The 1,041,326-nt window shown below is 49.2% G+C and overlaps 307 protein-coding genes and 4 non-coding genes across 311 annotated transcripts; 153 read left to right on the top strand and 158 right to left on the bottom strand.

Annotated features, from left to right (window-relative positions):
* Positions 1–72,283: 72,283 nt before the first annotated feature.
* On the bottom strand, positions 72,284–73,078 carry VIP1_2 (inositol hexakisphosphate and diphosphoinositol-pentakisphosphate kinase; the record flags this gene model as incomplete). Its single annotated transcript, XM_056217369.1, has 1 exon — positions 72,284–73,078. One exon carries the CDS (start codon positions 73,076–73,078, stop codon positions 72,284–72,286), a length of 795 nt encoding a protein of 264 aa, XP_056068925.1.
* A 467-nt stretch (positions 73,079–73,545) lies between these two features.
* N0V89_008615 (uncharacterized protein) lies at positions 73,546–75,445 on the bottom strand (the record flags this gene model as incomplete). Its single annotated transcript, XM_056217368.1, has 3 exons — positions 73,546–74,601; positions 74,649–75,221; positions 75,278–75,445. The coding sequence occupies 3 exons, from the start codon at positions 75,443–75,445 to the stop codon at positions 73,546–73,548; spliced, it is 1,797 nt and encodes a 598-aa protein (XP_056068924.1).
* A 532-nt stretch (positions 75,446–75,977) lies between these two features.
* N0V89_008614 (uncharacterized protein) lies at positions 75,978–76,591 on the top strand (the record flags this gene model as incomplete). Its single annotated transcript, XM_056217367.1, has 2 exons — positions 75,978–76,474; positions 76,528–76,591. The coding sequence occupies 2 exons, from the start codon at positions 75,978–75,980 to the stop codon at positions 76,589–76,591; spliced, it is 561 nt and encodes a 186-aa protein (XP_056068923.1).
* A 554-nt stretch (positions 76,592–77,145) lies between these two features.
* N0V89_008613 (uncharacterized protein) lies at positions 77,146–78,230 on the bottom strand (the record flags this gene model as incomplete). Its single annotated transcript, XM_056217366.1, has 2 exons — positions 77,146–77,358; positions 77,502–78,230. The coding sequence occupies 2 exons, from the start codon at positions 78,228–78,230 to the stop codon at positions 77,146–77,148; spliced, it is 942 nt and encodes a 313-aa protein (XP_056068922.1).
* Positions 78,231–79,836: 1,606 nt separating this feature from the next.
* Positions 79,837–80,961, top strand: SFH5 (Non-classical phosphatidylinositol transfer protein (PITP); the record flags this gene model as incomplete). The annotated part of the gene is made up of 1 exon (XM_056217365.1): positions 79,837–80,961. One exon carries the CDS (start codon positions 79,837–79,839, stop codon positions 80,959–80,961), a length of 1,125 nt encoding a protein of 374 aa, XP_056068921.1.
* Positions 80,962–81,392: 431 nt separating this feature from the next.
* On the bottom strand, positions 81,393–82,983 carry N0V89_008611 (uncharacterized protein; the record flags this gene model as incomplete). The annotated part of the gene is made up of 2 exons (XM_056217364.1): positions 81,393–82,487; positions 82,540–82,983. The coding sequence occupies 2 exons, from the start codon at positions 82,981–82,983 to the stop codon at positions 81,393–81,395; spliced, it is 1,539 nt and encodes a 512-aa protein (XP_056068920.1).
* Positions 82,984–83,983: 1,000 nt separating this feature from the next.
* On the top strand, positions 83,984–85,122 carry N0V89_008610 (uncharacterized protein; the record flags this gene model as incomplete). Its single annotated transcript, XM_056217363.1, has 2 exons — positions 83,984–84,224; positions 84,458–85,122. The coding sequence occupies 2 exons, from the start codon at positions 83,984–83,986 to the stop codon at positions 85,120–85,122; spliced, it is 906 nt and encodes a 301-aa protein (XP_056068919.1).
* A 760-nt stretch (positions 85,123–85,882) lies between these two features.
* NAG2 (N-acetyl-glucosamine-6-phosphate deacetylase) lies at positions 85,883–87,383 on the bottom strand (the record flags this gene model as incomplete). Its single annotated transcript, XM_056217362.1, has 2 exons — positions 85,883–86,785; positions 86,985–87,383. The coding sequence occupies 2 exons, from the start codon at positions 87,381–87,383 to the stop codon at positions 85,883–85,885; spliced, it is 1,302 nt and encodes a 433-aa protein (XP_056068918.1).
* Positions 87,384–87,906: 523 nt separating this feature from the next.
* On the top strand, positions 87,907–90,942 carry N0V89_008608 (uncharacterized protein; the record flags this gene model as incomplete). Its single annotated transcript, XM_056217361.1, has 5 exons — positions 87,907–87,956; positions 88,030–88,036; positions 88,091–88,202; positions 88,260–90,775; positions 90,829–90,942. 5 exons carry the CDS (start codon positions 87,907–87,909, stop codon positions 90,940–90,942), a joined length of 2,799 nt encoding a protein of 932 aa, XP_056068917.1.
* A 907-nt stretch (positions 90,943–91,849) lies between these two features.
* N0V89_008607 (uncharacterized protein) lies at positions 91,850–93,500 on the top strand (the record flags this gene model as incomplete). Its single annotated transcript, XM_056217360.1, has 2 exons — positions 91,850–91,998; positions 92,048–93,500. The coding sequence occupies 2 exons, from the start codon at positions 91,850–91,852 to the stop codon at positions 93,498–93,500; spliced, it is 1,602 nt and encodes a 533-aa protein (XP_056068916.1).
* Positions 93,501–96,171: 2,671 nt separating this feature from the next.
* On the bottom strand, positions 96,172–97,900 carry NAG5 (N-acetylglucosamine kinase 1; the record flags this gene model as incomplete). The annotated part of the gene is made up of 3 exons (XM_056217359.1): positions 96,172–97,026; positions 97,080–97,194; positions 97,245–97,900. 3 exons carry the CDS (start codon positions 97,898–97,900, stop codon positions 96,172–96,174), a joined length of 1,626 nt encoding a protein of 541 aa, XP_056068915.1.
* A 1,077-nt stretch (positions 97,901–98,977) lies between these two features.
* Positions 98,978–100,654, bottom strand: N0V89_008605 (uncharacterized protein; the record flags this gene model as incomplete). Its single annotated transcript, XM_056217358.1, has 3 exons — positions 98,978–99,290; positions 99,341–100,002; positions 100,082–100,654. 3 exons carry the CDS (start codon positions 100,652–100,654, stop codon positions 98,978–98,980), a joined length of 1,548 nt encoding a protein of 515 aa, XP_056068914.1.
* A 901-nt stretch (positions 100,655–101,555) lies between these two features.
* On the top strand, positions 101,556–103,042 carry NAG1_1 (Glucosamine-6-phosphate isomerase (Glucosamine-6-phosphate deaminase) (GNPDA) (GlcN6P deaminase); the record flags this gene model as incomplete). Its single annotated transcript, XM_056217357.1, has 6 exons — positions 101,556–101,560; positions 101,745–101,806; positions 101,860–102,008; positions 102,107–102,478; positions 102,526–102,699; positions 102,752–103,042. The coding sequence occupies 6 exons, from the start codon at positions 101,556–101,558 to the stop codon at positions 103,040–103,042; spliced, it is 1,053 nt and encodes a 350-aa protein (XP_056068913.1).
* A 694-nt stretch (positions 103,043–103,736) lies between these two features.
* Positions 103,737–105,389, top strand: N0V89_008603 (uncharacterized protein; the record flags this gene model as incomplete). The annotated part of the gene is made up of 2 exons (XM_056217356.1): positions 103,737–104,056; positions 104,105–105,389. 2 exons carry the CDS (start codon positions 103,737–103,739, stop codon positions 105,387–105,389), a joined length of 1,605 nt encoding a protein of 534 aa, XP_056068912.1.
* Positions 105,390–106,788: 1,399 nt separating this feature from the next.
* N0V89_008602 (uncharacterized protein) lies at positions 106,789–107,742 on the bottom strand (the record flags this gene model as incomplete). Its single annotated transcript, XM_056217355.1, has 3 exons — positions 106,789–107,414; positions 107,513–107,657; positions 107,725–107,742. 3 exons carry the CDS (start codon positions 107,740–107,742, stop codon positions 106,789–106,791), a joined length of 789 nt encoding a protein of 262 aa, XP_056068911.1.
* Positions 107,743–108,552: 810 nt separating this feature from the next.
* N0V89_008601 (uncharacterized protein) lies at positions 108,553–109,387 on the top strand (the record flags this gene model as incomplete). The annotated part of the gene is made up of 3 exons (XM_056217354.1): positions 108,553–108,654; positions 108,710–109,146; positions 109,360–109,387. The coding sequence occupies 3 exons, from the start codon at positions 108,553–108,555 to the stop codon at positions 109,385–109,387; spliced, it is 567 nt and encodes a 188-aa protein (XP_056068910.1).
* An 893-nt stretch (positions 109,388–110,280) lies between these two features.
* Positions 110,281–114,034, top strand: NIC96 (nuclear pore complex subunit; the record flags this gene model as incomplete). Its single annotated transcript, XM_056217353.1, has 3 exons — positions 110,281–110,285; positions 110,513–113,657; positions 113,714–114,034. 3 exons carry the CDS (start codon positions 110,281–110,283, stop codon positions 114,032–114,034), a joined length of 3,471 nt encoding a protein of 1,156 aa, XP_056068909.1.
* Positions 114,035–114,744: 710 nt separating this feature from the next.
* Positions 114,745–115,557, top strand: N0V89_008599 (uncharacterized protein; the record flags this gene model as incomplete). The annotated part of the gene is made up of 1 exon (XM_056217352.1): positions 114,745–115,557. The coding sequence occupies one exon, from the start codon at positions 114,745–114,747 to the stop codon at positions 115,555–115,557; it is 813 nt and encodes a 270-aa protein (XP_056068908.1).
* A 26,781-nt stretch (positions 115,558–142,338) lies between these two features.
* On the top strand, positions 142,339–142,804 carry N0V89_008598 (uncharacterized protein; the record flags this gene model as incomplete). Its single annotated transcript, XM_056217351.1, has 2 exons — positions 142,339–142,377; positions 142,499–142,804. The coding sequence occupies 2 exons, from the start codon at positions 142,339–142,341 to the stop codon at positions 142,802–142,804; spliced, it is 345 nt and encodes a 114-aa protein (XP_056068907.1).
* A 199-nt stretch (positions 142,805–143,003) lies between these two features.
* On the bottom strand, positions 143,004–143,986 carry N0V89_008597 (uncharacterized protein; the record flags this gene model as incomplete). Its single annotated transcript, XM_056217350.1, has 2 exons — positions 143,004–143,668; positions 143,719–143,986. 2 exons carry the CDS (start codon positions 143,984–143,986, stop codon positions 143,004–143,006), a joined length of 933 nt encoding a protein of 310 aa, XP_056068906.1.
* A 94-nt stretch (positions 143,987–144,080) lies between these two features.
* Positions 144,081–144,275, top strand: N0V89_008596 (uncharacterized protein; the record flags this gene model as incomplete). The annotated part of the gene is given in 2 exon segments (XM_056217349.1): positions 144,081–144,118; positions 144,131–144,275. The coding sequence occupies 2 exon segments, from the start codon at positions 144,081–144,083 to the stop codon at positions 144,273–144,275; spliced, it is 183 nt and encodes a 60-aa protein (XP_056068905.1).
* Positions 144,276–146,111: 1,836 nt separating this feature from the next.
* Positions 146,112–148,021, bottom strand: N0V89_008595 (uncharacterized protein; the record flags this gene model as incomplete). The annotated part of the gene is made up of 2 exons (XM_056217348.1): positions 146,112–147,826; positions 147,880–148,021. The coding sequence occupies 2 exons, from the start codon at positions 148,019–148,021 to the stop codon at positions 146,112–146,114; spliced, it is 1,857 nt and encodes a 618-aa protein (XP_056068904.1).
* Positions 148,022–148,469: 448 nt separating this feature from the next.
* On the top strand, positions 148,470–150,338 carry N0V89_008594 (uncharacterized protein; the record flags this gene model as incomplete). Its single annotated transcript, XM_056217347.1, has 2 exons — positions 148,470–148,548; positions 148,615–150,338. The coding sequence occupies 2 exons, from the start codon at positions 148,470–148,472 to the stop codon at positions 150,336–150,338; spliced, it is 1,803 nt and encodes a 600-aa protein (XP_056068903.1).
* Positions 150,339–153,297: 2,959 nt separating this feature from the next.
* N0V89_008593 (uncharacterized protein) lies at positions 153,298–157,784 on the top strand (the record flags this gene model as incomplete). Its single annotated transcript, XM_056217346.1, has 8 exons — positions 153,298–153,570; positions 153,624–154,594; positions 154,776–154,856; positions 154,905–155,243; positions 155,477–156,116; positions 156,162–157,501; positions 157,554–157,683; positions 157,740–157,784. The coding sequence occupies 8 exons, from the start codon at positions 153,298–153,300 to the stop codon at positions 157,782–157,784; spliced, it is 3,819 nt and encodes a 1,272-aa protein (XP_056068902.1).
* Positions 157,785–158,431: 647 nt separating this feature from the next.
* On the top strand, positions 158,432–159,802 carry N0V89_008592 (uncharacterized protein; the record flags this gene model as incomplete). The annotated part of the gene is made up of 1 exon (XM_056217345.1): positions 158,432–159,802. The coding sequence occupies one exon, from the start codon at positions 158,432–158,434 to the stop codon at positions 159,800–159,802; it is 1,371 nt and encodes a 456-aa protein (XP_056068901.1).
* Positions 159,803–160,198: 396 nt separating this feature from the next.
* Positions 160,199–160,577, bottom strand: RPB10 (DNA-directed RNA polymerase II subunit L; the record flags this gene model as incomplete). Its single annotated transcript, XM_056217344.1, has 3 exons — positions 160,199–160,361; positions 160,429–160,487; positions 160,542–160,577. 3 exons carry the CDS (start codon positions 160,575–160,577, stop codon positions 160,199–160,201), a joined length of 258 nt encoding a protein of 85 aa, XP_056068900.1.
* Positions 160,578–160,879: 302 nt separating this feature from the next.
* On the top strand, positions 160,880–164,002 carry NAN1 (NET1-associated nuclear protein 1; the record flags this gene model as incomplete). Its single annotated transcript, XM_056217343.1, has 1 exon — positions 160,880–164,002. The coding sequence occupies one exon, from the start codon at positions 160,880–160,882 to the stop codon at positions 164,000–164,002; it is 3,123 nt and encodes a 1,040-aa protein (XP_056068899.1).
* Positions 164,003–165,296: 1,294 nt separating this feature from the next.
* N0V89_008589 (uncharacterized protein) lies at positions 165,297–166,706 on the top strand (the record flags this gene model as incomplete). Its single annotated transcript, XM_056217342.1, has 1 exon — positions 165,297–166,706. One exon carries the CDS (start codon positions 165,297–165,299, stop codon positions 166,704–166,706), a length of 1,410 nt encoding a protein of 469 aa, XP_056068898.1.
* Positions 166,707–168,982: 2,276 nt separating this feature from the next.
* Positions 168,983–170,130, top strand: N0V89_008588 (uncharacterized protein; the record flags this gene model as incomplete). Its single annotated transcript, XM_056217341.1, has 2 exons — positions 168,983–169,093; positions 169,336–170,130. 2 exons carry the CDS (start codon positions 168,983–168,985, stop codon positions 170,128–170,130), a joined length of 906 nt encoding a protein of 301 aa, XP_056068897.1.
* Positions 170,131–171,822: 1,692 nt separating this feature from the next.
* N0V89_008587 (uncharacterized protein) lies at positions 171,823–173,589 on the top strand (the record flags this gene model as incomplete). The annotated part of the gene is made up of 1 exon (XM_056217340.1): positions 171,823–173,589. One exon carries the CDS (start codon positions 171,823–171,825, stop codon positions 173,587–173,589), a length of 1,767 nt encoding a protein of 588 aa, XP_056068896.1.
* Positions 173,590–175,604: 2,015 nt separating this feature from the next.
* Positions 175,605–176,590, bottom strand: rtf2 (Replication termination factor 2; the record flags this gene model as incomplete). Its single annotated transcript, XM_056217339.1, has 2 exons — positions 175,605–176,060; positions 176,150–176,590. The coding sequence occupies 2 exons, from the start codon at positions 176,588–176,590 to the stop codon at positions 175,605–175,607; spliced, it is 897 nt and encodes a 298-aa protein (XP_056068895.1).
* Positions 176,591–177,138: 548 nt separating this feature from the next.
* On the bottom strand, positions 177,139–179,110 carry N0V89_008585 (uncharacterized protein; the record flags this gene model as incomplete). Its single annotated transcript, XM_056217338.1, has 2 exons — positions 177,139–178,785; positions 178,832–179,110. The coding sequence occupies 2 exons, from the start codon at positions 179,108–179,110 to the stop codon at positions 177,139–177,141; spliced, it is 1,926 nt and encodes a 641-aa protein (XP_056068894.1).
* A 3,264-nt stretch (positions 179,111–182,374) lies between these two features.
* On the bottom strand, positions 182,375–183,882 carry N0V89_008584 (uncharacterized protein; the record flags this gene model as incomplete). The annotated part of the gene is made up of 3 exons (XM_056217337.1): positions 182,375–182,766; positions 182,982–183,183; positions 183,283–183,882. 3 exons carry the CDS (start codon positions 183,880–183,882, stop codon positions 182,375–182,377), a joined length of 1,194 nt encoding a protein of 397 aa, XP_056068893.1.
* A 7,464-nt stretch (positions 183,883–191,346) lies between these two features.
* Positions 191,347–192,567, bottom strand: N0V89_008583 (uncharacterized protein; the record flags this gene model as incomplete). The annotated part of the gene is made up of 1 exon (XM_056217336.1): positions 191,347–192,567. The coding sequence occupies one exon, from the start codon at positions 192,565–192,567 to the stop codon at positions 191,347–191,349; it is 1,221 nt and encodes a 406-aa protein (XP_056068892.1).
* Positions 192,568–193,347: 780 nt separating this feature from the next.
* Positions 193,348–195,211, top strand: N0V89_008582 (uncharacterized protein; the record flags this gene model as incomplete). Its single annotated transcript, XM_056217335.1, has 5 exons — positions 193,348–193,626; positions 193,691–194,093; positions 194,466–194,599; positions 194,668–195,034; positions 195,087–195,211. The coding sequence occupies 5 exons, from the start codon at positions 193,348–193,350 to the stop codon at positions 195,209–195,211; spliced, it is 1,308 nt and encodes a 435-aa protein (XP_056068891.1).
* A 1,444-nt stretch (positions 195,212–196,655) lies between these two features.
* On the top strand, positions 196,656–198,912 carry ARP8 (actin-like protein arp8; the record flags this gene model as incomplete). Its single annotated transcript, XM_056217334.1, has 3 exons — positions 196,656–196,698; positions 196,749–198,097; positions 198,148–198,912. 3 exons carry the CDS (start codon positions 196,656–196,658, stop codon positions 198,910–198,912), a joined length of 2,157 nt encoding a protein of 718 aa, XP_056068890.1.
* Positions 198,913–199,686: 774 nt separating this feature from the next.
* On the top strand, positions 199,687–200,613 carry ERG25 (C-4 sterol methyl oxidase; the record flags this gene model as incomplete). The annotated part of the gene is made up of 2 exons (XM_056217333.1): positions 199,687–199,914; positions 199,966–200,613. 2 exons carry the CDS (start codon positions 199,687–199,689, stop codon positions 200,611–200,613), a joined length of 876 nt encoding a protein of 291 aa, XP_056068889.1.
* A 415-nt stretch (positions 200,614–201,028) lies between these two features.
* Positions 201,029–202,437, top strand: N0V89_008579 (uncharacterized protein; the record flags this gene model as incomplete). Its single annotated transcript, XM_056217332.1, has 2 exons — positions 201,029–201,281; positions 201,332–202,437. 2 exons carry the CDS (start codon positions 201,029–201,031, stop codon positions 202,435–202,437), a joined length of 1,359 nt encoding a protein of 452 aa, XP_056068888.1.
* Positions 202,438–202,758: 321 nt separating this feature from the next.
* On the bottom strand, positions 202,759–205,119 carry N0V89_008578 (uncharacterized protein; the record flags this gene model as incomplete). Its single annotated transcript, XM_056217331.1, has 1 exon — positions 202,759–205,119. The coding sequence occupies one exon, from the start codon at positions 205,117–205,119 to the stop codon at positions 202,759–202,761; it is 2,361 nt and encodes a 786-aa protein (XP_056068887.1).
* An 815-nt stretch (positions 205,120–205,934) lies between these two features.
* On the top strand, positions 205,935–207,305 carry N0V89_008577 (uncharacterized protein; the record flags this gene model as incomplete). The annotated part of the gene is made up of 1 exon (XM_056217330.1): positions 205,935–207,305. One exon carries the CDS (start codon positions 205,935–205,937, stop codon positions 207,303–207,305), a length of 1,371 nt encoding a protein of 456 aa, XP_056068886.1.
* Positions 207,306–208,558: 1,253 nt separating this feature from the next.
* Positions 208,559–209,041, top strand: N0V89_008576 (uncharacterized protein; the record flags this gene model as incomplete). The annotated part of the gene is given in 2 exon segments (XM_056217329.1): positions 208,559–208,566; positions 208,585–209,041. The coding sequence occupies 2 exon segments, from the start codon at positions 208,559–208,561 to the stop codon at positions 209,039–209,041; spliced, it is 465 nt and encodes a 154-aa protein (XP_056068885.1).
* A 3,259-nt stretch (positions 209,042–212,300) lies between these two features.
* N0V89_008575 (uncharacterized protein) lies at positions 212,301–212,704 on the bottom strand (the record flags this gene model as incomplete). The annotated part of the gene is made up of 2 exons (XM_056217328.1): positions 212,301–212,628; positions 212,700–212,704. 2 exons carry the CDS (start codon positions 212,702–212,704, stop codon positions 212,301–212,303), a joined length of 333 nt encoding a protein of 110 aa, XP_056068884.1.
* Positions 212,705–214,459: 1,755 nt separating this feature from the next.
* Positions 214,460–215,130, top strand: N0V89_008574 (uncharacterized protein; the record flags this gene model as incomplete). The annotated part of the gene is made up of 2 exons (XM_056217327.1): positions 214,460–214,567; positions 214,615–215,130. The coding sequence occupies 2 exons, from the start codon at positions 214,460–214,462 to the stop codon at positions 215,128–215,130; spliced, it is 624 nt and encodes a 207-aa protein (XP_056068883.1).
* A 4,184-nt stretch (positions 215,131–219,314) lies between these two features.
* On the bottom strand, positions 219,315–221,405 carry SKY1 (serine/threonine protein kinase, CMGC; the record flags this gene model as incomplete). The annotated part of the gene is made up of 4 exons (XM_056217326.1): positions 219,315–219,755; positions 219,808–220,069; positions 220,118–221,125; positions 221,239–221,405. 4 exons carry the CDS (start codon positions 221,403–221,405, stop codon positions 219,315–219,317), a joined length of 1,878 nt encoding a protein of 625 aa, XP_056068882.1.
* Positions 221,406–222,373: 968 nt separating this feature from the next.
* IMH1 (Golgin imh1) lies at positions 222,374–225,959 on the bottom strand (the record flags this gene model as incomplete). The annotated part of the gene is made up of 4 exons (XM_056217325.1): positions 222,374–223,976; positions 224,028–225,408; positions 225,456–225,891; positions 225,942–225,959. 4 exons carry the CDS (start codon positions 225,957–225,959, stop codon positions 222,374–222,376), a joined length of 3,438 nt encoding a protein of 1,145 aa, XP_056068881.1.
* Positions 225,960–226,193: 234 nt separating this feature from the next.
* zuo1 (Zuotin) lies at positions 226,194–227,587 on the top strand (the record flags this gene model as incomplete). Its single annotated transcript, XM_056217324.1, has 2 exons — positions 226,194–226,349; positions 226,403–227,587. The coding sequence occupies 2 exons, from the start codon at positions 226,194–226,196 to the stop codon at positions 227,585–227,587; spliced, it is 1,341 nt and encodes a 446-aa protein (XP_056068880.1).
* Positions 227,588–228,520: 933 nt separating this feature from the next.
* On the top strand, positions 228,521–229,741 carry N0V89_008570 (uncharacterized protein; the record flags this gene model as incomplete). Its single annotated transcript, XM_056217323.1, has 3 exons — positions 228,521–228,528; positions 228,640–229,033; positions 229,082–229,741. 3 exons carry the CDS (start codon positions 228,521–228,523, stop codon positions 229,739–229,741), a joined length of 1,062 nt encoding a protein of 353 aa, XP_056068879.1.
* Positions 229,742–230,546: 805 nt separating this feature from the next.
* On the top strand, positions 230,547–232,203 carry N0V89_008569 (uncharacterized protein; the record flags this gene model as incomplete). Its single annotated transcript, XM_056217322.1, has 2 exons — positions 230,547–231,263; positions 231,322–232,203. 2 exons carry the CDS (start codon positions 230,547–230,549, stop codon positions 232,201–232,203), a joined length of 1,599 nt encoding a protein of 532 aa, XP_056068878.1.
* Positions 232,204–232,555: 352 nt separating this feature from the next.
* On the top strand, positions 232,556–233,125 carry N0V89_008568 (uncharacterized protein; the record flags this gene model as incomplete). The annotated part of the gene is made up of 2 exons (XM_056217321.1): positions 232,556–232,561; positions 232,907–233,125. 2 exons carry the CDS (start codon positions 232,556–232,558, stop codon positions 233,123–233,125), a joined length of 225 nt encoding a protein of 74 aa, XP_056068877.1.
* Positions 233,126–233,808: 683 nt separating this feature from the next.
* On the top strand, positions 233,809–233,895 carry N0V89_008567. Its single transcript has one exon. It is a non-coding gene; the product is annotated as a tRNA-Ala (tRNA).
* Positions 233,896–234,621: 726 nt separating this feature from the next.
* Positions 234,622–235,689, bottom strand: N0V89_008566 (uncharacterized protein; the record flags this gene model as incomplete). Its single annotated transcript, XM_056217320.1, has 3 exons — positions 234,622–235,035; positions 235,101–235,411; positions 235,572–235,689. The coding sequence occupies 3 exons, from the start codon at positions 235,687–235,689 to the stop codon at positions 234,622–234,624; spliced, it is 843 nt and encodes a 280-aa protein (XP_056068876.1).
* Positions 235,690–236,135: 446 nt separating this feature from the next.
* N0V89_008565 (uncharacterized protein) lies at positions 236,136–236,908 on the bottom strand (the record flags this gene model as incomplete). Its single annotated transcript, XM_056217319.1, has 4 exons — positions 236,136–236,402; positions 236,480–236,695; positions 236,747–236,824; positions 236,873–236,908. The coding sequence occupies 4 exons, from the start codon at positions 236,906–236,908 to the stop codon at positions 236,136–236,138; spliced, it is 597 nt and encodes a 198-aa protein (XP_056068875.1).
* Positions 236,909–237,400: 492 nt separating this feature from the next.
* NCB2 (negative cofactor 2 transcription regulator complex subunit ncb2) lies at positions 237,401–238,031 on the bottom strand (the record flags this gene model as incomplete). Its single annotated transcript, XM_056217318.1, has 3 exons — positions 237,401–237,523; positions 237,668–237,927; positions 237,983–238,031. 3 exons carry the CDS (start codon positions 238,029–238,031, stop codon positions 237,401–237,403), a joined length of 432 nt encoding a protein of 143 aa, XP_056068874.1.
* Positions 238,032–239,197: 1,166 nt separating this feature from the next.
* SCH9 (Serine/threonine-protein kinase) lies at positions 239,198–242,161 on the top strand (the record flags this gene model as incomplete). Its single annotated transcript, XM_056217317.1, has 4 exons — positions 239,198–239,463; positions 239,532–239,642; positions 239,853–240,683; positions 240,733–242,161. 4 exons carry the CDS (start codon positions 239,198–239,200, stop codon positions 242,159–242,161), a joined length of 2,637 nt encoding a protein of 878 aa, XP_056068873.1.
* A 1,296-nt stretch (positions 242,162–243,457) lies between these two features.
* Positions 243,458–244,564, top strand: N0V89_008562 (uncharacterized protein; the record flags this gene model as incomplete). Its single annotated transcript, XM_056217316.1, has 3 exons — positions 243,458–243,586; positions 243,694–244,063; positions 244,128–244,564. The coding sequence occupies 3 exons, from the start codon at positions 243,458–243,460 to the stop codon at positions 244,562–244,564; spliced, it is 936 nt and encodes a 311-aa protein (XP_056068872.1).
* A 575-nt stretch (positions 244,565–245,139) lies between these two features.
* Positions 245,140–246,359, top strand: N0V89_008561 (uncharacterized protein; the record flags this gene model as incomplete). The annotated part of the gene is made up of 2 exons (XM_056217315.1): positions 245,140–245,780; positions 245,846–246,359. The coding sequence occupies 2 exons, from the start codon at positions 245,140–245,142 to the stop codon at positions 246,357–246,359; spliced, it is 1,155 nt and encodes a 384-aa protein (XP_056068871.1).
* Positions 246,360–248,331: 1,972 nt separating this feature from the next.
* Positions 248,332–248,818, bottom strand: N0V89_008560 (uncharacterized protein; the record flags this gene model as incomplete). Its single annotated transcript, XM_056217314.1, has 3 exons — positions 248,332–248,366; positions 248,411–248,461; positions 248,521–248,818. 3 exons carry the CDS (start codon positions 248,816–248,818, stop codon positions 248,332–248,334), a joined length of 384 nt encoding a protein of 127 aa, XP_056068870.1.
* A 927-nt stretch (positions 248,819–249,745) lies between these two features.
* Positions 249,746–250,797, top strand: N0V89_008559 (uncharacterized protein; the record flags this gene model as incomplete). Its single annotated transcript, XM_056217313.1, has 4 exons — positions 249,746–249,765; positions 249,869–250,154; positions 250,212–250,411; positions 250,473–250,797. The coding sequence occupies 4 exons, from the start codon at positions 249,746–249,748 to the stop codon at positions 250,795–250,797; spliced, it is 831 nt and encodes a 276-aa protein (XP_056068869.1).
* A 1,283-nt stretch (positions 250,798–252,080) lies between these two features.
* Positions 252,081–252,923, bottom strand: N0V89_008558 (uncharacterized protein; the record flags this gene model as incomplete). Its single annotated transcript, XM_056217312.1, has 2 exons — positions 252,081–252,770; positions 252,819–252,923. 2 exons carry the CDS (start codon positions 252,921–252,923, stop codon positions 252,081–252,083), a joined length of 795 nt encoding a protein of 264 aa, XP_056068868.1.
* Positions 252,924–254,349: 1,426 nt separating this feature from the next.
* N0V89_008557 (uncharacterized protein) lies at positions 254,350–255,051 on the top strand (the record flags this gene model as incomplete). The annotated part of the gene is made up of 1 exon (XM_056217311.1): positions 254,350–255,051. One exon carries the CDS (start codon positions 254,350–254,352, stop codon positions 255,049–255,051), a length of 702 nt encoding a protein of 233 aa, XP_056068867.1.
* A 758-nt stretch (positions 255,052–255,809) lies between these two features.
* On the top strand, positions 255,810–256,883 carry N0V89_008556 (uncharacterized protein; the record flags this gene model as incomplete). The annotated part of the gene is made up of 2 exons (XM_056217310.1): positions 255,810–256,147; positions 256,202–256,883. 2 exons carry the CDS (start codon positions 255,810–255,812, stop codon positions 256,881–256,883), a joined length of 1,020 nt encoding a protein of 339 aa, XP_056068866.1.
* Positions 256,884–257,454: 571 nt separating this feature from the next.
* Positions 257,455–257,814, bottom strand: N0V89_008555 (uncharacterized protein; the record flags this gene model as incomplete). The annotated part of the gene is made up of 1 exon (XM_056217309.1): positions 257,455–257,814. The coding sequence occupies one exon, from the start codon at positions 257,812–257,814 to the stop codon at positions 257,455–257,457; it is 360 nt and encodes a 119-aa protein (XP_056068865.1).
* A 633-nt stretch (positions 257,815–258,447) lies between these two features.
* Positions 258,448–259,769, top strand: N0V89_008554 (uncharacterized protein; the record flags this gene model as incomplete). Its single annotated transcript, XM_056217308.1, has 2 exons — positions 258,448–258,543; positions 258,876–259,769. The coding sequence occupies 2 exons, from the start codon at positions 258,448–258,450 to the stop codon at positions 259,767–259,769; spliced, it is 990 nt and encodes a 329-aa protein (XP_056068864.1).
* Positions 259,770–260,038: 269 nt separating this feature from the next.
* N0V89_008553 (uncharacterized protein) lies at positions 260,039–261,679 on the top strand (the record flags this gene model as incomplete). Its single annotated transcript, XM_056217307.1, has 1 exon — positions 260,039–261,679. One exon carries the CDS (start codon positions 260,039–260,041, stop codon positions 261,677–261,679), a length of 1,641 nt encoding a protein of 546 aa, XP_056068863.1.
* An 898-nt stretch (positions 261,680–262,577) lies between these two features.
* On the top strand, positions 262,578–264,960 carry N0V89_008552 (uncharacterized protein; the record flags this gene model as incomplete). Its single annotated transcript, XM_056217306.1, has 2 exons — positions 262,578–262,587; positions 262,637–264,960. The coding sequence occupies 2 exons, from the start codon at positions 262,578–262,580 to the stop codon at positions 264,958–264,960; spliced, it is 2,334 nt and encodes a 777-aa protein (XP_056068862.1).
* A 3,363-nt stretch (positions 264,961–268,323) lies between these two features.
* Positions 268,324–268,917, top strand: N0V89_008551 (uncharacterized protein; the record flags this gene model as incomplete). The annotated part of the gene is made up of 1 exon (XM_056217305.1): positions 268,324–268,917. One exon carries the CDS (start codon positions 268,324–268,326, stop codon positions 268,915–268,917), a length of 594 nt encoding a protein of 197 aa, XP_056068861.1.
* A 1,166-nt stretch (positions 268,918–270,083) lies between these two features.
* HOM6 (Homoserine dehydrogenase) lies at positions 270,084–271,333 on the bottom strand (the record flags this gene model as incomplete). Its single annotated transcript, XM_056217304.1, has 3 exons — positions 270,084–270,488; positions 270,547–271,241; positions 271,297–271,333. 3 exons carry the CDS (start codon positions 271,331–271,333, stop codon positions 270,084–270,086), a joined length of 1,137 nt encoding a protein of 378 aa, XP_056068860.1.
* A 463-nt stretch (positions 271,334–271,796) lies between these two features.
* On the top strand, positions 271,797–272,819 carry N0V89_008549 (uncharacterized protein; the record flags this gene model as incomplete). Its single annotated transcript, XM_056217303.1, has 1 exon — positions 271,797–272,819. One exon carries the CDS (start codon positions 271,797–271,799, stop codon positions 272,817–272,819), a length of 1,023 nt encoding a protein of 340 aa, XP_056068859.1.
* A 982-nt stretch (positions 272,820–273,801) lies between these two features.
* On the bottom strand, positions 273,802–274,865 carry N0V89_008548 (uncharacterized protein; the record flags this gene model as incomplete). Its single annotated transcript, XM_056217302.1, has 3 exons — positions 273,802–273,870; positions 273,971–274,440; positions 274,604–274,865. 3 exons carry the CDS (start codon positions 274,863–274,865, stop codon positions 273,802–273,804), a joined length of 801 nt encoding a protein of 266 aa, XP_056068858.1.
* A 1,681-nt stretch (positions 274,866–276,546) lies between these two features.
* DEF1 (RNAPII degradation factor) lies at positions 276,547–279,429 on the bottom strand (the record flags this gene model as incomplete). The annotated part of the gene is made up of 2 exons (XM_056217301.1): positions 276,547–279,047; positions 279,147–279,429. The coding sequence occupies 2 exons, from the start codon at positions 279,427–279,429 to the stop codon at positions 276,547–276,549; spliced, it is 2,784 nt and encodes a 927-aa protein (XP_056068857.1).
* Positions 279,430–279,887: 458 nt separating this feature from the next.
* Positions 279,888–281,174, top strand: N0V89_008546 (uncharacterized protein; the record flags this gene model as incomplete). The annotated part of the gene is made up of 1 exon (XM_056217300.1): positions 279,888–281,174. One exon carries the CDS (start codon positions 279,888–279,890, stop codon positions 281,172–281,174), a length of 1,287 nt encoding a protein of 428 aa, XP_056068856.1.
* An 878-nt stretch (positions 281,175–282,052) lies between these two features.
* N0V89_008545 (uncharacterized protein) lies at positions 282,053–283,540 on the bottom strand (the record flags this gene model as incomplete). Its single annotated transcript, XM_056217299.1, has 1 exon — positions 282,053–283,540. One exon carries the CDS (start codon positions 283,538–283,540, stop codon positions 282,053–282,055), a length of 1,488 nt encoding a protein of 495 aa, XP_056068855.1.
* Positions 283,541–284,886: 1,346 nt separating this feature from the next.
* GLD2 (Glycerol 2-dehydrogenase (NADP(+))) lies at positions 284,887–285,855 on the top strand (the record flags this gene model as incomplete). Its single annotated transcript, XM_056217298.1, has 1 exon — positions 284,887–285,855. One exon carries the CDS (start codon positions 284,887–284,889, stop codon positions 285,853–285,855), a length of 969 nt encoding a protein of 322 aa, XP_056068854.1.
* Positions 285,856–287,743: 1,888 nt separating this feature from the next.
* Positions 287,744–290,173, top strand: PFK1 (6-phosphofructokinase, alpha subunit; the record flags this gene model as incomplete). The annotated part of the gene is made up of 3 exons (XM_056217297.1): positions 287,744–287,998; positions 288,050–290,008; positions 290,066–290,173. The coding sequence occupies 3 exons, from the start codon at positions 287,744–287,746 to the stop codon at positions 290,171–290,173; spliced, it is 2,322 nt and encodes a 773-aa protein (XP_056068853.1).
* A 412-nt stretch (positions 290,174–290,585) lies between these two features.
* On the bottom strand, positions 290,586–292,961 carry NDC80 (kinetochore-associated Ndc80 complex subunit ndc80; the record flags this gene model as incomplete). Its single annotated transcript, XM_056217296.1, has 3 exons — positions 290,586–290,790; positions 290,841–292,861; positions 292,923–292,961. The coding sequence occupies 3 exons, from the start codon at positions 292,959–292,961 to the stop codon at positions 290,586–290,588; spliced, it is 2,265 nt and encodes a 754-aa protein (XP_056068852.1).
* Positions 292,962–293,688: 727 nt separating this feature from the next.
* N0V89_008541 (uncharacterized protein) lies at positions 293,689–294,315 on the bottom strand (the record flags this gene model as incomplete). Its single annotated transcript, XM_056217295.1, has 1 exon — positions 293,689–294,315. The coding sequence occupies one exon, from the start codon at positions 294,313–294,315 to the stop codon at positions 293,689–293,691; it is 627 nt and encodes a 208-aa protein (XP_056068851.1).
* A 942-nt stretch (positions 294,316–295,257) lies between these two features.
* N0V89_008540 (uncharacterized protein) lies at positions 295,258–296,229 on the bottom strand (the record flags this gene model as incomplete). The annotated part of the gene is made up of 1 exon (XM_056217294.1): positions 295,258–296,229. One exon carries the CDS (start codon positions 296,227–296,229, stop codon positions 295,258–295,260), a length of 972 nt encoding a protein of 323 aa, XP_056068850.1.
* A 1,357-nt stretch (positions 296,230–297,586) lies between these two features.
* On the bottom strand, positions 297,587–298,690 carry SUA7 (transcription initiation factor IIB; the record flags this gene model as incomplete). Its single annotated transcript, XM_056217293.1, has 1 exon — positions 297,587–298,690. The coding sequence occupies one exon, from the start codon at positions 298,688–298,690 to the stop codon at positions 297,587–297,589; it is 1,104 nt and encodes a 367-aa protein (XP_056068849.1).
* Positions 298,691–299,018: 328 nt separating this feature from the next.
* Positions 299,019–299,506, top strand: ATP14 (ATP synthase F0 subcomplex subunit H atp14; the record flags this gene model as incomplete). Its single annotated transcript, XM_056217292.1, has 3 exons — positions 299,019–299,045; positions 299,095–299,179; positions 299,238–299,506. 3 exons carry the CDS (start codon positions 299,019–299,021, stop codon positions 299,504–299,506), a joined length of 381 nt encoding a protein of 126 aa, XP_056068848.1.
* Positions 299,507–301,105: 1,599 nt separating this feature from the next.
* On the top strand, positions 301,106–304,520 carry N0V89_008537 (uncharacterized protein; the record flags this gene model as incomplete). The annotated part of the gene is made up of 2 exons (XM_056217291.1): positions 301,106–303,304; positions 303,885–304,520. The coding sequence occupies 2 exons, from the start codon at positions 301,106–301,108 to the stop codon at positions 304,518–304,520; spliced, it is 2,835 nt and encodes a 944-aa protein (XP_056068847.1).
* Positions 304,521–307,073: 2,553 nt separating this feature from the next.
* N0V89_008536 (uncharacterized protein) lies at positions 307,074–307,613 on the bottom strand (the record flags this gene model as incomplete). Its single annotated transcript, XM_056217290.1, has 1 exon — positions 307,074–307,613. The coding sequence occupies one exon, from the start codon at positions 307,611–307,613 to the stop codon at positions 307,074–307,076; it is 540 nt and encodes a 179-aa protein (XP_056068846.1).
* A 5,994-nt stretch (positions 307,614–313,607) lies between these two features.
* On the top strand, positions 313,608–314,776 carry N0V89_008535 (uncharacterized protein; the record flags this gene model as incomplete). Its single annotated transcript, XM_056217289.1, has 2 exons — positions 313,608–313,805; positions 313,829–314,776. 2 exons carry the CDS (start codon positions 313,608–313,610, stop codon positions 314,774–314,776), a joined length of 1,146 nt encoding a protein of 381 aa, XP_056068845.1.
* A 2,513-nt stretch (positions 314,777–317,289) lies between these two features.
* Positions 317,290–318,617, bottom strand: TFB2 (RNA polymerase II transcription factor B 52 kDa subunit; the record flags this gene model as incomplete). The annotated part of the gene is made up of 3 exons (XM_056217288.1): positions 317,290–318,027; positions 318,108–318,188; positions 318,255–318,617. The coding sequence occupies 3 exons, from the start codon at positions 318,615–318,617 to the stop codon at positions 317,290–317,292; spliced, it is 1,182 nt and encodes a 393-aa protein (XP_056068844.1).
* Positions 318,618–320,191: 1,574 nt separating this feature from the next.
* On the bottom strand, positions 320,192–322,601 carry N0V89_008533 (uncharacterized protein; the record flags this gene model as incomplete). The annotated part of the gene is made up of 3 exons (XM_056217287.1): positions 320,192–320,458; positions 320,511–322,443; positions 322,594–322,601. The coding sequence occupies 3 exons, from the start codon at positions 322,599–322,601 to the stop codon at positions 320,192–320,194; spliced, it is 2,208 nt and encodes a 735-aa protein (XP_056068843.1).
* A 272-nt stretch (positions 322,602–322,873) lies between these two features.
* TOF1 (Topoisomerase 1-associated factor 1) lies at positions 322,874–326,556 on the bottom strand (the record flags this gene model as incomplete). Its single annotated transcript, XM_056217286.1, has 4 exons — positions 322,874–323,919; positions 323,967–326,141; positions 326,191–326,422; positions 326,470–326,556. 4 exons carry the CDS (start codon positions 326,554–326,556, stop codon positions 322,874–322,876), a joined length of 3,540 nt encoding a protein of 1,179 aa, XP_056068842.1.
* A 218-nt stretch (positions 326,557–326,774) lies between these two features.
* On the top strand, positions 326,775–327,834 carry N0V89_008531 (uncharacterized protein; the record flags this gene model as incomplete). Its single annotated transcript, XM_056217285.1, has 3 exons — positions 326,775–326,906; positions 326,955–327,188; positions 327,238–327,834. The coding sequence occupies 3 exons, from the start codon at positions 326,775–326,777 to the stop codon at positions 327,832–327,834; spliced, it is 963 nt and encodes a 320-aa protein (XP_056068841.1).
* Positions 327,835–328,457: 623 nt separating this feature from the next.
* N0V89_008530 (uncharacterized protein) lies at positions 328,458–329,612 on the top strand (the record flags this gene model as incomplete). The annotated part of the gene is made up of 2 exons (XM_056217284.1): positions 328,458–328,486; positions 328,625–329,612. 2 exons carry the CDS (start codon positions 328,458–328,460, stop codon positions 329,610–329,612), a joined length of 1,017 nt encoding a protein of 338 aa, XP_056068840.1.
* A 375-nt stretch (positions 329,613–329,987) lies between these two features.
* N0V89_008529 (uncharacterized protein) lies at positions 329,988–330,936 on the bottom strand (the record flags this gene model as incomplete). Its single annotated transcript, XM_056217283.1, has 2 exons — positions 329,988–330,255; positions 330,308–330,936. The coding sequence occupies 2 exons, from the start codon at positions 330,934–330,936 to the stop codon at positions 329,988–329,990; spliced, it is 897 nt and encodes a 298-aa protein (XP_056068839.1).
* A 1,034-nt stretch (positions 330,937–331,970) lies between these two features.
* N0V89_008528 (uncharacterized protein) lies at positions 331,971–333,650 on the top strand (the record flags this gene model as incomplete). The annotated part of the gene is made up of 4 exons (XM_056217282.1): positions 331,971–332,057; positions 332,118–333,233; positions 333,283–333,449; positions 333,497–333,650. 4 exons carry the CDS (start codon positions 331,971–331,973, stop codon positions 333,648–333,650), a joined length of 1,524 nt encoding a protein of 507 aa, XP_056068838.1.
* A 225-nt stretch (positions 333,651–333,875) lies between these two features.
* Positions 333,876–334,405, bottom strand: N0V89_008527 (uncharacterized protein; the record flags this gene model as incomplete). The annotated part of the gene is made up of 4 exons (XM_056217281.1): positions 333,876–333,944; positions 334,082–334,146; positions 334,211–334,242; positions 334,338–334,405. 4 exons carry the CDS (start codon positions 334,403–334,405, stop codon positions 333,876–333,878), a joined length of 234 nt encoding a protein of 77 aa, XP_056068837.1.
* A 116-nt stretch (positions 334,406–334,521) lies between these two features.
* On the top strand, positions 334,522–336,788 carry BPL1 (biotin holocarboxylase synthetase; the record flags this gene model as incomplete). Its single annotated transcript, XM_056217280.1, has 3 exons — positions 334,522–334,555; positions 334,611–335,253; positions 335,303–336,788. The coding sequence occupies 3 exons, from the start codon at positions 334,522–334,524 to the stop codon at positions 336,786–336,788; spliced, it is 2,163 nt and encodes a 720-aa protein (XP_056068836.1).
* Positions 336,789–337,301: 513 nt separating this feature from the next.
* Positions 337,302–338,175, top strand: N0V89_008525 (uncharacterized protein; the record flags this gene model as incomplete). Its single annotated transcript, XM_056217279.1, has 2 exons — positions 337,302–337,756; positions 337,962–338,175. 2 exons carry the CDS (start codon positions 337,302–337,304, stop codon positions 338,173–338,175), a joined length of 669 nt encoding a protein of 222 aa, XP_056068835.1.
* Positions 338,176–338,491: 316 nt separating this feature from the next.
* Positions 338,492–340,142, bottom strand: N0V89_008524 (uncharacterized protein; the record flags this gene model as incomplete). The annotated part of the gene is made up of 3 exons (XM_056217278.1): positions 338,492–339,518; positions 339,576–339,890; positions 339,943–340,142. The coding sequence occupies 3 exons, from the start codon at positions 340,140–340,142 to the stop codon at positions 338,492–338,494; spliced, it is 1,542 nt and encodes a 513-aa protein (XP_056068834.1).
* A 617-nt stretch (positions 340,143–340,759) lies between these two features.
* N0V89_008523 (uncharacterized protein) lies at positions 340,760–341,914 on the bottom strand (the record flags this gene model as incomplete). Its single annotated transcript, XM_056217277.1, has 1 exon — positions 340,760–341,914. The coding sequence occupies one exon, from the start codon at positions 341,912–341,914 to the stop codon at positions 340,760–340,762; it is 1,155 nt and encodes a 384-aa protein (XP_056068833.1).
* Positions 341,915–343,469: 1,555 nt separating this feature from the next.
* On the bottom strand, positions 343,470–345,410 carry N0V89_008522 (uncharacterized protein; the record flags this gene model as incomplete). The annotated part of the gene is made up of 3 exons (XM_056217276.1): positions 343,470–345,088; positions 345,139–345,328; positions 345,381–345,410. The coding sequence occupies 3 exons, from the start codon at positions 345,408–345,410 to the stop codon at positions 343,470–343,472; spliced, it is 1,839 nt and encodes a 612-aa protein (XP_056068832.1).
* A 945-nt stretch (positions 345,411–346,355) lies between these two features.
* N0V89_008521 (uncharacterized protein) lies at positions 346,356–347,897 on the bottom strand (the record flags this gene model as incomplete). The annotated part of the gene is made up of 1 exon (XM_056217275.1): positions 346,356–347,897. The coding sequence occupies one exon, from the start codon at positions 347,895–347,897 to the stop codon at positions 346,356–346,358; it is 1,542 nt and encodes a 513-aa protein (XP_056068831.1).
* An 860-nt stretch (positions 347,898–348,757) lies between these two features.
* On the top strand, positions 348,758–350,437 carry N0V89_008520 (uncharacterized protein; the record flags this gene model as incomplete). The annotated part of the gene is made up of 2 exons (XM_056217274.1): positions 348,758–349,848; positions 349,903–350,437. 2 exons carry the CDS (start codon positions 348,758–348,760, stop codon positions 350,435–350,437), a joined length of 1,626 nt encoding a protein of 541 aa, XP_056068830.1.
* Positions 350,438–351,229: 792 nt separating this feature from the next.
* DBP2 (ATP-dependent RNA helicase dbp2) lies at positions 351,230–353,707 on the bottom strand (the record flags this gene model as incomplete). Its single annotated transcript, XM_056217273.1, has 5 exons — positions 351,230–351,393; positions 351,441–351,569; positions 352,011–352,118; positions 352,170–353,341; positions 353,550–353,707. The coding sequence occupies 5 exons, from the start codon at positions 353,705–353,707 to the stop codon at positions 351,230–351,232; spliced, it is 1,731 nt and encodes a 576-aa protein (XP_056068829.1).
* A 1,673-nt stretch (positions 353,708–355,380) lies between these two features.
* On the bottom strand, positions 355,381–356,093 carry THI20 (trifunctional hydroxymethylpyrimidine kinase/phosphomethylpyrimidine kinase/thiaminase; the record flags this gene model as incomplete). The annotated part of the gene is made up of 2 exons (XM_056217272.1): positions 355,381–355,785; positions 355,932–356,093. 2 exons carry the CDS (start codon positions 356,091–356,093, stop codon positions 355,381–355,383), a joined length of 567 nt encoding a protein of 188 aa, XP_056068828.1.
* A 501-nt stretch (positions 356,094–356,594) lies between these two features.
* Positions 356,595–358,547, bottom strand: N0V89_008517 (uncharacterized protein; the record flags this gene model as incomplete). The annotated part of the gene is made up of 4 exons (XM_056217271.1): positions 356,595–356,632; positions 356,694–357,466; positions 357,529–358,128; positions 358,474–358,547. The coding sequence occupies 4 exons, from the start codon at positions 358,545–358,547 to the stop codon at positions 356,595–356,597; spliced, it is 1,485 nt and encodes a 494-aa protein (XP_056068827.1).
* A 178-nt stretch (positions 358,548–358,725) lies between these two features.
* On the top strand, positions 358,726–360,072 carry N0V89_008516 (uncharacterized protein; the record flags this gene model as incomplete). Its single annotated transcript, XM_056217270.1, has 2 exons — positions 358,726–358,839; positions 358,888–360,072. The coding sequence occupies 2 exons, from the start codon at positions 358,726–358,728 to the stop codon at positions 360,070–360,072; spliced, it is 1,299 nt and encodes a 432-aa protein (XP_056068826.1).
* A 189-nt stretch (positions 360,073–360,261) lies between these two features.
* N0V89_008515 (uncharacterized protein) lies at positions 360,262–361,593 on the bottom strand (the record flags this gene model as incomplete). Its single annotated transcript, XM_056217269.1, has 3 exons — positions 360,262–360,856; positions 360,911–361,384; positions 361,553–361,593. The coding sequence occupies 3 exons, from the start codon at positions 361,591–361,593 to the stop codon at positions 360,262–360,264; spliced, it is 1,110 nt and encodes a 369-aa protein (XP_056068825.1).
* A 644-nt stretch (positions 361,594–362,237) lies between these two features.
* On the top strand, positions 362,238–362,881 carry SEC11 (Signal peptidase complex catalytic subunit; the record flags this gene model as incomplete). Its single annotated transcript, XM_056217268.1, has 2 exons — positions 362,238–362,530; positions 362,653–362,881. 2 exons carry the CDS (start codon positions 362,238–362,240, stop codon positions 362,879–362,881), a joined length of 522 nt encoding a protein of 173 aa, XP_056068824.1.
* A 508-nt stretch (positions 362,882–363,389) lies between these two features.
* Positions 363,390–363,476, bottom strand: N0V89_008513. Its single transcript has one exon. It is a non-coding gene; the product is annotated as a tRNA-Gly (tRNA).
* A 972-nt stretch (positions 363,477–364,448) lies between these two features.
* NHP6 (Non-histone chromosomal protein 6) lies at positions 364,449–364,919 on the bottom strand (the record flags this gene model as incomplete). Its single annotated transcript, XM_056217267.1, has 4 exons — positions 364,449–364,484; positions 364,535–364,656; positions 364,704–364,799; positions 364,850–364,919. The coding sequence occupies 4 exons, from the start codon at positions 364,917–364,919 to the stop codon at positions 364,449–364,451; spliced, it is 324 nt and encodes a 107-aa protein (XP_056068823.1).
* A 1,611-nt stretch (positions 364,920–366,530) lies between these two features.
* On the bottom strand, positions 366,531–367,361 carry N0V89_008511 (uncharacterized protein; the record flags this gene model as incomplete). Its single annotated transcript, XM_056217266.1, has 3 exons — positions 366,531–366,897; positions 366,945–367,125; positions 367,187–367,361. 3 exons carry the CDS (start codon positions 367,359–367,361, stop codon positions 366,531–366,533), a joined length of 723 nt encoding a protein of 240 aa, XP_056068822.1.
* A 224-nt stretch (positions 367,362–367,585) lies between these two features.
* On the top strand, positions 367,586–371,718 carry ATG11 (oligomeric, coiled-coil, peripheral membrane protein; the record flags this gene model as incomplete). The annotated part of the gene is made up of 2 exons (XM_056217265.1): positions 367,586–367,765; positions 367,822–371,718. The coding sequence occupies 2 exons, from the start codon at positions 367,586–367,588 to the stop codon at positions 371,716–371,718; spliced, it is 4,077 nt and encodes a 1,358-aa protein (XP_056068821.1).
* Positions 371,719–374,717: 2,999 nt separating this feature from the next.
* On the top strand, positions 374,718–375,782 carry N0V89_008509 (uncharacterized protein; the record flags this gene model as incomplete). Its single annotated transcript, XM_056217264.1, has 1 exon — positions 374,718–375,782. The coding sequence occupies one exon, from the start codon at positions 374,718–374,720 to the stop codon at positions 375,780–375,782; it is 1,065 nt and encodes a 354-aa protein (XP_056068820.1).
* A 3,078-nt stretch (positions 375,783–378,860) lies between these two features.
* ATG15_2 (putative lipase atg15) lies at positions 378,861–380,812 on the bottom strand (the record flags this gene model as incomplete). Its single annotated transcript, XM_056217263.1, has 2 exons — positions 378,861–380,677; positions 380,809–380,812. The coding sequence occupies 2 exons, from the start codon at positions 380,810–380,812 to the stop codon at positions 378,861–378,863; spliced, it is 1,821 nt and encodes a 606-aa protein (XP_056068819.1).
* Positions 380,813–381,144: 332 nt separating this feature from the next.
* N0V89_008507 (uncharacterized protein) lies at positions 381,145–383,346 on the top strand (the record flags this gene model as incomplete). Its single annotated transcript, XM_056217262.1, has 2 exons — positions 381,145–381,404; positions 381,453–383,346. 2 exons carry the CDS (start codon positions 381,145–381,147, stop codon positions 383,344–383,346), a joined length of 2,154 nt encoding a protein of 717 aa, XP_056068818.1.
* Positions 383,347–383,642: 296 nt separating this feature from the next.
* Positions 383,643–386,162, top strand: N0V89_008506 (uncharacterized protein; the record flags this gene model as incomplete). Its single annotated transcript, XM_056217261.1, has 2 exons — positions 383,643–384,473; positions 384,525–386,162. The coding sequence occupies 2 exons, from the start codon at positions 383,643–383,645 to the stop codon at positions 386,160–386,162; spliced, it is 2,469 nt and encodes an 822-aa protein (XP_056068817.1).
* A 741-nt stretch (positions 386,163–386,903) lies between these two features.
* Positions 386,904–389,677, bottom strand: Ptp2 (phosphotyrosine-specific ptp2-like protein; the record flags this gene model as incomplete). Its single annotated transcript, XM_056217260.1, has 2 exons — positions 386,904–387,830; positions 387,881–389,677. 2 exons carry the CDS (start codon positions 389,675–389,677, stop codon positions 386,904–386,906), a joined length of 2,724 nt encoding a protein of 907 aa, XP_056068816.1.
* A 1,678-nt stretch (positions 389,678–391,355) lies between these two features.
* On the top strand, positions 391,356–392,430 carry N0V89_008504 (uncharacterized protein; the record flags this gene model as incomplete). The annotated part of the gene is made up of 2 exons (XM_056217259.1): positions 391,356–391,512; positions 391,586–392,430. The coding sequence occupies 2 exons, from the start codon at positions 391,356–391,358 to the stop codon at positions 392,428–392,430; spliced, it is 1,002 nt and encodes a 333-aa protein (XP_056068815.1).
* A 345-nt stretch (positions 392,431–392,775) lies between these two features.
* Positions 392,776–394,373, bottom strand: N0V89_008503 (uncharacterized protein; the record flags this gene model as incomplete). Its single annotated transcript, XM_056217258.1, has 2 exons — positions 392,776–393,904; positions 394,093–394,373. The coding sequence occupies 2 exons, from the start codon at positions 394,371–394,373 to the stop codon at positions 392,776–392,778; spliced, it is 1,410 nt and encodes a 469-aa protein (XP_056068814.1).
* Positions 394,374–395,507: 1,134 nt separating this feature from the next.
* N0V89_008502 (uncharacterized protein) lies at positions 395,508–397,705 on the bottom strand (the record flags this gene model as incomplete). Its single annotated transcript, XM_056217257.1, has 2 exons — positions 395,508–397,300; positions 397,363–397,705. The coding sequence occupies 2 exons, from the start codon at positions 397,703–397,705 to the stop codon at positions 395,508–395,510; spliced, it is 2,136 nt and encodes a 711-aa protein (XP_056068813.1).
* A 1,230-nt stretch (positions 397,706–398,935) lies between these two features.
* Positions 398,936–400,944, top strand: N0V89_008501 (uncharacterized protein; the record flags this gene model as incomplete). The annotated part of the gene is made up of 2 exons (XM_056217256.1): positions 398,936–398,990; positions 399,038–400,944. 2 exons carry the CDS (start codon positions 398,936–398,938, stop codon positions 400,942–400,944), a joined length of 1,962 nt encoding a protein of 653 aa, XP_056068812.1.
* A 1,030-nt stretch (positions 400,945–401,974) lies between these two features.
* Positions 401,975–402,907, bottom strand: N0V89_008500 (uncharacterized protein; the record flags this gene model as incomplete). Its single annotated transcript, XM_056217255.1, has 2 exons — positions 401,975–402,799; positions 402,848–402,907. The coding sequence occupies 2 exons, from the start codon at positions 402,905–402,907 to the stop codon at positions 401,975–401,977; spliced, it is 885 nt and encodes a 294-aa protein (XP_056068811.1).
* A 1,028-nt stretch (positions 402,908–403,935) lies between these two features.
* ARO4 (3-deoxy-7-phosphoheptulonate synthase) lies at positions 403,936–405,159 on the top strand (the record flags this gene model as incomplete). The annotated part of the gene is made up of 3 exons (XM_056217254.1): positions 403,936–403,993; positions 404,052–404,831; positions 404,879–405,159. The coding sequence occupies 3 exons, from the start codon at positions 403,936–403,938 to the stop codon at positions 405,157–405,159; spliced, it is 1,119 nt and encodes a 372-aa protein (XP_056068810.1).
* A 958-nt stretch (positions 405,160–406,117) lies between these two features.
* On the bottom strand, positions 406,118–407,415 carry N0V89_008498 (uncharacterized protein; the record flags this gene model as incomplete). The annotated part of the gene is made up of 2 exons (XM_056217253.1): positions 406,118–407,165; positions 407,222–407,415. The coding sequence occupies 2 exons, from the start codon at positions 407,413–407,415 to the stop codon at positions 406,118–406,120; spliced, it is 1,242 nt and encodes a 413-aa protein (XP_056068809.1).
* Positions 407,416–409,212: 1,797 nt separating this feature from the next.
* On the bottom strand, positions 409,213–410,544 carry N0V89_008497 (uncharacterized protein; the record flags this gene model as incomplete). Its single annotated transcript, XM_056217252.1, has 1 exon — positions 409,213–410,544. One exon carries the CDS (start codon positions 410,542–410,544, stop codon positions 409,213–409,215), a length of 1,332 nt encoding a protein of 443 aa, XP_056068808.1.
* A 2,952-nt stretch (positions 410,545–413,496) lies between these two features.
* Positions 413,497–414,610, bottom strand: RPL7_2 (60S ribosomal protein L7; the record flags this gene model as incomplete). Its single annotated transcript, XM_056217251.1, has 6 exons — positions 413,497–413,698; positions 413,752–413,833; positions 413,882–414,017; positions 414,073–414,227; positions 414,413–414,522; positions 414,597–414,610. The coding sequence occupies 6 exons, from the start codon at positions 414,608–414,610 to the stop codon at positions 413,497–413,499; spliced, it is 699 nt and encodes a 232-aa protein (XP_056068807.1).
* Positions 414,611–416,613: 2,003 nt separating this feature from the next.
* N0V89_008495 (uncharacterized protein) lies at positions 416,614–417,385 on the top strand (the record flags this gene model as incomplete). The annotated part of the gene is made up of 2 exons (XM_056217250.1): positions 416,614–416,863; positions 416,925–417,385. The coding sequence occupies 2 exons, from the start codon at positions 416,614–416,616 to the stop codon at positions 417,383–417,385; spliced, it is 711 nt and encodes a 236-aa protein (XP_056068806.1).
* A 1,208-nt stretch (positions 417,386–418,593) lies between these two features.
* Positions 418,594–420,967, bottom strand: ARP5 (Nuclear actin-protein involved in chromatin remodeling; the record flags this gene model as incomplete). The annotated part of the gene is made up of 3 exons (XM_056217249.1): positions 418,594–420,347; positions 420,424–420,744; positions 420,796–420,967. 3 exons carry the CDS (start codon positions 420,965–420,967, stop codon positions 418,594–418,596), a joined length of 2,247 nt encoding a protein of 748 aa, XP_056068805.1.
* A 1,192-nt stretch (positions 420,968–422,159) lies between these two features.
* IES6 (chromatin-remodeling complex subunit ies6) lies at positions 422,160–422,747 on the top strand (the record flags this gene model as incomplete). The annotated part of the gene is made up of 1 exon (XM_056217248.1): positions 422,160–422,747. One exon carries the CDS (start codon positions 422,160–422,162, stop codon positions 422,745–422,747), a length of 588 nt encoding a protein of 195 aa, XP_056068804.1.
* A 752-nt stretch (positions 422,748–423,499) lies between these two features.
* Positions 423,500–424,107, top strand: GOT1 (Golgi Transport; the record flags this gene model as incomplete). The annotated part of the gene is made up of 4 exons (XM_056217247.1): positions 423,500–423,530; positions 423,582–423,608; positions 423,676–423,724; positions 423,795–424,107. The coding sequence occupies 4 exons, from the start codon at positions 423,500–423,502 to the stop codon at positions 424,105–424,107; spliced, it is 420 nt and encodes a 139-aa protein (XP_056068803.1).
* A 302-nt stretch (positions 424,108–424,409) lies between these two features.
* On the bottom strand, positions 424,410–425,955 carry N0V89_008491 (uncharacterized protein; the record flags this gene model as incomplete). Its single annotated transcript, XM_056217246.1, has 3 exons — positions 424,410–425,341; positions 425,394–425,804; positions 425,913–425,955. The coding sequence occupies 3 exons, from the start codon at positions 425,953–425,955 to the stop codon at positions 424,410–424,412; spliced, it is 1,386 nt and encodes a 461-aa protein (XP_056068802.1).
* A 297-nt stretch (positions 425,956–426,252) lies between these two features.
* On the top strand, positions 426,253–427,599 carry N0V89_008490 (uncharacterized protein; the record flags this gene model as incomplete). Its single annotated transcript, XM_056217245.1, has 1 exon — positions 426,253–427,599. One exon carries the CDS (start codon positions 426,253–426,255, stop codon positions 427,597–427,599), a length of 1,347 nt encoding a protein of 448 aa, XP_056068801.1.
* Positions 427,600–430,391: 2,792 nt separating this feature from the next.
* Positions 430,392–432,781, bottom strand: N0V89_008489 (uncharacterized protein; the record flags this gene model as incomplete). Its single annotated transcript, XM_056217244.1, has 5 exons — positions 430,392–431,615; positions 431,663–432,094; positions 432,147–432,447; positions 432,501–432,657; positions 432,709–432,781. The coding sequence occupies 5 exons, from the start codon at positions 432,779–432,781 to the stop codon at positions 430,392–430,394; spliced, it is 2,187 nt and encodes a 728-aa protein (XP_056068800.1).
* An 823-nt stretch (positions 432,782–433,604) lies between these two features.
* Positions 433,605–434,189, bottom strand: N0V89_008488 (uncharacterized protein; the record flags this gene model as incomplete). Its single annotated transcript, XM_056217243.1, has 1 exon — positions 433,605–434,189. One exon carries the CDS (start codon positions 434,187–434,189, stop codon positions 433,605–433,607), a length of 585 nt encoding a protein of 194 aa, XP_056068799.1.
* A 1,628-nt stretch (positions 434,190–435,817) lies between these two features.
* On the top strand, positions 435,818–436,502 carry PFY1 (profilin, required for normal timing of actin polymerization in response to thermal stress; the record flags this gene model as incomplete). Its single annotated transcript, XM_056217242.1, has 5 exons — positions 435,818–435,830; positions 435,883–435,898; positions 435,948–436,032; positions 436,131–436,274; positions 436,368–436,502. The coding sequence occupies 5 exons, from the start codon at positions 435,818–435,820 to the stop codon at positions 436,500–436,502; spliced, it is 393 nt and encodes a 130-aa protein (XP_056068798.1).
* A 318-nt stretch (positions 436,503–436,820) lies between these two features.
* N0V89_008486 (uncharacterized protein) lies at positions 436,821–438,848 on the bottom strand (the record flags this gene model as incomplete). The annotated part of the gene is made up of 2 exons (XM_056217241.1): positions 436,821–438,736; positions 438,785–438,848. 2 exons carry the CDS (start codon positions 438,846–438,848, stop codon positions 436,821–436,823), a joined length of 1,980 nt encoding a protein of 659 aa, XP_056068797.1.
* A 639-nt stretch (positions 438,849–439,487) lies between these two features.
* Positions 439,488–440,531, top strand: N0V89_008485 (uncharacterized protein; the record flags this gene model as incomplete). The annotated part of the gene is made up of 1 exon (XM_056217240.1): positions 439,488–440,531. One exon carries the CDS (start codon positions 439,488–439,490, stop codon positions 440,529–440,531), a length of 1,044 nt encoding a protein of 347 aa, XP_056068796.1.
* A 258-nt stretch (positions 440,532–440,789) lies between these two features.
* On the bottom strand, positions 440,790–441,406 carry RPS14B (ribosomal 40S subunit protein S14B; the record flags this gene model as incomplete). The annotated part of the gene is made up of 3 exons (XM_056217239.1): positions 440,790–441,001; positions 441,057–441,231; positions 441,359–441,406. The coding sequence occupies 3 exons, from the start codon at positions 441,404–441,406 to the stop codon at positions 440,790–440,792; spliced, it is 435 nt and encodes a 144-aa protein (XP_056068795.1).
* A 239-nt stretch (positions 441,407–441,645) lies between these two features.
* Positions 441,646–443,437, top strand: TYR1 (prephenate dehydrogenase (NADP(+)); the record flags this gene model as incomplete). The annotated part of the gene is made up of 4 exons (XM_056217238.1): positions 441,646–441,731; positions 442,065–442,294; positions 442,346–443,094; positions 443,147–443,437. 4 exons carry the CDS (start codon positions 441,646–441,648, stop codon positions 443,435–443,437), a joined length of 1,356 nt encoding a protein of 451 aa, XP_056068794.1.
* A 3,896-nt stretch (positions 443,438–447,333) lies between these two features.
* N0V89_008482 (uncharacterized protein) lies at positions 447,334–447,987 on the bottom strand (the record flags this gene model as incomplete). The annotated part of the gene is made up of 1 exon (XM_056217237.1): positions 447,334–447,987. One exon carries the CDS (start codon positions 447,985–447,987, stop codon positions 447,334–447,336), a length of 654 nt encoding a protein of 217 aa, XP_056068793.1.
* Positions 447,988–451,088: 3,101 nt separating this feature from the next.
* Positions 451,089–453,064, bottom strand: N0V89_008481 (uncharacterized protein; the record flags this gene model as incomplete). Its single annotated transcript, XM_056217236.1, has 2 exons — positions 451,089–451,910; positions 451,961–453,064. 2 exons carry the CDS (start codon positions 453,062–453,064, stop codon positions 451,089–451,091), a joined length of 1,926 nt encoding a protein of 641 aa, XP_056068792.1.
* Positions 453,065–453,855: 791 nt separating this feature from the next.
* Positions 453,856–456,196, bottom strand: AFG2 (AAA+-type ATPase; the record flags this gene model as incomplete). Its single annotated transcript, XM_056217235.1, has 3 exons — positions 453,856–454,602; positions 454,659–455,740; positions 455,791–456,196. The coding sequence occupies 3 exons, from the start codon at positions 456,194–456,196 to the stop codon at positions 453,856–453,858; spliced, it is 2,235 nt and encodes a 744-aa protein (XP_056068791.1).
* A 1,544-nt stretch (positions 456,197–457,740) lies between these two features.
* Positions 457,741–460,110, top strand: N0V89_008479 (uncharacterized protein; the record flags this gene model as incomplete). The annotated part of the gene is made up of 1 exon (XM_056217234.1): positions 457,741–460,110. The coding sequence occupies one exon, from the start codon at positions 457,741–457,743 to the stop codon at positions 460,108–460,110; it is 2,370 nt and encodes a 789-aa protein (XP_056068790.1).
* Positions 460,111–461,764: 1,654 nt separating this feature from the next.
* On the bottom strand, positions 461,765–468,110 carry FAS1_2 (beta subunit of fatty acid synthetase; the record flags this gene model as incomplete). Its single annotated transcript, XM_056217233.1, has 2 exons — positions 461,765–462,840; positions 462,890–468,110. 2 exons carry the CDS (start codon positions 468,108–468,110, stop codon positions 461,765–461,767), a joined length of 6,297 nt encoding a protein of 2,098 aa, XP_056068789.1.
* A 1,233-nt stretch (positions 468,111–469,343) lies between these two features.
* On the top strand, positions 469,344–475,033 carry FAS1_1 (beta subunit of fatty acid synthetase; the record flags this gene model as incomplete). The annotated part of the gene is made up of 3 exons (XM_056217232.1): positions 469,344–469,866; positions 469,918–474,869; positions 474,923–475,033. 3 exons carry the CDS (start codon positions 469,344–469,346, stop codon positions 475,031–475,033), a joined length of 5,586 nt encoding a protein of 1,861 aa, XP_056068788.1.
* A 666-nt stretch (positions 475,034–475,699) lies between these two features.
* On the bottom strand, positions 475,700–477,022 carry N0V89_008476 (uncharacterized protein; the record flags this gene model as incomplete). The annotated part of the gene is made up of 2 exons (XM_056217231.1): positions 475,700–475,976; positions 476,031–477,022. The coding sequence occupies 2 exons, from the start codon at positions 477,020–477,022 to the stop codon at positions 475,700–475,702; spliced, it is 1,269 nt and encodes a 422-aa protein (XP_056068787.1).
* A 586-nt stretch (positions 477,023–477,608) lies between these two features.
* Positions 477,609–479,406, top strand: N0V89_008475 (uncharacterized protein; the record flags this gene model as incomplete). The annotated part of the gene is made up of 4 exons (XM_056217230.1): positions 477,609–477,792; positions 478,129–478,380; positions 478,450–479,123; positions 479,173–479,406. 4 exons carry the CDS (start codon positions 477,609–477,611, stop codon positions 479,404–479,406), a joined length of 1,344 nt encoding a protein of 447 aa, XP_056068786.1.
* Positions 479,407–479,551: 145 nt separating this feature from the next.
* Positions 479,552–480,217, bottom strand: N0V89_008474 (uncharacterized protein; the record flags this gene model as incomplete). Its single annotated transcript, XM_056217229.1, has 1 exon — positions 479,552–480,217. One exon carries the CDS (start codon positions 480,215–480,217, stop codon positions 479,552–479,554), a length of 666 nt encoding a protein of 221 aa, XP_056068785.1.
* A 292-nt stretch (positions 480,218–480,509) lies between these two features.
* Positions 480,510–481,064, bottom strand: N0V89_008473 (uncharacterized protein; the record flags this gene model as incomplete). Its single annotated transcript, XM_056217228.1, has 2 exons — positions 480,510–480,766; positions 480,815–481,064. The coding sequence occupies 2 exons, from the start codon at positions 481,062–481,064 to the stop codon at positions 480,510–480,512; spliced, it is 507 nt and encodes a 168-aa protein (XP_056068784.1).
* A 2,533-nt stretch (positions 481,065–483,597) lies between these two features.
* rex2 (Phosphatidylinositol 3,4,5-trisphosphate-dependent Rac exchanger 2 protein) lies at positions 483,598–484,205 on the bottom strand (the record flags this gene model as incomplete). Its single annotated transcript, XM_056217227.1, has 2 exons — positions 483,598–484,122; positions 484,167–484,205. 2 exons carry the CDS (start codon positions 484,203–484,205, stop codon positions 483,598–483,600), a joined length of 564 nt encoding a protein of 187 aa, XP_056068783.1.
* Positions 484,206–484,426: 221 nt separating this feature from the next.
* POL1 (DNA-directed DNA polymerase alpha catalytic subunit pol1) lies at positions 484,427–488,964 on the top strand (the record flags this gene model as incomplete). Its single annotated transcript, XM_056217226.1, has 4 exons — positions 484,427–484,700; positions 484,755–484,858; positions 484,912–487,766; positions 487,815–488,964. The coding sequence occupies 4 exons, from the start codon at positions 484,427–484,429 to the stop codon at positions 488,962–488,964; spliced, it is 4,383 nt and encodes a 1,460-aa protein (XP_056068782.1).
* A 560-nt stretch (positions 488,965–489,524) lies between these two features.
* N0V89_008470 (uncharacterized protein) lies at positions 489,525–490,336 on the top strand (the record flags this gene model as incomplete). Its single annotated transcript, XM_056217225.1, has 3 exons — positions 489,525–489,733; positions 489,822–490,082; positions 490,144–490,336. The coding sequence occupies 3 exons, from the start codon at positions 489,525–489,527 to the stop codon at positions 490,334–490,336; spliced, it is 663 nt and encodes a 220-aa protein (XP_056068781.1).
* A 348-nt stretch (positions 490,337–490,684) lies between these two features.
* On the bottom strand, positions 490,685–491,295 carry ISA2 ([4Fe-4S] proteins maturation; the record flags this gene model as incomplete). The annotated part of the gene is made up of 2 exons (XM_056217224.1): positions 490,685–491,241; positions 491,292–491,295. 2 exons carry the CDS (start codon positions 491,293–491,295, stop codon positions 490,685–490,687), a joined length of 561 nt encoding a protein of 186 aa, XP_056068780.1.
* A 247-nt stretch (positions 491,296–491,542) lies between these two features.
* On the top strand, positions 491,543–493,089 carry BNA5_2 (Kynureninase (L-kynurenine hydrolase); the record flags this gene model as incomplete). Its single annotated transcript, XM_056217223.1, has 2 exons — positions 491,543–492,070; positions 492,124–493,089. 2 exons carry the CDS (start codon positions 491,543–491,545, stop codon positions 493,087–493,089), a joined length of 1,494 nt encoding a protein of 497 aa, XP_056068779.1.
* Positions 493,090–494,780: 1,691 nt separating this feature from the next.
* N0V89_008467 (uncharacterized protein) lies at positions 494,781–496,923 on the bottom strand (the record flags this gene model as incomplete). Its single annotated transcript, XM_056217222.1, has 2 exons — positions 494,781–496,649; positions 496,918–496,923. 2 exons carry the CDS (start codon positions 496,921–496,923, stop codon positions 494,781–494,783), a joined length of 1,875 nt encoding a protein of 624 aa, XP_056068778.1.
* Positions 496,924–497,456: 533 nt separating this feature from the next.
* On the bottom strand, positions 497,457–499,198 carry N0V89_008466 (uncharacterized protein; the record flags this gene model as incomplete). The annotated part of the gene is made up of 4 exons (XM_056217221.1): positions 497,457–498,299; positions 498,439–498,624; positions 498,677–498,926; positions 498,987–499,198. The coding sequence occupies 4 exons, from the start codon at positions 499,196–499,198 to the stop codon at positions 497,457–497,459; spliced, it is 1,491 nt and encodes a 496-aa protein (XP_056068777.1).
* A 602-nt stretch (positions 499,199–499,800) lies between these two features.
* On the top strand, positions 499,801–500,971 carry N0V89_008465 (uncharacterized protein; the record flags this gene model as incomplete). Its single annotated transcript, XM_056217220.1, has 2 exons — positions 499,801–500,408; positions 500,467–500,971. The coding sequence occupies 2 exons, from the start codon at positions 499,801–499,803 to the stop codon at positions 500,969–500,971; spliced, it is 1,113 nt and encodes a 370-aa protein (XP_056068776.1).
* A 3,201-nt stretch (positions 500,972–504,172) lies between these two features.
* Positions 504,173–505,926, top strand: N0V89_008464 (uncharacterized protein; the record flags this gene model as incomplete). The annotated part of the gene is made up of 4 exons (XM_056217219.1): positions 504,173–504,223; positions 504,271–504,448; positions 504,499–505,583; positions 505,633–505,926. 4 exons carry the CDS (start codon positions 504,173–504,175, stop codon positions 505,924–505,926), a joined length of 1,608 nt encoding a protein of 535 aa, XP_056068775.1.
* Positions 505,927–506,152: 226 nt separating this feature from the next.
* vps35 (retromer complex subunit Vps35) lies at positions 506,153–509,050 on the top strand (the record flags this gene model as incomplete). The annotated part of the gene is made up of 6 exons (XM_056217218.1): positions 506,153–506,289; positions 506,342–506,976; positions 507,032–507,578; positions 507,627–508,647; positions 508,694–508,840; positions 508,889–509,050. 6 exons carry the CDS (start codon positions 506,153–506,155, stop codon positions 509,048–509,050), a joined length of 2,649 nt encoding a protein of 882 aa, XP_056068774.1.
* Positions 509,051–513,063: 4,013 nt separating this feature from the next.
* Positions 513,064–514,934, bottom strand: N0V89_008462 (uncharacterized protein; the record flags this gene model as incomplete). Its single annotated transcript, XM_056217217.1, has 6 exons — positions 513,064–513,729; positions 513,779–514,218; positions 514,268–514,321; positions 514,373–514,541; positions 514,609–514,802; positions 514,859–514,934. 6 exons carry the CDS (start codon positions 514,932–514,934, stop codon positions 513,064–513,066), a joined length of 1,599 nt encoding a protein of 532 aa, XP_056068773.1.
* Positions 514,935–515,702: 768 nt separating this feature from the next.
* N0V89_008461 (uncharacterized protein) lies at positions 515,703–516,835 on the bottom strand (the record flags this gene model as incomplete). Its single annotated transcript, XM_056217216.1, is given in 2 exon segments — positions 515,703–516,635; positions 516,650–516,835. The coding sequence occupies 2 exon segments, from the start codon at positions 516,833–516,835 to the stop codon at positions 515,703–515,705; spliced, it is 1,119 nt and encodes a 372-aa protein (XP_056068772.1).
* A 3,026-nt stretch (positions 516,836–519,861) lies between these two features.
* Positions 519,862–521,712, bottom strand: N0V89_008460 (uncharacterized protein; the record flags this gene model as incomplete). Its single annotated transcript, XM_056217215.1, has 1 exon — positions 519,862–521,712. One exon carries the CDS (start codon positions 521,710–521,712, stop codon positions 519,862–519,864), a length of 1,851 nt encoding a protein of 616 aa, XP_056068771.1.
* Positions 521,713–522,015: 303 nt separating this feature from the next.
* N0V89_008459 (uncharacterized protein) lies at positions 522,016–522,631 on the top strand (the record flags this gene model as incomplete). Its single annotated transcript, XM_056217214.1, has 4 exons — positions 522,016–522,085; positions 522,135–522,338; positions 522,400–522,506; positions 522,578–522,631. The coding sequence occupies 4 exons, from the start codon at positions 522,016–522,018 to the stop codon at positions 522,629–522,631; spliced, it is 435 nt and encodes a 144-aa protein (XP_056068770.1).
* A 222-nt stretch (positions 522,632–522,853) lies between these two features.
* N0V89_008458 (uncharacterized protein) lies at positions 522,854–523,727 on the bottom strand (the record flags this gene model as incomplete). Its single annotated transcript, XM_056217213.1, has 2 exons — positions 522,854–523,377; positions 523,460–523,727. 2 exons carry the CDS (start codon positions 523,725–523,727, stop codon positions 522,854–522,856), a joined length of 792 nt encoding a protein of 263 aa, XP_056068769.1.
* Positions 523,728–524,113: 386 nt separating this feature from the next.
* On the top strand, positions 524,114–524,902 carry N0V89_008457 (uncharacterized protein; the record flags this gene model as incomplete). Its single annotated transcript, XM_056217212.1, has 1 exon — positions 524,114–524,902. The coding sequence occupies one exon, from the start codon at positions 524,114–524,116 to the stop codon at positions 524,900–524,902; it is 789 nt and encodes a 262-aa protein (XP_056068768.1).
* A 1,071-nt stretch (positions 524,903–525,973) lies between these two features.
* N0V89_008456 (uncharacterized protein) lies at positions 525,974–527,530 on the top strand (the record flags this gene model as incomplete). Its single annotated transcript, XM_056217211.1, has 3 exons — positions 525,974–525,987; positions 526,044–526,202; positions 526,276–527,530. The coding sequence occupies 3 exons, from the start codon at positions 525,974–525,976 to the stop codon at positions 527,528–527,530; spliced, it is 1,428 nt and encodes a 475-aa protein (XP_056068767.1).
* A 1,975-nt stretch (positions 527,531–529,505) lies between these two features.
* On the bottom strand, positions 529,506–530,141 carry N0V89_008455 (uncharacterized protein; the record flags this gene model as incomplete). Its single annotated transcript, XM_056217210.1, has 1 exon — positions 529,506–530,141. One exon carries the CDS (start codon positions 530,139–530,141, stop codon positions 529,506–529,508), a length of 636 nt encoding a protein of 211 aa, XP_056068766.1.
* A 1,355-nt stretch (positions 530,142–531,496) lies between these two features.
* N0V89_008454 (uncharacterized protein) lies at positions 531,497–532,966 on the bottom strand (the record flags this gene model as incomplete). The annotated part of the gene is made up of 3 exons (XM_056217209.1): positions 531,497–531,577; positions 531,630–532,667; positions 532,715–532,966. 3 exons carry the CDS (start codon positions 532,964–532,966, stop codon positions 531,497–531,499), a joined length of 1,371 nt encoding a protein of 456 aa, XP_056068765.1.
* A 411-nt stretch (positions 532,967–533,377) lies between these two features.
* Positions 533,378–533,803, top strand: N0V89_008453 (uncharacterized protein; the record flags this gene model as incomplete). The annotated part of the gene is made up of 1 exon (XM_056217208.1): positions 533,378–533,803. One exon carries the CDS (start codon positions 533,378–533,380, stop codon positions 533,801–533,803), a length of 426 nt encoding a protein of 141 aa, XP_056068764.1.
* A 1,117-nt stretch (positions 533,804–534,920) lies between these two features.
* N0V89_008452 (uncharacterized protein) lies at positions 534,921–535,751 on the top strand (the record flags this gene model as incomplete). Its single annotated transcript, XM_056217207.1, has 2 exons — positions 534,921–534,929; positions 535,005–535,751. The coding sequence occupies 2 exons, from the start codon at positions 534,921–534,923 to the stop codon at positions 535,749–535,751; spliced, it is 756 nt and encodes a 251-aa protein (XP_056068763.1).
* Positions 535,752–536,668: 917 nt separating this feature from the next.
* Positions 536,669–538,343, bottom strand: N0V89_008451 (uncharacterized protein; the record flags this gene model as incomplete). The annotated part of the gene is made up of 3 exons (XM_056217206.1): positions 536,669–536,840; positions 536,887–537,248; positions 537,297–538,343. The coding sequence occupies 3 exons, from the start codon at positions 538,341–538,343 to the stop codon at positions 536,669–536,671; spliced, it is 1,581 nt and encodes a 526-aa protein (XP_056068762.1).
* An 822-nt stretch (positions 538,344–539,165) lies between these two features.
* N0V89_008450 (uncharacterized protein) lies at positions 539,166–541,963 on the bottom strand (the record flags this gene model as incomplete). The annotated part of the gene is made up of 2 exons (XM_056217205.1): positions 539,166–539,369; positions 539,429–541,963. 2 exons carry the CDS (start codon positions 541,961–541,963, stop codon positions 539,166–539,168), a joined length of 2,739 nt encoding a protein of 912 aa, XP_056068761.1.
* A 458-nt stretch (positions 541,964–542,421) lies between these two features.
* N0V89_008449 (uncharacterized protein) lies at positions 542,422–543,458 on the bottom strand (the record flags this gene model as incomplete). The annotated part of the gene is made up of 4 exons (XM_056217204.1): positions 542,422–542,681; positions 542,743–542,786; positions 542,838–543,240; positions 543,293–543,458. 4 exons carry the CDS (start codon positions 543,456–543,458, stop codon positions 542,422–542,424), a joined length of 873 nt encoding a protein of 290 aa, XP_056068760.1.
* A 517-nt stretch (positions 543,459–543,975) lies between these two features.
* On the top strand, positions 543,976–545,263 carry N0V89_008448 (uncharacterized protein; the record flags this gene model as incomplete). The annotated part of the gene is made up of 4 exons (XM_056217203.1): positions 543,976–543,992; positions 544,045–544,250; positions 544,396–544,710; positions 544,770–545,263. 4 exons carry the CDS (start codon positions 543,976–543,978, stop codon positions 545,261–545,263), a joined length of 1,032 nt encoding a protein of 343 aa, XP_056068759.1.
* A 1,261-nt stretch (positions 545,264–546,524) lies between these two features.
* On the bottom strand, positions 546,525–547,063 carry N0V89_008447 (uncharacterized protein; the record flags this gene model as incomplete). Its single annotated transcript, XM_056217202.1, has 2 exons — positions 546,525–546,920; positions 546,998–547,063. 2 exons carry the CDS (start codon positions 547,061–547,063, stop codon positions 546,525–546,527), a joined length of 462 nt encoding a protein of 153 aa, XP_056068758.1.
* A 505-nt stretch (positions 547,064–547,568) lies between these two features.
* Positions 547,569–548,855, bottom strand: FBA1 (Fructose-bisphosphate aldolase 1; the record flags this gene model as incomplete). The annotated part of the gene is made up of 3 exons (XM_056217201.1): positions 547,569–548,331; positions 548,381–548,686; positions 548,842–548,855. 3 exons carry the CDS (start codon positions 548,853–548,855, stop codon positions 547,569–547,571), a joined length of 1,083 nt encoding a protein of 360 aa, XP_056068757.1.
* A 906-nt stretch (positions 548,856–549,761) lies between these two features.
* N0V89_008445 (uncharacterized protein) lies at positions 549,762–550,680 on the bottom strand (the record flags this gene model as incomplete). Its single annotated transcript, XM_056217200.1, has 3 exons — positions 549,762–550,166; positions 550,215–550,447; positions 550,494–550,680. The coding sequence occupies 3 exons, from the start codon at positions 550,678–550,680 to the stop codon at positions 549,762–549,764; spliced, it is 825 nt and encodes a 274-aa protein (XP_056068756.1).
* A 420-nt stretch (positions 550,681–551,100) lies between these two features.
* Positions 551,101–552,912, top strand: N0V89_008444 (uncharacterized protein; the record flags this gene model as incomplete). Its single annotated transcript, XM_056217199.1, has 1 exon — positions 551,101–552,912. One exon carries the CDS (start codon positions 551,101–551,103, stop codon positions 552,910–552,912), a length of 1,812 nt encoding a protein of 603 aa, XP_056068755.1.
* A 567-nt stretch (positions 552,913–553,479) lies between these two features.
* Positions 553,480–555,235, top strand: N0V89_008443 (uncharacterized protein; the record flags this gene model as incomplete). The annotated part of the gene is made up of 3 exons (XM_056217198.1): positions 553,480–553,805; positions 553,856–554,207; positions 554,255–555,235. The coding sequence occupies 3 exons, from the start codon at positions 553,480–553,482 to the stop codon at positions 555,233–555,235; spliced, it is 1,659 nt and encodes a 552-aa protein (XP_056068754.1).
* Positions 555,236–556,939: 1,704 nt separating this feature from the next.
* Positions 556,940–558,715, top strand: N0V89_008442 (uncharacterized protein; the record flags this gene model as incomplete). The annotated part of the gene is made up of 1 exon (XM_056217197.1): positions 556,940–558,715. One exon carries the CDS (start codon positions 556,940–556,942, stop codon positions 558,713–558,715), a length of 1,776 nt encoding a protein of 591 aa, XP_056068753.1.
* Positions 558,716–559,668: 953 nt separating this feature from the next.
* GCV2 (glycine decarboxylase subunit P) lies at positions 559,669–562,941 on the top strand (the record flags this gene model as incomplete). The annotated part of the gene is made up of 2 exons (XM_056217196.1): positions 559,669–562,792; positions 562,850–562,941. 2 exons carry the CDS (start codon positions 559,669–559,671, stop codon positions 562,939–562,941), a joined length of 3,216 nt encoding a protein of 1,071 aa, XP_056068752.1.
* Positions 562,942–563,278: 337 nt separating this feature from the next.
* On the bottom strand, positions 563,279–566,603 carry ATH1 (alpha,alpha-trehalase ath1; the record flags this gene model as incomplete). The annotated part of the gene is made up of 2 exons (XM_056217195.1): positions 563,279–565,020; positions 565,352–566,603. 2 exons carry the CDS (start codon positions 566,601–566,603, stop codon positions 563,279–563,281), a joined length of 2,994 nt encoding a protein of 997 aa, XP_056068751.1.
* A 796-nt stretch (positions 566,604–567,399) lies between these two features.
* Positions 567,400–572,108, bottom strand: NTE1 (phosphatidylcholine and lysophosphatidylcholine phospholipase; the record flags this gene model as incomplete). The annotated part of the gene is made up of 3 exons (XM_056217194.1): positions 567,400–568,084; positions 568,134–571,763; positions 571,810–572,108. 3 exons carry the CDS (start codon positions 572,106–572,108, stop codon positions 567,400–567,402), a joined length of 4,614 nt encoding a protein of 1,537 aa, XP_056068750.1.
* A 269-nt stretch (positions 572,109–572,377) lies between these two features.
* ARP9 (Actin-like protein arp9 (SWI/SNF complex component arp9)) lies at positions 572,378–574,443 on the top strand (the record flags this gene model as incomplete). The annotated part of the gene is made up of 2 exons (XM_056217193.1): positions 572,378–573,905; positions 573,959–574,443. The coding sequence occupies 2 exons, from the start codon at positions 572,378–572,380 to the stop codon at positions 574,441–574,443; spliced, it is 2,013 nt and encodes a 670-aa protein (XP_056068749.1).
* A 517-nt stretch (positions 574,444–574,960) lies between these two features.
* On the top strand, positions 574,961–578,726 carry N0V89_008437 (uncharacterized protein; the record flags this gene model as incomplete). Its single annotated transcript, XM_056217192.1, has 5 exons — positions 574,961–575,195; positions 575,435–575,942; positions 576,131–576,537; positions 577,568–577,819; positions 577,867–578,726. 5 exons carry the CDS (start codon positions 574,961–574,963, stop codon positions 578,724–578,726), a joined length of 2,262 nt encoding a protein of 753 aa, XP_056068748.1.
* A 3,201-nt stretch (positions 578,727–581,927) lies between these two features.
* N0V89_008436 (uncharacterized protein) lies at positions 581,928–583,221 on the bottom strand (the record flags this gene model as incomplete). Its single annotated transcript, XM_056217191.1, has 5 exons — positions 581,928–582,132; positions 582,178–582,519; positions 582,565–582,641; positions 582,777–582,934; positions 583,041–583,221. 5 exons carry the CDS (start codon positions 583,219–583,221, stop codon positions 581,928–581,930), a joined length of 963 nt encoding a protein of 320 aa, XP_056068747.1.
* A 1,013-nt stretch (positions 583,222–584,234) lies between these two features.
* Positions 584,235–586,169, bottom strand: N0V89_008435 (uncharacterized protein; the record flags this gene model as incomplete). Its single annotated transcript, XM_056217190.1, has 2 exons — positions 584,235–584,334; positions 584,386–586,169. The coding sequence occupies 2 exons, from the start codon at positions 586,167–586,169 to the stop codon at positions 584,235–584,237; spliced, it is 1,884 nt and encodes a 627-aa protein (XP_056068746.1).
* A 2,374-nt stretch (positions 586,170–588,543) lies between these two features.
* N0V89_008434 (uncharacterized protein) lies at positions 588,544–589,285 on the top strand (the record flags this gene model as incomplete). The annotated part of the gene is made up of 2 exons (XM_056217189.1): positions 588,544–588,550; positions 588,879–589,285. 2 exons carry the CDS (start codon positions 588,544–588,546, stop codon positions 589,283–589,285), a joined length of 414 nt encoding a protein of 137 aa, XP_056068745.1.
* A 4,934-nt stretch (positions 589,286–594,219) lies between these two features.
* Positions 594,220–595,704, bottom strand: N0V89_008433 (uncharacterized protein; the record flags this gene model as incomplete). Its single annotated transcript, XM_056217188.1, has 2 exons — positions 594,220–594,953; positions 595,005–595,704. The coding sequence occupies 2 exons, from the start codon at positions 595,702–595,704 to the stop codon at positions 594,220–594,222; spliced, it is 1,434 nt and encodes a 477-aa protein (XP_056068744.1).
* A 1,342-nt stretch (positions 595,705–597,046) lies between these two features.
* On the bottom strand, positions 597,047–598,013 carry N0V89_008432 (uncharacterized protein; the record flags this gene model as incomplete). The annotated part of the gene is made up of 2 exons (XM_056217187.1): positions 597,047–597,256; positions 597,354–598,013. The coding sequence occupies 2 exons, from the start codon at positions 598,011–598,013 to the stop codon at positions 597,047–597,049; spliced, it is 870 nt and encodes a 289-aa protein (XP_056068743.1).
* Positions 598,014–598,973: 960 nt separating this feature from the next.
* NPL6 (chromatin structure-remodeling complex subunit RSC7) lies at positions 598,974–600,501 on the bottom strand (the record flags this gene model as incomplete). The annotated part of the gene is made up of 2 exons (XM_056217186.1): positions 598,974–599,406; positions 599,459–600,501. 2 exons carry the CDS (start codon positions 600,499–600,501, stop codon positions 598,974–598,976), a joined length of 1,476 nt encoding a protein of 491 aa, XP_056068742.1.
* A 952-nt stretch (positions 600,502–601,453) lies between these two features.
* N0V89_008430 (uncharacterized protein) lies at positions 601,454–602,764 on the top strand (the record flags this gene model as incomplete). Its single annotated transcript, XM_056217185.1, has 2 exons — positions 601,454–601,458; positions 601,492–602,764. 2 exons carry the CDS (start codon positions 601,454–601,456, stop codon positions 602,762–602,764), a joined length of 1,278 nt encoding a protein of 425 aa, XP_056068741.1.
* A 924-nt stretch (positions 602,765–603,688) lies between these two features.
* On the top strand, positions 603,689–604,923 carry N0V89_008429 (uncharacterized protein; the record flags this gene model as incomplete). The annotated part of the gene is made up of 4 exons (XM_056217184.1): positions 603,689–603,996; positions 604,048–604,199; positions 604,245–604,636; positions 604,780–604,923. 4 exons carry the CDS (start codon positions 603,689–603,691, stop codon positions 604,921–604,923), a joined length of 996 nt encoding a protein of 331 aa, XP_056068740.1.
* A 409-nt stretch (positions 604,924–605,332) lies between these two features.
* On the top strand, positions 605,333–605,637 carry N0V89_008428 (uncharacterized protein; the record flags this gene model as incomplete). The annotated part of the gene is made up of 2 exons (XM_056217183.1): positions 605,333–605,413; positions 605,470–605,637. The coding sequence occupies 2 exons, from the start codon at positions 605,333–605,335 to the stop codon at positions 605,635–605,637; spliced, it is 249 nt and encodes an 82-aa protein (XP_056068739.1).
* Positions 605,638–606,647: 1,010 nt separating this feature from the next.
* HAC1 (transcription factor that binds to CRE motif) lies at positions 606,648–607,648 on the bottom strand (the record flags this gene model as incomplete). The annotated part of the gene is made up of 2 exons (XM_056217182.1): positions 606,648–606,936; positions 606,966–607,648. The coding sequence occupies 2 exons, from the start codon at positions 607,646–607,648 to the stop codon at positions 606,648–606,650; spliced, it is 972 nt and encodes a 323-aa protein (XP_056068738.1).
* A 3,822-nt stretch (positions 607,649–611,470) lies between these two features.
* Positions 611,471–612,178, bottom strand: TAD2 (tRNA(adenine34) deaminase; the record flags this gene model as incomplete). The annotated part of the gene is made up of 3 exons (XM_056217181.1): positions 611,471–611,684; positions 611,734–612,047; positions 612,122–612,178. 3 exons carry the CDS (start codon positions 612,176–612,178, stop codon positions 611,471–611,473), a joined length of 585 nt encoding a protein of 194 aa, XP_056068737.1.
* Positions 612,179–612,762: 584 nt separating this feature from the next.
* Positions 612,763–613,576, top strand: TVP18 (Golgi apparatus membrane protein tvp18; the record flags this gene model as incomplete). The annotated part of the gene is made up of 3 exons (XM_056217180.1): positions 612,763–612,811; positions 613,098–613,227; positions 613,276–613,576. 3 exons carry the CDS (start codon positions 612,763–612,765, stop codon positions 613,574–613,576), a joined length of 480 nt encoding a protein of 159 aa, XP_056068736.1.
* Positions 613,577–615,014: 1,438 nt separating this feature from the next.
* Positions 615,015–618,174, top strand: N0V89_008424 (uncharacterized protein; the record flags this gene model as incomplete). The annotated part of the gene is made up of 2 exons (XM_056217179.1): positions 615,015–615,999; positions 616,025–618,174. The coding sequence occupies 2 exons, from the start codon at positions 615,015–615,017 to the stop codon at positions 618,172–618,174; spliced, it is 3,135 nt and encodes a 1,044-aa protein (XP_056068735.1).
* A 3,173-nt stretch (positions 618,175–621,347) lies between these two features.
* On the bottom strand, positions 621,348–623,657 carry N0V89_008423 (uncharacterized protein; the record flags this gene model as incomplete). The annotated part of the gene is made up of 2 exons (XM_056217178.1): positions 621,348–622,158; positions 622,420–623,657. The coding sequence occupies 2 exons, from the start codon at positions 623,655–623,657 to the stop codon at positions 621,348–621,350; spliced, it is 2,049 nt and encodes a 682-aa protein (XP_056068734.1).
* Positions 623,658–626,331: 2,674 nt separating this feature from the next.
* ERG13 (3-hydroxy-3-methylglutaryl coenzyme A synthase) lies at positions 626,332–627,912 on the top strand (the record flags this gene model as incomplete). Its single annotated transcript, XM_056217177.1, has 4 exons — positions 626,332–626,391; positions 626,478–626,580; positions 626,638–627,722; positions 627,775–627,912. The coding sequence occupies 4 exons, from the start codon at positions 626,332–626,334 to the stop codon at positions 627,910–627,912; spliced, it is 1,386 nt and encodes a 461-aa protein (XP_056068733.1).
* A 487-nt stretch (positions 627,913–628,399) lies between these two features.
* Positions 628,400–628,872, bottom strand: COX16 (Cytochrome oxidase assembly; the record flags this gene model as incomplete). The annotated part of the gene is made up of 2 exons (XM_056217176.1): positions 628,400–628,483; positions 628,609–628,872. 2 exons carry the CDS (start codon positions 628,870–628,872, stop codon positions 628,400–628,402), a joined length of 348 nt encoding a protein of 115 aa, XP_056068732.1.
* Positions 628,873–629,300: 428 nt separating this feature from the next.
* On the top strand, positions 629,301–637,304 carry MEC1 (serine/threonine-protein kinase M1; the record flags this gene model as incomplete). The annotated part of the gene is made up of 10 exons (XM_056217175.1): positions 629,301–629,904; positions 629,955–630,649; positions 630,697–631,007; positions 631,053–632,229; positions 632,274–632,558; positions 632,611–633,840; positions 633,893–634,424; positions 634,478–634,964; positions 635,015–635,960; positions 636,009–637,304. 10 exons carry the CDS (start codon positions 629,301–629,303, stop codon positions 637,302–637,304), a joined length of 7,563 nt encoding a protein of 2,520 aa, XP_056068731.1.
* A 1,550-nt stretch (positions 637,305–638,854) lies between these two features.
* Positions 638,855–639,352, bottom strand: RPS15 (ribosomal protein S15; the record flags this gene model as incomplete). Its single annotated transcript, XM_056217174.1, has 3 exons — positions 638,855–639,152; positions 639,206–639,282; positions 639,335–639,352. 3 exons carry the CDS (start codon positions 639,350–639,352, stop codon positions 638,855–638,857), a joined length of 393 nt encoding a protein of 130 aa, XP_056068730.1.
* Positions 639,353–639,669: 317 nt separating this feature from the next.
* N0V89_008418 lies at positions 639,670–639,741 on the top strand. The gene has a single exon. It is a non-coding gene; the product is annotated as a tRNA-Ala (tRNA).
* Positions 639,742–639,922: 181 nt separating this feature from the next.
* N0V89_008417 (uncharacterized protein) lies at positions 639,923–641,075 on the top strand (the record flags this gene model as incomplete). The annotated part of the gene is made up of 4 exons (XM_056217173.1): positions 639,923–640,039; positions 640,100–640,142; positions 640,196–640,967; positions 641,015–641,075. 4 exons carry the CDS (start codon positions 639,923–639,925, stop codon positions 641,073–641,075), a joined length of 993 nt encoding a protein of 330 aa, XP_056068729.1.
* Positions 641,076–641,631: 556 nt separating this feature from the next.
* N0V89_008416 (uncharacterized protein) lies at positions 641,632–642,510 on the top strand (the record flags this gene model as incomplete). The annotated part of the gene is made up of 1 exon (XM_056217172.1): positions 641,632–642,510. One exon carries the CDS (start codon positions 641,632–641,634, stop codon positions 642,508–642,510), a length of 879 nt encoding a protein of 292 aa, XP_056068728.1.
* A 398-nt stretch (positions 642,511–642,908) lies between these two features.
* N0V89_008415 (uncharacterized protein) lies at positions 642,909–643,493 on the top strand (the record flags this gene model as incomplete). Its single annotated transcript, XM_056217171.1, has 1 exon — positions 642,909–643,493. One exon carries the CDS (start codon positions 642,909–642,911, stop codon positions 643,491–643,493), a length of 585 nt encoding a protein of 194 aa, XP_056068727.1.
* A 1,838-nt stretch (positions 643,494–645,331) lies between these two features.
* Positions 645,332–646,691, bottom strand: N0V89_008414 (uncharacterized protein; the record flags this gene model as incomplete). The annotated part of the gene is made up of 3 exons (XM_056217170.1): positions 645,332–645,660; positions 645,711–646,370; positions 646,424–646,691. The coding sequence occupies 3 exons, from the start codon at positions 646,689–646,691 to the stop codon at positions 645,332–645,334; spliced, it is 1,257 nt and encodes a 418-aa protein (XP_056068726.1).
* A 1,509-nt stretch (positions 646,692–648,200) lies between these two features.
* Positions 648,201–648,998, bottom strand: dot2 (ESCRT II complex subunit Dot2; the record flags this gene model as incomplete). The annotated part of the gene is made up of 1 exon (XM_056217169.1): positions 648,201–648,998. One exon carries the CDS (start codon positions 648,996–648,998, stop codon positions 648,201–648,203), a length of 798 nt encoding a protein of 265 aa, XP_056068725.1.
* A 732-nt stretch (positions 648,999–649,730) lies between these two features.
* On the top strand, positions 649,731–651,026 carry N0V89_008412 (uncharacterized protein; the record flags this gene model as incomplete). The annotated part of the gene is made up of 1 exon (XM_056217168.1): positions 649,731–651,026. The coding sequence occupies one exon, from the start codon at positions 649,731–649,733 to the stop codon at positions 651,024–651,026; it is 1,296 nt and encodes a 431-aa protein (XP_056068724.1).
* A 1,114-nt stretch (positions 651,027–652,140) lies between these two features.
* N0V89_008411 (uncharacterized protein) lies at positions 652,141–652,683 on the top strand (the record flags this gene model as incomplete). The annotated part of the gene is made up of 2 exons (XM_056217167.1): positions 652,141–652,156; positions 652,283–652,683. 2 exons carry the CDS (start codon positions 652,141–652,143, stop codon positions 652,681–652,683), a joined length of 417 nt encoding a protein of 138 aa, XP_056068723.1.
* Positions 652,684–654,387: 1,704 nt separating this feature from the next.
* Positions 654,388–657,116, bottom strand: NIP1 (Translation initiation factor 3 subunit c; the record flags this gene model as incomplete). The annotated part of the gene is made up of 4 exons (XM_056217166.1): positions 654,388–655,644; positions 655,692–656,064; positions 656,114–656,723; positions 656,783–657,116. 4 exons carry the CDS (start codon positions 657,114–657,116, stop codon positions 654,388–654,390), a joined length of 2,574 nt encoding a protein of 857 aa, XP_056068722.1.
* Positions 657,117–658,154: 1,038 nt separating this feature from the next.
* YAK1 (dual specificity protein kinase yak1) lies at positions 658,155–661,162 on the bottom strand (the record flags this gene model as incomplete). Its single annotated transcript, XM_056217165.1, has 8 exons — positions 658,155–658,951; positions 659,003–659,361; positions 659,410–659,529; positions 659,578–659,837; positions 659,884–660,243; positions 660,298–660,357; positions 660,477–660,571; positions 660,637–661,162. 8 exons carry the CDS (start codon positions 661,160–661,162, stop codon positions 658,155–658,157), a joined length of 2,577 nt encoding a protein of 858 aa, XP_056068721.1.
* A 1,213-nt stretch (positions 661,163–662,375) lies between these two features.
* Positions 662,376–664,089, bottom strand: SIDA2 (L-ornithine N(5)-monooxygenase; the record flags this gene model as incomplete). The annotated part of the gene is made up of 3 exons (XM_056217164.1): positions 662,376–662,495; positions 662,572–663,118; positions 663,173–664,089. 3 exons carry the CDS (start codon positions 664,087–664,089, stop codon positions 662,376–662,378), a joined length of 1,584 nt encoding a protein of 527 aa, XP_056068720.1.
* Positions 664,090–665,269: 1,180 nt separating this feature from the next.
* N0V89_008407 (uncharacterized protein) lies at positions 665,270–669,755 on the bottom strand (the record flags this gene model as incomplete). The annotated part of the gene is made up of 5 exons (XM_056217163.1): positions 665,270–666,460; positions 666,561–666,857; positions 666,966–667,468; positions 667,642–668,864; positions 669,016–669,755. 5 exons carry the CDS (start codon positions 669,753–669,755, stop codon positions 665,270–665,272), a joined length of 3,954 nt encoding a protein of 1,317 aa, XP_056068719.1.
* A 1,448-nt stretch (positions 669,756–671,203) lies between these two features.
* Positions 671,204–687,581, top strand: N0V89_008406 (uncharacterized protein; the record flags this gene model as incomplete). Its single annotated transcript, XM_056217162.1, has 4 exons — positions 671,204–675,293; positions 675,314–676,336; positions 676,416–687,367; positions 687,417–687,581. The coding sequence occupies 4 exons, from the start codon at positions 671,204–671,206 to the stop codon at positions 687,579–687,581; spliced, it is 16,230 nt and encodes a 5,409-aa protein (XP_056068718.1).
* A 267-nt stretch (positions 687,582–687,848) lies between these two features.
* Positions 687,849–688,395, bottom strand: N0V89_008405 (uncharacterized protein; the record flags this gene model as incomplete). The annotated part of the gene is made up of 2 exons (XM_056217161.1): positions 687,849–688,233; positions 688,328–688,395. The coding sequence occupies 2 exons, from the start codon at positions 688,393–688,395 to the stop codon at positions 687,849–687,851; spliced, it is 453 nt and encodes a 150-aa protein (XP_056068717.1).
* Positions 688,396–690,863: 2,468 nt separating this feature from the next.
* Positions 690,864–692,927, bottom strand: N0V89_008404 (uncharacterized protein; the record flags this gene model as incomplete). The annotated part of the gene is made up of 2 exons (XM_056217160.1): positions 690,864–691,136; positions 691,185–692,927. 2 exons carry the CDS (start codon positions 692,925–692,927, stop codon positions 690,864–690,866), a joined length of 2,016 nt encoding a protein of 671 aa, XP_056068716.1.
* Positions 692,928–693,681: 754 nt separating this feature from the next.
* PAM16 (mitochondrial import inner membrane translocase subunit TIM16) lies at positions 693,682–694,140 on the bottom strand (the record flags this gene model as incomplete). Its single annotated transcript, XM_056217159.1, has 2 exons — positions 693,682–694,089; positions 694,138–694,140. 2 exons carry the CDS (start codon positions 694,138–694,140, stop codon positions 693,682–693,684), a joined length of 411 nt encoding a protein of 136 aa, XP_056068715.1.
* Positions 694,141–694,843: 703 nt separating this feature from the next.
* N0V89_008402 (uncharacterized protein) lies at positions 694,844–696,683 on the top strand (the record flags this gene model as incomplete). The annotated part of the gene is made up of 2 exons (XM_056217158.1): positions 694,844–696,073; positions 696,123–696,683. 2 exons carry the CDS (start codon positions 694,844–694,846, stop codon positions 696,681–696,683), a joined length of 1,791 nt encoding a protein of 596 aa, XP_056068714.1.
* A 1,341-nt stretch (positions 696,684–698,024) lies between these two features.
* Positions 698,025–701,037, top strand: N0V89_008401 (uncharacterized protein; the record flags this gene model as incomplete). The annotated part of the gene is made up of 4 exons (XM_056217157.1): positions 698,025–698,123; positions 698,170–699,412; positions 699,468–700,050; positions 700,098–701,037. 4 exons carry the CDS (start codon positions 698,025–698,027, stop codon positions 701,035–701,037), a joined length of 2,865 nt encoding a protein of 954 aa, XP_056068713.1.
* A 2,304-nt stretch (positions 701,038–703,341) lies between these two features.
* Positions 703,342–704,189, top strand: N0V89_008400 (uncharacterized protein; the record flags this gene model as incomplete). Its single annotated transcript, XM_056217156.1, has 2 exons — positions 703,342–703,620; positions 703,692–704,189. The coding sequence occupies 2 exons, from the start codon at positions 703,342–703,344 to the stop codon at positions 704,187–704,189; spliced, it is 777 nt and encodes a 258-aa protein (XP_056068712.1).
* Positions 704,190–705,346: 1,157 nt separating this feature from the next.
* Positions 705,347–706,528, top strand: N0V89_008399 (uncharacterized protein; the record flags this gene model as incomplete). Its single annotated transcript, XM_056217155.1, has 2 exons — positions 705,347–705,352; positions 705,815–706,528. The coding sequence occupies 2 exons, from the start codon at positions 705,347–705,349 to the stop codon at positions 706,526–706,528; spliced, it is 720 nt and encodes a 239-aa protein (XP_056068711.1).
* Positions 706,529–706,793: 265 nt separating this feature from the next.
* Positions 706,794–707,704, bottom strand: N0V89_008398 (uncharacterized protein; the record flags this gene model as incomplete). Its single annotated transcript, XM_056217154.1, has 2 exons — positions 706,794–707,218; positions 707,398–707,704. 2 exons carry the CDS (start codon positions 707,702–707,704, stop codon positions 706,794–706,796), a joined length of 732 nt encoding a protein of 243 aa, XP_056068710.1.
* A 652-nt stretch (positions 707,705–708,356) lies between these two features.
* Positions 708,357–709,536, bottom strand: N0V89_008397 (uncharacterized protein; the record flags this gene model as incomplete). Its single annotated transcript, XM_056217153.1, has 3 exons — positions 708,357–708,613; positions 708,902–709,106; positions 709,165–709,536. The coding sequence occupies 3 exons, from the start codon at positions 709,534–709,536 to the stop codon at positions 708,357–708,359; spliced, it is 834 nt and encodes a 277-aa protein (XP_056068709.1).
* A 1,962-nt stretch (positions 709,537–711,498) lies between these two features.
* N0V89_008396 (uncharacterized protein) lies at positions 711,499–713,890 on the bottom strand (the record flags this gene model as incomplete). Its single annotated transcript, XM_056217152.1, has 3 exons — positions 711,499–712,064; positions 712,138–712,476; positions 713,746–713,890. 3 exons carry the CDS (start codon positions 713,888–713,890, stop codon positions 711,499–711,501), a joined length of 1,050 nt encoding a protein of 349 aa, XP_056068708.1.
* A 1,159-nt stretch (positions 713,891–715,049) lies between these two features.
* Positions 715,050–717,555, bottom strand: N0V89_008395 (uncharacterized protein; the record flags this gene model as incomplete). The annotated part of the gene is made up of 2 exons (XM_056217151.1): positions 715,050–717,001; positions 717,051–717,555. 2 exons carry the CDS (start codon positions 717,553–717,555, stop codon positions 715,050–715,052), a joined length of 2,457 nt encoding a protein of 818 aa, XP_056068707.1.
* A 1,105-nt stretch (positions 717,556–718,660) lies between these two features.
* Positions 718,661–720,189, top strand: N0V89_008394 (uncharacterized protein; the record flags this gene model as incomplete). The annotated part of the gene is made up of 2 exons (XM_056217150.1): positions 718,661–718,857; positions 719,115–720,189. 2 exons carry the CDS (start codon positions 718,661–718,663, stop codon positions 720,187–720,189), a joined length of 1,272 nt encoding a protein of 423 aa, XP_056068706.1.
* A 1,981-nt stretch (positions 720,190–722,170) lies between these two features.
* On the bottom strand, positions 722,171–722,781 carry N0V89_008393 (uncharacterized protein; the record flags this gene model as incomplete). The annotated part of the gene is made up of 3 exons (XM_056217149.1): positions 722,171–722,209; positions 722,374–722,441; positions 722,652–722,781. 3 exons carry the CDS (start codon positions 722,779–722,781, stop codon positions 722,171–722,173), a joined length of 237 nt encoding a protein of 78 aa, XP_056068705.1.
* Positions 722,782–723,451: 670 nt separating this feature from the next.
* DAP1 (Dihydrodipicolinate synthase) lies at positions 723,452–724,072 on the bottom strand (the record flags this gene model as incomplete). The annotated part of the gene is made up of 3 exons (XM_056217148.1): positions 723,452–723,932; positions 723,987–724,014; positions 724,063–724,072. The coding sequence occupies 3 exons, from the start codon at positions 724,070–724,072 to the stop codon at positions 723,452–723,454; spliced, it is 519 nt and encodes a 172-aa protein (XP_056068704.1).
* Positions 724,073–725,590: 1,518 nt separating this feature from the next.
* Positions 725,591–727,519, top strand: N0V89_008391 (uncharacterized protein; the record flags this gene model as incomplete). The annotated part of the gene is made up of 2 exons (XM_056217147.1): positions 725,591–725,769; positions 725,815–727,519. 2 exons carry the CDS (start codon positions 725,591–725,593, stop codon positions 727,517–727,519), a joined length of 1,884 nt encoding a protein of 627 aa, XP_056068703.1.
* A 6,423-nt stretch (positions 727,520–733,942) lies between these two features.
* On the bottom strand, positions 733,943–734,390 carry N0V89_008390 (uncharacterized protein; the record flags this gene model as incomplete). The annotated part of the gene is made up of 2 exons (XM_056217146.1): positions 733,943–734,083; positions 734,193–734,390. 2 exons carry the CDS (start codon positions 734,388–734,390, stop codon positions 733,943–733,945), a joined length of 339 nt encoding a protein of 112 aa, XP_056068702.1.
* A 4,074-nt stretch (positions 734,391–738,464) lies between these two features.
* Positions 738,465–741,089, top strand: PRP4 (U4/U6 small nuclear ribonucleoprotein prp4; the record flags this gene model as incomplete). Its single annotated transcript, XM_056217145.1, has 2 exons — positions 738,465–738,606; positions 738,805–741,089. 2 exons carry the CDS (start codon positions 738,465–738,467, stop codon positions 741,087–741,089), a joined length of 2,427 nt encoding a protein of 808 aa, XP_056068701.1.
* Positions 741,090–742,450: 1,361 nt separating this feature from the next.
* Positions 742,451–743,418, bottom strand: N0V89_008388 (uncharacterized protein; the record flags this gene model as incomplete). Its single annotated transcript, XM_056217144.1, has 2 exons — positions 742,451–743,181; positions 743,232–743,418. 2 exons carry the CDS (start codon positions 743,416–743,418, stop codon positions 742,451–742,453), a joined length of 918 nt encoding a protein of 305 aa, XP_056068700.1.
* A 292-nt stretch (positions 743,419–743,710) lies between these two features.
* Positions 743,711–744,337, top strand: N0V89_008387 (uncharacterized protein; the record flags this gene model as incomplete). Its single annotated transcript, XM_056217143.1, has 1 exon — positions 743,711–744,337. The coding sequence occupies one exon, from the start codon at positions 743,711–743,713 to the stop codon at positions 744,335–744,337; it is 627 nt and encodes a 208-aa protein (XP_056068699.1).
* Positions 744,338–744,623: 286 nt separating this feature from the next.
* Positions 744,624–745,937, bottom strand: N0V89_008386 (uncharacterized protein; the record flags this gene model as incomplete). Its single annotated transcript, XM_056217142.1, has 1 exon — positions 744,624–745,937. The coding sequence occupies one exon, from the start codon at positions 745,935–745,937 to the stop codon at positions 744,624–744,626; it is 1,314 nt and encodes a 437-aa protein (XP_056068698.1).
* Positions 745,938–747,164: 1,227 nt separating this feature from the next.
* Positions 747,165–748,956, top strand: N0V89_008385 (uncharacterized protein; the record flags this gene model as incomplete). Its single annotated transcript, XM_056217141.1, has 5 exons — positions 747,165–747,469; positions 747,620–747,892; positions 747,946–748,251; positions 748,493–748,804; positions 748,887–748,956. 5 exons carry the CDS (start codon positions 747,165–747,167, stop codon positions 748,954–748,956), a joined length of 1,266 nt encoding a protein of 421 aa, XP_056068697.1.
* A 1,385-nt stretch (positions 748,957–750,341) lies between these two features.
* On the bottom strand, positions 750,342–750,920 carry N0V89_008384 (uncharacterized protein; the record flags this gene model as incomplete). The annotated part of the gene is made up of 3 exons (XM_056217140.1): positions 750,342–750,451; positions 750,505–750,703; positions 750,837–750,920. The coding sequence occupies 3 exons, from the start codon at positions 750,918–750,920 to the stop codon at positions 750,342–750,344; spliced, it is 393 nt and encodes a 130-aa protein (XP_056068696.1).
* A 1,981-nt stretch (positions 750,921–752,901) lies between these two features.
* Positions 752,902–754,436, bottom strand: N0V89_008383 (uncharacterized protein; the record flags this gene model as incomplete). The annotated part of the gene is made up of 2 exons (XM_056217139.1): positions 752,902–753,995; positions 754,049–754,436. 2 exons carry the CDS (start codon positions 754,434–754,436, stop codon positions 752,902–752,904), a joined length of 1,482 nt encoding a protein of 493 aa, XP_056068695.1.
* Positions 754,437–755,404: 968 nt separating this feature from the next.
* Positions 755,405–757,587, bottom strand: TRM1 (RNA methyltransferase tRNA(m5U54)methyltransferase; the record flags this gene model as incomplete). Its single annotated transcript, XM_056217138.1, has 2 exons — positions 755,405–756,244; positions 756,292–757,587. 2 exons carry the CDS (start codon positions 757,585–757,587, stop codon positions 755,405–755,407), a joined length of 2,136 nt encoding a protein of 711 aa, XP_056068694.1.
* Positions 757,588–758,244: 657 nt separating this feature from the next.
* N0V89_008381 (uncharacterized protein) lies at positions 758,245–759,497 on the top strand (the record flags this gene model as incomplete). Its single annotated transcript, XM_056217137.1, has 2 exons — positions 758,245–758,871; positions 758,928–759,497. 2 exons carry the CDS (start codon positions 758,245–758,247, stop codon positions 759,495–759,497), a joined length of 1,197 nt encoding a protein of 398 aa, XP_056068693.1.
* Positions 759,498–761,406: 1,909 nt separating this feature from the next.
* Positions 761,407–762,369, bottom strand: N0V89_008380 (uncharacterized protein; the record flags this gene model as incomplete). Its single annotated transcript, XM_056217136.1, has 2 exons — positions 761,407–762,130; positions 762,182–762,369. 2 exons carry the CDS (start codon positions 762,367–762,369, stop codon positions 761,407–761,409), a joined length of 912 nt encoding a protein of 303 aa, XP_056068692.1.
* Positions 762,370–764,465: 2,096 nt separating this feature from the next.
* N0V89_008379 (uncharacterized protein) lies at positions 764,466–765,010 on the bottom strand (the record flags this gene model as incomplete). Its single annotated transcript, XM_056217135.1, has 2 exons — positions 764,466–764,690; positions 764,771–765,010. The coding sequence occupies 2 exons, from the start codon at positions 765,008–765,010 to the stop codon at positions 764,466–764,468; spliced, it is 465 nt and encodes a 154-aa protein (XP_056068691.1).
* Positions 765,011–765,545: 535 nt separating this feature from the next.
* Positions 765,546–766,734, top strand: N0V89_008378 (uncharacterized protein; the record flags this gene model as incomplete). Its single annotated transcript, XM_056217134.1, has 3 exons — positions 765,546–765,855; positions 765,910–766,272; positions 766,322–766,734. 3 exons carry the CDS (start codon positions 765,546–765,548, stop codon positions 766,732–766,734), a joined length of 1,086 nt encoding a protein of 361 aa, XP_056068690.1.
* An 887-nt stretch (positions 766,735–767,621) lies between these two features.
* N0V89_008377 (uncharacterized protein) lies at positions 767,622–768,065 on the top strand (the record flags this gene model as incomplete). The annotated part of the gene is made up of 1 exon (XM_056217133.1): positions 767,622–768,065. The coding sequence occupies one exon, from the start codon at positions 767,622–767,624 to the stop codon at positions 768,063–768,065; it is 444 nt and encodes a 147-aa protein (XP_056068689.1).
* A 2,038-nt stretch (positions 768,066–770,103) lies between these two features.
* Positions 770,104–771,795, bottom strand: N0V89_008376 (uncharacterized protein; the record flags this gene model as incomplete). The annotated part of the gene is made up of 1 exon (XM_056217132.1): positions 770,104–771,795. The coding sequence occupies one exon, from the start codon at positions 771,793–771,795 to the stop codon at positions 770,104–770,106; it is 1,692 nt and encodes a 563-aa protein (XP_056068688.1).
* A 1,096-nt stretch (positions 771,796–772,891) lies between these two features.
* On the top strand, positions 772,892–775,201 carry N0V89_008375 (uncharacterized protein; the record flags this gene model as incomplete). The annotated part of the gene is made up of 1 exon (XM_056217131.1): positions 772,892–775,201. One exon carries the CDS (start codon positions 772,892–772,894, stop codon positions 775,199–775,201), a length of 2,310 nt encoding a protein of 769 aa, XP_056068687.1.
* Positions 775,202–775,629: 428 nt separating this feature from the next.
* Positions 775,630–776,877, bottom strand: N0V89_008374 (uncharacterized protein; the record flags this gene model as incomplete). Its single annotated transcript, XM_056217130.1, has 1 exon — positions 775,630–776,877. One exon carries the CDS (start codon positions 776,875–776,877, stop codon positions 775,630–775,632), a length of 1,248 nt encoding a protein of 415 aa, XP_056068686.1.
* Positions 776,878–777,424: 547 nt separating this feature from the next.
* Positions 777,425–778,675, bottom strand: N0V89_008373 (uncharacterized protein; the record flags this gene model as incomplete). Its single annotated transcript, XM_056217129.1, has 3 exons — positions 777,425–778,313; positions 778,369–778,601; positions 778,652–778,675. 3 exons carry the CDS (start codon positions 778,673–778,675, stop codon positions 777,425–777,427), a joined length of 1,146 nt encoding a protein of 381 aa, XP_056068685.1.
* Positions 778,676–778,917: 242 nt separating this feature from the next.
* MZM1 (Mitochondrial zinc maintenance protein 1, mitochondrial) lies at positions 778,918–779,272 on the top strand (the record flags this gene model as incomplete). The annotated part of the gene is made up of 2 exons (XM_056217128.1): positions 778,918–778,972; positions 779,028–779,272. 2 exons carry the CDS (start codon positions 778,918–778,920, stop codon positions 779,270–779,272), a joined length of 300 nt encoding a protein of 99 aa, XP_056068684.1.
* Positions 779,273–779,451: 179 nt separating this feature from the next.
* Positions 779,452–780,619, bottom strand: SLT11 (Pre-mRNA-splicing factor slt11; the record flags this gene model as incomplete). The annotated part of the gene is made up of 2 exons (XM_056217127.1): positions 779,452–780,441; positions 780,494–780,619. The coding sequence occupies 2 exons, from the start codon at positions 780,617–780,619 to the stop codon at positions 779,452–779,454; spliced, it is 1,116 nt and encodes a 371-aa protein (XP_056068683.1).
* A 440-nt stretch (positions 780,620–781,059) lies between these two features.
* ERG6_2 (Delta(24)-sterol C-methyltransferase) lies at positions 781,060–782,303 on the top strand (the record flags this gene model as incomplete). Its single annotated transcript, XM_056217126.1, has 3 exons — positions 781,060–781,263; positions 781,313–781,669; positions 781,722–782,303. The coding sequence occupies 3 exons, from the start codon at positions 781,060–781,062 to the stop codon at positions 782,301–782,303; spliced, it is 1,143 nt and encodes a 380-aa protein (XP_056068682.1).
* Positions 782,304–782,820: 517 nt separating this feature from the next.
* Positions 782,821–784,245, top strand: PDB1 (pyruvate dehydrogenase E1, beta subunit; the record flags this gene model as incomplete). The annotated part of the gene is made up of 5 exons (XM_056217125.1): positions 782,821–783,071; positions 783,206–783,329; positions 783,389–783,675; positions 783,725–783,788; positions 783,838–784,245. The coding sequence occupies 5 exons, from the start codon at positions 782,821–782,823 to the stop codon at positions 784,243–784,245; spliced, it is 1,134 nt and encodes a 377-aa protein (XP_056068681.1).
* A 5,086-nt stretch (positions 784,246–789,331) lies between these two features.
* On the top strand, positions 789,332–790,579 carry N0V89_008368 (uncharacterized protein; the record flags this gene model as incomplete). The annotated part of the gene is made up of 1 exon (XM_056217124.1): positions 789,332–790,579. One exon carries the CDS (start codon positions 789,332–789,334, stop codon positions 790,577–790,579), a length of 1,248 nt encoding a protein of 415 aa, XP_056068680.1.
* Positions 790,580–791,883: 1,304 nt separating this feature from the next.
* On the bottom strand, positions 791,884–795,069 carry N0V89_008367 (uncharacterized protein; the record flags this gene model as incomplete). The annotated part of the gene is made up of 1 exon (XM_056217123.1): positions 791,884–795,069. The coding sequence occupies one exon, from the start codon at positions 795,067–795,069 to the stop codon at positions 791,884–791,886; it is 3,186 nt and encodes a 1,061-aa protein (XP_056068679.1).
* Positions 795,070–796,475: 1,406 nt separating this feature from the next.
* N0V89_008366 (uncharacterized protein) lies at positions 796,476–797,047 on the bottom strand (the record flags this gene model as incomplete). Its single annotated transcript, XM_056217122.1, has 3 exons — positions 796,476–796,790; positions 796,843–796,956; positions 797,015–797,047. 3 exons carry the CDS (start codon positions 797,045–797,047, stop codon positions 796,476–796,478), a joined length of 462 nt encoding a protein of 153 aa, XP_056068678.1.
* A 1,676-nt stretch (positions 797,048–798,723) lies between these two features.
* Positions 798,724–799,341, top strand: N0V89_008365 (uncharacterized protein; the record flags this gene model as incomplete). Its single annotated transcript, XM_056217121.1, has 1 exon — positions 798,724–799,341. One exon carries the CDS (start codon positions 798,724–798,726, stop codon positions 799,339–799,341), a length of 618 nt encoding a protein of 205 aa, XP_056068677.1.
* A 2,728-nt stretch (positions 799,342–802,069) lies between these two features.
* Positions 802,070–803,471, bottom strand: SFL1 (Flocculation suppression protein; the record flags this gene model as incomplete). The annotated part of the gene is made up of 7 exons (XM_056217120.1): positions 802,070–802,125; positions 802,176–802,442; positions 802,493–802,562; positions 802,612–802,958; positions 803,009–803,076; positions 803,131–803,229; positions 803,287–803,471. The coding sequence occupies 7 exons, from the start codon at positions 803,469–803,471 to the stop codon at positions 802,070–802,072; spliced, it is 1,092 nt and encodes a 363-aa protein (XP_056068676.1).
* Positions 803,472–807,241: 3,770 nt separating this feature from the next.
* On the top strand, positions 807,242–808,206 carry HPT1 (hypoxanthine-guanine phosphoribosyltransferase; the record flags this gene model as incomplete). The annotated part of the gene is made up of 3 exons (XM_056217119.1): positions 807,242–807,274; positions 807,575–807,681; positions 807,735–808,206. 3 exons carry the CDS (start codon positions 807,242–807,244, stop codon positions 808,204–808,206), a joined length of 612 nt encoding a protein of 203 aa, XP_056068675.1.
* Positions 808,207–808,407: 201 nt separating this feature from the next.
* Positions 808,408–809,727, bottom strand: N0V89_008362 (uncharacterized protein; the record flags this gene model as incomplete). The annotated part of the gene is made up of 6 exons (XM_056217118.1): positions 808,408–808,545; positions 808,596–808,742; positions 808,804–809,027; positions 809,150–809,278; positions 809,370–809,507; positions 809,610–809,727. The coding sequence occupies 6 exons, from the start codon at positions 809,725–809,727 to the stop codon at positions 808,408–808,410; spliced, it is 894 nt and encodes a 297-aa protein (XP_056068674.1).
* Positions 809,728–812,784: 3,057 nt separating this feature from the next.
* N0V89_008361 (uncharacterized protein) lies at positions 812,785–815,351 on the top strand (the record flags this gene model as incomplete). Its single annotated transcript, XM_056217117.1, has 5 exons — positions 812,785–812,851; positions 812,910–813,077; positions 813,126–813,587; positions 813,635–813,918; positions 813,966–815,351. 5 exons carry the CDS (start codon positions 812,785–812,787, stop codon positions 815,349–815,351), a joined length of 2,367 nt encoding a protein of 788 aa, XP_056068673.1.
* Positions 815,352–816,121: 770 nt separating this feature from the next.
* N0V89_008360 (uncharacterized protein) lies at positions 816,122–816,844 on the bottom strand (the record flags this gene model as incomplete). The annotated part of the gene is made up of 2 exons (XM_056217116.1): positions 816,122–816,590; positions 816,705–816,844. The coding sequence occupies 2 exons, from the start codon at positions 816,842–816,844 to the stop codon at positions 816,122–816,124; spliced, it is 609 nt and encodes a 202-aa protein (XP_056068672.1).
* An 857-nt stretch (positions 816,845–817,701) lies between these two features.
* N0V89_008359 (uncharacterized protein) lies at positions 817,702–818,560 on the bottom strand (the record flags this gene model as incomplete). Its single annotated transcript, XM_056217115.1, has 2 exons — positions 817,702–818,467; positions 818,520–818,560. 2 exons carry the CDS (start codon positions 818,558–818,560, stop codon positions 817,702–817,704), a joined length of 807 nt encoding a protein of 268 aa, XP_056068671.1.
* Positions 818,561–821,361: 2,801 nt separating this feature from the next.
* On the top strand, positions 821,362–822,452 carry N0V89_008358 (uncharacterized protein; the record flags this gene model as incomplete). Its single annotated transcript, XM_056217114.1, has 2 exons — positions 821,362–821,634; positions 821,781–822,452. 2 exons carry the CDS (start codon positions 821,362–821,364, stop codon positions 822,450–822,452), a joined length of 945 nt encoding a protein of 314 aa, XP_056068670.1.
* Positions 822,453–823,040: 588 nt separating this feature from the next.
* On the bottom strand, positions 823,041–823,827 carry YKT6 (palmitoyltransferase; the record flags this gene model as incomplete). The annotated part of the gene is made up of 4 exons (XM_056217113.1): positions 823,041–823,450; positions 823,501–823,579; positions 823,650–823,748; positions 823,801–823,827. 4 exons carry the CDS (start codon positions 823,825–823,827, stop codon positions 823,041–823,043), a joined length of 615 nt encoding a protein of 204 aa, XP_056068669.1.
* Positions 823,828–824,152: 325 nt separating this feature from the next.
* Positions 824,153–830,176, top strand: mug81 (putative steryl acetyl hydrolase mug81; the record flags this gene model as incomplete). Its single annotated transcript, XM_056217112.1, has 1 exon — positions 824,153–830,176. One exon carries the CDS (start codon positions 824,153–824,155, stop codon positions 830,174–830,176), a length of 6,024 nt encoding a protein of 2,007 aa, XP_056068668.1.
* Positions 830,177–831,646: 1,470 nt separating this feature from the next.
* Positions 831,647–833,240, top strand: N0V89_008355 (uncharacterized protein; the record flags this gene model as incomplete). The annotated part of the gene is made up of 2 exons (XM_056217111.1): positions 831,647–832,259; positions 832,318–833,240. The coding sequence occupies 2 exons, from the start codon at positions 831,647–831,649 to the stop codon at positions 833,238–833,240; spliced, it is 1,536 nt and encodes a 511-aa protein (XP_056068667.1).
* A 3,265-nt stretch (positions 833,241–836,505) lies between these two features.
* N0V89_008354 (uncharacterized protein) lies at positions 836,506–838,087 on the top strand (the record flags this gene model as incomplete). Its single annotated transcript, XM_056217110.1, has 4 exons — positions 836,506–836,719; positions 836,777–837,439; positions 837,492–837,632; positions 838,017–838,087. 4 exons carry the CDS (start codon positions 836,506–836,508, stop codon positions 838,085–838,087), a joined length of 1,089 nt encoding a protein of 362 aa, XP_056068666.1.
* Positions 838,088–838,514: 427 nt separating this feature from the next.
* N0V89_008353 (uncharacterized protein) lies at positions 838,515–840,161 on the top strand (the record flags this gene model as incomplete). The annotated part of the gene is made up of 1 exon (XM_056217109.1): positions 838,515–840,161. One exon carries the CDS (start codon positions 838,515–838,517, stop codon positions 840,159–840,161), a length of 1,647 nt encoding a protein of 548 aa, XP_056068665.1.
* Positions 840,162–840,462: 301 nt separating this feature from the next.
* On the top strand, positions 840,463–841,717 carry N0V89_008352 (uncharacterized protein; the record flags this gene model as incomplete). Its single annotated transcript, XM_056217108.1, has 2 exons — positions 840,463–841,104; positions 841,166–841,717. The coding sequence occupies 2 exons, from the start codon at positions 840,463–840,465 to the stop codon at positions 841,715–841,717; spliced, it is 1,194 nt and encodes a 397-aa protein (XP_056068664.1).
* A 421-nt stretch (positions 841,718–842,138) lies between these two features.
* N0V89_008351 (uncharacterized protein) lies at positions 842,139–843,245 on the bottom strand (the record flags this gene model as incomplete). Its single annotated transcript, XM_056217107.1, has 1 exon — positions 842,139–843,245. One exon carries the CDS (start codon positions 843,243–843,245, stop codon positions 842,139–842,141), a length of 1,107 nt encoding a protein of 368 aa, XP_056068663.1.
* A 1,830-nt stretch (positions 843,246–845,075) lies between these two features.
* N0V89_008350 (uncharacterized protein) lies at positions 845,076–845,867 on the top strand (the record flags this gene model as incomplete). The annotated part of the gene is made up of 1 exon (XM_056217106.1): positions 845,076–845,867. The coding sequence occupies one exon, from the start codon at positions 845,076–845,078 to the stop codon at positions 845,865–845,867; it is 792 nt and encodes a 263-aa protein (XP_056068662.1).
* An 870-nt stretch (positions 845,868–846,737) lies between these two features.
* On the top strand, positions 846,738–848,445 carry N0V89_008349 (uncharacterized protein; the record flags this gene model as incomplete). Its single annotated transcript, XM_056217105.1, has 2 exons — positions 846,738–847,182; positions 847,238–848,445. The coding sequence occupies 2 exons, from the start codon at positions 846,738–846,740 to the stop codon at positions 848,443–848,445; spliced, it is 1,653 nt and encodes a 550-aa protein (XP_056068661.1).
* Positions 848,446–849,776: 1,331 nt separating this feature from the next.
* ecm33_2 (cell wall protein Ecm33) lies at positions 849,777–851,055 on the bottom strand (the record flags this gene model as incomplete). The annotated part of the gene is made up of 2 exons (XM_056217104.1): positions 849,777–850,976; positions 851,050–851,055. The coding sequence occupies 2 exons, from the start codon at positions 851,053–851,055 to the stop codon at positions 849,777–849,779; spliced, it is 1,206 nt and encodes a 401-aa protein (XP_056068660.1).
* Positions 851,056–852,380: 1,325 nt separating this feature from the next.
* Positions 852,381–855,432, bottom strand: N0V89_008347 (uncharacterized protein; the record flags this gene model as incomplete). The annotated part of the gene is made up of 2 exons (XM_056217103.1): positions 852,381–855,202; positions 855,252–855,432. The coding sequence occupies 2 exons, from the start codon at positions 855,430–855,432 to the stop codon at positions 852,381–852,383; spliced, it is 3,003 nt and encodes a 1,000-aa protein (XP_056068659.1).
* Positions 855,433–856,677: 1,245 nt separating this feature from the next.
* N0V89_008346 (uncharacterized protein) lies at positions 856,678–858,512 on the top strand (the record flags this gene model as incomplete). The annotated part of the gene is made up of 4 exons (XM_056217102.1): positions 856,678–856,783; positions 856,857–857,469; positions 857,517–857,794; positions 857,860–858,512. 4 exons carry the CDS (start codon positions 856,678–856,680, stop codon positions 858,510–858,512), a joined length of 1,650 nt encoding a protein of 549 aa, XP_056068658.1.
* A 2,634-nt stretch (positions 858,513–861,146) lies between these two features.
* Positions 861,147–864,839, bottom strand: N0V89_008345 (uncharacterized protein; the record flags this gene model as incomplete). Its single annotated transcript, XM_056217101.1, has 1 exon — positions 861,147–864,839. The coding sequence occupies one exon, from the start codon at positions 864,837–864,839 to the stop codon at positions 861,147–861,149; it is 3,693 nt and encodes a 1,230-aa protein (XP_056068657.1).
* A 3,933-nt stretch (positions 864,840–868,772) lies between these two features.
* On the bottom strand, positions 868,773–869,717 carry N0V89_008344 (uncharacterized protein; the record flags this gene model as incomplete). Its single annotated transcript, XM_056217100.1, has 1 exon — positions 868,773–869,717. The coding sequence occupies one exon, from the start codon at positions 869,715–869,717 to the stop codon at positions 868,773–868,775; it is 945 nt and encodes a 314-aa protein (XP_056068656.1).
* A 2,375-nt stretch (positions 869,718–872,092) lies between these two features.
* On the bottom strand, positions 872,093–872,932 carry N0V89_008343 (uncharacterized protein; the record flags this gene model as incomplete). The annotated part of the gene is made up of 1 exon (XM_056217099.1): positions 872,093–872,932. One exon carries the CDS (start codon positions 872,930–872,932, stop codon positions 872,093–872,095), a length of 840 nt encoding a protein of 279 aa, XP_056068655.1.
* A 640-nt stretch (positions 872,933–873,572) lies between these two features.
* N0V89_008342 (uncharacterized protein) lies at positions 873,573–876,415 on the bottom strand (the record flags this gene model as incomplete). The annotated part of the gene is made up of 8 exons (XM_056217098.1): positions 873,573–873,699; positions 873,750–874,946; positions 875,004–875,284; positions 875,332–875,786; positions 875,834–875,886; positions 875,938–875,960; positions 876,006–876,155; positions 876,203–876,415. 8 exons carry the CDS (start codon positions 876,413–876,415, stop codon positions 873,573–873,575), a joined length of 2,499 nt encoding a protein of 832 aa, XP_056068654.1.
* Positions 876,416–877,239: 824 nt separating this feature from the next.
* Positions 877,240–878,807, bottom strand: RPT5 (26S proteasome regulatory subunit 6A; the record flags this gene model as incomplete). Its single annotated transcript, XM_056217097.1, has 4 exons — positions 877,240–877,275; positions 877,329–877,948; positions 878,004–878,419; positions 878,494–878,807. 4 exons carry the CDS (start codon positions 878,805–878,807, stop codon positions 877,240–877,242), a joined length of 1,386 nt encoding a protein of 461 aa, XP_056068653.1.
* Positions 878,808–879,481: 674 nt separating this feature from the next.
* On the bottom strand, positions 879,482–883,945 carry N0V89_008340 (uncharacterized protein; the record flags this gene model as incomplete). Its single annotated transcript, XM_056217096.1, has 3 exons — positions 879,482–879,969; positions 880,042–883,527; positions 883,585–883,945. The coding sequence occupies 3 exons, from the start codon at positions 883,943–883,945 to the stop codon at positions 879,482–879,484; spliced, it is 4,335 nt and encodes a 1,444-aa protein (XP_056068652.1).
* Positions 883,946–884,155: 210 nt separating this feature from the next.
* Positions 884,156–884,834, top strand: N0V89_008339 (uncharacterized protein; the record flags this gene model as incomplete). Its single annotated transcript, XM_056217095.1, has 3 exons — positions 884,156–884,227; positions 884,285–884,301; positions 884,354–884,834. 3 exons carry the CDS (start codon positions 884,156–884,158, stop codon positions 884,832–884,834), a joined length of 570 nt encoding a protein of 189 aa, XP_056068651.1.
* A 225-nt stretch (positions 884,835–885,059) lies between these two features.
* N0V89_008338 (uncharacterized protein) lies at positions 885,060–886,664 on the bottom strand (the record flags this gene model as incomplete). Its single annotated transcript, XM_056217094.1, has 4 exons — positions 885,060–885,722; positions 886,027–886,086; positions 886,147–886,159; positions 886,438–886,664. The coding sequence occupies 4 exons, from the start codon at positions 886,662–886,664 to the stop codon at positions 885,060–885,062; spliced, it is 963 nt and encodes a 320-aa protein (XP_056068650.1).
* A 931-nt stretch (positions 886,665–887,595) lies between these two features.
* Positions 887,596–887,677, bottom strand: N0V89_008337. Its single transcript has one exon. It is a non-coding gene; the product is annotated as a tRNA-Arg (tRNA).
* A 16,476-nt stretch (positions 887,678–904,153) lies between these two features.
* N0V89_008336 (uncharacterized protein) lies at positions 904,154–905,615 on the top strand (the record flags this gene model as incomplete). The annotated part of the gene is made up of 5 exons (XM_056217093.1): positions 904,154–904,398; positions 904,457–904,809; positions 904,855–905,162; positions 905,215–905,377; positions 905,425–905,615. 5 exons carry the CDS (start codon positions 904,154–904,156, stop codon positions 905,613–905,615), a joined length of 1,260 nt encoding a protein of 419 aa, XP_056068649.1.
* Positions 905,616–944,984: 39,369 nt separating this feature from the next.
* Positions 944,985–945,830, bottom strand: N0V89_008335 (uncharacterized protein; the record flags this gene model as incomplete). The annotated part of the gene is made up of 4 exons (XM_056217092.1): positions 944,985–945,070; positions 945,130–945,423; positions 945,517–945,634; positions 945,765–945,830. The coding sequence occupies 4 exons, from the start codon at positions 945,828–945,830 to the stop codon at positions 944,985–944,987; spliced, it is 564 nt and encodes a 187-aa protein (XP_056068648.1).
* A 351-nt stretch (positions 945,831–946,181) lies between these two features.
* On the top strand, positions 946,182–947,162 carry N0V89_008334 (uncharacterized protein; the record flags this gene model as incomplete). Its single annotated transcript, XM_056217091.1, has 2 exons — positions 946,182–946,317; positions 946,432–947,162. 2 exons carry the CDS (start codon positions 946,182–946,184, stop codon positions 947,160–947,162), a joined length of 867 nt encoding a protein of 288 aa, XP_056068647.1.
* A 215-nt stretch (positions 947,163–947,377) lies between these two features.
* On the bottom strand, positions 947,378–948,400 carry N0V89_008333 (uncharacterized protein; the record flags this gene model as incomplete). The annotated part of the gene is made up of 1 exon (XM_056217090.1): positions 947,378–948,400. One exon carries the CDS (start codon positions 948,398–948,400, stop codon positions 947,378–947,380), a length of 1,023 nt encoding a protein of 340 aa, XP_056068646.1.
* A 1,369-nt stretch (positions 948,401–949,769) lies between these two features.
* N0V89_008332 (uncharacterized protein) lies at positions 949,770–951,736 on the top strand (the record flags this gene model as incomplete). Its single annotated transcript, XM_056217089.1, has 2 exons — positions 949,770–950,562; positions 950,634–951,736. The coding sequence occupies 2 exons, from the start codon at positions 949,770–949,772 to the stop codon at positions 951,734–951,736; spliced, it is 1,896 nt and encodes a 631-aa protein (XP_056068645.1).
* Positions 951,737–952,477: 741 nt separating this feature from the next.
* On the top strand, positions 952,478–952,928 carry N0V89_008331 (uncharacterized protein; the record flags this gene model as incomplete). Its single annotated transcript, XM_056217088.1, has 2 exons — positions 952,478–952,511; positions 952,690–952,928. 2 exons carry the CDS (start codon positions 952,478–952,480, stop codon positions 952,926–952,928), a joined length of 273 nt encoding a protein of 90 aa, XP_056068644.1.
* Positions 952,929–954,039: 1,111 nt separating this feature from the next.
* On the bottom strand, positions 954,040–956,052 carry N0V89_008330 (uncharacterized protein; the record flags this gene model as incomplete). The annotated part of the gene is made up of 2 exons (XM_056217087.1): positions 954,040–954,163; positions 954,212–956,052. 2 exons carry the CDS (start codon positions 956,050–956,052, stop codon positions 954,040–954,042), a joined length of 1,965 nt encoding a protein of 654 aa, XP_056068643.1.
* Positions 956,053–956,099: 47 nt separating this feature from the next.
* Positions 956,100–958,648, bottom strand: N0V89_008329 (uncharacterized protein; the record flags this gene model as incomplete). Its single annotated transcript, XM_056217086.1, has 3 exons — positions 956,100–956,476; positions 956,527–957,955; positions 958,025–958,648. The coding sequence occupies 3 exons, from the start codon at positions 958,646–958,648 to the stop codon at positions 956,100–956,102; spliced, it is 2,430 nt and encodes an 809-aa protein (XP_056068642.1).
* Positions 958,649–964,698: 6,050 nt separating this feature from the next.
* N0V89_008328 (uncharacterized protein) lies at positions 964,699–966,297 on the bottom strand (the record flags this gene model as incomplete). The annotated part of the gene is made up of 2 exons (XM_056217085.1): positions 964,699–965,632; positions 965,681–966,297. The coding sequence occupies 2 exons, from the start codon at positions 966,295–966,297 to the stop codon at positions 964,699–964,701; spliced, it is 1,551 nt and encodes a 516-aa protein (XP_056068641.1).
* Positions 966,298–969,942: 3,645 nt separating this feature from the next.
* On the bottom strand, positions 969,943–972,173 carry N0V89_008327 (uncharacterized protein; the record flags this gene model as incomplete). Its single annotated transcript, XM_056217084.1, has 5 exons — positions 969,943–970,237; positions 970,284–970,597; positions 970,823–970,975; positions 971,028–971,642; positions 971,754–972,173. 5 exons carry the CDS (start codon positions 972,171–972,173, stop codon positions 969,943–969,945), a joined length of 1,797 nt encoding a protein of 598 aa, XP_056068640.1.
* Positions 972,174–972,580: 407 nt separating this feature from the next.
* CSM3 (chromosome segregation in meiosis- protein) lies at positions 972,581–973,427 on the top strand (the record flags this gene model as incomplete). Its single annotated transcript, XM_056217083.1, has 2 exons — positions 972,581–972,889; positions 972,939–973,427. 2 exons carry the CDS (start codon positions 972,581–972,583, stop codon positions 973,425–973,427), a joined length of 798 nt encoding a protein of 265 aa, XP_056068639.1.
* Positions 973,428–973,864: 437 nt separating this feature from the next.
* Positions 973,865–977,920, top strand: SKI2 (Antiviral helicase ski2; the record flags this gene model as incomplete). Its single annotated transcript, XM_056217082.1, has 5 exons — positions 973,865–976,576; positions 976,626–976,659; positions 976,733–976,906; positions 976,957–977,788; positions 977,887–977,920. The coding sequence occupies 5 exons, from the start codon at positions 973,865–973,867 to the stop codon at positions 977,918–977,920; spliced, it is 3,786 nt and encodes a 1,261-aa protein (XP_056068638.1).
* Positions 977,921–978,966: 1,046 nt separating this feature from the next.
* Positions 978,967–982,428, top strand: NMD5 (Nonsense-mediated mRNA decay protein 5; the record flags this gene model as incomplete). Its single annotated transcript, XM_056217081.1, has 7 exons — positions 978,967–979,056; positions 979,108–979,186; positions 979,252–979,712; positions 979,764–979,948; positions 980,001–981,868; positions 981,916–982,197; positions 982,244–982,428. 7 exons carry the CDS (start codon positions 978,967–978,969, stop codon positions 982,426–982,428), a joined length of 3,150 nt encoding a protein of 1,049 aa, XP_056068637.1.
* An 897-nt stretch (positions 982,429–983,325) lies between these two features.
* Positions 983,326–985,299, top strand: N0V89_008323 (uncharacterized protein; the record flags this gene model as incomplete). Its single annotated transcript, XM_056217080.1, has 4 exons — positions 983,326–983,751; positions 983,786–984,143; positions 984,245–984,459; positions 984,535–985,299. The coding sequence occupies 4 exons, from the start codon at positions 983,326–983,328 to the stop codon at positions 985,297–985,299; spliced, it is 1,764 nt and encodes a 587-aa protein (XP_056068636.1).
* A 561-nt stretch (positions 985,300–985,860) lies between these two features.
* TOR1 (phosphatidylinositol kinase- protein kinase tor1) lies at positions 985,861–993,307 on the top strand (the record flags this gene model as incomplete). Its single annotated transcript, XM_056217079.1, has 4 exons — positions 985,861–985,934; positions 985,987–986,051; positions 986,110–992,816; positions 992,906–993,307. The coding sequence occupies 4 exons, from the start codon at positions 985,861–985,863 to the stop codon at positions 993,305–993,307; spliced, it is 7,248 nt and encodes a 2,415-aa protein (XP_056068635.1).
* Positions 993,308–994,399: 1,092 nt separating this feature from the next.
* Positions 994,400–994,927, top strand: N0V89_008321 (uncharacterized protein; the record flags this gene model as incomplete). The annotated part of the gene is made up of 2 exons (XM_056217078.1): positions 994,400–994,539; positions 994,639–994,927. The coding sequence occupies 2 exons, from the start codon at positions 994,400–994,402 to the stop codon at positions 994,925–994,927; spliced, it is 429 nt and encodes a 142-aa protein (XP_056068634.1).
* A 207-nt stretch (positions 994,928–995,134) lies between these two features.
* N0V89_008320 (uncharacterized protein) lies at positions 995,135–996,048 on the bottom strand (the record flags this gene model as incomplete). Its single annotated transcript, XM_056217077.1, has 3 exons — positions 995,135–995,290; positions 995,428–995,818; positions 995,948–996,048. The coding sequence occupies 3 exons, from the start codon at positions 996,046–996,048 to the stop codon at positions 995,135–995,137; spliced, it is 648 nt and encodes a 215-aa protein (XP_056068633.1).
* Positions 996,049–998,392: 2,344 nt separating this feature from the next.
* On the top strand, positions 998,393–999,266 carry N0V89_008319 (uncharacterized protein; the record flags this gene model as incomplete). The annotated part of the gene is made up of 2 exons (XM_056217076.1): positions 998,393–998,560; positions 998,613–999,266. The coding sequence occupies 2 exons, from the start codon at positions 998,393–998,395 to the stop codon at positions 999,264–999,266; spliced, it is 822 nt and encodes a 273-aa protein (XP_056068632.1).
* A 1,533-nt stretch (positions 999,267–1,000,799) lies between these two features.
* N0V89_008318 (uncharacterized protein) lies at positions 1,000,800–1,003,225 on the bottom strand (the record flags this gene model as incomplete). Its single annotated transcript, XM_056217075.1, has 3 exons — positions 1,000,800–1,001,129; positions 1,001,218–1,002,279; positions 1,002,881–1,003,225. The coding sequence occupies 3 exons, from the start codon at positions 1,003,223–1,003,225 to the stop codon at positions 1,000,800–1,000,802; spliced, it is 1,737 nt and encodes a 578-aa protein (XP_056068631.1).
* A 4,957-nt stretch (positions 1,003,226–1,008,182) lies between these two features.
* Positions 1,008,183–1,012,116, top strand: N0V89_008317 (uncharacterized protein; the record flags this gene model as incomplete). Its single annotated transcript, XM_056217074.1, has 6 exons — positions 1,008,183–1,008,630; positions 1,008,681–1,008,879; positions 1,008,928–1,009,765; positions 1,010,980–1,011,332; positions 1,011,375–1,011,641; positions 1,011,696–1,012,116. 6 exons carry the CDS (start codon positions 1,008,183–1,008,185, stop codon positions 1,012,114–1,012,116), a joined length of 2,526 nt encoding a protein of 841 aa, XP_056068630.1.
* Positions 1,012,117–1,012,680: 564 nt separating this feature from the next.
* On the top strand, positions 1,012,681–1,013,898 carry N0V89_008316 (uncharacterized protein; the record flags this gene model as incomplete). Its single annotated transcript, XM_056217073.1, has 1 exon — positions 1,012,681–1,013,898. One exon carries the CDS (start codon positions 1,012,681–1,012,683, stop codon positions 1,013,896–1,013,898), a length of 1,218 nt encoding a protein of 405 aa, XP_056068629.1.
* A 660-nt stretch (positions 1,013,899–1,014,558) lies between these two features.
* On the bottom strand, positions 1,014,559–1,015,005 carry N0V89_008315 (uncharacterized protein; the record flags this gene model as incomplete). The annotated part of the gene is made up of 1 exon (XM_056217072.1): positions 1,014,559–1,015,005. The coding sequence occupies one exon, from the start codon at positions 1,015,003–1,015,005 to the stop codon at positions 1,014,559–1,014,561; it is 447 nt and encodes a 148-aa protein (XP_056068628.1).
* Positions 1,015,006–1,017,013: 2,008 nt separating this feature from the next.
* N0V89_008314 (uncharacterized protein) lies at positions 1,017,014–1,018,640 on the bottom strand (the record flags this gene model as incomplete). Its single annotated transcript, XM_056217071.1, has 3 exons — positions 1,017,014–1,017,795; positions 1,017,843–1,018,238; positions 1,018,301–1,018,640. The coding sequence occupies 3 exons, from the start codon at positions 1,018,638–1,018,640 to the stop codon at positions 1,017,014–1,017,016; spliced, it is 1,518 nt and encodes a 505-aa protein (XP_056068627.1).
* A 917-nt stretch (positions 1,018,641–1,019,557) lies between these two features.
* N0V89_008313 (uncharacterized protein) lies at positions 1,019,558–1,022,746 on the bottom strand (the record flags this gene model as incomplete). Its single annotated transcript, XM_056217070.1, has 5 exons — positions 1,019,558–1,020,767; positions 1,020,817–1,021,637; positions 1,021,684–1,022,087; positions 1,022,139–1,022,512; positions 1,022,559–1,022,746. 5 exons carry the CDS (start codon positions 1,022,744–1,022,746, stop codon positions 1,019,558–1,019,560), a joined length of 2,997 nt encoding a protein of 998 aa, XP_056068626.1.
* Positions 1,022,747–1,025,094: 2,348 nt separating this feature from the next.
* TFB3 (TFIIH/NER complex subunit) lies at positions 1,025,095–1,026,172 on the bottom strand (the record flags this gene model as incomplete). The annotated part of the gene is made up of 2 exons (XM_056217069.1): positions 1,025,095–1,025,731; positions 1,025,781–1,026,172. 2 exons carry the CDS (start codon positions 1,026,170–1,026,172, stop codon positions 1,025,095–1,025,097), a joined length of 1,029 nt encoding a protein of 342 aa, XP_056068625.1.
* A 328-nt stretch (positions 1,026,173–1,026,500) lies between these two features.
* On the top strand, positions 1,026,501–1,028,321 carry N0V89_008311 (uncharacterized protein; the record flags this gene model as incomplete). Its single annotated transcript, XM_056217068.1, has 1 exon — positions 1,026,501–1,028,321. One exon carries the CDS (start codon positions 1,026,501–1,026,503, stop codon positions 1,028,319–1,028,321), a length of 1,821 nt encoding a protein of 606 aa, XP_056068624.1.
* Positions 1,028,322–1,031,136: 2,815 nt separating this feature from the next.
* On the top strand, positions 1,031,137–1,031,802 carry N0V89_008310 (uncharacterized protein; the record flags this gene model as incomplete). The annotated part of the gene is made up of 1 exon (XM_056217067.1): positions 1,031,137–1,031,802. The coding sequence occupies one exon, from the start codon at positions 1,031,137–1,031,139 to the stop codon at positions 1,031,800–1,031,802; it is 666 nt and encodes a 221-aa protein (XP_056068623.1).
* Positions 1,031,803–1,032,743: 941 nt separating this feature from the next.
* Positions 1,032,744–1,034,716, top strand: N0V89_008309 (uncharacterized protein; the record flags this gene model as incomplete). The annotated part of the gene is made up of 4 exons (XM_056217066.1): positions 1,032,744–1,032,928; positions 1,033,050–1,033,257; positions 1,033,331–1,033,756; positions 1,033,805–1,034,716. 4 exons carry the CDS (start codon positions 1,032,744–1,032,746, stop codon positions 1,034,714–1,034,716), a joined length of 1,731 nt encoding a protein of 576 aa, XP_056068622.1.
* Positions 1,034,717–1,034,790: 74 nt separating this feature from the next.
* On the bottom strand, positions 1,034,791–1,035,417 carry N0V89_008308 (uncharacterized protein; the record flags this gene model as incomplete). Its single annotated transcript, XM_056217065.1, has 1 exon — positions 1,034,791–1,035,417. The coding sequence occupies one exon, from the start codon at positions 1,035,415–1,035,417 to the stop codon at positions 1,034,791–1,034,793; it is 627 nt and encodes a 208-aa protein (XP_056068621.1).
* Positions 1,035,418–1,035,749: 332 nt separating this feature from the next.
* Positions 1,035,750–1,036,629, bottom strand: N0V89_008307 (uncharacterized protein; the record flags this gene model as incomplete). Its single annotated transcript, XM_056217064.1, has 2 exons — positions 1,035,750–1,036,388; positions 1,036,444–1,036,629. The coding sequence occupies 2 exons, from the start codon at positions 1,036,627–1,036,629 to the stop codon at positions 1,035,750–1,035,752; spliced, it is 825 nt and encodes a 274-aa protein (XP_056068620.1).
* Positions 1,036,630–1,038,375: 1,746 nt separating this feature from the next.
* On the top strand, positions 1,038,376–1,039,830 carry N0V89_008306 (uncharacterized protein; the record flags this gene model as incomplete). The annotated part of the gene is made up of 2 exons (XM_056217063.1): positions 1,038,376–1,038,534; positions 1,038,622–1,039,830. 2 exons carry the CDS (start codon positions 1,038,376–1,038,378, stop codon positions 1,039,828–1,039,830), a joined length of 1,368 nt encoding a protein of 455 aa, XP_056068619.1.
* Between the last annotated feature and the right edge of the window lie 1,496 nt (positions 1,039,831–1,041,326).

Here is a 1,041,326-nt window from a genome sequence, read left to right as displayed (position 1 = left end):
AATAGCACCCTTTAAAGACATTACTATAGACTTTATTATAGAAATACTAGACTTAATTAACCTAGCCACAAAGACCTTGTATAATAGTATTTTAGTAATTATATATTAATTTATAAGCTATATTAAATTAATTCTATATCTAAAGAATATAATAGCTAAAGAACTAGCTTACCCTTTTAAAATAAGTAGGTTAGACACTATAGCATTCTAAAGATAATTATTAGTAATAGAGATAAGCTCTTTATATTAAACTTCTAGATAATGTTTATAGCACTTATTAGAATAAAATAAAAACTATCTACGGCATATTATCCACAGATAGATAGAAAAATAAAAAGAATAAATTAAACTATAAAAATATATCTATAAATATACTATAATAAATAGAAAAATAACTAGGTTTTACTACTACCTATAGCATAACTAGCATATAATAACAAGGTATTAATAGTAATAAGGCAAACACCTTACTATACTATATATAGAAAATATCTAAATCTCTTTAACTAGCAACTACTAACAAATATTAACGCAAAAGAAGCCATAAATATAGTAGAAAATATAAAAATATATATAATAAACTCTAAGGAAACCTTAAGAAAGCTTAATAGTAAGTAACTTCCTACTTAAACTAAAAATAAAAAATAGCACCTTAGCTAAAGAAGGGGATAAAGCATATCTACTTATAAAAAATCTTTAAACCTAGAAGAAGAAATATAAGAAACTAGATTATATTAAGGTTAGACTATTTTATATTTCTAAATAAATATTACTAGTTAACTATAAACTAGAGTTACTACCTAATATAAAGATACACCCTATATTCTATATATTATTATTAGAACTAGCAAACCTAGAGACACTAGTTAAAACTACCTTCTATTACTAACTAGAAGAAGAAACTAAATTTAAAGTTAAAACACTCCTAGAATACTATAAAGTAGGAAGAAAAGACTTCTAGGATAATAAATTCCTATAAGAATAGTTAGTTAAATAGAAAGGCTACCTATACTTAGAAAATATATAGGAACCTAAAAGTAAGTTAAGAAAGAACTACTAGCAGCTTCTTAAATAAGTAAGGAAGAAAATCTATAACTACTATAACTATACTAAAGTAATTAGAAATAACTTTAGGAAAGACAAAAACTACTCTATAGTAATAATTAAGTAATATATATAAGAAGTATACCTAGACACTAGACGTAAGGGGAATATTTTCCTAGAAGTTAGAAGGAAAATTATCTATTACTAACTAGATAGAGGGACAAAGCTCTATAGGACTAGTAGGCTAAGTAGGCTAAATAGAATTCTTATCTAACTCTACTAACGCTATACTCTCTACCATAATAACTTTACTAGCGTACTTCTTATTTTATAATAACTACTTCTTTAACTAATCCTCTTTTACTTAAGCTATATATATAGCTTTAAAAGTAGTATTCTACTTCTTTTACACTTTATCTAATTACGCTTCTAACTTCTTCTTCTTAGTAACTAATTATAAGAACTTATTCTAAGTAATAGTAATATTACACTTTAAACCTTACTTCTAATACTTACTATACTTCCCTAAACTAATATAGACCTTATAAACATAGGCGTATAATTAATAAAATAAGTATTTTAACACTATAATAACACTATAGTTTTTAATAGTAAAAATAAGGTCGTAACAATGCTTTATAGGATAATAGTTAGTAGGCATAATTCTTTAGGGTAAAGAATAAAAAGGGGAGGGATAATATTATAAACTAAATAATAGTAGGGAAGTTTAGGCACTTATAAAGGTAGAAGATATAATAACTAGGGTTATAATAAAATAAAGATATACTAAGTTACTTAGATAGTAGTTATATAACTTACTTAGCTACTTAGGGTTCCTAAATAGCTAAGTAGCTAAGAGCTATTACGTAACCTACTTAGTTATTTAGGGCTCCTAAGTAACTAAGTAAGATTCCTATATAAGAATATAAGAATAAACCTTTATACTTATATTTAACCTAAGTTTTAATCTATTATTTAGATTTACTTAGGCCTTCCTTATTAACTTATTACACTTTATAAGATACTTCTATATTAGTAAGAACCCCTTCTTCCTTCCCTTAGTAAGTCTTACCTATGAACTAACCCTAACCTATTTAGGACTAGCTACCCTTTCTGGATTTAATAATAAGTAAGGGCCTATTTTAGGTTATAATTACTTATATATACTACTAATCTAGTATAATCTTCTATATAGTAATTCTAATTAATTAGCTTATTTACTAAGCTTATTTTCTATAATAGTTATAAGCCTAGTACTTTAAAGGGTCTAGACCTAGATCTAGGCCTATAGGACCACATAGGATACTTATAATAAGAGAGAATTATAAGAGGCTAAGGGCCTTATTCTAATACTTAGTTATCTAACCTTAGAACTTTAGTATAAAGTAACTAAGCTACTTTTAAAGTATATAACTTAACTTAAAGTCTATTAGAAACCCTATTAATTTATAAAAGTATTCTTCTAGTATACTTAGCTTACTAAGCACTAAGCCCCTTATATTAAATTAATTACTTCTACCTACTATAGGGTGTCTAGACTTTATAACTTCTAAAATATAAACTCTCTTACCTATAAATAATAATAAAGGAAATAGTTATATAAAGAAAAAAATATAGAATTAAGAGAAAGACCTTTTACTAAAGGTTTCTACCTTAGTATAAATAATTATATATAATAAGTAATTAGCCTATAAGATAGTAATAACTAGAGTAATAAAAGAATATTAGCCTAGTTTAGATTAGAGTTATAAGAACTCTATATTAAAGAAGATAATATATAATAGTTTTTAATATAGGTTAAGGGCCTAGTTAATTACTAAAATAAGCTCTAGGTATAAGCCTAAATACTAAAAGAATATATAGTAGTAATAAGTAAGAAATTTAATATACTCTTTTTAATAAATACCTATTCTCTCTTAGAAAAGAGAGCTCCTAAGTAACTAACTAAGCTAGAATTAATAGCTTAAGCTCCTATACTATAGAATAAGGCTATAAATAGTAGAATTATACTTCTTAAAAACCTAGTTCTATAGTTAGCTAGTAGAGGTAGGGAAAGTTATAGGGCCTAAATTATAAATTCTATATACTTTAATAGTAACTAGTATAACTATAGGAGGTTTTATAGGGTTATAGTATTTAAAATTAATAAAGACTAGAAAGTCCTTAGTAGAGTTACTAGGTATATTATAAGCTAATTATTAGAATATATAGCTATAGTAGAACTCTTATACCTAGAATATAACCTAAACTATTCTAAAATAGAATTCTAGGCCTATTTAGACTAGAATTTCTATAATAACCTAGTAGAAGAAGTTACCTATAACTAGCTTTTTATAATATAATAAGGGAATTATAAGCTATATAACTTTAACTTTTTTTTTTTTTTTTTTTTTTTTTTTTAGAGTAAAGCTGCTATTGCAACTACCTAATAGTAAAGAAATAGCTAGTTAGTACTATATATTAACTGTAAACAGCTCTCTATTATGTTCTATATATAATAAGATAAGAAAAGAGATAAGAAATAAGAAAGGTATAGTTTATAAGGTTCTAGCTTACTAAGGTAGGTGTAATGGGGCCTCTAGGACTCTATTACTAGCCGTGGCCCTATTAGGGTTCTGGTAAGAGATGAGTAGCGTATAGGGTTATATAGATTACGTGTAGTATAAACGTTAATTAATTACTACTATAAGAGTGTATTACTAAAAGCTTAATAGTAATCTTCCGCGAGGAAACTGGATGTAGGTAACTATATCGTGGATTAACAATAAAGGCTTACTTAGTAGTAATCTATTATCTCTATATACTACTATCTAATAGTGGCTCTATAGGCTCTGCCTATAGATCCTATAGATCTAGGCTCTGTGGCTCTATTCTATAGATCTATAGATCTAATTACGTGACTCTCTTACGTATCTATATTGTACTTAGCATCTAACCCGTAATTATATTCTTCTCCTATATAATCTAATTAGTCGCTACTATTATCGACGTAAGTCCCATAATTCTGTTATAGCGTAGTAGCTGTAACACTATCTCCCCCTTCTAAGTCTTTGGCCTAAAGATTAATCTATTATAGAGGTAGTGCTATATTAGTAGGGCGAGCCCTATTATAAGTTAGGTTATTGTTACCCTCTATGCCTTCTTGTAAAACTAACGAACGACTTACGCTTACTAATAAAATTAGTTATTGTAGATTCCTTACTATGCCTTGCTCTTACTATAATTAGTTAAAAATTCTATATAAGCTTTCTCTACGTAATACGCCTAGGCGTCCCGCTTATAAAGCTTATGTTCGTTTAAATGTCCGTGGTTCTTGTAATATTAATAGTATCTTAGTAGCTAAGAGTATGTTATCTACTACTATTATTCTATTTATACTAATTATTTATAGTGCGTAACACTGGTCGCTCCTAAGCCAAAATTTAAGCCGAACTTATTAAGGCTAAGAAAGCTTAGGAGGAGATTCTAGATGCCCTTACTGCTGCCTAAGTAAAGGTATTATAGTTACGGAAATAGAAGGAGCTTCTTAATAAGTAGGAGGATTATTAGTTAGCGTTCCTAGAGGCTAAGCTAGATTAGGAAGAAGTGGAGCTAAAGGCTGCTAGTCTATAGGATAGTCCTAAAGAGGGTAAAGTAGTTTCTTAAGACGCTGCTTACACCTTCTCTAATAGTGGCGTTCTTTATAATTTACTATAAGGCGATCTAACTCTTAGTCTAATATCTCTAGGCTTTCTTTAAGAGATTAGTTTAACCAAAATTCTCCTAACTTCTTAGGGCAGTTAAGATTACTTTCTAGTTCCTAGGTATCGTCCCATAGGTTCCCTTTTCTATCGCGTTCTAGCCATTTAACCTTATAGTAGTTTTAACTATTTACTAGTTAGTATCTATTAATACTTACTACTTCCTACTCTTCTTACTGTTCTCCGTACGTATCTGCTTCGTAAACTGTAGGTTCTGCGTCTTATAGTACCTTTTCTAGTAAGGCTACGTAGAACACTAGGTGTATTTTCATGTTATTTAGGAGGCGTAGTTTAAATAAAACTAGGGTAATTTATTTAAGGACCTTATATAGTCCTATCTTTAGATAGTCTAGTTTATTTAATAGTTATTTACTAGTAATATTTTTTTATAGTAGCTAGACCTTCTCTCCCTTCTCTAGCGTAGGCGTGGGCTTATGCTTAAGATTGTAGTATTTACCTATCCTTTCTTATAGGAATATAGTATTTTACTAGAGTTAGGTGTGGATTTACATAATTTCTTTTGCCTAATCTTCTCTGTCTACACTCTAGGATCTTATTGTCCTAGGCACTTAATAAGCTACTAGGTTAAATCTATAGTTTGCAAAGAATAGTGAGACTCTAGTAGCACTATATTATGAGCTATTATAGGCTAATTGTGCTATAGGGAGCAACCCTACCTAGTTATTTTATTAGTAGTTTAGGTAACACCTAAGGAATTATTCTACTGTTTAGTTTATTCTTTTAGTCTGGCCATCCGTTTATAGATAGTATACTATAGATATACTATGTTTAATACCTATAAGGGCGAATGCCGTCTGCCAGAATTTAGATGTGAAGCGTATATCTCTATTAGTAATAATTTTATTAGGGGTACTGTGCTGTACTATTACCATAGAGGTAAACTAGAATGCTATATATTCTACCTTACTAACTTCCTTGTGTAGTAAGAAGTAAGCGTACTTAGTTATTTTATTAATAACGACTATTACTCTGTTATATTTAACCTTATTATCTAGGTCCTTAGACTTTAGTAATCCTATTATAAAGTCTATTATAATAACTCCCTATAGTCTATTTAGTACTTCTATAGGTTATAATTACCCATATAGTATATGCTAATTTAGTTTATTCCTATAGTAGTCTACGTAATCCCTAAGGACCTCCGTAACTATCTACTAGGCTTAAGGGAAGTAGTAGTCCCTTATTAGTTATTCTAGTGTTTGTTTAATTCCTTAGTGGCCGTGTGCTGGCACTTTATAGAATTATTATACGAATTCTCTCTAGATCTTTGCTAGAATAAAGATCCTATTAAAGACCTTATATATATTATCTTTGTACTTTATTCCTACTAGTAAGTAGCTCGTGCTTTCCTTATTAATTGCAGTTTTCTTCTGGATCTAATTAAGCCATACGCTAGCTTGTGTTTCTACTATTGCCGTAAGCTTAGGTGCATTATATACGATAGTACTATTAGTGTTAAACTTAAGTAAGGCTCCTAATACCTCTACCTTTCCTTAGAGGTCTAGTTATCTGCTTAGGGTATTAGCTCTAAGGTTTTCTATTCCTCTAGTATATATAATTTTAAAGTTATATATTAATAAGGTCTGTGCCCATCTTACTTGCCTAGGGGTGAGGGCTTTATTAGTTATAAATCCTGTTAGGTTCTTATAATCTAAGAACACGGGTGTCTAATATTTGGCTCCTTAGAGATACGTTCTCTATTCCTTAAAGGCTTTAACTATTACTAATATTTCCTTATTATGGATATTATAGTTAAGCTCCGCAGCCTTTATCTTTTAGGAATAATAGCTATATGGGTGTTTCTCGTCTATTTTTAGGTCTTGCTAGAGCAAGTATACTCCTATAGTAAAATTTAACGCGTTGGTTTTAAGTATTGCTAGGTAGCGTAGGTTAAAGATCTATAGAATAGGTTCCTTTATAAATTCTTCTTTTAGCTAATCTATTACTTGTTAGCACTTATCTGTCCACTTAAAAGGGACTTCCTTCTTAGTTATCCTTATAAGTAGTTCCGTGATCCTAGTCCACCCTAGGATAAACTTCCTATAATAATTATAAAATCCTAGGAAGGACTAAACATCTTTAATACACTTAGGGGTTCCCTACTTAGAGACCTCCTATAGTTTAGTTTATTTAATCTTAAGTTTCCCTAGTTTGACCACGAACCCTAAAAAGATGGTTTAGGTTACATAGAACTTGCATTTCTTAAGCTTAAGGTATAGCTTAGCCTTACTTATTTATTTAAGCACTTCCTTAACGTGCTCTTCGTGTTGTTATTTATTTATTAAATAGATTAGTATATTATCTAGGTATGCTATTGCGTATTCTCCTAGGCATCCTCTTAAGATGGTATTAATTTGTTGTTAGAACACTACTAGGGCGTTGGTAAGCCTAAAGGGTATAACCTTATATTTAAAGAGTCCTAGCTTAGTCTAGAAGGCTGTTTTCTATTCCTTACCTTCCTTTATCCTAATTTAGTAGTATGCATTTTTAATATCTAAGCGTGTAAAGATCTTCGTATCTCGTAACTAATCTTATAGGTCCGAGATTAGTGGTAACAGGTATTAATCTTTCTTAGTTATAGTATTAGTTTTCCTAAAATCTATATAAAACTATAGTTTAGGGTTATCTTTCTTCTCTGCGAACGTGACTCTATAAGCCGTAGAAGATTTAGAAGGTTAAATGTATCCTTATTTAAGGTTATTTTTAATGTATTATTTAGTGACCTTAAATTCCTTTTCTATAGTCTTATAAACTAGTCCCTATGTAGGTTGTTTCCCTTCTTTTAGCTTAATTTCGTAATCCTAGTCTGCATGTTCTAGTAAATAACCTTCTAGTTCGTTAAAGATGTCTGCGAACTCCTAGTATTATTCTAGGATACCTAGAATTTGTTCTTTGCTGGCGGCCAGCTAATAGGGGTACTTAATTCCTTTAGTTCCCTAATAGATAATTAGATTAACTTACCTTAGCTATGGCATCCTAAGGATTACATCCTATTAGTTATCTATTTTAGCCAGATCTATGGTAAAATTATTAATTACTAATCTGTCTAATAGGAAGGTTCCTGGCGTGGTTTCTATATTAATTTACTCCTAGAATAGTAGTCCCTTAATATTATATAGGATCCGTCGTTCCCTTTTATTTATATAGCGGAGCCCTTCTTCCTCTATAAAGTCCTTTAATATAAAGTTCTAGGTAGCTCTGCTATTAATTATGGCTTAGATAGGTCTCCCTTAGTATTCTCCCTTAAGTATTATATGTGGCCTAAGTATCCCTCTAAGGGCTTCTTTGCCCTTTGGCTAATGCTTAGTCTGGATTTTTATTACCACGTGCTTTAGGCACTTATTTTCTAGGTATTTGTACCATAGTTGTCCCTTAACACACTTATGTAGTAGGAGGGGTCCTAGAGCTAGTACTAGGTATCTACTAACCTTCTTTTCTAGATACTATTTGTGTACTTTATCTCTTTAGACGAGATTATTATGTAGGTTATCTATTATTTAGATTAGGAAGGCGTAGTGTTTCTTCTTTAGTACTAGGTGCATTAGACAGTTATCTACTATGTATAACATCTATGAGAGTTCGTAATGCGCTAGATATTTAGTTAGCGTTTAGGGGTTATCCCCTTCTATGGGTTTAATTTTATCCTCTAAACGTTCTTCTTTAATTAGAATCTAGTATTTTATTATAATTTAGGGTGTGTGTGCTTCGTCTACCTATCTAATTTTGCTGGCTATTTAAGCCTAGGTTTAGCTGTCTGGCATCTCTGCCGCTAGAATTATGTTCCTTTTAACCTACTTATTAAAGCTAGTGAACTTGGTATTCCTTAGGAACTAGACCTTCTAGTTTTTATAAACTTCGTGGATTATTTCTCTGTATGAGTTTCTGTGGTAAAAGCGTATTCCCTTAATTTATTATCTAAAATTAGCTAACCTAATTATCTTAGCTACTTTAAGGGCTAGTCCTTCTAGCTGGAAGTACTCTGTTCCTCTAATATGGACGTTCTTTCTAGGAGACATGGGTACTTCTTATATAGGTAATAAGGAGAAAGGTTCTTCTCCTTAGAGAGTTAACTAGAATAGGGTATTAATTAATTTATCTAAACTACTCTCCTATTCTTTATCCTCTAACTCACTATTTAAGTCGCTTATATTAAAGAATCCTAGGATTTAGGCATTTTGTTCCTTAAGCTATAGAGTTGTTTGTCCTTCTTAGGTTACTGCTAACTTTTTACCTATTAGCTAGTATCCCGTATCTTTCTTTATCTTTATGTGCGATATGTACGTATCCTGGGAGTACTTAGCCTAATAGGTGGCCTTATATTCCTTACTACTAGCTAGTTTCTCCTTAGCGTCCCTTAAGGTTTCCTATTTCCTTAGTTCCTCTTTAGTACCTTTTATAGACTTATCCTAGCTTTTACTTAGGTAGTTCCTGGCTATATAACCCTTCTTACTATAGCTAAAGTAGGCGCCTTCTTTATGTTACTTCTCCTTTATTACGTCCTAACTTAATCCCTTTTCTTTGTTGGCATCTAAGACTATTAGGTCCCCTTTATTATAGGTTTTATAGTTTTGGCTATTTATACTGTATTCGCTTCCTCCCTTATTATCTTATTTCTATAGGAATAACTCGTCGTCTACTTAGACAGCTTATTTAATTATTATAGGTAGAGTTGTTAGTTTCTCTATCCTAATTATTTCGTACCTAATGTCTAACTTTAGTCCTTTATAGAACCTTTATATTAGGGCCCTTTCTCCGTAGTCTAAGACCTTATTAGCTAGCTGCTTAAATGCTAATACGTAAGCTGCCACTATCTTAGTTTATTAGAGTTTTAAAAGTTTCTGTTTAGCTATGCGTTCCGCATTAATATTACTAAAGGTTAACCGTAGTTTTTCCTTAAAGTAAGCATAGCTTATAAAGATAAGGTTAGTTTTTATTTTCTAGTTATTAACTTGGCTTATTCTCTAATTTGTAAGATAACTATTAAACTAGTCTATTACTTTTCTGGTAAAGTGGGTAGCTATATAGGCCACCTTCTAGTCTTTATCCCTAAGATATTCTTAATTTAGATCTAGGTAAAGAGATATTAAGGCTAGGAATCCTCTAAGTTTAGTTTAAGTACTGTTAAACTTCTCTAGATCTATAAGTTTTAGTGGTCTATTCCTTATTTAGAGTTCTATCCGCTGGATCTATTCCTTTATAGTGTTATTAGCTCCTCCTGCCATTCCTTCTAATATAACTCTTACTTGCTTAACTAATTACTTATAAGCTTCCTTGGCCCTAGTATTCTCTTTGTTAAGGTGGTTAAGTTATTTCTTTATCTAGACTAGGTCTATTAGGTCTAATAATATTAGTTAGTTTACTATAGGAGCTATTATTAATACTAGTAATCTAGGTACGTACCTATAGAGACTCTTAAGACATAATTGTTAAAGTGTAATAGGGCCTCTAGGACTCTATCACTAGCTGTGGCCCTATTGGGGTTCTGGTGAGAGATAAGTAGCGTGTAGGGTTATATAGATTATGTGTAGTATAAACGTTAATTAATTACTACTATAAGAGTGTGTTACCAAAAGCTTAATAGTAATCTTCCGCGAGGGAAACTGGATGCAGGTAACTATATTATGGATTAATAATAAAGGCTTACCTAGTAGTAATCTGTTATCTCTATATACTGCTATCTAATGGTGGCTCTGTAGGCTCTGCCTACAGATCCTATAGATCTAGGCTCTATAGCTCTGTTCTATAGATTTATAGATCTAATTACGTGACTCCCTTACGTGCCTATATTATGCTTAGCATCTAACCCATAATTGTATTCTTCTCCTATATAATCCGATTGGTCGCTGCTATTATTGACGTAAGTCTCGTAATTCTGTTGCGGCGTAGCAGCCGTAATAGTAGGTTACTAAGGCTAACTAACCTAAATACTAAGGCTTACTAGCTTAATAGTTTCTCTACTACTACTAGAAGGTCTAACTAAGTCGCAGCTCTATGCCTCTAAAAAGCTATAATAAGTGGCGTAGTACGCTTCTTAGTTAGGCTAATACTAAGTATATATTTATATAGAGGTCTCGTAATATTAAAATTAGTAAAAGGAGATAATAGAGAGACTCCTACTACATCTATTAAGCGCCTTAGTAGTAGTAATATCTAGTTATTAGGAAGTAACTTATAAGATAACTAAGTAGAAAAGGTATATAATGCTTTAAGTAGTAATAGATATTCTATTCTATCTATAAATATTCTAAATATAGCGACTAGACAACTAATTAAGGGTAAAGGCTTTAACCTAGCCTACGCTAGTAAAGAGTTTATCTCTATTAATAACGTAGATCTAATAAAGCCCTACCTACGTATATAGCTTATAAGCGTTATATATAGCCTTTAACTCTAACTCTAATAACCCCTTACGCTTAGTAAAAGGACACTAAAGCTTATAGTCTTAGAGAACACTTTTATAGAGCTTATTAGTAAGTTAAGTGCGCTATTATTACGTAACGCGTTACTAACTACTTATATAGGCAAGCCTCTATGGCAGATAGCTAAGAATAAGGAATTTATTACTAACTAATAAAGGGAGATTATAGTGTTTCTTAAGAACTAGATAAGAGGCCATGCTAGCTTTATGGCGTAGGTAATAGTATATAAGGCTGTGAAGCCAAAGTAGCTTATTAATATAGAGGCCCTATTAAGGGCATTAGCATAAACGATCTATATAGGTGGCTATTAATAATAACGCAGTAGATATGGTTAAGAGTGCTATAGTATATTGCTTAGGTTGTAAGGTATTAGTAGGTAAGGATAAAAGGTATAGGAGATGTTATTAGTCTACCTAGAGAGATTAAGTTACTATTAGAAAGCGCTAGGCATACTATAAGGATGTTAAGGAGGTGTATTAGTATTTAATTTACTACTAGTTAGTACTACGTTAGTATAGAAAAGGTATAAAAAGGAATAAAAAAAGTATAAAAAGGAATAGAAGGTTCTCTCTCATCGTAAGTGTCCTGTGTAGTCCTATGGGCCTAGATCTAGGTCCAGACCCGTAGGCCTCCTTATTAACTTATTACACTTTATAAGATACTTCTATATTAATAAGAACCCCTTCTTCCTTCCCTTAGTAAGTCTTACCTAAGAACTAACCCTAACCTATTTAGGACTAGCTACCCTCTCTAGATTTAATAAAAGCTTATTTCTAATATAGGGAATTAGGCTACTAAGCCTTTTAGTATAAGCTCCTTCCCTTAAAAAAGCCTACCTAAGTATATATAGCTTAGGTAACTCTAACTATAGATATTAAAAAAAAAGAACTTAAAGAGAATTCTAATAAATTAGAAAAGTAGAACCTCTTAATATAAGTTATAGCTAGAAAGAAGAAGTAAAAAGGGATCTATAAAAATATTTTAATAACTTTTAAAGGTTATAGCTAGATTTAACACTAGTAACTATATACTTACTTATTAATAATATTAAGTTTATATCTATTTTAATTAATTCTAGGTATCTAATTTTTAAATTTATATTAAATAAGTTTATAAATAGAGCCTACTTATAGTATATATCTCTACCTAAGCCTAGAGAAGTAAAAGAAATTAGAGATATAAGCTTATAAGTTTAAGAAATAGTAAAGTTTAAAGTTAACTTAGTTAGCTATATATAAACTATATAAATATATATATTCCTAGATAATAATACCTATAACCTTATTTTAGGGCTCCTATAGATAAAAGAGAATCTTATAACTTTAGTTCTTATAAAGAAGTCTATTTAGATTAGCTATTTAGGTACCTATGTTAGGGACTATAAAAGAAAAAAACTAAAGTATAAAACTTAAAAAGTTATAGTACTAGTATTTATAGCTCTTAACTAGAGGAATAAAAAACTAAATAAGTTATAGGTTTTTTTAGCCTTACTAAAAATATCTAGAAAATACTAATTTTAAAGCTAAAAATAGATTTCTAGAAAGCCCTCTCTAAAGCCTTTAAAAATCTTTAGTAAGTCTTTAGCTAAAAATAAGCTAATAAGCTACCTTTTTTATATAGCTTAAGAGTAGACTATACTATTCTATTTATTAAAACTAGAAAAAAATAACCTAATATCCCTTATAGCCTACTCTATAATATATCTAGAAAAAAGCTTTTAGTACTTTATAAGAAACTTACTAAGTACCTAAATAAAGAGTTTATTTAAATTAGTAAGTCTAGTATAGCTATACTAGTCTTATCTACTAAAAAGCTAGAAAGTAGGTTATAGTTTTATATAGACTATAGAGTACTTAATATATTATTTAAAAAAAACTAATACTCTCTTCCCCTAATTAGTAAAACCTTATAGTTCCTAGTAAAGTCTAAGTAGTTTACTAAGCTTAATATAATCTAAGTATTTTATAAGCTTAGAATTACTAAGAGAGAGAAGTAGAAAATAGCCTTCTAAACCTAGTTTAGGCTATATAAGTAGCTAGTAGTTTTCTTTAGCCTAGCTAATATACTAAGTACTTTCTAGCGCTATATTAACTAGACCTTATAAAAATATCTAGATAATTTCTATTTAGTATATATAAGGTCTAGACCTAGATCTAGGCCTATAGGACTATATAGGATACTTATAATAAGAGAGAACCTTTTTCTATTCCTTTTTATATATTTTTTATTCCCTTTTATACCTTTTCTATACTAATATAGTGTTATAAGGGGCTTTCTACGTACCTAACCTAGGTCGGACCTTATAGGTATTTAGTGGACAAGAGCGGATAAATAATAAGGAGAATAAGAGAATATCCTAACCTTACTCTTAAGTAGGTAAGGTAATAATTATATAAGAAGGCTAATAGATCTTATATAGAAGATATACTTTAATTTTAACTATAGAAGTTAACTATAAAGAATAGAAAATACTTAGAAATTATCTTAGACTATATACTATTTCTTCTAGTCCTTATAATTTCTTACTAACCTCTATTTCTAGAGAGTATAGTTCTAATCTAGAAGTAGCTCTTTTACCCCTACTAAGTCCCCCTATTTTTAGGATCCTATTATCTTAGTAAGATTATAGTTATATATTTACTAACCTAACCTTTTTAGTCCCTTAGTATTCTATAATATATTAGTTTCTAGCCTTACTAGCTCTTCCCTACTAGGTATTTTTATCTATTTATAGTTCTTCTATAAGATTATAATATTATCCCCCCTCTTAAGGTTATTATTCTAATATTCTATAGTAATCCTATAATCTCTAGTAGTATAGTTATAGGGTATAAAGATAGGTATCTCTCTTAGTACTTCTATTATATTATAACCTCTCTCTAGCTTTCCTAACTATGCCTAAGGTACTAAAATAATTATTAACTAAATAGTACTATACTTATACTAATAAGGTATACCTATATAGCCTAGAAATACTAGTAAAGTATAAGTGTTATATAAAGGAGAAGGTTCTTAAGTATTTTATAGATACTTTAATAGAAGAGTATACTATATATATTACTATTTATATAGAGTATAGCCTCTAGGTTCCTAAAAAAGAATAGAAGCACGTTTAGTCTAAAAAGTATTAGAAGAAGCTTATACTTCTTTCTATAGAGGCTAAGGCTACTTATCTTTATTTTAAGATTACTTAGGTAGAGAAAGAGAAGTAGGCCTTTACTATATATAATACTTATATAGCTAATATAATAGAGAGTCTTAAAGGGGAGGTTCTAAAAAGTAGGGTTACTAATACTTTATTTACTCTACTACTATTCTTACCCTTAACTAATCTAAGCTAGTTATAGGCTAATTCTTCCTTCTTTAACCTTTCTAGTTTTTTATCTAATTTTCCCCTACTAGGTCTTAATATTTATTCTTCTAGTAGTCCTAGAAGTCCCTTAGTAATTTTTTATAGTTTATAAGGTTCTTTTCTAGTTCTTATATATTATACTATTCTAACTATTCTCTCTATTTTACTAGATACCTCTACTAACCTTTTACTATTTTTAGGTCCTTAATATTCTTAACCTTATATTTATTATCTTCTAGCTCTATCTAGGTCTTAATTAGAGTATCTAGTAGTACTAGTTCTAAGAGGTTTTTATAGAAGGTATTATATATTTTAGTACCTATAGGTAGAAGTAATTTATTTATAACTAGTCCTTTAACTTCTTAAACTTTAAAGGGGCCTACCTATAAGTAATCTAGTTTCTTACTTTACTATTTAGTTTTTAGATTCTTTTATAATAGGAAGACTTTATCCCCCTTCTTAAAGGTTAGTCTCTTAATCCTTTATTTATTTATATTTTTAGATACTAAGAGGGCCTTTTATATAATTCTTTTATATAGGGTTTTATAAAGTTCCTTTATTTTTTAAGCTTTATTATAAGCTCCTATAGAAAGACTTTCCACATCTCTTAGATTTTAATAAATAACTAGTTTATATCTATAGTTAGCGTAGTATAGGGAGTACCCTATTATACCTAACCTAGAGCTATTATACGCTAATTACGCTATAGGTAAGAGTTCTACCTAATTATTCTATTATTTATTTATGTAGAATTATAGATACTATTTTAGTATCTAATTTATTTATTCTATTTATCTATCTATTTATAGGTAGAAACTTATTAAGAGCTTCCTATATATTTCTAATATTATAGTAAACGTATCCTAGTATCTAGATATAAAGAGTTTATTATAATCTATAATAAATTCTTCTAGTAGTCTATATTCTATAAATAGTATATTATCTACTTTATATACTAGCTCTTCTACTAATATAGATTCTTCTATTAGCCTAAACTTAGTAGCTTTTATAAGTTAGTCTACTATAACTATAATAGTATTGCATATACGTTTTATTTCTAGTTATAGTAATTTTAGGAGTTTTACTATAAAGTCTATTATTATACTCTACTATAGTTTTTCTATAGATAGTAGTAGGTATAGAAGTCTATAAGGCTTATATCTCTTAGGCTTATTCTTATAATATACTAAATAGTTACTTATTTCCTTTATAACCTTTTACTAAAGTTTTAGAATAGCATATTTATTTATAATATAACATATTATTTTTTTAATACTAGGTGTCCCTATTCCCTAGACTTATATAGCTTCCTAATTAAAATAGGTATATATAGGTCTTTTACTAGTATTCTTTACCTATAATCCCTCTAGGTTTTATTAAAACTATTTTAAAATAGATTATACTCCTCTCTTTATTTCTTAGAGAGTTAGGAGTAGTCTTATAAATTATATACCTCTAGTTCTATATACTAGAAAGAGGCTACTTAAGCTTTAATTTTTAGTTAGTTATACTCTAGTATTCTATCTCTACGCACTTATAATATAGTATTATAGAGGTTAGCCTTATCTTTTATTAGGTCTAATCTTCTACTTAAGGCGTCTATAGCGCTATTAAGTGTTCTAGGTTAATAGTAAATAGTAAAATTAAAGTTTACTAGAAACTCTTCCTATTACACCTATTATTAATTAAGCTTCTTAGTTAATATAAAGCTAGTAAGGTTTTAGTAGTTTATTTATACCTTAGTCTTAAAGTATACTCCTATAAGTTAAGCTTTCTATTATTTAAAGGCATCTACTACCCCTAGTAGTTTCTTATTATAAATATTATAATTAAGTTCTACCCCTAAGAACTTTTATAAATAGTAGAACACTAGTCTCTATTTCTTATCTTTATCTAGCTATAAGAGAATTACTCCTATTATATAGTTAGATATATCTATTTCTACCCTTATAGGTTTCCTTAGGTTAAATATCTAGAGTAAAGATACTATAAGAAATATTTCCTTTAACCTCTTAAACGCCTCTAGAGGTCTACTAAATATTAGCTAGATAATCTTATTATTTTTTTCTTTATAAGATCTATTAGTAGTACTATTATTTTAGAATAATTCTTAATAAACTTCTAGTAGAAGTTAGTAAACCCTAGGAAGGACTAAATATCCTTTACTAACTTAGAAACTAGCTATTCTTATATAGTAGCTATTTTCTTAGGGTTTATAGATACTTCTTCCCTTAAGATAATAAATCCTAGGTACTCTATTTTTATAATATAAAACTTATATTTATCTAGATATAGAAGTAATTTATACTTCTTTATTTTCTTAAATACCTTTTTTATATATCCTATATGCTCCTCTAGTGTTCTACTAGAATAGATAAGTATATTATTAAGGTAGGCTATATAGAATATATCTAAGTATTTATATAGCACCTTATTTACTATAGCCTAAAATATTATAGGCGTATTTATTAGTCTAAAAGGCATAACTATATACTTATAGAGACTAAACTAGGTTCTAAATATAGTTTTCTACTTATAGCCTTTAGCTATTTATATATAATAATAACTATTATATATATTAAATTTAGTAAACTACTTAGTTCTATAGAGCCTATCTATTAGCTCTATTATTAGTAGTAGAGGGTATAAGTTCTTAATAGTAGTATTATTTAGCTATCTATAGTCTATATAGAGTTATAGCTTACTATTTTTCTTAAGTACCTATAAGATAGGGAATACTATAGGGCTCTAGCTATCTTAGATATAACCTCTTACTAGGTTTTTTCTTAAGTATTTTCTTAGTTCCTATTCCTAATCTATAGATATTAGTCTTAGCTATTCTAGTTATAGCTTTATACCTTCTTCTAGTAGTATCTTATAATTCTACTCTTAGTAGTTAGAGAGCTCTTCTCCCTTAATTTCTTTAAAAAGTTCTATATACTCCTTATATTCTAGTAGAATCTTATTTTTTATTATTTCTTTTTAGAGATCTAAGCGTTATACCTAGATAATTCTAGCCTATTCTAGATTTTCCTTTAGGATCTTTACTATCTAAATAGCTAAGATTCCCTTAGTCTATTTTTTAACCTACTTATTCTAAGCTTCTAGGATTATAGGTTATACCTACTTAGGGTATCTAGTACTAGTAATCTTTAAAGTTATACCTTAACTTCTTATTATCTACTTTACCTAATCTATATTAGGGTTATATATAACTAGCTAGTTATATTCTATAATAGCTTCTAAGCTTCCTAAATCTATTATAGTAAAGCTATATTAGCTCTTAAATTCCTTAATTCTAATAGATAGTAGTATTATTTCTAGGTATAGCTAGCCTCTACTATATTCCTAGAAGAGCGTACTATCTACTATTTCTAACTAGGCTAGTACCTCTTTATTTCTATATAGTAGATTATATTTTTCTACTATTTCTAGTAATATTAGATATTTTATTATACTAGGGTCTATTAAAGCTATTACTTAGAACCCTCTAATTATAATTTACTTTATTATTTATAGTTTTATAGTGCTTTTAGCTTCTACCCTATAAGTCTTTAGAATACCCTTACTAGCTTAGCTCCCTACCTAGTAGTATACTAGTTTTTTAATTACTTTTATTCTTTATTATATATGCCTTCGCAGTAGTATTATTTATATATAGAATAGTTAGCCCTTAGTTATTAGAGTACTATCCTAAAGGGGTTAAATACCTTCTCTTCTAGGTATTATACTTTAGACCTTACCTCTAAGGCGTCTTTTAGGCACTTTACTATTACTCTCCTCTAGTATTAGCTTACTATAAATATATATTAGTATTTAGATTCCTTATCTATTTCTTTATATAGCTAATAGCCTATTATTATACACTTCTAGTATAGTATAAATTTATAGTTTAGATTTAATAGGTCTACTACTATAAATTCCTTTTTACTAAGGTGTCTAAGGTACTTTTACCTTCTATAGTCTATCTATTCCTAGGTCCCTATATAGTCTATGTCCTTCTACCTTAGATATATATCTACGTATTTATATTATAGGGCTTTATTATATTAGTTAGGGCCCTTAGGCTAATTATCTATTAGGTACTTCTAGTTCTAATAGATAGAATAGTTATCTATATAATATACCTCCTATACTAGAGGCCTATAGTCCCTTTTCTAGATATTAAACTAATATATATAATAGTCCCTATCTCTATACTTATTTTTATCTAACCTATAGTATTTCTTATCCCCTAGGTTTTCTTATACCTAGTTCCTTCTATCTTAGTAGTAGGAATAATCTATTATATAGTATTACTAGAACTCTTTCTATATATATATATTAATTATCTTAAGTTACTAGGTAGGGTTCTATAACTTCCCTTAATAGGTTACTACCTATTTATATATTTAGTGTATATCTAGTCCTATAATCTTTATTTTTTTATAGTATTACTTAGTCTAGTACTTAAGTTCCCTATAGATCTAGTATTACTACTTAGTTACCCTATATACTACTATACCTCCCTTAGTAACTTAGTAGCTATCTTTATCTAGATACCCTTTAGGGTTAGTTAGTTAGGTTTTTTAAGATTCCTCCTTAGAATCTAGTACTATAGTATTATTAGAAACCTTACCTAATTCTAGTATTTTAGGTTATAGTATTACTATAGCTATTCTAATTATATTAGCTCTTTTACCTTACTTCTTATAGCTAGGGTAATTAGCTTTAAAATACCCTTACTTCCTATAGCCTAAGTAAGCCTTACCCTTAAAGTATTATTAATAGATTTTATTCTACTTCTTTTACTATAGGGTGTATTCCCTCTTAGTTTATACTTTATCCCCTATAATATATTACTATCTTTATTCTATTTATCCCTATAGTTATACCTTTTTTAAGTATTAGCTCTCTAGTAGTATATAGGCTTAGTTACCTTCTACTTTTCTTAGTTTCGCTTATATAGGTAGTTATCTATATATATAGCTAGTTCTATTAGCGCTTCTAGATTATTAGGTTCTATATAGTGTATAAGGCCGTCCTTTACTAATTCTTTTAGACTATTATAGAATACTAATTAGAGTAGTATATTATTCTAGTCTATTTTAGCTTAAAGTTACTTAAATATTAAGGTATACTTACCTATTAATATAGTCTATTTTAGCCTTTAGATCTATTACTTAGCCTACTTTACTTTATTAACTTTACTAAATATAATAGTTATCTATTCTTAGAATAACTTCTAATTCTTAAAGACTAGTTTAGTGTCCTCCTAATACTTCTTAATATTATCCTTATTTTCTATATAGTTATTTACTAGGGGTTATATCTATCTAGTAGCCTAGCCTACTATATATATTTCTATAGCTAATATCTAGTCTTACTCTTTACCTATAGTAGCTTTATAAGAGTAATTATATAGCTCTATATTAGTAAGGAATAGTTTTAACTTTTCTTAGTCTCTATTAAAGAGTTCTAGGACTTTAAATATTCCTTTAATTAGGGTAGTAACTATTACCTATCCCTAGAACTATTCTATTAATTATATTAGTTACTCTTAGAGTTATTAAATCTAATTAGCCTAGTTAGCTATAACTATAGCTATACTAGTTATAGGCCTAGAGGTAGAGCTTCTAGGCACTACTCTTAATACTTATAAGCTAGTTAGTATTACTATTACGTCTTATACCTTTAGGTAGTTAAAGTATTATAAGGGGCTTTCTATATACCTAACCTAGGTTAGACCTTATAGGTATTTAGTAGATAAGAGTAGATAAATAATAAAAGGGATAAGAGAATATTCTAACCTTATTCTTAAGTAGGTAAGGTAATAATTATATAAAAAGGCTAATAGATCTTATATAGAAGATATACTTTAATTTTAACTATAGAAGTTAACTATAAAGAATAGAAAATACTTAGAAATTATTCTAAACTATATACTATTTTTTCTAGTCCTTATAATCCTTTACTAACCTCTATTTCTAGGGAGTATAGTTTTAATCTAGAAGTAGCTCTTTTACCCCTACTAAGTCCCCCTACTTCTAGGATCCTATTATCTTAATAGGATTATAGTTATATATTTACTAACTTAACCCTTTTAGTCCCTTAGTATTCTATAATATATTAGCCCCTAGCCTTACTAGCTCTTCCCTATTAGGTGTCTTTATCTATCTATGGTTCTTCTATAGGATTATAATATATAGCACTAACTAATAGTAAATTAAATACTAATATACCTTCTTAATACCTTATAGTATACCTAGTACTTTCTAATAGTAACTTAATCTCTTTAGGTAGACTAATAGTATTTCCTATACCTTTTATTCTTACCTACTAATACCTTATAACCTAAGTAATATACTCTAGTACTCTTAACTATATCTATTATATTATTATTAATAGCCTCTCTTATTTATATAAACTCCTATAATAGCTCTTCTACGTTAATAAGCTACTTTAGCTTTATAGTTTTATATATAATTACCTATATTATAAAGCTAGGCTCGCCTATTATTCTACCTAGAATAAAGTCCTTAATCTTCTTCTACTAAGTAGTAATAAACTTTCTATTCTTAGACCCCTACTATAGAGACTTACTTATATATCCTATATATATATAACTAGTTAGTAATATATTATATAGTAATAGTGCACTTAACTTACTAATAAGATTTATAAATATATTCTCTAGGACTATAAGCTTTAGTATCCTTACTTTAGGTATAAGATTAGGCTATTAGAGCCTAATATTATATATAATACTCCTAAGCTTTCTATAGAGATAGTAGTCTATTAGGTCTACTTAGTTAATAGAGATAAATTCTTTACTAGTATAGGCTAGGTTAAATCTACTATCTAGAATTAGTTATCTAGTTACTATATTTAGTTATGGATAGAATAGAATATCTAGAGGTATTTATAGTATTTTAAGCCTTTTCTACTTATCTATTTTATAAGTTAATTTCTAATAACTAGATTTTACTACTATTAAGGTGCTTAGTAAATGCCTTTCTTATCTCTATTTATAATCTTAATATTATAAGGCCTCTTTATAATAGTATACTTAGTATTAGGTGTGAATAAAAAGTAGCTATAACTTAGTTATCTAGTATAGTAGAGAAACCTCTAAGCTAGTAAGCCTTAGTATTTAGGTTAGTTTTAGTAACTTATTTTAGTAAGCTAGAATTTTATAAAATATACCTTTCTTATTTCTTTCTCTTTTCTTATGTTATTATATATAGAATATAACAAAGAGCCATTTATAGTTAATATATAGTACTAACTAGCTATTTCTTTACTATTAGGTAGTTATAATAGCAGCTTTATTATAAAAAAAAAAAAGTATATATAAATAATATACTTATCTTTTCTAATAGAAGTTACTAAGACTAAAAAAAGAAAGTTTAATTAGTTATTTAGAAGCTAGGAGCTATAGAACTCTATTTTAATATTAAGAAATTTAAATTCTATATAAAGAGAACTAAGTACTTAGCGTTTATTATAAAAGTTAATAAGGAAGTAAGTATAGACTCTAAGAAGGTTAAGGTAATTATTAAATAGAAGAGGCCCTAATTTATAAAGAAAGTTTATAGCTTTATTAAATTTATAAACTTCTATTAGAGGTTTATTAAAAACTTCTCTACTATTATAAGCCCCCTTATAAAACTTATAGGTAAGGGTATAGAGTTCTATTAGAAATAAGAATAATAAGAAGTATTTAATTTTTTAAAAAAAGTTTTTTATACTAAACTAGTATTAGCCTACTTTAACTCTAAACTAGAATTAGTCCTAGAGGCTAATACTTTAGAATAGTTAACTAGTAGCTACTTCTCTTAATATAGCTATAAAGGTATATTAAAGCTAGTAGCTTACTTCTTAGCTAAGAATACCCCTACTAAGTGTAACTATACTATCTATAATAAGGAGATACTTATAGTAATTAAGTATATTAAAGAATAAAACTATATATACTAAGCTATAAAATACCTTATAGTATATACTAACTATAAGAACCTTATATACTTTACCTAGTAATAGAAGCTTAATAAAAGATATATCTATTAGGCTAATATACTTAGTAAATAGAATATAATATTTATATACTATTTTAGAGTAGTAAACTTATAAGTAAATACCTTTTTATAAAAGAAATAGAACTTACTATTAAAAGCTAATAATAAGAGACTAAAGTTAAAATACTTTATACTTCTAAAGAAAACCCTATAATAAATAAATTATAAACTCTAGTCCCTTAGAAACTTATAGTAATTAGTAGTAAATTTAAAAACTTAGTTTAGGCTATTTTATTATATCTATTAAGGCACTCCTAAAGACTAGTAAAAATTAAAAATCTAGAACTAAGAATCTTAACCCCTAAAATAAGTAAAACTATTTAGAGGTATATATAGTTAGCTTCTAGCCTAAAGAACCTAATACTATAGAAAGATAAAAGAGCTAAAAGGTTAGAACTAGAACTTCTAGTACTAATAATACTAGCTACTAAGGGGCTAACTATATAATAACCTAAAGAACCTAACTTCCTTACTATATAGAAAACTATAAAAGAGTTAAATAATAATATAATTTACTAGGCTATAAAAGTAGTAGTTAAGGAAGGCACCTAGAGGTTTAAACCTAGTTAGAAGTTATTAGTTAGTATTAGAAAGTATAAAGTTAACCCTAAAATTACCTATACTTTTATAGAAAGAAGTAGGTACCTAAATTAGAACTACTATAAACTAATTTTATTACTATTATATACTACTTTCTAGCTTTAGAATACTTAAAGAGGAAAAATATATATAAATTTTTTTTTTTAAAGCTACTTCTTTCTAGGTATATCTAACCTTATCTACTAATATATAAAGAACTATAATATTTATAGAAGAATAAAACCTTAAAGAAAAGTAAAATAAAAACTACTAAAGTCTTTACTTTTTCCTCCTAGATTCTATAACCTTATATAAAGGTAGATAGTTTATAAGCTTATTTTAGATAAAGTTATATAAGCTTATAAAAATTAACTAAAAACTATTAACTACTAAATATCCTTAAACTAATAGCTAGACTAAAAGGATAAATTTTATATTAAAAGCCTACCTATAAGCCTACTTTAACTAGTAAGAGTTTAATTAGATAAAGTGGCTACCCCTAGCCTAAATAGTAATTAAAGAGAAGGTAACTATTTTAACTAAAGTAAGCTTTTTTTTTCTCTCCTATAGTTAGAATATAGAACCTATAAAGAGCTTAGATAAAGGAGAGCTTAGAGTACTAACTACTAAATAAAGAAACTTCTAATCTATAGAAAAAATAGTATAAAAGTTTATAGAAGTTTTTAAGTTTATATAGGCTAATGTAGCTCTAGCCTAATAAGAGTAAGATGTTAAAGTAAGAGCCTTAGAGATAACTAAGCCTTACTTAAGTAATTATAACTAAGCCTCGCTTAAGTAATTACGGGATAAAGGCTAGCTAAGGTAGTATATATATAATTAATTAAATTAATTACGTAAGAATCCTTAGTATAAGTAAGGGCCTATTTTAGGTTATAAGTACTTATATATACTATTAATCTAGTATAATCTCCTATATAGTAATTCTAATTAATTAGCTTATTTACTAAGCTAGTTTTCCTTAATAGTTATAAGCCTAGCTTTAAAAGGTTAAATAGGATACTTCTCCCTATACGCTTTTCTTTAAAAATACTTAGTAAAACTACTCTACCTATCTAAAGATTAATTTAAAAAATTAATTACTCTATTATAATAGTAGAAGCCTAGCTAGAGTAATACCTACTTAGGGGATTATCTAACTAGCCTTACTAGTATAGCTATTTCAAGATTATTACTAGTACTAAAGAAATTTAGGGTAAAATTAATCCTAATACTCCTAATATAAAACTAATTAATTAAATAAAACTAAAGTAACCTATATCTCCCCTAATTCTAAGTTACTTATATAACTAGAGCTATTAACTATTTAGGAATAAGAGGAGTATAATTAATTTATTAAAAACTATAAAAAGTATAAGAAAAACTATAAAATTAAAATTATAGAATATTAAGTAGTATTCTTAAACTAGTAGGCTAAAAGTGTAAAGATTATAAATCTCTAGAACTAAGTAAATAAGACTATTTTACTTAATCTTATAGAAGTAGTAATAAATACCTTCTTTAAAATAAAGTAACTAACGCTTTAAAGCTTAATTTAAAAGCTTAAATAGGACCTAGCTCTAATAGATATAAGTATAATAACTCTTATTAGATCTAAATATTAAAACTACCTTAAGAAAGCTTATTAGTAAAATAGTAATATTTCTAAGTAGTTTACTACTTAGTAGATCCTTTATTATAAAGCACTTACTTATAGAATTAAAGATATTAAAGGAACGCTTATAATATATAATTTTCTTAATATATTTACTATAAAGATTACTCCTAACTAGAGTAAAGCTAAGAAGTAGAAAGTAATTAAGTAAAAAATTCTTAAATAAAAAATTAACCCTTTATAAGAAACTAGTAGGGTATTTTTAATACTTCTATAGGTGTATAAGATAACTATTATTAATAAAAGGAGCTCTAGAGTATTTATAATACTAAGTAGCTAGGGATTAAATAGTAATAAGAAGAAAAATACCTTAAAAAAAAGCTAAATAATTTAAAGAAGGGCTATTCTTACTCTTATAAAACTTAGAATTACTACTAAGAGCTAATTACTTACTAAAGGCTCTAAATAGTAATTACTAGAGTATACCTAAAAAAATTCCTCCTAATTATACTAACTAAGAATAAGTATACTAAGATTTTTAAGTATTTTAAGCTACCTAAATAGAATAGCCTATACTCTAAGATTAATTTAATAGAGTAGAAAACTAGAATACTAGCTATAATAATTACTACCTTTAAGAGATCTTAGTTTCCTAAATTAGTAATTACTACCTTAATTAACCTAGAAGATCTCCTAAGTATAATTAATAAAAATTACCTAATATACTATACTTATAATACTCCTTATTCTCTCTCTAAGAGTACTATTATTAATAATACTACTATAGTTTATTTTATTAATAATTAAAACTAGCTTATTTCTAGATTATTTAGAAAGTTAACTACTAATAATTTAGTATATATAGAAATATAGGCTTTTCTAATTACTAGAATAGGAGATAGACTAACTAAGAAAGTACTTAATAGTAATAAAGAAAAAAATACTAAGGATCTACTACTTAAAGATATTAAAGTTATTAAAAGTTTTTATATAAATATTATTTTAGAAGCTTATCTAGTAAAAGTTAGAATCTAGTATTTTAGTTTAGATTATATATTACATATTAGGACTTTAAAGAATAATATAGTACTTATAAAGCTTATACTTAAGTATAACTTTACTTTCCTTAAATTTAAGCCTATTTACTCTTATTCTATTATTATAAATATAATAAATAAAAATAAATAAAAACTAAAAATCTTTAAAATTTAATTACCTTAGAGAAGATAGTAAAGAGCTATAGTACTAGTAATTAGGTTACCTTAAAAAAGAGCCCTTAAAGTACTAGTTCTATATATAAAAAATATATAGATTTCTAGAATTAGAAAAAAGACTATAAGTATTACTTACTTATATATACCTCTTAAGTTATTTCTAGACACCTAAGAGAATAAGCACTTAGACTATTTTTTAAAATAATCTAGGATTTATTTAATATACCTATAGGCTAAATACTTAAAAGATAAATACTAATTATAAAAAAGAATTTAGTAGAAAGCTCTATAATTATAATTTTTCTATAAAATTATAGTTAGAGATTATAAGAGTTATTAAAAACTTAAGAATATTTATAAATAATAAATATAAATTTATAATCTTAGTAATCTACTAAAATAATAATTAAGTAATACTATTATAGTATAGAAAATTAAGATATTAAGAATAGGTAGAAGAGTATAAAATAGAGCTTATATCTCCTCTATCCTATATATATAAGCTAAATAGAGGAGTAAAATAAGCTAGCTAAAAGTTAATTACTAAAGCTATAAAAATATAGATAGGAGTAAACCTACTAGATAAGCTCTACCTAGAGATTATAAACGCTATAGTATAGCTTTATAGTATAAGTCTAAGCGTAGTTTATAACTTTTAATTACTAAATAAAGTCCTTAATAACTAGTTCTAATAGTACTTTAAGTACTACTAACTAGTAAAGATTAGGGTAACTATAGTAGATCTTAGACTAGATTAGAGTAGAATATTTATATATAGCTATTAAGTATACCTATTAAATAGGGATTAAGTAGCTAAATATAATAGATAAGGATTTAAAGTAAATTCTAGAGCTTATATTAGATATTTAGTAGGCTACGTTACCTCTAATATCTATAAAATATAGGTTCTAATACTTAATTAAGTAATTACTATGTAAAATATAACTTTTAATAAGTTATACTTCTATAAAGGGAAGGCTAATTAGGGTATTTCTTAAGAATAAGCTATAAAAATTATTAAAATACTCTATAAAGGAGAAATTAATAATCTAGGGGAAGTATATAAAGGTATTTTTAATCTTTTCCCTAAACTTAATAAGTAAGTAAACTAGAATTACTAATTAAACCCTAATAAAAATCTTAGGGGTAATAAATTAAGGTAATCTAAAAGCTTAGATAAACTACTAAGTATTTAAAAAGCTAATAATTCTACTAATATATAAGCTATTAGCTAGTCTAGTAAGTAACTAAGAAGTTATATAGATTAGAAAAAGATTATTAGACTTATAACCCCCTAAAATAATACCTTAGCTAGGTACTTTAGGGTATAATTAATTAAGAGATTATAGGGATTTTAATAGCTACTAGGAAGAGCTATAGCCTAGAAGAGCTAGCTAGTTAAATTCTAGGAATATAATATTCTAGAGCTTCTAGAGCTTAGTTCCTATCTCTTATACTAACTATATTAACTTAACTAAGCTAGATAAAGTAGGCCTACTACTAGTTTACTAAAGATAATAGTAGGTATAAGCTCTATAATTAAGAATAAGTAGATAGATATAAAGAGAAGTACTAAAAAGAAATCTTCTAACTAGTATATACCTACCTAAATAAAGACTAAGAAGAAATATAGATCTAGATAATTAGCTAGGGGGTAAAATACTAGGGGTGTATATACTAATTATAAATTTAATATAAAAGAATAATTTATAAAAAGACTTTAAGTATACCTTCCTACTAGAAGTAGAAAAGTATAGAATAAGTAATATCTATATATTATAGTTAATACTATTTTTATAGTAGTAATACTTAAGAAAGAATAAGAAATAAAGCTTTCTAATTAAATCTATAGGGATAACTTCTTACTAGAGCCTATATTATAGAAATAGCTCTATACTTATCTATATAGATAGCTCTTTATCCTTACTACTTATAAGGAGATTAAAACTTTATAAAAGAAAGTAACCTAGACTAAGATTAATTAATTAGAAGTTAAAAATAACTACTTCTACTAAAATAGGTATTTATATATAAATATAATTAAAATAAGTAGTTTAAAAATTATAAAGCTTAAATAGTTGTAAGGAGTAATCTCTAAGAGAAAGATATAATAAATTTAATATATATAGTAATATTAGTAGCTTAATCTTTTAGATTAGTAATAGTAATTATAGTAGAATTTAATATAGAGATTATCTAATATAATATAGTTAGAGTATTTTTTAAATATAAAGATTATAATAGATAACCTAGTAGTCTATAAAATACTAGATAGATTTAAGAAGAATTAGAAGTATATAAAGCTAAAATAAGCTTTATATAGACTTAGAAACTTACTACTTCTATAGTATAAAGAGTTTTTAGAATTACTAAGAGCTTAGGGGCTTACTACCTTAAAAAAGAGTTATACCTCTTCTTTAATAAGAATTAAAAGATCTTTATTCTTTTTTATATTAATAATATTTTACTACTCTACTATAGAGAGTATAAATAAGAGGTTTAAGAGCTCTAGATAAAGATTAAATAGAAATATAAAATTAAGTATTAAGGGCTAGTTAAATAGTTTCTTAGAGTAAGAGTAATTAGAGATTAAGAGAATTAAACTATTATACTTATCTATAATATATATATTAATAAGATTATAAAGAAATTTAACTTTAAAAAATTAGAAAGCTTCTAGGAATACCTCTACCTTTAGAAGAGCTTATAAAAAATAAGAAAAAAGTAACCTTATAAAAGATTAAAAATACTAAGAATATATAAAATTAGTACTCTATATAGTAATTATACTAAGACCTAATATTATATATAGTCTTAAAGCTCTTTTATTTTCTAATAAATCTAGGCCCTAAATATATAGCTACTATTAAATAAGGAATTATATATCTTTAGAAAACTTATTAGTAAGTAATCTAATTTAGAGGCTATAATAACCCTAACTTATTAATCTATAAAGATACCTCTTTTATAGATAACTTTTTTTTTTTTTTTTTTTTTTTATAATAAAGCTACTATTATAACTACCTAATAGTAAAGAAATAGCTAGTTAGTACTATATATTAACTATAAATGGCTCTTTATTATATTCTATATATAATAACATAAGAAAAGAGAAAGAAATAAGAAAGGTATATTTTATAAAATTCTAGCTTACTAAAATAAGTTACTAAAACTAACCTAAATACTAAGGCTTACTAGCTTAGAGGTTTCTCTACTATACTAGATAACTAAGTTATAGCTACTTTTTATTCACACCTAATACTAAGTATACTATTATAAAGAGGCCTTATAATATTAAGATTATAAATAGAGATAAGAAAGGCATTTACTAAGCACCTTAATAGTAGTAAAATCTAGTTATTAGAAATTAACTTATAAAATAGATAAGTAGAAAAGGCTTAAAATACTATAAATACCTCTAGATATTCTATTCTATCCATAACTAAATATAGTAACTAGATAACTAATTCTAGATAGTAGATTTAACCTAGCCTATACTAGTAAAGAATTTATCTCTATTAACTAAGTAGACCTAATAGACTACTATCTCTATAGAAAGCTTAGGAGTATTATATATAATATTAGGCTCTAATAGCCTAATCTTATACCTAAAGTAAGGATACTAAAGCTTATAGTCCTAGAGAATATATTTATAAATCTTATTAGTAAGTTAGTGCACTATTACTATATAATATATTACTAACTAGTTATATATATATAGGATATATAAGTAAGTCTCTATAGTAGGGGTCTAAGAATAGAAAGTTTATTACTACTTAGTAGAAGAAGATTAAGGACTTTATTCTAGGTAGAATAATAGGCGAGCCTAGCTTTATAATATAGGTAATTATATATAAAACTATAAAGCTAAAGTAGCTTATTAACGTAGAAGAGCTATTATAGGAGTTTATATAAATAAGAGAGGCTATTAATAATAATATAATAGATATAGTTAAGAGTACTAGAGTATATTACTTAGGTTATAAGGTATTAGTAGGTAAGAATAAAAGGTATAGGAAATACTATTAGTCTACCTAAAGAGATTAAGTTACTATTAGAAAGTACTAGGTATACTATAAGGTATTAAGAAGGTATATTAGTATTTAATTTACTATTAGTTAGTGCTATATTAGTATAGAAAAGGTATAAAAGGGAATAAAAAATATATAAAAAGGAATAGAAAAAGGTTCTCTTTTATTATAAGTATCCTATATAGTCCTATAGGCCTGGATCTAGGTCTAGACCTAAAGGATTATATTAGTAGTAGAAATATTAAAAAAATTAGTTAAGTAAAACTTATAAAGGTGTAAGGTCTAGCTTTAGGTATTACTTTACACTAGGTATAATAGTAAAAGGATAACTTAGGTATATTAACTAAATAATACTTATTACCCCTAAAGCTTATATTTAGTGTAGGTTTTATATAGCTTACTTAGCTACTAGGCTAATACCTAAAGGGCTCTAGCTTAGAAAGAATATAATACTATACTAAGAATTATAATCTACCTATTATAGAACCTCCCCCTCTAGGCTATAGTTCCTACTAGCTACTAGTAGCCTTAATAAAAACCTTACCTAAAGGAATAGGAAAAGAGTATCTATATAGTATACTTACTATTAGATGCGTATTATAGGCGCTATAGTAGTATATATTATATATATTATAGTATTTATATATAATATATACATACCTACCTTTTCTATAGCCTTAGTAGTAAATAGGTAGTTACTAAATTATTTTTAACCTATTACTTACTATACCTTAACCTCTTATTATACCTCTATAGTAATAATATCTCTTATTAAGCGTATATTCTTCTCCTATTATAATAGTTTACTATCTAGTTCTAAAGTATATTACTAGGGCTTATCTTTACTAGGCCCGTAAATATATATTTAGTAATAATAATAAGTATATAGACTATAATATTCTAATTATAACCTACCTATAGTATATATAAGGCCTAGTTAAGCTCCCTAATAACTATAACTACCCTACTAATTACTACTATAGCTAGTATATCTCTAGTAATTAATGTTATAAGGGGTTTCCACGTACCTAACCTAGGTCGGACCTTATGGGTATTTAGTGGACGAGAGTAGATAAATAATAATAGGGTAAGAGAATATCCTAACCTTACTATAAAAGGTAAGGCAATAATTATATAAAAAGACTAATAGATCTTAGTATAGAAGATATGCTCTAATTTTAACTATAGAATTTTAACTATAAAGAATAGGAAAGATTCTAAAGTCCCTTTAGACTATATACTATTCTTTATTATCTAGGAGATCCTATTTAGACTCTAAGGTCCTAGGACCTCCTAAGGTCCCTAGGGCCTTTAAGGTCCTTAGGGTCTTCTACTTATACTAGACTTTATTATATAATAGATAATATAAGCTACTTATCTAGCTAGCCTATAGGGCTTAATCTAGCTTACCTCTATTATTAATATTCTAAGTATAATCCTCCCTACTTACCTTACTTAGTCCTACTATAATTATGATATTATCCTCCCCCTTAGGAGTATTATTCTAATACCCTAGTCTAGCTTCCTATAGTATAGCTAGTCTATTAGTGCCTATTAGACGTATAAAAGTGCGCTAGCCCTCTTACCTACTTAGGTTATACTCTAATCTAGATTTCCCTTTCTATCCTAAATATGCCTAAAGCTCCTTACTTATTAGTTTAGAAATATTATACTTATATACTAAAAGTTAAATTCTAAAGCCTTAAGATATTACTTAGTTATAAGCATTATTAGAAGTTAAAACTCTACTATTTTATAAATATAACCTTAGATTAATATACTAATTATATCTTAGCTTATACTAATTATAGCTTATAGGTCCCTAAGGATAATTAGATCTTAGTTTATAAAGAGAAGAAGTAGAAGTAGTTAGCTCTTCTTTAGGTATATACTAAAACTACCTACCTTAAACTAGAGTTAGCTAAGGTTAAGGTAAAGGAGTATTTCTTTACTTATTATAATCTCTAGGTTACTAACGCAATAGATTAGTTATAAGAGAAGGGCTTAGTAAAGGGTAGGGCTTCTAGTAGTACTTATATACTATTACTATTTTTACTTTTATTTACTAATTTTACCTAGCTATAGGCTAACCCTTCTTTTAATCTTTTAGCTTTTACTACTACTTTTCCTAACCTAGTTCCTACTATACTAGTATATAACCTTTTTAAGGGTGTCCCCTTTCTTAGTAGAAGTCCTCTAGTAATTCCTTATAGTTTATAAGGTTTCTTATTAGCTCCTATATATTATACTATTCTAGCTATCCTTTCTATTTAACTAGGTATCTCTACTAACCTTTAACTATTTTTAGGTCTTTAATATTCTTAACTTTATACTTATCGTCCTCTAGTTCTAGCTAGGTCTTAATTAGAGTATCTAGTAGTGCTAGTTCTAGAAGGTTTTTATAGAAGGTATTATATACTTTAGTACCTATAGGTAGAAGTAATTTATTTATAACTAGTCCTCTAACTTTTTATATTTTAAAGGGGCCTACCTATAGGTAATCTAGTTTTTTACTTTACCTTTTAGTTTTTAGATTTTTTTATAATAGGAAAACTTTATCCCCCTTCTTAAAGGTTAGTCCCTTAATCCTTTATTTATCTATGTTTTTAGATGCTAAGAGGGATTTTTACGTAATTCTTTTATATATAGGATTTTATAAAGTTCCCTTATTTTCTAAGCTTTATCCTAAGCTCCTATAGAAAGACTTTCTATATCTCTTAGATTCTAGTAATAGACTAGTTTATATCTATAGTTAGTATAGTATAGGGAGTACCCTATTATACCTAACTTAGAGCTATTATACGCTAATTATGCTATTAGTAAGAGTTCTACCTAATTATTCTACTATTTATTAATATAGAATTAAAGGTACTATTCTAGTGTCTAGTTTATTTATTCTATCTATCTATCTATCTAGGGGTAGAAACTTATTAAGAGTTTTCTATACGTTTCTAGCGTTGTGGTAAACGTATCCTAGTATTTAGATATAAAGAGTTTATTATAGTCTATAATAAATTCTTTAGGTAGGCTATATTCTATAAATAGTATATTATCTACCTTATATACTAGTTCCTCTACTAATATAGATTCTTCTATTAGCCTAAACTTAGCGGCTTTTGTAAGTTAATCTACTATAACTATAATAGTATTATATATATGTTTTATTCCTAGTTATAGCAATCTTAGGAGTTTTACTATAAAATCTATTATTACACTTTGCTATAGCCTTTCTACTAATAGTAGTAGTTATAGAAGTCTATAAGGCTTATATCTCTTAGGCTTATTCTTATAATATACTAAATAGTTACTTATTTCCTTTATAACTTTTTGCTTAAGTTTTAGGATAGTATATTTATTTATAATACAACGCGTCGTTTCTTTAATGCCTAGGTGCCCCTATTTCCTAGATTTATATAGCTTCCTAATTAAGATAGGTATATATTAGTCTCTAATAATTATCCTTTATTAGTAGTCCCTCTAGGTTTTATTAAAACTATTTTAGAATAAATTGTACTCTTCTCTTTATTCCTTAGAGAGTTAGGAGTAGTCTTATAAATTATATACCTCTAGTCCTATATACTAGAAAGAGGCTGCTTAAGCTTTAATTTTTAGTTAGTTATACTCTAGCGTTCTATCCTTACGCGCCTATAGTATAGTATTATAGAGGTTAGATTTATCTTCTATTAGGTCTAATCTTCTACTTAAGGCGTCTGCAGCGCTGTTAAGCGTTCTAGGTTAATAGTAAATAGTAAAATTAAAGTTTACTAAGAATTCTACCTATTATACTTATTATTAGTTAAGTTTCTTAGTTAATATAAAGCTAGTAAGGTTTTAGTAGTCTATCTATACCTTAGTCTTAAAGTATACTCCTATAAGTTAGGCTTCCTATTACTTAAAGGCGTCTACTACCCCTAGTAGTTTCTTATTATAGATATTATAATTAAGTTCTACTCCTAAGAACTTTTATAAATAGTAGAATACTAGTCTCTACTTCTTATCCCTATTTAGCTATAAGAGGATTACTCCTATTATATAGTTAGATATATCTATTTCTACCCTTATAGGTTTCCTTAGGTTAAATATCTAGAGTAGAGGTACTATAAGAAATATTTCTTTTAGCCTCTTAAATACCTCTAGAGGCCTTCTAGTAATTAGCTAAATAGCCTTATTATTCTTTTTCTTTATAAGATTAGTTAGTAGTACTATTATCTTAGAATAATTCTTAATAAACTTCTAGTAGAAGTTAGTAAACCCTAGGAAGGACTAGATATCCTTTACTAACTTAGGAACTAGCTATTCCTATATAGTAGCTATCTTCTTAGAGTCTATAGACACTTCTTCCCTTAAGATAATAAATCCTAGGTACTCTATTTTTATAATATAAAACTTATATTTATCTAGGTATAGGAGTAACTTATACTCCTTTATTTTCTTAAGTACCTTCTTTATATATTCTATGTATTCTTCTAGCGTCCTACTAGAATAGATAAGTATATTATTAAGGTAGGCTATATAGAATATATCTAAGTATTTATATAGCGCCTTATTTACTATAGCCTAAAATATTATAGGCGCGTTTATTAGTCTAAAAGATATAACTATATATTTATAGAGACTAAACTAGGTCCTAAATATAGTCTTTTACTTATAGCCTTTAGCTATCTATATGCAATAATAACTATTATATATATTAAATTTAGTAAACTATTTAGTCCTATAGAGCCTATCTATTAGCTCTATTATTAGTAGTAGAGGGTACTAGTTCTTAATAGTAATATTATTTAGCTACCTATAGTCTATATAGAGTTATAGCTTACTATTCTTCTTAGGTACCTATAGAATAGGGAATGCTATAGGGCTCTAACTATCTTAGATATAACCTCTTACTAGGTTTTTCTATAAGTACTCCCTTAGTTTCTATTCCTAATCTATAGATATTAGCCTTAGCTATTCTAGTTATAGTTTTATACCTTCTTCTAGTAGTATTTTATAATTCTATTCCTAGTAGTTAGGGAGTTCTTCTCCCTTAATTTCTTTAAAGAGTTCTATATACTTCTTATATTCTAGTAGAATTATTATCTTTTTTATTCTTTCTTAGAGATCTAAGCGTTATATCTAGATAATTCTTACTTATTTAGAGTTTTCTTTTAGGATCTTAGCTATCTAGATAGCTAAGATTCCCCTAGTTTATCTTTTAACCTACTTATTTAGAGCTTCTAGGGTTATAGGTTATACCTACTTAGTATATTAGGCTCTAGTAACCTTTAAGGTTACTCCTTAACTCCTTATAGTCTATTTTACCTAATCTATATTAGGGTTATATATAACTAGCTAGTTATATTCTATAATAGCTTCTAGGCTTCCTAGGTCTATTATTATAAAGCTATATTAGCTTTTAAATCCCTTAATTCTAACTAGTAGTAGTATTATTTCTAGGCGTAGCTAGCCTCTACTATAGCCTTAAGAGAGCGTACTATCTATTATTTCTAACTAGGCTAGTACTTCTTTATTTTAGTATAGTAGATTATATTTTTCTACTATTTCTAGTAATATTAGATATTCTATTACGCTAGGGTCTATTAAAGCCTTTACTTAGAATCCTCTAATTATAATCTACTTTATTATTTATAGTTTTATAGTGCCTTTAGCTTCTACCCTATAAGTCTTTAGAATGCCTTTACTAGCTTAGCTCCCTACCTAGTAGCGTATTAGTTTTTTAACTATTTTTATTCTCTATTATACGCGCCTTTATAGTAGTATTATTTATATAGTAGGTAGTTAGTCTTTAGTTATTAGAGTACTATTCTAAAGGGATTTAATACCTTCCCCTTTAGGTGTTATGCTTTAGACCTTACTTTTAAAGCGTCTCTTAGGCACTCTATTATTACTTTTCTCTATTATTAGTTTACTATAAGTATGCGTAGGCGTTTAGATTCCTTACCTATTTCTTTATACTACTAATAGCCTATTATTATGTATTCCTAGTATAGTATAAACTTATAGTTTAGATCTAATAGATCTATTACTATAGATTCCTTTTTACTAAGGTATCTAAGATATTCTTACCTTCTATAGTCTATCTATTCTTAGGTTCCTATATAGTCTATATCTTTTTACTTTAGATACGTGTCTGCGCATTTATATTATAGGGTTTTATTATATTAGTTAGGGCCCTTAGGCTAATTATCTATTAAGTATTTCTAATTCTAATAGATAGGGTAGTTATCTATATAGTATACTTTCTATACTAGGGGCCTATAGTCCCTTTTCTAGATATTAAATTAGTATACGTAATAGTTCCTATCTTTACACTTATTTTTATCTAACCTATAGTATTCTCTATCCCCTAGGTTTTCTTATACCTAGCCCCTTTTATCCTAGTAGTAGGAATAGTCTATTATATAGTATTACTAGAACTCCTTCTATATATATATATTAATTATCTTAAGTTACTAGGTAGGGTTCTATAGTTTCTCTTAATAGGTTACTACCTATTTATATATTTAGTGTATATCTAGTCCTATAATCTTTATTTTTATATAGTATTACCTAGCTTAGTGCCTAAGTTCCCTATAGACCTAGTATTACTACTTAGTTACCCTACACACTACTATACCTCCCTTAGTAACTTAGTAGCCGTCTTTATCTAGATACCCTTTAGGATTAGTTAGTTAGGTTTCCTAAGATTCCTTCTTAGAATCTAGTATTATAGTATTATTAGGGACTTCGCCTAATTCTAGTATTTTAGGTTATAGTATTACTATAGCTATTCTAATTATATTAGCTCTTTTACCTTACTCCTTATAGTTAAGGTAGTTAGCTTTAAAATACCCTTACTTCTTATAACTTAGGTAAGCCTTATCTTTAAAGCGTTATTAGTAGATCTTATTTTACTTCTTTTACTATAGGGTGTATTCCCTCTTAGTTTATACTTTATCCTCTATAATTATATTACTATCTTTATTCTATTTATCCCTATAGTCGTGCCTCTTTTAAGTATTAGCTTTCTAGTAGTATATAGGCCTAGTTACTTCCTACTTTTCCTAGTTTTATTTATATAGGTGGTTATCTATACATATAGCTAGTTCTATTAGTGCTTCTAGGTCGTTAGGTTCTATATAGTATATAAGGCTATCCTTTACCAACTCTTTTAGACTATTATAGAAGGCTAATTAGAGTGGCGCATTATCCTAGTCTATTTTAGCTTAAAGTTACTTAAATATTAAGGTATACTTACCTATTAATATAGTTTATTTTAGCCTTTAGATCTGTCGCTTAGCCTACTTTACTTTATTAACTTTACTAAATATAATAGTTATTTATTTTTAGAATAACTTCTAGTCCTTAAAGACTAGTTTAGTATTCTTCTAATATTCCTTAATATTATCTTTATTTTCTATATAGTTATCTACTAGGGGTTATATCTATCTAGTAGCCTATCCTACTATATGCATTTCTATAGCTAATATTTAGTCTTATTCTTTACCTATAGTAGCTTTATAAGAGTAATTATATAGCTCTATATTAGTAAGGAATAGTTTTAACTTTTCTTAGTCTCTATTAAAGAGTTCTAGGACTTTAAATATTCCTTTAACTAGGGTAGTAACTATTACCTATCCCTAGAACTATCCTATTAATTATGCTAGTTACTCTTAGAGTTATTAAATCTAATTAGCCTAATTAGCTATAACTATAGCTACACTAGTTATAGGTCTAGAGGTAGAGCTTCTAGGCACCACTCTTAATACTTATAAGCTAGTTAGTGTTGCTATTACGTTTTATACCTTTAGGTAGTTAAAGTGTTATAAGGGGTTTCTACGTACCTAACCTAGATTAGACCTTATAGGTATTTAGTAGATAAGAGTAGATAAATAATAATAGGGTAAGAGAATATCCTAACCTTACTATAAAAGGTAAGGTAATAATTATATAAGAAGACTAATAGATCTTAGTATAGAAGATATACTCTAATTTTAACTATAGAATTTTAACTATAAAGAATAGGAAAGATTCTAAAGTTCCTTTAGACTATATACTATTCTTTATTATCTAGGAAATCCTACCTAGACTCTAAGGTCCTAAGACCTCCTAAGGTCCCTAGGGCCTTTAAGGTCCCTAGGGTCTCCTACTTATACTAGACCTTATTACATAATAGATAATATAAGCTACTTATCTAGCTAGCCTATAGGGCTTAATCTAGCTTACCTCTATTATTAATATTCTAAGTGTAATCCTCCCTACTCGCCTTGCTTAGTGTTAAATCCAGAAAGGGTAGCTAGTCCTAAATAGGTTAGGGTTAGTTCTTAGGCAAGACTTACTAAGGGAAGGAAAAAGGGGTTCTTATTAATATAGAAGTATCTTATAAAGTATAATAAGTTAATAAAAAAGGCCTAAGTAAATCTAAATAATAGATTAAAACTTAGGTTAAATATAAGTATAAAGGTTTATCCTTATATTCCTATATAGGAATCTTACTTAGTTACTTAGGAGCCCTAAATAACTAAGTAGGTTATATAATAGCTCTTAGCTACTTAGCTATTTAGGAACCCTAAGTAGCTAAGTAAGTTATATAACTACTATCTAAGTAACTTAGCGTATCTTTATCTTATTATAACCCTAGTTATTATATCTTCTATCTTTATAAGCGCCTAAACTTCCCTACTATTATCTAGTTTATAATATTATCCCTCCCCTTTTTATTCTTCGCCCTAAAGAATTATGCCTGCTAACTATTATCCTATAAAGTATTATTATAACCTTATTTTTACTATTAAAAACTATAGCATTATTATAGTATTAAAATGCTTATTCTATTAATTATACGCCTATATTTATAAGGTCTATATTAGTTTAGGGAAGTGTAGTAAGTATTAGAAGTAAGGTTTAAAGTATAATATTACTATTACTTAAAATAAGTTCTTATAATTAGTTACTAAGAAGAAGAAGTTAGAAGCGTAATTAAATAAAGTATAAAAGAAGTAAAATACTACTTTTAAAGCTATATATATAGCTTAAGTAAAAGAGGATTAGTTAAAGAAGTAGTTATTATAGAATAAGAAGTATACTAGTAAAGTTATTATAGTAGAGAGTATAGTATTAGTAAAGTTAGATAAGGATTCTATTTAGCCTACTTAGCCTACTAGTCCTATAGAGCTTTGTCCCTCTATCTAGTTAGTAATAGATAATCTTTCTTCTAACTTCTAAGAAAACATTCCCCTTACGTCTAGTATCTAGGTATACTTCTTATATATATTACTTAATTATTACTATAGAGTAGTTTTTATCTTTCCTAAAGTTATTTCTAATTACTCTAGTATAGTTATAGTAGTTATAGATTTTCTTCCTTACTTATTTAAGAAGCTACTAGCAGTTCTTTCTTAACTTACTTTTAGGTTCCTATATATTTTCTAAGTATAGGTAGCCTTTCTATTTAACTAACTATTTTTATAGAAATCTATTATCCTAGAAGTCTTTTCTCCCTACTTTATAGTATTCTAGGAGTATTTTAACTTTAAATTTAGTTTCTTCCTCTAGTTAGTAATAGAAAGTAGTTTTAACTAGTATCTCTAGGTCTGCTAGTTCTAATAATAATACGTAGAATATAGGGTGTATCTTTATATTAGGCGGTAACTCTAGTTTATAGTTAACTAGTAATATTTATTTAGAAATATAAAATAGTCTAACCTTAATATAATCTAGTTTCTTATATTTCTTCTTCTAGGTTTAAAGATTTTTTATAAATAGATATGCTTTATCCCCTTCTTTAGCTAAGGTGCTATTTTTTATTTTTAGTTTAAGTAGGAAGTTACTTACTATTAAGCTTTCTTAAGGTTTCCTTAGAGTTTATTATATATATTTTTTATATTTTCTACTATATCTATAGCTTCTTTTGCGTTAATATTTATTAGTAGTTGCTAGTTAAAGAGATTTAGATATTTTCTATATATAGTATAGTAAGGTGTTTACTTTATTACTATTAATACCTTATTATTATATGCTAGTTATGCCATAGGTAGTAGTAAAACCTAGTTATTTTTCTATTTATTATAGTATATTTATAGATATATTTCTATAGTTTAATTTATTCTTTCTATTTTCCCATCTATCTGTAGATAATATGCTGTAGATAGTTTTTATTTTATTCTAATAAGTACTATAAACGTTATCTAGAAGTTTAATATAAAGAGCTTATCTCTATTACTAATAATTATCTTTAGAATACTATAGTGTCTAACCCACTTATCTTAAAAGAGGTAAGCTAGTTCTTTAGCTATTATATTCTTTAGATATAGAATTAATTCGATATAGCTTATAAATTAATATATAATTACTAAAATGCTATTATATAAGGTCTTCGTGGCTAGGTTAATTAAGTCTAGTATTCCTATAATAAAGTCTATAGCAATGTCTTTAAAGGGTGCTATTAGTATTCTAATTAGTTATATTTCTCTATACTTAAGATATATACTATATTTATTCCTTTAGTATTCTATATATTTTTAGATATATCTAGTTATAGCTTCTTTTATTCCTCTAAATGTATAATTTTATTGTATAAGTTCTATTATTTTTGTAATACCTAGGTGTCCGTATATAGGGTTATTATAGTATTATTTAATAATCTTAGTCTATAGTTATTTTAGTACTTCTTAATTTATAACTAAAAGTTAATTAAGTTCTACTATTAGCTTAAGAGATCCGTCCTTAGTTTTATAAAGAATTATTAAAAAGGTCTTAACCTTTTCTCCTACTAGATTACTTTGTCTACTAAGCGTATCTACTTATCTGTTTTCCTTTCCTACTATATAGATAATTTTAAACTTATACTATCTAGTAGTCTACTGTTACGATCACGGCAGGACCAAGCAAGGCGAGTGGGGAGGATTACACTTAGAATATTAGCAATAGAGGTAAGCTAGACTAAGCCCTATAGGCTAGCTAGATAGGTAGCTTATGTTATTTATTACGTAATAAGGTCTAGCATAAGTAGGAGACCCTAGGGACCTTAGAGACCCTAGGGACCTTAGAAGGTCCTAGGACCTTAGAGTCTAAGTAGGATCTCCTAGATAATAAAGAATAGTATATAGTCTAAAGGGACTTTAGAATCTTTCCTATTCTTTATAGTTAAAATTCTATAGTTAAAATTAGAGCACCTCTTCTATATTAAGATCTATTAGTCTTCTTATATAATTATTACCTTGCCTTCTATAGTAAGGTTAGGATATTCTTTTACTCCCTTATTATTATTTATCCACTCTCGTCCACTAAATACCCACAAGGTATAACCTAGGTTAGGTATAAGGAAACCCCTTATAACACTTTAACTACCTAAAGGTATAAGACGTAATAGCAACACTAACTAGCTTATAAGTATTAAGGGCGGCGGCTAGAAGTTCTACTTCTAGGCCTATAACTAGTGTAGCCACAGTTATAGCTAACTAGGCTAATTAGATTTAATAACTCTAAGAGCAACTAGTATAATTAATAGGATAGTTCTAGGGATAGGTAATAGTTACTACCCTAATTAAGGGAACGTTTAAAGTCCTAGAACTCTTTAATAGAGACTAAGAAAAGTTAAAACTATTTCTTACTAATATAGAGCTGTATAATCGCTCTTATAAAGCCACTATAGGCAAAGAATAAGACTAAATACTAGCCGCTAGGATACACATAGTAGGATAGGCTACTAGATAGATATAACCCCTAGTAGACAACTATATAGAAAATAAAGATAATATTAAAGAATATTAGGAGGACACTAAACTAGTCTTTAAAGATTAGAAGTTATTCTAAGAATAGATAACTATTATATTTAGTAAAGTTAATAAAGTAAAGTAGGCTAAGTAATAGATCTAAAGGCTAAAATAAACTATATTAATAGGTAAGTATACCTTAATATTTAAGTAACTTTAAGCTAAAATAGACTAGGACAACGCACTACTCTAATTAGTATTCTATAATAGTCTAAAAGAGTTAGTAAAGAACGGCCTTATACACTACGTAGAACCTAATAACCTAGGAGCGCTAATAGAACTAGCTATACGCGTAGATAATTACCTACATAAGTAAAACTAGGAAAAGTAGGAAGTAACTAAGCCTATGTACTACTAGAGAGCTAATACTTAAAGAAGGCATAACTATAGGGATAAATAGGATAAGGATAGTAATATAATAATAGGGGATAAAGTGTAAACTAAAAGGGAACGTACCCTATAGTAAAAGAAGTAGGATAAGATCTACTAATAATACTTTAAGGATAAGGCTTGCCTAAGTTATAAGAAGTAAGGGTATTTTAAAGCTAACTACCCTAACTATAAGGAATAAGGTAAAAGAGCTAATATAATTAGGGTAGCTATAGCAACGCTATAACTAAAGATACTAGAATTAGGTAAAGTCCCTAATAATACTATAATACTAGATTCTAAGGAGGAATCTTAGGAAACCTAACTAACTAATCCTAAGGGGTATCTAGATAAAGATAGCTACTAAGTTACTAAGGGAGGTATAGTAGTGTATAGGGTAACTAAGTAGTAATACTAGGTCTATAGAGAACTTAGGTACTAAGCTAGGTAATACTACGCAAAAATAAAGATTATAGGACTAAATATATACTAAATATATAAATAGGTAGTAACCTATTAGGGGAAGCTATAGAACCCTACCTAGTAACTTAAAATAGTTAACATATATATATAGAAAGAGTTCTAGTAATATTATATAATAGACTACTCCTACTACTAGGATAGAAGGAGCTAGGTACGAGAAAACTAAGGGGATAGAGAACACTATAGGTTAGAAAAAAATAAGTATAAAGATAGGAACTATTACGTACACTAATTTAACGTCTAGAAAAGAGACTATAGGCCCCTAGTATAGGAGGTATACTATATAGATAGCTACCCTATCTATTAGAACTAGAAACACTTAATAGGCAATTAGCCTAAGGGCCCTAATTAATATAATAAAACCCTATAATATAAATGCGCGGATATATATTCTAAGTAAAAAAACATAGACCACGTAGGAACCTAAGAATAGATAGACTATAGAAGGTAAGAATACCTTAGATACCTTAGTAAAAAAGAATCTATAGTAATAGATCTATTAGATCTAAACTATAAGTTTATACTATACTAGGAGTGTAAGATAATAGGCTATTAGTAGCATAAAGAAATAGGTAAGGAATTAGAATGCCTATATATACTTATAGTAAGCTAATAATAGAGGAGAGTAATAATAGAATACCTAAGGGACGCCCTAGAAGTAAGGTCTAAAGTATAATACCTAAGGGGAAAGGTATTAAACCCCTTTAGGATAGTACTCTAATAACTAAGAACTAACTACCTACTATATAAATAATGCTACTATAAAGGTACGTATAACTAAGAATAAGAGTAATTAAAAAACTAGTACACTACTAGGTAGGGAGCTAAGCTAGTGTAGGCGTTCTAAAGGCTTATAGGGTAGAAGCTAAAGGTACTATAAAACTATAAATAATAAAGTAGATTATAATTAGAGGATTCTAAGTAAAAGCTTTAATAGACCCTAGCGTAATAGGATGTCTAATATTACTAGAAATAGTAGAAAAATATAATCTACTATATAAAAATAAAGAGGTACTAGCCTAGTTAGAAATAGCGAATAGTACACTCTCCTAAGGCTATAGTAGAGGCTAGTTACGCCTAGAAATAATACTACTACTTATTAGAATTAAGGGATTTAAAAGCTAATACAGCTTTATAATAATAGACTTAGGAAGCCTAGAAGCTATTATAAGATATAACTAGCTAGTTACGTATAACCCTAATATAGATTAGGTAAAATAGACTATAAGGAGTTAAAGAGTAACCTTAAGGGTTACTAGCGCCTAATATACTAAGTAGGTGTAACCTATAACCCTAAAAACTCTAAATAAGTAGGTTAAAAGATAGACTAGGGGGATCTTAGCTATCTAGATAGCTAAGATCCTAAAAGAAAACCTAGGGTAAGTAAGAATTATCTAGATATAATACTTAGATCTCTAAGAAAGAATAAGAGAGATAACTATTCTACTAGAATATAAAGAGTATATAGAACTCTTTAAAGAGATTAAGGGAGAAGAACTCCCTAACTACTAGGAGTAGGATTATAAGATACTACTAGAAGAAGGTATAAAACTATAACTAGAATAGCTAAGGCTAATGTCTATAGATTAGGAATAGGAACTAAGGGAATACTTAAGGAAAAACCTAGTAAAAGGTTATATCTAAGATAGTTAGAGCCCTATAGCGTTCCCTATCCTATAGGTACCTAAGAAAAATAGTAAGCTATAGCTCTATGTAGATTATAGATAGCTAAATAATACTACTATTAAGAACTAGTACCCTCTACTACTAATAATAAAGCTAATAGATAGGCTCTATAGAACTAAATAGTTTACTAAATTTAATATACATAACAGTTATTATTGTATATAGATAGCTAAAGGCTATAAGTAGAAGACTATATTTAGGACCTAGTTTAGTCTCTATAAATATATAGTTATGCCTTTTAGACTAATAAACGCGCCTATAATATTTTAGGCTATAGTAAATAAGGTACTATATAAATACTTAGACGTATTCTGCATAGCCTACCTTAATAACGTACTTATTTATTCTAGTAGAACGCTAGAAGAATATATAGAATATGTAAAGAAGGTACTTAAGAAAATAAAGGAGTATAAGTTACTCCTATACTTAGATAAATATAAGTTTTATGTTATAAAAATAGAATACCTAAGATTTATTATCTTAAGGGAAGGAGTGTCTATAGACCCTAAGAAGATAGCTACTATATAAGAATAGCTAGTTCCTAAGTTAGTAAAGGATATCTAGTTCTTTCTAGGGTTTACTAACTTCTACTAGAAGTTTATTAAGGATTATTCTAAAATAATAGTACTATTAATAGACCTTACTAAGAAAAAGAATAGTAAGGCTATCTAGCTAATTACTAGAAGGCCTCTAGAGGTATTTAAGAGGCTAAAAGAAATATTCTTTATAGTACCCTTACTCTAGATATTTAACCTAAGAAAACCTATAAGGGTAGAAATAGACGCATCTAACTATATAATAGGAGTAATTCTCTTATAGCTAGATAGAGATAAGAAGTAGAGACTAGTGTTTTACTATTTATAAAAGTTCTTAGGAGTAGAACTTAATTATAATATTTATAATAAGAAACTACTAGGGGTAGTAGACGCCTTTAAATAATAGGAAACTTAACTTATAGGAGTGCACTTTAAAACTAAGGTATAGATAGACTACTAAAACCTTACTAGCTTTATGTTAACTAAGAAGCTTAACTAATAATAAGTATAATAGGCAGAGTTCTTAGTAAACTTTAATTTTGCTATTTACTATTAACTAGGAACACTTAACGGCGCTGTAGACGCCTTAAGCTAAAGATTAGACCTAATAGAGGATAAGGCTAACCTCTATAACACTATATTATGAGCGCGTAAGGATAAAACGTTAGAATATAACTAACTAAAAATTAAAGCTTAAGTAGCCTCTTTCTAGTACATAGGACTAGAGGTGCATAACTTATAAGACTACTCCTAACTCTCTAGGGAATAAAGAGAAGAGTATAATCTATTCTAGAATAGTTTTAATAAAACCTAGAGGAACCACTAATAAAGGGTAATTATTAGAGACTAATATATACCTATCTTAATTAGGAAGCTATATAAATCTAGGAAATAGGGGCACCTAGGTATTAAAGAAACGACGCGTTGTATTATAAATAAATATACTATCCTAAAACTTAAGCAAAAAGTTATAAAGGAAATAAGTAACTATTTAGTATATTATAAAAATAAGCCTAAAAGACATAAGCCTTATAGACTTCTATAACTACTACTATCTATAGAGAGGCCATAGTAAAGTGTAATAATAGACTTTATAGTAAAGCTCCTAAAATTACTATAACTAGGAATAAAACGCATGTGCAATACTATTATAGTTATAGTAGATTAACTTATAAAAGCCGCTAAGTTTAGACCTATAGAAGAGTCTATGTTAGTAGAAGAACTAGTATATAAGGTGGATAACACGCTATTTATAGAATATGGCCTACCTAAAGAATTTATTATAGACTATAATAAACTCTTTACGTCTAAATACTAGAATACGTTTACTATAATATTAGAAACGTATAGAAAACTCTTAATAAGTTTCTACCCTTAAATAGATAGATAAATAGAATAAATAAACTAGACACTAGAATAGTACCTTTAGTTCTACGTAAATAAATAGTAAAATAATTAGGTAGAACTCTTACCTATAGTGTAATTAGCGTATAATAGCTCTAGGTTAGGCTTAATAGGGTACTCTCCACACTATACTAACTATAGATATAAACTAATTATTTATTAGAATTCTAGAGATGTGGAAAGTCTTTCTATAGGAGCTTACGATAAAGCTTAGAAAATAAAGGAACTTTATAAAATCCTATATAAAAGAATTACGTAAAAATCCCTCTTAACATCTAAAAATATAAATAAATAAAGGATTAAGGGACTAACCTTTAAGAAGGGGGATAAAGTTTTCCTATTATAAAAAAATCTAAAAACTAAAAGGTAAAGTAAAAAACTAGATTACCTATAGGTAGGCCCCTTTAAAATATAAGAAGTTAGAGGACTAGTTATAAATAAATTACTTCTACCTATAGGTACTAAAGTATATAATACCTTCTATAAAAACCTCCTAGAACTAGTACCGCTAGACGCTCTAATTAAGACCTAGCTAGAACTAGAAGATAATAAGTACAAAGTTAAGGATATTAAGAACCTAAAAATAGTTAAAGGTTAGTAGAGATACCTAGTTAAATAGAAAGAATAGCTAGAATAGTATAATATATAGGAGCTAATAAGAAACCTTATAAACTATAAGGAATTACTAGAGGACTTCTACTAAGAAAGGGGACACCCTTAGAAAGATTATACACTAGTATAGTAGAAACTAGGTTAGGAAAAGTAGTAGTAAAAGCTAAAAGATTAAAAAAAGGATTAGCCTACGGCTAGATAGGATTAGTAAATAAAGGTAAAAATAGTAATAGTATATAAGTGCTACTAGAAGCCCTACCCTCTACTAAGCCCTTCTCTTATAACTAATCTATTGCGTTAGTAACCTAGAGATTATAATAAGCAAAGGAATATTCCTTTACCTTAATCTTAGCTAACTCTAGTTTAAGGTAGGTAGTTTTAGTATATACCTAAAGAAGAGCTAACTACTTCTACTTCTTCTTTTTATAAACTAAGGTCTAATTGTCCTTAGGGACCTATAAGCTATAATTAGTATAAGCTAAAATATAACTAGTATATTAACCTAAGGTTGCATCTATAAAATAGTAGAGTTTTAACTTCTAATAATACTTATAACTAAGTAATATCTTAAGGCTTTAGGATTTAACTTTTAGCATATAAGTATAATATTTCTAAACTAATAAGTAAGGGGCTTTAGGCATGTTTAGGATAGAAAGGAAAATCTAGGTTAGGGTATAACCTAAGTAGGTAAGAGGGCTAGCGCACCTTTATATGTCTAATAGGCGCTAATAGGCTAGCTATACTATAGGAAGCTAGACTAGGGTATTAGGATAATACTCCTAAGGAGGGGGATAATATTATAATTATAGTAGGACTAAGTAAGGTAAGTAGGAAGGATTATACTTAGGATATTAGTAATAGAGGTAAGCTAGACTAAGCCCTATAGGCTAGCTAGATAGGTAGCTTATATTATTTATTATATAATAAGGTCTAGTATAAGTAGGAGACCTTAAGGACCTTAAAGACCCTAGGGACCTTAGAAGGTCCTAGGACCTTAGAGTCTAGGTAGAATCTCCTAGATAATAAAGAATAGTATATAGTCTAAAGGGACTTTAGAATCTTTCCTATTCTTTATAGTTAAAATTCTATAGTTAAAATTAGAGCACCTCTTCTATATTAAGATCTATTAGTCTTCTTATATAATTATTACCTTGCCTTCTATAGTAAGGTTAGGATATTCTTTCACTCCCTTATTATTGTTTATCCACTCTCGTCCACTAAATACCCATAAGGTACGACCTAGGTTAGGTACGTAGAAACCCCTTATAACATCTATAACTATCTTTATTATTATAGTGTTAGTTCTTTTGTTATCGTGAACCTTAGTAGGTTCTTATAATCTATATAGATTTCTAGTATTAAATAACTAAGAGCGTAGATTCTCTAGTGTTTTAAGGCTTTAATAATAGCGTATAGTTCTTTATTATATACGTTATATTATGTTTCTACGTTATTAAATTTATATAAGTAGTAGGCTATTAGGTGCTATTTACTATTTTATTCTTACTTTACGTATACTCCTAGTGTAAGATTACTTGCGTTAGTCTTAAATTATAGTAGTTTATTACTTTAGAAGTAAACTAGGACTAGTTCTATAATATATACTACTTTAAGGAGTTAGAATAATATTCTATACTTATCTATCTATCTAAAAGGCGTGTCCTTTCTAGTAAGGTTTATTAATAGTATTATAACCTTTGCGTAATCCTTAATAAATTATTAATTAAATCCACAGAATTCTAAGAATTCTTAGATATTCTTTATAGTTTTTAGTATAGGCTAATTTCTAATACTTTCTACTTTGCTTAGTGCTATCTTAATTCCTTTAGTAGTAATAATATGTCCTAGGAATTTAAGTTATTTAATATTAAATTAGTATTTCTTAAGTTTAATCCTTAAGTATACCTTATCTAGTGCTTTTAGTACTATCTATATATATTTAGTATAGTTAGATTTATTTTTAGAGAAGATAAGAATATTATCTATATATATAATAATAAATATATTTAAGTATTTATAGAGTACATTATTAATAAGTGCCTAAAAGGTTACTAGTATATTAGTAAGTCTAAAAGGTATTACTAGGTACTTAAAGAGTCTATAGCGTAATTAAAATACTATTTTCTATTCTTTACCTTTCTTTATTCTAATTAGGTAGTATCTATCTCTTAAGTCTATTATTATAAAGACTTTTACTTATAAGAGTCTGTCTCTAAGCTCTAAGATATTAGGTAATAGGTATCTATTCTTAATTATTATATTATTAATTGCTTAGTAGTTAACATATAGTCTATCTAATCTATCTTTCTTTTTAATAAATATAAAAGGACTTGCTACTAGTAACTTTAATAGTCTAATATATCCTTTTACTAGGTTTATTTTAATAAATTTATATTCTTTATAGAGCTCTTCTCCTATCTTACTATATAGTAATCTAAAGGGTGGCGTCTTCCCTTCTTCTAGGTTAATTATATAATTCTAGGGTTAATATTCTAGTAGGTTTACTTTTTCTTCCTTTTCTATAAATATATATATCTATGCTTTATACTCTCTTAGTACTTCTAAGGGTGTGCTTTTTTCCTTCTTTTTATACTTTATAACCTAGTAGTTCCTACTAGCGTCTACTAAGGGTTATTTCTATTTTTTAACTTTCTATTATAAGTCTATATTATTAATAATACTCTTATTCGCTATTAATCTCTATTATTATATAGGCTTAGCTTATAGTATATATTTGCAGCGTTCTAAGGATAGTGTTCTTAAACCCTAATTAATATATAGGTTATACTTCCTTAACTAGGGTAATCCTAATATAATATTATGCCTAGATCTATCTAGTATATTAAGTGTAATTATCTCCCTATGTCTATAGATTTAAAGTATAGTAGTAACTTTATAAGTAATATATAGTATATTTAGCATTTAACTTCTATTTATAATATAGATAGAATATGCTTCATCCTTAAGTATTAGTTAGAGTCCTACTTATAGTGCTACTTCTTAGGATATAAAGTTTTCTAATATACCTAAATCTAGTAGTGCCTTAATCTATATTTTATTAAGCTAAACTAGTAGCTTAATTAGTGCCTTATTATTAATAGTATTTAGTTCTCTAATAGCGTCTCTTTACCTATCTATTAGTCTTTAAGGTTTTCTTAGGCCTTAGGGGCTAGGATTTAGTCTAAAAAAGAACTATTTTTCTTAGGAGCTAAGTAGTCTATATTCCCTTTTTATTATTTCTTTTACTCCTACCCTTCTTTTCTTCTACTATAGTTATTCTTCTACTATAGTTTCTCTTTAGAAGCTTTACCTTTCTATACTATACTTATTTCTATCTAAATATTAATAACTATCCTTAGTTAGTTAGGGTTCTTACTAAATCTATAGATGCACTTATTATCCTAGTATCTACTATAATTAATATTTAAGTAAGTTTACTATCTATCTTAGGTGCATATTCTATTATAGAGCGTGCTAGTTGCCACATTTTATACGTTATTTATGCTTAGAAAGTATAATTTTTCTTACTTATTCTATAAATGTTTGTCGCATTTATTAATTAGGTAATTATACTATTCCTAGCAGCATTATTACTTATATAGTAGCTATTTACCTTTATATAGCTCCTTAGCTCTATAGTAGGTTAGGCACTAGTTATATTTACATTTAATCTATTAGATATTTAAGTGCTACAGGTTTTAGTGGTCTAGGTAGTACTTTTATAAATAATCTAGGTTCTTATTATAGAAGTTTTTACTAGGGTCTTATTATATATATCTATAATCTACCTATTATCTATCTTCTTTTATAATAATTTCTAGTCGGCGTTTATTATAAGCTTCTAGTAGTATAGAGAATAATAGTAAGATTATTATAGGTAATAATAATATATCTCTATCTTATAGTTAGATTAGTAGTTTGTCTAAGTATTCCTATATGTCTACCCTATTAGTAAAAATTACTTCTTTACCTTTAAACTATAGGTAAGGTGTTAGTGTTTATTTAACTTTCTTATTTACTTTTTTAGATTGCTCTTCCTCTATGTCCTTATAGAGTTATAAATTAGTTAATAACTCTAATCTAGATTTATTATTAAGTGCGAGGTTACTAATAGCATTTATAATAGTCTATTCTTCGTCCTTAATCTCCTTTATTAGGGCGGTAAGTATATTTAACTATCTAATAACCTTATTCTTAGATCTATAGTTCCTAGTAATATGGCCTAGTTTACTATATATAAAATATATATAAGTCTTAGTCCCCTAGTGTTAGGTTCTATCTAAGATACGTATATTAGGCTTATAAAAGCCTAGTCCTTTTCCTTTTCCTTTACCTAAGTAGTTAAACTAGATATCTTCTATTAGCTAGTATCTATAGGAGTCTTATAATGCGCGTTAAGGTCCTTTTAGTAGTACCCTATAGACTATAAGTACTAGTTATCTAAAACTAATATTCCTTAGGTTACATTAAAATTCCTATTATAGTGTAAACTATTCTCTATTAATCCTAATTAATTTATTATATAATTTATTAAGGGTTCTAATAATTCCTCTACTACGTAGAAGTTCTTCTTATAGAGGTTTCTTAAGACCTTATTTATATATTATTATTAGTAACTTATTATCCTAGTTAAGTTATATAGCGTTTTTATAGAATTCTATTGCATACTTAGCTGCTAATTGTTATTATATTATAGTTTAAATATTTCGTGCTATAATAGGTACCTTATTAGCGATTCTAAACATCTATTTAAGATATTTCTTAAAGTTAGTATAATTTTTAATAATATTAACTGCGTCTATATAGTTATCTACGTATTCTTTATCTTTATTATTGTGGTCTATTTCTAGATACTTAGTTATATAGGGTTAAATCTATTCTCTAGTATTACCTTACATATACGTAGCTATAAAGATAACCTTTTATTTATCTTTAGGTTATTTGTTAAGTTTAAAGAAATAGAGGTCTAACTAAAGAAGCTAGATATTAGTATACTTTCTATTACTATAATATAAATTAGGTTTATATACTTTACTCTTAGAGTTATCTATTAGGGTAATAGTAATATTATCTAAAGCTATAGAAGAAGTAGGAGTCCTTATAGTTATATTAAGGGTGTTTAAGATATTAAATCTAAAAAGGGTAGCTAGTCCTAAATAGGTTAGAGTTAGTTCTTAGGTAAGACTTACTAAGGGAAGGAAGAAGAAGTTCTTATTAATATAGAAGTATCTTATAAAGTGTAATAAGTTAATAAGGAAGGCCTAAGTAAATCTAAATAATAGATTAAAACTTAGGTTAAATATAAGTATAAAGGTTTATTCTTATATTCCTATATAGGAATCTTACTTAGTTACTTAGGAGCCCTAAATAACTAAGTAGGTTACGTAATAGCTCTTAGCTACTTAGCTATTTAGGAACCCTAAGTAGCTAAGCAAGTTACGTAACTACTATCTAAGTAACTTAGCGTATCTTTATCTTATTATAACCCTAGTTGTTGCATCTTCTACCTTTATAAGCGCCCAAACTTCCCTACTATTATCTAGTTCGTAACACTTGGTCCTGCCGTGATTATAATAATTAAGGCTAATATACTTTAGTAAGGTTTCCTTAATTTATATATATTAAGTGCGCTTTAGCTAATAGTTATAGGTGCCTACTATACTAAATAGATACTTTAATTACTTATACTACTATTATATTCTATATAATATAGTAGTAGCTAATAGACCTATAGGAGCTATTATGCGTAAGGCTAATACTAATATCTAGTATAGAGGCTTAAAGTTTATAAGGGTATAGAAGGCCTTTAACTTAGAGCTATCTAACTATAGGTATAGTATAGCTTATAGTAGTACCTTAATAGGTATAACTATTTAGGTTCCTACTACTTCTTTTTAGTACTTAGGTCTTATTCTTACTAAATAGTACTATATTATATCTACCCTTAAGGGCATAGTGCCTCTCCTTTAAGTTATAGTATATTTATATTTAAAATATAAATTTAGTATATATTAATTACTATTAGGCTAACTACCTTATTACCTAGACTACTATCTAGGCTACTATAGCTACCCTTACTACTAAGAATAATAATAATAATTCTAATAATAATAAGGATATAAGAAGAATAATAAGGATACTACTATCTAGTAGAGATAGGTAGTAATAGTATAGGTAGTATATAGTTAGTTTACTAACCTAGTTAGGTAATACCCTTATAATCTCTTAGTAGAATTTACTAATAATAAAGTTTTTCTCCTTATAGTACTCCTTATATATAATTTACCTATACTTACTATACTTTTATCTTACCTTTTAATACTTAGAGCTTAGTTATTATTTAAACTCTTAAATTAATTTATCTATCTCCTCTAAGTCTAATTCTAGGGTCTAGAAATCTTAAGATTTATTATAACTCTTTTAGTAAAGTAGAAACTAGACTTATTCTTTTCTAGTTCTTTTATCTAGAACTCTTTTAACCTCCTAGACCTCTTCTCCCTTAGGTATAATTTCTAGGGGCTAAGTATTTTCTTTCCTACCTACTTCCCTACTTAAACTAGACTTCTATCTCTCTAGAAGGGAGATATAGAATATATTATAAATATAATAGCTAGCTAGTAGAACTAGGTAGTATACTTATAATCCTACTATATCTTATATTCTAAAGGGCCTAATAAATTTACTAGAAAGTTTCTTACTTAGTTAGTAGGTTAAGTTTAAGTTCTTTATACTAAGAAGAATAAGATTTCCCTTATTAAAGAATTTAGGCTTATACTTTTTATTATAATACCTAGTTTAGTATTTATATATATTTTATAGGTATTTAATAAGCGCTATATATATACTATATAGGTATTAAACTCTATTAACTATATCTAGTACCTTCCTCTCTTACCTTATATCTATAGGAGGTTTAGTAAGTATTAGATATTTTTTAAAAATAGTAAAGAATAAAGTTATCTTTATAAGGTTATAGATTATTAAGTCTATAAAGGGTAGCTAGTCCTAGGTAGGTTAGGATTAGTTCTTAGGTAAGACTTATAGAGGGAAGGAAAAAGGGGTTCTTATTAATATAAAAGTATCTTATAAAGTATAATAAGTTAATAAGGAGGTGTTAAATCTAGAAAGGGTAGCTAGTCCTAAATAGGTTAGGGTTGGTTCTTAGGTAAGACTTACTAAGGGAAGGAAGAAGGGGTTCTTACTAATATAGAAGTATCTTATAAAGTATAATAAGTTAATAAGGAAGGCCTAAGTAAATCTAAATAATAGATTAAAACTTAGGTTAAATATAAGTATAAAGGTTTATCCTTATATTCCTATATAGGAATCTTGCTTAGTTACTTAGGAGCCCTAAATAACTAAGTAGGTTATATAACAGCTCTTAGCTACTTAGCTATTTAGGAACCCTAAGTAGCTAAGTAAGTTACATAACTACTATCTAAGCGACTTAGCGTGTCTTTATCTTATTATAACCCTAGTTGTTACATCTTCTACTTTTATAAGCGCCTAAACTTCCCTACCGTTATCTGGTTCGTAACAGGAGGCCTAAGTAAATCTAAATAATAGATTAAAACTTAGGTTAAATATAAGTATAAGGTCTTTATACTCACGCTCCTATATACTTAGCTTAGGTAGTAGTTAACTATTACTTATTAACTATTACTTATTAACTATTACTTATTAACTATTAGTTATGTAATATTCTTTAGCGCCTAGTAGTATAGTTAAAATGTATACTCTACCTAAGTAAGCTAATAGTAAGTATTATTATAATATAAAATAAGATTCTAACCCTTACTTAGGTTTAGATTCTAATATTATCCCCCTCCTTTTTAGATTTATCCTTAAATTATATATTTCTTAGTTACTATTATATAAGCGTAAGCCCTATATCTATTAATCTAGTAGGTAGCTATAATACCTTCTAGTTCCTACTCCTATTAACTCTATTTATATAATAAAATCCTTAGAGCTAATATAACTATAGAAATCCCCTATTAAGTACGCTATAGAATATATTCTATATTATATTATACCTAATTCTAGTTTAAAGTGTACTAAGTATATTTTTATTAGGAAGCTATATATAGATATATCCTAGTCTTTTTAGATAAAACTTATAAAGAGTATAAGAAGAAGGTTAAAGAAAATAAGAAAGAGTTAGTAACTATAATTACTTAGTTATTATAAAATAAGAGAATTTTAGTATAGGCTAAAGAGCGTATATATAAGAAGGTTTTATATTTTATAAATAAGCTAGCTAAGAATAGTAAAGAGATAAATATAGTATCCTTTAACTATATTATTACTAATACCTTAGTTAGATTTTCTCCTACTATATAGTTAATAATAGACCTTATTAATAGTATAGCTACTTTACCTATTCCTAGCTCTTAGTATATATTTATTAGTAGTATTCCTAGATCTTCTACTAATAGTTTTATAGATAGCTAATAGGTTCCTATATATTTTTACTATATAAGTATCCTTTCTATTTAATAAGGTATTACCCTTATTACTAATTATAGTCTAGAATTACTTTAACTTTATACTTATTTTCTTCCTCTAGCTAATAGTAGAAGGTTATCTTAACTAGTATTTTAGGGTCTAATAGCTCTAATAGTAATATATAGAATACTAGGTATATTTTTATATCTAGTGGTAATTTTAACTTATAGTTTACTAGTAATATTTATTTAGAGATATAAAATAGTCTAATCTTAATATAGTCTAGTTTCTTATACTTCTTCTTTTAGGTTTAAAGATTCTTTATAAGTAGATATACTTTATCCCCTTTTTTAGCTAAGGTGCTATTTTTTATTTTTAGTTTAAGTATAAAATTACTTACTATTAAGCTTTCTTAAGGTTTTCTTAGAGTTTATTATATATTTTTTTTATATTATCTACTATATCTATGGCTTCTTTTATATTAATATTTATTAGTAGTTATTAGTTAAAGAGATTTAGATGTTTTCTATATATAGTATAGTAAGGTATTTACTTTATTACTATTAATACCTTATTATTATGTGCTAATTATACTATAGGTAGTAGTAAAACCTAGTTATTTTTCTATTTATTATAGTATATTTATAGATATATTTCTATAGTTTAATTTATTCTTTCTATTTTTCTATCCGTCTATAGATAATATACTATAGATAGTTTTTATTTTATTCTTATAAGTGCTATAAACGTTATCTAGAAGTTTAATATAAAGAGCTTATCTCTATTACTAATAATTATCTTTAGAATACTATAGTGTCTAACCTACTTATCTTAAAAGAGGTAAGCTAGCTCTTTAGCTATTATATTCTTTAGATATAGAATTAAGTTAATATAGTCTATAAATTAATATATAATTACTAAAATACTATTATATAAGGTTTTTATAGTTAGGTTAATTAAGTTTAGTATTTCTATAATAAAGTCTATAGTAATATCTTTAAAAGGTGCTATTAGTATTCTAATTAGTTATATTTCTCTATATTTAAAATGTATACTATATTTATTCTTTTAGTATTCTATATATTTTTAGATATAGCTAGTTATAGCTTCCTTAATTCTTTTAAAGGTATAATTCCTCTAAATAAGTTCTTTTATTTTCTTAATACCTAGATGTCTATATATAGGGTTATTATAATATTATCTAATAATCTTAGTTTATAGTTACTTTAGTACTTTCTAGTTTATAATTAAAAGTTAATTAAGTTTTACTATTAGTTTAAGAGATCTATCTTTATTTTTATAAAGAATTACTAAGTAGGTCTTAACCTTTTTTCTACTAAATTACTTTATCTACTAAGTACATCTACTTATCTATTTTCTTTTCCTACTATATAGATAATTTTAAATTTATATTATTCTATAGTCTATAACTATCTCTATTATTATAGTGTTAGTTCTTTTATTATTATAAATCTTAATAGGTTTTTATAATCTATATAGATTTCTAGCGTTAAATAGCTAAGAGTATAAATTCTCTAGTATTTTAAGGCTTTAATAATAGCGTAGAGTTCCTTATTATATATATTATATTATGTTTCTACGTTATTAAATTTGCATAAGTATTAGGCTATTAGGTACTATTTACTATTTTATTCTTACTTTATATATGCTTCTAGTGTAAGATTACTTACGTTAGTTTTAAATTATAGTAGTTTATTATTCCTAAAGTAAATAAGAACTAGTTCTATAATATATACTATTTTAAAAAGTTAGAATAATATTCTATACTTATCTATCTATTTAAAAGGCGTATCCTTTCTAGTAAGGTTTATTAATAGTATTATAACTTTTATATAATCTTTAATAAATTATTAATTAAATCTATAGAATCCTAAGAATTCTTAAATATTCTTTATAGTTTTTAGTATAGGCTAATTTCTAATACTCTCTACTTTACTTAGTACTATCTTAATTCCTTTAGTAGTAATAATATATCCTAGGAATTTAAGTTATTTAATATTAAATTAGTATTTCTTAAGTTTAATTCTTAAGTATACCTTATCTAGGGCCTTTAGTACTATCTATATATATTTAGTATAGTTAGATTTATTTTTAGAAAAGATAAGAATATTATCTATATATATAATAATAAATATGTCTAAATATTTATAGAGTATATTATTAATAAGTACTTAAAAGGTTACTAGTATATTAGTAAGTCTAAAAGGTATTACTAGGTACTTAAAGAGTCTATAGCGTAATTAAAATACTATTTTCTATTCTTTACCTTTCTTTATTCTAATTAGGTAGTATCTATCTCTTAAGTCTATTATTATAAAGACTTTTACTTATAAGAGTCTGTCTCTAAGCTCTAAGATATTAGGTAATAGGTATCTATTCTTAATTATTATATTATTAATTGCTTAGTAGTTAACATATAGTCTATCTAATCTATCTTTCTTTTTAATAAATATAAAAGGACTTGCTACTAGTAACTTTAATAGTCTAATATATCCTTTTACTAGGTTTATTTTAATAAATTTATATTCTTTATAGAGCTCTTCTCCTATCTTACTATATAGTAATCTAAAGGGTGGCGTCTTCCCTTCTTCTAGGTTAATTATATAATTCTAGGGTTAATATTCTAGTAGGTTTACTTTTTCTTCCTTTTCTATAAATATATATATCTATGCTTTATACTCTCTTAGTACTTCTAAGGGTGTGCTTTTTTCCTTCTTTTTATACTTTATAACCTAGTAGTTCCTACTAGCGTCTACTAAGGGTTATTTCTATTTTTAACTTTCTATTATAAGTCTATATTATTAATAATACTCTTATTCGCTATTAATCTCTATTATTATATAGGCTTAGCTTATAGTATATATTTGCAGCGTTCTAAGGATAGTGTTCTTAAACCCTAATTAATATATAGGTTATACTTCCTTAACTAGGGTAATCCTAATATAATATTATGCCTAGATCTATCTAGTATATTAAGTGTAATTATCTCCCTATGTCTATAGATTTAAAGTATAGTAGTAACTTTATAAGTAATATATAGTATATTTAGCATTTAACTTCTATTTATAATATAGATAGAATATGCTTTATCCTTAAGTATTAGTTAGAGTCCTACTTATAGTGCTACTTCTTAGGATATAAAGTTTTCTAATATACCTAAATCTAGTAGTGCCTTAATCTATATTTTATTAAGCTAAACTAGTAGCTTAATTAGTGCCTTATTATTAATAGTATTTAGTTCTCTAATAGCGTCTCTTTACCTATCTATTAGTCTTTAAGGTTTTCTTAGGCCTTAGGGGCTAGGATTTAGTCTAAAAAAGAACTATTTTTCTTAGGAGCTAAGTAGTCTATATTCCCTTTTTATTATTTCTTTTACTCCTACCCTTCTTTTCTTCTACTATAGTTATTCTTCTACTATAGTTTCTCTTTAGAAGCTTTACCTTTCTATACTATACTTATTTCTATCTAAATATTAATAACTATCCTTAGTTAGTTAGGGTTCTTACTAAATCTATAGATGCACTTATTATCCTAGTATCTACTATAATTAATATTTAAGTAAGTTTACTATCTATCTTAGGTGCATATTCTATTATAGAGCGTGCTAGTTGCCACATTTTATACGTTATTTATGCTTAGAAAGTATAATTTTTCTTACTTATTCTATAAATGTTTGTCGTATTTATTAATTAGGCAATTATACTATTCCTAGCAGCATTATTACTTATATAGTAGCTATTTACCTTTATATAGCTCCTTAGCTCTATAGTAGGTTAGGCACTAGTTATATTTACATTTAATCTATTAGATATTTAAGTGCTATAGGTTTTAGTGGTCTAGGTAGTACTTTTATAAATAATCTAGGTTCTTATTATAGAAGTTTTACTAGGGTCTTATTATATATATCTATAATCTACCTATTATCTATCTTCTTTTATAATAATTTCTAGTCGGCGTTTATTATAAGCTTCTAGTAGTATAGAGAATAATAGTAAGATTATTATAGGTAATAATAATATATCTCTATCTTATAGTTAGATTAGTAGTTTGTCTAAGTATTCCTATATGTCTACCCTATTAGTAAAAATTACTTCTTTACCTTTAAACTATAGGTAAGGTGTTAGTGTTTATTTAACTTTCTTATTTACTTTTTTAGATTGCTCTTCCTCTATGTCCTTATAGAGTTATAAATTAGTTAATAACTCTAATCTAGATTTATTATTAAGTGCGAGGTTACTAATAGCATTTATAATAGTCTATTCTTCGTCCTTAATCTCCTTTATTAGGGCGGTAAGTATATTTAACTATCTAATAACCTTATTCTTAGATCTATAGTTCCTAGTAATATGGCCTAGTTTACTATATATAAAATATATATAAGTCTTAGTCCCCTAGTGTTAGGTTCTATCTAAGATACGTATATTAGGCTTATAAAAGCCTAGTCCTTTTCCTTTTCCTTTACCTAAGTAGTTAAACTAGATATCTTCTATTAGCTAGTATCTATAGGAGTCTTATAATGCGCGTTAAGGTCCTTTTAGTAGTACCCTATAGACTATAAGTACTAGTTATCTAAAACTAATATTCCTTAGGTTACATTAAAATTCCTATTATAGTGTAAACTATTCTCTATTAATCCTAATTAATTTATTATATAATTTATTAAGGGTTCTAATAATTCCTCTACTACGTAGAAGTTCTTCTTATAGAGGTTTCTTAAGACCTTATTTATATATTATTATTAGTAACTTATTATCCTAGTTAAGTTATATAGCGTTTTTATAGAATTCTATTGCATACTTAGCTGCTAATTGTTATTATATTATAGTTTAAATATTTCGTGCTATAATAGGTACCTTATTAGCGATTCTAAACATCTATTTAAGATATTTCTTAAAGTTAGTATAATTTTTAATAATATTAACTGCGTCTATATAGTTATCTACGTATTCTTTATCTTTATTATTGTGGTCTATTTCTAGATACTTAGTTATATAGGGTTAAATCTATTCTCTAGTATTACCTTACATATACGTAGCTATAAAGATAACCTTTTATTTATCTTTAGGTTATTTGTTAAGTTTAAAGAAATAGAGGTCTAACTAAAGAAGCTAGATATTAGTATACTTTCTATTACTATAATATAAATTAGGTTTATATACTTTACTCTTAGAGTTATCTATTAGGGTAATAGTAATATTATCTAAAGCTATAGAAGAAGTAGGAGTCCTTATAGTTATATTAAGGGTGTTTAAGATATTAAATCTAAAAAGGTAGCTAGTCCTAAATAGGTTAGAGTTAGTTCTTAGGTAAGACTTACTAAGGGAAGGAAGAAGAAGTTCTTATTAATATAGAAGTATCTTATAAAGTGTAATAAGTTAATGGAAGGCCTAAGTAAATCTAAATAATAGATTAAAACTTAGGTTAAATATAAGTATAAAGGTTTATTCTTATATTCCTATATAGGAATCTTACTTAGTTACTTAGGAGCCCTAAATAACTAAGTAGGTTACGTAATAGCTCTTAGCTACTTAGCTATTTAGGAACCCTAAGTAGCTAAGCAAGTTACGTAACTACTATCTAAGTAACTTAGTGTATCTTTATCTTATTATAACCCTAGTTGTTGTATCTTCTACCTTTATAAGCGCCCGAACTTCCCTACTATTATCTAGTTCGTAACACTTGGTCCTGCCGTGATTATAATAATTAAGGCTAATATACTTTAGTAAGGTTTCCTTAATTTATATATATTAAGTGCGCTTTAGCTAATAGTTATAGGTGCCTACTATACTAAATAGATACTTTAATTACTTATACTACTATTATATTCTATATAATATAGTAGTAGCTAATAGACCTATAGGAGCTATTATGCGTAAGGCTAATACTAATATCTAGTATAGAGGCTTAAAGTTTATAAGGGTATAGAAGGCCTTTAACTTAGAGCTATCTAACTATAGGTATAGTATAGCTTATAGTAGTACCTTAATAGGTATAACTATTTAGGTTCCTACTACTTCTTTTTAGTACTTAGGTCTTATTCTTACTAAATAGTACTATATTATATCTACCCTTAAGGGCATAGTGCCTCTCCTTTAAGTTATAGTATATTTATATTTAAAATATAAATTTAGTATATATTAATTACTATTAGGCTAACTACCTTATTACCTAGACTACTATCTAGGCTACTATAGCTACCCTTACTACTAAGAATAATAATAATAATTCTAATAATAATAAGGATATAAGAAGAATAATAAGGATACTACTATCTAGTAGAGATAGGTAGTAATAGTATAGGTAGTATATAGTTAGTTTACTAACCTAGTTAGGTAATACCCTTATAATCTCTTAGTAGAATTTACTAATAATAAAGTTTTCTCCTTATAGTACTCCTTATATATAATTTACCTATACTTACTATACTTTTATCTTACCTTTTTAATACTTAGAGCTTAGTTATTATTTAAACTCTTAAATTAATTTATCTATCTCCTCTAAGTCTAATTCTAGGGTCTAGAAATCTTAAGATTTATTATAACTCTTTTAGTAAAGTAGAAACTAGACTTATTCTTTTCTAGTTCTTTTATCTAGAACTCTTTTAACCTCCTAGACCTCTTCTCCCTTAGGTATAATTTCTAGGGGCTAAGTATTTTCTTTCCTACCTACTTCCCTACTTAAACTAGACTTCTATCTCTCTAGAAGGGAGATATAGAATATATTATAAATATAATAGCTAGCTAGTAGAACTAGGTAGTATACTTATAATCCTACTATATCTTATATTCTAAAGGGCCTAATAAATTTACTAGAAAGTTTCTTACTTAGTTAGTAGGTTAAGTTTAAGTTCTTTATACTAAGAAGAATAAGATTTCCCTTATTAAAGAATTTAGGCTTATACTTTTTATTATAATACCTAGTTTAGTATTTATATATATTTTATAGGTATTTAATAAGCGCTATATATATACTATATAGGTATTAAACTCTATTAACTATATCTAGTACCTTCCTCTCTTACCTTATATCTATAGGAGGTTTAGTAAGTATTAGATATTTTTTAAAAATAGTAAAGAATAAAGTTATCTTTATAAGGTTATAGATTATTAAGTCTATAAAGGGTAGCTAGTCCTAGGTAGGTTAGGGTTAGTTCTTAGGTAAGACTTATAGAGGGAAGGAAAAAGGGGTTCTTATTAATATAAAAGTATCTTATAAAGTATAATAAGTTAATAAGGAGGTGTTAAATCTAGAAAGGGTAGCTAGTCCTAAATAGGTTAGGGTTGGTTCTTAGGCAAGACTTACTAAGGGAAGGAAGAAGGGGTTCTTACTAATATAGAAGTATCTTATAAAGTATAATAAGTTAATAAGGAAGGCCTAAGTAAATCTAAATAATAGATTAAAACTTAGGTTAAATATAAGTATAAAGGTTTATCCTTATATTCCTATATAGGAATCTTGCTTAGTTACTTAGGAGCCCTAAATAACTAAGTAGGTTATATAATAGCTCTTAGCTACTTAGCTATTTAGGAACCCTAAGTAGCTAAGTAAGTTACATAACTACTATCTAAGCGACTTAGCGTGTCTTTATCTTATTATAACCCTAGTCGTTGCATCTTCTGCCTTTATAAGCGCCCGAACTTCCCCACCGTTATCTGGTTCGTAACAGGAGGCCTAAGTAAATCTAAATAATAGATTAAAACTTAGGTTAAATATAAGTATAAGGTCTTTATACTCACGCTCCTATATACTTAGCTTAGGTAGTAGTTAACTATTACTTATTAACTATTACTTATTAACTATTACTTATTAACTATTAGTTATGTAATATTCTTTAGCGCCTAGTAGTATAGTTAAAATGTATACTCTACCTAAGTAAGCTAAGCTAATAGTAAGCATTATTATAATATAAAATAAGATTCTAACCCTTACTTAGGTTTAGATTCTAATATTATCCCCCTCCTTTTTAGATTTATCCTTAAATTATATATTTCTTAGTTACTATTATATAAGCGTAAGCCCTATATCTATTAATCTAGTAGGTAGCTATAATACCTTCTAGTTCCTACTCCTATTAACTCTATTTATATAATAAAATCCTTAGAGCTAATATAACTATAGAAATCCCTATTAAGTACGCTATAGAATATATTCTATATTATATTATACCTAATTCTAGTTTAAAGTGTACTAAGTATATTTTTATTAGGAAGCTATATATAGATATATCCTAGTCTTTTTTAGATAAAACTTATAAAGAGTATAAGAAGAAGGTTAAAGAAAATAAGAAAGAGTTAGTAACTATAATTACTTAGTTATTATAAAATAAGAGAATTTTAGTATAGGCTAAAGAGCGTATATATAAGAAGGTTTTATATTTTATAAATAAGCTAGCTAAGAATAGTAAAGAGATAAATATAGTATCCTTTAACTATATTATTACTAATACCTTAGTTAGATTTTCTCCTACTATATAGTTAATAATAGACCTTATTAATAGTATAGCTACTTTACCTATTCCTAGCTCTTAGTATATATTTATTAGTAGTATTCCTAGATCTTCTACTAATAGTTTTATAGATAGCTAATAGGTTCCTATATATTTTTACTATATAAGTATCCTTTCTATTTAATAAGGTATTACCCTTATTACTAATTATAGTCTAGAATTACTTTAACTTTATACTTATTTTCTTCCTCTAGCTAATAGTAGAAGGTTATCTTAACTAGTATTTTAGGGTCTAATAGCTCTAATAGTAATATATAGAATACTAGGTATATTTTTATATCTAGTGGTAATTTTAACTTATAGTTTACTAGTAATATTTATTTAGAGATATAAAATAGTCTAATCTTAATATAGTCTAGTTTCTTATACTTCTTCTTTTAGGTTTAAAGATTCTTTATAAGTAGATATACTTTATCCCCTTTTTTAGCTAAGGTGCTATTTTTTTATTTTTAGTTTAAGTATAAAATTACTTACTATTAAGCTTTCTTAAGGTTTTCTTAGAGTTTATTATATATTTTTTTATATTATCTACTATATCTATGGCTTCTTTTATATTAATATTTATTAGTAGTTATTAGTTAAAGAGATTTAGATGTTTTCTATATATAGTATAGTAAGGTATTTACTTTATTACTATTAATACCTTATTATTATGTGCTAATTATACTATAGGTAGTAGTAAAACCTAGTTATTTTTCTATTTATTATAGTATATTTATAGATATATTTCTATAGTTTAATTTATTCTTTCTATTTTTCTATCCGTCTATAGATAATATACTATAGATAGTTTTTATTTTATTCTTATAAGTGCTATAAACGTTATCTAGAAGTTTAATATAAAGAGCTTATCTCTATTACTAATAATTATCTTTAGAATACTATAGTGTCTAACCTACTTATCTTAAAAGAGGTAAGCTAGCTCTTTAGCTATTATATTCTTTAGATATAGAATTAAGTTAATATAGTCTATAAATTAATATATAATTACTAAAATACTATTATATAAGGTTTTTATAGTTAGGTTAATTAAGTTTAGTATTTCTATAATAAAGTCTATAGTAATATCTTTAAAAGGTGCTATTAGTATTCTAATTAGTTATATTTCTCTATATTTAAAATGTATACTATATTTATTCTTTTAGTATTCTATATATTTTTAGATATAGCTAGTTATAGCTTCCTTAATTCTTTTAAAGGTATAATTCCTCTAAATAAGTTCTTTTATTTTCTTAATACCTAGATGTCTATATATAGGGTTATTATAATATTATCTAATAATCTTAGTTTATAGTTACTTTAGTACTTTCTAGTTTATAATTAAAAGTTAATTAAGTTTTACTATTAGTTTAAGAGATCTATCTTTATTTTTATAAAGAATTACTAAGTAGGTCTTAACCTTTTTTCTACTAAATTACTTTATCTACTAAGTACATCTACTTATCTATTTTCTTTTCCTACTATATAGATAATTTTAAATTTATATTATTCTATAGTCTATAACTATCTCTATTATTATAGTGTTAGTTCTTTTATTATTATAAATCTTAATAGGTTTTTATAATCTATATAGATTTCTAGCGTTAAATAGCTAAGAGTATAAATTCTCTAGTATTTTAAGGCTTTAATAATAGCGTAGAGTTCCTTATTATATATATTATATTATGTTTCTACGTTATTAAATTTGCATAAGTATTAGGCTATTAGGTACTATTTACTATTTTATTCTTACTTTATATATGCTTCTAGTGTAAGATTACTTACGTTAGTTTTAAATTATAGTAGTTTATTATTCCTAAAGTAAATAAGAACTAGTTCTATAATATATACTATTTTAAAAAGTTAGAATAATATTCTATACTTATCTATCTATTTAAAAGGCGTATCCTTTCTAGTAAGGTTTATTAATAGTATTATAACTTTTATATAATCTTTAATAAATTATTAATTAAATCTATAGAATCCTAAGAATTCTTAAATATTCTTTATAGTTTTTAGTATAGGCTAATTTCTAATACTCTCTACTTTACTTAGTACTATCTTAATTCCTTTAGTAGTAATAATATATCCTAGGAATTTAAGTTATTTAATATTAAATTAGTATTTCTTAAGTTTAATTCTTAAGTATACCTTATCTAGGGCCTTTAGTACTATCTATATATATTTAGTATAGTTAGATTTATTTTTAGAAAAGATAAGAATATTATCTATATATATAATAATAAATATGTCTAAATATTTATAGAGTATATTATTAATAAGTACTTAAAAGGTTACTAGTATATTAGTAAGTCTAAAAGGTATTACTAGGTACTTAAAGAGTCTATAGTATAATTAAAATACTATTTTCTATTTTTTACCTTTTTTGTTCTAATTAGGTGGTATCTATCTTATAAGTCTATTATTATAAAAACTTTTACTTATAAGAGTCTATCTCTAAGCTCTAAGATATTAAATAATAGGTATCTATTCTTAATTATTATATTATTAATTACTTAGTAGTTAATATATAGTCTATCTAATCTATCCTTCTTTTTAATAAATATAAAAGAACTTACTACTAGTAACTTTAATAGTCTAATATATTCCTTTACTAGGTTTATCTTAATAAATTTATATTCTTTATAGAGTTCTTCTTCTATCTTATTATATAGTAGTCTAAAGGGTAGCGTCTTCTCTTCTTTAAAGTTAATTATATAATTCTAGAGTTAATATTCTAGTAGGTTTACTTTTCCTTCCTTTTCTATAAATATATATATCTATACTTTATACTCTCTTAGTACTTCTAAGAGTATACTTTCTTCCTTTTTCTTATACTTTATAACCTAGTAGTTCCTACTAGCATTTACTAAGGGTAATTTTTATTTTTAACTCTCTATTATAAGTTTATATTATTAATAATACTCTTATCTACTATTAATCTCTATTATTATATAGGCTTAGCTTATAATATATATTTATAGCGTTCTAAGAATAGCATTCTTAAACCCTAATTAATATATAGGTTATACTTCCTTAACTAGGGTAATCCTAATATAATATTATATCTAGATCTATCTAGTATATTAAGTATAATTATCTCCCTATATTTATAGATCTAAAGTATAGTAGTAACTTTATAAGTAATATATAGTATATTTAGTATTTAGCTTCTATTTATAATATAGATAGGATAGGCTTTATTCTTAAGTATTAGCTAGAGTCCTACTTATAGTACTACTTCTTAGGATATAAAGTTTTCTAATATACCTAAATCTAGTAGTGCCTTAATCTATATTTTATTAAGCTAAACTAGTAGCTTAATTAATACTTTACTATTAATAGTATTTAATTCTCTAATAGCGTCTTCTTACCTATCTATTAGTTTTTAAGGGTTTCTTAGGCCTTATAGGCTAGGATTTAGTCTAGAAAAGAACTATTCTTTTTAGGAGCTAGGTAGTCTATATTCTCTTATTATTATTTTTTTTATTTCTACCCTTCTCTTCTTCTACTATAGTTATCTTTCTACTATAGTTATCTTTCTACTATAGTTTTTCTTTAGAAGCTTTACTATCTTATACTATACTTATTTCTATATAGATATTAATAACTATTCTTAGTTTATTAGAATTCTTATTAAATCTATAGATATATTTATTATCCTAGTACCTACTATAGTTAATATTTAAGTAAGTTTACTATCTATCCTAGGTGTATATTCTATTATAGAGCGTACTAGTTACTATATTTTATATATTATTTATACTTAGAAAGTATAGTCTTTCTTACTTATCCTATAAATATTTATTGCATTTATTAATTAGGTAATTATACTATTACTAGTAGTATTATTACTTATACTATAATTATTTACCTCTATATATCTCCCTAGCTCTATAGTAGATTAGGTACTAGTCGTATTTATATATAGTCTATTAGATATTTAAGTGCTATAGGTTTTAGTGGTCTAGGTAGTACTTCTAAGAATAATCTAGGTCTTTATTATAAAAATCTTAGTTAGGGTCTTATTATATATATCTATAATCTACCTATTATCTATCTTCTTTTATAACTATTTTTAGTTAGCGTTAGTTATAAGCTTCTAGTAGTATAGAGAATAATAGTAAGATTATTATAGATAATAATAATATATCTCTATTTTATAGTTAGATTAGTAGTTTATCTAAGTATTCCTATATATTTATTTTATTAGTAAAGATTACTTCTTTACCTTTAAACTATAGGTAAGGTATTAGTATTTATTTAACTTCCTTATCTATTCTTTTAGATTATTCTTCTTCTATATCCTTATAAAGTTATAAATTAGTTAATAGTTCTAATCTAGATTTATTATTAAGTATAAGGTTACTAATAGTATTTATAATAGTCTATTCTTTATCCTTAATTTCCTTTATTAGGGTAGTAAGTACGTTTAACTATCTAGTAACCTTATTCTTAGATCTATAGTTCCTAGTAATATAGCCTAGTTTACTATATATAAAATATATATAAGTCTTAGTTCCTTATAGTTAGGTTCTATCTAAGATATATATATTAGGCTTATAAAAGCCTAGTTCTTTTCCTTTTTCTTTACCTAAGTAGTTAAATTAGATATCTTCTATTAGCTAGTATCTATAGGAGTCTTATAATATATATTAAGGTTCTTTTAGTAGCACCCTATAAACTATAGGTACTAGTTATCTAAAACTAATATTTCTTAGGTTATATTAAAATTCCTATTATAGTATAAACTATTCTTTATTAATTCTAATTAATTTATTATATAATTTATTAAGGGGTCTAATAATTCCTCTACTACGTAGAAGTTCTTCTTATAGAGGTTTTTTAAGACCTTATTTATATATTATTATTAGTAACTTATTATTCTAGTTAAGTTATATAGTGTTCTTATAGAACTCCACTATATACTTAGCTACTAATTATTATTATAGAATAGTTTAGATATTTTATGCTATAATAGGTACCTTATTAGTAATTCTAAATATCTACTTAAGGTATTTCTTAAAGTTAGTATAATTTTTAATAATATTAACTATGTCTATATAGTTATCTATATATTTCTTATCTTTATTATTATAGTCTATTTCTAGATACTTAGTTATATAGGGTTAAATCTATTCTCTAGCATTACCTTATATATAAGTAGCTATAAAGATAACCTTTTATTTATCTTTAGGTTATTTATTAAGTTTAAAGAAATAGAGGTCTAACTAAAGAAGCTAGATATTAGTATACTTTCTATTACTATAATATAAATTAGGTTTATATACTTTACTTTTAGAGTTACCTATTAGAGTAATAGTAATATTATCTAAAGCTATAGAAGAAGTAGGAGTTCTTATAGTTATATTAGGATATTTAAGATATTAAATCTATAAAGGGTAGCTAGTCCTAGGTAGGTTAAGGTTAGTTCTTAGGTAAGACTTACTAAAAGAGGAGAAAGGAATTTTATTAATATAGAAGTATCTTATAAAGTGTAATAAGTTAATAAGGGAGGCCTAAGTAAATCTAAATAATAGATTAAAACTTAGGTTAAATATAAGTATAAGGTCTTTATACTTACGCTCCTATATACTTAGCTTAGGTAGTAGTTAACTATTACTTATTAACTATTACTTATTAACTATTAGTTACATATCTAATAGTTAACTATTACTTATTAACTATTAGTTACATATCTAATAGTTAACTATTACTTATTAACTATTAGTTACATATCTAATAGTTAACTATTACTTATTAATTATTAGTTACGTAATATCCTTTTAGTGCCTAGTAGTATAGTTAAAACGTATACTCTATCTAGGTAAGCTAATAGTAAGTATTATTATAATATAAAATAAGGTCCTAACCCTCGCTTAGGTCTAGATTATAATATTAGTCTACTATTAGCTATATAAGTTACTACTCTAAAAGCTTAAGTAATAGAGGGATATATATTAGTAAAAGGTTTATTAAAGATAAGTATATAGAAATTAAGGAGATAATAGCTAAAGAAAGTAGTTTTATACCTACCTTAGGTAGAAATTAATAGATAACTAGACTACTAGATTATAGTTATACTAGGGGCTTAAGTATTAAAAGAAATAGTTTTTAATAAGGTAACTAAAGATCTATAATTAGTACTCTTAGTTAGAAATTACTTAATAGAGTTTAGGAGCTCTTAATCTTCTAAAATATTAATAAAGTAGTTAGTTTAATTATATAATAGCTTAGATAATTTTAAACCTATAGAGGCCTTAGGGATAGTTACTTTCTAAATAGAGTAAGTAAGATTAGTAAGAAGGAAATAAACTAATAAAGCCTTAACCTTTTTAGAAAATAGAGTAAAGAGCTTTTTAGTAGCTAGATACTTAGTAATAGAAAGCTTACTACTATTAGGTAAGTATAAAATAGTTATCTCTACTTTAGTAGAGATCTCTACCTTAGCCTACTAATTTATAAGATACTTTTACTAATAGAAAACTCTCTTAGTAATTAAAGAGGTAACGTAATTAGTAATAATAAAAGAAATATTTATATATTAAGTAGCTACTAATAGTATAGACTATATATAGTAGGTTCTATTTTTTATTTTACTTAGTCTACTATAGTACTTATTAACTTATCCCTAAATAAGGCCCTAAAGATTTATAACCTTATTCTTTAGCTTAGGTTCCTATTTAAATAATTAGTAAAACTAAGAAAAAGTAATAAAAATTTATAACTTACTTCTAGTAAGGTTCTTTTAAGCTTAATATATATATTAATTAGCTTAATAAGCTCTAGTAGGCTAAAAGAATTATATTAGTAATAAAAATATTAAAAAATTAGTTAAGTAAAACTTATAAAGGGAAGTATAAGTATCTACTTATATAATAATAATAGTAATTTTCCCTTAGGTAAGTAAAATAATCTTTACTCTTACCTTTAATAATTAATCTAAAATAGGGAAATAAATATTAGCTAAAAGAGCTCTTTTAGATTAAGAGTAGTAAAATATCTTTAGCTTTAATAGGGTATTTATAATACTTATAGGAGTAGAACTACCCTTACTTATAATACCTTTATAATTATTTTATTCTAAATCCTTATTTTCTTACTTTTTAATTATTTTAATAGTTCTACCCTTCTTTATAATTTTCTTTAGGCGTCTAGGTCTATACTTAGCTAGGGTACTACTTAGAGATATAGTATACTAAAAAAATTTAGTATTAGAGCTTTTCTTAGTTATAGAGTTCTAGACACTCTAGATTTTCTTCTTATTAGTAGAAGTAGGAGTTTTTAAGCTCTTTTTATATATATTAACTATCTTAGCTTATCTATTTAGAAGATTTAGATTAGTAAATATAGTATAGCCTTTAGTTAGTAAAATTTAGAAAGTAAGTTTTTACTTTTTTTTAAAATAGGTATATTACTTCTAAATCTAGGCCTTATAATTAATAAGGAGAGACCTATAGGAAGGGGATAAAACTATTAATCTAATTAAAAGAGAGAGTAGAAGTAGGAAAATCTCTTAGTAAAAAATTTATTTATTATTTTTAGACTAGTATACTTCTACCTTTACTTACTAAGTAAGTAAAGTATATTTATTTACCTTATTACTTAATAACTAAGTAATTATTATCTCTTACCTTATAGTTACTTAGCTAATAAGATTATAGTAGAATAAAATACTATTTTAAGTAAATACTATACTACTTCTATAACTAAGCTAATAAGTATTTTCTACTAAAACTTTAAGTAGATAAGTAGCACCTAATAGTATATACTTATTTAGGGGGTATATTAAAGTAAGAGCCTTAGAGATAACTAAGCCTTACTTAAGTAATTATAGAATAAAGGCTAGCTAAAGTAGTATATATATAATTAATTAAATTAATTATATAAGAATTCTTAGTATAAGTAAGGGCCTATTTTAGGTTATAAGCACTTATATATACTACTAATCTAGTATAATCTCCTATATAGTAATTCTAATTAATTAGCTCGTTTACTAAGCTTATTTTCCTTAATATATAATCTAACCCTAATCCTAACCTAGTATCTATATAACCTATAACCTAACCTAGACCTATATCTAGTAATTCTAACCTAGCTAACTAGCGTAGTTCTACTATAATAAGCTTATTCCTCACTTTATTTATTATAAGTAATAATAATTAATAGTAACTATAAGAGCCATTTTCTTAAGTATTATAGTAATGGTTCTAACTATTCCAACGCTAATGAATTTTCCGCTAACACATACACGAAGCCAGGCGCCCACCCCACGCTTAAAGGCCTCCTAGGAAACAAACGGATATCGTTTAAGGGGAAGAAGTAGGAGCAGCAGCCTTTCGGCGAAAGATATGCACTCTCTCTTAGTTACAACCTAAGCATGCTCATTGGCCCGGAGCGCAACCGCATTTGTTGCACTAGGTCTTGGTGGACTCGGCAATCTGATGTTGGGTAGCTTCTTCGGAAGATGACTTGTCGCCTACTTCGCGAGTCAGTAAAATGTTCTCTAGGAGACAGACAATATCAGGTGGATACATACCCCCATTACCGCCCTGCTTCTTCAGGTCGGCCAGGTGGCGGGCCTCGTTGTGAACGTCAAGCACAGTCTTGTTGCCCGTCTCGTAAAACTGCCTCAGCTTCTGCCCGGTAGGTGTGCCAGCAGCTTTATCGAAGTACGAGGTGAGCCCACGCCAGCCGGCGGCGACCTTGTCCGAAACACCAAGCTTCGTGTCAACAGCCTGCGCCTTCTGCGTGGCCTGGAAACGCTGTTCGAAATTGGAGAGAACATTAGTGAAGCGCGTGCTGATGCCGTGCTGCTTGTCCAATGCGAGCGCCTGCTCGATTGCCTTGTCTGAGATGGTGTAGCCGTGCGCGAGGTACTCGGCGACGATGCGGGCGCGGGGCTTCTCCTCCTGCTCGATGTGGTGGTCGCCATCCTTAGCCTCCTCGGCCGACGCGGCCTTGTCACCAGCGAGCTCGTCGATGGACTTGGAGGCGGTGACATGCACCGAGTTGGGCCCTAGCTGGGTGTTATCCAGTAAAAGGGCTGTCTTCGCGGCGGCGGCCTTCTCGAAGGTGACGGTGGCGGACTGTGAGTTCTCGTCGGTGGGCTTCACTGAGATGTCCGAGATCTTGCCGCAGAAGCTAAAGAACGATTTGATCTCATCCTGCGTCGTCTTCGTAGAAATGTTATCAACGTGTACAGTCGACATATTTGCGGTATGTGGTGGATTTCGTTTGTAAGGAGTTGGTCACGATCAAACAAGATGTGGTGTGTAGAAGCGTCTGCTAAACAGAGTGTGTCGTGTAGTTGAAGAGAAAGGGCGAGCCGAGGGGGGCTTATAAGTGTCGTAACCAGTGCCAACAAGCAGGAGGGGCGGAGAGGGGACGCGTTCGATGACGTAGATGTGGCTGTTGTCCTGTGGCTGAGTACCGCGTAGCGAACCTTTCAGCGTGGGCGTGAGACTTTGCTATTCACACGCAAAACATGTGTTCCACATTGAACAACAATTTCGGTAGGCATCGTGGAAAAGGTGATGGCGAAGCAGGACGCGTGTAATGGCAGGGGAAGGAGCATCTTCAGTACCACAACGCTCTCTACTTCAGGATAAGCAGACATCAAGGTATACGTGCAGAGCGTTGGAAGTGCCTTCAACCAAGCCATCAAGATAAAGTACGTCTATCGTTTCCACCCTGAAATTGCATCGTCCACCTCCTTCCGGTAGCGCTGTTGGCTTTCGCACTGTTCCAGAAACACCTTGTACTTCGCCTGTAACAACCCTTTCAAAGCCTTATCTGTCGACGGCTTGACCATCTTGCCCGCCTTGCTTAACCGATCCATGATGTCCCACAACGGTTCACTCTTTCCCTCGCCATCGGTGCTTGCAGCTTTCGCCCCGAGCATAGCGGCACCGTGAACAACTGCTGCGTGCACGTATCGTGGTATCAAGACCGGCATATCGCACGCCGCAGCAATGAGCTCCATGAGTATATCGTTCTGGCATTGCGATCCTGACATGAAGATCGAGGAGATGACATGGCCGGATTCGTTCATGGCGGAGATGATCTGGTGCGTCTGCAATGCAATGAATTCCATCGTTGCATAGTAGTACAGTGCGAGTCCATCCAAGCTCTTGTCAGAACTTAGGCCGATGACTGAGCCTTTCATGTTCGGGTCTGCGATAGGGGAACGATTGCCGAAAAGATCGCCGTAGAGGAAAAAATGGCGGCCTAGCCAGGAGGTGTGTGGTGCGTCCTCTTTCTCGGCCAGCTCTCGTAGATGTTGGTTCAAGTAGTCGTATATGTTACGATTCAGGGTCTCGGCTACTGTAGTGGCCTCTTGATACGCAGGATGCGTCTCAATGACGTGCTTCAATAGCTCCCCAGTAGCGCTCTGTCCGCCCTCAGCCATCCAGAAATCAGGAAGCAGGACATCGCGATAAGGACCCCAGACACCGTTTACGAACACAGGGTCGCGTGACATGGCAAGATGACAGGTCGATGTTCCAGCGACGGCAGCGAGGCGAGTGAAAGCCTGTGAGACATCGTTCTTAGGTGCGTCCATATCCAAGGTGCCTTCGTCAAGTTTGACCTTGGCACCGACAGTGCCAATCCAACCAGCATAAGCATCGATGACACCACTGCCAACAGCGATGCCTGGTTGCAAGCCCATGTCAGCTGCTGCTTTCTCACTCAATGTGCCGACAAGTTCACCCGCGGTAAGGTAGCGACCGTTCTGTAAGGTGTCAGCCAGCGCGTTGTTCATGGCAGGATGAACATCACCACATTGTCAACGCCACCCATCCGCTTGAAGTTGTCCTCGCACAAATCTTGCAGTCCAATCTCCGTGAGAAAGTCCTCTTGCCAACCCTTGACGCTTCCGTCCACGCCTACAGGCACGAACCCCTGCTTGCAAACTACGCTACAGTAGCTTCGTGTCTCATTGCCAGTGGCGATATGTGTAAGTGCATCTGCCAAGTCATAGAATTTGCAGCGGTCGAAAAGCTCCTTCGGCATGTTGTTCTTCAGCCAGAGTACCTTTGGTATTTCCATTTCAATGGACATCTTCCCGCCCACATAACGAAGCAAATTGTGGTTGGTAGCATTGATCTTGTGTGTCTCTTGAACTGGCCGGTGGTCCAACCACAGGATGACATTACGATCATTGCCGTCCTTGTTATCGAAATCCGGCCCGGTCACGGACACAGGTTCGTCGGTATCGTGGGAGAAAACAGAGAGGGAGCAAGTAGCGTCGAAACCAATGCCGCGAACAGAGGTCCTGTCGATACCGTGTTGATCTATAGCGCGCCTGACTGAAGAGCATATGCAGCGCCAGATGTCTGTCGTTGATTGTTCCTGATACGGTCAGGGCAACTGTACCCAGGCTTGCTAGCTGTGCCGCATGTACATACATAGTATCCCGTTTGGGGCTGCCAAAGAGCGATGTTCTCCGAGGCTAATCCCACTATGTCGCCCTGATCGTTCATAATGCAAGCTCGGGCACTGCCCGTACCCACATCGATACCGATGTAATGCTCCACATGTGGACGTATCTCGTCGCGTGCGAAGTTGGCAGTCATGATTCAATTCGCGGAAGGTAGAGACAATTAAGTTACAAGATTGCAAGGCAAGAATTGAGAATTACAGCTAGCAGAGTGGAAGGGCGGGAAAGTTGAAAATAAGTGTTGAGAGGACAACAGAGCTCCGCTGCGGGATGAGCGCATGCAACCCCTCGAAAGCTCCTAGTATAGTGGGGGCGGGGCAAACACTACATACTGTGCTGTGGAGAACCAATTGATGACAGGCGGCGCATGTTATGCCAGCACCACTTCCTAGTTGGTCTGTGAGCTGTCTGTTGGGGCTTGACACCTGTGGAGATCGTGAGCCCTGGCCCCACTCTTCCGAGGATCCCGCCTAATGTTGGCTTGTTCGCGCTGACAAGTCGACACGCCACCAAAGACAGTTCCGCGGGTGCTCGGAGTACTTCCCGGACTGCGGCGGCACGTGCACACTAGGAAAAACAATCCGCCGACCGCAGCAAGCAAGCACCGGCAGCTGTGAGGTGCCAGTCCAACACGCAGTCACGGCAGCAACCAGACAATTGTGTGCGCAATGCTGCTCTCCAAGCTCATCCTGCTGCCCGCGGCGGTCGCGTCCTCCGTCACAGTCTACATGCACTCGGTGCCGTCCACGTCTTCCCCGCAAACCGCCGTCATCCCCTCGCCCATTCCACTTGTCCAGATATCGTACGATGCCGACCAAACCACTGGCACTATAGTCTCTTACACGCCGCCGCAAGGCTCCTACGCTCCAGATCATCTGTTGCGCATAGGCCTCCACGGTAACAAAGAAGGCACTTGGATGGGCATCCTTGCATCAGCAGCGAGCTTCGCGGAGGTGTACACGAAGAAGTTTGTGGTACACCTTGACGAGAAGGGAGAGCCATACCATGTTGGATTCAGCACGAGCGATAAAGGAGTGGGAGAGGAGCTGGAAGTTCTGGTCGTCAGAAAGGAGGCTGGACCGAAGCCGGTGCTGAACAAACCGGTTGTTCTTAATGCGGACGGCAGGATCGACTCGAAAGAGCCAGAGAAGTCGTTCTTGCAGAAGTAAGTATCGCAATACTTGCGTTTCGAGCATCTTTAGCTAATGATGTGCACAGATACTGGTGGATGATTGCGATATTCCTTGTCGTGCAATTGGTCGCAGGCGGGGGAAAGGAGTGATCGTTAGACAAGCCGCATACAAAGCATCGCTTGGAAGTGCAGCAGCGCCCGTCGATGCGCATACTGAGTCGCTTGCGAAGAATGCCATCTACTGATCACGAGGCGATGGTTCTCTTCGAGTTGAATGCTTAGCCTCCCCTGCTCCGAGATGCCCAAGAACGTAGAGTTCGATATGCTGCCGAGAAAAGCAGATGCGCAGCCTCGAGACATGTTAATCAAGGCGAATGGGGAACCAAATTCAATACATTTGCCTCTCCACCGAAAACTAGAATACCGAACATTCATGTTACTTCCGACTACTGTCATCACTACGCCGGGCTATGCATAGAAATCGTAAAGCTGGGCCGCCTTGAGATGACCAGTGTCCGCACCATCACCAATTACCTCGTACGTCTTGCGGGTGTAGCGGAGGTAATGGTCCTTGAGAGGGTATCAATCGTAAGGAACGTCAAGGTAGAGTGTATCCCTTTCCATAGTCCCCGTGTCCATAATTTGCGTACTTCGTGCTTTTACGCATAAAAGCAACACCAAGCTTTTGGGGCAGTGCTTGGGGCCTAGTACCGCCTACGAGGTCCTCGTGGTGGGTTGCCTCGGTCGTTGAATCCGAATCGACCATCCTGGAAGCTGCCAGCGCGAGCTCCACCGTTAGTATCGATGTCCATGTCGTCGTAAGACGATTGAGCTAGGCGGCCGGACGGCCGTGTGTGAAGCGCAGCCGAGCTGGGCCCACCCTCCTTCATGTATACGTAGAGCGTCTTGCCATCCGCCTAATGTCGAAAGTTGTCAGCTACGTGCTCGTGGTGCACCATACGGTAGTAAAGCTTGGATTGATCTCAGGAAGGAGGATGTCGTGGAAACCAGGTCAAGGAACAATGCGTGGAAAGAAAGAGGAGAATACGTCTGCACCCACCTTTTTACCGTTGAAGGTCGCAATGACGTTCTCAGCACCGTCTTTCGTGGCGAAGGTGAGCTCTGCCATGACGGTTGGCTTGGCAACGACCACCCTGCATTCGAGAAGCTCTCCGCCGACCTGACCCATGACCTGCTCGATATCTGCCGCCGTAGTGCCTATGGCGAAGTTGGAGGCCATGACAGTGTGCGGACCGCTGCTGGTCGCAGCACCTCTTATGTTAAGGCCAAGGTCTGCTGGTCCGTTTCGTGCATTCCTGGTGGACGTGTCCCTGTTCAGCACGGAGGCGAATTTGTCGAGTGTTCGCGCGTTGCGGTCGGTCTGTGAAGTAGACACGGTGCGATTGGGACCCTTCCTCGAGGGACCGTTCGGGTTGTTGAGCTTGTGGAGATCGTGCTGCCACTTTCCATCGATGTTGGTCGCGGGTTTCGCTGAAGAAGGTCGTTGTTTCTGAACACCACTCATGCGACTTAGCAAAGTGGGTTTCTGCGAGGTTGCACGTCCGTTGAGTGAACCTGCGCCGGATCCAGACCCGTTGGCCTTGCGCCCACGGCTTCCGAGGAAGTGCTGCGCCAGTGCTTCGTTTCTCTTTTTCTCGCGCGCTTCTTTTACGAAGTCGGCGAACGAAGAATTCTGGGCCATGGTCGCGGGCGATCCAGTTGCGTTGTGAGGATTCGGCAGGCTGAAGTTGATTGTAGCTTTCGCCAGGGAGAAGATGCGCGTCTTCATGCACTGACCACCGCTTCTTAGCCTCGTCGGCGGTCGGGGAAACCCATGCCGTGGAAAACTTCCATTAAGTTCGCGCCGCGACCTGCTTTGCTCTTCTCCCACACAGCTCAGCTTTCGGTAAGTCCACTCCACGCTTTTCTTTCTTCTACATGATGAACATTCGTGTCGCCCCTATCATACATACGATGGTGATTGACCCCCAAGCCAAACGGGATTTCTGATGCCGCAACCCTACAAGTTCCTCTTTCGTTCCATGTCTAGTGTACGACGCTGACGTTTTAGAGTTTCAGAGCATGGCCAGTAGCCTTCAGTAGCCGCGGTAATAGCCCGAAGACACGACGAATATGCATTCTGCGCCGTATACAGCTGCTATGCACAACAGTCGCGCCTCGCCATTGGACCGATAGTCCACAACGCACAGTGTAACTGCGAAGTGAACTTGAGGGCAACTGTCGGAACAAGATGTATGCGGCGGCAGTCGAAAGCCACGTTCATCGCGCATGTTGAACCCAAGCCGACAGAAGTAGTCCGGTATTTCACGTAAGCTCATTTCTAATTCCACGCACCGCTTTTCATGATGAGCAACATATGTACTATCAAATACCGACTTACCCTGGGGATCAAAATATGGTTCGATTACCTGAGAGCTTCATTCACTTCATCCGTGCCACTGCCTTAACTTCTGTTATCACCGCTAATCTTTCAAGTTGTAGTTGACTTTGACATTGACTGCGCGAAAGTTTTGGACTTTGCACATATATCGGCCATGGTAAGTCGCTATTCGTCCCTCCCGCCGCGCAATGATGAATCCATTTCCATGCTAGCACTGAAGGGGCAACCCTGATGCTGGATCAAACAATTACTTTTTATCTTTCGACTGACTGCCATGCCTCCCACTCTTTGAGTACGCTTTTTCTCTAGAGTACAGGGCTGACTCTGAACACAGAACGCACATTAACGGATCACTCGCCTCGGTGACATCGTGATGACTGTACAATGTCTTTGAGCTGCAATGCCTGCTACACAAGTTGCAACTCAATGCGACTATGTAATACAAATATCTCATCTGTCTCGCCAAGGCATTCTCATACCTCACATGGAAGGTGCTGGGCAGGTAGCTCGCTGCAGTCACAAAGCTTGATTCTGTAGAGATGATCTCAATTCCCGAGTTCGTTGAGTTCTTATCATTGATGTGTCACAGTTGGAAGCATGTGCCTTGAATGATCTATTGAAAACTACATATAGGGTGGGGACCGGTCACTGCGTCCACTTGTGGTTGCTAGCCTAACACGACGTGGATGTACAGTGCTATTACTTAGGGGCCACAAGTTCGAAGGAGGCACTGTAATCATAAAGGCCAATATAGCCCACATGTGCAGAGTGTACGGTGTCATATCAGCTTTGTCATTGAGAGACTGAATGCTGACAAGCCCTCGTCCTCTGATTGCAGCTTGTGCGGCTATTCTAACCACCTGGGCAATATCTGAAGCACGCGATTTCGGCAAAATTCGGAGCCGACCGCACCAGGAGATCTGATAAGCGCGTCCCCACCCAACCTTGATTCACCGCAACTTGCACTTCAACTCTCCACGGGAAGTTACAGCAGATGGCACAATCAGGTGAGATGGCAGCCACAGCTGAGGAGCCTGCAACTGCTCCCATGGACGCTGCGCCTCTGCCCTTGGGAAAGCAGCCTGATGCACCAGACAGCGCCTCTACGCCCCGAGATCCTGTGACCGAGAAGTCTCTCACAGGACCCATCGGGAAACATCAGAGCGACAACCTCTTAGGAAAGAATACAGATGATCCTGCCGCCACTGCCGCCGCTGTGCCGGCCCGCGTCCCAGGCCCCGGAGCTGCCACAGAACAGATCAAGCCCTCCTCCACCGCTCCCGCGTGGCCACAAACCCCTGCCGAACACCCTCTCACCAAGTTCTTCAGTCAGATAGAAGTGTTGACCAAGGAAGCTGCTCATGACGAAGTATATGGAATTACCCTCTCGCCTAAGAACGAATTCCACACCAAGCTCATTCTGCAAAAGTACCTGCGCGCCAACCAGAATGACCTTGACAAGGCGAAGCAACAGCTTCTCGACACACTCAAATGGCGGAAAGATTTCGACCCAGTAAAAGCTGCCGGTGAGACGTTCGAAAGGAGCCGATTTGAGGGACTGGGTTGGCTCCTGCAGGTGGAAGATGTACCAGAAAGTGCGAATAAGAGAGATGTGGTCACCTTTAACATCTATGGTGCGGTGAAAGACAACAAAAAGACGTTTGGCGACATCGATGCCTTCCTCCGCTGGCGCGTTGGCCTTATGGAGCGTTCAGTCCAACACCTGAACCTCTCATTAGCTACGCAACCTATCCCCGACTTTGGTGCCGGTCCCGACCCCTATCAAGGCATTCAAGTCCACGACTACCTGCAAGTGTCCTTCATCCCCATGAGGCGAGATCGGCTTGTCAACGCTGCAATCAAGAAGACCATTGACGTCCTTGGCCGCTACTATCCCGAAATGTTGTCCCGCAAATACTTCGTTAACGTGCCGCTCGTCATGGGCTGGGTATACCAGGCAGCCAAGATGATCGTGAGCAAAGAGACGGCGAAGAAGTTCACTGTACTGAGTTATGGAAGTGCGTTGGCAGGCGAGCTAGGAAAGGGGCTGCCGAAGGAGTATGGCGGTGAGAAAGGAGCATTGAGCGAGGTTGGAGAGCCGATGAAGCTGGAGGATTGAGGTGGACGCGCAATCGAGGGCGAAATTGATCCGTCTCGATCGCTGCCGAGGCAACGAGTAATGGAGGCTGAGAATTGTAATGGCTGGAGACTTGGCTGCTTTAGCAGCGTTGATACTTGCACGTCGCTGTATATATACCCATTCATTTAATATGAGCATGGCACATCTCGAGGGCTTTGGCGAGAGCGTCTTAATGCTGCAACATTTCCTCCAATCCTAGGTAACAACGGCAGCTATTGTATTGGTCCTTCTCACTCAAATGCGAGACAGCTCTCGAAGGACACAATTATCGTCACGCAGTGAAATTAAGGGTCACAATAAAATTGACATTGTATTGTCGCCAAAAATTGAACAAGAATGAAATCGCGAATCGCAATACAATGGGTCATGTACAATACCTTCATGTAGTCCAATACCGCCCCACGTGTCGTCTACAATTTGGCTTTTTCAGAGTAATTCGCTGCAGCCTTCTCCTTGGGACCGATCAGCGGGTCATATACCTTCCGGCCCAGGGTGTCTTCTGGGACGGTGGTCGTGTGTGCACTCAGGCTGCGCGCATCGACAAGCGTAGGGTTCAAATCTGCTACCTTTGACGCTCCGATGAGTCGCATGTTCATCTCCATTTCGTCCTTGAGCAATTGCATCGCGCGATCTACACCGGGCAGACCATATGCTGACATGGCATAGAGGAATGGCCGACCGATACCGACGCCGGTTGCGCCCAAGCAGAGCGCCTTTACGATGTCAGATGCTCGTCGAATACCGCCGTCGATAAACACTTCAATCTTATCTTGCATGCCACGCTCACGAAGCGCGGGCATCACTTCAGCCAGAATCTCTACGCCAGAAGGCGCAGTGTCTAGCTGGCGACCTCCGTGGTTGGATAGGACGACACCCTGAACACCAGCCTCAACAGCCTTGATAACATCTTCGACGCGCTGAACGCCCTTCAGGATTATGGGCATCTTTGTAATCGACTGAAACCAGGGGATGTCCTTCCAGCTGAGGCTCGGGTCAATAAAAGACGAAATGGCCCGAGCGGCACCCTGGCTGCGGTCCACATCGTTGCCGCCGGTGGACTGCACATTCGAGCCAACATCCTGGAACTTTGTGCGCATGTCCTTTTCTCGCCGGCCGAGCTGCGGTGCATCTACGGTGATGAAGAGACCTTTGCAGCCGCGCTTCTCGGCATGCTGTACGATGCGCTTGGTCACCTCGCGGTCCTTATTCACATAAAGCTGTAGCCATTGCACCTGGCCGTCTTCGGCGGCGTCTACAATCTCATCGAATGAGCACGATGCTAGTGTAGGAATCATTTGAATGACGTTGTGCTTCTTTGCGCCTCGCGTGAGGAGGACCTCGCCTTCGGGGTTTCCTAGCTTGCCGAGTGCGGTCGCGGTAACGTAGAAGGGCATGTCGGTTTTGGAACCGAGCATGATTGTAGAAGTGTCAATGTTCTCTACGTCTACGAGGATGCGCGGTCGGAACCATATCTTGTGGAAGGCGCTGTGGTTCTCACGCATAGTCTGTGGCCTCAGGGTTAGTGTCTTGCTGTTGACGGTGCTGGCAACGACTCACAATCTCGTCGTCGGCACCACTCGAGTAGTATGCCCAAGCTGTCTTCTTCATGACGCGCCGCGCGACGTGCTCAAAATCCATCAGGTTGTAGCATTGTTCAAGAATAGGCATGGTCTCGATGCGCTTCTGCCTCTCTTCTTCGTCCGGATCATACTCCTTCTCTTCCTGCTCGACCGTCTTCATGTCGACCTCGCCCAGGTGGTGCTTCTGGTCGAGGTACTTGTCGAGGGTGTCCGGCGGGTGGATGGGATCGAATTCCTCGGTGGCATCCTTGCCGGCATACTTTAATATGATCTTGGACCCGCCCGGATGCTCTGGCAGGAATTCGGTCACATCGTATGCGCGTCCATGAACAATGACCCAGCACGAGTCCTTCGAATTGTGCTCGGCCACCTGCTCGCCGGTGAGTTTGTTCTTCTGCGTGTCGTTGCTGTCGTGGTTCATGGTCGACAATCAATGTGATAGGGATGGAGGAGAAAAGCAGATGGCTTGACTATAGATGTATTCGCAAGCGGTGACACACTAAAGGATGGACCAGGATTATGACGGCGAGAGGTTCCTGGGATTCCTGGGATTCCTCGGCACATCTCCCCCCGCAGCATCGGAAGACGCTGCCCAGCCTGGGCCAGAGCCAGGCCAAAGCCAGCAACCCGGCTTGTGCTTGGATAATACGCTGGCCCCATTGGGTGGCGGAAGCGAGGCCGCGGAAGTGGACATCATGTGACTGGTGGTGGTGGGAGCGTGGGAGCGTTGGAGCGTTGGCCATTCACCATCAGGTCACGACCGAGGAGACTCGCTATCCAAGGTGCCCCGAGTCACCCCGGGGCCATGTACGAGAGTGTCAATGTTTAGGAAGCTTCTGGCCCACGTCGAGGCAACAGGCCCGGTCGTTGGGAGGCACAGCGCCCGTCACCTCGTACGATTGCGGGGAGATGCAGGGCCATTGGCGACGGGTGCGGGTGCTGGTGCTGGTGCTGCCGCGCGTTTCTCATGCCATGGCCGATGCATCGCGCTCTCGCCCTCGCAACATTGCCCTCACCTTCACTGCAATTGTCTCCATCACGACCATGGTCAGCTATTGCCGGCGCACATCAGTCACATGGCGCCCAGCCGAGCACTGACCCATCCGCCGCTCGCGCCCAAACACCGTCGCAGCTATGTCACTCGTTGACACGCTGAGTCGCCCATATCCATACCTACGTCAAACCCCGTGAGACCTGCCACCGCCGCCCTCAGACACCAGCAAACACGCGCCATGCTGCCAGAAGTCGCGCCGCAATCGAAGTCGTCCTCTGCTGTCCTTCGCTCCCACATTGTTACCTAGCTGCCTACAGCCTGCACCTCCAAGCTCCAACGCCGGGCCTCGGTCGCCGCACTGTTTTGTCCGCCGACACTGCGCATGTAAAATACTTTCTGCGGACCAGCATAGTGCCAGTCGCAGGCCATGGCAAACAGCCTCGAGGCCAAGATTGTGGTGCTCGGGAGCCAGGGCGTGGGCAAGACGTCGCTGGTGCACCGTTACGTCAAAAATGCCTTCACACCGCCCACGACCCAGTCCACCATAGGCGCCTCTTTCGTGACGAAGAAGGTCGTCGATATCGACACCTCCACAACTGTGCGCCTCCAGATTTGGGACACGGCGGGACAGGAGCGGTTCCGGTCCATTTCGAAACTATACTACAGAGGTACGTAGGTAGCACACATCGCACTCGACATGCACAACAGAGCGCATTCAGCACTTGTTGTTTCCCTCCCCATACCTCGCTTGTACTGTTGCGCATCCGGTCTTCTCCTTTTGGTTCGAACCTGAGCCAAGTGGGGAGCTTGGGCTTGGGCTCCCAGTGCTGCCTCACCATGGCCTGAGCTTCGTCGCCCTCGAAACGAGGAGTCCGCATCGTGCTAACTCGAGCATTTCCAGGCGCAAATGCGGGAGTCTTGTGCTATGACATCACTGATCCCTCGTCGTTCGAGGAAATGGGCCGCTGGCTGAAAGAGCTTAAGCAGAACCTGGGCGACGATATAATTCTGCACATCGTAGGCACAAAGTCCGACATCGTCGCGGAAGATCCTTCGAAGCGCCAGGTCCCGTTCGAACGCTGTATTGCTTACGTCGCTGAACACTTGTATCCAAACCACGTCACACCAGGCCACACCGCTCCCGCAGCATGGCACAACGGGGGCATGGCATCACCTCAGAGCAACCGTTCGAGCGGAATCTGGGGCCAAGAGGTCGGATGGGACTGCTGCCATGAAATCAGCGCCAAGGACGGAGAGGGTGTGGACGAGGTGTTCCGAGTCATCACCAGGAAGCTGGTCGAACAACAGCAGAAGAAATTCCAACAGGAGCAGGAAATGTTTGCACTGGCCGGCGTCACACCCGGCGCAAATGGAAACGGCAACATGAACGACTACTTTAACTATCCTGGCAGCGGCAGCGGCAGTTTTCGCGTCGGAGTGGGCGACAAGAGACGCAGTTGGATGGGCTTCCCAACAACGCCGAACATCGGAGGCGAGCCGCAGCAGCAATGGTTGGAGGGCGATAACGAGAGGATCCGCAAAACCAAGGGAGGAAGGTGTTGTTGACGCATCCCTCAGCCTTGCGGTAAAGCACACCGCGCCCCATAAGCAAGACTTGAAAGGAAAAATCCGCAGCGCCATCCATATCCGTTTGATCCTATTCAAGATACCACCAGCCGCTTTTTCGATACCCCTTTGATAAAATCGAGCAGGTTCCTATTCTCCTGCGCGCCTCAGTCTGCTCTCACTCCGGGCTTGAGGCGTCGGAGTACGCCGATCAGTATTCCAACATGCCTGAGTGGCTGGTCGAGGAATATGTCTCTTCCAGGTGATACTGGAACATGCCATGCTCGAGTGGACCGGCGCCTCTGAGGCCGGCTAGTTAGTGCTGGGTGTGTTAGAACGCGACATGGTCTCATACTTTGGTTTTGCATTTCCAAGAGCGTTGTATGCATAAGTTGTAGCATAGCGGTGTTGTTTTATTTTCCTTTTGTTTTGGTAAGATGAAGATTCCACTGGCACATGTTTGATACCAGGAATGCATTCTGCACTCTCCGCATGGCCGATTTTGTCACATAATCGCCCAACCCTTGAGTCTAAGAGAACGCGTGGTTTTACTATAGGCGACCCAGTGTGAATCGGTTATGCAACAGTGTTCACCGGGGTATCAGATTGTTCTATAGTTCTATACGAGAGCCTCGCGTATCTTTAAGGCTCAGTCTAGTAAGAGCACACATTGCAAAATCGATCATCCTTCTATATGCTGTCACTTCAACGAAAGAGTTTCCCCACAACGTACCCAACATCAATGTCCCAGCCGGCATTCCTACCTGTCGTGAACCTTAACTCCAAACTTCCAGACTTGATCTACCACCACCCGCTTATCGTCCCCCACCGCGCCCTCCAGTACGTCTAACACCACCAGGTCAGCATCCGTGCCCTCCTGCAGCGATCCTTTCACGCCCTCTAAGCCCAACATCCTCGCCGGTGTCTCTGTCACCGCTTTCAGCGCCATAGGAACACTTGCCCCTGTCCAATTCATGAAATTGGTCACGCAGTCAATCAGTTCGATGCTGCTCCCAGCAATCTTGCCGTTCTCCTCGAGCGTGAGGAGCGCACCGTCCTTTACGATGCGCGACCCGTTGGTCCAGTCATACACGCCATCAGGCATACCAGCCAGGCGCATGGCGTCTGTGACAAGAATCAATCCCTCGGGGTGTGCGTTGTACGCGATCTTGATCGAGGTCGGATGAATGTGGATGCCGTCTGCTATAATACCAAAGTAAGGCTTGGAGATCGAGGATGAGGCTGTACCTAGGAGCCCAAAAATGCCTGGGTTGCGGTGATGCAAGGGCTTCATTGCATTGAAGAGATGTGTGATTGATCTTGCGCCGGCTTTGATACCAAGTTTCGCTTCTTCATAGGTGGCTTCTGAGTGCCCAATCGAGGCGACAATGCCTAGGGAGGCGAGTGACTGGATGGCAGAGAGAGCGCCGGGGAGCTCGGGTGCAATCGTAACAAGCTTGATTGGTGTTGCTTGCGTGAGATTGGAGGGGCCATAACAAATGGCCAGAGAGGCGATGCCGTCCTGGGGGATCTGCAAGACGGATGCGTTGTGGATGCCGTTCTTGGTTGGTGACATGAAAGGACCTTCGCAATGAGCGCCGAGGGATTCAGAGCCAAGGATCGGGTCTCGAGTTGATCCCGAGGGGCCAAGGTAGGGGAGGGCCTGAATGTGTTAGTGGTACGTCGATGTCCACGATGTAGGCTGGGGCCGGCGATAAGGGCATGTAAGACACACATACAGGCCTAAAGGACTGAGTGGGTGAAGTCACAAGTTCATGCACTGTCTAGGCTGAAAAGGGGCCTGAGTGGAAAAGTGCCAGTACAGATATCTGCGCAGTGTGAGGAGTAATGAGATGAATTACCTGGTGATAGACCTCTGTCCGTTGAGAGGTCAGCGTCGGAAGGTAGGATGTTACACCTCCTCGGATGAGGTTTCGGTTCACCTGCTGCACCCCCTTACCGTAGGCTATGGAACCATCCTCTGGGATGACTGAGAAGTCGAAGCCGTAGGCTCCGTTTAGTTGTACATCGATGAGACCCGGCGACAGGATGCGCCCACCAAGATCGATGATGTCGTCCGGGGCGGTAAGGTGCCCATACAATATCTCTTGGCCATTCAAGATCTTCCCAGTCACCGAACTGACCCATAGGTCTTCTTGGACAAGGTCGGCGCCCTTGACCAGCAGACAATTGGTGAACTTGACGACGCCCGAGCGCCCAGTGACGGCGGCGGAACCCATGGCGCGCACAGCAGATGGCATGGTGCAGCTGCGGGTTGTGCAAGCACGGGCCACAGACGGGGAGGAGGAAACGAAGAAGATGAAGGGAAGGCAAAAGGTATCGATGCGGTTGAGACAAGCTCAACATCTCTCTCTCGCTCTTAACAGAATGCGCCATGACGCTGCCGGCGATAAGAGTGACCCAGCGCCTGCGCGTCACGTGAACGACCCGCGCAACGTTCCCGTTCGAGGGCGTTTGATTGAACGGCGGAGCTCCAGCGTTGCACGACGGGCGGCGACAGCAGACGCTCCAGGGCACCCGGCGGCGGTAGCATTGGAGGTGGCCCCGGTGGGCGTGGGTGAGGTGTGGTGCTCATGCGGGACGTGGCCCCAGCTCCAAGCGCCGCGGCTCCCATGGATAATGTAACCGTTACGCTCACACCTCTTGCCCCAGTGCCGACTTCGATTGTTAACCTTCCGCTGCGAGTCACGTTCGCGCCTCGCTCCGACCACTACAGATCCGGTCCGCGTCCTGACGCCTACGCGACGGCCTTTGTTCGTCGCCATGGCGGCTAAGCCCGAGAAGCTGGACCCCGTATGGGATGATCTCGATAGGTGCGCTGATGCTGCCTTTCTACCCCGGATTTTCTCCCATGGCAGGCTAGTCGCTAACCGGCCCGCGATGCAGGACCATGGTGCGCACGTCAACAAACAGAGGCAGTGTATCGAGCTAACAGCGCGTCGAAAAGGGCCAACTGTTCATGATGGGCTTCGACGGGACTTCCATCACGCCGCACATCAAGACGCTCATCGAGAAGCACCACCTGGGTTCGATATTGCTGACAGCAAAGAACCTCAAATGTACGAGACAGTGTTCCACACGACAACCGGGGCTACCGGTTCGCTAACGATGCGCAGCCGCAGAAGAGACCACCAAGCTGTGCTATGAGCTTCAAAGGATTGCCCACGATGCAGGCCATCCAGTGCCCCTGGCCATCGGCATTGACCAGGAGAACGGCGGCGTCAACAGTCTGTACGATGAGATCTATGTCCGCCAGTACCCTAGCAGCATGGGCATGGCAGCGGCAGGCTCGATTGAGCTCGCCTACGAGGTCGCAAAAGCCACTGCACAAGAGATATCCGCCTGTGGCATCAATTGGATCTTCGGCCCATGTCTCGATGTGCTCACAAATGCTCGAAACCAGCCGCTCGGTGTCAGAACAGCTGGCGACGACCCCCAGGAAGTATCCGCCTATGGCGTAGCCTTTATGAGAGGCTATAAAGATGCTGGCATTGTTACCCTAGGCAAGCATTTCCCGTCTTATGGTAACCTTGAATTTCTGGGTTCAACCTTGGACGTTCCAATCATCACCGAATCGCTGGAGCAATTGAGCCTCAGTGCGCTGATACCATTCCGAGAAGCTATTCAACAAGGCCTCGACTCTATGATGGTCGGCGGCTGTGCCATGTCGTCCGCCGGTCTCAACGCCATGCACGCCTGTTTGTCTGAACAGGTCGTTGACGACTTACTTCGTAAACAGATGAACTTCGACGGTGTCGTCGTGTCAGAATGCTTGGAGATGGATGCGCTCAGTCACAACATTGGTGTCGGCGGTGGCACCGTCATGGCTGTCAATGCCGGTTGTGATATTGTCCTGCTCTGTCGTTCCTTCTCGTTTCAACAAGAAGCACTCAAGGGGCTCAAGACAGGTATCGAAAACGCAATGATCTCCAAAGCGAGGGTATACCATTCGCTGCGCCGGGTGTTGAACATGAAGTCGAAATGCACATCTTGGGAGAAAGCACTGAATCCGCCCGGCATTGGTCTACTTGAGAACCTGCAACCGTCACATACTGCCTTGTCCACACGAGCGTATAACGGGTCTATCTCCGTGGTGCGGGACAAGAACCGACTCCTACCTCTCTCTAACATACTCGAGAATGAGGAAGAGCTTTTGCTGCTGACCCCTCTGGTCAAGCCGCTGGCTGCTTCTGCTGCCTCGCGACAACTTTCCGAATCCGCGAATACCAATTCACCAGAACCTGCTGCATGGGCGCAGAGCTCGTCTGTCATGAGCGGAGAAAGGGTTTTTCGAGAACTAGGAAGATCTCTGGCACGACAGCGCAATGGACGCGTTCTACACACGTCGTATACGTCAAATGGTGTGCGACCAGTCCACGAGAATCTCATCAATCGTGCAAGCGCCATTGTGATCATCACAGCGGATGCCAATCGGAACCTCTATCAAAATGGTTTCACAAAACACGTCTCGATGATCTGCAATATGCAATACACCACCGGCGGCGAGAAGCGTGAGAAGCCGTTGATCGTCGTCGCTGTCAGTTCGCCGTACGATTTTGCCATGGACTCCTCCATCGGGACGTACATATGCACCTACGACTTCACGGAAACTGCATTGAATTCTCTTGTCAAAGTACTGTATGGAGAGATTTCACCCACCGGAAATCTACCGGGAACGATCAGCAAGAGCCAGAAGTTGCATTCGTCGAGACAGCACTGGCTCGTCGAGATCTATAATGAAGAAAGAGACGCAAACGCCCTCGACAGCCTGATCACTGCAGTAATGGAAGGCACACCACCAAACCAACGTTCAGAACTCTCAAGCGCGACATCGAACTCGTTCATTCTACACGATAAGGAGGTAGAAGAGACTCATTTCGTCGTTCGCAATAGCAGCACCAGCGCGCTATACGGCTTTTGCTCCACCTACTTCTTCAAATCTACAGGTACCGGTGTCATAGGTGCTCTGTTTGTTGACCCCGGACGGAGGAAGCTGTCGATAGGTCATTCGCTCCACAACAGAGCTATTCGCACATTGCTGCAAAGAGATGGAATCAAACGATTTCAACTCGGCTCGCGCTTACCCAGCATCTTTCTTGGAATACCAACAGGCCACACTACGGAGCGCAAACGTCTGCGTTCTTGGTTCGCCAATCTCGGGTGGAACGCTGCACTGTCTCGGTCAGTATGCAACATGGTGGCACGCAATCTGCAGGCATGGTCTCCGCCAGAGGGTATGGCAAAGAGTCTAGCCAGTGCAGGCGCACAATTTGACATTGTCTATGGGTGGGATTATGCGAGTCCCATCTTGGATCACATCAAGACAAGTAATCGCCAAGGGCTTGCCGAAGTCTACAAGATTGCACTATCGGATCCTTCGGCGTGTGGCATCCTACGAGCGAAGCGGCCGGAAGACGGCGCTTTGGTGGGTACTGTCGTGCTTTACGACCACCGCTCGGCCTTGTACGAATTCATCCCACCTTTGAAAGACCTCAAAGAAGCCGCGGGAGGCATATCATCACCCGTCATCTCGCCTGGTGTAGGCGAATATTCGACATTGCTGCAGGGATTGGTTCTGCTCGGGATGCGGCAGATCAAGAAGTTAGGCGGCAACGCATGTTTGCTTGACTACGTAAGCAACCGTGGTGCACCATGCAGGTGCTTGTGTAAGCTGACGAGTGACAGATGGATGGCGATGGAAACTTTGACGGGTTCTCAGCGATGGGGTTTGAGGTATTGCACAACTTCGAGGAAGTCAGCTGCGACGCAGCGACATGGACGATGATACCTCCCTCTTGATCATGGCAGACGACGTGCGTAGTAGGGCCGACGTGTGCGTTGCACGATGTCTGTAGGGACATGCTCTGTGGGAGATGACGAGGTGTTTTGGATACCCGGGTGGGCGTTTGGGGGTTTTGTACACTAGCGCTTCCCGCGGAAACTTGGCAGCACAGGGCCGTCGAGCGATTCCGCAGAGCACATCCGTTGTCGTGCACGCTCGATGCGATTGGACGTGGTTGTTTTTGGACATTGCCGCTGGCAAGGTGCGCCGAAAGCACGGATTCGACTTTGCATGCTAACGGCGGGCGGCGCAGACGTTGGAATAGAGATGGCGTCGCCGGGGCGGGCCTGTGTGGACACCCCCCACGGCGGCCCCCCATGGTCGGAAGCTTGGGTGACGGCGACGGGCTGAGGACCAACGGCGGGCGCCTTTGTTCTCGAAGGCGCGTGGAAGCACGGCGGTCGAAGCATGCATGATGAGGACGGCCCGTTTGACTTAGCCAGGGCGCCCCGCCGTGCTAGACGTCCATGCATGTGATCTGTTCGGGCCCCAAGCCGCCAGTCGCACAGCTTCACGGCGACGGCACCAGCAGCAGGCCTGAGTATTGCTTCGTGCTCGTCGCTGTGAGCCACTGCCTATCGCATCGCCCCGGGGTCGTCGAGGTATCACGGGCTGAGTGAGCTGCACAAGTCCGCCCTCGCCAATCCCCAGCCTTCCTCGCATCCTCGCGTCCTCTCCTCCCCATCCGTGCAAGCAACCAGCAACCAGCATCCCGCATCCACCATCCACCATCCACGACCCACCGCGCCCGCCCGCCCGCCAGCCTGCCTGCCTGCCCCTTCGATCCATCCGCCGTCCCATGCGCATGCGCATGCGCGCCGCCCACGCACTGCGACCGCCGGGCCCACTGCCAGACGAGCAGCCATGGAGGGCTTCGACACCATTACCATGTCCTACTTGGCCGCGCCAATGTCACTCCAGAACGTAACCGCGCCCGACCACCTGCAGGCCCCCATGATGCCCATGGACCAGTTCGACCAGCGCTCTAATTATGACGCCGAGACCTTCGCCGGGTGAGCTGCTCGTCGCCATGAACCTCTCTCTGCTGACCTTTCTCCGCAGCAGCGAGGACGCCTTTGCACAGCACCACATCCAGCCGCCGCCGCGCCTGCAGCGCTTCCCGAGCGCCTACGACGACCCCTTCTCCGACGTGCTGAGCACCTACGACCAGCCGCTGCAGCCAGACCCCAACGGCCTGCCCGAGAGCCCCAGCATCGAGCGCGACAACAAGCTGCTCAGCTTCTCGCTCCCCAGCGTGCCCTACACCCTGCTCAACTATGTCGCCCAACGTGTCTCCATATCTATGTCTGCCCAGCTCCACGGCATGTTCTTCCTTGCCGAATCACCCTGGGCCTCAGCCGGTGATGTCGCCGCAGCCCCGACCGAGTTGACTTGTTACCGCCGCAACCTCTTCCAGATCACAGGCACTGTCACGCTACCTAGAAGCCTCCAATTCCTCTTGACCGATCAAGGGGACCAACTGCCCATCATCGGACAGGAGCTCACCATATCCGCGACAGAGTCGCTCGAGGGAAACCCAGTCAAGATAATATCGGTGCCGTGGAAAACCCCTGCGAGCACTGCTGCAGTCGTCGAGGATAAGACAGAGAAAGAGCCCCCTTCATTTCCACTCGATCTCAACAGTGGGCAAGACATGGACTCGGACTACGTCAATTTCCCAATCAGCTGGAAGAGACTGCAATTCAGAATTGCCACTGCGAATAATGGGCGGCGGAAGGAGCTACAACAGCATTTTGTCGTGAGGCTGAAGGTCGTGGCCATTCTTTCCAACGGTGCCAAGGTGCCGGTTTGTGAGGTGCACTCAGGTGCCGTTATCGTGCGCGGCCGCAGCCCGAGAAACTTTCAGTCCCGCAAAGACATGCCAATCAGTGGGACAGGTGGCTCTATCCGCAAAGCTCACGCTTCGCACCAGCCGAGCAGGACACCAACAGGTGATGCGCAGCAAACCAGCCACAGCAATAACAATGTGCAGACCACACCCGGTACGACCAAGGCGATGGACACGCTCCAGCTCCCGTTCGATTTTACCTCAAATGATCCTATCCTGTCGCCTGAGTTCAGCCTGGACTGGAAAGTGCCTGCTGCCCCGATGACTGCTATCCCACCAGATCCAACGCCCCCACCGATAACGCCCTATGCGCGGTCAACTCCAGATCTTTCTCGGAGTGGCGCACAGGCACAACACGCAGTCATGGCGCCAGTGTCCTTATCTTTGACTGATGACGAGCCGAAGAAATCTGCATCTCCGTCCGAGCATGCAAAGAAGCGTGGCACTCCTGCGCGACCGCCCTCCTTTTCTGTTGGCCTGATCAATAGTCCAGATGAAAGTGCAGATCTGTTGTACGAGTATTTCCCCCTCGGACTGGATGACTGGATGCCACCTGTCGATGCTGTCTACCGGCCACATGTTGTCCATCATACCAATCTCCCACCAGATCCGAAAGCGCTCGCGGTGAAGAGCAAGTCTAAACGATACTTTTCTGATGCTTGGTGATACAAAATCATAGTCCGATACCCCGTGCTTTGGCGTTTCATGGTCTGGATGAATTGCAAATGATTTACGACGGTGTTGAACGATCCTGTACGACTTGTCTTGGACGTTTGGATTATCGGTGGTAGCGCTGTTTGCGTAGACTCAACCGATGGATAGGAGGTCGGAACAGATCGCCCTGATAGTAGTTGAAGGATTCCGTGTCCAAATCCAACCCTTTCTGGAAGTCCTTGGACGTGAGGTATGAAAATATTTTCCATGTGGCAGCTGTGATGGGTTTCGATCCAGAACGACCTGACCGTACGCCTCGGAATCCACTAGCGCATCTGAGAACCGGCATATTGTGTTCCTATCGTTGTACCATTTCTCTGCTCCAGCGTTGAAGTTGCAGGATTCTCAACGACCCGACGGAAAAGCTAGCAGCGTCCGATTCGGCGGAAACGCGATTCGCGGGCTTCATGCCACGCGGTTCTTCAGGCCCTCATCAGGAAGAGATACGAGCACTGTGACCGCGTCCGTAAAGTAAAGACCTGGGGGAGTACCGCACATGGACTACGGAGAGAGTGCACCGGAAGAGCAAATGAAGGCTACATGTACACCTAGGTCTTTGAGAGGATTGCGTCTGCAAACAGCATTATATCCCAGTCTTAGTTCTGACTACGTATTGTTTTACATGTATTGTGACCACGTCTTGTCTCGCATTTGGCATCAAATGCATGGTGACTGGCAATGGCACCTCCATCTCCGCCAGAAGCAGCCCACAAAAGTATGGCGAATCATAGGCATGAGTTCGCGTGCGTGCACTCATTGCAACGTCCGAGTCTTACCACCTTCTGTTGACATGACAGCTCACCACGCCTCACCGTAAGCTCATCAGTCCACAGACGGTACGGTGGAGAAGTCGAGAATGACCCTGCATGGCAACTTCCGCGAGCGTCAGCATAAACCAATATAGTATGGAATGGAATGACCACGATGCAAGACCTGCCTCTGATCTATCAATAAAGCACCTTCCCTCCCCATGCGCAGCTGAGAACGAAAGTGCACGTACACCTTCCTCTCGTAGCAGATGCGCAATTTTTCTCCGCACCACGATTATTGTCGCAGCCGTGCAATAAACAGTTTGCCGGTATCCCGACGTTTGGGCTGGATCTCCGAGGTTGAGTGGAGCATGTGGTCCCCTCGGGTTGCATCGCGGGCGTCCATTATTGTATCGTATGCGGGAGAGTACATCACTACCGCGACTAGCTTAGCTTAGCCGAGACCAGGCCGAAGCGAGGTAAGAAGAAGCGCTGTATGCCTACGTGAAGTGGACACCAACGATTTGCCAGAGTGGACCATGGCGCTGAGTAGCCACGCGGAGTTCCTGTAGGCGCAGGTAGCGTGGATAGGAGCACGGTAGCAAAAGCGCTGCGAGGTTGTAACCACAGACGGGCATTCATCTCCGCACGTCCGTATGCGAGCGGCAGACGACGGGTGATGGAAGACTTCATGTGGTTCCTGCAAAAATGTGATGGACAATGTATCATCGTGGTCGTACTGCATGCACTACCTCTCGAGACATGGTCGTCTGTTTCCGGGCCCCGGCTTGTCTCTTGTCGGTATGCTTCTCTTCTTTAGAAACGCCGAGCATACATCCACCCATCTATGCCGCTGTATGCAGTGTGAGGCTGCATGGCTTCAGTGAAAAGCGCTGCGACGATATGCGCGCATTTCAGGGGTACGTCGAGAAAGGTAAGAGCCTGCTCTGTTCTCGCTGTCCGTGAGGCAGCGGATACCGACCAAACGTGCGCCCGTCATGCAACAATGCCATTGTCTCGTGTTCATAAAAACAACACGGTAGGACACCGATGTCTCACTGTGACAACAAGGGCTCGATATGTGGCGCCTGTCGCCGCGATGGGCACTACTGCTCACCATGTACTCGCCAGCCGTCTAGCATTCAGTGGGAAGGATGGTGACAGGCGAGGCAAAAGCACGTCCGAGTACGAGTTCCAGACATGGTATCAAGTCCAGCGCAATACGCTGCAATACGACTGTGCAGTGCGCAGTAGTCGTCGAAAGAATATGTTCGCTAGTGGCTAAGATTAGAAGCAAGGAACTTTGTAAGAGATAGATAGCGGGGTTATTCGATCGGTACATTTGGAAAGAATTTCGGAATATATGCTCCGACCGATCTAGAGTTACCTTGAGTGCCTAGCTGAACTAGCCGGGTAGAGGTAGGAACTTTCCGAGATACCTGTGGTCACACATCTCAAAAGAATACTTCGGCAACTGCTCGTATGCATGTGGCGACTTCTCAGAGGCTTGAAAGGAACACAAATGAGAGCAAGTGAAACTTGGTGATATCAGTGACTTTTATTTTAGTCTCAGGCAGAATAGGCCCGAAGAGGCCTGGTTGCCATCCAAACGCCGTAGGGAGCTTGCCCTTATGCACTTCCCGCGCTCCTATGCCACGATGATGCGCCGCATCCCATCGATCCCGTTCGTCGTCTCGATCATCAAGATGCAGAAAAATAGTAAGAGCGCGAAGCAATGCAACGAAATGAGACCCAATGTCTACACAACCCACCGTTGCGTCAGGACCGAACAGGACGAGAGAAATGCTCCATTCCATGTATATACAAATTAACATTGCTTAGCGGGGTATAAAGCTGTACTTCCAACAACATACTTATTCTTCGAGACAGCATACTGCAACAGCAGCACCGAAGATGGCAGATTCAATGGCGATCTCGAGAGAAATCGGCCTTGGCTCCGCTCCAGAGGCGGCAGTCAACTCATCCAGATGCGACTGGCAAAGCTCGCGGAACAGTGGATACTTTTCGATAATAGATCCGTTGCATCCAATCGCCATCTTGCCAGCAGTGGCTGGTGTCAGGCCCTCTGATGTTGTGCGGAGAATCCATAACGAGTGGATCCCGGCGGCTAGGAAGGCAGCTGCGCGGTGAGCCACGAGTTGAGAAATTTGTCGGATGAAGTGGATGTCGTTATAAGTGGGAGGTCTGCTGAGTGGATGTTTCGTTTGGAATAAAGCGACGCCGTTGGTCAGGTTCTTGGACGTATCCATCTCTAAAGCTGCAATGGTACCCGCATCAAGCGAATACGCTTCGTTGAGTTTGTCCGGCAATTCTCCTCCGAACAGCCCCGCTGTACGTACTGCCTCTACTATGATCAATCGGACAAGCTCTCCCAGGTAGCGACCGCTGATCATGTGCTCAAAAGGCTGGAAATCCGGGCGGACATGGGCGTCGTTGAGCTGCTCGTCCCATCGTGTCATTGGGAATACGGTCTTACCGCCGAACATGCTGAGTTCGGTGTTGACAAGAACGTGGGTTGCCTCGTCTCGCCATTTCTGCGGGTATCCTTTATACTTGGAAGAAGCCAGAGTTGAAGTGGGGAGATGCACGGCAATGTTGAAGCCTGTGCCAAGAATAACGGCAAATCGTGTTGCTGGGTCTTCGTAGGCACGTGACAACAACGTTGCTGCCGAATCGTTGACTATCGAGTCTAGTCGCACAGGCAGATGCTTGAGCAGTGTCAGCGTCAAGTTGGATGGGACCAGAGTGTGTGTCCCCTCACCCTCGTTCTGCAAGGGGCCATGATCAGCTCGCTCAGGTCTTGGCCAAGCGTGCCCTCAGTCGCACGGAAGCCTTTGCCCATGGCAAGAAGGTTGCCAGAGCGAGTTGATGTTTGCCTAGCGACAGGTCAGTCGGGGAATCAGCGAGCGATTACGCGACCACGTACTCGATGGGGAAGGACCAGGCTAGGCCCATGGCGAAGGTGCCGGCGCCATTGATCCTCTTCAGCTGCGGATCTGAGATGGCTGTCTCGATCTTCTCGGCCATCCAGTCGAAGAATTGAGTACCGCGGAGGTGTCGTACCGAGTTGTCGATCTTGTAACTCTTCATGTTGACGATGCGCATACTCTTGGCGACGGGTTGGTGGCCGTTTAGCTCCACGACAGCGACGCGGAAGGTAGAACCACCGACGTCCAGCGCCAGATAGGTGCCCTGTTCGAGGCCGGTGGGGAGCTTGTGGTTGTATGAAGGCAGCATGCAAATGTCGCTCGCCTGGAGCTTCGGCGCAAACTGGTCATGCAGCCTCCCGGACATGTGCAGCAGCTGTGCAGGGTCCAGTGGAGCCTCAAGCAGGCGCTGGATCTCGCGCAACAGGTCGTCCATGGACCGGTCATAGGTCCGCACGGCATCGCGGGTGCGCCTCCGCGAAGGCAGCGACGGCAGCACGGAATGGAGGAGCGAGGGCAACATGGCGAGACGTTCCAGAGCCGCAAGTAGGCTCTGCCAGAAGTCAAACATGGGCTTCTTGTACCAGCAGACGCGAGGCTGTTGGGCGGGGGGACTGCTGGCGTGGTGGGCGCAGTCGTTGTCGGGAAAGGTCATACGGCGGCTTTTGAAGCGTTTCAGCAGGTGCGAGGGTGGTAGATGGAGGTTGGACGACGGTGACAGCGGGGCCAGGTGGTCCTGAGGGTTGATTGCAGGCGTATATCAGACTCGCAGCGAGCACGAGATGTCGGGCGGTCAGGACGGCGCTACCACACAAACCGTGGCATCCAGCGAGCGATGTCGCAAACGGCTCTTAAGCATGGTTGTACGGCTTATGGCATAATAGGGAGAGGGTTGTATCCGCTAGAGGCACACTTGGGAAATCCTCCGGCAAGCAGACACGCAGAACGGCAGCGCAGGTGTCCTTACAGCGGGGCTGGGGTGGGCTCTCAGGGCAGGGCGGGCAGAGGCGCCGTCCGACGGTGGGTGGGACGGCCAGGCACGCAGCACACGTAGCGAGAGGCAAGCGGTGCATTTGCAGGGCGTGATGGCGAGATGCTGTGGTGGCCATGTTTCGCGGCGAGGATGCTACCGTTACTCCAGCCTAGCCGCCTTGGGCCCACACACAGCGTCCCACGGCCCATGCACCTAGCGCCCGCTCATCAGCCAGATTGGCGATCGCTGGCAAGCAGCCTCTCCCGGCATTGAGCCGACTCCACGGCGTCGCATCCAGCCTCGACTACCAGAGGCTTTGAAACACGGACTTGTCCCCTGGTGTAACCGTCCAAGCGCAATTGAGAACGAGCATGCCACTCGATCAAGCTCCTGCCGCCGTGCCTGATGGCCAACACGGAATGCCACTGCGCCCATCACCTGTCGACACGCCGTCGGCTGAGCGTCTCTGCCTCGCTACGCAAGCCCTTCGGCAGGCAAGACCAGCACCTCAGAAGGAAGCAGGGTGGGAGATTGCTCTTTGCATGCATCAATATGCGACTACCGGCGAACACTTCGTGGGAACAAGGTGCCAACGCCGGCGAATGCCTTGATTAAGGAAGGGATATCGTGCAGAAACCTCATGCAAGCGCCGCTCGAGACCATACAGGCAAATGTAGCCCTGCCCCAATCATGTACAAGAATGCCCAAGGAAAGTGGTATCAACAGCCTCCTCCGTCGTTATCAACACATTCAGCCGCTTCAGGCCTTCTCCGTCACCACCTCGCCTGCGGGCACGACGTGCGCCTTGGCTGCGACCTCGTCGATGGTCTCGTCGGTGAACCTGATGTCCTTCTCCAGCGCAACCGTGTCTTCGACCTTCCACAGAATGACCGGGAGGGCGATCAGCAAACTACCCGCAAGTAGGCCCCAGTTGGAGGCGAACATGTTCATGTAAGAAATCTTCCTGTCGTCCAATGCCCACGTGATGGCTCCACCGGCAGACTGGATGCCCTTGTAGAACCCAGCGAAGTTGGCAAGCTTGCGTCCGTTGTTCGTGAGCGCACCCATGAACCTGTTGAGCATTAGTTTTGCTTCCCACAGCCTCGCCGTCTCGGAACGTACCAGTAAACGCACGTCTGCCATGCAGCGTCGGAGAAACCATAGAACATGTACAAGACAAAGGGACCTGCGAACCCAGCATCGGTCCAGTCCTTCTTCGCGTTGAGGAATTCTGGCGCCACGCCATCTACACCTGTGCCAGGCTTGAGCGCCTCAGCCCATTCGCGAGTATAGGTTGTCTGGAATCTGTAACCGCAGCCCCAGACGATCATGATCAGAGCGAACAACGCAGCCCATGCAATCTTGGCGCGCATAGTACGGCGCACACCTTTGAAATCAAGAGCGAACCCGAAGACATAGGCACCGACGATTTGCATGGAATAGTAAACCACGCCATTGAGAGCTCGTGTGCGCGTGTTGAAGTAGGCAGCGTTGATTTCGGTGAAATGGTAGGCGTAGAACCAGTTGGACGACAAGAACATGGGAAACAGGGCCAAAATGTAGGGATCAGTGAAGAAGGTCTCCCAAAGGCCCATGATTTCCGAGGACCAAGATGGGTGCTTCATGACGATGACCTTGGAGCCATCATCGCGAATCACGTCCTTGGCGTCGACGAGTGTCCAAGAGAGTGCAGCGCCGATGAGGGTGAGGATCAAGAAACCTACGTAGGTTCCATCGCTGACCGTCACGGCTTCTGTGCTGTGGATGCTCTGGCCGAGGGGGATCTGTGACATTTGCGTCAGCTACACGTCCACGTCCACGTCCACGTCCACGTCCACGAGCGAAGCTCGTCGGGCAACTTACCAGACTACCGATGACAGCGCCCAGATTGAAGATCATCCAGAACCACGAGATGTAGCGGCCCTTTGAGTTCTCTGGAGGATACGACATCATGATGGCACCTTGTGCGCACCAGAGCAGACCAGCGCAGACGCCAAGAAGGGCGCCCGCGAAGGTGGTGAAGCCGAGGTTCTTTGTGTGGTTGTAGCAGAGGAAGGAGCCGACGTAGACGGAGTACCCAATGCCGCCAAAGGACAAAGCGGTGCGGATGCCGAGCTTGTTGGTGAAGGTACCGGCGAAGAAGCCGACGACGGAGAAGGTCGAGTAGAGAGCCGTGTTGGCGTGGTTGTTGGCGGTCGCGTCCATCTGGCCACCGCCGCCCATTCCGTTGATTGCGTTGAACATGCCCGGGCACATGAAGCACACAAAGGACACGATGAGCAGCTGCACGGGCGGCGAGGCATACCAGGGGAATCTGCCGAGGATCTTCTTGTATTTCCACGACTGCGGCAGTTCGAGCACGCCGTGGGGCTCGGTGACAGAGGCCTCCGGGGAGGAGACGTCGTGCGAGGCCTTCTTGGGATCGACTTCGGCCATGGTAGCGGGTGGGAGAGGTTGGCGCAAGGCAGCGCGAGGAAGGAGCGCGGGTCAGGAGCAGGCGAGGCGAGAAACGAGAGGCCCTCTGCTCTGCGAGGTTGCTGGGGCTCGCGATTGCGCGTGGACGTGATGCGTGAAAGGAGCGAGGATGGAGCGGCCATTTTAAGAAAGTGACCGTCAGCGAGGGCATCTCTCCGCGCTATGCCCCTGTGGGCCCCGTACAGTAGTGCTGGTGCACACGAGCAATTTGGACCCTGCCCCCGCGCCCCGAGCTGCGGTCGTGGTGGTGCAGGCGGCCAGTTCGTTTCGTTTCATGCCGCCCGCCTCCTGGTGCTGCTGCTCTCGGCCACTCGCCGCCCTGCGCACGCCGTCGAGCCACGCCCGGGTGAGCCTGCACGGCGGCGCGCTCGTCCTCTTCCTCTGCTGATAACACTAACGCCCCGGCCGGCGATCCACAGGCCATGCTGGGAAGAGGGCTAGCGCCCGCCACTCTGCAACGTCGCTGCCGCCCTCCCTCCCCCTCGACGACTGCCATCCCCGCACTCGACGCCGGCTCCTGAACGCCTGACCACCGCTCCCCAGCACCGCGATACGGCTATGCCTGCTGCGGCTGCTGCCCCCGGCGCCGCCTGCTCGTGCTGATAAGCGTCGTGTGCCGGCGAGCGCAACCTCATGGCGGCGTGGTATCGCATCGCACGGCGCGGCGCTGTGGCTCCTCGCTGGCGCCTTGTGTTACCACCCTCGCCTACCACCGCAATGCGTCGTGCCGCAACGAGCCGGGCGTGGTGAGCTTCTGTGGCCTTCTGTGACGGCGTTGTCGCATTGCCTCCTTTCATTCGCCGTGGCCGCCGTGACAAAGAAGACCCTGAGGCCGGGCAGCAGCATGCTACCCGCCCCGCCCATGACGTGAATGTGAACGTGAACGTGAACGCGAGAGCCGTAGAGAGTGATAAGTTGTGCCTGCCCGTTCGCTGCCCGTCCATCGTTGAGCGACTTGCTGCACCACCTGGACACAGCATACACACGCAAACCTAACCATGTATGCACATGCGCTTGCCTGTCCGGCTTGCACTCAGGCTGACCACTGCAGGCGCCTGATTATCAGAGACGATCCGCAGACCGCTTCCAGGTACATTGCGGACTACATCATTGGTGCTTGCTTCCGACCCTTGCCGTCCACAAGCTTCTGCTAACGCCGCTGTCAGAACGCATCAAAACGTTCGATCCAAGTCCGGAGCGTCCCTTCGTGCTGGGTCTGCCCACAGGAAGTAGCCCTGTCTTGACATATCAGTACCTCGTTCAGCGCCACAAAGCGGGCGACATATCCTTCCGCCATGTCGTCACTTTCAACATGGTGAGTTCTGTCGCGCGAGCCTCCCATCACCCTTGCGTGCGGCTGCATGTGCGGCTGTGCCACGCCGCTCCCATGTTTCAATGGCTGATCAGCTGCAGGACGAGTATGTCGGCATTCCGCGAGAGCACCCGGAAAGCTACCACAGCTTCATGTACAAACATTTCTTCTCACATGTAGACGTCCGGCCCGAGAACATCAACATTCTCAACGGCAATGCTCCCGACCTGGAAGCCGAATGTCAAGCATACGAGGACAAGATCGCCAACGTAGGAGGCATCGAGCTGTTCCTGGGCGGTATAGGACCTGATGGACATATTGCCTTCAACGAGCCTGGCTCCAGCCTCAAGTCTCGGACCCGCGTCAAAACTCTTGCCTATGATACTATTCTCGCGAATTCAAGATTTTTCGGGAACGATCTGGATCAAGTTCCCAGGATGGCCCTGACGGTTGGGGTCCAAACTGTATTGGATGTAAGCCTTCCGCCCAATGACATCTAAGCAACGCTAACGTGTACAAGGCGCGTGAAGTAGTCATCATCATCACTGGCGCGCACAAGGCTTTGGCTCTGCAAAAGTGCCTCGAAGAAGGCATCAACCACATGTGGACACTCTCGAGTCTTCAGCTGCACCCGCATCCGATGATCGTCATTGATGAGGATGCCACCCTGGAACTCAAAGTCAAGACCGTCAAAGTAAGCTCAGACGTCCAGCATTGTTCAGTCACGATCGCTCACCGTTGATTAGTACTTCAAAAGCATTGAGAAGGTCGCCACCGAACAGGGATTCCGACAGATGCTTCCTAGGATCAAGAAGCGCGACTCTGTCCATGAAGAGGATGACTTTTTGTCTGCGCCCAAACCCCAGCGCAATGGGCTCACGCTTGCCGTGCCGGCCCAAGACATGTCCCGCTCAGCCAGCCCTGCGTTGGAACCCATGAGCGCACGAATCTCCGGCAACGAGGCAAACGTCTTCCGTCCCGTCGACCTCAATAGCGAGCTGCAGTTTGGCCCCATGAGCGCCCGTGTCGCAGGTTAAACAAGCACGGAGGGATTGCCGAGGGTTTTGCCGGAGTACGGACATTCGTTTTGCATTGATCCTTCGTTTTGCCTATGGAGTTGGACACCATCGTTTGCTAGGAGCAAGACGAGGCTCTGCACCTGAGTTTTGGTGTGTGGGACTGTTGGCACCGTAGAGTAGAGTAGGATGCATCAACTGCGTAACTCGGACATAGAACCTTTTGTTGGTCGCATTTTCATAGAGGATGAGCATACCTTCGAGATACCCTGTACAAAGTAGATTCTGTAATGCATATACTGAATATATCTGTACGTCGATGCTGTGTGTTCCGTAGGTGTGCACGTTGTAATGCACCCCTTCTGAGTCGATAAAAGGGTGAATAAGCCCGCATCATTGCATTTGGCCAGTTATGAAGGGCGACGTTAGCGCTGGATGTTTTCTACAGGACGGTTATGTTCGCATTGGAAACGCCACGATGTTGTCCTCAGCCTTGCTGGCGCCGGCGATGTCGAATGGAGAAGAGAACCACGAGTGGAGCGACGCACGTGCACGTCGCTCCGTATTCGCAAGAGCCGAGGCACGTCACTTCCCCAGCTTCTTGGATAAGCCCGTCTTGTCGCAACACACAACAACACGCCGTGGCAGCATGTGAAATCCCTCGTTGAGAGCGCACACTCACGGTTTGCTCGCGCACACTCACGGTTTTCTCAGCATGTCATCTTCCAGCGTGTCCTCATCGGCCAATAGGCCCGAACAAAAGGAGGAGTTGGACCCGATCGTGCGCAACGCGTTGCGATACACCATCAGTCCGCGAGAATATCAGCTTCTGCACCAATACCTCCTTTCCCGCGCCCCTGCTGTCCGCAAACGCACGCTGCCGCCCAAGAGATACGACGCAATCGCAAATGGAGGTGACGATTACAATGCTGCAGCGATTCGGGCAAGTCTCAGGCTTGCGGTGGCGGCTTTCTCAGGCCTCAAGGCTTGGGATCTCGTAAAGACCAAGTTGCTGGCCCGAGATGCACCAAAGAGGTGAGCTGAAGCCACCATGCACTCTTCCGGTATGCTGACGCACTGAAGACCACAGCGCCCAATTCCTGTGTACAAATCCCCGAACGTCCGCTTGACCTGCTCGCTGTCCCTCATACTGCTGTTCCACCGCCTTCTACGCCGCTTCTTCAGCCGCCTCCGCGAGAGCCTCCTCACGCAGGAAGCGAAGCCGTTCCGACGGCGAAACCCTCGCATATCACGCTCGTTGACCTCTCGGCTTGCACCCGCCATCGGTTCCAGCCTAGCGGGCTTCTTTCTCGCAGTGTATCCTGGCGACCAATTGCGGATAACCATCGCCATTTACATCTTCACCAGGGCGTTGGAGTTCAGCTACAACTATATCGAAGAGCTGGGCTATTTCCGCAACAGGCCCCCATGGTTTGGCTCATGGATGCTCATGCCCGTAGCTTGTGGACAATTGCTGCACGCATTCGTCTTTGACCGCGACTGCTTCCCTGCGGCCTACGGCAAGTTCATCCTGGACAATTCCCCGGAGTATATCCAAGCAAGACCTGGAGGATACCCCAAACATCTCAAATGGCCGAGTACCTTCGACATCGTCGATAACCTAGCGCAAATTTCCAAAGAAGGATGGCCTTCCTTCACTTCGCCCATTATGTTTCCTAATTCAGAGACCTTACCGAGGAGCCTTACAGCCATAGCACCAATCACATCCCCGGCCCATCCAGCCATCAAACATTTATCATGCGCGCTCCTGCACCCAAATGATCCATCTTGTTTACGCACGTACGTTTCCTACTGGATCCAAGCCTTCCCCAAGGTCGCCCGCCTTTTCTCCATGATTTTCACAGCCCTCAGCCTGCCTCGCTACAAAAGCTTCCTCAACTCTCCCATCTCCACCCTAAACAAATTAGCAAAGAACGTCCTGCGTATGTCCATCTTCATCTGCGGTGCCATCGGCACGAGCTGGGGCTCCATCTGTCTCCTCCAGAATATATTCCCGAGGAATTTCCTCCCCACTCAGCGATGGTTTATAGGAGGTTTTCTGGGCGGAATGTGGGCGTTCTTGGAGCGGAAGAACGGTAGGGGTAACTTTTTGTACTCGGCACGCATGTCGATTGATTCGCTATGGAAGGTTGGTGTGAAGAGGGGATGGTGGCGCGGAATCAAGAACGGGGATGTCTTATTATTTGTGGTGAGTCTCGCAACGGTCAATGTGCTGTATGAGGTTGCGCCCACATCGGTAAGCAGTGGGGTGGCTAGAAAGGGGCTGGGTGTGTTAAGGGGTGAAGGGTGGATTGATAGGGCGACGCTCCCAAGGGTAGGCCAGGCGAATGATGGGGAAGAAGGATAGGGTCTTCATGTGGCATGATTGTCGATGGTACTATACATTCGAGCACTGTATAACGAGTCGAAGGACATGGTATACGATGTAGATTATGGCTCGCTGGCTTGATTATGCTTCGTTGCCACATTGAATGGGTCGCCTTTGACAACACTCGAGTTTCCGCTTTGAGAAAGGCCACTCACCTATGTGACGTGATCACTGGTGGCAGGCGATAAATACATGGTAGGGAAGTCTTTTGTCAGGTTCATACTGAAAAATCGTGTTCGGTTGATGAAACTTCTAGTATCATGCCGCGTAGAGCAATTTGTAGTGAGGGCGAGCTGCTTTGGGTCAATGCACGGGAAATTGACTTACATTTGCTGAAGACCATTGGGTCTCGCCCTTGCGCTGTGCCAACATATTGCGATCCAATTGCACTCTTGACGACGGCGAAGAGCCGGCTCAGTTCACTAAAGCCGTTAGCAAGCCTCAGCTATGCAGACAGTCCCATTCATTATGTTCTCCCACACTACGAGAGAAGCTCCGCGCAGGTCCCGCAACGTACACTGTTATTGGGAATGAAGCCATCAACAGGTATTCCTGCGTATAACCTATGCTTCATACTGCTACGGACAAGCAAGCCATCACCAGTCCTTGGCCGCAAGACAGTGATTCTTCATGCGCTGTTGACCACGAGTCTCCTCGCGTAAACCCACACGGTCCGTACTTCTTCGGCTACGATAAGTACACTATACGTCAAGAGTACATCCTGGGGACACCGCAGTCCAGATTTGCAACGCATACGGCCTGCACGCTCAGCGGTATAGGCTAGGCTGCCTCATTAGCTACCATACCTAGGTAGTCAACTTATAGACGATCTTCCTGACATCTTGAAACAAGGCACTGGGTCGGCCACTCTAATATATATACAACCAGCGATCAAATTTCGTAGAGCATTACTCCGTGCACCACGTTATAAACATGGCATATGGTACGAGATATTTGATAAGCTTCAATTGCACGAGTATTACTGTTTCTGCGCTATGATCTGAATCATACACGATGTAGTATGACAAAAGATTGCTGTATTTGACGATCCTACTGTAACGCAATGATCCAAAAGCAGCTAAAGCAAAATTCATTGCTGATGGAACAACGAAGGCTGCCCACGACAACCAAATTGCTATCTAAGAGAATTAACGAGTGTGAGAGCCGACGAGCAACCATGCACAACCACAACTACTACATCTCCCGAATTCGGCCATTTAGCGTCTTTCAGATATTTCATCCTATGAGAGACTTGACGATGAGATCTGCAAACGTTACACCAACTCTCGGGGACAGCTTTCAGACGCGCCGTGTCTCGTGAATGGTTCGCTCATAGTCAGTTCCATAAGTGTGCGGAAACATCACGCTCGACCGAGCTTCAGCCCATTAGAGTCTCTTCGAGGCTGTCTCGAAACATAGCGACACGCTGCGGCGTGGGCATGCTCAGACCGTGCCACATCCAAAAGTCCTCGAACACAAGAATGTCCATACCAGCTCGCTTGTCTCCTTTGCGCAGCCCGACAGCCTGCAGCCAGTTGCGGGCCATGTGATAGAACGTTTGAGCGGCGTCTTTCACATTGCCGTTCTTAGACCACGTCAAGTCCAACTTCAGGCTCTGCAGGTTCTCGGCGAATGCTAGCAAGCTGAACGCTGTCTCAATGGACTGACCAGTACCGCGATTAAAGTGCAGATTTTCGCAGATAACGACATGCGAAAGATCGCGTACATGCAGTGAATAACGGCCGAGAAAGCTGGCAAGACCTTGTGCATCGAAGAAGTTGAAGGCATTTTGGCTGTAGAGAATCGGCGTCGCTTCATCGTGGATTTGCCTGTTGACGCGCAGCAGCTGGTGGACAATGTCTTTGTACTTCCTCTTTCCCGAATACTTCGATTGACGCACAGGTTTGGTTCGAGCCTTCGTATCATCGTCCAAGACTCGATGGATGTCAATGTGCCGGTCGGTCGCAGTAAGGGCGTGCTCATAGATCATATTCCGAATCTCACCTATACAGGTCAAATTGCTGCTTGAAGAAGCGTGAATGTTTGATGTGAAAGAAGTCCAGCATGCATGCGTATAGTGTTCGTGGCAGGATTTCACTCACCAGGTAACTCGAGAAACGGAAAACGCGACTCCTTCTGCTTCTTGGACTTCTTGGGGATTGAAGCCGCTTTCAGCCGCTTGGGTCGGGGTTGGTACTCGTCACCAGCACCTATGTCGTCGACGCCAGCGCCGAGCTGGGCGGACTTCTGCGTTTTGTTAGCCTGCCGATACAAGTAGAGATTGCTTAAGTAGTCAGTCGAAAGTAGTACTTACTCGAACTCGCTTGCTCATGACAGGTTATCTGGGTGCCAACTTCTCCGGGGATTCGGTTGAACGCACTCCTGTCGAGCGAAGGCGAGAAGATGAAGTGGCAGAAGTGAGGGCGTGGGCTGCTTTATGCGCGGCGGTCTAGCAGTGCTTGATGCTAGCGCGTATGCACAGACCTAAGGTACCTATGGTATACAAGTTCGAAAGGTTAGGGCGCAATGGATAGGACGTGAATAGCCTTTGGCACGAGTGAAAGCAAGGAGATAGGTGGCATGTTCGTTGCAGCACTCGAGGTGAAAATCCCAACGTAAAGTCTCAGAAGAGGGAGCGTTTCTGCAATAAAGCAAAACCGATGTAGTATCTCTACACATTGCTGAGGATTAGAATCCATCCAGCAGGCGGGTCCGTCACAGTCAGTGTTGATATACGTCCATGAAGCGGTTTCGTCTCAATGTTTTTGTACATATGGTACCTAGGTATGCATTCACTGTTCAGCCCACAAGGTGCTGCGCTACGTCCCGATACCCTCACCCAGATCTGCATTGCATCTTCTCGATTGAGTTCGCCAGAAGATGGTTGGACTGCAGAGTCGACTCGAGTCAGGTGACAGGCGCGGGACCCCGGGAGCGAATCCACTGTAACCGCGTCTGTGGAGAAGGTCTTGGCAACCCAGGAATTCCATTGATGGGGGCACGGCTACAATGCAGAGCCTCTATATTCACATATGCAATATTCAATAGACACATCCACGCTTCGTTTTCTTACTTGGTATAGCTCGCCGCGCTTTTGCTCTCCGACATTGTATTTTCAGTGATTCCTAGCACCCACTCTACCATGGCTGCCGCAGAAGTATCCCAAACAGTGCCGACGAGCGCAGATTACGACGAAGCACAATGCATAGCAGCACTCGCGCAGCTGGAGCGTATGAAGCACCAGGTAGATCGCCTCCATAATGCTGCTGTAAAAACTCCACACTAAACCAATGTCATAGCTTGATGACTTGCGACTCACGCTTCCCCGCATCGTCGAGCCTTTTCACCTGCCCTCCAAGCCTCCGATGTTCCACGCCTTCAAAGACAATTTAATAAAAGCGCAACGCGACATGAAAACATTTCGATCGCAGTGGCACGGCCAGGAGACGCAGAGTATTCTCGAACACGCAAGGAAGAGCGCGACAGTGAATCCAGATTTGAGCGCAGGTGTGCAGGTCCAACAGTACGGCTGGATAGAGAAGGAGGAGAAGGAAAGAGAGGCCGCAAATATCAGCAGGGACGGAGAAGAGCGTGCTGAAGACACAAGCATTCGCGTCACCCAAGAAGAGCGAGAGAGGGTTGTGGAACAGTGGAGGAAGACATATCCATCGATCAAGATGGTGGAGAAGAATGAAGGCAAACAATTATTGATACCGTTCGTCGCCGACTCTACCAGGTACCTTTTTCGAGTCACAATCTGTGAAGATGCAAGTGCATCTTGTGCTTTCCAGGCCGAGTGCGAGGGCACAGGTGAACCATTCACATCCGTGACGAGATGTCTTGCTTTACGCCCAAATCCGAATGATCTGAAGTATCTGTTGGTACGTCGAAAAAACATGATTTGCGCATATACAAGCAGCAACAACAACGGGAGACTGATTATGTACAGGATATGGTTGCAGCATACAAGACAGTGAGAGGACTCCACTGTGGGAAATGCAATCGAATGCTCGATGACGATACAACAAAGCCGGTTGCCAGAAGGAGCCGCCAGGTTGTTGGCGCTAACGAGACGTCCGAAACGGTCTGGGAGCCCTTACATGAGAGATGTTTACCATGACATCCAAACCTTCGCAGCTCTGTTGATCCAGGACATGCTCAGATGTTGCTCATATTCTGACCCGGTGCGCGCGGATCCCAATCTTTCTGCTGATACCAAATCCCCTCCACGTCCCGATACTGATGAGGCCATGGAGAGTCTTTTTGTGGCCCCTGCCACACTGCGTCTGTCCACATATTGCGGCGATAGTCTTCGTACTTCCGCGTATCGAAATTGTACCTCTTCAATCCGTTCCCCACCCAACACGGTTCCCTGAATCTCTGTTGCCCCTGCCATTGGGGGGTACCAGTCAACCAGGGATCGAGCAATCTGCGGTCGAGGTGTGACCAGTTGGACCATTTCCCTTTCAACGGTCGGTTGCAGACGTAGTCGCCGTTCTGGGCACCGATGGAAAGATGAATGTCAGGTCCCTTACCCTGCAAGATGTCCTTCAAGCGCCCAAGCTTGCCTCTGTCCTTGTCTTTTGGCCAGACCAGGTGATAATATGGCTTGACCTTTCTTCGACGTACACCGTTCTGATACCATCCTTTGATACCCGGCTGGTACCATCCATTCCCAGCCTGTGCGGGGATGTGCAAGTATTCTGCTGGATCCAATCTTCCAGCGTTATAATAACCCACGCGTCTATATCGAGGCGGAACTGCCATTGCGGCTGCTGAACCGGCTCTTCCAAGTTTGACAAGATAATATAGACAGGAGGGACAGGAGACGTCGGCGCTTTAAAGTACCATTTGAGTCATACGGGCCAGGATGGAGTCATGGCATGAGCGTTGAAGCATTTACTGGCCAGATCAGACACTGCGGAGGCAAACAACCGTCGCAAATACATCACTCTGTCAAACAAAGGCCCCACTTGTACTGAAAGGCTAGCGTATGTAGTGCTGCGCGTCTAACCCTTGCGGCTCCAAGCGTGGCCCGAGCTCCCCGGCGCAACGCGATCTCGTTTTATGTTCTCGAGCTGCGGAGGGCAATCAACACGCAGCACCGCCGCCGCCAACGCACCACTCGATCCCACCGCGAACATGAGCCTTTTCGGCAATCTGGGCGGCAACCAGCCCGCGTCCAGCGCGCCCAAGTCTTTGTTTGGCAACCTTCCCACCGCATCGACGGCCAGCACGCCCAGCTTGTTCTCAGGCTTGGGTGCCTCGACGAGCACTCCAGCAGGCTCGTCGACAACGACAGCTCCCGGTGGATCTGGGCTGTTCTCCGGCCTCGGGGGAGGAGCTTCGTCAGCCGCGCCTACGCCTTCGCTGTTCCCCTCGCTTGGAGGCGCATCATCGCAACCGCAATCGACGGGCTTATTCGCGACCAAGCCCGCTGACCAGGCGCAGCAGCCGCCGTCGACAAATCCGTTTGCTAGCAATCGCCTTTCCACCACAGGCAATGCACCCAGCGCGGCCGGCACGCAACCATCAGCTTCGACGGGTGCCTTCGGCAGCAATCGCTTTGGCAGCACGGCCAATGCGCAGCAGACAGGTGGTCTTGGACAATCGACCCTATTCGGTGCCTCGTCCGCGCAGCCACAAGACCAGCAACAGCAGGCAGGTGGTCCTCTGTCACAGTCAAGCGCAGGCACCTCAGCACACTTCGACCACCTCCTCGAGAGAAGCCGCAAACGTAATGCTGGCGAAAACGGCTTCGGCGGTTTTGGTGAGCTGCCTACATTGCAGCTGGGACTGGGAGACATTGCACGCAAGGTGCGAAATCTTGGTCAAGGGGGACCTTCGGCGAACCAGGCGCAAGATCGTACAGCGCATTATCTGCTCTCCGCTTCGGGCGTGAAGTTGGGCAGTACCCTCCGCGACCTCAACCAATTCTCGACCCAAGCTGGCGTCAGTGCCACAGCACCTGTCTCCAATCTGATGGATACAGATGTTGACAGCTACATCGCAAACCTACACTCACAATCCACCCTGGCCCTGATTCAGGAAGGTCTCGAGCAGTCTAAACGTGACTTCGATGCTTTCCTAGAAGATAATGTTCAGATCGAGTGGGACAAGCAACGGCAGAGAGTTTACGAGCACTTCGGTCTCGGCAGGCAAAGCGAGGAATTGGCGGCCTCTCAAGCTACGTTTGCTGGAGGGGCCACCCGAGGCGCGTTCGGACGGTCTACACGCAAGGGCCGTTCCATGGGTGCCAATTCGGTGAATGGCGCATCGTTTGCCGCTGCGACTGGCCCACCCGTTATTGGATCTGTCATGTCACCCTCCCAGAAGAGCACAATTAAAGGTGACTCTTCAGACAAGTCGATACTGGCTGGGCAGACTGGTTTCGGGGACCGCCACACCCGTGAAAAACAGGAAAAGTTCATGGGAGTCATCAAGAGACTCAACATCAGCAGACAAACAGAGCAGACTTTTCCCATTCTTGAGGAATTTGGAAAGATCGAACAAGACGCAGAGGGCGAAAACTCTGACCATTTTGTCCAAGCTTATCGAGCGCTTTCTTCCATCGTCACCACCGATCCATCGAAACCGGAAACACCCTTGACGCCGAAAGAGCGCTGCTTCCGTGCAGAATACTTGAACGACCAAGCAAACGCATTAGCTAGCGTTCAAAATCGCAAGCGAGTCCTTAACGGCTCTCGCACGTATCTGGAAAAGAAGTTCTTGGAACATGTTCAGGATGTCCTCAAGCGAAACGCTGCGGACGCGCGACCGGGCGGTGAACCTACCATGGTCAGCAAGATCCGTGGCTTTGTTAGGGCCAAGATAGCCCAGAAAGAATTAGGCGCGGAAATCGAACATTTGCAGAAGATTGGTGGTGACAGCGACGACTACCCTTGGGTCGTTCTGTTCTATCTTCTCCGAGGTGGCCTGGTCATGGACGCTGCCGCATATGTTCGCGAAAGGCGGAATTTCTTCCAGAATACCGACAGGAATTTCCAACCTGCAGTGGACCAATATGCACAGAGTCCAGACCGCCGTCTAGAGCCTGACATGCAGCAGAAGATCACCCACGTCCATTCCCAGCGGCAACGCATAGCTCCGTCCAACGATCCTTACCGCATGGCTTGTTATAAGATCATCGGCCGTTGCGAACTGACTCGAAAAAGTCTTGATTCGATCAACCAGGGTATGGAAGACTGGGTATGGCTGCAATTTAATCTTGCACGGGAGAGCAACCGAGCAGAAGAATCCGCCATGGAGGCCTATGGACTTGAGGAGATACGGCAGACGGTTACTGACATTGGCAAACGCCACTTCATGAACGACGATTCCGAAGCCGCTGGCGGACATGGCGTATACTTCTGGCTCGCCATTCTTGCCGGCATGTTTGAGTCAGCGGTCAGCTTTCTTTACCAGCACAACTACATTACTGCGGTGCATTTCGCAATCGCTCTGGACTACTATGGACTCTTGCGAGTCTCAAACTTCAACGAGGCAGGCGTGGAAATTCTTACTTACACTCAACAGCAACGACCCCAGTTCAATTTTGCCTGGGTGGTTGGTCGGTATACTGCCGATTTTAGAGCTGCCAGGGCCGATGCTGCTGCTGAATATTTGATCTTGATCTGTTTGAACTCAGATCTCCCCAGCGGGGCGGGCAAACAGCAAGCCGATGTGTGCCACGAGGCTTTGCGTGAGCTTGTCCTGGAGACACGAGAATTTGCGACGCTTCTTGGAGATGTTAGATCTAACGGACACGCCACTGACGGGCTCATCAAGGACCGCATAAAGCTCATCAAATTGACTGATGACGATGCGCTGGTCAACTCTATCACCAGCCTGGCAGCAAGGAAAGCTGACGAAGCTGGTCGCACCAACGATGCTGTACTGCTCAACCATCTCGCTGAACAGTATGAGAATGTTGTTTCGATCTTGTGCCGTGCCCTTTCCGAGGCTCTCTCTGTCGAGATCGGTCAGACACCGCTGCGTCTTGAACCGTTGAAGCCGCGACTTCCCGCTATGGAGCAACAGCAGGTTCAGGATATGGGCTCGAGTCTGAGTCTACTTGGCACTGACGACCCTGTCGAGCTTACACGCAGGGTGTCGGAGATGTATGACCGCGACCAGCTATGGCACAGGAACATCTCGCAGTCTAGCCGCCAGACTCTGGAGATCTTGTTCATGCTTAACCGGGCGAAGTCTGTGATTGAAGCTCAGCAATATACGCAAGCTCTGGACGTAAGTTACATGGCCTTTCTTGTTTATCCTGTTGAAGACACTGACAATCACCAAAGATCATACAAAGCCTACGCATTCTTCCTCTCGATTCCAAGGGCAGCCTCTCCGACATCCGCGCCTTTGCCAACAACTTTTCGGCCTTCGCTCCAGAGATTGCCCGCAACATTGGCAATGTGTTGCTTTGGTCTATCGGTTGCTGCTCGAAATATCGCGAAGTGCTGCTCAAAGGCACTTACGAGGATCCCACACGGCAAGCTCTGGCAGGGGAATTGGCACAGAAAGCAAAGGATCTCATGGTCTTTGCAGGTCTGATCAGGTACAAGTTGCCTCCGAGGGTGTTTGAGAGATTAGCACGGGAGGGTGGAGACGGTTATTAGATGGAGCTCGAAGAAGGAAGTGTCACACGAAGTCTACACGTTTTGGGCTAGCATGTTGTAGGACAGTCGAACGCACCCTATTGGGAATCGTTTGTAATAGATCATCTTGAGGATTGGTAGTCGATTGATTGTGGGAGGATTGCGGCCGGCGTTCATAGAAGCATCCCTGCTTCGGGAAGCAGTGAGTGGCGCAATACATTGCGTGTGAAAGTCTTGACTACCTCTGTATAGTTGATCTCCTTGAAAGCGTTAAAGAGCACCTGTCATCATGGAACTTTTTCGAAAAGCAACCGCATTAAGTAGCTTTCCACCTGTTTCTGATATCAAAAATCTGTAGGTTTGTACGGCATGCTCTGTGTTAGAGAACCCACATCGTCAAGGTACTCAAAAGCTGCATCAAGACCTCTTCATGCTTACTGCAAGGGTGTGAGGGCAGAGACCTCAAGCCTCGTTCTAGGGCCTCACTACGCCTTTTTGGGCATTTAGCGCCAACGAGGCCTCCAACCCTAGGCAGCAATGCTCATTAATAAACCACCTCTCCCACGTATAGTTGGCGAGATTCCGGAGCGAGATATATATACTGGCAATTTACATACACATAGCTTTCAGGCATGTTCTGATCTGTTTCGCTTGCAAGCAGCGCAGCGCAAACAACTTTGAACCGTCAATTGCCCTCAGCCATTTGTGTTTACAACCTGTGGACAACAACCATGCTAGACCTAGCAACTCGTCGAAAGATTTGCGAGGAAACAGTATCGCGGTCCGTATCCATTGCAAAGGAGACGCCCGGGGTGTCCCTCAGAAGTGTCTTCATACCCTCCCAGCTACCACCTCTCGACAAGGAACATCCTTCTTTTCCAGCTCTGACCCTCAAACCGGTGGAGATACACAATAGCGACGCCTTCGAACTCGCTCGCACACTAGGTCCGAGCAAAGGAAAAGTCGGTGTCTTGAACCTAGCAAGCAATGCAGAACCCGGCGGCGGTTGGCGATATACGCTCTCAAAAACTCAAGAAGAAGCTCTCTGCTACTCGTCGACCCTTTATCTAACTCTGAGACCCGAATGGTATCCTTGGTCAAACACAGGTCCGGATTCAATTGCCGGTATCTTCTCGCCCGATATCGTTGTTTTCAGGGATACAATCGACAATGAGCTCGTCGAGCTGCCTACCGCTGGAAGACACATAGTGTCTATAATGACAGTTGCAGCACCCTGCCTTCCGCGGCTTACGGAAGATTCAGCACAATTTGCGAACGCGAGCGACCTTGAGAATCTTCGCGAGAAGATTCTTCTAACGCTGAGGATGGCAGCTAAAAATGGGGTGACTAGTCTGGTGCTCGGAGCCATGGGATGTGGTGCATACAATTGTCCGCCTCAAGTTGTGGCACAGGAGATGAAGAATGCAATCGAGATGGATGAGTTCAAGGGCTGGTTCGAAGAAGTGCCCTTTGCAGTCTTTGCCGCTGGGCCTTCGGGTATGCGCAATTATGACGTGTTCAAGAAGGTTTTCCAGAGAGCGTGAGTCTCCTATGACCTAACGCTCTTCTAGTACGAACAGTTTTTTGAAATCCTATTTATTTGCTTGTCGTGCTCCTGAGTCCTCGCCGTTCACACCATATTCCTCCCAAACCCTGAGCACAACTCACAGCACTTGTTCGGCTTACGTCGTGCACTAGAAGATGTTTGTGCCAATACTTTCTTTAGAAACTTTCGACTTGCATTGGTGCGACTCTCTTTTGCCTTTGGTACCCTTTTAGGTCCTCCGACCCCATTCCGTGAACAGTGCGTCAATCACTGTTGCACAGAATTAGCGACAGCGACATAGATACTTTGCTTCAAAGCTTTGTTACAGGCTTCGAGTACCAAACCAAGGTACTGCTCAGGTACAACATTACGGGTGCCTGTGGCGCCAGCTTCTTCGACAGCGGAAGCATCTATCTCTCTAATGCCGAGATAGGAGACGTAAATGCATGCAAACCCGGATCAGCATAAGAAATACCATTGGCGATACACACAGATTCACTCAAAAGCGTAAATTCTTGTTCGGAGTATTGTTAACGGTGCTAGGCATGATTAGAGTTCAGAAACTTTGTGCAATCATGGTAACGGCCATGGCAAATGGTACGTCTTGCAGTCAGTTGACGTTCTGCGTTATCTGAAGAGCACATCTGGCGCCGAGGCCATAGAGAATCCTATATCCAACCTATATACGCGGGTTTGAGAATCGATTGATGTACGTCGAATGTGAGTATTGGTGCGTTGTAGCATCTGAGACGCATCAACTTCGTTCGTGGGCATTAGGTACCCGTTTTCCCGTTTCCCTGTTCGTTCCCAATAGCGTCATAAGGCCACCGAAATGCTCACGAGCACCCCGCACATATGAAAAAACGGTACGAAGATCTCAATTCTGGTGATAAGACTACCGCAAACCATGATGACGACTACGTTCGAAAGTATCAAAGAGATAGTGGGGACCCGGATTCCGAAAGAGACTGAGCGTGGACTACCCGAAATCAGAGAGGCAAGAAGTAGATGAAAAGAGAGAACCCAGAGAATAGACAGAAAGCGAAGACGCTGACAGATCGCATGGTCGTTGCAAGGCTTTGCGAGGAGGCACTAGGATTGCGTTAAATCAACACGTCAGACTTATATTGCAAAATCACCTGTGCCTTCATCGCCCATGTATGCTTGAGAAACGACGAAGGTAATTAGTGTGACGCTAAACACAACTCGCAGTGCAATTCTGGTGCTTTTCATAGGTTTTGCGACCACCTTGCCATGGAAGAATTTATGGAAAAGTTGGGTTCTAGAAGATATACCTTAGGTTATAACTATCGGCCTATAGGTGGTTAGTTAATCCACTTTAGTAGAGGTGTTATGGTAACGGAGATCTATTAACTAAATATAAATCACTAATTAATTATAACGAGAATATATCCTAATATAGAGTACTATTCTATATATTATTCTATAGTAAGATGTCCGCAAAACTTATATAAATATTAATAATATGGCTAGCACTTATTAGGATCTAGACCTAAGTAAGGGTTAGGACCTTATTTTATATTATAATAATACTTACTATTAGCTTACCTAGGTAGAGTATACGTTTTAACTATACTACTAGGTGCTAAAAGGATATTATGTAACTAATAGTTAATAAGTAATAGTTAATGAGTAATAGTTAATAAGTAATAGTTAATAAGTAATAGTTAATAAGTAATAGTTAATAAGTAATAGTTAATAAGTAATAGTTAATAAGTAATAGTTAATAAGTAATAGTTAATAAGTAATAGTTAATAAGTAATAGTTAATAAGTAATAGTTAATAAGTAATAGTTAATAAGTAATAGTTAATAAGTAATAGTTAACTACTACCTAAGCTAAGTATATAGGAGCGTAAGTATAAAGACCTTATACTTATATTTAACCTAAGTTTTAATCTATTATTTAGATTTACTTAGGTCTCTTTATTTTTATTATACTTTATAAGATACTTTTATATTAATAAGAACCCCTTATTACTTCCCTCTATAAGTCTTACCTAAAAACTAACCTTAACCTATTTAGGATTAGCTACCCTTCTTAGACTTAATATTTTAAATACCCTTAATATAACTATAAGAACTCCTACTTCTTCTATAGCTTTAGATAATATTACTATTACTCTAATAAGTAACTCTAAGAGTAAAGTGTATAAACCTAATTTATATTATAGTAATAAAAAGTATACTAATATCTAGCTTCTTTAGTTAGACCTCTATTTCTTTAAACTTAATAAATAACCTAAAGATAAATAAAAGGTTATCTTTATAGCTATTTATATATAAGGTAATACTAGAGAATAGATTTAACCCTATATAACTAAGTATCTAGAAATAGACCATAATAATAAAGATAAGGAATATATAGATAACTATATAGATATAGTTAATATTATTAAAGATTATACTAACTTTAAGAAATACCTTAAATAGATATTTAGAATTACTAATAAGGTACCTATTATAGTATAAAATATCTAAACTATCCTATAATAATAATTAGTAGCTAAATATATAGGAGAGTTTTATAAGAATGCTATATAACTTAACTAGAATAATAAGTTACTAATAATAATATATAAATAAAGTCTTAAAAACCTCTATAAGAAGAACTTCTACGCAGTAGAGGAATTATTAAAACTCTTAATAAATTATATAATAAATTAATTAGAATTAATAGAGAATAGTTTATACTATAATAGGAATTTTAATGTAACCTAAAGAATATTAGTTTTAGATAACTAGTACCTATAGTCTATAGGGTGCTACTAAAAGGACCTTAATATATATTATAAGACTCCTATAAATACTAGCTAATAGAAGATATCTAGTTTAACTACTTAGGTAAAAGAAAAGGAAAAGAACTAGGCTTTTATAAGCCTAATATATATATCTTAGATAGAACCTAATAATAGAGGACTAAGACTTATATATACTTTATATATAGTAAACTAGGCCATATTACTAGAAACTATAGATCTAAGAATAAGGTTATTAGATAGATAAACGTACTTACTATCCTAATAAAGGAGATTAAGGATAAAGAATAGACTATTATAAATACTATTAGTAACCTTATACTTAATAATAAATCTAGATTAGAACTATTAACTAATTTATAACTCTATAAGGATATAGAGGAAAAATAATCTAAAGAAAAGAATAAGGAAGTTAAATAAATACTAATACCTTACCTATAGTTTAAAGGTAAAGAAGTAATCTTTACTAATAGAATAAATATATAGGAATACTTAGATAAACTACTAATCTAACTATAAAAAGGAGATATATTATTATTATTTATAATAATCTTACTACTATTCTCTATACCACTAGAAGCTTATAACCAACGCCGATTAGAAATTATTATAAAAGAAGATAGATAATAGGTAGATTATAGATATATATAATAAGACTCTAACTAAGATTTCTATAATAAGGACCTAGATTATTCTTAGAAGTACTACCTAGACTACTAAAACCTATAGTACTTAAATATCTAATAGACTATATATAAATATAACTAGTACCTAATCTACTATAGAGCTAGGGAAATATATAAAAGTAAATAACTATAGTATAAGTAATAATACTACTAGTAATAGTATAATTACCTAATTAATAAATATAATAAACATTTATAGAATAAGTAAGAAAGACTATACTTTTTAAGTATAAATAATATATAAAATATAGTAACTAGTATACTCTATAATAGAATATATATCTAAAATAGATAGTAAACTTACTTAAATATTAACTATAGTAGGTACTAGAATAATAAACGTGTCTATAGATTTAGTAAGAACCCTAACTAACTAAGGATAGTTATTAATATTTATATAGAAATAAGTATAGTATAGAAAGGTAAAACTTCTAAAAAGAAACTATAGTAGAAAGATAACTATAGTAGGAGAAGAGAAGGGTAGAAATAGAAAGAATAATAATAAGAGAATATAGACTACCTAGCTCCTAAAATAAGTAGTTCTTTTTTAGACTAAATCCTAGCCTAAGAGGCCTAAGAAACCCTTAAAAACTAATAAATAGATAAGAAGACGCTATTAGAGAATTAAATGCTATTAATAATAAGGTATTAATTAAGCTACTAGTTTAGCTTAATAAAATATAAATTAAGGCACTACTAGATTTAGGTATATTAGAAAACTTTATATTCTAAGAAGTAGTACTATAAGTAGAACTCTAGCTAATACTTAAGAATAAAGCCTATCCTATCTATATTATAAATAGAAGTTAAATACTAAAAACGCTATATATTACTTATAAAGTTACTACTATACTTAGATCTATAGATATAGGGAGACAATTACGCTTAATATACTAGATAGATCTAGGTATAATATTATATTAGGATTACCCTAGTTAAGGAAGTATAATCTATATATTAATTAGGGTTTAAGAACGCTATCCTTAGAATACTATAAATATATATTATAAGCTAAACCTACATAATAATAGAGATTAATAGTAGATAAGAGTACTATTAATAATATAGACTTATAATAGAGAGTTAAAAAATAGAAACTACTCTTAGCTAATACTAGTAGAAACTACTAGGTTATAAAGTATAAAAAGAAGAAAGAAAGTATACCCTTAGAAGTACTAAGAGAGTATAAAGTATAGATATATATATTTATAAAAAAGGAAGAAAAAGTAAACCTACTAGAATATTAACCCTAGGATTATATAATTAACCTAGAAGAAGGGAAAATGCTACCCTTTAGACTACTATATAATAAGATAGGAGAAGAACTCTATAAAGAATATAAATTTATTAAGATAAACCTAGTAAAAGAATATATTAGACTATTAAAGTTACTAGTAGTAAGTCCTTTTATATTTATTAAAAAGAAAGATAGATTAGATAGACTATATATTAACTACTAAGTAATTAATAATATAATAATTAAGAATAGATACCTCTTACCTAATATCTTAGAGCTTAGAGATAGACTCTTATAAGTAAAGATCTTTATAATAATAGACTTATAAAATAGATACTACCTAATTAGAATAAAGAAAGGTAAAGAATAGAAAATAGTATTTTAATTATACTATAGACTCTTTAAGTACCTAGTAATACCTTTTAGACTTATTAACGCACTAGTAACCTTTTAGGTACTTATTAATAACGTACTTTATAAATATTTAGATATATTTATTATTATATATATAGATAATATTCTTATTTTCTCTAAGAATAAATCTAACTATACTAAGCACATATAGGCAGTATTAAAAGCCCTAGATAAGGTATACTTAAGAATTAAACTTAAGAAATACTAATTTAATATTAAGTAACTTAAATTTCTAGGATATATTATTACTACTAATAGAATTAAGATAGCACTAAGTAAAGTAGAAAGTATTAGAAATTAGCCTATACTAAAAACTATAAAAATATCTAAGAATTCTTAGAATTCTATAGATTTAATTAATAATTTATTAAAGATTATATAAAGGTTATAATACTATTAATAAACCTTACTAGAAAGAATATACCTTTTAAATAGATAGATAAGTATAGAATATTATTCTAACTCTTTAAAATAGTATATATTATAGAATTAGTTCTTATTTACTTTAGGGATAATAAACCACTATAATTTAAAACTAATATAAGTAATCTCGCACTAGAAGTATATATAAAGTAAGAATAAAATAGTAAATAGCACCTAATAGCCTACTACTTATATAAATTTAATAACGTAGAAATATAATATAATATATATAATAAAAAACTCTACGCTATTATTAAAGCCTTAAAATACTAGAGAATCTACGCTCTTAGCTATTTAACGCTAGAAATCTATATAGATTATAAGAACCTACTAAGGTTTATAATAATAAAAGAACTAATACTATAGTAATAGAAATAGTTATAGACTACTAGATAATATAAATTTAAGATTATCTATATAGTAGGAAAGAAAAATAAATAAATAAATATACTTAGTAGATAAAGTAATTTAGTAGAAGAAAAAGTTAAGACCTACTTAACTATTCTTTAAAAAAATAAAGATAGATCTCTTAAAGTAATAGTAGAACTTAATTAACTTTTAGTTATAAACTAAGAAGTACTAAAATAACTATAAACTAAGAAGTACTAAAATAACTATAAACTAAGATTATTAAATAGTACTATAATAACCCTATATATAGACACCTAGGTATTAGAAAAATAATAGAGCTTATATAATAAAATTATATATTTAAAGGGATAAAGGAAGCTATAACTAGCTATATCTAAAAATATATAGATTACTAAAGGAATAAATATAGTATATATCTTAAGTATAGAGAAATATAACTAATTAGAATACTAATAATACCTTTTAAAGATATTACTATAGACTTTATTATAGAAATACTAGACTTAATTAACCTAACTATAAAAACCTTATATAATAGCATTTTAGTAATTATATATTAATTTATAGGCTATATTAAATTAATTCTATATCTAAAGAATATAATAGCTAAGGAACTAGCTTACCTCTTTTAAGATAGGTAGGTTAGATACTATAGTATTCTAAAAATAATTATTAGTAATAGAGATAAGCTCTTTATATTAAACTTCTAGATAATATTTATAGCACTTATTAGAATAAAATAAAAACTATCTATGGCATATTATCTATAGATAGATAGGAAAATAGAATAGATAAATTAAACTATAGAAATATATCTATAAATATACTATAATAAATAGAAAAATAACTAGGTTTTACTACTACCTATAGTATAATTAGTATATAATAATAAGGTATTAATAGTAATAAAGTAAATACCTTACTATACTATATATAGAAAATATCTAAATCTCTTTAACTAATAACTACTAACAAATATTAACGTAAAGAAAGCTATAGATATAGTAGATAATATAAAGAAAATATATAATAAACTCTAAGAAAACCTTAAGAAAGCTTAATAGTAAGCTATTTCCTATATAAATTAGAAATAAAAAATAGCACCTTAGCTAAAGAAGGGGATAAAGTATATCTACTTATAAAGAATCTTTATATATAAAAGAAGAAATATAAGAAACTAGATTATATTAAGATTAGACTATTTTATATTTCTAAGTAAGTATTACTAGTAAACTATAGATTAGAATTACTACTAGATATAAAAATACACCTAGTATTCTATATATTATTATTAGAACTAGTAGACCCTAAGATACTAGTTAAAACTACCTTCTATTATAAAGCTAAAGAAGAAACTAAATTTAAAGTTAAAAATATTATATATATAAGAACCTATAAAGAAATCTAATAGTACCTTATTAAGTAGAAAGGATACCTAAATAGTAAAAATACTTAGGAACTAAAGAGTAACCTAAGTAATTATTAGTAAATAGTTAGAAAGTATAAATATAAACGTACCTAGATACTAGATATAGAGGGAATATTTTCCTAGAAATTAGAAGAAAGATTATCTATTACTAACTAAATAGATAGATAAAGCTCTATAGGGCTAGTAGGCTAAGTAGGCTAAACTAGATTTTTATCTAACTCTAATAATACTATACTCTTATTAAATCTAGAAAGGGTAGCTAATCCTAAATAGGTTAAGGTTAGTTCTTAGGTAAGACTTACTAAGGAAAGAAGAAGAGGTTCTTATTAATATAAAAGTATCTTATAAAGTATAATAAGTTAATAAGAAGGCCTAAGTAAATCTAAATAATAGATTAAAACTTAGGTTAAATATAAGTATAAGGTTTCTATACTTACGTTCCTATATACTTAGTTTAGGTAATAGTTAACTATTACTTATTAACTATTACTTATTAACTATTAGTTACGTGTCTAATAGTTAACTACTACTTATTAACTATTAGTTACGTAACATCCTTTAGCGCCTAGTAGTATAGTCGAAATATATACTCTACTTAGGTAAGCTAATAGTAAGTATTATTATAATATAAAATAAGGTCCTAACCCTTACTTAGGTCTAGATCCTAATATTATCCCCTTCCTTTATAGATTTATCCTTAAATTACGTATTTTATAGTTACTATTATATAAGCGTAAGCCCCATATCTATTAATCTAGTAGGTATCTATAATACCTTCTAACTCCTACTCCTATTAACTCTATTTATATAATAAAATCCTTAGAGCTAATATAACTATAGAAACCCCTTATATTAGGTGTGCTATAGAAAGTACTCTATATTATATTATACCTAATTCTAGTCTAAAGTGTGCTAAGTATATTTATATTAAAAAGCTATATATAGATATATTTTAGTCTTTTTTAGATAAAACTTATAAAGAGTATAAGAAGAAGGTTAAAGAAGATAAAAAAGAGTTAGTAACTATAATTACTTAGTTATTATAAAATAAGAGAGTTTTAGCGTAGGCTAAAGAGTATATATATAAGAAGGTTTTATGCTTAGTAAATAAGCTAGCTAAGAAGGGTAAAGAAAGAAATATAGTTCCTTTAGACTATATTTTTACTAATACCTTAGTTAGTTTTTCTCCTACTATATAGTTAATAATAGATATTATTAATAGTATGGCCGCTCTATCTATTTCTAGCTCTTAGTATATATTTATTAGTTATAATAGGACCTCTAGGACTCTATCACTTACTAAGGCCCTATTAGGGTTCTAGTAAGAGATAAGTAGCTTATAGGGTAGTATAGATTATAGGTAGTGTAAACGTTAATTAATTACTACTATAAGAATATATTACTAAGGACTTAATAGTAATCTTCTATAAGGAAACTAGATGTAGAGAACTATATTATAGATTAATAATAAAGGCTTACCTAGTAGTAATCTATTATCTCTATATATTACTACCTAATAATAGCTCTATAGGCTCTACCTATAGATTCTATAGATCTAGGCTCTATAGCTCTATTCTATAGATCTATAGATCTAATTACGTGACTTTCTTATATGCCTATATTATACTTAGTATCTAACCTATAATTATATTCTTCTTCTATATAATCTAATTAGTTACTACTATTACTAATATAAGTCCTATAATTCTATTATAGCATAGTAGCTATAATACTATCTCCCCTTTCTAAGTCTTTAGCCTAAAAATTAATCTATTATAGGGGTAGTGCTATATTAGTAGGGTAAGCCCTATTATAAGTTAGATTATTATTACCCTCTATGCCTTTTTATAAAACTTATAAATAACTTACGCTTACTAATAAAATTAGTTATTATAAATTCCTTACTATACCTTACTCTTATTATAATTAGTTAAAAATTCTATATAAGCTTTCTCCGCATAATATACCTAGGCGTTCTACTTATAAAGCTTATATTTATTTAAATATCTATAGTTCTTATAATATTAATAGTATCTTAGTGGCTAAGAGTATATTATCTGCCACTATTATTCTATCTATACTAATTATTTATAGTGTATAACACTAGTCGCTCCTAAGCTAAAATTTAAGCTAAACTTATTAAGGCTAAGAAAGCTTAGAAGGAGATTCTAGATATTCTTACTACTACCTAAGTAAAGGTATTATAGTTATAGAAATAGAAGGAGCTTCTTAATAAATAAGAGGATTATTAGTTAGTATTCCTAGAGGCTAAATTAGATTAGAAAGAAGTAGAGTTAAAAGCTACTAGTCTATAGGATAGTTCTAAGAAGAGTAAAGTAGTTTCTTAAGGTGCTACTTATACCTTCTCTAATAGTGGCGTTCTTTATAATTTACTATAAGGTAGTTTAACTCTTAGTCTAATATCTCTAGGCTTTCTTTAAGAGATTAGTTTAACTAAAATTCTTTTAACTTCTTAGGGTAGTTAAGATTACTTTCTAGTTTCTAGGTATTATTCTATAGGTTTCCCTTTTTATTATATCCTAGCTATTTAACCTTATAGTAGTTCTAGCTATTTACTAGTTAGTATCTATTAATACTTACTACTTCCTATTCTTCTTACTATTCTCTATATATATCTACCTTATAAACTATAGGTTCTATATCTTATAGTGCTTTTTCTAATAAGGCTATATAGAATACTAGGTATATTTTTATATTATTTAGGAGGCGTAGCTTAAATAAAACTAGGGTAATCTACTTAAGGACTTTATATAGTCTAATTTTTAGATAGTCTAGTTTATTTAATAGTTATTTACTAGTAATATTTTTTTATAGTAGCTAGACTTTCTCTCCCTTCTCTAGTATAGGCGTAGGCTTATACTTAAAATTATAGTATTTACCTATTTTTTCTTATAGGAATATGGCATCTTACTAGAGTTAGGTATAGATTTATATAATTTCCTTTACCTAATCTTCTCTATCTGCGCTCTAGGATCTTATTATCCTAGGCACTTAATAAGCTACTAGGTTAAATCTATAGTTTATAAAGAATAGTAAGACTCTAGTAGCACTATATTATAAGCTATTATAGGCTAACTATACTATAGGAAGTAACCCTACCTAGTTATTTTATTAGTAGTTTAGGTAATACCTAAGAAACTATTCTACTATCTAGTTTATTCTTTTAGTCTAGCTATCTATTTATAGATAGTATACTATAGATATACTATATTTAATACCTATAAGGGCGAATACTATCTACTAGAATTTAGATATAAAGCATATATCTCTATTAGTAATAATCTTATTAGGGGCACTATACTATGCTATTACTATAGAGGTAAACTAGAATACTATATATTCTACTTTACTAACTTTCTTATATAGTAAGAAGTAAGCGTACTTAGTTATTTTATTAATAATAACTATTACTCTATTATATTTAACTTTATTATCTAGATCCTTAGACTTTAGTAATCCTATTATAAAGTCTATTATAATAACTCCCTATAGTCTATTTAGTACTTCTATAGGTTATAATTACCTATATAGTATATACCTATTTAGTACTTCTATAGGTTATAATTACCTATATAGTGTATACCTATTTAGTTTATTTCTATAGTAGTCTATATAATCCTTAAGGACTTCTATAACTATCTACTAGGCTTAAGGGAAGTAGTAGTCTCTTATTAGTTATTCTAGTGTTTATTTAATCCCTTAATAGCTATGTACTAGCACCTTATAAAATTATTATACAAATTCTCTCTAGATTTTTACTAGAATAAAGATCCTATTAAAGACCTTATATATATTATTTTTATACTTTATTCCTACTAGTAAGTAGCTTATACTTTCCTTATTAATTATAGTTTCCTTCTAGATCTACTTAAGCCATATACTAGTTTATGTTTCTACTATTACTATAAGCTTAGATATATTATATACAATAGTACTATTAGCGTTAAACTTAAGTAAGGCCCCTAATACCTCTACCTTTCCTTAGAGGTCTAGTTATTTACTTAGGGTATTAGCTCTAAGGTTTTCTATTCCTCTAGTATATATAATCTTAAAGTTATATATTAATAAGGTCTATACCCATCTTACTTATCTAGGGGTAAGGGCTTTATTAATTATAAATCCTATTAGGTTCTTATAATCTAAGAATATAGGTATCTAATATTTAGCTTCTTAGAGATATATTCTCTATTCCTTAAAGGCTTTAACTATTACTAATATTTCCTTATTATAGATATTATAGTTAAGTTCCGCAGCTATTATTTTTTAGGAATAATAGCTATATAGGTATTTTTCGTCTATTTTTAGGTCTTACTAGAGTAAGTATACTCCTATAGTAAAATTTAATGTGTTAGTTTTAAGTATTACTAGGTAGCGTAGGTTAAAGATCTATAGAATAGGTTCTTTTATAAACTCTTCTTTTAGCTAATCTATTACTTACTAGCACTTATCTATCTATTTAAAAGGGACTTCCTTCTTAGTTAACCTTATAAGTAGTTCTATAATTCTAGTCTACCCTAGGATAAACTTTCTATAATAATTATAAAATTCTAGGAAGGACTAAATATTCTTAATATACTTAGGGGTTCCCTACTTAGAGATCTCCTATAGTTTAGTTTATTTAATTTTAAGTTTCTCTAGTTTAACCACGAACCCTAGGAAAATAGTTTAGGTTATATAGAACTTATATTTTTTAAGCTTAAGGTATAGCTTAGCCTTACTTATTTATTTAAGTACTTCCTTAACGTGCCCTTTATATTATTATTTATTTATTAAATAGATTAGTACGTTATCTAGGTATACTATTATATATTCCCTTAGGCATCCTCTTAAGATAGTATTAATTTATTATTAGAATACTACTAGGGTATTAGTAAGCCTAAAGGGTATAACCTTATATTTAAAGAGTCCTAGCTTAGTTTAGAAGGCTATTTTCTACTCCTTACCTTCCTTTATCCTAATTTAGTAGTATGCATTTTTAATATCTAAGTATATAAAGATCTTTATATCTTATAACTAATCTTATAGGTCTAAGATTAGTAGTAATAGGTATTAATTTTTCTTAGTTATAGTATTAGTTTTCCTAAAATCTATATAAAATTATAGTTTAGGGTTATCTTTCTTCTCTATAAATATAACTCTATAAGCCGTAGAAGATTTAGAAGGTTAAATATATCCTTATTTAAGGTTATTTTTAATATATCTTTTAGTAACCTTAAATTCCTTTTCTATAGTCTTATAAACTAGTCCCTATATAGGTTATTTTCCTTCTTCTAGCTTAATTTTATAATCCTAGTCTATATATTCTAGTAAGTAACCTTCTAGTTTATTAAAGATATCTGCAAACTCCTAGTATTATTCTAGGATACCTAGAATTTATTCCTTACTAGTAGCTAGCTAATAGGGGTACTTAATTTCTTTAGTTCCCTAATAGATAATTAGGTTAACTTACCTTAGCTATAGTATTCTAAGGATTATATCCTATTAGTTATCTATTTTAGCTAAATTTATAATAAAATTATTAATTACTAATCTATCTAATAGGAAGGTTCCTAGCGTAGTTTCTATATTAATTTACTTCTAGAACGGTAGCCCCTTAATATTATATAGGGTCTATTATTCTTTTTTATTTATATAGTAGAGCTCTTCTTCCTCTATAAAGTCTTTTAATATAAAGTTTTAGGTAGCTCTACTATTAATTATAGCTTAGATAGGTCTCCCTTAGTATTCTCTATTAAGTATTATATATAGCCTAAGTATCCCTCTAAGGGCTTCCTTGCCCTTTAGCTAATACTTAGTCTAGATTTTTATTGCTACGTGCTTTAGGCACTTATTTTCTAGGTATTTATACTATAGTTATCCCTTTATACACTTATATAGTAGGAGGGGTCCTAGAGCTAGTACTAGGTATCTACTAACCTTCTTTTCTAGATGCTATCTATGCACTTTATCCCTTTAGATAAGATTATTATAAGGGTTATTTATTATTTAGATTAGGAAGGTGTAGTGTTTCTTCTTTAGTACTAGGTATATGTTAGGATCTAGGATCTAACATGGGAAGAAAGCTACTTATAATAAAAGGTAGCTATAGCCCTACTAAAGAATTAGGTAACATCCTATAGTGTTCTATACGCTAAGCCTTAGGACACTAGAACCACGTAATAGGAAGGTTACGTAATATACTATAGAATCCTATAGATCCTATATTTAGGATTTTATAAAACTATAGGATATTATAGGATTAGTTATGTATATAGGAATAGAAGAATTACTATTAATGCTTATATTTAACCTAAGTTTTAATCTATTATTTAGATTTACTTAGGCCTCCCTTATTAACTTATTACACTTTATAAGATACTTTTATATTAATAAGAACCCCTTCTTCCTTCCCTTAGTAAGTCTTACCTAAGAACTAACCCTAACCTATTTAGGACTAGCTACCCTTTCTAGATTTAATATCTTAAATACCCTTAATATAACTATAAGGACTCCTACTTCTTCTATAGTTTTAGATAATAATACTATTACTCTAATAGGTAACTCTAAGAGTAAAGCATATAAACCTAATTTATATTATAGTAATAGAAAGTATACTAATATCTAGCTTCTTTAGTTAGACCTCTACTTCTTTAAACTTAATAAATAACCTAAAGATAAATAAAAGGTTATCTTTATAGCCACCTATATATAAGGTAATACTAGAGAATAGATTTAACCCTATATAACTAAGTATCTAGAAATAGACTATAATAATAAAGATAAGGAATATATAGATAACTATATAGATATAGTTAATATTATTAAAGACTATACTAATTTTAAGAAATATCTTAAGTAGATATTTAGAATTACTAATAAGGTACCTATTATGGCATAGAATATTTAAACTATAATATAATAATAATTAGTAGCTAAGTATATAGTAGAGTTCTGTAAAAACGCTATATAACTTAACTAAGATAATAAGTTACTAATAATAATATATAAATAAGGTCTTAAGAAACCTCTATAAGAAGAACTTCTACGTAGTAGAGGAATTATTAGAACCCTTAATAAATTATATAATAAATTAATTAGGATTAATAGAGAATAGTTCGCACTATAATAGGAATTTTAATATAACCTAAGGAATGTTAGTTTTAGATAACTAGTACCTATAGTCTATAGGGTGCCACTAAAAGGACCTTAACGCATATTATAAAACTCCTATAGATACTAGCTAATAGAAGATATCTAGTTTAACTACTTAGGTAAAGGAAAAGAAAAAGGACTAGGCTTTTATAAGCCTAACACGCGTATCTTAGATAGAACCTAACACTAAGGGACTAAGACTTATACATATTTTATATATAGTAAACTAGGCTATATTACTAGGAACTATAGATCTAAGAATAAGGTTATTAGGTAGTTAAATATACTTACTATCCTAATAAAGGAAATTAAGGATAAAGAATAGACTATTATAAATACTATTAATAACCTTGCACTTAATAATAAATCTAGATTAGAGTTATTAACTAATTTATAACTTTACAAGGATATAGAAGAAGAATAATCTAAAATAGTAGATAAGGAAGTTAAGTAGATACTAATACCTTACCTATAGTTTAAAGGTAAAGAAGTAATCTTCACTAATAGAGTAAACGTATAGGAATACTTAGATAAACTACTAATTTAACTATAAGATAGAGATATATTATTATTACCTATAATAATCTTACTATTATTCTCTATACTACTAGAAGCTTATAATAAACGCCGACTAGAAATTATTATAAAGAAGGATAGATAATAGGTAGATTATAGATATATATAATAAAACCCTAGTAAACACTTCTATAATAAGAACCTAGACTATTTATAAAAGTACTACCTAGACCACTAAAACCTATAGCACTTAAATATCTAATAGATTAAATATAGATATAACTAGTGCCTAACCCACTATAGAGCTAAGGAACTATATAGAGGTAATTAACCACTAAATAAATAATAATACTATTAGGAATAGTATAATTACCTAATTAACAAATGTAATAAATATCTATAGGATAAGTAAGAAAGGCTATACTTCCTAAGTATAAATAATATATAAAATATAGTAACTAGTACACTCTATAATAGGATATATACTTAAGATAGATGGCAAACTTACTTAAATATTAATTATAGTAGACACTAGGATAATAAGCGTATCTATAGATTTAGTAAGAACCCTAACTAACTAAGGATAGTTATTAACATTTATATAGAAATAAGTATAGCATAGAAAGGTAAAGCTTCTAAAGAGAAACTATAGTAGAAGAATAACTATAGTAGAAGAAGAGAAGGGTAGGAGTAAAAGAAATAATAAAAAGGGAATATAGACTACCTAGCTCCTAAGAATAGTTCTTTTTTAGACTAAATCCTAGCCCCTAAGGCCTAAGAAACCCTTAAAGACTTATAGACAGATAAGGAGACACTATTAGAGAGTTAAATACTATTAATAGTAAGGTATTAATTAAGCTACTAGTTTAGCTTAAGGAAACATAGATTAAGGCACTATTAGATTTAGGTATATTAGAAAACTTTATATCCTAAGAAGTAGCACTATAAGTAGGACTCTAGCTAATACTTAAGGACGAAGCTTATCCTATCTATATTATAAATAGAAGCTAAATACTAAACATGCTATATATTACTTATAAAGTTACTACTATACTTTAGATCTATAGATATAGGGAGACAATTATACTTAATATACTAGATAGATCTAGATATAATATTATATTAGGATTACCCTAGTTAAGGAAGTATAACCTATATATTAACTAGGGTTTAAGAACACTATCCTTAGAATACTATAAATATATATTATAAGCTAAGCCCACGTAATAATAGAGATTAATAGTAGATAAGAGTGTTATTAATAATATAAACTTATAATAGAAAGTTAAAAAATAGAAATTACCCTTAGTAGACGCTAGTAGGAACTACTAGGTTATAAAGCATAAGAAGAAGGAAGAAAGTATACCCTTAGAAGTACCTAGAGAGTATAAAGCATAGATATATATATTTATAGAGAAGGAAGGAAAGGTAAACCTACTAGAATATTAATCCTAGGATTATATAATTAACCTAGAAGAAGGGAAGACACTACCCTTTAGACTACTATATAGTAAAATAGGAGAAGAACTCTAGAAAGAATATAAATTTATTAAAATAAACCTAGTAAAAGAATATATTAGACTATTAAAGTTACTAGTAGTAAGTCCTTTTATATTTATTAAAAAGAAGGATAGATTAGATAGACTATATATTAACTACTAAGTAATTAATAATATAACAATTAAAAATAGATACCTATTACCTAATATCTTAGAGCTTAGAGATAGACTCTTAAGAGTAAAAGTCTTTATAATAATAGACTTAAGAGATAGATACTACCTAATTAGAATAAGGAAAGGTAAAGAATAGAAGATAGTATTTTAATTATACTATAGACTTTTTAAGTACCTAGTAATGCCTTTTAGACTTACTAACGCACTAGTAACCTTTTAAGCACTTATTAATAATATACTTTATAAATATTTAGATATATTTATTATTATATATATAGATAATATTCTTATCTTTTCTAAAAATAAATCTAACTATACTAAGCACGTACAGATAGTACTAAAAGCACTAGATAAGATATACTTAAGGATTAAACTTAAGAAATGCTAATTTAACGTTAAATAACTTAAATTCCTCAGACACGTTATTACTATAGAAGGAATTAAGATAGCACTAAGTAAGATAAAGAGTATTAGAAACTAGCCTATACTAAAAACTATAAAAAATATCTAAGAATTCTTAGGATTCTGTAGATTTAATTAATAGTTTATTAAAGATTACGTAAAGGTTATAATACTATTAATAAACCTTACTAGAAAGGACATGCCTTTTAAATAGATAAATAAGTGTAGAATATTATTTTAACTCCTTAAAATAGCATATATTATAGAACTAGTTCTTATTTATTTTAGGAGCGACGAATCACTATAATTTAAAACTAATGTAAGTAATCTCGCACTAGGAGTATGCGTAAAATAAGAATAAAATAGTAAATAGTATCTAATAGCCTACTACTTATGCAAGTTTAATAACGTAGAAATATAGTATAACGTATATAATAAAGAACTCTACGCTATTATTAAAGCCTTAAAACACTAGAGAATCTATACTCTTAGCTATTTAACGCTAGAAATCTATATAGATTATAAAAACCTACTTAGGTTTATAATAATAAAGGAACTAACACTATAATAATAAAAATAATTATAGACTACTAGATAGTATAAGTTTAAAGTTATCTATATAGTAGGAAAAGAAAATAGATAAGTAGATATACTTAGTAGATAAAGTAATCTAGTAGAAGAAAAGGTTAAGACCTACTTAGTAATCCTTTATAGAAATAAAAACGGATCTCTTAAACTAATAGCAGAACTTAATTAACTTTTAGTTATAAACTAAGAAGTACTAAAATAACTATAAACTAAGATTATTAGATAATACCATAATAACCTAACATATAGACACCTAGGCATCACAAAAATGTTAGAATTAATTTAAAGGAACTATACGTTTAAGGGAATTAAGGAAGCTGTAATAGCGTATATCCATAAATATATAGACTACTAGAAAAACAAACATGGTACACACCTTAAATATAGAGAAATATAACTAATTAAGATACTAACAGCACCTTTTAAAGACATTACTATAGACTTTATTACTAGAATACTAGACTTAATTAACCTAGCCACGAAAACCTCGTATAATAGTATTTTAGTAATTATATATTAATTTATAAGCTACGTTAAATTAATTCTATATCTAAAAAATATAATAGCTAAAGAACTAGCTTATCTCTTTTAAGATAAATAGGTTAGACACTATAGTATTCTAAAGATAATTATTAGTAATAGAGATAAACTCTTTATATTAAACTTCTAGATAATATTTATAGCACTTATTAGAATAAAATAAAAACTATTCACAGTATATTATCCACAGACAGATAGAAAAATAAAAAGAATAAATTAAACTATAGAAACGTATCTATAAATATACTATAATAAATAAAAAAATAACTAGGTTTTACTACTACCTATAGCATAATTAGTACATAATAATAAGGTATTAATAGTAATAAGGCAAACACCTTACTACGCTATATATAGAAAACATCTAAATCTCTTTAACTAATAACTACTAACAAATATTAACGCAAAAGAAGCCATAGATATAGTAGATAATATAAAAAAAATATATAATAAACTCTAAGAAAACCTTAAGAAAGCTTAATAGTAAAGTATTTCGTATATAAACTAGAAATAAAAAATAGCACCTTAGCTAAAGAAGGGGATAAAGCATATCTACTTATAAAGAACCTTTAAACTTAGAAGAAAAAACATAAGAAACTAGATTATATTAAGGTTAGACTATTTTATATTTCTAAATAAATATCGCTAGTAAACTATAGATTAGAATTACTACTAGACGCAAAGATACACCTAGTATTCTATATATTACTATTAGAACTAGTAGACCCTAAGACACTAGTTAAAACCACCTTCTATTATAGAGCTAAAGAAGAAACCAAATTTAAAGTAGAAAATATTATATATATAAGAATCTATAAGGGAATCTAATAGTATCTTATTAAATAGAAAGGATACCTAGATAGTAAAAATACTTAGGAACTAATTAATAATCTAAATAACTATTAATAAAAAATTAAATAGTACTATAAAAAACACACCTAAGAGGTAACCTTAGGAGCATTAGGATCTATAGGTAGAGGATAAGTAGACTAGTCTAATGTAAGAATACCTAGTATTAGACTATCCTCTAACTAAATAATGTTCTACCCTAGGGCCTTAAGCCCCTCTAGGTACTTAATCTCTTCTATAAACTTTATTAAATCCTCTAGTAACTTATTTTCTTACTTCTTAAGTAGACGCTTCTATTTTAATAGATAATTACGCTTTACTTATATAGCTTATAGAGTAGTAATTACTACTTTCTCTTCTATGGCTATAGCCTCCTCTAATTTTTTAAGATAATTAACTTTAGAATTAATCTAAGAGAAATTTAGAACTACTAGCTTAGATAGCTTATATTTAGAAATACTATTCTTATAGTAATTCCTATACTGCACCTTTAATAATAATATCCTATACGCTAAACCCTTCTTAACGTAATATTTATAAGACACTATAGTAATCCACCTAATAGCGTTTATTTAATTACTAATAGTATAATAATAGATAGTACTATAGGAGGATATTAATTATTATATAAGGGTATATAAAAGGAAGAAAGGGGGTAATATTAGGATCTAGGATCTAATATAGGAAGAAAGCTATTTATAATAAAAGGCGGCTACAGCCCTACTAAAGAATTAGGTAATATTCTATAGTATTCTATACACTAAGCCTTAGGACACTAGGACTACGTAATAGGAAGGTTATGTAATATACTATAGGATCCTATAGATCCTATGTTTAGGATTTTATAAAACTATAGGATATTATGGGATTAGTTATATATATAGGAATAGAAGAATTACTATTAATTCTTATATTTAACCTAAGTTTTAATCTATTATTTAGATTTACTTAGGCCTCTCTTATTAACTTATTACACTTTATAAGATACTTCTATATTAATAAGAACCCCTTCTTCCTTCCCTTAGTAAGTCTTGCCTAAGAACTAACCCTAACCTATTTAGGACTAGCTACCCTTTCTAGATTTAATATTAGTATTTCTTAAGTTTAATTCTTAAGTATATCTTATCTAGTGCCTTTAGTACTATCTATATATGTTTAGTATAGTTAGATTTATTTTTAGAAAAGATAAGAATATTATTTATATATATAATAATAAATATGTCTAAATATTTATAAAGTACGTTATTAATAAGTACCTAAAAGGTTACTAGTGCGTTAATAAGTCTAAAAGGTATTACTAGGTACTTAAAGAGTCTATAGTATAATTAAAATACTATTTTCTATTCTTTACCTTTCTTTATTCTAATTAGGTAGTATCTATTTTATAAGTCTATTATTATAAAGATCTTTACTTATAAGAGTCTATCTCTAAGCTCTAAGATATTAGGTAAGAGGTATCTATTCTTAATTATTATATTATTAATTACTTAGTAGTTAATATATAGTCTATCTAATCTATCTTTCTTTTTAATAAATATAAAAGGACTTACTACTAGTAACTTTAATAGTCTAATATATTCTTTTACTAGGTTTATCTTAATAAATTTATATTCTTTATAGAGTTCTTCTCCTATCTTATTATATAGTAGTCTAAAGGGTAGCATTTTCCCTTCTTCTAGGTTAATTATATAATCCTAGGGTTAATATTCTAGTAGGTTTACTTTTTCTTCCTTTTTTATAAATATATATATCTATACTTTATACTCTCTTAGTACTTCTAAGGGTATACTTTCTTTCTTCTTTTTATACTTTATAACCTAGTAGTTTCTACTAGTATTAGCTAAGAGTAGTTTCTATTTTTAACTCTCTATTATAAGTCTATATTATTAATAGTACTCTTATCTACTATTAATCTCTATTATTATGTAGGTTTAGCTTATAATATATATTTATAGTATTCTAAGGATAGCGTTCTTAAACCCTAATTAATATATAGATTATACTTCCTTAACTAGGGTAATCCTAATATAATATTATACCTAGATCTATCTAGTATATTAAGCGTAATTGTCTCCCTATATCTATAGATCTAAAGTATAGTAGTAACTTTATAAGTAATATATAGCGTTTTTAGTATTTAACTTCTATTTATAATATAGATAGGATAGGCTTTATTCTTAAGTATTAGCTAGAGTTCTACTTATAGTACTACTTCTTAGAATATAAAGTTTTCTAATATACCTAAATCTAGTAGTGCCTTAATTTATATTTTATTAAGCTAAACTAGTAGCTTAATTAATACCTTATTATTAATAGCATTTAATTCTCTAATAGCGTCTTCTTATCTATTTATTAGTTTTTAAGGGTTTCTTAGGCCTCTTAGGCTAGGATTTAGTCTAAAAAAGAACTACTTATTTTAGGAGCTAGGTAGTCTATATTCTCTTATTATTATTCTTTCTATTTCTACCCTTCTCTTCTCCTACTATAGTTATCTTTCTACTATAGTTTCTTTTTAGAAGTTTTACCTTTCTATACTATACTTATTTCTATATAAATATTAATAACTATCCTTAGTTAGTTAGGGTTCTTACTAAATCTATAGACACGTTTATTATTCTAGTACCTACTATAGTTAATATTTAAGTAAGTTTACTATCTATTTTAGATATATATTCTATTATAGAGTATACTAGTTACTATATTTTATATATTATTTATACTTAAAAAGTATAGTCTTTCTTACTTATTCTATAAATGTTTATTATATTTATTAATTAGTAATTATACTATTACTAGTAGTATTATTACTTATACTATAGTTATTTACTTTTATATATTTCCCTAGCTCTATAGTAGATTAGGTACTAGTTATATTTATATATAGTCTATTAGATATTTAAGTACTATAGGTTTTAGTAGTCTAGGTAGTACTTCTAAGAATAATCTAGGTCCTTATTATAGAAATCTTAGTTAGAGTCTTATTATATATATCTATAATCTACCTATTATCTATCTTCTTTTATAATAATTTCTAATCGGCGTTGGTTATAAGCTTCTAGTGGTATAGAGAATAGTAGTAAGATTATTATAAATAATAATAATATATCTCCTTTTTATAGTTAGATTAGTAGTTTATCTAAGTATTCCTATATATTTATTCTATTAGTAAAGATTACTTCTTTACCTTTAAACTATAGGTAAGGTATTAGTGTTTATTTAACTTCCTTATCCTTTTCTTTAGATTATTTTTCCTCTATATCCTTATAGAGTTATAAATTAGTTAATAGTTCTAATCTAGATTTATTATTAAGTATAAGGTTATTAATAGTATTTATAATAGTCTATTCTTTATCCTTAATCTCCTTTATTAGGGTGGTAAGTATATTTAACTATCTAATAACCCTATCCTTAGATCTATAGTTTCTAGTAATATAGCCTAGTCTACTATATATAAAATATATATAAGTCTTAGTCCCCTATTATTAGGTTCTATCTAAGATATACGTATTAGGCTTATAAAAGCCTAATTCTTTTCCTCTTTCTTTACCTAAGTAGTTAAACTAGATATCTTCTATTAGCTAGTATCTATAGGAGTCTTATAATACGCGTTAAGGTCCTTTTAGTAGTACCCTATAGACTATAGGTACTAGTTATCTAAAACTAATATTCCTTAGGTTATATTAAAATTCCTATTATAGTATAAACTATTCTCTATTAATCCTAATTAATTTATTATATAATTTATTAAGGGTTCTAATAATTCCTCTACTACATAGAAGTTCTTCTTATAGAGGTTTCTTAAGACTTTATTTATATATTATTATTAATAACTTATTATTCTAGTTAAGTTATATAGCGTTCTTACAGAACTCTACTATATATTTAGCTACTAATTATTATTATAGGATAGTTTAGATATTTTATACTATAATAGGTACCTTATTAGTAATTCTAAATATCTATTTAAGGTGTTTCTTAAAGTTAGTATAATTTTTAATAATATTAACTACGTTTATATAGTTATCTATATATTCCTTATCTTTATTATTATAGTCTATTTCTAGATACTTAGTTATATAGGGTTAAATCTATTCTCTAGTATTACCTTATATATAGGTAGCTATAAAAATAACCTTCTATTTATCTTTAGGTTATTTATTAAGTTTAAAGAAATAGAGGTCTAACTAAAGAAGCTAAATATTAGTATACTTTTAGTTACTATAATATAAATTAGGTTTATATACCTTACTCTTAGAGTTACTTATTAGAGTAATAGCATTATCTAAAGCTATAGAAGAAGTAGGAGTTCTTATAGTTATATTAAGGGTATTTAAGATATTAAATCTAGAGAGGGTAGCTAATCCTAAATAGGTTAAGGTTAGTTCTTAGGTAAGACTTACTAAGGAAAGGAGAAAGGGGTCTTATTAATATAGAAGTATCTTATAAAGTATAATAAGTTAATAAGGGAGGCCTAAGTAAATCTAAATAATAGATTAAAACTTAGGTTAAATATAAGTATAGAGGTTTATTCTTATACTCTTATATAAGAATTCTACTTAGCTACTATCTAAGTAACTTAGCGTATCTTTATTTTATTATAACCCTAGTTATTATATCTTCTACCTTTATAAGCGCCTATATCTCCCTATTATTACCTAGTTCGTAATAGTTATTTAGAGCCTCTAAGTAGCTAAGTAGGATCCCTATATAGGAGTATAAGTATAAAGACTTTGTACTTATATTTAACCTAAGTTTTAATCTATTATTTAGATTTACTTAGGCCTCCCTTATTAACTTATTATACTTTATAAGATACTTTTATATTAATAAAACCCCTTCTCCTTCCCTTAGTAAGTCTTACCTAAGAACTAACCTTAACCTATTTAGGATTAGCTACCCTTTATAGATTTAATAAAGAGAAACTAAGCTCTAAAAGTATTTCTTTATACCCTAGCACTTTACTAGTAGTAATTTCCTCTATTACTTTATAAGCTTAAGCCTTATAATAAAATCTCTTACCTATAAATATGCCTTAAATTAATAGGTAAATTAGATCTAATTCCCTATAGTTCTAATATTATATTAATAGCTTAAATAACTCTCTTATACTTAATAAAAAGGTAACTACCCTATAGCGCTATTATATAAGCTATATATATAAAATCTACGCTAGTAAATAGGCATAAGTTATAAATTTAAATTAAGTAATTATAGAATTATTAATTAGTTAGCCTAATAAGTAACTATAAACGTAATCTAATATAATATAGATATAGAACTATCTATAAATTTAGAAGGGGGGTAGTATAATACTATAGTTAAATATTTAAGCTCTAGCTATAATAAGTTAGTAACCTTAACTACTCTTACTAACTATACTCTAATTTAGACCCTTATTAGATTCTATATAGTAATAGCTATTACTTATCTAATTTAGACCTATATTAGATCTATTAAACTAAGCTATCTATATATATACCTTTTAGACCTACCTTAAGTAGTTAGTATAATAGAGATAAGCTAAAGACCTATTATAAACTAGATAATAGTAGGGAAGTTTAGGCGCTTATAAAGGTAGAAGATATAATAACTAGGGTTATAATAAGATAAAGATATACTAAGTTACTTAGATAGTAGTTATATAACTTACTTAGCTACTTAGGGTTCCTAAATAGCTAAGTAGCTAAGAGCTATTACGTAACCTACTTAGTTATTTAGGGCTCCTAAGTAACTAAGCAAGATCCCTATATAAGAATATAAGAATAAACCTTTATACTTATATTTAACCTAAGTTTTAATCTATTATTTAGATTTATTTAGGCCTCCTTATTAATTTATTACACTTTGTAAGATACTTCTATATTAATAAGAACCCCTTTTTCCTCCCCTTAGTAAGTCTTACCTAAGAACTAACCTTAACCTATTTAGGACTAGCTACCCTTTCTAGATTTAATAAGACCTTAGTAGTTTATTATAGTATATAGATATAGAATAAAAAGGCTAGAGACTTCTAAGTAGTTTAGTAGCTTTTCTATATTCTTTTATACTAGACCTATTAGCACTTAATTAATCTAGGCTTTTATTCTTATATATATACACTTCTATATACCTCTAATAGAATACCTATCCTAAATAGACTTTTAAATAACTAGTATTAATATAGAGATATTATTAGTCTATCTAGAAAAATTAAGTTACTATTAGAAAATGCTAGGTATACTATAAGAATATTAAGGAGGTATATTAGTATTTAATTTACTACTAGTTAGTGCTGCGTTAGTATAGAAAAGGTATAAAAAGGAATAAAAAAAGTATAAAAAGGAATAGAAGGTTCTCTCTTATTATAAGTATTCTATATAGTCCTATAGGCCTAGATCTAGGTCTAGACCCACTTATAAAGTTACCCTATATTAAGTATAAGTACTAAATACCTTATATAAAGGCTACTATTAAATAGGTACTTAGAGACCTTAACACTAAATCTAGTATTATAAGAATTAAGGGAATATATAGTAAATAGCTCTATTATTAGATTTATAAGAGAAATAGGTATATAAGTAATAGATCTTCTACTTTTAGAATCTAATACTTAGTAGAGCACTATACCATGTACGGCTACTTTGCCACCTGCAGCTAAGGACCCCTGACGGCCGGTAATTGAAAAACTCTACGGTAGTACCATTGCAATTTAGGTCGATTTGTAATTTCCAGAAGGGCATCGGGAAACATGGAGAGCTGCTGATTGGTGCGGTATTTTGGGTTCCAAGCCATTCAGCTGGCCAATGGCATCGCGGTGTAAGCTTCCGTCAAGCGAGGGCTCCATTGCTCCTTCGCGGTAGGGTTCGGCAAGCAACGTTAATCGCATCGCTACACTTCATCCTGAGTTACATTGAGAGCTAATTCCCCGGGCTTTTTCGTGTCGAGAGAGGCTATCAAAGCCGTTGGTGGGTTCCAGGTGATTGGCAAGAGAACCGTTTGATGACTAACCAGTGATGACGCAGATCGACCAACCAAACTTGCGCGACTTGAACCTCTTCCTCCATCACGCGAGCCTTTGCAATCCGAGGGTCCACACATGGACACAGCTCGAAGACTGCGATCATCATGTGATGCTTGCGGAGCTGCTAAAACCAAGTGTGATCGAACGCAACCACAATGTGCTCGTTGCGTTTCGATGAACCTAGCTTGCATATATGGGCCTTCGAAGCAGCTTGGGAAGCGCCCACGAAGAAGACTTGATATAGGCTCGAGGTTTTCTGACCGTGGCGAGGCGCCTACTCACACTAACGGCGCCTATCGAAGCCCTGATATAGAAGGTCTCGCCGCGCAACATAGTGGCTCTAATAGTACCTTCGATCCTGTGCTTGACATCACCCAAGATATTCAACTACCTTTGCCATCCGAACCATCCATCGCCTGGCATCCCTTTGATGGTGAACTATGGAATGACCGACACAGATGCTACCACGAGTCAAACGAGGCCATCCAATTACTCTCGATTCCAGAACGCTTGTTCCCAAATGACGCACCGATCGTCCTGGACGTATCTCAAATTCTTCACGCGAATAGACGGGTAGTCGAGTCCCTACACCGTCTTGTCAATTGCAGTTGCGCGAAGACTAGAGGTCACCAGGCAATGCTGTACGCATCCCTGATCTCTCGTGCCTTATGGTGGTATCGTGAAGCTGCTGGCGATGCGGTGTACAAAGCTGCTGATGCCATGGGCGTGCCAACACCTAACACATCGTCTGAAAGCTCGGTACGTAGCGTTCCAACTACTGACACGGTAATGGGAGGATTGTATACACAGCAAACGCGTTTTGTAGGGACAGCGAGGTTTCGAAGACTGAACAGTGCTGACCCCTTACTCGTATAACCAGACACCACCGCCAGGCAACCTCGCTTACACCGATAGGTGCGTCAGAATCAAGTCGTCGTCGGTCACGGTGGGCGGCTTTGACATCGATGATCCAAGGATGCAACGAGCCTTTCAGAATCAATTAATTCGGCACGAAGTCATGAAGGTAGGAGATTTGGTTGAGAAATACGCTGCATTAGCCGCCGATGATAAGGTGCAAGATAGCGACAAGATTCTGTTTTCGACGTTAGGCACGTGGTTGAGGGCCGATCTCGCAAAAGCCATTGCAGCTGTTGCGGACGTGAGTAACCGTCCAGATGACAACTGATCATTTCGATTACCTGCAAAAACAGGGAGTTCGCCTGTAGTCGGCCTCTCAGTTGCGTATTCCCCGACAGACAGACCAATCCAATACCAGTCTCCAACATCCACGCCATTCCATCCCACCAATCGCCACGTACAGAGAATATGAGCTCCACAAGGCGAGTGGAGGTCACCTGATTCCTTGTCCATCTATAAACTACGGATCAGTTCTTCATCAGCCACTTCTGCATTTCGATCGCGATCCTTTCTGGTTGATCAATCATTACCAAATGACCAGCATCCGGCACAACAACGAACTCCTTGAACGAATCTTTGAGCATGGCGGCTAAGCTCTCCAACTTCTCCCTTGGTATCCACTGATCCTGCTCGCCCCATATGATCTTCACTGGACATTCGACATGCTTGTAGAGATCCTGATCAAGCATCTCCGCAACGTCCGCGTCGTTTGCTTGCACAATCTGTCTTATAAAACTTTTTTGTTTCGCATCAGCAACGGAAGAGTCTTTATCGACCCAAGGTTCCGCGAGAATATCCTCCCATACACGGCTGAATTCTTTTGGTGCATGCGAATCGCTACGGATTACCGCTCGTACAACCGCTTCAAAGACATTGACAGGGAGCTGGAGGAATGTTTTGGCTTCGGAACGAGCCAGCTTGTAGAAGCCATCGCCCCAGGGAAGAACAGTATTTGTGTCGAGGAGTAAGAGGCTGCGATATTTGCAGCCATGGAGTAGACCTGCTCGTAGTGCAACTGCGCCGGCGATGTCGTGCGCAACTAAGGCTGGACTTTGTAGAATATCGCTTTGATTGAGTCGGAGATGTTTGAACAAATCAGCCAGGACAGAAGCCTGTGTTCGCACCGACGTATCTAAATCTATCAGTACATTGTCTCGCTATTCTTCTCAATACATTTCTTACCGCCAACTAACAATTCGCCGGATTGTGCAGCGCCCTTGTCATTGAAGTCTTGCGACTGCCCGTAGCCTGCTAAATCATATAACACTATACGGTAGCCATTTCCGCTCATGAGTGCACTCGCAAGCGGGTTGAAAACGGCAGAAGACCATGGTGTTCCATGAACAAACACAACTGTTTGTTCGTGCTTCTTCTCTCCACCGAAAACGCCGTATTTGATGGTCCAGCCATTGGACGAAAAGTGCTGGGAAAGCTTTAGATTCCGTGTCATCGTTGAACAAGTAGCAGATTTTGCGATCGATTATAGAAGGTTTACTGCTGTATTCATATACAATGATTACTGGTACCAATGCAGATGCCGAGCAATGGCACTCGATGACGCACGTTGCCGCTTGCTCTGGAAGTCACGAATCAGAAACCGCGCTGTGAAGAACATCGAGCACAAGAACATCGAGCACAAGAACATCGAGCACAAGAACATCGAGCACAAGAACATCGAGCACAAGAACATCGAGCACAAGAACATCGAGCACAAGAACATCGAGCACCCCGCCATATGATACTCTTTGCCCTTAGATCGAAAATCGATTTCTATCACATTCACGAAACCTCTACACATTGGCAGTGGTATTGTCTACACGATCGTCGTTTTCGCACCATGACATGTGCAGCAGCGAGTTCCTGTGGTCTCTCTGGTTCACCCTTGTACTGCATCCCACTTGGAGTCTGGCAGAGGCATTACACGGAGCGAATGACCTGTATACACTTGGAACATGGAGCGCATATGTATTCGTAGTGACTCTTCATAACTGTAGTCGCTTGATTGCTTTTGCGTAGCCCTTCGGAGCTTGAGCTCAACAACGAACCGTACGGTCACGGGAATAGAACGATTTGAGCATCTGCGTCTCCACTTGCATGTTGACATCAGTTCGATTTCCCGAGGTGCACACTATGCTCCTGGACAAGTTCTGAGTCCAAATGCCGCGCCACCTTGTGAAGACAAGATGAGTCGAGTTGTGTCATTCTTTAGCCCCACGACGCTAGGCTAGGTACAACTATCGGTCGATCCACGCAGGTTGCCTCTCTTAATAGCAGCTCCGCTCTACCGCGCACTGAACGTACTGGAAGTTGAGTGATTGAAGTAGTGAGTGCTTTGTGAGTGATGGCTATCCTCTCCATGGAATGCCTGGTAATTAGTATATCCTCTTCTTGTACCCTTTATAAGACGATCGACTCTTTCAATGCTAAACGCAACGACAGCTTCAACGTCAAAAACCGGCATTGGTGTATACACCGCTGATGCCGGCTTGATGTAGACGCATTCTGGAACAAAATAGTAGGTGACCCGACATCTCTAGAGGAGGTTCTTTCGTACAATGTTGATGGAGCTTCCAGCCGTAGCTTGACGAACTACTTCCTCTGCCCAGGGAAGAACAACCCGCGCTCCGAGCGCTGTTACAAGATACTCTTTTCGCTCTGGGCCGCTGACGGCGGACAGACAAGCACAGATGGAATGTGTGATGATAGCCCCCTGCTCCAAGGAGTGCCGCATATGGGCTAGACTTTCTTAGTGCCTGCGATTGTCTAGGACGGTGCAAGGATTGAGTCCGATGGAACTGGTCGAATGCTCACTGACTACATCATTAAGGGTTCAGCTATGACCATGATTATGAGCCTGATTGATAATGAAGTAGGTTGGGACGGTCCGCATTATTGCATCGACCACATCTGCGCAAGTGAGTATATGGTAGGCTCTCAGCTGATCAACGGGTTTACCACCTGGGACGGTCCGAAAGCTTTCAGCTAGGTGTCTCTTCGGCCCTCTATTGACAATGAGGAGACATCGGAAGAAGACGAGGTTAGGTATATCGCGGAAGGGGTTTTGAGCCGCAGTGTTTGGGTTAAGTTGGCTCATGGTCTTATCATCAAGGTTCTTGGACAAACGTCCGGGTCGCTTCGGAGGGCGAAGGCTGGGATGATACATCTGGGACACATGCGCATTGGTTGAGGCATGGTACTATGTATTGGGGTCCTAAAAGTTGCCGCAGAGATAGGAGTGGAAGATTAAGAACCGTTCAAGCGCGGACCACTATTGCAGGAGCGCTGAAGAGTAATTCTACCACAGGCATTTGGCCTTGCATATATTATGCCCACACACTGTGAACCTCATAGGACTAATACGCTGCATGTCTTGGTCGCGGGCAATGTCACGGCTAACCATGTCAGATTCCTTTTACAAGGCTATATGCGCTTCAAAAAACGGATTCTTAGCTTCAAGGGCTCTAGGAATGTGGTTTCAAGTCTGTTTCAATTGAGTTTGCGAACCAACTAAACTTGCGTTACCGGCATTAGCCTTGCTTCACGTAATACACCCAGCGACTCCTCAATGTGCACAATCACGGACATTTCTCACTCGCCACGTTCCAGTGCTTTTTTACCCAGTCCGTCATGATGTTCGTGAAGCTCTTGCCATCGGCGTACGAATGCGTATCATACGTAGTATAGCTCTCTCCGAGATACTCCAGTCCGAGCAATATCCATTTCTGGAGGAATTCATTGTACATAACGTCTACAACTTCAGGCGTCTCCTCATCTTCGATATTGAAACCGATGCTGGCTTGCACACAGTTCGGCACCTTGTAGAAGGGGATGACTGAATGGATCGTATCGTCCCCATCCTTGCCAGCATCATCGTTCGTAGTGTAGCCCGGAAATAGCTCGTCTTCGTCGCCTTCTAATAGCGGGGTTTGATAATCGTGACCGACATAAACGTGCAGCTCCTGCGGCTGGCTAGCAATATATAGCTCAGGTCTGTACTGCGCAGCGACATGCTCCGGCGGCTGCAGGTACGTAGCACTCTGTCTCATAGCGTCTAGGATTGGACCCTCATTATTCAAAAGCTTGATGAGCCGGCTGGCAGCTTTGTAGGGCACGTCCTTGATATACCGTACTGAACTTGTAAACGGAGAAACAAGAAACTTGGTGTCCTTTGTGAAAGGCCCCTTGAAGATGTCGAAACGAATTCCGCCCGTATTGATGATTACTATGGCTTGCTTGGCCTCATCCGAAGGCTTCATAGACTGTGGAAGGACTTGTGTGTCCAGCCATGTGAAGATGCTCTCTTTGTGGGGATATGGGCGGCGCGAAACCCACAAGTCCCGTGGTGCACACCCGTAGCGTTCGCCTAAACCTAGTGACTTCCTCGCGTCGCTGATAGCAGATGTGACGTGTAGTCCATGCTTGGTCGGGAATGTGGTACTGTTTTTCTTGGTGTGATGGTGCATAGAGAATAGATTGTTGTCAATGTATCTTCGAGAGAACGACAACCTTGCTTTCTGCTGCTGCGCTGGTATCCTGTCGGAACCGCCAGTACGGAGTCCATTGATGGACATGAAGCCTATCGTCTCCATGTACCGACCACTCTCTAAGGCAACGGATGTCGAATCGAAGATCTTGTAGTCTCTAATGTGAGAATGCCCACCGAAGAACTGGATAGGAGTATCCCATTGTGCGGATCGAATTGTTTTATAGAGTAGAGCATACTCGGTGGAGCGGATGTCGACATGACCGTATACAAGGACTAGATCGATGTCTTTGTCTTTCAGCGCGTCTTTGAACCAGGCTTCCTTCACGGTCTGTTCAACAGGGACTACAAAAGTGTTGTTGTCGTTACCAGTAAAGTCGAAGATAAAACCAAATGCTAGGATCCGAATGCCTTGATTTTTCGTTTTGAATTTCTTATACCGTGGTGCAAGCGGTTGACGCTGCCCGTTGTTGGGATTGACGATATCCAGATTGGAGGCCAGATAGTTGCCTTTAAAGTCTGGAACAGTATGGAAGAATTCGCCTTCTGCGGTTTCTGCCTTGTAAAGCTCGTGGTTGCCCGAGCAAATCAGATCGATGCTTTGCTCCTTGGCAATTTCGTAAGTAAATTTACCACGGGGTTTGGAAGAGTCATAGATGGCGTTTCCCTCTACCCGATCGCCAGTGTCAACAACAAGCAAGTCGGAGCCATCAGCGTCTGCCTGGTCGCGTAAGTGTTTGGCAAATGATATGTAATCGCCCCAATCAGCGGAAAAAGACGCTTCCTGAGTGTGTCCACCCCACCAGCCTGCAGAAAGCTTAGTTGAGCCCACAGCAATTCGCGTAACGGTGCGCACCAACCGTGTATGTCAGTGGTATGCAAGAAATTCAACTGAGCCCATGGGAGGTCGCGTAACGGTGCAGCTATTGGCGCAGGCGCTGAAGGCTGGGCTGCAATACTACCGTGGAGGAGAAGGAAGGGCACGAGTAGGTTTCGAGTCATGTTGGAGGCACTTCGGTACATAGGTGCCCAGGTGGTCGTACGAACACGTGATGGAGGCTGAACCTTGGAAGGTTTCCGATGGTCAGGGCCGCTGACGGCACAGCGCAGGGTGGAGTGCTTCACCGACGTAAAGCACAACAACACAGAGACGAAGCTGGTGAAAGGTACCGCTTCACCGGCTGATGGGTTTGGTGAATGAGACTTGCAACGGTCTGGTGACTCGAGCCTGGTGAGCACCTGTTTGGACGCGATGCCTGGATGCCAAGCAATATTAGGCGGCCGGGGTCCAAGGCCCCTGCCCTTGTCGCCTGTCGCCTGATAGAGTGCTTAGCGTACAAATGAATCGCGTTCCTGAGCTTTTTTCGGACCACAACACGCGCAACCCAGCCTCCTCCATCAGCTCTCCTTCTCCCAACCGCCGTCGGGACTCACTTTCACGACGCACACAATGCCTCCTCGCGCCAAGTCCCGCGCGGCCACCGCACAGCCCGCTGAACAGGAAGCCACGCCGACTGTCAATGGCACCAGTACGTCATGCGCGCAACCGACTACCACTCACTTTTCGCAACACTTGCTAATCCGTACCAACACAGAGAGCACGCGTGCGCAAAGGAGCGTACCGCGAGCAGCCAACGGCGTAGCCGAGGAGCTGAAGAGCATACCTCGTAAGCTTGACGCGTTGCCACCTTTACCTTTGTCCGCTAATCGCCCGCAAGCTGCCAAAGCCCGTGCGAAGAAGGAAGCTACGCCTGCAGTCGTGCCCAAGGCCGCTCCAAAGCGCAAGAAGGAAGCCGAAATTGCATCCGAAGCAGAGGCCGACGAGCCTGCGCCCAAACGCAAGAAGGACCATGGCAGCGAAGCCGCAGCAGATCTGCACGGCGACGTCGACAGGGAGCCCAAAGTGAAGAAGGCGAAGACCACAAAGGCTCCGACGCCAAAGCGCGACCTGCCAAAGGGACCGCGACGCCCCAAAGGCAAGAAAATCGAGGTCAACCCGCTCCGTTACACCGAGCCGCTCAAGGTCTTCGTCTTTGGAGAAGGAGGTCAAGGCGAGTTGGGCCTGGGCGCGACTAAGAAGGCTATAGACGTTAAACGCCCGCGATGGAACGAGACATTGAGCAATCAGGATATTGTCAGGATTGCCACCGGTGGAATGCATGTGGTGGCCCTGACCAAGGACAACAAGATACTGACATGGGGAGTGAACGATAACGGTGCATTGGGACGCGAGACTTCTGATGGAGAGCAGCTGAAGGACATGAAAGAAGGCGACGACGAAGAGTCCGATTCTGACGACGATGAGACCGGCGGTCTGAATCCGCTTGAGGCTACCCCGACGGCTGTTAGCGCAGATCATTTCCCTGAGGATACTGTCTTCGTCGACATTGCCGCCGGTGATAGCTGCTCGTTCGCGTTGACCACCGAGGGCGCCGTGTATGGCTGGGGCACCTTCCGCAAGAACGAGGGCATTCTTGGGTTCGCAAGGAACAACGAGACTGCGAATACGCCGGTATATCTTGACACTATCACCAAAGTCACCCACCTCGCCTGTGGTACGAACCACGTGCTAGCTCTTACCAAAGACCGACATGTCTTTGCATGGGGTAACGGGCAACAAAATCAGCTTGGGCGTCGTGTGACCGAGCGCAACCTCAACGAAGCCTTGACACCAAGTCGCCTCGGTTTCCATGATACTGGTTTCAAAAGACCCAGCCAGCGGATTGCGAAGATCGCTTGCGGTGACTATCACGGCCTTGCAATTGCTGAGGACGGACACATTTGGTCATGGGGTGCGAACAACTACTGCGAGACTGGCCACGGGGACAACGCTGGAGAAGACAATGCCAGTATCCTCACACCTCGCATCGTTTCTAGCTTGGAGGGCAAAGGTGTGACGATTGTTGAGGGCGGGTCTCACCACAACATCGCAATCACCCAAAGCGGAGAGGTGCTTGTCTGGGGCCGCTGCGATGGGTCACAAACCGGCATCTCCACGGCCCAACTGGAGGCTATCGACGATGAAGAAAGGGTTCTTAAATCGGAGAACGGCAAGCCCAAGATCCTTCTCGAGCCTACTCCCGTTCCTGGCCTGAGCAACATTGTGACGGGTACATGTGGGCCTGAGCACACTATTGTCATCAATAAAGACGGCAGGGCGTACTCGTGGGGTTTCTCCGCAAACTACCAGACTGGACAAGGCACTGATGACGACATCGAGACTCCAACTCTCATCGATAATACCGCTGTGAGGGATGTCAAGCTTGTCTGGGCTGGAGCTGGTGGCCAGTACTCTGCTCTGGCCAGCAAGCGAGATTAAACCTCCAATTGCCTTTCTGTTCCTTCATTGCTACCGTTTTGTATTGAAGCAGTACATGTTTATCTCTTTCTTGAAGGCATAAACTGGCGTTCTTGGGTTTTCGTCGAGCAGGTAGTCTGTGTAGCGTGTCTACTTCGGTGGATCTCATTCTTCCAGCCGCGATGGATGGTGGAAATCTGTAGGGATATAGTAGAGCGTGTGTTTGGATGTGCACGATGGGTGCTGGGATGAGTTGGTCCCAATGGAAGTCTTTGTGGTATGCGACGGGCTATGAACCGTGTTTGTAATAGCTTATTGCATTGCATGCTTTCCCTCTGTAGGACTTTCTCTCATCGCTAGAACGTTACGTGAGTTGCACATATGCCTCCCTTTCAAGCTCTTTCATGGCATTAATGTAGCCCGCGCGACTGGCACCCATTAACGGTGCGTTTAGGTAACCCACATATTACATGACGGTTAGCAGGCGGCAGCAGCTACGTTCTCAAGCTCCCTCACATCGAGACCATCTCGTGAAACACTTATTTGAATGACCAACGGTTGAGTATGCCATCCTCTTTTCCTCGTGGCAAGCTCGCGCCATAGCTCCCATTGTCCAGAGACAACCCACCCGAACCGTTGAGCGCAAATAGCGGACTGAGGATACAACAGGCTCATTTGAGTAAGTGCGACCTCCCTTCTATCCGATATTCCACCAATTTTAGCCCAACGTTCAAGGGCTCCTTCGTAAAGTATCGCAAACATACCTTCGAGTGAACGTGTGTGATCTGTTTGGTCGGCAACCCTATCTGCCTCATGACGATAGAAGTGAGGCCATGACTGATGACAGCGTCTGTTGAAAGAAGGCATAAGCAAAGTATAACGATAATCGGAAGTGACGTCAATAGGAAACTATTCTCTTATGGGTCATCAATACCGTAACGTAGGAGACCCCGATCCAATTTAAATCGTAGAGTAGCTTTGGTACATCAACCACGTTGGAGAACCATTGAGTCAGATACGCTGGACGTGCTTCACGAACTGGTAGATGCAACGGAAGAGATAGACGAGGTTGTGGAGTTCCATCTAAAGAGTGTGTTGGCAATCTTGGATGTCGCGTCTGAGCTAGGCACACGACATACCGCTATAGGGCTTTTTACGGCTGAGTATGGAAGTACCGCAAGCGCTTTCCTGCTTCTGAAGGTACGCGCCTAGTATAAAAGATTATGCGGCAACGAAGAATTATTGATGAATGCATCGCGCCGTGGGAAGACCGAGAATATGGTAATAATTCACGCCTTCCTGCAGGGTGTCGGCCGCAGCACTGGGTCCGCCTTGTGCTACCTTGTTCATATATAATATACTCCCGAGGAGACTAGAATCCATCCCCGAGTGGACGCGGTGTGCGGTCTGGTAGACGTTTGGAGGGTGGATGATGCGCGAAGCGCAATGACTACCTAGGTATGTTTATGTTCTCTATGAGACATTTAGGCGTAGTGTTTGACTGCCACCTGAAAGGTTAGTGGTATGCCAGACTTAAAAAGGTCATTTCTATAAATGTACAGCTGGAAAAGAACACGAATAAGTTTTCTCTTATTGTTGGAGACCCCACATGGATCGCGGAAGAGTATCACCTCGGCGTAGTTAAGGGCAATAACCGACCCATGAAAGCATATAGCCGACTTACCTTAGTTAACTAGGCTCGATTAGGAATTTGTGCCTCAAGCTTCTTGAATTGTACAATTCGAGGCTTGATGAGAAGCTCTGTATGAGGAAACGATAGTCACTATGTGATAGACTTTGTTTATTGATGGTTGGCGAACGAAAACACCTAGGTTACGGCACTCCAGCAATGGTACAGATGCTCTGGAGATTATGCGCTACTTCGGCCGGTGATGATACACTGTGACAGAAGTGAATTCATTACATGCAATGACATTGGCTGGGAGCTAGTATGGCAGCCTTGCAGCTTTGAAGGAACAGCGATCATTGAAGGTTGTCGTGAGAGGTTTGGAATGCATGTAGGCCGCCACTAGATTCAGTGCATTTCTTAGGGTCAGTGTGGAGGTCATGCAGATCATGTTCATCACAACCACCTCCTGCGCAGACGGTACTCCTGTTGAGCACCATCAGTGACGACCATATTGCGAGGCTCTTCGTATTGTTCATGGCCATCAAAAGAGTCTCTGCAAGTCAACTTGCATTGTGATTATAAATACGCTCGACAGCACAGATCTAGGCCTCTCCTGCCCTGAGACTGCCCGATACGCTAATGCCCCAGCAACAGCATCTAGTCACGCGGCACCCATAATCAGTCGTTCTTTGAACGGTGATGATTAGCAACTAGATCCAATGTTCTCTTGTGAGCAGTCCTAAACTCAGATTCCCCGGAGGTCCAGCCTTCCCAACAACCCATGGCTTCCACGGACCTTCTCCGACCAAGCCACCTAACCATGCCATGTGCCTTCAAACTCGCTAACGCCATGCACGAAACCGCCCGGAACTTCCAGAGGCGGGAATTCGAGTAGCCAATTCGTTCCTAGTCTCACCACGGGTGGCGTGCGGGGATGGTTCACGGACCCCGCATGGTCGTAGTGTGGGCGCGGGGTGTATCTATGACGCTAGATGGTCGGATAGCTGTCAACAGCTTCCCAATGTATCAACGGCTGGCTTGTTCCCGGGCAGCTTCCGCATACGCGTCTGTGGAGGAGGGCGTGCGGGCAAAAGGGCCCGGGGTGCAGGCGGGGAAGATCGCCGTGCCTTTGAAGATCTTAGTGAGAGAACATAGGAGCTGATTGGTACGAAGAGATTCTCGTTTGGAATTTGTGGTGGACTAGATTGCAGTGCACAGGTAGTCATGTCGGGGGAGGGGACGTAAACTTGGTACATATAGCCAAATCGCCATTTCTAAGTACACTGGTAATCGTGCTGCCAACAGGACTGCAGCAGTTCGAATGTCACGGACACCTTCCTGGGTATCGCAATGGTGATCAAAACGAACATTAGCACGGGCAGGCATGAGCCCGCAGGATCGACCGACAGTTACCAGGACAACCTTGAGACGGATGTTCTGATTGTGGGCGCTGGTTTCGGTGGCATCTATTTAATGCACAAGCTTCGTCAACAGGGCTTCAACTGCAAGATCTACGAGGCTGGTAAGGATTTGGGCGGGATCTGGTACTGGAACTGCTATCCAGGTGCCCGAGTTGACTCTCAGGTACCAGTTTATGAGTACTCATTCCCCGAGATCTGGAAGGTGAGAGACCCAGCTACTTAGTCATGTATCAGCTAATTGAGAAACAAATGTAGGACTGGACATGGTCAACGCGATACCCCGGATGGGAGGAGCTTCGAGAGTACTTCGACCATGTAGAAAAGAAGTTGGATATTAAGAAGGATGTGGCTTTCGAGACTACTGTCACTGGTGCCCAATTCGACAAACCATCAGGCAAGTGGGTGATCGAAACGGAGGATGGCCGAACCGCGCGAGCTCGATATTTTTTGCTAGCAACAGGCTTCGCCGCGAAACGACACTTCCCAGACTGGAAGGGTGTGAGTGACTACAAGGGAATCATTCATCACTCTTCATTCTGGCCGGAGGAGGGCGTCGACGTCAAGGGAAAGCGTATCGCAGTGATCGGAACTGGCTCAACTGGGATCCAGCTAGCTCAAGATACTGCGAACCAAGGCGCCAAAGTCACCGTGTTCCAGCGGACGCCGAATCTGTGTCTTCCGATGCAACAGAGACCGCTCACCAGAGAAGAACAAGAAGAGGCAAAGGCGAAGTACCCGAGCCTCTATGAGTATCGACGTACCACCTTTGCTGGTTTCTTGTATGATTTTGTCCAGAAGAACACCTTTGACGATAGCGAGGATGAACGCGAGGCGTTCTACGAGAAGATGTATGAGAACGGTGGTTTCGAATTTTGGTTGGCCAATTACAAAGACCTGTTGTTCGACGAGAAGGCCAACAGAGCAGCCTATGACTTCTGGGCCAAGAAGGCGCGGGCTCGTATCACTGACCCAAGAAAGAGGGACATCATGGCACCTCTCGAGCCGCCGCACGCATTCGGGACAAAACGACCATCTCTGGAGCAGAACTTCTATGAGATGATCGACAACCCAGAGAATGATGTGGTCGATGTTAAAAAGACTCCAATCAAGGAATTCACCGAGACCGGCATCGCAACAGAGGATGGAACCCATCGCGAGTTCGACATTATTGCTCTGGCCACTGGCTTTGACTCGGTAACGGGTGGGATGAAGAATATGGGGTTAAGGTCAGTCTCCCGGATTTATAGTGGAGGTGTTGTTCCAGTAAATTGCACGAAAAGCCTCCTGTTCGTGTATGCAAGACACGAAAAAAGAGTCTTCACTTTGCTTCACTGAGACTTGAGAGCGAATGTACCGTCCCCACGTCTCTTGAAACATACACTGACTTTGTACCTTCGGGTTCGGCAGGAACGTTGATGGAGTACCACTGTCCGAACTCTGGAAGACAGGAACGTGGTCGTACTTGGGCATGTCGTGTGCTGGTTTCCCGTGAGTTTTCATGTTGCTCCACGATAAGGCCGTGGCTGATATTTGCAGCAACATGTTCTTCTTGTACGGCGCTCAGGGACCGACAGCCTTCAGCAACGGCCCTACGTGCGTCGAATGCCAGGGAGATTGGATCGTCGATGCCATGACCAAATTGAAGAAAGACGGTATCAAGTACTGCGACGCTACCAACGAAGCTACGGAGATCTGGCGGCAGAAAGTGACGGAATTGTCGGACAAGACGTTATTCCCAGGAACTTCGTCTTGGTACATGGGCGCTAATGTACCAGGCAAGCCTCGGGAGCAGTTGAATTACGCTGGCGGATTCCCGCTGTACGAGAAGGAGTGTCGGGAAGCGTTGGACAACGGGTTCCAGGGCTTCGTGACGGCGTAGGAGCTGTAATGAGTGCTCGCTTCAGCAATTGTATCTGCTTGTATATAATCACAATTGTATTTATTCACCCACGCTGGAATCGTAAGAGTGTCCAGGCGCCGTTAATTGATCGAGCGTGGCAGTAGTGTATAGTATGGTGAACGTGCAATGGCGTTGCCTAGTGTGGTCTAGGGTGCTTCCCGTATCGTGACGTCGGCGCCGTCGGGACCGCGGCTTGCCTGTGATGGAGACGCGAAGCCCTCGTCCTCGCCCAGAAAGCCCATGGCCATTGTCCGTATCTGTCGTATACCCTCGCTAGTACCATGAGGACGGCCTTCTGGCTTGGTCGCCGTTGTCTTCATCAAAGGATCCGGCAAAGCGCACCATTTGCGACACGTGCCTCGACGCGCCGCTTCACCCCCGACGCCGCGTCCTTCGTTCGCAGACGCATTGCAAACCCTCGATTTCCGTGCAAAACGATACTATGGTCAGGAGCAGGCGCAGCAGCAGCAGGCGGCGCGGTCCTCAGCCCTCTCGCATTCGTCAAAATAAGCAACGATGAAACGGATATCGGAGACAAAACACATGAAGAGGCCATGTTGGAAGCATCGAGGAAAGAACTCAAAGAGCAGGTGCCAAAGGCCATCAAGAACTCGAAGAAGTACCGAAGGGGCATATACCTCTTCGTCGATCTATACATCATCGAGCCCATCTGTACCGGCCTCCGATTCTTGCACCTTGTCGTCATCTTCGTCCCCGTAATCATCACCATACCTGCGATATGGCTCGGTCAGAGGCAGCCGGGAAGTGATAATGAGAGAAGCGGCACGCTGTGGTGGTATAGCTTCTTGGTCATAAGTATGGAACGGGCGGGTGCCGCCTTCATCAAAGTACGTTTCGCCGTCCTTTCCTGCTTTCTGGAGCTGACTCTATAGCTTGGGCAATGGGCCGCCTCCCGATCCGATATCTTTCCCACGGAGATGTGCAAGACCATGTCTACACTTCACTCCCACGCTCCGGCGCACTCGCTTGAGATGACGAAGAAGACCGTAGAGGAAGCGTTCGACGGCCGCCGATTCGAAGAGATCTTCGACGAGTTTGACGAGGTTCCGCTGGGAGTGGGCGCTATTGCACAGGTGTACAAGGCCAAACTGAAGCCAGATCTCGCCACGTTGCAGCAAAATACTGACGAAGAGCCTCCAAACCTACGCCAGCGGATAAGGAAGAACGTGGATCTCGCACTCAAGGACATACCGCACAGGGTGCCCTCGAGCCATGTCGCAGTCAAAGTGCTACACCCCAACGTAGAGCGTGTTGTGCGTAGAGACTTGCGCATCATGGGTTTCTTTGCTGCTATCATCAATGCTATACCGACTATGGAGTGGCTATCTTTCCCTGACGAGGTTGAGCAGTTTGGTGAGATGATGAGGCTACAGCTTGATTTGCGCATTGAAGCTGCCAATCTAACTATGTTCCGTCAATATTTCAAGGAGCGCAACACCGCCTGGTTCCCGTATCCTTATACAGAATATACAACGCGCAATGTTCTAGTTGAGGAGTTTGCCCAAGGCATTCCACTGGAAGATTTTCTACGAAATGGCGGAGGCCCGTTCCAAGAGGATATTGCGAACGAAGGCCTTAATGCCTTCCTGACCATGGTACTAATCGACAATTTCATTCATGCTGATCTACACCCTGGAAATATCATGGTCCGCTTCTATCAGCCACAACAATGTGACGTGGGACTCTTCACGCGCAAAGAAGACCGTACAACTGGCCCGAAGGACTCGCCAGATGTGACCGAGGAGGTGCTCCGAAGACTCCGACCATATAAAAACAAACCTCAAGAATGGAACAAGCGTCTTCAAGAGATTGATGACGAGGGCTACCGACCCCAGATTATCTTCATTGATACTGGTTTAGTTACTGAGCTCAACGCGATCAACCGAACCAACTTCATAGATCTCTTCAAAGCGGTAGCTGAATTTGATGGCTATAAGGCTGGGCATCTCATGGTTGAGAGGTGCAGACAACCCGAGGCGGTTATCGATTCTGAAGTGTTCGCACTGCGCATGCAACACCTAGTTCTCGGCGTCAAGAGCCGGACGTTTGCTCTGGGCAACATCAAGATTGGTGATATCCTGAACGAAGTCTTATCAATGGTCCGCGGTCACCATGTTCGCTTGGAGGGCGACTTTGTCAATGTCGTGCTCAGCATACTGTTACTGGAAGGCATTGGTAGGAGCCTCAATCCAAATCTAGATCTCTTTGCAGGGTATGTATTGATGTGGCAGCTTGCGTAAATTCTCTTGCTGATCAAAGCGTAGGGCACTTCCTATCCTGCGCCAGTTGGGTGCTCAGAGTGGCTCTGCCATGGTACGCGGCGGCGACTTCTCGATGCTTAGAGTCTGGGTGGGACTAGAAGCTCGCAGCTTCCTCCAAGCGTCTGTGGAATCAGTAAGCTAAACCTGCTCCACGTGTTGCCGCTTGTTGTGTTATTGACAGTTTTCTAGGTTGAGAAATGCGTAAAATATGATCAACTATCACCTAATCTTTAGGTACCCAAGAGACATTCAACGGGAGAGCTCTAGCAACGTCTCACTTCAATCACTAATCACCCGTTACAAGCACTGGGGTTTTTGACGGTTGCGTTACTGCGTCACATGAATGCAGCCTCCACATACAATGACGATTCGAATTACCGAGCAATTCCAGGCTACCGAATAGGCCTCTAACATAACGGGCTATCTGCTTCGAATTACCAAGTTTCTTGTTGTTGCGAGTGAGCAAATAGTGCACAGAAGCTGCGGTGTCGCTGCAGCGACCTCCTACGAAAGCAGCGAGGCAGACAATGCCTGCCTGCATCGCAAATAGACATCACGGGTCAGTCTCTCTGATCATTACCATACCGTCGCATGTACATGCAAGAGGCATTAGACGTTTTTAGTTATGGAAATAATTAATGATCCGTTCCTTAAGCGGGCAAGCGGACGCAGGGCAAGGATACACCAGCTACGTCATAGTTAGTGCCCATCAGCTATGTAGTGCGAGCAACAGCAACACCTCACACTGCCACAGTGCTCTCGTCCCTACCCTGTTTTTCACCCGCGTCACCTCTTTTACTATATCCTCTAGCTCTGCCAACCTGCATCATCTACACTGATCACTTCAAGAGCAGGACCAACTGTTCGATCCTTCATTCACCATGGAACCCGCAGCAGCAGGCGCTCTCGACGCAGCCGAGAACCTTCTCTACGGTGCAGCAGCTTTGGTCAAGGGGATAACCACCCGACCTCATCTTCTAAAAGCGAACCTCACTCGCATTGATTCTGTACCACTCCCTCGATCACACCACACTCTCTCTGTCGTTAAAGGTCGCGCATACATCTTCGGAGGCGAGGTAGCACCTGGCGAACTCGCGGATACTGACATACACGTCGTAATTCTACCTTCTTCTGGCGTTCTAGAAGCAGACTACACTACCATAAAAGCACGACCTGAGACCTCAGGCGGAGATGTTCCTGCCCCACGCAAGGGACACTCGAGCGTGGTGATAGGAGATAGTATATATATCTTCGGTGGCGAAGGTGTACAGGAGGAGAAGGGCAGGGTCTGGGTCTTCCAAACCTCACGTTTAACTTGGTCGTACCTTGACCCATCGCCAGATGCAGCAGTGCCGGCCCACCGTACAGGTCACGCAGCTGCAGCAAGTGAACTGCCCGCTCCGAAAGATATAGTCTACCAAGAGAAGGCACCGCAGCAGCCTACAGATCCAGCAAAAGTGGTGCCAGAACCCGCTGAAGAGGATACCTGGGGCACCATCTTCGTGATCGGTGGAAGAGACACAGCAACGGGGGAACTAGCTGGTGATGCGCTGGCCTTTGATGTGCGCACGCGAACGTGGTCGAACTTGCCCATACCAGACGGGCCACCCGAGGGAGCCAGTCTCGCGCTCGTCGGCAACAGTCTGTACCTTCTAGGTGGGAAGGCGTCCACCGAGAGGGGAGGAAGTGCGATAGCGACTACACAGGTCCTCGATGTATCGTTTGTGTGGCAGCATGCCGAGGACGGGACTACACCGCTCGCCAGCGGCTGGACCTGGCATTCTCTCTCTGCGCCATCAGCGGCGGATGGGTCAACAAGTCTCGCTCCTTCACCAAGGTTCGCTGCGGGGCTAGAAGGCGTGACAACGGGGCAAGGAAGACACTACCTTCTGCTCTTTGGAGGCTCTTCGCCCGCGCCGGATAACAACATCACACTCCTCGATGATATCTGGGCGTTCCAGCTGCCGTCTGAGCGGGCTAGTGCGGCGATTGCCAAGGATTCGGCACGAGCGGGTTTGAAGAGGGAGATGTACGATGCTCATTGGGCGGAGGTGGGGTGCAAGTACACGGATACGAGGGGCGAGGAGGTAGACCAGGAAAATAACAGCGGCATAAAGGGGTTTGGATCGAGGGGTGGTTTTGCGGCAGCGAAAGGAACCGAGGTTGATGGCGCCAGCGTCGTGGTTTGGGATGGGGTGGATGGTGAAGGAAGGATCTTAAGTGACGGCTGGCTGGTCACTGCGGAGAGGTAGTTTGAGTAGCAAATTGCGTTCTGGAGATAATGTCTGGCGATGTAGTAGTTGTTGAGCGAAACCAAAGAATACCACTAGAACAAGGACTTCCCGCAGAGAGTTGACAATGCTTGTATGAAGTCCAAAATGTGTTCGAGTTGATAAGCTCTTCAGATCGGTATCTTAAGAATCCCCGCGAGGCATGACTCCCAATAACGCCGTACATGCAAATTGTAAACGCCATATCCCAGTTTCCTGCCTTGCCTCGCGCATATTCCTCCAGCGAGGTGTCAAAGTTCCCCATTTTCATACCCGTCTCGATGCTGCCTTGGCTTGTTCCCGTTCACTCGCGTTATATCTAGCAATTGTTAGTTCCTGACCAGAACATAGCAATCGAGGGGTAGCGATGAGCAAAGCTCAACCGGCGCGCTCCAACCCCTGCTTCTTGTGGAATTCGCGGCGCCACTCCATGACGGCTTGTGAGTTGACGTACTTGAGCAGTTTCTCAATAAGGTCGACGTGGGTAAGAATCATTCGGCGGCAGCAGTAGCGTCGAAGCTCCAAAGCGTCGATGGCCTCCCTGCATGTATCGCGTGGTTAGCATGCGGGTGTCAGGCATGAATCGGGGAGGTGCGGGTGGCGCATACACATCGGACATGCCAGAGTCAAGCTTCTCGAGGTAAGACTCCCATAGATCGCCGACCACCTGGTTATTGTTAGTTGTAGACCTTTGAGCGGGGCGAAGGCCGCGGGACGGTACCTTTCCGCAACTGAAGCAGCGGATGGGGATGATCATTATGAGAGTACGGAAGTGTTTTCTTGGAAATACGAAGTGTTGCTGCGCTGGCAGAACAGAGGGTTGAGGTGCTGTTGGATGCCTCTGTGAGTGCAATTGTGGAGCATGCCTCTTTCGCGTTGCGCGGTCAAAGAAATTCGACGAGGCCGCGGTAGAGCCAAGAGAAGTTTAGTTGCCCTAGCGCCGAGCTTGGGCCAACTCCGCCGAAAAATATGTCGAACTTTTGGCGGCTGCGTGCGCAAAGATAACAACGTTCGTGCTCTTCTCGATTTATAATTGCGCTCGAAAAGGAGGGAGTGAATATGGCCGATGTCAATGGCACCCCGCAGCTGAAGCGAAGAAGAGAAAGCACGGAGGCGCAAAGGAAGAAGGCGAAGACGGGCAAGAGCAAATCGGCCGCTGGTGGAGAATCCGCACCCTCGAAGACAAAGAGTGCCTCGCCCGAAGTCAAATCGACACCAAAACCTACCGTGACACCAGAAGCGAAGGCGACCCAAAAAAAACAGCCACCACCGCACAGTGCGCAGACCTATGGAACCTCCGCAGGCCCCGCCACAAGCACGCCGTCAAGCTCCCGGAAGAAGGACAAATCGATATCAAAGACTCAGAATAAGGATATGCTCGCTGAGCACAAGGAAGATGCCATTGTAGCGGTTGCAGGAATGCAGAAACAGGTAGAGAACAAGAGGGAGAGAAACCCTGATCCTTGGTCAATTTCGGCTCCCCAAGGCGGATGGTTCCTGCCTCAAGATCCTGTATTCTCCCCCGACGAGAAGTATCTGCTCTTGGGCAAGCTGAAAGCCTTGGACGTATACGCAGCCGATACCTCGTTACTTGTCCGATCGTTGCCTCTGGGCGCCTCCAGCGTGGCCCTGGCCTATGCCATCTCACCAACGAATCCCGACCTCGTGTATGTGGCTGACTCGGCTGGGATAATCTCTCTCTGGAACTGGACAGACGGCTCTAAGCTCGGTCGCTGGGGCATTGGATTGAACGTACAACACCTAGTCGTTGTCGAGCAACCAATCACTTCACGGGATCTGGTATTTACACATGAGGCGGATAGTAAACACATCGTTAACGTGCATGCTCTGTACACAGGGGAGGAAGCCTCCAAGACGGAAGTCAAGCAGATACTGAGGACTAGCCGTCCCATTACTGAGATGCAGGTCTTTTTGCAAGGGAAGCTTGTCGTCCTGAGTACACCAAACTCCATGATAGTCGGAAAGCGAAGGAAATTCAAGCAGACGGCTTTACAGGATTTCGAGTACACGTGGCGCGAATTTGAAATGTCCAAGCGCATCACTACTTTTAATGCGTTTGTTCAAACGTCTGGTGGGAAGGACCAGGCATTGGAGGATGCCAGAGATCATCTCAATCTCGCGGTGGGAGATGAGGAAGGCGTGATTTACCTATTCGAGGATGTTATTTCGAGATTAGTCGCCGTTGAGAAGAGTCAGAAAGACGTTTCAGACAAGAAGGTCGGACCAGAGAGTTTGACCCCTAAGCGATTACATTGGCATAGGACTGCCGTGAGATCACTCAAGTATTCGCTAGATGGTGAATTGCATCTTCCTTCAACACGACCCTTGAAACTGACTATTACAGGCAATTACTTGGTCTCTGGAGGCGACGAAACTGTCCTCACCATTTGGCAGCTAGCGACCGGAAAGCAACAGCATCTTCCGCATTTGACTGCGGCAATAGAAAGCATCGCAATTTCTCCATCTGGTGCTTCCTATGGAGTGACACTGGCAAACAACTCTGTCATTGTGTTGTCAACTTCAGAACTCAAGGCCAAAACCAACATAGTCGGCATTCAGACCCGCAGGATCAGTGCCGGCAAACTACACCGTCTCTCCAATCCCCATTTCTCCCCCAAATATCTCACTTTGGTACCTATGGACGTTGATCCGAACAACAACAAACACATTACTTTCGTCACGCCTTCATCGCAGCCTCGACACGGAGGCGCATCTAGATCAGAACCATATATTCAGACATTCGACCTTGCCAATCAGCGACCGATCGCACGGCAACCTTTGACTCGAAACAATGCAACTGACCCGAACATGGGCCCGGAAGGCCGCCCGATTTTGGAACCGAGCGTCAATCTGCTACGCATTAGCCACGATGGTGCTTGGCTTGCTACTGTTGACGATTGGGTGCCTCCAGCCGCAGATCTGTCATACATTGAAGAAGGCATATCAGCATTCAATGCAGAGGAACGAACACTACGTCGAGAGGTGTACTTGAAGATTTGGAGACGCGACGAACAGAACGCACAGTGGTCGCTTGACGCACGCATTGACGCTCCTCACTTCATTGAAGGGATATCTGCACATGCCCGCGTATTCGACCTAGCTGCCGACCCTTCTGGCGCTGGATTTGCTACGGTTGGCGAAGATCGCGTCGTGCGCATATGGAGACCAAAGACGCGGTTGCGGGATGGCGTCATCGTGCGCGGCGCAGATCGACTGCGTGGTCTTGTCAACTGGTCCCTAGATCATGCGATAAAGCTCGCTGACAAGCTTGAAGTTGGTGAAGCCCGCGAAGTGTCACAAAGCACCATTCCTCGTACATCTCGACTGGCATTTTCTGCAGACGGATCCGTCCTCGCTGCTGGTCTATCGTGGGCAACTGACGAAGATCCGGGTGTAGTCCACATTATCGATACCAACGACGGGAGCATTCGACGCTCTATAACTGAGATCGATATAACCGCCCTTTCTGGGGTGGCTATCTTGGGACGTCATTTGATATTGCTCGGTAACACAGTTGTTGTCTGGGACATGATCATGGATCAGCTTGTTTACTCCATTCCAAACAAGACTCCCGGGGTCAGGATCGCCACGCATAGTCAACTTTTGTCCCTTGCCACGAATGAGGGAGACAGTACCTTCGCTGTGTCAACACCTCGGCTTCAAAAGAAGGAACCGGAAGATGAGCGCTTTACCAAGATTGCAACCAAGATCACAGTGTACAGCCCTGAGTTCTATGAGCCAATTTGGTCCTGCACCATACCAGAAGCTCTTGTTCTAGGACTGGTGGCAGCGAAGGGAAGTCGTGGTTTTATTGCGCTCGACACATCATCGAACATTCGACTTATAACTCCCACGGTCGGTACTCTACAGCTTCCTAGCCCTCCGCTGGAGTTCACTTCTGAGACTACCGAAGAAATGGAAGTCGATCAAGATGACGCGGAAGACGTCGATAAGACAGCGCTGCAAAACCTGCACCTGTCCGCAAGCGAGGAGCTGTTGCAAGCTTCAGAGAATGACAAGCCTGTTGTCAGACCGGAACAACTACAGCAGATATTTGACAGTGGGCCCTCGCATGCACTACCGCCTGTCCGAGATCTCTTCGATGCCGTGGTCGGTCTGTATGGGAGGAAGTTGCGAGTAGCTGCAGCTGGTGCGGCGTGATGGCAACGGTTCAAGGCTTCGGATGAGCCAGTGATTACCATGTAATGAACAAATTCCCGCTTCATGCTTGCCTACTTGTGATGTATCCTTTCACCGCGTTGCCTATCCTTGGGCAACCTAAGCTACGAAACAGACTTAACGACCTGAATCATCCTCGGATCCTGTATTGTCCTAGATGCGGCTGTTGTGAGTTATGACTAAGATATTCGTTTGTCGAGTGGTGCTGGAAGCCTTTTGCAGCCCTATTCCTGCCGGAGATTTGGCGATTCCGCCTACGGACTCGCAGCTTGGCATCCTTCGTAACGTGCGTACTGCAGCTGAATGCGGAGCGACAATGTGTTCTACTCTGAAGGGTGGCGTCCCTCGCCTACTCGCTAGAGCACCATGCCCAACATGTGGTTGTTCAAGGAGACGGTTGCCGATTGGGCGACCCTGGGCGATCTCTTCAACACCACCTGCACGTCTACCTTCCAAAACGTTCCAGTAGTCCCGGTGTCTCCAGAAGCGGCGCGCTTTGATCTTCCTTGGATTATGTTTATCGGCACGTTGGACACGATGCCGAAATCAGCATTTGTACCGCCAAGGGAGCACTTCAATGCCGGACGCCGCTACAGCGTAGCCTTGAAACAACGGCCAGGATGAGGTACACCAGAACAGCCACAGCGCCAGCGTCTCGCAGCGCCTGCGCCACGTTCTTGATGGTGCGGCGGCGTTGCTATTGGTCCGTTACGTGGACAGGAAGACGGCTAGGATAATGCCACGGGGCTCACGGACTTCGGACTGGTTGGCTGTCTTTCAGGCGAAACGCGACTTGAGCCTGATCAGGCATGTGAGCGAAACGACAACACCAACCGTCGCGCCCGCGTGCCTGCAAACCCCTGCGCATAGCTATTTCGGAGGGACTGGCTGGTGAAAGGTGGGTGGGTGCAAGCGAATTGGGTGGGTGAGGCGCTCGGTACGGCAATCAAATGTCTTGTGGTGGAGTGGCAGCCGGGTCTGGCGCACGGGCGACATGTGGAAGGGCTACTGCGGCGGAAAGGCTTTTGGGTATATACGTGGAAGATCTCCGTGTGCATGAGGGTGGCACATTCACTTCGAGCTTCACTTCTTCAAACTTGCTAGGCGAAGTTTCTTTCCAGAAAGTTGTCATCATGGGTTACGGTACGACATCACTCAACACCAGCACTAGGGCAGAAATTCGAGTACACTGAGTGACCCCGAGAGGCACACTACGCAACTCGATTGCGTTCACACGCTCCTGTCCTGTCGCGGTAAACCGGCCGATAGACGAGCAATGAGAACTGATTCCAAGACAGGTGGTTTCCTTACACTGCTCAATGGCTCTCCAAACGACTGGACGGTGAGCAGCCAACACTCCTATCAAATGGATCAGTGGGACTGGCCCACGGTCAAAGCTGGCACCGCTGCGCAGGTATACGTGGAGTGGGGTCAGAAAGGCAATCAGAAAGACGATGGAGGCGAGGCCTACTACAGCATTGATGGTACATCGGACACGTTCCAGGTCATCGGAAAGAAACCAGACGACTTCCACCTTACTATCAATCTGGATAACATGGCAACCAAGCAAAGTCCAAAGGGGTCGAGCGTTGATCTGGGTTTCCGTCACGACCATGCAGTGGACTTCATCGTAAGCACGGATGAGCTTGGTGATTGGTGGTCAAATGCAGGGGATCTCACCGACTGGATGCAACAAAGTCTTGGGACCCTTGGGAACAGGACGCTGAAGCAAATCTGCATGCCGGGTTCGCACGACGCTGGCATGAGCTCGTTCGATGCAGGCACTATCGGCGCCCACTGGACCAACAGCCAGACTCAGCTCCTCAACTTCTACGACCAGCTCGTGGCTGGATCGCGATACTTTGACTTGCGGCCTGTAATATCTGGTGGAGAATTCAAAGCAGGGCACTATTCCGAGCTCGAGGACATCTGGCTGGGCGGTAACGGAGAAAAGATCTCAGACATCATTAACCAAGTCAACGACTTCACGGCAAAGTACAAGGAACTTGTCATCATCAATTTGAGTCACACACTTGACACGGACAACGACTACAAGGACCTTTCTCAAGATCAATGGAACCAGCTTTTCGACCAACTCAAGGCAGTCAACAACCGCTTCACCGCCGATAACCCCGGAGATCACGACTTCAGCGGCGACAGCCTCGGGACCTTCATCACTGATCGCGCCTCCGTGTTTATCTTCGCGCAGTTGCCTGACGGCATCTTGCTCGGTGACTACACAAACCAAGGCTTCTTCAGCCAGAACAACTTCCCAATCTTCGACTCGTATGCGAACTCTAACGACGCCGATAAGATGAAGAACGACCAGCTCGACAAGCTCAAGGCGGAGCGCAACCTTGTTGCAGATGACGCGCAGCGCAAAGACAAGTTCCACATCTTCTCCTGGACGCTCACACAGCAGGCCGAGGATGTGCTCAATTTTGACAAGGCGATCATGAACTTGGCGGTGTCGGTCTACGACCCATTGTTTGTCGATGCATTCAACGCGTTCACTCCCGAGAGCTTCCCTAACGTGCTGTACGTGGATGCGGTTGGCGTGCGCGACAAGCCTGCAAACTTCCCCTATGACAAGCCAGATGACGTGGGCAGAAACTACGATATCATTAGCTTAGCGATTGCGATCAACAATGCGAAAGCTGGGAAGAATGTGTACATCACGGGCTAGGTACGATATCGATTGGGAGGAGTTGAGTGCTATCGGCCTGCAATCGCCTGTCTTGGATGACATAGAAGGCTCAGACTTTTGGCGGCGCACGAAAGGTGACACGATGGTTCGTTTCGTTTGTACATATCACTGTTCTGTTATGGATACCCTTATAAAGTTTTCTCGGCCGATCTCACCCATCGTCATGAAACGTACGACTGACATGCGACAGCCCTGAAAGTACCCAGAGCAGATACATTGTCATAGCATAGCAGTGCAAACACAATGTCCTCGCGGGCGCAGGGCCCAGCAAGGAGGCCCAGGTTTAGCTGGGAACAAGTCGGGTGCTCGCTCGATGTCACCTTCCCCTGGGAGCAGTCGCTGTGATGGCATGTGCAGTTCCGATGTCTCCTGCAGTGCTCCAGATGACGGCGCCGCGTGAATATCAGCATGCATCTCTTCGTCGTTACACGACCTGGGACGTTGCCGGGATGCGTGGGGACCCATGGTTGACGCTTCTGCGCCAAGGGCAATGGACGAGTCGGTGTGGACGCATACGCAGCACTGCGTACATGCTCTCTCCGAGTTGACATGGTCAGGGGACGGCGGGAGGACAAACCTTCACACTCGGCGTCGGATGGTCGAATGCAGAGGGACAAGGAGCATGGGTTGGCAGGGACTAGACTCGCTTCTTCTTACGCCGAGCCGGCGAATTAGACGAGGAGAAGGAGGGATGAGACGACGCCTTACTCTTCGCATCGAGGGGCAAGTATTGATTTTGGGGCATGCGCGATCAAAGTGTGTGGTGGCCTCGGGAACGGCAGGGAAAGACGAGCGCATGCTTGGGTGCAAAGAATGGTCGTACGTTGTGAGCACGTGGCTTGCGTTGCAGCCTCGTCAACGTCCGCGTCTCGCTTCCGGCTTCGTCCTCCCCCATCCATCCTTCGTGCCGCGGCCGATAGCCGTTGCAAGGCTTCACGCACGTCGGCTTATCTCATGGTCGATTCTTCCGCATCCCTTTTCTTCTGACCCTCATTACATCCACGCCAGGTTTCGGCCCACTGCCAACATGCCCAGAGCAGCGGCGCCTACCCGCAGCTGGCCTTCACCCATGGTACAGCTGCAGCGCGCCCGATGCTTCCCACAATGAACGGGTGCAAATCTGCAACCCAGCTCCACGTCTTGGTGCCACGTCGACCACGCTCCCCAATGTTACACCTGCAATGTGCAATCATCCTGCAGCCCCACGGCACGCTAGCCATCCAACTTCGAAAATCTTTCGTCCGGCAGACTCAACACAAGCTGCGGTGCGAGGGAACGGCACTGCCGACTTCCATGCTGAGTGCTCGTTCAGGGCCCGCTGGATCCATCGTTGTTTCGTGCGACCCATGTGGAATAACCCTGGACGATGCGACGGATCAAGTGCGAAACATGAACACATCAACGGCACTGGAAACCTGAAGAGAATCACCAAAGCTAGGCTAGAGTGCTTTTGATACAGTGACAGCTCATCATCAATGTTTCGACGTCCCTCGCTCCTAGACTCTCCTGCCTCTTGACAAGAAGTTGCTCCATACCAAGCCCATTAGTGGTTCTGAATCGATATTGGCCAAGAGCCAGGTTCCTGCATTGACTTCGAGAAGACGGATGCTTGTCGTAGCACAGCGGCACCCCTCCAATCCATGCCAGGCGTCTACGAAACCGATCCCGACACGAGGGGAAACACGCACAAAGGGTTTGGCGTCAAAGGCCCCACGCCCAAAAAAAGTACTTCAGACTAAAGTTAGCGGTCTCGGCAGGAGGGCTGTTGTCGCGCCGTCTCGACTTGACCTGCAGAACCGAGTCAAACATGGGTAGCGAGGAGGCTAGCTCTTGCCTGCAGTCGATCATCCAGCCTGGATTCCACATAAAGATGGCAAGGCCCTGCCGCCCTATCTTGTCCTTCTCTTCTTTAACCTCTTGCTCGGTCTGGTCTAATCCTGTGTAGCACCTTCTCCTTCAGAACCAAGAAAGGTCGTTCGGTGTGTAGTCAACACTACCACCAGTCACTCGCTTCACCTTTCTTTTCTATTCTCGCGTAGGGAATTATATTCCTTAATATTAATACCAATATCAAATTCAACCACCTATCAATATGCGTTTCCCCACAGCTATTGCTGCCGTAGCCGCGGTCGCTCCCATTATCAGCGCCCACGATGGTCCGGGCATCCCAAACATTGGCGGATTGAATATGAGAGATCTGAAGGCCCGGAACCTGATGGACAACATAAGGGCTCGTACTGCGGAACTTACCAAGGATGCTTTATTTGATAAACACGTACTTAAACCTCGTCAAGGGGGCACTGATGGACAGTGTGGTGCGGGCTTCGGATCTTGCGATGCAGGCTACTGCTGCAGCGACTCAGGATGTAAGTTCATTCTGTATTTCCACCACCAAAGGCCTAGCAAAAGCATTGACAGGTCGTGTGGGACTAATATACTGTTGGTCACGATCTTTCGCACCAAATGTACATGGTCACAACCCAGATCAAAGATCGGGTATCTATTGACCAAAGCCATGTTGTAAACTCTTTCATCTTGCAGACACTAACTAGATCCAGGGTGCGGTAACACTGGCGACTACTGCTACTCGCCTGGCTGTAACTATCAGTATGGCCCTGGATGCCCCGAGAACACAACCCCGGCCGGGGCTGACACGTCTTCCGTGAGCCGAACGAAATTGGGATCTGTAGAGTATGGTGGTGGTGGAATCTACCAGTGCACAGTTCCGGGCACTGTTGCATTGACTTTCGACGACGGACCGTTTGATAACTACACCGATCATGTGCTGGATCTTTTCGAGCAATACAACGCCAAGGGCACATTCTTCATCACGGGCAACAATATCAACAAGGGCGAGATTGATACCACCGCCAGTCACTCTGCCACAATCAAGCGCATGGCCAGCGAGGGTCACCAGATTGCGTCCCACACTTGGACACACTTGGACCTGAGCGCCGTTTCCGAAACGGACCGCAAGGCGCAAATGGTCAAGAACGAAATGGCCCTGCGCAACATTCTCGGGTATTTCCCAACATACATGCGCCCGCCTTACAGCAGCTGCACCGCAGAGTCCGGTTGCGAACAGACTATGTCTGATCTCGGCTACCACGTCGTTTACTTCAACGTCGACACGGACGACTACAACCAGCTCGAAGCTACCCAAATCCAGAACGCTAAGAACTATTTCAGGGGCAATATCACTGCAAATGGTGCCACCCCAGCGAACAACGAGTGGTTGGCCATTGCTCATGACATCCACCCGCAGACAGCTTACAACTTGACCGAGTACATGCTGTCTACTCTAACCACTCTTGGCTACAAGGCCGTCACAGTCGGCGAATGCCTTGGTGACGATGCTGCCAACTGGTATCGGGCCAACCCTGGCACCACCACCCAGACGTAAGGAACAACTTTTTTATGACTATGGGGATTCGATTTCGATACCGATGGGACGTCCACTGATTTTGTTTGTTTGTTTTCAGGTCGTCTGCTGCTACTGCGTCTGCCACATCCACCAAGAGGGTCTCCACTGATGGAACATGCGCTGGGACCTCTGGCTTCACGTGCCAGGGCTCCACATTCGGTAACTGCTGCTCTCAGTATGGATGGTGTGGATCTACCACCGATCACTGCTCCACCGCGTGCCAGTCTGCTTTCGGCACATGCGGAACTAGTAGCACTGCTCCAGCAACCAAAGCTGCCACCTCGACGAAGGCTGCTACGAGTACCAAGGCTGCGTCCACGAGCACCAAGGCTGCGTCCACGAGCACCAAGGCCGCTACTCCCTCGTCTACCGCCAAGGTCTCAACTGATGGATCATGCGCTGGAACCACGGGCTTCACCTGCAAAGGCTCGTCGTTCGGCAACTGCTGCTCACAGTATGGGTGGTGCGGTTCTACGACCGACTACTGCGGGACTGGGTGCAACAAGTCGTTCGGTACCTGCTCGTAGAAGGACAATGAGGATGGGCTCTGCTGAGAGATTGGTGCATACGACGGCATTTAGGATGATACCCGCAGATTACTTGGGGATGATTGTGCATAGCGAGGGCGGGCGACGGGCGTTCATTGACGCGTTGTGCGAGCTTTCTAGCACTGCATTTGCATCATAACGAATACCACACCGAGTTGCATGTGCGTGATAGAACGAGTCTGCCAGGAACTTTTGCAAAGCGCATCTCATGTAGGATGGATTAGTCCTGCACATGTGATCCGACCGGAAGCGCATTGTATCAGATCAGACGAGCATGCAGTTCTTCGTCGTAGGGCCAAGGATTGTGACGTGCTCGAGTGATCCAATGCACCTGCTGAACCCTTCCAAAGTTCGCTCTCCGATTGCTTATGTCTTGCATGACGCCCGGAAATGGCGCCCCGTAGTTTCACGGTAGACGCCAGGTACGCAGCATATCGATCAGGTGACAGTCCGCGACTTCGAAGACAGCGGAAGCTGCGTTGGAGGTGATGGCACGCTGTCGAAACAAGATGCGGTCGTCAGCGAGACGGCGTCAACAGGCGTAGGACGTGTGCAGTGTGGAGAATCTGGGGAGGCTGACGGCTGGGGAGGGCCTAGCGCGGATTCACATGCGCCGGCAGCCAAGATGCCAGAATCTAATTTTACCGGATAGATCAGCTTCCCTGTGGCCTGAAGTCTTTCACCGAACAACGAGCTCCAGCAACACCACACACCCCGAGAACACTTACAGCCAGGACAGCTACCTGGCACTAGTCATAGACACCACCCAACGACCAAACACTGCCATCTATGGGCTCTGCCATCAACAACGCGACCGCCTTTCTTGCCCTCCGCGACTGCACCCTGGCTGCAACCGCGACCCCGAACTCTGCACGCCCCTATAGACTGTCCCAGACCGACGCGAGCTTTGCCGCCCTGCTGGGGCAACTACTGGCAGGCGGTCCGCCTTGATCACTGGGCGGACGGTAAACCACACTGAAGAGCTATTTGTTGGGACTTGCAGGTGCGCGCGTTTTCGCGGCTACCGTGGAAGAGCGTTCGCTGACGCGCAGGGAATAGACACAAGTCCAAATTCATTTGCACACGTAGGACAAGTTCACGTGTAGCCACATAGCCTGGTCACATGGCACTGTTCACCTTTGACGATGAAGCCCACCTAGCGGGGAACACGAAGAGCGACTCGCTTGCAGCACGCAAGGAGCCCGCGCAACTCCCAGACATCGACGAGCGCATGCATGTCGACGTGCCTGTTACGCAGACCCATGTGGGCACTCCGCCCATCGCTATTGCGTCCCCGATTCCGCGGCGGCTTGTGCAGCCAAACGCCGAGGCGAAGCAGCCAGCGCATACCGACAAGCTGGACTTCGATACCGTCATGAAGAAGGCGCAGAAGAACAGGAGAAAGAAGAAGAAGGCTTCCAAGGCTGCGCCCGCCGCATCCACGGTTCGTGGTTTCGAGACGCCTGCTGCGTCCGGCGGGGAAGAGTCGGACTTTTCTATCGCGACCACTCCTCGTTTTGGGCCTTCCTGGTCTGCATACCCAAGTGTTACGAGCAGTCCCGCCCTCCGGCCAACCTCCGCAGCTGGAGTTATTGGCAATCTCAGGCAGCAGCTCGAGGCCTTGAACATCGGCCCGCGTGTCGATTCTCCTCAAAAGCAGTGCGGCTGCGGTCCTGGCCAGCTCCGATCTGGCCTGTCCAGCAACGCCAGTGTGTCTAACTTCAGCGACAGTGACCGCACGGAGATGGAGAGTTATGAGCTTGACCTCAACGAGGATTTTGTCAGCCCTGATGTCCGCTCAAAGCCTTCGACTATGGTTACAAGCAGTCTTGCGCGTAAGATGACGGCAGAAGACTTCGACACGCTTACATGCCTAGGAAAAGGAAGTTTTGGCACCGTCCTCCTTGTTAAGCAGCGTGCGACAGGTCGCCTTTACGCACAGAAGCAGTTCAAGAAGGCCTCCATCACCGTTCGCAAGAAGCTCATCGAGCAAACGAAAACCGAGCGCTCTATACTGGAGAGCGTCAACCGCCATCCGTTCATTGTCAACCTGTATTATGCATTCCAGGACCACGAGAAGCTCTATCTAATCCTCGAGTACGCGCAGGGTGGCGAGCTCTTCCACCATCTTGCGCAAGAGCGTATGTTCAACGAGGACACTGCGGCCTTCTACATGGGCGAGATGGTGCTTGCTCTTGACTATCTTCACCGCTCTGTCGGCATCGTCTATCGCGACCTGAAGCCTGAGAACTGCCTTCTCGACGCCGAAGGCCACTTACTGCTCACCGACTTCGGGCTCAGCAAAGTCGCTGTGGATGACCAAACCTGCAACTCCATCGCTGGAACCATCGACTTCATGGCCCCAGAAGTCATCCAAGGGAATGACTATGGCATGGCTGTAGACTGGTGGTCTCTTGGTGCTCTTGGGTACGACTTGCTCACTGGCTCGCCTCCTTTTGAGGGCAACAACCATGCCAAGATTCAACAAAATATCCTGCATAAGAAGCTTACGATGCCTTATTATCTTTCGCAAGATGCTAAGGATTTACTGACACGCTTCCTGCGCAAAGAGCCCAAAAAGCGTCTTGGCTACAACATGCCTAAGGATATGAATACCATCCGTGCACACCGCTTCTTCCGCAAGCTCGACTGGAAGAAGCTCCAGGCCAGAGAGCTGGAGCCGCCGATCATCCCGCTCATCACGGACCCAGAGTTGGCGGAGAACTTCAGCGACGAATTCACGAGTGCGGCGCTGTCGAACGTCATAAGCAGGAAAAACGAGCACGATGATCTGGAGGACGAGTACTCGGCTATGGAGAAGGACCCATTCGGCGGGTTCAGCTTCGTTGCCAGCCAAAGTCTGTTAGATGAACCCGTTTTTGGGTACTAAGAAGAGAGGGTGATGCTAACGGGGAAACTGGAGGAACTGGTTCTTTGTTGAATACATCTTCCGAGGCTGGTATTTCTTATTATCATTTTGGTCTATGGGTGCAGTGCGGGTTATTTCACTGTTTTGCGGCCATTTACGTGGACTTCTGCATGCAAGCCATGGTGATCAATACTCGTCTGCCGTGCGTCCTGGGTACCGTTGCAAAGCACAGGCTTTTCATACTATCAATTCTATGTTATTTCGATGACTCCCCCCTCCATATCTAGATATCCACGTTACCCGCGTACCATGCATAGTCCCTATCCCGGGGTCATGTCAGTAGCGCGCTTTGTTCACGCAGAAACGAGAAGCAGACAGATGCGACAAGAGACGTTCTTTCCTGGCTCACAACCATAGTTATAGCAGCGCATTGAGTACGATCTCAACTAGCACATCCAGCTTACTCGCACTCCGCATTTCTTTCGCTCCTCACCCGCGCGTTCCCAGAACTCAAGCCCCTCATTCGTCAAGCGGCTTTCCTCCTCATCGGACCCCTTACCCCCCGGCTAACGTGCGATGCTTCCTCTCAGCGGCCTTCTGCTGCCGCCCGGCAACCCAGACAACATATGCTACCGAATGGCAATTGGTACTCATCGTTCCCCTTTAGAAGATGCAGAAGAAGCTAATTGCACGAAGGGGCACCCTCCTGACGGATCGTGAACGACAGCACGAAGGCTCTCGATAAGGAGTTCGGCCTTCGCAAGCTTCGAGCCTAGGTTTATGAGCATGCAGGCTTGGATGTTGAAAAGGATGGCTTTCTCATCCACCTCTCTATAAACGCAGACTTCCCTATGGGATCGGGCTCGGCCGGGATGCGTCGCAATCATCTCGACTCGGGCGTTCTCCAAAAGTACAACAACAAAGCTTATGGCCAAGATCGCTTCCGGGATGGGACTGATGCCACCAAGTATACTCTTCTATGCGCCTGTCTTCTCAAGCTTCGTTGTATCACGCCTCAGCCCATGCTCTCAAAGCTAAAGTCACTCATCTCTCTTCTATACCAGGCCTTTGTCCAGAAGCGTCAGCCCGGTTGCCACATCGCGAAAATGACACCTTTCACTAGGAAGTAATTGTTGACCGCGATCGAGAGAAGACAGCCTGGCCGCCCATACTCGTACGGCAACAAACCTATGTTCGAGACATGGTTACCAACGCAATATTGGACCTGGCACCAGTTTACACAACCACGCTCAAAGATCTCGGTCCTACAAAGGTCGTTGAGGTCACTGAGAAGGGCCAGACGCGTTTCAGCGAAAGCTACCGTGATTTTGGTCTTCGAGCATGCTACCCATACCACGTCTGTCTGCTCTGTAGTGTGTATGTACAAAGTTTCAGAGACTGAAGTCTTGTCGCTACAAATGCGAACTTTCAATGCAGCACCCAGCCGTTGTTTACACGAAACAGTCATTAGTGATATTGATTGAGCAGATGCATTGGTGGACAAGAACGTGACTTGATATGATGCCGCACGGTTAAGCCTACTATATCATCTATTCTTCACCTATCATCTGCCATTTCTCGGAGATGCATATTACCACCAGTGCAGCATAACCCATTATACCATCAACTAGCGCAAACAACATGTAGACCAACCGAAAGCAGATTCTGGTGTTTTCCTTTTGACGGAGTTTCGATTCCAAGCTGCGGATGGATAGGGGATGCAAAAGACATGTAAACGCAACCGAGTAAAGGATGATCTCGAATCATACGCAACGGGGAGCTTGTGTTGGTATCAGTACTGACTCCCTTGAAAGCCAGGTTCGTAGTGACCTTCGGTAATATCTACAATATGGTCGAACTAATGCATGAGACAACGAGGTATCTCTCGTCCTGTCAGCAACACCATGGCATAGTGAATCGCAGCAAACGTACCATCTTCGCTTTTGACGCCTTCGAGATGCCCTCGTAACTCCAATGGCTTGCTGAGGCCTACTCGTATCGCCCCGGGATTTTAATAAGAGCACTCATCAATCCATTTATTTCCCACCGATGCTGAAACCCCTCGTCATGTAGTCCTTACTATTCGCTAGATCCGCTTTCTGATTCCCCTTCGAGAACAAACTTTTCACGTTATCGTTTTGATCCAGTTTCCGCCTCTTGTTCCTCTCTTCTTGCTCCTCAAGCACCTTCTTCGTAAGATACGCTGTGCTAGCATTCTTGATGCCATTGTCCGAGTTTCTCTTCTTCTTTTCGGAACTCGTCTCGACTTTCTTATCCTCTTCCAGGGTGCCGGCTTTCGCGTCGCCAGACAACGCTTCACCGTTCGTCACTTCTGCGTTCTTCTTGCGCTTCTTGCTGCCGGGCGCTTTCTTCAGTGCGTGAGTTAGATTCTTCTCCTTTAAGGTCTTAATACGAATATTCAATCGTGCAATATCTGCTGGAGCGGTAGGAAGGATGGGTATAACGTCGTTCTCAGCGTATGCTTCGTTGCACTGTTCCACATTAGCTTCTCAACACCGGATTAGATCAGGAGAAGACTGCAGCGTACCTGTACACAACTCCTTTCCTGCACCTCACGCACCACGCTCCCCGCAAACGCATGCCCACACGGCACCACATAAACCGCCTTCGCTTGCGGCCCCATACGCTCCTTGGTAACAGGACACACCCACTTCTCTTTCCTCCCCGCACCCTTGTCTTCTTCACCATCGACCTCGAACTTCACCTCGACCACATCTTTCAGTCCCTTGACTCTCCCACCAAGCACCTTCTCGCCCTCGACCTTCTCCACGTTGCCGTCCTCCGCAAGCAAAAACTCCAAGATGCTGTCTTTGTTGTAGAGCGTACCGAGACAGTCTGAGACGACGGGTGCAGAGAGCGGCTTCGAGGATAGGGGACAATGATTCCAGGCGTGTTCTTGCGACTCGGCGCGCGCTTCTTTAATTTGGGACGCGGTCGGGGCTTTGGCAGCTTCTTTTACGAGTTCGCGGCGTTTGGGGATGCTACCACCGTCGTTACCCATGATGAGCGACTTGCTGTAAACTTGTGAGAGCGGTTATGGGGTTTGGTGATTATGCAAGCAGAGGCGTGGACGGCGGCGATAAGGTAGAGAAAGTGCACGGGCCAATGGTTCAGTGGACCAAGACGAAGAACACACTAACGATTGGCCCTAACGCAACGCAACAATACCTAGGTAACGCTCTACTACAATAATTAATATTTTTAAATTGTACGCTACACTATAACCCCTATATAGGAATAGTTATAAACATTGAGGGTCATAGTTGTGGTATTGCAGTATCGACTTAGTGCGGACCAACGTTGAACCTTTGGAAAGCGCCTTCAAACGTTATTATCACCTTCATGTTACTTGACACCGAGAAGACTAGAAAACATGGTATTCTTTATTTCAGAATGCAGTAGATGCCAAGTTACTGATCTATGCTATGGTACAACAGTCATGCAGATGATATGATACAAACCGTGGAAAGCAGCGCTTTGTCCCTAAGCCTGCTCGCAATATAGAACTCCATTTTTTTCGACACGGAGTGATCCCTCACTAAACTTTAGCTACGCAGAGTGCGGATCGCGAGTCATCCACTCCAACGGTGTATGTGCCTCCGTAGAGGTAGACGCCCATTGCTTCCTCTCCTCTAAAGGCGCTGCTCTGCTCGCTCGCCATCTGACACTGGGCCTCGACGAACTTGGTTTGTCTCTTCTCTTTTCAGTCCCAACATTGCCCTCTTCCTTTGTATCCTCACGGTCACCTTGGGGATCACCATTCTGTTTAGTTCCACTTTTCGTAGACGCTCTGAAGATGAGTCTCTGGAGCAAGGCTGACATCCTCGCCCTCTCAGCCTTGAACGAGGCTTTCTGTTCTTCCGGTATCAAGTTGGAAAGGAGAAGCCTGTCGAAGACGGCGTAGATCTTGCGAAGAGCTGCAATAGTGTCCTCCCTCGCCTCTGCACTCAACGCTCTGGTGCCTGCGACACTTCGCCCACCGTACGTTTTCTCTGTGCCTACACTGAGCTGGATTCTGAGGCTCTTGACAACGGGCTGGAGATATGTCAGCGCTTCCACGAGGTCCTCACCCTTGGCAAGAGGGAAGGTAACGGCAAGCTCGGCGTATTTGAAGCTTGTCTTTGCATCCGCATCCGGCAGAGTTTGCATCATGAGTTGGAGGATCTGGCTCGCATTCTTGAGCGAGTTATGGTTGTTCTTGTCGCGCACACATGTGCTCATCGCTATCCTGAACGTCCCTGGTTTAAACACCAACAGCTTGGCAAAATAATCATCGTGCAGCATTCGCACTACTGTGCTTGATGCGCGATTTGTACGCAGAAGGCGTAGGCGTTGATGCAGATTATTGTTGTCAGGCACGATAGCATAAGTACCAGGATCCGTCAGCACGTCCCAGTATTCGTCGGCAGCTTTCGGAGCTACTATCTTTTGGCACGCTTCAAGGACCATTGACAAAGTGTCGTTCGACGGAGTTGCGTACGTAAGTGACCTTGACCTTTTACCATCCTCGCCTTCGGTGAGCGCAAGGAACTCAACTCCACGCCTAGGAGCACCGTCCGGACTTAGGTGTTCGTCGTCAAACTTGTATTCTTGCGGTGTATTGGGCGCCCGTATCCGTGGTAGGGCCTCTCGTGCTATAGACCCCAACCGGGGCACAAGCCGCGGTATGTCCATAGTCTGATCGACAAGTGAAAGCACGTCGTCCCAATCGCGTGGCCTGCTTCCAACGAGAAGTAACCTTCCCATCGCGCATACTAGGTCTTCCTCAATGACTAGATCTGCATTTTTCCACTTGCCAACAACATCTTCCCACATCCGCCTGCCTTCTACCACCCCTCGTTCTCGTCTGTGAGCAAGTTCGTTTTCGCCTTCCCCGAGCGGCGCATCTACCAGCAAGCTCTGTCGTATTGCATTCAGTATGATGGTGAAAGTCCTTGCATCAGCGGCGCCTGGCCCGCTTTCTGGGATCTTCGCGGCAAAACCCCAAAGAGCATCCATATCGAGTGCTCGCGCACAGACGTTGAGGACGGCGTTCGTATGTATGATGGATGGCTGGACCCTGGAGTTCGGCGCAGACATGGAATGGTAAACGGCGATGGCTTTGCTTGCAACGCCCGACTGGTGTGCATTGTTCGACAAGCCTCGAAGGACGATGGTGTAGGTATACGAGTCTGGAAATTGTGCGCGTTTCTTCATCTGCAACATGTGAGCAGTTGTTCGAGCCATGCCGCTTCTGACCTACGTCGTTGTACACCTTCATAGCTTCCGAAACGCTCGTTTTCATGAGGTGGTCGATGATGTGGTTCCAGCTGACGATGACTTGCATCGAGTGACTAGCCATGCGAACCAGCTGCATCATCTCCTTCGTCTTGCCCTTGGCCAACTCCTGCTTTACGAACGCTGCAACTTCTAGCGGGTCGTGCAGATGCTGCAACTCCCTCCTCCGCCTGTCCCATTCTGCTGGAGGGATTCGAGGATCGCGTTTGCCCAACCACATCTCCCCGCTCGCGACTTCTTTCATCATCTGCTCTCTATCCACCGGGCGTCGCAGCGCTTGATCCTGGCGCCGTCGGAGGTTTTTCGCTGCCGGCGACCTTTCCCACGCATCTCGCCTATGCGGCGGATCTCGGTATGGCCTGTCCGTTGGTCGCGCGTTCGAGCGCTCCGGAGAGCGGGTTGTTGCATTGCGGCGGTCCTGCGTCGAGGAGCTCGCGGACCTCTGCTGGGTCGCGATGAGCACGGCGGGACTATGACGGCGGAGGCGGTGGGTCTGCACAGGCGACGTGTCGAGTGCTCGTATGCATCGCGAGAGGCAGGCTCGACAGTTGAGCATGGATGCGCGAGCTGTGTGCTGATTCGAGTTGGGTACAGGAGCAGCAGAAAAGCTGCACCACGCAGGACCCTTGGACGTGTCGGCCCGCACGTTGTTCCGAGGCACGGCCGTTCCCGTGACCGAAGTGGAGCCGTGGACGCCGGCGCCGAACATGGACGTCCACGTCAGCCGGCGCGGTCGCACACCAGCGTGAAGCAGCGTGAGGCAGCGCGAAGCACGGCAGGCCATGCTTCTGACGGCGGCTGCGCGCTTGTGCTGCCGCAGGGATGGCGTCGGACCCCACCCCGACCAGCTTCGGCAGCGGCGGCCCCTTCGCATTCGCAGGCCCGAGTCGGCCATGAGGCTCCGGGCTGCTCTATCCGGGCTGCTGGGAAACATGGGGAACAGCCATCAGCGCTGGCGGTCGGCCCAGCTAGCGCAAGACATGCGTCCGAATGCCCATTCTACTCGCGGCTTAGACCACGTTCCTTCGGGCGACGTGGCGGGACGAAGTGCCTTGTTGCCCGTCTGTACTACGCAGAGCCGCGACGCTGGTAACGAGGCGCATGTAATTGTCTGGCGTCTTGGGCGACGCCCGGTGCGAGCAACGCCGGCGATCCTGCTGCCGCCATTGCTGAGTAGCGCCCGTCGCACGGCTGCAGAGGACGACGTTGTCGTGTGCGAGTGCCCGGTGTCTGCGCGACCCCAAGCGATGAGCGGCGTTATCGTCGCAGCAGGCTTCCCATGTGGCTCTGCGAACGGTGTGATTCCAAGTGCCGTCTGAAGCTCGTCCTCTGCGTGTCCCGACGGGCTGCTCTGCACGGGACCGCGTCCTCCTGCTGTGCAACCACGCCTGCATGTTAGCTGCCGCCCGTCATATGGCGCCGCTCTGCCTGTCATCCAACGCCCGACTCCCCAAGACGCAAAAAGCAAAGGCCCGGACTTGCCCATGGCGACTTCGGATCATGGGCCGCTAAAGGCCATCCCGCATCATCCTACCCACATGTTAGTTTCAACGTCGATTCCACATCTTGCCAGCTCCACATCCGTACGCAGCATTCATGGTCGCTTTCGGCATTCGAGCTGTCCAGACCCAGCCAACTCTTTGTTGCTCCGGCAGCTCCGGCAGCTCCGGCCCTGATGGCAATGCAACCCAATGCGGCCTCGGATACGCGCGGACATGTGCTGTCCACGTCTTGCCGCAACATTTGCATAGAGGCAATCAAGCGAGCATCAAAGCAAGCTCGGGTCGCCGCATGACCCAGTCTTCATGCAAGGACCTGAGTCGGTCGCGCAGACGTTTGGAGCCTTTGGTTGCGCTCATTGCGGAGCGAATGGTCGCCCCTCCACCGCTTCTTCGTCACACATGCTTCCTGCATGCCGACCGCTATCTCCGCCAGCTGCTCAGTCTGGTGTCCCCTCGTCGTGCGTCATGGAAAACCAATCAATCCCACATCAGATCTCTCATTGGCTTCTTCCACCGAAGAACTTTGCATGTACCTTGGATCACGCAGGCTGCACATCGCTGTCCGCACAAGAGTGGCACCACTTGGTTGTTCCCGATACTGCAGTCAATCATTGGCCCTGTGCGAGGTATTGCACACGAAGCTGGCATGCCACAGCGTCAACGTCATCCATTGAATCGCCTTCTTGCCATTGTACTTCCATCTCGGTGCTCGAGGACGAGATGTCGCCGACGCCCTCCATGCCTTCCCTCTATACGAGCTCGAGTCACGCAGATACTCACTGCTTGGCTTCTTGTCGGTATGCAGGCCTTGATGGCGCCTTTCGTATACAGTCTACATTGTCTGCAGGTTCGTGTCCGACGTAGCAACACACGCACATCAATTTATCCAGATAGCCGAGCACGGGCAGCATCTCATCTCTTCCTTCGACACAGATGCCACATGGGCGTCCCTTAGACCCAAAGTTGTGATCCCTCAAACAATTGACGTTGACTCCTGCTTCGTTTCGTGTGCAGCATAGGATCGTCATGTCCCTGAACACTCAAGGCCACCCTCTCCTCACATACTCGACCTGCATCCACCCAGGTTGAGGGGAGCGATGCGCCACATCATGTGGGTCGGCAAGGAAACGAGCTGCTTGAGGTAATCAGACACTCCGCCGTTGTTCGTTCCACGTCGCGCCTCTTGTAACCCTGAGTCCTGCATGCAATACAAGCCGCACGACCCCCGCCCTACGGTTAGTCAAGTTCTCAGTGCTCAAATGTGTTCTGTGTACTGGGGATGCATATTGCGTGGACAGCTAGATAGTGGTACAGAAGTAGAGCAAGACAAGCAGAAAATGAGAGTGATATGCTCTACTGTTCGGCTCCTTCCGTTCTCGAGAAACGCTGCACCATCCCTCGGCCGGCTCACCGCTCCTGACCTCCTCAAACCCGCCCACCGTGTGATGCTTTGCAGCTAACTATCAATTGAGCACAAGAATAACATTTGCGAAAGGGGGAAAGGGGGTACAATTGTTTCAAAGCGCCATACCGCATGCATGTGTCTAGGCCCGGAAGAAGAGAAATTGCAAACCAATTTTTCGGCCTCATCAAACAGGTGGACCTCAGAGCCACAATTACACATACGCCTCCACGTAACTCTATCTTCTGAGCAACCCCAATTTTCCCATGTAGACCACGTGAGAGGTAAGCTGTCGTATCGCCCAGGGGAATCTCGATTGTGGGAGTCGTTGACTGCCGATTCCGTAAACACCGTGAAGAGACATACAGCCACCACCCGTTGAAAATGCAGTCGAAACAGAGCTAAAAGATGCTACACCGTCCCATGCATCCTTGACAGGTTATGCAGACTCCCTCCAAGATATTGAATGTGTTAAGAGCTGCAGGAAACAAGACGAGGAGAAGAGATATGCTTGATGCGGTGAGTATTGGAAGTTGTTCGAAAACCCATCATCCGCTGCTGAAACGTCGGTCCGAGACCGATGCAGAAATGCATTGTTTCAAGCTTAATGGCCTTGCTGGTACATTTGCGGGTTCGAGCCGTAAGGCGACTGCGGGTAACTGCTGCTGTTACTATTCGGACTGTTGAAGGCATTGCTGGAGGGGGTGGAATACTGAGCCATGCCCTCTGCTAGCCCTGGGCTCTGCGTCCCATACTGCGGCCCAGATGAGTTGCCAGAGGCAGCAGGCTGGTAGCCGATGGGAGGAAGTTGGGGATGTCCTGGCGCTTGTCCAGGAACACCGACTGCTTGACGCATTTGACCATAGACAGGTGCCTCGGCACCGTTCTCGTGGCCACGGTTCTGATCAGCAGCTCGTGCCCGCTCCTCATCAGCCTTTCGCTGTGCTTCCTCCTCCTTCTTTTTAGCCTTCCACTCCTTTCGGATTTCTTTGAACTCTGTTATGATCATGTTAGTGACCTATAGTACGCATGTTAAGAGACATGCCAAGCTAGCAAGGCAAGGGTTGTAAGTGACTAGCTTCGGGCGTTTGAGGCTATCCCGTTGTAGCGGAACACCATCAAAGTAAGCGGCGCACCAACACCGATCATGGATGCTAGGCTAGCGCGCAATTTTGGCGGATCGAGACTAAAACATGGGGATATAAACGTACCTTCAGGAGTCCGCTTTGCGCCATGCGATTGCATCGTGACGTGCGCGTTTAGATGGTTAAGAGTGCCGTAAGCCTTTTCACACCCGTTCCAACCGCACTTGTACATGCGCTCAATCTCCTCATACCTTCGACGGGGCCGCTTATGTTGCTGCGCGCCCGGAATCGGGACGAAGGAGTATACGGTGGACAACGGATGACCGCCCTGCGCAGTTGTCAGCGACGCGTCTCATACGTCGCGCTACATTGGCGCACATGGCTGCAAAAAAAAGGACGCGTTAAGCGCGCAAGGAAAGATACCTACATTCGGAGGGCGTTGTACGGGAGACACCATAGCAGGGGCAGGCGGTCCCGAAGTGGAGGGGTACCCGTACGGCATCTGATGCTGAGGATGTTGCCCAGCCCATTCAGGTCGCTGAGCATACATGGGTGTGGCGGGATGCCCCGGATAATGCTGCATGTCGTGGTGGGGGGTGTACGGCGAGTACTGTTGGTGTTGAGGGTACGTCGGGCTCGTCGCTGCGGCAATTGATGGATCTATAGGAACATCCGAGTCAGACTTGAGTTGTTGCGCTTGATGGTCATTGTTCTGGCCATCTTGTAGAGGCATTGACGGACTTTGTGGTTGGGCCATACCGCCAGCTGGTGCACCTTGAGCGCCTGGCTGGTACGAACGTTGAATGTACTCGGGAAACGAACCCGATCGAGCAGACGAGGGGTTGATGGCGTACTCGGAGGAGGGAGTGGCCGACGAGGAGAAGTTGGAGGCTCGCGGGTCCTGTCCTTGAGGATATTGCGCAGCAGATGCTTGATCTGCGTTGGAGTCCTCAGAAGTCGGTTCAGGAAAAGATGGGTAGGGCGAGTTCAAACCTGTCTGCGAATATTCGGGTTGTCTTCCGTCCATAGACTGTAATGCGAGGTCGTTTGAGCAGTTGCACCTCAGCTTACGGGGGCTTAGGTTGGCTGCGCGCTGTAGAGGAAGAGGAAAGGCCGCCAGATAAGACGGTTTGGCAAGCGTCGTCGGATGATTTGCCGCGGACGCTTGCAAGACAGGCAGCTAAGACGGAGACAGAAGACGAACGGGGCCAGGGTGGTGCACAGCCAGAGAACCGGAGAAGGTCGAGGCAGGAGGTCGCGGTAGCGTGGACCTTAAACGCGGGTGATGTGCAGACGGTCTGTTTTCCAGTGTGGCCTGGTGGAGGGACAGGGCGTTCGGCAGATTTGCGCCGTCGAGATAACGCACAGAAGACGCAAGCTCGAGGCCAACCGGACAGGGGCGGGTCTGGCTAGCGGGTTGCGAGGTTTTGAATCGCGGAGGGCCTCGCGCAGACCAGCGTGAGGTGCAACAAGCGGTAGCACGAGTAGTGTGCTAGCTGGTAGTGGGAGAGCGCTGGAATGGCTGGGGGGCAAGGGAGCGATTTGGGGCGCGCGCGGTGCTGCAGCTCGGGCTAGGCACTCGTCTCTGGGGCGGTGGCGTGTGCGCAAGGAAATAAAGTGGCGCCAATGGGGCCTCGAGGAGGACAGCCGCTTGCCCAGGCGGCCTTAGTCGAGACGATGAAGTAATGGCAGCGCGGGCGGCCTGCCTGACGTCGACAAAGTAAAGGGCCGGGGGGTCTGCGATCGGTTGGGCCGAGCCCGTGCTGATGGACGCGCTGTGGCCGGGGGGCGCGCTAGGCCGGGGGGCTAGCTGTGGCGGGTATGGCGGATGAGGCAGCACCGGCGGTTGTGGTGGAGCGCGACCTTGGCCGGCGATGTCGTGGTGAGGAGTGGGCGCCGCTAACAGCCGCAAGCAAGCCTGGTGACGGCGACTGTCGGGGAGGGCTCTGAGTGCTGCGCGCAGAGCCAGCGCAGTCGGGCCGTCGTCGGTCGAGGGATGCGCTCCACTCGCAGAGGCCCAGCTGCCGAGCGATCAGCCTGTCGTCCGGCCGCTTTTCCGTGCGGGCTCCACTGCTCGCCCAAGTTGCTCTTCTGCTGCTGCGCGGGACGTGGCCGCGGCAACTGCCACGATGGAGCTGACCGAGGGCTGCAAGCGTGCTAGTCGCGCCGGGGCGGGCAGAGCGTCGCGACGAGGGCCGCGTCGGTGTCTGGGGGCAGCCTCGCGGGGGTCGCACGTGTAGCACCGGCGGCGATGCTGGTGCTGGCGCGGAGCTGGTGCTGGCGCTGTGCGGGACTGGCTAGCAGAGGCACTACCTTCGAGATGCTGGGGGCTTGGAGTTGAGATTCGCGACGCAGCCTAGGGCGGAGATGGCAAAGCGTCGAGTGGCGAGGGGAGCGAGAGGCCGCTAGAGGCCCTCCGGCCTTTTTCAACGCCTGCTGACTCAGCCCGCGCGCCTCTGGCTTGTTTACTTCACCACCACGCCCACCACGCCGGACAGGCCACGACGCGCCTGATCCTCGCGTGCCGTGCATCGGCCAGGGCCTGCGGAGAGACACCGCTGCCCACCGTGAGGCTGAGATTAGCCTGCCGCTAGATTCTCCCAGCGCAGTGGCCGTTGGCGCCCATCTAGCAGCGCGACGCCGTAGATATCTGCCTGCCCCAGATGCTCTCTCCTCCCCTCACCACGGCGCAACAGCATCGCGAGCCCGTCGACCGCAGCCCGTCGCGCGCGAGCCCTGGGCCGAGGCGCGCTGCCCGACCGCCTGCGGGCCAATATTGGAAAAACGGCACACCGACGCAAGCGGCAGTGAACTGTGCGTGCTGCGAGAATGCGAACGCGGCGTCAGTGGCCGGGGCGACAACGGCGAGCAGTGTCCGCAAGTGGAGCCGCTCAACCGTCTCTCTATTCATCGCCATCGACTCGACTCGACGACCCCCCTCAACATGCTCCGCCCTCCGCCATCTCGCGTCTGTGTCTTCGTCGCTTTCGAAGCCTTCACCGCCTGCTCTGGCACGTCCACGGTGCGCAGCCGCCGATGAGTCGCTCTCTGACACGGCGCTGCAGACGACGTGACGGACTGGGCCGCCCTCGTCGCGCTGCATGCGCGGGGACCCACCGGGAAGCTCTCGCCAAAACTGACCTTCCCGGGTTCGCGCAAATTTCCGCATCGACCTTTCGGTTGCTGGACGCGCGATGCTCTCAGACGATGCCGTAGTATGATATCAACACGGCCTCAGCAGAGCCAGACGAGATCCAGCGACCCTGTTTCGACGTGTGCCCCGCCAACGCGCTGCAGTGCTACCGTTGCTTTTCCATCCTGGAACGACACGAGGAGGTGCAATGCGAAACGCGTCTCGATGCCGTCAAAAGCGGGGCTCTATCCTCGTGTTCCCTCATGCCGCATGCGCCTTTCTTGACGTGAACGGAACAGTCCGTCTTTCAACGCCCCTCGACGTATGATTTGTTGGAAGTCGCCGCAGCTCACATCCGATCATTCCGGCGGACGTCTTCCAGCTGCGTTGATTGCTGCCCACAGAACCGCGGCTCGTCCATGTACAGCGAGACATGGATCTTTTGCGAGAGCATAACAAATACCTCTTTCAACTGTGGGCGTCATCATGTCGTCCCGTGTGCTGCGAATGCCGCGTCTCGGCACCAATCGCCCGGCCATTTCCCTATCGTACATTCCTGTCGTACAGAGACAGTTGGCCTTGGGTCAAAGATGCAGATTGAGTCTGTATTCGCGCTGGCTGCACTGTGGCCGAAACCCAGACCTAACGCCGTCCGGCGTAGAGGCGGATTGTTTCACAAAACCTTAACCCAACCTCCACGACCTTTGCTTATTACCAGGCGGGCGTAAGCTAAATTACCGCATCTTTTGTATGATTGGACAATTCATTTGCAAACTTGATCTGTCTCCAGGATGAGCATCAAGGCGACGCTATTTCTATGACGCGTTGCGCCGTCGAGCGGGACAGGGCCAACGCAGTCCTCGTATATGCACAGCAAACATGGGCAGGTAAACCGTTGCGACTTTACGCGCGACGGACATGAGCAACTGCCATTGTAGTTGCAAGCAACCGTCAAAGGTTACGCGACTCACTGCGCGTCCAAATCACCGCACGCGAGGGAGCTCAGACTCAGGTTCTGATTCCTGGCGCCAGCATGGCACGCATCAAGCCAGCGATTGCGCGTCCAGATCAACTCATTCCAAGACATGACCTCGTGATCTGTTCCCAACCTGGATACCTCGCCTACTCTCACATCGGCTAAAACGCGCATGCTTCTGCACAGGGCTTGCTCAGGGACGAGTCCGGCGAGCCTTTTTAGGTCGCGGTTGGCTTGTGCAGGGGAGCCCTGGCCCCAAGCATCAAGTGGGCCCTGCGGCTTCGGTCTCATTAGGGATTTATTTGACCGAGACCCTCACGTGGCAATACAAATCCCGGATGGGGACTCATGCAACCGGGATGGGCAAATGTGTCCTTGCTTATGTGCATGCAGTAGGTCCATGCTCGACACCCAAGCAAAGATCCGGAGATCCGGATTCGTCTGCCGTGCTACGATACGCTGCGCACGAAGATCCAATCTCGAGGCGTTGAGTCTCCTCACCACGTCACCGTTTTCTCTCTGCGAATATCTTCGGAAGCGCCAAGATCCGATGAGCAATTCCCAGCCTCCGGTAATCGATCTTCACTCGTGGTGCTGAGCCCATGTGGCAATCACGCGAGGCTTGGATCCTGCGAGGCGTGTCCTCCAATCGCATCCCACCGCTGACGACGACCATCTGCACGAGCGGTCCTCCAAACCCAGCGCCATCTTCACCTGAAAAATGAAATTGCCATTTTTCCTCCACTAGAAGCCGCCTAGAAGCCTGAGGCAATACATGTTTGGACATCATACGTGACAGGGCATGTCTTAATTGCGCTTCACCGCTACCTGCAGCTCGAGCCGAGCGTGCGTGCTTCAACTTCCGCGGAATTGATGTGAGATTGTGACGATTGAGCATAGCCGCGCTAAGGACCATCACGCGACTGCGAGGATTCAGGAGCGACCTTCATAACATGGGCATGTGTTGTTGACCCGAACCTTGACGCGTAACAGGGCGCGTACGTGCAGCGTGCCTCCGCTTACTCTCATCGGCTCCCTCGATCCAACGCTCGTGCAGATTACATGATCTCATCTGAGCACCGTCAATGTTATAATCGCAGAAGCGCGCTTTACCTGGATGCGTCTGGACTTCGTTCTTGACACACTGAACGCCTGACGTGCGCATTGCGAAGGTCTAATCACAGTACTCGCGTGCAATTGAAGGCGTCTGGATCCAGCGAAGCAAACATGTGCACTCCAGCGACCTTCCAATCTATTTCGCTGTAGCTCGATCGCTTGTTGTGACCATCTGGGCAAGAATATCCTGAGTCGACTGCGAGAAGATGCCAACCCTGAATATTTGGTACACTAGTCTTTTCCAAACTCCCCACTTGTGTTCTTCAGACGCCTCCTCGTGATGAGACATTTCCTCATTACATCTGCCCTGCTCGTCTCCTCTCATACGTGGGAACGTGCCAAGTCTACTGACCGAGCCACAGAACGGCCGTAGAATCGCCGAGAGGGGCCCAGGATCGCATCCCTACTCTTCCACTAATGCAGCTCGCGCTAAGGTTGTTCTTCCATTATTTCGATGACATTGTGCTCTTGCGGAGATATGCGACAGGGTTGCGCAATTCTCCTTCAGCCCTTACCCGTTGACCGAGCGAGTCATACCGCGAAGCCCACGTCGGCATGCACATGCTGGGACGCGTCACATCATCCGATGGGTTTTGTCCCGGCCCTTCTTCATGATGCCCTCAAAAGTGACGACGTTGGAACAAAGTTTTGACGCAGCGTAGCGCGAGATCTCGTAACATCTGTAGTCTTTCTGCTCCCGTAGTCTACACCTTGCGACCGGTCGAACACCGCTCGCGGCAACCTATCGTGCTCCCGTCAGGTCCGCGGGCGACCGTCTCATGATCCGACCCCGATCCGACAAAGCTTGACTTTTTAGCTTCTCACCGAGGTTTCGACCGGCGGCGGGTGCCCTGACAAAACGATCGAAACTCACTCTGTTTTAGCGCGAACTCAGTATTTGATGCTTTGCTCCACACCACGCTTACCCTCGGCTAATTATCCCTTAGCCTTTTGAATTCGTACGCTCCACTTGCTTGCAAATTCCTACCCCAAGGTTGGCCAGCATCTGTGGAATCGATAATCTGGACATCGATGGTACGCTAACAAACCCGAATGCGAGTACTGCGCAAACATCTCGATCCAAGTCAATCGAAATCAGCTGTGCGCCATGATTCCATGACATGAAGGACCCACACATCGTGTATCATGTAGAACGGGCAAAACAACTCTGTATGTCCATATGATGAAGGGCGAAATTGGCCGTGTGCTCGTGCACTGCAGGCGCTGATAAAAAGAGACCTATCAATGGCGCCAAAGCCCGATCTCCGGTCTCCTATGATGAAATGTCAGCCAAGCACCGTAAAATCGATGAACTAGAAATGCCCAGTCACGTGCTGGCAATTGCAATGATAGTGGCCTACATCGTTCCAGGTGATGTATGCTTTCGCGGTGAGTCTCAAGTGAATGTATCAGCGGAACAATCTATCTGCGCCCTTTGATGTAGCAGTCACTCCGGCGTACGCCACGCCTTGTACTCGAAAAATGACAGGACTTCAAGTTTTGAATGTGTACCTACGACTCACGCACGGTAGACTGCGTTCCACCTAGATGTTAGCGCTTTCATATCATATTACCATTTCAGCGTTCTGCACCCCGACCTTGCTACAACAGGGCCGACCACGGATACAATCGTCTTTAATTCTTGTTCTTTGACAAGAAGAGTGTTCTTCTATCATTCGTGTAGGCTAATCGTTGACTAAATCTAGGCGTCGCTGATGGTACTAACATCCTGTCATGCAGAATCCCACAAGCAATTGCGGTACCATGCCGCCGTCACCCAGTAAACCCCATACTCCTCATCCCGTGATCCGAAACTTCGGGTTCGCTTCAGGTGATAATGAGTGTTTGCGGCTCGCATCGTTGCGGGTCCGTCCCATCTATCATCTGCGGATCTTCCGGCTCGCACCACTGGTACTTCCCTCTCGCTTCCGCTGTACTCCATTCTCTTAATATTTTTGCAGACTTCAGAAGCCGTGGTTCCAAGTCATTGCCAATAGATTGGCTTGCCGCTGGATTAAAATCAGGGATAGTCACCAGACATTCACCCCATCTCTAGATCAATCTACCTGAAAACAACCAGACAGCGGCACCAATCACGAGACTATGGCGTGGGCTATGACGCCTAGCTGGCATTCAACGTACCCCAAGAAGACTCCTATACAGTTGGTGCTCTGTTGGCAATATCCAACACCCAACAGTTACCACAAGCGTATTTTATGATTCAAGACTTTGTAGGTTGCACTACGAATAGAAGATGTCGCTACAGATCAATGAATCCACCCTTCGCCAGTGGGTTAGACATGAGTACTGCGAGCTTTGTTCTACAATGTAATTGGTTGCAGTGTACGCTCGGAAACAATGGTCTTCAAGTACAAGAAGGATTGTACATGCTAATACAACAGGACTGTAATGCATTTAGGATAAAATGAAATACTGAGAAGCTCATCAAGATTTATGGAAGTGTACAATTCATGTGTTGATCATTGCATCAAAAGAACCCAAGCGGGGATGGATAAGCACGAGCACAAGAACAACGAGTCAAGGTCAGAGGAAGCAAGTACCAGCGCGGAAAGAAGGGCGAACCGAAAGGAAGCAGAGTTTGATCGTGGGAGGAAGAGGCGTACATGACTATGAAGCGAAGAAGTGAAGAACATCGAAGATGGAGCGTATCTTAGAAATGCGGCAAAGATGAGCCTGAACACATATTTTATGCCAGGTTTGATCAACATCCTCTTCCATCGTTAGTCTGTCACACCTTGCCCACTGTACGGTAAGCGCTCATCACGCATGCTTGCAATGACGGATATCTCAGATCTAAGGACTTGGTGGAAGCAATAGTAATACGAAGGTATAGTCTCGCTTGCTGAGATTCAGAATTTGCGGCCGCATGCGATATCAGCATAGTACTTTCTTTGGAACAGCCTAGCATACGTATATCAAGCATTCAATCACAAAAGAATGAGTGAAGCTTTCACTGTAACCCTGCTAACGATTGGCTGCAAATGGAGCTATTGTAGCCACATGATGTGGCGTGATGCTTCGCTGGAAGCCATGGTGATCAGAAGCTGTGTAAGGCGACATATGCTCACTTCCGAATGAACGAGAGTGTGCTACTGCTTGACAGGAAGGTCCAGTGCAGTGAACAATGATCACCAAAGAAAGAGCCTTGGCTATGAGGCTAGGTGGTAACTCTCTAGAATGCTCTATAGCTTTGTTAGCAACGCTTTGGATTGATCGTGGTAGATAGAATTAACCTGCGTTTGTTTTTACGTATTAAACAGATCGCGCGGAAGAGAGGGTCCAATAGAGTCCAAAACGACGCATGGCTTGTGAATTGAATCGAGCCAAGAGCAGTGTATTAGGGCATCCCGCTCGTGCCAAATTCGCGCCAGGAAGGTCCTGGTCGCCTTTTGCACGACTGGCGTAAGTTGATCGACGTGTTCGTTCACATTCAGAAGCACCTTCTCTCTTTCAGCGGTATCTCGAACTTCTACCGCCGCAATAATGAATGGCAGGGCAACAAAGCGGACCGGGTGTCCTGATATCTGCTGAGCTAATTCAAGTTCCATCATGACTTCGTGTGACCAGATGTCTGCCTGCCCGTCGTCATGTCCGAAAGTGTGCTGTAAACGATGTATCATCAGAAGAGCCGCTAATCGATACACCCTAGCTTGTGCAAGCAGTTGAACAACTTCAGTCGTACTGTATTCGCGAAGAAATCCCTCTGGCTGAGCCGGCTGCCACTTCTCCACATGCGCTCGGATCTCTCCGAGCCGCAGCTGAAGATCGACTGCATGTGTTGCGCCGGTGCTATTAGCGAGCGAGTGGCTAACGGAGCAGAGATCGTAGTAATACGGTAGCAAAGGTAGACAGAGACCAAGATGGCGATCGACGACTCCGGGAGCTCGTGGCTGGATCCTTAGAGTCGGCGTCCGACGGTAGACGATGCACTCCATGGTCTCGAGCAGCACCAGGACACTTATTCGGGGCTCCATTTCCGGAACCACAGCGGCAGCTTCAATATATGGTCTCGCGATGCTGAGGCAGTAGTGGCAGATGTCGGACACACCCACGCCAATCGCCCCATATACGGATAAAGCCAAGGCAAACCCTAGCGTCAGACATAGCTCCGCGTCTTTTGGGTTGGCGATAGGGAGGCTACGTAAAGCTGCCATAGCTGAAGTTGCGTAGCGGAGTTTTGAGGCATCGTCTGCTTCCGGGTTACCACCGGGTTGAAGTGACCTCAAAACACACGCGTAGGCGAGATAGGCGTCCTTGAGAATGGGCCAAGCGGCCGGTAATGGGCCTGCAAACGACTCCTGCTCTGCGTACTGGAAACGTGGACTGACGACGGGATACTGGGGTTGGGAATCGACGAAAAGGAATCCCAGCAGCTCTTTCTCTTCTGGACTCAAGTCAGGGGTGTCTCTAACCCATGAACCAACAAAGCCTACAGACTGGGTATGAAATCTGGACCGGCTCGACATCTTTTGGGCGATTGATAGACTGCGATGATTTGCTCGCCGACCGACGGGCCGCACTGGACGGACAGTCAAACACACCTGGCCTAGTCGTTCACATCTTTCACATGAAGCGATTTCTGACGCACGCTCACAGCGTTCTTTGAGCCGATAGCATCGATCGCACGCTGTATTGGTGCCACGTATCCGATTAGTGGGAAATGCCATTTCATTCCCAATTATCTGGCGGCACGTAAGGCAAACTACTTCTTTACACCGGAAGTTACGACTCGTCTGACATGCCAGCCAATGCAACACGAGACGGCCCTAGACGATTGGAGAAGTTTGGGAACAAAGTTGGAAGTCCACAGCGTTGAGTGTGAGATACCTCGAGACGTCGTTGAAGCAGGTAAGCAGGTTACTAGCCGGGCTAGGGCAGAGGTGGGCCGGTGCGACCCACCTATCGATGGAATCCGAGGCTTGTCAGTAAACGACAAAACCACCTCTGAAAACAAGCATTATAGTCGCAATAGCAGAAACGTATTAAAGAATATATGCTAGGAGGTTCTGTGGACAGTACTAGCTTCTCACCCCTAAATCAGCCTCCACGACAGCCGAGCTAGCTTGGAGTTCTCGGAACCGGAACCGGAACCGGAGGGTTTTGAGCAACACCTCTGTCAATGTCTGCGCAGCGTTATACATTGTGCGATCTAAACATGGATTGTTACTTGCTGAAGTATAAGTACGGCCAACACGTATGCCGTGACAAAGATCACAGAGACCGGATCATCACTGTGCATTCCCACGATGCCAGCTGTTGGCAGGAACTACCACACTATTGCTGCTGAGAAGCAACGCCAACGTCAGAGCAAGGTTCCCAAGGAGTGGCTTCTCTCTGAAACTTATCATGGCATTACCAACTTGATGGAAGTCCCGTTGACTTGCGGGATTCTGAGCGAAGAGGAGCGTCTAATCACCTCCAATCATGACGCCACGTCCCTGTTGGAGAAGCTAAAAAGCGGTTCTTGGTCTGCAGAACAGGTCACGATTGCTTTTTGCAAACGAGCTGCCATTGCTCATCAGCTGGTCCGTATAACTATTCAACCCCAATCTCCACATGATATGCGATTCACGAGCTCACTGGCGCTAGACCAATTGCCTGACGGAGATCTTTTTCGATGAAGCGATGAAGCGAGCTCGTGGACTTGACCGTGAGCGACAAGCCGATCCCACAAAACCCATTCGTCCGTTGCACGGTCTTCCTGTGTCTCTCAAGGATAGCTTTCAGGTGTCAGGTTATGACACGTCAACAGGTTTGGCATGCTTCGTTGACGAACGCGCCGAAGAAGATAGTGCTACTGCAGCAATGCTACTTGATCTGGGGGCAGTACTGTATTGCAAGACTAATGTCCCACAATCGATTATGACTGCTGACAGCGATAACAACGTGTTCGGCAGGACATTGAATCCTCGCAATACTGCTTTGACGGCTGGTGGGAGCACCGGTGGTGAAGGAGCCCTGATTGCTCTCCGAGGCAGCGTGCTTGGCGTCGGTACTGACATTGCCGGAAGCATTCGGGTTCCTTCAGTCTGTAACGGCCTCTACGGTTTCAGGCCAAGCGTGGGTATAGGTTCGTGAGTTCAATTACGTATGGACGCTGAGAATCGCTGATGTCGAGCAACAGTGCCGCACGGCGGCGTGAGGGACCTAACTCTGCCAGGGACTGATGGGGTGCGCTCAACGGTTGGGCCCCTGGCAACTTCCCTTCGAGATGTAGCTTTGTTTTTAAAGACTACAATGGAGGCAAAGACTTGGCAGTACGACAGCACTGTAATATCGGTACCGTGGACGAACCTGGCACCCGAGGAGAGAGTTCGCATTGGCGTTGTCTTTGATGATGGCATTTATACCCCTTCACCTCCAGTCCGGCGTGGCCTGAAGAAAGCTTATGATCTTCTGCAACCGTGCAGCAAAGTCGAGCTTGTTCCTCTTACTTTGCCAAATGTTCAAAGGCACTACATCGATCTACTGAAGTATTTTACATTGGATGGTGCGAAGGTAGGTCCTTCGGTACACCTATTCCAGAAGTACCTATGATATATATGCTAATTCTAAACTCACGCTAGAACTATTTTGAGCTTTTCGCTCGCACAGGCGAGCCGGAGGTGCCCTCCCTTAAAGCCATTGGCCTCTCGTCTATGAAGAGCACTGACCTGCTCGGTTTCTTCGATCTCAATGTACGTCGTCAAGCTGCAGCACGAGACTACCAACGATTGTTCCACAGCAACGGTATCGATGCGATACTGATGCCGCCCGCGCCGCACACAGCCTTGCCTCCCGATCAATGGACCTCGGCCACGTACACTGGCTTGTGGAATTACCTTGACTATCCGGCCATTGTCATTCCTGTCGATATGGTTCGCCCGTCCGATGTGGCCGACGATATTAGCAATGCGAAATACGGTGCTGAAGATTCCCGCTTGTACAGGCTCTGTACGCAATCACGCCTTCCTCGAAACTCCCGTATAGAGACTGACTTGTATAGATACTGGACCCAAGCTTTATAAGGACGCTCCTATCTGCGTGCAGTTGGTTGGGTACCGCTATGCGGATGAAGCGCTGATGCATACAGCGTCCTTAGTGAATTCGATTGTCAATGGTCTGGAGTAAATGATGTATGTGTGCGTCGCCACCGATGCATGAGTAACAATTGGAAAACCACCACGATCATCATAGTTAGTATCGCTTTTGCCACCGCCGCCGCTCGCCCTTCAATCTAAATAATTGCCTTACGGCTACCTGAAAAGATGACGCACTGTGTTGAGAACGTGGCTCTCCCTCTCTCCCTCTCCATACCGAATGGGGATGATGTTGCGACTGCTATGTGCTTATGTTTCTATGATGTAGCCTTGCAATACTCGCGTGGACTCTAAGATGTGCAGTGACGAAAGCGCTGCTGGTGGAGTGTTTTTTTGAATTGTACAAAGGAGTTTTCCGCGACCGCTTCAGGTCCGAAGTCGCTATCGTTGCCCTTCGCTGGCCCTTTACAACGCCATGACTTGCGCCTCCAAAAGTGCGAATATAGTGACGCACCGGACAAAAGGTTACCAGAATGCATAACATTAGGACATGTTTGCGGCTTTCCGAGGATATCGCGCCTGCAATGTAACAGTATGCGACAGTGCCATAAAGGATGTTTGGACCGCTTGATAAAGATCGTTGAAGCCTGGGCGATCCTGATACTCGTGTCCATGCCTGTTAGGTAATTAGGTACCTAGGTGTCCATTGTGGGAGCGATGATAAAATCCAATGTACAGGCATTGAATGCGCAGAACCATCTTTATCTAGACGAAGCTAGTGATTGCAAGAACTCGGGATGTCAACATTGGGTAGGCCTTGGAACAACGTGGACACCTGGGCACCTGCACTTCCACCTGGCCACCTGCAGGTGATATCAGCAGCACGTGATCTCGAAATGATAGGCCAATCAGAGCTCACCTCCTCTACTGCTCATGTACTCTTACGATCGTGGCATCACTTAGGCATCTTCTGGAATCCTACTAAATATCAGACGAGGATGCTTGCCCCACACGTCACCGCCAGCCACCGATTTGTTCCGCTGTGATAGTCTTTTAGCTTGGTCCTGGCGCGCTTGAACCATGATACAAGGCGGAAGCGAGGATCATCGCTTCACCACCACATCACGTCCAGGTTCACGACGCGCCACGAGTGCCACTCATCGCTCGTAAATGACACGCCTATATCGGGCCATGCGCTTTTGATCACCGTTCGGAGCACGATTGCACATTGAAGCCAGGACTGCGCGCGTTGCATGCCTCACTGCAGAAGACAAACAGGGCGCCGCTCTAATACCCCACGCTATTGTGCATCTCACGCTGGATCTGTCCTTGGTGACCAGTTGCCGGACAGCAAGACCGTCAGACTCAACGGCCCATCGACCTACGCCTACGTAAGCTCGGCTTGATTTCCAGTGCCAGCACGCTTGCTCTGGCGAACAGTCCTTTCGCAGCTGAGCTCTCGTCGAAGCGTGGGCAAGTCGCACCTACTTTTCGTCTCGCACGGAAACGAGATCCGAAGTCTCGAAACGTTCATCATGGTTGGCAAGAAGTCCGGCAGAGCCCAACTTAGGGAGGAGGGTATGCACAATCGACATACATCTGTGAACGGTGCTGACAGACGTTTGCAGGCCTCGCACGGACAGACAATAATCTCGAGCAGACGACATGGCCGGTAGTCAGCATGATCAATCAGAAGAATTACTACACCGAGTTCCTCAAGCGCGACGAGCAATACCTCGCGGTCCGATACCCCCAGGAAGAAGAGCGCGCTCGTATGGTCAGAGAAGCCCGCGACAAGGATCGCGCGTTAGCAAAAGGAGTGTCCGCAGCGGAAGCTACAGAGGAAGCAGGCGACGAAGCTGGACTATCATATTCGAGAGATGATCCATCGAAACTGATTGTGCTGCACGTCGGTAGCCAAAATCTTAGAATCGGCCTTGGCTCTGACGCGCTCCCAAAATCTATACCCATGGTCATAGCACGGAGGTGGAAAGAGAGTGAGTCGGAGGAGAACCACGGCGAACCTAGGCCAAAGAGGTTGAAGGTCGAAGGCGCTATTCCTGCAGATGCACTCCCTGAGAAGTGGTTTGGAGAGGACTTTGCGGACCAGTACATGGCTATGTCCTCAGAGCTTAGAACGAGGATGCGATCGAACAAGCGGCGAGTGCTGCCAAATTCGAAGGACCTCGTCACCAATTTCAACCGGCGCACTCCGCCCGATATTATCAGCGAGCACAACGATATTGATAGGATAGACTGGACAGAGCTTCCAAGCGACCCGAGCAAAGCACCGGAATACTTCACTGGACGAGCAGCGTTGCGAATACCGGAAAACTCAAATCCTCGTTACAAACTCTTCTGGCCGATACAGAATGGAACTTTTAACGAAGTCGACTACACTGGCCGAAACCAGATCTATCATGATCTTTCAAAGATAGTCGAAGATGCTTTCAGATCGCAGCTTGGCATTACGAGGCTCAAGGATCTCGCGAACTACAAATGTGTCTTTATCATACCGGACCTCTACGAGCGCGTTTATGTGACGATGATGCTGGACATCCTGATGCGCGATCTAGGTGTTGGCAAGGTTTCTTTACAACAAGAGAGTCTTTCCGCGACGTTTGGTGCCGGTTATGGAATTGCTTGTGTTGTGGACATTGGGGCGCAGAAGTCGTCGATATGCTGCGTTGACGAGGGCCTTTGCATTGAAGAATCGCGCGTCAACTTGAAAATGGGAGGCGCAGATGTGACGGAGACTTTCATTAAGATGATGCTTTATGGCCATTTTCCCTATTCGGACATGAACCTCAAGAGAAGGTATGATTTCTTGCTTGCCGAAGAACTAAAGCAAAAATTCTGCTCGATGGATGAGGATTCGGTAACTGTGAAGACATGGGACTTTCATCTTCGAGCCTCGGGTCAGGACACGAGGAAATACACGTTCAAGACATACGACGAGACAATGCTGTCTGTCATGGTGGGTAGACAATATCCTTACTGTATGCTTCGCTTCCTAACGTTGCATAGGGCCTCTTCAAACCTTCAATTTTCGACCATTCGATGAAGCTAGAAGGTCGTAGAAAGGTTATTCCGCGATCAGTTGATCTTTACGATGGCTCTCCGAACGACCCTATCTCCCAAGCTCAGAACGCAGTGCTCGAGGCGACAACTGGAAAATCAATCAATGGGGCGCAGGAGTCAGGCGGTACGCCAGCCGTAGCCTCTACTCCGCAGCGGCCAGGGCAACTGAATCCGCTGAATCGGCTGAACGACAATGAGACACCGCGGTCGTCTGTAGCTGGTTCTCCGGCACCAGAAGGCACAAGCACACCCAATCCCGAGCGTGACACACCTATGGGCGACGGCGAACAAGCGCTCATTTTCCGGGACCCTGTGCTCGAAAAGACCAAAATCGCCGAGGAACGCGATAGAACGCTTCCGATGGTACCGCTAGACCAAGCCATCCTGGAGTCGGTCACCCAAGGCGCCCGAGGCGATGAACGCAAGCTGCGCGACTTCTTGGGTGGAATAATGCTTGTTGGTGGTGCTAGCAAGACGCCTGGTCTCCGCGAGTTCCTGGAGACCAGACTTCGAGAGCAGAGACCCTTCTATGGGAAGGAAATTTTGGTTGGCCCGCCTCCTAGGGAGTTTGACCCCCAAGTGGTGATTTGGAAGGGTGGCAGCGTATTCGGAAGGCTGAGCCCTGCGGGCAATGACAGCTGGATCAGCAAGGCGGAATACGACATGTTGGGAAGCCGGCTGCTGAACAACAAGTGCATGTTCGCTTGGTAGTGGATGTTACAAGGGGTTCACGATTAGAGGAGGGACCATATAGTTGGCGTTTGGGCGCGGTATACTGAATATCTTCTAAGTGCAGAACCATGACCACAATTTTGCTATCAGCACCATGGTCCTTGACCGTCGTGCGATGGGGTCGTCGACAGCAAGACCTGCCGAGTCGAGACCAGGTCGCAACCCCTTTCCCCTGGCGATCGAATTTGGAGCCGCGCAGCTGTTGCCACGGCACAGCGCCGGGTCGCGTGTGATGGAAGCACGCGAATGGCGATGTTCGCACGGCAGAAGTGCATCCAGCGCTCGATCAATGGGCCCACGGTGACGCGACACATGGCTGATGTGCCTTGTCGACGGTGCACGTCCGGGAAAGGTGCAGCCGGTACAAAAAAATCGCCCCACGCAGGCGAAGGCGGTGAGGCGGCAGGGCAGAGCGAAGAGCGAACCGTGATTGGGCGGGGCCTGCATCCTCTCTTTCGGCCCGGAAACGTCCCTGAGCAGCGCGGCGAAAGTGGCTCGATCGGCCAACAACAGCTTTAAACCAGACCCGCCCTTTGCCTCTGCCCTCTCCCACCTGCACTGCACCTGGACGCACTCAATCCAACACCGTCCCCGCAGGCCTGCCTTCGCTTTCTTGTCCCCCATAGTTGCAGTCTTGGTGCTGCAGTCATTCCTTCGAGCAGCGCGCCACAATGTGCGTAAAACTATGCGCCTCCTATCGCGGGCTTGCAACATGCTAACACGCCCAGGAATTCGACCACGGTTCTGTCCCCCATGGCGCAGGACACGTACTGGGGCTCCTTCGAAGAGATCTCAAAGTACAATGTCTCGCTGAACTACGCCGAGCGCATGTGGCTGGCCTGGTATACATACATGCAGAACGATGTTCTCGCCACAGGCATTATGTCCTTCGTCATGCACGAGGCCGTCTACTTCGGCCGCTCGCTGCCCTGGATCATAATCGACATGATCCCTTGGTTCAGGAGATACAAGATCCAACAGGTATGCTCTCTGTGCTGGACTGACACCGAGTAAACTCTGATAAATCTACAGAACAAAATCCCTACCGCATGGGAACAGTGGCAGTGTGCCCTCCTCGTCCTCTTTTCGCACTTCACCGTCGAGCTCCCCCAGATATGGTTCTTCCACCCCATGTGCCAATTCTTTGGCCTCAGCACGACCGTCCCATTTCCGAGCATCTACAAGATGGCCTTCCAGATCGCTGTTTTCTTCGTCCTCGAGGATACCTGGCACTACTGGACCCACCGCGCCATGCACTACGGTTTCCTCTACAAAAACATCCACAAGATCCACCATCAGTACTCGGCTCCCTTCGGTCTTGCTGCTGAGTACGCCTCTCCTATCGAGGTCATGGTCCTCGGTTTCGGCACGGTCAGCTCGCCTATCCTTTGGTGCGCTATTACGGGTGACCTGCACATCCTGACCATGTACATGTGGATTATGCTGCGTCTATTCCAGGCTATCGATGCGCACAGCGGATACGAATTTCCATGGAGTCTGCACCATTTCCTTCCCTTCTGGGCCGGTGCCGAGCACCATGATGTGCACCACGAGCGCTTCATCGGTAACTACTCGAGCAGCTTCAGGTGGTGGGACTACTGCCTAGACACCGAGGCTGGCCCCGAGGCCTCCAAGAGGAGGAGGGAGAAGAAGCTGGCGGCGTTGAAAAAGGGCCAGTAAATTGGATGTACCGCTCAGGCAAGCTTCGTATTGCATTCATTCAATGAGCTGCCAAACCGTCTTGCGGAGGCACTTTTGTGTTTGGGACTTGGAGTTGCATTAGAATGGTCACGCAGTCAATGTCGGCTGCGAGCAGCTGTAAATATACTCTTGGTAATGGAAGGTGGGAGAGAAAGGTAGACTTGGAGAGAGCTTCATATATCAATACTTAATGCATGTTACGCTCGCTTTGCAACACATTTTGCCTGAAGCTGTGGAACGCTGTTACAGCTAGTTGTTCGGTGCTTTCACATTAACCTTTTCTATAACACGCGTCCGTGCGGTCTTGGCGTGAGCACCCATTCTACATCGTTCTTTCAGCAGATCGGCTTCGTACAACCCACACCTTTCCCCTGATCACTCCTCTTGCGGCACCATGTCCAGACCGCAAACTTACCAGCAAGATTATATTGCGCGCATACGATTCTCCAACGCGCTGCCACCGCCGCCATGCCCCCCGAAGCTTCTCGACATACCCAACACGGGTCTTTCAAGCGGACAGTACACATCGGCAGCTTTTGCGTCAAGGTTGGCCAGAGAACAGCCACTGAACATTGAGGCGGATGCAGAACTTGGCATGCCTATAGACCTAGTCGGTATTCCAGGAGTGTTCGACGGCGACGAATCTGGTATGCTACCTTGCCTTTGCGCCGGGGCTTCTTACTGACGTACTATCTAGCTATCCAGGCGCTGCCTCACCCATCACAATTACATCCCGCTGACCGTGCGCTGATGCGACCTCCCAATGCGCTAGGCAAGTCAACAGCGAGCGCCTCAAATGCTTCGTTCTTGCGCCGCACTGAATACATTACGTCGAGTACAGCCGGCAGTAAATCCACTTTCGAGTCGAGTACCTCATCGAACACGATGCGATTGCGGAAGAAGCGCGCGCGCGGAAATGTCTCGGAAGACGACCCCATTTATATCACTCGCAACATTTTGAAAGGCTTCAATCTCGCATACCCAGAAGATGCCTACACAGGGCCGGATACGACTGAAAACTTGCGCCCGGCAGACATCGATGTGGAGGCCAAACGCGCGTGGAAGAATCCCAAGCACCCTCGCAACGACAAGCTGGAACTCGTTGGTTCATACCCACTGCTCCCAGATTGGGATGCTATCCCGGATACCGGCAGCTATGCCATTTTCAAGTTTGGCGCTGCGCCTATCAAGGACCCCTCTAACCCCTCCACATACGACCCACGTCTCGATGTTTCTATCCTTCGCCTGGCCGGTGAGACGATCGAAGATCGCGGGAAACACATGCAAGAGCAAGAGGTGTGGAAACAGGACCCTTCGCTACCTACGCCTCTCCCTTGGTTCCACTATGAGTTCTTCCTGCCTACCGACCGTGAGAGGGTGGCGGGCATCAAGCGCAATTTCACGACGAACGACCCCGACTCGTCGGATCTGCCTTTTGAAGAGACGGTTGATGATGAAGGGCGTCCTAGGAAATACTTCAGATATGAGAACATCCGGACGTATGAGACCTACAGTCAGGTCAGCAACCTTAACGACCGTTTTGGCGATACCGTTGCGCTCGCGCTGCACGACCCCGATATCCATACCGAAGAGAAGTTGCGCGATACCAAATTACAAAAGGCGGCGTATTTCTATCCCATTGGGCAGAAATCACAGATCAGAGCGCGGAGACCTGGTCGTGTCCAGATGGTGGAGGAATTCCCAAAGATAGATTACCTGGACGCTTCCGGTCGGGCGCCTGACGAGGAGGAGGTCACCAAGCGGGAGGAGGAGCACAGACGGTATGATCCGGACGCAGCCTGAAGAGATTCAGCATTCCGGTGGTATTTGTCGTTCGCAAGCTTTTTCCAGGAAATTGGGTTCATAGTTCAAGCGCGGCGTTGATGGGGGGATTGCATATGGGCCTACCAGAATTAGCTTTCAGCTTGGAGGGAAAGTGATCTGGACATCAAGCATGATGTAGCATGTAAGATATCAATTAGCACTTGGACCCCTTCTATCTGTGATTATACTAAAATATCACTCATTGTCCGAGTAGTGCGATATTATCTCATCAATTTGCGATTTCATGCATGGGTATCTCTGTCTATGTTGAATCATCCTCACCAACGCCATCTATATGCCTCACGACGCCTCCTCGGTCCTCTGCGGCGCCCACCCTTTCAGCCATCCTCTCGCTTTATCTAGGTCGCCGCCCTCTGCTTCCAACGCAGCAACGCACCACTCCATGCTATATCCGCCCTTGCCTTCAAGTCCCTTCTCTGCGCTGAGCATCTCTGACAACGCTCGCCTCCGCTGGCTAGCCTCATCCGTACAGAAGTGCAGCGGCGTCTCGTGACCGTGCCCATCCATGCCCTCCAGGAACGGCTTCACCAGCGGAATAGCATCCTTTGTCGGGACCGCCTTGTCAATACCAGAAGCGTTCTTGCGCCCTGTACGGCAAAACTTGTTCTTGCACCATGCCTTACCACAGCCTGTAAGAAGCTGCGACAAGTACCGGCGCTCGATGCGACGGCGGAGCGCTTTACCCTCAGGATCATGCAGTGATACATATAGGGGACCGAAACATACACTGCACAGGCCGATCTCATTGCCTGGACCTTGGCCTTTTCGAGTGCCTGCCCGTGTATCGCCAAGTTTACTCGCACCATCTTGTGTCCGGCCGCAATTTATGTTGCGGCAAAGTCGGGGCGTATAGCGAGACAGGCGCTCGAGGTCGTGGTGCTTAAGGTGCGTGTCCATGTCCCTGAAGCGGACGATTCTGCTACAAAGGTGACACTCTGTTGTTCGACCTCCGTCTGCAAGCTCATGGGGTGTGAGGCCTGAGAGGAGCAATTCGGGGTTGGGAGGTCCTGTCGGATCACCTTCTTGCGGGACTTGCAGGTGGCAGAAGCGACACAGGATCAGCTTCCCTGGACATTCTGTCACCCTATGTGAGGCAAGGGTTGGTATGGAAGGGAAATCCATGTTGCAAGATGGACACACTTGTGATGTGTGGTAGAGTGCCTCATGCTTGCTGCGGGAGATGGATGTGTCACCCGTGAAGGTATCGTGCGGGCAGTGCCAATGGTCCTTGAGTGTTTCAGAGCGCTTCTGAAAGACCTGACCACAGCCTTGTGGACATAAGATGTTGTTACGAAGGCAGAAATTCTCGTGGAGGAAAAGCGAGGATTTGGGAACCCATTGGTGGCAGTTCGTACATTGCACTTCGTCTGGACGGTGCTCAGCAGCGCTCGTGTTTTCCGACACGAGGCCTGATTGAGCATCGTAGATGGACACTTTGAGCTGGTACTGCTTTGGTGTAGCTGTGGATTCGTTTGAAGGGAAGGCGCGGACCGATACGTATATCGCTTCTGCATCTTCGAGCTCTACGTTTGTTGGCTGCAAACAGATACGTTTCGGATATTTACTTGAGTAATCGGCGAATACGTGTTCGTCTTCTCGAGGTCGTACTCGTTGCCGAGAAGAGTAAGGGCTCACAAAGAGGTCTATCTCATCCTCTTCATCAACCCCACTCAGTGATATGTCGAGGCCCTGAGTGCGGTCCCAAGACGAGAGCACGTAATCCACATATCCGCCATCTAGTATTTGGCCCTCCTGTGCCTTGAAGATGTCGATCTCGCCGCCAGCTGAACTACCTTCTGCGGTACCTGGTGCTTTCTGTCTCTTGGCCATGATTTTCTTCAGCGTCTCGCGTGCCTGCTCTTCATTAAGCGCTTCAATGTCGACCTCCAGGTCTGTGTCCACCACACATATGCCGTCTCCTTCCGGCTTAAAACCATCGACGAGAAATCGGAATTCTTCCCGCTTGCCATTCGAAGCTCGTCCACCATATGCGATAAGCACCTCCCCGTTCGTGAGGGTGGTGAAATTCGATCGCAAGTGCTCCTCAAGCAGCGACTTCCAATCCTCAGGGTCGTATCCTGCCTCGAGCGGTCTCAGCTTCACGAATGTGCCCTTGGGTAGTTGTTTTGCGTGGACGGTTATCTGTACCGAGTCCGAGGGTGCGCCGTTGACACCGAGTTGTTCTACACCGTTGACCATTTCCGCATCACCATCTGGGCTGGCCTTTCTCGACGACTCGGTGGAATCTGCGTCCAAGCCCAGAGCCTCCCGTAAAAACCCACTGAGCACTATTTCACTTTCTTCTGCCGAGAATTCTCGGATGCCCGCATACACTACCCTTCGATTGCTCGGGTTCACGAGGCGAAACGTAAGCGGGTGTGGTAGTCGTTGGTGGCGGTCCTGGAACTGTGACCGTGCCTGTCGTTCGGCGGCGAACGTGTATGGGTTGTAGGGATCGAAGGCGGTCATGTGTGGTAGATTCGAGTCGGTAGTTATGAGAGGGGCTGCGGCGAGCAGTTGTTCGAGGGCGGAAGGCGGTAGTAGCATCTTGTCGCCGGGCAGCTGCGCGGACCGCGACGGGTGTGCGACGGTGAGCTGCGCGGACCAGGTCAACTCGGGGATCTCTGGCTCTGTCTCCATGCTTGCAGTCGGGAGAGGGACGAGCTGTGACCGAGCAAATAGAAAGAAAAGCAGGCGGCGACGACGCGAAAATAAGTCTGTTAGTGAGCGGTGCTGCTGACAGACACGGGTCAACGTCACTTCTACTCGCTTCTGGAAGAAGTGCGGCTCTCATCGAACAGCAAGCCCCGCGACCAAAGTCATGGCTATTTGTCGACGCTGGACGCCTCTGCAGACACGCCCGGGACACTGCATGGCCGCCGTGGCGACGATGCGACGATGCGACGATGCGACGGCGGGCGTGGAGCATGCTGCACCTCGTACTGCATGTGCGTAACGCTTGGTAATTGTGATGACTAAGAAACGGACGCCTCAAGGCTCGTAGCGCTTCCCCACGCCGGCGATAGCAACAGCGCCCGCCTCGCCTGTCCGCTTGTGTCCCGTTGGCGTTTGTGTCCCGTTGGCGTTTGAGCGCTTCGACGGCGGGTGTTTTGGGAGGCATTGAAACATTCACGGCTTCTCAGACACTTGGCTGTGCCTTAGCACTACCAAGCGGCGGAATGCGTGTAGAGATGCGCTTGGCCCAGGCTTGGACCCTGATGGCCTCGTGAGATCGGCGCTGGGATGATGCGGCAATGCCCACGCTCCCACGACCAACAGTAACTCTCGACGTCTCAATACGCCGCCGGGCATCTCCACGAGAGACACTCCACCCTGAACAGCGATCTTGACCGCTGGGCACGGCTGTCGCAATAAAGCTCGGTGAGTCCTCTACCTTTCCACACCTACAGCTTTCCTATCATCCACCGTCCGCTCCCCGTTGCGCCGCCACTAGCATGGGTCCTCTCACCGTCGACAACTCCCTTCCTTATCGACTGGCCGACCTCCTCTCCATCTCCCTGGTTCTCCGACAGACGGCCCCCTACCTGCCGGTGTCTTCGGTATTTGCTCTAGCCGCAACCTCCAAAGCGCTCCACCACATTGTGCATCATAGTCCCGACGTCTTCCGCTACCTTGATCTTTCCACCGTCAAATCAGCAATTGTCCCCTATGAGCCGCTCGACTCCGGGGGCATCAGCTGGCGCGCCCAACGCATGGACGAGTCGTTGACAGAGGATGAGTTCTATTCAGGCCCAGTCCGGGGCATTTTCGCCAAACTGCAGCGGCGGCGTACACTACAGAACGTGCAGACATTGGTACTGGATGGCTTAAGCGTCCCTGCAGACCTCGTCCGAGAGATTATCGCTGAAGACGCATTCAATGTTCGCATCCTATCCATCCGGGAGACTAAGCACTTGAACGAGCGCAAGCTGCAACAGGTGTTGCGCTACGCCGTGCGACCGGGCAGACCTGTGGGTACACCCAAGATCAAAGGCATCTACTTTTTTGGCCAGCGCGAGACCGTCCAGGAAGCGCCAAGACAGAAGTCTACAACCAAAAAGTCCAGATCGCCTTCACCTAAAGGCGTCATGTCGTCTCAAGGAGCTCAGATCGGTGCGGAATGGAATCACAAATCTTCAGAAGCACTCAGCGCTGCATTGGCACAATCTCCGGATAAATGGTACCAATGCTCCGGGAGAATGATGCCAAAGCGAGCTTCTCTCGAATGGGCCGAAACCCTCAAGGCGTGCGAAGGCATCATCGCTTTTGACGTAGTTCTCTGCAGAGGTCCACGTCATGATCCGGCTAGAGCTTTCGTCAGCAACAGTGATAGCGAGGCATCAGGGCTACCTCACCCGGCTTCGTATCTCAGCCCTACCATCGCGACCATTGCCCTGGGATCGAAGGGCTGCGACACATGCCACTCGTGCCCGGAAAGACCAGCCGTATTTGGACAATCATCGAGCTCCGAATTTCCATTGCTGAGTCCTATACCTCTTCATTCTAGCTCTCTGCGAGCAGCGCAAATGCCACATACAATCGACGGTTCCAATCTACCGCCTCTGTTTGTACGCTGTGAAGACTGTCTCAAGGGCCGCTGGTGCGAGCGTTGCCACAAATGGTGGGATGAAGACTGCTACACTGTTTCTGCTGTTGCCCAACGCACCGAGCTACAGCAGACCGAATTCATGCAGGATGCCGCAACCGACGGGACCGCGCACATGCTTCCCAAGCAATCCATCAAGGTACATATGGGTCTCTGCGTTAACAGCTGCCTGATCGGTGAGATGATGGCCGGCGCGGGCAGCAACGGCATGTGGGGATGATTTGACGAACAATACAAGCCGTCGACGTGCTAGTTATGGTCTTTCCTGGAGGTTGAGGTCGTTGGATTCAGGACACCAGCTCCACAGCTGGCTTGACGGAGCCTGACTGACTTCAACATCGAATACCACCACTGGAAACCAGACCTGGCGCGTCGAGGTATGTGCTCAATGACTGTCCAGAAAGTATGCTGACAATTGATGTGCAGATCATCGGCGTAAGAAGAGACTGCTTTGGTTGTGGCCATACTGTATGCTCTTTGTCCGTCATTAACTTATTGTGACGTGCTGATGGTGTATCTAGTGCATTACTTGTAAGGAGCTATTCATCCGTGCCTGCACAATTTGCCGCAGCGAATATTGTATAGAAGATAACGACGCGTCTTCGGCCACCAAGGTATGACTCAACAAGCCTTTCTGCACGTCTCAGGGATTACTAAAGCCGTACGCAGTGCGACTGGTGTAATTACACATCAAGAAGAACAGTCGAGATGTACTAGGCTTGGCCGTGGAACCGGCCGGAACCTCTTCAACACCGTCCAGTTCCCTTTTGGGTAGCTTTGCTCAGCGACTTTCTCCGCCGTCTAAGCGTAGCTCTGGCGTTTTGGTGATTTGGGCGGCTTCATGATGGAATTTTTTGTTGAGCGATGTCGGATTCCGTGTAGAGACTTTACTCACAGCGTTGCTGAAATAAGATACCCCTCCAAATATCTCTCAAGATGGCATCTACATTGTACGAAACGGGCTACTCTCTTTCGGCAGTCCAGAGCAGACTGCCACATTTGGTTGTCCTAATTTTCCCATATACTGTGAACAAACCATGACGAGCGAGGTCTCCTTGTAAATTTAGCCACGCACAAACGCGTTGGTGAAGTATATCATGGGTAGGCCGAGGGACTACGCCCGTGCGGGCGTTGTATCACGTGACATACATGCTGGGGCGCAGATCAGCAATGGTGAGCTCCGAAGCGATACCGAATAAACACTTGGTCGCTTCTTTTACACCAACAATTCCAGGACCTCGTCCACCGAAACACGCGCAGACCGGCCTCACGGTTCCCAATTACTCCGCCCAATTGCACCGTTTTTCATAATATCTTCCGAGCCAACTGGCCTCTCTCCGCCCCACGTTCGCTACTACACTCGCGCAGCTACGTAATACGGCCCGCCCATAATTAGGCACCTGTGGCCACCTCTCTACCTCCTTACCTACCTATCACCTACCGTCTTACCGGACACAAACCAGTACGGGCGCGATGGCCCAGTACGGCTACGGACAAAGCCCGCCCTACGGCCAACAAAACCCACAAAACCTCCAATTCTACTCGTCCTCGTTTTCGAACCAACCTGTCTCTGGGCATTCCACACCGTTCCAAGCGAATTACGGAGCTCCTCAAGCGCCGGCATATCCAACACAATATGGTGCAGGGTTCAGCGCACCGGGCGTGAGCGGGCAGATGGGCGTCGGATCTTCTGGACTGCGGACGGGATGGTTGGCTGCATTTGGCACAGAGGGATATGACGGTGAGCCGCCGCTGTTGGAAGAGCTAGGCGTGAACTTCGGACACATCAAGATGAAGACGCTGGCGGTCTTGAATCCTTTTGGCAGGATCGACCAGCATATCATGGACGATAGCGATATTGCTGGGCCTATACTGTTCTTCTTCGTTTTCGGGACGAGTTTGCTGTTGAGTGGGAAGCTGCATTTTGGGGTACATTTACGGTACGATGTGCTGTGAGTTTGGGTATGGTTGATGCTGACGATCGGGCAGGACTCGCGGTTCTGGGAACCATACTACTCCACACCATACTCTCCCTCATGTCCCCACCCCTCTCCGCTGCCGAAGTAGTAGCGAACCAGGACCATGGCCAGCGTGGAAGCTCACACTTCTCCTCCTCCCTCACCTACCCTCGCTCTGCCTCAGTGCTGGGATACTGTCTGTTGCCGCTGGTCCTCGTTGCAATACTGGGCATTGCCGTACCCCTCGATGGTTTCTTCGGTTATCTGCTCACTAGTATGGCAATAGTTTGGTGTGCATACTCGTCTAGCTCTATGTTCACGATAGTTGGTACGCAAACACAAGCCAAGGAAGGCTCCTTTTGATAGCTAATACGTCGTAGGACGCATGACTTCGATGAGAGGCTTGGTGGCGTATCCCATGGTACTGTTCTATGGGAGCTTCGGTATCATGGCGATTTTCAGCTCGAGGGGGTACGGGGACGCTAGCGAAGGTTGCAACTCCGGCTGCGTAGAGGCTAAAGCAACCAAAGGATGATCAAGGAATCGATTGGCGCGGAGCACGCGTATGGGAGCGCTACACTCTACACTCCCCTTTGAGGATGATACCATTCAGCTAATTCTGAATATGCACAAGCATGACGACGGGTAGAGAAAGAAAACGTGCAACAAAGCTACACCTTCTCCGCGTTGGTGAGCTCCATTCCCCTTCTTCGATGCTTGTCTGCTTTTCACAGGCCACTCAACACCATGGAGCACATTTGGATATGAGAGACTACCATGTGACTTCGTATTCGTCCTATTGATAGTATGTCCAACTATCAGAACTAAAAGTGACACCCTGTATCAGATCTTGCATCCAGCAGCGTTTGTTTTCTGTATCTTGTGGATTTGAGCGTGTCCTTTCTGAGTGTAGGATCTTGGGCGGGAGTCAAACGAGCAATGGTGCATTTACCAAGTGTACCTACCTCTGACTCGAGCACATCTATGAGCCTTGAAGTTCATACGATGACCCGTTACTTGGCCGTACGTCTGGATCGTCCTTTTGTTTGAGAACATATATATACACAGTATGAAAGCAGTACATGTCTATGTGTTGGTTGTATCTACGTATGAGAAGGTACAGACGAAGGTTCGGGAAGTCCGCTTTCTGAATGGGCTTCAATTCGGGGGCTATAGAGCGGAGATATTGTATACTATGTGGGCTCACTTGATGCATGCCTGTCTTCTTTACGTTTGTAAGCTCACCTAGATTGCTATCGAGTTTGGCGAACGGCATCTACCCATTGCGCGCGCAAGGTACCCTACCAATCTTGTTTCATGCTTAGCCGTTGTCTCTTACCGTAGATTTTCACAACCGGCCGACTATTCGTATTGTTCCACCCCTGCCCAACCATCAAACCAACAGGATGCATGGTCATGATTACTACTCTCCACTCTGGCATGCCTCAAATCTCCGATTTGTCGCCCTCGCAGATCGCGTGGGCGTGATGCCAGGCGCGTCGCCATGCCGCGGCCGATGCTCGCACGCGCTCCAATCTCAACTTCGCCTCCACAATTTTGGAATATGTCATTGCCATTCATTGTCGCTCATCACAAGGAAAACTTCCTCCGCTTCCGCCCGGTGATGACAAAGCCGGTGACTTCCGTGGAAGCGGGACGTAGAACAGGTGGCTTGATCTAGTCATCCGAGAGACCAAAGCGCCGCGTCGCATGCCTCAGAGACGATCGCACGATCTCGAACGCAGCAAGACGATACCACACGCTATACGAGACGTGAAGGGAACAGTGAAAGTTGAGTAAGCACAAGCTAACTGCATTAGGCTGTCATGGTGAAAGGCGGCCACTGGTGAGTCATTTTAACGACACAGTCGGGTAAGGTGTACGTCCTCGGCGACAACTATTAGGTAAGACGCAATGTCGCTTCTCCCAGCGACTAGGCCTGAAATATATTCGTAGATACCTTTGCATAATGAACGACGGACGAACGAGGGTGAATTTGCGCACAGGCTGAGTAAGACTGCACAGGTGGCAAGTCTCTCGGTACAAAGTGGATGCGCGGTTTCTGCCAAGCAAAAGAAAGACAATCTTTATCTAGTTACGACATAGAAAAGACTCTTTCCTTCGCTTAGCTAAGACATGAGGAAATGTACTATCCCTACTTCTTTGAAACATACACTGACTTTGTACCTTCGGGTTTGGCTGTAGTCGGGTTTTAATTTGGGCATTGGCATGGAGGTGGAGATCGTGTGAGGTGTAAGACTGCTGTAAGAGATGTGCATGTTGGCGATCAGGACGACGGTATTGGGGGTCTCCCGCACGAAGTGCGATGTGATCAAGAGGACGTTTTGTTGGATTACCCTCTGTGGTTGAAGTTGCGAAGAATTGTCTAGCTCTACTGTCCAGGTGTTTGTCTCTTCTGTTCTTGTTCGTTGCATCCCCCCGAAGGCGATACCTGTAAAGTGAACGCATCGATGCCGACCTCTATGACGTCGATTGTCGGTCCATGCATGCAGTTGCAGGCGAATGTGCGTTTGAGAAAGACTGTGCGATGTTGAAGCACTGCGTTCTGCCACTTGAGTATTGATAACTCGTAAGAAGACAGGACGCATACTGCCCTCGGTCATGAGGATGACTCAACTCTTAGTGATAACAATATGGGAGCTATTTTTGGAAGTTGTGGTGCTGTCTATACGTACGTTAAGAGGTCGAATTCATTGGAGGATCCGCAGCCTATCCGGTAAAATGTGATCACGAAATCAAGGGTGAAACTTTTGTATGTGCGCTAGAGTTGAGTGATAGTCGGTCCTTCGCAGCGTTCTCGCATATTTTCAAGGATGTTTATGGCGCGGATACGGCGCACCAGGTGAACGCACTCGTTCCACTCTTCACAGACCGTGCAGAGTCAGCAGTGCACGTATAAGTGAACTTGATCGCAAGAATAGAGGCCAAAGCTGAGAACATAGATAATAACTCGAAGACGGGTATCCTCTCTATACCAAGCGGCAAAGATACCGGGTAGCAGCGGACTCAAGAAGCTCCAAGGGCCAAAGCCAAAGGTGATAGTCGTGCTTACTCGCATAGTTGCGGCCGCAGCCGCTTTCCTGCCTTGCGCTGGACGTCACTGACGGGGTAATGTATGGCCGAGCACATGCAGTATTATTGCATCCACTCCGTACACAAGACCTCGCCCTTGGCTTGCGTGTTCTAGAAAGAATGCCATGCGTATGGTCGCCTTGTACTCACAACGTGCGTACTCCTTAGTTTTTTAGACCAATCATGTCAGCTGTCCGGTCACAGAATTCGGCCATCTCGACATCTTTGATGCTGAGCCCTTCTGGCTTATGCGTAGTCCACTCGATGGTCACTTCGGAGTACAGATTATGCCACGACGGGTGGTGTCGCTTGGACTTTGCCTCATCCGCAACGATGGACATGAAGCGCCACGCCGAAGCAAAGCCGGGGAATGTAAATTGACGCGAGATGCCTTTGCTCGATGGCGACAGCTTCCAGTTTGAGAGTTTTGCCAGACGCTGAAGTAGGTCGGATGGCTGGCCCGCGGAGAAGATGACTCCGGCGAATTGATTGCTTGCAGCATTTGGTGCGTCTGAAGACGATGGAGAGCGGGAAGTTGTGAGAAAGCGAGCGGCACATAGCACCCCATGGTGGGGATGGCACGCATGGACAGGCGCGCGCGGATGCACATGGATCGGTCCCATTCGATATTGGAGTCGGCGCTTCAAGACTGCACACGGCCCGGCGCGCAAGACGCGTCCACAGACCCTTGGCGGACATGTCAGAGGAACGTTGGGTTCTGAGGTAATCGTGGAGGTGCATGACGGGCTTGTCCACCCACTTTTGGTGAGACGTACGGAGGTGATGGTGCCAACATGCTGACCTTTAGTCACGGGTCGTTGCGTGTAATGCTGCTCGAAATAACAGCGAGCAGGCAATCAACGTCGTTACGATTGCTCGTGGCAAGCGGGATGCAGCACGCGTGCGGGGGCCAAAATGAAGATGTACTGTGTGAGCGGCCCCAGAGAAGGCAGATGCCGTGCTAGCAAGGGGCGAGAGAGGATGAAGGTGGGTGGATGTGGATGCAAGAAGCTGCAGGGCGAAGGGTCGAAGTCCGCCTGCGAATCAGCGTGCTAGCAGTCTACCGGTAGTCTCGCCCTTGCCCCGCGAAGCACCGTCACGACCAAGTTGTCACAGAGACGTTTGCGTGGCGACGGGTACGGAGTTTTCTCTGTGCTCGCGTGCAGCGACGACAAAGGGCTCACGAGGACTGCTGGCTGGTGCTGTTCACGTTCAAGGTGCATGTTCCGCGTGGACAGACGCTGGAGATGGCGAGACAGAAACGGGGGAACACAGGCAACACAATGCGAGCGAAGAACAGCCATCTCAAGTGCACTCGGGCTCATGAATCTGCGGCGGCGGTCCTGTAGCATGCGTGTGAGCGCTCAGCGACGAAGTCGCCAAGCCCAGGGAGACGGATACGATCAATGTCCGGTGCATTGGTCAGCAGTGGCACAACGGTTGGGCCATGTCGTACTGATTGTGCAAATGGCAGCCTCTCGGTGGGCTGCTTCCAGATGGAGTAATGGAGCGATGACTGCAAGCAACGGCCATTCAGCGCGTGCGGGCTGGGTCGTGTCTGTTGCGGCGTGGGTGGCTACCTGGGTAGGTGCCCCGGCCTACCTCCGAAAGGCCGACACGATACAAAAGGCCGTCCTGCCTCGCCCTTAATCATCAATCTTGACTAAGCTCCCCCCAGCCAACTGCATCATCGCGAGTGAGTTGCCCAGCGCGCCCGCCATCCACGTCTGTGACCATGGCCGTCGAGCCCGCTGCAGTCGCGGGCCGCTCCTGCCTCTCGCACTGCCCGCACCTGCCTGCGCACAGTCACAGGAACAAAGGCAAGAGCTAACCGCCGCCAGCGTGCCTGCCCGCGCCGTCGCCCGTCGCGACTTCCTCCACCGCCCGGGCCCTCGCACCCAGCAATCGACTTGCGCCATTGTCCCGCTCTCAGTTGGCCTCACGCAGCCGCTTTCCACGTCACCATTGATGCCGCCCACCCTGCCCACGCTCTATCCAAGCATCCGCACATACGACATGCAAAACCCCGTCGCCCACGTACGTCTCGCTCTCACATAAGCATGCCCGTGGACGTGTGCTAACCGCTGCAGGACCAGAAGGCGCCTACCATTGAGATGAGTGAGTGGGCTCTTCCCCTTTCGGCCATCCAGACGGGAAGCTGGCAATGCGCGATTACTAACGCGCTTGCGGGACAGGCTTAAGAGAGCATCTGCTTGCTGCTGGCGCCGGCCAGCCCAGTGCGCCTCAACCCATGCAGCAACATCCCCACAGCAGCCCCCAGCAGCACGCCATTGACCCCGCCATCGCCGGCCAGCAGTACCAGATGAGCCAGGGCGAGAGCCCCCATATGGGCGACCAGGGCCAGGGCAATGCGAAAGGCCGTCGTGAGCTGAGCACCTCAAAGCGTGCTGCCCAGAATCGCGCTGCCCAGGTCTGCAATGCCACCTCCCCCTTGTCGAGCTACACTGACCCGACCAGCGTGCCTTCCGCCAGCGCAAAGAAGAGTACATCAAGCAGCTCAAAGACCAGGTCAAAGAGTTCGAGCAGCTATGCGAGCTTTACAAGACCCTCCAGACAGAGAACTACCAGCTCCGCGACTACATCATCAACCTGCAGTCCCGACTCCTCGAGACCCAGGGCGAGGTACCTCCGGCTCCGGCCGGCGTCGATCTTTCGCGTCACGGCGAAGCTCCCAATCCCAATCTGAATCAAGCCTCGACGCAGCCCCAGCCCGACCAGCAAGTGCAACCACAGCAAAATGCGAACAATAACAGTAACAATGGTGGTCTCTCAGATAGGCAGATTGGCGAGCTCCAGATGGCCGCTCAAGCAGCCGCCGCTGCGCAGCATGGCGGTCCGTCTTTAAGTAATGGCAAGCATCTCAACGATGGCTCGACTTTCTCAGGGGACTATGCGGACAAGCGCCAGAAGACCGGAGACTCTCCCGCTTCAGGTCAGCATTTCCAGTCACCGTATCCCAATCCTTACGCTTAGATGCAGCAGGAGTCACCGATCCAAACGGCTTATAGCAAAATGCCCACCAAGTTCTCTACAATCGGTAGGCTACATGGACTACTACGGGGATTTGAAGATGCTAAAGATCGTCCATTCTCCCCTATGTTGTTTCCATGCTTTGCTTATCCACGACTTTATGCATATCGCAGCCCACGGCTGCCGGTAACGGTAATTGTTTTAACGGCGTTATACGGCCAAACGCTTATGTTATACCATATTTCTTGCCTCTAGTCTTATACTGGGCGGAAACGGGGAGGAATGACTGGGGTGTTATTGTTTAGATGCGTTGGTGAAGACGCAAGGAAGATTCTCCCGCGCCTACATGTTTGATTTACCATGATCTCATACATTTGTATGTCTACGGTTGTTGCAATACAGAACACAAGGCGGTTACTCTCCGATTTGACGTTGCGGCCAACGCTCGTATGAGAGGGCGCTAGCTATCCCAACGGTACCAATTGGGTCATCCATAATGCTTACTAGGCGATATCAGGGGCAACTGATTGCCAGTGACACGGGTACGACGTTTCAAGATTTGAATCGATTGGATTTGCGCTTTCGAGCCAATGCAGCTGAGTCGTTCGCGAACAAGAGCGACGTACGAGCGTGTCGGTAGAGACATAGACGGCGTTGAACAGCCACATACTCGCTGTCGATAATCAGCATCAATCATATATTATCGCGGGAGGCATTCAATGTTCTTTTCCGGCCTTCGAGGCGCCACCAAGGTTCCGTTCAGAATATTGGTCATTACTAATCATCAAATACCTAAGCACCTAGGCATTCCGCTCATCACGTGAACGTTGGAGTTTACTTATCCGGTGTTTACCACCTCTTTCTACAGAAGGAGTCGACCTAATTACTATTTGTGATCGTTTGGTAAATCAAGTAAACACAGGCCGTCAACACCGAAAGGTGCTTGGTCTGGCATCAGCTGCGGTTTAAAGCGTCCGAACGAACCGCTCCGCCAACACCTATCTTCTCCTGTCCTGCGCGAGTATAGGACGTGTAAGGGCAGGGCGACAATCAATCAGAGCGAGGGGCAATGTACCACTTACATGGACCTTTTGTGTATAAGTATCCTCAGCTCCAGCATGGGATTACTTCTCCAGCGCCAATATGATTGCTTGGACACCGAGCAAAAAGCTCGATCGCATAGCAAGAGTGTCAGGTAGAGGGAATTGCTGCGAGCAAATTACCAAAGTATTATGATCGGGGAGAGTGCTAAAAAGGAAATTGGTAGAAAAACAAAGAGTAATAGCATTTGGATGAAGCCTGCGGAATATATTTGTTGTCCCGCCAAGAGATGCGTTTGCTGGACCTAAATTGAATCTGAAGTATGTCAGTAAGTTGAGAGTATGAGTGAAGGGTGCGCAGCCGTGTACGACATGTGCCTTGCTCAACAGTGTTCACGGCCTGCCACAGTGAACAGACTTTCCACTTTTAGTACACCACGCCAACGGTCTTGCAATCTTCGACTCAAATTCTTCAAAATTATCAAGGCAATATCTGCCACTGAAGGTTTTCCACAGCAAGCTCGAGCTTCTTTCGAAAATTCATGGAGGCGGTCGATATCCCAGTTCAGGAAACGCGCGGGAACTGTAATCAAGGCGAAGCCTAACCTTAGCGATACTATATTTCCTCGCTACTCGCAAGTCTATAATTACATTATTGTAGGCTGTACCACGGACGTTTGGGATGAGGCTGATACCGCAAGACTGTTGAAAACGTGCTGAAAGAAGCCAACAAACGCTCTAATACAATGGATAAATTCGAAGAAAAAGAAAAAGGTTTAGAGGCGCCACGTCGGAGTCTTACTATTTGGCGGAGGACTAGCAGATGGTGGCAGACGACAACATAGACTTGGACATGGTCGACGAGGGTCTTGCGGACCAGGGACACGATGCTTACGAAAAAGATGACGAGATCGGAGAAGGAGAGTTAATCGGCATTGACGGACTATCGGTGATTTGCGAGAAGAATGTGCCACCTCACACGGCGCTTGAATCATAAGTTCAAGTACTTTCGAGCAATACAATTACTATAACGAGTAAGGTAATGATCTGCCCGTGTCGAGAGGTGGGAAGAAGAAGAAAACTGCCGGAAAGAAGCACGTCACGAGCAGGAGGAAGCCTAACCCGAGAAGCGACCAGAAGAAGACGAGCAGCGGAAAACAGTGCCGGCTGAAGCGGAAGCCGTTGATCTGGTACTACCACTGCAAAACGAGCACAGGATATGACGCTACTGACTGTTGATGAGCAAGGTGCTATAATATATCAGAGGAGATCTCACGAAACCACAGACATCACAGTGAAGAAAGACATGCAGTGAAGACATCCATAGCATTCCAAATGCGCTCCATTCCTTTTCAATCATACGCAGGCATAGAGGAAGGCCACAGGCCTGCCTAGGGTACAGATTTGCCGTGAAGAGGCAAACTTGACTCACTGACGGTGAGAATCCTAACGTCGATTAGCCCTGTTCGCATGAGAGCTCACACCAAGAGCTGTAGTGCCCGGTCAAGTTGCCTGGTGCGACAAAAGACATTACACTATGCCGACCTCCGACCCAGCACTGTAGGAACACTCACAGATTGCACCCAAGAGATCAGATCTCATCAGAAAACACGCCAGTATTGACCTTTTCAGTCTCGAGTCGGCTGATTTCAGCCCGCTCGAGCTTAGAAGCAACCCGGCTGCGAAGGACGTACCAGCAAGTGGCGCCAATACCGACAACAAGAACCAGGAAGAGAAGGCACATTAGCCAGTGAAAGGCCACCGGGTGGTGCTTGTACGCCTTAGCAAAAGCATCCTTCATGACTATTCCGAGGCAAGATTAGTAAAGGACATATAGAATGAGAGGTTGGTGAGGGCTTGCAGACCTTCAGCCCGCTTCGGATGGCACTCGAAGATGGTGGGGCAACTTCCAGGCTTCCAGGGCTCAGTCGGCGGCGGTGGTGGCGGTTGGGTGAAGTGGTTAGGTGGCGGTGGTTTGGCGACGCGGTTGCCCATGTTGACGGAAATCAAGGCGAGCGTGAGTGTGAGAAACGATGTAGATCGTCGCACAGGATGCTTTCAAGGGTTCGAGGTTGGTTTGAGTGTAGAGGAAGATGGAGTAGAAGCGAAGAACGATTTGTGCACGCAGACAGGCTATTGTTGGGAGCGATTGCAAACGAAGGCAGGCGCACACAATCGCTCCGTCAAACAGCCTAATGGCAAGAAATGCTTACTTCGAGCTATGTTGTAGGTTCACGGTGAAGCGCAGGCATGCGAATGCGGGCGATGCGTTTGTGGACGATGCTTCGTGGGAGCCTTCGTTTGCACCAAGCGTCTGTTGTGTGAATGGCATCGATTGACTGAACAGTTACTTCCGGTCGTTTGGAGCGATGGGCGTTAATACGAGTTTGACAGACACTGGTAGCTCTCAAGAAGCCGACACTTCCACTCTCCTCCATCACATCGTTGCCCTCGACAATTGCGTACAACTGCGTTCGATGTCTTCAAGTGAGAGAACCTGCGATGCTCGTTTCCTTTGGAGGATAGCCGTCTAGAAGCGGTCAACGTCACATAATTGCGAGTGACTCGATCGGGGAAACGTGAGCCAATCATTCCGTCAATAGAGTGGCTATCTTACAGTGTCTTGTCCTGTCAGAGAATGGCGATCCGCCTGGTGCAAGGCTGTGCACGTATCGACACCTCACGAGGATGCCATGCCATATGGTTGCACCGCAGTGACCAGTGACTATGAGACATACACAATGCATCCTCACCGTACACTAAAGGGGATATTTCAGGACCATGACATGCCCATATAACCTCAGATCCACGCTATACCTACTATGGTACTCTAGTAACGAGCGACAATTTGCGAGCAATGGCTGACCAAGATAAGGATAGAGTTGACTCAATATCTGGACCAAACAACCAAGGTCTGAGTCAAATTTCACTCGCACAGAGACGCCGTGGCCAACCCGCTAAACAGAAACAGAAACAGAAAGAAAAATCCATTTCCGTTCTCTTGCCTTGTGCTCACTGTACCTGCAACCGCACTCGTACTACCGCAAAGACAGACCGCCATGCAATTGATCATTTCGTCGTGTCACATGTGTCTCAACACAAGCGCTGAGATCAAGGGATGGGCGCCAAAACCTTGAAACATCATGTCTATCTCGCCTTCTTCACCTCCGTCGCCCATCCCTCAATGCCTTCCCCTTTGCTGCCCACCGTGATGTCCAAGCTGACGTTCTCCATCCCCTTCGTATCCTTCAGGAACGCGTGTCCTGCCATCCCTCCCGCGTTCGCCCGATCCACAGGCAACAGCTCCAACATTGGCAGCAAAAAGTCTGCAATTCTCTTGCTCTCCTCACTCGAGAAATGGTATTTCTCGTGAAGCACGTCGGGCAAAGCCCAGTGGCGTAATCGGTGGATGTTGCGCAGCTCCCCCTTTCTATTGAAAATTTCTTGCGACCACTTTCCCGACATGCAGAGGGACTTGGGGAAAGCGCCGAGGAGCTCAATGATCTGTGCGATGTGATCGTCATCTTTGCCATATTTCGTGCCAGATTGCGGATCGAACAGGTAGTCACCGGTTATGAGCTCGAAGACCTGATGACTGTTATTCTGCGTTCAAGTGGGTTTTGACATGAGTTGATCATACCATAGCAGCCATACTCCACACATCAGTGCTAGCACCCCACTTTCCACCTAAGATAACCTCCGGAGACCTGTATTGCCGGGTCTGGATGTCGTTGGTGAAGTGGTGCCCGACCCAGCACGCGTTACCAAGATCTGCAATCTTGACGGAGATGGTCTCGAAAGAGACGTCTTCGGCTATTTTCTCGGCCGATGTTTCGTTCTTAGAGGAACTGCCGCTCGATTTGTCCAGGCTGATACCCGACACTTCCTTCGTCAGGAGATCACTAAACGATTCGTCAGCTAGCATATGTGAACAAGGACAGGAGGCTTACGCAGTCTTCTCCCGCTGTTTCTGTACATCTTCTTCGCTTGCTGGTGGCTTGAGACCGAGCCTTTCTGACATGGACAGAGTGGACGAGGGTGATGACGTGCCTAAAGCACCACTCGTTACATTGCCGTCTTGCGAAGGCGGGGCCAGCCCAGTTGCAGGTGACTCACTACCGGTGTTCTCGCTCACAATCTTATTAAGACTCTGTGCGCTGCCGGGAAAGTTGGCCAGATCGGAATGACTGAAGCTAGCATTGAGAGGACTGGGGAGTGGCTGGCTGCCTGTAATGAGCGTTCTACGTCTCCGCCGGCCATTCGGATTACTCCGTTCGATGTCCTTCTTAGGGTCATCCTTGACATATGTCTTTACGATCTGCTCGACGTCGCCAATCTCAATGAGTACGTTCTCGGGTTTCAGGTCAGTGTGGATGATGCCACACTCGCGGTGTAGGTAGTCGAGGCCCAGCAATACTTGTTTCGTGATTTGTTTGACGAGTGGCATGGGTATGCCGCGGTGATTCCAGCGCTTTATGAGACCAAGCAGATTCTCTCCCAGTACCTCAAACACCATGCACACGTGCACGCCATTGGGGCCTTTGTGGTTGAACGAGTCGAGGAGGCTGACTACATGGGCGCGGCCGGGGTGGTCCTTGTTCGCGTCGACAACCTTCTTCAAAAGCTTGATTTCGTCGAGAGCAGTCTCGGTATAATGCGCGGCGGAGCGGACAACCTTGAGGGCAACGTGCTTGCCCGTGGTGTTGTCGCGAGAGAGCCACACGGTGGAGAAGTGACCCCACCCCAGCTTGCGCACGATTGTGTACTTGCCGTCCTTGTACTCTTCGCCGACCTGGACCGGGTGGTAGCCGCCCTTGCAGTAGTCCTCGCTATCCTCCTCGTCGGCCGTGTTCTCGGCCTCGTCGACCGACGACGAGGAGCTCGAAGGCGAGTGGCTCAATTGGCTCGCGTACATTTTGTGGTGGGACAGTGGGGAAGCGGTGGTGGGCTGCTGGACACTGGGGTGCGAGAGTCAGCAAAAATTCACAAGAAGCGTGCGAGGGGGCGCGCGACGGCGGGCAAGGTGCAGGCGACAGGGAAGGGGCGCGGTGGACAGGGCGAGAATACGCACTTGTAGTGAAAGGAGCCTGAGGCCTCGTCCTGTTGATGGGCTTCAGACGTGGTGATGATGGGCTTGAGGTCGGCTTTTCGGCGCTTCTTGCCTCCATTCCCGTTCGCGGCCTGCGCGACCTGCTTCGCCTTGTTGATGGCAGCCTTCTTGATGTCGGCACCGTTCATCATGTCTCTCCCCGCCGCAAGCGCCAAACAGGGTGGTCCGCGCTGCTTCTGGGGCGCCGAGGGTGGTGCGATGCGGGTTGGCGTGCGAAGGCGGGCTCAGTTCATCTACGGTGCGCGGCTCTCGGGGGGTTCTGTGGTGTGTCGGGCAGGCCAGCGCGCGCAGCAGGCGTCGTGCCGGGTGCTGCACTTGCAATTGCTGGGGAGAGATATGGGCTTCTAGCGCTCGTTTGTCGGCCAATCTTGGGCCGCACACCCCTGGCAGCGAAGATGGCGGGGTCTTCGTGCTGCGCTCGCGGATCGTCTGCGCGTGGGCGGAGGGCGACCGAGGGAAGGCGTCGACGTTGCGAGCGAGGGCGAGGAGCGGCGTCTGGAGTGCAGGTCAGAGGCTCGCATCCGGCGGCGATGCAATGGCACCAAAGGCTGCTAGCTCGCTGGCTCGGGGCGGTAAAGCTGGCCAGCAATGATGCAACCACGCGCTTTGAGACACGCCTGTTTTCCGGGCCACCCAACCTCGACTCGCCGCGGGGCCGCCCGCCACAGTTGCGCTGTGAACTTCACGTATGACTTGCATGGCCATCCATTGAATGCATGCCCGAGTGCATCCGCCTGAGCCTTTGCCTTCGCCTGGGCCGTGGCCAGGTCTGGTGGCTATTTCCGACTACCTCCCCCACGCCCAGTCCGTTCTACAGTACAGAAGATGCTTGCGGACTTGCGCTATCCGCAGCGGAGAGACCCATATGCCATATCCGACTTTCACTTGCTAATCCTACACAACCACCCGTCGCTATGCAAAACAACCAAACAATGGGAGGCGCCAAAATCATGTCATGCACATGGTGGAACATCACCCATGTTGCACAACTCGCGCCCTGAGACGTCCTACTACTTTGCGGAGATTGCCGCAGTCCACCGCTGTTCATCTTTCCTGCGGCTTGTCAGTAATAGGAACTACTATCTCAACATGTCGCTTACTTGTCAAAGTGCAGGAGCATCCCCAGCACGGGAATGAGCTGCTGCTGGTACTTCTTGTCCTTCTGCTCCAAGAACTGCAACAGCACGTTTTTCAGATAGACGTAGTCCACGGCTCCGTCGCCAGCCTGCGCAGTGGGCGCTCCGCCCTTGGGCGTTGGAGATGCGATGCGTGATCTTGATGATTCGAGCGAAGACCTCGATGACTGCACGTTTGATTCTGGTGCACGCATCTTCAATGCTCTGAGCTCATCTGACATGCTCTTGCTCGACTTCTGCAGCTTCTCGAGTCGGTTCTGCGTCTCATCAAACGCACGTCGCAGCTCGACCTTCTCCTTCTCCAGGTCACGCGCCTGCTTCTCGCTCTCGTCCAGAGCATCGCGCAACTGGCTGAGTGCCGCACGTACCTCGGCAGCTTCGTCGTTGGCTTGTGTTGCTCGTCGTTCAAAGTCCTCTTTTTGGCGTCTGAGCTCTTTTTCGGATGAAGCCAGGTCTTCCTTGTCTTCTTGGGCCCGTATGACTGCACGCTCTGCATCACGGACTTTCTGTTTGAGCTCTTCCAGCTCACGGGCACGTCGTCGACCAAATGAGCTAGCTTGCTCTTCAGCTCTTTCTCTCTCTTCAATCGCAATGTCAAGGCGATCTTGCATCTCCCTGATGCGCGCATCGGCTCGACCCTGCGCATCTGCAAGAAGCCTCCTCATGGTTTCAGCTTCACGGCTGCGTTCGCTGAGCAATCGGTGTGCGTCCGCAAGCTCTTCCTCTAGGCTTTCGCTTCTAGCGCGTACCTCCTTCATCTGCGTGCCTATTTCCAAACTTTGATCTTGCATGCTATTCATGAGGTCCTGTGCGCTTGCATACTGAGCAGACTTGAGCTGAATCTCATCGTGCAGACCGCCGGCTTCGCGCTGCAGTTTCTCGACCTGCTGCTCCAGGTCTCGAAGTGTTGCGCGGGACTTCTTAAGGTCTTCTTGCGCCTTGGTGAGCTCCTTGGTGAGTCTCTCACGGTTTTCGATGGCGTCGTTACGATCGCTCTCGGACTTCTGAAGGTCACGTTGGATCTTCCGGTTGGTTTCCTCCAGCGCAAGCCTCTGTGTTGTTTCTTGTCTGACCTTGTCGTTCAGGGTTTTGATGTCACCATCCTTGTCAGAGACTCGAGTTCGATAAGCCACGATCTCGGATTTGAGGTCTTTTTCACGGCTCTCCAGACGACGCATTTCCGATGATTTGATGGAAAGCTCTTCCTTGGCGCTTCGCAATTCAGTAACCTCCTTGCGCAACGACGTAAGTTCCGGCTGAGCTTTCTGCAAGACATCTCTCATGTCCGTAAGTTCCTTAAATCTTGAAGCAGCGAGCTGTTCCGCCACAGATAGATCAGTCTGCAAAGAATTAGCCTTGGCTTTGAGCTCCTCGAACTCTACCGCCAAAGCCTTCTTTTCTTGCTCCGAACTCTCTTGGGCAGATGTGCCAGTGCGTAGCTCTGCGATCTCCTTCTCTAATTTTGCAAGGTTCTCCATTAGAGCCGTCTTCTCCGCCTGTAATTGCTTTACCTGGTCCTTCGCCTCCGTGTGCTCCGAGCCAAAGTCAAGCAGATCCTGCCTCCTTGGATCGAAATTAGTGATTGCATTAGGCTTTTGAGAGGACTGGACTTACAGAGTCTCGATCTCCTCTCGCATTGCTTCTTCGTCCTTTAGTTTCTTTTTCAAGTTGTCAATGGAATTGCCCTTTTCCGTGACCTCGGTCTCCAGACGCTCGATCGCAGCAATCTTTGCTTCCAAGTCTGACCTGAGCTGTGAGACGGTCTTCTGTGCGTCTTCCAACTGGGACGGGAGAACCTCAGCAGCACTAGGACTCAAAAGTCCATTAGAGTCGTCAGCCTCGCTTGGTGTCTTCTCCAAGGGAGCCCCATTGGCAGCCTTCCCACCCTTCTTCTTCTTCTTGTTCTTCTTTTTGGAGGAAGTCCCGGCGTCCGTAACAGGTGTGGGTACTGGCGTAGATGCCTCAGCCTCGTTCACGGACTTCTGACTCGAAGCAGCTGCAAGATCTTTGTAAGCCTGCTCCAGTTCGCTTTGCGTCTTGTCACGTTCCGATTCTGCGTCTTTCAACTGGTCGCGCAAGTTGTTTACCAAACCATTGAGCGTCTCGTTGCGCTTCTCTGTCTTGGATTGAGTATCACGGAGGTTCACAATTTCACCTTCCAGATGCTCCACTTGCTTCCTCAAGGCATCTGAATGATAACTCTCCACGAGCTCTTCTCCCCGGGTGGAATGTAGCTCTTCAAGCTCTTTTGATGCCGCGTCCAGCTTTGCATGGAGATCCGCAAGGGTCTTCTCTTGCGCGCTATAGCCATCTTTCTGCTTTCCAAGATCTTGTTCGGCATTTTGAAGCTTGCTCTGAAGGTCGTCGATCGTCGAATCAAGCTCTTTCTGGCGCTCGGCGGTCTCCTTTTGCGCGCGCGTGTACTGATCCTTGAAGGTGATCAAATCGTTTGTTGTGGTCTCGAGGTTCTTCATGAATGATTCTGCCGACTCCTGTGCTACAGATAGCTCCTTCTTCAGCGATTGATTCTCTTCATCAAGCTTTTCGGCCTTCTCTTCACTTTCCTTTAGCTGCGATTGCAGTCGCGGCAGCTCGCTATCATAGGAAAAGAATTCATCGTTGTCCTCCGTCGCTTCGGTCCTTTTGGAGGATTTGGATGAGGATGACGGAGCAACGGATTGTGTCTGGACGGTCGAATCGTCTTTCAGTGTTTCGTTCGATTCAATCTGCGCCTGTAACTTCCCTGCTTCTTCAGATGCTTCCTTCGCCTCCTTTTCCGCTTCTTCCAGCTTCTTGTTCATTTCGTCCCGCTCTTTGGAAACCCTCTTAAGCTCTTCCATGAGCATGTCGCTTTTGACGTTTAGCTGGCCGAGATATGTTACAAATTCCGCAGGTTCGCTGATCGACGTCAACGGGGTATTCTCGCGGAGAGAAGCTTCGAAGGATTCGATGAGGCTAACCCGGGCGTGGGCAATGCGATAGGAGCGAAGCAACTCTACATGGTGGTTAGATGCGACAAGCTGAGCAAACGATTCCACTGACCAGAATACTTTGGCTCGAGCTTGTCAAGTTTCCTCAGCCGAGCTCTTGTTTCCGGCGCTATCTCAGGTGTTGGTAGTGCCTTTTCTTCCGCAGCTTCGGCCTCTCCATCCTCCTCCTCCTTCTCTTTGTCCTCACTTGCTCCTGCTGTTTCTCCACCCTCTGCTTTCTCCTTCGGGCGCGGAGTCCCTATTCTACTCGGCTGCTCATCGTCTTCGCCTATGACAAATTCCGGATCGAACTCTGAGGGATCGGGACCTTTCCCTGTGGGCGCTGCCTTGTCGCCATCCTTTCCTTTGAGTGGGCGCTTCGACGGCGAAAGATTGCGCGAATTCGACCGCTTCGAAGTGGAGCCTGACCGTGACCGCGATGCCTGGGCAGAAGCCCGCTGCTTTGCTTGCTCTTCAGCAATTCGGGCATCGAGTGCACCTTTGATGCGCTGGGAGTCTACGGTTAGTTGTGATCGCGAAACTACAAGAACACCAATACCTGAAAGCCTTGGAACATGTTCGCAATAGATTATGAGGTCGGAGATAGAAGAGATCGGGTCTAATATCTATGGGATTGCCATGATCCAAGTGTCCACTGCACGGCCAAAGTGTACCGCGTGTGAGACGTACGTACGTCTGGGGCTGCAGGGGTCTCCACGCTAGCCACTGCTTCGGTTAAGTCGGATCCATGGTGTCGCCAAAATTAATCTTTCGCGAGACGCTCTTCTTGCAACCCCGCAACAGATACATCATGGCATCGGCGTCTGTACAGATTAACCTGCCTCTGCCAGTCCTGCCTGCGGGTTGGACCGCGGAGAAAGACTTCAAGCCTATCGGGCACCTCAGCCATGCGACTGACCGCAACATCGAGCCTGTCGGCCCCCATTTCCTCGCCCACGCGCGCAGGGTACGTCTTACTTTGAGCAATCCTGAACAAAACTAATTGCTGTGCACTTGTAGAAGCGACACAAGCGCACCTTCTCCGAGGACGACCGCATCCAGGCTCAGGCGAACGTGAAGAAGATCGAGGATGATGATGAGGGCGAGATCAGCGAACCTGAGGACCCACTGATGCTGCAGCGCGAGGCTAAGGACTGGAAGGGCCAGGACCACTACGCTGTTCTTGGGATCACGAGGTACCGATGGCGCGCCACCGAAGATCAGATCAAGCGTGCCCACCGCAAGAAGGTCCTCAAGCACCACCCCGACAAGAAGGCCGCCAAGGGTGGGACCGAGGACGATCAATTCTTCAAGTGTATTCAGAAGGCTACTGAAGTTCTTCTCGACCCCGTCAAGAGGAAACAGTTTGACTCTGTTGACGAGGCGGCGGACGTTGAGCCACCCACGAAGTCGGAGACGAAAAAGGGTAATTTCTACAAGCTCTGGGGCAAGGTCTTTGATGCAGAAGGCCGTTTCTCGAACAAGCAGCCTGTGCCGAAGCTTGGTAACGAGAAGAGCAACAAAGAGGATGTTGAGAACTTCTACAACTTCTGGTACAACTTCGACAGTTGGCGAACCTTTGAGTACCTCGACGAGGACGTTCCTGATGACAACGAGAACCGAGATCAGAAGCGCCACGTTGAGCGCAAGAACCAGAACGCTAGGCGCAAGAAGAAGACTGAGGACACTGCGCGCTTGAGGAAGCTTGTTGACGACTGTTTGGCCCTCGACGAGCGCATTAAGCTCTTCCGCCAGCAGGAGAACGCTCACAAGAACAAGCGTCGTCTTGAAAAGGAGGCGGAGCAGAAGCGCATCGCTGAGGATGCTGCCAAGGCCAAAGAAGAGGAGGCTAAACTCCAGGCTGAGAAGGAGGCCGCTGAGAAGGCACAGAAGGCTGAGGGCAAGAAGGCTAAGGAGGCTGCCAAGAACGCGGCGAAGAAGAACAAGCGTGTCATTCGCGGCGCTGTCAAGGATGCCAACTACTTCCATGGAGCTGGAGATGCCCCGGCCTCACAGATCGACAGCGCGCTCAACGATGTTGATGCCCTCATTACCAAGCTTGACAACGAAGAGATTGCCGCGCTGACGGCCAAACTGAACGGGGCGAAGGGTGCCGATGCGATCAAGCAAGTCTACCAGGACGAGGTCAAGCAGTTGATAGGCGCTGGCAAGTTGAAGGAGGGAGAGCTCAAGTCTCTATCGTAGTGGAGGACATGGGCGCGATTCGTTGGTTCAGTTAGTTAGGTTCTAGTAGAAGCCATTGCACTCTCAAAGACGGTTACTGGTGCCTCATTGTACGCTGCCAAGCCCTGAACGTGTATTCTGGAGTGTCAACAAGCACCCAAGTAGTGCATGGGATGGCTGTCGTGCTGCAGTTTGACACAATGACGTGTCTGGTTGCTGACGACCACCACCTCACCTGCATGTCGTCTTGCAGCGCCATCCATGTCTCCACGCTTGCCCAGCATCGATGCCGTCCGTTTGGAGCTCTCGGCGCGGCAGGCGTGCTGGGCGCGACATGGAACAAATAAGCTGGGAACAGCGCCTAGACGGAGCCTCGATCCATAACAATCCCCAAGCGCCGTCGGACCACCAACTTCCTCAGCGTCACTTTCCGTCGCCAATCGCACGATCCCCGCGCCCGCTTAAACGCCCCGCGCCAAGCCGAAGCACAGCAGCATCGTCACTTGTCGGAGCGCACGATTGCACGCAAGGATTCCGGCCGGCGTGGTCTGGCATACGCCTTTGCGACCTGATCTGATCAAATACCAGGATGAGCGGCGTGTCCCCCACGTCGCAATCGCGGAATGCCTCTCCAGCGCCTCCCCGACCTCGAAGCTCGACGCCGGGCCAGACGGTGAGCCCACGGCTGCCGCCCATGGCAGCAGCAGGCTCGGAGGACCCCTCACGCCGCCCATCGATTTCATTCAAGGCGCATGCCAGCAGGTCGCACCCCAGAGGCAGCCCGCGCCGTGGCCAGCCTAGACGCCGCATATCGTCACCTCCTCCTCCCCCGTAAGTATTGGCTCGCTACCACTCCTCGTGCAGACCGCCCCAGCATAAGAGCACGTTCCTGCACCTGGCTTCGCCATTCGCTGTTATCGTCATTCCTTCCCTCACCTTCAATGACCGACGACCATGGCGGAGTATGCCCCACCGCTTGCGGGCAGCTCTAGGGGAGAGCACTAGGCTTGGGAGCCTCTTATGTTCCTCATAGTTGCTTCTGTTGACGGGACATTCTACTGACAAATACCCAGTGTATTCCAACCCCGCGTGTCCTTCGATACATTCGACAAACCGGCCGACTTCATTGAAGAGACCTCATTCACGCTTATAGCCAAGCACAAGGACTACGAGTACACTAAACGCTCACGAACGTTTCTGTGCGGCTGCGATGACAACGACTATTCGGATTATGCGCTGCAATGGCTAATAGACGAGTTGGTGGACGACGGTGACGAGGTCGTGTGCTTGAGGGTGGTGGAAAAAGACGACACCATAGCCAGCGACAGAAGCGTCGAAAAGGGTCGCTACCGTGCGGAGGCAGAGGCTTTGATGAAGTCTGTGCAGGCGAAGAACCACGAGAACAAAGCTATCAATTTGGTTCTGGAGTTTGCGATGGGCAAGGTGAATACTGTTATTGACGACATGGTGAGTCAAGATACGGTGCGTCGATGGCGCGAGACTGATTGCATTTAGATCAATCTGTATGAGCCAGCAATTCTCGTAGTCGGCACCAGAGGCCGGAGTCTAGGTGGTTTCCAGGGTCTGCTCCCCGGATCAGTGTCCAAGTACTGCCTTCAGCACTCACCTGTGCCCGTTATTGTTGTGCGTCCTTCGTCGAAGCGTAACAAGGCACGGAATAAACGTGCTCTAGACCCGAACAGACACTCCTACAAGGATCTGTTGGAAAAGAGTGGCCACCTGATCGACACCGATGCTCGTAGCTTCAATGTAGACGACTCACGGCAGGCGTCCGAAGACGAGGCCGCCGCTGTAGCCGCGGCGATTGGATATAGACCGTTAGGAGGAAGTCCCTTGGTGCAATCCCAGACAGTTCCTGTGAACTTGGACCGAACCATCGCAGACCAAGACCTGAAGAGCCCCGGCGTTGTCATGAAGAGCCCGGAGCTGCAAAATCTCGAAAGTCCCGAGATATCAGATTCGAGCATTAGCGATGATGAAGATGATGGTGGCGTACCTACCGCTGCTCTAGGTCTAGGCGTAGATGTTGAGAGAGAGGCTGGGGAAGCGCAGAGCGCGAGGTCTGCCGAAGAGGTTCAGAGGGCAGTGCCCGAGATCAAAGAAACGGAGCTCAGCGAGGTGGACCCCAACTGGAACGAGGCAGTTGCCACATAACCGAAATATGAGGAGACAGAGGAGCCATCCAAGGCAGAGGAGCTATCCAAGGCAGAGGAGCTATCCAAAGCCGCTCAGTCCACCCAACATTAGCAATCATTCTAGGGCGTCCTATTGCTGCATCACAAAACCCACAGATCCAGTCATGCCCCGTTACGAGCTCCTCATGCACGCGAGGTTATCAATCAAACGGAGCCATGAATAATGCATTTCAGGGAATCGAATAGATAGCATAAACAAGTCTGCCCATACCAGGCAAAGTCTCACCTTCGTATAGGTGATCGTACCATACTAGCAAGACCTATGCACACTCATCTTGCTTGTTTCGAATAACAGTCTATACTAAGTAGGCAGAGTACTATATTTCCTGGATTAGTTGACCGACCCATAGTACGTCACTATTCGTATCTTTTCAGTTCTCAGGCTTGTTCGATAGTGATACAAGATGTGATTGCTGCGGGGCATCCTATAGTGCCCTGCCTGGGGATCTGACTGTCACTTGGTCTCGTGAACTGTTTCATGGGTGCCGTGTCTAGGGGAGCCCTAGGGAGATCTGCTCTAGGGCATGGATGACGGAACAGCGTGGGGTGCGCTTGGCAACGTAATGATAACCCGAAACACGTTCCGCGCGTTCCTTCTGACAGTCCCGACGTTGGATAGATGTGCTTGGTTGTTGGCTTGTGGAAACACTGTCATGAACCATCGAATCAGCCCACATGGTGAATTCATCGAGCGCACGCGCAGCCTTCCAACGACGACGTAGCGGCAGTGACGCAACTGCCTACACAACAGCCACATACACCTGATGCTCCCGCTCGACGACGACGACTGCGATGCCTGCAGCCCCGACTGGGTGAAGAAACGAAGCCCATCCGCTATGGCCGTTTCCGCGCTGCCATTCGTGGCGACCTTTTTTATTGTCGCCGTGGCCGTGTCGCATAAGCTCTTCCCGCTGCTATCTGGCCATGCGCCTCTGAAGACCCACCACGATGCGCAACTACCAGGCTTCGCATGGCGCGAGAAGACGTTGATATCTAAGAAACTGCGCATAACAGCGCGTACGGTTGCCAGCGCGACTTTCTCTACGAATATTGCGCTATCGGCCGTGCTCGTCGAGCTTATCCTTTGCGAGATCTCGAACACCGTCAATCGCGCAACGCGAACGCTGGCGCTCAAGGTCACGCTGCCGTCGCTATTGTTTTTGATCATCGTCCTTACACCGGCGTTAATTATACACTCAGTGGTTTCGGGACGCAAGTTGAGCGGGTCACAGAGAGGTCAGCGTCAGCTGGCATGGCTCTTGGACATTGCGGGTCTGGCGGCATGGCTTGCGGGATTTTGGTACCTGGGCAGAGGGTTGCTGGGAACGTTTTTGCACGAGGAGTCATACATCCATGAACATACTTTCAGTGAAGGTTGTCTAGAAAGAATTGGCGTTATTGGCATAAGTTTGATGGCGTCGCTGGCTGGCTTCGCTGCTGTGAGTTCGCTCTGGCAGACATTTGGTGTAAAGTACCGCCTGGTATGTAATCTTCGCGAAGGCACCGGACAAGTCGTGGGGAACTGACTGCTACCGATAGGTCACCGAGTCAGATGTCGCTCGTAAACAAGCCGGACTTGATGCTACAAATGATATGCTTTTAACGAAGGAAAGTCGACTTCGCGCTGTACAGCGAAAACTCTCAGACACACCCAAAGAAGGGTTCGTCACCCGTATGGTGGGCAGCCTTCGCGGGAACCCTGAGATTATAGAACGAAACACATTGCAGCTCGAAATCCAAGGCCTCGAAACGATGCGCAACACACTTCAAAACTCCTTGTCTATCCTACAGAACCGGCGACAGTCTCAAATCCGCTCACACACCGTTCATGGACGCTTGTTAAACCTCGTCTCGCTGATTTTCTCCGTCTATTGCTTCTACAGAATCACAGCGACGACATTCACGACTCTAAGACGCTTCTCATCACCAAACACAAGCTTCTCAAACACCGACCCGATCAACAACTTCCTCGCGATATTAGCCAAGCATTGGGATCCCGCAATAGACCGCGTGGCCTGGAGTCGCACTATATCCTTCTTGCTTTCCGGCATCATGCTCCTCGCATCCTTCAACAGCGTCGTACAGACTTTCTTCCTTTTCGCGCGCGTACTCCCCGGTGTTCTTCATCACGCCCAAGCCAACTTTGCTTTACTGATTTCGCAAATTGCCGCTACCTATGTGATCAGCTCCGCGCTCCTGTTGCGAAGTAATTTGCCCGTGGAAATGAAGAGCGCTATCTCGGAAGCGCTAGGTGCGCCGCTAGAGCCAGCATTTACAGAGAGGTGGTTTGAGGGGTGGTTCTTGTTGGCGAGTGCGTCCACGGCAGTAGGGCTCTGGGCCGGGAAACGATTAAAGGGACAGGGGTGGGACGACGAAGAAGATCTTGGTGAAGGAGATTTGGAGATGGGCAAATTGAATTGATGTGAGGCTTGGCTTCTGAATTCTTTGCGTATATCCAGTGGAACAGGTATTGCTACTTCATTCGTTTCCGGCCCATGCGTGACATTGTGCTCCCATTGCGTTTGCCGCAGAGAAGGTCTTCCTGGGAAAGGCTCGATTGAGTGCAACTGGTAACCAGTATCTGAGGCAATCGGTATGTGAAGCAGACGCCGGCCAGATAGAGTCTCAATGTACATTATCAGCTGCTATATTTGGACTTTCTACCCCCAAGCCACAAGCCCCACTGCTTGATTTGATGCGTACGACATACGTATATACCGGAGCGGCTTTTCTGTTCTATCAGCATGAGGCCGCTGCTCGTCAGCGCATATTAATGAAGGTTGACGTAGACGGAGCCCGATTTGAGATTGGCCGGGCGCCAAGACTGTTTGTACCATGACGTATGCCGTGGGGCAGCAATGGATGAAAAGCGCGGGGCTCGCGCGTGGTCTGCAAGCTTCATTGACTTCTGAACGACTCTTCAAAACATCTCGAACCTTCAAATACCATCAAAGCTTGTAAGTCTGCCAGAATTGCCAAAAGACCCATCAGAAGACGTATATCGTTATGCACAAATGTGATGTCCATGTAGCTAACGAGCTCTTACAGTCCCCCGACAAAACTTCATAAACAGTATGAACTTCGGTCTGAATCTAGCACATGTAGCTCTCTAACGGTGAAGTAGAATAAAATGTCCGCTCCCAACGCTGGCCGCCAGTCCCCCGAGCCGGAGAAGCAGACCGGTGCTCAGCAGCAAGACGTTCCCGCCTCCAACATCAACGATCAAGGCGCGGCTCCCTCGCAGGGCACCAAGCAAGCGAACGAGGACCAGAAGGCCGGACTCAGCTCAAACCCGACGCACCCGCTGGAGAAGCACGCTGACGAGACGACGAGCAAGAAATGAGGGGTTGATGACTGAGTAGGGAGATGGTGGGAATGATATCATAAAGCCACTCACGCATAATGAGTGAGCGAGATAGACGAGAGCTGCAACTGCGAATTGGAAAGGCTCGCACAGAGGCAGCGATAGCCTCGAGATGAAATGTTATGATTGACGTCATTGCCACTATTCTTTTGGTGTGCAGGAGTTGTGATACAATCTGCTGTTGAACCGTCTCGGAAGAGTGTGCATGTGAGGATTTTTCGTGATGGAATGAGCGCTCTATGTTTGATGGTGATGTAGTTGATGCACGGTCTCGTCTTGAGGTTTCTGAATCTGACCCCTTGATGCGCATGGACTCTTTCGCGCATTTCCACGGTGCAGACCAGAGTATCATTCGAAACCCGTAAAGAATAATTCCAACATCTCAAAACCATCAAAACCACATTACTTTCGGACCCTCATCTAGGCAATCGAGTTGATGTCGTTCGAGGTGGCCAGGCGCTCGGCCAATTCCGCCCAAACCAAGTTCTCTGCCCCTGGTACCAAACCCCACATAGACTGCTCCAGTGCCACACAATCTGTCGGCCACTATCGACTAGGGACGCAGATACTGATACCAGATAGCTTGGACCAGAAGAAGCTTACCGCAAATCGTTGAGGATATATTTGGTAGTGTACAAATCTTTTCATCAGATCAGACAACGGGGCTTGTGGTTTAGGGGTATAATGTTCGCTTCGCATAATCCAAATGTGCTTGCGAAAGGTCCTGGGTTCGATTCCCAGCAAGTCCAAACCTTTTTTGCCATGTGGTTGAGTCTTGACTTGGCCTTCTTTTCGCATCCTGCGGTGACACGAACGGAGGGTATCACGCTGCCACTGTAGACTTTTTACACATACCGACAGTGCCGAATTGGTATGAGGCAATGGAAGACTGAGGTACTATCTAATTGTTTCTATAAGTCTGCCGCCTGCGTTCAGCTCATATTGTAGATACTACATAGGTACTATTCTAGGCTAATTCAAATTCCGGCAAGTCATTGTGTGTGCACTGTGGAGCTTTGGTCACGTTTCGTAGCTGCGGCCCTCGGAGCGCACGATTTTTGAGGGACGTACAGGATGTAGACGCGTTGGCTTGGATCCCTGTAGCGTAAATCCTGCGCCTTCTTAGCAGATATCGTTGACTTGCAACACAAATTACCTATTATCAGGGGAGCAAGCGAAAGAGAGCGCTACAGGGATTCATACCGACGCGCCTACCTGCTGTATTAGCTGTCATATCTATGTATTGCTAGGAATTTGAAATCTTTCCTTATTGTCTTAACAAATGAAGTGAGGGTTGCTGTCACACACAAAATGGGAGCGTCGAAACTTCAGACCTAACTAGAAATTTCGTAAGGCGTCTAAACAGTCAAATTTATCACATTTTGAGCCTTTAATTGGCCGATAAAACGTGACGTTGGCTGTACACGGGCATCAAGTAGGCCCGCCACAATAGGCCTGCCTCCCTAACAGTACACTTAAGCCACGTCTTGAAAGATCCCCAGGGCCTCGTCGTTCCAACTCAAGAATTTCCCACTCAAATCCTTTCCCCCAGCCACCGCAAGCTTCGCAATAACATGCCCCGGCTGCTCCGGCTTTAGTAAACCCCCATTCGTCTTAAGTCCAGCGAACTTTGCGGCATCTTCAACGCTCATGGTCTTGTTGTGCAGCTCTCTGATTTCTCGCTGCATCTCAGTGTCGACAACGCCCGGGCGAATAGATATCGTCGTGACGTCGGGTTCTTCAACCGCGAGTGTCAGGGCAAGATGATTGAGCACTGCTTTGCCCGCACCATAGGCGCCCCAACCTTGGTAAGCGCTCACAGCGGCTCCGCTGGATGTGAGGATGATGCGGCCTTGAGTTCTGCGAAGTGAGGGCAGAGCAGCTTGGATCTATACCACAACGCACAAGTCAGCCATCGGACGTGATACTCCACCATTCGCGCAACCACACTTACTAGAGTAATTGCACTGAAAACGTTGATATCGAATGCTTTGCTCCACTCTTGAGCATTTGAGTCTGCGATTTTCTTCACAGGATCTAGCGATCCATGGTTGACTATGAGTCCGTCGAGTCGACCGAATCGGTCATGCGCGACTTGAACCGCTTGGTCGGCGATAGCGAGGTCGGAAAGGTCACCGGCGACAACTTCGACTTTGTCGGCGCCGTACTGGTCGCGAAGCTGGGTGAGGGCAGATGCAGTGCGGGACACGAGAACAAGCTTGTGCGAGTGGGAGAGGAGGTGATGGGCTGCTGCTAGGCCGATGCCTTGAAAAATGTTAGCATGTTGGTCTTACAGAGCCTAGTCAGGGATCTATCTGAGTGTTCTACAGAAGGATGTTAACATGACAACGTGCCAGAGATACCTGAACGTCGACAATAGCGGGGTAGGAACAGCCTCGAAAGTGGAAAATTAGCGTTGTCTTACCCCTCGAAGCGCCTGTTAATATGATGACCATTTCTTCAGATTCTGACATGATGGCAAATTTGGAGTTGTTGTAGGACGTGAAACGCTGTTGTACAAGATTGTATGGCGCCGACATCATTGCGTGCCTGCCGCAATGAGCCCCACTAGCATTCGGTTCAGGTATCCGCCTCCTACGCGTCTATACATCCCTGACCGACAAACGAAGTTCAATTCATAGCTCGACGAGAGAAGATAGCGAAACGAATGATGTTGTCTATCGGGCGCAAATGGTAAAAATCGAGAAAGTGAGCTTCGCCATGTTCGACGAAGGCTCGGTGGCATCTGGTGAATTATCTACTTTTGAGACCGAAACGCACGCACAGGACTTGTTCGCCAAATAATGCATACTTGTGCTCTGAGCACGTGTATTGATCTCCTTGCAAGTGCGCTATAGACAATCGATATCTGAAGTGGCATATTGCTGTTTGGATGATGAGAATGAGCAGATTCGCTCCGGACACAGACTGGAATCTATGCGCCTGACTCCATAACTCCTAACATAATGCCTCGATCCAACATAGTTCCTCAATTCCTCAGTGCTCGGAGGCGCTCGTTCAGGCCTTGCTCCTCTTGTTCGGTGGGACCGGTCTTGATCGTCTTCGCCGGCGTGGCCTCCTCCAGATCTGCTGAAAGTTCAACGCCGACCTTATCCGCAGCTTGGGCCATCAAACGATCAACGTCATCCTGGGGTGTTCCAACTGCAGTCGCTGAGGAGGTAGCTTCGCGTGTAAATTCATCTACAACATCGAGGTCGTTGAAGTTCTTCTCAAATCCGTCCATGACAGCCGTTATCTATTACCCAACGTTAGGGCAATCGTCCTCAAGGGGGGGAACGCTACAACGTGGTAGCATGCCAAGAGTTCACGTACCCTTTCCAGATTCATCGACTTCATCGCTACATCCATGCTCTTCACCACCTTTTGCATGTTGCCGGTGACCTGGCGCATTGTGACTGCCGTCTGTACCCGACCGGCGACTGCATCGACACGCGAGGCAAGTTGTAGGAGGTTCAGCTTCTCGTTCTGCTTACGGACGGCATTCTGGGCGTAAATGCGTGCGATGTCGTGATGGCCTTGCTTCATGGCCTGTCAAACATGTTAGCAGGCTGCCCGCTGGTAAGCGCTGGTTAGAGTGACCTTCTCGACCTTCGCTTTCTCGGTTTGTTCATCTTTCCCAGCCTTGAGCGCCTGTCGGTTCAGCGACTTCGCCGTGAACTAGTGGGCGTTAGTGGGCAACGGGAAAGGGCAGGTTCGGATCCGTACCTTCAAGTTGAAGAGGGCAGCCTCAAGACCAGACATATCGGAGGCGGTCTGACTGCGGCTAGGGTTCTCTGCGATAAGTTCGGCGGGTGCAGCGTGGGTGCGGTCGCGAACGCGGACGTCGTGGATGCGGCTGATCCCCGGCATCGAGACATGGTGGGGTCAGCACGAAACAACGTCATTCGCAGAGGGACTTGGCGTGGGACATCACGCGAGGGGGGGGGGGGGGGGCACATTCGCCCAACACGCGTTCGCACTAGGTTCGTGATAGCGATAACAGACGATGCGCATGCATTGTGCTTTCACCGATCACAGTGATGACTTCATAGCCCATAATAGCGGGGAAGCTATATGCCGGTTCACTGGTAATGCGTGATGCCGAGACATTGCAATAGGTGGGGTTCTTTTCCATTCGAAACGAAATTCAGATATAGGTATCATGCCATGCTTGTGCAAACGCCTGCCGTTACCACTGTGGTGGTTCCCCCCAACTCCGAAAGAAGCGACCCGTGAATCCCTACCATAACAGCTTCAAGAGGTTGGCTCCGAGTTGAACTTGTTTGTCGCGTTGCGGAATAATTCCTCTTGCGCCCGAATGAGTTCTTCTTCTGTCATGCCGCTCTGTTCGATCTTCGTCTGTTTCTTCTCGCGATTCTGCAGTATGTCAGCAACACGGTCAGGGTGGCCTATAGTTCAGCGACAGAGCATCTGCAGGCCATTGTGTGTATCATGAATCCGGAGCAACTGGGCCCGTCCACTGTCTCGAGAAAACTGCTCTCGTGCTGTGCGCGCGCGTACCTGTTGCTGCTTCTTGTAGTCCGCCGCGACCTCCAAGATAGCTGGGACGTAATCGTGGAAATCCAACTCTTCCAGCGCCTGCTTCACATGCTCGCATGCTATCGTCTTCTTTGCATCCTTTTCCGCGATCTCGTTGGCCTCGGAGGATATGAGCGTGATGAACTCGACACAGCATTCGATGAGCAGGTCGCGCGAGTCTTTCGCGAAGGTCATGCCCGGCTCGGACTGCAGGATCTCAGTCACAATCTTCTGCACAGTTGCTGCACGCTGTTAGCTGTCGCAGAAGATTGCGAAGATTGGCTGGGGCGCGCGCACCCTTGGGCAGCGACAGGTCATCGTTGCCACCGAACTCGCGATCTGACATGTTGCTGCTGTGGTGGATTGTGTATTGTGTGGATGTTGCCTGGGAGGCGTGGAAAACGACACTGGTGTATGCAGGGCGACGGCAGCGCTTAAGCGGATTTACACTTGGCCCGCCATCCGTCGAAGCGCGCGGCAGATGTCCGCTGCCCAGCGCGGTGCGTACATGGTTCACAGAAGGTCCCGTCCGGACTATGGGTCACTCAAGTGCTGTCACCTGGGCCCGGCATGCGATGGTTTGAGTGAGTCTGGGACTCGAGCGTCTGCGCAGTCTCGCGCACTTCCACTTTGGGCGGATGCATGGCAGCTGTCGGGTGCTGATCATACGAGCGACTCTGGCGCTTTTGGCGGACTGCAAAGGCACCAGGTTAGGCGCTGCAGGTGGAACCAAGCTCCCTAGATATGCATCGATTTGTGGATAAGCTGCCGAATCAATTGCGTGCAGCAACTCGACCGGAGCAGAACGGCAGCCCGCTCCTTTGCCGCCCCCTGCGCCTTGTGGAGCGCTCTTGTTTGATTTGGAGAGGACGCGAAACGCTAGGGCGTGGTAGAGTAATACGAGCAGGCAATGCGGCACGCCGAAGTGAGGCCTTGGATGTGTGATTTGCGTGCGACAGCAAGCGGCTCCGTAGACGTCAGCGAGCAGGCCCTCTTGGCGCTCGACAAGGGAAACAGGAATCCGGGAGCCCTACCGGAGCGCGGTCCATCGGTGTGCAGATGACGATGAGGCGGTGAAAATCCGGAGGGCAAAGGCAGCGTGTTTCATCGCTTGAGGCGGCGTACAGGCATGCGCACTGCAGTCAAAAGAAAGGCGGCTGCTGGCCGAGCAGAGCAGCGTATCATCTCCGCAGCCCTTCCCGGTGCAGACGAAGCCATCTCGAGCAGACGCTACAACCCCTACCCTCGATTCCACAATTGTCCTGCCCTTCATCACCCAACTGTGCACGCTCCAGGTACCATTGCACACTACCACCACCCCCCAGGTACCGGCCTCACCGCCGTGGACCCTTTCCTCCTTGATTGATCGATTGGGCCTCGGATTGCCTGCTGGCACCACGCGGCGCCCCTAGCAAGGCCCGATAGAAGCGCATCAGAGTTTTTCGATTCTGTGCACCGGCCTGTTTTTGGTTAAAAGCCGCCCAGACAGCCAGACAGGTCGGGTTGATTATTATGACGCGTGAACGCCGTGAGCCCGCAACCCAGCACAGCCAGCGCAGCTCGCCGCTCTCCACGTCGCCGCCCATCACAATATCCACCGCCTCCTTCGCAGCAATCCCGCCATCGTCCAGCGGTGCCGATGGGAATGCACCTACTCGTCCAGCTCTAGTCTCACGTGCAACTGGCATCCCCGTACCGCCTTCACCCACCCGCCCACGACCCCGCCGCCGCTCGGTGCACAACTCCAAGTCTGCCTCCGCCGTCCCGACCCTCTCCAGGTACGTTGTGTCACGCCAGAGTAGCCTTTTGTGCCGCCCGCCGTTCGTGTACTGAAGCCTCTGTCCAGCTTCGCCATCCCTCGCGCCCTCCCCACGTACTGGTTGCCGACCATGACCTCGACCGGCGGCACAAACTCCCAGACGGCTGCCGATCTGCTGCGGCAGGTTGCGATGCAGAGGTAAGCAGGCCGCTTGTGACTTTGCGAGCCGTCTCAGCGCGCGTGTGCCCAACCCAAATAGCGAGAGGTGCGGCGTCGCTTAGGCTCATGCCATGCCGGCCCTCGAGGCTACGCGCCCGCTTCCTACCACACGCCCGCAGCCGCACATGTGCACCTACATCGCTCGTCCACCATGACATCGTCGAGTGCGTTTCTAACGCCCAACTACAGGATGAGCAATGACGACGACCATGACCAGATAGGCTCCAACAGCTCCACGCCACCGGGCGCCTCGACCCCGCGTCCCGATCCGACCGATAAGCGACTGCCAGGTATCCTGCACAGTTACTTTGGCCAGGTTCGTGATTCTTTGATACCCCGTCGGAAGTCTTCTGCGGTCAACCCCTCCCCCGCATCTGCACCTCAAACCGAAGAGCCGTCATCGAAAGAGAAGGATTCCGATGCTAGCCGTCTGCGTTCGAACACACTGCCCAGCCCCACGCCCAGTGCTTCTTCTACTTCCCGACATCCCTCAACCTCTCAGTTGAACGATGGAGAAACGGAGAAGCTAACAGAAGGCGCTTATGCGCCGCTGCATAACCAGGCCACGCCTCCTCAGACACCCCGCACACGCTCGCAGGAAGGCAAGCGGCCTACCTCGAGTCTGTCTCAGACCACGCTCGCGTCAAACGCAAAGGCGAAGGAGAAGGAGAAGGAGAAGGAGAAAGAGAGCCGAGAGCGAGGACCCGGTGATGTTGGCCCACCGAAGGGCAAGCTGTCCCTTGCCATCTCAGAAGGAAGGGATCTTCGACCCAGCGTCGACCCGTATGTTGTGTGTCAGTTCCAATGGGCTGAATACATCTCGGATGGTCCGCGGAACGATGCAGCCAAAGACAAGCGGCACCCGCTCGCTATTCAGCGAACTGACAGTGAGACTGGGAAGCCAATGGCGATCCCAATGCGAAGTCGGCAGAGCAGCAACAACGGCACCAGCTCAGACCCACGTGAGAATGGCTCATTGAAGGACGTCACTAACCCAAAGTGGGAGCACGAGGCGATCTTGTAGGTGCAGTTACTGCGTGTGTCGTATCAATCAATTAATTCTGTGTAGCGATGTCGTTGGGGACCACTCGGAAATTGACATTTCCGTGTACGACCGCAGTAATGGCGAGGCCTTCCTTGGCCATGTCCGCTTTTGTCCCAACTTAGTAGAATACGAAAAGCCTTACGATGGATGGTTTACTCTTGAACCGCGAGACGGCGAGGAAGACTACGTATCCGGAGAGATCCATCTTCGAATCAATTTCCAGAAGACTGACAAGAAGCACTACGGTCCCGAGGATTTTGAAATCTTGAAGCTCATCGGGAAGGGTACGTTCGGCCAGGTCTTCCAAGTACGCAAGCGGGACACTCGACGGATATACGCCATGAAGGTGCTTTCCAAGAAGGTCATCGTGCAGAAGAAAGAGGTGGCTCATACGCTTGGCGAACGCAACATCTTGGTACGAACAGCAATGGCCGACTCTCCATTCATCGTTGGCTTGAAGTTTTCTTTCCAGACCCCTTCCGACCTTTACTTGGTAACAGACTACATGTCTGGCGGTGAGCTCTTCTGGCATCTTCAGCGTGAAGGTCGTTTCCAGGAAGGCCGTGCCAAGTTTTACATCGCCGAGCTCATCCTCGCTCTGCAGCATTTGCACGAGCACAACATTGTTTATCGCGATCTGAAGCCAGAAAACATCCTTTTGGACGCCAAGGGCCACATTGCGCTTTGTGACTTCGGTCTTTCAAAGGCAAACTTGACTGAGAATGCCACCACGAACACGTTCTGCGGTACTACCGAATACCTGGCGCCCGAGGTGCTTCTCGACGAACATGGCTACACCAAGATGGTGGACTTCTGGTCTCTAGGTGTGCTTGTCTTCGAGATGTGCTGCGGTTGGAGTCCATTTTACGCGGAAGACACCCAGCAAATGTACAAGAACATCGCATTCGGAAAAGTACGATTCCCACGAGACGCCCTCAGCACCGAGGGACGTAACTTTGTGAAGGGCCTACTCAACCGAAACCCGAAGCACAGACTTGGTGCCACGCGCGATGCTGAGGAGTTGAAGGCACACCCTTTCTTTGCGGACATCGATTGGGATGCTTTGTCCAAGAAGAATGTCGTACCGCCATTCAAGCCTAAGTTGAAGTCAGAGCTGGACGTCTCGAACTTCGATCCTGAGTTCACGAACGCACTGAACGGAAACGGATCTCTGAACGCGCGTGCGGCTGCCTTGGCCTCGGGTGTCAACCCTGCATCGACGCCGCTGTCGCCGACAATGCAAGCCAACTTTGCAGGCTTCACATTCGTCGACGAAAGCACCATGGATCAACAATTCGCCCACAAGCACCGGGAGCACGAGCCTGAGCGTATGGACGAAGACGACAAGGATGACATCAACTGGGACAAGCCCGCAGGACGGGGCGACCGCATGAGCGGCGTCATCCCTAGTAACGATCACGACATATTCCATCACGGAAACTTCGACGTCTAATGAATCTCACTCATTAATCCAACAGCGTTTCTCTATATCCTCGATTTGTTCATCACTTCTGTACCTCGAGGTACTCACACTAAAAGTGTTTTTCAAGTCCACTTGTGGCTGCAACCAGTGTTATGAAACCTTACCCATGGGCAATACCAATTGCCCAACTTTTTGAGGCTTGATCTAGATACCCTGCATGTCGGCCTGCATGAGGTTCCAGATTGACACGCCTTCCCGACAGTTCGAAAGAGGCTGTACGATTTGCTACGCATGGATCTACGCATCTATTGCCATAGATGCGGATACGCCACGCTATTCTTATAGCTGGTCTCTTCTTCTCGGCCAAGCATTTATGCTTGGATCACTCTTTCGGGCCGCGGCATACCATCTAGTTTATTCGGAACGGACGTCACTATCGATTTCCACGCACACACCCTGGAGTTAATTGTGGTTCCATGAAGCATTGCGTGGGTGATTATGCGGAGCATTCTGAACTTTCATCAACATTCATAGGTTTTGGGTTCGGCCAGGCTTTCCTCCATATCTTAGTCGCTACAAATTCACAGTACGCAAGTTGAGCATAGTGTTACCTGCAAACGCACATCGTTTCTGTCTCGTGGGGGTAGTTGATGAAGCCGTTTGGCGTGAATTGTACATATCAAGCGGAAATCGATCATCATGATTTTATTGAAACAACTGTTTGACCCACCTATACGATCCTGTTTGTTCGTAGTTACTGTTGTTGAGCTTCTTCGTTCCCAGCGGCCGACACTAAAAACTGAACTGGTTCTCGGCCAACATGGGAGACAGCTATACAGAGAGTATCGACTCACAGATAAAAAACACATACTATGGCGTAAGGCACCTCACCTTACGTGAATGTATACGTATAGCTAGCCTGAATCTCGATACGGGAGGTGAATATTTAAGGAGTTTACGCTGAGTAGTTCAGTTCTTTGTGTCGGCCACTGTGATTCACCATAAGGATGTTGCAATCACATCATGACTCTTGCGCAAGAAAACAACAGCGGCCCTTAACATGCATCTTTCCTATACGATCCGATATCGCTCTTTCTTGGCTGAGATTGTACAAGGTACGGGTTGCACTAGCTCTTTGCACGCTAGGCTAGGGTTGACGATGCGGGTACGATTCGACCTCGGCAAAAACCGATGAGCTAGGACTTATTGCCGCCCCGCGTAAGAGGCTATACAGCTATCCGTCACCTTGTCGACTCTCTCTTCGCTGAAGGTGCATGACATTCGACTTCTCTAGACTCATATACAATACTCGTTGAACAAGTGATAATGGGCGAACGAGGACCAGGTGTAGGATTTGAGTTCCCGACCTTCGAGGTCGCATGGAAGAAGAGAGATCTACTCCTCTTCGCGGCTAGCATTGGTGCAACATACCCCGACGAGCTGCATTTCCTCTATGTAAGTACGGTGGCTCCTAGTTACGCTTCACAGGGAGATAACTTCTTATCATTCTGTTTCAGTTCGACCTGCTTCTGCGACCGATCTCATTGCTCACAATTACATAGGAACTTAATCCTAACTTCGCTGCATTTCCGACCTACCCGATCATCCTCCCGTTCAAGCACACCGACTCCGAAGTTATTGACTTCTATGCGCGCTCGGACAGTACGCCTATCGCAGGCGTACCTAAATTCGACACAAAGCATGTGCTCGATGGTGAGCGTAAGCTCCAATTCCTGAAGCCCATTCCAGTGACCAGTGAGGGCCGCAAGTTCGAGGTCAGGAGCAAAGTTTTAGGCGTATACGATAAGGGAAAGCCGGGCACCGTGGTGGAGACGGAGAAGGTGCTTGTGGACGCACAGTCCGGCGAGGTGTATACCAGAGAAGTCGGTAGTGGATTCTACGTCGGACAGGGTGGCTGGGGGGGACCCAAGGGTAAGTCGGAAGCATTCCCATGGCTCTCCAAATCGAAAAGAGGAATGACTAACAGCGCGACCAGGACCGAAGTCCGTGAACTTTCCCCCGCCAGCGAACACCCCACCCACCGCAACTCGCATCACACAAACCACGCTCGAAACTGCACTCCTCTACCGCCTCAACGGCGACTACAACCCTCTCCATGCGACCCCCGAGCCAGGCTTAAAAATGGGCTTCGGCGGACCAATCATTCATGGTCTCTTCAGCTGGAATATGGCGTCGCATGCTATCTTGCAGCAGTTTGGCAAGTCAAAGCCCGAGCATCTGAAGGAGTTCCAAGCGCGGTTCGCAGCGCCGGTCAAGCCAGGGGACAAGCTAATCACGGAAATGTGGCAGACCGGTGAGAAGGAGGGTGGGTTTGAGGAGATTAGGTTTATTGTCAGAGTTGAGGGAGGCAAGACTGTCTTGACGAACGGAAGGGCGCTGGTGAAGGTTGCGGAAGTGAAGGCTAAATTATAGATGTGTGTTGATTGAAGAGCGAACGTCATTTTGGAACGGAGTTTGAGTGGGGATCTAGTATCTCGTTGCACTTGACAGGTCCGATTGCGCTGTCCTTTCAGATTCGCTCACAGTAATCGACGCACCGTACAGCTTAATAAAGTAACGTGAGAGGTGTCACCACCAGACTAAGTGCACATCAACGTAACCTAGGTCAGTGGTAGATAGTTGTGGGTCACTGTCTGTTCGTCGGAGGAGAGGCTCTGCTCCGCATCTCATCTGATAAGATCACTGCCGTCTCATTCCTCCTAGTTGGGCTCATCACGTGCCTTGGTCTTGGCTCAGCTCTGTGAAACACCAAGACCGCCTGGTGCCAACCGCGGGAAAACGGCATCGCTTGCAACGCTCCTCAAGGGCACCTTGCTGACCTCCCTGTTGAAATCTATACGTTTCAGCTAAGTGGCTCTTGAAACGATTCTCGATGCCTTGTCTGCAGCCTCGCGTTACAGTCTAACCTCGCGCATGCCCTACGTTGCCGTTACTTCAACCTGACAGCATGTCTGTGCTGTGCAGCAGACACTTCACCACACTATAACATGGATTCGCGCCTGGCTCTTTTGCGAGGCGTATTATTATGGCTGCATTGGTTCCTACTAATCAGCTTTGGTGCAGCATACAAACCCCTCTCTGACAGCTTCCTCCGCGCAATACCTTCGCCCGGCAGCGAGTTCGATACTGACAATGCCACTGGTATCCTCGCGCCGCTGTTAATACCCCGAGTCCCCGGCACTCCTGGCCAGGTCTTTGCGCAGCGCCACCTAGTCGATTATTTTCAGCGCGAGCTACCGGAATGGACTATTACCTGGCAGAATAGCACACAGAAGACACCCACGTCCAAGGGCGCCAAGCTCCCTTTCGCGAATCTCATCATCAGGCGCGAGCCGCCATGGGTTCAGCCTGGGCAGGCGAACTTTCTTACGCTTGTCGCGCACTATGACAGCAAACTAAAGCCAGATGGATTCATTGGCGCCACGGACAGTGCGGCGCCGTGCGCAATGATTATGTGGGCTGCGAAGGTTGTGGATGGATATGCACAGCAGATGTACGAGGAGATGTCCGCGTTAGGAGAGGGTGGGGACGGGGACGTGGACATGGACATGGGAATCCAGATCCTGCTCTTGGATGGCGAGGAAGCATTTGAGACATGGACAGACACGGATTCACTGTATGGCTCAAGGTGCGTATCCACACTACCCCTTACGATGAAGACGGAGGACTCACATTGCTGACACCCGATCATAGATCCTTGTCCAATTTCTGGGTGAACAGCCCAAACCCACCCTCTCAAAAGTTCTACAAATACAAAACCCCCCTCTCGCAAATATCCCTCTTCATGCTCCTCGACCTCCTCGGCTCCTCCGAACCTAGTGTCCCCTCCTACTACACAACCACGCACTGGGCCTACCGCGCCTTCTCAGACGTCGAATCGCGCATGCGCTCCCTCAACCTTCTCGAATCCTCCCCCCCTTCACCTTTCTTACCGGACGTGAACAAAACAATGGCATTTGGTGGGATCTCGGATGATCACTTGCCTTTCATATGGAGGGGCGTAGAGACACTACATGTGATTCCGCAGCCGTTTCCGAGGGTTTGGCATAAGAGTGAGGATGACGGAGCGCATTTGGACATGGAGGTCGTGAGAGATTGGGCACGTATTGTGGCAGGCTTCATGTTAGAATGGTTGGATATGATGGAGGTTTGGACCGGGGATGAGTCGGAGGTAGGTTCGACACGAGCGATTCACGATGGACGGTGATAAAGCTACCATTTTTGGGGGGGAACAGTCAACAATACAACGTCGACTTTCATGTCAATATGAACATCGCCTATACAATACGTGGTCACATCTTTGGATATTCATCGTTTCCCAAGTCTCCCCGGGATATACTATCGAATAGCCGACTTCCGCGAAGCTCCAACGCGAAGAAAGCTTGAAGCCGAAATTCATGTTGACACGAGAGCCAGTAACACAGTTTCAGTCTGAGCGGAGTTACAAGGCGTATTGTGACTAGCATGTGCTTTAGTGACGGTGAGCTCGTGCGTTACGCCAGGGGACGGTTGAGTTATGCTGAACGTTTTGAACTGTAGTTGGGCAGTAGCGCGAAGATTACCCCTCATCTGTTTCGCCTCATTTGAATCCCGAGGCTTCTCTGTGTATTCCACTAACACGCGCTTTCGTACTAATCGTGTGAGCTCAGGTCGGATCGGCCTTAAAGCTAGCACCACTTCGAGGGTGCTCCTCAAAGTATTCGTCCGAACCAGATTCGCCTTCGTATTTTAGCTTCGCAGACTACCAGGCCCCATCCTCTATAGACCGATTAAAATTCCCAAGAGCTTCCAAGGGGAAAAACTTTCCTCTTGAATTGCGACAACGCCCATTCAGCGTATTACGGGGAAACGCGACCGCCACACCGAGCTAGGTTGTGAAAAATGGTGGAATCATACGGTTGTATATGCTCTGCGCGTCGACACTGGGGATTGCTGGACGGCGGATACAATGTGATTCAATAAACATGAAGGTTGCAGTACAAAAAGGACCGGGTAATTCGACGCTTCTGCAGGACTCGGTCTAATCTTTTTGCATTTGGGAAATCGCAAAAGAAGAGGGTTGCAAGTGGGAATGCCAACACGAATGCGTTCGCACGTATATGGGAGTGATATGTCGGCATGCTTGAGGCGCAAAACGTCCGGTAGTCACTGACTGTACGCGTTGATCTAGGTCGTAGAGCTGATTGCTCGCTGTACGAAGCCGGCAAAACGTATACCTGCATGGACTTTGTGATCTATGCTGCAACGTAGGCGGATATGGCTGATGCTGCGCGAATACAGTCGGGTGGAAAAGGTAAGAACCAACAAGCTGGAGCTGGAGCTAGAATCATTCCACTGATGGCACAGAACCATCCTACAACGCACCAAGCTCACCGATGACAACGTCTCATCAGCAATTTCCCCAGCCGACAGCCACACCACCTGTCAACTACGGAACACCCTCGCCTGGCCCAGGCCCTTTATATGGCTATCATCAGCAGCAGAACATAGCACCCATACTTGTCGCTTCTTCGCCACCGCAACAATACGAGCAACCCTACGTTGCGTATCAGCACCCTAGACCGCCAAGTCCGAGTTATGGAGGGCCGACAGAAGCTCGCATATGGGGACGCGCGTCAGCATGTAGCCAGTGGTTTGCCAAGCGAAATGCCTGCTGTGTACAGTCCGCATCCACAGAAACTCTCCTGAGGCACATGGGGTGATTGAAAAACAAGACTTCCCTCCACATACGCGTTCTTCTCTTATTTTACCCCTAGACGTATAATGCAAAGCTGAACTGTAGATAGACTAGCTAACCACGCGTCCGGGTACCGGAAGAGGGAGGCAGTCTGAAGTACGAGCGTCCAGAGAAGAAATGACAGACGCGTTTGGAAAGTAAAGCAAGAATGGAACACGGGTATATTCAGATTGATCCTGATACGATGGAGGGATATCGACTGGTGGGTGCACAGGTCGCGGCCTAGGCGGAATTTCTCTGCCATTGCGGATGTCCTTGCAGACGGAGCATCTTCAGTCCTCGCTCACTATCATGCATTCTTCTCTTGTCGTTGTTCTGTGTTCCTTTCTTAGGGCCCTTTCTCTCTGTCCTTTCTTGACATCATATTGTTGCTCTTCTGCTCTGGTCCGCTAATGCAGGGTTATGGACTTGCGGGAGCACCTTCAGACAACATCTGTCACGCTCACACCATCTTCACCACCACTTCTGACGGCGTTTCTGGGTCTTTCAGCAAAGCTTGTCAGGTTTGACTCATGTCTTACCTCCTGCAAGGTCTGCCAATACATTACCATCTTCAGCTATCAAACCAGCATCTTCAAGTTGGTCAGCGAGAGTTCAAGTTGCAATCAGATGTTCGAAAAGAGGTACATACTCGCAAACTTGATCTTGTACGAGCTCCCTTCCTTGTGAGCAGTGACAGGGTGCACCGGTAGTTTGTCACCCTCAGCACCGATCTTGAACCACCGCACAGGTTTGGGGAGAAAGCTCCTGTCTTCTCTAGTTGCTCGTGCGAGAAGCCGGTCACCGGACTGGAGCCTTCCGTCCTTCAACGTGAAGACGGCAGCATCGGGCCCGGTAGTCGCCTGCAAGCGATCTTCGGCGTCAGGTTCAGCTTTGGCAATAGGTGTGCCGTTGACTTGGATGGTAAAGGAATCGCTCAGAGTGTCCATCGAGTCCGTGAAAGCAAGTGAAGCAACGAAAGTAGCAGGAGAGATGCGTATGTCCAACGGTCGATATGAGGCCGCGCGTTCCTCTGTGGGCCAATGCTGGCCTCGTGGGAGCTAGGGTGTGAAGAGCAGGTGAAAGGCTGGATTGGCTTGGTAAGAAGGCGGAAGTAGTCGCCAGTGCAACAACACCGCACCACACGTGCTGGCAAGGTCGTGACAACCTCGGAGCGTCCCGGACAAGGCCGGCCTGGCACCGTAGGAACACGCTGCACTTGTTCACCTGCCTACGGTAAGCTAGCTCACTCGCTTAGCTAGCCAGGAGATCATGGTTGCGGGGGCCCTGTGAAGGACTAAGCCCAAGGCGGCACGCAAATACACCAGCCCCACGAATCACAACTGGGAGCATAGCGGTGGTGTGCGCCTTAATATACGTTGTGTACGCATCCCTGAGCCTTCTTGCAGATCGTCATGCCAGGACCCGGGCTACGCTCGATCCAAGACGTTTCAAAAGCTTATGACTTGTGCTCATCTTTACGCGGCGTTGCGAGTCGTCCTCGTGCTCCGCCATACGCGCCCACTCTTCACGGCTGCTTCCATGTATGCGCCACGCACGGCTCCAAGTATCTAAACTGTCGAGGAGAACCAACCTTGCCATGTCCATGACCACCGGCGCTGGGATCGGAGGTGGTGCCCAGGGGCAAGATAAGCCCTGGACAAGCTTCCTGTTTAGAAACACCCGCCAGGTACCAAGCGCCGGCAACGCACAGCAGATAGCAAATCGACTCCACCACGACTGCTGTACATCCCGACCACACATGACCTAGAGTCGACCACATACGGAAGGCCAGTAGCCAGCGCAGTCTTGGCAGTCTTGGATCCTTCATAACGATAGGCGCGCATTGTCGTGGCTCGAGATTTCGACATCAAGCCATGGCCGGTAAAATGTATAAGTATGTCGTGACCGACTCATCTGTGGAACCCATCCGCTCGCTGCACCTTCACTTCTACACCTGCTACTCCTCGTCAGACCCCAGTCCCGGGACTCTAGTCAAGTCAAGCCTTCAAGATGGCCATCAAGTCACTACTGACCGCCGCCCTTGTGGCCCCCGCTGCCGTCTTCGGCGCTGCCATTCCCCCGACTGAGGCCGGTACTTCGAGCATTCTGATCGTCGGTGGAGAGGCTGCTTCTGCAGGCGACTTTCCCTTCATCGTCTCCCTGCAAGTTAGCGGCTCCCACTTCTGCGGTGGTTCCCTCGTCAATGCGAACACTGTCGTCACTGCCGGTCATTGCGGTGTTGCCTACTCTGCCTCCCGCGTGTCCGTCCGCGCTGGATCATTGGTATGTTACTCCAAGCTATAAGCTCGCAAATATGAACAGGGGTTGACAGTCTCGCAGAACAGGAACTCTGGGGGCACCCTCGTCAGTGTTTCGTCCATCAAGACGTACTCTGGATTCAACTCAAACACCCTTGATGGCGATGTCTCTATCATCAAGCTCGCGACGTCCATCCCGACGAGCTCCACCATCGGTTACGCCACCCTTGCCGCGTCTGGCTCTGACCCCGCTGCTGGAACTACCCTCACCGTTGCTGGATGGTAAGTCGAGTCTCGTTCTCGTTGCTCACTCGTCATCCGAGTAGTGCTAATTCGCGACCAGGGGAACCACTTCCGAGGGCGGCTCCACGCTCCCCACTGCTCTCCGCAAGGTTAGCGTTCCGGTCGTTGCTCGTTCAACCTGCGCTTCGCAATACCAGTCCATTGACCCCAGCTACTCCATCACAACCAACATGTTCTGTGCTGGTCTGACCGCTGGTGGCAAGGACTCTTGCCAGGGTGACTCTGGTGGTCCCATCGTCGACTCCTCGAAGACCCTTGTCGGTCTTGTTTCTTGGGGCGAGGGTTGCGCTGAGCCCAACGCTCCTGGCGTGTACACTCGCGTTGGCTCTTCCGTCATCAGATCTTTCATCACCTCCAACTCGTAGATATAGCACCTGAAGATGGTCGACACTTGGCTGGTTGTTGAAAGCTTGGGAGCATCTAATTGAGCGTTCTGCATTGGGGCTGGTAGAGAGATTGAGTGGCAGAGTATCAATTCTATATCTATGATCTATGAGGACGTAGTCTAAATACAGTTGTAAAAAAAGCTTCTGCCAATCTGCCGAGATCGATGACAAGAGAATCTTCGATATCCGTAGACCTGGCACAATCGAGGCCTGGATCGGTCTGCTGCCCCAATCTCAAGCTGGAATAGCCTAAAATGCGTGGTATCGGATGTATATGTATCATCCCTGAACATACATGGCTAGGTACATGAAAGTAACCGAGAAGCAGATACAGTACCGGTTCAGTTTCTGTGCCTTGGATGTCGTATGTTTACTGCGTTAAACTGAGCTAAGAACAGATGCAAGTCTATTAACCTGGGTGCTTTCGATTCAGATGATGCCTGTATGTTATATTGGCTGATTGACAGTGATGCATAGTTATATTTTATTAGAGCTGTGGATTAAGTATAATCTCCACTTCAGTATGGTAGACTTTCTTAAATACCGGCTGAGCTACTGAGATTAGACCTATTTGGAAACAGTAAAAAAAGTGTCTAAGATAGATGTAGGGGAAGATGCGTGTTGACTAATTGATTAGTTAATTAGTGGGCGCTGTGTATTAAATTGATAAGCTCTACGGTACCCTTCCCATAGAGATAGTACCTAGGCACTTTTGCCTGTTAGTAAACGGTATTAGAGAGAGTATAGTAAGTGGATTTAAGTAGAAAAGTGGTAATTAATGAGTTTCGATCGCTAGCATTTGGTTAGAGTAAACTACGTCGTATTAATTGCGGATCACCAAGGCCTATTTTTCCAGAATCATTACTAAAAGTGAACGCGGCGTAGTAACTCTAGAAAGCCCAAGCATTCGCAAATTTCCTTAGTCTTTGCCGAGCATAAGCCAACGTGTAGGCGACGCGCTGCGCGGTGAAAAATGGCCATCTGGGATGGGGACTACTCACTTCGTTGCCGCGGGCGCGTGCAGAACCTCCACTTGCCTGAGCGTAAACAAACGAATTTTCGAATATATCATGTATGTAACGTTTAGTACTTTAGTACATAGTACAGAAAGTAGATGTACATAGTACAGTACGAAGTAGACTGCACGCGTGCGTGATGAATGTATTCAAATGCTTCGGCCTGGGAACATCTTGAGGCATACATAAGCTCATGCATCAACCTGAAGCACTGCAAGACTGGTATATATTTGTTAAGGCCAATCCCTAGCTCTTCTCCACGACTACCGCATCTTTCTTTGCTGGTCTCTCACCAAAGATATCGCTCCCTACCCTTACTTCATTACTGCCCATCGCAATTGCACCCTCGAAATCTGCACTCATCCCCATGCTTAGCTCCATCTTCTCTTTCTCCCAGTCCAAACCCTCAGCGACCTTATCCCTGACGTCTCTCAGGGTCACAAAGTCTTCGTTCTTAGTCTCCGGCGTAGTAGCCTTGCTCCTCGCGATCGCACCAATAGTCATCAGGCCCGTGAAGCGCAAATTTGGGCACTGCTCGACGATGTGTTTTGCCAATGCGAGCGCGTCATCAGGTTCAACTCCAGACTTGGACTCCTCGCCGCTAGTGTTGACCTGTACCATGACCCGCAGCGGTTCAACTCCAGCATCGCTTTCGACCAGCGCCTTGCGGCCCTTCTCCAGCTGATCGCACTTCTTCGCAGTATCTACGCTGCTTACGCACCACAAATTCGGTATTTGCTCCGCTAATTGCTTGCACTTGTTGGATTGCAGACCGCCGATAAAGTGCCATCGTATTGAGCGCGGAAGCAGCTTCGCCTTCTCTAGTAGCTCTTGGACGTAGTTTTCGCCAAAGTGGTAATGTATAGGCTGAGGCTGCTGGTGTAATGCGAGGATGTCGGTCGCGGGTTTAAGTTTAGAGACGGCTATCAGGCGGATCTAGAGCTATTAGATGGGTCAAGGCGGGGCGGAGGGGTAGCTACGGACCTTTTTGGAGCTTTTGTTGGCAGCATTGATGCGGGAAGATATACTGGCGAGGTTCACGGCAAGCTGTTTTGCTCGCTGTGGATTGATCTGCATCTCGTCGGCCATTGTCGAGAGATGAGGTGTAACGGACGCGGAAAGTCGATGATGATTCGTTGGTGCCACTTCAGCCCTACGAAATCCACCACCGTTCCCGCCCCTCGGCCCTTGGCAGTACTTCACCCCTTCACCATCAACTCGGCCCTTGGCAATGCCACATAGCACTCACCATCTTTGACGCGGAGATCACAAAACATAGCATTGTAAGACAAAGAAATTGACGGTATTATTAAGGCAATGCTTCCATGGCATTTCTCGTGCTACCCAGTATAGCAAAGGCCATTTTGCATCTTCAGAGGTATTCTTACGAAGAGGCCTTGTGGAAATCATCACCAGGCCTCTCATGCTTACTATCGTCGACTGCATAAATCCCGGTAATTTCTCTTCTAGGGCGACGTCCTTGTCATAGTACGTTCTCAAATTTCCTGTCAGCAGCCCACCATGGTCAACGCAGAATGCATGGAGTGTGAAGTCGCACTGTTGCTCTGAAATATAGGAATACCCGCGAAGATGACAAGGGCTTAGGGACCTGCAATGTTCATAGCAACGCGACGGACTTGAGGACCCTACACGCTTGACCACCAGTGACCAGTTGGACGCGCCGTCGCTTCGAATTACAGCGAGTGTGGAACATGTATGACATAGTCCCAGATTCGGCGCGAACGAACGAGCAGAAGCTCACGAAGACAGAGCACGGCAATTGCGGCAAGACATGGAATAACTGGTGGCTATGTATGTATAAGTGTTGGTTGTTTTCATCCCAAGTCACATGAGCAAACCCAAACAGCAAAGACGATAGAGTATAAGTAGGGCTCCTCATTCCATAGAGAACCATCATCCGATTTCCTATCACTGATTCTAGCCAAGAATAAGCTGCATAACAAGGCGCAAACCAACACACTCCGCATCACACATGGCATTATCGAGGCACAATCGAATGGTCTCAAGTGCAAGCTGAGGTTCTGCATACTAAGTGAGCGAAGTCATGGAAGAACCGGTGATGTTACTTTTGCGGACATCACTGAATCCATTGGTCGATGAGGAGCATGTAAAGATCTCTGGATGCCTTCTATTCAATATTGTTAGGAGAACCTGGTTCTAAACCCTAGCCTTCAAAGTCATGACGCTGTTGTGTAAGCTGCCTCCGGCACGATACTTTAGTGCTTAAAACCGCATGGTAGTTGCACCACGATTCGTATAATAGTTGCGGATTGTCTACTTCGAGCACCTAAATTGATCGTGCACGTTCAATGCTATGCCACCGTATTATAAATTCCGGCTTACTGGGCTAGTCGCCGGATCAGCCACGTGGCAATAGTTTGAGTCATATTCCTTCCAACGCGATCATGCTATCTTGGCTTTCAACAAGATGGGCAATCTCTTCTCAGAGCTGGAGTAAACTGCTGTATTCCTCTCTAAGAACCTCCAGCCCAAGATGAAGACACTTGGCCTCCTCGGAGGCATGAGCTGGCAGTCCACGGTCACATACTACCAAGAGATCAACCGTCGCATTCGAGAAGTCAAAGGCGGCCTGCACTCAGCTCCCTTACTAATGTATTCCTTCGACTTCGAAGAAATCGCTGAGCTCCAACACGCTGGAGAATGGAACAAAGCCGGCGCGCTTCTGAACGAAGCGGCCACACGACTTATGCTTGCCGGTGCCGACGGCATTGTGCTATGCACCAATACCATGCATTTTGTGTCCCATGGTATCGAGGGAGAGACGAAACTTCCCCTTCTGCACATCGCCGATTTCACGGCGGAGCGCATATCGAAAGCCGGATTCAAAAGAGTTGGCCTCTTGGGTACAAGGTTCACGATGGAGAAGGACTTTTACAAGACGCGGCTGGCCGAGAAATTTGGATTGGAGGTCGTTGTACCAGATGAACAGAACCGCGAAGCCATACACAACGTAATATATACCGAACTGGTGAATGGGATCATCAACAACTCGTCGCGGGAGATCTATCGACGAGTCATCGCAAAGCTGGCGACTGCTGGGGCGGAATGCCTAATCCTCGGTTGCACTGAGATAGGGCTCTTGATTGATGAGGCGAGCAGTGAGTTACCAATTTTTGATACCACGAGAATCCATGCTACCGCCGCTGCGGATTGGGCAATGGAAAAGAAGACGTAATAAGAAGAGAGAGAGCAGAGAGATTCAGGAAGAAGTCACAGCAAGGCTACTTACATGAACCCTCTCGTGTCGATATGAAGATTGCGAGGAGAATTAATTAGTGAAACTTCTAAAGTTGGTTCGTGGATGATGCATCCTAAATTGGGTTGACTACCAATCCATTTTCAAAGCTGCGAATTGGAAGTGTATGGCCGACGTGCATGTGAATGCGAGAGCCATCCTCGGCAACAAGAAACGTCGGACACTCCTTGATGGCATGCATGTGTCAGCTGTGTCCAGAGCAATACGCTATTAGGACTCGAAGGTCTGTAGTCGACCTCTGTCTTGTATATCCTGGAGTAGCACAGCGAGACTGTAGTCGATAAATAAGTCCGCCTGCTCTTACCGCCAGAATTATATACTCTCGGTGTCTTCGTGTTGTTGGCAGCCGATGCAGTCGACTCCTCTGATATATCATCATGAAATCTTCAGATTTCCGTTTGTGTGCCCGCTTGCATCGTCCTCATGGCTGGCCGGTGATACAGGTCCTGTATGAGCTCCGTGCCATGTTGTTACCGCTGTTTTTCGTAGGAACGATACTTCTGGTAAGGTTTCTGATGTGCAACGTGTAATACCTAAGCGAGGTTCTTGTTGTTGGCTTGTGCCGAAGTTCCAAGTAGTAACTGATAGATTAAGTGTAATGCACCGTGATGGCGGGTCCAACCGAACCGCGGCTTAACATCTCCACCCACTAATTCTTCGATCGCTCACAACCCACGATGCGACAAACTTCCGACCGACAACTTGACACACGAGAGAGTCGGTCGCACAGAAAGTCGCCCTCTGGCGGGCGTCACCAGAAGCATCACCATCATTCCCGACATCCACGCTCGCAATCTCCACAACGCGATGACGACCACCGCAAGCGACACCGCTCGCGCTCGCCTCCACCTCGCCCGTTGACGCTACCGTATCACGCGCAAGAACTATCGAAACGGAATTTAGAAGAATACAAGCCACTATTTCAGTCGTACCTGGACATACAGAAACAGATCAATCTCGATGACCTAGACGAACGTGAAGCGAGAGGCCGCTGGAAGAGCTTTGTAGGGCGGTGGTAAGCTACATGATGCTATGTTGCACCCCATTACAAATTGCTAAGATGTCTCAGGAACCGTGGGGAACTCTCGCGTAGCTGGTACGATCCATCGATGCTGAAATCAGCACAAGAGACTGCGCATACTTTACAGTCAACAGGAGGCAAGCGCCGCGCATCACCCGAGTACTCTTCAAGAGCTCCACAGGCTCATAGCGACGACGACGACGATGACTTTGGTCCGGCGCCACCGCCGGGCGGTCGCTCGCGACACACAGGCCATGGGCCAACAGTACCTGGATTCGATGATCTAGGCCTAAGAAATGAGCTACGAGATGAGGATCGCGTGCGTGATCAAGCAAACTACGTTGACGACATTCGTTACGAACGCAAGCTGGACCGCAAAACGCAGAAGGAACGGCTGGATGAGCTGGTGCCTCGCGCAGACCCAGGATCAAGAGAACGGCAGCTGGAGAAGAAACGCGAGACTACTAGTACCCTAACAGAATTCCGCGATGCCAAAGAAAGCGGCGATGTAGAGGTCAGGGACGCTGATCTGATGGGCGATGACGGCGTAGACGTGTACAAGAAGCAGAAAAAGGAGGTAGAGCGTCAGAAGAACGAACGTGAGATCCGGAAAGAGGAGATCATGCGCGCGAGGGCTGCTGAGCGAGAGGAGCGGCTTGCAGATCGTAGGGCGAAAGAAGCACAAACGATGGACTTTCTGAAGCAGATTGCGAAAGAGAGATTCGGTTAAGCCATTCGACTACCAAGAGAAGTAGCTATCAGGCAACCCGGAGCCGTAGATGTATCAGGACAAGGATCTCGGTTGGACCGCAAGCTTCCATGATGACCTCCCGCCAACCGCACTATCAGAATAGGTATTCAAAACGCCAGTGATGCCCGTTGACTCCGTGTATTCCTTCGATATGCCGCGAATTACCCACTCTTACACTGCTACTACTCGTCATCCGTAATCGAGGTCGCAAGGGGTCCGAAGAATGGGATCTCATAACGATCGAGTGTCGATGCTATGGGACGGTCAATATCTTTCTCGTGAAGGAGTAAATATACGTACCGTCCTGGTATGCATGCATAGTGAGAAAGCCAATGAGACCCAAGTCTCCGATTAGCAAGAACCAAGATATTATGCTTGACCAAGAGAAGATGATGTGAATGACGAAGACGAAGGCGAATAGTAAGCTTGATTGCCATGCGTGAAATCTGCACCATGATCAATACCGCTCCTTTGTCGCTAACCCGCCAACATCTTGCGATGCAAAGCCCATCTCCCATGACCCTCATTATAAAGGCAGGTTGTATAGTACTCACCTCACATAGTCGCTCCGATGCTCAAATATCAACAGTGCCACAGGCCCCGCAGGAGGAAGTAGCAAGTATGCCAGACACGCCGCATAGTCCATTCTTAACCCAATGCTTGTAGAGAACATGTCGACATCTTCTCTGGGGCCTCCCAGGGACGCATTCCACGGCACGCGCTCCGGCTGCTCCTCCACATCATCGCCGCCAAAATAATCACTCTGCTGGTATGACTGGCTTGTGGGTGAGGTTACGGCGGCGGTGCCGATGTTGCGCGTGCGATCAAGCGAGGTACGTGGAGAGGCGATGGGCGGGCTGAGAGCGCGTGCAGTCTCGGGAATATCTTGATAGGGCGCAAAGTCTGCCATGATGTGTGTGTATCGGGGTGCTGCGCTTGGTGATCTGGGGACTGCATGCGTTGACCCGCGCGGTGCTGGTGCCTGTCAGGTGCATAGGGCTGAGCTCGGGAAGCTTGGGCGGTCCCTGCAAAAGGCGTCATCGGCGAAAGGGCCATCCTCTGCCACCATGGCCTCAATAAATGCCGGGTTAACTTGATATCCGAAATTCCATCAGGACGGTGTCTCGAACCATGAACTACGCTAGAATTAGATGTGGTTGGTACGGGCCAGTCCCAGGAATAATCGCCCGAGTAAAGGCTGCTCGATGTCGACCACTGAGGGCAACCCAAACATCTGGTAGTCTCCTCTCTCGATACATCAAAGGCATCAGTTGGAATGGGTTCCTATGGTCTATCTCGAAAAGAGTTTGTACAAGCTATAAAGTCGACATGTACGTAGTATGGGTGCACCCAAGGTCCACACGTTGGATTAGCCCATTTGACCTCGGGAAACCATACGTAGGTACCACTCTCGCCCTACAGGAAGCGCTGTAGAAATGCTTCAACTTTCCCATGCTTGCCGTGGGCCATTTTGAGCTCGGAAATATGGTTCGCAAGAAACCGTCTGCTGCGTTGGTCGCCTAGACCAACCGCAAGCGCTAAGATGAATGGTACGAATCGTCTGTCACGGTCTCACGAGACTCGAACGCGTTCAAGTGTCGCCATCGGAAACCGCCGGGCCGAGCTCACGGCCAAGATGGTCTGGAGACACATGCGCAGGGCTTCTGCCAGTATTCACAGCACATAACACGTAGCACAGGCGCGGTCTCCTCAAGAGCTTGAACCATTCGTCCACGTCAACCCAACCATTCCGCACCAACCTCGATTGGTCCTCCCCAACACCGCACTCTCGCCGTCAATTTTCAACGCTTGCATTGTACATTGTTCACACTGAACTGCGCCTAGAAATTCGGAATGTGCATCGCGATTGTCACGACTGAGCACCCCCAGTACCCGTTGATCATCCTCAACAACCGAGATGTGACTACGCACCCGCAGCAATTGCCGAACGATTGTTAAGACCTACTCTAGGAATATCTCCATCGCCCTACACAAGAGGCAGATTTCTGGCCTGCACCAGCTGCCCAAGTGTTGGGCGGCTACGACTTACATCGACCAGCACACGGAACGTGGCTAGGAATAACGCGCCAAGGCCGCATCGCAGTCCTTACCAACTATCGAGAAGAGAACGAAGCTCTTGTTCAGGGCGCTCGGAGCCGAGGTCTCATCCCTAATGCCTGGTTGAAGTCGGATCCCAAAGCACAAGAATCGACAGAGCAGTTCGAAAAACGCATGATCGAGGAAGACGGCGTCAAGGGAGTTGGAGGCTTCAGTTTGTTGTATGGCTTCGCGCAGGACGTTGTGAAGGGAACAGGAAAGGGTCTGGGTATCATCTCCAATCGTACTCCTGACGTCCATGGGGTGATCCACCTGGCGAGCCAGCCGGGAGAGACGCACGCGCTCAGTAACGCAGCGTACGGCGACCGGACCTGGCCGAAAGTTGTCAACGGCGAGAAGTGGACGAACGAAGCCATCGCTAAGAGCAGCGAATCAGGAGAAACGCGCGAACAACTGGTCGAACGGTTACTGGACGTGCTAAGCGCCGACACAATGCCTAAGCAAAAAGAAAACGAGGAATGGGATATGTACATGAACCAATTACGCCACACTATCTTCGTTCCTTCGATTGGGAGGGACGACCTGGAAGAGCTGAAGATGCCGGCTCATGAAATTGGTGATACGGTCAAGCAGAAGGCTGCTCATGCTACTGATGGGGTGTACGGGACGCAGAAGAACATCATCATATTGGTGGACAAGCAAGGGAAGGTATTCTTCTTCGAGCGGACGTTGTACGATAGAGACGCAAAGCCTATAGAGAAAGGGAAGGGTGATCGAAGGTTTGAGTTCGAGATTGAAGGCTGGTGACTGCACGATCACAAATTACTTTAGGTCTATTTATCTGGTGTAGCTATCCTGTGGAGTAAAGTTGCGTGCATGCTCGTGGTCGCTTGGCGGTGAACGAGCGATGCGGTGACGTCTTCCGCGTCCGATTCGGCAAACCATCAACACCTGTGCTTCAGCGCAAGTCGAGGAGCACGCACCAACGTCCTTTGGCCATGATGTCAACCTGGTAGCCTCTCCATACTTTTGCTTCCTCTCCTCTCTGTGCTCTACGGCTCTCCGCAGGCGCCGCCATGGCCTCACTCCCACCCCAGCAGCAGCAGCGCAGGGCTTCGCCGCCTACAGAACCGGCCAGCCCAGAGCAGAGCCACGCAGCCCGAACGAATAGCTTCTCTGCCGCGTCGGTTGACTCGCAGACCCTCCTGCTCAATTTCCCACCCACCGAATCCGTGAAATCTGCCGAGGCAGCGCAGCAGAACGTGCCAGCGCAGACGGAAGCGCAACCTATCGAAGACAACGAGCCGCGCCGGTGTTGGATTTGCTTCAACGATGAGACAGAGGATGATGAAACAACTTCGGAGTGGCGATCGCCATGTCCTTGCGTTCTAGTCGCGCATGAAAGATGCCTTTTGGATTGGGTAGCGGATATGGAAGCACCAAACTCACGTCGGCGCGCGGGAAGGACTGCAGGGAAGATACTGTGCCCGCAGTGCAAGTCCGAGATACGGTTAGAGCGACCACGGAGTCTTGCTGTGGAGACTGTTCGCACTGTTGAGAGGCTCACCAAGTTGATGGTGCTTCCTGGAATATTCTTTGTTGTTGGAACTGCAACTTACACTACCCTGCGCTGGATCGGAACTGATACTGTGTACAAGATCTTTGGAATAGGAGATGCTCGCAGGATCCTACAACCACTGTACACCCAACCGGATCCCACCACCAACTCAGTTACCATGCACATGCTCAACCACTTGCGCAACAACTGGCAGCTTGATCTCGGCCTGCCGGCCATACCTACCATACTTATTCTGAGCAGGACAAGAATTGCAGATTCTTTCCTGCCGTTCCTCCCTCTTGTATTTTTCGCCAGTGGAGGAGGCGTACAACACGACGCCTTACTGCAGTTCACATGGCCGCCGAGTGCTGCCTTCACTGTTGCCGCCCTACCCTACATGCGGAGCATCTACAACTCGTACTACGATCGGTTCTGGTTACGGCACGAGCGGCACTGGCTGAAGGAGGTCCAGCCAAGAGCTGATGCGGAAGCTGAAATCGATGCGGACGGACAAGGTGGTGAGGACGATGCGGAAGCCATGCTCAACGCTATAGTAGAGGAAGATGGAGGAGACGAGGATGGTGAAAACGTTGTCGAGCTGGAGGTAGATGTCGATTTGCTCTTCGACTGGCACGGCGGCGGTCCGGCAGAAAATAACAACGCCCCAGAAAACCCGCCCGTTCCTATTGCCCGTGGGCCGGGGGCGCCACCTCTCGAAGCCCCGCCAGTCGACGATGACGCTCCGGCAGCAGCTGAGGCCATCCAGGACGGCGATGCTGCGCCCGCACCAAACGTACCACAACAGCCCGCCCAACCCCGCCGTCAGCGTGTCCGCCGCGAAGGAAACATCGGCTTCGCTACCGCAAGCATAGCGGATTCAATTTTAGGCGCTCTCATCTTTCCCACGATCGCGGCAGCTATGGGAGAAGTATTGAAAGTTGCCCTCCCCAAGTCATGGGTAACACCACCTATCTCAGGTAAGCCAACCGGCTTCCTGCAGAACAAGTGGGCCAGAAGCATAGTTGGTGGATGCTTGTTTGTCGGCTTGAAGGATGCTGTGCTTCTCTATGTGCGTTGGAAGATGGCGCAGACCCATCGACAGCGCAGAGTGGTAGACTACGACGGTAGTAAGGGCAAGAGGAAGACCAAGTCCACGTAGGCCCGTGGCTCGACATATGTGCATAAAGGCTGGTTGATGAGATTTGACGGATCGGGTTTGGTAGCATTAGCATTGCGCGGACGGTATTGGAGTCATCCTACAGGGCCATGAAGCGCGTCAAGAGTCTACATCTCAATGATAGACATCGCAGCACAAAAAACGTACTGTCGTGAAAGAGTTCTCCCATTAGGATGTATGACTTGTCATGTTGAGTCTTTGAACACGCTGGACCATACATGTCGTGTGAACCGCAAAAGGAAAAGCTACAAAGTCCTAGCCCGGCCCCGTTCTTGGCCGCTACTCGTACCAGGGCAAGTCTCGGCAGCGCCAGAAAATAGCCCAAAAAGAAGCGAATCCGCTGTTTGGCGGTACTGGGAATCGAACTGTTACTACAGTCAGTACACTTGCTTGCGTTGAAATCCTCTTACGAGAGGGCCAACCTACCCCAGGCTGGCGCGGTATTTGAACCACAACGCGACGTCATACCACTAGACCATACCACCGTGGTATTTGATTGATGTAAATGTTGACAGAATTCAAAAATATATACCAGTGATTAAACGGTGGGGCCAGATAAGTCGGGCTTGTTGAGAAAAGAACGAAGGCAAGTAAGTCGATCGCGCGAAAAAGGCGGGTCTGTGCGGCGGGGTGGCGGGGTTCGATCGCCACGTCTGTGTGGTCTCAACCGTCTAGCGACCTTTCTGCGGGACCCACCTTTGCCAGTGCGCTTCTGTACGACAGTAGTCAGACCAGCGGTTTTGAGGGGCGGAACGACAATTGAGCAAAAAACAAACAAACAGCTGCGGCCTTCTCTTCACCGTTTCTGTCTGTGTGAAGTTCGCAGAACGGTCGCAAAACCTGCTCTAGATGTGATAAGACCTCACACTAGTGCACATCAATGGATAGAGGTATGTTACTGCGAGCACTCTGATAGATACGCGTTGACAAAGCAATCAGAGAACCGACGGCGCAGTTCCGGACGACGCGTGTCATATAACTATAAGGATGCCTTCAGAAACCTCGAACTTTCGGGCTCTGAGTCAGAAGCAGAAGAGCAAGACGCTGGTGAAGTTGAAGAGCCAGACGAATTCGTGCCGCCCGCCGAAGAGGACGACGATCCAGATGAGTTCGTAGCAGATGAGGAAGCGGAAGAAGAAGAGACGAAAGAGGATGAAGAAGACCATCCATCAGGCAAGGACTTTGGAAATGTCCTGCGCGGAGATTCCAGCATCCTCGAGCCTAATGTCGCTCTCGGTAGTGCCCCTACTGCACCCATCCGATCAGCGAAAACAGGATCTCTACGCACCACCGGCTTATCAGGTGTCCGCTGTGTCGGTACCCCGGGCGTTGCGGGCGCGCGATATATTCCCATAGGCGCTAAAGCTGTCGGTGCACCGACTACAACTACGCGCCAGAGGGCTGTAGGAGAATGGCGCGAGGGAGGTCAAGAGAGTCGATTGAAAAACCTATTCGGGCCTACGAGTGAAGATCTGCGTCCCGTCTTCGAGACCAAGAAGAGATGGCTCTCTCAAGAGACATTACCGAGTCGATCGTTCAAGCATTTAGCGTCATCACCATTTGTCGCGGAAGAAGCTAGAGCAAAAGACACCAAAGGCTTACGCCAATGGTACGCCGGGTTTGGACGAGCCGCCTTCGCTCATGGCCAGCAAACCGGGCGAAAGACTGAAAAAGAGGCACAGGATTACTTGGTGAATCCTGGACCGGATTCTCTAGATCTACTAATGGGCAGCCTAGATAATCAGCGCGTAATTTCGATCGAGAAGGGTCAATACATGAGCGCCGCAACTCCATTTGCACCGGATAACAAGCGGAAGGGTTGGGTCTTCCACCTAGGTTCACGGGTACAAGACGCAGAATGGGCTCCAAACGAGCACGGATCTACGCAATATCTTGCGGTTATTGTCGATCAGGACGATACGGCCTCAAAGAAGCACAAACATCTGGGGAATCCAAAAGCACCTGCTTTCACGGCAACGCACTCTTTCCCCGCGTCAATACAGATCTGGGCATTTGATTCGACTAAAACGGGAAGCCTGGATCCAAAAAAAGAACCGCGGCTCGCCCTTGTCATCTGCACAGACTGGGGAGCCCCTAAAACAATCAAGTGGTGGACCATAGGCGCTCAAGACTCTCTTGAACAAGACCAGGACTGCCCTGTCCACCTTGGGTTGCTCGCTGGTATCTGGTCTGACGGGATGGTCAGGGTACTTGACGTCTCACTAGAGCAGTCCATGGAGAACCCCTCGGCGACTCAGTATTTGCACTACAAGAAGGCCGCCCTCGAGCTTGCCTTTAATGGCCCATGTTCCACAGACAAGGCTGGGAAGCCAGTAGAAAAATTGAGTACACTGCCAACCTGCTTATGTTGGCTCTCACCTACTACGTTCGCAGTCGGAACCGCGTCCGGCAATGTTATGATATGGTCGCTCACCCAGCCAGGAATGTTCCCTTCGTCGGACACGCCAGACACCGAAAGTCATCATCCTCAGCCCTGGTTGCACAAACAGCTCGCAGACACCTACATCATCACTATCTCTTCCGGCTACCCTTCTCACCCACAATTCCTCTCTCTAACAACGGCCGACGGCTTCGCGCGCCTCATCGACCTGCGTGCTCCCGTCGCAGACGCTATATCATCCCCTCGCGGCCGCATGCTGGTACATTCTCAATCCTGGCACGAACACACACAGTCCTTCGTCATGGTCGACGAGTATTATATGCTCAAGCACAGCACGCTGCGACGCTACCACCAGGCTATCTATACGTTCAGGACGGATAGCACGCTTACGGCGGTTGCGACGAGCCCAGTTCATCCAGCTGTCTTGATCGGGACCTCGGACGGGAGTGTGGCGGCGACGAATGGTCTGTGTAAGATTCTGAACGCCAAGGAAATTCCCTGGAGCCAGATGTGGTTCAAGCATGAGTGGAGGAAGCCGATGAGAGAGTTGGGGAGGGACGCTGCTGCTGATCTTGCCGTGCCATCAGATAAACGGGGTGGAGGCGAGGGACCTTCTCCCGCTGATCCTGTCATGCTATCGCGACCACTCACGCGCATCACTGAGGGTTATAAGCCCGTGCAAACAAGTATGCAGTACCCAGACTCGACAAAACGGCACAAGGACGGCGCAAGATTCATTACCATATTCGAGGAGAATTCTGCTGCGACGAGGGTAGCGTGGAATCCAAACCTGAGGTATGGGACATGGGCTGTTGCGGGGATGCAAAGCGGGATGATGAGGGTCGAAGATTTGGGTGTCTAGGCTACGAGAGAACGCCAACGGAGCCTTGATTTCAAGAGGTTGTGTGATTTGAAGGATAGGATATCATGGCCAATGAATCTGGAAGAGAACTAAAATTGTTAATGATATCACAACGAGGCTCGAAAGATACTGTCTTGCCTGCATGAGTACATTAGGCCTCAATTCCCAGAGAGCCACTATTTGCCTATTAAACAGGAGCTGGTACTCGGGCTCGGGTCCCAGAGACGCGCTCTTCGCGCAAACAAGCTGCGCATCTCCTACCCAACCTTACGTAACTTATCAACGCCATACTTCACGGAGCCGACGCAGTACGAACTATCACCGACTGCCGGCCGGCCTGTGCGACATTACGGATCCGAGACAGTCGGACCCAAGACTTGGGCGTCAGATCGCTGTCAATACGTGGTGCCGGTATATGGGTCGCGCCTACAGCGGAAAAGTCGAACAAGATGGCCTGGCCGTTGATTCGATGTGCAGATCCATCGGGCTGTGCTGTCGTGCAACCTTGGTGGTGACCAAGACTGCGAGGGGGGTAGTTTCTGTGTATGGCGAGTGTCTTGTTGTAGTCGGGATGCCGAAGATGCTTGGCTGGGCTACATGTCCGATGCTACAGTAGTTCGTAGGTGATTGGTAAAGTCGGTGACAAGTACTGATGCGGAGATCGAATGCGAGGAGCTATGGGCGGAGAGGGCTGAAGGCGTTGGTGCCTAAGACAAGACTTCTATGTTTCATCTGGTCTGGAGAAAGCTGAGCAGTCTCAGATATGCCGGTATAGTCAATTGACATCTTGGCTACCTGAACCAATGTGTGTGGGTCGCATTGATGTTTCGCATGCGTTTTCTTGTTGTTGATATCGTGTAGCAACTGCTATGATGCTACCAAGCGGAACGATGAACCAGACGCCAAGTCTACCAAGCCTCACCAAGCTGCGGAAACTTGCTCCCAGCTGAGAGCGGGATCGGGGTCAAGGGTTAGTGCGTTATGCCTAGAGATGAGCAGCTTGGTAGTGTTCCTTAATAGCATTGATGAAGACCAACAGGGATCTCGTAGTGACGCTGAGCGTACAGTTGCAACAAGCTTACAACTTGTTCGAGAACCAGACAAATACTAAATGGCTGACCACTGTGCCTAGTCCGGCTGCAGGTATATAGATTCCAAGAAATCTTCTCGTGAGCGTAAGTGCGGTGATATTCCGCATCCACCCAGGTCTATTATGCAGTGTCATTGCAGCGTTGTCCATGTTTGATGAACCTGGCAATCGGCAAAAGCTGCCAGCATATAGGGCGTAGAGGGTCAATCCACGCGAGCCAGGATGCAATTGAATCTCTGTGGTGACACTTGGTCTCATACACAATAGAGGCTGGAATGCTGTGAATTCGTACGGTGTCCGGTCAAGGCCCACTTCGAAGCATGAAGTGATTACGATAGTGCTTGCTGGAGACTGTGTGAATAAATGGACCATGAAGCCTCCGAGGGCCCCATCATTTACCCTCACGTGAACCAAAGAGGAGCCGAAGAAGAGGGTGTCGTGACCGTAGGGTTGGAACCACCGTTGTCTTGTCAAAAGTCTTGGTCTTCAGGACGCGGCATGGTGAGACATTATTTCCCCAGAGCTGGAGTTGTCTTGGCATTAGGGGCCCTCGCGTGATGGTTTGTGTCGCGTTCATGAGACGGCGTGACAGCGCGCGTGGACTCGTGTGTTGATACCGCGGGCGGGGTCGCAAGCTCAGGGCCAAGGATAGCCAAGTCGGCGCCAAGGGCATGGGGAGGGGCGGAATCGAATGGCGGACGGCGCCGCGACCAGGGTGCATGATGGCGTTGGGGCTGTGCTGTCATTTTGAGACTGTTGTTTGCGGCCGCGACATTCTGTCTGTGTGTCTCAACTTCTCCTTTTCGCGTCAGCCCGCACGGGTGATGGGCTGGATCGGTGATGCACCGTTGACATGGAAGCAGTCAGCTTGGCGGACGCTGGTGCAGAATGGGTCGACAAGGCCGGTGTTGATTTCAAAAACAGGCCTAGTCCTTGCTTTTGCTGATATGCGACCAACGAAAGGATGTGACGGATTGGGATGTTTCGCAGGGACGATGCGCCTCTCACCGCACTGGCAACCGGACGCCTCTCGCTGCGCGTCCAGCAAAACGAGCCCACAACGACCCCAGCACGCTAAGGTTTGATGGCCCACGTCCGTGTAGCCTGAGATCAGAAGGATGCCCGCTTCCTGGACCATTGTGTTGGGGCGGCAGAGGCGACGAGCCACGACGTGTCACCCTTCGTTGCGCCGCACAAGCAATACAGCGCGTTATCGTGCCGTGTCTCGCAGAAGACGGCCGTGGGCGGATGGGCGTGAGCAGCGGCATGGGGTGTCGAGGGCATGGCTTCTGGACGGCGTGCAGGATTCAGCCGCGCCGTGTTCCCCTGCCACGCTCGACGACGACGCCTGGTCATGTTGGGCTCATGCGAGGCCTCGGGCCATGGCGACAAGCCGGGACGGCGGGAAGAAGGTCGTCCTGACTCGGTGCGTGGTGCGCGGTGCGCGGGACGGGTGTTGGTGACTGCTCTGGCCCTTCTCGAAGCATTTGCAGGACAGGACTCGTGGCTCCTGTTGCACAGACTCACCGCAACCTGGGAGCGGCCGTTTGGCAGCCAATTGCGCCTCCACGTTTCGAGCGCCGCAGACGTCCTGGGGTGCGGTGAGATTGGCAGTGCTGGCGGGCGTTGCGAGAGCCCAACGCACTGGTAGCAGATCTGCCGGGGCCCGTCGCCAACTGTCGCTAGCTCCTTTTCCGCGTGCTCGTCGTCCCGCAGGTGAATGTAGCCTGCTCGCGGAAACGCCAAAGACCTCCTGGCGACAATCTCCACCCGAGCTAGGGGTCTTTCCATGTGTGCTCACTCAAGCCTCCGCCCAGCAGCCCCAACGCCATGGGACACTTAAAGCGGGCTCCGCCGCCATTGCTTCACCCTACGCCGCCCGCTGCACGTAGACAGGGCTGACCACCCGTCTGTATCTTCCTGCTACTGCCTCCATTCCTCCATCGTCCTCATCTGCGTCATTCCTCTGCCTCCAAGGGGGATCATCGCCCGTCGACCTATCGCCACCGCCGCCTTCATCGCCATACCGTTACACCGTCTGCCAGACCGTGTGATTCGTACCCCATCCATCTCCACTACAAAGCTCGTCGACACCGTGGCCGCCACGTACAGTCATCGCTCCCAAAACACCCATCGCCCTACCACCACAGCCAGCGTTGCGCAGCTCCATTCGCTCTTCACCACGTCCCCTCTGAAACTCAACAGCCTGCCCAAAGGCAGGGTCCTCCCCACCCGGACCTATCTCGACATCACTTGAAGCCCTTTGCAACATCATGTGCATTGCCGAACTCAACGTTTCACTCATGCCTTGCCGGCACCGCTGGTACCACCTGTCACGCCCCTGCAGCCCGTCCACCAACCTCTCCAACTGCGACAAGAAGCTTGGTCTGGCAGGATGGGAGATCAAGTGCGACTTCTGTCCCTATTGTTCAGCATGGAATCTTTCCGACTCTGAATACCGCCTTGTCGGCAATGATCGAGCTCCTGCTGTCGGAGGTCTGTCCCGCACGCCATCCCTCAGCCTGAATACCGCGCGCCGTGAGTCCCGTCGCGGCAGCCTGTCCAGGACCGACAGCAGCAACAGCATCGCAATGCTGGCACAGGAGAAGAACCGCGCGCTCAACGCTCGTGTGGACGCATACCTGAGGGTCACTACAGAGCCGCCCCTTCCATCGCCATATCCGGCTCCGCTGCGCGAAGTGAACGAGGACGATAGCGTAGCCCTGTCCAGCAGTCCCAGTGACACTTCCAGCGAAGGACCAGAGAGCGTGCGCCACTCGTCTACCTCAACTCAAGGCGACTCGGTAAGCATTCTCAAGAGAATGCGTTACAAGTCGAAGAGGCTGTCCATGAGCATCTTCAAATGATCACACAAACACCATTACGATCCGGCCTTGCCTCAGGTTACTTTACACAGCCCCCCAATCACTGACGCTTGGGGTCTGAACAAACGTTCGTGAAATGGTTTTAGCGTACGACTTCGGGTTCCAGGCTATTCGCCGGCCTCTACGGTACGCGTTCCGCGACCCACCGCTTAATGAAACGGGCCGATATCTTTACTCAACATCAGGCGTCAGGTCACTCCATCCCAACTCGACGGCGCCTAAAACGACTCCACTCTTCCTTCCATGTTTGTCTTCTACACTATTGATTTAATCGGATCTACCGGGTCTCATTGTTTCTCTTTACAGATACCCAGAGTGCGCTCAAACACATCCGAGCGCGATCGAGTCACGGTCTTGTCGATCGCTTTCCATGATCGCAGGGGTCTACGATATCGGCGTTATTTAGAACAGGATGTATTGGGAACGGTACACAAGGTGGCCTTGCTCTCATAAGGAGTTGTTCAGGCTGTGCGTGATCGTCCTCCAGGTTAAGCACGTCGGCGCTTGAACAAATGATACTCTTTCGATGAAAGCAATGTCGGACAGACATGTCATATCGTATCATGTATAGGGGTTTCATGCCTTCGTCGCTATTAGCGCTCTTTCTCGGTAGCTCCAATGCAATAAGCTTACAGTTCGCAATCGTAGCTTGTTACTCTCAAGTACATGTGGTTTTGACCACTCCTGGTCCCCAGGTCTAATCGTGTTTGGCGAACAAGTTTTACCCTCGGCGATTATACTGACATAGTGTTACTGGGCACTAGAAGTTGCGACGAGGCACTGTAACGTATGTAGCCCGTCGCTATCCATCATGTCAAGCTGCATTGCAGTGTGGTCCATAACGTGACGAGCACGTTGACTGCAGCGAAGCCTGTCTGGAAGAAGGACTTTGAAGAGGAGAGACGCTTTCGGGTGAAGATGCTCAGGTATTGCAAGCTTATCTGACTACTATGAAAGTAAGGTTCTTCGTGATATGCAACGTGTCTCCAGAACTGTTGTATTATGGATCGTAAACTCAATCTCCAATTTTGTCATTCAACTGTGTTGAGCGCTGGAAAATTCGGTCTATTATAGAGGTCGTAACCGGGCATCATGTCCAAATGCTCAACACATGGATGGAAGTAGTGCAAAACCACTGCCTATTCCACCTAACGGATAAGTCTGAGCACCCGTAACAGGTCACCGGTGACACCCATGGCTGTAACGTCACCACCAGCACCAGCACCTTGGATGATTAGCGGGTTGTCACCGTATCGTTTGGTGTAGAAAGCGATGATGTTGTCGCTGCCCTTCAGCGCAGCGATAGGGTGGCTCTTGTCGAACTTCTCAAGTCCCACCTTAACATCGCCCTTCTGCACGTCTATACTACCAACAAATCGGACTACCTTATCCTCCTTCTCGGCGTCGGCCTTGAGCTGGTCCATCTGGCCGTCGAAATCGGGCAGGCGGGACAAAAACTCGTCACCCGAAGAGGCGGACTCTAGCTCCTCAGGTATGAGGGACTGTACGGGGAAGGAGGTTGGTGACTCGACTTTCAGACCAGCGATACGTGCCTACAATAATCTTAGGTTAGCATAGGTAGACACGACGAGGCTTACGAAGACCACGTACCAAAATGGTAAGCTTGCGAGCAACATCCAGACCGTTCAGGTCGTCTCGCGGATCTGGCTCCGTGTAGCCCAGCTTCTTTGCCTTCTTCACCTCAGCAGAGAACTTGCCTCCGCCCCCATCAGTCGGCTGGAAGGAATTGAAGAGGAAGCTCATCGTGCCACTGAAGACACCCTCGATCTTGCGGATCTCATCACCCGTCCTTATAAGGTCCTTCAGAGTGACGATGACAGGAAGTCCAGCACCAACGGAGGACTCGTGGAACACATAGCCTCCAGCTCCAAGGCCATTGGCGCCAGTGCCGTTGGAAGCTACATGGAAGATGTCCTCCCAGAGCTTGTATGGGCCTGAGAAGGCCTTTTTGTTGGGCGTCACGATCGAGATGCCCTTCTTCAGGAACAGAGGGTATGAGTCGGCCACCTCCTGGTTCGACGTGTTTTCGACGAGGACGACCTTGCCCGGGGCTTTGACGAGGTAGTCGGCGAGCTGTGGGGGAGGTAGCGGTGCGGTAGAGGAAGCCGTCAGCTCGGACTCCCAGCTCGAGAGCTGTTGGGATTTGTAGTCGGCGTGGAGAAGAGCCTTCTTGGATGTGCTTAGGTATATGAGGGAGAGGTATGTGGGAGCGCTGGGTGATTGCGAGAGAGATTGTGCGAGGGCTGAAAGCTGGCTCAGGAAGCACTTTCCGACGCCTCCGGCACCTGTCGATGGTCAATATTCTGTTCAATAACATGATCCATCAGGAGAGAAAGCTACCAATGACTGCGACGAAGACCTGGCGTGGGAGGGGCATGATTGCGTGTTTTGATTGATGTGAAGATGCGGATGGGCCGTGTTCGTTGATGTAGGAGTAGTTGAGAGCAATGCACTCGTACAGAGGATCAATTGGGATTTTACCGTATACGGTGACAAGAAACATTCACCCCGCTCTGCACTCGTGTGTTTGCGGTCCCGCCCCACCAACACCGAAGCTATCCTAGCTTCCGGTTCCCGACATCGCCCACCAAGGATCTTCAGCCCTGCAGATAGCGCTACGGCATCCCAAACCGACCTGGGCTCACGGACATCGTTGCTGTTCACGCGATCTAATGCTGTCGTCAAGAAGCCCGCCTTTTGCGAACTCAGCACGCGTGACTGAGTGAGAGCTACCACGCCCGCTTTCTGAGCCTGCCGAGGTGACGACCAACAACGCCAACTTTTACTTACCAACACCAACATCAGTCATCACCCCAGCCGCCACGTACCCTTCACCGACCATGTCGCACATGTCCAAGAAAGATGCGCATCTCTACAACCAAGAACGTCCTGCGCCTCGCACAAAAGGCAATCCAATCTCCTCCGCCAGCTCTATAGCCTTCTCGTCCACGCTCTCCGACCTTATACAATCAGCCTCTACAGACGCCAGCAAGCCCACCACCGGCCGCGCACGAATTGCCAAAGAAGACATCTTCAAATCGCACAACAAGGGCGTCAAGAAGCGCGCGGCGAAAGATCTGGAAGACTCTCAGTTCACGCAGAAGCACCGCAAACTCACAAGCGACGAGAGAGCAGAGGATGAGGCACACTGGAAGCGCGCAAAGCGGCGCATGGAGGAGAAGGCACGACTGTATAACGCGCTGAAGCGGGGCGACATAGAAGATGTGGATGATAGGTATGGCGTGGACTTTGATGCCAAGTGGGCGGAGAAGCAGGAGCAGGGAGAGGCGAACTCGGACTCTTCAAGTTCCGAGTCCGAGGTGCCAGACGAGGAGCTTGTAGAGTATCAGGATGAATTTGGCCGGACACGGAAGGGCACTCGGGCAGAGTTCGCACGGGAAGAACGTAGGAAACGCACGCTTGCGGCCGATGAATCGGATCGTTTCACTGCGCGACCTAGCATGCCTACAAATATCATCTACGGAGACACGGTGCAGAGCGACGCCTTCAATCCGGACGAATGCATCGCGCAACAAATGGCCGATCTTGCTGCAAAACGCGACAAGGAACTTACACCGCCTCCAGACGAGCACTTTGATGGGCGCAAGGAAGCACGACAACGTGGCACAGGCTTCATGCACTTCTCGAAGGACGAAGAGGAGAGGAAGCAGCAGATGTCGAATTTGGAGAAGGAGAGGCAAGAGACGGAAAAGGCACGCCGTGAGCGCAAAGAGCAGATTGAAAAGAGGAAGGAGATGATCAAGGAAAAGAAGCGTGCGATACAGGAGAAGAGGGCCAAGGGGCAGGCTGATCGGTTTTTGAATGAGCTGGGAGCTGAGTTGTTTGGCGAGAAAAGGGAATAGGGGAGGACAGCACATGAGGAAAGACGCTATGATACCCAATCAATATGTATAATGACACTCTTTCGAATCCTGGCCATAGCCTTTTGATGGAATTCATACATCACTTGCACGCTGTTATCCAGAGTATTGTCTGCCGCAACAAGTGTAGATGTACAGGATGGGGGGTCCAAGTGGGTGTAGGCCGGTGGAAGAAAGCAACGTACAGAGAGAATGGGAGACAGCAAGGTGAAAGGTGAACCAACGCTTCTCGATCCTCGTAAATAAAATGCGAGCAGAACTGGTTCAATTAGACGGCTTGCCAGTTGGCGGTCTGGCAGGGTCGTGTTACAATAGTGGATGTCCCTGCACCCAGCACAGCGCTGCTGAGCGTTCTGCTCCTGGCAAGCGGCGAACAGTGGTGGAGGTGGAGCATTGTGAGGGAGCAGGGAGTGATTTAGGTCCTTGCTGAAACGCTCTAAAGCCCACGGATCTCCTGTAGAAGAGGTGGATAAGCTGTTGTGAGATGAATTTACAACCTCATATGCAGCGGCACCTCAACTCGTCCGGGCCCAGACTACGTTCGCGCGCTGCTGTTCTCTCAGTGCTCCACTTGCCCGAAGTACATATAGCTTTTTCACAAGAATTAGTAACTGATCGACTGCATAGATGATTTGAATCTAATAAAATGAAAAGAGAATTGACTTTTGCAAAGCAGAGATCATAGACCTGGAGGCAACGCGGGGTTTTGAGGCAAAACTCATGCACCGCTCAGGCACACATGAGCTAGATTGCTACAAACGCTGAGTGCAAAGACATGCAGACAGGGGAGGGACGTTTTCTGCCCAGGGTGTCCAACCAGAGAGTCTGACACTTGAGGTTGATAGGCCGACTTGCTCCCTTTGAACCGGTTCGTCGAGTGACGAGGGACTTCGAAACCATAATGACCGAGATATTGGGTTAACGCAAGTATGATTTGTCATGCAAGCGCATTTTTTCACATTCCTTAGACGTGGATCGACCACAACGTACTGATGCGAATGTCGGCTTCGATGTCCCCTTCTTCTTCGTCAATCTGACCTCGCCCCATCAACCATAACCTCCCTTACCCACTCCGCAAAACCCAGCTCCACACTCTTACTAAAAGCAATCCAAAAAGCCATCATTTCACTCACTGCCCCAGGACAATGCTCAACCAAAGCCTCAACCTTCACCTCCCTCAAACCCTTGACCTCAAACAGCTGCTCTACCCACGTCAAGTCCGCGCCGCCCACACTACTCCCCCAATCCTTCTTCATCCTTTGCATCAACGCAAGTGCCTCTTTCGAAATAGGCGCTACACCGTCCCAACCATGCTCGCCAGGCTTTCCTGCGACGATGGATAGGCTCAGTCCGGACAGGCAGAGGTTTCGGGAGAGGTAAGTGCAAAGCGCCGCCCATTCGAGGCGGTCGAATTCCTTGGTGTAGGGGAGGCCTTTCTTGGTGAGCGAAATGTGCCTCACATAACCTCTAGATAGCGGCGTCAGATCGGAGAAGAAAGGCACGGCTGCTTCGATGCTGGTGTGGAAGCTGAACGTGTAGTTTGAATAAAGCACTTTTGCGGCCTCGGTGTGGATCTGGTGGTTCAGGGATAAGAGAGACGGCACTGATTGGCGAAGATGTGCGGTATATGGTGATAGCAGGACGCGGTATGTTGTGGGTGTCGTGGTGGTGAGGAAGGGGCCTGACGCTCCTGTTATTATGCCTTTGTTTTGCGAGAAATGCAAATCAACAACGCGCGCAAAGACAGTGCTGTACAGGGAGCTTACCAGTGCGGACGTGGTATGTGGAGCGATGTCTCCAGCCGCGAGAGCTCTGTACGCCGGCATATGGGTCGATGGTTCGGACGGCGAGAGTGAATGGCGTGTCGTTGGTGTCGTTGGAGTGGTAGGTATGGAAGTCCGGGAGGAGGTTGGCGACTGAAGTGGAGTGTGAGGATGAGGGCGTTTTGGACGGAAACAGTAGCGCTTCGTATATCATTAGGCGGATCTCAAACGGAAGGCGAAGCAGCGGTGAAGTCGGTTCGGCCATCTTTTCGTCGTTACGGCACCGTCTTCTGCGAATTGTTTTTCTGGGAATGAAGACAGGACGAAGAAGCGTTGTTAGTGGTCGAGTATGTTGTTCTTATACTTGGTCAGCCACGGCGTCCATCCAGGTGCTCCTTGCTCACATGGATACGTCTAAGCTCAACGCGTCGCTTCCTACACCAATGTACATATGTCTGATGTAGCTTTGCCCTCGCCACACGAAACCCAAATACTGCAATTGACGCTGAAAAAGGCCCAAACATAGCAAACTTTGGCCGCGACCGGGTCACCGATCTTTAAGAACCCCCATCTGCGCCTTTCCACATGCAGGGCCGTCATGGTGCGATCAGCTTAATCTTTTTGTCAATGCCCCGAGCCGCACCGACACCGATTGCCCAATCCCCAAGCAGCCCAGCTCCGATGTGCGACATGCAGTAGCGGCGCCGTTGGACGCCGCTTTGCGTGGATGATGTGGATCTAGCCGGCATGTACGATCCGCCAAACACTGCGCCAGGGAAGTCTGGCGGTCAGAACGCTGCTAGACCGGCTTGTGAAAAGTGCGTTGTTCAACGTTTGCTTAGACTCCGAGGAGTGCAAGCATCATCCAAAAGGCATTCGCGGCTGCTTGTACTCGAATTCTGAGCGCCGAGTCCGTATCATACTCAAGCAAGCATTGACTATCAACCCGCCATGTTAGCAGGATAACTCACACATGCACGCGAATAGTAAACATCTCACTGCGGTCTCATCCGAGTTCAGCGCCACCCGCAGGTTCTACCAGGAACAGCCATCCCACCCGCATCCAAACCCTAAATATCCCTGCGCACATCATCTTGGGGCGATTTCCGCTCGTATGACAATAGCCTCACCGGAGATATCTCGCACTAGGCTTGCGACGAGTCTTGCGTCGGATCAAGTACGCCTTTCGACCTTGAGCAACACACTTCGACGTGGCTCCGTAGAAGCACACCCGGGGAACCCCTGATATACATCGAGTACGCGGGAGATGGCTATGACCAATGAGAGCAACGTCACCATCGTCGTGGTACTGATATCCATACAGCGCGGCGGTGAGCATGGTGTGTTGTCAAAATCAACGTTGTACCTTCCACACGCACGCATGGCAGCATTTGCTGAGTCACGATCCGTTTCACCACATGTTGTCAGACAATGGTGCTCTCCCGTTCCCGCACTTTCACATTTCACTACACCGTCCCATCCCGCCCACTTTCGCCAGTTGCCATTGTGCAAACTCCGTTATCCCCATCCTAAACTAGACGAATGTTTAGACATTCCCCAACCTCGCCCTGTAAACCAAAACCAAGAAACAGAACAAGTTTTTTGCATCGATGCTTGTAAAGTGACCCACCCTTGCTCAAGACGCAAACAGGCAAAACGCCATTCTGATCCGATCCAGAAGTGAGAGGATGCAAGAGCAAAGCCAGATTCCAGAGAAAAAAACATGAACAAGTCCCCGTCATAATACAAGTGAGGCCACTTTGAGCCGTTAATCAATCAGACATGCAGACACAGTGAGGAGAGGAGTCGGAAAAGAAGAGATAGAAAGGGAAAAGGCAACACTGCTTGGTAACCTTCTCCACGTCTAGCCACGACGTCGTGTGCTAAAGCGCAGCTAGAACGCCATCCTCCAATTTCAACTCAAGACAAGGTCCGTAACGGGACCTCTAGTGTTGTTGATAGTTCGTGCCCCAGCCGCCGCGGTTGTACGACCCATAGCCACCAAATCCACCGTATTGCCCAAAGTTGTTTTGATGGCTACCGGCGCCCTGGTGCCCCAATCCACCAAGACCGCCGTACTGATTACCCTGACCGCCCTGCAGCTGGTTAAGGTGGCCCGGGTAGCCACCGAACCCCTGTTGCTGGGGAAGTCCGCTCTGGCTGCCCTGGCTTTGAGGGTTGTTCGTGGCGGACCCGGGGCGACCGGGTTGTGCCCCGAGGGCAGAAGGGCTAGGTCCGCCGCTTTTGCTGTCACCGAATGGCTTGAGAGAGTCTTCATTGGGGCCTTGCTGACCGATCTGTTGTTGGCCGTAGGAGCTTTGGCCTCCGTAACCACCCTGAGGCTGGCGATATGAATCCGGAATGCCGCCAAAAGCGCTAGAACCAGCCGTGGCATTGTGCTGATTCTGTCCAGCACCTGACACAGACCTGCCGTAGTCTCCCAGCCCTCCTCCTAGCCCAGAGTCGCGGCCGTGGATAGAGGAGCCACCGAAAGCGCCAACATTAGCTGGAGAAGACGAGTGTTGATCGAAGGAACCCTGGGGAGGCATTCCACCGTAGTGATGCGATTGACCATACATGCTCTTTCCGAAGTTTGCGTACCCACCTTGACCGTAGCCGCCATATTGGCTGGCGTAGTTGGCGTAGTATGGGTTCGATGCATAGTACGGATGAGTGTAAGGATAGCTGCCCGCGTGTCCCGGCTGACCATGGGGTTGCTGCATGTGCTGACCCTGCTGCTGCGACGTAGGGCCGCTTGGGTGCTGACCGCCCAACGCCGGGTTGGGGGTGTTGTGGCCGCTATTCTGTGCCTCGTTGTATCGAGACTGCGACTGCTGTTGAGATTGACTCTGAGAGAAGGCTGAATCGGTAGGACCCGCACCGAATGCACTGCCAGTACGCTGTTGAGCAACGCCAGCTTCTTGCTGGCTTGGGGTTCCCTGTTGAGCATAGCTGCCGTAATATTGCTGGTATGCGGCAGAGCGTTGTTGTTCGGAGGTGGGGTATTGAGACCCAAAGACCTCCGGGGCAGATGAGAACCCACCAATCTGAGTCTGAGATGGCTGCTGCTGAGCCTGTTGTTGACCGGAGTAGTCGTACTGGCTGGACTGCGGCGCTTGCTGCCCGAATGGACCATAGGGCTTCTGCGGGGGTGCCGCGGTCTCCGCCTGCCCATAGCGACCGAACTGGTTGTAAGGCTGCTGGCTTTGCGAGCCTTGGTTCTGCATTGCCTGGGATGCGAGAGGGTTTGATGGGGATTGTTGCGACAGCGGCTGCTGAGGCACAGGAGGCAAACCAGGAGCCTGCTTGGGTGTAGGGATCGACTCTTGAGGCTGCGAGTCGGCGGCGGACGCTTGACGTGGAGCAGGAGGAAGAGCTGCCCTTGGTTGCGCAACCGGCGAATGTTGTGGCGGCTGAGTCCGTGTCTCCGCATCTTCCCTATCTTCATCGACATCGAGGTCCTCGGCAGGATCGCCATTCAAGCCCAAGCTGCCGAATTGGACTGCTGCCTGATTCACCGCGTGGTTTCCAGGCATAACAACCGCCTCTTGCTGTTCCAAAAGCCTCCGCTGGAAACTAGTGCTGCGATGCGCACCCGAAGTGGCTTTCAGTGCAGTCGTTTGGTATCCCCCAATGCCGGGACGACCAATAGGTGCTTGGCCGCCTGCGCTCAAGGGGGTTGCGACACTTGCAAGACTTCCAATATCCTTCGAGCTAGCAACCGTGCTGGCGACAGTCTCTGTGGGCGGACCGTGCGTATCATCGGGCAGATGTTCGATATTGTCTTTGGTCAGCTCATCCTTTGATGGAGTGAGGGTAAGCTCGGGTCCAGCCTCGTTATCGGGTGTCAGTTTCGACATCTCTTCGGCAGTAATCGGCGGCTCGTTAGTAACTTCGTCCGCAACTGGAGGTGGGGGCAATTCGGCTGCTTCGACCGTTTGTTCCTGTGCGACTTCAGGTACCTCTGCAGGGGCGGGTGCGGGCTCTTCTGGGGGCGGCGCTGGCTTCGCGACTGGCTTCGGAACCGCAGGCTTCGGAACTGTAGCGAACATGCTGGCCCACGTCTTCGCGGCGGGGGTTGCGGGGGCTGCAGTCTTGGACGTATGTGTCTTCGTAGTAGGAGCCTCGGTGGCTTTGAACTGTGCATCTTCTTTTGCTTCCGTGGCAGCGGGCACATCCCAAGCGTTCGACTCAGTAGTAGGGACTGAAGTCGCTCCAGCTGCTCCACCGGTGCGTGTTCCATTAGAAGCTGCTCCACCACGGCCACGGAACCCTCCTCGACCACGGTCTGTGCCGCGTCCTCGACCACGAATGCTATCGCCTCCGCGAGCTCGACCACTACCTCCGCGAATAGTCGAGCCACTTTCGTTTGTGGCAGTCGTATCCTTCACCTTGGAGCGAGATCGGTCGTTGGCCTTCTTGACCTCAGCGAATTGGGAGACATGTCCTGGCAGGATGATCAGCAAACTTCGTTAGGCGCATGAAAACTGTTGCACGCCACGCGCAGTAGAGAGCATACGCGTCGGGGGCAACTTTGGGCACTCACCCTCGGTGATCTTCTCGATGGTCGAGGCAAGGTCGCCATCAGATTCTTCTAAAGCTAGGACCAGATCTACATCAGCCCAGTCGGGGAAGAGTTCTTTCAGGGTGGTCAATTGCGATGAATATCGCTTCTTGAGCTCGCCCAGCTGACCCTGGTCTGCCGATGTGTCGATGGCGCCGTCGCCGTTTGTCTGTTTGTTTGATCGCGGTCCTCGCGAGGCATGGCCTCCTCTACCGCCGCGAGCGGAACTCCTGCCGCGCGCAGGTCTAGACTGTACGTCAGACATATGGTGTCGTGATGTGTGTGGAAGTATGCGGGCGAAATGGAGCTCCTTGGTGGTGGGGATGATGTAGTTAGAAGGGGAGGTGCGGTCGGGGCTAAAAGAAGTAACAAGCTTGGCTTGGCGGGCAGGCAGGCAGGCGCTGGGGGTCTAGCGCTGGGTCGAGCACTGGAGGTTACGAGCGAGGTGATTGCATGTGAGGTGAAGCGGTTGCGAGGATGGACTCAGGCGCGCGCGCTGGCTGTGCGCAGCTGTTTCCGTTTCCAAGGCTGGTTGGGCTGAGCCATCACGTGCCTCTGGCAATCCTCTGTGCATGTGGGAACTATGCCGCGGCTCCACCCAAAGTCAGCCAGTGCAGGTCGTCATCACGCCTCACCTCACCGGACGCCGCTGCCCACCGTCTCCGTCGCCGTCACCGCCCACAGCCACGTCGACCGGCTGCCTCGAGTACCTCCTCGCCCACCATGCAGGCAGCCGCAGCCCGACGTGCCTTCAGTTCGCTCGCGTCCAAAATACACCCTCAGCTGCCTCTTACCCCGCGGGAAAGCCAACAGCTGCTCACGCTTCTCACTACCTCTTTCAGATCTCATCTTGACCGCGAGTACCCGACCGGACCGTCAGAAGCGCCTCCTCCGAGCACCACGACTCAGATTGTCAAAGTAGAACAGCGCAGGCGCGTCCCATCTTCCTACGATTCGGCTTCCGAGCACATAGACTCCATCCTCTCCAACCCTCTTTTTGCGAGGAGGCCCCACCGGAGAGGATCCGACTCGGCTGCAGCAGATGCTCTAAAAGACCCTCTCGCCTGGTTCCTAGATCAGGCGGCTATTGGCACAGCCGACATTTCGAAGGCCATCTTATGTCTAGATGTACTGCAAAGATCTCAGAACAAGAGCAATGGGCGAAGAAGTTCATTATCCAACAATGATACAAGACCGGCGTCGATGATTGCAGAATGGCTACGCACAAGTGGCGAGGAGACATCGAAAGACTTCTTGGTCAGCTCACCCACTATGAATGGTGCCCCCAGGAGAAGCCTTGTCAACAGACTCGTCCCGTTGTTACTTGCCGAGGGCAACCACGCTCCCTTATGGCGTTGGTACACCTATGAGCCCGAGGAGGGCGGCGTTCCAAACAAAGCTCAGATCACACCATTTAAAGGTCAACTGCTAAAGGAGATGATCAACGCGGCGCGAACTCGAGATGAAGCCTTCACAATCTTCCTGCAAGCATACCGAATGACAAAGACTGATGAACGCAATGCGGACGTCAAGAGCCTTCAAGTCGCAGGAGCCCGACTTGTGAATATGGTAGTTGCAAGCTCCCAGGTTCCATGCACCCCCGAACTCTACGAGCAATTCGCACTTTCCACCCACGGATGGCTATTTACTTGGAAGCCTGTTGTCCAAGCTATGCTCTGTTTATGCCATCCTACGCAGGCTGATCCAGAACCCGGACTCAAACTTATCAAGAACCCGGATAGCATCATTGGACCTACCCTTTTGAAGCAAAGTAGACAAAAGTTCCTTGTGCGGATGTGCCTGGGGGTCGCACAGCAATTGATCAAGGCGGAGAGGTTTGCGGACGCGCAGATTGCTATGCAGTTTACCAAGGAGCATTTTGCAGACTTGGTGATGGTCAAGTACCACTCCAGTTCCCATCATGCCATCAACCAAAAGGTCTCAGACCAGAAGAGAATCCGTGAAGAGAAAAGGAACATCGCTTTGCTGGAACGTCTCGTGGTTACATGAAGCATCACGTACGACCTCCTACATTGGCTAGGCGAGAGTGATAGAAGGATCATTTCAAGAAGTCGGCAACATGTCGTAACCCTCGATAGACATCACGCATGGATCATACCTGGGCCCTAGCCTTGTGGAAGGCTCAATGAAGTGGATCATGGTCGGATGACAATCGACAGAACCCACCCTCTGAAGCTTTGAGGCTCATTGGGTCAGTGACACACAATCAACGTTCGTCGAAGATGCCGTCATCGTAGTTCGGAATGTTGATTCCCTACTAGCTCAGCGGAACTTGTAGTACAGCGCAGCCGAGCAGAAAAGAGGAAGTAAATCTCTGTGGTCACAAAGAGTGCTTAGCCATCGCAGCGGCTTTGAATGCCTTTGGCCATCGTAACGTCCAATATTTCTAAGTAGAACTATTACAAGTGACTTAGTCGCGAATTAAGTTAGAACTTAATGTAGGGATTTGTACAGTGTTCGATCTGGTGAATAGGAATGATCGGGTCCGCGGAAGTCAAACAAGATACGCTGGGCGGACAGCGTACTGCAGCAACTACTCAGCTCAACGATAAAATCAAACGTGTACCATAGCTTACGTGAATTACTCGGTCGACTTGTACAGAGAAACATTGCTACCAAATAATAGCATATATACGACGCTCGGGATGCGCACGTCCAGGGCAAACGTGCAAAGAACTGAAGTTGAAGAGGTAATTGAATGCTTTTGGTATCAAGTCTATATGGGAATCGTCTTATCTATGTAGCAGCGGCTGTTCATATGTCCAGGCAAGCTATGCAACAAGGAATATAAGGAGATCGTAGGAGAAAAACCCAAACGCCTAAATATGCTCTCGGCAACCCGACTCAGCACTTGAGCCGTCCACCGTTTACTCAATAGCCGAGACCCCATTGCCGTGAAGCACGGGGTTAATCGACTCGTCAAACTGGAATCTGAACTCCTCACCCAACTCCTTCTTGATGGCTGTCTGCACGGCCTCTTGCACGTTCTTGAAGACGCCGAAGGAGGCCGGGTTCTCTTTGTCGTTGCCCTCGCCCTGGTACACACCGGTGCGGACGAGGCACGTGTTCCAGCCGTACATGTTGCCGCCGATGATGTCGGAGGCGGGATTATCGCCGATCATGTAGACGTTCTTGGGCAGTTTCTCCTCGTTGTGGATGGTGTCCATCCACGAGGTGATGACCTCATCGGCGTACTTGTAGGTGGCAAGCTCGGGCTTGCCGTAGACGACACGCTCGAGATCGACGCCGGTGAGGGCCTTGTACATGGCCTCCAGACCGATGCGGAAGGCACCTTGCGACATGCGAGGGAAAGGGTGCTCGGTAGGGCAGAGCAAGTCACCTTGGGAGAAATAGATGGGGATGCGCTGGGAGACGGGGTCCTTGGCACGGGTGCCGAAGCGACCGTCCTCAGACTGCAGAAGATCCATGATGATCTGCATGTCGGTAGCGTAATCACGGCTGTCGGAGAAGACCATGATGGCGTCGATGTTGGTCTTGTTGAAGTCACGGGGACGGCTGGTCTTGCGCTCCTCCTCAGTGAAGACTCGGTAGGGGGCGATGGTTGGATCCCAGGCGATAATGTCGTTGGGAACAACGATATCTTGGAAGCCGTACTCCTCGGCGACTTCGCGGCACTTGTAGCCTTCACCACCGACGACAAGGACGGTCTTGTAGTACTCGGCCAAGGCACGCATGGGCGTGTGCGACTGGATAAACTGCTCGGTGGAGATGGGGTTGTGAAGGATCTTGCTGAGTTGAGCAACACGCTGGGTCTCGATCTTTCCGGAGCCGTTGGTGAGGAAGATGTGGGGGATCTTGATGCCGAGCTCGTTATCGCCGTTGAGGATCTCAAGGACACGCTTGCCCTCTGGGATCAAACGGTCACCGTGAACGAGCACACCGTCAATGTCGAACACGAATGCCATGTCCTTGGCAGCCTTGACCTTCTCGCCGCTCAAGTCTTGGACTTGAGCAGCCAAGATGTCTCGTGTAGGCTGGATCGGGGGCATTCCAGGGCGTGTGGGCTTTCCGCCCTCGGCATAGTGCACGCTGGAGAGCCGTGACTGACGCTTTGAGCGAGGGATGGGAAGAGAAGCACCGAAAGAGTTTCTTGATCCGCGACGATCCCTCATACTGGGCGACAGTGACAGATTGTGCATGTAGGCGGAGGCATCGGAGATTGAGGAACGGGTTGCAGGGACTTCGATTGAGGTATGTCCCTGGCCGTTGGCATCAGCGGGAATGCTGAGCGTCTCCTGATAAGAGCCATTGGTAGTTCCATTGGCACTGCCGTTGGTCTTGACGGGAGCAACAGGCGTGTTCACGCCAAAGTCAGAGTCGTCGAAAGCAGGCATGATGGTAGTCTTGATAAGTTTGAGCAGTGGTGAAAAGAACGAAGGGGTATAATATGAAGTGCTGAAGGGTCTGTGAAGCTGAGAGAGTCGTGGAGGTGGGGATGTAGGTGAAGGATGAGAAGGCGTAGAGTGCGGAGGGACGGGGTATATATCTGATGTCAGTGAGCATCTGAGAAGTCTGGTCAAAGTCTTCGCTTGTTCTTTTCTTCGGCCGCAGCCCTACCCGTACCCTCCCGATAAGCTCCATAGCTCATGTGCTGAAACCTCTGCTGGGTTCCACCGTGGTACTCCACAGACAAAGCATCATGACGCACGTCGTCGCCTTGACCGGAACCACTGTTTGGTCCCAACGGTGCTCGGTTGCCGCATTCGAAAGACCCTTATCGCGGTGGGTTGGGCGCTAGACCAGCGAATCCATCTGGCGAGTTTCGTCACGGCCGAAAAGCGGGTAAAAATGGGTGCTGGTTCTGAACGTGGCAGATTCACTCGCCACACGGTTGAGATCCGATCCACAGCTGCCATGACCGCATGCAGCTGCTCTCCACCACCCCTCCACCTCACCGCTATGCGTACCGTATCTATCCCGTACGCATCCCGCGCCTACCCCGTATTCACATGAAGTCGGTCGCCAGGCGCGCCTGCAGCGCAGACGACGAGCTGTAGACAAAGCCTGCAGGCGCAGACGGCGCCCGCTGCATGTGCGTGCATCTCGGCGCCTCAAGCGAAGAGCCTCATCGTGAAGCGCTTTTGATTGGCTGCGAGCCTCGAAAAAGTGGGCATGGGAATGCCAGCGGGCAGGGTGCGCGATGCCTGCGCTCGACGTCGTTCGCCGAGTGTTCGGCCGCTCTTCCACGAGGCCCGCTTCGTAGCGACTCCGAAGAAGAGCCTGGCGGCGTGGAAATGTCCAATTCGAAAGGGTTTTCCTCGAGCGCGCGAATCGGCGGCTCGCCGGGCGCACCTGTGCTGGCTTGTGCTGGCCTGATAGCGACAAAGGGTCCACCGAGTCTCCGCCGCATGATGTAATGTCTGATCAGAAGAATGCGCCAGCATGAAACTGTTGGATGAAGATTTATGGAGATGGTGAGGGTTGGCGCAGCAGAAGATGGGTACTGGGACGAGGACTGTTCGGAGCCGGCCGTGGAAAGAGTGCGGTGAGCCCGGATGGTCGCATGGCGTAGAAGCATCGATAATTTTCTGTTGGAGCCATGGCTCAGGGTATATGTGCCTTCGCGTCGACCCCGCGCTGCTGCCTTAGACCTCATTATCACACCTGAATACCGTTAGCTTGAGCAGCATCTCAGCCTCATACAGCACCTCACCTTGTTTCAGATCACTGCACCATCACAATGGCACCCCTCGCAAACACAAAGACGTACAAGCTCAACAATGGCGTCACCATCCCCGCAGTCGGTTTCGGCACCTTTGCCAACGAAGGAGCCACGGGAGAAACGTACAAGGCCGTCACGCACGCCTTGAACACGGGCTACCGACACCTCGACTGCGCCTGGTTCTACCAGAACGAGGCGGAAGTGGGAGATGCAGTACGCGACTTTCTCGAGTCGAACCCCTCGGTCAAGCGCTCCGATCTCTTCATATGCACAAAGGTGTGGCCCCACCTTATGGAACCTGACCAGATCAAGTGGAGCTTCAACAACTCCTTGGAGAAGCTGAAGATGGACTACATCGACTTGTTCCTGCTGCACTGGCCATTTGCGGCAGAGGCCAACGAGAACCGCATGCCCAAGATTGGCGCTGACGGCAAATACATCATCAAGAAGGCATTGACTGAGAACTTGGAACCTTCGTGGCGGGCTGTCGAGGACATCAACCGCTCAGGCAAGGCCAAGGCAGTCGGTTGCTCAAACTGGACCATCGAGGGTCTCAAGAAGCTTCTTTCATACGCCCAAATCAAGCCTGCCGTCAACCAAATCGAATGCCACCCCTTCCTTCCCAACGACGACCTGGTGCAGTTCTGCTTCAACAACAATATACTGCCTGAGGCATACTCGCCTCTCGGAAGCCAGAACCAGGTACCCACTACCGGCGAGACTGTACGAGAGAACAAGACGTTGAACGAGGTCGCTAAGAGGAGCGGCCACGATCTTGCACAGGTGTTGCTTGCCTGGGGTCTGAGGAGGGGTTACGTCGTCCTTCCGAAGAGCTCTACTCCCAAGCGCATTGAGAGCAACTGGCTCATTCCCGAGCTGAGCGATGAGGACTTTGACGCCGTGCAGAGCGTCGCCAAAGGACGCCACACGCGCTTCGTCAACATGAAGGACACATTTGGCCACAACGTCTGGCCGGAGGAGGAGTAACGATCCAACGACGACTTCGTCGATGTACAGTACTGATGGTGGATACAGCACTTTGGCCGGTCGGAGCAGGCTCCTTATGCAAGGGAAGCTGTAAAAGTGTGCTTTAGCGTTTCTAGATTCTCTGTTGTCCTTTTCGTAGCGATACCAAGAGAGATATGAAGCATCCAATATATGAGATGGCGCAATTTCAGCTTGTCCATGGGCACGTGAACGAGCCGCCTTCAGCCCGTTGGCGGAGACGACATGTCTCCGCCAGACCACCACTACCCTGCAGAGAGGTACCGATGCACATTATGCGGTGTCACCTACAGTGTTCGACGGCCAGCGCCTACACTGCCGCGGCAGGAAGTTTGACGCTGTGTAACGCAGGCATGTTGGGACGGTTGCACTAGCGCGGGTCACCCTGGACCGGGTGAAAGCGAAGGACAACGGCTGTGTTCGACGGCTTTGCGAGTTGCCATTTTGAGAAGTTACCGCTCCGCAGTGTCTTTCGTTGTTACAGAGGGTCTGAGATGCACGTCCGCTTCACAACATTATTTCGGGCAAATGTTACCATCTCGTACAAAGTCTATCCATCATCTCCTTGTTTGGCGTCGGCCCGAATGCACGTGTTCCTTCAACCGAACTGTGACATCCCATGCGCCACCGTCAGGTCATCATGAATGGGGCTGTTCCTTCGGTCCCATACAGATCAATGCTATCCCTCTGGTGAGTACCAATTTGCGCTCTTTGATTCGCCCTCGATAGTTCGTTCAATGGTCTCACTCCTGCACGAGTTGCTTATGGCCACTGCAGTATGGCTCATACAATGAATTGGTAGAACAGAACGTTCATACAGACGCAGTAGTGGGGCGTATTTTTACTTAGGTGAGCTCTGTAGTCTGGGGGCAGGATAGTTGTAAGGGTGCTCAGTACGAACGAGATGATGGTTGTAAGGGTGCTCAGTACGAACGAGATGATGGTTGTAAGGGTGCTCAGTACGAACGAGATGATGGTTGCACGGGTGCTCAGTACGAACGAGATGATAGTTGCACGGGTGCTCAGTACGAACGAGTAGCGCAAAGGCAACCTGGAGATCTGGTGATGGCCCTCGCGAGACTGGCGGTGGCGCACTGTTGCCGGGAGACAACGACAGCGTGGGTGAGAGGGCCGGTCGGATGTCGGAACATACTGCAACCTCATGTCTCCCACGCCTGAGGTGTTGACGCCGGATCGAACGCGCAGCCGGAACGTGGGGTCGTCGAGAGCGTCGCATTGGCCTTGTCGCATCGCCCGCTCCGTGTGCTGGGAGCTCTTGGTTGCGTCCGACAAGACAGCAGAGCAGGCTTGGACATGGAGGAACGTGTTTTGCGGCGCTTGGCCAGGTGGAGGTGGTGTGAGGTGGTGAGCCAAAAGGACGGCCCGCGTACGAGAGGATGCCCCGCCGCCGGCGCTGCAGTCAAGTGGACCGGGGAGCTTTGTTTTTCGCGACTCCCACGTCATGGCAAGCGTTCCAGAGGTACCTTATCGCAGCAAAATCTTACTCCATTCCTATTACCTGGTTGTATGCGTGACTTTCTGCGCCTCTCTCCTCACGCGCTCGCCATCACCTGTACAAGATTCATCGCCATAAAGCCTTGCTCAGCTTCGCGTCCCTCGACAAGCCGCGAAAGACCGCTTAGAGCTCACCGCCAGCACTCCGTCTTCACCCTATTCGCTGCAGACAACCTCCTCAGTACGTACATAAACGACCATTGGCCCTGCAAAATTGCATATGGTGAAATACTCACAAGCCTACAGGCAACCAACAATCCCCCAGCTGATCGGGAACCGACTCTGGCAGCTGCACCCCGCAGCCCTTCCTCAATTCACCCTCCAGCCCTTTCTGCATCACACCGCAACACACAACATGGCACCCACAGACATCCCACCGCCTCTAGAGGGCAAGAAGAGGAGAATTGGCGTCATGACATCTGGAGGCGACGCCCCGGGAATGAATGGAAGTGTCCGAGCCGTCGTTCGCATGGCACTGCACAGCAACTGCGAAGCATACGCCATCTACGAGGGCTACGATGGCCTGGTCAAGGGAGGCGACATGATCAAGGAGATGAAGTGGGAAGATGTGAGGGGCTTTTTGTCCGAGGGCGGCACACTTATTGGCACAGTATGTTACCATGGCAAGCTGCACATCTGCGGGCACTGACGCTTTTCATAGGCGCGATGCATGGAGTTCATGCAACGGGACGGCCGAAGAACAGCGGCCAAGAACATGATCCTCAAGGGCATCGACGCCCTGGTAATCTGCGGTGGTGACGGCAGTCTTACGGGAGCAGACAGGTTCCGCGACGAATGGCCTAGCCTACTGGAAGAGCTGGTCAAAGAGAAGGAGCTCACCGCTGAGCAGGTCGCCCCGTTCAAGCACCTCAACATCGTCGGACTCGTCGGCTCCATCGACAACGACCTTAGCATGACGGACGCCACTATCGGCTGCTACAGCTCACTCGCCAGGATTTGTGAAGCGATTGATTCCGTGGACACAACAGCAACGAGTCACCAGCGCGCCTTCGTTGTGGAGACCATGGGAAGGCATTGCGGATGGCTCACGCTCATGGCTGGTGTGGCCACAGGGAGCGACTTCATATTCATTCCAGAGCAGCCTGCGAAGGAGGGCTGGGAAGGCAACATGCTCAACATAATCAGGAAGCACCGTCAAATGGGTAAGAGGAAGACTATCGTCATCGTGGCCGAGGGCGCTATCGACGAAAAATTGAACAAGATCACACCGCACCAGATCAAGGAGATCCTCTCCGAAGCTGGTCTGGATACCCGAGTCACCACTCTTGGACACGTGCAGCGCGGTGGGCAGCCTGCGGCATACGACAGAATGCTTTCAACGCTGCAGGGTGTCGAGGCAGTAAAGGCCGTTCTCGAGGCAACTCCTGAGACACCCTCACCTGTCATCTGCATGATCGAGAACAAGATCGTGCGCCGTCCGCTGCTCGAGGCAGTTGCCCAAACAAAGAAAGTTGCGGAAGCCATCGAAAAGAAGGACTTCAGGACGGCAATGGAACTGCGCGATGCTGAGTTTGCTGAGTACTTTAAGTCGTACAAGATCACAACAGCAACAGAGCAACCAGAGCTTCTGCTACCAAAAGAGAAGCGGATGCGTGTTGGCATAATTCACGTTGGAGCTCCTGCCGGCGGTATGAACGCGGCAACACGTGCTGCTGTTGCTTACTGTTTGGCACGCGGACACACACCCGTTGCCCTCCACAATGGATTCCCTGGGCTCATTCGACACCACTCAGATAAACCCCTCGGCGCAGTGCGAGACATTAGCTGGCTCGATGCTGAAAGCTGGGCCAACAAGGGTGGTTCCGAAATTGGTACGAACCGTGGCCTTCCATCCGAAGATCTCGAGACCGTGTCGTATGTGTTCAAGGAGTACAAGATTCAGGCTCTGTTCGTTGTAGGTGGTTTCGAAGCCTTCACTGCGGTCAGCGAACTGCGCAAGGGCAGGGAGCATTACAAGTCGTTCAAGATCCCCATGGTCATCCTCCCCGCTACCATCTCCAACAACGTCCCCGGAACAGAATACTCCATCGGCTCAGATACGTGCTTGAACGCACTTATCCAATACTGCGACGCCTGCCGCCAATCTGCGTCAGCCTCACGCCGCCGTGTCTTCGTCATTGAAACCCAGGGCGGTGAATCTGGTTACATCGCCACCATCGCGGGTCTCTCCATCGGCGCCTTCGCCGTCTACACCCCTGAAGACGGTATTTCGCTCAAGATGCTCGATCACGACATCGACTCCCTGCGCGAGACGTTCCTGAAAGACAAGGGACAGAATCGTGCAGGCAAAATCGTCCTCGTCAACGAAAAGGCGTCCAAGACCTACTCTGTGCAGATCATCGCCGACATGATTGCTGAGGCGGGTAAGGGCAAGTTCGAGAGCAGACATGGTGTCCCTGGACATTTCCAGCAGGGGACCACGCCGAGTCCGATGGACCGTGTCAGAGCGGTCAGGTTTGCGTTCAGGAGCCTGGAGCACATTGAGCAGTATGCTGGTATGGATCCGGATGATATCGACGATGACCCGATGAGCACGGCTGTCATTGGAATCAAGGGCGCAAAGGTTCTGTTTTCACCCATGGAGGCTATCGAGAAGAAGGTATGTTTCTTGTCCCGACTCAGTTTTTATGTTTGAACATGTGCTAATGAATCACAGGAGACTGACTGGCACCGACGAAGGCCTAAAAAGGAATTCTGGATGGATCTTAAGGAGTATGTGGACATCCTCAGTGGACGTCCATCACAGAACAAGGCGAAGCAGTAGAAATGCTCGTTTTGAACAATAGACGATGGCATGCACCTCTTTTCGGTGGATTTCTTGGACGAGACATTACGGATTGGACGAAGGTTTTCGATGAACTTGAACTTTTCAAAATACCTGGAGAAATGACACTTCTGTATCGATGAGGGAACGTCCGTGTATACTGGTTAGCGGCACTTCATAGAAAGCCCTGAACGAGTAAGACGTGCAAAATGAATTTCAATGCCACCATTATGTGACGAATCGAAGTGCAAGAAGAGGTATCATTCGCAGCAACAAACCGCTCAGCCAAACCCCAACCGAGTCATCCAGAACATCAACAGAGGCGTCTCCAGTGCAACGAACGCCGTCGTAACCATCATTACCCAATGTAACATTAGCAATCATCAAGTGTCGGAGGAGGGATCTGAGCAGTCTACGCCACGTCAGCATCGTCGACGTCGCGTAGCTGATCCTCTTCTTCACAGCTCCTCTCTACCTCGTCACTGACGAACTCCTCGTACTCCTCCAAAGACTTCTGGATGTGCAGCTTGAAGCGCACAATGTCGTCGAGCATGCGTTCGATTTCCGTGTGGAGCTCCTCGCGTAATGTATTGGCGCGAAGTTGGAGTTGCTCGTACCTCAATATTCTGTTAGCAAGGGTTCCTCCATGGAGTGAAAAGGGACTTACTCAATATTGACAGCCATTTCCTTCTGTACCATCAACTGCACGCTCTCGCCGAGCCCGCTCCGCATCCTTCCAAGCTCCTTCTCCATCTTCTCAATTTGCGCGTCAGACGCTATCTTCTGCGTATTCGTGATCTCGCGTAGCTTCTCGAGCTCCTCTTCTGCCTGCGCAACGCGGTGTCCCAGCGCCTCGACCTCGGCCTGCTTATCATCGATGGCTTCTTTGACCTTGTCTAGCATGTCGTGGTTGCTCATATCGGCTTCGAGCGCAGCATTTCGGCGTTCAGCAATCTCCTTACGAAGGCCAAGGATGTTGGACTTAACGGTGCCACGTAGGTCTAGGTTGAGTAGGTGGTGTGGTGAGTACCCCGTGCCACTGTCTGCGAGCAGACGATCCGAAGCTTCTCGCGCTGAGGAACCCATTTGACTACCCGAAAAGTTTGGCCCGTCGTTGATGGTGAGGACGAGCTCATATTCAAGGCCTTTGGCGTTCGCAGCTGTGGATGGTATGACACCAATCTGGTAGCCTATGTTGTTAAAGCGCTCAATTGTGTGTTCAAGCTCGTCTAGTTTACGAGAAGCAGCGAGTTCCTTCTCTACAACGCGCTTCTTGGATTCTTCGACGCGGGCGGAGGCAGTCTGAAGAGAAACATCGAGACGTTCTTTTTCGGAAGACATGCGATCGATGTCTGTGATGTTCATCCCGCGGCCGTCAATGACGGCTTGCAATTCCTGTCGCTCTTGCTCTGACGCCGCAAGTTCGGCTTCGATCTTGTCCATCTCTTGTTGGAGGAGGGTGCTCCGGTCAGTGTACTTCTGAACGCGTTGGCCGAGAGAGTTGTTGTAAGCTTCGAACTTCGTGCGATCGTCCTCAAGAGTCTTGATCTGGCCTGTCAACTCTTGGATACGAGGTCCAGCCTCGGACAGCTTGTCTATTTGATCCTGTAGCGTCTTGTGCTCTGCTTCCAACAGCTTGACCTCCTCTATATGCTGGGCATTGGCCTCGTCGAACTTGCGAGCCATGGACTGAATGTGCGGTTCGATGATCTTGCGCTGTGCCTCCTCTTCATCTTCGCCTTCATCGACATCATCCGCAGAAAGCCATGTGGCATAGGCGTCTGATAAGAAATCGAATATAATTCGGTCTCCTGAGACATCATGGCCAGCTGCGAAACATGCGTCGTCGTAGGAGCCTTGCTCGTACGCGTTGATCATCTTAGATAGCTGCATTATCCAGTGGAGCAGCCCCAGAAATGTCGGCCAGTTGTTACCGCCAACAGCTGCGAGTTGTGACTTCATGATCGATTTTTCGTATGGGTAGCGCAACTGCTTGAGAAGCACGGGAACCTCTTGGTCGATGGATTTTTGAAAGCGGTATGAGGGGTCAATGCGATGGTAGAGCCATTGGAACATGCTGACGAAGTCTTTCTGTGTCGGCGAAGACATGCACTTTGGAGACAGCACATGCTTGGACTCCATCTCGAAGTTGTTCTGTGTAAGATAGTCCAGCAACTCGTTGGCCAGCTGTTGCCGAGTGCTAGCATCCTTTAATCGTCGCGGATCATTTGGGACGCCAGCTGGTTGTGGTGCGGTCTGGAAGAACGACTGCTTAACGCCGCTCTGCCCGGGAATCTGGGAGTTTCGCGACTTAAAAACACTACTTCTTCGTTGCGACTCTTGTTGGAAGTTTGGGGCAGGTGCTGGTGTCGCCTGAAATAGGGAAGCGCGAGGCGCGAAGCTCTTTCTGGCTCCCGTGCTGCTCGCGCTGAACATGTTGCTTGTAGAATTACGATGAGCTGACTGGAGGCCCTGCTCAGCGAGATTTGTACCGGACGAGGAGCGCTGGAAAATAGGCTGGCTTGGGCGGCCCGGGGCGAGCGACATTCTGGAGCCGGACTGCGATCGAGCGTGGTTCGCTGTGAAAGGCACGGCGGCCTGCTGCATTCCGTGGACGGAACTCGATCGCTTCATGGCGGACGACGGCATGGGAATCGACGTCATGTTGTTGTTCACGGGCGCCAGAGTCTGCGCGCATTGTTAGGCAGAGTTCTGCATGTTGCGACAGGGTGGTCGCGAGGGGCTTTACCTGGCGGCGGACGGAGAAAAGGCCCGGTTCCTGGGCCATGGCAATGAGTGTCGCAATCGAGTTTTAGGTCAAAAAGCGCAAAGTCACTGGTATCCAAGCAGAGTATGCAATCGGATAGTGTTGCAGCTGTAAGAGTTGGTGGTGGTGGTGGTAGTGGTGTGTTGTCTAGGCAGGGTCTTGTTTGTTGTTGTGGCCGAATCCGTCTTAGAGCTGTCTGGCAACGAGCGCCGCCACCTGCACTTCCCTGATTGGACACGATATCTTCGCTATTGATGTTGATGCTCGGCCATGTTAGTCCTGGTGCCAGTGTGAGAAAATTGTAACAATCCCGTTAGAGAAGAACGGCAGAAGAAACACTTGGTTCAACAAAAGAAAAACTGGTTTTAGATTTAGCTGACTCTCGGAAGCGTCTCCTGCAGAGAAAGAAGGTAGATGGAATGCTGCAGCGTACTGCAAAAAGTGGGGGTAGAAATTATGCTCCAAGTCTTCTGTCCTTCCCCAGTCTCTCCTTTGCTCTCCAGGGTCTTCAGAAGACACGCCTGCCTCCGCTGTGTTTCCATCACATCACCCACCAACATCCTGCTTTTTCCTCCGACTGGGGGTATCGTGTGCAATGCAAGCAAAAAAAAAGGAATATCCACAGGTTGGACTAACGCCCAACCATGTCAAGCGTATCTACCAAAAGAATCGACAAGCGTCATTAAACTCGGTCCGTCAGAATCCATCATAAACGTGTACCCATCCTTTCATATTCCCCCCATTGGTCTTAGTTTATGCCCTTGAACATGTCGTCTGCTCCCAAATCTGAACTGACGCCAAAGGTTTTGAGCTCTGGTAACGCTGGGGGTGGCGGGCCCTTCTTCGCTGGTGGCGACTTGGTGCCGTTCGCTTGGTAGTTTGAGCTGCTCTCTTTACCTTCTGGTAGGGATCCGATGATGAAGGAGCTCTGCCTCTTGCTCTTGCCGAACCAACTACCGCTCTTCTTCCTTGACAGGCTTGGCTGGCTGCCAATTGTAGCCGGCGAGCCCGGTCTCTCCGCCTTCAGGCTGTCGTGTGACGAGAGCGGGCGCAGCCCTAGGAACTTGCGAACCGAAGAAGGGCGCCTGTTCGACGGGCTCGAAGGCGACATGGTGCTCGAGGCATCATTGGTCGCAGTCTGGTGGAGGTCCGGCTCTGTTGTCGATTCGGAGGACTCCTTGGTGGGCGGAGTCGCTTCGTGGTGAGGGAAGACGGCAGACTTCGGGGTGGGATGCGACGAAAGGGGGCCCTTTCCAGGCGTGGGTGGGCGCGGAGTATCCGGGGGGGTGTCGGCTGGTGCAGGAATCGAGGTGCCCTCGGTGAGCGAGAAGTCGATGGGCGTGAGGGTGAGGGGCTGGTATTTCTTCCCGGCCATGGTGGATGGTAGAGACGGTGACGATCAATTGGCGGGAGCTGAAGATTTGAGAAAGCGTGATGGCTTGCAGCGGGAGCGGGAGAGAACGTGGGACGGGACCTTGCACAGCTGTAGGGCCGAGAAGCTCTCAGGAGTGAGTCGTGCGCTGCGATGTCCGGACGAAGCAGGGCGCCAGATGATCTTCGACGGCGGAGACACAATTGCTGCACCTGGTGTGACGCGTGTTCGCGCAGCCAACGAGTGGTAGAAAAGAGCGTCGACGCCGCAAAGCAACGGTCCGAGTGCGCAAACGGTCTTGCTTCCTTTCCTCGCTGCGGACGAGGTGCGCCGCAACGCGTGCCCAGGCGCGGACCCTGGAGCATGGCAACCGGCTAGTTGAAGCTCTGCACCCAATCGGGGCCATGCAATGAAGAAAGCCACACACTTCCGCGGACGGCATCGGTCAACCTCGATGGACTTCTTTTATTGCACACGCACGCCGCAGATTGCATGGTAGGGTTCGCATTGCGCAATTACAGGAGAAGGATGCCTTTTTTTGCCTTTCCCCCCAACCTACAGTATTGGGTCAGAAGTCTGAGTACTATCGGCCTTCGCATTGCCTATACTGGGGCAACACCCGTCTCTAACTTTTGATGTAGCGCCGCAGGGGACGTCACCCATCGACCGTGAGGAACGGAGTCAAACGAAATAGTCCATGTCCATCCAGGCGCAGAGCATCAGTTCGAGATCATCCGCTCAAAGGTCCAGGCTACGGGATATCCGCGGTAATGGCTTGTCATAAAGGAAGTAATGCATCCTAGCGTTCAACCAGGTCAACATGCTTGTACCAATCTTGCGTTCCTAAGTGCTGGTCAGCTGTATGTTCTGGCGGCGCAAGTCTACTAAGAGCATACTTCAGATCTCCTAGGCATCACTGTGTATGCTAAACACATTCATCAAGGTTCAGTCCCGCTCGTATCTTTTTCTTCCGGTTCGGTACCGCTGTTCACAGTCCTGGAAGAAGTAACACTGGAGGACGCCATCGAGGTCTCCACAGTCGGCTCGTCCAGGTTGCTCGTTGCCCCAGAAACCGTAGCACCAGCAGTCTGCATCGAAACAGATTGTTTTATCGGGGAATCCGTCCGGGACCGGATACGTCTCCGGCCGGTTGGGCCACATTGGCTGGGGGGCACCGGTAACGGAGACATTGTTCGTGACGGTGGCGGCATCTCTTGTCGTTGTAGCCTTCAAAGTATGCTGTTGTGGCCACGGAGCAGCAGATGGACGCGAAGGCGGAGGCGGTCGCGGTTGCCATAGTGCAGGTGCAGGACCAGGTTTCCCATCCTGCCACGTTCTCTCCACAGAAGCCTCAGTACAAGTCTCGAACACGATGTCCACCCCAAGAGGACACGAGAAGCTTGGCTCGCCCTTGTAACCTCCCGGAATCAAGTACGTCTTCTTGTCACAATTACCCCCTAGCCTGCAGTATGCGTCCTCACAGTGGAAGCCAAACCCTCTGTCCCCTACGATGTACATGTTTACACCACCATGTGCGAACGGGCAGTAAGAAGGGTCCTGGGGACCAACACCCCTTCCACAGTTGATGATACTGGAATCGTAAAAGGTCTTTCCCTGGTTTCGATCCAGGGTATATTCCGCTTGTAGAATGCCCGCGGGCGCCCTAGTGTAGTAGGGTACGTCTCGGTACTTGAGGCTGATACCGCCATCCTTGTGCCATACCATGGTGTGGACGTGTTCGCCTCGGGCAGGCACAACTGTGAAGGCATCATCGCGCTCCGGTGTGAGAGGAGGGATGACCCAGAAGTAAAGATCGTAGTCGCAACGGTTCTTCCAGATGATAGTGTTCGCGGCGAATACGTGTTGAGCTGGAAGTAAAAAGAGGAGAACCCCGAGGAAGAACGAGAAGCGAGACATGGTGATAGTGATACGCCGAGCGATGTACTTAACGGCAACGTTGATGAAGGTAGGCTTAGTTGCAACTTTAGTTGCTCTGTGGGGCTGGTTATGTTTGCTCGTCTCAGAGGGCCATGCTGATGTGGGATTGTCGTGTCAGGCGGTGATAGCTGATAGATGAGAAGCGGGGGAAGGGAATCAGGGAATGCGAGAACAAAGGTGGGACGGGGAAGGAGCACTTCTCTCGGGGCATGACTGCCTACAGTATCTTTCTGGTTGCCAGATGGATCGGTTCTCGCCGTGCCACGGTAACGCTTATTAGATAGCCAGATGTCAGGAAATTGTCCCATGGATCTGCTCTCCCGCGACTGAAGTGTGGCAACATTCCAGGAACGGGCACCCCGAAACCTTGAGTTACAGGCTTGACATCACTGCGGTATTAGAAGTGATACATGCTGCTGAAGAAGATATCGAAGGACGAACCGGGTTTTTTTTATTGTAGATAAATGACATTAGCTTCACTGGAGCGATAATGGAAGCTCCCAAGTGTTGATCGATCATGAAAAGACACCTCCTGCGATGTCTGCAAGCCCTCATCCACCGTGGAACGCAATGGACGATCGATAATCTGCGCACCACAGCGTTGCGGCAGCTGGCTGAACGCGCAACACCAATTGTAAATTAACAGCTGTTGTACCGTCAGGATGAAGTGCTTAGGCTGACCCGCAAATATGGCTTGGTCAGCTAAGTCGGACAATGTCATTGTGTCTGCGGACGGAAACATGGCAACTGCCTTTCAACGATATGATGCAGTGGGCAGCTACAGACAAGCTTCTCCACAGGCCGGGAGGCACAACCCTCGTCTCTCAACAAGCCGGAGATCACAACCCTCATGTCTCTCAACAAACCCACTTGAACCCAACAACCATGACTGTAAGGTTGCAACATGTCCTTCGTGAACGAACCAAGTGCATTTGGACGATTGTCTGCTTGTGAGCAAGTCATGCTGCTCCGTTATCCTCTCACATTTCAAGCCATGAGCGTCACTGCAACGAGTACGAACAGATCGTCGAAATAAGCACCATACTCTTTTTCTGTGTTGTTTTTTTTTCGTCTGCCTGTGTGACATGAGTTTATATTACAAACCGGGCATCTGAAATGTACCGCATATTGTGCGGGGGGTATCGAGGAGAGCAATTTAGAAAGGAAGCAAAGTTGAAAGCCGTAATCATGACCCTCATTGAAGCAGTCCCCGTGTCAACGCCATCGCCCATGCAATAAAAGGATCAGAAATCAGTGGAAACGATCGAGAGCAATCTAAGCCGTGGAAACTTCTTCATCCCCTGTATCGCTTCAACCATACCAGCCCGTCAACCACCTAAGCGACAGGCACCCGGGACTTGTCTCCTCCCTTCTCAATCCAGGCTGGCTCCACGATGTCGTCCAGGCGCGCGTACATAAGCTTGTAGGCGGTGCGGATAGTGCCGTCAGAGACGTCCACAACCGCACCGATTTCTTTGGGACTCTTCGGGCTGCCCATCAAGTGCGACACAAGGAAGAGGACAGCACCTGTGATTGACAGGGGAGAGCGTCCAGCAGCCACACCTAGAGTATTGACTTTGACAGCGCAGTCCTTCGCTATCATCTCCAATTTTCCAATGTTGAGGCGTGAGCAGGCGCGGCCAATAAGCTCGGAGGCCGTCGTGGCTTTGGTGAGGTTGAAGTTGCCAGCGTTGATCACGGCACCACTGCCAGCTGCCTTGGGGCCATCTTGCTCCTTTTTCTTCTTGTTGATGTAGGCCTCAAGTACTTTGAACGTCCGACCAATCTCCTTCTTGGAGACCCGGGTGAGCTTGTAGATTTCACGGAACGAGCGGCCGTAGCCGTGCTGACGACATGCAATGAAGATGCAACCTGCTATGACGGCCTCCTGCGACTTGCCCTTGAACAGCTTCCCATCGTCTGTCATCTTATAAAGCAGCTTCGCCGACTCTGCGATCACCTTGTTCATGGAGTGCTGCTCGCAGAGCTGGCTGATCGAGGCATATGCGGCCGACAGGGACTTGTTGGTCTTGTCCGCGTTGGACTTATTCTGGGTGCGGGAAAGTTCACGATGACGATTGCTTGCATCGCCGAATGCGATCTCGGTATGCAGCTGAGACCCATGAAGCAGGGGGTTGGCCGCGTCTCCGATGCGCGACGGATCATCGTTGCCCTGGTCATCGTTGGAGAAAGTACGCCACTCGGAGCGGAAGTCCAGGTTCCTCTCTGATAACACCCGGCCGCAGTCGCCACACACCGTATCACCGCGGGAGAAGTTCTCGACAAGGTTCGGCGGGACCTCACGACAGTCGGGGCAGATGAGGAGGACATTCAGATCCTCGCGCCACTCCTCTTGCTTCGCAGCCGGCGCTGTCTCTTCCCACACCTCGCCAGGCGATAGCTGGCGACCGTTCGGGGCGAATGCAGGAGCGAGCGACATGTTCGTATGATAGTAGAGTCGGCCTTTGTATTGTCTATCTGAAGGAGCACAGAGTACCCAGTTTCGGCACGACCTTCCTGTACGAGCGAGCGGCTGCTGCAGACGTTCGGCGATTGGGGGGGAGGTGGCGGCAGCGTGGATGGTTTGTGACGGGAGGGAGTTGTAAGAGAGGGATTATGAGACAGGCGCGGTCGAGGCTGACTAAGAGGCACGTGAGCGGAGGTTGCGCTTGCCGTATCGGGACGAGCGGCTTTGTTCCCTGAGACTGCAGTTAAGCAAAACCTCATCTCACTGAAGCTATCACTTAACACCCCCCACATCCGCCATCATGCTTGCGCAATCCATCAGGGCTTCGGTGCGTGCGACTAGCTTTCCAATTGATTATCTCTACTGACCCAATGCAGCGCCAGACGGTCGCCCGCGTCGCCCGCCAGCAACCTGCCTTGATCGCTCGCCGCACCTTCATCGCCCCGACGGCCGTACGACAAGGTACCTCATCTTCAGCAGTATGCGAATGGACTGTACTAATGCAATTGGCGTTTCTTAGCCGATCTTGTCCAGGATCTGTATCTCCGCGAGCTTAAGAGCTACAAGGCTCCTCAAGTCAAGGCATCCGACGCCGAAGGCCACGTCCAGAAGTTCACCCTCCCCAAGGCCCCACCCTCTCCCGAAGAGAGCGACCTCGCAAGCGACTTGAAGGCGTACGAGACGCAGCAGGTGGAGCTCGAGGGCTCGACTTCGTCGGAATCTGGTGCGGCACCCGTTGAGGAGGACTGGTTCGAGGAGGAGGCAGAGGAGGCGCCTGCTGCTCATTAGAGTACTGTCAAGTAGGATACAAGGTGTACAAAATAATTGGGTGTGTCATTATCGGGCAACATAGCTGCATCCAGAAAGCGTCGACGTACCATTCCACGTCCTGATTCCGCCTCCCCGGGGCCCGCCTTCTATCACGTGATTTTGATCATCCACTCCCCAATGTTTCCACTTGACCCTCCATGCTCGAGGATTGTACTTGCTTCCATGAGGCCCACGTTTACGGTTCGCGCGCATACTGTGGTGAGCTCACATGGACTACTCGTTACATGGTAGTCCGCTCTGGAGGCGTGATGGTTTGCCACTGCAGCTAAGAATAGAAACAATTGTGAGCTCATGGATGCGGCCAATGAATGTCTGATCGGAGTATATGCAAGACTATGTACTGGTGGCAACAATGGTACTTGCGAAGTTCCAGCATGTTACACTGCAGGTAGTCATGCCCCGTCGATGTACTCGTCAAATGTTGGCCACCACCCACATCATGCGGCCATCTTGCGCCTGCTATCCGCTGCCCTGGGATGATGAGTAGTCACGGGCACTATTGTGTCGGTTGCAGCATCACTCCATGGCCCCATGAGGTTGTGCTACAAGAAGCGGCGAGACCCACGCCGAGCCCAAGTGGCCGCTGTTGTACGAGGAGGCTGAGGCTGTGATGCACTGACTGTTCTACCCACATGGTAGACGGAGGAGGGGCGTCTGGTGTAGCCCTCGCAGGCGGCGCTACAGAGCCAATGGGCACGGCAACGAAGTGTGGCGGGACTGCGGCCGACGCGCTGTGGAGTTGACAGGCCCGTTCTGCTCGCACGTCAGAAAGATTATACTGGCACCACTATTGCTGGGTCTCAAACACGTTCGAAATTAACTGGGTGAAAAGGCCGGCGCCGGGCGCACTCACCATCCAGGTTTAAGTCCGCTAAACGCGAAGAGCATATCGCACGACCCACGTTCTCTTTATTGGAAGCGGGCGATACTGATGTCACGCGCTGCGCTCTTGTGCGAATACAGACTGCAGGCAGCAGGCCGGAAAGCTGCGCATGATTGCATCTGGACACGCGATAACAGAAAAGCCCCGAACGGCATGCAGATTTGCGGCAGCCGGCAGGAGCGCAACCTGAATCTTGATCGCCGCGAGGCGAAGCCATCCGAGATCAAACCTGCTCGCCATCCTTGCTAGCTCGCGGCGCTGCCTTTGCATGGTCTAATTTACCGAAATCAGCATCAACGCTCCATCGCAAAGCCTCCGCAGCTTTTAGTGCTCGCAGTCGGTGTCTCAATCCACAGCTCCTGTCGGTCGCTACCTCACTGTCCACCACGCTCGTTGCCTCAGCTCGTCTCCTTCCTCTCGATCCGCTGCACCACCCGCCCATTTCCGCTCCGGAGCCTCAGTCTGCCTGGACGCCCCGCTGACGTCTCCGTCCCAGCCCTTCGTACCGCACAGAGGCTGCGAACGACCAAACTCAGCATCCTGAGCCCACCTGTGGCCCACCACCGAGATCAAGAGTCATTCGTTGCGAAACATGAGCCCTTAGAGAGCTCCCTGTCAACACCACGAGCAAGCTCGTGGGGAAGCGAGTCGAAGATTCTCCCAATCCACCCACCATGCACGCTGTTGCCTCAGTCCAGCGCGGCCACGATCTGCTCTCCAACGCACTCCGAGGCCGTAACCGGGCTGTTTCAGAAGCCCTCCCCCCTCCGGCCGAACGCCAGCCGGAGAAGCCGCAGCTGCCGAAAGCTGCCAGCTACACCTACTTCCCACGCGTGAAGGACCTGGATGACCCGCAGCTGTTGGAACTGAAGGGGACAATCTCGGAAGAAGAATTGAGGCCTGGCATCAGCCCAGATGAATCGTACACATCGTCGGATGGCTCGAGCCCTGACGAGGAGGGGCCGCAGGAGCGGATGCCCGAGATGCCGCAGCTGAGGCCCAGCAATTCGCGCCGGTCGTCGATATTCCTGCCTTTCTCAAGCAAGAGTCGTGAGCCCTCACGAGAGCGCAAAACCGAGCGCACCCGCAGCGACAGCCTGAAGCGATCGGAGAGTTCGAGTGGACTATCGCCAGTCCGATCACTAACGCGGTTGCGGCGGAAGAGCTTTGTCGGATCGAGGTCTTCATCTCCTACTAAGGAGTCTGGCAGTCCCAAGAAAGAGAGTGAGTCGCGCAAAAGTTCGTCGAGTGTTGAGGCCAATAAGCGGAAAGGGCTAGCAGTCAACGCCAGCATTCCTGAGGAGTCCAAATTAACCCGAGAGGCGAGCGATAGCCCTACGATGTACAAGAATCGTGTTCTCACCAAGAAGAACAAGCGGCTCAGCGGCTTCTTCACTGCCTCATCTACAGAATCCTTTCTACCGCCTGTTCCTCCGCTTCCGAAATCCTTCTCTACAGACAAGCTACCTTCCTATGTACGATCCCCAACCAGTCCGACCCACATTCCTCCTTTACCGCAGAGCATTGCTCCAGACAAGCTTAAAGGTCCCAAGACGGAGCCACGCAAGAAGGACGAGCTCTGGACGGTGTTCCGGACGCTCGAGGCGGACCTCCGCAAGTTCCAGCACAAATCCATTGCCTTCAAGGCCAATGTCGTGCGCACTGCGCTGCTGCCGTTCCTCCGCACCTACGCCACGCATACTTCGAACAACAAACTTCGCCCAGAAGATCTGGATCGACGCGCCAATATCTTGAATGGATGGTGGACAGCGCTTTTGGAGCTTCTCTCAGGGCGCAACAATCAGTCCATATCTGGGACCGATCGGCCTGCAATCTTGGAGGGCATCGCTGGCATAATGGAGAGATCAGAATGGAGACTGTCGCCGTCGCCATTCTGTGCCCTTGCCGACCGAATTGAAACAGCGTCTACCACTACTACAAAGTCCGCAGGATCCGCTTCATCTTCATCCTCTGACTTTCTCACTGAATCGGTCTATCACAATGTTCGCAACATCTTCACACAAAACCTACTTTCGCAAATGGCTTTTGTGATTGATAAGATGGCACTTCGAAACGCAGCTGCCAGCTTGGTGACCTTTTGCGGAAAGACGTGCGCATATGCCTTCTGCTTCTGTCCTGGAATCGCGGACATAATGGTGCGTCTGTGGACCCCTTCACATGAAACGATGAAGCGGGTTTTGGAAGAGTCAGGTATCACACGGCTTGACAGACTTGACGACATCTCGGAGCACATTATTTCCGCCTTCCCACCGACGCTCCATTCGTTGAAGTTCAAGACTTTGACCACTCTGGCTCGGTCCCTACGTCGTTCGTCAGCTATGCCTCTCGGTGTTGCCAATTTAGATTGGTACGGTGCTTGGGTAAAACGTTGGTCAGGCGCAGAGAGTGATTTGTTTTACGTCTTCGTCAAGCATTACCACATACTCATCTCTGAGTTCCTCCCAAATACATCGACAAGCATACAGCGCCTGTGCGCTCCGGGTATGATCATGGTTCATAGCCAGATCCTGGTGAACCTGGATGCAACAATCAACCGTCATACTACTCAGCACCAGCCCGAGGAAACGACGAACAACTCATCTCCCATCACCTTCGACGATGTCCTAGGTGATCCGGATGCTTCTGCCTCGACTGTGCCCATCCCTCCAGCGAACGCCACTCGACAAATGGCCGAGAATCGTCTTATCATGTTGCTGCGTGATTTCCTTTCTGAAAGAAATTCTCATATTGCTTCCGCTAGGCAGATCTTCGCGCAGAGTTTCAATTGCCTACTGAAAGCAGCCGCTCGAAAAGTCTCGGTCTATGACAACAACGCTTGCTATACACTCTGTGACTTTCTGGAAGAGGCTTTTGTAATTTTGGCTCGCTATGATCAGATGATGGATGAACGTCACTCTGTTCTGGATTGGCCATTCTGGATGTCGGTCTGCAAATTAATGGCGTCAAGTCATAACACGGCAACCGAGATCAAGCTCTTTTCTTTCTTGTATAGCACTTGGTCAGTGCTAGTCTTGGACGAACGTCGCAAGGAAAGCCTTTGCCTCGATTTCCTACTCGAACCTGATTTTTTTGAGAGCAGATTCAACCATTGGTGCCCAATGGTTCGTTCCTACTATATGCGAATATTGTGCTGGAGGGTCGCGCGCTTCGATGAGGGAGCGGGCACGACGGAGCTGTGCGTATTTCTGACAATGTTACATGTGCTCTGCTAATCATTCGAACAGAAATATCATGAAAGCTTTGAGCGACCGACTACGCGCAGTGTGGTCCCATTACCTGTGGCTTCGCGAGCAAGCAGAGAGCAGGCGAGCTCTTCCACCTTCAACCCAAGCTTGCAATCCCGCGCCTGGCCGACGCTTCCTCATCATACGTAATGATAATCCTATTGTAACCAACGCTCAACCATTCCTCTCTTTCGACGGTGTGGTGCAGTCGCCAGCAGCAAGGCGAGCTTCAGCTTCTTCGAAACCCGCACCTGATCGTCCTCTATCGTCCGCTTCCGTCGACTCTCAGGATTTCCCGGACGAAGCCGCTCCAAAAGGGCGATGGAACATCCTCCGTAGCTTCATAGGTGCTGCGCCGAAACAAACGGCGAAGTCAAAGGGCAGCGACGCACCTAAGAAGGAGAAAGAGAACACGAAATCGAATGGCACCGTGGAGCCTAACGGCGCGTCCGATGCTACGCCTGAGGTTACTGAAGCAACGAATACCACATCTTCGCCTCCACTACCCACCCATCGTAGCTACAGCTTCCGTTTCTCCTTGGAGTGGGTAGACAAACGATTCGGTACTTACCAGAATATGCGCCTCAGTCCACCGCGCCTGCCATTGCCTGCGCAGGTGCTCCTTCAGGAGAAAGGCATAAACATCAATGCGGTCTTGAGCTCTCAGCCTTCTGGCCCAGCGGCAACATCCAGTCGGTACGCTGGGCGTGCCCTGGCTGAATGGACATTTGTTTCGCATGAATGCCAGAATTTTTTCGATCGTCGGAAGAACGAAGGAGTTCCTTCGAACAAGCAAGTCGAAACACCCACACTCGCTGTAGAAGCGTTCAGACGCCCTGGATGAGCGATTCACTTTCCATCTCTTCATCTGCATTGCTCGATTGTTATTGCTGTTTAGCGCCTCTTTTCCTGCATCGGCATTTGTACAAGCATCGGCATGGTACATGCAACGTTGACATAACGTTTCTTTTTTTTTTTTTTTACAGCCGGACCGGAACCATATCCTGTTCCACGTGCTCTTCTCTTTTTCTTGCATACGGAGCTCATTCGCATATTGGGTCACTGAGCTCCCATGGCGTTCTTGCTTAGGTCCCGTGTGCGTGGCACGTACGCATAGTGCTTGAATATCTGTGTATGTGTCTTTCTTTGGTCGGGGAAGGGCATTCGAAAGCGTATATAATTTCTGAAAATGAAGGCGTCGGCGAAGTCAGAAGGGCAATTACTTTGGATCAGCGCCCAGGACCATAAAGGAGAACGTATAAACCATGGGGATTGATATCAATGAAATGGCCGGGCACGGCTGTTCTTCCAACTTGCATCGCAAGTCCTGTGTCTTCTTCTCGCCGAGTGTATGAGCGGTCACGCGCAATGCCAGCGGAGCGATGCATCATGTTACATTGCAGCACACTAACGAATGCCGCGTCTTCCACAAAGGAAATGTTTGCCCACAGTGCCTTTGAAGAACGACATCGAAGAGCATTGTGCCCGCCGTATCCTTGTGATGAGGTGAGGACTTTATTCTGACTGAGTCATCACACTCCCGTCACGTAGCCTGCTGCGGAATGCCGCTCGAGAGGGCGGACCAATCTCGGAAGCATATCAGCAATTACGGGTTTGTATGTCCTCGACGCCTTCCAAACCAAACCTTGGGCCAGGGCTTCCCTACTTTCGAACCCACCGCAACAATCACGTCTTTGCTACCCAATGGAAAAGCTTCTCCTGCTCGTGTCGGGGCTACGGAAGCATCGACGTTCTGTCGCAGGCTCCTTCGCATCTTTCGGCTTGGTGATTCGCCAAACACTTCTTGTGGGTATGCACCATGAGTCGCATTAGTCTTGGAATGAAGAGTGTCGTTATTCCCGCCGCTGGCAGGCGCATGCATACACACGGAACGGCTACGACGGTCGCATCTACCGGTCGTGGGCATTACACAAGCGCCGACACCGTGTCCAGGGGAAGGCTGAAATACAGGTCCAGGGGCCCGGCGCGATCGTGAGCGGAAAGAAAGACACGAAGGATGCAGCTGGCTTATCTCATCTTTCTTGTGCAGAGGCCATGATTCGGCCCGGGGTTTCAAAACGAGGTCAGATACGGTTATGCCACTCATGCGAGGCAGAACCTAGGCGGGGCTACTGTAAGCATGGGCCACACAACGTTCCCCTCGATCCCTCCGCCTGAAGTCGCCGAGCGCACCGTATTTGGACTCGTTGAGTTATTTAGCACTTCATGAGCCACACGATGCACCATTTACCCCAACCGTAGCGCTTGTGGCACCTGCTCTGTTGATAATGGACGAACACCAGCTACGTCAGCTCGAACGTCAGCACAAGTTACGTGTAAAGACTGGCTGCGAGACTTGCAGGTAGGGAACTCCTTATACCTTTCATGCAATGGAACAATGACCCGTCTTTAGAGCTCGTCGTGTCAAGTGCGATGAAACGAAGCCAGAGTGCCTGCGCTGCACAAAGACCGGTCGCAAGTGCGAGGGGTACAAACACGTTCAAACAGCACGGCATGATTCGCCTTCAGCTGCTGCTTCGTTCCGAAATTCGTCTTTTCTAGTCGTTCCCCAGAAGCCTACGTCTCCCAGTATACCCAAGCTTCCTACGCGAAGTCTTTCACCGGATGCCATGGAGAATCGTTCCTTTCTCTATTTTCAAACCAACACGCTCCCCAAATGGACTGAGTTCTTCGATTCTGATCTGTGGAGCCAAAAGATCATGCAACTGAGCCATGTTGAACCGGCTATAAAACATGGCATTCTCGCCTTGAGCACTATGCACGAACGTTTCGAAAGCACATCGCCAATTTTCACCAGTAAATCTAATGACTTCGCTTTCGTGCAGTACATGCAAGCGGTGAAGCACTCCAACGAGCTACTCAGGGCACACAGCCAAGGCAGGGTCGACGTTGAGAAAGTGCTGATAGCATGTATAATCTTTACCTGCTACGAGAATTTAGCAGGCAATTACAGGGCCGCCAACATGCATTTGCGGAATGGGCTACTTATACTCAACCAGCACAAGCGTGGCGTTGCTCCAGAAATACGAACTGCTTCGCAGGAGTCGATCGGTAATGTGCTATACCGCTTCGATCTGCAGGCCATGACCTTCTCCGATAATACTTCGCCTTACGACTATGGTTTCGATAATCCCCCTGATTGTCCGCAAATACCGGACATGTACACGAGAAATTCAGACGCAAGAAGTGATCTTGTAGGGTTAATGAGGTGCATGATGTGGGTATCTGGGATTGCCAACATCAATCTGAACGCAACAGACAACCCCATCTGGCTCCGTCTATACACACAGGTAGTCACCTTGTTTGATCCTTGGGAGCGAGCATTTGACCTGTACCAAAATAACCTACCTTCACACGAGCAGGGCGATCCGAAAGTCTACGCTGGCAATACACTATTGAAGATGTCTTTCATGATGACGCGCATAATCATGGCTGCAGGCACCGGTCTGAGGACAGAAATGGCTTGGGACATGTTCAAGGGCTCGTTTAAGACAATCGTGGATTTGGCAGAAACGTTACCTATCCTCGCAGCGAGTGTACCGCCACTTTCACCGGAAGCCTCAACACCTCCGTCACGAACCCAGACACCACAGCCGCCATCATCGAAACACCGAAACATTGCTCCAAACCCTGCCATACCATCCGTGCCATCACCTACAGGTCCTACAAACACGACCTTCTTTTCCTCACCCTCGCCAACCTCACTTCCCACGGGAAGCCCGTCCGAGTTCGCTCTACCTTCGACATCAAAGCAGAAACCTCCGTCATTCTCTCCGTCATTCGAGCTTTCGCCGATCGTACCCCTTTTTGTAACGGCTTGCCGTTGTCGCGATCCGGTTCTTCGCCGCCGCGCCGTGGCGATCTTGATGAACTGCCGGCGACGCGAAGGGGTTTGGGATTCGTTTGGAGCCGCCATGGTTGCGCTTAATTGCATCAAATTAGAGGAGGGCATGGACCCAGCTGTGGAGCCGGGGGCTGACAATTGGCTCCCGCTCACGAGCAAATGCAGAGACAGCAGTCAAATCGAGGAGAACAAGCGGGTGCAAGACGTCTTCGTCAACGTCAATATGGCTGACCGCCAGATTGGGGTCAACTATATGATGTGCAACGGCGTTCCAGTAGAAAAGTATGTCAAGTTCTGACGCATTTGATCTGTGGAAGCCGCACACATTCCATTGGATCCTTACAATCACAGACTTCTTGGAGTTGCATAGCGCACATGCATGAGGTCACCGTTTCCTTCTGAATGAGCGTTTTCACTCTGTACAGCATTTCAGCTTGTTGTATTGCTATATCAATGTACACTTCGTCCTGCATCAAGTCCAACCCCGATCCTGGTTGTTACATACCCTCTTAGTGCGTTCATAGACCTCAAGTATCCGATGATCCGTACCAAGGCTCACCTATCCTTACTAATCCTCACCAATCCTAACACAACGGAGACTACTTCCGCCGTTATATTAAGCTCGACCCGGGTCACACGTTACAAGCTTCTTACTGCATGGTAAGGCATTTGCGAGCCGTGAACGGCCTTGCATGCGAGGCGACCCACCCAAAGCCTCACATACAGGGAAGTGAATCCTGCAATTTACGCCCGACTTAACGGGCAGAAGGTGGATCTGCCTAGCCACAACTGTACCGTAGTGTGTTATAAGTAGGGGCCAAAACGTCGCTTGAGTCCTGAGCCTACAATAGTAGACACCGTGCCTGCGATAGAGATACTACGCGGGGAATGGCGTCGGTAGGTACCGCTGAGGATTAAGTAAGAGGATCGTGATCTGTCAGCCGTGTGTTGTAGTTTCGCGAGAGTGACATGGTATATCAAGAGACTGTCGGTGAAAGCCATGTATTTATATGCACATTACAGGTGTATGGCTTACCTATTGAAAAGTTCAATGTAAGACCATGACGAACCCTGGGTTACTAGCGTTATATGCGTATGTGGATTCTGCGGAATAGAACTTCAAGTGTGAATAGTCCGAAGTAGACTAGATGTGCTTCTTGTGATGCACTTGTTGTGTAGTTAGCGGTCCTAGAATTGAGTGAGCCCGCGGAAAGATAGCCCAATGTAGCTGCGGCTGGTAGCCGCCATGCTAATCTGACACCACTACTTCGTCGAACAATGTTTGTCTACTTCTATGGCTATAAACGTCCACCTACTCATCAACATGATTTCTGGAAAATATAGCAATTTTCTTGGCCCACAGCACCTGCCTCTTATACAACGTCATCTCAGGCACATTTCCCTTTCCTAATTCATCTATGGCCGAAGCCAGCTCGCGTCCGCTGCCTTCAATTTCTAGTTGCGAAATGGGATACGTGTGACAAACGCGATTGCGCATTCGTTCCTGGCACCCTATGCAACGTCTGTCTTTCACATCACAATACCGTTTGAATCAGATCCACCTCGTCTTGAGCGGCCTTGGTCAGCTCATCCTCAGAATGAAGATGATTCCGACTTGGGTCGTGCAAATTAGGGAGCGTCGTGGTACTCCATTTGTGGCGCTTGACAATGCGACCCACAGTTAACTTTGCGAAGAAATGATCTATCGACTTTCGAAGTTTGCCCGCGTAGCTTGGGAGCGGTATGTGGATGTCAGCGAGAGAGAGGCCGAGCTTAGAACGCGTGTTAAAGCTGTATGGGGAGACAACTTACGAAGATTTTAGTATATATACTTCTGCTGTGTACCTAGGATCACCGATGTGAAGGGGAAGGGGAAGGAGGAAGAGGAAGTTGGTGCCAACATGAGGACTGTGGAGAAACAGAGCTCGTCCTGTGTCTGTGACGTCGCGCGGGAGCGTGAGGCCTGTAATATTGTCAAACAGATCGTTAGACATGAGGTTGTATATGGTAGGGAAGCGGTGTGGGAGGTACGTGGAGATTATCCAGGTATAGATTTTTGTACAGCAGGTCCAATGGTCGGATGTGCGCTAGCACGTCGCAGTTCTCAAATTGTCGTGTATCTGACTGGAGGGGAGCGAAATGCGCGACTCGTAAGTGCTATCTATGGGTATCAATTTGGACATTGTGGTGTTTTTTCCTGCTGAATGCTGATTAGTGGGTTCCAGTAATTGAGAAATGCATGCATGCACACCCACAGTAAGCTGATGTGTTGGCTCGAGGGTTCGCAACTGGATCGGCTGCTCCTTTGCAAGATGGAGGATGTGAAGGGGCTCGAAGGTATCGTATGTATCTGCAGAGTACTCTGGCTGTAGCTTTGTGGGAGATGTGAGACGTGAGGGGTCGCGGCGTAGGCTGCGGAACACGTCAGTTTTGTGGCAACTGGACAAAGGAATGGGTGTTGATTTATCAAGGTATCTGTTGAAGTTCTTCTCAATGGTTGAATGGCAAAGACTAAAACGTCGAGGAGCAAAACAGCCTACAAGAAAGGCCTCTACGATCATCTCTAGCTGTATCATGGTGACTGTTAATAAGGGAGTAGCGCCTGTGTGTGATATACGAAACGTTTGAGGAGCTGTGCAGCGTTATAGTAACAACCTAGGGTGTGTGGAGCGAGTCACCGATATCGCTTTTAGGGCGTGTATAGCACAAGCTCACAAGAGTACGTGTTTTCGATAGAGCATATCAGACAGCGAATGCTTCCCCGCTTTGGTGAAGCGCCGCTCAGTGGTAGGGATGACACACTGGTGCATATGCGGTACGCTCTTAGAAGAGTAAAATTTTGGGGAACCACAGCTCATCAATAAGGCTGCATGTGATCGTATGGACGTGTAACATGATACTTGTGATGGAAGATTGCGATGATTACGAGCTCTATCGCTGTGGTGAAAAGATTGAAGAAGTCATCCGCACTCTGACCCCCTCCACTTTGTTCCAGGTGCTGTACAATGGACTCGCTGGTACCATGATCATCCCATGCGGGTCCGAAGTTTGTCTTGACTTTGTCTCAGTACGGCAAACCGTGGTTCCTCTTATTCCTTTGCCGTTCCGATACCTGGGTCGCGCCAAGAAAATCAAGGAGCGTGCAAAGCTTCGCCTGATGGGCTATTCTAGGATTCATTGTATCTTGCGTCATCGTGCGGAAGGAGCGAAGGTCAGTAGGTAGATTGTAGGCTCGTAGAACTCTGTCCACAGAAGATGCTGCTCGTGAGTCAGCATTCGTTGTGCGAGCCCACATGGGTACGCCTACGGTCCATAGCTCTCACTTCATCGACGGTTTTAGGGACTCTGAACTCTTGAGGGAACTTCGCATCGTGACACATTTTGGGCTGCAGCTGGCAATATCGCGCGCCAGGTCGGATCTGGCTATTAACGAACTGTACCATAAGATTGGTTCTGGGAATGTGTTCAGTTCACTTAGTAAACTCGTCACGCCCAGTTCTCACCTTCTTACCATCTCGTCGATGTACTGTTCGTGGCCGCTCATCATCGCTTCAGGTTCGAACCCGGGAGGAAATGAGTCTCTCTGATATCGAGAACCCAATGCCCCAATGCCCATAGGGGAGCCGAATGCAGAGAGGTAATCATCCATTCCTAGCCTCGCATCGAAGGGTGCACTTGCGACGCGTGGAACACGCGGGTCCATGTCGACAAATGGTGATCCAGGCATCGTCCGATGCAGTTGCTCGACCATTGGTATGGGTATTGCAGGCCGAGGCAAGCTGGACATATGTGGAGGGCAGGGACGATAGGGTAGCCTGGAGCTTTCAGGATAGTTGAAAGGCATGTGCGCAGAGGTTGGACAATGACAAGTAGTAGTTGATTGCCTGGGGGGAAGCGAGACTATGGCCGATACTGGTGGTGTCAGGGTTGCAGAGACTGCAAAGTTGATGACAGAAAAGGAAAGAAGTGCAGGATCTCAGAAATACGCTGGCATTCGGTCCGCACATATGTAATGGCACTGATTGGTAACGTTCGTGGCCCTCAGCCATTGCTCTCGCCCGCGCTACCTCAGCGTTACCTATTCAGTCAGATGAGTGGCTGGTATAGTTAGGTCAAAGCGCAGAACAGTGACATCTTCATGAACTGTTGCACCTGTTAAGCGGCGTACGACGATGTAAGCAAACAATTGAAGAAAGGCGACAAAAGCTCAGACCAGGCGCGAGATCATTGCCATACCTCATGGGTGTCCCTTAATCAGACATTGGATTTTCATGATCCCGGTAACACTCCCACGCTGTAGCCACACATGTTGATCGATGTCTTGCCAGAATTGAATGATACTCGAATGAGCACATTGATATGTGTGAGAGGCGCGGCTATCCTTTCTAGGGCCATGTCGAAGCAGTCGTAGATAGATGACAGACCATTCCGGCGCGAACGACTGACGGGAAGTGTCGGACAGCGCTTCGGCAGCGGGACGTCAGTTCCGTATGGCGTGACAGAATCAAGGCGTATGATCTAGTATTGGATTTGGGGTGTGGGTGCACATGCACCCGGTGACTCGAGCGATGAATGCTTCTGCAAGCAGTCTGGCAACAGCGGTACCATTGAGACCATCCCAACGAAGATGGTAAGGTATGAGCTCTGCCAATACATGTAGGTTGCACCATGAGGCATCTGATACAGCGTAACGTGTCCGACAACAAACAGTCTGGGACATGCGCCTGCGCAAACAAATAGTAGTCATTGGAAAGTGCCAATGGCTCTCTGCTACCGTTCCTGTCGGCTTCGCCATTCAAGTAGGTCCGAAGGTTTCAGCAGCTATAACATGCAGCGGCGACTCGCAGGACCCCACTAATGCACACTTGACGCAGCCTTTGAAGCATCAGTGTACGTCTCCTCTTGTATGTTTCGCCATCGTGTATCGGTAGGAGTCGACTTGAAAGCACTACTGCTGGGACGCTCAGGCTCGCGACGTCGAGCGAGACTGAACTTCCGGCGATGACCGCTAGGTCGCTCGGTAAGGCTTGGGGCTCGAGGACGGGCCTTGCCGCGTGCGCGACCGCCAACGAATGGAACCTCATACGTGACGGAGCGAGCAATGTACAAGAGGAGATCGTAGGCAAGCAGAAATGCCCATGGTCCGATCATGGCGACACCCAAAAGGACCTGTCACCAGGTTAGAAGACTTTGGCGGTGCGGGACATGGAAGGCTCACAAATATCCGCTTCAGCCATGTCTCCACCGCCGCATACTCATCGGGGAGTAAGGAGAGCAGGCCCATGGCAGGCACCCCGCAACAAGTTGGACTCGGCGAGCGAACAAAGGCAACGGTGAAGGGGGGAGGCAGAACAGTCGGGGAGTGACAAGGTCGAGCTCCCGTTGTCGAGGTGAGCACATGGTTATCGATGATCCCTGCCGGCCATTGGTGCCACAGGGTGGCTGGTGCACCAAGACCACTACTCGTACCAAGACCGTCTGTCCATGTTGCAGTCGACTGTGGTATGGCAGGGCTCCAGGGCTCCAGGGCAGGGTTCCGTCGACTCCCCGTGACTGTGCGCAGACGGGTGGACCATGGAGTTCCTGTGGCATGTGGCTGGGGCTCGAGGCCGAGGGATGGGAGCTCAGCGGTTCTGCGTCATCCCACCACGAACAGCCCCAATCACTGCCCAGGCCTCACGAAGCTGGCCTGGCAGAAGAGGCTTGACACTGTAGACCAATCGATGCGTGTATCTCAGTGGCACCGAGAGCAGCAGCGCCCTCCGCCTTCCCCGCAAGCAGCATTCACCGTGCAGTGTCCCGCTGTCCAGCCCAACTGTTTTCGAGCAATTGACCTGAGCATCTCGACTTCACCGGTAGACGAGTCGTTAGCTTCTTCGCCTTCACTCAGCTGTATGAGTGCGAGTGGGAGCCTGGCAAAGGAAGAACCGGCGAATCAGCTCCACCGCGAGGCCGCCTCGAACATCCCGGGCTGAGCCTGATCCTACTTTCTGTCCCTCCGCACCTCGACGTTGCTGTATATCACTCTTCCTTGAATTCCTCTTGTCGTCTACCCTCAGTCGCGCCATGGACGACCTCAGCTTTCTGAGCCAAGCTGCTGCTGCCGACGCCTCAGCGACCTCGACTCTCATGGTGCTGTTGCCTGATGGCTCCGTTACCCAAATCCACAACATCAACAGGTTCACACTTCTCGACAAATGTCCGTTTTTGTTCCACGCCTTCGAGTTCCGCGAGTTCGGCGACGTCGAGCAGGCTAGCATAGAGGTACGCATGTATATACAATGCAGATATTCTTGTCCGACTCATCGCCGTACAAGGCTACGTCACGCTCCGCTATCGTATCGCTACTTAGGTTCCTGTATACTGGGACCTACCTTCTCGACCCGGATGGGTGCTTGGGCTCCCTTCTCCCGCACGTCGAAGCCTTCAAGCTCGCAGAGGATTTCGACGTCCCCGAGTTCCAAGTTCAAGCTTATGTTAACTTCACACGAGAGACCGAGTTTTCCTGTTGCAACGCTACTCCCCCCTCTGACCTATGTGACACGATCAAGTTCATCTACCAGCACTTTGCTGGTCAGGAGTCGCAGGAACATCAGTCTCTCCTAGACACAATACTCAATTACTGTGTCTCTGTCTTCACCTACCAAGTCCTTGGTGATCGACAAGATTTTCGCCAAACCGCCTTTGAGAACCCTACCTTTCATCGAGGCCTCTGCAGGATCAGCATGAGTAGGAATTTCGAGGACGAAGGAGCGAACGACATCGTGCAACTACCCGTGTGCCGCCCGACGCCCCACTCGCAGTCCGCCCTGCTCAAGCGCGCCATCGGCGATTTCCAGTACGAGATATGGCAGGAAGGCGAGGAGCCTACGTTGGAAGCCAACGAGATCGAGAACAGCAGTCCCACGAAGAAGCGGAAACCGTCACATGGCGGCTTCATGCTTGTCCACAGACCCAAGACAACTGGTGGAGGAGCAACTTTATCCGAAAGCGAGAGCGAGTCTGAGAGCTCGGCCGACGAATACGGTTTCTCGCTTGTTCACCGTCCCAAGCTTGAGGGGAAATCCAACCCAGCCTCAACCGCTTCCCCGACACTCAGCGACACTTGTACAGACCTATTCGTAGACGCACCTCTGCCGACTGTGACCGAACCAGAGCCTGGGCAGGAGTCCAACCAGCATCCCAAGCAAGAGACTGCTGGTTTGACCTCCGATGACGAATGGGATCTTGTCTAGTACTGCGTTCTGTACTAAAGCTCGGGCAGTCTGGTTCCATGCGATTGCCCTACTGGCCGAACATACCATTACGTAGCAATCTTGAGTGTACTTGTCTACACAGCGCTTATGTTGCGTTACCCTGCGACGCCTGGTTTCCCGACTCTGGCATGCAATTTTGCGTACAGACTACAACGTCAAGGCTACGTTTGCACTTTTGAGCTTGCTTTTCTTTTTGTCCGAGTCACCTGCGTACATGGGTCGTAGAGAAACAGAATTGTTTTGGCATATGGTTCGGCGTTGATGGCGTTTCACTTTGGGACCGGCGGAGGTTTATATTATTCACAAGCAAATACTGCTTGGTGCAGTGAACTGATGATTTTTTTCAGTGCACTGCCAGTTGATTGCATCAATATCATCAGAAACGAAACCTTACCAATCACCTGCCTAGTACGTGCGCACGACATTTACTCATGTTACTTAAAGTAGAAGATATGACATCAGCGCCGGGGCCGTGGTAATTACCAGCAAGTCGGAGAACAATCAGTCAGGTCATTGATCATTTGATCCATGCACAATAACATCTAGCTGATTTGCTAGTTGAAGTGCAATACTATCCTCTATTGAACTCTCTACTGCTCGTTAATTGTATGCTAAGACCTCTCAATCAGCCAAGGCCGGGTCTAGCCTAACGGCAGGCAGGTGCATCTAAGGTTCATGTTCGAAGCCATCCACGGCCGCATTTTTCTAGGTTCAACCTGGCCGGATTCAACTCATCTCGCATTCCACATGTTTGGATCATCGCCTTGTCTTACCATCTCGCGTCATCCCCTCTTCTTACCCGTTATATCCCTCTTCGCTCAATATGCCGCTTGATAATGACAACGCGCACGATGGAGTTGCACCGGTACAACCAACAAGAGGCGGATGGTAGCTCGCCTCAATTCTCGTTTTGGCGGCTACATTGTCCTACAAATTCAAAACCCCAATCTGTGACCCTGTGCAATTTTATGGACCTTATGCCTGGTTACCTCCACCTACCATATCAATAACATCGGCCTGTCAGAAGGTAAGTGCGACCGTGCCTCATACTGGAAACCATCTACGTTCGCTGCTTTCCAATATAGCACAACAACACTTGTCGTCTTAGTATGCTTCCTAGCATTTCTGAACTTCACCTCACAATCCACCTCACAATCCACCTCACAATCCACCTCACAATCCACCTCACAATCCACCTCACATCGTCCCCTCCCTGTTATCTGCTCTATCTCTTACTGCTCACCATGCCGCTTAATCTTGACATCAACATCCGCCCCCGAAGCATGGAGCCCGCATCGAACAGCAAACCTCAGGCTCGCCATCACAAACGCCACGTCCTCAAAAACGGCATTTCGAGGCCGATCAACAATGAGCGTGCCACGAGTTCACGTCTGTATAGGCTTCAGCGATCTCGCTGGCCAATCGTAGCAGTACCTGGCCGTCTACAAGACCCGCCGCCTCCACCATACTCAATTCTCGCTCCTGCAGATCGATTCACTATCGCACATCCCTCGCCCCCTGACCTCTATAACAACCCACCTCCAGATCGTGCTAGACCCCGGGACCGTCTATACTCCCAACGGCCCCAGCCATGTGTACCACGGAGGTCGTCGTCGGCTGCAACCGTTCGGCCCGCTGATACAGGTAATGTCACCTCACCTCAGAATTTGACATGATCATCAAGTCGACAGGATGTCCAATAACAGAAGCATGTCCGCTTGGAGCAGTTAGTCTGTTGCTCTTGCTCTATTCCCTTGATACATTCGTATGTTAATGCCTGAAAATGCAGATGCTGAACAACGCGAACACGATCCTTACCCTAAACCTCCCACAAGACGATTGTCAAAACGAACAGCACGTGTAGGAGGCTTAAAGATCAGCGTCACCAAGTACGCCATCTGATATTCCTTCCGTGTTCTCAAATTGGGAAAGCTGCGCGGCGACAGTCATGGACAACGTTTAATGATCCTTTGGAAGACCTCGCTGGCTCAAACTGCGAAGACCAAATTCTTGGATTCTAAGATTGCTCTTATCAGCTCTACAACGTACCAGACTACCGCAAGCTGCGATGCTGGACGAAGATATAGCTCAGGCTTTTCTCTCCGCGGATCAGCGTTCAATGGAACTACTAGACTAATGGGGTCGCCGTCATTCATGGGCAGGAACTAGAGCTCGACGGAATCTATCAGGCCAACGAAAGTATTCACTGACGCCAGCGCGTCTTATCATCGGCCACTAGGAAGACTGAGTGAGAGGCTTGGTGGATCAGCTCGATGGTGTAGTGGTCTATGTCGCATAATGTACGCTCTCAATCAAGATGTTACTCCAGCCAGACAAAAATTGCACAAATGCTCGCTGTATCTGTACATCCTATCTTACCGCTTGAGAATCCCATTCAGTGAACTCCAGATCCAGGGATATGCTTTCCTTCTTTGATCTATCCATCCAAAACGCCAGCAATGCAAGACCTCAGATCGTCCCCTCCCCACCTTTTACGCTCTCGCCTTCTGCATATCCCTCTTAATCTTCGCCCCCACCACCTCAATACTATCAATGAAAAACATGCGCTGCTTATCATTCTGCCAGACCAACACCCCATTGTCCTTGGCGTACTGCACATAATCCCTATAACTACCCTCATTTGCAAAGTCTCTCATCAAGAAGCCCTGACTCGTCTCCATCCTTTCCCTCTCATACTCCCACAGGCGAATCTGATCCATAACTGTTGGCGGCAGGAAGGGCTTCGTCTTCTGCATCTGCGGGTGTGCGTGCGTCTCAAGATATTCTATAACTTGGGCGGAGGTTATACCATAGGAGATGGCGCGGCCTATGGATCTGCGGGTGATCTTTCCGGAAACGAGGTTGGGGAAGCGCGTGCGCATATGGGTGAAGAGGGAGAGGATGGCGATTTGAAGGAGACTGTTGGTATACGCGTAGATGCGGTAGTTCGTCTCGACGATGATGAAGCCCTTAGCTGTGGAGCCGCCTCCCGTTGCGGAACCTGAGCCTTGCGAGAGGGCGCCGGCGTCAGAGGTAAGGGTGACGGCGAGGCGAGTGGGATAGAATGTGGAGGCTGCTTTGTGCGAACGGTAGATGATGCCAAATTCCGCGAGGTCTTCGAGCATTTGAAGTTGCGTGGCGGAGAGAGTCGCGGTAGAGTAGTCTTGTCCGAGCTCGAGGGAGCCGAGCATGAAGAGGAAGTTAAGGATGTCGGTTTCGGACATGCGTTGCTGTGGGAAAGTAAAGTGCCATGTCAGCCATCAAGTTATCAAGGAACTGTGCAGAGAGATTTGCGAGCGGGGAGACAAACCTGTGGCGCATTCCTTAGGTAGGCAACGAGCAAGCTCCAAACCTGCGCATTCGTGTCTCTAAGCACAAACGTGAAACCGTCCTGTGTAATACGATTATGGTTATAGAACCCCGCCAGGTGTAGCAAACTCTTTGTTCCTGAACCTACATCCTGCCCTCCAGGGTTCCTGAACCCCACCGTGCCTCCGACCAGGTAGAAAAGAATGTTCTCCCACTGCCGCTGCGAGTAGCTGTCTAAAAAGTCTATGCTAACCCTTCTCTCCTCAGACTTATGCGACGGCACGCCAAAAGACCTGTGTGATCCGCTACCTTCTAGCGCCTGTCGTAGCGAAGAAGCGAAGCTCTTGTATAGCTCGTATCGGGTCTGACGCGCGTCGTCCTGCTTCATGACTATGATGTGCAGTTTCTCGAGGATTTGCATGGCACCTCTCTTTGTCTGCATGGAATCGGCGCGGAACCATGCGTCCAATTCAGCGACGGGAAATGGCGTGGGCATGTAGAGCAGGGCCATGACGATCGATTTCGCTGTGTCTGAATCAGTACTTGTGGTCCAATGCGCTGAGCCGAGGGGAGTAGAAAGTACCCAGATGCGGCAGCATGCATCGAAATATTGCCAGCACGGTTGAGGGCTGCTCATAGAGCTTTCTGTGTGTCTGCACAGGCAGCTGCTCGAGGTAATCGAGCGCCTGAAAGGACGAAGCCGACATCGTGGTTGATGTGGGATGGCGTGGTATTCGCTACCGTGGTATCATGGTCTTATGCCGGTGTTCTGTACGGACCACTTGGTGTCGCGTGGGTAGTAGCTGCAGGTGAAAGGATGCAGTAGGCTCGCGAGATGGTTCATTGACGTCGCGCAAGCGTGCCAAGTGATTCCGCTCCGCCCCGTGTCCGATGCGGCCGGCGGTATCGCGATCTGCCGAGCGGAACTCAACGTCACTCCTACACGGCAAGAGAACCAAGCATTGGAAAGATGCCTGCGTTGAAGTTTGTGCGATCTGTAAGATTTATGATCTCTACAATGCTCACTACACAACCAATCTGATCAATTGAGTAGGTGTGGGAGTCCTTCCGTGTATCATCCGGTCTGGAACCGAGGTAATTGAGTATGATCAAGGGAAAGGCATATCTGGTATACTGAATCGCTGGCAGATTACTAGATGGCGTACGTTCTTGGAAACGGATGCCATGGCAGAACATTCAAGTCTGATCTGTCTCCTAGCTAAAAGTGACCTCCGCTGTTCCGGGCCGCGTCAGATTTGAAGTCCTGATCGAGAAGCACCACACTGTTCGTTCAAATATTTGCTTCCCTTCTTCCTCAATACTGTCTTCTCATAAATTCCAGAATCGCTTGAATATCCTTCATGGCGGCACAATTGCCAGTATGGTCGACCTCGGCGGTTCCCTAGCCGTAGCCTCTCGTGGACTTTTCGCAACCGGCGTTTCCACCGATTTGAACGTTACCTACCTGTCCTCTGGAGGTAAGATAGGCGATCTCATCAGGGCAGAAGTATCATGCGACAAGTGTGAGTCGTTCTCTTACCTCTTCCCGACTTGGCCATTGGTCAAGCTCCTTTTAATAGATTCATTAACATTATCTAGTTGGCAAAACCATGGCGTTCACATGCATCCAGTTCAAGAATGCGAAGGATGAGGTTTTTGCGCGGGGGAGCCACACAAAATTCGTTGCACAAGCGTGGAAAGATCCGAACAATGTCACTGAAGAGCTGTCGCCGAAGGTAGAAAAGAAAGAGTAGACTATGAACAGCGAGAATATCAAGTCCAAAGGGAACGCATACGAAGATGGGAGTTTCATCGATATGTGGATTACTATGTTCTGTTTGTGCAGGGAACAGGTGCCGCGACAGTTGCGGTTTTCTTCCATGTTCGGCCGCAACCGTACCATGCAGAACATGTGTGACGTTGCTGGCTACCGCATCAAATACTATCATGGTCTCCACATGTTACAAAGACACCGCATCAGGGCATTGCACGGCTTCGTACGTCGTTTTTCCATCCTGTCGTACTTTTCATCACATCTCTCAATCTTATATCGCAGAGGCTCCCGTTCCATTGTCGCTGGCGTGCTCATCCTAAATGGCTCTCTTTGGATGACTCAAAGACCTTGGTGACCGTGGAGTCACAGTCGATCGATCCGCACGTTGACCTCACCTCGTCCGTATTCCATCCCTTTCCTTTCAACAGGTTGACAAAGCTACTCTTCCGCGGCGTCATCTTTCGTATAGCGCGACCCAACGATCCTTGTTTTCCATCGTCTGGTTTAGGGTTCAGCGGGGGCAAGTCACAAGAGGTGCCCAGTAAATTGTGGTCATGACGGTACTTGTGTTCGAATTCCTGATATTACGGTCAATACAAGTCAGAGCTGCAGAAGAAAAGGCTTGCTTACCCAGAGGCTGTCTGCTGCCTGATTTGAGAGACACAAATCTCGAAGTTGAAGAAAAATGTGGCATGCAGCTGCCTTCTCCTGGTGAACGTTGCAATGCGCGAGTGGTCCGTCCATATGGTATTCACGGTCAAGTTCGACTTGTATCGCCTCGGTGCGCCATTGGTCGTAACGCGCTTGAAAACGGCCGGCCCAGTACAATGCTGGCATGTAATCTTTCACCTTTGGAGAAACACCAATGTCAGCAACATCCAGAACTTGCGGGTCCTTCGCAGACCACAGGCGACTAGACTTGGCCGAGGAAAGCAGTGAAGCGCTGAATGAACGTCCGGATGCTGGGATCTGAATGCTCAATTTCGGATTCTTTTCCGCCAGCAGAGACTTCTTGCTTCCCTGGGCTTCTTTCATGATAATGGCTTCTTGTCTGTCGCTAAGGCTAGCAATCAGAGGGAGCGCAGTAACTGGGCTATCGCTAGAAGGAGATATCATCTCTCCGGACCCTTGTTCTTGTACGTTCGTCTCGTCCGGATATGCAATTGTCTTTTCCATTGGCTTCCCTGCCAAAACAAGCATAGGCATAGATGTGCTCTTGTACTGCTCTGGTATTGGAGGCACAGGTGGAACATCCTCTACACCCAGAAAGTGGTGATAAGTGGAGGAACGAGGAAATCTCACCTCATTGTTCACCACAGCCTGAGAGCGCGCCAGCATACCACCACCGATCCGCTTCTTCGGCGTAGGAAACGTCCGTTTACTGAAGTTTTTCTCGGTGTTCGCTCGTGGCAAGGGTAATCGCGCCGCCGCATGATCATCCTTCTTCAAGGTGCGCGGACTAACAGGTCCAAGCAGGCGAGTCTGCGTAACTGCACCTTCATTTGGAACAGGCAGCGCATCTATGGGACGAAAGGGGCTTCGCTTCTTAGGCAGAGCTCGCTGGGCTGTAAAAGGCGTTGGGATCACGTTTTGCGAATTCTTGCGTTTGCTTGATGCTGGCGGCGTGGTACAAGCTACTGGCCCGGTCGAATGTCCTCTCGAGGATACCGTCGGAGCCATCAGACCCTCTCGTCCTGGTGACTTCGGTGAGTGTTCCAGGATGTTGGACAATCGCTTGACATGCCGATGTGTAACTGGCGTCGAATTCTCTTTCAACTTCGGCCGCTGGGGTCCTGGGATTCCGGACAGCTTGTGCTGGTGTAATTTTCGTGGAGAGACGAAACCGTTCGGGCCGCGCGGATGTGCTGTTTTTACCAGGTTTGGTGTTGTGTAAGATCTCACCGGCGATGGCTTTTTCGCTGCAGCAAAGGCATCTCCGGCCGCTACGTGCTTCGCTTGCTGGGTTGTAGGGGTGGAGTGATACTGACGGGGGCTTGAGTTCGTGTGCTCTGGAGTAGAAGAGTCGGGCGACGGGATCTTTGTGGGAGTGACGCGAGCTTCCTCTTCGAGCGTGAAAGGAGGACCGGGTGTGGGTACCGAATCGATTCCAAGTACGAACGACTCGAGATTGTTTTGACTTGGGCGTGTGATGAAGCCCATGGTGCGCGAGCGCGGAATTTGCTTACGTGTGGCCTCGGCGTCTAAGTTCCTCTGCGAGCTCACCATTTTTCCTGGCGTCACTTTGCGTATCGCGACGCCGTAAGAAGACGGGTAGCGCATTGGGGACAAGAGCCTCGTCGATTCGTGTGGGTGCGGAACTTCGATGGCGCTATTTAGATCATTTGAGGGAAGCAGCGGACGCACTGGCGTAGTCCTGCGCTGCGAGAGAGATATGAGAGACAAGCCCTGGTTGAGTTTTCGTCGGAACTTGCTCGCGTTGGTTGTCTCGTCGCCATAGAGCGCGTGGTGAGGCGCCGGCTTCTCTTTGCGCCCGACCATTCTCGGTTGTTCTTCGTCGTGCGAGATATGGGCTGCTTCCCACTGTGAGCGAATCTCTTCGAATCTGTGACGATCTGGGTAACTCAGCATGGCTTCAGCGTGGCAATGCGGGGAGTAAGGATGATGCACTTACAGGACTAGAGGTTCTGCAGAAGCAGCGTTGAGGTGGAGTTGCAAAGGTGAAAAGGCAGTAGCGATACGTTTCGACGTAAACAGCAACATGACGTCCGGCCTCTCACAAAAGGAAGGCACGAGGGAGGCGATATAACCGACCTCCAACCCACCTCTTGATGATTACAGGGCAGTCAAAGCCGATAATGCTCGCTAGGTAACACGCAATAGTAAACTATCACTTGTAATGCATTCGGAACGAAGATAGAAGAGACGTAAATATCGGACAAGTGCAATAGACGATCTATGAGATAGAGGGTATCTAAAACCGCATACCGTACCTAGAGCGCCACGTTGACCATGCAAAAACAAACATTGACGCCTTACTCCGAATCGCTATCGACGATGAACCCAGCACGCGTATTCCTCACAGGAGGTCGCCGTACAGTGACGACTTCGTCATCGTCATCGTCATCATCATCTGCATCCACCATTGGTACGTCGCCATCTCTAGACGCGGTAAGGACTGTAGATTTTGTCGGTACCTCCGCTGCACCGGCGAGTTGAGAGGAGAGAGGTGTGTCGGTGGCCTCATCCTCGCTGTCGTCCAAATCGACATGTCTCTCTTCTGACTGGGCTCTACCGCTAGAGTCTCCGTCAGACGCAATGTCTGCTTCTTCAACATCACTCTCGTCTAAGTCAAACGGTCCAGCTCTTTGCTTTGGCTGGGTCTTTCTTCTCCTGCTCTTGTTTGCTGTCGGTCCATCCGCCTTTCTCTTCTTCGGCACGGCAGACTCCGTGTTTCCCAGCACAAGTGATTTGGCAATATTCGCCTTGTTTTGAGCTCTAAGCGCTTCTTCTCTCGCAAAGAACGCCGCGTCCGCTTCTGGATCGTCCTCGTCATCGGAGTCATGAACGAACATTGTACTCTTGACTTTGAGTTGCTTCTCAATCTCTTTTTGACGTCGAGCATCTGCTTTCTCCTGCTTCTCTTCATCATCCAGATCAACCGGTGTGCGTGCCCGTCGACGGCGTTTGAGCACGGTCTTCTCACTCCCATCAGTCCTTCTCGCAGCTGGCTCGTCTAAAGCATACTCTCCGCGTTCTCCATCAGAATCGTGCTCAATACCGTCGTCATCGTCATCCCAGTCGACGCGGCGAGTCGAGCTTCGTGCTGCCGCCGACTTGTTGCGAAGCATGTCCTCGGGACCTTTCCCGTCGTCGTAGGTCGGGGGATCGAACTCATATTTGCGGATAAGGTCAATTGCCTCATGTAGGTCTTTCGAGGTCAAGGTAGATGGTATCACCCAAATTGCGCCCAAATCGTTGTTGGCGCCCAAGCGGGTAAAGCCCACCAGAGTCAGTAGAAGACGAATTTTGTTATCCTTAAAAATCGCGACTCGACGCTCCTCACTGTCAGGCTTTATCACTGCAAACGATTAGCTAAGAGCTTCACTGACTGGTCATGGTACTTACAGATGGTTGGTGGTTTTGGCGTCTCTACTCTGTCTTGGTCGACAGCAGCTTGTCCCTCATGGTCTGCTGCTGCTGCTGCAATCTCTTTCTGAGCTTCCTGCATGTCTTCCCATGCTTTTCGCTCCTCGACAGCAGAGCTCAAGATGTCCCGCACCCAGTGTAAAGCATCTGATTTCTGTTGATTGACGAGAATGCCCACGGCGACACCAATTTGCTCGGGCATCTCCATACCAGGCTTGACTTCGAGTTCCGCTGGAGCGCGTGGTGTCTTTTTGGGCAATTCTCGATCGTATCCGTGTTCCAGGAAGAATATCGTTTGTGGAATTTTGCTGAAGAGCATCTCCACAATGAGCTCAGGCCTTTCCTGTACCCGTTTCACGACCGTTCGGAAGAAATGTCTTACAAACTCTTCCCATTCTTTGAACGATGGCGACTCCGGGTCTAAACCTTCTGGGCCTTTAACTATCCTATCGAAAAGTTGAAGTATGTCCACACGGTACAGCAATACACCCAGTTCCATCTTGAAGGTGACCCGGTGAAAGAATCGGTGTGCTCGTTTTAGTTGGTCAGTGTCAAGCTCGTTGTAGTACTTTGTGAAGGCCACAAATGTGTTGACGCTACTTTGATTAATGAATTTTGCCGCAAATCGAGAAAAGTCGAATTTTCGTTCCGCAGCTGTCTTTTGTGCTGTTTCTAGATCTTCTCTTTCAGAAACATGACTTTCTTGCTCACCATCTTCTTTTTGGGCTTCGGCTTGCTTCTTGCGGATCTTTCGAGCGCGCCTTTTCGATCGAACTTGCATGTCAACGTTTTGTTTCGAGTAGCGCTCCAACATGCGCAGGAAGACGTGAGCAAGCTCAGTGACGGCGTCAAGATACCCGAAACCTTGGTCTTTGTACGACCGCAGAGTGTGTACTATCCGATCATGTGTCGACTCTTCGTAGAAAATCCGATTCTGTATGTTTTCAGCGATCTCTTGATCGTCCTCCAGTGCTGATTCGGACATCTCCTGTACTGTGAGTAAGATCTGCGTGAAACACCTCATGCCTGCGTTCAGATCCTGCCATGCTTTCTCGTCTTCGCTCTTCTGCATGAATCGATTCATCAAGATGAAAGTCTCTTGATTCATCACTTCCGCTACCAAACCATAGCTCTCGTCTTCGGCACTGAGTACATGATTGTTCTTCGGGTCAGCAGCCTTATCCTTCATGGTGCGCCGGCGAGCACATTCTACTCGCAGAAACCATGATACAAGGTAGAAGAACTGCTTTGGATGACGTGTTTCTACTCGTTCCGCTTCCCGCTCAATGGCTTTCCTCAGATGGAGGAAAAGTGGATTGAACGAAGAGTCTAGGAACTCCTCAACGAAGGCTTTAACATGTTTGCGCCCAGAAGTAGTGAGAGAAACTGGCAGATCAAACTCCTCACGCTCCTGCTCGCCATCTGGTTTGCGCCCTGGTCGCTTGGGTTTATTCCATTTCTTAGTCGTATCCATTTTCTGCATACTCTTCTGTGCTTTGCCGAGCACGTCCTGGCCAGATATCGTTGATACTTGTTCGTCATCGCCACGTTTGAGCCAGATCATAGTGCCAAATCTGTTGTGGCGCGATGGAGCATGCCGGGCGTACCCAGCTAGCATAGACTTTTCTTTCTGGATGAGGCTCTTAAGTTCGTCAGTATTCTTGCTCTTGAGCTTCGTTTCTTCCATGAATAGCTTTTCAGCGTCAATGCCCTTAAGCAGGTAGAACAGAATCTCCAGTACTATAACATCCTGCGAAACAAAGTCGTCTCCGATACTTGAGGCAACGCTAAGAATGACCTGGAAGATGTCCTGTTGGTGGAAAGTATCGATCACCGCTGACCGAGATACCTCCGCCTCATCTATGTCCATTGGTACGCTTTTTGGTGGCGAAAGCATAACGACGTTTCGGATGAAGTATAAAGCGATGCGGATGATGCCATCGTCTCGAGGCGTTCGTTCCCGAAAAGATACAGCCATGGAAGGAAGAGCAATGCGGACTGCTGTCTGGAGTATGTTCGTACGGTCGTATTGCAGAATTGCGCGCTTGTAGCCGATCTGCGCCAGCTGGATGTACGGGCCATGGCGATGGTGATTCACGGTTGCCTCGACAGGGTCGATCTGGAATGGCCACGTCAAAGGTACAAGAAGTTCCACTACTCCATGTCAGCGTTCGTGCTCTTCCACCTTCCCCACAATCCATACATGTCGCAACAGCAAGCTTATGCTTCAGCCTGTCATCCGTCACCCTCGCGGAAACCTTCGCGAGAATCTCCAGCAGATCACCCTTCACCAGGTTCGCTTCGGCCATGCATCGTGCAACATCGCGACGGTTCAGTTGCCCGTCGGCGAACTTGAGCCATTTTCGAAGGTCCTTTAGGCAGAGAAGGGCGTCGTCTCCGAACGAGTATGTGCCGTCATCGCCAATACCACCAAGCTATCGCACATCAGCAACAGGGCTCAGAAGATGCCATTCATACTTACGGCAGTGATCAAACTGTACACATGAGCACGGATCTCAGGATCCACAGGGTCCTTCGCCCACTCATCGAGAGTGGTTTGCTGGGTCATTGTTGTGGTTTGACCTTCGCACTCTCCAGACGCGTCGCTACGCGTAAACGCGTAAAGCGCCAAGGCGGCGGGGGGACGGAGAACGGTCGGAGTTCTGTCTGCCTCGGTCGCGGCTTCCCTCGGCCCTTTCCCCATGAAGGTCGCATTGAGTGGGAGCTTCACATGTTGTTTGGTCGACACCATTGACATTTCCCAAACCAACCGGAGACATTACCACGATGATATCGACAGCCTCCAGACGAGCAACTGGGTCCGTTGCGAGGAGGCAGTGCCGTAGCTTCAGCTCTACACCCGTTGCGGGCGCTGCAGCGGAAGTCAAGAAGCTTGGTGTCATCGGAGCTGGCCAGATGGTACTGGAGAGAATGCATCCGCGACGTTTATATAACTAATAACTCCAGGGCCTCGGCATTGCGCTCGTAGCGTCGCAAAGGGCCACAGTACCTGTGCGATTGATTGACGCCTCGCAAGCCTCCATAGACAAAGGCTTGAAGTTTGCGGACAAGCTGCTTGAGAAGGATGTCGGGAAAGGGAGGATATCCCAAGAGGATGCTGCAGCAACTAGAGAACGTCTGACGGCCAGCACAAAGCTGGAGGATCTCGCAGACGTCGACTTCGTAATCGAAGCTATTCCCGTTCGTTCGCCGCATTTATCAGCCGATTGTATGCTCACCCTACCATTAGGAAATACCAGACCTGAAGACGAGAATCTTCGCGCAGCTGGCGCAAATATGTCCGTCACACGCTGTCCTCGCTACGAACACATCCTCGATATCCATTACGAAGATCGCCGCTGCAACTGCCAATGACCCCACCGATCTCTCTGCCTCGTCCCGCGTTATCAGCACACATTTCATGAACCCTGTACCGATTCAAAAAGGCGTAGAAATCATAACCGGGCTTCAAACGTCCGAATCCACGCTTGAGACCGCTCTCGCGTTTTGCAAGCGCATGGGTAAGATCCCTTCGACCAGTGCAGACTCGCCCGGCTTCCTCGCAAACCGTATCCTAATGCCCTACATCAACGAGGCTATCATCTGCTTAGAAACAGGTGTAGGCAAGAAGGAAGATATTGACAGCATCATGAAGAATGGTACCAATGTGCCTATGGGACCGCTGCAACTGGCTGATTTCATCGGCATCGACACTTGTCTCGCAATTATGCAGGTTTTGTACAACGATACAGGGGACTCAAAATACAGGCCTGCGGTGCTGCTTAAGAAGATGGTGGATGCTGGGTGGTTGGGCAAGAAGTCCGGTAAGGGCTTCTACGACTACTAGAAAATTGCATTGGGTGTTCCCAACGATTGCGCGCTATACAGAAACATCTCTGGGCCCGACTTGCTTCCTCCTCCGTATTGCCTACACACCCAATCATAGTCACTGTCCCCTTAGACTCACTCACTATGCTTCCTTGCAATCAAATACATACCGGTAAGGTTGAAATCGAACAATACTCCGGCCGCGCAGCAATTTCAGGGGAAAGGCTAAAGCATCAACTTGATACAAAGTCAACCTTGCTTGAGGAGCATGTGGACAAGTGCCTTCAGGCCTAGCGGGTGCCTCGGCTCTTCCCGCGATATCGATTAGATTAGCTTGGTGTACTCTCCGTCGGCTGTAGTCCGCCTTTAGCATCGTGTTCACAAGCGCAATAGCATCGAACCGTGGCCGTGGACTCTTTGTTAGGGCAAGTTGCGTCATGGAAGTGCACGGAGGGCCGGCAACGGTACCGTGGGAATAGCGGGGCTCAAGCTTGAGCTGCCAGTTGAGAGCTGAGTAACCAACTCCGTCACGGTACCAGGCAGCTCCACGCTGTCTTACACGACCGCCGCGCACCTGGCCTCTCGACTTCTCTCTTCTTCATTATATACGTTGCTCCCTGGGGACAAGTACATTTTGTAAAGATGTTTGGCTTCATCGCCGATGGCTTGACGTGAGTGTACCCCACCCCCACCATGAGAACCCGAGCGCACGCGAAGCCCAGCCATGTGCACTGTCGCAAACTCCATGCAGCTTTCAGAAACCTTAGGTCTACGTCCCCAATACATTGACACCAACTAACGGATCCTAGCGTCGCTATTACCGTCCTTCTTCCAGTCTTCGCTTCCTATAAAGCCCTCCACACTTCAGATCCGGCGCAGCTCGCACCGTGGCTTATCTATTTCATTACACTTCTCCTCTTCCACACTGTCGAGAACACTTTCGACTTTATCCTGTCCTGGGTTCCATTCTGGTCCTGGATTCGCTTCTTCTTACATCTCTACCTGATCCTACCGGGTTCTCAAGGTGCAACCTTCCTATACCAAGAATACGTCGAGCCGTTCCTGTACCACCACGAGCGCGAGATCGATGACTTCATAACCGAGACACACGACAATGCGAAGAAGGCGGGGCTAGCATACCTCCAGCAAGCCATCGAGTGGGCTAAGGTCAACGTGTTGGGCTTCGCGCCGCAGCAGCGTTCTCCCTCTCCGACACCAGGACAAAGCTACGCCCAGAACTTCATGTCGAGGTTCAACATGCCCTCTGCGCGCGGAAGCGACGACCTGTACGGTCTGGTCAACCAAGCGCTCAGTGGCGCGAGCGCGCTCTACGCTGGCAACAGAGACGCCCAAGCTGCAGAGCTTAGCCGCAGCGCGAATATCATCCCCGATAACATCCGGAACAACGATGATCGGCTTAATTACGTCTCCTCGCAGCGAGAACGCCTGATGACCCTCCTCCAGGCATTCGACCGCGAGGCCGACAACGTGCGCGCCCAGCGCGAGGGCGGAAGCAGATACTACGAGGGAATGGGAGGGCTTTCTAAGAGCAGGAGCGAGGCTGAGTTCGATAAGATTGAGGTTGATGAGGCGAGCTCAGGCTCAGAGCGGCCGCCGTATCCCATCACGCCGCCGGCTTTAGACCGAAGGACTAGCAGTGGGTGGATGCCTTGGAATTGGCAGCGTGGAGCACCGCCGCCACCACCGCGGGAGGATGACCCGCTTGCTTATGGCAGGGAGCCTAGTACGCGCCGTGATCAGGGTCGTTCTACGGGTTATGACGCGGGTGACCGTTAAGGAACGGATGCGGCGACGTCTGTCTCTCGTTGCTGTTACAGAATTATGGCGTTAATAATACGTTGAGCTTGGAGCTAGACAAAAGACTCGAAATACTTTCTAATCCCTTTGGCTATCTCTTGGGTACATTTGGCATCATTTGGATCAGGTCCTTTAGAAATGCATTTTTCTTCACGAAAGTCGCGACATCCACAGGTAATCTTACAGATGCATATGTACGTCCATGTCTACAGCCCGGAGGTTCCAGCCTGAATCTTAATTTGGACCGCCCGACATTCTACAGTATCTTACACTAGCATCTTGCGATGTATGCCTGGTTTCAAACGCCAAAATTCAACGCCCGGAGTCTAAGTCCATATACACAAGCAAGACCATTCACTGTGACACCTTAAAGGGATAGCGAACAGTATCATCCTTGCGTATCACTATCTTCTTCTTCTTCTTGGTCGCCACATGCTCCACCCATAATTCCTTAGTAAAGTCCTTGGTGAAAGTGCGAATGAAGCGCGGATCCCACAGCTCAGAGGCGATACCGAGGTCCTTGCAGCAGCGCATCAGAGCGTTGGACTTGCAGCCCTCAGTCGCAGTGGGAATGCCGTCCGGGTCGAAGTATTGCTGCTCGCCGCGCGCAATAGCGACAAGCCTAGCAAAAGTTAGCACGACTATCTCTCTTTGAGGATATTGATATAGCTCACCTCCCCTGAACAACCAAACCATATTCCCTCGTGACGATCTTGCCCGTCACGATACTCTCACCCCTTGGTGCAAGCCCCCATCCACCGGGTCCAAACGCCTTATTCAATATCCGCCTGTACTTGATCTCGGGCAAGTATATTATGCCGTCAGGCTTCACCTCTACATCATCCTGAGCGATGGGCGCGAGAAGTACCTCCTGCTGCTCGGGCGAGAAGGAAACGCTACCAAGACCGTGGTACGAGCGCGTCCAGTCAATTGCTGGCACGCCTTCTATCTCGGCGGGTTGGTCTGATAGCCCGTCTGTAAGGGAGCGCTGCCCTGCGGTGGCATCGGTTGCTGAGGCGTTGCGTATGGTCGGGACAGGAGGCTCTTTAGCGGGAAAGCTGGGTGTGACTGTGCGCTGAGTTGTGGATGGAGATGCAGTAGTTGTGGTAGGCTTGGCTGCTGTCGTGGAGGCAGGTTTCGCTGTTGTGCTCGTTGAGGTGGTTGCGGCGCGTGGCTTGCTGCTCGCGAATGCGGCGGAGACTGGGGACGAGGAGAAGGCGCGATGGGTGGCCCGGTAGGCAGAGGGGGTGCTTCTTGAGCAGGAAGATGTGAGTAAAGACGAGATGCCCGTGCGAGCTGCCATTGTAAGATATGACACGGTGCTGTCCGTGATGATGGCGACGACGTACAGCAACGCGAAGTCACGATCCTGCTAGCCAAATTTTGTTGACCAATCAGGGTAAGGCGGCGTCGGTCTAAGCCAGGAGTCAGCGACATAGACAACCCCTCTGAGCAAGAGTTATTCTCTATTCTTTAGGACTGTGATAAGATACCTGGCTACGAACTAGCATATGCATGGTCACCCTTGGTATCATATAGAAGGGGGACATGCGCCTGCGACGCCAGTATAGGCTCATTCCTCCTATTGAACGTTTCCAACGATCAAGCCAGTTTCACGCCACCTTTCAGTGTCTGACGACCGAAGAGCATCGCGGAAATAGTCTTTGGACGATTTTTTGCGAAGCACTCGATAACTTGAGCGATGAGGTGTCTTCTTGGGAATGCTCGAACGCTCACACCATCGTACCATTGCTCCAGATCAGAATTCCTACCTCAGGCTGTTAAATTCCAGCTCAGCTTGTGGACAAGTCAATCGAACGAATGAGAAGCAGGCAACTCACTCTAACATCTTGGCCGACGTTCCGTTTCTCTGACTTGCAGCTCGGTCGGGGACCGTAGTTTACATCATGCAGGTGCTTGCGTCTCATCATTACCCTCAGAACAGCGAGAGTCTGTATCGCAATGAGTCTGATATCTGGCGTCAAAACATTCAGAATTAAGATCTTGCTCTTCAGTGTTGCGCGTAGAAACACAGATTGAGAATACATAGATGCTGACATTGGCTGAGCGAATCTGACAATGGGTCGTCTGATACACCAACATCGAGCTCTCAGCAGCAATTACGTTTTCTGACAGCCGCTCTCTGTGATGTCGTCCGTTGGATCCCGGACTCCGGGATATCGGTGTTGCACGCCACTAGAGGGTATGGCGCTCCAGCCTTCGTTAACAGTCTAGGATTGAAACTGGGTCAGTAACAGCCGAACATATATAACAACCAAGGGCTCGGCTTAGCAACTGGTTTTCTTGACTGATCAACTTACAATCTCAACCGCGAATATGTCTACGGCCACAGCGAGCGCTGGCCTAGTCAGCCAGTTGACCAACGCATCGATCCCGCAGATTTTCCTTTCCTTTTTTGTTATCGTACGTTTATCTAGAAGAGAAAATCAGACATCTTGGGACATGGCTGATTCATGATCGCAGGTGACTGCTCGTTTCATTTTGAGGGGCATTTACCGCATCTATTTCCATCCTCTTTCGAAATATCCTGGCCCCAAGCTTCATGCATTTACTAGGATACCTCAGATGATCGGTCTATGGAAGGGAGAGCCGCACAGGCGTATAGAAGCTATCCACGCGAAGTACGGACGTGTGGTGCGGACCGCCCCAGACGAGATCAGCTACATTGACCCTGAAGCATGGAAATTTGTACACGGTCACGGCGACACGAAGGCTCGTGGCTCGAGGCCGCAGAAGCACTGGATTCGCTCCGGAAACGACGTCACCGATACGCCTTCCCTTCTCTTCGCGCCCACGGGCGCGCACTCTCGTATGCGGCGCGTTTTTAACTCTGCCTTTTCTGATCGCTCGCTCAAGCTCCAGGAACCGCTTATTGTAAAGTACATAGATCTACTTCGAGAGCGATTGAGGGAGAAGGCGCCACAGGGAGATATCGACATCGTCAAATACTTCAACTTCACAACTTTCGATGTTATGGGTGATCTGGCTTTCGGAGAATCACTACACATGTTGAACAACGATGAGTATGACCCATGGGTTGCGAACACGTTTGAGTATTTGAAGACCTTCACGTTCCTTGAGATGTGCCAGTACTACGCGGTCACACGGTACGGTGTCCGCCAGCTGATGAAGCTCATGGCCAAGCAAAGGCAAGCGCACTTCCAATACACCGTTGACAAGGTCAACAAGCGCGTTGACCAAGGTCGTGCAACTGATGGCCACGATCTTTGGACTCTGGTCTTGGACAAGGAGGGGAAACGTGAGGGGTTGTCCCGCGGTGAGATGTTTGCCAACGCCAATCTATTCATGGTCGCTGGAACCGAGACTACTGCCACCATTAGCGCTGGCTTTGCGTACCTCATGTGCAAGAACCCTGAGGTGTACGCCAAATTCAGGAAGGAGGTCCGCGAGACTTTCAAGAACCAAGACGAGATCAACATTGAAAGGGCTCAAGCTCTACCCTACCTTAACGCCTGCTTGAAGGAGGCACTTCGCGTCTACCCGCCAGTCAGCAATGCTCAACCTATGCTCACGCCCGTTGATGGAACTACGGTGATGGGAGAGTACATGCCTCCGAACGTAAAACATCCTTCATGCGTTTTCACGGGCAGCATGCTAATATCGGCAGACCGTTGTTTCTATCCCGCAATATGCCATGTACCGATCAGAGACAAATTTTAAATACGCACTCGAGTATATCCCTGAGCGTTGGTTGGGTGACGAGCGCTTCGAAAGCGACAACAAGAAGGCCTTCGAGCCTTTTCACGTTGGCCCGCGCGATTGCCTGGGCAAGAAGTACGTTTCATTGTTTCACACAAGATCCTGGACTTACCAACTTTTAGCTTGGCATGGCACGAGATGCGTCTCATCGCTGCAAAGGTTCACCATCAATTCGATTTTGAACTCAGTCCCTTGAGTGACGGCTGGACCGACCAGAAGATCTTTATTCTCAACCAGAAGGAACCGCTCTACATGAAGCTAAAGGCCCTCTACTAAAGCGTTCATTCTTTAGGTTGTAAAGGCCGAAAGTGACCAGTTGCACACACATATATTAGCTTTTCGAGCTCTTAGCAGAACCCAACGATGGTGAACGAGCTTGAGTCTATTTCTTTGGAAACAAAAAAGGGGACTGTAAATGCTTATGATGACGACATAGATTACAAGAGTGGTACATTTGCAATACAAGAGGTTACGTTGGCCTGTTTAGAAAGATCACCACTTTCACACGTCTTTGGAAGCAGTTCGCTTGTCGTTGCCATGCTTCTTCCAGCACGCGCGGAATATTTCCATCTGCAAGGCACCAGTTAGCTCTGTATACGAATGTGACCGCGCCACTGAACCGGTGCTCGGGTCAGAATCCGTGGGGTTAGGATAAGGTGCTGTCGGGGTTGGTGGAAGCCTCGCGTCGCCGCTCAACCGGGACTAACCTCTTTCTTGCACAAGCGCCAATCTTTCTTCTCATAGTAACAATCGGTCAACTTCATGTTCTCGTCTGCGAGGCCGAACCAGTATCGCGCAATTAGTTTGACCCGACCGGACACTGAACGTTGACGTACCTGCGCATCCCGTGCTGAATATCCGCTTGTCCCTTCGCGTAGTTGTTAGCTAAGCTTTCCTCGTCGTCCACTCACGTTCCTCCTCGCCCGCAGCTGTCAATCAGAAAAAGCAATCCAACACACGCACCATTCGTCCGGCTCGTCATCGTCCTGCACCTTGGTAGAAGCATCCGTTCGCGTTGCGTCGTTCGACATCTTCGATTTGGGGTCTCACGTGGGTGTCTGAACACTCGGAAGTGGAGTGAGCAGTGCACGGGTGAAGTCGTTCTTCGGCGGAGAAACAAGGGTCCGAGGCAGCCTAATAGGGAAACATGGCGGCCAAGATGAATGTCATGGTGTATTCCGGTACTTTCTTTTGCCATTTGTCGCGGTTAGGTTCTGATGTACTGATTTGTGAAAGGGACTGGGAGCACAACGGAATCGGTCCGGCATTGTCTGTTCACACTGCGCCGGTTGCTATCGCCTAGCTATGCGGTCATCCCTGTAACTGGAGATGTTCTCATCAAAGAACCATGGATGGCATCTTGTGCGCTCTTGGTATTTCCTGGCGGTGCCGACCTGGGTTACTGTCGCACACTCAATGGCGAGGGGAATCGCCGTATTACTCACTACGTCAAAAATGGAGGTTCGTATCTAGGCTTCTGCGCCGGCGGGTACTATGGCTCTGCCAAGTGCGAGTTTGAACCCGAAAACCCTGATTTGGCCGTTGTCGGCTCAAGAGAGCTAGAGTTTTTCCCTGGGGTGTGTCGAGGACTTGCGTTTCCAGGGTTCGTTTATCACTCTGAATCTGGGGCGAGGGCTGCAGATTTGTATATCCATAAGACTGCTTTCAGCGACGTCAAGGACGAGCTCTCCGATAGCTTCAAGAGCTACTACAATGGTGGGGGAGTATTTGTTGACGCGAAGACTCTCGAGAGCCACGGCGTTGAGATCCTGGCGAGCTACACTGAGGATCTGCATGTCGACTCGGGTGAAGGCAAAGCTGCTATTGTGTACCGCAAGGTTGGCCAAGGCAATGTCATCCTCACTGGGCCGCATCCAGAGTAGGCTTCTCTTCTATAAGACTTCCACGTCTTGCTAACCATTATATAGATTCACTCCTACTAACCTCGCGAAACCCATCAACAACCCAGATTACTCCAGCATTATTGATGCCATCACCGTCACGGATTCCACCCGAGTCGCCTTCATGCGTCTTCTTCTCTCAAAGCTCGGCCTCAATGTCAATGAAGAACCACAAGCGGTACCTTTCCTCTCCCGCCTACACCTCTCATCTCATAAGCCGGCAGGCGTTACTGACCTCACTGCGTCGTGGTCCGAAATCTTCACTATAGTCGATGGAGAAGACTACATCGTAGATGCGAACGACATATTCCACGTCAAGCAGAATGAAGCGACTTTCAGCGTTCAGGGCCTGACAAGAGCGGTGTCTGACATTGCCGTCGAAGTCTTACCTAAGGCATTGGTAGGTCAAGACGCCAAGAAGGCATCACTCGTCGAAGAACAGAGCAGGCAGAACAAGCAGAACCCAGACGAAGACAACAATCCCAAGTCGAGGGAAGAACAGATTCGCGAGCGCGTTGCATACACAGAGTCGGCTTCTCCAGACCGGGACATTGACTACGACAAGATCGTCAAGAGGATTGTGCCTCACGAAAATGAACTTCCAACTAAGCGGGATACTCCGTTCTTTAATCACGAGTCCTACTACGCCAATCTTGCCCACCACCACCAGAAAGCCCAAAACCACGGCCCTACCTTCGGCACCAGTCTCCTCTACGCCGAAGTCACCACCTCTACCAGTACGATCCTAGAGAAGAACCCGAGTTTACTGCGAAACCTACCCGATGGCTTCACGGTGACGGCCACGACGCAGGTCGCAGGTCGGGGTCGCGGCTCAAACGTCTGGATTGCACCTCCAGGAGCGCTCATGTTCTCTACTGTGATACGTCACAGTTTTTCGCTAACACAAAGCGCACCTGTCATATTCGTACAATACGTCGCCGCACTGGCCGTCGCTCAAGGCATAAAGAACTACGCGCCAGGCTACGAGAATGTAACCGTGAAATTGAAATGGCCAAACGACATCTATGCGCAGATTCCAGGGTCTCCGACCAATCCTCTTGTCAAGATCGTAGGCATCTTGGTCAACTCGAGCTATTCCGGCAGCGACTACTCGCTCACGGTCGGCATCGGCCTCAACCTGGATAATCCTCTGCCCACCATCTCATTCAACAGCCTCCTGAGTGCTATCGGCCTCAAAGCTATGACAAATGAGAAGCTTCTTGCCAGCATCCTCGCATCCTTCGAATCGCTCTACAGGAATTTCTGCCAATCGGGCTGGAACAGAGAGCTGGAGGAGCTGTACTACGAGAACTGGTTGCATAGTGGGCAGGTCGTTACGCTGGAGGCGCATGGCGGGATGAAGGCTAGAGTGAAGGGAATCACAAGAGATTGGGGCCTCTTGCTTGCAGAGGAGTTGAGTGGTGGGGAGAATCCGACAGGCAGGATCGTGAGCTTGCAAAGTGATAGCAATAGGTTCGATTTCTTCAAGGGACTGATCTCAAGAAAGGTTTAGGTGGGATGATGGTAAATTTGGTGTGGTAAGGAGACGTACTATGGATTGAGGTAGTTGGGGTATACTCAACACACAAAACTGACGAGGAGCTTAGCGAGTTAGATCAGCGCCGTGTGCCTCAAAGGCAATTCATGGCAAGCGATTTCCTCTTACTGTTATTATGCTATGATTCGTAATAACGGGCCGTTGAAGGCTACGTATTCTGCTGGTAGTGCACGATTCACTCCGGTTCACAATAATAGACATACAATGCAGCAATCACCTGTCAACTCCGAATAGTTCCCATATTGTACTGCATAGCACAATAGAGGTTCTCGCCGCCCCCATGACATGTATCTTAACGTACTGCAGCTTTCTTTCTTACTTTTCTCTCTCACCTCGGGTTACCTACTTGCTCCCGCCAGCACTTATCGTCATATCATAAATTTACTTTGCGTTGTGCTGCTCGCTTACTATTTACCCTTTTCAACACCAATTTCTCTCAACAAAAGTCTTCAATCCATCGTCAACACCATGTCTTTCGATACTAAAGCCAACCCCATCGAGATCTTCTCCTCCTCCTCCGACAGCTCCGACTTCTCGGAGTATGAAGAGTGCGTTCAAAGTCCGCCTTCGGGCACCAAAGAAGACCCCATCACCCTCCTGTCTGACTCGGACAGAGAGGACAGAGAGTCGACCCCGGCTCCCGTCCTGGCTTTGGGCAGTTCAAAGCGCCCCAACACTCTCGACCACTCCGAATCCGAAGAGGAGCCCCCGAAGAAGAAGAGCCGCTCGCTCTCGCCGCAGCCCGCCCGCCTCCGCCTCTTTCTAGCCATACCGGCCAACATCCAGGAGCATCCAGAGCTCCTACGCCACGAGCCAGCAGCCGCCCCCGCCAGCCTAGAGGACAATTTCGTGGCGCCCATCATCGACAAGTCGGCCCGCCTTACCGCACTCCTTCGCGCACCCCTCCGTTCCCCTTCCCGCTTGTGAGCAAATCGACCAGGAGATACAACTGGTCCGCAACCAGACGGTGACGAGGGCCGGCGCTTTCCTCGCCTGGCGTTAATTCGCGCACGCGAGTCGTGGCACTCGCGAGTGCTTGGTCTTGTCTGGGCTGGACTCAGAGAACCTACTGGAAGAAGCTCATGGTATCGAGAACGCTCTGCCTGGCTGGAAGCAGCCGTTCACCAGTGAGTTTGCCCAGCGCGGCTATGAGCCCCTGAGGAAGGTGACACCGGACCTGAGCAGGGAGCCGAGTGTGTTTGGGAAGGTAGAAGGCGAGGGCGACTGGGTGGTTGTGGAGGATGAGGAAGACGATGTGATGGTCGTGGAGGATGACGAGGAGGAGGTGGTGGTGATCTTGAAAGTGGACGAGGATGAGGGGTACGAAGGTGATGAGTACTAGAGTGATCTGGCGGTATGATTCGGTCCTGTTTATCATTGTGTGACTGAGCTGGTCTCACCTATATTGTATTTCCATGTTCACCGTCAATATACTTCTGTTTTTGTCTTCGTCCTTCTCGCGTCCATGAATTACTTATTATCACGTGACCGCATATAGCGCCTAGCCTAATTAGGCTAATACTCTTAGCGTGTCTTAGCTATACACTACCTCCCGTGTGCCCCCCCACCTAGAGAGATCCTCATATCTAGATTTTGTCCGTTCAAGACCATTCTGAGATCCTCACCTCAGCCTCGGCGACACCAACCTTGAGACGCAATCACAGCATGTACCGATAGCCCTTCTGCAGCTTCCGCGCCTTTTGAATGTCTACACCCTCCATCTCAGCCGTCCTCTCCAACTTCTTCCTCTCCCTTTCATCCAGCTCCCTGTCTTCCGACTCCATCTTCTCCAACTGCCGATTCTGCATCTGCAAGTAGAACCTCAGACTGACGAAGCACGCAAGCGCAAGGAACTCCAGGCCAATACACACACCCAACGCAGGTCGATAATGTGGCCCCGAAGACGGCGCATAACTGAATGGCGTCCAAATTGAGGCGCTGTTACCAATACTGTTGATGAATGCAAGCGCAGCAGCACGCTTAGCGGGTGGTCGCGGGATGGCGTTGGATATCCAGGCGTAGATCGTACCGTTCTGGGCGAAGACAAAGTTCATCAGGAAGAAAGAGAAGTAGCGAGGGCCGAAGCTGTCCGTGGTCATGAATATGATAAAGCCCACGGTGCTCACGAAAACCGGGTAAGTCAAGAACCAGAAGCGGTTGCCGTAGTAGTCGCTCGCATAACAGTGTGCGTACGAGTAGAACACCATGAAGACGTATGGTGGCGCAACAAGTAACAGCGAGACCGTTTCGCTGTAACCGAGCGTCTTCGTCAGGGTCGGGAAGAAATTCTGAAAGCCGGCGGCGCCCGTGATGCCCATGTATGCAATAGCGAGCAGATATGTCTTTGGGTCCTGAAAGGCGAGCTTCATGCCTCGAATTTGTGACATCCCGCCTGCTTCGTCAATGTCTGCTTCTGCGGCATCGATGGCGAGACGTCGGTTTGCGACGTGCTTTTCTTCGGGCGAAAGCGCGCCCCAAGTATCGGGGAAGTCGGGTAGGACGAGGACAACCAAGATGCCGATGGTCACGGTAATCGCGCCTTCAATAATGTATAGCCACTGCCAGGCATCCATGCCCATTTCGCCAGCCAGGCCGTTCAATATACCAGCAGCAATAAGATTGCCGAAGGCGCCTGAGACGAGAGAGCCGGAATAAAAGATGGCGTTGCGCTTCGCGAGCTCCTCCCTAAGGAAAAAGAACAGTCAGCAGAGCAATTCAAAGACGTAGTCTGGATCAACTCACTTCGTGTACCACTTGGACAGATAGAATAAAACACCCGCAAAGAAGGGGGCTTCCACCAGCCCTAGTATGAAGCGACAAGCGACGATTCCGCCATAGCTCGCCACTTGTGAAGTGCAGGCGCTCACTAAACCCCATGCAATGGTGAAGAAACCGAGGTACCATGACGGTCTACCCACGTAGTTCAGTGCCAGGTTGGACGGTACTTGCATCAGGATATATCCAACGAAGAGGATAGAAAGTCCCGTTTGATACTGATCGCCCACCAGATGCAAATCTTCGACCAGTCCTTGAAGTTTGGCAGCGGCGTAGTTGTTCCTGCAGTGACCGGTCAGCGTAATGCAAGTAGACGACAATAGTTCCGACGTACCGATCGATGTAATTCATGAGGTAAACCATGATGACCAAAGGCATGATGCGAAGATCGATCTTGCGTCTCAGTTTCTTTGCGATCCTCTTCTCCTCCTCGGTCAATTCTTCATGATGAGAACCGACATGTTCTTGGTGCGTCGCCTCCGCCTTCTCCACCTCGCCAATGACATCGTGATCCCTGAGCGTTTGGTCCGCCATGCTGAAGACTGGAGTAGTAACGTCGGGAAATCTGGGGGAGAATGCGGGGGCCTGAACGGTTTATAGAAAGCTTCGCGACAAGATCGGGCGAGGCACGCTAGGAGGTGATAAGCGCGACCAAGCTCATCTGCACGACGAGTGAAGAGTGAAGGATCGGCAGCCAACTGCTTCCCCAGAACCCGCCGCAGCGGGGCACAAGTCGTGCAGCGGACCCAACCGTCGGATAAAGAAACAGCGGTGCCTCGTGCGCCGCTACGGTTGGTAGGTAATCGGGTGTGAAACAAAAAGCGCCAATGGGGGAAGTCCGGCAGCTTCTCCATTCATCCAGTCGTCATGATCTGCAGCCACTTCATCGGCAAAGGCAGGTCGTTGCAACGCGGTTTACCACAGTATGCAAGTGCGCATACATCGGGATTTAGTAACGGCTTCTATAGAAGATGGAATGCTAGCGGGAAGGATTCTGGTATTCAACGTGAGATGACTAAACTCCACAGCATGACAGTGATATCGTGCCCATGTTCAGTTCAAGATAACGCCTTCCAATCCAAACATCATCCAAACATCTGATTTTCCGCGGAGACTCCAATACGCCGAAGGCAGGCAGGGCAAGCTTTTTCTTAGGCACCGCTAGGCCGTTGCGCATGGTCGTAGACGGAATGTTGTGGAGCGTGCGCCTGCTGCTGCTGCATGCGCGCGAAATCCTGTGGATTATATCTGTACTCGTGTTCCTCTTTACCCGGCCATGGAACTTGTTGGAACCTCCTCCTCTCGTCGTGTTCTTCATGCGTTTCCTTCATGGTCGGAAGCTCGGTAGAATATTCTTTGTTATGCTCGAGCCCGGGTGAGCGCATGCCGCCGTTCGAATTGTAAGAGCTGGGTCTTGTACTAGCGCTCTGGTAGGACCATCGACTATCTGAAGCATTTGGCTCGTTACCAGACAGTTCCGAGGCAGTCGAATAGCGCCTATCCTGCGGTACTAGATGACTTGGCGATGCTTGCGGATGATAGAAATCACCCGGTAATTCCATCACTGCGTCTTGTCCCTGTCCTTGCTTTTGCGGATGGTACATCTGTTGAGCCGGAAGAGCAGGTGATCGCATTGGTGAGTTGGGCAGTTTATAAGGTCGCTTGTTTGGGGAATGCGGCGACGCAGGGTGTCGACCAAGGCTCGAGCGATCTGCCGGATTGATAGTCTTCAATTTGCCGTTCTCCATCATCGCGGACAAGGCTCCAGAGTCCAAAAGCTCGGCTTTCTTCAACATCCTTTCCACCAACACCTTGGAGGCGGCCTTCAACTCCTTTTTCACAAAACTGATCATCGCGACGTTGCACTTTATCTCGATGTCTTCGCGTAGATATAATCCCTCCGGCGGTGCACCGATACCCAACTCCCGCGTCTCGGGCGGTTCCCCCGGTTGAGAACCACATATTTGCCATTTGTTCCGTAAATCTACATTCGCAGGCGCATAGGTGTGTGTCTGCAACCCCCATGGCATGTCGTGAAAACATCCCTTGAACTTGATGACACCGGAGCCAAGCTTGCCGATACCTGGGATGTACTGGATGCGCTGTGTGATTTCGTACCATGTCGCATAGAACTCGTCGGCGGGCGCATCCCGGGGCGCCTTGATCGCTTCGAAGCTCAAAACGAGCGGGTTCAGTTCAATTATCTCACCATGACTGTGTAGGATGTCTATCGCGAGCTGCCGGGGTATAAAGCTCGGTATCGGAGTGATGTTGATGTAGGTGGTCTTTTTCCTGGTGAGACCCATAGTGTTAGCGGTCGCTGGGGTCGAGAAGAGTGCGAAAAACTGCGCGGCGCAGGTGGAGAAGAGCCGTATTAAGCAGCTTACGCCCTATCTCGGCGCACTTGAGTTGGGTGTGAGCTGGGTACCGCCTGGCTAGATCGACAGCTTGGCCCTAAGGGACACCGCGTCATGCACGTGGCGTACGCGATGATGTCAGCCGCGTGAATAGCTGGATGGGAAACAAAAATAACGCCGTCCAAAGTGTCACTCGTTACGATCTTGGGCCAGGTTGCATGGAAAGATTCCAGGATCGCTTTTGTTTTGGGGGATGTTGGCAGCCCTCGCTCTTGTCTTGTGGGACCTATATTTAGCATGCCCAGGTGTGCAAAGTCAGCGCGAGCAGATGAAAGAATGCCCGTAGTGGCGGGCGATAGATTCGACGCTCGAGAACAATCTCATCGACGGCTGATTCGTTTTCCATAGGCGGGATTGCATCTCGTCCTCCCCGTCACGTCAGGCGGCGAAGTGAGTCCGGATGCCCCTCAACCCGTGTACGCCAAGCACCGCCTCTCTCCAATATTCTTGAGCTGGTTTAGGCCGTGCTGCGGCTTGCATCCGACCGCCTCTTCTCGGGCAGCATGACCGCTCAGCTGCACCGGCCCCTTCGTAAGTGCTCTCTGGAATACTGACGCGTTCTTGCGGTGGTCGCCGTTGGGTTAGTGGGCGGGCGGCTGCATTTGCGGTGTGAGGTAGCACGTCGACTGCCCATTGTTAGGCTTCAAAACCAGAAGATACAAAGGGTTGGAACGGTTTTGTTGGCATCTATTACTAGATACAGAATAAGAAATTCTGCTGTAAATCCAAGAAGGTGTGGTAATCATACAATTTCAGGACTCGAGTCCAAAACAAACATATCTGCTTCGGCGACCAGTTCTTGGTATGAGTAAACACGTGCGAAACGTTCATGCACCCAAGACACCACATGGCAACCTCCGTGAAACCCTTGAGTTAATGGTAATCGATCACACACTCTCGATGCAAGTCTAGAACGGATTCTTGTTCTTCAACAGCAATGCCTCCGCGTTGCCCCAGCGTTGCCCCAGCGTTGCCCCAGTCACCCGCAAACTGAGAATAGGTTACATGAATGTACCATTCATTCGCCCCTCCAGTTCATCATGGCCGGCTGGCTTAGTGTACCACGACCCAATGTCAGGCCGACAGTCTGTGACAGCACGAAAACGGGGGGGCCCTCGCAGCAGTACGAATGATTGCGAGTGCTTGCATACATCTGACGTGGTTGCAGCAACTCACTCCAGGATCTCTAATCGTGGAGAGGCTATCCGCAAGGTTATCGCGACAGACCGTATGTGCTATGTAGAGAACGTAAAGAACATTTGTAGAGTTATGTCTGACAGATTACTATCCTAGTCTTTTCCTTCCACTCCTGGTGATACCAGTATATACACAGTGCTTCATCCTCGTTCATTAACATATATGAAGAAAACGCCGAACGCCAACGCTCATGTGCAATGGAATTTGTGAGGCTATCTTTCATGCCTTATGGAAGACGACACCTTTCCTACTCAACACTCGCGTCTCTGGGCGATGCCTCGAAACTAAACCTTGCGAACTCACGCTCTGCTGCTTCCGTATTGATACTAGTGGTGTTCCCATCACTGTAGGTCAACGACGGCTGCCTCCGCGGTGATGTGATCGCGGCTGGCGCAGAATGATCCTTCTTTGCAGGGAGATCTGATTTCCCCGTGGTATAGGTGCTTACCGGCGAGGTAGTAGAACAAGTAATGTCGAAACCTAGGGGACAATTAAGCCTGTGCTCCTTCTTGCGAACAATGTTTGCGCCCGGAGCCGCTGGTTTGTATGTATGTTTCTTAGGGATATCGGTGCCTGGTTGATATACCTTCTTCGGGGCTGGCAGGGCAACGAAGTCGTACTCCGGTGGTGCGTGCCCCTCGAGCTGTTTGATGGCCATATCAATAGCATCGCTCTTCTCGATTTCCGGAGTGTGCGCGATATTTGCGGAACGCAAACGGGACGCTCTGTGAGGCGAACTACTCGATCGAGAGCGGAGATGCTCCTTGACCGGCACTTGACCAAGGTGGAGTTGCGATTCGCGCAGAGGCCAGTCCCCAGGTTGGGGCATAGAAGGAACTGGAGGCATGTCGTTCATCAACGTAGCTCGGGTGGGATCCCAAAGCGAAGACTGTGACCTGTTCGAGGGCCGCGAACTGCTTCTGATCGAACCATCGTTCGAGTACGACGGGCGTTTGATCTTCCAGTGACCGGTCTTATCATCGATCTCCATTACGGATGACTGGAAGCGGAGTGAGTCTGCTAAAGTGCGTGTATCTTCGAAGATAGAAGCCCCGTACACATGCAGGGTCTCATTTGAGTTGACAGAGTTGGCACTTCCGGTAGGCCCGGAGTGACGCTTGAGTCTGGTCTCGTTGCCAATAACGTCCACATTATAGTGGCTCTCGCGGTATGCTCTATAATCTCCTGGCTTTTTCGCCCCATCAGGAACATAGAAGCGAAGGTCGACACGCATGATAGCGTAGAAGATGACGACCAGAAGTTCGGTCAGGAAGTTGAAGCAATAAAAGCTGGCCTTGGAAAAGTACCATGGAATTGCGTTGTACTGACCTTGAGCAGTGCGGAGCGGAATCTCTGGGAACGACCCGGTAATGGTACGGAAGCACTGACCAAGAGCCAAAATTGAACTCCCAATGAAGAGCACAGCGATAGCGTTCCTTAGACGGCCGGCACCAAACTTCTCCGTACCCCTACGGGGTATGACGAAGGATATAAGTAACATAACAAGTGGTGCAAGAGTAAATGCGCCGAAATATGTGAATGCCGCAAGCTGCAGATCCCGATCAATTCGAAGTATAGTGGGGTCCAAGGTGAAGAATTGCTGGATGGAAGCCACGATAATCATGAGCAACGCAAGGATGAGTGTGATCATACTGCCGCGATGCAGGATCCGGTAGGGAGTCGACCATCCAATGTGCGGATGCTGGGCTCGGATAACGCGTTGGGTGAAGAACCAGTTACAAAGGTAGAGAATGATCGTTCCAACGTATACGAAGACTTGTGCTGCAATCCCCAGGCTGGTATTGCTCGGATAGCATGCCCAGGCTATTCTCATGGACATGGTAATCAATCGAACCTTGCAGAATCCTAGCGTACAGTCAGTATATGACGCCTTGTCATGGTAAGGGTGAAGCTACCGAATAGCGCTCCGTTGAATATGAACTTGTGTCCTCGGTGTTTGTTGTATTTCATGATCTTGATGTGGATTACAGCGAAGATGAGATACAGGAACAGGAAGACTGAAGTTATTGGTATGTCTGGGATTTTCGCGGGCATACCGCCCAGGCCGATGAAACGAGGCGCATACGGCGCATGTTGTGGTGGGCCCTTTTGAGGTGTCAACTATTGTACATGGATGCAGTCACACGCAGTCACTTACAGCTTGTCCTGGACCACCGGTGGAAGACATATTCAGCAAACGACACGTTGGGTATGACGGCTAGGCAAAAGAATTAATAGCAAGAGCAGAGAGTCTGGGGCATATATCAGACCTTCAGCTCACTGCTCCCACATGTGGTGGGGCCGGGAACGGCTCAAGCTTGCCTTGGAACCATGAATAGCTCTGGCGTGGCTCTGATGAATGACCACGACGCACATGAAACGGAGAAAGAAACCAATCGAAGACTAATAGCCTAGTCGAATGTGGTGGAAGGCGTACTGCAGTCCCTGGCCCGGCCCAAGATTACACGTCTGCGCCTTCCTGGAACGGGGAACCGGCGATGCTTTGTGCGTGTAATGAGAAGCGAGTGCATGCAGCCCGTGGCAACGTTGTAGAATGCGGGTTCTACTCTCCCACATGTGTACAGTCCATAGCAGCAGCCACCAGAGACCAAACGAGAGCTTTCCGGATTGCCAATTCAGCTGTTTCGAAACCGTTTTGGCAGACCCTTGCGACACATGGCCAGGCATGGTCTCACCGCGTGTTGACGTGAGGCCTGAGCATCGGCTCTCCTCATCGTAGCCGGTGTAGATCAATGGCGCTCGGATGACACAACCGTGGTGTTGAGTGGTGGAGACGGCTGTCGGTGCACGGGCACCTGGCCTCCGCGATTGACGTTTCCATCGGCGACAGGGCCTTGTTTGCCCCGAAACCACAGGGCAAGAAGCACACTACGAGCATTCGAGATGCTGTTGGAATCGTCGCCTTGAGACGGAAAGCGGGTGCAGCCTGTCTTGCCACGGCGGTCAGACCTACGCGAGATGCCAGACAACGGAACAAGCACGACGTTGAGCAGTAGCGACCTCCAGCTGCATGCAACTCCATCATCGCACCCACGCATATGGGAAAGCACATGCAGATTCGTGATATGTACAGCGTCCAAACCATGCATCTTTTACCTGTTCCAACTCCAACCTACAATTTCGCGAACACAGTAGGCACCTCACCGCCCATATCTACGAGCGTGCTCTTGTTCTTCACCCACGCCTCAAGGCCCTTCCTTCCATTCTCCACGCCAACTCCGCTCAGCTTCCACCCTCCCACACTCATCTCCGCAGGGCTTTCACCCCAGGTGTTTACCCATGTGATGCCGGCCTCCAGTTGCCCAATGACCTGGTGCGCAAGGTTCACGTCTCTCGTAAAGACGCCCGCGGCGAGGCCAACGTTCGTGTTGTTTGCGCGTGCGATCAGCGAAGCTATGTCGTTGTCAGGATAGGGAAGCAGAGACATGACGGGACCGAAGATCTCTTCTTGTACAATGCGCATCTTGTCGTTGCAGTCGGTAAATATGGTAGGAGCGACCCAGTAGCCGTTTTGGTAGTCCTTTTGCTTGTGAGACGAGAGCCATGTGGGCTTCTCCGGCCCTCCACAGAGCAGCTTCGCCTTGTCCACTTCAATGCCGTGCTTGATGTACGAGAGGACCTTTTCGTAATGCGGTTTGCTGACCAATGGGCCAAAGTTGGTTTTCGGATCCGACACATCGCCAGCCCGGATGTGCTTCATCTTGTCGAGCAATTTCTTCTCGAAGACAGACTTTATTGACTGCGGGACGAAGACTCTGGTTCCGTTGGTGCAAACTTGGCCGGTCGAAAAGAAGTTGGCCATCATGGCGCCGTCAACTGCTTGGTCGATATCGGCATCGGGGAGGATGATGCAGGCGGATTTGCCGCCGAGCTCCATGGTCACGTACTTCATGCCGCCCGCGGCACTCCCCGCGACCTTTTGTCCTGTCGAAACCTGACCTGTGAAGCTGACCTTGGCAATGACCGGGTGTTTTGTGAGATATGCGCCTACGTCGCCTCCTCCTTGCACGACATTGAACACACCAGGAGGAACGCCGGCCTCAGCATATATTTCCGCCAGCAGTGTGGAATGAAGCGGCGTGAATTCAGACGGCTTGTACACCATGGTGTTGCCGGCGGCAAGGCAGGGCGCAGACTTCCACAAAGCAATCTGAATGGGATAGTTCCACGCGCCTATGCCTGCACATACTCCGAGCGCGTTCTTGGTAGTGTATACCCACGCATTCGGGCGCAATTGTATCGTCTCGCCGTTCAATCCGCCGCCTCCGACCATGTTCGCATAGTATTCGAGCACATCGCCTCCAGTCACGACATCTACCGTCGACGTCTCAGAGAAGGCCTTGCCCGTGTCATGTGTTTCTACCTTAGCTAGCTCGTCGTTCCGCGAGCGGAGGATGGCGGCAGCCTTCTGGAGGATACGTGCGCGCTCGATGTGTGGTGTCGCGGACCATGCGGGGAACGCTTTTTGTGCAGATGCGACTGCGGCGTCTATGGCGGATGGAGAGGTGGTGTGGATGTTTGCTAGGGGCTTTGCGGTGGCGGGATCAAGAGTCTGGAAGGAGGAGGTCGAGGTCGCGGACTGGAGCTTGCCGTCGTAGTAGGCAAACCGCGGTGGGTAGGGAAGCGACATGTTGTCGTCTTGGACGAATGGCATATGTGCTGTGCAGCAACGAGGCACCAGGATCAATGATCAATTGCTGCAATCCGCAAGTGGCCACTCACATGGACAAGGAAGCTCCCGACGGACGTCTGGCGGGGTAGCGCTCTCCCCCTCTCTACGACGATAACGGGCAGCACTCTATCGACACGAAGAGACAATCAGTCCGGTGCGCGGGCGATACGGGACGTCGCGAGAGGCAGCTGCACACGAGGCTGCACGACGATTTCGCACAATTCACGGCGCTGGACAGAGCTACCCCAAGCGCATTGGCGCACGTAGGATCGGCTTGCGTCGGCCGTTGGCGCCAGCCCGCGCCGGGTTAGCGCCGCACCGCTCCTGCAGTCTCTGTGCAGAGGCGAGTGGGGGCGTCCCCATGCTCGCGTCTCCATCAGCTCCAGACGTCGACGCCTTTCCGCCGTGCAGCTCGACGCGCGGGCGACGGGCTTGCAGGGCGCGACGTCTGCTGGCCGACGAGCAGAATGCACCGCCAGACGCTCGGCCGCCACCAACAAGCCCAGGTGCCGGCACGTGGACGACGGCCTGGACCCACCGAAATCCGATGGAGCCATCTCTTATGCGGGTAGCTCGACGACAGGTTCTGCAGTAGCGAGCTGCTTTCTCTTCACCTCGAGTGCACCTCTTCGTCTGTGCTTCCGGTCAGCCCTGGACGGCTCAAGCTGCTCGTTCCATCACAGCCCTGCATTGTCGCGTCGTCGGGTACCGGCCGCTAACACTTTTGCTGGCCGTCTGGTCCCTCAGCGGAGCTATTTAGAACCTCCGCTCCAAAAGTTTTCTCAAAGAGCACACGAGCTCGAGCTTGCTCCCCACTCCATTCTTCCCCAGTGTCTGTAGCCATGGCGCCCACCACCACCACCATCCCCTCCAATGCCCAGTACGACTTTGTCATCGTCGGCGGCGGCACCGCCGGCTGCGTTATTGCCTCGCGCCTCTCTGAATACTTGCCCGATAAGAAGGTCCTGTTGATCGAGGCTGGCCCAAGCGACTTCATGGACGACCGCGTGCTCCTGCTCAAGGACTGGCTCAATCTGCTGGGCGGAGAGCTCGACTATGATTATGGCACCACTGAGCAGCCCATGGGCAACTCGCACATCAGACACTCGCGTGCCAAGGTCCTCGGCGGCTGCTCTTCTCACAACACCTTGATCTCTTTCAGGCCGTTTGAATACGACTGCAAGAGGTGGGAGGCTCAGGGCTGCAAGGGCTGGACCTTCAAGACCTTCACCCGCGTCTTGGACAACCTGCGCAACACCGTCCAGCCTGTGCACGAGAAGCACCGGAACCAGCTGTGCCTGGACTGGGTCAACTCTTGCTCCACGGCCCTCGACATCCCCGTCATCCACGACTTCAACCACGAGATCAAGACCAAGGGCGGTCTCAAGCCCAGCGTCGGATTCTTCTCCGTCTCATACAATCCCGACGATGGCCGACGAAGCAGCGCTTCCGTAGCCTACATCCACCCCATCCTCCGCGAAGAGGAGAAGCGGGAGAACCTCACAGTCCTGACCAACGCATGGGTCAGCAAGATCAACGTCCAAGGCTCCAAGGTCCTCGGCGTGAACGTGACGCTCCAGAACGGCGAGCAGCGTGTCCTCTCCCCCAATTGCGAGACCATCCTCTGTGCCGGCGCCGTCGACACACCTCGCCTCATGTTGCTCTCTGGTCTCGGTCCCAAGGACCAGCTCTCTTCCCTCAACATTCCTGTTGTCAAGAACATACCGGGCGTTGGCGAGAACCTCCTCGATCACCCCGAGAGCATCATCATCTGGGAGCTGAACAAGCCGGTGCCTCAGAACCAGACCACCATGGACTCGGACGCTGGTATTTTCCTGCGCCGCGAAGTCCCCAACGCGGCGGGCGGAGACAGCGACTGGGCAGATGTGATGATGCACTGCTACCAGATTCCCTTCTGCCTAAACACGTCAAGGTAAGTCTGCCCCTACTTGTAGACATCCAACCCTCAACTAACAGTCCCTCACAGACTCGGCTACGACACCCCCATCGATGCCTTCTGCATGACCCCAACATCCCCGCCCCGCTCCCGAGGCCGCGTCTACCTCACCTCCTCCGATCCCACCATCAAGCCCGCCCTCGACTTCCGCTACTTCACCGACCCGGAAGGCTACGACGCCGCCACCATCGTCGCCGGTCTCAAAGCCGCGCGCCAAGTCGCTCAACAAGCCCCCTTCAAGGACTGGCTCAAGCGCGAAGTTGCGCCGGGTCCAGATGTCCAGACCGATGAGCAGCTCTCCGAGTACGGCCGCCGCGTCGCGCATACCGTGTACCATCCCGCTGGTACGACCAAGATGGGCGATGTTAGCAAGGATGAGTACGCTGTCGTAGATCACGAGTTGAAAGTCAGGGGTCTGCAGGGTGTGAGGATTGCGGATGCGGGTGTCTTCCCCGAGATGCCGACCATCAACCCTATGTTGACGGTTTTGGGTATCGGCGAGAGGGCGGCTGAGCTGATTGCCCAGGAGTGGGGATGGAAGGGCTTGGAGAAGCAGAAGTTGTAGACGGTCGTCACATGAGGCATGCCAGTGCGGTCGCAGAATTTGGGTTGATTATCTGTTCGATGTATCTATGTAGCTTTATGTTCCGTCCAATCTATACGAAATGATAACGACATCAACAAATGAGATCCAATCCTATTCTCCCACCTCTCCTCTGAATGCAATGCATTGGAAGCCTAAGCGACTAGTCTGTTGCTTGGGCGATAGTGAGGAACGGCAGACCAATACTCCGGATACACATGTCCCGGAGAAAATAACAAGTCGACCAATGTCGGAAATCTCACGTTGTACATCTACAGCAAGTATGAGGTAGATAGAATGCAGTTTTTTTGTCTATATGAGCTATAATAAACATGACTTTTACTGTGAAAAATTGTTCGCATTGCTAAACAGCTTCCCAACGGAGAGCTCAGCTCTTGCAGAAGTGAGCCGGCAATTGTGCAGCTCGCACACATTACTCGAAAATGCCAGTCTAATAGGACCAAGCCGAAGATCGGTAGCCCAAGTGATTCTCGTCCTGGGTATCAGCATACGTTGGCAGTGGATTCCAGTTTCCACTGCTGGAGGACAAATGACAAAAAGAAACTGACCCATAACGAAATGTCTATATCAGTACGCCGGTGATGATGGAGTATGCCTTGGTTTTGTTGCTGGCTTCAGAAGAAAGCGAGCGACAGCGGCGATAGAGGAACAGGGTTGCCGTGGTTGCTCACCAGCGGCTGTTGCGGACAGGAGCGTTGTTACCGCCAGTCCAGCCTGTTACCGAATTAGCATCCACTACTTCCCAAACACGACTCAGGACGGCTTACCGCCTCCACCGCGGCCACGGCCACGACCGCCTCCCCAGCGACCACCGCCACCTCCACCGCCGCCATAGCGAGCCATCTCGTGAAGGCGAGGATCAATCTGCTGCTTGGACTCGGTGAGTATACCGACGAGGTCACGAGCTTGCTTGGAGTCTGGAGGATTGTTAGCCTTTTTCAACATGCGGAACTGACTGACTTACTCTCAGTGGTGAAGAAGGTGATGGCGGTACCCTTGGCACCAGCACGACCAGTACGACCAATACGGTGAACATAGTCCTCCGAGTTGTTCGGGTAGTCATAGTTGAGCACATGGGTAATGTTACGAACATCTTGAGCGCGAAATGTTAGCATGAAAATCAAGCAGGCGAGTAAAAGACGACCAAGAAACGTCGCGTGAAGCTGCAGTATGTTGCATGCAACCGTCTCTGTGCGCTACAAGTGGTCATGGCATCCGGGTCCAATAGATATGGCTGTGACTGTCTCCTGGCCAGAGAACCTTGGAAGAGACTACAACTTGCGAAAACGCAAACATCTCAACTTGCCTCAGGAGTATCTGGACGATACTTGAAACAAAAGACGATGAAGGAAGCTTCACCGGCATGTCCAAGGAACCCTGGTGATCAGATTCGAGAAACGTAAAGCCCTGGACGATGTCATGGGAACAAAAGCAGCGAGCGCACGAGACGACCTAAGCAGAGCATCTAACAGATCACGCATAATAATACCCGGTGCGGTCAATGGAGGGGGGTGCGGGGGGTTTTCAATCATACCAATACCACGGGAAGCCACGTCGGTGGCAACCATGATGGGGCTCTTGCCCGTCTTGAATTCGTTCAACACCCAGTCACGCTCGTTCTGCTGCTTATCTCCGTGGATGGCTAAGGATACGTTAGCCCATACAATATCGAGAAAAGGCAAAAGGAACTTACAAAGCGCTGGCCATCCGTCTTGCCGGAGGAATCGAGTAATCTCGTCAGCAACACGCTTGGTACCTGTGAAGACCAAGACCTTGTTTTCCTTATCGTTCATGATAGTCTCAAGATGCTTGCTCATCCTGTCGCGCTTCTCGAAATCGGTAACAACTTCAACAATTTGTTGAATGCGGTGGTTAGCAGAAAGTTCCATGGAGCCAATGTTGACCTGTATGAAGTCTTTCTGATAGTCAGCAGCAAGCTGACGCACTTCCTTGGGCCAGGTAGCCGACCACATGCACGTTTGACGGTCCGGACGGATCTGGCCAATGATCTTGCGAATCTGAGGCTCGAAACCCATGTCAAGCATACGATCAGCCTCATCAAGGACCAAGTAGGTAACACGGCGCAAGTTGGTTTTGCCAGCCTCGAGCATATCAATCAGACGACCGGGCGTAGCAATGCACACCTCGACACCGCGGGCAAGGTCGCGGATTTGCGGACCCTTGGGCACACCTCCGTAGACGCAGGTATTCCTGATTCTGGAGGACTTTCCAAATTTGCTGATTTCTTGTTGAATCTGGACGGCCAATTCACGAGTGGGAGCAAGGATCAAGACGATCGGTCCGTCGCCAGGGGCAAGCAGAGGCTGAGCGTTGATGTGAACGATAGCCGGAAGACAGTAGGTGAGCGTCTTTCCAGAGCCTGTCTCGGCGACACCGACGACATCGCGTCCAGACAAAGCCATAGGCCAACCCTGGGACTGGATAGCCGTGGGTTTGGCGAAACCCTGCGCCTTGACCTCGCTCATAACGTATGAAGGAAAACCAGCTTCGTCGAACGTGGTTACAGGTCGGGGGACCTGTTTGCCCTGCACAGTAATTTCCTTCTCCTTGCGGAACTCTAGGACTTCGGACTCTGGGCGGCTGCTCACAGCTGGGTCCTCCTTATAGAACGATTTCTCGAACTTCGGAAGGGTGTCAAGATCTTTCCGTACCGTTAGCTGTATCGTGAATAAGGTTACATTTGTGCACATACCCCAGTTTTGTTGCTGAAGACCATCGCCGAGGTTATTCATTCTGTCACCGCCGCCGCCAAATCCTCCGCCGCGTCGGTCACCACCATAACCTCCACCTCCACCTCCATAACCGCCTCCGCCGCCACCGCTGTAGCTGTTGGAACCGCTGTATCTAAGGTCAAGTTAGCAAACGTGCTCAAATAGGAACAAGACAGGGCTTCTACGTCAATGCAGAGAGTATCTGACTGGCCGACTGTAGTGCGTGGGCTCCTTGAGCCGCTGCTCGAGTCGCGTCGTTACTCCTTCTGCACGTAGAAGAGATGAGCAAAGAAAATGCAAGATGTATGGGGCCGCCGATAAACCACGCCGATGATGCCTACCCATAAGCATATTGGCCGCCGGAATAATCGTAATACGCGGATCCACCATATCCTCCAGCAGTCGTGTCGTACCCGTTGCCGTTCGAGTGTCCACCGCCGCCATGGCGTCCACCGCCGTAGCTGCCGCCGTAGCCGCCGCCGCCGCCTCCGTACGACATGTTATATAGAGGGAAAGGGGTGGGTCGTTGGATAACGCCGCTTGGGTCAAGTAGGCCGGGGACTGGACGAGTGCCGGTCGTAAATAAGTGCAGCGCGAGAAACGGGCTGCAAGAAAGGAGTGGGCGTGTGTCGATTTGACACGTCGAGAGAGAAGTGTGTTTTCGGGTGTAAGAGAGGTGTGTTGGAAGGGACGGCAGAGGCGAGGCAGAACATTTGAAAAAGTCAGTCGCAAACGCTAACAGGCAGGCGCTAGTCTCGTCGCGGAGGCAGGGGCGACAGCTTATCTTATCAGGCTTGGCACGTCTTGTGCGACCCGTTCAGTGGCAACATCGCTTCGGCTTCGTTTTCCGCGCTATGTGCCTTCAGTGGAACCTAGTGACGCGAAGTACCAAGGTAGACCCATTACTCTCTAGTTGTGTCTATGGTGATGCTGCGCCCAGTCCCATATCCCAGAATCCCTTCTCCATCTGCAATTATCAGCGAGCGTTCTTGCGCTGTCCACATACCGGCTACTCACGTTCGTCGCATGTATAAATATCTGAGCCAACTCATCTATGCGCGATGCACTTTGCTTCCGCGCATATGTCTCGATCAGGTCTGGCATGTCAGCTCACGAATGCCATGCCACCATCACACCTTGGCTTACCTCGTCCAATGTTCATCGCTTTGAGATAATCCTCCGCTACATAGGTCTCGATCCACTTCCAGTACCTGCTCCCGCCTCGCACTGTGTTTGGATCATTGTACAATCGCCGGGCAATGATGCCATATCCGATCAGGCAAGGTAGGAGAGCAACTTGAAGCGCGAGCCAGTCCTCAGATTGTCCGATGTCTAAGACGTATCTTCAAGATATCAGCCACGTACAACGAGATACAAGAAAGGGCGAACCTTGTGTATGCGGTGCATGCTAGGGACTGTTAGACCAGCTCGCTCTTCCGTTCTCATGGAAACTCACCTTGATCTTCTTCTTGCTGTTCTATGTTTTCCGTTGCCAACCCGTACTCTCTACAAAACTCAATGTGGAGCTTGATCTCCGCCTGTAGGTGTAGGACTTGCTGCGCAGACTATGCCCTGTTAATTCAGCTCGCAAAAGCGTGTAGATTCACTCACGCGGCTTATATCAGCTATCGACTTCGACTTGTACGAGGCTAGTGCATTCGCTCGTGCAAAATGAACCTGCTGCATGTCAGCTTGTGTGATGAGCTCCTCCAGGATATCTTACTAGGAACAGATAGTCTTGAATCAAATAGTGCTTGAAGTTGGCGATGGGTAATGTTCCATCAGCCATGCGCCGCACAAAGTCATGACTGGTAGAGATACGATCAGCGAATGCGGACCTTGCAATGGACGTGATACTCACTGTGTATACTTCTGCCAAGGTCCTCTCACGTCTTCGCGGCTAAGCAAGTAGTCAATGAAGCTGCCGCTAATGCATGTCAGTAAGACCTCACAAAGCGAGTCTACGGAACTTACGGAGCGAACGGCAATGTGTAGGTCGAATGAAAATGGTTGATGGGGCCACAACCTTTTCCAATATCCACGCTCGTTCTAATTCCCGCCTCGATATACAGATTAGCTTTTCGGACAGCGCTCTTCATGTCCATGCCCAAAGCGAGGTTGCAGGCAATTGCAGCTATGTCGTCAATTAGCATTGTGCATCCGTACATATGTTCACAACTTACAAGCAAGCGAACACCCGGTCCCATGTGTATTGCGGCTCTTCAGATACGCTGTCTCGTCAACAGTCACATCAATCCCGTTGCCGACCAACACATTCAGTACAATGTTTTTCTCCGCTTCATCTTTCGACACGAGTCTGTCCTTCGTCATGGGTAAATGTCCGCCTTTGACTAAGACATTTTTAGGTCCCAGCTCTTTGATGGCTTTAGCGATGTTGATAATGTCGTCTACATTCTCTGGCGACTTAAACCTCTTGCCAGCGGTTTTGAGAAGTAGCTCCGCTTCGGGAAGGTTCGGCGTAAGCAGTGTTGATAACGGAAGCAGTGAGCTAATGAGCGTGGAGATCGCTTCTTTGGGGAGCAGAGCAGACCCGCTTGTCGATACCATGACCTGGTACTACTTCAGTGAAAGCTAACATTGCTATTTGGGAAGGCATACAGGATCAACGACAGAAGTGTGGACGTTATGACTGCGGAAGGCGTCGGCAACGACTCGAATTGTGTCCGCAGACGCAAGCATACCTATATCATCAGTATTTTCACTTCTTTAGGATTAGCGAATTCAGTATCACCAGTCTTGACCACATCAACGCCGATATCACCAATGCAGGCATCAATCTGCTTTTGTAAAAATGGCGGTGGCGTGTGATGAACATCTTGCACGCCCAAGGTGTTCTGCGCCGTTAGCGCAGTCGTAGCAGTCATTGCATAACATCCATGAGCTGCAATAACTTTTTGATCTGCTTCTAGGCCGCTACCGTGATAGGTCAGCAAGCGTGTCCCGGGGTAGACGATCTGAATGGCACATACGCTCCGCCCGAGCTATCAGAGCCAGCAATCACTAGTATACGTCTTGGAGACATCGAATCTTCGAGACCAGGATTGTTGGGTTGGCTGCAGCCCTGGTTGAGGGTTCAGAAATGTTCTTCGTATAGCCCCACTAAGCGAGACCAACGTCATCTTAGTGCAGGCACTTCATAACATCTCACATGCAGAGTAGGGATAATATGACTAGTAACGCGAGTGTCCATTGAAAGACCATCCTTTAGTGGTCTCTGTTATTGCGCTTCGCAGCAACGACACACTTTTGTTTGCTAGATCGGAGTGGTAGACATAACGCTCGACGTCTTGGTGCCCACGCTAACAGCGTTCCTGGCGTGACTTGTTCCTCCTGACTTCGCATCGATTCGGAAAGCAAAACTCTTCCTAGTCTGAGTCGCCTTCGAATTCCGATATATTTGGATCTGTAACATAAATGTCAGTTATAGTCACGCGCGACTTCACTTGATCGGTCTCAAAACGTACCTCTCCATGGCGTGTACTCAAGTGTGCCCCCGAGCTTCTCAGCCAGAAGTGTCCTTAAATCACTAATCTCACCTTCATCGATGAGGTTATCGGGATCAGCCATGTCAATCATGATGCGTATTCCCTGATTGGTCGGGCCTAGCTGATGAATGAAGCCGGTGAGCCCAACGATGGTGAACTTCGAAATCCCCGCAAATGCCACGCTCCGCAAGTTCGGAAGCGTACCCACAACTTCCAAGAGGCTATCTGTGATTTCAAGACCGCTCACGTAAAGTTCCACCAGTCGACTTAGATTGCTGACCACACTGATCAGATGTTCTTCGCGAAACATCTCTTGCAACAGTAAGCGGAGGACTTCCATCTGTTGTAGCTCTTTGAGAGAGTCGACCAGGACGTCAACATCATCACGGAACATTCCGTCCGTATCGCCACTGAGCGATAAGTAAGCGAGAGAACCCTTCTGGTGAACAAGTGCCTGATGGAACTGGCGGCTATCTTTCAGACTATAGGAGTCAATCTCTAGTGATCTAAGCTGAATTTTGTGCTCCAAGAGCAACGGCGTGAGAAGTGTTGCAGCAGAGAGTAGGCCCACGAAGCTGATACGGTGTAGTACCTCGCAGCTGCGGAGCCAATTGATCGTCTCCAACAACACATCGTTCTGTGTATCTTCGAGAACAGTCCTGCCATGAACGTCTTCGATGCGCACTTCTTCCAAAGCGGTGCAGCCTGCTAATAGTGACAGATGTGGTAATGAATCGTCGGACACACAAATCCTGCAATTGCGGACATAGTCAGTCGTCAGTTTCCCTATCGTCTCGTGAATGTCCATACGCACTTCAAGCTTTTCAGCGACTGGCTGTGAGCACTGAGCGCGAGGAAAGATTCCGCTGCGGCACCAATGTCGCTGATTGTGTTCAGCTTTTCTAACGTGTTCGGTCGTAATGCTGATAAGAATTGGGCGAACTTGTGATCCCTATCTTCACCAGACCAAAGGAAGATCATAAGAGATTTGAAGTTGGGGCAATTTTCGTGAATAGAGGCCGCGACAAGTCCATCCTCGAGAGTGCTGCCGTCCCACAGCTCCAGTTCTTGAAGGCGGGGCACCCTGGGAGCCCACCGAATCAGGGCCGTAGATGACAACTGACCACTGATCATCTCAAGGGTAGGCGTGTGTTGACTCACTACCTCACCGATTGCGTTGACGATTGACTTGACATTCAATCGTTCGAACTTTCTCCCGTTAAGTAGCGCGACCGTTTCCGTTTTGTGGAACTGTTTCATGGGGCCGTTGAAGAATTGTTTTGATACTTTGGCCGTAAATTGATCGTCTTCAAGCAGATTCTCGAGATCCCGAAAGTCGAGCGCCCTGATATACCGGCAGTATGGGAATAGTGTTGCGTCGAGAGCCGACGCAATTATGGCCTTCCATAGGATGCTGGAGATTACATGGTCTCAGCAAGAAGTTCATACAGATGAGCAGCACACCACCATACGTACGACCATTTTTGTACTATCAACAATCTCATTGAGCGTTGGAACGCGACATCATCTTGGTCCGCCCCACGGATTGGAGCTTTGTGATGAGCACTATGAGATCCGTTAGTCTTGAGACAACATAAAAGCCAGCATCTTTGTTGCAAAGATAGCACTTAGTGTAAGTCTTGCATAAGCGTGCAATATCTCAGATACTTTGCGAGGTGATACAGCACGAACATACCGATACAGGTTGGTCAACGCGGGCACAGCGAGACTTCGGCTAGCGCAAGCGCAGTTGAACAACGCGTCAAATTGATCCTGCTCCGCCAACTGCTCGCACAGCAGGTGTAAGATATCGTCTGGTAGTGCTGGAGCCATATTGATTGTTCTGTTGTTGAGGGCGTGGGTTGTGGACCACACTCGCGAGGACCCAACGACGTCACGAGAACACGCTAGAGCGTCTTCGGCCGACGCGCCTCCCGCAAACGCACATGCGTTCCGCTAACATCTTCCCTCCGATTGGAACACAGCGATATGCTGGCGACCATGATACGCAATGGTCGTACTCAACTTCGCCCTCACGCCTGAAGCAGCGTCCAAGATTCACGATCTACTTGTGTGCCTTGGAAAATTCAGCGACACAGTCGCCATCGAGGCGCGTCGTGAACGAGTACGTTGATATCTCCTCAGTCAGCCTCATCTCATTCCTCTCTGATAGATCACGTTCACCGCTCTCAATTCTTCAAAGTCCGCCTATGCTGCATTGACGCTCAACGGCAAGCAATTCTTCTCCAGCTATGAGTGCATACCCAACCATGGCGGCCCCGACGGACGCTTCACATGCAGCATGTACACCAAAGCTCTCCTTTCGGTTTTCAAAGGGCGCCTGTATGATCCTCTGGGACGAGATGGTGCGATCGACAGGTGTGAGGTAAGCGTTCAGGATCGCGCGGATGAGACGCAATGCCGCTTTATCGTGAAAATGGTGTGCAACCAAGGAGTCATCAAAACCTACAAGCTTACTTACGAAGCTATGGATGTCATGCATGCTCTGTTCGATCGCAACTCCGCGAGGAATCGATGGAGTATGAACGCCGGCGCCATGAAAGAGTACATCGACTTTTTCGGTACCAAAACAGAGATGCTGGATATCTTCGCAGGGGAAGACGGACGTGCTGTATTCAAAAGCTACACGGAGAAGATCGCGAATGGCAAGGAGATACTAAAGCATCCACTGGTAACCGCCGTTGCGGTCAACACATCTGATTTCGAAGAATTCAACGTCCAGCCTGGAATGCACATCGTCATCAGCGTGAAGGACTTCAAGGCGATCGTCATCCACGCTGAGACCCTCAAGACCAGCTTGAAGGCGTACTACTCGCATCCGATGCGCCCACTGCAGTTCAGCTACGGCTGTGACGGTCTCCTGTGTGAATTTACGCTCATGACCTCAGGCGACTATAACGGCACCACGGCACCGCCGATTCCTGCACCTGCTCCCCAGCTAACCAGCAGAGCCGCCGCTCGCGCTGTTTCCACAGCTACCTCAGAGGCCTGCAACAACCGCAGCATGCCACCACCGGTCGAGCCCGCCTCTCGACGGTCTGCCCGCCGCCAGGTGGGCTCACGCCAGCCATCGTCGCCAACTCGGCCGGAAGTCGACCCGGAAAGTCTGTTCGTGAATCAAGGCGAGGAAGGAGACACCCAATGGGAACCCGTGGACTACAACAATGAAGAAGAGGCGCTAGGCTGGGACGCCGGCGCAGATCGAAACGCTGGAAACTTCGCGACCTTTCAAGATAGTGGAAGCTTTTCAAGATCAGATGGAGTGCAAGGGAATGCGGATAGTATGGAAGGCATCGCACCTACGCAACGCGTATCGCAAATTAAGGGCTTGTGGTAGGCGATGCGGTAAGCAACTGATGCGAACCGAGCTTATGAGCTTGACGAATGTACATGTCCAACGCAATAGGGAAGCTGCATGAAGGAGATAATTTGTAGCTTTATTGAAGGAGATTGCATAAACTACCACGAGAGGGATGCAAGTAACTTCTCGCTGCAGCAATAGATAATTTGCTCAAGAGCATAACCATTATTCGTCGAGTTTCTGCTCCGCCCTCTCTCCGAGTATCCTGTACACATCGCGCTCAAGTTCGGGTAACTTCTGAAACCGTCTTAGGAAACCCTCGTCGAGCCGACGGATCAGCTCAAACAGATTGTCGGCCATCGACTTCGCAATCATGTCTTTCATACATCTGTATGCTTCAAGCGGAGTGCCTGCAGTCTCGTAAACCATGAGCGCAAAAAACCAAGCTTCTTCCGGCTGCCACGGTCGCGCTTGCTGCACCTTTGCAACAATATGATCAAGTAGATCTTCTAACACGATCTGGTCCGCAATAGGCCATGCAGCTGCACATTCTGCGATCGCCTTGTCACGATTGTGCTCGTTGATTACAGAATGTCCGAACTGTCCGGTCGACAGAAATTCGGCCACGAACCGGAAATCAACGGGATCAATGTCCTTCAGGCACTGGAGGTCCAATCGTGTAGTGCCGTCATCCATGGTAGCTACGCAACCGATCTTCACGTCAGATAGATGAGGTCGCCGGTCAATTTCCAGTCTGGGGATTAGGAACTCATCCTCTTGTTCTCCGACGTAGACTTTGACCATCTCGGGACTGCTAGACCTGTTAACATCCAAGTCAGAAATGCCCGCTGGATGTTAGTAATGCTTTACGTACAGATCCCCTTCAATAAAATCTAATTTCGCCGTATTCTGACGCCTTGTGCCTGTTGTGGTCGAGCTTGCTGTGCTATCCTTTTCTAAAGAAATCAGGTGATTCCGTAGATCATTCGCATCACTGGTAGAGCAGTACTGAGGAGTAACACGAGCCTTTTTGTAGTCTCTTCGCAGAGATGATGTTGCAAAAGATCTCTTGTTGTTTCCTGTGTTCCAATGAAGGAGGCTCATTTGCTTCGCGATTTCGAACTCGTCTTCATCAGATCCTTCCACAAATTCGTAGTCGGTGCTCGGCGAGGGTGTTGGTAGAAAGTTGGATTTGCGCTGACCTTCAGTGACAAGCCTCCAATGGTCGAGGCTGGATCCCGGCGACTCCATTTCATCGAGGACGCGGTCGTGAGCAGCTTGCAAAGCCTTGTTCGAGTGTCCTGCCATAGGTACAAAGTCATGCATATCTGTTGAGGCGGCATAATAACTATAGAGATCAGCCTCAAATTCATTAGATATATTGACATGGACCCACAACTCCAATGTCACATCAATCAAAAGCACAAGAGTGAGGTATCCATTCGGCCTTTGTAAGCTTCTAGGACCCATATCATCTGTACATATTACTCCAGGCCAGTCGGGTTTTCCTATGCACTTGAGGAGCACGTACTCTCCGGGCGATGGTGTGCGAGCCATTGCTTACGTGAGAAAGTTATGGTGCCTGAAATGGTGACCTGGAAGAGGATCGCGTGCAAAGGCCAGGGTCCATAAGTTCACCCACAGTGATTGTCGATATCGTGGTGGAGCAGAGAAGGGCTTATCATGAACAAGCAAGAACATTGTCGAGGAGGTCAGAGGATGTAGAGAAGAGAGATCTAGGTCACATGTCTATTGCGCCGTGGTGCAGGTGGGCGAGCAGTAAAAAATGGTGAAAATACGTTGCAATCGGAGCAATCGGAGGTGAGAGAAATCGAGTCAGGGTAATCCATCGTAGATGGAGCCGACATGTTTAAGGCCAAAAATATTTCTCGGGAGCATGGTATCGTAGAGAGGTGCCGTGAAAGTCGGCTGCATGTGGTTGTAGAACGGCTTAGTCATACACCATGTGCAAGGGTACACCAACCAATCACTCGAGTTCAGGAACATCTGGCATCAAGCTTCCCCTCTGCAACAGCACAACGCGCCAACTTCCCTCACGATTCCATGATTCTCCAGAATATTGTCACCCCAGGGACTTGAGGCCACGAGCGCGCAAATCTCTTCAAGACCTCCGCAAGACAAGCTGCGCCCACGATTCACTACCGCTCGACCTTCAATCTCTGATTGTTCCCGCCGCAAAGATGATGGGCATTGCGAACATGCAGCCACGGCAGCTGGCCACACAGCTCCTCAATTTCGCGCTCGTTCTCTCTACCGCTTTCATGCTGTGGAAAGGAATCTCCGTTGTCTCAGACTCGCCGTCACCCATTGTCGTTGTGCTGTCAGGATCCATGGAGCCCGCCTTCCAAAGAGGAGATTTGTTGTTTTTGTGGAATCGAGGGATGGACACACAATTGGGAGAGGTTGTCGTGTATAACGTGAAGGGGAAGGACATTCCGATTGTGCATCGTGTGGTGCGGAGATTTGGTGGAGGGTAAGACAGCACCGCGCGCAAGCTGCATGAGGCTTCTGGCGAGCTTGGCACACCTCCTCATCCAGCTGCAGTCGCACTTGTCATACCCTTATAGATTGACTTGCTAACATTATATCGTGCAGGAAATCGCCGCTCCGGCTCCTCACAAAAGGCGACAACAACCTCGCGGACGACACCGAGCTCTATGCTGCGGGCCAAACCCATCTAAACCGCAAGGAGGACGTCATCGGTAGTGTCGTTGGGTTTATTCCCTTTGTCGGCTACGTCACGATTCTGCTGAGTGAATACCCGTGGCTAAAACAAGCCATGTTGGGCATAATGGGGTTGATGGTGGTATTGCAGCGCGAGTAGACGTGGGGGACCCATTGAAGTAAGAGGGCACCAATTGAGGGAAGAAAACTCTATGACACAGAGGGCACCCTGTTATGCACCATGGCTTGACGAATGGACAGTGTATCCCGACTTTTTACTGGGGTCGGTCACCACTTATCCCATTTCCGACACCTTACGAAGCGTGGCGTTCAGGATTGTTATTGGCTCCAGCAGTTAAAATTCGAAGAGATATCCAGCTACTATTACGTAGTTTAACTTCGTGTTATCATGCGTTCTCATATCCTACTATGTCGTGCCTCATACCATCTTGTCACCATCCATGCTTCTTTGCTGCCAGCTCTCATGTACACGATGTCCACTCAGCAGACCGTGTTCTTCGACTACACACCTTCGCACATACTATTTGTTACGCATGTCCGAACCTTCCCATAAGTCCAGAGTGTCCCCGAACAGCAAAAACTAACACGCGGCTATCCAGACACTATCTCACCATCTGACACCACCGCCAGACACCGCCCAAAAAGCATGCGTTGTAAGGGGATTGAACCCTTGACCCCCGCCTCTAGCTGCAATCGCTGGGAAGGCGGTATCCTAACCACTGGACCAACAACGCTTCCAATGCGCTGATCTATGTGATGAATCCTTTTCAACGCTACTATTACATATACTAAGCACTCACGACCAGGGAAGACAGAAGCTAGCGCCAGGCGTCGAAAAGAAGCAATTTCATAGAGCGAGGGTGGACTACAAGAAAATAAAACTGGGAGTGTGCGTTTGTCGCTGCGGCTTTCCGATGAGGCGGTCAAGGTAGGCTCGGAACACGCGAAGAGATGACAAGACAGATCTATTCAGGCGGGATGCTTTTGCGTGGGAATTGACTATCATCTACCTTTCCCTGACTGTCAGATTGAACGTTCACGGTGGATTATTGCAGTGTGGTATAGCTATCGTAGTAAAGCTTCCTACGATTGGGTGCAGTCAGAATACAGGTCTGTTTGAGAAGTACGCGATATGTGGAATCTGCGGAAAACGAGAAACCTTTGGTGAGCATCGAGGACATCCAACAGCCAGGAACATAATATCCAAACAGAGCAGCATGCCTGCCCATCTGTTTTCTACTTGTGTAGCGGAGCATGCCCCACCAGACTTAGGGATCCAAACTACGCGAGCCATGAGCAGCTCTACGCCGACACTTTGCGGTAGCAACACATCGACAAACAACCATCCCAGTAACACTCACAGGCAGTCACAGCATATTGCAAAGGTATAACAGCACATTTTCGTTCCGCAGATAACTAGTGTACATGGTAGTCATGAGCCTCGTGATGTATCCTGCGCCCGAGGTTGCTGGGACGCCCAAACATCATTGAGAAGCCTCATGCAAAAGCTTCCTGCGGTCTTCTGAAAATCACCGAGACGTGAAAGCTACCCCGAGGGACCCACCCTGGAATAAGAGATGACAGATGAGAGTAACATGAAAACCGATCCAGTATCCCAAGCCGTGACACCCGCAGAGGTCGATAGATGGAGGGATGAAGTTCAAGACAGAGGCTGAACAGACACGAACTGGTCAATAGCCAGCAGCCTATTCGGACTCCTCTTCCTCCTCCTCGGCAGCGTTCTATATGCGGTCAGTTGCAGTGCGCCAGATGGGTGAAGTTAGCAACTCACGGCGTAGGCGACCTTCTCCTCCTCGTACCGCTTCTTGTCAGCGGCGGCCTTGGCCTCGTAGGGCTGGCGCTGCTTCTCGGAGAGGGTCTTCCACTTCTCACCAAGCATCTTGCCGACCTCGCCTGATGGCGGTTAGAAAGGTAAGAGCCCACGGCAGACAATGACTTACCGAACTTGATGCCGGGGTTCTCCTCACGGACCTTGTCGCGCTGGTCGTTGGCGAAGAACATGTAGGCAGAAAGACCGCGCTTGGGTGCGTTGGGGTCTGCTGCCGTCAGAACCAGAGCGAGTAAGTGCAGGGCATGTGGGACTTACCCTTCTTCTTCTTGCCAGAATCGGCCTTGGCGGCCTTGCCCTTGCCGCGAGTAGACTTCTCCTTGGGCATGTTGATGTAGGTAGCTGTTTAAGCTGGCTGCAGAGGTCAGAGAAGCGTTGGGTTGAAGCGAATTGAGGGGGACGCGGTGATGAGGAAAAGCAGGGGGCGCGGCACGGTTTATAGGTGGGTGGGGTGAGAGTAGAGCAGGTGCTGGGGCAAACGCAGACAGCTGCTGCCGTGCGTGGTGACGTGCGCGCGTGTGGAAGCGTCGCGAGAATGCGCGGTAAGAGTAGCAAGCAAGAGGGGGTACTTACGGATGTCTTTGGAAATGCGTGAGAAATGGCCGTTGACAGAAGTCTGCAGTGTATCAGTGCTGCTATGCGCGCGAAGCTGATGACGGCGACGACGAAGAAAACGGAACGCGATGACGCTCCCAAGAAGCAAAGGATGGAGCTGCAGAGGGCATTGTCGCGTGAAAACGCGTAAAAAAAGAGTGGTTGTGTTGCGCGCGCAATGCTGCTGCTGGGCGAGGCATATTGGGGTACGCGAGACTCACCTAAGGCGTGGGCACGGCGGAAGTTGAGTAGACAAGTTGTTAGGAGGTGAGGAGACGACTCTCTGCGAGCGCAGCAGCGGCGACCTGCCCGGTACTGAAAAGAGCAGGCGCCGCGCTTGGCTCGTGCCTGCTTCTTCCGGCCGCTAAACAGTCTTCAATCATAACAGGACCCCCTCACCAACGCTGGCACGCAGCTGTCCACGCCGCGCCCGCCGCCGCGCATCCGCCGTGCACCACCTGGAAGACGAGCAGAGCACCGCGCTGCACTCTCCGCGGTCGCTCCGCTCGTTGCGCCGGCCGCTCTGCGCGCTGCGATGCTGCGCTCTTGCCGGCGCTGTCTGTCGGGCGTCGGCGAGGGCGCCTCCATTCCTGCCCGGTGCCTCGTTTCATGCAAGCAATCGACAGAGCAACCGACAGAGCAACCGACAGAGCAACGTTATTCGTCCTGCGCGAAATTGACGCTCCAGCTCGCCGCTTGCTGCGTGTCCGGCACGGCTGGCCTCGTCAGACAGCAACACGACGCGGTATATCCACGAGTGTCCATCCCTCTGCTCCATGCACTCTAGGGCTCACTCGAGCCACCGAGTCCAGACGCGCTCGGCAAATGGCCTGGGCTAATCACGTCGCGCATGCGCCTCTTGCAGCGCGCAGCGACCAAGCAAGCCGCGCACCATTGTCCATGCTCCCAAGTTGCAGCCGTCCTACGACGCCCAGCCATGAAGCTCCTCCGCCGCCGCTTTCGTCGGTCTCCGCCTAACTGCAACCGTCAGCCCAGCGACCGCGTTGCTGCACAGCTACCAGAGGAACGTGCTCACTTCACGTGCACCCTTGCTGCCCGCATCACTCATCCGACCCGCCATCGTCGTGTTTTGGAGCACGGCTGGGGACGAAGGAACTCGTGTTCCAATGCGACTTCACCTTGAGTGACATTGCTACTACCTACGGCACCCTTGCCCTCTACCACCGTGCGTGCGAGCCAGCCAATAGCGAACTGACCACCATATCTTACTTGTTGCTGGCGAACGATTGCGCCGTGAGCTGTCGTCGCCATCCTAGTTTGAATCCATCCATCAAACAATCAATCCTCGACGGGAAAGTCAATGGCCAATTTGGTGCACTGAGCTTCATTCATCGTCCATGACCAGTTCACGCAGCTCTTTGTCAGCTGCCCAGTTGATGCCACTTCCAACGACCATCGCAGATAGAATGCCCTTGATGATTGTCGCTCTTCTACGTGACGCTTGAACATCTCTCTCCGCTTTCTCAACTTGCGCTCGGAGTGAAGCATCTACAATATCTTCGATCGACTGCGCCTTCACTTCTTCAGCCAGCTTCAAGACCATCCTGGATTGGTTGCGGTTCTCCTTATTGATCGTGATATTGCCCTGCTCAGCAGCGCTCAAGGCACGTTGATCGTTTGCTAGTTGCGTGGCCAACAAGCCATGGACCATCGATAGGGCATCGTTTTCGGTGACAAGAGGCAATACACGCCTGTAAGCCATCAGCTTGCGTAGATCATCTCACACATGTCAACATACTTTTCGACGGTATGCTGCTGGCCGCCATGAACAGCCTTGAGGACGGGATCCATGACCAACACATTGTGGGCTATCCTGTTTCGAATTTCGAATGTTGCCTTGGCTTCCATGGCTTCGCGCTCTGCGGTCATCAGGTGCTCTTGTAAGACATCATCTGATAGCGATGAGACGTCAGATACGTCTGCCAATTAAACATTAAATCTACGTCTTTCTCTTTACCCATGACCAGAATCGCGATATACCTTTGGCATGTGCCTGGAGGAGGCTCTTTTCTAATTCAAGCTCCCTCAGCTGGTCGTAGAGCTGCAGCGCCAGTTGCTCTGTGTCCGAGAACGCGAACGCGTCAGAGTGAGCTGTCTGGAGCAGATCGGAATAGTCGTTCGCGCCGATCGCTTTCGTTGTCGCACTATCTGCCATGGGAACATCGTTTGAAGTTGCCATGACCGCACAAAGAAATCAAGTATCACCTGGGAAACATCACTGAGCGCGTTGCAGCCTCGGTGGGCCCGTGCCGCTGATCCCTGCAACCCACGCGCCTTAGCGGTCCGTATGCCTAACGCCGCGCACTTCCTACACTCGAGCTCTCTTCCTCCTCCACGAGCTGATCAGGCAACAACCTGTATAGTTGAAGCGGGCGCCGAATGTCGCTGCAGATAGCTGTAGCTCATACGGGCCAGCGCTTGGACGCTGATCCCGTGGGCTTTAACTCGGTCGATGCGTTGAAGCAGTGGATCGCAACCGTTGTAGACATACCACCCGAGCACCAGATACTACTGACGCCGCGAGGAAAGCATGCGAAGCTGCAGACGCTACTTACAGAGGTACTGGAAGCTCCTCTTGGTTTCTAGGTTTTGACTCCACGCTGACACCATCATAGAAAGAGCTATTCGTCTACGATCGCGAACTCTCCTCAGTGTCCCAGGCTACTTCCACTGAAGCGCCGCTTCCTGAACCCTTCACCCCCGATGACCCGCCCGATACTTTGTCCAGTCACACCGATCTCAGAGCATGGCAAACACTATTCCAGGCCCGCCGCGACTGGGCCTTTGCCGTCCTGGAGCAGGCACTCTCCATGTCACGCGTGGCTTCGCAGACCTTCGCCGAGCAAGCAACTATAGAGAAGGCAACACAGGTCGCTGTCGGAAATCCTGGTGCACATATGAAGGGCTTGGAGCAGAAGCACCGCGAGGCAAAGGAGTGGTTTGATGGGGTGGAGAAAGAAGCGGTCGAGAACCTGCGGAGATTAGATGCAGATTACGGGCAACTAGGCGCAATACCAGCTAAAGGCGAATTCATTCAATTTCTGGCGAAAGAGCTACGGTCGGCGCAAACAGCACAGAGCATCCGCAACACCTCTGCAAATCGGGCAATGTCATTACAGGATTTCCTAGACTTCGACTCAATAAAACAAGCTACAGGCGTGAGTAAGACCGTTCGCGAATCATTTGAGAAACACCTAGCGGACATGGGGGCTCAGGCGGAGCGGATCGGGGCGGAATACAATGAGCTACAAGGCGCCGCAGGACAAAGTCAAAGTCGGTCGCTTATGGACGACTCAGAGGAACCGGTACGACTATATAACGAGATCGATCAGGTGGCCAAGAAAGTGAATTCAGATCTCGGACATATCATGGGACTTCCCTCCGAATCGAAGTCGGTTGCTCAGGTGTCCAAGATGGCGCTGTTGCATACGCGGAACTTCCTGCCTGCGATCAAAGAGTATAGCATTGAGATGAGTGATCTTATTAGGCGATCGGTGGAACAAAAAAACAACGCGGTTAGGAACGCGGTTGAGAGCATGCGCGGCGTTGCAGACATCGGATCCAACATAGCGAGGCTTCATTCGGAACTTGACAACATCAACTTTCCACAGGAAGGCATGGCTGCTTTTGAGTTGATATCGCTAGTGGGACGACTACCGTTTGTCTATGGGGCACTCTTGGTCGAATCTGTGCGGCGACGTGAATGGGCCGAGAAGATGCAAAGGGATACTTCATCCCTTGCCGAAGAAATGGCTACATTTCAAGAAGAAGAGGAGCGCCGAAGGAAAAGATGGCTGAAGCAGGTTTCGGATGTAGTCAATTTGGATGCTGTGCAGACAAGTCCATTGGGTTTCGAAATGAACATCCAGCCTGAAAAAACGTACTGGCCAGAGGTTACTCGAGATGAGCTCAACGACTACCATAAGATACTACAAGGGCTGGAAGGACAGAGCGCTGAGGCTGAAACGCTTGCTCAAACCATCAAAGACCTGGACCGTCCTACACGACAGCAGGTAAAGCGCGCGAAAGCCTTCAAGATGGGTAGCGTTCATGAGCCGGCGTTTGGGAGAAACTCTCAGCTTATGTTGCGAGGGGATGATGAGCTTCGTGTGCTGAAAGAGGCCAATGCCAAGCTGGAGGATGAACTAAGAGGCTCTAAGAGTAGAGTGCGGCGTTTGGAGGACGTGCTTCATCGCCAGAACCATATCAATAGACTCTCAATCGGAAGCGGTATGCCATTGTTCGGACCTCAAAGCCCTGCCGATCCGTCTACACCGACCATTGATGCACCATCCCCGGTGCCAATGGTAGATCATTCTCGGCGATCCTCTGTCTCTTCGCGACGTTTCTCTACGAACCAAGGGCAAGACGACAAGCGTCGAATCGTACGCCTAGAACAAGAGCTGGCGACAGAGAGAGAGGTGCGTGCGAGGCTTGAAAAGGAGGCTCAGGCGAAGAAAGACGAAGAGGCGACCCTGCAAGGGCAGATTGAAGAAGCAGTTGCGACGAAAGCTGAGCTCATGGAGAACATGAAAGCGCAGCAGAAGGAATTCGCAGATGAGCGACGCTCCCTCGAGGAAGAAATACAGACATATAAGAGCAAGATCGAAGAAACTGAAGATGAGCTTGATCGCGTACTTGGCAGCCGTGATCATGAGCGAACAGGGGTCGATGCAAAAATACAGGAGCTGGTTGGGGAGGTTGAGAGAGTCCGTAGGCACGCCGCGGAACAAAGCAAGGAAGCCCACAAGCGCGTTGCCGACTTACGGACCGAACTTGAAGAGCGAAAGAGAGCGGATGACGAACAATATGAATCACTCTCTAACGCGTTCATTCGTCTCTCGCCTAATACTACCGTCCCGGGCAGCATCACAGCACTTATCATGCAAATTGAAGACCTGGCTCAACGTACTTCCGATCACCTTCACGAAGTCCAACAAGCTGTGGCGATAGCGAAGGCAGAAAACGAGAGTGCTCGTCGTACAGCAAACGAACAAGAGACGGCTTTAAAGTGTCAGCTCGCCAATGAGGAGACGACAACCCTGGCTTTGCGTGAGCAGCTAGACAAATCGAATGCGAAGGTGGCGTCCATCACTACCGAGCTCGACGAAGAACGCCATCACCTCCATGATTTGAGGAGCAAGTTTGCTGAGGGTGAGACCGGGTCTGAAGCGCTCAGGAAGCGCGTGGAGGAAGAGGAGGAGAGGGTTGGAAAACTTCAAATTGAGCTCGCTGAGGAGAGAGGCCACTCGAACAGCCTTGATGTCGAGCTTATGCATCTCCAGAAGAAGGTTCTGAAGTATGAGGAATTCGATTCTTCAAGGACCCATGAACGTTTGCGCCGCGCCAAGGAACTCAGCAAGCGCGCGTACTCGCAACAAGATCGTCTCCTTCGTCTTGTTGATTCGCTCGGATATGTCATTACTTTTGAAGACGGTACCATGACTCTACATCGTGCGTCGAAGGTCGGTAATAGTACAACTTTGACCAACACTATGGATCTCAACAGAAGCACAACGACGCCTTCGCCTACACCCTTGAAACAGCAGCTCGAGAATTACGCTGACCTAGCCTTCTTGCACTGGACCGAATCGACAGATGCCGAAGAAGAGGACCAACGCTATCACGAGCTCATGGACAATCTCAACCGATTTGACCTGGACACTTTCTGCGAGTTCTTTTCTAAGCGCATGCGAGATATCGAGTACACAGCCCGGAAGTTCAAGCACGAGACTCGCGCATACCGAGAGAAAGCCAAAACTCTACAGACTGAATCGCACAACAAGATCGCCTACCGGTCATTCAAGGAAGGCGATCTTGCGCTTTTCCTACCCACGCGTAACCAGGCCACACGACCCTGGGCAGCTTTCAACGTCGGTGCTCCGCATTTCTTCCTCCGCGAAGAAGAATCACATAGACTGCAAGGCCGGGACTGGCTCGTAGCACGTATCTCTAAAGTCGAAGAGCGGGTCGTAGACCTCTCCAAGACAATGGATACAGCAACTCGTGCCTCCCTAGACGGCCGCTCCATTACCTCTAGCAGCGCCGTGTCCTTCGAAGATGACAATCCATTTGAGCTCTCCGACGGGCTGCGATGGTATCTCATCGAAGCCGCTGAAGAGAAGCCCGGCGCACCTGGCGGTCCCGGACTTGGAAAATCCGCCGCGGCCGCAGCCGTAACACGCATCGACGGCCAAGGTAAGATGGAACAGAAAGCGGCAGCCGACCCAGCGAAGACCCTCGGCAAGTCGCTCGACAGCCGGCGCAGTAGCGGCACAAGCAGGAAGAGCGTCCCCGTCGTAGCAGCAGGGAACCGAAACTCGATGGACGTCGGCGATGCGGCCATGGACTCAGGATTGAACTCGAACACTGCGACGAGAGGCGCGAGTCCGGCCGCGGGCCCGGGACCAAGTCATCTGAGGGAGAGCGAGGCTAGCGGTGCGAACAGCGTGGATCGATTGCTCCAGGAACAGCAGTATCAGGTGCGGAAGGATCACCTGTGGGGACCTTAGGTTTGCAAGTAACCTAAGCGACCGCATTCTCACCTTCGTCCAACTGACTTGTCCCAGGGTCATGAGCCGATGCCTGAGCGCCAGGGCTCGCCGCTTAAGTCATTCTTGCACGGTCCATTGAGTGCGGATGGCAGTGGGATACTGCCAAGGATGGGCTATCCAGAAAAGCAGAGAGTGCGTGAGGCCGAGGTTGCGAGGGTGGGTAGCCCGTCGAGTAGTCCGAGGAAGCAGCCGCCAGGGCGGAAGGGGAGTATCTGGGATAGTCTGTTTCATGTTGACGTTACGTATCAGAAGTCGAGCAGATAGGAGCTGCTTTGGGCATTATGAAATAGGAATGTGTAGCATGGTTTTATGGTTTTGGGATACTGTGAATGTCATCACTATCTTAGGTTGTGCTTACTGCGAGGCACATGATGGTAGATGTGTGTTCTCTGGGGATCAGATGCATTGTATGGCATATGCTCCACGTGGTAAAGACGCGTTAGACGTCCCTAGCATGTCCCTAGCTTGCTTCAACACATGCGAGGCATCGGTTCAGGAAGAGCCCAACCCCAGCACCTTAAGAACATGCTTCAGGAATTTACCTCTGCTTTCCAAAATCTCCATTCGGATGTCTAGAAGCTCCTACTCCTCCTCGTACTCGTCTCGATCCTGCCTGGTCAGCAGACTCGTCGTTCCATCCCTTTCTCTCAATCTTCTGTCCACCAGACTTGGTGGAGTTGCAATGATTTGCAGAAAGAAGAAGACTTCCGCCAAAAGCTGACTCCCTTCGAAGCCAGACTGCGAGTTGTTGGACTTCGAACGGCCATGCCATGAGCGGCGACGCAAGCAGCAACGTCGCATCGTTTGGCTTTAAATATCTCGTCCTTGCATTCAGAGACTTCAGCCTCGAATGCCGTATTGATCTACTATAGTGTAGTCGTGTTGAATCGTGTGACCTTGTGGTCAGGGCCGGGATTCGTGTCATGCTCGAAACAGGTACATGTCTTGAATCAACGCTGGAACACCGCCTACCGCCTTCAGGCTCTCCACTAATTCCTCAAGTGTCTTCTTGCGCTTGTGAGCTTTTGTGATCAAGCCATCGAGCAGCGAGGGGAAGTCCTCCACCCGCTTCAACACATCAAGCCCGAGCTGCCTGCCTTGTTGCAGGGCATCCGATGTTTCCATTGAAGGCGTCAGCTACAGACAACAGCGCCATGGATAGGGCGGTAAGTGTCAAGAATGCAGGGTGCCGGAAGTTGACATCATCAGATGCGGTGAGAATAGCAGTGAAGGGAGGGAAATCGCACGAAGAGGAAGATCCGACAGGTGAGAATTGAGAGCGAAGACACGAATTACTGACGTAGAATTTTGCACGAACTCGGGACAGCCGAAAAATCCATGGAATTCAGAGACAAATGCATTCGTCCCACTTTACATCCAGACAGACAGCTCGATTGCTTGTGAAGGGGTATTCTGCACATTTCGTCTCACCTGGTGCTGCTGCCGCGTGCTGTCACATTGTAACAACGACTCCTATGTGGTGAATCTCGTGCCATTCCTGTCCCATCTCAAATATGGTGCAACCTCTCCAGCTCATAATCTTCAAGTGTGGGCCTTCCAACTCCACCAAGCAGCTAAGATGCTCCCGATGTTTGCACTGAATGTGTTACTCGTGAATGTAGTTCGCATCAGCACCGTTTCGCCTCTCCCGCTTTCTATCGCGAACTCTTGTCTTTGTAGCTTTGAGCTTGTCAGAGAGCTGCTTGCATGCCGGGTGGGCTGATTCCAAGGCCTTGTCCATCGTTTCGTGTGGCTGGTAAAGATTGCATTCGCGGCCCCGCTGGCTGACCTCATCAATTGCTTTGAGGACTTTCTCAAGATCTTCTGTCATATTCGTGATGTCCTGAACGTGAAAACCGTGCTCCGAATCAGTTTCTTTGCGAGCATCCCGGAGTCGCTGTGTTCGCCGGCGGTCGGCATCATCGCAGCTCCGCATGAGTTATCGGAAGATGCCCTTCGTACGTGTGGTGTTGTTAGCTATCACTACAGTATACAATGGAGCAATCTAGATCTTGATTAGCGTGTTCACAATCATCTCAGCAAAAGATCGTCATTACTGTTGACTCCAGCTCCTCGAGAGCAGCACCGCGCTCCTACGTTTTGGCGAGGATACTGTCGATAATCATAGCCAAGCCTCTTTCATCTTTTGCAGCGTCTCGCGTTCGATTGCGTTGCCCTCCTTCAACGCGCTGATGATTAGGGGGTGAAAGGCGCCATGGCTGCGAGGCCAAGCTGCTAGTAGATAAGGTATGATAATGATGAAAAGAAATTGGTGACGAGGCCTTGTGTTTTCCGTGACTTACTAGTACGGACGAATGTAAATGGTGAACCTGTTCGTCGATCTCGGCGCCAGTCAAACCTCACGCCATACCGAATCTGCTTCATGGGCCTAATGATCCTGTATTGCAGCAGAGGCGGTTGTGTGAGCTGAAAAGGTGCTGTGTGTTTTGCAGTGACAGCATCCACAGATACCGTGCGTTGATTGTAGGATATGAAGAACCCATGAACCTTGTAACAAAGAGCCGAATAGCTACGAGTCTATCTCTTTTCTAGATCGAGGCAACCACTCGGAGTAATGCGAGTGAAGCAGGAATTCAGCTGCCGATGGAATTGTCATTACGATGATTTAACGCTACAGTACTAGGTAAAAAATTTAGGTATTGCATTGCAAATTCTGGATACCTGATTCACGGTGCCAGAACTTTTGACAAAGCGTTGTGGCAACACTTTTCTCCAAAAAGCTTAGGCTTAACGCTACACGAGAAATGATTCGTAGCAGTTGCTTGCTCGTCGCATGAATATACATGTGTCGGCGATCTTATTTGCTCAATGATCCCAATGGTAGATGTACGGAGGAACAGTTGTTCCGGGCCCATGACGGCTGACCTCACTCATGCACGCACATACAGATGCACATCCCACCAATGAAGCGATCATAACACTCACACACCCTCGCCATGGCTGGCAACAAATCGAAAGCCACCAAGCGGGTCACGAAAACGCTGCCCGCGGCCGCAATTCCCGATCCATTCGAGCCTGCGCCGGCAAAACTCGCTCCGCTCCTCGATAATTTTGACAAGTCCTTTGTCTACATTACGCACGTTGACAACCACCCTGCCTGGTTCAAGAAGCGTGTATTCTCCGTCCCACTTGGTCTCAACGTCGTCATTGCACTACTTCTCCTATGGCGGATCTACACTGCGGGCCCGTGGTATTGGGCAATCCTCATGTCAATGCTTGGCAACGAAAATGAGACGACGATACATTGGTCAAAGACACCATGGAGCAAGCTGCTACCAAGCGTGGCATGGCGTGCAGGAATTTTCCTGTTCGACTGGTTGGTAATTACGGTCATCGGACCGTGGCCGTGGAGCTTCTTCTTCGAATCACCTGGCAACCCCATCTCCTGGCGCCTCAGCACAGGCTTTCGCGATAAGGAGGTGTATGTCAGGGAGTCGAGAGGATGGGGTGCCAAAGATCTGCTCGGTGAAGCTGAGGGCTCGACCGGTAAGGCAGGTTCTGATAGCCCCTTCTTCAAGACGCGCATTCTGCCCGCCGTAGACCGCCGGAGGTTGATGGAGAAGACGGGGTACCTGCTCATGGACAAAAACTTCGATCTCGTTTTTGGTGCAATGGTGGACGCCGCCCGCTTGATGGACAAGAAGACCGTGTCCATCGACGACTTCCGCACTAGCGTTTTCGTCTGGGTGGGAAAAGAAGATCATGGACTGTGGGCTGTATGGCCGTGTGGAAAACTCGATGAGGGCTCTGAGACCGAGGCGCGGGAGAAGATCATACTGTTTAAGGATCGTCTGACCGCCATGGGCAAGGAGTCACTCTTCTTCAAGTGGATTGAACTCGTGCAATATGAAAGCTCCGCCCCTGGCGAGTTCACCTACGAGAAGCAGGTCGCAACTGCAGAGAAGGCAAGGACACTATTTGAGAACGAAGGTGTCAACTTCGATGCGTTTGTCAAGGACATTGGTGGCCTGCAAGGCTTACCTGGGATGGACCAGGCTTAGGCCATTTTCGTTAGTAAATGATACCCACTTGCTTCACGATCATGTAAAAAAGATCCTTATCCAATATTACAAAAACGTACTAACGATACCATTATCAAGACAGTTTCGCTCACTCAGACTTATTGTCAGCCTAGCCACATGCGGGGTGGTTCTGCTTACTGGTGCGTCAATCGCACGCACCAGTCGATGGCGCTTCGAATTGGAAGTGCAGCAACCTGGCCTGGCTAAGATGTTTGACCATTAAACTACCTTTGCAGCGATGCGTGATGCTTCTTTATCGGTCGATGGCTTTCAGGCATATGGCTGGGCGTATGATGACTTAGGGTCCAATGCCTCTTTCACATCACGCGAACTCAACGTATAGCTACGGATTGGAAGCGTGCACATCTCGCCGAACAATTGGTGTCTTCGCTTGTCCATTGCAGAGCATCAATGACTCCTATGCTCTAAATCTTGCTCAGCTCTAAGAAGACGTAGTCCTCTTCACTTGGCCTCTTGCTGAAGTACTCTAGACTGCTACGGTGATTGCAACTGGGCTACATAAGCCCATGGACTTCGTTGTACTGAGATTGTGAACGATCGGGTGGAAGGAAAGCCTCTGGATCGATAGCATAGATTCTCAGCGTGCGCCATGCTGCTAGCGCCACGCGAATGGAACGTGGGGAAATAATTATGTTCAAAAGTTGAGTCCAACCGTGGGAAGGTTGTCTAGTGAGGGTTTATTGGTGAGGCGTGCTACGAGAATATAGTACGTTATATCTTGCTAGTGTAAGGGTCGAACATCTCACACGAATCCGGGTTGTACTGCATCACTCTTACAATATAAGCGTCCTAGCGGGTCGCTCCCAGCAGGATGGTATGTCTTTTGTCGCGGACAATGACCATTAGCACAATGTTGGCACAATTTGGCGCTCCAAGAAATAAGTCTGGATCCTGAACTCTGTAGAGATGGTGCTGACCGAGATAGGCGCCTCGCCTGGAGGTATTTTCACTTCTGAACCCTGCTGGTAGACTTGTATCTTCTCTCAAGAAGGGTGGAGATGACCGATTTGGAAGTATGGACATTATTGCAGTCCAGGACGACATCTGAAACAGTCTCAGATAGAACAGCACACTGTTCCTAAGGACGATGATCTGTGCGATTCGATCAGGAGCGTGTATGTTCAAGCGCAAGGTAGCTTCGTTTGATACCGTAAGGTACCGGGTCCCATCCAAGGCCATTACGCTATATCTTACGAACTTGTAGTCGTGATTTTGACATTGCCAGGTTCTCATTGAGTCGCCGTTGGTAATGATCACTAGAGCTGCAACCGCTTTCAGAGCCTCGACTTGATATCTTGCCCGAATCCTGGGACCGAACTGCGTATCTAGAGTCACTATCGTTAAGATTTGATCTGTGGAAGGCAGAGAACCGAAAAACTTAGACAATTTAGGCGTAGGGGTACATAGTCCTACAAGACAGCTATCCTGCCAAGCACTCCGCATGATCTTGAGGCTTTCGGGACCGCGTTCAACACTAGTGGCGGACAGCTGTACCCACAAGAACTCCAGGGAGATGGTATAAGACATTTTAAAGTGTTCGTGGTCTTTGCGACCATCTTTCAAGCTGTGTGCTTGAAGGACTACATTCTGGGAGGAGACTTCGAGAACACACAATTGTTTGAAGGCTTCGATATGACGCGTCCACTATTGCCCTCTTTTTTCGCACAATCTCTGCATGGCTAATCGTCGCACAAAGGAAACATATTGCTGAGGCTCCTATCCATTGATGGCCATGTGTTCCAGGTGTGGATATTGACCACTTGCGAGGCGCCACTGAAAATGTGTTGCGCAAATTGTTTACTGAAAATCGATAGTAGAGATGAAGCATCTTCATGAATTCGTTATGGTAATTCGAAGAGTAAGTTAGATAAGAGCTCTACTTAACAAGCCCCTCTACTTAGGGAGTACTTAAGAAGCCCGCGACTTTAGTCAAGCACAAGTGGTTCGTGCGAATCATGGCTTATATGAACAGTCTCTTCGACCTTCTAACTCACTGTGGAGTGTCTTACCGAAAATTCAAGCACGGTGCGGTACCCATGTGTTGGTAACGTAGAAGCCGAGCGCACCGCATTTTATGTGTAGCTGAGATTGATTCAATAAATACCTACAGTTTGATGGTGTAAAAGTCTCTTGAACTGCAGAGCGTGTCGGCGTATCAGCTTGCTCGTTGAAATTAGACGTAGGAAGATGAGGGATCGACACATGCTGCACGATATCTGAGGAGGATCGAGGAGTAACACGGGTAATCTAGATATGGGCATTTTGAACGATTCGCCTAGTGGTTGCCTGTGTAGTCTACCAGCTGTGTTCGGTAACGTATGATTTTTGGACCGACTGCGACAAGGCAAGGTTGAAGAGGTTCGAGCCCCGGATGCGACCGACCTCTTGCTGTCGTTGTTACGAGAGTAGAAGCCGTTTGGAGCCAAGGCAGACTGAGCGTACTTCGCGTTAAATGAAAAGTGACAGAAGTCTCTGGCTCACCCTTCTGTGATGTTTGTCTACTACGTTCGTGGCCCGCATGTTTAAAGATGGTAAAGGGAAGGGAAGGAAAGGCGAGGCTGATGCAGATGCGTCGAGTGAGGCCGAAAAAGTATTTCCCAGTCGCTACGCTACTAGTACAATCAACGACTTCAAAAGGGTTCAAAGGAATGACTGCAGCATCATAGGCTACTTCGAGGAAGTGCAAACAGGGGAATTGAGAACGTTTCCCTTGCAGCGTCGAATACATTCATTTCTGGCAGCTAGCCTCGCCAGGGCCGCGCACAAGACGCTGACGAAGGTACGCTCTGCGTTTGCGTTATATAAGCAGTCAACACGAGGTCCGCATTCATGATTAAAATTGTCCAGAGTTACGTCAAGTGTGAGTCCGTGCTACTCGCGATGTGATCATAAGGAGCCAGAACGCCAGCAAGCCATCCAACGCCGTGATGTCGTGCTGTAACATGTGGGCGATATCAAATACATAAGGTGTAATATTCACAAGAAGGAGAGCAAAAGGGACCAAGGATGAGACTCCTCAAGCCAAATTGCCTGTTCTCACATCTCCATCCTCTCAGTCACCGGACTTATTTCGCCTGTTCGCGAACCCTCATGCTCATTGAAACAGATCAGACCGAAGAACCCCTTGTGCGTACAGGTCGTCAAAGAAGCGGATGTGGGCGTGTGCGTATGTTTAGGCTTTTTTGACGTCGAAGCTATGTCGGTTGGATCAAGACAGTCACCAAACCACCCACGATGCATGCAGCTCCGTGCCGAGGTTGGTGTAGGATATGAGCTTGTTGTTGTGGCACTAGGTACGGGGGCGGCCGACGGTTTAACTTTGGTGGTGGTAGAGGTCTCGTCGTCGTCTAAGCAGCCAAACCAGCCTGGAGTTTTGCAAGTGGACGTGGATGTACTCGAGGTCTCTTTGTGCCTCTTCGTCGTAGTTGCTTCGGTAGTGGTGCTCTCATCGAGACATCCGAACCAACCTGGCGTTTTGCAGGTTTCGGTTCGCTTCCTCGTAGAGGTCGATGTCGATGTCGATGTCGTCGTGGGCACCGTGAACGAAGTTGTAGTACCTGTACCATTACTCTCAAAGTACTCCCAGTTGAAACAGTCCGTGCAATCTATATACTGCTCACACTTGGCGGGCTCGTCGTATTTCTCCAGCACCTGCTTGATAACGTTGACGATTTTATGCGTGCCAATTCCCACCCGCCAACCAAGGTCTTCCACGGTATCATAGACACACTTCTTTCCTGTATGGCACACGCTCTCCATGGCGTACCCACCTAGGGTGCACATACTCCCGGCCTGGTTGCAGCTGCCCATGAATATCGGGTCGGCAGTGTGACCGAAATGGTGAACTGCTGTCATCCCACGCTTCTGCATCGAACCAATCTCGTGGCCCGGGGGAACGGGGAGACCCAACCGGGACGCTGGCATAGCGTCGGGGACCGCTTCGAACGTGATAGCAGGATGTCCGTATGTCAGACTAATGAAGGAGGACACAGCACCTCCTAACGAATGTCCCGCCATCCATACCTCGGCGTTCGGGTAAAGTGCTGTTACATTGTGGTAGAGATCCCGAGCGGCGTAGTAGTACCTGTTCTTTTCTCTCAAAGCGCCGACTAAGCACGTAGAGTTGCATGAGTATACCGAGGCTTGACAGTCGCATACTTGGCGCCAAAGATACTGACCGCCTTGTCCACAGCAGCAGCTGAAGAATAAATTGTCGTTGATCTTATCATTCGTGGTAGTCTCGGTACCGTCGAAGAGCGCAGGTGAGGTCCCTTTCAATCCGATGACCACAGTCTCATTCTTCGTATCAGCGAAGATGTGCCCACGCAGACCGTCTGCTTGCCAGCCGAAATCTTCTGTGTAATTGAAACCCCCTTTCACGTCTTCCCAACCCCCAGTGTTTGGCTCTAATATATAGGCGTTCGCGGCCATACGAGCAAACGTGAGAACAGAGTCCTTGTCTGTCACGTTGGGACCAGCTATCTCGTCAACCGTCCAGTCGTCTGCGACCATGGTCACAGGCTTTCCTGTCATCCTACCCCAGTCTAAGATGCCATTTATTGTTTCTTTGCTCCTATCTTTCAGTCGTTGAATGGTCACGGCCTCAGATCTTATTGTGAATGGAGGAACTGCCTCGCGCTCGGTTCTGTCGTCCTCGACCATCCATACTGCGGTATTTTCTGGCACGTCAAGCCGCCTATGAAGTTCTGGATATTTGTGTGTGCCGTGGTGGAATATGTGTTTGAGCGAGAACTCTTTGACTGCTTCGGTGGGGCGTTGCGGTGATATCGGCGGAGGTAGGATGGGCGGTACCGCTGCGCTGGTCGCGGCGAGGAAGGACAGCAATAGCGAGGCTGTCACACGGGCAGGAGAAGTACAGTCGCGTCTTCGTCGCATGTTTGAGCGTATGAACGAGGTACGTGGGGCGTTGGAGCAGTATGTAGAGCGCCGTGTTCGAAGCTCGAAGGCGACTGATGACGCAGACACATGAGCACGAGACAGTATGCGGCTCGGCACCGCGGAGATTCCCTTGCGCAGCGTAGCGTACCGATGGGGATGCACCCGGTGCCTTAGCTGCCAACAGTTTCCCCACTACCATTCACGCCCTTGACGGTCACGCAAGTCCCAGGAACCGTCGGGAGCCGGACGGGCGTAAGGCTGCCTATAATCAGAATCTAGGCCCACTCCCACACAGACCGATCGCGCCACACCACCGCATCCATATGACGTTCGTTGCGGCTCGAGCTCGCAGGTATCACTTGGTTTGCACACGACACACACCTTGTGGACACATTCGCTTCACTTATCCCCCAGAGCCAACATGGCCGACCGACCCAAACGACTTCATACGTCGAACTCCTTTACACGTATGGAGAAGACTCCGGAAAGCACCCTACAGAGTCCACCCATGCCTGCCATCCTCGACCCTTTGAAGGTCACGGCTACCCCAGAGGAGGAGGAAGGTCATGCAGACGGCGATGTATTTGCATCCAAGGAAGATGAAGAGGAGCAAATGGAGCACCAGAACGTACCAGAAGGCTTCGAGGAGCTACCGATAGAGATCCGCAGCTTGACGGAAAGGTAACGCGACTGGCCCCGAGAGCCCGGTTATGGTTGACTTGATGTTAGATTCCTCGAGTCGCTTTCTGCCAAAGTCCATCCGAGCCCATTATCCGCCGACCGCTTGTCGGATCTGTTCCAGGACTTCTACACCCGCGCATCTGGCAAGATCAACACCCACATAGCTACTCTGTCTGCCCGTCTCAACAGCGACTCATACAAGAAGACGTCCGCTTCTAGTCGCCCTGGCTCGGTACGCTCGATTAGCGGCGAAAGCGGCGAACAACAGATGCTCAGTGCATCTGAGATGGCCGACAGAAAGAAGGCTAGGAAATTACTGGAGGTCAAGCGGGTCTCGCTCGAGGAGGCTGCGGAACGAGCTGTTTGTGAAAAGGTGTACGATCGTATTTGGCGGCACCGGAGTACGGATGACGAGGAAAGGGATCATAAGCTTCGGTCACGAACAGCTGCCTTGTCACTGGTGGGCATTGGCCTGAAAGAGCTGTTGATGACCGCCGAAGAGTTCACTGAAGAGGAGCGCAGGAAAACCAAAGAGCGTGAAGGGGAAATCAGAGAGTGGTTATCCACTGCTCGAGACGACATACTTTTGATGAGCGAAGAGAAATACCCGCTTGGGAAGCTGCGCCATCTGACTGCTGCACACAAATCCATTGTCGAAGCTCTGTCAAAGATCTTTCCAGCTTCATCTTCTGCAGATGAGATCCTGCCTACATTGATTTACACCCTCATCACCTTGGAGCCATCGCGGCTCAACGCATACAGCGATCTGAAATTCATCCAAAGGTTCCGTGGCTCCACACGCATGGATGGCGAGACAGCCTACTGCTTGGTCAATTTGGAAGCGGCCGTGTCATTCTTAGAGACCGTTGACCTCTCGTCTCTTCGAGCAGAAGAGCCCGGTCCCAAAGAGAAGACTGGTTCCCGGCCACCCACACCACAAAAATCCGAGATAACCCCTATGCCACTTGGGTTGGCACAAGCTCCAGACTTGACTCAGACGCCAGCTACTCCGACTTCCTCCTTAGCGCTACAACAGCCTCCGAGCCCCGGAACAAAGGCACAGCGTCGACTGAGCAATCTCATCCAAACACAGACGAATCGCATAGAAGCCGCCTCAGATGCCGTCAAAGAGTCGATCCTAGATTCTGCTGACCAAGCATTAGGGAGAATCAACAATACACTTGATACAAGCTTTAAATTTCTCTTCGGTCGAATGAAGGACCGCGATCCCAACAGCCCGGTCCAGGAGCCAGTAGAGCTCCCCAAGACGCTGGAAGACGCGAGGAAATTAGTCAGTTCGCCCACGCGCCTAGAAACAGAAGACGACACCGCAAGTGTTAGCGGCGCAAGCTCCATTCATGGCGAAGAACGTGGGGAAGAGCAAGGTAGACCGGACTTGCAGGCGCGGATGACAGACTTGTTTGGCGGTCGCCGCCAGCTGAGGGATCGCAGCGTAGACTCTACACAGTCTGGGGGCAGCGGCAAACGCGTCGCGTTCGATGCTAAACCGCCTCCAATAGTCACGAAGAGTGAAGCAATACCTCCTCAGCCGAATGCTTCTGCCGTCGATTCCCTCCGCAATATGGGCAACAGCTTAAACCCGCTTAATCGCTTCGCAAGCATCAACGTCATTCCCAGATTTGGTCGTACCGTGAGCCAGTCTACCACACCAAACGTAGGAACGCCGACTTCCGAGGCAAATAAACAGTTACCTGCAGCAGCGACTGTGAATAGGTCGCCGTCAGGGGAGGCGGCTGCACAAGTAGATGACAAGGGTGCGAGGGCGATCGCAGCGATAGAAGCATTAAAGAAAACGACTCCGCCGGTAAAACGATTTCTGGAGGCGAAAGATTCGCAGGACTTGAAGTTGAAGGAGGTGGACGAACTGTTGAAGGAGTACCAGAGGTTGGCTATCGCGCTGAAAGGCACGATCAACCATTGAGCTGGATGGCTTGCATTGCATGGCGCCTCGAGGTATATCTGGATAGATTTTGGCGACCGACTTATATTTTGTGTAGCTTAGCATGGCGTTGAACTGATAGCATTCTGACATGGCACCATGAGTTAGTTCGTCCAATGTCGCTTACAGGTTCTTCGATTCGAACCGTTGGGCTAACCTAGAAGCGTAAGTCGTCAACACGCACTGACCACAAACAAACACAGACTCCGCGTTTTGCACTCACCGCGCATGTGAACCTCACCACACCAGCTGCAGCCTCGATTTGCAATTTTACAGAAATGGCTGAACCAATGGCTGAAATCTCGCCGGAAAAGCTTAATGCGCTCAGCGTCACGCATACAGAAGACGACATTGACGCGACGACCTGGCACGAGCCGCCTTCGTCGCCATTCATATCGAACATCGCCAGCGAGAACCAGGAAAATGTGGCACCTAATGCTCCTGCGAAACCCAGCAAACTGCTTCCAAGCTTCGAAGACGATGTCCCACAACCAGCGTCTAGGGTGTCGCCAGAAAAAAAGCTTGGATTGAAAGAGAGGGCAAGTCCGGTCAAGATGTCACCCAAGAAGCAGTCGCTGGGTGAATGTGAGGAGGGCTTTCTGGGCAGTCCACCAAATCGTGCGAGCCCAAAGAAGGCATCGCCTGTAAAGGAAATGGCCATGGAGCGCCCGGAGTCTGTCATGAGCGGTCGGACGCGCAGGAGCTCGCCCACCAAAGCGTCCCGTAACCCTTCAGCCGATTCAGCCCATCGGGCACCCGCCGTGTACCCCGAAGACGAGATCGATTCGGCACCCACCCCGTCTAAACTTCTAGCTTCGCCGTACAAGGAGAGTGAGTTGCGGGATAACCAGGGTTTGACGGTCGCCATGCGCAACATGGAGCAGGTCCAGAGCGCGAGCTACGAGCGGACAACTACCCACCAGTCTCACGATGATATTGTTGCAGACGCAACGTTTGACGACACTGAATTCAACCCGGATGGTCCAGAACTGACATCTCTGGAAATGGACGATACAAACTTCAGCATGTTTTCAGAAATGCCAGGTATTGACATGACGAAGTTTGCCGCACTTCGGCAAAGTCCTACGAGAAATGGCCTAAATGATCCGGTAAGCGCACTCAGGCCATTCACCTGAAAATAACTTAACGGTATCTTGTAGTCCACGCCCCGTGCTCGCGCTCAAATGACACCTTCAACCGTTCAAACCGTTCGACGCTCTGAAAGGACGCCCTCTCCTACACCGCGCCGAACTCGGAAGGAGAATGATACCACAAACTTGCTCCTCGACTTCACAGCCCAGTTGGAGGGTTTATCTGGCCCAAGTCGCAAGTCGCCAGCTCGTGTGCCACCCAAATCAGCAACTGAATCAAACTTGCTTTCATATTATCAAAACCAACGCTCACCAGCGAAAGGAAGCTCTTCAAACGTACCCTCTACTCCAAGCCAAAATCGCCAGCTGTTGAACCTTTTGGACTTTGAACTGCCGCCGCCACCGACACCGCGATCCATGCCTACTGTTACTATCAGAGAGCTGGAATCGCTAAAGTCAAATTTTCAATCCCAGATCTCCTCGCTAACAGCCAGCCTGTCTGGAAAAGAAGCTCAAGTCGAATCTTTAGTCAAAGCTGTATCAGATGCCGAACACCGCGTTGGTCAAGCGCAAGAGTCACTCCGAGACGAGCGATCCGCGCGTGAGTATGCCGAAGCGCAAATGGAAGACTGGAAGAAGAAGGGCGAGGAAGTGCAAAGGCTCCTCCAAGACGTGCAAGCCGAGCTTGGTCGCAACGACGCCGAGCGCGAACAGCTGCTCACTCGCCTCACTGAAGCTGAGAAGCGCGCCGAAGAAGCAGAGACACGCTCCTCAGATCTGGAGACCAAGGTCATCGAAGCGGAGAGCAAGAACGTCGATATGACCACTTTCCTTGACCCAGATGAGAATAACAAGAAAGTCTACTCGGAGATCGAGTGTCAGACTGCAATCGCGGAGAAGGTCAACGAAGTTGCTCGAGACCTGCATGCTGCTTACAAGGCAAAGCATGAGAAGAAGATCAAGGCGCTCAAGGACAACTACCAGAAGAAAGCCGATGAACGGTGCAAAGAGCTCCGTGTACAAATCATTCGACTGGAGCGCCAGGTCGAAGAAGTGGAGAAGAAGAGGGACGACACGTTCAGCAAGGTAGTTCCCACTGAGTACACAAAGACAGACGACAAAGATGCCTCTGCCACCCAGACAGCATCACAGCCGGAGGATCTCAAATCACTCGAAGAACAGAAGTCAGAGATCAACAATCTGAAAGCCAAGCTGGCAGGCCTCCAGTCGGAGCTCGAGTCCCTTCGCAATTCACACGACATCGTGCTCCAAGATCTTGAAGCCGAGCGCGTAGAGAAAGGCGAGCTCGTCGCTGCCGCAGAGCAAATGCTTGCTATGTGCGGCGAGAAGATGGAAGAGATGCAGCAGGAAGACTTCCGCAAGAGCCAGCTCTCGTCCGCACCACAAGCACAAGCACAAGCACAAGCACCTCCTGCGGAACACGCGCCGAACATGCGGACTACAGGTTTCCTCGCCGGTGCTTCTGCGCCGCGGCCTGGCTCTGCCCTCGGGGGTGGACGACCTGGGAGCGCGATGGGTCATCAACGAGGCAATTCGGGCAGTTCAAAGCCATCAGGGCTGAGGGCGCCTGGTGGTGGTGGATTTGGCTATGGCGGTTCCTCGGCACTGAACAGGAGTACGAGTGGTGGCAAGAGCAGGATATTGAGCAATATCGAGAGAATGGGCGGTGCGCGCGGACAGGAGTAGATTTCCCGTCCGAGAGTGTATGGCCGGGTTGCCCGGATTGCGAGTCAGGGTGGCATCTCACTGAGGGATATGGTGACTTGGGCGGAACGGGAGGACGGGAACGAGGATGGGTCATGTGCATAATGCGTGGGTCGTCATATGGTCTGGGCCAAAACGGCGTGGAGTTGGTGTTTGTGCTATTGCTCTGCTGGCAGGAGTGTATAATATCCACGGTGAAGGCTTGTAGCTTTGATAGCTTGCGTTGCTCATTTGATAGATCGAGATCGTCCATTCGCTCACTGCATACATCCTGTCCCTCGATGCTAGACAGGTACAATACTGTCTTCTGGAAAAGTATCCAAGCATAATTTAGAGACGTGACACACTCATGATCACGCTGGAAGGGTATCTTGTGCAAGAATTTTGATGCAATTCTTCCTATGTCCCCAATCCGCCCATTGATGCCCCTGTTATCAATCAAGCGCTCGAAATCACACCCTATGCTGGATTCTAGCCTTGGTACGAAAGAAAGGTAGCAAACCACAAACCCAATGTGCAAACGCCTCCCAATGAGACGGACATGATACGTGCATAACATGCTAAGTCGAACCGGAAAAAGTGATACTCCGGGTGAAATGCCACAACTAACACATGTGCAGAAAGAAAGCAAGTGATCAAAAAGAAAAATGAAGAGGAGAAACTTTACTTTACGCCGTACTCGCCCGCTAAGGGCAGGTCATTTAATCATCCCCCAAGCTGTTCTTACGCGCTCTTCGGATACTGCTCCACCAGATACTCCAACACACTCTCATAACACAACACAAACTGCCTCAAACTCTGCACCATGCTCAATCGCTGCAATCTGAAATCTTCGACCGTCTTCTCGATCAAATCAACATCCTCTTCATTGACCCAATCATCGTCTCTGCTCGATTTTTCATCGCTGCTAGATGAGCTCGAAGAGCGGCGAGACATGGTCATCTCGTCCATGCTCATAGACATACTCATTGACGCGCTCCTATCACCTCGAGTCGTCTTGTTAGGCGAGGTGGGATCGAGGTCCATCGGCGTGGTTTCCCGTGCGTTGCGTGCTTGACGTTGTCGCTTGAGCATGTCGAGGACTGAGTCGACGGTACAGAAGGTGCCCGTGCGGCCGCAGCCTGCTGAACAGTGCACTAGGACAGGGCGGGTGTTGGGTGGGTCAGGGCGCGAGGGCGAGCCACCGTTGACCTGTCTGCACACGGCATCGCATTGTTCGATAAGACCCAGCAGGTGAGTCGGGTGTGCTGGGGCGCCAAAGTCAGGCCAGTGGGAGTATTGCAGTTGAGTGATCTCGCGCATGCGCTCGAACGGCTCATCGGAGTTCGACAATGTGAACTTGCGAACGATGACGTAGGGCTGCTCAGAGCTGGGCGAGGTATTCGATTCAGTAGGGAAATAGCCGGCTTTGTTTGGTGGGCTCGCAGTCGTGGAACGGCGTTGACCAAGCGCAGGCCGCGACTGCTCACCGTGTCGGTGAATCTTGGATGGTTCAAGGGACGCTCTGCGTTCGCCCAAAGTATTCAAATGCAGGTGGCCATATTGTTTGCCAGACCAGTAGTTGTGAGCCTTGAGCTGACCACCTTCCTGCTCGGCCGTAAGCATCACTATAACGCGAACGTCTTGTTGCCACACAACGTTCCAGAAGTCCTATTTACATGTCAGCGCTTGTCAACAACATGATTGGGGTGTAGGCTTACGTTGAAAGTGGCTGGTAAAGGACCCTGCGTAGCAATGTAACGCTTGTTCGAAAACGATGGCTGGACGTGGTTCGCGTTAACGTAATCGCAGCCTCCCGGGCTTACACCCTGCAACTTGACGCGGGAGTGCTCGTAGGGCCATATGCTGTTGTAGCGGTTTTTAGAGCCCTTTTCAATACCCGCCAATGTGACAGATTGCTTAGCCTCTATGCCGGACGTTGGGGTGCCGTAGTACACCTGTCCAGAGAGTGCCTTCTGCATTCGCTTCTGTTCGCGCTTTTCAATGTGCAGGAATTTGTCAGATACAAGCTTGCCGTTGTCTTTCTCATTTGCGGCCTTTCGTAGCCAAATCGGCAGCTCCTCTTCGAAAGATCGAGCCATTGCGGCAGGATGCTTGACGGGCATCTGGCCTACTCCACCAATAAGATCCATGTTTTGCCGAATATTGCCAAAGAAGGGGTTCGCAGCATTCTGCGTGGCTGGCATGGGACAGCCTCCGATGACCGGGGCTATGGATGGAAAGCCAGGCTCATTCCCAGCAGAAGATGCAGGGGAACTCGCCACTAGGGTTGAACCTCTCGATATCCAATTCGGAAACTTGGATGCGAATTCCTGGAAGCCACCCCGAATGATGTAGGATCCGCCGGTCCAGCCTTCACTAGTGAACTTCTTAAGTGTGTTGATGCAGGTTCCCGCATCCTTCATCTGCGATGAATTTGCATCGTACACAACGATGTGCTTGCTACTCCGCCATTGCTCGAACTTTTGCTTCTCTTCGTCGTCCTTGAAAGTTTCGGCTAGCTTTTGTACGGTGAAAGATGCACGCTTCAGTAGTGTCGTAGGTATACAGAGACTGAGGGAACCTTGGATGCGGGATCTTGCGTATTGTGTAGAGACGCGAAGATCTAGTAGTAAGACTTCCTCTACTGCAGATTCGAGTATGTTGACAATATATTGTGGCGTGACCATAGAGGGCCCTTCCGTTTTACTATCGTCGACGACATGTGCTGGCAAAGTATCTGCACGATGGGAAGACAACGTTAACTTTTGTGATGAGTCTCGCGGAGGCAGAGACGGGCGAACGTTCCTCATCTCAGCGAACTTGGCCAATTCGTCCGTGCGTCCATAGTTGTCTTGGTCCAGAAAACTAGCAGGTGAATTCCGCCGTGGCCGGTCGTACACAATGGACGACTCTGTGGAAAGAAGACGTTTCGGTGACCGGGGTTTAGGTTCGTGGTCGCCTGCGTCATCTTTCCTGCCCTCATGCTGTTCATTCTGGGTTGTCGGTAACGTCATCGACTGCGGGGACGGAGGAGCCTTCATGAAGCCGAACGCTGAACTACTAGGCGATGGCATGGAGCCTTGCGATGTGCCGAAGTCGAAACGTCCTAGGGCAAATCCTCTGTTGTTCTCGGATTGGCGTCTGAACTGCTCGAATTCAGGATTCTGGTCCACAGGTATGACGCGAGGTGACGCGGCAGCGGTGGATCGCACATTTGAAGATGGCGGACTCCAATTTCCACGGATGTGCTGGGCAGCGCTGGATGCGAAGACATCCTTTTCGGCATTTGCATCGACGGCCAGGCCGAAGTAATTAGGGCTGGGCGTCTTGGGCTCGTGGCCGGTGCTAATGCCTGGTGTTTTGAGATCATTCATGCGGCGGTTCGTGAGCGGGGTGGACTTGACAGGACTTCGAGCGGCACCGGTTCGTGGCTTGGGTGTAGGTCTCGAGGAGCGGGTCTGGGTGGTTGGGTGTGACGTCTCGCGCGGCCGAGGCGACAGCGCGGGCGTCGACATTACGATTCTGAGTTCCACGGGGCTGCGAAGTGGAGCTGCGGCGCCGGGCAAACTACGGGCGCAAGAGTATAGGCGATAGGGTCATGAAAAGAAGAGAGGTGGCGTAATGAGTCGGGTGGATATGCTAAGGTGGAGGAGTGAAGGGGTCGAGAGGTGAGGCTGCTCAAAGAAGCTGCCGATGACGTAGTTGGGTGCGCGTTTGTCATCCGCGCCGGAGAGGTGCGAGTAGTAAGCCACAGTGCGTACGAGCAGGCAGACGGTGGTTTTGGGAGTGGTGAGGGATGTTGGAGGCGCAGTGGCACTGCGACGACGGTTGAGCCGGTTCCGGGATGTCTTTTGTGCGTGCGTGGCTGCGCGGTGTGGTCTGGGGCGCGATGTCGTCAAGGGCTCGCTTCGGGGAGCGGCTGCAGGGACTCGAGCGTGCCCTGAAAACGAAAGACGTTGAGCGGGACGCAGCAGCAGAACGACTCCGCCGGCGGAACGGTAGGTTAGCAGGGCGAAGAGGGCGGAACTGCTCAGTGCACTGAGGAGAGAGCGGCGGATCGAGAGATAAGTGAGGAATCGAAAATCCTGCCTCGAAGGAGATCGGCATCTGGGACGAGTCGGGAGTGGATGAACGCCGTCATCGCGCTTCGCCTGGCCCAGCCCTTCGACGCCGCGCCCCTGTGCCCTGTCAGCTGCCGGCTGCCTATCAATGCAGCGTCGCATGCTCAAGCTCGACAACGAGTGCTTGTCTTGCCCGTCCGACGCTCGGCCAGCTGACCGGGGCAGAAACAGGCTCAAGGCCGATCCTGTTTCGACTCACCTCCTGCTGCTGGCCACCCAAAGTTCCATGACCGCCTGGACCCTTGATCTGCAGACAATCCGCCTCTTGAACACAGCACTTGTGCCAGAAGGAGCGTCAGCGGAGCGAACACCTCGGTAAGCGCTCATCCCCCGCCAGGTCGCGCTTCTGCTTGCAATCATGCAATCCCTTTGCGTCCCCTCTAGCGCACCCTTCACCGCAACTTGGTCGTGCTACAGTGCGGACGTTGCTGCCCGACCAACTAAACACGACGACAGCCCAGACCACACGATAGCACACAAGCTATCCGTCGTGTGTGCTGCCACCGCGGCGACTACCCCTGCATGACCTGGAAGTTAGTGTACCGGCGCGTTGTTCCGTGCACATGGTGACATCTACCATTTGCATTGCCGCCGTGAGGCTCTTGACCTCCACTGCTCTGGTGTCTTGAACCACTGTCGCGTGGACACGCAAATTGGGAACACATACCTGGGTATCCAATCCACCTGCGCTCGTTGCGATGCCTTGGCCGAAGGACGACCATCAACCATTGGTGTAATAACGCTGGCCGGGGGTAACGATGCGGTTGCTGTTGTTCAGACCGTCATGGACAGCTGCCAAGACTCCAGATTCGTCAGACTTAGCTTTGTCCTGCTCTTGTATCTCACCCTGAGGTCCTCCAGGCTGAAGCTTTTGCCATGTCCAGCTCAGTTATGGTGAGCCAAAAATAGCTTGCGAAGACCCTGCATCTTGATTACCCCTTGTTCCCGAGGTCCCTAGAACATCACGTGCGCGCGCGATTTCCACCAAGGTTCCAAGGTTCGCGTACGCGCCGCTACTCCCGCATTTTGCACACTGCGCCTATCCCTCAGTAAGAGCACACAACATCTCACCATGTCACGGCGGCAAGGCAATGGCTACCGCGACGATTCTCCTGAGGCGCCTGTCTATGACGATGCTCATCGCGCGTTCCTGCACGCCTTCTTCTCAAACTCAGTCTTCACAAGCGACACGCTGAAACCAGTCGTCGCTGCTATACTTTCAGCACAATGTCAGTATACCGTCTTGCGCCCACCTTGTGCAGTATGGCTATGGAGATGACTTGGGCTTACTCGACTTACCAGACCCCGCACGCCCACGGTTGGAAGGCGATATCACGGAGCCGATGATCACCTCGCTGATACAAAACACGAACGCCAAAATATCACATTTCGATTTCGAGATCCTATCCGCTCGCGAACAGATGAAAGGCGATCGGACGTACGCGTTAGTCAACACAGCTTCAGACACCTTCACCCAGCTCGCGACCTCGTTCACGCCCGATGAGATCGCATACATCAAGCGTCTCTTGGACGCAATGTTCGAAGAGAACAACTCGAGGACAAGAGAGATTATGGCTGTCAAACAAATGCGGGCGAAGCAATTGGCGAAAGCGCCGCCGCGCAACCGCCAGAGTCAAGCAGCGACTCAAGTGGACGCAGGCGAGGAACCGACGCAAGTCGAATCAAATGTTAAGTCCATCAGTCACGGAGATTGCGAGAGAGTGCTGCAAATACTCGTTACACAAGGCTTCTTTCAAGAGTCGCGATCCCATTACTACTCGCTCGCGCCACGTGGACTTTTGGAGCTCCGAAATTACCTAAAGGAAACGTACAATGAACCACCTCCCGAAGACGATGATGAAGAGAATGAGCCCATCATCAGGATAAGAGACTGTGAAGGGTGTCAGGAGATCGTCACCATCGGCTTGAGATGCGACAACAGAGACTGTGGCGTACGATGGCATACCAGGTGCGCGAACCAGTTCTTTGGCGGGCGGCAGGGCAACGGTAAACGCTGTCCGAAGTGCAAAACTGATTGGATGGGGTCTTCGTATGTTGGAGAAAAGGCAGACCGCGTTCAGCCACGGGGCAGCACAGCCGGGAGGGCTTCACGAGCACAAGACGACGAAGAAGACGAGAATGAGTAGAGCATTACGACCGAAAAGATACCCCGTACGATAATACATAACGAGACATGCCGTTATGTCCGATTTGCTTCATGTGTGGACTTAGGAGTCTGATTTCCGTTTACAAATTACTCGAGCGTGCCAGCACTCAATGCTGCACACATGCTATCATTTCGCTTGCGGTATATCCTGCGAGACCAAATGCCACAAATGCTACTGTGTGCAGTGCCCCGGAACTTTATAGATAGCAGCCCAGGACTGGTCATCAAAGCCAGGTGATTCAACCCCAGGTTGAGCAATACAACGCCAACTGTAGCCAGGCTTGGGACAGTCCCCTGTACAGCAGCCCACTCCTGTTCCTTTGGCTCAAGCCTTCACGCTCAAATTCCACCCCCTATGCGCCACCCTCGCCGCCCACAACAACACTGCACTCGCCAACAGCATAACCCCACCATACACCCACACTGCCCAAAACCCGCTCCGATCCAGAATCGCGCCGCCGCAAGGCGTGCCGACCAGCAGCCCGACCGCCACAACGGCGAAACTCTGTCCCAGCCTTGTCCCAATCTTTCCCCTCTCCTTCAAGCTCAAATGCACAATAATCGTCGGCGGCAGGGAAACAAATGTCCCGCTGAAGAACCCGTAGAACGCCATGAGCACGATGATGCCTGCGGCCGATTTTGCAGAGATGAAGCAGAAACACAGGACACCGGACAGAATCGTGCAGGGTATGACGACGTTGAAAGGGCCGAGTTTGTCAGCAAGGTAGTTGGGGATAATACGTCCGAAGACGGAGGTCGCGTTCATGATGGCGAGGAGGTAAAAACTTAAATTAGTGTTGGTGATGTGGTCGGTCAGTGCGTATACCTGCGCGTAGAAGAATGGCATGTAGAGTCCCATAAAGCCGACGAAGAAGCCGGCCACCATGAGGCTGTACGCGGGCATCTTGAAGGCGGGGAAATCGAACAGGCTGCGCGACTTCGCAGGGAGCACGCGCACGCGCATCACCAAGTTGGGGATCATCATTGTGCCCAGGACGATGAAGCCGATTACACGGGTGGTCCAGGCGAAGCCGATTTGCGGGAGGAGTCTGTGGAAGACGATTGGGTATATTACACCTCCGAGAGAGCTCCCGCTTGCGGCGATGCCCATGGCGGTCGCAATCTTAGTAGTAAAATAAGTGCTCAGGATGGCCACGGAAGGGATGAAAAGGCAACCGCAGCCGAAGCCAATGCAAATTGCCTGCGCGAGGAGAACTTGATAGTATTCATGGCAGAGAGAGAGCATCATTTGGCCGAAGACGAGCAGGAAGGAGCCGCCGATGAGGAGAAGGCGAAAGTGGCCTCTGTCGTAAAGTGGGCCGCAGATCATGCCTACTACGAGGAGGAGGAAAGCTTGTATTGACCCTACCCATGATATGGCGCTGGGTGTGGAGCTGGTGAGGAGGTCAGTTTCGTAGTATGCTTGGTAGGATCCGAAAGTATTGATTATGCCCCTGTGCTCACAATCAGCTTCAAATCGTCCGAAGTGTGTCGAATTGCTACGATCGTCGGCAAAAGCCTGGATACCATAATGGGTCATGGGATAGCACAGCTCATTGTGAGTGTCCAAACTTTCGCCGTGTCCCGTGCTGACAGCTGTAAGTGTAAGATGGGGTCTGAGATATACCAACTGTTAAAGAACAAGAAGAAAGCCCCAAGCACTTGCAGCCATGCCGTCAGACCGCCATTAGGTATTGCGGCCGCATTATTTATGCTTGGTCGACTCTTCGACGGCTCCAGCGGTGCTCCTGCATTCCCGCTCTCGTCAGCCTGACCTTCAGTAACTTGTTGCGCCTTCTCTTGTATCGCATCTTGCTGGGCTTGTTGTTGTTGTGAGCTGTGTATCGATGCGGTAGTCGAAGCAGAAGGCGCTTGAGATTTGTCGTCGTGGAGTGTTGCACTGCCGTCTGCGGCGCGGTCCATGATTGCAAAGCCGGGCCGTGGATAAATCCCGTGTCGCGTTGGTATTGAGTTCAATGTACCAAATCCACTCCAGCACTGTGTTTGTAAGAAGGATGGAATTGCGCAAGCAAACAAGGATAGAAGAAAAAGGCTGAAGCTGTGCTGTGCAGCGAGGCGCGTTGACGTCGTCGGCAGAACCCTGCCAGCTATATAAGCATCATGGGGTCCTCAACAGGGGCCACAGCACGTATAAACGCCACCTTTTCCCGCCCTCGGCCATAGTGAAAGAGCGAGCCGGGACGTTGCCGTTTCGACGCGCCACCAAAGGCTGGCAGATGCGACCAGCCAAACGAGGTGCTTGTTCCCAGCTAAAAGCCGCCACCATCTGTAATGAGCATCGCGCGAGGGGATCAAGCTTTCACAAAAGCGGGGCCGCGGCGTCCCAAGCTTGCACGAAAGGCTTGAGACGAGCGAGCACACGTCCGCCATCTCCGACCAAGCCCGCATACCGTGGTGTCGCACGCTAACCAGTACCATGAAATGCATTTTTCACCCCGAAGGTGCTATCTACATAACTATCTGGTCGAAATCCGAGCTCGCGATCAAATATCGCCGAGCTCTACCTTCGAGGGGACAGAAGCGAGAAGACATCTCCCAATATCCAAGGGTGAACTTTGCCGTTCCGCCCGCAAGTCCGCCCACGCTCGACCATGGTATCGCCCCGGTGGTGAGGAAGAAAAAGACGGCACATGATGCTGTGGGTGGGTGATGTACAAAAGCGAAAGGGAAGGGTACTCGGTCGCCTCGTCTCGTCGTCATTTTGAATGCTGGTATGCTCGTCATCTCGTACTTTTTTAAAGGCTCAATGCCTGGCCGCCATGGAAACGCAGAAGGTATCGACCGGAAACGCCTGGTATGAACGCCCAAGTCGCTGGCTATAATGCTTGAATATCAGAAACGCAGATTCTGCCATGCAGAAACCAAGAACCTCCCATGCCTTGAAAGGGCAAACCTTTCGCCCCGAATCCAGAATTTCACCAAGTCTTGCGTGGTGTCCCACGTCCGCTTGGTCGTTACCATGTGTGAAATCTCCAAAAGAATGTTTCGTCTTGAGTAGTCCCACATTGCCTTATTACCATGCATCAATACAGGCTTTCAAGTCTGCTCCGATGGGCGAACGGCCACTGGTTTGAATCCTGAAGCGCGTTCCGAGGTAGGCTCGACGTGTTCCTCTCGATAGACGTTCTCCAGCAAAGCCCTGGAGATTGATGAATCCAGAGACTTAACTAGACTTTTCAAGACTTTCTGGCGACGCTTTTCACGCTCCTCGATCACCTCTCGCATAATCCGCACCAGGCCACTCCACCCAACTTGGTTGGCGGCCGCCGGGTGGCTGAAGAGTGGATCCAGTAGAGCGAGCGGGAGAGATAGCAGGATGCTTGAAAGGAGCTGTGTGACAGGGCTAGGCTTAAGCTCATCTTCCGGAGGAGCATCGCCGAACCGAATCTTACTCAGTCGCGGATTGTGCGAAGGCTGTTTAGACTCAACCACAGCCGGTAATCGTGGGCTCTGACGCAGTTCTGGCGCTATCGAGTACAGTGCGAAGTCCGACGGAAAATTGTATGCGATGAACTCAAGCGCATCGTCGAGCAATGGTACGGCGTATGTCTCAAGAATGCGATTGTCGGCCCCGAAGCCGTTAGGCTGTACAGTCGTCTTGTTCGCCGAGCATCCGAAATGAAGAACCATGTCAAGCGTGTCCCAGCGAAGGAGCGACTTAGCGATCCGCAGACCACAGGCCTGCATTTCAGGGATCTGCAGCACTCTCCCAGCAGCAGCGTAGCTAATAGCTTGACCCATACGTTTGCGAGCCTCGTTGGACGCATAGTCTTGATCATGGCCCACGTTGTATGGGCTCAGGTTGTAGAGGAAAGCTTCCGCAGGTAGCAGTGGTGCAGCATAAAGAACCTTAATCGCTTCATTCAAAGACTCGGGCGTAACAAACCTATCATCAATTAGGACCTCAGCCGATCGCCTGGTATCCTTGGTTTGGAAGGGAGGCGGCGTGCTGTGTCGGAGGGCCTCGAAGATCACTGGGCTTCGAGATACCATGACTGCATGCACGGGCATGGACCACAGCATGGCTTCTGGCGACCGTATGTGCAGGACGTAGTCAGTGAACTCAGGGTTGCCGAACTGATTGAATATATGCTTGCTGGTGTCGTAGCCTTCGGAGGTGGTCTGCTTGGCTAACGAAAGTTCGTTTGCATACAGAACATTCTGTGGCTCCTCGCAATAGTTGGAACCGGGCCCGGGTTCACCATGCTGGGATTTGCTAGGAGACTGTGAGTGCGATCTCATAGCGACACCATTCATCGACACCGGACCGACTTGGGGTGAGAAAGGAGCCGCAAAGGGAGCTTGGAAAGCGCCCGATGCTGGCGGGTACGCGGGTGAGTGAAACTCGTTCCCATTGGCATAGACAGCGTCGGGCGGCATCGCCATCGAGAATGGTGGGTGAGGCCACGAGGCGGCAGACTCTGACGGATGGTGGGAATGACCAGGATAGAACTGTGGAGCAAGGTGGGGGGGAGCAAGGCCTGGGGGAGGGCGCGAAAAGCCTTGTTGCGCAGCTCGCACACCTTGTTCGAAGTCCTGCGGCGTGGATGGCATAGCGGGAGACTCCTGGGCGATTCCGCCGAAGACAAGCCCCTCCACGCTTACTTGCGGGCGATGGGCGGAAATGTGGGCGGAAGGCAGGTGAGCTGCAACTTCCATGTGTCCCATCGGCTTCTCTCTGGGGTAAAACTCGGGCGGAAGCGCGGTGCGTACGGTCGATTTGGGTCGCTCGCCATTCGCGGCAGCATCCACGGGCTGCTCCGGTTGCGGCGTAGGAGCAAGCTCTTCTCCAGTCTGTGCAGGAAACGATTGCTCTTCGGTTGCGGCTCCTGTCGAACTGTCAGTACACATGGAGCATGTCGCGCAGAAATTTGGTGAGGCAACAACAGACCTTGGGTCTCGGTTGAGTCCTCTACCTGATCGTCCCCAGAGCGCGCGGGTGAGCTTGCTAATGCATGCTCCTCCTCATCGCGATTCTCAACTGGCGATACTCGCGAGTCCGGTGTCAGAGGCGTCTCGACAGCAGCAGGGGCTGCCTCTGGCTTTGCGCTCTTGATCGCGGGCTGCTTGTCGGGGTCGCGCTGGGTCACCGTGGTAAACTCCTCGGGTGTGAGGGGCCTCACGGCGGGCGGACGGGAGAAGCGGTGGGGAACGGCTGGAATGATGCGGTTGACGGAGCGGCGAGGCTGCTTCTGGGGAGCGACTGCGGGAATATCGGCGTGGCTAGTCGCCATGGTGATGTGCGAGAAGTTGGAGGGGAGGACGCGGCTCCAAGATAATTGCGCGCAGGTTCAGTTAGCCAATTATCCTGGAGCGCCCGGAGCGGAGGAGAGGCGAGGAGGAGAGGTGCTGAGCGGGGCAGAGTGCGTGCGTGCTCGTGCCGTGATGGTCGGAAGCCGTTGCTCACCTTAGCAATGTGGGGGGAAGTTTCCACCAAGATCTTAATTTGCGTCATGCTAGGGTCTCCTGCCAAGCCTGACTAACCTGGCATTGTCAACGACGATGATATTGTGAGAGTGCCCATGTCTGTGCCAGCTGCGCGTCTTTTCGTGCTTGCGATAACAAATGCAGCACCGTCGAGCACGCAACTTTGGTTGTTGTGGTGGCTCTTTGTCAACTAACGTTTTGCGCTAGTATCTCGATGCTCCCAACTGAGCCTTCGAACCGCTGTGATATGATCACTGGTTGATTTCCAAAGCTAGTCAGTACTGCCAACGAAGAGGATTAGAAGACTGCATATCCGAAATGCGAAAAGAAAAGGATCACGAGACTTCGCTGCATATCGTGGGGCAGCCTCCACCCAGCGCTGCACATGTTTACCAGCACTTGCCAAACGTCAAGCTTTGGATTTGGGCGACAGACTCAATATCTCAACGAGCCAGGTATGAAAATTCGACAAGCGGGACGCGGGGCCCCCATTTTAGTGTGGGTTTAAAGTGGCCTTACGTTGGACTGAAGCCTAGATCTGCTTGTACAGCGGCATAAAGCAATTCGTCTCCACCATTCTTGCTCTACAACCCTGTCTGCTAATCAGTCATCACGGCACTCGCATCTCTGTCATCCTCTTTTGCAAAAGTCCGTATCACTGCTGATCGATAAAGTCCAGTCAGCGACTCAAAAACCTCACAACATGCTTTTGCTGACCGAGCCTTCCCCTTCTATGAGTACTGTTTCGGTCGACCCCTTCCTCAAGAGGACGCACTCACATGGAATCATGCTGTAACGTCCCTGGCCGCCTTCGTCACGCTATTCGCGCTGCATCATTTCCACGCGTTCTCGCGTTCCTCTCCATACCCTATCCCTCCCTACGTCGTACTTGATAACTACCGCTAGACGAGCATCGCATGGCATCTATCCTGACTGGTTCCCCTTATTACAACAGACCTTGCACTCGCAAACAGCCGTACTCAACGCAAACTCGCGAAGTCAAATCCGTTGAGCGACGCATGGTGCGCTCCCCAGACATGTTCGCCACGAGCCAAGCGCCATGTAATCCACAGCAAAGCTTTGCTCCAACGCGTGCGTCCGTTTAACCTACCGTGATGTGGCCCACTGATGTACTATAGCAAACCGCTTCAGTGTTCTCGCAGAGCTCGAGCAGTCACCAACGCAGATGAAGTGGGCGTTTGACCTCGTTCATCCTATTCCCAAACTGAGCAGACGTCGCGGTAAACGAGCGGGCAAGCACAAGCTCAAATACACTTCACAGAGCAATCGGGACGCGCAGAAGAACAAGGGTTTGGGTGAGATCTGTGACAAAATTGTGGCACTGAGCCTGAACAGCGGGTCAACGCGCAGCGAGCCACGGGACAATACCACCACGCCTATGGATACAGTGCGGCACCATTGGGCACCCCAATTCCGTCCAGATAAAACATTGGAGCCTTCGGTCCCTGAGAGTGTTCATTTGCAGCCTAAGCCCTACATCCCTCACGCCAAGGCTTCTCCATCGACTGATGACCAGGAGCAAACCAGACAAAAGGAGTCGCGCTTTTTCCCTCTGTCAGCCTTCCTCGCGAGCTCTCCTCCTGCGGCACATTCGGTGCCAGCGAGTGAACCCACACGTCCAGTTTTGACCCGGAACTCCCAGACGAAAAGGACGTTCGCTGAGGCGCCCTCCACCTCGGCGCAAGAGGCCGTTGCATCGGTATGCCAGGCTCTTGCCATGCAGAGGACCGACACAGCCGCTCTTGAAGAGCCGCTGGCCGCATGTGTGTCAATTTCTTCACTCCCTTCGCTGGTTGCGCAGCCGTCTGTCCCCGCGTGTCGACAAAGATCTGAGTTTCCTCACGTTACAGCTTCTTCATTTTCGCCACTCCCTATTACCTCTCCGCACGCCGCCTCCCCTGTTCTCACGCCAAAGGTTATGCCTAATCCTCCCTCGACACCTTCCCCATTCCGTCCCGTCGATTTCAGCCCTGAGTATATACTCGAGGAACCACCACAACCTCCTGTTGCAGACTTGGTAACTGGCCAAGATCCCGCTCAGGCGCTGCATCATTACTATTCTGGTTATGGCCGAACGTGTCGGTCTTCGCTTACAACCGCGCCTTTCACGTACCCCCACCCATTTTGTGCTCCATCACAACCGCGCACAACGATGGTCCCACCTCATATCAGCGGTGTGGCCCGCTTGGACGAGGCTTTGAGATGGTCGCTGTTCGGTTATGGGGCTCCTCAGGGACCATTGTCTGGGACCACCTCTTCGGTGAGTGTCGAGGATTTCCTCAAAATGGGTCACGCCAGCCCCTGCTGGTGCTCAAAATGTCCGAACAGTGTGCCCCTAGGAGAATTGCCACATGAGAAGGTGATAGCGACATCGCAAACTGAAAGGACCGAAATAGCGTGTAATACTCTCATAATCCCAAAAACCTTTGGCGACGAACCCCATGAGGAAACCGTGGCCGGTGCATGGCGTAGAGAGCCGGAGAATCGTGAAATCGGCATCGGCACTGAGACGGAAAGCAACGAGCTTGTGCCTACATCTCAATCTTCCTCAAGCTCCAGACCTCAGTCTGATTTTGAAGAACTACTCCGAAGTGTCCGCGAAGCCTTCACGCCCGACAGCGACAATGAGAGCTCAGAAGACGACACCTGGGCAGTCGTGTACAAGGGCTACCCAAGACCCCAAGTCTCAATGCAATCGTCACAAGACACAGTATCAGAGCCAGAGATAGTGTCAGAACCTGAGGTGCTGTCCTTGCCCACAACGAGCCCTGCATTCTCCGAAACAACTTGGACCATCCCTCCCTTCGACTTTGAGCTCGGTTCACCGCGTGAAGAGCTCGTCGAAACAAACAGTCTAACCACGCCATCCTCACCCTTAAATCTGTGGTCTTCACCGTCTAACAGTCCGTTTTTGACACCAGTTCTACCTTCGACACCTCCTCCGACTTCCGTCGCGCCAACACCAAATCGGCGAACCGGCTCGGCCGTCCATACTGAGGACATCTTGAACGTCCAGAATATCTAGGAACAGCATGACGTTTCAGAGGAGAGTACAGCTGATGGGAGCGCGGTGGAGTGGCCTACACTGCAGGAGGCTGTCAGTATACATAAGAGGCGCACGTATATAGCCCATGGGATGGCAGACGAGGAGTGCAAGCATTGGGACGGGGTTACTGATTGGTTTACTTAAGCGCTTGGGTATGATACCCGATACGGTCTTGCTGGCACGGCTGTGCTTGTGTTGGATACTACTAGAAACTTCACGCCGCTCGTAAAAAACTAGATGACTGATATCTTCCCTCAATTACTTGTCTAATGAAGCAGTGCATTGCATGAAGTTAGCAACAAATTAGCGGTGTAGCCACCCTCGCATCTCGTGTCATGAGCCTGGCGGCTGCATCTGAGACGGCAGGGCGTTTCGTTTCGGGATCGAAAACCCGGGAGACATGGGACGGGGGGCACCCTCCGGTTGGAACCATTTGGTGGCCTTTGCAAGCTTGCTCGGCATGCATGGGCTTGAGTGCTTTTCAACAATCCATACGAGGTAGAGGCGGTGAGATGCGAAGCTGATAGCGTTTTTTGCGTAGAAGAGTCACATTTGCATTCGTAGAGTGGATCGAAGGAAGCCAGGCTGGTTTATCATGTCACATAAAAAGCTTTTCCAGAGGCCCACAAGTCATGCTAGGGTACGAGATTAGGTTGAGCATAGGGCTGAAGGTATCGACGGACATGTAGCGAGGATGTTGGAATTTGGTTTGATTGATGGGTTTATGATGATGCTTGTATGTTGATTGTCCTTCGGACATTGTTTCGTAAAACGGATCGCGCTCTGCGCATACGCCAGTAAATGTATTGAGTCGCTGAACGACAAGAAATAACTCCTGCCTTGCGGAGTTGGTGCAAAAGCGGTTGCAGATAATAATGCCAGTGCATCTACCGCGGTTCGTGAATGGTGAGAATATGCCCGTGCTCCCGAGATTCTGATCCTAAAAGCATATTCTGAATGTGTAGATTCATTGATGGTAGAATCGACTGCCAGCGATTATATCGTGGCTTTAGAGAAAGTGCGAATAGTGCCCTGGGACCCGCAACCGACACTTCTCGCAGTCGTCTCGATAACCCATGCTGAAGCGGCCCATGCCGGTGAGAGCGCCACTCCGCTTCCTTCCGCGTGTGGGCGTGGCCGACGGAGGCGGCATTTCCATGTCCATGCGGTCAGAGCTGTAGTTCGTCGTCACACTAAGACGTGAGAGCTGCGACTGCGTCTGAGCCGTAGGCGTGTCTGGGATATCTTCGTCTTCCGAAATGGGTGACGGCATGCGTATCGTCCTATCCTGGCTGCGCTGTCTCCGGTGCGGTATCCCCACGTTTGATTCACTGGCGGGAGCAGAGGGGATGCCGAGGTAGCCGTTGCTCGTTGCCATTCCGCCCGCGAGACCACTATTTGGATATCCTAGTCCATTTATGACACCTGCGTTCTGAAAGGACGGGTATATGGGCGTTGGGATACGATGCGATATGTCAGGCGCGTGCTTCACCTGGTCGCGGTTGAAGAGATCGAAGTTCAGCTTTGCGGGCCGGAAGTTGGTGATGAATGGCGAATCTGGCGGCTGGCTGGCCACGGCGTCGGGCTCGTCTTCGTCCATTTGCATGGAGTAGTCTATGTCGCCGTGCGGTGATAATATGATCTGAGGGTCTTCTGGTAGTGAGGCGGGCGAGTTGGCTTCGCTGTGCTCGGACTCGGCGGGCGTCACTGCCTCAAGCCCGGGCACTATGTGTGGCGGTGAGGCTTTTGAGACATATCCAGAGAAACCGTTTGTGTTGTGTGGGCGCTTCTCAGCCCATGGTAGGCTCGGTTGTACGTTCCATGGTCTTGATTTCTGTCGATGGTCAGCTGTTTAGATTGTCCAAATGTCCGCAACACGCACTTTGAGGTACCGGTCGTCGTCGGAATCTGAATCGTCGTCCCGTCGCCGCTTAGTGTTCATGGTGTGGAATGCCAGCATCGAGTTGATGGGAACAGCGAGTGCTTATGTGTGGGTGGGTGGTTGTGTAGTCAGGCGCGCACAGCACGGTGAGGGGGCCCGGGCAGCGGTATCGATAAACAGCGAGGGTTGGGGTGAACTGGAGCTTTGGGGGAAGCCAAGTGCGGGCGCATGTGTTTTGTAACAGGCGCGGGATGCAGGTCAGGGGAAGTCGCTTTGGAGCAGCCGTTTCAGATGGCCGGTTGATTCACGAATGCAGGTCCGGGTGGGCGGCTTACAGCGCCATAGCGGGTAGACGGATGGCGATGTCGCGGTTGGCTACGTCTGTGGACGACTGGAGGTGCAAGGCCGAGTGCATGGAGCAGACGCGCTGCTGTGGTTTTCGTGCTCGTGGCTGATGAGCGCAACCATGTCCGCTGTGGTGTACGGGGAAATGAGCAACGGATCACATGCCCATGTTAGCTCTTAATGCAGCTGCTATAGGGCCCGCGATGGACAGGATCTTGAGCGCATGACTGGCGAGCCGTGGATGCACTCGGTGGTGGATCAGATGCATCGTCGAGCAAGGCAAAGCGAAAGCGCCAAACGCCCCTGAGAAGCCGGCGGGCACTTTGATCGCTTGGCCCAGGCCCTGGTCGAAGGCGGTGACGCGGGAACCCCACCGTAGCTCGAAATTATTTTGCCCGCGACGACGTGACTGTGACCTTCATCGCCTCTGTCCGTCCACGTCTGCCTCGCTCGCGTTCCTTTTCGACCCCCGACACCGGACGCAACCTGCTGCGAGCACAACCCCGCGAGTCTCCCCAAGGTACGCTTCCCGACGTCTTTGTCCAATTGCCCCTCCCATCTGCACATTACCCCTCATCCCATTGGCCTACAAGGCGCGCCCTTCGCATGCCTACACACCAGCACTTACTCTATTGACCGCTCCCCCCCTGCCAGTGTACACGCAGTCCGTTGGTCAATTGCAACCCTGGTCACACCACAAATCCATACTGACTTCCACTCATAAAGAACGCCCATCGCCCACCATGGCCGACCCCGTATCCGCAAACATGAACCAGAACGCTGTTAGCGACGATGTGCGCGGTAAGCCCTCAGGCCAGATGTGCCCATGGATAGCCAATGCTAATGACGTGCGCCTCAGTTCTCGGCTACGACCCGTTGATCCCACCTCAGCTCCTCTCCGCCGAGATTCCCATCACCAAGGCCTCCGAAGAAACCGTCCTTCGCGGCCGCAAAGAATGCATCAAGATCATAACCCAGCAGGATGACCGCCTCCTCGTCATGGTCGGGCCCTGCTCTATTCACGACCCCGAGACCGCCCTAGAATACTGCGACCGCCTCAAGGCTCTCGCCGACAAGCTCAGTGGAGAGCTTCTCATCATCATGCGTGCCTACCTCGAGAAGCCGCGGACCACAGTCGGCTGGAAGGGTCTTATCAACGACCCTGACATCAACGAGAGCTACCAGATCAACAAGGGTCTGCGCGTCTCGCGCAAGATGTACTGCGACTTGACTTCAAAGGGCATGCCTATCGCGTCTGAGATGCTGGATACGATTTCGCCGCAGTTCCTCGCTGATCTCATCTCGCTTGGTGCTATCGGCGCACGCACTACGGAATCACAATTGCACCGTGAATTGGCTTCCGGTCTCTCTTTCCCTATTGGATTCAAGAATGGAACCGACGGAGGCTTGACCGTCGCTGTCGATGCCATTGGCGCTGCGGCTGCTAAGCATCATTTCATGGGTGTGACAAAACAGGGCCTGGCTGCCATCACCAGGACGGCAGGAAATGAGCACTGCTTTGTCATTCTCCGTGGCGGAAGCAAGGGCACCAACTTTGACAGAGACAGCATCAAGGCTGCTCGAGAAGCTCTGAGGAAGAAGAACTTGCCCGAAGTCATGATGGTCGACTGCTCGCATGGTACCTTACCTTTGCCTTGATAGAAACCCATGACTAATCTGCTTCAGGCAATTCCAACAAAGACCACCGAAACCAGCCCAAGGTAGCTAAGGTTATATCTGAGCAGATCCGTGACGGCGAGACCGGCATCGTCGCAGTGATGATCGAGTCCAACATCAACGAGGGCAACCAGAAGGTCCCAGCGGAAGGCCCAGGCGCGCTCAAGAAGGGTATCTCAATCACTGATGCGTGCATCGACTGGGATACCACCGTCAACACTCTCGAAGACCTTGCCGCCGCAGTCAAGGAGCGCAGATCGAAGAAGGCTGTTACAAATGGTGTACATTAAGGCGCCAGCGATACTGCATATATTTGGGTCGGAGAACTTAGTATTTGCTTGATTTGATTCTGACCACAAAAGTAAGAAGGGCTAAAAGCACAGAAGTCACGAACACGCATAATGGTAATGAGGATTGGCATATGATGGTTGGGACAGGTGCATGGCGTCGATCTAGGTTTTTGATACCTGCATACGCGTTTGGTAATTTATATCCCTGCTCCATCATCACTCGAGTGCCAGTGGGTCCGGCCAGCATGCACAGCCTCTCGTCACCCTCCCAGCGCCTCCTCAAATAATTCCGCAATCCCTTCGTGCACCCTCGCAATAGGATGGTACCCATTGCAAAACAATCATCTCTCGGAACCCTCACAAAGACTGCTCTCCCCACTCCTATATGTATGTCCCATTTGAGCACGCCGTTGGCGGATCTGCGTACTCCTTGTCCGCCCCGTACTGTTCCGACCTCGCGACGATATCCGCATAAGTTTCTGCAGATTCAATTCCTGGTGTTAAGACAATATCTCAATGGTTCCGTTGTGCATGTGTCGATGCTCGAAAAGGCAAAGCCAGGAACGCTCAACGACGGCGGATGTAAGACGAAGCAGCACATTCAGGTCTAATTCGCGTTCGCCTTAAATACTTGAACAAAGTGGCTGTGTACTTTTCGAGATAGAACTGCAGACCAAGCGGATGTGTCTCGTTCTGGAAACGGCGAAAAGTTGCGTACAAGGAGGGAACTCAAAGAACAACGACGTCTACTCCGTGAACAACAAGCGATCCTGCACCTAAACATCACGTTCACTTGGGTGCGATAGGCATGCGTGAATAGGTGAACGAAATCAATATGTTGCAACTACCGTTAAAAGGTGGGCCTGCCGTCTCGAACATCACGTATATCATATATCTTACAACAAATTGCGCTCCAGTCGCGCCTCCCTACACCTTCCCATCTTCTCTCCACTTCGACTTACTTACTCTCGAACTCTTTGCTCTCCCCAATGTTAACAACTCCAAACACTCCGTCTTCTTCAATCTTCTTCTCCCTGAGTGCTTCCTTCAGCTTCCTCGGTGGCTCCATTACATCCTCCTCGGTGAGTACCCAAGTACCCCAATGCATCCCTAATGCCTTCTTACATTTCGTATCGACGAAGATATTCACACTATCCTGCGGATTTGCATGCATAGGCGACATGATCCAACGTGGCTCATATGCACCGATAGGAATAAGTCCGAGATCGAAAGGTCCACGATGCTGGCCAATCTGCGCGAAAGCAGGACAATGTGGAAGATGTGCGTACTCAGTTCCATATCCATCATCGCCCTCGGGAGTGGATTCAGGGACAGCCCTGTATCCCGTATCTCCCGCAAAGTAGACTTTCGCGCCGCCACTTTCGAGACTCCAACTCGCCCAGAGGGTCTTGCACTTATCGAACGGGCCTCGAGCGGAGACGTGCTGGCACGGTAACGCGCCTACCACCGCTGTAATATCCTCTCTCTTCGCCTTTGTCTCGCTGTCGCTCACAGAAACCGCATCCACTTCTTTCGCATCCTGGAATCTCGCTTGGAGCTTCACGTCCTTCGTGTCCCACCAGTCCAGTTCCGTCACCTGTCCCTCGGGCACCCCGCTCTTGATAAACCAATTCCGATTCCCAAGCGGCGCGAAGAAATGCGCCTGCGGGAACGCTTCTTGTATCCGTTTGATCGTAGGGTAACTCAAGTGGTCGTAGTGATTATGGCTAATGACTACCAGGTCGACGGTGGGTAGGTCCTCGATTTCGCAAGGGGGAGGTGTGAATCGCTTGAACGACTTGAAATTGACGGGAGCGCAGCAGTCTTCGAATACGGGGTCGAATAGGACGCGGAGACCGGAGGGGAATTCGACGTAGTAGCATGCGTGCCCGAGCCAGGTTGCTCGCAACTTGCCGCCTTGCCTGCCTGCTCTGAAAGTTGGGGTGACCACTGGAACTGTGGGAGGAGTGGTGTCTGGTTTTCGAGCTTGGCCTGAGAGTTTTCTCCTATTAGGTATTGTCGGCATGGCCTTGTCATGGTTATGCACGTAGGAGATGCTTACCAGAATAGCCTCACACCCATCCTCCACCCAACGAAATCGCGGAAGCTGTCCCATGGATTTATAAAACCCTTCCCGTCCTTCAAGTGGTGTGCCTTTTCATCCGCATTTTCGGGCTTTGCTGCAACAACAGCTGGCTTGCTCACCACGGCATACAGGCCCGCAGACGCGAGACCCGCCCCACCCGCGGAACTCATCTTGACCGTGAATGCAAACCTAGGCGTCTGCCACCAGCCTTTTGTTGGTGGTGAGGACCGTGAGCTGTTCCTAGGAGACGGAAGTCGCCCGAAGTGGCGATGTGTATTGCGGTGCCAGTTCCGCCAGGGCCTTTCTTTCACAGACCTGGAAGCCGTTGACGCACTCTCTCGGTGCGTAAACGTGCGAATTTGGCGTCTCAACACGTTCAGACTCGTTGTGCTAGTGTTGGCCAGAGACGCGGACATGTCCCGGGAGTGACACTCCACCAAATCTATATACAACCTGAATTCGTCCTTGACCCTGGACGATGCTGCACAGCGATTGTGAAGGCCATGTTCTTAAGGCCGAAACGGTCGAAAAGGCCAAACCGGACATCAAACTGGCCGTCTCGTTTGCCGGCCCATTGGGCTTCTGCTTGTGATTGGTCGATGACGACACCACTACAGCAATGCAGAGACGGAACCGAGAGGACTTAACTCCGTGGGCGGAAGTATCGATGCACCCCGACGTTCCGGACATATTTTTGATCCGCCTCGCGCACAAACGTACGAGGCCCCAGACCTTGCTACGGTGCACGTCGAGACCCGAGATTCGTGACTGTCCTTGTGCAGCGATGCCGTTGACGGGCTATCACGACACGCGACAACGAGAGTGGAGTCACATTGCGACAGGACTCGAAAACATGGCGAACTAATGCGAGGCAATCGAGTAACACGCAGCGGCTCCTCAGACAAGCTTTTTTCCATTTTGATGCTGCTACCAAGAGGCCCTGCTTTTTCGCAGGATGTAGTAAAAGCACGATATCAAACCGTTCCTCCGAAGTCCCTAATGTGCCAACTGGTATAGAATTCATAAGCTCAAAGCCTTTTCCGCCCAAAGAAAAAAAAGTAATGCTCCGTCGTAGTCCGATGCCAATTAATTATAGCTCCGCAATTGGAAAACGGAGGCGATGGAGGGGAATCAAATCGTGAGCTCTTTAAGACCGCAAACTGGTTGGCTCTTGAAGGACAGGTACAGCCAAAATCCTTAGGACGGCGGATCTGACGCGATCGACGCTCTGACAGTACCCGCGACCCTTCAACAGGCCGAAAGCAAAACCATTAACAAGTGCAATGAACCCCCAAATGCCAATCTAGTGGCGAAGTGCAAAAGAACAATCGTGCACAGGGAGACTACCCGAAACCCCACGCCCGAAGCGTGGCTGGTAGAATGAAAAGCATCGTAGAAAACCGGATCAAGCAAACAAAACGCCGTGGTCCCACAATTTCGCTGGAAGTGCTCCTGATGAACCATGACACACCCCAATGTCTAAACGGAAACAAGCAATGAAAAACCGGTGTCGCAAAATGTAAGGTAGGAAATCTATCATGCAAGATGATCGCAAGCCTTGCGTGTTTTCGTCAAATCTCCGAGGGCGCGCATATGCATCTCAAATAGCGACAAGAAGGGAACGAATGAGCGCCTTGTAACATGAATCGATGAGATAGACGAAGGCCTCCGTAATGAGGGACAACCATGATATCGTCGATCGACCGAGCAGGGTCTGGAAAATCGGGTCCCGGGGGTGAAGAGCCGGTGCGAAGGAATAACTTTTGAACAGATGAATCGCTGGGATGAGGTAAAAGGCCAAGCAATATGTAATGGTCGAAGAGGCAAGTCGTGAAACAATTTGAGAGTCGTGATGACGGCAGTGAGGAAGGTCATCTAGGGGGTGGAACATGCCCGACAGCCCAGACGGGAGGGTACTCAGCAGGCATTGAGAGGGCCCAGGCTGACACATCGAAGGTAGCTGAGTCCTAAACAGCAACAGCCTGGGGACCGAAGCCGGGCGCCATAAAGTAGGACGGGTGCCTTTGCGCGCAGTACATGCAACCACAATTAACGCCGTGAGCGTTCCAGGTAGGAGGTTGGTATTGCGTCGTGTATGCAGGCGGGCCATAATTGGATGGCTGCTGGGCCTGGCTCGGAGCTGTCTGAGACAGGGGTGGAAACCCAAACATGGTGCGACGTGAGTACCCTTCCGGGGCCCAAGGTCCCGCGCTGCCGTAATACTCTGGGGTAGTGGGACCAGTGGTAGGAGCAGAAGCAGGAGAGTGCTCATTGGCCGCTCGCCAAGGGTCGTACTGCGAGTAGCTGGCGCCGTTGTTGAACGAGGGCTGCGCGGACTTAGGCGTATACTCATACGGTGGGTTGTAGGCTTGCTGCATCGGTAGCGGTGGGAGTGGCTTATTGACCGAGCGTTGTCGCTGCACCGAAGTGTCGATGGGGCTGAGTTTGTTGGGGCAGCCGGCTCGCTCAGCAGCACGTTCTTCATAGGTTTTCCAATGGTTGGACCAAGTGTTCCAGCCTTGGTGCTCCGCGGGATCGCGGTGCAGCTTAAATTCGATAGCCACGAGCCACTCCATCTCCAACTGATTGAGATCGGCGACGGGGATGCCGCTGACCTCCGACCAGGAGCGGTTGATGAAGGTATTGTCATCCAGAAACTTGCTCCCCAGTACAAGGGCAATGGTAAGGAGGCGGAACAGATGGTTGTCGTTCTTAGGGAGACCAGCCAGCATAGGCATCCTCGAAGAGAGGTAGAACATGCTCAATATGATCGTTGCAGATGGCAGCCTCGTTGCGCAGAGTACCTGGTGGACCCATTTCCTGAAGGATGGTGGCATCATGCGGCCAGGGGTGATAACCTCCAGAGCCATTTCGCACACGAAATCCGTCATGACTTCCATGTCGTAGTCTAGCTTCGCGGACACACCTCCCACGGGCTTTTCCTCTTTCGGTTGCTGGGCAGGGCGCTGGATGAGCTCTTGCACGCGGTGTTGCTGAATAGCGGCATCTCCCATGGAGTGTCGCATCGGCGGAAGAATAGTAGCGCCGTTGGGTTCGTAGAACGAACTGGGTGGTGGCAGACTCTGCGGAGCGTTGCTCAGGTAGGTGCCTGCTTGTGGGTACATAGGAGGCATCGCAATGGACAGCTGGTTGTAGCGGTCTGCAAAATCGTAGCCATCATCATGCGACCGAATGCCCGGCTGACCGCCGTAGGCAGGTTGTTGATAGGGCATTCCACCGCAACCCGAGTGGTAGCTGGGTACGAACTCAGGCGGCGTTAGTGGTAGTTGCCGAGGCATGTTCTGTCGGGGGTAGAAGGATGGCATGATGGAGATGCAGTTGCAGAGGAACGAAGATACCGGTATACCCTGCGACAATGTGAGCGGGATCCGCGAAGGCTGCGAGTAGAGATGGCTAACCAGTTTCTTCAATTCCGGACCGCGGAAGGGTGAGCGTACGCTCTGCGAAAGAGCTTACCGGGGCTCTAGTAAATTCCGTTCATGCACAAAGAAAATCGTGGTTCAAGAGAGTGTTGTTCGTTTGAGACGGTCGAAGAAGCGGCGGGATTGTAATAATGCTGTCGCGGGCAGACAGTGCGTCGTTGTCGGTGGCACAGCGCAGCCGGCGAGAGAATCGGCGTGTGTCGCAGCTGAGACCTAGGTTAGAGACGCGCAGTGCGAGCGGACGCCACTGAAACGCGAGTCCGGGACGATGTCTAAATCAATAGTTCGTCGAAAGTGAAGGTTGAAGGTCGCGTTGTCGGGGAGCAAAGGAAACCGGAAGGCCGAAGTGGAACGGCAGGGGCGACCCAACAAAACGGTGAAGAGCTAGCTGGTTCAACCAAGGAAGGCGCCGAGTAAATGCCACAGGAGAGCGGATGCAAAAGGATGAGGCGGCCGACGTTCGTGCAGCGACGCTGGGTGTCAGAAGCAACGAGACCCTGTCTGTTGGGTGGAGTGTGACGCGCGAGCCAGACGGAGGTCGAGCAAAGTCGATGTTGACGATCGAGGCTGCGCTCTGGAAGGGCGAACACTGCTTGTCAACGCTGAAAACTGCGATGGGAAGAGTGACGACGAAGAGAGCAAACGCTCAGCAAACGAGGGCCCAGTTGGTCGCCCGAGTGGGTGCAAGGACCACTTCTCGGCTGCACGGCTACACGGCCAGAGAGGCTGGCTGGGGGTCGAGAGCGCTGCCTGGGGGTGAAGATGACGAGGTGGGAGAGCAGGAAGAGGCGAAGGGGGAAAGGGAGAGCAAGGGGATGGGCGCGGCGAGGAGCGGAGCGGTTGTGGTGACGGAGTGAATTTCTCAGGGTGGTGTGTATAATCAACCAGTTAGGGGCATTCTTCAGGCCGCGCCCGCCGTCCGAATGGCCATCTCCGGCTCCAACAAATCTGTACCGACGTCCTCGCGTCGCGGCCTGGAACCCTGAGGAGCAGGCTACATTACATCTTTGCGCTGCGTCCCCGTTCTCCTGCAAGCATTCCACGCGGTTCGTCGGCGTGTATTCTGTCCTGTGTGCCGCCAGACTGCTCAACAAAGTCTGCTCCACCGACTCCACTCAGGCCAGACTCCAGAGCATCGTCAAGCACAAAGTCGATGCACGCTCTCGAGAATTGCTCCACCGGCGCTGCAAGCCTCTCCCAATGAACGCCATAAGGGGCTCATTGGCGCTGGCTTCGTCCAGTCACGGACAGCATCGGTGCTTTCGCGAGCCACGCTGGCAGACTGGCGGTGGAGGCACCCACGTCTCCGCTTTGCCTCTAGCCCTCATGGAAACAAGCTAGAATCCTTCACTGCCGTGCCAAGGGTGTCGTCGAGGCACCAATCTTTCCCGGCCCATCCTGCAGCGCGAAACACCGCCTGGAATTGTCATCGTCTTGCCGGCTTCATCTGAGCTTCGAGATGACTGTGTGTCACTCCAGCTCCCCTAAATAAAGCCAATAATCGGTCCGTGAAGTATATTGGCAACCAGCGCCCACACGCCTACGCGTACACCCCGCCCGACTCATCTGTTTGACAGCGTGCGCGGAAGTCGGTCCCCGTGCTTGTATGAAAACTGTGTGCCTGCATGCCGTGGCGGGCCCATGTGGTCCTAGTCGTGCACATGAACCCTTTCTTCCGTCACTGCCCGTATGGTCGTCAAGCAAGCGCCTTCGTGTCGGCCCAAGGCCGGCCGGGCTGGACTCGATGCCGCACACATATTGGCAGGTGATGATGAGCATGCGCATCGCGGCGTCTCCATCAGGCTCTCCGCAAATCGCAACGCGAACCCAACACCGCCAGCAGCATGAGCATTGGCGGCAAGGCGGGCTCTCTGCGTCAGACGATGAGCGTCATCCCGCCACCCATCCGCAGACTTCCACGCTTCTGACTCTGCGCGCTTCGCCAAAACGAAATCCTCGTCAGTCGTCAGAGGGCTCGCACAGGTGGTGGCAACATTAGCTTCGGCGACGGGAACACTGCACCTCCCACATGCAGAGCGACTGTTGAGACACCCCTGCTTTGACTGTGACAAGTTCAGCGAGGCCGTTATTGACTCGTCGAGGAAATCGTGGGTCGCTCACACTCAGACTGACGCTTTTGCTGTGAAGGCTTAGTTTGCGGGGGCGCAATGGGAGACCGAAAACCCAGCTTAACTCCGGATGATCAATACGGCGCCGTATTACGGGTGTCGGATCGTTCTCTCACAAGTTGTGATGGTCCGCGGCTGCCACTGCAATATCCTGTACATGCGACCTGCAGTAGCCGCGGCGCACTGGCTGCGGGAGGCTTCCAAGGTTGTGCACTGCACACACACCTGTCTTACTCACGGTAAGCACCAGGTGATCGCGCCTGTCCAGAGGCAGATCGTCAAGGTGGCGTCCAAGTCAACATCACCTACATGTTCAGCCTTGAGACCGCGCGCAACATGGCGATGCAATCAGGCTCAAGCTGTTGCCTTGGCTGCAGAGTTCATCTAGCATACGCTGGACACGAGGCTGTGTGCGCCGGTGCTGACCACGGGACGCGTACATCAATTTGCATATTCCGTGTCCGGCCTCGATTCGTGTAGTTGCCACGGTTGGCGGCTGCAATCATTTCATTGACTTCGCAATCAATCTCTAGTCGTTTCTCACATGAGGCGCACAAATGTTCCCCCGCCAAAGATCCCGAACGCCATGCAAATGCAATCGTGGGGTATTCCCAAAAAGAAATCCATGCTCGAATCTGTTTCAATCCCAATCATGGCGCATCCCTCGTACAAATCGCAATTAGTTCATCTGTCTGATCAAGTTGTTGATCAAGTCTTCACGATTGCCTAGATCGCCGCCTTCGATGAAATGCTTGAATTTCCGCTTGTGGAAGCCGCCGGTAGGGCTGTTGAGCTTGAAGGGCCACAAGAAGTTAGAAGCTTGTTTGAAGTTGGGCCCGACGGTGTAGATCTCGTGGATGAGATCTTCCATACAGATCATGCTAGCCATATATTAGCGGATGCTGGACAATGCAGGTTCCAAGTGTGGCCGTACCCGTATTTGCCAAGCTGCTCCTCGATGATTTCGTTGTCCGTAAGCGGGATGCGCTGCTTGTCGACTTTACCATAACCGCGCTCTGCAAATCAATCAGTATGTGACAGCACGATAAGAGGAATGAACTTACTATAGATGAGTTCGCGGACAGACTTCTGATTAGGGTAACCGTACGCGACAAAGGGTTCGACAATTCTCAGCATCTCCATGGTGGCCTTGGACAACTTCACGAAGACGCCATTGTTGATCTGGAGAAGACGAAGAAGCTGCAGGGTCTTGCGCTTTTTTGGGATCGATCTTGTTGATACCCTTAATACGCACGACGAAGACAAGCTTTGGTTCCTCCGGAACATAGAAGCTGTCATTTTTCTTTGCCTCGCGAGACAGCCTGACCTTCTCCTTCTCTGCGTCACGATATTCTTTCACATATTTTTCGGCCCGTGTGAAAATCACTTCCCTCTTCTTCTTGTTCTTGTCTGATCGAATATTAGCACGGACGTTCTACAAGATCTCGCTACAATTGGTTCGAAGAGGGCGGTCGCATCAGTCCCGAAAGATGGTTAACGGTACGACAACATTGACCGAAGTCTAGTCGAAAGTGTTGGTGCTTATCATCATCGCGACCGGCCCTTCTCGCCTTGTGTAGCAGCTGGGTGCGTACCTCTCTTTTCCTTCGTAGCCAAAGCGCGCTCCTCGCGAGCCCTTTCCTGCGACTTCCTCTTCTTCAGAAGGGTCTCGGGGACGAGGATGTCGTTCTGCGTCGGCACGGTTCTGCGCGGGGGGTTAGTAAGAGTCTAAGGAGGGACCCGCCTTGTAGCAAGAAGGTCGCGAAAGCAGATACTCACGTTGAAGTCGCCATTGTTCAAATTGCAGCGACCGCTGTTGCATTCGAAAATATTTCGAGGAGAACTTTGGATTTTCGAAATTCGTGCTAAGCGGGACGCTAGGCTACATAGATACTGGAGCACCTACACTAGTGTAGTACGGCTTGGCACTATCGGAGGCTCTTACACTACCCAGGTAGTGTACTACCCAGCACTCTTAATATCACTCTCATCAACCCGAAGTTTTCTGCGTGTTTCTGATGAAATCCTTCCGTTTTCGAGCTATCATGGTGTGTAGGCAGCCCAAGCGTATTTACCCAAGATCTGCGCTGTTGAGCCGAAGCGTTGACACGCTGGAAGAGACGGAACCTCCCGTTCATGACTTCTATGCGGTACGACGCATTTCCTGATGCCGCACAAGTTCACTTTTGTCTCATTCATCCTGGGACAGCACCGTGGGGTTCACCCTGACAAGGGTTCCCCGAAATTTTGTGCGCCCAAGGTAAAAAATTGATTGATCACAATGGCAAAGGAAGGTCGTAAGTGCCAAGATGAGGCTGCCTCGGATGACAAACCTTTCACCATCTACCGCTGTCGAACTCTAACTGTTCGGCCCTACATGTTAAGTTTCTCTTTGTATTGGTGCCGTTTGCTTTACTCCCATCACCACCCTCAGCTTTGTCTGCCACATCAATGATGTAATCTGAGAGCTTTCTAAGCGCCTTCCTCTTTGTTTCGCTGTATGCATACATTCTTCAAACCTCCAAAAACCTCAATCGATTAGAGGCCACACAATACATCGCACTACCATCGCAGATCCCGAGTTATCGAAACTGTACTAATTATCATCCTTCCTATCCCCCAGAAGACCCAAAAGTCAAGCAATTATTCACCCAACTCTTTGGCGGTTCACCAGACGACCCCAGAGCGCGGGAACAATGTCGACGTCAATGCCATCCAGAGGCCCTAGAGCACTAGGGCCCACGTAGCGAGCAACTTCAAAAGCATGACGTTGTCTGCCCATGCATAGCCGCAGGAACTAGAAGTCATTGGAGCCATGTTGGATATCTGAAACGCTGAAAGACCCTTGCGTTGTTGGCGCATCAGTATCGGCAGTGTATGGATCAGAGCTCTAGGCGCCATTGCATAGGGACCGCATTTCATGTTAAAGCCAACTATTATGCAATTCACCTGGCGAGTAAGGAACATCCTCCGAAGGGTTCGAATGAAAGAACAAGTCCCCACGATACTATACGCAACAGACTACCACCAGCGTTTCTATGAGGTGGGACAAGAAGATCTGATTGTAGGAAGTTTAAACGTACAGAGCCCGCCGATGTAATTTCTCGCGAAGACCAAAAGCGCGTGCGGCTGGACTCGTCGTACAATACAGCTCTGGTAGCTAAAGAGTTCGACAAAGACGTGGAGAGCGAGAGGATTTCGGAAGGTCGTGACGGTGCTCAAAGGAAGCCGTTCGCGCCACATTCCAGAGTATGCGACGAAACCGGAACGGACAACCACGCTACAACCTCACGATGCCGACGCGAAAACTAAAACTTCGCCAACAAAGATGCTCGCCCGCATGCGTCGCGGCCTATTTTTACCTCTCATGAGTCCGTTCGCGCGACCGCATGCAGCCAGCAACATGTCGCAGGCTCTTGCATATAATCTATGTCTCTGAACGCGTGCATTGTTCAACCCACCCCCTCACTCGCTACGTTTACTTATATATCTAGTCATTTTCAAGATGCATTGGCACGTTAGAGACTTCTGGACTCGTACTTCCCTGGTCTTGAGCTCCTCGTCGCATAAACACCACCACCACAAATCCTCCTCTCTTATTTCTACCTCCTCCCCGGAGTTTGCAATCACAACTACTATCCCCTACGTTTCAACGCTTGAAACTGCGGTGTACACCGAAGCTCCTTCGTCCACATCTTTCCCCTCGGTTCAATCCACCGAATCGGCCTGGAAGACCGAATCCACGAGCGAATCTTCTAAGACAGAACCTTGCAAGACTTGCACCAGCACCACCACAATGTCTACTGTTCTCAACACGCTCACCCTCTCTTCCACCATCTTCGTCACCCTTTCGACGGCGATCCCCCATAGCCCTCCAGACATCCCAGGCGCCATCCGTGGCCTCTCTGACTGCTCTCAAGATGTGCTCTTCCCACTGCTCGGAACGAGCCTGTGCAATCCTGCAGACTTCCCGTGCATGTGTGTCGAGCTCGACCGCCTGGGTGCTCGTAAGGAGGTATCAGATAAATGTCCTGAGCATGTTGATGGTAAGTTTGACATCTCCCCCTCCTTGTTAATTTTGAAGCATAGACACTAACATGACTTCAGAATATCATGACTTCGCGGTAAACACCTGCGGCAACGCCGGTGTAGTCACCGTCACAGGTACCGCTGGCTCCGAATCTGCCGTCTCAACCACCACTATCCCCGTCACCATCTCCACCGGCGGTCCTATGAACGTCACCTCTGCACCCTTCAATAACGGCACAGCCGTTGCTCCTACCAAGACCGAGACTGCCGTTCTTCCCTCTGAGACCAGTCAGGGTAACGGTACTTCGGGCGGCGGTTCAGGAGGTTCTAGCTCTAGCGGCTCAGGGTCACCTGGCTCAGGCGAGGTTGGCCCTGGTTCTGGCGGCAGTGGCTCTGGAGGCGAAGGATCTGGCAGCAGCCCTACTCAACCTGAGAACCCAGAGTTCTCTGGCGCCGCTGTGTCGGAGTTCGGTAACGGAAAGATGGCTACATTCGCTGGTTTTATTGGTATGATGTGGCTCGCCTTCGCCGAACTGTAAGCATCAAAGCGTGTCGTTTACACAATATTTCCTATGGGTCTACGGGTGGGTTTGGGTTTTCCATATTCTTATCTGGACATAATAGGGTATCCTAGACTAATGTTTAATAATCAATCATCATATCCCATTGCTCAAATTCATGTGCATGGTGTCTACACAATGTTTAGATAGGCTGTTCGCGATGTCTGAGGGTTTAGTCAGGCAGGTGCTCCCTCCAGCCAAGTGGCATTATTTCTTCGTCCATTGTCTCGAAACACACTGGCAGCACCTCACAATATCACCGAGCTTAAACCTAGGACCCTTAGCTTTTAGGTTCACGCCACTCCATGCGACACAACACTAACACAATCCCACAGCCACCTCATAGACACTGCAGATGATTATCCCGTACCAACAACACGTCGGGTTCCGTTTCTCCAGATCCCCTACTGAGATGTCGCGGCATCGCGTTGATTTCTTTGGGCACACAGGTTGATCTTCGCATTCGCAGTAGTAGTATCCGGCTGCGGCAACGGCGGAGGCAGATGTAGGTGCGGTGTGCACGAAGACAACGAGGAAGGATGAGGCAAGGACGAGAAATTGCATGATCAAAGGATGTGTGGCAGAATTCGTGTTTGGTCCTCCGGAGGAAGGTACGACCGAGGGTTCAGAGGTAATGTTGGGGAGAAGGGAGCGTCTGGGCAGAGCTTATGTAGTCGATGGCAGATGTAGCTGGGAACAGGCCTTGTTATTCGAGGTTCACATTAGTGAAGTGGGTGTCGTCGTGCAAGAGATCTTGTTCACAATCAGCGATGGGTGCAAGGTTGGGCTAACGGGGGCGTCAAAGCTTTGGGTTTCATGATCTTCGGCAAATACGCAAAGCTGTTGACGAGAGTGAATGCATACATTTTGACCAAGACTCAATCATCCGCTTGAGTGTCGGGCGTAGCAGCAAGTTCAGATCTTCCTAACATGGAAGCTTGGTGTAACCACTAGACCTATGTGTAGGAAGCCCTGTTCTCTGTGGCTTTAGGGCTATCGAGTACGGGCATAGACAGGCTCGCCTGCGATGTTCACTATACTCGTTGCAATTTGGAGCTTACTCACTTATATTACTTTGCCCCTTAGGGAAGCAGTGACCTTGTCCAAGTACTGGCCTGATCCAGAACTAATACATACTCGTACACCCAGAGACGCGAAGAGAAATTCTCCAAAACCCGCGCTTAGGTTTAGAAAGACATACCGTTACCCGCGTTGTGCTCCTTGATGTAATCACCTCCCTTCTCCATGAACTCCGCCCGCGTGATGAAGTTAGTCCTGTTCTCCTTTTTGCCCGCCCACTTCGCAGCTCCCCTCCACGCGTCCAAGACTGCATCGTCCGCTCTTCGAACAACAAGCTCTTGCTCGGCGGGAAGTACAGCTCGCAACTCGGACGCGAGTCTCTCTTCAAAACCCTGGAAGAGTGTGTTGCCACCGGTCAAGAAAATGTCTCTGAAAACGTCGTCGCGGTGCGGATTGTCGGCTAGGCGTTCAGTGAGAATGTTGGACGCAATTTCGATAATGCCAGCTTGGTCGAGACCGGCAATGCTGGGTTGGAAAAGGACTTCGGGAACACGGATTCGTTCTACGTTGAGATGGAGTTGGTGCGCCTCCTTTTGATTTTCTGGGTCGAAGGGATACGGACCATGCATGAATGCATGGAGTAACGATTTTGTCCAGTCCATCTGCGCTTCCCGTGTGGACTCTTCGGTAAAGGTGGGATCGTGCTGGAGCAGCTGGCCCTCGATTTCTTTGAGTGCCTTGCCCAGGTCCTCTTCCTCTTCATCATCGGACTGCTCGCCTGTAGCAATGGTGCGGTAGACGCCCCAATCTGCGTCATCAGCACCAAACGTATCATCGTCGCCGCCACCTCTCCGGCGCTTCTTGGTGGGGGCATCGGACGCGAGATTCGCTATGGACTTCATCCGCATTTGATTTGCCAGAGATTTCCTGTTGCCCAATTCGGCCTTCAGACGCTCGCGATCCTTTATTTTCTGGATGATGGCTTGTCGCGCCGTGCGGCGCTCTGCTGACCACCCTTCAAGATCCTGTTCACGTCTTTCGTCATCAAGTCGCTGCTCTTCTGCTAGACGTGCTTTTTCGCGCTCTTTCTCTGCCTTTGCACGCAGACGCGCCTCGTAGTTAGACTTCATCAGCCGCTGTTGGCGCTTTTGCTTTAGCTCTTCTTCGTCGAGCTCTTCATCGGGCCTGTCGAGCAGCGGGAATGTGGGCTCTTCTTGTACCTCTTCTTCGACATCGCCGACGTCCTTATTTCTTGCTTTGCGTATCGCCTTCTCCAGCTCACGAACTTTCTTCTCCAGCTGACCGTCATCATCGAAGTCGTTGGACTCTAATATCCGCTTAGATTCCTTTTTGGTAACGTCTTGCAGTTGGGTCTGCAATTGCTGGTAGTACTCAAATTCTTCTTCCTTCCGCTTTAACTTGTCCAGACGCATTTTCGCGGCTTGGGCTTGCAATCGCCTGCCGCTCTCCTTGCGTTTCTCTGCAGCTGCCGCAAGTTCTTCCTCTGTCTTCTGCACCACGACTTGCTCAACGTAGGGGAATTGAACGATCCGATCCCGATCTTCCAGCCCTGTCCACTCCAGATAGTTCGATAGTTCTTCCTCGTAGCTTTGACTGATATAGCAGTGCTCACGAACAAGGTCTTCGGCCTGCGGGTCGCTGACTTTGCCAGGAAATGAAGGGTACTTTAGACGGAGGAGCTTAAGCAGGTATTCGGCGCATTGGAAGCGACCCCAGTTGAGGCGCGTCGACTGCGACAGTAACGCTTTGGAGTTGACGACTGGTATTAAGTGCGTGGAGGTGTATGACGATGAGACGACAAGGCCTGTCTTGCCGCCGTTGTAGGAGTAGGAGAAGAGGGAGTCGATGCCGTATGCTACAGAAGGCGCGCCGTAGCATTCGAATAAGATTTCGGACATGGCTGGATATTACGCTATTAGTACACTGTCACAAAAGATGCGCATTCGTGCCAATCGCTCGAATCGAGCCAAACGTACTCTTTCTTGTGTATCCCAAGTTTGCGACAGGCTCCGTCATGACGATGGGCCTGTCTATGCTACCGTTCTTGCCGTCTACGCCCATCTTGATGAAGCAGTAGTCAAGCAAACCCTCCATGACATCCCAGTTGTTTACGACATTGCTCCCCGGTTCATATACGTTCTTCGACTGGCCCCGGGCCGTGCCATCGCTAAAGACGTCCGAGCCGACGAAGGTGAAGGTACGGGCGAGTTTTCGATCGCGGTATTTAGCTACGAGAGGGCGTAATGACAAGCGGGGATTCGCATCGAAAGACCAGCCTGCGCGGACTGCGGACGAGCCTGGCAGCTGTCAGCACTTTCTGAGGGATGCGCATTGAAGTGCAAAGCTACCATTGTCGATAACTATGGCTGTTTCGCGGTTGCTGCGCGCATAGCCTTCGGTGTCAATGGGCTTAAAACCCTCGAAAGGCGGTTCGCTGACACTCCAGATCTTCGCGGGCGGCGGCTTGGGAGAGTTGCGACCAGAGGGCGGAGGAATACCTGCGGTTGCGGAGGGCGCCATTGCGCTGGGAGTATTGACGTGGAAGCTGGAAATCGAGGCGTTATTGCATGTCGCGATGTTTGTAGTGGTGAGCTTTGAGTGAGAGTACGGCGTTTACGGAGGCGTACTACATTGCCTGCGCGCTGAGGTTCCTCACTTGCGGCGCGTCACCCGCGGTCCATGCACCATCCCATAAACGGCAACCTTCACTTAGACGATGTTGGCTACAATGAACTTTTACAACCAACGAAGATATTAAGAATGATGAGAACTGCAGAGTACCCGTTGATGTGTCTGCAATCCATACAGTGCCTCCGCATCCTAGCTCAACCAAACTAAACTCATGCACTCGACCTTCGATTGTGTATCCATCATTACGACGCACCATCCCTTCTTGCTTGCGCGCGCAATGGTCCAACCATATCCTCTATGAAGGCTAGCCAGAAGTTGAATAGATGGAGCTCGAGAGTGAATACCTAGGCGGCAGATGATTCGATCCGGTCCAACTGTTTCCTCCCAGTGCCGCTCCTCATGCCGGATCCTTCAGCCCGTTGGTAGCTGGAAAAGAGTAAGCATCCTTTCATTTGGTCTACGTGAGCTACATGGTACATACCTTCAAGGTGAAAGAGCACGTTGGATTGATAGTTTTTGAACATCTGAGACACAAGCTCCGTGTCCATGTTTGCAATGTTGATCTCCTGCAAGTTCTTATTCAAGGTCATGATGGCTTCATTGAGCTTCTCCTACGCGCCAATTAGCATGTTTTCGGCGGGCTTCCGTGTGTTGCCTTACCACGTTGACAATTATACGCGAAAGCAAGAGACTCTGCTGGTGCTCGTGTGGGCTTTCCTATGTGACGTTAGATACCTAGGTCAAATATCAAATGGCAAAGATACCATATCTACGTGACCTTGAGTCGTGCAGTTCAAAGTGCTGGTGTGAACGAGGTTGTCGTCTTGTTTACGTGGGGCGTGGGGTTACCCAAATAGTTGACGCCAAGGTTTAGGTATGGGCTGATGCATGGTGAACGGTAGGCGCGAAAGCGCCTTGAGAAGCAGCACAACCACCTCCATCCTCGCATTCTCTCTACGCTCCTGCGATAACCCCTCATAGCTTGCCGCTCAAGCTACGAAAAGCGTTTGCGAACCACCGCCGCATCTTGCGATCGACCTCGACCGTGTCGGCTGGCTACAGCTCCCTGTATAGCTGCATCATGGCGCCTCTCACTGCGGCCTCCGACGAGCACACGCATCAAGCTCTCCTCGATCAGCTCGACATCTACAAGGTCCACAAGCCGTTCCGCAATTCACACTGGAAGCCGCCGCAACGTCGCAACAAGAATGTCAAGCAGATCATCGCCGATGCCACGCGCAAAGAAGCCTCCGTTATGGCTACCCAGAACAACAGCGGCGCCTCTACGCCTGCCGTACCGCATACCGAAGGTGCCACCGGCACCGCAACCCCCGTCGGTCGACCCCCAAACATCGCACAAGCTGCTCAAAGCCTGAGTACCCTTGTGCTGGAAAAGAATCTACGGACTGCTGGGGGCGGAACAGGGCTTGCGCATGGGAATAGCACAGGGCCTGCAGCTACGTATACGAACATTGAGAGTGCACCGAGCTTTCATCCGAGTAGTCAGAGGAGGTACTGCGACATTACAGGGCTATCAGCACCCTACACGGATCCCAAAACCAGATTACGTTATCACGACAAGGAAGTATTTGGCGTCATAAGGACGATGCCACAGAACGTTGTTGAGGGGTATCTCGGTGCGAGAGGTGCACACACAGTATTGAAGTGAACGGCGAAACTGCTTGAGCGGCTCGTACGACTACATGGGTGGCAGATTCACTCTCACATTGTCTGAATACTGAGTAAGATCCATGGACAAATCCAAAGGATGGAGGTGTTACACATCGATGTGAAATATGCACATGACAATATGAAGATATGTTAGGCCAACAAAGTCAAGCTCACTCCACCCACCAAGCCCCTCTCAGGACAAGGCTCAAGAAGGCGCTCCGGCTTAATCGTGGACTGTTTGTTCTTCGCCGATGACGGGGTACCAGGAACACACGGAAAGTGTTCCTAGTTACAGCAGCGTAGAAGCATGCTGCGGCCAGGGCGTTTCTACACAAGATTCTGTCGCTTCTTGGGAAGATGTAAGATGTGAGTAGGGTTACTAGGAATTGTAATGTCAAGAACAGATTGCGTTTGGAAAGCTGCTGCATTGCACCGTGACAACACTCAGTATACTTTGCGAAGTTCGTGGAGAGTGATGAAACAGACCTCTCGAAAATCATGCGGACTCCCGTTGAGTCGTTCGCGCTAGACCAGGGTTTTGGTTCACGCACGGACCGTGGATCAACGACTCCCAGCTCACCAAAGGGACACGAAACGAACAAGTTCCCGACTTCCAGATACTACCAGTGGACCTTTGAGGCCAGATAGAACTTCCAGGCCCGGCAGCAGTCGCTCCGAAGTCGTTTGTCGCATCTTCTTCGAATAGATTCTCCCCAATCTCCCTCAGCGCAAAGCGCAAAACTATTCAAGATGCCGACCATGTGGCTCACTGATACCCAAAGTAAGTGAGCTCCAATACGTAAACACAGAGCAAACACTAAACAGTTCATAGAGATTGGGGTCGCCTTCTGTTCAGGGGGTAGGTATGCAATCAATACCGCAACGAAAACGAACTGCGCGATAACCACGACTGACCACGCGAGCAGGCGGCTTCTTTCTACTGGGCGGCGTCATGATGTTTTTTGATCGATCGATGTACGCTCACTCAGGCCCTTGATGCTCAAAGTGGCGCATCGACGTACGTACATATGCTGACTTCCCCCAGGCTCGCCATGGGCAACATCCTCTTCATCATCGGCCTAACCCTCATAATCGGCTTCCAAAAGACCGCCTCTTTCTTCGCGCGCCGCCAGAAGTGGAAAGGCACTGCCGCATTCGCCGCCGGCATCATTCTCATCCTTATTCGCTGGGCGTTCTTCGGTTTCCTGATCGAGTTGTATGGGATAGCGGTGCTGTTCGGAGATTTCTTTGCGACGATAGCGGGGTTCGTGGGGAATATTCCGGTGGTGGGACCGTATATTGCGAGGGCGTTGGAGAGGATCGGGGCGGTCTCGAGGAATAGCGAACTGCCGGTTTGAAGAGAGAGGTAAATTGGAAAGGAAGGGCAGGATGGTAGGAAAAATTCGAGGATTTGGCTGTACCATATGTTGGACTAGGATGGGCCGGCGTAAGATAGCTGGAAGCTTAGAGGACGTGAAGACGACATCAGCATGGAAGGTATATACCGGCGTTCGAAGGAGAATTTGTTTGGTAAAAGGAATACCACACGCCGTTCGAGTGAGCTTTAGATGAGTATTAGCGAGCTTGCTCGTACAATGATCAAGGACTAGCCTTAACTGTACATGTTCTACATATTGTACCTCTCATACATAGTGTTCGATCATTGAAAAACACTCCCCCCAAACCCGACAGGTCTCCTAACCTTGCTTCCCTCCACAAATGGCACCACAGCCATCGCTTTATAAATCCTCCCCATCCCGGTCGGCCCCCTATCAACCAATCTCTTCACCGCCGTCTCCAGCCTCTCCTTCGTCTTCTCATTCCCCGCACCTTTCAACAACCGCTCTGCCCTCTCCAGGATCCCCAGCGCAGACAAGAAGTAAGCTTGCTCAACAGGGCCATGTACTTCCACACCTGGCGACGCGTCTAAGGCAGATTCCGCCAGCGCGACAAAATCAACGTCTGCGCTGATGTCTACGAGACCTGCGGATACAAATGGGGAGCAGGGACGGTGGGAGCGGATGCCGCGGAGGGTGTTAGCGGGGATCGCGGATGCGGGGCCATAATCTAGTATGAGAGCAGCACCTGAGGGAACCGGCTTCTGGAACGTCGGAATTGGTTTCGATTTCGGGTTTATTGATGCGTTGGCTGGGATTGGGGATTTACTCTCAACAGAAGGAGAATTCGCGCCGCCTATCCGCACCGCGAAGTCGGAGATGTAGGAGAGTGACTCGGGGGATATTTCTATAATGGCATCGGTAGTTTCCTGGAGGGCCTTGTAACGGGGCGAGGTTTGCGGTAGGTAGAGGCTGTGTGCTGTGGGCGATTTCGAGATGGTCAGGTGAAAATCCGGTGATGGTGAGCCGTCCTCGTTGGGGGTTTGAGACATCTGCGATTCATGGATGGGTGCAACTACGAGCTCATGCCATTGATTCTTTGGGGCTTGTGGTCCTGTTCGAGGTTGTATAGGCCCCTCTGGAGTTATCGTTTTGGAAGCAGTGGGGATGGTGGAGTTGGCTACGTTTTGGAAGACATGGATTGGGAGTGCGTCAAAGAACTCGTGGGCGAGGATGAACGGTGTGGATGTCTCGTCTATTTGATGGGTCAGCACTTCTGGGTACAAATTCAAGGAAAGGCGGCATACCTTTGGGTACAAATCTGAGATCCTCGCACCAGGTGACAGTACAATTTGGTATGTACTTGCACGGCGCTCTCCAACCCAGTTCGAACGCCTGTGGCTCTTCTGTTCCAGACAGTCGTTTTGCTTGCTGTTTCCGCAAGTCATCCGAGGCTTCAATCATGTGTATAGCTTCGACACTTTGCGCGAACGGTTTGAAGCTCGAGATCGTTCTTAGCACATCATCCATTAATGTTCCTCTTCCAGGTCCCACTTCGATTATCTGTACCTTCTCTTTCCGGCCTTGCGCCAACCACTCTGTGTAAAGCCATATGCCGACTAATTCACCGAAAATTTGGCTTATCTCGGGGGATGTAATGAAGTCACCTTTCGTGCCGAACTGGTCGTGGCCGGAGGTTTGGCGCGTGTAATATCCGCCTTGGTCGGACGTTAGGCATTGGCGCATGTACGAGGCTACCGAAACAGGGCCAGTGGTCTAACACATTATCAGTCAAAGATCATCTACAGGAGAGGAGTTAAACATACCTCTATTGCTTGGGCTAATGTCCTTGCGAGCGGTGTTGACCATTGTCGCTCTTCCGAGTCGCTTGATGACCACCGTACTGCATGTCGCACAACTCCGGGCCTCAATACCTGGGAACTTGCGAACCTTGTCGCGTTGCGGAGTAGATTGAGAGAAGACGCTCTCATTTCGAATCGTTATCGGAATTCCATGATGTTGTTCTCGGGACCAAAAAGTTCAACGTTCGGAACGTGGGAGCTATGACCATCGCCCACGCCTTACCACGTGCTATTCAACGCCACAAAATCACCGCAACATTCGACTTTGAGTTCCGATTACGAGGAATAGAAAGAACAGGACACCATGGCGTCACGTTGGGCAGACGACGATGTTGATAAGGCGGAGGATCTACGCCGGAAGAAAGAGAAGGAAGAAAAGAAGCGCCTCAAGTTCCAGAGGCAACAAGCCGAACAAGCAGCAGCAGCCCGAGAAAGAGAAATGGAATCACGCCCAGCAAAGCGGCGACGGTTTTCCGATAACGCCGCTTCCCAAGAAGTCATTCCCAAGGAGCCACCAGCAGAAAGGACCTTACTATGCTTTGAAGGCGGAGGCTGGGGACCATGCCGACACGTCTCCAACTTTGAAACCCTGAACAACATCGAAGAAGGCTCCTACGGTTGGGTTTCCCGTGCGCGCGAAATCTCCACCGGCTCCGTCGTCGCGCTCAAGAAAATAAAGATGGATTACCAACGTCAAGACGGCTTCCCCATCACCGCCCTTCGCGAGATTACCATTCTCCAACGCGCGCGCCACAAAAACATCGTCTCCCTGCACGAAGTGCTTTCCGGTTCGGATCCCTCCGAAGTCGTCCTCGTCATGGAGTTCCTCGAGCACGACCTCAAGACGCTGCAGGAAGACATGCCGGAGCCGTTTCTCGCTTCCGAGATAAAGACGCTGCTCAAACAACTCACATCTGCGCTTTCCTTCTTGCATTCAAATCACATCCTTCACCGTGATCTTAAAACATCAAATATTCTTCTGAGCAACCACGGCCACTTAAAGATCGCGGATTTCGGCATGGCGCGCTACATACCACCTCCCAACGCACGCCTTACACAGCTCGTTGTGACGCTGTGGTACCGCGCCCCAGAGCTCCTTCTGGGCACCGATCAATACAGCACCGAGATCGACATGTGGAGCCTGGGCTGCATATTCGGCGAGCTTCTCCTCAAGGAGCCCATCCTACAAGGCAAGAACGAAGTCGACGAGCTGAGCCGTATATTCGCTCTCTGCGGCCTTCCCACGGACCGCAACTGGCCTGGGTTCTGGCGCTTGCCTAACGCGAAAGGTCTCAAGATACCGCGGGACTCGGGCGCAAAGAGTGGAGGTGTGATCAGGACGAAGTTCCCGTTCTTGACCAACGTGGGGGCGGATCTACTTATGAGTTTGCTGTCCCCCAATCCGGAGCATAGACCCACCGCAGATGAGGTGCTGGACCATATGTACTTTAGGGAGCAGCCGAAGCCAAAGCCAATGGAGATGTTTCCTACGTTTCCGAGCAAGGCTGGGCAGGAGAAGAGGAGGACGAGGAGTCCGAATGCGCCGAAGAGGGGGCAGGCGCCTGGGATGCAGAATGTGGACTTTAGTGGCATCTTTGCGAATCGAGAGGAAGAGCAGGCGGGTGCAGGATTCCAGTTAAGAGTAGCATAGACAAACAGTCGGAAGGACTCAAATGGATTAGGCGTAGCTAGCCAACTGTTGCCACGCTACGTTGTATGTCCTGGAACATATTCGAAGCGCGTCTCTCCCAGATCGCTATAGCCATCTAAATCAGAGAGGCATTCAACGTCATAACATCAAGACAACATGTAGGGGGGCCTCTGAATAGCCCACTGCGCATCTTTAACCGGTGCGGCGAGGGCGGCGACCTTTGTCTCTCCACCTTCGTGCTCATGCTGATCGCTTAGTGTCCCATTCACCTATACCTGCTTCTTACTCCGGTTTACCAGGGAACACTGGATAGCGAAAGCTTGGGACTCCCAATTTGCCTTGCCAGTCATGGTTCTTATCTGTGCTACTGGCGATGAGAGCAGGTCCACCACCGGCGAAAGCGCTATGCTCATGTCAGCCTGAAACACGATGGATAGTGGAATCGATGATCCGTACATGCTCCACACATCGCAACCGCAGCCGAGGAAAAATGGAGGGGGGCGAAATCATCTTTAGACATCAGAGGGCAATGTGATACCGTCCACCTGCACATTGGCCCCTTTCCGTCCTTCTCGGTCCATGTATCGGCACATTGAAGGTCAAATGGCCACGGGGCGAGGTTAATCTGAGGATTCCGACGCAACGATTGAGTGGTGAAGATCTCACTTGCGCCAGGTACTGCGATGGGGACTGTACGAAGGCGCGATCAGGACACCTCCCTCTGAGAGGCGAACAGAAAGCCATGGTGAACACGCTGGCGAATGCAAAGTCAATTGCGGAGATGGCCGCAATCGAACAGGTGTAGATGCGCATGGTGAAGCTTGAAAGAAGACACAATCAATTTCTCCAGGGCCACTGAAGCTGAGAATGATGAGGTTGTCGACATGAGCAGTAATCAGGAGTAGATGGCGCAGACGAGGTCGTTTTGGAAATTGGCGGAGTGCACATGCACTGCGGGCTTTAGAATTGTGGGAATGGGTCACATCATCGTGGGATGGCAGTGGTGTAAAGCTCAATCCCGGGAAGCTGCGTTCGAATATCTGAAAAGCAAGCTGGAGTCTCACCGGAACACTTCGAAGACCCACGAGAAGTGGGAAGGGGGCAGGTAGGTGTACAAACATTTATGATTCTATAAGCCTCCGCACGATGACAGGCTTTGACAGAAGGTACTGTGCTGTCAGTGCCCTTTCCGTGCGCAAGGACCTGCATCCTTCCCAACACTACGTGAAACATCTGGTACTGTGTTGCCCTCCTAGGGTACCAAGGGGTATTTGCAGTTTTGTGTTAGTACTTTGCGATCATGTGAAGCCAGAGGTTGCATTGCTCTCTTGCCTTATATTATGATAATATCATATCCAGATTTGTGCTGTAGCGCAGTCACCAACAATATATTGAAGCATCTACCCATCGGGATCATCGGACGAAAGGACACACAGATTCGGAAGGAGCGAAACAGCTCGATGACAATGAAGTCTTGATTCTCTATCTGAATGATGCTGACGAGCAAGATCGGGCAGAAGTGCCCCACCCTATGCAAATCCGACCGTTACGCCAAGGGTAACAAAAGCCGAACGCCGTGCAATGTAGTTAGACCTCATGTGCCGTTCAGAAAATTTCCACTAACTCCCTTGAATGGAGCTCTGGATGAGCTATCGACATTTCGAATAAGTCAAACCCGTGGTGTTCCACTAGCAGTGGAAGCCGCAGCCCTGACGACACTGCACCTTCGTCAGCATCTCATCATTTTTCAAGTAACTGGGTGTCACTCACCTCAGGAATTTGCTCGCAAACCTCCTTGTTACAGTCCGGCTGGCAGTTGTAGAACCAGCATGGCCACTTGGACATGCACTTGTTCATGTGGTCGTGGCAGGACCTGCAGCGGCCGTCGAAGACGTTAGAGGTCCAGACGCTGTTGTCGGCAACTTTGGGAGCGGTGGCGTTGTTTTCAACGTTGTCGTGCTTGCTAGCCGGGCCTATGGTTGAATGAGCAACTTTCTTTGGAGACAAGGTTGACTATTATGGGACTTACTAGCGAAGGCACCGGCCACGAGAGCCGCGACGGAGATGAGAGCGACTAAGAAGCGCATGTTTAAGGTATCCAAGGGAATTTGGGGTCGGAAGAACGATTTGGTGTGGTTAAATGATCTTTTGCTATTAAGCGTAAGCAGAAGTCTCCAGGTGAGGTGTTGGAGGGTATTTATACGAAGGGCTAAGTGGCTAAGGGAGCGCAAGAGCCACTTACTTGAAAGGTGAGAATTTGGGTGAGAGGGCTATTGGCCAATGAGTGCAGTCGAATATGGAGAGAGCTCTGGAGCGGGTGGACGAAGGGTTCCGAAGATTGTACAGAGAAGCTAGAGCAGTGCACGGGCTACTGTAGGTGAAGGTACTCACTGAAAGTGCTTCACCCTGTAGGAGTTGCAATTTTCTCACTTGCTATGCTCGGTCCTAGGTTTAGTAAATAGCAGAGGCAGGAAAGGTGTCGCAATGCAGGTAGTCTTAGCAGCTGTAGACGAATATGGTTTCGTGGGCTATACTGTACTTGACCTTTGGCCTCTACTATTTCAAAAGAATGTCTGATTAGCTGGGAGATTCGAATAAACAACACTATCCTCATTTATGTAGCTTATATACCGACGGCACCAAAACTCCGCGCTAACAACGAACGATCGCCTCCCATCATTATCGTGTCAGTTGTGCTCTTCACGCACCATCAATCATCAGTCTCCCTGGAGCCACCGCTAGAGGCTCATCTCCGCCCCACACAGATCCACATACGACTCAAAGTTCTCTGCTTACAGCTCCTTCTTCCTCTCCTGGCTCTTCTCAACCTCGGCCCGTTGAATCAAGTCCTTACCCACACTGACAGTCTCCCTCAGACCCCTCTGTCTTGCCCAAAACCTCTCCTCGGCCGTACTCTCGCTGAGACTACTCCTCCTCGCATCCTCCTCCAAGCTCTCCCTTGTAATTTGCTCGGAAACTTCCTTCAACTTCGGCAACCTCTCCAGACCCTTAAGGTTTTCCTCGAAATACTGCTTCCGAACAAGGAATCTGTCGCGGCGCTCCTTCTGCACACCGGGAGACGAGAGCTTGGAAATAGCTATGCGGATACCGAAGCGTACAACGAAGAAGATGTGTTCAGACAGAAATATGGTAAGGAGGAGGGCCCAGGCGCGGATATTAGCTGGTGTGCCGTCCGGACCGAGACCGTCGTTGGAGAAGAGGTAGACAAGAGCAGCGGTGGTGAGACTGCCGAGCCAGGCGAGGAAGGAGAGCGAGTCGAGCCATGGGCCGATAGTGTCAGCACGCCAGGGTGTCGGACGCTGCATGTTTTGGCAGATCTTAATGGCATCGGCACGGAGCTCAACCCAGTCGTTGATAAGGAAGGAAACGCTGGTAAGGGGCCAAACGACGGAGAAGAGAGAGAGGTACCCGAACTGCAGGACCATCTCGCGAATGTCAGTGGTCACATCGTAGACTTCTAGTTCCACTTCTTCGCGGACGCGTTCGAGGAAAGCGGCATCCTCTGGTGGATCGTTTACAGAAGGGGCAGGAGAAGTTCCACCATTCTTTGCGGTGCGTTCAGATTGGAATTTCTTGTACTTGGAGGTGCCTTCGCGTTTGAGGTAGGGCACGATGAGCTCCATTCCTAGGTTCACGATTTGGGCGGTTACTGTGAAGTAGATGACTTGCTTACGAAGGCGGTCCGGATTGATAGTCCAGTCAGCGCCAGGACTTTGAAGTTGCTTTTCGTGCTCAGCGAATGGCCTGACCGTAAGGCTGAAGACGTCGAGGTAAGGCACAATGATATTACCAAAGGGAACGTAGACGAATGCCGTAAGGAAGATGGGCAGGTAGGACGTAATGAAGTTGAGGACAAAAATCTTCTGTGTAAGAGCGTTCTCATACGCAGCATGAGTCTCGTAGTTCTCGAAGTCAGTAAGCTGAGTGGCTAACTTGGTGAGGATACCGGACAGGATGGGCATGGTCGTTGTGAGGATACCAGTGGGAATGAAGACCTGACCGCCGTTAGTAGTACAACTAGACCGACGTGAAGATAGCTTACCAAGATCCACTTCAGTGGTCCATTATAAACTTCTGAGATAAACACCTCGATTCCGAAGCAGGTTGCAATCAGGGTGCCCAGCACTGAGGCAGCAGCTACTGCAAACGGGATCTGGAGGAGCTGTCTTTGCAGTCGCTTCTGAACCGAAAAAATTCCGACCTGCTCCCCTGTAATCGGATCCGTGGTGATATGCTCGTGTTGGAAACCCCTCCTCTTGTGTTCTATGCGTGATACACCACGGACACCCCAGCGCACGCCGAGATCGGCCTCTTGATGTTTCCAGTATTCGGTAAAGATTATACACCAAAGACAACTCACAATACCATATAAGGCTGAGAAGTGGCCAAAGAAGAGCCATGCAGCAGTACCGAAAGCCGCGGGGAAGACCAGGAAGGAGAAGTACGATTGCGTAAAAGCGAAATAGAAGGCAATCTGCCTAGTTTGTCAAAGATCATACCAATGAATCTATCACGTGTAAGCTTACCTTCTCCCCGAAACGGTTGCGGATCTCGTCCAGGTCCTCTGTCTGAAGGAAAAAGGACGATCTCCATTTCTTGATCCAATCAGCGTTGTATGCACGATCGTGCAACGCGAATATCGAATCCACGCCCTCCCACTCCCCCTCTTTTGGCGTAATGCCTGCCCCGCCCTCGGATACCGGGTTTGTGATGAGCTGGTATATAATACGTAGGCGCTCGGATTCGTAGAGGGGTTCGGCCTCGAGTGCTTCGCGGGTCTCTTTGGGAGGGGCAGCCGCTCGTACGCCGTGGATCCAGTCGCGGACTCTAGAAGAAGGATCATCAGGGAAAGCACACGATTTGACAAAATCTGCACGTACCGTGACCTGTATACTTCACCATATAAGTGCTCGTCGGACGCGACTCTCACAAACAGCAAAACAGAATGCGAGTCTCCATTGCGGACCTCTGTCTGCAACCCAATTGCGGAGAGAGCCTCAACGAGCTTCTCGAACTGCTCGACCGCCTTTGTCTTATCTGTGACGTCTTAATCCCAACCGCTTCCATATAATATTTTGTTGCACTTACCTGTCTTCAAAAAGCGGTAGACAACTACATAGTCAACGTCCATGTTCGTCTGTAGGGCCTGACTCTTCGCCATGAGGCCTGGTCAGCTCAAGTAGAGCTTGTTTACGTGAGATTCTGAAATTGAGAGGGAGAATATTTGTTGTAGAGGGACCGCGCCGCTCCAGCTTTAAAGGACAGGGAAGCTGTGTGATGTTCGACCAAGCTCCCGGTGCGGGCGCCCGCAGACGTCATAGGCGAGATCTGGATCCGCGGCCATCCCTGCCGCACATCCACATCATCGATATGGAACCTGTAGAACAAGGCAGTGCGCACACTCATAGAAGTGGCTATCATGTGCTGGTTCTCGCATCATGCAGCTCGAAGATCACGCGATTGAACGATCTCAGTCGGTTTAAAATCTCAGCTGTTTAACAGATTACTACATTTATCTCACATCAGGTTGAAAATCCATAATAACAAATAACAACGACCATACGATACACACCTTAACTGAATTGGGTATTTCGCAATCAAATCGTCCGACCATTTTCAAGTGTGCGCCGTTATAGACGGGGCTCTCTTCAGTAATAATTTCCACGTTCCACATTGTACATGGATAAGAGTAACAAGAGCAGTCCGTGATTTTAAAGTCCCATCCTCATCGACTCCGCTTGAGCCACCAGCAGGTTACAACTCCCTGTATGGAGACCATTTGTTGCACGTGAAGTTCATGACAGGTCGACTGAATCCATGGTGTGATCGTATGCTCTTATCTCAGGGGTACACGACGTAGAGCTCCCACGCTCCCATATGTTGAGGCGAACAATGACCCTTGAGCCGGTACTCCTCTCTTCTGGGAGAAGCTCTCGAAGGTCTGTAATGATCCTCAACCCGGTGCTCCTATGTTCTGGGACATGCTACCGGGTGTGGAAGCGTGTAATGATCTTCGATGCGGCATTCCTATCTCCTGGGAGGACCACGCCCTCGACTCCTGCTCCTGCTTCGACTCCGACTGTAGCTACCGTATGAACTGTAACTTGGACTCCTTCTACCACCAGCGCCACCGCCACCGCCTCCGCGCGGGGGAGAATCTCGCCTTCGGTAACCGCCTCTACTTCCTCCACCGCGCCTCGGCGGTGGGCTTCTCGAGGGCGATCGTGAATATGATATGCTTCGTCTAGGTGATCGAGATCGTGAGCGAGACATTGAGCGTCTAGGTCGGTATCCATGGTCATCTCGACCACCGCGGAAACCTCCTCTTCCACCTCTGGCTCCCCGGCCTCGATATCCGCCTCCGTATGCTCCAGGTGGCGACCGAGAGCGTCGGCGTGGAGAAAATCCTCGCCTTGGTCCGCCCATAGGAGGTGGTCGGTAACCTCCAGGTGGCCCCCCTGGGCGATGATCGAAATCGCGATCTCGGGGTGGGCCTCTACGAATTGGGGGTGGTGAGCGTGAGAAGCGGCGGCGGGGGAGAACGATTGAAACCAGGATCTTTGCTCCATCTAGCTGTGCTTCATGCATCTTGGCGATCGCACGTTCGGCGTCTTCGATCTCTTCGTACAGTATGTAGGCTGTTCCTCGATTCACGTTGACTGCAAGATTAGCTGCGAGGCCGCGCGAGAGGTCGTTGATTTTACTTACAGACGGGATTCAGGGGCAGCTTGATGTCTTTGATGGATCCGTAGCTGCCAAAGATCTCGCGCAGGTGGCCTTGGTTGACGTTTTTCGTGAGTTGCTCAATTACGATCTGTTCCCAATTAACGGTTTATTCGACGCAAGGCTTGGACGATATGATCTGTCCCATGTGGAAGTAAAGCATATGCTCACCTTCGAGCTCCGCGGGGCTGGAGATCCGCTCCTTCTGCTTGGGCTCCCTGCAAGGCTCCTGCCCCTAGATGACCGCGAGCGTGTTCTGCTGTCTGGAGTATAGCTGCGTCGTCCGTTGCGACGCGGAGACTGCGACCTCGTGGGCGATTGCGATTGCGAGCGTGAGCCGGAGCGTGTGAGGGAGCGTTGCGGAGTCCGCGACCTCGATCGATCGAAAACGGAGCCTCTTGGTGATCGTGTGCGCGAACGGCCGCGCGATGCGCTTCGACTGAGGTCGCGCGCTGGCGTAGGTGATTGAGGATCAGAGGGCATGATAGCTGCGAGCCAGTGGTGTATGTGGTCTTGCCTGTCTGTTTGTAAATCAGCAGTATCGCGTCGAACAGAGCATGGTATAGCGACTGAAGCTGAGCAAATCGATCGGGAGCTTGGACCAGCGCGAGCAGCAACACGTGATTGGCGTTCCCCGGTGCTGTTCCGTTTGCGCTCCATGCGGCGGCGGCGGGACTATCCAGCATAAAGGATACTGCTAGCTACTTGGCTCTTCATTGTGAGCACCATCTGTAGAGTTAGTATAGGCGGTACTGCCGCAATGAGAAGTCACGACTGTCCGAGTGGGATATATGTGCTGATACGCAAGTATATGGGCACAGTGATTTCTGATGCAGTCTTTGGCAGAAGCTCGTGACTATAGCTCTCCGACATGGCAAAGCTCTCGGCTTTACACCGTTTCCAGCAAAACGCCTGATGGGGCATCCATGCCATGCTGGCCAGGTCTTCACGCCTCAGGCTCACCTCATCGCGTGAAGAAGCACGTTGAGCCTCAGATCGGCGACTGTGCATAACATGGCCAAGCAGTGATGGCGCCGCTCTGGGACCAATCGACCATAACCTAGCACGAATCCCCACTTCACTCGGCGCGCTGGCAATGGCGCAACGGGTGCAGCCAGCGTGATGGAGTGCCATGGATAGCTGGACTGCGTCCGTGACAGTGACGGCCGGCGAGGGAGGCATAAATAAGGCGGGGTTGCAACTCGCAGGGCGGTAGAAAAACCTCTTGCCCCACCATCTGCGTCTGCACTAGCCCCCCGTACTGACCTCCTGCTTTCTGCCTTCTTGTGCGCCCAACAAGAAAACCTTCACCGCTCTGCATACGACCCTATACACTACCTGCCTGCTTAGTCAAGCGTTCCTCCCATCCCGCCACCTGGGTTCCTAACCTGAGCCTTCCGTGTTCCTTGCATCAGTCCCCTCTCTTTAGCATTACCCCTCCACAAGCTCCCGTAGCCCGCACAACCCCTCCATCATGTCCTGGCAAGGTGAGAGCAAGGCATCGACGCGACGAGGATGAAGCACTGACGGTTACCCTAGCATACATCGACCAGAGGTACATACCACAAGACTACCTGATAAGAGATTTATTGATCCGTCTGTAGCCTCGTCGGCCCTGGCAACATCGACAAAGCCGTCATCTGCGACGCCGCCGGAAGCGCCATCTGGGCCTCGTCCGCCGGCTTCACCGTACGTCCATGTTCTATTCGCATGCAGACATCCTCGAACGATGAAGGACTTTTGCTACTATAGCTCTGGGAGTACCCTGGCAATGTTAACACCACCAGGTCTCTGACGCTGAGCGCAAGGCAATCGCCGATTCTTTCAGCGACAAGAGCGACCCCAAGGGTGTTATCGCAAATGGCATCAAGATCAGTGGCGACAAGTACATGACCATCGAGGCATCAGATGACTCGCTCAAGGCCAAGAAGGTACGCACATGCTCCGCGGCGCATACAGTCGCGATATGATTCGGCACACTATCAGTCACCCCTGTATGGACTCGGAAACTGATCAAAGTCCAGGGAAAGGAAGGCATCGTCGCCTACAAGACCACACAGGCCCTCCTCATCGGCCACCACAACGCCGACACCCAGACAACCGTCGCTTTCAACGACGTCGCCGCGCTGGGCGAGTACCTCAAGAAGATGGGCTACTAAGCGCCCTGGGTTGGTATTTTATGCTCTTGGAATCGATAATTACATGCATGCCTCTCCATTGAGGTGACGTGGGCCAGACGTCTTGGAATGAGGGGCCGCACAGACAGACATGAGAGATGAACAATGATATGGAAGTTGGAGGATTTATCTCTGACATAGCGAAATACAATAGCACGTGTGGTTTGTCAATAGCAAAAGGATGGACGCAGTATCATCAAGGAATCTCCAGAGCAATTCTAAAGTGGTCTGGTCATACACGTACAGCTGACTACCTTGCAGAGACTCTACGCCCTCGCAACACCATCGGTCAGCTTGAGATCATATCCTCATCTGCGCAAATCTTCTAACCACCTTCTCATAAAATGCCTTCTGCAACTCCGCGCCAATCTCCTCATTCTTTTCATCAACACCATCTCGCAACCCAAACGCCTGCGGCCCCAAAAGACACGACCGCACGACCGCCTCCACCGAAAATCCCAAGTGGCTCCTCACATACCTCAAAAACGGCTCCTTCACATCCAACAATCTCTTTCTCACGCCAAACACTAAACTCGGCTTCGCCCGCTCCAGATTCTCAATTTCCACAATAGCGTCGATTGGTTTCCAATATGCAATCTCCAGCAGGATCACACCCAGCGCGTACAAATCATACGACTTCTTGTATGACGACAAAGGCGAGGACGATTCACGTAGGCCGGAGCCCTGCACCCGCGGATGCCGATATATATCCGCGGACGCATTCTCAGGCGGTTTCTCTGTCATGTCATCGTTCATCGCCGGGCGCGAGTAGTCAAAGCCCGATACAAACGGATCAGCATAATTGACCTCCGCGGGTCCGCAGTCAGAGAAGAACAATATGTTAGACGAGCGCAGGCCTTTGTGCAGCCAGTTCACCGCGTGCAGGCGCTCGAGAGTCTCGGAGAGCAGACGCATAAGTGCGATACGGTCCGTCAGACTCGGCATATCGATATCCTTACTCGTAAGCAAAGTGTGCAAGGACATGGGGCGCGTGGACGGGTGCGCGGACGCCGGCTTCTCAAACACGAGGCCGAAGCGGCAGTGGTCTTCGCCTGTTTCTTCATTGATATCTTGGAAGTAGCCTAGGCAATGGGGTGCCCGGAATTGGTCTGTTCGGTTGTTTTCCTTGAGAAGCGCGGCGAGGGCTTTCACACGCTCGAGGATTTTGGGGTCGGGGCCAGTCGGCTGGAAGGGTGGTGGTTCGTAGGTTTTCCATTCGATCCATACGGAAGTTTTGCGGGCGTGGGGCGGTTGGTAGAAGGCTTCTTCGCGGTGGCTTTCCGGGGCTGAGTCTGGGTCGGTGGGGGAGAGGATACTGATGTGTGCGCGTGAGAGCTCGACGTTAAGGGTTTCCGAGGCGCTGTGGGAGAGCGCGATACTGTTTGTGAACTCGTCTGTGAAGACGTTGGGATCTTGGATCGCGGAGTTAAGGGCCTTGAATTGCGCGAGAGCAGCCAGGCTCTGCAGTCCTGGCTTGGATGTCTCCACGTATTCGTCGTCGAGGTCATCCAGGCCTTGGGATCGCATGTACGCTCGCACGGGGTTGGTCACATGCCGCGACCTTCTCTGTCCCCTCTTCATTTGGAGCGTCGTAGATTCGAAGATCTGGACGAGGTTCTGAATACTGCTGTTCAGTTGCATGATCTGGAATTCTGTGCGTTCCTGTTTAACGAACAGACTTTCCAGCTGCGCCGAATTCAGCATGTCGCGCATGAAATCGTTGAAGCTCGTCAATTTCAAGACCAAGCCTTCGATCTTCGTTCTGTCAAAGGTAGCCCATTTCAGCTTCCTAGGGACTTTCGTGCTCTTCTTCGCCCAGTCCACACTTTTCTTCAGCAACACCTGCGACTGCGGAAACCGCGTTCGGAATTCCGAATCAACTCTCCTGACTGTAGGGGAGTCGTCTGCAGGAGCATAAGCGGGTGGTTCAGGTAATCGACCATCGTGCTCTTCAACATAGTCGACTAACAGCGGCTTCGAAAGCTTCTTGTACTTCTCGTCCAGGCGCCCGAACTGGTGCAGAAGACGGCGCTGTTGGTCGAGTACATCGAGAAGCAGGCCTTTTGATGAATTTGAAATTAAAAGGTTATCATCTGTCTCGTCGAGGCGGACGACATCGGCCCAGTCGAGGAGTCGGTATTGCTCGGTTTTTAGACGCACGCGGAGGTACTGGCAGTCAGAAGGCATGTGCTTCGCATCTGTAATGAGTTCGTAGCCTGAAACTTATTAGAAATGTGGCTGAAGCGGAGGCGTACATTAATTACCCTGTATGCATCCTGAGAAGACTTGGAAGGTTAGTGACACGGCTGCGAGAGCTAGTTCTGCCATCGATTCTGAAGTCTAGTCCAAGTCTCGCAACACAGGCAGTCAAAGAACAGGAACGGAATGACCTCGAGCAGGCTGGGAATCTATAGGAACCGGAAGGGCAGCAGGCTACAACCTGAATCCCACAAGGCTTTGGCAAGGCCTTTCTCGTGCAACGCCGTGGCAAGCGCCGTGTCTGCCCTGGCGCTCAGCCTCCATCCATTACGAGGATCGCCATGCATGGGCGAGTCACCGACTTTCCTAAGTGTTGCGGACCGGTGAGCACAACAGTGGGATCTTGTGTATGGCAAGCACATGTGCGATGGTATGCACGAGGTACACTTGAGTTTAGTTGGTAGTCCTCATGGTGGTGGAGCATGGGATGGGTAAGCTTGTCGCGGGAGTCAAGCCACGGCTGCACTGGCGCTTGTGGCGTCAATGCACTAGCGTAGACCCTGGCCCACATGCGCCTTTTACTGTTCCGCCCGCGGCGAAGCTTCGATTCTCGTGTACCTAGGTACGGCCAGCGTCACGCCATGAATACTCACGCACTTCGATGACGGTGAACGGTAGTCCGATGCAACTCACTGGTATCCAGTATTACTAGCCTCACAAGCTCGAGTATATCCACGATATCTGACCAGTACCGACCTCGACACCGTCATGGTCCTCGGTCCTCTTCCATGGCGGAAAGCCAGAACCTCACCTCCAGACCCCTTTGAACCCGCACCTTTCGCTCGCCTCGTCTTCCAAGCTCCTGTGAAGCTACTGCTCTATCATGCGTACCATATGATCACCTCGCTGCGATCCGTCCCCACGCCGTCAAAGCCTCCCATACGCATAGTATGCATTTCCGATACACACGATCACGCTATCGACGAAGTCCCCGATGGCGATGTTCTCATCCACGCGGGCGACATGACCGTAGATGGTAGCATACCCGATATACAAAAGCAGGTAGACTGGTTATCCAGTTTACCCCACAAAGAGATAGTAGTGATAAGCGGAAACCACGACACGTACCTCGATCCACGCACGCGCCCGTCCCTATGCGAGGATCAGAGAGCCGGCACGATAGACTGGAAGCGTGTGCACTACCTGCAGCACCGCAGACTTAGCCTCAGCATCGAGGTGGAGCCGCCCAGCTCGGATAACGAGGAGACGGATTTGCTGGCAAGGGAAACGAAATCAAGGAGACTCAGGATCTATGGTGCGCCGCAGATACCGGCTTGTGGCGATATGAATGTACATGCGTTTCAGTATCCTAGAGGGAGAGATGCGTGGTCTGAGACTGTGCCGGAAGATACGGATATCCTGGTTACACACACGCCCCCAAAGTATCATATGGATTTGTCGTTGCCGAGTGGAATGGGCTGCGAGCATTTGGCGAAGGAGGTGAAGAGGGTGAAACCTACACTGCATGTTTTTGGGCACGTGCACTGGGGTGCGGGGCAAGAGGTCGTTTGGTGGGATGGGTGTCACGACGCTTATGAGAAGGGGATGCGAATCCAGTCACGATGGTTTCAGGGCTTGTTGAACCCTTACCTCTGGTGGAATACGTTCAGAGTTGTCTACCGAGGACTGCGTGAACTGATATGGGACCGAGTATGGGGCGGCAAGGCAACACACACCATCATGGTCAACGCTGCGCAAGTGTATGCCAATACTGGGAAACTAGGAAATCCTGTCCAGGTCGTAGATATTTGACGATTGTGCCTCACGACACCATATAGATACCACCATCATAGTAATGTGTAGATAATCTTCCATCACTTCATTCATGGGCGGCAAGTTCGTTGATTCAGAAAAGTTCTGTTGAACTGCCTTGACTATTTCATCCGAGCCGAGTTCAACATGGAGACCAGGCTGCAGTAGCCGTTCCCCGCGTAATTTTTGATCCGGTCATGAACACCATAAGCCATGCCATGCAACCTCCACCAGCGCCATAAAGAACCCCGCACAGGCTCAGAGACGGCGACCACGGCGACCACCCTTCCTTCTGGTCGAGTCGGACGGGGTGGGTGTGACATCCTCGATACGGCCAATGCGCATACCGGCACGGGCGAGAGCGCGGAGGGCGGACTGGGCACCGGGGCCGGGGGTCTTGGTGCCGTTACCACCAGTAGCCCTGATCTTGACGTGGAGGGCAGTGATGCCGAGCTCCTTGCAGCGGGCAGCTATCTCGAGTCAGTTTCCGACACTGCTTCCTTCTACAGTGTTCACTTGACGTACCAACGTCCTGAGCCGCCAACATGGCAGCGTAAGGAGAGGACTCGTCACGGTCAGCCTTGACCTTCATGCCGCCGGTGACACGGGAGATGGTTTCGCGGCCCGACAGATCGGTGATGTGGACGAAGGTGTCGTTGAAGGAAGCGAAAATACGGGCAACGCCGAAAACAAGCTCGCCCTGCTCAAACGGTCAATACGTGTTCCCACGCTATCGCTTGCAGATTCAACTTGCCTCGCGGACCTGGGGTCCAAGCTGTCACAACCGTTAGCACAAGTCAATCGTCGCTGCGCACGATAACACACACCTGGATGTTCTCCTGCGCACCGCGCTCGACCTTCTTCTTGGGAGGCATGTTGACTGTGGAATTAGTTTGTCGGAGGGGTGGGCGTTGGTGGTGGACGATCGAGGTTCAAGAAGTTCGCGCCTCGCTTGCAAATTGCTGTGTGTCGGCGACAGAGATTTTCCGAACCCTAGCGCCTCAGCGCCGAACTAAAACTTCTGCAGCTTGCGGGTCCCTTTCTCATTCCCAGCCGCCATGCTCAGGCTTTCAACACCTCACTGCAGCCTCAATTCGGGCGCAACATTGTCACCATGGAGGCAAAGAAGAGCATCGGTATCATCGGCATGGGGGACATGGGGAAGATGTATGCCTGGCGCTTAAGTGCGGCCGGCTGGAAGTGAGTCCCGCTGCTCTGGTTGCGTGGACGGGCGATGTCCGGATTCTCTCGGTAAGTCACGCGCCCCCATCGTTTCCCATTCTCTTGTTATGATGACTGTGAGTGCATTTGGCTCGAGTGTGACGCGTGTCTGTCCTGTCGCCGTCTTGGTTGCGGGTAGCAGGCACGTGCTGCCAATGATGTGAATTCTCGCTACCTAATATATACACCTCTGATCTCCGTCCAAGTTCTTCCAAGTTTGCTACAAGCTTGTTTCGGACCCTGCTGACTGATTGCCTCATAGAAATCCCGTTTGAATCATGCTGTTGTTGCATATGCTAACCTCCAGCTCAGAGTCAATGCGTGTGACATGCCGGAAAGGTTTGAGGCATTAGTGGAGGAGTTTCGGAGTAGAGTAGGACATCCATCATGTACTTCGTATACCAATAGAGCCGTGCTGAGCTTGTACCAGCCAAACGTTGAAATCTTGCGAACCGGTCATCTCGTGTCTCGAGTTAGCGACTATATCATCTACAGTGTCGAAGCGAAGAACATCGATGCTGTCGTGAAGCAATTCGGCCCTTGTATGCAACACCGTCCCATCCATGTGTGTCATCACTAACAAGTGTCACTAGCAACTAAGCTCGGCGCCATTGTAGGAGGTCAGACATCTTGCAAAGCCCCAGAAATCGCGGCCTTTGAAAGACACCTCCCTTCCGATGTCCACATCGTCTCCTGCCATTCTCTGCATGGACCCAAAGTTGATCCGAAAGGGCAACCACTGGTCCTCATTAAGCACAGAGCCACCGACGAAGCTTTCGAATTCGTAGAGATGGTGCTATCGTGTCTAAACTCGACCCACGTCTATCTCACGGGTGAGCAGCATGACCGCATCACAGCAGACACACAAGCTGTAACCCACGCTGCCTTCCTCAGCATGGGCGCTGCATGGAACGCCAACAACCAGTTCCCTTGGGAGACTGCGCGCTACATCGGTGGTATAGAGAACGTCAAGATCAATATCACACTTCGTATTTATGCAGCGAAATGGCACGTCTACGCAGGTCTTGCAATCCTCAACCCCGATGCGCAGAAACAGATCAAGCAGTATGCTCAGTCAGTCACTGAGTTGTACAAGTTGATGCTTGGCGGCCATAGAGAGGAGTTGAGGAATCGTATCATGGCGGCCAGAGAGGCGGTCTTTCATACAGCGAGGCCTAGTAAGCAAGAGATTCTGCTTAAGGAGGATGTGCTGAACCAGTTCTCGCTCGGTGAGTTACCCGAGCAGCGACTTAAGAACAACCATCTTAGCCTGCTGGCCATGGTGGACTGTTGGTGGAAGCTGGGTATTGTGCCTTACGATCATATGATATGCTCTACACCGGTACGTTCATCACTGTTCATCTTCTTTGGCCCTGATCGCTGACAGTCTACAGCTTTTCCGCATGTGGCTCGGTATCACTGAGTACCTCTTCCGCAACAATAAGCTTCTCGAAGAAGCCATTGATACTGCCATCGATGACAACACGTTCCGCCACGATGACCTGGAGTTCACCTTTGCAGCTCGCGACTGGAGTAGCCGCGTTACGCTGGGCAACTTTGATGGGTACAGAGAGAAGTTCGAAGCTATTCAGAAGTACTTTGAGCCTAGGTTTCCGGACGCGACGAAGGTGGGCAATGAGATGATCAAGACGATCTTGGCACAAACGAGGGAGAGGGAGACGTAGTGGTTATGTTGTTGAGGGTTCAGGTCTGGACTGCGCGGTGCATTGCACGGCATATGGGATACTGATACATGTACTAATTAATTACGTAACCCAACTTGAGTCCTGATACGCAACCGCATTCACGTTGTTCAAGGCTCATCGGCTGCCATACCACCCCTACAATGTGTACCGGAAGCCCGGCAAGTTCTCCCACATGATAAGATCCCTATCAGCCTTCAATCCTGACCGATGAGGTAAATCAAAGGTCATGGTGAGAATGATTATGACATTAGCACCAATAGAAGTTTAGCAGGAATTCCATCTGTCAAGACCGGAAATCATACTTTAAGCTGGCGTATATGCCAGGCAGATACTGAGGCGCGTCTTGCGAACTGAGTTTCTTCGCAAACGAACCTCATTTGTTTGGCATTGTCACCATACTTCCAAGATCGAAGAGATTTTGGAGATGCAGAACGCGATTTTATCGCCAAGCTTGAACCTGCCATTATCAAGGATGAGAACGGCAAATTCGTCTGGGACATCGACGAGTTTAGTTTCCTCCGGATGATTGCCCTACCACGAAAGACCCAGGTCTCTGGCGCCAAGGACAGTGAGACTCGACACAAAGCCTCTTTGAGATTGTTCTCAGCTTATGTCAAGTACCAGTATTCGACTTATCCAATATCACCTTCGTGGAAGGAAAAGAGGTATCATGGTCATTGACCCATTGGTTAGTTGAGAGTGTGCTAAAGCAGCTTTGGACATCTATCAGCATCACCAAGGCTGAGGGCGCAAAATAGAAGCTATGATACATTCGCACGTTGATCACGATATGGGTGCTCAGGGCCGCTTCGAAGGCGAGCCAGGTCACTACATCCCCATTCTTGCTTGTGGATTCCCACTAAGCAGAGGCCCGAAAGAACACATCGGCACTAGTTTTGGAAAGGCATACAGTATTGGAAAAACATCGCTCATTCCATCCAACACTCCCGTTCAAAAAGCTGGAGAAGGACTGATCATCGATGGAGTGGGCATCGTCTTTCAGAGTGGACTAGGTGCTGGGACACCTACTGTGATCAATTTCTACCTTCCAGCCGTCTAGGTTCGTTGTATACCTGAGACGGTAAGCAATTGTATACACAACATTGTCACCTTTCAAGGCGCTCAAGTTCGAGACGCAAGAGCCTGGTCCCAGTACCTCGGTGACCATATTTTTCTCTTTGGCTACTAATCTGATGTAGTCTTCGACAGCCATGACTGGCCAACATGGGACCAGTCCGAACTCATCACGCGACTACCAGAGCAGCGAAATATGTATGACTACATGCACGGTCAGACCGTTCGCAAACGAACACTAGAATTGGCTACGTTAAGATCGCGAAAAATTATGTTTACCCTGCAAACATCTCCAGGGGCCAGGGCGTGGCATTGTCGAGGGTTTTACGGGTCTCCTAGTTACCAATGTCAAGGGATCCTATCCCAAAAAGAATTCTGGGTTGACGGGAATCCATGCGTTTGTCTCAGTACCTTCCTAAAGGTGAAGGCGACCGGTAGGTTGAATGTATTGGTGGGATCCTGCCTCTGCATGCGCAGGCGGGGAAGTTCATTAAACGCGGCAATTGACGGTTTGCGGCAAAACTGCCTGGCAATGCGATCGCTGCCTCTCCTAATGATGACACTGTAAAGTTACTCCTGACTACTGTATATAGGAACCTAGGATACGGCGCTGAAAACGCAACCTGGTGTAATTCCTATCTCAGAATTTAGGCTGAGGATCAAGCCACCTCGTTTGGGTGGTGGCGAAACAAAGTTGGGTCTGCAATCCAAGACTGCAGATCTTTGACCATTTCTTGCTATGCATTGGATGGGTAAAAGGCTGCTGGGGCAAGCTTTTCTCACGATCTGCAATTTATGATGATGAAGAGCGCTGGAAGGTTCTCATTGGCAATGATGTTCTGAGGGGAGCACGCGAAGTTTGAGAAGCAGACTGGGAGAGTAGAAGTACGGGATTTGTTTTTGAAGTAATTATCTCCATATAAAGGGAAGCAAGGGGTCCAAGTCAGCTGCAGTTATTTACACATCTGGTATTTAGGTTCTGAATCAAGAGGAGACAGATACGCCGCCGGATCCCATCCAAGCCCATGCGGCTGTGCTGGCTATGGCCATCATCAAGGTACTCTAGTAATGAGAAAAAAACTACCCTGCTGCTTGTTATTGTTGGTAGGCGAAGCACGATGATGAGGCCAGGGGAACATCCCTAGGCCCCATGGTCATGTCCACGAGATTGCGTTTGCTGCGGACCTGGGCCGCCTGTAAGCCAATTCGAACGATAGATTTGGATACCAAAACACTATCTCAGACGCAAAATCGAGGTATAAGTGAATCCACCGTTCTTTTGTCTGGGTCCAGGTTTCCAACGATTTTCTGAAGCTGGAGGTAACCAACATCTTTGGCCATCATTTTTCCCTCATCGCGCGACCAGATTGGCATCGCATCTACAAGGTGGGAGGTGATTTTTTGCGCGACTGTTGGATGTATATCACAATACGGGTGACCGAACACGAAATCGATGTTCAGCAAAAGCTCCTGCTTCGCCTGCGCATAGACCAGTAGAGTGTCTAGTATAAGGCGTGTGCAGATACAAGTATGACACAAGAACAGCATATCAAGTGTTCCCTTGGCCACTTGTTATTTATATGGTGATAGCTGGAGTATGCATACATTGCAGATGTCTGAACCTGGTCGAGTCGACTCTCGCTGCCGCGAGATCTGAGAGTTATGTGACTATCCACCTGTCCATCATCCTCAGATGCTGGATCCGCGCAATAACAAACGCTTGCGTTAACGAGACATTCATATTCAGCAGCCTCGGACTGTCTGCTCGTTGTTAACATGTCAAGTAGGTCGCAAAGAAACTTCTCGGGAACTAGTCGGTGTATAAGCCTCAAGTTGAAGGACATAAGCGTTGATAAGGAATCTCCTAAGAAGGCAAGACTTAGGAGCGTTCTTGTAAATCAAAATGATAGTCCCTTTTCTCACTATGTACACCTCATCCCCGATATAGTAAAGTAACAACATACCATTGATAATCGCGTTCTTGCTCTTTGTGTCTTGCAATTCGTTCGCGAGTACGTGAAGTTTGCATTGCTTTTTCACGTCCTTATAGCTAAGCAAATTCAAGTTCCTGTACCTTTCATTGCACAAGGGCGTCACTGGAATAGAAGAGAGCTATTTAGGCTTTGGCAGTGCTCGGTTCGTAGAAGCCTCACACTTGCGCGTCCAATTCTTCCAATATCCACCAAGCGCTCGTCAAGAGAATACTATTTGCTGACAAATGAGGCCCTTGTGTATCTAGAATGTGGCCGACCCTAACCGGGACTTTTCGTTAGATGGGCCGCGTACTCTGGGAGAGTGCTACTAGGGCTAGCATGTATGCATTTTGCTCGTCTGGACGCTGATAGAGCCTCAGCTACGGCCGCCATGATGGTTTGCAATGTTGGTGATAGAGAACGAGGAACGGGCATGAATGTGTTGAGGAACTCGGAAGTGTAGAGATGGGAGGAGCATGTTTATGAGGAAAGTGCGCCCGGTTGGACCCTTCCACTACTGGTGACTAGCGCGAGGCCCGCAACGCGCTGTCATAGTCATGTGTGGACATCGAGGCTCTCTTTTGGGAAGCTTGTTATAAAGGTTTGCCGAGAGCGATGAACCTGGCTGATATGAGTTGCGGGTTCGAAACGACGAGGTCTATTATTAGATTTCTCCATAGGTAAAGTACATCGGCACATTGGCCTTGCGAAACAGCTACTTGCAAGCTAGGGTATCAGAGGAAATATATGTGCCCGATGGTTCTGAAGAAATTTTCAAAGCAACAAAACTCCAGACAATGCAAGTCATACCAGGAACCGGCCCAGCGCTTAGAAAATCAAGGACTCCTGGCTCGGAATATTGACGTCCCATTCTTCCCCTTCCCCCGCGGTCCGCCCAACAATGACCTTACTCCTCATCATGGTCATATGGTTCATATTTCCGGCATAAACATGCTCATTCGCGATGTGATCCATGAGCGCTTCCGCACTGCCGTAGATGCCAGTCACATTGCCCTCCACACTGCAAATGACGCAGCCAAAGTTACACTCCGTTTCCTCACCCGCACCATTCCGCCCACCAACTGAGTAGCTAGTCTTCTTGACGTGCGACTTTGCCAGGAAAGACCAACGATATCGGATCCCCATCGTAGAAGTACGAATCTGGTCATCGAGAATAGCCTCCTTTTTGTTTTTCTTAGTCGGATGCGGGACGCTGCATGACAGACCTTCGAAAAGGCAGTGGCGGCATTGCCATGCCTGACTTGACTTGAACATCCCTTCTGGTCTTGATATGAGAACAAGACCCTTACTTTCATCTTCGCGGGTTGCCCAGGCGCCTTTGCAGAAGCCCCAGTAGTTGTTATCTTTGCACGGACGTCCGCTCATCATTTTCTCTTGCGCGGCGGTCGTGATGGTGGATATCACAGAGGGCGTGACGGAAAGTTGAGATGACGACGGGACGGGGCGGAGAAGATGGAGCATAGGTGCCGTGTCGAGGTGAGAGCGGCCGCGAGGCTCAGGAGATGCACACCGACTGCCATACAGACTCCTGGTATCACTTGAGGGTGTATGAGGACGTTCGAACGCGGACGTCGGTGTGAGACAGCGTGGAAGAGGCTGACGAACAGGAGACTCAGTGCGGGAATGGATATCCGTGCGGCAATGAATCTGGCCCACGGAAGAATGCGCGCGGGATCTGACTTGGCGCATGGGAGAGTTCGTGCGTGAGTTTACTTTACGAGCCGGAGATTGGGTGCGCGATGAAGCAAGAGAAGCGTAATAGCGTTGCGGTTTCATAGTGTCGTCCGAGCAGAAAGGCTTTGTACCATGCGCAGAGCTTGGCTTGCTCGGAGCGTATTGGGTCGGAGGAGAAGCCAATTCGGTAGGCAACGCTTCGGAGGTTCGCGAGGACCTAGTGTCACAGTGATATAGCGACGGAGGATTGGACGAATATACAGTGTCCTCCGAGATACTAGAGCTTCCAGCTGATGTTGATGACCATCTCGACACTGTGGGTACAGGTCGAGGTTGCTGACGTTGTTGTTCGACCCATTCGTTCAATCGACGGTTGTCGTCATGATCGGGAAAGCTGTGGTTGTAGGCGGAATACTCTGTAGTTTCGCGCTTGGGTAATGGTGGCAGCTCCTTGAGCAGTCGAAGTGCGTCCTTATGAAGCGCCATGGAGTCACGCTGATGCTGATAAATACCTCCTAGCGCGGCCAATGTGTCCCTCTTCGAATGGTCTTTGTTACCAGTCAATTTTGCTAGCGCGTCTGCTCTACCGCCTTCTATTCTTAATGTCTGACAAGCTGAGATGATCTCGTCCACGTACTTCATGTCAAGAGCCCGCTCTTGTGATATCGTCCTCTGTGGGGATGGTGAGTAGCGAAGTGCTGGTGAAGGGGTATTGCATTTGGCTACAGAAGCGAGGCACTGGTCGTGGTTTTGAGTATTGAGTCCAGCCCTGCCCCTACATTCTTCGTAAAAGTAACGGACTAGAAAGGAAGATAGTCCGGTAGACGAATCTCCATTTGCAGGGCTGCTAACCGGATTGGGACAAGAGACACCCGATATGGAACTAGGTGAGATACTCCGCGAGGCTGGCCTTGACGTAGAAGAGCCGCGCGGATCACCACAAAGGTCAATCGTGGCGGAAAATGCACAGAATGAGGGCCTCTGCAGGAGAATCCTCTGTTTCAGTCCATTTAAAGCGTCGATTGCAGCTTTACGATTCGTGACCGCGGCGGCTTGGAGTGTGTTGCAATCAACCACAGCATTTTCATACTTAGCGGCAAGTTGCAGCTTCATGATTATGTCGGTCTGTATCACTACAGCGGTATGAAGCAACCTGTCGCGTGCAATAGCTGCGATGCTGTTAGTAGAACTTCGCTTGCTCGGACTTCGGAAAACGTGGTGGGAACGGACCATCTCCTACACGGACAATATCTCCGAATCGCGCTTCTTCTGCAGAAAATCGAAAACTCAATTGAAGCTCCGCAGTCTCGAGAGATATTTGCAACCGTGTTCTTTTGTCTTGTTCAAGGTCGGTATGATGCAGAGATCGTTTCTTCTTCAGATTCGCGACCATCCCAGCCGCGCCAAAGAAGGCTGATATGACGGCAGCAACAGCCCCGAGGACCTGTATGAGTGACGGAGTCAATCATGGCCACATCGAGATTTGTGGTAGCTTTGTAGGTGGCTGTGCAACGAAACGTCAGGGGAATGGAACATACTTGCATCTCGGATGAGAATTCCATGGTGCTTGGCGGCTTTGAAGGACCGGTACGGAACCGATCAATGCTGTTGTCGTGCAGGAGATGGGGTTTGAGCCTCTAGAGGTTGTTTGGACTTCGACTGTAGTGAGTAACGACAGGATGACCGGAAGCAAGAGTTAGGCGTCTTGATTCATACTTCAAATACCACAGGAATACCTGGCCGGGATGCCTCGTAGTAGAGCTGCGTGACAGCCATACACTTGCGGATTTAAACAATGGAAAGACGATAAGCCTAAGACTGATAGAAGAGATGTTGAGTTATCAAGTACAACTCATGCTTGAAACATCATCCTCAGCTTCGATGGTACCGTCGGTCTACGAGGAGCTGTCATGCTGCTGGGCTCATCTGTATGGAGCTCTGTGGATGATGGCTGAAATTAAACGTATGATTTACGAAATGGTGCAACTCCGCGTCGCTGCAGGGGCCGCGTTGATTGAGCCTTGCATTCGCAATGGTCATGGTAGCTCGAATTAGGACTGTAATGCCTTACAGCAATAGACTTAATAGAGACGTGCGATCCGGTTCATGTGCTCTCGCAGGGAATAGCGGGGCTATGGTTCGTCAGATATCGAAAAGAAAGTGATGACCAGAACACCTGAAGCTGAGGTCTGGGGCTCGGAGGGCTGAGACGAGATCTAAAGGTCGATACCGATGTAGCGTGCCTGATCCTGTGAGCGGTTGACGGTGGAGAGAGATGGTCGCGTAAACCTGCACACTTGGCGTAGGTGACGGTCATCATCAATCACCATGACAGGATGTTCCGCATTCAGATGTCACTTTTTGATTCAAACGTCCCAAAATACCGGCAGTTATCTTTCTTAATTCTTCTGTAGTACGTTACGCTACATCTCCCGAGAGATGATGTCCTCGAATAAGAACTGTACGTCATCACACCACACACAAACGCTCACTCACGGCTCAAACACGCAAATCATTTCACACAATGTGAAACATGTATGGCAGTCGCGGCTCGCCCTGGTATCTAAAGTCCCACCCTAGATGTCACCGCACTGCGGGTTCGTAAGAAAAGAAATAGCTCGGAGTCCATGGATGTGCGCTAGGCACGTGCGTCTCGCGCATGAACAGGATCCCAATCGCGCGACCGGCCATGTGTCGAACATTCGTCACGACCGCGGCTCATCCCTAAAAACATGCAACACCAGGAGAGACTCCTTGAGTTCGCCGAAGAAAAGGGGATGGTAAAGAACAGCAGGAGTGCTGATGCAAACGCCGGTGCGCCATGCTATGAATAAACCACAGAAAGTAGATGGCGCCAGGCACAAACATAGGAAATCTTCGTGAGAAACTCACGCATCCACCAACTGTACCCTCTGACTCCTCCGATTCTTCAATTCCACAAGCGTAGGTGTAAGTGGCTTGTTACCGCCCAGGAACTTCCCCGGCGGTGCTAGCCCATCAGGACTCCTGATCGGAGTCTTGACACCCTCACTTGCTGGACTCAGTACTGCACCGGGCGATCTTGTAGTTCTCGACACCGAAACCGATCGTGCTACGCCGATGGTCGCTTGCACGCCTGTTCCGGAACGCTCGACCCCTGATCGCGGGCTCGTCGAGGCGAGGACGGTGTGCGATCTTGTGCGGCTGAGTACTGGGCTGCGGGTCTTTGCCGAGGTAGGCGTAGGTTCTTGCGGTGCTGGTGATGCGGCGCTTGTAGGGTGAGACCGGAGTGCGGATGCTTTGGTGACGGTGGAGGGTTGGCGTTGGATGATTTCCCAGACAGGTTCTTCGTCTTGGACATGCGGTCGCCAGGGCTTGGGCGGAGCATTGGGTGTGGCGACGATAGTGATTTCCTCGGAGTCTGAATACTCAAAGCTGCGGTCGGAGGCGGCACTTGAGGTACGTGAGAGTGAAGGGGTATCAGGATAGTCCATCTCTTGTGGAGCCTTCTTGGTAGATTGGAAAGGGAAGTTGAGCTGGGATGGTGAGGTGGCTGGTGCGGTTTTCGAGCGTTGTAAAGGCCGTGGTCGATTTGTGATGATGTGCGGTGATGGTGCTCTGCTGGTGTTTGCGGATGGGAAGAGAGACAGGTGACCGGAAGGCGACTTGGACGGTAGGCTGGGTGATGTTGCTCGCCGATGCATTCCGCCTCGAGGCTGATCTTCCTTGCCCTGAATCGTTTAGCAACACTCGCGGGCAACGATTTGGGCATACTACATACCTTTACAGACAATCCGTTTAACGGTTTGACCTTGTCCGCAGCACCTTGGCGTCTTTGCAAAAGCGATGACGAAGCATTCGTAGTCTGTGGCTGGAGCAAGCCGCTGAACATGACGCTATATCGTTCCATATGCACGGTAGGGATCTCTACATCGAGCAGTGGCTTACTACCAGGCAGCGGAGGCGAAGTGGCGGAGACAGTCAACGAAGGAAGCGCAGCAGGATTATGGGTGGGCATCTGAGGTCTCGGACTGAGCGCAAAGCGTGAGAGTGGTGACTTCACTTTGCCCGAACTTTGCGAACCGACCGTCAAAGCCCTCGGTCTTGTGTCTGTTGCTGGTTGTGCGTGTCCCTTTTGCTTATTGCGGGATGGTCTGATGTCCGATTTGAAGATGTGCGTTGGTGACGGGTTTGCGGCATCCTCTTGCGCAAGTGATCGTGAGTCCAAGGAGTCGCTGTCCTGATAGCTGTCTACGCGTGCAGAGTTGGCTGCCTTTGCTAGTTGGTAGAATGTGTCTTTGTTCTGGCGAGGTGGCGGAGTTGTCTTCTTGAAGATTGACTTCCATCGGCTGATCTTAGGCTTTGGTGCTTCACCCTGGGTTTCGCTGACTTGAGGAAAGTATTCCGGAGACTGGTTGTTGGAGGAAATCTGGGTGACGGTACCATGGGTCTGCGTGACAAAGTCTGTTGAAGGTGCGTGCCAGTGTTGAGGCGGCATAGTGGGACTCCCAAGCGCGATGCCGATAATGCCCTCCTCTTCCGAAAGCTGCGCAGTGCAAAGGGTTGTAGTCGACTTGGTAGGCGATACGAACGAGACACCAAGGCGAGGGTCGTCGACAGGTTGGACAGGTAATACTTTTTTATGGAACAGCGTTGAGCGATCACCTGGTCCGCCAGAAGTGCTCGGCCGTTGCAACATGTCGGGCTCGGGAGTTTCAACTCTGATCTCTGCTCGTGTGACAGGCGCAGCTGCCTTTAATCTGTCGCCTTGGACAGTTGCAAGAGTGGGCTGTGGCGCTGTGTTGTCTGCGTCCCGTTGGTGCGTTTCCTTGTGCCCGCCTTTGAGCATTCGGAATGACCTCGACCTTCCCAGCATCCTGGCCATGGCGGTTTCAAAATGGGTGTTAGTCGGTGTCAGCACCTAGTTCGGCAGAGGGTGAAGGAGCGACAGAAGTGGAGCGGGGGACGGGCGACGTGAACGGAATGGACGGCTCTCCCAGAGAAGCACGACGGTGGGCAAACAGAAAGCAGAACAGAGGGTGGTGACGGAGGAAGAGCACAAGCACGAGGGAAATTGCCAGCCACGACAGCGGCGACGGGAAACGAGCGTGCGGCCTATCGCGAGGCCGTCCATGCCTAGAGGTTGTGCTAAGCCGCGTGCGTCGCGGCTGCTGGGCGTCAGGAACAGATTGCACAGGTGAGGGTGTGCGGGATGGGGGAGTAAGATGAGCAGGCGTCGCCGCGCAGGACGGATTGGCTGTGCCATGGATGGGCCGCCCTTGCCTCCGACATGGGTGGGCATGTTGACATGTAACAGACAAGGCGGTTGTTCTTGCAGCGACGGTGCCGCACGGGCCCGAGTTTCATGCTCCCGTGCGCAATTTCGCAGGCGTCTACTTCAACGACAGACGGCTCTTCCGAAATGAACAATCAGTCACCAAGATTACGTACGGGAGCGCGCGGTGGGAGTAGCCGTACGCTGCCACTAGAGGTCAACCCACCGCATCGGAAGATTGCTGCAACATGCTGCGCCGTGCACCATGCGGCTAAAATCCCCACAGATCGAACCTCTACCCACACATCATCGGAGCCGCCTAGAGCTTCATGCGGCTGAATCGAAACCTCTCCCGCTTGTTTTCGTCTGCACGTAGACTACAGCCGCAACACCTGTCGAGCTTACTTCCCGGCCAACGACTTCCCCGGCCGCCACCCCTCATACCTAGCGGCTTCCTCCGCAAGCGTCCGCGGTGTATGCTCAGCCAGTGCCCTTTCGAAGTGACTCATGCGCACCTCAGCAGGACCGTCGGGATCCCGCTGCAGAAGATCCGTCTTCGCGAGCTCCACGACCTCTGCGCACAAGCCCTTGATATCCGCACCAGTGCTACCTTCGATTTTCGAAGCCAATATGTCCAGATCGACGTCTTCAGCAAGCGGCCACTTCCTAGTATGAATTTCGAGGATCTGTCTTCGTGCTTCCTTCGTGGGAAGCCCGATGTGGATGTGCACGTCAAACCTCCCCACACGGATGAGAGCCGAGTCGAGCATGTCGGGCCTGTTCGTAGCCCCAATGATGAACACGTCCTTGAGTGCTTCGATCCCGTCCATCTCGTTCAACAGCGTAGTCACCACATTGAGGCCACTATCTTGGCTCTTGTCGCGCGATTTGCCAATCGAGTCGATTTCGTCGAAGAAGATGATGCAAGGCTTTGCGGCGCGCGCTCGACGGAAGACGTCTCGGATCGCTCGCTCCGACTCTCCGACGTACATCTTGATGAGCTCGGAGCCTTTGACAGCCAGGAAGTTTTGGTTGGATTCTGTGGCGACGGCTTGGGCGATCAGCGTCTTCGCGCAACCAGGCGGTCCGTATAGTAGCACGCCTTTGCGTGACTGTGGGGCGCCGAATTTGCTGTCGAGTTGTGGAAACTGTTGCAAGATCAATCAGACTACCCTAAAAGGATGCGGACGTTAGGAGGACCTACCTTGTATGGGCGCACAACGATGGATTCAAGAAGAGATCGAACATGGTCGACTCCAGCGATGTCATGCCAGTTGACCTTGGGTACCTCAATAATGCTGTCCTTAAGTACCGACGGTTTGATCTGGCCAATGACGGCGTCGAAATCCTCCTGTCTCACAAAATCTGTACTTGCGAGCGCTTCGATTATCGTACCCTTTGCGTCATCGCCCAGAGAATCAAATATTCGACGGTCGACACGTCTTCTTGCGTACCGAACAAGGTCTTTGATATCGCGGCCTACGAACCCGTGGCATTGTTCAGCCAGATGTGCTAGGTCAATAGTAGAGCGCTCAAGTTTCGGGCCGAGAATCTGCCGCAGGATATCTTCCCTCTGATTGACGTTCGGAGGGAAAACTTCGAGCTCAATCTGGAAACCTTCTGAGGATTTTAGGCGGGCATCGATGTCGTATATCCTGCGAGCGGCAGCGGCCACTACGACTTTAGTGTTTTCTAGCCTTTTAAGCTCTTTTTGGAGTCGATTTACCAGACTTTCCGCCGTCTTTACGAAGTTGTCTAGGTCATCGATTAGGATCAAAGAGGGTTGATGTTTCAGGGCAGCATCAAAGACGTCTTCGGAGAGAGCTGCTGCTTGCTCCTTTCGATTTGCAGCAAGCCACTCATCGTCTAGTCTGTAAACCTTACGCCAGGGTGCCTCCGATAACCGCTCGAGTAAGAGGGTTTTCCCGCAGCCTTCAGGTCCATGCAAAAGAAACGATGTGGGGCCTCGCAGATCATCATCTGACCTCGGGAAAGAGAGGGACGCGAGTTCCCAATTGATGTTGTTGATGTGATCAGAAAATCCGCCGATGCCCGCGCCATCAAGACGTAGGATTGTACTGGAAGCAACTGTGGGAATAGTGTTGAGCGTTGGCTCGTTTGAAAAGATCAATTCAGAATCTTGAGGATGGAAAACCAGGGGCTGCTGTTCGTCTGAGTTGGTGTCCACGCTCGTGACTGTCATGCGTAGTTTGGAACCCGGGAATACTGATTTAGGCTTCTTCTCTACGTCGAATGTGCATCCAGGCATTGCAATATCCAGTTCCGCTTGAAAGCGTCAGTGCAGGTACGAGATAGATGACAAGGAGTATGCCTACCTAACGCAGCTTTGGTCCAGAAATTGAGCTCATCGCTCGTAGCATACTTCTTCAATGCGTCCGAAGATTGTGAAAACTTAACCTCGACCGACGTCGCAAAATTTGGAGGTTCCTGGACTTTCTCGATGAAGATGGCATCCGTCAGAGCCAGATCATACTTCTCGCGCAACAGATCGGACACTTTGGCGATGGGCTTGTTTCCAGGGTTGGTCTGTTGAGCCAGCCAAGCTAAAGCGAAGCCATGGAATCCTTTGGCAGTGCTCAGGCGGATGCGATCTCCAGCAGCAAGACCTAGATTTTTGAGTTCCTTTGCTGAGAGATGGACACGGAAGGTGGCCTGGTCTAAACTGCTGCTCCCGGAGGTGCGTTCCAGTGGGCGCAGCGTGAATGAACTCGCAGCTGTCATGGCTGGTTCTTTGCGGTAACGTGGAGATGACGGAATGAGACAGGTAACATGAGTCTGAGGTGGGCAGCTCTGTGTACACTTGAGTCTTCTCGCGCGGACAACGCTTTTCCCAAAGTGCACTTCTGCCCGGAGGACCTATTTCGTCAAGGATGTTTAGTGACTTGGGGACTACCTAGCTCGAAATTAAAAGCCTGGTTTGCGTCCAGGAATTTTAAAGCGAGACTCGGCTGCAGCCCGATCTCTGCTTATCACCGCGTGACTATTGTAGCTACCACCGCGTTCATTCCTTGTGTGAATCCTGGGGGAAGATCAATGGTGGTGTTGATATTTCATGTTGATGTTCGGCCGGGAATTTTTGGCGATGGTCGATGACTAAGCCGGGTGAAGCTTCCAAAAGTTTTCTACGCGCATTGGCCGATATGGCACAGCGAGCAATGTGACCAGGCACCCCAATTGATGCCGCCGCCGCGCTTACCACGACCTCTGCGGCCATGGCACCCCCCGAGGACCTCTGCCCGCGCACGTTGGGTGTCGAACAGCCCCCGCGACGAGAAAACGATTCAACGCGATGACGGCGCGCCGGGCGGAGGAGAGCTTGAGCAGCCCGCAACCGAAGGTGCGTCCACGCCCCTTGCACCGCGATCTCAGTGAGAGAACCCATCTAATCCAAAGCAGCGAATACAGGTGTAAAGAAATCACTTGCTTCTTCACAAGATGCGTCGGCTGCTCGGTGGTTGGGAGGTCTCACCTCGCGCATCTCTACGTTCTTCGTGAAGTCCTCGCCTCCACCCTCGAAGTCGCCTATACCAAATGATGTGCCTCCCGAGGACCGGCCGCCCATCCATGTACCGTCCGAACATTACGTACCGCCGTCGACCTCGCCGCATGAGCCTCCGTGTGGGACCACCTGTCTTGTCTGCCACGAGACTTTTACAACCCCAGCGAAGCTACGCATGCACATATGTGAGCAAAATCATATAGAGTCTTGGCCAGCAGCATTTCGAAGTCGCGAGGAAGTCACAGAGAGACAAGAAAGGCTGCTACGAAATAAGCAGTTCAGGACAGAGCTAGGTTCAGAGGATTGGGAATCTGGAGAGTTCATGGTCCATCTTAGAGACGGAAAACGGGTCTGTGAAGCTTGCCAGACGCCGTTGCCTACGAAGGAATCGCTCAGCCAGCACTGGTTATCCAATGACGCGTGCCGGAAGAACGACCCTGCTGTGCTTGACCTGTTTGCATGCTGGAAGTGCTGCCAGACTTTCGACTCCATCGCCCAAGCTCGCCAGCATGTCCAATCTTTTCCCAGATGCTTGACGCACATTAGAGCACGAGATAGTCGGATGTCGCTCAACAAACGTGTGGCAAAGTTACTTCCGGCCGCTGAAGACCGGTATCGCCGATCGATTGGGGCTTTACTCAGCGTTTCCAAAGAACTCGAGGCCGTCTCTAATCCTGCCGCTCCAAGGCTAGTCCATAGCATCTACGAGTATCTGCGTCCAATATATAGCCAAGCACATGCAGCAAGAGAGCGACGCTTGCTCTCGATGTTTGGCTATGCTCCCCAAGCCTTTAAGGCTGTCCAACAACCAGCTACTCAACAAGCGGAGCAACACATGAAGCCAAGCGCTTCTACCGGACCTACCCTGGGCCCAAAGAAGGTGACACGGCGCCAGCCTCACTCAACAGAGGAGTCACGTGCAGCGCCGACACTGGGACCCCGTGCTCAAGGTACTGAAGTTGTTGGATCTTCGTCGAGATCGCATGGATCACACAAGAGGTCAAAATCTGGCTCAGAATGGAAAAGAAAGGGGAGTGACCCAGAGATAAACTTCACGTACTACTACGATGGTCTGAATCCACATCTTAAGGTTCGCAAACATGGAGCAGACAAAATTAAGACCTCGGAGGTCAAGGCTCAAAGAGATGATATTCTGAATGGGCAGACCGTTCCAACGTTCGAAGATTCTCTCCGCGTTAGCCTCGACTCCTTCCAGACCGATAGTCCAACCTCTGAAATCGCTCCGTCTCCAAGCTCAACGGCTGTAACAAAGGAGCCCGCATTTAAGGAAGAAAGACCTACTGTATCATTCACGGAACCCGATGCGGATAAGGCGGACTTGAGACTTCAGCTCCAGTATCTCATTGAACAGGTCAGACTTCTTAATGAAAAAATTGGGGCTCCAGCAATCTCGGACAAAGAGGCGGCGCAAGCAACCAGCTCGAACACGACACCAGCTACCAATTGCAGTACGACGCAAGCTCCAGATTCCCCGAAGGCGGAAATTGCAAAGCCAGTGGAGCCTCCTGAGGCTATTGCGCTGCAGCAACCCAATGACACCGAAGCCTCTTTAGCATTGTCAGAAGATTCTGCGGATGTTCCAGTGCAGCCTTCTGCGATTATAGCATCGTTAGCATCAACCGACCAAAGTCTGAAATCTGCACCAGTGAGGCGATATGAAACAAAGTCCCAGGCGAAACTTCAGAATGAAAGAACAAAAGCGGTACTTGGTAACAACGGAGCCGCACAAGAAGCTGTCTCTTCGGCCCCATCCGAAGCATTATCATATCTCGATAAGGCAGCGGAAACGAGCACCGATGGACAAAGATTGGTTCGCCAGATCCACACACATGCAGGGTTAATGAAATATTTAGGCCATTCCAACATGAACAGTCGTCCTACTCCGCCTGCGGATACACCGATAGTTCAGACCTCTTCTTCATTGCCTCCGACACAAGCCCCGTTGGAAGCTGGTGAGAGGAGCGAACAGTCTCTTCTAGATGAACTTTTCCCGGAAGCAAGCAACTACATTCAGCCTCATTACAGCGAACGTAATCCGTACCCGAAGCTCAATCTTCCTAGATCAGCACCTATAGTTCGGCGCTATGCACCAAAGGAAAAACTAAGCAATCGCGAGAAATATATTCAAGCATTTCAGAGATCAGCGGAGAACATGACGACATTGCAGCTTTTACACTGCAGCACTGAGCTGACGGAAGCCGATTTTCGAAATCTTGTGCCCAAAGGACGACACATTGAAGGTTGGGCCCGCGACGATGATTTTCGTCAAGTCATCCCGGGACGAGATCCACTAAGCTTAGAACGATTGCCTTTCTATTATTTGATCTTTAAGAATCCCGAGGCTGCCCTTAGGTACCAAAGCAATGCCGTTCGCCTGCACAAGCTGAGCAAGCTTCACGGACCCGATAGTTCCCTGTCCGCAATTCCCCCTCCCCCAGGCCTTCTCGAGAATGGCGAAGACATTAATGCTGCACTCTCGTCATACCTTCTCACCCCTACAAGCCAAAACCTCCAACTCAACATGGTCATGCAGCCATACAACCCCGCGCTCGCCCGCCTCATCGAGGAAGGCGGATATGCGCCCATCGTCCGGTCGACAAACCCCGCCGGCACACAGGTACACAAAGTCCTGTTCTACATCGAAGGCTACGAGCCCTCGCCCTACGACCTCTACCAGATCTTCATGCAGGATGCCAGCTCCCGCGGCTTTGTCTGGCCTTTCCTCCACGAGCACCTGTCCATCCACCGCCTCCGCGACATCGTGGACCTCAAGACGCGTTTCTTGCCCGTCTCTGCTAACAACCCGCGTGCTTCTTCCAAGGCGAAGCGCAAGCTCATCGAAATGAAGGACTACGATCCGTATGCGTCGTTCCTTTCTACAAAGGAGGGCAGCGAGAGCGACGACGCAGAAGGTCAGGACGCCAAGATCATCAATCAGATCATCATGAATAGGGTGTATAACCGGTGGATTGTCGAGTTTAGCGAGGAAGCGGGGGCGAGGCGGTTCGCGAGGTTGTGGCATAGGAAGGTGTTGCCGATGCAGGATAGTGTGTTGCACAGGACGTGGAGGGATGTGGAGGAGGTGCGGATGTGTAATGCGGAGTATTTGTGGTAAGTTCAAGTGTATACATATGTGTGTAGTGTATAAATGCGTAGGAGGGTGGAGGTCGTAGATATCTTTTTCGTTTGTGTGTGCAATTGTACGATCTATCATTATCGAACTCATTCTGTTCGTCGTTTCAAACATGACATTTGGTTTCAGGTTCGCTTGTCTGGTGGCGTACAGACCAACAGCGTCCTACCATGACTTGGAAGCTTATGTGCCAATGAATTATATTCCTGTTAGTGAAACTTGTATGGACTTGATACATTTTACAGATAGATCTGCAGGGACAAACGTGAAATTGACTGTAATTGCGAGATCATGCTCAGTTCTTGAGGGGTTGGAGTCGGCAACGCTCGATCTGTTATTCTCTGGTGTCACGATGAGGCCCGTATATAATCTTGATCTGAGGGCAACTCGGGCTATGATTCGTGTTCAAAGATCGAGCCTAATACTATATCGCCTACAATCACGTTGACGCAACAGCCCCAGACCCATCGATAATAGTAACCTAGCTCAGCATCCAATCTTCGTGTAACCCCACCGCCCCCGCATGTTTTTAGCTGACCAACTTAGCCAACATTTGCAACAGTACTCTTATCTCGTACACGCCGTACTCCCCTTTCGATTGCACTTCACTTCCCTGTCCTTCAATTTCAACCCATTGCTTTTCAACTCAGTTCTTCGACTCCATCCACATCATTTCCGCCAGCGACACACGATCTAGATAGGTTGAAGTCCCGCTTGTTCCGTCTTCTCACAGAACAAATGTTCTGTGATAACTAGTAGTACTAGTTTGCGCGCCAGTCTCGCTTCTCGCTCGACCCAGCCTGTATGCGTGGCTGCAGAAGGCGCGGATCTCCTTTCCCACCCTTCCCTTTCATAAACATTCTGTATCTGGTAGTTGGACTACAAGTCCAGTTCCTGATGAAAGTAGATGTTCCCCATTTGCTAACTTACAAAAGACGGACCAGGCGGCGGACGTCGGGCAAAGGCTCGTGTCTCAATACGGGTAGCACATCTTTATTCCTTGCTCTTTCTGTTTTCGTTTTCTTGCTCTCAGGGTTAGAGATTCCGACTTTACGTTTCTTTTCATGCCCAGAGCCGGGCGCTGGCTGCTTCGAGGCTAGCATTGCTGTGACGACTGACGAGATGGCCGTGACAGAACAAATAGAGGTTCAGGATGTTCTTCGTTCTAATTGGCACGGTGATACCTGCGACATAATATAAAGGTAGGCGCTGAGCAGCATCTATGCGTGTTATTGGAGGACTGGTAGTGGACAAAGTTGATCAGAAGAGTGACGGAGGATACGGGACAGGCGGAGCACTTACGTACGTCGAGGGCGCAGGTGCCCTATTGTCGAAGGGAGTTCGTAGCTGCTGCGTTGTTGACGTACTATCACGATTGCGTACAGAAGCTTCGACTATGGGGAATGAGCCACCGTCTGCCAAGTATACGTAGTGGGTATCACTCTTCATGGACAAATTATCGATGCAAACAAATCCAAAGAAGTGGTTCAGAACCTGATTCATTACTAAAGCTATACTACGTGAAGTTTTTATACACAACGCTGTCTACCAAGCATCTACGAAGGTGGATATCGCTATTTCTCCCTAGTCGGAACGCCGGCCGCGATACAAACATGAAACAACTCAAACAAGCTGTCTAAGCAGCCGCAGACTTGGGTTCTTCCTTCTCCTCATACTTTTCCCAGTTGGCAAGAATGTTACCAATCTTGGGCGAGTTAGTCAGCTTGTACACATCCTCGAAGTACTCCTTCGTGAGTGCGAACGGCTTCGCGGTGACATTAGGAATGTACTTGCCGACCAGCTTCGAGGGGTCGATCGATGTTTTGTGGATCTTCTTGAGCAGGAAGTTCCGGAAGGGCTTGACACCAGATCGCAGGAAGGTGCTGTGGAAGGGCACATCGATACCCTTCAACGGGATTGTAGCAAAACCGCGCTGGAGGTCGAGCGGCTTGGGCTTGGCTTCTGTCTGTTTGGCACACTCCTGGATGATCTCCACAAGGTGCGCCTTGACATCCTCGATGGACATGCTTTGCATGAGCGCCTGAATGTCAATCTTTTGGGCCTTGAGGTAGTTGGTGACGTTGGTAAGACAGTCCAAAGCCCGAAGGTCACCAGCGCAGACGTACTGCATGTTCGCGATGTTGTAGTTGACAATTTCCAAAAGCCATCCGGTCTGCTCTGAGATGTTTTCAACCACGTACTGCAGTGCCTGTTCGTTGAACGTCTTCGAGATCCTGCTCGGGTTGACAGCGCACATGGAGTAGTTGGATCGTCCCGTCTCGTCACGCTCGACAGCGACCTGCATCGTTAGACCGCGGTAGAACACAACCGAGACCAAGCTCTCGATAGGCATGACCTCAGCGAGGGCTGCAAGAGCCGAGTATTCTCCAAGCGAATGTCCAGCGAAGGTACTGTCACGCTGCACCAGGCCCTTGGAACGCATGTCCTCGAACGACGCCTTCTCCATGAGGGTAAGGGCGGGCTGGGTAAATTGAGTGGCGGACAGAAGGCCAGTTGGGGATCGGTAAGTGTACGAAGTCGTGTTTTCGTCAATCTCTTTGAAGATCTTCTCCGACTTGACACTGCCATCGGAGCCGACAGTCTCGAATGTCATGGACATGTAGTTTTGACGAATGGCTTTACCGACGGGACCACCAAAGTGGATAGTCAGCTCCTTCGGGTTGTTCTTGACAATATTGGTGATGGCGAAGCCTGCAGGGAGTTAGTAGAGCCATGATGATACAGCGAAGCAGAGACTCACCATAGTTGTCCATGAAATGTTTGTCGGCACGGTCCCAGACCTCCTTAGCCACAGGGCTGCTGGCATAAAGCTCCATACCCATGCCTTGCTCTTGCGAACCTTGACCAGTGAAGACGTATGAAGTTGTGGGTTGCTCGACCTCAGCCTCGCCCAAAAGGACCTTGTCTTCCGTCTCCTTGTTGCTCACTTCGATCTTGATGATCTTGCGTCCAGATACCATGCCAGTGTGTTGAAGTTTGACGTCCAAGATGTCATCGGGCAACACCATGCCTACGAGGCTCACATGATAGCTCCTAACACGACCAATATGGTTCTCAGCGGCCCAAGTCTCGACCAAGCTACGAACAGCGGCACTGGAGTACATGCCGTGGGTGATTGTGCCAGGGAGGTTGGCATAGCTCGAGAAGACGCGAGACACGTGGATGGGGTTGTAGTCGCCGGAAACACGTGCGTAAGTCTCATTAGAAGCGGGAGCCTTTAGTGTTAGAGGAGTCTTGCCGTTCAGCGGGATCGCGTTCTCAAAGTTGACGGGCTGGTCGATAGCAGATCCATTGCGCTCCAAGTAATCAAGCACAGGGTTGCCGTAGGATGTGCCAGAAGAGTAATCGACGGAAGCGATCTGGATGATCTCCTTGGTGGGAAGCTCAAGCAAGACCTCGCCAACAGTTTGAACTTCTGAGAATGCGGTCTTGTTCTTGTACCGAATGAAGCTTTCCAATTTGAATGTCAAGGTCTTGTTCAGCAGTTCGACGTCCGGCTCATCCATGTTGAACCATTCCTTGGAGCGCAAGATAGCAACATCCTTGCTGGTAGCCAAATGGAGCTGCATAGGAACCTCAGTCTTCCTCTGGAAGGTGTTCTCGAAGTCATCATACGCGCCGCGGTAGAGGAATTGAGAAGTGACTTCCATGACAGGCTTGCCATCACGAGTGATGGTGCCGCAAACCTCGACCATCTTGCCAGAATCTTGGTTGAGCACCGCATTGATCTGAGCAGTAGTATCGAGGACATCGCCCTTCTTCAGTGGCTCTGCGCCAGGAAGCATGCGGAAGCCATTGGACAGATGGACAAGCTTGAGGAGGTCGCCATCGATAGCCCGCGGGAAGATTGGCTTTGTAATAGCCTTCCAGCCCACCACGATGGCGAAGTCCATAGGAGCGAAGATCTCCTTGTTGGGACGCTCAACGAAAGCCTCGCCAGTGTTGCCTACAGCATGCACGAAGTCATTGATGGCCTCGCTTGTAACGGTTGCGCGGCCACCGTCGAACTTGGAGGTCACGGATGTCTCGAAGGGGCAAGCTTCGTCACCGAACCAAATCTTGTAGTAAAACTCCTTGATTCGGTCGTTGCGTGCATCCATGACCTCGTGTATAGGAGCATACCCGTACTCTGGACGGTAGTGGAACTTTAGTGGCAGCGCGGCTGGCTGCTTGAGGGCAGTGCGCTCCTCAAACATGTTCAAGACAATTTCATCCTTGACCAAGCTTACTTCGACCGTCTTGACATGTTTACCACCGGTGGAGGGCTCCTTAACAGTGATAACGGTCTTGGCGGGCTCCTTCGGGTTGGCAATTTCAACGATCATGCCAGGCGTGGGAGCAAAGATCCTGCTAACTGGATTGGTCTGAAATCGCTGACCCTGAACGAAAATGTCGGCAGCGAAGAACGCATGCCTCCACGAATAAGCAGCACCAGCAAGAAGATGCAGCCAAGGTTTGACCTCCGGGAGGATAGAGTTCGGCGCAGTTGAAAGTCGGTATACGATTTTGTTTTCGAGTTGGGAAACCGTCAGTCCGTCAACCTCGACACCTTCGATACTTTCGACCGGCTTACTGCCAAAATATTCAATGACAGGAACCTTTGATTGATCTCCGCCGTAGACGTCGCGAAGGAGGTATTGAATATGACCATTGTGGACTCCATCTAGTATATCCTTTACGGGTTCATCGACTTTAGTGGAGTATTTTGCAGCCATTGGACCCTGCAGGATACAAGTCCTGCCGACGTCCTGGTCAACTACGGCATCCAAATCCTCGGACTGCCATAACGAATCCTTCTTGAAGAAGAACTCAAAGGTGTCATCAAGAACGGGCACGAAAGGCACAGGCTTCTGTCCGCGACGCTGGCAGAGCAAGAGGAAGTGTTGTACATCTTGGGCATTGATGAGCTGCTCAGAAGCTTCGGGGTAAACCTTGAAGACCTTCTCGATCGTCTGGTATGGCGTATTAAGCTCTTCGTAGGTCTGGATGAGCGATTCACTGTTGGATTTGCTGAAGCGTTCCTCGACACGACGGATGAAGTCGCCCGTTAATCTCTTCAAGCTCTGGTCAATCCAGCGGTCTTGATGCTTGACGTACATAAGGTCGACCATACGCTGCACTACCTCGGCGTATGTCATGTCCTCAAGGTCGACAGATTCGCCGTTCTTGTTCTGACCGAACCATACCTTCTGGAAGTCGTTGTTCAGTTTGGTGATGATGTGCTCACGCATCTTTTTCAGTTCCGGAATGCGCTTGGCCTTGTCCAGGCTGAAGATCTTTTGGTCCATCTCGTGCCAGAATAGTACACCGCGGGTGGCCAGCTTGTGAATTGGCTCACCCATTTCGGACCGAACAGTGATGACTCCGCCAGCAGGTCCCTTGTACGTCTTCTCCCAGTCGCCATCGTCGAGTCCAGGAGCGTCGACAATGGCCTGCTTGGCTGCCTTGGACGTATGCGCCTCCTTCGCAGTCATCACGCGACTGCCAAACAGACATCCATCAAATGGCATCGGAGGGTAGCCGAACGCAGTGGACCAGGTACCAGTGAGGTAAGGATAGGTGTCTTCGGCACCACCGAAACCAGATCCAGCAACCAAGATAAGGTTATCGCACTTGCGAATGCGGCCGTACATCTGGAGGATAGGCTGGTGGAAGTCCTCAAAAGAATGGTGACCTCCGCCACGCCCACCAGTCCACTGCATCAAGACAGGGAACCCAGGGTTCGCCTTGGCAATGTTGATCGTCTGCTGGATAGCCTCTGTAGAACCGGGTTTGAAAGCGATGTGTTTGATTCCCAAGGTTTCAATGTACTCGTTGGCGACTTCGATCGACGGCACACCGGCACCGATGGTCAAACCCTCAATCGGAACACCGTCAGCGCGCAGCTTACCTAGAAGAGGGATCTGCCACGCCATGGCACGGGGATTGACATAGATCAAGTTAATTGTGATGCCACGTCCGGGAGTAATTGCCTTCTCGACCTTGTCGATCGCAGCAGTCATTGTCTTTTCGTTGTAGTAGCCACCACCTGCAAGCTCGATCTCGTAACCAGCGTTCATTGTGGCGGCAACAAAATCCCATGGGACTGTGCAAGGCGTCATACCAGCGACCATAACCGGAGGAAGTCCAAGCATGCGACTCATCTTGGTGTCAACGTAGGTCTGCCCAGTGGATGTCTTCACTAAACGAGGGCCATGCTCCTTGACCCAATCGACTGCGTACTTGACAGCATGGTCGAAATCGCGGTCAAAAATCTCAGGCTTGTATCCGACCTCGGGGTTTTGCCCATCAATTGCGCCCGCCAAGATAACTCGGACGCCAGTTCCGTCCTTGTTGCGGTTGGTCAAAACACCCAGACCGGAAATGCCTCCAGGTCCGAAATCAAGAATGTGCGTAGCCTTGGGGAATACTGTAGCCTTCTCCCACTCAACAGAGTCGTTCGTGATCATGCGCACGAGCCTCGGAACGACGTCGTCGTCTGATGACTCGCGGAGATCTTCGCCAGTGTGCGTATCGTACATGGCGATGCCAAGATCACGTGGAGAGATATGGATGTCTTTCAAATCTTCCTCAAGCTGTTTCGCCGCCTCCGCAAGGTAGGGGCTGTGAAAAGGGGCGGTGATAGGAAGGAAGCGGTTGACAAAGCGGACCTTGCGGTCTGTAAATGGAATTCGAGTCTGATCCAGGCCGGTAGGGGCCCTGACTTTTCGTAGGCGCAGGTTAAGACCATACAGCGAGATCGGAGGGCCCGTTACAACAAAGTTGCGGGCGCTGTTGACCAAAGAGATCGCAATGTGCCTCTCAGGTGGCAAATGCTGGTTCGTTGCGTCGATATGGTCCTGAACCGCTTTCCGGGAAAGGTCACGGATTGACAACATGGGGGTTGGTGTACCCTCTCCATTGTCAAGGGAGTCTTGCAGAACAGTAGGTGCAAGTGATGTGCGAGGATAAGCCTGTTGACTGCGAGAACCGATCCAGAAGAGGATTTCGATGGCCCGCTTGGCGGCCTGCTCGAACGTTTCCCAGTTCTTCGACTCAGCAATGGCTGCAGCGGTTACTACACCCTGCGAATGACCAGTAACACCGCTCATGCGGCTTCGGAAATGACCGGGATGGCTTCCAAGAACTCTGCACGTGACCACGTAGTGGGCGAGTTGTGTTAACCCAATCAAGGGCAGACTGACTGGCGCCGAAACCAAGTAGTCCGTATCGGGCTGCGAGTCCCGGTTGTTGAGCCATCGCATCACATCCAAGCCTTTGGAGTACAGCTTCTCGGCGCGCGGGTCGCGGGACAAGGTAAGAAGGTGTTGCGCTTCGGCCGCAATGAAGTCTTCAACGAATGAGGGGTATGCAGTATAGATTTCGCGAAGCTCATCAAAGTACTCCTCGATGTTGCCCTGGCCACCGAGAACAGCGTAGATGAAGGCGTTCTCGTCAGAGGCTTCGCGAAGAAGCGCAGACTCGTGGTACTTGATTGGCCTATCGGCCGCTGCACGAGCAGCATAGTATGATTGCACCGTGACCAGCTTCTTGTCGGTAATGCCTGGCAAGGTCGCAGCAAGCGCATGCACCTCGTTGCCGCGGAGGAAGGCGCGTTCGAACTCCTGGAGGACCAGCTTCAGGACCTCTTCGAAAGTGTCGGGGTCCTCGCCTTCCTCGACCTCCTTCGCGATGAAACCCAGATACCGAGCCACCAATTCTGGTACCGATGAGGGCTCATCGTCTTGTGCGAGTTCGTCTGTGGGCTCGGGCAGGGTTGCCGTGAATACATCCCGCAATTGCTGAGCGTTGTAGTGCAGAGCGACGGGGATGAGGAGCGTGTATTCGAGCGAGCCGTGGGATAGGACGAGCGGGCGCAACGACGCCTGGGTGCGAGGCGTCGAAATGCCGGTCTGCGGGCCAGATCCGAACATTGTGGTGGTAGGTTTCACCGGTGAACCGGGGCGAGTGAAGCCTGTCATGATCAGTACGTTTTATGGCAGAGCGCGCGAGAGGTGCTGGATGTGGGGCACATGGACGCTGCACGCTGCACGCCTCGAGCTTCAATGCTCATGGCGGAGCTCGGAGGGACACGTTGCGCGAGTGGGAAGCTCTTACCGGGTTGCTAGGCAGAAAGATGTGCGAAGGTTTAGATCTGGCAGTCGCGTGAGCTCGACTACCACGACCGTGTATGCCGAATTGGGAAGAGCTTGCGAGAGCGTCGGAAGGGCAACGGCGACCTGGTCCAGAGACGTACTAGGTATACAGAGAAGCAATTGGAAGCCGGCAGAAGCTAATCTCCAGCAATGAGGGGGAATTCGTGCGTACTGCAATCTGACGACTACAGCTCCCTTGGTACGATGGCGGCACGGTACGGCGGAGCGCAGAAGAGACTGCGGGCGCTGCAGACGCACCGGGGTATAAGTAATCAGGGAGAGAGAGCGGTGAGGGCAGGTGAGGGAGGGGGAGGAGGATCAAGCTCGGGAGAAGGACGGGGTGGGTAAATACGACGGCGTGGTTGCTCGTCGACTTTTTTCGAGAGGTCGCTCAGGGTCGGCTTGCGCTAGGCGACCGGGGTGTTGGCTGCGTCTAGAGAATGTGCAGCCATGCATGGGGACGGCCGGCGGCTCCAACGTGCTGCCTGCTGCGCGATTACTGCACGGCGGCTTACTGTTGAGCTGCCGCACCTGCAAGCGTCGGCATGGCCTCGCAAGCCGGCGCCTTTTGGAGCTGCCCACCGGAACCGGATGCTGGTGTGCTGGATGCTGGAGACGCTACCGCGGGGCTCTGGCGAAATTTGCCCCTGTTGAGTGGCCCAACCACGCACGGCCCGCGCGCTCAAAGGGCAGGGGTCGTGATTTTTGAGAGACGCTTGAATTCCTCAACACGCAGCGTGCTATCTCTCTGCTGTCCCCCGAGAGATAAACAGCCAATGCCGGGTCGCTCCTCTTCCTGAACCTCCCGCAACTGTCCATCCCTTCTCGTATTACAGGCCCAACCGTGGGTCGCCCGCTGGAGCTCCAAAGCCTCCCCCCTCCCGCGCAGAGCTCCACCCTCACCGCACCCGCACCGCAATAATACCAGCACGGCCGCACCCCCCGCCGTCTGCCCCTTCCCTCCTTGGACCCTTGAGATACCCGACGCTCTTTTCCTTCCTCTTTAGATACCCAATCGACTGTCACATACTCCCATAAGACGCACTCCCCGCCGCCACGATGCGTCCCGAGGTCGAGCAGGAGCTCTCGCACACGCTGCTCATCGAGCTGCTCGCATACCAGTTCGCCTCGCCCGTGAGGTGGATCGAGACGCAGGATGTCGTCCTCGGCGAGAAGACGACGGAGCGCATCGTCGAAGTCGGCCCAGCGGACACACTGGGCGTCATGGCGAAGCGAACCCTCGCCTCCAAGTACGAAGCACACGACGCCGCCCTCTCGGTGCAACGCCAAATTCTGTGCTACAACAAGGACGCAAAGGACATCTACTACGACGTAGACCCTGTAGAGGAGGAACCAGAGCCTGCCGCGCCCAGTCGAGACGCACCAGCTGCCTCTTCATCAGCACCCGCGGCCGCAGCAGCGCCTGCTGCTGCTCCCCCACCACCTAGCGCGGGACCCGCTGCACAAGTCCCGGATGCCCCCATCACGGCAACCGACATACTGCGCGCGCTCGTTGCTCAGAAGCTGAAGAAGCCTTTGGGCGATGTTCCCCTTAGCAAGGCGATCAAGGATCTCGTCGGAGGTAAGACGGAAAGGAGCCTGTGACCATGATTGGGTGCTAATTCACGTCTAGGCAAATCCACTCTTCAGAATGAGATCCTCGGAGACTTGGGCAAGGAATTTGGCTCAACGCCCGAGAAACCGGAAGACACACCCTTGGACGAGTTAGGTGCCGCGATGCAGGCGACCTTCAATGGTCAGCTTGGCAAGCAGTCCTCCTCGCTCATTGCACGCCTGGTGTCGTCTAAAATGCCCGGTGGTTTCAACATCACATCCGTACGCAAACACCTCGAGACCCGGTGGGGGTTGGCACAAGGACGCCAAGACGGTGTGCTGCTGTTTGCCCTCACAAACGAGCCCGCTGCTCGTCTCGGGTCGGAAAACGACGCCAAGGCGTGGTTGGACGACATTGCGAACAAGTATGCGGCACAGGCTGGCATTAGCCTCTCTGCGCCGACAGCAGGCGGCGATGCCGGCGGCGCGGCAGGAGGCATGATGATGGACCCCGCTGCCATCGACGCCCTCACCAAGGACCAGCGCCAATTGTTCAAGCAGCAGCTCGAACTCTTCGCCCGTTACTTGAAGATGGATCTGCGTGCTGGCGATAAGGCCTTTCTCGACTCCCAGAAGGCTTCTTCTGCTCTTCAAGCGCAATTGGATCTCTGGACTGCGGAACATGGAGACTTTTACGCCTCCGGAATTGAGCCCCAATTCACACCGCTCAAGGCCCGCGTGTACGACTCTTCGTGGAATTGGGCTCGCCAGGATGCTCTCAGCATGTACTACGACATAATTTTTGGTCGGCTCAAGGCAGTTGATCGCGAGATCGTCAGCCGTTGTATCCAGATCATGAACCGCTCGAATCCTTTGCTTCTTGACTTCATGCAATATCACATCGACCACTGCCCGACGGAACGTGGTGAAACATATGAGCTGGCGAAGGAACTTGGTCAGCAGTTGATTGAGAATTGCAAGGATGTTCTGAACGAGGCCCCCATGTTCAAGGACGTGGCGGTTCCTACTGGCCCCCACCTTGAGATCGATGCCAAGGGTAACATGAATTACGCCGAAGTACAACGGCCTAGCGTACGCAAGCTGGAGCATTACGTCAAGGAGATGGCCGAAGGTGGCAAGTTGTCCGAGTATGGCAACCGCACCAAGGTTCAGCACGACCTGCAGCGCATCTACAAGCTCATCAAGCAACAACACAAGCTTTCCAAGTCATCACAGCTACAGATCAAGAGCCTGTACAGCAATGTCATCCGTTCTTTGTCGATGAACGAAGGCCAGATCATCCCCAACGAGAATGGGAAGGTCAACGGCAAAAAGGGTCGCAATGGCCGTGTACATGGGCCCTCCAAGCAGGGTAAGGTCGAGACTGTGCCGTTCCTGCATTTGAAGAGGAAGGACGACCATGGCTGGGAGTACAGCAAGAAGCTCACCGGCGTCTATCTTGACTGTCTCGAGAGCGCTGCTAAAGACGGTGTCACCTTCCAGGGCAAGTACGCCCTGATGACTGGTGCCGGTGCCGGATCCATTGGTGCAGAGGTCCTCCAGGGTTTGATCAGCGGTGGTGCTCACGTCGTTGTCACCACGTCCCGCTTCTCTCGCGAAGTCAACGAGTACTACCAGTCCATGTATACTCGCTATGGTGCTCGTGGCTCTCAGCTCATTGTCGTTCCCTTTAACCAGGGCAGCAAGCAGGACGTCGAAGCCTTGGTTGATTACATCTTCGATGCCAAGAATGGTCTTGGATGGGACCTCGACTACATCGTTCCTTTCGCTGCTATCTCCGAGAACGGACGCGAAATCGACGGTTTGGACTCCAAGTCCGAACTTGCCCACCGCATCATGTTGACCAACCTCCTTCGACTACTCGGTGCTGTCAAGACCCAGAAGGCTGCTCACGGCTACGAGACAAGGCCAGCACAAGTCATCCTCCCTCTTTCGCCAAACCACGGCACCTTTGGCAACGACGGGTTGTACGCGGAGTCCAAGATCGCCTTGGAGACTCTCTTCAGCAGGTGGCACTCCGAGAGCTGGGGTAGCTTCCTTACAATCTGCGGAGCCATCATTGGCTGGACTCGTGGTACCGGACTGATGGCCGGTAACAACATCGTTGCCGAGGGTGTGGAGAAGTATGGTGTCCGCACGTTCAGCCAGCAAGAAATGGCGTTCAACTTGCTCGGTCTTATGGCACCTCCGATCGTGAATCTTTGCCAGATCGAGCCGGTATGGGCCGATCTGAACGGAGGTTTCCAGTACATCCCCAACCTTAAAGATCTCATGACAGATCTCCGCAAGGAGTACATGGAGACCAGTGAGGTCCGCAAGGCCGTCATCAAGGAGAACGCCATCGAAAACAAGATCGTTAATGGCGAGGCTAGTGAAGCACTATACAAGAAAGCCACCATAGAACCGAGAGCCAATCTCAAGTTCGACTTCCCCAAGCTTCCTGATTGGGAGAACGATGTAAAGCCTCTCAATGAAAATCTCAAGGGCATGGTCGATCTCGAGAAAGTGGTTGTCGTCACCGGTTTCGCTGAGATTGGTCCATGGGGTAACTCCAGGACACGATGGGAGATGGAGGCTTACGGCGAGTTCTCCCTCGAGGGATGTGTGGAAATGGCCTGGATGACCGGTCTCATCAAGAACCACAACGGTCCGCTCAAAGGCAAGAGCTACTCTGGCTGGGTGGATGCTAAGACAGGGGAGCCAGTTGATGACAAGGATGTCAAATCTAAGTACGAGAAGCACATCCTGGAGCACGCTGGTATTCGTCTCATTGAGCCTGAGCTCTTCCAAGGCTACGACCCTACCAAGAAGCAGCTTCTTCAGGAGATCCAAGTTGAGGAGGACCTCGATCCGTTCGAGGCTTCTAAGGAGAATGCGGATGAGTTCAAGCGACAGCACGGTGACAAGGTGGAGATCTTCGAGATCCCAGACTCTGGAGAATATACCGTCCGCTTGAAGAAGGGTGCTACTTTGTTAATCCCCAAGGCGCTCCGCTTCGACCGCCTTGTTGCTGGCCAGGTTCCTACAGGCTGGAACGCGAAAATATATGGTATCCCAGACGATATCATCTCGCAAGTGGACCCTGTTACGCTCTATGTGCTTGTGTCCACTGCCGAGTGTCTGCTGTCCAGCGGTATCACCGACCCTTACGAGTTCTACAAGTACGTCCACTTGTCCGAAGTCGGTAACTGTATCGGTTCCGGTATTGGTGGTACGACTGCCCTCCGTGGCATGTACAAGGATCGCTTCCTCGATAAGCCTGTCCAGAAGGACATCTTGCAAGAGTCTTTCATCAACACCATGAGCGCCTGGATCAATATGTTGCTCATGTCGTCAACTGGACCCATCAAGACCCCTGTCGGTGCTTGCGCTACTGCTGTGGAGTCCATCGATATCGGGTACGATACCATTGTCGAAGGCAAAGCTCGTGTCTGCTTCGTTGGTGGTTTCGATGACTTCCAGGAGGAAGGATCCTACGAGTTTGCCAACATGAAGGCTACGAGCAACGCTGAAGACGAATTCGCTCATGGCCGCACACCCAAGGATATGTCCCGTCCCACTACGACTACTAGAAACGGCTTCATGGAGTCTCAGGGCTGCGGTATGCAAGTGATCATGGACGCTCGTCTTGCCATCGATATGGGTGTTCCTATTTACGGTGTTCTCGGCTTCACCGCTACAGCCACTGACAAGATCGGACGTTCAGTTCCCGCTCCAGGCAAGGGTGTGTTGACCACCGCTCGAGAGATCCCGTCCAAGTTCCCTTCACCCCTCTTGGACATCAAGTACAGGAAGAGGCAGATGGATCTCCGCAGGAAGCAGATCAAGCAGTGGCAGGAATCCGAGCTCTTATACCTTCAGGAGGAGGTAGCAGCCATTAAGGATGCAGCTGAGAGCTTTGATGAGTCAGAATACCTGCAGGAGCGTGCTGCTCACATTGAGCGGGAGGCCAAGCGACAAGAGAAGGATGCTCTCAACAGCCTCGGAAACAACTTCTGGAAACAGGATCCCCGCATCGCTCCTCTTCGTGGTGCTCTTGCTACTTGGGGTCTTACCATTGACGACCTCGACGTTGCCTCATTCCACGGTACTTCAACCGTCGCCAACGACAAGAACGAGTCGGATGTCGTTTGCCACCAAATGCGCCACCTCGGCCGTACCAAGGGTAACGCTTTGTTGGGTATCTTTCAGAAATACCTCACCGGTCATCCCAAGGGTGCCGCAGGTGCATGGATGTTCAACGGCTGCTTGCAGGTTCTCAACTCTGGTCTTGTGCCGGGTAACCGCAATGCGGACAACGTCGATAAGATCATGGAGCAATTCGACTACATTGTTTACCCATCCCGGACGATTCAGACGGACGGTATCAAGGCCTTCTCAGTTACCTCTTTCGGTTTCGGTCAGAAGGGTGCTCAAGCCATTGGCATCCACCCCAAGTACCTCTTCGCTACGCTTGACCACACCGAGTTCGCTACCTACAAGCGGAAGGTCGAGGCTCGCCAGAAGACTGCTTACCGTTACTTCCACGACTCCCTCATCAACAACACCATGTTCCGTGCCAAGGACAAGTCGCCTTATGAGGAAGAGAGGATGCAAGAGGTCTTCCTCAACCCTAAGGCGCGTGTCACTGTCGATAAGAAGACTCAGAAGTACACCTACCCAAAGAACCTTGACACAGGTGCACTCAAGAAGGATGCGAGGGCACAGGAGACACAGAAGATGCTTGAGTCGATTACTCGGGCATCCGCCTCGGCAAACACCAAGATCGGTGTCGATGTTGAACGTATAGATGCCATCAACATTGAGAATGACACCTTTCTGGAACGCAACTTCACCGCACAAGAGATGGCATACTGCCACAAGGCAGCCAGCCCACAGTCCAGCTTCGCGGGTAAGTGGTCAGCCAAGGAGGCCGTGTTTAAGTCGCTCGGTGTCAAGGGTCAGGGTGCTGGTGCCGCACTGAAGGACATTGAAATCGTCAACGACGAAAACGGGGCACCGACTGTTCAGGTAAGACTACTCTGGACCTTTGCTTACCATTACATATGCTAATTCCATCCCAGCTCTCCGGTGCCGCGCAACAAGAAGCCAAGCGCGTTGGCATGAAGAAGGTCACCATTAGCATCAGCCACTCGGACGACCAAGCGGTCGCTGTTGCTGTCGCCTCTTTCTAGGAGAACAGACAACTGGCGTGGTATCTGACGAAGCACAAGACGTGCCGCTTTAGACTAGCTTAGATTGCGGAGTCGTTCTTTTGGCGGGGATGTTTGTATCTGCTTCGGCGGGGTTGTATGTGTAGATATTTGTCGGTAAACGCGACGTTCGCGTGTATAATTTAATGCAACAAGTAAAAATAACGGTGTCTGTTCGGACTTCGTGATGGGTTATCTCGCATGCGTACGCTATCGATTCCGTGTTGCGGGCTGCAGCTCAACAGTGTTGTTGAGGGCAGGGGTTCGTTCGGGTTGAGTCGGTTGTGTGTGTGGTTGAGGTTCGGTTCGTTTTCTGGGCCCTGGGTCGAAGGTCGATGGATATTTGGGAACACTGAGGACGAAGGATGTAAAAGAGTTTAAGAAGGCGCAAATTGGTAGGGTTTGTGGGCCTCGGTACGTTCCATGGGTCGTCAAATATGCACGCACACGTTGACATGTGAAGATTGGATCCAAGTATCTTGGTCACGTGCTTCAATTCGAGCGGGCCATGCCTAATCAAGCATGCTATTGGTGCTTCGCTCTAGCGTCTATCGGGTTACGTTGTGCGTTCCTAGGCCCTTGCTTGGCAAAAGACATCAACGCCAGCAATACAACCGCATGGCCTCTTGTACCTCCTTACGCTCACTCTCAGAGCTTGGCTGATGGCTTTCGAAAGCCTGCAATGTCACTTAGTTCGAGCAGCGGTCCGGGATGCGGGTTAGCGTGCTGCAATCTAGCGCCAGGTCGCCATCGCCACTTATTCCAGGCCTCTTCCTCCAGCGAGCCCTCTAGTGAATCGACAACATACTTGCCAATGACTGGCATCATTTTGAAACCATGTGCAGAGCCTCCTATCGCCAAATGAAGCCCAGGATGGTTTGGATGCCTGTCGATCAAGAAATGCAGGTCAGGTGTGTCAGCGTCCCTGACCAAAGTTGTGAGCAACATGTCACCGGGATCGGAAGCAACTAATACTCACCAGCATAGCCGCGTCTCGAACCACTCACGATCTGCCAGCTCAGGGAAGCATTCAGAAAGCCACCGTCTCATCTTGTCTTCAATGGGCTTTGGCACCCCATCTCCCTTGTTGTCTGATCTGTATCGCGGGAGTGACACGTTGCTACCTTCGAAATTCGTTACGAAATCCATCGCGCCGAGTTTGATAATGCCATCTTCTTGCGGGGGAAATATAAGTCCGCCTTCCAAGTGAGCAACGATTGGCATTTCCTGGTACTTCTTCACCTCCGCTGGCGTGCACTTGATATGGCCGACGGTGTGTCCCTTGGCTACCAGTTGTCCCTTCAGGTCCAACAGAGTTGCAGCTGCGGCTCCGGCGGCCAGTATTACGATGTCTGCGAAATACGCACTTCCATCAGCGGCCTTGGCACCGGTGCAGTTCCCATGCTCATCGTACAGGAGCTGAATGACATGTCCTTGAGCTCCGTCGATATACCGGACGCCATGCTCCTGCGCAGCCTGTGCCAACTGTGTTAAAGCACCTTGCGCATTAGCCCAACCTGCTGATTGATTCCATACTGTACTCCATCCATCCATCTGTCCCTTGATGAGCGGCCATCGCTTTCGGATCTCCGCTGGGGTGATGGGTTGCGCGATGACAAGGCCTAACTTGCGAGCTGTTTCTGCTGACTGGCGTACAAAATCCTGGGATTTCGCCGCTGCGCCAAGAAGCCAACCGGTCCGGTGGTACAGGCCTTTGTAGATACTCTGCGGATCCGCCCACAGCTCCATAGCCTCAGTTGTGAGCCTGGCGTACAGCTGGTCGGCGTAATCGTTACGGATAACTTTGTTGATGTCATTTCCGGCTGCCTCTAGGCTAGGAACTGGGAATCGATCAAGAACTGTAATATTCTTGTACGCCTCTGACTTCAAGGAGAGATGGTAGGCCGTTGAGGTGCCGAAGGTTCCCCCACCTACGATCAGCACTGACTTCGGGGAGTCTGAGGTTGTCATGGTAACTGCGAAAGGGAGAAATGCTCTTCAACCTAGGGATGGCGCAATCGATGTTTCATAGGTCTAAATGGGCAGGAAATATGAGAGTACAATCGCGAGTTGTGCTAGCCATTCTTTACGTTCTGGAGTTCATGGTACGGAGATCTGCGAGGATGGGGGCAAACGAATATCGGAGCAAAGCGATACCTGCCGATCAGTCTAACCCCCGTAAAGATCTAACCATTTGATTTGTTAGCGCCAGATTACGGTGGACTTCTCCCCGCAATTGATATGGATAACTACCACCGAGATATCCTTATCCCCCTAGGAACACGCCGAAGGAAACTGAACACGACGAGTCGGCCGAGATCGTCGACGATTTGCCTATCACTAGGCTTGGTAATCGCATCTTTACCTGTTTATACAGGCTCAACCTTGGAGCAGCTCGGTAACATTGCCGCTTCTATCAACAATGGGTCACTTAATAGACGTTCGGCATTGACTTACTAAAGTTTCCGGCTGTCAGTCATCCAGCTGGATAGATATCTGGCGTGATCTCTGTACAAATTGACGCTCCGTCCCAGAACGCTTCGACTACACAACAATCATGGGCGAACTGGAGAAAGCTCCCGGTTTTGAAGCGACATCGGTGCCCACAGACAACAAACCAAAGAACGGTACCATTGAGGAAGTGCCCAACCATGGAGAGTTTCGTCGTTCGTTCACTCCTCGCCAGATCCATGTGCTCTCTTTGGGAGGACAAATCGGCGCAGGACTCTTCATATCCACAGGTACGAACCTGCTGAATGGTGGCCCAGGATCACTGTTCCTTGGGTTTGTCGTCGTCTGTATGTGTGTCTGGGGGATGCTGCAGACAGTGAGCGAGATGTCGATTTCCTTCCCGTTGTCTGGCAACTTCATCGAGTATGCAGATCGCTTTGTAGATCCAGCACTGTCTTTCGCTGCTGGCACGTCCATGTGGTTGGGTTGGACAGCTATTGTGGCTGCTGAAGCGACGTTTTTCTCTGTCATCGTCAATTATTGGGCACAAAACAGGGTTCATGAAGCTGTGTGGTGTGAGTTCACAACGATATGATTCTCAGCTACCAACAGACTAACGGCTCTAGACACCGTCTTCCTCGCCGTCATGATATGTATGTTTATGCTGCCGAGTGTTTGGTTTGGCTGGTTTGAGTACTGCGCTGCAATTCTCAAGATCATTGCGCTTCTCACCTTTGTCTTCGCTGGTTTCGCCATGGTCCTTGGTGCGGGACCAAATGGCTACGTCCATCACGGCGATGGATGGAAGAAAGAACCATTCAAGAATGGTTTCAAAGGCTTTTCAAGCTCGGTCCTTCTCGCCGTACTCGCTATCGGAGGTAAGCCTTCTTACAAGTAGCGCTCGTCATCATAATATGCCTTGTATACCACAATTGACCATTTCGCAGACAACTCCTTTACTGGCTTCCTTGCAGGCGAGGCTAAGTCTCCGCGCTACTCAGTCGGACATGCTGCTTTTCTGATTCCCATCCGCGTCAGTACGATCTACCTCGTCTGCATAGTCTTCATCAGCATCCTAGTGCCTGCGGACTCCCCGTCACTTTACGGGTCCTCCGGTGTTGCCGCTTCTCCCTTTGTAATAGCGCTGAACGAAGCTGGTATTGCCGGCCTTCCGGACTTCCTCAATTGCGTCATTCTTATCGCTGTGGCTTCCATTGCAGCTGAGTCCATTTTCATCGCTTCCCGCATGCTTCGATTCATGTCACACCAGAACCTTATTCCACAGTGGGTTGCACAGGTGGACTCGAAGGGGCGTCCACGGTGGGCAATCGCGATCACACTTGTTGCAGCCATAGCCTTAACCTACTGTAATCTGAGCGCTGGTGGTATCGAGGTGTTCACATGGTTGGGACAAATTGCAAGTACCGGCTACTTCATGGTTTGGGCGGTGGTTGCGGTCACAAGTTTCCGTTTTCGCGCGGCCCTCGAAGCGCAGAACGATCCATTATTCAATGAGCCTTACGCTTGGATGTGCACGCTCTGGCCGGTACCGCCAATACTGCTTCTCACCTGCTGTAGCCTCTATACGGCGTGCTCGTTCTATCTTGGTCTATATCCTATCGTAAGTTGTCTTCTCTACCTGGTCAGCACGCGATTCTAATCCAGCCCAGGGTGCGACATCTCCTTCCGCGTACTCATTCTTCCAATACATGATCGGCTTGTTGCTCATTGTGTTTTCCGGGGTTGGGTACAAGATCATCTTCCGCACTAAATTGAGAGACCTCGCAAAGGTGGATCTACGCACAGGACGGCGGACGCTGAGTGAGCAGGAGATCTTCGCACTGGACACGTACTATGCGCAGTCGAAGACCAGGAGATTCTATAGCTTTGTGCAACTGTGGTAGTTGGACAACGATCAGATTCACGAGTTACTCCGAGGCACGGAATCACACCGAAACGAGGCGCAACTGCAGAATGTAAATGCTAAATCATTTATCTTCCAATTAACTTCTGTTCCGAGGTGGCCGGGTCCAATGGCACAGAATCGAACTAATTGAGTGTGATGTCGCTCTCTTCCTCCAGTGCGTCTCGGATCTCGCCAACGAGTCTGTCGTACGTTTCAGAATGCGTGAGTAGCTGTGTCATGTTAGCTGACAAAGGTTTGGCCGTCATTTCGCTCCCTGCTAATATTAAGGTCTGGAACGTAACTTGGTATTCGCCGGGTGACATTGCACCCTTCTCATCACCACCAATAACGGAACTTATGATGTCCGGGCGAGCGACTTCCCATTGCATGCGGCGATTGACTCTTTTGATGACCGCTGTGTCATACTTTGTCTGCTTCCCGTTCATCACGTAAGGAAAAACCCACGTTCTGAAGCTCATCTCTTCGAAACACTTCTTACCGGTCTTACGGTCAAGCACATAGTTACCTAGAAGCCAAACTTGCTCGACCTCTTCAAGCGGATTGTAGGGGAAAAGTGAGCGCTTCCAGACGTGTGAGTTCTTGTGATCGGCCTGAGCATGCGGGTGCACCTTGGAATCGGTAGTGCATTGTCTGTAGGATGGTTTAGTGCGTGCTCTGCCGTGTAGATGCTCAGAGGGCGCATGGTTGGAGTATGCTGTCGCAAATATGCTGGAATCAATGTGTGGGCCTTCAAACAAAGCTGCGTCTTGCAGGATGCGCCCGTCAGTACATAAGTGTAGGATATCCATGTCGGCATGGGGGTCCGGCCATCGGCGGGAGTATGCAGGTTTCGGTACGCTCCAACTCACTAGCACCACAGGGACAGAACAGCACTTGTGTAATCATGAGAATCCTTAGTAGCGATCGCCAGACGATAGTGGTCCGCCGCCCAGTTTCGTTTCATGCAGATGCGCTCATAGTCCTGCGTGCCCTTCCTCGTGCGACGACCATTCCACCTTGGGCCTTCTAGAAAACGCGCGCTCTTGGTATCAGAACAGACCGATCTCAGAAACCTCAGAAGCCGGTCGGGTCGGCGATGATTCACAAACCCAGCACGGCGAGCCCAGCCAACAACACTGAACCGACAATACCCACAGGATGCAACATTGCACCCACGCCCTTATCTCCAGGCGCCTTCGAAGGCTTCGGCCTCGGCTTCTCCAGCACTTGGAACTCGGAGTCGGACGTAACGGTGATCGTAGCGTTGTTGACCTTTCGCGACGCCACATAGAAGTAGCCACCGCGCACCTCCAGATCATCGGGGACAGCCCACTTGACTGTACCATTCACAGCGTTGTCTTATCTACATTAGCATTGGCCGATCTTACTCCTTTAGAAGTACTCACCGATAATGTGATAGGTCTTGTTTGTCAAGGTGTCGATGACGGTCACGTTCGTGCGCTGCGTGAATCCCTTAGCACCGTCATAATGGGTGAGTGATATGGGTGTACTTACAGTATCGTCTTTGGGCTTGTAGTGGAACTCGGTCGTTTCGCCGCGGGTCACATTGCGTTGGCTCGGTGTCAGCTGAATTGAGAGCGAGACCACAAGTGCAGGCCAGGTCACGAACGCGACGAGGAAGGCTGTGAAGAACATTTTGAGCGTCACCAAGCGGAGTCGCGAAGACGGAGTTGATTAGGTGAGTAGTGGAAGGCGGTGTTGTAATGATACACGGAGCGGCGGGCTTTTTACAGCAAACGCAAACGGGCGCTAACAGGGTACAGCAATAACCTTAAGTGAATGGCCAGGACACCAGCAGACCTCGTCGGCAACGTTCCCGCACCTCATTCAAATACACAGTAGTCTCTATAATTTAGCAGATCCTCATCAATTCGACTAATTCCAATAATGTGGAGGCACGAGCGAGTTCCACCACGAGTTCCACCGGTCTGCACAACCGTACGACGCGAAGCGTTTTACGAGCGTGATACCATATGTAGCACCTGCACGAACCATTGGGCATCAACGAGCCCTGAAAGTCTGAAAGGGCTGCTTGCAGCAAGTGCAGCTCAAGAATCTGCGCAATCCAATCTTGCACATCACATGTTCAAGAGGTCACGGTGGCTCTACCAATCCTTTCGTCAACACTAAGACAACTACCGCAGAGCGAGATTCGACTTGAACTAATACATCCGAGTCAATATGCAAACAATGTCAATGAAGTAGTAGGGATTCTTGAACGAAACTCATGCTCAGTCAAAATATAGCTAAACATCAGAAAGCTACGTTAAGTGACTAGATAGAGGATGTTCTAAGCATGCAAGTTAAGTGACAGACAATCAAGAAGAAAACACCAAATATAATTATCACGCATCCAGTTCCAATCGGACAGTCGTGCCTGCGGCGACGAGCCCTAAACCCCCATAACACCTAAGCCCAGCACCATAATCGCCAGCTTCCGTCCAGAGACACGGTTCCAGTTCGCTCCGGATGTGAATGTTGCACCTGTCGTCGCATTTGTAGTCACAGACACGGTGGTGGTAGGATAATCGGAAGTGATGGGGACCATACCTATGTAGGCTTGGGACACGCCTCGAAGAAGATGTCTTCTTTCAGGCATCTTGATCACGTGCTGTCAGGCAACGTTCGTGGGAATAACTTTGGTGTGACTTGTTGGTGTTCTGTTAAACGGTAATGCCTAGGATGAAACCATGGTACGCGATGTAGCTGCTTCATAGCACTAAGTGCAGTCAAACTCTACCATCCTTCTACATCCTCCACACCCTTGTCCACATGCCGATCATGCTTGTGCCGCTGATCGGTGAACCTCGAAGAAGATGAACAAGGCTACGTCGTCGTTTGGATATCCGTGTCGCGTAATGCCGTTGTTGGTGCTACCAGGACTGCCGAAGTCGAAGAAACAGGTTCGTGCGTTGCTATGGGGATTTTGGGCTTGGTAGTGGTTTGGACGGCCGTAATCGGTGTAGGTGGTTCTTCGGCTATCGTGCTCTCCGCGACCGACAATAGCAAGGCTGAAGTACCCGTACACGACGTAGTGCTAGATTTTGGGTTCGCGATCGACGTGTCCCAAATGATTAACTGAATGCACGTGACAGTGTTAGAACCACGGTGATGAGTCGTGTCGATGTTGCTTTCTCGGTCGGATCAGGAGGAGCACAAGTGATGTACGTAGGTGTTTAAATGATTGATTCTGGAACCTTGAGGCTTCCCCTAATCGGCTTTGTCTCAGCTTCGGTCACCGCGGCTGGTGTTGCTTCAGACTCTATACAATAGAAGGTCGTTAGAAGAATCAGCAGAATGACGAACCGGCGGATCTCTAATATTCTGTTGAAAGAGAGGAGACTGTGATGTACATGATCAATCGGCATTTCGACGGAAAATGGAGAGATGGTAGCCTATGTGTAACCGAACAATGAACCTGTGCGCATCCAATGACCTGCACTCTCAATGACCTACACATTATTTGATAATACACAAGATGCACCACAGGAGTGGAATGATTGATAGCAACTGGTAAAACTGGTAAAATTGGTAGTATTGGTGCAACGCATCGGCTCATTGGACCGGCTTATCTCGAAATTCGTGGGCTCTATAGTCGGTAATGGCCATACGAGATTCCTCGTATGCTTCTTATTGTGTTATCTTTCGGCGAGTATCTTATCTCGACGTTTTGTCCAGGCCTCACGGCGTCTGGGGCCGGCTCACTTTTAAAGAGGTGAGGCTACTAAGGAACATATAGACAACGATGGTGTAGAGCATCAATTAAGCTCGTAGTGGAAGCACATTGACTCTAGAGCAAATGTATCGCGATCGTTGGGTGTTTGAGGTGCTGATCGTATCCTGAAGCAAGGACGAATGCAGACATCCACGTTTGGATTGCACGAGAACCTCAAGTATCGACTGGAGCAGGAAGCGTAAACAGACATGCGCTATTGGTAAAAACCGTCTCTTCATTATCAGCCACGAGTTGATGCGAGGGAGGGCAATGGGACTAGGAGAAGGCAAAGCTGTCGTCTTGCGCGTCTGAATAACACTATCACCAAAAAGTATGTGTGCCACGGTCGTAAAATCCTACATAACCTTCCCAGGCCTTCGCACATTTGGCGTTCATAGACAGGGGACGGAGTCACATAGCAAGACATTTAGACGGTAGGAAAGCGGCTGTGCATTACGCTTGCTGGACGAAGAAAGCGTTTCGATAAAACTTCGCTTCTTCGATGCTTTCCAGGATGTCAGCCCTTGCTTCGTGTAGCATTTTCTTCTTGGGCGCTTTTTCCAAGACTTCGGGAGGGGCCCATCGACGAGCGGCCTCTTTGATGCTGGAGACGTCTAAGATCCGGTAATGAAGAAAGTCCGTCACAATGTGGTATGGCGCTTTCACCAGGAATGACTTGTCGGCATGAACCGAGTTACCAGCCAGCAATGCTGAGCGAGCGTTTGGCACGTATTTCTTGATGTACTGCAATAGACCATCAGCGGCTTGTTCAGCCGTAGTGGTGGCGCTGATGCAGGCTTCGGTCAGCCCCGAATCGCCATGATGCTTTGTGCACCACCCGCCCATCCGATCAAGGTCTTCTTTGCTGTGATGTATAGTCGCTTCATAACCGTCCTCGTCCAAGATGTTGAGGTCGTGGTCGGTTACAAAACACGCAAGAGACATGATGGTCTCGTTGTCGGGATCTAATCCTGTCATCTAGTTCTGTCAGTAAAGCTCGACACGACAGGCGCATGACGCACTTCGCAATCGATCCATACGAGGGGTGCTTTGGATGCCATCTTGGTGTATGTCGGATGGCTTGGTGTTTCACATGGCGGCGAATGAGGGTTCAGAACAATCGACGCGACTAGCGCATGGCCCAAGCTCCCACTTTACGCGTGCGCGTCGACTCTCGCGCTCTTCTCCTTACACTTCCCCCGCCCATGACAACAACATCACAGCATTTCGACATTTTGCTTTGTGTATTCCGCGTTTGAGCTTCCTCCTCCGTTGTGGCATAATGTCTAGCCGCGCAGCAGCATTAGCAGAGCTGCGAAAAAATCGCGCTGGTGGGAAGACGCGTCTGTCATCTTACCAGGTCGCCGAGGAAGAGCAATTGTACGATGAAGTTGACGAAGAAGGCTACAAGAAGGTCGTGAGAGATCGATTGGATCAAGATGACTTTATTGTCGACGACAATGGCGAAGGTTACGTCGATGATGGCAGAGAAGACTGGGAGGTTGATGCCGCGACCGAAAGTGAAGAGGACGATCACCCGATGAAGGGCAAAGCTGGTAAGCTATTCAGAGGTATCTAATATCTTTTCTGCACAGCCTTACGCGTAATAGCCAAGAGAAAACGCGAAGAAGACGAAGAAAGCAAGCGGAAGCGCGACAACGGCATCAGCAAATACTTCAGTGCAAAAGCAGCTGTGCACGCTCCGAAAGCTAAGGTAAGACTGAAATTTTCTCTCTGATGCGGTAGACATTCGCTAATCTAATGCAGCCTGTTGCCACTGCTGCCGACCAGGACTTCATGGCCGATCTGCTCGGCGAGATCGATACGAACAAGTCGCGATCGCAGCCCCGCATGCGCCCAGTAAAGAACGAGTCGCGACGAAAGACCCGTATTTTATCTCCGCCAATATCAGAAAACCGACAGAGCGTAAGCAAGAAGCCTACTAATAGCTCTGACGCATATATGCCCTATACCCCTCCAGCAGAGAACGCGTACGATGACGATCCCTTACCTACAATTGACGACGATGTTCCCATGAGCGATCCACTGCCGTCTTCTCCAGTCGCGAAGGCTGTGGAGCGGAAAGCGCAGCCTTTAGTCAAGGTTGAGGAAGAGGAGGAAGACCTGATGGAAGTGGCACAACCAATTGGCCGTACTGGGATTTCCTCGGCCAGTGTCAACATGACAGGAAAGCGACCGGTAGCAAAGATTGCGAAGCCCGAGTACTCTACACCTGCGAGTTCGTCTCCGCCACGCCCTACTCCTGCCACCATTGATGCTTCTTCGTGGAACGACGTTACAAATAAGCTCAATGTTCAGAGCAGCCCGGCGCCCGCGATCACCACTAGCGTTGGCAAATTGAAACCCGAAGCTGTGCTTGAAGAAGACGGCAGTTTGCGCATGTTCTGGATCGATTATACCGAGATTAACGGAAGCCTGTGCTTATTCGGAAAAGTCAAAGACAAGACTACGGGCAACTACGCAAGTTGCTTCGCAAAGGTGGACAACATCCTCCGGAAACTGTACTTTTTGCCTCGGGAGACCCGTTTGAGGCGGGGACAGCAGACCGATGAAGAAGTCGAAATGAGCGATGTTTACGAGGAGGTGGATAACCTTATGAGCAAGCATCGTGTCACCATGCACAAGATCAAACCATGCACCAAAAAATATGCTTTCGAGCTGCCGGATATCCCTAGAGAAGGTGATTACCTCGAGCTGCTGTACGGATATGACAAGATGCCCCTTTCGCAAGATCTCACTGGCGAGACATTTTCACATGTCTTTGGTACAAATACTGCACTTTTTGAGCAATTCGTGCTCGGAAAGAATATCATGGGGCCTTGCTGGCTGAAGATTGACAACGCAGACTTTAAGTCCATCAATAACGCGTCTTGGTGCAAGCTGGAAGCCCTAGTCACCAAACCCAATAATATCACCGCACTAGACAACTCGGACAACGTCGAAGCGCCGCCACTCACATTGATGAGCATTTCCCTACGAACCAAATTCAACGCCAAGGACAACAAGCAGGAAATCTTGATGGCGAGTGCCATGATATACGACAACTTCTCGCTTACAGACACAACACCGGCGGACCAACTACCGTGCAAGAGCTTTACCATCATGCGGCCAAATGGCGATAATTATCCAGCCGGCTTCAAGTTGGAAGCTGAGAAGCAAAAAGGAACCATCATTTTGAGAAAAACCGAACAAGACCTGCTAAGTTACTTTATGGCCATGTTCCAACGTCATGATCCAGATGTACTTGTCGGACACCGTCTAGATGATGTCGACTATAGTACTCTGCTCAACCGTATGCGCGAAAAGAAAACTCCCGGATGGCATCGCATTGGCCGGCTCCGGAGGAACGACTGGCCTAGAAACATGGGCAAGGGAGGTGGCAGCTTCTTCGTTGAAAGGCAACTGGCTGCTGGACGTCTGCTCTGTGATCTTGCTAACGACCTTGGGAAGTCTCTTATGACCAAGTGCCAGTCTTGGAGCTTGGAGGAGATGTGTCAGCTCGTGCTCAACAAGCGCCGTCAAGAACTTGACAACGAACAAGCCTTGAGTTCGTGGGCTACCTCCAAAGATGGCCTGATGAACTACGTCAAGCATTGCCAAGCTGATGCATTCTTCATTGCTGCTATCTCGATCAAGGTCCAGATGCTGCCTCTTACCAAGGTTCTCACTAATCTTGCTGGCAACTCGTGGGCTCGCACCCTAAGTGGTACTCGCGCCGAGCGGAACGAGTACATTCTTCTGCATCAGTTTCACAACGATAACTACATCTGTCCAGACAAACAATGGGGCAAAGGCAAGCAAAAAGAAGTGGAAGAAGCCGCTGAGGGTGAAGAAGGTGCGGACGCTAAGAAGAAGGACAAATACAAAGGTGGTCTTGTTTTCGAGCCGGAGAAGGGCTTGTATGACAAGTTCATCCTTGTCATGGACTTTAACTCTCTTTATCCCAGTATCATCCAGGAGTACAACATCTGCTTCACCACTGTCGATCGTGCGGACATTTCCGAGGAAGACGACAAGGTACCGGAAGTTCCTAGCCAGGATCTGGAGCCTGGCATTCTTCCAAAACTTATCAAAACGCTCGTCGATCGTCGTAGGGAAGTGAAGAAGCTTATGAAAGACCGCTCCGCCACTGCCGATCAGCTTGCGACGTGGGACATCAAGCAACTTGCTCTAAAACTCACTGCCAACTCCATGTACGGATGTCTTGGTTACACAAAGTCTCGATTCTACGCGCGACCGCTCGCCGTACTCACTACCTACAAAGGCCGTGAGACTCTGCGCAAAACGAAGGACATGGCAGAGGAGAAGATGTTACGTGTCATCTATGGTGACACTGATTCCGTCATGATTAACACCAATGTCGACAACATCCAAGACGCTTTGAAAATCGGAAACGAGTTCAAGAAGGAGGTGAATGACAGCTACAAGCTGTTGGAAATTGACATTGACAACGTCTTCCGTCGTATTCTTCTCCACGCAAAGAAGAAGTATGCCGCCATCAATATGGTCCCGGTTGATGGGAAGTACGTTGAGAAGCTGGAAGTCAAGGGTCTTGATATGAGGCGAAGAGAATACTGCGCACTGTCAAAGGAGACCTCGACGTATGTGATCACTACCATCTGACATAAATATACACTAACACCGACTAGAGAACTACTCAATTTCTTGCTTTCTGGCGAAGACCCGGAAACTGTTGTTCAAAAGATCCATGAGTACCTACGAACACTCAGCGAGAATATGCGCGCCTACTCCATTCCCGCTCGCAAGTACACAATCTACACGCAGCTCGGCAAGAACCCGAAAGACTACCCTAATGGCAATTCCATGCCCTCCGTACAAGTCGCTCTTCGCCTGATGGAGAAGGGCAAGCACGTCAAGGCGAAAGACGTCATGAGCTTCATCATTACAGGTGACAGCTCTGGTAGTGCCGAATCTGCTGCAAAGAACGCATACCCTGTCGATGAAGTGCTCAAGGAGGGCAGCGAACTAAAGCCGGACATCGATTACTACTTGCACAAGCAGATCCTACCACCAGTCGAACGTCTCTGCGCCCCTATCAGCGGCACGAACATCACCATGCTCGCGGCCTGCCTCGGCCTCGACACATCCAAATACCGTGTCTCAACAGGCTCCGGCTCCGCAAACACACAAGACGTCGAAGTACAGCCTCTGGAGTCGCAGATCCCGGACGCAGTCCGCTTCCAGAATTGTACGCCATTGTTTCTCCGTTGCAGAGCATGCCACACTACGTTCCCCTTTCGTGGTATCGCGTCATGTTCTTCTACTACGACCGCACTCGGACACAATGGCATCACATGCCCGAAGGCGGAGTGCAGGCAAGCTCTCACTACACTTGGTATCGTCGCCCAACTCGAGTCCGCTATCCGCCAGACTCTCGCTTCATACTATGCCGGCACGCTGAGGTGCAGCGAGCCTGACTGCTCCTGCACTACGCGCTCTATGTCTGTGTACGGACATCGCTGCTTGGGGCCGAAGGGCCTTGCGAAGGACTGTTTAGGCAAGATGTCGTACGTGTACTCTGAAAGAGACATCTACAATCAGATGCTGTACTTCCAATCGCTATTCGATGTCGAACGATTGGGCAAGGAGGCGAACGGCATCAATGGCGTAAAAGTAGAGGGCGAGGCTGAAAGTAGGGAGAAGATGAAGGTAATGGCAGATATTAACAGAGAGAGGTTAGGAACGTTGAGGGGCGTTGTTAGCAGTTGGCTAGAGCGGAATGGCAGACAATGGGTACAGATGGACAGGCTGTTTGGATTTGTTGCAAAGCGGTCATAAACATGACATGGGGACGTGGCATTTGCTGCATTTTCTGGCGTTTGGGTGTGGCTGCGATGCTTGGGCGGACGCTGCACGGTCCTTGGGATACGATTTGGTCTAAGTAATGCGCTCTTCGAACCATCGGTTGTTGCTTCGATATACATGTGTCCTTGCTAGCTGGTCCAAGTCTCTCAACGCTCTATCACCATTACCGTGAAACCACGATGCTGAACGACAAGTACTGGACCACAGCGTTGCCAGATGCATCTCGCCGGGCATACGCTGCGCACGTGACCGCGCGTTCATCCATCAGTGCTCGTGATAACTCTTCAAAAACGCCTCCATCTCATCTCCGTACGCCACACAAGGACAGTAGGATGGGGGCGCAATCGCGGCACGCCTCGCGCCTTGCAGCAACCCATCCAATCCACTCTCAGCCCCGCGCTGCTCAGCCATGCAGGCCTGAAACACGAGACAGTAGGCAAACTCACACGTACAAACATATTTATATAAGTTCGTCACGTTTAACATGATTGTTCGTACAAGCGTTTCTTTCCGCTGAATCCATTCATCCCATCATGGCCCCCACATACGCTCCTCTCGGCTCGGGCGAAGACCAGCGCCCTCACCATGGCCAGCGCACACCCGCGTGGATTCGGGTCCTCTGGTTCTTCCAAGCTGCCGTCGCACTCCTGCGCATTCTCTTCGTCGCCTTGTTTCTGGTTGCTTTTCTCCTCATAGCGTCGCTCCTCGGTGTCCCGGCTCTTGGCTTCATTCTCGTAGCCCTGTACTTGCATCCCGTTTTCCTCTCCCTCTACCTCTCCCTCCAGAATCCTTATCTGTCTGCCCCCTTCGTAATAAACTGACTTCCCCAGCATCCTCGGCCTCGACATCTTTCTCTCCACCTTCATCGTCGTGACCGCCTACCGGCAACTCTTCAACAAAGCAGACAAGCGGACCAGGCTAAGAAGAGAAGTCTACAAAGGCGCGATCGCGACATGGCTGTTCATCTCTTTCGTCTCGCTGCCCAAAGGCACGAAGCCTAGTTTAGAGATGGACGCTGAGCAGAGGAGGGTGTTCGACATGCTCATCAAGAAGATCTGGATCGGGCAGCTGCTGGTTACCATTGCGATTATGTAAGAGTCATAGTTCTCATTCAGGAAAGGGGGAAGTAAGAGTGCGTGCTGACGGTCATAGTGGCTTGTTCTACCCGCCGCTATGGGTGGCGTTTAAGGAGCGACATGCGGAGAAGGAGAGGGCGAACGAAGGCCGGGGTGAGATTGAGTTGGAAGATCACGAAATTCAGCTCCTCGAGAGGGTGTCGGTGGATACGCTTGATGGGTTGGCTGAGGAAGATGAAGAGATTGACTGTGCGAAAGCGAAGGCATGATGCATAAAGGCCAGAGATGGGCAAAATACAGATGTGGATGACGGCTTGTTAGAACAGAAGTCGCCTTGACGGTTGAGGACGAGAAGAGGAAAGGGCGAAGATGGTCTGCCCGGCGGTGCGGGAATGCGACAGCTTATGGCGATGACGAGACGCGTTCGTGGGCTGTTGCTGTTACGGATGAAAGAAAGTAAATGTAGCGTGTTTGGGACGTGGTTAGCATGCAACTGCCGCTTGTTGGAAGGTAATGATCTGGCTGGACTCGATAGAAGCTCTGTTTTTACGACGCGAATACGTCGTACGGTTGATATGTGTAAAGTTGGGTATTTGCTGAGAAGGCGGATGCTATGATTACAACTTGATGTCGAAGCTCGTGCCACACCCACAGCTACTCGTCGCGCCCGGGATACCTGTCACCTTGAATTGGCTGCCGATCAGCTCCATCGTGTAGTCGACGGTACTCCCGTTGAGCAATTCCAAGCTACTTTCATCGATGATGACTTTTGCGCCCCTGTCTCCTTCGAACAAGGTGTCTTCCTCGGTCGCGGGCTCCTTGTTCAAGTCTGTCAGAGACATGAGGTATTGGAAGCCGTGGCAGCCGCCGCTTTCCACGGTTACGCGCAGTGCGGTGTTGGCGTTGTTGTCGTCGGTGGCGATTTTAGAGAGGCGATGGGCCGCGCGGGGGCTGAGGGAGATGCGCATGGGCTCTCCGGATTCGGTTGTGCGGGGGTGAAGTATGGCGCGGGCGGGTTGGGGTCTGATGGAGATGGGGTCGGAGAGGCCGCGGTGGCTAGGCGTCTTCGGAGGGTGGGCTGCCGCGTCCGCAGCGCGATGCTGGGCGGCATGGCGGGCGCCAGGAAGTCGAGATAGAGCGGCCGTGAGGCGGCGGGTGCAATGCTGTAGAAGGGCTTTGATGCGCGGGCCATGGTAGATCGCGCTGCCCGCAGGCACGATGCACACATGGTCGAGGGCGATGCCATGATGGCGTGGCGCAGGTAGGAGATGGGATGTGAGCAGACACGGCGGACGAGCAACCGGGGTGCTCTTTGGGGTTGGCCGTTCTAGAAGGCTTGGCCCGTCCGACCCCGCGTGCCCCGCCCCGGCTGGCTGTTTCACGTCGCATGTTTCATCTAAGCGCTGTCAAGCTCTCACATGCCCGCCTCTTCCTGCTCAGACACCCCCGCCACACCAGACCCGCTCTGCTCCGCTATGCCAAAATACCCAAACCCGTATGCGGCCGTAAACGACGCCGACTTGCTCTCCGAGGCCTTCGCCCGCAGCGAAGATGGACGAGACCCTCTGAGCAGCCTACGCGCCGAGTTTGTCATCCCGACAAAGGGCGACCTGCGCAACAAACAATATGGGCCCCTGGGAAACCAGGCAGCAGGCGCACACAGTGAAGACGACGACCATGAGGAATCCGTCTATCTGTGTGGAAACTCACTCGGGCTGCAACCACGCCGAACGCGTGAGTATGTGAACCGTTATCTCGACACTTGGGCGTCAAAGGGCGTCTTTGGGCACTTCAAGCCTCTGGAGGGTGGACATCCGCCATGGTTGGACCTCGACGACGCGCTCAAGGAACAGACTGCCAGAATCGTCGGAGCTCTTCCCTCCGAGGTCGTCGTCATGGAGACGCTGACGGCCAATCTGCATCTCCTCATGTCGAGCTTTTACAAACCTACGCCTGATCGGTACAAGATCATCATCGAAGGGAAGGCATTCCCCAGCGACCATGTAAGTCCATGTCCACTGCCATGCTATGGCAAGTGTAGCTCACCCAGCACCAGTACGCCGCTCAGTCGCAGCTCGCGCACCACAATATCCCCTCCTCCGCCCTTATCACCATCACCCCACCCTCGGCCGACTCTCCGTATCTCACCACCGAACATATCCTCTCCGTCATCTCCCAGCACAACGCTAGCACTGCCCTCGTCCTCCTTCCGGGAATTCAATTCTACTCAGGCCAGTTCTTCGATATCGAGCTGATAACACGCCACTGCCACAGCCTGGGCATAACAGTGGGCTGGGACCTCGCCCACGCCGTCGGTAATGTGCCCGTCAAGCTGCACGACTGGAATGTCGACTTTGCCGCATGGTGCAACTACAAGTACATGAACGGCGGACCAGGTGTTATCGGCGGGCTGTTCGTGCACGACAACCACGCCAAGGTCGAACAAACCCAGGTCGACGGCGATGCGAAGCACATCAATCACAACCAACTCGTCTACAAACCCCGCCTCAGCGGCTGGTGGGGCAGCGACAAGAGCCGCCGCTTCCGCATGGAAAATGAATTTGTGCCCATCCCGGGTGCGAGCGGCTTCCAGCTCAGCAACCCTAGCGCACTAGATATGACCTCCGTTCTCGCGAGCTTAGACGTCTTTTCGCTCACATCGATCGAGGCTTTACGTGCGCGAAGTCTGCGCCTCACTGCATACCTTGAAGAGCGCCTCTTGCGCTACGACAGCAAGCCGCCGCCGTACAAGATCATCACTCCCGCCAACCCTGCAGAACGTGGCGCACAACTCAGTGTACTGCTGAACCCAGGCCTTTTGGATCATGTTCTGAACTACATCGAAGAACACGGCGTAGTCGTCGACGAACGAAAACCAGATGTCCTGCGCGTGGCGCCCGCTCCCTTGTACAACTCATTCTGGGACGTGCATCGCTTCGTTGTTATCTTCCAGGAAGGGTGCCGAAGAGCCATTGCACGAACAGGCAGCAAATCTGCCGAGACGACCAACGGCGCTTCCTAACTGTTAGATTGTCAGACCAGGATTCCGATCTCGGTAACACCAGTTGGTATACTCTGTTCCATGCTGTGTACATGTAAGGGCGGTATGTGTACGTTATTCTGCAGCGGCTTGCTCCTTCCTTCGCTTCTTGACATCACATATACCCGGGCAAAAGTTTTTGGTAACATGCTAACCTAATTATTGTTTAATACATGAATCGATCTCATCTATTCTCAACCTATCCTTGCTCTCTCCTTTGCCGCAGTCTTAGTGACTTTGTGATAATCTTTCTGAGTCTGCGGTGTCTGTATATGTATAGTTCAGCGCTCTTGGCGAGTTACGACAGGTACACATTGCAAAGATCACTGTCCACGGTTCTCTGCCACTCAACAATTTATTTTTTGGACTGCGACGTCGAATTTCCCCACACCTGTTCTCACACTCGCCCTACCACATCCCACCGATAAAGTCTGACTGCACCCCGTATAAAACCCGATATCATACGCATTTGCACTGCAAACTCCCAGACGAATTTGCCAACGAATTTGAATCGACTCCTCGCTACGATTGGCTGACCTAATTCTACCTCTCCCGTTCGACCACGATGAAGCTCTCACCCAATCTATACGCTGCAGCTCTCCTGGTCACATTGTCCGCTACGGCTCGGCTTGTCGGTCCCGTATCCTGCAAATACACCAAGCTAGAAGCGCACCGAAACAAGTTCTCAAAGCTTACGTGGTTAAACGGCGCGCCTGTTGAGACGGCACTCGATACTGTCAAGACTTCTTGGATAACGGATGTGGATGGCACGTTCAAGATATCAACAATTGCCACGTTTATCGCTTCTCCAGACCCGACAGTCGCAGGATCTGCACCTTCCAAAACGTTGGCATCGCCCGCAGATACTGCAACCACATCGACTTTGAGTTGACAGACGGGAACCCTTAACCCAAGCACAATACGGCGATTCCTTATGTTCCCAATTTCTCCATTCTACCTTTACGAATCTGACAAACACCCCGATGCCACCTTCGACAAAAGTATATCCAGCACTAGCCATAATCACATCAGTATCGACATACACATACACATACACATACTCACGATCGAACCCACAGCTCGAGCCCATACACAAAATGTATACGTCATTCCGCAACCGACCAAAGTGCACTTGTCCCCACAGGCGATAGAGGAGGGGTTCATACTAGGCATAAGACCAGGTCGACCGATTGCGATAATTATGGCGTTGGTGTGGGCCTGCTTTCCTGGTTTAATACCGCTGCCTGGGTATAGGACGATGAGGAGAGCTCGGAAGGCCGCGCAATGGAGTGCCAGAGGAAACGTGCGGCTTGGCGGGCGTACGCAGCAGCAGGAGGTCAAGAATATGGAACTGAAGAGTGTGGTGGGCGTGCCTCCTGTGTATCCGGGATCTGCATACATTCGGTGAAAGTAGAGGAGGGAAGTCGGCGAGGACTGCCTGAAACATCGATGAAGTAGTGAAAAAAAACTCCTAACACATTGAGGCACTTAGGAGTCAGCACATGTGGTTTTCTAACAGACTTGCGTAGAACATTGGAAGATTTGCAAATTGCGGTTTGAATTCAATGCCCCATTGAAGCTTGTGCATCCTCTATTGTCCACAGATAGTGTAGTACCTCAATTTGCGATATTTGGACATGGTACTGTGCGATGAAACTGCGTGAAAATCTTCCCTAGGCAAACCCTCCTGTGACATCAATCCCATCAATCCCCCACAGAAAACTCCCGTCAAACCGCCAATCGAGATCCCCCGTAAGATCGAAAGGATCCTGCATTGCCAGCACGCCTTCGTTCGCACTTTCTACGCCCGTAACCCCTATTCCCAGCCTCTCCACCGCCGGCACGGGCACTCCAAGCGCGCTGCCCTCGTCCGCGGACATCTGATGTCCTGCACCTCGCTGGCAGGGCCGTGGCTGCGAGTAAACGAAGCCGCTCTGCCTAGGGGACTCCTCAAATCGCTGCAGCAACTCCTTCAGCCCGTTTACGACCTGTCTTGCAACGTGGCCCTGGCTCGCGTTGTCGGCGACATGGACGAGGACGACGACGAGCTGCCCCACAGAGGCGAGGGCTGTCCTGGTGTGGAACGCTAGGCCGTACTGTGCGAGGTCGTTCGGGAGGCGGAGCGGTTTATCTCTCGCTGATGAAGAAGAAGGGGGAGTCTGGGCAAACACAACAGCCATCTTGAGTAAAAAGGAGGCGCAGACGGCCACCATTGCATGTACGAAAATAGGTAGCCCAATGAGTCCGCTCTGCAGGGGCTCGTCGTCAATGATGAGGCGTGCGGTGCTCATAGCAGCTACAATAGCGTTGTTGGCTGCTTCCTGTCTTTCCCAGTTGGTCCGTAGGCCAGGCGTATCGCTCGACTCTTCTCGGCCAGATATACCACGCAACGCAACTGAATTTAGTTGGAAGCGCGCTAGGTGGTAGTACAGCATGTTTCCGCGGGGAAGAGCCAGGTTCTCTCTCGCACTGCTACCGCTGTCGCTGCTCTGGTGGTCTAGCCGCCACTGGTCGAGCGCCAGGTTGAACGACCGCAGCTTCTCGAAGTCGTGGCCGCTGAGCTCGAGGTCTGGGTCGCAGCCGTACATGAGCCAGATGCTGGAGAGGATACGGAAGAGCTTTACCTGGCCAACCAGTCCCTTGTCGCCCCAGGATGAGAGCTCACTCGTGAGTAGCTTCTCTGCGTTGCGGATGGCGGCATCCTCGTGCATGAGAGGTGGACGGCCGTAGGCCAGTGCAAATTGGTGGTCACACACGTACAGGGCATACCAGAGGCGGACGCGCTCGTAGGACTCTTGGTGTGAACCGCGGGCAAACTGTAGGGAAGACTTATGCAGATTCATCTCGGTGGCGACGCGGACGGCGCGGCTGCACAGGGCCCAGCTGAGACTTGTAAGGTAGAACGCGCCGATGCAGAGGGCGCGTACGATGTCTAGATTCTGGCAGCGAAGAAGGCAGGATCTTCGCATGAGCGAAACAAAAGCGCCATAGGTGGCGTGCAGGCAGGCTTCGCGCTCGGGTATGTGCAGCGCCGCCACTGTGAGCACAACGGTTACCAGAAACGATGAAGACGAGCGAGCTTGACCCAGCGTTTTGTGCGAACACAGCATGCCATCCAAAAGAAGGGGATTGATGTGATCACGATAGAAGTCGAACAGATACTCGGCCTCGGTGAGTGGCAGCACGCCCTGATCGATCAGATCCGGCCCATTGACGTCGGATGGATCTACTCTAATGAGACTTGATTTGGTCGGGTCCGTGAGGTTGTAAAGATTGTTCATGGGCAAAGGCACCAAGTCTGAGTCGTCATCGTGGAGGTGCATGCCAGCATCGGGCCCTTCTGCAGTGAAGGTTCCCTGCGAAGATCCGTCGACTGATGCCGCAGCCGGAGAGACCTCAGTGAGTGACTGAGGTGGATTGGCATGGCTCCTGCACTCGGTATCGGCGTATTGCATTGAGTTTGAAGGCTCTAAACTCTCAGGTTGACCAAGCGGTGGTAGTCGAGAATGGCGAAGGAGAAGTTCCACCGCCTTCTGCAAGTTCTGTACCGTCGCCGTGGTAAGAGACTTCCATCTATTCTCTGTGAGACAGCATTCAGGACAGCTCGGCAAATGCAAATTGACTTACTCTGCATCGTCATCCATAAACTTCTGAGCAAAATTGTACGGCTCGCAGCGCACCTTCCTCTTGAGACATTTGGTGCAAGACGTCTGCCCCGGGGCGGTGTAGCACTTACTCTTAAGCGCCTTACATTCTGCACCTGGCGTTTCCGTAAGTCTGAGACATGGCTATAGACAGCTGTGTCCCTACGAACATGCTCGGGTTAGCCGAGGTCTAGAGGCGTTCGCGTTGACCAATGTCGGATGCGATGCCTCTGTTGTCACGTCCGGGCTGGGGCGTAGTCGCTTGTTGCTGTACATGAGGCGTCCTCTTAGTGTGCGGCTTTGCTGTAGAAATCGATCGAGAATGTGGAGAGAGTGTCTGCGGTGGGCAAGAGTGGAAGCGTTTATCCTGGATGATCTGAGACTAGTTCAGACTTGGCTAGATCGCACGTATAAGTGCGCCTACACTGTACGGCGTCTTACCTGGGATATAAACGGCAGTTTACGATGTAGTCAGCGAGAGTTCAAGTAAATGTGCGAACATTGCCTGCGCTTATGAGGTGCAGAGACATAGTTATAGTCATACTAAAGTGCTGTGTTAAGTACCTAGCCCAGCTATTACATCGCATATCTTGGGGCACCACTAGGTATCAACCCCCTATGTGAGAATTCTTGAATCAGGAACGCAGTGTATATATAATCGGACCTCCAGCTCGGAGCCTTGGATGTATATCCACAAGAGCCTCTCTACGCCGCTGCCGCCTTCTCATCTCTTTCCCTTCTCGCCCGCATCTCTGCGGCCATGGTCTCGCCATGATCCATACGCTCGACCGGCCACTTCTTAAACAGCCTCGAGAACACATACGTACATACGCAAAGAACCCCCAACCACGATGTTGTCGTTGCAAATCCAGCGATGTACCTCGGAGCATCCTTATTGGGCCAGAGCCATGACGCATAGATGCTGGATGCGTTGCCTATCGCATTGATGAGTGCGATGGCCACCGCACGCTTGGCTGCCGGCTGGGGTATCACGTCGGAGACCCACGTCTTCACCAGCGGCGAGCACCCGTAGATAGTCCCAAAGGCGAAGATGGTGAGGACGTACTGCGCCATACGATTCTGGATAACGGATACGACGATGAAGAGGATGCAGCCAAAGCCGGAAAGGATGCAGATTAGGGGCCACTTCGCCTTGTATTTGTCGGCAAGATAGCAGGAGCCGACCACGTAGACAAGGGCGGCGGCGTAAGCGGGGATGGTGTGGTATTGTCCAGAGGGTCCTGACCATCCGAACATTTTCACGAGTGTCGGGATGAAGTACTGCATCGTTTGGGAGCCGGTAACTAGAGTGAAAAGAAGGCACTGCGCCCAGACGCGCCAGTCGCTGACGGCCATCTTGAAGGCGACCCAGTGGGGGATCTGCTCGCTGCCGGTACCCTGAGTGAGAGCAATGCCGTCGACGGAGAGACGATTGCATGCGAGAACCATCTCTTCTTCGGAGAGGAACCGCTTGCTGTTCGAAGGGTAGTCGGGCATAAGGAAGAAAATAACGATGGCGCCGCAGATGGACGCGACGCCTTCAAGGATCTAATACGAGTTAGAAGGCTGTTGCACGTGAAAGGTGATGCTAAGAGTTCCAAACATGGTGTACTTGTAACGCAGGCAGCATAATGGCCGCCTATACTCTTCAAAACTGTGAAATCGCTGGGGTTGGAACTTGACTTACGAAGAGCCATCTCCAGCCCGCAAGGCCAGACACCCCATCCATGTGATCAGTTATGACGCCGGCCAGGAGCCCAGAAACGGCGCCGGCAATGGGCACTGAGGTATAGAGGATCGCGTAGCGCGTCGCCAGCTCGTACCGGCGATACCAGGAGGAGAGGAAGAAGGCACAGCCTGGGGCAAACCCAGCCTAAAGTATACAGTCAGGCCTAGCTCGTAGCCAGAACGCATCGCGAACATACCTCAGCGAATCCAATCAGAAATCGCATGCCCGCAAGCTGCTGCCAGTTCTGCACCGAGCCCATGAGGGCGGCAAAGGTACCCCAAAGGAGCCCCAAGCCGGGAAGAAATACACTGGGTCGTACACGTGTAAGAAGCATGTTGGCAGGAACTTCGAAGATGAGATATGAAACGAAGAAGAGGAGGACGATGATGGAGTATTGGGAGTCCGTCAGGCCAAAATCGCGCTCTAGACCTCCCGTCTTTGCGTTGCTATCGAAACACCCCATGTCAGTATCTTCAGGCTTGGATAACTGAGGCTTTCCAACTCACCCGATGTTGGCTCTATCAAGATATCCAAGCGTATACAGGACCCATGTGCACGGCAGAATGCGCCAGTCAAGCTTTCGAACAAGTCTCTTCTCTGCGTCCGTTCCCTCGCGCCAACTGGCGACGATATGGTTCGCTTCCTTGTCATTGTGCCTGAAGGCATCGCCATTGTCGGAGGCATGCTCGACACTGGATGTGATCTTTTCGTCGGCCATAGTGACGGGTCAACGATCTCCCCCTACCTTGATATTGTGGAACAGCAATTGGAACCTTCCACCCCCTCGGTTTTATAGATGGAAAGCGGAGCATCGCCACCGAGGTCGTCTGACGAACAAGATGGGCTTCAAGGCTAGCGGCTGGTGTTTTCCCCATGTTTTCCCCAGTCAGTCGGGATCGAAGCAAGGGCTAGTGACGGCGGCAGGAACGCCGTAACAGGGGAAGCGCACTTGGCAGCCTCGCGCAGCCATCTTCGTGCAGTGTGCATCGGGAGCGGACATTCCGCCGTCGCGAGCTGGAAGGAGAGTGGTTGTGCTGAGGCTGTCGACGGTGGTTTTGCCGTCGCTTCCCCGCAAATTGCCGAGTCCCACGTTGTGCACCGGAAACACGCCGGCGAGCCAGACAGTGATGCCACACACATGGCGTCGTGTCGGCAGAAACGCCGGACGGCAATGTCTTGCCTGCCACCATGAACCTTTGGAATGGCTTTTGAAGGGCCTCGGTCCTTCCTCCACTGTGCACGCGACTGTGAGCGCTTCCTTGCCAGATCAATTACCTTTCCTCAAATCCAACAAGAGACTGTGCAGTTTCCTTCCTCAACATGGCTGCTACAACTGCGCCCGTCAAGACTGCCGAGCCTCGTCGCCCTCGCATCGCGGTCACTCTGGGCGACCCTTCTGGCATTGGACCTGAACTTGCAGCAAAGCTGCTCAGCAACCCATTGAACCGCGAGAGAGCCGATATTGTACTGCTGGCAGACGAATCCGAGCTCCAGAGTGCCATTCAGGATGCAGGAGGTGTCCATGTCGCTACCACAAAAGACTGTGCCGGACCCCAGGCTGTCCAGGTGCTTGACGATCACACATCAGCAGAGTATCAGACGCGAAAAGGCGAAGTATCCAGAGATAGCGGTGCTCGATGCATCCACCAGCTAAAAAGAGCACTCAAGCTGGCACAGACCGGCCATGTTGATGGCATCGTCTTTGCGCCACTCAACAAGAGCTCGCTGAAGCTTGCCGGTATGAAAGAGGAGGACGAGCTGCGGTGGTTCGCCAATGAGCTCGACTTCAAGGGCACAACCAGCGAGATCAACATTGCAGGGCCCCTCTGGACAGGCCGGGTGACGAGCCACATCGGTGTGGAAGAAGTTGCCCAGCGTATCACCAAGGAGTCAACTGTAAAAGCGATCGAACTGCTCCATCGTCTGCGGTATATTCCTCGTGCCCTCTCTCTCGTCCTGTATTCAGGTGCTGATCGGGATTTGCAGGTGGGAATCAGGCATCGACGCACCGCGTCTCGGCGTCTGTGCCCTCAATCCGCACAACGGCGAAAATGGCGCCTTCGGTCGCCAGGAAATAGATGCCATCCGGCCTGCCGTGGAAGCCAGCCGTGCCGACGGCATCGACGTGCAGGGCCCATTTCCATGCGACACCATCTTCCTCAAGCGGCAGCACTTCGACGGCATCATCACCATGTACCATGATCAAGGCCAGATCGCTATGAAGCTACTTTCATTTGACGGTGGCGTCACCGTCCAGGGCGGCTTGCCGCTGCCGATTGCGACGCCGGCGCATGGCACAGCATTTGATATTGCAGGTATGAATCTCGCGGCCGTCACAAGCACCCAGAACGCATTCGACCTCGCCGTGACCATGGCGGAGCGGCGAATCCTGAAAGAGATCCAAGGAAAGACATGCGAGGTGGGCAGAGCGGTGCCGCTGAAGCACGCACCGCAGGTGGACGTTGTAGAGCTGCATGCGACGTGCTGCTAGGCTAGGTGTCAATAGATTTGGGGATCCTGTGTATAGTATTTCAGTAGGCATCTATATGGCAGAGGTCCAAATGTAATTTTCGAATCAATTTCCAATGTTTCTCGATGATAGCACGACGTGTCTCTTCAACGCCAGCTGCATATCGGGCTTGGGGAGTCGCGACTCTGTTCGCTGTCGAGAGTGGCACCACCTTCGAGCAACTGAACAAAGCATTGGACGAGCACCGCCTGGCATTCTCTAATAAGGGTGCCTATGAAGGCAAGACTCTTGCAAGTGCTCGAAGGCGGTGCCACTAAGTATGGGCTGTACCGGCATCATCCACTCATACATTCTTGAGGTATTTTACCGTACTAACTCGTAGAATTCAGGACGCTCGACTTTTGGGAGCACCTATGCGTAGGGTCCAGGCAGACAATAGGCATTACGAATGCTGGTCGCTGGTGTCGTGGCCTTCATTTTTTGGCGTACGTGCCGGAAAAGTTAAGGATCAGCGGCAAGGTTAAGGGCACAACATTACCCTCACAAATGGATTCTTGATTCCAGAAGGGGTAGACGTGTCAAGGTACAGAGGGCTGTCTGGTCTTACCTAGATAATTGACGTAATGTAAGAAGGCAGGGCGCTATAAGACGTCGCTGGATTGTGTGAGACGAGATAACAAAGATAGCTGTAGTGTCTTATGAGACTTTCGCAGGTCTGCTAAGAGATGCGGTTTTGGAAGAGGGCTCGTATTCGGTCGCCGTAGGCAGAAGCGTTGCTCACCCACGGCTATCACGAAGGTTTGTCAAGGGCGATAAGATCTTCTTTAGACGATCATAGGGGACTTGATCAACAATAAGTCTTCAGATTGTCGAAAGGTTGGGGTTGCGCGTATGGAGTTAGGGATGGTTCGCGCTATCTAGCGCGCGGCTGGCGGTTGTGAGAGCACGGGCCACCCAGCCTCACCAAGAACTTCCAGCCACCTCAATCTCCCTGCCATCACAAATATCACAACGCGCGTCACCACCATGGATCGTATAAAAATCAAAACTCCTGCAGTGGTGAACTTCTGTTCACCAGCGCCCCCAGTCAAATCTGCTGTCACACTCCCTGCATAAACTTTACGCCCCTCATTAACACATATCATCATGCAGCTGACATCGCTGTGCTTCACCTTCCTACTCCCGGCACTGGCCTATGGGTTACCTTTGGAGGGCGCACCAAGACGTGGCCTGTCACCGCGTTCAAGAACCTATGCGGTCGTCAATGTTGATGGTGGCTCATCAACAGCGGCACAGCAAGGAACAACCACTGTGGTCGATGACCAGACGAAGACCGTGCGAGTCACGGGTGCCGCCTCCACAATAACCACCACAGACACAGTGACAGCAACAATTGTACTTGATCCGGCGCCAGCAATTTCGACGGGCTCTACAAGCTCGAGCAGATCAAGCAGCAGATCTGCAAGTTCCAGTTCCTCATCGAAACTGTTACCTTCAACTCAAACTTCAGCCCTCCCCACGACTACACCAACCCCAAACCCAACAATAACACCTCAGACGTCTGCTCCTACCACACAATCAGAGTCAACTCCGAAAAGCAGCTTGGTTACTGTGACCATCACGGAAGGTCCGGCGCCAACGGAATGGTACGATAATGGACTTTGGCACACAAGATACCCTGTAAAAACCAGGTGGGATTAGACTTAGTTCTATTCTCATATACGAAGGAGCTGCCGTAGAAACATACTAGATGAATATGCTCGGGGTTTGTTTTTCTTGAAGATATTTGGAATAGGTGGCTTGAATGAAGATCACATCAATAACATGATGGAAGTAGGGAATGATGTACGAATGGACGCATTAGGACGGCGTTTCTCATGATAATGCAGTGCGCAAGAAACATGAATCGGGGTAATCACGTAGCATAGCAATATACACCAATCCTAAAAATCACCTCAGCCAACACGAAATAGTAGCCCGTATCAAAACACCCGTACCCATTGCGCTGTAAGTTTTGTCTCCGTATGCCTATTACTTTGATCCGCACTAATCCCTGTGTTTAGTCACTCCATGAATGTAGGCGTTGCATCTTCGGCCATCGTAGTGCAGCTCAAGCGGTTCATCAACTTGTCCAGATCGGTATTCTGGTAGATGACGCGGGTGTGGACGACCAATGGCCGGCCTAGGGGGACGGTGTTCGTGGTTGCGGAAGGGGCGGAGGGCGCGGTAATGATGTTGGATCAGTTAGGTAAACGGTGATCTATGTAGAGTAGCGTGTGTAGGAGGCTTAACTTGCAGCTGTCGATGACGTTCCAGGCTGGGTCGGATACATCTGCTCGTCCCATGGTGAGGTGGTATTCTCTTTCGCGGATGCAGGCAATCATGTCGATCAGCTTGATTTCTCATCACCCAGAGCAGACGATCCACACTCTTCAAAGCAAGCACTAGCGTGGCATCAAATTCAATCAACTGCGCTCTCATGTCACTGTTGCTGTAGTACTGGTATTTACCCCAAGCATACAGTATTTCTTGGCACTCCGTTATGTCAATGCCTTATCATCCTTGCTGGCTGCCCTTTGCGTAGACAGCCAAAGCTTGCAATCCAGCGCCTTATAGGTGCTTGCAAACTGATATTGGAAGTGTCGAAGTTCCCGACGAAGCATGTAATTTTGGTGGAACGTATTCATTAGAAGTAAGTTTCGCGACGCGATATTACTGATCCGGTCTCAGTGGTGGAAAAGCGAGCTTCACATACTTGGCCAAGAGTATACGAGTGAGTGGGTCGTGCTTGCACGGCATTTAGCGGTTCAGTCCCAGAGGAGGAAAGCGCTGCTAGCGACAGGACTACACATATTCGACACCTTCGAATGCGAGAACAAAACACTGCGGTGGAATTTTTCCATTCCTTTGCGTAAAGCACGCATGCCCGCATAATTACGAGATATTTCCGCTCCGCCGCCCGGGCTAGCATTATCCCGAGGCGTTCACTCGGCCGCAACTTCCCCACACGTGCAGATCTCACCCGCAGAATCCAGCATTCGAGCGTGCGGGGGATATGGGTCGAACGTGATTGACGAGTGGCCGTGGACTCCGCATGACTTGTGTCGATGCGGGATACACAGGAGCGACACCGCAACCTTCCAAGTCGCACAGGAAGACCATGCAAAAAGAAGTTGACCATCCTTCGAATCTTCATTGAGCGTGAACTTCGGGGTCCCCAACATGACGGCTTTTGCGCGTGCAAAGGAGGATAGGCTTACCCCGCCGGAAGTTGTATGTCTGTCCACCTTAACAATAGCTTATTCTGACCTAGAAAACAGTACAATTGGCGGGTCTACGCCATGGCACTTGTCATCAGTATGGGAGTCCTGACTTATGGCTACGACTCATCCTTCATCGGAACCACGATCACACAGAAGAGCTTCCTGCGCGACTTCGGTATGGACAAGATGAGCAAGAAGGAGTTGAACGATGTTTCAAGTAATTTAACGTCAATCTGTCAGTCGCCACCGTTGCCGGACTGTAAGTAGCGACTGACGGTTCCATAGACTCGGCTGGCGGTTTCTTCGGCGCCCTCTTCGCTTTCTTCTCGCTGGAATCGCTCGGTCGTCGCATGACCGTCATCATTTCGGATGTCGTCTTCATCATTGGTGCTCTTTTCTGCACGATCGGCACAGTACCATCGCACTCTCTTGGCCTTATCTACACAGGCCGCCTTTTGACCGGTCTCGGCGTAGGCGGAATTGCAGCGGTGTGTCCAATCTATATCGTCGAAATTGCTCCACCAGCTATCCGCGGCCGTTTAACAGGTTTCTTCGAATCCTTCTACCAGACTGGCGCCGTGATCGGTTTCTGGATCAACTACGGCATTGTCCATAACCTGGATACAAACGACTCCAACGCCTGGCGAATCCCTATGGCTGTCCAATTAATCCCAGCAGGACTCCTTGCGCTCATGGTACCGATCTTGAAAGAGAGCCCTACCTGGCTGCTCAAGCGTGGTCGCGAAGAGGAAGCATATCAGGTGTATAGCTTCATTCGCATGCTGCCAACCGACCACGAGTATATTGCGGAAGACGTGTACCATGTCAAGGAGGATATTTCAAAGGAGCGTGCAGCTCTGGCAGGCTTCGCCAATGCTACGCTAGGTCAAGTGATGAAGGGAGCGGCGAAGGAGGCTTCGCTGAAGGGCATGCGGAATCGCTTCCTACTCGTTTTTCTCATGTTCATGTGGCAGGCGTGGTCCGGCGCCGCTGCCATCAACTACTACTCACCCACCATCTTCACCTCAATTGGCCTCACAGATGTCACGCTCTGGACAGGGATCTACGGTGTCATAAAAGCTGCGGGATCTATTATCTTCTTCACCTGGTTCATCGATAATTTCGGACGAAAATGGCCATGGATCGTGTCTTCTCTCGCCTGTGCCTTCTGCCAGTACTACCTCGCCGTGTACATCGCAGTCGGACACCCGAATACTGGCGTTTCACCGACAGCATCAACGATTGCAGGTGGAAAGGGTGCTACGGCCATGATCATGGTCTTTGGAGCCTTCTGGAGCTGGGGGGCCAATGGCCTCCCATGGATTATCTCGGCTGAGATCTTCCCGTCTTCATTGAGGTCGATATCTGGAGTGAGTGAACACAAAGCGTCGATTGTGGTTTAGACTGACATATCTATAGCCGTTTGCTGCCATGAGCGTTTGGCTGTGGACATATGCGGTCACAAGAGCGCTACCGAGCATGTACACCTCTATGGGATGGGGGGTCTACGTGCTTTTCGCGACATGCTTGGTTTGTGCAAGCATTTACGCTTTTCTCTTCATTCACGAGACGAAAGGTCTGCGCGTTGACCAGATGGATGAGCTCTTTGGCTTCGAGAGGGTGCATCATGTTAGTGCACCAACGGCCAAGACTTTCGAGGATGAACATGACATGGAGACGAAGGCAGGAGTTGATAAGAATGAGGTAGCGTGATGTGGATGTGTATTTCAAACAGTGCAGTGCTTGTGATATGAGTGGATGTTCAAGGAGCATCAAGCCCCATGTACTTCGTAAGATAATACCGATGACGACGCTTAGAGCTCGGAGCTGATCCCTGTTCCCCGCCAAGCCATTCACACGGGCAGGTGCATCCCACACCCATTGCGCTACCCCATCTCTCCGCACCACTGCGCCCAGATCCCAACTTTCGACACATACAATGGCGACGTCGCCGCCGCCGGTCGAGGATCAGGCGCGTCTGCTCGAGGATGCGCTCGCCGTGGTCCGCCAACAGACGATGCTCATGCGCCGTTGCCTCGAGACGCCCGGCAAGCTGATGGATGCGCTCAAGTGCAGGTACAATGCATGACCCCCTCCAAGCGATCACACGCATGCTAATCGCGCATAGCTCTACGCTCGTCTCGGAGCTGCGGACAAGCAGCCTGGGACCTAAGCAGTACTACGAGCTTTACATGTCCGTCTTCGATGCCCTGCGCCATCTTTCCGTCTACCTTCGCGAAAATCACCCCGTGAATCACCTCGCAGACCTGTATGAGCTCGTCCAGTACGCCGGGAACATCATTCCTCGCCTCTATCTCATGGTCACCGTGGGCACTGTATATATGGCCATTGAGGATGCGCCTGTCAAGGAGATTATGAAGGACATGATGGAGATGAGCCGTGGCGTGCAACACCCCATTCGCGGCCTATTTCTGCGGTACTACCTCGCTGGGCAGGCACGCGACTGTCTGCCTGAGGGAGACAGTGAGGGTCCGAAGGGAAACTTGCAAGATTCGATCAGCTTCATACTCACCAACTTCGTAGAGATGAATAAATTGTGGGTGCGGCTGCAGCACCAAGGTCATTCAAGAGAGCGGGAACAGAGGACTAAGGAGCGCCAGGAGCTACAACTCCTGGTAGGCAGCAATTTGGTCCGTCTCAGCCAGCTGGTCGACCTGCAAAACTATAAGAAAATCTTGAGTCCGTTATTGGAGCAGATAGTGCAATGCCGGGATGTTTTGGCGCAGGAATATCTTTTGGAAGGTGAGTCTCACGCTTCAACGCCGGGAGAAAGGGCAGATGCTGACTCTCCATTTAGTTGTAACTCAAGTCTTCCCCGACGAATTTCACCTCCACACTCTCGACCAGTTCCTCTCTGCAGTCGCCCGCTTGAACCCGCACGTGAACGTTAAAGGCATTGTAGTTGGCCTGATGGACCGCTTATCTGCATACGCGCAACGGGAGTCCGAGTCAGAAAGCCCAGACCAGCGCAAGAAGACGGAAGAGGAGGCGATCGCACATCTCATGGAACAGTTGAGGATACAAAAGGAGCAAAAGCCTGTTGAACCGCAGTCTCCGGCAACCCGACAAAACGGTGACACATTCGAGTCAGAAACGGCTGCCGATTCTGCATCGATAGCAACTTCAACGACTGCTGCGGAGCCTGTAGATCCCGAAGCGCGCAAAGCATCTGAATCCAACGAGGCTGCTGAGACAGACGGCGAAATCGAAAAACACAGGGGCATACCGAAGAACGTGAAGCTGTTCGAGATTTTCCACGAACAAGTAGCGACGCTGGTTAAGATGCAACGGCTGTCGATCCAGGACACTGTCGGTCTGCTTGTTTCACTAGCTAATCTTGCATTGTGGGTTTTCCTGGTTTAAGATATTGACAGAAGGACTAATTTGAGCAGAAACATATATCCCGAGCGACTTGATTACGTCGACCAAGTACTAACCTTCGCGAACCAGAAGGTTGCCGAGTTCGCAAACAGCGCTGACCTGCACTCGCAAGCGTGCCAAAGTCAGATCCTAAGCCTCCTCCTGGCACCTATCAAAACATACGTATCCATGTTCACCGCTCTCGCTCTACCCAACTTCATTCCTCTACTACACAACCAGCCATATCCAACGCGAAGGGCTGTAGCTGGCGAAGTGGCAAGAAGCTTGTTGCGGAACCAGACACATATCACTTCAGTTGAGAACCTAGAGAGCGTCTTAGAGATCCTCAAGGTTCTCATCAAAGAGGGGATGCAGCAGGCCACGGGGTATCCCGGCGGTCCCATCCAGCGAAGAGCGCAAGAGACAGACGAAACAATAGAAGAGCAAGGCTGGTTGGCACGGATAGTACATTACATCGACGGAGCTGACAACGATACCCAATTCAAGCTTCTTCAAACTGTGCGCAAGGCCTTTGCGGAGGGCAACGATCGCATCAAATTCACTAGCCCAGCGATTATCACTGCCTCCCTGAAGCTTGCGCGTCGCTACAAGGCTCGCGAGCATTTCGAGGACAACTGGCAATCACAGTCAAGTGCTCTTTACAAGTTCATGCACAGCACACTGTCGACCCTGTATACTCGGGTGACGGGCTCTGCCGACCTATCGCTTCGGTTATTTATTGCTTGCGGACAGGTCGCGGATCAAAATGGGTTCGAGGAAGTCGCGTACGAGTTCTTCGCGCAAGCCTTCACAGTGTACGAAGAGGCCATCAGCGATTCAAGAGCACAGTTCCAAGCGGTATGCGTCATCGCAAGCGCATTGCACACTACCAGGAACTTTGGCAAAGAAAATTACGATACTCTTATCACAAAGTGTGCGCTGCACGGGAGTAAGCTCCTCAAGAAGCCAGATCAATGTCGCGCGGTGTATCTGGCGAGTCATCTCTGGTGGGCGACTGAAATTCGGACTCTGGGCGAGGAAGACCCCAAGAATGTACGTCTGACTACACTACTGATGTCCGGACACTGACACGTTACAGCTGTACCGCGACGGTAAGCGCGTGCTCGAATGTCTGCAGCGAGCTCTCCGTGTAGCGGACGCCTGCATGGATGCCGCGGTGTCTGTCGAGCTCTTCGTCGAAATTTTGAACCGCTATGTATACTACTTTGACCAGGAGAACGATGCGGTATGTCGCCGCCTTTCCGGCCTTGACAATGAGACTAACAAGGCCCAGGTCACTACAAAGTACCTCAATGGACTCATCGAGCTCATCCACTCCAATCTTCAGTCCAACGAGAACGCGTCCGCGCTCGAGAATCCGAAACGGCATTTTCAGCGTACGCTAGATTACATCGCGAGTAGAGAGTATGAAGGCGTTGTTACGACGCCAAAGTAGGGCGTTGTGGTGTGTATGGAAGAGGCAGGAGGGAGGCATAGTGTTGAAGAATCGCGACGCGCGGGGTTTCTTGTACTAATAGCTTGCGAAATGAGGCCTTGTGAGCATAGCGACTGTTGTGAGGTGGTAGATACGTATGGAGACTGAGCATGAGATCCAGAGGTTTGTGTCCGTCGGGAATGCGTGGCGTTAAGTGACATTGACAACATAGTTTATGGCGCCACGGCGCCTGCCATGATTTAGTTGGTCAAGACCCTTGTCGCTGTGGCGGGCATCAGGGCGACACGCGGCTACCTTGCGAGCTTCTCCGGCACTTTTACAAAATCAATCTCAACTTTACGGCATCGGGCAGGGCGAGCGAGAAAGCTGCCTTTGTGGACTCGAGGCGTATTTCCACAGTCTATTTCGGCTGTTGTGCAAGATGTCGCCTAGGACACAAAGCTCCATGAGGCGAGGTTTGCCTCGTTACCTTTTGGCAGCTCCACGTTTGACGTACGTAGACGTTTCGCTCCTGCAAGGCAATACATGTTGCTGCTTATCTGTTACAGCCACGGCCAGACTCGTGGCTATCTCGCATTGCTAGAACTGTTGTTCTACCGTTGCGCATTACCATCGTGAAACTACATATTCAGCGCAGACAGATAAAGTCTTAGTTTCACCATCATGCCTTATATAGAGCATGTCTCCTGGCGACCACACGCTGGTATGCTCATCTCCATGCATTGAAAGTGCATTGTTCTTCACTGCCGAACATGTCGAATGAATTCTCGATGAAGAAAATTAAAGAAAGCCACGCCACACGACCTAGAAGTCTCTACAGCGATCAGCAAACCCAGGCTGTTATACATCTACGCGACTTCACGAGATGTGAGCGCTAACGATATGATAGACATCGGCTTCCGTGGTATAAGTGGACCGCAGGATTGTGCGCGTTCACCGTCGATTTTAGACTTCATACTGCTGATAAAGATAACGTTCACTGTATATGTCCTGGTTTATGTGGGACCCCCTGTCTGTTGCTGGAGAAGGCTATCGATGTGGGTATGCAGAAATTACTACAGCCTGGAACATACTCACGAAATAGCATGCTACAAGCCCGAGAATGGATAGACGGATGTTGTAGCACACACAGCCGCTGTGAGAGGCCTAGATCAGATACGTGGCTGCCAACACGTTCATTGAACGTTTGAACGAGGCTTCACAGCAACATCTGGTGCCAGAAATTGTAGCCGGTTTGTTACTTCACACTGAATCATTGATGGGTTCGTGGCAGATTCACTACTCTGACTTCCGGTGTCTTGGACTCATAGCAGAAGCAGATCCCCGTTCAGTAGCTCCGTTAGGTAATCCAAGATGCATTGCACGTTACAAATGCGTTTGAGTTAGAAGATATATGGATCGATTCCTTGTGTATTATTCGTGATGGTCTGAACGATGGGAGAAAGATAAGCGATTCCTCCGATCAACTCCCGGCGCTCGCTCGGCTCGGTTCCCAGGTCCAATCAAAGCTGAGATGGCAACTATCATGAATAATCCAGCCCGTCTTTTACGGTCTCGATGGTTACATGGACTTCCGGGTGAATCTAGGTAAAATCACACAGGATTGGACGGAGTCTGCTTTCTGTCCAACAGAAAGGTTATACGGCTTTATATTCCACCGCTCTAAAGACATGGACTGGGCGTGTCTCACTCTCGCTCTTTAGAGACACCAGGCTCAAAGGCCTCATCCTGTTAGCTCCATCTGCGAGGCCCCATTTTGCTTCCTAGATGCAGAGCATCAAATAAGGCCCATCCGTCAAGGATAGCTCGGCTAGTCCAAGTGCTACAGACATGCGGTCTTCTAGATGGGACATATGAGACCGGATGACCTTACAATCGGTACACCAACTTATCAGCAGCCAACATGGAGGCTTCAATATGACAGAATCAGTCGACGAGGTGAAACGCCATTAGCATTTGATGCTTCTTCCACCTCGAACGCCATAATTCTTCGAGGAATCCCTCGAGATAGTCCTCCAAACTGCAAAGCCGACATCTGTCTCACCAGCGCCACCAGTGGCGAGGGGCATTTCCGAGAGCCCGGTTGCGAGTGGTCTCACCAACATTTGTGCTCATCCTGCTTGAGGATGCGCCACCTTCACCCTTGACCATCATTGCTCCTAGTTATTTTGGGCTACCGAACGGTACAGTTCCTGCGAAAACTTCTTTCAACGGTATGCCAGAGAGGCGAAGCAGACGGGCCTCCGTCACATACGCAAGATCGATTAATATGGCGAAACGCCGCACGGGATCCTTGTCGCCTTTGGGACATCGACGAAGACCAGACATGGAAATTGGGTCTATTGTAAAATACAGACCGTGGTACTCCGAGGAAGGTATCGAAAAGCTCGTCGAAGTCTCGCTGGCTGCGAGCAAACGCTTGCCTGCCTTTCCCTCAAGTCCTTGACCTACCGCCGCGGCGTTCACTTCCAGAATTCTACTTCCGTAGACCGTAACTGATACCAGCCCCAGCTTTCGGGAACTCAACGTCTCGGACAATCGTGCTAGAAAGAGAGCTTCTGTCTGTGAAGAAAGTCTCCCTTCTTCCGAAATCGCCTTCAGCATCAGTGGATCGCAATCGATAATGTTCTTTACCCAGATCTCCCAGATTTCGTAACGTTCGTTCGCCTGCCGAATGGAAGGCAAGAATAGATCCCAGTTCAGGCCATTCTCATACAGGTTGTCTGGGTATCTTATCACTGGTGCTTACAACCACTTCGCCTTCCCGCCAGACCGATTAGAGGAGCCTGCTGAGGATCATAGCGTTCGCAATGTCAGTTGCTTGGAATCAATCGAAGCATGATATCGTGGACTCCGGAGCCGTAGTCTGGCCAATCTTTACATGCGGATCACCGGTATAGCCAGGATGCAATCTCGCCTGATGTAGCTTGGAGCGAATGTCCATCATGACTTTAGAGGGATTGTTGCGCCGGCGAGTTACGGCTGAAGGAAGAGTAGAAGTAAGTAAATCTGCCAAACGAGACTTGCCTATTCCGACGGTTCCACGGGTCCAAAGGCCTCTGAGAGATTTGATTTTCTGTAGGGAGAAGGGAACCTCGACTGCATTGTTCGCTTCTAAGAGTTCATTCTGAAGCTTTGTAAGGCAGGGTACTAATGCTGCTTGATGGGGATCTGGGACGAGACGACCACACCGGAGCACGCCTTTGTGTGCGGCTTGGGCTGTTGCCTTCGTCATGCATGTTTTCCTCGATTTTGAAATGTATAGAAAGACAACGTGATGTCATCGAGAAGTGAGAAGACCTGAGGCTGAACACCGGGTACCTGGGTGGCTCTATTCCATTAGGCTACTCAGTTCACTGGCAAGATCCGGTTAGCTCCTAAACTTTTATGCTTCAATTGCATGCAATGCTTTCTTCATTCTTGCAAACAACTGGCTCCTTCCAATTTCCAAACAGTCTGGCGGTTTTTGTCGACCCGACGATTGCTGGACGTCGTGGAAGCGCCGCCTTCAAGGTGACGTATCGCTTTCCACCGTGCGTCGCGAACGCAGCAAAATCCTCGAGTCCTGTCTTCTTCAGCCCCTATATACCTGCATACACATGGTCACCCAAAGCCAACGAGAAACATATGTCATTCGTGATGTATTGCAATGTATGATAGCCAACATGGGGCATGTCCATGCTTTCCAAACAGCAAAAACTCCGTCGCCGTCTATCTCGTTTTGTCGGTACCAACCGACACGCCACGCATCACCGAAGGCTGAACCGCGCCGTAAATGCCGCGTCTTCAAGCAGTTAACGCAACCGTATGTGTCGAAAGAGAATATATGCCTAGAACTCGCTCAAACGCCTGACTTGAGATGCCACCTTTTGCCGTGTGTATACCCTGATCCTCCATGAATGTGTGACGCCCTACTGAAAGTGATTTTTCCCCCTTATCACCGCTCGCTCTGAATAAGTCGCTGAAGCCGTTGCGCAGGTGGCAAGCGAGTTTTGAACCCCGATGAATGCATATCACGCATCATCCTCAATGACAATGTGCACCACCTGGCTCTGACGACGTTGCGACAGCGCCGGGTTCACACTGACGTTGCACTTCCTTGCCGCGCGGCTCATGCACGGAATCTGCAACACACCCATAATCGCAACCAATGCCGAAGCCCACCATGCCAAAGGAGTGAAGCGGATATCAATGGAGATGCCGTAGAGCAGCCCAGCGATCGGGCTGGCCATAGTTCGGCACGCAGCGCCAGTGCTCGCAGCCAGTCCGTTGATCTTGCCGAGGTGGTTGGGTGCAGGTGCGGCCTCCTTGATCATGATGAGGAGAAGTGGGTAGGCTAGTATGGAGGTGAGACTCCGAATAGTAAGACAGGCGTAGATCCCGGGGTAGACTAGGCTAGCCGGTAGCAGTGGGAGGAAAGGAACGATGAAGTACGCGATGGGGTGACCGATGGTGACGAGGATGAGAAGGCGCCAGACGCCGAAGATTGAGGCAAGCATTGGAAATATGGCGCCTTGGATAAAGAGCTGGATGAGCCCGTTGATAGACATGATGATACCGACGTTCTGAAGAGGAATGCCCAGACCCCCTCCGAGAGCGTTCGGGGAAAGCGCCATGGAAGAGACATCATCGGCACGTTTATCTTGCAGGAATATGGGCAGCAAGTGATCGTAGGTCATCTTGATGCTGTCAGCTCAGTCATGTGTGGTCATGTCGTGCTCAACTTACCGAGTGGTACGTAAAGATACCCAAGGCAATAACGAATGTCAAGACCGTCTTGGTGATGACCTTCTCATGCGATGGAGAATCCTGCTCGATCCAATCACCGTTGGACTTGACACGCCAAAGATCATCGTGATGGGCGTCAACATCACCAAAGGTGCCATAGCTCTCGGCAGTCAAGTTGGCGGGTGCGTTGGCAATGGCACCTTGTGCTGGCAAGAGCGGAGTCTGCGCAGTGGTTGCATCAAGATCGGCTTGGCTGCTCCACGGCTGCATATCCGGGTGAGTCTCATCAAGTAGGACATAGCCGGCGATAATGGCAACAACAAGCAAGCCAGTGCAAAGGAGGTTCGGAAGCAAGTAAGGGAACTTCGCAAAAATACCAGTATGGGAGAAGAAAGATGGGAAGTTATCTGCTGGCTCGGCGAAGTAGCCACCAATGGAAGCTGCAAAATCAGCAAAGAATGGGCTGTACGCGGGCTCAAAGTTACTTACGTCCGATGATGGTACCAATGCTCCAGACGAAAGGCATTACAGCGTATGCTTTCGCTGCTTCCATGTTAGCGTACACGAGACTTTTCAACATGGGGTCCTGCTTACGTTCATGCTTGGGATTCTGGACAAGCTCGCCCACCATGGTCTGAATCACTCCAATGTTTCCGTTTAGTATGCCTCCAAGAACTCTGCCTGCAAGTGCAACCCAGAAGCTCGAGGAGAAACCAACAACCAAGAGGGAAGAGATGGTACCGAAGCAGCCCATTAAGAGCACCTAGTCGAGTTAGTAAAATCCAATTGGTGACTCGACATCAACCAGTAGGAGATTGGAGGCAACGTACAGGCTTGCGACCTATCCGATCAGAGAGGCCTCCCCAATACATGCCTGTGCATGCTTCGGCGAGGGAGAAAGCAGAGATAAGGATGCCGGCAAAGAAGGGCGCTTGCGACTCGGATGCTCCATAGTGGGCAACGAGCTTGATAGCGTAGGGAAAAATGGAGGTGAGCGCGATGGGCTCGGCAACTCGTACGAGCGCTGCGACACATGTCAACAATTCATCATAGCTAAATGCGCAACAATGAGCGACTGACCAAGGAGGAAGAGCTGAGCAACAGGGAAGTCGTCTGGGTTCCGCGGGCTTGTTCTTGCTTTGGTGAGTCCAAACATATCCTGTAGCCTGACTTGGTTCTTACGATTACGCCAAGACGCAAGCAGTGGCGGTCGTGGGGAGCTGCTAAGTGAGTATCTTCTTGCTTGGGTGCGGCGTCAAAGAGGCGTGCGTGATGGTTGAAGGCCGAAAGCAGGCTAAGGAATGAGCGAGGAGGGGGTGAATTGGCGTCAAAATGGGGTTCAATCGCCGTGGTGAGGAATGAAGTGAGGAGACTGAAAGACAAGGCGGCGAGAAGAGCAAGTTTATGGGGACTGTCCAATGGGATCTCCGATTTGCGCTGGGCTCGGGCGAGACCGTGCATTATCGATCGGGCCATCGGCGAATTCCAGATGGATTTTGACACTGTTTGCGGCCATCCACCACGTCTGCACAACTACGCTTTCGTGACATAGCGGGATACAAGACGTCAACGGTCGACCCGACGTTGGAATAGGACTCGATTGCGCGCTGCCGTTGACGGAGACGGACCTCGCGAGAAGTCGGGGACCCCTGCCAAATGCCCCAAGACAGGCAGCCAAGCGAAACGCTAGCCGCTAGCGCTGACTAGCGTATGCGGGGAGGTGCGTTGCCTCCTGGTTTCGCAACGACGTACCATCAACTGCATTGCGAGCTGGTGACCATGCACGAGTTGAAGGCGGCCATTCAATGAGGATACAGGACACGCAGCAATATTCACGAGACCTTGAGAGACGGCTTGACGATTTTTCTTTCATCGCTCATGTGGCCTTTTGTCGTGACGAGTTTAACTAAGAGCCAACCCGACATCACCAAGCGCCCTCCCTCAACAATCTCTGCAGCTCCTTCTTGTACACAGTCTTGTCTTCTTCTTCGACCTCGTTCCATGATGTCTCGCTGTCAAACATTGCCCCACTGAGCTTCAACACCTCTATTCCCTTGTACAAATCCCCATGCGTGGATCCCATGATTTCCAGCCACAAGTGGCAGTCTCGATACACCTTTCTCGCTATTCTCTTTGGTACAGCAGTCTCTCTTCTATTGTTTCGCCAGCTGTAACTCCTGAAGTATCCCATCGAGCAGTTGATGAACAGGCTAGTGAGATTGGTTACGCCCTTCGCAGCAAGCATAGCCATCGCATTATAGCCTTGCGATTTGCGCGATCTTGTTTGTTGCCAGCTACGAATTTCGATTGAGCGCAGAAGCTTAGCCGTACGCGGAGAGAGTGTAGCTGCGAAAGCGACGACGGCATTGACGTCGGTGAAGACGAGCGTTTGAGCGTACATCATGGGAGCCGCCTCTTCGTAGATTTGTTTACTCACGGAGAGGATATTGGGACCCAGCCTCCTAGGACCAGCCTCGGGCTCTTCAACGTCCAAGTCCGAGTTATCGTTATCATTGTTGGCATGGTGGACTATACGACCACGCTGCGTAGATGCACGTCTCGATGCAGAGTAGTCGCCATATTGCATCGAAGCTATTTCGCCTTGGTCGAGCGAAGGGACGTAGTCGACAGTTCTCCTGTAGCGCTTTTGCTTGAAGCACAACCAGATTGCCTCTTTATTTCCTTCGTAGTTTTCTGGTAATCTGGTCGGTGAAGGAAGGCAATCTTCGTAGATTTTGTTCCTCAATTCCGCCGGCAAAGACATGAAGGGGAAAATCTTATGTTTGGGAGGTGGTCTGGTGTTGCGCGCGCGCTGTTGGTGAATTGCGTAAGCATAAGACACCGTGAAAGAGAGGACCTTGAAACCAATACCTTTACCGGAATATATTGCAATTCGGAATCGCTCTCTACATCTTCGTTGTCTTCACAATTGTATCGCACATCGGCACGCTTCCGTTTCGGGTAGCGTGGTTCGGCTGGCAATGAGGACAATGCGCTGCTCTCAGGTCGAACAGCTGGAACGGGCACAATGCGTTTGACAAGGTTGGTTGCGAACATGATGTCTTCTGCTTTGATGGGAAACACGTCTGTAACGCGCCGTCATGTGTATTATATACATTGGCGACGTTGTGGCACTGCTCTTGGCGGAGGTTTGCTGCCTGAAATTCGGACGTTAGCGCAGGCAGCAGAGGCGCGCGAAACCTACCACGTCGTAGGCCACCTTGCTCCAATGTGATTTTCGACGTTCCCATGATCACGTTGAGTCCACGGTTGCAAATGGTTCAACGTCAGGTCAGTGCATGCTAAATTCGGTTCTGGGTGGTTGTGGGTGGTTGGAGATTCTGTGAGTCATGAAAGAATGCGGAACAATTGCACCACGGCGCACGCATCATCATCGCTTGCAAGACTTCCAGCTCCACCTACCCTTAGAAACATTTGGTTCTTTCTGACGTTTCAGTCAATGCATAGTTTGTCGAGGGTTCTCATCAGTGCGTTCACTCTGGTACAATGATTATACATCCGGTACATCCATCTTCACCATTTACAAGAGTAAAGGAAGCACAGCCTTGCACTATCAGTCCTCTCACTCCTCACTCAGCAAACGTTCAAGTACTCCCTTGTGCCGCAATATCGTACCGTCGACGCGCATTTAGCAAAGCACTTTGAATAATGTTGCAGATTCACCCACTTCACCTGGCTTGCATCAATCTGCTCACTGATACTGGGAAGAAATGTGCGCTTCGACCGCTGCCCACTCATAATCTTTCCTTGACTTCGACTATCAATGGCAGTCATCTTCCAAGGGATAAGGACTCTCTGATCACTCTATTCTTGGCTTGCGGCATCAAAGTCAAAGTCAAATGACTGAATGAGACGAGCAAGGATCACTCGACTTTCTGTCATGAATTAGAATCTTTCCTGTCCAAACGGTGTGCAGGCATGCAGGAATTTGCCTGGCCGAGACGTCATCGCTCCACCCACGAATGTTCGCCGAGGAAGGACATTGGGACAAATAGGTCCATGCGAAAGATCTCCCCAACAAGAGCCTTGAGCTGCGCCAATGATACGAAGACAAATTCGATGTTTTCGCAAGAAATTCAACTTCGCACCGCAACTCTTGCATCCAAAGCGAGTGTTTGAAGGAGATGACAAGTGATCCCACTGAACAGTGTGTCCGACGTCTCACTGCCTGCTGTTAGGACACTGCCACTTGTGGCCACAATCTAGGGAACAGACGTCTCTCGCTCCTCGTTGCAATGAAGAACTTGACTTGCCTAGTGTTATTAGCTGTGGAGCCACAGCTGTAGCCAAAATAATACGTCATAACACCTTGCTAAAGTGACTTCGAGTCGATTGTTCGCAAAACATTGTTTTGCGTATATCGCGTATGCCTATGCTACCTAGGTAGCCTTTGCGAGTCCGAGAAATAGCCACAACAGACTTAGCAGAGGATAACCCACTATTGGATATGCCCCTAGGACTCTAAACGGTCTGACACATTTCAAATCTCGGAATATGTTTGCTATCCAGAAGTTTGGCAATCATGAATCAATTAACCTGTCCAGGTCTCGCAGAAGAAGGGGAAATAGAAGGCTTCACGGAGGCGCGTTCCAGGAATCCGCGCGAGAGGATGTAATGTCACATAAAAACAACTTTGGTAATGCAGACCAGCCATCTCTCTTGTTATAAAAAGAATACTTTTGAACAAGGCGACCTTTGCTTTTACTAGCTGAATGAGATCATCCTTCCTCCCTCAAGAAAATTTCCCACATTCCTCTGCACAGCCTCAAAGCGAACAGCTCCGCACGTCTCGCTTTCCAGGTGATTGAACAAGCCGGCTAGTGCGGCGAATTCCTTCGAGCATGCCCTCCCCGGACAATGGTAGACCTTCTGCATGTGTGCAGGACTGTTCGCATGTTGATTTAGCGCAGGCAGACTACCAAACTCTCGATGACACATGTAACACTCGAACGCATCACCGTTCCAAGACGCCAATGTAGCTGTGGTAGACGTAGGAGTGGAAGAAGGGTAGGTGAGAAGCTTTTTCGTGACGACATGGTGCGGGTCGATGCGCCGGATCTGCTCCAGGATGGTCGCGCGATTTATACCACAGGCCATCGGACACGAGCCGGTCTCGAGGTGGTGTGTAAGGCCGGTTGCGGTTGCGAAGGGGCGCTTACAGAAGGGACAAGCCATTCTCAAGCCTCTATGAATCCTAGAGTTGAGATGCTACGTCTTTGGTCAGTTCGTTTAAAGGTACCGCATGATGTTCTCTATGCGACTAGCTCACCTGTCGCAGATTGTTCTCGTTCTGAAATCCCTGTTCACAGCTGCGGCACCAATGAATCCGCCAGTGACCACGCGCTTCCATGTGTTGCCTTGCCGCATTGAAGGAATCGAAGGTCGCTGGACATGCCTCGCACTCGAAGCTCAGGAGGCCATCGTCGTCCTTAGCATACCCGTTCTGGGGCGAGGGCGAATCAGGCGTCCAATGATCAAGTGCATCCATATGCTGCTGGGTGGCATGCCAGTCGACGAACTCGCGGTCGCATGTCTGGCATTCAACCATCGCTCCGATAGCAGTAGCCCGAAAGGATGGAAGAGATCAAGACTTTCGGCTGAAGTGAACGGGAAGTATCGTGTCGCATTCGAAAGCAGGCTGCGAGTTTTCATATTCTTCACTTATGGTTCTGGCTGCTCTGTGTGACATTGATACCGTTTCATCCCCTTTCCGGGGACGATAAGGTGAGCCGGCGAGCGGGGAAGCGGACCGAAGCGCGCTTGCCCCAACGCGAAAACATTACCATGTCTCGGGGCCCCCACATTCTACGGAGCCAAACATGTGCAGCAAATCTGTGAACTAGACCGTATCAGATTGCCCATCTATATGAGAATAACGACCGCCACCTTGTACATCATCGCGCCAGATTCATGGCACGGACAGTCGTTTCACACGGCAGCACGTAGCCATTGCTACGTTGAAGTACCGTGTCTCCTCAAATCACCCCCACACTGCAGCTTCATGAGAACAATAAACCTCACAACCTGCACTACGTTCATTTACCTCGCCGCCTACGCCGACCCTATCTCTCTCTCCTCGCGCCTCCAATGGCCCTCCTATTCTCCACACTCCTCTTCGTCTTGACCGCATCTTTCCTCCTCCTCTTCCACGCCCTATTCAAGTTCCCCTGGTTCTCCCAAAACCACTTCCTGAAGTCACTTTCCTCTTTCTCTCCATCTTCCTCTATACCACTAACACCCTCATTTTCAACACCGGCCAGCGCCTCACCACCTCCCTCAGCTTCATCTTCATCCTCCTCCGCAACGTCAGCTAATTGAGATGACGAAGCATTAGCTTTCGTGTTGTTAGAGAGTTGCGTGCTAGCTTCAGGATCAAGGTCCGCATCGTCGTCGTCGTCTGCCTCCTGACTGCCATTGCGCCACGGGAAACTGAAACGGCGTCCGATGGCAGCAGTGTCCGGCGTCGGGGCTGCACTGCGGAGGCCGCGCCACTCGATATCGCGCTGTGTCTGGGGTGTGAACGGCACCGCAACGTCTTGTTCGCCGTCTTCCATATCAACGTCGACATCGCCATCGCCGAAGAAGGAAAAGGATGTGTTGATGGGGGCGAGATTCTTCGCGGGAGTGGAAGTCGGATTAGACAAGGGCAGGAGTGGTGCGGGCTTAGGCTTCTTGAACAAGGCTTCTAGGGGGTGGGTTTCCTTTTTGACGGGCGAGGAGGGCGTGATGGCGATCTCGGGGGTATTAGATTTGGCTTTTGCCGTCGTTGGTGCAGGTGCCGGAGAGGCGTTTTCGGATGCACCTGCCGAGGCTGCTGAATCGGAGTCGAAGTCGGAAGATGAGGATACTACTGATGAGTCTTCGGATTCTGCATCGGATGATGATGATCCTGGCGGTGGAGTAGCTTCATTAGTTTGTTTCTTTTCCTGCTTTGTGGACTTGGGCGCTGGGGAGGATTTTGGCGATGGGGTAGCAGAAGCCTTTTTTCTGGATCTGGAAGAGGGCTTCTCCAGACCAGGCTCGACGAGTTCCAATACCCGCTTGTTCTTCGCCTTGACAGTCTCAGCCTCTACCACGTTGCCCTCTTCGTCCACCCATCCCTTGCCGTTCACGTAATCAACTGCCGCGTTATCATCCGTAGAGACCGCAGTAGCTTTGAGGAAACTCGGGGTCTTAGAGTTTTTCTCGAATTCATGCACAACGACCTCCTGCTTCGATCTGTTCTTCTTCTTGTCCTTCTTCTTGTCTTTCCTCTCCTTCCGCGCAACCTCGGTAGCCGCGACAGGCGTCAATTTGGCCTTGAACAGAAGCTCCGGCTCCTTGGTATACTTTGACTTCTTCCGCTCCTTCTTCTCCTCCTTCTTATCTTTCTTTTCTTTCCTCTCCTTGTTTCCCTTCACAGGAACCTCCGTCCACCCGCGCTTGACCTTCCGCTCATCAGGCAGCTCCACCCCCTCCAGCAACCCGTCCTCCTTCTTCCTCTTTTTCTTGTCCTTTTTCGCGCGTTTCGCCGACCTCTCTGCCTCCTCAGCTTTTACAACCGCGTCATCACCCGCCTTGCGCTTCTCAGGCTTCGCATCCTCGATCCTGACTTTGGATCCTTTCAACGTCGACCCGTTCAGCTTCTTCTTCAGCTTCGTGGCTTCCATGGCGGGCAGCTCGACGTAGCCGAAGCCTTTCTCGGGGTACGTTTCGACGGCGTGGTAGGAGATGTTTCCCGCGTAGGGGAGCACGGACGGTGGTAGGTAGACTTTGAGAAGGCTGGGGTTGAACGGCGTGATGTGTAGTCTGACGGTGTTATCTTCGCCGGTAGTAGTTTGGCCAGGCTGGACGGGCGTGTTCGGCGCCGCGGTGGGAGTGAAAGCTCCACCCTTCTGCTTGGGCGTGGCTGTAGCCGCTGGTGTTGCGGGCATCGAGGCACGGCGGTTTTGGTGCTCGCACGCCGTTGCCCGAGAATATCACGCTCCAATAGATTGGGCCACTCAAGCGCGATGCTTATAGATAGCAACCAAATGCATGCGCCCAGTCGCGCCTTGTATGGTGTCGTGCGCGAGGGCAGTTGGAAGGATTCGAGTAAAAGCTCTAGCGCCGGTAGACCGGGTCCAAAAGCCCTGGGCGTTGGGGCGGTACGTGCGCTTACAGCGGCAGCGGCAACGGTCCTGAACGTCTCGGATCGGAACGTCAGACGTTGATGATTTATACACAATCTTCCAACCATGCGGAAGCGCGCATCATGGCTGCTCTTGTTCGCGTTTCTTTCGTTGTTCTCTCTTGCTCTAGCTAAAAGTACGTCTGCCCTACAATATAGTTGTGAGAGGAAGAGCTGACCCTCTAGCACCAACATCCTTCTGTAAATGCACATGCGCCGGCAACAGCACCATCGTCGCCCTCGACGCCCCTACGACCTCCCAGAAGCCGTCGCCCGACCTCCGCGAGCGCGCGACAAGAAAGACATGCAATGACTGCAATCGCCAATTCTGCTTGGGTTATTCGTTCTGCCAGGGCGTGAAGCAGGACCAGGTGTTCACAACATGTTTCCGTATGTATATTTGCATTGGGCATGGTGAATTTAGGAGAGCATATGGGCTGATTCTATACAGAGAGAGACTCCGCGAAGGACCAAGCAGTCGTTTGGATATTTATACTGGCTACAGTGGGATTACTGAGCTATGCGGGAGTGAGGCCTTGGATTGATCAGTGGACCGAGGTATGTCTTGTCCAAGACGCAAGTCGCGAAGGATTGAGCTGCGAAATGCGCACAAGCTGATACTGTCACAGAGAGCTCGCCAGCGCCGAAGCTACGTTCCAGTCTCGGCGCAGTCGGAACAATAATGGGGAACTAATTGTTTAAACTTGCTTCTATACGGAGTTCCTGGATATCGCGGGATAGGTGTGAATTATAGACACGAACGTCAAGATACCCAACCAAAGCATCTACACCCAAATGCAGCTTCCCAACGCCATGATGCAATACAGTAGTGAGACAGCGTTTTACATGCTGGGAGATCCATATGGTACACGGACTGCCGTCCTTTTGTTTCCCCTGCTCTTGACTTATTCCTTCTTTGATCCGCCCAGAATCCACCCGAACCACCCGCTGCTTACACCCTTAGCCGTGTTCTCAGCAAAGGCGGTCGCCTTGGCAGCCTGTTGATCGAGTGGACCTCCAACCGTGGGTTGCGTACTGTCGAACCGTGCTTGCTGCGCTGCCTGTACTGCTTGCGTGACGCTTGTCTGACTTGTGCTCTCCGACTCTTTCTTTTGAAAATCCTCAACAGCAAGCCTTCTCTGCTCCTTCAGCGCCTTGTCTTCGTTCCAGTCGCCGTGCAACCACCACAGCATCCGCGAAGGCAGCTTTCTTTCCGCCTTCTTGATTTCCATCAACCGTTCTTCCTCCGCAATTCCTTCTACAAGGGCAATCTGAGCGGGGGTTGCGGTGCCCTCCGCCACGGAGTTACGGGCGAGGCCAAGGATCTTGGCTTGTTCGCGTTCTTGGTCTTCGAAGAAGATTGCGCGTTTTCGGCGATTGTACACAACCATGTCTCCTATCGAAAAGACAGCAAGGACACCAATGCATCCTAACTCACTGTTAGATTCTTATTCTGTCGAAACAAACGCTGGCGTGTAACAATTGTTCGAGGTGGAAGGGGCATGCCGTACCCGTAGCAAAAATAATGCCATAAACCGTAAATCTATGCGCTGCATCCGCAGCCATCCTGCCATACAAATACGCGTAGTCCCACTTTGTAACCTGCGCCATCTTCGCCCGGTTCGCCGCCTCTCTCAACCGCTTGACTTTCTGTTGCGGCGTCTCGTTCTTGGGCGCCGGGTCTGCGAATTGCAGCGTCGTTGCGCGGCCGCCAGGCTTGGTGTGGGCCCATACTCCCGTCGCTGTGAAGCGCGTCGAGTCCCGCGGCGACTTCGACATGTTGGAGGGAAGGGAAGGGGTGGACTGGAGGACGAATGAGGAGAGAGGGGACTGGAGAGGTCGAACGATGCGGCAAAAGCTAGCTTCTAGCAGGGGTCATCGAGTGTCGGAGCACCGGCGCTACTCTGTTCCGCGATTGAACAACTTCATTCTTGAGCAGTCAATGATTTGTTCCTACAGATATGTCGAACATAGTATTTGTGATTCTCGGAGATGACCGAGGACGCGAATGAAGCGACTCCGGCGTGTTGAATCAATTTCCGCACGACTCACGCGCTATGTTTGCAGCTGCGGACACCAAACGCTCCTTTCATCAACTGATAAAACGCCCATAAACCCTACTTGAGAGCTCAGCCCAAACGTCATTGCAAAGCATATACACCAAGATGGCGGATAACAACATTCCCGCAGAGCTTGATCTTGAGCAGATCCTGGCGACGTTGGCGAGCCTACCGCAGACTACAAGCCATCCTGTGCCACCGCAGCAGCAGTTCCCTACCCCAGACCAGGTTCAGGGTCAGACAGACAGCCCTCCCGCCTCGCATTCCCTGGCGCAAACAGGCATCTCTCATGGTTATGTGCAAGCCCAGGACCCTCGTCTAACCACCCGACCCCCAGCCGCTCTCGCCAACCACCAACCCCTCCACAGAAGCCAGACCAGCACCCTCGTTATCGACCCAGCAACAATCACAGAATGGAAGCACGGCCTCCGCTGCGTGAACAAAATCGCCACGCAGAACCTCACTTTCGTCCCCGCAATCCAAAAGCTAATGGCAGAGCAAGCGCGCAACGTGAAAGACTGGGAATCCGGTCGCCAGCGCCTCATCGACGAACAAGCGATCAAGCGCGAAAACGAGAAAACGCATCTCGCGGTTCTCTCTCTGCCAGGCATGGGCGAGAAGATTGCGCCGCTGAGGACGGATGTGGTGGAGAAGGAGGAGCTCGAGCAGTATGGGAAGAAGGTGTACAGGGCTTGTCAGAGGATGGTGGAGAGTCATTCTGCAGTGTTGAAAGGGTTGGGTGTGCCTTTTTTTGGGCTGAGACCGGAGTTTTTGCGGGCGGAGGGGAGTGAGGAGGGGGATGATGGAGAAGAGAAGAAAAAGGTCACCAAGGAGGAGTTGCTGGAGTTACAGCGTAAGATGTTAAATCATTTGATGGAGTTGTATGGGGATTAGGGCTTACTAGGTATGTATTGCATTTCCTGCATATGCCTGCGTGCCATCTGCCGCATCTATGCATCAGTCGTATAACACTGTTGGCCACAGTGCTATGTCTTTGCGCAACGTTCTATCAACATTAGGTAAATTCATGAATGACTGGCTGGAGGCATTGCTACGTTCCGAGAAGCAAACTGTATGTTACTTTGCTAAACGGGTTTCAACCGTCTTAAATTAAGATAGAACGATGTTTACTACTACCACCATACAAAAATCGAACGCTCGAAAGACCTCGTCTTGACAGCCGTCCCTCTCGAGTCCGCCAGTCCATGACCCAGTCCCTGGACCGAGTCTAGCCGCCACCGCCCGTTCACCATTCACCTCGCCGCAAGAGCCTGTCCACAATCGTCGAATGGCTCGTGAAGGCGCTAATCGCGCTCTAGTGCCATTGCTGGTGTTGCTGTTCAGATATAAGCGGCTTACCCTCGCCTTCGACAATCTCCTCACACGCTCGCTCTGTCGAACTCCGATCGAACTTATCACTGCAGTCACCGCTTCAAGTGTAAGTCCAGTCTCCTCGATCTTGGTCCGTTCGCGACTGCTGCTACTTGCTCGAACAATTCTAGCTGAGGCTCCAAAACGTCCTTTTGCCGCTTGACTCGCGGCTGCGACAGCGGACGGTGCTACCCACTCAACATAACAGGCCTGACAACACATCAGTCATTCGGAATCGTCCCACCATGATCTATTTTCGAATCTCCATGCTAGGGATTGTCGCAGGCAAGTGGCCCCTAACAAGCCTGTATACCATCTGGTTCAAGACTGACATACACAGCTGCTGCGTCCGTCGCAAACGTGGCGGCCGAAATTCCGTCAGCTCTTTGGCGCGCGGAGACGACTTTGGCTCCCGTCGGGACCGCCTGTCCGGATAGCTTCGACAGCTGCAGCTGCATACCGAAGCTCTGCACGGACGACGCCATCATCAAGGGCACAACTACTCATCTGACGTACCTGTGCCCCGAGACTAAAACCGTACAGGTGACTGAGACCATTTTTGTCACCGTGCACGACGTCGAGAGCAAGTCGCCGATGGCTTCGACTGCGTAAGTATATTCTGGGCCCTTTCTAGCAGAAGTCGAGCGCATGTTAATGGTAATAGCAATGGTGATGATGACGACAAGACCACGACTTTGGCCGCTACTAGCAAGTCTACCCTCTTCATCACCAAGACTATCATGAGCAAGCCGCCGATTTCTTCCTTACCCGGCGAGACTCTTAGTCCGATCACCACCTCTCCTGCAAGCTCTACAGATGCGATGTAAGTTCACCAAGTTCGGGCGTGAGAACACATATGCCCTCTGCGATAGGTATTTGTGTGCTAATATGGACAGCTCAATCAGCGAGCCAAATCACACCGAACCCGCTGTGTCTACGCAGGACCACACGGAGCCCACCATGCCCGTGCACGTGACCTCAAAGTTGACCCCTACGGTCCTTGAGACTCTGAGCGTTCATCCCCATGGTCCGATCCCGAATCTGCAGTCTTGGCTCAGCTTGCACTCCTCTTTGATCCTCACGAATCCTCTACGCCCGTCCGCTAGCTCCTCCGCTATAATTCTGACCAACCCTCTCCGTCCGTCCATCACCGCTTCTGGGATTTGGCCTAATACCACTACTTCGGGTGTTGTTGTGCCATCGTTCTCAGATGCATCAGTCACACAGACATCCCCTGACAATAAATCCAAGTCTACTCTCCGCCTGACTATGTCGCTGAACACACCGACGACTGCAGTTCCAGTCTCGGTTTCCGTATCGACGGACGGTATCGCCACGTCATCGGCGATCAACTCTACCCTCACATTGGGTACGCTGTCAGTAACCTCATCATTCTCTGGTTACAGTCCTTCATCAGTGTCCCAGTCCTCAACGTCACTAGCTGATGATCCTCGATCCTCAGTGTCCGGGAATCCAATTGAATTCACCGGAACCTACGGTAATGACCCACCCAATACCCAACCCACCCCACACCCTGGCCTTCCTCTTGTTGGAAATCCTCGCCCCTCCACTCAGGTTAACGTGACAGTGATGGATGACCGCCCCACCGTAGGCTTCGCTCAATTCAAGGCCTCAGTATCAGACAACTTCATATCTCTGCCTTCTGATACCGACATTTCCTGGTCCATCGCTGGCGACGAGTCCACCGTGACGAATATGGAGGTCTTCCCTACCATCACACCCGACGCCACCCCAACTGACATGGAGGTCTTTCCAACAATTAAGCCTGACGCCACATCTGCGGCATTGGTCCTGACCGACGGTACTTTCTTCTCCTCCGTTACACCACCTTACCCGATTGCGGCTCCTGCCAAGCGTCAAGATGGAAAGCACGAGCGCAGCGTCCACGGCACGATTAGCAAGGTGTTCACGACCACCACCGTCACGCTTGCTAATTCAACCGTGACTTCAACGCAAGAGATGCTGCCCACTAACAGCACTGGTAGCACTGGTAGCACTGATACGGCGTCAGAGCCATACCCAGGCGCGACTACTCAGTCTCTGAGCAAGAATGGTGCCAGTAACACTCAGCCTGCACCTGCAAGGGTTGTGCTGGTCGTGCTCGCCCTCCGGTTGGCTGCGCTGTTCTAAGAACTGGGTGCTACTTCGAAGAGGTGTCAAGGAAGCATTGGAGTACGTGATGGAAAGTATGAGCCCATGGTTTCGCATGACTGAATGACACTTCTGTATTATAGTTATCCTGCAAAATGCGGCGTCTTGATAGTATAGGCTAGTGGAACCTGAATGAATGGGCACTTCAAGTCTGCTATCCGTGTCGTGTGCTGAGCTATCCACTACCCACGCCGCTTCATGCCGGTAATGCCGATGAGCCTCTTCTTGATTTGAATGCAAGGCAGAAATCTGATTTGTATCTTTTGCCACGTTGGGTACTCGGGAAGGCCAAGGCTCCGCAAGTTTACCCAGTCGGTCGCACACTATGTAAGCTTACGCAGATCTCTGGAGCTGAATCAGGCAGAGTTCACGAAGTAACCGTGGGAAGATCAACTACCGATGAACAAAGCTGCACATGCGGCCTGAGTGCTACCGAATGCGGGCTTCTACCCAGCTTCAATCTACGTTTACGTCAACTGTGTAGCCCAATGTGGGCCAGCTCACCCAACGGAGCAAAGAGTCAAACGAGTGAGTCTCCCTCTATTGTATCCAGGTCAAGGAATCAAGAAAAGGGCGAACCCTTGCCAAGTTGCCCGATTCGCTCCACGGCCTTCGCTCTCGGTTCCTGTGTAATTCCTGTGCCATCTTAGTGGCTGGGGTCTCGTCGCGAGTTTCTGCGCTATTGATCGTAAAAGCAGGAGCGCAGTTGAATCGTAATACATGCCATCGAATGAATGTTGCCTTCACTGAAAACAGCCCAACGCCATGTTGCTCCTTCGCTTTGCATCCCATCAAACAACATGACCCTTGGAACCCTCAAGCATCCGTTCCCTTCCACCTAACATGCCTACACCCATCCTCCCCAACCCCAACCCCATCCCACGTTCTCTTCTCTTCCTCATCTCCACCTTCGATTTGTGCACCATTGTCTGTCGGCCAACCTCCCGCGCATGCGTTCTCGACCATCACACCTTTCTCCGATGCTTCGACAATAGCTTGTGACATAGACTGAGATGCAGGTGCTGCTCAATCATCAGCTCAAGACCATTACCATCAGGCAATACTGTACCAGACTCCTGAACCTCCGGAAGTACTGGAGACGCTTCGTCCTTCTCGGTTTCCAGCTCTTTCACAGGTTCCGAGGCTCGCGCGAGCACTGTTTCCATGGCTTCAAGTAAGGCTGGATGTATGCCTAGTGCTGGTTACAAGCGTTGGTTTTCGTCCGCAACCAATGGACAACAGTACAGTGACGTAGCCGTATATGTACTCTTCGCTTGTCCAATGCCTTCAAGTGTTCTTTACATCAATCCCAGGAGGTGCGTCAGGGTATCAAGTCTACAGTGTTGGAAGGCAGTATGTTTGGGGAATATTACGTCTGTCGAGAGGCCTACTTCCTACATATACCCAAGCTCATTGCCCCGGTGAAACCGTCACCCCGAAATCCTGACCTCGGTCAAACCCCTCGTGCGCCGTTGCTTATCCCTATGACGTAGATTAAGAAGCCCCCAAGTCCTGCAGGGTCCAATGCATTACCTACCACATTAGCACCATTCTAGGTGGCTGTGCAAGCACCCATTGATATCGACGACATGCTCATCATGTACGTGTTGGCGCGCTTGGCTGGAATTCGCTCTTTGCTACGCCCCGGGAAGATAGGAATTCGGCACTAAATCTGCGATTGAGAAAGCAACGGGCCAGTAAGATTAATCACCGCATCGACCGCGGGTAATTATTTGGAGAAGAAGATGTTCGAAAAGGACAGGAAACATAGCAAGAAAGAGTCCGTCTATTCATTCAGTCATAGAAATCGTGCAGCTACCGCGCCGCTGCCCGGCTTGCATTGGACAATTCATCTCGTTCGGCCGTGAAATCTTGATCGAGTCGTGTTTCTCAATATTCTCCATTGCACAATAAGGTGATCTGCGCTCATAAAGCATACCCATCTCATGACCCGCTATAGAGTCGGACCTGCCGCTGCGCTCGTCGCCGTGGCCTCACCACCCGTCGGTGCAGACGTCGGTGCGCCTGTCCTACCCCTCTGAGTATCCACTGCGTCTCCACCGCTCCGGAGTGCCCTTTCTAGCTCCCGGATTCTCCTCTTCAGTACATCGTTCTCGCGCTTTGCCTCCTCGAGTTCTTGCCGATAGTGTGCGACTTCCTCATATCGGGGCGTGCTCACTACGCTTGCGCTCCTCGCTTGTTGCGCAGCCGAGGGATCGCTCGTTGCGGGTTGCGACGACACGGAGTAGCGGTGATGCGGGATGGTGGCCGTAGCAGGGTTGATCGGAATGCCGTAAGGCGCATTGGTGCTGGTGCGGGATACACTCGAAGAGCTACGGTGACGACGCGCGGAAGTGGGATGGGTAGAGCCGATGATATCGTGGTCAACGTGCACGCCTGAAGTAACACTCGAAGCCGTGGACGCTACCGATGCCGAGTGGGCACGCAGAGCGGAGAGCTCGCGTGTCAGACGGTTCACAACAGCTTCTTGTTCTTTCTCCAGCTCGAGGTGGAGCTCTGCAGCCGTGAGAGGGCGTGGATGGCGCATCGGTACACCTGCTGCATCGAAACTCGGAACAGTGCCCGACATGCTTGGGCTTAGAGGTGCAGCGTGGGTTGTAGACACGGGAATGCTACCGCCGGGAGAGGCGAATGGTAACGGTGGAGGACTCATGGGGTCTGCATATGGATTGTGGTCAGTGGAATTCCACAGTAGAGAATGAGTGGAGACGACGATCGTACTGTAGGTCGTTATCGATAGTTACAGCGCGCGCTTGTTCGGTAGTCTGGGGTAGCGCGCTGCACAAAACCAACGACCGAGAGCTTTATATGGGCTGCGATATACTGTGACTGGTGGTAAGGTGGATGGTGAACGTAGCTTGACCAAGGCCCCGGCTGACAACGACTTCAAATGCCCACCACACGCAACGTGCGAGGGTCACTCTCAGAGCAGGAGATGTATACTTACATATCTGCGAAGCGCGCCGCGAAGCTGGGGTAGACGACTGCCGCGAAGCCTGCGCCGAAGTCGTAGAGCTCGCAGCTTGCGCACCCGTCGCCGTGGGGTTCGACGTGGGGTTCCTCGGCGAGACGGGCACTGAGTTGAGATCAGGCATCGTGTTTGCTTGTGTGTTCTTCCTCGGTTCTATTGCGCGTAACGTCGTCACGTCAAGAATTCCGTGTGGTGTTGAGATACGAGCGGGCGCACGGCGGGGCAAGTGTATATGGAGAAAACGTGGAAAGGCAGCTGCGGCGCCACGGTAGAGGGAGAAGGCGCGTTGAGCCGTTTACATAACTGCTGGTGGTTGTTTTGGCGACAAGGGATTCTGCTCGCCCTGGGTCGGACTTACGGGCCTGGCGTGTGGCCTCTGTCAAGCGGGAGGGATTGTTTGGACGTGCCGCGCTTTGTAGTAGTCCATGTGCAAGGGCTGTTGCTAGAGAAGGCCCGCTGTTGGTCCGCCAGCAAGGATCTCGTCAATCTGCGGCTTTCATTTCCACAACTTCGAACAGTCATAGTCAACAAACAAGAAAACTCGAACACTTCGCGGCATAGCTATTGTGTATGATCTTATGATTCTTGGTCTATGTCCGAGGTGTCTCTTCACAGTATAGATCCTCAGGGACGATGCTATTGAGTTCACAACTTGCTGAACATTCTGAATTCTTCATTTCTCGGAGCAAACAATTGCCCCTCTTGGTATCAGGGGTCTCTATGAGCTTCCACTTTCCTTTCACTCGCACCACGCCCGACCATAACAGGTCTCTGTTCTTCTCGTAGCGAAGTCCCGGGCCATGACAACCCATAAGCTAGACAACCTCACGCCAGTCATGAAATGCTTCCTATTCCAAGTCATGTTTTTGACACTTCCCTAGAATCCTGCCCAAACTCCAAGCCGCAATGCTTTAGATGTAGTTGATCGATGCGCCCCTCGCCAGGAAGTCCTCCTAATACGTCCTAGCCAGGTTGCGCAGATACCAGTCAACGAGCTTGCGACCCACCTTCGCCTCAGAGACATGAATAAGGTCCTGATTTCTGTTAGTCATGCGAAATGGAGAATGTTTGAGGTGAGGTACGTACTCCTTCCATGGCGTAGTCAAGGTCGCTGCTGTGCACAATATCCCCCTCAAGCAGTCCACCCTCGCTCCACCTCAACTGTCGGTTCCTCTGCTTGTTGACAAGCAGCCAGCACCTCAGCTTCTCCGGGTCGACCTCAAGAAATCCAGCAAGCTTCTTCAAATCCATTGTGGAGTAAAGCTTAAGGTAGCTCTTGACCGTAGGCGACATCATGGTGTTCTTGACCTCATCCATGAAGATGCCGAGGTAGTGCTCAACCGGATCGATGTTGATTTCCGGGTTATCGAAATCTGGCGGGGTGGGGTTGATGAACTTGGGGCAGGCGGATCGGAAAAGCTCCTCGAAGAGGGGCAGGTTCTCAGGTCCACCGCGCTGTAACCTGTTGAACTGCTCTCCGTACTTCTCGCGAAGCGCCGTGTGGATGGTGTCGTCCAGTCGGGTAGGGTGAAAGGCCACGCAGATCATGATGAGAGCGTACATCTGGTCGTTCTTCTTCGTAATCGAGTCGTACTGGGCGTTTTTCTGGAAGTTCTTCGTCCGAGAGACGTAGACGAGGATGTGGCTGAACATGCGGATTGCGTCGGCGTAGCGGCGCATCATCATGTAGGAGAAACCAACGTAGTAATAGGTGGTGAACTGAGCGGCCATGACACGGGGGAACATGGACTTTTTGTTGAGCTCAATGTCGTCCAGCGTCTTGAGTGCCAGACTGAAATCTCCCAGCAGGCAGTGTACGCGCAGAAGACCGATGACGGAAAAGTATCCGAGCATCTGGTACAGCGGCCTTGAGCCATACTCTCCTGCGTATTGTTTCGCATCCTCTCCTCGCTTGACCGCGTTCAGCTGCTCGCTTATTTGTGATCGCTGGATGAGAGAGTATAAGACGTTGAGCACACTGTAGCAACCCCACGTGTTAGGGTTCTCCCGCAGAAGTTGAATCTCCTCCCCGTTCTCGTGCTTGAAAGCGACCTTTTGGCGGTAGCCGCAGAAGCTGTTGAATTGGTAGATGAACTCGTCGACGACGTCCCAGGCCCACGAAGACTGTGTGGTGTGTTAGCTACGCTTTACAAGCAGGCAGGAAATCTCACGTTGGGAACATCGATATCTACAGGCCCGTCCGAGTTCAAGATGAAGTGGAACAGGTTGCAGTAGTTGTCGTAGCTCGCAAATTTGGTCTCAAGGGTCGCTTGGAACTCGAGAGGTGTCGCTGCGGCTGCGAGTTGCGCCTGAATGTCTCCGCCGCTGCCCATGGACGGTACCCGATCGAGGTCGTCCATTCCATCGTACTGGGCCGCCTCGCGGTACTCGTTCGCCATGACTTCCTCCTCTGCGTCAGACATGTTGTCGGGTGCGCGCGCTGCGTCGTTTTCCTGATATTACGGAGGAACGCGTTCTTGCAATTTCTCAATCGCACTCCGGCCAGCGATCCGCGTGAGGTTAGGGCGAAAACAAGACGGTCGTTGTCTGCGGCGTGGTCGTGAATTTCGATGCGGGCCAAATCTGAATTCGCTTGTGGGTGGCACCAGCCACAGCGGCTGCGCCACAGGAGGGGTAGGAGCGACCGCGCGACTTCCCCGGCTCGCGTTCGCCCTCGGACTAAAACTCTCTTCTCTTGTCCACCTTGCCAACTATGCCGAATCAAACAACGCGAGTGACATCGCGATTTTGCTCTACTAACAGCCATTTACTTATAAACGTCCCAGTTACCGTCCTGTGATCAAGCATTCGTGTGCCTTTGATTGCTGGTCAGCATGACTTACGTTACCATCCTCTACTTGACTCGCAAGCCAACCCTTACTCCCAAGCAGTTCAGAGACTACTACGAGAGCACTCACATCCCGCTCATCAAATCCATCTTCGGCTCCGTGGCACCTCTACGCCATCGGCGCTGTTACCTTGCTCGCGCAAACAGTGACAGCAAAGATTCCAATGTTTCGGCCGACGCCGGCTATCCACCGCTGGTGCTGAGAGGCACTCCGGAAGACTTCGACTACGACTGCATTGCGGAGGTCTCGTGGGAGGACGAAAACGATTTCAACGATTTCAACAAGATGTATATGCAGCCAGGGGTCATGGAGAAGCTGGCCGAGGATGAAGAGCGGTTTCTGGTGAGGGAGAAGCTGAGAGCTGTGGCAATTGGGGAGGTCATAGAGAGCTCCCCACGTAATGATTATTGAACAAAGAGACCAGGCATGCCATATAGCTAGGTAGCATTCGATACCTCATCGACACTTCCATCAATCCGACATGCGCGGCCCTTTGCCTCACGGTTCAATTGCAACTGGTAGTCCCTGGGCCACCTTCACGCGGTCGGCCCTCCCAATATATAGATGCAGATAATCCGTCAGGCTACCTGTCATTCTCTAACCACCGGATCGCAAACAGCTAACGTCAGTCCACGTAGGTAGTATATGGAGCTGTATGGAGTCAACCGCAAACTACGTCGAGCGTAGCTCGGCATCGATATATGCGTGTAGTTCGGGTCGAACGATTGGGATATGATCTAGACACCGTCTAAGTTAAGACGACGTTTGATGAGGGTGGGAAACGAGATTTGATATCGCAGCGAGGCACCGTTAGTGGTGGACGCCAGTTGGTCTCTGATTGGCGGATCTCGAGATTTCCCATCCTGCAACATCCCCCCCCCGCATGGGCTTGCCCTTTCCCCAGATTCCACCCGCGCTCCAAACTCCACACAGCTAGACATCTACGCGTAATGGCTGCTGCGACCGAGGCAAAGCTTGTTCATATGGCTGCCGATCCGAAGAACACTGCCCTAGCTTGGTTGCCACAGCTTGGACCTGGTTCAAGGGACCATGCACGCTCATCTAAATATCCGCGGCTCTGGGTGGAAGGGGTATATTAAGCCAGGGGTCCTCACACTCAGTAGAGCAGGGTCAGCCATCTCAACATTCAAGATGCCTTCAGTATCGACCTCATTGTCATGGCTTTCCATCCTCGGCTTGTTGTTTAACCCGCAGAGCTGTCTGGCTTTGAGCAAGAGAGACCGGCTGGCATGTCAGAAGCATACGCTTGACCCGCTCGAAGGCTGTCCGAGGCATACACTGCTTGTTGACTCAGGCTATGCCAATGCTTCCAAGAAGAACGTCTTTTCGAGCATTCAATCGGCTATTCTGTCTCTCCCCCATGACAATTCGACACATCACATCCTTATACTCCCCGGTCAGTATACGGAGCAGGTCAACGTCACGCGTCCCGGGCCACTGTATCTTCTTGGTCAGACAAGCGATGCGGAGAGTCTAGCGAAGAACACTGTCGAAGTCGTCTGGCACAATGCGACCGGTACCGCCACCACCGGTTCGTACGACAACGCATGGACCTCAACCTTGACGATTGCGCCAACGTTCAACTCCTCAGCGACCGGCGCGGGACCAACTGGGAATGCTGTACCGGCAGATACCCCCCTTTGGCAACTTTGATTTTCGCGCATACAATCTCAACTTCACCAACGACTACCTTCCTTACTCCGCAGGGCCTTCGCTTGCATTGTCAACCTCATACGCAAACACCGGCTTTTACCACTGCTCCTTCAAGTCCTACCAGGACACTATCTACGTAGGCAAGCTAGCCAACAGCTACATGTCTAAGTGCGAAATTGCCGGTCAGACCGACTTCCTCTACGGCTTCGGCACTCTCTGGATCGAAGACTCAGATCTACTCATGCGCAGCTGCGGCGGGGGCATCACAGCTTGGAAAGGCACCAATACCACATATGAGAACAAATTCGGCGTCTACATCCACCAGTCGAACATCGTTGCAGCCAACTCTTCGATTGCTCTGGCCATGGTAGGGAAGTGTGCTTTGGGTCGCCCGTGGAACGCGCAGCACCGTTCTATCTTTGCGAATACGTATCTTGATGCCTCTATCAGGCCGAGTGGCTATATCGACTGGAGCACGACGGACCCAAGGGTTACCAATCTGACATTTATGGCGGAGTACAAGACGTATGGGCCTGGATGGAACAAGACCGGTAGGATCGTGGGTAACGTCACGCGAATTTTGACTGAGAAGCAGTGGCAGCCTTATTCTAGCCCTGCGAAGGTCTTTCAATTTTTCAAGAGTGGAAAGGCGGGCAATACTGCGTGGGTGGACTGGAGTGCTTGATCGCCTCAATGCAAGAGAGCTATATGGCAACTTCCTTGTAATTTTCGGGACCATGCCAGCCATGTCCATACTGCGTTGAAATATTCATCTTACGTGTTTCCGGCCCTCTTATCGCGAACACTGACCCGCCTATGTCGCATGCATAATGCTAGGATTGCCTTGCCCTGTAGTTGTGCAATGTTGAAAAGCATCAACATGGTTCCGCTCTTCATCCTAGACACCCCGACCTAGAGCTACCTCACGCAGGCCGCCTTAGAATCGGAGTCACTAACTTTCCAATCTACTGCCAAAAATAACATGTCGGTAAACCACTGGTCTTTTGTAGGCTACAGAGGGCACAGAGGCACGCATTTCCTGATGAGTTCCTTCGGAACTGATTAAATGGACACGGAACGCACCATGTGGAGGGACCCTCGAACCTTTTAGAAACAAATCTATTGGAGTAGAAACGTCAAGGGAAAGAGCCGACATTGTCTCTTCCGGAAGCTCTCTTTGTGTGCTTACATTCCTCAGACAGATGAGTAAAATGGGAAGGTGATACTAGCTAGCCATCGTTATGTTTCTAATAAGAACAAATGATGTAACTATGCTGATGCCCTAGCCTGTACTGTCTTTTCTAGGGGCAGTTAGGTACTGGCCAAAGCTCTTCCTGCAATGTTATTGCGCCAAGCGGTCTCAGCTACAATCAGTCGGTGCTGGCTAAAGCTTATAATCCTGAGTCGTCTTCCATTAAACACATTCTTTTTACGTCTAGTGTGCCATCTGATAGCATACTGGTCTTGGTCAAAGATACCACAATGTTAATGTGTTGGAGATACTCGGAATTCGTAGTAGCCCTTCCATTAGAAAGCGGTTGTTATCATAGCTTAGCATAGTATTCGGTCTTCCTATAGCAAACATTCAATTGGACCTCACGCTCATCCGAATTTACTGAGAATAGTGCTGGCGCGCTCCCATCCTTTACCAATGGCAACCTCCCTCGGGTCGCTCCTAATCTTGAAATCGATCTTACAATCCTTCGGTCCCGTCAGAACTGCATCTTTGAATCCGGTTTCAACATTTGTGTCTAACACCGTTCCTGCCTCGGGCCTACGACATATCAGCACATTTTAGTCATGATACTTACATAACTCACCGCATATCAAACGCCCAAAGCAACTTCGCCATGGACAACAACAAGCTCCTCTCCGCCATCTCTTGGCCGGCGCAGACTCTTCTTCCCGCACCAAACGCATACGTTCGCCTGCGAGAAGCTTCATCGGTTGAAAGAAAAACAGAGTCAGCGCTGTGCCCATGTAGTGTAGAGCTGGAGTCGTCCACAAGCCAGCGTGCAGGATCGAACACGTCCGCATTGGGATAATCTTCTTCGTTATGATGTATCGCCCATGTGTTCATCAACACTGTGGCGTCAGCTGGGATAAAGTAGCCCTCGTAGATGTCGTCTTTGCTTGTAGCGTGCGGAATGCTCAAGGGAAAACTCGGGCGCCAGCGAAGGACCTGATAGTGTCAGTCGCTCCTGTATGTACTCAACACATGTCCACTCACTTCCCATAAAATAGCCTGAAGGTACGGTAATTGCGGCGCATCAATATTGGCTGGCAATTTGTCTCCAAACGCACGATCAATTTCTTCCTGCCCCCTCTTCTGCACGTGTGGATTCGCAGCCATCGCCAGGATGAAAATCAGCGAGGCTACCGCTGTCGTATCCGCCCCAGCCTCGATTAAGAACCCCGCAATATATACCAACTCAATATCCGTGAAGCCTTCCTTCTCTTTTCGCTTTAGTAAATTAGCTAAGAAGCTTTCTTTCGCTTTGCCCTCGCAAATGTTCTTTTTCCCCTGTTCGAACAACTCTTGGTAAAACCCTCTTTGCGCCTCGCCGACATTGGCACTGCGTTTCCTCCATCCAGGCCACGGCGTCAGCACGCTCGGAACATACTTCAACCACGGCAATACACTCAGCGGCGGCATCGCGCCCATGTCCAGTATTCCCGCCCACTCATCCTGTATTTCGAAGAAGCGATCCGTAAGCTCCCTCGTGCCCCGTACACCATACACGCTTTCCATAATGACGGCGCAAAAAGCACGGAGAACATGTTTCTCGAACCCTTTTGGTTCTTTCAATATCTCGAAGACCATTTGCGTAGATTCTGCTTGCTGAATGGGTAATATTTTTTCCAACTCCTCGTCTTTCAAGAAGGAAACTAGCGCTGCTCGACCTCGCCTCCAATTTCGGCCATGCGGCATGAAGGCCACATGGTACGGGCCTGGGACGACGTAGTCGACCATCGGGATGTAGGGACGCGAAGAGTAGATTGCGCCCCGCTGGTCGAAAAGATCGTGCACTGCGCGCCAGGTGTTGAGTACCACCACGGGCTGCCGGCCAAACCGCAAGCCGATGATAGGCGAAGAATATATTTTAGACAGTTGAGCGAAGTAGAGGAAGGGCTTCTTGAGAGGGAGTTGATGGAGATTCCCAATAAGGGGGAGAGCCTTAGGGCCTGGGGGAAAAGGAAACGTATTGAAGGTGCGTCTGCGTCTGCGTCGGCCGATCAGAGAGAAGCAGAAGTAGAAGACGACATTAGAGATCATTACGGCGACGATTGGGTAAGCCTCATAGAACTTGACGAGTATATTGTCGTGGAGACTAAGCGATGTCAAAACTGAGTGTCTAAAGTGCAGTATCACTTCTTACTTCATTGTCTTGGACGGGCTGAGATGGCTTAGACCTGTACGGACAAACTGTTAGGTGCAGGTTCGGCAGAAGATTGGTCACCGCGGGAGATGCGAAAGTCGCACAGGTACACCCGAGATTGCGCGGGAATGTGCAGAATGTTCTCCAGGTCAGCTTTTGATGAAGAGCATAGGGGCAATGCTCACCGAATCGGCGTCACGAATTCCCTACTTGTCTATTTCCCCGCTTCTCGAGCCAGGGTGTCAGCGCATACATGTTGTGCAACACTTCCCAGTACGTCGAGTAGCAGCGTTTGCGACGCTGCAGCAACTCATCGGTATGCTCTAAACCAATCGCCTCGCCTGTAATCATGCTGCAGACAGAATGCGCACTCGACGCGACGTCAACCTACAGAAGTACTTCCCTTTCGAGACGTACTTGCGCACGAGCGCATACGATGTTTTTCATTGCATGCTTACGATGCCCTAGATTGAAGTCCACGTCTGCAAACGTCAGCAGAATTCGATCAAGTCTTGCCCTGCAAGTCAACGAGCCCACCTATCAAAGAATAACCACATAAAAAGCGTTACATCGCTATATACAGTCCATCCCTCAATGCTAAATGCTTCCAATCCTGGATGCTCTTGCACCAGGCTACGCAACTCCCAAACGCCACCCATGCAAGTTGTATCTACAAAGATGCATTGGCTTCTAATGCACGTACAAACACGCAGTGGCTTCTAATGCACCAACTTCTCCGCCGCGCGATTCAAAATCTCCACCGTCTTCTTAATCTGCTTCTCGGCTTCCTTCCAATCTTTCGTTTCGCCAAGGGTGTGCCGCTCAATAGCATCTCGAATGAAAGGGAAGATGTAGTTGGATTCGCTGGCGTCGTAGCGAGAGGGACCGAAGATGATGTGCTTGAATTGCGTGCGGCCGGGTAGCTGTGTGTTATTAGCGATCTCTCTATCTCTGATATGTTTGAGTTGGAGGGGACACTTACACCGTGCTCCTGCTGCCCATTCACATTTCCGCGCTGGACGTCCAGCAGGTCTGATTCAAAGCCCGCCATTCTAGCATTATGCGCCACGCGCTGCACCGTCAAGCCCTGCGTCTCGAAACCGCCTGTACCATACACCTGGTTATACCACAAGGTCTCCCACTCCACAAATTCCTGGGCTTTGCCGCCTACATTCGCGAGAGCATCCACCAACGGCTGGAACATGCCGATGTCGTAATCGCCGCCCTGCTTCTCCGTCCAATCGATAAGCTTTTGTCCCTCCTCTTGCAGCGCGGAAGCGTAGTCGTCGACTTTAAGCGGCATGATGGGCTCCTGGGCGAGCTCGAGGATGACGAGGATCCAAATCTGCGTGAGAAGGGAGTGGTACACGAAGCCTGGATCAGTGTACTTGGAAACCCATTCGAAAGTCTCGTAGCAGCTGTGCGCCATGTTGCCGTGTTCGGGGCCTGAGAAACCGAAGTCGAGAGACGAGCAGCCGGCGAGATCTTGAAAGGCTACGTAGTCGCTGCCTACGCCTAGACGGCCTAATTTTCCACCGTGTTCCTTTTCCCAGAGCTCGAGGAGGGTGACATTTTGGTGCGGGTCCATAAGACGATCTAGCACGCGGGTCCATGCGTGCTTGAAGATGGGGGATCCGTTTGCCCAGAGCTTGTCACCTGTGACGCCGACGTCGACATTTAAGTATGCGATAGCGTTTGCGCGTAGTTCTTCCATGTTAGCTTCCACGTGCTCAGTCGACCCGATCATGTTATACTCCTCCGCGTCCCAGGATGCGAATTCGATAGTGCGGAGAGGACGCCAGCCTTGCATACGCAGCTCGCCTAGCACACGCGCGACTTCGACCATAACGGCTGTTCCAGATCCTGGGTCTGCAGCACCAAAACACCATGAATCACGGTGGTTTCCAATGATGATTTTCTTGGCTTTATCTTCGGAGCCAAGGAATGAGCCGAAGACGTTCGTGATGCGCTGCTTGTCCACCTCTTCTTGATTGTTCTGTAAATTGACCTTTGGAGACTTGTCAGGGTGTCCGGACCACCACTTTTCGCCCACGTCAGGGACTCCGCCGATCCAGTGCTCGTAGTTTCCTTCGGGAGCAATCTCCTCGCCTATGCCTTGCAGTGACTGGAGCAGCTTTTGTGCGTTTTTCCATGAAATGGGTAAGCTAGGGATAGTCGGTAATGCGGGGTTCTTGTCCTTGGGCATGCGCTTCTGGTCTTTTGTGCTAGGTAGACCGGGTGTGAGCACGTCGCCGACAATCATGTTGGAGAGGGCTACGGAGCCTCGCTGCACACTGTCCTCAGGTCTCCATCTGCCCTCTGGCCATACCCTGCCTTTCTTGAAGCCGTCCTCGGCGGGGTCCGAGTACATGATCACACCAGCGACTCCTGCGTTTTGAGCTGCCCTGACCTTCTCCGCTCTATCAGATTGGGAGCCGTAGTATCTCATCAGCACGACTGTTCCTTGAACATCAATGCCACTATCCCATAACGTTTTGAAGTCTTTCTTGTCGCCGTAGTTCACATAGATCAACGGACCCGTAACATTTCCAGAAGCTGAAAGTCCATGAAACGTCATTGTCTGCGCCCGCGGCGGATCGTACACATTCCCCTCTTCCAGCTTAGCCTCCCATTTCTTCTCTTCCGGCTCGACAATAGCCACTCGGCGGCCTTTCTCACTTGGATAGTTCAAGTACACAAAGTACTCGTCGTGGGTATATGTATCCATGTGCGCATCCTTGAACTTCTCTTCTATCCACTGTCCCAGCATGTAGCTTCCCTCTGTCCCCGCCACATGATCGTACGACGTAACGTACTTGAGGTTGTCCTGTATTCTATAGCTTTCCACATTTTGGAGGGCGAACTGTCGCACCCATTCAGGATTGAATGGTGCGCCGAGGCCCCCTCCACCCATAGGTACAACCTCGCTTACGACCAACAAGTATACCAGAGCCACAATCAATATAAGCCCGCATAATCTTGCTACAACCGCCCAACCTGGCCTGTACTCCTCCGGTATTGTCGGCAGTTTCGATCTAAAGGAGTGAAAGAGCGCGCCAGGCGAAGACGGCCACGATATCCTCGGGAGGTGGAAACTAGACAACGAGTTCGTGATGCTATAGAAGCGCTTCGAGAACCGGCCTCGAGAGCGATTCCTCCTGGCGCGCGCATCATCCGCGCTCTCCGGATCCAAGATATCCATCTCCTCCATCGTCTCCCTCAGCTCCGCCTCCTCGTCCGCGTGCACCGGACCTCCGAGCCCGCTGTCGCCATCATCGTCGTCGTCCACCGACTGCACCGAAGGTGGGTGATAGTATCCATTGCGGCGGCGCGAGTTCGACTGGGAATTCGGATCTGAGGGCAGGTCGTGGCCAAGCAGCGTCTGCCGCTCTGCATCGTCGGAGGCTTCTTGGGGGCCGCGGCGCGAGTATTGCGGGTCCGACGAGGACGTGGCTTCTTCGTAGGTGGGGATCGGAGGTTCTTCGCGGATCTCGTAGAGGTGCTTCTCGTCGGCCATGACCTCGAAGCGGCGGATCGGTCGGATCCCGGAAGCGTGCGTGAACAAGCGTTCTGAATGGGTGCGATGCGATAGGGGGGTCCCGTTCGATTACTAAGAATATGATGATGTACTACCGAATGCGCATATACATGGTGAATAATAAGAAAGGGAGCGACGAGGGTAGGTAGGGCGAGGAAGCAACGTTGTGTTGGCTGTCGCAAGAGGTGGTGTCTCTGGAGACAGTGGTGGTGGTCTCGGAGACCAAGTCCGCCGACGCTTGGAATCTTGAGGGACGGGCGAAACACGTACTTTCTGTTACGACAGTTGGCCCTTCATTACTTGCGGGAAGGATGCATTTTTGTTTTGAATTACTGCCAGAATCGCTACATATATACAGCACCGAAACATATCATCTCATTATGCACGCGACCAGTCCCTCGGACTTGTAAACTGCAGTACCGTATCGCCGGTACCATTTACATATTGCGACCCCCGGTCACCATGATCGTCTGTCCACTAACATAGCTCATCAGCGGACTCGCCAGCGCAAGCACAGCGCTCGCTGCTTCTGTGGCGGTGCCCGGTCTCCTCAGTGGGATGTCCAAGTGCTGCTCTCCTGCACCAGGTCCGCCAGCCTTCTGCGCTCCTGGTATGCCGAGCGCAACCTTTGTGCCATCTGGAGTCGTGACAAACGCTCCCGCCTCCTTCGCTGCCGTCAACCGAGTCAGGATAAAACCTAGAGCTTCAGTTAGTATACTAGATCTCTACAATTGAAGAAACGCTTAGATAGGCAATACCAAAGGCTACCGTGTTCGCCCGCACCCCGAAAGCTGGACCCCACCTGCACAAGTCAGTGTCAGTATCGTCCTACAAACTGGGAAGTTGGACTCACTCCTTTGCAACTGTCTTGGTCAACCCAGTGACACCCGCCTTTGCAAGTGCGTAGTTAATCTGTCCTGCGTTCCCATGCACACCCGAGGTACTCGAGATATTGATGATATTCCTGGGCTCGCCGTCCTTGACTCTAAAGTACGGCGCAGCAGCCCTAATGATCTTGAATGGTGCAGTGCCGTGCACGTCGACAATGGTATGCCATTGCTTGTCGGTCATCTTGTGAATGACACCGTCCCATGTGTAGCCAGCATTGTTGACGATGATGTGGATCTTGCCGCCTCCGAAATCTGCAGCTTTCTTGATGAGGTCGGCAATGTATGCGTCGTCAAGGACATCGCCGGCGACCGCAAGGGCAGCGCCGCCACTCTGATTGATTTCGTCGGCTACGGTTTGTGCTTTTTCTGCTGGTGGTTTAGGTAGCTGTTGACTAGATCAAGCCCGGATGCCACGTACTCGCATCCACATCCGCAACCACAACCCTGGCGCCCTCGTTCGCGAACAGCCTCGCGGCTTCGGCGCCAATTCCCTGTCCTGAGCCTGTGATGATAGCTGTCTGGCCCGCCAACATACCCTTGGGGTAGTTGAGATGACCTGCGATCTGGTCAATGCGCTTGGACATATTGATCAGCAGCTAGAAGACCAAGACGATAAACTACGACTATGGTGGAGAAGAGCGAGCTTATAGAGTATCTTCCGCAGCCCGCGATCTTGAAATGCGGAGGGGCTTAACCGATGGATCAGATATCCCGCTGGCCGCTCGCATGGGCCGAGGTTCACCATGTTGCACGCTAGGCTGCTTTCAGGGTAGCTAGATCGAGGGAACTACTCGTCCATGTAGAGTCACCAGTGCTTAACTACTCGTCCTGTAACTGTACATCTCGCGAGAGCCATGAATGAGCGGCAAATTGATACATCGCGTGGATAAGTCTTTATCCAGGCCGGGGCACGCAACCAGAAAGGAAATAGCATTTGGCGCAAGCCATACATGAGTAGATACGGTTGCGTCAATGACGTACGAATGCTCCAAAGATATTGGTAATGCTTTGCAAAGATGGTTTTTGAAGCTATTATATGTGTCTCAGTTAGCATCTAGAAACGCCACTCGTTGCAATTGTCTTGACTACCCTCAGCGCAGTATGGTCAAGATTTTCATGTACGCCTCTGCCTTGATGATGCAGCTCATAATATGTCACTGACCATTCCAGCACCGGAGCCACCGGCTACATCGGCGGCGACACGCTTTACCACCTCTACAACAAGTATCCGAATTACGAATATACAGCCATCGTCCGCACCGAAGAGAAAGGAAAACAAGTTACTTCTAAGTTTCCCAAAGTACGAACCGTGAAAGGTGACAATGACTCCATCGACCTGCTTAAGGAGGAGAGTGCGAAGGCAGATATCGTGATCCGTAAGTGCTACTTCTTCAGCAATGGCACAGGAAGAGAATAGGGGTGAGAGGCAAAAATGCCACTACCATCTCATATTTTCTTCACTATTAAAAGTCTTCTGTCTTGACGCACATTCTTCACAGTATGCATACTAACACCCAGCAGATACAGCAGACGCCTCCGACAACGTCAATGCAGCTAAGGCCATCGCATCCGGCCTGACCTCCGGCCACACCTCCTCAAACCCTGGCTACTGGCTACACACCGGCGGCACCGGCATTCTGACCTACTTCGACACACGCGACGGCAAGCTCGGCGAGAACTCGGACAAGGTCTTCAACGACCTCGAAGGCGTGGAAGAGCTCGTCAACCTCCCCAGTGAAGCGTTCCACAGGAATGTCGATGAAATTGTCATCGAGACCGGGAAAAAACAGGGGGAGAAGGTGAAGACGGCGGTGGTATGTCCGCCGACGATATATGGTATGGCAAACCCCTCCTTCTCGCGGCTACGCGAGAAGCAATAGACTGATAGCGAACAGGAGACGGAAGAGGCCCCTCCTTAACTCGCGGCCGTCAAGTTTACGAACTCGCAAAATTGACTATACAACGCGGGAAAGCGCCCATAATCGGCGGGGGCAAAGCTCGGTGGAACAACATCCATGTGCACGACCTATCCCGCGCTTACGTGCTGCTCGTAGAGGCCGCAGTAGCAGGCAGAACCGATGAGGGGCTGTGGGGCGACAAGGGATATTACTTCACCGAGAATGGCGAACACTTCTGGTCCTCCCTCTCGCAACGCATCGCCGAGTCTGCCAAAAATCAGGGTTATATCCAATTCGCGAAGACCGAGGCTCTAGACAAGGCTACTGCGAACAAAGTCGCTGGCTTTGAGAGTATCAGCTGGGGCCTGAACTCGCGGGGTGAGGCAAGGAGGTTGAAGAAGTTGCTAGGGTGGAAGCCGCAGGAGCGCAGTATTGAGGATGAGGTGGATACGATTGTGAAGAATGAGTGGGAGAGGCTGCAGGAGAGTTGAAGCGGGGAAGTTCTAGCTTGTGGGGGTACTGTACAACTGCAGTACGTATAGTCAAACTGGCTCCACATTTGGCACATACGACCATAGGACCTTGAATACAGAGCTTCCCGTCCGCTCAGCTGTACTTAAGCAGGGTACCGGCGGATTAGTATTGCGGTCGGTGACGACGCGAGAATACCCGCTGTTGTATGTTTTTGGTTTGTCGTTTGGGTGGGTGGCCAGTGATCGTCCCTACGCCAACGTCTTTATGCACACTTGCCTCTGAACTTTTGTTCTTCTTAGCGCGAGAGAACTACTTTAAAGATATATAAGGTGCATTCATGATGATCAGGTACCGCTAGGTGCCTGGGGCATTGCCTGCCTCCATTCATGCTTTTGCAAAATCGTCTCAGCTCGCGGCTCATCACCTCCACGAGCTTTTAAGTCCCACCAGCCCTAACCTGCCGAACCTCTCATTGCCCACTCTTAGTTCGCACATTAGCTGCAGCCCTGGACACGGCTCCACTTTGTAAACTGGGCCCCATTCGCCTTCTCACTGGTAGGCTCGTCAAAGCGAGAATCAAAACTGGTATCAAAACTGGGCCGAGTATTTCGGTTGTTGCCGGGGTCGTTCAAGCTCAAACACGCTTGGGTACCATCTTGAGATCTGCGATTGTGTGAGTCACCAAAGAGGTTGTTCAGTGTGGTGCAAGGCTCTGTGCCTGAATGCTTCGGCGCACTGGAAGTGTGCGCCCGAGTGGTCTCTACGTGAGCGGAAGAATGACGAGCTCATAGGGTGAGCGGACAGCACCATGGAACAATATATGTTTCAGGTATTGCAGTGTCTAAATTCTCTCATCATGACGCACGATGCTTAGAGTCCGCTCGGGTGGTCTGCGGTAGCCTGCTTCGGCCGCATTCACGTCCGAGGTCAATGCTTTACATGGATGGTGCTGAGCAACAGCAGGTACTCTATGATGGTCTTTTTAACGTTTGAAGGCTGATAGAGCTGAGGATGCTGCCGGAGAGGCTTCCTGGTAAGCTGTAGGCATGTTGTCGCTCAGACGGGCCCCATCATTCCAGCGGCTGGACCCATTTGGTTCAAGGGGTCCGTCGTAGTAAGCAACTGGATAGCCTGATACATTAGCATGCGAAATGAAAAGAAAGGGCCCGGAATGTGATGTAGCGTAGCACTGGTATCATTATGTCGCGTCGTGACCTCGGACACCATATTGGTATCCTAGGAAATCGTAGAGCAGGCTACTGTACGTCTAGTGCTCCTCTATTTCCTCAATCCAATCCCACCATCTTCAATACGGGGATCAGCCCCGTTTCCAACATGTGCCGAGTGAGGTCCTACGTTTGTGCTGCCGGTGGTCATGCCGCGATTATCGAGGTCTGAATCAAAGCGCGGGTCAAGCTTGTTGCCAACGTTCGTGCCGTGCGGGCCGTTATTCGTCGAACCGACAGTTGCGGACTCGCCTTGTGCCGCCCGGTTGATACGCTCCCGATCGGTGTCTACAGGCGTAACGCCAGCTCCGGTTCCATGATAGTGGCCTGTCTCGAACTCTTCCACGCCGCGGGAAGCGATGTTCTGTTGGCGCTGTGCAGACTCACGGTCGCCGGTAGCTGAGTCTACTGCCGCATTGAAATTTCCGCGGATAGCTTCTCCGGTACCCTGCGGATTGTGAGTAAAAGCTATGGACAGCTGGAGAAGGACGGCCAGGGATCGAAAGTAAGAGAGAACACACATACGTGGATTCTCCCGACGCCCTTCTTGATAGCATTTCCAAGGCCCTCACCAGTGCTCGACCCGGACATCTCGAATGTGTTTGTAATGATGTTGACGTGGATGAGGTTCGCAATGTTGAGGTTTGTAGGTTAGAGATCGTGGTGCGTGATGTCGGATGCTTATTATTTTTTAAACATAGAATTGTCAGGTATGACGAATGAAACATGCTCGGAAAGGTACTTGCTATCCGCGGTTGCCATAACATGCCTTGAAGTGAAGTCGCGCCTGCTTTGACAAGGGTGCGGTGACATCATTCGCCGATCGTGGAATGTTGTGGATACACGCGGGCTAATGTCATAGTCGCATCACAAAAAGCATGCAGGTCTCAAGGCTCCAGCTCCTCGTGAGACACGTGATTGTGTTCAACAATGTTACATTTCAAGGGTGATCGATTCCCTTAACACTACATGCCCAGCACATTTGATGCCTTTGATATCCTAAATCTCATCCAGTCATAAGTTCATACACCAGTTCAGATCCTTTAACACTGCAAACCCCCAAAACAAACCACTTTCTCATCCACTTAAACCATATCTACAACTTTCCGGTGGTGTAAAAGTCGTCAAGCGCGACGACGATACGCTTGGTCATGGTCTTCTCGCCCTCGCGTACCCAGACACGGGGGTCGTAGTACTTCTTGTTGGGCTTGTCCTCACCCTCAGGGTTACCAACCTGGGTCTTAAGGTACCCCTCCTTGCTCTTGAAGTAGTCACGGAAACCGTTGCTGTACGCCCACTGCAGATCAGTGTCGAGGTTGACCTTGACGACACCGTATGAGATAGCCTCGCGGAAGTCGTCGACGGAGCTACCGGAGCCACCGTGGAAGACAAGGAATACGGGCTTCTCCTCCTTAGCCTTGATCTGCTCCTTGACGAATTCTTGGTGCTTCTTGAGAAGCACGGGCTGGAGCTTGACGTTTCCGGGCTTGTAGACACCGTGGACGTTACCGAAACCGGCGGCGATGGAGAAGTAGGGGGAGATCGGGGACAGGGTCTTGTAGATCTCATAGATGTCTTCGGGCTGGGTGTAGAGCGAGTTGTTGTCAACATCCTCGTTATTGACGCCGTCCTCCTCACCACCGGTGATGCCGATCTCCATCTCGAGCCACTGCTTCATGGGAGCAGCACGCTTGAGGTACTTGGCAGTAGTCTGGATGTTCCAGTCTACGGGCTCCTCAGACAGATCGATCATGTGGGAGGAGAAGAGGGGCTCGCCGTGCTCCTTGAAGTAGGCCTCGTCGGCGTCGAGCATGCCATCAAGCCATGGCAGGAGCTTCTTTGCGCAGTGGTCGGTGTGGCTGAGGTGGTCAGCGGTGGTAGGTCATGGCGTCACAGGTGATAACCTACAGAACGACAGGTACGCCGTAAACGGGAGCAATTGAACGGATGTAGTGAGCGGCGGCAACGGCACCAGCGATGGAGGCGGCCTGGTCCTTGTTGTCTACGCCCTTGCCGGCGAAGAAAGCGGCACCACCTTGCGAGGTCTGGAGGATGATGGGGCTGTTCTTATCGCGGGCAGCCTCGAGGGATGCGACCACAGTGGAGCTCGAGGTGACGTTGATGGCGGGGATGGCATAGTTGTTCTCCTTTGCGTGCTGGAACAGCTTGAGCACATCGTCACCAGTGATGACACCGGCCTTGCGGGAGAGAACGCTGGCGGAGTCAGTAGAGGTTCGGAGACGGGATCCGCGCATCGCAAGCTCCAGGAGAGATGAATGAAGCCAATGCTGCCATTGTGCCTCGAGCGCGTCTTCAATCACCGATCGCGTTCTCACGCCACATGCAGCGGGGGAGGGACATTGACTTACTCTTTAGCACCCATTGTGATTGTAGCTGTGTGGTAGTTTCGTGAATGTAGGAGGCTGACTGAAGATTTGCGAGTTAGAAAAGTCTGAAGCAGAGGATATAAAGGGAGAGCTCTGATGTAATTGCTTGATCCACCGGTGTTGAGGTGGGGTTCAGCTTCGCACTTTCCATGCGAACCCCACCAAGCCGATGCCGCCGGCTCTCACAAAAGCAACACGCACCCTGGCAACGAATCACGAGACAAAGTGTGCTTACCTGATACGAGAGAGTGGGTAGTCAATTGAAAAGTCTGAAGCGGCTGTGACGTGGGTTGAGCTTGGATCTTAGGGCCTTTAGCTGTCGACCGTCACGGCCGCGCTGCTGTCATGGCCCGGAGAGAAGCTCGGCTCAACTACTGCACGCGCTCTTTGCCCGATTCTCTCCGTACGCAGACGGCTGTGGTTTCAGGGCGGGCGCATCGCGATTGGTGGCCTTTACTTCGCTATACCTCGATCCGTTTCCGAAGACTCTCGAATGCTAGGTGCTCTGCCGCGCTGTCGAATCCCTCACGCGTGAGCATCACGACACATGGATGAGCACATCGAATGGCTTTTACGCCGGTTCCTCGAGGCTGTCGCGCTCCGAACGGCGCCTCACGTCGTGTCCATTGGCCCGAATCAGGAACATACCGGCATTGACATCTTTTGTACAGTGTATGGTGACAGCGAACCGAGAGACGTCCGCATCCTCGGCTCTGCGCGGTCCCCGTCTCCCTATCGTACATATGCAAAGTCCCCGTGGAGACAAATATGACAGCAAAACATTCGGTTGAGTGCAACACTCTCCCAGAATGGCTTAACAGTCCAACGGTGTTATTCATACACCACCTGTTCCCGGAGCAAATCTTCTGTCTCACCCTCTTTCACATCTGTGGTATAGCACGCTATTCCTTCGCCCGAACCCGAACTTGTCTGGTCAAAGGCTGCGCGGCTCCTTGAACTCTGATCTCTACCTTGAACGTGCCCAACTGCTTCACTTTGGAGGTATCGCCTTCTTCGTGACCACTCACAAAGTCGACGTCGCTTTCCGAGAGGAGAACGCGGGCCGCCTCGTCGTTGTGGGCAAGTGCAGACTTGATCGTCGCGACAATATCTGCCGTGGACACCGATCCGTAAATTGCATTTTCCAAAGGCTTAGGTTTGCTCGCCGACATAGCCGCGTTCAAGATGTCTGCCGCAGCGGAAGCACCATATCGTTTCGCGTCTGTCTTCTCCTGCTCGATGAGCTGCCGTGCGAAGTCGATCGTGGGCGGTACGAAGGTATCGATGAGCTCCATGGATCGCTCGGCCTGCTTTTGTCAGAGTACATTCATAGCGAGATAGAGGAGAAAGCGTACACTGAGCAGTTCAAGCTCAATTGGCCGCACATAGTGCTGTTTCGGCTTTTGCGCAATTTCTACATCATCTTCAATTTCCTCCAATGCTACCTTGACTCCGAATGTAGCGTCGCGGGTCATATCCACATCTTGAGCCTTCAATTGCTTCAGTTGCAGGATGGGTACGTAGTTGGCGACGCGCGCGGGAAACCATTTATTTCGCATGAGGGCTGGGTTGATGGGAACATACGAGCCTGTCCATGATTAGTGACTGTTAGGCAGCGCCGTCAGCCGTCATACCTGCGCGCCCGAATCGCGGGATGTCCTGCAGCAACTTAACGACAATGTTGCGCTCCGCCTCCTTCGCTGCCTTGGATATATTGCGAATCTGCTGCTGCTGGCCCCATCGATCCAGCCCCCGCCGCGTCACCCTTCGTATGCACGATGTGCACTGCGGAAGCAGCGACGGTTTCGTTATGGATGCCATAGCGGGTTGTGGTGCTGTGGAAGCGGTGCTGACTAGAAAACGAACAAGCTAAGCATCACATAGAATTCGGGATACTTTGCGAGATGCACGCTAGCACGGTGTCTAGTCCGGTGCGGGCTTAGTCTGAAGACTTCACGAAACAAACGGCAAAGGCTACCAGGGCTTACAGCGGCCTACCGCATGGGACATCTCCTCTAACATGGCATTTCGTGGTAGGCACGTCTTGTCTGCTGCCTGCGCCTTCCCTCAAAGACCACGAACACCGCCGTCAGCGCCCGCTTCCTCTTTCACCTGGCGGTAGATAGCGACATCGGCCCTAGACACTTGCCGCGGCCCACCGGACGAGGGACCTTTGACCATCCTAGAGTCTTCCCATAATTGCTGGACTCTTGGGCGCCTCTGCTGCAGCATCGCGCCGCCATGCCCGAGAAGCCGCTGACAGTAGCGACATACGCCGCCGGAGCCTCTCTTGCCGCCATCACACTTGTCTACGTTTTCGGGCCAACCTTTTTCCTCGACGACGAAGCATCGAGCACACGCAAAAAGGGAGTCGTGGGCCTGAGCAACACCGCAAACGACTGCTTTATCAATTCGATCCTCCAAGCCCTCGCCGGGCTGCCCGACCTGCGCATATACCTCATTCGCGAAACACACCGGCGGAAGCTCGACGGCCCAGAACTCTACGATGTCGACCCGGAGAAATTAACTCTCGAAAGGAGAGCTACAAAGCCATGGAAGTTGGAAGGACTGCAAAAGGGCTTGGTCACACATGCTTTGAAGGAGGTCCTCGACAAACTCAACGAGCGACCTATATATAAGAAGACGATTTCTCCACAACCCTTCATCCGAGCGCTGGAACATGCTTTTGGCACGCGCATTAGCAGACAACAACAGGACGCCCAGGAATTCCTTCAGATCGTGACGGAGCGCCTATGTGACGAGTACCATGCCGGGACAAAGGCAAGACGACAGGCGCAGACAGCCATCAACGGTGACACCGCGTCAGAGACACAGGAGATTGCCGAACAATTTGGAATTGCCCCGCCCAAAGCCGCGAATCTTCCAACAGATAGTGAGGCTGCAGAGCCGGGTACGGACAATGACGAATCATCAGCCAGCGAAGATGGTTTTCCTTTTGAAGGTAGGATCGAATCACAGATCGAATGTCTGACCTGTGGTTTCAAGCCTAAGGCATCATCGTCCGCTTTCGTCACCTTAACACTAAGTGTACCCCAGACATCGACGACATCTTTAAACAAATGTCTCGACGGCGTCTTCAAGGTGGAACACATTGACGATTTCAAGTGCGAGTATTGCCGCTTGGATCACGCAATCGAAAGTAAAACCAAAGAGCTCGCGCGGGCGTTGGCTCCCGAAGTCCAGCGCGCATTACAATTAGATATTGACAAACTCCAACGAGCGCGGGAAAGCGACCCCGAGAAGCCTCCAGAGGGCGTGGAGCTGCCTGATCCTAATCTGGCTCCTAAACGTCGAATCGCTCGCCACATGTACATCTCTTCATTCCCTAAAGTCCTTGCGCTGCATCTATCACGTTCTGTATTTGCAGTCGGCACCGTATCTACCAAAAATCTTGCCAAAGTAAATTTCCCCGAATCTCTGCCTCTAGGAGGTATACTTAATCGCAAGAACTATCGCCTGTTAGGAATGGTCAGCCACAAAGGCACACACAACAGCGGTCATTATGAGTCTTTCCGCCGCCAGGTCCAACCCATACCATACTCTACTCCGCACTCCTTTGGTACCGAAGGAGTGTACAGCATGCAAGGAACCCCCATTCCATCGGCAGTACAGAGTCCACGAATGTCGAGCGTCAACCTTCCCAATGGTAATGGCCGTGGATCACCACTGCCTGCAACTCCGTCACTAGATTCCCCATCCACGAGATCGCTTTCGTCACAATCGCGCTCCTCAAACTTTTCACCCAGAATAGCGCCTACTTCGGCGCCTCGTGAAGACTCCACCCAAGAGGCATCTTCGTCTCCCACATCTGCATCAATTTCGCGACCAAAAAGCTTGAGATCAATCAAAGGTTCGCTGAAGGAAAAAGCATCCGATGCAAACCCACTCAAAAAGAGGTCGAAACGAGCCAACAACCGTTGGTGGCGGATCAGCGATGACAAGGTGAAGGAGAGCAAGACGAGCGATGTCTTGGGCATGCAAAAGGAGGTCTATTTGCTTTTCTACGAGCTTGATAGAAGGAGTGAAGACTAACACTCCCGACGACGCATATGGGACGGTCTTTTTGCAACATTCATCATAGGACTTCTTGTCCCATGGGAGCCGAGTTCGGCGGCATATTGGGAGCACATGAGGTTTCTCAGCTCTCTGCATTTTTATGTATATATCACCGTGGAAGTAGATCTCTCCGATCGTTCAGGCATAGATACCCTCTGTCGATATGGGATTGGCCGCTAGCGATTTATCAGCATTGGCATGATTGGTCAACAACCTCGAAAGCATTCGAGCGATCATACGAACCCCACTTCTCCCGTATCCCCTTCGCATATGTGATGCAACGTCTACTGAAAGCTTACGTTACACTGGAGTCGCGGTAGCAACACGACGCAGCTCTGTCATTGACCGGGTCTAGTGGGGATGGCTCCTTCCACCTAAGAGCGCTCAGGCAACTGCACAGTATAAGAGTATACCAGCTCATGGTCGTATCTGCTGTCAACGTCTCGAACATCTAGTCCAGGCCAAAGTCGCTCAGGCACAGTCTGTAAAGCGCGTCACTTGAATCGGTTTTTGAAATAAAATCACAACCCCCCAGCCACCGACATGCCTCCCTCTGCCACAGCACCTTCTCCATCGTCGGCACTCAACGAAGACATGTTCCTCAAAGCCCCGGGTACACAGCTCTTTCTCAATCCACCCCACATACTCATCATCGGCGCCGGCTCCCGCGGCTCCGCATACGCGAAAGCTGCGCTTTCATCGACCAACAGCATCGTGGCTGCTATCGCAGAGCCCATCGCTTACAAGCGCGCTGAGTTCGGGCGTAAGTACGTATGGGGGAAAGAGCAGCCGGAGCTAGGGCAGGAGTTTGAGGGGTGGCAAGAGTGGGTGGAGTATGAGAAGAGGAGGAGGGAGAGGGAAAGGATCGGGTGAGTATCTGTGTCTTTGGTGGTGTTGAGGGGGATGCTGACGAGTGCAGGGAAAAGGTAGAATCGGCGATCGATGCGGTGTTTGTGTGTGTGCTGGATGAGATGCATGAGGAGGTTGTCTGTGGCATTGCAGGGCTGGGCGTGCACATCTGCTGTGAGAAGCCATTGGCTACGAGGCTACAGAGCTGTGTCAATATCTTCAAGGCGTTGCAGAGTGCGAAGCAAGATACAGATAGGACTGTGAATGGGGAGAAGAAAGAGACGATTTTCGGAATATGCCATGTCCTGCGGTACAGTCCGCATAACATGATGTTAAGGAACCTGGTGTTGGATAAAGAGGTGATTGGGGACGTGCTTAGTATTGAGCATGTAGAGCCCGTGGGGTGGTGGCACTTCTCGCACGTGAGTAGAGCTAGGTCTGAATTGGTATGAACACTGACAATGCGCAGAGTTACGTGAGAGGCAACTGGAGAAAAGAGTCCAAGACAGCGCCTTCGCTCTTAACAAAGTCATGTCACGACATCGACTTCATCCTTTGGATGCTTTGCTCCCCACCACCGAACGCTGGTTCTGAACCGCATCTGCCTTCACACTTGAGTTCCACCGGCTCCAAGAAGTTCTTCAGAAAAGAGCGGAAACCCGAAGCTGCTGGCAATGCAACGAATTGTCTATCATGTCCTCATGAAAAAGACTGCCTCTACAGCGCCCCCAAGATCTACCATGAGAGGCATTTACAGCAAGGTAACACAGGATGGCCTGTCAATATTGTGAACCCTGAGATTGAAGAAGTTTACAACAGCGCTGGGGCAGCTACAGCTACGAAGCAACTGTTCAGAGACCTCAGCGAGGACTATACGGTGGACACTCCGGTCACTGAAGTGGAGTCAAGACCATGGTTCGGTCGATGTGTGTGGGAAGCGGACAATGATGTTTGTGATGATCAGAGCGTGACTATCACTTGGGAAGACGATCCGCTCCTCTCAGAGAATGACGTTGGACCGACCTTGAAAGGAAGAGGAGCGAAGACGGCACACTTGCACATGGTTGCCTTTACGGAAAAGATATGCGAAAGGCGAGGCAGGATCTACGGCACCAAAGGCGAGATAGAGTATGACAGTACGACTATCTCTGTCCACGAGTTCGCAACGGGCGAGACGAAGGTGTACAAACCGCACCTCGCAGCTGGTGGCCATGGAGGAGGTGACGAAGGCCTCGCCCGGCAGTTCCTCATGGGTGTGGAGGCAGTCGACTCCAAGCGCATGTCGGCGGCAGACGCCCAGCGCGAATTCCTCGGGTGCGATTTGGAGGAGGCTTTTAGAAGTCACGCCATGGTGTTCGCAGCTGAAGACGCCCGGACAAAGCGTCAAGTGGTCGACTGGAAAAAGTGGTGGGCAGACCAGGTGGAAGCGCAATTACACGGATGGTGGTAGTACGAAGCGCCGACGAGCGACGAGGGCGGCTTCCGTAGATGATGAAGTCGGGCGCGTACGTGAAGGCATGGACGACATGAGGCTCTGTCGAAACCACGATGATGCTGGTAACGCTCCTCCCCGATGCATCGTTCATCCGAGCAGGTTTACGAGGGACGCCATTTCTGGTCAATTAGCGGTAATTCTCCTGCCCGGCTCGGGAGCTCGCGAGCCGGTTCGAGGTTATTTTGGGATCTATAGCGTGCAGAGAATGACACCTAATATATCCGTTTCGGGAGCATCGGCGCTTAACATGGGTGGCCAGTGACACATGGCACCATGAGGCTCAACGGAGGATAATGCACGTCTTTCCAGAAGCGGATGCCAGCCCTACCATCGAAGAGCAACAGTGTCGGCGCTTCGTAGCATGGTTCCAGAGCCAATAGCCGGCGCTGGTATGCCGTGGATGGGCAGAGCAAGACGCGCAAACCGTTGTTCGTGCAGGCCCGGAGGGTCAGCGATGGCACAGGGCGAGTACGGTCGGCGCATCCATAGCGCTGGTTCGAACGCTTTGAAGTCGGTCGGGCGCAAAGGTGGGCGGTGCCGCGGACCCGGAAAAAGCAGGCCGGCACACAGACGCGTGCAGGACGCGTCCTCTCGTGAGCGATGCACGCTCGTGTTATAGTCGTGAAATGCGTACTTGGTCGCCTTCTGTGAGTCACAAATGTCGGTATGCACGGTGTACGGGAGAAACGAAACTCTGAGGCGGCGTGGGCCAATCGCTCGGCCGGGCAGCGATGACTCTTGACGGGTGCAGGGGCCAGACACGTCGGTGCACGGCTTTTGCGGGGACGCTGCCGAAGCTGTCTAGACAGCAGACAGCCCGTATTGGAGCGCTGCGATTGGAGCGTCGCTGTTTCTGCCCATGACATGCTGTCAGGTGCGGGGTCCGAGCCGGGCGCCAAACCGCCTCCACAGCATCCAGCCACGACACCTCACTTGGACGTGCAGCTGTAACTGCCGCTCGCGCCTATACCATCCCTCTCGAGGCATCACCACAGCATTGCGAACGGCGCCGCTCCTGCCCGGTTTCAACTTAGCCAACCGCCCCAGTATGCAGCGCCTCGCCGTGCTCTTCCTCTTTGGTATAGACGCTTCTGCAACCTCACCACGCCCAGCCACTGAGCGTCAACGACTCCCAGCAGCCTTTCCACATGCAGACTGCACGGAAGCAAGAATAGTAGTAGCCTTCGAGTAGACCTGTTCAGCGCGGGTACTCGCCCACCAGCCGCTTGTTTCACCCTCCACGTAGAACATGCTGATACACCCGCTCTACTGCTGTATACCCTCAGGCTCGGCCTTGGGAACTCGATGAGATCGTGTTTCAGAATGTTTTAGCGCTAGGCCTCGCTGGGGCTGCGCGTTCGTCGGCCAGTCGTTGTGTGAGCTTCGTCCCGGGAAGAATAAGTACCCAGGGCTTCGCCGCACAACCACACTTCATTCCAGCATTCATCATCGCGAGCATTGCACTGCCTACGAGCTCTCACGAGTCTCTTTCGTTCCGTTTCTCCCGTGTCTTAGACCCCACGGAGCTGGTTCTCCATTTTAATTCCTATTCATAATTTGTTTGTTCTTTACCACTCAAGCCTAAGTCATTGGCTATCAACTGTCGTCGTCGACCGCATTCTTATTTCGCACAGTCCGGTAGCTTGATCCACATTAGCAATGTTCCACCGACAGACAACACCACCCACCACTACCCTCAGCTTCATGCCGGGCAGTGTTGGGTCCGTATCTGATAGCACCTTCTACTCACAAAACGCCTCGCCTGCGGGATCCGTCATAACCGCGAACACCACTCCGCCACGATCACCTGTGAGGCAACATGGTCCGCTCCTCCTCCCCAAGGTCCGGACACAGGATCAGATCGCCGAGCCCACTGGTGGTCCCGTCAGACATCGCCGGACGACGTCTACCTCCAGCAGCCTGTACGGTTCAGCATACAGCCCTTACTCTCGTCCTGGTTCAATGATTCGTCGTGGTTCCAGCCCTTTCAATCACTATGCCACAAGCACTGTTGGTTCTCCGGTCTCAACGGCTTCCTACGATCTAAGTCTTGCTACTTCCACTCTTAATTCTCCTATCGCGTTCCCTCAGGAATCGCGCCGGGCTTCTTATGCTGCTCATGGTCGGTCAAGATCTGCCACTGCAGTGCCCCGTCATGTGCGCTCTGGTTCCGCAGGAAGCATTGACGAGACCGTCATCACTCGTTTTGGCTTCCCTACCTACCGCAACCTTCCCTCCTACGTGACGTCTTCGAGCGCGGCCCAGCCGAGTGTGATCACTGCGATGCCAACCGCCACCTATAGTGAGCCTCAAGAGGTTACTTACACCAACATGACCACCCAGGACTACACCTTTACAGACTTCGATCCCGCTCCAGCGGTTCAATACCCATTCAATACCGAAGTCAACTTCGACAGCTTTCCCACTCTTCCCACTTCGTCTCTCGTCGAGTACCTCACAGCGCCCAACCCTTCGCCGGCTCTAGTAAGCCGCGTTACCAGTGTGCCCCGTGGCACAAACACACACTTCTGGTGGGACATCCGCAACCTCCGCTCCTGGACGGACTTTACCATCTCCACCGTTACCTCGTTGCCATCCGTCCTACCCCTCCTCGAAGTTCCAGTCACTTCCTCCTTCCTCCCCGAGCCTGCCCGCCAGACTGTCCAGCCCGAGAATCAGTCCGCCCTTCACGACATGTACACAAACTACTACGCCACCAAGGTCAACGCCGCGCTCAAAGTAACCCAAGGCACCACACACATGGTAATGCGCCCGCTCAAGTCTCTTCCCAGCATGCGCCCCCAACCCGACTTCGTCTCTTCATACCCCTCCGACTACGAGAAGACCATCTACGGTGACGCCCGCGGGCGCGTCGTCGGGCTGGTGAAGTGCTATGACCAGTGGAACACGGGCATGCGTGGGGAGTCTCCACCAAAGCAGGTGCTCTACTTGCAGGGCCTCGCGCACCTGCACCGCGTGATGCGCGAGCACGGCTGCCGCTATGGGTTCATCATGACGGAGATCGAGCTCTTGTGCGTGCGGGCCGGAGGTCACTCTACCACGATCGACCCCACGACCGTCAACGCGCAGACGGGCGTCCCGATCTTCGGGTACCTCGAGACTTCGGCACCGATTCGCCTCTCCACCGCTGGGGTTAGCCAGGACGGCGAGATTCAGATGACAGCCCCTCTCGCGCTGTGGTATCTCCACATGCTGGCCAAGGAAAACCCCTTCGAAGGCATGGGCACGTGGCGCATGGACGTTGGTGGACCGGCGGCGTTGACGAGGCAGAACTGTCTTGAGAAGGATGCGTGGGTGCCCAAGCCGCAGCTGGGGGAGAAGAGGGAGGCGAAGAGAGTGAGGGGGTGGGTCTTCCCCGAGGAGCCCTTGAGCAAGAGGGAGTGTGGGAGGGGGAAGAGGAAGGGTAATAACTAAGGAGACTTGTGGGGACTGGTCGCCTCCATGTGCTGGTCGCATGAGAGCGCGCTTCTTCTTGGTGTTTGATTTTTCTGGATTGGGGTTCTTATGATGGGATGAGGGTCATGATGCATCAATTGGCGTCTTTGCTGCATTTTCGGGGTACCATAGGGCTAACTGCCTGTCGCTTCAGACATTAATTACGCCGTTCAGAGTCATCTGCATGCCTTGTCCCGGTTAGAAAAGCCTGTGCGAGCTACTCCACGCTCTGGACCTTGGACTGATGTGCATCTCTTGGATCCAACATGACGGCTGGTGACGGGGATCGCGTTGCCCGAAATGTATTCTTCCCGACGGCCGTCGTGCTCGGAGGTCAACGAGCTAAACCTCATCGGGGCGCTTTTACCATGCCCAAGGCCCCGCTTCTCCCCAGGGTCCTCTCTTTTCCGTACACACGAGGACACGTAGAACCAGATGTCGCGAAGAACAGCGCTGCTCGCAAACAAGCTACGGTTACGTGAAGATATCGGTGGTGTGCAAATCGGAGCACTGGGGGAGCATACGGCGGGGAAGGTCGCGGGGTGATTGGCCACTGGGATCGGTAGTGCGATAAGGGAGCGGGACGTCATCCGAGCTCCTAGCAAGACGGATAGTCGCGGTCTTGCGGGAGCGCGTGTAGGATTTGGATACAGAGCGCGCACACCGCTCACGCCTCCTCCATTCCTACAGCGCTGCGACCAGACGTCTATTGCTTCCCGTTGTTGACCTTTGTCGGGTTTCTGGGTTGCTAGCTTTGTCTGCCACCTACCGCCGCCGTCGCTGTAAAGGCCCGAGAAGGTAGGCAAATTCCCCGAGCAAGACCTGTCAGTCGCTGCTACCTCCACGCTGTTCAGGAGCAGAATTGACTTTTGATTCAGCCATCACCTGGTCCAGCTTCGAATTGGTGGCATTGAGCCCCCAGAGCGGCCAATATGCGTACCGCAGCCCTCAGAGCAGCTTCGACGCTTGCTCGAGCCACCCGCTCGCCGCGCGTGAGCTACTCTGCTCAGAACCGCTCGCTGCGGCTCTTCTCGACATCGCCCGCCTTCCGCAATGCCACCTTGAATCCTACTGCTTCGCTTGACTTCCAAGCGACTGGCCCCGAGCATGTGCTGGAAGCAAAGCAGGACCCTTCGCAGGCTGTCTTGGCCTTCAACGATGTCGACACGTTTCCCCGCCGACACATTGGGCCATCTGCATCGTCTGTTCAAGAAATGCTCGCGACTCTCGATCCGCCAGTTGCGAGCTTGGACGAGTTCGTCAAGCAAGTTGTTCCGGAGAGCATCCTCTCTGAACGCTCCTTGGAAATCGGTGGCATCTCGACAAACAACACTAAACCCACCCAAACCCACTGGACTGAGAACGGAGTGCCGGAAAGCATTTTCCTCAGAGAAGCTCAGCGGATTTTCGACAAGAACATCCCTGGCGTGAGCTATATTGGGCAAGGATACTATGGCACCAAAGTTCCAGAAGTGATCAAGAGGAACGTCCTAGAAAATCCAGCGTGGTATACCAGCTATACCCCCTATCAGCCAGAGATCAGCCAGGGCCGCTTGGAGTCACTACTGAACTTCCAGACAATGCTGACCGACCTTACCGGACTTGCAATCGCAAATGCTTCCGTGCTCGATGAACCGACCGCCGCCGCTGAAGCAATGACACTATCTCTCGGGCAACTTCCTGCATCGCGCCAGAGACGCCCAAACAAAACACTTCTTATTTCCGACCGTTGCCACCCGCAGACAATCGAGGTGCTGCGTTCTCGAGCTGATGGCTTTGGCATCAAGATTGAAACTGGTGACGTTCTGGCAAATGACTCCAAGCGAGTCGAGGAGCTCGGCGATGACTTGGTGGGTGTCATTGCGCAATACCCTGACACCGAAGGCGCTGTGGAGGACTTCCGCGGGCTGGCGGACAAGGTGCACAAGAAAGGCGCTCTCTTCAGTGTGGCCACGGATCTCCTTGCCCTGACCCAACTGACCCCTCCCGGAGAATTCGGCGCCGACATCGCCTTCGGAAACGCGCAGCGCTTTGGTGTGCCTCTCGGATACGGCGGCCCTCATGCGGCCTTTTTCGCTACATCTGACAAGATCAAGCGAAAGATGCCCGGGCGCATCATCGGTCTTTCCAAAGACAGACTTGGCAACCCGGCGGCGAGATTGGCGTTGCAAACCCGTGAGCAACATATCCGACGAGAAAAGGCGACAAGCAACATCTGCACTGCCCAAGCTCTGTTGGCTAACATGAGCGCTATGTACGCAGTTTACCATGGACCTGACGGCATCAAGTGCATTGCGAGACAGGTCGTTGCGGTGACTCGACGTGCGCAGCAAGTTTTAATCAACTATGGTTACAAGACTGGACAGCGTGGCAACCTGACAGATGCTCCTGCGGCGTTCGATACGTTCGTAGTTGCTACGGGAGAGAAAACGGACAAGATCGTTGCGCAGGCACTCGCCAACAACGACCATGTTCGCAAGCTTGACGACCAGCACATAGGACTTTCTTTCGACGAAGCGTCGACTAGTGAAGGCGTTGGACGTCTGCTGTCGTACTTCCGCGAAGCTGCTGGCGTCACTGAAGAACAGAACGTCATCGAAATGGTTACCGTTGCACCCCCGACTGGCTTCGAACGCACAAGCGAATTTCTTACTCACCCAGTCTTCAACTCGCACCATTCGGAGACAGAATTGCTACGCTACATCCACCATCTACAATCGAAGGATCTTTCGTTGGTACACTCTATGATCCCGTTAGGATCTTGCACCATGAAGCTGAACGCCACGAGTGAAATGGCTCCAGTATCATGGGCCACCGTGAACAACCTGCACCCGTTTATGCCGCTAAATAAGGCTGAAGGCTACCAGATTATGATCAAGCAGCTGGAGGATGATCTTGCCAACATCACAGGCTTCCATTCCGTATCGCTTCAACCTAACTCGGGGGCCCAAGGAGAATTCGCTGGACTGCGCGTCATTCGGAAGTACCAGGAGCTGCAACCCGGCAAGAAGCGCGACATATGCTTAATTCCCAAGTCCGCACACGGTACCAATCCGGCCAGTGCCGCAATGGCAGGTATGAGGGTCGTCACTATCAATTGTGATACAGTTACCGGCAATCTCGACATGGCCGATCTCGAGGCCAAGTGCAAGAAGCACAGCGAAGAGCTTGGTGCCATTATGGTCACATACCCCAGCACATTCGGTGTGTTTGAACCCCAGATCAAGGAGGTCTGCGACATGATTCACGAACATGGCGGCCAAGTATACATGGACGGCGCCAACATGAACGCCCAGATCGGCCTCTGCTCGCCTGGCGAAATCGGCGCCGACGTATGCCACTTGAACCTTCACAAGACCTTCTGTATCCCCCATGGCGGTGGTGGCCCAGGCGTTGGCCCCATCGGCGTGAAGGAGCACCTCGCGCCCTTCCTTCCCGGCCACCTGCGGGGCGAGACTGGCGGCGACAAAGCCATCCATCCGATCAGTGGCGCTCCCTGGGGTAGCGCAAGTATCCTTCCCATCAGCTGGGCCTACATTAAGATGATGGGCGCGGTCGGCCTCACGCAAGCCACAAAAATAACCCTCCTCAACGCAAACTACATTCTGGCGCGCCTCAAGCCGCACTATCCCATCGTCTACACCAACGACAAGGGCCGCTGCGCCCATGAATTCATACTTGATATCAGAAAATTCAAGGACACGGCTGGCATCGAGGCCATCGATGTTGCGAAGCGCCTCCAGGACTATGGCTTCCACGCCCCGACAATGTCCTGGCCCGTCCCCAATACGCTGATGATCGAGCCCACCGAGAGCGAGAGCAAGCAGGAGCTCGACCGCTTCTGCAACGCGCTCATCTCCATCCGTAAAGAGATCGAGGCGGTGGAGAAGGGTGAGCAGCCCAAGGAAAACAATGTGCTCAAGATGGCACCGCATAGCCAGCTGGATCTGTTGACGGGCGAGTGGGATCGTCCTTATACAAGGGAGCAGGCCGCGTATCCACTACCCTATCTCAAAGAGAAGAAGTTCTGGCCTGCAGTCACTAGAGTCGACGACGGTAAGTTCCCTTTCCACTTCCAAAGTTGTATTGAGGAGAGATGCTAACGGTGATCAGTCTGGGGCGACAGCAACCTCTTCTGTACGTGCGCGCCGCCCGACGACACCGAGGACATCAACAAGGCCATCGATGCGCCGCAGCCGACGTAGTGTCCTCACCTCCCACCTAATCTCATCTGATGTGTCTGTACATATGGTTCATGGGTTCTGGGCATTTACGAACCTACTCTTCAACAGCGCTGGCGTTTGGTGTGATATGATATGGATGGAAATATAGAACATGCATATACCGAGTTGCGCTTTTCCTCATCGTCTTCAACACGTGGGGTGACTGCATTAATAGACCAAATTCGATTTTGATCTTCCAATATGTGTGCCTGTTCCACTTGGAGCAATGCCAGTCTTGATCTATCCTACCGACATCTAGCAAACCGAGCACCATAAACGCTGCGCTGATATAACAGCTAACCCAACATCAAGCTGTGTACTATACAAAGCACCTCCGCCAGAGCTTCTGCAACCACCCACTCTGCACCCACATCTTCAACTCTTCGTCCCTATCCTCACTCCCATCCTCATCGCCAGGACCCTTCCAGCCATCCTTGGCGTATGAATTCTCCTCTTCATCCCTTTCCCTATCACTTTCTTGGTTCTCCAGAATGACACTCCACTCCGCAACCGTTCCCCCCGCATACGCACTTCCGTTCCCCAGATTCCCCCTGATCCCCAGATGCACGTACCTCCCACTCCATACCCTGTCCTTGCCCACAAGCGTAATATTCGTCTGGTTGCCCTTCACGGGCTCAATCACCGTCGCGCGCTCCGGATCCCACGGCTCACTGGCTTTTACTAAGCCTGCGGTGACATTGCGTACGTCGCCTCCATCTTCTTCGAGGAAATTATGCTCTTCGAGGAAAGGCGGTATGGACGTGTTGGATACCAGTACCTCGAAGTACGTAGGCGGCTGCGCACCCCAGTCGAAGAGAACCTGGTGGATTGGGCCGTAATGGGAGGGCTGTGTGTCAACTGTGAGGTAGTTCAGCCGTGTCGAGTTTTCAGGCTGCCATTTCGTGGAGGAAGCGCCGTCGATGGCGGCGATGGGAAATTGGCCAGGAAGGTTGGACTGGTCTAGGTTGGGGACGAGGGGCTTGCATTGGAGGATGTTGCCGGCTGCCGTCAAGGTCTGACCGAGCATACGATTGGGCAAGACTAGTTCCTCGTCGGGTGTGAGAGTGTAGGCTCCTTCGCGCGTACCGAGAGTTACGGGGATGCTGTCGGCGTACTTGGGGTTGGCCGTGTCGAGAATTTTATTAGGGAGGCGGACAAGTATGGTATGCGTGGCGTTTGAGGTTGCGTTGATGCCGTAGCCTTGCCAGTAGAATGTGCGGTAGTCCAGATGGGGGATTTGAGGGGGGATGGATGGATCAATGTCAAGCCTGTCGACGAACATGCGCAGACCGAGATACCCGAAGATACCCACGCGATTAGTGCCTCCCATGCCGGTGAGGAAAGGGAAGGCGGGATGCGTACCGCCGTTCAGAAAAAAGTTGTCGATCATCTGCTCCGAATACTGGAACCATGGAGCTCGCGCATACGGCTGAGAAGAGTAGTGATTATAGGTATAGCTCGAACAGCCTGAGGGAGATATCTCGTTGGCAACGATGCTGAATGTAGCGTACGTCATACCTGGTCCATCGGGTGATTGTTTATTCGCGTAGTAGTCGAGGTCTACAAGGCTGTAGGGATTCTCGTAGTTGAGAATGTCGTCAATCAGAACAACATCTGCCTGTTTGACGACCAGCGACCCGTTCATCGAGCCATATTCCATCACTATGCCAGCCTCTTCGTACACAGGCAGACGCATTTGTGCAGATATCTTATTCCATGTTTCGTTCTGGGGCAGGCCAAAGAGGCTGTTGAATTCGTTCGTCTCGTTCAGATGTCTTTGAATAAGTGCAGTAGTAAATCCGACATTGTTTACATTGTTCGCATACTCGTCCGGATCGGTGGCATTCATCAGCTCATAATAACCCGAAGTCTCATTGTAATCAACCAGTTCGCCGTAGAAATAAGCAATATCATTCGCAATTGGAAGGAACGTCTCCTTGAACCGCTCGACATCCCCAGTTGCAATGAAATGATTGCGAAACGCTATTGCGATATCACCGTTGACGTGGTACTCGTAATCGAAGCATGGTCCACTGGCTGTGCAATTGCCGTAACGTCCACCTAACGCGCGGGTACAAAGTCAGTGTGAGTCAAGACAGGGGGGACGGGTACTTTGAGTACGTCTCAGCCTAGCGAGAAAAGAGATCTTTCTTCTGCCAGAAAGACACATCCACTTAGTACCCTACGGGGTACGTACTGGTCCATGGATACACTGCTCCCCCAGTAAACCTGCCTGTCTGGTTCTTGGAGGAGGTAAACGCCGATTTGATGTTTTCTTTCGCTTGCGGATACATCTCAACGCGATAATTGACGATGTTGACAATATGCTGGGGATGGGACAACTGCAACCCAAGCGCCATCCATGTCTCAGCATCCCAAAATATAAGCCCACCATAGCAATCTGACCCAAGACCGCACACAGGTATGCTATGAATGTTTAGGCGAGAATTGTATCCCGCAGCGGCGATCGCATTCGGACCGACCGTATTCTGAAGGATCATGAAAGGATTGGTGACAGAAGTGACATGCAATTCTTGGATGCGGGGGTCGGCAGGTAGTGTCCCGTTCGGATAGTTGTACCTGTCAACGGAATCCTGTGTCATGATAGATTCCCACTCCTCCACATGCGAGTGCCTGAGTGCGAAGAATCCTGTATTTGCTCCCGCAAGCGACGCCGCAAATGCAGTCCTTCTTGGGTTCTCGAACGCATCCGAAGAAGCTACTCCAATGTATTTGGTAACTTCTACCCTTCGACCGCCGAGCAACTCCATATCGACCGATTGACCAACGGACGAGGTCTGCGTACTACTGAAAACCTCGTCGTTAACCTCCGATCGCATATCTAGCTCTCTATACTGGTCGTATTGGAGGGTTGAAACAATGTACGCCGTAACGTTGGTCGTATTCTTCGGCCTGACCGCAGACCAGATGGTAGGAGACCCCTCTTCATAGTTCTTGTCCACGAAATCGGTACGAACGGCGCTGGTGCCATCGATGATATCGTACACAGTAAGATTAACATCGCGGTGCGACTTGAGCCTGAGCTGAACGGCAGCTTGGTTGACGTAGAGCTTGTGTACGAAAATCTCGTACTCGACGTTGATAACATTACTATCGTCATTCCCAGGCATCCAATCGAAGGCCCACTGCAAAACACCACCCTTCATATCCAGTCTTGAGCTGAATCTGGATATCTCTTGCGCGCTTGTAGAAGCGTTCAGTATGGCGCCGTTCGCCTTGACGATCAATCCTGCCCAGTGTGGGATGCCGCTCAGAAAGCTGTCACCGCCGTTCTGGGCGAGCCAGGGGTAATTCGTTGAACCGTTTTTATCATCAACGTCATAAAATCCAGCAATTGTCGCAAATGTTTGTCGTGTGTTGAAAAGCGGCCACCCGTTCCAGTTGTCTCCCATAATCGGCGCGTCACGTTCAAAGAAAGGACCAAGAGCTGCAAGATTGATGCCCAGGTAGCCGTTGGCAAGTGACATGCGAGACTGATAATGCCCTTGATCAAGCTGAGTTGTTACTATCTCCCAGCGGTCATCGTTCCATTCGATGTTATCGACGTCGGCCGCATCTCGCATCGACAGGCCCGAGGCCGCCACAGAAATGAGTGCGGACAGGAAAACATGTCGTATCCGCATGGTCAAGGTAAGCGATTTCGGTCGTGAGAGGAGAATCTACAAGATGAAGCAATGGAAGACCAGAATACTTGGGTAGCTTCAACCCCAAGCGTGGCTCAAAGATACAGAAAGTAGAGCAGCGAGAGGAGCAGGCATCAAGTCGTAAGAATGAGTGCGCTGAAGGTTGAATGTCGGCGCAGTGAAGACTCCAAGAGGTGGGCAGCGACAAGGCGGTGAGGGATCGGTTTGCCTCCCGTCAAATCTTTCCTTCTGGAACGGGAATATTCACGCGGCTTCCTGGTTGGGGCGGTGGCGACTGCGTGACTCGATGGATGCAGTCGCACGACGCAAGCCAGAGGACGACCAAAGTTGCAGAGCTGAGAAGAGCCTCAGGCTTATCAGAAGCAGGGTCCAGATGGGTGGGACGCCTGCGAGCTTGGCTTACCGCGGAGCCGCTGCCGGGGCGCTTGCTGTGTACACCAACAAACTGCGGCCAAGCCAGCAGATCCTGCCAGCATTCGGAAAGATTGGCATGGGAACGCGAAAGCGCACGGTGCGACAGAAACAATGCGATGACGTCATGGCACGGAATGAAACCAGGATGGCTCCACGAGCGGGCCGGCCCTTCACCTGCAACACAAGTGTTGATGCAAGCCGGTCTTCAGAGGGGCCCTCACAGCCTTCCTACACGGCGTCACAGCTCAAGGATCAGCACTTTTCGCATTCACCAGGCGTGACTATGGACTAGATACTCGCCCTTCAAGGCGTCACAGCTCAAGGCTCAGCACTTTTCGCATTCACCAGGCGTGACTATGGACTAGATACTCGCCCTTCGAGGCGCCATGGTCCTCCTGAGATTCTTCTCCTTCTCCGTCTCTTCACTCACAGGCAGCACCCCCTTCTCCCTCAGCCCCGCCAGATATTCCTTTCCATACTGATACCCGACTTGATAAATCTCGTCAAACTTCGCGAAGTCGAGGGTGCCATACGGATCAATCGGCGGCCGCATATACCTGCAGCCAGGCGTGTTCTTCGCCCTCTCCAATGCATCGTACGAAGACACATAGGCGAGGCGGGATTGGATCTCCGACAAGGTGGGTGGATTCGGATACGAGCTGAAGGGGTTCCAGCGATTGACTAGGGCCCAAAACCCAGAAAGTGAGTCGCCAAAGGACTGAGGCGTGTCGTCGGAGAGGGAACCGACATCGACCGCAAAGATGACGTCGGCGCCCAGCGACTTCATGTGCGTGACGGTCAGATTGTCGATGTAGCCGCCATCTAGAAGCATGTTGTCGTTGTCGCATAACGGCGGAAGGAGACCGGCGAGGGACATGGATGCCCGCACGTAACGCCAAACGTAGCCCCTGGTGTGCACCTCGGAGCGACTCTTGCTAATGTTGGTCGTGTTGCAGTAATACTCCAGCCAGAAGTCCTCGATCTGCGAGTTGCCGAACGTCTTGAAGATGCCGCGGTTGAATTCGTGGCCAGTTGTGTACGACGCGCTACATGATTTAGCTATACGTTTTTGAGTAATAGACACAAGGCACTTACGAGGGATATGTGAGGTCGAGAGCAAACCTCCACATGCTGCCCATGCGTCCAGCGAACTTCTTGGCTCTCCCGTACATTGGGACGACGTCGGCATCCCAAGCGTATAGGGCACCGATGAATGCACCAATGGACGTTCCGCCCACGATGTCAATAGGTATACCAGCTTCCTCCAACGCGCGAATGATGCCTATCTGCGAAATGCCTCGGGCACCACCTCCGCCTAGGACCAAACCGACAGACTTGCCGCATAACCTTCTTGCAAGACGATGAAAGTCGCCCTTGAACGGCGTGTCCGCAGAGTATAGCGGCGTCTGACGAACTCGACGTGATGTGTATTTCTGGATCTCGGCCTGCAGTACTTGAACCCGGTGCTTCAAAGCGGTACCGAATCGACGTCCTATCGGATGTACTGGCTCGGCGTTGGTCCGGAAAGGCATCTGGACGTGGTGATGGCTACCGTTCACCCATGGGCGGTTGCGTAACCATTTTCGCGTAAGTCCCGATGGACAATACTTCTCGGCATGCAATAATACAAGCTCTTTCCGGGCAGTGGTCTTTGTCGTAAGAAGGAAGCGCTCGTATTCTCCGATGTTGGGGTGGCCTTCTGCTAGTCCAACTAGCAGGATGCAATCAGCTTGGCTGATGCAGGTCTGTGTCCACGGAGATTTCACTGGAGTATCTGCAACGTAGAGGACTAGGCCGTACTTCTCCTCCAAATCAGCAAGGTACTGGGAGACCTTCAACTTGCCCATGCGATTGAAAGCATGACGACCAAGGTGATTGAGAATAGCAGCCTGGTTAAGAGACACAACCCCATTTGGCGTGCCAATCTGGTTCAGTGCTGTCATCAGTCGCCCGGCAAATTCCACAACCGGGACTCCAGCTGTGACAGGTAGGATCGTGACTGTGCGCAGATTGACTGTTGATGAGACCTTGCTCCGAGTAGCCGTTGAGCGAAGCTCTTTACTTTGCTCATGCAGAGGGTCTTCCATCAATGCTCGCATGCGGGAAGCGATGATCTTGGATATCTTGATGGTGATGCCAGGGTGCTCCAAGGCGAGACTATTGAACAGTGTTTTGGGAAATTTTGCCACCTCGGTATCACGAATGGCATGTAGTGACCCGGGTCGTGTTGATTCAGTGAGCACCTCAAGCTCTCCAACGCTGTCACCTTGTCCGTATTCACCAATGACCTTCATGTCGTTGTTCGCGCCATCCTTGATGGCTCTGAGACGTCCGTTGAGAACGATGTAAATGGCGTCACTCTCGTCTCCTTGGTTGTATAGTACCTGGCCAGAGTTGACTTGAACCCACTCTAGTGCAAAGTCTATATGTAAGATCAGCCTGGGCAGAAGAGTCGTCAAGCGCTTGGCCATGGTCAACAGAACTACCGGGTACCGATCGACGATCCGCTCAATAGATGCTCGGGGTAAGAATCCAACGTAGACATCTGTCTTCGCTGTCACATCTACAAAGGATCTGTAAGATGAAATGGTCCCCAGGTACCCAGCTAGGCCACCTGGTTTGGTGAGGAACAAAGTGTTCCTTGTCTTCTTTCGTTTCCCTTGTTCAGGTAGATTCATATAGGAGGACGAAGCGGTATTTGTTGACCGTTTAAGTGTTGGTCCACCGAAAAGGTCGGCATCAGTTGTTCCGGGAACTGATGGAAGGGTGCCGAGCACATTTGGCTCCTGGTAATCTTCCTCGACAGGCACGCTGACATCAAGAAATCCATCAATAACATAATAGAGGCCCGGATTTCGTTCGCCCTGTTCTACAAGCACAGCACCCTTAGGAAAGTACACGATTTCAACGTCATTGACAATCTCTTCTACAAGATTGTGGCCGGTAACACTGATAGTAGACTGTCCTGAAGCTGATATTATTGACTCAGTATCACCATCACGGGACGCTTCGTATGGGTCAATAAAACCAAAAGCGTTACTAAAGACGGCTTTCTGTCGCTTCGTATCGAAAGATACGAGACGTGGGGACTGTTCGACTGACATCGACTTTGGTATGGGATTGTCGAGATCAGTCAGTCCAATCGCTTTGAACATGCAATCAAGCACGGACTCTCTGAAAACAGTGGCTTCGTCGATGGACTCCTGACGATGTAGCGCAGCAGGTCTGGCTAATGGCGATGCAAAAGGGTTGAAAGTACCTGCATCAAGTGGGGTCTTCGCATCACGCCGATCCTGGTGTACTGGTTGGGAGAAGCTATAACGCCCTGTTCTCCCGCTACCTCGCGGAAGGTGCGTGTTCGTCAACAAGTCACCCGCGCTGACTCGGTCCGGGCCACCAGCAGGCTCCGGAGATGTTGACGTCTTATGAAGGTTTTCAGCACTGATATCTACAGACGATCCACGAATCGCAGCGAGTCGAGCATGGCCAGCAGTCCCTTTCCTAAAGGCCGAATTTGATCTTCTTCGTCGACCGGCGCCAGGATTGTGGAGTGCTATTCCTTTCATGCCTTCTTCCGGCCCGGTGCGTTCCGTCTCTTTAGCGAACCTGTCCTTGAGTCTCTGTAGGGCAGAGTCGCGTAAGAAGCCGGGTAAGTCATATGTAGTATACGTGTTCATGAGCTTCTCAGTGCGTAGAACCTCGCTCGTAAGCCCTAGATACGCGTGACCGGTTGCAAGTGTAACTCGCTGTAACCTAGTCAAAATAACTTGAACAATGTGCGCTGTTGCTTTCGGGTAGACGCGAGTGAGGCGGCGGAACGCTGTGGCGGGAATGATAGCAATAGTTGTATCTTCTTTCGCTCGCGCGACAATATCAGGATGAGCCGACTTCGCCTTCGACTTGGAACGAACATGGGTCGAGTGTTTATCTTTATCGGATCTATGGGCGTGCCCATTGGCAGAGTTTGGGTCTAACGAGAATGGAGGAACGCTTTGGAGGTGGCCACCAGCAGTAGGACTGGCAAGGCTCGATGCTCTGTAATGATCGAGCCTGCCTGGAGGCGTTCCGGGCATATCTGCCGGAGTTTGTGGGCGGGAATCATCGAATGCGAAACTGCTGTTCCTGGAGATAGAAGGGCGAACTGGCCTCTCCATTGGCGTTGCTGGCACACTCGAGTCTACACCATCTTCTGAATCCTCATGGCGTAGCTTCACATCTTCAGTGAATAGAGACAGTATAGAGAAGAGCGAAGACATGGGTGCGCCGTTCTTGACTTCTGTGAGGAGTTGGTATCCTTGACGATGACTCGTTTTTTCTGCGCCGTCTCTGGGGCCTCCGTTTGGTATATCTTCATCATCGTCAGAATCTGCGCTGTCTCGATTCGACTTGACGAAGATCTGGACCAGTCCATCCACAACCAAACAGAAACCCTTCTCCTCCTCCAACAGAATGGTCTCTCCAGCAATCAATTTCCTCGTCTGCATCGTCCGCGTGAGTTCATGGAACACGGGTCGCTCCAGATAGCCAAACACTTTGATAGCGCTGAGGAACTCGTCCAAGTAATTGGACAGGCCTCTTTTAGAGTCCCCTTCTTGGGCTTCCGGAAATACTTCGACCTGAGGTTCGTCGCGTTGGGGCTCAGGCGGAAGTCTCGTATACATGGTCATAAAACGGTATCTGACCAGGTAGCTTACCGTAGACACGATGAAGATAGCTATCAGCATTCTACTTCCATTAGCTGTGTACAACAGGCTGGGGATACAAGGCGTACAGAGTAGTGAAGTTCATTGTGAATGTCAAGCTCATAGAGAATAGCGTGAATAGCCATGTTGGTAACGTGATGGTCGTAAAGGTGATAATCCAGTACAATGTGCCAGGTAGAACCCTCAAGATACTGAGTACAACCCGGGCAAGAAGGCCAAAGGTCGAGGATGGAGTTGGGTTCTCGATGACCTTGACTGTAGTTTCCGCCGTCTGTAACGCGTCTGCAACACTGGAAACAGTGGCGGGCATACCGGTGCCGGCGGAGCTCAGCACGGAGCTCATAGCTTTGGCGGGTATACTGGACATGGTGGGCTGTGGGGAACGGTGACCTCCAGACAAGTCGAATCTCTCACGGAGGACCGTCAGCGAGTGGAAGAGTCGATGAAAGCCGCATAGAAGCTTGCAAAAGCATATGAGGCATAGTGGACAGTGAAAGTGCGGCGAGCAGAAACCTGGGCAGCGGGGGAGAGCAAGCAAGGTCACTTTCTTGGCAGCGACTCCAACTGTTCGCCGCGGCGCATCTTCACGCGCATCCTCGAAAACGCGCTTCACATCGCAACGCCCATTGGCCCACCATGCCGCCCTTTAAAGACGAGCAGATAATCGTAAGTCCTGCGTCGCCTGTCTTTACGTTTTCAGGAGCACTAATCCTTCTCAAACAGATCATCGCGCCCGGCTCAGAGACGACCGTCGCGCAGCTGGGCCTTCCCGAGAGCTTCACCCCCGCTCGGCTCAGGGTGCGCTCGCGCATGTTCCCCGCTGAGAAGGAAGGAGAATGGGAGCCTTATAAAATTCGCCGGCGGAACGATAAGCCTGAAGCATCTGCCGCCGAGCCGCAAGACGGCGCCCCGGGAAGCGGCGAGAACAAAACGAACGGCACCGAAGAAGACGTTGTCTACGAAGAAGATCGTGTCTCTGAAGAGGGGGCCGTATGGCCAATACAGGAAGGCAAGATCGTCGACTGGTCATGCTTCTTCGCCCTCATTACTCATGTATACAACGCGCTGAATCCGCCGTTTCACACGCCCATACTCCTTATCGCGCAGCCTGTATGGACACCCAAGGAGCACGAGAAACTCACGCAATTCTTCTTCGAGAAGTTCAAGACCCCCGCTTTTGGCCTTATGGACGCTGCGCTCGCATCTAGCTGGGCGTATGGTGTACACACATCGACGGTCGTGGACATAGGCAAGGACAAGGTGGACGTCACGGCAATAAGCGAGTTTATACCACATATACAAGGACGTGTCACGTCTTTGGGCGGCTGCGGAGGAGAAGCGCTTACACAAGCTCTCTTTGCGAAGCTTTCATCAAGAAGCTGGAGTCGGGAGATGTGCGAGCAGCTCAAGAAAAGCCCCATTTGCGAGATTCTCCCGGCCGGTACTCCCTTGCCGGGTACCAAAGACGTGGGCGAGGAAGAGACCATAACAAATCTTGCTGCTGCCGCATCAACAGGCGCGCCAGGCTCAGGACCCGCGGCTGCTTCCACGATTGGCAATGTACCGCGAGGTCCTGGCGCGGACACTGAGGTTGGCGACGATAACAATGCCGATGAAGAGGGCGTCTTGGACGTGGCAAGCATCGTCACTGGAGGCAAGATGGAGGAGTACCTGGCGAAGAAGGAGAAGGAGAAGCAGGAAAAGGCCAATGCGAAGAAGAAGGGTGGCGCAGAAGCTGCTGCTGCCGCCAACGCAAACAAACCGGTCAGGCTGCCCAATTCGAAGCGTGCGAAGGCAACATTTCTTTACGAGGATCATCGCTTGCTCGACAACCTCAAGAATATGAATTTGGGAAGTGAGAAGTTGGCAGAAATGCAGAATCAGCTCGATGAGGGTCCGCAAAGGCATGGCGAAAGCGCGAATGGAGAAACGACATCAGCTGCGGAGGCTAATGGGCATGTCGATGCGAACACCAATGCCCGGTCGGGGCCGATCAGAAGGGAGCTCGAAGTGGGCACGGAACGTTTCCAGGCTGCCAGCAGCGGTGTGCTAGAGAAGATAGCAGACGCTGTGCACCGGACTATCTCTTCTGTAGACGAAGTCAACAAGCGTAGCGAGCTTTGGGATTCCTTGATCATCTGTGGTAACGGGTCAAGAGTTCGAGGTGAGCGCCTCTTCATCTTCCAACCAGTCCACCTTCTTACTAACTGCACGTAGGCTTCAAGGAGGCTCTCCTCGCCGCCATTCAATCGAAATATCTCATTTCGCCCTCATCAGCTACGATGTTCACCTCCGAGATCCCCTCCAACATCTCCACGCCCACCGGCACCGGCGCCAACACACCCCAGCCGCAGCTCGGACCTCACGGCGGCGCTCCCTCTCACGTCAATCCTCTCCTCTACGCCGCCACTACCGCCCAAACACAACATCTCATGCCTCACAACCCCACCTCTCACCTACCAGGCCTATCACACAACGCGCACTCGTCGCACGGTCAGACACCCACATCCATCAAGCTAGTGAAGCCGCCAGAGTACTTCCCGGAATGGAAGGACGTCGGCTTCGACGAGTCGGCCTTCTTGGGCGCCCAGGTCGCTGCCAAAGTCATCTTCGTGGTGGACCAGGGGCAGAGCAAGGGATACATGACAAGGCCGGACTACAATGATCAGGGGCCGACTGGTATTCACGACTATGCGTTGTGAGATCCTTTTACTGTCGTGTTGAGGTTGGAGTTTGGTGGACACTGGATATCCTTGACTTGCTTGGGTCATTAGCAATTGAAGAGATTAGCTTCTTCGCGGGGCGTTTAGTGTTTTGTAGGAAAAAGTTCTCGAGGTTGTCTCGTCTCTTACTTAGCCTTAACCCTGAACTAGTGATTTCTAGTTGTAAACATCTATGTAAGAACAAGGCGGAATATCCTTCGCGTCGGCGACCGCCGGTCCTACCTCAGCCACGTGCCCACACATGCCTGATCAAGTAACGCGCTAACCTGATAATCTCCCAGTTCAAAAGGAACTCCACCGCAGGCAAGCCGCGGCGCCCACGGCATCATAGATAAAGCTACGGGCTGTCCCTTCTACTTTTGCTTGGTTTGGTCTTTCCGAATTCTTGCGCGATCATGAGGCCCTGAAGCACAACATTTGGAATTTAGATCCCCCCGAAGGTACCCGAGATTATCTTGTGCAACACAATACTTGTACATCACCACCAACTACCATTATGGCGGCTTCAGCTGCTGTTCAAAAAACCATATACCACGGCCCCTTTGCGCATTGTGTCACGCTCGTGGAATTGGAAATCTGTGAAAAAGGTTCGATTGGAGTGGATGAGCAGGGTGTGATAAGGTTCGTGGAGAAGGAGGTAGAGGTCGAGGACCTGAGGGCTAAATTTGAGGGGTGGGAGGAAGCGAATGTGGTAGAGTTGCGGGATGGGTTCTTTTTCCCGGGGTTCATAGGTAAGTTGCGTCCGTTCCAGAATTGAAAGAGACGGAAACAGTTCAAGGCACAGCCGGAACTAGATAACTGTCGTATATCAAGCGACCGATGCTAGATTCGGTCGCGGTTGGCCTCTGAAATGGGATCTCGGATGGTATACACAGTCTTGGGTCGGACACCCGTGTACTGAGCCTGACCAGATACCTCATTGCATCCCATCGCAAATGTCCTCCTTAAGATGGCAATTGACAATTTCCAGATACCCACACACATGCACCACAACATCCGAACACTGGCCTTTTCGGAAAAACGACTCTTCTTGACTGGCTCGACACATACACCTTCCCACTAGAGTCCTCCTTTTCCTCCATCGACAAAGCTTCCCGCATCTACACTAATTTCGTCTCGCGCACCCTCTCCCACGGTACTACTACATGCGCCTACTTCGCCACGCGGCACGTGGAGGCTACCAACCTTCTCGCTGATATCTGCCTCGCGCGCGGTCAACGCGCCCTCGTTGGTCGAGTATGCATGGATCGCCTCAGCCCAGATTACTACCGCGATGAGAGTGTTGAGAGGGCAGTGCGAGACTCTCAGGCGTGCATCGATTACGTCCGCAGCATCGACGCCGAAGGCTCAATCGTGAGACCCATCATCACGCCGCGATTCGCACCAAGCTGTACTGCACCCTGTCTAGCGGGTCTAGGCAAACTGGCTCAGGAAACAGACGCTTTTATACAAACACACGTTTCTGAAAACACATCAGAGTGCGAGCTTGTAAAGGAACTTTTCCTGATTCGGCATCTTACACGCATGTCTACGAAGAGGCGGCACTTCTTACACCGAAGACGATTCTTGCACACGCGATACATCTCTCGCCGGAGGAAAGGAAGTTGATAAAAGAAAAAGGGAGCAAAATTAGCCATTGTCCTGCTTCTAATACTGCGTTGACGAGTGGCTGTTGCCCTGTTAGAGAACTCCTCAACGAAGGTCTTACGATTGGATTGGGCACTGACGTTAGCGGTGGATTCTCACCGTCCATTCTCGAGGAGGCGCGGCATGCGATCTGGACTTCGCGGTTCGTCGCTATGGGTACGCCCGCTGCATCAGCCTCCACTCTGAACAACGCCGCGGCGAAACTATCCACCGCAGAAGCGTTGTATCTCGCTACGCGCGGTGGTGCTGCAGTCGTCGGACTAGAGGATCAAGTTGGCGGGTTCGAGGTGGGCAAGCAGTTCGATGCGCAGATGATACTGGGCAGCGTGCCGGAAGAAGGGGACAAGGAGGAGTTTTTGGCGAGGATGGCGCTGGTGGTCCAGTTGATCTGTTTGGGTTTGAGAGTGCGGAAGAGAAGGTCGAAAAGTGGGTATATAGTGGAGATGATAGGAATTGTGTTGCTGTGTGGGTGAGGGGGAGGTTGGTGCACAAGACGGCGAGATTCAAGACTTAAACTGGGGATAGATATAGACTGGAGGTCGGCTGATCGCACAGTAGATTCAGTTCGAGTCCAATATGGGACATGATGACTGAACACATGGTTGGCAGGCCAATTGCAGGTACCGGAATGAGTTTTAGTCTGACCCAATTTTTGCTTCTCTACGAAAACGACCACAAAAACCTAAGGGTGGGACGACTTGACGATCGCGTCGGATTTCTGCTACTCCGGCCTACCGAGAACCTTCACCCATCACCTGTGCCAGTGCGCCAAATGCGAACTATTGCTTAGAATATGAAACGCCAAGAATCTGTCAAAACAATGCCTAGAAATCCTCTTAGCGATGGGATTGAATTTCTCCGAGCTGTGGCTGGTACAAGTTCACGTTACTTCCTTTGCATAGCAGCGAACGTCAAAATGGAGGTACATCAGAACTCTCAGTATGCCGGTAGTTGTGATGAAAGACCAGGTAATTTGACCGAGCGTTGTGACATCTCAAATTAAGGACAACGTATCGGCTCGCAAGACGCGCATCGCTGTGCGACTGAATCCTCGAAGTTGCTGTTCTCGGACAACACAAGCCACTGCCAACACCAGCAGCCCCCTCGCGTCCTTCCAACGGCGATAACGCTACAAAACGAGCGCCTTGGCCTGTCAAACGAGAATCCTTCCTCATCTAACTTTCGGATGCTTACCACTCTTTACAGCGCCATGGAGGCCATCGTGTCGTGCAGCCGGGCTGGGCAGGAGCGACGGTCATCTTGCCTTTTCTACATAAAGAACGCGAATTATGGCCATCCGCACCTCTCCAGTCTTTCGTCCACTCTTAACTTGATACCTTCAATTCGTTAGATCCCGGTGATCTTTGTCATCCTTCCAACCTTCACATTCATTTTTGACATCGCCATCCAACCCTATTTCTATTCGATATGAAGTTCACTCAGGTTCAAGTTGCAGTTCTTGTGGCTAGCATAGCGTCTGCCCAAACCCTTAACATTCCAACTCCGGCTGGTAGTGTTGTTGCGCTTTCTGAGCCTTCCGTCATCACTGGAAGCGAAGACTTTGGTAACAAGGAATTCGATCGCGGTCAACCGTGTGACTCTGACGAAGACACTGGTAGTGACAATGCTGTCTTCGTCCTCGAGGATGGCGCAAGCATCTCCAATGTTATCATCGGTGCTCATTCGCTGGAAGGTGTACACTGCAAGGGTCTGTTGCTCCTGCACAATGGTCAAGCAATACTAATATATCCCAAGGATCTTGCACGCTCACCAATGTCTGGTTCCGCGATGTCTGCGAGGACGCCATTTCCGTCCTGGGCACTGGTGATGCTACCATTATCGGCGGTGGTGCTCAAGAGGCCAAGGACAAGGTCGTTCAACACAATGGCATCGGTACGGTGACAATCAAAGACTTCACCATCGTCAACGCTGGCAAGCTTTACCGCAGTTGTGGTGACTGCACCGACAACGAGGCGAAATCCCCACGTAGCGTTATCGTCGAGAACATTCGCGCCTACGGTGTGACCAGCGACTTGATTGGTATAAACTCAAACTTTGGCGACACTGCTTCTATCACTGGTTCATGTGGTACCACCAAGGCCGTCTGCCGCGAATATAAGGGCGTGAACAAGGGCGATGGCGATAGCGAGAAGCTCGACACCATCGCCAGCTGCGGGGGTGACCAGGGCAAACTAGAAACACTCCCCGAATGCGGTGCTGAAGATGCGCTGCCAGAGACTGAGACTCCTACTGAGACAGCCGCTCCTTCTGCTTCTGCCTCCGCTTCTCCCGTTGAGGATGGGCCAGCGGAGACTGCCACTCCCAGCGCCACAGATGTTGAGGAGGCACCGGAGGAGACCGAAGCACCTACTGACGAGGAAGAAGACCAGGAGGATGAGGTGCCTGTCGCCACTGCTGTTCCCGAAGTGACTGCTGCGCCAACTACTCTTGTCACTCAAACCTGGACTGCTGCGCCTGCAGCAACTGTTGGCTCTTCTAGCGGCAGCGTTGCCAGGTGGGGACAATGTGGTGGTTCTGGCTACACTGGCGCAACTAGTTGCGCGGACGGTGCAACTTGCACCGAGATGAACCCCTACTACTCGCAGTGCTTGTAGATGCTATGGATGAAGTGTGTGGAGAGAATGAGTTTCATCTGTATATATGATTTGCTATTTACCACTTTTGATTGCTCTATTGAACAGTGTTTCCTGGGTCGATGGATGTGATGTTCGAATTCCAGCCGGCGATCTGGTTGTATAAAATGAAGCGTAGGCCACGACATTACGCCTTTTTTTCTCGCTGAGCACGCAGCCTTGCAATCTTACCGTCTCTCGGTCAAACTCAGGGATGTCGCATGCGCAAGAAACATAGGTGCGCCCGGTCATTCACATACCACGACACGAATCAAGACCAGATGCAATGAGCACATTCGAGTGCTTTAGCGATACGAATATCTAAGTTGGTGTGTCTACGCACCTGTGATACCCTCGTGATGGTCATTGCATACTCAAGATTCGGTTGTCGCCATTTGCAGCGCCAATTCGCGACACAGATCCGTACAACTGGGCACGCAACAGTAGTGTATCTGAGCAAGTTTGCGACGGTTGTTGCGAACAGTCATCGATCTGTTTCGCCAATTTGTACGTTCACTTCTGCCTCCTTGATGTAGGTGAGATCGCCTTGAACCTTTGGTCTTTGGTCTTTGTCTGATGAGACTAGAAAACATGTTTATCAAACCAAATGTTCACTGGCCCAATCACAATCAGTGACAGCTGAAAGTAGTACCATGTGCCGGATGCATGCGCGCATTAGAGTAAGTAGATGCAACTTTCTCATCAATCCATCTCCTGCGATCCACACAGTGGGCTGCGTTAAGCGCCGAGCAATACTGGACCAATCAATACCATTTCAAATTCCTTTGCAATACAAACACCCTCTCATACCCGATCCCATCTCTTAACCATATACTCAACAACTAACCCACGAACCTCAATTCCAATCATTCCCTCAACAAAGATGGCCCGCACCCAGCCCTGGTAAACTTGCTTCGATGCACTCACACTGTCCACCTGCTTATGCGCATGCAGGAAATCAGTCTGGCCCCCAGCCAAAAAATTCGCCGACCAAGCCGATGTCATTCCGGAGGGAATTACTGCTGAGGAGGTTACCAATCAGCGTGCTTATGGCCGCCATGCATCCAACACTAAGGGCCGCATTGTGCACCTCAAGGACTGTGAGTGCGTCGTGACTGAGGTGGGATTGAGAGAGTGACACGTAGAGAAGAGAGGGATGGGATCTGGGCTGGAAAGGTAAAGCAGTGAAGCTGATGGTCTGCTTAACCTGCTGAGGTTGTGTACGCTGAGAAGTGAGATCGGGGCTTCAGGTGCGCGGTGCTTCACGTGATGGCGACCAAGTAATCAGAATGTTCAGCTACACCTGACGTACGTCAATCAATGCTCGAGTCTCATGTCGTGCTTGTGCCTGTGTTTTTACATTCCTCGTGGTGGTTCACTTTTGAACACAGAAGAACCTTGTCGCAAAGCCTCTAACGACTTCGAGCCCTCGCGCTAAACAGTGCACTGAAGAGGAGGTCCAATGTCTGCAGTCCCAGAAGCTTTGGAGTCGGAGGACTAAGATCCGTGAGTGTCCGCATAAATTTCGCAGTGGAAATGTAAACTCCTGCTCCCCTTTCGCTCTTAACCCCAGTCGGTGGCTATTCGAGCGGGTCCTGTCAACACGGGATCAGCACACAACCTCCAACCGATCAGATCCAAAAATCTCGACTCTCAATATCCACCTCTTCATAACGCTCCCCAGCCCTTCCCCCACGAGTCTCTGAATCAACAACCCAGCGCAACCCAACCTCCCACCATACGTCCACCCCTCCCCGGACTCAAACAAGCCCGAGGTACACACCGCCGCGGGCACTCCCGGACTCAGCGCCACACACGCATCGCCCCTAGTCTTCCATTAGGCCGAAAGCTGCGGGCTCAGGATGTCGAAGCCTGAGCCACTTGATTGCATGAGTAGTGTTCGTAGAGTGATGGGTTTGGTACGCTTGGTGAACAGGATATGTTGTTCGGGGGGTGAGATGATAGTGTTCTGGGCACAGATCTTGAGGTGTTTTTCGATGAGAGGGGTCGTTGAGGGAAGCAGGGTATTGAGAAGTGCACAAGGCGGAGGGCGGTGAGAGTGGTGAGGAAATTGATGCAGGAAGCTAGTGTGAGGATAGACGGTTCGTCGATATCGGGGGCGTCTGGCGAAAACGCGAGAGATCAGGCGATGGCCTGCTTTAAAGCGTTAGAATTACAAGTATGGAGATTTAGGTATATGGGGACGAACCATCTCGATGGATACCTAGGCCGACGACACTTAGTATCTTCCTTCTATTACTACTCGCCACTCTATACAATATCTGTTCGAACGCTGCCATATCTCCTTTGTCTAAGGATCAACCCTGTACACTGCCTTGAGCAACAAACTTGTTTTCGACGTACTTTAAATACCTTCCACTCGCCATGTGTCGTTCTTCATGACCAGGACTACGGTATGTTTCGCGTTGCCTACCAAAGCATTTGGGCCACACGACGACGGCGCGAAACCAGGCCCAAAAACGAGCAGCACGAGGGTAGATAGTCGGCCAACCCTACTGCCGAATGTATCCGCCGCTGTACCGATCACCTTGGCAGTGCCCTACTAAGGTGTTATGAGAGAGACTGCAATATGCTATGCTACCGGCCAACGGCCGATAAACAGCCAGAGTTGATTTGTCGTCCTCACTTAGCCGTACATCCGCGAGATCGAGGAGATGGTCGAGAACGAGAAATCATTATTTTAATGTACCCGCAGCAAATAACCGCCCACAAACACCATGTCGGGCACTAGTGTACAAATCCAATCGCGTTACAAAAAGACAAAACCAACGGAGCCTAACTTTTCTAGATTGCGCGCGAGTCCCCTAGAGACACAGGCACACGCAACACTATCCATGCCGAAAGCGAAGGACACCGCTGCGAAATCTTTTTGAACCATGATATTCCCAAGACCAGGGAAACAAGACCGGAGTGAAAGACAGAGTGCTCGTGTTTTCTCCTAGGCCACAGAGTACCCAAAGGTCCAAGATCGTACATGATTCCACAAAAGGCACCGTTGGCAAGGGCAGGCCATGAGAGTACCAATCGACCGAGCTACCATCCTAATCACGTATGGCGGTAGGCTTCGAGATGTAAAGTGAGCTAGAATGCCAGAGAGATATAAGTTCCCTCACAGCTGGTGATACATCAATGTGCCGGTCGTCCAGGATGCGTAACATTCTGCTAGTAACGGCCGCGGGGAGGGTAGTCGCCCTCATAGGGAGGACGGCCACCAGGAGAACGGGGACGTCCGCCACCACCACGAGGAGATGGCGGGCGTGCTTCGTACGGGGGACGGCCGTGGCCGTTCATGTACGGGTCATCGTAGCGGCGCGGAGGGGGTCCACGGGATTCGTACGGGTCTGCGTCATATCGAGGACGGGGAGCGCTGAAATCATCAGCGGGGCCTCGGCGGGGAGGCGAAAGCCCATACCTATCGCGACTATCATAGAAGTCACGTGGTGGGGGAGTGCGACGGCGGTAGTCTTCGCGACGAGGGCTGTAGCCTCGCGGCGGACCGCGACGGTCATAATAATCGTCATATGGTGCCGGTGGGTAGCCACGACGGCCCATGGGAGAGCGTGAACGGTACCTGTCACGACCGCGATCATCTGGTCCACCCGGTCCACCGTAGGGTGCGCGAGGCTTGAACGGAGGAGGCGGGGGCGGGTCGGATACATCCTGGGTGCACTTGACCTCTTGACCCTTGAACTCACGACGGTCGAGCTTCTCAACGGCTGTCTGGAGATCAGTGGCCGTCTCGTACTCGACAAATCTGTCCCCGTCAGAATTGAAAATTATAGTGTCGCATAAGGCTTACCCAGTGCCGTCGCGTTCGCGGCCAACTTCGGAGTAGACGACGTCCAGTCCAGACTGGCGGGCAAAGTCTTTTAGATCCTGTAGACGCGAGGTTAAAGGGAATCCAAATCCAGAGACGCAGGAACGGGGGGCACGCTGAACAAAGCCTTTCCAGATTGCGGGTATATGGCCCTAACCGGAAAGACAGGAAATCCAAGAATCGGGGTATCTAACCTGCCAGCTGGTCTCCACGGGAAGATTGGCGATCCTCATCCTGAACGGAGTACGGCGAGGACGCGGGGCGGCGCGCTCGTGCGGCGTGAAGTTTTCGTTGCGACGGGATCCGCGCGCGAACTGGACGATAAGGCGCTCGCCCATGAAGTCGGATCCATCTATAACAGTCAGGTGGTGTGAGAGGCGACAATGGCTACTGTACATACGGAAGGCTGAGGCAGGTTAGCGTGTATTGAGATCATATCATGGGCCAATATAGCTTACCTGGGACAACATCACGCGCATCCATCGCGTCCTTGTACTCTATGAAGCCGAAGCCGTTCATGAGCTTGATCTCGGTGATCTCGCCAGTGCCATGGGTCTGGAAATGGGCCTCGACGTCGGCCTTGGTGGCATTACGCGGGAGGTTGCCCAAATAGAGGCGGGTGCTCGAGACCTCAGTCATATTGGCTTTGTGGGGTCCTTGTCAGTGGTAACCTAGCTTGGAGCTGGAAGTGAGCGAGGTGCAGAATGGAAGAAGCCTATGCAGAATACAATCGGAACTCAAGGCCAAGCGGGATGGGGCTGCGACATTGAAAGATGCGAAAGCAAGCGGGCTGGCCAGACTGCGCGGAGGCAGGTTCCCAGGAAGAAGCGCGAGTCGGACATGGTAGAGAGCAGCGGCGTGTCGTACCTTGGAGAGCAACTGATGGCCTGGATGGAAAGGATGCGACCTGTAGAAATGGGTCAGGCGACACAGTCGAAGCCTTGCGCGGTAGGGCCTAGATATGTCTGCGTGCTCTGATGGGCAGGACGAAGGCCAGACAAGACCAGCAACGGGGTAGTAGAGATGAGGCGGGAGGCGGGGTTAGATGGAGCGCCGGTGAAGAAGGCGAGGCGGTGCAGGCGTCAATCGGTTGAGTGAAGCAAGCGTCTTCAGGGCTTGGCACCAAAGTCCGTGCGCAACTAGCGAAGGCTGGAGAATGCAAGAGCTGAACAACTGAGGTGAAAGTGGAAGATGGTGGCAATATAACAGATAATAAAGGTATAAGAGACAGGGCCCCTGGATGTCGGGACAACGCATCAGACGGTCGCGCCTCTCATTCTACGATGCTATTCGTAGGTTGCGCACACCGAAGGAGTTTTGGGCACCAAAGTACGGCTCACTGCTCAGCCCGTTTAGGAAGTCGGGGTCAACTCAATGTTAAGTAAGCATTGACGTAGCTCAGCTATATAATCGCTCTTGAATCCTGGTAAAGCCCATATGCAACGGGACGTTTTTGAACAAACCGGTGGTAGCCAAACAGATGCATTGATCGGTGGCCTCACTAGGCGTGCCCGGTATCCAGATATAGCCACCGTAGGGATTCTCGGTCCATGCCTAAAGTACAAGTACAGGGTCTCGATTGAACAACAGGTATACCAACAACTCCGCGTTTTTCGAAACCCAACAATGCAGTACTGAAGGAGTCTATCCACTTAGGTCAATACATACTTGGGACCCTCGCCACCCTGCGGAGTGACCCAGTTGATATCCTGATCCGGTACTTTGATATCGCATGTCTTGCAGTGCACGCAGCTACGAAGATATTAGCCCTGTCATGCAGATAGTGCGGGGCTGTGAACTTACTTTTGGGCGTTGATCTGAAACCTGACGCCCAGTTCCTTGCTGTCGTCCTCAACATACTCGTAAACGCCGGCGGGGCAGAAGCGATTTTCGACGCCCTTATACTTGGGCCACTCCTTCTGAGCATGTGCATCCCAGTCCTTTACCTGCAGGTGGACGGGCTGATCTTCCTCGTGATTGGTGCCGCTCCGGCTGACACTTGTCAAGATATCAAAGCTGATTTTGCCGTCTGGCTTAGGGTATTCGATCTTCTCGCACACGCCCGCGGTCTTTGTGGCGGCATAGTCTGGTTTCCCATGCTTCAGTGTCCAGGGCGCCTTGCCTCGGAGAACATATGCCTCTAGACCTGAATAGAGAACACCGCCAAAGAACCCAAATGGGCTGTGGAAAGAAGGTCGCATGTTTCGAACCTGCTTTAGCTCTGACCAAATGGTTGAGTTGCGCAGTTTGTCCTCGTAATCATACAGGAACACAGAGCCTTCTGCGTTGCCCTGCAGAGCGTCCCAGGTCGCTTCCGCTGCAAGCATTCCAGATCGCATAGCGGTGTGAGTGCCCTTGATCTTTGGCACATTCAAGAATCCCGCGGTGTCGCCAATCAAAGCACCACCGGGGAAAGCGCATTTTGGTATTGACTGGAAGCCACCCTCTACGAGCGTCCTAGCACCATATGATATGCACTTGCCTCCCTCTAGCACATCTCGGTAGAAAGGGTGGTGCTTCATTTTCTGGAACTCGCCATAGGGCGCCAGCCATGGATTGGGGTAGTCCAGGCCTGTCACCAAGCCAATGCTCACCATGTTGTCTCCGAAGTGATACATCCAGCCACCACCATAGGTGTCCCTAGGAAGGGGATATCCCATGGAGTGACAGATCAGGCCCGAATGGAATTTCTCCGGTTGTATCTCCCATATTTCCTTGATACCAAGGGCGTATGTCTGATGCTGGCTGTCACGTCTCAAGTCGTACTTCTTGATGACTTGTTTCGAAAGACTGCCGTGACAACCCTCTCCCAGCAGCGTCACGCGAGCATGAAATTCCATGCCACGCTCGAAAGAGTCCTTGGGTGTACCATCCCTTGAGATGCCGAGATCGTTTGTTGCAACGCCCTTGACAGCGCCTTCGTGGTCATATAGTATCTCCGAGGCCGCAAAGCCAGGATATACCTCCACACCAACCTCTTCTGCCCGCTCACCAAGCCATTTAACCAGCTGATTCAGGCTTATTATGTAGTTGCCGTGGTTGTTCATCTGCGGAGGCTTTGGCATCCATATCGAGCCAGTCTTGGTCAAGAAGCGCATGCGATCTTCTTTGGCGGGTGTGATGTGTTCGTAGCGGTTGGGGTTATCCTCCGACTTCCAGTCGGGAAGAAGCTCATCAAGGGCGGACGGCTCGATGACGTTGCCAGAAACGATGTGGTCACCCATTTCTCCGGCTTTCTCAAGCACCAACACTCGAAAGTCTTCATTGCCGGCCTCATTTGCCAGCTGCTTCAGCTTGATAGCTGCTGACAGCCCCGCGGGCCCGCCACCAACGATGCAGACGTCGACCTCGTCTGCTTCCCGTTCTATTTGCCGTGGGTCGTCATCGCGTACTTGGGCGAATCTGGATCGAGCGGTGGAGAAGATGGCTCTTCGTTGGCCGGCAAAAAGCAGCGCGGGACGGTACGACTCCCACGGTGACTGTGTTCGCTGCGCGGTGCAAGAAAATGTACGAGGCGCAAACTTCACGGAGCGTGGCGACGAGAAGAATCGTCGAGGTAGCGACGCTGCGAGTGACCGGGAAGCCATTGGAGCAGGTGCGGTAGAAGCGCAGGTGTGACGCAAAGAGAGAGAACCTCACAACCCCATTCTTGTTGTATTGAGGACTCGCAGCAATTCATGACGATGTTTCCCGGCTTCGGCTGCTCCCTCCAGAAACCGAGGTTGCGCTAACCTGAACATGGATCGCGGGTTATGAACCGACAATACGCGCCTCTTGACTGGTTGAGCCATTCGTCCTCGACGACAAAGACCCCATCTTTCCGGATGTCGCGACTACATAGGGACTTTTCGGACTGTCTTCAGGCGCCTCGATGTCGTTCTCACCCAATTGTGCTGGCAGCACTCTGGCAGAACATGCCCCCATGCTTTGATGGGTTAGTTTTGCCGACAGTACACGTTCTCACTTCAGCAGCCCCATAAAGCAAAGTGGGACAACAAACTCCGTCCCAAGTCACTACCTACCACAGTAAGTGGTGGAGAGAATCGACAGCTGGCATCGTCGTGTTTCTCGAAGTCCGCTATTTGTCTGAGTGCCGCCAGGCGCAGACTCCTGGACGAGCGCTGTATCAGAGTCTTGGCCATTCGGTTTCATCCTTCGCTTCTGTCACTGACTGTGCACCCTCTTCCAGCCGCGCTCCTGGGTGGTATTATAACTGGGTCGTTGCTCACAGCCGTTTACTGTCGAAGAAGCGATGACCACCTATCAGCTTGCACGGCCCATCTTGGGGGTTGGAAGACCGATCGAGCCCAGAACTTCGGCGTGAAATGAAACCCAGCCTGGGCAAACACACCCACCCTGACGACAGTGGAGACTGGATCATCGTTGTTGTGCAGGTTCGTTCAAAACGACGGATTCCTGCACTGCGCCAAAGGTGACGCGTTCACAGATCACGGCAAAGTAATGATCCGGGTGAGATGCTGGAAAGCAAACCGACGTGAACAATTTACGCGCCTTTGCAACAACGCACATTTAACACGCTCAGCGCACAATCTCACATGTGTGCACCTTAGAGGGCGATGTGAGGCTCCCAGTTGTGAGGCTCCTCCTCGCCTCGGCCTACCCTGAGACCGGGCAAGCTTCACGAACCCCTGGTCGGCTGCATGCCGCAGTCACACCAAACTCATGCGTTTGAACAAGCTTTTCCGCTCGATCCCCCGCATCCTGGTCTGTCTGCTACAAGATCTCCGACAACAGACGTTGGGGCTACAGTTTGACAACGCTTGACGGGATTGGTCCGCGCAGTTCCCGCCAACTTCATTGGCCGTGTCATGGCCCTGGCTCGGCGTCATTCGGTACTCTTTGCACGTTTTTCTCGTGCCATCTCCTATTCCAGCCCACATGTTCGATGCCTAGGCCAAGCTTTCGTTCCTGTGACAGAAAATTGGGGGGTGTTGGGGTAGACTCGCCTTGCGAGCCTGGCAACCTCAGGGCTTCTCAGGCATGGAGTGTTAGATGCACACGGGATCTGCCCAGACGAGGATCTTGTTGCTTGTCTTGTCGAACATGACATCGATTCGCTTCTAAATATGCACACTAGGTCAAAGCGACTCGAGGGTATAAATCCCATCGTCAACTATCCCTCTCACAGTTCTTCACTCCATCTCCACGCCCAGTTCAATCCTTTGGTCTTTCAGTGCAGGGCACTTCTCATTACATTCCTTTCTTGAAGAGCTGAGCTCACTGGTTACTGTATTCAACCTTCCATTGCCTTCTTCGTCACCACTCCTTCAAACATTATTTCACCATGAAGACCTCCATCCCTCTCCTCACTCTCCTTTCTGCGGCTCTTGTCACCGCAGCCCCGGCCCCCCTTCGTTAAGCCTGGACCTGTCGTCACAACCGGTACCGAAAATGTTGCCATTCCCCAGCCCAACATTGGTCGCCGTGAGGTCGTCGCAGACTTTGAAAAGCGAGCCCTCCAACTTCGAGATGCTCTTATAATAGCGCGTGGCGGTAAGGACAACAACGCCGATGCCGCAGCCGCCGGTCAGAACAACCAGGCAGCAGCAGAACAGAATGACCAGGCTGCCGCTCAGGAAGGGGCTGCAGCAGATGCAAATGCTGCTGACCAGGTGAGTAGCGCGCTTTGGGATCTCATCGGATACGGGAAAATCAACTAATACGGGAGCAGACTGCCCAAGCTGGAAGTGGCAAGAAGAACAAAAACGGTGGCAACAATGCTGCGGCGGACCAACAGGCGGCGGGTGCTGGTGTTGGAAATGCGAATGACAATGCAGGAGGTCAGTCGCTCCCTGAAATCGTCCTTTGTATTGTCCCTGACCAAATCCTAGATGTTGCAGCCGGATCAGCTGCGAGCAATACTACCGATGCAACTGGCAATGCTGGAGCCGGAGCTGGTACGTAGAGGCCAGGCACGAAGCCAATATGTCTCGGACATAGATGCCTCGTACCTACCTCCACCCTTGCGACATACACTGACCTCGCACCTTCTAGGCAACGGAAAGAAAGGCAAGAAAAACAAGGGCAACGCAGCAGCGGCGCAGGCCGCGCAAGGCTTGGCCTCGAGCAACGCTACCGATGCGACTGGCGCAGGAAATGCTGCAACCGGTAGTGAGTTGACCATTGTCTATGATCGGTCACACATTCACTGACCACCCTCTAGAAGGAAAGAAGAACAAGAAGGGCAAGAACAAAGGCAATGCCGCCGCGGGGGTGGCCAACAGTGAGTCTCTCCTCCGAGATCCTCGATAGACTATTGAATAACCATCTCACAGACGCCACCGCCGTCGCTGCAGGCGCTGCGCTGGCCACCAATGGCACTGCAGTAGCAGGCAATGGCACTGCTGATGCAGGGAATGGAAAGAAAAGCCACAAAGGCAAGAAGAACAACGGAAACGCGGCCAACCAGGCAGGTGCGAACGCTCAAGCCAATGCTGACGGCGCTACTCTGGAGGGGGCCCTCGCCGCACTTGAGCAGGGCGCAGGAGCTGGCGAAGCCGGCGCAGGAGCTGGCGGTGCCACCGACATTGTTTCTCAACTCACCAGCGCTCTCTCAGGGATACTTGGAGGAGGCGCTGGAGCAGCTGGAGGTGCCGAAGCGGCGGGTGCACAGGCCCAGGGTGTCCAGGTCGGCGGCCTGAATGTCGCTGGTCTGGGTAAAGGCAAGGACAACAAGAACTAAAGTTCCCCCTTCCTCCACCACAGGTGAGGCCCGAAGCGGGCCACCAGTGTATGCAACGGAGCGTTACTGATATATATCTTCTTTCTGGGGACAGAGACTTGGGCTTGGAGATGGTTTCTTGGACTGAATGGGTGAATACGAAACGGATCCCTGGAGGGGCCGTGGTACAACTACTACAACTTATTGTATAGAAAATGTCAGTCGATCTGACGGTAATAACATTCCACCATCAACACTCCCTTTTCGTCTTCGACAGCGTGGATGTGGAATTTGCGAGTAGGTGGCGTCATCGGGTAGCGAGGGTGTGCTCAAACGCGGAAACCCTCAGAAAAAGCCACTCGCCTGAGGTTTCGTAAGCCCCGCCGCTTACAGAGGGCAGAGGAATGGCGGAGGTGGGTGGTTTGATCAGAGAGTGATGCGTTTAAAGCATAGTGAGACTATGAGAGCAGGATGAGGATGAACAGGTCAATGCCGTCCGATGGGGATGTATGATGTTCGTGTGCGGCGGTGGGCTATTCTTATCCAGGACCAAGCCGTGCAGTGTCTTCTTGGCCTAAGGCATGGCTTGAGATGGTGTCTGCCTTTCATCGTGGGATAGGCTTAATTAGGTCACAAGGTCGTGTTTTGGCCGTATCAACTAGGAAGGGCGAAAATTGGAAAGATTTGCGAACGTGGCACTAGATCACTTATGAAGAGTGCAAGAGTGTGCTCTAAGCCTCTTTTCTCTTACACAAACAAAAGCTCTTGTCGCGTTCGCCACCTCTTGCGAGATCGAGACTACCAAACTAAGGCTGGATTGACAAGTAGACTGGACCGCACAAGATGATCTTGTGTCCACGGGTACCTTCTCCTTACTCCAGTCATTCTGTATTTTCACCCAGGTTGTTAACCACGTCTAATGAGAATGAAGCCGATCGCGAATATAAGAGCCTCCACGCGCAATTGGATCAGCCGCAGTAAAGCTATGAAAACTAGACTCGTATCTCCAAAAGATGGTCTGCCCTTCGCTGAAATATACGGTACCTATCTTTTAGCCTGATAACCTCCCTCCTTGTCAGTACTTTGATCGATACATATGGCATTGATCCACAAGGTTTTGTCTTTGTCGTCGGCGCGCAAGTGTTTTAGCGCGAGGTGAGAATTAGCCGTCATAGCCAGGCGCTCGCCACTTACCATAAGCTTTAGAAGTTGCTGTGTGTCCAGGCTGTCCCAGACATAGGTACGATATAAATGCCTCCAAAGGTATCAGTTCGTCTCCTTCAAGGGAGCTCTCGAAAAGCTCGCATTTTCCCTATCTCACATCCTCGGCAGAGGCGCAAAACTCTACAAGACCGGGTCTCGAAATCCAAGGGGTCGTATTGGAAAAAACCCCACGCTTTGGAAAGAGAACACTCCACACCTGGCATGTTACAGCGGCGAAACAGGACCAGAAGAGGTAGTGATGATGGCGATGTTCTGCAAGACGGGGTCAGCCTTACCCTTGAAAGGACCACAGCTCCCATCTGCTGAGTTGTGTAACCATTGGTGTGCCTAAGCCTCCACACTCGTCAAGATTGACTGTCTGGTCAAAGCGTGATCGCTCACCGGCTGCAGTCGTCAAATTTTGTACCTACCTACACTTGATTGGCAAGCGTCTAAAAGTCGGAAGAGAGCATTATAGTACAAGTTCGCATGTTATGGTACTTCGATTGGTGCGCTCGTATCTGCACGTGATCTGCACGGTAGGTACCAGGTTAGCGTATCTGCTGCGCGCCACCTTCACGTTGATGCAGGTGCTTGCTCTCGACTACCTACCAGAGGTACTTTCATGCAGTGGCAAGACGAAATTGTGCCTTCGTGCAACGCGATCCATCGATGCACTATGCGCATTTGAGTCTTGTAAACATTCACGGTCGTCCAAGATCTTTCCATCACCTATGTCTTCGATAAGGCGGTCTCAAAGATATCGCAAAAGCGGTGCGAAAGTAAAGAGCGGCTGCAAAACATGCAAGTATGTTCCCAAAACTTCGTGTCTCGATCTGAGGCTGAGATTGAGCAGGATTCTACGCGTGAAGTGCGATGAAAATAAACCAGAATGTTTACGGTACGTCGGGAGCGGCAATGTTCTCTAACAATTGTAACCGAGCCAGGTGCACAAACACAGGGAGGAAGTGTGACGGCTACTGTACACACGGAGGAGCCGGCCATGACTTAGATCGTGGCCAGTTTCAAGGCGTTGACCTCTGCGCGACTGTGTCAAGTTTCCCTAGTCTCGGCAGTAACGTTCACTATCTTGAGTTTTACCATTACCACGCTAGACCGGTCATTTCTAGCACCTTTGACGAGAACTTCTGGACTCAGACAGTGCTTCAGATCGCTTGTTCGGAGGCGCCGGTTCGTCATGCTCTGATAGCTCTGTCTTCTCTTATCAAATCCGAAGACGGCACTCTCAAGCACGCCCGCGCCGCACTTACAACGTGTTCCGGACCAAGCGCATTGCTATATCACTATAGCAAGTCTATCAAATGTCTGGTCGAGCGGCTGAGCGACTCTTCATGTCCACCAGAGATTGGCCTCGTCACATGCATTCTTTACATATGTATTGAATATCTTCGAGGAGATTATAGAACGGCGTTTGCGCATTTACGCAGCGGACTTGGTATTATTGCGGAACGACAGCGACAACAAGCCATCTGCCCAACTTCGACGCAAGCAAGGTCACATAAAGCCGGGCTTGGTGTAGTGAGTAGGCTTGCCCCAATAATCGAAGACAAGCTCACGCCCATCTACATGCGGGCAGTCGCATCTGCCTTGATGTTTGGCGAGAAATTAGAGGAAGTAATCGAGCTACCATGTCCCTCCCCCACGTGCTTCGGCCAACAACCTATCACGAACATCTACGAAGCTCAGTGCTCTTGCCACGAACTTCGGAACGCCTCCCTAGTTTTCATCCGGCAAATCAGCTTCTCGGTAGTGCGGGGATTGCACCTGACGACAGAGGACCTGAGGCGCCAGTCGTATCTCTTGGAGAGCCAAGCAGCATGGTATCACGCATTACAACGATTTGAGAAGAATAAAAAAAATTCGAAGAGCGACGATGTGATCATCAGCTGCCTCAAAGTAACTTACTTCGCCATCCACACATGGACCGCATGCGCAGCGTCAATCTCTCAGACGCCTTTCGACGCACATCTCTCACAGTTCCGCTCCCTCCTTTACCATGCCAAAACCGTCCTTGGTTCCACATCCTCCATATCCACCGTCCCAGCAAAATTTTCCTTCGAAATCTCTATCGTACCCGCCCTTTTCCACGCCGCCGCCCGTTGCAGGTGCCCCCAGACCCGACGTCAAGCAGTTGCGCTTCTTGCATTGCAGCCTGTTCGTGAAGGCCTGTGGGATGCACAGCAGTATGGGTTAGTTGCGAAAAGGGTGATTGAGATCGAGGAGCAGGCAGTAGATACTTCGACGGGGTGGCCAGCCGAAACGAATAGGCTGTATGCTACTGTTGTTAACGCGGATATGGATTGTCATGGTCGGTTTATGGTGTATTTCTTGCCGGTCAAATGGGTTGGAGAATTCGATGAGAATGGACAGCAGAAGACAAGGCACGAACGTTTGATTCTGTAAGATGTGTCACTACTTCCGCTGTGGGTAAGTTTCCCACGGACGGTAGACTTCGTGTTGGCAATGTTTGAAGTCAAAATCAAACTCGCAAAACCCCTAAACTCTCTCACAAATTTCTTCTCGACCCTTCCTCGTTGTCAACCGGCTTTTAATTATTTAGTTGCTGTCTTCTGCCTGCTGGCCCACTCTGGCGGTGATGGCTGCATTCGTATCGTGGCAACGGCTTTTCTGATTCCGTGGTGGACGCTTGCACCTTCCTACCCAACCGCTCAGACAGGAGGATGCCCAGTGACCTGCGCCTTTCTATTACTACCTAGCGTCCAATCGTCCGTTGATATAAATCACGAGCTCATTGACCACTCAGCCTCAATGCGGTAGCTGCATCCACAATTCACATATTATCGTTTTACTCGAGACCTACAGAGCTCCTTACAGGACTTACAACCATTCAGTCCACGTTTCTGCAGGCCAACCCAAGCTTCGCAGCTCCACATGCAGTCCTCCTGCAGCACACCGGTCTTCCCGTGTGCTAGCCTCAGTGGCGATCTTCACAACACGCCCAAGGACTTCCGAAGGTCCAAATCACTGCGACCCGTTCGAAGCGCTCGCCGGGTAGTTGTAGACAGCAGAACCAAGAGATAAATTCGAAGTCACAGCATCTGCGGTGAAATGCGCATGTGGGGCCGCCAACACTCATGCCAGACGGCAATGTAGTAGAAAAGATCCCTGAAAACCGCGCCGTTGTTTACAATAGTTGTGACCATGATGAGGTCCAGAGGGACAAAGATCGCGAACCTGGCGAGGATTCACGGAGCTGTGTTCTGCCACCTGTCCTGTACCACATTGTGGTATACGCACTCTTTCACCTATTGCTATTGTCATGCTGACTCATATTCACAATGATCGAAGATGAGATTTGGGTCAGCCTTCGTGACGACGTTACACGAGGATTCTGATCTACAACATGTAGTCCCCTGCGCGTATCTTCTGCCGGACTAAAGTTTCTTTACCGTCAAGCCGAACGAGAAATGTCCAGCAAAAAACCCTTGTCAGTATAATAACAGGTTCAAGCACCGGCGCACGTCCTTGAGGATTCAGCCACCACAACAAAGGGATTGGGATCTTCTCGGTTCAACTGATGATTCTACCCAGCCGGGACATGTTCCTCATACCTCATGCATTACTGAAATCCTTTCCATGTCATCTCTGTTACAAGCTCATCGAGAGCCTTCAGCATTCGTAGAATTCCAACAGCCACGAACTTTACATTGCCTGAAACAAGTAATATCCTTCATATTCTATCTGACTGTCCATCTAATTCCTCTCCCTCCTTAGCACCCCAGCCCCATCAGCCTCAACCGATCAATTTCAGGAATCTCGATGCCCTCCGCATCAGCAAATTCCGTCCAATTCAGCCACGGATCACACCATTTCTTCGTAGTCATCTCAACCATTCTATACGTCCTCCTAGCTCCATTTCCCTTATCCCTATTCTTTCTCCTGACCAGAATCTCCGGATAATCAATAGGTCGAGGGAGTTCCGCACATCCCCTGAGACACCGTGTCAAACATTCAATGAACCACGACGGCACGTATGCTCCAGTGATTTCCACCTCTTCCACACCGCTTAGAGCAGTCAGGCCCTCGAGTCCAAAGATATACTTCCTCTGAGCTTCGTGCGAGGAGCGGATGGCGGTATCACGCATGCCCATGCCTCGTGACATGCCGGGAACGTGAAACCGATGGCCTCTTCTGTTGAGGGACGTAGCGAACCAGTCTACCTTCAGCTTTTCCAGGAGAGATTTTTTGTTCGAGTCATGTGAGTATTTTTGCAACTCTTGCACAAATTGCTGGAGACGTTCTTTGTGGCGCTTGATCGCAAGAGTAGAGCCGTCGTTGACCTCGACGTGCAGTGCGATGATGCGAAGGTCGCGCAAGAGGTGTTTCCTGGTAGGATCATCAAACAGGCCAAAGACGTTTGTTTTGTCATATTTTTTGGGCACGGAGGTGATGGTGAAGTTGAATGTATTTTGGCCGTAGAGAATCGCTGGAGGTGCACGAGTTACTATCAGTTCGGGAGGGGGGTTGGATAATGGTTTCCCGTATTAGGACTTACCGCGCGCTTCGTTGCAGATAACCTTGTTGACAAGAAAGATATTAAATTCGACGGGTGGAAAGGTCAACTCTACTAGAATTGCGCGACTACGATTGTTGCTCCTCCATTGCTCTTCCACTTGCCTCCAGACGGAGCGTTTGTAGACATTACCGTCCTTGTCTTTTGCTGTGACACACATCGGGTTGCTTTTGAAGCGATTTCGGTTATAGAATATGTCATAGCCGCAGGGGACTAGTTCTTGATAGATCTGCCTACGTAGCTCGGAGGGTAATTTCAAGAAAGGGAAAACGTGATTCTTCTCTAGTGTAGGCTCCGATTTGGGGTCTCGTGTTAGGTTGATGATTACACTGGAATCATTGTCTGGATCAGCATCATCATCAGCGATTGTCATCTCCGCGTCATCCAAAAACTCCAGCTCTTCATATTTTCTCGCTGACTCCTCATGAGAGAGGGAAGTGGTAGGATTCCTAGGTGACTCATAAGGATGTGCTCGCCCTTTCCCAATGGGTGGCGAGTTGGATAAGTCGTTCTGCGCTGTCGTGTCATCGAGGGCATCGACCGTATCCCTACATGCTTGGTCAGATAGTATGTGATTATTGATGTTCTGCATGTTATTCGGATGCTGTTGCTTGCGCACTTTCGACGACGCAGGAATTATGCCCTTCTTCTTGGTGGACGTCGAAATACGCACTGGAGCCATCGTGTTTCAGACCGATGACTTCGAAGCCAAGTTGGACGTGTGTGACAGTTGAAATAGAAATGAAAGTGGAGAAGGGCGTTGGTGTTCTTGATAAGAGGAAGTGGTACAGAGGTTTATGTATGCAATACGATACGCGCTAAAGTCTAATCCTTGTACGTCGGCGCATCTAGGCAACTGCAGGCAGCCCTCAGGCACACATTCGCGGCTATGTGATATCGTTCGTGTGGCGATGATGGCTTCGATCAGATGACTGGGCCGCAAGCGGTTATCCTCCTTTTTCATTCGTCCTTGACACTTCTGATGTGCCACTCGAAGAACCAGATCGGTGGAATGGTGACGAATTACTCAATAACATCGAGTGAAGCCTTCACAGCGGCCGATGAGCAAGTAAAGCTTGACCTATCGTTTTGCCCACCATGTTGAGCTTGTTGCCTCAGCATGAGGGCAAGCCTCGTTTCTAAACACATGAAGCTCGGCACGTGGATTTTCAACCGGGGAAGACATGATTTCCATTATAGAATGAGGCCTGTGGCTTGCTGACCCTTGTTCTCGTTGCTCTTTCAGTTACATAGTGCTACGTTTACATATTTCTAGTCTGGGAATTCGCTATTTCTTGCTGATGAAATCGAGTTCTGATACGCGCGGAAATCAAGACATCTATAGTGGGCAAGAGAAGTCTATCGAGGCGACTCTAACGGTCCGCATCTATGCACAAACATGCCCAAGACATGAACACAGAATCAAAGCATGACACCAACCTTCCACACAGTTTATTACTCACCTAGATTGCTACTCCTCTTACCCCCAAATCCTTACTTCCGTGCTCGTCCTCCCTAGAACCTCCCAAAAAAGCCCCGTCAACATGCACAAAGCTTGCCGGAATAGGCGCACTGATCCTCCCCCTTACTTTACTTGGCGTTCTCTGCACTTTCAACCCCACTCCTCCGCGACTTCCCCTTTCTGCCCCCATTGAACCATCGGCGCTCTTTCGGTGGGTGAAAATTTCGGTGGAGATGGTGCTGAGCGCGAGGGCGTGTAGCAGTCACCGAGGGGCGATGTGGGTTGGATTTGTGAGAGGCGGACTCTGGTGGGGGTGCTGGGAAGACTGGATGGTAGTATTGAGGTTTGGACTTGGAGTTTTGGGTTCTCTGCGCAGCCCGTGTCCTGCGATGGGTGGGATTGTCATGATGAAGAGTCGAAACGAGTCAGACGTGGAGGTGGAAGTAGATATGTCTCGTTCGGCACGTGCTCGAATGTAGGGCGCTGGTCTATCTTGCCAAGTTCGATCCCGACGTTTGAGGCGTGGCTGCTGTCCCGATGCTGCGCTCTATCTCGGGGCTGGCTATCTGGATAGGGTGTTGCTACCAAAGATGGAGGTGGCTTTACGTGGCGAGTGCTGCTGGTATATTTCGGCATCCTCCAGGGAGGTGAGTTGCAGAGAGGGCAGGCGACCTCTGTGAAGCGCGCGGTGACCGAGACCTGGGAAGAGCGTGAGCCAGGTTTGGAGCATGGTGGTGCGGAAGAGGAGGATGAAAACGGATATGCCGGCGAGCTGTTAGACATGTTAGCCAGATGCAACGTGTAGATAGGAGCAAGAGAATTCTCACAGAAGCTCAGATCAGCGAGACAAGCACGGTGGCTTAAATTACCGTGAAGTCTTGCACATACTTCCTACACTCCTCCTTATCGCCCATGCTCAAGATCTGGCAGATGATCCATGTTTTCACCTGCAGAATATCGTTCGGGTCGTTAAACACGCGGCCCAGCTTCCTGTCCTGAGTCCAGAATACAATAAAGAAGCTGATGCTCCAGATGATGACGAAGACGCTGACTACAATGGTCCTCCACTGTAACAGGAACAGCTTCTTGACATTGCCCCACGACTCTAACTTTCGCCTCACTTGACCTCTTTCGAAAGAATCGATGGCTGGATCCCGCCGCATGCGCCGCAATGAGCGGACGTAGACGTAGAAGCAGTAGCCAGAAGTTAAGGTTTGCAAAAGGAATGCCAAAACCACGAAAACGACTAGCCAAATCCAGAACGTCACAATAGCGTGCTCGTGGTTGGGCAGACGCGTCTGACCCATGCGATAATTGAGTCCTGTTGCGGAGAGCACCGCGATCAAACAGATCAAAGGCATCGCCGTACCAAAGATGATGCTTCCCCATTTGAATTCCTCTCCTGGATCTCTGTCCCAGAAGATTCGGATATGCAGCCAAAGACTTCGGAAGAAGACCCATACGACACTGCCTACACCGCCTAGAGTTACGAGTGAGCCTGTCCATGCGCACGACATGGAAGAGTGCATGTTGTGCGGTGTGATAGCATCGTAGCACATGTTGGGATTTACGGTGACCGGAATGGCGAAGGGTAGTGAGATGAAGAGCACAGAGAAGAGAAGGCCGAACGAGAGACAGTGGCGATGCGTTGTTTCTGGGGGCAGAACAGCGAAGGATAATACGAGGAACAGACAAAGGGTCACAGAGAGGATGGCGAGGTAGTTTGGAATGCGAAGGTGGTCTTGCCAGTCTGGATGCTTTGTTAGCTAGTGGTGCGTGATGGACGGCAAGAGTTGTACTTGGTTTGTAGAGCCAGTTCTGGATGGGGTACGAAAAATAATATGTTGTTCCGTCTTCGAAGGATCCGAGACCGCAGTATCGGCCAGCCGTGTCTATCAATCTGTATTAACATAGATCCTGCCTACTTCAAGGCATACGCACAGCCGCCCGTCTTCGAAAAAAGTCGCTAGGTCGAGAAGAGGTGCCGTGCAGATGATTCCCGTCTGATTCGCAAACTGTGCCAGCGGCATGTTGCTAATAATTCTTCACCCTCGGAGACGGCGCGGTTGTACTATGCATTTGCGATCCTGAATGCCCATTTTCCTCATTGCGCGAGCCATGACACCGCCGACTCTACATAGCCCGTGATGTTCCTTTATTGCTCCGAGATGAGTGGCGCTCTCGCCGGTGGTCGACTTGGATGCTAGAATAGTGCGAGACACGTCATGGGGTATAGCGTGGCTAAGTGACACAGAAAGAGCGGATGCACCGAAAGGATCAATGCATGACCCTGAACAGGATGACTAACAACGCTTGCAAGATGGAAGTAAGCCCCAGTAGAACAGGGTAAACACTAGACTGAGAATTAAGAGTTCAGTAACTATATCAGCGTGTAGCGTGTCTTCCATGATAGTCCTACATACGCCAATCCATGACATGCCTTTGGTATCATGAAGCAAATCAAATTCTCCTCTCATCATTGACCCAAATTATACCGGAACGCCTGAATACCCTATCTTAAGTTTCGGCCTAGCACCGTCGACCGTCTCCGTCTGAAATTGGTCCCTCCACCATGTCTGGTCCTGCTTTGCTTGCACGTAGGTTTCGCGTGCTTCCGGTGCCATGGATTGGACGTCGTCCTCTTCCAAATTGGGTAATCCATTTGTTCCAACATCAAGGAATTCAGCATCTGGTCCTGGAAGCCCTAGGCTGGCATATGGCGGCTTCTGAACGTATGTGTCGACGACAAAATAGTGCTTGCGGACAAGCGGGGGCACATCGCTCTCGTCTTGTGGCACTTCCTCCCACTTGGCGTGGGTCGGCTGCGTCGTCCTTGGATAGGTCATTAGATTGGTGTGCGGGTCGTAGATGCCCTGCTTCAGATTCACTCTTCGCAAGGCAGACAAGTTCGCATTAAAGCGGCTGCTAAGAGTTAGTGAGGTGATCTGACCTGAAAGGCAGGCTGTCTACCTACCTGGAGGAACTGGCGTGCTCGAACTGCCAATTGGCGGATGTGATGTTAACCTTGCGCTTCCCAGGCACCGGTTTACCATTCGCCAAGGGTACACTTGGTACGCCAGTATGATAGACGCTGCTCGCACCATGCCACGCGACATATTGGTTCTTGTTGTAGGGTTCGCCAGGTGGTGGCAGCTTGTCGTGTGGTTCTGCTAGCTCGCCCTCGACATCGCCTCTCTCGCGCGCTGCGGTCTCATAATAGTCATCGATGATTTTCTTACCACCAATGACGATGCGCGCTCCAAATTCTCGAAAAACAGAACGAGCCGTGACAACACCAATTGAACGGCCTTTATACGAGTGAGGAATGATTTCGCGGTCTATCAGATCCCGCTTCTCTGTGTCATCGATAATGATCTTATGGAGCTGCATGTGCTTGGTGAAGAACAAATAACTGTCGCGGAAACCACAGCATCGTGCAGGTTCGGTAGACAACATATAGAGTCTATCTCCGCGACCGCCGATGGTGAAGACGCGCACACGATAGTCTCGACCATCTTGCAGGTTTCCAAGCTTGTCGACCTTCTTTTCGCCCTCAGGATCCTCGGGCAGATCCACCTCATCATTCACCACGTCCATCATTGTGCCTTCTTTGTCAATTGCGACACGGGTTGCCTGCACTGGGCCGCCCTTTGGGCGGCCACGGAAGCCTCCACCAGCTGGTCGGCCACGTTTGCGCTTGACGGGGGTGCCGGACTGAGAACCATCGTCGGGTATTACATTCCAGTCAGGTGGGCGATTCTTGGGAGGACGACCAAGACGCTTCTTGCGCTGCACTTGAACAACAGGTGTCGCAGAGCGTTCCGAAGCTGCCTTTTCTTCTTCTTCGGACTCTTGCGCAGGCGTGCCAGCATCTTCTTCTTCGGCGGGAGTCTCGGCGCGATCGGCGGCGGCGGCATCAATTACCTCCTCCATTTCGTCGTCGTCGTCGTCGAAGGTGATGGGTGTTGCGGGAGTGCTGCGACGAGCTGCCGCGCGGGACGGTCGACCGCGCGCCATATTGTTGAATCAAAACTCTTGGCAATTGTGGCGCAGTTCAGGGTGAGTGCGACGCGTGCAGTAAATCTGTAAGTGAGAGAACGCGCATTGAGTGACGGTGAAGGTTGAATGCGATGCGCGCAAGCTAAGGGCGCAACGGCCGTTTCCTGAGCTCGGACCGTCCCAGCTTCCCACCCATCACGTGCAGCCTAACTTCACTTCCACACATGTGCATCGGCACAACGCGTTCGTCGCAAATCTTCAGGGAAAGCAAGGATTTGTCTCATAGGTGATCGGGGTCCAGTCCATATGCTCTGTGATAACGGGTGGGTTATTGCATCCGAGGAAGGCACGGATGAGGATAGTTGAGAAGCGCACCACCTGCGATTTCGCGCGATACCGTGAAGCAGCTGCTATTGACCAGTGGAAGGCGTCAGCTGAGTCCTCTAGAGCCATTACCTTCCTCGGATGCAATTACCTACACCTTCCTAGTTCACCACCGATGTTTTCAATGATATGGAAGCTGCCCAGGTGCAGCGCAACCAGTTTGTTGCCAAACGTACGCCATGCCTGGAACATTTGAAGTGTGACACCTGCAAGCTTTCTGTCGAGTTTCTGCTCCTTCACCACCCGCACAAGTCAACATCTACGAGCTCCACAGACGCAGTTGATGCAGCATGACGCTCCACCGCCTCGCCGTCCGGACCAAGAAGAGTCTCTCCGGACTTTATTCTTCCCAAAAAGAGAATACGCAGACTACTTCGAGGTACTACTCTTTAGTGATTTGAAAAGGCATCGTGCTAAAAGTTACACCCCCAGCCCAGGAGCAACGACCGCCAAGCTTACCATCACTCCTCCAAAGACTGCGTCCTCCACCATCGACGATTTCGGTCTGTTGCGAAGCGATGACGACGCATATCCTGGAAGAGAAAGCCCGTCTAGGCGCCAACGTCTCTTGGGCTCGCTGCGAAGCATGAAGTCCTTGCGGACCCTACGTTCAAGTCACAGCAGTTCGAAGAAGAGCGGAGAGGAACCTGCTAGAACCGACATTCCGCAGACGCCAGTCAAAGAGATGCCTTCGGTATCACTCAGTTTCGAGGCGTCACCAGCAGACGTGCCCATGTTTGGACCGATGACACGTACGACGTCGGGCTCCTGCAGCCTCCGAGTGCACCGTTCATCGCCTATCACTGTTCCTATGGCGAGTCGCGAAGCCACTATAATGGACCAGGACTTGGACCAAGGCACCCAAACTGCCTTAGGATATTTACCTACAGGCACTGTCCCGGACTCTCCCGCTCCTTTGCAGAGGGCTTCCGTGCAAGAAGCTATCATCAGCAATGCTATGAGGGAGAGCCGTTTTTCAGCTTCTTCCGATCTCGAGATCTTCGGCAACCCACTTCCTACTCCTATGCCTGGCACTAACCTTCCTCTTGAGGTTGTTGCAGCTCCAGGCATCATGATCACTTCCCCTTCAGCTCCGTCCATGCAGGCGAATGATCAACCAGGCTACTTCGACGGTGTCGTCGTTCACGTTGGGAACGGTTACGAGCGCACCAGGTCTTTGGACACCGAGAGTGGATTCCCAACACTTGACGACGCGCGCAATAGTGCAATGGATGCCAGCAACGAGGGGCACGACGACGAAGTCATCCCGGGCCATCCTACGGTTCCGGAAGTTAATCCAGCTTCCTTCGATGAGTCTTTTCCAGTCGTCCCAATGAACATTACTGTCGCCACAAGCGCGCCGAAGTCTCCTTCCGGCTCGAATGACTACGGCGAGAACGTGGCATACGTCGTGTACGATAGTCCAGGCGCTTCCGACGCAGGACGAAATCGGAAGCAATGTCTCGGCCACTGGGGTCGCTTGACCAGCCACTGCTCTATCCATCCTGTCGACAACGACACGGGCTATGGTTGGAGTGAGACGTCTTCGAGCCCGAATTACTGGACAGACAATACTGAAGCCGCAACCAATGATGGGACTGAGCTGACCGAGTACACCAGTCCCGGAGACGCCACTGCTGAAGCCGCTGCTGAGGCTAAACTGATGGCCGCAATTGAGGAGCTCGACGCTGCTACACTTCACGCCAAGCCACAGTCACCTATAGATGGGAAGAAGGCTCTGCAGGACTTTGTTCGCGCCTATACTCGACTTCGAGAAGGTACTGACGATGCTGTTGGCGGTCTACCCCTCGCAGAAGGACCGGATAGCATCACGCAAGAGATGAAGGAAGAGGTCGAGACCTCGATCCGCGTCATGAACAGGAGTCTGGGAGGCTGATTGGTATTAAGCTGGCGGATGCAAGGATTGGAAAGCGGGCTTGGATAATGGCATTGTCGGTCGTGGGTGAGATGAAGTGGTTTCTTGCTTAATCGGTATTCTTTCAGCGCGCATAGGCTTTTACCGGGTTGGTACAGCGAATGCCAGTATTGTCTTTACTTGCGAATCTTACATCTTCCTAAGTGCGGTGCGTACTCGGAGTCATGTCGAACTACGAGCATCGCCACACGTTGATCGATCGCTTCTCACTCACACTCTCGCATTTGTCGGCATCGTTCCCCCACACGCTTGCGTCAGATTTGCCGTTGAACTCTCTGTACCTCAATATATACGACGGGTATGTTTCGTGCAGGTGCATGAAAAGAGTTGCACGCCCGCCTCAAGTGGTCTGCTTCGTCGAGAAGGTCAGGCCACCTTCCGACCCGGTTCGGGTCACGCGTCATGGATCCAAGCGAATCGCGCCTCCTCAAAGTTCCTGGCCCGCCAGTCCAACGGTAAAACTCGTACGATGCGTGCTGCACATGTCGTCTGGCAAACGGATCCCCGTTCGCGGAATGCAAGAGATCAGATCATCCTTGCGTATGGTGTCGCCTGCTTCGACAATGGCCGCGGCGCGTCCTTATAAAAGTTCTGGGGCGGCGCGTCCCCTCGTTGCCCCGCGCGACGTTTACTGCTATTCATGATGAGCACAAGCACCGAGAACGGACCTGAAGGCGACACTGTGATTCTGGGCGCGGGTATTGTTGGCTTGTCGACGGCGTATTATCTTTCGAGGTCGGGAAAGACGAGGCCTGAGAGTATCCATCTTGTGGACTCCAGTGCGGAGCTGTTTCATTGTGCGTCAGGGTTCGCGGGTGGGTTTTTGGCGGCGGATTGTACGTATACTTCACGACTTAGGATTGCGTTGAGCGTTGGCTGACTGGAATGGGATCAGGGTTTGCGCCGTCAAGCAAAGCTCTCGGTGCGCTGTCATTCAAACTTCACAAAGACCTCGCCGATGCACACGATGGTCGGACGACGTGGGGATATGCGCTCAGTACGGGCATCTCGTTGAGTCAAGATCAGGACGAGGAGTCTGCTGTGGGTGGGAGCGGAGAGGACTGGCTGGCTGATGGGACGAGTCGGGCTCAGGCGACCAGGTCGGAGAAGAGTCTGAGTGGAAAGGGCCCCGTGTGGTTGAAGATGAAGGAGGGGTTGGAGGTTATCAGTCAGGAGGGGACGGTGGCGCAAATGTGAGTAGGCAATTGTGGATGAGGAAGATGGTTAGGCTAACACTTTGGCAGAGATCCGTTGAGGTTCTGCCAATGGCTGCTGGAGAGGTGTTCAGAGAGGGGCGTGCGGTTGCACCATCCCGCGAGGGCCATATCTGTCTCAAGGGATGCAGACAGTCAATTGAACGGCGTCCGGATAAGCAAAGGTGGAACGGAGTCAGAGTGTATGCACCACTGCCTTCGCGATTGGCCTCCGCTAACATATGCAGTACCATGCGCACGTCTCGTCATCACCTCGGGAGCCTGGTCGCCTCGCGTCTTCTCGACCCTCTTCCCCAAATCTTCAATCCGGATACCTATATCGTCTCTCGCCGGCCATTCTCTTCTCGTACGCAATCAACACCATACTCCAGAACAAGTAGACGCCGAAGCCTGCCATGCCCTATTCGCAACTGACGACATTGGCTTCTCACCAGAGCTGTTTTCGCGGATAGGCGGCGAGCTGTATCTCGCGGGCCTTAACAGCACCACGATCCCTCTACCTGAGCAACCTTCGGATGTCAAAGTCAACCCAGAAGCAATCGAGCAAATGAAGAAGTGTGCTGCTCGTATGATAGGTGCTGTGGATGGGAAGGGGATGGAGGTTTTGAGGGAAGCTTTGGTAAGTCACCGTCGTGCTTGAACACTGGCAGAGCTTTTCGATTGACTCGATGCCAGTGTTTCAGACCCGTTACAGCAAGCGGACGCCCTCTTATATGCCGCATCCCAGATGCCAGACTCGGTTGCGGCCTGAAGACTCGTAAGGGCGGCGACGGAGGTGTGTTCCTCGCAGCTGGCCATGGTGCTTGGGGTATCTGCCAGGCACCTGGAACAGGACTCGTGATGGCGGAGCTGATCGAAGGGCGTTCTACGTCGGCAAATATTTCTGCTCTGGTCTTGCCATCTTGATGTACTTTGCTGGCAGGGTGTTTTGGCATTGCACGCGAGCATCGGCACTACAGGCGTTTCTTTTCCATCACGGTCTTCTCACAAGGATTCCTATGTAGTTTAGACTTGGGCATCAATCGACACATACTATTCTCAACACCATCCCGTATTACCAGACTTGTTGTCTCGTGATCGTAACACCGTAGAAATCAAGGCACACTCTTCCCGCCAGATCACGATTTTCCAGTCTTCCGGTCGAAATCGCGGGAGCTTTGTGGGTCGCGTTGACATGCGGTTTGAGAATGTCATAATGATGTCATCGACGGAAGTTATAAGAGAACTTCATGAGGAGATGTAGTAACTAAATACTTGTCCACTACGAATCTCGCCTTTAACACCTTTTCAACTATCCAATTCACTTTCAGTCATCATGCCTCGCCAGGGAGACGGATCCTCAGACAATGGCCCTATTGAGGCGGGCGAGAACCTGATTCACGGCGCCTCTGGAGACGTACGTCTACCTCTCCTTCCCCTCCAAGACGATATGTTGACTCGCTGCGCTCATAGACCACTCTCAAGCACGCCCAGAAAGTTGCGCCCCTCCCGGAAGCCGAGAAAGGCGCTGCCATCGAGGGCATGAACGCATCTGGCGGCGGTTCTGCGGGAACTAACCAGGGCGCACACGCGAACGACAGCAACAAACCGCCTATTGTGGACCAGGTCACGAAATCTTAGATCATCGAACCTCATATCAAACCTCGCCAAACCGCACCGGTATATCGTATACTATTAAAATCTACTTATTTTCTTCAAGTAGCATGGTGTCGGATCCACACGGGCTGGAAACATTTGGAATGGATGCGAGTCTTTGCACGCGTGCAAGTAAGGCTATAACATGATATGCGAGGTGGGCAAGGAATTTCGGGCTAGTATCAACTGCGTGTGCCTGGAATGGACATGCGATACGAATCCATGAATTAATGATCGACGATACGAAATGTAATCTTCGTATCTACAAATTGTGGAGCTGTTTCGTGGAATGTCGTGCTGCACATCAAATGACTATGTATGCCTCAGCAATTAGTGTTATCTTCGGCTCCATGCCTATTTCCGTGCGACGCCGTACTACACTGTCATCAGGCTGAGCGAAGGATCCGAGCTGCTGACGCGAGAACGACCTCGGGAGCGCGACCAATAGACCTAAACAAGCGATTACGCACTGAGAATCCCCACATCAGCTGAGAAAAGCCTCGCACGCAGCAGGATGCGAAATGGAAACACGGGCGCAAAGGTGCGGGGGCGAAAGTCCACATTGCCGCAAGCAAACCTGACTAGTGAGACGAAGAAGCCACATCAGCCAACTCAGACTATACCTAGGTAGGTTTCATGAGGCTTTGCAGCGGTCGAAAAGTCACTATGAAGCAGAAGAAGAATCATGAGTGATGTGAAGTGTGGTTGAATTGCTATATATGAAAGAGCCAGCCCTTGGTCCTTTCCAGCCCGCCCATCACCTCCATCGACAACTGTTGTACAGTAGTTCAACACGTCAACGTTAAAAGCCCAGAACCCGTCATGACCCAACGCTATTCAGTAACCGAAAAACCTCCCTCGGTAATGCCAAAGACTCTTTACGCCGACCGTGTGATTGTCTAGACCGAAGTGACCGTGAACGCCTTTTCATGCCGCCATCTAGGCTGGCTCGCCGCGCGCCCTTGAATGACCGAGCGACCTTCTCGATGTTAGCACTACGCTGCGAGAGCCTCGTCGCTAGCAGTGGCTGCGCCAGAGGCTGTCTGCAAGTCGAAGTGCTTTGCATCAAGGTGGTCAGAAAGGTCAAAATCGGGAGCGTGGTGGCCGTCGAAGAGGACGGGCGTGAAGAAGGGGTCGCTGTCAACAAGGCCCGTTGTAGTTCCCAATTCTGTGTTCTGGAACTGGTCGAAGTCGAAAAGGTCCTCAATAGGCTTGTTGTCCATGGGAGTGTGAGATTGAAAAGCGACAGGAAAGCCCATATCGCCGACAGGGAGGCCGTGGGCGCTGAAGTCGACCGACACTGCAGGTCGCACAATATCTCTGCAGGATATCGTGTCTGGTCGAAGTCAACGGCGGCCTCGCTGAAGTTGGGCGTCTCGGGGGCGCACGACGAATCGCGCGGGGAGTCGAAGCTGTCCAAGGTCATGGAGACGGGGCTGGGGAATCCAGTCGAAGAGGTGGTCTTGGCCGGGTTAATGGTGTCGGGGCTCGTGAACGAGCTGTACTCTGAGACCGAGGTGTTGTCGAGGTCGATGCTAAGGTTGGCTTCGGGAACCTCGCCGGGGTACTTCTGGCGGTAGGCCTTGAGCTCAGTGGCCATGGCGGCGATCTGGCGCCTGGCAGCGATGAGGTCTTCCTCCATTTGGTCCTTCTCGGCCTGGAGGAGCTCATACTCTTGACGCTTGCGCTCGCGCGAGTTGTGCGCGGCCAGGCGGTTTCGCTTGACACGCTCGATGCGGCGCTGCTCCTTCTCGTCGTCGGTCTTGGCTCGCTTGCGCGGGGGCAGGTTCGTCTTGGGCTCTGGGAGCACCTGCCCCCACGACTTCCGCTTCTTAACCGCCTTGCTCTCGTGAGCAGCGGGTGCGGGGCTTGATGTATCGGCGTGCGAGGGTGCCGATGTGAAGGGGGTCTGGTGGAGGTCCTCCATCTTGATGGTGGTGGAGGGGTCCACAGTGGGTGGCGGGGTGAGGGCAGCCATGATCTGAGCGGCGTCCATTGTGGTGGTGTGTGGAAGGCGAGAAGTGGTGTTGTAAGTACAGTCCATCCCCGTCTGGCAGTGTGTGGTCGATGCGTGGTGAGTGCTAGTGCATCTAGGCAGAGGGGAGGGAAAGCTGAGGATGATAAGCCGTGGGAGCGAGTTGACACGGTGGCCTTTATGCTAGGCGACAGCGGTGGAGCGACAGGGGCGCAGCGGCGCTTTGTCCCTTGCGGCAAGGACGTTAATCTAAATTAGGAGAGCGCACCTTCCCCGATCGTGCACGGGCATGCGACCTGATCGTCGCGCTGTAACGCACGTTGCCTCCGCTTGGAGTCGTAGAGTGCCGGAGCGGCCCTGGGATGGCTGCCCGTCCCGCCAGTATAGTGCTGCCTGTGAGCGCTGGATAAACTGCGTCCGGCCTGCCTCGTCCTCGTCCAGGCCACAGCACCTGCACCGCGCACTCACGGCTGCGGATTCCTCGCTGGCCCGCCGCGCGCACCGTGGAGGCGACGAATGCCGCCCCACCCTCTCCCTTGAGCGGCGGGCCAACAGCGTTTCACACTCGGGGACCGCGTCGTAGCGTCGCCCAACGAGGCAGTTCCAGCACGTCCCCAGGGGTGCTTCTGGTACATGCATTCCCGCGACACCACGCCTCGTCTGCTGTTTTGTTTCGACTCTGCGCGCCGTGAGCCTGCACGCTGCACACTCTCGGCCACGCCTCCACCCCGAAGGCTGAGTGCTGCTGGGGCCTCATCATCGATACCCACCTCGTCAGCACTCGGTGACGCGGGCGCTGCTGAGGGATCCACCCGTGGCGCACCAGAGGCTCGAAACACGGCTCTGTGCGAGTCTGACGACGCCCCCACGTGGTACCAGCTCGACAGCTGCGATGCTGCTCCCTTGGCTGGGCGAGTCGTGCAGCAATCTACACTTGCAACTCACGCCCGCAGACACCATCAATCTTCATATGCACGCTCTGTCGCATGCATGGAAGCAGAGCCGGAACTTCTCGAACAACCTCTACCCCGTACTCTTCATCTATTTCTCCGGGGCGCTCCATATCCCCGCATACCCGTCCAATATACACCGTCGCCTCTGCATATTGCAAAGGGTACGTACTACGGTACAACGGCCGGGACATTTGCGCTTTTCCTGGGGTAACAACCCTGTCGAGGGAGCACGAGGCCAGGCACAGAATACTGATTCTGCCCTTTGCCCGTACCCTTCGTGCCGCCACACCGTTGCCGTCGCATGAGCATAACCATGGGTGTTTGGGAACTTGGCGTCCGAGAAGCAGCTCCGCGATACAGTTTGGACTCGAAGCAGCTCCGCAATACAGTCTAGACTCGGTATGCAGAGTGCGCACGCAACCTCCGGGCGGCTCTTCGAATTTCCGCACCGACGACCCTGCAATGCCACTAAGGTGGCTGGAATAGGCAGCTGTGTGCCGTTATCGAGAATTGTCGGTCCAAGCGAGACCCAGTGAACCTCTGTATCATCCGTGCAAATCTAGGCGGACGGTCGCAGTCCGATTCGGAGCATTGCGCATTGTACAATGAAAGTATGTTTCTCCTGCACGAGTCACTGATGTTCTGGTTCCTCCAGACTCTGCGCTATCGAAACGAACGCGCGTTCGTCAAGGCAGCACAATTCGGACCTATAGAACGACTCTGAATCCAGCTGCCTGAACTCCTCTCCATCACAACCAAATCTCCTCATCCATCGTGAACTTCGGATCCAGTCTCAATGCTCAAGAGAACAGATTGCAACTTCGTGCATGACGGTCGCTTGTCGTCCAGGCTTACAGAATCGTCATGCGCTGCCGCCTCAACGCAGAGTATGACTCCGAGCAGATCGTTGGGTGGTATAGATCGGCTTGCGAGCGGGATACATCTGAAGAGCTACGGATGAATTTCGCCGAGCAAAGTTTCGCATAGAGATGGAATTGTCGTCATCAGGCGACCGATCTGCTTCCTTCTGTCTTTCGCCCATTGTCGGGTTGGAGACATGGACGCCGCGGCGCTGCGTCGATGACGTATACGGCACCTTCCGAAAACTGTTCAAGATGTTGTAGATGGAGCATGGAAGCCTACGATGTTTTGCGGTTGAAAGTTCGGACAGAAGTTCGGACGAAATATGTTGTCTCATACCAACGTGCTAGAATCGGGCTACGCAGTCGCCAAATCTGAGAGTAATCTGGATCGAGAGCCACTCTCGCCGAAATCACACAGCCCAATACATCATTGTCTCCTGAAGCTCTCCACTTTCCTAGAAGCTGACCTTTTCGAATCCAGCCACAGAAGCTCATAATCCCCAATTTCAAGAAGAATAGCATCAATGGTACTAAAGATACATGATATCTTTCTTCTCTTCTCATTTCATAATCAGCTATCATTTCAAGTGGTTTCCCGCGGGCGCCATTCACTCTCTTTTCTTTACGTCTTGCCCACCCGAAATCAGCGTCAGTATACAATTTATTGTACAGTCAGCGACACCTCGGGAGACGTCCCATACACAGCCTTCAGCGCTGGTAAAGGGCGATCGTGATGTTGTGGAAGTCCTGGGTGCTATATCCTTTCTATGTTTGCTTCTCTCATGTTCTAGTAGGTGTGTGTGTTTATTTTTGCATATGCCGTTGTATCTTTAGGATGTAACAAGCTAACCACACCACCGCCCCTTGCCTCTGTCGTCTCCCCATCCCACCCTCCACGTTATCATACACTATTGAACACGACCTCTGCGATTATAACATACCATAGGTACATCTCGCTTTCCTGTCTAATCACCCTTTACGTTGAACAATTGCGACGTCGCCAAATGTTCCTCTTGAGTACCTAGAGCGCGTGGTCCAGATCTCGCGATGCCTACACTCAATAATCGTCCTCGGCAATTTACTGCTTGTGCCGATGTTCCCAACACCAAGTTTCCCAAGTTTGCCCATGCCTAATCTGCCTACGACTTTGGAGCCGGGTCTAATAGTGACAGACTCAGAATCCCTAGTGTGCTTTTTATTTATGTTATCTGGACTGCGGAGCTCGTATTTCCTTCTGTTCCCCCCTTTTTTTTTTTTTTTGAAAAACGTCATGTATTTTGCATAGCTATGAGAAAATGAGAATGGACGGAGGGCTACTGCGGGATTCGCGTCCTGAAGACTGCTATGTTTCTACTCCTAGACTGCTTCATTCACTTCAGTCGTGGACGGGAAAGAGAGAGCATCCACTCTCTTCATCGCTCCATCTCGCACACTCCTCACACCCCTCAACGCACATTGAACTCTCCCCTCACACACTTTGGATTCCCCCCTCCTACGGGAGTGTGTAGGAGGTGCTTTCTGCTGAAGTGTTAAGGCGTTACCGAGTACGACTGGAACGACATAGAAATATTGAGTGAGGTTTCCAGAAACGCGGCGAGCGATTGGAGCAAACATGACCTTATATAGTCCGATGCAGAATTCCGCTGGCAGCTCGAAGAGTTGGGAAGTATTGATGGCGAGACTGATAGGGAGTCATGGTAGAATCGTCTCGCCAACTTCGCAGTGCGTGCGGTTGACCTGGCTGAGGTGGAGGCGGAAGGCTTCATATATGGAGATGGATCAAGTGAGCGTGAATGAACGTGTGACCGACGAAGAGCAGGAGCGGCGTTAACAACTATGAGACCGGTTTTAGGGCTCAGGAAATATGGTTGAAATAAGCAGCACACTGGCTCAAAGGAGAGTGGACAAGCAGGGAAGTCGAATATCTTGATACGAAGAAAATGTACCTAAAACATGCTCCGGGCGCGTTGATGGAGTGAAGGAATCGTATGTCAATGGGTATCTATATATGAAAATCATGAACGGGTTCAGGCTGTGGCTGTGGCAGGCACTGGGGGCGTTGGTGTGGACTTGGGTGCGTGAATGTCCATGGGGAGAATCTCCGTCTTCAGCTCGCGCGTCTTCTTCTGCTTGGGCTCCGGCGCCTTCTCATTTTCCTGGACGTAGAACTTGCGCAGTAACATAATGGCTTCCTCCCTGAAGATACCGCCGGTGACCGGGTAGGGCTTGTCGACGCTTGGACTGCAGCTTGTCAGTGGCGTGCACTACACTAATGGCTCACAAGACCTACTCGGAGTGAATGTTGAGCACACCTCCAGTGCCTCCGAATCGCTCGTTCCAACACCCAAAGTAGACAGCTCGAATGCCATACTGACGAAGCATTGAGGCGCACATGACACATGGCTCAACTGTAACGTAAAGATCGGTCTCTTTCAAATCGCTGATTGGATGCTCGGACAAGATGCCAGCCAGAGCAACGAACTCGGCATGTCTCGTGCCATTGAGGGTGCGGTTCGTCTCGTTCATGCCGCGACCAAAGACGTCGCCATCCTTCACAAAGACACATCCGACTGGTGTCTCGTCGCTCTTGAGTGCGCGCTCGGCCTGTCATTGATACATCAGTCAGCCGACCCCAGGACTTGAGCAGAGCACGGGCTGGGCGGGCAAGGGTGAATCACCATGTTTATGGCCTCACGCATGAAGCGTTCGTGATACGCCCTCTCCTGCGGGTTCATGTCGTCTGCGTCGTGATCTGCAGCAGGGGCTTGGCAAGGCTGTGGCTCGTCGTGCTCGAAACGGACGTGAGAGTCAGTCAAGTCTGGCGCTGCGCCCGCGGGCGAGCTAAACAACCCGCCCATGTTCTTTCCTTCTCTAGCAGTCGCGCTCGAGGAAGGTGCAAGTGAAACCAAAAATAACCATGGCAAAACGTAAGCCACGTCGGCGCAGTGCCAGTGTGTGGGCAAGCGAGACCCTTGGGTCTTTCCGAGAAGCGCGCTAGTGCGCTCACTCGCTCGCCGCCCGTTACGTGGAACTTCTGGAAACCGACAGCTCCGACTCCATCAGATCACCGCGCTGCCGACCTCCCAGGCACCGACATCGACATCGCTTCCGTACACTGCACCGCCACTGTCGCCTTGCGCGTCACTTCGGCCAGGTCCATTCAAGAACGCATTCCAGCTAGCCTGGGTCGCGTCGTTTGCTTGGTCCGCGGCTCAGCTCCAGCTCCTCAATAGAGCTCTCCCGCAACTCTGCTCCTCCATCACCACCCAACGCCGCGCCGCGCGCAGGGACCCAGCTGTGAAAAGCTAGAATCATCACTATGACGCTGTCCGAAGAATTCAAGTCGAGGAATTTCAGTAAGAAGGCCAGTGATGATGGAGCTATTGAGCACTTGCTGACATGGCGCGCTGCACAGGTATCTACGCACAATGGTCAGTCTCTTCTCGTCCAGCACACACCCCTTCATCCTCGTGCGACGTGGCATGAACGGCCTAGGTATCTTGCGTTGCATTAGCGTGTACATTGCAATGGCCGAATTTACCTACAACCTACGACGTGGTAGCATTGCATCTAGAAAGTCTCTCCTCGTGGGATGTCGTGGCGAGGGCTAGGATGATTGCAATGTGAAGGGACAAAACGAAACCACAGTTTTAGGACAAGGAAGACACGGCAATGCTGACCTTTGCCGTAGGACGGGCGTGATCTGCATACTCCTCTGCTTCGCACTTGGAATTTCGAACCTTTTCAATGCCAATTGGGTCATCGCGTTTAGTATCGTGTGCCTGTGAGTGCAACAGCGACCTATTGCAGCTTGGTCCTAACATGGCTGCAGAATATACGCGCCCATCATTCTGTTCCTCGAAGTCCCACTGCTCCTCCGAATCTGCCCGACGTCACCCAAGTTCGACACTTTCATTCGAAAATTCGAGACCAACTTCCTCCGCGCCGGTCTCTACGCCGCCATGAGCGCAGTGCAGTGGGCTAGCATTGCCGCAAGAGTGACCAGCTTGATCGCTGCTGCCGTGGTTCTGTTGTTCGCTGCCATTTTCTACGCGCTTGCCGGTCTCAAGGGGCAGGCATTCCAGGGCAGCAAGACCTTGGGCGGACAAGGCGTCGCGCAGATGATCATCTAAAAAACACGAATAGATGGATGACTGGCAAAGCGCGGAGGGGCAGCTGGGAAACATGCAGGGAGTGGAGTCCAGGAGCAGCGGTCTCACGAGCGAGCGGAGGAAATTCGCAGCACCACTGGGTGGCACGTCTTCGGGCGACTCAATGTGTCATATTGGCAGAACGGTGGGATACCATCTGGGAATTACGATGTCCAAGTTTCTTGTATCATCAGTCGGCGTTGTCATGGCGGGATTGTTCGAAAAGACGGTGTTCGTCGGATTTTCAGATTTGAGCACAGCAATTGATTGATTCATTCCACGACAATGTGTTCCAACGAAGGCAATAGCCTGTATGCAAAGCTTTGTTGACCAGCAGTTGCATTCGACAAAGGACACTGGATTGCTTGTTTACTGCCGTTGTGGTTTAGGTGATGCTAAACGATGTCATGCCGTGTGAAGGGCCCTACGTAATGCCTGCATACGGGTCCACATCCACATCATGGCATGATGCGAGGCCAAACAACTGACGATCTTCCGCTCTAGCCTTCCGGCGCAACTCTACTAGCTGTTGGAAAAGGAACAGCGATGGCGAATGATGATATATGGCTAGACTGGCCCAGGAACGGCTTGCTTGCCAGGTGATCAAGCGCGGGGAACGCTAGCAAAAGTGGCGTTAAGTGGAAAAGAGCATCATCGAGAGAAGAAACTGCTCGTCGGTAGTGCCACACAGAGAGATGCCCCCAATACAGGATACTATCGGTATTGATCGCAGATGTTCAGTACTCGGGAGACCAAATGAGATTCCACCCTCTGCGGTGCATGTGAAAGCACATGCATGTTATCGCAGGACGGTGCTTGGCATCGACATGTGCGGTGGAGACAACCTTGGAGGGTTGAACAGGGCGCCATCGCAATAGAAGACGCGGTATTGGCGCGAGCATCAGCCGCCCCTGCAGATGTTTGTGTGGTGGGCAAAGGCTGGGGTAGGCGGGGTCTTTCTTGTTCTGCAAGGTGATGGGTTTCTGCGTGCACGTTCAAACGCCAGGGCGTGAGCGTTGCATCATTGGCGGGTCGCCTGCGTACCCATACTTAAGCTCACGATCGCTTCATCCGGGCTACCAGTTTGCGTCTTTTTCTTAGTCCATCCCAGCCTGAAGCTTCACTGCTCTGTGCAGAACATAGCAGCGTCCAATTGCGCAATTCGAGGTGAGTTGCTGCCACCTACCGGCTTTGTCTGATACGCGACGTCAAGCTGCTTCAACTGCGCTGCCCTCATTGGCCGCCTTGGTGCTGGTCGCATCTTCGAGCTTTTGGTTCCTAGCAGTTTCTGGCGCCGATTCGACGGCAGCGTGCTTGTCTGCATTGGACCTGCAGTACTCACTGACACTTGAGCTCTTAACAGCTTCTCTACCACATCATTCTTACTGCAACCACACCCACTTCACTTCTACACACAACAATGAGTGCTCCGCCGCAAATACCACCGCGACCGTCGCGAGCCCAGAATTCGACGCCCAACTCGACCCATATGGACGTCCCCAAGATTCCCCCGCGTCCGAAGCGCAGCATCGACCGCTCCGTTTCTCCCAACCGGGACGCCTTCGCTCGTTCTCCACTAAACGACCCGTCGTTCCTACACACTGGACAGCCTCACAAGGAGTCCCATCTCGCTGCCGAGCTGCCAGCCCGCCCTCCCAGCGTCAGTCTGCCTTCGCTCGGCGAGGAAGGCTCCGAGTACGCCAGCTTCGAGGACCTCTCCAAGACGCTCACAAATCAGAGCCAGAGCGGCGAAGCGCCTGAGCAGACAAAGCAGGTAGCCGGCGACCTGCCGCTTCATGCGCCCAAAGCATCTCTTCCGGCCTCGTCCGCGAAAAGCAGAATCCAGACGGTGACTCGCACCGATTCAGATCAAGCTGCGGCTGCTGGCTTTGGCACGCAGCTGGCTCCGGAAGGAAAGCCCTCGGGTGACTCCAGCCGCTCAGTCTCATCGCGTCCTAGCTCTGTATACAAGGACGACGACGAGCATGGCATTCCTGAGATAGGTGTCCAGGTGCCCATGTACCCGAACGCGGGAGACGTGCAAGCCCCGACACCTTCACCGTACGAGCAGGGAGTGCCGACGGGCGTCGGCTTCTTCAACAAGGGGGATAAGCCCCGCCATCATAGTAGGACGAAGAGCGGCCGCGAGATCTTTCATGGTCCTCCCGGCAGCTACGGTCTGCATGGTCACGGCAAGATCGGCAACGACGAGTTCGAGCAGAATTGGTACAAGAAGCATCCTGAGGATTTGAAGCGTGAGAAGGCTGGCGAGTACGGTCCGCATATTCAGGAGAACCGGAAGGATTACCACTGGGGCGGGGAGAAGCTCGATAAGCTCGTGCGCAATGCTGGCGCCCATGGTGTTGGATTGGGTACGCTTTTCATGGTCCCTGCGTCAACTTACGGTAGAGATACTGATGTGAACAATAGGTACTTCTAGGGATGCTGTCAGTACTCCAGATGAGCAGATCGGCTACATGGCGAGCGAGGAATATGCATCGCGCATGGCCTCCCCGAGGCCCAAGTCATCCGGTCGCCCAGGCTCAATAAGTGAGAAGGGAGCAGCTCCGGTCGCCGAATCTCCTTTACGCCAGACGAATTTTCCCGCCGACGTTCTCACCAAGCAGAAGACCCACGAAAACGAAGCCGAAGAGGACATTATCCATATCGACCACCCAAATCGTAGAGAGAGCAAGATCCACGGAGGTGGATATGACCCACCCACTCACGATCTGGGTCGAAAGGCTGGTAACACTGATGAAGAAGGCGGCTGGGTTTCTGAACGCGGTTACGGTACTCCCATCCTCGCGTCAGACGAGATCAAGAAGGACCCTGTCTCAGCATGGAGGCAACCCGCAGTTCCCCCTGAGCAGGAGCGTCGTGGCAGTGGCGAATACACTATCAACGAGGGTGGCACCCCGGCGTACATTACCAAACAGCGCACTCACAGTCGCACTCATAGCAGGAGTTCTAGTAGGAACAGCAACCATGCCAATCCGTCGCGAATTATATCTCCACAACAGTTCGACCGCAGCGGCACACCTCTCGATTCAATGAAGGAGTATGAGCCTCTGTTTCCAGAGGACGATGAGGCCCCAAAGAAAGCCAAGTCCCCCCTCGACAGGATCATGAAGCGACCCGACCTTGCTCGCCACCACTTCCCTAGCCAAGACGTGTGGGAAGATACCCCAAGCAGCCTTCAGCTTGAGACTACGGTGGACACCCCTCAAGCCCCCGAGGAACCGAAGACCGCAGGAGCCGAGCCGGATGCCAGCCAGGTCTTCGAGAAGCCGCAGACTGAGCAAGCGCGCAAGGAACACATCACCAAAGAGGACCAGCAGTCATTTTTGCCCGAGCACACAAAGAAGTTTGCAAACAAGCATCTGAAGAATGTATCTAGTGATGGTCGTCCTGGTGTGCAGCGTTTTCCTAGTCAAGATATTTGGGAGGACACACCCGAGCACTTCCACCTAGAGACCACCGTCAGCACTCCTCAGACACCAGAGACAAATGAGTACGCAGATGACTCGCCTGTTGTCGAGAAGTCTACCATCCCGGCCAGGCCTAATGTTCCCACTCGTCCGCAGGCCGCAAAAGAGACCTCACCAGTCGACAAGAAGGCACCCGTTATTCCAGAACGGCCCAAACCTCAAGTTCCTGCACGCCCTAGCAAACCCTTGACTAAGTCTTCAGAGAAGGTACCTACAGTAGGAGCCTTCCCTGACGAAAAGGGCAACACTGGGGCAGATCCTCAGCCAAAGGCCAAGCCTCCCGTACCTGCCCGCCCAGGCGGATCTAAGATTGCAGCGCTACAAGCTGGCTTCTTGAAAGACCTGAACAGCAAACTCGGTCTCGGCCCGCCAAAGGTGAAGGAGCCAGAAGCTGAGAAAGAAGAAGAGCCACCCAAGCCTCTAGAGGATGCTCGTAAGAGCCGCGCCAAGGGCCCGCAGAGGCGAAAGCCTACGAAGTCGCCTGCTCCCGCGGCGACAATTACTGCTGAAGTTGCCGTTCCACCGCAGTCTCTGTCCGTTGGTATTGTAAGCACGCTCTGGCAGATTGGTGAGAGCGGCGATGTCGAAGTCCCGACCGCAGAACTGAGCGCAAAACTGCACGCAGCGCTTAAGCCGACTACATCCGCCACTTCCGAAAAATTGACTCCGACCACATCCGCCAGCTCAGATAAGATAGCTCCTCCCGGTACAGAAGAGTTTAAGGACACTGAGCACATACTAGAGAGGGAAAAGCACGTCGAACCCGGCGAAGCTTCCCTCGAGCCCGCCACCATCAAGCAGGCTGAGCTTAGCGTCGCGGTCGCAGAGCCTGAGGCCGAAGTGTCAGATGAAACCATCGAGGATCAGACCGCGGGTAGAACAGATCGTATCACTGTTGATCCGATGGAAGCGGAGCCCAATATCGAGGACAAGGTGCCTGGTGGTAGGCTGTCGGCTGAGGAGCAGAGGGATTTGCAAAGGGAAATTGAGGAGGAGACGAAGGAGAAGTTGGCGGTGGGTGGGGGTGAGGGGAAGGCTGGGGAAGTGAAGGCGGAGAAGGGGAGTGAGGGGCAATGGGAGGTCCTTTGACGTTAGCGTGCATGGTTGATTTGGGTTCGACCTAGGAGGGCAGGATAGCTGAGGACGTATAACTGGCTTTTTGGGTAGTGTGCATGATATGTATCTTGTTCTGCTCACAGAATTGCGCCCCTGTGCCGTAACGTCCATAAGTCATCTCCGCCCTCTTTACTACTCTTTACAAAGCAGCATGCCGGTGTGGGGTGGTCTGTCTATTCATTCCCTTTCCTCCTATTGACAGAGTTTTCACCATTTCCACCTGCACCTGTGTTGGAATCGAGTGGCGGCAAAGAAAATCAACAGATCACGCATAACTGATGGCGGTTGTCTATCTGCTCTTATCACAGCGAGGTACCAATCATAGGAACTTGCCAGGATTGCTACATGACTATTTATATTATTACCTACTAAATATGCATAGAGAACTTCAGTATGAACATACCATGATACTGTAGTGATTCTTTACTATTATCGTACGTACGTTAGTTTGTAAGGTGTTTATTAGCGATTAAAATTACTTCGCTGCCTCTCTCTTATACTACAGCCGATTAACCTTGAAATTTTCCCGTCTCCGACATTACCCAATCGATGAATGCCTTTGCGCTGAGGCGGCAGCATCAGTGTCCACGAGACAACGTGTGTGCCGCGTGCTCCGTGTTCCTACGACTTACGTAACGAGGACATCTTCACAGGCGCGACACAAGCTTTCAATGAAGCTGAATACCATTCCCAATCTTGCAGAAAGGTCGATACATTAGGGCATGCTCTGGAGTTTTCCGAAGGCCCAGCATCGTGATTAAGAGACTATCTACGAGATGGCATCAGGCGAGAGCCGACGATTCGTCGCCATGCCTTCCATACCTTGTCCATGGACCCGCGAATGTCTAAGGTTCATCTTCGTCCTCATGCTTCCGACAGCCACTAAAAACGGAAAGATCCTCCACTGGAGCAACTTGAGGTCTAAGCCGAGCATGAACATGGCTTCACATACACGTATCTGGGTCCACTTGTGAAGAACAACGAGCAGGTCTCCAACTTCACGACTTCCCTCTACACTCAGCAGTACGAAATCACCGCAAAGGAGCTATTCCAGAAGAGTATACCAACCAAGAGTCTGGATCAGTTTCAGTCGTTCATGGATGTCCATGAGCATCCAGTCATCTCTAAAAGAGGCTCAGCTCTGAGGACCCAACTCCGTCGACGTCGCTGGAGGTGGACTTTGACGTAGGGTCTGACGAGTTGCAACTGGGCGACGAGGTAATCATTGTTGACGGTTCGGCCGATCCATTGATACTCCGTCCTTCCTATTCTGGAAGTCATCGGTTAGTTGAAAATGCCCTGACCAATTGCTTATTAGAGTTTGCTTGGCTGCGGGACCGTATAGAACCACGAAGTGTCGATCTCGATGTGTAGCATATTATTTGAAGCGTGTAATACTGTTATTCGTACATGCTCCTGTTTCGGTTGTAGATCACGATCGCGGGATCGTCCTCTTGATTGTCACTTCCAGGATCTTGAAGCCAGTCCTGCTCTCAACGAAGTCCTCGTTCCGTTGCGCACATAACATGCGACTGCATGGCTTAAAGGTAATGCCCTCATTGTTCCGATACTTTACCGGCAGAATGTTTCTTAAAGAAAGTCATTGCTATCTGATTCGAGACAACGCCACGGATGCGAGCCTTGGTATCGCGCCGCGCCTTGGTGAAGTTCATTGAAGTTGGCTCGTTCGTAGCTTCTTCATAAGTCTTCTAGCTTGGATACTCCGTCTCCTCGTGAGTCAGGTGGATGTGCTCAATTTGGCTGGCTAAATCCGAAACCTGGCGGATGCCTGCCAACCTCTTTAGACCACGGGGATGCAGACCGTTGCCGCAACGTCGAAAGGAAGTCTTAGAAAAAAAATGGTTGATCCTCTGGTTGATTTGTCCTGCAAATAAGACAGAATTGGAGCATAAAAGGGACAAGCCCATATCGATCTCATCTGCCAGACAGACAAGAAATTTACAAATGATGTCCATCAGCTCAACAGGAAGGCGCGGTAGCTTGGGCGCACTATTTCTTTTTTGTCGGAAGGACATTTAGTCGCAGCATAGTCTCGTTTCTTGCTTTCAAAGCATCTGCAGCGGAATGCCTTGCTATTTCGCGTAGAGAAGACAAATAATAGAACAGTCAGACCGCGATAATAAACAGAGGAAGAAAGGAAATGAGGCCGAATTGAAAGTTTCTGTGGCCCGTGGTTTGCTATGAGCACAGTTCTTGCTTCACGGCTAATCGTCATACCTCTGTACATGGCATGAGTTGTTGGCATACGTGAACGGCAAGTTGCAGCAGCTCCCGTAGTCCGAGCTGATACTTTGGAGGATCTCCAAGACGATCCACGATCCACGACCGAGGACTGGCGGCTTTGCGGAGAAGGTGTCCCACTGACCTGTTTCTGCGGCGTGTGAAGTGCATACAAGCAAGGAATTCCGCCATGACGCCGGTGGTCACGTGAAAGTCGATTTACCTAGATACCTGCAATGGAAGGTACATACCAAGTTTTATGAAGACATCAGTGCATGTAAGTTGGGTTGTTGTAGGCTATAACATGGCAGTCTCTTGCACAGGACCTAACGCAACATTTGGTGTCCACGCCGTATGCATGTCATCCTAGTCTACACCACATGTATTCGCAAACAGCGAAAGCCTCCGAGCATAAGTCTTGACTAACATATATTGTTACGTTACGAGACAACAGCTCTCCAGAGCCATGTATGCGTCCGATTGTAATTCTCATCCTCGAAAAGTTCCGTCCCTAATTCTCCGTTGGGCCTGTTCCCACCCATCATCCCCATATTCGACACCAATTGCTCCTCCAATATCCAAATGCCTATTTCACGCGCCCAAAACATTACATCAAAAGAATACAAAGGTAGAGCTAACGCCTAAGCGCTGATAATATGCTGCGATGCTGCGCGAAAATCGCTGCAGAAAGCCTCGGGAGAAGCCTGCAAAATGAACACCTTATGCAAGTAAATGGCAAAGGAAGGTGCAAGCCAAAAAAAAAAAAAGGAACTCCGTAAACACCATGTAGCTTTCGTAGAAGTCAGGCCCTGCCGTCCCATGGTATCGTTAATGACCCTTAGCCCTGAAATGCTGGAATGCAAATGCGCCGCTCATTTGATGAAATTGAAGACCTCGAAACAGTTTTATTGAAACATCCACTGGCAGTGGCAAGCGTCAGATGGATCCGTTCTCTTCTCCTGTTGCCTCCGTGTCTTCGCTTTTTGAGTCGACGAAGGTGCGGGTGGTGGACCTGAAGGTGCACCAAAGAACTCATCTATCCGCGGATCGGCCTCTTGGAGCCAGACAATCACGTTTCCGCCGTTGCTACCGGATGCTGGAGCAATCTGTCCGTTGTCGAGCAGTTGCATTTTCTGGCAGTAGGGTTGCGGAGCGCCAGGGAGACGTCGCTCTTCGATCTTGACGATGCGAGGATAGGGGAATGGGAAGCGGAAATTGGAGCCATCGTCACGCTGTTGAGGGGTTCTCTTCGTAGGCGGCGGAGTGGTAGACGCGGATGAATTTTCAGCGCTTGACGTTGATACTGTAGCCGTTGGGGTCATCATTTCGGGAAACGGATCAGAAGGATTGGGGGTAGGGTAGTTGGTCATCGTGGCAGCAGTTGAGTTGTCTGTGACGTAGATGTAGCCCTCGATATACGTCGAGTTCCAGACGCAGTACCAAGGGTTGTCGCCAGGCATGACCTGAAAGCGATGGCGAAAAGATGGCTTGTTAGGATCATCATCACGCTTTCGAAGACCATTGCCGGCGGCAAACTCGTCAGGCTGCAGGACGACCACCTTGTCGTAACGTCCCGAGAAATGCCACGCAGGACCGTAGCCTCTGTAGTCGAGATCGGTAACGAGCTGCAATGTCGACGGAGGTACCACAGGAGGCTGCAGTCCATACTGTATGCTCCCATCTGGGGCGACGAATGTTTCCAAGGATGCCTGGTAGCTATCCGATGTAGAATTGACGACGACTTGAAGCGGGGCAAAAGACATTTTACATGACCAAGCTGAATACTGGTTGCCCAAAAGCAGGCAGCCAGGGCTGCTTTCCTGGGCATAGCCCAGTGGAAGCGAAAATTGACCGGTAGGCAAAGGAGGGAGCGAACTTGGCGTAGGAATTGGTGTCGCTCCAAACAAGGTATTGCCGGTGACTGCTAGTTCACTGTTGTTGTCAGCTAACATCTGCTTAGTCTACCAATATACTTACGGTTTGTCGTGGCTGGAATGATCTTTATCTTGTTTAGGTTTATCCTTATTCTTGGTCAAAAAGGTGCCGATCGCGGCGCCGAGCACGATAGCGAATATAAGCAAGAGTACGAGCAGTACAAGGGCGACAGTCACGGGCACTTTACCCCAGAGCCGTTTTTTCCGCCAGCTCTGTTTTTTTACACTCGGCTCCGGCTCCACCTTCTCGGCAACAACACTGTCGTCCGTTGTTGTCAACAATGAGGCCGATTCAGATGTAGTCGCGGGCCGTGGAGCCACATTGCCGGTTTGTGTCTCCGGACGCTGCTGGGGTAGGCGAGCGGGTGCGACAGGAGCTAACGGGGAGACGGGAGACACAGGAGACGGAGGTGCAGGAGGCGCCGCATCTATTAACAGGGTGTCACTGGACGCAGCCATGGGATTTGACCTCGCCTCCAACGGAGTGGCACTCGCTTCCGCGGCCATCGACGCCTTGGTAGGTCCTTCCTCAGGGTACCGTGAGTATGGTGGGAGCTGCTCCGTGTGTCCAAAGGGTCCTACGATGTCTTGCTCTTCTCCATCTGGTCCTATCTGTCTGTGAAAACCGGTGGAGATTCCTGGGAAGCCAACGGGAATGGCCGTCTGTACCGCTGGAACAGGCGGCTCGTCCTCAACGACGTTCTGCGGGTACATGCCATATGGGTGACTGGGTCCTGTTGGATGTTGTGGTATCGCCGATGGTTGTTGCTGTTGTGTGGATGTCGTTGATATGCTTGCGTTACGCGCGATGGTGTTCTGTGGGTACATGCCGTATGGATGGCTTGGGCCTGAGCTGAACGGGCCGTCTGAATTGGTCATGGTAGCAAAGGAGGCGGTCGAGCTGACCGATGCGCGGTGCTGCAAGGGCGTCGCCTGCGAACTGGGCCCTCGCTGATGCGCGCCACGTTGTGGGCCGTTCTGTACAGCTGTATCCAAGCTATACGGAACCTTGGCTATGCTGTTGCGCGTCGCCATCCTCCTGAGGTCAGTCCCTTCTGGCGGTTTTGGCTGCGTGGTCTGCGGTCGCAACGGTTCGTGCTCGTCATGGATCGGGCGGTCGTGGCGGACTTCGTTCGTGTTCGCGCTTGCCGGGTGGAAGCCATCCGATACCGAGGGCATAAAGTCGTCTTCATCTGGGTCCAGCGCGTACTCGTCGTCGAAGACATCGGGGTTCTGGGGCGGGTGCGGCGGGTTGCCCTCGTCGCTATTTCGTCGGTCCATCGCGTCGTCCCTTGACAGCCACAGCGGGCTGGTTCACCCTGAGCAGGCCGCCAGCGGGTGTCGTGGCCGTGTCGAGCGATCAATGGATGCGAAGGGCGGTCGACGCTCTCGCTGAGGGCGCGGGCAATGGGGTGCGGTCGTGGGCAGCGTGCTTGCCGTCGGTGGTGGGTGCAAGAGACTGGCTGGCACTGCGCGGCGGCAGGCTTGAGACGGGAGGCATTGGCCCACCGTCTCGAAGCCAGTCGGGCAGGCGCTAGTCAGGGGTTGCACCTCCCTCCGTTTCAGCACGGCCTTCCCTCAACAGCCTCGCGCCGCTTCAAAAAAGGCCCTTCTCCCGCCCCAGAGACCAATGAAGGCATGCCCTGCACATGAGGTCTGCACTCTCGCTGCTGCTGGCCAGCGCCTGCTTGTTCAGCGATGGTACAGCGGTCGCTGGCCAAAGGGACGCATTTAGCCACCTTGACGGCAGATCGCCCTCCTTCCCCTCGCCCAATTTCGAGCCACCTTTCACCCTGGCGAGCGTTGCGGCCACAGTGCGCCCCTACCGGCTTTTCCCGCTTCCGCCGGTGCAGCACTGAGTGCAAGCTAGGCCGCAATTGTCGAGTCGATAGAACTGGAGCACCAAACTGCGCGAACTATTCACTGCTGCGCCTCTTGCTTTCTGGGCTTGCAGCACGCCCAGCGACCCTGAGCAGTCCTGCCATGCTTCCACGGTGTGCGTCATTGTGTCAGTAGTGGCGCGGTTGAATTTGCCCACAGCCGGAAATTTCCCTTCTGGAGGCATGGATATATATTGTTCCTCCAGCAGTTCGCTTACGGGAGCATTCCGGGCTCGAATCGCTCAACACTCAGTGTATAAAGCGCGGCGAACCGCGGCTATATATCTGCACTTCCAAAATGCCACAAATGAACTTCTGGTGCGGACAAGATCATCGTCGATGGGCGTTGGGGCTTTTGGATGCTCGCGTCGGACTTTGAGAGCTCTGTCGTCACGAGATAAAGCGTGCTTCCAAGGCTCGGTGCAGCTTCCGACCATGGCATTCCTCACAGTCAAGATTTGGAGGTGCTGTTGTTGAGTATGCAGATTTGCTTTGTGACGATGTAATAGCCTATCTCGAGCGTGCGATCAGGACTCGATCAGAACTTCGGTCATGTGCTTTGCAATGCTTGGATTATTGTTGCGCAAAGATCGGAAAATGAAACGCATAGATCACCGTGCGTGAGAAAACTGCTTCTGCTCTTCTCGGATGTATCCCGAGTGCGTCATTTTCGCTTGTTAAACACAGTATGTGATCTCTTTGACAGATCGAATCAGATATATTCTGTTTTCCTTGCCTCCTTGTTGCATGTGTGGAAGCGACCTGGTAGAGGAGACTGCGGATGGACTGCCAGAAGGCTACAGTGAAACCCAGTAGGCGGAGAGACTGTTGTGTACAAGTCATGAATCAGTCTGAAATAACTCAGACGTCGGCACTGTTCCTAGGCGGGGCAGAGTTTAAAGAGAAGGCATGCAGCCATGGACAGCTACAAATCTTGGGTCAGATGGCCCAGAACGCAAGCTGGGCATGTTGGACATGCCGGACATGTAGTGATCGTGCAGTATGCAACGACGGAGGATGGTGGAGCAGAGAGAAGCAACTTCGTCTCACCTGTTGGAACAGTCTCTGAGTCTTGAGCTGCCATGGTGACAGGTGAATGGGCTTGAGGCCGATCGCGGCGTATATTCCCAGGCCACCCCAGGGCACACTTGACAAGGCCCATATTTCTGACGCTGTTTTGAGCACTCTCCGCCGGACGGACAACAGTGGGCCTTGCTATGGTGTAGTGAAATCGATCTGATTAGATTATGGGACGTACCATCGCTTACAAGGTGCGAAGAATTTACGCAACCCTTGGCGGCCGAGTGTTCCTGGTGTGCAGAGAACCCATGCATTGCCGCAGTTGGCCGTGCTGGCCTGAAGACGTCGAATCTCATGGCGATATCAGACGTAGCGTTGTTGGGGCGTGAGCGTATAGACAACATGCACAAGAAGCGCTTCGCAAATCCCGCGGTCTACAAGATGGTCGTCGGGAGGGTTGGTTGTCTGGTTGACACGCTGTTCCTGAGCTAACGCTGCTAACCGTTGTTGGATACGTCCCACTCGCCCTGCAGCGGCGCGAGTGACGTTGTGATAGGCGGCGCTGTGCTAGGCAGCGATAAACTTTTCAACAGCACCTGAGCGAGAACGGCGGCGCGGCCTAAGTTCGGTAGCAGTCCAGTGACGCCGCCGAGCCAGAGAACAAAAGGTTGCACACGGCGAAAGGTCTGAGGAAGGAACAATATGAAGATGGCGTTGAAGGTCCCCCGCCATCGTAGCGAGCAGCCCCGCGACAGGAGGATGCGCGTGCACTGGCTCCATACAAGCCCGCAAGAGTGCCCAAAAGCGCATGGCACATGGGCCGTTGTTGAGCAACGTAGATTCCGCGTACCAAAGCAGTTTAAACCGCCTTCTGTCAGGCCTAGAGGAGCAGGTACTCGGCAATTGCCACTTACAGCGCCTGCGAGATCGCCGCTACCAGACCGCAATTTGCTTTCTCGCGACATAGTCCTACTTAACCAGCGGTGTACCCCGCCAGGACACGCCTCGACTTTTCTCACAACTACCCCCTTTACACCATTTCAACACACACAGCCATGGCTTCCCGTCCCTCCAACATCGGCATCAAGGCCATCGAGCTCTACTTCCCTAGCCAGGCATGTCTCCACCGGCGCCCGGAGTGCTGCAGCGCCTTTTTGCTGCAACTCCACGCTTGTGAGAAATAAATTCTAACTCACGGCAGTGCGTCGACCAGGCCGAGCTCGAGAAGTTCGATGGCGTCTCCCAGGGAAAATACACAATCGGTCTCGGCCAGACCAAGATGTCCTTCTGCGACGACCGCGAGGGTACGTTTTTCTGCAAGTCTACGTGCAAGCACGCGAGCTAATCAGGTCACTGTACAGACATGTATTCGCTCGCCCTGACCACCGTCTCCTCGCTGTTCAAGAAGTACAATATCGACCCCAAGAACATTGGCCGCCTCGAGGTCGGCACCGAGACACTGCTCGACAAGTCCAAATCCGTGAAGTCGGTCCTCATGCAGCTGTTTGAGGAATCGGGCAACTTCAACGTCGAGGGTGTGGATACCGTGAACGCGTGCTACGGCGGCACCAACGCTCTGTTCAACAGCGTCAACTGGATAGAATCTTCCGGGTGGGATGGCCGTGACGCCGTTGTGGTGGCTGGCGACATTGCGTTGTACAAGAAGGGTAATGCGCGTCCTACGGGCGGAGCGGGATGTGTGGCTATGCTCATCGGCCCTGACGCCCCCGTCGTGATGGAGCCGGGCCTACGCGGCAGCTACATCACCCACGCATACGATTTCTACAAGCCCGACTTGACCAGCGAGTACCCTGTCGTCGACGGACACTTCTCTATTCGGTGCTATACCGAGGCCGTCGATGCATGCTACAAGGCCTACAATGCCCGTGAGCAGACGTTGAAGAGCCAGGCCAATGGTTCCAATGGCGTCAACGGCCACTCCCAAGAGCAGGAGACGCCGCTAGACCGCTTCGACTACATGTGCTTCCACGCACCCACCTGCAAGCTCGTGTCCAAGTCGTATGCGCGCCTTCTCTATAACGATTTCCTCGTGAACCCGTCGAACCCGATTTTCGCTGAGGTGCCCGCTGAGCTCCGTGACCTTGACTACGCCACCTCCGTTACAGATAAGGCAGTTGAGAAGACATTCATGGGTCTTGCCAAGAAGCGATTCAATGCCCGCGTCCAGCCCAGTATTGAAGTCCCTACCATGTGCGGCAACATGTACTGTGGCAGTGTTTACGGCAGTCTGTGCTCGCTCCTTTCCAATCTCGATGGTGAGAATTCCACCGGCAAGCGCATTGCCTTGTTCAGCTACGGTAGCGGTCTTGCTTCCTCTATGTTCTCCTTCAAGATCAGTGGTAGCATCACCGAGCTCCAGAAGAAGCTTGACGTCAAGAACCGCCTCGAGAACCGCCGTGTCGTTGCTCCTGAGGTCTACGATGAGGTAAGTCATGTTGAAACTACTTTCGCTGCTACATTGACTGACGATTTCGCAGATGTGCAACCTCCGTGAGCGTGCTCACTTGAAGAAGGACTACAAGCCGGAGGGCAAGGTCAATGACCTCTTCCCCGGCACCTACTACCTCACCGAAATTGACGGCATGTTCCGACGAAAGTATGAGATCAAGCAGTAGATGCGCATTTTCGATTCTTTGGTTCGTTGCATGTGAGCATTTGCAGGAGTCCGTTTCACGATTCAAGTTAAGCTCGTCAACTGCAAGATCCGTATACCCCTTGGGGGCTTCCAGTGCCCTTCGTGAGGAAATGCATGGGGATGATGATGGTTAGACGATTTCATGTCTGGAAAGGTCGGTAACGGAGGATATAATGACAAATTCTGGTATACGGGAAATGGATAGCTATTGCTATCCGGCTGCATATAATATCTGCCTACGGGCTTGCAATGAGAGATTTATAGAGACACATCCAAGGCTCCCTAGGCCTGCTTGTTGAAAAAGGTTACCCACACGGACTGCAAGTGCTCTCAAATCACTAAAAGTGGTGGAGCAAGCTGTGCCCGAAACCTTCCAGATTTCCCAATACAATAATATACAGATCGGATGCTGTGCCCAAGTCCCAAAACTCCATGGCAAATGCTTTCACTGGTATAAATCCGCCCAATCACTCCAAAATGCCATCGACCTCGCCCGGTAATCGTTTAACACGCCTTTGCTCCCAATTCTCGAGATCTTTCGCTTGCAATCGCTATACAGTCTTTAGCACAATTCCATTCACAAACTGCCTCTACATCACTCTGAACCCCCCATCTTGTCGAATGACTCAAACATCCTCCTCCAGCCCCCACTAAACAAAATGAAAGCCGCACTCACATAATATTCATCCTTCATATTCACCTTCCGCCTATCCTGCGTCAACCCCATCTTCTGCTCATGCGTGATCTGTTGGTTCTTCTTGTCGTATCGCTCGTACCGTAGGGCGGTTGCGGGCGTAAGCATGAAGCTGCCCGCAACGATGGTGGTGAGGAAGGGCAGACCGAAGAGTAGGAATGGATGCTTGGTGAGGGCTTTGCGGTAGCGCGCGGCAAGGGAGTTGGGGAGGGTGGCGGCGAAGGAGCGGGAGGCGAAGGGCGCCATCGTGGTATCTATCTTTTTGCGATCGTGAAGGCCGTGGATAGGTGCGCTGTGCGCAGTTGGTCGTGCTGCACTTGAGCAATGAAGAGGTTCGTTGCGGGCAATCAATAGCCTAATCGACAGGCAGAGCGAACTGGAGCTCGATTAACTGTCTTGGCATTGGTCACGGGATCAGGCGTCGCGTCGAGTCGACGATTTTGGTAGGCGCGTCTCACACCCATCGCACCCCATTTGGTTCAGGTCGTAAGCACTCGTTCTCCACTACCACCTCTTCATTCTCGATCACTGCGCCTGCGGAATACCGCCATCCATTCGTTGCTTTGAACCTATCGCTTATATTGGGCCCGCGACAAAGACCCCAAGTGGCAGCAGCCCCAAGAACACCTGGCTTCCAGTACCCATTCGTTATGCACGTTCAATAGTTTTGCGTGATGGCCCGCAGAGGCGGGGGTTCGACGCAGCGGCAAGCGCCTCAGCCAGGACCCAACGGCCACCTTCCGTATGGTCATGCCAATGGTCTTCCGCCACCATCCACCATCCCCGCTCAGATCGTGCGAGGTGCAGCCAACGTCAGAGCACAGCAGAATACCGTCAACAAACAACCCTTCATCGAACTTGTCCAGGAGTTTTTGTCTAACCCTGTTTTAGAGGATCCAGACCCAGTATGCATCGCATTCATCCTCGCCATTACCGAGGGCGGGATAGACCCATTCTTCAGAGAAGACCCATTCGCTTCGAAGCACCTGGAGGAGCAAGGTACTCAATGCATCGCTGCTCTCATCATCATATTCCACCAGAAGCCTTATCTTTGGTTCGCTCCAACGCACGCTGAGGAAGAAGATGGCAATCCGCGCCCACCGGTTGTCATCTGGTTGTTCTCGAAGCTGTTGGGATTGATGGTACGCCAAGGACTTCTTCGTATCCATCCGACCGTGCTGGAACTGCTGAGTACATGCCTAAAATCCTTCACTCTGACCGCCAGTCGTTTGCGTCAAGCTTGGTCGGTCTTTCAACTGTTCCGATCCTGCGTTGATAGTAGGTCTCACATTGGTAACAGAGGAGTCTACTGCTAATTGATCTGACAGGCATAACAGCTGCCGTGGAGCTTAGTGAAGAGCCGTTGGAGTCGTTGTGTCCATCTATTGGCATCATTCTTCCATCTTCGACTAGCATTGGCGATATCTGGCCTGAAAGCCAGCACCTCGTGGCTCTGCCCCAAGGTCTACAGAGGCCCGTCACATCTAGAGTCAGTGCGACATACCTGGCGTTTCGTCTACTTGAAATTCTCATAGAATGCTGCTTCACATCCAAGCAAAGGACTACCAACGATTCTACGTTTGATAGCATGCGACCGTGGGCCTTAAACAGCTGCCTAGACCTGTGGATTAGCTTCACGAGATGGACAGCCGGTGCAGAACGGGGACCTCTGCATGACGATATTGAAGCACTGTACTTGCAGTCGCTGGCCATCCTAGCTTTGCCCGATTTAGACAACGAGGACGATTTCTCCTGTTCATCTCAAGCGCTGATCTCTCTTACTTCGGGGCTGCTTGACGGCCTGCGAAGTTGCCTCTCAAGGCCATTCTCCCGCGCGAATCAGGCCCGATTCGGTTACGTGCTGATACGCTTGCAGTCTATATTTCAACAAATACTCAGGGATGAGCGAACGGGGATCATCGGCCGTCATGTAAAGAAACTCGTTACAGATACCATGATCCCAGACATTGCTGGAGTCTGTCAAAACGTTTCAGAGCTGATTGCATTGGAGAAAGACTTACAGGTTTGTGTGTGGATGCTCTTCCTATTTGACCCTCTAACTGTGGACAGCTGTCTATATGTCTCTGGACAGCACCTGGCGACTGGCCTGCTGAAGTTCGGGAACTTCGGGCCATTTTATGCTCAGAGACAGGTCGGCCTTTTGAGAACGAAGAGTTGAACGATCAGTCGATTGTTGTTATCAGCGGTTTTCGCTCAATGAACAAGGTCGACGAGCAACCGCCTGCGAAACGTCGCAGAACAGCACCCGAGGCCGACAACGATGCGCCTTCTGATGTTTTGAACCATCTGGTCATGTTGCTCAATGGAAGCTCTGCCAACTCACCGGTTTTGGACTTGAAAGATTTCCACGTCTCGATCCAGTAAGTTTGTTCTGAACAAAGAGACTCACTTACTGACTAGTGCAGAATGAAATATGCCAAGCTGCCGGAGGACACGCAAGCTTCTGACCAGGAGCAAACTGAGATGCTTTTAGCATTGACCAAGATTGCCTGCGCTGCGACCCAATGTATGAAAGTGCCGGAGATCAGCCAAGATCGCTGGAAGGACGCACCGTGTACACTATGCGATCCGACCTACAAGGTGCAGCGCGAAGCAAAGGTATACTGGAACCACCAGGTTCTCGGCGAAATGTGGAAGGATGCTATTGCTGGAATGATTGCTATTACCCAAGAAGCCAGATTTCAAAATTCATCTCGACCGCGAGTATTAATGGCCGTTGCTATCGGGCGCATCTTCAATCACATTTCCGAGACGGAATACCTCAGCCTGGAAATAAGCTCTTTAGGCGAATGGCTGTTGAAGTCAATGCAGAGGTCTTTACGCGAATTGAGGATAGCAGCATCTCGATCTCTTATGACATTTCTCCGAGATGACATCTCTCGCCATGTTCGGGACAAGAACCGCAGAGCGACGATGCAGTTCTTAGCTGAATTGACTAGACGCAATGTCCCGGCGCAGCAAGAGACTTTGATCATGGCATATGGTCAAGCGGCACGGACATGCAGCGGAGAAGAGCTGCATCTCATCCTTGCCCAGCTGGTAGAGTACCTGGGCCACACGAATACGGTTATTTACGGTGCAGCATACAATGAGCTCTGCTCTCTAGCCGACGACCTTCACACATCACCCCAGGAGCTTTTAAGGCCGTACTGGAGGACCATCGGGTTCTCCATTGTCAATGATTTGAACACAAACCCACAGAAAGCAAAGTTCGTTGTGGAGTTGATCGGTGAAATCTCCTATGTCAACCAGCTGTTGATTCTCATTCACGAGGATGTTCTCCCGGTGCTCGTACTGAATAAGAGGACGGATATTCTACAACGCATCGCCAATGCGAAAAAGACTACGGTTGAGGAAATATGCTTGCAGCCACGAGCGCACCTTGCGCGAATTATTGCTTTGCTCTTATGTCAACATGGTCCAGATGTCGAACGACGGGCTCTAGACACTTTGGTGGCTGTTGCGCCGGGTGTCCGACAAACAGGACAAAAGCTGCATGATCTGGTTCAGCTTGACGCCGCTGCCATGGCCAGTGAAATGTTCAAATTAGCGGCAGATCGCGACGCTAATGAAAAGGAACTTGTGAGTACAAGCCTCACGTTGCTGAGGGTAGCTGACCACTGTAGTATTACGAGGGCATTAGGAGACTTGCTGCACTTGACGATGTCAAAGGTGACCTTGAGCTTAAGAAGCAAAAGGACGGAAAGCGCAAAGCTGCATCTAGAAAGAAATCAAAGGACCTGGTGGAAACTTTCATTCTTAAACATGTCCTTGGTGTGATGGCAGACTTCACAAACCCGATCGAAAATCAGCTCGGTAACCATCACCTGACTGAACGCAGAAGGTGCGTCGGAGCGATCAAGGAGCTGATAACGTTTGCACGGGAAGACTCTTGTCATGCTCTTACTCAGGTACGTCAATCACAGCGATCCAAAGCGTCGCTGAAGGGGCTAACATGCGTAGATTCGAGCGTGTCTGCAGTCCGCCATGGCTGATCCTCATCTTTGCGACCAAGCTTTTGACGTTTGGTCGCTCCTCCTCACTGTTCTAGAGGAAGCTCACCTGAAACTTGTTCTTGGCCAAACGTTCGCATTGATTGTTCACCATTGGTCATCCTTCTCGGACGAGACCCGGCTCAAGGCCAGCGCTACTCTGGATCTTCTGCGAGTGCAAAACAACCAACTACTACAAAGCCTAGTCGGGCAATTGGCATCGCTATCTTCCATTCCGATGTTAGCGAAATTGGAGGCAGAGATAGCTCGTCTGAAAGCGAAGAAGGATCCCATCACACTCTTGAACTATTTCAGTGAGCGATGCAACGACGAAAACTCGGTCGTTGTACAACACGCATTGAAGGAGCTCGTGCCGTTCCTGGACGAAAACCAAAAGCTTCTTCATCAATCTGCTATCGATCAAAAACCGCTCCCTGCGCTTATCACCCTCAGTCGTTCACTGCTCGATGTCTGCGTACGATTTCCAGGATATCATATCGAGCTACGTACACTTTGCGCTCAATGTCTCGGGGTTGTTGGTGGCCTTGATCCGTACCGTGTTGAAACTGTGCGTGAAAAGAAACAAGTTTTAGTGCTTCATAATTTCGAACAGGCCGCGGAGGTGATACAGTTCGTTGCCTTCATGTTGGAAGAAGTACTGGTGAAGGTATTCCTCTCGACAACGAATGCTCGATCTCAAGGCTGGCTGGCATGGCTCATGCAAGAGCTGTGCGCGCTTTGTGGATTCAACAATGTAAATGAGTCCGGCCGAGGTGTTTCGCAGTCTACACCAGCAACACAACGCTGGGACGAATTTCCAGAGCCTGTTCAAAAAGTATTGACACCTTTCCTAGACTCCAAGTACCGGTTCACTACCAATGAAGACGTTCCAACAGCGCAGTATCCAATCTTCAGCCTCGAGCTTAGCCACTCCACCTGGCTCCGAACATTTACATACGATATTCTCCAGAAAGCGAAAGTGCAGAATGCGAAGATGTTCTTTCCTACTATAGGAAGGGTGGCTAGACGAGAAGATCTCTCTATTGCCTCCTTCATTCTTCCATATGCTGTGCTGAGCGTCGTGGTCGGAGGTGACGAGGCGGATGTCAGTAATGTCGGGCTCGAACTTCTGACAGTTCTTCGGACCGGTTTGCAAGGGGGCGATCATACGGAGGCTACGAACATAAAGCAGTGTAGCGAGGTAAGTCGGCATATTCTTGTGCACTGCACGAATACTTACTAACCCTATGTAGAACGTCTTCCAAGTGCTTGATTACCTTGCCTTGTGGCTGCAGGAGAAACGCAAAGTCATGTCCGATGCAAGAATCATGGCAGGCAAAACAGGTCGAGGGATCAATGAGGTCGATGAGATTGAAGCAATCAAGCAATTTAGTGCGGTCGAATCACTGTTGCGCCTGGTCCCCGCGAAGGTGATCTCCAAGCGAGCTGTCGAATGCAGGTCGTATGCCCGCGCGCTATTTCACTGGGAGCAATATTATCGCGAAGAGCAACACAAGGCCAAGACTGCGGGTGAAGAACTCATCAAGGATGATCTGCTGCAGCATCTTCAACACATCTACGCCCAAATTGATGAGCCAGACAGCATTGAGGGCATATCTGCTCACCTTTTAATTTTGAACCCAGAGCAGCAAATTATGGAGCACAGGAAGGCAGGACGCTGGACAGCTGCTCAGACCTGGTACGAGCTTGCTCTCGCGGAGAAGCCAAATGATCCAGAGGCGCAGGTCAACCTGTTGACCTGCTTAAAAGAGTCTGGTCAGTATGGTAAGCACAATCTTTGCGGCAAGCGATATTGTCCTGCTCATGTTTACTTGCAGATGCAATCCTCAACTATGTGGACGGATTTCATGCATCCCGTTTCGTCTCCTCGAGCACCTTACCCTTTGCTGCAGAAGCAGCGTGGTCAACAGGCAAATGGGACCAACTAGATAGGATACTTACCGAACCATCCGGAGCAGTCAACACCTCCTCTTCAGACTTCAATGTTGGTATAGGCAAGGCCTTGCTGGCATTGCGGCATGGTAAAGCAGACGCCTTCAAGCACACAGTGAACGACCTACGCACCGCCTTGTCAAACGGACTGTCTGCTTCGGTGACTGCGTCTCTGCACAACTCTCACGACCATCTTGTCAAGTTGCACACGTTATACGAGCTTGAGACCATCAGTGCTCTCTCCAGTCACGCCCCATCAGATCGAGGAGTGCTCTTCGAAAACTTGGATAGGCGGTTAGACCTCTTGGGCGCTTACACTTCGGACAAGCAGTATCTGCTTGGAGTGCGTCGCGCAGCTATGCAGCTGTCTCAGTAAGCATCAGCATGTGTCAATAGAAGTTGTAGTTGCTGATCCTGTATAGTTTGGAATTTACCGACCTGGAGATTGCATCAGCCTGGTTGACCACCGCACGACTCGCACGGAAAGGAGAGTTCTCATCAGCAGCTTTTAACTCCATCATGCATGCTACTCAGCTCGGCGACGATGCTTCAAAGATTGAATACTCCAAAATGCTCTGGAAGGAGGGACATCATCGAAAGGCCATTCAGAACCTGCGAGGCGCTCTTGCCACCAACTCATTTGCCACGAGGGAGATGCCACCTATGGACGTTAGTGTCTCTGTATCTACAACCGCCACTGGCGATGTTACACATGCTGCGAACAGGGTCAAATGTCATGCTCAGCTGCTGCTCGCCAAGTGGCTTGATAGGGCTGGTCAAACCCAAAGTCTCGTGCTGAAAGAGGAGTATGCGCGGGGAATCATGACATTCCCTAAGTGGGACAAGGGACACTACTACCTTGGCCGATACTATCTCAAGCTATACGAGACGGAGAAAGCCTTGCCAGTGAACAAACAGGCAAGCAACTTCCTGGCCGGAGAATTAACGAAACTGGTCATCGAGAACTATATCCGCTCTACTGTGTATGGATCTAAGTACTACTACCAGACTATTCCCAAGATTCTCACTCTCTGGCTGGACATGGGAATGGAGATGAACTCGCAGCCCAAGCTACCCAAGGACAAGGACCTTCACCAGCACAAGATGAACCACCTTAACCACATCAATGCCTACGTCAAGCGGTATGCGAGTGAACGTATGCCGGCCTACCCATGGTATACTGCCTTTCCTCAGATCATTAGTCGTATCAATCATCCAAACAAGAGCGTTTGGGAAGTTCTCCAGCTCATCATCATCAGAGTGACCGGCCAGTATCCGCAGCAAGCCCTGTGGGGGCTTTTAGCTGTGCAGAATTCACAGCAGGACGATCGACGGGCTCGGGGTGGCGGAATACTACAGAAGCTTCGAGTAGGTAGTCAGGTGCAAGAATTAGTGGAACCCGCTAACGTAAGGAAGGATCACTCCAAGCGCAAGAATGGCGCCTTGGAACTCAAGAGCCTTATCAACCATGGCCAACGTCTTGCCGATGCTCTGCTGTCAGCATGTGACACTCCAGTTGAACAGAGAGTGTCACACGTCAGCCTATCCAAGGATCTGCGTTTCAACACTAAGCTTGCACCTTGTGCTCTGGTGGTGCCTGTCGAATCCAATATGACCCCTAGCCTTCCCTCCACCAATGATAGCAGACTAATACGAGCACACAATCCTTTCGCATCAGACGTTGTCACAATAGCTGAGTTCAGGGACGATGTTCTAGTCCTGTCATCGCTTCAGCGCCCGCGTAAGATTGTTGTGCGAGGTTCCAATGGGCGATTATATGGCCTCATGTGCAAGCCGAAGGATGACCTCCGCAAGGATCAGCGACTCATGGAATTCAATTCAATGATCAATCGCGCCCTGACTAGGAACATCGAGGCTAGCAAGCGCCGACTCTACATCAAGACATATGGAGTTACGCCGCTCAACGAAGAGTGCGGTACCATCGAATGGGTTGAAGGCTTGAAGCCCATGCGAGACATCATAATACGGTTATATCGCCAAAAGAGTGTCAGCATCGATTACCAAGAGATACGCATGCTGCTCAACGAAGCATGTGCGGACCCCAAGAACATACATCTGTTTACGCATAAGATCCTCGCGAAGTTCCAGCCCGTGCTGCACGAGTGGTTTGTAGAGACGTTCCCAGAACCCGAGGCTTGGTTTGCCGCAAGGCTACGATACACGAGGTCGTGCGCCGTCATGAGTATCGTAGGCCATGTCCTTGGCCTCGGCGATCGCCACGGCGAAAATGTCCTGCTCGAAGAAGGAAACGGCGGAACCTTTCATGTCGATTTCAACTGTCTTTTTGACAAAGGCCTCACTTTCGAGAAACCCGAGCTTGTCCCCTTTCGGCTCACTCACAACATGGTTGACGCTATGGGCCCCGCAGGCATAGAAGGGCCGTTCCGGAAGACAGCTGAGCTTACGTATTCTTTGCTGCGTCAGCATGAAGACACACTTATCACCATCCTGGAGACGTTCGTGCATGATCCTACAGCGGATTTCCTGGGCGGCAAGAAAAAGAGGAGGATACCAGGCGTTCCGGAGAGTCCGCAGGAGGTTCTAGAAATCGTGAAAGGAAAGCTGGGTGGGTTTGTGAGGGGTGAGAGTGTCCCTTTGAGTGTAGAGGGGTATGTAGATAGTCTTATAAGGCAGGCGAAGGATCCGATGAACTTGGCGGCTATGTATATTGGGTGGTGTGCGTTCTTTTAAGAAAGTATACATAGGAGTAATGGGGGCGGGCTCGAAGAGAGGCATACCTTTGGTTTGATTATGAATATACTCATCGCTACGATCATCATATACAACTCTAGTAGTCAATCTTACATCCTCACACGTGCTACGACCTAATCTCCACATCCCACATGCCCCCCAGGTCAATCCCCGTCCACGTCTGTACCTTCAGCGTCTCTTCCCACTTCGGCGACTCAATCTCAATCTCAATCTCCCACCCTCCACTCTTCTTACTCGCCTACCTAGACAACCTTTAAGACCACCCTTCCTCATGCTGGTAGAAACACTCCTCCCTTCCCCGAGACTCATACTTATATTTCCCCACCTCCGTAAATCAAGTATCATCCGCCCCACAAGCAACGTTTCCTCTGTTCATCTGGTAGCGTGAGCATCGCCATTACCGTACATTCTGCTGCTCTCACCCCCGATGATGAATCACGCTCGCCATCCATATAACGTCTATCTTGCCCTTCGCTACCGTCAAGCCCGACTGCGCAGAGAGCATATCCGCCTGCATGAATGTCGCGTCGAAACTGTCCCTGTAGCGGAAGAGGGAGTAGCCGACGTCGAAGAAACGCTGATTGATGTTGAGGCCGTAGACCCGGGCTGGACTCAGAGACGGACTAGAGATGGCGAGGTGACGTAGTTCTTGGCCGATGCAGCAGCCAAGGTCGAGGAGAGTTGCGCCATGGGGAAATCGAATGGTTATATTGAGTTACGTGGGGGGATTGGGTGAATTGGACGTCGAGGAAGCGGTAGTGGCCGAGATAGGGATAGGGGCAGTGGCAGGGGTATTAAACTTAGACGTGAGGAAACATTTGAGCGCGATTGGAGCGGGACGAACCATTAGGGCTCATTATCGCTAGGGGGGTTGTGGCAATGTAGAATCACCAGTGAAACTATGGGTAGGCGTGGGGCAGAGGATGGGTGTACGACGGCGCTGATGTGAGATAGCTGTTCTGAAAGCGGGTATGTCGCGAGCGCGCAGAGGAGCTTCGAGGAGCTCGGCATCGAGAATACTGGATAACGAACAAGGCTCCCAGTTCGGAGGACAACGCCACCGTGCCGTTCTTGCAGTAGTCGATAGGTTTGTGGTGGCTTATGCAAACCAAGTTTCATGTGGGCCTTTTTCCCACGGCTAAGACCTGGACTGTGATATTCATTGACCAGCGTGAGCTTATATGAGATATGCAGCGCGGTGCACATCCACCTATGAAGTCGCTTCGCGAAGGAGATATCCGATTCACAAGATGACAAGTGTATGGTAGTTCATGATTCATCTACCAGGCCTATTTGCCCAGCGTACCTGTCCCGCCAGTGGCCTTTAGCCATACCACACAAGAACATGCATGTAATCCGTGAATTCCAACGCCACCCATTTTGCCGCCAACGTTGTCCGTTCCGGCGCTTACTTCAGAGGAATGAAACGGGAAGAGTGGGTGGCACCAATACCGGGCCTTCCGTGCTTGACAGGGCGGCTGCAAACGTTAATCAACTTGCCAGCAACATATGCAGATGGAAAATACTCACTATGAGATAGAGAACTCGGCAAGGTAGTGACCGACCATCTCCGCCTTGATCTCAACCTGGTTGAACTCCTTGCCGCTGTACACGCCGACAACGCTGCCGATCATCTCGGGGACGATAACCATATCACGAAGGTGAGTCTTGACGAGCGGGGGCTTCTCGTTCGGAGGGGCGGCCGCCTTCGCAACGCGAAGCTTCTTGATGAGACCCATGGGCTTGCGCTTGAGACCGCGGTTCATGCGGCGACGGACGCGCGCGTGCATGACATCGCGGAGTTCCTCAGAGGAGAGGTCGAGGAGCCTGAAAGATATATGAGTATCGAGTTGTCCTGCGACGGGGGAACGAAAACGTACTGGTCGAGACCAATTCCTCGGTAGGAGAAGGTGCGGAAGGTTCTCTTCTTCTTGATCTCGGCGGCCTCAGCGGCATTCTGCAGAAGCGTTAGAATAGAAGTTGCGAATCGGTGGAGAGTCGTCACGTACGTATTCGGAGTCAGCCATGGTGGAGGTTGTTGTCGTGCTCGTGGCCTTGGTCGTGGATTGGTATTAGATTTCGGGCGCAGGTGTGGGCGCTCAAGCGAAAATTATGTAATATGCGCTAAGCCGGACAGGAGCTCCCCGCTCTTGGCAAGGCGGCGAAGCCTACCCCATCGATATTGGGTACGCGCTACAACACGGTGCAAAATCAAATTCAAACGACTGGCGGATGGTGCACCAAGAAAACATGCGACTCAGTGTTATGGTATACACGATTGTGTTGGAATATATATAGCATAGGTTTTCATTTTATCAACAACATTCTGAAAAGAGTGTATCACGGGCGTGTAGCTCAGTGGTAGAGCGCCCGCTTTGCATGCGGGAGGTCTAGGGTTCGATCCCCTACCCGTCCAATTTTTGGCTTCCACTCCTCTTCGACACACTCTCGGAGTGATTGGAATGTTTTTTGCGCAGGAGAGCACGCCAGCATCTGCCACTCTTCCCACTTTGGGGGGTGTGCCAGCTGGCTGAGAAAGTCTTGGCAGACGAGCTAGCTGCCGCAGTGCTCGCGTACCACAACACCTAAACACAGCGATGATGCAGATGCGCAAGGTCTCAGCATGGCAAACCGCTGCCGTGTTATTTTTGTTGGCTGCTGCAGCACACGCATCCCTCGGCGACAGGCTGCCAGACTTCAAGGAATGTCTAAAGGTATGCAATTGCTCGTGGTGTTTACTCGAGGTACTGTGCAATGCTAACAACTACACACAGACCTGCCAGGAAGCAAACTGCGGTGAAGCTTCTACGCCCATACGTACGTGGTGTCCTGTTTGAAACTAGGCTCGTTCATATTACTTATGACCGCAGCCATCCACCGTCGAGTTCTCCTTTGGGACTGCCCCGCCGAATGCGACTATACATGCCAGCACGTCGTGACCGACAAGCGCCTCGCCCGCGATCCACCTTATATGCAACCAGTCTACCAATACCATGGCAAATGGCCCTTCTACCGCTTCCTCGGCATGCAAGAGCCCTTCAGTGTCATCTTCTCCCTGTTCAACTACCTAGCCCATAGCTGGGGCATGACCCAGATCCGCGAGAAGATCCCGCCAACGTATGCTTTACGGAAGTATTACATTGCGTTCGGATACTTTGGACTGGCAAGCTGGACGTTCAGCATGATCTTCCATACAAGGGACTACAATATTACGGAGAAATTGGATTACTTCGCGGCAGGCGCGCAGGTGCTGTACGGCATGTACATGGCGGCGATACGGATCTTCAGGCTTGAGAGGAGGGAGCCCATGAGACAGAGTGTGCTGAGGGTGTGGACAACCACGTGTATTCTACTCTATACACTGCACGTCACATACCTCACGCTCTGGAAGTGGGACTACACGTACAATATGGCTGCCAACGTCGCAGTGGGCGTGGTGCAAAACTTGCTATGGAGCGGCTTTAGTTTTACACATTACAGGAAGGTGGGAAGGACCTGGGCCATGTGGCCAGGTTTTATCGTTACGTGGATCATTATGGTCATGAGCTTGGAGCTGCTGGATTTCCCGCCCTGGAAGGGTATGCTAGATGCGCATAGCTTGTGGCATTTGGGAACCGTGGTCCCGACAATTTGGTGGTATAAGTAAGTTGCGATCAAGCCTGAGACGGGTGGAAACTAACAGTGTACAGTTTCCTTATCAGAGATGCCCAGGAGGACCTTGCAGGTACGCGACTCAAGCAGCAAGAGTAGGGCTATTTGCACGCTTACTGTGCCTTTGATTTGGAGAAAATTGGCTCTGAATAGATTTCAAAGGCTAATTCCCATACAGGGTCCCGCAAGGACTGAAGGGATAATCCCGCTATGTTCGTAGCATCCATCTCTAATCATTCCACAAATTCGGCCCGCATCGTGCTTGCGACTGTGAACATCGGCCCTTTTGTCTTACACGTTTACTTTCCACGTGTGAAAATATACCGTGGGCCGAGCGAATCTTCATGCATATAACAGTATTCCTACAGATAGCCCCCAGGCTGGTTGAGCTGCTATAGTGATGCTAATGCACAAATGCCGCTTTTAGCCGACATTCGATACTTCCAAGACTCCATATACAGAATAGTACACTGAAGATCTAGCGTATATATTAATCAGGCGACACCGTCCAAACACAGCAGGTCACAGTGTGGGGTAGGAACAACCGGGGGAGATCAGGACAATCCTCGGCGTAATCAATACCAAGACATAGATACATCACTCGTTTCGGGCCATTCGTTTGGCAACTTTGACTTTGTGGCCTTCTTATCCCAAGATGATTCTCTACAGCTTGATCAGATTACTGCTCATCGAGCTCCTCCTCCGCTCCGTTCTCGGCGCAAACATACGCGCCATCTACCTATTCAAAGATGTCCTCAAATCCAACACGACGGCCCTCACAAACTCCGGTTTCAATTCCCTTGTTATTTTCGGCGTCGGTATCCTCGAAGACGGTTCCATCATGTACTACTCCAACACGCCGGGCAGTACCGACGTCAAAATCGCTTCGGGTGGCACCTACACCGGCGGCGATGCTCTCGCGGCGAAGGTGAAATCCTTCAAAGCCTCCAGCTCCTCCGTAGACCGCGTCGAGATTTCTATGAATAGCCAGCACGTCAAGGACCTAATGGCCAAGCCAGGGCCTGGCACCGACACACCTTTAGCTAAGAACTTCGCTGCGGTGAAGACGGCGTGGGGACTGGATGCTGTGAACAATGATGACGAGAGTTTGTATGATGTTGGTAGTACCGTCACCTTCGCGAAGATGCTGAATAAGATCGGATATAAGTATACCGGCGCGCCGTACACGAACACAGCGTTCTGGAAGTCCGTCATCTCCCAGGCGAATCAGGGTCTTGCGGAGCCAAACCTTCTGTTCGACCGCGCGTATCTGCAGTGCTACGACGGCGGCGCGGGCAATATTCCCAGTAGCTGGGCCAGTACCTTGGGGCTGAAGGTTGTGCCGTTAGTGTGGGTCACGAATGATTCGAAGCCGAGCTATGGGACAACGCCTACGGCTGCGAAGACAAAGTTTCAGGGGTGGAATTCGAGCGGTGGTGTTGTAGGGGGTGGATATTGGAATGACTATGATATTGAGAAGATGGGGACGAGTTATACGGAGTACGGGGCTGCGCTTAGTAGTGTATTCCCATAGAGATAGTCATACTCACATGTTGTGGGTACTACGAGCTTGGAGTAGAATATCGAGGAACGATGCATACCTATGGTACCGTTCGCCGCTTCGACGTGTCTACCATCTCTAGTCTAATTCTGTCGGTCCTTTATTGGCAGTGCAATAAACCTCAAAAAGTGTATCCCTGAATCCACGACGATGGTATTTAATTTGTTGTTGCAGCGTTACACGTGAGATGTTCGAATTCGCCTTGTCAAGATCGACCCGACGCCGGCTCTCGGCATCGACGGTACTTCCCAGCTCCACCACCTCTGAACAACAACGACCTCGCCAAATCGATTCATCGTCCACGTAAGCTGCCTACGGCACTTGATATAGTCGGCTTAGAAAGACACTCAGATCAACATCATATTGCTGCCATGACAGTCATCAGAGAGACCCCGGACATTCAAGCCATCAAAGCGCTTATCCAATCTTTCTTTGACCGCATCAACGACAGCGATGCCAAAGGCCTCGGGAAACTCTTCATTGCCAATGCAAACCTCACAATAATCCGGCAGGACCCGGCGCGGGATCCCCCCTCCGACTCGCCCTGGAGCTTACTCTCTCTGCCCCACAATGCCGCCACTATCTGCCACGATGCTCAAGAGAAAGAAAAGCTTACCATTGTGCTACGTACCTCGATCGAAAACTTCGTAAAGATTATCGAGGACGGAGAGAAAAGGAGGGATCCTACCAAGCCAGCACCAAAGGTCCACGAAGCGCCGGATCTAGAAGCTACGGACGTCAAGGTCGATCATTTATTTGGGGCAGCGTGGAGTCCGTTCCGAGTCACATTTGATGGGGTTCTACATCACTATGGGACATTCGCGTTCACGTTTGGGAAGGTCGACGATGGAAGTGGGAAACTGTGGAGGCTGGAGGGGCTAACGCAGAATTATCGGCGTACGAAGGGGTGGGGTGAGCCGGGTGAGCCGGGTGAGCTTGCGAAGGGGAATCTGTAGAAAGCCGTCATTAACCATCCAAGATAGCGGTTGAGAATTTGCCATAGCGCTGCACTTGAACGTTGTTTAGTCGGCCTAAACTTCTTCTGACAATGTACGTAGCAACGTGACGTCCGCGCTTTTATGCACATGCCTCACAAGGCTAGGGGCACTCAGATTGCTTACTATATATATACCCTTTGGGCCTGCTTACTCCCGTATTCTCGATGCTCTTGCGGGGATCACTTTGTCGAACCTATAAATACGCTCGGCATCGACCGCTGAAGCATTGGCAATCACAGGGGCTATATATTCTCTTTCGTGATTTTGACGGACAAGACATTGGCCTGTCTCATTTCATTCGAACTTGTGGATCGCGTTCGGCTGTGATGTACCCGTTAGACCAGCCCCAAGGTCGGAAGATGCGAACGCCACTGTTGAGATAGCCTAAGCTCAGTACCAGTACCTTTCGCGTCTTCAGCTTTGCAGATTATTAGTATTCAACCTTTCGCCTGCATGTCCGTACCCTGCACACGTGGCCCTTCTGGACAATATTCGTGGCAACCTTGCGCTCTTCACATCGAAAACGTTCTCCGAAGTTTCCCACCAATTAAAAACCCTGATGGTATCTTGGCCCATTTCGTTTTCTACCTGTGTAATTTTGACAGTCTCGCTACTTTTCGGGGCCAGGTTATGGACGGTGCAAGCAATTGCGCGTTCAAAGTCTTGGTTCCACGATAGAATGTCTCTGCCTCCGAGTACCAACTCAAGGGATGGATATAAGCACACTACATCCCGTTTTCTAAGATCAACACAATGCTCGCACATTGACTCCCGTACCTCGCAGAAAATTCGCTCTGGCTGAAAGAACAAAACCACAAATTCCCGGAAGCGTTCATTGTAAGGACTCGGGTATTGTACGCTTCTACGAAACCAAAGAATCTCCGACTGCAATCCAGGTACGTCACTGTAGCGTTTATAAACCTGATAGAAGCGAGCTGAGACGGTCTCTCCGTTAGATGGTAAATGGAAAATGCAAGGTCTTGCTACTATGTTAGTGAGTAGTTCTGCAGCGACACGGAGCCGGCCGTGGGAGACGAATGCGTGATTTAGTCAAGCTGTCAACCGCGATCACTCGGATCTCGTGAAGTTACCATGAAGAACCAGGACTACAGTCATCATTCTAGAGTATCTGTGGGAAGCTAGTCAATCCGCCGAGCCCGTCATGCGATTCCGCTGTCCCGAATTGGCCCTGTAGAACAATGTACACACTATAATAGTAAAGAATTTCTATACCATCATAGCATGTTTTCTCATGCCAAAAAATAGTATAGAAAATGGTCATCTAGTAACTTTCTAGATCTATACTATAATAGATTGTTAGGGAGCTCCATCAGCTGCGTAAGCTTCGCGGGGTCGCTTGTCAAAATCGAGGTGCGAGGATGGAGTGCGACTATCGCGATACAGACCACTACGAAGATCGATAGCAAGCAGCTCTGATTAGTATCAAGCGTGTAGCAAGTACCACATGTGCATTCGCCTGCTGGACTTGACCTTATCAATGGCACAAGTAACATCTATAACCACACCGTTCACGGCAGCCAAGCTTCAGATTCAAGTATTCAATTCATTAGGTGAATGTCGCCAGAAGCTCATATCATAGTACAGTGGTATCTCGTCATTAGTCGCCATGAAGACGAAACAGAAAACGCCGTCGCTTAACATGTGCAAATTATGCTGGGATGCACGGAGCCTTATTCCATAGAGACTCCTCTTCATCGTTTCCAGTACTGTCGAATCAGCCACTCTTCATTACGTAGATCCAAGAGACATCGGATCACATGTGTAAGAGTGGTTTTCTAGACCATCTGCTCGCCCATACGGCTTCCAGCCACAGGGCGGCGATCAATAGAGTGGCCTGCAGAGTGTCCACCGGTGCCGACAACGCCACCATGGGTACCACGTCCATTGGCAGCACCGTGGGCAGCAGAGTCAACAGCGCCGGCGGCCTGGGCCATGTTTCCACGGGGACCATCGGCAGCGTCGCCAGGAGCACCGCCCCAGGCTGAGCCGTCGTGCTCGCCCCAACCAGCCTTGCGGGTGAAGGTGGCGCTGTGGAAGCCGTCGAAGGTAGAAGGGCCGGCGCCATAGATGAAGGGGGCGTTGCGGACGAGGGGGATGTGATTGACTGGATTATGTCAGGAACAGAGTGGTGCTGTGATGCGGGATTGAACTTACAGCGGAAGTCCCACACAGAGGCGTAGGTCATGCGGTATGCGGAGAAAGCCATGACGGTACCAATAACAGCACCAGCGAGAATGTCGTACCAGTTGTGGTACTCGTCGATGGTAAGGGCTCCGCCGATCAAGCATGCGCCCAGAATTGGGGCGTAGATGACAATGAGCTTCCACATAGCAGGGTGGTAGTTAGAGAAGACCTTAAGCTTAGCGTTGAGGTAAAGGTAGAGATAGACGAATCCAGCAAAAGCAGCCGTCGTGTGGCCCGAGGGCATAGACTCGAGGCTGTCGTTGATCTCCTTCTCGTCACCCGTGCAGATGCTGCGGTCGAACATGATCTGGCGGTAGCCGTTGGCGACGTTGCCCTGAGGACGCATGCTCTGGGGGATGACGGGCTTGCAGACGGCGAGGAAGTGGGGGCGGAGACCGCCGATGAGCCACTTGACGAAGACCTGAAAGACGGCTGCGGTAATGAGGGCATAAAGGAGACCAATGGTGGCGTTGTTGACGTCCCAGAAACTGCGGATGCGGATCTGGCAGATGAGGAAGACGGCGATTGGGATCAAGGCTGCCATGAGCGCTGCGGCCCAGATGGGAACAATCTCATTGCGAAGTGGGTAGGCGAATTCGGGGTAGACAATCTCGCCGTCAGAGAAGATGACTGTTTTCAGATCAGTTCGTGTTCACTTGGGCGAACAGCGACTGTGTGCTTACCAGGGAAGCTCCGTGAAGGGGCAGGGTGTGCCATGTAGACGCCCAAGCCAATGGCCCCCATGGCAGCCATGGTGATGATGTCGAGGGCAGTAGCTTTGATCCACTGTCCGAACGTGGGGCGAGTGTTCCAAGCTGGGGTGCCATTGTGGTGCGTCGCCGCAGCTCCATGGTTGCGCTTGGAGAAGATGCCCGGCTTCTTCTCGTGGGTGCCTGTTGCGGCTGTGGTGTTGGGGTCGGCGGCGGCTGTTCGCCTGTTGAAGAAACCCATTGTGTCTTGTGGTGTGGGTGTGAGAGATCTGTGTTTGTGAGTAAAGGTAGACTGCCACGTGTGTCTGCGAGGGAGACTGACGTAGGTAGAAGGAGCAAACAGACAGCGGGATACTAGCCCGACTTGAGCACTTCACCTCGAGTGACGATACGAGTCAATGCGGATGGGACAAGGAAGATGCAGACGATACTCTCCCTTCCCTCTCATATATACGCCCGCAGATGCGCATCGTGATTCACCCCCGGCATCGACATCATCGCAGCGATGCATGCATTCACATCACCAGCCACAAACAAGTAGCCATCCTTGCATTGCAAGCGCGCACGACCCCATGACGCCTCATCAGTTCCTTGTTGGTGGCACCGTGCGACGATCCTGGGCGCTCTTGAAACGCACGGCAGCGAAGCTTGGAAGAGCTTGTTTGCAGCTTGGCCGGGGAACGCCAAACGGCCGCGAGCGCAATCCAAGACGTCGAGGCACTCGCAACAAGCACTCTGTAAATCTGCATATCTGCATTCTCTTTTATTGTATTGCGTGTGCGGCGTCACAGCCACACACAGGGAATCGGAGCCAGAGCGCGTGACGTCACCCACCGGCCAAGTTTTGCGTGCGCTGTTGCTACTCGCGTACGACTGCAGTATAACAGCCTGTGCTCGGATCCAGCGTGCCGGACGTGACAGAAGGTTTGCATTTTCCCGCATGCTGTGATTGCGATGACATAGTGGCGAGCGGCTGAGGGGCTAGAACACGCGCGTGGCTCCTTGTTCCGTCGTTGCATGGCCATCGCAGGCGCAAATGGGCTAAGCATATGCAATTGTGACCGATGCATCGCGCGTTTGACCATGCATAGGGAATCTGTCCAATCCCTTTCTGAAAATTGCATCCTGAAACGTACCAGATTGCTCTTCCTGTGACCCACTCAAGCGTATATTTCCTGCTCGTGCCTTCACACACCCCAGCAATTGCCAACCGCATCAATTGATGATACATCACCCTAAACTACCGAAGCTATCGGTACTTCTCCCAGTGGCCATCATCCCTCCGTCTTGCTCAAACTACCATCTCTAAGCTAAGCACCGTCTATATCTCTGAATCTTTCGGGCGCCTGCTTCATCTTTGCTTTTGCAATGTTCCACCGCTTTCCGCTCCCGTCCTGGCACTGATTGGCGTGCGAGTCGTTGCCCAAGCAATCTCATCGCCTCGGTATACTCTTGTCTTCTGCAACTTCAACATCGGTCCAGACATGGTTGAAAGCGTTGATTGCGTGAGTGAAGTCGCGTAGGCGAAGAGCTCGAGCGCCTGCGACTGGTATGGCTCCCTGGTATTCGCAATCAAACAAGGCACCGGTAATTACGACAGGTGCTCCACGGGGAATTTTTCTTGCGTCTGCGAAGTGGCCGTCCATCCTTGCATTCCTGAGTGGTTCAGAGTCGGTGTCATCTCCCTTCTAACGTTGTTTGGTGATGGTGCAAGACGGCAACTCAATGGTGCGAACGATCCGAACTCAGGTCATGACAATCCCCCTCCACTGATGAACGCTGGGCTCCAGTACTCATTTTCACCAGCCTGTGTGTCGACCCAGACGAGGCTGTCCGCCATCAAGTCTTCAATCACCGCATGCGCTCGTGGTCTCTCCCAGTCCAGGTTGATCTGCAGCATGCTAATAGTGACATGACCTAGTAACTGCATAGCTTCCAGTACTGTGCTTTGATCCGTGTTGAGCTCCTTCGGCACGCTGCGAATGAGCAAGCGATGGCCTATCTTCATGAGGGTGAAGCACGAGCCGAGGGGTGCCAGCGAGTCGACAGCACGCTTGATGTCGTCGTCGCTGACCTGCATGGCGCCGCCTATGCTTCCCGCACGCCCTTTCGATATTCTCGTCCTCAAGTCGTGCACCGATATCAGACCGCCGTTTTCTGAGCGCGTGGCCCGACACTCCTCTACTATGAGCACTCCGAGATTGAAATAGAAGTCGTTTACACTGCCGCCCAGTAGCTGCGCCCATATACTCCCTCCGTCTGCTCCACTCTTGCCGTCCTTGCCATCCTTGTGGTACGATGAAGCGAGGAAGTCGATGTTGAGCGCTGAACACATGCGTGCAAACTCGGCGCGGAACTCAGGGTTCGCGCGTATGTCTTTGGCGTGGGTGAGGGCAAAGTTGTGCAGCAGCGACTGGAAGACAGATAGCTGGGTCTGAAGGGTCTCGGCATTGCGGTTGCGGAGGGCGGCGCCGTGGGCAGTGTAGTGGTGCGTTTGGAGCCGCGAGCTGTTGAGGGACGAGAGCCCGGGCGTGCGGCGGCGGTCCATGGTGGGCACAACAGACTTGGGGGTGGTACGGGGTCGGCGAGGGAATCGTGAGAGAGGAGCTGGTTCCTGGCCAAGGGTGACGGATTGTCGGGGCTGAGGTTGCAGAAGATGTTGCTGCCAGTGCTGGTTGCGGCGATATCAGCCTCATGGCGGGGTAGCTTGTGCCAGGTACGCGACCCCGAGAGCCACGCAGCGCTCCACCGTCGCGACCAGAACTGGTCTTCTAGACACTTAATGTTTGTGATACATACGCAGACAATTCGTGCAGCTAGACAACAACATGTAGATAATAAGATCGACGGTGCGGCGTTTGGCATTGGCAGCTCTGCCCGCCCCGGATCCATATGCTGCCCAACTTGGCCAATCAACTGTTGCACTGCATGCTAACGCACAGCGACCGGCCAGTCGACCGTCTTCAGAGGGCCACCCGAGATATGGATCCAACGTCTTCGGGCCTTTTTTTCATTAATCAGAGCCCGGGCCGGGCAGCATGGGCAGAGGGTAACTTTCACTCGAAGCCCACACACTGAACTTACCGTGCCCACCGACTTAGTGCATCCCCGACTCAGCAAAACTTCGGTCAGCAACGACTTCACGTGAGCCGGCGTCGCTGCTTCCACATTGGGCGGCCTTCATGATACGGACTTCTCCGCTCGTCCACAGGCTTCACGGCGCTCTCCTCTCAAGATTTTCCGCCACACAACCTTCGAATCGCTGTTCCACATCTCCCGCATGGACCCTGCCTCACAGACGCACTGCGTCCTCCTGCTAGACCTGCCTGCGAACGCCTTGGGCGGCATCGACTTGCTTTCCTTCACAATCACACCCCGCTTCAAAGGCGTGAAGAACCTACCGCCAGGTCTGCATTTCGCCTTCGCCGCTAGCGACGCTTCCCTTTCTGTGAGACATGGAGCGTGGTTCTACGTTACCCCAGGTGGTGGAGCGCCGCAGGTGTTCATCAAGAAGTGGGACCCCGAGACCGAAGACCTAGTAGCGGAAACATCGCAGACGGAGCTACTGAAGTGGAAAGCGAATCTGGGCGCAGTTTGGAAGGAGAGCCTAACGCCCTACCGACAAACAGTGCAGGCCGGGGATACAGCCGAAGATGACGCCGTGGAAGAATCGTCAGACTGGGGCGAACTCACCTCACGAATATCACAAACTCTACTCACCAGAATATGTGGCCTGAATCCGGATCATTGGGCCCTGACATCTGCTTCCTCTGCGGCCCAAGACTTGGAGAGCATACCTGGGTTGGAAGCGAGCAACAGCGCTTTGCATCCAGAGAAGGAGCTTCGCTTCTTTCCAGTAGAGCTCAAGCAGACATGGCGGGAAGGAGCGACAGGACGAGAACGTACTGAAGCCGCCCAAGATCGCTCGTGGGCACTTGGAGATTTGATCGAAAAGCACGGCATCAGCAAAGACTCTCGAAGCCGCGACTTTGAGATCTTGGGCGAACTACAGTTCTGCTTTCTGATGGTGTTGACATTGAACAACAATTCTTGCTTGGAGCAGTGGAAGCGACTGCTCAGCCTGCTGTTGACGTGCCAGGCAGCTGTCAAAGAGCGCTTTCACTTGTTCCTGGAACTTATAAGAACTCTGCGGTTGCAGTTGGCTCACTGTGGCGATATGGATGCCAGTATGTTTGACTTGAACGAACACGGCGGAGGCTTTCTAAGGCCACTACTCCGAAAGTTTCGCAAAGGCCTCGATGACTTCGACGGGAAGCGCAAATCTGACATCGTCGACGAATTCGATGACCTCCAAGATTTCCTGCAAAAGGAGTTTAGGTGGCAGCTGGATGACTCATACGTAAAACGGGGTATGCTGGAGCTAGAGGATGGCGAGCAAGTCGAAATGGACATGAACGGCGCGGATGAGGACGACGAGACTGGCGACTTTGCACCCACGATCGTTGAGCTGACACCTGCCCAGCTAAAACAGCTGAACGGCAGCAAGGCGAATGGCTTACTTGTGGATGAATCAGAAGAAGAGGCCGATCTTGACGAAATGGACACACGGTATTGATGCTTCGGTAGACCGTGCGTTTCCGGTGAGTCAAATTCGCATAGCTCGCACCCAGGTCGAACTTCGCTCAGCCTTCGCCAAGGTGCATCGAATGCCGTCAGATGTATATCCTCCCCAGTGGCGGCATTGTGATCGTCCTTCGAAAAAGCTTCTAACATAGATTCTGGACTTCAAGGTCAAGATATTCGCGATTATATGACATTGTGTCCTCGCCCAACACCTTGTGGCGCCGTTTTATCCAGATAATGGCTCAGGGTCTACCTGGAGAGTGAAAATTGGAGACCTTGTTCAAGCGCCACAAGTTTCAAAAATAGCAAGCGGGCTCGCCTCAGCCAAGCGTACCTTTCGGCGCTCAGTTGCGGGTGCAAAAGCCGCCTAGCGGCAGCTTAATCTGCTGGCTGTAGCACAGCCATATCGAAGACGCCAATTCAAAATTCGATCAGCGAGGTAGCCTTATCGTTTCTTGGGGTCGGCGTGTCCTTGAGTGGTGGCAAGTATGTGACTTGAAGAGTCGTATTTAATGCAACACGTTTGGCCATGCTCACGATACGAGCGCCGATGCATGACACGAAGTGCAGACAAAAGGATGGCAACCACAATAGGCTTGCATTAGGCAAAATGAGGAAATTACAAGCTTGGCTCGCTACTCCCTGCGGCGCTATTCGAGCTTCGAGGCGGTTATCGCAACCCCAAAAACACGAAAAACTTGGGACACGGAGGCTTGGGCGGCCTCGGGCGGGTCAATCGGCGTCTTTCGCGACATGTCCCACACACTATGATTGGCGACTGAGGCTCAGCTGAGAAAATGGCTTTTGCGAACGCGGGGGGTGGATTCGAGTGGCCTATGAGCTGACCGCATTGCAGGCTGTGCGTTGCTCCTCCTTGCCCAGTTGGCCCCCAAGGCTGTGCAATGTGCTACCGAAACCCTCGATAAAAGAGACGGCTTACCTCCATCTTGGGGCCCTTTTTCTGTGAACTTGAACCCCTTCCTCGCCGTTTTCAGCTGAACTCTGTTCTTTGTTCGAAACGCGACTGCCCCGCTCCACTCCTTTGAGACTCTTCCACAACAACATCCACTGTCGTTCTCAGGTTCAAGTACACTGTTACCGTCAAAATGGAGAAGCAAGGTGGTAAGTCTCGTAGTTCTTTGAACCATTGTATGCGCGCGCAACGTGCGATTCGCGATTACTGCCAAAACCACCAAAACCTGTGATTCATGGCGCACTCACAGCTGGACTTTACTAACAACGCAAAAGTTCCCATGAACCAATACCCTCAGTCGCCCGACATCGCGCACGCGCAGCAACAACCTCCTACCTACCATCAAGACTCCAACGCACAGGCGCAGTTCCAGCAAGGCCATATGTACCAACAGCCCACTGGACAACAGTACACTAGCTCGCCGCCTCCTCAGCAGGGATATGCCTCTCCTCCACCTCAGCAACACCAGGGCCAATTCGCCCCCGGCGCCGACCAGAAGGGCCTCCAGCCCCCTCAGAACCCTGGGATGCCTCCGCAGCAGCAGAGCGGCACTGTCTATCAGACCGCGACGCCGCTCATGAACTTGAACCGCTCGCCTGCGCCCGCTGATTGCCCGGCGTGTGGACAGAGGTCTATGACCACCACACAATTTGAGACCGGTAACACTACACAGTAAGCTTCCTCTGCCCCTTCATGTTTCTTGAGAAGAAAGTGGGCTAACGATCGCAGCGCATGGGCTCTCGGTCTCTGCTGTCTCGCCTGCTTGGGCTGCATACCCTACATGATGAGCTCGATGAAGGACGTCCAGCACAAGTGCGGCCGCTGTGGCGTGCTCCTCGCCACATGGCATCGTAGCGGTACTACCGAGCAGCACATTCACTCCTAAATGCGATGCGCACATCTATCTCTACTATACCTTAGCATACGATGTACCAATAACGAGACAGGCGCAGGCGGCGAGCGCGACATTGATACCATTGGGATGGGGACCAGGCGTTTGATCGTGGACGAGTGAGAGACAGGCGGAGATGTCTCTTGCACTGCATTGCGTTTCTTTTGTACACTTGCGATATCCGGATACAATAATTCATTATTCTGCCGTCTGCAAGGTCTTGTTGTGCCACTTCCCTTAATTAGTTGAACCGTCGATGCAAGGGACCGTAATCCACAACCGTTGAAATTGTCACCAAACCTAATTAGTATCCGCATGCTCAAACGAAAACGCCCAGCTGCTGGCATTACGTCCAGCGATGCGTCTAAGGAGGTGACGATGTAGATGCCGATCCTGTTGTTCGCTTCGAAAAACTAGAGAACTATATCAAAGGAGGTGTCAACGAGAAGGCACTTCCGAGTGGTATCGATACACCTCTATTCTAACGGAAAGCGGGCCCGAAAACCCCGTAGCCGTGAGACGGCAGAATTCCAGCCCTAATCGACAATGATGGCGTTCTCCTGTTACTTGCCTATCGATGACATTCTTCCAGTCCCTACAGCTGGCCTGCTTCGTTCTTCTTCGTCCTGCACATCGACCCGGCCGGAGGCAGAGGCTACGATGCTACAGACGGTATACTCGGCAACCAGCCTTACGATCTGTCACATCTGCAGTGTGGTTACGTGAACAATTTCAGTGTGGCCTACAACAAGGGACGGGTTGTTGCTACTGGCCCGGCAGAAGCTCAGCTTGAACCACATGTTTCAGCGAGAGAAAGTACAGAAAATTGAAAAGAGATAGGCTGTGTCGCGCTCTAAGCAGTACTCCCCCGTGGCTCATCAAATACGACGGAAAGTTCCTGCTTCAGTGTGAAAGGAGACAATATCTTTCATTCATTTTATCTTTTGCATATACCCATCGGTCGAATCAAACGTCCCATTAGTCATTGGAGTAAGAGAACTATTCAAGGATAGACTACTAATAATCCGTAGGTTAGACACTGGGTCATATAGGTGTTAGGGCGTAACAGTGTCGACTTTTAGGTTTCGTATGCTAGACGCCGGGTTCAAGATGTAGCCAACTGTAAAAGTATCAATTCTGCCTTGCTCACGATTACATATGCCTGTTCCTCTAGGTCTATACTGCATCATATGTCGAATTGCGTTCAAGTCAAAGCCATCGAGGTGTTGGCAGCGATACAGCCACCTAGCACGGCATTCTCCAACGGGTAGGTTTCTACACATTTTACACACACTCCTCACACGACCAATGATGATGAGTGTTTTTAACTTTTGAATTGATGCACGCAATCGTTCTACCTTGACCTTGCCCACGCATATCGCATAAGGTCGTACGTTTGAAAAGGAGACGCCAACCATGTAAACCTACCCTACCCTACCATCGTCAAAGCCATGCAACGCAACCTTGAACAGCACACTACGAAGCACTCTATGCCTGAATAGCCCGTCCAAGCGCACCGCCCGTGAACTGCTGATTCCGTCCGCCGCCGCCTCCACGTCCCATACCGCCACCTCTTCCGCCACGGCCTCCGCCACGGCCGCCACCACGTCCCCGGCCTGTTTGCCTCTCGAAGGCGTTGGCAGTGCCCTGTGTCCTCTGCTCGAGCGTCTTCTCGTTCGACTCGATAAGACCCGATGCCTTATCCGATAAGCTGAGCGCCAGCGTCTGCAATCTGGAGAGCTCGACGCCCTTCCGGAAGATGATGGCGCTGTTGACCTGGTCGAGGGCCGCGGCGAGCTCTTCGTGCGAGATCATTCTTGACACAACCGCCGAGACCTTGCGCTCTGGGAGGTCGAACATGGATGCTAGCGTGGACACGGCGAGGGTATCGTAGAAGGGGGCGTAGGTGAAGAGGTAGGTTCGCAGACCTTCTTCTTGGATCTGGGCTGATAGCATCTCCTTGATCTTCTCACTGTCGGCCATGAGCTCCCAGATCTTGATGCTGTTGATGTATTGCGCGGCCTTCTGCCACTCGCCTGCAGAAAGTGCCTTGGAGGCCTGCATAACATGGTCGCGGGTGTTCTCGGGCGGACCAGTGAAGATCTGGCGCTCGTGGTACTCTAAGAGGCGGCGGTATGTTTTGCTGATGACGCGCTTCCGGATGTCTGGGGATGAGCCAATTTGTGCAAGGAGAGGGATCTCGAGAAGCATAGAGCAAGTGAGGTAAACACACTCTAGCAACTCAAGATTGATGTGCATGTGGAAAGGTAGTTGCCGTTGGCGCTCGAGACGCTCCTGTTCGGGAGAGATCTGAGTGAAGCGCTGCATCTGCAGGCCTTGTGCAAGCAGCTCCTTCTGCCTGTTGCTGCCGCAAATCTCCTGCAGCGATGTCTGTGCCTCGTAAACTAAGCCGGCGCGGAATGCACACAGGCCTATCTGAACCAATGCACGGTTAAACAGAATCTGGGTGCTGACGTCGAAGTTGCTGATGGTGTCTTGGAGATGGGACATGAGCATCAAATCACGAGCCTTGTAGTATTGGTCATGCAGAGCCAAAAAGTAGACTTGGCACAGCATAGCCCTGGCGCGGATGATGCCCTCAGAGTGTCTGAAGAGGTATGTGCAGAGGGTCTGGACCAGAGAAGCGGTGTCGTCGGCGGTGGAACGAGGGGTGACCTCGGAGTCAACGCTCGATGGGAGAGCTTTCCAGGTGTTGTTCTCGAGGATCGTGACGACTTGAGAGGGCTGTGCACATTAGTATCGACAAAGGTCATCATAGGAAAGTGTCGTACCTTGAAGTAGACATGCTCCAGCCGTCGCATGATGACGCGGTTCACCGACTCTTGGGGCACGTTCAAAGTCTCCTTCTTCCTCAGGTTCTCCACGTACACCAGTGCGCGGACTAGCGAAGCATACAGAGAGCCCTCATCAGTCAAGCGCTCAATGTATTCGGAAGTGTGGGGATCGATGTGCTGGAGCGACCTGGTGAGCTCGTCGTCTAGCCGCTCCACGAATGACACAACACTGCCTGGAATCTTGAAGATCTCGCCCTCGGTGATGGCGGGCTGCTTCTCATCGTCTTCCCACTCTTCAGCACCCTCCACAACGACGATCTCCTTGGAATTTTCGAGCGTCTCCAGGAGCTTGTTGAACTCTTGTTGTGCACTGGAACATGTTAGCTATTGTCCAAGCCTTGAATGCTGCTCAAACTTACAGTTTCCACTGCTCTTGCGCCATTTGGTTGCCGGTACCGGAAGTCAAGTCGAACCGCGTAGAGATAAGCGTCAGGAGAATGCGAACTCTCTGATAATCGTTCACAGCAACATCGAAGAGCTTTTCCAGAGTGCGGATGTGCTCCATGCGGTCTGTGTTCTTGCGACCTCTCTGCTCCACAATCGACCGGAGGTGCTTGAGAATGCTCTCTGGGGTGTACTGCACCGCCTTTCCACGCGCATCGACCATGGTGAAGCCATCGTCATCCGCATCGGCGACAGCCTGGGCAGACAGCTGAGCAGCAGGAGCCTTCTTCTTCTTGTCCTTAGGCTTCTCCTCGATAATTTCCTCCCGCATGAAGGCATCTTTGTCCGCCCTGTAGGCATCGATGTCCTTGGAGTAGTCCTTGTTGTTCTTCCTGATCTTCTGGCGAACAGCGTTGAGACCACGCGTGTTGATGGCGTTCATCTTCTTAGGTGTGACCTTCTGCTTCTCGAGTGTCTCATTCATGGTGCTTTCGAGATCGGCGATGGCCTGGATATACATCTTGGGCACGCGGCCATCGTTCTGTCGGATGAGCGCGGGGATCTGACGGTTCAGCTTGTCGAACTCTGTGCCCATATTAGCATCGTCTCCCACTAAGGCTGGGTTGCGCCCGCGTTATACTCACGCTCCTGGATGACAGCCCAGTCATTGATCTTCTCCGCGTTCTCTATGCTCCTCACTGTGCCCTCTAGCTCCTCGAACCGCTTGTCCTTTGCGCTTTTGAGCACCTTCGCCCCCTCGTCCTCGTCGCTGTCCTCGTCGCTAACGCCGCCCTTCAAGAAACGTTGGGCACCCTGGCCTTCATCGTCTGACGAGGAATCGTCCGAGTCTTCATCCTCGTCGGACTCCTCCTCAGATGCTTCCTCCTGTGACTTCTCCTCCTCGGAGTAGAGCTCCTCCTCCTCCGAGCTGGAGCTTTCGCTGTCGCTATCTCCGCGCGAGAAGAAGCGTGACGACATATTGGCGGTGTTCTCGAAGTGGTGTGGTCGTCGGTGGGTTCGAGAAAATTGTCGCGCAGGCGGGGATCCGGTTGTTGGCGAGCTGCGCGGGCCTCGTAGGTTTTCCGTCGTAGTGTTCTTTGAGTCAAAATTCAAAGTGGGAGGCGCGCCTGCCTGCAATTGGCCCGTGCGCATGCCTACGTGCGGGGCAGCATTTGCAGTTGATGATCACTCCTAATTATCTCGAGATACTCTTTTATGGAATCAAAACCACTGAAAATACAGCAAGAGTATATAGGAATGCACATGTAGTTCTTGTGTAGTCTCTTGAAGATCGCCTAGGCTCACATCCCCCCTTCAAGACGGCTTGAGATTCTTGCTTTACACATTCAGTCCTTAGTGCCAGCAGGCTGTTTATTCATGATTTGAGTCAAAATGACAATATTACAAAAGGAGGACTCAGGAATTCAGCCGGCCGTCTGCACACGCACAAAAGCCATCAGAAAATCCATATGAATGCTAGTAAAAGTACAAGGTGCCACCTTCCACCGGGCAGCCTGCCGAATCCACCCCCTATCAAGTATCAACTACGTGGAAAAATCGAGAAAAGACGTGCTCCACCATCCATTCTGCCATGAAGAGTCATATGTGCCAACAATTTGCGGCTAGGCCAAGGAAGAAGCCTGACTTGACTCTTGTATTCCAACCGCCCACCCCGCCTGATCTTGCCCAGGTCGATTGTAGCCCATGTGCTGACTACTGGTCGTTCTGAAATATACTGAAGGACTGGCTCATCTCTCCGTACGGCAGCTGCGTATGGAACGACTATGGAAAGTGATGCAATTTAGATGCTGCGCAGGCTGAGCGTCCGCCTTCTCTCACCCACGACCCGTATCTGTAGGCCTCTCGTGCGGTATGATGGTGCTCTCAATGAAGGTGAACATTTGAGAAGGTACATATGTCTGGGTATCGGGTGTCGAAGTCGAATATAGGTCAAGCTATGCCAATGCAACTACGCATCAACAACAAAATAAGGTGTACAAACTAGAGTTTCCCGCGTCATTGCCATCCGTGTTGACTCATGAAACCTTCTTCAAGAGTGCGATCTTCTAGGGTACGAACGAAATTCCGTTGGCTTTGCCCTGCCGCTCGGGAACCTCTCCTCCTCTGACCATTACCTGCTGCGTCCGGTGCACCTTCGGGCGGAGGAGGATAGTATGCAGGCGATGGTTGTAATCGAATCGGTGCGTTTGGATCCAAATGACTAATGACTCTCTGCAGCGCAGGCGGAATACCAGACTGTACTTGCTGGTCCATGGTAGACGCGCGCTGCCTACCCGCGCGAGTTGTAGCCTGTGCATACAAGTTTTGGGGCTGGTTGTATTGGCGCTGTTGCTGCTGCGGCTGCATCATGCCCATTTGCTGATTGTATCCAGGCTGAGCGGGATAGGGCGGTGGAGCGCCTTGATGATTCGGCGAGTACATGTTGTTGTACATATTAGGCGCTTGTGCGTGCGGAGTCTGGCCTTGGTACTGGTTCATCTGCATGTTGGCGTACGCGGCGTTTTGTGCAGCCTGTTGGGCTTGTTGTTGTGCCTGCTGTTGCGCTACAGCAGCTTGTTGCGCCTGGGCACGCTGTTTGCTCATGCCTTCGTACCGCTGTTGCTCTTGGACACCGGGAGCAGGTGATCTGTTAGATCCCGAACGCATAGCCATTGGTGGCACAAAAGGCCCTGTAAACTTCTGTTGTGTGATAAACGGGTGCTGTTTCGCTTGGTTGGGCGTCCATCGCTCCAATGGATTAAGATTCAGCAATCCCGTAGCGAAGTCGATAAATGCATAACGATTTTGCATCTCTGCGCACGGTCAGTAAGCCGACTTAGCTTAAGGCCGGACTCATCGCTCACCTCGCTCAATCTCATTGGGCTTCATGTTCTTTCGTGGCATTGGGTAGTTCTTCACGATCTCTGGCAAAGTCGTGGCGGAGAAGTACTTCTTACTCGGCTGTTCTTTTGTACCGTGCTCTCTCGAGTATTGCTCCATCGACTTCAACCTGTATGTTCTTCGTCCGTACTCATCGTGAGCCTTCTCGAAGAATTCCCCGGATTGCTTGCCCATTTCGAGCATCCACGTCGGTGGCAGTCCGAGCATCTCAGTTATCCTCGCCACTTGGTTGTACTCGGACGAACCTGGGAAGAGCGGGAGTCCAAGGAACAGCTCAACCACAATGCAGCCTAAAGACCACATGTCAATTGCTGCGGAATATCTACAACATTTTAGCTCAGAGGTATAATCGACTGTCTGATAGACCTACGGCAGGCCCAGTAAAACTTCGGGTGACCGATAGAATCGCGATTGGATATACGTGTATACCGTCTGCCGTTCGTCGCATGCCGAACCGAAGTCGATGATCTTGATGATCGGGCTCTCGAGGCTAGTCGCACGTCAGATAAGCCCCTCAAAAGACGTGCAAGTAACCCACTTCTTGAGTAATATGTTCTCGGGCTTTAGATCGCAATGTATCAACTTGGCCTTCCCTAGCAGAGCCAACCCATTGAGCAATTGTTGTGCGAACACGCGGACCAAGGTTGTTGACAGCCCTCGGAACTGGTTTTGCTTGATCAATTCGTACAAGTTGACGCTTAGTAGCTCGAAAACCAAGCACAGATGTTGTCTGTGGATGAACGTGTCTTTCAGTCGCAGCAAGTGGTGGTCATCGTTCTTGTCCATCTGCTTGTTCAACTAAACCAGGATTAGCTTGCGCAGACAGGGAGTCTACAACACTGACCAAATCCAGCACAGAGACCTCCATCATACTCTGGTTGAAGTACGCAGTTCTGTTCTTGATAACCTTGACAGCAACTACTTCTTGCGTTTTGAGATTCTGACATTTCACGACTTGTCCAAAGGTTCCCTGGCCAAGTACATCCAAGATCAGGTAGCGATTCTTGTGTCCTGCGTCTTCTGATCCCAAGATATCATTGACATACAGAATGTAGTCACTGTCTTCGTTGTCGTACCCATCGTTCTTGACGCCTTTGCTCGGTTTCGTGAGAACGCGGCGCGGATTGCGGGTCGATTCGTACTTGAAGCCGGGATTGCACACGCGATATGTCGCTGGCAAGTGAGATGTTAACGCTTGTAGGGGCTAGTGAGCACTCGCGTCAGTATATTTCTCCCAAAAGCAACAAGCAACACCTACACTGATGAAACCTCCCTCAGGATGTGCGCGGCGGAACGGAGGCTGGTGAGTGATCTTCGGCTGCAGATCGCCCGTATTCGCACACTTTTCGAATTTGGGGACGGGGCCCCGCCCAATCGGGGGAAGTTGTGGGGGTTGGGGTTCGTGGTTCGTGGCGACCGCGCCTCACGGTTATATACTGCATTCAATTGTGCGGTCGCAGACTGCGGATAGAAGCTCTCGGGGCTCATGTTCGACTGTATAGGAGGTAGTTGCGGTGCGTGAGGGCGAGAAGCTGGGAGCAGGTTAATCATTATCTCGGCGCTTAACTCATGCAGGCGATGCCAAAGATAGACGTACCAGGTGGGGAGTAATAACTATTCGGCGTATTCATGTACGGATTGCCTCTCGTAGGACTCTGTCTGTTGCTGTTCTGCGCCTGTGGAGAGAAGCTCGTGTAGTTTTGCCCGCCTTGTTGTGGGTTCCCGCTGTACGGTGACGTCGGCGACATGTTCATAGGCGAGTATCTTCGGGCAGCAGCACTATCTTCCTGCTGGAGGAATGATTGCGAGTGCCGGTGCTGGTGGTTCGGGCGCGAGGCAGTGTACTTGGGTTTGTACGGGTCCGCATCCTCCATGGCTACATCGCCGTCTCGGTCGCCATACTCTGCACTTCGACTGAGAGTGAGCGAGCTACCGGGCGACGGCAGCGTCGCCATTGAATTTGTTCTCGAGGGTGCGGTGGGCGACGCGAACTGTTCCTGCTTAATCTGCTGAGGTAGGTTTGGGTCCCGTTGGACCTGCTGAGGGGTTGTCATGGTGTGGGGATCGTACCGCGCCTGGCGGTTCGCGTTCGATTCTGAATATGCGGTCCACTGCTGGTCCATAGCGGGTATAGGACAGCTTGTGGGGGGGAGTCGGGGCGTAGGCGAGGTTAAGACAGCCGGCTCAGCTGCGAGCAGAGCATTCCGAGTTGCGCGGCTGGGCGAGTATAGAGGCTACGTCAGAGGGCGGTGACGGCGAAGAGCCTAGAGGAAGGTAAATGTAAGGCGTAAATGAGCGGGCGAGCGAGCGCGCAAAACGTGCTTGCGTGGGACTCGACGTGCTGGCGACAGGTCGTGGACGGTCGGCGGGGTTCGCGCTGTGAGGTGCCGCAGCCTTGACAAGCCGCCGTAGCGCCCGCAGACAGTCTGAAGAGGGCACACAATGGCACACGCGGCAGAGATCGTGTGTAGGGGTGAAGACGCGGCAGGAGTGGAGAAATGCAACTTTAGGATGTCGGGCGTCGATGGTGCACCAAATGATGCCGTAGTCCAGCTCAGCCTGCCAAGGATCTGGAATCACCAGCCCGCCCACATTGAGCGCGACCGCAGGTGCTTGCACACGAACAACGCAGGCCTGATTTCGATATTACATGCACACTCTTCACTCCATTGTCCTGCACCTAAGCCTCGGGCACGACTCAAGCTCAACAACGACTGAAGCCAACGTACGCCATTGTTGACGCAGCTCAGCCACAGTCGTCAAACGTCCAGGTGCCCAAAGCGGGACGTGCAGACGGACCTCAAGCCTTGCAAGGCGAAGGATGTCGTGCCTAGATATCCTGAAATGGCTAGCATACAAACGAGAACTTGGTTTTGTCTTGGTCTGCCCAAGTTGACACGAATGCTACAAACAATGGATCTTGAGACAGCTGTTTGTTCGTAGAGGGCTTCATCTACGATCGGCAATGCATCTCTACCATTGATCATTCCATTGCATTTACAGCTACATAACTCACAAATCAATAGGGTAAACTGTACCTAATGTCATCTCACGGTGCCGGATCCCATCGTCTTTGTGATGACCAGTGTGCTCACTATCGCAGGCATCAGTATCACACATCGGATATCAAAATGGATGGCAGGGAAACCATCAACCACGTGTTTCATACCCCAATTACTCTCGCGAATACCACAACGGTTTCATACCCCAATTCCTCTTGCGAATACCACGATGGGGAAACAAACATCCCCCAAATTCTTTGGAAATCTTAAGAAGCCCTAAATCTTACTTACCCAACGCTCAAACGGAAAGTCACTGTATGCCCACCACCCACCACTACGCACGCACCTCCCACCCCGCCCTCTCCTCACATCCGCTGTTCCCCTTGTGCGCAAATATCGAATTCACGATGTCTCCACCACGATTCGCCAGAATCGAAAGCAACGTGTCGCTCAACTGCCTCTCATTAGTACATGCTCGGAGATGAGCACTTTCGGACTTCACATCCACAAGAGAGGAAAGGAGAACTTACACCATGCGTCTGCTCATTGCACCCCTGCAGCCACACGCCCGCATCAGCATCGATTGCTTTGTCCGCGAAATTGATACGATAATCACGCTGCACGCTCCACCTCGCGTCTTTCAAATCCCCTCCAGGCATGAGATGCCGCGACTCGACGAGCAGCGTCTCGTGCAAATCGCGCTTGTACCCCGTAGCCACGAACACTGCATCCACGTCCAACGTCTCCGACTTCTCGCTCGCGTTCGGCGTATCCGAGAGGTAAAGCGGACTCCGGTCGTGGATAGTTAGGCGCAGGCCGGAGGGGATGACGGGTGATTCTTGGAGGGCGGTTACGAGGCGGTAGGGCAGGATGGCGTGGGGCCAGGTCTTTTCGGCTTCGGCGGTGTTACCGTGGGAGATGCGCTGAAGGTAGAGGGTCTCGTAGATGTGTTCGAGGAGGGGGAGGCGCACGACGCCGTAGTTCGTAGCTTTGTCGTCGGCGATAGCGGTTGTACGCAATTTTGCTTCGCGGTTGAAGGTGCTGTCTACGCGGGCGGGGTTGAAAATCTCGTTGACGCTGGGAAGGCATTAGTCTGAATCTGACTTTGCTTGGGCAGAGAGGGCTACGCACAACGGGGAGTCGTCGCTGGGACGGAGAGCGCCTTGCTTAATTAGCAGCCTTGTCCGCGCATTGGGGTAGTGCGTGTGGAGGAAGTCGAAGATTTCTGCTGCGCTCTGTCCGTTTCCGACGACGGCAACTGAGTAAGGTCTCTGGTAGTCGGTCAAGATCTTGCTTGAGATATAGTGGAACTTAGACGAGTGGATGACTCTCGGATGATTGCTTGGGAACGGCGCAGGAAGGTTTGGTCGGCCTCCAGCCGCTATCACCACATGCTTTGTTCTCCTCGACTCGATCTGGCCGGTCTGCAAGTTGCGTGACGTGACGACAAAAGTCTTGATCTCACCGTCTCCGCTCGACTTCTCCGGCATGACCTTAACCACTTCCTGGTCGTATTGAACCACCTCTTCAAACCAGCTGGCGCACCATCTCATGTAGTCCTCATATTCCACTCGCTGCGGAAGGAAAGTGTTCAGGTTGGTGAACTCGATCAGGCGATCCTTCTGGTGAAGGTAGTTGATGAAGGTAAACTCGCTTCGCGGGTTCCTCAGTGTGGCCATATCCTTCATGAAAGTAATCTGCATCCTGGCGCCAGGAAGAAGCATGCCAGCGTGCCATGCAAAGCCGGATTGCTTCTCCAGAAACGCGACCTTCGGCGGTTGGCGCTGCAGATTTGGCAGGTCCAGCGATGGATCTGTGCCGTCCAAAGCATCGTGTAGAGCCGTTGCGATGGCCAGCGATGCGGGACCGAATCCCACACATACCAAATCGTGTAGTTCCTCTTCTGGGGTATATCGAAGGTGCGACCGGTTTTCGAACGCGGGGAAGTGGCTCTCGTCCAGCGCGTTAGCCGCGAAGCCAGTGAAGGCTTCTTGGACTGCTGGCGCGCGCTCTTCTGAGTCGTTCATGGGCACGGCGTGAGGGCTCATAGCTTCAGGAAGCCTGTGGAAGCTACCCCGAAGGGATCTATAAGTGTTGGCACGATTGCTTGTCGGAAAACCATCTAGAGCGTTGTTTGCTCACCTTGTGTTTTGATAGGTCGGCTGGGACCTCTCGACAACACTGAACTGTAACGGCGACAACTGTCAAGTGTCTCAACAGTAGTTTTCCCACGACAAATATTGTAGTCTGAAGCAAGGAGTTAGTAGCCACACAGTATACATCTCGTCGATGACGTGCTAGAAGGGACCAAATCGACTAGGGCAGCTGAACAACACCACGACCTGACATACCGTTCACAGTTGCGTAATGAGGTTAATGGTGCAGAGATACCAGGTAACGATAACACGCGGATAGTTGATTTCTCACTTCCAAAGCAGAGGAAGCGTAAGGTGAGAAAGAACTGGAGCTTCACTACTCTTGTAACAGCACCGGAGGACCGAACCGGCCCACCCAGCATAACCGTCGTTTCTTAGCCATTTCGCTCCGCAGGGTTCTATGCACGATGGTACGACACGGCCTTGAGACGGCCCAGCCTGGCTCGCTCCGAGGTCGCGTATGTCAGGGGACGCTCGCCATGCAGGACGACGTAGGGAAACTTCGGCTGACCGACCAGCAGATGGTGCGAGGCACCGGATCAGATAAGATAAAATTCTTCGCGACGCCCCGCAGCGCCTTTCCGAGACGGTGCCTTGTTGCGTGGGATGGTGTTGATCGAAACCTTAGCCGGCGGGGCAGCGGAGGACTATTGGTGGGCGAGCGCACCAGCAAATTTTCATCTGATAATTTCGATCTGATAATCTCGAGGCCGAGCTGTCGCCGAGGTACTTATGCACGACGAGGTCACAACGCGCGTGCAGGGCCCCCCGTCTCGGCCCTATTGCCGTGCGTGGGCTAGTGCTTTAGATGCTGAAGGTGTGCACACGAGGTGTGTGGTGTGACGCAGGCGGCTGTTTGAAGCGCTCGTGTGAAGGAAGGTCGGAGCGAATGCGACTGACGTCAAAGAGGTATATTTATATGTACAGGATGTACAATTTATTGTACACTTCTCCAGAGAACGATTCCTGTGTAGGACATCAACCCTCCCATGTATCTTACAGTAACATAAGCTGTGAAAAAGGATAACAGCCTTTTGGTGCTTGAAGGAAAGACGTATTGTATACAGTAAGCTCAATCCAACTCCTGAGCAGCAACCATACCCGCGTAGATGCCACCCAATGAGACGAGTTCATCATGTCGTCCCTGTTCAACGATTTTTCCAGCTTCGAAGACAAAAATACAATCAGCGTGTTGAACACTTGCTAAACGATGGGCAATCATGATAGTGGTCCTTCCCTTCGAAGCTGCTGCGATAGCTTTACGGATTTCGCGCTCGGTGTTCGCATCCAATTGAGAGGTCGCTTCGTCCAGCAGAAGGATTTCAGGATCTCTGATCACTGCTCGAGCAATGGCGAGGCGCTGTCTTTGACCACCTGACAACTTCGACCCATGGGCACCAACCTCGGTATTGTATCCTTCCGGAAGGCTCATGATGAATTCGTGCAGCTCGCATTTCTTCGCCACTTCGATGATAGCTTCCTCAGTAGGCTCAGGTCCGACTTTGCCTAGCCCAATGTTGAACTTGACAGAACCCGGGAATAGATCAGGCTCCTGCTCGACTAATCCAAGTCGTGCTCTGTGGAGCTGTACGTCGCCGTTTCGGATGTCTTCGCCATCGACGTGGACGCTGCCAGCTGTAGGATCGAAGAACCGCTCGATCAAATGCACAGTACTGGATTTTCCTGCACCAGAACGTCCCACGAATGCGACGTACTCGCCCGGGCGGATCGAGAATGATACATCATTCAGAGCGGCCACATCAGGCCGCGTTGCGTAGTGTAGACTAACTCCACGAAATTCAACTTCACCCCGGACGTTGTGGCTGCTTCCGTTTGCAATAGCAGGCACTGAGTAAGCTTCACGCTGGTAGGACCCAGAAACTTTTCCAGGTTGGATAATTGTGGGCTTTTCGTCATGCAGTGCAAAGACACTCTGCGCAGCACTCCTGGCTCTAGTGATTTCAGGCGCAAGACTGAAAAGCTGTCCGGCAGCCTGCGCTGAGAATAGCAGCGCAGGAAGGACAATGAAGAAGTCCCTCTGACCATAATTGCCGGCGCGCACCTGTTTGGAGCCCCACCAGTATGCTAGAGCATACACAAAGTATGTTACCGACAGTGAGAATGCCAGAATCATACTGCCAAGTACGTTAAATCGCAGGCTCTCCTCGTATGGTTTCTGAATGGCGGCCCTGTATCTGTTGAGGAAGTCGCGTTCTCGCCCTAATGCGGCTACTGTCTGGATTGCAGAGCATGCCTCGGATGCCTAGATCGGTGCAAGTCAGTGAATAGTTACAGGAACAAGAGTGGACTCAGTAATTACAAAACAGACCGAGACCCGCACTCAGTCTCTTGGAAATACATACCAGGGCAGCAGCTGAATTATAAGCAGTTTCATGTCTTTCTTGAGCTTTGGCAAGAATGCGCAAACGGAAGTATCCCGCAAGTAACATGACAGGCACAGCTGCCAACAGAACGATGGCGATTCTCCAGGCAACAATATGCGCTAAAATCATGCCGCCGATGACTGATGTTGCAATGGAGAAGAATGTGCCAAGTATAACACCCGACAAGCCACTAATGTGACCACTGTCCATGTTCAGCTTCGCCATCAGCGCGTGATGGGAGTGACCAGGCTGGGAGAACCACGCAATGTCCTGCATCTATAGGCGGAGAGCTACAGTCAGCGAGTTATGAAACAGATTGGACGCTGTATTGTCTAGCCTGGGATAACTCGAACAATAATACGTTTGCTTTCGGGGTCCACGTACCAGTACCGTGCGAAAAGACACATCGCGTACTCGAAGCACCAGGTTCTCTGAAACAAAGCCAAAGGCGCTGCCGCCGGTGGCGCGAGCGAGTAGAGAGACAACAGCCAGTCCAAAGAATAGAAGACAGAATCTGGAGATAAGGGCTGATACATCTGATGTGCTGTTGAGCAATTCCACGAGATTACCGAAGATAAAAGCCTCGCCAATTGACATTGCGCCGCTCAAAACCGACGCGCTGAGTCCAATAGCTATCGCCGGCATCTCATTCCGGCTCAACGCGAAAGACCTCTGGATAAGCTGCAGAACGGACTTTTCTTTCTCTGTATCGGGTGCTGAAGGACTCCGAGATACGCTATTGTCCCGCGACGCCTTCGGAGCCGGTGTGACCTCCTTTCTGCGGCCCAAGTCAGAGATGAAAGATGAGGCGGATGACAAGGTGGGTTTCTTGTCGAACTTTTGAGCGTGGATGAGCTCAGCGTAGAGACCATTTGCGATAGTGAGAACTAAACGTGGAGGCAGAGGTCAGTCATGTTCGCTTGCGAGAGAAAGTTGAGCGCTGCATCGCGGAGCTTGTGGTTACACAACCGATGTTCTGCGAATGGAAGAACTGTTTACCACGCAACCTCAAAAATCACAGATATCGGTGCAACGCATGGCGTACTGGGGGTTTGCTTACTGTCGTGACGGCCCTCTTCGACTACACCACCGTCTTTCATGACCACGATACGGTCAGCATCTTTGACGGTCGCAAGCCGATGCGCAATGATGACTGTAGTTCGGCCAGATGTGGCGGAACTGCGTCGCAGATTCTCAAGCACCATAGCCTCGCTCGTGGCATCCATTGCGCTTGTGTACTCATCCAAAAGGAGCAGAGCTGGGTTACCGACCAGTGCACGGGCAAGCGCAATACGTTGTTTCTGCCCTCCCGAGAGTTGCGAATGATGCCCAGATCCAATTTGCGTGTCCAAGCCGTCGGGTAGGTGGTCGAGGAAGTCACAATAAGCTTCGTCGGCGGCGGCACGGCACCTCGCAATTACTTCATCTTCAGGAATGTCCTCGTCTTCTGGCAAACCGAGTTTAATGTTATCGAGGATTGTGCCGGTGAACAGCGTAGGGCTTTGGGTAACCAGAGCGATTTGCGAACGAAGACTCTTAATGTTAATGTCTCGGAGGTCGTCATCTCCCAACAACACAGAGCCTGCAGAAGGATCGTATAGCCGAAGAAGGAGAGCAGCGACTGTCGATTTTCCGGAACCTGAAGGGCCGACCAATCCCGTGACCTTTCCGGGAGCGATCTGGAGATTAACATTTTGAAGGACTCGTTCGGTAGGGCGTGCAGGATACACAAATGAAACATCCCGTAGAGTGATGGTCTTTAAGAAATCGGCTTTGTCAACAGTTTTACCTTTAGTAGAGTACACATCGATGTCCGTGACTGGGTAGTCGAGGACATCGAATACAGCCTGGCCTGCCGCCGCTGCTAAAGCGAAAGTCTGGATGAATGGGCCGACCGCTCCTACGACGAAAGATGCATCCAGGATCAGGAAAACAACGGCATAAATTGTACCCGCTTCGGCACTACCGTTGCGAAGCTTGTCCCCGTACCAGAAAGCCAGTGCATTAGCTGCGTATGCGATGAAATACACACTTCCGAGCATGGCAGCACCGATGATGCTCTTGCGAAGGCCGGCTCGGAGGGCTTTGCGGAGGAAGTTGACATGATCTTCCGCCAAGCGCTCAGTGACTCCGAAGGCTTGAACAATCTGGACGCCTCTGAATGCGCTCTCGGCGACTGAAGTGGCCCTATCGGTGAAAGAGCTCGCCTGCTTCGAGAATTTTGACACGAAATGGGTGCCGCAGACAACCACGATGGTCATTGCCGGTATGACAGTTACAAACCTGTTTTACGTAAGTAAGAAGCAGAACAGAAAATGCTGTTGATGCAATGTTGAGTAGCCCGAGTAATCCCAGGCTGAGCAATGTAGAGATCGACGGCACGCATCTACGTACAAGAATGTCTGTTCAGTGGGTATAAAATTGTGAAACTTACATTACGGCAGTGAGTCTGGCATTAAGAGTGAACCCCACTGTGAACGCAGCGATAAAGTAGCTGATGGATGACAAAAACACGCCGACTTTCTCGGAGGTTCCTAGCTGGATAGTCTGCGTCTTTTCGGTGAGAGTGTTCGTGATGTCGGGTGATACAGTGTCGTAGTAGGTTAGATCCATCCCCAAGCTTCTTTCTACGAGTTGCTCTCGTGTTTTTCTTGATACCCGTTCGCCTACCAGAGCCCAGCAGACTGTCGATCCCCATGCCACAACGAAGTAGATTACAGCCATGCCCATGAGCTGCACCAGTCGCAACTTGAGTTCATCCTCGCGTGGGGGGAAATTATTGATGATCTTTCCTAGGATGACGCCAATGAGGGGTATAGGTACGCCGCACGCCACAGAGAGCAGGCATCCAATGAACAGAATTGATCTAGACTGGAAATCTGTCAACGGTTTATAGAGAGAAAAGTACGAGGTCCTGAATGGATTCAGGCCAAGTATCTGTCGAATGAATTTCTGGCGGACCAAGCCAATGCCGCGGGCTTCTGGGTGGCCTTGGACTGTGTGGAGGGAGGCGATGTCGACGTGTCCTCCCCATTGCGAATTGCGTGATAGAGAGCTGTTGTCGTCATCTATAGAAGCAAGCAATGACTGGCTTTCCGAATCAGTATTGGCGAGGGTATCTCCAAGGAGAGGTGTCGCATGAGGGTTGCCAGGCAACGCCTGGATCGGTTCCATGACGTCGTGTCAAAATAGCAAGATGGAGACGGCGCAAGCATAGGAGGATGTATGTCAGCTCGCAAACGCCATGTCGAGGGATTCTGTGCCCTTGAAGAAGTAGTATTCGACGCGCAAACCACGCGAAACCGGTGCTTACTCGACGACAGAGCAAACGCGATGGACTGAGCCTCAAGCTGGGAAAGATGCGAAAGCACGTTCTCTCCGCTAAAACTTGGCAGGGACCAGGAAGCGGACTAGAAGGATTCGTCTAAAGCAGCACTCGGATCGCGACCGCGGCGACCACGAAGGTACTTGAGTCCATCCAGGCTGATGTGTCGGGTGTTGACAGTGTCGAGAATGGACGGTCAGCTTGGCGGGTTGTACCTGCTTCCACGCTTACGGTTCAGATGGGACCGACATGCCACCGCAGCCAAGTGAGTTTGCATGCGGAACCTTGCCCCAAACGATCTGTCACCCGAACGGTTCGCTGCAGGGCGTGACGCACCGAATCTTATCAGATGATCCCGTCGCTTGGCTCGCATGCTCGGGGTTTTCGCGGTGTCATCGACGAGCCACCACGACGGCAAGCAACAGGCGCCCGAGGTCGGCAGTGCGACTCTGTTGGGCGCGTGAAGCAGCCACTAGCCCCGGTGGCGCCAACAGGGTAGGTAATGAAAAGTTGCGAGGCCTGGCATCTCGAAGCGGGCCGGACCCTCTCCCACGACGACCGCATAGCGCGGCGGGAGAGAGCCATGGACAGTAGTCCTTCTGGTGGTCAGACGCCGTCCGTATGCGACTGTGAGTAGACGCTGCTTTCGTTGCGCATCCTTGGTCGCCTTCCATGCAGACTTCCATCTTGCAAGCCATGCCTCTCCGATCAGATAAGATTTTGCCGCTCGTTCCTTCCATTACGTCTTGACTTTGGACATTCCAGGCAGCTCTGAACAAGAGGCGTTGCGACGCTCGGCTTTGCCAGACCCACTCTGCCATCGCGAGACGCGCTCCATCTGTCGTCGAATCCCAACGCTGTGTCCTGATGTCTTCATTCTCCGAGCTGTCTGTCTTTCTCGTGCGCCCGCACTCCCAACGCTGGCGGCTTGTAGGCGACCCCCTGTCGGCGGTAGACTCTTCGGACAGACGCCAACGCGACGACACCAGCTGGCTCAGGTAATTTTGCTGGCGGTTAGCTGCTCGTGTGTTCCAGTCGACGTGTGTTAGTCTTTCGTCCTAGAGAGTAACCTACCTTGCTGTCGTTTCTCTACGACCAATCACCGCATCTCGAATTGCGGCGTGTCAGCAGCAACAAAACGGCAGGAGCTCACCACCCCCTTCACCTTCGTACGGGGATAAGAACATCTTGATCGTCTCCTCACTCTCCGGGAGGCCGCATTCACGCTCGTGAGGCAGTCTTCGCGTGTTACGAGAAAGGGCGTCTGAGATACCATACCCTGATGGGGACCCGCGAAATGCTTCAAAACCCCAACTTGTCTGTCCTGAACAGACACCCCGATGTTCTCACAGGGCCGGAATACTTACACCACCTGGTACCCCGGTCATCCGCCACGGATCAGCCCGCCATCGACTTCCTGGAAAACGGAGTCAAGAGGCGCAAGCTTACCTATGGAGAATTGCACACGGCCAGCGATGGACTTGCGGACAGAATCGGGGCACTTTTGGCGAGGCTGAAAAATGCTTCCAATGTGGTCCCAGTCCTACTACCACAGTCTCCAGAGTTATACATCGCCTTGCTGGCCATATTGAAGAGTGGACGAGCCTTCTGTCCGATAGGTCTCGACTTGCCACCAGAAAGAGTGGCCTTCATCCTCAAGGACATCTCAGCTGACATCTTGGTTACGAATACGACACTCAAGGAAAATCTTCCATCCTCTTCCAACACGCGAGCGTTGCTCGTTGATAGCGATGATCATGAGTACTCTAATGGTACCGTAAGCTCAGAGACACAACACCAGCGGCAATCGCGGTTGGCATACGTGCTCTACACATCAGGATCAACAGGACTTCCTAAGGCTGTCAGTGTGTCCCATCGAGCTGTCACTCAGAGCCTTCTGGCCCATGATCGGCACCTCCCTCCCTTCACTCGATTCCTGCAGTTCGCGGCACCTACATTCGACGTGTCGATATTCGAGATATTCTTTCCTTTCTATCGAGGAGTCACAATTGTTGGGTGCACACGGACACATATGCTCAATGATTTGCCTGCCACCATTTCCTCGTTGCGCGCAGATGCCGCCGAGCTCACGCCAACAGTAGTCAGCAACTTACTTCGAGGCCGACAGAGTGTGCCGGGCCTTAAGTTGTTGCTCACGATCGGCGAAATGTTGACCAGAGATATCGTCAATGAATATGGTGGAACCGAAAAGCGACCCAGTATCCTCTGGGGCATGTACGGACCGACCGAAGCTGCGATTCACTGCACTTTGCAACCTAGCTTCTCCTGTGATTCGCCTTTGGGGAATATTGGATTCCCACTCGACACTGTCACAGCTATCATTGCGGCTCCCGCTCCCCTGGGTGAACCGATACAAGGCGTCAAGATCATGCCAAGGGGCGAGGTTGGCGAATTGGTCATCGGAGGGCCTCAAGTTGCCGATGAATACCTTAATAGACCAGAACTAACGTCAGCTTCGTTTATACAAGATGCAGAACTCGGCTGTCTCTACCGTACAGGAGACAAGGCGCGATTGTGCTTTGATGGTACGCTCGAGTGCTTAGGACGCATAACTTCTGGACAGGTGAAACTAAGGGGACAAAGAGTGGAACTCAGCGAGATTGAGCAGACCATCATCAAAGTAGACAATTGCTATAGTGCAGTTGTGATGGTAATCGCCGATACGTTAGTTGCGTTCTGTGCCACGGACTCATCTAAGTTGTCAAGCGCCATCATCCAAGAAACCTGCAGACAGTGGCTGCCAGGCTATATGGTACCCTTTGACATTATCCTCGTCGACCGCATGCCTCAGCTTCCTTCGGGAAAAGTCGATAGGAAAGCCCTGGAGGCCACCTACTTAGGAAATGAGTCTAGTTCAAGCTCTTCGGTCCTACAGTGTAACAGTGTGTCATCTGATCCTCTTACTTCGGTTTTCGAAAGAGTGCTTGGACGAGCGATTGCAGACGATGAGGACCTTGGCAACGTCGGACTAGACTCACTGCGATCGATCCGCATTTCGTCTGCGCTACGCAGACAGGGGCTCGACGTTGGATCTGTAGACATACTCACCACAAGAAATCTCCACGAGCTCAAACGACTCTGCAAAGGAAGAAAGATGCGGAACTGCAGTCCTCCGGAACATGTCACTGTCGACCCAAGTCGCTTGTCAAATATTGCGGAGCTGCAACATTACAGAAATGACATAAACGACGTATTACCATGCACACCTTTGCAGGAAGCAATGCTGACGGAGACCACTATCGAACCCAGTGCGTACTGTAACTGGATAGAGGTCGAATTGTCGGAGCATCTCTCATTCTCACGAATACGTGAGCTGCTTGAAACCCTTGTGCAACACAACGAGATCCTTCGCACTGGATTCTGCATGACCAGTACGACATCTACATCCTTCGTACAGCTTGTGTGGAAGAAGTTGCTGCCATCTACGCTGGCCAATGTCTCAACTTTCTCAAGATCGTACTCTCTAGGGTCGGTCCAATCTCTTTTACATCCATTCACTGTTCAAATAATCACGGCAACAGAGAGGCCGCGCCTTCTGTTCCAAATACATCACGCACTGTACGATGGCTGGTCTTTCGATCTTCTCCTACGCGACTTGAACGAACTGCTGGCAGGACGTTCGAGCATTACTCGACCGCAGTTCCGTGAGGTGGTCCAATACTATTCACAATTGTCTAGCTCAGGTGGTCTGGACAAAAGTGTGGACTATTGGGCAAGTGTTCTTCGCGAATACCGTCCAACACCGCTACCGAATTTTAATGGCAGAACGCTTCCCTCTACAGGGCTTTTATCTCTGCATGGAGAGTATGCCGTCGATATGAAGTATCTCTCCACCGCGGCGAAAGAGCACACAATCCACCCTCAGGTTTTTTATCAAGCCGCCATCAGTCTTGTCTTGAGCCAGTATTTGGGAACCTCTGACATCGTTCTTGGCATTGTCACATCCGGCAGGACTATTCCTGTCACCCAAGTTGAGGAGATAATGGGCCCTTGCATTGCCACTCTCCCTTTCCGCGCGGACCTGTCCTGCCCTGAAGTTTGCGTTTTGCTACAAAGGACGCAACAAGCCAATCGGGAGATGTTAGAACACTGCACTCTACCTATGCGCGAGATTATCAAACTGTGCCAGCTTCGTTCGGGAGAGCGTTTGTTCGACGTCCTCTTCGTATGGCAAGAGTCCCTTGTCTCAGCCGAGGATCAAAAGCTTGCTCTGCGCACAGTGAATAGCAAGGACAACCTGGAGTTCAAGATCACGTTCGAAATCGAACCTCGCGATGAGAATGTCGCCTATCGAATAACCTACAATCCTTCGACAGTCCCAAAGAAACAGGTTGAACATTTCGCAAGACAGGTCGAGCAGACTGTTCAGTACTTCCTTTCTAGTCGTGGCACCCAGTTAGAAGGCGCAAACAGACTCCTAGATGAGGACGCATTGTCAATTGCAAATCCCAAACCGGAGTTAGAGCCCATTCGACACGGTCCAGCCCACTGTGTGGAGGAGCGGGCCGTCAAGACACCATGTAAAGACGCGGTAATTCTTGGATCTATCGTCGATGGCAGCATGGAAATCAAAGAAAGGCTATCGTACGCTTCGCTGAACGCACGTGCAAATCAGCTTGCGCACGCTCTGATGGCACTCGGCGCTGGAAAGGACCAATTGGTATGCGTTATGCTGGAAAAGTCTATCGATCTTTACGTTTCCATCCTGGCCATCCTCAAAACTGGATGCGGTTTCCTGCCGATCGTGCCAGACACTCCAGCAGAGCGAGTCAATCGCATAATAGCCGACGCAGGGGTTACGATTTGCATAAGCAGACTCCAATTCACAAAGCACATTCAGCGGGATGATCTTGTGGTGTTAGATACTGCTGAGCCGGATCTTGCAAAATATTCGGATCACAATCTCACCACTTCGTACAATGGCGCACATCTGGCTTACGCAGTATTTACTTCAGGAAGTACCGGCAAGCCCAAGGGCGTCCTTGTAACCCAGGACAACCTCATGCACAATCTGGACTATCTCGCCACTATCTACCCATACACCGAGAACTCAAGACTGCTACAATCTTGCTCCCAAGCTTTCGATGTCTCGGTTTTCGAAATCTTCTTTTCTTGGTATATTGGCATATGTTTGTGCACAGCCACCAAAGACGATCTCTTCTACGATCTCGAAGCTGCTATCGACAGCTTGGATATCACTCATTTGAGCCTGACACCCACGGTAGCGGCCTTGGTCGACCCGGACAAGGTCCCCAAAGTGAAATTCTTGGTGACAGCTGGCGAGGCGGTCACAGAGGGTGTCAAGCGCAAATGGGCTGGCAAAGGGCTATACCAAGGTATTCATAACAAATTACTTACCAGTGCTCGTATGCTTATCAGAATACAGGGTATGGACCTTCGGAAACAACCAACATCTGCACTGTAAAACCTCGTGTAACCGAGACCGATCTGATCAACAATATTGGGCCAGTGTTCCCGAACACCTCCCTTGTGATACTGGAGCCCGGCAGCAACCATATAGTTCCCCGAGGTGCAATCGGTGAACTGTGCTTTGGGGGAGCCCAAGTCTTTCGTGGTTATCTCAACAGACCGGATCTAGACGCCGAAAAGATCCTAGAGCATCCGACATATGGACGAATCTATAGATCTGGCGATATGGGCCGGCTGCTACCGGATGGTTCGATTTTGTCCACTGGGCGCCTGGATGACCAGGTGAAGATTCGCGGGCAAAGGGTCGAACTTGGGGAGATTACTTCCCTCGTGCTTGATCAATCTTTCGTCCAGGACTGCACGACTGTCTTGGTTGAAAAAGGCACTGCACAACCAAATGGTCATCACGAAGGGAAATCAAGTCAAAAGCTCGTCGTTTTCTGGGTGCCAGAAGGTAGGACGCCTGCAGAATTCTGTTCTCTTGCTCCGCAGAGATACCGCACACAAACATTGGAAACATTTGAGTCACTGTCTCTGCAACTTCCAGCGTACATGATGCCGACGCACATTGTACCTATCAGCCGCATTCCTGTGACGCCTCAAGCAAAGATCGACAAGAGGTTGTTGCACAGTACTTTCCAGGTGCTTCGAAACGAACATCTGGAATCTACATCGTTAGGCTCTAGATCAGAACGAGACAGCCAGACGCTTACTGTAGCCGAGATGACCATAGCAGAGGCACTGTCACAGACCTTGACCCTACCACCAGCTGTCATTAAGCGAACTTCATCATTTTTCAACCTCGGCCTGGATTCGGTATCTGCAATCCGCTTGGCTAAAAAGCTTCGAGATGCGGGCTTCGAACATCTTCCTGTATCGGTCATTCTCAAAAATCCAACCATGGAGCGACTGTCTACGATGCTTTCGGAGAATTCTACACTAGAATCCGTTAGTCAAGTCACAACATTGGGACAAAATTGTAAGCTGCTTGCACTCCCGATGATGATCAGTACAGAGGGAGAGTGTGCTCAGAAGTTCACTGCTAATATCCTTTGCAGTGACCAATGTCTTCAACTCCACCCAACTATCTCGTATACGCGCTGAACTTGCTACGAACGGCGAAGTCATAGATAGAATCTTGCCTTGCACACCACTACAGGAGGCCATGTTATCGATCGGATCATCGAACGGCCATGGGGATGGAGATGCCTCCTACTACAATGTGATGGTTTTTGCTATCAATGACTCTCTTGAGCGCTTGAAGAAGTGCTGGGAGCGTATGATTCATCGGCACGACATCCTACGGACCACATTCGTGTCAACCGACAATGTGCAACATGCGTTTGCCCAGGTCATTATGAAGGATGATACCGTAATCTGGGACGAGATAGACCAGAGTAGAGATGTGAGAGTGTATGCAAGAAACGTGCTCCCTGACTTACTTCGTTCACACAAGCCTCCTGTGCGTCTGGCGATCCAGGGCCATGGGACTTCGGCGAAGATCGTCTTCTGCTGTCATCATGCGTTGTACGACGGTGTGGCTATGACGACCCTTCTTGAAGAAGTACAGAGTGTGTACTTGGAAAGGGAACTGTCAGCTCCTATACGCTACGAATCTTACTTGCGACACATGGTAGCCTCCGACCTCGGAAAGGTTCATCGATTTTGGACAGAAGCACTGGCGAACTTCGAGCCGACGTACTTTCCGAACCTCTCTGGTAGGGTATTACAAACTTCACGGACGACAGGCACGGTCCGTAAGCACATACAGATGCCACTCAGCGAATTTTCGCAACACTGTCGAAAGACCTCCACTTCGCTTTTGTCTCTAGTACAGGCGGCATGGGTGAAGCTTTTACATTTCGTTCTGGCAGATACGGACCTGTGCTTCGGGAATGTGGTCAGCGGTCGCACCCTGCCGGAAGATGGGCTCGACCGCCTGGTTGCACCATGCTTCAACACGCTCCCTATACGCTTGAATTTCGACTTCAACCAATCAAATACTGAACTCTGCAAGAAGCTACATGCCTTCAGCGTGGAGGCGCTACCTTTTCAGTTGACCCCTCTACGATGGATCCAGTCCAAAATACGACAAAAAGAAGGACGCTTGTTTGATACGCTCGTTATCCTCCAACAGCCGAGCAAGCCACTCGACAGCTCGATTTGGAGCCTAGAACTGGAAGATGGAGATATGGGCCTGCCGATTGTTTGCGAAGTGTCTCAAGACAGTAGTACGGACACGTTGACACTCAATCTGCACTACCAATTCGACCTGTGTCGACGAGACGATGCGGAAACACTTGCGGCGATCTTCAGCCATGGACTCCAGTCTCTTGTTCACTATCCAGATGTTGCAGCGGAAGATACAATCGGACTTCCGGGCCGTTTGTTGAGTCAGTCCAATATCAACTTTCGACCATTTGAAACATCAAATGGTGGACTCTTACACTCTGCATTTGAGCGGAATGCCGTAGAGAGACCTGATGCGATCGCCCTTGACTTCCACGACCCCAGCGGAGCAGCAATGACTCTCACCTTTCGTGCTCTTAATGAAAAGGCGAATCAGATTGCGCATGCTTTGGTCGACCTCGGCATAAAGCCCGAGGATGTCGTGCCTATACATATGCCAAAGAGTCCAGACTTTTACATCAGCATACTCGGAGTCCTCAAAGCCGGCGCAGCATTTTCACCAATTCACCCAGATTTACCGGAAGAGAGGAAGCAGTTCATGGTTCTCGAACTAGCACCGAAAGTCATACTGTCGCGTGAGAGTGCTATTTACTGGCTTCGAAGCAGTAACACTGTCGTGGTCGACATGAGGAGGAATGGAAATTTTCCCATTGAAAATCTCTATGTTGAAGATCTTCGCCCTACGAACATTGCGTATTGCCTCTATACTTCGGGCTCTACGGGTCTACCAAAAGCTGTCAGCATGGAGCACAGCTCACCCATTCAGACAATTGAAAGTTCCCGATCATTAATACCTTGGAGCCACAGTTCAAGGCTTCTACAATACGCTGCCGTCACGTTCGACATGTGCTACTATGACTGCTTCCTTGCATGGACTTTCGGCTTCAGTCTATGTGCTGCCGACCAAGACACCATGCTCAACAATCTTGCAGGTTCAATCAATGACCTGAGCGTAGACTTGCTTGACCTTACGCCTTCTGTGGCGACTTCGCTCAGACGAACAGAAGTCCCTAACGTCAAATGGCTCTACTGTATCGGCGAAGCGATGACACCTGAAGTGGCCAACGAATGGGGCAGAGCGTGTGTCAACTCCTACGGGCCTACAGAAGCTGCGTTCTGCACTACAATCTTTACCACCACACCCGAAAGAAAAACTTCAGTCATTGGACGTCCATTCCCAACCACTTCTTTTGCATTGTTTACGCCTCGAGGAGACCGACCATTGCCTATATTTGGCATTGGCGAATTGTACATTGGCGGCGCCCAACTCGCACGAGGCTACCATGGCCAATCGCAACTTACCGAGGAGAAATTCGTTTACAAGTGCGGACGGAGATTCTATAAAAGCGGAGATATGGTGCGAATGCTTGGCGACGGCAACTTCGAGTTCCTTGGACGCACTGATGACCAGGTCAAGATCAGGGGGCTGCGGGTTGAGCTTGGTGAGATCAATAAGACCCTCAAGGACAGTGACGAGGCGATAGCAGCGGTCACGGCGCAAATATTAAAGAAAGAGGATAGATCAAAGGACCAGCTTGTTGCGTTCTTTGTGCCTCAGCGAACAGTCGACGAGAGCGAGCAATCGAGGTTACGCCTTGCCGCGAAACAAAAGGCGATAGATACTCTACCATCCTATATGGTACCGCAATTCTTTCTCTTTATCGAGAAGATACCGAAATCTATGGCAGGCAAGATCGACAAGAAGGCTTTGACGAGTATCTTCCGGGAATCGATCGAATTAGATGCAGAACCGGATGAAGCTGAGCAGATTGCTTCAAGCTACAGATGGAACGAGCGGCAAGAATGTATCCGCGACATCTTCTCGAAGCTTTCTGGTACTCCGCATGAAGACATCAGACCATGGACATCTATCTACCAACTTGGTCTCGACAGCATCAGTGCTGTCCAGATCGCAGCTGCACTGCGCAACCAAGGCTTGCAGGCGAATGCGACAGATGTTCTAAAGTACATGAACTGCAAGGATCTCGCTACACATCTTGAGCGCTCGTCAAAGCTTGAACCCGCGAAATTGGTGCAGTTTGACTTTGACGCTTTTGAGCGGAAGCATAGGAAAGAGATCGCGAGAACGTGCTGCATTGCGGACGAGCAGATCGAAGCCATACGACCATGCACGCCTATGCAGAACGGCATGCTTTCACAGTTTGTTGCCAAAGAGGGCGAGATCTATTTCAATTACCTTCGCCTAAAATTGGACGACAACATAGACTTGCAGCAGTTGAGCGATGCATGGTTGATGACTGTTGAGAAGCACCGTATGCTACGTACAGGTTTTGCACACGTCAAAGATAGAATTGCATCGTTCGCCATGATCCACTACGTACCTGATCCCGCGTCGTTTCGAGGTTTTACTCGCGCGGAGGCTCCTCGAACAGCTGAACAGTGGCTGCATGAATCTGAACAAGAAGCGGTCAAAAGCCTTCATCATCCACCTTGGCGCGTGCGGGTAAACAACGTGGACGGTGTCAATTACCTGGATCTGGCCCTTTTGCATGCTATATTCGATGCTCAAAGCTTGCAGCTCGTTTTCGGCGATGTCGTAGCTGCGTATCACAACAAGGTAGTCACTGCAGCATCATTCGAGCCAGTCATCGAGAACATCTTGCATCTGAGCGGTAGCGAGAACTCTTCGTCCAATGAGTTCTGGAAGCAGCTCGGAAAAGTCGCGACTCCGACGCGATTTCCTAACCTGTCCCCGCTACGGCACGATCCAGGCCCACCCGTCGTGCTCGTCAAGAAATCCAAACGAACGCTGGAAGAGCTAGAGAGGGGATGCAAGGCATCCAACATCACCCTGCAAGCTGCGGGTCTCGCTAGCTGGGCAATGCTGTTGTCCGCCTACGTTGGCGAGCCCTCCGTCACCTTCGGTGTCATTTTATCTGGTCGAACTACCGAAGGTGCAGAAGCCGCCGTCTTTCCTTGCATCACCACTATACCTTTCGCCTGTCAAGTCCCTGATGACCACGCGAAGATGCTAAAAAGCGTTTTGTCGTTGAGTGCTGAGATCCAACGACATCAATTCACACCACTCAACAAGATCCAGAAGTTGATGGGCTATCCGAACGAACCGCTCTTTGACTCTATCTTCGCGTTTCAGAAACTTGCCAGCGGCAGTACCCCATCCGAATTGTGGGTTGTCGTGGAAGAGAAAGCATTAATCGAGTACCCGTTGTCGATCGAGCTTGAGCCTAGGAACGGGCAATTAGAGATTCGGCTGACGTTCCTTCCTCACGTTGTTCCGAAGGAACAAGGCTCTATTATTCTAGATCAACTAGATTACCTCATTGAGAGGAACGTCTTTCCTGGAGCGGAATCTCAAACGCCCAACTTCCATCCGAACATCTTTTCAATCACACCTGCGGACACCCCAACTATCCCATCCGAAGCCAGCCTGCTCCATGATTTCGTGGAGCTGACCGCAGCCAAGTTTCCAACCCGCGTTGCTTTCGAATTCGCAACATCGTTGCGCCAGGGCGCTTATGAGAGCCGAAAATGGACCTATGCACAACTCGATGGCGAGGGTAACCGGATCGCCAACGTTCTTGTCTCACATGGAGTACGACCTGGTGAACTAGTCGGTGTGTGTTTCGAAAAATGTCCTGAGGCGTCGATCGCCCTCTTGGGAATTTTGAAAGCTGGCTGTGCATTCCTCGCACTTGATCCCGGAGCGCCTACTGCTCGTAAAACGTTCATTCTCAAGGACTCTGGGGCACCTATGGTACTTTCATTGAACGCTCAATCGGCTAGTTTCAAGGAGTATATCGAAGCAACGATCCTCAACCTCGATGAGATCGATTGGCGTTCCGCATCGGTAAAGAAGCCAGGCCTCGAGCGGACTATCGACCCACAAGACCGCAGCTACTGCCTGTATACTTCCGGTACGACTGGTACACCAAAAGGATGTGAACTTACTCATGAGAATGCTGTGCAGGCGATGCTTGCATTTCGACGGCTATTCCGCGGCCATTGGGACGACGACTCTCGTTGGCTCCAGTTCGCTTCCTTTCACTTTGACGTGTCCGTACTCGAGCAGTACTGGAGCTGGTCGGTCGGTATGTGTGTTGTCTCTGCCCCAAGGGATCTTATATTCGAAGACCTTGCTGCATCTATTAGGGCCCTTCAGGTCACACATATCGATCTCACACCCAGCCTCGCGCGGATCCTACACCCTGATGATGTACCAACGCTGTGCAAGGGTGTGTTCATCACAGGAGGCGAAAGCCTCAAACAAGAGATCCTCGATGTCTGGGGCCCGAAGAGCGTCGTCTACAACGGCTACGGGCCGACCGAGGCTACCATCGGTGTTACTATGTATCCTCGCGTTCCTGCCAATGGTAAACCGTCCAACATTGGTCCCCAATTCGACAACGTGGGATCTTACGTATTGCGTCCGGACTCCGATTTACCTGTTTTAAGAGGCGGAGTCGGCGAGTTGTGCGTGTCGGGCAAGTTGGTCGGAAAGGGCTACTTAAATCGACCAGACCTGAGTGGAGAACGATTTGCCCACCTCAAGCGTTTCGATGAGAGAGTGTATCGCACCGGTGATCTAGTCAGGATTCTGCACGATGGCACATTCGACTTCATAGGACGCGCAGACAGCCAGGTCAAGCTGCGTGGCCAGCGGCTCGAAATTGACGAAATCAACTCCGTCATCAAGCAATGCGGTATTACGGTCGCAGACGTGGCCACCCTTGTCTTGAAGCATCCGAAACAACAAAAGGAGCAGCTAGTGGCCTTCGCTGTGATGGGCTTTGGGACGCGCGGCGACACGAAGGTTTTACTGGAGGCGACTGGCGATCTATGGAGAGCGAAAGAAGCATGCCAGGAGAAGTTGCCGCCGTATATGGTGCCCACACATTTCGTCCCTCTTACCACTATGCCATTGTCCGCCAACAACAAGGTTGAAGCGGGGAAGCTCAAGGAAATGTATGAGACATTGTCTATTAGTGACTTACAGCTTCTCTCGTCAGGTATACAAACGAGGGATGGGGAGTGGACGCCGCAGGAAGAGAGGGTCCGAGCTCTGCTTCAGGAAGCATTGAACATCACCGATACCGATATTAGCAAAGATGTAAGTTTCTTTGAGCTGGGTATGGATTCAATCTCCGTGATAGGTGTATCAAGATCGTTGAAGCAGGCTGGATTCGCGAAAGCCACAGCATCTATCATCTTGAAAAATGCAACCATTCGACAGCTGACAAAGACATTGTCGGAAACGTCACTTAAAGCGGACCATCGAGGATCTGTCACTGCTGCACAGCAAGCGATTACAGCAGTGCAGCACCGATACAGACGAACTGTGGCCGAGACCTTGTTCATGGACACCAGGAATATCGAGGCACTAGCTCCTTGCACGCCGTTGCAGCAGGGTATGATTGCGAGGTCCTTGGAGAGCGGGAATGCTGTCTACTTCAATAGCTTCCGATTCGCATTGAGCGATGATGTCGACGTGAAAAGGCTGCGGGATGCCTGGGACCATGTTTTTGCATCAACAGAGATCCTACGTACCGCCTTTGTGAACACTGACCATGGGTTCTTGCAGGCAGTACTTCGAGATACCGAGCTTCCTTTCTTTGAGGATACTCTACACCAAGATGATGTACTTGAGGATCACCTTGCGAAGAAGAAGGAGGAATGGGTCCGCCGCCTAAGGGGGAGGGAATTCAAGAGGCTAATGGAGGTGCTTGTGGTGGGCGCTTCGACCGACAGACTCTTGGTAGTGCATATATTCCATGCACTCTACGATGGCAACAGTATCGGGCTCGTCTTCCAAGCCGTATGGGATGCCTACAACGGCCGCAAGATCCAAATCGGCCCAGCATTCCACTCTACTCTCGCCTACGGCCCGTTGCAACCCACAGTAGATGCCAAACACTTCTGGAAGAAGCAACTTCAAGATCGAAGCTTCCAACCGCTCCCGACCTCCAACGACAAATCTGGCGACGGGCCGGTTGTAGTGACCCGAAAAGTCCAAAATTTGCCAAACCTTGAGGTTACGAGACGAAAGCTCAATGTCACTGCGCAAGCCATTGCACAAGCTTGTTGGGTTAACGCTCTCCACCAACATCTGAAGGCTACAGTGAACATAGGTATAGTAATTTCTGGCCGCAATATCGACTTCGAAGGCGCAGATAAAGTCATCGGGCCTCTTTTCAACACCATACCATATCAGTACCGCGCACAACAGCGCGAGACTTGGGCTTCACTGGTGACGCAATCCCACGAATTCAATATCGTCGCGCAAACACATCAGCATACACCTTTGAGAGACATCATGAAGTGGCTGGAGCGAGGGTCAAATCAGCCGCTGTTCGAGACGTTGTTTGTTTACCAGGTCGCTGAAGAGGATGAACGGTGGACCAAGAACGAGTTATGGCAACTGCAAGATAGTGGAGCTGAAGCAGACTACCCTCTTGCTTTCGAGGTTGAGCAGAGCCCAGGTGGAGTTCTGATGTTAACTTTAGTCGCTCAAAGCCATGTGGCGGACTTGGCTGCAGCGAACGAACTGCTTGAGGAATACGAGGAAGCTCTGCGGAAGGCTGTTGATGACCCAGACGCAGTGCTGGAGACATTCGTTTCAAAAGGTGAAGACCGCGCAAACGGTGTGCTTGTCAGCTCTACGGTCGAGACATTTGATGGCACAAAAACCTTTAGATGGAGTACCCATGCCAGTATGATTCGTCATGAAGTCGCCAATCTATCCGGGGTCGAAGCCGAAGAAGTCAATGCGAACACCTCCATATTTGAACTTGGCCTTGATAGCATCGACGCTATCAAATTGTCTGCCAGGCTCAAGAAACACGGCATCGAACTCCCTGTCAGCGGCATCATGCGCAGTCTCAACATCGCCAATATGACACAGCGCATGACCGTAGGCACAGAGAAGGATAATACACGACCCTCAGATATGATCTATCAAGCGAACAAGAAGCGTTTGGAGAGTTACCTTCGGCGTCGTGGATTGACTGAAGGCGTGGAGCAAGTCTTGCCGCCCACACCATTGCAAGGGGCCATGGTGATCGAGATGGTCGCCTCCGAGTACACGAGGTATTACAATCATGACGTGCTGAAATTGAGACCAACCATCGATCTGGAGAAATTGAAGGAAGCATGGGCAGAAGTCGCTGCCGCATCCCCCATCTTACGCACTTCGTTTGTCCCAGTGGACGACCCGAGCATCGACTTCTCTCATGCACAAGTCATTCACTATCATCTGCACGACTTTTGGGGGTCTACAGATATTGACCACGAACCCGACTTCCCAGCCCTTTTTAGCAAGATCCGAGAGAAGGCAGTGACCGAACTTTCATCTCAACCCCTCTTCCACGTCTCCCTTATTAGATCACCGCGACAAGCTTACTTGGTTCTCTCAATCGCTCATGCCTTATACGATGGATGGTCGCTAAGCCTACTTCATTCCGACGTACACGACGCGTATGCCGATAAACTCCACCCCCGACCAACGTACGAGCCTACATTGCACGAGATTCTAACAGCAACGGGAGCAGACGCTGTTGCGTTTTGGCGTGACTACCTTTCGAACGCCAAGACAGCCACTTTCCCTTACCATACTGGCTCGTCTCTCCAGACGGTTCATCGGAAACAGCAGGGTAGCTGCCTTCCGCTCGAAGTTGTCACTTCTTTCGCCAAGCAACACAACATCACACTACAGACACTTGGTCAAGTGGTACATGGAGTGATTGTTGCATCATACACCAAATCTCTCGATGTCACCTTTGGTTCGGTACTGTCTGGTCGTGATGACGAGTCGAAAGTCAAAGTCCTCTTCCCCACAATGAATACTGTGGCCATACGGACCATATTTCACGGCACTTGGCTGACCATGCTTCAGTACGTGCAAGATAATTTCTTAAGCATCAAGCAGTGGCAGCACTTCCCGCTTCGCAAAGCTCTTTCTCTCGCTGGCGTGCACGGAGCTTTGCTGCAGAGCCTTTTCATCTATCAGAAGAGTATGAGCGAAAAGACGGGAGAGTCAGAGAAGCTGTACAAGAGCATCCAGGGTCGGAGTGATGTCGAGTACCCCGTCTGTGTGGAGATGGAAGTCGTTGATAAAGGACTGGTCTGGCGATGTGCGGTCAAAGATGAAGTGTTCGATAAGGCGGGCGCACAAGAACTGCTAGACAGACTTGATGGTGTACTTCAAACCATCATTGCAACGCCGGACGCTCCGGTCATCGAGTTCACCGCAAACGGAGCATCACTTTGCGGTCTGCCAGCATTTACGAACGAGCAAGCGGATGATAGCGCACGGTCTCATCCTGTGGCGAAACAGCAAGGAGCTAAACACCCAGCATCGCCTACCACCAATATCATTCGAGACGTGTTGGCTTTCGTATCTCAAACACATGTTGAAGAGATCACTGCAGGCATGACTATCTTCCATATGGGTCTCGACTCAATCAGCGCTATCAAAGTATCCTCATTGCTGCGCAAGCGTGGAATCACACTTAGCGTAGGCGAGATGTTGAGAGCTGGTACTGTGGAAGAAATGGTGCGCATCATGGACAAGAGAGTACCGACGGTCGGATATGAAAACGGAAACATCGATATCATTCTGGAAGACATACTTCCTGAGATCGAGCGAGCAAGTCTTCTCGCAAGAGCAGGCATCGAACAAGAAGATGTTGAGCGCGTTTTACCTGCAACGGCTGGTCAAATCTACATGCTCTCTACATGGGTCAATTCAAACGGCGCGATATTTTATCCAGAGTTCAGTTACCGCATCCATGGTGAGATGTCTTTCGGGGACATACAAACAGCGTGGAAGAAGATGGTCGCGCAAAATGCGATTCTGCGCACATTCTTTATTACGACCAAGGACAGGCGGACGCTATACACCCAAGCTATGATGCGCAACGCGGAGGCCAGCGTGCAGGACGTCAGCAATACCACCCCTAATGAGCTATCGGATCGGAAAGCGAAGGCGGCCTCGAAACAACCATACGCGCATCTGTTCGTGTCCAGGGCAGCACCATCAAGCCCGTGGGACGTTCAGCTAAAGATTCATCATGCGCTCTACGACGGTGTCAGCCTGCCACTTATTGTCCAGCAACTTCAAGACCTCTGCAATACTGTCGACAGTACGACTCCCACCGATATACTCCCTATGATCATAGCGAAGACGTCAGATGCCTCTTCGATCGAACAGCGCATGACTTTCTGGACGAATTACCTCAAGGACGTCTCTCAGCACCATCTGTGCCAGCCCAGCGCTCCACCCACCTCACGAATCGAGATCTTCAAACCCAACCTTCTCCCAAGCGTGACCGACCTCGAGTCGCAAGCTCACAAGCACGGCCTTACAACACAATCGCTATTCCTCGCCACATACGCAAAGCTCTACGCCCGTGTGACATCAACACCTGCATCCGCCGATGTTGTAGTAGGCCTCTACCTCGCCAACCGCTCTCTTCCCATCGCCAATTTGCACGAAGCACCTAGCCCCACAATGAATCTTGTCCCGCTGCGCGTCTCAGCACCTTTAGGGGCAGATGTTTTCGACGTCGCGGCGCAGATACAGTACGATATCCAGGAGATCAGTGCACCAGCGAACGCGTCTGCGGGTCTGTGGGAGATAGCAGAGTGGACGGGCGTAAAGGTGGATACTTTCGTGAACTTTTTGAAGCTGCCTGGTGGTGGGGAGGATGCTGAGGAGGCAGCCATCAAGGTTACGCCTGCGGAACAGTGGACTGAAGGGTCGAGTAGGGTTGTGGAAATTGGTGGTGGGGTTGTGGTGCCGCCGGAAGAGTTGGTGGATAGGTGTATGCAAGGGGCGTATCTTGTGAGTTTAGTTTAAGACGAGACAGGAGACTGGGCTAATGAGGGTACAGCATGCGGTCGACATTGAAGCTACGATCAGGAATGGAGCGCTGGACGTGGGTGTATTCGCTCCAGAGAAGATGATGAATTTAAAGGCGGGTGAGAGACTGTTTGAGGATATCAGGATCGAGCTGGAAGGCGCCGGCCAGATGGGGATTCAAGGTGTTCTTAACTGATCATGGGATCATAGAGGGAAACTCAAAGGCGTTCAAGGGGTTTCATGGCGTCATGGAGAGTCTTGATTGCGTACGGGATATTCAGGACTTGGTTTCACATTGGAGTCACGGTTCATGTTCGCTACACTGTTCCACATCTGATCAGTCCATCTTCAATTACTTGCATGCTTCCGAACCAGTCAAGTCATTTTACGCATAACATTCTACTTCCGCACGTGATAGTCTATATAGCCGTAACAAACTTCCGTACACACATCTCCTCACCCTCTACAGCCCTCGGATCCGTCCAAAGACGCCCAGCACCGTAGCTAGCCGATTAACATGCAAGAACGCGCTGGCGCCGATGTTGCCCCACATCATATCATTATACTGGTTGAAATTCCAAAATACTTCCGGACCCATAACCTTGTAGCTACTAAAGATATGTCCTAGATCGCCCGCGGCCACGAAAAGCAAGTAGTACTTCGCGACGCGCGCGTCGCGCGTTATAGCTGTGCAGAGGACGGCGAGCAGCGCGAGGAGGATGAAGATGTTGCCGGTGGTGTAGGAGAGGACGAGCGCGGCGTCGGGGACAGGTACGAGGGTCGGTGTGGGGAGTTGCTTTGTGATGAAGTCGGAGGGGCTGTTCCAGGCGGCGTTCCAGCCGAGGATGCTGGATGGTGCTCAGTCAGGGTACCATGAATAAGTCTACGGGCGAATGCACCCGATAGAGGAGGGGGGTTTGAGTGAGGGGTGCTGCGACGTACAGTGAGATAGGCTCGAGGTAGGTGAACAGCAGGGCGGGCCAGAATGGGAGGACGGTTCCGAGAGCCATTGTATCGGTGGGATGCGTGCAATCGTGTGTTCGGATAAGTAGATCAGTAGAGGCTCGTGAATTTAAGAACAATGAGGGAACATCGGCTTTGAGATTGGCCTCTATGTTCCGGCGACGCGGCCGTCAGCCTTTGGGAGGTTGGTACTCCACATGCGGCGTGGTCGTCGGGGTTCGGAATCGTTCCGATGCTGGTTGCCTGATCTTCCGTCCTCCGCACGAAATCTAGCTGAACACAATGAAAGCGACTCTCAAGTGAACACAAGATGGTGAAACGATTCAAGTTATTACGAGCAACTAGTCGAAGTGCAATACGAGGTTCGAGTTCCGGCGAAGAGGCGACGCGTGACGCCTACCCCCGAAACCTGAGCACACTCGAGAATTATTAAAGAAGTAATGAGACCGTGACCACGGTTTTGAAATCAAGCAGGATTACATCGGTTGAGGCAGACCTCAGGACAATGAGGATAGCATCTACAAGATCAACCGGAGCGGGTCGATTAAAACAACAACACAACGAAGTAGCAAATAATTGAAAACGGCCTGTGTCGCCATGAACGTGTGGTCGAGAAAGCAGATCCCTCACCAGTTCTGCAAAGTTCATTCGTGACCCCATCATCACGATACAAATCCAGCTCAATCCAGTAACATCCATCTCTTCCCGCGCCTTTCGCCGTACTGATTTCTACAATCCGAGAACCCGCCATCGATATCAGTGTTGTCATAGCATTGCAGCTTAGTCCAAGATTTGGCCGATAAAATCAACCAAAATTTCACTTAAGTGCGGCGTTAATATAGCACGGCCGCAAACCCAAAACGGGAGACATTTAATTTGCTAATATTCGAAGCTTTCGGATCAACGCCCAAGCCAGATGACTTTGTGCTTCTTGAGAGTGAGATCAACCTAGTCAAAGCGAAGATATGGAGTATGGTCAAATCCTATGACACCTCTTAATTCCAGAAAGGCATACAACTGGGCGGTAGAAGGGGCAATTATATCAACAGTTGGTAGAGCTGGCACAATCTATCACCTTGCTGTTCTTCAGGACTTGGTCTAGTGTGGACGGGGAAGCGAGTACTGCAACAACGATTGCAGCAAAAAACAGCTTCTTTGAATCCACCTTTGATGAACCAGACTTTACGCTTCGGGAGAGAATGGCGTGAAAGGACAGTGTCGAAAATCCGGACCGAGAGAATGTACAGCTCATGGCTTTTGATGGGATGCTCGAGATTTTAGACATCAGGCAATCCCTGCAAATGCGAAGTGTAGAAATTGTGACTGTCAGACCGTCCGGACGACAGCAGAGCGAGTACACATGTCACCAGCATTCGACCCAACGTCTTCACGCCATGCTCGAATGTGGCGATCTTGCCCCGGACAGCCAGGTTTGATGCGCTGCTGACGATCAGCACTGAGTACTTGTCGAAGTTGGGGTCCAGATACCAGGTTCAACGGTCTCAAAGAGTAAGACAAATGTTTGCCCCATTCCAATTGTCTCGCGGTCTCGCAGGCTGGGACCTCCAAGCGTGACGTGCCCCTCATCCTCCTCAAGCGTCCGCTAGCAGCATAGACGCTCAATGAGAAAAGGCACGTCTCGGATGGAGGAGAGATCTCGATCGAAGTAGGATATTGGAAACGCCATTAGCCGCAGAGCAGCCTCATGAAACGACCCAGAAATCTTCTAATTTCCTAGACCCCTATACACATCAGTAACAGATGTTAAAGTAAGCAATCAGTACGACGAAATAGAAGACGAAGATAAAAGCAATAGAGAAGTTTGGCTGAAGCCGAAGGAAGGAAAGACCAAAGTCTACTCTCATGGTATTTAGTGTATAAATTTAGGCATGATTGGGCGTGATAATCGGTCGCGATCGTTCCGTTCGGTCCCGCGGCTTGTTTCTTCTGGCGTAGTACAACATCGAGGATAACGTTCGCGTCCATATTGTAAATCCATTAGAGTAGGGACAACAACGTGAGTAGGATGCTCGGTACAACTCGATGTCGAAGTGGAAGGGGGCCGGAAACCGTGAAAGAACGGACCGTTCGACGCCGTATACTACGACCAAGTTGCCGCTATTTTCGAGGTAATCGCTGGTATCAACAGCAAATAAAATCTGATGTCGGCCCTAAAGCTGCGCACGGTAAGCTCACTCTTGCCGAAGCAGTTATTGAGCTGCACAAACAAACAAACGAGCAATCCCTCCTGCGCCGTTAAAGGGTATACCATTGATCATGATCATGATCATGAGACCCTCCCAACATGTCCTGTTTCGAGCGCCTTGTAGACGCCTGACTCAATCATCAATGACGATAGGAGATGAGCCGGTTCCCGACATATTTGTGTCGGTTCCTGCAACAGCAGGATCCTGCCTGTACCATACGATTAGCACGACGCGACAGGAGACAGTTCAGCCCATTGCATAGTGAAGCGATGTCCCTCGTTCCTGTTTGATCTCCACATGCTCTGGACTTACTGTATCCGTACATTCCGCATGCGCTCCCGTTGCTGCTGGTAGGTAGAGTAATCACCACCGAGTACGGCCTCGAGAATGCTAAGATCACGGACGGTACTCATGTGAATCGTATCCATGCGTTCGACGAGAATCCTATGTGCCCAGGAAAACAGCTCCATGCATTTGTCGGCTTTGTAAGAACCACCAGAGATGTTGTTTTCCGCATCATTGGGGTCCTGAATGGACAAGCGATCCTCTCGCTCCGGTCGGCCATCGACACCGAATTTACCCTTTCAGCCAGTCAGCATCTTAACATCATCGAAAGTGCTGTTATTTACCTTGCGAACAATACGCGGGGGGTCGACTTCAATCCTGTCTCGACCGTAATTAAACTTGTTGCCGAAGAAATCTAGAAACTGGAGGAAGGTTTGACCAAGGTTCTCTGGCAACTTGTGAAGTTTCAGGAAGCTCGCAACAAGACAGCAAATGCTCAGGCCACCCAAGCCACCAGTGCTGTTGTCGTTGAGATTGTACATTTCCAGAAGTTGCTTCACGAGGGCAATCAAGCAGGTGAAATGATCTCCATGTTCCTTCTTCCATTTGCTCAGGGTCGATTGGGCAATCACTCCGCTCATGTTTTCGAATGAGATATCGACTGGGAGACCGGTCGCAATATCCTTAAATTTGATGATAGGAACCCTGGCCTTCGGGATGACGAAAGTATCGAAGGCAACCTGGTTGAACCTCAGCTTCTTTGCAAGGGTGTACATCGCGCTCTTTCCTGCTACGAGCTTCGGAGAACCGCCGTCGTAGTGTGAATCCGAGACAAAGACAAGATCCATGTCAGCTGTTGGCAGATAAAGACCGATAGGGAACGAGCCGAAGCAACGGATACTACCCCGATGCGACTGGAATTCACCACCGATTACCGATTGCACCCTGCGGATCAGGTCTATGCGAACCTCATTGTCGTGATCTGAAGGGGCTACAAAGTCGTAGAAGTCTGCTATCTCATTGTGAAGCAGCTTTTCGGGTTGGTCTCGGAGACGTTCATAGTCCTCGCGGAAAGCCCAAGGCGCAGGGTCGAGACGGTCCTTGGGTTGCCAAACATCTTTCATTCCAGCATAATCGTCAGTGTGCTTACGCTTCCTTGAGCTACTCGTGGAACTGCTTGTGAATGTAGGCCTTGGTGGAAGGCCGGTAGGCGGAGGTCTAGCAGGCAGGCTCGAAATTTCAGCTGGGCGCTTGCCGTGACGGTCTGCATGTGCAAGTGATCCGCCACCTGTAACATCATTGAGAGAGCCTTGCAGAGGCTGCATTCTAGGTGCGGGTCCGCTAGGGGCCACGGAGGGCTCGAAAGCGTCATCGTCGTCGTTTTCGTCGCCGAACGATATGAAGTCATCGTTGGCGGCAACGGCATTGGCACCGTTTTCCTGTTCAGCGACTTCGTTCTTAGCCTTACGGATGAGCTTGACAAAGTCGATCCTCTTGCCTGTCGTCTCTTCCGGAGGTGGCAAGACGGTATAAGGGTCAGGATTGGACCACTTGGGCACAGAGTCACCGTCTGCCCGACTGCTCGATTGCGTACGGATAGCCTTTGTCTTGTTTGGGGATGCGTCGACTTCACCGTCTGATTTGTCGGTGTCGTCAGTACCCACGTCCATATCAGCTTCCTCATCATCTGACAAGTCTTCTAGATTACGGAACTTGTTTGACTTCGCATCTACACCGAGGAAGCGCTCAGTGGCGTCATCGCGGGTCTGGAGAAGGGCGCGTTCATGTGCAGCCTGAGGACGGAATCCTCCCCTGTTGTTGCGTCTGCCTCCGCGATACTGAGACTGCGCAGCGTCACCGCTTCGCGTGGCAGGGCGCGTGCCGTTCATGCCGGATGGGCCGCCACGGCCACGCCCGCGATTGCGACGCGCTGGACGCTCGGGAGGCGCGGGAGAGAAGCGAGGTCCTTGTGTGTCGCTGGTGAAAGTAAAATCGTGCCTGCTAGGAGCGCTGGCAATCTGCTGTTGTCCAGGTCTGTACGAGTCGCCTCCACCGCGATCGCGACGACCTCCAGGGCCACCCGTCATGCGGTCGCGCAGGTCACGGCCCCGCCGCTTGTGCGGCGGGGGCGCACGCTGGCGACGTGTCTCTGCCATTCCAAATCCGCCTATGTATTGGGTATCCTTGGCGACACAAGCGTGAGTCGTTTGTTGTTGCAGTGTTGATCGTTTGCGCGCGCGATTGCGGTGGGAATGTGGAGTTGACAAAGGCTTTAAGTCGTGACATTATTGTGCCAAGGCCGACAGCGCCACTTCGGCTAGTGACGCGACTCCCGGGGAAAGAGCGCCTGGCCTTTTCGGCAGCGCTCTGTTCAAGTACCATGATAGCAATGATCAGGCGTATCGGGGAAATACTGTTGATGGTAATCGGTTGCAGTAAGTGACTTGGGAGTGACGAACTATCAAATATTTCTCGATTATGTGAGTATATGCTGCCTCGAAAACTTCCAGCCGAAGAAATCTGCACAACAGGAGGCTCTCGGTCTTTAAATCTCGATAATACAGTAGATAATACAGAGCCTGTAAAAATGTATAATATACACAGCGAGGAGTAGAGAAGGATCCTGGTCATTGCATGTCTCTCTTGCGGCCACGCTCAGCGTCGTGGCCGAAACTTTCAACCAGCGCCGTGCCCAACGCTATGCCGCTATATCAACGCCATCTAATGCCTGTACAAAAGAGAATGTTCCTATCCGCCGTGAAAGATCCTAGGTTCTCGTGCTGAGTGGCTCGCTCAAAATTGAAGATGTGTATACGGTCGGTCGCGTTTCAACTACCCTTCTCATTTCGAGTCTTTCGTCCACTTTGGCTTGAAGCCTTCCGACAACTCCTGCTCCCTCTCTGCCATTTGCTTGAAACCTTGTACCTCGCGCTCGATGCGCTCTCTCGCCCTTAGGATTTTGCTCTGTAGGTAGAAACTGCCGCCCTTCTTGGGATCGTTGAGGTCGAATAACCGCTTGAACCGTTCCGTGACGAATGCTTCGTCTATCTGTCCCATCTTCGAGGGTCCGACATTCAGGATCTGGCAGGCTTCGTCCATTGTGATGTTTGATGAAGAGAAGCCGCCACCCGCTTTCTGGCCTGCGGCGGCATATTTCTGAGACGCGGCGGCCTGGCGGTACGATTCGGAGACGGCGCGTCCTATTATACGAGCCCCGGTAAAGACGACTTGTGTTATTACGCGGTGCGCCTGAGACAGTCAGTCGCTTGGAGCAGACACAGGATGCCAGCTACTTACCATTATGAAAGGGTGTCCCGACTCAAGAGTAAAAGGCAAAGGGAGACGTGTCGGCAGCAATTGCTATGAGGTTCTTGATGAATGCTGCTATCAGAGTACAAGCGGCGGCGGAAGGGAGATTCCTAGAATTTCTGAAGATTTGGCGCGATTCCGGGCCAGAATGGATCCCGTGATCTTCAGGGCCGACAGCCAATCACATTGCGATCGCAAAGGCGGATACCCAAGGGTAGAGCAACCAGAGCAGAGAACCTCAAGGTATCCGTTCATGAATCCGTAGAAGGGTAAATCGCTATCGTAGAAGGGTTGTGAAGCCATACTCTGAGTATAGCGCGATCCGACCTCTTTCATGTGAGCTCACTTCGTATTGCTATAACAGCTTGAGTGCCGTCGGCTTGGGCATTCACATGCGCTATAAGCTCCCCGCCGCGATTCCCGGTGCGAAATCCTCGCCACAAGCTTTTACGTCGCCTTCTCTAACATACGCTTGAGTGCTCTTAGAAATATTCTTGGGAACCTAAAGGCAGCTTTAATATCGTGGTTGATCTGGAAACGCGCACTCAACACTACTGGCGCAAACGAGCCACGGCTGGCTATGACGCAGCTTCTCTCCATGCATGGCAGCATTTGGCAAGTTCACTCCCGGGCACTCAACCACCAGACACCCCGCCATGCTAATACACCTCAAGATACCCCGTGGCTAGAACATATGTCCACTCCATCGCGATCCGGGAACGATGCGTCTCCGCAACCTACCGCCGACCCGAACCCGCCTACCTACGCTGCCTTTTCTCCATCCACCCTAGCCCAAGCTACACCGCAGACGAAGCTACGCTCTGCAATATTAGTTCACCAGAAGAGCCCTCTGCTCGCCGCGACACCGCCGCAGGTCACGCGCGTTTTGGCATACTCGCATCCGTTCATACTACCGCTGAACAAGTTTGTCGGTTTGTTGACATGGACGACTGGGGATCCGTGGGAAAGCTTTGTTCTAGTGGCTGGGTTTTGGGCTTTGGTGCTATACGGTGATGCCGTCACAAGATATGCAGGACCTATAGTACTGGTAGTTGGTTTAATAGCGGGGATGTACTCGCGGAGATACTCCCCGCTTTCGTCCACTTCGTTCACGGGCGAGAAGGGTCAGAAGGGACACAGCAGGGCCGAGTCAGAAAGCAACATCAAACATCATAAGAGCTTGGAAGAGATCGTGGACAGTCTCAAGCTATTCACATCACGGTGTAGCATCCTGCTAGATCCGTTTCTGCGGTTGACGGACTTTCTCTCCACTCAAAGGACCGCGACTTCAGCAACGACAAGACCTGCGCTTACCTTGCTTTTTGTTCGGATACTGTTTGTCCTGCCCATGTGGATTATTCTGACTCTGCCACCATTCTACATAATCACGACAAAGCGAGTCGTGTTGGCCGTTGGAACCGTAGTGCTTAGCTGGCACTCCCGACCTGCTCGCGTTTCGCGGGCAATTCTTTGGCGGTCACGGACGATACGCAAAACATGTGTCTTCCTTACGGGATTGAATTTCGGAGACATAGAGCCTGTAGCCAAAGACAAGAACGGTGCGCCAGCGCTGCCGCCACGGAGAAAGAGCGCCCAAGAAGTTGCGGCCTCTCTTGCCGCAAAACGACGACCAGATTCGCCAGGAGTGCGATTCACTTTCAGCATCTACGAGAACCAGAGAAGATGGCTCGGCATAGGGTGGACATCCTCTATGTTAGCTTATGAACGAGCGGCATGGACCGACGAACACCTCAACCCTGTGCCGCCGAAAGACCAATTTGAGCTTCCTGATGTTGAAGGAGGACAGGCGAGGTGGAGATGGCTACAAAGCAGCGATTGGAAGGTCGAAGGTGCGGAGAAGGATGCGACAGGTCTCAAAAGCCCCTCTCTCGATGAAGCCGGGTGGATATATTACGACAATAAGGTAATTACTCTAACACCCACATTCTCGAGACGATATTAATTTGAGATAGTGGCGAGACGGTCGCAGAGGACAGGACGGATGGGGCCGCTACACCCGCCGGCGAAAATGGTACCGTGATGCTGAACTCGTCGAGGTAACTCCGTCGACCGACATAACGCCCATTCCCACTCCTCGCCTCGACCCCATCGCCGACGCTGCAGAGCCCTCCACACCCACACCCTCATCGAAACGAGCTACCCACTCACGCTCTACCTCTACCGCGTCCAACATGCTAACCAAAGTCAACTCCAACCCCAGCACTATCGCGAGTCTAGCCGCCAGCGCAATGGCCAGCACCGACACCACCCTCGCAGAAAGCATCAACCCTGACCATTATACGTCGGATGCTGATGCTGCCAGCAACAAGGCCAAGCGTGGGTGGTTCAAAAGGAAGGGAAGGAGTCGCAGCAGGGGTGGTAGTGACACCACTGCGGTGACGATTGCGACGAGCACAAGTAGTAATTTGAGTCGAAGGAGCGACGAAGATGATGTGCATACGCCGCTGGAGAGGACGGCGAGGGATGACGAGTGGAGGCTGGGCGATGATATGCGTATGCAGTTGGATATTTGATTTTTGATGGGGGCTCTGGGCAGGTGGTCTTGGTGGCGCTTTCGGGTATGCATTCTGGGTAGGCCATGTGTGAAGCGACAAGCGGCGTAAGGTTCCGAAATCCTGGCTCACGACGACAATGTTCAAATGTTCTCATGCCCAGTGCTCGCCAAGTCAACAATTGCACAGTAACACGCGGCGGTTCTGCGGCGTACCTAGTGCTCGAACGAACGAACGAACGGTAGACGGGGCCCGTTGAGCAGGCGTATGACGTATTCGTCCGTGGCTCATCCCCCCTCTCTTCAGAACGTCCTCTTTGAACTTCCTGAAGAATGTGTCCTCGTGTGCATCCCTTGCCCTATCGAGCAGCGATGCCGTGCATAGCGCCACGCCGCCAATAGGTTGGCACGAAAATCAATACACTACGACATGCGGCTGCCAGCGTCGCAACGTACGTCGCCGTCGCGTGAGGGCATGTTGGACTTGTCGCGAAGCTGCAGCATCGGTGTCCATGTGCAGCGGCGTGGGTAGGGCGTGGTCAGAGTCCGAACAGCGACCCGGTGTCCTGTCAGCCCTGAAGGCACCGGTACGTAGCCGCGGTGCCGACGTGGCGGAAGAGGGATGCTGGATCCCTGGGACGGAAGAAAGGCACGCCTCGTCAGCTGCGAGGCGGGCCGTTTCAAGACGCTGTGGCCAATCGACCGCCGCGCATAAGAATAATCTCCTGGCCAGTTGTTTCGAGAGTCGCCAGGCTGCGTCTGTCCGCTGTTGTCTCACAGTGCGGCCCACGACGGGCAGAGCACGCGGCAAGCCCATCAAGATAGCCACGCGCGGGATTCTGGTGTAGTCGCGAGCTGTAGGTGGTAGTATAGACAGAGCACACGCGCATGCAGGGTAGCATTTGGCGCGGCCATGGGTCGAGGCCGCGACCACGGCCCAAAAATAATTGCTCGCGAAGGAGACAACGGCGCCTTGTAGCCGCGCCGCCAGCGAATGGGCGGCTCCGCGTGCCCTGGGCGCGACAGGCATGCGACAGGGATGCGCCGTCATCGTGTCAACGGGGTGCACGAAACCACCGACTGAAGTCCTTGTTCACTCTTTATCCCACGCTCGCTGTGCTCTGAACACCTGTTTGACCCTTTGTCTGCTCGACGCCTTGTTTCTCTTTTCCCTCGCCGCACCCTAACCTTTGTAATTATTCCACGCACGCTGCTGGCTATTGACTAGACAGCAAGGGCACATGCTCTGAAAGCTATCATCCCTCGCGCCTTCTCCCTCGGTACACGGCATATCGCACCTTCCCGACCGATCCACACTCGCTCTTTGCTCCCATCACATCGCAAAATACACACCACCTTCACAATGGCTTCGAGCTCGCGGGGCGCCATGTTCCCGCGAGATGGAGAGCCGAGCTTGGGGGACAGGCTCTTCGACCTCATGAAAGATCCCTTCAGCGCCGAAGTAGGCGGAACACCGGGCAACCACAAGCACGCGCTGACAGAAACAGGTCGCTTCGGGTTCCATCATTGCTGCCATAGCCACGTCGTTGAGCATCACCACCGCCATCTTCCTCGCCTTCTGTATCTTACGGCCATGGAATGAAGTCGTCTACGCACCCCGCCTCCGTCACGCCGACGAAAAGCATAAACCTCCCCCTATGGATAAAAGCCTGTTCGCCTGGGTCCGCCCCGTCTTCAAGACCAATGAGCACGAGTACATGCACATGATCGGCATGGATGCCACCATATTCCTACGCATTGCTCGCATGTGCCGCAACATGTTCGTTTGCCTCGCCATAGTCGGCTGCGGCATCATACTACCGGTCAATATCATGAAGGCTGCTGATGTCGGCGACAACAACAAGGGCATTAGCAACATCGTCTTCCTGATGACACCCATGTATCTGTTTGGCCAGCCATTCTGGGCCTTTGTGGTCTGCGCCTACGCCTTTGATATCATCGTTTGTGGGTTCCTGTGGTGGACTTATCGCGCCATTCACCAGCTGAGAAGAAAGTTCATGGAGAGTGCCGACTACCAGAACAGCCTTCATTCACGAACTTTGATGATTACGGATGTCGCCAGGAACTTGCGCAGCGACCAGGGCATCGTCGAGATCACTGATAGTATTAGAGCGACGCCTGACATTCCGCGTGCTTCAGTCGGCAGGAACGTCAAGGACATACCTGAGCTCATAGAGGACCACGAACAGACTGTCATTGAGTTGGAACAAGTCCTGGCAAAGTATCTGAAGAATCCGAGCAGCCTACCAGCGACACGCCCGCTCTGTAAGCCCTCGAAGAAAGACCCTGAATTTGGAGGCAGACAGGAGAAGGTGGATGCCATTGACTATTTGACGGCAAGGATCTTACGCCTGGAGGCTGAGATCAAGAACGCCCGGGAAACCGTGGATAAGCGCGACGCAATGCCGTACGGCTTTGCCAGCTATGAGACGATCGAATCCGCACATACCGTGGCATATGCCGCGCGAAGCAAGAAGCCCAAGGGTGCAATCGTTCAGCTCGCCCCGAGACCCAAGGATATTATATGGAAGAATCTCTCCCTAGACTCAAAAACTCGACGATGGAGGAAGTTCGTCAATGGTCTATGGATTACGCTGCTTACTGTTCTGTACTTCATTCCCAACGCCCTGATTGCCGTGTTTCTTGCCCAGCTTGGCAACATCGCTTCTTTCTGGCCCCAATTCGCCGAAGAGATGGCGAGAAATCCCAAGTCATGGTCGATCGTGCAAGGTCAGTATCGGATCGTTAGCTGTAGCGTATCAATCATGCTTACCTGTTCTTCTAGGTATTGCTGCACCGGCCTTGACCTCGCTTATCTACTATTTCCTACCCATCATCTTCCGTCGCCTTTCCATCAAAGCGGGTGATCTTTCAAAAACATCCCGTGAACGACATGTCATCTCCAAACTCTACTCCTTTTTCGTCTTCAACAATTTGATCATCTTTTCGCTTTTCGGTGCTGTGTTCAGCATGATCGCGACAACCGTTGATCTCGCAAAAACGAACCACTTGCAGTGGTACGACATTATACGCGAGGTTCACCCGCTTGCGAACACCATGATTGCTCTCTGCAAAATATCCCCTTTCTGGGTGACGTGGCTCGTTCAGCGTAACCTGGGAGCCGCGATCGACTTATCTCAAGCTGTCAACCTTGGATGGGGATCTTTCTCTCGGAAATTCTTGAATCCAACGCCGCGTGAACTCATTCAGCGGACTGCCCCGCCGCCATTCGATTATTCGGGCTACTACAATTACTTCCTTTTCTACTCAACTGTTGCCCTTTGTTTTGGATCTCTCCAACCCATCACCTTGGTCGTTACTGCATTTTACTTCGCCGTTGACTCTTCGATGAAGAAGTATCTTTTGCTGTAAGTGGCCTTTCTCGTGGTCCACTTACGCCGGCTAACATATCTAGCTACGTCTTTGCCACCAAAAACGAGTCTGGTGGGCTCTACTGGCGCACAGTCTTCAACCGCCTCCTTGCCGGTACTTTCCTGTCCAACTGCATCATTGCCCTTATGGTTGCCGCCCGTGGTTATGACAGCACAAACATGATGCTCGGTGCAATGGCCCCTATCCCGTTCTTGCTGCTCGGATTTAAATTCTACTGCAAGAGCAGCTTCGACAGCGCCATCAAGTACTACACCAAAGGCGAAACACCAAAGGGTGTCGAGGCCCTTCCCCCAATCGACAAGGAATCACGCCGCCGCGATCGCGTCGCCGTCCGCTTCGGTCACCCCGCCCTCTATCAAAAGCTCACCGTTCCAATGGTGCACGAGAAGAGCAAGCACCTCCTGGCCGAAGTGTACCGCGGCCGTCTGGACGGCGATCTCGGCGCAACAGCAGGCTACAGCGATGTCTACAGCATGAAGCGCATGTCAAAAGAGAACCCGGGCAAGGCTGCCGCGGGCACTGGCCCCTTCGAATTTGTTTCAGAGTCTAATATGGATTTCGAGAACTTCAAAAACCGGCCTGAGTTCGCTGATGAAGCGGGCGGGGACTCGGGCTCCATCTACGGTCCGTCGACTATCAGTCGCCCCGGCACGCCCTCATCTGTCATGGGCGGTAGCGAGCGCGGCCGCTCTGCTTCGAGAGGTAGCGATCGCGACGAGCCAGGCGTCACTTATCCCACGGGATACCACTCCACGCCGAGCAACCTCCGGGAGTACAGTCCTTCTCCAGACAACCGGGAATTCGGCAGGACAGTCAGCAACACGAGCCATTCGAGGGATGATGCGATGTTGCTGTCGGGTGCGCAGCCGATGGGTGGTCATACGCCCTTGAGTAGCGCGTATACGCCGTACAGTCCTGATCAGACGGGACACGGGAGGACCGACTATTTTGGTGGAAGGTAGAGGGGGTTAAACGACTTTAACGATCTCTTTCTTTTGTCAGAGTCCTGCGGGACGGGATTTGGATTCGGCATCTAGAGGGCGTTTATCTGGGGGCATCCCACATTTACAATATGAAGCGAGAAGATTACTCGGTGCCATAGCATTGTACTGAGAGGAGTTGAATCCAGCGGCCTAAAGTGGCCTTTTTTGTTCCGAACCCTGTCTTGGTCATTGCTCTCCGTTTGTGCGTGCATGTGCGTTTCAGAGGAGCTGATGATCATCACCATCACACCCTCATCCCGTCACCCTTTCAATAAAGGATATCTATACAGACCCTTCTTCCCCCTACTTTTCTAACTCTGCGTATTGTCTCCTTTGTTTGAAGGGCTCTAAAAGAGCTATTCTGAATGACATATCGGGCCAGAGCTTAGAGGCCGACGCAGTGAAAGGGCAGCCTCAGTCCGCGGAAGAGTCTACACTTGTAGGACGGCACATGCGTACACAGAAGGACTCCGAAGCCCTTCATTAGCACTGTGTCCGGGCGTCTTGGAACAGAACATGTGGTGGTAATGAAATATGCGGTTGTAGACTTGTGCTAAAATCGATGCTTTGAGACGTCATGAGACCTACATTGGAGTCGTAACGACAAACGAGATATCAGCAGGTGCTTATTGACTGTAGTGGCCTGGTGGGACTATAGGGGCACACTCCAGATCTCTCTATCTTGCTCATCACCCTTACGCTGATGGTCTAACAGGCCTTTAGAAAACGATTGTTCTTCGCGAATCTGGAGTTAGCGCCTGAGCCTTGACTCACTGAACCAAATCAGTAGGACGTTACTTATAGTACACTCAATGGCTGAACATGTTTGGGGAAGGGCACCCACAGGCATGAGAAGGTGGGAGAGTATGTAAAGCACCGATATGTGATCTGCAACTTGTGACCTTCGGTCGAAAGAACTCGAACACCACTTACATGTGCGGGTTCGGGGTTATGGTTTACAAGGAGGAATAATGTGCGTGCGTCCTGGTGGTCTTGAACCGGAGCCAGAGTTCTTTTAACTTTGCTCTTCATCCTCTACTGGTCTTCGAGATGACTGGTCTTCGAGATGACTGGTGGAATTTGTAAGCCCCATGAGTCTGCATGGAAGAGGTCAGTGAGACGCCGACTGAAGGTTCTGGTACTTTAAATATGCATCACAGTAGCTGCTGACACAAGTCATGACTGTTCGTTACGCATGCGCTATCGGTATCCTCGGTCGGAAGCGATGAGCGCTACATTGAGGATGAGCTGAGCGCCACTTAGGAATTGAAGGAAATACTGGAAGATGAGGGCCTAGAATCAAATGACGTCGATTCCTAGAACGCCTTCGCGCTGCAGAGGCAACTCCTTAGGCAGTAGGGAGACATCCGCAAGCACATTCAGGTCCCTGTTCCAGTCGCATTGTTCCAGGAGCTTGACAGAAACACACCCTCCTAGGTATCCTGCTTCGTAGATTTTCGAAGAGCACCAAGAGCGCTATCTGCATGCTGACCGTGTTGAGGTATAACAGGGCAGCTCGGAAGGGTGGATTGAGCTCGTCACTGGTTGCTATTCAGCAAAATGGCAATCGAAGGCTTTGATACATGTCATACACCTTTGAAGCGGACAAGCAAGGGACGTAGCTAACAGGGTGATGGGCGCGATCAGTATATCAGATTTGGATTTTATGTCTATTGACATGGCTTCCGGCTTTTACGGGGATGCCGCTGAGAGCCTCGATGCTTAGATGCCGTATTCCATGTGCAAGTGATAATTGGCAGGCATAAGGGTGTCAAGTTTGACAATTGGACGATCTCGACGAACCTGCTGTGATGTCTCAAAGGTTTCTGAGTATCTTTCTACCTACTCTGCCTGACTCTATGTTCCTTGATCGTACTAGCTATAAATCGGGATGGTGAGGTCTTTTGCGTTCACTCTCACAGTCACCAATCGCGCATCCTTTAGTAGCCAACGTCCCTCACTTGGAACAGGAAGCCACGCCTCACACACACGCGCACCTTCCCTACCCCACATATATCCCAAGACACACGTGTCTCTCTTCAAGCAGCGCGAGGGCGAGCGCATAGCTTGCTAGCATGGCTTCAGACGCGATGATCAATACATTTCACGATATTCGTCAGGCGCAAAAGGTATGTACTACACGATCCGCTAAGGTGGCACCTTGACAGACCAAGCACGGTCGCCCTTCGTCGCTTTCTCCCTCTGCACGACCAGGACCTCCCTTTCATCGTAACGCTGACAAGCACATAGGAAGAGAACGAATTACTGAATGACGGCATTACAATGTTTGAACAGATGAAGATATTGAATAGCGCTCGAGGCGCGAGCATGGAGACTCTGGCAGACGCACACCGTGGAAATGTAGAAAAGCTGAAGCAAGAGCATGGGGCTGAGCTGAAGTCGCAACTTGCAGAGATTGAGAATTTGAAGCAAGAACAGAGGGCTGAGCTAAAGCGATATCGTGCAGAGATTGAGAAGTGGAAGCGAAAGCATGCGTCTGAGCTAAAGTCGGTGAACGAGCAGCACCAAGCGGAGATTAGGAAGATGAAACGAGAGCGTACGGTGAGTGGACTTTGATTTCAGCGTCAAGAGCGCAAGGGTGTATTGAGGAACAAGGCTAATCAGGTTTGTAGACCGAGAATGGAGTGGGAGCTTCCAATGCGGCTATGGTTCCTTTGTTCAAAAAAGAGATCGCGAAGATGAAAGAGACATTCGATGAAGACCAGAAACAGAAGGGAGGCATGTATCGCGAGATACAAGGTTACGCAACCCGGGAGCAACAACTACTTCGAGAGGTAGAATCTCGGGCAAACGGACAGAAGGTTGCACTGCTTACTCTCCTCGACTACCACTCCAGTAAACTGGATGATGCCCATATCAAACAGATTGAGGAGTCTCCGGAACTCATCGAAGCTTGCGCCAAAGACCAAGACTTGGCACGTAAGTACATGTTGGAGAGCGAGAAACGAGCTGAAGAGATGGAGAGGAAATGGGCTACATTGAAGAATTACGACAATGTGACTTATCGTGAACGTATTCGGAAAATGCTCGAAGTTGCTGCCGCAAGCGGAGTTCAGTTGGGCTTGACCAGAGAAGAATTGTTCGCGGACGAGGATAAGGTGTCGTTGTAATCATCGCGCAACGTGCTTCGCTTCGCATGTAATGCACCGCATTGCAAGATATTGAGATATGAAGGGCTCATCAGAAACCTGAGAGGTTTTAAAGATCAATTATCGCCAGCGGATTGGCAAGCTCTTTGATCAGCCTGCTTCACCCGGGGTCAGGCTGAAGATAAACTGGAAGTCGAGTTGAGGGACTAAAGGCTAGGGGTTAGTGAGTCACGGAGAGCGGACTGTCTTTATGAGCTTGGCTGTTGTCGTCTCGCAGCACACCCATTCGCGATGTCGGCTATGTACCAGCCATCTTCTTTTCGAGGGACTGCAGATTCATTGGACACCACGGCGTCTGGACTTTGAATGAGGATATCTTTCGCAAGTTTTGGTTCCACTAGACGACAAGGAGCCATATATGCCCTCAATTTCAAGTTCACAGATGACAATAGCTGGCGTTGCCGTGTACCACGTCTGCCATGTGAGCGTGCTGGAGCCATTCAGGAGATCCTGTGTGGGCTATGCTTACGAAACAGTCTTGTCGCCCTCCGTACTTCGTCTCATGCTGATACGCGAGCTTAAATGTATGGCCACCGGGAGCTCATTCGCCCTGTTGTATCACCTTCGGCTAAGGCAACTCTTCTTGTCCAGTGTATCGAACGGACAAGGGTTTTAAGTATAAATGTGAGCCTCGAAGCAGCATCTGAAGAACAATAGAGCCACAACTTTCATTGATTTCTTTCGAATTGCCATGGCGTACCCAACACAACGCGTGCACAGGCGCAAGCGGGCTGCACTGCACGGGCGTGCTCGGCGCCAGGCCAGCGCCCAACGTCAGCCTTCTATATCACGATTGGCGCAGGTCTTGGGGATACCAGCAGGTATGAAGTGCAGATAACGCTAGTTTGGGGATCTCGAGCGCTGACTCGGAGTAGACAACAACGGACTGTGCGATGTTGTCATCGCTAGACGCTTCAAAGCTGCCCGCGAACTCTCTAGACTTAGCAGAGTGCACCTTGCGAAGCACGGTGATGAAGCGAGAGCAAAATTTCCGCGCCAATATGCAATGAGGAAGAAGATGATAGAGATCCTGGAACTGGACGTAGATCTTACAGATCTACCGAGCCAATTTGCTGTGTTGATGGCCTATCGCTCCTTGCGAGCGTACATCGAATGGGATGCTGGTAAGTTACAACAGTCGAAGTGCTGGCAAAAGCCTATCCTCTCCGTATGGCCAAGTACTGAATCGTAATGGCGTAGAAAGAATCAACAAGGAGGTGTAGGGCACGATTGCGAGAAGGACGATCGGATTCAAATTTGTTGTTGCTTCTGATTTAGCCCACGCTGGATGTGTCCGACCATGTACAATTTTCTGTCTTCCTTTTAGCAAACGGGAATTTATATTGAAACCCGGTGTTCCTTCACTTGGGGTTGACTACTGTTTCGTCCAACGCTACCAGATGTTGCGTACTATGTCCACCAGCGTGCCCAACATTTCCAGAAAAACATTTTGACGACCCATAAACTCCTGTGGTAGGCAGGAAGGCCATTTTTCTTTTGCATTCATAAAAGGTTTACCTGCCTCCCCGCCCCCAATCATATTCCAGTAATACCGAAGGTAAATTTACTCGCATAACCACAACTAGGACCTAACGTCCAAAATGTATTTCACAGTCAACGTCACCTTGGCCGCTGCGGCAATCCCACACCCTTGGAACCACGACGACGCCCGTAAATACCGCCATCTCACAAGGCGCGATCCCTTCCCAAGCGGAGTCATGGCTGCCACAAAGTATCTAGAATCTACCCCGACTGAAACCAAAAGGACGCTGAACTTCTTCGGCCGAGGTGCCAACCTGACAGAAATGACAGAAAGCACAGAGGAACAGAAGCATGATCTGCATTCTCACGAAGACCATTTCCACCTGTATAGTCTGCATGGACACGACAAGTACCTTCCTAGTCCTTACCCTCGCTCACAAGAAGACATCGACGATGTCGCTGATGATATTTTCCCCTGGCGAGAAGATGCCGAGCTTGAGCCCACTGACACCAAAAGGCTGCGCCTCTTCTCCCTTCGTGGCGCAGGCTCCCCCGAAGTCACCGAGGAGAAGAAGCACCACCTACCTTCCCAACAGGACTACCTCCCCGAGGTCGACCGCGCGTACAGACATAACCATGATGAGTACCTCGAAGACTCGGACTCGTGCTCAGAGGCCGAAACATACCTTGTATCCTCTGCGGCTAGCATCAATAAAGGACTGCAGCGCCGGTGCGTGCGGAGGAAGAATTGCAAGGAGATTTGTGCGCAGAGTGGTCTTGAGGGCACCACCGGGTGTACGTGGAATTATGGGGGGTGATTCGAATACGCCGACGTGTCCGGAATCTGGAGATGTTGGAGTGTAGATGGCTGGGGGATCCCTTTAGACTTTTGGGACAAAAGCCAAGAATCTGGTACAGTCTCAAGACCCACCATTCGGAACCCCGTGGCTATCTTCACGTAGAGTCAGCATCAGCGGTGGTGCAGGAGCTTTGCAAATAGATTATACCGAAAATCAAATCCATGAAGCATATGCCGTAGTCATTATGATCGTAATCCAGTATGGAAAATACCAGTGTTCACCTTCAATTATCCGTAGCACCAATGAGCTCACTCAGAACCTCCTCCTGATGATTGAACGCAATGCTTGCATGTCCTTCCCCTTTCAGCATATTCAGTTTTGCGCCAGGCAAAAGCTGCTTCGCCTTCAACGTCATGGTGGCTGGGCAGTTGATGTCCTCGGTTCCATGCCACAGCGTCAGAGGAACTCCACCCTCACCAACCTTCAACTCGGCAAGCTCAAACCCCCAGGAGCTTCCATTAAGCTTGTTCTCCACGCCCGTGCCTTGGCCGCCTTGTCGGAGCCCTTCTCTTGTGCCCTCGCAAAAGCCCGGCCAATTCTTCTCATCCATCATGGCCCGCTTGTCGATCTCAGGCCTGCCGTCAATTGCTTTTGTAAGGGTCTCCTCGTAGACTTTTGGGTCTGGGTTGCGCGCTGCATTTCCAATTACTATGTCGGTCACTGTGCTTATGATGCCACTCGTCCACGGTCCAGCCCACATCATTAGACGCAAGCCCAGCATCATTCCTGCGGTTCCCAGAGAGAAGTCGGATAGAGGCCAGAAATAACAGCTGCGCCGGCCAATCGATTTCTGGGTAAGCTCTTCACGCAGGCAAGCGTGTATGGACCACCGCCGCTCCAGCCCATGACGTAGAAAGTCTGGATTTTGAGGTGATCCGCAAGGGCGATAACATCTTTGGGCCAGTCCAGGAACGTGCGGCTAGGTTGGAAGCTTGAATTGCCGAGACCCGGGCGGTCAGGAGCAACCAGACGCACACCAAGCTTCGCTGCGGCTGTATGCCAGATCTTCGCCTCTTTGCGAGATGAAGCAAAGGAGTGGAAGTAGAAAACGCTGGTGTGCGGCACAGGCGAGCCATAGATCGCATACGACAGGACGCGGCCACCGTCGAGCGTCAGACTGTCGGACTCCCTCATCCTGGCAGGTTGACAGCGCGTAAATGCGCTGGAGCGCAAGAGACGAGGTGGTGAGTGATCATGCTGGAGGTGCGCAGAAATACTAAAGAGGGGTCGCGGTGCGAGCGTTTGTTGACACAGCCCGGTCAGGAAGGAACGATGTGCAGCGCTAAGATGCGCTAAGGCGTGCTTAGCCGTGAATGACCAAGCGTGATAGATGGGCGATGCGTCAATTTCGACCTCGCTGAGTCTGCTGTGCAACTGACCTCCTACATCCAGCGAATAATGCATTGTTTGTTGCCTTGCGTGCGGGGGCGGGAGGATCCGATCTGCACTGCTATGCGCTGGCGGCTGTTCATTCTGCAAGAGTCGCCACCTGTTACACCGCATCTGACACCTTACTTGAATATCGTTGTCACACACAGTATACCGTCAACTCTTCTCCTACCCGGTCATTCGGATCTACATACCGAGCACTTTGATGCAAACAGATTTGACATTTGGTTCGACTGAACGTCTTGACAACTTCCATTTGCTATGAACGCGGTCAGCCTCCAAAGACAACCGTAACCTCCATGCGCATGCTAAAGAAGTCGTGACATAACTTTTGATCAGGTCGTGATCTCTCAGTACCGGAGTAAAGCATCCCGCTCAACTATTCAGTGACCTAAAGCTAGGCAAGTTGCAAGCATCTATCCCTACCGACCATTTCCGTGCCTTCGCCCGATGTCTCCACTTCATGGCTCTTGTCCTTCTGCGCCTTTGTTTTAACGTTCTCTTGACGCAGCAAGTCTACCTCCGCCGTATACGTCTCGATCTGCGCCTTGAAGAACTCGACCTCTATAGGCTTGATCAGCGCATACCGAACAAAGTGGATCTCAAGGCAGGTGGTAAGCTCGAGCAATGAGTGGCGGTTGCTGTATGCTTTCGCTCAAATAGACAAGAGATTTGCAGCTATGATGCTCCGTCTAAAAATGACCCGTTCTCCCCAGAATGTGAGCTTCTCGGATCTACATGTACGCAGGACGATAGATACCCACCAATTGTACCAGGGGCCTCAACCATCCGATCTCTTTTCATCCATTTTCCAGGTCAAATACCTGTTCCCTCATCGAGTCCTTCTTCAAGATAGTTCGCATTCAGTCAAATGTAGTTCATCCAGTCTTCAAAAGCTTCGTCCTTGCCTTCATCCTCGAAACTCTGCCAATTTGCTCTGACACAAGTGTTTCTTATCCAACATCTCCTGCCGCAACGTCTGTGCATGCGGGCTGAGCGCTTCCATCACCTCCAGCAAGGTCAATGTTGTGTCAATCGTGTCAAGGTGGGAGACGAGTATCTCTTGCGAGGTGAAGACGAGGTCGCAGTGGGCGGAGAGCAGCTGTTCGTGGTTGCGTAGAACTTGGTCTTTGTGGACGGCGTCGGCCTATCAAGCGTTATTCTGACTATCCTTTGTATCTTTTGTGAAAGGGTGTTGCACTAACCTTCTCTATTTCGCGCCGAACCTCAGAAGAAGACATTTGCGCTGCGTCTTTCGGTACAGTGTGAAGCCACTCCGCGACGCTCTCGCGCGATGTTTTGGCGGCTTCAGAAACAGCAAATAGACTGGAAGCGCTCTCGTTGGAGATATCATCTTTCTTGACCATGGGTTTGTCCTGAGCAGGAAAGCCGTTGGTACTCGTGGGAGGTGTTGACAGGGCCGGAGCAGCGTCCTCGTACATGGACCGCAAGCTGGTTGAGCTTGCACAGCGAGGCTTTTGACGTGCTTTCTCTGTGCCGAACGACTTGAGATCGGCGACAGACTTACGCAGGAAGTTGTTGCGGAACGCCTTCTTGAGGAGATCTTTGCGCGCCATCGATTTTGATGGTGGTGGATGGAATGTCAGTAATGAATTGAAGATCGGGGTGGGCACGCCGGTCGGCGGGTGGGCGCAATCTGAGGTCACTACTTGTTTGCCTTGTCTTGCTGGGCAACAAACGCTCAATCAACGAACTGGTAAACTGGGTGACGACTATAGACTAGGGACGACCGAAGACTTCAACTTTGCAAGTTTCCGGCAACCTGCACTTCTTCCCACTTGCACAAACGTGCTCCCCGTCGATCGCAAACTTTCCTCGCTGCCGTAATTCACAGGCAAGATAGCCAGCCTAATTGATTCGATGGCCGACCCAAAGGACATCGACACAAAAGACAACATCAACACGGTCGATCTCGACGCCACGGGAGCCCATCATGTAGAGCTGTTTCAGCATAGCCTCCGCACCACAACATCAGATGTCTTTAGACAGATGCTCGCCGTTGAGGCTGCCACGACTATGCTGATTACGCGATGCTTTACGATACCGCGAGCCCCCAACGCACGATGGCCCTCGTGGGTAGAGAGCGAGCCAACGGCGTCCGCCATCGTGTGGGAAGGTACGCAAGACTATGCGTGTCGTACTCGTAGAGTCGTCAGAAAGAAAGCTGGAGAGCGGAGTCGTGAGGTGAAGGAAGGAGCGATCAAATTAGCGCAATGCTAAGCTATGAATAGTTAGCCTGAGATAATTAGCATTCATCACACTTACGCCAGCCTCTACCTGTCTGACTGAAGATAATGATTAGTACGAGAAGCAAGCACACGTTGTTCCACAAATAAAAGTAGAGAAGGGACACCAATGGAGGAGAGGACCGAAAGGTGTCATGTCACATTGGAGAGATGAACGAGAGACGAACAAAAAAGAAATGAGCGGAATAGAGCAGCCGGGGATTGAACTCAGATTGGTGGCGACCCGAACACATCTTAGCGATTCCTTTAGATCATGGGGTAACTTTCCTTTTTTCTTTTCTGGTTTTGGCTTACGTAGCATAAGCTACTCATCCTGAGATGTTCATGCTTGATGAATATGTCTTTGAAGCAATAATGTTAGAGACGTTTGAGAGGCTAGTGGTAGCCTACAAGTAAAGGACAACTTGCGGCTATAGACAGTGGGGACGGATCGCAAGGTTGCTCTTGGATCATTCACTCGAAATGGGAGCGCTTCAGCGTTGTGACGATGCGCTGCCCGCATTCGTTGGGTGACAGCTCACCGACAATGAAGCGAACAGCGACTCTAAGAATCCGGTAAGATCAACTTCGTATGGGGCAGTTGTGCCCTTTTCTGGACAAATAGAACGTTGCAAAATCTGTAGAGGTAGAGACTCAAGAAACATAAATGTACTTTCTGCGAGGTGACGATCAGATCGATCGCCATTTGTCGTTGGGCGCAGGACGCCAGTCATTACATGAGACACGCAGACGGATTATGAGGATGAAAATAGCAGTGTGCACGTCTGACTGTGATTGTGAAGTTCAGCTGAGCTTGCCACCCGAAACGTCAATGTATGGTCAGTATACCTCACAGCGACTCAATATCGCTTTCCCATGTGAGAGCGTTGAAGATCATGGAAGCATGAGTATACATATTATCTTGTATTGTTAACCGTAACTATGACGACCCTGTTGGACTTTGATAAAGCCACAGCTATCGCCAAACTAATTGCAGTAGAATTGCTGGTTGCACCAGAGATGCACGAGGCGAGAGAATACCTAGGTGTATTGTTGAGCCCGAATGCATGCACTGAACCAGGTCCACCAGACCATATCTTATTCAAGATATTCGCCAAAGCTATTGCTACGTGTGCAACGTTTTGCGAGAAAACCCCATATCATGCCATAAACTAGAGAGTCAATGTAGGTGCCTGCGGCACGAAAATCCTCGAAGGCCTTGCTCTCTGCTTTGCAACCCATAGACAAATCCCGACCCTGTCGCGTGGAATCGGCCACCTGATCCAAGCCACCTTAGATGTAATCGCCCTCCAAATCATGATACTCGGAAGCCTGACTGTCCTCTGCGCTGGACCTCTCGCCATCAGCCACATCTGCATCTTTCTGGCGGCGAAGGACCGCAGCAACCCCTTCGGAGGCCTGGGCAGAGGCTGTACGGTTCGATCTGCCGCGGCCCACGTTCGTGTCTAGAGGTCCATGAGCATCACCGGCGGCGGCGGCTTGCATGCCGTTGGTGAAGGCTTGCATGGTACCTATGGTATTGGCGAAGCCATGGCTCGGATGGTTCGAGGCGGTGAAGGGATCATCGAGCGCCATGCCAGGGCTCGTGAAGCCGTTATTGAAGGTGGCACCATTGCTCATACCGAACCCGTTCAGGAGACTGTGGCCGGTGGAAGGACCGAAGCCTTGGAAGCCGCCATTCATCCCGCCGCTCATTCCACTGTTCATACCACCGTTAGCAAAGCCCGCGAAAGGGTTCTGCTGCGATGTGTGGCGGATCTCGGCGGCGTCGGCGGCGTCACGTTCGAAGGTGTCACCTGCATCGAGTGGATCGATCGGAAGCTCTGGCAGCGGGTACTCTGTGAAAAGGTCAGCTTACGGAAATCCGAGACCTGAGAAGGACAGCAAATCTTGTAAAGAGATTACACATACCGGATTTGACACGGACGGCAGGGGAGCTAGCATTGTGCCTGCCACCACGTCCACCTCGCCCTCCGCGCGCGCTGCCACGACCACGACTGCCGCCGTTGCGCTGGACCGACTGCTTCTTGGTCGGGCTCTCGTTCTCGGTAAGGTGCTCGTCACCATCCGACTCTTCGCTGCTGTACGCCTTGTTCTTGCGCTTTTGTGGAGTGGTATACTTAGAGACGCGAGCACGGCCTCTACCGGGCGTGCGGCTGGACGTGACTGAGACCTTGATGCCCGCTAACTGGCGGAGTTTCACGAAGCGCTCGGTGATCGCGCGAGCACTAGGCTTTGGGCCATCGTCCGCTATACTTTCTTAGCTGCGTTCTTCCCGGAGCACATGTGACCCCATGGCAGTACATGAGGCAATGCACAGAGTGGAGGAGGTCGTAGCTTACGCCATGCAGCCACGATCTTGTTTGAATCGACGGAGATGCCATGAGTCTCGATCAGCTTCAATAGCAGGAGGCGGTCGTTCTCGGGGGTCCCTCGATGCGATGTCAGCAGTCATCCCAATGCCCTATGTCGACGCGGGGACCAGCTGCTTTCGAAGCTTCTGTTCTCAGCTAAAGCAGATTCAGAGTTATTTTACTGACATGACATAGGCATCTTGGCGAATGCTGAAGAGAGTTCGAACGTCTGCTGTTGAGAAGGCGACGTGCGTCTGGTGTAGACGTTGTCGTTGTGTGGGAGTAGAAGGGGAGGGGGAGGCAGGTAATTCAAGGAAAATAGCGTGAGAGAAATGAATATAAAGTGAAGTGAGCGTGAGGTGAAGGTGAGATAGGAGTTGGCGCGGTAACGCAAAATTCGCAGGCAGACGAGGTGAAGCGGCGAGGTGAGAAGCGCCACACACTTCCGAAACGAGAAATGTAAATTGAAAGCGGCAGTTCGCGCATTGTCGTACAGATTGAGTATTCCGAGGGCTTTGCGAACTCGTCGGGTTTGCATACTGCAGACTCGTACTCGAGCCTTTCGTGCTGGGCGACACTGGAGCTTACCCAGTTTCTCCAACTCCCACTCCCTCTCTTTGCCTCTTCGCACTCAGTTGACCATGTCACTACCTCGAAAGTCCTCTCGCTAGCTCATAATGTCTGAAAGTATGTCGGGGTCAGGCCTCTCTTCATAGGTTGTGGTAGGGACCAATGACGTCGCGTGACCCCACGCTCTTTCCGCTTCCCAACGACAGCTCACTTCTTCAACATTCTCGACACCTGGGACCTTGGAAATTGACTGGGCTTTTGCGGGACGAGATGAATTGTGGGACGGCCTCGTGTACATCAGGATGGGATGCCGCCACGCGCTGGACGGAATTGATGGTTGCACTACGTCCATCGCGATGACTCTTCGACTCAAATTGGCAAGCCAACCTTGAAGAAGATGACTGCCTGTTGTACAGGACAACGGCTTCGTTAAGAGGCGATCTGATTGATCCAGGAGTAATGCGCGAGTGCCGGGTGCAGAGTGTCCCAGACACTCTGGGAACGGAGTTGAGTGGTTCCTGGCGTGCATAACCCCTGTATCCATGGATGGATCCATGGGTGTCTGTCGGTCACGTGATGAATTTTCGCCGCAAACCATTGCGCCGATCTTCCTCTTTGACAGCTTGGTCATCTGTAGACTGCCTGACCACATCCTCGACATTTGCGTCCTTGATGTGGAAGAGCAATCTAAAGTCGATGTCTTCAGCTATGCTAAACAGACAGATAGTGATACGATTCATGATCGGGACTCTATGTCTAAGCTTACCCTTGTGCTGATCAACGAATAGGCGACTCCGGTACCATTTTGGCTGCTAAGCAGAACCCTCCCTTTGAGTAAGTCTGACAAGCACTCAACTTCTTTGAGGATGTCCTTGCATTGTCTAATCACAGTTTCCTGCACCAAGTCTCGCGGTTCTCGTCGGCGATGCAATGCCTGGAGTCGTACTGAGGCTCGGGAGCAGGTACGCTAGTCTTGCTCTGGTGCGATTGGTAATCATCGCGCACTGAATTGATGCGACGTCGGACCAATGAGAGTAAGCGGGAAGAAATACTGTAATAATCTTGAATGATGACGACCAAGATCACCACGCAACGTAGTACCCAATCTGATGGCTTTCGATATTATGGCTATCAAAGAACAGGACAATCTCACGATAGCTATGAACAAGAAGAGCCAGTCCCGAAAGGGAGATCATTAAGCATAGACAGCTTTGCAAGAAACGGTGGCATTACTGAGCGAGGCGTTCTGCTTAGCTGGTAGTCATGTTCCGTCCGGACTGGGAAGCAGTTGTCGCCGTTTCAGACCCGCGCGGTGACTCTGCCCGATCTAAAAACCATAATCAGCGAACACAACATCATTCTACGCCCAGGAGATGCCTTATTCATCAGGGTGGGTCTTAGCGCCAAATATAAGACGCTTTCTGCTCAGCAAAAGCAAGACTTTCCTAATCGCGAGCCTGGCAGTCTCCTCGGACCTGAAGCTAATCGATACACCCTTCACTGGCCCTAGGAAATCCCTATCGCATCGGACGCTGCAAGCTATGAGCACCAGCAACAAACCATGTAACAAACCGGATGTCAGCATAAGTCAGTGGGATTTAGTGGGGCAGGAAATGCCTATAGGCGCATTGTTTGATTCAAAAGAGTTTGCTGAAACGTATCGGGAAAGAAACAGCTTCAGCCTCTACAGAGCACACTTCTTGAGATTCCTAGACGTGTGACTAGCCCAGCAACTGCCATGGCATTTCCGCATGATCTAGTATAGCCCAGAACAAGAATGATAGCGACGTCAAACACACCAGGGGCAAATATCATGCAGAGAAACTATCATGCAGAGAAACTATCATGCAGAGAAACTATCAACCCTTTTTGCCTTGCCGCACAGACTTCGCCACATATCTACAAGGAGACCCTCGCTTCGTGCTGCAATTCCTGGTCGTGCATCCCTTTCAGAAACCTGTTCTCGACTTCTAACGCACGCAGACGGTTCTTGAGTTCCTCCATCTCGCTCTGCTTTACGACAGTATACGAATCTCGGTTTCGTGCTTTAGTTGATGATACTTCAAGGGCCCGCGCATCTTCCTGCGCATGCTGTGTGGATTGATTGTAGGTCTGGACTGCGCTACCGGACGCTTTCTTGAGCATGTTCGTATATGAGTGCCGCGCAGTCACAGGCAGAGAGGCTCCAAATTTGAGGAGAGACAGGAGAGCATCTTGATACTGCAGGTGTCTGTCTATGTCAACTTGAGGCAGGGAAGCACTCTTGGTAGTATTGCGCGTATTGTCAGGCAGATCACGATGCATAGGCGCCTTGGTGGTAGGCTCCGAGATGCCAGGCTGGAGAAGAGAGAGCAGAGCGTCACAATGGTGCGGATCCTTTCTCGAATGGCCTACAGGCAGCCCAGTCTCTTCCATGAGTTGAAGATAGAAGACAACTTCTTGTGCAGAGTTGTGGCGGATGAAGTTGGACCGTACATCTTTCTTCGTGAAATTGGCAAACCGAGAAGCTGTAGATTGGAGATGATCGAGGTTTCGAATCATCCTATTACGTCCAAGCGCATCATGCAGGTTATCGTACGGTGCTTGAGATCCGAGCTGGTTTTCTTCCTGGAGTGAATCGGGATGAGGGGCATCGACCTGTTTGTCCTGCCCGAACGATTCTACAAATCGAGATGCGATCTCTTCGAGCTGGCCCAAGTTACGTGGAACACTGGTCATCTCGATCGCTTCGTAGATATAGGAGCTTTGAACTCCATAGGCTTTCTGGGCCTCCTGCGCTTCATGAGCTTCCTGAGCTTCCTGAGCTTCCTGAGCTTCCTGAGCTTCCTGAGCTTCCTGGGCTTGCTGACGAAGTTTTACGCGAGTCCTTTTGTCTGGTTTCTTCTCCTTTTTTGTTACTTCTTCATCTCTCACGTCTTCTTCACTTCCATCGATTAGATCTTCAGCATTCGTTGCTGCCTCTTTGGTTGCGCTCTCTGCTGCCGTCCTCTCTTTTGCCAGTCGTCTCTTCGTTCCGAGCCCGCGCTTCTTCCTCTTCTTGCGGCCGTCCTTCACCGTCGCGGGTCCGTGTAGCGCTTGCAACGATTGCTCGGGTGCAACATCTAGCTGGAGTAGATCTGTTGCCTCGAATTCGGAGTCTTGTTGCTCTTGCGCTTCCTCTACCATTGCTAGCTTTTGCAAGCTCTGTTCCGCTTCTTCTGGTACAACACCCTGTGGAGTGTGTTCTGTTTCTCCGGGTGCTATGTCTTGCAGATTGTTCGCTCCATCTTCGGACGAGAGATTCGGATGAAAGGGTTTTGGCTCTTTCGTCCCCTCATTCTTCGCCAGCTGTGGTGCTTCCTTCGTCGCGAGTTCTTGCTCCGAACGCGGATCCTCATCCAGTAGAGGGCATTGCTGATCTTGTGCCGCTTCTTCTAACTGCTGACCCTGCTTAAGCTGTGACGCATCCTGCTGTACAAGGTCTCCCTGGATCTGTGGTACATCTGGGGCTGCACGACGATGAACTTCACCCTGTTCGTGTTGGATATGATTCTCCCGTTCAGCGATGGGCGGCGCAAGTTCTTCTGCTTGACCAGCGCTGTTATGTTCCTCGTTGTACAGCTTTGCGTTGTCCTTTGCTGCCAGCTGGGCTTTCCAGGCCCCATCTCGCTTCATCTCTACCCTCACACCTGACCGGTGCTTGCTTTGCTGCCAGCTCTTTCTCGCCAGCCCTGAATCGAGTTTTGGCTTCTTTGATGGCTCTCGCTCGGATTCCGAAGGTGAATGCAGGGATGTTCTCTTAAGTCTATCCGAGGCCTCAGCATCGACTTTCATCGGCGCGATACTAGGTTGTTCCTTGAGAGGGGTATATGCTGCGTAAAGTCAGAAAATTGATAGCCTACATGTTTGAATTATACTCACCCGATTGCAATATTGCTGTCTGTTTTTGACTGCTCCAGTAGGGAGATGTAGTTGTAGATCTAAGGCCTTTTATCAAAGCTGACTCATGCAATGGCAGAATAGAGTTCGTAAGCGTCTCTGTTCTTTGGAGCGCCACCTCCTGCGCATTTTGACGCGGGAAGGTTGCGACACTATCTTCCGGTGGAAACGACTGTCTTTTCCTCTGTACCGAAGCATGCGGTACCTCGATGTGCTGATTTATTTCACCCGAATGCACACGCGGCAGGAAGGTCAGGGTTGAGGTGGCACTGGCTCTGGTCGTAGAACACTGCGGTTTTGCGGTGGACATGAGTTGCGCATCATTTGCTGTAGTTTCATTAGGTTGCTCGGTGAAGGCATCCTTGTCGCGGGTAGTAGCCCGCTTCATGGCTGAGTCGGACCAATGGCCTTCAGCAGTTGCTTGGTTGGCTGCGCGAATTGCGCGGACACTGTCGGCAGGCGTCCAGGTCCCTGCTGTGTCAGGCATCGATACAGCGGGCCGAGTAAGCTTGAGTCGGATCGGCGGCGGAACATGATGATGTACTATGGGAGACCGGCCTGCTATGTTCAGTGTCAGAATCAATCCAGGCAATCTGGGTCTTGTTTCCACTGTCCATGCCGGAGGACGCAGCCTACTTGGGTTGTGCAGGTCACGAGTATTTTCTGCGGCCCGACCGAGGGGTACTTTCATACCGATATCGTCGGGGTCTTCGTCATGCGCTGGGTTTGTGGTCGACATCTCGTGTCGAAGTTGACGAGCAATGGGCGAGGCACTGCTGTAGCAGCTGTCGAGGGCTCGGTTGGGACTTATATAGGCACAAAGTCTTACTTAGCAAGTGCAGTGGCTGCTTCGGGTACTCTCTCAGAATCAACTTTCACAGCTTGAGACCCGAGCGAAACAAGCAGCGTGGCGGGCGGCGTACGACCTGTCGCTACTAGTCAGATCGTTCTGCAAGATGCCGGCCGCTTGTAGACAACTCAACATTGGAGGAATCATCACGGCTTTCGCCTATCGACTCTACGTGCGGGTGTGCGTATGATCGTAGCGCGATTCCAAGTTCTGTTCGGGGCCCAGCGGCTGCTCGAGGTAAGATCGCTTGCCTGATACCATAGGTACCATACCTAGGTAGGCTGTCAGACACGCAATATCCTGTTGCTTTAGGGGACCACCAACCTTGAGCTTGGTACTTCTAGAGGCCCCTCGTCTTCTGCTCCTCAGTATTTACTTCGATGTGAATTGGAGGGGGCAGACCAACCTAAACCCGAGGCCATGACGAGCTGCGGCATGCTACATGCGGCATACGCCAAGGATACCCCGCCGGTGTGGCACAAGGCTGTAAAAGATGAGCAGTCCCCTTTTTCTAAATAGGTGGCTCCTTCTGGACGTACCCCACCTTTTATTGGCCAGACTGAAAGCGGTGAATGTGACACGCACGTGGGGGCAGCGCTTTCCCTTAACGGGCTGTTTGGTGCTACGGGCCTTGGTCGCGCCTGCCGCCATCCGTTGATTATCGACACAAGCGCTTCGTTTCCCCTCCCTTTCCAGTTCTGTCGAGCAAACGTGATATTCGTCACTTCGCAAGCAGCGAACCATGGGGGGCTTCTCTGTTGATAATCCTGACCCGCGTCTGCGCGAGCGTGCAAAGATGCAATTGCAGCAGGACACCGGTTCAGACATCGAACGATCAGGGTTGAGCATCGAGACGCCGGCGAAAGCCATGACCAGAGTCGAATCTGGCGAGACAGCTGGTCTCTCGGCTGTTCCTGCATTGGTTGATGACGAGAAAGCGTAAGTATATATCGGTACCAGGCTGTCAACTTCTGTTGGGCATCGTCTCATCTGAAACCCCATCTGTTGCCGAGCACTCTGGCTTTCCTGTCGCCGCCTGTCGCGCCTCGCAAACTGCGTGAACATAGGAAGTTGTGTGAAGAGACTTGAAACATCAGTCGGAACGGCATATCAACGTAGTTGGGCTGCGTGAGAAGCCTTCCATGTTATGGAGAACAAACGTTCACTCTAGTCTTGACATCGCTAACGACAACCAGTTCAGCAGGCACGAAGAACGAATGCACGTCCAAGTACGACCGCGAAGACAGTCGGTTTCGGAAGTTCATTGCGACACTGAACTCAGAGAACGCGCAGCTTGCCAAGGAGAAAGCAGATGCCCTCCAACAGTGTGCTGATATCCAAAAAGAGCACCTGATCACCACAGCGGAATATGTAAAAATACACAAAAGATGGACCGAGAACAACCAATTACGCATCAACTTGGATCATTCTGTGGCCAAGCGTATGCAGGAGAAGCACGCGGCGCTCGCAATGAATGAGAAATCAAGGATAGAAAACGCCAGGTTGTTGCAGGTTCACGCCGACCTGGGCCAAGAAAATGCCGGCTTGAAGGGCGAGAACGCAAACCTAGTAGCGGCGGTTCAGCCACTCGAAGCTAGAATTATGGAACTCCAGGCTGAGGTCGCTTCGTTAAGAGAGTCGCAGAAGCTTGGCGACTCGGAGCGGGAGCAGTATCGCGCGTTCAAGGCAGAGAGGGAGGAGAGGAATGCCCTGTCAAAGAACGTTGAAGGCCATAATGAGATCCAGCGGGAGGATATTGATTACAGGAGGGGTCGCTCCAGGGCTCGATCGAGGAGCCCACGGAGAACACCTGGCAGAGACTCTTGGCCACCTTCTTATCAAGAGAACGACCGCGGTCCGCGATACAGAGAGCGCAGCAGGGAACGATCTCGCCATCGTGGACCTGACTATCACACAAGGGGCTCCTACCAAACATACGATCAGTATCGACCCGAAGTTGATGGTCCACCTACAAGCCCTCGCCACAGAGCACCCAGTCGCCCAGCACGTCGAGGACCGAATCTTCCAGTCGCACGAGAGCCCAGCCGACTACTTACCCCTCGCGAGACGCCGGAGACGCATTCCACCACGAACAGCAAACCTCCGCATGACTCTCCAAACATGGGCAAAGGCATAGACGCATCTGATGACTTAAGACCATCCAGCATACCAACAGGCCCGAAGGCTGAAAGTCTCTTCTCAATGGGACAAGCCAAGAACAAGTTGTCGAAGCGTGCGAATAAGAACAATCGCTCCCGGAGATCCGGCTGATTTGTGAACAACGGAAGCACGCGAAATCCGGCGCAGCTAGTTGAGATAACGGGTGGCATGCTATAGTGACATGGCACGAAACATCTGGATGCGGGGTACGGTTTTCCCACTTGTGTGCGTCTAGTGTGGGAGTAGACCGGCTGAGACCTGGTGCATTTACTTGTTTTACGAGATGTGTGTGTTTTGGTTTGGCTGGGAATGATCTTGAGTGGTAATTTGCATCCAGTCTGCTCATCCATGGCATCCAGTTGGGCTTCCGAGATTATCTGTTGGCCTCTGACAGTTCGGGAAGTTTTAGTCTAGAAGAACCTTGAGTTGCAACTTGCATCTTCCTGGCTCACGCAAGGCGAAATATCGCGCATTCGACCTTAGACCGGTTTAAACTTCCGACTTTCTTAACGGCGTGATTGGTAGTTCCCGGGGGGCCTTCTCAGCTACGGCCATTCCCATACCCCTCCACTAAATAGTATGATAACCCTCTTCCTATGATTGTATACCACTCATCCGTGGTAATTCCCAATCCATTTTCGTTGCATCCAATCTTACTGTGTATCCAAAACCTCGATCGCTCGTCTCTCGCTTAATGGCCCATCATTATGTATAACGCTGCGAGCATGCCGAAGCATCCGAGCAGCATGGGGGCTAGGATCCATATGGCGATGTTGTTGGCCAAAGTCGTGAAGAGGCCTGGTCTTCGTTGAGTCTGTGTGAGCGGCGTTCGTGTGGACGCCCACCTCTTGAATCCAAACATAGCTGCGGTAAGGGTGATGGTGGCGGTCTGTCCTAGTCGAGATTTACGTCTCGGAGCGCGAACGATTACGCCCCGCTTCGGCACCCGGGGGTTCAAGAGAGAAACGCATAACCCAAATTCGATGACAAGCTGTCCTGACTGCGGCTTGAAAGATCCGCACATCAATACGTTCGTGCCGCATCCATTTGTGCTGCACATACGTAGGCGACAGCACACACATCTGCAAGAGGAGGATTCCGAGTTAAGGAGTCTCTGATTGGACCAAAAGTTGTAAGCCCAGCTAGGTGACCTCCCGGTGTACTGCAGTTACATATCATCTTGGTTGTGATGCTTCATAGGATTGGTAGCATGGTGCGAAGTCAGTAGATCTGTCCGTATCAGGAAAATTCCGAAGACGGGCTAGTAAGTTTCGGTCATGAGATATGCTAGTCACCGTAAGCAACTGCCTGAAGAGCGCATAGTATATACAGAGAGATGTTTCTCGGAAGTTTTTAATGAAGTCACAGGGGAGGGAGACAGACGATAGAAGGGAGGTGGATGGTTCAATGCTAGGATGGTGCCTAGTGGATCGCGGCCTGCCAAACCGGTCTCTTCTCAACCAAACACTTGCTGACTTCGATAGTCGGGCTACGGTATCGCCAACGAAGCACCAGTCGGACATTTATGGTGTAGCGGTTCCTCAGGGCCGGACTGGACGCATACATGCGCTCGCGCAGAAACCCATCGTGCCGCAAGCACTGTTTACAATTCTGCGTTGGGCCTGCATCAGGCTGTTTGAAGATTAGCCTGAATAGCGACACGTTACGCAGCTGCAGGTACCGCGTCTCCTTTCACCCTGATTCGTGGAACAGAAGCTCTAAAGAGGGATATAGCCCTGAAAGTTTTTTGTATATAGATAATGGATTGTTATACGTATTTCAATTGAATCGGCTCGCCGCATAGCCGCATGCGACGGACAGAGGCGCATATGGTCCCAGGTCATATGCGTGTTGAACGGTACCGTAACCAGGCCCTTGCCGTTCCTCGCAGTGGTTTAAATTACATAGAAGTTGGGATGATATGGAAAGTCGTGAGGCCCGGGATGTGCAAGGAAATCGTGTGAAGTAGGTTGCATCAACGAAACATTTCCAGCGTTAGTTAGTGAGATGTTGTTGATGGTACTGAGCCGAGATCAGCCATGGAGGTGATATGCCGAGAGCTCCGATGATAGAGAATGATTGGCGTGAAGGCTTAAGCCTGATTCTTGGGGTTCTCTGAGCTCTTCTTCCACTGGGCGACCGTGTTAGAAATTTGGTACCAGATCCAAGGATGAAAGCAGCAAAAAGGCGTGAGAGTGGTAAAGAACGACCATCGCGAGACTGGTGACCCAGATCCGGCCTCGGACCGGTTTGATAAGGGGAACAAGAAGTGGTGATTGAGGATTGCAAACTTACGTCCTCCCCGAGCTTCTTCTGCTGATCCTTGAAGTCGAGGCTCTTGTACTTGGAACGATTCTCCTTGACTATAAATCCGAGTTAGCGCGAGATTCACCTGCTTTATAACAATTCGTCCTAAAACCGAGCGCCGTGTATCTCGAGAAAGGCAATGAAGAAGCCGAAGGAGACGGAGCTTTTGGCAAAGCAATGTAATTACTGTTGCGCAAGAAAACGCGTTCTCAACGCGCTCCTATCGCGTCGTCTGCGGTGCGGTGGAAGAAAGCGCAATCACTTACAGTAAGCTTGCATCTTAGCCATTGCTGTCCTGGCTTTGCCCTTGCGTCCCGCCGGTCGTCCTGCCTTCTTGACTCCAGCTCCGGTAGCTTTGCCCTTGGGAGTGGCCGTCTTGGTGGTAGCAGGAGCCATAGTGAAGCTTTGCGATTCGAATTATACGGAGTTGTTGGAGTTGGATGGAAATGGAGATATGGGAAGAAGCGTTGGCGAAGATCAAAAGTTGTGTTGTGGCAGATGGGACAAGAGGGAGGGTGAGAGAAGACGCGTTTCACACTCGAGTGATAACAACATCCGGAAGGCGCGCTAGGCGATATCGAGCGAAGCAGAACCACGAATGCGAGCATGTCTTACATATGCAACGTGTTTACCGGAAACACGCAGAAGAGTGAGTGGTTGGCGCACTATTGAGGCTGAAACTCATATTGAGATGTATATCGATGGGGGCCTTGCTCTGAGGCCGAATTTGAGACGCGTATTGGGAAGAATTTGGACCATTTCGAATGGAGAAGTAAAGTGAAGGTAAAGGTGAATAGAATTGGCGATAAGCCAATGATAGCCGGTCCTCCAAACTTATCACGTGCCATTGTACTTGGGCGGGAATCTGGGCCGAAGCGAACGTGTCGGCCTCTCCGTCAAAGTCGCGTCGCCTTTGAGACCGTCTACATAGATTTGTCTTCGTGACGGGGTTCCTGCTGCTGCTCCACATCGTATGTCCAACGCGATTGTCGATGTCATGCCATTTTACACCAAATGTAGCTGGGTAGTCCCCTTGAACTACAGCAAACTGTCCCAGAATCATGGTCTACTGCTGCATTGTGGCGGCTTGAGCTTCTTCGCTTCCTACCGGAACAAGCTTGCCGACGACTAGGTATTTCTCCGAGAAGCGCTCCTCCCAGCCACGGAGAGCCTCCCAGTGCTCTTCGTTCAGATCCTTCAGGTCGTCGAGCGGACCGTCCAAGTCCTTGGTCAGCATGTCCTCATCGAAGCTACCGTGTGCCAGACCACGACTCGCGTCACGTCCAGCAAAGTTCGCATAGGGGCCACCGGGACCGTAGAAGTTCCTTCCCGACGTCACGTCAAAGACACGTCCGCGAACTGAGAGGTAGACTGGCATGCCATTCAGGCCATTGTATGGATAAAGGTCGGGCGGAGTGAAGGTGCGAAAGACGGTGGGGGGCGGAGCGCGCGGAAGGACCTGCGGCTTTGCAGGCTTGAGGCGGAGGTAGACGAGGAAGACGAAGAGCGACAGAAGGATGATGTTGATGGGTGTGACGGGCGATGCCCTGAAGAATGTTGTTAGTCGGACAGCGTTGAAAGTAGAGCGCTCGGATGCTTACGCATAGGCGGCGGGTGGCGGAGACGACGCTGCAGCCTTGTTAGCTTTATTCGGTCGAAAAGATGGATGTTGATTACCGTCAGCCATCTTGGACTCTACGCCGTATTGTGTACTGCGAAGACGGATTTTGTGGTGAGTTGGAGGAAGCCGGAAAGTGTATGGTGGGGTGCAACGACAGCACCAAGCTCCTGTAGCGAACCATCATGCCGACTTACACAAGGCCGAACTATTCGCTAGCCTTCGGGAATGGTCTGCTGCACGTGTTAGTCAGCCCGCATTGCTCTGCATTTACACGGCTTGCGCTTGGACAGGGCGAAAGGAGCTGGACATGGACAGCCAATGCGCCTAGACAAAGCGGTTGACGGCACACGCGCATACCTCACTCATCGCAAAAATAGGCTGCCCAGCTTCGTCGCGTGTGCGCGCGCGACTAGGAGACGTGTGCTCATTGCGAATCACTCGAGGGAGCCAGCATCTGAAACCGCGACGTCGGCCCTGAAACACAGCAAACATTTCATTTCGGCCGCCTGGAAGCCCTCTCATTCGCCGACGTGGGCAGCGCGGAAGAAACACATCTTTATCAACCTTGGGCGAACCGCTGTTCGCTTTGTGTGGGCTCTGTGATCCAGCGCGAGCTCTGCTACGCGGTCGTCGAGGTCACTCGCGCACGAGAGCTGCTGTTGCTGCGCCTCAAGCCAACTTATTGACCTCCGCTCCTTCAGCTCTTCTCTGCACCTGCCGCGGCTGGTGCGTCCCTTCCTTTGACCAGACTTGCGGTTTCCCCAGCTTTCTTGCCCACACGCATCCATGAGCTTGTCGCACCTTCCCGGCTGATTCTATCATCGGTACGTATGGTTTCGCTGTTACTGTTTCCACCTTGCTTTCTCTCCACATGTCATCTCCTCCACCACTACTCTTTCGCTACCTTATCCTTGGCTCTCTTCTCCTACGGAACTACGACTTTTCTATCCTTCCCACCCCACGACGGAACCTGAGGACCCAAAAAGTCCCCTCTGCCTAACCTGCTTTTCCTCTTTCAACAATTATGGAGCAGATGAGATACGACCCTAAGACGGGTATCGTGGAGATCAAATCTCTATCAGTGGCGCTGCCAAAACATCGCAAGCGGGACCTTCCATGGCTTCTGATCCTCGCATTGTTCGTACCGCCACTTGCTGTGTACTTGGATGGTGCTTCTGCGAGCACCTGCAACGCCATTTTGTGCCTTTGGATGGTTTCGTTGATATTTTGGATTCTGCTTCCTTTCGCTATCGGCTGGGCCCTTATCTACCTCTTCCGATCGTCAGAGAGACGTCGAATGTCATGCCCAGCACGACACCGGCTTTGGGTGCATAGTCCGGAGGGCCAAAACAAATTCGAGAAAGCATCTTCGCATACAGAGCCTGGAGCCGACACTGCTACTTCTTGACTAGCAGGAACCGCTTTTCGGCAAAGTCTGTCGGGCCCTTCGCCGTGGTGTAATGGGCGCAGGTGGTACGGGTGGTGCGGCTGACGGAGGTGGAGGTGCTGAGGGTGGAGGTGGCTGTGGGACAATTTTGACATTTGCACCAAGAGCTCCGCTAACTCGTTAACTTTAGGTTAACCATGTGGAAACGACTACAGGGACATATCCGTGATGGACAGTTCCGCGACAAGGACAGGCAGATTGGAAGTCCCGTCCTCGTTGAAACGACTTACGACGAGGATCAGCTCAGGCACATTCCTAACATCATCCAAGCGCAAAATGCCAGTAACCAATTTTATGCACCACCCCCGCAACCCTAGTAAGTAACCCGTCGTGTTACATATTCATTAACTTACATGAGCAGCGCGGATCTTCCCCCACCGCAGTACGGTCACCAGTACAGAACATCAGAAGTACCCACGGTTTCTTCCGTTTACTCGCAGCCTTCTCCTGAGTTGAGATACGACCGCCGCATCCCTGCAGGCGAGGCGCGTTTTGACGTATCTCCACCAAGCTCACCGGAACCCGACGAGGACCAGCAACAAAATCCAGGCCAACCTCGAAGGTTCCGATCAATGCGTGACGTTTCTCCTGTCGATGAAAACCGAGGAAGAGGAGGACCTTCACCACGGGGCGGCAGCAACATTCCTGTCATGCGCAAAGCTCCTCCAGGCCTTCGAAATCCGGAAACTGCGAATACGCAGAAGTTCTGGGGAGGTAAAGTTGCGCCCAATAGCAAAGTTCTCTGGGATGAGTATTCTGGCGAACCGACATCCAGTAATGCTGGCAAAGCTGCGCGGGTCACTCCGGGTTCCTATCAAAAAGGTACATCCCCACCTTCAGCACGTCTGCGCGAGACTGGATACGATGTGAGCGCGACTGGAAACTCGCGAAGAAACCAGTCTCTCGCAGAACGAGCCAATCGTTACGGCGCAAAGCCCGCACCGGTTGATACCAGGCCCCGGGAGCCATGGAGCCGCGCAAGTGGGCGCACGGAGATCGTGAGACCATTCAAAGACCAACCCTCCGACAAGCCTTTAGATGTACGGAAAACGAGAACCGCGCGCGCAGAAGAGTTTGAGAAGGATGCGTCAAACTCGCTTATGACAAACGCAGCACGTGTTCCTGAGCGAGCTGATACCGCGCCCGTCGCAGACTACCCAGCCGCACATGATACGCATGAGGAACCCATCAAGCCCGTAGTTCCACTAAAAGTTGCCAGAACGTCCCCTCCCCGGGAACTCGCATCTCCCACCTCTCCGCATAATCCAGGGTCCTCCAACCCTTACGCTTACAGCCCGATCACGCCCACAAACAAACAATTCTCAACAGGAGCGACAAACGGGGAGACCCAGGCGAAGGCCGAACCAGTACAACCTGAACCGACGACACCGACTGCTAAGGGTCCGAAAAAATCATTCGACGGCACACCAGGATCGACAGGAAGCAAAGATAGAGGACCGGATAGTCGCTTCTCGTGGACAACGTACAACAGCAGCACAACGTACCAGCATTCGCCTCCACCCTCTCCGCCTCCCCCAATACCGACATCTCGCGTCCCCAGTGAGCCGGCTTCTGCTGCATCGGCAATCCTCAATCGCAAACGGCCTTCTACTGTTGCTCGCAAACCTGTCGCCTCTGTCGCATCTACTGCTACTATAGAGTCAGCACGCAACACCATGATCTCAAACGGACCACCATCCCCACGGGCAGAGTCCACCTTCTCCACCAGCACGCACAAGGCTCTGCCCCGGCCACCCACAGAACTTGCAGCCGCCGATCACATCGAGATTCTGGAGTCGCAAATGGAAGATCTGAAGGTTCGACGAAACAACGTCTATCGGCTTTTGAATGACCTTAATAACATGGCCCCACCTAACCCGATGGTCACGGACTTCAAAAGGATGCGGTTGGTCGAGCAGCGAAAGAAGGACTTCGCGGATGAATTGGCGGAGATTAAGCGGGAGGAACATGATGTCGGCTTGAAGCTGCATCGAGCGTGGCGGAAGAGGGAGATGGCTGATCCCGGTAGCGAAAGTGCGCTGTGGATTCGCAGGGTCACGTCGTGAGCAGTTGTTTGTCAATGTGGCAAGTGTCTCATTAATCATGGGTTGGTTTGGTGTGCATATGCGTGCGATAATGACGCTCCTCGATGAAACAGGTTCCTGGTGGTGTCGGTGGCTGCTTTTACAGACCGGGGCGGCAAAGCTGAGCAGCTGGTTCTTTTCTTCATGTGTTTTTCTTCTTCTTCTTCTTCTTCCCTCATCTTTCTACACTGTCCCAGACGTCATCAGCTCTTTGCATTAAGATACCTTGTTCCTTGCGCTATTCGAGAATACCATTCCAGCTCTGTTCAATTCATTATTTTGGCCCCTGTGATTGTGCGCCATGTGGAGAATGGATGCTCGGTGTTGCAGAGCGCGAAGAGCCGAGGGTAGAATCGTTATGAGTAACATGACGGCGGCGAACTGGACGGCTATGATTGGAAATTTGCATAAGACATCGGCTAGATGGAGGATAGACTGATTGATGATGAATGTATAATCTGCTATAGAGAGCGCGTCACAGGGAGGGAGCGAGCAAGGGATTGCTTGGTCGATGGGCCGTCTGGGAAGTGGGTGATTGTTCATATAGAGGTGTTAAGATGCGAGACATATAGGAGATAACTATCAAGCAAAGAGAGGTTAAGGAAGGAGGGGTATGTTCGGCGGAAGGCGTGGTTCGAATCAATGTAAGACTACGAGGGCCCTGTTCGGGCTCTGCTGTCTCGACAAGTCTTACCTGCACACCCTCTTGTGCGAGCTCTAGATGCAAGAAGCGGGGGAAGAGAGGGCTGAGCTGAGTGTATGTTGGGATTTATGGAAGCGTTTGAGTAGGTTGGGATTGGATGGCGTACATTCCATATAGCGTTGAAGCTATGTTGCGTCCAACTTGGCGAGAAATGGTTCTTCAGGTGATCGAGGGGTTGAGGATGATGAGCGTTGTGGATACGCTGCTGTAGGAATGGTAGGTACAATGAAGAGGTTGCAGCTGCAACGCTCTATGGCTGGCATTCATAGAAAGCCATTTCTTGCGCTGTAAATGCATAAGCGTCTAAAATATTTGAGTGCATATACAACGTTCAACTAGTACAACGTAGCATCCTTTCGTCAGAGTTTCAGAGAACCTTTCAGATCGTCGAAATTGTTTTTGCCTTATGCGTGTTTTATAAGCCACATGATTGTTAAGTAATCATTCAAATTTACAAGATTGCATAAGACTAGATATGATGGAGACTTTTGTGTATCGGAATCCTCGGTGTTGAGGTCTACGGAGCTTCAGTACATGGTCGGTATGGTGCGCTATGGACTCAAGGCTAGCGCTGGATGCTCCTGCACATTTACACCTCAAAGGAAAATGAAACAAAGTGATCAGCTTGGCGCAGATTACAACGAGAGACCTCTTCAACTTTACTTCTCAGCGAAAAGGATGTCAGCGATCGGGCCAATGGCACGCCACTGCCGTAGAACAAAATGCTCTGCGAAAAGTACCCCTACGTCGCTTCCGCCCCAAAGGCTAGCAACCCTCGTCAACGTCAGTATGCTAGTGCTTCAGCAGATGCTGCCTCATATGCCACCGACGGCTCTGATCTATAATATGTGCATTCCGAAAACCCAGAGTCACTGCAGCGAACAGCCGCAAGCGGTTGCACGTTGCATCGTAATACAGCACTGTCTTTTTGAGCTACCGGAGAAGATAGAAAAAAGAAGTGGAAGACATGAAGTCCGAAAAAATTGTGCTGAATCTGTGGGACGGTACAGATTTCGATGATGAAGAAGAATATGTGAAGCAAGCGCTGAGCGGAAACAACATTATGGCTGCTGATCAGAGCAAAAACGTGCGAGCTTAATTGATATCCCTCCCAATTCCACTACTATGAGTTGCTCATCGTGCTCTACTACGATAGAGCCCGACCAGTCGATGATAGTAGCTCTAAAGCCACTACGAGTAAGCCTACCATTAAACACTATGATGCGAAGGCCAAGAGTACTCCGAAAAAAGCACACAAGAAAGTTCCTCGACAGGTTGACATTTTGTAAAGGGGCCACCGAGCAACCAGCTCCGCTACAGGAACCCTTGCCCGAATTGTGTAGCTAGTTGCAAAGCACAACACAACAGGATTCAAAGATAGACGGACCCGATATACCATCGCTGCTCATTGTCGAGTATTGCAGCATCAGAATACCAATGGCACCTATGCACATTAGTTAGAGGGATTGTTAAAACACACTCGACCTAAGAAAGCAGCTCATAGACTCCTTGACCCTTATCCTATACTAACCCTAATCTTAGTAACTCCAACTCTGTTAATCCCAACCCCATCTTAAGTCGAGTGTGATTTAACGCTTCGCATCGATTATCCGTATTAGATTGCTGCCTATATTGACAAGGATGTTTCAGGTACTAGGCCTCAATCAACCAGCCCTTACGTAACGTACATGTGCTAATGTGTTGATGCATAGGCGGCGTAGTTCGAACATCCGTATCTTACGTCGCCAGATTGAGAACGAAAAGGGAGGAAGAGCCGCAATCGTGTGCGAGCCAAGCTGTTGGAAGCTTCGGTCGTACTAGGCATCCCCAACGACTAACAGGACTGTGGTTCGTTCAGTGGCTTGTTCAAGTCCCTGAGAAGCGTGCAGACCCACCATAACACTACTTACGTGGGTCAGTCAAACACGGTACCCTTATATGGACCTACATTTGGTCGGCATCTTAAATGAAGGTGCGCTCGATGGTATGAACGTGGCGCAAACGTGGCGAAGATAGACTGCATGTGAGTTGACTTACCAACATCCAATGAAGAAATGAATTGGACATCTTAGGGGTCAAGAATCCTGACTGAGGATCATATCACTGTCGGCTAACTCACAGAGATGGTTAGGGTTCCAGCATCCAAAGGGTACTCGCGAAGTCACCCTCTCAAGTTTGGGCTTTGATTTTGGGCATCAGCGTCAGCGAGACAGACCGGCCGTCTGAAATTCAAGCTGCGCCAGGAATTATTGCATTGTCGGATTAACTAACACCAAACACGGTGATGCTTTTGAGCGAAAGGGAAAGCAAGTTTAAACGCACGAGTGTCGGACAAGGCAGATCCCGGTTAGGCTCCGCAGTGGAGCTGCGCATGCTACTGGACCTTCTGCTGTCCTAAGCTGTAGGATCGTATATGATGATCATGCTCGCCTTTCCTCCTCGGAAGTCGGCATTGAGATTTGTTGAATGGCAGAATTACGCGCTCTTCTGTCGCAATGTTTACAAGGACAAATCTAGATTCTTGCCCTTGTAAGGCCTAGAATCGTGTATCACAACCATCATCATCACAGCCCCCACAGAGGCACAACAGATGAGGCACAGACAGTGCACTGATTCTCCATGTATTTGCGAGTGAAATCGATGCAAATTTTCAAAGGAGTGAATTTTTGAGTGCCATCAGGTGTTCACGTACGTTACGCTTAGAGTTCCGGATTGCGCCAATCCCTTTCCTTTAGCTTCGAACATTTCCTGCGCGTTCGCTTCAACTTAAGAGGCATATCAATTCCAGAGTAGCGGTGGGCTGATGCTGAATATCGAGTGACCTGAGGCGAAAAATAACACAGGCTGTACGAGATTGCCTTTGGCCAACATCGTGTGCCTTCTTGGTAGTTGCATTTATCTGGATCCCTGATCTTATTTCCGGGGACAGGTGAGGTCTAGATGCATAGCCACAGCTTTGTGTGGGCCAGTCCAGACGTTGTTCATCCGACCCATCTCTCGGAACACTTGCTTCTTCCGTGAACCATCCCCCACAAATCCTCCTTCGAAACGCCGACTGCGGATCAGGTGTCGTCCGGCCTTCTAAGATCTCTTCAGGGATGCCACATCTAGTTGTGTAATACCAACGAACCCGATGGCTACGCCAACGGTTTGCGTGACAACTGTCTGATCCCTCATGCATGCAGCTAGTACCATGGGGGTCGAGCCAATACCAGCTCTAGAAACTACCGGATCTCGGAACTCTAGAGGCGATCATCATTATGCACGCAATTTAGGAGCTTCTAGCGGGATCGAGGTGAGGTCGGTGGACGGCTTCGTAGGACGCTGAGTGGGTGTAGCAGCGCCGCAAGGGGGCGGAAGTGTACTCCCGTGGACTTTCTAAAGGTCTTGGCATGTTTAGGGCTCCACTCGCCGGTTATCTCCGCGACCGGCCATAAAACCACGCCATTTGCACGTCCATGTATATATTCAAGAGCGGGACTCTGATACGTGGCTGGTGAATCAACGAGGCTGCGTGTGTTTGCCAGGTATTCTTTTGTTCCTTAAGCCCTCTCTCCATTCAGCTTTCAACTCTGCTCTCGCTATGATCTCGCTATTATACAGCCAAACATGTCGAAAGGAACGATGCGCACAAGGAACCACCGTGCTGGCTAATGCAACAGGTAACCGCCGCCCATATACGCCGAAATATCCCATAACAAGCCCTCTGAGAATGTACAAAGAAGGGTCCAAGGAGCGACCAAGCCGACCGTACTAAAAATCGATAGTCACCGAACGTAAAGAAGTATTCTGTGGTGATTGATTCACCTCGAAACTGGTACCAGGCTCTCAATCTGAGGCATTTGCTCGAGAGCCTTGGCATCCAGAGTCCAGCTGTCAAGATCATTGATATGCGACTCGAATAGTGGAGTGAGCCGCGTGCATGCCGATTCAATCTCCCAATAGTGGCACGCATCGTCCGCGTACGGCCAATTAATCCCGACTAGGCCAAGGAAGGCGCCCAAATGGAACTCCCCAGGATGTTGATATAAATACTGGCGGAGTTGCGGCCTTGGGAAGAGTTAGTCATAGGGCATCGAGCAGACATAAATGGAGACACGCACCAGGGAATGAGATCGACTAGTAAATCGTACCCAGAACAGTCCTGCCTCGCCAGAGGCATCAACCAATCCGGCATAGCATTCATGTTTTCGATACTTGGCCAGATGAGCCACTGGCTCCATTAGCAAATGTCGCTCTGGACTTCTGACTATCCAGGGTCACCTACCCGCATCATCTTGGTCAGCAGACTGGCGGACGCCAACCGTATTGGCAACGTTTGCGCCGGGAGCATTCTGTTGATCATCTTGCTCGCCCAAGTCGGAACTGGTAGGCTATCCTGAGGATCTGCAAAGCCCAAGAGGAGAGTATCCACATCTATCTCATTTCGCCCAAATATTTGCGCCTCATCCCAGCCGTTTGCGAGCATCTCACGTTTTGTCCTACGATACACGGCACATTCGAAACTGAATTTGTTGGCGTCGTTTGTTTCGTTATATGGAAATGGTCCTACGCCGTCCACAGCGTGGTCGGGCGTCTGAAAGGCTATCGCGGGCTGGCTCTGCTCCCGACTTCTCCGCATATCAGTCGCGTTCTCTGGTTGGACTGGATGAGATCGTTGCTTTACCTTTCGTCTCTCGAGGATCCTTCATATGAAGACTCAGCAACACTGTGTGATGGACGCCGGAATCGTTCGCTCACAGGCGTGTCAAAACCATCGTGCTCAGGAAGCTGTCTCGGCTGGCTTCCAGGCTCCTGCAGAGCCGTCAGTGGTGGATCGGGAAGGCTAGGGTTTGGTGAGCTCACCTGAAGAGCTCTTTTGATTTCTTCCGCTGAGTGGTGGGCAAAGCCGTTCTTTTCCAGTTCACTAGCCCATGTCGCAGCGGAATTTCGATCTGTTGCCAGCGCGAGTAAAGACACAATTGATTTCATATCATCAAGCTCTTTTGCCAATCTTCTGACGTGAGCTCGCAGTTGTGTGGTCGTTTTCCCATCTTCAGCAACGTCGTACACGCAGGAAAGATTCTTCGTCTGGCATGTGTTGCATTTCGGCCTCACACCATCGCACTGTAAAAGATCAACGGACAGACCAGAATTGTTGCATGACAGAGCATACCTTGGACTTGCGTTTTCTGCAGCTCTCGCAAGCTATCGAGGTGATTTTCCCACGCGGTGTGCGCAGAGCGTAGGTTCCTGAAATGGGTGACTGGTGCTGATTCCTTGCGCTGCCCAGTGCACCTGCGAGGCCTTGTTTGGGTGCAAGAGGTGCCTTGTGATTCGCGGAGGGAGCTACAGACTGTGCTCGGAGCACCGCAGCGGTGTCGAGATGGAGCGGGGTTATACCGTCCCAAGGCACTGTCTCCTGGCTATACCATTGTCAGCCGAGAGCAAAGAATGGCGCCAGGCAATGATCGTTGTGACAAGAAGCTGCTTCGTCGCCGGCGGGTTGGTGTGGAGCGCGCTGCTCTGGGTTCGCAAGGATCATGACCACGCAGTGAAGCTCGCGTTTCGACAGAAGGTTGTCGTTGGCGTCGAGGGACAGGCCACAGCGCCAGAGGTTGGAAAGGGCTCGTGGACATGGGCGGCTCGGTGTTTGGGAACGTTCATTGGTGTTCAGTTGCATCTCAGGTGTCCTCAAGTCGCTGCGCCCGTAACTGGATGGCTCATTCCGCGGAGGCTGACAGCCACGTTTGCAAGGGTGCGATGCCGGCTTCCCGTTGCAAAGTTTCCAAGGTATTGCGGGACCGTTTACGTATAAGACAGGCTCCCTCGAGGTTCTTCGGCTTCCCGAGATTACAGGTTGGCTGCGACTTCCGTGTGCAGCCAGCGAAACAGCAACAACGAAGAAACGACGAGCAAGCGAAAGGTCAACGAAATGCAGCCTCACCTGTGAAAAGCGGCCGAAGGTATGACGGCTTCTGAAGCTCGCCGCAGCATCCGCGGATTTGAAGGGTCGGCGTCGAGGCTGTTGGAGAGGCCGTTTGGCAGACTGCCGCCATACCAGTAGTTCGCGCCTGTCTTGTCAGTGAAGTCCGGCTCACGCCCACGGCCCTCTGGCGAAGGCTCACCTGGCGATGAATTGGCCGATTCGGGAGGCATCAGCGAGATCATATCGGTGCCGATGAAATTCGACTGAAGATCTATATTAATGACGATCCTGGGCAGCGAAATCTAAGCAGAAACCATGCACCGCTGCCGTGCGACAGGCCCACCCTGCATTTCGGGGATTTCCCTTCTATACCTGTTCGGCTGTTGGGACGTTGCATATGGGAACCATCAGGCCGGCCAACCCTCGCGTTTACGCTGCTGACAAGCGCCCTGAGCTGGAACGGGGTTTCAAATGCGCAGCTCACCTAACACCGCGAGGAGGCGGACGCAGATGGAGGCTAGTGCCTAGCGGCCCAAAGAAAGAGCTCGCGGGGAAGTCGGAAGAGCAGACGGTCACCACCCAGGCCGGCGCTCTCCGCAGACGTCGTTCGAACGGCCACCGCCCACCAGACCACCAAGCCCCACGGCCCTGGGTCACGACGACTCCGGTCTCGCCCTCCCTGCGCCCTCCTTGCCGCTCCCTTCGTTGCTTGTGTACATGGCCGTCGTCGACTGAGCCTCCCACGATGACGCCAGCTCTCGACCGAGGCGTCGACCCCAAAGGTGAAGTGACGAGCGCTTGGCTCCTTGCGCCGCATACTCCCCAGCGATCTAGGCCGTCCGGCAGGGCTGTCGTCGAGCACAGTCTCCCACTAAGCCCATGTTTATGGTCAGAGCCGGTATGTGCAGTCGGTCCGATCGGCGGCTCAGCTCGCCCCTCTCATGTTACGATTGACCATCGGTTTTGCCGTTCCGAGCCTTCAGAGTTTCGATGCAACCCATGACGATCTCCATCTACATAGCAGCAGTCTTCTGGGGCGCGCGGATCGTGGACGTGGACATGTTGTCGGGCGCCACGCCATGGGGAGCTCCATGCCTCTTTTCACATGCCTCGAAGAGGAAAGACATATCATGGTATCGTCTGGGAGGGGCTCGCTACCGACGCGTGGCTATACAGCCTGCGGCATATGGGCGAGCGATTGGACGGGCTGGTGCTCCGGTGCATTCTTCAGTGCCACCACAAAACCACATTTCGAGATCAAGAGCCTCCACACCCTTGTCCCTTGTCAGACAGCGAGAGCTAGCCCGCGGCCACCTTCAGCTGTGCCGGGTGCAGCAAGTCTTTTGGGAATCGTAGAGAACTCACTGCCGCTTACTAGTGCGTCATCGCTCGCGCAGAACCGGTGCCCATCAGTGGCCATCAGAACCCACTACATGCAACTGGACCCTGGAACAGGGCCTCGAAACGCGCCCGTCACTTGCCTGCAAACGGCAGGCGCACCCTTTGTCATGTCGCCTGCCCTTGTCCATTGGCTCTGCGATTCGCAACGAACTATATAGCGGAACGTCTCCAACTACACCCTGGTGCTTCGGTAGATCAAGCAAACGTTAAAGCTTCTATTGTGTACGTAAACTTTGGTTAATTTGTATTCTCCCGATCATCTGTCCGATGGTTCGTCACGGTGGATACATGATCGGTTGAAAAGTTTAGACCATCTACGACAAGACCCGCCGTGTACTTTGCGAGCAATAGAAAAGGGGACATCGACTTGGCCTTGGCCATGTCCGGAGAAAGAGACTTCGAAGGACGTTGACCTCTGAGAGCGCTAGGAGATGTCTCCTGCATTTCTGATTGGCCATGCTCGACACAGCCTCATTTCCCACACGAACTCACGACACTGCGAAATGTGTCACATCATAGCTTTCTCATCGATTGTGGTTCATTGTGCTATGAAGACAGGGCACAAATGTATTCCCTTGCGACTCAGGCCATGTCCATATCATCTGTTTCGATCATGTTGCTGCTCTTCTGGTATCAGGTCAAGTGTCATGGGAATAATCAAAGCCCGCAAGGACTTGTGTGACACTTCGTGCCCATACGTACGCAGCCTCTCCGATACACAAACCATTATCAACGGGTCTCGTCGACTTGCTGAGCTGTCGATAGAGCACAGCATTGTTATATTCGCGTGCTCGAACTACTGCAGCTGCCCTGATACATATCTCAGACGGTCCGGTTCGATATGTGGATTATTTCTTGAACGCTCTGCGCTTTACAACGGTCGTACGAGAATGCACGAACAGTGAAGTGTCTACACACCATTTTCGCCATGTTCTGGTTTATTGGCAACTGCTATACAGAAACCATACATTGGGCAGGCATCGATCCTCTCCATCCCTATCAGCCAACGAAGACGGCTCGTCTAATTTCCGGCACTCACGATTCGTTCAAGAGATTGTTAGCTAGGTTAGGATACCGTTGCTATCCGACGACCGACAAGACCTCACTAGCTCTGACGCTTCGGCTATCTGCGTGGAATCTAGGGTCACATATGCACGTTAACGCACAGTAACACACTTTTCCCGTTGGCTGCAGATCCTGAGATAGATATTCCACTTGGAGTACCGGTCGACATTTGGCCCGTACTATTGTTGCCACTTACAGCAACAACATCCCAGAAACTTGCATGAATCCACTTCTTCCGTACTTCGCGTACAGAAATTGGAGCATTGCCGAAGTAGCCTCGGCAACTATCTCTTGTCGCCTCAAGATTTGGATGCGACACGATCATACCGTATTCGGAACGATCTTTAACAGCTTCAACAACGTTGGGCGCCGTTGGGCAATATTTATCGTCACTGCGCCAATATCTGTCTCAATTCGAAACCGAGCATCTGTGTTGCCGCTGTCGACGCGTTCGACTCTACCGCGGCACGATCCGCTGCACGATTCGGGTGTGGCAGGGCTTGTGCTTCCTCACCTCTCACACACCGACAATATTCGGAAACGCTGGGCAAGGCTAACTCGAGACTTGGCCTTGCTACCTATCAGATGTTCAAATTCGAAGCCCAATATAATACTGTGTCCGTACGCTTCCGCACTGCCCGAACATGCTTTCCCCTGATATCAGGGTACAACGTCTTACTGCAGTCAGCAAAGATTTCCACTTCATGATTCGCAAACCCTTGAATGACAAGCATCGAGTCTGTATTCACGAGTCGTAACGGCTGCTCGGGCATTAGCGTACGACGTACATCCGTGCAGTCGGAATACCCAAGAAAGTTTTAAGTTTGACGATCACCCGGCCTAGACCATCGATCTTTAGCCTTCCAAGGAATTGTAAGTTTGACGGCATCGTCCGGGGATCGCGCAGAGATAATTGATCAAACGGCTATTTACGTGAAACCTACAGAGGTGTTGTAGTGCGCGTTGCTGGTATGGGTAGGCTACGCTTAACTCTGTTCTTTGTTGATGATCGTCCAAAATTGGCGTACGAGGTCACTGCCAGTGCACATCTCCACTCTTATCGGATGTAACAGAACAAAATTGAAATATTGTTCTCCACTTCCCGAGAATTGGGCCATTGCTGGGTCGGTCAGAAGTGTACCACCTCATCCTAGGTACCTACGGTATGAGCGGTGTTCCACTGTACCCCCTCGCTACGCATTGACGATCTGCCCACAAGAACCTTATCACCGACCCCCGTGTCAACAAGAGGCTCGCATCTACTCTAAAAAAAAATGCATGTTAATGACCAGATCGAGGTCCATCTCGTCCATCTGACTTTAGAGTATTGTAGGCATCTGAACGCTTGAACCATTGGCCACGGCCAACAGTGCGTTCAACCACCGGAGCTCGACACATTCTTCATCTTTGCACATCTGCTATGTTATACACAGTAAACTCGAGATGTACCCTTTGTGTGTTTCGCCTGGTGGTAGTGGTGAATGTGACCACACGTGACAGAACCGCGGCCCCGGAGCCTTGGCCGCCTAACGCTAGTCTCAAAACCTTCACGTCATCTTCAGAACTTCGCGACTGCGACTTCCCCACCACGATCGCGACCTCCACACGCGCCCTCTTACTACCCTTAACACTGTCCATTTTTCCGTACAGAGAGCCAGGTCGCCACTCGCTCTTGTCTCTTCTCTGCGTGTTCCTCCGACACCCGCACAACGGGCAGGTTGGGTGAATACACCAGCTCGGGGCACACAGTCAGTGACAAAGGCACTCAATTGTTCTCACAGAAGAAAGCAAGCTGACGCACAAAACCCAAATTACTCGTCTGTAGGAGTTCGGCAGTAGCAGACGGCGCCATGGCCTCCCGTGCGAGCTCGTCGTCGGAAGGCGAAGTCATCGAACACCAGCAGAAGGCAAACAGCATCAGCCAGTCCAGCGAACGTACGATTAACGGCTCTAGCAGGGCATTTGGAGGAGACGGAGCTTCGGATGACCACGGTGCGTACTTTGTATATCGCAAGTCTGGAACGTGGATGCTGACCAGCAAAGGCTATAACCATCGTCGAGGACCAAGTCGATCGCCGTCCCCATACCGCAGGAGGCGTGATCGATCACCTTCGCCATACCGAGCCAAGCGCGACACGCGCCAGATTTCCAGATCACCCTCACCCTTTCGCTTTGCGAAAAGCAGCGGAGGCCGAAGCTACGACCCTCGATCGCACAACAAACGCAAGGCCTCGCCGTCACGCGGAGGACGTCCAGACAAGCGTCACCACACTGATCGTAATAGACCCAACGACCATAGGCCCGATTCACGCTACAATGACCCTCGAACCGCACTACACCAGGGTGGTCCTTACAATGACCGGAAGCCTTCAAAGCCCCTCTCTTACGCCGATACTGACCATCCGCCTACCGTTCCCGATTTTCGCGAGCACTTGCGCCCGTTGGAGAAGCCACGGTCGAACGGCAGTAGTCACACCAAGCGCGACCAGGGTCCTTTACGTGAAGAGAGCAGAAATGGACAGGTCTCCAGCAAGAGTTTTGGAAACTCGAATAAGTCGCAAGCTGCTTCTGCGCCTCAGGCCGGCGCAGATGGTGATGTTCAAATGTCAGTCATTGCGCCCTCAAGTGGACATTATTCGCTAATCGGCCCACGCAGGACGCAAGCAGCGGAAGGACCTGACATGTCCTTTGAGCCGGCTGTACAGGAGCAAGCGTTAGCGCAAGAGACTCGCGAGGAGAAGCGCCGCAGGTGGGCCGCCATACGAGCAGCTGCCGAGAAGGATAAGGCAAAGGACAACCTACTTCATCAAGCGCTTCTTGCTAATGCTTCCGAAAGTACGACTCCCAATGTTGCATCACCTATAGCGTCAATCGGGAGCCCAGTATCACCTGTAGGATCTCCTCCACTTGGCGATCTAAATTCTGTTCCTCCGTCACCTGATGTCATGATCATCGACAAACAAGGAGCTACCGGCGAGAGGAACAGCCCATCAGCAGAGAGCCCGTCCGCCGCAGATTACGATCCGATCAAGGACATGCTCGATGATCGCGATCGTGCAGCCCGAAAGGCCCGCCAAACAGAACTTCCCTCGGACGCTTACAGCGAGACTGACCCGAAAGTTCTCTCCACCTTGCCCGCTGAGAAAGTAGGCCCCATCAAGAAGCAAAAGAAGGACTTCGACATGTTCGATTTCGATGAAGACGAAGATGGAGCTGAGGCTGAAGCGGATGTTGTGGAAGAGGCGGCGAACACTGCAAAGGGCACTGTTTTGGACGAGAAGCTCCTCGACAACTGGGACGATGCCGAAGGCTATTACAAATTGATTGCGAACGAACTCGTGAACGGAGGTCGCTACCGAATGATCAAAAACCTTGGTCGAGGTGTTTTTGCCAACGTTGCGCAAGCCGAAGACATCTCAATACAAGATGACAACAGCAACCACAAACTAGTCGCAATCAAGATGATTCGTAGAAACGACCTCATGAGAAAGGCGAGCCAGAAAGAGATGGATTTCGTTCGCAAGGTGAATGATGCAGATCCGCAAGACAAGCGGCATGTCATTCGGTTGCTGAGCTCTTTCGACCACAAAGGCCATCTGTGCGCTGTGTTTGAGCATATGTCGAAGAACTTGCGAGATCTCCTCAAAGAGAATACTAATGGTCACGGACTCTCATTGCAGGCTGTTCGGTCGTATTCGCGCCAGATGTTCATCGGTCTCCAGCATCTTCAGAATTGTCAGGTCGTCCATTGCGATTTGAAGCCTGACAATATCCTGGTCTCACCGGATATGAAGACGATCAAGCTCTGTGATTTTGGCACAGCAGTTGACAAGAGGGATGTCATGGAACGTACAGAGTATCTTGTTAGTCGCTTTTACCGTGCTCCAGAGATCATTCTCGGGTTAGACATTGGGTACGGTATTGATATGTGGGCCATTGGTTGCACGATCTACGAACTATGGACAGGCAAGATCTTGTTCACGGGTCGCACAAATAATCAGATGATCAAGGCTTTCATGGACTGTCTCGGTTGGCCAACGGAAAAGCTCCTCAAGAAGGGGCTGTTGCAGAACGTTCTGGAACACTTCGAGGCTGGTCCACCGCTCAAGTTCATCAGCCAGGAAGTGGATCAGCAAGGCAAGGTATGTGAAGATCCTCAAGTTGTGAAACACATTGCTAATTTAGACCAGGTCACTGTACGCAAGATAGAGCAGCAGAAGAAAATTCCTCGCGACTTGAAGAGCCGTATCAACGATGCTACACGCGGCATGTCTCAAGACAACTTACCACCTGAGAGAGAGTTGAACGACTTTGTCGATCTGCTGGGCGCATGTTTGAACTTCAATCCGGAGAAGCGTATGCAGCCCAAGGAAGCGCTTCAGCACAAATTCTTCCCTCAGCCGAAGCTGGCCCCGAGAACGGCAGTTGTCAAACCTCCAATGGTCAAGCGACCTATGAGCGCTTTCCGACGTTGAGGCGCGCTTGTAAACTCTTTTTATCCATCTATTTCTGAGGCCTACACTGCCTGCACACCACGAACGCAAAGTCAAGGTACGTTGGCTTGTGCTTGCGTCTCTCCTACCCACATTCTGGCTCATTGTATTTTTGCTTGTTTTCAATTGGTCGATATGTGGTCACTGGATTGTCCTACGTCTCGACTCAGCAAATTCCGGCAAATTGGGCGTACATAGGCTTTTTATCTCGATGGGAAGAGACAAAGATGTTTTAGGGCTGAAGATTCACGGGCTCTCCGGGCTCCATGTTTATACCACCCATGCATGGTTACCGGACATGCGAATCAGCCAGATTTACTACTTCTTAAGCTATTGCATAATGTTGTGCCGTAAGACACGACTAAGACGTGTCTTTCCTGTCCTATGAAGCCATACACCGCATACCGCAGGCAAGTACGTGTGAACCTTTGTGCTCAAACGTTACCATCTGTCAGGCCACCCGTCAAATCTAGACTATGACCCCACAACCAAGAATGCCATAGTGTCCGAAATAGGCCCCAGGGTTCCATCCCGCATTACGCCCGTTGTGTTCACTTGACCGGCCCGGATCTCCACTCTCCGCCCCGATTCCGAACCACGTCGTGCTACAGCTGTACCACGACCACGCCTCTTATTAGACTACCATGAAACTTATCCATGTTCCAACACTAACTATCTGGCCTCTGTAGCCATGGGAGGTCCCCCGCTTTCGGAATCGCATTCAGAGGCTGCGCTTGTGACGCGCATTGCGTGCTTCAAGTTTCGGCATGAGGTGTCGGCGGAGAAGAAGGGGGATCGTACGCGCGCGTGTAGGGAACCCACCTGCTAATACTTGCACCTTGCCGAATCTTTACCGATTGGCTGATCGACTGGCGCAGTCCTCAAGCTCTACGAACAATATGAGCATTTACTAGCAGAGAAACCACGCGGTGGACGCCCACTGAATACACCGCTTAATCTTACAAACGTGAAGAGGGAAGCACAGTGGGATACGGGGTTTGTGGTGAAGTTCAAGGTCTGCTTATATTCCTTCCTTTTTCTTCCCTGAGATGGAAATTAGGGAAGTGCATAAGGGTGGGCTGATGTGTACAGAGTGAAGCTGCGAGGCAAGTCTTCGACAAGGCTGAGGGACATGATCGGCTGAAGGAGGAGACAGATCCGTTGTTGGAGAGAGTGTTTGTGTATGATTTTGTGGATGAGGAGGGGCTGGGGTGGTGAGTGGGTTTGATAAGACGTCCCGTGTGCTCCATCCGAACTATGACTTCTCTCTCGGGACTCGTCATAGACGGTTGAGAGTCGAATCTACATTATACACATACGTACTTGGGGTATCGTAGCCTAGTCTACCATCTAATCAAAGGCATAGCACTGTACAGCTCCTCAAACTCCCTCCCTATCCACCCGCCCGTTTCCCCCCCTCGGCCTACTATTCCAAGACTTCCTGCTAGCCAGAGTCCCGTCAGGGCTATCGAGATTCCATTGATGGTGTACCACCGTCTCTTCTTTGTGAGATGTCTTCTTGACTCGGTCGGCGAAGCTTGCGCCGGAGAAAAGCCTAGCCACTTGGCCCACCCCCATACGAAGTGAAATGTTCCTGCGGATACTAAGGCGATGAAGCCCCCGAATGAGACTATCGGGTGGAGAGCGAACCCGTGGCTGATGTACGATAGAGATATCATCGAATTATCCCCGTGCAAGTACGTCGGCAATATCCTCGTGGTCCACACATGCCACCCCGCTAGTGGGACCAACGCATACCCCAGCGCGCTCGTTCCGCTCAGCGCAGGCCACGGTATCGTTTTCCGATCGGTTTGTGTCTCCGCGCCGTAACGCTTCAGCGACAGGTGCCGTCTGTAGAAGCGCAGTGCAATGCCGGAAGTTATGTGTGCGGCGAGAGGGAGTGCGACGAGTATGGGTTCGGCGAGAGAGGACTGGTAGTACGGCCGGGTAAGGAGGAGGTAGCGATTACTTTCGGGGACAGAGCGCGTGAGGAGCGGGACGAGGGAGGTGTTGGTTATGTGGAAGGAGGCGAAGACGGTGAAGGCGTAGGAGGAGTATTTTTGGATGCGTGTGACTGCACATTGATTAGAATTCGATATTGACATAAGAGGATGGGAAACGCACGGTAATATGCAGGTCCATGGTTCCCCAAGCCCAGCGTCGTTGCTCTCGAGGCTTGCTCGGGCGGAAAATAGCCTTCTTTGAACTCGATGGGTGTCTCTTCGACAGGCGAGGGCTCCACTTGCGTCAGTCCCATTACGCCGCTCTCATCGTCGCCTAAAGGCGGCAGCTCTGGGTCGTTGTTCGCCATACTTGTCGTCGCGTGTACGTGGAACAATGCTGACTGCGAAAGTGGCAGGAACTAAATGACGTTGATTCGATGGAGCGCGGCGGTGGGTCTGTGCAGTGTGCAATGGACAAGGGTCTTGTGCCGCGGCTTGGATGCCTCGTGCCTTCTCCATAGCTGCGCGCAAGATAGGCCACACCTTGAAAAGACACAATTGTTTCCCACAATATCAGGATAGGTTGTAAAGACCCACGGACACCAAGAAAACCCTCGCGATTCTCCGTCAAAACCATTCCACGACCCACGTCCACCCACAATGCCACCACGCAATGCACCCCTCCCCAACGCGGTCAACCTCTTCAATTGTAATATTTGCGACAAAGGCTACCCGCGCCAAACCGACTATGAGAACCATCTGCGCTCCTACGACCACAATCACCGCCAACGCCTCGCAGAGATGAAGAAGTTGACCGACGCGAACGCGAGCGATGCCCCGCGCTTGAACAAAGGCCCGTTGGATATGCGAAATATACCGCAGGGTGACGCGGCGAAGAAGGGAGCTGGTCTGGGACCGCGGTTCAAGAAGGTTGGTGGCGCTTCGGGTGCTGGCGCAGGGGCGGCGAGTACGGGAGGAAGTAGGTTTAGGAAGATTGGGGAGGCGAAAGAAGAAAAGGTCGAGGAGAGGAAGGAGGAAAGTCCAAAGGTTAACCTAGCGGCGACTCAGGAAGAATCGGTACCGTCTGCTGAAGTAGAGGTTAAGACGCAGGTCGAAACAGAAAAAGACGAGGACGTAGTCATGGGTGACGATGACGACGAGGTGGTGACTTGGGAAGAATACGATGTCACGAAGCCGTCTGAGTGCGATCATGCGAATTGCCTTGGTTGTCAGATGCCTAAGAATCCAGTGTATGAGAATGGATGGCTGGTAATGGGGTCTGCTTGAGCTCGTCGATCGAGAGGATCGGCATTAGTTTTCCTGCATAGCCATGGCGTAAGGTTTTATTGAGGATATGGACAGCAACATAGATACCCGCATAGCATCTCGAATCATAAGTGCCAAAAATTGGGGGAACCGGCCTGGTATCCCTCAACACCTAGAAAGTTTTCAAACCGACCTCTATATTGAGCGTCCTGGGATAACACAACAAAGACAACGCAGCTACGAATTCTCCAACGCTTGTACGCTTCCTGTTCCCATTCGGCATTTTATACACCCAATAAGGTTTTGTCTAATAATTGGTATAAATCCGCCCCTCGTACGGCTGCAGCCTGTCTTGAGTCGACTCCGGATATGAGCTTAAGAGCAGTCGCAACCCATCAATCCTTGGGGCTGGCTGGGGCTCCGCGGTGAAATTGACTGCCACCAACGCTGTCTTACCGTGGTACTGCTTCTTGTACACGAAAGTACTCAGATTTTCCGTATCCAGCAGCTCGAACGTACCGTATACGAATACATCCTTGTGCTCTTTGCGCAGCCGCAGGAGCAATTTCCAGAAAGCGAGTACGCTATTCTCATCCTCCTCTTGAGCTTTGGCGTTAATGTCTCCATAAGACTCATGAGCCCGCATCCACGGCTGCCCATCTGAGAAGCCACCGTTGGCACTATCGTCCCATTGAAACGTCAATCGGGCATGATCTCTCGCCATCAGCTGCAGACCACGCATTATACGCTCTTTGCGCGTAGGATCCGTCCCATTTTCGGCCAAGCGCACTGCCTCCTTCCAGTAATTCTGACTCTCAACGTCCTGGTACTCCTCAATACCCCATTTCCTCGGTGCATTTACCATCCCAATCTCCTGGCCCTGATAAAGGAACAATGTCCCAGTCTGCGCTGCAAAGCACACCGCCAACATTTTCGCGCTCTTTTCCCGCCACTGCGGCGCATCATTACCGAATCTAGAAACACTTCTCCCGTTGTCGTGGTTCTCGCAGAAGACGGTTGACCAGCCGTCTGTGCCGTCAATAAAAGTCTGCCACTTCGCCACGATGCGCTTCATCTGGGGAAGATTCCAGGGAGTGAAGTCATACTTGTTGTCTGAACCTGGCGGCCCTTGACCCAGATGCGTAATGTCGAATTGGAAGATCATGTCCAGCTCCTTCTTCTCCGCACTAACATAGTTGAGTACACCCTCGGGGTCTGGCGTCATTGACAACTCGCCAACTGTGACAACCGGAAACCCATCATACGTCCTATACTTTGACAGAACCTGCGAATTCATCTCCTGAATGAATTTGTGAATGCGAGGACCGTTGCACCAGAACTGCGAAGCCGGTTGGACAACACTGCCGGGGTCTGTAATCGGCGCGTCTAGGAAGTCTATGTGCTTGGAGTATTTGTTGACTGTGTCGACGCGGAACCCGTCGATGCCTTTGTCAAGCCAGAAACGCATTGCGGAATCGTATATCATACATCTGCACTCCTTGTTTTCCCAGTTCAAATCAGGCTGGCTCTTATCGTAGAGGTGGAGGTAGTATTCTTGCGTGAGATCATCCCAGGTCCACGTTGAGCCTGCGAAGTAGCTGCGCCAGTTGGTGGGAGGCATGCCTGGGGTGAGAGCACAAAGTCAGTTGAAGAAAGAGTCGTGGGGTCAGATACTTCATGCATGCCTTCGTCAAGCGAAGAACAAGTTTTTCTTCTGCCAGAAAGACACATCCACTTTGTATCGAGCGGCTGGCTTACGATTTCCATCCGCGTCATACCGCGCGGGCCGCCAGAAGTACCAGTCTCTCTTCGGATTGTCCTTCGAGGATCGAGACTCTTGGAACCATGCGTGTTGGTCGCTAGTATGATTGACCACCAAATCAAGAATAAGCTTCATGTTATTCTCATGACAAGCTCCAATCAACTTTTCCACATCCTCGACCGTCCCATAGGGTGCGTAAACAGCTTCATAGTTACTTATATCATATCCCATGTCAACCTGGGGTGAATCGAACATCGGAGATAGCCATACTGCGTCCACACCTGGAGCTCGTTCAGAGGATGGGGGTTAGGGGAGAGGTGAGCACGTACCTAGCGAAGCGATATATCCAATTCTTTCGAGAATACCGGGGATGTCACCCCAGCCATCTCCGTTGCTGTCTTTGAAGGATGCAGGATAGATTTGATAGAAGGTTGCTTCTTTCCACCAGACGCGTTGGTGGTCTGCCTTGAAAGTCATAGCAGAACCGACTGAGAACAAGCATTAGCAAACGCGTCTATGATGTTGATTTGATTCAGAATGTACGACTAGATAGCTGGTTTTACAAAATTTTGTGCATTTGGGTGCTTTCGTGTTCCCGCCCCATCTGCGGATGGTGGTGTACCCCATCGGACCGATGTTCAGCCAATCAATACCCGTCATCATATACTGTGGCTACTTAGCCTACGATCATACTTGGCAATTGCCGTCTCAAATCTGCTTTTCTGCCTCCCGGACTCTACTATCCAGTCTGAAATATGTGTCATTCCAATCGAGCTATTAAGTTGGCCTGATCAATACCAAGAGCATCTGTATGGAGAAAAGCGCAAGTCTGCCTCTCAAACGGAACAAAGCTCAAGACCGACAAGCATGTAACCTGGCACTTTAAGGGTTGCATGCATCTCGGCAGAGTAAGCTGCACTCCGGCTGTCATTCGCCCGACATGACCAAGCGAGCAAGTCAGCTAGCTGTGGGGAAGGCGGTCACCAAGGATGTATATACGCATCGTGATCCCCACAATGCGCTCTTCACTTTTTATTTCTCCACCCTCCATACCCTTCTTACTTCCCTGCCCATACCATTGCCATCATGGCAGGAGGAGACGATGTAGATGCCGCTGAAAGACACAACATCGTGGCAGACCTTTATGCGCCCAACAAATCCGCCCAACAGGCCGCCCACGACGAAAAGTCCATGACCTTGATCCAGGCAATCAAACTCTACCCCAAAGCAGTAGGCTGGTCCATCGTCCTATCCAGCGCACTCATTATGGAAGGGTACGATCTCGCGCTTTTGGGAAGCTTGTACGGAAGTCCACAATTTAACATGAAGTATGGGAAGCTGAATGCGAAGACGGGGAAGTGGAGTGTGCCTGCGAATTGGCAGAGTGCTTTGTGAGTAATTTTGCCTTCATTTTCCTTCATACCACGCACGAGGATGTGCGTTGAGACACCGCAATACACCGCTTGACGCATCAATACACCTCTTTGCTCCAGAAATGCTACAGACGGACTTCAGGAATTATGCTGATGTCGAATATGTAGATCCAACGGCGCCCGCGCCGGCGAAGTCCTCGGTCTCCTCCTCAACGGCTTCATCAGCGAACGCTACGGATATAGAAAGACCATGCTCGTCGCACTAGTCTCTATGACCGCCTTCATCTTCTTGCTCTTCTTCGCGCCAAACATTCAAATTCTCGTCATCGGAGAAGTCTTATGCGGCATACCCTGGGGCATGTTCCAGACGCTAACAACGCAGTATGCGAGTGAGGTAAGCCCCGTGCAGTTGAGACCGATACTAACGACGTTTGTCAATATGTAAGACCATGAGAAGAGGGAGGAGGGGAAAGTATAAAGCTGACGTGGGATAGGTGCTGGGTCATGGGCCAATTTATCGCCGCAGGCGTGAACCGTGGCTGCGTTACACGGTCCGATCAGTGGGCGTACCGCATCCCTTTCGCTATCCAGTGGATATGGCCCGTTCCCATAATGATAGGTGTTACCCTCGCACCCGAATCGCCCTGGTGGCACGTTCGCAGAGGAGACCGCGAGGGTGCGCGTACTGCTCTGCTTCGACTCACATCTCCTGAGAGAGACTCGGATTTCAATCCAGACGACACGATTGCCATGATTGAGTATACGAATGAGATGGAGAAGGAGATGTCGGCTGGGACACGGTGGGTCGATTTGTTCAAGGGGGTGGATCTGAGGAGGACGGAGATTGTGTGCTTCACTTGGATTGCGCAAACGATTTGTGGGCAGAACATTATGGGCTATTTGTGGGTACACACCTCCCTTGCATTCTATTTCACCGCGCCGATGCAACGGCCTCGACATAGTGTGTTACCCCGAGATCCAGAGAACATCCCATCCCGACTCACTTCAAGTTCCCCAAGTGTCCGAACTAACCACCCCTAGCGCATACTTCATGCAAAAGGCCGGCCTCCCCACCATCCAATCTTTCAACATGTCCCTTATTTCCCTCGCCCTCGGTCTCATCGGCACTACCCTCTCATGGGTCCTGATGCAGCGTCTCGGCCGCCGCACAATCCATCTCCTCGGCTCCTGTACACTCTTCGCCCTCCTCATCATCGTGGGCGGGTGTTCCTTCGCCCACACAAAAGCCAGCAACTGGGCCATTGGCGGCCTGCTGATCACTTTCGTTTTCATCTACGACCTTACGATAGGACCGGTCACGTATGCGCTGATCTCGGAACTGAGTTCCACGAGGTTAAAAGCGAAGACGATAGTGTTCGCTAGAGCATTATATAACATAAGCAATATTGTGGTCAACATTCTAACGAACTATCAGCTTGGAGAACAAAATTGGAACTGGGGCGCCAGGACGGCGTTCTTCTGGGCGGGGACTTGTGGCTGTGTAGTGCTGTGGGCGTGGTTCAGACTGCCTGAGCCAAAAGGAAGGACCTATGCAGAGTTAGATGTGCTGTTTGAGAAGGGAGTCAGTGCGGGGAGTTCAAGGGGCGGTGGTGGATCCGTTTGTGGGCGGGATGGAGGGGAAAGAGAAAGTGGGGGCGAAAGAGTAGCTAAGCATTGTTTGGGTGTAAACAGATATCGACAGTGTGTGAGTTACGAGGGTTTACGTCTAGGTACCCTGCGTTACTCTTGGGTCGGCAATACTAAGGTTGTTTGTCGCGTGCGTCTCCTATGTGAGCTCGTATCCCGAGTCGACTCAAGACAAGCTACAACTGTATGAGAAGCGAATCTGCATCAATTACCAGAGCGAGTGTTACGAATGTTAACAGTATGGCATGTTGGAAACTACAAGTTTGTCACAGTCCGGTTAAACGTGACTATTTCACTTCATGGATCGACACCTACAATTCAACAGTGACGAATTTTATGAGGTGCGAATAAGCTCATACACAGGCAGTATTGCCTAACAGCAATAGAGCTTAGCGGTCAGCCGGTGAACTCAGTAATGGGGCGAAATCAAGTGCATCCAATGCGCAATCTGGGGCGACCTTGGCGAAATATGAAGCCTGACAGTGCCCCTCATTCAGGCCACCAGCGTGTCACTCAGCTTGAGACTGATTGTAGTAACACAGAGCGAGGAGGGGTAGTCTCCAGAGATGACGTGGCGGAGGTAGTGATGGTGCGATTTTGAGTGCGTCTGGCATTGCCACAGGGTTCATGATGACCTTTCACACTTTCTGTCTCGCCTGGCAACCAAAGGCTCTCGCCAGTTTTTAGTCAATGCCAAAGAGATGAACAATTGCATGGGTGCTTCGTCTTGTAGTACCAATGGTAGCCTCGATGCTTACCAGCTCAACATTCTTCGCTGTGACTGCTGAAGTGCGGGTTGTGCTTGTGATCTGTCAGAGGTTGTGTTGGTTCTAACCCAAAACGGACGAGTGATGTGTTCAAGATATGGCCAACATTGACGTCGATAGAGGGAGATACAGGCGGAAAATGCGAAAAGAAGGCTCAAGGAGGGACGTCCAGCTCGCGTACCGTCATGAAAAATAGGCCGTTACTGTGTCCAAATATGTAGAATCCACCATGAAAGTCGTACAGGGCGTTATAGGCAAGGAAAAGGTCTGAAAGAGAGACATTTCCCGAGCCTTCGGAAGGGAGAGGACAGCGATACTGAGCAGTATCGTGTACACAACCTTCCCGTGCTACGTTGGACAGGCTCCTTGTTGAAGAGGCCTCCCAACTTGCAACGAACAATATATACCAGATTCCGAGGCGTCCGGCCCCAGAGCAACATACAAGAAAGTATCGATAGCCGCGGCGCGGGGGAGCCTCAGAAGTCTCGTACGGGGTCGTAGGGACGTGAAGGGGGCACCTGGTGGTAGGCAGAGCCCGCGGCCACGGCGGCCGTCGAGTTGCGCTTCGGCATACAGGTCTTGTTGACTGTTTAAGACGTCAGTATGAACATATGGAGGCTGACGAGAGAGCTGATCTACCTGCCCACTGCTTCACATCCCGGATACAGATCGACATGCGCCATCGTATGATGTCCTCGCCTAGGGGAGAGATGCCCTCACGCCTCAGCTGGCCGTTGATGCTCTCCCGCACTCTCGTCTTCTCGTATGCAGGCACATTCGTCCAGTTCCACTCGGGGTGCTCCGAAGCCAATCGCCTAGCCTCTTCTTTGGCGAACGCCTGCGAATATCCCGGCGGGTCAGTGCAATGTCATTTTGTAGACGATCAGGGCTAACGGGGACCGAACAAGCGGCGGTGAGGCTCTGTGGCCGGGGAAAATGGCGGGTCAGCTGGACTAAAGGAAGGGACGTACGTAGAACTTTGCCCACTCGCTCCAGTTGAGGCCGCTTTTCGCGCGGGCTTCTTCTGCGGTTGCAGTGGTCAGTAACCACGACATGGCTACCTCGGTGCACGGCGCAAGGGTTGTTCGGTGCCAGAGTTTAGGCGCCGGTATTAGCGCGCTTGAATCGGTGGTACTAGCTGTAACGGGCCGCTTGTGGCGCATGCTGCGAGGGTCATCCCTCTAATGGCCGTGCAGTCTCCCACAGGTACTCTTTTCTTGTCCAGGGTATCCTTTATCCCGGTATACATGTTGTTCTGGCGGTGTCCTGTCTCGGTGTATTGACAAGGTAAACGGGAGCTTGCCACTCTCAATTGACTGGAGACAGCTCGCACAGCCTTCTGAGAGGGCTGCTTAATTCCAAGGTGCTTCGGCCCAGCAATTGACGGAGGCTTGAAGTAGTCAAGAGAAGCAAGAGGTCGTGTGATGGTTGTCGATCACACTCCTCGGGGTCTCCGAGATGCCGTGCAAACGAAGCCGCTAGGTATGCGACATCGGATGTACACCTCAATTGGAGCCTTGCTGTGGATGCGTGTCCAATGCGTCGGTAGCACTTAGGCGCGTTCGATTGTGCCTGCCAAGGACCATCAAACATGTGTCAATGTCCTCGTGATGTGCCAGAGCGTTTGCTGGAGCATGGCATCGCAGCCGACGAGATCCTGGTGCAAGTAAAAGTCTTCCATTTTGACCAGGTAGTCACCGTGCCGTTACTTAGTGATGTAAGCCGGGAACAAAGCACAAGCTACTAATGTAAGAGCTGCACGATGGTACACATGGACTGCGCGACGATATCAATGAATGAAAACATAGTAGCATCCTACCCCATAGAGAATTGAGGCAAACAGCAACGCGTCGACCGACTGATGCTCAGATGCACATGAAAACTGAAGTGGGTAATGGTAATTGGATAAACCAGCAGATGATCTAAAAGACGCGGAGACGATTTTCGCTTCAGGCCGTCAAACGCCCAATCAAGACATCAATTGTGGACGACGAGACCAGAACCGAAGAATGTGTCGCCCAAGGCAACCTGTACATTTTTCATTGACAGTTTTCAAACCTACAAGGAACTATGTGACCGCGTAGGTAGAAAAACGGCGTTGACTGTAGAGCTGTGGTACGGAACCTGCAACTTTTATAGCTCTACCCATAGCTACAATGTCTCAAACCCCCCTGCTGCATTCAACTCTTTTGCTGCTTCCTCCGTATCGCATAAAAGCTCGAACGTAATAGGTTTGAAGCTGCGGGAGACGCCTAGTTTCGAGTGCACATGTGCAGCTGTCCCTGGGCCTATCTTGAGGCCAACTACATCCGTTAGTGGGAATGCGTAGCAGGTCCTGGAACTGAGGCTGAGGCTGAGGTTCAATCAGTTCGGCTTCGAGTCTGGGGTGCTGTCACGGGTAGCTGCTTCCTGTGAAAATCAGGACGGATTGAATCAAAGCATGAGACGGTGTTTTGATAGACCGGTGCTTGCAACACTAAGGTTGTAGATGCGGAAAGACCACGACTCTATGATTGGCAGAATTATTGGTGCAATATATTTGGTAGTTTTCTTTTGTATGGGCCTAAAATGTTGCAATATTCTCGCTTTATCGATATTCAGGACTAGAGCAATGACCTCATGAAGAATTGACGGCAATACACGAATCCTTCGCCGATATTCTTGAACAGCTAATTAACGTTCCTCCCGCCCACTCATCCATCTAGAGATAAGTAGCTGATTACATCGCAATAACTTCAATGCCAATACTATATTATCAACGTCTAAATACTGACACAATGTGCCAGTATCTTGATATCGCGATCGCGGTCGCCCGTCAGGCTTTGATGGGTTGCACTCACGCCAGATTGTGAGACTATAAAGAACGAGAATGATCCATCAGAACAGTGAGAAAAGATAAAACATGGGATTTAGAGTTATTATATAACATACTCCACATGGCACGTTGTAACTTCAACATTGGAAGATAGTGAATAGTATATACATGCTTCATTACGACTCATTACAGCATTCCTCCCTTTCATCTACACCTCCGGCTTAGCCTGCTTGGTAGAGACCAAGCGCAACCACGTGAGGGTTGATCATCGACAAGTTGAATGGCGTGAGGAAAAGATCCGAGTCCGTAATCGCAATGAATGCCGTCCCGTTCATAGCGGGATCACCCTCGTACACTTCGCTCGCGGGTTGATATGTGTATCCACTGTTTTCACCAGTGATGGTCAAAGGCGTGTATGTCAAGTTCAGCTGTGCGACCCACGCGACGAATTGCGGCTGGCCGGCAGAAGTGGCGGTTACATACGAGTTGTTAGGCCCGACAGCCTGCCCTGGCGCGTCCCAGGTGAGGTTGACTTGTTTACCAGGAAACGAGAGAGGCTCGGATCGATTGTGTGCGATAGCAGGGCCGCAAGCGTAGCCGGTTGTGTTGAGGTTAACGCAGGACTCATCGGCGGGGATATCAGAGCGGGCGGGATCCGCGGTACGGTTACCGACAACTTCGTAGTCTGCTGTATCATTGGGCGAAAAGCGGTTCGGGTTCGCCTGGTTCACAACGTGCAATGCGGGGAAGTTCTGCCATGCGAGACGCGTGGTGTTCTCCGGGCAGGAGCTGATGTAAGGTGCAAGGTAGGACCACGCCCACGATTGCGGAATGCCAGTCTCGAACCACACCGGCATGGGGTGTAGGCCAAGCATCTGGCGGAAGGACATCTGCTGACGGGCTTCGGTGGCAATGGACTGCGAGAGGAGCTGGCCGACCTCGCGGCTGTCAAGGTGGTTGATGAAACCCCAGACGCCAGACTCGCCCCAACGAGTGAGCTTTTGGTTGAAGTCGATGAACTCGCGGACGGTGCGGTAGGGGTAGTTGTATGTGCACTGTGGAGGAGCAGCCTCGCCGAGCATGTTACTGAGTAGAGTAGCATGGCCGGTCTCTTGGATCGCCATGAAAGCGATGTATGAGCGATCTTCGGCGGTTAGGCCAGCTTCAAGGAAGTCCTCCTCTGAGAAGACGGCGAGACCGTTGTTGAAGAGATCGAGCTCGATCCATTCTTGGTACAAGCCAAGTGCGATTGACTCAAAGTCGAAGTCGCTGTTCACCATATAGCGCGGTTCAGTGCCGTTGGTTCCGAGACCGCCTACAGTTTTGTTAGTCCGCAAGCAAAGTGAAAGCAGCAAGAATTGGACCGACCATTAGGCGTGTACGGAATTGGTGCAGGGTTCTGGAGCTTGCCATCGGCATTGTAGTACGTGGCCGTCGGATTCGGTGGTAGAGGCGCAATGGCCGTTCCGATAGTCGTGGGTGCCTTCTCGGCTCCGGTGGTTGTAGGAGTGCCGGAGAATGGACCATGGCTAGTGGCACCGGTTACATCGGAACTCCTTCGCGGGGGCGCTGATGCAGGTGTGGTGACAACAGCATTGATCTGGGAGTCCGGACCAAAGCTTGATGCTGGTGCACCAGTCGGCGCGCTGACGGTGACGGGGAAGTCAGCATCAGAGTATCCAGGCACCTGAGGCGCGGGAGCAGCGACAGCGAGCGCTGACAGCAGCGTCGAAGCGTAAACAGCCTTGGTGAGCATCTTCGCAGTTGGTCAAGGTCGGATGATGTCGCATAGCATCGGGGACGGCGGCGCTGTTATATACGGCCACGAGAGGTTTCGTCGTCAACGCGTAATGGCAGTCCAAAGCCCTGCTCGACCAATTCTCAATAAAAATGACTTCATGACATGCTCGAGGCGGAATAACCGGCAGCACATTTTGGGAGACTTGAGATGCGCCATGGCAAGAGCCCTGCAGGACGGAAAGACCAGTGCTACGCGTGGAGGTGGGTCGCGGCAACAAACGACGGACAAATGAGCATGGATAGGCATCGGTTTAAGGTTGGGCGATTTGGAGCCGCTGTGGGGACGCGTGGGCACCGCGGTCAGTGTTTGGGCCGTGATGTAGGCATGACAGCACGACTATCCAGACCCTGGTCCATATCAATTCACAGCTGTGCCAGAGCTTCTTGACAAATGAGATGCGGGCGACAGTGACATCGCCACGGTCCTCTTTGTAAGAACAAACGCCCAGACCTCCGATGTGGCTCAATCCCCTGGTAGAAGGCCCCGCGGAGTCACATTGGTGGGAGCGAGGTCGGCAGGTGCACGGAGCCTGGTTCCTGGACCGCACGACTGCCGAAAAAAAGTACCAGCATCTGAACAATTGCATGCTGCTGGACATGCAGATCGCAGAGTTCGCTAATCGGCGTTTCGCGGTCTGGTGCAGTCAGCATCGACTCGAGATGGGTGACGTTCGGAACTTTTACAAACTACGCTAAGCTTAGACCATCGATGACGAAAGAGCGCGGTGTTCAAACATGCACAATTTTCGGGATACACGACACAAAAAAACGGGTGGGTGCGGGGTAGTCGAAAATGCTTGCATGTACAGCCTTCGAGTCTCCGTTGTTGCTCGACATATGTCGGCATTGGTCCAACTGCGCATACGGGACCAGCGCAGACTTCTTCCAGCTTGCATCATACACGCGTCCACGGCGCGTACGTGCCTACTTCGCGCGCGACATGGGACCCCAGTTCTCGCGTGGAGCGACCTGGTAGCGCACATATTTCCCTCTGTCCTGGTCCTTGCCGAGCCGCTCATCGAACTTGACTTCGAAATTGACACCCAAATAGGAAGGGCGATCACTTGAGCCGCCTTTCGTTCCCGTCAGCTCGCCGTTTCCTTCCGAGCCCTGCTGTTCAGCATCTCCGGTGCCCGCGATTGCACCATTGAGAGTTCTTTCTGGAATCCCATCACCAGTGGTTTGCAACTCTGCTGCCGAAATCTCTGCCGCCGCTGCAACGTCTGTAATCTCTTTTGGCCGCTGTCCCGCCGATGCCTTCTGATGAGCGCTTCCTTTTGACATGATGGCGTGACCTGCGCTGGTCTGTTTGAGCGCGTTCTTCAGTGGTGCTCTTTGGCGAACCCACTCAAGCATAATATGCCACATGTCCCTCCACGATGCATCCGTCTTGATGGAGCCGGGTCGGCAGTGGCTCATGGTCACCCGAAACCCAGCGTGGCGAAGGGCACCTCGTACAGCTGCAGTAGGCGGAGCTGAGCAGTGAACTACTCTGGACAACGAACTGGTGGTTGTGAAGAAGGGGTGATGATCCAAGACTGCTGGGTCTGCCTTTGGAATCAATGCATCTAGGCGCTCTGGCTCCTTACTCTTGCTGGCACTCTCTTCGGCGCCAAAGGTTGTTTCTTCCAGCGCGGTGTGAAGCATGCCTTCGATGCGATCCATCGTAGGGTATGTTGTTCGATCCGCAACTTTCAGCTGCGCGAGAACCCGCTTGATGAACTCTGGATTGTGCAAAGGTCCCCCAAACATCGGACCGGACACCTGCACACATTAGCAGGCGAAATTTGAAACTCTATAGGTGCGCTTACATGTGTTTTGAATCCGCAATGCTCGCAGTGTTCATTTGCAGAGGGGCCATGGGCGAACCCATGCTTATAAAAAGTGCTGTTGTTCTTCGCCTTTTGTTCCCTATGCCGAGCCAAGGGTTGCGTCTTCCACGCTCCGCATCCTGCGTCACAATGGTATACGAGCATAGTCTTCCCGGCAAGGAACTTCACGTCATTGGGTGACTTTCGCACCCTTACAAAGACTCGGATATAGTAGTCGATAGAAAGGGAGAGCAGAGGTTCTATAGCCATGCCATATCGCCCTGCAGATTGCGCGATAGCATGTAGTACCAGCCGGAGACCACCTTCATGGCAGGAATCACCGGTTAGCGGTAAACCGCCGTATAGGGAGAAGGTCTTCTCTAAATAGCCATGGGAAGCGAAGATGGCAGAGTCGGTGCAGGTGACGCACAATAGGCCGTCGTCGTTGATAGCTTGTATGGCCGAATCTATAAAAGGAGAGGCGGTGCCGTAGGGATCCAGATCGATCACATCATATCCTTTCTTGTCACAGAAGCTGTACATATAAGCAATCGCATTGCCAGTATGAGCTTGGATCTTGTTCTCGAGTCTGTTGTGCTTCACATTGAGCGCAATAGATTGTGTCGCCTTTTCCGACATGTCATTAGCTGTGATAGAGGTCGCAAACGGTATTTCGTTTGCGTATCGTAGCGCACGAAGGCCAGTCGCAGATAGAGCATCTAGTATGCTAAAAGGTGGTCTCCACGGCGATTGTTCTGTGGGCCTCTCTGTTTCGGACGCGGCGGCATTTACATCTTCGGTGCCAGACATGGCAGCGTCGGTGTTATCCTGAACGCTCTTCCTTCGCTTGGCTGCAGACTCTTCCGTACTCACGGCTGCCTCGCCGTCGTCCAGCTTCCTTTTGTTTGCAGCAGCACCGACGAGCTGGACCGTAGATGTCTCTGGAGCTGACTCATTACTGGCGACATCATTCTTCACCCTCTTCTTGTTCTTCCTGTCTGCCTTCTTCTTCTGCTGATCATGCCTTTCCTGCTTCCGTGTGATCGAATCCTCGCCAAACGTCTTAATGGCCAAGACGCTCAGATCACGATTGAACTGCTGGATTGGATTGTAAAAGACCTGTTGCTTCTGCGTATCCTCTTTGGACATATTCGGGTCCAGAGAGGTGGGCGTGTCGTAAGGCACAAGGATATGTGCGAGCCCTTCGTTGATTGTAGTATATTCCTTCCCTTCATGCTGGACGCTCTGCCCTGCTCGAGGTAGAGCTTCAATCGATACGGGCTGTGGCTCGACCATATTCGTAAGTATGCTAGCATACGATCGTACGCTCACGGGTGGGGTATTGTATACGGCGCGTCGAAGAGGGCTATCGATGACCCATCTGCAGAGAATACGGCGGGCTGGTAGCGCACATAAAGTGGAAAGCCTAATCAGATGCGCGGCCAGCTTTGGCTAGCTTGTGTGTAAGGCGAGGTCGGTTGGCGCGTAGGAAAGAAAGTGGTAGTAAACCGCAAGACCAATGTTTGGTGCTGATCGCAAAGCTCCAAAACTTTTTGGCTCACAATTAAGCTTACAGTTAGCGCCTTGGCCCAAAGGGTCGCTCAATGCCCCGCAACCTCTCCAGGGCTGAACAAGTGCTTGTGCGATCTGCATTGGCGGTTTGTGGGAATGCTGGTTGATTCGTTGTCAATTCATAGTAGGTTCAATGATCGGAATTCAGGGAGTGTTGAAGAGATGGGTAGAGCTTGGCCCACTTTTCCTAGCGACCTCTGGGATGTACTCCGCTCCGGCAATACGACGGTTGCCTGAAATAGCCCCCGAAACAGAAATCGTGTGACCCTTAGTGGGAACACATAAAGGCTGTCGAATACCCTTCACTGGCGGACATGTTACTGTTCGCTATAGTCTTAACTTCAATCTATCGTCGTCTTTGTCCAGGGACTATCGTGAGCCATGGGTAAACCTCAGCCAACGCCTACGCCTTATCGCGATGATCCAGATGCCGTATCGTTACACACAACACCTGACGATTACAACTACAATGATGCGCCCGACGTCGAAGATTTACCCCCATCATATGCCGATAACCACACTGCACCTGTGATACATCACATTACGCCTACCCCCTCTGGACGGACCAATCATTCGGAATGGTTTCAGCTTAAGAACGGAAAGCCTCAAGTGCCAGAGACTCAGACTCAAAGCAATCCGAGGTACGATACGGATCCAGTGGTGCTTGAGGAGGCAGTGCGCTCGCTGGCCAACCAGGCTCCTTACCCACTGGTCTATATCATGGGGACGCACCGAGAAACGGTCAAGCGGGGCGATAAGAAGGAGACGAAAGATATCACAGACTTCAGGATCGTCATCGACCTCCAGCACCATCTGCGACAGGCAGAGATGACTCTCAGGACGGTTGAGAATAGTGAAAAGACGTATCGAGGGAGCATCACGAAATGCCGCGCACCTGGACACAAGCAGGGAATCGAGGTCGGCGATGCGAGCCCTACACTCAAGGAATGGTGTCACCGTTACTGCGCTTCACCCAGGTTGCTGAGAATCTTCCGTCTACGCCGCGTTGTACGTAACTCGAAGCGGTCGTGCTTTGCCGTACTGACTTGAGTAATCGTGTATAGGTCACAGGTTTCGAAGAAGAATACCTAAAGAAACGCCTCGAAGGCTTGATCCGCAGCACCAACTATCGAGGTCACATCAGTGTGACTTTCCCAGTAGAGAACAGGAACGTCGATCTGTACACGACGAACCGTATCAATCAATGGCGTCTAACAACGTGGATCCGCTGGGTATTCTACCTGACGTTCCTCTGGATCTTTACTTGGCCTGCACTATTCTTTGCTACGAAGCGCTACGCAGTCCTCAAAGCAGAATGGCCATGGTCAACGACTGATAGTCAAGGCATCAAGCAATATACTACAATTAGTGAGGAGCAATGGTTCGCGAAATGGCACGTAGGCATCAGACGCCTTGTCTTGGACCGCTACCAGTGTGAGGCGAGCGAAGAAGTCCTACGTGGCGTCATTGCCCGAGACGAAGATCCACCTATGCCGGGGACTCTTCGGACGGGCCACCAAGGTGTGGACTCGACCGTTAGTTTGCTCACACAGGGTTTCCAAGTCGCTCGTGCTCTTTCCCATGGCGACAACCTTGGACGCGGAGTCCAAGGTGGCTGGGGATATGATACATAGGCGCCCGCGGGTCGTGCGCCGTTTTTTGCGCGTTCCTTCGATGGCTTCTAGCGATTGCCTCTTCTAGAGGACCAGGATGAGTAGAAGCAATGGCTTCCGATGCAGCTATGAACATCTACTCAGACTACCGCTAGCTGATGCTAGATAGCCCTTCCCATTTTGGTATCTCACCGTGCTTTTCTGATACGAATTCGGAACGCCATTTCTGTATAACCCATATTGTCGAGGAATTGGCTGCTCATGCAGCACGCACAAACTGCTGATCGATACTCAATATATTGCCCTCGATACTTGAACCCCGCAAGAGTCCACACGTGCCTGCAGGATTTACGTATTGGTATCTCAGTCAGCAGAAGCGAGTCGACAGATCCATATGCGTCTCAAAATAGTGCGTCAGCTCGGTCAACAGCGTGTTAGTTTAGGGGTGATGTTATTGCTACTCCCCATTTTCGTCGCCAACTCGCCTGTTTTCTTGATGTTTGTGATGGCCCCTGGGGTCTTCATACAAAGCCTTACGCGTGTGGAGCCGGCTAAAATTACCTCGCCCCACGACACCTCAGATGCACGAAGGCGCAGCAACCGTACAACATCACCACGACAATCGCTAGGGAAATACTTGTGCGAGGGTCGCCCTAACAAGAAACTTTACCGTCGTGATCCGATTGGTACCACGCGATTCTCAGCCTCAGTTGGACGATCATCTCAAACACACCTGCTCCCATAGCAGGCCCGTGTCATTGCTCGATTCATCCTACAAAGCTGCATGCGGTGCAGTATCCCCACACAACATGAACAGCGCTACATGCATCACGTTTATCAAAGCCCCGATTCAGGAGATTCGCGAGAAAGACGCCTGCTCAATGCTACAAGAGGTTGCATTCCAGGCCTCCCATGACCTACATAGGACCGCTCAATGGTTAGAGCATACGGCAGTATTATTAGCCTCGCATGCCGGATTATAGTGGGTACACCAGTGGATCACGATACCACACATCCCGACCTCTGAGCTACCTCGAACAGTCACTCTACCCGCTGTTCCTTCACAGATCACATGATGCAGCTCTATATATCATCCAGATGTATCCGTTACCGAGTATATCATCGCAACACTCCACGAACTTTACTTTCATCAGCAACCACAATACATACTCAGAGTAATTTAACCAACAAGCCTTGAACACCAGCATCACCATGCAGCTCATCGCCACCACCTTCCTCGCCGTCCTCGGCGCTGCCTCCGCCGCCCCAGCGCGCAACATCCAAGCCCGCAGCGGCATTACCATAACCCTCTATCCGGAGGCCAACTTCGGCGGCGAATCCTTCGTCATCTCTGACGTCGTTAGCAACGAGTGCGAACAAGTTTCTGAGGGAGTTAAAGTTGGCAGTGTAAAGGTTGCTCCTGGAGCTCTCTGCAGACTGACTTAGTAAGTCGACGACTTAGTTGACGGGTGTGAAAGAAGAAAAGGGAATACTGATTGGAACAGCTCCGCACCCACCTGCACACTCCACGGTGATCTTTTTGTCTACCCGGATACGCCGGCGGAGGATTTGACGGGCGAGATTGTAACGAGCTATCTTTGTCAGACTTGCACGGGATGCTAAGGAAGGGTTGGTTCTAGTGAAGGGGGAAGAGATGAGTTAAGCGATACATTTGACGGAGTCGATCCTTTGCGCATTGCATGGCGAGATTTTTGACGACACTCCTTTTTAGGATATAGTCCACGACGCTCTTTGTAAGAGTAATGATAATACAAGGTGACTGGTGACCAGCAAACCAGGAAATTGTTCATAACTTATCTGGCTGTTTTGATACAGAGATGAGCTCGGTGAATACTGTGCTAAGTATGTTCGCCTGGCGTTCGTTTCAGGCTTTGATATCCGAAATGAATTGATCCGATCCAATCTGCTCCTACTTCCCTTGTCTCGGAACAACTGTATCTTTGTTGTTCTCCAAGAACTGCCTGAACGTTGTCAGCGGAACCCCATGACTCTTGATCTCGTCCATGTCGGCTAACCCGACCAGTTGCTCCATAAGTCTTTGCCCAACCACAAAAGGATTCCCCGCTTCCTTTGCATTCTCCTCTGGCGTGCGGTAATGAACGTCAAGCTTTCTGCCTGATGCTCTTTCGATCTCAGACAGTATATCTGCAACCGTAATATTCTCGCTCACGACGTTGATCGGCCTACCGGCGTACTTCTCAATATTGTTGAACACGAGAGCAGTGAAAGCGCCGATGTCGTCAGGGTCGACTGTAGAAATGAGCAAATCTGGCCTATAACTACTGACAAACTTGCCCTCCGAGAGGCCGGGGTACATCATGTCGACAACTGGGAGAGTGATGTTGGTGTTGAACCATCCTCCGCGAATTGCCGTCCAGGGGATACCGGACTCTCGGACGAGCTTTTCGACTGCGATTTTTCCGGTGACTGCAGGAGCGATCATAGGATTGCTAAAGACTTGCTCGACGTTGGGGTCGCTTAGACCGAGCTGGGTGGACACGGCTATGTGTTGCACTCCTGCGCTTTTGGCGGCATCGAGCAAGATGCGTGCCTCGCGGCTTTCGGAATCATCCATCCAAGAGGGCATCTGAGTCAGAAACACAGCGTTGCAGCCTCTGATAGCTGAGCTAACTCTGAGCGAGTTCAGTAGATATAATGCTGGGAGACGAGATATCGTAACTTACGATGCGGTATCGCCGAGGTTCCCTTTGTGAAGGAACACTCCATCGCCGAACTTCTTGAGCGCAACAGCGCGTTCAGCGGAAGGGTCTGAGACGAAAGCATGCACATTCCATCCAGATCTCGACAGGTGCTTGACGACGGCTTTCCCCTGGGAGCCAGTGGCCCGGATGACAAGGGCTGTTTTCGACATGTAGAGTATGAAAAAAGTAAGGAAGTTGCGAATAAGAGTTTAGCGAAGTGGTCTCGAATGTACCGATGTTGTTGTCAGCGCCGTCTAACCTTTGCTTTTATAGCTCTCTGCGTGGAGTACCGCTCCGCTGCCTCGCGAGGAATTCCGCACCCCATATAGACGGAGACCCTCACTTCCGCATCTGGGTCTGAAAGCTCGGCGGAAGCCCGCACACACCACAAGTCATATTCTTGAATGCTGGGAAGTCTACTGTGAATGACATTGGATGCAACAGTATGAAAGAACCAGCAGCGACGAACAGAGGAATTTCGAAGCAGGAGCTCCTGAGAGCTGATTGGCCGAAAGTGACAACAGCCTAAGATTTGTAAGCATTTCCCCTGTCTCATAGCTCCGAGTCAACTTAGAACCACTCCATTCCGCCTCACACGATGCCTCCGAACCGCTTTCGGACTCCCAATGCTCAAGGACGCCAGAAATCATGTTCCGAGTGCGCGAAAGCGAAGCGGAGATGCGATCTACAGCAACCCAATTGTCTACGATGCGCGAGGCAGAGGCTTACTTGTACATACCCGCCGCAACCTCGCATATCACCTGCTGTCTCAGAGCTCCATGAGCCTGCTCCTAACGAAAGTTCTTTGATCGAGGAACTGTTTAATCCAGTGCTGGAGCTGCCTTTCGATCTAGAGATCACAGATGTAGCTGTTGCACCAGAACTGGAAATACTGGACCCCGTCGCAGATCTTTCCGAGACTATGGAGAATCTGGAGCATACTAACAATACGCTTGGAAACTTTGCAGGCAAGGAAATACCTGATGCATCTTCCAGGTTTGGAAGATATCGCTCGGCAAAGTCAATTTCTAACCTTCTCGCATCCGAACTCTTCGAGTCGCGGGTAGGCTACTCCATGGAACAATGGAAACTAGCCCCTCGGATGATGGCGAAGAAGAACTGTACTCCGTGGAGTCATCCTAATCTGTACGAAGAGCTGATGCCCAGAGCTATGCAAGGTGCGACCACCTGATTTATGAGTCGCGGACTCCGATAATTGACCAACAGCACAGATGCATTCGCCGCTTCGTCGTTATACATTTCTCGTACGGAGACCAATGCAAAGTTCGTTCTACGCCACATCACCGAAAGAGCACACGAGCTAGTCGAACAGCCGATGCCTACCTTGCCAGCCGAAGTGATTGCGCAAGCGCAAGCAGTACTCTTGTATCAGATCATGCTGATTTGCAGTGACGATGTGAGTTCTGGCACGAAATCCACGCAATCTCTTTGGTTTCCAAACCTGTCGAAAAGCAGTAGCTGACAGAGTCACAGTTTCGATATTATCGCCAAACCCAAACCCTCCTTCCACATCTGAAAGATCTTAGCGGCTCTCTTCATCTACTTGTGACCGAGGATCAGACCAAGCATGAAGATCGCACCGCGACCCTGCCACTCTATCCTAGCCATGTCGCTCGCTCGGCGTGGCTGTCCTTCATCTTTCGAGAGTCCTGCCGACGTACGCTTCTTGCTGTTTGTCACGCTGTGTCTATATGTACTCTTCTCCAAGGTGATCTAGTACCTTGCAACGACGCTATGTCCATCGGTAACCGCGTGACCATATCGTCTGCGTTGTGGGAAGCCAAGTCACCGCTTGAATTTGCTATCGCTTGGAACGAAAAGAGTCACTACTTGGTCGAAGAGTTGGACTTCAGTGAAGTTTTGAGATCAGCAGACGCTAATGATGTGGACGTGTTTGGGAGAATGATCATGATAGGGCTCATGGCAAGTCTCCCGGGTACAAACTGGATGCTTGATTTCTGCCAGGCGAAAGAAAGACCATCTTTATCTGCTTACGAAATGAGAAAAATCTTTCCTTCACTTAGCCGGGACACGAGGCAATGTACTACCCCCACTGTGATGAGACATACGCTGACTTTGCACCTTCGGGTTTGGCAGGGAGTTGATGACGTGAGAGGATGGCTTCATTCGAAAGGGGGAAACCTATGATCCAAGCTGCTCTAAAGCTTCGATGCTGCCCGCTTTTCTCAACCGAGCCCTCGGGTGACTCAGGGTGTATGGATATTGCTGGTACCACGCATGACTGTCACCCCTTGTTACTCTCGCGCTCTATCACCTTCGGCTCTTCCTCCGCAATCAGCTCATCGATCTGCGCTCCAATTGTCGGCACAAATTTGCCTTTCTCCGTGTCACTACTGTTACTATTTTTGCCCCTCTTGATGTGGAGCGAAGTTGCTCGTTCTCCTGTCTTAGCTTCGCCATCACCTCGGAAAGCTGACATTGCCACCGAGCCCAAACCCTTGGGGAGGTTCTTGTTGAGATCGATTGTGCACGCAATTTCGGTTCGGCTTCCTTTAGTTGGCGTTCGAGATCCTCGTTCTAGCAGCGCACGGTTTCGTTGGCGACATCCCGGAGCAAGATCGGCGTGATGATGCTGGTTGCGACGGGTGGAGAAGGCCGTGCTAGAAGCATCGGCTGCTCCCTTTGTCCAATGAGCCTGACATCGAATGCGCTGTCCGTACGTGCAGACTTTGCTGCAGCGAGAGTGGACTTTAAGGGCAGATTGTCTGAAGCTTCTAGTAGATTCAAGTCAGTGGTTTGATTCTCCTCAGTAGTGTCTGCGCGGTCCATTGTGAGGGAGGCTGGTGGTGCGATGCTGTGGATGGTGGTAAGTGAAGTGGAGAAGAATTGGCAGCGGTACTTTGGGCCGCTTAATTCAGGGACGGCTATCGAAGAGAATGGAAATCCTTGATTCTGTGAAGCTGAAAGCGAATGGAAACACAAGTTCGGTAGTGTGAGTCTTTCCTGGGTACACTGTCCGAGAGCGGGACGTCGCCTATGAACCAAATCGAGGCATGTCGCGCAACGTCTGCGCAGTATTGTGTCCGGAGGACTGGATGATGCACTACTAAGGCCGTAAATGGTCCCGGTGAAGAGGAGGGTCCTTTTTGAGATACCAAGCTGATGTAGTCCTTGAGTTGCTCAGTGATGGCAGGGGCGATGGACTGAGATAGCGATTTCCACATTTGGACCCGTTGCCCGCCGTAACTTCTGTTTATCGATCGCACGTGGATGCCCTCGCCCCGCCACCGTCGTCACCTTTCAAATCCTAGCAAACGCCCCCCATCTGCGCAGTTGCAACTGCGCTCACCGCAACACCGCAGCAATGGCGAGCATCTACCTTGTCAACGCACTCTACAACAAGCCCAGCGTCCCAGCTGCACCCATTATGCAGCCTACGACCGAGGTCAAGCATGAGGCGACCGAGTCCGACCAGCCTGCTGCTACGGTGGAGGAGACTGTGACTATGACTGGCATTACCGAGCCTGCAACTGAAGCCTACCATCGCGAGACGCAGCTTCAGGAGCACATTGAGGCCGTACAACGTGCGGCGGTACTCCAAGCACAGACTGGACAGCGTAGCGAGAACGGAGACGTCATGCATCCGTCCCGCCAGCAGATGGTTAGCTTTCTAGGTTCGTTGTTATGGCTTATGGTCAGCATGATTTGGACTGATCACATCTGAACAGGTCCACTCGAAGAGCGACCTGAACCTGTGGCCTACAAGGTTTCTGGGGCCAACACGCAGCCCTTGGGTCAGATCGCTCCTCCTGCCCCGTGCAAGCGTGGTAAGAACGCGGTGAAGAAGCAAAAGCCCACCGCGTCCGAGCCGCCCGCCTCAGAGAGCATCCAAGCGGCCCGGGAGCGCTCTTTTCATGCTGTAGCTCCATCTGCTACAGCTGCGGCGCGCTTGGGCCAGCATCTCCACACCGTGGGTGGTACTCGAGTCATCGCGGGTCGCGATCCTCGTCGTCGCACGCAGGCTGGGGAGGGCCAGGAAGCATCGAGCTCTCCGGCATCTGCCAATGCCACGCACTTCAGAGGCATCCCTAGTATGTTGACTATCCGAAATTCCTCTCGCAGTGTTCTGACTGTATGTAGTCAAGCAAGAAGGGGCGGCTTGGGAGCCCTTCCCAGAGCAGCCCCGACCCAAGCTACCCGCGTCGCCTCCCCAGCGCGCTGAGTCCGCACCCTATCACGCTATGGTAGGACGGGAGTATCTGAATATGCCAGCGGGCTCCGTGGGTGTCTTCCAAGATGTCCTAGCTGCCAGGCCCAAGCACTCTGACTCGGATCCACCTTCCGAAGCAGAGGCCCGCATCAAAGAGCTTGAGGATGAGAACCTCAGTCTACGCAAGGAAGGCTTCTGCAAAGATCGAGAGATCAGAAAGCTCAGGGCTGAGCTGCTTTCGAGGGGCATTTGTACTAGCACGACCAAGGACGCAGCTTTCGGCGCTGGTGTGAAGCGCGCGCGTCACGAGGAAGACGTCGGCGGCCCTGTCAGGGAGCCGTAGGCTTGTTGCTTCTCTCCCTCTCAAGTGCTCTTCTTCTCTGAACATTTTGTCTCATTGATGGAGGCGGGGTATCGACGGCGCAGCCAGGGCTGGTGACAAAGGGTGGATGACGGATTGTGGTCTAACGCAGGCGACGATGTGGCAGCGAGCATGCATATACGATAGGATACGACCCAGCACCGGCTTTGCTTGGGTCAGCTGGTTACGATGGTAGCATAGCTGATAACATGGATATTCGAAGAATTGCCGTGGACGTGGAGTGATGTTCCGATGTACAAAGCCGACATGGGCACATTGGCCGAGGCAGCCCTCACCTTGTTACGCTATTGGATACGAACTACTTCAATGTCGCGGACAGCGTCCAGTCAAGGTACGCCTTTCGGTAAGACAAGATATCCTCGAAGAAAAGTGTCGGGCAGTACGGAGTCCACGCGAAGTGGCACGGCGATTTTCTCCGGCTGGCGCAGACAAGGCTGTCTTTGTAGACTTCGCGTCGCCCGAGCTTACTCAGAGGTCTAAGCTCCTCGGATGCAACCCGTAGTCTTCCCCGCATTTCTTGGGCATGCCGGAGTCTAACGGCTTCTAGCAGGGGCATGCACAACACACAGCATCGGACTGGCGAAGGTCCGGTGCACAAGCCTCGTTTCATGTACTACGCCCCACTTTTTCCATCGCGCGCAACATTGAATAGAGCCGTTCGTCTTGGAAAACGAATACATATACGACGAGCAAGACCCATGAGTCGCATCCTCACAATACTGCAGAGCAGACCTTCTTTCCTTACTACTCAGCCTAGAGCGAGCATACACTCATTTCCTTCCAACATCCCCATCACCCGCCCGTCTCCGCTTTCTCCAACACCATCTTCTCCAGCACCAACCGCAACCATGAGCTCCATCCCATACGATCTCCTCCCGAGCTGCGACCAAGACTTCGCCCACCTAAAACTCAAGCAAAAGCAGTCCTTCGTCAACCGCTTCTTCGGCATCCGTGTATGCGACGACAAGAAGGAGACCAATAGCAACGCCGTCTACTCAAGTAATGCTGCTCGAGCTTTCTCCTCCGCCACTACCTCCCCCGCAACATCAACAAACAGCTCTTACGTCTTCCTCAACTCAAAAGCATCGTCGAGCAGCATGTGCCTCCCCATGGCTACGCCCCGTAGACAACGCTCCAACACGGCGAACTCGTCAACATCGGTTGCGTCGTTTGTGTCGCAGAGCTCCGTGCACAGCAATGATTCCTACCAGAGACTTCGCAACCGCTCGCCAAGCCGCGAGAGGAAAGCGTTGCTAGATGATGGATGGGCGCCTGTGGAACAATACTTCTAGGCGCTATGACCGTGTGCGACATTTCACTTCGACCTTTTCCGACTCTACACCCACGCCATTCATTTTTGTATATTCTTTTGGCCTTGACAGGTGCTTACACTTCGTTTCCGTCTTTCTACCAACTTCAGACCTTGTTCACACTTTACCAACTTACGACGCTGAATGCATACTTCGAGTGCTACCTCCGTGTACATGCTTTCATTTCATCACAGTCACTACCGTCAGCACCTTCGAGATAAAACTCTCTTTTCCTTCACTCGTTCAAACCCTCACTTTCCACCATCTTTACATTCCTGTACATTCTTCTAATTTTTCGGTTATTCCCTCACCTTTGCGGTGTTTCCCTTTCTTGTTCACTCTTTCATTCTTTTCAGGTCACTCATACTCAACACTTTCCCTACCCAAATATTTTGATACCGCTGTTGATCAGCACCTCTATTCCAGTCACTCTTTTCAAGCATCCACTTCCACTGTACATACATTCTAGACATTTTATTTTGATGTAAATGGGATACGCTCTCATGAAGCACTATTTTTGATTTGTTTGTGCATCTACATGAACATACAAAGACCCAAGATGTTGAAACGTCCAAATTTGCGTCACATAGATCACCCTCTGACATTTACAAGAACAAAACAAACCTATCCCTCAATGCGACCTACTTGTAAGGGGACTATGATGTTACGGAAGCTTACAAGTACAACCGAGATTGCCAGAGTTTCCGGACAGCCCGTATTTTCAATAGCGTCGAATATCTTGGGCGCTCTCCCTTGGAAGGAACTAGTGAGTGCCAGTGGCAGAGTGAAGAAAATTTATGAGACCGTACATGGTGATGGAAAATACCGAGTCAGTGGTGGGAGTATGCGTAACGACAATGCACACGATACCTTCTCTAAAAGCTCTGGAAAAGGTCTATCATGTATATAGATAGCATGAGCCAAAATTAGTGTTTCAAACTAGCACGAGATAATGGAACAATTTCGAACTGACAAGGAATTTGACAAAGCCCCCATCTAAAAGCACGATAAGGTCGCTATAGCCTTTGTCGGTTGCGTCGCGCAAGTTGTGACACACGAAGAAATGGGACTTGCCACAAGAAATGACTAACGGCTGCTGAAAGATGTGGTCACTCACATAAAATACGAAATTTGGGAGCTGTATACCATCTACATTTGTCCATATGCATTTGTGTGCTTCTAAGACCTACAAATGAGCTTTTAAACAGTATCAATTAACTTTTGGAGTCTCGACGTATTAAACTCTTCGGGAATTACGCGGCAGAATAGACTAAGTCCGCAACCACATTGGTTCGACATTGACAAACGATCAAACAATAACGCAGCAAAAAACTGCAATATAAGAGCTCACGTGTGTATGCTGAGCTGACATCAACAGTCTACCATACAACAGGAAATTCGAAATGTCTCATCCGCTAGAGCTCCCACTCTCTGCATGTCAAATTCCATCTCGAACAATCTCGAGGTAGGCGAGCAAATTGGATTGAAGTGTGTCAAAGTTTGTGAGGTGTTGGATGCAAAGCGAGGAGGCAAGTGTAACGTCTCTCAACTCAAGCGATGCAGTGCGAGCCGGTGATTGACACGTTTTCCAGACCGAAACTCCAGACTTTGATATTTTCTCCCTCGACGTAAGCAGACATCAATGTGTACGTTTTCGCGGTGCCTTCAGACCTTGAACATAGGCGAGCGACGGGTTGATGCAGTGACGTATGTCTGATTCAGAACTGAACCGACGGAGAGAGTCCTCTCATGGTTTCAATATTAGATGTCGGCAGTTATCGGTCGATACGCCGAGTGGGATGGCGTGCAGTACGAAGATGCGTGGCTCTCGACCAAGTAACTCGAGATCAACGAGAGACTAGGTCGCAATCTTACGCTCAAGATTTGTTGAGAGAGTGGTGTTATGTTGTTGTAGTCCCCTATTGCTCGCTGGTTGTAAACGGTACATCGAATGGGGAGAGATCGGATGATAACGTCGGTCCGAAGGCTACACTTTCCGTGAGAGTGGCTTCGATTAGATTTACGGATGAGTCAAGCGCGTAGCCTTAGCCAGCTTCGCTTGATTGATTTTAATCTTTACCATCAACCGCGGCCTCGAGCCCTCTTTCTTGGTCACCGTGACCAGTCGACGGGGCGGAGATGCGGGCTTGGAAGATAGCTCAGCAGCAGGAGCCATGTTCAAGTTTGGCTCGTGGGCGGGTGCAACGGATTGTGGAGCATTGGGCGCAAGGGTTTCTTCACGTTCGGAGGAAATGTCTTTATTCAGTCGTGTCGACCGACGGGAGGGTTGGACGTCGACCTTTTCCTTCCGCTTGCTGCGTTGGCTTGCAGGGCGAGCATCCTGTTCATCTTTCGCCGGTTGTTTGTTTCGGCGCTTGGCGGGGCGAGTTTCTTCATCAGGTTCTTGTGCTGCCTTTCGCTTCGATGGGCGCTTACCGGCGAAAACGTACGGTTCTTTCCTAGGCTTCGTGACTTTAGCTAATAGTTGCCTTGAGGGATGGAGATTGATGTTCTTAGAGAGTCTTAAATTCTCTATCTCCGGAGGGGGTTGCCACGGTGTCAATGTACTCACCTGCTTTAGCGCTGAGCTTGCATCTTCTTGTTCAGAAGCCTGAGAAGATACAGGTACTTCATTGTTAGGTTCCCTTGGGGACTTTGGAGGCGCAGGAACTGCATGCAGGGTGGCGTCCTGCTTAGAGAGCTGTAGAAGACTTTCCTCAGCTTCTGGCGTCTCGTCAACATATTCGGCGTGAGATGTAGTATTGTCTGCAACCACTGTATCGTTGAGTGCCTGCGCAGCTGAGGTACTAGCCTCGGTCGCCACCGATGGCGGAGATTTCTTATCGATCGTATGTACAGAAGGATTAGCATCAAGCGTGCCAATAGCTGTCTTGGATGGCTTCAGCGGGAATTTACTGGGTACCTCAGTATCGCCCTTTGGATCAATGACCCGTACCGTATCAAAAGTTTCAGTAAAGGATGCATCCTTCGCTTTCTTCTGAGGCGGCTGCGAGTCCCCATCATCAGGTTCGTCGACGCTGTCGAACTGCTTTCGCTTCAGGCCTCCGGTATGTTCTTTGAGCGCGGTTTCCAAGAGAATCGGGCCTCTAACGCGTTCCTCACGTTCCTCACGCTCGCGACGCTTCTTTTCCACTTCCTTGATAGCCTTCTGTACAGCCGGCCAGTTGGGATGGCCTCCGTCCACGATGATTGCTTGATCGAGAGGGAGTAGCTCATACTCTCGAACTTTCGGTCTCTTAGGAACATACTCTTCGATCCATTCATCGTATTCGAGTTCGCTGTCAGAGTCCTCGTCTGGTTTGCCCACCGAGCCCGGGGCTTCGTCCTGGGTCATTACCTCCGTTATCTGGGTCAATATCGCTGGCTGGGGCTGAGGTGTAGTAGGTGGGTCCGTACTAGGGGTCAAGCTCGGCAACACTGGTACTTGTGAACGAGGTGCTGTTATTGGGACATGGTCTGAAGCAGGTGTCACGCTCGGAACTGAGGCTGTCGAAAGCGCAGAAGGTCGAGTTGCCACATATAGACCCCTGAAGTTGGTGTCATAGACGAATTCGAGCAGTCTTTCACGAGCGTCGTCTCGTCGGAGAAGTCGGACAAAGTAGTCGAAAGAAATTTCAGTCGCAGCACCGTTGGCGCGTTGCTGTTGAAGGTCCTCTGCATTAGCGGATAGCTCGTCGGCCATCTCAGCCATTCCTCCGGGTTTAATGTCTCGTGCAAGTGACTTTTCTCAACAATGTTAAACTAAGCGGGTATAGATATGCCTTCTAAAGCAGAGGGTAGAACGGACGGGTATTCTGGAGAACTTAAGTACCGAGTCGTTGGTTTATGAAGGCGTTAGAAAAGGTGGGGGTGGACTCGAAGGTCCGTGGTCCCGGTTTGCTCGAGGGGAGTGCGTAAGGGTTGAGGGTTGAATCGGTCGCTTTGTAGAGCCGCCGCGTGAATATTTAGATGGGCGTTCCTAATTCATTGATTATATAGAATGTTTGATGAAGCTGTAGCCCTTTACAGCGACCGCTAACAATGTTGATCTCTCAAGTGGAGCACGGACGCAGGGTGAAAGCATTTTAGGCAGGACGCAACGGCCGGTGCATCACGTCCGAGCAGGCCTATGCATCCGCTATTTCGATGTGCTTGCATTCGTATCATCTTGCTATTGGCAATGTGGAGATGTGCTTTCGCGACTTTTCAAACTTATGACTTATATCTGCTTCTTCCTAGATGCTTTGAGATTTCAAGATTGGCCCTTTGCGGTCCATCAAATTAGATTTGCCGGTAAGTTTGCGATAAATCACAATCTCTATGATTCTATGAAATCGGGAGACAAGTCGCTTGATGGGGTTCACATGTAACGTCTCGTCCCAAGGTTTGCTTGCTAGCTCCCAGCATCTCGTACTCGAGCGGCCTCATGACACCCACGAAATCGAGTGCGAGTATTCATTGCTATGACTGAATCATGTCCCCTTATATACTCCACAGAAACTTCTAAAGGAGTCCCTCCGATAATGCGCCCCTTAGCTGTCACATAAGTAGTGAAAGTTTAACTATGGTACTACTGCGCCACAACACCGTTTCACAGCTCAGGGGTGAAGTGACAGAATGCCAAGATCTCATGTTACCCTTCTGGAAGCTCGTGCGCCTCTTCTCCCATTCATAAACATCCATGAGTTTTCCTGTGCTGCTCACTCCCCTGCACATCGGCACTATCAACTTCGCTGACGGAGCGACGTTCCTCAAGCCTTGACAACTTGCGGCAAATCATCCTTCACCTAAACTTTGGAGAATTCCTCATGACTATAACTTCGTCGGAGCGTATTGCTCCAAACACCTTCGTGGACGAGGATGACAACAATCCTCACGATGAGCGTCTGGACCAAGCGACGGTGACCACTGGCGAATCTATTGGAGATGTCCAGGAATTGAACCGTCCTCTTATCGAGCAAGAATATATGGATCGCAGTTTTGCACCGGAGAAAGCCACGACGCCTGAAGCTAAAGTGGACCTAGCTCCTGGTGACATCGAGGACAGGGATGCGGGAACCTCAGTAGTCAACGATCTTTCCGCTATCTCTCCGGCCCCTGCTCCGGTGCCTTCCACCCTTTATCCTGGATCACCCAACGACGACTTGGTTGAGAAGCGTGCAACCACGACAACCGACCTTCCAGAGCAACCCGACAAGCACGATACTTCTGACCCCGTCGTGGATACCTTAGACACTCGGGGTTCTAATATAGGTTCGTTAGTCCAGAGGGGGATCAATAACATCAACTCGGCCGTTCCTGTTGATGACAACACTTCCCCCACGACCGACACATTGACTTCTACCTCAACAGCTTCGATTAAAGACAGCCTCAATCTCTTCTACTCGGCCAAGGTCCCTGTCAAGAACTCATCTGATAAGAAGCCTGCCGCCATGGCTAAAGTCGACTGGCTGAAGAAGCTGGATGGTGTCGCGGCTCCCGACTACGACGGCGAGTGGGAGGATTCACCGTCTCGAGGCGCAACTGTTCTGCACGAGCAGCTTCTCGAGGACGATGTAGTAGCGGAGCCGCTCACCACACCCACACACAACCGAGAGCATCTAGTTGCTCCAGAGGTTGCTTCTAAGCATCGTTATGTACCACAAACTTTCCCAAATCTAGGAGAGAATCTGGTGGACGAGTTGGAGGATATCAATCTGGATTCTCCAGCTAAGAAGCCTCCTAAGCAGGACTACATTGCCGAACTGCTTGACGAAGACGCAGATACCATAGAGTATCAACCTTCCAAAGCCAAGGCTTCGCATCGATCCGCCTTGATTTCCGTCGCCACAATTGCGAACAAGCAAATCGAAACTGACGGTTTTTTCGAGGCCACCTTTGGACAGCATCATCCCGAGATTTTGCGTCCAGCTCTTGCACCTGAGACACCCGTTGTCCACGGCGTGGGTCATAGAAATACTCCCAAGTTGCGGACTCCGGTCGGTCCCTCTCCAATGCCATCGTTCTCCGAGTTACGGGATCGAGCCGGCCACAATTTGAAGCATGGCAGTGGTCCACAGCGCGATTTCCCGCGAACGGCAGCTCCGAAGGACAATCCGATAAACGACGTGTCCAGCCGTACTAATGTTCCTACTGCGAGTACGGAAAATGTTGTTGATAAGGAGTATGCGGATGTATCCATGGATATGCTAGATTACGAGATGGGTAACTGTGGGTCCAAAGATTACCCAACGTACTATTTCCCTGGTACCTACGAAGCGGTCAAGCACGACACCTACGAGGCAGCTATGAATGTTTCCTCTGCTGCAAAGTCCTTCCGCAACGCTGTTGGAATGTCTGGCGTCGGTAAAGCGCTGTGGTCTGTCGGCGCATTCACTGCAAAAGGTACGCGTCGTGCTGCAACGGTCCTCGGCACGCAGGCCACGATGAGTGCTATCAATCTTGGCTATAAGGAGTCTTTGCCGCCGCACGTCGCACAGTGGGCCACGTCGAAAAATCAAGAGGAGGAGCGGAAGGCTGAGAGGAAAAAGCCGAACTACAAGCTTGTGGATGAACCTCGCTACAAGAAGGCTGACCCAGCGAAGTACGTTCTCGAGAAGAAGCTGTCCACCGCGCAGAAAGATCTGATAGATCTTGACGATGACTTGGAGGAGGAGGACTGGACCATGGTGAACGTCAAGGAGACTACCGACCAGACATTGCAGCCAGCTTCAACCTGCCGTGTCCATGGTGAAGAACCGCCCACCGGTTACCAGGATGGACTGCCTAACACACCTTACGAGACCATCATGACGACTGTCGAGAGCACGGCAGGCTTTGTTGCTCAAGTCGGTCGTACAGTACGCGGCCAGGCCATCGCGCTCGCCGACCGGCAGCGGCAGCGACAGCTTCGAAAGCAACGCGCTGAAGAGTGGCCAAAGGACGCACGTGAACTGGTGCAGAGCAATAGGTACGAGCGGTTGCAGACGATTGGCCGTCTCACGAGCCCTCACTATACCAAGATCCATAACACGCACGGTGACCTTGCGTACCCTGACAGACCGGCTGCATATGAGACCGACGATGTTTCTGACAATTACGACGACATGGTTCTCTCCGATGAAGAGCTCAAGGGTTAGCAAGGGTGTCACCAATACTTGCACTACATTGTTATGCATTCTCAGTTCGGCATGGCGACATCATGCGATTCAGCAGCTTGCATTGTGTCTACACTTTTGGTCAGCAGATGTCAGTTTTCATGGTTAAAGTCCAGGAAGCCATTGGCGAGCTTTCCCTCTGGTTTTGGTCTCTTTGATTGTAATACGTGTTCATGGATGCGGTCTTGCTGGAGTTGAGCGGGAAAACTTTTAAAACGCTCCCTGTCGTATGGACAGTGATGCTCTCCGAGGTTGACAGCACCTCTCCGCATGGATTTTGCGAATGTATGTACGATGAAATGAATAAAGATTGTAGAATGAAATCGAACGTCTGCTGTAATTTGGTGAATAACAACGCTCTGTACTTATGCGTGTGCTTGGCCAAGTAGATTGTACGCATCTCACGGTCTTTACAACTGTGCAGCAGGAGCAGCGTTCATCCTGAGCTCCGCCTTCTCCTGCTCCACGTCTTGCGCATCTAGCAGCGCCCGCCACTCTTTGATCGGCCTATGCAACGCCTGGAAGTCTTCCCCATTCTTCTCATAAGACTCTAGCCAACTAGGGTATCTGTCTTCGTAATATTCCCCCAATTGCGCCTTCGTCTGCAGCACCTCTCCTAACGCCAGCGCATCTTGAATCGCCGCATTCGCCGCGGTTCCAGCATGGTTACTCCAGTCATGTACCGCATCGCCTATGAAGACAACTTTATCGGACTGCAGCTTAGAGAGGAGGTCTTCCTTAGGAACGAGCAAACTAACCAGCTGATGGTGTATAGTTCTGTCGCCACGCTTTCTCATACCTTCAAAAATCGTTCGAAATGGTTCCACCAGATCCCTCGGAGGCAGCGCCGCAATCTCGTCCCAGAAAGCATCCGGCGCCTTTGCCTTATCGAACCCCCGTTCCGCGTACCTGACGAAAAGCGGATCGTCGCCCTGCTTCCTCCTCCTCGAGTAGCCCCAGGACACATTCACATATCCGGAGTAAGGGTCCCAATCGGCGTCGTAAATCGTGATCGCGAGAACTTTTTGATCACCGAACCCAGGATACACGGCTGCATCACCAATATGCGGTCCTATCTTGGCATTCCATTCTGTTATCGGAAAGCGACATGTACCATTTAACATGACGCCGTCCCAGTCTTGCGGGACGCAGTGCGGGAGGAGTCGTGAGCGGATGAAAGAGTGCACGCCGTCTGCGGCGACGAGCACGGAACCTTCCACATCGACTCCATTCTCGAAGACCACGCGCACTCCAGAAGTCGTCAACATGAACGACACCAACTTGCATCCGTACTCCACACTCCCGGCTACATCGCCCATGATCACACCCCGCAGCCTCTCCCTATTCGTCCTGAAGTCCCTCGTGCTCGCGCCCTCTTTGAAACTTGCCGCCGCAAATCTCTCCCCCGTCACTACATTTACCAAGAAGGCGTTCGTCTTACCAGTTTTACGATCCACAGCCACGGCGGGACCAAGTTCCTGCTCTTTCAAGCTTAATAAAGGAAGTAGTTTACTGATCGTATCACCGCGTAACGTCAAACCAAACCCTTGGTTTTTGAACTCCGCTTGCTGGTCGAAGACGCGAAATGGTATGTTTCTGCTGGAGAGGTAGCGGGCTAGCGTTACGCCGGCCATGCCAGCGCCGATGATGAGGATCATGGTTGAAGAGCGTCGAGGATGGTATCATGAGAGAAAGGTTGGAACGAACGGAAACATCGATGTGGGACAAGGAAATGCAGAAAGTCCAAGGATGCATGTCACTTGTAGGGCGCGCAGGGGCGTAAGCCCTGTTACGCTGCCCAGGACACTGCAAGCACAGCTTCCTCTTGCATCTTAGGTCTTAGTCAGCTGTGATTAGCTACCGGTATGATATAACACCACGTGTGATGGCGGATGGATTAATGCAGATTATGGGGCGTGGCGTGAATTCCAAGTTGGCCAAGTCATCTGCGCTACTGCTTACGACCGATCCGATGCAGAGGAAGATCTCTCTGCATATGCGACTGAAATCGTCTCGGATCATGCTGGTGAAGAGCGTTCCCGCTCCGACAGGAAACTCTTGTATGTGCTTCAGGTGATGTTTGATATTGTTGAACACTGAAGATGTCGCTGGACCATGAATGTTAGCAGTGATGCTGCTGCTGCTTAATGACTTAGAGAGAATACTTAGACCATGCCAGGCCTATTGTGAACCTTATATCCCTTACTACTTGCCCTTCGCCTTGCTCTTGCTCCTTGTCGTCCTCTCCCCCACAGCAGGTGCCTCGTCAACCGACTCCTCCGCAACATCCACGCCAGAGCCCTCGTCTTCGCCCACAGCTTCCTCCATCTCTTTCTTCTCGGTTTTGTCGGCACCATCAGTCGCAAACTCCCTCGCCTTACGCTCCTCCTCCCACTCCTGCACAAGCCTCTCCACACCAACCTCCTCCACCTTCTCTTTTCCATTCCACGCGTGACACCCTCCGCACCGCCAGCGTCCCACATCGTCCAGCGTACGCGCACCAGGTGGCGCCTGCCCATTCACAAGACGACATTCAGAGCAGATTAGTGCGAGGCGGTTCTTCGGCTGCGTCTCGTCTTCGCCGAGGAGCGCGTCCAGGATACGGTCGTACCAGTGGGATTGTGTGAAGGAGGCTGTGGATGCGGTGTATTGTCGAGTGAGCTCGGGTGCGGAGAAGGCGTTAGGCGCGAATTCGGCTGTTAGGCTTTCGGGCGGGGGAAGAGCTGGTGCGGGTGATGAACCCCGACCCTGTGGAGGTGCTGCTGCTGCAGGTTGTTGTGGTGTTGCTGGACGCTGGTCGGATGGCCGTTGAATATTTGCCGTCGGCGGTGGTGCAATGCCTGTGCGTGGTCCTGGCGCTGAAGTGGGTTTCTGTGGTCCGTCTTTCTTCTTGTCAGATGAGGCGTTGGGGTTCTTCTGCTTGGTTTGGCCGCCGTACTTCTCGAGGAGTTGCTGTGTGGAGTTCCATTTCGTAGATTCTTTCAGGCGCTCGATCGTTACTTCGCGTTCTTTGGTGAGGGTCTTGATGTAGGCTTCTGTGCTGGAGATGCGCCAGTCGTAGTAGCGGGTCGTTGTGGTGCGGACGATGTAGATCCTGTATGCGGTCAACCTACAAGAAACGCAAGCTTGGAGATGGTGGATCTTCGTACAGTACTGGTCCCCCAACGACCGCGGTGTACTCTGTACGTCCCCAATTCTGGTATCCCACGACCAGCGACCAAAACAGAGCAGCAAAGATGTAGGCAAACCCAGCCCAGAGTGTCCACATCACGCGAATGCGCCTAGACCTCTGCCTCGCAGCGTCATTTCGAGAAGCAGCCCTTATAATCTTCCCCGAGAGCGTGGAAAGCGTCTTCTCGAAGTACGCCTGGTCCTCGCTGGACTGTTGCCTCGTGAGCCCACAAACATGCAAGCTTCAGCGGATGTGCATACCTTGAACGGCCAGAAAGAGACCATTTTATTGAATTAGCAGCGCACCCAGGGCGCCAAAGTCAACTCAAGGGCGCGTTAACATCGTCGCGTGGGCGGGGTGAAGAAAGGTAAAGTAGTGGTCTTGCGACGTCACAAACGAGCTATAGGCAGCTGACTGATCGCTGCAGGGACCCCATCCCTGTCCATGAACATGGGCCTCCGCGACTTTTCTTGCCCTCGCCTTTCACACCTCACACATTCCAGGACGGCCTCTGATGTCGCACGAGATGGCCATCGCAGCATACAGGAATCTCTTGCGATCGGCGCGCATCGCGTTCCGAGGTGCGTGATTGCTTTGCATACCTTGGAGCGAATTAATAGCTCACGTCTGCACCAGGCGACACGCGCATGCTCTCCGCCGCCCGCCTCGAAGCGCGAAAGAACTTCGAGAATAACCGCGGCCTCGCCACCGAAAGCGAAGAATACACAAGATCTATCGCACACGCAGAGGAGGTCGCAAAGTTTCTGAGGGAGAACGTGGTACAAGGCCAGGCGACAGAGACAGAAGGCAGTTACAGTATGTTCGGGAGTGCATGCGGCTTTGCAGATGTTGCAATTGCTAATACTGTCTATCAGAGCTGAATATACACGAGCACACCGAGCGTGGAAACAATGAGGATATCAAAAAAGCAGGAAAGGGGAATACATTAGCAGGTTCCAAATGCTGCTCGGCCTGAAGTTTTCTTCCGTCCAATATGAATCGTGATACCCTTCCTTTACAAATCCTGAACGCCGTCCGATGCTGCAAATGTAATACATGCTTAGTTACCAGCCAAGCTGGCGTAATTGACTTCATCGTCTGCTCCCGGGGGTGGAGCAATGGCCGCCAAACTGTCAAAGCTGGCCTCTGGAGCCGCTTCAACGGCAGCTTGCGCGCGTCTAGCATTCCCGCTTGCTTGCCTGCCTTCTTTCGCGTACATCATCCGGACGTTCTGATCGAGGCTGTCCAGCTGCTTCGGCTTGCCCCAGGATACCTTCATCGGGCAGCCTTTGATGACTACCTTGCCTTTGAGCGTCTCTGCCGCGGTCTCTGCATCCTTCCTCTTTACGTAATTGACGTATGCACAATGCGCGCGATGTGAACATACAACCGATCGAAGCTGTCCGTACTGGGCGAAATGTGTGCGAATCTCGTGCTCAGGCAGGTCATCTTCGACTCCAGTAACAAATAGCGACGCAACATTGGGGTCCTTCGGAGGTAACCAGTCCTCAGGGCTTGGTGCTGCTGGCCCTCCCCCCATCCATCCGCCACGCCCAGGTCGCATCCCACCGCGGCCGCTTAACGGACCCCTCGTATCCCTCGTCCTTATAGGTCCAGGTACGTGCCCGCCTGCAGAGTCGGACTCTCCTGCAGGCGCTGGAAGCGCTTTCTGTGCTCCTTCGCCCTCCGCCTCGAGCCTTCGTTGTTTCTTGTAATATGGCTCACTTTGCGCCAACCGCTTTAAGAGATCGCGTGCCTTTTCATCGGTCTTGTCATAAGCCTCAACTGCTCCCCGGCCCTCCTCTATCTCTCTTTCGTGCTCTTGCGCATAGTACTGCCTGTTGATGTCGCTCTGGGGACCCGGCGCCACCATCTTCAGGGCCGCATCACGAACCACGATGGGCAATCCAAACGACAGATCCAGCATGCAGCACTGGCAGCAGTTTTTTAGACGCGCGCATGTCAGACAGATGTTGGTACGTTTCTGGCGGGCAGTACGATCTGCTTTCCATCGGAAGATCGTAAAGGGACGGGTGCATATCTTGCATTCCTGCACAGGTTTTGTTAAGGTGAGTCTACCAGGAAAGGAAGATGGGACTTACAGCTCCATAGTCTTCCTTGAGCATCTGAACATACGGGTTGTCCGGCAGACATCGCTCGCACACTGACGGAAAGTCTGTCGTCTCCCAGCCCGACCGGTTCAGGTCCTGCTTGATTTGCGGAGGCATGTCCTGGTGCGGGAGGCGGTCGCGCGCTGGTGCAAGATATCGTACGTTGTCTGCAGGGGGATGCGATCGCTTCTCATGCTATGTGAGCGATTCGTCGTCGGTGTGGGGCGCAGCAGGGCTTCTGAGTGCGCGTGAAGGCGTTCAACTGATGAAGTGACGAAGCGGAGCTTGGCCTCACATGCTGGTGGCGGTTGCTGTAATTTCACACTAGCGTATGCAGCGTATCCCGAGCAAGGAACCAATCACGCGCCGTTCTGTACCGACAGCATATTTCCTGCACCGCTCTTTCTCCTGGTGGTCTTCTCCTTAAGAGGGCTGCTCTCTGCTCGGTATTCGACCACTTCACAGGCAATTGTTCTTTACCTTCCTTACCAAGTCGATACTACCTTATTTCCGTCTCCCAACTGTCTCGGTTCAACACCACCACCTACACTTTTAAAATGTCTCCCGTTGCGCTCGAAAAAGAGGACCATTCGCGCGATGCGGACTTCAACAAGGCCATGCATGGCAAGTCCTCCCAGGCGAAGGGTGGCATGAGTGCCATGCTGGGAAAGGATAGGGCCGCCCAGCAAGCTGCCGTGGACGAGTACTTCAAGCACTGGGACAACAAGGCCGCTGCAGAAGAGACGGAGGAGACCCGCAAGGTACGCCAATTGCACCAGCAGTCGCGCTCAAATTAGCTAACATTTCCAGGCCCGCCGCGACGAGTATGCCACCCTCACCCGCCACTACTACAACCTTGCGACCGACTTGTACGAGTATGGCTGGGGTCAGAGTTTCCACTTCTGCCGCTTTGCCCACGGGGAGCCTTTCTACCAGGCCATTGCCCGCCACGAGCACTACCTGGCGCACAAGATGGGACTGAACGACAACATGCGGGTTCTTGATGTCGGCTGCGGTGTCGGAGGACCCGCTAGGGAGATGGTCAAGTTCGCCAACGTAAACGTGGTTGGCTTGAACAACAACGACTACCAGATCGAGCGCGCGACCCGGTATGCTGAGAAGGAGGGTCTCTCACACAAGCTCAAGTACACGAAGGGCGATTTCATGGTACGTGTAGAAATGATACTGAGATACTGTACATGCATTGACCCCTGAACAGCAAATGTCCTTCCCTGACAACTCGTTCGATGCTGTCTACGCCATCGAGGCTACTGTACACGCCCCGTCTCTCGAGGGTATCTATAGCGAGATTTTCCGTGTCCTCAAGCCCGGCGGCGTGTTCGGTGTCTACGAGTGGCTCATGACCGACAAGTACGACAACGATAACCCTGAGCACCGCGAGATCCGTCTTGGTATCGAGATTGGCGACGGTATCTCCAACATGGAGAAGATCGAGGTGGCTCTCAAGGCCATGAAGGCTGCTGGCTTCGTGCTAGAGCACCACGAGGATTTGGCAGACCGTGATGAAGACCCCGCTCCGTGGTACTGGCCCCTCTCTGGTCAGATGAAGTACATCCAAACCCTCGGCGACATTCCCACGATTATGCGAATGACCAAGATTGGCCGTGGTCTCGTTCACAGATTCGTCGGCGCCCTCGAGACGATTGGTGTCGCGCCCAGGGGAACTCAGAAGACTGCCGACTCTCTTGCGCTCGCTGCCGACTGCCTCGTTGCTGGTGGCAAGCAGAAGCTTTTCACGCCCATGTACCTGATGGTCGGCCGTAAGCCTGCGGACGCATAAGCCGCGTTCCCTTTTGTTCTTTTCTAGTCTGCGGGTTTTCGGATTGGTGCATCTCAAAAAGAGAATTTTGAGCGCTTGCAACTATATATTGTTGTAATATTGGGCTTATCGAGTAGGAGCGACCTGCAGTAATGTCAACGCAGTGATGGTCAGCATAGATATGCATATAGAGCTAATAATTGATGCTCTTGAGCAGAGCAAAGTGAACTTGAAGTCCCTAATTCACATGTGCACTGTCGTGTAATCCACCAGATCCATACCCTGCGCCTCAATCGACTCCGTGTACGATACGTCTGTGTTTAGGCTGTTGTTGAGATAGGCGTACGGCTCAACGCGGCCAACAATCGGGGTGTTTTAGAGCTTGGACCCACCTTCGCGAGTATCGTCCCCGATCCCCGACCTAAGAGGAACAAAACTTTACCCAACAGTCAACAACACCAGCACACCTCCCAAACCGGCCATCTCTCGCCCGCGGCCTTCCCTCTCCTCGTCCTCACTCTCCCATACCGCCGCTCCAATGGCTGCCTCCAGGCTCCTCCGACCAGCAGCCCGCCTGCTGTCAGCTTCCCGCCCAGCAGCTCCTGCTTTCCGACCCGCGTTCCGCCCTGCCGCTGCTTCGCCGTCAATCGTCGCCAGGAGATACGCCTCCGATGGTGGTAGCAAGGAGATGACGGTGCGAGACGCGCTCAATGAGGCCATGGCCGAGGAGATGGAGGCAAACGACAAGGTCTTCGTGCTGGGTGAGGAGGTTGCGCAGTACAACGGAGCGTACGTACACCAAGTTGGGCACCGGCAAATTAGAGGAGCACGTTTGAGGGCTTTGTGAAGCTGTTCATGCATCCGCTGTTTTTGCGCGATGCGTTGATGTATCATCGGCGAATTTCGCGCTGACGAGCTCGCAGGTACAAGGTCACAAAGGGTCTGCTCGACCGCTTCGGTGAGAGGAGGGTAATCGACAGCCCCATCACCGAATCTGGTTTCGCCGGTCTCTGTGTGGGCGCTGCATTGGCGGGCCTGCACCCCGTTGTGAGCACCTCTATCCATGCTAAGGAATCTTTTGGTCCCCGGAGGCTAACAGGGTACAGTGCGAGTTCATGACCTTCAACTTCGCCATGCAGGCTATTGACCAGATCATCAACTCCGGCGCAAAGACGCATTACATGTCTGGCGGTATTCAGCCCTGCAACGTCACCTTCCGCGGTCCTAACGGCTTCGCTTCCGGTGTCGCCGCTCAGCACTCTCAGGATTACACTGCGTGGTACGGAAGCATTCCGGGATTGAAGGTCGTCGCACCGTACAGCTCCGAGGATGCAAAGGGTCTGTTGAAAGCGGCCATCCGGGATCCTAACCCGGTTGTCGTCCTGGAGAACGAGTATGAGCCCAAAAAGTAATTACCTACACACAAGCTAACATACTCACAGACTCCTATACGGTCTCTCCTTCCCCATGAGCGAAGCCGCCCAAAAAGACGACTTCGTGATTCCCGTACTTAACCCCCTCTCCCTTTTGCATGTCCTCCGCTAACAATTTCCAGCTCGGAAAAGCCAAGATTGAGCGCCCCGGAAAGGACCTCACCATGGTCACCCTCTCCCGCTGCGTCGGCCAATCCCTCGTCGCTGCCGAGCAGCTCAAGTCCCAATACGGCGTCGAGGCCGAAGTCATCAACCTGCGCTCCATCAAGCCCCTGGACGTCGAAGCCATTATCAAGTCCATCAAGAAGACGGGCCACCTCCTCGTCGTCGAGTCCGGATACCCGTCTTTCGGTGTTGCGTCCGAGATCATGGCGCTTGCCTGCGAGTATGGCTTCGACTACCTCAAGGCGCCGCCGGCCCGTGTCACTGGTGCCGAAGTCCCCACTCCGTACGCGCAAAAGCTAGAGGAGATGAGCTTCCCTACCGATCAGCTGATTACAAGCTATGCAGCGAAGTTATTGCGCGTATAAGCGAACTCTCCTACGCGGTGAAGGGGATGGTGGCTTGGAGAAAGTAGACCTTCTGGAATTCATGGCAGTGGAGTGAGGTATTGGTGGATGAAGCGGCGGTGCACGGGTCCTGCACTGTCATTTCGGGTAGCAGACATGTACCAAAAGATGACGGGCCCTCGATTTGAGTTAGAAGCTAGCGTGGAGCATTGTTGTGCTGCCATTGCAGTGTACAAGTATGTCTGAACATGCTTCTCTTTTTCTTGGATAGGGATGCTTGTGTGTGGGATTAGAGATCGATAATCATATGTTTATGTGTACTATCTTTTCTCTAGGGCCATAAGATTTGCCTTAGCCCTGCGAGAAATTCGTCGGCAGAATATTGCTGTTGGCCGGCACGTCTTTTCGGTGGATGATCATCCTGAGGTGAGGAGCGTCATGTTGTGTAACCTACCAGAAGCTCCATTAGATACTGGGAAGGAGGGCATCGTACGATGTCTGGCAGACCGCATGCTCTCTCGGCACATGACCCTAAGCGAATCACTCGGGGTCTCCCCGGCGGCTGCGCTTAGAACTTGGTGCATCTCCCAGTGGTGGGAAAGAAGTCCGTTCGTGGCGTTTGTAGGCCACGAATCTTAGCCCCTTGATGGAAAAAGATGCGCCAGCTGCGTATGGATTTCAAGGCATCGCATTCGTGGCGGTGATGATGGTGGTACTAAAGGTCATCTATGGTTAGTGAAGTCTGTCTGTGATTGTTGTCCGTGAAGTCTTTCTGTGGGTGGCGGTGATGAAGTTCTGTCTATGGCGTCTGCACCACGTCGGCCGTCGGCAGAAGTTGACCAAAGCCCATTCCTGGTGGAAGTCGCAGCGGCTGCGCTTGAGCTTTGAAAAGCTCGTGGCAGTAGTAGCGTAGGCTGTTTTTGGATGGTCAAAGTGAAGCCTATCTGTCGCGTTTGCACTACATCTGTGTGTGGCCGACGCGCATCAAGTCTTAGTCGAGCGCGGCAGTTGCGTGTCGGCTCAAGCGCGTCTCGTTCGTGAGGGCGGTGACAAAGCCCGTGAGTAGTGTAGACAAAGTCTGCCGGTGGATAGGGGTTATGGTGTCCGTCTGCGGATGGTGGTAATGAGGTCTCTTGTCTGTGGCGTTCGTACTACGTCGGCTGAGATGAGGTCTCAATCTCAGGTCTATGGATCCGTGGCAATAAAGAGGTTGGGTGGGATGTAGCTAGCGTGCGGCTTTGTACGGGCGGGCTACCACGTGGAAGCTGTAATGTGCGTGCAGGGGTGTTGTGTAGACGAAGTCGTGGCACGTTAGACGACGAGGACAGGCTTGGATGCCCCGGCCGGGGGTTTGCGGCTGGAGTGTATTCCATGTGGTGGCTTGCATGCTGCATTTGAGTTGTTCTAGAACAATGCAGGTATAGACGAGGGGTGTATACCCGACGATGGCAGGCTTTTCAAGTCTGTGCGGAAGCCATGTGGTGGCTACCGTAAGGGCGCAGAGCGCATTTGATAGTAGGTAGTGGAGGGCAGGTATAGGCGAGATATGTTTGTGGCGGCGTTGTTTGATCAGGCTTCCACGTGTGAAGGTTGCGGTAAATATCGACGAACGACACTTTAATTTGACAGCTAAGAACAAAGCAGAGATCGAATTAGCGAAACACAAACTTCACTCTCCAACGCTTTTCGTTGTTTCGGTCTGACCTAATTATACGCTCTAGGAGAAGTTGGATCTGTAAGATGGGTAGGACACGCCCTTCAGATCCGGTTTGACGCTCTCATCTGTAACTTCAGAGGGCCGTTGAAATCATGTGCGTGGCTGAGTCCGACCGTGTTCAAATTGTGATAGCGTACAATAAACTCCAAAATACTTAAGACTGAGGTAGTTTGAGTTGCACAAAGCTGCATAGTTTCGATCTTGAGAAATTGCCACGACGTGAACAGTTCCCGTACACACGCATTAAGGTGGTAGCGGGCGTGAGGCACACAGCAATGTTTGAACTACGTTAGGGAATGCGGAAACGAAGACGTGAGCAACTAGCAGTTGTTTCCAGAAGAATATAACGTCAAACTAGCTGTTAAGGAAAATGAAATTTGGACCGTTCGACCAAAGGTGGCGCCCACGAGGTCGGCGAATTACCCACGTGAGCCAACAACGTGGATGGTGCATGCTGTTCAAGCAGTCACAACCAGACTAGAGCATACGTCTGTGGCTGCAGGGCCTTCTTCCTGGCGCAACTGAACTGGCTCTATGCTTCTGGCTCGACAAGAGCCACAACATGGGCGGCAGGGAACCGCCCACGTACGAAAGGTGGAACGAGCTAGAATTGGCCAGTTGCAAGTACGTTTGCGGCTTTCGGTCCACGAAGCCTCTTTCAAAAGGAGCTTTCCCACCGTTTTATGCAAAACAGCCAGTCAGCCATATAGGCAAAGTTCGCTACATGCGAAATCTTCGTAAAGTATTTTCGCGATGACCGAGGGAACCCGGCCATCAGGATCGACCAACTGATACCACTTCTATGCTCGTTAAACATGCCATCTTTTGCCGCTAGAAAAGACTCCTGATACAGGCGTGAAAGGTGGCGTGTTCCATCACGCTTCCAGACTCGGCTGGAATCCGGTGGAGGCGTTACAGCCTTGTACTCCCACGTGCTGTGGAAGTATTCTAGAAAGTCCCCAACGATGATAATAAGAAATGATGCCGTCTGCATAACACGTTGTTTGGGAGTAGCGCAGGTAGGTGAAGGACGAGTCGTAATCCATCCTTCCGCAAAGAAGCTGCGAGGGACATGAGACCACCTGGATGAATGACACTGCCTCGCACGAAACCGTAGAGACGCGCAAGGACGAGAAATCTAGCGTGCCACAATCGGTCGTTGCCCGTCGAGTCGTCTTAGGCTGATTGAGACTCGCTCACTGGGCATGTCGGTCCACGTTTTTAGGGCTCCGTTGCGTCTTCGGATCGATGGATTGAATGAGCCTTCAGCGGGCCGGTTGAAGGTACAGGAAATCCTCATGGGCGTCAGCCATGGGTCATATCGGCCGGATGTTTTCTGGTTGAAGTGGAAATTGAGCGAGAAGGCTTGATGGCTTGCTCGCCGAGGAATAGAGCGGCTGCTAAATTCCAGTCATACTGAACTCAAGTCGGGGTCGAGCGGTCCCGATCGGCTGGCCGGCAGCTGGTCAGCCAGATGGTTGTGTGGCGGATCGCGTGTTTTCGTAGCTCGTGGCTTCGGCAGTCTAAGAGCCAGTCACTCACCAGCAGAGCAAGGGTAGCCGACATGCTTCCACGGAACCGCGAGGCTGTCTACCAGTGGAGGTGGTGTCTGCCGTCGTGAGAGATGTCGCTTGGGCAGTCTTGGGAAAGAGCTGCACAGTGCATGTATTCAAGCATGCGCCCGCCATCCTAACGCGTACAGAAAGCGTTGATCGTGCCTTCAAGGAGAGAGGTGTAGATAACGATGCTTGGAGACATGTTGGGCCCACCGCAGCGAGGGTTTAGATATGGGGAAGGGACGACAGAGCAGGTTTAGTGTGCACGCTAAAGCGCACGGTCAAGGCAATTGCAACCCATCACACTGCTTCTGCCATGACCATGGTCGCGACCGAAACACGTCCCACAGACCCTCCTCGCCAGGGGATTGACCTCGTGCGAAGCCCTAGTCTGCCGTGTACGTTGAAGTCACGCATCGTACGATGCTCACACGACGTCTAGAATCGCGGCAGGATATCAACTGCCCGTGGACGGTTACTCCCAAGGCCCCACCAACGGGCGGTATGGGAGCGTGCAGTTCCGAATGCGATCTACCAAGCGGCGCCACCGTGCGCTTCTTGTTCCTCCACGCGGCATGGGAAGAGCGACGATGGCAGCGGAATCCCAACTGATGTCCAGATCGAGCTCTGCATCAGGAAGCGATGAGCGATGAGTTTCCGATTTGGGCACCTCGTCATTGCCTGTTCGGGACATGGTTCAACGCGCTGCCTGGCAAAGGTCCCAATATCGTTGATCGACAGTACGGCAGCAACTGACTCGTATTGAACGCCGCCGATCCAGCGGAACCTAGTCGCAACGTCTTCCACTCCCAATTCGATGCCTCAAAAACGCTCTTTCGCTTCCTGATGTATACATCGAATCGGGCTATGCAAGAGGATCTGTCCAAGGGGAGCAGCAAAAGCAATTATTATTAGACCCTATCGACGAGGCCGGGCAGTTCTCCGGTAGTTCTACAATGGTTCGATTCTCGTACCACGTCCGTTCGCAAGGTCTCACGGAGAAGAACATCGTGGCTGCAGAACTACAGATTGTCTTGTCTGAGCCTAAACACAGTACCTTGCCCAACGCTCCAACCCAAGCGCTCCGCGCCGTCAGACTCGGGCTCGCGTATCTAAATTACATCACCGGCGCCGAATCACCATGGTTGATTGGCCGGTTTTTTGTGTTGAAATTCCTGGTTTATGTCTTGGATGGTGAGCTACCGCAATTCGGGCTCTAATCCTTGCTTACTTTTCACTTCACAATTAATGCATGTACCCCATGACGAACGCTCGTGTGCCTGGGGCTCCCTCTTTGCGGACTGACAAACGCCACAACTTCGGTTGCCAATGGCCTTCGCGATCGTTGTCAACGCGTGCCTATCATTCTCAATACAGTGTTTAGGGCTGTAATATGAACGAAACTTTGGAATGAACCATTTTTCTAGGTTTCCATTTAGCGAAAAGCACGACCCACTATCTACCGCTTCTAAGGCTCAGCTCGTCCGAAAGGCAGTTCGCAAAGAGCGGCTCGTCTTTAAATGAACCATGCTGACCCTGTACCTCGATACTTCGAAGATCAAACCCGGGTCTATCATATATCTTCTTCCAGGTTGGTTTTTCCTCCTGATCCGGAATACTTCCTCTTCACATTGACCGAGGCAAACAAGCGGTTGAGGTTTAGAGAGGTGCAGCAAGCAACAAGGAGCAGTTCAGTGAGGGCTGTTCGATACCTGACCAGCAAAACTAATACGAACCTGTTGATCCAGTACGTTAAAGGGCTAGCAGCGAACCTACCTGAAGACTGGAAGACTGACTCACTCTAACCTAGCTGCCACGCGCAGTCGTCGACAGCATGAGTAACAAAGACACTCCTTTGTTTGCTTTGCCCTTGGAGTTGCGAGAGCTCATTTATCAAGACGTACTTTTGGATCCCTCACAGGGGCCACAGATTCTCCAAACATGTCAGGACATACATTCAGAATCACGCAAGTTCCTGTACCAAAGGCCTATTGTCTTCCGAAGTCAGACCGCTTTAAGCCACTGGTTGGTACAAAGGACTCAGGACGTACTTCGAGATGTTCATGAGATCTTCCTCGAGCTTCAAGATGTCGATCTCGCGCCGGTGTTAGTCTCCACCTCACGGTCCGACAATCCCGAACGATCAAGAAGCCTTCGGACATGGGAGTTGTACGAGGAAGAGCTCGGTGCACTCGATCAAGCTTTTAAAAAGATACCGAACGTAAAAACACTAACCATCCGGGCAATTAGTGGACGACAAACACACTTGTACGAAGACTTCCTGGCAAAGATGCTGCAGACGCTTGCATTTCACTGGCCTGCGCTGCAAGACTTGAGCTTGGAAGGCAACATGCACAACCAGAGCCTTGATGCTTTGCAAGATCTAAAGGCGTTGACTGCATTCTCCTTTGATGGATTTTGTGGTACGGAACCCGCCGAGACTGCCGCAATATTGTCTAAACTGAATTTGACGCGTATGTCGATCGTATCCCAACCTGGTCTCCTGACACCAACACACAGGCAACACAGCAACTTCACATCGAAATTCCAGTCATTCGACGGCTCGGTTCTGCGCACAATTGACCAATTGGCATATTTTTCTATTAGCGAACGCGTTCTATTGGCTACGTCATCGGCGCTATTCTTTACATCGGAGATCCTCGGCTCCCTTCACAGCCACAAAGGTTTATTGACACTTTCCCTCCGTTTGTCGCACACACCCAAGGAAGACACACTAGATGAATTGAACGAATTCCTAAAGAACAGCAGCTCGGTCGAAAGACTGGACCTAGACTGGCCGCATTTAGATCCAGCTGTCTTGTACATTCTTACTAATCGCCTGAGAATCTTGTGGATCAGAGCAACAAGCCTGACTACGGCGTTGGATATCCTGGGCACCATACTCGAGAGTAAAGAAGACGGAGGGGTCCAGAAGCTCAGGAGAGTAGTACTTATACGGAGCGACTGGGCTAGGGGACACAGTGTGGAAGAGACGGACAGTGACGACGACGATGAACACGAGGATATTGAGACACGGCATGACGACGTGAGTGTGATGCTTCTGCTGCACAACAACAACTGAAGATATGCTAATATAATTATCAACAGGACGAAGATGATGAAATCGGTTTTATTGACCTTGACTTTGCGGCTTTGAAGACGTCGCTGAATGAGCTAGGGGTAGAGGTGGCATGGTATACTGAGACGTGGTAGCACGAATGGTGCGTGTCTCAGCCCTATACTGGTGGTAGTTTCGTACATGTCTATTAGATCACTAGTCAATATACAACATCCCCCCCCCTTCACCCACAGCCTCCCGAAATGCAAAAGTGTCAAACACGGTCACACTCCACCTCTCCATCGAAGGCACGAACAAAATACACTGTCTCGTACCCCACTCAGCTTTATCATATCCGAGACCACTTCACCTTTAATGAGACACCATCTATTGACAATGAATCAAGATACTCCAACCGCTCCGACCACCTCCATCTAACCCCACCCCGTCACCCACGATCGGAACACCACATCTTCGTTACGTCACTTTGCACTTGTTGCTCGCTCAAACATCTACCGCGCGGCACTCCTAGCGATTCCCTTCTACAATTCTCCGTCTCCTACACGTGATGTCTTCTGTCAAGGTCCCGCTAGACTTCTGCGTTGCGCAACTAGCACCTTGCACGCGTCTCTTGCTAAGTGCCTCGCATCTTGACCTTGTACCACACAGTAGTCAAGCTCCACCACGCAGTGCACAGCGTTTTCTTAGACCTGTTGTCCTTTCTCACTCTGCCCACCCTCTTCGTCCATTCTTATCATCAATCTACCCCTACATCCGCGACGATCAACGAGGGTATTCAGATAAGCCTTTTGAAACATACTCAGACCCGAGAAACGCAGGCTTGCCGGATGAATCTGCGTAGTAAGGGGAAGAAGGGAACTGTTCGCTGTACAATACCTCGGCGTGACTCGACCAAACCTACCCAGCACATATGGCGCCCTACATCCTCCCGAGGTCCGTCCTCAAGACCGGCAACAGACCACTCATTCCAGCATACCATACCATACATCAACGCAAAACATACAAATCGCTCCAAGATTACAAATTCGTAATATTCGTACATCATCACGCACAGCTAGCTACAAGGGGTATATGCAACTCTACTATACAAGAAGCCAAATCTCAGTCCGCCTAAAACTCGAACGAAGACAATGCATGCAACCAGAAGAATCCCAACATCCACCTCATGTGTCCTTGAGACATCCATGTCCATGCTTGATGTACTTTTCCCTTTCCTTTCCTCCCATGCATGACAGAAGAAAACAAGAGGGCAACTCCGTGCAAATGTATCGAAAACAAGGAAATAAACTCCTGCGCAATGCCGCTTTTTATTCCAAATAAGTCTTCTCTCGCTTCCTCAGAAACCTCATCGAAGCTCTTCTGCGGAGCCCACCGAGTCCTTTCTTCCCTTCGTCATCTCCAACGGCGGTGTCCGGTCGCACGGGTTGTGGCGGGGCTCTCTTCCTCTGACTCGCCGAACGCTCGTTCTGGTCGCGCCAGAACTGCCTCTTCTGATCGATAACATTCTGCGTCAGGCTGCCAAACCCCTTCTTGACGAAAGCGATGTCATGCAGAGTGTTTGGATCGAGACAGCGCCGGGGAAGGTTCTGCACAGCCATGAAGAGCTCACCGTCGCCGGGTCGGTATTTCCGGATCTCTCCTTCGCCGAGCTTGAAGATGGCGAGAGCGTAGCGGTAGAGTGCGCGTGGGCCTTCGTACAGGAAAGCGTCCCAGACGCGGAGAACTGTTTCGATGGGGAGGACGCCGATGAAGACGCTCATGAACCACGACGTGCAGGAGAGCGCCACGGTTGGCTGGCGCTGGAACTTTGATTCAGGGTGGGCTTTGGATCCTGGACCGCTATTCACAAGGTCTGTGTCGTTGATCGAAGCCCATACTTTGGGAAGGTAGTCGCGGATCAGCATCATCAAGACGTTGACTTCGGTGTTGGCGAGGTTCCTAGCGTGGGCTCCTGGAAGGTGGTTTTGGGTGATGATGGTCAACAGGATAAACGCTCGCTCAGTATCCTGCTTCAAGAAGAGAAGCAATAGTCCTGCAATGAAATTCAATGATTGACAATACCCAATACCAGGGTTGTGTAAGGCGAAAGCAGATAAAACCTCGCGGAGGTCGCGAACCATCGATGGCTCGTCGTCACCTCCGTCACTAAATCGTGCCGACTTCAGGTCGGGCCGGAAATGAATATTATCAGGAAATGTTCTGTCAAGATCTCTTTCGATGGCTTCGCGGTCGTCCTTGTTGAGTTCGCCGTTTTCGACCCGAGCGACCAGCGAGCGATAGAGACCCGACATCTGGCGCGATTTGAACTGCGCACCGGAGTAGAACCACCACATTTCTCCGCGCCAGTCCGGAGGATAGCCTTTCCGTGCGTAGCGTTTGACTTTATCGCAGGCTTCCGGGAACTCAGTAGGTTTTGTAACTGACAGCCCTGACTTCCTCATCAGAGTGATCCACTTGTTCGACCTGCGCGTGACGTATTCCTCATACTTTGGGTGCCATGTGTTGTACTCCTGCACGCTGATCTTGTCTGAGGCCTTCTTAAAACCATAGCGGTCACGTTCGACACCTACGGCCGCCGACTTCTTCAATCCTGCAGAGGGCCTGGCGTGGGGCTTATTGCTGCCGAAATTGGTCGTCATAGCCTTGCTAGGTGGGGAAGGTTCAAAGCTGCTGAGGTCGAACAAGGTGCTCTTGCGATCGAAAATGCTGGTAGACGCACGCCGAGGAAATGCGTCGTCTTCATCCACCTCGGGCAACGGCGAAGATCGTTTGGGTGGGGAAGTGGTCGATGCCTCAGTAAGCGCACGAAGTGCAGCGCTTGGTCCTTTAGAATGCCGCTTCGCGTAGCCTTCGAACTCTGCCCAGTCGTGTCGCGACAATCGCGATTTACTGCGAGGAATCTGCGGCAGACCAGTGAGCTCTTTGTGGATCTCCTGCATCTTGTGGCTATCACTGCTCAACTTGGTAGACAGGCGGGGCCGAACCAAGATCCTGCTCCTACGTTCTGCAGCCATCGTAGACGTCCGTCGGGGCAGCTCCTCGCTTGATCGTTGCAACGCCATATCGATAGTCTGCAATTGTTGGTCCCCTCCGGCATTCGTTGTGTGGTCCAGTCGAAGTGGACCATGGGTGGTGAGCTGCTCTTTCTGGGCGCGTTGATTCTCTTGTGGGCTGGTGGTGGTTGAGGCTTGAAGCGAGCCGAGATCCAAGTGTGCAGGTTGAGGCATCGATAGGCGATTTGGGGAGCTTCCAAAAGAGTCCCGCTCGCTAACTCTTGACAGCTCCCTATTATGTGTGTTAGCAGCTTGTCCGAGCTGCTCATGAGCGGGGATGTACGATGATGTTGGGCGACTGATATCCTGTGAGTAGCTCGACGAGCGGTCGTTATGCCCAGCATCTGAATCTAGCGCAGATGAGCCACGATAACGAACAGTATCTCCAGGAAGGGGCTCAGATTCTTGGTCTTCCGGTTCGTCGAAGTATGCATCGATCACATCCTCGACCGAGCTCATAATGTCTTCCTCGTCGGGCGAGATACTGGTTGGAAGTGTATCGGTTGATAGATCGCGCTCCTCTGACTGGTCCCTTGAATAGGTGCTCGCCCTGTTGTCACTGCTCACAATGGAGCTCCTGCCTGTAGCAACGCTGCTTCGTTCGGTGCCACTCTGTTCCATAAGACTAGATGCATTCGTCAATCCTGACCGGACACTGGCTCGTGACTCCTCACCCCGCAACAGGCGCGGAGGAAAGTGTTCGTTGTGCGACCAGTTCAGCCCGCCGCGGTCAGGCTTGTAGGCCCCAGATGGATTGGAACGGTTACTAGCTCTGATGGGCCCATAGTCGGGTATGGACGTTGCAGATCGCAGCGGTGGGTAGCCTTGGAAGCTCGCTTGTGTCGAGGTCGTCATTCCACGATGCCTCTGTTGCTGTGCTTGCGGCCAAGGCACTTCGTCTGCAAAGGGATCTGAGCCATTGGGGTTGACGGGATTGCTGGCGAGCGGGTTAAACAAGGATCGAGGATCGCTCGTCACGCTCTGGTGGTTGATCTGCCGCATCACTGGAGGGAACGTGGGTGATTGTGGCTGTTCTGCCCGTGGGAATCCGTTGTTGAGAGGCGACGACAATGCGGCATGACGGAGGAGGGACGGCGTTCGTGAGCGTGTACTGAATTTGGGGGAGGTCAATGGCAGCAGTGGTGGGCTCGCGGTGGGAGAGGGACTGTATACGGCGCGTTCGTATGCAGGAGCAACAGCTACGTCCATCTGTAGCTGTGCCGGTTGTCGGGATCGTCCAGATCCGAAGCCTTTCCTAGGCGCCGCTTGTGCATGTGGGTTGTTGGACGGCTGAGGTGAGGTAGGCGGAGTGTACTCGGCGTGATGAGGGCGGTAGGGAAGGTAGTGCTGCCTCGAGACAGGCGTTTCAGACCTGGTCCCTGAGTCGGCGGCGATGGGTGCCCAGGCGCGAGGGCTAGTGGGCGGTGGAGGCTCACTCATTTCGAGTGGCTGGCCTAGAGGATACAACAGCAGAAGCGGAGAATTGCCTCATTCGGCCGGGCGAAAGATTGTCTCGGGAGTGCCGTATGTGTGCATCGACATGTCGGGGATGTACTATGGTGGTGCAGGCGAGGCTGAAGGTTGCAGATCTCGCGTGTGAAAGCTGTGGAGCACGGCGCCAGCGAAGCGCGAATGTGAGGAATTAGGTAGGTGGGTTGGTCCGTAGGCACGGAGGCAGGTGTACAGTGCAAGGCGCGGCAGGGCTACGAATTGAAAGGTGAAGGAATGGATGCGACGGCGTCTGGCGCAACGAGAGAGCGTGCAAAGGGGCGCCGTGGCCTGGCTGGCACAGTAATGGTCGGGATGGAAAGGATGTTTGTGAGAAGCCAAGCGGTCCCACCAGTGGTGATTAACTTTTGGGGGCTCGAGCGGAAGGCTTCCAACGGGGCCGTCGAGTGACCACAGGAGCGGTGCTGGACCGAGGCGACGGCCAATGACGAGGGATGGAGATGCAGTGAGCCGCTCTCTCGCATCTCGTCCGGTCGTCTCTCTCGACAGGCGCCGGGCCGCCCGACGATGGCGCCTTGCCCGACGCGGCCGTGCCGTAAACAACACCCACGCGCCAGGACAGGACGCGCTCGACTAGCGGCACATGACATTCCCACCGTCCACACGTCCCCGGCGGCTCCAAAAGCAAACGGCGGCGCAGGGCGAGGCGTCGCAAGCTTCGCCTTTGGCCGCGCTGCGCTGCGCTGCACCTCGCCGTGGTCGTGTTGCTCACTGCATTGCGGGCGTTTCAGGGGCACGTCCGACCGCGTCTCGCTCCACGGCACGCTCTGCTCCTGCTCACCAAGCACGTCCAAAAACCCACCGTTTGAAGCTGACTCGGCAAATGAAAGCCAGCTGTGTCGACCCGCCGCCGGCCCAAGTACTCGCCTCTTGCCAGCCCTACTGGCAAGCCTGGCTCTCGTGAAATTGCATGCCGCCAGAGCTCGCCTTCGGCACGTTTCCCCGCGAGCTGTGCTCTGCTTCGTTAACGCGATGCGGGAAGGGCAACGACAGGTCACGACTCAGCTCTGCTCCCTCCCGTTGCATTCTTGCGAATCGCTCGATCGTTCGCGCTTCATTGCAGACATGACGACATGCCCGGCTTCTCCGTGTGTCGTGTGCTTCTTTGTTAACTCCGAGGTAGCCCTCGGTCGGTATATTGCTCCGCCTAGATACATCAGCTACAGCTGTCATGAAGAAGCCTGCTCCCGTGCTAAGGCTCCCATCCGTGCCTCGTCGCTTCCTTTCGCAAACTGTGACCCATCAAATGCAAATTTCGCCAGACGCCTGGGATGCGCAGAGGCCAAGCTGACGCGCCTCACAAAGAAAGCCCAACTCGCCGCTGTCGTGTCTCCTTCCTACTTTGCATACCGCTTTACCCAATCCTTGGCGTTCTTCTCGAACTCTTTGCGGTTCTCCTTGTACTCGTTCGCAATAGAAGGCTCAATGGCATCGTCAATGTTCGGCTCGACCATCAGCGACTGGATCAGGCGCAGCACCGCGACAACCTTGTTCGGCGGCTTCCACTCGTCGGGCCGCAGTAGGCCCAAGCACATGGAGCCTTTGTCGTCGTTGCTGACATTGGGATGGTAGATCTTGGTCCTGAAGCTGACCACCGGGGGCTTGAACGGGTACTCGTTGGGGAAGATGATCTCGAGCTTGAAATGGCCGCCCTGCAACACGATTAGCAGAGGATTGCGATACGTTTGCAAAGTTGGGACTGACAGCATACACAGAACCATCTGGTCCATCCATCAGAACCTCCCACTTGGTCATGTTCTGTTCATCAAAGTTGATCTTCATGCCCGCAGGCGTCTCCGCCATGCACTCGCCATACTCCTGCAAACCCGTTAGCCTCTGCATGTGAAGGCCAAACTTAGCTGTTGTTATGCCGTACCTTCATGATCCTCTTCTTCGCGCCGGCGCTCATTGTGGCGGTTGATCACGAAGTGGCGGTTGCGTATTTCGGACTTGGGTGCGTTTGCGGCAGTGGACTCAGTCGAGCGCGCCTTAAGACGTCAAGCTGCAGCTACTAGGGACGCAATGTGACCTTTCACCGTTGATTTTCGGAGACGAGGTAAAGTACGTGTAAAGAGGTCGTAAGGGTAGCGCAATGCGTCGGGTAGTTGTTGAAGTTACTGCGGGAGTGACCGTGAGGTGGGTTGGTGGGGGCAGATGACGGAGTCAAAGCTGCCGTAAACGTCCAGACTCAGCACTGTCGCCTTGCGCTTGACTTCTCTTGTCCACCGCGTTTGCGCTGATGGAGTGGAGCCTGACACCCTGCAGACAGCGTGGGCATGTTGAACTCGTCGCATCGAATGATTTCTTCGCAAGCATCATATGCGAGACGTCACAAACAGCAGATGACTGCCCTGAGCTGCGCTCAACCAATCAGCTGCTTGCGGACTACCAAAGCTGCTGAGCTTACCCCGGCGCTCTTTCATCCAAGTTCAGACTTCAAAGCTGTTTAAAAACATCCAACTGTATGTTCAAAAGCATAAAACCTCCTGCGCTACTGTAGTCTACCCTCTTTCTCTTGAGCGCCATGGTCACCTTTGCAGTTCCACAGCAGAGCGTGCCTTCCGCCCTTGGCTCCTTCCCTCTAGACCACCTGCCAGCGCATTGTTCTTCATTTCACCTCCATGTGCTTAGCAACACACTTCCCCAATTTCTCTTACAAAATCCAGACTCTTCGTATTTATCAATCAGAGCGGTGTGACCGAGGTCTCTACGACGTGGCAGTACCGGGAAATACGAAAACGACCACCTTCGAAATGCCGAAACGCATCACGATCGAGAGACATTAGCAGGCTCGCTATGATGCCGTAGGACGAGTGCCACCCGCCCGTACTCCGATGCGCTTTAGCTCCGTCGCTCTCTCTGTGAGTCACGAGGCTGGATACCGGCAGAGGCCGCCCATGCGTACCGGTCACTCTTCCGCTGGCTGGTCACACGGTGCGTAGTTTGACGCGTGTAGCACTCTCGTACCATCTATCTTGGAGCATTATCAACAACAACAAGTTTGAGGCCTGGAATATCAGCGCTCTCTCTGGAAGCTTTCAGGGAAGGCCCGACGACGTCAGCCTTCGTCTGCGTTGTCGCCTACGCAGATCTGCAGGGATACCGCGTCTTACCCAGAAACAACATTCCAACTCTTCCCACCTTGTCTACGCCGTCGAATGAAGAGCCGCGGCAAATCGACCTGTGTTCCTCTGCCATCCACTTAGAGGGCACTTGTAGAGCCATTGACGAATCGCAGCATGCAACATGCAGGCACTGCCCGCCGCTTATCAACAGGCTGCAGGGGAGTGTGACTTGGCGCCGTATATAATAAGGCTGGCCTCTCCCCCACCGCCTGTCCGTACGCCTCTCGACAAGACCCATAGAGCCCGACAACCAACGTGTGCTTATCGTCACCAAGGGTGACGACAACACACAGAGTCGCTTCGGATTTCTCAGCACTTTCTCCCGCAAAGTCGCGTTAAATCTGAAGGGCTTCCGGAGCTCTCACTCACAAAGCTGCGTCACACTAACCTGTCCACTCTTTACCAGTCCCTTCGTCGCTCGCTCCGTCACTCGTTCAAACGATACCACTCTTCGCCCAACATGTTCGGAAAACGCTCTTCAAAGGATCGTTCGGGCAAGATTACCAAACAGCCGAAGAGGTCGTTTCGCGACGACTCCCGACAGAAACAGCGCATCGTCGACAAGATGGAGTCCGTCCGTATGGACAGTCCGATGATGGAGCAGGTGTCGCCTAGCCTCACCTCTGCCATTGTCACGATTGTCATCGGTCCGGACCAGCGCCTTTTTGCTGCACACGAAGACGTCCTTTGCCATTCCCCGTACTTCGCAGAAGCGTTGCGGGGCCAGTTCTTCGAGAGCACAAACCGGCGCATCGACCTGCCAACGGAGGAACCCGAAGTCTTTTCCTGCATCCTCGAGTATCTTTACAAGGGAGACTACTACCCGCGCTTGGTCCACGACAAGCGCCGCCAGACCTGGATGCTCGAAGGTGCAGTGTCAAGCCCGGACCCAAACAAAGGCGACCGCGTGGCCGCCGTCGAGCCAACCTTCTACCACGCCGGCGTAGGCGACATCATTCTCCGTGACACAGCCGTGTACTGCGCTGCTGATCGGTATGGCCTCGAAGAGCTCAAGAAGCTCTCCCCTGCGCAAGCAGGGCCTGCAGAGCGGGATCGAGGTCGGCACCATCCTGCGTAGTGCGCGCTATGCCTACGAGAACACGCCGGATAGTGATTCGAGGCTGCGCGCTCATTACCTAGCGCTCATCATCCGTAGCCGGAAAACTTTCAAGCGTAGTGGTACCATGCAGATGGAAATGGAGATGGGGGGAAAACTGTTCTTTGACTTGTTCGTTGCGATGTGTAACCATGTCGATGATATCGTGGATGCGAGGTACGCCCCTCCTTTGCCTCTCCCGCTCCCTAGGTGATGCTAAAATGCTAACGCGGGATCTGACAGCAACGCTCGCAGTCCCAAGACCATCTAAAAGTTACGCTCATGACAGATTCGTAATCGAGCACGCACACACCACGGCCCACACACATCCCTACTCACGCGCGCACCCAGTTTGACATAGCGACGCCATGCTCTCTAGCACACGTCTGCTCGCGCATCTATCCACAGACAAGAAAACCCTAAAAAACATCTCGGATTGGAAAGGATTGACTCCCCTCCCCTGGCGTTTATAGCCGCCCAAGACTGGATCATCACGGCTGGATATCTCTCGATTCATCTCGCAACTCCTCATCTTTTCCGTGGCGTTTGCTCACCCCCTGCGTCTCTTCCGTGCGCCGTCCTTGCATCAGCGTTTTACAAGCACCCCCTCCTACGGGAGAGTACAGTCCGACGACACGAAACTGCGTTTCTTTTGTTGCACTTGGTGCTGTTGTTGTAGTTGTAGGACGGACAGCGGGATATGGGACACTCTGTTTTTGGTGTATGGTTCTGCGATGGTTGTAGGTCCACTTTGACTAGTAGGAGCCTTGAGGGTTTTGAAAGGAAAGAGGAAGTTTGCTGCAGCTGAGACCGCTTGAGAGAGAATGGCAGGATGCTGGGAAGCTGAAGCTGGAGCTTACCTTTAGCGCGCGATGTAATGTGATACAAGGTCGCCGCTATGGCTATGTGCTTTGCTGTGAGATGCCGTGAATCCCGTTTTCGTCCCTCATCATGAAAGACACTGCTTCTGTACTGTCTGCTCACGCATCTCCAACCTGTGGAATGAGTGTGGTCGCAGTATCAGAGCGGCCGTTCCCAACGGTATTATTTAGTCTCTTGGACCAAGCTGCCATTGATCCCTGCGAGATATAGTTGTTCACTTTGTACACAATTCATGCTTTTAACTTACCCCTAGCTCGCCGCCAACCTCCGTACAATTATGCGAGCTTACGCCACCCCTACAGCCAAATCTCGCCGCTTGTACCCATGATGACCACTGGGCATATCCCAATAGATACAGTACGCACGAATCGCGTTCAGCTTGCGAGCTTCCGGGTTGAGCAGCACTCCGCTCGCATTCCTCGGAACGAAGACCAAGGTCGAGCAGCCGGGATGCTGATTCGGACTCAAATCGAATCGGGCCGCTGGCGATCCTTCGGAACTACCCTTGTGAGACACTGCAGGGTGTGACGAAAAGTAGCGAGTAAGTGCCGAAGAAATCCCGTGAACAAGGCAATCGGAGTGAAAGGAGGCAAATGGTTGAGCATCTAGATTTGACTCGAGTAAGGGTAGTAAGAGTAGTCGTCTCTGCGGTAATGGGAAACCGAGGGAAGAGTTTCTCGCTGCGCAGATCATATTGATCCAGACACGTTACGTAGCGAATTGTAAGGCTTTGAAAGGGAAGGGAAATGCTAGTAATCTGTGCATTGGTGGGAGCAGCGAATTACGTGGTGTATTTACGAAGGGATGCGAGGCGTGTGTGAGTAACATTAGAAAGGAGAAGCTTTTCGCGACTCCATTTATTGGTATGAGCTACGTAGGCGGACACGCGTGTTGCGATGCGGATGTGCAAAGCGAGTGTCCGAACAGAAACAAAAGAAGATCAGAAGTCAACCGCGCAAGCGAGCGCGTACGCTGCTTGAGACCCGGTTTGATTACGTAAATCGGAGAGAAATGGGAGTAGATGCGGGATAGACATCAACAGTTCGTTAGGCAAATCGCAAGCAAAGATACGAAAGGAAAAGGGTATGTGTCCCGAGGATCGGGCTGTTACAAGAGGAGTTTCGATCCGGAAAAGGCATCTGCGACAAGGCGGTATGTCTCCGCGAGCATGTAACAGCTTTTGAGAGTAACGAGAAGAAGCGTACGCAAACATGTGATATCGGGAGAATAGATCAAAGTAGCAGGTCCAACAGGACCCGCGAAATATAAGTATCGAAAACGTAGCGGGGCGTCGTCAGGGCCGAGGCCGTCTTTGGTATGTGCTGTGTATTGTTACATGATGGATATGTTGTTAACTCATTGCATTCGCTTTCGCTTCCGTGCTTCATCGGGGTCGTCTTCGTCCGCCCGCTCTTGGGTATCTGCAGGGTTGAGGAGAGAATGTACATTCGACGCCATGCTCGAGCGACGTGTAGGTGGGCCGGGGGTGTCTAGACCTTTGAAAGGATACCGGGCTCCGGGAAGAGACCAGCTACTGTCCGCGCTTAATGTCGACGGCGTGGTATCACTCGTCAGAGGTGGAGTGTTCTGACGAGAAGACTGTTGGCGTGGACCGCGGGGTAGCTGATAGGATTCCAAAGCGTTACGGAGCTGTTGGTCCTCGCCTCCGATAGGCGGCCGATGAGGGGAGGAGGGCCATTGGGTTGAATTCTGTCCAGATGCGTATGGTGATTGTGAGGGCGGTTGTGGTTGCCAACCGTGCGTACGTATATCTGCCGAGGTATGCCGCCTATAGAGATTGTAAGGCGGGGACGAGCTAGTCCCCAGATTACTCCCCAGTGTATTGCCAGGATGCTGGATGGACGGTGGAGGCGGTGGGGGTGGCTGGTGAGTCACTGGGGTCCTGGCTGATGACGGAGAGTAATTACCCGTACCAATTGAGCCGTAACGGCGCGGAGAAATCGCAAGATGTGCCGGGACCGGAGGTTTGAATGGTGGAGCTTGGCGAGAAGGTAAACCTGCCAAAGAGCCTCGTCGCGATTCGGGCCCATTATCCTGCGGCATTTGTCGTGGGGAAAGAGGGGCTTGGTTATTATCTAGGTGGATGAAAAACGGTTGTCGGGCAGAGAGAGGCTCCTCGGGAACCTCCAACACGCGCAACATTTCGGACTGGCGGGAAATCTCTCGTTGCATCGAATAGGCTAGTCATGGTCAGTTGACGTCAAAATAGAGTATAGGCAGAAGTACGTACCGTCCTTGTATACTTGGTTCTCCGGGTCTGGTATTAAGGCCATGATATAATTTGTTAGATCGTGATTCCACTGTTCCGGGTGTTAGCTGGAGCGAATCGGAGTAAGCCAAGAGACTAACCTGTTGGCACTTGATCATGTTGTCCATGAGAATAGTGTTCTTCTGGCTGAGGTAGGCGCAACTGTCCTCTGAGCGTTGCATACGCGCGTGCATGTCGTACAAGCCATGCTCCAACGCTGCGAGTCGTGATTCAATCGGATCAGGCATGGACTCGGTCGGTGGGCCAGCCGGCGGACCAGATGGGACTTTAGGCGTGGAGAAGGAATCGCGGTGGATGAGCGCGTGCCTCGAGGCACGGCGCTTGATCTCCCGCAGGCCTACAAGATCGCCTCGTTTGAAATTGCCGTTGCCGTGCTTGAACTCCCACAGCGGCGAGTCGGGCGAGCCAGTGTGGAAGACATCGCTCACTGCGTATTGTCAGCCATGGTCGATAGTAGCAATATTGGGCGGTGCTTGCCTTTATGAAACCCATACATGTTCAATTGGCGGACGAATGAGGAAATATTAGTGTGCTTGAAGTACGATCTACAAGCCCGGTTAGATATATTAAAAAGCGGTCATAGCTCCTGATGCACGTACGACAGAACTTTGGAGAAGTCGCTTGAAGGAGACATGACAAAACTTTCGTTTGTGCTTGACCATGAAATCAGGTGCTGGATGCTCTGGTCTTCGAGCATGCTGCGGTCGCATTAGCTTTGGGGTGCAGAGGAGCGGGTAATGCCTGAAGAGGCTCACTTGTATAGCTTGTGGATGAAGGCAGTCTGTACGACCTTGGGTTGCTGCGCAGCCGCTGCAGCTCCCACAGGCGCAGGATTGCCATTGCCGTTCGCCATCTTGCCCTCCGAGTCTCCGTTCGAATGCTGGTCTTGATTCGCGTTGTTGCGGTCGCCAACGGGGCCGTTCAGCATGGGCGGGCCCATGGTGGGGAGGGTGGAGGGGTGATGTCCATGGGGTCCCGTGGCGGGGTGAGATGGGTCGAGCTGGTTGAGGACGGCAGTATGGGTATGGACTTGTGCAGAGCTTGGTGGTGCGGGTCGGCGGAGAAGGGACTTCGGCGGGCTTCTGCGACAGAAGCCATGGTTGCGCTCGGCAGCGCGCGAGTGGAAGTGAAGGTGGTGGAAATGTTGGGCTACCCAGGGGACGCAGCGCGTGGAGGGTGCTTGCGCGGATCGCACCAGGGCAGTAATCTATGTGTATCGAGCAGCCGCACAGATCAGGCAGAGAATTGCGGGCAGTAGCGTAGGATGCAGAGAAGGTAGACGTTCACTATGGCAGAGCGGACGCCTCAGTTCGGGCGGGCATACCACAAGGCGCTGGGCGGAGGTGCGGCGGGAGTGTCGGAGGGCAGGCACTCGACGGCAGCAACTCGCAAGCTTCACGGCGGGAGCGGAACGGTTCTGGCTGGCGGGCCGTGAGCTGGGAGGACGATGGATCTTTTAGGGGGTCGCGCGGGCGTTCCAGAGTCAAAGCAGGGCCCCAGCTGCTTGTGGTCGGATCGGACGCACACTGCACCAAGACCAGGAGGACCCAGGAAAAGGGCGATCCTGCAGGCAATGTCGGCTGCGAGCACGTCAGAGCGTAGATTGGGAGCGGCGCTCGCCAGACGCACCTGCAGAGGCCGAGGATGCGAAGATGCGATGCGCCGTGCAGCTCGAGACGAGAGGAGGACGGCCGGTTTGGGAAGACCACGGCGCGCCGCGGCAGTGGGAGTGTCGCAAGACTCCTTGATGGCGCAGGCACAGACCACGGGGGAGCGCACCGGCACCGGAAGAGCGTGGAGCTTGCGCAATGGTGCTCGTGGCCTGGGAGCTCTGGCCGGGGAAGATGGAGGGAGGCAGGACGCGGCGGGCACTTGGGCGGGCGCACGAGCTGGGAGGTGGAGGTGGCCAGAAGAGGGCATCAGATGGACCAAGAGTCCGCTGTTGGGTGCCGCCGTCGCATGTCCACGCACGCTTTCTCTTGGAACGGCCTGACTGCCGTTGCGGTCCCGCCTCGAGTCTCCACCTGGTTCACGCAGCGGAAGGCTGCTGGCCTCCTCCCCAGCCGTCCGCCTGGGGACCGTCTGCCGACCATCAGCCCCGGCCCCCTGCACCTCGCTGGCCGCTGAAACCGCGGCCAGGCTCCATAGCACGGCGCTGCTCGTTGCGCTACCGCTCTGCGTGTCTCTAATGCACCCTCGCCTTCTCGAACCTGATGCTCGTGGCAAGCTGCCCCGAGACCGTTTCGCGCCAGGCTGAGACTCGCCTTGGCGCGCGCCCTCCAGCTGCTTACGTCCGCTTCCGCCGCTTGCTTCGACCTCGACGATCACCACCGCCTCGGCGCGAGTCTGGTCGACCCAACCATGGCCACGCCGGCCTTTATCGATGCTTTTAGATCCCTACCTTCGCACGCGCGCCAAGCGGCAATCGCTGCGCTTACCGACCACTTCTCGCCCTACGAGTGGCGCCAGATCAAGGCATTGGTCGACTCCAAATCCTTTCAATTCGACATCGTTGGGAGTCTGCCAGCCGAGCTCGTATTTCACATCTTCTCCTTTCTGGATCTCTCGACGCCATTTCGCCTTCAAACTGTAAGTCATGTAGGGCAATGCATCCCACAAACGTAGTACGTGCGGCGCTGCATCTGGTACCTGCATATGTTTCTTGACATCAGCCGGTCCGAAACGGTTCCCTATCCAGCTTCAAATATATGCTATCGACTAGCACCGCCGCTGAGAGTAGCTGGCTCCTGCAATGCAGCTGACACGACCAAACCCAGGTCTCCCGGCGCTGGTGTGGTCTGTTGCGATGTACGAATATCCTGAAGCCCAAGTTGAAAAGCTGGTACGATGGAACAGTCGCTCTTGACGATGCCAACTATGAAGACTGCCTTCGAAGAGCCCGGTGCATCCACAGGTTCCGCACCGGAAATTTTATCGAGGTCGCCGCCTCCGCGACCCTTGCTGGACCGGTCCCAAGTCTTGATAGTAATATTTTGGTCGAAGACTTTCTAGTTGATAATCCTGAACCCCACCGTCAGGTGCGATTGACGAACCTTGTCTCTGGCGAAGAAACGAGAGCTTGCACGGAAGGTCGAGAGGAGATACTCTTTATCGCTGCTTCCACCCAACTAATTGCATGTTGGACGGGGACCCAAACTTGCCATGTATTCGACTTTTCCGGTATACTAAAGGCGAGATTTCGATTGCCGCCGTTTATGGGTAGGTTCAAAGCGTGTCGGGACCGCACTATCATTTGCGGTGGTATCTCGGAGCAACACATCGAACTGTATCTCTGGGATCTCGACTCACAGAAAGGCAAGACGCTGCGTTTGGATCAGCCACCCTTCGAGTCTGGTATAGCTAAGTATGTGCTTCATTCACTTGTAAATGCCACTCTATGGACAGGTGCAGATAATCACAAAGCATGCATCTCCGCTCACCATATGTCTCATGACCCCGTTCACTCATGCAAATTGCACGAATAACATTATTCGATGACCCGCGAGAGGCCATGCACATTCGATCGGTCCCTCGCTAACGACACTGCAGCGATCGATGCTTGGACGTCAGGGTTCTCCCAAATCCGCGTGCACAAACTTTCACGCTCTTCTCGACACGGACTTGCGAAGCTAGATGGTGCGGTCACCACGTCGAGGATATGTCGATACATCATTATGTTATAACGTTTGACGGTCAAGTTATCCAAATGAACAAATTCATGATCCCACTGCCTGCTGGAGCCAGACACTTGGCGGGGGCTTCGATCACAAGCATTCATCCTGTCGATCGAAATGGCGGCTTCCGCGTCAAGGTGTTCTGCCGTTATAATCACAACGGCTTCTCCAGCAGCTTCCACTTCGATGAGAACCTTCAGGTATTCGGTGAGCCAGAGCGTCCGGCATTGTGCTCGGAAGACGTCAAGTCCGCTTGGTGGAAAGATGCCTTCTACCAAGTAGGTTTCGGTTGGGAAGGGGAATCTGATTCAAGATTCCGGATCTACTTCAAGCACCTAGGCACGAGGTATGTTCGCACTCACGAACGTCGCGAAATGGTGGGACGTAGCCTGCAATAACACTGCCAAAGTTTATCGACGACTTGGCCATGCATGAAAGTGCTACGTCCTACCTACCATGTCTTCTGCCTTGTTTACCATTTCGCATCTGATAGGAATACGTCTAACATGATATAGTAGTGGTCAGGACAGCCACCAGGCTCAGCCATGTGTTGTACTGGAGAGATACGGACTCGACGCGCTAGTCGGTGGAATGCATTTATGGCTTCTACTTAATGATAAATTCGCAGTGGTTGGCGCGCTGGACAGAATCTACGTGTTCTCCTTCATAGCGAAGGCAAAAACGACGGACTCGGCGATGGCACCTGTCGAGAGAGAAAATGAAGGGAAGCTTCTGCTCCGGAGGTGGACGCCAGAACATCTTGCTATTTGATGCTGCGATACTACATGACTTCTTCGGACTGGCAGTCAACACGTCTTTTCCCAGGTTCCCAAGCATTAGCACATGCCCGTTTCTGCCTGACATGTGATTGGCTTTACAGAAATCACCCCGCGCTAACCTCTTCAGGCCTGCGGGGTGCGTCGGCAGCCTCCGAATCGTTTCCCGTTGACTGTCCAAGTCCGCCTGTCAAGAATTTTTCGGGAGCTTTCACAACCCCATCCACGCCTCTTCGACCGCCCTTCGCCGCTCCCACATCATGGTCGAGAAGATTTACGTCACGTACAACCAGGTACGTGCAGCATTTCCGTCTCCGGTTCTGCAATCCTGAAACAGCAAGAGCATGGCGCATGTAGCTGCGAGTACTGCTGCAGTACCTATACGCGAGTCTCCCAGTGAGCGGATGACTTTCATGCTGTGCGAGTGCATTATAGTTACAGCCTATCCTATCCTGAGGACGCGTCATCTGCAGCTTTGCGGCACCTTGTTCTTCTGTTTCCACTTCACACTTCTTCCCATTTATCCGATCCCTGGTCGCCTTACTGTTCGCCTATTATCGTGATATGTAGACTAATAATATTCTCGTTATTAGGTGCACAAGCTGTGCCAGAGTTCGGCCCAGCGCATCCTGAATGATTTCAAGCCGCAGCTCATGGTCGCCATCGGCGGTGGAGGCTACGTTCCCGCGCGCATTCTGCGGTACGCCCACCTCTTCACCCCGCCTTCAAAACCTTTTCCTAATCTTACGACAGATCCTTCCTAAAGAAGCCCGGCTCCCCTAACATTCCCATCCAAGCTATTGGCCTCTCCCTCTATGAAACTCTCGGCACCGACCCCGTCGAGCAGCCCGGCACAAAAGTAACTCGCACGCAATGGCTGGACCTCTCCTCGCTCGAGATGGCCAACCTGATCGGCAAGAACATCCTCATCGTCGATGAAGTTGACGATACCCGGACGACGCTCGAGTACGCCGTTAAGGAGCTCGAGAAGGATGTCATCGAGGCGCAGAAGAAGCTCGGTCGTGAGAGCGAGAAGACGAACTTCAGCATCTTCGTGCTGCACAACAAGGATAAGACGAAGAAGGGTGCACTGCCCGAGGATGTTGTGCAGGGACGGTATCACGCGGCTGTGACGGTTGGGGATGAGTGGATTTGCTATCCGTGGGAGGCGATGGATATTGATGAGCATGATCGTCTGTCCAAGGCGCAGGAGTCGAAGAAGTAGATGGGTTGGAAAAAGTTTATGGGTTTGGGTTTGGGTGTTGATCATGGGTTGAGCATATGGCATTTGGGTGGATTTACGGAGTTCAAGAGTGATGGTTGCATATAGTGGCCGGAGGGCATACATTCCGCACTCATAGACATGAATAAACTACGCCTCGGGCGTCTATCACATTCCATTCATAACATCCCATCTAATCGGCCTCTAAACACCAACCTCAAACCGTCCCTCGATCAACGACCAGAACTCCTCGACCAACGCCTTCTGCCCCTCGCCGCCCCTTACCGCCAAATACCTTCTCTCATCCACTCTCGGCTCCCAGTTTCCAGGGTTCGCGTCAACCTAAGTCACATCAGGACAACGGACACACTCTGTACCGGAACCTAACTTACCATAATACCCCCCGCCTCACTCAAAATGACCCAACCCGCGCAAACGTCCCAAGCCCAACATCCCGCCTCCCAATACACATCGATATCCCCCGCCGCCACAGCGCACAGATTCAGCGCTGCGCTGCCCAAACTTCTCAGCCCATGGACCTACGCGTTGGAATGCAAAGTCAGCTGAGCTATATCTGCTCCGATTCCGGATGCCACATACCATGCCTCCACCCCTCTCCTTCGCCTCAGCTAGCTTTGCAAATGTCTTCGATTTTACGGCGAAGTCGTTACCAGAGCGGTCAGAGCCCCATTCTACGGCTACGAGGCAGGTGTTTAGTGTTTCGAGGGGGGTGGCGGGGTAGAGCGGGAGTTTCTGCTTTTGGTTCTGTGGCGTGAGGAGGAACTGGGTTAGGTAGGAGCCGTGGCCTTTGATGCCGGAGTAGACTGCGAGGGTGGTTAGGATGAATTATTTCGGTTGGGCAGGTTGGGTTGTGTCGGATGGTTGGGTCCGGACTTGTAACTAACAGTCGATGTGAGACGAGGGTAAGAGAGGAGAATGAACATACGGGTTTGCGTGAAGGGGTTGTAGACGATGCCGATTGTGGGGAGTTGGTTGATTGCGAGGCCGAGAGAGATGGCGACGTAGGGGTGGCGATGGACGAAGTTTGTTGTGCCGTCTATGGGGTCGAGAATGACTTTCCCATCTCACTGTTAGCATCTTGTTCGGAGGGCGCCGCGACTGGGCGACCAGAGTCTCTCCCTAATCTTGTGTCGAATAGAACGTACATGTTGGCGCGTCGGTGAGCTTGTCGCCGGGCTTGTAGGTCTCTTCTCCCATAAAGGAGAAGTTGGGGTACTTCTCGTGGAGAGAAGTAGAGATTATCTTTTCGACTGCTTGATCGGTTTCGGTGACGAGATCGACGGCTGGAAGCATGTTCAGCTTGGTTCCAGTAGACATTGATCAGGTTGCATAGTATCCGATCGGTGAAGACTTTGGGATTATTATAGCCTGTTCATGGAACTTACAGTTCTTTTTCGAGCCCGCTGCTCCTGTTGATGGCGTCGCGGACGTAATGCGCTCTCCCACCTTGCGCGCGACTTCGATCATGAAGTCGTGGACTTCTTGGAGGTCGATGTCGGACATGGTGTCTACGGTAATGCAAGACGAATCCCAAAGGCTGAATTTCAGAAGTAGTGGACGAAGGTTCCGCAATAAGCTGACTGCAAAAGACTGTATTCATTGCGTAGGAAACACCCCACGGCGGGGCACTGCTATCGATAACAGCTGCAGGTACGCGCCCAATCAGCCTTCCTTCCCTGACTCGTGCCATCCTCGCGCATCACCTCGGCTGCAACGTCTTCGTGCTGCCTCGTAACGAACGCTTCTATCAAAATCATGGACAACGACGGGGTCTCGGGCCCCAACACCATCGATCGACTCTCCACCATCCCCTGGTGCCGCGCTCTTCTCGATTCGCCCGAATGGACGCGAACGCGGACGTCATCACGCGTTGCGAAGGCGTCCACCGAGGATGCATACTTTGCCGAGACGCTGGGGACGCAGCGCACTATTCGCTCGTGTACGGCGCTGAGGCCAAGGGAGGAGAGTAACAGCGGTGTGGAGGAGCTGTATCTCGAAGAGCTCAAGATTATCTACGAGATTGGAGAGGGGACGAGCGGGTGGCCTAGTAAGTGCTTAGATCCGAAACGTACCAAAGTGTCTAGACTTTCGGTCTATTGATCTTCTGGTTCATGAAAGTTCGCTTTCATCGAAACTTCGAATACCGAACTTTCGGTCTACCAGATGTGTCTATTGAAGTTGCCGGTCAGTTAACTTCGCTGACTTGATCTCCGAACGCTAGGGATCGCGCACGGAGGGTTTGTGGTGACTCTCTTGGATGAGTCCATGGGGATGCTGCTGCAGCTCAACACCGATGTCAGGATCCAGAATAATGTTCGACCGCACGAGGGCATGAATGGTTTCACTGCATGTAAGTCGCGGCGGCCGCCTTACCCGCGGTATATGCGGTGAATTCCAGAACTTCCTCAGCACGGCTGATTCAGGACAGACCTGAACACGACTTATAAGAAGCCTGTCCCTGCGCCGGCGACAGTCTTGTGCAATGTCAAACTGCTTCGACGTGAGAGAAATAAGATGTATCTGCGTGCTACGGTTGAAGACGGCCATGGAACTGTCTTCACGATTGGCGATGCTATGTTCGTAGAAGTGAAGAGTAAGCTGTGAAGAACAATGCTAAGACTAGTACACCGACTCTGTGACGAAGGCCATGTGATGCCTTGTGAGCCTTGCTGCAACAGGCAGGTATGTATAACGATTATCACATGTGAGCTTCGCTGACCGGCACTGGGTAGATTTCTTCCGCTTCTTCAACCGCTCAAGTTTACTTTTGGAAAATGCTGTTTCGTCGAAGCAACGTTTCTTGAGCCGCTCCAGTAGCACTATGTGACATCCGAAAGTTGCGTGAAAGGGCTGCTATCCCAAAGAGCAGTCTTACGACCGAGCCTGGCGTTGGTCTTATGTAGTCAAGTGTAACATCATGTAGGACTGCCGTGGAGCACGTACATTGCCGCCCATCCCTTTGGCCTTTCCGCCCCATACCTTGGATCGTTGGTGCAAGCGCCTGACGGAGTATGCACTCGAAGCGGAATTCAATCACATGGTTTCGGACATGTTGTTTTTCCAAGATCGTCGCGTCTCAAGCAAACTCAGGAGTCAAGCTGTCGCCTCGCCATACTGGTATCAGCTGCCGTAGAAGCTAGAGCGTACGTGCCCCGGAACATTTGCAAATAGGCAGACATTCTCAAGTTCAACGTCCTGCATGCGTCGGCCTCGGCGGCGGGGTGGCTGTTCATCTAGGACGCGAATCCTATTGGCTAATGACCATAAAAAGAAGGTGATATCACGACCTGTCACTGGCTGCGGTCGACGGCACTGTAATCTCCCCACGTTTCGCAGTCCCATCCGCCATGGTAGATTCTTTCGTGGTCAGGAGTTTGTGGGACGCGTGCCCCGGATTGTGATGTGCGACAGGCATTTGCTTCCTCCATTCATGATCGACGAAGCACTGCAACATCGCAAAGCGCCCAAGTGCACGTCTCCACGGGAGTTCGATCCTCCTCGGCACTCAAGTAACATTTGAAGGGCCATGTACCTGCGTGTCTGCGACAAAAGCGCCTCCGTCCAGAGGAAGCGGGTTGGACAAGGCAGAATCAAGTCTCTGGAATGGAACCGCCATAACCGCTTACGGCAACTCCCAAGACGGACAAGATGCCCTTACATGGCGACTGCTAGCCCGGTGGAACACTCACCAGACCTGCGGCAGCTTGCGACGAAGCTGCAGAGAAGCCGTACTGCAGCCCGGATGTAACTTTCGAGCAGTTCTGAGCACGCGCGCAAGCGGACTCGAGCGCACCGGGTCATAGGGCCGTAAGAGAGATGCTGTGTGACAGCCTTGAACTCGGATGTACCCCGCAAAATCCGTGCGCCACGAGGCTTGTGCGACTCCGAATGGATCGCGCCAGGGACCAGAAGCAAAGGCCACCGTTTTTCCAGGACGTGGGCGACTGGGCATTCTGTCTGAAGAATAGTGCCCCCTTCACATGCCCCTAGCATAACGCGGGCAGCGGTTGGACGAACTTGCTCAGACGTCGAGCCGGCCCGGTGACTATTCCCGAAGCTGGCTAAATGAGGCTACGTGCAGCCGTCTTCTCAAGTATGTTTGGTCGTCCGACATGCTCATTTCGGACAACAACCTCTCCTTCTCCATACTTCTCCATCCCTGCATTAGACTTCACGTAGACACCCTGTCTGACCAGCATCCATGCCCAGTTCACCGAGGCCCCTAGCCGCCACTGTAGGTCGTCTGGCTGGGCACACGTTGACTGTGGAGTCACGGTTCATATGACCGCTGTTATGATTGATCCAGTGGACAAAATGGCTAGTCACCAGGCTGTTTCTGACTTCTCCTTGAGGCATGACCGCGGCGTGTCTAACCTGCGATTCGTCGCTTCCGTTCATCCCCCGTCACTGCCCCAGATCTCAACTGTCCTTGAGGGTCATATAAGTGCCACTGCGGCACCTTCTCCTTGCCCTCCACACGCTCCTTTCCACTGCTTTTGGGAACTCAGGTTTTGCATAACTGCAGCAGCTTAGCGAACATTGTCAACTATATCTGTCATCATGCGTATGCTTTCCTTCCTTTCCTGCCTACTGGCAGCGGGAGGCCCTCTGGCCGCCCTGGCCCTGCGTATGTGTTCCCTTCACCTTCATTTATAGCAATCCAGACTGATATAGCCTCACCACAGCCTCCCCAATCGGTCACGGCGCCTCAAGCGCCGCCGAGACTCACCTCGAGGAACGCCAGGCAAGCTCATACTGGCTAGAAACTATCCAGAAGCAGGGACGTGCGGCCTTCAATGCGAATCCGGCTGCATACAAGGTCTTCCGAAATGTTAAGGACTACGGGGCAAAAGGTACGTGTCGAACTCGAGAGGGTCATATCCTTGGCTAACTGTACGCAGGCGATGGTGTTACTGACGACTCGGCTGCTATCAATGCTGCAATCACCGACGGCAATCGTTGCGCTCCGTGGGTATGCGAGTCCTCAACGGACACTCCTGCTATCGTCTACTTCCCCAGCGGTACATACGTAATCGGAAAGCCGATTATCATGTACTACATGACACAACTTCATGGAAACCCCAACAGCCGGCCAGTGCTCAAGGCCTCACCAAGTCTACAAGCTCTGGCGTTGATCGATGCTAGTCCCTATCAGGATGGCACGGGAAAGCCAGGGTGGACATCGACCAATGTGTTTGCTCGACAAATTCGCAACTTTGTCATCGACTTGACTCCGATTCCTGCCACCAGCGGCGCTCAGGGTATCCATTGGCCAGCATCTCAGGCGACCAGCATCCAGAACGTTAAGATTCAGATGAACGTTGCAACGAACTCGGTGCATGCTGGTATCTTCATCGAGAATGGTAAGCCACCTCAGACCTCGTGTGAATACACGTACTAAACAGGATAGGTTCCGGAGGACATCTCACAGACATCGAAACCGTGGGTGGTTTGTACGGACTAAATGTGGGCAACCAACAATTTACCATGAAGAACATCAAGATTTCGAATGCCGTTATCGGTATCAGCCAAATCTGGAACTGGGGATGGCTGTGGAAGGGTCTTACAATCAGCGACTGCAGCACTGCCGCGTTTTCGATGAAGGGTCTGAAGGACAACAGTCCTGATCAAAACGTAGCATCAGTGATCATTATTGACAGCACCATCACCAACTGTCCGATATTTGTGGACTCGGTCAGTGCCCTCTCACCCGCATGCAGATCTTGACTGACACAAGTTAGGCTTGGACTAAGACTTCTACCGCGTCTGGCGCTGGTCAACTCATTCTGGAGAACATCGCTCTGAGCAACGTTCCTGTCGCTGTCAAGGGTCCAAGCGGAACTGTCCTTGCAGGCGGTACCACCACTATTACAGGCTGGGGCCAAGGTAACCAGTATACCCCTGATGGGCCGACCAAGTTCCAAGGTGCGATCACTCCGAAGCGCCCCGCCGGCCTTCTGGATGGCAAGAACTTTTACGCCAAGTCTAAGCCTCAATACGAAACTATCGCGGTCGGCAACTTTGTAAGCGCACGCACTTCTGGAGCTAAGGGTGACGGAAGTACGGATGATACTACTGCGCTCCAGAATGCAATCAACTCTGTTGCTTCTTCCGGCAAGATACTCTTCCTCGATCACGGCCATTACAAGATCACGAAGACCCTTTACATTCCTGCCGGTACTAAGATCGTGGGTGAGACGTACCCTATCATCTTGGCTAGTGGCAGCACTTGGAGCAGCAAGACAAACGCCGTGCCGGTCGTCCAGATTGGCAAGGCTGGCGAAAGCGGCAGCGTTGAACTATCTGATTTCCTGATCGGTACTCAGGGACCAACTCCTGGCGCTAAGCTGATCGAGTACAACATGGCGACGACTAAAGGCTCTGGCCTCTGGGATGTTCATACCCGTATCGGTGGCGCGAAAGGGACTCAACTCCAAGTCGCCCAATGCCCCGTTGGTAGTGTTAACGATGCTTGCATGGCTGCCCATACCAATGTCCACATCACGAAGAGCGCGAGCAACGTTTACATGGAGAACAATTGGTTCTGGACAGCTGACCACGACCTTGATGACGCTGCTTCTACTCAAATCTCCATCTTTGTGGGCCGAGGTCTTCTCGTAGAAGGCTCCAATATCTGGCTCTATGGCAACGGAGTGGAGCATCAGTCTTTGTACCAGTACCAGTTCGCAAACGCCAAGGACGTCTTCGCCGGCTTCATCCAGAGCGAGACACCATATTACATGCCGACACCAGATGCGAAGGCTCAGCCGTACCCTGTTGACAGCACACTCAATGACCCCAACTACAATACGATCTGCCCTGCCGACCAACGTTGCGACGCGCTTGGTCTCCGCGTCCTGAACTCATCGAACATTCTACTTTATGGAGCAGGTTTCTATTCCTTCTTCATCTCCAACAACAATGCATGCAGTAAGGACACCAACTCGGTCCGCGACTGCCAGAACCGCATTGTCAGCATCGAGGGCTCCTCTACCGTTCTGGCGTACTCTCTGAATGAGGTCGGCGCACTCCAGATGGTCACCATCGATGGCGTCGACAAGGCGGCTTGGACGCCCAATCTTTCTGGCTATGCTAATACCATTGGCTATTTCTCATACAAGATCTAGGATTGGTTTATGTGGCTGGCTCATTATTATGGCTAGGCGAGTATCTTCTGCTGTATATATTTGCGGCTTCAGGACCTGGGCAATGGTCGTTGTATATATCCCATATTCTTCGTTTTGCATGTCGGGACATTTACGGGCTCAAATGAAATTGCATCAAATGACGAATGGCATTTGCCTTGAGTGGATTGGTTCAACTAGGATCTGTGATAGTCCTGCGTGCTATGAGATACACTGCACGCACTGCCTTCGCATGTATCCTGTTCGTTTAAAGGTTCTCAAAGTAGGGAATCCGTAGGCGGAACTCCCGAGGTCAGCTCGTGGGCCGCTTGATCACCTGCTCCTTCTCTTTTGGCGGCCTTGGCGGCACTACATCCACAATCCTACTCCCATCCATCACAATGGCAATGCCATTAGTACCAGCCTCTAGCTCCTTTACCTACTCCACGCACTTCAGTACGCTCCGCGGCCGCCCGGACATTATCAGCCCGCAAGAATCTCTTTTCGTCGCGGATGCTCTCCAGCAACGCCTCCAACTCCGGCTAATGCTCGGGCTTCTATGCTAAGGCGCGGATGTCGAGATCGGTCTCAAAGAAAACCTAGCACTGTTGGTACAGGAACTCGGTCTCGACGTTGAGCAGCATGGTATTTTCGATTTCTGCGCTCAAGAGGCAGCATGGCGAACTGCGATGTAACTATCGTCATAACAGCACGCACACCTAGAGCCAAATAGGCTAGGGAAGGAACTTTTGCAAAGCACAATATGCTTGTGATTACGTCAAATTCTTGCGCACACCGCCTTCAACCAGTTGATCCGCAAAGTGCACCTTTCTATTCTTCTTCAAAGAGGAGAGTGGGCTGCAGTACAGCAATTCCTCTTCCTCACCGTTGTGGGGTACATCTGATACAGGGTACTTGTAATGTCGATGGAACCTCTCGAGAGCCGCTTGAGCACCATGCACAGTAGTGACACGCCCGTTATCATGAGTAGCAGGTGGAATATAAGAGTCCAAGCGATTCTCAATAACCGCCTGGGACTCAAGCTTGTTTACCAGGTTCAGTAATTCAAGACGAGCCGCACGCCACGCCAATTTCAGACAGCCATAGTCTGGATGAGCTGTCCTCGGCTCAGGGTCTTTTCGAAATGGGCCGCCGAACTTTCCCCATGCTTGAGTGATTGCGCCCAGAAACTCGATGGAGTGGTCCACTTGGCACACTGGGCAAAAGTCCTCTACGGTCGCGCTGGGATGGATTGCATGGTCACACTCAGGCTTCTTCGGATCTGGCGTACGCCAAAAGAGACTGGTGATACTGCTCATACTTAAAATGTTCCTGGAGGCTGGACGGTTCACGTACCGATGGTACTCTTCGGCGCTGGAGACGTAACTGACATTGGGCGAAAGACTCTTATGTTGCTTCTTCTGCCATGCATTGAACTGGACATGGCTGGTGGGCCAGAGGACCTTCGCATGAACAATCTTTTTGGAGCCAGCCATTGGGGAGAGGGGTTGAATCGTCTTTGGAGGGTTTATCTGTTCCTACGGTTGTATATGATATGGGGAACGATATGCCCACGGTTCTCCTTGCCTTATTGGCCGCGTAGGGCGTTGTCGTTCTTTCACAAGAAGCTTCAACGCCGCACCTTGCGACATCCACACATCATGTGGCCCTGCCAGCATTACAAGGACCAGCTCGAGAAAGTCCCGTGGTCACACCGAACTTATGGTGGCAATAATGCAGACGGTGAAAGTGTGCGCAATGGAGGGAAGATCCTGTCGTGTCTCGAGATGTCAATTTTATTGATTGAAGTCATTGTGTACGTACGAAGTCAGTTTAGGTCGTGAGATGGGACCTTTGCAGTATTCGTTTGGTATGCGCAATTTGCTGCTTAGGAGTGAATGTGTAAATTACATATCAAAATTACTCTTCTAGAGAGCACAAACCAGATTTAAGCCTAGATATGTCTCGAGGTCTTGTGCTCTAATTGTTCTGCCCAGTAAGACATGCCTAGGTTAGCAAATGCATTATGGAAACGGTAAGGTCCACAAACAAACGGCCGCGTTTGAAACATATAGATGAACACGCCGCTTCGTGGACACGCAATATCGGTCGATTGTTAGAACAGCACCATCCATAATCCTAGCGAGACCATCCGATAGACAAAATGTGTATAAGGGTTATTTGTACTCTACACAAGAAAGTGACTAAGGGTATCCGCCGAAAGCGCTAGATAATGTACGCCGAGAGGCCCTAGAAGGCGACCCCCTACGACCTGTTTGAAAAATATTGAGTCAAAGGGATAGATCTGAACTTGCACCACGAAATGCGCGCATCACATTCCCCCACCTCTTCCTCACCTAGCATAAAACCCCATAACCTTCGAATCTCCACCCTTCATTCCCTCCGCCGGCAACTCCTGCGCATTCACAGCCTGCATCTCAAAAGCCCCATGCCCGTCGTTCAGCTGACTCGGTCTCCACTCCGACGCATGTGTCTCGGCGGAAAGTGACTTCTCCTGCGGATATGCGCTCACCTCGTGGCTATTATACTGGGTCTGGCCTTCCGAGCGGTAGTATGTTTTTGGGCCGCCCAGGTCATCGGCCATCTGGTGGGCGTCTTTGGGTATGACGTTCTTGCGGCGCCGCGCAAGGAGGAACCAGACGAGGCCAACGAGGAGAGCGAGGGCGGCGCAGCCACCGATCGTGGCACCTACGATGGCGCCAGTGGAAACGCCGCTGTCAGAAGACGCTGTCGCGGTGGAAGAGGCGTTGGATACATCGGCGCCGGCACCAGCTTGGGATGAACTACGAATCGATGCCGAAGATCGTGTACTGGAGTGAACTGCTGCGCCGTCCGAGTCGGCGTCCGATGTTAGGGATGCTGACGAGGTTGGGCAGCCGATGATTGTGGGCGAAGTGAGAGCCCAGCCGTCGATGGGATGTGCGAAGGCTTGTCCGCCGCTGACACTCTGGCTGAAGGCCTTGCTTGCTGTGTCGCCTTCTTCATCGTATGCGATTACTGGGACGTTTGTCTTGGCGGGAAGGTCGCTGTAGCATGTACCGCCATAGGCAGGTCGATCTGGATCAACCGTCGTGTCTGGAGGATGAAATTGATAGGATCTCCGTACTGTTAGCGCTCATCCTGCTTAATAGTGTTTGTGGGTGGACGTACGAGGGACAACATGCAATGTAATTCCGTGCCTCTGCGAACATTGTGCAGTAGTTCTTCGGACATACGAAGGGGCTCATTGCTGGGACAATGGATGACATTATCGTAGATCCGAGTGAGTTGGTAACGTCGACAGACGTGTAAGACTCCAAGAATTCGGACGGGTAGCAGGCTGCAACAGTGTTGTTTGCAAGAGGAACAGGTTCGTTATGCCATATAAAGCTGGCCGGTGGTAGCATGGTGAGGAGATTCTCGAAACATGATGATGGCGGCGTAAAAGTTGCCGTTAATGCGATCACAGCCGTTGGTACTGGGAATTCTGGTTTCTTCGTTGCTCGAATGTCCAGATGCGGCGCTGCCACCCTGCGAGCTCTTCGTATCTCTTGAGGGCCCGACATGGTCTGATCTCAACGTCGACAACGTAGATCACAGGGAAGCGATTGTCGTAGTTGTAGCCGAGATGTTACGGAGGGTGCACTGAGTATCGGCCTCGGTCGCTCATGCGGGTTCGTCAACACGAGTGAACGTCGACTCGCAATGAGTGGAGCAACGACAATTGGAGTGAGAAGATTCGAAGGGCAGGGACCGGCGTGCGGGGGTGGAGTGGGAGACACCGAAACGTAGGCCTGCGGAGGTTAGGAGTGTTCTACACCAGGGGAAGCCCATTTGATATGTAGCCAGTGGCTCCAAGACCGCTTTTGGTAGACTAAGATGCATAAATTAATCCTACCGGCGACCCAACCACGCGTTGACAGGCATTAGCCTGGAACTCCGCTCACCGTCCAAGCCATCACTAACTGGGGTGAGACCTTTTCCCTAAAATTGCTAGTTGTAACATTTGTAGCTTGAAGTCTCTACCACGCGATAACGATACCGTCTTGCCTTCGTTGAGCGACTCTCGTTCATGACAGGAACATCGAAGTTGGGGTCACTGATCAGTCCAGCATCCCGAATCTGAACACCGAGCGGCTGGGGCCAATGTCTTTTGCTGCGGTGGAGTTGAATAATGATCAGCGGCCAGGATACAAGCATCGCTGTCCCGGATTCAGGGCTAGTCAACGCTTAGCGTGGATGGAGTCCGAAAGTTGAAACTTGGGCTGCAGTACAAGTAGCGATGAGATTACCCTCCTCCAGAACGTGGTGAAGCGGAGTGTGTGATGACAAAGTACATGATTCTCCATCGCAGCAGAAGCATGGAGGAAAGCCGGGTCATTCGAAGGGGAAGGCGCAGGCGTGACGTCTCGGTCGTCGTTGCCTCTTCTGGGTCCAGGCTATCGGCTCACTCGGAGGTCAAGAGCAAAACGGTTGCTGCCGTGTAATCGCTTTGGAAGAACGGGTAAAGGGGCCCGGGATTGTACATTGTATGTGGCGCCATGAAGCGTGACTGGGGGCAGCCGCAGAGAGAACGGAAAGAGGTGGTGGAGCCCTAAGATTGGCGGTTGTGAGCGCCAAAACAGACTTGACTCGGCCCCTGCATAGATACGTGCCTAGGTCTTCGGGGCTGAGATAGATATTGCGGCCCCTGCATTATCGCATGTTGAAACTCTTTGCGCGCTTGATTTTCGTCCTGGCTTGTTCCCGTCGGATCCGGGTCAAGTCGTAGGTTTGCCAGGAGCTTGCTACCATAGACAAAGTTTGTACATGCGTGCACAACTTACATCCATAGATACGGGAACGTCTGCCCCGAGCTGACTTGGGCTTGAACAGTCTCTGAGATTCTACTTCACTAATTTATCGTGGAAGTTCACGCGGAGAGGGATTCTGTCCATGTGTGTATTATCTTTGTCTTATCACGTGATCATTCGCATGCAGGTGCAGGTGGATCCATGAAGCCGTGAAATCGTAAACGTCGTCCTGCAGAGAAGCAATATAATCATTGTCAGCACACCATTCTTTCGGACATATTCCTGGCAGTATACAAGAACCTTCTTAGCACCCTGGCGCATTGCGCTGGTAGTCCGTTGTCGGCCCGCATGCAGCCCTGAAGGTGTTCGCAGGCTGTCTCGATCGTGACGTCACGCACATACATCCAGAAACGGCTGACACCAGCTGACGATCGTTTGTTGACAGCCTTAACAATCCTTAAGGCATCATCTTGTGCCCTGGTTCTCTCCCTCAAGGCAAGTATCATTGCCTTGCGATACGAAAGGCGACAAAGCCCAACCTTTGAGGCCCCACGCAAACAGGCACCAATATAGCCGAGGCCGCTCCGAGCGCAGAGTGACTCCCCGCCAACACTAGAGGTCACCAACCCCACACACGCGGAAACCTCTTCCATTCACCGAATCATTACAACTTGGAGAAGTCAGCTTCTTCTTCACGCAGGCTCGCACAACGAACAGCGAGACCCAACGCACCCGACAGCGTGAATAATCACGCCCTCGATCGCCCATTGATACGCCGCCACACAGCAAACGCGTCAGCATCAGCCTGACAGCCCGCTTGACCCTAAGTCCGCAGTTCGACCACGCGACCCTCCTTGATCTCTGTTCAGCAGAGAGGAGACACCTTGAGTGAAAACGTACAGGACTACTATGGCTTTCACCATTTCGCGCGGGCACGGTTCACTTTCACTCTCCCTGCGCAAGCCGCACGACTTTCACCAAGAAGGCCCAGTCCAAGGCTTTATTTCCCCCCCTCGCAGCTGGCAGGTGCTCTACCCTCGAGAGAAGTCCAACTCCCTCAACGGCTTGTGTACCGCGGATTGAGCGCGCCCGTGACGAGTGCAAACACAACCTCGCCAACAAATCAACCCTTTACCTGTCCGCGAAACAGAGAAAGTTTACCGCGCACGCAATAGCGCAACCTACCACCGCTAAGACTTATACTCGAAACAACGGCAAACATGATTGCGCGACCCCGCACCGCGACCTCGACGCTCCCTGCGAGCCTCATCCTCACCTCACGCGCACAGAAACAGTACCGCCGCTATCAGTCGCAGAACTCGGTCCTCCCACCCAAGAGCCACGATCGCCTTCCCACCGCGACCGAGTACGCCGATTTCCAGTCCTGGCTCGCCAAGCGCGACTCGGGCTACCTGTCTGACACCCCGCTCGCCGACATTGCATACTATGCGGAGCGCGCATCTGGGAAAAGAGAAGAGAAGGGCAGGGCTAGTGTATGTGAACATACTCTGCATCCCACACACAAGGACAATGCGGAGAGATGTCCCGTTTGTATAGTGGAGGTACACATTACCTACATGAAAGCTCTAACTGTCGCGCTTGAAGCTACAGGGGGGGCTGGTGAAGCAACGTTGGGAAGCCACCGACCAAGACTGTCCCGCGCTTCAGGCTTGGTACGCTGGTAGCCTTGATCAAGGAGCTTGGTCGGCTGGAGAACCTAGCACAGGACGAGCGCGACTACGACCGGAAACATCAGCACAAGGGTAACTCTAGCCAAGCCACGAGCGAGATAAAGACTGCGACCCAGGCCCTAGAGATATACTGGGACAGCATGGAGGCCAAGCCGACCATGATGCAGTCGCCGTGCAGTGAAAGGACCCGCACAGTTGTCTTCTGCCCCAAGACCAACTTTGAGCGAGGCCGAGATCAGCTCTACTTCTGGCGTAAGTCGCCGCGGTATGAGGCTGGTGGGAAGTACGCATCTTCTAGTGATGATGAGGATGATGAGGGCGAAGAAGAGGAGTGCGGCGAGAATATCATTTCGACTTGTGGAGAGAGTTGTACAGCCAGCAGTGGTACCACGGCAATCATTGTTCTAGGACACGACTTGAAGGACGAAGAGGAGGGATCCGACGAGGACGCCAGCGACTTGGACGACGACGACGATTCTGATGAAGAAGCAGAGGAAGACGAGGAAGACGAGGAAGACGAGGAAGACGAGAATGATGACGAAGCTGACGCCAGCTTCGTCGTCTTCGAGTACGAAGAAGTCGTCGTTCAAGGCGCCGAGTTTGTCGTTTTCGAGGACTGAACAGCCCTATCGATATTCTTTTCCCTTCGCGTCCACGCGCGGTGCACTTGGAAGATTATCAAACACTAGAGCATCACCAGTCCACTCGCATCACGACCACAGCGTGCGTTATATTGACATCCAGACCAAGGGAATGTTCCATGCGATTTGGACACCGGCGTCATGTCTCGTGTCAGTGTTATGTCGATGGATTCTTCCTGGTTTTTGTTGCTTATTAAAAGACTGCAACTCATCACGACCGTTGCCGAAGGCGCGGAAATTACCACGAAGAAGGCGGATCTGGTTGGGCTCCTATCGTATCGACCTACGGTGTTGGTCTGGAGTTTGGGAGCGGCATGAACACGGCATCGCCTCATAGCGAGATACCCACGAGGCTCCTACATGACTTCTAGCAAACGAACCATATATCCTCTCAATTCGAAACATGCGAAGTGACCGATATGATATTGATGTCTTCTCGTATGCAACGTGAGGTACCATTATCTAGCACTTAACCAACCATAAAAGGGTATGAAGTATCGAACCACGTGCCCTGCGATCCCACCGTAACGCCCAACAGAAAAGCACTATGCTCTTGAACATGCATATTCACATAACAACACAGCATGAGTTCTGCTTCTTCGCCTGCGTATAAAACATCTTGCTGCTCGCACTCAAATCATTGCTCTTAGCCACCAATTGATCCATCTTCTCGCCGCGCTCCAGCATGCTCTCCATGGTTTGGTGCAGCACCTGTTTCGTGGTATCGAGCTCGTGCTGGATCTTAAGGATCTTGTCTGCCTCCTGCGGGTTCTGGTACTGCGCGATATAATCTTTGAGCTCGGGATAGGGGAGGGAGTTGGCGGAGGCGCTGTTGATGGCGGATGCGGCGTGCTTGGTGGAGAACTCGTCGCAGAGCTTTTTGAGGACGCCCGTGATGACGAAGTCAGGATATTCCTTGTTGGCGACGACGATGCCGCAGAGGCCGCGCGAGTTGTTGTATGTGTGGATGAGGTAGTCTGGAAGAATCAGTCGTGGGACTCGCTGTGGAGGTGACCAGAAGCCGCACCTGGGATCTTATCTTCCTCTATTGCGACTCGCTTGCCAGGTGGTGTCTTCTTGGCAGCTGTTGCTACGAAGAGGTTCAACTGTGTGCTTGTTAGGGCGTGGTTCCCGCTGCGGGTTGGCCGGTGGGCAGAGAAGGAGGACCGGACGTACGAATTCTTGGATGCTTCCGCGGGTGAATCGGTTGAAGCTGCTAAGCTCGCGCTGGTGAGCCAGCTCGACAGGCTCTCCGCCGTCATTTGGGCGCCAAACCTAGAGCTAGTGATCAGTCGCGGACATGCCGGGGCGGTGAAGGGGCTCTTACACCCATGTACAGGACTTTCATGCTCATGATGGCGGTTGCGTGGGTTCACAAAGTTGAGAAGTGAACGCTAGTAGTGCGGGCGTAATGTGTAGCGGGCGGAATATGTACAGAAATCTGGGTGCCTGGGCGGCGTTGGAGGGACCGCGGGCATGACGCTTGTGCTGGACGGTTTCATGTGCGACGCGGCTGATGTAACCAGCGCCACGCGGGGGCGGGGGAAGGCGCAACAGTCAAACCCTTGCACCTATTTCCCAAAAATATATACGTGCAATACGCCGCAAGGTGTATAAAGACACCGCATCACAGAGAACGAAAAGAGATATTGAGACATATCAGCATTCCCGCTACCACAATGTCGCCTTCCGTCGAGAGCGCGCAGGCACAATGGTTGGAACAACTGGAGGCGATGCGCAAGGCAATCGCAGAACTCAAATTACCATCTGATGATAAAGCGGCCCCCGCGTACGGCGACGATATCGACATTGATGACGATGATTTCTCCGGGACTGCGAGCGGCGATGATGTCTGGGATGTACTTAGCGACGAGAATAGAGATGCCTACAGCAGCGACCAGCTTGACCAATTCACAAGTGCTCGGCCAACAAGTCAACTCTACGACCAGCTATGGCTACAGGAGAAGTGCAATGGCGTCGCTCGAAGCAGCTCCGGCCTAGATGCAACCGCACTAAAAGAGCAGTTGATCGCCATCTTGGCGAGTGATAGCAACGACGACGAGCTGCAGATGATGCTCGCGGATATCGTGGGCTACGAGCAACTGGATCTGGTCGCCGACCTCATATCCCATAGGCGGGAAATTACGCAGTCTTTGCATGAAGCACCGCGGAACAACGGCATCGTTGGTCGTTTGCACACTCGAGCAGAACGTGAAGAAGCCCTTAGAGAGCAGGATTGGGAGCACAAGAACCGAGCACTGGCCGCTGCTGTTGACCGTACAGGTCCCCAGTATCCCCACGTATACCGTTCCCATGAGGGGGCTGGAAATAAACTCTCTAGTTTTGGCAAGAAGTACGCATTGCCAACAGGCAGCACCCATGTCGACGAGAAGACCTATGAGGAGCATACTATTCCTGCCGCTCGCGTTGGCACTCTCGGCGCTGGTCGCAAGCTGGTCGATATCGAAGACATGGACGGCATGTGTCAGCGCACGTTCAAGGGTTACAAGTCGTTGAACCGCATGCAGAGCTTGGTATATCCTGTGGCTTACAACACGAGCGAAAACATGCTCATCTGCGCCCCGACAGGTGCTGGCAAAACAGATGCCGCAATGCTTACGATTCTGAATACTGTAGCTAAGAACGTCGTACCGAATCCGGTCGAAAATCCCGACGCTACTGATTTCACCGTTCTGGCTGAAGATTTCAAGATCATCTACGTCGCCCCAATGAAAGCACTTGCCGCTGAAGTCACGGAGAAGCTGGGTAAGCGTCTAGCTTGGCTCGGCATCAAAGCTCGCGAGTTGACTGGAGATATGCACCTCACCAAAGCAGAGATCTTAGATACACAGATCATCGTTACCACCCCTGAGAAGTGGGATGTCGTAACAAGAAAGAGCACTGGCGACACGGAACTAGTGCAGAAGGTCCGTCTGCTCATTATCGATGAGGTGCACATGTTGCACGATGAGCGCGGTGCAGTTCTGGAGAGTTTGGTTGCAAGGACGCAGAGACAGGTAGAGGCGACTCAGTCTCTGATTCGCATCGTCGGTCTTTCTGCTACGCTACCCAACTATGTTGATGTAGCCGACTTCCTCAGGGTGAACAAGATGGCCGGCATGTTCTACTTCGATGCATCGTTCCGTCCAGTGCCTCTGGAGCAGCACTTCATTGGTGCAAAAGGCAAATCTGGCACCGTCAAATCGAGGGAGAACCTCGAGCAAGTCGCATTTGATAAGGTTGCGGACATGCTCAAGCTCGGCCATCAAGTCATGGTATTCGTGCATAGTCGCAAGGATACTGTGAAGACTGCGAGAACATTCTTCGAGAAAGCAGTAGATGCGCAGTGCTCCGACCTCTTCGATCCGACAATGCACCCGAACTACGAAAATGCGGTGCGCGATATGAAGCAGTCCAAGGGCCGTGAGCTGCGCGAGCTACTCCCGAAAGGTATGGGTACTCACCATGCTGGAATGCCTCGCTCCGACCGAAACCTCATCGAACGTCTTTTCGCAGAGGGTGTGCTGAAAGTGCTTTGTTGTACGGCAACTTTGGCCTGGGGTGTCAACTTGCCAGCCGCTGCGGTTATCATCAAAGGCACTCAAGTCTACAATGCCCAAGAGGGTCGCTTCACTGATCTGGGCATTCTCGATGTTCTTCAAATCTTTGGTCGTGCCGGTCGTCCCCAATTCCAGGATACCGGTATTGGCTTCATTTGCACAACTCAAGATAGGCTCGATCACTATCTCAAGGCCGTTACCGAGCAGCAACCGATTGAATCCAAATTCTCAGCTAAGCTTGTTGATAATCTGAACGCTGAGATCGCTCTAGGCACAGTTACCACGGTGCAGGAAGGCGTGCAGTGGCTTGGATACTCCTATCTATTCGCTCGAATGCAGAAAAGTCCTTTAAGTTACGGCATCGAATGGGCGGAGATCCGAGACGACCCACAACTTGTTATGAGGCGCAGAAAGCTTATCGTTGATGCTGCTCGCGTTCTACAACAGAGTCAAATGATTGTTTTCAACGAGAATACTGGGGACCTACGGTCCAAGGATGTCGGTCGCATTGCCAGCCAATATTACGTCCAACAGTCCAGTATCGAAATCTTCAACACCATGATGAAACCGCATGGATCTGAGGAAGATGCCTTCGCGATGGTTAGCATGAGCGGAGAGTTCGACCAGATAACGTCTCGGGACACCGAGGAAAAGGAGTTGTCCTCCCTTATCGAGCACGAACATGCCTTTCATGAAGTCAAAGGCGGCGTCGGCACGCCTCACGGAAAGACCAATGTGCTGTTGCAGTCATACGTATCTCGAGCAAGGCTGGAGGATTTCACGTTGATTTCAGACACCAACTACATCTCACAGAATGCCGCACGTATCGCTCGGGCGCTGTTCATGATTGCAATGAATCGTCGCTGGGGTTACCAGTGCCAGGTTCTTCTGAGCTTGTGCCAGTCCATCGAGCATCAGGTCCGATCTGACTCGCATCCGCTGCATCAATTTGATCTTCCTCATCCTGTACTTCGCCAACTGGATTGGAAATACACCTCTGTGGAGGCGCTCCGCGACATGGACCCCCGCGAGATAGGAGACCTGGTACACAACACCAAGATGGGTAATGTTATTAATCGATTGCTGGACAACTTCCCAACCTTGAGCATCGAGAGTGAAATCGCTCCACTGAATCGAGATGTTCTTCGCATCCGGCTATGGCTCACGCCAGAGTTCAAGTGGAACGACCGCCATCATGGCACTTCTGAATCATTCTGGATCTGGGTGGAGAATTCCGAGACCTCTGAGATCTTTCATCACGAGTTCTTCATTCTGTCGCGTAAGAAGATGTACGATGACCACGAGCTTAACTTCACCATCCCGCTTTCGGATCCTTTGCCTTCACAGATCTACGTGCGAGCAGTATCTGATAGATGGCTCGGTGCGGAAACAGTACACCCTATATCCTTTCAGCATCTCATTAGACCGGACACCGAGAGCGTGTACACAGACCTGCTAAACCTCCAGCCGCTGCCAATCTCCGTTCTCAAGAATCCGATTCTTGAGGAACTGTACGGGCAACGATTCCAGTTCTTCAACCCAATGCAGACGCAAATCTTTCACTGCTTGTACCACACACCAGCAAATGTTCTGCTAGGATCGCCCACCGGTAGTGGAAAGACAGTGGCTGCGGAGCTCGCAATGTGGTGGGCTTTCCGCGAGAAGCCTGGCTCAAAGGTTGTCTACATTGCTCCAATGAAGGCGCTTGTTCGCGAGCGAGTCCAGGACTGGGGCAAGCGCCTTGCTGGCCCAATGGGTCTAAAACTCGTCGAGCTTACCGGTGACAATACGCCGGACACGCGCACTATCCGGGATGCAGACATCATCATCACCACCCCTGAGAAATGGGACGGTATCAGTCGTAGCTGGCAGACGCGTGGCTACGTGCGACAGGTCAGCCTAGTGATCATCGACGAGATCCATCTGCTTGGCGGAGACCGTGGCCCTATCCTGGAGATCATCGTTTCAAGAATGAACTACATTGCTTCCCAGAGCAAGGGTTCAGTTCGCCTGCTGGGCATGTCAACTGCTTGCGCCAATGCGACAGACCTTGGCAATTGGCTTGGTGTCAAAGAAGGTCTGTTCAACTTCCGCCACTCGGTCCGCCCTGTTCCTTTGGAGATATACATCGATGGCTTCCCTGAGCAGCGTGGCTTTTGCCCGCTCATGCAGTCGATGAACCGCCCTACGTTCCTCGCTATCAAAGCACATTCGCCTGGAAAGCCTGTTATTGTATTCGTCGCCTCACGTAGGCAAACTCGCCTTACTGCTCGAGACCTTATCAACCTCTGCGGTATGGAAGACAATCCCAGACGCTTCCTTCACATGTCCGAGGATGATTTGGCGTTGAATCTTTCCCGCGTCAAGGATGATGCACTACGGGAAGCTTTAAGCTTTGGGATTGGTCTTCATCATGCTGGACTCGTGGAATCGGATCGTCAGCTTTCTGAGGAGCTGTTCGCCAACAACCAAATCCAAATCTTGGTCGCAACCAGTACGCTTGCATGGGGCGTCAATCTGCCCGCCCATCTTGTCGTTGTGAAAGGCACGCAGTTCTTCGATGCTAAGACAGAAGGCTACAAGGACATGGATCTTACCGATGTGCTGCAGATGCTGGGTCGTGCTGGCCGCCCTCAGTTTGACTCGTCCGGGATAGCGCGCATCTTCACTCAGGATTCGAAGAAAGACTTCTACAAGCATTTCCTCCACACCGGCTTCCCAGTGGAGTCATCCCTTCACAAGGTTTTAGACAACCATCTTGGAGCTGAAATATCAGCAGGCACAGTAGCCACCAAGCAAGACGCACTGGACTATTTAACCTGGACATTCTTCTTCCGCCGTCTCCACAAGAACCCCTCTTTCTACGGACTCGAGATATCAGCCGAAGAGCACAACACCATTGCCGCCCAAACAATGGCCAACGATTACATGATCAACCTCGTGGAAACCTCTCTCAACGAACTCGCAGAGTCTTCCTGCATCGTGCTCCACGGCACCGGCGACATTGATTCTACACCCCTTGGCAAGATCATGAGCTACTACTACCTCAGCCACAACACCGTGCGCTACCTCGTCAAGAACGCAAAGCGTGATGCTACCTTCGCCGACGCCCTAGCCTGGATCTCCCACGCAACAGAATACGACGAGCTACCCGTGCGCCACAACGAGGACCTTATCAACGCCGAGCTTTCCCGGGCACTGCCGCTGAAAGCAGAACAGCACTTCAATCTCCCCCTATGGGATCCCCATGTCAAAGCTTTCCTTCTCCTGCAAGCGCACTTCTCGCGCGTAGATCTCCCGATTTCGGATTACGTTGGCGACTTGAACAGCGTGCTAGACCAGAGTATCCGTATCGTGCAGGCTTCCATCGACGTCCTCACCGAGCTGGGGTATCTTTCCTCCTGCTCGATGATGACCACGCTCCTGCAAGCTATCAAATCCGCACGCTGGCCTACCGACGGTCCGCTGTCCCTCTTCCCAGGCGTAGATGTCGAGAAAGAAAAGAAACGTCTCGAGCATCCGAAAGCTAGTCCTAAAACCCTTGTTGAAGCGTCGACCGCAAGTAGCGCTATTCTAGAGAAAGCAGCGCACTTCGCGGGCGTGGCGAATGCGGGCGTGAGCCGCTTTATGGAGCCCATAGCGCGATTGCCGGTGGTGAAGCTGGATCTTAAAGATGTGACAGCGAAGGGTACGACGCTTCAGATGACACGCATCAATCCTGCTAGAAGCGGGCCGGGCGGCGTGCGCATCTATGCACCCCGGTATCCCAAGCCGCAGACGGAAGGCTTCTTCGTCATTGTGTCGTACGCTGGGACCGACGAGATCATCGCCCTGAAGCGCGTGGGGTGGATCGATCCCGGGAAGGGTAACGCAGGGAGGGGTGGCGGAAGAGGTGGAGGTGCTGGCACTGGGAGAAACAATGCTGGTGGAGCGAGGTTAACAAGTTTGGCGAAGATTAGTCTACCTCGGGAGGCACAGGGAAAAAAGGTCGTTGTGGATGTGATTAGCGACGCGTATTTGGGCATGAAGTGGAGGATGGAGGGGGTAGATGTGCCGAGTGCCCCTGAGGTTGAGGACGGCAAGGGGAAGGAGGGAAAGGGAGTTTTGGCTTCTGACGTGGTCGGCTCTTTGGGTGCCATATAACCAGTCACAACCGGTCACAAGAGACCAAAAATAGCACAGAGAGATTTATCAACATAACTCAGTACGCAATACCTCACCCAAGCCTTCTCTGCATATCATCCTGGAATTTCATGTCACTGCTGTGTCCCACACTACAACAAAAGCCTCTTGCATACCCAGGCCACTGTGCTCATTTACGATCCGCGGCAACAAATTGTGCATATCTCCTTCGATTTCGTATCGAAACATACATTTCTGAGCTTGACATTTGCTCCTTCACAAGTGTCCGTTTCGTCCCGCACTGGCAAGCATTCCATGTCAGGCAGCGCGTCTGGCACAGAATGCCCGATGCATTCGGAGAGCACCTATGTCATACCGAAGAAGTTACGGTGCAGTCGTCGCGGATTGAGACATCAGATGCTGACTCTACGTTGGGTGGGCCAAGAAGATGAATGGAAGATGCATCGAGTGGTGATGAGATGGCCACCGTGGCGATGGCGCGGGCGGATCATTCAAGAGATTTTCATGTTTGTGAATTGTGTGACGAGGTTGGCCGGTTTGAATCGTTAACGCTGTACTGAAGGAGCTTATATCATAGGGAGCTGCAGGGTGCTTGAGCAATTCACGGAAGATAAAAAGCTTTATAGTATATTGACGTCTCGTGCTATATGAAGAGCTGGAGTGCAAATGATTACCTTTCTTCGGCAATCTTGATATGTTCCCAAGGATAGCCGCCTCACATGAGATGTGAATCATTTGGAGATGTTCTGCCACCGTCATGCGGCGGAACAACCTCATTTATGTTAATTTACCGATATCATGCTTGTGGTGGCCACAATCCTGCATGACTGTCGAGGTGTATCAGTATGGTCATTGATCGTGAACTTTCGTGGGTAGGGACTTCCTCTACGTGTCGACGATCCTGGCGAAGATCGTCTTGTCTCTCAATATAATACTGAAATGTATATTTTCGACCTCACATATTGTAGAACTGACCGTTATAATCAATCCGGTATAGTCGAGAAAGCATGAATGCAATATACCACTAGCAGCTACGCCAGAACAATGGCATCTGCAGAATGAATAATCGTCAAGAGCACTCCGAAGGAATGCAAACTAAAAGATACTGATCGGCATCGATCTATTAAGATTCAGACTAAGATAAAAGTTAACCCCATTTACATGTCTTAGTCGACTTTCCGCTCGGTGCTAAATGCGACCTGCCGCGTAGCGGTGAGTTCCTCCCGCATTCTCGTACCATCGGAACAGCCCGGCACTTGCAGATTCCGCGACTTGTGCGAAAAGAGTTCCGACTTTGCGCATGCTGTTCCTGATGTTGCATAGTGAGCGAAGGAGTCATAATGTGACTAGCTCATGTTGGGAAGGTCGGAATGTGATAAAGAGCGAGCCTCGGAGATCGGACTTCGTTAATCAGATCATCAGATAAGAGTCCCCGTCGCACCCAATAATCACCTCCTACTTTATTCCATCATGAATGCATCGGGAGCAGGACAGCGCAATAATGCAAGTATTGATGCCATCCATTCACTACCGTCGGCAACAGAATTAGAACTCACCACGATCCGATACGAGACTCAACCTCCAATTCCCGGCAAACTCGATGATCCGTACCTTGTTGCCTTTTCTCCAAACGATGCCTCCAACCCCAAGGATTGGCATTCCCGTCGCAAATGGGCTGTCACTGACGTGCTTTCCGCGACTGGCTTCAATCGCATCATGGTCTCCACCATAATGGCCCCCGCATTGCCTCTTATCGCACAAGAATTAACGATGAACTCCACCGAGACTATGATGTCCTTTTCAAGCTTCGTTCTCGCGACTGCTTTTGGTCCTCTGATCATTGGTCCGCTGTCAGAAGTGTACGGGCGCTCGCCTATTCTGCATGCGAGCAATGTGTGGTTCCTTGTCTGGAACATTGCATGTGGATTTGCAAACAACAAACACACACTTATTGCTGGGAGATTTCTTGCTGGTTTTGGCGCGAGCAGCATATATGCGCTAAGAGGTGGAGTTCTGGGAGATATATGGACGCCTGAACAGCGAGGAAAGTCGCTTGGGATTTACATATTGATTCCACTTCTAGGTAAGTGGTCATGTCTCAGCAGTCTGTGAGACACGTACTTACTCTATGTTTTTACTAGGAGCGGCTGTAGGCCCAATCATTGGAGGGTTTATGGCGGGACGTACAACTTGGAGGTGGATGTTCTGGTCCACATCAGCCTTCCAAGCCGTCATGATCATTGCCTCCTTCACTTCTTTTCGCGAGACGTACGCACCTCTCATTCTCAAGCGTCGCGCAGAACGACTACGGAAGGCGACAGGCGATACTCGCTACTACACGGCGCGTGAACGGATGCAGGAGAAGAAATCAGTAGTGCAAGTGCTGACCAAGGCTTTGTCGCGACCACTCCGATTGATGCTCCATCACCCAGTCATTCAAGTCGCGAGTTTGATCGAGGCGTTTTACTACGGTATCCTTTATCTCTTGCTTGCCAGCTTCGCAGATCTCTGGACGCAACGTTACCACGTTAGTACAGAGATGAGCGGTCTGCACTACATAGCTGTAGCTGGAGGTGAGCTCGTTGGAAGCCAGCTAGGAGGATACGTCCTTGATGCTTTCCGCCGCCGCCTGGTGGCTCGTGAGACGGACTCCTCCCTCAGCCCCGAACATCGCCTACCGCTCATCTTTCCTAGCCAACTGATTGGCTTCGTCGGACTCCTTGTGTACGGCTGGACGGCACAATACCACTTGCACTGGGTTGCTGTCGACATTGGTATGGTTGTCGCATGCGCCGGTCTACAAATGTCGGGCATGGTAATGCACGCGTACGTAATAGATGCGTACGCAGAGCATACCAGTAGCGCGCAGTCTGCAACGCAATTTCTGACGAGCATGACCGCATTTCTGTTTCCGCTGTTTGCGCCAAGTCTGTACAGGGCGCTAGGGTATGGTTGGGGAAACACTCTGTTGGTTGCGATCGGGTTGTTTCCCGGATTTCCGATGGTGTACTCGCTGTGGAAGTGTGGTCTGCGGTGGAGGATGAACAGTCCGTCCACCGAGTGAGAATTGCGCAGGGCTGCTGGGGTTTTTCAGGTGAGGATCTGAGGCGATGGGAAAGAAGAAGCTAGTGCAAAATCTGGTATGCTAATTGGCAAGATCACACGTTACATTGTATACCCTCACTTTGCTTATTGTGAAAGAGGTTTTTTTTTCATGTTTGGAGATTCTTGAGCAGGTGGTGTATTTTGATGCAAAATATCGGTGCTTTGCAGAAAGAATGTGCCACCTCCCAGGGCGCTGGAATCAGAAAATCATGAATTGCAAGCAATGTAGTTACTATAGGGAACAAAATATTAGTTGGATCTTATTAAACTTATCCTTTGGCCCTGGTAGAGCCTAATTTAGGGTGTTAAACTGTTAAAATAAGTGTACCAGAGTAGATAGACCAATACTTAACTCCGTATAGTGACTATTGGTTCGAAAATTTTAAACTCCTTCATTCCAGTGCCGTGGGAAGTGGCAAATTCTTTCTGCGAATGATAATCACATGTACACACAAAACCAAAAGACAACTATGCGGGAGCGAGGTGCATCTAATCAAACCAAGCCTCCCTCGCTTTGCTGCCACTACCTGCGCGCGTGAACTCAAAATGGACAAGCGCGCTGACAGCGCCATTGCTCGCTGGCACTGTGGCTTTCCCACTACCCAACGAAGTAAACGTCGACCCGAATTGGCCGCCAAACAACATTCGATATGGCGCCTCCATTCACATTGGTGGTTCACATTGTTCTTGGATATCTGACTTGAGACCTGCCTTCGCGCTTAGTTCGTAAGTTGTGCCGAGACAGAGAGTTGCGATCTACACAACACCATTTGGCTGGTTTCGTCTGATATTGAAATTAGCGGATGATGCTGCTATTCGAAAAAGGTACGAGCCCTTTGCTGCTCCGGGGATCCTCAAGGACACGACATTCGCATTGGTTATAGGAGCAGCGAATAAAACTCATACTCCAGAGAGATCGATCTCAAAGCCTGGATGGGCTACTGCTGTCGAACTGGGCGTGGCTGTCACCATTATGGGCGGGTGATGAAACCGCGGGAAGGGATACTGCGGTTGCATCTAGAGCTGTAGTTGAGGACTGTGTTATAGTGGATGATGTTGTCTCAGTTGACCGCTCTGTCGTAGTGGGCAAATCGGTCACAAACGATACTTCCACGTTGTTGAGATCTTTGTTGAGACTCAGACTTCTGCTATGGTTGATGGCTCTGCCGCAGCTGAGATTGCAATTCTAGTTTGACCTTTGTTGTGGTTGAGTATTCTGTGATAATTGACAATTCCGTTGTGGTTGAAAGCTCCGTTGCGGTTGCGAGCTTTTTTTTGAATTTGAGCTCTCCTCATGACTTTGAGATCTCGGTTGCAGTCGAGAACTCTGTTGGTGTCAACGTGGCCACGGCTTGCATTATGTTTGCGAACTCTGTGAACATGATTGTTATTGGGATTGAAGTGGTTGTTCATCAGCTATTAACATAAGAAACCGCCGAGTAGGGATCAGCCTGCGATGTACTACCGGAGGTAACATCTGATTCTGTACTTGCGGCGACTCCTCACCGACACCCGACAAGATCATCATTTCATATCATTTCCTACGAGCATTGCGGCATGGAATGCACTACACAATGCCGTTCTAACAACTGTCTATGCGCTTCCGAATGGCTGAGGCTTTCACTCCGTCATGCTAAAGAAGCAGACATACATCTAGGGAAGGAAATGCCGGTGCAACGCCCTCCCAAAGGAGCTAGCCTTTTTAGTCAATACCTTTGCACTTAGAGCTGACCTTTCTAGACCGTCGCAAGCCGCTATTGCCGACGAAACAGGAAACTCAATGATGCCGTTTGTCCTCGAATTTCCGTTCACTTCCGCACAGAACTGCAGTCTAGCCCCTGCATGCAACCTTATTGGCGTCTAATAGTGTAACGGCTTAGGCGTCCCTTTGTGGCTTCTGCGCATTGGGATATAACCCCTACCTGTGGAGTCTCCCATTGATAAAGGTTGATCATGACACCAACCTTTCCATCGCCGCAGTCGAAAGCATAGCATGCCGCCATACATGCTTGTTTGGTATCTTCTCTGCGTTGCTCAACGGCCTTTTTGTTCCTAGACTACGATCGAATACGCATTCTGCTAGGTGAACACCTGTTCTACGATATCGAAAAGGAAAGTGCTTCGCTTGCGGTTCTGCCCACTGATAAGGTTGCAGTGAGCACACACTCGTGTAGATGGACTGCCGTAACGACGTGGAAACTTAGAAGGATTGCGGCTCGTCTCCGTTTCATCATGCGGTGTTGGGTAAGTGTGGTCAGTGTGCGGTTAAATGACTGGTCCGTTGTGATGGTCTCTTGGGAAGCTGTACGATGGCCGGGTTCCTCAGGTTCTCTCCTATCATTGTAGGTAATCACAGCAAGAGCGAGAGTATCGTCCACGGGTATCCAATTCATGTTGTCTCGTCGCTCCTATTCGTTCTGCGGGCTTATTTGCTGCTGCAGCCTGCGTTTTGCGGGGTACTGCTGGGATCTTCACCTATTCTTCTACACCAAGTAAGGAAGACGGTATATACTGGTCGTTGTGACAAGCACTGGGACGAGCCAAGACACACTATGAAGGTGCTTGACATCTGCCCGCCTGCCTGAAGCAGAAGGTGAAAAGCCGCTGGACACAGCAAAACAAGCCCTTCAAGCATTCGCCAATAAACACGCGCATCGGACCACCTCAGGGAATATTACAGGACCTTCGAAAATGTCGCCGCTTTGGGCAGGTGATGTCTTAAGCGACGGTACCTGGCTCCACCCACCAATAAAGAAGGAAATATCCCCGGCGCATCGTACTAGCCAAGGCACTTGTTGCATATGTAAAACCACAACTCATACTATCCCAGATAGCCTATATTAACTATCACATACTTGGCAGTGGTATCGCTTGAGCATACAATGCGCTTTGGAATGGAGCCCGACATGTCAGGGATCGCAGGGTAATCTATCCCTCGACCTGACTATTCGAACCCTGATGCTCCGGTAGATAAGTTTCCAACGTTGTGGAATACAATTTAAGCGGATGTTAAGTACCGTATGCACCAATCACATCCTAGGTGCGCCACAGATACCACCTTCGACACTTCACTATGGTGATTTACCAGCAGGAGAGGATGTACCCTACTTTTCGTATAAGATCTCGATAATTGCACAGGCTTTCCTGTTCATCAAGGTGCTCAACAGCTTCTTTGACAATATCATTTACTACATCAGCGGCCTCACAACTTCCAGTCTTTCACCATGAAGGTCCTTTCTTTCGCTGCCCTCCTCGCTTTAGCCAACGCCTCTGTCGTCACCAAACGTGCCTCGCCTCTTGATGTGAAGCTTGAGCTGACCGGTAGCACGGCTGTCAAGGCTGCCATCACCAACACTGGCTCTGAGGCTATCAAGGTCTTCAAGACTGGCTCCATCTTCGGACAGCATGCCACTGAGAAGGCTCAGGTCTTTCAAGGCAGTAAGTAGACACTCAAAAGATGAATGTAGAATTCATCATATGCCAACATAGTTTCAGGCTCCAAGGTCGCTTTCGCTGGTATCAAGGTTCGTGTGACGACTGAGAACATTCCCGAGGATTCCTTCCAGGTCATTGCCCCGGGTGAGACTGTCGAGACTTCTTTCGATGTCGCTGAGTTGCACGACCTCAGCAACGGCGGTGCTTTCGACATTGCATCGGTCGGTGCCTTTTCTACCGCCGCCATCGACTCCACCGAGATCACTGGTGCTGTGGAGTACACTAGCAATACCCTCACCGCCAACATCGATGGTGCCGAGGCAGAGAAGGTCCGCCGTGAGTTTGTGAAGCGATCTGCTGTTCAGGCCGATTGCACTGGCACCAAGAGGACTTCCACTGTTAACGCTCTTGCCAATTGTCGCACCCTCGCTATCGCTGCTGCTTCTGCTGCTGCCTCCAACACCGCAAAGGTCAACGAGTACTTTAAGTCGACCACATCCAGCACCATCTCAACTCTCCAGACCGTCTTCAACAAGGTCGCCACTGAGTGTGGCTCATCCACCTCCGGTGTCTCCAAGACTTATTGCACTGATGTCTACGGCAACGCCTGCTCTTCCAACGTTTTGGCTTACACCCTCCCGTCGGGAAGCTACATTGTCAACTGCCCTCTTTACTTTAGCGCCCTCCCTGCTCTTACTAAGTCTTGCCACGCTCAGGATCAGGGTAAGACAAATTGCGAAATAATACATATCTCATGGTGTTGACAAACATATAGCAACGACCACTCTCCACGAAACCACCCACCTTAGCCAGATCAAGGGCACTGACGACTTGGGCTACGGCTACGCTGCCGCCACCCGCCTCTCTACCGCCTCTGCACTCAACAATGCTGACAGTTACGCTCTGTTCGCCAACGGTACGCTTCTCCGCCTTTGTGTTTATTTCCAATTGCTTTTGCTAATCACAATACAGCTATCTACGCTGGCTGCTAGGCGCAATGTTGACCAGTGGTCGGTGAGATTGACGGGTTTATGGTTGATGAAGCATTACATCACGATGATAAATGAGTAGATGTTGAAAGATTGTATTTGCTTCGTAGTTGTTAGACGTGCAGTACATCGCATTGATAATGCAAGTATGTTAACATGTTTTGTGCTTTTGTCCATGCCAGCACATACGCTAGGCCCTGCATGCGAATTTTGGAGCTCGTCATCTCAGTGCCACTCCTCAAAGGATATCGTTAGCGTAAGCATTATGATTTGTCGTCGTGTCTACGATGATAATGTGCTCTGTGTTTCAGAGCATGCCCGTAATGAGACTGGTCGTCTCTACAAGGATTTTATCGAGCTCAATAAGGTATCAGGCAGATAGATTTAAGTCACTCAATAAGATGGAATGCGACAGCTCTTTTGGGTGTGTCGAATGGATTTCCATCAACTGTCGGAAGTGCTCTAGATCTTCAACTTCGGGCGGCCCCCACAGTCAACCGTAGTTCATCTCGTGAGGCCTCGCACGTCATTGGCTCATGTAGTTCAGCCCCCGCTGAGATGAGCAGTTGATTGGCTAACCAGCAACAGCACGTGACTCGCGGAACTTCGGCCCCGTTAGATTGCAAGAGCTATGTTCAAGGAAGGTCGCGAGTGTATCTACTCGATTTATTTTTGGCCACGTCATGCAGTGGCACCACGCTTGTATCTTCCAGCTATTAATCTCGGAAGGCCACCGCCATCTCGAGAGCTTTCGACTGTTGATACAGATAACACCGAACACTGCAGTCACTCATGAGTATCTATTTACAATGGCACCCTATGTCAAGCTAGCCGCCTTCTTCGGACTCGCGAAACAACTGATCGTAGCGACCTTCGCACAAGCTACTGCTGGACCTATAGTCGATCTGGACTATATTAAGTACCATGGTCATTACAACGACACCCTCGAAATCAACGAATTCCACGGTCTTCGCTTTGCTGAGGGTCCTCTCGGGCCCTTGCGTTGGAAGGCACCGCAGCCTTACAAGCCGCAGAATATGACCGATGCTATCGTGGATGCTACACAATCCGGCCCGCCTTGCGTGCAAGGATTTCCGCAGTGGACAATATCCGGCCCTGTTCAAATCGTCGGATCAGAAGACTGTTTGTTCCTCGATGTTTACGTTCCTGCAAATGCAACGAAGGGCAGTAACCTCCCAGTCGCATTGAGCATACCGGGCGGTGGTTACGTGATGGGATACGCAAGCCAGAGTTCGCCGTATGCATTAATGCGCCACTCGATGAACTCATTCATTTTCGTTAACATACAATACCGCCTCGGTGCGTACGGCTTCCTAGGATCCACTAGATATACCAAAGCAGGTGGCGCGGCCAATGTTGGCTTATTAGACCAGCGACTTGCGATGGAATGGGTACAACAGAATATCGGAGCTTTCGGAGGCGACCCATCAAGAGTGACAATTTTGGGCGGGAGTGCAGGTGGCGGGAGTGTGACAAGCCATTTGATATGGAAAGGAGGGGTTGACAAGCCACCTTTTCGAGCAACAATGGCGGATTTCCCCTTTTGGCAACAGTATCTTAGGGAAGAGCAGTTGGCAAAGCAATACGATAATCTGTTGGCGTCAGCAAATTGTTCGACACTCGAATGCTTGCACGAACTTCCAGAAGAGATATTGAAGGAGGCTACACAGACCACTTACATCTCGGCATATGCGGACAAAGCGTATGGCTATGGCAACTTCTACTACGGACCTTACGTAGACGGGGATTTAATCCGCGACCTTCCATCTCGGGAATTCCGCGCAGGACATTTTGTACAAGTGCCCACATGGACTAGCAGGGAAGGATACGAGGGTTTTACGTTCAGTAACCAGTCGATGACCACCATCAAGGAAGAGACCGAGGATTTAAGAAACCAGTTCCCACGAGCCAACGAGGAATTTGTGGAAGATGTGTTCGGACTGTATCCTCAGGAGCAGTTCAATTCCACGTTCTGGCAGCGTCTAACCTGGTTTGGGTATGTCTTCGCACTTTCGGACCATTTGATCGGACTAACGCAATGTAGCGACTTCTCTATTAACTGTCCCACGTACTACGTTGCTTCCTCGCTCGCCTTATTCGGTGTTCCCGTATATAAGCAGATATTCAATGTCGGTACGCAACTTCATGGCGCCGTCGGCCCCTATCTAGCTGATCTCGACTATGCGTTCGAGCCCGGCGCCAATGTAACGCTGGCAAGTATTTTGCGGGACTGGTACGTCTCTTTTGTCGTCCACAATGATCCTAACGCGCAAAGTTGGAGCGGTGTTCCAAAGCCAATCTGGCCGGAATACGAGCCAAGTGGAGAAGTAATGACCGTCAACTTTACAGAGCTTGGAGCTGTGGACGATAGGCACTACGATAATACAAAGCGGTGCGGATTCTTTTGGGAGAATGCGGGGACGGTGCAGAACTAATTCAGCCATATATGGAATTCCTATCGTACACTCGTAGCGTCAATGCAAGTATTGAGAGCGCCGAAACTGCTCTCTAGCATCGGAAGTGCTCGATCTTCCCAGCTTGATCGTGACTTAGTGAAGGTGGAAGGCGTCTTGACACCTTCCCGGCCATCTTTTACTTTTAGACTCCCTCACTTGCGTTTGCCCCTCGATATAGCGAACAGCCAAAAACTGTCAGTACCCATATCTAGCTGCTTTCTTCTTCCAACCCGCAACTTTCGTTTAGCCCATCTCCGCAAAACAGCAGGACCCAGTCGCCATGTCACCTAAACGCGAGCGTATCGAGGCCGAGGATCGTGAGACGGGCCAGCAGATACCGATATACGCTTCCGAAGTACCATGGCTCAGCTTTGTTGCAAATTCATCCAAATGCGACGTGGCCTGTGGCGAAATGTCGGACGGAGAAACCAAAGCGGAACTCATAAAGCAAGCTTGCAAGCTCATATACATCCTGTATCACAATATCCAAGAGCAAGCCCTACTTTCTTCGATCCTCCAATTCCTGAACAAGAGCGAAACTGAGACCAACGCCGACCTCACGCGTGCCGCGAAGTCCGCCCAGTCCGCTTGGAAGGCACATATCGTGAACAAATTCTTGCTACCGCACGTCAAAGAAATCATCCGCAAGTGGCGCGTCGCACGTCCCTACGCTGGGTTCCAGTCACTACCGGCGAGCGACCGTGCCAAGGTATGGTTTGAAGCGTACGATGCCGATCCGAAGGGCACGGTTGTGGCTATGTGGAAGCCCGTCATCAAGGTACTCGATCTGGAGAGCACCTTTCGTACAGATCTGATTGCAGAGGATAATGCGAAGATGAAAGCCGTGCGGCAGATGTTGAGGCATAAATACTATTTCGGGTGCGAGTGCGCATACAAGTATAGTGTCGCGGATGAGAAGAAGGTGAGCTTAGTCTGTGCTATCTAGACTTAGGGCTTTGTAGTCATGCTGACGTACGTACTAGAGCAAAATCTTAGAGGACTGGGCAGCGTACGTCAAATTCGGTGACTTTGCTTCCCGCATCGTACCCTTTGCGAATTTGCCGATCTCGTCGGAGGCTCTGGCGCTTGGCTCAGCAGACAGACCACTCAAGAAGATGATAAAGCATGAAGCCATGGGCAAGGAAGACTTCGAATGCCTTTCCGCAGGCTCCACGCTGGATCCTTCAAGTGGCGCAACCACGGCCTCTGTCACCTCGGATCAGACAGCAAGTGACCGTCAAATCCTCGGAGGAAGCTACGATACCCCAAATAGCTGGTCGGCTTCTCGCATTCCGTCCGTAGCCGCTCCATCTGCAGCATCCGAGAGTCACGAATGGGTCACGGAGACCTCTGGATTCTCCCATGACCCGCTCGACCCGTCCTCATATGCTACAATCGCTATGAGCGAAGAGGCAAGAAGCATCAGGGAGTTCTTTGGTATCAAAGACGATGGCTTGTTTGCTTCCGCTGTACACTCTGAAGCCGTTTCGTCTGCAGCAGTACGAAAGCCTGTGGTAGATGAGGAACTGCTGTGAGAGGAGGTCATAGACGACGTGAAGGGTATGATACAAATCCACATGCATCTAACCCGCGATCAGGCAGGACATCGGGGCTCCGCAATTAGGTAGATGTGCGCTACCTTTCGACTGTCACTAGCGTTCTGAAATTATCACTTGCTGGCAATTGCTAGCGAAGAGCTTTCCCAGATAGAAGACATCTGCTAGGGATAACCTCTATCATAATAAGTATACATGCACCTATATGAGACTGAGACCACTCAAAATTTCAGAATCCTTAAAATATTCCACAAATGCACAGCTAGAAGTTTAGAACGATTACTTGATCATGAGTTATCGATTGTAGATGCGCTGTAGGCTAATATGCACAGGTATCTTTGTATACCCAACGCCACTAATGCAGCCCGCTAGCAAATGCAAATAAGTCCTGATACCGCCCCTATGCCTGCGTAGACAAAAACTCCCTGCTGAAAGGGTAGTCAGTGTACCCCTCCGCCTTCATGGGCATATAGAAACTATCGCGGTCGTACTGGGTCAACTCGATACCCTTCTCCAAACGAAACACGAGATCTGGCGTGCTTATGAAGTAGCGGCCGAAGACAACGACAACGTCCTTGTTGGGATACTGCTTGTCGACCAGATCATGCGCAGATTTCGGCTTGAAACCTCCGGCAATGAGAACGGGGTTGCGGAATGTATCTACGAAAGGTTGGAGCTGCTCAGCAGGATTCGGGTCGATATCGGCATTGCCGTCGATGCGGGATTCGACCAGGTGGATGTAAGCCAGGTCATTGAGCGAATCGAGTTTCTTGATGATGTCCTTGAATTGCGGATGAGGGTCGTCCATCTTCATGCCCTGGAAGACGCTGAAGGGAGAAAGACGGATACCAGTCTTCTTAGCACCGATGGAGTCAACAACAGCCTTGACGGCCTCGAAGGCGAAGCGCGAACGGTTCTCTACGGATCCTCCGTAGGAGTCTTTGCGCTGGTTGACCTTGTCCTGGAGAAACTGGTCGATGAGGTAGCCGTTAGCGCCATGGAGCTCCACACCGTCGAAGCCGGCTTCGATTGCGTTCTTAGCAGCTTGTGCGTAGTCGTTGATAGTCTCGTTAATCTCTTCGATGGACATCTCTTTCGGTGTTGCGTAGCCCTCGCCAAGCGGCACGGGGCTGGACGTCTTGATAGTGATGCCTTCTTTCTCAGCCTGCGCGGGACTGGCAACACGGCCGAGCGCCCATAGCTGAAGGTAGATGAAGCTGCCCTTCTTATGCACCGCTTCTGTCACTTTACTCCATGAGTCGATCTGCGCCTGAGTGTAGATTCCCGGCACGTTGGCATATCCACCAGCCTGGTGAGAGATTAAAGTGGCTTCTGTAACGAGAAGGGTTCCAGGAGTCGAAGCACGCTGAGCGTAGTACTCTGCAACCATAGGGAGGGGCACATGGTTCTCATCGGCACGGAACCGAGTTAGCGGGGCCATTGCAACTCGGTTGTTAAGCTGAATATCCCCGAGCTTGAGGGGCTGGAAAAGTCTTGAACTCGACATTGTGGCTGTAAATCAACCTGGGGGCTCCAGAATTGTTGGGGTGTGGATGTGAAAGGTGTGGTTGTCAAGTTCGCTGTTGATGCTGCAATTGTGGACATGATGGGGGAGGCCGAGGACCTAATATACTTGGTACCCAGTCTACTTTGGATTTCCTTGCAAAGTCGTACACTAATGCGGTCGATTTCCGCCTTAGCGCATAGATACGATTTCCAATCGAGTTTCGCCTGTGTCGAAGTGCATGGAGGTTAGTGTTGCACTTGGTGGGTTCGCAACGCAGAAGCCGAGGGATGACGTGATTCGCCGCCATTTGTCAGCGGTGCAAATCAGCGCCGAGGAATTGGCACTGGACAGAGTGTAGAACGTACATTTGTGATCCTTCCATAGCCTATTTGTGATCCTTCCATAGTCAGCTTGAGTAGGATTTTCGTTGCTGAACACTTCACGTGCGAAAGATGCTCTCAGCAGCACCCCATGTTATGTGCGCATGTCGATACCTGCGTGTCGATACAGTGGGCCGCATTCTTTTTTGATTGGTGTGGGATTTCATTCTTATCTGGCTACAGCGGAAGCGAATATTCCAGGTTCCGGCTCAAACAGGGGGGATTGCTGTGGCTGCAAGTAGGCGAAGCCTACCGCTCCCCTCCCGCAGAGGAAGTGCCGGCAATGCCAAGTCGAGAGGTGTTGCTGCAAAGGACACAAGTTCCTGTACTCGTGTCTCGCATATCAGCCGCAGTACTTCCCATGTCACGTGAGCTCAATGTCCGGTGCGGTCACTCCGATATGTTCCACGTTGATGGCTCGGTCCGCTGTTCGCATTTGTGTTTGCGTGTGTGCGGGTACTAACAGTGAGGCGATTTCCACGAATGTTGCCTGATCGCACGTGATAAAAGTGCCAAAAGAGATCAGTGAGGCGTGGTGAAATGCATCCCATGCCGGCTCGAACATGATGGACTGACGGAGCGCGCACATACAAGATTCTGCTGGCAGCTCACGGTGGGTTCGCGCTGCGTGAACAGCTCGTAGCTCGTATGAAGTCGAACACAGCAACTTGATATTTTCAATAACAGGTTCACCGAGCTAGCGACCTGTTGATGGAGTTTGGATCGGGAGGTGAGCGAATGCGTTAACGCTTATTAAGGGTTCGCTAGCACCAGCAAAGTTGCTCAGGGCAATGTATCGTCGCAGTAATGGTCGAGGAGCATGAAGTGACTATACTTAGTAAGTCTCAGATATTGTGCTTCTCAAAATCACGCTTGCACGTCTTGCTATAGAGAAAGCGCGCCTCGAAGTAGGAACTGCTTGCTAAACTTGGGAGGCACATATCTCCGTCTTTCCAGTTCTCTGTTCCCGTCAGCGGCGTCTGCTGGATACTACAAAAGCCTTATGCCATGAGAACTTGGACGTGCAAACTCACAGGTACACAGATGGTCTTCCTCTACGAAAAGTGAGAGCACGACCTGCATAGGATCACTTGTGCGCCTTTCTTCAAGAATCGCACTCCATATTCGACATACGAAACCACTCGACCGATCTTCATTATGCTTTTGCCTGTAATAAAAGGATTGATCGGATTCGGAGTAGGTTTGCGGATGGACCAAACACTTGAAACGAAGCTTGTCGTTTCATTGGCGGAGGAATCGCGATGCCCCACTTCGAGCAATGAAGCACAAACAAGCCTGGCGTATTTCTTGAGCCGCGTATTCGTGGACATGGAACTTCATGGGTTATCCGATAGCATAGAAACCAGCACATCCGCTGTCAAAATCGTTCTGATGTGTTCGACCGCAGGGTAGCGCTTCACACTGGTCCCACTCGTTCTCTAGCATCGCCATGCTTTCTTTCTCGCGCGCTCTGGCTCTGGCAGCCGCTTTCAATGTTCCATTCTCCTCCGCTGCCAACACTTCCGGTGATGGCACAAAGTACATGGTCGTGTTCGGCGATTCATACTCCAGCACCGGTTTCTGGATCACGTCCGGTTATCCCTCGGCGACCAATCCCATGGGTAATGGCGGGTCTACGACCAGCGGCGGACTGAACTGGGCCGGCGTTGTAACCGAACAACTAAATTCTTCATTACTCCTGACCTACGACTTTGCCGTCTACGGTGCCACCGTTGATACATCGCTTGTCCGAGGCAGCACGCCCGATGTTAAGCAACAAGTCGGTTACTTCAACCAGTACCTAGCCAGTAAGCCTGAATACGCGCCATGGACCTCCGAGAACCTCCTCGTCGCAATTTGGATCGGTATCAATGACCTGGGTAACCCGTTCTGGGATAATACCACTCCGCCGACGGATAAGGTACTAGATGAGTACTTCGATCTGGTACAAAATTTGACGGATTCTGGAGTGAGCCAGTTTGCATTCATCACTGTACCGCCGTTCCAGAATGCGCCGAGCTTCCTGCAGGCGGATACCACAACGCTGGTCTCGAGCATCTCGTCTTGGAACTCGGAACTGAAGACTAGAATGGATACATTTACGAGCGCGAACAGCGGGGTAACGGCACAGCTTGTCGAGACGGAGAAGTCTTTCACTGCAGCCTTGGAGAACCCATCGAAGTATGGTGCTACGGATGCGAAGTGTTCGAATGCCGACGGCATTACGTGCTTGGTACGTTGATGTTTTTGTGAGCCTCCTAGAATTGTAGTTGTTTGCTGACTTGGCCACAGTGGTACGATGGATACCACGCCGGACAGGCCATTCACAAGCTTGTTGCCCAAGCCTTCGTAGATGCACTCGCTGGGTCTTTCTTCTAAGACCTAGGAGATACCTGTGGATGATTACCTTCCAAGGCTTGCTCCAGGAAGCTACACTTCGTGTATATACCATTTCATTGTCATTATGATCCTATCTTCTTAGAATGCAAATCTTCTCGCACTTTCTCACGCACAGATGCTCACTGCAGTTATCAGCTCGGGAAGAGCAACGATCCCGACTTTCTTTTCTCGACATGCTCTTTCAGAGTGGGCTGAATCTTACACTTATCACGATAAAAAGATCTGGTCCTCATCTTCTGGCGACATCATGACCATGAGAACAGCAACAACGAATAGTAACGTGGGTGGAAAGACACGGATGATCGACACTAGAATCGCGTGCAAAGTGCCGATAGCCGAATTTGACCGCACTACGACTGTAGCCAGCACACCGTTTCGCCCGCATATCCGTACCTAGCGAATGTTATCATACCCTCATCTCTGAAACCAAGTCTCTCTCATTGGACAATTTTGGGCTGGCTCGCAAGGACTGTCTTCTAACCTGCGAATACGCAAGGCAAGCACGTCCGGCGACGTCATACTCCGCTAGTCTTGCAATCGCATCCTAGTTCTGTCAAAGGGCTGCGTGACTCAGGTAACGCAACCTAGATGCACGTATCTTTCCTATCCTTATATGTCCCTCCTTCCCTGAATCTCCTGTCACCGTTCGCGTGGAGGAAAACTCTACCTCACGGCCCATATCGTGACTTTGCGGGGTCGACATCCCAACGCAATGAGCGCTCCGACCGCAGAACGACCACGACCACAAATTCCATCACGCCGCTCTTCGGTAGAGTCCACATCTAGTGCTGCAGAAAGACTGAGATGGCGCAACCACCCCGAAGTCACGTCGCCGGGTCTTGATCGCAGCAACCCGTTTGAAGACGATCACGTGCTGTCGCACGATTTCTTCCCCTCGAGCTCGGATAATGATGGGTTCGGAGATGGGGATGATGGAAAGAATGGCGATCCTGAGAAGCGCATTCATAGGAAGGCGGGGAAGGCGCAAGCGAGGAAAACTACAAGCGATGCGGGCGACATGGGAGTCTTGCAGGGAGCCGAGAAGGAGTCGGACGAGCGACGAAGACTAAGTTGGAGAGAGAGGATACGACATTTCACGTGGACATGGTTCTGTATGACCATGGCTACTGGTGGTATCGCAAACGTGCTATACACCGGTATGTCGAACCCAGATCGACCTATCAGCACTACACCCGGCTTACAGCGTGACAGTACCCTTCCGCTTCCATGGCATTTACGCCCTGGGCTGCATCTTCTTCATCCTTAACATTGTCCTCTTCCTCTTCAACGTCATCATGATCTCTCTCCGCTTCTACTGGTTCCCCAAAACATTCAAAGCCTCCTTCCTCCACCCCACAGAAAGTCTTTTCATCCCTGCGGCAATCATCAGTTTTGGCACCATCTTGATCAACATCAGCCAATACGGCGTCGACCAAACCGGAGTTTGGCTCGAGAAAACAATGATGATCCTCTTCTGGATAGACTGCGGTCTTGCAATCTCTTTCTCCATTGGCATCTACCTCATCATGTGGTCCACACAGACTTTCACCATCTCCCAGATGACACCCGTGTGGATTTTCCCTGCGTATCCGTTGCTAATTATCGGCCCGCATGCGGGGAATCTCGCTCCCAAGATATCGGACCCTAATCGCGCGCTGCTGGTCATCCTGTCTGGTTATGTCATCCAAGGCATTGGTTTCCTTGTCTCTCTAATGATCTACTCCGCCTTTATATACCGCCTTATGACGCAAAAGCTGCCCAGGGAGTCGCTGCGACCAGGTATGTTCATCAGTGTCGGACCCTCCGGCTTCACCATCTCCGGCATTGTCACCATGGGACAGGCGCTACCCGAAGTCGTGCCCGAGGATTTCATGGGCAAAGGCATGGGCGAGCTAGCGGGAAAGGTCGGCATGATCGTCGCGAACTTCATGGGATTGTGGCTCTGGGGTCTTGCCTTGTGGTTCTTCCTCGTAAGCGTGGGTGCACATTATAGCTGCGTGCGCAGAGGCAAAATGGACTTCGCCATGACGTGGTACTCGTTCATCTTTCCGAATACGGCGCTCACAACGGCAACGTTTGCGATTGCGAAGGCACTGGATGGGAACAGGCCAATTCAGTATGTAGGGTGCGCGATGACGATCCTTGTGATTGTAACGTGGCTCGTGGTATTTAGCATGATGTTCCGTGCTGTAAAGATTCACCAGATCTTGTGGCCGCAGAAGCAAGAAGATCGTACGGAGGGTGGTTGGAAGCAGCAGAGTGCGGAAGAGCAGCGAAGAAGGAGGTATGAAGGCGGGCTGGACGGCTCAGAGGAAGGTAGGAGCCGAGGCTGGAGTATGGTTAGAACCTTGAGCAGGCGCGGGAGGCCAGAGGGTGATGCGAGGAAAAGGGGTTGGAGTTTTAGAACTGACCCAACTTGAAGGACCTAACACATTTGTCCTTAGCCCTCTACACCTCTTGTTTACATGTTCACGAGGTGGACAACAGTGTTGCTTGAGCACCTAGACTGTCTAGCTTGGTGCGACAATCGGTGCAATGAAACGACGCGCAGTCACCTAGAAGTGACTTCCCCGGTCTGTATCTGAGATCCCAGCTTCCCTTGGCAGCGAAAAGCCTATCCCCTGGTTCCCACGCTAGCATATCCCCAACTTTTGGCCAGTTACCGTCTCTATCACACTGTGTCGTGCATGATGACCTTTCTGTGGCGATATTCTGGTAGAAAGGCCCTTGCATAGAAGACTACGGAATCTGATTTGGGAACAGTGTAGCTATCATCCCGGCATATGCACAATCGAGGCTGCACATATATGATTTCGAATTACGGCTATCGTACTTGGTAACCTCAAGTACACATAATCTTCGCGCGAAGTCCCCCAGATAACCCGTTATAGTGCTGTGTCCTCGAGCTCTGAAACCAAAGGCAAAGCCAAAGCCTGTATAGAGAACGTTACCCTGCTGAACAAGGACATCCTCTGATTTGATATCCTTGTGCCGTATAGTCTGTTTGTTTATGAACGCGAGGCCCTACCTGTACTTTTCGCGATCATTATGTAATCTGGATGCAGAAGTACCAAGCTGAGTGGTGACTGAGACGCTTCCGTACGATTGATATGTGTTGAAGTTTGCTGACCTGAGGGATCGGCGTTGGACGGGGCTGCCACCGCTGCGGCCAGCTTGCGATATTCATATCGGCTGTTGCAGTTTCAAAGGAATTGCGTAAACCTGGTGCAGGAGTCGACCGTTGAGCGACCGAATTGGAGGGCTCATTTGCCACTCCTGCCGAGCCGACGCTTGCGCTCCTCGGTGGGGTTCATCTTGTTCCGTTAAGTTTTTTTGGTGTGAGGTAGGCTGTCCAGACACCTTTTAGAGTTGTCAACAGAACAGTTTGGTAAAAACAGCTTGGGTTGTGCTCCGGTGCTTGTTGTCCGAGTTGACGCAGGAATTTGTCTTCACGTCTGATTGCTCTTTGAACACAAACAGCGATGCCTACAGAGCTTATACAAGCGGTACACAGTTCAGTGAAGTGAACAGAATGAAGACACAGACAACGCAAAGGAGAAGGTAGGGCGGGTGAGGCTGAGATCGTGCGGGGATTTGGGCAGGCTGAGGCTGAACGCATGCCCGTCGGCAGCAAAGAAGCCCTGCCTATGCCCTGATTTGATGAGCCGAAATGCAGTAGGACGACAAGGAAAGAGTAGGACAGTAGGAACATACTCAAGTATGTAGTCTATCAACAGAATACTTCAACCACCTAGACAAGCGGATTCCTCTCGATAAGCGGCACCTCACTCCCCGCACTACTCACTCTTCTCCGCCATTCCTCCCTCCGCACTTCTCCTCTCCCCCTTCGCCCTTCTACCTCCACTTCCCTCATCTCCTCCCCATTCAACACAACTCTCACACCACCCACGTCCTTTACTCCTTTCCCCACCGCCACAGCCTCAGCACTCTCCAGCTTTGGGCTTGAGGCAGAACTCGCCGCTACCGACGGTGCAGAAATTGGTCGTGGAGATGAGATGACGATTTCCCGCACCTTGCCTCGAGATCTGGCGCGGAAGAAGGACAGTGCGCCGACAACGAGGAAGAGACCGAGGATGACAGAGGCGGTGATGATGCCGATTTTGGCGCCGATGGTCAAGTCGTCGCCTGCATCCTCTTCATCCACACCATCAGAAGGTTTGGGAGCACTGTCTGAATTCTTCGGTGGTGCAGGTTTTGCCGACGCATCATCCGCCCTCTGCACTTCGGACGTGCATTCGTACTTTGCCTTCAACCCCTGCTTGTCTAGCTCATCGCAGAACTCTTGAATGTTGTCGGTTGATTTGATCGTCAACCCTCCACCAACCTTGTTTAACACAGGCATCGAAACATTTCCATAAGTCCCGCTAAGCAGCACATTCCCCTCCACGCTTTCTAACTTTTCAAACGTCAAACTCTTCAGCGCGTCGTTGCCCTCCAACGTAAAGTCTCCTTTCACGTCCTTGATGGAGAAAACATCCACCTTCTCCAAGGCAGGATTCTCATTAATTTCCACAGCCCCATCTATTACTTCCCATGGCAGGCTAACCGCCCGGAGATTCTCATTACTCGAGATATTCAGCGAGGTTGCGACCGGCCATTTAAGCCATTCTACGCTCTGCAGACTCGTGTTGAACACCTTCACTGCAGTCCGCGGTCCCAGACCGAAGCTGCAATTCTCAAGGGCGGGGAGGTCCTCCAGCTGTAGACTTTCTAGGGTGTTAAGCGCGGAGAAGCTGAGGGATGCGAGATTGGGCAGGCCACTGAGCTTGATGCTATCGATCGACTGGACAGAAGAGGACGATATCGAGCGCAGGGATTTGGCGGATGTGACCTGGAGCATGTTCAAAGATTTTGGGCCGTTGATTTGGATGTCTCGGGGTGCGGAGGGGGAGATGGTGATGCGTCCGGTGACGTTGGTGCATTTGTTTAACTCCGCAACGTCGGAGGGTGAGGAAATTGTGAAACTGCTTGGGTCTTTGCAGTCTGTGAGGTATCAATCATACGCTCATTGTGCTCGTTAATCACGATCGTCGAGATGGTTTGAGAGGAAAGCTGACGTACCAAGAGCACGAGCTCCCAAAACGGATACCTGCAGTACACACCAGACAGACAGGAAACCCGCTAGCCCCATGTCTAAATATGCATAACAAATGAATGACTGTGGTGAGAAGTAAAAGAACGGCTAGCTTGTCAACGTCTACCTAGAAAACATGGATGCGGTGGCAGAACCAGCGTAAATCATCGCACGCAAAACGCGGGGCAAGCGACCTCTTTTGCAGCCCGCCACGCAGTCTTCACGCGTCGCCGAAAACAACGTACATTTGTTTCAAGGTGTCACCAGCCAATGACCGAGACCTTGGGCTGCATGTCCGGTACACTCGACTTCCTATTTGGGCGATAGATGAGGTTACTCCGCCACGCCCGAACTCCGACCGCATATTCCCTGCAATACCACCATCTCATCTTGTACAGATGAACTGATGTCGACTGTGAACTTCGTTGATGGGATAATGAGGCTGTAATTGCGAAATGTTGGCGAGGCGCAATGGAAGAATTCGGGTGCTTCGGCGTGTACCTTCGCAAACCTTCGTCACGTTAGGAATCGCAGACGTCGACGCAATTTAGGTCCTATAAGCCTGCTATAGATTGCTAACCCGTCCAGGTCCCTCCGTTGTTGCCATTGTTAAGCACGAGAAGGCGTACTGCACGTTCTCGTATCCTGTCTTGTGGTTAGCGCTGCTGCACAATTTCATCATGGGGCCGAACTTTGAGGTTACTAGGAGCTGTACATTGCGAAACCCCCCAGCTCTGCCGTCCGAGCCCATGTTTAGTACGGGATGGCGTACATAATCCTTATTGTGTAGGTGGTCAGCAGCGCTCCTCTTGTTTCATCACGATAGCGCGAATCACCGCGTACGAACGAGGCAGACAGCTGCGGGTGTCTCGTATAGCCAGTCTAATATACAACCCTAGAGTGTGGTAGAAAGATCAATTTTTTACAAATACTGAAGGGAAACGCCTCACTGCATGGACTCCAGTGCCTCGCCGATCGATCGTAGAGGCATGATCCAGGCTCCCACTTATGACCAGTGCGCTCGAGGGCGGAAGGACGTACATATCGGGGGCTCATACACACCAGGCTCTCCAGCCACTTTCGTCGTAGTCCGTTCGAATTTACCTCCGTAATCGCACGCACGATCACACTCTCGAGCACAATCACAACCTCCACGTAAGATCCTGCCACAATAATGTCAGCGTACAAAAGTGCTCAACTTGAACATACATTCGCCGTACCTTAGAAAGTCCGTCTAGAATCATTGTATCTTTCGTTCCGCTACTCACTGTCCGAATCAGAAGTGGACTCGTCTTCAGAGGATATTGATATGATCTCCTGTGCGGATTCGTCATCCTCTCCCGTCTCGTACTCGGTAACCTCGCCAAGCTCGCTGTCGTTGAGCTCTTCGCTACCACTCTTCCTGGGGACAAGAGGTGAGGGGGAGGCGAATGAGAAGAGACGCGCACCACTGCGGCCATGTCGCACAGAACTGTTGCCCTCAGATTCAGGCAGATTTTTCGGTTCGCTCTTTGGCTTTGGGTTGCCCTTGGGCTTGGAGCCTTGCTCTTTGGAAGACTCTGACTTCTCTAGCTCCACTTGAGTAGCAGCCAACTTTGCATCGATGTGAGCATCGGTGGCTTTTACAGCAAGCGCGAGGGCCTCTTCATTTGCACCGCCCTCCACGTGCTCGCGACCTTCGTCGATGAGCTCCCAGTACTTCTTTGAGCAGAACTGGTTGTGAGATACAACTTGTCTTGCCTTTTTGCTCTTCTTCGCCAGCCTGTAAGGCGGACGAGGCTTCCATTTGACTAGATCGGGAGCCTCTTGTCGCGCAATTGAGCCAGCGGGAAGATAAAAGTCCATTTCAGGGTGTTTTCCAGGGCCTGATCTGCACGATCCACAGCCGGGGCATGACCTCACGTCACCAGCGAGATAATAGCGTCCAAGTGCATGGTTGATGTCGCAACGCCAAGCAAGTTCATCGCAACGGAATTGCTTCTTCCAGTATGCACCTAACGGGAGCTCTTGACCATGCTCCATTGTCTTTGAGTCGCTGGAGTGGGGGCCCAGGTCGACAGGCTCAGGTGTTGGCTCAGGTGTCAGCACCTTCTTCGCTCTTTTCTCCTCTTTCCCTCGCAAGTACGCTTCCACAGCTATAATTCCCTTCTTCAATGCCTCATCTGTAGTCGCGCCAGTGTTGATAGCATCCCAGTATGCGTCTTTGGCAATGCTGTTGTGCGATAGATGCTTGCTTCGCCTGGGCTTTCCTTGCGGCCTTCCAGGCTTCCAGATGATGCCTGGCGCAGGCTGAAAAAAATGCGAACGTGAAGGCAGATAGAAGTCCATTACTTTTCGTTTCGGGTTCTCACTCAAAGCAGTAAAGCAGCCCGGACAGTTCTTTCTGTCACCTGCATTATAGTAATAACCCATGGGGTGTTTGATGCTACACCGCCATGCATATTGGTCCTGTTCAGAAACCTTCTCGAAATAAGCATCCGGAGGGAGCCGCTGGTGATTTTCAAGCGTTTTGGAAGTACCGTGACAGGCATCTGCATGTGCCGGGTGGCTGCTTGATGAGAAAGTTGTACTAGGATTTCGTTCAAAGGCAGCCTGCGCAGTTTTTGGAAGGTTGGACTTTGCGTATTGCGGGCTCTTCCGTCGTTTGTTTGATCCACTAGCAGAAGTATCGTTATTTGGCCGCTTCGAGCGGGTGGACTTGTTTGTAGATTTCGTCTTCTTCCGTTCTTGATGCAAGACGAGCTCAGCCTGCGGATCATCGTTGTCGCTGCCGAGCCCTTCCGGCGGATCTTCTAGGCGGGCGTTGTGCAGACTAGCCGGAGCTTGTATCAGTTCCGAATCAAGAGTAGGCGGATCGACGAAGTCTGCTATCCTTCGAAGACCAGGCGCAAGACGCCTCAAATCACCTTGCTCAATGGCTCGTTCGATGTAATCGTCGAATTTCAGTGGCGTCTCTCGTTGCTGCTGCGTTCTTGGCCTTTTCTCCGCTAATCGTTGCTTGTGATCCTCAATCAGCGCCATTCTCCACAATGGGTCCACCGTGCCAGCAGCATCGCTTTGGGTAATCTCTGGCAAGGGAGATAGACCTGATTCTTGTAAAAGTACATCAGGCCCATATGCAGCCACGAGACCCTCAAGTCGGTTAGGCGTTTTAGTCTGAGAATGGAAGGAACATACCGAGTTCGTTTCAGTATCATCGCCCACGTGCATATTCCCACCAGCAGTTGTGCATAATTCGTCAACATTGTCAATTGCACCACTCCAACTAGTTTGTGTAGCAGGTGCACCCGAATCGCCCCTAGCAGACAAACCGGAGAGCGGGGATTCTTGAAAATTCCCATGGTCACCTGGGACAGCAGGACTTCCGGTGAGGCCATAATCCCCAAACCCCTGAAGCCAGTTATTGCGAGGCACGCCCGTACCTTTACGCGGCAGGGCGCCGGGCAAGTGGCAAGTTTTCGGCTTCTTCGTGCGGGGAGGGCGGACGTTTTGTTCATGAGCTACATAAGGCGCGCTTCTGACACGAAAGAGCGATGACTGTCCGGTAACATCGTCGAGCTCCTCGAAAGGTGATGCATCAGCACCGAACTGATACTGCGTGGCGCTATACCGCACCATAGAAGGATGACTGAAAGCCCTATGCCAAGACCGGCTCATCAGATCGACAACGGGGAATGTGTTGCCGGGCAGGAAATCAGCAAAAGACCGTTCGTTGAATTGCTCGAAGTCCCAGAACGTTATTGTCTCTCTGTCGTCGTTCGCCAAGAAGCTAATTATCCGCGAATGAGTGTTCTGGATCATCCTAGTAGCTAGCTTGTTCACATTGTCCGAGACGGATCTGAGGTATTGATGGACATTCTGGCCAGTATTGTGGCCCGTAGATAAGCATGCCTCGAGCTGATTGGGGTGGAGAGCGTGAGCCACGAAATTCTCGAGGAAAGTCGCCTCGTAGACTTTCTGGCTACCCTGGTACAAGACGAAGTTGGTGTAATCTTCCCAAGTGGGCTTCCGACGATTGAGATTTATGCCCATCTTGGATACGCGACTGTTGGCAGGCTTGAGCCGCCCATCGCCGTTCATATCTGCAGAGTGTGAGCATGGGGTAAGTTTCCCTGCCATGAGTTAGCTTACAAGGAGGGAAAGATTCTCCGGTAGGGATATTGATGTGCTCCTGATCGACAATGGCAAACGTGTAATCTCCTTGAAACCTGGGCTCAGGCTCCTCGAATGCCATCTGCAATCCATGGTGGTTTGCTGCAAGGAGGGGTGATGATTCGATGGGGCTATCACTCCAATCTACTGCGTCCTCCATATGGAGTATTGACTTGTATAACTTATACAAAGAGATAGGAGTGGATCGATCTGACAACCAAGGATGATGCAGCCAAAGTCGATTGTTAGAACTGAAGTGACAAGTTGAGCGACAGGGTAGAGCATGATCAGAAAGCTCTTATGGTACATTGATGGGGTTCTGCCTAGGTCACAAACGCTTCTTTGGAGCGCCGCACGCTTGACGAACGGACGAGGGCGCGAGTCCCATGGTATGATACATAGCTCCTAATGCAGGTGGGCATGTAGCGTTTGCTTCTGGGCCATTTGAACTAGATCCGCATTCTCGAAGCTTCAATCCCCTCCAAAGCATGAGACGGGGGGTTGGTCTCAAAAAATTCTCTTAGATGATCTTGGAGTCTGCTCAATCGATGAAAAGCTTCTGCCGTCGGCAAGGTACGATGGTAAAGGTCTGCAGGCCGTAGTGGGGTAGCGCGACGAATGGGAAATACAATGCTTTTGCAGGAGCAAACGCTTCGACCGGAGTCGGTGCTTCCAAATGGGCGCGCGGGCAGCATTCACGTCGAACAGGTTGAGGCTCAAAGCGAGATGACTATAGCTCATGGGAAAAGCGGGCTTCCAGGGCGTTTGCAGATGCTTTTCGACGCCGGTCTCTTCGATATGCGGACATGCAGCCCATGTGTGGCCATTGCATGTTATTGGTTCTCATACTTGACGAAAAGCTTATACGACCTGTCGTTCTTGTAGAATCTCAAGACCAATTGAGCCGGTAATAATTTCCTTTCGATCAGTCCGCGATGCTCAGCGGTGTTTCTTCGTGAAGGGGTTGCGCTTGCGTCCATGCGTCTGTGTACTATGCCGTTAGGAGCTGCAACACGTTCGTTTGAAGACACTAGATTGGGAGAGTCAGTATCCTGTTCCCAGAGGCATGTGCCGCTGTTCATGTGCAGTGACATGCTCGTTTGCGAGGTGTTGCGGAGCGCCGCTAAGCTGCAGGTGCCCGTTTGAGCATGCCGCGTATAATCGACCAAGAGCTCCACAGAGGCATCCTCAGCTGTTAGTCAATATTTTGACAGGAGGGTTGCCGTTCTTCTCGGTGCTGTAGGTGATGCAGACAATGGAGGAGTGTACTGACATTAGGTCGAGGTAAAGATAGGCGAAGCCGCCAAGCCCCCGCTTTCCTCTGATTGGTCGGAATTTGAGGTGCCACATTTCACGATGCAACTGTCGCAGCTCACCAGAGCTTCGTTCTTCAGATACTCACACGATGGGGAGACAAGCGCTCTCGTCAATTGCCATCCTCCTTCCTCTCATCACAGCCACCGCAAATGCGGTCTCGGAAGCCCCGCGACCGCGTGGTGTAGGCCCCGACTGTACGTAACACCACCACAGCTTCCCCGAAGCTGCTGGGTAGCAATTGAAGGAAGTGTAGCTCACATGTTATAGTTGCAAAGTACTATAAAGACGCAACATCCTTCACGTGTATCTCCAACCCCGAACTCAAGCTCGATGTCTCCCGCATAAATGACGATTACTGCGACTGCCCCGACGGCAGCGACGAGCCCGGCACCTCCGCGTGCTCATACATCTCTCCTCTCTCACCAAAGCAACCTTCACGCTATGGCGCCACTAAAATCAACGCCTCCCAAGCCCTGCCAGGTTTCTACTGTAAGAACAAGGGCCACATAGCGAGCTACGTGCCCTTTACGAACGTCAACGATGGCGTATGCGACTACGAGCTATGCTGCGACGGTAGCGACGAGTGGGAAGGCGTTGGCGGCATAAAATGCGAGGACCGGTGTGCAAAGATTGGCAAAGAGTGGAAGAAGCAGGATGAGGCGCGGCAAAAAGGTCTGGGCAATGCGAACAGGCGGCGGAAAGAGCTCGTTGCCGAGGCGGAGCGGCTGAGGAAGGAGGTTGAGGACCGGATCCAGACGCTGCAGGCTCAGATCAAGGGCCAGGAGGTGAAGGTGGAGGCGTTGATAAGGACATTGGCTGATGTGGAGAGGTCGGAGAAGGGCAAGGTGGTGAGGGGTGCGGGAAGGGAGGGAAGTTGGGCGTCTTGTCGAGCTTGGCGAAGGACAAGGTGAACGAGCTGACGGATAGTCTGAGGACAGTCAAAGATGAGAGGGATGCGGCGAAGTCGAAGATGGGAGAGCTCGAGGCTATCCTCAAGCGTTTCAAGGAGGAGTACAACCCCAACTTTAACGACGAGGGTGTCAAGCGCGCGGTCAAGGCTTGGGAAGACTACGCAGCTTCACAGCCTGTAGAAGAAGACAACTCTGCCCGCGACCGTGATCTCGAAGATCTCTTGAACCCTTCCTCCGAAAGCGCCATTAAGTGGGACGACTTCGATACCGAGGAAGAGTCCGATGTCGAGCTTCGTAAGTTCCCCATTCTAACGCCAATTTCTTCGACCCACCGGGCAACACTAACACGTGCATCGTAGTCTACAAATTCGAAGAATACCTCCCCACCCCCGTCCGCACCTGGGTCGACGAAAAACTCCGCGCCCTCCGAATAACCCTCATCGAAAACGGTATCCTCGCCGACCCACACACCGACTCCCCGGAAAGCAAACGCGTCACCGACGCCCGCGACCAGCTTTCCTCCGCCCAGCGCGACCTCGACAACGACCGCAACGAGCTGACCAAGCACAACGAGGACCTGACCAAAGAGTACGGCCCGGACTCCATTTTCCGTGCTCTCAAGGGCGTGTGCGTGAACCAGGATAGCGGGGAGTACACGTACGAGCACTGCTTCCTGGACAAGACGACGCAGAAGCCTAAGAAGGGTGGGGGCCATACTGGTATGGGCAATTTCGTGCGCATTGAGAAGATAACGGTGGATGATGATCTGCCTGCCGATGGGAAGGGGCTTGGTAGTGGGGAACGCTATGCGTTGAAGTACGAGAATGGACAGCACTGCTGGAATGGGCCGAATAGGAGTACGTTGGTCGTGCTGGCGTGCGCGGAGAAGGACGAGATTTGGAAGATTGTCGAAGAGGAGAAGTGTGTGTATAGGATGGAGGTGGGTACACCAGCGGTGTGTGGTGTGAAGGAGGGACATCAGACTGTGCTGCCGGCGCACAATGAGCTGTAGGAACATGAATGTCTGTCAGGACGGTGCACGTTTGTGCGATGGGTACTGCGAGTTGTATAGACAGTGTGGAATCGCATTGGTGCGTCGGGCGTTGTTTCGTTGATGCGGGCATTAGCGCTAGGTAAAAGTAGAGCTGGATAGATGGGTAGCATTGTTGATGTCCAAGTTCAGCAGCTTCGATGATATACAGTGTTGTTGTGTTGACGAAGCAATGGTATCATTTGGTATAATCCTTGCGGACGGTACAGTACAGCAAAGTAGCATTACCGTCACCAAGCCGCATGCTGATATTTCTCAAGTTCCTCCCATCATTCCTTATATATCGTACATCGGTCTTGTGCATTGCGACTCCCCGCTCAGATCAACGCCGCAGCGAGGCCGAGCGCCACAGCACCAAAGCACACACCGTTTACTACAGCGCCACCCGTTGACTGTGCCGGTCCACTGCTGGTCGACGAAGCAGCACCCGATTCCGCACTGCTCGCACCTGTCTTCGTCGCGCTCTCTGTGTTGCTAGCCCCAGACGATGCCGCCGAAACAGCGGTCGGCAGGTCAGAAACAGTCACGCCGGCCGCAGCGCACAGCTTGGTCACAGCAGGTGCGATCTCTGCAGTCCACCGTTAGCGCCCACAGTCTACTTGGATCGAAAGCGAAAGGGAAGCCGTACTAGCAATTTCATCCGTCGAGCACTTGCCCGGCACGCAGTCGGTGATGCTCTTCTCAATGGCGCTCTTTCCTGTCGTGCACTGGCAGTTTTGGTCTGTGAGACTGCAGCCCGAACCCGGGACTGCAACGGCGAAGCAGGAGAGTGCGCAGGTGGGAAGGTCGCCGAGGTTTTGTGCCGCCGCGAAGGCAGAGAGCGCGCCGAGAGTGAGGATGGAGAAGCGCATATTGGGTTTGTGTAGGGATCGTGACAAAAAGAGTTAATCAAGGATAAAAGAAAGTAGGGAGAGAAGAATGGAAAGGAACGGAGTGATTGAGAAATGGGGTTTTGGGGACCGGGAGTTTGATGGCTGCGGGACGGGCGTCGCAACGACCTTTGTAGCAGGAGCACGGATAACTTGTTCAGTGTCCAGATGTCTGGCCATGCGGGCTAGGTGACGCTAATGGCTCGCTGTTTCCAACTACAGTGATACGACAGAATGCCCAGGCGCATCAGGGTTGAGGCGCAGTTTGGTACGGTGCAACATGGTTCGGAACGTGATGCGGGTTTATGCAGGAGAGCTCAGCTGCAGAGTATTCCTCATAGTCGCTATGGCATTGTGGACGATCGCACCTGGATTTGAGATTGAGCATGAACGGACATCAGCGCAGGCGATAAAGCGAGCCGTGAAAGACGCGGAGAGCACACTGTTCGCAGCAACAGCAGCGACGCGACAGGGGGGAGGAACGCTTGTTGAAAGTACAGGTTGGTGAGTCAGTGAGAATGGAAAGTCGAGCAGAGAGTTGCAATAACCTTTGTCATCCACAGCATCTACCCGCGCGATGTCCGGGATCATCTCACTAAACATTACGCGACCCGCCCCTTGCATTAGCCTAGCGATCAGGGGCCAGCTTATTTTCGGGCCCCCCTGCATACTTGCGTGCTTGCGTACCAGACCATACAAAGTCTCCCTTCTCGCTACGCTACCTTCCAACCCTATCCCGCGTGTAGCTGTTTGTTGTGTAGACACCATTCTATCTGGGTACATCGATGATGTCGCGGGTACCATCCTGCTTGTTTGCTAAGATGCGGAGGGGGATGCGTCGGGTGTGATGAGTTGAAAAGGAACGCATTTCTTCTTCGAAGCAGGGATGCATATGTTATAGAGGTACATGTGCATTTGCGGCCGCTGTTACAAACGTTTCTGAACAATCAAAAGCCTTTCTCCGTCTAAACATGTTTTCCTCTCGTTGACCCTCACTTGCAAGATACCTCACCAGCGCCGCAAATGTCCTGACCGGCTTTGGGCACGAGGCACAAACAGTTGCATAGCTTCCACGCCAGTCATTAGTCCCTTTCGAGATCTAGGTCGCAAAGAACTAAATAGCAAGCTAGGTGTGTGCCCTTAGTGATCCCGCGAAATCTCGACATGAGAGCGATCACGCAACAGCGAACATGCGACCTTGTATGACTTCGATGACACTTTCATTCCGCTTGCGATGCTTATGCAAGTAACGTACACGACCAGCTATAACCCCTCCGTCAAAAGTACTCTGCTACAAAGTACGATACTAAGAGAAGACACTAGGCCGGCCATATGAGCCCCATAAATGCGCCCCCAGCCAAAGACACCGTATTCATAATCCAGCTATGCACGGTGCCTTGTTCCCAACATTTGTATGGTTTGCCCATTGGAGGTCACAATCTACAAATCCAGATCCCTACGTGTCCCTCACGAGATGAACAAAAGAAGGCAACCAAGTAAAGGAAAACATTTGACCAGAACCGAGACCGACCAAGAGGTATATTGCTGAGTTGAAGACAAGTAAAAAAGGCCGTATTTCGCACATGCCGCAAGTTCGAAAAAAGAAATTATCCATAGTAGAAGTTAAATCGGTACGTGAATGCGATATGTTAGTGCGTTTAGTTTGAGATTGAAAAGAAAAGTTTGCTTTTATAAGTGCCGGTGGCAGGCGATGTGGGGAGACGACCTAGAACATCGCGCCGTCCATATTCCGCTGTGTCACAGGCGCGCCGTTCATGGGGCGAGGTGGTGAGGGTTTCCGGGATGCGAATGGACCGGCGGGCATGGGCGGGCTGCTCATCGGCTGGATCTGCGCATTCCCGTGTAGGCTCCTCCCTTCGCTCATTGTCTTTCTCAATGCTGGCCTGGATGAAGCAGACTGGTCAGACATCTCTTCGTAGGAATTGGTCCTCTGCGAGTTGGCAAATGGAGCATGAGGTGCATCAAGACCAGCATGGATCGCTGGGTCGCGATGCTCCGAGCGCCCAAAACCAAAGCGTCTTCGCGGGTTGATTGGAGGAACTGGTGGCGGCGGGGTCTCCATACCATTCTTGAGCGAAGCTCCGGGCGGCAGATTGACAGTGTCTATGACTGAGGTTGTCGAAACAAACACCGGCTCGCCAATATCGGCCTTCGCAATGGACTTCTTTCGCAGGGTGCCAACCTTTGGCATAGGTGGGGGCCTCGCATCCGGGTTGAAAGCTACCTTGTCCGGGGTTCCGGGGTTCGACACCGGCGGGGTGTTGGCTGCGGAAACCGGCAGAGGTGAGACTTGAGGACGGAAAGCGGGGCTTGGTCCGCCAGGTGAAGGTCGGGGTGATACAGGAAGCCCAGGCGATTGTTGAGGTCGGCTTCCAGACATATGAGCAGCCGGAGCATTAGGCATTCCATTGCCGGTCTGGATGGGCTTCAAATGCTTCGACTCAAAATAGGCGGCTGATTTGCTGTTGCTTCGCGACCTCGACTTGCGGCTCTGATCAGGGGATGGTCGCTCGGCAGGCAACGGCTGAGTGGTGTTGACCGAGTACCCAGGCATTGACGGAGTAGAGTTAGGAGGATAATGACTAGATCTAGAACCAACACCTTCGCCCATAGCCTGTTGGAGGTCGTCCCGATATTGGGGAGGACGGCTGCGAGAGCGGCCAGATGATAATTCCGAGCTGGATCGATCTCTGCCCGAGCCTCTGCTGGACGTGGGAGGTGATCGATTCTGCGGAGGTACACCACGATTACTGTCGCCAGTTGCAGATCGCTGTCGTGGCTCGCCGTGTGGGAGCGCACGCATATGCTTTTGGCGAAAAGAGGCTCCTTCGGGGACACCAGCGAGAGAAGTGCTGCTAGCGTTCACCGAGTTTGCACCAAGACCAATCACCTTCATTGCCTTAAGAGAACCGTCTGGATTTCGGTGGCTGTCGACAGTAGCGAAAGATTCCCGGCTTGATTTCGCACGCAGCATGTTGAGAGCGGTTTTCAGACCTCCAGACCCGCCTGGTGCAGGTGCAGGGCTTGTAGAACGACCTTCAGCACGAGCGCGGAGACTTTCCTGGATGGCACGTTGGCGTTGCGCAAGATCCCGCTGAAAAGCTTCGTGCTCCTCTACACTCCGGCCACGCTGGTGCGTTTTATCCTCATCCTGCGTGAATGAGGGCGTATCAGGAGACAGAGGCGACATTGGAGAGATGGGGTAGGCCTGTGGTTGGGGTTTAGGCGCATCCACAGGGCTCACAGAGCTCATGCTTGCCCTTTCGTTGTAGAATGGATTGCTCTCGAGGTCATCAAGATCCCAAGGATTCGAGTGGTTATAGGTCGAGTTCGAGTGCGTGTCTGTCTCTTTTTGGGGCTGTCGGCGCTGAAGACCTAGTCCAATGTTTTGCGTCTGCAGTGGTGGAGGGTTCATCATACTTTGACGATCGTCATCATAGTTCGACGAGACATTGCTGACATTGCGCAGATGCTGTCGGATGAGGCCGCTAAGCCCACCATTGTTGGGACCCAGCGTGGGAGAGTCGAGATCCAACTTACCAGAAGGCTCTGGATTTGGTGACGAGTGAGGCTCAACCTGAGTTGGCGGAGAGTCACTACGTGAGCGCAACGCGGGGTGATCAGACTTTTGCGGTGGCCGCGAATTGCTTCGCGAGCGAAGAGCAGGATGTTCTAGGATCGAAGGGGCAGGTCCAGTGGCCACAGGGAGGTTTTCTATCCGGCGGCCTCGCTCCGAAGATTTCGGAGCGGGCTGAGGGGCGTCACTCTCGTCCTCGCTGGACCCAGCGGAGGCGAAAAAGGTGGTCCCTTTTTGTGAATCGGGCGACTGCACATTGTGAGGCGACAGAATCGGAGACTGAGAGGCCGTGGCAGGCGCGGCCTTCATTTGGTGTGCAGCTGATTGGAAGACTGAGAATGCCGAGGGTGCTTCCTTGGGCTTCGCCGATGATTCGGACCGCTTTCGTTCCATGGCGGCACCAGCTGTCGTAGCGCCGGCTTCAGCTCGCTTTCGCTTCTCCAGCTCTGCACGCTCTCGCAGAGATGGCTTCTTGGGGTTCTCTACTTCGGTGCGCTCCGACAGAGAAGGTTTCCGAGGCACGGGTGGCTCTACATGGTCCGGGAAGGTGGTCTTGCGAGGACTGTCAAGTTTAGCAATCGATGCTTCGCGTTCCAGTTGCATCTGCCTGAGACGCTCCCGGTACTGCTCTTCGCTGAAGGCATTTTTCGGCTTGTTGAAAGCGCCCATCGCGGTAGCCTTTCCTCTGTCCTGCGGGTGGAGTGCGGTGTTGAGTGTTTGAGCATCTTCGCTGTCGCTGGCCAATGGGCTCAAAGGCGACTGGGGTCGAGAAAGAATTGGGCTTGACGCGTTCGTCGGAGAGTCTTTGCCGTTGGGGAAACCGGGATTGACCTGGAAAGTGGGACTCTCCATACGGAGAGCTCCGCCCTTTGTGAAGCGATCACTCAAGTTTGTCGCAGATCTTGTTTGAGTGAACAGTAGCGGAGGGGTAGCACGACCGGTCTGTGCCCGTGTCCTTTGAATCGAGTTGAGGCGGTTCATGGCTGACGACTGCTGCTCATACATTTGCTGGTCTAGACCTTGGTCGTAGAGCCTCCGTGCTTTGGTCGTAGATCTGGTGATTTCCGTAGGCGATGTAGGCCCAGGAGTCACCGAGTTGGCGCCTTGCGAAGCCACAGAGGTTGCTGCGGTAGAAATGCGCGCATTACTTCCAGAGTTGGTTGAGGATGACGTCTCTCTTCGACGGTTGAATCCTTCTATGGATGGAGAATAGGCATCTTTGGTAGGACTTGACGGTTCACCGACAGCTTCGCCTGCCTCTTCCGCTGCAAGTCGTTCCTTCTCTTCACGTCGCATCTTCTGGAACGTCGACAAGTGTACATCATCGTCGTACAGAAGCCTGCCTCCTGACGTTCCGCTGCCACCAATCTTATAGATCTTTTGCCTGCCTCCAAACAAAACATTACCCTCTCCTGGTCGTGCTCTGCTCATCATGCTTGCGCCTTCCTCGGTGGCCTGGCTGTCGAAGGAGCCCGAGCGCTCCGAGGCGAACGGCGGCCGAATTGGGCCATTTAGGGAATCGCTGAGGGAACCTTTCAACGATGAGACTTCGGCTATGTCTGTGAGGCCTCCAGGGGCGAACCCGAATTCGTGCAGGCGGGACTGTCGCTTGGGGAGGAGCACGCTGTCGTCACTGGCTTTTCCAAGCTTGGAATTGGGGTCGTCCTGCTCCCTGAGCATGCTAAAACGCGTCGATAAGCCAGGCAAGATCAAACTCGTTCGGAAGTCATCGGCGGCTGGCAGTGCCGTTGCGATGTTAAGCTCGGGCTTGGGCTCTGGCTCCCCCTTCTTCTTGTCCTTTCTTTTGAGGAAGCGATTCATGGCGCCCTACATCCTGTCAGAAACATTTCGAGGTGCGAGGCATCGCGGCATGGTGCGATAGCTCGTATGCACTTGGGTGGAATCCATATCGGAAGGGAAACCTACTGATCTCTGGCGCTGCCTTTCTACGGTGTGTGTGGTAAGATTGGGCTGCGCTGTCCGAAGCTCACCGCTCGTTTCCAGGGCAAGACCGACGCGGGCGTCCGTCGGCTACCAGCACGGCAAGAGCGCGTGTGGGAGGTCTGTGGCAGGTGCAATCAGCGGATGTCTCGAATTATTCTCCCATTCCTCGCGTTCCCTCCCCCCCACAACAACGCCAAACGTTCGATGCCGGATGACGTACACGATAGCCACACTTGCTTGTCCTCTGTTTGTGCCAATGGGTCCGATACAAATGTCGTTCAGGAGCTGCGAACGTTAAGAGCAGACGCACGCTCCATGCAGTGACCGAGGTGTAAGTGTGAGAGTCGACAATGAGCGTGGAGAGACACAACGCCTCGCAAGTTTGTTTAGACGCAGGGAATGTGCGTGGTGGATGCTGAGGCACGGATTGAAAAAGAGCTGGATGATCGGCAGAAAGGGCGAAATTTGAGGCGGTCCGGCGGGCACGGAAGGCCGACGACGAAGATAAACGCGATTAAGGCGAGGATCGAAAGGAGCGTGGGGTTGCTAGAGAGCGTGGTCGCCTGCGCGCTGCGAGTGCGTGGTGGTGAGAGTGAAGGAGCGGAATGAGGGAGCACCTCGGGCGGGGACACTTGGGACCGTGTAATGGGCGCTCTCGCAGGAACAGCGTGGGCAAGGCGATGTGCTGGGGAAAAGTGACAGGCCAGGCACAGGCGTCAGAGAGTGCAAGGTATAATTTCCACTAACCCTCAGAGGTCATCTCCGCGCATGGGCGCCAACGACGCTCATGGCAGCACCGCGTCTGCAGGGAAGGCTTCCGTGGGCCAGCATCCGGCTGCCGCGACGCGCTCAAAGCTTGCGACCGGTCTCTGCTGCGGCCTCCTCTCAATCTACGATGGCGCACGCCGGCGTGCGAAGAGAGAGCGTGGTGGAGCGGCGACATCAAAACAGTGCACCGCCGAAACGGGCGCTAGGCGGTCGCAGCCGGCATGCCGCTGTTTCGAAAATGCTCGGGCGCGTGCAGAGGCAAATCGAACTGTCCTCTCCAGAATCACCGCGCAGCTCTCCGCGGCTCAGCAGCGAGAAGTCGCATTGTTCACTGCTGTTGGCCGCCATGTGCAGCCACAGCGAGCGCGCCCAGCATCGTGAATCAGAGCGGATGGACTGATCCATCCATCAGTCGGCTCATGACTGGCCAATTGCACGGTCTCCAATGCCCGCGCTCCAGAAGGAATCCTTCCAGGGACGAGAACCTTATTGCTCTTAACGCTGCACGACCTATAGCTATTGTCGAACGCCTCCATGCCACTCTCAGCCGGTCCCAAGTTCGCCTCTGAAACCACTGCGGGAGCCGCGTCGTGAGACATGCCTCCGCCTTGCTCACGAGCTCGTCGCAGTGCGGAGAGAAGTCAGCGGGCTCGCTTTCGACCACCGTTCGTGGCATCTTCTGAGCGGGCGGCGCCCTGGTACCTTGCAGATGGCCCGCTAAAAGATCCAATCGCGCTGATCCGCGTACCGAAGTCGTGGGCCCCTTTCCATTACCCCTGGACGGACCACCATCACCCGTATTTCGACCCCTCAAACGCGTGGTTCCGCAGCGCCCGGCCGTCGTCCTCTGCTGCGACACCGCACGCACTCAGCTCGACGTTGTGAGATCTCCTGGACTATTTGTACCTCACAACGGGTATTGCTCATGTCCTCGAGCCTCCAACGAAAGCACCAGGTAACACTTAGCGCCCTGCATTAATGTCAAACAAGCATACATCGGCGTGGCTTCCGACCTGCAAGCCTTTCCCTTGCAGCTGCAGCCAGCACCCTCGAGGCATACGCAGCCCGCTCGGCGTGGGTGGTGGTGCATCCATCTCTACACTCTAGCCTCTACACTTGCTGCATTAGGACCGGACGTCAGTCCTCGTGTAGACCACAGCATTAGCCAAGGGAGTATCGCATCGAGCTGCAAACAGCGTATATACCGACGGCTATGCACATTCGCGACTCTTGGAGCGCTGCCACCAGTGCTGGCTTCTATCGTCCGGCCGCCCTCTGTGTGAGGGTATCCCAGTACATCAGCCGTTCCCCGAAATTGAATGGCGGCCCACAGAGAACGGTTCGGTCGACGCTCCACGCACGGCTAACAATACGATGCAAATTTACACTCCCTTCAAAATGTTGAAGTCATCGAAATTGGGTTGTGCTGACGAAAGCCATCGAGACCAGGCTGTGGGTTGGCGTTGCGACTCGGGTTGCCTGACCTTCCCGTACCCGCGCGATGGAAGACGAAATGATGATCTGCCCCGGAGCAGCAATTTGCTCCCGATCCGCACCGCCTCAAACCCACTGGCTGGATACGGCAGCCTGCACGCGTCGCGCCTGTTCGCGTGGTGGTCTGTGGTAAACAAAGCCCACGCGACGCTGACAAGCCCTGCCTTTGTACGGGTGCTGCAGCCACGAGCTTCATGAAGCGAACCCCTTCCGTATCACTTCGTAGATTTACGTCACTATGAAAACGAGAAGGCTGAGGCGAGCCCGCTGCTCGAATCTGCACATGTCGTTTGTTTGTTTGGCAACAGAGATACTAATTTAGACATCAACTATCGATAGCTTAGCTTACCAGCGCAGCAACGCGCACTCTCCAGCAAACCTCATCAGCCTCACCATTCACGACTCTCCGGCTTACGTTTCACGTTGATGTGGGTAAGCTGAACAATCCAACCTGGAAGGATTGTACTCGTATCCATACAGCCTGGTCGAGTGGTGCGATCCATCAACAAAAGAAACATTTTTTTTGCACTCGCCCGACTATGGTTTCCCTGTCGTTGCAGGTTGAGAGCGAAGTGGGCTTTAACAGACTTGGCTTGCACTAGCGGCGCGATAAGTCGCGAGATTGGCGTCGAGGAGGGGCACGCATGCGGCTGTCAGCTGCCAGATGTCTTTTAATGTTGGGTCCACTGTGTTGAATCTTACGTCCCATCAGTTGTGGGTACCCCTGCTTCGAATTTGGTTCATTTCGACTTCAGTGGGCTGTCGGTGGACTACAACTTGATTCGCTCTGCTTCCACGGAATCGTTCATTGCCTACTACCCCGTGGCTTTGCTCTATCTACTGACCTCGTACCCTACTCAGAGATTCGTGAATGCAAACTAGTGACTCCATCATTTGGTCCCAAATGACTATCAAATAGATGTACGTGGTAATACAGTGAAATGACAGTACAACACTCCTGCATCTATCTTGTGTCCCTCTTCCCTCAGCTTGATAGTGACCTTGATCTACTTGACCATATCCTCATTGATATACGTCATTTTGTTCCGTAACTCCTGTAAATATGTAAATCATACACGTAGTATTACGCCGCATTTTGTGGTAATATCGAACACAATTATTTGCAGTAGGTGGGAACGCAATTGACGCAGAAGAATGTAAGTGATACGTCCCGATTCAAGGCTCCTGACTTACCTGGGACAGAAGAAGCAAAAGAATCTGAAGGAGTAAATTCCCAAAGGAAAGCATGGGGAGAAACAATACACCGGTAACATTTCGCCACGAACTTCGACCGCGGTAGTTTGGTTCCCTGAAGATCCCACCGACCTGCCAATTGCCCCGATGCCAGAAAAACTCTTATTCAATGCTCAAGTTTCCTACTTCCTGCTCTTGGTCAAGCTATCGGACGAAAGACGTCTGATTCATAGATGGAGGCTATTCGTCTACGAGTATGCCTGGCTCAAGATATGGATGCCGGACGGTCTCTGGCATTTTGGATATAGAATATGGTTTCTGAATTTCCGACTTCGTTGAACCATCGACTTATCATCAAAGCGCGTTTAGCGCGTCCACCCACTTCGTCGACCATGCCGTAAACTCATCGTCTGTGCCCGTCCAATTCTGCTTTACCAGACCAGCAGCACTCTTCGCCTCCCCAGAACACTTGTCGAGCATGGCCTTTGCTTCGTCTTCGTCGAGATCGTAGAACGCGCTCGCTAGATCATCGACCTGCTCCGGTATTGACCTCAGCAACTTCATGAGCTCTTCCAGCGTGGCCATATGGTCCTTCTGCGCCTCACCATTCGTTGGTCCCGTCGCCGCAGAGCCCGGGTAAATCTTCAGTCTCCTCTTGATCAAGGCTTGGTATAGCACGCCGACCATCTTGAGCTTCTTCACACTTTTATCCAACACCTCCTTCAACTCCTTGTCCCCCTTCCCAAGCTTGTTTGCCGCACCAAAAATCTCGTCCTCACTCTCGAAGCCCCCATCACTACCCTCAGCTTCGTCCTCATCCTCGTCCACATCGTCGCCCCACTCCTTCAACTCCTCCACCGCATCCAGCAGCACACTCCTCCATTCCTCCGCTTTGCGCACCACCAAGCCGGCAATTCCCCCATCACAAAGTTTAATGAGCGCATCGCATGCCTCCCACACAACGCCCGTGGCCGCAAGCACATCCTGCCTCTCACTCTCCGTGGGCCCCTCGTCCTTTGCCTTCCCCTTCGCTGTCTCAAGCGCCTGCCTCCTCTCCGCTAGCCTCTTCACACACCCGACCACCTCCCCCCAAGCCACCAACAACCTCCTCACCTGCGCCCTGACTTCCCCTGCATCATCGCCCCCATCCCTCCCTCCGCAACCGCGGCGCCCACCAGTCCTGTCAACGGGCCCGAAGTCACATCCCCGATTTTCGTTATTATAGCCGAGGGCGTGAGCGGCGGCGTGAGGAGGAGTAGCGAGAGCGTCGTCGTGTGCGATTTGAGCAGCGTGGTGCATGCTTTGAGGGCTTGGAGGGGGTTTGGGGCGGCGGAATGGAGGTGTCAATGGTGGAGGTGGGAGAGAGGGAGGTCTGAAAGTGTGTAAGGAGGGTGAGGGTTGTGGAGGTGAGGTCGAGGAGTGTGCGGAGGGAGGCGGGTTTTGGTGCCATAGCGTCGTGCGACAGAGGTAGGAAAAGACTGATCTTTGCAATATCCTAAAATACTCAAAAGTTGAGGCTGTGATTAGGAGGAAGCTCAAAGGGCGTATATGGTTAGTGGTGTAACAAGCAGTCAAAAATGTTGGCGGGGCTCCGGTTGATCTTATCGATAAGCCGCCTGCCAGCCTACATTGTCACTGATTGTGAAGCAGCGGCCAACCAAAAACTGAATCCGTTCTCGCGCCAACGTGAGACACGGCCATGGAGTATTCGGTCGTATTCTTAATCACGTACTATAGTGTAAGCCCTGGAGTTACCCTACGCTACGTGTATAGCTAGTCTCAATTTTGATAAGAGAAGTCGATTTGGGGAGGGATTGACGCGGGTCGTGTCGGCCACTGTGATAGCAAAAAACTTCTCCCGAAGTGCCTGGCGTGATTGGTCCGCGTTGTTTTGTTTCCAGGTAGTGTTGGCTTTCCAAAACAGGCCACCCGCTAAAAGGAAAGAATAAAGTGTAGTGGTATTGTTCTGGGGGTGCTCCAAGGGTACCAGTGTGGGTAGCCGAGTTGGTTATAGCTAAACCAACTCGGCCATCTCACCGACGATCATGTGACATTTTGGCGTTTAGAAATATATGTACTGCTTTCTATTATACTGTGATTGAGGATGTAGTGTCGTACCGAGCTCGACCAGGTTGTCGCGCTCAGAGTGGGTGGAACATGAGTCACGAATCACAGTGGTCGACATAAAGGCTCAACTTCCTTAGTGCCAGATTGTCAGCTCCCTATATCGAGACGTTGGACAATCGGCTGCAAGCTTAGTAGCTAATAGGATAGCCTAGGGTAGCTCGCTCTATAATGCGTGTTCAAAGTTATAACCTAACATTATATGGCCGTATCTCATGTTGGCGCAAGAGCCGATTCAAATTTTAGTGTCGGCCCTGTGAATGAAAACTCTTCTCAATGATTAGGGTCTGCCGTCTCTGCTGGGTATACTTGCTGTTTGGACACTCTTCACTACGTTAAGACGATTCTGCAAGCACAGTGACCGACACAAAAACCGAACTTCTCAGCCCGATCTCGCCGGATTAAACTCTCCTATTAAAATTGAGGCTAGCTATACGCATATGATAATCATATAGCGTAGGGTGACTCACGCTATAGTACGTATTTGGAGCTGCGACCTGATACTGTATGGCCGTCTCTCATGGCGGGGTGAGAACCTATTCAGTTTTTACTGTCGGCCGTTGTGAAGAAAGACAGTTGGAGAACGACGGGATAGAACAAAGCAAATTCTCGAGTTGAAGAGTCAGACTGTTTAATGTACAGAGGGTGCTCACCTCCGCTCTTGACGACTTTGCATGAGGACGGAGTCTACATGCAGGTGATAGCAACGGCCCTTAAAAAGTCTTTTGATGCAGCGACGTACTTGTACCATCAGGCATGCGGTTCGACGTTTGCCTGCCTATCATAGATTCAGCATACATGGTGCGACCTGCTCCAGCCACGGCTAATGCTCCAATGTTATCCGACACAATCCGGGTTCTTCCCTTCCATCTCTTCAAATTCCTTGGGGTTTTCGAAGTAGATCCGCCTTCGCTATCCGAGCACCAGAGTCTATCACTGTAGGATTGTGGTCTGGATGCTTGAACCAATACAACAGCTGTTCGAGATTTCGTATTCGCTCTAGCAAGTCACTCTATAGGATCTGAAAGAGAGCCCGGAATACTGATCCGTTGCGACAGTAGTTCGGGGGTAGCAATCTGCTCCGCATCTTGACATTTTGGAGTAGTATTCCAGTCCAGTAATTTCTCCTGAGCATAACGCTCGAACTCAGCGTAGTGTTCGACTCTGCGGTCCCAACTGGTATGATTGGTGGAACGCACATACTGTCTGGTGGACCCCGGCCGTTTTACCAGAAGCGAGATCTGGAACAAAGGGCGGATATCTAACCTGCCATAAGGTTCGCCAAATTGCATACTACATGCTCTCACATCGTCTTTTAGGTCAATGCCATTGTTCCCGCGGATCCCAAAGTCGCCATCTTTCTTCAGCGGAACCACTTCCCGTCTTCTGACCGACTGTACTTTTAAGGCGCCCATGTTCCCTGCAAACAGATCCAGCTGACCTGAGACTGGCTCAAGACGAACCCCCGGAGTTGGCCACTGAGACATCCTTGTTGGAAGTCCATATCGGATCGGATTGTGCGCTAATAGAAGGCTATGCACCCACCACCCTTAGAAGATACCAGGAAACATCTTCCACCTCACCTCCCTCTTATATCCCTCCCACTCCTCCGGATACCTCTCCGCGAGGTACTTCTCCTTCGTCGGCGTCGCATTACCTGTCAAATTACTCCAGTAGAACGCCCCCGTGAACAAAGCATACAATGGTCCGCCAGCCGCAAACCCATACGCCGCCCCATACACCACATTAGCCGCATAATTGGGATGCCTCACCAAGCCAAGCAGCCCTCCCCTATACAGTCTTCCCTTGTTCTCCTTCTTACTCTTAAAACTCGCGCGCCCAAGTTCGCTCACAAGCTCCGTCACCGCAGCAAGCAAATGCACCGCAGCGCCTGCATACAAAAACTCTGGACGCCATAAAGGGTTTGACGCTGCGGAGGTAAAGACCAGGGCTGAAAGGGACTCGTATATCGCGGGTACCATGACGCCGAAGAAAGCGAAGGGGACGGTGATGAGCTCGTTGCAATAGCCCCAGATCCAGACGTTTTGCTTGAGGATGAGGGTGGCGGTCATTCCGAGGAAGATGGTGGAGATTTGGGGTTGCGCGCCCATGATTGGTAGGTCAAGTACGCCGTGGGTAGGTGGGCGCGGTATCTGGAACCGCGAGAGGGGATGTGCAGTAATGACCAAGTGTTGGAGCGGTAGGGAAATGATTCTGCCCATTCCCAGGAGCAGCGGGCCAGCGAGGGACCGGTTGTAATTGCCGCGCTGGATGCCCAGGGCAGGAGCCTTTTCTGGTTGCTTTTCGGCCATCGTAGGGGTGTTGAGAACCTTCCTAGGGGTGAGAGGAGGTTCGTATCGTTCAAAGCGGGAAACGAGGGGTGGTTGCATTATATGTTCCGTCGGGCGTATACATAGTGCTTATGCGGCTTGGGGTTTGGCTCGACCAATGGGGGCCGGAAGTGTCCGGGGCCATACCGCATTGAGTAGGGTCTTAGGGGCCACATTGTGCACCATCTTACCACAAGATAGCACGACGTCCTGCCAAAGTCAAACGATGAATCATGTATGAGCTAGATACGAATAATGCGCGAGAATGAAGCTGCAGAGACCGAAGGTATGAGCCAGACTTCTGGCGGTAACTTGCGAGTGAGCACCGACGATACGATATTACATTAGCATTTCAGAGACTCATTGCAGACTGAATTACCCTAAGGTACATCAGCCTAGAGGGCACCTACCAAACAATCGGTGAATAGCTGACTTTACATGTAAGAGAGTGAGAAAGAGTCTGGAACCTTCCTTAAGTCACAGAATCAATTTCGCGTCTTTTGGACACGTCCGGGTATCCATACTCGCTTCTATATCGCTTTCCGCTTTTGAAGTTTAGACGTCAGAAGTATGTCGAAACAAGCCCCATTCTTGGCGTGATATGGGATAGAACGAAAGAAAATTGAGTAAACAGAAGAAGAAAAAACAGATAACGTTTGGTATCATCAACAGTGCCACCCACCCACTAAGCTACGCATCCCTACCTGAGCGCCGGCGCACCAATAGTAAGCTCGCCCATAGAGCTCTTCCTGAGATTGAGCTTCACGTCTTCACGCTTTAAACTCGTTTCCTTAGTACATATCCATGTCGAGGCGTACATATTCACCCTGTGCCAGTTAGCCCTCGACCTCCACACACTCAGAAGGGGTAAACTCACCGATCAATACACGCTCCGGGTACCCTAACCGCCACCCTCTTGCAACTGAATCCACACTCCTCAAATGTCCTCAAATACCACGGCTCCAGTCCCGCACTCCTCAGCATAACCCTCCCCTTCACCTTCAATGCTCGATTCAAAGCGCGGATCTGTTTCACCGCCTGATTGCCCGTCGGCGGGAACCAATCCATGCTGTCCATTACAACGACAATGGTCAGGGTTCCGGGCCGCATGCGCGCAATAACCTCGCTGATCTCATCGGTGTGGATGCGTAGACCATTGAAGGCGGAGGGGCGGGAGAGCTTGACGTGTGATTTTGGGGAGAGGTAGGTGGGGTGCGAAGAGGGGGTGTAGTGGCCGAGCAGGGTGAGGAGGTAGTAGTGGTTTGAGGTAGATAGCAGTGTGGTTGTAACGACTGGCTCGAAGGTGTTCAAGACGTATTCGTAGATAGCATTTCCGCTACTTGTGCGCTCCGCGGTAGCGGTGTCGAACTCGGCGGCGTTCTTCTTGAAGTCTGCTTCGATGACGGCACGTTGCGCTGGTGGAACACCAAGCGCTTTCCAGAGCCACTTCTCGTTGGAGAAGACGGTCCAGCTGAGTAACTTCGAATGGATAAGGCCTTTGAGGCTGCGGTTCCAGATCTCGCGTTGCTCGTTGAGGGTTTGTGCTGCGCAGAGTTTCTGCACGTCGGCGGTAAGGCCGAGGATGCGGAAGAGCCAGCCGCAGAGTGCGATGGCGTTGCCTGAGCCGCCGGAGTGGTAGAGACCTTTGCTGGACTCCTTTTCGAAGACGCTGGGGCCGGCCTTGAGCCAGTACTGGAAGGCGTTGGAGCTCATGTGCGGGCTGAGCTTCTTGATGAGAATGTCCCTGAAGTCGACGTGCTTGCCCTCGCCGAAGAGCTTCCACACATCGGCGTACGGCAGCGCAGTGAAAGCGGCAACCTTGAGCTCAAGCAGATGGTTCTGCGTAGGGTTCAGATCGACGGCGTGGACACGACGAGGGGCATCAAGGCAGAAGGAGAGAATATTGTCACCTGCGGATGTGATTGCGAGAACGACATCGTCGGGAGTTACCTTGAGAAGTCGCGCGTCGGCTCGGTCATCCTCCCAAGTGAAAGCGTAGATGTAGGAATCGTTGAAACGGGTGTGCTTGGGAAGCGTCTCATCGTAGTGGATTCGCCAGTGGTGGTTCTGGTACCTGTACGCTAGTCAGCATCCTTAAGGCGACAAGTCAAATTAAGAAAGGTGTCTTTACCATGTGGCGGGAAGCGGAAGGCTGGACTGTAGGTTTACGATGGCGGATTCGTAGGCTTTTGATCGGACTTCTACATCCGTGGGTACATGCCCAGTTTGTAGATCAAGAGCGGACAGATAAGGTGATTCAGTTGCAGCGGCGTCAATTTCAGCGAGCTTCGTGGTCGAGGAACCGCTGTCCTTTGAGCACCCAACCCAGATGTAATATGGCATTCTGACGCCGAAGAAGTGATTACGGGCATTGATGCTGAGGACAGTACCGAAACGATATTCGATGTAGTCCTACAATCAATCAGCACCAGTCACATCCGTTCAGAAGTTGTACTCACACGACGGGCAGCCTCCAAGTTCACACGGTCAATCTCGAACCACGTCCTCCAGAAGACCCTGGAAATCCACATGCAGTGCCTGTTAATGGCCCCACCAGTGTAATTCCTCCTGTTAAACTCAACCCTGCTCTGGACATAGAAGTCGACGACACCAACAATGCCGTTGGGGCTCAGGAGCGAGGAGATGGAGTCAATGACAGGGTAGAACTCGGGGATCATAGAGAGGGCATAGCTCATGGTCACGAGCTCAGCACCACCGGCGTCAGCGTTCTCGTCGAGATCTCGAACTATCTGACCTTGCGAGATCATCTCCTTGCGCTGGTGTGCTTGCGGTTCGTGCTCGTGGAGACGGAAGGTGCGGGCGTCCTGGCATACGACCTTGACGTTCTTCCATCCGAGGCGGGTGAAGCGCTTGCGGGCCATTTCGCAGAGACTGGGAGAGAGATCGACGACGTCTGCGGAGTGTCAGCAAGACCTGATAGAATGAAGAAGTTTACCGTACAGACTGAGCGGAAGAACTCGGGAACAGAAACGAATTTGCCCATCTGTTCGACACTGCACGACGTCAGTCCGGTCCGAGCTATCCAGTGGCCCTTTTCTGCTCACTTATGGCCGGTTCCTCCCCCAATCTGTGGTGGTTAGTGCTGAAGAAAGCCCGCCAGCGATGTACTCACGTCGACCCAGACTGGTCTCTGTGAGATCAGTCCAGCTTCACAGCGGTGCTTCAACTGCGCTGCTACCAAACCCAGCATGTCCTCGCGTCCTTTGAGAAGGCGTGTGCGCGTAGCATCGTACACGTCGGCTTGCGCCTTGTAGAAGCTTTCCTACGTGTTGTGAGCCACGATTACATGTTGATGATAGAGCCACATACCAAAGCATCCTGTTGGTCTCCGTGCTTGTCCCCAGTGTGTGGCTTCAAGAAGCACGCGTAGGCGAACTTCAAGTACGCCTGGAAGGTACTCGACTCGCCCTTGGGCTTGAAAGCAACGGCAAAGGTGGCGAGCACAAAGATGCTCAGCACGCCAACTGCCAGGACCACCAGGTTGAAGGGGTCCTTGGGGAGAAAGGTTGAAAGGCCGAGCATGGCTGCGGCTCAAAGAAGTTCAGCAAAGAGCCAGAAGAGCGGGCGAAGAACGGACAGACGCGTAGCCAGAAAAGAGACGAAAGCGACACGCGGAAGCATTTGTTATATGGGAAGACGTCGACCAATTCCGAGCAGCGTTCCGACTTCGGTTCGTCATTCTGCCCCCCACCTGATGCTAGGCCTCGCGCATACAGGTAGACGAATGGTGCCCCTCGTCGAGGCCGTGTCTCAGCCAATTGAACGAGGCACATGCGGCGCTGGGCTGGAAGCAGTGCTGTTGGAGGCGAGGACGAGCGTTTCCGGATCGCTTTCAGCGGCTATGCAGGGCCCAAGGGACCGAGAGTTTCGCAAGAATCCATTGCTGCGTAGAGGGCAGACGAGCGCTTGGGCCTATCACGAGGCATTGCTTTTGCCCGTGGTAAGCTGAGGCTGGTGTTGAGGTCCGGGGGATGCGTTCGGGACGAGTTCGTTGTCTGGGCGGCGGCCAATCAGCGGCGGCGTAGCCACGGCGTGCGAGAATGACCCAACGGCAATGCAGGGTCTACATCAGATAAGGAGCGGGTCGTGACCTGCATAGAGCCTTGCAGCCAAACCGTGGGAGCCATGTCGCGCAACCCAGCGTGCTGATCGGCTCGAGCCTTCGACCACCGCAGGCCAACGTCGGCATGGGCAAGGGGGGCGTGTCGTGAGGCTATTGGGCACTGTTGCACCTGAGGGCATCTCCGACAAACCTCCACCAATGATGACATGGTCGTGATTGATTTCTACCTAATAGTACATATCGCGCCCGCACTGGCAACGAGCTGTCCACCCACTCTGCCCCGCTACGCGTAGAAATTGACCGTGTCCTTCTTCTTGGCCTGGAGACGGTTAGCCGTGGTGCCGAGTGCGGGGTGCGAGTGCTTCGGCTTACCTGTACTTCTGCTATGGCGTCGACGTAGTGCTCGTGGCTGATCTTCTGCTGTCCTGATCGGAGCGCAATCATACCTGCCTCGACGCACACGGCCTTGAGCTGCGCACCGCCGAACTCGTCGGTACTGCGGGCCAGCTCCGGCCAGTTGACGCCATCGTCCACCGTCATTTTCCGTGAATGGATGCGCAGGATCTGAGCGCGCGCCTCCTCGTTCGGCAGAGGGAACTCGATCTTCCTGTCCAGACGACCCGATCGGAGCAAGGCAGGATCTAGCACATCGACACGGTTCGTAGCTGCGAGCACCTTGACACGATCGTCGGATGCGAACCCGTCAAGCTGGTTCAGCAACTCCAACATGGTTCGCTGCACTTCACGATCTCCAGATTTCTCCGAATCGAATCGCTTCGTACCCACTGCGTCAAGCTCGTCGATGAAAATGATTGAAGGTGCCTTCTCCTTGGCAAGCGCAAAGCAGTCGCGGACAAGCTTCGCACCATCGCCTATGAACATCTGTACGAGCTGCGGACCGGCGAGCTTGAGGAAAGTGGCATCTGTTTGCGCTGCGCAAGCACGGGCGAGTAGCGTCTTGCCAGTACCGGGAGGTCCGTACATAAGCGCACCTAGAGAGTGTCAACGTTGCGCCCTCTGGTGGTGTAAAAAGATGAAAATACATACCCTTGGGTGCCTTGATGCCAATCTTCTTGAAACGCTCAGCCTCCTTCATGGGCCACACGACAGCCTCAACGAGCTCCTCGATCTGCTTGTCTAGACCGCCGACATCTGTGTACTTCTCCGTAGGCTTCTCGTCGACCTCCATAGCCTTCACTCTGCTGTCGTACTCGGCTGGTAGAGTGTCCAGCACGAGGTACGAATCCTTGTTCACCCCGATCAGATCACCGGGTTTCAACTTCTCGTGATCGACCAGACCGATCAGTGGGAGGAAGATGGTTTGCCGTGTTGACGTCTTGATGACTGCCGACTTGCCCACACGGGTGGCGTCCAAGTCGATATTTGCACCCTCTTCTGCCGCCTCCGCTGTCACATCGAGGTCTAATATCTCGACTACGTTTCCGACAAGGTACGGAAGTTGCCTGGAGACAGTCAGCCATGTCTACTACAGTGGTTTCATGTGCAAGCGGCAAAGCCCTCGCGGAACCAAATGTACCTGTTGTTCTCGATCTTATCCAAGTTGTCCTTGATCTTCTCGTTCATGGAAGCCTTCTCGTGTGACAACCTCTGGAACTCGCTCTTCATTATTCGCATGTCGTTCTCCAGCAACCGCTTCCGCGCGACAATGTCTCGTGTGGCCAGGTTGAGGATCTCATCGTCCAGCACTTCCTCGTCAGGCTCCGTGTCCTTCATGTCTGCATCACCATCGGCCTTCTTTCCATCCTTGCCTTCATCGCCATCCTTCTTCTCGTCTTTCTTCTCTTCCTTCTGCTCACGCTCGAGGTCATCGAGATCCTCTAGTGTTGACATGGTGGCGGTGTGCGGTGGAGATCAGATGCGGGGTGAATGATAGTCGGGATATGGCGACAGCTATGGGGGCTTTGAAGAGAGGACTGCGGGGGTCAGTCGCAGGTGCGGGGTGTGAATGCGGTGTTGATGCTGAGCTCGGAGGCAGCTACTAGATTACGAAGTGAAGCTGCCGGGATTCTTAGTAAACAAGCGGTCTTGGCGGGGTGCGGTTGCCTCCGTTCTCGACAGCCAATCGGCACAGGCCGCCTCCGATGCGACGCACATCAAGTCGCAGTCCTGCTGAAGTGATAAAATGTGCGGTATATTGGGCTGGGACGCGCTTATTGTGAGAGCAGAAATATCGGAAGTTAGACACGCGTGCCGAAGAGAAACAACTATCCGCGATAGGGGGAGCGTGCAATGGTACCGTATCGCCTTATATTTGTTGTGTAGTTGAGCTTCAAGTCTGCCATGGAGAAAGGCACATTTGTGCCGGTGAACATACATGATACAGATCGGGACGGCTCGCGTAGTGCAGATATCTAACACGCTTTTTGCGCTCTTTCATACTGGTATCTATACACCCAAAAATTGAACCTTACATATGCACACTCCTCAGCCCCCGCCTAATCCAAATCCATGTGCTCTTCCTTAATACGGACGCGCTTGGGCAGATGATTGAGTGCAGAGCCACCCTACGACTCCGCACCCTCACCGTCCACAGCCTCGTCCTCATCCACAAACCCCGCCTCATCCTTGATAACCACATTCTCCTCCCTATCGGCATCCTCTTCATCTTCCTTTTCCATGCTTACGTCCCCGTTAGCAGTTGGTAGTTCACCGCCTCCAGCCTTAAGCGCTTCTATCTTCGCCTTCGTCATCTCAAAAACATATTGTCCCAAATGCTCGACCCCCTGCATGACCGCTTCTTGTCCTTCTTCGACCTTATCCTCAACCCCTCTTGAGAAAGAAGGCTCGAACATCTCATTCGTCACCAGGCTTAGCTGGGTAGACCGGGAAAGCAGGATGTCGAACGCGGGCTTGAGCTCGAAGCAGGAGGAGAAAACAGATGCGCGGCCCAGAATGTACAGGCCAAGACGGGCGCGGGAGAGGGCGACGGTGAGGCGCCGGATGTCGCGGAGGTAGCCTATTGAGCGGGTGCGGACGAGGGAGAGTATGACATCTGTTTCCCTTGCGTTAGTTATCCATTCCTATCTGTACTTTCGCCCCGAGGGGTAGGGAAGGGAACACTTACAATCATTTTGCTCACCCTGGTACTTATCCACCGTCGCCACAATCCTCGGCAACCCAAACAGTCTATTTCCCTTACACCTATGACCCAAAACATCCTTAATCAGCGCCCTCTGCCCCCCGTACGTTGTAAGAATCGAGATTTTCTGCGCTGGGTAGCCCAGTAAACGCATATACATGAACAGCGCGACAGCGTACTCTGCTTCGCCTAGGTTCTGGATAAAATGCGGCGTCGGTTCGCTCTCGCCCTTCCCTTTGTAGTCGGGGACATCGATAAATTGGTAGTCGTACCTAAACCCTGGATTCGCGGTCGTGAATTCCGGAGTCGTAAGAACGGAAGGCAAGTTCCCGAGATTCGGGTACCGCCACTTATATAATTCTGCGATCGCTGGTCGCGCGCGGCCCTGCTGGTCGAGCATAATAGTCGGCACGCCCAGCCGCACGAGACGCAGGAACATCGATTGCTCGAGGTTGGCATACTGTCTGAACGCGAGATTCTGAATGATGGGGGAGTTCTGCAAGTGGTCACCGACGAGAACGACGCGCTGAAGGGGAAGCTCGTTATTCTGTGGGTTTTGTAGCGCGAGCGGGATGAAGTTTTCGATCTCGGTGACTTGAGCTGCTTCTTCCATGATGACGTTGTCATAGTGGAAGCCTAGCGATGAGATTTCTTGTCTACGCATTGCGGCATGTGTTGAAGTCATCGCGATGATGCGTGCCTCCTTCACTAAGAGGTAGTTCGCTTTATCTCGCGGGTTGCGTAGGATCTCGAACGGACGTATGTCCTCGAGCTCAGTGAAGATCTTCTCGACATGGCGGTAGCAGCCTTGTGCGATGTCGACGATCTGCTCGCGGTCTGCTCCAGGAGGAAATAGAGGCTGCGGGGCACTGCTGAAGTACTCTTTGAATGGGAACTCAGCAATAATCTGCTCGACACTGCAATCCGGGGATGAAACATGATCCCAGTATTGCGTCCAAGCTGGCTTCACATACACCAGATTGAAGTAATCTGCAGTCTCGCACGAACTACTATGAGCCCCAGGTGCATTGAAGTTCTTCGCCAGGCGATCTACTTCAGCCAGGTAGTATGCTCCTCTCTCGAGGAAAGACTCTACGCGACCATGCTTGCTGTAGCTTGCCTCCGTCTCGAGCTCCTCCTCTCCATGTCCCAGACGGAGGAGGTGACGCTCATCGATGTCGAGCGCCACAATCTTCTGGAAAAGCTGATTGAGTGCTTGATTACTGTGTGCGACGAGCAACGTCCGCTGGCCCGGGAAGTTGTGGTATATATTAGAGATAATTTGGGTGGCCACGTCCGTCTTGCCGGTACCCGGTGGGCCGACCACAACGGTCAGACCTGGCTGTGTGCCCGAAGTGATTGCATCAATTTGAGCAGGGGTGAACCTGACGCTGTTCAGCTTTGGTGCATCTGCAGGGTAAGGGCCCATATTCGGCGGCTTGTATGTCGAGACGTGCAGAGACGCATCTTCCTGCACAGGCTGTGCAACCTCGCTTTGGTCGCGTCGACGCTTCTTCGAAGTCCGCATAGTTGCCGGTTCGGGTTCAGCTGATGCGGGGAACTGGACGATGTATGGAGGCCCAAAGGAGGATTGTGCGCTTTCATGTGGCTCAACTGATTTGCCGGGCCAGGATTCGATCAGGTGCTGCCAGTCGAGGAAGGTATCACGAAAGTCTATCGAATGCAGGCGTGTAGACAAGCGTCTGTAGGATGCAGATGCAGGGTCGCCATAGCCTAGGAAGACTTCTTGAAGCCATGAGGGTGCAGGAATATCCGAGAGCGTAAGGCGGCGAATGGATTCAAGGATAGGGCGGAAGTTGTTCTCTCGTCCGCGGCGACGCGCGACAAGGTTGATCTGCTCATAGATGTTGGGCCTTCCTTGTGCAACGCGGTCCATGTCCTCCTGATACTGTCTTGCGTCGATGTTGACGATCAATCTCCGCGTACGGACTCGGCGGAAGCCATCATCATTGGCGTTCTCGCGTAGAGGACGCCCATTTTCATCTTGTATTTGTACCACCTGAGCGCATCTTAGTTTGTGGATGCCTTGGTGATCCCCGGTCTGCCGATTGTTGCCGTTACGCATTGGCTGATCTTCCGGTCCTTCGGCCGCAAGCAGAAAAACAACGTCGTCTGGTCTCAATGATTCCCACTCTTTACGCACGGGGTGTTGTAGACGGCTGACATCGAGTATGATCTCAGCACGTACGTAAGCAGGATGTTGCTCACCCACTTTTGAAGGTGCTACATCCACGATCCCCGGATTCGAGATGGGTATGGACATCCGAGAGAAGCCGCCAAACTTCGTGGTGACCCCTTTGCCGCGAGGCTGAACCCGCTTGATAATGTCCTCCATATCTTTTCTGATACCGTAGAAAGATTCCGCTCGGTACAATATGAACGATCTCCACAGAAAATCGCCCATTGTGAGATATTGTAGGTTGAGCTTGGGTATAGCCAATGGTCGTGATCCGTCATACGCTTCGTTCCTAAGGAAGGTGGTCTCAAACAACACGTCTTCTGTTGGTAAACTTGACAAGTCGCGCACGACGTCTTTGAATGTAGATCTGTACTCCACAAGAGACAGTAACGTCTCGGTGAAGAACGGTCGATCAAGGACCAGGAAAGTCGATTTGGGATAGTCTGTTCGCAAACCCATCAACGAGCATACCTGCACGAGCTCAGTGTCTTCCAATGTCCGAACGTGACCCTGGAGTTCGTCTCGGTTGCCCAAGCTTCCGTAGTTGGCCAACGTCAGGAGCTGGAGTTTCTCTGGGAAAGTCGCGGTCGCGACTCGCTGCAGTTTCGCAAGCACGTCATAGTGTTCCTGGTCATACTCCAATTTCGATAGCTGTCTTCCCGTCTGGTCCTCAATAGGAAAGTGCGTGAAATGGCACAGCAAGTTGAAAAGGTCCCGGAACAAACCATTGTCCTCATCCGTGTACATGGGCGATAACCGAATTGCCGGAAGCAGATTCAGGTCCCGTAGCAGCGTGTTAACATATCTCCTAGTAGGCAGCTGACTTTGCAGGTCCGTGAGCAGCTCCATGAACCGCTCGCAGTAGGCCAGATTATCCTGAATCTCCTGTCTCGTGGTACTGTTGTATAGGCGATCCAGAAAGTCCAGAATCAATGTATACAGCCATGACCGCTCGAAGCGTAGCCTAGCCTGTAGCGCCTCGTCGGCGGCGTCAAATCGTTTGTGTGCCGCACGCCATGCCTTCCGCAGCATCTGGTGGTGCTCAAACTGGCTTTCCCTCGCTGCATCCGAGTGCAGGTTATGCCATGTCGATATGTTGACCAAAGGCGCGCATTCTTTCCGTACTAACCCGCTGTCTAGCGATTGAAACGCACCAATAACGAACGATATCAACTGTGTCCGGATCTTTATAGGCTGTGAACGATCCACGCTCATGGAAAGTATGCGACGGAAGAACGACGAGTACTCGGCGGGTTTGCCTGTGAAATGTTCTGAACCTTTTGTTAGCACAGCTCTTGTCGCATGATCCGCCAAAGAAGCACACTCACCCCACGACGGCAGATTCTCCCTCCTCTTGACATTGATCATGAGCGCCACCAGTAGGGCGTGGTAATTCGATGCATCATCGCTAAACGCAGGCCAGAGATATCGCTCCAATAGCTGCAGGTTCTCGAGCACAAGAAGTGACGAGTATGCGAAGTCGACCGTTTCCAGCTCGTCCCACAGCTCTTGCTTGATCACTTCGGGGCGCGCTTTCGGCGGCTTCTTCGCGGTGAGCCAGTTCTTCCGAGCGACCTGCGCGAAGTGGTTCTCGCCATGGAGGTCTGCGATGGTAGGCCGGGCGTGCGAATCGAGCGCGGGTGCCGTTGCGGCACCGCTTTCGGCAGCTTCCTTCTTGATATCGGCCATAATACCTCTTTATCTTACTATACTATCGGCCGTCGGGTCGAGAGAGCGCAAGGATTCGCGGGCGCGCGCATTGTTGTCGCATGCGCTCTCGTCGCGCCAAGCAAGAAATAAGTGATGCGCAGAGGTCGCACGGACCAACCCGCCGCCATTGGAACTCATGTCGCTGCAATTGAATGACTGCGAAGCTCTTCCCCACCTCACCACGCCACCATGTCGTCCACAATTGGAGAGACCATCGGCCAGCCCGTAGTCCCGGATAAGATACCCACCGGAGAGTATCCTGTAAGTAATTGGCGCCTCTGACGCCGACAATGGAGGATTATAGCTAACCGTGTGCAGCTCATCGACAATGACCCGTACGCCCCCAATGCCTGCGAAGATAGCTAGAAGTACTAATGGACTGCAAAGACACTTTTCCCGCGTCATAAGATACACCCGCCCGTCCGACTGGCTCGCCGGTGCCGCCGTCGGCGCCCTCTCACCCGGCCTCATGCTCTATTGGGAGCGTGTCTCTCCCTCGTTCGTAGGCAAAGGCGGCTTCGCTCCCGTCATGCGCATGTCGTGCGCGGTCGGTCTCACGGGCGCCTTCCTCTTCGCTTACACCCGCACAACCTCCCGTTTCTACGGCTCCCGCGAGAACCGCCGCGAGGTCGACCTGGATATGCGCGAGATGGTGGACAAGGTCAAGAAGGGCGAGCCGCTGTACGGAAAGAGCGAGCTCACCGAATACATGCAAGGCGTCGCGCACCGGAACTCGCGGTACACGGGTGTCTTCAGCCATGTTATTCCGTGGCCTAACTTTGTGAACCACCCATACCACGGCGTGGATACGGCGAAGTACTACCGACAGGCGGAGATGGAGCTGGAGCAGGAGAAGCAGAGGTCGTAGAAGAAAAGGAAAGGCAAATGATTCCTTTGAAGTTCTCGCAATGGCAGCTGTACATAAAGTAAGGGCCAAGACAGGTGTATCAACATTTCTTTCGTCTCGCGTTTCCTCTTTCCCAAGCTATATACATCCACGCACCCTATGCATACTCACCCCGAAGCCAACTTCCCAAGCACTGTCTGCTTCCCGAAATGCAACATCTTAAACCGACTAACCCAATCATCCCGATTAACATATCCCCCCACAAATCCTCCTCTTCCCCGTAAAACTACTTCTCCCATGCAATACCCTCCAATTATCGAAAACAAGTACCGTCCCCGGCTTCAGCTGCTCCCAATACTCATTCTGTTTTCTTTTGAGAATAGCGTCGAATTTGCGGGCTGCGGCGTACCACGTGCCGACCTCGGACAAGGGGAGTTCGATACTGGAACGGTCCGCCACATTCCAGCGGACGCGGAGGAGGGCTCCGGTTTCGACATCGTGTTCGAGGACGGGAAAGCCCCGATATGGTTGGATGGATATGCCGTCGTTGCCGGAAGCGTGTGCGTGAACATTCACCGTGGCCAGCACATCATAAGCCTCTTTATCTTCCTTCAGCAGATCCTCTGCGGCTTTGAACCCATCTACCAACAGTGACGCGCCGCCCTCGCCGTCGGTGTGGCTCAGGAGGTGGAAGGCCTGCAGGCCTGCTGGGTCGGTGAAATATGTGTTATCCGTGTGTGCGCCCAGCGCGATGTTAGTGTACGCCGTGTCCGCCTTCGCAAGGTCGGCGGTGAAGTCGTAGAAGCCGCCGTAGTGGGTTTCACGAATGAAGGCGATGCGTTTGAGGAGGGCTTCCGTGGCCCTGGGCGTGGGGTGCACGTCGGTGATGTAGCAGAAGCCGAAGCGGGCCTTCTCGACGTGTTAACTTTCTAGGACTTCGAGAAAGGGAGAGCAAAGTTACAATTTTGTGAAGCACGTGCAGTATCATGTCGTCGTCGGTTTTTGGGTGTTCGCCGGCGCGAAAACCTCGTCCAGGCATCCGCCAAGTATTTTGCGGCTTGTTGTCCGCTATTTCGTTACCCCAGAGCTCGATACTGTGTTTGAGTTAGTTTGTGGGAACATGAAACGATAAGATTGGGTGAAAGGGGTCACAGGTAAGGGGATTGGTCGCACCTTGGAGGATGCCCTTGGCGAACGGTTGCTCTTTTCCTACTGTCTGCTCCAGCTTCTCTGAGAAAGTCTTTGTCATAGCGGCTGTGGTGGCCGTCGCTCCCTATAGGTAATTAGCCGTCAGTAAGAGACACCTCAATGCTGGAAGCGTCTTACAAGTGACGTCCGTATATGTCCTGAACTCAGCACATGTTCTAATAGATATATCTTCTGGGATCTATGGTCTACTTAGCGAAAGCAAATATAGGCCGCAATGGAAGCATACCGAAAATGTATCGAGGAGCCTCTGTTTCGTTGCCTCGTGCACGCAACTGCTGCACTGACAATTATCCCTGCCCCCTTCAGTACAAACACGCAAACCTGCGCCAACACGAGTACCCACCTCAGCCATATATTCGGTCTTTGCATGATTAGCTGCCCTGTGTTTCAGGTGAGATTCGGGAAAGGCACTTACACCTTCTGCGATCCCACGCGGAAGTAGTCATTCTCGAGCTTGACCTCATCTATTGGTGGAGGAGGCAAGTTCCAGTGCTTGGTGACTGACCATGGACCGCCCTCTAGCAATAATCGTGTTGACCTTAAGCGTTTTCTCAAGTGTTTAACCTGCGAGTGCAGCGCTTCGAGGTCCTTCGCATCCCGCAAGACCTCATCAGCAAGTTGCCGGAGCCGAAGATAGTACATGTTGGTCAGTTCGGAAGCCGATTGAGAAGTTGGTTCGGTTTGAGGAGGAGAAATTTCGACGTTATCCACAACTGGAGTGCTTTCGGATGACGCATGCTGTGCTGGTGACGAAGAGGCTGAAGAGTTGAACCAGAAGTAACGAGGGAAAGCTCGAAGACCAGATGCTGAAGAGCGTAAGAATGAAGGTAGACAGCGCGGACTGCCTAGGCTAAAACACAGGTTAGTTATCGCGATGAAGTCACAAGTTTCTTGAGCAGTATTCTATCATGTGTTACTTCAAGGTATAGCATACAAATGCAGACACCTTGGCTCATGGCTGCGTTATCTCGGCCAAGGTCTGCGAATGTCCCATGATTTGGAGTGCCACGCAATAGGATACAGAAACTGGGCGTCCAGAAATTTGTAATGCTCCGTTGTCCACCATTCGTTGGCTGAAGGGGCGAGAATATGGGGTATCTCGTGACATACCGTGTATCTGCACGCGTGCAAAGGAGCGCCCCGAAGGAGCTCATGGCGAAAGCTTGCACACGTGATAGTGGCAATGTCAATGGGAAATCGGATGTATAATGTGATACACAACGATGAAGAATATTTCGTAAGCATAGAGCGTCAAATTGTGGATGGTTGGGTGACGGTTCATGTTCCTAAAGGTCGGGACTAGAGCTCGGCTATCGGTATGATCCTTGCACGCCGCGGCTTGTGCGCGACACAAAGGCCAGTGTGGACGACGGTCGTCAAAATGCATGTCAATCCCCAATAAATTGATAAACAACCCTTACAAAATTCGGCGTCGAAATAATATATCAAAAGAATCCTTGAAGTTGTAGATCAAGATGATCAGCTGCCATATTGTTTAGATCTACCCGCTCGCAGAAATCGCAGAAATCGCCAACTTCCGAACAGACGACGGCCCGACCCAAAAAAAATCTATCGATCGGGACGGGACTCGAACCCGCAATCTTTGCCATGCTCCTTTACCGGAAAGCAACGCCTTACCATTAGGCCACCCGACCGCTAAAGTGCGCGGTGCAAAGTAGCTTCGAGATGAAACTGAAACATTTGAGACATATATAAGCCTACGTTTTACATCTAAAGTCATGTCTTACATTCGAAGTCATACCTGTCTTACATCTGAAGTCGTTTCCGCTTAGAAAGCTCGAGGAAAGCGATATGGGGCGGCTTATAAACTCGGGCCTAATTAGGTCGAGGACCTAGCGTAACCCTAAAAGTTAGGCTATAGTAGGCTCTTACTATATCTTAGTACCTACTTTTAATACCCTCTACTAAGTAAATACTATATATAAGCTCTTCTATATAAATCTATAGCTTTATATAATTATAAAGAACTAAAAAAGAATAAAATCTAATAAAAAATAGTTACTATATAAGATATTATATTAGGGCCTATACTTAGATCTAAAGAATTTATTTCTATAAGAGAGTAGATATATTAAATAGAATAAACTCTAGAAGATAACTACTCTTTAGAAGTAAGTATAGTTTAACCTACTACTACTAAAGAAGTAACTATACTTAATAGAATTATAATACTATAGTTAAATATTTAAGCTTTAGTTATAATAAGTTAGTAACCTTAACTACTCTTACTAACTATACTCTAATTTAGACCCTTATTAGATTCTATATAGTAATAGCTATTACTTATCTAATTTAGACCTATATATTAGGATCCAGGATCTAATATAGGAAGAAAGCTACTTATAATAAAAGGCGGCCACGGCCCTACTAAAGAATTAGGTAATATTCTATAGTGTTCTATACGCTGAGCCTTAGAACACTAGGACCACGTAATAGAAAGATTATATAATATACTATAGAATCCTACGGATCCTATACTTAGGATTTTATAAAACTATAGGATATTATAGGATTAGTTATATATATAGGAATAGAAGAATCTTATTAATTCTTATATTTAACCTAAGTTTTAATCTATTATTTAGATTTACTTAGGCCTCCCTTATTAACTTATTACACTTTATAAGATACTTCTATATTAATAAGAACCCCTTTTTCCTTCCCTTAGTAAGTCTTACCTAAGAATTAACCTTAATCTATTTAGGACTAGCTACCCTTTCTAGATTTAATATCTTAAATACCCTTAATATAACTATAAGGACTCCTACTTCTTCTATAGCTTTAAATAATACTATTACTCTAATAGGTAACTCTAAGAGTAAAGCACATAAACCTAATTTATATTATAGTAATAGAAAGTATACTAATATCTAGCTTCTTTAGTTAGACCTCTATTTCTTTAAACTTAATAAATAACCTAAAGATAAATAAAAGGTTATCTTTATAGCTACTTATATATAAGGTAATACTAGAGAATAGATTTAACCCTATATAACTAAGTATCTAGAAATAGACCATAATAATAAAGATAAGAAATATATAGATAACTATATAGACGTGGTTAATATTATTAAAGACTATGCTAACTTTAAGAAATATTTTAAATAGATATTTAGAATTACTAATAAGGTACCTATTATGGTATAAAACATTTAAACTATAATATAATAATAATTAGTAGCTAAGTATATAGTAGAGTTCTATAAGAACGCTATATAACTTAACTAGGATAATAAGTTACTAATAATAATATATAAATAAGGTCTTAAGAAACCTCTATAAGAAGAACTTCTATATAGTAGGGGAATTATTAGAACCCTTAATAAATTATATAATAAATTAATTAGGATTAATAGAGAATAGTTTACACTATAATAGGAATTTTAATATAACCTAAGAAATATTAGTTTTAGATAACTAGTACCTATAGTCTATAGGGTACTACTAAAAGAACTTTAACGCATATTATAAGACTCCTATAAATACTAGCTAATAGAAGATATCTAGTTTAACTACTTAGGTAAAGAAAAAGGAAAAGAACTAGGCTTTTATAAGCCTAATACGTATATCTTAGATAGAACCTAATATTAGGGGACTAAGACTTACATATATTTTATATATAGTAAACTAGGCTATATCGCCAAAAACTATAGATCTAAGAATAAGGTTATTAGGTAGTTAAATATACTTACTATCCTAACTAAGGAAATTAAGGATAAAGAATAAACTATTATAAATACTATTAATAACCTTATACTTAATAATAAATCTAGATTAGAGTTATTAACTAATTCACGACTCTATAAGGACATAGAAGAGGAATAATCTAAAATAGTAGATAAGAAAGTTAAATAGATACTAATACCTTACCTATAGTTTAAAGGTAAAGAAGTAATCTTTACTAATAGAGTAAATGTATAGGAATACTTAGATAAACTACTAATCTAACTATAAAATAGAAATATATTATTATTACCTATAATAATTTTACTATTATTCTCTATACTACTAGAAGCTTATAATAAACGCCGACTAGAAATTATTATAAAAGAAGATAGATAATAGGTAAATTATAGATATATATAATAAGACCCTAGTAAACACTTCTATAATAAAAACCTAGACTATTTATAAAAGTACTACCTAGACTACTAAAACCTATAGTACTTAAATATCTAATAGATTAAATATAGATATAACTAGTGCCTAACCTACTATAGAGCTAAGGAGCTATATAGAGATAAATAACTACTAAATAAATAATAATACTATTAGGAATAGTATAATTACCTAATTAATAAATATAACGAATATTTATAGAATAAGTAAGAAAGATTATACTTTCTAAGTATAAATAATATATAAAATATAGTAACTAGTACACTCTATAATAGAATATATATTTAAGATAGATAGTAAACTTACTTAAATATTAATTATAGTAGACACTAGGATAATAAGTATATCTATAGATTTAGTAAGAACCCTAACTAACTAAGAATAGTTATTAATATTTATATAGAAATAAGTATAGTATAGAAAGGTAAAACTTCTAAAGAGAAACTATAGTAGAAGAATAACTATAGTAAAAAAAAGAAAAGGGTAGGAGTAAAAGAAATAATAAAAAGGGAATATAAACTACCTAGCTCCTAAAAATAGTTCTTTTTTTAGACTAGAACCTAGCCCCTAAGGCCTAAGAAACCCTTAAAGACTTATAGATAGGTAAGGAGATACTATTAGAGAGTTAAATACTATTAATAGTAAGGTATTAATTAAGCTACTAGCTTAGCTTAATAAAATATAGATTAAGGCACTATTAGATTTAGGCGTATTAGAAAACTTTATATTCTAAGAAATAGCACTATAAGTAGGACTCTAGCTAATACTTAAGGATAAAGCTTATCCTATCTATATTATAAATAGAAGTTAAATACTAAATACGCTATATATTACTTATAAAGTTACTACTATACTTTAGATCTATAGATATAGGGAGATAATTATACTTAATATACTAGATAGATCTAGGTATAATATTATATTAGAATTACCCTAGTTAAGAAAGTATAACCTATATATTAATTAGGGTTTAAGAACGCTATCCTTAGAATACTATAAATATGTATTATAAACTAAGCCTACGTAATAATAGAGACTAATAGCGGATAAGAGTATTATTAATAATATAGACTTATAATAGAAAGTTAAAAAATAGAAATTACCCTTAGTAGATACTAGTAGGAACCACTAGGTTATAAAGTATAAGAAGAAGAAAGAAAGTATACCTTTAGAAATACTAAGAGAGTATAAAGTATAGATATATATATTTATAGAAAAGGAAGGAAAAGTAAACCTACTAGAATATTAACCCTAGGATTATATAATTAACCTAGAAGAAGGGAAGACGCCACCCTTTAGACTACTATATAGTAAAATAGAAGAAGAACTTAGGAAAGAATATAAATTTATTAAAATAAACCTAGTAAAAGGATATATTAGACTATTAAAGTTACTAGTAGTAAGCCCTTTTATATTTATTAAAAAGAAGGATAGATTAGATAGACTATATATTAACTACTAAGTAATTAATAATATAATAATTAAAAATAGATACCTATTACCTAATATCTTAGAGCTTAGAAATAGACTCTTATAAGTAAAAGTTTTTATAATAATAGACTTAAGAGATAGATACTACCTAATTAGAATAAAGAAAGGTAAAGAATAGAAGATAGTATTTTAATTATACTATAGACTCTTTAAGTACCTAGTAATACCTTTTAGACTTACTAATACACTAATAACCTTTTAGGCACTTATTAATAATATACTCTATAAATATTTAGATATATTTATTATTATATATATAGACAATATTCTTATCTTCTCTAAGAATAAATCTAACTATACTAAGCATATATAGATAGTACTAAAAGCACTAGATAAGGTATACTTAAGGATTAAACTTAAGAAATACTAATTTAATATTAAATAACTTAAATTCCTTAGACATATTATTACTATAGAAGGAATTAAGATAGCACTAAGTAAAATAGAGAGTATTAGAAATTAGCCTATACTAAAAACTATAAAAACATCTAAGAATTCTTAGAATTCTATAGATTTAATTAATAATTTATTAAAGATTACGTAAAGGTTATAATACTATTAATAAACCTTACTAGAAAGGATATACCTTTTAAATAGATAAATAAGTATAGAATATTATTCTAACTCCTTAAAATAGTATATATTATAGAACTAGTTCTTATTTATTTTAGGAGCGATAAACTACTATAATTTAAAACTAATATAAGTAATCTTACACTAGGAGTATATATAAAATAAGAATAAAATAGTAAATAGCACCTAATAGCCTACTACTTATATAAATTTAATAACACAGAAATATAATATAACGTATATAATAAAAAACTCTACGCTATTATTAAAGCCTTAAAACACTAGAGAATATACACTCTTAGCTATTTAATACTAGAAATCTACACTAATTATAAGAACCTACTAAGGTTTATAATAATAAAAGAACTAACACTATAATAGTAAAGATAGTTATAGACTACTAAATAGTATAAGTTTAAAATTATCTATATAGTAGAAAAAGAAAATAGGTAAGTAGATATACTTAGTAGATAAAGTAATCTAGTAGGAGAAAAGGTTAAGACCTACTTAGTAATTCTTTATAAAAATAAAAATAGATCTCTTAAACTAATAGCAGAACTTAATTAACTTTTAGTTATAAACTAAGAAGTACTAAAGTAACTACACACTAAGATTATTAGATAATACTATAATAACCTAATATATAGACACCTGGGCATTATAAAAATATTAGAATTAATTTAGAGGAACTATACGTTTAAAGGAATTAAGAAAGCTATAATAGTATATATCTATAAATATATAGACTACTAGAAAAACAAATATAGTATACACCTTAAATATAGAGAAATATAACTAATTAGAATACTAATAGCACCTTTTAAAGACATTACTATAGACTTTATTATAGAAATACTAGACTTAATTAACCTAGCCACGAAAACCTTATATAATAGTATTTTAGTAATTATATATCGCTTTATAAGCTACATTAAATTAATTCTATATCTAAAGAATATAATAGCTAAAGAACTAGCTTACCTCTTTTAAGATAAGTAGGTTAGACACTATAGTATTCTAAAGATAATTATTAGTAATAGAGATAAACTCTTTATATTAAACTTCTAGATAATATTTATAGTACTTATTAGAATAAAATAAAAACTATCCACGGCATATTATCTATAGATAGATAGAAAAATAGAAAGAATAAATTAAACTATAGAAATATATCTATAAATATACTATAATAAGTAAAAAAATAACTAGGTTTTACTATTACCTATAGCACAATTAGCACATAATAATAAGGTATTAATAGTAATAAAGTAAATACCTTACTATACTACGTATAGAAAATATCTAAATCTCTTTAACTAATAACTACTAACGAATATTAACGCAAAAGAAGCCATAGATATAGTAGATAATATAAAAAAATATATAATAAACTCTAAGAAAACCTTAAGAAAGCTTAATAGTAAAGTATTTTATATATAAACTAGAAATAAAAAATGGCACCTTAGCTAAAGAAGGGGATAAAGTATATCTACTTATAAAGAATCTTTATATATAAAAGAGAAAATATAAGAAATTAGATTATATTAAGGTTAGACTATTTTATATTTTAGAATAAGTATTACTAGTAAACTATAGATTAGAATTACTACTAGATATAAGAATACACCCTATATTCTATATATTACTATTAGAACTAGTAGATTCTAAGACACTAGTTAAAACCACCTTCTACTACTAGCTAGAGGAAGAAACTAAATTTAAAGTTAAAATAATTCTAGACTATAATTAGTAATAATAGTTATATCTTATAAAGTAGAAAGGATACCCATATAGTAAGGATATATAGGAACTAATTAATAATCTAAATAACTATTAATAAAAAATTAAATAGTACTATAAAAAATACACCTAAGAAGTAACCTTAGGAGTATTAGGATCTATAGATAGAGAATAAGTAGACTAGTCTAATATAAAAATACCTAGTATTAAACTATCCTCTAACTAAATAATATTCTACCCTAGGGCCTTAAGCCCCTCTAGGTGCTTAATCTCTTCTATAAACTTTATTAAATCCTCTAGTAACTTATTTTCTTACTCCTTAAGTAGACGCTTCTATTTTAATAAATAATTATACTTTACTTATATAGCTTATAGAGTAGTAATTACTACTTTCTTTTCTATAGCTATAGCCTCCTCTAAATTTTTAAAATAATTAACTTTAGAATTAATCTAAGAGAAATTTAGAACTACTAGCTTAGATAGCTTATATTTAGAAATACTATTTTTATAGTAATTCCTATACTACACCTTTAATAATAATATTCTATACACTAAACCCTTCTTAACGCAATATTTATAAGATACTATAGTAATCTACCTAATAGCGTTTATTTAATTACTAATAGTATAATAATAGATAGTACTATAGGAGGATATTAATTATTATATAAGGGTATATAAAAGGGAGAAAGGGGGTAATATTAAGATCTAGAATCTAATATAGGAAGAAAGCTACTTATAATAAAAGGCGGCTACAGCCCTACTAAAGAATTAGGTAATATTTTATAGTATTCTATACGCTAAGCCTTAGGACACTAGAACTACGTAATAGAAAGGTTACATAATATACTATAGAATCCTATAGATCCTATACTTAGGATTTTATAAAACTATAGGATATTATAGGATTAGTTATATATATAGAAATAGAAGAATCTTATTAATTCTTATATTTAACCTAAGTTTTAATCTATTATTTAGATTTACTTAGGCCTCCCTTATTAACTTATTACACTTTATAAGATACTTCTATATTAATAAGAACCCCTTCTTCCTTTCCTTAGTAAGTCTTACCTAAGAACTAACCTTAACCTATTTAGGACTAGCTACTCTTTCTAGATTTAATATCTATTTAGAACTAGCTACCCTTTCTAGATTTAATACTTATTAGCTAGCTACTTAAATACTAATATATAAGCTACTACTATCTTAGTTTATTAGAGTTTTAAAAGTTTCTATTTAGCTATACGTTTTTATTACGAACTAGATAATAGTAGGGAAGTTTAGGCGCTTATAAAGGTAGAAGATATAATAACTAGGGTTATAATAAGATAAAAATACGCTAAGTTACTTAGATAGTAGTTATGTAACTTACTTAACTACTTAGGGTTTCTAAACACCTAAGTAGCTAAGAGCTATTATGTAACCTACTTAGTTATTTAGGGCCCCTAAGTAACTAAGTAAGATCCCTATATATAGGAATATAAGAATAAACCTTTATACTTATATTTAACCTAAGTTTTAATCTATTATTTAGATTTACTTAGGCCTCCCTTATTAACTTATTACACTTTATAAAATACTTCTATATTAATAAGAACCCCTTCTTCCTCTTCTTAGTAAGTCTTACCTAAGAACTAACCTTAACCTATTTAGGACTAGCTATCCTTTCTAGATTTAATATTTTAAACACTCTTAATATAATTATAAGAACTCCTACTTCTTCTATAGCTTTAGATAATAATACTATTACTCTAATAGGTAACTCTAAGAGTAAAGTATATAAACCTAATTTATATTATAGTAATAGAAAGTATACTAATATCTAGCTTCTTTAGTTAGACCTCTACTTCTTTAAACTTAATAAATAACCTAAAGATAAATAAAAGGTTATCTTTATAGCTACTTATATATAAGGTAATACTAGAGAATAGATTTAACCCTATATAACTAAGTATCTAGAAATAGACTACGATAATAAAGATAAGGAATATATAGATAACTATATAGATGTAGTTAATATTATTAAAAACTATACTAATTTTAAGAAATATCTTAAGTAGATATTTAGAATTACTAATAAGGTACCTATTATAGCATAAAATATCTAAACTATAATATAATAATAATTAGTAGCTAAATATATAGCTAAGTTCTATAAGAACGCTATATAACTTAACTAGAATAATAAGTTACTAATAATAATATATAAATAAGGTCTTAAGAAACCTCTATAAGAAGAACTTCTATATAGTAGGGGAATTATTAGAACCCTTAATAAATTATATAATAAATTAATTAGGATTAATAGAGAATAGTTTACACTATAATAGGAATTTTAACATAACCTAAGGAATATTAGTTTTAGATAACTAGTACCTATAGTCTATAGGGTACTACTAAAAGAACTTTAACGCACATTATAAGACTCCTATAAATACTAGCTAATAGAAGATATCTAGTTTAACTACTTAGGTAAAGGAAAAGGAAAAGGACTAGGCTTTTATAAGCCTAATATACATATCTTAGATAGAATCTAACACTAGGAGACTAAGACTTATATATATTTTATATATAGTAAACTAGGCTATATTACTAGGAACTATAGATCTAAGAATAAGGTTATTAGATAGTTAAATATACTTACTATCCTAATAAAGAAAATTAAGGATAAAGAATAAACTATTATAAATACTATTAATAACCTTATACTTAATAATAAATCTAGATTAGAGTTATTAACTAATTCACGACTCTATAAGGACATAGAAGAGGAATAATCTAAAATAGTAGATAAGAAAGTTAAATAGATACTAATACCTTACCTATAGTTTAAAGGTAAAGAAGTAATCTTTACTAATAGAGTAAACGTATAGGAATACTTAGATAAACTACTAATCTAACTATAAAATAGAAATATATTATTATTACCTATAATAATCTTACTATTATTCTCTATACTACTAGAAGCTTATAATAAACGCCGACTAGAAATTATTATAAAAGAAGATAGATAATAGGTAAATTATAGATATATATAATAAGACCCTAGTAAACACTTCTATAATAAGAACCTAAATTATTTATAAAAGTACTACCTAGACCACTAAAACCTATAGCACTTAAATATCTAATAGATTAAATATAAATATAACTAGTGCCTAACCTACTATAGAGCTAAGGAGCTATATAGAGGTAAATAACTACTAAATAAATAATAATACTATTAAGAATAGTATAATTACCTAATTAATAAATATAACGAATATCTATAGGATAAGTAAGAAAGGTTATACTTCCTAAATATAAATAATATATAAAATATAGTAACTAGTACACTCTATAATAGGATATACACTTAAGATAGATAGTAAACTTACTTAAATATTAATTATAGTAGATACTAGAATAATAAGTATATAGATTTAGTAAAAACTCTAACTAACTAAGAATAGTTATTAATATTTATATAGAAATAAGTATAGCGTAGAAAGGTAAAGCTTCTAAAGAGAAACTATAGTAGAAGAATAACTATAGTAGAAGAAGAGAAGAGTAGAAGTAAAAGAAATAATAAAAAGAAAATATAGACTACCTAGCTCCTAAGAATAGTTTTTTTTTAGACTAGATTCTAGCCCCTAAGGCCTAAGAGACCCTTAAAGACTAATAGAAAGGTAAAGAAATACTATTAGAGAGTTAAATACTATTAATAGTAAGGTATTAATTAAGCTACTAGTTTAGCTTAATAAAATATAGATTAAGGCACTATTAGATTTAGTTATATTAGAAAACTTTATATTCTAAGAAGTAGCACTATAAGTAGGACTCTAGCTAATACTTAAGAATAAAGCTTATCCTATCTATATTATAAATAGAAGTTAAATACTAAATATACTATATATTACTTATAAAGTTACTACTATACTTTAGATCTATAAATATAGGGAGATAATTACACTTAATATACTAGATAGGTCTAGGCATAATATTATATTAGGATTACCCTAGTTAAGAAAGCATAACCTATATATTAATTAGGGTTTAAGAACGCTATTCTTAGAACACTATAAATATATATTATAAGCTAAGCCTATGTAATAATAGAGATTAAAGGTAGATAAGAGTATTATTAATAATATAAACTTATAATAGAAAGTTAAAAAATAGAAATTACCTTTAGTAGATACTAGTAGAAACTACTAGGTTATAAAGTATAAAAAGAAGGAAGGAAGTATACCCTTAGAAGTACTAATAGAGTATAAAGTATAGATATATATATTTATAGAGAAGGAAGGAAAGGTAAACCTACTAGAATATTAATTCTAGAATTATATAATTAACCTAGAAGAAGGGAAGACGCCACCCTTTAGACTACTATATAGTAAGATAGGAGAAGAACTCTAGAAAGAATATAAATTTATTAAAATAAACCTAGTAAAAGGATATATTAGACTATTAAAGTTACTAGTAGTAAGTCCTTTTATATTTATTAAAAAGAAGGATAGATTAGATAGACTATATATTAACTACTAAGTAATTAATAATATAATAATTAAGAATAGATACCTATTACCTAATATCTTAAAGCTTAGAGATAGACTCTTAAAGGTAAAAGTTTTTATAATAATAGACTTAAGAGATAGATACCACCTAATTAGAATAAAAAAGGTAAAGAATAGAAGATAGTATTTTAATTATACTATAGACTTTTTAAGTACCTAGTAATACCTTTTAGACTTACTAATATACTAATAACCTTTTAAGCACTTATTAATAACGTACTCTATAAATATTTAGATATATTTATTATTATATATATAGATAATATTCTTATCTTTTCTAAGAATAAATCTAACCACACTAAGTATATATAGATAGTACTAAAAGCACTAGATAAGGTATACTTAAGAATTAAACTTAAGAAATACTAATTTAATATTAAATAACTTAAATTCCTTAAATATATTATTACTACTAAAGGAATTAAGATAGCACTAAGTAAAATAGAGAGTATTAGAAATTAGCCTATACTAAAAACTATAAAAATATCTAAGAATTCTTAGGATTCTATAGATTTAATTAATAATTTATTAAAGATTACGTAAAGGTTATAATACTATTAATAAACCTTACTAGAAAGGACATGCCTTTTAAATAGATAAATAAGTATAGAATATTATTCTAACTCCTTAAAATAGTATATATTATAGAACTAGTTCTTATTTATTTTAGAAGCAATAAACCACTATAATTTAAAACTAATATAAGTGATCTTACACTAGGAGTATATATAAAATAAGAATAAAATAGTAAATAGTACCTAATAGCCTACTACTTATGCAAATTTAATAACGTAGAAACATAATATAATATATATAATAAAGAACTCTACGCTATTATTAAAGCCTTAAAACACTAGAGAATATACGCTCTTAGCTATTTAACACTAGAAATCTATACTAATTATAAGAACCTACTAAGGTTTATAATAACAAAAGAACTAACACTATAATAGTAAAGATAGTTATAGACTACTAGATAGTATAAGTTTAAAATTATCTATATAGTAGGAAAAGAAAATAGGTAAGTAGATATACTTAGTAGATAAAGTAATCTAGTAGGAGAAAAGGTTAAGACCTACTTAGTAATCCTTTATAAAAATAAAAATAGATCTCTTAAACTAATAGTAGAACTTAATTAACTTTTAGTTATAAACTAAGAAGTACTAAAGTAACTATATACTAAGATTATTAGATAATACCATAATAACCTAATATATAGACACCTAGGCATTATAAAAATATTAGAATTAATTTAGAGGAACTATACGTTTAAAGAAATTAAGGAAGCTATAATAGCGTATATCTATAGATATATAGACTACTAGAAAAATAAATATAGTACACACCTTAAATATAGAGAAATATAACTAATTAGAATACTAATAGCACCTTTTAAAGACATTACTATAGACTTTATTATAGAAATACTAGACTTAATTAACCTAGCCACGAAAACCTTATATAATAGCATTTTAGTAATTATATATTACTTTATAAGCTACGTTAAATTAATTCTATATCTAAAGAATATAATAGCTAAAGAACTAGCTTATCTCTTTTAAGATAAGTAGGTTAGACACTATAGTATTCTAAAGATAATTATTAGTAATAGAGATAAACTCTTTATATTAAACTTCTAGATAATATTTATAGCACTTATTAGAATAAAATAAAAACTATCTACGGCATATTATCTATAGATAGATAGAAAAATAGAAAGAATAAATTAAACTATAAAAACGTATCTATAAATATACTATAATAAGTAAAAAAATAACTAGATTTTACTATTACCTATAGCATAATTAGCACATAATAATAAGGTATTAATAGTAATAAAGTAAACACCTTACTATACTATATATAGAAAATATCTAAATCTCTTTAACTAATAACTACTAATAAATATTAACGCAAAAGAAGCTATAGATATAGTAGATAATATAAAAAAATATATAATAAACTCTAAGAAAACCTTAAGAAAGCTTAATAGTAAAGTATTTTATATATAAACTAGAAACGAAAAATAGCACCTTAGCTAAAGAAGGGGAATAAAGCATATCTACTTATAAAGAATTTTTATATATAAAAGAGAAAATATAAGAAATTAGATTATATTAAGGTTAGACTATTTTATATTTTAGAATAAGTATTACTAGTAAACTATAGATTAGAATTACTACTAGATATAAGAATACACCCTATATTCTATATATTACTATTAGAACTAGTAGACCCTAAGACACTAGTTAAAACTACCTTCTACTACTAGCTAGAGGAAGAAACTAAATTTAAAGTTAAAATAATTCTAGACTATAATTAGTAATAATAGTTATATCTTATAAAGTAGAAAGGATACCCATATAGTAAGGATATATAGGAACTAATTAATAATCTAAATAACTATTAATAAAAAATTAAATAGTACTATAAAAAATATACCTAAGAAGTAACCTTAGGAGTATTAGGATCTATAGATAGAGAGAATAAGTAGACTAGTCTAATATAAAAATACCTAGTATTAAACTATTCTCTAACTAAATAATATTCTACCCTAGGGCCTTAAGCCCCTCTAGGTGCTTAATCTCTTCTATAAACTTTATTAAATCCTCTAGTAACTTATTTTCTTACTCCTTAAGTAGACGCTTCTATTTTAATAAATAATTATACTTTACTTATATAGCTTATAGAGTAGTAATTACTACTTTCTTTTCTATAGCTATAGCCTCCTCTAAATTTTTAAAATAATTAACTTTAGAATTAATCTAAGAGAAATTTAGAACTACTAGCTTAGATAGCTTATATTTAGAAATACTATTTTTATAGTAATTTCTATACTACACCTTTAATAATAATATCCTACACGCTAAACCCTTCTTAATATAATATTTATAAGACACTATAGTAATCTACCTAATAGCGTTTATTTAATTACTAATAGTATAATAATAGATAGTACTATAGAAGGATATTAATTATTATATAAGGGTATATAAAAGGGAGAAAGGGGGTAATATTAGGATCTAGGATCTAATATAGGAAGAAAGCTACTTATAATAAAAGGTAGCTATAGCCCTACTAAAGGATTAGGTAATATTCTATAGTATTTTATACGCTAAGCCTTAGGACACTAGGACTATATAATAAAAAGGTTATATAATATACTATAGAATCCTACGGATCCTATACTTAGGATTTTATAAAACTATAGGATATTATAGGATTAGTTATATATATAGAAATAGAAGAATCTTATTAATTCTTATATTTAACCTAAGTTTTAATCTATTATTTAGATTTACTTAGGCCTCCCTTATTAACTTATTACACTTTGTAAGATACTTCTATATTAATAAGAACCCCTTCTTCCTTCCCTTAGTAAGTCTTGCCTAAGAACTAATTTTAACCTATTTAGAACTAGCTACCCTTTCTAGATTTAATAGCTACTATAAAAAAATATTACTAGTAAATAACTATTAAATAAACTAGACTATCTAAAAATTAGACTATATAAAGTCCTTAAGTAGATTACCCTAGTTTTATTTAAACTATACCTTCTAAATAATATAAAAATACACCTAGTATTCTATATAGCCTTATTAGAAAAAGTACTATAAAATATAGAACCTATAGTTTATAAAATAGATATATATAGGGAATAGTAAGAAGAATAGAAAGTAGTAAGTATTAATAGATACTAACTAATAAATAGTTAGAACTACTATAAGGTTAAATAGCTAGAACGTAATAAAAAGGGAAACCTATAGAATAATACCTAGAAACTAGAAAGTAATCTTAACTACCCTAAGAAGTTAGAAGAATTTTAGTTAAACTAATCTCTTAAAGAAAGCCTAGAGATATTAGACTAAGAGTTAGACTACCTTATAGTAAATTATAAAAAACGCTACTATTAGAGAAGGTATAAGTAGTATTTTAAGAAACTACTTTACCCTTCTTAGGACTATTCTATAAACTAGTAGCCTTTAGCTCTACTTCTTTCTAATCTAGCTTAGCCTCTAGAAATACTAACTAATAATTCTTTTATTTATTAAAAAGCTCCTTCTATTTCTATAACTATAATACCTTTACTTAGGTAGTAATAAGGGTATCTAGAATCTCCTCCTAAGCTTTTTTAGCCTTAATAAGTTTAGCTTAAATTTTAGCTTAGGAGCGACTAGTGTTATATACTATAAATAATTAGTATAGATAGAATAATAGTAGTAGATAATATACTCTTAGTTACTAAAATACTATTAATATTATAAGAACTATAGATATTTAAATAAATATAAGCTTTATAGGTAGGACGCCTAGACGTATTATATAGAGAAAGCTTATATAAAATTTTTAACTAATTATAGTAAGAGTAAGGTATAGTAAGGAATCTATAATAACTAATTTTATTAGTAAGCGTAAGTTGTTTATTAGTTTTATAAGAAGGTATAGGGGGTAATAATAACCTAACTTATAATAGGGCTTACCCTACTAATATAGTACTACCCCTATAATAGATTAATTTTTAGGCTAAAGACTTAGAAAGGGGAAATAGTGTTATAGTTACTATACTATAATAGAATTATAGAACTTATAATAATAATAATAGTAACTAATTAGATTATATAGGAGAAGAATATAATTATAGGTTAGATACTAAGTATAATATAGGTATATAAGGAAGTTACGTAATTAGATCTATAAATCTATAGAATAGAGCTATAGAGCCTAAATCTATAGAATCTATAGGTAGAGCCTATAGAGCTATTATTAGATAGTAGTATATAGAGATAATAGATTACTACTAGGTAAGCCTTTATTATTAATCTATAATATAGTTCTCTATATCTAGTTTTCTTATAGAAGATTACTATTAAGTCTTTAGTAATATATTCTTATAGTAGTAATTAATTAATATTTATACCCTATATAATCTATATAATCCTATACGCTACTTATCTCTCACTAGAACCCTAATAGGGCCACGGCTAGTAATAGAGTCCTAGAGGCCCTATTACACTAAGAGTTATTATATAACCTACTTAGTTATTTAGAACTCCTAAGTAACTAAGTAAGATCCCTATATAGGAGTATAAGGATAAATTTTTATACTTATATTTAACCTAAGTTTTAATCTATTATTTAGATTTACTTAGGCCTCTCTTATTAATTTATTATACTTTATAAAATACTTCTATATTAATAAGAACCCCTTCTTCCTCCCCTTAGTAAGTCTTACCTAAGAACTAACCTTAACCTATTTAGAATTAGCTACCCTTCCTAGATTTAACATTTATAATAGTAAGATAGTTCTATACTATAGTAGACTTAAATATTATTCTATTATAAGAGCCTCTTACTTAGATTATTATAATTAGTTATAAAGATTCTACTTATTCTCCTACTAACGTTAGCTTATAAATAAGATCTTTTAGATATTACTAACGGCGCCCTCCTACTAAGCTAGTTAGCGTCCATCGCATAAATATTACTAACCCGTAACCATAAGGATAAGTTAAACATAACGACCTAAAGTGGACGATCTAGGGCTATATATAGATATAGGAAATTACCCTACTTTTTAGAGGCACCATTTCTAGCTTCTAGACCATAATGATATAGTGTCTCTACACCATGCTGAGATTTGGTCAACGCGCATGTACTCGCTTCAAATTTCCCTCTCACATCTCCCGAATTTTGCGCTTCCAGAGTACGAAAATGAATGCCAGCGAGCTCTTCGAGGAGGAGCGTCTTCCGTGGTATAGCCATGATCAGTTTTATCCAGCACGACCTGGTGAGATTCTCGATTCTAGCTTTAAGGTTATAGGAAAACTCGGTTACGGTGCATACTCCACGGTCTGGCTGTGTCGGGATATCCGGTATGTTTGGCGTTCTTCACCCCCACCCACCCTTCAAAGTCTGATCATCCATGCACAGAGAACGAGACGCTGGCTTCGTCGCTGGCTTCGTCGCTGTCAAGATTTGTACCCGAGATGCCGAAAAGACCCCACAGCTCAATCGAGAGCTAGATTTTTACGAGCATGTCAGTTCTATGCAATCACAGCATCGCGGCCAAGCATACATCCGCGGACTGTATGGCGAATTTGAGCTCGACGGTCCGACTGGCAAACATTTGTGCTTTGTTCATCCACCCATGCACATGACTATTCGACAGCTCCAGTATTACAACCCAGCACACAAGCTCGACGTTCCGCTTCTGAAGTGCACGCTAGCCAATGTGCTAAAGGCGCTGTCGTTCTTACACGACGAGGCTAAGGTCGTACATACAGGTACGGCAAGATGATGCAACATGATTGAATCAACTGACAAGTTAGACATCAATCCTGGAAATATCATGCTGACTGTGGATGATGACACTATTCTGGAAAACTTCGAGAAAGCTGAAGCAGAGAACCCGTCACCATCCAAAGTGATTGACGACACACGCACTATTTACAGTTCCCGTGAGCTTCCCCATCCTACGGGTGATCTTTGGGGCCAACCAGTTCTCTGTGACTTTGGAGAAGCGCGGATAGGAGATTCCCACTCCGGCTTAATTCAACCTGAGCTATACCGTGCACCAGAGATAATTTTGGAGATGGAGTGGGGCTCTAAGGTGGACATTTGGAGTGTTGCCACGTTGGTAAGTATTCAATACTATTATAAGGAAGTCTCAATGACTTACTCTTCATTAGGTGTGGGACTTGTTTGAAGATGAGCATCTATTCGACGCCCGTGACAACGAGGGCAACCCATCAGAGACACATCATGTTTCCGAAATGGTTGCATACCTTGGAATGCCTCCGCTTGAATACACGCAAAGCAACCATATGACAAAGAAGGTCTTCGACAAGCAAGGTTAGTCATTGAGATCGTCCCGACATAGACTCTGCTAAGTTCAATAGGACACTGGACGGGTGGCTCCAAGAGTGTAACTATTCCTAAGATCTCACTTGAGGAAAGAGTCTCGGTGCTTGAAGGGGAGGAAAAGGAATTGTTTCTCGATTTCATACGCTCGATGCTCAGATGGCGGCCGGAAGACAGGAAATCGGCGACTGAACTCCTGAAGCACCCATGGATGGCCGACACTATGTAGTTGCGACGATCAAGCAACCATTGCACTGCAAAGTCATTCTCGCGGAGTCTTTGTATCAGTTACATGTTTAGGATTGATTTACAAAAACATATGCTTCTTCACTTCACTTCCGGGCTTCGCAACTTCGTGTGCCAACGAACCTGCACAGCGCCAGGAGATCTTCCCGGAAATTGTTTATAGATCCAACCCCATCGCCTGCCGTCCTCTTTGAAACTGCGCAACCGCTTGTCGTCATCCTCTAACCAGCGAGTGCGAGTCCTAGAGCTCGACGGCTTTCCCCTAATGTCGTTTCGATCTTCTTCGTTATTGTCGCCGTTCTTATTATAGTCTTTACACGAACTTTCGTATTCGTTATTGTTATTATCGTCGTGGTCGACATCATTACGAGGCCAACCATAATCCCGTAGAGATGCAGTGTATGCCCTGTTTATGGGCAAGCTAAATGGAGCTGGCAGTAGCCGGCCTGTCCCGCATCCAGCATTACTAGTGCGCAAATATGCCAGACTAGTAAGGAACCACGTATTAGATATAAACGAACAGATTGCAACATTGTCGAGCTTTATAAAGTCGCCCATGGTACGGTTCAGGAGGTTGACTGCGTGGCTAGTAGTTAGTATTCCTGGGATACCGCGAGTACGAAAAATAGCTGTCAATAACGACACATCGACCGAGAGCGAGTGGAATGTGATTCCTAATAGATGCCACTGCACCTCTTTAGGTAATACGCCCTTTATAGAGAACCTTGCTTACCGGTTCGCGTGTAGCGTAGTGGGAGCGGACGAATGAAAACTGCTTTCATTGCTTCCCATAGCCTTCGATCTCTTACGAAGTCGATGGCCACGATAATAGCTCTCTTTATTGCTCTTGGCACTATCCTCATCGCAGGATATCCTAGTATCAAAGCCGCTAGACTGCGCACGTGAAGTAAGTCTTGTGTCTAAGAGCCAGCCGGATACCGCCTTTTTCTGGGATAGTGATGGCTTTGGTCGCCTCTTAGGGTCGGTAGTGCGAGTAGTACTTGCATGCAACGCTGTGCTTGGTCCTCGATTTTGCCGCTTGTGACTCGCACTATTCGCTGATGGAAAGCGCTTCCGTTTGCGGGTCTGCGACGTTGCGTAATTGCTATTGTAGTCGTCGTCGTCGTTATTAGTGCTACTTCCACTACTGTATTCGCTGCTGCTGCCGCTGCTCGTACTTTCGATGATAGACATTCTAGCTAAAAAGTGTTAGATAGAAGGAATAGACTATTAGATAGCGGAGGCTCACCTTCCGGCTCTGACTTGTTTTCCGCTAGACGCCGATACATGGTGGATTCCGTATCTACGCAGCGGAAGGCCTCTTCCGTCGATAGTTCGACGTTTGTCATTGATGGGCTACTTGGTGGCGTTGATGGTAGTCGCCACTGCGGGAGCTCACTTGACTGAGTCTTCGCTTTACCAACCGTCCTGGAGTTGATTACATCGATCATGTCTATGTCCGTATTACGATACTCCGGAGTCGAAGTGCCGGGGGATTCAAGTCGATCGCCCGTGAGCAGACCTGCATCTTCTTCGTAGGGGTCGCCAGAGCTGGGGTCGGAGCTCGAGTCCAAGTGATTATTATTGACAACACCCGCCATGCCTACGCATCGTCAGAAATTGCATGCTTACGCTGCTATCGCGACCGATCAAAGGTGCTTACCCTGACTGCTATCCTCAGAAGGTGCCAGCCGACGTGGAGTTCTATCCCCTGTGTTCCCTTGAAAGGTTAGTATTAACACGCTTTCCTGTTCCTCCGTAGGATCATCACTGCTAATATCGTTGCTTTCTATCCCGATGCCGCTAATCTCGCAGTCGGCTTCGGTATCGGCTATATCTCTATTAGACGTTATAGGGTCTAGAAATAAATAGAAAGGTTACGTTAGCTATAGGGATACTTACCTAAGCACGTTAAGTTAATAACTTTAATACTATGTAATATGTGTATAGGTTCCTCCCTATTCCCCTTTGCACTATTTAAATTAGGCTTAATACCTAGTATATTATCGAAATTAGGGCACTTACTTATTACTAATAGAAAGGGCTTTCTATTTTATTAGGAGTCTTTAATTTAGAGGTCTATTATAAAGTATAAATTAGAGTGGCTACTAGATAGGAAAAGTACTAAGAAGTGTTATTATTATAGTATTTATATTTAGAAGTCCTAGGGATTCTAGGAAAATAGGAAACGTAGATATTTAAGTAGGCTATAAGTATACTTAAGGAGCTTTCTACGCCTAAGCTTATATAGCCACTAGATACTAGTAATAGTATAGCCCTTATATTAAATTCCTTCACTATTAGATAGAGCTATAAGTATATATTCTACTAATACTCTCCTAGAGACTAAAAAATAGTAGTACTAGCTTTCTAGAAGAAATACTATAGAAAGTAGATTTACCTCCTTTTTATTAGATACTACCTAATAATTATATAAGCCTATAAATAATAACTCTATCTAATCTAGTACCTAAATACTAATTAGGGTATTTTTAGTAAAAACTCTCTACTTATTAGCTCCTCTAAGATCTAAACTTAGGCTTATATCTTTATTCTAGTATCTAAATTTACGCTTCTAGTAGGGCTAGACTAATTTATAGAGGTAGATTAGTATTCTAGTAGGCTTTTAAGACTACTCTAGCTATTTCCTTTACTTACTATAATACTATAATATAACCTACTATTATATATATAGTTAAGTAGACCTAGACCCTACTAATTAGTATTAAGTATATACTAGGTAAATATATAGTAGTATTATTCTACCTAGCTATATAGTAGGTTATAGCCTAGCTAAGTCTATCTTATCTAACTCTCTCTAAAACTAATTTTATAAAAGTAGTAATCTAGACTAATTATCTTTCTAAGGCTTATAGTTCTATACTAATTAGTAATAGTATAGCTAAGATTATATAGGCCTAGCCCCTTTTACTTAGATATTATTAAAATATATAAGGCACTTCTATTACTATTCTATATAATTAATAATATAGTAGGTTAATAATCTCTAAAATAAGCTAGTATATAGCACCTTCTAAAAAAAGAAACTAAAGGTATATACTATATTTTATTTATTAGTAGTACTAAAGTAGAGAGTAAATATTATAAATATTATTTATCTATAGAGAAGGTATAAGAGGCTAAGAGCCTTCTTAAGTACTTAGTTATCTAAACCTTAGAAGCTTAATAGGGGTAACTAAGCTTATATTAAAGTATAAAACCTAAGCTAGAATATAGATAGAAATCTTATTAATCTATAAAAAATTCTACTCTAGCTATTTTAGCTTACTAAGCACCTAGCCCCTTATAGAAGATAAGGGACCTAAAGTAATAAACTTCTAGAATAGTAGAAAGCTTCTTATATAGTATTAAAAATAATAGGAGTATTACCTTAGAGATAGTATAGTACCCTTATTATTAATTTATTAAAAGGGGGGCACGTAGTAAATACTATAGCTAGTTAGGTAAAGCGTAGTTATATAATAGCTAAGAGGTAGAAAATACCTTATAAATAAGTCTAGGTAACTAATAAATAGGGAAGCTAGTATTTAGAAGTAAAGAAATAATAGAGGGGGAAGAATAGAATAGTAAGAATAGTATACTTTTATATTATAGAGTTAGTATATAGGCTATATAAAAGTAGTAAACTACTAAGTAGGCCTTCCTTTTCTACTTAGAAAACCTCTATTTCTAGATATAGTTCTACTCTCTATAAAATAACTTATATTATATAAATATAGAAGGGTTATACCTAAAGTAAGTAATAGCCTTTAGCTTATTCTTTAGATAGTTAAGAATTAAGTAAAAATAGATTTCTTTTTCTTATCTAAGTAACTAGTAAAAATATAGTAAAACTTTTTATATAGGGCTATAGCCTTACTTTTTAATTTTCTTACTATTCTTAATTTAAAGATTCTACTAGAATATTTAGTAAGATTATATACTATAACCTTAAAAATACTATTAGTAATAAGTATATTTATTTCTATATAATCTACTTTCTTAAATAGTATACTAGGCGTAGTAATAATATAGTCTATATAAAGTTAAATTATAAATATAAAGTCTACTATTATGGCTACTACGCCGTAATAGAACTACGGGAATTATATTAATAATAATAGTAACTAATTAAATTATATAGGGGAAGAACATAATTATAGGTATTATAAGGGGTTTCTACGTACCTAACCTAGGCCGGCCTTATAGGTATTTAGTAGACGAGAGTAAATAAATAATAAGGGATATATAAATATCCTAACCTTACTTTAGAAAGTAAGATAATAATTATATAAAAAGACTAATAGATCTTAGTATAGAAGATATACTTTAATTTTAACTATAGAGTTTTAACTATAAAAAATAGAAAGTAGATAGAGAGTATTCTAGATTATATACTAATCTCTCTAACCCTTACTATTATCTAATTCCTTACTATTATTCTACTAAGTTATTATTATCTCTAAGATATTACTATTCTATAGAATATTATTATATAACTTTATTATCCTACTAAGCCTTAACTTATATAGGATATTATTATATAATATTAGTTATTTGCATTTCTAATAGAGACTACTTATAGCCTTATTACTATTAGTATTATCTCCCCTTACACTAGTTTCTACTAATACCCTATTAGTCTTTTTTATAATTATAATATTATCTCCCTATTTAGGATTATTATCCTAATACCTTATCCCTACTTTTTATAGCGTAGTTATAGTAACTATTAGATATATAAAGATAGGTTTCCTACCTATTTTAGTAATATTATATTTACCTCTAGATTTCTCTTACCTTCCTAACTATACTAAAAGCCCTATATTTAACGCTAGATTCCTATTATACCTATATATAAAAGATTAAGTTATAAGGTCTAGAGATATTAGGTTTACTTAGTTATAAGTACTATAAGAAGCTAAAGCTTTAGTATTTTATAGATATAAAGATAGGTTACTATATAGAATACCTCTCTACTTACTAGGACTATAGCCTATAGGTTCTAGAGAAAGATTAGGATTATATATAAGCTAATAAGAAAAAGGCTTACTTAGCCCTCTTATATTCTTAAGCTAAGACGGCTTACCTAGAGTTAGCTCTAGCTAAAGTAGAAGTATAAAAGTATTCTTTTACCTATTATAACCTTTAGGTTACTAATACTATAGATTAGATATAAGAGGAGGGCCCTTTAGAGGCTATAATAGGTATAGCTCCTAATAACTATAGATTACTACTATTTTTACCCTTATCTACTAACGGCGGCTAGTTATAGACTAAACCTTCTTATTCTTTTAATTTTTCTAATTTTTATACTAATTTTTTAGATTCTATAGTGTCTTTAACTTCTACTAGTAGTACTCTAATACTAGTATTTTATAGTTTATAAGGTTTTCCTTTAGTTTCTAGGTATTATACTTTTCTAGCTATTCTTTCTATTTTACTAAGTACTTCTACTAACCTTTAATTATTTATAGGTCCTTAATAGCTTTAAATTTATACTCCTTATCTTCTAGTTCTAACTAGATTTTAAGTAGAGCTTCTAGAGGTGTAGGTTCTAGAAGTAACTTATAGAAATTAGGGTATACTTTTATACCTATAGGTAGAAGTAATTTATTTATAACTAGTTCTCTAACTTCTTATACTTTAAAGGGGCCTACCTATAGGTAATCTAGTTTTTTACTTTACTATTTAGTCTTTAGATTTCTTTATAATAGGAAAACTTTATTCCCCTCCTTAAAGGTTAGTTCCTTAATCCTTTACTTATTTATATTTTTAGATACTAAGAGGGTTTTTATATAATTCTTTTATATAGGATTTTATAAAGTTCCTTTATTTTCTAAGCTTTATTATAAGCTCCTATAGATAGACTTTCTATATCTCTTAGATTCTAATAAATAATTAGTTCGTATCTATAGTTAGTATAGTGTAGGGAGTATCCTATTATACCTAACCTAGAGCTATTATATACTAATTATGCTATAGGTAAGAGTTCTACCTAATTATCCTATTATTTATTTACGTAGAATTATAGATACTATTCTAGTATCTAATTTATACGTTCTATTTATCTATCTATTTAGGGGTAGAAGCTTATTAAGAGTTTTTATATATTTCTAATATTATAGTAAACGTATTCTAGTATTTAGATATAAAGAGTTTATTATAGTCTATAATAAATTCTTTAGGTAGGCTATATTCTATAAATAGTATATTATCTACCTTATATACTAGTTCTTTTACTAATATAGACTCTTCTATTAGCCTAAACTTAGCGGCTTTTATAAGTTAATCTACTATAACTATAATAGTATTATATATACATTTTATTCCTAGTTATGGCGATTTTAGGAGTTTTACTATAAAGTTTATTATTATACTTTACTATAGCCTTTCTACTAATAGTAGTAGTTATAGGAGTTTATAAGGCTTATATCTCTTAGGCTTATTCTTATAATATACTAAATAGTTACTTATTTCCTTTATAACCTTTTACTTAAGTTTTAGAATAGTGTATTTATTTATAATATAACGTATTATTTCTTTAATACTAGGGTATCCCTATTCTCTAGACTTATATAGCTTTCTAATTAAGATAGGTATATATTAGTCTTTTACTAGTATTCTTTACTTATAATCTTTCTATATTTTATTAAAACTATTTTAGAATAGATTATACTTCTCCCTCTATTTCTTAGAGAGTTAGAAGTAGTCCTATAAGTTATATACCTCTAGTCCTATATACTAGAAAGAGGCTACTTAAGCTTTAATTTTTAGTTAGTTATATTCTAATGTTCTATCTTTACGCGCTTATAGTATAGTATTATAGAGGTTAGCCTTATCCTCTATTAGATCTAATCTCCTACTTAATATATTTACCACACTATTAAGCGTTCTAGGTTAATAATAAATAGTAAAATTAAAGTTTACTAGAAACTCTACCTATTATACCTATTATTAATTAAGCTTCTTAGTTAATATAAAGCTAGTAAGATTTTAGTAGTCTATCTATACCTTAGTCTTAAAGTATACTTCTATAAGTTAGACTTTCTATTATTTAAAGGTATCTACTACTCCTAGTAGTTTCTTATTATAAATATTATAATTAAGTTCTACTCCTAAGAATTTTTATAAGTAGTAAAACACTAGTCTCTACTTCTTATTCTTATCTAGCTATAAGAGAATTACTTCTATTATATAGTTAGATATATCTATTTCTACCCTTATAGGCTTCCTTAGGTTAAATATCTAGAGTAGTAATACTATAAGGAATATTTCCTTTAACCTTTTAAATACTTCTAGGGGTCTACTAGTTATTAGCTAGATAATCTTATTATTCTTTTTCTTTATAAGATCTATTAGTAGTACTATTATTTTAGAGTAATTCTTAATAAACTTCTAGTAGAAGTTAGTAAACCCTAGAAAGGACTAGATATTTTTTACTAACTTAGAAACTAGCTATTTCTATATAGTAGCTATCTTCTTAGGGTCTATAGATACTCCTTCCCTTAAAATAATAAATTTAAGATACTCTATTTTTATAATATAAAACTTATATTTATCTAGGTATAGAAGTAACTTATACTCCTTTATTTTCTTAAGTACCTTCTTTACGTATTCTATATACTCCTCTAGTGTCCTACTAGAATAGATAAGTATATTATTAAGATAGGCTATATAGAATATATCTAAGTATTTATATAGCGCCTTATTTACTATAGCCTAAAATATTATAGGCGTATTTATTAGTCTAAAAGGTATAACTATATATTTATAGAGACTAAACTAGGTCCTAAATATAGTTTTCTATTTATAGCCTTTAGCTATTTATATATAATAATAACTATTATATATATTAAATTTAGTAAACTACTTAGTTCTATAAAGTCTATCTATTAGCTCTATTATTAGTAGTAGGGGGTACTAGTTCTTAATAGTAGTATTATTTAGCTATCTATAGTCTATATAGAGTTATAGCTTACTATTTTTCTTAGGTACCTATAGGATAGGGAACGCTATAGGGCTCTAACTATCTTAGATATAACCTCTTCCTAGGTTTTTCTTTAAGTATTCCCTTAGTTCCTTATTAAATCTAGAAAGGGTAGCTAGTCCTAAATAGGTTAAGGTTAGTTCTTAGGTAAGACTTACTAAGGGGAGGAAGAAGGGGTTCCTATTAATATAGAAGTATCTTATAAAGTATAATAAATTAATAAGGAGGCCTAAGTAAATCTAAATAATAGATTAAAACTTAGGTTAAATATAAGTATAAAGATTTATTCTTATATTCCTATATAGGGATCTTACTTAGTTACTTAGGGGCCCTAAATAACTAAGTAGGTTACATAATAGCTCTTAGCTACTTAGTTATTTAGGAACCCTAAATAGCTAAGTAAGTTATATAACTACTATCTAAGTAACTTAGTATATCTTTATCTTATTATAACCCTAGTTATTATATCTTCTACCTTTATAAGCGCCTAAACTTCCCTACTATTACCTAGTTCGTAATAACTAGTTTTTTAATTACTTTTATTCTCTATTATATATACCTTTATAGTAGCATTATTTATATATAGGATAGTTAGTTCTTAGTTATTAGAGTACTATCTTAAAGGGGTTAAATACCTTTCCCCTTAGGTATTATATTTTAGACCTTACCTCTAAGGCGTTTCTTAGGTATTCTACTATTACTCTTCTTTAGCGTTAACTTACTATAAGTATATATAGGTATTTAAATTCCTTAATTATTTCTTTATATAGCTAATAGCCTATTATTATATACTCCTAGTATAGTATAAACTTATAGTTTAGATCTAATAGATCTACTACTATAGATTTCTTCTTACTAAGGTATCTAAGGTATTTTTACCTTTTATAGTCTATCTATTCTTAGGTTCCTATATAGTCTATATCTTTTTATTTTAGACACGTATTTATATATTTATATTATAGGGTCTTACTATATTAGTTAGGGCCCTTAGACTAGTTACCTATTAAGTATTTCTAGTTCTAATAGATAGGGTAGTTATCTATATAATATACCTTCTATACTAGAGGCCTATAGTCCCTTTTCTAGATATTAAATTAATATACGTAATAGTTCCTATCTCTATACTTATTTTTATCTAACCTATAGTATTCCTTATCCCCTAGATTTTCTTATACCTAGTTCCTTATATCTTAGTAGTAGAAATAATCTATTATATAGTATTACTAGAATTCTCTTTATATATATACATTAATTATCTTAAGTTACTAGGTAGGGTTTAGTAGCTTTCCTTAATAAATTACTACCTATTTATATATTTAGTGTATATCTAGTCCTATAATCTTTATTTTCTTATAGTACTACCTAGCCTAGTACTTAAGTTCTCTATAAACCTAGTACTACTACTTAGTTACCCTATATACTACTATATCTTCTATAGTAACCTAGTAGCCGTCTTTATCTAGATATCTTTTAGAATTAGTTAGTTAGGTTTCCTAAAATTCCTTCTTAGAATCTAGTACTATAGTCTTATTAGGAATCTTATCTAATTCTAGTATCCTAAGTTATAGTATTACTATAGCTATTCTAATTATATTAGCTCTTCTTCCTTATTCTTTATAGTTTAGGTAATTAGCTTTAAAATATCCCTATCTTCTATAGTTTAGGTAGGCCTTATCCTTAAAGTATTATTAGTAGACCTTATTCTACTTCTTTTATTATAGGGTATATTTCTTTCTAATTTATACCTTATCCCCTATAATTATATTACTATCCTTATTCTATTTATCCTTATAGTTATACCTCTTTTAAGTATTAGCTCTCTAGTAGTATATAGGCTTAGCTACCTTCTACTTTTTCTAGTTTTACTTCTATAGGTGGTTATCTATATATATAGCTAATTCTATTAGTACCCCTAGATTATTAGGTTCTATATAGTATACTAGGCCGTCCTTTACTAATTTCTTTAGACTATTATAGAATACTAATTAGAGTAGTACGTTATTCTAGTCTATTTTAGCTTAAAGTTACTTAAATATTAAGGTATACTTACCTATTAATATAGTCTATTTTAGCCTTTAGATCTATTATTTTACCTACTTTACTTTATTAACTTCTCTAAATATAATAGTTATCTATTCTTAGAATAACTTCTAATTCTTAAAGACTAGTTTAGTATCTTTATAATATTTCTTAATATTATCTTTATTTTTTAAGTAGTTATCTACTAGGGGTTATATCTATTTAGTAGCCCTACCTACTATATATATTTCTATAGCTAATATTTAGTTTTATTCCTTACCTATAGTAGTCTTATAAGAGTAGTTATATAGCTCTATATTAGTAAGAAATAGTTTTAACTTTTCTTAGTCTCTATAAAAGAGCTCTAGGACTTTAAATATTCCTTTAACTAGGGTAGTAACTATTACCTATTCCTAGAATTATCCTATTAATTATGCTAGTTACTCTTAGAGTTATTAAATCTAATTAGCCTAGTTAGCTATAACTATAGCTACACTAGTTATAGGCCTAAAAATAATACTTTTAGTTACTACTCTTAACGCTTATAAGCTTATTAGTATTACTATTATATCTTATACCTTTAGGTAGTTAAAGTGTTATAAGGGATTTCTATATACCTAACCTAGGCCGGCCTTATAGGTATTTAGTAGATAAGAGTAGATAGATAATAAGAGGTATATAAATATTCTAACCTTACTTTAGAAGGTAAGGTAATAATTATATAAAAAGACTAATAGATCTTAGTATAGAAAATATACTTTAATTTTAACTATAGAGTTTTAACTATAAAGAATAGAAAGTAGATAGAGAGTATTCTAGATTATATACTAATTTTTCTAACCCTTACTATTTATTACGGCTGCTATGCCGTAATAGAATTACGGAACTTATAACGATAATAGTAGTAACTAATTAAATTATATAGGAGAAGAATATAATTATAGGTTAGATACTAAGTATAATATAGGCACGTAAGAAAGTCACGTAATTAGATCTATAGATCTATAGAATAGAGCCATAGAGCCTAGATCTATAGAATTTATAGGTAGAGCCTATAGAGCCACTATTAGATAGTAGTATATAGAGATAATAGATTACTACTAGGTAAGCCTTTATTATTAATCTATAATATAGTTCTCTATATCTAGTTTCCTTATAGAAGATTACTATTAAGTCTTTAGTAATATATTCTTATAGTAGTAATTAATTAATATTTACACTCTATGTAATTTATATAACCCTATACGTTACTTATCTCTTATAAGAAACCTAATAGGGCTATAGCTAGTGATAGAGTCCTAGAGGCCCTATTATACTTTAATAATTATATCTTAAGAATCTCTATAGGTACGTACCTAGATTACTAGTATTAATAATAGCTCCTATAGTAAACTAACTAATATTATTAGACCTAATAGACCTAGTCTAGATAAAGGAATAACTTAACTACTTTAATAAAGAAAATACTAGGGCTAAGAAAGCCTATAAGTAATTAGTTAAGTAAGTTAGAGTTATATTAGAAGGAATAGGGGTAGAAGCTAATAATATAATAAAGAAATAGATCTAGTAGATAGAACTCTAAATAAGAAATAGACTACTAAAACTTATAGATTTAGAGAAGTTTAATAGTACTTAGACTAAACTTAGGGGATTCCTAGCCTTAATATCTCTTTATCTAGATCTAAATTAAGAATATCTTAGGGATAAAGACTAAAAGGTAGCCTATATAGCTACCTACTTTACTAGAAAAGTAATGGACTTATAACGGGGCCTCTAGGACTCTATTATAAGCCGTGGCCCTATTAGGGTTCTAGTGAGAGATAAGTAGCGTATAGGGTTATATAGATTATATAGAGTATAAACGTTAATTAATTACTACTATAAGAATATATTACTAAAGACTTAATAGTAATCTTCTATTAGGAAACTAGATATAGAGAACTATATTATAGATTAATAATAAAGGCTTACCTAGTAGTAATTCGTTATCTCTATATACTACTATTTAATAATAGCTCTATAGGCTCTACCTATAGATTCTATAGATATAGGCTCTATAGCTCTATTCTATAGATCTATAGATCTAATTACGTGACTTCCTTATATGCCTATATTATACTTAGTATCTAACCCGTAATTATATTCTTCTCTAATATAATCTAATTAGTTACTACTATTATTAACGTAAGTCCTATAATTCTATTACGGCGTAGTAGTCGTAATAGGACTAGTTTAATAGTTACCTTATAAATTAGAGGATAAGCTAAGTTAATAACTAGAAAATAGAAACTAACCTTATCTTTATAAGCTACGCTTACTTTAAGGGAAAACTATAATTAACCTTTAGTAATATTAATATAAAACTATTAAATCTAGAAAGGGTAGCTAGTCCTAAATAGGTTAAGGTTAGTTCTTAGGTAAGACTTACTAAGGGGAGGAAGAAGGGGTTCTTATTAATATAGAAATATCTTATAAAGTGTAATAAGTTAATAAGGGAGGCCTAAGTAAATTTAAATAATAGATTAAAACTTAGGTTAAATATAAGTATAAAGGTTTATTCTTATATTTCTATATATAGGGATCTTACTTAGTTACTTAGGGGCCCTAAATAACTAAGTAGGTTATATAATAGCTCTTAGCTACTTAGGTGTTTAGGAACCTTAAGTAGCTAAGTAAGTTATATAACTACTATTTAAGTAACTTAGCGTGTCTTTATCTTATTATAACCCTAGTTATTATATTTTCTACCTTTATAAGCGCCTAAACTTCCCTACTATTATCTAGTTTATAATATTATTCCTCTCCTTTTTATTCTTTACCCCTAAAGAATTATGCCTACTAACTATTATCCTATAAAGTGTCGTTATAACCTTATTTTTACTATTAAAAACTATAGTATTATTATAGTGTTAAAGTGCTTATTCTATTAGTTATATACCTATATTTATAAGGTCTATATTAGTTTAGGAAAATATAGTAAGTATTAGAAGTAAGGTTTAAAGTGTAATATTACTATTACTTAAAATAAGTTTTCTTAGTTAGTTACTAAGAAGAGGAAGTTAGAAGCATAGTTAAATAAAGTATAAAAGGAGTAGAATACTACTTTTAAAGCTATATACACGGCTTAAGTAAAAGAGGATTAGTTAAAGAAGTAGTTATTATAGAATAAGAAGTATACTAGTAAGGTTATTATAGTAGAAAGTATAGCGTTAGTAGAGTTAGATAAAAATTCTATTTAGCCTACTTAGCCTACTAGTTCTATAGAGCTTTATCCCTCTATTTAGTTAGTAATAGATAATTTTCCTTCTAATTTCTAGGAAAATATTTCTTCTATTTCTAGTGGCTAGGTATGTCTTCTATATTTTCTATTATATAACTAGTTCTATTAGTTTTGCTTATATTCCTTAACTACTTATTAATAGTTATCTAGATTACTTTTTAGTTCCTAAGTATTTTTACTATCTAGGTATCCTTTTTATTTAATAAAGTACTATTAGCTTCCTTTATAGGTTTTTACGTATATAATACTTTTAATTTTAAATTTAGTTTCTTCTTTAGCTTTATAATAGAAGGTAGTTTTAACTAGTGTCTTAGGGTCTGCTAGTTCTAATAGTAATATATAGAATACTAGGTATACCTTTATATCTAGTGGTAATTCTAATCTATAATTTACTAGTAATATTTATTTAGAAATATAAAATAGTCTAACCTTAATATAATCTAATTTCTTATATTTTTTTTTTTATATATAAAGATTCTTTATAAGTAGATATACTTTATCCCCTTCTTTAGCTAAGGTGCTATTTTTCGTTTCTAGTTTATATATAAAATACTTTACTATTAAGCTTTCTTAAGGTTTTCTTAGAGTTTATTATATATTTTTTTATATTATCTACTATATCTATGGCTTCTTTTGCGTTAATATTTGTTAGTAGTTATTAGTTAAAGAGATTTAGATGTTTTCTATATATAGCATAGTAAGGTATTTACTTTATTACTATTAATACCTTATTATTATACGCTAACTATGCTATAGGTAATAGTAAAACCTAATTATTTTTCTATTTATTATAGTATATTTATAGATATATTTCTATAGTTTAATTTATTCTTTCTATTTTTCTATCTGTCTATAGATAATATACTATAGATAGTTTTTATTTTATTCTAATAAGTGCTATAAATATTATCTAGAAGTTTAATATAAAGAGTTTATCTCTATTACTAATAATTATCTTTAGAATACTATAGTGTCTAACCTACTTATCTTAAAAGAGGTAAGCTAGTTCTTTAGCTATTATATTCTTTAGATATAGAATTAATTTAATGTAGCTTATAAAGCAATATATAATTACTAAAATACTATTATATAAGGTTTTCGTGGCTAGTTTAATTAAGTCTAGTATTTCTATAATAAAGTCTATAGTAATATCTTTAAAAGGTGCTATTAGTATCTTAATTAGTTATATTTCTTTATACTTAAGGTATGTACTATGTTTATTTTTCTAGTAGTCTATATATTTATAGATATACACTATTATAGCTTCCTTAATTCCTCTAAATATATAGTTCCTCTAAATTAATTTTAATATTTTTATAATACCTAGGTGTCCGTATGTTAGGTTATTATAGTATTATCTAATAATCTTAGTTTATAGTTACTTTAGTACTTCTTAGTTTATAACTAAAAGTTAATTAAGTTCTACTATTAGTTTAAGAGATCTATTTTTATTTTTATAAAGGATTACTAAGTAGGTCTTAACCTTTTCTCCTACTAGATTACTTTGTCTACTAAGTATATCTACTTACCTATTTTCTTTTCCTACTATATAGATAATTTTAAACTTATACTATCTAGTAGTCTATAACTATCTTTACTATTATAGTGTTAGTTCTTTTATTATTATAAACCTTAGTAGGTTCTTATAATTAGTGTAGATTTCTAGTATTAAATAGCTAAGAGTGTATATTCTCTAGTGTTTTAAGGCTTTAATAATAGCGTAGAGTTTTTTTATTATATACGTTATATTATATTTCTGTGTTATTAAATTTATATAAGTAGTAGGCTATTAGGTGCTATTTACTATTTTATTCTTATTTTATATATACTCCTAGTGTAAGATTACTTATATTAGTTTTAAATTATAGTAGTTTATTACTCCTAAAATAAACAAGAACTAGTTCTATAATATATACTATTTTAAGAAGTTAGAATAATATTCTATACTTATTTATCTATTTAAAAGGCATGTCCTTTCTAGTAAGGTTTATTAATAGTATTATAACCTTTACGTAATCTTTAATAAATTATTAATTAAATCTATAGAATCCTAAGAATTCTTAGATATTTTTTATAGTTTTTAGTATAGGCTAATTTCTAATACTCTCTATTTTACTTAGTGCTATCTTAATTCCTTTAGTAGTAATAATAATATATTTAAGGAATTTAAGTTATTTAATATTAAATTAGTATTTCTTAAGTTTAATTCTTAAGTATACCTTATCTAGTGCTTTTAGTACTATCTATATATACTTAGTGTGGTTAGATTTATTCTTAGAAAAGATAAGAATATTATCTATATATATAATAATAAATATATCTAAATATTTATAGAGTACGTTATTAATAAGTGCTTAAAAGGTTATTAGTATATTAGTAAGTCTAAAAGGTATTACTAGGTACTTAAAAAGTCTATAGTATAATTAAAATACTATCTTTTATTCTTTACCTTTTTTTATTCTAATTAGGTGGTATCTATCTCTTAAGTCTATTATTATAAAAACTTTTACCTTTAAGAGTCTATCTCTAAGCTTTAAGATATTAGGTAATAGGTATCTATTCTTAATTATTATATTATTAATTACTTAGTAGTTAATATATAGTCTATCTAATCTATCCTTCTTTTTAATAAATATAAAAGGACTTACTACTAGTAACTTTAATAGTCTAATATATCCTTTTACTAGGTTTATTTTAATAAATTTATATTCTTTCTAGAGTTCTTCTCCTATCTTACTATATAGTAGTCTAAAGGGTGGCGTCTTCCCTTCTTCTAGGTTAATTATATAATCCTAGGGTTAATATTCTAGTAGATTTACTTTTTCTTCCTTTTTTATAAATATATATATCTATACTTTATACTCTCTTAGTACTTCTAAGGGTATACTTTCTTCCTTCTTTTTATACTTTATAACCTAGTAGTTCCTACTAGCGTCTACTAAGGGTAATTTTTATTTTTTAACTTTCTATTATAAGTCTATATTATTAATAGCACTCTTATCTACTATTAATCTCTATTATTATATAGGCTTAGCTTATAATATATATTTATAGCGTTCTAAGGATAGTATTCTTAAACCCTAATTAATATATAGGTTATACTTCCTTAACTAGAGTAATTCTAATATAATATTATACCTAGATTTATCTAGTATATTAAGTATAATTATCTCCCTATATCTATAGATCTAAAGTATAGTAGTAACTTTATAAGTAATATATAGTATATTTAGTATTTAACTTCTATTTATAATATAGATAGAATAAGCTTTATCCTTAAGTATTAGCTAGAGTCCTACTTATAGTACTACTTCTTAGAATATAAAGTTTTCTAATATACCTAAATCTAATAGTACCTTAATCTATATTTTATTAAGCTAAACTAGTAGCTTAATTAATACTTTACTATTAATAGTATTTAATTCTCTAATAGTATCTTCTTACCTATTTATAGGTTTTTAAGGGTTTCTTAGGCCTTAGGGGCTAGGGTTTAGTCTAAAAAAGAACTATTTTTAGAAGCTAGGTAGTTTATATTCCCTTTTTATTATTTCTTTTACTTCTACCCTTCTTTTCTTCTACTATAGTTATTCTTCTACTATAGTTTCTTTTTAGAAGCTTTACCTTTTTATACTATACTTATTTCTATATAAATATTAATAACTATTCTTAGTTAGTTAGGATTCTTACTAAATCTATAGATATACTTATTATTCTAGTGTCTACTATAATTAATATTTAGATAAGTTTACTATCTATCTTAGGTGTATATTCTATTATAGAGTGTACTAGTTACTATATTTTATATATTATTTATACTTAAAAAGTATAATTTCTCTTACTTATCCTATAAATATTTATTATATTTATTAATTAGGTAATTATACTATTCCTAGTAGTATTATTACTTATTTAGTAGTTATTTACCTTTATATAGCTCCTTAGCTCTATAGTAGGTTAGGTACTAGTTATATCTATATTTAGTCTATTAGATATTTAAGTGCTATAGGTTTTAGTGGTCTAGGTAGTACTTCTATAAATAATCTAGGTTCTTATTATAGAAGTGTTTACTAGGGTCTTATTATATATATCTATAATCTACCTATTATCTATCTATTATAATTACGGCAGGACTAAGTAAGGTAAGTAGGGAGAATTATACTTAGGACATTAGTAATAAAGGTAAGCTAGATTAAGCCCTATAGGCTAGCTAATTAAGCAGCTTATATTATCTATTACGTAATAAGGTCTAGTATAAGTAGGAGATCCTAGGGACCTTAGAGACCCTAGGGACCTTAGTAGGTCCTAGGACTTTAGGGTCTAGATAGGACCTCCTAGATAGTAAAGAATAGTATATAGTCTAAAAGGACTTTAGTATCCTTTCTATTCTTTATAGTTAATATTCTATAGTTAAAATTAGAGTATATCTTCTATACTAAGATCTATTAGTCTTCTTATATAATTATTACCTTACCTTCTATAGTAAGGTTAGGATATTCTTTTACTCTCTTATTATTATTTATCCACTCTTATCCACTAAATACCTGTAAGGTCTAGCCTAGGTTAGGTATATAGAAACCCCTTATAACACTTTAACTACCTAAAGGTATAAGACATAATAGTAACACTAACTAGCTTATAAGCGTTAAGGGTGGCGGCTAGAAGTTCTACTTCTAGGCCTATAACTAATGTAGCTATAGTTATGGCTAACTAGGCTAATTAGATTTAATAACTCTAAGAGTAACTAGTACAATTAATAGGATAGTTCTAGGGATAGGTAATGGTTGCTGCCCTAATTAAAGGAATATTTAAAGTCCTAGAACTCTTTAATAGAGACTAAGAAAAGTTAAAACTATTCCTTACTAATATAGAGCTATATAATCGCTCTTATAAAGCCACTATAGGTAAAGAATAAGACTAAATATTAGCTACTAGAATGCATATAGTAGGATAGGCTACTAGATAGATATAACCCCTAGCAGATAATTATATAGAAAATAAGGATAATATTAAGAAATATTAGGAGGACACTAAACTAGTCTTTAAGAATTAGAAGTTATTCTAAGAATAGATAACTATTATATTTAGTAAAGTTAACAAAGTAAAGTAGGCTAAGTAATAGATCTAAAGGCTAAAATAAACTATATTAATAGGTAAGTATGCCTTAATATTTAAGTAACTTTAAGCTAAGATAGACTAGAATAACGCACTACTCTAATTAGTATTCTATAACGGTCTAAAGGAGTTGGTAAAGAATGGCCTTATATACTATATAGAACCTAATAACCTAGAAGCACTAATAGAACTGGCCATATACGTAGATAACTACCTACATAAGTAAAACTAGGAGAAGTAGGAAGTAACTAAGCCTACGTACTACTAAAGAGCTAATACTTAAAAAAGGCGCGACTATAGGGATAAATAGAATAAGGATAGTAATATAATTATAGGGGATAAAGTATAAACTAAGAGGGAATATACCCTATAGTAAAAGAAGTAGAATAAGGTCTACTAATAATGCTTTAAGGATAAGGCTTACCTAAGTTATAGGAAGTAAGGGTATTTTAAAGCTAACTGCCCTAACTATAAGAAGTAAGGTAAAAGAGCTAATATAATTAGGATAGCTATAGCAACGCTATAACCTAAGATACTAGAATTAGGCGAAGTCCCTAATAATGCCATAATACTAGATTCTAAGGAGGAATCTTAGGAAACCTAACTAACTAATCCTAAAGGGTATTTAGACGAAGACGGCTACTAAGTTACTATAGGAGGTATAGTAGTGTGTAGGGTAACTAAGTAGTAATACTAGGTCTATAGGAAACTTAGGCACTAAGCTAGGTAATGCTATATAAAAATAAAGATTATAGGACTAGATATACACTAAATATATAAATAGGTAGTAACCTATTAGGGGGAAACTATAGAACCCTACCTAGTAACTTAAGATAATTAATGTATATATATAGAAGGAATTCTAGTAATACTATATAATAGACTATTTCTACTACTAGGATAGAAGGAGCTAGGTATAAGAAAACTAAGGGGATAAGGAATACTATAGATTAGAAAAAAATAAGTATATAGATAGGAACTATTACGTATACTAATTTAATATCTAGAAAAGGGACTATAGGCCCCTAGTATAGGAGGTATACTATATAGACACCTGCCCTATCTATTAGAACTAGAAACACTTAATAGGTAATTAGCCTAAGGGCCCTAATTAATATAATAAAACCCTATAATATAAATACGTAGATACATGTCTAAAGTAAAAGGATATAGACTACGTAGGAACCTAAGAATAGATAGACTATAGAAGGTAAGAATACCTTAGATACCTTAGTAAAAAGGAATCTATAGTAATAGATCTATTAGATTTAAACTATAAGTTTATACTGCACTAGGAGTGCAAAATAACGGGCTGTTAATAGTATAAAGAAATGGGTAAGGAATCTAAATGCCTATACATACTTATAGTAAACTAATAATAGAGGAGAGTAATAATAGAGTGCCTAAGGGATACCTTAGAAGTAAGATCTAAAGTATAATACCTAAGGGGAAAGGTATTAAACCCCTTTAGGATAGTACTCTAATAACTAAGGACTAACTATCTACTACATAAATAATGCCACTGTAAAGGTACGTATAACTAAGAATAAGAGTAATTAAAAAAACTAGTACGCTACTAGGTAGGGAGCTAAGCTAGTGTAGGCGTTCTAAAGGCTTATAGGGTAGAAGCTAAAGGCACTATAAAACTATAAATAATAAAATAGATTATAATTAGAGGATTCTAAGTAGAAGCTTTAATAGACCCTAGTGTAATAGGATATCTAATATTACTAGGAATAGTAGAAAAACATAATCTACTATATAGAAATAAAGAGGTACTAGCCTAGTTAGAAATAGTAGATAGTACGCTCTTCTAAGACTATAGTAGAGGCTAGCTACGCCTAAAAATAATACTACTACCTATTAGAATTAAGGGATTTAAAAGCTAATATAGCTTTATAATAATAGACTTAGGAAGCCTAGAAGCTATTATAAGATATAACTGGCTAGTTATATATAACCCTAATATAGATTGGGTAAAATAGACTATAAGGAGTTAAGAAGTAACCTTAAGGGTTACTAGCACCTAATATACTAAGTAGGTGTAACCTGCGACCCTAGAAACTCTAAATAAGTGGGTTAAAAGATAGACTAGGGGGATCTTAGCTATCTAGATAGCTAAGATCCTAAGAGAAAACCTAGGATAAGTAAGAATTATCTAGATACAACGCTTAGATCTCTAAGAAAGAATAAGAGAAATAACTATTCTACTAGAATATAAAGAGTACGCGGAACTCTTTAAAGAAATTAAGAGAGAAGAACTCCCTAACTACTAGGAGTAGGATTATAAGATACTACTAGAAGAAAATATAAAACTATAACTAGAATAGCTAAGGCTAATGTCTATAGATTAGAAATAGGAACTAAGGGAATACTTAAGGAAAAACCTAGTAAGAGGTTATATCTAAGATAGTTAGAGCCCTATAGCGTTCCCTATCCTATAGGTACCTAAGAAAAATAGTAAGCTATAACTCTATATAGACTATAGGCAGCTAAATAATACTACTATTAAGAACTAGTACCCTCTACTACTAATAATAGAGCTGATAGATAGGCTCTATAGAACTAAATAGTTTACTAAATTTAATATATGTAATAGTTATTATTATATATAGATAGCTAAAGGCCATAAGTAGAAGACTATGTTTAGAACCTAGTTTAGTCTCTATAAATATATAGTTATGCCTTTTAGACTAATAAACGCGCCTATAATATTTTAGGCTATAGTAAATAAGGCGCTATATAAATACTTAGATATATTCTATATAGTCTATCTTAATAACGTACTTATCTATTCTAGTAGGACACTAAAAGAATACATAGAATATATAAAGAAGGTACTTAAGAAAATAAAGGAGTATAAGTTACTCCTATACCTAGATAAATGCAAGTTTTACGTTATAAAAATAGAGTACCTAGGATTTATTATCTTAAGGGAAGGAGTATCTATAGACCCTAAGAAGATAGCCACTATATAAGAATAGCTAGTTCCTAAGTTAGTAAAGGACATCTAGTTCTTTCTAGGGTTTACTAACTTCTACTAGAAGTTTATTAAGGATTATTCTAAGATAATGGCACTGTTAATAGACCTTACTAAGAAAAAGAATAATAAGGCTATTTAGCTAATTACTAGAAGGCCTCTAGAGGTATTTAAGAGGCTAAAAGAAATATTCCTTATAGCACCCTTACTCTAGATATTTAACCTAAGAAAACCTATAAGGGTAGAAATAAACGCATCTAACTATATAATAGGAGTAATTCTCTTATAGCTAGATAGAGATAAGAAGTAGAGACTAGTATTCTACTATTTATAAAAGTTCTTAGGAGTAGAACTTAATTATAATATTTATAATAAGGAACTACTAGGGGTAGTAGATGCCTTTAAATAATAGGAAGCTTAACTTATAGGAGCGCGCTTTAAAACTAAGGTATAAATAGACTACTAAAACCTTACTAGCTTTATATTAACTAAGAAGCTTAACTAATAATAAGTATAATAGGCAGAGTTCTTAGTAAACTTTAATTTTACTATTTACTATTAACTAGGAATACTTAACGGCGCTATAGACGCCTTAAGCCGAAAATTAGACCTAATAGAGGATAAGGCTAACCTCTATAATACTATATTGCGAGCGCGTAAGGATAGAACGTTAGAATATAACTAACTAAAAATTAAAGCTTAAGCAGCCTCTTTCTAGTATATAGAACTAGAGGTGTATAACTTATAAGACTACTCCTAACTCTCTAGGGAATAAAGAGAAGAGTATAATCTATTCTAAAATAGTTTTAATAAAACCTAGAGGGACCACTAATAAAGGGTAATTATTAAAGACTAATACGCACCTATCTTAATTAGGAAGCTATATGGATCTAGGGAATAGGGGTACCTAGGTATTAAAGAAATAACGTGTTATATTATAAATAAATATGCTATCCTAAAACTTAAGCAAAAAGTTATAAAGGAAATAAGTAACTATTTAGTATATTATAAAAATAAGCCTAAAAGATATAAGCCTTATAGACTCCTATAACTACTACCATTTATAGAGAGGCCATAGTAAAGCGTAATAATAGACTTTATAGTAAAGCTCCTAAAATTACTATAACTAGGAATAAAACGCATATGCGATACTATTATAGTTATAGTAGATTAACTTACAAAAACTACTAAGTTTAGACTAATAGAAGAATCTATATTAGTAGAGGAACTAGTATATAAGGTGGATAATATGCTATTTGTAGAATATAGTCTACCTAAAGAATTTATTATAGACTATAATAAACTCTTTACGTCTAAATACTAGAATACGTTTACTATAATATTAGAAATATATAGAAAACTCTTAATGAGTTTCTACCCTTAAATAGATAGATAAATAGAATAAATAAACTAGATACTAGAATAGTACCTTTAGTTCTACGTAAATAAATAGTAAGATAACTAGGTAGAACTCTTGCCTACAGCATAATTAGCGTATAATAGCTCTAGGTTAGGCTTAATAGGGTACTCTCTACACTATACTAACTATAGATATAAACTAGTTATTTATTAAAATTCTAGAGATATAGAAAGTCTTTCTATAGGAACTTATAATAAAGCTTAGAAAATAAAGGAACTTTATAAAATCCTACGTAAAAGAATTACGTAAAAATCCCTCTTAGCATCTAAAAACGTAAATAAATAAAGGATTAAGGGACTAACCTTTAAGAAGGGGAATAAAGTTTTCCTATTATAAAAAAATCTAAAAACTAAAAGGTAAAGTAAAAAACTAGATTACCTATAGGTAGGCCCCTTTAAAATATAAGAAGTTAAAGGGCTAGTTATAAATAAATTACTTCTACCTATAGGCACTAAAGTATATAACACCTTCTATAAAAACCTCCTAGAACTAGCACTGCCGGATACTCTAGTTAAGACCTAGCTAGAACTAGAAGACGACGAGTATAAAGTTAAGGATATTAAGGACCTAAAAATAGTTAAAGGTTAGTAGAGATACCTAGTATTATGGAAAGGATAGCTAGAGTAGTATAATACGTAGGAACTAAAAGAAAACCTTATAAACTATAAGAAATTACTAGAGGACTTTTATTATAAACGCATAGAGGTACGTTTCTAGGGAGGCATAATCTAGAACCTAAAGCTAAAGAAACTAGGTTAAGATTGTAGAGGAAATTAGAAAGGTTAAAGAAGGAAGAATTAGCCTATAGCCAGGTAAGATTAGTAAGTAAAGGTAAAAATAGTAATGGTGTATAAGTGCTACTAGAAGCCCTACCCTTTACTAAGCCCTTCTCTTATAACTAATCTATTGTATTAGTAACCTAGAGGTTATAATAAGTAAAGGAGTATTCCTTTGCCTTAACCTTAGCTAACTTAAGTTTAAGGTAGGTGGTTTTAGTACATGCCTAAAGAAGAGCTAACTACTTCTACTCTTTCTCTTTATAAACTAAGGTCTAGTTGTCCTTAGGAACCTATAAGCTATAATTAGTATATACTAAGATATAACTAGTATATTAACCTAAGGTTGCATCTATAAAATAGTAAAGTTTTAACTTTTAATAATGCTTATAACTAAGTAATATCTTAAGGCTTTAGGATTTAACTTCTAGCGTATAAGCACGACGTTTCTAAACGGATAAGTAAGGAGCTTTAGGTATGTTTAGGACATAAAGGAAAATCTAGGTTAGGATATAACCTAAGTAGGTAGGAGGGCTAGCGCACCTTTATATATCTAATAGGTGCTAATAGGCTAGCTACGCCGTAGGAAGCTAGACTAGGGTATTAGGATAATACTCCTAAGGAGGGGAATAATGTTATAATTATAGTAGGACTAAGTAAGGCGAGTAGGGAGAATTACACTTAGGACATTAGTAATAAAGGTAAGCTAGATTAAGCCCTATAGGCTAGCTAATTAAGTAGCTTATATTATCTATTATGTAATAAGGTCTAGTATAAGTAGGAGATCCTAGGGACCTTAGAGACCCTAGGGACCTTAGTAGGTCCTAGGACTTTAGGGTCTAGATAGGACCTCCTAGATAGTAAAAAATAGTATATAGTCTAAAAGGACTTTAGTATCCTTTCTATTCTTTATAGTTAATATTTTATAGTTAAAATTAGAGTATATCTTCTATACTAAGATCTATTAGTCTTCTTATATAATTATTACCTTACCTTCTATAGTAAGGTTAGGATATTCTTTTACTCCCTTATTATTATTTATCTACTCTTGTCCACTAAATACCCGTAAGGTCCGGCCTAGGTTAGGTACGTAGAAACCCCTTATAACACTATCTTTCTTTATAATAATTTCTAGTTAGCGCTTATTATAAGCTTCTAGTAGTATAGAGAATAATAGTAAGATTATTATAGATAATAATAATATATCTCTATTTTATAGTTAGATTAGTAGTTTATCTAAGTATTCCTATATATTTACTCTATTAGTAAAGATTACTTCTTTACCTTTAAACTATAGGTAAGGTATTAGTATCTACTTAACTTTCTTATCTACTATTTTAGATTATTCTTTTTCTATATCCTTATAAAGTTATAAATTAGTTAATAACTCTAATCTAGATTTATTATTAAGTGTAAGGTTATTAATAGTATTTATAATAGTCTATTCTTTATCCTTAACTTCCTTTATTAGGATAGTAAGTATATTTAACTACCTAATAACCTTATTCTTAGATCTATAGTTTCTAGCGATATGGCCTAGTTTACTATATATAAAATATATATAAGTCTTAGTCCCCTAGTGTTAGGTTCTATCTAAGATATATATATTAGGCTTATAAAAGTCTAGTTCTTTTTCTTTTCTTTTACCTAAGTAGTTAAACTAGATATCTTCTATTAGCTAGTATCTATAGGAGTCTTATAATTAGTATTAAGGTTCTTTTAGTAGCACCCTATAGACTATAGGTACTAGTTATCTAAAACTAATATTCCTTAGGTTATGTTAAAATTCCTATTATAGTATAAACTATTTTCTATTAATCCTAATTAATTTATTATATAATTTATTAAGGGTTCTAATAATTCCCCTACTATATAGAAGTTCTTCTTATAGAGGTTTCTTAAGACCTTATTTATATATTATTATTAGTAACTTATTATCCTAGTTAAGTTATATAGTGTTTTTATAGAATTCTGCTATATACTTAGCTGCTAATTATTATTATATTATAGTTTAAATATTTTATGCTATAATAGGTACTTTATTAGTAATTCTAAATATCTACTTAAGATATTTCTTAAAGTTAGCATAGTCTTTAATAATATTAACCACGTCTATATAGTTATCTATATATTCCTTATCTTTATTATTATAGTCTATTTCTAGATACTTAGTTATATAGGGTTAAATCTATTCTCTAGTATTACCTTATATATAAGTAGCTATAAAGATAACCTTCTATTTATCTTTAGGTTATTTATTAAGTTTAAAGAAGTAGAGGTCTAACTAAAGAAGCTAGATATTAGTATACTTTCTATTACTATAATATAAATTAGGTTTATATACTTTACTCTTAGAGTTACCTATTAGAGTAATAGTATTATTATCTAAAGCTATAGAAGAAGTAGGAGTCCTTATAGTTATATTAAGGGTATTTAAAATATTAAATCTAGAAAGGATAGCTAGTCCTAAATAGGTTAAGGTTAGTTCTTAGGTAAGACTTACTAAGGGGAGGAAGAAGGGGTTCTTATTAATATAAAAGTATCTTATAAAGTGTAATAAGTTAATAAGAGAGGCCTAAGTAAATCTAAATAATAGATTAAAACTTAGGTTAAATATAAGTATAAAGGTTTATCCTTATATTTCTATATAGAGATCTTACTTAGTTACTTAGGGGCCCTAAATAACTAAGTAGGTTACGTAATAGCTCTTAGCTGCTTAGGTGTTTAGAAACCCTAAGTAGCTAAGTAAGTTATATAACTACTATCTAAGTAACTTAGTATATCTTTATCTTATTATAACCCTAGTTATTATATCTTCTACCTTTATAAGCGCCTAAACTTCCCTACTATTATCTAGTTCGTAACACTAAGGTGCTATTTTTCGTTTCTAGTTTATATATAAAATACTTTACTATTAAGCTTTCTTAAGGTTTTCTTAGAGTTTATTATATATTTTTTTTATATTATCTACTATATCTATGGCTTCTTTTGCATTAATATTTATTAGTAGTTATTAGTTAAAGAGATTTAGATATTTTCTATATATAGCGTAGTAAGGTATTTACCTTATTACTATTAATACCTTATTATTATATACTAATTATGCCATAGGTAGTAGTAAAACCTAGTTATTTTTCTATTTATTATAGTATATTTATAGATATGTTTTTATAGTTTAATTTATTCTTTCTATTTTTCTATCTATCTATAGATAATATACTATAGATAGTTTTTATTTTATTTTAATAAGTACTATAAATATTATCTAGAAGTTTAATATAAAGAGTTTATTTCTATTACTAATAATTATCTTTAGAATACTATAGTGTCTAACCTACTTATCTTAAAAGAGATAAGCTAGTTCTTTAGCTATTATATTCTTTAGATATAGAATTAATTTAATATAGCTTATAAATTAATATATAATTACTAAAATACTATTATACAAGGTTTTCGTGGCTAGGTTAATTAAGTCTAGTATTCTAGTAATAAAGTCTATAGTAATGTCTTTAAAAAGTACTATTAGTATTTTAATTAGTTATATTTCTCTATACTTAAGGTGTATACTATATTTATTTTTCTAGTAGTCTACATATTTATAGATATATACTATTATAGCTTCCTTAATTCCCTAAACGTATAGTTCCTCTAAATTAATTCTAATATTTTTATAATGCCTAGGTGTCTATATATTAGGTTATTATAGTATTATCTAATAATCTTAGTTTATAGTTACTTTAGTACTTCTTAGTTTATAACTAAAAGTTAATTAAGTTCTACTATTAGTTTAAGAGATCTATTTTTATTTTTATAAAGAATTACTAAGTAGGTTTTAATCTTTTCTCCTACTAGATTACTTTATCTACTAAGTGTATCTACTTATCTATTTTCTTTTCCTACTATATAGATAATTTTAAACTTATACTATCTAGTAGTCTATAACTATCTTTATTATTATAGTGTTAGTTCCTTTATTATTATAAACCTAAGTAGGTTTTTATAATCTATGTAGATTTCTAGCGTTAAATAGCTAAGAATATAGATTCTCTAGTGTTTTAAGGCTTTAATAATAGCGTAGAGTTCTTTATTATATATATTATACTATGTTTCTACGTTATTAAATTTATATAAGTAGTAGGCTATTAGATACTATTTACTATTTTATTTTTATTTTACGTATACTCCTAGTGTAAGATTACTTACGTTAGTTTTAAATTATAGTAGTTTATTACTCCTAAAATAAACAAGAACTAGTTCTATAATATATACTATTTTAAGAAGTTAGAATAATATTCTATACTTATTTATCTATTTAAAAGGCGTGTTCTTTCTAGTAAGGTTTATTAATAGTATTATAACCTTTACGTAATCTTTAATAAATTATTAATTAAATCTATAGAATTCTAAGAATTCTTAGATATTCTTTATAGTTTTTAGTATAGGCTAATTTCTAATACTCTCTATTTTACTTAGTGCTATCTTAATTCCTTTAGTAGTAATAACGTATTTAAGAAATTTAAGTTATTTAATATTAAATTAGTATTTCTTAAGTTTAATTCTTAAGTATATCTTATCTAGTACTTTTAGTACTATCTATATATACTTAGTGTAGTTAGATTTATTCTTAGAAAAGATAAGAATATTATCTATATATATAATAATAAATATATCTAAATATTTATAGAGTACGTTATTAATAAGTACTTAAAAGGTTACTAGTATATTAGTAAGTCTAAAAGGTATTACTAGGTACTTAAAGAGTTTATAGTATAATTAAAATACTATCTTCTATTCTTTACCTTTCCTTATTCTAATTAGGTAGTATCTATCTCTTAAGTCTATTATTATAAAGACTTTTACTCTTAAGAGTCTATCTCTAAGCTCTAAGATATTAGGTAATAGGTATCTATTCTTAATTATTATATTATTAATTACTTAGTAGTTAATATATAGTCTATCTAATCTATCCTTTTTTTTAATAAATATAAAAGGACTTACTACTAGTAACTTTAATAGTCTAATATATCCTTTTACTAGGTTTATTTTAATAAATTTATATTCTTTCTAGAGTTCTTCTCCTATCTTACTATATAGTAGTCTAAAGGGTAGTATCTTCCCTTTTTTTAGGTTAATTATATAATTCTAGAATTAATATTCTAATAGGTTTACCTTTTCTTTCTTCTCTATAAATATATATATCTATACTTTATACTCTATTAGTACTTCTAAGGGTATACTTCCTTCCTTCTTTTTATACTTTATAACCTAGTAGTTTCTACTAGTATCTACTAAAGGTAATTTCTATTTTTAACTTTCTATTATAAGTTTATATTATTAATAATACTCTTATCTACCTTTAATCTCTATTATCACATAGGCTTAGCTTATAATATATATTTATAGTATTCTAAGAATAGCGTTCTTAAACCCTAATTAATATATAGGTTATGCTTTCTTAACTAGGGTAATCCTAATATAATATTATGCCTAGACCTATCTAGTATATTAAGTGTAATTATCTCCCTATATTTATAGATCTAAAGTATAGTAGTAACTTTATAAGTAATATATAGTATATTTAGCATTTAACTTCTATTTATAATATAGATAGAATAAGCTTCGTCCTTAAGTATTAGCTAGAGTCCTATTTATAGTGCTACTTCTTAGGATATAAAGTTTTCTAATATGCCTAAATCTAATAGTACCTTAATCTATATTTTATTAAGCTAAACTAGTAGCTTAATTAATACCTTACTATTAATAGTATTTAACTTTCTAATAGTATTTCTTTACCTTTCTATTAGTCTTTAAGGGTCTCTTAGGCCTTAGGGGCTAGAATCTAGTCTAAAAAAAAACTATTTTTAGGAGCTAGGTAGTCTATATTCCCTTTTTATTATTTCTTTTACTCCTACCCTTCTTTTCTTTTACTATAGTTATTCTTCTACTATAGTTTCTCTTTAGAAGCTTTACCTTTCTACACTATACTTATTTTTATATAAATATTAATAACTATTTTTAGTTAGTTAGGGTTTTTACTAAATCTATAGATACGCTTATTATCCTAGTATTTACTATAATTAATATTTAAGTAAGTTTACTATCTGTCTTAAGTGTATATTCTATTATAGAGCGTACTAGTTACTATATTTTATATATTATTTATATTTAGGAAGTATAACCTTTCTTACTTATTCTATAGATATTTATTATATTTATTAATTAGGTAATTATACTATTTCTAGTAGTATTATTATTTATTTAGTAGTTATTTACCTCTATATAGCTCCTTAGCTCTATAGTAGGTTAGGCACTAGTTATATCTATATTTAATCTATTAGATATTTAAGTGCCACGGGTTTTAGTGGTCTAGGTAGTACTTTTATAAATAATCTAGGTTCTTATTATAGAAGTTTTTACTAGGGTTTTATTATATATATCTATAATCTACCTATTATCTATCTTTCTTTATAATAATTTCTAGTCGGCGTTTATTATAAGCTTCTAGTGGTATAGAGAATAATAGTAAGATTATTATAGGTAATAATAATATATTTCTATCTTATAGTTAAATTAGTAGTTTATCTAGGTATTCCTATATATTTACTCTATTAATAAAGATTACTTTTTTATCTTTAAACTATAGGTAAGGTATTAGTGTTTACTTAACTTCCTTATCTACTATTTTAGATTATTCTTTTTCTGTATTCTTATAAAGTTGTGAATTAGTTAATAACTCTAATCTAGATTTATTATTAAGTATAAGGTTATTAATAGCGTCTATAATAGTCTATTCTTTATCCTTAATTTTCTTTATTAGAATAGTAAGTATATTTAACTATCTAATAACCTTATTTTTAGATCTATAGTTTCTAGTAATATGGCCTAGTTTACTATATATAAAATATATATAAGTCTTAGTTCCCTAGTGTTAGGTTCTATCTAAGATATATATATTAGGCTTATAAAAGCCTAGTTTTTTTTCCTTTTCCTTTACCTAAGTAGTTAAACTAGATATCTTCTATTAGCTAGTATCTATAGGAGTCTTATAATGCGTATTAAGGTTCTTTTAGTAGCACCCTATAGACTATAGGTACTAGTTATCTAAAACTAATATTCCTTAGGTTATATTAAAATTCCTATTATAGTATAAACTATTCTCTATTAATCCTAATTAATTTATTATATAATTTATTAAGGGTCCTAATAATTCCCCTACTACGTAGAAGTTTTTCTTATAGAGGTTTCTTAAGACCTTATTTATATATTATTATTAGTAACTTATTATTCTAGTTAAGTTATATAGCGTTCTTATAAAACTTAGCTATATATTTAGCTACTAATTATTATTATATTATAGTTTAGATATTTTATACTATAATAGGTACCTTATTAGTAATTCTAAATATCTACTTAAAATATTTCTTAAAATTAGTATAGTCTTTAATAATGTTAACTATATCTATATAGTTATCTATATATTCCTTATCTTTATTATTATGGTCTATTTCTAGATACTTAGTTATATAGGGTTAAATCTATTCTCTAGTATTACCTTATATATAGGTGGCTATAAAAATAACCTTTTATTTATCTTTAGGTTATTTATTAAATTTAAAGAAGTAGAGGTCTAACTAAAGAAGCTAGATATTAGTATACTTTCTATTACTATAATATAAATTAGGTTTATATACTTTACTCTTAGAGTTACCTATTAGAGTAATAGTATTATTATCTAAAGCTATAGAAGAAGTAGGAGTTCTTATAGTTATATTAAGGGTGTTTAAGATATTAAATCTAAAAAAGGGTAGCTAGTTCTAAATAGGTTAAGGTTAGTTCTTAGATAAGACTTACTAAGGGGAGGAAAAAGGGGTTCTTATTAATATAGAAGTATCTTATAAAGTGTAATAAGTTAATAAGGGAGGCCTAAGTAAATCTAAATAATAGATTAAAACTTAGGTTAAATATAAGAATTAATAGTAATTCTTCTATTTCTATATACTTAATTCTATATAGCTACTTACTAGTAAGCGCTTACTAAAGAGTACTCTCTAGAGAGTACTCTCTAGAGAGTAGTTATATAACTTCCTAAAGTACCCTAATTCTTAGATAGGTATTACCTATAGTTAATATATACTTATCTAGAGGCTTTACTATATAATAGGCTACCTTACTACCTATTAGATCCTAGATCCTAATAATTAGTTATTAGCGTTTTTAATAGAGACTACTTATAGCCTTATTACTATTAGTATTATCTCCCCTTATACTAGTTTCTACTAATACCCTATTAGTCTTCTTTATAATTATAATAATAGGTTAGATATAGAGTATAATATAAATATATAAGAGAGTTATATAATTAGATTTATAAATCTATAGAATAGAGCTATAGAGCCTAGATCTATAGAATCTATAGATAGAGCCTATAGAGCTATTATTAGATAAGTAGTATATAGAAATAATAGGTTACTACTAGATAAGCCTTTATTATTAATCTATAATATAGTTTTCTATATCTAGTTTTCTTATAGAAGATTAATATTAAGTCTTTAGTAATATATTTTTATAGTAGTAATTAATTAATATTTATTCTATATATAATCTATATAATTCTATACGCTACTTATCTCTTAATAGAACCCTAACTAGGCCATAACTAGTAACTAAGTCCTAGAGGCCCCGTTATATTTACTCTAAAAAAAAAAAAAAAAAAAAAATTAGAACTAATCTTATTTCTATAGTAAGGTATCTACTATTTATAAACGCTACTATAGTTAACTAGATTTTATAAAACTACTACTCGGCTTCCTTCTAATTCTATATAACTCTTATACTAGTGCTATAGATAGTAGACTACACTACCTATAATAGTTTATTATTAATAGTTAGGTTAATCTTAATATAAATTTAATATATTAATAAGCCTAGATCTATAAGTAACACTACTAAGAGAAATAGAGAATAAAAAACTATAGTATACTAAAATTAGATATATTAAGTGCCTTTACTTTAGTTAGAATATTATAATAGGGCCTCTAGGACTCTATTACTAGCCGTGGCCCTATTAGGTTTCTTATAAGAGATAAGTAACGTATAGGGTTATATAGATTATATAGAGTGTAAACGTTAATTAATTACTACTATAAAAATATATTACTAAAGACTTAATAGTAATCTTCTATAAGGAAACTAGATATAGAGAACTATATTATAGATTAATAATAAAGGCTTACCTAGTAGTAATCTATTATCTCTATATACTACTATCTAATAGTGGCTCTATAGGCTCTACCTATAGATTCTATAGATCTAGGCTCTATAGCTCTATTCTATAGATTTATAGATCTAATTACGTAACTTTCTTACGTACCTATATTATACTTAGTATCTAACCTATAATTATATTCTTCTCCTATATAATCTAATTAGTTGCTGCTATTATTATTATAAGTTCCGTAATTCTATTACGGCGTAGTAGCCGTAATAAATATATTATAATTACTTTAGTTAGAATATATTATAATTAAAGAAATTAATAATTAATATATTAAGAAAGAGAGAAAGTAAGGTAGAATAATAAAAGAAAAAATATTATAGATAGTTATAATTTATTTATAAATACTTATTCTCTTCTAATAGAACCCCCTAATAAAGCCCCCTAATACTTTCTCTTAATAACTATCTCTAAGATTATAGTTAAGATTACTTAGCTACTCTCTATTATTAGAATTCTTAGTATATAAAAGCACTATATAAGCTATATAAATACCCTTTCTAGTCTAGCCTATATATATAGGCTATCCTTAGTTACCTTCTTAGTTTAGAGTACTTAGGAATAATATCTAGCTTTAGATATTAAATCTTTCTACTATAAAACCCCTTCTAGTAATAAATATATAATATAGTAAGGTATTTATAGGTCTATATACTTAGACTATAGATAAGTAAATTTATATATAGTAAATAGGGTTACTACTTTTCTTACTTAAGTATATAGTATACTTATTAGTTAGGGAGTATTTTAGAATTATACTATATTTCTACTACTATAGATATTATAAATATAGCCTAACTTTAGTCTACTTTCTATTCTAGTAAATATTAGTAAAGCTTTTTATTACTTTTTAAAGATTTATCTATATTTATATCCTAAATAGTATTTTACTAAATATAATACCTAGTAGCTTACTAATACTTCTATTAGAGTTTATTAACTTTCTAGAGATAGTATATATAGAATAGAAATAATCTATAATTAATTTTAAAAATAAAAAGCTAAGTTATATATATTAGATTTTCTTTATAGATATACTATTAAGAAAGTAAATTTTTTTCTTACTAGGTATAAATCTAGAATTTAGCTTACTAACTTCTAAATTATACTAAAGTCTATTATAAGGTACCTAAATAAAATTCTAAAAAATACTAGGGCTATATCTATTAAGCCTACTAAGTCTAATATTTCTATAAATAAATTCTAAATAGGTAACTATTTAATAAAAGTATATAATATTTTCTCTATACCTTTATATTTTAGTATAATTATAAAGAAGAGTAGGAACTATTACTATAAAATAGAATTCTTTTATTATTAGAAAGTAAAAAAATAGTATATAGCTAGAAATCTAAGAAAAGAACTTTTTAATAATATAATATAACTAGAAATAGAAGAGAAGACTAAAGATAAGTTTAAAAAAATTTAAAAATAATTAAAATAAGTTCTAAAACTTATATAATTAGTAGCTTATATTTTTATATATATTATTATTATTATATTATTTAAACTTAATCTATTCTAGTCTTCTTTCTACTTTAGGGTATTTATATAAGTATATTAAGTATTCTAAAATATATTATATATACTAACTTACCTTATATCTTATTTATACTAAAGTTATATCTTTAGCTACGTTATACCCCTAGTTCTAATTATTTAAATTTTTAAATTTTTTATTAAAATTTATTTAAAATTTAAATATATATAGTAGTTTTACACTAGAATACTATAGGTTAAAATGGTAAAACAGCACCTATAAAATAGTTAGTAGTATTAAGAAATTATTATATTCTATAAAGTAGGGTTAAGATAAATTTTATTATAATACTAACTATAATATAGTTATAATCTAGTAGGCCTAGTTAGTACCCTAGATAACCTCTATTAAGATTTACCTTAAGAAACGGCTCTAAGCTTAGTACTTAATAATATAGCCTAGAATAACTTACTTTATAATATAAGTTTAAAGTTATTACCTAGTAATATATTACTATATTTTATATTAGTATAAAAGCTAGTTTAGTTTATTCTATTAGCTACTATATATAGAGGTAGTTAATTATAAAGCTTAGACTCTAAATATGGTATTAATACTATTAAAATAGTATATTATTAAGATATAAACTATTACTCTATATATTAGAAACTTATTTTACCCTATATACTTAACCTTACTTACTATTATAGTTATTACTATAAGTTCTAGAATATAGGTGTTATAATAAGATAGTGTACTAGTAATTAATAGAGAATTTTTATATATTATAGAGGTTACGAAAGTTAAGATAGAGATGGGAAGACTAATACTTAAGTCTAATAAAAATAAGTAATAAAAGCTATTATATTTTAAGATATAATATAGGGAATTAATGGATCCAGAAGTGTAGAGCGTTAGGATGGAGGGGCTTTAGGCTAGTAAAAGATAAAAGTCCGTTAAGGAGAGTGTTATAGGAGATATAAAGATAATCTATAATAACGTACTTCTTTTAGTGGGTGTAGTCTAATATGAGACTTTACGCGCAGATCCTAATCCACCTTTGGATATTATATATTATAGCCTATATAAACACGAGCTTTAAGCTAATTACTATTCCTCCACCAGGTACTGTAGGCGGCACCTTAAGGTGCCAATCCTGCTCGAAACTTAGTTTACTGTAACTATACCGTCTCCTTGAATTCGCGTACTCTAGGAGGTCGAGACTTTATAAGATAGATTATAGTTAGACCTATATTCATACCCAACGGCATGAAAATTAATAGTACTTCGAGTGCCGTTGCACCCAACGCAGCCGATCCGGTTGCAGCGAGGACAGCGCTCAGAAGTAAAATAGATGAGATGGAGTGGTTGTTTTGAATACGCTGAACAATACATTCGATGTAGTTGCAATAGTTCGCCAAGAAGCAGAAGGCAAGGAAATAAGTGTTATCGAGTATGGGTAATAGAGGACCCTGTACAGGAAGTCTTATTAAGAATTGCCAACCGATTGTGGAAAGCAGGTGACTCACTCTTCGGCGAATGGTTGGAGCAAAATCGCTTGTGGGCTCTACTCCTAGATTCAGGTACATGATGCCCGCGGAAAGCGATACTATCCACGCCCTCAATAGGTCCCAACGGCCGATGTCTCGAGCATCGTGTAGTTTTTGGGCATTATTTCTGCCCTTTTCTGGGCTTTGGTCGACCTTGAGTCCGCCATGACCGGAATCTTCATCGAGTGCGCAATTTTTCGGAATCGAGAGTTGAGGAGCGGGGCTATTAGAGCTCATCTGGGGGTCGATGCTCGATGGGAGTTTGCAAACGCTTGAGGAATCAATATGTTCAGGGGCTTGTTGGGCGGGACACTGAGAGCTAAGGTTGAAAGTACAAAAACGTTGGAAGATGGGGAGAAGTTTGGCAATTGGTTACTTAGTACCCCTCACTGGTGAGCATTTCGTCTCAGCCTGATCGGGTCCCTTCCCCGCTTCTATCACCCAACGCATACCAACCTCTTCACTCGACTTTTCTGCACTTGCTCGCTATTCACACTCCTAACCAATCCACAGTGTTCTCCGCATAAGTAAACTCTCCGACATCACAATCTGACCATTGATATACTTGTAGTTCTCCCACCTCTGATCTGCATGTTTACGATCGGCTTGACTCCTGGACACACTCACAAAAAGCACCTTCCATCTCAGCGCATCGGTCCGAGGAGGAGCAACACCGTTCACGCATCATGGCTGCTGTAGCGAAAGAAGGGTCAGTTGCAAGATGGAGGTGGGAGCTCTACACGCTCTGCACGATGGACGCATTATTCGTCCCTCTAATCGGAGAGGCCGTGGAAGGGAACGCAAAGGGTATATCCTTAGTCGTGTAAGTGTGGTGTTTTTAGTTGAAATTCGAGAGAAATTCGAGAGAAATTCGAGAGACTCGTAGGTGGTCGAGGGCTAATCAACTGGGACAGGTCATATACGGTGTGGGTGGGACTGCTCGCCCTGTTTGGTGCTACGTTCTTTGAGAGAAAATCTGTATTCATCATGTAGGTCACCTTGCGCCCGCAGACAATCGTCCTGATCAGGTTTCAGTCGATGCCTATACTACGTCGTCTGCTCCGCTTTGCCTCTGGCGTTCTTCGGCTCTTTTCCCAATGCCGCGCTGCATCTCTGGCTATCCATCAGCTCTTGCCTGGGGATATCGTTGGCATAGCATTGCGCGACTGTGCTTTACACACGACAAGATGTGCCCAACAAAGTCTACGCAGATTAACTATTGGCTGCCTTTGTACCAGGGAGCCCGTTCTACCTCTAAATCGTCCCCGCGGGCACCTGCATGAGGACTTTTACTCTCGAGCTGAAAGTCGATCAACGGAACCGCAGGTGGTCAACTAAGTTTGCCGCTCCGATCCCAACTACAAAGAAACTGGCCGTGATAGCCATCGCCGTAGAGTGGCTCCACGCTTGGGCCTCGACCACGATCCTACGTTCTTTCCCCGTCGCGGTGTTCCAGATTCGATTGGGTTCGCCCATTTCCCGCGATGTGCTCGAGTACCTTGGTACCCATGCGGTCCCATTATCTCGATCACACTCCTTCTAATTCTGTTTCTACTGTTGCATGTTTATTCAATGTCTCCTTCACAGCATCAGCATGTCCTCTCGACAAGCACAACAATGAATGGGACCTCGGCATCCATCATCCACCATCCACCGTGTACGACTTGTGCATGGAGAAATCTCCTTTCCCACTTTTTCCGTGGCATAGCGTGGAGTTTTGCGTATTGTAGCCTGCCCGTCATCTACCGTTTCCGACGCGGCATCTCATGCTTCTTGCATAGCGTGGAAATCGTGTTTTAGATGGCCTTTCATAGCGCGTTCTTGTTTCTCATTCATTGCATAGCGTAGCATATCCGGCGTTTCTTATTCCATTAAAGCATTAGCATATACAAGGAGTGGACATTAATTGAGCGGACGGGTAGTCTAGGCGACCACAAGGTTTCGACATATCTCGATCTCCCAGGTATTCACAAGCCCGTGGATATCCTGACTGGTAAACAATCCCATCATCAACGATGACTTCATCCATACTTTGGATCACACCGTACATAGCTGAGGACAAACGTAACCAGAGCTCTTACAATGTGTATCAGTGTCAAACGGAGATTGAATCATGTGCAAAGACAGAGTCCTGTCATCGTCCTGGACTGTGTACATTGCAGGGTTTTCCAACGTAACGGTCCAAGCGCAGTATTTCAGTTCAGCCTAGCACATGCACACAACTTAGCTGAGAGTCGAGCTCCAGAGTGCTCATTACTGCTCCTATTGATCCATTCGCGATGAAAAATTATGCGGTATTTCACCCTTCTTTTACTTTCTCTCTAAAACAGAGGAGAGAAACAACGAACAGAAAAAGACGTGATTCCACGGCATACCTATGCATGTACTTGATCCTTTCAGCAAGTACACGCTGGTTCGAGCATGGCAAGCGCAAAACATTTGTCTTTTCCCGTATGAGCGCTTCCCACGTGTTAAGCGTCAGCGCAGAAAGCGTCACATCTGTTAATAAGCCGTTAAGAAGGGCTTCATTAATAAGTAGTATAGTTGTTAACAAAATCTTTATCTTTTAATGAACTATAGCTTCTGCTAATAGCAGGAATATCGTCGTATATAGTGTATCTAGCTATAGTAGAAGTGGCAGTACTTAGCTTGAAGTCGACTGTGCTTTTGAGTTGGTCTCACTTCTTCTTCTTCTTCTTGCCGTCTGCTCAGCAATACAGAGCCTTGAAATCGGACTGCTGGACAAAAAAACGAACGCTAAGAGCTGTCAGATATTTGACCTGTTCGCCAACATACCTGCCGAGGAAGGTCTGGTCTGCGATCGCCACGACGAATTACCTTACATCGTTGAAGCGTTTTACGAATGCGATTTGCTACCGAAATGCTACCCTGCAGAGGATCCCAGGCACCAATCTCGCTAAATATTCAATACAGTACACAACTACTAGCTTCGCGGCGTCTATCCTGCATGCGACGCGGGACATGTATTATTTGGAGAGCTCCTTCGCCGCGGAAAACGAAGCAGTGGACTTCCTTCCTAATTGTGTACTCTTTGAGGGATAAGACTTTGTAGAGCGCTCGTGTATTGCTCATTGCTTTCTCATTGGGAACGCTTTGGTTTCCTCGTTCTGTCACCTGCCCGTAATCGAACCAGCAAATTCACAGCACTTTCCTCTTGCGAAGAATAACAGTCAACTTGACATCGTGAATCGAATTTCATCTCCCTCAACCATGAGTTAAATGTATAAAGCATGCTGTACTCGCCCCTTACCAATACGCGTACATCCATGTCTGACCATGCATCGTGCATTTTGATCCCCAGACACCCTCTCCCAATCCATTCGTCCCTAGGCGAGCAAGTGTCGCTAATGCGTAGAAACAACAAGTCTATTGTTTTACAAAGATGGTTGCCAAGAGTCATCCAAGCCGTGGTATCCTCGAAAGCGTGTAATTGAGCCAACAGCAAATGGCTTATTTCGCGGCGCCAGGGTAGCGGGTCTTGCCAACGGTGAAGGGGACGTAGCGGTACTTGATCATGTGCTGGATTTGTCGCCTCACTGAAGTAGGTTAGTTGATCTCTCGTTTGGTTCTACTGCAATCCGAGCTGTGTACGTACTGGTCAAGCCAAATAGAATCAGCCAGTAGACCACCAGAACCGGCCAGAAAACTGGCAGGTTGAAGACCTCAAACCAACTGCACAAGAAACCTATGGTAATTGCCTTGGTGCACGCATACCAGAACTTGAACTCTGGCAGGCGGCGCACGAATGGCCGGAACTCATCTTCTTCTTTTGTAGGCAAGCCCGAGGTGCCATCTTCCATGCCCTCATCTTGCTCCAGTGAGGGGTCAAACTTGGGTGATATGAAGGCGAGGAAGAGATTCAGGAGGTAGATACCGAGCGAGTATGCGACTGCATGAGTTAGCCTCAAACCCCATGATAGCTGCCTAGCCTCCCAATGTTGGGACGACTCGCAAGTGGGGCAACATAAGTGAAGGCGCATACCGATGTACCACCCCTCCGCAACGAATATTCTGATTGCGAATAGCACAAATAAGACGCCAGTACCAATCCATCGGTATGCGGTGAAAGGTGTCGATTTATCGAGGTAGGCTTGGAACATCTGCTGCGTGTCAACATCTTTTCTGAGCGGATATCTCGCAGAAGCAGCGCATTGCAACCGAATGAATCTGGCAATACGCAACAGCAATGGGTCGCGACGACCACTTGCAGCGAGACGGCAGTTCACGCACCCTTCCGTACTTTGTCGTCTGCGCCGTGACGGCCGAGAAAGGGGTATCAGGCTCTGGGGCGTCCATGTTGGCGCGGCGAGGTTCTTGTCGGTCAATAGCGATGGGTTGCGCGGGGATTTGCGAGGGACGCGGAGGAGAAGATGGCGTGGGGAAGGAAAGTGTCAAGTGTTGCGTGTCGCAAGGCCACGGCTGCCGTTGCCTCCCAAAAGATTCCAGCCCTACGAACGTGGCCCGTGCCAAGGGGCAGGGTGCGCTTTCCCATCTTCGCGCTGGCGGTTCGCGTTGCAGGCGAGCCGAGGTTAGCCGCTATGTCATCGTAGCTCCACTCGAGCTGCGTGAGCTCGACATCTAACATACATTCTCCTTCTTACCCCGAAGCTATCGTTCGATTGCGTGACAGGAGCACATATAGACAAGATGCAGGCATTCAGACCATCTGCCCGGGCAGTAATTCGCGCGCCCGCATGCGGCTTCCAGTTCGCCCGCAACTACTCCTCCGCAAAGACATATGAACATCTGCTTGTCTCGTCACCAAAGCCTGGTGTAGGTTTCGGTCAGTAAACCAATCGCACGATTCTACAAGACACATTCGCCCGAGTTTCACTCCATTCTCCTCTGTCAAACTTTCTTCGAGTGCAACTCTGCACAATAGCTAAAAAATGCTCAGTCCAATTGAACCGCCCCAAAGCCCTCAACGCCCTCTGCACACCTCTCATTCTCGAACTAAATGCCGCCCTTCGCGACTACCAGGCCGACAAATCTATTGGCGCCATTGTTCTTACGGGCTCTGAGCGCGCCTTCGCCGCCGGCGCAGACATCAAAGAGATGAAGGACCTCACCTTCAGCACAGCCTACGGCAACGACTTCATTGAAAACTGGTCCGAACTAGTCACCTTCTTAAAGAAGCCTTTGATCGTGGCTGTGAATGGATATGCATTGGGTGGAGGTTGTGAGCTCGCTATGATGGGCGATATCATATATGTGGGACCGAAGGCAACGTTCGGCCAACCGGAGATCAAGCTGGGTACCATCCCGGGAGGTGGTGGTAGCCAGCGTCTCACGCGCGCAATCGGAAAGTCGAGGGCTATGGATATTATCCTTACGGGAGATAATATCAGCGCGAAGCAAGCGGCCGAGTGGGGTCTCGCAGCCAGGGTATTCGACACGCCCGAAGAAACGGTGGATGCTGCGCTCTCAACAGCAGAGAAGATCGCGAGCTACAGCCAGATAGCAGTGAAGGCTTGCAAGGAAGTCGTGAATAAGAGCCAGGAACTCGGCGTTCGGGACGGCGTCGAGTTCGAGCGGAGGATATTCCACGGGCTGTTCGGAAGCAAGGATCAGACGATTGGGATGACGGCGTTTGCGGAGAAGAAGAAGCCGGAGTGGACGAATGAGTAGGAGGACATGTGCAATGAAATGGAAAAATTACGTGCTCATTGTATAAGACGCCGTACATACATATGGATCTCATCAGATATCGTACACTTTCCCCAACCTAGGGACATTATGCAGCACCCCATTCCCAAAACAACAAAGGGTATCTAATCTATACACAAGAAACAAAATGCTGTTCGATAGACACCAACCACTGTTTTCGCAACCTCCTCCCATTTCTACCGCGGCGAGGCAAATCCTCCCATACTGACCTTATACGTCGTATCCGCCGTCCGTGGCCTCTCGCCCTCTCCGTCCCCTAATCTTGACGGCCCCTGGGATCTGGGACTTGGTCGAGGACTCCCGAAGGGCTGGGGGCTGATCATAGGGCTCTCGAGCTCAGCAGGCGCCTGTCGCAACCCCGGCGAGCTCGAAGTGACTTCTGCAGGCAACTCGGAATACCTCTGACTCGACCCGGCTGTGTAGTCTACGGGAAGTTCCTGCGGCTCGCCGGTCTGTGCGACGGGAGTGTACTGGTGCTGTCCAAATGCCGCGAAGGGCGGAGGTTTGGGTGAGTTGTAGAGGGGCGGAGCTGCCGTGCCGTCAGATAATATTCCGAGTCCTCGCTGTGGTGCTCCAGGAGAAAGTGTATTCGTACCTTCGGATATCACAGAGTGGCGGTATTCTGTCTTCTCTGGGCTTGGAAACGGGGCTTGCGAAGACGGCGGAGCGGACCTGCTCCTTGCGCGCCGCTTCTTGAAGAGGCAGAATATGAGGATAGCAATGATTGCCACGACAGCGACGCCTCCGCCTACCGCAGCCCCTACAATGACGCCCGTATGTGAGTGCCCACCTTCCGCTTCCGCCTCGCCCGTCGTGCCGTTTGCGCTGTACGCCTGCTGCAGACTCGCGGTATCAAGCACAGCAGCTGTAAGGTCGTTCTTGGGGCACTTGGTGTCCGCGGTATTGCACGCATCGCTTTTACAGCAACCCCAGAAGGTGGTGTCGTTCTTCGGTATATTGACGCATGAGCGAAAGGTTGATGCCGCGCCGCATGAGGGATCTGGCATGCTACCGTAGGCGGAGGCATTGAAGGAGACAGGCGCGAGGTTGCCGACTGCGCAGCCGCTGAGGGTGCATGGGTCGGTTTTGCAGCAGCCTACAAAGGGCGAACGGTTCGAGGATGTGGCCGGGCAGGCGTACCATTTTGCACCCTCGTCCTTGCAGGTGGGATCGAAACGGTCGAGATCGATGTTCGCCATGGTGAAAGTGTTCGCCTGGTGCACGCGAAGTTCAAAGCGTTGATTCTAGTGGTGACACGTTGGTATATCTCTTTCTGACTGCGCATCCAAGTTGGAGCGGTCGATACGACTTCGAAGCAGCAACTATCCCGGTGAAAGTGATATGCAGTTGATACGGTCTCGAGTCTTTGATGCCAAGTATTAGGTGCGGTGAGTAGATATTCAGATAATGACGGTGATAGACATTAAAGTAAAATTAGAAATTCGATATATGGAGTCAAAGGAAACAGTAACAAAGGCAAGGAGCGCGATCACCTCTAACGTTCCCCAGGACAACGCGGGTCATTATGTGAAGGAAGAGGCTCAGCAACGCCCCGCCCCTTGTCTCCAAGACAAAGGCAATCTGACCCGCACAGCATCTCAGCTGCCGAGTAGCCGTGGTGAAAGGACCCGTAATGGCGCACACGGCGTGGAATCATTGGCCTGAGGCACGCTCCGGGCAAGGCGTTTGGTGGACTGTGCGGTGAAGGATGGAGTGTTCGAATGGGACGCGGTAAGATGAGGGTGCTGAATGTGGCTAGGAGAACGTGGGAAGGGCTGGGGGCAGGGATGTGGTGGTGGCGGAGCGAATGCTGAGCCTCAACTCGGTGTTGTTCCGCTGATGTTTTGCGAGAATTGCCTTGGTTGATCGCCGTGCGCCTTGGCCTCGCTCGAGGGAATTCGGTGTGCTGCAGTGGTGATGGAACCCTAGAACTTGTTCACGCCGGTTTGGAGACACAGAACAATCGCCGCGCAAACGTCGACGAGTCCGCAGTATGCGCGACTTGGTGGTAGCTGTCGTGCGAGGTTGCGTGCGCTCAGCGTTCCGAGTTCAGCAGTATGATCGGACCCGGCTGAGCGTAGGTGCATGGGGGCCGTTGGAGTCCAACGACAAGCGAGGTGCAAATGCCTCCAGCCCTGGCCTCCACGAGCAGCTGTTCTGCACGGTCCTTGTCATTTTTCTGCCTGATTCGAAGAGATGCAGGTCGCAACGTGCTCAAAGCGAAGAATGTTGTAACACCGAAAGTCAGTTAGTATAAAGGCAAAGCAAGTCTTCCATGGGACGGTCATGGTGGCTCTTGGATGAAATCTAGTGTAACAGCCGCTATATGCACTGTGACTGATATGTGCCCAGGAAGTTGAACGCGAAAAAGTCTCGGGCTGGCACGTACGAGAGTATAGAGTAGGCGTGATGTACGTGAACGAGGTCAGTCAGCGCTATCTGCTTATCAGATCGAACATCCTTGTCTCTGACGCGCGCACGTGGAGCACCGCATCGTGCACCGCATGATCCTGACAATGTACTGAAGCTCGCTCCATCGCCCTGCGCATAGCATCACTATCTCGTGCCATGGCAGAAGAACTAACAGTATGGCTTCGAAACGCTCTCCAGTCGTCCCTGGACGGGTACGCCCTCGCTATCGGTGCCACAAGCCGAGGTAACGCAAGTAACCCCGTCCCAGATGACCCGGGCAAAGCACCACAATTCCGGAAGCTTGCCGAAGCAGTGCTGCACGGGAGGAAAGTTGTGAGCACGTATAACTTCGTGTTGCTCGGAGTGTTGTTGCTTTTCACGCTATGGCACTGGGGCGAGAAGCTGGTGTTGCGCAAGATATGGAGAGATGCCCGGAAGAGCACGAAGCGAGACAAGAGCGCCGATGAAACTTGGTCCAGTTCGAGCAGTACTATCGAGGGCACTGCGACCCCTCCAGATGCTTCGAGGAACAAGGTCGATGGTGTTGACGAGACGAGCCCCCTTCTTTCGACAAGGCCGTCGAGACGAAGATCCACAGGATTGTGGAAGCCATACCACCTCCTAAAAGCGTTCTTGCAGTATCAGCCTCCTGCTGTACCGATCATCAACAAGGCATTGCCTACCAACGCTGTGTCGCTTCTTGTCTTCGCATTCGCAGCGCTTAACTTCTGTTACAACTTCTACGACATGACTCCCGAGCTAATGTACATCTTTTCTTTCGCGGACCGATGCGGGCTCATCTTCTCCGCTAACCTTCCACTGCTTTATCTCCTAGCTGCGAAAAACCAGCCGCTGAAGTTCTTGACGGGATACTCGTATGAGAGTTTGAACATCTTCCACCGGAGGGTGGGAGAGCTATTGTGCCTTGAGGCTTTTATGCATCTTGCGGGTAAGTAGTTCAGATACTTCCCAGCCCAAGTCTCTCTTTATAATCTGTACTAATCATGTTTCCGAGCGCAGGCATGTTCATCTTTTGGTTCTTCGCTCTCCGCAAAGTCGGCTTCACCCTGGCCCGCTTCATCCTCAACAAACTCGTCATCCTGGGCATCCTAGCTTTCCTGTCCTACCAAATTCTCTACTTCACCTCCCTCGGCTCATTCCGCAAGCGCATGTACGAGGTCTTCCTAGCGCTTCATATCTTCTTTCAGGTTGCGGGATTGGCATTCCTTTGGTTCCATTTTCACACCGCGAGGCCTTACGTTGGGGCTTCCGTCGTCATCTTCCTCATCGATCGTGTTGTGTTTAGGCTATGGCTGAAGGCGACTACACGCCCAGCAACCCTGACCATCCTCGAGGACGGCGAAACAGTTCTCATAGCCGCAAACTGGCACACCTCGACTCGGCAATCTGCGCTTATGCCGAAGAGCATGAAGCACGGCTGGAAACCGAACGACCATGTTTTCATCACTGTCCCAGTGCTGTCGCGAAAACACGCACTACAAGCGCATCCCTTCACTATCTTTTCCGCCGCACCAAACATTCATACGAACGAGGACGGCGCACACGCGTGGTTCTCTCTCCTCATCCGCGCGCAAGGCAACGGAGGCTTCACGCGCCAACTCCTCAACTACGCTCGGTCTCATAGAAGTGCTAACATCCGCCTCGACGGGCCGTACGGGTGTAGCCACGCCCTCAACATGCTACGCGCTTCGAACACCGCTGTGGTGATAGCAGGTGGGTCTGGTATTGCAGTTGCATATCCTTTACTCTATGCGCTGTTGTGCCCCACTACCTCCCCTTCCGCCGATATCGAAAGCGGAAGCAAAAGCAGGACAGTCAAACTCCTCTGGATCACGCACGAAGCTTCGCACCACTCTTGGATTCCCGAAAATAAGTGGGAAGAGCTGGTGGAGTGGGGACTGGAAGCGCATACTCCAGCTGCGACGGCGGTGGCTGGTCGTCCAGACGTCCGTTCGTCACTTCGAAGCATGATAGACGGTGGTAGGACGGGCGTGGTGGTCAGTGGGCCGGATGGGCTCGTACGAGACGTAAGAAATACGATAGCTGGATTGTTATGCACTGGTAAGGATGTGAAGCTGCAAGTTGAGAAGTTCGGATGGTAGGGTATGGTTTGAATGGTGCAGTACGGTATAGACACAGTGTGAGGTTCGGCATTGTGGGTCGTGATGTTTCGCTGCCACGTGGGTTAAAGCGGCTTTGCATAGCGCAGTGTAAGGGTTGGACTGCAAACAGTACGGCAGGGGATGCACGGCAGGATGGTGCGAGATCTTGCGGCTGAAGGGAGTCATGCAGAGTGGTATGCGTGGTAACGTTGCACGACATTCGACCGGCGTGTAGAGTACCTAGTATAGAGGCGTAGATAGAGGTTTATGGGCTGGACTTAGCATGTACCGGTGGAATGCAAGATCAGCGTTGTCTGAATGCCCACACCGCATCCTGCCTACTGGCACAGAGAAGCATAGCCTTTGCACAATCCATCACATTGCATTTGGGCGCAAGCACGTCTCGCAACCATAACATCGACTGGCCATCCTCGCCGAGACCGCAAACATGGATGACTCATATACTCACAAAGGCACAATAAGAGATGGCAAATGTAAAGGCTACCGCAGCCCTAGTGTACGTCGAAAGACCGTCTACGTGCGGAGGCGTCACATCGTGGTATTGCATGTGGAGAGGGGCAGGCGCTCACTACGTCATAGGGGTCTCGCTGACGCGTTGGGGTAACATATAACGGGCGGGGAGCACCATACAATGCGATCACTACACCTCGAACAGAGACTTGACCACAGGATTCAAATTCATCGCATACACTAGGTCGCCTAAGAGAAGAAACTATCAAAATGTCCGACCAGAACCAGCAACAGCAGTCCAAGGGTACGTTGGCGCTTTTCATGCATGTTTACCTGCTCTGAGCGTATACGTACTGACGCTGCAAAAGGTGTTTGGGGCTCCGCGACTGGGGGCTTGAGTATGCTTCCCTTCCATCTTCCTCCTATCCCTTCTCTTTCCTCGTCCTGGCCCATCCTCTCTGCACTTACTAACCTTTCCCCAGGCAACACCCTCGGCTCCGTAACCGACACAGTCGGCAAAGGTGTTGGTGGCGCGACAAACACACTCGGCAACACAGTATCCGGGCTCGGCAAGGGCGTTGGCGACACTGTGACGGGTGTGACAGGCGGCTTGGGCGATACGACCAAGGCCGCTGGCGGTATGGTCAGTGATACGACCAAGGCGGGTGGCGAGGCCGTGGGAATGAAGAAGAACGAGCAGCAGCCGGGAGGACAGCAGTAGAGCTCAAGCAGAATTGTGATTAGTATGAGGTTCGTGGTGTTTCGGGTATTAATCGAAGACATGGAAACCGTATGAATAAATATGAATGATACCGGGTTGCGACCGTTGCAACGAAAAGAGCTTACGGTACTCATGGTGGCGATGCGAACTAAGATGTTTCAAACGTTGTGACCTACCAGCTTAATATTCGCGAAATGAAGCAGCGCTGGAAAGTAAGTTCTCAAGGCACGATGTGTGCTACAAGTTTGAATCAAACGCTCATGATGTAGCCCATTAGGAGGCGATGTCTGGGTGTTGCAAATAAGCACATGTCGCGATCTCTAACAATGACCGAACAGAGTTGACAGAGTATTTTAGATTTGAACCAAAATATGAACACTAAAAGATCTACACCTTGACCCTGCCTCGACAGAACCAAGCCCGATCCCCCATCCATTCCGGTCCATACCAAACCATACCCACAGTCATGCCGAAGCAAACGATGCATCTTTCGTCTCCCCACTTTCGAATGTGTAAGATCCGCAAGATGGTGGCTGGTTCATCGATGAACAGATGCGTCATTCTTACGGAGGATATCGTCCCCCCCCGTCCCCCAAGGCAAAAATGAAGCTCCACCTCTAATACTCGCTAGGAAGTAATTGAACAATGGCGCAAAGAAGGAAAGAGAAACAAGTGAAACGAGATGAATCGGCAGAACAAGCTGCTCAGAGAACCGCTGTGAAAGCGGCAGAGACAATAATCTTGCGAAGTGCGGGAGGCGCTTCGCCCGGCAGTGGACGACAGCGGTGATAGCCTCATTAAGATCCAGGCACCGGAACGCCGTTTGAGAAAAACCCAAGTACCGGAACGAGTCGTAATGCCAAATGACGTTGGGCTGAAAACAAAGGGTCTTGCTCTCATACCTAGCTCTTTAGACAGCCAACCCAACGACTTGAAAAACTTTTGTATCCGTCGTGATGCCGAAGTAGAACCCCCGCAAATGCAGAAAGATGCGCGCAGAAGATGCCCCGTCTATGCAACACAAGATTAAATTATCACGTGCGATGTCTAAGGGTATCGGTATGATAATCGCACGCGGTCGAAGAACGGCCGAGAGTCGTCATAGATGAGACTATTCGGATGGCTTAGCGTCGGTGGCAGATGCACCGGGCGCTGCCTTCGACTGTGGAGGAGACGTAGCCGGGGGCGGAGAAGAGACATCCTCTGTACCTTCGTTATCAAGAGCCATGAGTGCACTGTGGACAGTTAGTAATCATCCAGTAGACAAGGTTCCTTTGACATACCTGAACGAGTTTGCGTGGGACGTGGACTCCTTCTCCTTCTGCACAGGAGGGGTGGCTGTCCGAGACGAGGCTCCCGATTCTGCACCTGCTCCAAAGGCTCCACCAGGACCAAGACCACGTCGTCCACTACCGGAGCGACCACCAAGCATGGAAGGGCCAATACCGCTGCTGTTGCGGCCAGATGAGCCCTTCGTCAATTTCCGCAGGTCATCCATCGCGACGCGGCTGCCGAAATCCTGAGGAGGCGGGATTCCACCCCCAGAGAAGGATCGAGCATCACCACGGCCAGCTGGGAGGCGACCACCACGCTGATTAGCAGCTGATTGAGCGGCGGCCTGTTGAGCCGCTGCAGCCTCAGCGTGAATTTGCTGGATCGTCTTCGGCCCCTTATCGGCTTGCTTGTCGTGCCAGTTGGCCTTCCGTAGGTCAACAAGGTCAAGCAACATGAACCTGAGACGTGATGGCAGTGCCTCCATGTTCATAATTTTCTCGACACGTTCGAAGTATACGGACAGCATCTTTGGTCCAGCGTCGGCTGTCGACATGGTTGCACCAACAGTGCGTAGCAACTTGACCAAACTCTCGATCGCGGACTCATCGGGCAGACCCTCAAAGTCGAGAAGCTTGAGCACACACTCGTGCATGATGCGCAAGGTAAGCATATTGAGTTTGTAAAGCTCACCAATGAACTGGATGAGACCGAGACCCTTACGCTTGGCAGCAGCGGCAACGTAGTAGTCATCGGAGAGTAAGGCTGCCTCTGTCTGATCCCCTTCGGGTTTCGCGGGCAAATTGACCTCCCAACCCTTCTCGAACTCTTCCTGGCAGCGGTTGAGGAGGTACTTCCTGAACAAGGCACCTCCAACGACAGGTTGACCATGCTTATCTTTGACGTTCTCATCACGAATGGCGGGGTCCATGGTGTTAAGCATCTTAAAGCAGAACTTCGCATACATGGAAGACCAATGTTGCTCGTCACAGGCCTTTTCGAATGTGAGCTGGATGACTTGACGTAGGGTGCGGCCGTCATCTTCGTTTTTGCTCTGTGCCGCGATCTCAAGAATTTGATCAGAGATCTTCTCAAACTTCTCGGGCGTCATCTTGTTGAGAGCGGCCTTAACCTTGCGTTGCACCATGTCGGGAGCCATGTGGCCTGCCATCTGCTGAGCAGTGGCAGCCGGGGCTTTGGAATGCGGTGTCCAACCCATAGTGGACTTCTCGAGTGCCTTGATCTCCATACCAGAAGTCAGTGGCATTGCGGCTTCTTCCTTCTTGTTCGGGGCCTTGTCGCCACGGCGACTGCCGCGTCCACGAGAGCTACCCATGCGGGGAGAGTTGGGCGCCATATTCATGTTTTGGAAAGAACCAGTGCGTGCCATCTGCACAGGGAATCCACCGCCAGCACGAGGAGGTCCAACCAATTGTGCGAGTGGGTTAGTCATTGGGCCTCCGCGTTGTGCTGCTTCGAAGCGCTGAGCAGAGGTGGTACCAGGTGGCAGGGTACGCCCAGTAGGGAAGGCACCTTGGAAGCTGCCCATAGGACCACCTAGTCCACCACGAGAGGGCTGTCGACTACCCATACCGGATGGCGTACCACGGGCAGATTTGGGGCCAGCAGACTCAGAAGAGTCGCCAACAGTCTCCTTGAGCTTGTTGTCCCAGTCGATGGAAGGCTTCTCTTTGAAAACATCTTGGAATTGCAGCAAGAATGAGGGCTCGTACACCTTGCCCTTGGACTTCGTGCCCACGTTAAGAGCCGGGTTGGGAGAAAGGATCCCCTCAGGGTATTGAACGAGCTCGCTCTGCACTTGTAGGAAACGGGCCGACTTGAGCGACATCATGCCTGGCGTAGGGGCAGGTGGCTCGACAGCCTTGGTAGTTTCCAACTTCAGATGTGCAGGCTTCGGCTTCCCTGCTCCAGGTGGCTTGACTTGGGTGGGTGGGGTGACAGTGGGCTCGGCGGGTGGCGCGGGGTCTCCTCGGTCTGGTTGGCACCAGGTCCAAACATGGTATTCTTCTTGAGGCTAGCGAATGCGTCACGGTTGACCTTCTCACGTTCTGCCTTTTGTTCAGGCGTCTCGGCCTCTCGAGCAGCCTCCCGCTCTTCAGCTTCACGCTCAGCTTGCTTCATCTTCTCGTCTGCTTCCTTCGCACGTTCAGCTTCGCGAGCCTTCTCAGCTTCGGCCTTCACCTTTCTCTCCTCGGCGAACTTGCGTTCACGCTCCTCTTCCTCCTTCTCGGCGCGCTCCATCTCTTCGATCATGCCTGTATGTTGTTAGTAACCGTTTGATTACATGCAGAGAAGCGATACATACGCTCCATCTCTTCATCGGCTTTGCGCTGTTCTTCCTCTGCCTTACGCTTAGCCTCCTCTTCATCGTTCTTGGCGGCAGCCTCAGCAGCCTCCTTTTCTTTAGCAGCCTTCTCTGCTTCGGCCTTGGCTGCTGCTTCAGCCTCCTCCTTCGCCTTCTGTTCCTTTTCCTCGGCCTCCTTTGCTTCAGCTGCCTTCTTCTTGTCTTCATCCTCCTTTTGACTATCGACTTTGAGTTGTTGCTGGAATTGTTTGATGAAATCAGCCTTGACTTCGCTGGCAGACTTGGTCTCCGAGCGACTATGTGTAGACTCAGGACGAGGCGGAGGCGTGGGGGTGGCAACGATGGCAGGAGACTTGGAGGGCGCGGGCGGCGGAGCAGGCGATGCGGGCTTCTTGCTGTTGTTGAAATCAACAACTTGGCCGTCGGCCGTCTTGATCACAATCGCCTTGCTCTTAGTCTTTGGCGGTATGGAGAAGGAAGAGCCCGGAGCTGGGCTGCCTGACGGGGCACTCGGCGTCTGAGAGACGTGGCTCACGTTGGTCATGGCAGGTGTAGAAGGCTGTTGGGCAGCAGACGGCGGTCGCTCGGACATGTTCGAAGGCGTGCGCGACATACCCTGAGCTTGCGGCGGCTGGCCATATCCCGCGACGGGATAGGCCTGCTGAGGGTAGGCACCGCGTCCTGGAGACGCTGGGACACCTGGGTAGTGCATACCTTGGGGCATCCCGTAGTTCTGACCGGGGTAGTTTTGGCCGTAGTAACCGTTGTATGGGTCTAAGCCTTGAGGTGGACCGTACATGGCCTGTGTTTGTTGTATTTCGGTCAGAAATTGTTCATCAATGTACTTGGAAGAGAAAGGTGGGTTGACAGGATCGAAAAGGCCGCTGTACAACGACGAACCGCGATGCTCCTGCAAGCTGGGTTGCTTCGTGACTGCCGAAGGTACAGGACAGGACTGAGAAGAAATTTGTATCCGAGAAGTTTGTGTTGGCTGAGCCGACTCGCGCGACTCGGATACGGGAGATTTAACTGAGATACTTGAAGAAATACGAACCGGTTGAGCGTAGGGCTGCTGAGGATTGTAGCCGTAGCCGCTGTAGTTAGCCTGCTGGTGAATCGCGGCTGGGGTGAGCGCAGGCGATCTATTAGCGCGGTATGGGGAGTTGGGATGCATTTGCGGTTGAAATGCTGGAGGCATGTTAGGTCCGCGAGGCTGGTTTGGCAATGCGCGGAAGGGTTGAGGGGAGGCACCAGGGTGCATGGGTGGGTAGTTGTTATATCCTCCTCGACCACGGCCGCCATTTGGGGGAAAGCCTCGGCTCATATTCGCGTTGCTCATGTCACTGTGCGCAGACTGTGAAGATTCGCGGCGCAAGTGCTGTGCCTGGGGCAGCGAGTTTGGTTGCGGGGGCAGTGATATAGCTCGTGACTGGGAGGGCGTTAGAAAAGTCAATATTTTACTCACGTGCTCAGGTCCTCCCGACCACGGGCGACTTACGTTTGAGTCAGCAGTTTCGCTACCGCCGCCGAAAACAAGGCCCGGGCGAGTGGGCAGATTGTCAGGCTTGCCGCCGCTCGATATGGGCGTAGGGATCGGCGAGGGCGAATGCGCGGGCGATGCGACACGCGGGTTCGGAGCCTGTGGGTTGAGGGTCTGTCCTTGCGGGTGCGGCACGGCGTGTGAAGGCGCGGGAGAGCCAGCGATCGAGCCGAAGGTGAGGTTGGAGGGCGCCCGCGAGTTGGGGACTGGGCCTCCGTTGGGAATGTAGCCACTGGTACCGGCGGCGCTAATTGTCACGGAGGACTTGCGGCTGTGGTCACCCTGTGAAGCGGCGGCGCCGTTGGCAATGGTAGGACCCATAGCGGGGACTGCTGGCTTTATGGAGTTCCCATTCACCGGGGAGATGCTCTTGCCATGTTGCTGACTACCCACCACAACAGGCGCAGCGCTGTTCGCGATCGGGGGAGATTTGGTCGCGTTGGCGTACGAACTGCGTGCAGTGGGCGCGGCCTGACCAGCGGCCACGGCGGACGATCCAGACGAGGACGAGTTCGCGGGGGCAGAAGGCTTGGAGGCGGCGACGGTGGGCGGGTTTTGCGCGTTCGTGGAGGTGGATGTCATTAGAAGGGTAGGTGTGTGTCGGGCGAGCGTGTCGTGTTGTTGAGAAGCTATCGGGCGCGCGACGAGCGGGATGGCAGTCGGATGCTCGGGTTAATGAGACCGGCGGCGTTATTAGGAGTGTCCTGGAGGGGCGACTCGAAAGGAGCGGGTAGGGAGAGAACGGGTGTCCTGTCTCCTGGGAAAAAAGGGCACTGGCTAGCAGGTCGACGCTGCAAAGGCAAGCGGACCGCGTCAGGTAGCCTGGAAATAGGATCAAGCAGGAGATCTGCGATCCGAATGCAAGCGCCTCGTAAAAATGAGGCCGCTGCGGGATGGGTGTTGGTGGTTCTCTTGATGAGAAAGGGTTGAGAGGAAAGAAAAGGCGCCGCTGCGGCAACACAATTTTTGGTTGTTCGCCGGGTTCCCAAGCGAGGAGCCAGGGATCCGTCCCAACCCAACGCTTCAGCTGCTTATTACTCTGACTCGTTGCACGTTTGTCTGCCTGGCTTGCCCTCACTCATCTGGCACTGCTTGGGCACTGTCTACGCATGTGCTGGTCGTGCCTGCCGTTTCCTCTGGGTCGCGCTTGCCTTGCAGCCCGCGCGGAGGGAAGGCGCAAAGGGGAGGCGCGAAGGCTCAGCTCGACTGCGTCACCACCACGACGGCACGCACTCCTCACCATGACTTGACGTGAGCCTGCGCATCCGCAAAAAGGGACAGCGTGCTGGGCGCCGTTTCCACCAGCCCTGCGAGCAAACACCACTCTGAGGCGTGGCAACGGCAGTTTCTGCCCTGTGCAGCACACACCCTTCCCCGACCAGGTCGCTGGAGCCTCGTACAAACAGACAACGCTCGGTTTCGCCCAAGTCTGCTCCAACGTTGTACCGTCTCGGAAGCGCATCAGCCTCGAGCAGGCAGACAAAGCGCTTTGACGGGCACCCAAGCCTTCTCACAACACAAAGTTCCCATCCACAGCCTCACGACTGCGCGAGGAAACTTTCTACGATCCAATGCATAATGACGACGGCTGCGTGGAATGACTCTCATGTCGCATCCATGTCCGCCTTAAGTCCGCCCAGAGCAGCCAATCACGCTATGGGCGACGAGAATCGCCCCCTATTCGAGCAATCGATAAGACGCAGCTTGTCGCCACAGCAATATCGTCTCTGCCCTACCTGCTCACTAATTCCTTCTAGAAGAGCTGTCGGTTGTGGCGCATTATCTGCACGGCATCTGTCTATCAATGTCAGTTGTGACTCCACAACCTGATATGTGGGGAAGACATAATGCCGTCCCAGCGCTCACAGATTGGTCCAACCTTGGCGCGTTGAATTTGCTCTTGACATGGCAGTCCTAGCTTCTAGATACTACGAAACCAGACTGCTAACAATCAACAACTTGATCAGTCACAGCTGCGGCTGACAACGGAATCGACGGATACTTCTACAGCCTACACGTCTCTGCGAATCTGCTCCTTTTCGTGATGCAGGACAACGCCGCAGCCAATCAATTGACCGCCACGCAAATACAATACAGGCCCCGGTGTGTACTACCATTTCTCCCTTCGGATGTGGAGACCAAGTCGGATGACTCAACCCTACGCACCACGGACTTTTACACTGCGGTCGCCGCCTGGAGTCAAGGCTGTTCGGATGCTTGGTTCGCAAGCTGCAGTCCAAGGTGCAGCAGCCTGCCGTTGGCGCGGTGCGACAGCTGGGATGAAGACATCTTGGTGCCCGGAATCGAAACACTGCACATGTCACAAAGCCCGGCCTCTGCTGTGCGTTGCCGAGGACGCAAGCAGCAGGACGGCTTCGCATGAGCTAGCTGGCCTCTCCATTGTACTACCTACACCCACATCCGCGTCAGCGTCCGCATGGGATACGTACGCCACGAAAGTCCGAGTACGCTGTGCGTATCTTCGTGAGTCAAGCTTGTGTGACTCGGCTTGCAACTGTGACTGAAGGTGACAAAATGAGACGGCATGTGGTAGCCTGCGTGAGCACTTGCCGCTTTTTCCACGACAAGAAATGCATGTTGGCTTTTCGCATGGGCTATGCTTTGCGCCATTCTAGTAGGAGCGCAGCCAATGCAGTGTCCCTGTCGGACTGCGAAAGAGCTGGGAATAGATTCTCGTTCTGCCGTGGCTATGCGAAGGTGCAGAAGGTTGAACGAAGAGGGCGGGGCGTTGACAGAGCAGCCATGATCACTACACCTTCCTTCTCTTTCTCGAGTACATGCGCTATTGAGTGGCTAAGCAGGTGCAAGGCTGCCCTGTAGAACAGTAGCGACACAAGTAGTCGATCCCCCTTCATTGGCGCGAACCTCGGGGATCAGCAACAAATGCATGCAGAACACCACGTCTTGGGCACTACCAGCGCCTCACAACGCCTTGGTCCTGTGCCGGCCGATAACAAGACCGGATTCTAGAGGAATGGGAAGGTCGACGTGAAACGCCATCGCAAGAGAGGTCGGTTTTTGCTTTTGCATCGGCAGGCCAAGACGGCAGGTGCGCTAAAGAGAAGGAAGCTGCGATGCGCAAGCGACGCCTACCAAGTATTCTCATTCATCACGTTCGAACTGAGAATGCCTTGTGCTGCGTAGCACCGAGTTGTTGAAGCCCACCGTGGAGGGAGGACCACAAACGTGCTAACTACGCGTGCTAGCATATGAGGTGAGACCGCCTACACGTGATCTCGTATTTAACCCACCAATGGCTCCCAATCAAGCATCCACTCCGGTACGAAAGAGGCAACTCAGAGCTCACAACGCCCAAACTTCTCCGCACCAATCGCATAAGCGGTGACCGTGAACCCGTTCGGGACCTCCCGCAAGGCGTCTCTGGTTCAGACCCCACGACGATGACACTCATTGTCTCAGTCAACGGCCCGCAGCGAACATGGCGCGAGCAATGTCCGTCGACGCGGGCGCTACCCTCGGTGAGCATCCTTCCACACGACGAGAAAAGGGACAGCGACATGCAACGGGCAGCGCATGTAGCGCCAGAATAAGGACCGACGTTCCGATGAGCCTCTTCTCGTCAGGCCTGTACCTGTACCGACCCTGCACCACACGGACATTTTCTGTGAGTGTCCTAGCCTGTTCCCATCTTCCGGTCAGCAGCAGGTTACGGCGAAGAACGTCGTCATTGCGAATTCAGGTACGCCATGCAAAAGCAGCGAGCACGCCGTCTCCACATCTTGGACACAACAAGCGCAGGTCAAGCTCGCAGGGTCGGTGCCAATGCTCCAAGAAGGATGCATATCCGACTTGGCCTCAACGTTCAGCTTACTTCGCTCGCGTAGCTTCGACTACATCCACACCCCTGCCGTACTTACCTAACTCACCCCGTCTATAGTCGGAGCAATGGTGATGGAAGGACGAACAACGCATCAAGCACGATGCATACCGTCCCAAACCTTATCGCTGCAGCATCTCGATGGATAGCCCTGGAACTGAAGATCACCAGATCACATGCCCGACGAGCAAACTATTCACCCTGACCGATATTCGTCGCCTTCTGGAAGTCACCTGGAAGAAGTCTACATCACAAATCTTCCAATTCGTGCGGTAACGGCAGCTAGCACGAACCGCATTGCACACGCCGAGCCTGCGATTAAGCCTAAGATCTGCAGCAAGGCCAGCTGTAGCGCCTTTGGAAATCATCCGCGGCTCTGCCAGCTTCTTCTCCACAAACCCATGACCCTACCCAGCGCATCGCATCGTATCGCATCGCTCATCGCCAAATCCCTGCGCTGGCCTGCATCAGCAGCAGCAGCAGCAGCAAGCAAACTTGCATGCGCAAGGTCGCAGCCAGGGCCAAGTGAATGGCAATGCATTGTAGCCGCACTCAATTTCCCACCACTTCCAATCTACGCGATCAGCAGAAGCCGCACTCTTCCGCGCCAGACCGAACAGCCCGCAATCTATGCACCGCAATAACTCTATCCAACCTTACTTGCGCCCCCCAGCCGTTCGTCAGGTGCCATGCCATGCAGCCACATCTAAATCCCCTCGCGCTTTCTTCACCACCGTGCACCACTAACCACACCGTATACTCACCCCCGCATCCCATCTAACCCTCCACCTTCTAACCTACTTCCATGCATTCCTTCACCCTGCATGCTACACCACTAGTGACTATACCACTCTACTCCCGTCCCTTTTCCCGCAAGTTTGAATAATTGTCCGGCGAAAGAGCGCTGAGGGTCCCCAATTTATCCATACAATGGAAGCATGCATAGAAGACGGTTCCTGAGCTACAGGAGCCGATGGCGTCTGGGGTGCGTGTGGAGATAGATTAATTTTCGCTGCTGTGGTGGTGGTCATGTGGAGGAAGGCCGTAGATCCATCGTACGTGCCAAGCGTGCCGGCGTGGAAGAAGTCTGGAAGGTCGGTGTAGCCATGTAGAGGTGATGCTATGTTGTGGAATGGTCGGAGGCATGCTTGCGAGGGGTTGCGAGAAGTCTGTAGTGGAGATGCTTGTGATGGGTTGCGGTTGGTCGTAGTGGAGATTTCAGGGACAAGGGCAAGTGAGTCTAGGAGACGGCTGGTGGACTGTTGGCATAGCAGACCGTCGAGCGAGCTAAGTCCTTTCTTCCAGAAGCCTACGTACCAAGCGCATGTACCGAAGTCGATCCATGACTTTCTTTCTTCTCCCGCCTTTCAGAGCCTCCCTCAAGTTCTCACTCCCAAACATCATCACCCTACCCAGTAGGAAGACGCTGACGCAGTGCCTCCCCATGATACAACCCCTTCACCTTCACCGTCCCACTTACTCACCACCCATCTCCACAAATGCACACCTCCCACGCCCATCACCTGCTGTGTCCCATCGCTTGGATATAACGTCTGCACCCCAGCCCGTGCACCCACCCCACACTGGTATATATTCCGCCGTCAATCTCCCTGCACGTAGTCTGTGATTGGTCAATGAGGCACCGCCAAGCGCTACGTACTTACGCGCGCATGCAAGACGCTTTTGGTGACAAGCCAGATCAGATGATCTGATCGAGGGGCGAAGATGAGGTGTGAGGTGAACTGAAGGAGATGAATGAGGGAGGAGTGTGGGTGGCGGGCGTGCTATTCTGGCGGGCGATGAGCTGTAGAGGAACGTGCTGGCGCTTGAACTGCGACAGTTTGAGCGCTGTCGCCCTTTGCATCTTTCTCTGTCGAGATAAGAGCGGCAGGCTCAGTTTTGCGGCACAGAGCAGCATGTATAGGTAAAGGCGTCTGTACGTATGTATCCTATTGTAGGTTTGCAGCTATAGACTTTGACTATCGATGTTGGGTATCATTACTTCGTATTTGCTTTCGTTGAAAATTTATACATGTGTCCATCATAAAACATGTGTCGCGAGAAAAAGAGTATCGCACAGAGTGTCAAAAGCGCAGCGCCTACGTAAGAACAACCATTCCCAGCCAGAAAATCCCGAGGAAGGAGACGTGGAGTGGGAGGCGATGGTCGAACGCAAGAGGCGTCCACTGTTGCAGTTGTGCTGCGGTATCGGAAGAATGCAAGTCCGCCAGTCCCAAGTCCGACAGCAAACAAGACGATGTGTTGGGCACGACCGCATCCTCCCACCACATCCCGCTGGGAACAAGAACGAGAAAAAGGTAGGTACAAGAAGGGTATACCAGCGCGCCATGTCGCAACTGTCAGTGGAAAAAAGTCCATCAATAGAAGAATACCAAACCGATGCATAAACAATCGGGCCTGGTGGACCCGCTCGCATTGATGTCAGAAGACAGGCAGGTGGGTGGGAAAACACCGGGCGAAACTCCGGAACCCGCGAGCCTGGAAAATGAGAAGGGGACGTAGAACCCACCCGGGGCTTCAAAACGCAAGAGGTATGAAACAGCCACCAGGGGTGCCGACCAAAAGCAACATTGGACGCGCCAGCGCCAGTCAAGCGCCATCTCAGGCATCGCAATAATTCCCAAAGCTCCTGTCCCATAATCTCATAACTCATCTTAAAACTTTTCCAAACATAGATCGATGACTGCCCGCCTGAACTCCATGCCCGTGGCGTGAATGCGCGTAGACGCAATGCGCATGATTGAAACACCGCTCAGTAATGACTGTCGTGGTCGGAGTCGGTGTGGGTAGAACTCTCGATGACTTCTCCCAAGATGGCTCCTGCGCCGGGATACTGTTCTGATTGCGCGGAATCGTTTCGTAGGTACGAGTTGGGGAAAGAGGTCATATGGTGTGGCGCACTTAGTTGGGGCATTGCAAAACTCTGGGGTGTCACAAGCGGGGAGCTCGTGTACGTTGGGAAGGTCGCCGTTTGTGGTGTCGTCACACTGCGACTTGGCGTGTAATGCGAGCTCAGTTCGATGCGCCGCGGGACGCTGCTGGAGAATGAGCGCATCCTTGAGGAGCTGGCCTGGAAGCCCGGTACAGGCGAGTAGGAGTACCCGATGCCGTAAGGCAGATGGCTGCTAGCATCGTTTGAGCCCGTCAGGCTGTCACCACCTGTGTAGCTCATGCTCGCCCTGAGAGGTGTCGACAATGATTCAGCGCGACTTCTCGCCAGACGGTCAGCGTGCAAAGAAAGCCGTGGGATGCTGTGGTGCGCAGCGTAAGCCGGCGATGCAGTGATTGAGGAAGAGAATGGGTTGGATGTTCGGGGACTTGTGTCCAATCCACTGGAAGGGAAGCCAAATGGCGAGTCTCCATGGTTGGAGATGGGAGATAACGTGTCGGTTGCTGACTGCGGTGGTGTGAACGTGAATCCGCCAAAGGCAGGGCTAATTCCGGTAGGTGAGATATGAGAGTCCATAGGTACTCGCCTCAAAGTATCAATGCTCAGGGGTCGCATCATGTTTCCTTCTGGGAAGGATGGTGTGTAGGAGCCAGGAGAAGCCAGTGGCGTTCCGAGTCCATGTGTATTGCCGAAGGGCGAATGCAAAGCCTGAGCCATGTCGAAGTCCTCGGGTAGCGCCCTTGATCGCATCATACGTTCACGGTCGTCGCTTGTAAGTCGCTTCAGCTTCGCTCTCCTAAGTGACTGTTAGCAGGCATAAGCAGATTCTTTGTGCTTCGCCTACCTGTTCTGGAACCAGACCTGCACTTGTCGGGGGCTCAGACCCGGGATCTCGCGGGCCAGTCGCTCTCGGTGGGCGGCATCTGGATGAGCTTGTCGTGCGAACTCGCTCATCAGGAAGCGTGTTTGATTGTGCGTGAGCCTGAATCTCTTCATCTTGCGCTTCTGAGCCCGGATCTCCGCGGCAGTCATAGGTTTGTCGGTGTCCTTGAGCTCCTCAATATCCTCGTCCTTCTCTTCCATGATGATTTCGTCGCCCTCGATCTTGATGTCATCTCCACAAAGACCGTCGTGAGGTGATGGGGGTGTCAGCCTCGAAACAGGACTTGCGGGTGCTGAGCCACCAAAGGTCACTGTTGGAATCTCGCTCGAGTCAATCTCGTCGATGTTGCTGATGCTGATGCGCTCTCGCGCTTGCGAATCGGCGTGCTTTGCATCAAGAGCGAACGGAAAGCTCTTGTGGGTTCGCAGCAGAGGGCGCTTCAAATCGAAGTTGTGACCGTTCACTTCGGCTTGAAGCAGCGCCATGTCGCTGTCAGGTGGCGTAGACGCGCTCTCCAAGGCTTTGATGTCCGCAGTTTGCCACTCGTTATCTGCAGGAGTCGTGCTGTATGCAGACATGCGCGGCGAGCTAGGCGGAGAAAGGGGAATGAAGAGGTTTCCGTCCACCATTGATACCTTTGTTGACGTTTTGATGTGTGGTGGTGTCTCCTAGGGTGACTCTGCGCCTGATCTGGCAGCAGATATTCTTCCTAGTACAGTAAGGCGGCGAGTGATGGAGACGAGGCGAACGCCCGGCGAATGGCTGCAAAAGAGAGGATCCGATGAGGCTTGTAGCGAACAGACTCTATCGGACTCCAATCCCAGTGCGGGGTTGAACACGGGTGATCGGCGAAGGAAGGAAGAGAAGGCGTTCGCGATGCTTAAAAGTTGTATCGAGCGTATAAGCTGCTCAATGCGTTAAGGTCGCAGGTCTGTAACAGAGAGACAGTGCTGGGGGGCCGCGTCGGAAAGGTTGGGGTCGCTGATATGCAGGCTCAAGGCTGAATGGCTGATGTAGCTCCCAAGACAGGAATGGGGCGCGGAGTTTTGGTGTGACGCCTGCTCGAAATAGCAGCTAGTAAGAGGGTGATACCGGAGGCCAAATAAAGAAGGACCCGGACGGACAGCGGGTGGGACTCGACAGACGTTGATGCAATGTGGGTAGTGCTCCAGTTATGTGCACGCGTGGACTCGGGAGACTTTGTGAGGTGGTCAGGAACAGAACAGCACGATGGCTATATCAGCGATAGCGGCCGGGAGGCGAACAGATCATTCAGACTGCAAAGGCTTGACGGCACTTTACCGTGGGCGATCCGGATAAATCGAGGGTAAGGGAAGTTCAGAGACTGGGGTATTGGACGCCGCCAGGGCAGAGGGGCTTCTTAGGGAAACATGATATCCTTGGGATCTGGAAGCGGTTTGTTACACAAGGAGAAGCGTGACTGTCCTCGAGAGCTAGCAGACCCCGGGCAAGATTCAAGGCACAGGGGAGCGGTACCTCGGGACGCGAGCCTTTCAGACGAGGGGAACGGAGCGGACTCTGGCGAATCGAAGGCCGCTGGGACCAGGTGTGCTGGCCGGCACAAGGGTGTCCTTCTCGAAGGAGAATGTGAGAGGCGTGAACATGGAGCCCTGTCGAGCTTGCAGAGGACCAGGGGGTTGTGGAGAAAACCGCCGACGCGCAAGGCCTGACGGGGACTGAGCGTCAACGCTCATGGGGCGGCATTATTGGCAGATGCATGTCCAACGGGAGGGCAGGGGTCCGCAGCAGGCACGACGGGCAGGGATGCTACAGGGCTCGGCAACGCTTGTTGCGGGGTCTCGCTGCTTTACTGTAGCTGGCGGTGGTGGGCGGTGGTGGGCGGTGGTAGTTGGCCTGGGAGGGCGCCCACCCGCGCGTGGTGCAGCGTGGTGGTGCTGTCGAGCAACCACCCACAGCAGCCGCTGCTGGTGGCATCTGGTGCGGGCCTTTCTGCGTGTGCGTGCGGTGTGACCCGGCGCTGCAGTCGACGCGCCGATTCTGCACGGCGACAGACTGTTTCTGTTCATCCACGGCCATGACACTTGCAATTTGGCGGGCCATGGCGGTTGCGGAACGCCTACGCATGAGCGCACTGGCAAGCCACGCGGGCGTCCGATAGGTGCGCTCGCCCGGATGCGTCAGGAACAGTCTGCATCGTCAGCCTTGCTCTTGAGCCGCCCATTGCGCCCGTGGTGGTGCTGCATGATGGAAGACGAGGCCGTCTGCGCCCGCCGTGGTGCTGCATGACGGACGACGAGGCCGTCAGGCGCCAGCCATGGGCGAGCGCCCAGCGACGAGCGCCCAGCGACGAGCACCGCCAGCGCCGCGCCGTCTAGCTGTATCGGTGGCCCTGCTGCTGCGCCTGCGCCATCCGTCGTAGTGAGCGCCGGGGCGCGTCCCACTGCGAATGGGAGCGGCGTGCTGGGGACGAGCGAACCGATCTGGCTGGCCGATGAGATCCAACGTCTTGCGCTCGGCCCGCTCCGGGAAAAAGCTGTTTCTCGAAGCCTGCGGTGCGCGTGCTTTAGCGCAGCAGCTGTCCTTGTCAGACGCTGGTTGACAGCGGTGCCTCCGCGCAGCGTAACGTGACTCTCGCCTGGCAACGCGGGCTGGACGAGTGCGTGGTGCAGCCTCTGACAGCCGGCCTGTCGAGGTGGTCAGACGGCTACAATTTCCATGCCTGACGCTCGCTTCGGGGCAGATCCGCTCTGGCCACCACCCCGATCGCTGAAGCAAGCCACCGAGAGCCTTCCGCGCTGATCAGCGCCGGGTACCTCAGCGCCTCTCACAGCCAGCAGTGGCCAGGCCTCGAGCAGCAGACAGCCCGGCTGCGTGTGCATCGCGACTGCGCAGCATGCGGCACAGTCGCGTCCAGCGAGCATGGGCGGCAGTACGCGTCGGAGTGAGACGGACGTTTCGCAGGCGCCGGAAACACGGTCGAGGGCATACGCAATCTCAGAGCGCTTGCCGAGGAGCAGTGTTTCCCAAACGTCGCCAAGCAGGCGGGCCTTGAGGTTGGGCGGGAGCACCCCAATCGCGACGACGGCGAGGCGGGCAGGAAATGAGCAGGACGGACACCCACAGCGAACCCGAGCATCGCGCGCCGCGCCCGCGGATATTTCCACGGCTCATGGGGCAGGGCGCAAGCGCTGGTCGCGGAGGTTTGATGGACGCCATGGATCCTCTGCTGAGGTCGGCAGCAGATGCTGCGTGCGAAGGGAGCCGTTGCTAGCGCGCCTGACATAATTGCCCACTGCAGAACCACCGACCACACCAGAACCACACGGGCATCGGCCTGCGACGAGCCACCATCGCTAGCAAAACGTCCCACCACATGTCAGCGCAGAGCATCGAGCCCGGCCCCATCTCGCACCGGCTGAGCAGGCCACGGTACACAAAACTCCCTTTCATTTCGGAACGCTGCAGAATCGCCCACTTGGATGGATCGAGTGCTGACAACGCATACTCAATGAGCCTGAAGTCGGCCAATACTAGTACCGCGCCCCCATCCACCTCGCCCGTCTCTTCCCCCGGCCCGCAACAGCCACTCGCTGCTGTGCAATGACGCTGCGAAGAGACCTGCCTGGCAAGCCAAGAAAGCTTCAGTGCTCATCTCGCGTCTTCGCTCCAGCGACACCCCAGACCCTGCCATGACTTCATCCAGTTCCGGGTGTGACTACACTGCCAAGTCACTCATTTCCTGGCCATCAGCCTGCACACAACTTGACATGTGTATTTGTATCCTGGACGGCGTACATCTATAATGTATCATGAAGATGAATCGACTTGTCGCTACCCCTTTGGTCCATATGCGCCGCAGTCACTTGACTTAGCCGCGGCGGTGTTGGGTGGCACGGTTGGTCGACAAAGCCAGCCGTGGCCATGTCACAATCGCGTCCTCGGGGACTTGCAAATCTTCTGGCTCGAACAGGGTCCCTTCAGTGCTCCTCCGTCCGCACAGCGCCACTTCCCGTCAATTTCATGCACATGATCGGAAACGGAAAAGCTTCGTCCAGCTGCAGGCTCCCAAGATTCTCAACGGTTGACACCTACCGTCACACACGCCTGCTCTGTGATACAGCCAGCATGTGCGTAGTATTAGGGTAGTCGCCCCACGACAGTCTCCACAAACTGATGCCTGTCATTTCCATCGAGACTGGATGACAGAGGTCGGTGTATGTGAACTGTAATCTGGGGGTAACTCAAGCCACAATGCTTTGTTCATCGGCCCGCGGCTCCTCTACGGTCTGCTCTGGCTGTGGTTCGCCACCCTTGTCCTCAGTACGTGTCTGGCCCGGCTGAAAGAGGCTCTTCAAACCATTTGCATGGTTGAATCTATCGAATAAGCTCAGCTGGTTTTGTGAAGCCAGGCGGAGACCCCTCCACGTGCTGCTGGTGATCTTTTCGTTTAGTTCGCGCGGGTCTGCCTCTGTTGGGGGTTCTTGGTCGGTCGTTTCAATCCGCGCTGTATAGTCCTGCGGACTTGGCTTGGTGAACCTGATCTCGTGAGCGTCTCGACGCTGATCGGACGAAGGGAACTCACTGTCCGCGCTGTCTCAGCTGCGCCAACCCCTTTCCTGGCTCAGCAGCGGCCAGGAAACGCAACGCTGGCGGTACTCCTCCTGGCTTGCGGTCTTTCTTGCTGGTAACCGCAGCTACCGCTCCCCCCTTCGACTCCAAAAACATCTTAGCAGGGACTCTCTGGCGCGTAAATGATTGGCAACGGTCCATTTTCCATCTGACCCAATTCTTGTCCCGGGAAAGTACCGTATCCACCACCCGGTAATAGAATTTGCCATCCGGACCATCCTGCAGGTAATTTGCAATCGAGTTCTTGATGCCCAACGCCCATTCGGTCTGTGCTCTGAGGTCAGCTGGAGCACGATCACTTCCCCCGTCGGTGCTGATTGAAGGAAGGCATGCAAGTTACCCCAGGTTCCACAGGACAAGCGCCGGTTGTAGACTGTCATCGTCTTGAACGGGCAGCTATGAATCAATTGCTCTGAAGTCGGCGCTTGCATCGTGCAACCTGGGGTAGCTCGGTCGCTGCGGGATGAAGGCATAGGAAGTGAGTTGGCTTACATCTTCTTCACTCAGTGTGAAATTGTACTTCATTGACTGCTGTGCATTCTCATAATACGGCTTGCTCTTCGCTGTCCCCGTTAAAGTCAGGAGAAAATCGATGAGGATCAAAGCCTGAACTAGGACGTGGCGTTGGAAGGCAACATCGCTAAGCTGCGGACAATAAGTGATAGCCCCTCAACAATGCTAGGAGAGTAGTGCATACCTCAAGCTTGAACAAATCGCGACTAGTGAGGTACTTTGGGTTGAAAGCATTGGCGAATTCGTCATAGCTGTCGTCCGCTGAAGTTGAAGACCCTGCTTTGCGAGCCGATGGTCCCGACTGGATGACCTTCGGAACCTCTTTGAACTTTGCGAGTGTAGCTTCTAGCGCTGTTTGGAATTGTTTGAATTTTTCATCGTCGAACAACCGCGGAGGGTTCGAGAACGAGTGTTGTAACGACCAGAAGACGGGATAGAGGGTGTCGATGTCCATCGTTGATGGTTTCTCCTCCGTACGGCTGTCAGCTTCTGTTGGCTTGGTCTCTTCCGGTTTGGCTTCTTCCTTGACATCCTCGACCTGACTAGTAGGGGCGTCCAGCATGACCAGGTCACCACTTTGCTCTGACACGATAAAATCTTCGAATGTCGTCACGTTTCCAACATGGAATTCGCCTCGCAGATTGACGGAGCCCTTGTGGCCCAACGGGAAGCTCTGGAAGAGAAACACATATACACGTCCGCAAAATACAGGGTCTTCCGCGCGCGACAAACGACGGAGCAGCTCATTACACGTGCGCAGGATGACCATCTCTTTGCTGCCTGTGGTTCCGGTTCCCCCCTGACCGATTGTTAGCAATGATCTTGGAATCGCCTGAGGGCAGGACTTGAATTGCATAAACCCATTGCAACACATCCAAGCTATGGACGCATGATTGCTAATCCCACTTACAGAAAGGATAGCCTCTCTCCGCGACTCGAGATAGTTGAACGCGACATGACAATCGGCAATAGACAGACTGTCTAGTACCTCTTCAGCAAGTAGCAGCACGAGCTGATTCGAACAGAGGTCTCTGTCTGCGCAACCTTGCACCACGTCCAGAAGGTTCCACACATCGACAAAGGAAGGGTCGTTGATGCGCGTAGAGTTGAGAATCGGATAAAGGATGCTTTTAGCAGCACTTTCGGCCGTGAGTTCGCGGAGATCTCTGGGCTCTATGCGCTCCACAAGGGGTTCGTTATCTTTTAGAAGCGCGGGTATTTGGAGAGGCGGGTCGATGGAGGTCTCTTGTTTTACCGCGCGTGCCCGTTGTACCAGAGCGTTGAGCCTGGGACCGAAGCAAGCCTCAGAAGACATGGCAGATATCGCCATGGCGGCGGCAACGGTGTTGAGCCAGGAAAAGCTCGATTTACGGTGTTGAAAGTGTCCAGGTAAGGGGAGAGGTTGATTACTGACCAGTGGCTGCTCCCGACAGAAAGGCTGTAGCTTTCTTGCAGGCGCAAACTAGTGTCTTGACTTTGTTCGAGTTGTTCAAGGCTGGTTGCCGCAAATACGATGTTGGTCGCAGTCGCTTCTTGGCCCGAGCTCCTGATTATGTCATGCACTTTGCGGACGCGTCGCGTCCCCCCGCAACGCGTTCTTAGCTCTCACTTCACGACGTACGTATTATTAACAAAACTCTGCTTACAACTACCATTCTATGACCAAACATTCCCTCACACGAACGCCTTTCCCGTTGAATTGGTCGAAGCTACACACCACTCTTCCAAAGCTTCACAATGGCCGCAGCCAGTCCACCAAACAACGACATTCCCGATGACGACGAGCTCGACGCCATCCTCAACGGCACCCTAAACGGTCAAGATATATTCGATGTTAGCAACACAGAACTACAAACATTGCCTTTGGCACGTCAACGGCCAGCTGAAGAAGATTCGGGTTTGGGCATTGACGAAGAGATCAAAGTTGTGAAGAAGCGCCAACCCATCCCCAAGCTCGACGACAACCGGCTTCTTTCCGACCCTGGGATTCCACGGCTGCGCAGAATCTCTAAAGAGCGATTGAAGCTCAAGGGAAAGGGTCACGAGGTATGCTACGGTGTGGATGGCGTTGTGAGCGGCTGCTGATTATCTGTAGTACGGTGACATAGCCCGCATGCTCAATATGTATCAGTTCTGGTTGGACGAGCTTTACCCGCGCGCCAAATTCGCAGACGGACTCGCTATCATTGAGAAGTTGGGCCACTCAAAACGCGTTCAGATGATGAGGAAAGAGTGGATAGATGAGGGGAAGCCGAGGCATAACGCGCGAGAGGACGATGAAGTTGAGGACATTGGTGCGGACGAGCCGGCGCAACAAGATAACGGCCCGATGGAAGGCGTACAAAGCGACGTTGCCCCGAGCGTGGAGGACGACGCACGGCAAGATGACGCCAGCAGACCGAAAGGTTCGTCGGCACATTCAATAGAACAACCTGACGAGGACGAGCTGGATGCATTACTAGCCGGTGATGCTGCACCTGTACCTGCACCTACTGTAGCCGCGACGAATGCAACTACAACCGCGGAAGACGATCCATTTGCGGACGCAATGGAAGCCATGGAGGGCATGGAGGGCATGTGGTAGGACGATTGTTAAACTACACGAGTCGCAGAATCGCTCTGTTTTGTTTTGAGCAGACTGAGGTGTCCACGGAGTTCCAAAGCCGGTCAGACAGCATGATTGAGGCATAGGAATAACGGGCCATGCATAGCGAGGCGTTTGATATCTATTTTCACTCTAGGTTCCGCAAGCTTCTCTTTCTCTTCAATGGGCCAGCCAAACCATCTATTCGAAAGCACACAGTAACGTAGTGATTCTGAAATATTGTGACTACAAGGCAAGCAGTTGCACTATGCGCCAGCTGGACGTAATTCACGTTCGTGTGTCGCGGTAATGGAACACTTTATAGTGGGGCGGTCCTTGCCCCGCGGAGTCTTGGCACTTTGCCCTTTTGCTTGTCACCTCGTGATCTACTGCCACCATGCTTTAATCAGGCGCAACTTTCGACACGACCCTGGAGCATGGAGGGGCTAACGGAGCAGCTCGAGCAGCTGCGTGTCAGTGCAGACGACGTGACTGACCCAGACTGGGTAGATTCGCTTGCGAACGAGCAACGTCCGCTGAAGCGTCAACGTAAGACCAAAGATGACATCAAGAAAGAGCTGGAAACCGAATTCCTCACACCTTCGCGATCATTCAACAGCCAATGGTTGAATCGTTTGCAACAACGGTGGGATGCGCCAACCAATTACCGTGGCCTTTTCGAGATCGCGCCCACCCAAACCCGCACCATCATACGGTTCACTCGCGAAGGACTTGAAGGTCGTGTTACAGGCTACAAAGAAGTTACTGTACCTGCGAACTCGGCTACTGCGAAGAACTCTACGTCACTCTTGAGGAAACCTGCGAACAGGGCAGAGTTTGTACGTGGCGCGGCTGGCTTTTTCCCATTTGCACCGGGTGGGCTAGACGGCGTGGAAGCAATCGCGGCCATCGAAGATGAAGCTATCTCTCGCCAGGAAGCTGTTAACGGAAAGCAATCGAGGGGCCTGGATCGTATCATCAACTTCAGTGCTGAAGGAGGGCTTTTGGAGATCCCTCCAGGCTTCACGCGTGGACTGGACTTGCAAAAGAAGCCATCTTCGGATACCAAGACCGCTAAGGAAGTCGAAGATACACTTGGTGAGGAACCTATGCAGTCACCAGCTGATGCAGCAGATACCGAGGAACTCGAGGATGGTCTGAAAGAGCCCAATGGCGTGCCCATGCCTGACGATGGGGCACAAACACCCAGCGAAGAAGAAATTGATGCTCTGCTCCCTGTTGAGTTCCCAGCATTAGCTCCACATGGCCCCCTAGGAATGGCTTCCTCAAAGAAAGGTGGCAAAGAATGGGCTCATATGGTGGATGTGAACCGCGAAATTACAAATTTCCACGAGCTGGTGCCTGATATGGCTCGTGAATATCCCTTTGAGCTCGATACATTCCAAAAAGAGGCGGTCTATCATTTAGAGCACGGTGACTCGGTCTTTGTCGCGGCTCATACTTCTGCTGGAAAGACAGTGGTGGCTGAGTATGCAATAGCTTTGGCTGCAAAACATATGACCAAAGCTATATATACATCACCGATCAAAGCTCTCAGTAACCAAAAGTTCCGCGACTTCCGACTCACTTTCGATGATGTCGGCATCTTGACTGGAGACGTGCAAATCCGCCCAGAGGCCAGCTGCCTGATTATGACGACTGAGATTCTGCGAAGCATGCTGTACCGAGGTGCTGATCTTATAAGAGATGTTGAGTTTGTCATTTTCGACGAAGTTCACTATGTAAACGACCTGGAGCGAGGTGTTGTATGGGAAGAGGTCATCATCATGCTACCGGAACACGTCACCCTTATTCTGCTTTCCGCTACGGTTCCCAATACACACGAATTCGCGTCTTGGGTAGGAAGAACGAAGAAGAAAAACATATACGTCATTTCCACGCCTAAGCGCCCTATTCCGCTCGAGCACTATTTATGGGCCGGCAAGGGTATGCACAAAATTGTAACCGCAGACAAGAAATTCGTAGAAAGTGGCTGGAAGGATGCAAACGACATCCTCTCTGGCAGAGACAAAGTAAGACCACCACCCGCGAACGAAAACCAAGGCGGACGAGGAGGTGGAGGTAGAGGCGACCGAGGTAGAGGTGGCCAAAACCAACGAGGTGGTCGAGGCGGCCAACAAGGGCAGCGAGGCGGCGGTCGAGGTGGCGGACCACCAGCTCAGCGAGGTCGTGGCAACATCGCACGCACGGGAAGAGGTGGTGGCAGGACAACAGCCGCACAAGACCGGAATATCTGGGTCCACCTGATCCAGCACTTGCGCACCAAGGATCTCCTTCCAGCCTGTATCTTCGTGTTCTCGAAGAAGCGGTGCGAGGAAAATGCCGATGCTCTGTCAAATCTGGACTACTGCACCGCTACTGAAAAGAGCGCTATCCATATGATAGTAGAAAAGTCGCTGGCTCGGCTCAGTCCAGAGGATCGAGTGCTACCTCAAATTACTCGCCTCAGAGAATTACTGAGTCGAGGAATCGCAGTACACCACGGAGGTATGCTACCGATCGTCAAGGAAATGGTCGAGATCTTGTTTGCCAGGACACTCGTCAAAGTGCTCTTCGCCACCGAAACATTTGCTATGGGTCTTAACTTGCCCACAAGGACAGTCGTATTTTCTGGGTTCCGCAAACATGATGGTCGACAATTCCGTGATCTTCTACCAGGAGAATATACGCAAATGGCGGGGCGTGCTGGTAGAAGAGGTCTTGACACCGTGGGTACCGTCATAATATGCGCCCCGGGAGCAGACGAAGCACCGCCTGTTGCACGCCTCAGACAGATGATGTTGGGCGAGCCTACCAAATTGAGGTCCCAATTCCGGCTCACCTACAACATGATGCTCAATCTTCTTCGCGTGGAGGCGCTCAAGATCGAAGAGATGATCAAGCGAAGTTTCAGCGAAAATGCTACCCAGGCCCTGTTACCGGAACATGAGAAGAAGGTCAAGATTTCTGAGGCCGATCTTGAAAAGCTAAAGCGCGAACCTTGCAAGGTATGTGATATTGACCTTGAAGCCTGCCACCAAGCTTGCATGGACTACCAACGCTTGACAAACGAGCTTCATCTCTCTTTGCTCAACTATCCCGCTGGAAGAGCGGTGTACGTACAGAATCGTCTCATCGTTTTTAAGAAGGTACGTACAGTATTAGTGACATCTTTGGTCCTCATCCTAACTTACACAGAACGATATTCGAACTGTTGGCATGCTTCTTCGTGGTGGTAGTAAATAGCAGAGGCGAGGAACCTACAGTCCAGGTCCTGGAGATTGCTGCGAACGAACAACGCAAAGCTGACGACTTACTTCCGTATCTGGCGCCGTTGGCGAAGTTCTTTCGACCTTTACCGAAGAACAAGAAGGACCTCATAATGAAGCGTGCGCTTATCCCGCTGAGCGACATGGAATGCTTTACAGCTACGGTCATCGATATTCCAGAAGGCGTAGACAACCTCTTCAGGAAAAAGGGTATGTCACTTTACTTAATATCAATGATACAAGTACTAAACGCTGCACAGATGCTCTCAAACTTGCACAAGACCAGTTCATCCCTCTATGCCAGTCTTGGGACTACCAGGATTGGGACGAGTTCGATTACGATAAGATCAAAAAGCTTGAATTTCGAGAAATCGACATGGCTCGGAGGAAGGCAGGGAGAGAAGCAACAAGCAAAAAGTGCCTCGAGTGCCCAGATTTCCTGAAGCATTATTCCATGGCACACGAGTGGCTTATCAAGGAAAACATCGTCCAGCTGCGACAGCTCATGTCCGATCAGAACTTACAACTCCTGCCTGACTACGAGCAGCGAATTTCCGTGCTTAAAGATCTAGGCTTCATCGACGAAGACTCCCGAGTAGAACTTAAGGGCAAAGTAGCCTGCGAGATCCACTCCGCCGACGAACTCGTCCTCACGGAGCTCATCCTCGAGAACGTCCTTGCAGAATACGAGCCCGAAGAAATTGTCGCGCTCCTCTCCGCCTTCGTCTTCCAAGAGAAAACCGACGTGGAACCCACACTAACTGCTAGCCTAGAACGTGGCGTCGCCAAAATCGTCGAGATATCCGAGAAGGTAAATCATCTGCAGACGCTGCACCAGGTGATATTGTCTGCCGACGACAGCAACGACTTCGTCAGCAAGCCGCGCTTCGGTATGGTCGAGGTCGTGTACGAGTGGGCGCGCGGCATGTCGTTCAACCGCATTACGGATCTGACGGATGTCATGGAGGGCACAATTGTGCGTGTCATCACGCGGCTGGACGAAACGTGTCGGGAAGTCAAAAACGCGGCGAGGATTATCGGGGATCCCACACTGTTCCAGAAGATGGGGACGTGTCAGGAGCTGATCAAACGGTATGTTGTTGTCCATTCGCACCACTCTCGTGCCCCGCTGTTGAAGACATGTGTTCCTGGCAAAGGAATTGAAGAACTGATGCTGACATGTGCAACAGGGACATCTGTAACTGCGCGAGCTTGTACCTGTAGCGTGTTTCATGCCGGCATTATAAGCGGGCGTATCAGGATAGAAACACCGCGAGCATTGCCTTAGTCGACGTTGTGCATGATGGAGGGTCGCTGTTAAGAGCTTTTAAGGCTGCAGGATGAGGCAGTCATGAATGCGACGCATGGCTTGGGCATCGCTGAATGGGTATATGTAGCATGGATGTTGAACGAATGGAAATGCCGCCGTTGTTGGAGACCACACCAAGCTTGAGATGCGCAGAACATGCTCTAACATAAGTCGGACGTTGGTGACAAGCTGGCCGGGAAGCGGAAGTAGGTTATGCATTTCGAACATCTCTGTCGAGTCGGTATATGTTGTAGAATACGCCTGCAGCATCGTGCAAATGCCGAGATCAACACGCATTGCATCCTTCGTACCTTAGCGTAAAACTCTATGTGAGCCCCCTCCTGGGAGGATGCGTACATTGGACGTGAATAGAATTGTGAATCATCCCTTTGATGATAATCGAGTTGAAGCAACTTACGATCATTGATGAGATGGAAGCGCTCATGGACATGAGGGACGTTTGAACCCTTGCAGTTCCAGGCAATGCGGGGAAGAAATGGTCCGTCCACGATTGGACGGTTCCTGCCGACGCGGGCAGGCGCATCTGCAGACCCTCTGCTGCCGGCCGATGCAACCAAGGCGCGAAAAGAGCCTTGAATTGGTATCTACAGATTATAGAGCCCACGGCCATGTGGTAGGCGGGGAGCATCGATTCAAAGAAGGGCGCCACGTGCTTTAACCCCATTGGGCTTAGGCTGATTATCGCCCACGAAAACTTACAGCCCCTCCATCTTTCCTCGCCCGTATATCCTGAGCACACGCCAAAGGGGCCTCAAGGTTACCAGATAATAGGCCTGCCCACGGCCCTTTCCAGCTTCCCGCACAGTTCTGCGTCTCCCCGCCGCCGTCCGCAGGCGCCCCACCACGCTCAATCGTACCTGCCCTCGCTGCGCCTTCACGTTCGATCCTCGAGGTGCCCAACGACTGGCCCGCACCGCCAGGCCGCACAACGACCGCCACCATGGACGTCGCAGCGCTGCGGGAGCGTGTCAAGAACACGCTGGACGCCAATGCCGCCATCCGCCAGCAAGCCGAGCTTGACCTCAAACACGTAGGCGCCGTCGTTGCAGGACATGGTACGGCAGCTAACTGACAGCTGTAGGCCGAAGAACAGCCCGGTTTCACAGACGCGCTGCTCAACGTGCTAGAGAACGAGCAGGAGGCCGCCATCCGCCTGTCCAGTAAGGCCGCACCCCATCACATCGCCGCCACATTGCCCCGACGCGGTGCACTAACGCGTCTGCAGCTTCCATCTACCTCAAGAACCGCGTGTCGAAGGGCTGGTCTCCCGCCGAGGAGTTCAGTCAGGCGAAGCCCATCCCCGAGGACGAGAAGCAGTCGTTCAAGAGCCGCCTCGTGCCCGTCCTCGTCGCCTCGCAGCCGAACGTGCGAGCCCAGCTCATCCCTACGCTCCAGAAGGTCTTAGCCTACGACTTCCCCCAGAAGTGGCCCGACTTCCTCGACATCACAATCCAGCTGCTGAATGCAGGAGACGTTGCGTCAGTATTCGCGGGCGTGCAGTGTCTGCTGGCAATATGCAAAATCTACCGCTTCAAGTCGGGCGAGAACCGCGCCGATTTCGAGAAGATCGTGGCTCTGTCTTTCCCCCAGCTCTTGAACCTCGGCAATGGGTTGGCCAACGAGACAAGCTTGGAAGCAGGCGAAATATTGCGGACAGTCTTGAAGGTATACAAGCATGCAATATATGTAAGACGGCAAGATTCGCGACCAAGGGACACGAGAGCTAACGAGGCTTAGTTTGATCTTCCCGCATCTCTACGCGAACAGTCCGTCATGGTGGGCTGGTGTACCCTGTTCCTCAATGTCATCAGCAAGGAGCCACCGGAGTGCGCAATGCCCGAAGACGTCGACGAGCGTGAGATAAATCATTGGTGGAAGGCAAAGAAATGGTCATATGCCAATTTGAACCGCCTCTACGTCAGGTATGTTCGAAACGGCCCACTCATAAACCGCGGAAGCGCTAACCTCTGCTAGGTATGGTAACCCTGGAGGCTTGACCAAGAACAACGACGTAGACTACACCGAAGTTGCCAAATATTTCATCGCCAATTTTGCGCCCGAGATCCTTACAAGATACTTGCAGCAAGTGGAAAAATGGGTAAAGAAAGAGACGTGGTTATCGAAGGCGAGCTTGTACTACACTCTCAACTTCCTGGATGAGTGCATCAAGCCTAAGTCTATGTGGAATTTGCTGAAACCGCACACGGACAACCTCATCTCACATTTGATATTCCCTGTTCTGTGCCAAACAGATGAGGATATCGAGCTTTTCGAGGACGAGCCGCAGGAGTATCTGCACCGAAAACTTAATTTCTACGAAGAGGTCACCTCGCCCGATGTTGCAGCCACGAACTTTTTGGTCACTCTTACAAAGAGTCGGAGAAAACAAACTTTCAGTGTTCTCAACTTCATCAACGGAATCGTGAACCAATACGAGGCGGCACCTGACAATGAGAAGAACCCACGGGAGAAGGAGGGTGCTTTGCGTATGATTGGAACGCTCCCTGGTGTTCTCCTTTCAAAGAAAAGCCCGATCGCAGATCAGGTCGAGTACTTCTTCGTTCGGCACGTCTTCCCCGAATTCAGAAGCCCTCACGGATTCCTGCGGGCGCGCGCATGCGACACACTGGAGAAGTTTGAGCAACTTGATTTCAAGGACCCTAATAACCTCATCATCATCTACCGTAATATTCTCGAGTCCATGGCAGACCCTACTCTTCCCGTCCGGGTAGCTGCCGCCTTGGCACTACAGCCTCTCATCCGTCACGACATCATCCGGACCAACATGAAGCAAAACATCCCACAAGTCATGCAGCAGCTACTGAAGCTTGCAAATGAGGTCGATGTCGACGCTCTCGCTAACGTGATGGAGGACTTCGTCGAAGTCTTCGCTCCTGAGCTCACGCCGTTCGCCGTAGCACTTAGTGAGCAGCTCCGAGATACATATCTTCGCATAGTCGGCGAATTGCTCTCTCGGAACCAGGAGAAGGGCGACGAAAATGAGTTTGGAGACTTTCTTGACGAGAAGAGTATCACTGCTCTAGGTGTACTACAGACTATTGGCACTCTCATCCTTACATTGGAGAGCACGCCTGATGTTCTTCTCCATCTAGAAACCATACTGATGCCTGTCATCACTATCACGTTGGAGAACAAGCTGTATGATCTGTATAACGAGGTGTTCGAGATCATTGATAGCTGCACTTTTGCCGCTAAGAGTATCTCAGCGACCATGTGGCAAGCATTCGAATTGATTCACCGGACATTCAAGGCTGGTGCGGAGCTTTATCTTGAAGATATGCTGCCCGCGCTTGAAAACTTCGTCAACTACGGCACAGCGTCGTTGGTACAGAACCGGCAATATCTCGATGCCATAGTTGACATGGTCCGAACTATCTTCAAGGACGACAAGGTTGGCGGTGTCGATCGCATCTGCGGGTGCAAATTGGCCGAGATCATCATGCTCAACATGCGCGGCCACGTTGATGAATACGTACCTGAGTTCATTTCGCTCACCATGAATGTCTTGACGAATGACGAACTCAAGGTCAAGTCGCTTAGGATACACCTGATGGAGGTCGTCATCAATGCCATCTACTACAACCCGGTCTTGGCACTACATGTTCTCGAGACGAATGGCTGGACCAACAAGTTCTTTAGCTTGTGGTTCTCTACCATCGACAGCTTCACTAGGGTACATGACAAGAAGCTGTGCATTTCTGGTATCTGCGCGCTCTTGACTTTGAAGGGCCAGGACGTACCGGTCAGTGTCCAACAAGGCTGGCCCCGTCTCCTCCAGGGCATCGTTCGCTTGTTCCAGACACTGCCCGCCGCTTTGAAGAGTAAGTTTACTCTCACTTTCATCCAACCCTGTATTAACCTTTTGCAGATCGCGAAGAGGCTAAGAAGGAGGACAACTTCGAATACGCGAACTACGACGACGAAGAGGACGAGGAAGAGTGGGGTGACGAGAATGAGTGGACCAACGAGCCTGAGGAGGCGGAAGATGTCAAGGACGAGAGCGCCGCCTACCTGGAGTTCCTCAACGAAGAAGCCCAGAAGTTTACATCTGTTACCGACGATGACGACGATGAGCTCGAGGAGGAGAGTCTTCTCGAGACGCCACTCGACAAGGTCGAGCCTTACAGCATGTTCAAGCATGCGCTCATGAGTCTGTTCCCCCCGATTGCAGTCGTACCCATGCTAACGCCAGCCAGGACTCCAACAAGAACAACCCGCCCTCTACGAAAACCTCACAAAGAACCTCAATCCTGAAGAACAGCAAGTCGTCCAAGGCGCCGTCCACCAAGCCGACGTCATCGCCCAGGCCGCATCCCAAGCCGCGGCAGCCGCAGCAGTTGGAGGTCAACCCAATGGCGGTGCGCCAGTCGTGGGGCAATAGTACCTCCCGTATCCTGTCGCTGGCAAGGCGAGGCTCGCGCAACTCCAACATCATCAATAGATAGTTTACCATCTGTTTCGGTCGTCTGTTTTGGATTCCCCCTCCTCTTACACATGTTGCCCATAACACTACCCCTGTTTAGCGAGCATTTGCCACGTTTCCTCGGCGTTGGTTGGGGGTGTGATTTCTGTGACTTCTTGGTGGCTCTGCTCTGGCGTATTTTGAAAGCAAGGGTGAGGATGATTTCACGATGAAGATGAAGAGTGATGGAATGTGCATGGTGGATATGTTGTGAAGACAGAAGAGCTGGGATGCGAAAGCTGGGTTGAAGAACTGAGACGGATGTGGGCGACCACACGATGAGGACGAGACAAGAGGTAGGAAGACAGATGGTATTGCAGTGCGTGTAGTAGATAGCATCCTTGAATAGGACTACGCAAAGCTAAATCCATGTACTAGATCTTCTTGGCGCTGCTTTAAGATCAGTGCATTTCCCAGAGAAAGGTTGTGGGGCGGGATAAGTCCAGAGTCAAGATCACAAACACTTTTGGTATACATCCTGTGTCTGCGTAGACCCGTTCACCTGGTTGTCGATAAGCGAACCAAATCGGGCTGAACCCTGCTTGCTTTTTCGTTTGGGGCAAGCGCGGTCCAGCCCACGCGGTGATGACGCCCATGTTCCGAATCGCGAAAGTCCGCGCAACGTGTTAAAGAATCAAGGCAATCGCTCCCCAAAAGCAATTCCCTACATGCTCACTACAAGCGCCTGCGGGCAACGTCACTGATCCCGCGACTGAAGAGTCACGTTTCTACCGTTACCATTGCGCCTGAACAGTTCACTCCCCCGACGCTCTCCCCGCGCCCATCCTAGCTATCCATTAGGCGCACTCGTTCCCGATGTCGCAACCTACCGTTTCCAAAGCGAAAACCTCGTACCCGCTATTTTCCGCGACCTGGGCAAACAGCAAGCCATCGTACCTCATCGTGGGCGGGGGAGGAGGCGCAGGCCGCCATGGCGTGAAGAACAAGATATCCGTTTTCGACTTCAGCGAACGCGCGCCCAACGTAGAGTCCTGCGCCGAAATCGAGGCGAGTGAGCACGATTCCGTGACGTGTCTCGCGAATCTGGGGACCAAAGATGGCTGCGTGTTGCTTGCGGGCATCAACGATAGCGAAGAGGAGAGGCTGGCGGGAAAGAACGAGTGCTTGAAGGGCTTCGAGGTTCGTTTTCCAAAGAAGGCGGAGGGAAAGGGTGAGATCTCGTTTCTCAGCAAGACTGCTCTGTTCACACCGCCGATTAGCACGGTTGCGAAGAAGGAGGGGGTATCAGCGTATTGTGCGCCTGTCGCCGGCGCAGCAGACCGCATCAAGCTCGCCTAACAAGCGCATCGGCGCGGTAGCTTCCAGTCTCGCAGTACATGAGAACGAAATCGTGGTCTTCAGCGCAACGTCGAACAAACCAGAGAACCCCGAGGATGTTATTCAGCGGATAGCACTGCATAAGGGCCAGGAAGCAAACGATCTGGATATTCTGGATCAGGGCAATGGGAAGTTCCAAGTCGCATATTGCTTAGACAACGATGTCTACGTCCAGAAGATAATTTACGATTTTGACAAGAGAAGAAGTCTATGCAAGGCTGACGCGGACCGCACACATGCCTATACCGTCCCGCTTCCGGATATCAACGAGAAGAAAGGCCGCTCGAAGATCAGATGTATACGGTGGTTGTCACCGTCACATATTCTGCTGCTGCGAATAAGCCTAATCGGACGGGTGCCGAGTTATTGGTTTTGAGGCTGTATGAACAGGGCCAAGCTGGTTCGATCATCTTACGGAAGAAGTTCGACAGACATGTGCTGGCGGCTGTTGATATGGATGTTGCGCTGCTAAATGCTGACGAAGACGGAGCTTACCAGGCTGTGGTTGCGGTAGCTGCTATCGACGTCTCGCTCACGGTGTTGACGATAAATTACCGTGGAAGGAATCTAAACACGATAAGCAAGTTCAATAACTTCGCGACATACTACAATGTAAGTATCTTATGGAATTACTGTCCTGCTTGCGTAATACAGGTCGATGCCTGAAAACATGCTTACTTCTACCAGGTTCACGAGCTGCAGATGACGAAGGTCGTCCTGTCGCCCTTCATCAAGCCGGAATCCAGCCAAGGTAAAAGGCTAGGACCTCAATACCTCCGTCTGGCCACAACTTCCTTGGGCAACTCTATCGATGTGGAGACATTTGAACTATATCTCAGCTCAAATAAATTGGACTCGTGTTACGTCCTCCAGAGCGCACGGTCCAAAGCAATAGCCGACACCGCGAAGTACCTCGTTATCGCCATGATCGTTGCAGCATTCGCTCTCATGGTCCAAGGCTTGCTCAATACCGAAGATAGCATGACGAGGAGCTTGATATACAGCATGCGTGACATCCCAGAGAGTGCGAAAGTTCCTGCTGCGAATCTTGTAGCCGACGTTAAGAGCGCAGCCAACATCAACAACGACGACTCCCCCGTTGCGAAAGCTCAGCACCGTCTCCGCGACCTTCTGCACCTGCATATCCACTCCGTCACAGCACCCGAACATGAATCTAACCTTGCTCAAAAAGCGCTTGTGGTCCATCACGACCCGGACACAGACGGCACTTTGAGCACCGAGGTCCACGAGGGCGAATATGATGTCGTCAAGAAGCATACAGAGGCTAAGAAGTGGGAGGAGCTGGACAAGCATGAGCAAAGGCGGTGGAAGGAGAAGCTGGCGGACGCGGGGATGTGGACGATTGAGGAGGGCGAGACTATCTTGAAAGGGGTCTTCTTTAGTGAAGCGGGTGCGTTGGTTGGCAGGGTGGCTGCTGGAGTCATTGGATAGAGATGGGTGGTGGGCGGTCGCTGTTCTTGGGATGAGTGAAGAGATGATGATGGTAAGATGGATCGGGCACTCGGTGTGTGAGTGGAGGAGAGTTACCTGGGATAGAGCGTATGGTGATTGGCACGAGAAAATCACGGGAGGATTATTGGTATCCAGAGTCATGACTTTTATGGCTACACTATAAACATGTGCTCAAAAAGGTGCTACTTGCAAACATTAAACACCTTGGCAGTTCCACACAGAGGTAAGATCTACGACGAAGAATGTGTGGAGCATTGAACTTGACTTGCTCTTCTATAAGCAGATGATAGACTGTGCCCAAGAGACTGCCCACTGTTGCGGGTGACAGGCACCGCGGTCTTAATTGAGCCGCGGTCAGGAATAAAGTTTGGTCCGTGCGCTACTGCTCGTGATGTCGAGCCGCGACACAAGCCCAATAGCTTTAATTCCCCGCGTTCCTTTCCCATCCCTTACGCTTTTCCTTCCAATTTTTGATGGAAGGCGATCACTCCTCGCACCTACGGTGAAGTCGACACGCGACTGCGGTGCGGTGCAGTCGACATGGCCATGACGCAACAGCAACCCATTCCGTTGTCGTCAACGGTGGACCGCATTGTCCAGGACTTGCGCTCCAAGTGAGTGAAACAGCAAACGTTCTGGCGGACCTTTGGGCTGACGGTCGAGCAGAAATGACGAGAATCGCCAGAAAGCGGCGCACATGGTACGCCAGACGGTCGAGAATGCGCACCGAGGTGAGCTTGCCTGCGAAGCCCTCTCCCCTGTAAAACGCCACGAACTCACACTGCGTAGAACTGCCACCGCAGGCATTCCAGCAATTCTATAATGACGTGAATATGCGCATATCACAGCTCATAGTAGCGGGCAATGATAGCAGCGAACGCATCGGGGGCATCTACGCGCTGAACTCCCTCATCGACTTCCGCGGCGACGATGCTGGCCAGAAAACGACTCGCTTTGCAAGCTATCTTCGGAGCGTAATGCGTGGCACAGATAACACCTCCATGGTCGTAGCTGCGAAGGCTCTCGGACGGCTGGCGAAACCGGGCGGCACCCTCACGGCTGAGCTGGTCGAGGCAGAGGTCAAGGTTGCGCTGGAATGGCTGCAGATGGAGCGCACCGAAAGCAGGCGCTTTGCCGCTGTGCTCATCCTGCGCGAACTCGCCAAGAACTCGCCCACACTGATGTACCAATGGATCGCGCAGATATTCGAGGTCATCTGGGTTGCCCTCCGAGACCCAAAAGTCCTTATTAGGGAGTCTGCCGCCGAGGCCATCAGCGCCTGTTTCGAGATTATCTCCCCACGAGATCACCAGATGCGCCAGATGTGGTTCGGCAGGGTATACGACGAGATCTTGAAGGGATTTAATCTGAACACGAACGAGGCGATACATGGGTCTCTGCTCACTATGAAGGAGCTGCTGGACAAGAGCGCCATGTTCATGAACGATCAAAAATACAAAGAGACAGTTGAGACGGTGTTGAAATACAGAGAGCATCGCGATGCGCTTGTGAGACGGGAGGTTGTACTTATCATTCCTATTCTTGCCAGTTACTCGCCAACCGAATTCGCCGCAAAGTACTTGCATCAGTGCATGCTCCATCTCCAGGGCCTGATCAGGAAGGACCGCGATAGGGATAAGGCTTTCATGGCTATTGGTCAGATTGCTAATGCTGTCGGCGTCGCAATCGCTCCGTACCTCGATGGCATCCTTGGTTTCATTCAAGATGGACTTACCGCCAAAGCACGCAACAAAGCCATAAACGAAGCACCGATTTTCCAATGCCTCAGTATGATTGCAGCAGCCGTGGGACAGGCTCTGAGCAAGAATGTTGAACGTTTGCTGGATCCCATCTTTTCGTGCGGGCTAAGCGACTCTCTTTTCCAAGCCCTTGTCGATATGGCGCATTATGTGCCACCTTGTCGACCCATCATCCAAGAGAAGCTTTTGGACCTCCTAAGCCAGATTCTGGCTGGTCGACACTACTTGCCGCTGGGTAGTCCTCACCAGGAACGTCAGCCCCCTCACATCTGGACCCGCGATCACAAGGACCCTACAATCATCGCATCACGAGAACAAGAGATTGCACTTGCTTTGCATACTCTTGGTAGCTTCGACTTCACAGGCCATGTCCTGAATGAGTTCGTGCGCGATGTCGCGATCCGATACGTCGAAGCGGACAATCCCGAGATCCGCAAGCGCGCCGCTTTGACATGTTGCCAGCTTTTTGTGAAGGATCCCATCGTTCATCAGACGAGTGTTCAGGCTACTAAAGTTGTAGGCGATATCATCGAGAAGCTTCTCACGGTCGGCGTTGGTGATATCGACCCTGAAATCCGATGGGAAGTCCTGATGGCGCTGGACGCTCGCTTTGACCGACATCTGGGCAAAGCAGACAACATTCGCACCTTGTTCCTGGCTCTTAATGACGAGGTTTTCGCTATCCGCGAAGCTGCAATGTCTATTATTGGCCGCCTGACGGTTGTTAATCCGGCTTATGTCTTCCCATCGTTGCGCAAGGTCCTTCTCCAGCTATTGACTGAAGTCAACTACTCAAATAGTCCCCGGAGTAAGGAAGAGAGCGCTCGGCTAATAAGCAACCTAGTCGGAGCTGCGGATCACTTGATCAAGCCTCTTGTGGATCCTATTGTTGCTGTGCTTCTTCCGAAGGCGAAGGATGCAAACCCCGAAGTTGCTTCAACGACCCTCAAAGCTATCGGCGATCTGGCTACAGTTGGTGGCGAAAGCATGACAAAGTACATCCCAGAGCTCATGCCGATCATCCTGGACTTCATGCAGGATCTCGCATCAGACTCCAAACGCTTTGCGGCTCTACGCGCTCTTGGGCAGCTGGCAACGAACGTCGGCTATGTCGTGGAGCCGTACCGCGACTACCCTGAGCTCATGAACATCCTCATGAACATTGTCAAGACCGAGCCCGAGGGTGAGCTCCGACGCGAGACCGTCAAGCTCATGGGGACCATTGGCGCACTCGACCCGGATGAGTACCAGAAGATCATGGAACAATCTCCCGACAAACACCTCATCCTCGAAGCCCAAGCTGTTACAGATGTTTCGCTCATCATGCAAGGCATCACACCTTCGAACGAGGAGTACTACCCGACTATTGTAATCAATACTCTAATGGGGCTCTTGAAGGATACATCGTTGTCGCAATTTCACTCCTCGGTCGTGGACGCTGTCATGAATATCTACGCTACGATGGGCTTGAAGTGCGTACCTTTCCTTAACATGGTGGTCCCTGGCTTCTTGCAGGTCATTCGCGCTGCACCTACCGGTAGGACCGAGGGTTACTTCAATCAGCTCAGTCAGCTTGTCCGTATCGTTCGCCAACATATTCGTCCATACTTACCCTCCATTCTTGCCACAATTCAGGACTTCTGGAGTAGCGGTACCCAGCTACAAGCGACGATCCTTTCGCTCATAGAATCTATTGCGAAATCGCTAGAGGGAGAGTTCAAGGTTTATCTCGCGGATGTTCTGCCCTTGATGCTGGGCGTAATGGAAGCGGATCAGACTTCGCAGCGTGTACCCTCGACGAGAGTACTGCATGCGTTTCTCATCTTCGGCTCCAGTGCAGAGGAATATATGCATCTCATCGTTCCCGTAATCGTCAATATGTTTGACAAGCCGGGCCAACCCGTATTCCTTCGCAAGCTGGCAATGGAAACACTTGGTCGCCTGTCAAAGCAAGTTAACATTTCGGAATTCTCTGCTCGCATCGTGCAACCCATCTGCCGCGTGCTCGCAGGTAACGATACTTCCCTCAAGCAAGCTGCGCTTGAGACGTTGTGCGCTCTCATCTTCCAACTTGGACCTGACTACATCCACTTCGTACCAACAGTCAACAAAATACTTATAACTCACAAGGTACCGAATGAGAACTACGGACGCATCGTGTCAAAGCTTCAGAGAGGCGAGCCGTTACCCCAGGACCTCAGTCCGGATGAGCGTTATGGTGAAGACGATGAGGATATCAATCCTGCGGAGATCCAGACCAAGAAACTTGCTGTGAACCAACAGCATCTGAAACAAGCTTGGGAAGCCTCATCCAAGACTACACGAGAAGATTGGGTCGAGTGGATACGACGATTCAGCGTTGAGTTGCTTCGAGAGTCCCCACAACAGGCCTTGCGAGCCTGCACACCGCTAGCGAGTGTCTACAACCCGATCGCCAGAACTTTGTTCAACTCAGCGTTCGTATCATGTTGGACAGAGTTGTACGACCAATACCAGGAAGAGCTTGTGCGGTCCATCGAGACGGCTCTTACGTCGCCTAACATTCCACCTGAGATCCTTCAGATACTCCTCAACCTGGCAGAATTCATGGAGCACGACGACAAAGCCCTTCCTATCGATGTTAGGATCCTCGGCATGTACGCGGGCAAGTGTCACGCTTTTGCAAAAGCGCTTCATTATAAAGAGCTCGAGTTCAACGCGGAGCAGAATTCCAGCGCTGTGGAAGCTCTTATTAGTATTAACAACCAGCTACAGCAGACTGATGCTGCGTTTGGTATCCTGCGTAAGGCGCAGGGGTACAGTGACGTGGAGCTGAAGGAGACATGGTTCGAGAAGTTGCAGAAGTGGGAGGAGGCTCTTACTTCGTATCAACGTCGTGAGCGAGATGAACCGGACTCATTTGAGATCACGATGGGTAAAATGCGCTGTTTGCACGCGCTTGGAGAATGGGATCTGCTTTCTAGCCTTTCCAAGGAGAAGTGGGCGAATGCTTCGCAAGAATACCGCAAAGCGATCGCACCGCTTGCTGCCGCTGGTGCGTGGGGTATGGGCAAATTTGCAGATATGGACTCTTACCTTACTGTCATGAAGGAGCAGTCCCCCGATCGGGCCTTCTTCGCGTCGATCGTCAATATCCACAACAACCGCTTCGAAATCGCCACGGAGGAGATTGCGAAGGCACGGAGAGGTCTCGACACGGAACTTAGCTCGCTACTGGGTGAATCATACCAGCGTGCCTACCTTCCCATGATCCGCGTCCAAATGCTGGCCGAGTTGGAAGAAATCATGCTGTACAAGCAGAACGACGGCAACCTCGAGAAGCAAGCTAGCATGCGCAGGACCTGGATGAAGCGTCTCAAGGGTTTGCAGCCGAACCCCGAGGTCTGGCAGCGCATGATGAAGGTTCGCCAGCTGGTCATCACTCCTCAACAGAGTCTTGATATGTGGATCAAGTACACCAACCTCTGCCGCAAGAACGAGCGTATGGGTCTCGCGGAGAAAGGATTGCAGAAGCTGCTCGACATTGATAATGGCGACGTCTTTGCGTGCGTGCGGGAGAACGTCAACAAAATCCCGTACCCTGTGTCGTATGCGGCTTTCAAGCTAATGTGGGGCACACCAGGACACAGAGAAGAGGCGCTGGATTTGCTCAAAGACTTCACCGCCCGGTTAGCGGATGACGTTGCTATGAGAGCTCGAGCCGCGCAGAATGGCATGATGCCACCCAATGGAATGCATGGCATGACTAACGGTCATGCCGTGAGCCCCATGAACCCGTTCGCGGCTGCCAATGGCGTCAATGGTATGAATGGCTCCAGTGTGCTGAACGGTTCAAACATGTTCAGCTCGCCCACGGAGCTGGTAGAGTGCCAGAGGCTACTCGCCAAATGCTATCACAAAGTCGGAGAGTGGCAGTCACATATCCAGAACGGAGAGTGGGATCACGAACAGGTCCACGAAATTCTTTCAGCCTATTCTGCGGCCACACGATATAACAGGGACTGGTACAAGGCGTGGCACTCGTGGGCTCTGGCCAACTTCGAAGTGGTGAACTCGCTCACATCGCAGGCTGATCGCGAGTCTACGGAACTACCACCAAATGTCGTGCATGAGCACATTGTTCCCGCTATCACTGGCTTCTTCAAGTCTATCGCTTTATCGTCTTCTAGCTCACTTCAGGACACCCTTCGTCTTCTTACGCTTTGGTTCAGCCATGGTGGCATATCTGACGTTAACCGGACTGTTTCAGACGGCACCAAGCAAGTGCCTATCGACACATGGCTCGAGGTTATTCCTCAGCTTTTGGCCCGTATCAATCAGCCTAATCCGACGATTCGTCAGTCCATCCACCAACTCCTGAGCGAGGTCGGCAAGGCGCATCCGCAGGCCTTGGTATTCCCCTTGACTGTGTCCATGAAGTCCGATCAAAATAGGCGGCAACGCTCTGCTAAGGAGCTGATGGAGGCCATGCGTGAACACTCGCCACGCCTTGTCGAACAAGCTGATCTTGTCAGCACCGAGCTCGTCCGCATTGCCGTGCTCTGGCATGAGCAGTGGCATGAGGGTCTTGAAGAGGCATCGAGGCTGTACTTCGGTGATCACAATATCGAAGGCATGTTTGCAACGCTTGCACCACTGCATGCTATGATCGATCGTGGCCCAGAAACACTGCGAGAGATATCATTTATTCAGTCTTTCGGTCGCGAACTGCAAGAGGCACGCGACTGGTGTAACACTTTCCGCACGTCAGGGGAGATGGGCGATCTCAACCAGGCTTGGGATCTGTACTACCAGGTCTTCCGTAAGATCTCGCGTCAATTGCCGTCGCTCATGACCTTGGAGCTTCAGTATGTCTCGCCTAAGCTCAAGGAGGCACACGACCTCGAGTTGGCTGTGCCCGGGACATACCAGGTTGGTAAACCTGTTATACGCATCTCTTCGTTCAGTCCCGTGGCTTCTGTGATACAGTCCAAGCAGAGGCCCAGGAAGCTGGAGATGCAGGGCAGCGACGGAAAAACGCACACACACATCCTCAAGGGTCACGAAGATATCCGCCAAGACGAACGTGTGATGCAACTATTCGGCCTATGCAACACGCTGCTAACAAACGACACTGAGAGCCGTAAGAGGCATCTCAACATCCAAGGCTACGCCGTCGTGCCGCTCTCCACGCAATCCGGCCTCATCGGCTTCGTCCCCAACTCCGATACCCTGCACGTCCTCATCCGTGAGTACCGCGACAGCCGCAAGATCCTGCTCAATATCGAGCACCGCATCATGCTGCAGATGGCGCCCGATTATGACTGCCTCACGCTCATGCAGAAGGTCGAAGTCTTCGGTTACGCACTAGATAACACAACCGGCCAGGATCTATACCGTGTGCTCTGGCTCAAGAGTAAGAGCTCTGAGGCGTGGCTCGATCGTCGTACGAATTATACGCGCTCGCTGGCAGTCATGTCAATGGTGGGATACATTCTTGGTCTGGGCGATCGCCACCCAAGCAATCTCATGCTCGACCGCGTGACGGGCAAGATCGTGCACATTGACTTCGGCGACTGCTTCGAGGTGGCGATGCATCGCGAGAAATATCCCGAGCGCGTCCCGTTCAGGCTCACGCGCATGCTCACGTATGCTATGGAGGTCAGCAACATCGAGGGTAGCTACAGGACGACGTGCGAGCATGTGATGCGCGTGCTGCGGACGAACAAGGAGTCTGTCATGGCGGTCCTTGAAGCTGTAAGTACCTTCCTCTTTCTCTTCTCCACCTTCCACTCCTCTTGGTCCCCCTCCCTTCGCTGTAAGTTCAGAAGCTGATAGAAGACCAGTTCATACATGACCCCCTCCTAACATGGCGACTCGGTGCCCGCGACTCCCCGCCTGAACCAAACTTCCCCTCCGAGCGCCGCGCCTCCATCATCGGCGTGCCCCCCTCCTCCTCCACAGACCCCACAGACCCCATGTCCAGCCTCGTCAGCGGCCGCCAGCGCCACCGCTCCTCCATCGCACCGCAACCGCAGAACGAGGCTGAGGCAAAGGAAGTGCAGAATGCGCGCGCGCTGCAGGTTTTGTCGAGGGTTAAGGAGAAACTGACCGGCAGAGACTTTGGGAATGCAGTGGGCAGGGGAGACGAGTTGAATGTGCCGACGCAGGTGGATAGGCTGATTAAGGAGGCGACGAATTTAGAGAATCTGTGTCAGCATTATATTGGGTGGTGTAGCTTTTGGTAGACGAAGAAGGCTTGGGATGGTGGGAAATAGGAGTGGGAGTGGTAGGAAGGACTATGGCGAAAGGGTGTGATGGATTTTTTTATTCGGTATAAGAAGCGGCATTTCACGGTGTTCGGGCTGTTTTTCCCTGGGTCGTTGCTACAATGTGCTGTGCTGGGACGGGTGCGCGATACCTTGTACAGTGGGGAGCCTGTGGCGTGGACAATTTTCATTATGGTCGCTTTCTGCATTCTGCGAGACGTTAATGGCGCTTTGCGGTCTGATACCTTGATGAGCTAGCCCTTACAAGTACTGGCTAACACAATCCTACCGCACATTGCGTCCACGTTGACCTGATCCTTCATTGACCGTCGGCAAGAACACCAAGCTTGGCCGATGCATTGGGTATGACGAGACCGGCTGACCATGTACTGAAAGGCCCTACAATAACGGTATCTGAGTTGCGTGTCCGTTCCCACGACAGTGATGCATAGAGATCCATTGCGAACGGGAAGTCTAGTTTCCAGCACACGTTACTGTGGTACTTGTATCTCATGCTCCGCATGTACCTTGTTGGCCAGTAATTCGAGATCTCATGGAAAGGTGTGTGACCCGAAGACTCGATCCCAACCTGGCTGTACTTTCCTTTGGCCCATGGTTGGAAGAAAAGAGCGTCCAGGTCGTGATTGCTTCTCTTTTTCCGGAGCAAGGTTTGCATGTCCAATCTAGTCAAGAGACGTTGGCAAGATGTCAACGTAAGAAATCGGATTCGGATTGCACGTCTTCTATGCTCCACAGGCGAAGATGGAATTCCAGCGATGTGGGTTTGGATACTTTTTTAATGCTGAGGGAGTCACGGCAGAGGATCTGAATGATCCATGAGGTTTCCAACGGCAGCCTGGTAGACATTGCGCCCTTGTTTGTGTTCGTGCTCGCCACGCCCAGACGCGACGCGTTCCGGAAACCAGGCGTGCAGCATGACAATGACGTAACGTCGCGACCAACATTCAACAACAACAACCGCAACGACAATAGCACATTGATCTACTCAACACTCCGCCCGATTTCTTGCTCGAATTGATTCCAATATCATTTCACCCCTCTTACCCTACAATGGCTCCATTCAATCGGTTATTGCGTGCAACGGCAAGATACGGATCGCGGACCTTCCAGTCGCCAATGTCACGACAGTATGCAACGGGCTACGAAGAGCGCACTCAGAAGACGCTGCAGAAGTCCTCGAAGTTGACATGGTGAGTCTCACTTCTTTCTAACATCTGACGCTTGAAGCGTACATGCACCTCCGAAAAGCACTTTACACTCCTCCCTTCAGCGACTGACCTCCATTCTAGGCTGACCACCTCAGCGGCTGCCGTTGCCGCAGCGATGTATTACTACACCAACGTCTCTTCTACTCCCGCTGCTTCCACCATACGCGAAAAGGTCGACCACGCAAAGCACCCCGATTTGGAAGCGCCGAAGCCTGTAGAGGACAGGCATGGGGATACGGTTGCCAAACATTCGATTGCGGCGCACAAGAATCAGAATAAAATCAGGGAAGGTGTTTTCAAGGGGGGTGAATTTGATAACCATTTGCAGAAGCATTCGACGGATCCTGGTAAGGATTTTGAGAAGAAGTAGGGGATGTGGAAAGGGAAGGAAGTGGTTGCAGGGAGCTGTACGATACCCGATTTTGCGTAATATGAGACATAGGCAAGCATATACAAGCACTCTAGGTCATCACACAAGGAGACTCATGGGAGAAGTGTACGCCTTGTTGTCCTGCAGTGACGACACGAAGTTTGGTATGTGATAGCTCTTCATCTATTTAAAAAATGTCAATACCTTTTACACCATCTTAGGCACGTCGATCTTCGCAATAGTCCACACTTTTCCACCACCTGTGTTTGTGAGTCCGCTGTACGTCGCACCCTGGCTCGTCGAGATGGTGTTTCCAAATGTCGAATCCGCGGATGCGAGCGTGATAACCGTGTTCTCATAAAGCTGTGGCGCAATGGTGCCAGAGCATCCATTATTACATTCAGTTCCCGTGCCGTATCCTCTCTATTCATTCCGTCAGTTGAAACGGTCTCACGATCTCTGATAGCAATGGGGAGTAGGACGGGAGGGGAAAGGCTTACCATATACGGCCCACTCTTATAACTAAACGTACTCAATTGCGTCCCGCTCGTCACATCCGTCGCAGTCTGCACCCACGTCTGTCCATCGGTCGCAAGCTCGTACTTGATCTCAACCTTCTGGTCCCCGGATACCACACCCGCGGGTCCGTCGAGCTGGCCAAAGGAGCCGAATAGAGAGCATCGGATGCACCATTGTCCGGACATGGCGCCGCACCACGAGTTGTCTTGCCAGGATTCGAGCGTGGTTTGCACGAGGTCGCCGGTGCCGTTGGACATGCCTGGCCAGAGGAAGAGAACACCATTCTGCACAGGCGGCGCGTTACCGGGGGTTATAGTCGTGACGGCCTTGGTGATAGTAGATTTCGAGGGGCCAAGGGAGACGGCGCCGCCCCTATGGATGAGTCAGTGAAGGGCCGTTTGTAGAGATGGGTGTTGGAGGAAGTTTCGAGGTATGAACAATGTCCGATTCATAGATGCTGCGTATACCCTTATTCCCAGAAATATGCCAAAAGGTACATACCAGCTGTCGCGCTTTGCTACCGGCGTCGGGTTCTCGAGGGGACCGAAGGCGAGGGCCGAGACAGCCACTAGGATGGCGGGGAGTATGGAGAGGAAACGCATGATGAGTTGTAGATGCGGTAGAGCTCAAATCAGTTCAACATAGGGTATGAAGGAGCCAAGGGTAAATCGAGAGGAGAACCTCGTGCCTGGCTTGCTTCCTTTCATACATCCTTATTTCGCTCTAGAGCCGTGTCTCCCGTGTATAAAGTACCACCCATGTAATTCTCCGGCGGACGCAGCCCTTAATACTAGCGCGGATCGCACCTTGAACGATGCAGACTATCGGAATAATGCTCGCAGTAGAGAACATTGCGCACCAATCAGATCGTCTCCTAGGGTCCGCTCATGTATCGGCTTTTTATGTACGAATAGGTAAGTTTGCAGACGTTTTGCCAGATTTTCCAGGAACATGCACCGTCGAGCCGTACTGTATTTCCGCCAGTGGAAATACATTATGCATTCGGTTACGCGGGTCCCTGGTCTATAGCGCGCGGAATAATATTTGAAACACTGGACTGGGAAGCGGGGGAGCGAGTACGGGAGATAGGGGAACATGAAACAGGAATGGCGAAGATGTCGGCAGGCCTGTTCGTCTTGATCTTCAAATTACAGAATTTGTCGATTGCGACTCAGCGATAAAAGCCCGTTGGGTAGACTACATACAAGCGTATGGATGACTAGAAAAGTAGTATCAAATATGCTCATGGTCTTGATCTTATAACGCTACAACGAGTTATCAGTGCTCGCAATAGAATCGATAGAGCTTCGAGTCGAAGTATTAGTGGTCTTTGTCTGCACTCCCGAACGTTGGTAACTTGCCCAATCCTCCGTCCACACATTCATATATCGCTCCGGCTCCTTATCTCGTACATTGGTGGTTTTCATAAGTTTTGTGGCCACCTTACCGTGGAAGAATATATAGACAATTGGGATGTACGACTATCGACCTGTAGGTAGTTGGTTAATCGAATTTGGCAGAGGTATTGCGGTAATAGAAAAATGTCAACCAAAGCTAGATAGCTAATCATGCTGATATGATAAGAACATACCCTGCCACACGTGCCTGCTACAGGATGCTGTTCCACATATTATTCCAAAGTAAAGTGGCCGCAAAATTTATGAAAACGATAGTATCGCCCAGCTCGCGCCACGTAGGTAGTCAGTCCAGAAAAGTTCCCCGGAAGCAAGATGTGCTGTGCTCAGAAGTAATTTAAATGTCATTTTGTTGGCGACCTCGCCGTAATGAGGCTTTAAGATGCTGAAATTGGTTGCACCGTAAAGCAAGCAGACCCATAGGAGACGCTGTGAAGTTGGTTTCGTCTAGTTTACGGGACCGAAGCATCCAGTAAGTTATCATGTAGAAGCTTACCTTTCGCCGTCACACGTTCCAGTCCGCTCTAGTGGCAAATTGGTCGTGTGAGGCACAAGCGGCATAAGATCTCTTGGGCGCTCATGTGACTGACGGTCTGGCAACACTTCATAGCTTCACGTGCAAAGCTCTGGAAGGCTGAGAATTGAATTCGTGGTTAGAAGTGCTCACCCAGGGATACGGCCTGAACAGGTCCAAGATGGGAGAGAACTATCCTTCTTACCGAAAATGTTATGTCTTGAAGGTCGACTTAGATTTTGTGCTTGTGATACACCCTTATAAGCAAGAACGATGGATTCTTTTCTCCCCAAGTCAAGGTTGGATGTGATCATGTTTGCCCTCTTTTCGTGACTGCGCGGTCCTTGTGGGTACCCAAGACGACATATAGTCATCACCGATGCGGATGAATCACCCTTGTGACTCTTGTCCCATGAATTGGGAGGCTTTGTTACTAAATTCCGATGCTCCTCCTCGTGGCTGTCCGACCGTATGATGTTCATATTTCGTAGCTTCAATAACTTGAGGAATTCGAGGTTACGCTGTTCTCGCAACACCATACAGGTCACTTGTGCGAGAGCCTTAGTAGCGCTATTTTGTTACGACGCAATATCAACCTCTGTCCGTCGACAATCCACGAAGAGAACGGATCGTAGCTTTCCTTGCGGCAGGAAGCCGGTGGCTTGCCTAAGCCACATCTACAGCGGTAGATGTCAGCACGGAAAGCGTGGTTTCGAGCACTGTGTCTCAGAGCGGCCCATTCAACTATCCGAGCACCGGTTGATTACTATATCGAAAGTTCTCTCTCAGGCTCTTTTTGTCACGTGCTGTTAGGCAACGTCGGCTTAATTCATTCTATGGATCCACGCGTGGAACTTACGAGTTGGACGGCTTATAAAGCGCTGTCCTTGTGTGGTGGCTGCCGTGGTGGCACTTCTTCGGACTCCGACACTCAACATCAGGTGAAGCTTCTTTGTCTGTCGTAGTCAACACCTTCTCTCTTCAGCAGGATCGTCAACAACCTGAACAATAACGACAATGACCTCCAGAATCAAGACTGTCTTAGTTATTGGCGGCACTACGGGAATAGGCGAGCAGCTGGTTCGCCGCTTCCACGCCTTGGGCAAGAAAGTTATCGTTACAGGCCGGAATCAGGCTAGCCTTACCGCGTTGGCACAGGAACTAGGTGGGCTCGAGACGCGCCAGGTATACATACAAAGTCGATCCTTTAAGACCACTCGCTCACACGTCACCCAAGTTTGACATCACCGACTTCTCTACGTTACCGTCGCACGCCGCCGACATTCTCAAAGCGTTCCCCAATCTAGACACTGTCCTCATCAACGCCGGCATTCAGAAGAGTTTCAGCTTCTTCGATCCATCCAGCATCGCACCGGGTGAGGTCGAGCGCGAGATTGCAGCGAACTTGACTGCGCCGACACTACTCATCCAAGCCTTTGCACCGCACTTGCTATCTCTTGCCACCAAGGGTACCCCTGCAACACTCTTCGTTACCAGCTCCACTCTCGGTCTCATTCCTATGGGCCTATGGCCTAATTACAGCGCCACCAAAGCCGGAATACACGCCCTGGCTCTGACCCTTCGTCAGCAGATCGCTTTCGCAGGTGAGGAGGCGAAGAAGAATTTCAACGTTGTCGAGATTGTGCCACCGTATGTCGATACTGGGTTGGATAAGGAACATCGTGAGGCAACGAATGCGGCGCAGGGAGAACATGCATTTCCGCCGATGCCCCTGCAAGAATATATTGATCAGTTCTTCAAGACGCTAGAGGATGTGGAAGCTGACGGGAGCTTGAGGAAGGAGATCGGGGTCGGAACGGGAGCTTTGGCTGTCCAGACGTGGAGAGACAGCTTTGGGGAGGTATACAAGCAATTTGGGATGGCTACATGAGGTGAGAGACGATACAGCACACTGCAACCGATCTGAATACGTCGCTTGAGTAAAGTAGTGGCGGGTGCTTAGATTCAAGCCGCTCAAGTATGTACTGCAAGCTTCCAGGTTTCTTCGCATGGACTGCTGTCTCCTAGGGGCATGAATATACCACCAATCTTGTCAAGTTTTTCGTACTGTTTTGCGAATTCATGAAGTGTTGCCACAGAGTTGGGTCTTTGAAGGCAACTGATGTGTTTAAGTACTGGACTTGCATATGCGCCTACGCTACTTACCTCAGGCCTCGCGCGCATCTAGATGTGTACTCAGAATGCCGATTATGTGCTGCCACAGGTCAATAGAAGCTCTTCAAAGTGCACATCGGCCGATCGGTAGCGAGTCGAGATGTTGGGAACAGTCCGCAATTCAATTCCCGTATTGGTCAAACATCTATTAGTCTTGTATCACAGGTCGAACTCTGTGACCTACAAATTACGTCCGTACAGCCAGCCCAACAGATGTACGCCGCAGATCTCGAGTCCACCAAACAGGATGAGGATTTGCTACCCATACTTATACCTGAGTGTATCATATCTGGAAAAAGGTCCTTTAAACTCTTTCAGTCACCCAGAAGCAAACTCATGCTCACTTTCGCTTATCGGGCATTCAGGCACTGAAAATATACGTGAATAATTGCCGTTCGCTACCAGAAGCTGTCGTAAATTGGCGTTCCATCGCGTTATCTCGTGAACGTAATTGATCACAACTGGTTGCGCTGCACCGTTAACATATCTTAAGAGAAGAGACTGCTAGTCACGCCGCTTTCTGTATACACCAGATTGTCAGACGTACCTTTGAAACATGCACTACCACTTGTACGAAGTCCACGATGCACACAAGGCTGCCAGTCGAGTTTGAGAGCCAGCCCACAGAGAAAGCTACGACAATCTGAATCGTATTGCCCGTATCCATGGGGTCCCCGATCGGATTGAACAGGTTCCATTTCCGCTGCTCCAATAAATAGCCGTTTGATAGAAATAGTGTTCGGGACTTACTTATCGTGAGCAAAATGTTGGTCATTACAGCATTATAACCCTCATGCTTAAGGGATAGATTGAAGTAGCGGTCCCAGAGCCTGCCTCTGCGACCACTACAATGTCAGAATGAAGGCCCACAGCTGCCAAGAGGTATACATGTCTCTGATGGCCTTTCAGGTCAGCTTCGATGGTGGTTTGCGGCCCATCTTCTCGAGGCGCTGTAAGCCGTATTCGCGGTCCTATTGACTACAACTAAGCGTAAATATTAAACGTTGAGATGGCCAGGGATAAATGCTGACATCTTTGTTGGAGTAGAAAGCGCGCGTGTTGCGAGGCAAAATAGGCAGGGCGAAGGCATGTGTTGAGGATCACACCGCAGGCGGAAAGGCCTGATCCTGAAGAATCATCGAAGGTAGCTGAATAATAAGCTTTCTTTCAGGAAGGGGGAAATGATGAAAATAGATTGTGCATAATGATATGATACAAAGTGTAGACAATGACGCCATAACCTGTCGCACTAGGCGCGGTCGCCCCTCAACTTTAGCTCCACCCGCAATGGCTTCTTCTCCCAGAAGATGTACGTATTTTGCTTCCCAAAGTCACGCACACATTCCACAGTCTTAAGGTCAAACGCAAATATCAGTCTCGTAAGCGTAAGCCTCATGATCGTCATGGCTAATTTCTGCCCGATGCATTTGTGTCGACCCATCAGGAACGGTTCGAATGCGTCCAATCTGTCCAAAGGAAATGGTGAGTTAGACAAGAATCGCTCCGGAACGAAAGAATCGGGCTGCGTGAAATTGCTGGGAGACCGGAATGCTGGGTATTGATTTACTGAGATGAAGGTCTAGAGAAGTCAGTAAAGCTGTCATTGTGGTGGAAGGAAAACTTACGCCACACGGCACAGGCTGACCTGCTACAATCTCTTCCCTCACCGTAAGCCTCGGTAGCGCTATTGCAGCTGGTGGCCCCATACGGATACCCTCCTGGATCACCGCATCCAGATACTCAAGCTTTGCCACGCTTCCAATGTGGATGGCATCCTCGTTCTCAAACGCTCCACGCACTTCTTCTTCCAGCCTTCTCAACGCGGCGGGAGCTTGCAACAGCTGCGTCAATATCGCCACCAACGCTGTACTCGTTGTCTCGCTACCCGCGAATATCAACAACGTCATGTTCGCCTCAATCTCATCCTTCGGGATCTTGACCTCGCCTTTCTCCGCGTTATACGCCATAATGCTGCCGACATAGTCCTGCTTTCCCTTGTTTTCTCCCAAGGACAGTCTCTGTAGGAACTTCTCGTGCGCAATTTGCTTATGATATACCATCTTTCTCATGACCGACTTGGGCATCGCATACTTTAGCACCTTGTTCAGCGGCGAGAAGAAATTGATAGACGCCATGAGGGCGATGCCTTTGCCGAAGGAACATGAGATCTCGACCCAAGGATGTGCACGCCCGTTGGTTACATTAGAGAAGGATTCGCCGTAGGAAAGTAAGCCCGAAATGTCGAAGGTAAGGAAGTTTGTCCAATCCACCAGATCTACGACGGCTCTTCCCTCACCACTTGTTATCTGTTCCTTGAACCTCGTGATCATAAGCCCAACCAGGTCTTCAAGCACGGATGCATGTTCACTGATAGCATGCTCAGTGAATGCGCCTGTTAATGCTCGTCGATTTCGCAGATGCGTCTCTTCGTTCGTGCTCACAACGCTGACAGGATGCTCTTTTTCTTCTTGGCCCGCCCATACAGCGTTCTTTGGGATATTGCGGTTACCGTAGATATCTTTCCATGCTTCCGGATTGATGTAGGAGAGCTCGTCGGGCGCAACGCGGACTACTGGGCCGTACTTGGTATGCATATCTTGCAGCTTAAGGTGGTATTGACCGGATTGCATGGCGTGCGTCCAGGGGAGGCGGGTTGCAGCCCATAATTTTTGGCCTGGGTAGGTGCGCAGTGGGTGCAGGTAAATGTTGTAGAAGACTTTGAGGGATATCTAGGAGATGATCATTAATAATCAATAATTATATCAAATGGGACAATAGGTGGCGTACCACAAGTGTGACGCCCACGAACAAAATCGCGACATGGCCAGCTAATTGGCGTATCAAATTGAACATGATGGATTGATTATACTCACGGTGGACTTTCAAACGTGAGGCTCAAACGGTATTTAATCATAGTCGTGCCAGGATGCTCGTTGTCTCGCTTGCGGGCTCTCGGTGAACCGAATAGTGGGCCGCTTACGCACGAAGCGACCACGTGTGACCCTTCGCTGTTGAGATCCCGCGCTAGTCTACTTTAGCTATCTCGTATACCCATCACTACCTAGGTATTTGTATCTAGACATCTACCGGGCCAGTACAACCACAGATTCCCTGATGCCGCATTCAATGGTTTTTATGGGGTCGCACGATATCGCCTGTTCACGACCAGTAGAATTGAATTGACCGCAACGGCTTGTCGTAATTCGATATCCCATTAAATCCTACTATCCAACTAGTTCCTCCCTTCCTCATTCCTTAACACGCCTGGATAGCAAATACATGACTCGAATCGCACGCCTTCACAGCCTTGCAGGCGCCAGGACACCCAACCTCTGGGCACGTCTGCCCTCCTCCCGTCGTGTCCCTCGCGACCAGCTTGAAAGGCGCCCCAGCTGCGTCGCTCACATCGTAGTATGTCAGGCTGCCGCTGATACTATAGTCGAAGCTGATAGGCTTGCTGAAATCGGTGCTGCTCTTCGAGAATTTGACCGCGTTGCCAAATTTCTGGGTCTCAAAGGGACCAGTCCATGTCGCACCTGGTTTGATTTCGGAAATCGCACCGGAGAATCCTTGCGCGTCAGGTTTGACAAAGATGGAGGTGGTGCATTTGTTGGTTGCGGTGATGGAGGCTGCGAGTGCCGCAGGGATGAGGGCGGTGGCAGCGAAGAGCTTCATGTTGTCGCAATGTTGAGTTATGGTTTGAGCGAGCGTGGTTGCGTGTGTGTGTGACCGTTTGATTCAGATCAGATTTGAAGGGCTTTCCCCATATTTGTACCACTATTCAATCTGCCGCTACACGCTTTCGAACATCCTTGAACCGGTATGAGTTCATTGATTCAACTCCACTCCCACAGTTCATCACGGTACCTCATCGCCTGACGTCTCAATTGTACTCCAACTCGCGCTTCGTCTTGTCGATCTTGAAGCTACTCGGCACCTAGTCTATCGAATGTAATCTATCGAATGCGTATCCTTGTACGAATCTGCGATCTGATTGGCTGCCTCGCTCTGTCGACCTCTTCTCTCGTGCTCACGTTTATACATAAACACCTATGTATAGCTCTTGGCAATGAAACCCTTACTGTTCACCGCTTGACCCGAGTATGGCGATGCGCTGGCTGTGAGATGAGTTCGTGGAGTGATCGTACCGTGCGGGTGCGGGCAATTGTCTGTGCTGCCGAGGTTGCAGTGCCATGGCACCTGTCCGAATCTGTCTGCTCCAGCTTTTCTCGGTTAGACGGCAAAGTCGTCGATACTCGGGCCCAGCGCAAGATTGATGGAGACAAATGTTCTGAGTGAACAAGGCTTTCTTCTGGAACTTGCCCTATGTATGCTACAGTAAGGGAATGAACTTAACGTCTCGCCATCCAGGTCATCATCCACGATGATGCTGCTTCTAGCAAGATTACAGTCAGGGAGGCTGTGCACATGACGGTTAAGTACTCACCAGAGCCGAAAAGAACACCGATAGAAGCCGGAGTCGTTCAAAAGGCGTGGCAACGTTGTCGGTACAGGAAGGTCAGCCGATTCCAGTGCCTACCACCCTAATACTTGAGTAAAGACCACCGTGCCATCCGTTTCATTCCATCTGGATAGTGGTCCGATTGCCGCGAACGAAGAAGTAATCTCTTCAATTCATGCATCGATCTTGCCAGTATCCGGAGACTATTTTGGCCTCAGACTGGCGAGACCGACAGCGGCAAGAGCAACGGAAAGAAAAGCAGTGGTCTTGATGCTGAGTCGAGAGTAAGTAAGATGGAAGGAAATTTGATCGATTGGGTGTTTGGAATTGGAAAATTTGTAGCAGCGCACATCCATTTGCACATCAAGGCCTTACCTAGCTGACTTTCAATCCAGTGCCAGAATAGCAAATGTCACCGCTATCATCACTGGATTCATTCAAATGTATGGCAATCAAACAAATCTGCCTGTACGGCATTAATGACCAAACGACACGTCAGCTACTGAAAAAGGATAATCAACTTTGAGGCGCAACCTGATAAGCTGAGGTGTTTATGGGAGATGAAGCTACGTGCTTTTATGCAGACTATGGAATCGATTGGTGTCGAAAAGAAGTCTTTCAGTTGCCCCTTGCCTCTTGAGCTGTGGCAGAGCGTCACAGGCCATAACAAACTGTTGTCTTAACCTGGTCTATCTCGGCCACAAGCCTTTGACTATGCCCTCTGATATCTCGATCGCAGACGACGATATGACACTAGTGATAGCTAAACGTGATTTAAGTCACCGAAACAGCATTCTCGGTACTTGTAGAACTAGATACGCTTTGTTGAACCAGAATGGACAATCGAGGCAACGTATAAGATTTGACAATACAAGTGAAAGGTTGCCCCAAGCCCATGAATGACTCGGTCGACAATAACAGAAAGATGTTGGTTGTAGAATGTCTTTAGGATTACGGGAGAGGATCTGCGAGACCGGTGAGTTGCAGTTTCAATTAGGCAAATCTGTGCGCATAAAGGTGACCGTATTCGAATGGACCAGCTGCAGTCAGCTGACTGCCTTCTTGAAAGCAACAAATGCTCGGGGCGTTGGGGAGCGCGTGATAGGTTGATAGAAGTGAAATCGGCGTCTGAGTTCTTGTATTAGGAGCTGAATTGTAAGCCACAAAAACGAATGATGTGCTGGTGGATGTGGGCAAGACGAACGATGACGTCATGGACGGAAAACATCAAACTCTAACGCGCGCAACGTCGCCCTACAACACGCCCAGAAGAATGCAAACGCGCTGATCAAAGGTCCTCAATGGCTTCCAATACTGACGAAAACGCCATAGATGCGCGTTCCCGCACCGCGCTCACCACAGCAAAGCATAATTTGCGCTACCTCTACGATCCGTCAACAGCCAGCGCAGCCCCCTTCTCATCGTCGCACACGCGCACTCCTGCGAGTCCTGCGCTCAACTCTCATCTTCGCTTTCTGGCGCATTGTTCGCTATGCCAAGTATGTCGCCATTGGCTCTCTCGTGGCTACGATTGGAGCAGGCGCATTGGGCACTGTAGTAAGCGGCGCTGGGTTTGTGCTTGCGCCAACGGGGATCGCTGGGACCATCATTGCTGCATCAGTCTGGGGCGTTGGAAAGTTCGCAGTCAAGCGTTTGAGAAAGAGATGGGAGAGGGGTCACGGGTATGGCGAGTTGGAGGAGGCGAGGCAGGGGGGAGGATGAGCGGAGTCATGAGGATGGAGAGAGGTCCGGAAGCTGTGCCTTGGTGATGATGGTAGATTTGACATGAGGCATGTCTGTACTGTGGCTACGTTGCAAACGGACCTGTTCTTGGTGCGCGGGCCCAGAGCTACCATGAGAGAAGGAGGTCAAATACTCTGGCATTGAAGCATGGTGTTACATTACGACGACAGGAAGGCCGACGGAAGGCGGTCTCCAGCGAACGCATCCCAACGATATCCTTGGCAACTGTACAACAAGCGACTCGTGTCAAGACTACTAGGGACGAGACGTTCCCAGGGTGTTCGATACACCGAGTCGCAATCTTTCCATGCTCCACCAACTCCGGCAATGTCTCTGCTCCGTCCGTCAGCTGCCTCCATTATCATTCACGTCTTGACAAAGAACGCACCGAATTAGAAGCTGTCAACTGGGTTGGTACTGCTGGCTGTCCACATAGCCAACCCGTTGACTCCAGAAGTCGAAGACAGTTCCATCGCGCATGTTCGCTTCGTTGGGTTCCAAATTGCCGTCGGCGCCGACGCGTCCGGCAAATGTACCGTCAAGCCAGAATATGCTGAATGCCGACTTCGTGGATTCCTTATCAACAGCCGCTCCTAGTGCTATATCTTCCCTGTCGGCTTGGCCCAAGTAGGTACGGGAGTCTGATGTACGTTTCGTAGACATTTTGGCGGCGGTCATTGTCACGTTTGCTGATTGCATGGCGAGATAAAACGCGGACAGTCTATGGAGTAACACGGGGCTATTGCTTAAATAACGTCCGAGAAATGATCTCTGCAATTTCCTACGCACATAAAGGGACGTGAAATATGGGTATGTGTTACCGTCCACAACACGCCGACAAGGATCGGAAGCACTTGTCCGACCATAACGCGACCCGAGTTCTCGTACCCGCCCCGGCATTTGTTGTCCTCTGTGAAGACGCGAAACTTCGCAGTGTGAACGCCGCTTGTGCCATCTGCTTTACATACCTCATTGCCTCCCAAAGGCGATCATGGCACCGCTCTTTTGGACCTTCTACGAATTTCTCATTCCGCGGAGTGACTGGCTATCTTGGCGAGTATTGTGAATGCCAGAATGTTAACACGCGTCTAGAGTACTCCGAGGGAACGATGGTGTCTCAAGCTTTGTGGTGGCAGCGTATAGATGCATGGTGTAAACAATGTAACTAGTACCAGTATTCGACCGAAGCGAGCGAGCGCCAAAAGTGCCTGGGCTGGTGATGACATGTCGATCTCTGGCTTTGGCAACGTGTAAACAGTGATGCGGTGTGTCTGTACCATTCGTGCTTTGAAAAAGCAGCCTTGCCGACCATCTGTCGAGGTTCACCAAATCTGTGTCGCGGAGTTTGTGATTCATTACACGCCGCCTCATGTACAATCAACAGGGTTGTACGCATGATTGTACGAGGTAGAGATGATTGTACGAGGCAGAGCACTATCGGACAAGAATCAGGCATCTCCGTGTTTGTCATGGTAAATGTTGCTAACAAAGACGCATGTGTATGGGCACGATGACCGATCACGTGGGAATCTTAGTGTGTCTTACCTCTTGGCCATGCTCTCACGCCAACGTGATGAGCCCAAGAAAGGGCCAATCATCTGAATGGGACAGAGACGTGGCGCGACCTCGGGCTTGTGCATGTCACGTGGCTTCGCGTCGAGACGGAGCTAACGGAAGTTGCCATAACGTCATGACGTCTCAGTGGTCGCCCTCGACTTCTATGATGACGCTATTTGAGTTTTGTAGTCTCGCTCTCCAGGGACACACCGGCACCGACGACACTTTGGTCATCGGCTGTGCACTAGATTTTCGTCAATGGGACAATTTTCGTCCGCTTTCAGCACACCAGTATTCCCCCGCTCAACAAGCTGCTTCGCCCCTCATGCGCTTCTCTTTGTCTTCGCAGTGTCCTCTGCGTGCACACGCCGGGATATTCGAGTCGAGGCTGATCCACACAGGTCCGTCGCTGCAGGCTTTGCTCGCTATCTCGGTCGCAACACCACGTGTAGATTACGCTCACGTCGGATGCCTTGGCGAGCGAGCAGTCGGTTGATAAGTCTGTGGAGCTAGCGCAGCCCTACGTCCCAGACAGGGGTGTAGTGAAGGGAAATGGTCCAATCGGGCCAAGGGCCATCGCATCTCAGTCGCTTACTCAACCCATCTTACAACAGCACAACTAAACGCCCAACGCCATTGACTCACAAATCGGCGATCCGGACCAAATATGCGTGCAATGGGTCGCGGAAGCCAGGCGGAAGCCGCATTGCTTATTCTACGTCGGCGTAAGCGGACTTTGGCATAACGATCAATCTCACACCGCGCAGAACAGTGGTGATATAAGTTGGGGCTGCTTACGCTTCACCGTCGAAGCTTGGGGTTCACAGTGGCTGCTTCGTTTCTTAACTCCTTTCTGCTGTCAGTATCAGCATGTCTATCAAAGAAATCTTGCGGGACGCGCCGGCCGGCCAACTAGCCCGAACTTACCTGGGATGGAAGATAACGCCGTATGAAGACGAGAAGGACAACTACCAACTGCCACAACCTGAGAAACAAGAGGCTGTCCCACAAGCCGAAGCCCAGCGCAATGTGGATCCTGACGATGGATCTGACGAAGGGTCTTCCGACGACAAAGATAAGGAGAAGGATCTCGAAAGCATTGTTCCTAACACCGAACCTGGTGGATCGCGGTCGCATGCTGACCATTCTGGGGACCGCGACATCGAGCGTGTTGCGACGGAGAAAGATCACCATGGAGGGCAACAGCCAGATTTCCAGGAAGTAGGCTTCACTCCGATGGATCGCGACAATCCCCAGAACTGGTCAGCCACGAAGAAGGCTTTCGTATTCTTCCAGATATGTCTCCTAACATTCTCAAGTCAGTGAACCTGTTCCCCAGGTGACTTACACATACTGATTGAACCACAGTTTACAGCGCGTCCGCCATCATCACGCCAGCTGAAGGCATTTTCGTACAGCAATGGGGGACGACAGAAGAGGTCTCGGCGATGGTCCTCTCCATGTATGTTCTGGGCTACGGAACTGGGCCTTTGATCTTTAGTCCATTGTCCGAGATGCCAATGGTTGGCCGGAACGTGCCGTATATGATATCGTTTGCTATATTCATGTGAGTACATCAGGTAGACATCGTTCGAGTTCACTCTGATATGTGTAGCATCATGACCGCGATCGGTAGCGGCGTCAGTAACTTCCCTGGAATAGTCGTTATACGGTTCATTCAAGGCTTCTTCGGTGGCCCTGTTTTGAGTACTGGCGCGGCGTCGGCAGGCGACATATACCCTTTCAACAAGATGCCTTATGCGTTGTCCTTCTGGGCATTCTTCGCCTATGCGGGCCCCGCCCTCGGCCCTGTCATGAGTGGATTTGCAATTCCCCTCAACAACTGGCGATGGGGTTTCTGGGAGACGTTGATCTTATCTGGATTTACCTTCTTACTGTTGTTCTTCTTCCTGCCGGAGACCAATGCCGACTACATCCTTGCGCAGCGCGCTAAGCGGCTCCGGAAGAAGACTGGTGACAGCAACTTACTGTCGAGGTCCGAAAGCCGCTCTGGGAACAAGAACTGGGTCAAGCTCACAGTATACCATCTCACAATGCCCTTCCGGATCACGGTGCTGGATCCTTCGGTTGGCTTCATCAACTTGTATACCGCGCTCGTTTATGGTGTCTACTACAGCTTCTTCGAGTCGTTTCCGATTGTCTATATGGGCACATACGGCTTCTCGATCGGGATCATGGGCGCTGTCTTCATCTGCGTAATCATCGGAGCTGGGATCGGACTTATTACGTACACACTTCTGGTGTACTTCATCTACGAGCCATATACGATGTCCAAAGGTATCGGTAGCCCAGAGTTCCGCCTTGTGCCCGGGCTCTTCTCCGCTGCTCTGGCCCCGGCTGGCATGTTCATTTTCGGATACGCATCAAAGCGAGATATCACTTGGGTTGCCCCCACTATAGGCATCGCGCTCTACGCCGGCACTTCTTTCATTGTAAGTTTCGCACTACACTTCAGTAGTGAATGCCAGCTAATTTGTTCTAGCTCGTGAACTGCATCTTCGTCTACCTGCCCATCAGCTACCCTCGCTATGCGGCTAGTATCTTCGCAGCGAACGGTTTCCTGCGTAGTGCTTTGGCATGCGGTGCCATCCACTTTTCCCAGCCGCTGTTCCACAATCTTGGAGTCGGAAATGGATGCGCCATTTTAGGGAGTGTGGCGGCTGCTTGCGCAGCTGCATTCGTAGGGCTTTGGTATTATGGTCCGAGTCTCAGAGCACGCAGCAGATTCGCCGAAGCTTATTAGCCTTCGTTGCGGTGAAAGGGCGGATGGTGTGAATTGGAGAGACCTTGTGAGGGGCTATATGTAGGTGAACTATGAGATAGTGGTGGTGATGTGCGAGCACAAAGATGCGTGTATTGTACGAAAGGAACTGCGGAGTAGGAGTAATGCTAATGACAATGATAATGAAGCGCTCAATCATTTCGAATATGCAAGACTTCAAACATGATGGGATGGGATGGGATGCAAAGGGCTAGAGCGAGAGCGTACGCCACACCCGTACTTCGTGCCGCAAGCTGACGAGTTGTTTTTGATGAGGTTACCACGTAGAATCGGAAGAGAGGTGGGGCGCTTGCCAAAGCCGGACAAGCGCCCCAGCAAGACGAAACACAGGTGGACGGAACATTAAATTTCCATCACGCAAGCAACCTCAAGCAACGGCCGCTAGAACTTGGCGACGAATTGCATTGATTCCCAGGAGTGAGGCGCTTGCGTCACTGCGAACCTCGCGTTTCCATTTATGGCATTGAGCGACATGGGGAATCCACAAACAATAAACGACCCGTCAGGTCCATGCCCCAAGCTCCCCAAGGATGAAACAACCACACTTTACGAGAGACAGCTCGTAGCAATCGTCCCGACAGCCATGTACCATAGGTATATATAACGGGAATGTGGAAGCAACACTGCTTTCCACTCCCATACTTAAGCAATTCCATTCATTCGTTTACTGTTGCGTTTTGCTGGTCACTCGCTTTCACTTCAGTTCGTCCCTCATTTCCACTTTCGGCATACACAGAACCATATTTTCTTCCACAACGACCATCATGCAGAGATTTGCGATCGCGCTCCTCGGCGCCGGCGCTGCCCTGGCTGCTCCCCACGGCAACCATCAAGCGCGCGAGTGCTGTCTCTGGCTCCGCCGAGGGCTTTGCTTCTGGTGTGACCGGAGGAGGCTCAGCAGCAGCCGTTACTCCGACCTCCACGGACGAGCTCGTCTCTTACCTTGGTGACAGTGAGGCCCGTGTTATCGTCCTCAACCAGGAGTTCGACTTCACGGATAGTGAGGGTACTACGACCTCTTCCGGTTGCTCGCCATGGGGCACTGGCTCGCAGTGCCAGATTGCTATCAACCAGAACGACTGGTGCACCAACTACGAACCCGATGCGCCCACCGTGAGCAGCATCACCTACAACAAGGCTGGTGTCGAGGGTATCACTGTTGCGTCTGACAAGACCATCATTGGAGAGGGAAGCAAGGGTGTCATCAAGGGCAAAGGGTAAGCTTACGCAACTTCATTGAGAGAACGCGCTCTGACAAGCTACTCAGTCTGCATGGCCAACGGTGTCAGCAACATCATCATTCAGAACATTCACGTCACTGAGATTAACCCTGAATACGTCTGGGGAGGTGATGGTATCACCATCGATGGCGCCGACATGATCTGGATTGATCATGTCAAGACCTCCCTCATTGGTCGCCAGCACATTGTTCTGGGAACTGAGTCTTCCGGAAAGGTCACCATCTCCAACAGCGAGATCGATGGCACGACTTCTTGGTCCGCTCAGTGCAATGCTTACCACTACTGGTACGTGACCCTAGTCTTTCGCCCCTGACCAGCTACACTAACGCATAAGTCCAGGTCCGTGCTCTTCCTCGGATCCGATGACCAAGTGACATTCAAGGGCAACTACATCCACAACACCTCTGGCCGTGGTCCCAAGGTTGGCGGCAAGACGGTCCTCCACGCCGTGAACAACTACTGGGGAGACATCGACACTACCGGCCACGCCTTCGAGATTGACTCTGGTGCGTACATCCTGGCTGAGGGCAACACCTTCGACAGTGTCACGACCCCTGTGTCCACCCAGGAGGGCAAGCTTTACACCGGCACGGACTGCTCCAGCGCTCTCGGCCGTGCTTGCATTGAGAACACTTTGACTGGCTCTGGCGACTTCACCGGCTCTGATTCCGATGTCTTGAGCTCCTTCAGCAGCAGCGCAGCCGCCGCTGACAAGGATGCGTCGGGTGTCCCCACCAGCGCCGGTATTGGCAAGATCTAAGCACGATCATACAGGAAGGAAGTTTGGAGACGAGATCAACTTTGATCGTATCGAGTCATTGGACAGGAGGGTTTCTTCTATTGTAAATACATTCTTCGACATTCAATTTCAACTAAGCCTTGCGCGCGGCAAGTTCGCGTGGCAATTTTCAAGTCCGTCTTTATTACCAAGAGTTGAGCAGAGTCGTGACGAAGTCCAAGAACTCTTCTAGACGCTCAGCCATTCTACATGCGAGAACTAACCATGATCGCGTTCTAGAATGTTATGTTCTCGTATCCCGGATTATCGGACAGCGTGCCCGTCGCCCCATGCATTTTATCCGGTCGGCTGGAGACGAGCGCTTTTAATTGGACCGCAGGCTAAAACCACGTGGATGCAAATGGTTCCTGCGCTGGCGCCATCCCAAAAGTGCGGAGAGAGGATCCAACTCCAAGGCGCGTGAGATTAACGAATCCGGGTCAATGGGCGAGCATGGGGTCTTTAAATAAAGTGGGATCCCCTCTGTTGGGCCTCAGGGACCTGTGACAATCTGCGCCGCCTTCGTCAAGATTGTTTCCCTTAGCAATGGCTTCCGTTAAGTCTGTTGCCCTTCTGGGTCTCTCTTTGCTCTCGCAGGCATCCGCTGTCAAGCTTTTGGCATTGAACTTCGCAGGGCAGTTCTATTCATTGAATCTGGCTTTCCAGTCATCCACCAAAGCCTCTCTAAAGGTCGTCCAGAACATCACCGCATGCGGCGTGACGCCCACGTGGCTGCATCTAGACGAAGAGACGCGCACCGTCTACTGCATCGACGAAAGCTGGTTGAATGAGGGACTAGGCAGTGGCAACCTCTCGCAGTGGTCCGCTGGACCCGACTTCAACAAGAAGGATGCCTTGACCCTCACTGGTTCCACCGACACAGAAGGAAATTCGGTGCATGGCTTTACGTACGGAGGACCTGATGGCAGGAGCTTCATTATCACTTCCGAATACTCGCCTTCGACAATTACAACATACAGGCTACCTATCACTTCCAGCACGAAGGCCCTTCAGAAACTCGAATTCACGATGGCTGCTCCTGGACCGCGTCCCGACCGCCAGGACAAACCCCACCCTCATGCTGCGTTCACCGACCCGACCGGAGACTTCCTCATCGTTCCTGATCTTGGTGCAGATCTCACTCGCATCTTCAAGATCGACGGGAAGACCGGTGAGCTCACCGCCTGCCCTGCAATTGCTTCGCTTCCGGGTGACGGACCTCGTCACGGTCTCTTTCGCAAGACTGGACGCGCCTTGAAGTACTACTCCCTCAACGAAGTCAGCAGCTCTGTCGGAGTTTACGACGTTACGTACCCTGATCACTCCCATGGATCTAAAGAGTCCTGCCTCTCGCTCAAGCTTGTCCAGACCCTCTCTAACTACGGCCCCAACGTTCCTCTCGGAAACGTCACCGTGAAATCGGCCGAGATCCGCACTGTCGGCAACTTCCTATACGCGTCTAACCGCAATGATACCACCTTCGGATTCGAACAGGACTCCATCGCCATATTCAAGATTGGCAATGATGGCAAGCTACAGTTTCAGGAGTTGACCAATGCGCACGGATACTACCCGCGATCCTTCTCGTTCAACGAGGCAGGCACATATGCTGCTATTGCTGGACAGACGACTGCAAATATTGCGATTGTCAAGAGGGATACAAAGACTGGAAAGCTCGGGCCATTGGTCACTAACCTTATTCTGCCGCCTAGAGGAACGTACGGTGGAGAGGATGGAGTTAGCAATGTTATCTGGGTCGAGTAGAACTTCGCTGTAATACAACAACAACCTTGAGATAGACCATGCACGTCACTTCTTCAAGTTCTATCTGGTTACGCGGCATCCAAAACCACTGCAAACCCATCTAGAATCTTGCCATTTTTCAGCCCGCCTCCGCCTTCTGTCAGTATTCGAATCCTTCACCTTGCATGTGACGAATTGTCCTAGTCCTCTAAATATTTTTCATGACGCAAGCTTCAAGACAAAGCTGCCAGTCTCCTGAGTTCATGCCCGCAACCATAAGCTGCATCATTGCCTCTACGCCTCCATGTCTTTCTTTTTTCTTTCTCCCTCTCCGTTGTCCAAGAATGAATCGTGCTGCTCTTCCAAACGCCGTTCCACAGAGGAATCACCACTGTCTTCTTGTATCGCTCCCCACTCTTGCTTGTACAGCCTACCTAGAGAGAAACATGCTTGGGCATGTTTGAGGGTTCAAGCTACCATTAGAGCAATCGCAAGATAGTCTGCTAAGTTTAGCTGTTGAGATTGCAAGACTTATTCAGGTAACAGTTCGCTCAAAGTCATGATGAAAATTCGTGAGTTTTCATTGCATGGCACGCTACGAGTCGCAACACAATACGAGATCTGGCATACCCGCTAGTTGCTACCACAATCCTCCACGCTCAGTATGCCCTCTTAATAACATCACTCCTTGTCATCCTTCTCGCCACCATCATCCATCTTTCCAGATAAGACCTCCTTCACATCTTCGCTGCTAAAGCCCAGATCCTTCAATTGTTGCACCGTCTTCTGAAAGAACACTATATCCCTCTCCAGAGCCACACCTTCTTCTCTGAATAGCTTCATGATGTGACCAGGTACACCAGCTGCATGCATGTGGTCGTGCTCGTCAGCATTTGAATCTAAACCTGCAATGCGCTTTTTCTCGAGTACCCCGGCCTTTGCTTCCCACTTCTTCAGGGTTTCGCCTTTGTTGTCCCGGTGTGCCTCTTCGCGTTGGTGGATATCCACGAGGAAGGCTTTTAGCTCTTTCTTGACAGCGGACAAGGCAATAGGAGGGGGCGGCGACTTAGCGGCACGGATCAGTGCGAGCGTCTGGGGAAGTTTCTCCTGAGGTGTAGGTTCGGTCATAGTGAAGTGATTGAATAGTGAGTTGAATTTGGTTTGGTGTATCTAAGGAGTTTAGGAGCGGCTGAATTGACTCATATGCCGGTCGCTGGAATACGCAATTCACTAGCAAATTGTTTGGGCTCACCATTCATTATGCAACGCAAACAGCTCCATTGGCTCAGGGTTTACTACATATTAGCGATTGAACAAACCGCAAAGCCGAATCAATGCATTACGATGAAGGAATATTAACTTCATGATGGCTACATAGGATCTGCGAGGCCTGAACATAGGCTGGATCACAACCGTATCCACATAGCTGGGGGGTCACAAGCTGCTCCGAACTTTTGATTACATGTTTCCAGAGAATACAGTAGCACGTAGTAGTGTCTTATCCGTTGCTTGAAAACGATTCATACGTGATTTTCGCTTCCACTCAGGACTTCAGCTCTACAGATGACAATGACGTATCATTTTGACTTTCCATTATTCTACTAATATGCAATCTCTCATCAATCTCTATTTCCTACCTCCGCCTTCGCCCTCAATTCATTTGTTGTCCACCTTCATGCACTCGTTATTTACATGGCAAACGCCAATCGTTAGCTAGTCGCCTGACCATTCCACACTATGGTGAACAAACATTCCACAAGCGCCAATCTGCCTTAGCAAACCTTGCGCCGTGTTATTGACAATACCCTATGGAGTTTTCGGCAGCGTGACGCAATCGCGATAAAGTCAAGGTCTAGCTGGGAGATTAGAGCGGTACGCAATGGGGCTCTTCTCTACCTGTGATTTCCATTTCTATGTGAAGTTTTTCTCGAGACCTTGGCTTTGGCAACCACACCTGCGCATGTTGCAATGTAGAGTTGAAGGCTAACCACAATAGCCACCTTGTAGACGAAGGTTGTATGGGCTCACCAAAAATGGAGCGAGGAACAGTTGTCTCCTGACGTACTTGAGAATCCTTTCTGTCTCACCTTTACCTTCGCATGCGCAACAATACCTACATAACAATCCCACAAGATGTTACTACCTGCGCATTCGATCAACCAATTGCATCTGTAGTCTCCTTCCACCGTGCTTCCTCCTCCCCATCTTCCTCCTTCCCATCTTCCTAAGTTTTCTCTTCCATTTTTATTTTCATATTCTTCACGATCAATTCCAGCACATCATCCACCCCTTTCAGCATCCCATTACACCCTGTAATGCACCCTTTCTTGATATCTATGTGATAAGTCGTACGTGTCTTGAACTTTTCGAAAATATCTGCAAATCTTCGAAGCTGTTCCACTGCAGTAACAGGCACTCCCGCCGCACCATGTTCCTTGAGCCAACACTCGTCGCCCGCGCGTATTGGGACACCTTGACGCACCAAGAGCTTGAACAGCGGCGTCCTTCAGTTCGTTATACTCTCTGTGCCACTCAAATGAGGAAGCCTTGTATGCACTAATCTAGGGGCCACACTTCACAGCGAGATCCTTGATGGTGGAAAGGAGAGTAATAGTACGAGCGAGGGGGTCAGCGGCATTCATTTAACTGTTGTTGTTCATGTTTGCAATCTGAACAGGTGATCTAGGCACGAAGCGATGCTCTCAATTGAAGGCTCCAATCACTCGTTATATATACAAGGCAAGAATCATTTGCTACGGCATCGCGTGCCCACTCCACTGTACACTGTACACCATAATATATCCTAAGTGCCGCATAACCTGAGCAAAGTACGTATGCCGAAACTATTCCAAGATTTCACAATCAACAATGATACACGTGGAAAACATCCTGTCACCACTCTATCAACAGCAAGCCGGCTCCGAGTAACGAGGATGGGCTATAACCAACATGACTACAACCCAGGGGCTCGCGCTCTCGCGCCAAGGGTCACCTGACACTTGCCACCATCGAAGTATCGAGCGTCATGCGGAGCCATGCATCCTATCGTAACTTAATATACTGTTCGCATTTAACGCTGTGAATTAAGACTATATAACCGAAGCTTACGTTTACGCAAGAGACGCACTACTACACTTTAATACCCACCCTTGCCCCATGCAGCAATCCACCTTTTAGCCGTCCTTATTTCCCACAGATGCGCCTCCCTAATATAATCCGGCTCCTCCTCCACACTCTTCACCCCTGTCCTAGGACTACTATCCCAATGATGCCCCGCTCCCGCAATCAGATAACTCGGATACTTATCGCTACTAACCCTTATACCGGGCTTGTCATGAGAGTGGAAGGTCAGGTCAACCCAGACATCTGCTTCGCCGTCTATTAATGCCAGCTTCGGAGCGTGGATGTCGAGCCCTCCGTAATTGTTGATAACGTCCACATCCGGGCGCGAAGGGATGGAGGAGTATTGGCCGGGAGGGAAGGATTGCTCGCACCATGATTGCATGTAGGTGCCGTTTAAGACACGGGAGATGAGGCTTGGGCCGTGGCGTGGAGCGGAGATGAAAGCGCCTAACTCAGTGCAACTTGTGTACAGATAAGAACGATCGGCGCTATTCGCGGTGTTGGACCAATATGTTGCGTTCTGCGTGTTGAAGCAGCCTTCATCGGTGGTGTCGAGACGGCCAGAGGTGCACAAGGGCACGATGACGCCCCGGATGTAGGCGGCGTAGTTTCCGAGGCCGGTCCAGGGTTCGCCTTGTGTGTACTTTGCGAGTTTGGTGTCTACAGCTGTGATGTTGGCGGGGGCGGCGGGGTTGGTAATGTTTGAGCAGAATTGGTAAAAGTCTTGCGAGTCGTCGGGAGGGTTCCAGTTCAGCTCTTGCCAGGTCGGGTTTGGGTAGTCGAATGGACCTCCCACTGTTCCTAGTTAGTGATTGAGTGTAGTGAGGGAAGGGGGCGCTCACGAGGATAGCTGATCGCCTGCGCGAAGTCCCTAATGTCGCTCACGGCGCCCAAGCCAAAGACTTCCTTGACTTCCTGGATGGCAGCCTTGTCTCCAGAATCGACGACCTCGTCGATCTTGTCGATGATCCCGACAAGTCGAGAAATGCAGTCTGACGGACCGTATTTCAGGATGGGATTGTACCAGCTTGGATACTCCCACTTGGCGATCGCTGGTGCACTAGCAGCTATACCTCCCGCGAACAAATCGTTGTACGTCTTCATCGTAAAGGCTACTTGTCCACCCGCCAAACTTCCACCGTACATGATCCACGGTGTATGCGGGGCATTGAGGCTCTCGTTTCCGTTAACACCAGGGAAGGTAGCGTGCTGAGCGAAGAAGACATTATCTGCAATGGCTGTCGCTTTATCAGTACATGTCCCCAGAAAGATTACAAGCCTCGAGGTCCAAGAAACTCACTCTGATCCGTAGTCAGAAATCTCAAATCATCCGTCGAAGAATCGTTCGTCGGCCAGCTCTTCCCGTAGTATCTATTTTCTAAAATGACACCCAGACCATTCGTAGCTTCCGCCAGAATCTTCACAATCCCATTTCTCAAATTACTGAATCTTGATTCACCGCTGGTTTCTCCACCAATGTACAGAAAAATCGGTCCGCCGGGTTTGTAATACGTAGCATCGAAGAAGTAACGCTGCGTGAATGTCGCGTTGGTATGGGGCTCGTAGCGCGCTTCGTTGTGCAGATGGTCAATCTGAGCCACAACGTAAGTGAGGTAACATGATGCAGAAGAAGGCGGCATACCGGCTGCTCAATAGTATGCACCGGATATGTAACCTGTGTCTCTTGTCTTTTGGCCAATGCATCTGCCACTCTGCCTCGCCTCTCTCCCGCATCGCACAACCCGCCTAGCCCACTTAGAGCCGTCAAAGTGAATAGGAACCTCATCGTAAATTGCATAAGATCGGCTACCGGCGAGGGAACAAGCTCGCAACATCGTCTTATATAAACATTTTCAAAGGATCCGATCGCGTCAACGCCGCTCCAAGGTACCAGGGCGGGGGCTTGCGCAGCTCACTGCCGCATTAGGAAGGCGGATATGGAAGCTCGGCTGAAGCTTCGCAGAGCGTGGCGAAGCTTGTCATCGCTTGGCATGCGCTGTGTGTACCTGCCTCTTAGAAGCTCGCGTAGGAATGATTAAGGTGTGCATATCGTCATGTCGCATCCCGTTATCAACCGTGGTGCATGTGCCTGTATCTTGCTGATGCGGATGAATTGTATAGTACTGGACGAGATGGCGTCATTTTGTGGCTTTCCACAGCCAAATTGTACTGTGAGAACTACCGTCATCGTATCAATGCCTCCCATGAACCAAGCAGTGTTTGGGAATGCCCCCAAACGCTCAATTTCACACACTCGTTCCAGCTTTGCTCAAAACAGCTAAAACTTCGACAGCCTAGGCCTGTTCCACGACCCGAGTCTTCGAGAGCTCACAAAGCGCTCTCAAAAGAGCCCTTACGCTAGTATGCAGCCTTATGGGTCCTTGGGTCGATAAGAGGTTGCTCATGGATGTTCCTCCGAGGGCTATGCCAAAGCACGCATCCTCATCTCCGAATGTGAGCGTGCAAATAAGCACTGGCCATCTCCGAACGGCATTCTGTTTGCTTTGTGTTGTTAGTACTTGATAACCAAGGATAATTTGACTTTGGTCGAAGTACTTCAGCCCTTGCTCGTGCCGGGGCCATCAAATTCTCTATCGAGCTTCGCCAGCGCAGCCGCCTTCTCAGCATCATGCTTCACGCCTTGAACTCTTGCAGGCAACTCACGCATGACTTGCTGTACCAACTGCTCAAGGTCTTTTGGGTCCCTCGTCTCAAGCTTTGCCTTTCCTTTGGCAGTATTGCCTACTACTGGTGGCTTAACCTCGCGCTTGCGTAGCATGACTTGGCCCTTGGAATCCATGAACGTCTCATACCCCTGCTGATCCAGTACTTCGTCGGGTACGCGCACGCTCACGGGCGGCTTGCTGGTTGGTGGTTGAGGCGCTGTGGGTGGGTCAACCGGACTGGGACCTTCTTTCTCTTTCTCGTAGCGCTCGAGGGCACGGATGTGGTCCTGGTTCTCCTTGTTGCCTTCCATCAGAAAGCGGAGGCACATGATGGCGTGTTCGCGAATGTATGGATTGTGCTCGTCGTATGAGCAACAATTGAGAACCGCCTCGATGCCCCCGAGCGGCCTAATCTGATCTTGGACCTGTCTGTTCTTCCACACTAGGGAGCTCAACACGAGAACAGCGAGCTTCTTCAAATTACGCCACTCAAACTCTGACGGTTCGTCTTGTGCTTCATCAATATAGGGCCGAGGAGATGGCATATATCCTTCAGGTGCAGTCGTATTGGCAGCTGTGTCGTACGGTCGCTCAACAGCTACTGGTTGTGGTTCAGCCTCGGTGGGCGGCGCTGAAGTTGATTGTCGCGCAGCTGCGGTTAGTGGAGGTATCGATATCTGGCCCTTGGGTATAGCGGCATCGAGCTCCTTCAGCAGAGTCACCAGCTCGTTCGCCACCTCCCAGTTACTGAGCATGGACTTCCAAGTCTCATGTTCTGTTAGGATCGCGAAAAACTCCAGATACTGATATACGCCTTCGTACATGCGCTCCATGTCCCATAGATTGAGAGGGAAATCTTCTGGCTGCGCATGTCCGGCACGAATCTGGCCTTGCAAGAAGATGAGAGCGCAAGTTTGCGGGATAATATGGCGGCGGAACTCAGTCAGCAGAAAGTTGACCATATGTGCATCTCCTTGGTCCACCGGAGATGATCCAGTTTTGAGCACACTCTTGACTGGTGTACGAGCTTGGCGTGCGCGGAAGATGTTGGTCAAAAGCTTCATGATGACAGCTTGAGCGGGAGAAATGATGTCCTTTGACCTGCTGTGTCTGTGAGCGAATGTCATTAGAACGAATGCCGTCTACTTACTCGGACTCACGGAAAGCGTGATATGCGAAAGGTAACAGTCCATTCGCAAGTATCGATTCCATAATCTTCACCATAAACTTGAAGTAGAGTTCTTCTTCTCGGAGATCCCAGGCGGCAACGAAAATAAGGAGCTCCCGAAGTAGATTTCGCCCATTATCCTGGGCAAGCAGAAGGTGGCATCTGACGCTGTGCATGCTTCGGATGCTGCTGTATTGGTTGGGGTCGGGGTGGTATCCAGGCTGCCCTTCGGTGGGTTCCACGATCCCTCCCATGATAATCATTGGCAGTACTTCGATTTCGGTGGGACCCAGGATAAGTGGAACGTCTGTGAGTAAGCCATGGCCCTCGTCGCCGGTATCATCATAATCGTCGTCGTTGTCGTCGTCCTCCGGCGGGGGCGAGGCGGGAGAGGCTACGTCGCTGGTCAGCGCTGCAGGACGATCGGGATCAGGCTCCAAGCGCTTCAGCAGATCCTCTTTCCCGTTCTGCAGGATATCGGCACCAAAGGCGGGCGGATAAGTCACGCGAAAATCGACCTCACCTGCCGGAGATGACCGACTTAAGCTCGGATTGTATATTGACTGCGCTCGCATCGAACGCTCTTTTTGTTCTTCGGGTGTTTCAGGTGCTTCGTTGTTTGAGGCCGCAATACTAGAGCGCATTCTATCCACTTCGACCTGCAGCTGATTAATACTCTGAGCAAGTGCCTGCACACTCTCCTGGTTCTTAGCCTGCTGCTCGAGTACCTGCTTATAGGCGCTGGACTGCGTGATTTCGTCGCGGTAGCGTGCAACAACGTCGGCGTAGCGCATGTTCCATTTCTATTGTGGTCAGACGAATGTTTCTCTTATAGAATGGGGAACTCACATTCTTCTCTTCTTCGGTCATGGTCTGCCACTGCCTTTTACACTCTGACGCGATTTCATTTGCACCAGCCTTCTCGCCCATCTTGATAAGCGACTTCTTCACCTCAGCGCCAATTTCTCCTATATATAGCAAGAAAGGGGATGAAGCCGGCTGCTGCGGGATCTTGAAAGCATCAGGGCCACGGGATACGTGTTGGGGTACAGCGGGCGCGGACTCGTCGGGGAGCTCAGGTTTCTTCTCCAATCGATACAAAAAGTCCATTCTCGATTTCATGTCTGCGAAATTGGGAAGCTCGCTGTCTAGATGGCTGTCGAAGAGCTCGATCCAGAGCATCAGCTTCCGCTGCTCGTTTCGCGCAATAAGGTTGTTCAGGAACTGCAGGCATGTGATCAGAAGTTTTTTGTCTGCGGTGCATTAGCAGCCTTGCCTCTCATCTACTTTCTCGCATGTCTTACAGGCATTGATAACACCCTGCCACTTGTCCTCATCTGCCGTACCTGCCTCGCCATCGTAGCCCCTCGCAGTGACTCGCACGCAGACATTGATCAGCGCAAAAATATCCTTATCGAACAGCCGCGCTGCCGAGAGATCCTGGACCTTCTCTCCGACCACTAGGACATTGCGCGCGATAGAGACTAGCTGGTTCAGGCGCTCCAGGTCTCGAAGCAGGCTTGGGGAATAGGAGGCAATCAGCGGTCCTGAGAGGCCTTCGTATTCGGGCGTGGCAGGGTCGGGTGCCGCGAAGCAGCGTCGCTCGAGCGAGGGGATAGCGGCTTTCAGTACACCGGCGAGATCGTCCCAGAATAGGTCTGAGAGGCCCAGTTCATCACTACTTTATCAGCATGATACTTGCAAAAGGGCCGGACGGCGCGAACCGGAGCTCAAAACTACGCCGCGACTCTTCGAGAGTTTTTTTCACTACGTCTCGTTCTAGCAGCCGCAGACTTTCATCCTTGATGTAGCCTGGGCTCTGAAAGTGCACCGTATACGGCGCGAGTGCGAGTCTCAGTCGTGTGAGGTACAGCTTGGCGGGGTCTTGCACCTCGCTCGAATCATCGTCCATGATGGGCGGATTGGTATGCGCATGGGCGCTGGCGGGCGCTGTATGGGCGTAAGGTAGAGCTGGCTATGCGTTGGCTTCTTCAACAATGTCAGTCAAGACGTTGAAGCATGAGAGTGGAAGCTTGAGCAGCAACCAAACGTGACGAAGGCGGGGCAGGAACAACTTTGTTCCTTCCCAAATTTCCATGGCGAGGCAATACCTAGCGACGCAGTTGCCCCGCCCCCACCACGCACATGCTGAAACATCACCACGATCGAAAGTGTATGCAACTCCCAAGTTAACAGCTGTGGACAGTGGACAGTCGCTACTGATGGTGGTGTCTCCTAGGACACTACTTTCCGCAGTTGATGGACAGGAAACTTCACTTTTTTGTCACTAGATTGAGGGTTCTCTTGCCAAATCTATACCTCTGTGAAACCATTGCAAATTTTTGCTACTCCACGGTGCATTGAATGATCACAAGTCAGAGATATGCTTCAAAACTTCGTTCGCCACATTTTGCTCAGACCTGTCGGAAGCCGGGAATGAGGTCAACGGCGCACTGATGATTACTATTACTGATCAGGCCTACTCCTCTCTTGACCGCAATCGAGCAAATACTAGGACCGAGGAGTCACACGAGTTCTGTATTCCCCTCGAATGCCTTTGTGAAGGTCACGACCATATGTTCAGCTATAATATCACTCTCAGTATTGACATCGACTCAAAAGGCCTAACTTACTCTATAAAAGCAGAATAAATGATACCATATCTTGGAAACTTCCTCTGGAGCTACGCTGGCTAATTTATGACGGACTCATCGCAGAGCACCCGAAAACCTGTACCCCAAGCACCTCTAGGAGTACTACAGCCGGCGAAAATCAACCATTACCATGCACCAAAGAGATACTACACCTCAGAACAGGTCTCCTCAGAATATGCAAGCAGACCCAAGGAAAGGTCTGGCTTTGATGCTACCTCACTCGCTCCTACAATTACATCACGTCGAACTGGCGCAGCGCCATGAAACCAGGCCACTCGCGCTGAGAGAGCACATCCATCGGGTTCCATGACAGACTGACAATGAAATCAGGAGTATGCACTGTTCCAAATACGTCAAAGAGCTTTTGATGCCTCAGCTCCACAACTTCGGTTCCTGTTGTTTCTTCCCAGGAACGTAGGGTCGGGTCGACTTCCCCCAATATACGGTGGAAGAGCAGAACTTGTAGCTCTCGGAGAGACCGTACCTTCTGAAGACTTTGCAAGACTGCTTCCCAGGATTGGAATTCTGTTGTCCACTCATGGAGTTATTCGTCAAGAGAAAGCTGTTCGAGTCGACCCGCCAATGGGCGAGAAGCCCTCTGGCGGTGCCACTAGTTGGAAGCAATGGAGATCTATTGGCCTGGAGAACACGAACGATGTTGACGAGTAGAGGATCGCTAGTCTTTCAGTATACCTGCCTGCGAGCACTGACATAAGCTCAACAAATTGCGCGTTATACAAGTGAACTTACAGCAGACGACAACATAGTAACAGAGCTAACGTTTTCCGAGGCTCCGAAGTGGAATAGGGAGATTGATTACTCTTTCTGGCTGTCGATATCCGGTAAGGGAAGCATTTGGCGTCAAAATTTAAATGATCATAGAATCCTTCGAAACCTGGTGGTCGCCACCGTTCTAACCTCGTATGCCGTGCCCGGAGGACATGCCTCTAGAGGATTAGCCGACAGTCTGAAATCAGCTTATGGACAAATAGACTTGGACTCTGAGGCCATGGGTCTGTGTGAGGTAGTACGCGGCGATGCGCATGGTTTGCGGCTCGTCGAGGCTGCTCTTCGGCAGCGGCATTGAATATGGTACTTTTTCGGAGTATGGTACCATATCCTGATAAATAGTGCATGCCATCCTGATATTAGGCTAGGATAGATACGAGGTGATATGCGCACAAGTTTAGCGTAGGGTTTGCTTGAACGGACTCAAACGATGTTGCGAGTCGTGAGCGAGCGGCCAGGATACGTGCTTGTGCGTACTTAGGTGGGGTGCAGGGACTGGAGTCTTAAGTTCGGTTCAAATCAAAGCACATCAGATCATGGTCATGAAATGTGCCGCAAAGTGGATTGTTGTTGCCTGCTCAGGTGATGAGGAGGGGGCACGGTTTCCCCGTCCCCACCCCATCCCGGTTATCTAACATTGGCCATGTTAGGGATAATAACTGAACTTGCAGAGTGCGAGTAGAACTTGGAAGGCATACAAGTATTTACTTTGCGGAGGCGTATGAGGGGTGGCTCGAAACGCTCTCCAGTATCTAGTGAATGCATTAGAACGCCGCCTAATGCTATATACAAGGCAAAAGCCGGGGTATCATGTATATCAAAACACGTCGTTCATCTCTACATCCCTCCCTCCACCTGCAGCAACAGCGGCTGCCTGCGTGCCAAAGTCTATGACTTCATTCGCTCTGTCATCCTCCAAAAATACACCCAGACCGCCAAACGCATCGCGCAGCGCGTGGCTGTAGTATTCAGGCGCTTTGTACCCGAACGCGTAGAACTTGGGCTCGTGCTTGACTGCAAAGAACTTGTGGTCGTACTCTTCTTTCACGCTGTAGTACAAAGGCTCCACGCTCCACCCGCCTGTAGGATCGAATGCCTTCTCCGGCTCCGGCGCCTTTCGTTTTTTAAGACCGCGGAAGCTAAAGCCTGTGTCATCCTCAGGAATTGGCGTGTTGCCCAATGATGCGCCCTGTACCCTTCGTTGTGTGCCACCTTTCTTGAGAATGACGTGCGAAGTCTCTGAGAGGGTAGAAATGTCTGGCCCATTGTCTACAGAACGACGTACGGCGTTGGGGTTGAGCTCGGCCTTCTGGGCCTCTTCCCAGCGGCGCAAGCGGCGTTCTGTCTGTTCGACATCAATCTTCAGGATAAGATTCCACGTGATCTCTTCGACTTCCTCTAGGTAGTCGTTGTAGTCTCGGAGCGTCTCGAAATCGGCTTCTTCCTTGTTCATGCTGCATCTGTTAGCCTTCGCTTATCCCACCGTTTTGGAGATACACTCACGCTTTAGCCACGCGCCTCCTGATGTCCACCTCCCTCTCCACCTTCAGATCCTCGAAGGTCTGCATCCGGAACCTAGCCTTCCGCAGTGTCTTTTTACAGCCCGCGATCGGACACGGCGCCGGCCCGTGGGAGAAGATGCGGTCGACGCACGACTCGCACATCTTGTGGTAGCACTCTGGGTTCACGAGGAAGCGCATGTTCGGGTTGAGATAGCGCGACGATTTGCATACTGGGCAAATCTCTGAGGCAGAGTCAGCGGCCGCGCGCGCGGGCTTGGAGGGGGACTGGTGCTGGATGGAGAGGCTGCGGAGAGAATGAGAGAGGTGAGACGCACCGCCATCTTCGACTGCCCGCTTGGTGGACGCGCCGGGCGCGCGCGCGACCCTCGACATGGTGGTGGTGGCGTGGACGAAGCTGGAGGATGCGGCAGGAGAGAGAGTTTGGGTGGGCTGGGTTATTAAAGCAAACTGGCCACCCCAATCACATTACCTGATAGCCGGTGACTGTGTGTATCTAGGTGAGCCAAAGGCCCTCACTTCAATATCGTATCAGAATATGTGAGGTACCAAAGTTCACGCAGGGTGACTTTCTTTCAACAACATTTGAAGCATTCCAGCTGCATGACTGGAGCTTGGGGCCGAAGCGGGACTAGCGCGCCAAGACGTATTCTCTCTTCCGCGCACCGCAACAATTCCTTCTGCCTCCTCCGCCTCCGCCCTCATGCCTCAAAACATGGCGACCACCGCGCAGCAGACCATGGAGAGCGTCGAGAGCCGCCGTGTGCAGCTCGAGGAGACGGTGGCCAAGTTAAGGAAGGCTCTGGACCACTGGTCGACCTGGGAAATGGAGTACCAGATTCTCAAAGAAGAGCTGCAGGTTGCAGGCTCGCCCTCGCCGTCGCGAATGGCTGAGATAGGCCGCGACATCCAGGGCAAGCTGGTAGACGAGAAGGAGGTAGAGGAACTGCTCGGCAAAACCTTGCCATCGAAACGCACTGCTAACCAGGTCATTGACATGATAACCAGGCGCCTTGACTATGTCGAGCAGAACCGCGAGACTGTCGAAAATCAGTTCGACAAGGCACAGAAACAGCTTGAGGCTCTTGAGATGTTGACAGATCAGGGTATGGAGAACGAAGAGGGGTTACCGATGATGGATATTGAGGAACAGCTCGATGACGATGACAACATCGTCTCGAGCTCGGTTTCTCAACCTGGGAAGGTTGCACCGGAGCTCGTAGAAGCATTACGGAAAGCTGGAGTGCAGAAGAGCGAGGACCAAACTTCGAAAGGCGAACGGGATATGGTCGATAAGCTTCCTACGCCTTCTGTTCTCGCACCTTCTACATCACTTCCGGCACCTGATACCGCAACCAAGTCCACACCCGCTTCCAACTCTGTGAAGAACCCCGAAAATTTTCCCTCCAGCACTTCCAAGGGCAAGTCGAAAGCTTTCGAAACACCGAAGAAGTCAGTGTCTTTTGCAAACGACGTGCAAGTTGAGACTTTTGAGAAGCCCAAAACTCTGAAAGATGACGTACGGAACTGGAATCTTCCACCCGGGGCCAAAATCTATGAGGTCGACGACGAGAGCGAAGACATCCTTGAGAAAGCTGTCGTTCCTGACACCGATACTGCAGAAGAGGCCGCATTGAGGAGAGAAATGCTACAATACGGTTTAATTGAAAACAACGACATCGTCGCTGAACTCGAATTCGAAGATGACGAAGACATGGACGAGGATTATGATGAGGACTACGAAGGATACGACAGCGAAGTCAGCGAACAAGAAGACAAGTACGGCCGCAGTACTCGTCGCGTTCTCTCAGATGACTACGTGCAAGAAATGCGCGAGCTGGAGAAGAAGCTCAATGCTCGCATGCTCGAAAACATCGGACCTGGTTCCGACCTTGTAGACAAGGCCGATGATGCTCGCACCCTCCGTGTCCGCAAAGATGATGAATTTGAACAGTCGGTTCCCACAGCGACTGCCTCTTCCGATGTTGTTGCGTCTAAGAAGGGCGTTCGTTTCACGGATGATGCAGACAGATTGGATGCACCGAAGCCTGCAGCAGAGCCTTCTGTGCCCATCAAGCTACCATCTACGATATCCGACAACATTGTGGAGCGTGCCGCTTTTGTTCCTCAGCCACCCTCAGCGCCTTCTCAGCCAATTCAGGTTTCACGATTCAAGAGCGCTCGCTCTCACGCCAACGGACCTCCTGTCAAGCTTCACAACCCTGTAGTACCTGATCCGCCCCCTGTGCCTACGGGTCCCTCTGGCAGCGTACTCGCGTCCAGCATCGCCGAGCATACCCCACATCCCTCGGAACCGCAAGTGCCGGATGAATTTGAACCAGTCCTTCTCAACCGCGAGATCACTGCCGAGTACCACAAGCTCCGCAACAAGATGATCTCGCAACAAGGTGGCTTTAAACCCACCGAGGAAGACGAAGATGATCCATTGGTGGAGGAACGGAACGGTAAAACGAAGAGAGTAAGTCGCTTCAAAGCTGCGAAGCTGAAGGCGGAGGGTTTGTAGATTTTCCATGATACCCTTGAGCATATCATTGCTCGATCCTTCTACTCCCTCCCTTCCCTCTCCTTGGCGTGATGTTCTGGGCTTGCCGCACCCTCGGGGTCTGCGGGGAGCGAACGTGCTTCTACGGAACCCATGCCCGTGAGAGATGCCTAGCTATGCGTCTGTCTCACATTTTATGGTGTCCAAAATTAAATCTATCGGGCTCTCTGACGTGGCTTGTTAGCTTGGCAGCTCTTGCAAGTCTCGATTGATTTTTCGCCCGTACATGCACTTGTTGACCCAGATGTCCCTTGTGGGTTGCGCTTGTTTCCGTTGAAGTAATTTACATCCGGACCCTCTTGATCATGACACAAGCAATTGCATTTATACAACGTCCATGACCAGCATCCTTGTCTATACTAAAATGTCAAAGATGTCATTTTGAGCAGACTGCCGACAAAAAGTGCAAGTGCTTGATTATTCTACTGGTATCCTGGGTTAGTTTGATGTTCAAGGCGGCATTAGGTCAGTAACAAGGTACTTCGTGATCGAGGCCAGCGAGCGTACATTCGATGCTGCTGTCTATTTCAGTGGAATAGCTTAACTGTGTGTAAAATGAGTTCATATGATTTGGCAATAGCTCCAAGTACCACCCAATACGATATCATACACTGTGGGCTAGCATTGTATTGCTAACAACTTACAGTCGCAACCAATCTGACCGTCACATATTTCAGGAGCTTGTGCCGTGGTGGTTGCCGGTAGATGGGAAATTCTGAGGCAAGAGCTGCCTTGTGTCAGAGATGTATAAAAACCACCTTCACGACTTCGACAATGAGGAGGCTGCTTGGAAATCGGCCAGAAAGCGCGTGAGACAAGGTAGGGAGGGCTTGCAGAGCGTGGAAATCGAGTGCGAGCGAGGAGCGTTGGAGTACAGGATTGTCAACAACTTGGGAAAACCGTTGGCGATCGATGATTATGATGTGGCGGAGAGTGATTTTGCATGAGATTTCGGCAGGCCATGGCCTTGGATGCCTTCTCTGAAACAGGGAAAGGTCGGCTGTTCAGCATGATACTGTACGTTTGCCGCAATTCATGTTCTATGGGCAATGTGTTATACAGCTCTCCCGTCGAAACGTGTTAGCAGAGCGTATAAGGTGCGTCGAGGCTGTATTGATCCAAGACAGGAGCGTGACACCTCATTCTAGGAAGGATCACACACTACCACCGTAAATGAGGTGACTAGGCGACATTGCGTTAATTGGACTGGACAAAATTGCCGTGGTTGTGTCGGTTCTGAAGGAATTCCGTTGCCGTCTCACCTCGGATGGTCGGAATCCCGAATCCGGCGCTAGTGACATTACCAATTGTCTCCAGTGCTCCCGCCACCCTGTCTGATACAACACCCGGACAGACACATGGGTTTGAGTCTCACTCCATGAGGTTCTATTGCTCTATGTTATCAAGGACTGACGTGAGTCACTTCATCCAAATGTCAAGACCACCAAGTTCACGGTGATTACTTCCTGCCACGGTACCTATAATAGTCTGCTATTGAGTGGTCAGTCTCAGCCAAACGGACGCCTGGATGCATTCTGACCTTCTAGGGTCATTGAATGAGCCAAATTTGGTCTTATCCCAGAAGCAGTCGCTTTTACAAACGCGTATGCAGTGGAATAGTAACGAAATGGCGGCAAAAGTTGACAAGAGGCGGAAAATGAAAGCATGCATACCGTGCGCTAAGCTGAAGATACGATGTGAATTCGCACCCCTCAATGAAAAGTGTAATCGGTAAGTGGACTGTTCCTGCCGTTCCGTGTCCGTATATACACGGTGTATTAACCTTGCGCCTCAGGTGCATTCGATTGGGTAGAGAGTGCCACGACCAGGCACCTGGCGCCCACAGCAACCCGAACCGGCGGGCTAGAATAACTCAAGATCCGGCAATTCGACGCTTGGAATCAATGGTCAACTCGATGTCCCAATTAGTAGCAAGCCGAACATCAGATGCGGCTCCGCTGTCCTTCTGCATACAGCCCTCGTCGACGCCCACTCTGCCGGCATTGCTGGAGCCAAGCTTAGATTTCAATGACCCTCCGTTTGACAGAAACGAGGGTTCGCGCTGTATCAAGCTGTTCGTGGACGAGATCACGCCGATGTTCCCATTTGTCGTCATATCACCAGACACGGATGCAGAGCTCTTATATCGCGAGAAGCCCCTGTTGTACAAATGCTTGATGATGGTCACATGTCAGAACGACGTGAGTCGACAAACGAACCTCGCTCGAGCGATTGGAGACGAAATTGGTCGTTTTCTAGGCCGAAGGGAAAGGAACCTTCCAATCTTGCAAGGTATCCTACTATACGTAGCATGGTGCGTATATCTATGAAATTTGCATCAATGATAGATCTACAGTGAATTGATTTGACCTTTGATGATAGGAGTCATGTACATCAAAATCAGGGAGCTGGGTTTCTGACCCCAGTACATTTGGCGATGGCGATGGTCACAGAGTTAAGGCTAGATGAGGAGGCTCAACCGAAGTCTAAGATAGGTGCTGGTGCCTTGCGGGCTATTGGAAAGAATGAGCCACCTCCACCCAGAACACTAGACGAGCGCAGGGCCTATCTGGGAGTTCTGTGGATGGCCTCGGTGTCAGCGAATCTTCACTTACATGTGGATGAACGCTAACAGTATCACAGGATCAACACTTGCTTTCATAATACGGTCACCCCAAGATTTACCAGATACACGGACGAGTGTTGTCGTGTCCTTCAGGCAACCCAGGAACACCCAAATGATGTCTATATCGTAGAACTCATCAGATTATTGCGGATGGTGGACAGAGTCGACAGGACAGTGTACCGAGACGCGCTCGATGTGAATGGTGCGATGACAGTGCCCTTGTCAATGGTGATTGCTGCACTTCAAGAAGAAGTGGCTTTGCCAACGGGATTCAAACCGCTTGCTCCAGTGCAAGCAGTGCTGTCACGGCTTACACAGAAGATGCTTGAATTCCACCTCTGCAAGCTTGCTATCGAGGACGACTACTTTCCGCCTTGCTCTTCTCACACCACGTTTCGCGCAGACCTCCTCGTGGGCTGTCTTTCTACCATTGAAACGCTCCTTGATACCTTTTGCGATCTACCCGATCTAGCAGTGCTATCTTTGCCATACGGATATTGGGGCATGGTCGGACACGCCATAAAAATCTATTCGCGGCTCTCTGAAGTCAAATACGGGCCCTGGAGTCCAACAATCAATCCCCGGTATGTATCTGGGCGACTGGTGCAAAAGATGGAAGAGGCGAATGCCGCGGGGCAGAAGGCAACGCCGCCGCGGAGGATGCCCGAGTTCTACGAGCAGATGGTGGCCAAGTTGAGGGACCTCGGAGAAGCAAAAAGCAACAGCACAGCGAATGACACCTTCCCGAACGGCGATGATCTGCTAGACAACGACATGATGGGCGGTATTTTATTCGATCTCCTGGACTGGGTTTGAAAACTGGCTACGAACAGGCCCAACTTGGCGATCGGCAGAGATGGACCCGGACGGATGGGGCAACTCGAAGTTTCAAGGAGATGCAAACGAGAGTGCGACGGAAGGATTGTTCGATCTGAGATCTGACTGTGCCGTGGATCGTTGTCCGGCGCGGGGCGGCACTGTAGCGCTCCCCATGTCGACGAAGCGATTCGGGACGAGCGAGAATCGCGCTGCAAGGCGGTGCGACCACTCCAGACAAAGGCGCCGACGTGCGAATGCATACGGATACGAAGAAAGAGGCTCAGCTGCGGTGGCGGATGCCGTCATCGTCGGCGTGAATCGAGACCCGAGTCTCAGGCCGCGTGGATCGAACGCTAACAGGGACCCTGCAGGACCCTCGCAGCTTGTGCCCAAAGCGGACTAACTCAGGGAACGCGGCTCGTATCCCACACGGTCGCACGGTCGGGGCGCAGCTTTCACACTTCTCAGCATACGTTGCAGGCGTCGCAACCTCCTCCACATGCGCTGCACATCTACTGCTTCCGGCTGGCACCCCTTGCCACTAGCGCTGTGGGCCTGCTCTCGCCTCGCCGTGGACGTGGGCCATGCAGCGTCGCTGGAACATCAGGGACGCTCATGATCGCTTGCAGCACCCTGGAATAATGCAACACCCGTCTTGTGAAGCCTGTACGCATACCAGCCTCATGGTCGACCTGTCATTCGACGCGAACGCATGGGCGTAAGATTATCTATGGATTTCTCCGCCACATTTCCAAGGTGCCAAGGTAGCGCCCGCTCCTGTTTGCAAGCCTACGCGACACCTGTCTTGTCTAGACTCCGGCAAACAGAGCTTGGACGCGTTTGAGCTGGTGAAGAGCACACCTGCCGTGTTTGGGCCCGTTCGGTTATATATGTTAAGAAGGGAGCTCCTGCCCCCGATTACTCAACTACCAACGGCCATGGTACCCAAATCGCCGCATCTCCTCGATGCCGCCGAAGTCTCGCGCCTCATTGCGCACGATCAGGTCATCGTCATCCACGAGGGGCATGCTCTGAATTTGTCTGCGTGGATCAACAAGCACCCCGGTGGACGACTTGCGATACTGCACATGGTTGGAAGGGATGCCACTGATGAAATCAACATGTAAGTAGGCGAGCGTACGACCCGCTAAGCGCTAGTCACAGCGTACCCGCTATCCCACGTTCCCACAATCGGAACGGCGACGCTTCACATCGGCAACGCAAGGCTGACCTCGTCTCTCTAGCTACCACTCGTCCAGGACTCTTCTGTGTATGAAGCAGTTCCGTATCGGTCGAGTACACGAGCCTTGGAGGAACCTCGAAGCCCCAATCCGTTCGCCTGACGACTTCTACGCACGACAAGCGCTACGCAAAGGGGGAGAATCGAAGCAAGATGACAAAGAGTCTTTGGAGAAACGAAGAAGAAGTCGTACGAGTGTTGACCTAAGCTCCGTGGGTCTACTCCAAAACAATGCCTTGCGCTCTCGCGCGTGTGTTGTCAGCGTTTGCTGACTGTAACCCGAAGGCCGCAGTTGCCCTGCACAAGAAGCTGAACCAAACCCCTTGCACACGAAGAGCGATTGGAATTGTCCAGGTCGAGCTTGAAAAACAACCTATTCTACCAGCTGTATCGACCTCCCCATCACCAAACAACGTCGACAGCACCGATGAAACAGTCGCTGCACGCGAGCGATATGCCACCGAGTTAGAGCAGAAGGAAGTTGCGGATGGCCTGCGCGACAACCCTTCAATCGATTACGACACACAACGAGCCATTGTTCTGGAGTACCGACAGCTGCATCAGAGGATCAAGGATGAGGGACTGTATACATGCCGCTATAGCGAGTATGCTAAGGAGAGCATTCGCTATGCCCTTCTCTTCGCCTCGTTCCTCTACCTCGTCCATCTGGAGTGGTACCTTACGTCTGCTCTTGCGCTAGGATTGTTTTGGGTATGTATCGATACATTTTGGTCATGCAAAATGCTAACGAATGAGCAGCAACAGATCATGTTTACGGCCCATGATGCCGCTCACTGTGGTATCACTGCCAATTTCACAGTCGACACACTGATTGGGGCCTTCATTGCGGACTTCTGCTGTGGTCTCAGCATCGGCTGGTGGAAGTCCTCCCACAATGTCCACCATCTCATTACGAACGACCCAATCCACGACCCGGACATTCAGAATACACCACTCTTCTCAAACTCGCCTACGTTTATGAAGTCAGTGTTGAGCTCTTTCTACAACTTCCGGTTCGTATGGGACAGTGCCGCGGATTTCTTGATTCCATACCAAAAGTACACGTATTACCCTGTCATGGCTCTGGCAAGATTCAATTTGTACATGCTCTCGTGGCTGCACCTAGTGAGCCCACGGGCAGCGCAGCTGGGAGCAGCTTGGTGGACACGTCCTGTGGAGATCCTATTCATGGCATGCTACTGGTTTCTCTTCGGATACTGCCTCGTCTGGTGCACACTTCCCACATGGCCGATACGCATAGGCTTTGTGCTGCTTTCCCACATGGTAACAATGCTCCTACACGTACAGATTACCCTCTCTCACTGGGGCATGCCTACCGCGGATCTCGGGCCCACGGAGTCTTTCGCGCAGCGTCAACTCCGCACCACGATGGATGTCGACTGTCCCGCCTGGTTGGATTTCCTGCATGGAGGGCTACAGTTTCAGGCTGTGCATCATCTATTTCCTCGAGTTCCTCGACATAATTTGCGACAGGTGCAGAGCATGGTGCGAGAGTTCTGTGACAAAACGGAGATCCAGTATCAATGCTACGGTTTTGTGCGGGGCAATCGGATAGTGCTGAGTAGGCTGGAGGAGGTAGCCAAGATGGTGACAACTTTGGTGGAGTGCCAGAAGCACATGGCGGAGACGGGAGAAAGCGGTCTACATTAGCGGTCACACCTCACGGATCTCCCTCACCAATATAGCTATGTTTCCTTGGTCTGTCACAATTTCATTGCCAAAAATTATACACCCAAAGTGCGCTTTTCCCAACCATCGCGGAACGCCTGTGCCGTATACACGTATCCCCGACCTGCCAACACTTTCTTTACAAGCGCGTCATGCACGTCCTGCTCTCCGTCGGCGCACCCATCTTCCAACACCGTAACCACAAACTCCTCGTCACATGCCGCAGCTGCAGTCCTTAACACACATCCGGACGTGCTGAGACCAGTCAACACCAAACTCGTGATCCCTTTTACTCGCAGATATTCCACGAGGCCAGGTGACTTCAGCGCGGACACATAGCCTCCCCGTCGCAGGTAGGTAACCTCGCCATCGGAGTCCTCGAGTAGCGATGCAGGCTCATCCCCACCGCCACTTTGAAACGCGCCTATCATTGAAGCTAAACGTTGTTTATTTTTGCAGGTCGAAAACGGCGTCTTGTCGGCGTCGATGAGGCAGTGGATGACTTGCATGCCTTTGGATTTGGCCCATGATTTGGTATCAGCGGCGACTGAGAGGGCATCATGACCTTTGGAATTGGCGACTCCCTCAACGAACATACTGTGGAAGTCGAGAAGTAAGAAAGCTGTTTGGGAGGATGTGTAGTGAGAGGGCATTGTTGGGTCTGTGGGTGTTGCGGACGCCATGTTGGTTGTGAAGCTTGACGTGGCCTCGCAAATCTCAATTGGTAGTTGGTGAGGTGGTTAGATGAATACGATAATTCGATTTTTACACTTGGTTCTTATATACACCTTTATCGTTTCGCACTCGCTCAAGCTGGAGTTGTGAGTCGGGATTAAGAGCTCGCGTTAGTGTATCTCCGAGCACTTCTCTAAGCTAGATCAGGTTGGTCTCATTGAAATCATGCATATTGCCCAACTGTGTAACGGAGACACCAATTCAGAAGGGCGAGGCTCGGTGTCTTCCACATATTTCGGCTTCCGTTCTCTACTGCCTTTCGCTATCTTGTCTGGTAAACCTAATCATTCCCCATGTTTATCGTAAAGCCCCCATCGATGAATAAATTCTGCCCCATCACCAGACTCATCCGCGGCACACTCATCATAACAACCACATCGCCCACCTCCTCAAATCTCGCGCTCCTCCCCTGCCTCTTCTCCAGCTCTTCCCACAAATTCTCTAAATGCTTCTCCTCCACCGCCGGCCGAATCATCTGAGTAAGCAAGAACCCCGGACTAACCGCGTTGATCCTCACTCCATGACTCCTCCCTTCGAGCGCAGCGCACTTTGTAATGCCTTCAACAGCATGCTTAGACGCCGTATACGCCGCATGACCAGAAAATCCAAGAAGTGAATTCACTGAAGCGCAATTGATAATGCTGCCTTTCTGCTCCACGCGTCCTAGTTCGATACCAGGGTGGCTGGATTGCACGAGCATTTGGCGCATCTCGTATTTAGTGGCGAGTAGGATTCCAGTGGTGTTAACGTCCATGGTGCGTTTGTACTGCTCGAGATCAATGTCTGAGATATGAGTGCCGAAACCGAGGACGCCGGCGAAGTTAGCGGCGTAGTCGATGCGGCCGAAGTGTGCCACAGCCGTCGATACTGCCCGTTCCATGTCTTCCTCCACAGTGACATTTGCGTGGATGGTTAAGCACTTGGTTGGTGAGCGAATTGAGGGAATGAAACTGGGTAGAGATAGGATAGGGTACATTGCAACCGATATCTTCCACGTTCTTCTTGCCTTGCGCGAAGGTCGCTTCGTCTTGAATGTCGACGAGGACGACGCCGTGGGCGCCTTCCTTAGCGAAGGATACGGCAATTGCATTCCCTAGGCCACGAGCACCGCCGGTAATGAAAGCTACGCCTGGGGCTAGAGGACCTGTTCGCTTGGACATTGTAGTATTACGTAGTAGTATCTTCACTTTCTGCTGTAAACAACTTGCAAGAATCCCAGCAGTAACGTTTTAGAGGGTGGAAGAACTACGCCTCCTTGAAGGTCCTAGAAAATATGAGAACATAAGAGCTAGGTAATCGGATTTTAACTAAAGAGTTGATGCTCCTGATTAGCATGCTAGCTCACGAGGCTGACCCCACTTACCACCTAGCTACTTTCGGTAGCCTTTACGCGTCTACAATGCATACCGAGGCGTACGCTTGATGGAGGATGTGCATTGCAGTGGCACCGGGGCAGGCGTCTCATTTAGTTCATGTCTTCCAACCGGCTTGACTGTCACAGTGGATCTATGGCCCTAAATTCCCCCCTTGCGGTGTCACCAGCATGATCTTGATGTGATAATTTCTATGTTTAATCAGCTCGTTGAAGCCCATTTCGACAATATCATCGACAGGTATACGAGAGGTCACCATGCCGTCGATGTCCTTGAACCTGCGTGGGTGGCGTCATTCTTTTTCGCCAGATTAAGGAATCTAGCCGTACCAGCCACAAAAAAATTGACTGTGTCTGTGAAAGCATCATCATTGTAAGTGTTACTGGCCTTCGACGATATCTCGTTCGACAGTAGTTGAAAGACTGGCACGGCCATCTACCAATGTCTAGCAAACACAACCTCTAGAGAGATTAGTACTCACAGGAGCCTCCCACATAGCAACGTTCATATACACTCCCCAAGAAACTGACTCGTCCAAAGCAGCATCCATGTCCTTCTGAAACCCTGCACAGTCAAATACCACATCCACAACCTCACCAGATGTCTCCTCCCAACGTTGCTCAGCCACGTCGTCGGTAATAGGAGAAAACTGATGATCCGCAATCTTCCTGTTTGTCCCGCACGAATGGCCGTCGCTTCTCAGATGAAAATTCCCTTACAGCCTAACGCCTGCAGAACAGATGTATGCGCGATCCCGATGGGACCACCGCCCTGAATAAAACGGACTTCTCACTCCAGGATTTGACTTCTCAAAGTGCTACAGCATGCCATGCTACCGCCAACGGTTCAATCAGAGGTGCCAGACTCAACTCAACGGAGTTGGGCGCCGGGTAACAATGTTTCGTCTCCATCGCTACCAACTCCGAGAACCCACCGCCTCCGCCGTGGTTTCCTTTTAAACCCAGTTCCAAAAAGTCATGCGTATGTGATGCAGCGCATCGTGAGCATTTATCACATCACCTTTAGACACTCCTAAGTGGGTGGCGCGCTGGTAATGCGCCCGCAGAATTCGTGGCCCATTGTCAGAGGGAGGTTCTCGCCTGATAGTGCGCGTGGGGTTGCTTTGGCATCATGGCAAAAGGGCCTGAATGATGTTCGCAGGTGGAGAAGCTGGATGAGATGACTGACTGCGGAGATACTAGTACAGGTCTGAACCGCATATAGGCCGGTTCTAAGAGCGTACCAATCTGGTTGCGTTGCGTATCCTGAGCCAGCACAGGATCAACCGGAATCTTCTGGGCTGCTCATCTGGAGGCGAAGCGTCTAACAGCAGGACGTGATTGACAAAAAAAGACTTGGAATAAGGTACGGTGCCCAGGTGTGGTTGGCCTGAGGCGGAAACGTGGGGAGCTTCTTCCCCGCCATCCCTCGCGGAGCCTAGCGTCGTCGGTACCACGTAGACTTCGCTAGCAATTCACCACGATGCGACGGCATTCACTACCACTTGTCACTTTTTTTACGGCCCTGTGCACTATGTTTTCGTCAAAATGGGCTCCCAAGCCAGAGGAAACGCCCGAAGAAAAGCCCGCTGAGACAGCACCACGACCCGCGCAGCAAACAGAGCCGCCACCAGCTCCGGAACCGAAAGCTGTTGACCCACCTCCACCTGCGGAATCGTATGCGCCGCCACCCGTACGTACATTAATATGATCGCCTTTCTACCTTCAAATACCTACAAGCCACAGCTTCTACATGATCACTTGGTTGACTCCATAACAGCCCCCCGAGATGCCGTACGATTACGAATACGCCGACGCGTCCATCGACCCTTTTGCGCAGACGGCAGGTACAGACGATCTATTCTTCGACGATGACTTCACGCCGGTCGCCGAGCCTGTTGTTGAAGAAGCGCCTGTAGAAGTACCACCGCCAGAGCCGATATCCGACACCGCAAAACCAGCTGCTGGACTGGGCCAGTCGCAATATGCGCCGCGCGGCCCTGCGAATGGAGATCGAGGCGGTAGAGCCCGCGGGAGAGGCAGGGGTCGCGGACGAGGACGCGCTGGTTCTCAGGCACAGGAGCCACGAGAGCACAAGGAGAAGCTAGCGCAAGAGAAGGATGCGAAGAATGGCGAAGCACCGGCAGAAGCCGCTGCTGCAACGACTACCGTAGACACCACCGAAGCACTAGCTACGCCCGCCGTACCCAAAGAGCCCAAATCCGTCCGCGGCGACCGCACCCTCACTGGCGGCACACCCCGCGCCCGCCTGACCGAAGATCAAATCAACGCTAAGCTCGCAGCGATGAAGGCCAAAAACGAGGCTTTGGTCACAGCACACGCCCGCTCTGAAGCTGATGCCGCAAACTTCGAAGCCCGCGAGGCATTGGCCGCACAAAAGAATGCTGAGCGCAAGAAGCAACAGGCGGAGAGACAAAAGGTGGACCGCCAGAACAGGCAACAGATGATGGGCGAAAGGGAGAGGAACAGGCAGTTAAAACTCAAGGCGCTTGGGGGCAGGGAATGGGATCTCGAGAAGGAGGGCGGTTTTGAAGGCACTGGCGAAGAGCGTCGGCGAGGCGCTGCGAGGGGTGCTCATGGTGGTGTAACAGGAGTCACCAGGACCGTAGATGCGGACCAACAACAGCACGAATCCGAGATTCCCTCCTCAGCACGTGGGCGAGGTCGAGGGCGCGGAGGACGGGGCGGCAGAGGCGGTCGCGGCGATAACCAAGGCACTGCGAGAAAAGACCCCGATGCCCAACAACCGCCTTCAGCGTCCGACTTCCCCGAACTTCCCTCTGCATCGGCATTGACGGCGAAGAAAGACGACGAAACGCCCAAGAAGCTCGATTTCCCTATTCGCACAAAGACCGAAGATATCAAGGCCACTGAGCCTGACCGCCCTGGCATCAAGAAGCAGGAGTCCTTCGGCCTGCCTTCGCCGATTGCGGGAAGAAGTTGGGCTGACCAAGTGGATGACTCGTAGAACGAGATCTTGGGTGGTGTTGTGTGATTTGGATAATGAGATACCAGGAGCTGATGTCATCGAATTTGTACATGACGATTTTGCATAGGTAGGGCAGGCGATCAAAGCAGAGTATGAGCGGCAGATATATCAACACTTGAGATTTGAGCGTCCAGGACAAGCCTGATCTAATTCAATCGTGAAAGCTTAGGGATATTATAGAGCTAGCTCACACTTGCCGCAACCTCAGCAGATGCAGGAACCACTGCGACAAGCCAACATTACAGGAGGAAAATGCAAACCTCATCAAATCAATTCTTAACATTCATTTTTTCGTTGACGCCTGTACCAAACACTGTCGTGGTGCCACATCGAACTTTACCGCAGCCTATTGCAGATAATGAAGCCATCCCAAAGCCATGCCCACATGTCGCTCTTGCCAGGTCTACCTTGCGCCTTCGCGGCCTCGCCCTTGATTCTGATACGTCGCCGCCTAAAAGAACTCCAGGTCACTTGCTGCTCACCACCGGATGTCAACTATGTGAACCACCGTACCAAAAGCCCGCCGACGGTTTGGCTCATCTCGGAAAACTTCAGCACAACATGACCAGACCCTGGATATTTGGCTTTCTCATTCTGTTCTTGTGTCTGCTCGCAAATAGCAAATGCTTCGTCAACATAACACAGCGGTCTCACCACACCTGAAATCAAGTTCAAAGGCGGAACGCGGAGTGAAGAGTACGTCAGGTTCTGTAGCTCATTCCAGATGACAGACTTTATAAGAGCAAGGCCAGGGCAACATTCGCGTCTTATTGAGATGTCCGTGCTTGAAGAGCTTCGATTTTGCATTGAAACTCGGTCCCGCAAAGCCACCTTTGCTTGCGAGGCTTCGTCGATTCTGACAAGGACGCTAGGAGGAGTCTTTCGGGAGGGTCATCAGAGCGCAGCTTCCAGGCAATCGATATCCGCTTAGCGAAAGTGGCAGAGGAGCCACTCTAAATATGCCCGAACACACCAGCGCTACAGCGAGATTTCAGTCGCTATGATCCGCTTGTAGACCCGCTCCTCCTAGCCTAGGCTCCCCGGGCATCCTCGAGTAAACACATCGCAAGGCCGGTAAATTAAACAAAGTGGAATTTACTACCACTAGAAGCCATGCGAAGCGGGCATCATTGATGTGGTCAGCCAGCTGCTGCTTCCACAAATAGCTCATACATAGCATGAGCGCAGCATCGAGGTATGGCCCTTCCGCCCGGAAAATTCAAAAACGGTCGCCCACCGTGTAACCATGATTCAAAGTCAAGTCAAAGTCTAGCGTATCGGCCCACGCGTGTTAACAGATACACAAGAAGAGGCACTCATCTGACTGGTGCGCCCTCGTCAGCCCTCACTTCGGCTCTGCTACCTCTGTATGAAACACTCAAAAACGCTCTAGAATCACCTCGTGGCTTCTTTACCCAGGGTCAGCTGCCATTGTCAGACCTACTTTTGCACCTTATGATCACGATCTTTGATCG

This window comes from Didymosphaeria variabile (assembly GCF_027946475.1).
Source record: "Didymosphaeria variabile strain IMI 356815 chromosome Unknown scaffold_6, whole genome shotgun sequence".
NCBI classification, from domain to species: Eukaryota; Fungi; Ascomycota; class Dothideomycetes; order Pleosporales; family Didymosphaeriaceae; genus Didymosphaeria; species Didymosphaeria variabile.
Note: the sequence above shows the minus strand (reverse complement) of the source record. Positions and strands in the feature narration are given on the sequence as shown.